The 1,153,433-nt window shown below is 42.2% G+C and overlaps 2 protein-coding genes and 1 pseudogene across 5 annotated transcripts; 2 read left to right on the top strand and 1 right to left on the bottom strand.

Moving 5' to 3' along the window:
- The first annotated feature begins 212,870 nt into the window (after nucleotides 1-212,870).
- On the top strand, nucleotides 212,871-729,947 carry LOC126354816 (sodium-dependent neutral amino acid transporter B(0)AT3). Its single transcript, XM_050004755.1, has 13 exons — nucleotides 212,871-213,022; nucleotides 563,834-564,049; nucleotides 591,382-591,565; nucleotides 595,138-595,361; nucleotides 606,899-606,982; nucleotides 612,580-612,741; nucleotides 625,624-625,734; nucleotides 626,062-626,263; nucleotides 630,573-630,733; nucleotides 630,991-631,192; nucleotides 644,978-645,137; nucleotides 689,682-689,945; nucleotides 720,486-729,947. Exons 2-13 carry the CDS (start codon nucleotides 563,873-563,875, stop codon nucleotides 720,673-720,675), a joined length of 2,121 nt encoding a protein of 706 aa, XP_049860712.1. The 5' UTR covers nucleotides 212,871-213,022; nucleotides 563,834-563,872; the 3' UTR covers nucleotides 720,676-729,947.
- An 83,677-nt stretch (nucleotides 729,948-813,624) lies between these two features.
- Nucleotides 813,625-834,500, bottom strand: LOC126355128 (uncharacterized). Of its 4 annotated transcripts, XM_050005310.1 has the most exons (4): nucleotides 833,088-834,495; nucleotides 830,795-830,948; nucleotides 828,934-829,552; nucleotides 813,625-816,383 (listed from the first exon to the last, which is right to left on the bottom strand). In XM_050005310.1, the coding sequence occupies exons 3-4, from the start codon at nucleotides 829,306-829,308 to the stop codon at nucleotides 815,991-815,993; spliced, it is 768 nt and encodes a 255-aa protein (XP_049861267.1). In that variant the 5' UTR covers nucleotides 829,309-829,552; nucleotides 830,795-830,948; nucleotides 833,088-834,495; the 3' UTR covers nucleotides 813,625-815,990. The 4 variants fall into 4 exon arrangements, with proteins under 4 accessions (XP_049861267.1, XP_049861268.1, XP_049861265.1 ...); XM_050005311.1 differs by having other exon boundaries at nucleotides 813,625-816,399; nucleotides 830,795-834,500; XM_050005308.1 differs by having other exon boundaries at nucleotides 830,795-834,495.
- A 160,328-nt stretch (nucleotides 834,501-994,828) lies between these two features.
- LOC126356591 (5S ribosomal RNA) lies at nucleotides 994,829-994,946 on the top strand (annotated as a pseudogene).
- Nucleotides 994,947-1,153,433: the final 158,487 nt, after the last annotated feature.

Below are 1,153,433 nucleotides of genomic sequence, written 5' to 3'. Positions count from 1 at the left end.
GTCCCTCCTGTTCCCTTTTGTGTTTTCTTCTGGAACCCCTTGACTTTTCTTCTGCAACCCCCTGAATTCATGTCAGTTTCCTATGTCTTTGTTGGCATTACGAACTCCTGTAGGTCTTTCTTAACTTCTAACAACCATGAAATTTGCATTCTTAGATTTTTGTTTTTGGAGGTTTTTTTGTCACCATCTAGTTATCCATTCTATTTAAGTGGCTGTAAATAATATAATTCTCCACTTTGTCATTGTATCTATTACATTCTCAGTTTCTTCATCTTTCTCCTTGTTGCTTATCAATTTCCACATCCCATTTTCATAGTTTGACACAAAATTTCTCGAGTTCTTTCTTTCCTCCCCATATTATTTAACAGTGGGGCTGTGTTCCTGCCAGGGATATTTGAAATATAAAAAAAATCAGTTATAATAACTTCATTGTAATGCTTCAATTCTGTATTAACAGATACCTATTTTTTATTGAACATGTTCTTTGTTAAGCGAAACGACATTTCCTTTTCTCTAGCTCTGATGTTCCATTCTGTGCCCAGAGCATTTGGCTGGATTATTTATCCAAAGAATTTAAAATCAGATTTTTTAAAAATTTTTGCAAATTTTAATTCCATATATGTTGGTACATCTTTACATTGGTCAAGTTTACGGTTTTTTTCAAAAGAAATTTGTAATCCATTTCCTTCTGTTACCACTTGGAGAATGTTTATCTGTTTCGTTGTATCTTGTAAGTTTTCTCCTAAGATTGCTAAATCATCAGCAAAAGATAAGCAGTCAATTTCAGGGCTATCTATCTTTCTTCGAGTTTTGACTTTCTTTTCCTCCTCTTCCACTGTTCTTTTTCTCCATTCTTGTATTATTTTCTCCAAAACGCAGTTCAATGACAATGGAGTCACACTATCCCTCAGCCTCACACTTGTTTTATTTTGGAAGATTTTGATATTTCATGTAAAAATTTGAATTTGAAATTGTATTAGTTAAAGATTCTTTATGATGGCCATTTTTTGTCAGTTCCAGACTCTTCTAGGAAACTGAATAGTGTATTTCTATCGACGGAGTTATAGGCTTTTTAAGACCAACAAAGGATACAAAGATTTTTGGGCTCGAAGTTTATCTGAATAAGAGCTTGCAAGAGGTCTACTGTTTTAGGAGAATGGACTACCAATGGAACTAGTATCTCTAAATCCAAATTTAGTTAAACTGTGCCTTGATATAAATAAAGTCATGACTCACAATCAATTTCATAAACAATCTGACTTTGAATAAGAATAAGAAATTACCTCAGTAGCTCTTACTTTAAAAAATTGCGTAGCTAGTAAAAGGCACCCAGAATTTGTATAACTGAACATCAAACAATGTGAAAAATCACTCGTAAGATCATATAAAAATTACAAGTCTGTAATAGTGATGATTATGCATTAGAGATCTTGGCCCCTGTTTGTAATCACTGTACTTAGGTATGGAAATGGCTAATTGCTGATAATCCTCGAAGTTATTCTAATAATGACCGGATCAGAAGAATTGAAGCTACAAGAGCTATTACGAAATACTGAACACATCAACGCAAGAAACACTTGGAACTTATTTCGTGGAACATGAAAATGTGCCATAAAAAATTTGCCACAGCGTTGCCACATCCAGTAATCTACGAGAAAACTTACCTGAAAATTTTCACTATTGATGTGGAAAACTATCATGTTGGTGCATAAGTCCGTAGCGTCATAAGTGTAATAAACACAATAGATACACATAATAGACACTTTAGTCGTCAATAATATATTCTCGTTCGCCATTTACAATAGTCTGCCAACGATGGAGTATCTTTCCGATTCTGCGACTGTAGGAATCACTTGGTTTGGGGGCAAAGAACTCGTCCTTGAAGGCTGCTAGTTAGAGAGCGGAAAAAGTGAAAACCTGAGGGCGCGAGATCAGGCGAATAAGGTGGGTGCGGAATGACTTCCCAACCGAACTTCTGTGTAGTGTTTTTTGTCAGTCTTGTAGAACGTGGGCGGGCGTTATCGAGGAGTAACATAACTTCATGCAGTCTTCCTTGTCGTTGTTTCTAGGATTGTGTCTGCAAGACGTCTCAGTTGTTGACAGTAAATGCCAGCAGTGGTGGTTACACCTCAGGGAAGCAATTCATAGTACACCACACTGTCGTTGATGCACCAGATGCGTAACATTATCTTTTGTGGATGTGTGCAGGTCTGTGCACGGTGAGTTGCTGCTTTGTTTGGACTCAACCATTCCTATTCCTTTCCTTCCTTTCCCTTATGTTAGCATAAAACCACTATTTCTAGTTCCCAGGAGCGATGCAGGATAGGAATGGTCGGTGTTGTTCACGAGGCAATTGATGACGAGCAACTAGAGTTGCAAATATCTCAACCCTTTGATTTTTGTTCTTTTGGCTTAGAGCGTGCGGTTCACCCGACTTTTAAACCTTCGCCATTGCATGCAAATGTCGCACGCTAGTGGAATGATCACAGTTTATCACATCTGACAGTTCTCGAGCACACTGACATGGATCAATGGATCATAGTCGATTCTTGTGTTTAAACGATCTTCATCAAACTCCGAGGGTCTTCCTGAATATGGAGAATCACGTCAAAATTATCCCACTTAAAACTGGAAAGCAGTTTCTTGCTGCAACCTGCAGTGGCATTATCTTCATACACTGCGCAACTGTTTCCAGCTCACTCCGCTGCTGTGACTCCTCTATTGAACTCAAACTGAAGAATGTGTCGGAAATGTTCCGATTTCTCCACTTAGCACTCTATTTTCTAGCGCCCACGGCTCCACTATCTCCAAATGACAAAACGACAATATGTAAACTCAAATACCAACAGTGAACTACAAATAAAAATGAAAATCGATAAATAAACTCACAGGAACCGGAATACCAACATGAAAAGAAAAACGCTACGATCTTAGCACCAACATAATATGTGAAATACGGATTACTTCATCATATGCACCAATTGCCATCATTACTAGGCAAAAGGGGCTACCTTCCAACATGTGTGCATCAAATGGCGTCAGACAAAAGCCACACCGAAAATACAGGTAAATATGACATAGGAGAGTAGAAATGAGTAACAACAAATGCAATTAAATGATGTATATTGGCTTCAAACTAAGTAAGCAAAGAATACGAGTATACTGGCTTTTATAATATATGGGAACATGTGTCGAGAATTTCAGTAATGACGCAGACTCAAGCTTATGTGCACGAATTCGAGTAAGACGTAGAATGATCTAAATTATTGGAGAGAATTACGAAACTGAAAGCATGGTGCTTCATATTGAATGACGAGAGCATGATCCGTAACTACGAGGGTGAATCGAATGAAAACCTTACATTTGTAATAACAAATCGAAATTTCCCGCCGTTATCCTGTAAGTTGGTAAGGGTGCTACAAACAGCGTGCAGAATGGCCTGTAGTTGGCAGCATATTGCAGATGCACACATACCGTCGCAGTATCAGTATAAAGATGGCCGCCCCACTTGCGACTTCCACCAGGGAAGAACAGCGTTCTGTTATTCGGTTTTTGTGTAGTGAAGGTGTGAAATCTATTGAAATTAATCGACGAATGAAGTTTCAGTACGGTTATGCATGTTTGCCACAGCAGCAAGTCTACGAATTGAGTAGGAAGTTCGCAAATGGTGTGACTTCAGTGGAAGATGCTCCTCGTCCAGGTCAAGCACGAGTTGTGACTCTACAGAACATTGCAGCAGTTGAAGCCATAGTGAAGGAAAACCGCCTAGTGACACTGAAGGACATTGCAGCATGTTTACAGATTAGTCATGGGTCAGCACACTACATTGTGCATGATGTGCTCCAGTTCCACAAAGTGTCTGCAAGATGGGTGCCACGGCAGCTGACTCCAGAAATGAGAGAACAATGTGTTGATGCTTGTGAAGAACTTCTTCGGCGCTTTGAACGAGGAGGTGATGGCTTCCTTGCAAGAATCGTTACTGGGGACGAAACCTGGGTTCACTTCCACCAACCGGAAATGAAGAGAGCGAGCAAGGAATGGCGCTATTCCTCATCACCAAAACCAAAGAAGTTTCGAACAGAACCATCAGCAGGGAAGGTTATGCTAACTCTCTTTTAGGACGAAAAAGGCGTCCTTTTGAAGCATTACATGCCTAGAGGGACCACTGTCACCAGTGCAGCATACAAAGATCTCCTAAAAAATCATCTGCGGCCTGCAATCAAATCAAAGCGACGTGGATTGCTGTCAGCTGGTGTCCTTTTGGAACATGACAATGCAAGGCCCCACACCGCCCGTACAACAGTTGCAACAATGACAGAACTGCATTTTGAGTGTCTTCCTCATCCATCATACTCACCAGACCTTTCCCCAAGTATTTTCCATATATTTGGACCACTTAAAGACGCAATGGGAGGAAAGAAGTTCCGTTCTGCTGAAGAGGTACGCCACACAGTGCATGAGTGGTTGCGCGGACTACCAAAAGAATTTTTGTCTAAAGGATTTTATGCACCTTGTAAGCGCTGGAGAACTTGCATTGAGCGTGGGTGAGCTTATGTTGAAAAGTGATACAGCTTTGTACCACTTCTGCACAATAAATAATATTTAAAAAAAAGTAAGGTTTTCATTTGACTCACCCTCGTAGCTTCAACGTCACTAGAGACAAAAAACTCTCTGAGCTATAGGAATACTTTACACTTAAATAACTGCGTGCCTTCACAAATCATCATAAGTTTATCTCGAGAAAATAATGAAAAATAACTGTATGATACGAATACTACTCGAATCAATTGATTGCAACATCTTGCCTATTAGCAGTAATTACGAATAAATTGAATGTTCCCACCAAATATGCTGATTTCTGCTACCGCCTCAGACCCGTGAGTGCTTATCATTGCACACACGGAACCAAGTGTATTTCAAACTTACACACGGGCATGATCCAAGTAACTGCTAGCTATCTGATTGACAGGCAGTATGCGGAAACCATCAGAGGTAACGGGCTTCCACCACAGTGTCTCAGAGACACACCAATCAAAGAACCTACATTGCATATCGATGCTAGTTACAGAATGTCTTTGCGAAATATTAGCAATGTCAAGTCCACGAGTTATTGACAGTAAAACTGTTGGGGAACTGAAAGTGCCGTTTATATTCGATAACTGCTCGACACACAATCTTCCTCTCCTAAACCCTTCCTGGTATTCTCGTAATACTTTTTCTACTTGGTTTTAAAATCTATTTCGCAATGCTTTTGCCAGTGTATTATACACCACTGGGAAGAGAGATATCCCTTAGGAACTGTGTAATAGATGAATAAGCACTACTTTGAAACCTTCTTTTATTTGTTCAGTCTCCCAGATGTTTTCGATTCCTCTTTTCAGCTGCTGTCAGTTCCATCATCATCATATTTCGACCAAAATTTAAGTTATGCCACAAAGACTAACCAACGTGCAGCCTTTTCAGTGATTTCCACAGAGGGCAGTGTGACACAAGAAAACTGAGCCCTGTATCCAAGAACTGTGTTATCATCGAATTCAGCACCTACGACATACCTAAGAACACCATTCACATTATTTGTAAAAAAAAAATTTCTAACATGTCTAGTATTTTTATTACAGTTTGTTGTCCAATTTATCTTTATAATGATTAAGTTTCTTTCAATTTTGAACATCTCCAGATTAACTGTTGTTCAAAGCAACCTATAATTTACAGGGTGAAATCGTTTCAGGCAAATACCGGGATAGCTCCTTTGAAAGGTCACGACCGATTTCCTTCCCCATCCTTCCTTAATCCGAGCTTGTGCTCCGTCTCTCATGACCTCGTTTTCGACGGGACGTTAAACACTAATCCCCTCCTCCTCCTCCTGCAGATGAGGCAGGATTCCCAAGAAATGGCACAGTAACCACAAGATGCACGTGTGGCCAAATGCTTATCCTCCAGCAATCGTGGAGATGAGGCGCCAGCATCGTTTCAGAACCAGCGTATGGGTAGGAATTGACAGTGACAGACTCAAAGGGCCATAAACTTTACAAAACAGGTTAACAAGTGCTGTGTATCACCGATAACTGAGTGATGAGTAACCTGCGCTATTATACACTGCAGCGCCAAAAAAACTGGTATAGGCACGCGTATTAAAATACAGAGATATCTAAATAGGTTGAAAGCGGCACTGCGGTCGGCAACGCCTATATGAGACAAGTGTCTGACGCAGTTGTTAGATCGGTTACTGCTCCTACAGTGGCAGGTTATCAAGGTTTAAGCGAATTTGAAAGTGGTGTTATAGTCGGCGCAGGGGCGATGGGGCATAGCATCTTCGAGGTTTGCGACGAAGCGGCGACTTTCCCGTACGACCATTTCACGAGTGTAACGTGAATATCAGGAATCCGGTAAAACATCAAATCTCCGACATCGCTGCGGCTGGAAAAAGATCCTGCAAGAACGGGACCAATGACGACTGAAGAGAATCTTTCAACGCGACAGAAGTGCAACTCCTTCCGCAAATTGCTGCAGATTTCAATGCTGTGCCATCACCAAGTGTCAGAGTGCAAACAATTCAACGAAACATCATCGAGATGGGCTTTAGTAGCCGAAGGGCCACTCGTGGACGCTTGATGGCTGCACGACACAAAGCTTTGCGCCTCGCCTGGGCACGTCAACACCGACATCAGGCTGTTGATGACCGACCAGGCAACATGTTATTAGTCGAGTCCCGTTTCCATTTGCATCGAGCGGATGGACGTGTACGGGTATGGAGACAACATCATGAATCCATGGACTCCGCATGTCAGCAGGGGCTGTTCAAGCTGGTTAAGTCTCTGTAATGGTGTGGGGCGTTTGCAGTTGGAGTGATATGGGTCCCTGATACGTCTAGACACGTCTCTGACGTGTGATACGTACGTAAGCATTCTGTCTGATCACCTGCAGCCATTCACGTCCATTGTGCATTCCGACGGACTTGGGCAATTCCAGAAGGACAATGCGACATCCCAAATGTCCAGAATTGCTACAGAGTGGCTCTTGGAACACTCTTCTGAGTTCCGCTGGCCACCAGACTCCCCAGACGTGAACATTATCTAGCGTGCCTGGGACGGCTTGCAACGAGCTGTTCAGAAGAGATCTCCACCCCGTCGTTCTCTTACGGATTTAAGGACAGACCTCCAAGGTTCATGGTGTCAATTCCCTCCAGCACTACTTCAGACATTAATGGAGTCCATGCCACGTCGTGTTGCGGCACTTCTGCGTGCTCACGGTGGCCCTGCACAATATTGGGCAGGTGTACAAGTATCCTTGACTCTTGAGTGTAGAACGTGACACTTGCAGAAACACAACAACTGTGGTTTATGCATAACAGGTGGCTACTCTACTTGTACGAGTCGTGGTAAAGTACCTCATTGCAACGTTTCATGAGTTATTGATTGGTCGAGGACGCCCTGTAGTATGCCCTTCGCATTCATGGGAACTGAAACCATTGGATTTCTGACTACAGGGATATATAGAGGTATCGCTGTATGCTCAACACACCGGCAATACGCAGACATTACAAGAATGCTTGACCAAAGTATGGGGCAAAATCCAGATAGAGATAGAGATATTTGGAAGTGTGTACGATTCGCTGCGAAGAAGGGCTGAAGCCGTTTGAGGAAGCGTGGTAACTACACGCAGCACTGCTTTCAAGATAACAAAAATGTTCAAATGTGCTGATTTTTTAAGGGACCAAACTACTTAGGCCATCAGTCCATAGACTTACACACTACTTAAACTAACTTATGCTAAGAATAAAGCCCATGCGCGAGGCAGGACTCGAACCTACCGCGGGAGGGGTCGCACAATCCGTGACATGACGCCCTAAACCGCGCGGTCACTCCATACGGCTCAAGATAAGAGGCAGTTGGGAATTAGAGGAGAGGTTACGTCACATTTTGACAGGACTTCTAGTTTTCACCAATATTATCTTCTGTAGGAAATTGTGACAACATTTTTTAAACATCCTGTATATGTTACTTATGGAGATTCTGTACAGTACATGTAACACACGGGTTGCTCTGCAACTAATCTGAAAATGTTCGAAACTGAAGGAAACCGGCAGTGTCATCGATCGACTCGTGCAAGTGAACATATTACTCTGCGCAGCAAATTAAAGGATAGATTTTTCGAAATCCTAGAATTATTTCCCATTGCGAAGTATAAATTTAAAATTTGGCTCAAATATGCCTACAATGTTCCTCTGCAATACTGCAAATATCTGTCGCCTTGCGAAATTATCCTAGGGCGCGGCGACGCTTCAAACAGCAAGGTGTCGACACATGCGAAAAAAAAGGCCACTGCTCAGACGTTAATGTGACGTGTAAGATGCATTAATGACGTCACATTGGCACCACATTTCTGCCCAACGCCACCGTTGACGTGTCGCACGATGGGAAGATGGTCGCACCTAGCCTACGCACATTTTACCCCTTCTTTTGATGCCTCCACGATGGAGGGTAGAACGGCGACGCTCATCGTTGAAAGCACGCAGTTTTCTTATGGGTTGCCGAGGCAAACATTTCGGACAACACTACCGTGGAGCATCGACACAAAAAGGCCCGAGGAGGTGGCATAAAAGATGACAATGAAACTGCCTGTCACCTTGAGCCGTTGATTCCTACACATTTTGCCGTCGGACATGACAGCTCGCAGTGCGATGAGCAAAAGGACGACGTTCTTGACAATCTTTGACACCGCTGACAGGTCACGGACGCTGAGGACATCATGGACTGGCAACCCACCGAACGTGAGCTTACTCGTTTGGATGCAGTGTGACAGCATTTTTTACGCTGGTGTACAGTGTGGAACCACAAGGGACTGTTCAAAACATTCTACAAAATTTGAACGCGATATGATGTAGCAATGGGTGTTTATACTTTTTCAGCCTTCTTCATTTGTGACCTGTGACGCGATTACGGAGGGGTGCGACATCGACACATGCGTGAATGAAACGGCAAAAGGTCCTTATACGACCCCCAATTCGACAGTAGTGCCACCTAACCACATTTGGTGAGCACTTAAAAAATGTACCTGCACAGAAAAACCCATCACTTAGTGTTGGATACCTACTGGTAGGAACACAGATCGAAGAGGTGTCAAGTGGTTGCTAATCTGCAGATGCCTATGACGGTTGTTCAAAAATGGTTAAAATGGCTCTGAGCACTATGGGACTTAACATCTTAGGTCATCAGTCCCCTAGAACTTAGAACTACTTAAACCTAACTAACCTAAGGACATCACACACATCCATGCCCGAGGCAGGATTCGAACCTGCGACCGTAGCAGTCCCGCGGTTCCGGACTGCAGCGCCTAGAACCGCAAGACCACCGCGGCCGGCTATGACGGTTGTCTCGGGTTTGTTCTGTAAAGGTACATTTCTAAAGTGCTCAACAAACGTGGGCGGGTGGCCCTGAGGGTGTTGTCGAACTGTAGGGCTCTTAGAGGGACCCTTTGCCGTTTTGTTCACTCGTGTGTTGTTAATGACGCACCGCTCTGTGATCACGCCACAGGAGAGCGCGAAATAGGAAACCCGAAAAAGCATAAGTACCATTTGCTGCTTCAGACTTCGTTCAAATTTCGTCGAATTATTTTGAACAGTTCCTTGTGGTTCCACACTATACTCCAGAGCAAAAACTGCGGTCACACCCTACTCCAAAGGAGCGCGATCACGTTTAATGTTGCTGCCCCACCATGTCCTCAGAGAAGTGCTGAAGCATCCGCAGTTCTTAGCAGTGTGAGAGGTCGTCAATAGCTCATCCTATTGGTCCTCGCAATGTGAACTGTCGTTTTCGACAGCAAAATGTGTAGGAATCAACGCCCCAGGCAAGCCACTCATTGACGATCTTTATGCCATCTCCTGAAGCCTTTTTTGTTGATTCTGAACGGCGATATGTCTGCAATGTTTGCCTCGGCAACCCATAAGAAAACCGCGTGATTTCAACGATGGGCGTCGCGGTTTCAACCTCCATCGCGGATGCGTCAAAGGAAGGGGTGAAATATGGGTAAAAAGGGACTAGGTTTCAAAAAAGTGATCCTTTAATCACGCAAGCAGTGTAGTTTACTCATACATGCACACATATGTACTGAGTATCGTTCCCACTCACCACCCCTCCCACCGCCCGCCCCTTGTGATCCCCCCTCGTTTCCATATTCAAGACACAATGAACAGTGTCATTAAAGAGAAACCAAGTAGCTTGTTGTTAAGACCATGACTCAACTGTGGCTGTCACATGTCATTTCTTCACTCCTGGATGAATCTCTGGTAATACCAAGGAGGAGATGCATACGTCTGTAAACAATACGTGAACTGCTAACTGAAGAAAGGGAAATTATCAGCAGAGACAAAAAAACTGTTTTTCTACAAAAATGTTGAATCATAATTACTCTGTTTTTTTTTCTCTAAGAACGTTTCATTGCACTATGCTTCAGATCATGTGATTTTTATCCAACTTTGTGTTATTAGATTATGTAAGTTTTAACTAAATGTGTTTTAACGGTAGCACAGTTTTTTTTGCGCAACTGGACATGTTCCCTTTTTGCAGTAAACAATGTGGAACGTAAATTAAAAGCCTTATATTTTGAGGATACGAACTTATCTCACATATTTGTCTCAAGTTGAATACATTTTAAACCCTATTACATCAAAATAAGGTCATGGACTTTCATCTGTCTTTGTTGTCAGGTAAGCCACAAATTCATTAAACAATTGCATCTTTTCCTCCGGAATGCAAATTGAACGTTTTAAAAATTATTATCCATTTTTAAGATGTTTACAGGTTCCTTGTTGCTGTACACCTTGTCCTTAATACAGGTCCACAAAAAGGAGTCGCACATGTTCAGATCCGGAGAATATGGTGGCCAACTGAGGTCCAAGCCAGAGGCCTCTGGGTATCCCAGAACCAGCATGTGGATCCCAAAGTGCTCCTTCAGGACATCAAACACTGCCCTGCTTTGATGGGGTCGAGCTCTGCCTTGCATGTACCGTATCTTGTAGAAATAAGAGACACTTTGGATGATGGGATGAAAACATCTACCAAAACCTTCAGGTACTGTTCGGTAGTCACCATGTCGTCAAGGAATATCGCACAAATTATTCCGTGGCTGGATATTGCACTCCACACAGTTACCCATTGAGGGTGAACTCGATCGTGAAATGCGGATTCTCAGTTCCCCAAATGCGCCCATTTTGCTTACTGACTAACCCATCCAAATGAAAGGGGGCTACGTCACTAAACCAAATCATGTATGCGCATACTACTTCTCATCGTGTGATGTGTGAACGTCCTAACGCAAGCGATTCATTTCATAACGTACAATAATTGTCAGCCTGTATCTGACACTGAGAAAGAACTGACACGCCTGACTGGGCACTACCAGCCTCAGGAAACGAGACCCCAGATCACAAACAACACCTGATGTCCTGCGCCTCAGAGTCTGGCTTGAAGAACTCTTATTCAAAGTCAGCTTCTACCCCTATAGCTGCAAGCACTGGCCCATACCTCAGTCTTATATCTGGGGTCCGACTAGTAGACTACGGCTGTGCCTGCTTGTACCCAGGGCACTTCCTCCACACTCACACAGCTGTAATCCAAGACTCTGCCGAGCCCAGAGACACACATCTCCGAAATTAAAACTCGACGGAGGTGTGCGTTGCCTTTGTACGTGAACAAAGGGCAGGCCTGCTGTTCCCCTTTAACAGCCGCGTCGCCTTTGATGCTACTCCAGCCCGCGGTGGAGTCGCTACAAACCACTCGTGAGTGCCGTAATGGCCAGGTAACAACCCTGCTGCCCGCTGCCACGTGCCACGTAATGGGCGTAGCCGCGCACTCGAGGAAAAGTGCGACCCACTCGACGCTTTGTGCCAGTTCCCTCGTACTGAGCCTCTAACTCAATTGCGGTCAAACTTTTTTACCGCAGAGCCAATATTGACACTGGGGTGGTGGGGCACCTCGGGCCACGTATGTACCGATCTTATTATTAGTTACTTAAATTAGTATGTTTTAAGACCCCCGCCCTCCTCCCCCTCCCGCCCCCAATAGACTAGCTATAGTAAGAGTGCTCCCATGTGTTGATCGTTGAAAGTCGACTCCACTGGAACACTTTCTGTCGACTGTTCTCCATTTTAGATTGCTGCCACCCTCAGCGGCGCCGAAGTTATAAAAATGTAAGGGTCTAATTGTCTGATGAAGTGTACAGGTTGCGGCGCTTAAACCCAGACAAATTAAACTTCTTTTAAAAGCAATTTATTAAAACAAAATACAAATGGAAATGAAAATTCATTTGTATGTAAGTAGTGGTATCTTTCAAGAGTAACATTGCTCGATAAAAACGATGGCTTGAGGGCCGTCAACATCGTGGTCATCAATGGCCGTACAAGTTCCAGTCCTTCCATTTTCAGTCTCGCTACTACCCGAATGATGATGAGATGATCAGTACAACACAAACACCCAGTCCCCGGCTGGAGAAAATCCTCGAGTTGGCCGTGAATCGAACCCTGGATCCCGTGAGCAAGAGGCAGCAACGCTAGCCTCTAGACTACGAACTGCGAACAACATTGCTCGATGTAACCCCCGTCAGCCTCCGTGACCGCCTCCAGTCTTGTCCTGAAGCGATCGCATGCATTCTTTAAAACAGCGCTGTCTACTTTCGCGAATGCTGCTTCGATAGCGATGCGTAGAGATGCGACGTTATGGTGCCTCGTGTTATTGGTAACAATTTCGACTACGCTTCAAACATAGTAATCCACAGGGTTCGAATCCGGGCTATTCGGGGGTCAGAACTGCTTTGACCAGAACACGTCAACGTTATCCGAGATGTGTGTGTATATTGCCAATTTTGGGTTCAATTATGAACTGTATTTCTTAAATCTTCATCGCTGTCGTTCTTGTAGAATTTCGATATTGTTATGGATTTTTCATCACAATTTCTGGGCTCTGCATGCCAGAATATCATTCCGCCGTCTTGCCTGCTCTCTTATCCGACACGAACAGCGTCATTTACATGTTTTCTTTGCCACTGAAAGTATCAAAAGAGTAGTTGCATCCCGACGCTCTTCCATCGCAACCTCTTCCTTCACGTACGGAACTAAGACTGAATAATCTCGCGGAGAGTGCTCTCTCTGCTGTCACAGACATTCTCACTCTGCTGTGTGTAAACGCTTCCGACCTCAGCTCTCGCAAGACTCCCAGACATTTACGGGAATTACTCGCTAAGAACTACCAGACAATAAGTATCAGCGAAAATATTCGGCCCTAGTTTTAGAGCTGGGTTACACATGAGTGTTTTTTCGTCTGAGACATCTTAGTACTCTCAAATAGTACTCACAGAATTGCCTACTTTAGGAGCGAATTTTGCTGATACTTTTATTTAATTTGTCCATGAGTACAGGAAAATATATTATCAAGATGTGATAGTATACAAACTGTGAAATACGGCACGAATCTGGGATGCAGTGCGATCGCTCAGCACTTCCATGTATTCTCAACTCTCCCAACAATGCCGGTACAGTTTCTCTTGTCTGAGAGTTACGACGAGCACCTTAGAGAGGTGGAGCTTTCTGTCCAAACATAGGTCTAAACTTTCAAATACTATTTGAGATCCACCCAACTCTGGAACACTGCCGGCGTAATGAGTCTTGGTACTGTTTATATGACGCATGTTACTCGCCAAAGCTCTCGGGAATGAAAAACTCTCACATGCTTAAACGGCTCTTATGAGGTCCTTTGCACATCCGACGCATTTTTCGCTCTCTGACATTCAGTAGTGGCGCCAGTTTCCTCAGAGATAGCCCCGCGTCCTCCGAAATCTGCGACTGAACCTTTTCGATGACTACCGCAGTTAGTGACACGCGTTTCCTCGAATGAGGTTTCCTCTTTGGGTTAGCAGAACCTTCCTTTAAACTTTTCCGAAGGATTATACTTGGCCAAAATATCTTAAATACTTGGTCACTCCGTGCGACTGCTATGGTCACAGGTTCGAATCCTGCCTCGGACATGGATGTGTGTGATGTCCTTAGGTTAGTTAGGTTTAAGTAGTTCTAAGTTCTAGGGGACTGATGGCCACAGCAGTTGAGTCCCATAGTGCCCAGAGCCATTTGAACGATTTTGAACTTGGTCACAGGTACACGAAGAATCGAACTATTTCAGTGGGCGCGAAGATTCTCGATAATCGCGGGTCTTCGGTTGTACTCCGCATTCGTCCGTAACATCTCGGCCATTTTGAGGTTCTGACTGTGGCTTTCAAGAACGCCAATCGCGACCTCCGGCGGAGCTATGATATAAGGAGGGGGGGGGGGGGGAATTCAAATTGAAATGTGTCCGGATTTAAGCGTCGCACTCTTTAGTTGGGAGAACACATGATAAACTGATTAATAACAATAACTATACTCACATTTAAATGCATTAGGTAATATGAGACAAGATGACAAGTATTTTCTTCTACTCATCGTGTTGTGCTACAACAGTCTTGATTTAATTCGATAATCCTCGCTACAAATATTTACTGCACTGAAAGATGACCACCACCATACTGCGCTTTCACGAATCAACGCTACTTCCGTTTGAAATTTATACCATAGCACATGATAGGCACGAGGAAATAACTCACATGGGTTGTCAGCAATGAAAGGTAAACACGAATACATTCTCGTTATCATGACACCTCACTCCTGCACTCAGCTTCGCCCCTGAGGTGACCGGCCGCTTTTAAGCGTGCCTACAATAATTACTCCAGCACATTTTCGCTCTGCGCTCTGACACAGGAAGTGCAATAGTGACCACACAGTAGTTTGTAGCGAGGGGTGGTGTGGCAAGACGTGGGTGTATAAAGCATTTTTAGTATTTTGGGAGACAAATGACGAACTGTAAAAAGCCATAAAAACTTCCAATTCCAAGCCTTTTTAACCCTTGCCTTCTCAGGTCATTTTTTTGTCACACTCTATTGCAGCTGCGGTGACAGGGTGCTGTATTTAAATAGCCATAAGTATTCCTTTAAGCAGTTTCAGCGAAGCAGTGAATTTTTTGTGTGAGAGGTTATATTAGCACCACGCAAAAAATATATTTAAACAAATTTTAAGGTTTATTTTTAAGGAAACAAGCATTTAAACAGAAATCTGCGCAAAATTAACACAATCTTACATTATAATGTTAATGCCATATAAAGTCAAATACCCTGCATTCTAAACTTTACTTTTTGTTATAGTTTTATTACATGTAATAATGCAAACCGAAATACCCTATAAAACAGTTAGGTTTTAGGTTTCCTTTTCGGAGGTTTCCTTTACATTTACTGTAAATGTTTGTAGAGAGTTCAAGGTAGATTGCCTTCATACAACAATGGAAAACATAAGGAGTTCTTCTCTTCTGTTTTGGGCTACAGGTGGCGCATGTTTCGCGCTTTCGCAATATTTCTGCAATGAATTCTACTCCTGATTCAGTTACACGCAGAACATGGTAAATGGTTGCACGAAGTTGATGGCGTGTGTGAAAGTTGTTGACTCGCTTTACATCTGTGGTGCCACCAACAAGTTCGCAAGCTTCTTCAAAAACGTAAAGCGGCTCACCTGAGTATTCTCTTTGCAGTAATTGTGAAGGACAAACCCACGTATGTTCAACATGCGGAAGAGTAATACTATCTTGCATTGTTGGAAGAGCCTTCGAAGACCAGTGATACCTGTTTCGACCAAATATATTTCTAGCAGGACCTTTCGCCAAAGATTCAGTCTCTACATTTCTGTCTCCATCACTTGTTTCATTCAATGAATTCACAGATGGCAAAATAAATACGCCTTCACTTTTGCACTGTTCCTATTCTGAATCATTTTCGCTTTCATTTTTTTGGCACTGTCTGATCCTGCATTACTTACTAAACTGTCCTCAAACCTGTTTAAAACACTATTCTCAAAGTCAGGGACCGCGGCATGAATGGTATACGAAGACCGGGCCTGTGAATCCGAGACGCAAAGTTCTAGGTGCGGTCTCAGACACCTCTAGTATGACCGAAACAGTGATAGTGTAGGTCCGCGTCACACTCAAGTGGCTACAGACAAAGGAGACCACGGTAGATTAGGGAAGGAACGACTAGACAATGCTGTAATCTTCTACCCCACCATTACGCATTAGCAACAGAGCAACGGCAAACGATGATGATGGAGAGGGTTGTATGGGCGCACGACGGCAAGGTCTCCAGCTCCCGCTCTGTAACAGATTGAGACGGGTGTCAAGAAAAGACTCAGAACAGGAAGATAAAACAGAAAGTAAAACACACGTAAGAAGGATGGAAAAATATGGGCCTACCCACACAGAAACGTGCGACGAAGCATGCCGTCAGCAGTAAAACATGGACAACACAAGAAGAAAGTGGTAGAGGGAGCTAAAATAATATAGCAGATGGAAGTGGGCGTCTGACCGCAAGGAAAAAAGGGAGGGGCCAACCACTTTGCAATACACTAAAACCTCCAGCCTAAAAGTTTAGGCCAGAGTCCAGACACATCACAAAACTTTAAAACCCTAGACACATACGTCTCATCATTAGCTAAAACACAGGGCAGATCCCCATCAACTTGTGCTTCTGCCCTTACATCACGGTATAAAATGCAGTCTGTTAAAATGTGGCGGACAGTAGCGGTCTGTGAGACTGCGCCTAAGACTCTAAGGATTAAAACGTACGTTATATCGACTTTTAAATCGCTTACCTGACAGAAAAACACCTGCCTACACAATATTTTTTTCTTTCCCTAAGAGCTAGTGGAGGGGCCGCGGCCGCCTCCTGCCCCCGGTTATGGGCACCGCTTGAGTCATGTGAAGCTAACAGTTGCAAAAGGTGAATATTTATTCTCAAGCGTTCTCGTATATACATACGTTATCCTTCTACAGATGTTATTAAACATTAATACCGGTTACAAATGGAAATCTATACTCGAAACCGGTAAAGAATAAATACAGGGTGTTTAAAAAATGACCGGTATATTTGAAACGGCAATAAAAACTAAACGAGCAGCGATAGAAATACACCGTTTGTTGCAATATGCTTGGGACAACAGTACATTTTCAGGCGGACAAACTCTCGAAATTACAGTAGTTACAATTTTCAACAACAGATGGCGTTGCATGTGATGTGAAAGAGATAGAAGACAACGCAGTCTGTGGGTGCGCCATTCTGTACGTCGTCTTTCTGCTGTAAGCGTGTGCTGTTCACAACGTGCAAGTGTGCTGTGGACGACATGGTTTATTCCTTAGAACAGAGGATTTTTCTGGTGTTGGAATTCCACCGCCTAGAACACAGTGTTGTTGCAACAAGACGAAGTTTTCAACGAAAAGCGATACAATAAAGGATCTGTTCGAAAAATTTCAACGGACTGGAAATGTGACGGAAAGGTAGGGCGACCACGTACGGCAACCACAGAGGGCAACGCGCAGCTACTGCAGCAGGTGATCCAACAGCGGCCTCGGGTTTCCGTTTGCCGTGTTGCAGCTGCGGTCCAAATGACGCCAACGTCCACGTATCGTCTCATGAGCCAGAGTTCACACCTCTATTCATACAAAATTCAAACGCGGCAACCCCTCTGCGCCGCTACCATTGCTGCACGAGAGACATTCGCTAACGATATAGTGCACAGGATTGATGACGGCGATATGTATGTGGGCAGCATTTGGTCTACTGACGAAGCTTATTTTTACCTGGACGGCTTCGTCAATAAACAGAACTGGCGCATATGGGGAACCGAAAAGCCCCATGTTGCAGTCCCATCATCCCTGCATGCTTAAAAAGTACTGGTCTGGACTGCCATTTCTTCCAAGGGAATCATTGGCCCATTTTTCAGATCCGAAACGATTACTGCATCACGCTATCTTCGTGAATTTGTGGCGATACAAACTGCCTTAGACGACACTGCGAACACCTCGTGGTTTATGCAAGATGGTGCCCGGCCACATCGCACGGCCGACGTCTTTAATTTCCTGAATGAATATTTCGACGATCGTGTGATTGCTTTGGGCTATCCGAAACATACAGGAGGCGGCGTGGATTGGCCTCCCTATTCGCCAGACATGAACCCCTGTGACTTCTTTCTGTGGGGACACTTGAAAGACCAGGTGTACCGCCAGAATCCAGAAACAATTGAACAGCTGAAGCAGTACATCTCATCTGCATGTGAAGCCATTCCGCCAGACACGTTGTCAAAGGTTTCGGGTAATTTCATTCAGAGACTACGACATATTATTGCTACGCATGGTGGATATGTGGAAAATATCGTACTATAGAGTTTCCCAGACCGCAGCGCCATCTGTTGTTGACAATTGTAACTACTGTAATTTCGAAAGTTTGTCTGCCTGAAAATGTACTGTTGTCCCAAGCACATTGCAACAAACGGTGTATTTCTATCGCTGCTCGTTTAGTTTGTATTACCGTTTCAAATATACCGGTCATTTTTGAAACACCCTGTATTTAACCATTGGCAACACTTGGCTGTAGCTTACATCTTCGTCGAATAAAATTATTGTGCAGTAACAGATAATGACCAAAGTTCTTAATGATATTAAAGTGCTCCAGTGTCAGCAAGAATTTTAAATTCCAGCACATCGGTTTGCCAGCAACTTCATTTCGAAAGTGTACAGACGGGAGTCGAGTGTTGGCGCGCGCCAATTTGTAACTATTAAATTTTTTGCTTACCTAGCGTTGTCAGCAGGAATGTGCCGTCAGCTCTCAATACAGACACAGCAACCAATACCCTATGAATCAAATGTGGTATAGTAGAAACTTTTGTGTTACCACAAGTATGGTTTCATTGTACATTGACGCGCCAAAGAAAACAGAGATATGTAACCATGCAGAATACAGTCCTACGATGAGCAACGCCTACATAAGACAAGTGTCTGGCGCATTTGTTAGATCTGTTACTGTTGCTACAATGGCAGGTTATCAAAATTTAACTGAGTTTGAACGTGGTGTTATAGCTGGCTCACAAGCGATGGGACACAGCATCTCCGAAGTAGCGATGAAATGGGGATTTCCCCGTACGATCATTTGACGAGTGTATCGTGGATATCAGGAATCCGGGAAAATATCAAATCACCGACATCACTGCGGCTGGAAAAAGATCATGCAAGAACGGGACCAACAACGACTGAAGAGAACCGATCACCGTGCCAGGAGTGTAATGCTCCTGCAAAAATACTGCAGATTACAATGCTGGGACGTCAACAAGTGTCAGCGTGCGAACCACTCAACGAAACGTCATCTATATGGGCTTTCTGAACCGAAGGCACCCTGTCTGATCACCTGCATCTATTCGTGTCCATTGTGCATTCCGACGGACTAGGGCAATTCCAACAAGACAGTGCGACACCCCATACGTCTCGAATTGCTACAGAGAGGCTCCAGGAACAGTCATCTGAGTTTAAACATTTCCGCTGGCCACCAAATTCCCCAGACATGAACACTGTTTAGCACATCCGGGGTGTCTTGTAATGTGCTGTTCAGAAGAGATCTCCACCCCCTCGTACTCTACGGATTTATGGACAGCCCTGCAAGATTCATGGAGTCAGTTCCCTCCAGCACTACTTCAGACATTAATCGAGTCCATGCCACGCCGTGTTGCGGCACTTCTGCGTGCTCGCGCAGGTGTACAAGTTTCTTTGGCTTTTCAGCGTGTAACGATACACAGTGTATAACGATACATTTTCTTCAACGAATTACTCCGAAATTTGTTTATGACTAGATGGCAGAGCGCTACATAGAGTGGTACAAAGGTTGACGTGTGCAGATGATCTGAAGATGGCAGTTAAAATTGCCAACACTAATACATATACATATATGTTTATTTCGTTATGGACATATAAAGTGTCTCTAGTAAAAAGATAGCATTTTTTAATTAGATTTTTAGTGATACATTCACGGGAGTCGAATGTTACGGTGTGTGGAGTAACCTTTGTGGAAACATGGGCAAGCGACGAGATTCGCCACTGACAGAATGCCCTTCACAATTTTAGCGAGTGTAGAAAATAACAAACTGCTGCTTATCGGTTTTCAATAAACTACAAGCAAGAATAGAGTCCTCACTTCTAATTGAGACCAGTTCACTTTATTCCTGTGACAATGAATTTCATATGTCATGCGGGATTTTCATGTCGACTTACAGATGCGTATGAAGGGTGGAGGAAAGGAGGGGACCAATTAGTAATTTTATTATTTTGATTCCCTATCATAAACGAGTCTGGCATCTGTGTATTTTGTCCATGAAGTTGATTTCAAAATACTTTTATGCAGCCGGCCGCGGTGGTCTAGCGGTTCTAGGTGTTCAGTCCGGAACCGCGCGACTGCCCCGGTCGCAGGTTCGAATCCTGCCTCGGGCATGAATGTGTGTGATGTCCTTAGGTTAGTTAGGTTTAAGTAGTTCTAAGTTCTAGGGGACTGATGACCACAGATGTTAAGTCCCATAGTACTCAGAGCCAGTTGTACCAGTTGAACTTATATGCAAGATCAGACAGTTATGTCATTAATGAACAATATTACGTTACTTAAATTGCCACAAAGTTTATTGTAACGCCATTAATCGAAGACTTTCAAAATGACAAAAAAAGGCGATGAGCCCATTTCCGATACCCTTCATTTGTGAAAAGACGGTGTAAAAAACAATACGTTTGTTCATGAACCTGGATTTTTATTCCTGCTAATTGCAAAGCAAACGTAAGTACAAAATTAAAAATGTTAACTAATGTAACTTATGGTGTACTTTTATGGATATTTCGTCTATGTTTACGTCGTTTGAACTGCATGCAATACTCACTGCGTTGTCTACATGATTGTACAACCGAATGCATTTTTTTATGTTTCAAGCAGTTCGTGTGTGGAAACGAAATTTCACAAAGGTAAGCTGAAGGAAAGACTGTTAAAATAAATTGAGCACAGTCTCCTAAAATTTTATAATTGCTAGGAATGTATCTCCAAAATTCAATATACTCCTGCTTTTCACGATGTTCTGTAAATTGATCTTCACGCTGTTTGTTGTATTGAAGTTCCATTATTTCACTTGTCAAATGAGTTTTATGGAATCCATATTAGCAAAATAATATTTTGAGATCATCATGTTGAAAATGACAAGGCTTCGTTAGTACAGTGAAATAGCCTCCAATATTTCTAACGTCTCCAAATCAGTTTTATTTTTATTTCTTCCAAAAGTTCTTACAAATGGGAGGACGTGCATTGGGAAATATCTTCCGTGATAATTACGCTAGATCGGAGCATAGAACAGTTGGAAAATTAGAGAAATCTTTTTCCTTCCAGTCCATTAATATTTTATTAGTCACTTGTAGAATTACCTCGTTGGTTCTCGAAATTCAAAATAAAGTTTGTCGAATTTTTGTGTTATACCGGACTTAAAAGCCGTACTTCCACCATTCATCATTACCAAATTCAGTATAATATCTAGCGCCTGGCTTTACTAAGAAAATAATTTTAAATTGACAATTCATACCAGCAATTTTACTTTGCTTAGCCATTTGATATGTAGGAGAACATCACATTAATGAGGTTCCTGTTCCTCCAGCAGTGCTTTAAATTTTTGGTGATTAGGTTCACGTGCAACAAATACTTTATACTGCTTATGATGGTTTTCATAACTTCCCTCAATTTGTTATTTGAAATTTGACGTGCCAACTTTTTTTAATGCGGTAACCACTGAATTGAGACTAGACTAAATTTGATAAATTCTGTTTCCTTTTAATCAGTGCTATCAAACCATTGTTACACATGTCATTTACGGACAGCCTTCTGCACACGTCGATTTTAAATTGCTTGCAATTAAGCCATTTTTTCGACAAAGTGTTCAATAGCATTCACAAAAGAAAGCTCAATCTTTTGTGTGACCAACCATGGATATAACTGATAAGATGCCTTCTTCTAGAATCCTCTCAGTGCAGTAACACACAATTAATGAAAACTAAGCTCTCTAAGTTATATCGTTACTGGAATAACATGCAAGACTAAATTATTTGGCATATTTTTACTTTGTTAGTTACTCTGTCAAACATATATTTTGAAATGTCTTGTATGTGACTGCAACAGGTACATTCTGAAAATGTAAGCTTATTAATTTCAGCCAATATTTGTTTACAGTATGAGAAGCAGTTATTACTTCGTATGATGCTTTCGTGACAGTCTTATTTTGTCCAACTGCCGTTTACACGATATTGTTGATTTAGATGAGCAAATTTTTCCCTTTCTTTTATTTGAATCTTAAAGGAAAGCTACTGTAAATAATTATCCTTACTTGCGTAGTGGCAAAAAAAAAAAAAAAAATCTCTTCTTCTCCCGGCACATAAGACAAATAGCAGTACCTTCTTTGTGTCCACTTATAAAATAGAATTCTTCTTCCCACTTTTCTTGGAAATCTCTAATCACTTACCTTCCCTTTAGCAACGGTTTCTGACGGTACACCACACATTATATATTTTAATTAAGATAATCATAGGCCGGCCGGGGTGGCAGAGCGGTTCTAGGCACTACAGTCTGGAAACGCGCGATCGCTACGGTCGCAGGTTCGAATCCTGCCTAGGGCATGGATGTGTGTGATGTCCTTAGGTTAGTTAGGTTTAAGTAGTTCTAAGTTATAGGGGACTGATGACCTCAGAAGTTAAGTCCCTTAGTGCTCAGAGCCATTTGAACCAAAGATAATCATAACAAGAACGAATACAAATACGTTTACGACACAAGGAACGACCATGACCTGCGCTTAATGCGCAACTAGCACTGACATGACAAAAGTGAGATGGGGCAGGCGCACTCAAAGTTCGCGCCCACTCTAGTCGTTTCCCTTGTGCACGTCTCCCCACTATCGAGACAGCGTAGGGTTGGGATGCACATGAGAGGTTTTACTCTCGGACAGTTTGATTCAGATAGTAATTGCAGAACTTTTAAGACATGTATGCATGTGAGAGTTTTTCATTCTCTGAGAGCTTTGGCGAGTAACATGCGTCATATAAACAGTGCTAAGACTCATCCCGCCGGCAGTGAGTTGGGAATATCTCAAATAGTCTTTGAAAGTTTAGACCTATGTTTAGACAGAAAGATCCATCTCTCCAGGTGCTCGCCGTAACTCTGAGACAAGAAAAATTGTACCGGCATTGTTGGGGGAGTTGAGAGTACTCGGAAGTTCTGAGCGATCGCACTGCGTCCCAGATTCGTGCCGTATTTCACAGTTTGTATACTATCACATCTTGATAATGTATTTTCCTGTACTCATGCACAAATTAAATAAAAGTATCAGCAAAGATTCGCCACTAAAGTAGACAATTCTGCGAGTACTATTTGAGATTACTAAGATGTCTGAGACGAAAAAACTCTCGTGTGTATCCCAGCTCTTACACTAGGGCCGAATATTTTTGCTGATACTTCCTGTCTGATAGTTCTTTGCGAGCACTTTCTGTATATGTCTGGGAGTCTTGCGAGAGCTGTGGTCAGAAGCGTTGATGCACGGCAGAGTGTGAATGTCTGTGACAGCAGAGAGAGCACTCTCCGCGAGATTATTCAGTCTTAGTTCCGTACGTGAAGGAAGAGGTTACGATGGAAGAGCTTCGGGCTGCAGCTGCCATTTTGATACTTTTAGTGGCAAAGAAAACATGTAAATGACCGAGTTCGTGTTGGATAAGAGAACATGTGATATTATATTGTGATATGCAGAGCCCATAAACTGTGATGAAAAGTCCATAACAATATCGAAATTCTACGAGAACAACAGCGATGAAGACAGAAGAAATACTGTTCATAATTGGACCCAAAGTTGGCAATATACACAGATCAAAAAAAGTTTTGCATCACCTCGGTTCTGAGAGTTCCGGAACCTGTACAGAAAATTAGAATGGAGATCAACATAAGCATCATTTCCGCCGTTTTTATTGCTCATGAAAACCACACATTGCATATTGTACCATAATACAGCGAGGCCTTCAGAGGTGGTGGTCCAGATTTCTGTACACACCGGTACCTCTAATACCAAGCTGCACGTCCTTTTGCATTGATGCATGCCTGTAGTCGTCGTGGCAAACTATCCACAGCCGTTACGGCGCCTTCCATGACCACCAGCGGACGTAGGTCGGCCTCACATAATGCCATCCCACAACAGCAGGGAACCTCCACCTTGCTGCACTCGCTTTACAGTGTGTCTAAGACGTTCAGCTTGACCGGGTTGCCTCCAAACACGTCTCCGACGAATGTCTGGTTGAAGGCATATGTGACACTCATTGGTGAAGAGAACATGATGCCAATCCTGAGCGGTACATTCTGCATGTTGTTGGGCCCATCTGTACCGCGCTGCATGGTGTCGTGGTTGCATGGACGTCGGGAGTGAAGTTGCGCATCAGTTTGAGTCGTAACACGACGTCCTCTGGTTGCACGAAAAGCATTTTTCAACATGGTGGCGTTGCTGTCAGGGTTCCTCCGAGCCATAATCCTTACGTAGCGGTCATCCACTGCAGTAGCAGCTCTTGGGCTGCCTGAGCGAGGCATGTAATCAACAGTTCCTGTCTCTCGTATCTCCTCCATGTCCGAACAACATCGCTTTGGTTCCCTCCGTGACGCCTGGACACTTTCCTTGCTGAGAGCCCTTCCTGCCACAAAGTAACAAATAGTTCAAGTGGCTCTGAGCACTATGGGGCTTAACATCTGAGGTCATCAGTCCTCTAGAACTTAGAATTACTTAAACCTAACCAACTTAAGGACATCACACACATACATCCCCGAGGCAGGATTCGAACGTGCGACCGTAGCGCACAAAGTGACAAAGCGGACACGATCGAACCGTGGTTTTGACCGTCTAGGCATGGTTGAACTACAGGCCACACGAGCCATGTACCTCCTTCCTGGTGTAATGACTTGTACTGATCGTCTGTCGGACCACCTCCGTCTAATAGGCGCTGCTCACGCATGTTTTTTTCATCTTTAGGTGGGTTTAGTGACATATCTGAATAGTCAAAGGGACTGGATCTGTGATATAATATCCACAGTCAACATCTGTCTTTAAGAGTTCTGGGAACTGGGGTGATGCAAAATTTTTTTGATGTGTGTAGATACTATTATGCGTAAATCCATTACTGCAGACTACTCGTGACACTAATATTTCTAGCATCAGATGCATGTGTTCTCTTTAATATTTTGTGAAGTATCAGTTACGATGAAAAACATAACATCATTTCACCTTGATATCCGTAGTCGTTGAAAAGCAGTACACGGCGGATATCTAATAAATGAAGCGCTGGTTACAGTACTGGTTGTTAAATCAAATTTTCATATTAATGTGGAATCGATTCCCTTCTGTGACCATTTTGTTTTAGTTTGTTAATTACATATAATACACCTCTGATGTTTTTATATGGTACTTGTTACGTAGCATTGTTTAAGTCTAGACCTTTCAAACGAGGCTAACGGCTTGTGCTGTTCGTTTATGAGGTAAATGGGGGCAAGTTTCCTCTCTCAGAAACATGCCTTGGTTCCATGTTAAGGCTGAAGACACGCAGTTTCGTGGGCACTGTTTTTAATGTGTACATGGCTACGACAAAATATATTATCAAGGTGTGGTAGTGTTTAATCTCTGAAATGCGGCGCTATTCTGAGACACAATATGGCTGATCGCCACTCTCCAAGTACTCTCAACTTTCGCTACAATGCCGATACAGTTTTCCTTGTCTGAGAGCTACAGAGAGCAGCTCTCGAGAGATGGAGCTTCTCGACTGCACGTGAGATCTACACTCGCCGAGTTCATCTATCTGAGATCTTGCCCGACTTCCGGACACTGCCAGCGAGCTGACTCTAGGAGCTGTTGGAACGATACGTTTTACCCACAAAAGCTCTCGGAGAGTGAAAAACTCTCGCATGTATAGGCTTAAGAATATCGCTAGCAGCTCGTAGGACTTTTGGCAGCTTGCAACTGCGAAGTGCCAGTGGCTGCAGGCCAAAACAGTGGCCGTCTACAGAGTTATGACAACACTAAGGCGCAGCCACAGAAACGTTATCAGTATCACGTTACCTTATTGGCAGAGGTGAGCATGCCTAGCTCAAAGCAGCTGTCAAGGATCGTCTTAAGCTGATTCGACTTGAGGTGAGTCTGTCATGTTAAGGTGTTTTATGGTGGGGATTAGAAATCGGGTTCTGTCAGTGCGAGGACTCTTATAACATCAAGAGCTCTCCTGTCATACGAAAAATAGGGAAAGATGCCTTGCAAGTTATTTAGTTCTTCATAAAGTTAATTCCAAGCTTCTGAGTAACAATTAGCTTATATAACGGATGAAGCTAGGATCTGACTTCAAGATTCCAATTATATATTTCAGGTGAACAGTTAATGAAAGAAACGTATGGCTCATAAATAAAAGTACATAACAATTCACATACATTTTAGCGTTGTTTTAGATACATTTAAAAAGTGCAAGAGTTGATTTCGTAACGAGTGAATGAATGTGAAGTAGAATAAAAGCAGAAAAAAAGAAAAAGTAAAAAAAGAAGAAAGGGCGATTTTAAATGTCGCAGTGCGGTAACGATCGGTAATGGACGGGGAGCGGAAAATAATGGCGCGCCATTATTTCACAAAGCGGTACGGCTCAAGCAGTTATAAGTGGAAATCACAAAAAGGCGGAGAGCCCACTCCTTTCTTGTACCTTTAATATGTGAATGGCTACGTAAATAAAATTACACGTTTGATCTTAAATTTACTTTGTAAAAAAAATTCGTTAATGTGTCTAATGATGTACTAATTTTATCTGTTGCGTTCGTATTTCACATATTCGATTGCACACAAACCTCATTGGATCTTCTAAACGCCGAAACTTTGACTATGATGCCAGACAATCTTCTTACAGGGCGATTAAAATTACTTCACAACCAACGAAAGGAACACGCTACTTTGACAGCTGTCGTGGCGCACCGACATATGCTGGGGGAGAAGGGGGGGGGGGCATGTCGGGCTGATAGCAACTGTGGACAGTTCGTACGGTAGACTGCAAACTATAATGGGCCCGTCATATACCAGGCAACCCGGATGAGTAAGCAAAATGAGAAAATTTTAAATAAAATCTCCACATAATCAGCTTTTTTCTATTACATTAAGAACAGTCACAAATTCTGCTTCTGTAATTATTCGTGATTTTAGTTACCGACAATATTACTCGACAGCAGAAATGAGCAAAATTGTCCTGCATCTCCAAAGTACTGACTGTTACATGTCGGCAACATTTCTTGTTGACTGTTGTCTGTTTCAGATTGCTGCCAACCAAGGCGATCTAACAGTTGTGACGCTATAGTTACTTGGTGAAGTGTTTTTTGTTTGACGATGTGTGGCAATGACTTTCAGTCTTAATAAATACTATTTGTGCATATATTTAAATGCGCTACTGAATGTCAGGCAACATTACAAAACTTTGATAAATGATTTACACGCAACTTTTATTTTACTCACTGCATTATATTACGACGTCCTTAATTTAATATTCCTTGCTACAAATAGGTGTCACATTTGAAGATGACCATCTCTGTTACGTGCGTTAAACAATCCATGTCACTTCCCTGCCAAAATTTATTCCGTAGCTGCTGATGAGTACAATTCAAGCACTCCGAGAATTGTCAGTACTAGAAGACAGACAACAAAACATTCCCTCTCTCAGATCGTCTAACCCAGCAATGACCGCACCACTTACCTCTCTGCTACGAAGTCAACGGCTCATCTAATTTAGCTCACGGTCGAATTCACCAACGTCAGTTAAAATTAAGCACATCTTAAAATATTAATGGATCTGTAAATATTTTTATTTGTTACTGACAAGGAGACACACGGCAATGGATTCTTGTTGTTTCCTTATTTATGGTATGTGAAATTCAGAACTGAAATGACATAAATACTTACGAGTTGCAACTCTCAAAAATTGAACACAAAATTGATTTTAAGTTTTCCGAGCATCTTTAATTTCCCAGAGCAAGAACGCCCTTATGTCAGGCTGTGTGGTAGAACTCTCGCCCACCACTTTCAAGGTCTGGGTTTGATTCCCCGCCTTGGTAAAGTTTTCATCAGGGTGCATGATCCATGTGCATTCCTGTGAAGTGTGAAATACATAAGAATGAAAAAAAATAACTTATAACCCTTTTTTAATACAAACAATCTTTATTAAAAATCTTTTATGAAAGATAATTACCCAAGAATTCATATTTGCAATGAAACCTGGATTTGAGTGTCCAATATGTAATTACAAAGAAGACGACATGCATTTTTCATAAAAATGGTATCTAAATATGTGCTAGCATATATTTGATGAATTTTATATTTAATTGACGTAGGTATTTGAACTGAACAAAAAAAGGGAAGAATAATGTCACCTTTACAGCGATTACCAGTCTCGACCGCTGCAGATTTTTTTTCCATCTTTATTTGTTTTACGCTTCACGGAAATTCTATTAGGACATGCACATCTGTCTAAAAATTCATATGGGCCTGGACTCGAACCAGCACCCCTACGCGGTAGGTGAGCAATCTGTGACAATGCCTGACGAGAAAGACAACCTTCTATTGGCGTATGAACGACAGTTAGAAACTTCAGAGTCATTTATATCGAAAATTTTTGGCAGATGCATCGAACTGCTTTGAGTTATTAATGTTTGAGTTCTGAACTTTTCATACCATGAATAGAAACGAAAAAAAAAAAACGAACTATGTTTGTAGAGTAACGTCCTGGTCGTAGCTGCTCTCCGTGCCCACAACGTGATTTTGTAAAGATCTCAATGGCAACACCTCATCATAGCTCTAAAGACTGCTATCGTTTTCGCATACAGCCGTTTGTGCTTCAGAATCGAAAGCTGTCAAAAGCACTACCAGGTGTCAGGGATTTCCTTAAGTTGGCTCGACTTGAAGAGTGTCTAGTGTCTCAGTAGTAAAGAATATATGTATTAAAAGTTCATAAATGATTCGATATATTTTCACGCATCTCAGTGTTCATGTTGTCATATCTCTTGAACTACGTATCGCACAATGATGTATTTGTGTAGGCACGATCAGTAGCTTTTTTGGATATTGTCTGCAAAATGTGTTGCGAAGAGAGTAAGTAGCAAAGAAGTAATAAATTTGAACATAATGCAGAATGCGGCAGTTTTTCACGCATCTCATTGTTTAAGTCATCGTATATCCTGAAATACAGTAGGTAGGTTCTTGTTATCCCGGCAACAATTGTTGCCCTATGCTAGGGGATAAGTGTAGCAAGTTTGCTTGAAATCGCCCCCCACCCCACACACACACACATACACACTTCTATAATATTTACTGTTTTTACTATTCGAACGGTATCTGAAGCAAGTGATCGTTCGACAAGAAAGTCTACTTTGCTGGTTTTCATTCCGTTATGTCATACGATATTTTATTTTGGGGTAACTCTTCTCAGCTTCAAAAGATATCTTTGGCTCAGAAACGGGCAGTTCGGGCAATATGTGGTGTAACATCTGATTATTTCCAAGAACTAGCAGCTTTCACTCAGTTAATACTGGGCAGAAATCCAATCTGCGTTAGGCTTGCACTTTCTTAGCTCTTATAACTCTTACGCGGAAATGTGTGCGGTATACTGCTGCATCCATTTTCAATAAACTGTTACAAGAATACAAAAATCTTAGCAGTAATCCACGCCCTTTCAAATCCAAACTGAAGAGTTTCTTCATGGGTCACTCCTATTCTGTCGAGGAGGTCCTTGAAAAATTAAGCTGATTGCTAAACTAAATTGTTGACTGCGGTTATTTAAACTTATGGCCTGACTTTTTTTTGGGTTCTGTTGTGACTGATAATCCATAACTTTCATTTATGTAAGTTTACACGGTTGATGACTGAACAACAAAAGAAAGGTAACAATAACGATGCCAATAAAAGTCTTCTAATTGATGCAAACAAAAGTTAACTTCTAATTTTATACAAAGGTTCGTGGTAACACACACACACGCACACACACACACACACACACACACACACACACACACACACACACACACACACACAAGTAAAATTCCAATTCGGACACGAAGACGTAATCTTCAGCGGTTGAAGCCCACAAGATCGGCATCCAGAGCGAATTCTAGTCCCTAAATAACTGTCTGCAGCCAATCAGGTTTTGGCGTAGTGATACTTCCTGCAAGCCATGGCTCGAGCTCCCCCTGCAGGAAATGGTGCTCGGAATGTCTGTTTCCCTTATCTTGTATGTAAATAGCCGGTGTTTACCATGGTGCTTTTGGTACGCCTTGGACATAGACAACCCTGTCCTCTGTGGTGTAATATGGGTTGCCGGATCTCAGGGGGCTACCTCGGTTCTGACATACAGGTTCATAAACATTATATTTTATCTGTTATTACTTTTATGTTGTAATTTCATGTACCGACACGGTCCATGACCTTCGAGATTTGCTCCTCAATCTGGTCCTACAGAACTAGTGTAAACGAAATAAAATAAAATATGCATAGTATGTCCTCAGAGTCGTTCGTGGTGGTACGCTTCAACAAAATCTTCTCGGTGTACAGGATGACGATGGCGGGGACGGCTATCGAAAGCTCGAGTGTTTTGTTCGAAATCACGCGGCTAATAAAGCGAAAAGATTTTATTGAAATATTTGTGTATTATAAAAGTCTGAAAGCCACGCGCACTCGTAAACGGGAAAAGACAGCTTAACGGTTAGTTGAGATCTTCAGATTTCCTTTTTTGGTGCTGGACGCCTATTATTATAAAAACGACTGAGAACCGTGGCCACACGAATACTTGATCTGGTTAGCAAACAGCCCGCGGGCTGCAGTTTGATGACCACTGATATCGCCCACAGCGGTAGTACAGAATCACTTGTTACTTTCTGATGGGAGATGGGACGCACCCGGCAAGCTACCGAGCTGGGACTTTTGTTAATAACCAACACCAGGGTCATACCGAGGATGTAGGCCAAGAGCGCAGGTTCAAATGACTGAGCACTATGCGACTTAACTGCTGAGGTCATCAGTCCCATAGAACTTAGAACTACTTAAACCTAACTAAACTAAGGACGGCACACACATCCATGACCGAGGCAGGATTCGAACCTGCGACCGTAGCGGTCACGCGGTTCCAGACTGTAGCGCCTAGAACTGCTCGGCCACCCCGGCCGCAAGAGCGCACGCTTAGAGGAGTGCGGTAACAGTCCGAGAAAAAAGACGGAGACTAATGGTTTAAGAATTAAACCGGAAGCGTTACGTGAGTTCTCATGCCCCACAAGAAGAAGCCATTCTCTCGACCCGCGAATGTTGGCACTCTGTAATTTCGTCCAAGTAGCGTCATAAAGAAATTACTACCGTCAAGCGGACGTCTATTGCTAACGTGGTTTATGTGGTGGGAGTGCACTTAGTTCACACAGCTGCCTCCTATAGAGCTCTATCATGTTCAGCTACGGAGTTCTTGATGCTATTTCGCTAGGTATCTCAAACGTGGACGAGCAGGTGATGAAGCAAATACGCTATTTACTGGAGGCTTCCAATTTTTTCGATTTCTATTGACTGGGGATTGAAGTGAGACACGATGGTGGAGTAAGCTAGCAAAAAATGTGGAGGGAATATGTAGTTTGCTTATTTCTCCAGCGAACAGTTTTGCTCCTGCCAAATTTCGGTTGGTACAATCAGATGTGTGATTACAAAGGCATTAAAGAATATGCCTTTTGTGGCTGATCAATAATATTAAGGAAGGTGTTAGTCATAATGCCTATACGCAGCTATATTCTGTTCCTATAAACTGAACCCTCATGTGAACAAACGTATGCCGTGCCACTGGTCACTGACTTCTTTGCTCAAGCATATAGAGTCTTGAGACCACTGGAAGCAGGCTTTAATAACAAGGGGTGCACAAAAATGTGAGACTACTAAAAATACATTACGTTACTATGCCTAATAGGGTGTAAGAAAACCGTTGGTATTCAAAAAAACCTTTCAGTCGTCTCGAAAAGGGTATATATAGGTCCTGTATTGTATTCGAGAGAGCCTTATACTAGGCTTCCTGCTAAAAATTTGGCAAGTTCAGGCAATGATTGTAGAGATGGATAGTGATTACACACGCTGATCTCCAAAACAGACCACAAAAGCTTAGTAATATTGAGGTAGGTGACTGTAGTGGCCCGGCGAGATGCGAAAATTCATCCTCGTGCTTACAAAACCAGTCTTGCACGATGTGAACTTTGTAACCAGGGACCATGTCGTCTCGTAACACAGCATCACCATTGGGGAGCAACAACGTTACCGAGGGATGGGCCTGATCAACCGAAATAGTCGCTTAATCCTTGACGGTAACGCTACCTTACAGAGATTTAGCTGCCCAAATCATCATCGAACACCTGCCATGTTTCACTCTTGGGACATAAACTCGGTCAGAAATGATCCCCTTCCATTGTTTTATAGTCCAGGTTTTAAGGCTTCGCCATCACGTTTCCCTGTTACATGCGTTTACATCACTGATGAGCGATTTTGGAATTCCAGTTCACTCTGAAATCCCCTGCTTATGGAGCTCGCTTAGAGTTGTTTTGATACTGACACTGTTTCCGAGCAGGCCGAAGTGGCCGAGCGGTTCTAGGCGCTACAGTCTGGAACCGCGCGACCACTACGGTCGCAGGTTCGAATCCTGTCTTGGGCAAGGATGTGTGTGATGTCCTTAGGTTAGTTAGGTTTAAGTAGTTCTAAGTTCCACGGGACTGATGACCATAGCAATTAAGTCCCATAGTGGTCAGAGCCATTTGAACCATTTGAACTGTTTCCGAGTGCGACACTCAGTTCTTTAGTGACTTTTTCAGCGGTTGTCTTGTTTTTCGTCAAAGTCCTCTTCACTCCGTGTTGTGACTTACTTAGTGGACAATGTTTCTCTGCTTTCCCTGTATACGGTTGTAAGGTGGCTATAATTTCGTACCTTACAAGCACTCATCTACATACTTTGTCCTGATTTACAACCGGAATTAGGTATCATTTGACAGGTTGTACATCGTATATTTGAATATTTAAAGAAGACTGACATTGTCACGTACACCTTGTAGATAGTCGTTAACGCTTATTGCATGAAAGGTGATGGATTGTTTTTATTATCAAAACGGCGTAATGAATCGTTGCCTGTACTAGCAGAGGCTGGAACGCCAGCGGAAATGAAACGGCAGGCGTAACTCAAGCCCTGTGTTGAAAAGCCCGCACTAATGTTTTGGTCCTGCTAAAAACAGGAAGCAGCCCAAGACGCACGGTCGGAGCATCTAAACGCTGACGCAGAACAGAGTGGCGGCTAGCCGGTATTGTAGCTAGGCCGGAAGGATAACTGGAAAGTTTGAAAATCTTGGACACAGCAGAGAGGAACAAGGAATTGTTACCTCAGAAATCACGCAGGCTGGCTTATTTTGGAGAATTTTTACTCTGAGAAGCGTGCCATTGTATGAATTCTTAATTAACGGGGATAGGTATTTCCTCGCAAAATTTCCGCGCTGGATGACAAAAGACTACAATATAGTTGGTCGGCGTTCAGCGTTCTGAAGAATCCGTAGAGAGACAGAGAATATTCCGTGGTTTTGAGAATATGATTCGCCTACTGCAGCTACGAGGGAGAAGGGCCTGCGGTGGAGAGAAGGTCTTCCGTTTTGAGCGCCCGTGTTTGACGGTCGCTTAGTATCAGCTTTTGTTGGTACAGACGGACTGGTTAGAACGGTTAGGCACTGTACTGTTGCGAACTTATTCGATTCTGGACTTCACCTCTGGGTAGGGAGTCGTCTTTCGGTACCCAGCGTTCAGTGATTGAGAGCACTTCCCTCTGTCTATACTCACGTAGAGACGTTGTCTGAATTCCGTCCTTGTGGCTGGGAGGTAGCGTTTCTCGTCTGTAGAAAACAGAGAAGAGAAGACAGTATCAGATCATACTAGTCAGAGGACCGCCTCCTGCCAAAACGGTCATTCCACCTCGTTTCGTTTTGTGCTCAGAAGTGTTAATTCTCTCACCGAGGATTTGATAGTAAAAGTACTAACTGCTGGATAGCGATCACTGCTCAGCCTTCCTAGCTTGAAATGATATTAATGTGTAGATTTCTGACGTGTGTTTTCCCGGCGGAGGTTCGAGTCCTTCCTCGGGGATGGCTGTGTGTGTTTGTCCTTAGGATAACTTAGGTTAAGTAGTGTGTAAGCGTAGGGACTGATGACCTTAGCAGTAAAGTCACATAAAATTTCACACACATCTGAACATTTTTTTCTGACGTGTGTTTAATTTTAGTGTTATTTTTTTTTAAAGACCGCTGCTGTGCGGAATGCGTATATTTCTGACTAAGTATTTTAAGGTGCGTTACCTTAATGCTAAAGGTCCTGAAGAAATTTTACTAGTGTAAGGTGCAATATTTGTGGTTTACTTATTCTAAATTTGAAGACAACTGTGTAAGTTGAAATGACTTGTTTAATGTCGCAATATTAGCACAATAATACACGCTTTTACACAGTTTTCAATGTGATAACAAAAAACGGTCGTCAACATCAAAAAGTTAATAATCCTAGTCGGTCGCGGTGGCCGAGCGCTTCTAGGCGCTTCAGTCCGGAACCGCGCGACTGCTACGGTCGCAGGTTCGAATCCTGCCTCGGGAATGGATGTGTGTGACGTCCTTAGGTTAGTTAGGTTTAAGTAATTCTTAGTCCTAGGGGACTGATGACCACAGATGATAAGTCCCATAGTGCTCAGAGCCATCTGAACCATTTTTAATAATCCGAAACACAACAATATTAAATATTAACTCTCGGAAGGTTAAATTTTCCTAAACACGAGACTATTAAAGTTCCTTTACAAAATTGTTCCTACACTTACGTTATGATGTTTGTCAGTACTACGAAAATCGTCCGATTCCGCTTCAAAGTTCGGTACTATTTTTAGGATGACAATCAAGTCTACAGTGTATGGTTAGTTATGTGACAAATTGAGGAAAAGATTACCCGAGGTCGCTCGAGTTTACAATGGACGCAAGCTGGTATTTACCTTGAGCTGCGATGGTTCAAATGGCTCTGAGCACTATGGGACTTAACTTCTGAGGTCATCAGTCCCCTAGAACTTAGAACGACTTAAGCCCAACAAACCTGAGGACATTATACATATCTATGCCCAAGGCAGGATTCGAACCTGCGACCGTAGCGGTCTCGCGGTTCCAGACTGTAGCGCCTAGAACCGCTCGGCCACACAGTCCGGCTGAACTGCGATGAGCTGTAGTCTACTAGGCCCCTCTGTTCCGCTGAAATTCCCATAAAGCTGATTACACCTTTACTGAATTTTCCAGCAGGAACTTTTCCTATGTTATGCGAGAGAACGTGTACTCATCCCTAGTCTTAGAATGTGGTGATATACACTCACATGGTTGGGGCAGAGTGCATATTGTAATGCTCTTTCAGTTCTCGCAAAAACAATTAATTGACTGGTTCTTTTCTCCACAGTTGGAGCTAAACGATGCTACAGCTAATTTCTTGCTAGATATCAGCCGCTGTGAACACAGTGTTCACACACAAGTTACTCCTCTGCGTCGTACAGAGCGTTATGCGTTCCGTTCTGCACTTGGCGTCAGTTCAGAGAAGAGTTCCCGAAAATATCCGTCTTGTCTTACTCATAGCCGAATTGTCTCCCCACCTGGGTTCTTTTATTCTTCACGTGACGGCTTTTTTCGACCAATAGGAGTGTTCCTCTTATTTTGTGGCTACTCACTCTACCAATTGCAAGGTCCCTACCATTAAATTGCTTCGAAACTTTGTCTCTTTTCTCCTTCCTAGCGCGTTTCCGCCAATCAGAAGTTTTGTGCCCGTTCCAGATGCCTAAATGCTGACATTGACTCTCTCACGTGTGTATCACTCGCTGGACACGTGATCGAAAATGCGTCACTGGTATTACCGTCGACTGAGTGCCATCCCTGTTATGCATTACGTACTGATAGGCAAAATTGCTCGTAACCAACGAATTAAGTTAAGTGTCATATTCACCTTCCCGTTGTTATGTATAAAGCTCTAAGGTGCGAATCTGACCTTCATTTATTCTACCACCTTACACTAGTAGTTCATTTGTTTGGTAATAAGCTTCGTAAACACGTTTGTATCCTTACGGTGCATTGCGTGTGGCAACACAAGTGGTATTTAATCGTGTTGGAGCCCCAAATTGTTGCCACCAGCTGTATGTCATGTTTGCAATCTTTAGCCGATTATGCACGAAGTATTTATTGGGAACTTGTAATGTGTTTTAGTGAACCATTACAATATGTTGCCTTGTTGGTTAACCAGATGTTATGGCATAATTCATGATTATAAGTTCATTTAAGAATTAATGCTCGTCCTCTCTAGGGTATTTCCCAGCGTGTGTAAGTTTACCAAGAGTGCTGAGCTTCCCCTTCGTTTAACTTAATAATCATTTGTATGATCTTGTTATTTCGGCGCATGTTGTGCCAATTTTTTAGGGGAGGGGAATTCACCAGTGTTTAACATCTGCCTTTTACCTAGAAGGTTTGCTTTAAGTTTGAAAAAGTTTGCTGTACCTTTCCGATGTTTTAAGATTATTATTACAGTGCTTTGTACTTGGTGTGTGAGAGAGAGTAGTGATTTATCACAGTAGCTCCCTTGTCTTAGAATTTCTTAGCCCTCTTCGTTTAGTCAGTGAAATAATTCCCGCACTGAAGGAGTGCATCTTCACACCAGTGACTGAGTAGCCTGCAAACAGTAGTCTGCAGCTGTGGTCTAATGTATGGGTGAATGAACATGTGCATTTACAGATTATGTTCTTTTACGATGTTTGTATACGTGTGATCGCACTGTGTAACAACGACACGAATGTACACTCCTGGAAATTGAAATAAGAACACCGTGAATTCATTGTCCCAGGAAGGGGAAACTTTATTGACACATTCCTGGGGTCAGATACATCACATGATCACACTGACAGAACCACAGGTACATAGACACAGGCAACAGAGCATGCACAATGTCGGCACTAGTACAGTGTATATCCACCTTTCGCAGCAATGCAGGCTGCTATTCTCCCATGGAGACGATCGTAGAGATGCTGGATGTAGTCCTGTGGAACGGCTTGCCATGCCATTTCCACCTAGCGCCTCAGTTGGACCAGCGTTCGTGCTGGACGTGCAGACCGCGTGAGACGACGCTTCATCCAGTCCCAAACATGCTCAATGGGGGACAGATCCGGAGATCTTGCTGGCCAGGGAGTTGACTTACACCTTCTAGAGCACGTTGGGTGGCACGGGATACATGCGGACGTGCATTGTCCTGTTGGAACAGAAAGTTCCCTTGCCGGTCTAGGAATGGTAGAACGATGGGTTCGATGACGGTTTGGATGTACCGTGCACTATTCAGTGTCCCCTCGACGATCACCAGAGGTGTACGGCCAGTGTAGGAGATCGCTCCCCACACCATGATGCCGGGTGTTGGCCCTGTGTGCCTCGGTCGTATGCAGTCCTGATTGTGGCGCTCACCTGCACGGCGCCAAACACGCATACGACCATCATTGGCACCAAGGCAGATGCGACTCTCATCGCTGAAGACGACACGTCTCCATTCGTCCCTCCATTCACGCCTGTCGCGACACCACTGGAGGCGGGCTGCACGATGTTGGGGCGTGAGCGGAAGACGGCCTAACGGTGTGCGGGACCGTAGCCCAGCTTCATGGAGACGGTTGCGAATGGTCCTCGCCGATACCCCAGGAGCAACAGTGTCCCTAATTTGCTGGGAAGTGGCGGTGCGGTCCCCTACGGCACTGCGTAGGATCCTACGGTCTTGGCGTGCATCCGTGCATCGTTGCGGTCCGGTCCCAGGTCGACGGGCACGTGCACCTTCCGCCGACCACTGGCGACAACATCGATGTACTGTGGAGACCTCACGCCGCACGTGTTGAGCAATTCGGCGGTACGTCCACCCGGCCTCCCACATGCCCACTATACGCCCTCTCTCAAAGTCCGTCAACTGCACATACGGTTCACGTCCACGCTGTCGCGGCATGCTACCAGTGTTAAAGACTGCGATGGAGCTCCGTATGCCATGTCAAACTGGCTGACACTGACGGCGGCGGTACACAAATGCTGCGCAGCTAGCGCCATTCGACGGCCAACACCGCGGTTCCTGGTGTGTCCGCTGTGCCGTGCGTGTGATCATTGCTTGTACAGCCCTCTCGCAGTGTCCGGAGCAAGTATGGTGGGTCTGACACACCGGTGTCAATGTGTTCTTTTTTCCATTTCCAGGAGTGTATTTAACAGACACAAATGTGTCAGCTTACATTACGTTGATATGACTTAAAGCCACAATATCAGTTGATAATGGCCTAAGGCCGAAATTGCAAGAGTGTAATAAAAATTTATAACAGTCACAGGCGTGAAGATGATGCCCTTCATAAACATTTTTGTGACTGAATCCCAGCTGCAACAAGTGAATACCCGCACTATTGGGGGTGGTTGTACCAGTGGGCTCCTTGTGTGGCTCTGTAATACATTCAGGTGTGCATAAGCTTAACCCTTTGTCCTGACCTGAAATTTAAAGAAAGTTGCCAGGGTGCCGATGTTCACAGTTTAGTCACTTAAAAGAGAGGGAAAGCCTGTGTACTTGGGGTGCCCGAATTTTCTGGATACGTCGGGGTATCCTATCAACCATCGGGTGTCTTGTTCATAAGTAGACTTTGTCGTATGTGTGAATGCTTTCCCTAGAGTTAATATGCCCCTTTACTAGTCATTTTCTCAAATCCAAGCGCTGATGTTAAAGAATTTGTTTAGAGACATATTGATCTCTGAGCACTTTGTTCTAAAGCCAGCATTAATGCTTTCTAGTACCTTTCCTTAAAGCAAACAATGAAGTTTGATAATCTGCTCAGACAAGTATTAACCTCTTTAAATATAATATTTTAAATCAATAATTAAAGCTGGCATTTGTGTGTGTCTTTAATATTTGATACCAAACAGGGCTACTGTCCTTTATAATTGTGTCAAAGGAAATATCAATGTTTTCTATAAACTTCCCTGAATACAATAAATGCGGTTTAAAATTGGTTGGGTCACGAATGACGTTCAGTACTCTGTTCTCCCAGTTGTGTATCAATATGGTTGTCAGAGCATGGTTGTCATTGCAGATGGGGTCTATTAACGAACTGAACACCATTTGCGACTTTAAGGTTGATAGTGATATTCTGCTAGGATAGTTATTATAGTGTTTTGTGTTTTGGTATTTTGTCAGAATCTATCTTTAGAGCGTATTTTCAGGAGTACGGGCTCATACTGTGTGGGCTCGAGCAGTACTGGGAGGGGGCTGTTTATCGGCAGGGGACTGGGTATTGTGTGTCCATCATCATTTGCATCGTCACTGACGTGCAAGTTGCCCAAGTGGCGCCAACTAAAAAGACTTGCAATACGGCGGCCAATAAATGCCATACGATCATTTCATCCGTGGGGTGTCCGAAGAAGGGGATGTCGCGGACCTCTCCGACTTAGAGAAAAAAATATAGGCCTCCCGGAAGATAGTAGCCCACCCCGCGCGCAGGTCTATCGTGTGCAACTTCAGATTGCTTATTAGTTTAACCGTATGGAGGAATTGAGTTTGAAAGAGTCTGATTCGAGAGTGAAGTGCAGTGTAAGTGAATTGCGGGCTTAGTTGATGCAGTTACAGCTTAGGTTAGTTGCATTAGAGTGGCTCGATAATCCAGGAGTGAGTGGGAAGGAAATCCATCTTGACTGTCCGCCTGCTAAGCTGGGTGGTAACGTGATCGCCTCCCATGCAAGCGGGACCGGGTTCGATTCCCGGCTGGGTTGGAGATTTTATCCGCTCAGGGACTGGTTGTTGTGTTGTCTTCATCATCATTTACCCTCATCACCGGCGTGCAAGTCACCCAATGTGGCGTCGAATGCAATAAGACTTGCACTTGTCGGCCAATGTTCCCCGAAATAAGGGCCTCCCAGCCAACGATGCCATCCGCTCATTTCACTCTGGACTTAGAAAACGTCAGCACATCTGCTAAGGAAAATGTGTCGTTCTATTTTGCTAAATTTCCTAACTCTCTTTTGACTGTGTTTCAGGGAGTAGAGTTACTTGCTGCTAGCACCTAGTGAAATTTTTGTGCTGTACTGTACACGTGAAAAGGCAGGTCAGAATATTTGAGGTACCTCAGGGAGTTATTTCGCGACTTTTATATCCACTGTGTTGCGGATACTTAGCCGAGATGGTTAGCGTCATTATGGAGAGCAGGGATGTTTTCAGGAGTCGCATGCAGGTTAGAGACAGCGGGTATAGAGGCGACTTAATGAATCAGTACTTCTTTCGTGCGCAATACGTACAAGAGTCCTTAACTGAGCAGCGAAGTATGTAAGACAGCAATTGCGTTGGACATGAATTTGCCTGAATCTGAGGTGTTTTCGAAACATGTTACATGGGATAAAGCCGGAGGAACGTTTTCGCGTTTTGTTCTCCAAGAAGACCCACAGCTAAAGCGATTTAGATCAGTTGGTCAGCTGTGTAGAAGGGGTCAAAAAGGCTTATCAAAGGCGAGAGCGCGAGGGGGCGACCGCCGGGCAGGTCCAACGAGACTGAGCGTCCAGTCAGAAACAGTGATACTGTTGTGTACATAGTTCCACGTAGTCAGCGCGTACACAACTTTCCCACTAGAGCGTGCCCCGCTAAGCACAACAGCGTAGGCACAGCGCTAGTCCATCTCCGCACTACAAGATGGCACTGCCTTAGAGACGGACCAAATTCTGCTTCCACCGATCCATGTATTAATATGTAACGCTGCCAATGAGATTGCTGCTAGTGTAGAACCTTTTCTCCACGCGGATCACACTCGCGCAGTGATACCTGAACGTGCAAGGTATTATAATGAGTGTACAGACCTCTGATTAGCAGATCTCCGGCAGTATTCCGCAAGGTTACCGCCCTTCGATTGTGCAGTTTCCGCACTAATCGAAACGCTAGGGTTTCAGGTGCCAGCCAGCCAGCCACCCAGCCAGCCACCCAGCCGAGCAGCAGCGGTTCAGCCGTGCAGTAACAGTCCAGCCGTGCAGCAGCAGCAGTGGTCCCGGCCAGCAACAGTGGTCCAGCCAGCAGCAGCCAGCCAGCCCTCCCACAGCGGTGGTCCAGCCAGTCAGCCGGCCAGCGAGCCCTCCAGCAACAGCAGCGGCAGCAGCAGCAGCAGCAGCAGCAGCAGCGGCGGCCCCGGTCCCGGCCCTGTCTGCGGCAGCAGCAGCAGCAGCAGAAGCAGCTGCGGCGGCATTGCTGCCAGCCGTCGTCAGCGTCAACGCCAGCGCCAGCGCCAGCAGCTAGGGACTCTGGTCCTCATCAGTCTTCATCTACCTCCATCTTCGTCTTCATCTGTCTTCGTCTTCTTCTGTCTCCGTCTTCGTCTCCATCTGTTCCCTGTTTTTTCGTCGTCATGTCAGCCCCTACCAACCACTACGACCACTGCCACCACAGCCATAGTTTGCACTTCCCCCTCTGCCGCCACCACCACCATTACATGGTGTGCCCAGTCTCACACCCCTCTTTCCATCCCTCCTCTTCTTACTCTCCCTTCGCCCTCGCTCTTTGTTGCCCCCTCTCCAGCTTCTTCCTCCTGCTCCTCTCCCTCTGATCCTTTCTCCCAACCCCCCAGCCTGTCACTGCAGCTCCAGCTAGGGGGGAGGCCCATCGGGCCACTGTCCATGCCCCACTCTCCCCATCGCCTTCGCCATCACCGCCGCCGCCGTCGCCGTCGCCTTCACCGTCACCGTCACCATCTCAGGCACTGACTGCTGCATCCACGCCGGGACCTGCCCCTTCCCGCCACCTCCCTATAGCTCCCGTCCCTCATATCACCACCCACCCTTCTGCTGCCGTTAAACGCCCTAGTGGCACCACCACCTCCTCCGCTCCCAAATAGGCCCCGCCCCATCCTCCTTCCCCCCACAGGATGCCATGGATGTCTCCCCGCCTGGCCCTGCTCCCGCTGCCTCCTCCTCCACCTCCCCCCCTATTTATACAAATACCTCCTCTCCCATCCTGATCCTTCCTTTCTTGAGGCCCGGAATCTCTCCCTCCTCCTCTGCCAACACTTCTCTGGTGCTCTCATCTCTCTCCTCACTCCCAGACGGGATTCCGTTCTCATTTCCTCCCCCAGCGCTACCCTCCATACTGACATCCTCTCCCGCTTCCCCGTCACCCGTTTTGGCCCCCATGCTTCCCTCACCTCTGCTCCTTCTCCATCTCCCACCCACCAACCCCAAACCCCGCATCGCCCGCCGACCCTCACTGCCGTGATCACTTGGCTCAGTCCGTCGATCATGGAGGAAGAGGTGTTGGCAGAGCTCAAGGCCTATCCCACGCTGGAGGTGTGGGAGGTCTGCCGCATTTTCAACTCGGCTGGCCCCACTCGCCTTATGCGGGTTTTCTCCGAGGACGCCCCCTCCATTGACCATCTCCTGAAGGAGGATGCACTCCTCTTCCACCAGCGCTACAAGGTCGACCCCTACCGTTTCCCTCCTCAATCCCTGCGCTGGCAGAGGTGTCTGTGCTATAATGCACACCCGACAGCCGAGTGCCTTGAGGCTCCCACCTGCCCGCATTGTAGACAAGCACACTTCCTCCAGCAGTGCCCTAACCTCCAATCCCCTCCCTCCTGCAATACCTGCAATCTCCCCCATCCTACTTACTCCCAAAAGTGTATAGCCCGACCCCCTCTGACCACTCCTGAACTCACCATACCTGTCCGTCCTCTGGACGCCCCCACCCCTCCTGGCAATTCCCTTCATCCCCACCCACCGCTGAGGACATCATAAGGTTCCCCACCATTGTCCTACAAAACGTCCACCCTTTCCAGCGCCCTCACACCCTCCAACAGGTCTCCCTCGCCGCCAGTTCCATTTTCCACTTGAAAATGTATGCCACCTACTCCAACAACCAGGCCCATTTCACCTTCTCCCTGTCATGGCGCGACAGCACCGTATTCTTTTCAACAACATCTGCTCCCTTCCTGCCAACAAGAACCTCTTCCTGCACACCCTTGCCACTCACCACGTGGATGCCTTCCTTCTCAATGAAACTTTCCTCCAACCCCACCACACCGTCCACACGTCGCTCTACCTCCTTCACTGCTCCGATAATCCCCTCCCAATTGCGCGTGGCGGAGTTGCCATTGGTCACCACCACCGGATCCCAGTTCGGCTCCAACCTCTCCTTCCCGACCCCATCGAACACCTGATCCTTGGTCTCTTCTTCCCTGGCCTTACCGTCGCTTGCGCCACCATCTATGTCCGCCCTAACGTCCCTATTCCCTTCGACTTCCTCTCCCACGTTGACCGTACCTTCTCCTCCTACGTGATCGTCGCCGACCTCAACATCCATAGTCGTTCCGCCGCCCACTTATGGCGGTGGCATCGGTTCCTCTCCTCCCTTCAAGGTGACCTCATTCCAATCCCCCAGCACACCCATCCCAAATCTAACTCCACTCCCGATGCTATCCTTTCCTCCCCTAACCTCCTTGGCTGCATAACGGTGGATGTCCTGGAGCCTATTGGCAGCGACCATCTCCCTGTCCTCCTCACTGTTTCAGACGGTCGTCGCCTCCGCCCCGACCCTCATAATGACCCTTCCCCAAAGTATGTCCATGATTATTCCCGTGCCAACTGGAATGCCTACCGGAATAACCTTTCTACCCAGGTCGATAGCCACCCCTTCACCTACCACCACCCTGCTGATATAACCCATGCCGCCTCCTTTCTCCAGCAGGCCTTGTCTGAGGCCGTAGAGGCCCACGTCCCTACTGTCGCCATCCACCTCCACCGTTGTACGTTACCCCCACTGGCTAGCCTCCTCCTCTGTGAATCCCGCCGTCTCTACCGTGCCTTGCTCCACACGCGTGACCCGGACACACTCCGACGTCACCGGCAACTGCAGCGACACATTCAAAATTTGCTCGCGGCTAAGAAACGCCAGGACTGGCGACAGACATGCACCAGTTTCAATGCTACCCTGCCTATAAATTCGTCCAAGTTTTGGTCAACCTTCCGTCGCTTTACCGGAACTAAACCCTCCCCCTACTATCCTCTTCTCCATGATGATCACCCGTTCCCTGACACCCTTAGTAAGGCCAATCACTTTGCCTCTTACCTCTCTGATGCCTTTTCCATCCCTGTTGATCCCCAGTTCGATTACTCTCTCTTCCCGGATGTCCGCGATCGAACTGACACCTCTGTCCCTCCACTTGCACCTGGTTTCCAATACTTGGACAACATTGCACACACGGAACTCAATGCCCCTATCACTACACAGGATCTCATTGCTACACTCCGCACGAAACGCAACACTGCTCCTGGTCACCATCGTGTCACCTACTGTCACCTTCGTGAAGCTCCTGTCTCTTTCCTCTCCACCCTGGCCAGGCTCTACAATGTAGTCCTGTCCACCGGTTACTACCCCGACCTGTGGAAAACCTCCCGTATCCTTAAACCTGGTAAACCGCCGTTCACCGTCTCCTCCTATCGTCCCATCAGCCTTACCTCGGTCTTCAGCAAGGTCCTGGTATCTATCCCCACCCGCCACATCCCCAAGCATCTCCGCCAGCACTGCCTCCTTCCCGTTACCCAGTGTGGCTTTCGGCCATCCTTCTCTTCTGACGACCTTCTCCTTCACCTCACTGATCTCCTTTCCGAACAGCTTAATTCCCGTCGCTCCGCAATCTTCCTCTCCCTGGACCTTGAACGTGCTTATGACCGTGTATGGCATTCCGGTCTCCTCTTCAAGCTCCAAACCTTCGCCCTTCCCATTAATTAAGTCTGTCTGATCGGCTCCTTTCTCTCCCAACGTCCTTCCTACGTCACCGTCCATAACACGGATTCCTACACCTTTTTTCCCTCTGCCGGTGTGCCCCAAGGCTCTGTCCTCTCTCCCCTTCTGTACCTTTTATATCCGGTGGACATGCCGCCGCCGTCACCCCCCGTCCACCTTCTCCAGTTTGCCGATGACACAGCCTTCCTTGCCCTTGACCCCACCCTGCAGCGTTCCCAACACCGTCTCCAATCCCATCTTGACCAGTTCACCGCTTGGTGCAACCAGTGGTTGCTCAAGATCAATCCGTCCAAAACCCAGGCGATCATTGTAGGCAAAACCACCCCCTCCTTCTGCCTCCTTGATTTCTATCTTACCGTCTATGGCCGTCCTATCGCCCTCACCCCCACCCTTGTACCTTGGCGTCACCCTCGACCGTCGACTCTCCTGGACCCCCATCTCCAAGCCAAGGCACGCTCCCGACTCCCTCTCCTCAAGCTCCTTTCCAGCCGCACGATACTCCACACTTATAAATTCCTCATCCGCCCTATCCTTTGTTACGCCCATCTGGCCTGGATCTCCGCCCCCCCTATCTTTTATAACTCCCTTCAAATCCTTGAATGCCATGCTCTCCGCCTCGTGTATTGCATCCATCTCCCCTCCCCCACGTGGATCCTGTGCAATCTCATACCATTCCCCCACCTCCTCCTTTTCCTTGAGAGGATATGGATCCTGTACACCTCCCGCAAATTCGATCCTCGCCCATCCTCTCCCACCCCCGCCCACTGCAGCACCTGTATTCCCACGTCCCACCCGGTCTCCATCTCTCCACCCTCCTTACCCTCTCCCAAGGTGGCTTCTGCCAGCTCCCCCTCCCTGATGATGCCCTCCTCCCATCCATATACCCCTCCTACCAACTTTGATCCTTCCTCCCTCTTCCTCTGTCTGTTCCTTTGGGCACCCTCCCTCCCTCCTCCCTTTCTGCCCACCCCGTGCTTCCCCTCTCCTGTCCCTCTCCCCCTCCTCCCATCACCTCAGCCATTGGCATCTTTGTTCTCCCCTCCCCACCCTCTCCCCCCTCACCTTTCTTCCCCTCTTGGCTGGTCCCCGGATGCGCACACGCTACGTGGACTTTCGCAAGCCGGAGATCATCGCCATCTGTGTCTCGTGTGTGTGACGTCGTTTTGTGTTTTTAGTGTCCGCTGTCACGCTTCTACGTTCACTTGTGCCGTCGGATTAATCAGTGTTCTGTGTGCCGTGTCAACGTGTTTTCAGTGTCGTTATCGTCGAGTGTGAACGGCTCCGTGATTTTTTGTGTATCTGTGACCACTATTTTTTAGCCCGTCACTATGTTCATTCTGTTTCTCCAACCTGTATTCTGTCATTGTCAACACTATGGCTGAAGAGCGGCGTAGCATGCCGCTGACAGCCTACCTGATTCTATAGGTATTAAAATAACAATAAAGGAAGAAAAAACCTCTGATTAGTCAGTCTGCATTTGTCTGCACCAGTCTGTACCAGTCTGTATTAGTCTGTACCTAATAAGATTACCATATTCCTGTAGATAGACGTGAAGATAAATGTATAGACACTTTGTCAAGTATCAGAGATATGTGAGAATAAGATTAACGTACCAAGACCAAAGGAAGTTCAGATTGTCAATTTTGGTCACCATCAATCTGCTACTCTAAGTGTGCAAGTGGCATTTCTATCGTCTGACCTAATGGCAGAAGATAAACACGCCACAATAAGACCACGAGACATATTGCTGACACTCGCCTACTTCGTTAGAGCAACAAGGCAAATAATCTGATGGTGTGTGTACTGAAGGTCTTACATTACGCACACCACAGGTACCACAGAGGGAAGTTGTTATTGCTGAGGGATGCCGGGCCATTTCACTCGCCAATGCCGGTCTTCTCGGAAGAAGAGGTTCAGACAGTTGACACCAGAGGAGGAAGGCAGGGTGCATAGTGTCCTCCTTACCGTAGGCGTGCAATAGGGTTAGCGAATAAGATACCCGTATTTTTAATTCAAGCTCAGTTCGACTCAATATCCAACAAGGGTAGAGCCATTGTTGGAACTACAGGTGTCGGCTCTATATACTGATGCTTAATGTATACTCAAAGATCGCATACAAATTTTATCATGTGCGCTTCATGCCATAATGTACGTAAATAAGAAAAATTTCGATATTTGCTATTTTTCCTGGTGCTGCAATTTTAACGGTCAGCAGTTAACTAGTCGAAGTTGCTAGTATCCACAAAGTTCTGTTAACTGCAAACACTTTTTCTAATTGGTCTCTACGACTGTACGGAATGAAAAAAACTAAGAGAGCACCTCAAATTTATCCAGAAGTTGTAAATGTATCGGGATATGGTTGCTTGCAAGTTATACCGATCAATATGTTGATTAATATGACGTAAGTAATTTCCTGTATTTATAGCTGCGGTATTGTTCTTCACACACTCAGTTCGCAGTTCATAGTTTCGTTTATAAAATAGCGATCGCGCATACTTGACATCACTAGGACACCTCTCAGCATGGAACCAAGCCGCCGCTGCAGCAGTTTCGCAATGTTCGCTATAAGCGTAAACCATGTCTGTCTTTTTACACTGTCGTATGCATTGTGAAAGTCTGAAAAGCTTCAAGAGCAAACTGTCTGATCGCTACAACAGGGCAGCACAGCGCAGCGCAGACTGATGAGCTTTAAGCCCAAAGGTAAACAAACGAACTGTACAGTTACGTGTTTGCTCACATTTGATGCAGCAGAACAGGCGTCTGTGGCAACTCTTATCCCGATGGTGGAACGGTGGTTTGCAGCGCTGTTATCGTACAACTATTTAACCAAGTTTCACACAGGTTATTTCATTGAAGCCCTCTTTGAAGGCGCTTTCCAAAGCCGCAAGAAACAGTATCTAGTTCCATGAAAATAAGTGTATGTTATAATTCGCAAGCTATAAATGTTAAAAGTTACTTGTGTAAGTCAGAATATTAGCCCCATGGACAGCTACCCAGCTTAGACAAAACTGCGCTTCTATGTATTCACTCGTTCGGGGTACATTTTGGATGGCCAAGGCAAAAGAATTAACCGCCGGCCACGGTGGTCTCGCGGTTCTAGGCGCTCAGTCCGGAACCGCGGGACTGCTAGGGTCGTAGGTTCGAATCCTGCCTCGGGCATGAATGTGTGTGATGTCCTTAGGTTAGTTAGGTTTAAGCAGTTCTAAGTTCTAGCGGACTGATGACCACAGATGTTAAGTCCCATAGTGCTCAGAGCCATTTGAAAAAAAAAATTAACCATATGCCACCACGAAATATCTGAGAGTCCCGCAAATAATTTCACACTCACTGTTGGTTCTTATTTAATGCTTGAAATATTGAATTTAGCCGCTAGAAGTCCAACCATTACTTCAATAGACGTATAATTACAGTTCTGCTAATCTGGCTCGGGTAAACCGTCCGTAGAAACTGGCTTATCATAAACCCCCTATTTTAGCAACGCATCCAGTACATTCATGTTGGTGCCTAAATTTGCATCTGACTGTATGTTAACCACTTCCTACCATAATCAAAGTTCCACCTCTTCAGGTCTGTAATAATGCAATGAGTAACGTACCGCAATCAGGGAGTAATTACCAGTCTCCACTCCTCGGAACATGAATTAAACAAAAGGAAAGGCTACAAAAATAAAAACAAGCTGTACAGAAGTTAAGTATCACTGTCCTCAGTATACAAAGTAAAACCATGAATTAGTTGAATAAAATAACTTCTGCATACCTTTTGAAACACGTTTACACTGATTGCGCCTCGTGATGTCTAACTACCTTTCGATAAGACACATAAAGTTAAGTTAGCCTTACGTGGCACAGTAACAGGTTTAAAAGCAGTCTGTAAAGGACACATGATAAAATCTCATGCTTTACAAATTAAGTCTTCGTCTCTTATCTCTGAAACAGATTCCTCACACTCAATGCTGATTTCGCTGCCGCCAGTTAAACCAGAATAACTCGAAAAGTAAGCTTCACACGAGAAAATTTTTAGGATCCAAAGTTGATTATTTTCGAGGGGGGACATCTGCTGGTGCTGGCGGTGGGGCTGGAGGCAACTTTAAAATTTCAAATGGGAACTCCCATTTGGACTCAACGGAAAAAGACTTGCGAGATCACAATACTCGAGACTTTTACAGGACGTTACCAGCGATGATTAGAGGTTACTCCCCTCAGAACTTATTTTTCCGAAAACCAGACGGCAATCTCGCGCTAACTAACAGAGATAATTGTACAGAACTGACTCGATATTCAATTGCCAGGAACCCACATCAACACGGCCCAAAGAGACTCCCGCACTAGTAAACCCAGAATTTCCACCACCTACCAAAGAAGAAATCCTTGGACGCCAGACTCAAGAATAAAGGGGCATCTGGAGAAGATGGTATATATGCAGAACTATTGAACAACATAGGCCCAAATACACTTGAAGAGCCGGCCGCGGTGGTCTCGCGGTTCTAGGCACGCAGTCCGGAACCGTGGGACTGCTACGGTCGCAGGTTCGAATCCTGCTTCGGGCATGGATGTGTGTGATGTTCTTAGGTTAGTTAGGTTTAAGTAGTTCTAAGTTCTAGGGGACTAATGACCACAGCATTTGAGTCTCATAGTGCTCAGAGCCATTTGAACCATTTTTGAACATTTGAAGAGCTCACACAAATCATCATAGACATCTGGAAGACGGAAAAGGTACCGGAAGAATGGAAATGTGCGCTCATCCATCCGTTACACAAGAAAAGTGACAGAACAGATTTAACCACAAAGGGATTTCTCTCCTTGAAGTCACCTACAAAATTCTACCCGCGTGCCTCTGTCGAAGAACACAAGAACAGCTTGAAAACAAAATTGGTAACTGACTATCAAGCCGGTTTCTGACCGGGGCGTTCTTGTGTTGTACAAATTTTCAATTTGAAGATGATATTGAAGTATAGAGCAACCAGAAGCCATCCGTTCATTCGTATGTTCGTCGACTTCAAAATGGCATATGATTCGGTCGACCGACGTCCCTCTTTATCATTTTAGAACAACAAGGACTTGATCGAAAGACATTAATCCTCATCAAGGAAACACAAGTCAAAAGTGAAATTCATGGGCGAATTGTCAGAGCCCTTTGAGATAAAGACCGGTATGCGACAAGGTGATGGACTGTCGCCACTGCTCTTCAACCTTGTTTTGGATAAAGTCATCGGAAAAAGGAAATAGAATTGAAAACCCGGGACCACTAGAAACCCATTCAACTCGGACGAAAAAATGATATCAAGGTCAGTTGTTTAGCTTTCGCAGACGACCTGGCGATACTGCGATACCTGCGAAAATACATCGATCAAACAGACTGAAGTCCTTAAGGATTGCGCCGAGAGAACTTGACTAGAAATTTCATTCGAGAAGACAAGTTCATTTCCACCGAACTGGACATTCAGGAAGTGAACACAAAATACGGGCAGATCAAACGAGTTCCACACTTCAAATATTTCGTTGAGATCATAGAACCAACAGGGTTGGAAATCGAAGCAGAGAAAGTTCGGCTACAAAAGCTCAAACGAGCATATGGGAGAACGCGTGAAATGTATGTCCATTCATAAAAAAGATTAAATATTATAATACAGTGATTAAAACTGAAGTGCTGTACGCGAGCGAAACCTTGGTACTTAATAGAAAAGGCGATCTGGAGAACGTCTTGAAGGAGGAAAGAAAGATAATGAGGAAAATGCTGGGACCAGATAAAATAGAAGAGGGGTACAGATTCAAATCATGCAAAGCAAGAGAAGAACTGTCCAACCTTGCTTCAGATATCAGGAAACGAAGGCTGAAATTCTATGGACACATTCATAGACTCCCATCTTCAATGCTAACCCACAAGATTTTGACATACACTGCAAAACTGAAGAACATTCCAAGTCAAATATGATTTGGAAAAGTTACAGATAGGAACATCGGACATACTAGACAGGAATCTTTACCGTCTGAAGATAAATAGATGGGTAGTAAAGGGAGAGAATGAAGTCCCTAAAGGATCAGGGATCAAGTGGTCAGAAGAAAAGAAGAAAGCACATAGCGAAAGAATGAAAGCTATATGGGCTATTAGGAAGGCGAATCATACATGTAATGTGTGATCCAAGAGGGTCGATACGCACATAATAATAATATGCACAGGAAACAAATCAAGGCAACGCTGTAGTTTAAATACAACTGTCGTTACATGACTCTTGAAAAAGAAAAATTATTAATCAGACATAGTTTATGGTTCGGGAGCATAGTTTATCCTGGACTGGATAGTTTATGTGGCTCAATGTATCTTACTGGGCCTTGTCCACTCGTCGGTTATAGAGTGCCTGAGGGCTGTAGCGTTCTCGGAATGCTATACAACAATTCAAGCAAATAACATAAGTCCTTTTATTTCTATAAAGCAGAATTGATAATACTTAACTTTGGAGTTACATCGGCGTCGCAAGTGACATGCAAACAATAATAGTCTTCGCTATAGACAAAGTCCAAGTAAACACTTGAACGGATCACTACAACCTGTTCTGCGATTGCTGGTCTAGTACCGTCCACCGAAGTCCATATACTGAGCCGATCTGAGCAGTCGAGGCTGGCAGAAGCGGCGCTCATATTCACTTCTTGCAGATGTCGCTCGTGGAGCGGCGCTGTACTTGTCAGCAAGCTGATGGCTGACGTTTCCTCACCGCCTTCTCTGGTCTTAGGTTCGTTTCGTTCTGGAGCTTGTGGTTACACCAGAACATATCTGGCTGCTTATTAGAAATATTGCAACGAGATTGCGAAAATTCTAGGCAGCGAAAGGCAAATGAGTGTTCTGTCAGTGGGCTCTAGCTAAGTGCTTTGATATCCGAAAACCACTTCCAATGGTTCTGCACTCATTTCCTATTTGTCGCCAAACCTTTATATCTGCTCTCCCTAATGGCATTCAGCTATAAACAAATTTCCAAACATTAGCCCTGTAACAGGTGTTTCCGCTATAAAGGTGCGCAACGGATATCACAGCGATGCGAAACATGTATGCGGAAAGTGGCATTAAAGACAAAGTGACCTTTGTGTAGCATGGCTTTCTGTTCGAACACCAGCCGGCCGGGGTAGCCGAGCGGTTCTAGGCGTTACAGTCTGGAACCGCGCGACCGCTACGGTCACAGGTTCGAATCCTGCTTCGGGAATGGATGTGTGTGATGTCCTTAGGTTAGTTAGGTTTAATTAGTTCTAATTTCTAGGGGACTGATGATCTCAGACGTTAAGTCCCATAGTGCTCAGAGCCACTTGAACCATTTTTGTTCGAATACTTGAAAGGGTATTAGTAACAAGAGGGTATAAAACAGCAAGAGTGGGATCTGATTTGATATGGCATCGTAATTTAGAAGAATTTTGCTGAACTTCGTCATCAGATTTATTAGCTCAGTTATGTTCACTGTTAAATGGAACACAACATATAACAGGACAACACTGCAAAGCGTCTTATCGCCTGCAAAGGTCAGTGATATTTATGGTCTAATACTTGACAAAGCAGGTGCTTTAACTCTTGGTAATCCATATGTATTATAAAAATGTGTCTGTGTTTGTGTCTGTGTGGGTGGATGTGTGTTCCACATCTTCTAAACCACTGGAACGATTTCAATCAAACTTCGTATACAAACCACCGACCTATCGTAGTTCGGGAGATATGACGTCATGAACAATGAATCCGTGAAAAACTGCCATATTATGCATGACGTTTAAATTTATTGAGGCTTTGCTACTACCTAATTCGCAAAGTATTTCGCCGACAGAATCCACATATGCTGCTGAATGTTTCTACTGAAATACAGCATTGTACAAACATAGGTCAAGAGATGTGGTGTCATAAACTCTAAGGTAACTGAAAAAAATGCACACCTACTTCTAAGACACTCCTACGGTCCACGGAACATAAAGAAAGCAGGCAGTGTTTGTTGACAGCTTTCAAATTTGAAGCTCAGACGGCCTTCGCGAGAACTATAGTCGTTTATGGAGAGGAAGAAGCGTTGCTTTAGAAACATTTACAAAATCGTGTTGTAGCAGCTAGGTGCTGGTTGTAGACAAGCGAAGCAGCTGAGCCCAGCGTGCAGAAAATGCCTGGGATCATGTTTCTTAGTTTGGGTACTGCACTTACACGTTTGTACATTATGTGTATTTCTTTGTACGGCTGTTTCATAATTACAAAAGTGTTTTCAGAAATACATGGAAATGAAATTTTTTCAAGGCTTTACTACAAACAGTTTTTTTTTGTTTTCGTTTTAATAGAAAACTAGCAAAACGAATACGAGGGCAACACTGGATTTGTCTCTAGATATCAGTTAATGTGGCCCACAAATACAAGAAACAAGAAATAAGATGCCGCTGGATGCCTGCGAGTTTGCAACAACACGCCAATGCTTTTAAATCGGATTCTAAATAAATGAAGGCAAATTATATAGACATATAAGAATTCGTCCGAAGTGAAATGCCACCTATTATTAGAAACACATGTATCTCTCTCCACGGAGATTTGGCATGTAAAAGGGGAGTTGCGATACCAAAATTCACCATAGAGGATCCTTTACTTTATGGCAGAAGGAGGCAGGTAATGTTTAGCTACTCAGCTTCGGTCTGTTGCATTGGTGATTACACGTGGTCCTCATAAAAAATATATTTTGCGAACATTCCTAAGTATCGACAAAAAATTCCGCGTCAACGCGTTTTTAAGTGGTAATGGCTCTTATGCAACTGAAATTTACTGGGAAGATAGATGGCTTGGATCTCATTCAACATCTTAAATTTTTTAACATTGCACATTTAGAACAAATTATACTAGGTATGAAAAAAAAATTGTTCAAATGGCTCCGAGCACTACGGGGCTTAACATCTGAGGTCATTAGTCCCCTAGAACTTAAAGCTAACCAACCTAAGGACATCACACACATCCATTCCCGAGGCAGGATTCTAACCTGCGACCGTAGCGGTCGCGCCTAGAACCGCTCGGCCACACCGGCCGGCCACTAGATATGGGGAAATAACATTCTGAACGAATACAGCAAGAATTACTATTATCACTCCCACAGGATTTAAACTTTCAGACCTAACGGGAAGACATACGCAACGTATGACTACCAAACTCAAAAGCAGCTACTTTTTCCTGTCATGTGATGTTCACTGGAAATTAACAATGGAAAATTCCCTATGTGAACCAGTAAAACTCACAATAAATTTTAGGGATAAGTCTAGGAAACATAGCCATGCACACTTGAAAAGAAAACAAACTTCATTATTGTTCAGAGTGAACGTCCTGATTTCCGAGTCCAGGCGCTACATGGATTATTCACAAAACGCAAGTCAAGTCTTTATACCCACTAAGTTTGTTTTCATGTCGGCTAGCCAAGCTACAAATTTATTGAACCATTTTCCATATCCTGTCCTAGGAGTTCTCACTTGAAGATGGCTATCGTCCGAAATCAGCTGACTGTGGTGTAAGTAAATGATTCTATTACACCTAAAAGTGAGGCCAGGCGTGAACACGCTGGTGCACTTGGGAGGCAAAGGTGGTGGGAGTGGAAATATAGGGTGGGGCGAATAAAAGTGGCCCGGAGAACAGAGTTCCAGGGTACAAAGAAACACAGCAGAGGGAAGGAAATACAGTTACTGACTTAACTATAGCAGATTTGATAGTGACCACCTCTCAATTTTTGGCACCTTTGGTCCCTGGTCAACAAATTGCTGAAGGTGGGTCGAAGCTGGACTGCTGAAATTGCTGCAGTCTCATTCGAAATGTTCTGCTGCAGTTCTTGAAGACTGCGAGGTCTGTTGCGAATATACTTTAGACTTGCCGGCTCCCCACAGAAAGTAATCGCACACTAACAGATCAGGTGACCTGGGTGGCCAGCTTAGGGTTGCGAGCAGACTGACCTCTGTTAAAGACTCTTTCAGGCGTGAAGACTGTGGAATGTGCTCCAAGGTTCGGCTGGCTGTATGGGCATTTGCTCAATCCTGTTGGAAGTAACTATAGGTCTTTCCCTTCTCCGTTAATGCTGCAACAAATTCACGTCCAATCGTATGCATTCGTCCGGGGCACATTTATTTACCCCACCCTGTACCTAGCAAAATGTGGCCAACATAATGGTCTTCTCTTCTTGGCGTGCCCTATGGATGCAGACAAACGTCTCTGCTTTCTTCCATCGCCACCTGAAGTTGGTAGAATCATACAATGCAAGTAACAGTTACCCACGAAAGAATTCATACTAATCACAATCACACACTCACTCATCCTTAATGAGATTTTCACTCTGCAGCGCAGTCTGGGCTGATATGAAACTTCCTGCCAGATTAAAACTGTGTGCCGGGCCGAGACTCGAACTAGGGACCTTTGCCTTTCACGGGAAACTGCTCTACCAGCTGAGCTACCCAAGCACGTCTCCTGAACCGTCCTCACAGCTTCAATTCAGCCAGTACCTCGTCTCCTACCTTCACAGAAGCTTTTCACTCTGCTGCGGAATGTGAGGTTTGGAAGGTAGGAGACGAGGTAGTGGCAGAATTGAAGCTGTGAGGACGAGTCGTGAGTCGTGCTTGGGTAGCTCAGTTGGCACTTGCCCTCGAAAGGCAAAGGTCCGGAGTTCGAGTCTCGGTTAGGCACACAGTTTTAATCTGTCAGGAAGTTTCATATCAGCGCACACTCCGCTGCAGAGTGAAAATCTCATTCAGGAAACATCCCCTAGGCTATGGCTAAGCCATGTCTCCGCAATATCCTTTCCTCCAGGAGTGCTAGTTCTGCAATGTTCGTAGAAGAGCTTCTGTGGAGTTTGAAAGGTAAGAGACGAGATACTGGCGGAATTAAAGCTTTGAGAACAGCTCGTGAGTCATTCTTGGGTAGCTCAGATGGTAGAGCACTTGCCCGCGGAAGGCAAAGGTCCCGAGTTCGTGTCTCAGTTCGGCATACAGTTTTAATCTGTCAGGAAGTTTCACTCATCCTTGCTTTCAACACGCAGGAGGGGCACAGGCACCGAAAATATAATAATTTTTGTCAGGCCAAAAAAGGTCCTCTCTTCCAGACGCATGTCTCGTTCACAAAGAGGTGACTTGTGGCGTCAGCTGCTGATAATTGTCATGGTGAGAGCCTTTCTGTTATCAGAAAATTCTAATAGATCTGTTTCAATATTATTATGCATAATATTTTTTTAGGTAGTTTCACATAACTTATTAAATTATTTCTTAATTCCACCCCATTTCTTATTGTTTCCTCTCTTTTCTTCAACACCGTAAAGTAACGGTCGCAACTAATGGGCCCGAGTCGAGGAAACTCATTAGTGATAGAAACTAATCCTGAAGCTCTGTGAGTATGACACTAAGTAGGTGAGAAAAAGCGACAAAACATTCTGGCGGTTTGGGTTCCCATTTACTTACATTCGACTGTATGTATAAGCCACTGAAATTCGTCTTTTCATTTGAAACGTGTCATACACAGTGCTGAGAAATGAAAAACTACGTTGATAAAAAAGTCACGTTTTCGTTTAAAATCAGTCAAAGACACTATTTCTTTTCAGCAAAACGTTATCAGGAAGAAACGGCTAGAAAACATTAATTACGGGGAATGAAGCCAACTTCATTTTTTTGTTTTATATTTAAGGAACTGTTTTTAAAGTCTAATTGAAAGTTAATAATGCAGTATCCGTAGTAGCAACTATACAAGCTGTAACACGAATATAAATTAATTTGTACTTCGGCTCGTAGAACACATGGACGAAAGCTTTTTGACAGTCACCAACTACGGAGCAATAAATACAAAGAATAACGTACAAAGGATACACTCATGAATTGGGTCTCGGTTTGAGCTGAAACTGAGCACGGTTCCGTCCCCTGCCGCAAACCCTCCTGTTATCCCCTCGCCCCCTCTTTCCTCACCCCAACCGAGCACAACGGTCACGTGCGGCGCTAGTTGAATGTGAGTTAGTTAGGTTTCTCCCAGAAGTCCACGAGAAACGTGCTGAATTACTGCTTCCGAACGTTAGTATTCAATAGCGTCTACGGTGAAAGCAACTCACTTCGACAGCAAGGAACAGTATCTGCTGGAACTGAATAAATAACTAGACCGATTTACTACCCTTGCGCCCGAACAGTTCTACTGCAGGATAACTTGTCATTTTACACTTAAAAAAATAAGTTGGATGTCGCTCTCAAAATGCGAAAGTACTACAAATGCGTTGAGTGTTCAGCTTTTACTGACATACCACCGTTCTAATAACACGTGTGATCAATTGGCATCGCTCATTCGAAGGTGGAGCCACATGTAAATGAAAAGAAGTGGCAGAATGCATTTCGAAAGAAGCGTTTTACCTTCTTTTTATTTTGGCATCTCACAGTCTCTATTGCATAATACGGAAAGTAGCAATCCCAAGAGAAATAATGTTTTGTCAAAATTATCCATTGGTAACAAAGACAACCCTCATTATTTTCGATTTCATGGAAATGATTGTGCTCCGTGACCGTGATGTAATGTGGGACAGATAGGTCAGCATCGGTCGCAATGTCTTGGGGTCGGTTGGGGCGTTGGGGAAAATATATTTATTAAGTATATTTATTACGTTTTCCTGTTTTTGTCATAATATTTTTCTCGGATTAAAAAAAAGGAGTAAGATGGGATGTGCTGTTTCGTCCCTAATGTTCAATCTAGACATCAAAGAAGCAATAACTGAAATAAAGGAAAGATTCAAGAGTTGGATTCAAATTCAGCGTTAAAGGATAAAATTATAAGATATTGCTATCCTCAGCGAAACTGAAAAATAATTATCGGACGTGTTGAATGGAATGAACCATCTAACGAGTATAGAATATGGACTGAGAATAAACCGAAGAAGGACGAAAATAATCAGGAGTAGCAGAAATGAGACTAGCGACAAACTTAACATCGATAATGATGACGAAGTTAAGAATTTTTTCTGACATGGAAGCAAAATAACATGACGGTCGAAGCAAGGATGACATAAAAAGCAGACTAGCACTAGCAAAAATGGCATTCCTGTCCAAGTGAAGTTTACTGATATAAAACATAGGCCTTTATTTGCGGATGTAATTTCTGACAATCTACGTTAGAAGCACGGCACTGTATGATAGTGAAACATGGACAGTGGGAAATCGGTAAAGAATAGATTCGCAGCCCTTACAGGTGCAGGCTCCGTAATGCTGTGGGCCGTGTGCAGTTGGAGTGATATGCGACCCCTGATATATCTAGATACTACTCTGGCAGGTGACACGTACGTAAGCATCCTGTCTGGTCACCTGCATCCATTTATGCCCATTGCGCATTCCGACTGACATAGGAAATTCCAGCAGGACAACGCGACACCCCACAGAATTGCTCCAGAGTTGCTCCAGGAACACTATTCTGAGTTTAAACACTTCCGCGGGCCACCAAACTCCTCAGACATGGACATTATTGAGTATATACCGTATGTATTGCAACGTGATCTTCAGAAGAGATCTCCACCCCCTCGTACTCTTACGGATTTATGGACAGCCCTGCAAGATTCACGGTGTCAGTTCCCTCCAGAACTACTTCAGACCTTAGTCGAGTCCATGCCACGTCATGTTGCGGCAGTTCTGCATGCTCGCGGGGACCCTACACGATATTAGGCAGGTGTAACAGTTTCTTTGGCCCTTGTGTGTAGACGGATGTTGAAAATTAGATGGACAGATAACGAAAGAAATGAGAAGGTTCTGCGAGAATTAGCGAGAAAAGGAAGATATGGAAAACACTGTCTAGGCGGGACAGGATGTTAGGACACCTGTTAAGACGTCAGAGAATAACTTCCATGGCACTAGAGGGGGCTGTAGAAGAAGACAGAGATTGAAATACATCCAACAACTAACTGAAGACGTAGGCTGCAACTGGTACTCCGAAACGAAGATGTTGACACAGGTGAGGAATTCGTAGAGGGCCGTATGAAACCAGTTAGAAGATTGATGAGGAGAGAGAGAGAGAGAGAGAGAGAGAGAGAGAGAGAGAGAGAGAGAGAGAGAGAGGAATTGTCGTACAGTATTATCCACCCACGCGATATGGGTCTGTAAAGTACTCAGCTCAATACTGTCCACCCATGCGACTGTAAAGTAGAGAGGTATATACCTTGAAAATAGTCCTAAACGAATTACTTGTAATCTGCTTTTCACTTTCTCACATATACCGCCCTCAAAAGCTGGAATAGAGCTCTGACTTCATACGTCTGGAAATGAGGAAGTAGCTACTGAAATCATTTAATCAATGTTCCTAGACAGAATCCCTATGTTCAGACTTTTTTGTATCATACACTCACAACATTAGCATTTGACATAAATTGTTTCTTTTCAGAGCGTATGGCGTAGTTCAGAATGAAAATCCTATTCGTAGTTCTATTAATTACACATTCTGTCTCTATTAAACATCGGGCGCACTAGCTAGAGATACTTTAGCTCGCCTGAAATTTAAAAGTTTAATGCTTCATTCTTGACGGGGATTCTGAAGGCGAGCGGCACACAAGAAATCGCTAAACCGGACTGGAGGGGGCAAATAAATGTCTAACACTCACACGAAAGTTTAATTTTATGCAGTGTGAATCCAGTGCAACTTTAGTCCCCTAACGAGAGCCATTCACGGCAAGTACTCACCATTGCAGTTACTGCCGTAAGAAAAATACATCTAAACGAAATTGGAATAACAGAATTGTGAAGGTGGTTCGATGAAACCTCTGCCAGGCACTTAAATGTGATTTGCAGAGTACCCATGTAGATGTAGACGTAGATCACGAGGCTCCAGCAGAGTAACACTCACATCCCGATCAGCTGCAGAACTCTGGCGTTTCTTGCCAGTCGCAGCACCTAACTATGTACTTCACATCCACATCTCAGTGACATATGCACTCTAGTCCACAATTCACACTTGAGTGCGTGGCAGAGGTTTCATCTATTTCTCTACCGTGCACCCTCGAACAGCGCGTCGGAAAAACGAACGCTTAAATCTTTCCCCGTGAATTTGATTTCTCTTATTTTATTCCATATCCTCCCTAAGTTTAAACACTGTAGCCTCAAATTTGATCAGATGTAATATTTCTGCAAAAAATCTAAAACAAGCCAAATGCTTTACGTAACTCTGCAGAAACTTCTACACGATGTTCTTATACCACACGCACATACTATTAAAATTACAAACTTTTTTCTTCAAGTTTCAATGAATCTAAAACTATTGTAAAACATCTATTTTTGTGAAAACTATCCATCTGATAAGATTGATATTCAAGATTAATTGCATTTCAGTAGTTCTAGACCATTATAGTAACAAATTGTATGATTTTAAATTATCAGATTTTCAATATTGTGTTTCCAATAGTATGGAAGCACACACAGATCATCAGTTCGAACGCTTGGCTGAGCAGTGGGTAGGGGAAGTCCCATTATCTCTGAAGCTCGGTGCTATCTCGCAGTTAGGATTGCCAGGTCATGTCCAAAATTAGGAGTTCGGACTCGACGTTGTATTTATCGGGACATTTTACACAAAAATCCAAAATACCTATTTTGAAAGGGATGAATTAGTTGGGTATTTTCAGTCGTTTATTAACAATCAGTTACAGTGAGTTTGTTGCGAAGTCAGTGTTAAACTCTATAATATGACAATTATGATAGCCACTAAGTGTTCTGTCTTCGTAATTGCTGTATTCTTCGTAAATTATCTTATGTCAAAATAAACTAAAAGCTTTTTGGTAAACAAAATGGACAATCATTATCTAGTCGGCTCGGATGGAAAACGAGAAGACATTCAATAACTTCAGTCATTTCAATTAGACTTATAAAGAAATAACAGTAATCTGTAGTTAAGTATTAACATTTCTCATTTGAACCCTGTGTAAGTAGGCTGCTTAGGCTTTTTTATTGGTAACGCCACCTCTGTATGAAAATCACTGGCTGTGCTGTGTGCAGTCTGTGGCTAGTTTGCATTGTTGTCTGCCATTGTAGTGTTGGGCAGTTGGCTGTTAACAGCGCATAGGGTTGTGCAGTTGGAGGTGAGCCGCCAGCAGTGGTGGATGTGGGGACAGAAATGGCGGAGTTTTGAAATTTGTAAGACTGGATGTCATGAACTACTATATATATTATGATTTTTTATGACTATTAAGGTAAATACATTGTTTGTTCTCTATTAAAATCTTTCATTTGCTAACTATGCCTATCAGTAGTTAGTGCCTTCAGTAGTTTGAATCTTTTAGTTAGCTGGCAGTAGTAGCACTCGCTGTATTGCAGTAGTTCGAGTAACCAAGATTTTTGTGAGGTAAGTGATTTGTGAAAGGTATAGGTTAATGTTAGTCAGGGCCATTCTTTTGTAGGGATTATTGAAAGTCAGACTGCGTTGCGCTAAAAATATTGTGTGTCAGTTTAAGCACAGTCATGTATAATTGTTCAGTTTATCTTTATCGGAAACCATTTAATGGCACTCTTCACGGTATAATTTGAAATTACACAGCAAGATCATCTTTGTGACTGTGTCGGTTTGCAGTTGCTTTGTCCATTGAGCGTTTATACGCTTCGTTATACACTTTGTGCGTCACAAGACGGTTAGGAGCGACAAGTGAGCGTGTCGGGGCGGGGTGAGATGGCATCAACTGTTCGACAAACTCGGTTCAGTAGCGTTGTTGCGACATTCCTCCCCAAATAGCAAAACTCATCTACTACTTTAAGTGTATTTCTGCCAGGCCTTCTCTTTTTACTTATTTTATCCTCAGATGCCTTCAACATTTCATCTCTCAAAGCTAACCATTCATCTTCTAATGTACTCCTTCCCTCTGTTCTTGTCAATTGTTACCTAATGCTCCCTCTGAGACATTCAACAACCTCCTGTTCTTTCAGCTTCTCCAGATCCCCTCTCCTTAATTTGTTACCGCTTTGTAATTCCTTCAGATTTAATCTACAGTTCATAACCAATAAATTGTGGCCAGAGTCCACGTCTGCCCCTGTAAATATCTCACAATTAAATATCTGGTTCCGATATCTCAGTCTAACGATTATATTATCAGTCTGAATCCTTTCAGTGTCTCCAGGTCTCTTCCACTTATAGCACCTTCTTTCACGATTCTTGAACTAAGTGTTAACACTGATTAAATTATGCACTCTAAACAATTCTACCAGGTGGCCTACTCTTTCATTCCTGTCCCCCGTTCATATTCGTCTACTGTTTTTCCTTTCCTTTCTTTTCCTACTATTGAATTCCACCCCTCCATCACATTTAACTTTTCGTTTCTCTTAGCAACGTGAATGATTTTTTAAAATCTCATCATATATTTCTTTAATCTCTTCATCGTCTGCGGAGCTACTTGGCGTATCAACTTGTACTGCTGTGGTAGTTGTGGGCTTCGAGTGTATCTTGTCTACGATAATGGGTTCAATATGCCATTCGTAGTAACTTACCCACATTCCTATTTACTTGTTCACGATTAAACTCACTCCTACATTACCCCTTTTTGACTCTGTATTTATGACCCGTGGTCTAGGGGTCAGTCGGCCTTTGGCTGTGGAGCGGTGCGGTACGTCCCGGCCGCTCCGTGTCGCGTTTCCGGGTGTGTTGTTGTTTACCGCGCCGGCGCGCTAGTGTTACGTATTGCCGTCACGTTCCTGACACACGATGGCTCTTTCGTATCGGAAAGCCACGATCAAGCTGCAGTTCGACACTACGTACTCTAGACCCAAGGCCCACGAAGTAGAGCGTTTTTTACGCGATGTGGTACATGTTGATCCTAACGAGCTGATCGGTATCCACTTATCTATTGTCTCCAGCGTCGTATATCTTAAGTTCACTGACGACGAAGCATGTGACAAACTTCTCAGACGCTCGACGGCAGGTTATCGGTTCTGCCACTCAGACGGAAACGTGGGTGTGGTGACGCTTGAACGTGCTGGATTGGGAATCCAAAATGTGCGCGTGTTTGAGCTCCCTTTTGAAGTTCCAGCGGATTTGGTCACCCTTGCTCTTCGACCCTATGGAACAATTCTCGGCCACACGGCCGAAAAATGGAAGACCTTCGACACCTACCCTGTCCTTAACGGGGTGCGACAAGTCCGTATTGACCTGCATCGCCATATTCCTTCGTATCTCACGATCGCTGGTTGCAGGGCAATAATTATTTACGACGGTCAGCCGAGAACCTGCTCCGGTTGTGGCCAGACGGGACACATGCGTACCGAATGCCTGCAACGCCGTCTCACGCAGACACCCTCGACCGACCAGATTCGTCCGTCGACACCGACCTCTCTGCCGATTACGTATGTTGCGGCGGCGAGACGGGAGACGCCAGCTGTATATGACGACCCCACTGTATTGGTGAAAGCTTTGGAGGATCCTGCAGTAGCTTCCACGGAGCCCCAAGCGTCTTTCAGTGCTGATGCTACTGATGTCCTTTCGTCGGACTCCGGCGCACCGTCACAACGGCTCGCCGACGGTGCGATGGAAGTTGAAGCACAGGATGCAGCGTCCTCCCCTTGCCCTACGTCGGAAACAGAGGCGCGGCAGCGTAAGCAGAAATCACCCAAGCGTCATAAGAAGCGGCGCAAGACAACCGACGACGTAGAACAGCCCGAGGCGACACCGCTGGATGACGAGGTGCCTCAACCGCTCCACCGCGCCGACACAGGCGACCCTACCGTCTCACACGGTTCGACGTCTTCTCCCACTACCGCTGGGTCTGGACCACATGGGGATGCGGGAGATCACCGCAGCTCCGACACCGGGGATGCACCCTTGCCTCCGTCTGCCTCTCGAGATCCAGTGGTGTCAACGTCCCTGGGCGACTGGGCGCAGGAGATGGAGTTGCAGGATGCGTTTCAGAACCAAGACGATGCACCGATGCCGATGGCAGCGTCTACGCGGCCGGCGACAGACGCCTAGGACGGCATGAGCACCTCTCGTCGCTGCCTAGCACTTCGCAAGACCGGCCCTCCTGTCATACCATGGTCACCTCCCGAGACTTGATGGACCAGGCATACCGCCTCGCCACGATCAACGTCAATGGCATTACATCTGATGTCAAGACCCGTATGCTGAAGGATACGTTACGCGCTGCGGATCTGGACGTTGTTTTCCTTCAAGAAGTCCGATCAGGACTCTGTCTCGATGCCTACGGATATGACGCCTACACTATGCCTACAGATGTGGGCGGCGGAGGTACGGCGATTCTACTGCGGGAAGGGATAATGGCCACTGATGTCTCCTATTTAACGTCGGCCCGGGGGGTCGCACTCACGATTGGTACAGTACGTCTGGTGAACTTATATGCTCCTTCAGGCACCGGCAAAAGGAGAGAACGGCGCACCTTTTTTGCCGAAGATGTAGCCCCGCTCTTCCAGGGCAATACCGACCACTTCGTAGTAGGCGGCGATTTTAATTGTGTGCTCCGCCCATCCGACCAGGAGCCACACTATACCACCTGCCCGGCACTCCAGGCACTTGTACAGGACTTGGCCTTGTTGGACACCTGGATCATCCAACACGGCGACCGTCGAGCACACACCTACTTTACTAGTCACTCCGCGAGCCGTTTGGATCGAGTCTACGTCACCCGCGGCCTACGATCGGCCGTTGTCGACGCTGAGATGTGGCCGGCAGCGTTCACGGATCACCTCGCATATGTGTGTACTCTCACCCTCCCCCGTCAGCGCGTCCGCCGAAGTAGGGGTCCGTGGCGCCTCAATGTGGCCCTTCTTGATGAGATAAATTGCAGACGCGCAGTCGAGTCCACATGGAGCACTTGCCACCGGCGTTTACCCGCCTACCGTTCTGTACTTCAATGGTGGTTACGGTGTGCAAAACCCGCACTGTGCCGAACATTAGTCAGCTATGGACGCGACCGAGCGCGCTGGTATACTGCGACTACTGATTTTTACTATACTGCGCTCCGCGAACTGGCTGTACAACCGCCGTCGCCAGAGCGACAATCAGCAGTACAACGCGTCAAGGCACAACTGCTTCGTATCAACGCCGTACGTCTTGCGGGTGTGCGGGTGCGAGCGAGGACGACTGATGATGTTCGTGGTGAACGACCTTCCCTCCACCATATCATTCAAGAACGCCGAAGACGCAAGAGGCAGCTCATTACCGAGGTTGAGACGGAGGACGGGCGACGCGTTGACGCACAAATGGATATCGTCCGAGCGTTCACACAGTCATATAAACTTCTTTACGAGAGGGAGTCCCACATGAATGTAGGGGTCAGGGAAGTCCTATCTGACCTACCAGTCTCTCGGAACCTACAAGATGATGCTACGCTCTTGTCGGCGGTGACTTTGGAAGAACTGCGAGAGGCTCTGTTGCGTGGCTCTCCCAACAAAACGCCTGGCCCTGACGGCCTCCCTCTTGAATTTTACAAGCGGTTCTTTGATCTCATGGGCCCAATGTGGGTCAGGATGTACAGTGAACTCCTGGACGCCGATTTTCAGGTACCATCTGACTTTACTGAGGGTCTCTTGATCCCTGTGCCCAAACCCGGCGGAGGCCGTCGCCCTCTTGATTTTCGCCCGTTGACAATGCTAAACACTGACTATAAGCTGTTGACACGCATGCTCCGTGAGAGGCTCAAACCTACGGTAATGGCGGCCATTCACACTGATCAAACCTGCCTCGGGGGCGACACTAATGTGTTTACGACTTTAAGCACCTATAGAGACGTGGTGGCGCTCATGCAAACTTGCCGCCTCCAAGGCGCTCTTGTTGCGCTGGACTTCGACCATGCTTTCGACCGCGTTAACCATGGTTTCCTGCGTTCTGTTATGGAACACATCGGTGTCCCGCGTCTGACGACGTCTGTTGTGCTTCGATTGATCCATGGGGCTGTCACGAGGATTATGATCAACGGCTGTCGGTCCGCCCCCGTCCGTGTCAACAGGTCCGTCCGGCAGGGTTGTCCTCTTTCTGCCATGCTCTTCGCCGTTGCCCTCGAACCAGCTCTTCACGGACTACGGCGACGCTTAGAAGGACTTACCCTCCGTTCCGTAACCTTTCGATGTGGTGCATACGCCGACGATGTAATGTTCTTAGCACGGTCTGGTGACGAAATACACACGGCGTTTTCCTGGCTCCACCAGTATGGGGCGGTGGCAGGCAGTGTGCTCAACCTTCGGAAATCACGCTACATGGAGGTAGGACGAGGAATGCCTGCAGGTCTGGCCGTACCTCTGACAAAGGTCCCGATGCTCAAGTGTTTAGGGATATCACTCCATCGACAAATACAACGCACGGCGGCCTTTACGTATCGTATGGTCTTACGACGACTCCGTTTAGAGGCTCGTCTCAATAAATTCAGATCATTGAACATTTTGCAACGCGCCCAATACGTTAATGTGTACATGGCTTCTCACCTTAACCATTACGCCCATGTACTGCCGATAACGGACACGATGGCTTCCAGGATACAGGCAGTGTTTGGACACGTGGTGAACGATGGTGCTGTTTTCAAGATCCGTTTTGTTACGCTTACTTTACCCTTCGACAAAGGCGGTGTTGGACTCACTCACGTCAAGCACAGAGCGCTGGCACTGTATCTCCGTTCCATGAGGCGACTCTGGCTTTCACCAACAGCCAGTCTCCCAGGCCTACTGATTGAAGAAGTGGCCCCACGTACGCTGTACCCACCGCTACCAGTTGGACATTTATCGCCCTCGCTGTCACACATTAGAACGTTTTTCGTAGAGCATAGCTATGTGTTGCGGGTTATATCGGAGGCACGGAATCCGACAGCGAAGACTTATTATAGTGCTCTCCAGCACTGGACTCCGGATAACGACATTGTACGGCGCCACCCTACGGTCGACTGGCCACGAGTATGGCGAGCCATCCACGCGCCGTTCCTGTCTACTTTCGTGCGGTCGACGTGGTATGTGGTCGTTAACGAGAAACTTCCAACCCGACAACGGCTGCATGCCATTCACCTAATTGACGACCCTGTGTGCCCCCGTTGCACGACGTTAGACACGGATGAACATAGACTGAACTGTGGCCCCGCGCGTGAGTGCTGGAAACTGATCCGCCAGATCCTGGCTTTCCTGCTCCGCCGCCCCTACGTTTCGATTTTACCCCAAGAACTCTTTCATCGCGACGCTGTCTATTTCCCTATGACCCGGATGAATGCGGTTAATTGGGTACGAGGAATGGCGATACACTACATATACCGCGATGGAGACAAAGACGTCCTAGATTTATGGTACTATATGATCGACGAGTTTCTGGTCTTAACGAACAGACAGGATTACCGGAACCTTTTTGCGAACTATTTGGGTTCGTCATTCATGGACCCACCACCCAGCTGGGGTGTGTCGGGTGTGAGAAGACATTAACTTGTAGATGTGATCTTTCCACGATTCCCCTATGGTAACAGAAACAGTCTCTGACTGTGTGCAGCGGCCCCGGGCGCTCCAACGATTGGTGGCTGGTGATGTCCAATGCAATGACGACCGCCCGTTCCTGGCCGCCCGCCTAGCAATGTGACCGCGGCGAGCAAGATGGCCCTTTTTAGTTCACTTTATTGGCAACTTTTGCGCATGGCTGCCTTGTTTTTTTTTATGCATTCTCAAAAAAAAAATGTAGTTAGTACTTTGTGAAATAAGCATTGTAGGCTGTGATTATATTTTTGTTGAGCTTAATAATTAGTGTGTGTAGAAACACCATTTTCTTTAAGTATTCATTGACATATTTCTGTACATGTTATTTGCATAAGTGCCTTAGTACAACTTCAGTTTTGTGGCTTTGTCATCGCATTTCCATGAAAGTAACCAAAAAGATGGGAGGTATTTTATGCACAGACTGATTTTTTCTTTTCTTTTTCTGTAATAATTTTATTTTCCATTTGAAGTGTAAAATTTGAGCTTAATTGTTATGTTCTGCACCACAAAGGTGAAGCTTTGTAAGACTTTTCCCAATAAGCTGTTTTCTTGTGTACTATTTTGTAATTGAATCTCATTTGTATTAAAAAATAAATTTTGTACTATGAAAAAAAAAAAAAGTTGGTAGAGCAGTTGCCCACGAAAGGCAAAAAAAAAAAAAAAAAGGGTAGCAACTTTGATTCATAATCAAAACGTCTTCGGTCCCGGGTTCGATCCCCGCCACTGCCTAACTTTTGATAAATAATCAGCACTGGCGGCCGAAGACTTCCGGCATAAGAAGTCAGCCTCATTCTGCCAACGGTCTTGTAAAAGAGGGAGGAGGAGCGGATAGAGGTTCAGGGCACTCTCTTGTCCTAGGGGTGGGAAATTGCCCCTAAAGGCGGAAGAATCAGCAATGATCAACGACATGAGGATGCAGAAGGCAATGGAAACCACTGCATTAAAGACACTTAACGTGTATCCACAGGACATGTGGCCTGTAGTAGAAGAAGTGTCATGATGATCTCTCCATTGGCAAAAGATTCCGGAATAGTCCCCCATTCAGATCTCCGGAAGGGGACTGCCAAGGGGGAGGTTACCATGAGAAAAAGATTGAATAATCAACGAAAGGATAATGTTCTACGAGTCGGGGCGTGGAATGTCAGAAGCTTGATCGTGGTAGGGAAACTAGAAAATCTGAAAAGGGAAATGCAAAGGGTCAATCTAGATATAGTAGGGGTCAGTGAAGTGAAGTGGAAGGAAGACAAGGATTTCTGGTCAGATGAGTATCGGGTAATATCAACAGCAAAAGAAAATGGTATAACAGGTGTAGGATTCGTTATGAATAGGGAGGTAGGGCAGAGGGTGTGTTACTGTGAACAGTTCAGTGACCGGGTTATTCTAATCAGAATCGACAGCGGACCAACACCGACAACGATAGTTCAGTTATACATGGCGACGTCGCAAGCTGAAGATGAACAGATAGAGAAAGTGTATGAGAATATTGAAAGGGTAATGCAGTGTGTAAAGGGGGACGAAAATCTAATAGTCATGGGCGACTGGAATGCAGTTGTAGGGGAAGGAGTAGAAGAAAAGGTTACAGGAGAATATGGGCTTGGGACAAGAAATGAAAGAGGAGAAAGACTAATTGAGTTCTGTAACAAGTTTCAGCTAGTAATAGCGAATACCCTTTTCAAGAATCACAAGAGGAGGAGGTATACTTGGAAAATGCCGGGAGATACGGGAAGATTTCAATTAGATTACATCATGGTCAGACAGAGATTCCGAAATCAGATACTGGATTGTAAGGCGTACCCAGGAGCAGATATAGACTCAGATCACAATATAGTAGTGATGAAGAGTAGGCTGAAGTTCAAGACATTAGTCAGGAAGAATCAATACGCTAAGAAGTGGGATACGGAAGTTCTAAGGAATGACGAGATACGTTTGAAGTTCTCTAACGCTATAGATACAGCAATAAGGTTCAAATGGCTCTGAGCACTATGGGACTCAACTGCTGTGGTCATTAGTCCCCTAGAACTTAGAACTACTTAAACCTAACTAACCTAAGGACATCACACACATCCATGCCCGAGGCAGGATTCGAACCTGCGACCGTAGCAGTCGCACGGTTCCGGACTGCGCGCCTAGAACCGCGAGACCACCGCGGCCGGCCAGCAATAAGGAATAACGCAGTAGGCAACACAGTTGAAGAGGAATGGACGTCTCTAAAAAGGGCCATCACAGAAGTTGGGAAGGAAAACATAGGTATAAAGAAGGTAGGTGCGAAGAAACCATGGGTAACAGAAGAAATACTTCAGTTGATTGATGAACGGAGGAAGTACAAACATGTTCCGGGAAAATAGGGAATACAGAAATACAAGTCGCTGAGGAATGAAATAAATAGGAAGTGCATGGAAGCTAAGACGAAATGGCTGTAGGAAAAATGTGAAGACATCGAAAAAGATATGATTGTCGGAAGGGCAGACTCAGCATACAGGAAAGTCAAAACAACCTTTGGTGACATTAAAAGCAACGGTGGTAACATTAAGAGTGCAACGGGAATTCCACTGTTAAATGCAGAGGAGAGAGCAGATAGGTGGAAAGAATACACTGAAAGCCTGTATGAGGGTGAAGATTTGTCTGATGTGATAGAAGAAGAAACAGGAGTCGATTTAGAAGATATAGGGGATCCAGTATTAGAATCGGAATTTAAAAGAGCTTTGGAGGACTTACGGTCAAATAAGGCAGAAGGGATAAATAACATTCCATCAGAATTTCTAAAATCATTAGAGGAAGTGGCAAAAAAACGACTATTCACGTTGGTGTGTAGAATATATGAGTCTGGCGACATACCATCTGACTTTCGGAAAAGCATCATCCACACAATTCCGAAGACGGCAAGAGCTGACAAGTGCGAGAATTATCGCACAATCAGCTTAACAACTCATGCATCGAAGCTGCTTACAAGAATAATATACAGAAGAATGGAAAAGAAAATTGAGAATGCGCTAGGTGACGATCAGTTTGGCTATAGGAAAAGTAAAGGCACGAGAGAGGCAATTCTGACGTTACGGCTAATAATAGAAGCAAGGCTAAAGAAAAATCAAGACACGTTCATAGGATTTGTCGACAATATAAAATAGTGCAAGCTGTTCAAGATTCTAAAAAAAGTGGGGGTAAGCTATAGGGAGAGACGGATCATATACAATATGTACAACAACCAAGAGGGAATATTAAGAGTGGACGATCAAGAACGAAGTGCTCGTATTAAGAAGGGAGTAAGACAAGGCTGTAGCCTTTCGCCCCTACTCTTCAATCTGTACACCGAGGACGCAATGATGGAAATAAAAGAAAGGTGCAGGAGTGGAATTAAAATACAGGGTGAAAGGATATCAATGATACGATTCGCTGATGACATTGCTGTCCTGAGTGAAAGCGAAGAAGAATTAAATGATCTGCTGAACGGAATGAACGGTCTAATGAGTACACAGTATAGTTTGAGAGTAAATCGGAGAAAGACGAAGGTAATTAGAAGTAGTAGAAATGAGAACAGCGAGAAACTTAACATCAGGATTGATGGTCACGAAGTCAATGAAGTTAAGGAATTCTGCTACCTAGGCAGTAAAATAACCAATGACGGACGGAGCAAGAAGGACATCAAAAGCAGACTCGCTATAGCAAAAAAGGCATTTCTGCCCAAAAGAAGTCTACTAATGTCAAATACCGGCCTTAATTTGAGGAAGAAATTTCTGAGGATGTACGTCTGTAGTACAACGTTGTATGGTAGTGAAACATGGACTGTGGGAAAACCGGAACAGAAGAGAATCGAAGCATTTGAGATGTGGTGCTATAGACGAATGTTGAAAATTAGGTGGACTGATAAGGTAAGGAATGAGGAGGTTCTACGCAGGATCGGATATTTGATGTGTTCCGTAAGATTACAATCTCATATTTTCACAATCCTAAATAAGGTACCAGTTTAGTTGTGAATCAAGTTTAATATGCCGAAATTTCAATGATCAATGTTAAAATAAATTTCCAAATATAAACTGATTTATTTCTTTTTATTTAAATTCTCTTATATATATATATATATATATATATATATATATATATATATATATATATATATATATATATATATATATATATATATAATCACCAGTTGTCGTATGATTATTAAAATATTATAATTAATGTTAGTGTGGTTGAGAATTTGGTAAGCTAGACTGGATACCTGGTGAAACAGTTGCGCAGTAATGCAAGGTTGACTAACCACAGACAGCTCACAGCTTTTAACCCGCTTTTATTGTCTATCAGCACCGCTTTCACATCAAATTAATGCATCAACGTTACACATGGCGACCCTGTTCTGCGATTCCGCTAGACTCTGGAATCTCTGAAACGTTAGACTGCGAGCGTTGTATAAACTTAAATTTTTTTACTTGCAGCCCTCAAACAACTTCTGCGTTTTTTCTGAGCATACTTTCAATAGAGTCACGGCGTTATGGTTGGGTACCCTCCGTGTGACTATAGTGATTTTTGGGGGATACATTTATTGTGATTAGTGTGTTGCGTACCGGGTATAAATTGAACTAATGCTGACACGTAACCAAGCTAAAAGTAGGCGGTCCAACAACTTAAGCAACATGGGCCAAGGGGATAATCTGATTTCGAATATTAACGCGTCGGACGGTTCCGTAATGCAATGGGGAATACTTCAGAGGAAATGCAAAACAGGACGAACCGGCTCACATCAGAGCCAGAAATTAATTTGCCTCCAACTAACCAAATTGATTTGGCAGAACTCATGAAAGCCTTATTGCAACAAAATAAAGAAAACGCAGAGAAATCTGAAAAATCGATCCGAGAGCTAGGCGATCAAATGACCCAAAAATCTGAAAAATCGTTCCGAGAACAAAAAGAATCACCTGAAAAATCGATTCGAGAGCTAGGCGAACAAATGACTCAAAAACCTGAAAAATCGATCCGGAAGCTAGGCGAACAAATGACGCAGAAATCAGAAAAATCCTTCCGAGAACAAAAAGAATCGTCTGAAAAATCGATCCGCGAGCTAGGCGAACAAATAGACGAAAAACTAATCCAGCAGACAAATAAAGTCGACAGGTCGATGCAGAGAGTGTCCGATGATATCTCACAAAGAATAAACAATGTGGCAAGTAAAATAAAAAGTGATATTATGAACGAATTATGTCGTACATTTGAACAAATCGATGACCGTCTGCGAGCCTTAGAACAGGGCAAGCAGAGTCGCGATGCGGAATCGAAAGAGAGTGAAGAACAGCTAGCGCTGAGAGAACAATGCCAAAGAGAACACCAGCAGGTACTCTCGAGGGTCCAGGAGGCGGAAACGCATTGTCCCGCGTCCGTTGGCAACATAGTAGCGGACAACAGTCAAGCGATTCACGCACTCGAACAGCAAGTAGGACAACAGACAAATACATGATAAGATTGCGGCATTAGCGGACATCGTAGGCACGATGAAGGTGACGGAGAGCGATAACAATACTACACCGGTAGCGGTCGTAGAGACCGAAGAGGTGCGTTCGCTTCTTAGATTTCAGAAGGGACAGTTCGAAGTGAACAGGTGGCACAAAGGTGTAACAGGCGAATTACAAGAACGCATGGCGCATCTGGAAAGCCGCATGGGGTGCGATTCCGAACTCGCCAATAGCACTAAAAATAGCCGTACGCACAGTACAGAGAGGGACTCCGGCCACGAGGGAGATTTTGACGACAGGGAAGAATGTATGTTGAGGAGGAGACATGAGAAAAATAGGTACATTGAAGGGCCTCGCCGGGAGGAAATGCGGGGATTTGATTTCAAACATTTCCTTACGGTGAGAAAGTTTGAGATATTTCGAAATTCGCAAAAAGGAATAAATCCACGAGCATGGCTCGATCAATTTGAGTTCTGTCTTCCCCCCGACTGGGCAAGTTCACATAACATAGAATGTATGTGTGGCTATTTGGAAGTCGAACCGGCAATTCGCATGAGGGCGGCAGCGCGTCACTGCAACTCCACTCGGGAGTTTCGAAAAGCCTTTCTCTCCCCCTTTGGTCGGAAGCGGCACAAGATAGGGTCAAGCATGGCATAATTATGCTGCCAAATTTGAACCAGTCTGGTTTCGGCAGCCCAGCACGCCTATTCGACCACATGCTGCAGGCTAATCAATATCTATACGATCCATACGGACCTGCGGAACTAATTAGGATATGCATCACCAAATTGCCGATGCACTTGCGCCACGTCATTCTTGCGGGACGATGCAAAGAGGACGTGGAAACGTTTAAGACACTTCTCCAAGAGTTGAAATATAATACAGCAGAATGCCCACCCAATCAGGCACAAAGTTATTAAGGGGCGCAGCAGCGCGATCGCAGTCTTGGCCGTAGTAATAATCAACGGCGTGACTGGTCGTCGCGATGGGAACGGAACTATAATCGGGACCGGCCTTATAGAAACTGGGATAAGAGTCGCGAACACAGGTGGAACAACGGAAATGATCGAGGACGTGGACAGGATCGTGAACGCAACAGTTACAGCAACCAGAATCGATATTACGGTGAACACGGTGGGAATAGGACTGTAGGCGGAGCACCCCATGATGTTGAAATTCGGCAGGCTAACCCTAGACATAATCCAGCAGACGGAAATAAACAAGATGTTAGAACAAGGAATAACTGAGCGGGCAGTAAGCTCGTACAACTCACCCTTGCTTGTCGTACCAAAACGCGACAACTCGGTTCGTTTGGTACTAGACTCGAGACAGATAAATACAATTATTATGTCGGAAACGGACAGGCCTGAGAGCCTTGAGGAACTCTTACAACGTTTCCACGGGGTAAAGGTACTATCATCTGTCGACTTCCGTTCGAGTTTTTGGCAAATCGTGCTACACCCATCTTGCAGATTATATACAGCGTTCCTGTGTTATGGAAATTGTTTCCAATTCCGGCGGCTTCCGTTTGGACTAAACGTCTTATCAGCTGCTTTTATAAGGGGATTAAATAGCATTTTGCCTGATGATTTGAAACAGCGAGTGACAATTTACGTGGAAAAGTAGTGGGAGGATCATAATGACGTTCTGAACAGACTACTGGATGTTTTTGAGAAGGCAGGTGTAACAGTCAACTTAGATAAGTCACAGTTCGGACGATAGAACATAAAATTCTTAGGCCATATTGTCTCAGCAAATGGAATAAAACCTGACCCGGAGAAAATTGCGGCGATAGCGGAGTGTGCAGTGCCGACAAATAAAAAAAGTTGCGAGCATTCTTAGGCCTGTGTAATTTTTATAAGCGATTTATAAATTTTAGTGTACTTGGTACACCCCGTCTATGTGGACTAACAGGGAAGAACGCTTTGTGAGTCTGGGATCAAGAGGCACAGGATGAATTTTATAAACTGAAAAAGGCTTTGGTAGAGGCTCCCATCCTCGTGCAGCCCGACCTGACACAAGAATTCTGTTTAATGACGGACAGTTCCTTGTCAGGATTAGGTGTGGTACTGTTTCAAACGGGAGGAAATGATGATATTACAACTTGGAAAACAATCTCGTTTGGGAGCAGGGTGCTCTCCCGATGTGAAAAAAATTATTCAGTGACAGAACACGAAGCACTCGCGGTAGTTTGGGCATTCTCAAAATTTAGGTTTTTCTTATTTGGGAGGACCACCAGGGTATACACTGACCATCGTGCACTCCAGTTTCTTTTGAGCACAAAAATCACGCATGGGAAACTAGGACGCTGGGCACTATACCTACAGGAATATAATTTCACTGTATAATACATTCCGGGACAGAAAAATGTAATTGCTGACGCTTTATCGCGCGTTCCTGTAGGTTTGGTTCACACAGAAGAAGGGGAACTCGGTGAAAATAATTTTAGCATCCTATACTTACAGAATGTTGCGTTCCAGAACTTTGTTACCACCTCTTTAGGGAGTATAGCGAACGAACAGGTCGAGGACGCAGTATTGAAAGATATAAAGAAGAAGTGGGAGGACAAGGAGAATGTAGGAATACGCCAGTACTACTTAGTGCGCAGTAGAATACTATTCAAGAAACGAGCCCCAGACGACTCCAGATGGGTGTTGGTGATTCCGGAGGAACTCGTAAACAAAATTATGTTGGTACATACATTTGAGTTATGGTCACTTCGGAGTACAGAAATGTTGTGAAAAACTAAGGGAGACATGCTATTTTAATAACATGCTACGGCGTATTCGTTGTGTACTTAAGAGTGTGCGGAACTTGTCAGCGAACAAAGGCGGCCACAGTGACGTATGCTGCACCATTGCACCCGATAATACCAAGCAAACTTTGTGACCTCGCGGCCGTGGATCTATTTGGGCCACTAATACGATCTAAAGCAAGTTTTGCATATGTTTTCGTAGCGGTGGAGCTAACCTCCAAGTTTGTGTGTCTGACTCCGTTGAGGCGAGCCACAGGAAGGGCAGTGGCAACTGCATTTTCAAAGCAGTTTCTGCATGAAGTTGGACGTGTGAAATGGGTTATCTCGGATAATGGACCACAATTTAGATCGCAATACGGCCCGTATCGGATAAGGAAGAATCCCCATGAAAACGCCATAGAAGTTGAAACTCTTCAATCGAAGAAATCAAAAGGGCTACACCATCTGTCAAACGTAAAACCACACATTGAGTAGAAAGGACAGTGACGAGTAGAGAGGACGGTGAGGAGAAAGAATTGATTAGTTTACATTTGTGACATCTGTATTTGAATAATATGTTGGTATAAATAACGATTAAGATGTTTCTGTGTGATTGATTGAAGTGATGTTCGTGTTTTTTTTTCTTTCCTTGTGCAATTAGGATTCAGGTTGGTCCAAATGTGAAGATAAAAGATTTCTTTGTGAACGAGTGAAATGCGGTTTATGGTTATTTAGTGTAAATTGAAAAGAGTCGCTCCTGAGAGAAGCAAGATCTGTGTCGAATTTTTCTGCTTTCAGTGCTACTATCTATCTATCTATTACTATTCTTTATCTGTCGGTATAAATGAGGATCTCCTACTATAGTATGCGTGCTGTATGAATGTTTTAAGATACGAGAACTCTGAGAAAGGAATGAGTAAGTTTGGAATCTTGAAAACGGGATGCAATAATACGATTGTTTAACCAATGGCTTCCCAATATGCGCTAATATGTTAATATTGATGATATATCGTTTCTGTTCTTTATAGCTAAGTAGGTAAAGTGCTGTCTATGGATTTGGTAAGTAGAATGATTCCCTTCAAGGTGAAAGAAGAATTGTGGTTTGTGTAATTTACGTGGTCCTGAAATATTATTCTGGTAGTCAAACGACGAGCAGTTTTCCAGCAAATGGAGAATGGAACAGAAATATGGATCCTTTTTGTAGTCTTGATTGACGTTGAGCCAGAGCCTAAAAAATTATTCTGCGTTAATACTTGTCCTAGAAAAGTGACGTTTATGTGTTTTGTTGATGCTGTGAGCATTACAGCTTACTGTTTTCGCTGGTGCAGGATGCACTGCAGCCTATATGAGTTGAAATGAAGAAATTTCCCTCTTGAAGGTAGAGGAAGATTAAATAATTTTGATTATCGGGAAAGCTTGGTTTAATGTAATAAGCAGGAAGCAAAACATTTGTCATTTAAACTACAGAAGGATTCGGATCTTTTGCGTCTGTTGTAAGTTCGATATGTTAAGATGAAACTGTTTTACAGAATAGAGGAGACCACAATTTTGCCATTAATGAGAAATGAATCCAGAATAACCACCACAGACGAAATAACTGATTTTGAAGCGAAAGGTAACTTAAAGAATGAACGAAATGGGAGCAAAATGGGTAAGAAAATGTAGTATAACCTGTATAATGAAAATATCTTTACCCCTTTTAAGAGTCATCTGTGTGATTAATTCTTGTGATAACGTAATTTTAGGTGAAATTGTCTTACTGTTTTATTTATGAACGTATGAGTATGATAAATGTATAATTGCGAGTCTCTTATCAGGTGTGTCAACTGGTATAAATGTTTTGGCGTGCAAATAACCATTGTTCTTTTTACTATGTATGTTTAAGGAAAGTTTTATCATGTGACAAGACATATGCCGCGAGTGTCAGGAAGAGGACGAATTATAACAATGTTGTAGTGGTATAAAAACTGTGTTGAAGTAGCATTGAAGTAGCTTGTTGGATTAACTAGTAGTGGATTGAAGTAAAATTTGGAGTAATGCATGTTTATGAGCAGTTAGTTTGTAGAATAGACAACAGGTGTGCATGTGTGTGCGTAAATATCAGGTGAACCCTATGCTGTCCTGACCTATAATTGCACAAGGCATAATTTTATTCATTGTTAGTAAATTAATAACTAGCATTTGATTTATTAAAACGCAAGTGAACCACATTAGTGATGTGGATTTAGATATTATATTGTCAGTTAATTTAATTTTCATTTTTATACTGTCAAGTCATTTCTCTTTTATTTTTTATATTGTCAAGTCATTTAACTTTTATTTTTATATTGTCGATCATCTTTTTTATTTAAAAAAATTGTCTCACTTTTGATCTAAAAAACATTGTGAAAAACAATACTAAGTGGTATTATGTATGACATTTTGTAATCACATTACTATGATGACCTTCCCCCATGAACCATGGACCTTGCCTTTGGTGGGGACGCTTGCGTGCCTCAGCGATACAGATGGCCATACCGTAGGTGCAACCACATCGGAGGGGTATCTGTTGAGAGGCCAGACAAACATGTGGTTCCTGAAGAGGGTCAGCAGCCTTTTCAGTAATTGCAGGGGCAACAGTCTGGATGATTGACTGATCTGGCCTTGCAACATTAACCAAAACGTCCTTGCTGTGCTGGTACTGCGAACGGCTGAAAGCAAGGGGAAACTACAGCCGTAATTTTTCCCGAGGACATGCAGCTTTACTGTATGATTAAATGATGATGGCGTCCTCTTGGGTAAAATATTCCGGAGGTAAAATAGTCCCCCATTCGGATCTCCGGGCGGGGACTACTCAGGAGGACGTCGTTATCAGGAGAAAGAAAACTGACATTCTACGGATCGGAGCGTGGAATGTCAGATCCCTTAATCGGGCAGGTAGGTTAGAAAATTTTAAAAGGGAAATGGATAGGTTAAAGTTAGATATAGTGGGAATTAGTGAAGTTCGGTGGCAGGAGCAACAAGACTTTTGGTCAGGTGAATACAGGGTTATAATACAAAATCAAATAGGGGTAATGCAGAAGTAGGTTTAATAATGAATAAAAAATGGGGGTGCGGGTAAGCTACTACAAACTGGATAGTGAACGCATTATTGTGGCCAAGATAGGCACGAAGCCCATGCCTACTACAGTAGTACAAGTTTATATGCCAACTAGCTCTGGAGATGATGAAGAAATTGATGAAATGTATGATGAGATAAAAGAAATTATTCAGGTAGTGAAGGGAGACGAAAATTTAATAGTGATTGGTGACTGGAATTCGAGAGTAGGAAAAGGGAGAGAAGGAAATGTAGTAGGTGAATATGGATTGGAGCTAAGAAATGAAAGAGGAAGCCGTCTGGTAGAATTTTGCACAGAGCATAACTTAATCATAGCTAACACTTGGTTCAAGAATCATAAAAGAAGGTTGTATACAAGGAAGAATCCTGGAGATACTAAAAGGTATCAGATAGATTATATAATGGTAAGACAGAGATTTAGGAATCAGGTTTTAAATTGTAGGACATGTCCAGGGGCAGATGTGGACTCTGACCACAATCTATTGGTTATGAACTGTAGATTAGAACTGAACAAAGGTGGCAATTTAAGGAGATGGGATCTGGATAAACTGACTAAACCAGAGGTTGTACAGAGTTTCAGGGAGAGCATAAGGCAACATCTGACAAGAATGGGGGGAAGAAATACAGTAGAAGAAGAATGGGTAGCTCTGAGGGATGAAGTAGAGAAGGCAGCAGATAATCAAGTAGGTAGAAAGACGAGGGCTAGTAGAAATCCTTGGGTAACAGAAGAAATATTGAATTTAATTGATGAAAGGAGAAAACATAAAAATGCAGTAAATTAAGTAGGCAAAAAGGAATACAAAAGTCTCAAAAATGAGATCGACAGGAAGTGAAAAATGGCTAAGCAGGGATGGCTAGAGGGCAAATGTAAGGATGTAGAGGCTTACCTCACTAGGGGTAAGATAGATACTGCCTACAGGAAAATTAAAGAGACCTTTGGAGAAAAGAGAACCACTTGTATGAATATCAAGAGCTCAGATGGAAACCCAGTCGTAACCAATGATGGCAAAGCAGAAAGGTGGAAGGAGTATATAGAGGGTCTATACAAGGGCGATGTACTTGAGGAGAATATTATGGAAATGGAAGAGGATGTGGATGAAAATGAAATGGGAAATACGATACTGCGTGAAGAGTTTGACAGAGCACTGAAAGACCTGAGTCGAAACAAGGCCCCCAGAGTATACAACATTCCATTGGAACTACTGACGACCTTGGGAGAGCCAGTCCTGACAAAACTCTACCATCTGGTGAACAAGATGTATGAGACAGGCGAAATACCCTCAGACTTCAAGAAGAATATAATAATTTCAATCACAAATAAAGCAGGTGTTGACAGATGTGAAAATTACCGAACTATCAGTTTAATAAGTCACGGCTGCAAAATACTAACGATGATTCTTTACAGACGAATGGAAAAACTAGTAGAACCCGACCTCAGGGAAGATCAGTTTGGATTCCATAGAAATATTGGAACACGTGAGGCAATACTGACCTTACGACTTATCTTAGAAGAAAGATTAAGAAAAGGGAAACCTACGTTTATAGCATTTGTAGACTTAGAGAAAGCTTTTGACAATGTTGACTGGAATACTCTCTTTCAAATTCTGAAGGTGGCAGGGGTAAAGTACAGGGAGCGAAAGGCTATTTACAATTTGCACAGAAACCAGATGGCAGTCATAAGAGTCGAGGGGCATGAAAGGGAAGCAGTGGTTGGGAAAGGAGTGAGACAGGGTTTTAGCCTCTCCCCGATGTTATTCAATCTGTATATTGAGCAAGGAGTAAAGGAAACAAAAGAGAAGTTCGGAGTAGGTATTAAAATTCATGGAGCAGGAGTAAAAACTTTGAGGTTCGCCGATGACATTGTATTTCTGTCAGAGACAGCAAAGGAGCTGGAAGAGCAGTTGAACGGAATGGACAGTGTCTTGAAAGGAGGATATAAGACGAATATCAACAAAAGCAAAACGAGGATAATGGAATGTAGTCAAATTAAATCGGGTGATGCTGAGGGAATTACATTAGGAAATGAGACACTTAAAGTAGTAAAGGAGTTTTGCTATTTAGGAAGTAAAATAACTGATGATGGTCGAAGTAGAGAGGATATAAAATGTAGACTGGCAATGGCAAGGAAAGCGTTTCTGAAGAAGAGAAATTTATTAACATCGAGTATAGATTTATGTATCAGGAAGTCGTTTCTGAAAGTATTTGTATGGAGTGTAGCCATGAATTGAAGTGAAAAATGGATGATAAATAGTTTGGACAAGAAGAGAATAGAAGCTTTCGAAATGTGGCGTTACAGAAGAATGCTGAAGATAAGGTGGATAGATCACGTAACTAATGAGGAGGTATTGAATAGAATTGGGGTGAAGAGAAGTTTGTGGCACAACTTGACTAGAAGACGGGATCGGTTGGTAGGACATGTTTTGAGGCATCAAGGGATCACAAATTTAGCATTGGAGGGCAGCGTGGAGGGTAAAAATCGTGAGGGAGACCAAGAGATTAATACACTAAGCAGATTCAGAAGGATGTAGGTTGCAGTAGGTAGTGGGAGATGAAGAAGCTTGCACAGGATAGAGTAGCAGGGAGAGCTGCATCAAACCAGTCTCAGGACTGAAGCCCACAACAACAACAACAACAACTATGATGAACAATTTCTGTGAATGCAGTTGAGAACCAGAAAGCGAACTGGCTAAACTCCTACGAGACAGCGGGAGCAGCGAGGAGGAGAACTAATTGTAAACCGGTGGGTTTTCCAGCAGGACACACTGTCAACCGGGCCCTTTCGGGAGCGCGGTCGGCAACAAAAGAAGGGTACGCGGCAAACACTTTCCCTTGCACCCGGAGCTAATGGCCGGCCGCACGACTGCGACCCTTCGTGGAGGCAATGACCTGAGACGGCCGAGCGGTCCACCGCGGAAATCCATCTGCTGGCAACGCACCACACGCACGCGACCGTGACGAGACGGCCGTGGTGAAACGACAGAAGACAGGGGATAAAGGGGCGTGGAGCCTTTTGACAGGTACAGTCCAGCGAAACTTGCAGACGTGGACGACGCCTATCGACATTTCCTGACGGATGCCCACTCTCAAGCGACAGTAAATCATGGTTCGATGTTCTCTGGTCGCTAAGGGTGGCACAAAGAAGAGCCATTAAGTGTCATCCTCGCCCAGGAATATCAAACCGGCGAGCCAATTGAGGATAACTCAAGAATGTAACAACACAAGGGGCGTGAAGCCTTTTGACACATATTGTCCAGAGAAACTGGTAGACTTCAACGACGCCTATCAACATTTCCTGGCAGATGCCCACTGTCAAACGACAGTAAATCATAGTTCGATGTTCTCTGGTAGCTAAGGGTGGCACAAAGAAGAGCCATTAACTGTCATCCTTGCCCAGGAATATCAACCTAGCGTGTCAAACGAGGATACCGCATGAATTTGACTACACAAACATGGAACCAAATCGAGATCTACGTGACACGGGCCACCAAGAGAAACTTCATGAGAGGGCAGAGACGGCGGGATTGCAGGCAACAGATGGACAAAAATCCCTGCTGACAGCTGCCGCGACGACCCCCCCCCCCCCCCCCTCCCTCTTATATTGTGCCAAGGAACAGTGGAACTACTGAGTGTGTCAGTGAACAGTGATTATACGGTTCTTAGTCCAATGCATGTACGTGTGTTCTGTCAGAGAAACTTTGACTCGTGTGTTTTGCAGGGGTTTCGATTTATTGGTGTTTATTAGACTAACTCTTGTATTTTGCAGGTGTTCTATTTATTGTTTTTTTTAGACTTTGACTCTTGTATTTTTCAGGTGTTTTATTTATTGGTGATATTTTTTAAACGTTGACTATTGTACTTTCAGAGCTGTTTTATTGATCAATGTTTTTTTCGTGTGCTGTATTAGATTTGTGATATTTTGTTTCGTAAAGTTATTCCTGTGGCATTGTTTCGTTTATCAGTCAGATAGCTATTCATTCTCATTGGACTGTGATCGATTAGCCTTTGCATGGGGCATATTTATAGTTGTAGTTTCAGTTTAATGACAAGGTGATCATTGTTTGCTAAGTAACTGAAATATAGTAGACTGATTAAATTAGTGCCACAAAGTTATTTTTATTCTACAAATTATTAGTTTTATAAGATATAGAATTTTTTGCGATAACCACTTTGTAAAATATGTTTTTTCTCTTTTTTTTTTGTTTGCTGATTGTGCATTGTAATGTTCTACTTTATAATACTGATGTTATTTTCATGTTTTTTTTAATTGCTGTGGCAACTTTGCTATTTTCATACATTTTACTTGTTAATAAACAGTAATATTAATTACACAGGAACCATTGTTTCTACTTGCTGACCGAATTAGGTCTACACTATCTTTTAAATAGGCGTCACAAATTGTTTTTTTTCTTTGAAATTGGTAGATTCTAAAGATGTGTTGAAATTATTGTGTTTTAGCAAGTAGCTGGTGACCTTTTGCCTTTTCTTTACATTTTTGGTTTAAGTTGGGTGTGAGAAGCCTGCTTGGGAATGTCCTAGCATGGCCAGTCCTAGCATGCACAGTCTTTTCTCGGGGCGTTGGGGTTATGAAAGGTCTCTGTTGGATTCCTTTCATGTTCATTTCTTAAATCTGTTGCCATTTACGGCATAAATTCCTCTTCTAAATTTACTGTGGCGTTTCTGACTATTTGGGAGGAGACTGAGTAGTGGAACGTGTTACTTTTACACATAAACAACAACGATCTGTCACACTACTACACTTTAAAACACAGTTTATATGTAATTCATGTCACACAGTCTCATAAGGAACCTACATCCGCTTTCTTTTATATACTGTATATGATAAGATACTGTCATCCCCCTTCCTTTCTGTGTGAGAGGTTGAATGAGCAAATGTATTTCTAGTTGCATGCTTGAGGTCAGAAGACAAGCCTGTCTGCTAGAGAACAGTAGAACCAACGTCGGAACAGGTAGCTAAGCTTTCTAGAAGCAAAGAGGTTCCTATTCTTAGTATGGTCCTGTCTGTCCCTTGTCATGTTGGTATAGGGAGCTGCCTCTCTGGTCACTTCCGTTTTGTATACGGAAGCACGCTCGGTAGGAGCCCGGTAGGCCAGTCTGTCTGTGGCGAGCTGAAGTGGTAAGATCTCTGGCTAAGCCCGTGTCTGCTAAGTCCGTAGAACAATGGATTTCTTAAGTTCAGCCTAACTGAAAACTTAATCACCTTTATTTCAGTTTTAGCTCTAAAATATCTAATGTTATCTTAAATTGCAACGCAGTGTGATTCGAGTGTGAAGCTCAGAATATATTCCAGTAGCTGCTTTGTCACAACTTTTTGAGTAAAGTGGAACCACGTGTTGATCAGTAACTCTAACTAAGATCATCAATCTTAAATGCGAATGTGCGTGAGATTATAACGTCTTGTCTTGAAAATATTTTTCAATATAACAACTTTTCTTTATGTTCAACTCACGTGGGGTGTACTTTGTGAGACCAGTACCACGTGCTTATACAGTTGTTTGACCCATCAGGTTAATAGTAAGACGATAGTAACCAGTTCAAGTTTTTTCTTTTGTAAATTGCTTTTCGAACTAATTTATTTTAATTATCAGAACTATTGTGGAGTTACACTCTTTGTGTAAGCCAAGCTGAACACGTGAAGCGTGTGGTGTAATCATCAAAGTAGCCCTCAGCTATTCTTTTCGGGAAGATTTCACAGAGAGTTAGTATGAATTTAATATACCAATGTGTGGTAATTACATGACGGACAGGATTGTGCTACGAACGTAACTTCTTTGGGTGAAAAATGAATCGGTTGGTTGTGGTTAATTTCCTCTTGCATATGTTTCAACGTTCTTCGTGTGTTATCTTATGAATGCAGTATTGTATACAGTCTCCCAATCTTGGCTCGATATTTGATGTGTTCCATAAGATTACAATCTCACATTTTCACAATCCTAAATAAGGCACCAGTTTAGTTATGAATCAAGTTTAATATGCTGAAATTTCAATGATCAATGTTAAAATAAATTTCCGAATGCAAACTGATTCATTCTTTTTATTTAAATTCTCTCATATATATCACCGGTTGTCGCATGACTATTAAAAGATATTATAATTAATGTTAGTATGATTAAGAATTTGGTAAGCTAGACTGGATACCTGGTGAAACAGTTGCGCAGTAATGCAAGGTTAACTAACCCCAGACAGCTCACAGCTCTCGCTTTTATTGTCTATCAGCACCACTTTCATATCAAATTAATGCATCAACATTACATTGCTTGGCGAGAAAAGGACAGCAGGACGTAAGAGAGAGCCCAAGCTAGAGGACTCATGGTGAGGTGTAATGGAGGCGTCATTGACTGGGTCGAGACTTGATCGGGTCGACTTCGACTTCGGCTGAAATGTTGCGCTAAAAAGAACGACTTCATAGTTGTCCAGAGAAAGGTGCTGCAGTTTTAGCAACACGCCCTCGTCTTCCCAATAAATCCTGCATGACAGCAGCTTTCACCGCGGCACCCTACAATTGAATTCCAGTGATCATTCATAGGAGCACCGTCGATATAGGTCATTCTTATTCTGCACTTGTGGAATAATGAAACATCGCCTAAGTTCAACGTACATGTCTTGAATGTGTGAACTTTCAATCACTGTATTCTGTCAGGAAATAGTGTGTTTTAAAACTGAGTTTCCTACCGTTTACAGGATAAATTTCTCTTGCAGTGTAGTAATACTGCTATCCATATAATCGCTAATGAAAATTTTCATTTGTCAACTGTTGAAACGTCCCCTTAGAAAAATTATACACGACTGTGCTTAAGCTGACACACAATATTTTTAGCGCAACGCAATCTGACTTTCAATAATCCCTACAAAAGAATGGCCCTGACTAACATTAACCTATACCTTTCACAAATCACTTACCTCACAAAAAATCTTCGTTACTCGAACTACTGCAATACAGCGAGCACCACTACTGCCAGCTAAATAAAAGATTCAAACTACGGAAGGCACTAACTACTGATAGGTATAGTTAGCAAATGAAAGATTTTAATAGAGAACAAACAGTGTATTTACCTTAATAGTCAAAATATATATGATAGTTCATGACATCCAGTGTTACAAATTACAAAACTCCGCCATCTCTCTCCCCACGTCAACCACTGCTGGCGGCTCACCTCCAACTGCGCAACGCTACGCGCTGTAAGCATCCAGCTGCCTCTGCTCAACACTACAATGGCAGACAACAATGCAAACTAAACACACACTGCGCACAGCACAGCCAGTGATTTTTCATACCGAGCGCTAAGCGGCGTTACCAATAAGAAAACCTAAACAGCCTACTTACATAGCCCCCATGCACCCACAAAAAATTTTTACAAATTGTTTTGGGCAGTGGCCAATAATGATTTGATGAAATTTTTCATAATTACTATAACAAAGATATGAAATGCACACACTTATTGATACAATGTTGGTCAAAAGCTAAAATTTTCTCACAGTCCATATAGACAGTCTTGATCATTCATCACAGTACAATAGTAGTGTTTTTCTCAAAGACTGAGCAATAAAAGAAAAAAACTTAATTTGATGAACAGGTGTCCATTACAATTTTATAACATAAGAATACAATAACAAAGGTACAAAATACATCATTAAAGAACATAACAATACAGATAACATTAGCAGTAGTACAGGCTTTACAAAAGAATCGAAATAGCAAATACATCAGTGGTACAAAATTACGACATAAGTACATACATAAAAGATCAGAATAACTTTTGAAACATCAGCTTCACACATGATCATTAAAACAAAACGCAATAAATAATGTCTGAACATATTTACAAAGAAAATAACATAGTATTTGAAAAATTCTACAACATAAATCTTATTAGCTAAACACATAAAGACAGGAATAAGACAAATACATAAACACGTAGAGGGATAATACGAAAGGAAGGGACAGGGTTTGTTTTACTGCAGTATTTTGCATAGAGATCTCCCTTAGTTCATCATTATTCCCAAAAAAGTCCTATCTAAACCTGCTTTCTGTATTCTGTTCACATCCTCTTTCAAAAATAGTTTTTCTCCACTGTACACTACTTGTTTGGCCAAACCATTTCCTTATAGCTTCTCAATGCTTTTCTTCCAATTCATCATAGTTAGTTTCTTATATAGTCTACCCCCTCTTAAGCTAACTTAAAGCTACTGAGCTCAGATGCTAAACTAAGGGACGAGGCAATGCAGCAGCACAAAACAATTAATACAAACAGCAATAACAAAAAAAAAAAAAGTAGAAATTGGCAAAGCAAGCAGCACTAAATGTAATAACTTATATCTAAACATGACGAAGCTGAAGCAGAAAAAATATTACAGTAAAAATGTGTAATACCTATGTCACACCTTAACACTAGAGTGATACATCACTAGAACATACGCTAGCAGATAAGTTACCAAATCGTAAAAAAAATTATTTTTGTAAGTCCTGTGAAGGGAAATGTCTATTTGTGCTCTCTTTTCTAAGGAAGTACATCATAAAATGATTCTTTACTGGGTCTGTAGACAGAAAGTAGTTATATTAGTACATGTATTAAATTTTAATTTAAACAATGCTGAGTTGCAACAAGAAACTAGATATTAAACAAAATAGGCAAAGAAAGGCGTGAAACGTCATTCGCCAGCCATAAGGCATTTCATAATGCAGTAAACAATCTTCCAGCTAGCAAGACAATAGACATGAAACATTTCTCATCATTTCATTTCAGTAAATATCATAAATTAAGAACTCTACAGTGTAATCATGTTTTCAAGTTTGAGCGTGTCGTATTTACGATGCTTTCTACAAAGGACTGTCAATAGCGAGGATAATGGTCTTTTTTTTTTCTTCCTGTGCCTCTGAAAGGCACACACTAATGACTTTTTTCCAGGTGGTTGTCGCGCAGCTGGGTGCCCACGATGCATTGTGCAGGTGGTCACTTAACTGTCTTACCGAAATATTTACGACACCATTTTCCGCTACAGTGGCAGTCTCATATAAAAAAAAATTCACAGGTCAAGAATTTGCGTTACAAATCTGTAGAAACAAAATCCTTTAAATATAAGAGTGTCCCAAAAATTTTCGTCGGCATTGTAATACATGCTCGCATGTACATACATTTCATTACTCTTAAAGTACGATTCTTGGTTTCCAACAACCTTTTTCACAAACCAGAGTCTCTAACCACTACTCATTATTCCTTATCTTATTCGTCGACACTTCTTCAATATTTCATCATTACAGACGCATAGCATAATCAAATAACTCATATAGCATCAGCTTATTGATCATAAACATACCGCAACAGCGTAATACACATCGTCATCATAACATCATAAAACCTCAGCCAAATCTCAAAATCGTTGTAGCTTCTTCCAATAATTTCAAAACCTAAAAAAATTCTCTGCTCATGTCAAAAGTTTCATCTACCTCAAATGTACTTTAAAAATTATCATCCCATACCACAAATACATCATTCAAAGCTCTCATAGTATCACAATGGTTCCGAAAAATACGAGTATATGAACAGTTCACAAAGTACAGATAAAATACCATTTCGTAAGTGTGAAGTTATCCAACGGTGTAATTACGAAAACATCTGTCACTGATGTAGTAAAGTAAATGTTTGTCTCTCTCAGTTAAATGATCAGATAGCTGTGTAATTTATGTGTTAGATAAATATGGTACCGATGTGTAAAGTTGTATAAACAAATACCATATTAGCTAGGGCTCCTTGTGCTTGCCAAACACATGGTACACAAAGTAAGCGTGTACCCCCCTGAGGAATAATGTAATTATATCCTCAGGTGTTACAGATTACAGCAATGGAACGAAATGTATCACGGAAAACTTTCTTTGTAATTCAAATATGTTGAAAAATAAATAGTTTAATGCGTGTCCTGTAGCGCTAAATGTGCGTCTTGCTGTAAGACAATCTCTGTGGAAGTGTCGTAGTTATTGTCCTCCGAAAGCTAAGTTCTGCAGAAGTCAATGTACTTACCTCATGATAAACGAAACTGAAATGCTTTGCGTATAGATATCTTAGTTATTACACTTATTGCCGTGATGAAGTAAGTACTGTACTGTACGTATTGTTGTGCTACAGAAAAGGCTGTCTCATTGTAGCTATACCACAAAGTTACTACTAAAACATGTTTTCCTTTCCAGAAGAATTCAGAAAAACGGTGCAGATATAAAACAGATACACCGCAAAAGCACAATGTAAATTGTGTCACACATTAGTAGCGTCGTGATATAATCGTGTAGCTATCAAAGAAACCAAATGCTAAGTCATCTTTAATCTCACAGAAAGTACTTCAAATAAAGAATGTCTTTTCAACTAAACCAAAATGTTGCATTAAAATCTCATTAACAGTATATGTTCTAAGTATGTAAGCCTTATAGTCGTTATGTAATCGTGCAACTAACAAGCAACAATGTACACACGCAATAACACAGTGATGTCTGTTCACTATAACAATGCACTCGTAAATATTGTCTAAATATGTTCCGTAGGTTCTAGACTGGATAGTAAACTTCAAACATTGTTGCATGTTAACAGTTTCTCAGTATGACAAAGCATACTAGAAATATGAAGTGAAATGTTTTATGGCAAAGACAAAGTTAAAAAGCAGATTATCTTTCAATAAACGGTTTTATATGTGAAATGTGGTGCAAGCCGTTACTCTTCCTAGTACGCAGAGTTCCAGTTTCAACGCAATTATCATGTGGTTACGTCGGTAAGGAATACTGGAGTTTTTCTCAAGGTTAGCGCCTATGTTATTTTTCTCTGAGCCAACCGGCGCACGTGGCTGCCTGCAGTGCGAGTCATTGTCTGCTATTTCTTTGTTGGCGTGCGTCGTTATTGGGATTAGGAGACCTAACTTCTACAAATTCACTTTGCCGAGAGGGCCCAGCTCTGTTTGAATCCCGCCAGTTCTGGTGAAATTCAGGTCTGTCGTTTTGTCGGTAGTTTACATAGTTTCTTGTTTGTCGGTCATGTGGTGGAGAATTTCTCCCTGAATCGTAACTGCGCGCTGGACCGTTGCGTCTGACTTTATTCTGTCTCCCTTGATAATAATAGTTCTGGTTCCCATATTGTCTGTTTCTCTGATTGTCTCTGTGATAGTCATTACTACGGAAATGCGATCTTTCTCTGTAACTATTACTCTGCTAGTGGTTGTCATATGGATGGTGTCTGTTTTGGTCACGATTTGTATTGTGAGAATAGCCTTGTCGTGTCCAGTTATTATTTCTTTCATCGCGGAATTGCGACGGATGTGACCTGTAATTGTTGTGTTCCTGTTTTCGCATTCCGCGATTGTCAGTGTCAATTTCTAATTCTTTTAACAGTCCCTGAAAAGCTTCAATGTCGTCTTTGCATCGTCCTGCCAAAATAATATGTCGTAAATGTTCAGGCAATTTCATTAAGCAAATGTAGATGAGTTCTGAAGGGCTGTATGGGTTTGAAAGACACTGATTCTTATGTAACATGTCTTCAAAATATTTCACAAGACTGGAAAATTCAGATTGTTCGAAATGTTTCATCATAATGATGCTATGTTTTACTCGGTCTTGTGTAGCTTGAGACCAATATGCTGAGAGGAAGGTATGGTAAAATTCTCCTACAGTGTGGCAATCGTGAATGACCGATCGCATTCTTACAGCTGGTTCATTCTCTAAGTAGCCACAAACAAATTCTAATCTGTGCTCTAGTGACCAGTTGGGAGGAAAACAATGAGAGAATTGATGGAGCCACGCTTGTGGATGAATGTCGTTGCCAGAATTCTTAAATGTTTTGAATTTACGTGTAGTAATGAACAGCTTATAGTCAAAATCATCGTGTCGGCGGGTCGCATATCGGTCATTGTTACGTCGTTTCGGCGGTTCCATCTCAAAATTCGGTGTACTTTGCCAATTTCTTTCATAATCTCCAAAGTGCCCTGTGTTGTTATTTTGTGGCAGTTCCGTATTTTTATGTCCCTCTTCCCGTATTGGAGTGCGAGTGTCCTCTGAAATACGTAATTCTTGTATTACCTGTGTCAGCTGATCTTGTACTTCCCGCATTTCTCTTTGGTGTTGCGTATTAATTTGATTCTGATTTTGTTTGAATTTCCTAATTTGTTCGAACTCTTGTGTGTCATTAAAGACTACCGGTTTTGTGTCATTCAGATTATCATCTACCTTCGTGGATAAATTATTTAGCTGATACGAAAGTTCAACTACTTTTTCTGATAATGAATTAATGTCCTCCATGTGTCTTTCTGAACCAATTTTCAGAGTATCTACTGTGTCCTTTAAGTTTTCTTGAGTTTTTGCAAGTTGCGTAACCGAATTGGTAGATGCAACTGAGTCAATTTTAGCTTGCAAGGTCTCATGATTTTCATGAACAATAGTTTGCACTTCTTTTATGGCTGCTTCGTGATTCTGTAATGCATTTTCATGCCGCGAAAAAATAGGTTGGAAATGCTCACAAATTTGTGTTTTTACGTCATTACAGACTTTTTGACGTTTCGATTCGATTTTATGTAATTCAGTAGTTAAATCTTCACGTGTTTGTTCAAGTGTATGTTCCACTGAGTCTAACTTTTGAAGCTTTTGTTCCATTGCGTCTAACTTTTGAAGCTTTTGCTGTGTTTGTCTCTGATTTTGTTCAATTGTGTCTAACTTTTGAAGCTTTTGCTGTGTTTGTCTCTGATTTTGTTCCATTGTGTCTAACTTTTGAAGCTTTTGTCCCATTTGTTGCATTAATTGTAATAACAATGCACTGGTGTCTGAAACATGTTCCTTAGTGCTATTCGGCAATGCATTTGAACCGGCAATATTCGTAGTTTGAAAAACAGAAAATGTGTCTTGACTTATTTGAGAAAGCGGTGAGGACGCAAAACCTGAATCTACAGTATTTGCAAGAATGTATCCTGTCATTTCGGAATCCTGAGGCGAGCTGTTGCCGACTGATCGATCGATAATTGTTCCCTGTTCACTACTTATTTCACTGTCTACACCATTGTTTGCAGCCCGCTCCATTTCCCTATGTACAATTACCAAATTACTACTTTGAACATTAGTTAATTCATTACTCGGTGGCGCTAACACTGCTTTCGTCTTCACTGTCATTTCTCAGTTTACTTTGGAGCCTAGTATTACGTTTTTCACACGCCATTATTGTCACAATATTTCACACGACAACACAGAAAAAAACAATTTGAAGAGCAAAAATAAGAGAATACATTAGCATAGAAAATAATATCTAGTTAATTGCAAGCGCAGCTGCGAAACACTTGGTGCAACTCTACATGCATGCCACAACTGTTTTACTGCACAACAATGAAAGACTACAACTACAAAGGAGATTCTCTCTACAATTACGCGCTAGCATTAAACAAAACCTACACTAATTACACAAACTACAAGAAAAAAATCAGAAGATTCCTGTGAGGTATCCTCGTCTAAGGGTCGACATATGAAACGTCCCCTTAGAACAATTTATACAAGACTGTGCTTAAACTGACAGACAATATTTTTAGCGCAACGCAATCTGACTTCCAAAATTCCCTACGAAAGAATGGCCCTGATTAACATTAACCTATACGTTTCACAAATCACTTACCTCACAAAAATCTTCGTTACTCAAGCTACTGCAATACAGGGAGCGCCACTACTGCCAGCTAAATAAAAGATTCAAACTACTGAAGGCACTAACTACTGATAGGTATAGTTAGCAAATGAAAGATTTTAATAGAGAACAAACAGTGTATTTACCTTAATAGTCAAAATATATATGATAGTTCATGACATCCAGTGTTACAAATTACAAAACTCCGCCATCTCTCTCCCCACGTCAACCACTGCTGGCGGCTCACCTCCAACTGCGCAACGCTACGCGCTGTAAGCATCCAGCTGCCTCTGCTCAACACTACAATGGCAGACAACAATGCAAACTAAACACACACTGCGCACAGCACAGCCAGTGATTTTTCATACCGAGCGCTAAGCGGCGTTACCAATAAGAAAACCTAAACAGCCTACTTACAGTCTCCTTTTCATGAGTTGAGATCATCTATGTTTTAATAAATAAATTAGCGTGTTTAAATAAAGGGTTCTTTTTGTGGGACACTTTCCAGTGACTTTAAGGTATTATGTAAATACCCCGCTTTAGGATCTATGCATAGGGCCTGAAAAAATTGTGTTATTCATTAGAAGCTGTGGACATTAAATTCATAGGATGGATCTTAAAGGCGTGCCCTGCCAACAGTTAGTTTTTTGGCTTAGGCTTTCCAAGAAGAGGAGATTTCGCAACTTTTTCTAATTCGTTATCTGGTACTGTTATCACCGGATAAAAAGTGATCTAGGTAACTAAAAAAAACTGATATGTTCAAATTATTTGTCACAGGTGTTTGTTTGGTCCTAGAATTGAACATAATATTATACTTTGTCTTGTTAGATTTACAAAGAGTCCTGTTTTTGTCGCCTTTTAGGAAATGCTCGTCTCACAACTATTCATTAATTGTAAGAAGGTAAAAGAATGCACTGGTTGCTCTGATACAAAAATACACGAAGAGCAAAATTTCACTGTCCAAAGCAGCAAAATGTCTGACCGTGTCCTGTGCAGATGGATCTGGGAGGAAAAACTCCACGTTTGGCATCTTCACGTGACGGTTGGTCTTGACAGTGTATCATTATCTTGCCAGGAGCCTTCCATAGCATGATCCTCTCATGGTTTCCCCCTTATGAACATGATCTGTCAGGACGACAGCATGATTGTCCTAATAACAGCACAGAATCATCTTGTCCTGTGATGATTGGTTGGGTCTTGGGCGGGGCAGAATCCACTTCTTCTCACTGCTTGTTTTGCTCCTTTGTCTCGGAGTCATAATGATGTACTCAGCACTCGAACATGGCGTTTAGGCGGCTAAAGAAGTCATCTGGATTGGCCTGGCGTACATGCACTGTTCCGCTACTGAATCGATTCGATGAGTGTTTGGAATGGATGTGAGTTCTGGTGCCACTACTCCCAGAAACCTACCAAGAACTTGTAGGGCCAATGCCACGCAGAAATGCTACTGTATCGTGTTGCAAAGGTGGACCATCACCCTATTAAGTACGTCGTCATAACGTTTTGGCTCATGAGCGTATTTGCGGGTTGTTTACAGCTAGTGCTGTTACATGCTGGCCACAGTTGTAGGTCTTCTCAATCCTCCTCTTAGAGATTCCTGGAGTCCGTAGCTTCCTTCATTTCTTCATCTTCTATGCAACTGACATGTTTTCTTTTTATCCCCGGAATCGACATTCAACCTTCTTTGGTCTTCAGTTACAATCCATTCGTTCTACATGGCCATACTATATTAACTTCTTCCTCACAATAGCTTTCACTATTTTCCTTTTCACTTGCGTAATTTACGTCATTTCTTCATTTCTGATGTGGTCTAATTTTCGCCTCCAGGAATCCATATCCATGGATAGCAGTTTCCTCTCTTTCTTAGTTTCCGAACGTCTGAGCAGTATGTGCATGTACCTTGTACTATTGTTTTGTAAATAATATTTTTAGTTTTGTTTATGATGTAATCACTGAAATTGATTGAGCTTAACTGCCTAAAAACAAATTTCAGTTGTCCAATCTTATTTGTAAAGTATTCTACACACTTCCCATTCTTAGGTATATTTACACCAAGGTCATTGGTCGCCAAGCTTCTGTGTCACCGTACCGTGTTTAAATCCTACTGTGGCTACCAAAAGAAACTAGGATAGAAATAAGGACTTCTAAAAAGTCTTGAATTTGTTTATAGCCTATAAAGTTACATTTCTGGAAAATAAAAAATGAATTTATTAAATTTTATTTTTGAAACTATCGGAAAAGTATTCTGCACCTTCTAAAGCGCACGTTTGCTATATTAACAAGTAAGTAATTTTTTGAAACTCGGAAAGACGCCTCAATTGCTGCTTTATTATTGTCTAATGTTTTAAAAAAATTGGTTGTTGGGCATTAAGTTTTGATTTTAGCTGCTCTCTCTTTCGTATGATTAGTTGGAACAGAATCCAGTGAAAAATCCGTTCCTGTCCCTGAGTGGACAATTCTGAAGTGACTTTCGACGTTACCTGACTTCTCAATTGATACACTTGTATAGCACGGTAAGCACACTCATTTGTTCTGCACCTGCGTAAAGAAGTAATCAGTTCCCCTATCTGAATGAAAGTGAAATTATTTTTACTTTTAGGTTGAACACGCCATTATTAGAATGAAAACTAGCTTAGTATCAAATCGTAAATGAAACTATCTATGTTAAAAAAGTCTGATACACGTACAAAACACGTAACAGCACAATGTCACGCGTATACAACCGTCTATGAGGCTGACGATGTAGTTATCCTTGAGTGACAACGGCAGCTGCGCAGAAGAAACAAGCAGCTGCTGCTGTCATGAGCGTGGTCTGATCTCACACGAGGAACTCCCCATCACACCCTCCCGCCCTCCCGTTTTAGATTTAGTGGTAAAATGGCCCAGTGCATAGCCCGCCAAAAACTAAACACAGAACAATCATGAAAAAAAAGGAAGGATATGAACTATGAAAAAAGAAGCGAAATAGAGCGAGTGAACGAGCCAAGCTCATTACACGCAACATGGAGCGAACTACAAGAATCATGGCGTCGTGGATGTGCGGTTACGGTATCGGACTGCTCAGCGGGAGATTCGTGAAACAAATATCTGTCTTTCCTTTTTCCCCCCCAAAACTATGAAATTTCCGTCCGGTCCTTGACGCTTCTGTTCTCCTGTAGTATTGGCAAATGTGATACTATAGTTGGTTACAGAATATATTACCATCGCAAAAAAAGTCATGACTAGTGAAAAGAAGCATGACGCCGCGTAGATCTCTCACAGTAATGAAAACAACCAATAAATGTGTATGAAATACGATACAACAAAGAATTAAAGAGTCGAAACATCCAAAACGGAACGCAAAAGCCATAACATGTGGTACTTGTTATAAAGTCACTCAGCTATCTTCACTTACTGTTATTTGTATTTTGCCTATACTGATCCTTTTATACTGAGATGTTTCCCACACCACCTTGTGCTGTGGCTTTGTCTGTATGAGTGATTGTGTGTGTGTGTTCTGTTGCAGCGAATACATACACCGTTGGTGGAACACAGGGCGATGGGTGAAACTGCTTTCACGCTATATGCTTCCGTTGTTATGGCGATGTGCTCCAGCTTCTGCAGATGCTGTATTGAAGCTGAAAGTGTTCCATAGCAATCAGATTTGCCTTCAGTTCTTAGAAACATTGGTGGCAAAAAAAAAGATCCTTGAAATCACTTTTTCCGATGAAAGCATCAGAGTATTTAATTAGTACTGAACGCTCCCGTCGGAATTGTTCTCGAGCTGGTATTCATTAATAGATCACACTTGAGTATACGTCGTTTGTGGAAATAACACGTTGTTGTTGTTGTGGTCTTCAGTCCTGAAAGTGGTTTGATACAGCTCTCCATGCTACTCTATCCTGTGCAAGCTTCTTCATCTCCCAGTACCTACTGCAGCCTACATCCTTAGTGCATTCATCTCTTGGTCTCCCTCTACGATTGTTACCCTCCATGCTGCCTTCCAGTACTAAATTGGTGATCCCTTCATGCCTCAGAACATGTCCTGCCAACCGATCCCTTCTTCGTCAAGTTGTGCCACAAACTCCTCTTCTCCCCAATTCTATTCAATACCTCCTCATTAGTTATGTGATCTACCCATAGATCACACTTGAGTATACGTACTTTTTTGAAATGAACGATGTTTTATTGACCTTAGTGTCAACGAAATACTTCTCACATATGAATTAGCGATTCTCTATTATATATTCAAATGCACATACATGCTTCTTTATCTGGCAATGGCATCGATTGTTGATACACAATTCTGAGCAAACGCTTCTCTCTTAACAGGATCAAATGCTTGCTATCTAAAAAATCGTATAAACTCAGTACGCCTCAGAGCAATGAAGAGTATCTTTGTCTCAAGCTTGCTATCTAAGAGAATTGTCTAAACTCACTACGCCTCAGAGCAATAAAGAGTATCTTTGTCTCTCTCTCTGTGTCACATTCATGCATAACATTGCTATCTAAGAAAATCATCTAAACGCACTACGCCTCAGAGCAATAAAGAGTATCTCTCTCTCTCTCTCTCTCTCTCTCTCTCTCTCTCTCTCTCTCTCTGTCACATTCATGCATATTCATGCATAACAAGCTTATTACATGATAAATCAGACAGATCATACTGTGTACATTAAATAGGAGGTATGTACGTACGTCTGGAGTTCGCTTCCTTACACCTCGCTGCGGACAGTTCATAATTTTGTAAAAAAATGGGGTACGAAGGATATTAGAGCACGCATGTCTCCCTTCACAGTCCAACACCGGAACTACTTAACCATGACGCTGTGACTTTTAGATGTGGCACATCTTGAACTTGGACCGTTTACTGTTTCCCTTTTGCTTCATTTTCCGCAATTCTTTAGACTTGCTTCCTGTTTTCATTTTTGATCTGTGTTCAGTTTTTGACGGGCTACCCACTGGACCACCTTGCCACCAAATCCGAGGGGGAGGGGGGGGGGCGGTGATGGTGGGTGTCCCTTGTAGTGAATTAATACAGGTTTGCCAACCTGAACGTTACAGCGATCTACTGAAAACGTCTGCCAATAGGTTGTGATCGCCCCAACGGCGTCAAAAACTGAACACAGATCAAGAATGAAAACAGGAAGCAAATCTGCAGAATTGCGGAAAATGAAGCAAAAGCGAAACAGTAAACGGTCCAAGTTCAAGGTGTGCCACATCTAATAGTCACAGCGTCATGGTTAAGTGGTCCCGGTGTTGGACTGTGAAGGGGGAGATGCGTGCTCTAATCTCCTTCGTACCCCCCCTTTTTTTTTTTTTTACAAAATTATGAACTGCCCGTAACAACATTAAATGCTAAGTTTCCCATTTTCTAATTCACGCTGCTCTTCAGTACCCATTATCATACAATTAATTTTTTGTACTGATTTTTAAACCCTACTCGTCATAGTCTTCAATTAGCTTCCTCAACATCTCGCTGGAGACTGCTCTAGTTCAGCTGACGTTCTCATCACGCTCCCTGTGTTATAAACACATAAAAATAATATTTTTTTCGGCATGGCGTCTTCCTCGGTATCCGTTGTTCACATAATCATTTGCATTGCTTTCATAAGCCTCTATCCTGACCAGGTGACTTCATTCGTTCACTAAATTGGCTCTTACATGCGAGTAGGCGGTCGGCGCCAATGTGTGGCTGTGGCGTCTCTCGTAGCAACCAGAGGTGGCTGCCGGCCGGAGTGGCCGAGCGGTTCTAGGCGCTTCAGTCTGGAACAGCGAGACCGCTACGGTCGCAGGTTCGAATCCTCCCTCTCGCATGGATGTGTGTGATGTCCTTAGGTTTGTTAGGTTTAAGTAGTTCTAAGTTCTAGGGGACTGATGACCTCAGCTGTTAAAGTCCCATAGTGCTCAGTGGCATTTGAACCAGAGGTGGCTGGCCCAAATTTATGAGTAGTCTCAGGGAGAGAATGTGTTAACATCTGCACTTTAGTGATGAATCTTCTTTAAAACGTTAACGTTAGAACCTTCTGATAAATGAAGTGCAGCAGTCGGATCGCTTTACTCCTAAAATTTTTGTGCCTGCGGACACCATGCGACAAATGAGTTGCAGTCTTCCACCAACGTGTGTTTGCCATGTCATCAATGTTAACGACCAAAGTGACTTCTTTGACGCGGTCTCAAAGTAAATTTGTATTTATGTACCCGCATCAGTTCCGTCAAAGTAACATCACAATCAATATTTTATTAAGAATTTCTTCAATACTGAGAGAAATTTCATCTTAATAAAAAATGAGCGAAAATAGTATAAGCTGGTCAAGCTGTCAAGACTTGTAATTCTGTGTCCAGGGCTGGTATTAAATAACGGGACAGGAAATTTGGAAAAATAATTAGCTTACATTTCATTATACAGGATACACAGGGTAGGAAGTTAGCAGGTATAGGCCAGCCCAGGAGGTCAAACAAACTAAAAAATTGTGTAACAGGACGTGAGGCGGTTCATGTTAAGTTCTGCTGGTGGCCGGTTATGGTTACTCCAGGTCTGAATGCTTATTTTTTTCTCGCTCAATTGTGTCCGCCGCTGGTAGCTGAGTGGTCAGCGCGGCATGCCATACCTAACTGCCCGGGTTCGATATCCGGCTGGGTCCGAGATTTTCTCCGCTCAGGGACTGGGTGTTGTGTTATCATCATCATTTCATCTCAATCGACACCCAAGTCACCGAACTGGCGTCAACTAGAAAGACTTGCACCAGGCGAACGGTCTACCCGACGGGAGGCCCTAGCCACACGATATTTTCATTTCCATCACTCAATTTATGTCAGTTTTGCTCGGAGTCTATTAAAAATGAAACAAGATGCCAGGAAGTTTCATATCAGCGCACACATAGCTGCAAAGTGAAAATTTCATTCTGGGAACATCTCCCAGGTTGTGGCTAAGCCATGTCTCCGCAATATCCTTTTTTCCAGGAGTGCTAGTTCTGCAAGGTTCGCAGAAGAGCTTCTGTGAAGTCTGGAAAGTAGGAGACGAGATGCTGCAGAGTTGAAACTGTATGGAGGGGTCGTGAGTCGTGGTTGGGTAGCTCAGTGGTAGAACACTTGGCCACGGAAGGCACAGGACTCGAGTACGAGCCTCGGCCCGGCAAAGAGTTTTAATGTCCCAGGAAGTATCAAGCTGGATAGTTCACATCTTTCTGTACAATGTTTAAGGAAGTGTTATAGAAGAGCGTATGTCGAATGTCTACTGAATGGGTGCTGCAGTTTCTCCTGGATGAATCAGTATTGTCAACAACAGATCTGTACGATGGGTTCGGAAACAGATACAGCAGACCAGTCTGTCCGCCATTTTATGGACCAAGAATATTCTTGATGAGTGTCCAGAGTACCCCCAAACTATAATATCGCACGAGATAATAGAGTGAAAGGAAGTAAATTATACACTGAAGCGCCAAAGGAACTGGTAAATGCATGCGTATTCAAATACAGAGACATGTAAACAGGCAGAATACGGCGCTATGGGTGGCAACTTGCGATGGATACTGTGTGGTATCGATAGAAATCTAGGGCTATTACTTCAACAAATACTTTCTGCAACATTTTCACCTTCCCACTCACAGACACCCACACTTCCTACCTCATATCAAAACAAGGCTCCCAAGAGAATAAAAATATCTTTATATTCATCTTCATTTCCTATTAAACTTCAACAGTTATACCTCCTTCATTTAGTTCCTTCATTTACAATTAACCATTTACTTTCACCTCCTTCTACATCTACTAGATACTCCACAAGCCAGCGTGCGGTGCGTGGTGGAGGGTACTCTGTACCATTACTATTAATTATTTCCTTTTATATTCCACTTGCAAAATAGAGCGAGGAAAAAACGTTTATATGCCTCTGTATGAGCCCTAAGTTCTCGTATCTTCGTGGTCCATACGCGCAATGTATGTTGGCGGCAGTAGAATCGTTCGACAGTTATCTTCAAATGCCGATTTTCTAAATCTTCTCAATAGTGTTTCTTGAAAAGCCTTTTATATATCCAGATACATATATTTAATTCTTTAAGCCTCTCGCCTCCTCCACATCTCTCGTAAATATGAAATCTGTCCCTGTTTTGCCATAGATCTTCCCCCCATTACGTACACATTCGCTCTTAAATGATTTTAAAATGACAATATCTCTTACCTTAACTGTCTACCTGGACTTTTCTCCCCTTACAGTGAGCAGTGATATTTACATGTTAAATTATTACACCTTCCTTTCACAGATTAATCTCATACACTATTTCCTCATTAAAGATCCTCTATCTTTACTATCTAGTCTTTCGAAAATAGCTTTGCGCTCTACTGTACGCCAATATTCAGTTATCCAAAATGAACTAATAATTTACTGGTAGGGCGTAATTCCTTTTGCTATAAAACACAGATGCATGATTGTTTTTCCTGTTTAAAATATCCACATGACACTTACTGCTAAATCGTGTACTTTTTCAATGAATAAGAATATCATCATATTTATCCTCATTCGAAAAGTATTTACACCTAAAATTATCTCGCAGTCATCTCCCACAATTCTCTCTTTGTGTCTATCTTTGTCCTAGTGATGGTATCAGCCTTGGAGGGCACCTTCTGCTTTGTTCCTTTATACTGTAAATTCATTTTTTGTTCAGTAGTTCATAATTCAGCCCCTTGCTAAAATATCCAGACTAAAGCCAATAAAATGTTTACTTCCATGTTTGGTATTACAAGTATCGACGGACTAAATGGATATTATAAATGCTGAAATATATGGATATGTTGTGGTAACTTTATACTGTTTCTTCCATTTACTCCTGAGTCCTCCAGTGGTGTTCCAAAATTCTTCTTTAATTAGGCTAGAACTACTATAGGGTCAGATATAACGTTAACTTCTATATTACTCACTATCCTCTTGATTACAAGTCATAACCCTATCCCTCCTCCTGAAGCATCTGTCAATACTTCGAGTGTAATAATGCAGTGAGCATATTTCAAATAACACGACATTCATCTGTCCACACTCCTTCTCCTTAACTTGCATTTCATCTCTTTCCTGTTTCTACCTTTTATTCACCCACTTTATTTTAGCCAATCATACTTCCTTCACTTGTATTCACGTTTCATTATTATTCACTATTCGTTGTCCCTTATCTTGCACACTCCTTGCACCTCACTGACTACCTTATCCCACCACTCAAAGTACATCCTCAAATCATGGTTACCCTATAAACCTATGGTTTTGTCCCAATGCTGGTTCACATTCTAATTGAAACTTCTTACTTTCTCCCTAGTACGTTACCTACGTTGGCTCACATATAAGTTGAAACTGCTCACGTCTTTCTTCGTACTGTACACTTGTCCCCTGAGCGACAAATAATGTACTGACTTGGCATTGTTTCAACCAATTCATTACCAAAAAAATACGTACACCTAGGACTGACACCACATATACAGGATGCACAAACTCGAAACTCCATACAATTTACGGTAAATCTCACTCCAGCCACGTCCTCCATCCTTTTGCTTAGATTTCCCACTATTCCTAATAAATGTATTCATTTAACTGAGAACTACGTTACTTCTCTCCTGTCGTTTACTCCATTCTGTCCAGTTTTATCAATTGAACATAAATCAGATCCTGAATCAAACAATAAATTTACACTTTTGTTCATTCACTTACCCTTCGACAATAGACTAGAGCTGAATATATTCTCTCTCACTTTCTTCCAACATAGTGTTCCTCTACTATAATTCCTCTTGACATCGTATGAATGCTGATGGTACACTGTTTATTTTCTCTCAGAGGGTCCTCACGATTTTCTTGATTTAGCTACAAAAATTCGATCCTGACTCACTGACCCTCATACTTTTGTTGTCCCTTCATATCTGCACACTACTCTTGATTTTTGCCAAGACATCTCCTCTCCCGTTAATCCTATTTTGACCATCTGGTCTGTCATACCAATCACCTCTAAGTTTATAGTTAAAAATAGAGACGGATTTTGGTTTATCTGATAACAATCCACTTCAGGTATACGGTAGATTCTGGTTTATCTGATAATAATTCACTTCAGGTATGCCACTAACTCTACCATCTGTCCATCTCTTTACATTATAGTTACTGGCATTTCATTAACTCTCATACCTTTCCTCAGAATAATTTAAGTAGTCAAGCTGAACATTCTCCCAAGTTCTGCCTATTAGCTTTTCTTCCGCTGCCCTTGGTAAACAGCTAACACGTATTTTAATCAAATGTGATTCATCAGTTCTGTCATTTAGATATTTGGCTTGATCTATGTGGATTATCAACCCAATGATCCATTATAAACCCCAGGTCCTAATAGGTTTAGCCTTAAATGTTTTTGGGTCCCTGAAGACCATAATTTTGCTTTGAACTCTCTCTGAAATTGTTCATATCATTGAAATCTCTACAACTTAATAATCCTCGTTGCAATTTACTAAGTGGCTTATTGAAAAACGTATTTTCGTTCTACAATGCCATGTAGTAGGTAAAGTACCATTAAAAGCACTGGATGAGTTTTACCTTGACAAAGGTAGAAAAATTCTGCGTTATATCTTTGCCAAATTCAAAACAAAACTACTTCCACCAATCACAACCTTCCTTTGAATTCATACTTTTTGCATTTCGACTACCTACACACACTCAGACTGACAATGATGTCAGTTCCAGGCTGTTTGAGCTCTTTCTTTAGTCTACTGCACACTCCAGACTGTGTATGGTGGTGTATTATGTTAATGTTAACTGTTCTAGCTCCCAGTTTCTTCACGTCACAAGAGTATTTATCACGTGTGACATTGATATTGCCCACAGAAAAGTCACATCGTCACATTTGCTAATTACCCAAGTTTGCAGTTTTGCAATATCTTTATCTAATTTCTGATGTAAGGACTGATTACCTTTTGATACCTTGACTTTCATTCTTAAATTTTTTCCTTCCTTTAGTAAATTCTTTATCTCATCTCAGTCCTCATGTTCCTTTATAATCAGGTCCGCTACCGAAGCATTTAATGTTACCTATTTTACCTGTTTTCACTAATTGTTGATAAAAATTGCTGTACATTTTTTTCTAAATTCTTCAAACTTTTTTGAACATGTTCGAAAAATTTTCACCTCCATTTGTCTTTCCTTTTGCCTCTCCTGTTTTTGTTCTTCTGCCTGCTTGGCGAAAAAGCCTTGAATAACTTCTGGATTGTTCAGTTATATATGTGCAAATCAACACTCAATGGCCGGCCGAAGTGGCCGAGCGGTTCTAGGCGCTACAGTCTGGCACCGCGCGACTTCTACGGTCGCAGGTTCGAATCCTGCCTCGGACATGGATGTGTGTGATGTCCTTAGGTTAGTTAGGTTTGCATAGTTCTAAGTTCTAGGGGACGGATGACCTCAGAAGTTAAGTCCCATAGTGTTCAGAGCCATTTGAACCATTTGAACACTGGATGCTTCTCACTAAACACTAAACATAGATTACAATAATTACTGAATTTTTTTCTGCTACTGCGTCTAAACATGTTGAGCACATCAGTTTCCACTGCCTTGCCTCTACACATACACTACAAGTCAAGTCAATAATGCTTTGTCTTTGCCCTTTCTTGCGTTCAAGTCCCCTCTAGTTACCAGGGCCCAATCTCATTTCCTTGTGACATCAATCTGTCCTTTCGGCTTCTATCCTTTGTCTACCCCAACTCAGAAAAAGGTGTGGACTATCGCTCGTCTCAGCTGAAAATCGGTCTTGGAAGTAATAGACATAAATTAAATAATCAGTTATTATCGTAACACTGTTACAGCAATCAAACTGAAATTACCTTTAGTTACACACTACACAGGCACCAGATCTTAATACACAGATTCGCCAGACTATTTATAGGGGAAAAAAACCTACAGATATGCTGTCATGGTCGCCAATTGGCTCTTGCGTGATAAATAATTAAATATTTTTCTTTTTATTAATTAGTGGGCTACCAACGTTGAGAGGAGGTCAGCGCCTGTACCACCTGAAGCTGCTGTTACTCAGCCTGCCTCCCGCAGCTATGGGTCCTGCACAGAGCCAACACTGCAACTGGTTGTTGAGATTCAGTAAAGGCACACTAATAACTCGATCCATCATCTGCAGCCCACCTTTACATACTGGGCTTGGTTGCTGAGATACTGTTTCTACCTCTAATGCCTTGAGCAGAAATATGCTGTCAAGAAATGAAAAAGAGATTTCAGTTTGCTTCACAAGTTGTTGCAACTGAAAGTAAACATTTACTTTCGATGTACGTGGCTACTGTGCTGCCCTCTGTTGGTTAATGTTATATCTATTGTAGTGGCAACTTCTGCCGCTGAATGTATCAGAATGACCAAATGTTGCGGTAAGAGGTAGGAGGCACTGTATTAAGACTCATCCAAGATTTCCAAGCAATTTATTGTTTCCAACTACAGTGCCATATTCTCCGTGATCTGCGTCACCAGGTCCTGCAATGCTGAGGACATAACTTTGCTGTCTGCGAAACAGCTTGGCGCGGAATGGCTGCCTCAGCGACCTGTGCACGCACTGTGTGTTGGCCTTGTACACCAGCGGAGTTGCGTCGTCTACAAATTGCCGGGAGTTGGCTCAGCGGTCTGCATCCCTGCCAATGAGCGCTGCTAGGTGTGAGCTCCAGGTGGCCAGACCAGCTGCGTGCTTCTCGCCGGTGTGGCTGAGATCACGGCGACAACAAGCGCCCACGATCTGGCATCCGAACACGTGGCGCTCGTCTCGGGATGCCTCCAGTGTTTGTTGGAAGACAGGACGCCTGCCCGCAGTAGCGAGCTGTGGAGTGGTCCGCCGTTGGCTGGCTATGGACCTCGCGTCAGCCTCAGAGGGTCGCACCAGCGACCCGCTATGGACTGGAATGCTGGCGCCCCATCTGTTGCTGCGTCTAGCTGGTGGTGTGACATGCCCCGCTGTTCAGAGGAGCTGCCACATATGAATGAACCTCGTTAGAAACCCACACCTATTTATTGTGGCTGTGTGCCTCTGTTTTGCCATATGCGCCACTTTGCGTTACGTACTGATAACATGCTAGGTTGGCCAGTGGGCCCCTTCTGCCTGTAAAACTGCTACGTATACTCTTTCAGCAATTTGATGACCCTGTGGCCTCTATTCTACTTCGCAACTGTTGGTATGCGTATCTCACTGCAATCCGGCCCACACTTGGCTGTAACTTGTGCTCAGAATATTGCACAAAACTAAATTTCCCTACCCTAAACGCTGGTGCCGCTACATTATTTTCTACACTGTGTTTGGATGTTGCGTCATGGAGCGCGCCTTCTTTTTCTAGTCGTAATATTGTGTCAACCAGGCTTCGTGACGACATATTAAAAACATATTAGAATGTATTTTTGGTCTTGTACATACATTCGTCTCTCATTCATAGATAAAAGTGAAAAGGTATAGTATGACCTTACAAAGCCATATATTCTTACTATTCCTGTCCCATCCTACAACATATATATTACGTTCCACATCTTTAACAGTAACACTTGTGTTATTTGCAAAGAGAAACCTTTCTTAGTCATCTGTCGCATTTAGTGGCAGATTATTTATGTACACTGAGAAAAGCAACGGACCCAGAACAGTGCCCTGTGACTTCCCCCACTTTATAAGTACCCAGTCGTGTTCAAATCTCTTCCCTGGTTTGTTGAAACTGGAGGAGCACCTTTGGGTTCTACTTTCGAGATATGAAGCGAATCATTGTTGAGATGTCTCCCTAATAGTATAACGATCCAATTAAAGCAAAAGTGCTGCTCGGCCCATACAAACAAATGCTTCTATTAAGTCAAAGAAGAGATCTAATATTCTCAGCCTGTGGTTAGTCCTGATGGTTCTTTAAGCATAACAGAATAAATTACATTTTCTGTGAATACTCTTTTCCTGAAGCCGAACTGTAAATCTAGCAGCAATTTTTGCTTACTGAAATGGGCCACTTCTTTCCTATACTTTTCCTCAAAAGCTTTTTAAAAGACTGGTAGCAAAGGAATTGGCCTGTAATTATTTCTTTCACCCTTTTCATAAAGTGCTCTCACTAACGAGTACTTCAGTCTGTCAGGAAAACAGCCATAACTAAAAAGCACATAGCGCAGGTGACTGTGTTCGGAACTAGTAGGCCTATATAGTGCACTATACTTCATACTCCTACTTGAAGTGTCAAGATGTCCTTAGAATGTTTATTTTTAAATGACGTAGTAACTGAGTCAATATCAGGGAATAGTGAACGTTTTCAAAGAAGGGAAAAACATGGTTGACTGATGGGCTGGTGTCACGAAAATACCTCATACAAAATTGCATGAACTAGTGTTAGTTGATGAGCTTAGAAATATGCGTCAGAATTCTTCGCATCGCTCCATAGGTAGCGCGAAGACAAGACTAGATTAATATTACAGCACGCTCTGAGACGTTTAAGCGGTTACTGTCCTCACGTTCCATACGCGAATGAAACAGAACAGTTCTTTGTAGTAGTGAGATGAAAAAGTATTCTCTGCCAGCCATTTTACAGTAGTGTGCACTGTATCAATGTAGAGGGAGTGACATAGTTAAACGCTACAAAGCGATTAAATTTTATAAAGATTACTTGCATAAACAGGTACATCTGTAACCATATTAGTGTGTCTCGCTATTTCTCCTAAACGTTACTAGATCTGAATGTCGTTGCATTATCTACTATGGGCGACAAATGACGCGTGAAACCTGTGATGCACCTCTTCCTTCTGCCAAAACACATGAAAATATACCAGAGCTCGAAACTAGCTGTGCGGAAGAACAATAAATAAGACTTGCAGCCGAGGCGGACCGTTTGACAGGCAATTTCCGTATCGAACTAAACTCGGCTTCGCCACCTGAAAATGCATAAACACTTTCTTCCACAAAATATCAATATTTTGGAATTTAAACCCCGGGTTTACCTTTTATGTAGCTAACTGTGCCTGAGAATTCGTGCCTTACAATCTGGACTTTGCTGATTCGATGAAGTTAGGCGTCGACGACGAAGCCTATCCACTCCGAGGTAGCGCTGGCTCTATGGCCGGCCAAATGGCTTGCGGACTTTAATTGTGTCGCGCTGTTAACACATCTGAACAGCCCATAGAATGTTTCTGCTTCACGGAGTCTCAGACTATGCGAATGCTGATACGCTAGCCAAACTTGATTAACACCTCGGGGTCACACACGTGGGAGGTAGGTAGATTCGAATGACCCTCGCAAAAGAAGCAACGTTAACGTTGACAGTCGATAGCGTATCTTGTTTCATGTGTCTTCCGAAGACGTTAACAGGACAAGTCAGTCTAGGAAAGTTTTTCTTTGTTGCAGAGTGTTCAAGCAAAACTGTTTTATTGTAATTGTAATATCTTGTGCAACGTTTGGGTTCACGGGAAGATACATAAAGTATACTGATATTCGTTCCGCTGATAAGGTTGTTTAAAACTACCAAAATTTTTCTAATACATGTTTGAAGAGCGAGTCGTTGAATTATAGACTGAAGCTAAGAAATGATGCTGTTGCTACATATACCTGATAATATTGTTTGTTTAAGAATATTTACTTGCATATAAAAGTTAAGGATTTATAGATATAAGTTCTTATGTATCGTTGTTATAAAGATAATACGGAAAATTATCGAAATATTAATTTTGTGTTTATTTCTGTCCAAGATACAAACTTCTTAACTTTTTTTTCTATAAGATCAATACTCGTTACAGTTTCCCCACTGATTCAATACGAATAAATGTTTCAATTCTTCATTGGAAAGGTTATTTTCATATACAAGACATAAGTAAACATTTTTATCTGTATTTGTTCATACTAAATAAATTATTAAAAAGGATGTAAGACAGGAGCGTAGTCTTTCGCTCCTACAGTTCAATATATACATCGAAGATTAAAAAAAATTAAAGACTGGGATTGAACTTCGAAGTGAAAGAATATCAATAATAAGATTCACTACATTGCTATCCTCAGTGAAAATGAAGAAGAATTGCAGAATCAGTCGAACTGAATGAACAATCTAATGAATACAGATTATGGGTTGAGAGTAACTCGAAGAAAGGCGAAAGTAATGCGAAGTAGCAGAAATGAGAACAGCGAGGAACTTAACATCAGAATCTATCACGAAATAGACGAATTAAGGAATTCTGCTACCTAGGCAGCAAAAAAAAAAACCCGTGATGGGTTGAGCAAGGAGACTAGCACTGGAAAAAAGGACTTTATTGGCCAAGAGAAGTCTGATAGTGTCAAACGTAGGTTTTAACATGAGGAAGAAATTTCTGAGAACGTAAGTTCGGAGTTCAGCATTGTATGGCAGTGAGACATAGGCTGTGGGAAAACCAGAAGAGTATCGAAGCCTTTGAGATGTGGTGCTACAGAAGAATGTTGAAAATTTGGTGGCCTAATAAGGTAAGAAATGAGGAGGTTCTCCACGGAATTAGCGTGGAAATGGATACATGGAAAACACTGACGAAAAGAAGTGACAGGGTGATAGGACATCTATTAAGAGATCAAAGAATAACTTCCATAGTGGTAGAGGGATCTGTAGGGGGTAAAAAAGGACACAGGAAGAACGAGATTGGAATACATGTAGCAAATAATTTAGGACATGTTGTGCAAGAGCTACTCTGAGATGAAGAGTTTGACACAGGACAGGAATTAGTGGCGAACCACACGAAATTAGTCAGAAAAAAAGTAGCTGATGCATGAACAAGAACAGAAAGACGCTCAGTAACCAAAAGCAATTGAATTTTGTTACTACAGAGAAAGTACAAAATAACGGGAACAACAGAGACAGAGTACAAGTACAGATAACGTAAAGATCGTCCTGATATGCTGAAAGACTGGCACTATACAGGTATGATTCGGGAAGTTACAAGTTAGCACTCAGTCAGTCACAATCGAGAATTACTGCCGTATGCATGGTCGGTATAGGCTGCACTGGTGACGTCCTGGATCCGATGTAACGTGCTGCACTCGGTGCAAGAGATTCGCAGCACTTCTGAAGTGTACATCTGTCGAGACCGGATTAGCATTACGGGTGAGCTGCTGGGAGGCGTCATACGAAGGCCCCCCGGTGGAGGAATACCGGGAAGCAGACACGTGGCTAGCGGATGCGAGCTAATGACGGCTATATTCGGCAAATGTGGTGCCCTAATACTGCAGCTACTGCCACAGGCAAGATGAGCTGTGTCAACTTGCAGGCGTCTTTAGAGGGCTGCAATCCGCAGTACTAAGTTGTGAGGCGTTTGGCTGGTACTTAAGGCTCCAGCCGTTCATATGGTTCAAATGGCTCTGAACACTATGGCACTTAACTTCTGAGGTCATCAGTCCCCTAGAACTTAGAACTACTTAAACCTAACTAACCTAAGGACATCACACACATCCATGCCCGAGGCAGGATTCGAACGTGCGACCGTAGCGGTCGCGCGATACCAGACTGTAGCGCCTAGAACCGCTCGGTCATCCCGGCCGGCGCTCCAGCCGTAGGCCACACGAAACCTTTTTATTTGGGAGGAAAATTAAAGCCCGATACTTTGCCACCATTTTTTAATTTTCCTCCGCTGTTGGCACCTAAGTGGAGAAAGGAAAACTGCCATTTCATACAGGTTGATTCAAAAAAGAAAGAACAATTTCAATTATTTATTACAGACGAATTCTAAAAGATAGAAACGCACAGCGCATGTCACTAAGTAGAGGAAGGCTCAGAGTTTTATGTACCCACAGGCGCTATACAATACACTCGTCGTGAGCACAATGTATTGCTACAGAAACACCGAAACGTTTGTCCATTTCATAGCACACACGAATCAACAGGTCCCTGTTTATTGAATCAACAGCTTCAACAACGCGATTTCTGAGCTCTTGAAGAGTTGGTGCGATAGGTGGGACAGAGTCTCTATCTTATGTACCTCCACAGAAAAAAGCCGCAACGTGTGAGGTCAGGTGACCTGGGAGGCCAAAAGTAATTAAGAAGATCTTGTTGGCCACCTCTTCCAATCCAACGTTGTGAGATGGTGTTAAGATATTCCGTACCTCAAGGTGAAAGTAAGGGCGGAACCATCATGCATAAAAATGAGATCATTGGAATATTCGTGAAGTTGAAGAAACAACCAGTTTTGCAGCATGTCCAGGTCAGACATTCCTGTGACAGTTTTCGCCGATAAAACGAAAGGTCCATAAAATTTTGAGAACATAAATGGCTCAAAACACATTCCGACAGGATTCTGTGACCTCCAAATCCGTACATAAGGCAGTTTACTGTACCTCATAGACGAAACGTTAATTCGTCCGAAAAGGTGATTCGTCCGGTAAAAGTGTCCTTTGCTAATCCTGGAGGACTGAAATGAACAGCTACTTGTATGGCTACATATGCAGGCGTCGTTTCAGAACATGCAACATGGTTATCTGTGGAAGTTGTAGTTCCTGACCTGCCCGTCTTGTGGATTTCCGAGGGCTCCGTGTGAACCAATCTCGGATACGCTAGGCATTTTCATGAGACGTGCATGGTCGACCAGCGCCCATTCCTTTGCATATGCAACTAACTTCCAAGAATTTTGTATGCCACTCGTAAATATGCTTGTACAGAGTCGGCTTCTTGCTGAATCGATGGCGGGATGCATGTTACACTTGAAGAAAGGACTGATTTCGTGCAAATTCCAACACATATAATGGTTTGTCTTGTAGTGTGCTGACGTTGTTACTACAAAGAAACAACAGCAGAGCTGTGTCAAACTTTGAATCTTCCTCTATCTAGTGACACGCATAATGCTCTTCTATAATAGTTTGTCTATAATGAACAACTGAAATATGTTCTTTCTATCAGAATAGCCCGGAATAACTAGGCAAGAAGTGTTATCTGCATTGAATAGTACAAAGAAAGACGCGTTTTCTTCGCACTTTAAACAACATGACACTTAAAAAAAACTTATATTGAAGTTTCAGTCGATAAAACGAGTATTTCATACCATCTGACACTACAGTCAGATTTAATGTGATTAAAAATTCAAGAGAAGTGTCATGGCTGGTGTTACTGAATAGTAGCTGCTGAGAGAAAGACGTGAGTAGCAGAATGTGGAGGATAAACAGAAAGCCAAGATTCACGTTGGGCTTTAGATCTAAATTTCGACGAATAACGAACACTCTGACGTTATGTAATGTAACTATTCCGAATACCTGCAATAGTTTCCTTAATACGAAGGTTTTATGCCATATTCTGGGTCTTGTCTTTGCACTGTAAATGCAGTGGATTTAATAGGAGCCATAAAATGTAAACATCTGTTTTCTGTAAAAATTAGACATGTTGGTCAAAAGCGGGTTTTATTTCCTATAACAGCATAAAAACATTTTGCATGTATTTCTGAAGAGTTATCTGAAAACAGAATGCTTCCTATCAGTTTGATATGTTGATGTATCGTATGCCTGCCTAGTTGGAACTATGCGAGTCCTAATCTTTTTTGTATTATTGTCATGACCGCTACGCGAGATATAAGATGTTAGCAGAGTAATGTTAGTTGAGTCTTCTTCTTATACAGATTTTCTAAATGTACCCAACAGGGTTTCGTGAGAACTATGTCGTCTCGATCACAAGAATTCCCCGAGAATTTCTGTTACACTTTCACGTGGACTATACCAATATATTACGATCCTAGCAGAGCTTCACTGTATCCCATCGATGTCTGTTTTGTCATTCCTATTTTGAATACACTCCAGATGCTGGAACAATAGAATTGGTCTCAACAGCGTCTTATATGCGATTTCCATTACAGTACACTTCTGACATACACTGAGGTGACAAAAGTGATGGGACCAGTCCAAATATCGTGTCGGAGCTCCTTCTGCCTGGCACAGTACAGCAACTCGACGTGGCATGGACTCGACAAATCACTGGAAGTCCTCTGCAGGAATATTGAGCCACTCTGCCTTTATAAAGGTCCATAATCAAGAAAGAGTTGCCGGCGCAGTATTTTGTGCACGACTGACCTCTTGATTATACCCCATAAATGGTCGATGGGATTCACATAGGGCGATCTGGGTGGCCAAATCACTCGCTTGAATGGTTCAGAAAGTTCTTCAAACGAATAGCGAAAAATTGTGGCCTGGTGGTATAGCGCATTGTCATGTATAAAAATTACATCGTTGTTTGGGAACATGCAGTCCATGAACGGCTCAACGTAGCCGAACGTAAAGTTTCCCAATCAATGATCGGTTCAGTAGGACAAAAAGACCCAGTACATGCCATGTATTTACAGCCCACATCAGTATGGAGCCGCCACCAGTTTGCGCAATGCTTTGTCAACTACTTGGTTCCATGGCTTCGTGGGATCTGCGCCAGACTCAAACTTACCATCAGTTCTTGTCAAATGAAATCGAGACTTAGGCCACGGTTTTCCAGACGTCTAGGGCCAACTAATATTGTCGGATCCCAGCAGAGGCGCTGCAGGCGATGTTGTGCTGTTAGCACAGGCACTCGGGTCGGTCGTCTGCTGCCATAGGTCATTAACGTCACATTTCGTCGCACTGCCCTAACGGGTACGTTCATCGTACTTCCTACATTGATTTCTGCGGTTATTTCACGCAGTGTTGCTTCTCTGTTAGCACTGACAACTCTTCGCAAGCGTCGCTGCTCTCGGTCGTTAAGGCAATCGGCCCCTGCGTTGCCCATGGTGAAAGGCAATGCCTGATATTTGAAATTTAGTGTTTTCAGCACACTCTGGACACTGTGGATTTCGCAATAATAAATTCCCTACCAATTTCCTAAATGGAATTTCCCCATGCGTCTAGGTGCAACTACAATTCCGCGTTGAAAGTCTGTTAATTCCCGTCGTGGAACTTTTTCATATGAATCACCTGAGTACAAATGGCAGCTCACTCTTTCTGTGGTGTCACCGCCAGACACCACACTTGCTAGGTGGTAGCCTTTAAATCGGCCGCGGTCCAGTAGTATACGTCGGACCCGCGTGTCGCCACTATCAGTGATCGCAGACCGAGCGCCGCCACACGGCAGGTCTAGAGAGACTTCCTAGCATTCGCCCCAGTTGTACAGCCGACTTTGCTAGCGATGGTTCACTGACTTCTATGCTCGCATTTGCCGAGACGATAGTTAGCATAGCCTTCAGCTACGTTATTTGCTACGACCTAGCAAGGCGCCATTTTCAGTTACGATTGATATTGTGCATCATGTAATATCAAGAGCGACGTTCGTCATTAATGGATTAAAGTTAAGTATTCCACCAGCTACGTCCGAGCACGATACATCGTTGTTGAGGTAGAATTCCGACTTCAGCAGACGAAAATTCACGCACAACATATAAATACTGTCCTATCTCTAGTATCACGACCAGATTAAAATGATTTTCAAAGGTGTAATACATGTGGATATGGATAAAAAAAACTTGTAGATGCTGATAGTAGACTTGCAGATGCAGTTTAAAATTTGCTTTGTCCTTATTTTCATTTCGTGTTTCAATTCAGCTTCGAGTTTGCTCTGTCCTGCCAGTATTTCACTTTTCAATTGCACTTGGACCGCTTATATTTTAGTTTTCAGTCACTTTTGGCTGGTTTCTATTATATACAACTTCTCTAATTTATTTTGTTCGGATTTCATTTCTACTTATATTTTATTCAGCTTCTCCAGTTTACTTTGATTTGTTTTATTGATACTAAGAAATTGACTAAGCAATAGATTAGTACACTCCTGGAAATGGAAAAAAGAACACATTGACACCGGTGTGTCAGACCCACCATACTTGCTCCGGACACAGCGAGAGGGCTGTACAAGCAATGGTCACACGCACGGCACAACGGACACACCAGGAACCGCGGTGTTGGCCGTCGAATGGCGCTAGCTGCGCAGCAATTGTGCAACGCCGCCGTAAGTGTCTGCCGTGGCATACGGAGCTCCATCGCAGTCTTTAACACTGGTAGCATGCCGCGACAGCGTGGACGTGAACCGTATGTGCAGTTGACGGACTTTGAGCGAGGGCGTATAGTGGGCATGCGGGAGGCCGGGTGGACGTACCGCCGAATTGCTCAACACGTGGGGCGTGAGGTCTCCACAGTACATCGATGTTGTCGCCAGTGGTCGGCGGAAGGTGCACGTGCCCGTCGACCTGGGACCGGACCGCAGCGACCCACGGATGCACGCCAAGACATAGGATCCTACGCACTGCCTAGGGGACCGCACCGCCACTTCCCAGCAAATTAGGGACACTGTTGCTCCCGGGGTATCGGCGAGGACCATTCGCAACCGTCTCCATGAAGCTGGGCTACGGTTCTGCACACCGTTAGGCCGTCTTCCGCTCACGTCCCAACATCGTGCAGCCCGCCTCCAGTGGTGTCGCGACAGACGTGAATGGAGGGACGAATGGAGACGTGTCGTCTTCAGCGATGAGAGTCGCTTCTGCCTTGGTGCCAATGATGGTCGTATGCGTGTTTGGCTCCGTGCAGGTGAGCGCCACAATCAGGACTGCATACGACCGAGGCACACAGGGCCAACACCCAGCACCATGGTGTGGGGAGCGATCTCCTACACTGGCCGTACACCTCTGGTGATCGTCGAGGGGACACTGAATAGTGCACGGTACATCCAAACCGTCATCGAACCCATCGTTCTACCATTCCTAGACCGGCAAGGGAACTTGCTGTTCCAACAGGACAATGCACGTGCGCATGTATCCCGTGCTACCCAACGTGCTCTAGAAGGTGTAAGTCAACTACCCTGGCCAGCAAGATCTCCGGATCTGTCCCCCATTGAGCATGTTTGGGACTGGATGAAGCGTCGTCTCACGCGGTCTGCACGTCCAGCACGAACGCTGGTCCAACTGAGGCGCCAGGTGGAAATGGCATGGCAAGCCGTTCCACAGGACTACATCCAGCATCTCTACGATCGTATCCATGGGAGAATAGCAGCCTCCATTGCTGCGAAAGGTGGATAGACACTGTACTAGTGCCGACATTGTGCATACTCTGTTGCCTGTGTCTATGTGCCTGTGGTTCTGTCAGTGTGATCATGTGATGTATCTGACCCCAGGAATGTGTCAATAAAGTTTCCCCTTCCTGGGACAATGAATTCACGGTGTTCTTATTTCAATTTCCAGGAGTGTATTTATTTCTCCTGATGGACCTGAGGCAACAGTAGTGCTTTCAGCTGCTAATCGTACTTCCGATTCGGATGTTTCGTCTTCCCTATCTTCTTACTGTATAGTACTGCTTCTGACGACCTGCTCAATCGTTTCATCAACTGAAGCCATCCTCATGCCTTTTAATTTTGCTTGTACCCTGATATGAGAGAGCATTCGCCCAGTCGGTGCTCCTAACCTGAGAATTGCATAACTGATATGAAATGGGTACTGTTAGCTGTGGTAATAACATTATACACTGGGCAGTCATCCAATAATACTGGAAAATGGGTTGTCTTAATGCTTTATTATCAATAATAACACGCCTACTACATGCGTAAATGACATTGTACTTTATATTGCTTTCTGACAGCCTAGTGTCCGTGATGCACTGAAGCATGTTTGAATGATTACATGCTGTGACTGCCAATGACAAACATTTGAAGAGCTACCAGTTTTCCTTCCAAAATAATTCATTACTAGACTAATGTTTCTATTGAACACGTATCTGCTAGCCTCACTTGTATCAATCGTGCCCTGTTCTCGTTAATACATGTACTTCCAGTCTATGAGCCTTGACACTTGGCCATGGAATGTCACTTGCCTGGACATGTGGATAACTGATCTGAACTGCAACGTCGATACATTATGATACAGCAAAAGAATGTCACTTCATTAAACGTTTTACAGCCAGTTTGGAATGGTTTCACTGTCAGCTTTGATAGCGTGACAAAAATATTTGACTGCAAGAGAGTCGGCACCTAAATGTAATTTAGTATTTGTTGATTCTGTTCTGAGTAATTGCCTTTATTCTGAGATACTGCTGCTGTAGTAATTGGCAGTTGTGGGAACTGTAGGGCCTCAGATGTTCTCGGTGAAGCGGGGAGCTGCAAAGATAGCGATGCCTCAGCTCATATTTAAGCGAAAAATGAAAAATTTTAAAGAAGTAATCGATGGCCCTGTCACTATGTCCGACACCTGTATATTCTTTAAGAAGCACTTTAGCAAGGATTTTTAAAAGGGTTTCGCTGATTAAATTTACAGACACAACTTTTGGTACGTCAATGGACACCCACACATTTCACTAACACAGCGTCGATTTATTTTAAACTTTCACTTTCCAAATAACGTGTGCTTTGGCCCTCACAGTATCTGGTTTGACAGCAGGTACAGTACAAATCCTCTAAAAGGGAAAGATGGATAAACAGTCACTTGTCGTAACACAGTCCATATTACTCTCGTAGTTCGGTCTCACTAGATCTCTCAGGATAATGTGTTTATCTGTTTTCTGCACAGACTAAATTAGCGGTGCGTATATTCAGATGTTTTATAATGAGGTCTTGATTGTTCTAGCCTTCTGTGTTAGTCTTCTAATCAATTTTGTAGTCTTGAGTCTTGTTCTTGCTGTCTTCTTCCTAGCTGTTTTCTGTTCTTGCTTCTCCTCTACTTCGTTGATAATCCTAAAATCGTGCCTCTTTTCTAAATATAGCATCTTACCGCAATAGCACTGCTACGACAATTTTCTGGCTATTTCTGCGTGCCGTTCGTCTCTGCACGCTCAAATTGCTTCAACCATCTCATTATTATAATTCTCTTTTCTACATTACTCCTTCTGACTATTTCAAAAAAGTCAGTTGCCTCCTTTCTGCAAAATTAACGCTCTTTTCCACTAATTGAAAGACATGTCCCTCACACCTGTCTTTACAGATCAATATCCCGGCCACCACTAACTCGCTTTAATTTATTGTATTCTACCTCTACATCTACATGATTAGTCTGCAGTTCACAATTAAGTGCCTGACAGAGGGTTCATCGAAACACCTTCATGCTATTTCCCTGCCGTTCCACTCTCGAATGGAGCGCGGGAAAAACGAGGTCTTCACTTTTTCCATGCGAGCTCTGATTTGTCTTATTATCTCTGATGATCATTTCTCCCTATGTAGACAGGCGCCAACAAATATTTTTGCAGTCAGAGGAGAAAGTTGATGACTGACTTTTATTGATTGCCATCCCAATTCGCGCATCATACCTGTGGCACTACCTCCCGTATTTCGCAATAGTACAAAACTAGTTGCTCTGCGTTGGACACAAAATTTTACATAGATTCAGTATTTCCTACTGGACCAAAGCCCTTTATTTTACATATAAAATAAATACAGTCGAAGTCATATTGAACTTAACAACATGTAGGCACAGTACACTGAATTCACTATCACCTAAATAAACAAAAAAAACTGTGATGTACATGTTATATGCAATTATCATTACATATGAAGTTAATCATTGAAATAGAAGGTGTTAATTAGTAGCGGAGAAAACGTCCCTTATAATTTCTCTTATCTTTGCAGAGTTTTAACTTTATGTCTTCGATGGCATTGTATATTTCAATAACTAGTTGTTCCGGCAGCTTATACCTTTGGTAGCTGGAGAGGTACTTATTGTTTGTAATGTGCGAGAGTGGAGAATGTATGGCGTTTGTTAATATTACGAGATGCTGATTTGGTCTATACTCTCACGACTTTTCAGATTTCATCTGTGCCAGCTACTGCTACTCTATCTCCAAGTTATAGGACATTGTTACGTATCCTGTACATCGTATAATTTTCTTTGGGATCTCATTGGGATTTTTCTCCTTCCCGTAAAATATCAATATTTATGGAAATAAAAGCAACCATTTAGAAATTCAATATAGACCACATTTTGTAGATAAACGAGCGTAACAGATTTTCCTTTGATTTCTGACACAATCAAATTTTATGGTACAATCATAACCGGTTTCCCCCTGCATTCTAAATCTTCAAATACTAATAGTGACGGGCGGCATTTGAGTTCGGCAAAGCATGTATTGAACGCTCTGTTCACCAACTATCACCCATGATTAATACTAACCAGCCTCAGCTCATACGTATTGTGTGTGTTGTGTGTGTACCGGGTGAACAAATGGTCAGTATAAATTAGAAAATTGAATACGTCACGGAATAATGTAGATAGAGAGGTACAAATTGACACACATGCTTGAAATGACATGGGTTTTTATTAGAACCGAAAACATACAAAAGTTCAAAAAATGTCTGGCAGATTGCCCTTCATCTGATCAGAATAGCAATAATTAGCACAACAAAGTAAGACAAAGCAAAGATGATGTTCTTTACAGGGAATACTCAATATGTCCACCATCATTCCTCAACAACAGCTGTAGTCGAGGAATAATGTTGTGAACAGCACTGTAAAGCATGTCCAGGGTTATGGTGAGGCACTGGCGTCGGATGTTGTCTTTCAGCATCCCTAGAGATGTCGGTCGATCACGATACACTTGCGACTTCAGGTAACCCCAAAGCCAATAATCTCACGGACTGAGGTCTGGGGACCGGGAAGGCCAAGCATGACGAAAGTGGAGGCTGAGCACACGATCATCACCAAACGACGCGCGTAAGAGATCTTTCACGCGTCTAGCAATATGGAGTGGAGCGCCATCCTGCATAAACATCGTACGTTCCAGCAGGTGTTTATCAGCCTGGATGGGGATGATGCGATTTCGTTACATATCGGCAAACCTCTCACCCGTCACGGTAGAAGTTACAAAACCAGAATCACACATTTCCTCGAAGAAAAAAAGGCCCGATAACGTTAGATGTGGTAAATCCAACCCATACCTTTACTTGCTCCTCGTGCAATGGAGTTTCCACGACAGTTCTAGGTTTTCGGTAGCTCAAATTCTGCAGTTGTGAGCGTTGACAGACCCTCGAAGCGTGAAATGAGCTTCGTCGGTCCACAATACGTTACTCAACCAATAGTCATCTTCCGGCATCTTTTGAAACGCCGGCACCGCAAATCCCCTCCGTTTCACTAATTCGCCAGGTAACAGTTCATGATGCCGATGGACTTTGTACTGAAGGCATCGGAGGGTACGCCTCAGTGCCAACCAAACTGTAGTGTATGGAATGCCGGTGCGACGTGCGACTGCACGAGCGCTGACTTCGCCGTGCATAGATGAACCCGCCACAGTCTGCATTTCTTCATGAACTGTCTCATCAGCATTACGCCTTGTGCTCGGTCGGCCACTACGGGGTCTATCGTCTAAACAACCCGTGGCTTCGAGCTTGGAAATCATTCTCGCCACAGCTGCATTTTTCAGCGGACCTTTACCCGTTCGAATCCCCTTCCTATGGTGATAGGATCGTAACGCTGAACTAGCACATACCCCATTCTGATAATACAGCTTCACTAAAAGCGCCTTTTCAGGTAACGTCAACATGCTGCGACTGCTGGCGCATCTGATTCTCTCTCTCATTGCAGTTCCTTTTATGCACGATTGTCATGCTCAATCACTGTTTTTGCTGTCCAGCGCCATCTGTCGGACATTTTGTGAATTGTTTTTTGCTTCTAATAAAGCCCCATATCATTCCAAGCATGTGTGTCAGTTTTTACCTCTCTATCTACATTATTCCGTAGTTTATTAAGTTTTCAAATTTATACTCCTTTTTGATCACCCGGTATATCTATGTTCTGCATCTCCACCTTATATCTGGACCTATTTCAACATAAATTGGTACACATATTCCTTGCTGTCAGGCAATAATCGCTATCGGGGTAAGAATCATCTCCCCATCATAGTTAAGGAGATATGGAGTCATAAACATTGAGATGCGTGAAAAACTGCCACGCTGTGCATGACGTTTAAATTTATTACTTCTTTGCTACTGACTCTAATAGCAATACTTTTTGCGGACAGTATCCACATAAACGGTTGAAAGTACCTACAGAATTATATTATTAGGAGACAGAAACGTCAGGAGACATGACGCCATAAACACTGTGATGTATGAAAAAGTATCACATTAAGCATAAAATTTCAATATATTTATTCATTACTACTACTCCACCCCTACACTGGAGTCAAATTAAGGAAATCCCTGACACCTGGCAGAGCTTTTGACGAACAGAGCAAACGGCTGTAGGCGATAACGGCAGTCGTCTATAGAGCTTTAAAGAGGTGTTTCCATAAGGGCGTTCACGCGTTGTAGACACACGAAGCAGCTGTACTTATACATTTGTATGTTATACATATATCTTTGTACGACTGTTTCATAATTTCAAAGGTGTTTTCAGAACTCCATGGAAATGAAATTTTTTCGATATTACACTAAAAACATTGTTCATTTTTTGTTTCCTTTTCTAATAGGAAATTGGCAAAATGAATAGACGTTTTTGGTGCGTTTGTCTGCTAGTTGTATCATGAAATGATACAATCATTGCCGATTTCGGCCTACATTGGAAATACTCAGATACTAATACTCAATGGCGGCATTTGTGTTCGACAACACATGTATTGAGCATTCTGTTCACCAACTATCGCCCATGACTCATGGTATCTGAAGACTATCGAAGTAGGCCGAAACCAGTCGTAGCTGTTTTATAAAATCTCTTTGTGTCAGAAATCAAACGAAGTTCACAGTACGTCAGTTATGGATTTCCTTCGATATGATTGGCACATATCCATGGGAAAAGGGGGGAACTGATTTAAAATAAAAGGAGAGTCAACAATACTAACACGAGCACAGTGAAAGAAATTTTTAAATAGGGCAACACTTCAGAACAACTAGCTATCCACCAAACTCCCTTGAAAGGAACATATGAATTGCTTAAATACTGCAGTATGCTTCAAGATGGAATACAATGACGACTCAAGCTTTCCTTTACATGGAGACGCGGTTAAAAAATGGCTCTAAGCACTATGGGACTTAACCTCTGAGGTCATCAGTTCCCTAGGCTTAGAACTACTTAAACCTAAGTAACCTAAGTACATCACACACTCCATGCCCGAGATAGGATTCGAACCTGCGACCGTAGCAGCAGCGCGGTTCCGGACTGAAGTTCCTAGAACCGCTCGGCCTCAGCGGCAGCAAGACGCGGTTACCTGACGTTGGTATTCAGTCGGTCTCAACTGAGTGCCTTTGAGTGAGAGCGAAGAACAGTTCGTCGGCAACTTACTAGACACGCTGTTCAAAATCTGTAGTTGAGAGGATCTTCCATCAGTTGAAACTGTCTGCCAACGTAAACGGGCGTATTTAGAACGAACTGCCATTACCATTATCTTTCGTAGAGATAGGCTTCTCGCTAGGCTGGCAGAACACGGCAACTTAGTGCTCAAGACTGCAGAAATGACTAGTGTACTTTGGCCCTAGCGCCAGTCTGGAGGGTATTTGATGTTCTTCCGCCCAATGGCTCATTCTGGCGCGTTTCGTTTCTTGCACAAAGACCTGCAAGCTGACAACCTCTTACTTCGTCGTTAAATAATTTTAATCCATTACTGACCTGCCGTGCGTCTGGTCCCGGAGGAGGTTCGAGTCCTCCCTCGGTCATGGGTGTGTGTGTGTTTGTCCTTAGGATAATATGGTTTAAGTAGTGTGTCAGCTTAGGGACTGATGACCTTAGCAGGTAAGTCCCATAGGATGTCACACATATTTGAACAATTACTGACTTGATTTCAGTATCGACGGCATCTTCATCGATCCTCGCTGTTCACGGAATGCGAGAGACGGCACATGCGAACTTCCGACCAGCGAGCTTATTCATCCACAGTTTACAGTCTCTGATGGGGGGGGGGGGGGGGGGGGCACCATAACACGATCAGAGATCGCGGATCTGACTTGACCTCACGGCCTATATTTCTGATTGACCGGCACGTCTGTTGAAGCAGCCGCAATACAGAAATTCGCAACAGATTCGGTGCTCTATAGAAGCGCTGCCAGGTGACAGGGATTTCCTTAACTTACCAATATTAATACGAAAACAGCAGCGAGACCATACATTGATGCAACTAAAACATTACTGATGCAGAGAATCTCTAAAAATACCAGCATTCGTTATTACTTGACAAAGCGAAATGGTAATCTCGCCACAGTGGCAGAGCCGTCACGTTTAGCGGCCAAGAAACAGGGAGGGGGAAGTAATGCTGGCGTGCACTCCAGATTCTTACAAGTGGAGCGGTATCACACGCCGCACCTCATCACTACGTCTGCAAGCGACACACTTTGAAGAAGACGAAAATCTAATTTCTAAATCTGAATGCGATTTTCGCTGTGTTAACTTGTCTGATCGTTACTGAATGAGGACGTGCTTGCGATATGTCTCCCCAACAAATCCCACACGTGCTCCATGGGATTAAAGTCGGGGGGAACGGACAGGCCAGTCCATTCGCCGAATATTCTCTCGTTCCAAGAACTCCTTCATCTGTGTTGTTCTAAGCCGTCACACATTGTCATCCGTAAGAATGAAATCAGGATCGAATGCGGCCCCGAAAATACGCACATGGGAAAGGAGTAGAGTGTCACAGTAACATTGACCGGTGAGTGTACCCAGTTCAAAGATTTGCGGATGTACTCTCATACGGCGAGATGTGGGGGCACGTAATACAAGTGGGAACGATGTCGAACATGATCGTTTTGGTTGGCCTCCTGACATGGCGTGGGGAGGCATAATGCTTCATGGGGTACTGCCATCCAAATCTTTGAATACTGCACACTCACGGTTGAACCTTATGGTGTTGTAGTGCATATGTGCCGCCGTCTCACGTGTTTAAGCCAAGTATTATACATATTTATGCGATCGGGAACGCTCAGTAGCAGCCAGGCTACATGTACATTTAACAATTAAGGGTGAGCAAGGAGCATTATAGATGAAATCATAGGAGGCAATGTTGTGCAACCTTAGTTCAAATGGTTCAAATGGCTCTGAGCACTATGGGACTCAACTGCTGCGGTCATCAGTCCCCTAGAACTTAGAACTACTTAAACCTAACTAACCTAAGGACATCACACACATCCATGCCCGAGGCAGGATTCGAACCTGCGACCGTAGCAGTTGCACGGTTCCGGACTGCGCGCCTAGAGCCGCGAGACCACCGCGGCCGGCTGCAACCTTAGTAAGGACAAGGTTTCCTCAGTGGCTGAGGCAGAAAGGGGGGCTCTCTTGTCCTTCGGGAAGACAGGGCGAGTTAGTCGCGAGAAGCCACTCAAAACGCACGGTCGAGTAACCGGAGCAGCTCTAAAAGAACGGTCGCGAGAACATACAGTCATATGTCAGTTGTTAAACAAGATATAAAGTGAAGTTATTAGTTATCAGAACGCCAAGTGTCGTGGGCAGTGTCTATCATTGTGAAAAGTCAGAAAACGGTGTTAATGTGTGTAAAGCGTCGAATATAACGGCGTAGTCCAGAGCGGCCATATTGCAAATTCTGATTCTGTGACGTGTGTGACAAAGCAGTTTCTGTATTAAAACAAATATAGTACAAACGTTGTTGACAATTAACAACTGGCATGCCTAAACACTCCACTTCAGCAGGATCACGACCTACTCGGAACCTGGCGACTGAGCTCTACTACTGTGCGACGAGGGACTTACCCAAGCAGCAATACACCAGCTTACTGATGCCGCCCAGAGAAGCACTTCCTTCTCGCTACAATGCTACTGATGGTGTTGTAGTGTGATGCTGTATTCCTTCCCCATGTGAGTATTTCCAAGGGACATTCGGCCCCAATTTCATTTTTATGGATGACAGCGCGCTGTGGCATCGAACTGAGAGGTGGAAGAGCTCTTGGAACGAGTGTATATTCTGCGAATGGGTTGTCCTTCCCGTCTCCCCAATTTCAGTCCCATCGAGCACTTGTAGTGTATGTTGGAGGGACATACTGCAGCACTCCACGTGCACCAACGGCCAACCTGTATTTGGCAACCGCCATGGTGGAGGAATGAAGTGCCCTACCGCAATAGCTCCTTACCAACCTCCAGCCCGAGATGAGAGCACGTTGCTGAGCATGCACTGCCGTGTTTGGTGATCACACTCCGTATTAAGAACTAGATGCTGACCGTTGCAAAGTCCAGATGATCCTCATGAAGCTCGGGGATTGCAATGTAATTATCTTCTTTGAATAAAAGTGTGATTTCTGTTCGCCTCATTGCTTATTTCTTTCGGTTACCTTCTGTGCTACATTGTGGCGCCTCTTACCATGTATGGTCCAAGTTTCATCGAGCTGTGTTACCTGGCAGTGACACATCAGGCGAAAGCTACTTTCCTGTTTAAATTTTGCACGCCAGTATACTTTTATCACCTCGTCACATCCCCGCAATGCACCTTTTGGCTCATAAATTGTAAGTAGGCTGTTTAGGTTTTTATGTTGGTAACGCCACTTAGTGCTCTGTATGAAAATCACTGACTGTGCTGTGTGCAGTCTGTGGCTCGTTGCCATTGTTGGACTATTCACTGTTGTAGTGTTGGACAGTTGGATGTGAAAAGCGTGTAGCGTTGTGCAGTTGGAGGTGAACCGCCAGCAGTGGTGGATGTGGGGAGAGAGATGACAGAATTTTGAGAGCGGACGATCTGGACGTGTGTACGTCAGAAAAAGGAAATCTGTAAGACTGCATGTCGTGAATAATGACTTTTGGACACCATTACGCAATCTGACTTTCAATAATCCCTACGACAGAATGGCCCTGACTAACAATAACCTATACCTATCATGAATCACTTACCTCACAAAAATCTTCGTTACTCGAACTACTGCAATACAGCGAGCTCCAATACTACCAGCTAAATAAAAGATTCTAACTACTGAAGGCACAAACTACTGATAGGCATAGTTAGCAAATGAAAGATTTCGATAGAGAATAAACAATGTATTTACCTTAACAGTGTTCAAAAGTCGTAATATATATATATATATATATATATATATATATATATATATATATATATATATATATATATATATATATATATATATATATCAGACCATGATATGCAATATTACAAATTTTCTTTTTCTGATGGACACGCGTCCAGATCGTCCTCTCTCAAAATTCTGCCTTCTCTCTCTCCCCACATCCACCACTGCTGGTGGCTCACCTCCAACTGTCCAACGCTATGCGCTGTTCACATCCAACTCCCAACAGTAGAATAGCGAATATTCCTACAATGACAACCAGCCACAGATTGCACACAGCACAGTCAGTGATTTTCATACAGAGCGTTAAGTGCCGTTAGCAACATAAAAACCTAAACATCCTACTTATATATCCCCCATGCTCCCACAAAATTTTACAAACTGTTTTGGGCAATGGCCAATACTTATTTGTTAAAATTTTTATATTAACGATAATAAATATATCAACTGCACACACTTATTGATACGCTGTTGTAGCGTAGCGTTGTGCAGTTGGAGGTGAGCCGCCAGCAGTGGTGGATGTGGGGAGAGAGATGGCAGAGTTTTGAGAACGGACAATCTGGACGTCTGTCCGTCAGAAAAAGGGAATTTGTGGGACTGGATGTCATGAAGTGATATATATATTATGACTTCTGAACACTATTAAGGTAAATACATTGTATGTTTTCCATCAGAATGTTTCATTTGCTAACTATGCCTATCAGTAGTTAGTGGCTTCAGCAGTTAGAACCTTTTATTTAGCTGGCAGTATTGGCGCAAGCTGTATTGCAGTAGTTCTAGTAACGAAGATTTTTGTGAGGTAAGTGATTCATGAAAGGTGCAGGTTATTGTTAGTCAGGGCCATTCTTTTGTAGGGATTATTGAAAGTCAGACTGCGTTGCGCTAGAAATATTGTGTGTCAGTTTAGTGTTGATCAGAACAGGTAAAGAGAGAAATGTCTGAGTACGTTCAGTTTTGCTCAGCTGTTTCAAAATCAAATAACGTAGGTTAACCAGCACAGTCATTCTTAATTTTTCTAAGGGTATGTGTCAAAGTGAAGATCTCACATTTATTCTCATTTCTCTATGTTGCATTGTTATCCTAATTATCATACTGAAGTGTTGGTACATTAAAAGGCGGACGTCAGCTGCAATATGTCAACGCGTGTCTTGGGGGAAAAAAGGGCTATAAGCTTATGCTTGACGATAATAATGTTCTTGAAGATCAGATGTGTTTCGCATGTTATGGGATAATTGGATGAGAACGGGAAACATGATTAAAGGGCGAGAGCGGTCGATGCTTCTCATGGGAGGGATTATCTCTGCAGCAGGCGCAGCGGAGTTGATAACCCGAGCACGTTACTCCAGGGTGTAGCGAGTTTACATAAACACTCTCGCTGTATTTCAAAACAATCGGTTACCAAGCTATGAACGTTTTGTGGGTGTGGAACGGTGTCGGCTACTGAGTAACGCGAAATGGGTCTTTGTGGTGGCACAGAAGTGACAGAATTCTTGTTTGGTTAGTTTCTTCTGCGATGATAAGTAGATGATTAAGAATGTATAGTGCGACATTTAATTACAAAAGGAGAAGCTTTGTTTAAAGACAAATAATAGCAGCAAGGAAATGTCGTTGTATTCTACGCGGAGGTACTAGAAAGTCAACTGACCCATTTGAAAACAAATAAGATACCAGTTTTCGGTGGAATTAAAATTCATTTTACGAGAAGTAGCATGTTGCATTGGTTCATAACTGCAATCTGCACGAAAATTCTGTGAGACGAAGCAGCTGTTTGGATGCATTTGTCTCGTGACTAAAAATGTTGACGTGATGCATTGTATTTAATGAATAATTTTGCATGATTGACATAACACTGCCCTTGAAAATGACAGAACGTCGAAACGGGTAGGGTTTTTGGAAATAATAAAAGTGTGTCAATACATAAGAATAGATATTATATTGGCTCCTAACTTTAACAGCATTTATCAATATCTAAGGGACACGTGCGAAATGTTCACACTTTTCTAGTTTTAAATAATGATAGCATTTGAAATAAGTGTAATCGTTGGGATAAGGGTAGTTGTGGGAATGAGGGGATAACATCTTTAAAAATGAACCGAGCGACGTGAAATAATAATCATGAATTTATTATACACCCTTGTTTATACATTTCCATATGGCCAAAAATGTATTTTGCGTTCGGAATGTTAATCTCGGTTTATACGATGAGCAGAGATCAGGGACAGTCAGTAAGGGCACATAACCTACAACAACTTGACAAACATTTTCAATTACAGCAAGCACGTTAGACCATAGTAGCAATTGGTAAATGCAATTCAAGACGACAATGAAGAATATATTTCTCGTTTCGGAAAGTGTATTCGTTTAGAAAAGTCAGCTTGTACGAAGGACAGAGAGAATGGACTACTGCAATGGTCACGATTATTATCTATGACAATTCTGTATGAAAATTATCCTGTTAATGAGTTCTTTATAAAGAATAAAACAGTATTTGTAATGAGATAATATGAAAAGGGGGTCTCTTATTCGTGATTAGAAAGTTAGCTTCGTAAAATACAGGAACTAAGCTGGGTATCCACGATGCCTCCTTGCCTATGATAGTTATGTCTCTTTTATGTTACAATTTTCCGCAGATAGTTTTAGTGCAAAATCGGTATGTAATGTCAGAAGCTAGTAAAAAAATATTTCTTAACGATTCCTCATTCATCCATGTGCGATTAATATGTGTTGAGAAAACGGAATGTTGGCTTGAGATATAATATAGGAGGATCACTCCAAAATAAATGCACGCTATTTTTGTAAAAATACAGTTTTCACTCTGCATGTGTGGAAGTTTTACAGTGTGTAGATACATACTTCCCGCTTGTTTTCAAACTTAGTTCAACCTGTTCCCGTGCGTGTCGCCGTCACAGCATATCTTCAAGATGGCTGCTACACTTGACGTTCGTCAGAAGCATCGTGCCTTCACAGAATTCCTGTGCTGTGAAAACGAGACAGTGGCAAACATCCACAAGAGGTTGAAAAAGGTGTATGGAGATGCTGCTGTCTATCGCAGTACAGTTAGTCGGTGGGCAAGCAGGTTACGTCATGAAAGCGGGCACGGCAGTATTGAGGATTGTCCTCACAGCGGCAGGCCACGTACTGCAGACACTCCAGACAATGTGCAGAGTTTTAACGAATTGGTGACTGCTGACAGACACATCACGAATTGTCACTCTACGTTGGGATAGCGGAAGGAAGTGTTCGCAGAATACTGAAAGTGTTCGCGTTAAAAAAGGTTTGTGCCAGATGGGTTCCCAGGATGTTGACAGTGGCTCACAAAGAAACGAGAAAAACGGTATGCAGCGAACTTTTGGAACAGTGCGACAATGGTGGAGATGAATTTCTCGGAAGAATTGTGACAGATGATGAAACATGGCTCCATCATTTTTTACCAGAGACGAAGAGGCAATCAATGGAGTGGCATCATGCAAATTCACCCAGGAAACAAAAAATTCAAAATCGCACCTTCTGCTGGAAAAATCATGACCTGGCTCTATGTGACTATCATCTCTTTGGGAAACTGAAAGACTCTTTTCGTGGAACAAGGTTTGAAGATGATGACTCCCATGTGCACGGTGCCAAACATTGGCTCCAAGAGGTTGGTCCAGAATTTTCCCGTGCGGGTATACAGGCGCTGGTTCAAAGATGGCGTAAGGCAGTTGAGAGGGATGGAAATTATGTGGAGAAATGAAAATATTGTTCCTAAGGGATGTATCTACACACTGTAAAACTTTTAAACATGTAGAATAAAAGATGGGTTTAAAAATATAGTGTGCATTTGTTTTGGAGTGACCCTCGTACTATGATCTCTCTCACAGTAAACAGCTCGAACAGGAAAGGTGCAAGTTGCTTCGGTACGGTGGATAAGAAACGAATAAAGAAAGGACGTGTGAAATAATAGACCTTAACGTCAGATTGCTGCAGGATCATTTAGCGTATCGGGGGTTGGGGGTATGGTCTCCCGTATAGCATCATATGGAAGCTTGCGTCAGTTGCAACAGCATGCCGTCGTACGAGAGAGCGAGACAGAGAGAGAACGATGGAGCGTGTGATGGAGCACTACGCCCTTCATTTGCTAACTGATTGTTGTTGCTTATTCGCGGAGCTCCAAAGCTGCAGTGCCTTTCTCATTGTCCACCGGCTGACTGACTGGCGGCTTGCCATGTCAGTGCACACGCTCACACTACTTCCTTCGTAAAAGAACTTTCTGAGAGACAACAAACGTTGAAGTGAGACTTTTCCGGAATCTTTAATTCGAGTGGCTGCAAGAATGGCTCAGCGTTTGAAAGTACAAGAAGAAAGTATAAAAACTATATATAAAGGCAGGTTACGTGCTTACCTATGGAAACGTTAAATTAGCCAAGCTATTAATGAGGAGTGGAATAATATTACACAAACTGTAAGAGGCGTTAGATGAAAAATAGTACCAGAACAAAGGAGATCAAGGTACAGAATGAAGAAATTGCAGACGCAATAAGAGACAAGAAATTAGCTTATCTACAAGTGTTACAACAAGAAACGTATGAACCAAGAGAGATATGTAATGAAAAACGAAATGAAATGAAATGAAAATTATTGTAGAGAAAGCTCTACCAAGAGCCTTGGGAGTAATTTATAAGCACTGTTGAAGATGATATACTTGGGAGACAAAATGATAACCTATAAAGTGCCTAAGCATCTAGATATTGAATAAAGAGAAGAAGCAAATGTAAATGTAATCTAAGAAAAATGGGTACAGGTTATATACATTTGTGCTGTAATAGCTCTGAGGGAAAAAAAGGAAATGGTGAAACTATTTATGGAAAAGTAGATCCCATTATCATATAAGAATTACCAATAGATTAAAAGAATCAAAGAATAGCAAGTCTAAGTGAGAAAACAATAAATTCAGAATTATGCAGGTATGGGAGCCAAACGATAAATCAGTTAGTTCTGATTCTAATTGGAAAGGCGTTTGTGTAAATTTTGGTAGGCATATTTCTCGTTTTGGATATCTAGAATCACGCTCAAAAGTTTGAACTGCCTAGACATGTGCACACAGCCCGAGCAGAGAAGCTGTACTGTACAGAGATGAGATAGGGGTGATCTTAGCTCTGCGAAGATGTGCACGACACTTATCTCCAGTATTAAGTGGACATGCTGAGTGCGCAAGCAATGTTTTTATTGCACATCCGTTTTACAAATTAATTAATTATATTATTTTATACAAATTAATTAAAATAGTCATTTTATATTAATATAATAAAATGTAATGTAATAGAGTTAATTTACTCAATTTGTACACAAGTATGTGGAATAAAAACATGCCCTGTGTGCTCAACTTACCCACTTACAACTCTATATAAATATTAAAGACAGTTCTGAGGGCACTAAAAGTTATAGGGTCTAATTAAAACCCACATTGCAGTAAAAAAATTGTAGTTGAAAACAAACGGCATTTCGAGCCTATTAGAATTAATTTTCCAAAGAAAAAACTAAACTAAGGACATCCCCCACAAGATTACCATGAAAAAATCAGAGAATTTAAAGCAAAAACCTAGATCTTGAAATTCATTATAATTATTTTTAAGTTTCTTCATTCCTTTGCATCTCAGTTTAATATTTCCTCCCTCAAAAAATTGAAAATGCCAACCACTAATTAATTTCAAATATGTGGCAGGCAAAATAATTTAAAATTCCTTTTTCAATTCCAAACATATTTTACTCCCATATATAATATTCAAATACTCACAACTGGTGATGTAATATAAAAAAAATTCTTATAGGTCACTAATCTTTATAAACAAATTAGCATAATTAATGTTGTTGAGCTTCAGTACGGCTTCCATTTATATTGAATGAACATTTATTAATAAAATTTAAAATGAATATATTACTGCATCATAATTTTGTATTATTATTCTTTTGACATACTGAAAACAGAATTCTTTTTTTAACTGTTTTCTTTATTAGATTTTTAGTAGTTACATCTCTAGTTAATTGTATCTTTTCTTTCACTTCATTTTCAATTAATCTTACCATAAATTCACTATTCTGCTTTTGAATGTTCTTATAGTTTAGAGCGAATCCCTTTATATTCATGTGTGTATTTGTCCACCATTATCAAAATATACTATACTGTCTGTATCAAAACATGTAACAACTTTTCCTAGTATATCTAAGCTATCATATAATCTGAGCCTTGCATCGGATGTAGTGAATACCGATGCAAAAATATTTTTAGTTTCGTTATTTTCCACATAATAATCTGTGAAATTTACTTCAAAAAATGGATCATATGGCTCTGAGCACTATGGGACTCAACATCTGAGGTCATCAGTCCTCTAGAACTTAGAACTACTTGGACCTAACTAAACTAAGGACATCACACACATCCATGCCCAAGCATGGGTCGAAGCTGCGACTGTAGCGGTCGCACGTTTCCAGACTGAAGTGCCTAGAACCGCTCAGCCACAATGGCCGGCAACTGTACTTGATCTGAACCATATTCTATTTAATAAAGTTTATATCTGTGTTATCTAATCGATCATCCAGTAGTATCTCATAAAATTGTTGTAAATCTGTAACATATTCCATTTTTCTCGATTTTGTAGTTGTCCATAATTTCCCTGTGAAGACATAGCTTAGCAATAGATCGTTTTCTTAGATTTTTTATCTTCCTAGGATCTAAATCATTACCTACTCTTTATTTTACATTTTTTATGCATCTTATTAGTTTCCAACACATGGGGGAGGGAGTTGCTTCTTATTTTATTTTCATAAAACCTCTACATAATTTTGAAACAACAGGTTGTTTTTATTTCTAATATTCCACATTTTGTAGATACATAAAATTTTATATCCTTTTCTATAGCTTTATTTACTTCAACAGAAATCCAAGTTACAATAAAATTTATTTTGACATCATTGTGATTACATTTATTTATTCTTTCTTCTGTACAATTTACAAATAAAGGAAACAACAGTTTTTCTTTTGTATCAATCTTGAGTCATAGAGGTAAAACATGATGACTCAAACCTCTAGGTACCACTACATTACATCTCATAAGCCCATTGCATTTTTTAGAATAATGTCTTCCCTTTTATATTTTTGCTGGATAACCTAGACAGTAATAATAATAATAATAATAATAATAATAATAATAATAATAATAATAATAATAATAATAATAACAATAATAAACCCCATGGAGGCCCAGGAAAAGAATAGGCCTCCGGTATGTTCTGCCAGTCGTAAAAGGCGACGAAAAGAACAAACCACTAATAGGGCTAACCTCCCTTTTAGTGTGATTAGTTGGTTCACGACAGACCTAATGAAGCCTCGGACACGCACTGTCATGGTGGGGAATGACGCTTGAACCCTATGCCCATCCACAATGGTAACGACACTGCAAGCCACATGGCAAATGATTTAAATCCAAATAGAGGTGTTTTGCAGGATATTCTTCCTGCAACCACTGTAGAAGGAAAACAAAGACAGAGGATGAGATGTTCAGATGAAGTAAACTGACACCTCATGTTCTTTTATTACCAGGCAACAAACTTAGGAACGAACACAACTGGATACAGATCACAAGTATACACAACATTTATTGCCATATACCCAGAATTAAAATTTTTAACAGAACAACGACTAGCTGATCACATTCGTGTAATAATCAAAAATAACAGGATACCACAGTCAGAATTAGAAAACATCAAACAACAAGTACAACAAATACTGGAACAAACTAAAGTGCAATAAGAAGAAGACAAAAATACAGTAATGGACTCAAACATCCCAGAGCAAACAAACAAAAAACAACACACATCAATTAAACAACCAGAGGAAAACGAAATCTTAAGACAGCCACCAGAACAAGCACAAATAGAACATGAAGTAACACACATGTTAGATATGGAAGAAAAATTTTAGTTGAGATATATAGAATACAAAGACACAAATACAGACATTAGACCATTCTTGCATAGACCACCAAATAACCCACAAGTCGAAACAACAATAACAACTATCAGCACAATCATACACAACAAAATCAATGAAAATACAACTATGATAGATTTACACCTACTAGTTTATGTAGGAGCACTCACTACATTAAATATACACATGAGGCAGAGATCAGAACCAACCAACACACAGAAGAAACCCACAAAACCAGTATGGCAACGCAGGCTACAGATCAGAATAGAAAAACTGAGAAGAGACATCGGAGAACTAACACAATTTATAAGAAATGAAATTTCAAACAAAAAACGAAAAGTGTTAGGTAAAATCTCACAACAAGAAGCGATAGAGCAATTAGATGAAAATAAGCAGAAATTGCAAGCATTGGCCAAACGACTTAGAAGATACAGAAAAAATGAAAATAGAAGGAAACAAAACCAAACATTCAACACAAACCAAAAGAAATTTTACCAGACAATAGATAACACACACATTAAAATAGACAGTCCACCGAATATAACAGACATGGAACACTTCTGAAGCAACATATGGTCAAGCCGGGTACAACATGACAGACATGCACGGTGGATACAAGCAGAAAAAGACTCATACAAGATGATAGCACAAATGCCTGAAGTGATAATTTTGCAACATGAAGTCACTCGAGCAATTAATTCTACGCACAATTGGAAAGCCTCTGGAAAAGATAAAATAGCAAATTTCTGGCTAAAGAAGTTCACCTCAACACATTCACACCTAACTAAATTATTTAACAGTTACATTGCAGACCCATACACATTCCCTGATACACTTACACATGGAATAACTTGTCTGAAACTTAAAAATCAAGCAGACACAGCAAACCCAGCAAAATATCGCCCCATAACATGCCTACCAACAATATACAAAATATTAACTTCAGTCATTTCACAGAAATTAATGACACATACAACACAGAACAAAATTATAAATGAACAAAAAGGCAGCTGCAAAGGAGCACGAGGATGTACGGAGCAACTGATAATATATGCAGAGGTGACATATCAAGCTAAAACTAAACAAAGGTCGCTGCACTACGCATACATTGATTACCAAAAAGCTTTTGATACTGTACCCCACTCCTGGTTACTACAGATATTGGAAATATACAAAATATATCCTAAATTGATACAGTTCCTAAACATAGTAATGAAAAATAGGAAAACCACACTTAATAACCAAACAAATTCAAATAATATCACATCACAGCCAATACAGATTAAGCGTGGAATATACCAAGGAGACTCATTAAGTCCTTTCTGGTTCTGCCTTGCACTGAACCCACTATCCAACATGCTAAATAATACAAATTATGGATGTATTAATGGAACATACCCACACAAAATCACACATTTGCTATACATGGATGATCTAAAACTACTGGCAGAAACAAATCAACAACTCAAGCAATTACTAAAGATAAGAGAAGCATTCAGCAATGATATAAACATAGCTTTTGGAACAGACAAATGTAAGAAAAATAGCATAGTCAAGAGAAAACACACTAAACGAGAAGATTACATATTGAATAATGCATTGAAGCATTGAAGCGATGGAAAAAACAGATGCCTATAAATATCGAGGGTACAGACAAAAAATAGGAATAGATAATACATATATTAAAGAAGAACTAAAAGAAAAATATAGACAAAGACTAACAAAAATACTTAAAACAGAATTGACAGCAAGCAACAAGACAAAAGCTATAAATACTTATGGTATACCAATATTGACCTACTCGTTTATAGAACGAGCAGAAACCAGTAAAATACACAAAGCAGTCACTCACATAAATACATCGGCTACACCATTGCAAATTCATAATCACTTCTACAACCCATTAGATCACGTAACATCAACAGATACGAAGAAAGTAAATTGGAAAAAGAAAACACTAAATGGCAAGCACCCATATCATCTAACACAGCCACACATTGATCAAGATGCATCCAACACTTGGCTAAGAAAAGGCAATATATACAGTGAGATGGAAGGATTCATGACCGCAATACAGGATCAAACAATAAACGCCAGATATTACAGCATGCATATTATTAAAGATCCCAATACCACAACAGATAAATGCAGACTTTGCAAACAACAAATAGAAACAGTAGATCACATCACAAGCGGATGTATGATACTAGCAAATACAGAATACCCCAGAAGACATGACAATGTAGCAAAAATAATACATCAACAAATTGCCATACAACATAAACTAATAAAACAACACATTCCCACATATAAGTATGCACCACAAAATATACTGGAGAATGATGAATACAAATTACACTGGAACAGAAACATTATAACAGATAAAACAACACCACATAACAAACCTGACATCATACTCAGTAATAAAAAGAAGAAATTAACACAACTAATCGAAATACCCACACCCAATACAACAAATATACAGAAGAAAACAGGAGCAAAAATTGAAAAATACATTCAACTGGCTGAGGACGTCAAGGACATGTGGCATCAGGATAAAGTTGACATTATACCAATTATACTTTCAACTAAAGGAGTCATACCACGCAATATCCACCAGTACATCAACACAATACAGCTACATCCAAACTTGTATATACAACTACAGAAATCTGTAATTATTGATACATGTTCTATTACCCAAAAGTTCCTAAATGCAATATAACATATACCTTACAGTTAAAAGGAAGTCACACTTGATCAAGGTCCGCATCACTTTCCATTTTTAACCAGACATAACATCCGAGAAAAGGATAATAATAATAATAATAATATTGTGTAGTGGACAGGGACTACACTCATCAGTATATCTTATTTTTGTGTTAACACGATATGCTTTATTGTATTTGTGTGACTGCCATAAAAAGCATCTATTGGATTCAAGTAACTGTTTTAATTTCTTAAGTTTTTCATATACAGTATCATTAATCCAATTACATTCCCACATCTCCAGTAAATGACACCCTGAATTTCATCTTTCTGTACTTCTTGTTTATATCTTTTCTAATATGTCATTCACTAATGCTCGATTTTTATTGTCAATCGTTTGTTTTAAAATATTTTCTTTAAACAATGCCAAAAACAGCCATGGTATTGATAAACATTTTTTTAGAGCCATCTACTTTTTTTCCAGCTACATTTACTTCACCACCATTAAGAGCATATTGAATATTATTATTATTTATTTAACAAAACTGAAGATTCTGTACTATAATTTTCGGTTCGTTCTTTATCCAATATAGCAATTCTTCTAATAGGTAAATAATTAGATCCATGTATAGCTACACAAACTTCAGCCATTGTTAAATAACAAAATTAATCTATATTAACTATTTCTAGGAACTATTTTCTTACACAAGCTGCGACATCGGCGCGAAAAAACAGTGACCTGTATATATAATAAAATTCCTTTAATTGACGTCTATGGTCACAAACGTTTTGTTAACTGATTACCGGTTTCAGTCTTTAATAACCATCATCAGATCTGCAGCAAAAATGGGAAAAACATAAATACACTCGCAAACTGTATACAGCTAAGACCATAATGAAAAGTAGTACTGACACAATTTACATTTGTGCACTTTAAATCTGAACAGGCTTACCTGTTTCATAATGTACTGCAGCATAGTGGCATCACCAAATGTTAATTGTGGAATCAGCACCGGCATCGTCAAATACATATAAATAACATTACATGCATGAGTCATGTTGTCAGCTGTACTACTGTTTAAAACAAGCTGCCATACAGTAGCCACAAGATGTTTGTGTTGTAAGTTAACCAGATATCGCTAATGTCGGCATGCACTAGTTTTCAATAGCTAACTGAAACAACGAAAATAAAGGGGGATGCAATAGTTGAAGTCTGTAATAAGCTTATAACATATAAAAGGCATTACAGTAATAAAAAGCAATAAAAAGATGAACATGACGAAAGTAATATTGTTAAAAAGTAGCCACAAACGAAAGAAAACATAGCGCTGCACATCATCAGCGCCCTCTGTTAGTGCTAACGCCAGAATTCCTGCACAGGCAGGAAGTGGTGAGAGATACGTGACTGGCAGAGGGGCCCTCATACCCTGCAGTACTCCGCTGCAATAAAAGAATGATAAAATCCCGTAACAGTGGAAGATCCACATTATCCGATAAATATAGTCTATGAAATGAATAGAGAAGGAACAAGAACATACTAGTCATGCATAAAACGTATGAAAATGAAGTAAATATTTGATGCACTCAATACTAGGTGAACTTATCAACACACTACATACAACAAAGGCGTGCAGTGATTAGAGTAAAACATTGTCAGATAAAGCAAAGTAGGCATTGGGCACAAAGTCATTTTGCCAGTAAAGCAGTTTAGTCGTTTTACTATTTTTTGCTTTATAAATTTCAAGCTCCTGTAACAAATCACTTACAGAAAATTTAAATAATTATAATCTTATTAAATTGAGGAAAAATTAGAAGAATTTAATCTATTTTCAGAGCCTTTTGTGATAATATTATAGTTTTTGAAATATCATGTTTTATAGACTGGAATGGAGTAACAGTAAATAATGAATTGTGCTAGTTTTAAGTTTATTAAGATCTAGATTTTCTAAATTTAATTAGGCTGGACATGGAGTTAAAGCACAATCTCCTTATTTATTAGATTCTAATGTACAAACAATTAATGGTATTAAACAAATTATTAATGAATCTATAAGAACTGTTTAGCAAAAATGTAAAAATTCTTTTGATATTCCATAAGAAATAGAATTAGCCAATGTTAAATTAGATACACTTTTAACAGAATTACCAGAAATTTTAAAACAACTAAAAAAGAACACTATTATATATTCCATTTAGATGTAACATGAGATCCTGCAGATATTTTTAATAAAGAAGAAATGTGAGTTGTTAACAAATCATTATGATTTTCGAATACAAGGAGAATTCTAATTCTAGAGTAAAATTTTATGATAAATTTGTCATTTAAGATGTCCAGGCTTTAATGAACAACGTGGAACCATATAATACATGGCATGAAAACAGAATGAAGCAAAATCTTTACAACAATAGGATTGTAGAAACAAGTAAATATTTGTTTTCTCAGAGAGGGGCTGAGGTTGACACACGAGTTAAATAAATTTCAGATAAATACTGAAAAGACAGAGCTTGAATTGCTGCAAAATTAATACGGTAGTTCCTAGTGCCACAGTTGCAAATTTGCAATGCAAGTTGTACAAGTATTTGGAACAGATACATAATTTGGGAACAGAAACAAAGAAGATACCAGAGCAAAAGACGAACAGAAACACTGAAAGGACAGATCGATGAAGAAAACTGAGCAATTCAGCAGACCTACAACCATTCATTTACAGGAGCAAAATAGGAAACTGAATTATGCTCCAACCAGTCATAGTTGAAACAGCTGCTTGTCCATATCAGTCCGTTGCAAGTAGTTCCCAAAAGGAGGATGATTTTCTTGTTTCTCACTCGAAATTACTAAATGACATCATAGTTACAGCAGCAGACAGCCACAAACATTAGTTGAGTTGCTGCAACAATTTCGTGTAGTCACTGTATTTATCAATTTTGATTTAAAATCAGGATTGCGAAAGATCGAATTACACCTGAACTGTCGCAATTATACAGCTTTTTATGCTTTGGAATTTGTTATCAATTTCGCAAACTGCCTTTCAGTCTTAACATTCATCTGCAAGTTTGTACTCCGTTCTCGCGCGTCATTTAAAGGACAGAACCATTACTTATGCCTCCGACATAATTGTTGCTAAGGAAACTGGGTACCAACATAAGAGTGCCTTGGACATATTATCAGAAACATTTTCGAATCATGGAATTAAGATCAGTTTAAGTAAATGGGAGTTTGGAAAATCGTTTATTAAAATTTCATGCCATAAAATTTCAGCTTTTGGTATTACATCTGATCCAGACAAACTTTAGGTCATTTGTGACATGGCAGTTCTGTTACTAAATGCCAAGTCAGAAGTTTTTAGGCCTCAGCTATTTTTTTCACCGTTTCATTCGCTACAAAGCTCTGGACACCACTGTCAGTTCCAAGACAGCCCTTGGTGTTCGTGTGTTTCAGGAAATAAAAGAAAATGGTTATTGTCGGTAAGAGCAATGTATTTGCCAGCCGTGACCTTTCTGCTTCAGTATGAAATCATTTCAAAAGCAGAACTTGAGGCATTAGCTTTCGTTTGGGTTATTACAAAATTTCTATGCTTTTTAATTGGTAAACACACAAAAGTAATAGAAACAACCTTTCGTTACAATTTCTTATGACCGTCAAACTTTCTCATGAGCACTTTAACAAATGGGCAGTACATTTACAGGAATTCCATTTCAGTGTTACACACATTCCTGGAAAAGTGAACGTTGTTGCTTACGTCTTTTGACGATCGCTTGGTGGCTGACAATTTGGTTCATCCACAGAATTTTGTCAGTCCAATTTCAGTCTTTTGTAGATACAAGAAGTTGCTTTCGAAAATTGTTTCCTCTGGTTTAAAGAACAAAGAACCTATATGGAAGAATATGATGCAGCTATGGAGAGACACAAACAAATCGATAGTTAGAAATTATGATTTGGTTAGGAATAACATTCTCTTCAGATGTTTGAAACCAGACAGCGATACATAGCTTTTTTGGATTCCACATGATTTTGTCAACAAGTTAGTTAAGTACATTCACCTTAGTTATTACACTCTACAGAGCGATAAAATGCTGTTAGATACTTCATCAGACCTTTTACTTTCTCAAAATGGAAAGACGCATCCGATTTACCCTGTCTAAAAGCATCCACACGTCACATTTTACTCAACTGTTTCCAACATTTCAGTTTAATTACATTATTGAGAGGCTGTAGACCTGAATGGTGTAGAACAAACATCATAATTTGTCTCTTCATTATACAACTGCGAGAACTGTTTCTGCTGCATTTACCAAGGATTTTTTTTGGAGAAGTTGGATTTGACAACAAGATTATCTCTGACAATGGACCTCAATTTTGTTCATCTCTTTGGATATGTACATGGAAAAATAGGAAAATTATACTAATTTTCATTTCCCACTACATCTTCCAACCTGTCTGAAAGAATCATTAAAGAAATAGGAAAAATATGCACACTGTCACAAAAAGCAGAGAGAATGGGATAGATATATCCAGGGGCAAATCTTGGGGGAGCCCATACAGGGGTGTTGCCCTGGGAAATTTTTTAAATTTTAGATGTAAAATAGTGAGTTTTAAAGTTTTTTAATTGTTTTAAAGTCATATGATCAACATTTGAACCCCGAAAACTGGACTCTCGATAACTCGACTCTCCAGGAAACTCGACAGGCCTGACATTTTTTGGCTTTGAAAAAAGAAACAAAACAAAAAAAACACGAAGTATTTTAGTAAAGAGTTAATTTAATTTACAGTAATAATCAAGCTTGTAGACTATGACAGAGCAGTGAATATATAGCTCTGAAAAGACAGAAATTATTTTTAAATAAATCCTAAACTATCATTAAAAGAATAAAACATAAAATATTGCTGTCATACAGTAATAGCACTTTGATTAATAAGTGAAATAGCTAAATTAAGCTTGCTTTGAATAATGCTCATGGTTCATTAAATAAAAAAAATATCAAACTTAATGCTTTAATGCAGTTAATAAAGTTAATACACTATGCCTAATACTTTCAGTCAAAAAGCATGCAAATTGCGGGTTTTAATTGGGTTTTACACCATAAAATATTTAAGTATTTCAGAATAACTAATACACTACTACAGCAAAATGGTAATACAGTACTCTTTAGTACTAATAATTCGAAACTGAAAATTTAACATTATGCATGTATTTACTTCTCTATTTTATAAAGATTTTTAATATTGCTCTGAATGCCATTATTAGGGCTAGAGTGTCTTTAGAAGGGTGCAAATGCCGATTGTCTGACTGGATTACTGAATATGAAATCGTTGATGACTGGTCGGTTATCCAATTCATCCAAAACATCTCGGTGGGCGTGAAGCACAGCCAAGTTGTTGAATCGCTTCTGTCCCATTGTTGATCAGAGATATGACTTCACTTCAAACGGCTAAGGATGCTAAATGACCATTCTGCTGTTGCTGTTGCGATTGGAACTACTTGGAAAAGCTTAATGCACTTCACTACTTCACATAACATTTCTCCAACTGCAGGCTCTTTTGTAATGTACTTCCTTACATCACACATGTTTTTTATTAGCGATATGGGCTAACAATCAAGTGTAAGTGTAGTCTCTCAATGTCTAGGTCATTTTTGAAAAATGCACTTGATTTTTCCAAATTTGTTTCATTTCTGTTTACTAAAAGCAAGCAATCTTGTTCAACTGCAATGACCTGTGTGAGTCTGGCTGAAGCAAAACCACTCAGTAATGAAAGATTGCACCTTTTCACAAACTTCAATGTAAATAGCTTTGTAGTATTCCTTGAGGTTCTGAAAGTGTACATTGAGCTGGCTTCGTTGTTTTCATACTTCTTTGATATACTTTGAATCTTTCGAAGTGAAGGATCATTAACTTGTGAAGATTTTTCTTTTAAACACAGTTCCCAAAAGTGTTTAAAACTATCCTGCCTTCCATTCAATATAAAAATCAAGCCCTTATACATTTTTTCCCGATCAGCAACACATAGATGAAGGAATTGAATTTTTTCATTGACTTACTATAATGGGTTCATTGCATGGCAATAAAGACATAAAAATAGATACGTCTACAATTGTAACATTGATTCACGGTAGCCTGCACCTTTTTCACCTGCCTCTGTTTGGTCCTCCTCACAAAATGTTTCAAAAAACTGTAGACGTTCTTCAAAGTTTTTCAATATTCTCAAGATACTAGAAGCTCACATAGTCCATCAAGTTGGGCAAAGGGGTCGTAGACCAGCTTGGTCGTTGGCACTCTCACAGAGTATGCTTCTGGAAAGTTCGATCCTTTTGTTCGATTCCCTTATGGTGTTTATTAAGTCCTTGGATAAAGCCGTAATATCCCTCATAGGCCTAAGATGGCGTTGACTGTATACAACCACAATGTTTAAACTGTGAGCAGTGTAGTTCACATAACGTGCTTTTGGTTGTATATCCAAAACTAACCTTTCTTAGTCCTTTGAACTTACCTCTCATGTTCGAGGCACCATCATAGCACTGTCCTCTTAAGTTATCCACTGACAAATCAAGACGAGCAAAAACGCCTTTTAAAATACCAAACAGAGTTTTTGATTCAGTTCTGGGGGTCTCATACAAGCCAATAAAGTCTCCGTTGGAATCACTGACAGCACAAATACAAAATAAAATTTGTTTATGAATCAAAGAATCACTTGTTTCGTCAACCATAATAGAAAACTGTTCTATCTTCTAGATTCAAGCCAATATCTTTCTCAACACAGACTTCTCTGCAGAAGTAAATGAATCTGTCTTTCTTTCCTATCTTTTTTCTGTTGAAGAACATTGTAATAGTTTTTTAGGGTCTGCCTCTTTGCAGGTTTCTCTTACCGGATAGTCCAGGTTTCAGCTGTGGACGGTTTGTGCCTGAAGACGAAGAAGCAAATGACGACACAATAATTGTTGGAGGTTGAGTTGCAGTATCATCAATTTCCAAGCGTACCTTTTTGGTAACAAATTTATCCATTGCAAACTTAATTCACAATACACTAAGAGAGTAAAGTAAACGAATAAACTATAGTCATATAAAATAGTCCACTAGACATTAAAGTCGGCGTCCTAAACACGTTTGCAGCATGAACTGAATGAAACTACCCACACTGAATGACTGCAATACGAGGGTGCGCTTTATATAGCAGTGGCGTCGTAGTGTCTCGCAGCATCAAGGCGACATGAGGCTGAGGGTTCCAGGCACTTCTGCTCCAGTCCTTTTGATGTCACTACGGCTGCAGCCCTGACCCACCAGCGCCAGACTTTACCCATAGCTTCGGCACTGGGACCAATTCTAAGTGTGCCTGCAGCACAGTAACACTATCATGATTCACATTATTTGTTTTCAGTTAAACTGCTTACTACCGTAATAATTATTTGTTTTAATTCATTCATGAATGTATTTTAAAAGGTAACTATCGCCAAACAAGGAAAATACAAAATACCAACATAATTTTGTAATTTTGCAAATCATAATGTAACTAATAATTTTTTATGTAATTGGGGGGCTCCACCCCCCAAACGAATTTTTGAGGGGGCTTGGGCTCCCTCAGGCCCCATGGAGTTGGCGCCTGTAGATATACTCAAATCTTTCAGGACGCCATAAATTCTTTAACTAATGACTCCACTTTACTCTCCCCACATTTGTACTGAAAAATAAACAACTGCCAGACGAAATCAGAGAAACTGCATCCTTTGAAAATCACAATGCTTAAGATATCATGAAGTCACAGTAGCTCTTAGACACATAAAACAGCCAGCAGAGAAGACAAAAAGGCTAAAGAACTGGAGATATAACAATAAGGAATTCAAAGTAGGTCATTAGTTCACTCTCACCAGTTATCATACAAATTGAAGAACAAGTTCCAAAAATTCTTCTTAATAGATAATGGACCATTCCATATTTGCCGAATAGCTTACCCGAATGTGACTGAAGTCGAAACGTTATGCACGAAAAAAACTTGTGGTATACATCACGTTTCCAACATAAAAAATTTCGTGGAGTAGTTATTTTGGCATTTTTTTTTGTTAGTCAGTACACATTTTTTAGCATAGTCACATTGAAATTCACATAATTTTGTCTTTAATGAGTGGACTGTTATCAATATGTAGAGCGATTTCATCATATGTATGCATAGATCGTAATTTTTTCTCCTCATATAAGGTAGAAGAGGCTGACTGTTTCTTTGCATTTCTTTCACTTTTTGTATTTTTTGTTAATATAATGTACTTTACTGTTACAGATATGAATTACAATGTCAATAATAATGAGACTTTCTAGCAGTATGTGTCAAACAAAGATTCTGGCAAAACTACGTTGCAAAAAGAAACATAAACTTTTAGTCAAGTAGAAATGCGTAATGGCAGAAAACCATTATTGCTGGATGGTACCGTCCGTTACTGTGTGAAGTAATGGAATTTTTTTTACAGGTTGAAAAACTGAATTATGCAATAGTTGGATGGTATTTGGCAAATGTTGTGCAGCAAGCAGCTGTGGAACAGGTAGAGAATTTTTGGTTGGATTTAACATCTTTTGTTACTAATCAGAAGAGGTTTCCTATTTTCAGAATGGAGCACTGAACGTTATAGTATGGAGTAAGAACTATGAGCACAACATCATGTAAGCTTTTTTGAGTAATGCATAGTACATCAAGTAAGTATTTATGAGTTCGATTACTGGATGAAATGACGAAGTTCATGATTTTGTGTATTTGTGAGTTATGTATTTGAGGAGATATGTTATAAGATTCTAATAGAAATATAATGAGGTTGGGGGCTGTTAGGTATTATGTGATTTGCTGTAGAGGACACTCTGAATTTGGTTCAGTGAATTTGTCTAAGGTAGAATGTTTCTTGTGAATGGAGACGAAATGTGTTGGGAAACTTGCTACTTCACTTGATACACAGTGGTGAGCATTTTTCTGTGGTATACTGATATTTATGAGAGATGATACTCCTCTTCTTGTGTTTGGTTTGACAGATTTTTTTTGTGCATGTCCTAGCAACTTTTCCCTCTTTTGTAATAGGCTGATTACATTTTTAACTCTTTCAACTCAGTTTAACAGATTTAAATATGTTTACTAACCATCTAGCAAAAATATTCTTCATGTTATTTGTGTATAGCCATAAAGCATTTTTTGTTACCAGTTTGTACGTCTTGCGGTTGGGGTAGGCTGAACTTTTTTTTAGATAATGATTAGTTAGAATGTACACAGAATAAGCATCTGTCGTCACATTTTCACTTTCATTAACTTTTGTGGCACACTGATGCTTGATGCTTTAATGTAATTAATTTCTTTTGACAAGCCCAACATTAATTTTGTACACAAACCTTTATTCCCTTTCTTCATTCACTTGCTCTCTGAATAGTTGCTCATGCTCGAAATTTTTGTAGTACATAATATTATGTTTTTGTGATTTCTGTGTACTGTTAGGAAGACAAAATTTAGGAAGCTTTTATTTTGTAATTGTATTTTGACAGATATTTATACGATAATGCTATGATTTTTATTGTGAATTTGTGTGTTGTATGCATAGAATGTTTTACGGATCTTTCCTCACCTAGAATACTGTCTAACATTGATGTAAAAAGTTTTACTTATATGTTTATGTGTTGCATAGCGTTTATGGTTTATGATTTAGCTACATATTGTGACTGGTACTGAATGCCACAAACAAACTCATTTTCTTATGGAAAATAACTTCAAGTATTTGTTTGATTAACCATAAGGTAACACAAATATATTTCAGTTTTTATTCTAGTTCATTTATTTACTAATTTGTAACAATGTTTGTCAATTATGTGTTATGCTGAGTTAGAACATTCAAGCAAATATTTAAGCATAATCTTCTGCACTGTGTGGCACTTATGTAGCAAATGGACTTTTTTTTATCAAAAATGATATGTTAGGTCACTTCAACTAGATGTTTGCAATTATTTCAGACATTCGTTGGGCTGTTGTTTCCATCTTACTATGGAACTTTCCAGTACTGTTGTGAGAGACATTGTATGTGAGTTGTCAGTGGAATATTTATGGACCAATACTGCATCTTCTGAGCCTGCTTTTAACTCCTCACAGAAAAACTAGTGCAATGATGCAAGCCATACAATGTTTATGCACAGAGACTGCAACGAGTTTTCTTTAGTGGTGCACTGGGCACACTCAAGCTAAAGACGATTTTCTCTGAATACATATAATTCAACAAAGACAGTTTAGTTTTTGCAATGGTTAGAAATGTGAGACTTAAATGAAGTTTTGCCTCCATCTTTGTGACGCAACAAATTTCTGAACAGTGGACGCACATATTACGTGCAGAGTAGAACAGACAACCAATTACCAGGAATGATACTATCAGATTTATTTTCTTACTGATGCTTTGAGTACGCTCATGTTTATGGGACTGTTTACATGCTTGTGCACAATGATTTAAACAAATTTGTTAGGGTTTATTAGTGCTCCTGTTCACGACAACTGAAAACAATTTGTAAATACTGTGAATTGTGTTACCTTTTTATGATATTACGGTCATCATTTCTTTAATTCTACTTCCTTTTTTCGTGTTTTAACTTCATTAGTACATTTTGTTGTCTACTGTTTGTTAATTACAAAATCTCATCCACAGATTGGCCAGAGAGCCCAAAGATAATAAAAGAAGTGTGTCTAAATTTTCATAGTGTTTTTTCTTGTTCTGGACGTCTGGAAACGCACTGTAAGATCTGAAATAGACATGCATGTGCAGCCTAGACAATGAAGCTGCGCAGCACAGAAGTGAGTTAGAGTTGATCTTTGCTCTGCCAAGATACGCGCCAGATTTATCTGCTGGTCGCTAGGAGAGGAGAGGTGACAGACAGTTGAGCTATATTGTTAGATGTGAACAGTCGAGTTTTCGTGTAGCTGCAGTAAGCAGCAAGCAGTGGAGAGTTTTGGGATTTATGTTACGGATTAATGGAAAATTTATTGTGGAGCGAAAAAGAACTGAATATTACACTGATACGATAATGCTCTTTGTGAAGAATGGATTACAGATAATGATTAAGTTTCTTTTATTTGCAGGAGCGGTTTGATAATGCAGCATTCTTTGTTCGTCAGACATCAGGCTTGTTTTTTCAATTTTATCGATCATTGTGAGAGAAATGGATTTAAGAATAAGAGACTTTGGAATTTTGTGTAAGGAAATAGTACAAATTTGAAGTTTAATTTTTGTAATTCTTGGATTAAAGTTACGTGATTTCAGGGAAAGCTTAACTACTATTGAAGATTCATTAAATGTTATTGAGTAAAATTAAGTGAGTTCATTTAACCCAGACTTACTGTCCCCATCACACGATTCAATTAATTTTCAATTTATATAAAACTATTATCAGAAATTATGAACCAAAAACGAGTAGTTAGATTAGTTAGATTTTGGTCACGCTGTAGCTATGAGAACAGTTTGTACGGCATTACCCAGTGCAACCTAGGTAAACCAAATAGTGTGAAAACAGATTATTTCTTCAATTAACTTTCACTGGGTCCAACTTTAGTTCCAAAGATCAGTTTTTCATCGAAGTCCATTGACAGATTTTGTGATAGCGGAAAGTTTCTTCTAATAGGAAGCTCATAGGAAGCTCAAAGTTTAGGATCAAACAGACAATTTATCATTAAAACATAATCGACATTACATATCCACTACCACTAAAAATTTTTAAATAGCAAATTTCTGGTTAATGGATGTTGTAATGTTTACCACATTCCAAGATCCATGTCATATGTCCAAATTATGCCTACATTCCAAAAAAAGTTCTAGAAAGAGGTGTGAAAACTGTGTTCTGAGAGGCACCAGAGACGCGTTATTACTGGAAGAACAAACTTGCCTAAAAGACGGACCTATCATGTACAGATGTCACTGTCACAATAAAGCCAATAGAAACAAGGAAATAAAACTTTCAAACTCATGCAGCTTTTACTGATTTCGAAAAAATATGAGACCTGAGACCGAGTAAAAATGTACATCTACATACATTCTTCACAAGTCACTTTACGGTACATGGAGGAGGGTACCCTTACCATTACTAGACATTCCATTTCCTGCTTAATTAGCAGACAGAGGGAGGAAGAAACGACTGTCTAAATGCCTGTGTATGAGCCCTAATTTTTCGTATCTCGTCTTCCTCGGCATTACGCGAAATGTATGTTGGCGGCAGTAAAATCATTCTGCAGTCAGTTTCAAATGCCGGTACTCTGAATTTTCTATAAAATTTTTATCAAAAAGGCCGTCACCTTCCCTCCGGCTATTCTCATTGGAGTTAACGAAGCGTCTCTGTTAATATTTGCGTATTGTTCGAACCTGCGGGTAACAGATCTAGCAACTCACCTCTGAATTGCTTCGATTTATTCCTTTAATCCGACCTAGTGAGGATCCCAACACTCAAGCAGTATTCAAGAACAGATCGCACTAGCATCCGATATGCAGTCTCCTTTACTGATGAACCAAAATTTCTCCCAATAGACTTCAGTGGGCCATTCGCCTACCCTACGCTCACTTGTTCGTTCTGTTTCATATCGCTTTGTGGCGTTATACGTAGATATTTAAACGACGTGACTGTGTCAAGCAGGACACTACTAATGCTGTAATCAAACATTACGGGTTCTTTTTACTTACTCGTCCTCTTTAACTTACATTTTTCTCTATTTAGAACCAGCTGGCATTCATCACGCCAACTAGAAAGTTTGTCTTAGTCATCTTGTATCGTACCACAGCACTCATCTACGACAGTTTCCCGTACACCACGGCATCATCACCACACTACCGCAGACTGTTGCTTACCCTGACCGCCAGATCATTTAGGTATATATAAAATAATAGCGTCCTGTCATACTTCCATAGGGCATTCATGACAGTACCTTGTCTCCAATGAATGCTTGCTGTCGAGGACAACATACTGGGTTCTATTGCTTAAGAAGTATTCGAGCCACTCACATTTCTGGGAAACTATTTTGAGTGCTCGTACCTTCGTCAACAGTCTGCAGTGGGGTACCGTGTCAAAAGCTTTCCGAAAACCTGGTAATTTGGAATCTGCCTGTTGCTCTTTAACCATAGTTCGCAGTATATCATGTCATATCAGTCTTAAGAGAGTTTGTTGTATTCGACCTGAGAATATTTTCAAGGCTTCTGCAGCAAACCGAAGTTAGGGATACTGGTCTGTAATTTTCCGGGTCCGTTATTTTACCCTTCTTATATCTAGGAGTCACCTGCGCCTTTTTCCAGTAGCTTGGGACTTTGTGCTGGGTGCGGGATGCGCGAGAAATACAAGCTAAGTAAGATGCCAATGACGTAGAACGCTCTTTGTAAAAAGGTACTTATAAAGACGCAACAGTCAGCATACTTGTCGGAAATGGAAAGTGTAGTAAAACCAAGGTGCAAGCCAGAGTTGTAACTTGTCCGCCGGGAAAACTTCAAAAAATCACCTGTCTTCTGTTTTGTTTACAGTTATGTAGACGATACAATTAAAGAATGGGTTTATCAAATTGACGGAGCATTTGCTTTGCACCAGATTTTTCGCTTAGGATGACTGTATTTGCTAATGATTATTGTTAAGTAAGACTGAATAAGTATTGTAAAGAGCAGTATACATGTCACACAAGTTACGTGAGACTTATAATTATAAAATATGCATAACTGAAACAAAAACAATATCCTACAAACATAAATGGAACCAAAATTGCGGGCGCGCGGAGTGGCCGCATGGTTTAGGGCACCATGTCACGGACTGCGCTGCCCCTTCCACCGAAAGTTCGAGTCCTCCCTCGGGCATGTGTGTGTGTTGTTCTTAGAATAAGTAAGTAGTGTGCAAGTCTAGGGACCGATGACCTCAGCAATTTGGTCCCTTAGGAATTCACACACATCTGGACAACCAAAATTGTAATCAAATAATAAGTCTCGTGTTATAACTGCTTAGGAAAATATGTCTGTTGTGAAAAGGATATGAGATACATATTATCCATATTCCAGCAAATATGTGGTACAATAAAGAGAAGCCCGGAAACGAAAACCGGAAATAACGCTAGTGAAGTTCGACGTATTAATGGAGTGCTTTTTCGCATTGATTTGAAACATGGAAGTTTACAAACGTTGATAAAGACAACGTACAAGCTGTTGAAATGAGATTCTTAAAAACAGTAAAAGAATGACCGTTTTAGACAAAACTGAAGATAAATAATTATGGGAAGAACTAGGAATAAATTCTTTGGACGTAAAAGTTGCAAACTATAGGAATTATTGAATACAGCGTGTTGAGAGAATGCCAAAGGAGAAGTTTCCAAGAAGAGTGTTGTACTACGGGCCTAAGGGGATTAGATATCCAGCAAGACCAACGGAGCGATGGTAAGATATGTGTTGAAGCCGGAACAGGTAACAGTGCCTAATCGATGGAGTGAGGAGAAGACGGCGCCTTTCACTTAGATGCTTCAACTCATAAAGTATTAAAATTTGCTACCTAGAAAATTGTATATCTTGCTTTGGTCTTCTTGGAAACATGGACTCAAAATTTTAACAAAATCTGAGATGGTTGAGTGGGCCACCCTAGACCACTTGATAGTTAAGAGAGGAGGCTCAGTTTGAACATATGGGTCATACTGAACTGAGTGGGAAGGAATTGCTTCGCTGCAGGGAGCAGGTAACAATGTCGGGCCTGCAAGACGATCCTTTATGTCACTGTGGAATTTTCAGTGTATGGAGTGCGACGTGTACTGACTAGGCAGAGATGTAGCAGACGTACGCAATTTCCCAGGTACAGTGTTGGGCGAAATTAAGAATATACTTACAGTAAGGAGCTTCCTTATTTTTATTTTGTACATGATTTATTTTATCTGATGTGAGGTACACGTAGAATTATTGTGACGCTGAACGAGAAAGTAACATATAACATGCCTGGTAGGATGAAACAAGAGCAGCTATCCGAACATCGAGTCAAGCATGCATCATTTCGTTGCTCCCGTGAAAAGTATATCCTAACACAGCAGTAATTGGCAGAGCTCATCTTTAAAGTTTCAAGCACAGGCACTTCCGACTTGTTCATTTCAACCGACGTCTTTGTTAACACCGAGGAGCGACTTAAACCTAAAATATCTCAAAAACAAGGCTACGGCATTAGTTTCAGGTGACCGATTTGGAGAAATTGGAAGAAACTACTCATAGCCGCGAGGAGGAAGTGATGATAGTCGTTAGTTTTGAGAAGACACGAAGCTTTGATCAGATCAAAAGTCTTACAACGAGAATCGTTTATGTTCTCACCTATAGCACGTCACGAAAATTCCTTAAAGTGATTCGTTATGTGACCATTAATTCATTAGTTTTTCATTTCTAGAGCACAATTATATCACAGAACTAGGAAGACTTTTGTACTTTTGTAATCAAGGATCTAGCTGTCATTAAAGTGCGTAAATTTTTCTGAGTATTTCTCTTTGAAACACCTATATATTCTTGCTGTTGTTGCACAATACTAGTAATGCATAAATGTGTCATGAACTGCGCCTTCTCAGCCACTCTGCCACAAAACAACTACACAGGCACAAATTGATAAAACTATCACCATTTACGGCCACTGGACATGAAGAGTCACGCAGGCCTTTCTGTCCCTGTGCAAGCATACTGCGCTGCTACATGCTGGTCCGTCGAACGTCAGCCAGTTTTGGTCCTCATACATTCTGAGTACGTGTTCAGAGCATTTATATTTTTTATGATCAGTAGCGGTATATCCGAACAAATAACGCGAACGTTGTTCAAGAGGCGCATTCTTTGTTTACGACATTTGATTTTCCAAATTAAAAGTTGTTGAAGCTTTGGATAATATATCTCCTACTAATTAATTTATATGAACTGCATCTCATAGCGTTATTTTGGGAGCCAATATAATATACTGGGTAGTTATAATTAAAGTGCAGTTGCTCTCAGATGTCCTTTGTCGGCTGTAGTTATAATATGACAGCCAAGCTTGGTGGATATTCTAATGCGTTAATAAGGAACTGATTTACTCTGGAAAAAATATGAGTTTCAATTTTGGAAACCAGATGCAAATCTGGGCTATGAACGCAAGAATTTCTTATAGAAATGCATCCTTATGTAATGGCTTAGGAACGCGACGAGGGCAGAAAAGATGAAACAAGTGAGAAAGGCATAATGCTGATTTTATTGCATATCGTCGCTTGCAGTTTGTTCAGTATAAGCACTGGAGACATCGACGAGATGCTGTACAGCACCAGATTTGCACCTGGTGGCCAAAATTGTAACTAATTTTTTAGAGAGTAAATCGGTTCCGCATTAACTCATTAGCTTATCTATCATGTTTCACTGCCATACGATGATTACAGCCTTCACTCGATCTCGGTTAGTAGCTGCACTTTAATTATAACCAACTGGCATGAGCAAAGCAAATAGCAAGTGATATAAAACGGTCGGTTTTATGATCACATTAGAGTTTTGAAATGATACTACAGAGCTGTCGTCGTTTGTTACACTATATTTTTAACAGTTCGTTTCTAGATCTCCAGGAATCTGGAACATTCAATGTAATATGCACATTGGGCGTAGAATCTGACTGTTAGAATACTTAAAAATTGTGCCATATTAACACCCTCCAAACAATTACTTGTTCAACTGAGTTCAATTTCTATGCTTGACTCTATGTTCTAAACAGTGGCGTTTTAGTAAAATAAAATGAAGATCGGTTAATAACCAAATCTTGTCTCAAACCATACAACACAGGGACACGCAACAATTCCGTTTCATAAGAATAAAATAGACCCTCACACAAAACCAAGAAATCATCTTCGATATTGGACGCTAAACAAGTGCTCTAATTACAGGAGAGTAATTAAGACGATGACGGTGTTCAAGGGTACAGTTTTCAAATACCTCACGGTAAACTGTATCTACAACGTAATTGAATCAAATACAATGAATTGTTGTTGAATCTTAGAGGAAAAGACTATAGTATCATGATGTATTTCAAATGCTATGTAACATTTTTTGCTCCTATTTTTCTAAGCCCCAGACATTGCACAGTGCTGTGTTGTTATGAAATCAGACTGTATAGTTTTTCTGCATGTAGCTTACAATATTTACTTTTTTTAAATAATCATAATTCACATAAGTTGTATGTATGTTGCTAGTTATATTTATTTCACGAACCGTATTTAGAACTTTATATACATTCCCGAACTAGTTATTCCACTGTAAAAAAGTTTACAATGATGCCCACGTTTTCTTATTCCTGCGGTTACTTTTGACTCTTCATTTTAGCTACTCACTAGGGACTGTTTCTCCATTTACTCCAGATATTGTTTCTTGCTCTTGGTACACATTGCCCCGTGTTCGCGTGGCCTTATTTCCTCATATAACGTCATTGACGTTTTTACACAAGACCCATGATGTGTTCTAAAACTTACGGTACCATAAAATTTGTATGAATGCCACTCGTTACAATTCTTTCACGATTCGTACTTGCGACCCATATATACACTTAAAAATGTTCTGCATCACCTCGGTTCCAAGAGTTCCGCAACCTGTACAGAAAATTGGAACAGAAATCAACATAAACATCATTTCCGCATTCTTATTGTTCATGAAACCAGACATTTGCATGTTGTACCACCATACAGCGCGACCTTCAGAGGGGTGGTCCAGATTGCTGTACACCGGTACCTCTAACACCCAGTAGCACGCCCTCTTGCATTGACACATGCCTGTATTCGTCGTGGTATACCATCCACAAGTTCATCAAGGCTTTGTTGGTCCAGATTGTCCTACTCCTCAACAGCGATTCGGCGTAGATTCCTCAGAGTGGTTGGTGGGTCATTCGTCCACAAACAGCCCTTTTCAATCTATCCCAAGCGTGTTCGGCGGGGTTGTTAACGGGAGAACATGATGGCCGCTTCAGTCGAGCGATATCGTTATCCAGAAGGAAGTCATTCACAAGATGTAGTGAAGTTGCGCATCATGCAGCCTATTGCGCACAGTTTGAGTCTTAACACGACGTCCTGTGACTGCACGAAAAGCATTACTGAACATGGTGGCGTTGCTGTCAGGGTTCCTCCGAGCCATAATCTGTAGTTAGCGGTCATCCACTGCAGTAGTAGCCCTTGGGCGGCTTGGGCGAGGCATGTCATCGAAAGTTCCTATCTCTCTGTATCTCCTCCATGTCCGAACAACATCGCTTTAGTTCAGTCAAAGACGACTGGACACTACCCTTGTTGAGAGCCCTTCGCGGCACAAAGTAACAATGCGGACTCGATTGAACCGCGGTATTGACCGTCTTGGAATGGTTGAACTACAGACAACACGAGCCGTGTACCTCCTACCTGGTGGAATGACTGGAACTGATCGGCTGTCGAACCCTCTACGTCTAATAGGCGATGCTCATGCATGGTTGTTTACATCTTTGGGCGAGTTTAGTGACATCTCTGAACGGCCAAAGGGACAGTGTCTGTGATACAATATCCACAGTCAACGTCTATCTTCAGGAGTTCTGGGAACCGGGATGATGCATAACTTTTTTTGATGTGTGTACATATCAGTACTACATGTTGCACTATGATACAAGTGTGCCCCCTGCTTCCTTTCCTCTATAAACACTTTCCTACACTTAACATTAGTCAGTGATTGAGAATTGTCTCTCCGCTTACGTCAGTTAGTTTCCGGCTCCCTTAATGTGCAAGTTCCCTGCTGGCTGCTACTGACCTCACTACAGCTGTTTGGAGATTGGTTCCCAAATATCCCATCCATAGCGCCGCTTTCCATTGCTGTTTATTTATTTTGTTTATCATTAGGTTTCTATGTATTACGTATTATGCTGCTTATGAGCACTTACATTTTCTTTTATGTTTCATGACTACTATAGTTGTGTAAGGTTTTGTTTTATTACTTTTCTCTCACTTTTACTCTCACCATGGGACCAAGCTCACGAAATGCAAGTTATTAGTTGTTTAGCTCGAGTTCTGGCATGATGTCTGCACTCTGTTTGGCTTCGTTATTCCATTTTCGTACACACAGTATGAAACACATGTAAGCATTTACGAGCTCTTTTAGTATTAATGAAATTGTTATTGCATTGTGTATTTTTCTTGTATTTTTTTATGGCGACACCAATATGCTGAATGCATCTGTTGACACTCGCAAATAATGCGACAGTATGTACCACTTTTTGTCTTCAAATTTTTAAACTTTTCGTCCTTTAGTTTTAATATTCTTATCTAACTTCCACTTATTTATGGTATTTTTTCTGTACAGCCTTGTGAAGAAGGGCACTAAATGTCTGAAACAGGTTAAGGAAACAAAATTTCTTTTGTGTAGCTGGTTGCTGGTTATTCCAAAAAATACTAAATTTGCTGAAAAAGGATAAAATACTAAATGTTTAACGTTATTATTTAGGCGTTACTGAAAGATGTCTCAATGATTTTTATTACACGGTTTATTCGTTATTCTGTGTACTTGAGTGTTTATTTAATGGCATCCATACGATATTTTATTGTATGTGGACGAATTAATGAAATGGAGTTACATTTACTTTTTGTGGTATTTCGTGACCGTCGTATTATATTTAGAAAAGAAACTAAATACAAGGATGGTTGGCCAGCGCGCTATGACAGTGTAAGTTCGAAACAGCCTTTAGGTAGAGATCATTGAGAGGGACAACGTGTATTATTAACAGTTGTATTGACGGCTGGCATGGAGCACTGACGTCAAAGACATGTTCGACCATAGAATACAAATAATTTCTGTTTGTAGATGAAGAACTTCTCTTACTAGGAAATTCACAATAGTCAGAACTAGACGGCCTAGTCAATCACTACGTAACTGCGTAATTTGGAGTAAAATATTTCTCAGCAGTATACGATTTCGGAATGTACTGCATGCAAATGGCTTAACATTGTCACTGAATAGTGTTTAGATACTTATTTCTGCTTGATTTTCTAATTTACGACCCTTACGCCGCAGGCAGGAAAAGCAGTTAAATGTGAACCAGATCTTATCGAAAATTATCTAAACTGCAGAGTTGAAATGGGATCGGGAATGCAACTTTAAATGAGACTACAACCGTTTGTAAAATGTTTTATTTAGCATTTTTATTCTTTCCGCGGCTAGCAGATTAGTTTTCAGTATGCGACATTTAACTTTTTAACAGTTCAGAACTTATCTTTTGTAACTAATTTTACCATTTGCGTGCACTTCTGTTTAATGGCGGAATCGAACTACTTCTTCGAAAAATTGGACACATCATTTGCCTCTAAAGAAGGGAATACAGAATATAGTAAGCAGAGATGCAATCCTACATTTCATCCTTGTGGGTGAATTTAAGTTAACTCTGATCCGTATTACTTATTAAATAAATACTTCAGCATTTTATGAAAAATTTACTTCATAATTTCTACTCACGATGGAAGCCGCAAAGCATACGGGATGTTTACACTTTACAGTGGACTTGCAATGGTGGAAAATACATCATTTTCAGAGAAAAAAATTTCATAGTCCGTTGCTCGTTATTTAATTAGTGTGTGGGTAGCGCGACACAACGTTATACTACATTAATTGCTGTGTGAACTATTAACAACTTACTTGATCCACGCCTACATAATATTTTGTACGTTGACGTGTGGTGATCCACCTCCTCGAATATTACGTGCGGAAGCGAGTACTTGGAATTCTACATGTTGTGAGATGCCTGAAACGAGATAAATCCACTTTGCTTGATTAACTGTTGCTCTTCAAGCACGCACAAGATTGTGTAATGAAAGTGACTTTGGAGTAAGTTGCTTCATATTTAAACAGCTACCTTTGGAATAAATTAACATTGCCATGGTAGAAACAGTCATGAATTTTCTAGAATGGTCCTCTCATTAACAATCATATTATAGAATTAGTTGTTTTGAGTAAATACCACTCAAATAATTTTCTGTTTAAGTACATTCATATCCATGCATGTACTGATTTGTTCCGCAGTTTTTGAAGTTATGTTTTGATGTGTCAAGATTAATGTTATGTTGCATGAAAGTGCATGCGCTTGAGTTATAATCTGATTGTATATGATGTTTCTTGTGTGGGTTATTATCTGTGTATCATTCCGGCACTGTACGTTTTTTCTTAGTTTCTTAAGTGGCCTTTAGTTCTGTATCCATATGTCCGTCTACCTATAGTTTCTAATCCTTAATACTTAAGATCAGATTTATTAATTTATTTTAGTACCTCGGATACATCTTTTGATTAATTGTACCAATATTACGAGTTATAACTATGCGACGTTTTGAGTTGAAAGTGATTATAGTCTACATCTACAATTACATGAATACTCCTCAAGCCAGAATACCGTGCATGGCGGGGGGTAACTTCTATCACTGCTAATCATTCACTTTCCAGTTTTACTCGCAAATGGAGCGAGGGAAAAACGATTCCCTACACACTAGCCTTCATTTCTTTTATCTTGCCTTCGTTGTCCACATGCGACGTGCACGCTGGTGGCAGTGGAATAGTACTGCATCCAGCCACAAACGCAGGTTCTCTAAATTTTCTCTACAGTGTTTCGCGAAAAGAATGTCACGTTCCCACCAGAATTTCCAATTTGAGTCCACGAAGCTTCTCCGTAGTAATCGCATGTTCATGGAACCTACCGGTAACAAATCCAGCGGGACGCCTCTGAGTTGCTTTGACGTCTTACTTTAATCCCACCTGGCGGGGATGGGTTGTACCAGTGTTCTATATGCGGACTCCTTTGTAGTCAAGCTACACTTCCCTAGAATTCTCCCAATACACCGAAGTCGAACATTCGCATTCTCTACCACCGACCTTACGTACTTGTTAAATTTCATATCGCTTTGCAGCGTTGCGCCTAGGTATTTAATAGACGTGACCGTGTCAAGCAGAACACCACTAACAGTGCATTCGAACACTACAAGGTTGATTATTCTACCCATCGGAATAACCAACATTCTTCTACATTTAGAACTAGCTGTCGTTCGCCACACCACGAAGATATTGTAAGTCATCCCCTGTCCTCCTACAGTGCCTCTATAACACATTCCTCGCCCACAGAGAGAGAGAGAGAGAGACAGAGATAGATAGATAGATAGATAGAGAGAGAGAGATGGAGAGACAGACATGAACAGTGAATCTCGACAGAATAACAATTTTTCTTACGGGCAATTGTGAGTTTAACAAAATCAGAAATGCTGGGATTAACTGAACGTAAGTTGGTTGGTTGATTCGGGGGAGCTGACCAAACAGCGAGGTCATCGGTCCCAGAGGATTAGGGAAGGATGTGGAAGGAAGTCAGTCGTGCCCTTCCATAGGAACCATCCCGGCATTTACCTGAATGAACGTGTTCTCGTCTACATTAGCTTACAGTTTTGAACATATTTAGTAAGCCGCCACTCAATACACCAAAAACAAAATATTTTTAAGCCATCCTGTGCCCTTCTACAGACACTCAGCGACCACATTTTCCGGTACACTATAACGTCATCAGCAAACAGTCGCAGATTGATACTCACCACATCCGTCAGACAGTTTGTGTTTGTTTGAACACTTCCCTGGGGCGCTCCTGCTAAATACTCGCCGTCCAGGACAACGTACAGGGCCCTATTTCCTAAGGTCTTTGAGCCAATCACATATCTGGGAACCTATTCCGTATGTTCGGAACAGTCTGCAGCGGCACAAACACTTTCCGGAAATCAAGGAATGTGGGATCTGCTTGTTGCCCCTCATCCATTGTTTGAAGCATATCATGAGAGAAATGGGCAAGCTGAATTTTGTACAAGAGATGCTTTCTGAATACGTCTTGATTTATGGACAGAAGCTTTTCCATCTCAAGAAAATTTGTTGTATTCAACATGGAGCATTTTCAAGAATTCAACAACAAATCATGTTAGGGATATTGGTCTGTAATTTTAAGGGTCTGTTCTTTTACACTTTTTATGTAGAGGATTTAGCTGCGTTTTCTTCCAGTCGCTTCGGACTTTGTACTCGATTAGAGACTCACGATAAATGCAAGCTAAGTAAGGGGCCAGTGCCAATGGGTACTGTCTGTAAAACCAAGTTATGGTTCCATCCGAACCTGGTAATTTATTTGTTTCCACTTCTTCGTCGCTTCTTAATACTACGGATGCCTGTTTCTAGGTCATTCAAATGGGAGTCTGTACGAAGGTCCAAAAATGGTATCTAAGATCCTTCTGCGTGAATAATTTTTTAAACGCGAAATTTAAAATTTTACATATCATTTGTTTACATTAGATTGGTGGATCAGAAACTGGACAGAACCCTTCGACCCACTTACTGGTTTTACGTAGTATCAGTATTTTATCTGGTCCTCGACAAGATATTTCGCTATGGCATTATGGTGGAAGTAGTTGTACCCTTCGAGCATCGATCTTTTTCTATATGCACGAATTTCTATAAATTTTTGCCAGTCGACATTTCCACGTTCTTTTTTGAACCGAAAGTGCAACAATTTCTGCTTCTTCACGAATTCCTGAGTTCTGCCATGAAACAATAGTGGGTCTTTCGTCCTTAATCCACTTACTCAGTACATATTTCTCCAGAGGAAAATTTACCATCACTTAAAACTTTGCAGGTAATTGCTCTACGTCTGTCATATCCAAAGTAAATAATCCAATCCACTGTCTAAGTAGGACGCGAACAACTGCTCATCTGCTCTTTTCAGTGTACAAGCTTTCCTAGCCTTCTTGAGCGGTTTATTAACTTTGGTAACCATCGCTGCTGCGATGACGTCATGCTCACTAATCCTGTCCCAACATTGACACTGTCGATAAGGTCAAGCCTGTTTGTAGCGACAAGGTCTCCTGTCCATTCAGTGTATCAGCAATTAATTGGCACAAATCCGTCACCAACATTTGCATTCGAGATACGGTCTATTCCTGGACTGTTTTAATGAGCTGGCGTACTCTATTATTCCGCCTAAGCGGGCGCGCGCGCGCACACACACACACACACACACACACACACACACACACACACACATTTACGCGTGTGCGCATACTGAGGAGAGGGATTGGAAAAAAATGGCATTTGTTCACAAAGCACGTTTTCACTGCTGTGGTGTTCTTAGTAATTCCGTAGACTTCATCCAGGTGCCAAATCGTGGAGAAAGTCTTTCAAAAGCGAGACTTTCTCCACGATTTGGCACCTGGATGAAGTCTACGGAATTACTAAGAACACCACAGCAGTGAAAACGTGCTTTGTGAACAATTGTCATTTTTTTCCAATCCCACTCCTCAGTATGCGCACACGCGTAAATGTGTGTGTGTGTGTGTGTGTGTGTGTGTATGTGTGTAAATTAAAAAGTTATTGACAACAGTTATACTAGCTAAAAATTTAATGCTGTATGTTCCTGTGCTTCTATTATCACAAATAAAACTTTGTGTAACTTGAAACAAAAACATTCTTCCCACTATTTTGTCCAAAATTGGCATTTTTGAGACCGCAGCTATGTAGAAAACACAAGCTGATTTTTGTAAAGAAGAAAGCAGCAACCAGTTACTGTTAACAACGTTATTTACTTACACAAATAGCATTGTTACCACTTTCGATTAGAAAGGTTCATCTTCAGACACATGTGCACGTTTATATTACTGGTGTAAACAGCCAGCAAGTATTGTTAACAACAATAATTAAAAATGGGGAACTATGATGGAAATGGACAAAAGTACCTTTAAGTGGATTTTAAGAAGGCAGTGAATCAGTAAACACTATTCTATATTTGCAAATGCATTTGGTATCAAACACGAGGTGGCTCCTGGTTAAGGAAACGTATAGGAATCCAAGTCTGATTTGCGATTCTAAGGATTCGTATATCTGGGACAATGAATACAGTGACATGTAAGTGACGCGACGAATAATAAGAGTAAAGTAATTGAATTTGCTTACAAGTTCACGTAAAACATTTACGGCAAAAATCAGTATCGTTCACAGTTTTACTGAGTTACTACATCACAGTTATGTCATAAACAGAATATGCACACAAATGTCTAACCCCCTTTAGGAAAACTGAAACAGAGGATATTAGAGAGGAAAATGTGAAAGAAAATGTGGGCCCCACAAACGAAGGTAATATTTGAGAAAGAGGAAAAGTTAAGAGCTACAGACATGGGCTAATGAACTAACAAATGAAATTTAGCGGGATTATTTAAATAATGAGCAACAAAGTACTGTCCAGGAGTATTAGGGAATATAGCCAGTAGTCCGAAACCATCATTGCATAAACAGGATATGTTACAAATGAACTAGGACCAACGACAGAAGCCATCATCGACAAAGGGATGTACCGAAGAGTAATAGACGTTCATACAAAGTTTAAATAACTCGATTGACAGCACAGGACACTAAGAGATTTGCAAAAGAATACTAAAATTCAAAACAAAATATGTTGGATGCAGAAAAGCTAGGAAACTGCCAACGCTCCCAAATCAAATGTTGAATGCAAAACTTTCAACACTGTGCGATGTAATAAGATTCCTGTCTCTTTCGTAAATTTTAGTTTTTGGGACGTCACATTTCTACAAATTTACCACTTCAGCTGTTACAAAAAATACCAATTTTAAGTCTTGCCGGTTCTGGTTAACTGTCTGCTGACTTCTATGGATATTTGACCTATCCTCGCTGGGAACGGGGTCAAAACATAACATTCCACGGCTACTTAAGTCACTTCAGGTGGATATCAGGTTGGTGAATCTGTCTATAAATATCTAGGCTTTGGTAAGTTAAAGTTAATGATGCTGACACGTTCACGTTAATGACTTGGTGGCCACACTGCCAAATAAAAAGTACGACAATCATCTTATAAACGAGATTGGCAACAGCCGCGAAGAGAAAATTACCCATCACCATTAATATGAAATACACAAAATATTGCTTGAGGAAGATTTAAGTGCCACCCCCTTTCGGAAAGAGCCGAAATTAAAATAAACTGCAACGTTCTTCTCTTTAGTCCATACAACATAATGTTACAGATATTTTAAATGTCTCTTTAGCGTTAAGATAATATCAATGTTAGACAAGGAAATGTCAAAAAGACGACTTAGTTTTCTTATTTCAGATTTCTTTTTTTTTTTTTTTTGGGGGGGGGGGGGGCGGTATCAGTTTTCTGAATGCTTTGACGCGGCCCGCCACGAATTCCTCTCCTGTGCCAACCTCTTCACATCAGAGTAGCACTTGCAGCCTATGTCCTCAATTATTTGCTGGATGTATCCCAATCTCTGTCTTCCTCACAATTTTTTCCCTCTAGGGCTCCCTCTACGATCGTGAAATTCATTCCCTGATGCCTTAACACATGTCCTATCATCCTGTCCCTTATCCTTGTCAGTGTTTTCCACATATTCCTTTCTTATACGATTCTGCGGAGAACCTCCTCATCTCTTACCTTATCAGTCTACCAAATTTTCAACATTCATCTGTAGCACCACATCTCACATGCTTCGATTCCGGTTTCCCCACAGTCCATATTTCTCTACCATACAATGCTGTAATCCAAACGTACATTGTCAGAAATTTCTTCTTCAGATTAAGGTCTACGTTTGATACTAGTAGATTTCTCTTGGCCAGGAATACCCTTTTTCCAGTGCTAGTCTGCTTTTGATGTCCTCCTTGCTCCTTCTGTCATTGGTTATTTTGCTGCGTAGGTAGCAGAATTCCTTAACTTCATCTACTTCGTAGCCATCAATCCTGACGTTATGTTTCTCGCTGTTCTCATTTCTGCTACTTCTCATTACTTCCATCTTTCTTCGATTTACTCTCAATCTATATTCTGTATTCATCAGACTGTTCATTCCATTCCATTCATCATATAATTCTTCTTCACTTTCACTCTGAATAGCAGTGTCATAAGCGAATCGTATCATTGACAGTCTTTCATTTTGAATTTTAATTCCACTCCTGAACCTTTGTTTTATTTCCATCATTGCTTCTTTGATGTAAAAATTGACAGTCCTTTATGACTCGAACACTTGGTTCTTGGTCGTCCACTCTTATTATTCCCCCTTAGCTGTTGTACATATTGTACATTAGCCGTCTCTCCCTATAGTTTGTGCCTATTTCCCTCAGCATGTCGAACTTCTTGCACCATTTTACATTGTCTAACGCTTTTTCCGGGTCGACAAATCCTATGAACGTTTCTAGATTTTTTTTCTTTAGTCTCGCTTCCATTATCTACCGCAACGTCAGAATTGCCTCTGTGGTGCCCTTACCTTTCCTGAACACTAACTGATCGTCATCTAACACATCCTCAATTTTCTTTTCTGTTCTTCTGTATGTTATTCTTGTCAGCAGCTTGATGCATGAGTCGTGATTGTGAGATCATTCTAGCACTTGTCAGCTCTCGCAGTCTTCGGAATTGTCAAATGGTATGTCACCAGATTCAAACATTCCACACACCAACGAGAACAGTCATTGTGTTGACACTTTTCCCAATGATTTTAGAAATTCTCATCGAATTTTGTCTACCCTTTCTCATTCTAGTACCGGATCCCGTATCTCCTCTTAAGCAGCTCATTTTTCTTCTTCTAGCACATTAGACAAATCTTCCCCCTCATAGGCTTCCAAGGTACTCTTTTCACGTATCCGTTCTCTCTTCGGCATTTAACAGTGGAATTTCCACTGCACTCTTCATGTTACCACCCTTGATTTTAATTTCACCGAAGTTTGGACTGACTTTCCTATATGCTGAGTCAGTCCTTCGACAGTCATTTCCTTTTCGATTTCTTCACATTTTTCGAGTATCCATTTCGTCTTAGCTTCCCTGCACTTCCTGTTTATTTCATTCCTCGGCGAACTGTATTTATGTACTTCTGACTTTCCCTGAACATTTTTGTACTTCATTCTTTCATTGATCAACTGAAATATTTCTTCTGTTACCCGTGGTATCTCCGCAGTTACGTTCTTCGTGCCTATGTTTTTCTTTTCAGGTTCTGTGGTTGCCCGCGTTAGAGATGTCCATTCCTCTTCAACTGTACTGTCTACTGAGCTATTCCTTATTACAGCAGCTACAGCCTTAGCGAACTTTAAGCGTAAATTTTCATTGCTTAGGACTTCTGTATCTCACTTCTTTGCCTATTGATTCTTACTGACTAATTTCTTAAACTTCTGTCTACTCTTCATCACTACGACGTTGTGAGCTGAATCTGATGGGTGCGCCATGCAATCCAGTATCTGATTTCGGAATCTCTGTCTGACCATGATGTAATGTAACGGAAATCTTCCCGTATCTCCCTGTCTTTTGCAAATATACTTCCTCCTCTCGTCATTCTTGAACATTCTCTATCACTAGCTGAAATTTATTACAGAACTCAGTTAGTCTTTCTCTTCTATTGTTCCAAATACCAAACCATACTCTCTCGTAACCCTTTCTTCTATTCCTCCCCCTACAGCCGCATTCAGTCCCCCATAACTATTAGATTTTCATCTCATTTTACGTACAGAATTACCCGGTCAATATCCTCATATACTTTCTGTATCTCCATATCTTCGGCTTACGACGTCGGCATGTATAGCTGAATCATCGCTGTCGATTCTGATGAGAAGAACCATATCACTGAAGTGTTCACTGTAACCATTTTCTGCTGTTGTTGATATTACCCTATACTCATCTGACCAGAAATACTTGTCTTCACTGACTCCTACTATATCTAGATTAACCCTTTTAATTTCCCTTTTTAGATTTTCTACCTTCCCTACCACGTTCAAGTCTCTTACACTCCATACCCCATTTCGTAGAACGTTATCCTTCCATTGGTTTTTCAGTCGATTTTCCCAGATGTATGTGAAATCTTACGGGACTTAACTGCTAAGGTCATCAGTCCCTAAGCTTACACATTACTAACCTAAATTATCCTAATGACAAACACACACACCCATGCATGAGGGAGAATTAGAACCTCCCCCGGGACCAGCCTCTCAGTCGTTTTCCCATGGTCATCTCCCATTTGGCAGTCCCTTCCGGAGATCCGAATGAGGTAATACTCCAATTAAGAGATCATCATGACACTTTTTCAATTAGAGGCCACATGACCTGTGGATACACATTACGTCTCTTTAATGCAGCGGTTTCCATTGTCTTCCGCATCCTCACGCCGTTGATCATTGCTGATTCTTTAGAGGCACTTTCCCACCCCAAGGAAAGGAGTGCCCTTAACCTCTTCCTACTCTTCGGCATAACTTCTTACGGCAGCACTATTACCTAGTAACTCATCACTGAAGGAGAAGATGTGTGATGAACAGAAGCGTGTAATAGCGATAGTATGTTTTCTATACACCAGAACCTCTTGTGAACATAAGATGGTTATAATGACAGCAGCCTTAGCAGTCTCACAGGACATTTGTTCCTTTTTCAAGGTTTTTGCAATCAATGAGTCCCAGCATGAATCTACCCTGACATTCACAAATACATTTCCTGAAAGAAAAAGTGAAGCACCCAGAAAACATGATCAGATAACTTTTTTTTTTGTTGATGTGTGGTGAAGGAGAAGAGCTACCATTGTGTGGCTGGATATCCGGGATTGAAAGGTAAATGGGATTTGTCCTTTGTATTTACCCGTAAGAAGGACTGTGGTCTCTGAGTTCATGACCGTTTTAGTTATGGTGGAGTCTACACGTTTTTGTTGGTTATTGATAAGCTTCGATGACGGCCCCTGGGACCAAACCCTGGTGCCAACGTTGAGGAGCAACAGATCCGACATAATACAGATGGCGGGAGGTCAGCCAAACGTGTTCGATTGTGTCCAGCAGCTTACGTGTTGTCTTCCTGATGGTGTCCTGGATAGGGTCAATGTCTTGATGTAGGTCCCTTGTCCAGGCACACTGAGGCGATCTGAGAATGAGCGAAATGGATTTTGCAACGTCTGTGGTTGTTTAATGTTTGTGTTGCTTGTGATGCCCCAGGAGGTGGAGCCACATAACATGGAGGGTAGTACCGTTGCCCGATATAGCTTAAGTTTTGTGCTAGCAGACATATGAGAACTGGCAAGGAGAGGTTATAGGTAGCAAATCAGGCGCAACTTTTTAGCCCTTTTTAGTGGTGATATGTTCCGTGAAGAGTAACTGGTCGGATATAAAAACCGTCGGTGGGTATGTAGTTGGTTAGAGTTGAAATTGTCTGTGGTACGTTGAGCGGTCATCTGAGTGCTTTAGTACTGTCACCAGGCATGGTAGGAGAGCGCTATGAAGGACGTGCAGATACAACATACTCATGTGAGACAGCATTATCTGTTCCTGAGAAAGTTCGATAGGATTTCGTTTTCGTCCTCATTTTGGCCGGCTGCTCGAATTGTGCCATATCCAGATTTGTGGGCATTTGGATGTGACAGTGGTTCGACGTAGGACTGCATGGGAACTGATGGCATGTATATCGTTGTCAAGGTTCCGCTCATCTTGGTCTGTCCACCATAAGGGAGGACTGATGTGTTTTGCACCAAGCACAGCATAACCCGTCCATATCCGCGCCTGCCCATCCGAGAACAAATAATGGACTCTTTGCAACATTTTGTGTCGGAGATCAGCAGCAGCCACGCGAGGGAATTCGATCCATACCGTCCAGAGGTCGGCACATGAACTGTGCATCCTAACGTTGAGCGTTGAGCGTGCCGAATTTCTGACGTCGCAGCGTGGAATAGCACGTTCGGGTGTCTTCCCGAACATGCAGGGGAATATCTATCAGGTCAGATATTCTGAGTGTGCGTATGAGCGTTGACCAATGAGATGGCACAACGCCAACTACATCATATGCACGCCATCTCCTTTCAGCACAGAGTTGTGAGGCGCCATATTGGCATTCATTGCGAGCCTACATGTATATATGTCGTTTATGAGCATCAGCAAATTGAGAATCACTCGAAAACCGTTGTTAACTGTGTGATTTGTTGCAAAAAATAATGAGAAACATCTTATTCATGGTAAAAGTACTACTGTAACTTGCGTGTTATGAGAGTAAGCCATTTGAAGGCATTGACACACTGAGGATCCACCAAAAACGCGATTTTCTTGGTACAATTTGTTACAATTAAATTTCAATTAGTAACATAGCTACGACTAAAGCTTTTAGCAAGCGGCAATATATTAGGTTGGCTGTGCGCACTTTGTTGTCAGTTTAGCGAGCCAGCGCGGTAACTCAGCGTGTTCGGTCAAAGGGTTAGCTACTCTTTGTAATTAAAAAAATGAACGAACAGATCAAAGAAGAACCAGAACGGCTGCTATCGGACGTCTGCCCCGAACAAATTCAGCGAACAATATAGAGCAAAAATGAGATCAATAAAAGAAAAGAAGCTTAGTGAGCAGCGTTACTGAGTTGTATCTGAACGCATGATATGTCGATGGTTCCCATCTCGCCATGTCTAAATTTGTTTTTCCTCACATTTGCGTAATCGGTTCTGACGCATTATTATTAGGCTTATAAAAGTTCCATTAGAAAAGTGCGATACAGATTTTCAATACTTCTCCACATAAGGTAAACATTATTTCATCATTCCCACGTTTTAGTAAAGCCCCAAGGTCAATCTACTTGATCATTGTTCCTAGATAGTGGCAGAATCTTTGCAACGCGTGAATTACGAAGCGTAAAAGAAAAAGGAGTAAAATATCTTTTATCCAGTAGCGCAAGCTGTCTTGTTGATTAAACCAATCGAACAATCTCACCCCTCGTAAAAAGGTGAACTTATGTTTACGTAATATCAAATATTGTGGTATACAGTTATATTAAACTATTAAGAAAGTATCAGAACCTAATAAAAACAATGGTAGGAAAAAAATTCGAAATTTCCAGAACGAGAACCGCTACCATACATTTAATCTTTATACAGACCAGTGACGCTGTTCACTATGCTTAACCAACGACACAGGCCTGACACCCAATCAAAATATATTACCATTTGCTGAAAACTTTAATCGTAGATATGTTCCTGACAGAAATTTAATTATAGCAAATTGTACCAAGAACAGTGGGTTTTGGGTGATCTCCAAAGTGTCGCTACCTTCAAATACCATACTCTCGTAATACACAAGTTAGAATAATTCTTTTGGCACGAATATGATGTTTCTCATTATTTTATCGGAACTAATCACACAGGTTACAACAGGTGATCCAGTAATTCTCAATTTGCTGGTGCTCAGAACGGCATATATACGTAAAGGTTTGAAATGAATGCCAATATGGCGACTCACAATTCTGTGCTGAAGGGAGATGGCGCGCATGTGACGTAGACGGCGTTGTGCCATCTCATTGGTCAACACTCAGATGCACGCTCAGAATATCTGACCTGCTAGATATTGCTCTGCACGTTCGTACAGACTTCCGAAAGTGCTATTCCACGCTCTGACGTCAGAACCTCAGCACGCTCAACGCTCAACGTTCTGATGCAGGGTCCGTGTGCCGACGGCTTTAGGGTTTTATTAAGTGTGGGAATGGTGAAATGATGCTTATCTTATGGGGAGAACTATTGCAAATGTGTATCGCACTGTTTGTAAAAGAACTAGAATTAAGTTGCCGTTAAGTCGTTGGTACACGGACCGTGTTGCCAAACGTCAACGTTGAGCGTGCCGAGTTCAGCGTGCTGCTGAACGCTCAGGAGTGATGCGACTTGTGTATACGGTACGTGGGCCCCAACGTGGTATACGCAATCACAACGCACTCCAGCGGCAGTTGTGGGATGTTTCTAGTTCGTAAATCACACTGTTTACTCAAGAGGCGCTCGTAGAATTCCCTCGTTAGGTCTGTTAAACGCATATTTCCTCCAGTGTTCATATCCTAGTCACTTTGTTCTATGCGTAGCATACATAAATAAAAACTTTCAGTATCGATGTACATGTTTTATGAGAAAAAGAGAAGTACCATGTCCAGTGAAAAAGAACACAGGCTTATGAAAGTTCCATTAAAAAACAGTGCTACACAAATTTGCAATAGTTCTCCACATAAGATAAACATTATTTCATCTTTCCCACATTTTAGTAAAACCCTAAGGTCATTCTTACTTGATCCCTGTTCCTTACCAGTAGCAGAATCTTTACAACATGTGAAGTACGAAACTCAAAAGAAAAAGGAAAAAATATCTTTATATAAGTAGTGTAAGCCGTCCTGTCGATTAAGCCAATAGAACAAATTCACTCCTCAAAGGAGGTGAACTTATATTTACATAATATCAAATATTTTAGTATATACTTACATTAAACTAATAATAAAGCATCAGAACCTATTATATACGCGAATGTTAGGAAAAAAATCGTCTGGACTTTGCGAGACGCGAACCATCAACGCTACTCACTACGCTAAAGTGAAAACAATTCTGTTAAGGTCAATTCTAAGATCCTGCCACTTCCTAAATGCTTTAATCGTAGCTATGTTACTAAATGAAATTTAATTATAACAAATTGTACCGAGAACAATGTGTTTTGGTCGATCCTTAGTGTGTCGCTACCTTCAAATGACATACTCTCATAATACGTAAGTTACAATAATTCTTTTGCCATGATGTATGATTATTTTATTGCAAACGAATCATGCAGTTAGCAACGGGTTTTCGAGTGATTCTCAATTTGCTGGTGCTCGGAAACGACATATATACGTCTAGGCTTGAACTGAATGCCAATATGGCGCCTCACAGTTCAATGCTGAAGGGAGATGGCGTGCATGTGACGTAGGTGGCGTTGTGCCATCTGATTGGTCAACGCTCAGACGCACGCTCAGAATATCTGAAATGCTATGTATTGCTCTGCACGTTCGGAAAAACTCCCGAACGTGCTATCCACGCTATGACGTCAGAAACTAGGCACGCTCAACGCTCAGCGTTCGGATACACGGTCCCCGGGTTTAGCACTGCAACACAAACGGGCCGGGAAGCGTGGACTGATGATAAACGGCGTTGCATTGTATTCAGCGATTAATAGGGGTTCTGCAATACCCTGGACGACCGTCATCGGCGACCTGTCGTAAGGTCTCATTATTCCAATGCTTTGGAGAGGTACAGCAGTGTTATTTTTGTTGTGATTGTATGGAGAGCCATCGAATGTGGTCCTAGCAGAAGGCTGGTACTCACTGAGGAAATTCCGACAGCGTCATTTTACGATACGGACATTCCGCGTCCTTGTGTGTTCTCGTGTAACAGTACAGTGGTGCCGTTTTTCAACAGGACAGTACACGTCTACACGTAGCACGTGTATCTATGAACTGTCTGTGTCCAGGACATCGAAGACAATTTACACCAGTTGTGAGTCAGTTTGCCTCAGGAGAAAATGCAAAGACTTTGGCACACGCCCCAACTGAATCAGTGCCTGCATCGAGCCCAGAGAGAGTACACCATCATACTGATGAGCGGGCTCATGCTGTCAACTTCTTTATAAATTTGATTTGATTTTTAATCGTTGTCCTAAAATCACATACGCTCTCAACTCGTGACGTTTCATTTCGTTTCCTCCTCCCTTTATGGGTGTGTAATGGTGGAATGAGAAATGACACAATATCATTCGCTTAGCCTAGGTACGGTCAATGGAAAAGACTTTGACTCCATACTCAGTGAGTAAATCATTTAGTGGACGATAAAATTAACTTCAAACAGAAAAGCTAAAATCACAGTTGTTTGACAACTTGCTCTACTCTACAGAAGAATTTAACACTATAATGTGTGTGTGTGTGTGTGTGTGTGTGTGTGTGTGTGTGTGTGTGTGTGTGTGTGTATGTGTGTGTGATCTTGAAAGAATGAGAGACAGATTGAAAGTAATTAAGAATGAATTGATATGTGTAGAAAAGTAGTAGCTTAAGCCAGTCACGTAAATGGTCAACACAGTGTAATATTTTTTACTGAAAAAGTGTACTGCAATAGTCAAATTGTTTCATGCTTCTTCATAGCGAAGGTCACAAGTCTGGCTCGTGGAACATGCAAATAACTGAACTATATACTGACTGATATGATAACTCCTAGCACATGTCCGTCCTCCTTTTGTCCGGCGTGGCATGGATAGAGCAAGTCCCTTGAAGAAACACTGCACCTCGCTGCTCCTATAGCCGTCCATAATTGCCAAAGTGTTTCCGGTGCAGGATTTCGTGCACGAACGGACCTCTTGCTTATGTCCCCTGAATCATGTCGGGTGATCTAGGTGACCAAACGACCAACGTGAAGTCCATGTATGGCTGCAAATGGTCTCCGTGTAGCCCAACATTACCGAGAACCCGGTTCGTTCCACGTAAACCCAGCCGACACCGTTATGGAGCCCCCACCAACTTGCGCAGTGCCTTATCGACAACCCGAGCCCATGGCTTCGTGGGGTCTGCGCCACACTCGAACCCTACCATCAGCTCTTACCGACTGAAATCGGGCCTCATCTGATCAGACTAAGATTTTCCTGTGGTTTAGGATTCAACCGATTGACCACGACCCCAGGAAAGGCGATGTCGAGCTATTAGCAAAGGCAATCGCGCCGGTCATGTTGTCTGCCATAGCCCATAATGCCGAATTTCGCGGCACTGCCCTAACGGATACGTTCGTCATACGTCCCACCTGGATTTATGCGGTTATTTCACCCAGTGTTGGTTGCCTATTAGCACTGACAACTCTACACAAACACTGTTGCTCCCGGCCAATTAGTGAAGGCTGTTGACCAGTGCACTGGTCGTGATGAGAGGTAATGCCTGAAATTTGGTATTCCCGGCACACTCTTGACATTGTAGATATGGAGAAACTGAAACGGAATGTCCTATGCATCTAGCTCGAACTACCATCCGCGTTCAATGTCTGTTAACTCCCGTCGTGCGGTTATAACAACGTAGGACTCCTTTTCACACGAATCACCTGAGTACAAATGACAGCTCCACCAGTGTAAAGAACTTTTATACCTAGTGTATGCTTTACTGTCGCCATCTGTACATGTGTATATCACTATCCTCTGACTTTTGTCACCTCAATGTACACTCCTGGAAATGGAAAAAAGAACACATTGACACCGGTGTGTCACAACCACCATACTTGCTCCAGACACTGCGAGAGGGCTGTACAAGCAATGATCACATGCACGGCACAGCGGACACACCATGAACCGCGGTGTTGGCCGTCGAATGGCGCTAGCTGCGCAGCATTTGTGCACCGCCGCTGTCAGTGTCAGCCAATTTGCCGTGGCATACGGAGCTCCATCGCAGTCTTTAACACTGGTAGCATGCCGCGACAGCGTGGACGTGAACCGTATGTGCAGTTGACGGACTTTGAGCGAGGGCGTATAGTGGGCATGCGGGAGGCCGGGTGGACGTACCGCCGAATTGCTCAACACGTGGGGCGTGAGGTCTCCACAGTACATCGATGTTGTCGCCAGTGGTCGACGGAAGGTGCACGTGCCCGTCGACCTGGGACCGGACCGCAGCAACGCACGGATGCAAGCCAAGACCGTAGGATCCTACACAGTGCCGTAGGGGACCGCACCGCCACTTCCCAGCAAATTAGGGACACTGTTGCTCCTGGGGTATCGGCGAGGACCATTCGCAACCGTCTCGATGAAGCTGGGCTACGGTCCCGCACACCGTTAGGCCGTCTTCCGCTCACGCCCCAACATCGTGCAGCCCGCCTCCAGTGGTGTCACGACAGGCGTGAATGGAGGGACGAATGGAGACGTGTCGTCTTCAGCGATGAGAGTCGCTTCTGCCTTGGTGCCAATGATGGTCGTATGCGTGTTTGGCGCCGTGCAGGTGAGCGCCGCAATCAAGACTGCATACGACCGAGGCCCACAGGCCCAACACCCGGCATCATGGTGTGGGGAGCGATCTCCTACACTGGCCGTACACCTCTGGTGATCGTCGAGGGGACGCTGAATAGTGCACGGTACATCCAAACCGTCATCGAACCCATCGTTCTACCATTCCTAGACCGGCAAGGGAACTTGCTGTTCCAACAGGACAATGCACGTCCGCATGTATCCCGTGCCACCCAACGTGCTCTAGAAGGTGTAAATCAACTACCCTGGCCAGCAGGATCTCCGGATCTGTCCCCCATTGAGTATGTTTGGGACTGGATGAAGCGTCGTCTCACGCGGTCTGCATGTCCAGCACGAACGCTGGTCCAACTGAGGCGCCAGGTGGAAATGGCATGGCAAGCCGTTCCACAGGACTACATCCAGCATCTCTACGATCGTCTCCATGGGAGAATAGCAGCCTGCATTGCTGCGAAAGGTGGATATACAATGTACTAGTGCCGACATTGTGCATGCTCTGTTGCCTGTGTCTATGTGCCTGTGGTTCTGTCAGTGTGATCATGCGATGTATCTGACCCCAGGAATGCGTCAATAAAGTTTCCCCTTTCTGGGACAATGAATTCACGGTGTTCTTATTTCAATTTCCAGGAGTGTACATCGCTATATGGTTATGAAGTTTTTGGCAACGTAGTCCTTACGTAAAAAGTTCTCGGTGTACTTGCAGCATCAAATTCGAATAAAATAGGGCTAAGGCTGATTAGATGGCAGGGAGTAAGAGTGACACACTCAGTCTCGGTCCGTGATGATGATGGAAGCAATCATAGAAATCTTGGAATTTTATCCGAATTTGACGTGGCAAGAAAACCGAGAAATGTCTACGTACATACTGCTGTAAATGCATTTTGCAATTATCGTTATAATCCTTGTCTGCCTATCCAGAATCTTTTTCTATGGTTTCCCAGAATCGTTTCAGGCAACTGCTGGGAAGGTTACTACATCGACGGGACTTTAAGCCCTAACATTTCCTTTCTAGCCTTCTTTTTTCGTTTGTCGACAGCCAAATTACTAATTACGTTATTCGTCTGAGATGAGAAAATGAAAATTAGTGTCAATGAGTGCAAATTCATTGGAGCTTACGTTCTGGCTGGTTCATTTATGATTTCGTACGGGGTGTTCAAAAAGGCTCTCCGCAGTGCCGTATGATTGTTAGCCGCGCCTGCCGTATGATTGTTCGCTTGCCTGCGTTACTGCCCTTCAAGTGGACTCTCCCAACATTCCACTGTTCCGTTTATCTCAGCCAGAGTCCGTAGTATCGTTGGTGTGTGTCGTTACGTTTTGACGTGAACGTTTAAGTTTTAGTTCCTTTGTTCGTTTGTTTCGTTTTTGTCACTGTTAAAATGCTAACCATTGAAGAACGTGTGTTTTTAGTCGAACAAGTATTCAAAGCTGGCGATAAATACACAGTTTCAATTTGTTAAATATTTAATTAAGTTTTTTCGGAGACAACACTCCCACATCACGATACTGTGCGATATTTAATTAACAAATTTCGAAGTACGGGTTCAGTAACAGATGCACCGGGTAATGGTTTTTCTAGCGTTTTGTCTGAGGATAAACTACTCGATATTTTCGATAAAACGTACATGAGTCCGAACAAGTCAGTAAGAAAACTCACCCAGAAGATCGATGTTAGTGTCGGAACGGCCCACACAGCTGTAAGGAAAAAATTAGAACTTTTCCCATGCAAAGTGACAGTCGTGCAAGAACTGAAAAATACTGGTTATGGCAAGAGACTGCATTATTGTCAATGGTTCAAAAATTTCGTTCAACAAAAATGGAAGCGACATTCTTAATGAAACGTTTTTCACTGATGAGGCGTGGTTTCATTTATGCGGGTTCATGAACTCGCAAAATTCTCGTATGTGGAGTACTGCAAATCCACTGCGTATTCGTGAGGAACCACTTCATTCTGTGAAAAACAACAAACGCACAACGATACTCCAGTGATATTCTGTACCCATTCATAGGAGAACTTTATTTTCAACAAGATGGTGTAACCGCGAATACAGCTCGCATTTCAAAGTCACTGCTTGCACATGTTTTTAGTGGTCGCATGATTTCACAGGAACGTTGGCCTCCACGATCGCCTGACCCAACACCACCTGACTTTTTCTTCTGGGGTGCAGCGAAAGCAACTGTCTATAAAAACCGTCCACAACCCATCGATGAAATGAAAACTGCAATATCCCTTTCACTACTTCTGTTACAGAAGAAATGTTACAGCTTGTTTTTGGAAAAATGATTAGACGAATTGAATTGTGTATTTAACAACAGGGGGGACACTTTCAACATTTAATGTGAAAATTTGTAAGTAAAAATGACTATTCAATAAATTAATAACTTGTATTTCACTGAGTTTCATTTCGGTTTATTCACTACGGCATACGGCACGCGCGGTAAACAATCATACGGAACTGCTGAGAGACTTTTTGAACACCCGCATGTTTTCTGTGCCGGAGAGCGACCTGCTTCCCCAGGAAAGGGGCAAGCAGTGAGCGTGGAATCCAGCAGACTCGTGGAGGAATCGGAGTTTGGGCACTCAGGACCACTTTAGCGGCTTTGTGGGCTTCCGCCTCCAAGCTCTCGCCTAAGACAGCTTTTCGGTACGTGAACGGAAAGTTTGGAGAACAGAACAGGCCACGTGTCTGGAATGAGTTGAAGCAACGAAGTGGCCAAACATTCGGAAGCCCCATTACTGCATTGCTTCGTGTAATCTAAGTAACGCCTGCTAATTGTGACTTATAATAAAAGCCAGACTTTTTCTATAGAAATTTCTGTATCTGTGCAAAACACTATAGTTTGTCAGTAACAGTTCGCTACTCGCAGAATGCAAAGTAAACTGCTCCGTAAGTTCCTTATTCTTTACAAAACTGACAATACTCGCTAGAATTGTATACCGTGTCTTATTATCTCGCCAACGACTGCAACCTGAATGGATTCATTTAGCAAAGCGATTCAAGCCAGCGATTGTATTGTTTCTTTCTGCAACAGTTTGGCTTCTGATTTGAGGGTTTATATCTTTGCTATCGTCTTAGCTTAAGTTGTCCCTTCTGTCCTACAAGAAGACAAGATATACAGTGTGACTTTTTTGCTGAACAACGACAATCTTCAGGAAAAGGTCTGAGAGAGAATAAGGGAAATAAAAGGCCATTCGGACACGTGGCCACAAACGCGTTCCAAGCAGGTATACCCACTTAATGAAGGAAAAAGACCTTACAGAGTGTAGGTTTCAGTGATTAAAAGTTATGTAAGTTCGACGAATTAATATATCAATGTTTTTATATTTTATTTTACAATGTTGTTGAGGAAGTTTTCCTAGCAGTATTTTGATAAACCTGTATCGTTTTCTTTATTTGTACTACAACGCCCCTCTCTTTTCCGTTACAGATCGACAATTTTCGAATAAAACGTGTCTGACACTCCACTCCTTATCACATTCGTCAGACATCAGCAAACACACCCTGTGTATGCGTTAGCGTCACTAGAATGAATAAATGGGGTAGGAGTGGATCCTTCTACTACGACAGGAACATTCGTGTTTAGCTGTACAAGATTATTTACTGTATTATTGTCAATAAGCACACTGTGTCATATGACAGTTTCAGGACAACTGCCAAGATAACGTATTACACTCTGATTAGCAGAAATAACACTGAACACAACACTATCAGGTTTAGCTAGAAGATTCTCTACAAGTTTTTTCTTACATCTATGTGGTGAAGCACTGAGTTGGCCAATATTACGTCAAATCATCCGATTCCGGGTTCTAAGTTCGGTACTATTTAGGATGAAAATCAAGTCTATGGAGTATGGTTACTCTTTTGTGACAAGATATGCGAAAAATTACTCAAGGCTGCTCGTGTTCACAGTGAATACAAGCTGGTGATCCAATATTTTTACGCCTGTGGCAGCTGCATTTATTTTTAGCTGTGACTTGTCGGCTATATGGCTGCCCTCGCCCTCTGAAAATCCTATAAAAAGCTACTCACAATCACAATGGATTTTACCAGCTGAACCTGTCCTATGTATCTCGTTGGACGAGAGAACATGCACTCATCCCTAGCCTGGAAAATATGGTGATATACACGCGCATAGATGGAGCAGCGCGTATACTTCACCGCCCTCTCAGTTCTCGCAAGAACAATTAACTACGTGGCTTTTTCGTCTCTCCGCTATCAGAGCTCAACCACTCTTGAGATAATTTCTAGCCTAATGTCAGCCGTACTGTATGCAGTGTTCACACAAAATTCTTCTTTTTGCGTCGTGCAGAGTGTGATGCGCCTTGGTTCAGAGGAGAGTCCCCGACGTTTTCGGTATTTTGTCTTTTGTAACAAACTGTCCCCCAGCTGCGTCCTTTCGTGCTTCACGTCACAGCTTTTTTTGACCAATGGAATCGTTCCTTTCACCTCGTGGAAACCACCCCGCCAATCGCAAAGGGCGTACCTTCAAATTGCTCTGTAATCTCGACACTTCTACTCCTTACGAGTTTATTTCAGCCAATCGGACATTTTGTGCCCGTTCCTGGTGCCTAAAAGCTACACACGTACATTATGAGAGCACCATGGACCTTTCAGACGATCGGAAATTGCGCCTCTAGCCTATTTGTATCAATCTGGAAATTCCTCTAAACAATTTTCTGAGGAATTTCTCCGCTGCAGGCAGCGCTTGCCCGTCACCTGCTCCTTTTGATGTACCACCTGGTGCATTCGCCGTCTCCCTCCCCATGGGTCACACTCTGCTAAAAGCCTTTCGCTGTACACGGGCCGTGGCCGGCAACTCTAGTCTGTCCCAAACTAAAGAGTCTCTTCCAGCAGATAATTTCACCTTTTGCTCGTAGACATACAGGATTTGGGTTCAGTGTGTTAACACCATCGAATCGAGTGTAATACCTTTCTGTATTACATACAGTACATTTTGATAGGCAAATCTCCTTACTATCGCCAAAGTATGTCATTTGGCATATCCATCCACTCGTTATGACGCATAGAATCTCATGTAACGTGGGAAATGAACATGCATTCAAGCTGCCACCTTACGCGTGGATTAAACGTAGAAAATTTCAGTTGCGCTATAAACACCATTTATTATTAATTAACAAGCAGGAGGATAGCTATGTAGAACACAAATGTTCTGTAGGTTACGTAGCCTTTTATGTATCCTCATTAAGTTTCCAGACAGTTCACCTTTTCTGTTTTTAAGGGAATCTAATAAGACACTGATCTACATCTACTCTACATTACATCCATACTCCGCAAGCCTCCTGACGGTGTGTGGCGGAGGGTACCCTGAGTCCCTCTATCGGTTCTCCCTTCTATTCCAGTCTCGTATTGTTCGTGGAAAGAAGGATTGTCGGTATGCTTCTGTGTGGGCTCTAATCCTCATGGTCTCTTCGCGAGATATATGTAGGAGGGAGCAATATACTGGTTGAGTCTTCGGTGAAGGTATGTTCTCGAAACTTTAACAAAAGCCCGTACCGAGCTACTGAGCGTCTCTCCTGCAGAGTCTTCCGCTGTAGTTTGTCTATCATCTCCGTAATGCTTTCGCGATTACTAAGTGATCCTGTAACGAAGCGCGCTGCTCTCCGTTGGATCTTCTCTATCTCTTCTATCAACCCTATCTGGTACGGATCCTACACTGCTGAGCAGTATTCGAGCAGTGGGCGAACAAGCGTACTGTAACCTAGTTCCTTTGTTTTCGGATTGCATTTCCTTAGGATTCTTCCAATGACTCTCAGTCTGGCATCTGCTTTATCGACGATCAACTTTATATGATCATTTCATTTTAAATCACTCCTAATGCGTACTCCCAGATAATTTATGGAATTACTGCTTCCAGTTGCTGGCCTGCTATTTTGTAGCTAAATGATAAGGGATCTATCTTTCTATGTATTCGCAGCACATTACACTTGTCTACATTGAGATTCAATTGCCAGTTCCTGCACCATGTGTCAATTCGCTGCAGATCCTCCTGCATTTCAGTACAATTTTCCATTGTTACAACCTCTCGATACACCACAGCATCATCTGTAAAAAGCCTCAGTGAACTTCCGATGTCATCCACCAGGTCATTTATATATATTGTGAATAGCAACGGTCCTATGACACTCCCCTGCGGCACACCTGAAATCACTCTTACTTCGGAAGACTTCCCTCCATTGAGAATAACATGCTGCGTTCTGTTATCTAGGAACTCCTCAATCCAATCACACAATTGGTCTGATAGTCCATATGCTATTACTTTATTCATTAAACTACTGTGGGGAACTGTATCGAACGCCTTGCGGAAGTCAAGAAACACGGCATCCACCTGTGAACGCGTGTCTATGGCCCTCTGAGTCTCGTGGACGAATAGCGCGAGATGGGTTTCACACGACCGTCTGTTTCGAAACCCATGCTGATTCCTATAGAGTAGATTTCTAGTCTCCAGAAAAGTCATTATACTCGAACATAATACGTGTTCCAAAATTGCACAACTGATCGACGTTAGAGATATAGGTCTATAGTTCTGCACATCTGTTCGACGTCCCTTCTTGAAAACGGGGATGACCTGTGCCCTTTTCCAATTCTTTGGAGCGCTTCGCTCTTCTAGAGACCTACGGTACACCGCATATGTTAAGAAAGTGATCGTCATGTGGTAACACTCATTAGGTATGCAACACATATAATGAACAGGTAATGCAGGTACGACCTTAATTAATCAAAGTTGCTACGAGAACTACTGTAGTCTACACTTACTTGTAATAGTCTTTGGCGGCAGTTGGTAGTTTTACAGCTTTGCACATTGCCCTTCGCACCATCAGAGGCACCTCTTCCAACAGGAGATGCATGGTCACCCACAAGAAACGCAGGTATGGCTCGCCTGCATGGCGTTGTGCAACGATGCCAGGTACCATGAGACAGTTGTAAATGACCCCACTCACACACAGTTAAAGCTGAACGAGTGATAATGGTACACGACCACCGTACGACTAAAACATTACCACAGAAGAAACACTCCCACTTGCCTGGGGTGTTCTCATGCATTCTACCTTGAAGTAGGTGTACCTCCATCGGGTCTTATTTCTGGCGATATGTCCTTACGAGCTTTTCAGATCCTTGTCGTTTCAGAGAGCGTTTCTTTCAGTTTGACCCCATTTAGCAGAATCATCCTGAATACGTTGGAGTCTACCACAGAGTCGAATATGTATCTATGTTTATTACTGAGCATTGAGACGTGCAGATCATCGTTTCTGTCACCGACTTACACTGCCTCAAAAAGTCACTTTGCTACAGTGAGGTGTAAGTTTTGTCCATATGTACTTTGAAGATTGTGAATGTCATTGTAGCGCAAGTACAGACATATATCGTTTCAAAAACACCATGAGTTTAGTTCGCCAAATTACACTGCCTCAAAAAGTCACTTGGCTATAGTGCAGTGTAAGGTCCGTCCATAAGTATTTTGCATCGCAAGTACAAACACATATCGTTCAAAAACACTGTGGGTTTAGTTTGCATGTTTAATAGGCATGTTAACAGTTTCTGCAATGTGTTCGGCTTAAGGCTTTCAATAGATAAATACAACGACATTTTGCTTCTTAGCGAAAAGTGCCACATTACATATGCAACTTTCTTTTTTTTGATGTAGGAAAAAACCTATTCTACAGTGGCACTTATAAATTACTTCCTTGTTTGCAAAAGTGAAAGTTTCCCGAAAAAACATCGAATTTCCATTCATGACATATAAAAACACTTTAAACGTTGAAAGTTTATGCCTCCTATTTAGGATTACAAGGTAGTCACTCTAAATGTAAACAGAATCACTTCAGAGAAGGAGGTATGTGGTTTTCGTGGTACAGATATCGCGAAATTACAAGAGGCGGGTGATAAATTTCGGCCTGACATCACAGGGTACGAAGTGCTTAAAAACGCCGTCTAGACAGTTTCCCTGGTACTGAAGTCATAACCAAAGAGGGGTCGTTCGTATCGGACGTAGAACGATCGGAAAATGGCAGAAGAATGTCGTGTCTTACTAACGGCATTACAACGACCGTCATTGTACATCTACGCCCCATCTGAGAACCAAAACAGAGAAAAACTAGGTCTTTGCAAGTGACAAGCTGTACCTCCTATGGTGACTGGCAGGAGAGCCAACATTTTTTCACTGTAGGAGGCCGAAATGCACGCGTTTTGCTCACGCAGGCTGGCGTGAGGTCTGGAACATGACAAGGGAATTAAAATTGAGAAAAACGGACGTAGCTGGTGGAATACTTAACTTTAATCTATTAATGACGAACGTCGCTCTTGACGGTACATGATTTACAATATCAATAGAAACTGATCATGGCGCCTTGCTAGGTCGTAGCAAATGACGTAGCTGAAGGCTATGCTAACTATCATCTCGGCAAATGAGAGCGTAGAAGTCAGTGAACCATAGCTAGCAAAGTCGGCTGTACAACTGGGGCGAGTGCTAGGAAGTCTCTCTAGACCTGCCGTGTGGCGGCGCTCGGTCTGCAATCACTGATAGTGGCGACACGCGGGTCCAACGTATACTAACGGACCGCGGCCGATTTAAAGGCTACCACCCAGCAAGTGTGGTGTCTGGCGGCGACACCACACCTCCTACGCAAAATCGAGAGAAAACTATCGTCGGTGGCGATTTTAATTGCGCCATAATGTGAAAAGAACAAGACGCACATTTTAAAAAATACGCAGTAGTGAAGAAACTATACGCGAGTTGGTACTGCAGGACACTTTGGAAATTACAAAGCGATACGCGAACGAACGGAGCCACAGAGATGCATTTTTCAAACACGTAGGGGTAGCCCGGCGGATGTGATAGCCCCGCTTAAGAAAGGACACCATGCGAAGAACCTACAGGCACTGGGATGGAGCGTAGACACAAAGCGTCAAGAATTTGCTAAGGAAGGCGCGTGAAACTAAAGCATTGCAGAAGATGCCTCGGCTGGGGCAAACAGCGACGATTGGGACACATTGCCTGGGCCTCGTCGTAAAGCCGCGAGTCTCTGGTGAGAGCTGCCGAAGCGCCGTAACCACACAGCCTCTGCCGCGGTCATCACCACACGACAAGCGACTGTGAAGAATGGAGACCTTATCCTTAATAGCTGAGTAGTGTCCACGCCCAGTCAAATCGGCCGTGAGATTTGCAATCTTTGAGTAAAAGGTAGTGAAATAAGTGCAATCATTTCATGTTTTAACAAGTTTGTTTGTGCGGCCATCCTCCTCAGCAAGCATATAAATACTGCTAGAAGCAGGAAAATGCAGTTTATTTACAAAACAAGTATTTCATGTTTTAATCATGTAGCCGACAGTGGTGGCCGAGCGGTTCTAGGCGCTTCAGTCCGGAACCGCGCGACTGCCGTGGTCGCAGGTTCGAATCCTGCCTCGGGCATGGATGTGCGTGATGTCCTTAGGTTTGTTAGATTTAAGTAGTTCTGAGTTCTAGGGGACTGATGACCTCAAATGTTAAGTCCCATAGTGCTCAGAGACATTTGAACCATTTTTTTAAATCATATAAACAATCTGTTCCATTCACTTGTCCATCTCTTAATTTCATAACCTTTTGCTGCTTGAATTTCCTTGATTATTAATGTCACTTAATGATTGCTATCCAACGTGGAGCACTGCAATTAGTAATCTGCATGTCATTTTATGCAAGAGATCAAAAGAATTGTCGTTCATTACATTTTGGCGAATAGCGCGTGGCAATATAGTTAGTAATCTGTGTATAATTTTCTGCAAGAGATCAAAGAACACTCAATTCACTACAATATGCAAATGAACATCGTTCGATACTTGTGTACATTTGGGGGACTAACTGGTAGCACACTTCTACACCACCAAATTTGTTTATCTCATTAATATACAGCCATACAGTCACATTAATTATCCCTACGATATTAACACGTTATTAAGCTGCATTTGTATTTTCAGCACATAATTCATCTCGTTTTGGTATGATAATTCTAATTGGATGTTTTGTGATACATGCCTACCAAAAGTAGCTTTTCCTCCTTTCATGTACAGGGTGACTATAATAAAAGTTAAACTTTCAAACCGTTGTAGAAATAATACCACTGGTCAGAATGACGTCAATCGCAACGGAATATTATCGGAGATGGGGAAAACGTATGGCAGAAGAAAAATAAATAGTTACAAAATGTAGCAATAGATGGCGCTGTGAGCACCATAATTTAATAGTATTGGACTACAAATGACAAATGAATCATATTTGCCTAGAGGGTACATTTGACGTTAAACAAACTGTACTACGCAGTGTGCATGGGTGTACAGGTGTGATACTGTTTGTCAGTTACGTAAGCCCATCCAACACAGCAGGGTCATATCACATCGGACGGGAAAAACCTGGTTTTAATTGCCCTGAGGCCAAAAACCGAATAAAAAGCATCACACGTAGGTTTTTAATTGTCCTGAGGCCAATCACGCATAAAAGGCATACATCAAAATCAAATTGGATTATTGATTTCCGTGTGACTGGTGGAAAACATGTTCAATATTCTGTCCACCATTTTCTGAAACAAGTTGAAATCTCGAAACAGCATGTTCCACAAGTGATCAAAGTGTTTCCGGGATCACGTTCAGAATTTGTTGCGCAATGCGTGCCTTCAATGCAGCTAAGTTTGCGATCGGAACACTGAACACAGTATCCTTCAGATAGCCTTACAGCGAGAAGTCACACGGATTTAGATCAGGTGATCAGGACGGCCAGGGCTGATAATTACAACGTTTCCGAAGTGGCGCTTCAACAGCTGCTTAAGTGGATTTGCAATGTCCAGATGTGCCCCGTCTTGGATAAAAATGATCCCATTCACACATCCACGCTGTTGGAGAGCTGGAATGACGTGGTTGCACAAAAGACACTCACAGCGCTTACCAGTGACGATACATAACAGGACCGGAAGCACCTATCTCTTCGAAAAAATATGGCCCTATGAGAAATGACGCTGTAAACCTGCACCACACTGGTTGATTAGCGTATGGATTTTCCATTGCCCATATTCGACAATTCTGGGTATTGACATATCCTGTCAGATGGAAATGGGCTTCGTCTGTCCACAAAATCTTCCACAGCCAATCATTGTCCACTTCTGTGGTGTCACTGCCAGACACCACACTTGCTAGGTGGTAGCCTTTAAATCGGCCGCGGTCCGTTAGTATACGTCGGACCCGCGTGTCGCCACTATCAATGACTGCAGACCGAGTGCCGCCACACGGCAGGTCTAGAGAGACTTCCTAGCACTCGCCCCAGTTGTACAGCCGACTTTGCTAGCTATGGTTCACTGACTTCTACGCTCTCATTTGCCGAGACGATAGTTAGCATAGCCCTCAGCTACGAGCTACGACCTAGAAAGGCGCCATGATCAGTTTCTATTGATATTGTAAATCATGTACCGTCAAGAGCGACGTTCGTCATTAATAGATTAAAGTTAAGTATTCCACCAGCTACGTCCGTTTTTCTCAATTTTAATTCCCTTGTTATGTTCCAGACCTCACGCCAGCCTGCGTGAGCAAAACGCGTGCATTTCGGCCTCCTACAGTGAAACAGTGTTGGCTCTCCTGCCAGTCACCATAGGAGGTACACCTTGTCACTTGCAAAGACCTAGTTTTTCTCTATTTTGGTTCTCATATGGGGCGTAGATGTACAATGACGGTCGTTGTAATGCCGTTAGTAAGACACGACATTCTTCTGCCATTTTCCGATCGTTCTACGTCCGATACGAACGACCCCTCTTTGGCTATGACTTCAGTACCAGGGAAACTGTCTAGACTGCGTTTTTAAGCACTTCGTACCCCGTGATGTCAGGCCGAAATTTATCACCCGCCTCTTGTAATTTCGCGATATCTGTACCACGAAAACCACATACCTCCTTCTCTGAAGTGATTCTGTTTACATTTAGAGTGACTACCTTGTAATCCTGAATAGGAGGCATAAACTTTCAACGTTTAAAGTGTTTTTATATGTCATGAAAATTCGATGTTTTTTCGGGAAACTTTCACTTTTGCAAACAAGGAAGTAATTTATCAGTGCCACTGTAGAATAAGTTTCTACGCTCTCATTCGCCGAGACGATAGTTAGCATAGCCTTCAACTACGTTATTTGCAACGACCTAACAAGGCGCCAGTATCCGTACTATTGACATTGTGACTCATGTACCATAAAGAGCAACGTTCGTCATTAATGGATTAAAGTTAAGTATTCCACCAACTACGTCCGTTTTTCTCAATTCTAATTCCCTTGTCATGTTCCAGACCTCACGCCAGCCTGCGTGAGCTAAAACGCGTGCATTTCGGCATCCTTTAGCAACACGGTTGGCTCTACTGTCAACCACAACAACTTCCATGCGACCAAGAAATTCTAAAGCAAAGGTCTGTTTTGCTGGCAGGCCAACAGGGAGCAGCTCGTGCACATGGGTAATTTTGAATGGACAGCAAAGAAGGGTGTTTCGTAGGAATTTACGCACCGTGTTCATGGGTATGTCCAGTCTTCGGGCAATTCTCCGTGCACTACACGTTTGCGCACCACCACAAGTCTCCTTTTGCATTGCTGTCACCACTGCTTCCACTGACGTCGAATCAATTCCTTTGCTCCCTCTACCAGGTCTCACACCAAAAGAACCAGCCCTTGCGAATTTTCGAATCATTTTATCCAGACCCAGGGCAGTCATCAGACCAACGCCTTTTTTCAGTGTCCGGAACTTCTGCAGAGCGACATGTGCACAGTTATCATTCTTGTAAAACAGCTTTGCAAGCAGAACCCGATCACGCATTTAGACAGTCATGGCGAACGTCGCGGACGCTAAACGAGGAAAGGCCGTTTACTAGGCTTGTTTATACCAACTTCAGTGGATCGTGCGCATGACAGGTGTTTTCATTTACGTATTCTGACACGTGCAGCGCCATCTATTGATCAATTTTCACACTGTTTTTTCCTTCTGCCTTTCCCCCCCCCCCCCCCCCCCCCCGCCCCCTCCCCCTTTCCCCAATAATATTCCACTGCAATTTGTCGTCGTTCTGGCCAGTGATGCTATTTCTACAGCGTTTTCAAAATTTAACTTTAATTATGATCACGCTTTATATGGATTTGCATCTGTAACGGCGACAGGTATTCGCCACTGTTGTCATGTAATTGAGTCGGGCGTACTGACACCATCAAATGCCAGGATGGACGTTTATTCTCTATGAAGGCCCACACGGGACTGTGAGTTGCACTCAATAGGCACTACGGCGAGTGCTAAATCAGAAGAGCTCAATTAACACAGCATTATTTATATTGCAAGACGTCCATACAGAGGTTGGAGTAAATGTCTCGGAGGCGTGTGTGGTCTCCGAGCAAGCGATTGCTACCTCAGCGTAACCCACAGTGGCATGCTCTGCTCACGTCATTTACATTTATCTTTGTGGTATCGTCCAGAGATCGCGATGCCACACTAAAGCCGGCAACGCGAAGCGTTGTTACAGACATTATCGAGGACTCGCTGCAGTCCGCAACAGCCGATGGGAGGCACTTGGGATCACTACGCCTTCCTCTCAGCATATCAGCACCCTCACACTGAGGTCAATATAGGGTCAAGCATGAAAGACCTCAGACTAGTTTTTGACCTCATCTGAAGGAGTAAGTGTCATAGTGTAGTGCCAACTAGTTGTTAAATTTTCATATGAACTTGTGCTGTTGTAAACGTGGAACACTGTACCTAAAGAGAACACTTTGTTAGTTAGTGCATCAAGTGATGCATTCCTAGTCACTGATAGTTATAATTTATCCAGTACTTCTAAGGCAAACAAGTGTGTCAAAGTTAAGTATATCTTTCATTCATTAATATGGTAAACTGGATTAATATTCCATGCATCCTAGTTTAATGAACATCCTCCCAGAGCTATCGAACAACTCGAAGTTATGGCCAGACGAAACTAGTTTCGCCTGGTCACAAGAATCTTTAGCGATGGTTCACAACCTAGGTAATTAAACGACCGTTTTATTGCATTATATTTTTAAAAAAATACGCTACAGACATTTGTATCCTAGTACAGACTTATGATTTTAGAACAACAGTCAAAACAACCTTCCATGAAATTGAAAACAGGAATGGTAAAATTAACAGTGCAAGAAAAGAAAAGAATTGAACCATTTGAAATGTGACGCTACAGAATAATGTTGAATATTTGGTAGACTGATAAGGTAGGGAATGAGGAGGTTCTTCGCAGGCTCGGGGAGGAGAGCAGTAAGTGGAAAAAAAACATAAGATTGAAAAATTAGAAGAATTTATCAAAAGGTTATTTGATGTGGAGGGAAAGTGCCCTTCCAAATTCGAGGACCTCAGAAGTTCATTTCAGACACTCACCTCTGCGTGGAGCACAGATTTTTGATTCTAGTGACTGAGTGCTGACTGTAGGGAAGCGTCTCTGAATGGTACGTGGAGTCACTGTCTTCAGTCTGTCTCCTACGCTATTAGATTCTAATTAGTACTCAATCCTTGTTTAATGTAAGATCCTTGTATCGTTCTACGTGTGTGCCCGGTCAGTTTCATTTATACAGGGTGGTCCATTCATCGTGACCGGGTCAAATATCTCACGAAATAAGCATCAAACGGAAAAACAACAAAGAACGAAACTTATCTAGCTTGAAGGGGGAAACGAGATGGCGCTATGGTTGGCCCGCTGCCATTGGTCAAATGAATATCAACTGCGGTTTTTTAAAATAGGAATACCCACTTTTAGTACATATTTGTGTAGTACGTAAAGAATCATGAATGTTTTAATTGGACCACTTTTTTCGCTTTGTGATAGATGGCTCTGTAATAGTCACAAACATATAAGTACGTGGTATCATGTAACATTCCGCCAGTGCGGACGGTATTGGCTTCGTGATACATTACCCGCGTAAAAATGGACCATTTACCAATTGGGGAAAAGGTCGATATCGTGTTGATGTATGGCTATTGTGATCAAAATGCCCAACGGGCGTGTGCTATGTATGCTGCTCGGTATCTTGGACGACATCATTCACACGTCCGGGCAGTTCGCAGGATAGTTACGTCATTTAAGGGAACAGGAAGTGTTCAGCCACATGTGAAACGTCAACCACGACCTGCAACCAATGATGATGCGCACGTAGGTGTTTTAGCTGCTGTCGCGGCTAATCCGCACATCAGTAGAAGACAAACTGCGCGAGAATCGGGAATCTCAAAAATGTCGGTGTTGAGAATGCTACATCAACATCGACAGCACCCGTACCATATTTCTATGCACCAGGAATTGCATGGCGACGACTTTGAACGTCGTGTACAGTTCTGCCACTGGGCACAAGAGAAATTACGGGACGGTGACAGAGTTTTTGCACGCGTTATATTTAGCGACGAATTATGTATTGAACTAACTTCGAATATTTTGACTTTCCATATACTTCCACAAAAAAATGGTTCAAATGGCTCTGAGCACTATGGGACTTAACATCTGAGGTCATCAGTCCCCTAGACATAGAACTACTTAAAGCTAACCAACCTAAGAACATCACACACATCACATCCATGCCCGAGGCAGGATTCGAACCTGCGACCGTAGGAGCTGCGTGGTTTCGGACTGAAGGGCCTAGAACCGCTCGGCCACAGCGGCCTGCGGACTGCAGGACACTTCGGAAATTACAAAGCGTTACGTGAACGAGTGCAGATAATAATAGAGGAGAGGGGCGCCGAGAGCTTACATTTCCATCGGTAATGCTGTGGTGATGCAGCTATGCCAAATGACAACTAATCGACTGTATGAACACTTATGAAAGGAATCTGTTGCAGAAAGCAACTTCTGTATTTTATTTTCGATGACTTCGTGGATCTTACTCCGAAACTTAAAGTTCTTTCCCATTTGCAAACAGTCAGACCGAATGATTCTGACGCTTGAAATTCCACAAACTGATCCCCACGTACTGCTTGAAATCGTTGAGAGAGCGTATTCGCGGAAATCGGAAAGGTTACACTTGGATCAAGTGTACAGAGAGCTGCGAGGGCGCACGACAGCGTATTTCTATGCACCAGGAATTGCATGGCGACGACTTTGAACTTCGTGTACAGTTCTGCCACTGGGAACAAGAGAAATTACGGGATGATGACAGATTTTTTGCACGCGTTCTATTTAGCGACGAAGCGTCATTCACCAACAGCGGTAACATAAACTGGCATAATATGCACTATTGGGTAACGGAAAATCCACGATCGTTGCGACAAATTTAACATCAGCGACCTTGGGGGGTTAATGTATGGTGCGGCATTATGAGAGGAAGGATAATTGGCCCCCATTTTATCGACGGCAATCTAAATGGTGCAATGTATGCTGATTTTCTACGTAATGTTCTACCGATGTTACTATAAGATGTTCCACTGCAGGACAGGATGGCGATGTACTTCCCACATGATGGATAGCCGGCACATAGCTCGCGCGCGGTTGAAGCGGTATTGAATAGCATATTTCATGACAGGTGGATTGGTCGTCGAAGGACCATACCGTGGCCCGCACGCTCATCGGATCTGACGTCCCCGTTTTTTTTTCTGTGGGGAAAGTTGAAGGACATTTGCCATCGCGATCCACCGAAAACGCCTGACAACATGAATCAGCGCATTGTCAGTGCATGTGCGAACATTACGGAAGGCGAACTACTCGCTGTTGAGAGGAATGTCGTTACACGTACTGCCAAATGCATTGAGGTTGACGGACATAATTTTGAGCATTTATTGCATTAATGTGGTATTTACAGGTAATCACGCTGTAACAGCATGCGTTATCAGAAATGATAAATTTACAAAGGTACATGTATCACATTGGAACAACCGGAATAAAATGTTCAAACGTACCTACGTTCTGTATTTTAATTTAAAAAACCTACCTGTTACCAATTGTTCGTCTAAAATTGTGATCCATATGTTTGTGGCTATTACAGCGCCATCTATCACAAAGCGAAAAAAGTGGTCCAACTAAAGCATTGATGTTTCCTTATGTACTACACGAACATGTAATAAAAAAATGGGGATTCCTATTTTAGAAAAACGCAGTTGATATCCATTTGAGCTATGTCAGCGGGCCAACCATAGCGCCATCTGGTTTCCCCCTTCAAGCTAGAAAAGATTCGTTCTTTGTAGTTTTTTCGTTTGATGCTTATTTCGTGAGATATTTGGCCCGGTCACGATCAATGGTCCAGCCTGTATACGATCGAGTTATGTAATGGTACTACTTCTATACTATAGATATTATAGTTTTAATATGCCTATTGAGAGCACACCCCGACACTGTTATAGATAATAATAGTCTACAGATGTTATTACTTGGTGACCCCCAATTTGGGAGCTGTTAGCCGTCAATATATCAGTATTGTGTTCCCGTCTTTGTTCCACTGCGTCGCCATTAATTAAAAACTGTCATTGTCATAATCTTTGTTTCCCTTCTATTGTGTGCGGATTCTTCCCATCGATCAGGTTTATCTCTAGTAATTGCCTGTTTAGATCGCTTGCATAGTCTCGTTTCTTTGTATTCAGCGTATAGTGTACGTGATGTAATAACGGCGGCTCTGATCTGGTCTTGCCATTTGTCTGGGACCCTAATGGATTCGTAGATGTCGTCTTGAGTGAAATTAGTTTATTGGGTTAGCAAGTATAGTGTTCATTATAGAATTATATGTTCAGAGGTTCCGGTTCCCCACAGGAGCACTCTGTTCGCTGACTGAGGTGCATTCGATAAGAGTGCATTGGGCAGGAGTCGTGTCCTCTTAAGTGCAACATGTCTCGACTGGAGTCTGCATGGCGCACTTTCAACCACTCCCGGATGTCGGGGGAAAAGGAACAAACTTCACGGCTTTTGACAGAGATCACCCACCCCCTCACGTTGCCATGCATTCAGTCGCCGCTGATATGACAGATGACTGTCCCTTAAATCTTCCCTGTGATTTATATGCTGGATGATTCCAATCTCTGTCTTCCTCTACAATTTTTACCCTCTACAGCTCCCTCTAACATCATGGAAGTTATTACCTGAAGTCTTAACAGATGTCCTACATCCTGTCCCTCACTTGTCAGTGTTTTCCACTTACTGCTCTCCTCCCCGAGTCTGCGAAGAACATCCTCATTCCCTACCTTAACAGTCCACCAAATTATCAACATTATTCTGTAGCACCACATTTCAAATGGTCCAATTCTTTTCTTGCACTGTTAACGTTAGCATTCCTGTTTTCAATTTCATGGAAGGCTGTTTTGACTGTTGTATATGCTATTCCTACAATAACTTTTTTTCCCGTTTCTTCGCACTTTCCCTGCAGCCATTTCTCCTTCGTTTCCCTGCACTTGTATTTCTGTATTCCTAAATTTTGTTGAACATTTTTTTACTTGCTTCTCTCATCGAGCAACAGAAGTATTTCCTCTGTTACCCATGGTTTCTTCGCAGTTACCTTCTTTGTATCTATGTTTTCCTTCCGAATTTCTGTGAATGCTTCTTTTAGAGATGTTCATTCTTCTTCAACTGAACTGCCTACTGAGCTACTCCTTATAGCAGTTCCTATAGCTTCAGAGAACTTGTGATCTGAGTCTATATCTGCCCCCGGCTATGCCTTACAATCCAGTGTCTGATTACGGAATCTCTGCCTGATCATAATGTAATCCTGTCTGATGATGATGTAATACAACCGAGATCTTTCCGTATCTACCAACCTTTTCCAAGCATACCTTCTCCTCTTGTTATTCTTGAACAGAGTATTTGCTATTAATAACTGAAATTTATTACTGGACTCAGATTTTCTCACCTTTCATTCTTGTCAGCGAGCCCATATTCCCCCGTAACCTATTCTTCTGCTCCTTCCCCTATAGTCGCATTCCAGTGCCTCATGACGATTAGATTTCCATCTCCCTTTACGTACTGAAATACCCATTCAATATACTACATCAATCTATATCTACAACTATCTAAATCTACTACTCTGCTATTCACAATACAGTGCATGGCAGACGGTTCAATGAACCACCTTCAGGCTGTCTCTCTACCGTTTCACTCTCTAACGGTACGCTGTGCAAATGAGCACTTAAAATTTTTCGTGCGAGCCCTGATTTCTCTTAGTTACTTCTGTTTTACTCGAAGACTTTCCGTCTATTACTACGAACTGTGACCTTTCTGGCAGGAAATCTCTAATCCAGTCGCACAGCTGAGGCGATATTCCAAAGGCACGCAGTTCGGTTAGAAGACGCTTATGAGGAACGATGTCGCAAGCCTTCTGGAAATCTATAAATACGGAATCAATTTGACATCCCCTGTTGATAGCACTCATTACTTCATGGCTACAAAGAGTTATTTGTGTTTCGCAAGAGCCGGCCGCGGTGGCCGTGCGGTTCTGGCGCTGCAGTCCGGAAACGCGGGACTGCTACGGTCGCAGGTTCGAATCCTGCCTCGGGGATGGATGTGTGTAATGTCATTAGGTTAGTTAGGTTTAAGTAGTCCTAAGCTCTAGGGGACTTATGACCTAAGATTTGAGTCCCATAGTGCTCAGAGCCATTTGAACCATTTTTTTGTTTTGTTTCGCAAGAATGATTTTTTCTGGATCCGTGCTATCTGCCAATAAATAGTTTTCTTCGAGGTACTTCATAATGTTCGAATAGAGTATATGTTCCAAAACCCTACTGCAAATTGACGTTAGTGATATGGGCGTGTAATTCAGCGGATTATTCCTATTTCCCTTTTTGGGTATTGGTGTAGCTGAAGCAATTTTCCAGTCTTTAGGTACAGATGTTTCTATGAGCGAGCGGTTGTATATAATTGCTAAATATGGAGCTCTTGTATCAGCATACTCTGAGAGAAACCTGCCTGGTTTACAATCTAGACCAAAGGCCCTTAGCGTTACTAAGCGATTTAAGCTGCTTTGTTACACTGAGGATATTTACTTCTACGTTTTTCAACTTGGCCATTGTTCTTGATTGGAATTCACGAATATTTACTTCGTCTTCTTTGGTGAAGGAGTTTCGGAAAAAACCGTGTTTAATAACTCTGCTTTAGTGGTACTGTCATCAGTGACTTCACCGCTATTATCGCGCAGTGAAGGTATTGATTGCGTCTTGCCACTGGTGTGCTTTATATATGACCAGAATCACTTTGGGTTTTCTGCCAGATTTCGAGACAGAATTTCGTTGTGGAAATTATTAAAGGCATTTCGCGTTGAAGTATACGCTATACATCGAACTTCTGCAAAACTTCTCCAGTCTTGCTGATTTTGGGCTATTTTAAATTTGGCATGCTTTTTCCGCTGCTTCTGCAACAGCAATCTGAACCGTTTTGTTTACCATGGCGGATCAGGACCATCACTTATTTAATCATGTTGTATATATCTCTCAATTGTTGTCGATACTATCTCTCTGAAATCATTCCACAACTTTTCTACGCTTACATGATCAGTATAGAAGGAGTGACGACTGTCTCTTAAAAAGGGGTAAAGATCATTTTTATTAGCTTTTTTTAAATAGATATACTTTGTGTTTCTTTTTGATGGTTGTAAGTGTTACGGTGTTCAGCCTAGCACCAACTGACTTGTGCTCACTGATCCCTGTATTCGTCACAGTGATCACTATTTATCGCGGATTATTCGTTGCTAAGAGGTCAAGTATGCTTTCACAACCATTTACGCTTCGAGGGGGCTCATCAACTAATTATTCAAAATAATTTTCTGAGAAAGCATTCAGTACAATTTCGGATGACGTTTTATGCCTGCTGAGCTGTGCGCGGCTCGTGTTTATGCCATTGTTTGTCATTTCCTTTTACGGTACTTCCGCCTCGTTTTCTTATTCCATTTACTGGCATCGCTAACTTCTGCCTTACTTGTCCGTGAGTGGCAGCAGCAGCGCCTATCGATAACTGCACTGTCGTACCATCTCTGGAGCGACTGATAATATTTCTGGGTCGTCGTGTGTCTGGAAGACAGGTGGAGACGGACCAGCAGTGCAGTCGGGACGCAGAGCAGTGAAGTCGGGGGATGGAGCGCCGGTGAGGCGCCGACAGCCAGTGCTCGCCAACCGCTAACGACACACTTGAACTGTCCAACGGAAGGAGACTGGAGCGGGAACGACCGTTGGTTGGTCGTTCGGTCGGTCGTCTCATCGGCCGACGTGTATTTGGTCCTTTGACCGGTTCTGGGCCTAGGCAGTCGGTCGGTTGGACGCAGAGCAGCAAGGTCCCCCTCGCGCGGAGTCAGGCCGGGGCTGTTGGCGGCGTGCACGCGTGAATGGAGTTGTGAGGCGCTTTTTGCGAGGTTTACGAAGTTCGTCGCCCACCGATCTTGGACTCTAAAGTTGAGTGCTCACTTAACCTACTATCAAGCCTCAACTGCTATCACTTCTCTTCGTTTGATCCTGGTTGTTGCTGACTGCGAGCAACAACGTGTGAGCATTGAAGTTGGCTACAATTGCAGCCGTTTTCTTTGATGTGGTTTAACTTAATTTAATTCACTCCTTCATTAATAAAGTGCACCAGCAGTATCTTCTGCCTTGTGGCCGTTAACGTTCCGGTTACCTGCCCTGACCGTTGACAAAGTTTTTGGCAGTGAATTTTCCTTGTCATGCTGTTGCCATCTAGCACAGCGTGTAGCTCGACAGCTGACGTGTGTTGGTAATTTTGGGCGTTTATTCTGACTTGTCTGGATTGGGCACCTGTATCCAGAACGTTGTGCTATTGACTTCTTGTTGTCGTTTTGCTCGTCGGATGGAGCAGAACTGATTTGGTTGGTTGGTTTGTCGGCTGGCCTTCGGTCGGTTTGCCTTCCGATTAAGAGCTTGTCAGTCTGGCTGCGCCTCACCTAAACGTGCGTTAGTGTTACTTCCCAGGCCGACCCTTGGAACCTTCTGAATGCCGCTCCTTGTATTTTACATGGTAATTTCCTTTTAGTCATAATTACTCTGTGTGGCCTTCATCCGAGTTTTAGCTTATTGAAATTGTAAGCTTTTTTCTCTTTAGGCCTTAAGCCGTGAAATTGTTTTCTCCATTGTGTGTGGCTTTCAGCAGATTTCCTTTCCCGTCCTTACACAATAATATAACAAATACAAAGAATCTGATGAAAAGCCACAAAATGTGGGAACAAATCAAGGGGACACCTACAAAACCAATTTATCTGCTTCTATGACTATGGGACCCATCATGAGAACTTGTGCATAACAGATTGGATCAGCGAGATGTATTGCAAACAGCCCATCATTCCATAAGAAGCAAAATGCATCCGAAAGGGAGCACAATATGCTTTCACTTTTGCTTACTTTCAGACCGAATGATGTCAGACCTCGATATCAATGAGACGTTAAACTCAGTCTTCGTTCCGTCCTCAGAAATCCATGTCTTCTTTCCATGTCACTACACTGCCCTTCCTTATTTTTATTTTAAGCCTTAGGATTTCTCTTCTCAGATTTTCTAGCGTCCCTACAACATTCAGACTTATGATATTCCACACCTCGACTCCTAGAAAGTTATTCCTTCTCTGGTTATTCAGTTTTTTTCTCATGGCTACTCCAGCTTGGCAGTCCCCTCTCGGGGATCTGAATGAGGGACTATTCCGGAACCTTTTGTCAGTGAAGAGACCTTCATGACTTTTTTTCAAATACGGGATATATGTCCTTCGGATTAACATTACCTGCCCTTAATACAGTGGTTTCCATTGCCTTCAGCATCCTCATGAAGTTGATCATTGCAGATTCTTCCGCTTAAGGGGCATTTTCCCAAGTCATTCTCCGTGTGGATAGATCTGATCAGAGAACTGCACATAAATTGACGAAAATCTTTCTCTTTACATGTTTTGCCGTAACTACGTGATCAGAGTATAATTGTGACACTTTTGTCACAGTCTACCGCCTGTTGACTAACGTGATTGCAGCAGGTTTTGGATCCTCGCCCACCCTGTGATCACTGTTGCGTTATTCACGAGACAAATCAGACGTCCGTTCCTTGTGTGCGGTTTTTGCAAGCATCCCTCGTCCGCACACTTCTCGCCCTCGACCTTTTCCAGTTTCGCCTTCACGACGGTACTCCACACTGCGTTTAACTGGAACAGCTTCACAGGTGCTCGGTCGGGTCGAAGTCTACGCGGTCGTGCGCCCTCGCAGCTCTCTGTACACTTGATCCAAGAGTAACCTTTCCGATTTCCGCGAATACGCTCTCTCAACGATTTCAAGCAGTACGCGGGGATCAGTTTGTGGAATTTCAAGCGTCAGAATCATTCGGTCTGACTGTTTGCAAATGGGAAAGAACTTTGTGTTTCGGAATACGATCCACGAAGTCATCGAAAATAAAATACAGAAGTTGCTTTCTGCAACAGATTCCTTTCATGAGTGTTCATACAGTCGATTAGTTGACATTTGGCATAGCTGCATCACCACAGCATTACCGATGGAAATGTAAGCTCTCGGCGCCACTCTCCTCTATTATTATCTGCACACGTTCACGTAACGCTTTGTAATTTCCGAAGTGTCCTGCAGTCCGCAGGCCGCTGTGGCCGAGCGGTTCTAGGTCCTTCAGTCCGAAACTACGCGGCTCCTACGGTCGCAGGTTCGAATCCTCCCTCGGGCATGGATGTGTGTGATGTTCTTAGGTTGGTTAGGTTTAAGTAGTTCTATGTCTAGGGAACTGATGACCTCAGATATTAAGTCCCATAGTGCTCAGAGCCATTTCAACCATTTTTTGTGGAAGTATATGGGAAGGCCGGCCGTGGTGGTCTCGCGGTTCTAGGCGCGCAGTCCGGAACCGTGCGACTGCTACGGTCGCAGGTTCGAATCCTGCCTCGGGCATGGATGTGTGTGATGTCCTTAGGTTAGTTAGGTTTAAGTAGTTCTAAGTTCTAGGGGACTAATGACCACAGCAGTTGAGTCCCATAGTGCTCAGAGCCATTTGAACCATTTTGAAGTATATGGGAAGTCAAAATATTCGAAGTTAGTTCAATACATAATTCGTCGCTAAATAGAACGCGTGCAAAAAATCTGTCACCGTCCCGTAATTTCTCTTGTGCCCAGTGGCAGAACTGTACACGACGTTCAAAGTCGTCGCCATGCAATTCCTGGTGCATAGAAATATGGTACGGGTGCAGTCGATGTTGATGTAGCATTCTCAACACCGACGTGTTTGAGATTCCCGATTCTCGCGCAGTTTGTCTTCTACTGATGTGCGGATTAGCCGCGACAGCAGCTAAAATAGCGCATCATCATTTGTTGCAGGTCGTGGTTGACGTTTCACATGTGGCTGAACACTTCCTGTTTCCTTAAATAACGTAACTATCCTGCGAACTGCCCGGACGCGTGACTGATGTCATCCAGGATACCGAGCATCATACATAGCACACGCCCGTTGGGCATTTTGATCACAATAGCCATATAGCAACACGATATCGACATTTTCCGCAATTCGTAAACGGTCCATTTTAACACGGGTAATGCATCACGAAGTAAATACCATCCGCACTGGCGGAATGTTACGTGATACCACGTACTTATACGTTTGTCACTATTACAGAGCCATCTATTGCAAAGCGAAAAAAGTGGTCCAACCAAAACATTGATATTTCCTTACGTACTACACGATATATATAAAATTGGGGGTTCCTATTTTTTAAAATAAAGCAGTTGATATCTGTTTGACCTATGGCTGCGCCTTCTAGCGGGTCAACCATAGTGCCATCTGGTTTCCCCCTTCAAGCTAGACGAGTTTTGTTCTTTGTAGTTTTTTCGTTTGATGCTTATTTCGTGAAATATTTAGCCTGGTCGCTATCAAAGCAGCACAATATATATATGTCTGCGTGTCACTGTCAAGTAAAATACGAGGGTTGGAACTTAAATAGTAGCAACTGTTTATTCACAACCGATAAAAAAGTTACATGTTTGCACCTGTTACTGTCCTTCATAGTAGTCATCAGCGTTGTGTAGAACCCGTTGCCAACTATGTAGAACGCGTAGTATACCGTTAGCACAGCCTTTTCTGTTGATGGTGCGAATGGAGCGGTCTACTGCCAGTCCAATCTCTGTAACAGTTCTGAGGCCAATGCCACGGAGTGGTTCCTTCATCTTTGGAATCAAAGTCACAAGGACTTAAGTCACCAGCGACCAGCTTTGCGAAAGAAGCGGCGACACTTTCTGCGCAACCCACCCATCATTTTGCACGACAACGCGCGGGCGCATAAAGCGCAAGCTGTGGTTGCTCTGTTTCGGTCGATGGGACTGAGAAGTACTGTACCGTGCACCATACTCCCCGGATTTAAGTCCTTTCGACTTTGATTTGATACCGAAGGTGAAGGAACCACTTCGGGGCATTCGCTTCAGAACTGTGCCAGTGATTCGACAGGCAGTAGACCGCTCCATTCGCAACATCAGCCTTTGCTAACGGTCTACTATACAGGGTGTTACAAAAAGGTACGGCCATACTTTCAGGAAACACTCCTCACACACAAAGAAAGAAAATATGTTATGTGGACATGTGTCCGGAAACGCTTACTTTTCATGTTAGAGCTCATTTTATTACTTCTCTTCAAATCACATTAATCATGGAATGGAAACACACAGCAACAGAACGTATCAGCGTGACTTCAAACACTTTGTTACAGGAAATGTTCAAAATGTCCTCCGTTAGCGAGGATACATGCATCCACCCTCCGTCGCATGGAATCCCTGATGCGCTGATGCAGCCATGGAGAATGGCGTCTTGTATCACAGCCGTCCACAATACGAGCACGAAGAGTCTCTACATTTGGTACCGGGGTTGCGTAGACAAGATCTTTCAAATGCCCCCATAAATGAAACTCAAGCGGTTGAGGTCAGGAGAGCGTGGAGGCCATGGAATTAGTCCGCCTCTACCAATCCATCGGTCACCGAATCTGTTGTTGAGAAGCGTACGAACACTTCGAATGAAATGTGCAGGAGCTCCATAGCGCATGGACCACATGTTGTGTCGTACTTGTAAAGGCACATGTTCTAGTAGTACAAGTAGAGTATGAAATCATGATAACGTGCTCCATTGAGCGTCGGTGGAAGAACTAAAATGAGCTCTAACATGAAAATTAAGCGTTTCCGAACACATGTCCACTTATATTTTATCTTTATTTGTGTGTGAGGAATGTTTCCTGAAAGTTTGGCGGTACCTTTTTGTAACACCCTGTATATACTATATATATCAAACGACATGTTTCCGTTCTTCGAGAGCCAAAGTCTGGTGTTGTAGATGCTCATCTCTGGGCCTTGTGACCTGCGGTGCAGTGACTGTTGTATCCCACAGCGATGACGTAACTGTGGAAAAAAGAATGCCGATCGGTTGCTTTGTCCAGTGATAAAGTGCTCCGTCAACAGCAGTGGCAGACGCTGGAAGAGAGGTTGCGTTGTTAAAATTCCAGGAGCGTCTAATAAATTATTACGCTGCTTTCGATTAACATCACAACACACTAAGGCGATATGTAACAAATTTCAAATATTTGCTATTATTCTGTCGATACTGCTGGTTCCAGTGGTCGGGAAATGGTTCAAATGGCTCTGAGCACTGTGGAACTTAACTTCTGAGGTCATCAGTTCCCTAGAACTTAGACCTACTTAACCTAACTAACCTAAGGATATTACATACATCAATGCTCGAGGCAGGATTCGAACCTGCGAGCGTTGCGGTCGCGCAGTTCCAGACTGTATGGCCTAGAACCGCTCAGCTACTCCGGCCGGCAGTGGTCGGGAACACGCGACTGTTACGACTGTTCCGCGTATATGAAATTATGGGTTCTGAGAGGCCATACTCAATCTCATGCAAGATCTCAATGAGCCTGTCGGACAACTTCCCGGGAGGAAGATACGGCGTTCGCTAGCTCAAGCAGGGTCGTACAGAAAGGTCACGGGTCATGAAAAGCAGAGCGAGACAGGCATCCGTACGAACAGTGGGACACTGCCTGGAACGCCATGGACTCCCATCATGGCGGCTGACGTTACGGCTTCCCTTGACACGAAATCAGAGATAGGCGCTTTGCTGTGGCGCAGTCAACGACAGCAGTGGACGCCGGAGTGGGGCCACGTCTATTGTTCGGATAAGACAAGGTACTGCTTACAACATCACAATAGAGTTACCGATGTGGAAGATCTGAGGAGAGCCAATGTTGCCAAAGTGAGTACATCTGAGTCATTTAGCACCTGGCAAAATAGTAGGGGTGCGCTGCGTACACAATACGAGCACCTCTAGTTCCTGTATGTGATAATTTGGACAGCACGTAACCTTTCTGATGCCTTAATGCCGCTGGATGTCAACTGATTTTGGTGTCTCCGCGACGTTGCCTTTCTGCAGGATGATGTGAGAAGGTAGAGAGCAAGGGCATGGGAGTGATAAGGTGTTGAGCACAAAGGAAATAATACTTTTAACACATTTATTTACCACATAGATAAAATTTAACTCCAACAAAAATGAGAAATGCTTCTTCTCCACAGAGAACAAGTTTAAGATAAACAAGTACAAACCGTTAAGCAGACGAAGACAACCACAGAAAAAAAAAAAAATAAATAAAAAAAAATTTCTATCATAGTACAGAGAATTTCTGTTTTTATAATCATATCCAAACAAACTCCTTGAACTCTATAAACATTAGGAAATCGCCCGAGGCACACTTGTATGTAACGATAGTTTTAGCAACTTAGAAATCAATATTACAAACACCAAGATGTGCACACACTTTAAGCATTAAAAAACTTTCAAAATATCAGAATATGCAACCTATGTATAGGCTTTAAAATAGGGAAGTGAGTATTGACAAATAGAAAAGCATAAGCAATTATTCACAAGAGCAAGGGAAGAGAAATCGAAAGGAAATGAAGGGGCTGAAACGCATGGATTAACCAACGCATGGTAACTGACTTAGCTCCACCCACGCCCCGGCAGGTTTCTCGATTCAGTAGAGATTCTAAAATCTATACGCAGAAAATACAGTAAATTTACATAACACACAAATGGCAAATAACAAGGGGTCTCCGTACATGACAGACAGCTGAGTCCGTTTGACCCGCAGCTACTTTGGTTTAACAGAGTAGAATTTGTATAAGTGAATAAATTACAACGCACGCATGGGCATTTTAGTCTGTTAGCTTGGTTAGCTTAACTTTTCGTATTACATTAAGTTGTATGATGCACGTTACTTTTGATACTACAATATTAAAGATAATTAAACCCAGAGAGTACGCGCATCAGTTGTACAAGTAAAGGCAAATCATTCTAGACCAGTTGCTCACAAACAAAACAAAATAAAATGGAAGCCTTCTTCCAGTCTAATAAATGTTTAACTCGGACATGTTCTTATAACCGGGGTGTTGATCCACGTTAGGGCTTCTGTCGAAACTATGGCCAGGAGAATAAGTCATATCAGCTTACGCCACACCGCTAAGCAAAATTCAGATGCAAAAGTACATGGGTTTTCACGAACCATAGCGAACACTTTACTGGACACAAAAAATGGTACTCACCGTTATTCCTGCGTCAGGCCTAGAAGAATGAAGGGCGGTGTATATGGCCATATTCAGCAACCAAAGAGGCGGAAAATAGGACTGGCTGGACTCCGACCGCACAGGCAGAGGGAAGCAGTGAGTCTCCAGTTGGGGTAGGCACGCTACTAAAACATCCAACATCCAAATACGGTGAGTGGACCTCCACGGCTAGCAAAATCAAGCCGCGAGCCTCACAGACTCCTTCCCAGACAGCCAATCCCCAGCAGACTGCCCTCCTTGGTGAGATGCGCCTGCGTAAGGCACCGCAAGAGCACCACCTACCGATAGACTAGAAAAACCACAGCTAGGTAACGAAACCCAAAGACGTTCCACAACAGAGTGTGCGCGTGGCTCGGCAGGACTCCGCGTAGCCATCGCTGTCCTGACCTGCCTCTATTGAAAGGGTGTTCAACTTTCGATCTAGCAACTACACTCCTGGAAATTGAAATAAGAACACCGTGAATTCATTGTCCCAGGAAGGGGAAACTTTATTGACACATTCCTGGGGTCAGATACATCACATGATCTCACTTACAGAACCACAGGCACATAGACACAGGCAACAGAGCATGCACAATGTCGGCACTAGTACAGTGTATATCCACCTTTCGCAGCAATGCAGGCTGCTATTCTCCCATGGAGACGATCGTAGAGATGCTGGATGTAGTCCTGTGGAACGGCTTGCCATGCCATTTCCACCTGGCGCCTCAGTTGGACCAGCGTTCGTGCTGGACGTGCAGACCGCGTGAGACGACGCTTCATCCAGTCCCAAACATGCTCAATGGGGGACAGATCCGGAGATCTTGCTGGCCAGGGTAGTTGACTTACACCTTCTAGAGCACGTTGGGTGGCACGGGATACATGCGGACGCGCATTGTCCTGTTGGAACAGCAAGTTCCCTTGCCGGTATAGGAATGGTAGAACGATGGGTTCGATGACGGTTTGGATGTACCGTGCACTATTCAGTGTCCCCTCGACGATCACCAGAGGTGTACGGCCAGTGTAGGAGATCGCTCCCCACACCATGATGCCGGGTGTTGGCCCTGTGTGCCACGGTCGTATGCAGTCCTGATTGTGGCGTTCACCTGCACGGCGCCAAACACGCATACTACCATCATTGGCACCAAGGCAGAAGCGACTCTCATCGCTGAAGACGACACGTCTCCATTCGTCCCTCCATTCACGCCTGTCGCGACACCACTGGAGGCGGGCTGCACGATGTTGGGGCGTGAGCGGAAGACGGCCTAACGGTGTGCGGGACCGTAGCCCAGCTTCATGGAGACGGTTGCAAATGGTCCTCGCCGATACCCCAGGAGCAACAGTGTCCCTAATTTGCTGGGAAGTGGCGGTGCGGTCCCCTACGACACTGCGTTGGATCCTACGGTCTTGGCGTGCATCCGTGCGTCGCTGCGGTCCGGTCCCAGGTCGACGGGCATGTGCACCTTCCGCCGACCACTGGCGACAACATCGATGTACTGTGGAGACCTCACGCCCCACGTGTTGAGCAATTCGGCGGTACGTCCACCCGGCCTCCCGCATGCCCACTATACGCCCTCGTTCAAAGTCCGTCAACTGCACATACGGTTCACGTCCACGCTGTCGCGGCATGCTACCAGTGTTAAAGACTGCGATGGAGCTCCGTATGCCACGGCAAACTGGCTGACACTGACGGCGGCGGTGCACAAATTCTGCGCAGCTAGCGCCATTCGACGGCCAACACCGCGGTTCCTGGTGTGTCCGCTGTGCCGTGCGTGTGATCAATGCTTGTACAGCTCTCTCGCAGTGTCCGGAGCAAGTATGGTGGGTCTGACACACCGGTGTCAATGTGTTCTTTTTTCCATTTCCAGGAGTGTATGTTCTCCAGATCCCTCACCAACTGGAAACAACTGACTATTGTTCACCGAGACTGGGTGCAAGCACTTGCCAGCCACTATAATATATAAGTTCAGCGACAGAATTGAAGTAGCATAGAAAGATGTACCCATAACTGTAATCCAAGACCAACCCAAATCGATAACCTCACAAGTTAGAGCCGTTATTGTGTAATAAATTTGGCCTCCAATGTACCTACAATTCACCTACTCATTTAATCACGTATTCTGGTTACTGTGCTTTATATATTCACAACAAGTAAAATTTACTTATTTGCTATTCCTTTTTGATGTTGCGGTTTTAATTAACAGCTGCGTACTTCCTCCAACATACACTTTGTGAGATATCAAAGATAGGGAAATAATAGAAATTATAGCACATACAGAAGCTTATCTGGATTCATTCTTACATTGCACCATTTGCAAATGGGATAGAAAAGAAAGCGATTTGTGAGTGTGGCACGGGAAGTATTCTCCACCACATTACGTAAAATGTCTGTACCAATATCGAAGTATATGGGAAGTCAAAATATTCGAAGTTAGTTCAATACATAATGCCACAATTTTTTTTACAGTCGGCAATATACACTGAAGCGCCAAAGAAACTGGAATAGGCACGCGTATTTAGAGATACCTGTATGTAAACGGTCAGTATACGGCGCGGCGGTTGACAACGCCTATATAAGACAAGTGTCTGGCGCATTGTTAGATCGGTTACTGTTGCTAGGATGGCAAGTTAGCAAGATTTAAGTGAGTTTTAAAGTGATGTTATAGTCGGCGCACAGGCGATGGGACACAGCATCTCCGAGGTGGCGGTAAAGTGGGGATTTTCCTACACGAAAATTTCACGGGTGCACCATTTAGGAATGCGGTAAAACATTTCCCACATCGCTGCGGCCGGAAAAAGATCCTACAAGAAAGGAACCAACGACGACTGAAGAGAATCGTTGAACATGACAGAAGTGCAACCCTTCCTCAAATTGCTGCACATTTCAGTGCTGGGCCATCAACAAGTCTCAGCGTGAGAACCATTCAACGAAACATCATCGATATTGGCCTTCGGAGCCGAAGGACCACTCGTGTACTCTTGGTGAATGCACAACACAAAGCTCAACGCCTCGCCTGGTGTGTATAGATACGACTCTGATAGGTGACAACAGGTAAATATCCTGTCTGATCACCTGTGTTCATTCACGTCCATTGTGCATTCTGACGAACTTGGGCAACTCCAGCAGGACAATGCGACACCCACACGTCCAAAATTACTACAGAGTGGCTCGCTACACCCTTCTGAGTTTAAACGCTTTCACTGGCCACCAAGTTTGGTTCCCTAGACATGAACACTATGAGAATATCTGGGATGCCTTGCAAGGTGCTGTTCAGAAGAGATCTCGAGCCCGTCGTACTCTTGAGGATTTATGCACAGCCCTGTAGGAATCATGATGTCAATTACCTCCAGCACTACTTCAGCCGCGAGTCCATGGCGCGTCATGCTGCAGCTCTTCTGTGTGCTCGCGGGGGCCCCACACTATATTAGGCGGACGTAGAAGTTTCTTTGGCTCTTAAGTGTATATAGGACAACTTTCCTTTAGGTGCTTCAAATTTGATGTTCCTTCTGCACGTGTGCGAAGTTTTGAACAATGTCGACAAGTTACAGAGTCGTACTGAGCCATCAAAATCGCGTTTACGTGAGAATCTCGTTACAAGTAACGTACCATCATTGAATTATTGGGTGCGGAAAAATAAACTACTGTGAACATCCGTAAACTTATGTGTGCAGTGTATCGTAATGATTCAGTTTATAGCTATGTTGGGCGATGGGTAAAGAGAAGTAAACCACCAGGAAGTGCAGAACTTGAGCTGTATGTTGGACCACGTTCGGTACGTCCGGTGTCAGCCACTGCTTCTGACTTGCTGAACCACGCGGATGCAATTCTTCGGATACAACGGCACATAGCTTGACAACTGGCTCGGCTCTTACAGTTTTCCGTGAGCACTGGAAGTGTGTGTGCAGTGATTGACACTCTTGGTTATTCAGAGGTGAGCTGAAGATGGGTTCAACGAGTGCTGGCAACAGAACGCAAGATTCAAGGGTAAGGCATTTCATGTGAACTGCAGGTGCAGTTGGAGCCTACGAAGAGACTACCCTGTCACGGATCGTTACAAGTGGCGTAATCTGAGTGAATCACTTTCAACGGGAAACAAAAAGGCAGTCATTGGAGTGGCACCACCTGCCGTCGCAAAAGAGAAATTCAAGGCAGACACCTCACTGGTAACGTCATGATGACAGTACTTCGTGAGAGCGATGGTGTCATTCGTGTGGATGTGTTGCCAAAAAGGTCAACCAATAAGTCACAGGCGTGTGTGAAAACCGGACAAACTGAAAACCGTGTCCGACATGTTGGATCTAACAAAAATACAGAAGAAATTTTAATCAAAACCGACAAAACACGCCCACAAACCAGTCTCAGAACCATGGAACACATCACCAAATTATGTTGGACACCATTATTTAACTCATCCTCGACATGGTCCACATCTGGCTTCCTCGGTCTTCCATCTCCTTGGACAATTTGTGGATTCTCTACGTGGGACATACTTTTAAAGCGATTAAATCATAATTCACGAAGTGGAAATATGCGTACGAGTACAGGACAAGATTTTTCACCAACAGTGAAAACATACTCTTACACAGATTTGGCATAAGGCCACAAAAGGAGATCGAGACTATGTGGAAAAACAGTACATATAAGTCTTAACAATATATGTGTTTTGAAAAAAAAATGTAGAGTATTATGTATTGAGTGACCTGCTACCAATGTGCTACGTCTGCCTTTTCCTAACGATTCTTATAAATTTTCGGTTTTTTTTTCTTCTTCCTGTGGTTACTGACAATGCCGAACTCTTATTAAAATGGACAGATCATTGCAGAATCCATTTCTCTTCTTGTTTATTATAACACAGTTTTGTTCGGTGATCAACTTTGTAAAATATAGATGCATCAATGTGTTAACACAGGTCAGTAAGTTGCATCAGTTCGAAGAAGTTTCCAAAATTTCACATGTGGCATTAATCAACAATATAGCTTCACACGTTGGAAGCTCACTATCAGATTACTAGGTAATAATTATATATGTTGACTGTTCGATCACGCCTGACTTAGTAATTTTACGTTTCGGATACCGAACACTGATTAACTGAATAAAACGAATGACATAGTGTCTGAATGATTAAACACTAACGTATTCAATTTTAGATATTAACACAAAAGAAAACAAAATTAAAATGGCCAATGATATAGTAGGCAGTGTAGTAAGTTTGTTAAGTAATTGCTGAATAATTAGCAAATAACAAGATAAATTACTGATTTATGACAGTACACGGTAATCTCCAAAGTTGGCTAGGAATTTTTGAAAGGTACAATTTTCTGATTGGAATTATTAACAAGTTAACACATTATTTAAATAAAGGTATACTTTTTGTAAACAGAAGAAATGGGGGTACTGCAGTATGGCACTGAACTTTAGAAACAATATTATTTTGAGATTGATATGTTCTGCACCACTTTTGAAGTATTATGTTTTCAGGAAATGCAAAAGTTTTTAAAGCAGAAGGAAAACAAAGGCATTCAAATAACGTGTATTTCAATCTAGAAACAAGTAATTTTCAGCGTAATTGAATTCTGAGGATCGCGTTGCTTACCTGCAGAGTAAATCATAAATACACTCCTGGAAATTGAAATAAGAACACCGTGAATTCATTGTCCCAGGAAGGGGAAACTTTATTGACACATTCCTGGGGTCAGATACATGACATGATCACACTGACAGAACCACAGGCACATAGACACAGGCAACAGAGCATGCACAATGTCGGCACTAGTACAGTGTATATCCACCTTTCGCAGCAATGCAGGCTGCTATTCTCCCGTGGAGACGATCGTAGAGGTGCTGGATGTAGTCCTGTGGAACGGCTTGCCATGCCATTTCCACCTGGCGCCTCAGTTGGACCAGCGTTCGTGCTGGACGTGCAGACCGCGTGAGACGACGCTTCATCCAGTCCCAAACATGCTCAATGGGGGACAGATCCGGAGATCTTGCTGGCCAGGGTAGTTGACTTACACCTTCTAGAGCACGTTGGGTGGCACGGGATACATGCGGACGTGCATTATCCTGTTGGAACAGCAAGTTCCCTTGCCGGTCTAGGAATGGTAGAACGATGGGTTCGATGACTGTTTGGATGTACCGTGCACTATTCAGTGTCCTCTCGACGATCACCAGAGGTGTACGGCCAGTGTAGGAGATGGCTCCCCACACCATGATGCCGGGTGTTGGCCCTGTGTGCCTCGGTCGTATGCAGTCCTGATTGTGGCGCTCACCTGCACGGCGCCAAACACGCATACGACCATCATTGGCACCAAGGCAGAAGCGACTCTCATCGGTGAAGACGACACGTCTCCATTCGTCCCTCCATTCATGCCTGTCGCGACACCACTGGGGGCGGGCTGCACGATGTTGGGGCGTGAGTGGAAGACGGCCTAACGGTGTGCGGGACCGTAGCCCAGCTTCATGGAGACGGTTGCTAATGGTCCTCGCCGATACCCCAGGAGCAACAGTGTCCCTAATTTGCTGGGAAGTGGCGGTGCGGTCCCCTACGGCACTGCGTAGGATCCTACGGTCTTGGCGTGCATCCGTGCGTCGCTGCGGTCCGGTCCCAGGTCGACGGGCACGTGCACCTTCCGCCGACCACTGGTGACAACATCGATGTACTGTGGAGACCTCACGCCCCACGTTTTGAGCAATTCGGCGGTACGTCCACCCGGCCTCCCGCATGCCCACTATACGCCCTCGCTCAAAGTCCGTCAACTGCACATACGGTTCACGTCCACGCTGTCGCGGCATGCTACCAGTGTTAAAGACTGCGATGGAGCTCCGTATGCCACGGCAAACTGGCTGACACTGACGGCGGCGGTGCACAAATGCTGCGCAGCTAGCGCCATTCGACGGCCAACACCGCGGTCCCTGGTGTGTCCACTGTGCCGTGCGTGTGATCATTGCTTGTACAGCTCTCTCGCAGTGTCCGGAGCAAGTATGGTGGGTCTGACACACCGGTGTCAATGTGTTCTTTTTTCCATTTCCAGGAGTGTATATGTTTAATTAAAATATTTCCATGAGAACTGAATTTACAATAGATATATGCAGACTGAAGTGATGAATGAAAATTTGTGCCAAGCTCAGGATTCGAACCTGGGTTTTGTGTTCACCAGGCAGATGCACTAACAACTTCGAGGGCTAGAACTTAAATAGTGGCAATTATGTATTCTCACCGATACAAAAGAGTTACATGTTTGCACCTGTTATAGTCCTTCAGGGTAGCCACCAGCGTTACGTAGAACCTGTTGCCAGCAATGTGGTAGACGTAGTATACCGTTAGCCGAGCCTGTTCTGTTGATGGTGCGAATGGGGTGGTCTACTGCCTGTCGAATCTCTGGAACAGTTCTGAAGGGAATGCCACGAAATGGTTCCTTCACCTTCGCAATCAAATAAAAGTCACAAGGTCTTAAGTCCGGTGAGTATGGTGGATGGTACAGTACTTCCCAGTCCCATCGACCACACAGAGCAGCCACAGTTGAGCTCTATGCGCCCGCGCATTGTCGTGCAAAAGGATGGGTGGGTTGCGCAGAAAGTGTCGCCGCTTCTTTCGCAAAGCTGGTCGCAGGTGATTCTCCAAAAACAACAGTAATAAAAGTGGTTTAAGTGGCTCTGAGCAGTATGGGACTTAACTTCTGAGGTTATCAGTCCCCTAGAACTTAGAACTACTTAAACATAACTAACCTAAGGACATCACAAACATCCATGCCCGAGGAAGGATTCGAGCCTGCGACCGTTAGCAGTCACGCGGTTCCAGACTGCAGTGCCTAGAACCGCTCGGCCACTCCGACCGGCCGAACAGTAATACTGTGCACTGACAGTCTGCCGTGGAGGAACGTAATTCATTAGGATAACACCATCAAAGTCCTACAAGAGAATCACCATAATTGTAGACCGCTCCTACCGCATCATCAACAGTACAAGCTCTGCTAACGGTATACTGCGTCTTCCACGTTACTGGCAACGAGTTCTACACAACGCTGGTGGCTACTCTGAAGGATAGTAAAGGTGCAAACATGTAACTCTTTTGTATCGGTTGTGAAATAAATAGTAGCCACGATTTAACTTCCAACCCTCTAATTATCCTCCCTGGAGCTTTAGTGCGCGCAGTTGTGCACCTGCATCTACATCTACATCTACATGGTTACTCTGCAATTCACTCTTAAGTGCCTGGCAGAGGGTTCATCGAACCATTTTCATACTACTACTTTTCCATTCCACTCTCGAATGGCGCGTGGGAAAAAGGAACACCTAAATCTTTCCGTTCGAGCTCTGATTTCTCTTATTTTATTATGTTGATCATTTCTCCCTACATAGGTGGGTGACAACAACATATTTTCGCATTCGGAAGAGAAAGATGGTGACTGAAATTTCGTAAATAGATCTCGCCGCAAAGAAAACCGCCTTTGTTTCAGTGACTGCCACCCAAACTCGCGTATCCTATCAGTGAAACTCTCACCCCTATTGCGCGATAACACGAAACGAGCTGCCTTTCTTTGCACTTTTTCGATCTCCTCCGTTAATCCTACCTGGTAAGGATTCCACAACGCGCAGCAATATTCTAGCAGAAGACGAACAAGTGTAATGTAGGCTATCTCTTAAGTGGGTTTGTCGCATTTTCTAAGTATTCTGCCAACAAAGCGCAGTCTTTGTTTCGCACTCCCCACAATATTATCTATGTGGTCTTTCCAGTTTAAGTTGTTCGTAATTGCAATTCCTAGGTATTTAGTCGAATTGACAGCCCTTATATTTGTGCGATTTATCGTATACCAAAAATTTATCGGATTTCTTTTAGTACCCATGTGGATAGCTTCGCACTTTTCTTTGTTTAGTGCCAATTGCCATTTTTTCAAACAATCAAGGGGGGCTTCTTAAAAAATGGCTCTGAGCACTATGGGACTCAACTGCTGTGGTCATCAGTCCCCTAGTACTTAGAACTACTTAAACCTAACTAACCTAAGGACGTCACACACATCCATGCCCGAGGCAGGATTCGAACCTTCGACCGTAGCAGTCGCACGGTTCCGGATTGCGCGCCTAGAACCTCGAGACCACCGCGGCCGGCGGGGCTTCTTAGATTATCAGCTAGATCATTTATGTAAACCAGGGACAGCACACGGCCTATGACACTACCTTGTGGATCCCCAGGTATCGCTTCTGTTCTGCTCGATTATTTACCGTCTATCACTAAGAACTGTAACGTCTCTTAAAGGAAATCACGAATCCAGTCACACAACTGAGACGATACTCCATATGCAAGCAATTTGATTAATAGACGCTTCTGAGGAACGGTATCAAAAGCCTTCTGGAAATCTAGGAATATGGAATCGATATGGGATCCCTTGTCGACAGCACTGTGCCAGGGTGGCGTAGTTGTTAGCGAAGCTGCCTACTAAACTGGAGATCCGGCTTCGAATCCTGGCCTTCATGCAAATTGTCACTTCATTCTGCATGTATACATCACAGATGTTTGAGACTTAATAAAGCCTCTGGAACCATATATTTTCAATTAACTAAATATAGAACTACCATCAGCAATCAGTAAATTGTACAGTGAATAAAGAAGTTTTGTGGAATATTGCCTGAATAGCAGATCAGTTCTTTCATGTAACTATCATAGAGAGAAAGACTAAACAATATTAGTATCACAAGTGGTACAAGAACCATTAGGGTAAGCCCACTTTGTTTTGATATAGATCCTCGTATGTCAGAGGCGATCTTCCATGTGGCGGGTACGCTGGTATGTTAAATTATGCCCTTGTGTAAGATAATCTTACGGTTAGGCAGAAATACAAGCTGCGGCGCTTAAATCCGGACAGCTTTCAATATGAATTTCTCGCCATATCGTAGTTCCACCGGAGATAGCGTCTGGCGTTCTTGAAAGCCATAGGCACCTAGTAAACAGTCAGAACCTCAAAATGGCCGAGATCTTACGGGTAGGTGTGAAGCACAACGGAAGAGCCACGCTTATTGAACGTCTTCGCACTGGGCGTTCGTCCACTGAAATATTTAGATTCTCCGGGAACCCGAGATCAACTGTTTACGATATTGTGGCCAAGTGTAATGTTTCACAGATGACTCAGGTCCTAAGTGTTGTATCGAGTGAGAGTGATATCCTGCCTTCACATTTCTTTGAAAAGGGAAACACTCACAAAAGAAGTTTCTCTGCAATTTTGAGGAATGTCGTGAAACCACGGATGGTAACTGTGGTCCGAGGGAGACAATAAGTCTTTCACCAGGACGGCGCACGGGCTCATACGAGCCATGTAATTCAAAACTGGCTCTCGGATAAAGTTGACGTGTTCCGATCAAAGAAGTTCTGGCTCCAGAATAGCTCGGATTTGAAACGCTACGTTTGCAGCTTAGTCGAAAGAGTTACCACTAACAAGGGGACCCTCCATACTGTAAATCATGGATTTTCATCCGCTTCAAATATGTTGTAGAAGCACTTACTTTGAGTAGCTGGCTATCCGGTTTTTTAGCGGCGGGCCTTGGTTTTTGAGAAAATCGATTTTGAAGTTCATTGCGAGCTTTGTATATCCGTAACATTACATGTATTCCGAGCAACACAGCGTAGCGCAGCGCTTAACTTTCGCGGCTGCCGTGTTCGGATCTTGCTTTTGTAATTTTTTTATTTTCAAAATCGACCGAATTTTTCAATTTCATTTCAAAGAATATCAACAAACAGTGTAAGATGAGCGAAATTTACCTGTCGGTAAAAATAAACATCGCGGGGCTGGCAATAAGGAGTGCCCTTTGGTGGGACTACATTTGGAGTGCAGGTGCTCGCTTTTCTTTCATCAGTGAATAGGTGATCGTATAAAGTTGAATCGGTTTGCCCTCCCAACGAGCCGATAATGTACAAAAATGTTTTCTGTCCCAAGTACGGAAGAATTACAGAACGCAAAAATTCTTCGTACACCAGTTTCGTGAACTTCCCGGATTTCGTGCAGGACACGACTATATTTCTGTATTTCCCAGTTAATTCGTATACTCATTTTTTAACGTTAGGACCAAATTTTCCGCATGGTTCTTGCATACATAAGAAAAAGCATATGGGAGCAGGATTCGAATACGGTACCACCACCGCGGTACCCGTGAACCGTTACCTCTGCTCTACGCTGACTTGCTCCGAATATATGTAGTGTTACGTGTATACAAAGGGCACAATGAACTTCAACATCGATTTTCTCAAAAACCAAGACCCGTCGTTAAAAAACCGGAGAGCCAGGTTCTCAGGGTAAGTGCCTCTACAACATATTTGCAAGTGCATCAAAATCCGTGATTTACAGTATGGAGAGTCCCCGTAATGCAGAGGCACCGTAATGCCGCGTCTACGCACCGCTATGGAAGCAGCATTCACGAATATGGACAGCGCTTTTTTAAAGAGTGCGCGCAGGACAAGACTGGAGGCGACCACTGCGGCTGAAGGGTTATTGCATCGGGGAATGTTACTGTTGAAAGATACCACTACTTATATGTAAAAGGATTTTCATTTTAATTTGTATTTTGTATTAATAATTTTTTTTTAAATCATTTGTCCAGATTTAAGCGCCGCACCCTGTAAACTCCAACAACTTTAAGTACGTTTCCTGTTCCAGGAATTTTTTCAAGCAAATGTCTTTCCTTTTTCTTCGCATCGACGAAGACGGTCTCCTCTTGCAGGTACACGCACGAAAGCGCCGGGGCTCGGCAGACGTTTCACTGTCGCGCGTGGGCGTTAGGGAAACGAATTAAGCGCGGCGAGAGAGCGCGAAATGGCAGCGGGGATGGTCCGCAGCCGACGAACCGCCACCCGGAAGGCCGGCGCCCGCGCCCACGCACCTGTCTGGCGTGGGCCGCCCGCCGCCCACGCCGCCCACGCCGCCCTCTGCCGCCCAGCCGCGTCCCGCGGGAAGCTCGGCGGCGCCTGCGTGCGGGGCGGCGCGTATTGATTCCTGAGGGAGCGCGCGGCCGCTGCCTGGAGCGGCCAGTGCTGGAGGACAGTGCCGGTGGCCGTGGAGGAGCCGAGTAGCCAGCAGCGACCAGGAGCTGCGACGGCGCCTGCGGCCGCGGCTGCCTCGCTCTGCCCGACACAACAGGTAGGCCGCCACCGACAGCCTTCCACAGCTTTTCTGTAGGTTCACAGCATGTCCCGTTCCGTCTTCACTGAAGCCATCTGTCCTACATATCTCTTTCATATTCTAACTTATTTCAATATACACAGTAGTTCCTTATTATATTCCTCAGATGACAGATTTCGATCTTCTAAGAGATCATCTTCAGACCTTACATCCTTTCATGGCCGTAGGAACCGTTGGTGTGGAGCCGGCCCATGTGTGCAGGCGTGGAGAACACAGCGTGGAGAACACTGTTCCACCCCAACGGTTCCCACAGTCCTCAAGGAATGTAAGAACTGGAGATGATCTCTTAAATATGGAAACCGGTCACCTTAAAATAAAAAATAAACAAATGGAGTCACCACTGTGTGTATTGGAATAATCTGCAATACTATAAAGATCGCTTATTTTCCTACAACAGTGTTCCAAAAAATTGTTTCCTATTGGTGTATAACAGAGTATTTGTTTAAGTAATCTGCCTTTGCCTTCTGTTACGATTTTATGCACCGTTCTACATTTGCATCTACGTTTGTGCTCTGCAAGCCTCCTTACAGTGTCTGTAATTTGTGTTCCACTATCATTACCCATTTTCATTTTGCAGTCGCCAATGCTTCGAAGGAAGAAGTATCGTTGGTGAGCCTTCGTATGAGCTTCAGTCTTAATAACTATACGTTAAAGTCGTTCCTGGAGTGTAACAGGTATAAGTGCAGATATTGCTATTGGTGACTGAGGACGCTGCCCTGAAAAACATCAGTATGTGCGCCATTTACAGACTAATAATTACATTTATTACAAGTGATAAATTTTTAGGTTGGGTAGTACCTTCATGTGATAAGAGCAAGCCATTATCGCTATTTTCCCCTGGGCAGCAGGTCAGGTGCTAAAGTGTGAGCGTGTGGACTGAGGACGCTGCCCTGAACAACATTAAAACAGTATTTGCGCCATTTACAGACTAATAATTACAGCTATTAGAAGTCACATGTTTTTAGGTTGGGTAGTACATGTGATAAGCAAGCCATTAACGCTATTTTCCTCTGGGCAGCGGGTCAGGTGGTAAAGTGTGGACGTATGGATGCAAAATGGCTAGTCTGTAACGACAGGCGTAATCCCTTTTGTGATGCAGTTACGACCGTGCAGAAAACATCAGGTAGTAAAGTTTGTGACGTGTTTCTGGGAAGACTGTTCGAAATAGGGGAAAAACCGATACGCTGATGTGTGTACATATTTAGGTCCCACATATAAAAATATTTGCACTTGCACTCTTTACACCGTGTATTTGGGCGCAAGCAATATATTGGTTTACTCTTCTAGGAGCGTTGGCTCTCGGAAATTTACAGTAAGCCAGACTATGAGCACAACGCCTCTCTTGCATCGTCTGCCACTGAAGTTGGCTCACCACCTATGTCACACTCTCGCGCTTACTAAATGAAACTCTGACGAAACACAGTGCACTTCTTTTTATCTTCTCAGTTTCTATCTGGTACGGATGCCACATTGATGAGCAATATTCATGCACTGGTCGAACGAGTGCTAAGTTAGCTACCACCTCCGGGGGAAGGGGGGGGGGGAAGGGGGAATGGGGGGGGGGCAGAGGAAGGACTACATGTCCTGACGATACATCCAATGGACCTCAGCATGGCACTGCCTTACCTGCAGTTCGTTTTATGTGCTCTTCCACTTTAAATCGCTCCATACACATACTTCTATATATTTCATAGACGTGACTGCTTCCAGTGGCTGTTCTGCAACGGTGTATTCACACAACAGTGTGTTTCTCTGCCTATTTACCCATATTACGGCGCATTTGTTTATGGTATATGGAATATGGATATGTGATATGAAGATGGCAGTTAAGCTGCCGAAACTAGTCATCACTTTGTAAAAGATTTTTTATTAAATGCGATTGAGGAAACATGTAGAACTTTTTATGAAAGTTTTAAAAACTTTTATAGAAGGTTTTTAAACTTTGTGTAATTTTATCTTTTGTCAGTCCGTGCAGGTAGAGTCGATAACCTGCTGGTCTTCCAGCATTTCGCTACAGTTTTCCAGCGTTGCAACTTCTCTGTGTGCAACAGCTCTATCCGCAAAAAGCCTCATGGGACTTGCGACGAAATCCACCAGGTAATTTATTTAGATTATGAAAAGCAATGTCGTAACAGACGCTTGGGATATTCCCTAAGTTACTTTTACGTCTGGAGATTTCTCTCTGTTGAGAAGGATGTGCCGTGTTCTGTTTGCTAGAAACACTTCACTCTACAATCACTTGTATTCAATACGCTCCTACTTTGTTCATTGGGCGGCAGTGCGAATCTGTATCGAACGCCTACCGGAAGTCAAGAAATACTGTGTCAATCCTGGCGCCAGCATCTACGACTTTCTGGGTCTCTTGGACACACTGAGCGAACCCAGTTTCACACGATCGTTCCTTACGGAACCCATATTGATTCATACAGAGGAGATTTTCAGTCACTAAATATGTCATTATACGAGCTCATAGAATGTATTTCGAAAGTTTTCAAGAGACCTATGTCAGTGATATAGGCCTACAGTTTTTGCAACTTTTCGACGACACTTCTTGGAAACGGAATTACCTGTGGTTCTTTTTTTTAGTCACTAGGAACGGTACCTGTATTTTCTCATTTATTCAATATATATTAAGTTTATATATTAAGTTCCGCTCTTTTAGTATTGTTATGTGTTTGATGAAGGAGGAGGAGGATACTGGTGTTTAACGTCCCGTCGACAACGAGGTCATTGGAGCACTAGCTCGGATTAGGGAAGGATGGGAAAGGAAGTCGGCCGTGCCCTTTCAAAGGAACCATCCCGGCATTTGCCTGGTGTGATCTAGGGAAATCACGGAAAACCTAAATCAGGATGGCCAGACGCGGGATTGAACCGTCGTACTCCCGAATGCGAATCCAGTGTGCTAACCACTGCGCCACCTCGCTCGGTTTTGTGTTTGATCATTGAAGTTATATCCCCCAGCCTCCCTAAGAAATTTTATTTCAGCCGACTGTATTCTACTTCGACTTTTTTTGTTTTCGGCTTTCATATGTTAAAATAAGAGTAGCCATTACTTTGTAAAGCTATGTTTATTTCTTTGTCTTGTCGCCCGGTGTTCTTTCTGCTGTGCCACAAATAATTTAAAACTTATTCGATTTGCTAAGCACGTCTTTCCCATATTCATACCTGAAAATGCGACATTTGTTCTATTGATTGTCCATCCATTTCTATTTTGGTGGCGTACAGGAAATTTCCCTTTCAAGGTCATTACTTCAGTTGTTTTTACTGAAATTTTTAGAACTTAATTCTTACATTTTTTGTTTAGGCAATATATTGAAAACTGTATTTTTCTCTGTCTCCTGAATAATTATTTCATCACTGGCAAAAAGTAATATATTATTTATAGAAGTGTGCGTCCTGGTATTAATCTGACAATCAGTTTAACTTCCCTTTTCCATATCGTCTTAGTATGCATTGCATGTGTCCACTGCTGTAGCTGCGTAGTCAGTGCGGCTGACTGCCACGTCGAGGACACGGGTTCGACTCCCGACACTGCCAGGAATTTTTCTTTCGTAGAAGGACTGCATATGGCTGCAGTCAGTCTCGTAAATCCAACTGAAGAGTTACTTGACCAATTAGTAGCGGTTCCAGGTCAAGGGAGAGCGGTGTGCTAGTCCTCCGAACCGCCCCTCCATACCACATTCAATGACGCCATTGACAAAGGATGACACGGCGGTCAGTCAATATCGATTGGCCCGCCCAGGTCTGTGGACTGAGTTTACATTTACTGACTGTAGTATGGTAAAAGCTGCACCCTTGTCTCACTGCTATACTGTTCTTTATGTCTCCTGTTTTCTGTTTCCCTGTATTGTTACAATTTCTGTGTGCTAAACGTTTAGGATACATTCGTTTTCCCACGGTATTCCAAAGGTTATTTATGTTCACTATATCTAAATGCTTTTAATGATTTACAAATGTGATATGTGTGTCCACATTGCAAACTCGCCTGTTTTCGAATAACTAGCATCCAATAGTACCATTGTCGTCACAAGATCGGTCCTTTCTAAAGCCATTGTGTTCCTCCATTAGGAGGGGGCTAGCTATATTTCTCGGTCTGTCGTTAACAACTCTTGCGAACAGATTGTAAGAACCATTTAGAAGACTTATTGTCTATATCTATTACAGACATTTCTCCTCTTTTTTCGTAGAGTAGTATCACCTCCACTGTTTCCCACGATTCGGATTCGGTACCACCGTGTTCTTCAGAATTCATTTAAGTGCTTTAAGACTGCATGATTACTTTGAAAGTATCAGAGAATCCCTAGAATCATTTTCAGATTACTTATCTACCATTCCACTTTTGAATAACATTTGGGAAAAATGAATACCTAAATCTTTGTCTGGTGTTTCACGATGGTCATTTCTCCCTAAATAGGTGGGAGCTATTAAATATTTACGAATTAGGAAGAGGAAGTTGATGACAGTAATTTCGTGAACATACAATTAAAGCTTACACTGTAAGTAGGCTGTTTAGGTTTTCTTATTGGTAACGCTTAGCGCTCGGTATGAAAAATCACTGGCTGTGCTGTGCGCAGTCTGTGTTTAGTTTGCATTGTTGTCTGCCATTGTAGTGTTGGGCAGTGGCAGCTGGATGCTAACAGCGCGTAGCGTTGCGCAGTTGGAGGTGAGCCGCCAGCAGTGGTGGACGTGGGGAGAGAGATGGCGGAGTTTTGAAATTTGTAAGAATTGGTGTCATGAACTGATATATATATTATGACTATAAAGGTAAATACATTGTTTGTTCCCTATTAAAATCTTTCATTTGCTAACTGTGCCTATCAGTAGTTAGTGACTTCCGTAATTTGAATCTTTTAGTTAGCTGGCAGTAGTGGCGCTTGCTGTATGGCAGTAGTTCGAGTAACGAAGATTTTTGTGAGGTAAGTGATTTGTGAAACATATAGGTTAATGTTAGTCAGGGCCATTCTCTTGTAGGGATTATTGAAAGTCAGATTGCGTTGCGCTAAAAACTATTGTGTCTCAGTTTAAGCACAGTCGTGTATAATTGTTAAAAGAGGACGTTTCACATAGACCAGTCTTGTATAATTTTTCTAAGGGGACGTTTCATAACACGACCGGTTATATAGCACTTTCTGGCGAATTTTCCTGGATGTACGTTCGTGGTCCATGAAACTGTCTCCTCCCTGACGTTTCGTTCAGATCTACTTTTGACATTAGAAGCGATTGTGGTTCCGCTGACTCTTGCCCAGACTATACAGCTTCACCATCAACCAATTTCGTGAAAATTTCTCAAAAACGAGAAATATCACTGCTTTTATGTTTGCCACCCCTAACTCGCTTATCATGTCCATGACATTCTCTCCATTATTTATTCGTAATATAAAACAAGCAGCTCTTCTTTGAATTTTTGCGATGTCCTCTTTTAATTTTATTTGGTAAGGATACTGAGCAGTAATACTTCAGCTGAGATCGGAGCATCACAAAGCAGGCACTCACTTCGTTAGATTTGTTGTAAAAAAAAAAAACCATAGTCTATGGTTCACCTCCCCCTCAACGCTTTATACATGATGGTTAAAATGTACGTCGCCCGTAATTGTAATCCCCTATGTATTCGGTTGAATTAACAACTTTTAAATGATTTATCGTGTAACCGAAATTTAATGGACATTTTTTAATACTCATATGGATGATCTCACACTTTTTACTGTAGAGAGTCAGTTCCACTTTCGAAACCATGCAGATATCTCGTCTAAATCATTTTGCAATTCGTTTTAGTTTATGATGACTTTACTAGATGGTAAACGACAGCATCAGCTTGAAGCAGTGTAAGATGGTTACTTAATTCGTACCGATAACAATGAAGGCTTTAATGCCCGATGTTTGCTTCTGTTTAAACTTTTAAGAGTTTTGCATTTAAGCTGCAGGTGAGGTCGTAATGCGGAAATGTCTGCAAGATTTTAAAATTTGGCTCAACCGCATAAAATTCGTGATAAGATCACAAATCACGCGACGAATTTCGAGAGTAGATTTCCATACTCAGGTAAAAGCACAAGAATTTTAGAAAAATTTAATGTTCAACATCGTAAAAAACAGTGACAGTCGGACTAAGCAGTCTCTTCTAACTTCACATTCAGCCCTCTGTTTCAAGATTCAAATATATAAACTTTTTAATGTGTTAACTTCCTAAGGAAGTATTCTTGTATATTTTACCTGAAGCTGTGACCTTTTTCTCGGAACTTATCGTGGAAATATAATCGCATCACGAAGTTTTTGTGGTTGAGCAAAATTATAATATTTTACTTTTGCTGAAACTTCAGGTCTTAGAGACTGTAGTCGAGGCATCAAACTGTTCACCAGCGTTTCGTCTTCATCTGCGGGGACATCTTCAAAAAGATGTCAACTGCACTGTTCCCGGAGTTCCATCTCTGAAAGCGTTCCCCGCAAACTGGAACGATATACAACTGAAAAGTTTCATTCAATGAACGCGACTTCTCACCGCGGGAACTTTAACACGAGTCTGTCGTCCTACTGCTTAATGGTTTTTTGTCTAAAGATGACGGGTGGGAAATAAGTCGAGAAGCTAGTAACCCGACCCAACTTCATATATGATCACTCATCTTCATGTGTCATCGATGTCTTATCTACAACTTTCCAACTGTTGCTCATTTCTTCTCATTACTCTCCGTTTCCGGCACTGCATCCGTCCCAGCAATAATGTTCCGTCTTTAAAACCGCCAGGCACGTCTAGCTATTGATTTCCGAACGCACTACGATTCCGAGGATTGGGGCTGTATCATAAACGCTAGTGATCTCGTACCATATAGGAATTCCCTCGGTGACATATTGGCTTCTTTAGCTGTGACTTACATATTATTATAGGTTATCTGTAATGGCCATCATGTACATCACCATATTCATCGCAGAATAATTTCAATTGTTATTTAACACTCTATGTTTTTTGAAATGATGCTTGAAGAAACGCATATACACATCAATTAAATTTTGTAATTCACAGTGATATTAGCTGTGAACGTGTAGGCTGTTATTGCCGTCTCTGAGATGTAGAGGTGTATGTACGTACCTCTTTTAACATTAAACACGGAGCGCCTTAGATGAAAATTAGAAATACAACAATACTGATGTGCCCCGTATAGAAAATGAAAATGATAATAAGAAATCATTATTTTTCACGAGATGTTTTGTATCACTTTTACCAGACAGTTGCGGCGAAACCTGTTTTACTTCTTTATTCACTTCATTATGCGTCTTTAGAACGGCTACCGGCACCATTAGAATCGCCACATTGCTGGCTTTGTGTTTGAGAGGGGTGTCTCAGCGTCCACATATAAAGGGCCGTGTTTTTTTCCCGGTATCTCAAGTTTTTTTCACAGCAATATTTCGAGAGTATGTAAACAAAAAAAAAAGCAGGTGCTCCATCATTCATATTGTTCATCTACTGATTACCGTATAAATGTGTGCATAGCTCAGGTCTCAGATCTAAATAAGACAATAGTATACAATCTCCAACAATAGCGTACCCACTAACTGAGTAGGCTTTATCGCAGGGTTTAAGTTCATGGTTACTTGTCATATGAAGAGCTTATTTCAATACTGGTACAAGTCCATTTTTGTTCATTCTGAGATACAGAGTCCTAAAGTTAAATGAGCGCTGAAACATCTGCAGTTGAGATACCAGAAATATTCAAGTATATGTACTTGAAGTAAAGTTAAATGAGCGCTGAAAAATCTGCAGTTGTGATACCAGAAATATTCAAGTATATGTACTTGAAGTATATATACTTGAATATTTCTGGTATCTCATCTTCAGATTTTTCAGCGCTCATTTAACTTTACTTCAAGCATATATACTTGAATATTTCTGGTATCTCAACTGCAGATTTTTCAGCGCTCATTTAACTTTACTTCAAGTATATATACTTGAATATTTCTGGTATCTCAACTGCAGATTTTTCAGCGCTCATTTAACTTTAGGACTCTGTATCTCAGAATGAACAAAAATGGACTTGTGCCACTATTGAAATAAGCCCTTCATAAGAGTGTTACCGTAGCATTATTGTTTAAAGGAAGAAACGTGAATCCTATGGTGTATTAGCATGTATTTAGTAAAGGAAGTGTTTTGAAATATGGTCAACAGAACGTAATCAGGGGGAAAAGTTAAAGAAAGGAAATAAATTTATATTCAACACGGTTATTCGATACATACTAAAAATTGCGTGAAAAGTCAGGGCGTGTGACTTAATGGGTATACCATTGCACACGATAACGAGCCAAGTATAACTTTACATCGAAGTTTATTATATCATGGATCGCTATTTTAAATTTGAACCAAAAGAAATGAAATTTTCTTGATTTCAATTAAGTATGTAAAAGTTTGCGTATAACAAACTCTCGGAGATGAATGACAGTCTAGCTGTGGGACTTTAAAAATCGAAGAAAACTATTTTTATTCAAGTAAATAAGAGACCTGAGATCGAGTGTTGTTTGTGTCTAAGCAGGCAATATCTATGACCCTACTGTGAACCGACTAAGTTTTAAATTTTATTCAACATTAGGTAATCCTACAATGAGCATTATTCGAGAGTGTTGAGACTAGAGACTAGGAATCAGAGAGTTTTCTTGATTTCTGGTGCACAATGCGAGGAACAGAGAAGTTTTGCCTCTTGTCTTATATTTTATCTGTTTATTAAGAATACAAATTTATATTCTGCCAGTTACCCAGTCGCAAGAAAGAGTGTTTGGTAGTTTATCGTAGATGCCAAGGTCCTGGGAAGAACGGCTGACATTCAGTGTCCGTCTAGATCGATGTCATTAGTGGAGAAAGGAATCGGGTAGCAGAGATGTGGCGAAACAACAGATGATCAAAATCAATGTGGTAGGGTAGAAGTTCCAACGCTGGAACTCAGCAACGCACTCAGAAAAGTGCTGACGAGACTTAATCCTGCGCTGAATGGGTGGACGCTGAAAGGTAAGTCTGCATTCATTTCCGTGTTGTGGCATAATTTTGTTATCAAATGTGGAAGTCGATCACGACACTTAATATCAATTTCTTGGCCCCCACCCGAAATTTATTTGAGGTGAATTCCACTTTACTTCTTAAACACAAGGCATATTTATAATAACAACACCTACTTGATTTCTGATTCCACAGGTACTACGCAGCTCCCTGAAATTGTATTTTTGAATTCTTGTAAGAAATCCATATGCGAATGTTGAAACCAGTTTAATTATTTTGGTGCAATCAGCTAAGCATCTGTATCAACTAAAGACAATAACAGGATAATAAGCTTCATGGGGAACTTACTCATTTGGCTAATTTCAAAACCATATAACTTTTTAAGAATGGAAGCAGTTGTGCAATATGAAAATCAAACTGAAAGACTGTTTTGAAAAGCAGCATTTATTCTGCACCTGCTGGAGGGCAAAAATTCGTGTTTTATGCATGGAAATGTAGCTTAAATGCTACCTGAATTAATATTACTTAAATATAAATTCCTTTACCATGAGATACATTACACATCAGTTCGCCGGGGTTTCAAATTTCATGAAAATTTCTTTTGTTTTATTCCGCCAAAACGGCAGACACGGCTGTGGAAATAAGTGGACTGGAGTACCGTTGCTACCACATTAATATAGATTCAAATAAACTCAGTACGCAGAGAAATAACTCCTCTAATTAATATTAATATAAATAGTACTAGCTTTTAAAAAAGCCTAATTCTGTTATTAAATACGTGTTTATTCTTAGTTATTGTGACCCTGCGTCCCTTAAACTGGTAGAGAGATGGATACTTTTTAAATAAATTTTAGAGGGAGCCTTAGCGTCACTTCAACGTGAACTGTTGTGGTCGGTCGTGTAGACCTACAATACTTTTCATTTCTGTGAATTCCATCCAAATGTGTTGACAACGGCGCATGTTCCATGCCAGCTGCTACTGTGAACTTCTTTTGTAAGTTGTTCACGAAATTAATATTGCGCTCTGAAGAAACATTTTGATTTATGAGTGTTTACATGACACGTAATATAAAAACACTGATAGCACAGGTGAACTCTGGGGCCAGAAACCTGGAATTGACTGAAACCATTAAAATTAATCATGTAACTCATGAAATCTCAATTTGGATTTGTGCTAATGTTGAATCGGTACTCAGACTTCATTTTTATCGACCCCAAGTATACGAGACACTGTAGTATGTGCAGCTGTGAGAAAACTTAGAATGAAAATCTGGAGGCCGTAGAAGTGAGTCTCCTTTGGCACTTAGATGGTACCTCTCTACTCCTTTTTGCTACGATACTTGGAGTCAACTTGCTCGCTACTATGTCTCTGTGACACTTTCAAGTTCAAACACCTACTTCTTGCCTGAACTTTACGGATGTTTTGATTTAGTTTACTAGTAACTAAGACTGGTCATTTCTTTATTCATTCAGTCAAACGTGCTCCGTAAGTTCCATAGTGGAGGGCAGACTTCAGGGAAAAACAACGATTCAAACTGCACATTAAAAGGCAGAGGCAGGCAACTTCTGTGAAGTATGCTAACAAATTACAGCTAGTGGTATTCCACTCAAACTAAGAAGAAAAGCAGATATTTTGGGAACAAAGGCCACTGGTCTTCCATTTACAATATTCAGTTGTTATTTTTACCTATCATTTCGTATTGAGCATTTTAATTAACCTTAGTGATTTCAAGACCTTTTCGGCTACCTACAGACTTGAAGAACCAAAAAGTCTTTAATGAGGACATAAGTGTTGAACGAAATTTACATGACTGAGTCAAAATATTCTGTTAAACTATAGATGTAGCGGCTTACAATGTACTACAATTAGCCAAGGATCTCCAGTTTCCTGTCTGACGTCTTCCGGAACCGTTTATAGCCTATTACACTAGAAAATAATACTCCATTTTGAAGCATAGGTAGGGACGCATAGTCTCTATTGAAATTAGTTTTGCTTCTACTATTTTGATTGTGAATTTCATCGTTCATCCTTAATTCGCTCTGATTAAGAGTAAATCAACTGGCACATGAGTGTAAGAATCGCAAAGCAAGCGGAATAGAGCTTTCTCGTTACAGTAACGTATCCATGTGTTTGTCATCTATCAGGATGGCCGGCGTCTTCAAACATATACAAGAGGCAGAATTAGTTCCCTTTGCAGACGGCACTAGTGTTGTAATCGGTTCAAGCATTCATAGAGAAACAGAAGAAATGGAAAATAATGTTCTTTGAATTATTATTACTGATTTTCTGCGGATTGCCTCAACCAGAAGGAAAAATGACATTCATGATTGCAAGTTAAGATTGCCTTTAGCAAAAAGGGTGCACATTGCTGCAACAAAACTTTTTGATAGTTTACCTAGTAATATGAATGTCTGATAGATAAAAAGTAAAATTTGTGAACAAACTGAAAAAACCTCATTTTATACTGTAGAAGAATTTCTATTATAATTTGTACACGGTGGTTGGCAGAACTTACTAATTCACATGTGTACTCGTATATCTAAACAAAATAAGCGAAAACTTTATTAATTTTCTGCATGTGTCGCCATATTTACAAGTAAATTTGCGATGTGAATGTAAAATGACTCGTTCCACATCATTATAATTTATCGTGCAAAATGATACATGTAACATGAAAATAACTAAGGATCATGGAGCTTCATTCAGCCTGTGTTCCCGTTGATTTCTGCTCCTGGTATCTGCATTTTTTTTTTTTTTTTTTTTTTTTTTTTGCTTTGAGTCGCATAATATGATTGTGAGATTATTGGTTAAGCTGTTTCTACGAACAAGTTGTAGGGCAGTTGGTAATTCTCCTGGCTTTATGTGTTATGGCTACGTTTAGGACCTTTATCAGTTTACTTATATTATCAGCAATTTATGAGGAGTCCACTAAAAATTATATTCTGAACGTTGGGAAGAAAGATTGATCCAGAGGCACTAGTTCCTGAAACACTTTGCTTCCATGTCATTATGTTGAAACAACGTAGCACCCAGTTTTATTCCCTAAAACTTCTTCCTCATTTAGGTAGCGACCATCTTTGTATACTGAGGCATGGATGTTTTTTTTGGACATTGTCGAAGATAATCATAACCACACAACTACCGTTCTACACATGCGATAATTAAGAAACTATACAGGCATTCTGGAGAAGGTCACCATCCTGAACTGGATTTTTGGTGCATTTTCTAAACTATTTCAGATGAAAGACGGTATGATTTCTTTGTCCTGTTTCTACATTTAATCTCTAATAACTTCTATTTTCACTCCTTAAATTCTAGTATTATTTCGTTCTAGTCTCAGCATTTAAAGTTAATAACAACTGTGATAAGATAAACGGCGCAGTTTCTACTTCAACATCTAAGCTAAAGATCGTACGTTCTTGGTATATGAAATATAGAATGTCACGTAGCAAACAAAAATCTGAAAGTCGGCTCGTAGTGACTGTTCAGTCGGTTATAGCTGTGAATGTACTTGTGTAATATGTCTGTAGTCTATAGTTTCATTGGCAGGACATCTGGAGTCGACGAGTCTTCCTAAGAAAAGCTTCACTAAGTTACAATTTACAAGTTTACAAGTTACAAGCGTTTCGATCATTCCTCTTCTATAGTTTTGTTTTCATTTACTTTCATACAACTGCTACCAATACAGAAAACTCTGACTATAATCAGAAGTTAACAATCTGACGAGATATTGAGAGATGCATTATCGAAATGTAAATCCACTTTGGATTCGCATCTTCGCTCGAGGAAAGCTGAAGACTCTCCTAATATCTGATTTTTATATGATAAATAGAATTAAAGATTCCTCTTTCATAAGAAAGAACTATTAAAAAGTCTGATTGACTTCTTTGCTGGCCGAATGAACTTCAAATTTTTACTTATTCGTTTGTTTATGGGAACTGTTGTTCTCTTTATGTGTGCTACTGCACTGTGATTACTGTCATGTTTCACAGAGAATATATTGAGAAGGAAAATCCTGCCATACCAGGTTTTTTCATATCACCTTATTCACCCATTTCGTATAATCTCAGGTTACATATACTATGTAGATAAGAACAATTCCATCTTCTGCAACTTACTGGTTATTTTGTTTTTAAGCAGACTTGTTTCGCCGACGTACTAGGCATCATCAGTGGTCTATAACATAAGGGAAATTATGAAACTGTACGTATTCTGATTCCTGATGACCCATTTAAATTACCTAACTCTTTGCAGTTAATAGCTACACCAGTCATTTACTTTCACTCTTAATTCTTTCCATCTGTTCATTGGTTCTTCTGTACTGACTACATGCAGTACTGGCTTTCAACTAAACTGTGTCACATTCATACATTTCACTGCACATAACCTTTCCTTTGCACACTGTAAATGTTCCCTCAGTTTTGCAGCAAGCAAACAAGCAAGTTCATGTGCAGAGTGCAACAGGAAACGGTTATGCAGAGTGAAATTTACAAATGAGATAGGCTGTGAAACTTCATGGCATGGTGTGCCGGACCGAGACTCGAACTCGGGACCTTTGCCTTTCGCGGGCAGGTGCTCTACCAAATGAGCTACCCAAGCACGGCTCAGGCCCCGTCCTCACAGCTTTACTTCCGCCAGTACCTCGTCTCCTACCTTCCAAACTTTACAGAAGCTCTCCTGCGAACCTGCAGAAGTAGCACTCCTGAGTCTCGGTCCGGCCCACAGTTTTAATCTGCCAGGAAGTTTCATATCAGCCCACACTCCGCTGCAGGGTGAAAATCTCATTCTGGAAACATCCCCCAGGCTGTGGCTAATCCATGTCCCTGCAATATCCTTTCTTCAGGAGTGCTAGTTCTGCAAGGTTCGCAGGAGAGCTTCTGTAAAGTTTGGAAGGTAGGAGACGAGGTACTGGCAGAAGTAAAGCTGTGAGGACGGTGTGTGAGTCGTGCTTGGGTAGCTCATTTGGTAGAGCACCTGTCCGCGAAAGACAAAGGTCCCGAGTTCGAGTCTCGGTCCGGCACACAGTTTTAATATGCCAGGAAGTTTCATATCAGCGCACACTCCGCTGCAGAGTGAAAATCTCATTTTTTTTGTTGCATTTAGTGCCTACAGAAGAACCAATGGACATGTGAAATGAATAGCAAAATGAAAGTGAGTGATTTATCACTAGCACGTAGTTGTAAATAGATGGGTAAGACAGAGTGTTTCACAATTCCAATAACAGGCTTGCAACAGTTGTAGAGGAAAGTAAATAGACAACGTTTTGTAAGGAATCCATGATAGGGATTGTTCTTCTTGTATACCAAAAAGTTTGAATATCGGATCACTTTTATATCTCCCGTTTCACAGTACGGACACAGCGGCGACAATGATCTTTCACTTGTGTACTCTACAGGAGCCCATGGCGTGGATAATGTTTTGAATTCTCGCACAATCTCCAGAGATTATCTTTACCCGTAGCTGCAAAGGGGCAGAGGGGATAGCGTCGACCTGACGTCATCGTCCGCTCGTTGGTTTGGCCTAGGCAAAGTCTGCTTGACCAGTAGGTCACAGCGCCCTTCACCGCCCATTCGACTGAAATTAATGGCTTCGAAAAGTTGTCCAGGTCCTCCACATCTGGAAGATTACATAGTGGGAGAAAATACCGATGACACCTTAGCTGAACACCTTTGACCTTCGGTACTTCGGAAGAGTGATTCTCTGCAAGGTTGCTTGCGCTTCTAAGTGACGAAGGACGTCCACTTCGTAGAAGAGTATGTGGCGAGTCCGTGGAGCACCCCAGTCAACTGTCCCAGTTGCGAACCTACCACTTTTTAGCAGCCCTTGTTGTAGTCGCACGACGTAATTACAGTATGGATAGACGATAGTGCACTCTCCTCAATTAGTGAGCGTACCGTGAAGTGACAGTGATCCGATCATCAAACTTATTTAATATCCAAACAGTATATTCCGGGCATGGACTGCTTTTCAAAAGTCGTCTACTAAGTACATTTTACAACCCCTAGAACCTGTAATAGGAATTGTGAAAAAGTTTTATCTCCTAATGAATAGTTTGTTATATGTAACAGATCACTGACAATGTCTAGTATGAATAGGTGAAGCATGTTTTTGCTAAAACTCAAAAGAAACATTCACTTGTAAAAGATGGAATTGTTATCTGCTTTATAAGCGTAATTGAAGTAGCAACCGACGAAGACTGGCTGAAAATATTAACAACGTTGTGATTTTAGGATCCTTCACGTATCGTTTACTGGTTCCATTGGCGAAGACAAAACACACATATTTGTAGAAAACTCGTAAAACGTATTCATTTTTGTGGCGACTGGAAGCATTATCCACTATAATCCTGATTGCAACATTGCACAGATTAACATTTCTGAAATAAAGGAAAATCCACTTCCTCTTATAATGGCGGACATGCCTCTCGTTTAATAACAGCATAAAACGCTCATAAAACAAGTGATTCTGCGAATGGTCTCAGACTCAATTTTTACAAGACTCATTCAGTTCTGTACTTCTAGGGGTACTAACCAGTGATAAGTGTAACATATGGCGAGGAAATAACAGAGCGAAAACTTCAAAAATTTTAGGTACCCGTACTGATGAGAACTTGAATTGGAAAAACCATATTGTGGGACTCATAAAACAACTTAGTTCAGTCACAGCCTTCCAATCATTGCAGATCTTGGGGAGGGACAAATTAGTAAATTGACATATTTTTCTTCATATTTTCATTCAATAATGCCATGTGGAACAATGTTCTAGGACAACCCATGTTTGAGAAAGAAAGGCTCCATTGCTCAAAAACGTGCTGTAAGAATAATATGTGGCGCTCGGTCAAGATCGTCTTGTGGATATCTGTTTAAGAAGTTGGGCGTTCTGATTAGTGATTCACAGTACATTTCTTCCCTCATTAAGTTTGTTGCAAATGATCCAATACAGTTCAAAAACAACAATAATCTACATAACTGCAATATAAGACGGAAAAATGGCATTCATTACTTCACATGAAGACATGAAGGTTGTTTTTAGCGCAAAAAGGGGATCAGAATGCTACAACAAAAAATTTTGATCACTTACTCAGTAATAAAATAAATATCTGATAGACAGCAAAGTTAAACTTGAAAACAAACTGACAATGTTTCTCGTTAAAACTCCTCTTACTTAGTAAAAGAATTCCTGTTACTATAATGTGTAAAACGTGGTGGGTAGGACTTACTAACTCACAACATATGTGTTCCTCACCTCTTTTTGAAAAAAAAAAAACAAAATAGAAAGTTTCAGTAATTAACCAAATGATTTGATTTGTGATGTGTATGTGAAATGACTCGTTCCACATCATTACGATCTATCGTGCAAAATGATCCATGGAACATGAAATAACTAATTACGTTAAAAAAGAAAGTCAGCTGCCATTGTTGACTGGGGCGTGTGATATCTCTTTTATTTTCGCTTTTCATCGTGAGTAGAAGTTGTATCGAAAGGTTTTAATGAAATATTAATTAATAAAATTATAAACAGCCGACCAGTTGCAATGGATAAAGAATTCTTTACCTAGGTTTCGACATATATAAATTTGTCTTCTTCAGAAGGTGTCAATTTTACATTAGTAAGGACTAATGTACCATCGCTGTTTTTACAAATGTCGGCATAGATCCATTTGTCACAATTGAAATGTAGCCCTAGAATTAGGGTTTGTCACGTAAATATAAATCAATACATGGATCTTGCAGAGCTTTGCGTTGAAACTTGTACTTTTGTTAAAATAAAGATAGCCACGGTAAGTGAAGTACTTTTAACGGACTGGCGCAGAAGGATGCTTGCTACTTAGAATTTAGGTCACTGACCTAATATTGGCGTAAAAATGGGGAAGACATTTCTGGAAACGTACGTCCGGAGCTCTGTTAAACGAAAATAAATGTGCACCATGGGGAAAGCAATGAAGAAAACGCTAAAAGCATTTGAAATGCGACACTACAGAAGGAAGTTAAAAGCTCAGTGGACACAAAGGTCGATATGAATAGGTGCTAGAAAGAACTGGTGAAGAAAGAAGTCCTTGAAATAGCACTAGCGAAAGAATGAGCTCGTTAATGGGGCATTTGCAACGATATTCAGTGCTGTAGCGAAGGAAGAGAGGCGAAAGTGGCGGGTCAGACATTGGTTAGAATATGCAAAGTAAATTGTCGACGAGCTTGTGTTTCTGTGTGTATCGTCACACGTATTTAATATTGTCATAACCTATTCTTCAGCTCTTTTCCGCTTCACTTTTTTAATTCCAGACTTTTATAATATTAGAAAGGCAGATACGAGAAACCGAGTTTTGGTACACTGCATGTTGAATTTACTGTAACTTGCTGAAACAAGGTAAATAACATTCTAAGTAGCCGAGACCGAATTTTTCATTTAATTCGTCTTTTATTAAACTTGTTGAGATCGTCTCAGAGAATAATCAAAAATCTGTTATGATAGAACACAATGACGTCTGCCTTAGTTTAAGTAAGGAGTCAAACAGACAATGATATCTTTCATGTCCTCCTCTTTGTCTTGAATGATGCAGGCGCTCGACTGAGTTGATCAACAATCGTAAAAATAAAAGGAAAGCGAACAAAACAAACGCTACGCGAATCGCGTAACCAAACACGTTATTACTGGACTTTTCGTTTTAAGCTTACTGCAGTGAAAGAGTATTTTACAACAGGCGAGTTTCGCTTTTATTTACAAAGCTTCTTCTGTGATCATTGGTATTTTTGCCTCTTGTTTACATATTCTACAAACCATTCCTTATCCCTTCATTGTGCGCAGAGGCTTAAGTCGAACGACCAATAATAACTATGTTACAACGTCTACTGCGGAAGATGGTCATGCAAACACACATACAAAATGGATCAATTTAGGTCGCTGTAGGATTAAGGCTTACTTCAAAATCGTATTAGCCGAAGTTCCTAAACATGTTTCTGGTGCTTGTATCAGACTTCACCACGTTTTTACATGATTTTCTTGTTGATGCTCAAGTTGTCAGCCAAACCATTCAGATTCCCTCTACGTACTGCAGCAAATCGACAAAAACATTCAAGACAATGCACATTAGTCCGCCCCCGGTAGCTGAGTGAGAGAAAAAAAAAAAAAGTGGGCAGCGCGAGAGAATGCTAATCCTAAGGGCCCGGGTTCGATTCCTAGCTAGGTCGGAGATTTTCTCCGCTCAGGGACTGGCTGTTGTGTTGTCCTAATCATCATCATTTCATCCCCATCGACACTCGTCCATTAGTAATTATGAACAGTTGTATTAGTTTTCAGTCATCTTACAGATCAGTAAACCACAAAAGTTAGTCAGTAGTTTAATCTTGTGATAACCTGTCTATTAATTAGACGGCATAGATTTCCTTATCTCGTATTAAGCAGCGTCGGTACAAACGTCGACTGTATAAAAGCCGGTCTCGTAGAATGTAGGGTTTAGATTTTCAGACATTTCCACAAAGAACTGAGTCGTGTCTTGGAAGCTGGAACTGAGCTTTAAGCTTGCTTCTGTATCTGCCATCCTGAAGAGTGCCGATAAATCGTTTTCATTCGAAACCTTTAACAATTTCTTCTTGAGTAATTTTGTACTGACAGCTCTGTCAAATGTTTGTCACAATTAAGAATAATAATCATAAAGGTAACTGATGTACGTTACATTTCAATCTGCCTGCCGTTAACCTCTCGAAGCCAGAGGAGATTCATTCGTCAGACACCGACCCATGGAAGTACACTATGTGATCAAAAGTATCCTGACACCACCAAAAACATACGTTTTCCATATTAGGTGCATTGTGCAGCCACCTGCTGCCAGGCTCTCCATATCAGCGACCACAGTAGTCATTAGACATCATGAGAGAGCAGAACGGGGAGATCCGCGGAAGTCACGGACCTCGAAGTGGTCAGGTGATTGGGTGCCACTTGTGACATACGTCTGTATGCGAGATTCCCACACTCCTAAATATCCCTAGGTTCACTGGTTCCGAGGTGATAGTGAAGTGGGAACGTGAAAGGACACGTTTAGTACAAAACGTACAGGCCGACGTCGTCTGTTGACTGACAAAGACCACCGACAGTCGAAGAGGGTCGTAATGTGTAATTGGCAGACATCTATCCAGACCATCACAAAGGAATTCCAAACTGCATCAAGATCCACTGCAAGTACTATGACAGTTAGGTGCGAGGTGAGGAAAGTTGGATTTCATGGTCGAGCGGCTGCTCATAAGCCACACTTGACGCCAGTAAATACCAAACAACGCCTCGCTTGGTGTAAGGAGCGTAAACAATGGACGATTGAACTGTGGAAAAACGTTGTGTGGAGTGACGAATCACGGTACACAATGTGGCGATCCGACGGCTGGGTTCAAATGGCTCTGTGCACTATGGGACTTAACATCTATGGTCATCAGTCCCCTAGAACTTAGAACTACTTAAACCTAACTAGCCTAAGGACATAACACAACACCCAGACATCACGAGGCAGAGAAAAATCCCTGACCCCGCCGGAAATCGAACACGGGAACCCGGGCGTGGAAAGTGAGAACGCTACCGCACGACCACAAGATGCGGGCGACGGCAGGGTGTGGGTGTGGTGTGGTCATGTTTTTCATGGAGGGGGCTTGCACCCCTTGTTGTTTTGGGTGGCACTATCACAGCACAGACCTACATTGATGTAAGAACCTTCTTGCTTCCCACCGTTGAACAATTCGGGGATGGCATTTGCATCTTTCAAACGGTCGAGCAGCTGTTCATAATGCACGGCCTGTGGCGAAGTGTTTACACGACAATAACATCCCTGTAATGGGCTGACTTGCACAGACCCCTGACCTGTATCCTATAGAACACCTTTGGGTTGTTTTGGAACGCCGACTTAGTGCCCACCGATCGACATCGATACCTCTCCTCAGTGCAGTACTCCGTGAAGAATGGGCTGCCATTCCCCAAGAAACCTTCCAGCACTTGATGGAACGTATGCCTGCGGGAGTGGAAGATGTCATTAAGGATCAGGGTGGGACAACAACGTACTGAATTCCATCATAACCGATGGAGTAAGTCATTTTCAGCCAGTTGTCCGGATGCTTTTGATCCGTAGTGTATGTACAGAGTAAGCTAGAAAAAAACATAAATCTTAAGACAGGAAGGTGAATACTAGTCATATTCTACTTACGTTTTTAAGGCTGTTCATCGGTTTGGACTCTCTAATTTCTGTAGATGTCAAAATAAATTTGGAAGATACTTCAAGTTCACTAATACCAGTCTGCGTTGATGTTGTTTTGGTTCTGTTATCAACGTTGCTGTCTTTGTGAAAATTCTCGCAACATAAAAATCATCACTTTCTGATCACATTTTACACTGTGTAAATGTTGGAGTGTTGAGGCGACGGACCAAGATGTCTGCTGAGGTCAAAAGAGTGTTAGCAGCTACACCACGTTTGCCTGAGTACAAGGTTACAATCCAAAACAACTCTCTCTTCCTAGTATCGGCTGACTTAGAAAATATCTATTCTTGTGGCAACTGTCTTATCGCAGTTTCAGTATGCTAGCCAACAGAATGACAAAAATTAATACGGAACAACATATTTTCAAAGAGTCGAGTTTTCTGACTGTAAACATCCAGGCCGAAGAAAGTGAAAAATTGCGGTAGCAAACTAATGATAAAGATGTGCCCTAGCTAAGACAAAAGGCGAAGAAAAAGATATTTTATTTGTATAGGATATCGTAAATCTACTATCTGGTGGCAAACCACGAGAAAATTAATGTAATACACACTCTGTGATCTTCCAGGGTTAGGTCGACTAAAACACACACACACACACTATAAAGTAACAGTAACTGATTTAAAACTGCTTGTTATGAAACAATAAATGTAAACTAAGTGGAAGTGGACGTCGTCTTTTAGTGTTTTTAGGCTTACTTGTAGTAGCCTACGCCACCTCTGGCGGTACATGACCTTTAAAATGGAACTACAAAAGTAGATAAAATGGCATTAAGACTGAGTTCCACCCTTGAAGAGAGCCAGATGTCATTTAAGCAAGATGTCTTCTATGTTTATCTCAGACGGCTTGTAATGAACCAATATCACAAAAACGGCGTTACTTATTGCTTTAAATGTGGACGTTAATTTACGAAATACGTAATATTAACTTACAGGCTGGGAGCTGAGTATTGTTGGCTTCATTTTATCAAGAAACTTCACGTTCCACGAAATTATTTGTCTTAAATTTCAATTGTATTTTCTTTAGATGTTCAATGTTACATATTTCAACACAGTGGCAGCGATAACTAAAGTTAGATACGGCTTGTCAGAGAAGAACCAACTGTATTCTGTAAAAGAGTATTTCCTGGAATAAAAATGATGCTATATGTTGCAACTACAGTTGCCACAATCAACTTCTCCTCTGGGAACCGCTCGTGTCACTTCTTTCTCCAACCAGAACTGTATTCATTTTCTCCTGCTGAAAAAAAGTCATTTAGGAGACGGTAGCAGACCAATACTTAGTTCATATGTGAGCTCAGTAACAGCCCTTCTGCTTGGAGTGGTTCCATTTAAAACAACTATGACGTCAATCATGGTTTACAAAGCATTTTCACTTACATTAGCATTGACTGAGAACCAGATGCAAGTATTAATAAATAGGATACGATCTAAATGGTGTCCCTTGCAGAATGCTACCTATCTTTGCTTGGAATCATTGTTTATAATATTTCTTCGACTGAACTGTTTTTGAAACAATAAGAGAATGTAGGTGATATTTAAACTTACACCTCACTTCTTTCCCCAAAAATAGAAATTGTAGAAATAATTTTCCGATACAATTAATTCACTTGTATTTTTATATAAAGATTGTTTTAGATATTTAAATCAGCCTGTGATAAATATTCATGACGTAAAATAATGTGGTTATAAAATTAATTCAGTATTAATCACAGTAAAACACAGCCTGTTACTTTATTCTATTACCTGAGCCGAAGTAGTTTGTCCCTATCTCATTTAATGCAATCTTAATGATGCAGTGAAACCATTGTAAACCATCACATTTCAGGTGTGATAGATCAGTTTAATGAAACGCCATCTGTGACTATGAATTTTGTGTCTTCTGGTTTCCAGTAGATGTTAATATTTTTCGGCGCCTACACAAAACTGCGAATGAATAGGACGACTAAACGTATTTAGTGTGTGTGTTAGGAAACAGGTCAAAGAATGAAATTTAACTGAAATACTTCGCAAATTTAATTGTGAGTCAGAAATATTCCACTCTGCATAAATCAGTTATCGACCTTATCGTTCATGGCTGTGTTACAAGTGGAGCTCAGCAGATAACTGGATTTGTGTCTGAACCTTTTAGCTGCGTTGGTAGCGTTGTTTCGCATTCGTGCCTCCATTAACGTTGTTCGAATGACGACTGAATTATCAGTCGCATGGAAACGCCAGTCAGTGAGAGTGAATCACTGCATTAACATTTTAGGGAAATATGCGCTGTTACCAGCTTACCGGAGAGATTAAAACTGTGTGTTGTACCAGGATTCGAATCAGGATTGTATAATACTGAAGCAAATTCACTAGTATTTTTAGGGTTCTGTACCTCAAGAGAAGAAAAGGAACCCTTACAGGACGACTTTGTCGTCGTGTGTCTGGCTGTCTGTCCGAGTTTTGAGAAGCCTTTCTCTCAGGAACTGGTATCAAGAGCAAATTGATGTCACATGTTAAAGTATACGATCCCTCTGTGATGCAAAAATCTGCAGCTTCTAAGCGAATCCAGTCAAAAGATACGCCCATGTGTACCACATATTTTGATAATCGCAAACTCACACGTGAAAACATATAGAGCAATCCCCATTATTCTAGAATCATGAAATTTGGCAAGAATTAAAGTATCACTGTGAATTGTGAATCTGCAATTATATCACACGAAAAAATTGTCATTTGTCATCTGACTGTCCGTCCGTTTGTTAAGCCCTCTTCTTCTTCGGGAACGGTTAAGCGTATCAAGTTTAAATTTATGTCACATACTAAGATATATATTATTAGTAACTTGGCGGTGTAATAAATTTAAGCTTCTGAGGCAGTGCAACCAAAAGTTACGGTCATTTATATCACATATTTTGATACTCGGAAACGGAGTCGTCAAAAACCACAGCGTACTTGCCTATAATCTAGAATCATGAAATTTGGCAAGAAGAAAGGTTCCACGGTATAAGCAAAGGAAAAAGAAAACAGAAAATTGTTAATTTGTAATTATATCACACAAAAAAGTGTTCCTTTTGTCATTTCTCTCCCGACTTTAAACTTGAAATTAAAACAATCTCGAAAGTTTTGGTATCCCTGAGACCGATATCTTGCCGTCATCAATGTTGATAAGAGGCATAAATCGTCGATGTTCTCGATGTCCGCAATAGATGAGCTGCCTATCCTTCTCGCACCTGGCCAACTTTTTTATATATGGATTCACAACCGCTGTAAATTTAGTACAGAAGGCCATTTTACTGCGTAGGCTGTTATAGTATTTTTAAATAAACACTTTATTTAATTGTTTAACAATTAATTACGCCGAAACGGGCATTTTAAAGCTATCCATGTAACAACCAAATTGTAATTCCTGTTGTCGTTGTTTTGGTCTTCAATCCAAAGACAGATTTTTCTGCAGCTCTATATGCTAGTTTATCCTGTGCAAGCCTCATCGTAGCTACCACGACCTACATCCATCTGAAACAGCTTACTACATTCAAGCCTTCGTCTCCCTCTAGAATTTTTACCCTCTGCACTTCCTTCTATTACCGAATTGACGATTTTTTGTTATTTCAGGATGTGTCCTGTTAAATGATTCTTTATTTCACTCAAGTTAAGCAACAAGTTTCTTTATCCCCAAGCTTTGTTCAAAACATCCTTATTTGTTATTTGATCTACACATCTAATCTTCAGTATGTTATATTACACACACGCTTGTGGGTAACATTGTATGTGCGATGGCGCCCTTTAATGAGAGTTTTGCACAGCCGTGGTAGGTAAAATCACAAATATGACAGATGTGGAGTCAGAAATGGAGAGAGTACGAGTCTGATGTTGAGGATTGCATACATTAGAAATGAAGGCGCCGCTTTTGCAGTACGTCAGCGCTATAACGGCTTCCTTCCTACCCACTGTAGTTCTGCTAGTATGTCGTGTCAGAGAATGGTGGGGCTGCAGTCACTTCCAACTCGTCGACTCACTTCTCTTACTGAAGCCTGCAAAAGTGTAAAGTTAATCGTGACTTAGTACTGAAGTTGAATATAAGATCTGGCTGTTGTAAAGTAGCACTGATAGGATGAAATAACCGATTCTCGTGATCAGGTGGTCTCTAACGTAGCGGTGTATTGTGGGACTGTGGAAGGTAAGACGAAAATTAGGTGATGCAGTATGTACAATTGCAAATGTGGCCCATTAGATGAAGAGGGATGTCTGGAAAAAGGTCGATGCTGTCGTCCACATTTGAGACGAGAAACCAAAAATTTAGTTCAGTGTAAACGAGGTAGTCGTGTCCTCGCCGACTTCATTTCCACCATGAGAAAACATATGCGTTCTGCTAAATGAAAACTGGGCACAGAGCAACGACATTGCTGTGTCCTTGCGACCATATGATTTCGGTCTTGACAACTTTCGTGTTTGGTCTAACAGCGAATCGTGAAGCTTATCATTCAATTCTGAAACTTTTTGGAAGACTGCTAAAATTTTATTTTATTGATTGATCACCATTTAGATTGGTTCAAATGGCTCTGAGCACTATGGGACTTAACATCTGAGGTCATCAGTCCCCTAGAACTTACACACATCCATGGCAGGATTCGAACCTGCGACCGTAGCGGACGCGCGGTTCCAGACTGAAGCACCTAGAACCGCTCTGCCACACTGGCCGGCTCACCATTTAGAGAAAACATTTCATCCCCATGTGTGTAATTTTTTTTTAAATATTTCATCCATGTTCAGAGAATATCTTGGTTGACATTCACAAAGTTTCGGCACTTTACGCAGTCGGTGACGGCAGCACAGGAACAAAGGACGTGGAGATGAAAGATAATGTGTATGTGTATGTGTTTGATTTGTGACGATAAGCACCAGTACCCTTTAGCGGTAGCTCTGACGAAAAAGAAACAGAACTGAAGATTTTGAAAAGTGGATACAAACTTTCAAAGTGCTATGAAAAGTGTAAAAAAAGAGCTGCATATATATACATACATGTACAGTCATTTGCATATATTCAGACACACTTAAACAGCAACGTTCCCTGTTAAGCGATTACTCATTGTGTTGATACATAATATCATCATGGCCAGTGGCTGTGTATACAGAGTGTACAAAAAGGTACGGCCAAACTTTCAGGAAACATTCCTCACACATAACGAAAGAAAATATATTATGTGAAGATGTGTCCGGAAACACTTACTTTTCATGTTAGAGCTCATTTTATCACTTCTCTTCACATCACATTAATCATGGAATAGAAACACACAGCAACGGAACGTACTAGCGTGACTTCAAAGACTTTGTTACAGGAAATGTTCAAAATGTGCCCCGTTAGCGAGGATACATGCATCCACTCTCCGTCGCATGGAATCCCTGATGCCCTGGAGAATGGCGTATTGTATCACAGCCGACCACAATACGAGCACGAAGAGTCTCTGCATTTGGTACCGGGGTTGCGTCGACAAGAGTTTTCAAATGCCCCATAAATGAAAGTCAAGAGGGTTGAGGTCAGGAGAGCGTGGAGGCCATGGAATTGGTCCCCCTCTGCCAATCCATCGGTCACCGAATCTGTTGTTGAGAAGCGTACAAACACTTCGACTGAAATGTGCAGGAGCTCCATCGCGTATGAACCACATGTTGTGTCGTACTTGTAAAGGCACATGTTCTAGCAGCACAGGTAGAGTATCCCGTATGAAATCATGATAACGTGCTCCATTGAGCGTAGGTGGAAGAACCTGGGGCCCAATTAAGACATCACCAACAATGCCTGCTCAAACGTTCACAGAAAATCTGTGTTGATGACGTGATTGCACAACTGCGTGCGGATTCTCGTCAGCCCACACAAGTTGATTGTGAAAACTTACAATTAGATCACGTTAGAATGAAGCCTCATCCGTAAAGAGAAAATTTGCACTGAAATGAGGATTGACACATTGTTGGATGAACCATTCGAGAAGTGTATCCGTGGAGGCCAATCAGCTGCTGATAGTGCCTGCACACGCTGTACATGGTACGGAAACAACTGGTTCTCCCGTAGCACTCTCCATAGAGTGACGTGGTCAACGTTACCTTGTACAGCAGCAACTTCTCTGACGCTGACATTAGGGTTATCGTCAACTGCACGAAGAATTGCCTCGTCCATTGCAGGTGTCCTCGTCGTTGTAGGTCTTCCCCAGTCGCGAGTCATAGGCTGGAATGTTCAGTGCTCCCTAAGACGCCAATCAATCGCTTCGAAGGTCTTCCTGTCGGGACACCTTCGTTCTGGAAATCTGTCTCGATACAAACGTACCGCTCCACAGCTATTGCCCCGTACTAATCCATACATCAAATGGGCATCTGCCAACTCCGCATTTGTAAACATTGCACTGAATGCAAAACCACGTTCGTGATGAACAGTAACCTGTTGATGCTACGTACTGATGTGCTTGATGCTAGTACTGTAGAGCAATGAGTCGCATGTCAACACAAGCACCGAAGTCAACATTACCTTCCTTAAATTGGGCCAACTGGTGGTGAATCGAGGAAGTACAGTACATACTGACGAAACTAAAATGAGCTCTCACATGGAAATTAAGCGTTTCCGGACACATGTCCACGTAACATCTTTTCTTTATTTGCGTGTGAGGAATGTTTCCTGAAAGTTTGGCCGTACCTTTTTGTAACACCCTGTATAGCGGCAGCGTGGTGAGTCATCTAGCATACTTGCGAACTCGTGAACTCGCTCTCCTTTCTTCGCTGGTACAGTTCATTTGTGCTCGACAACAGACTCAGGTGACGAGGTTCCGTTTAAATCGGCAACGGCGGTGGCTCACGAGGCTAGGTTCTGAGCATACGGAGACGGCGAGTTCGGATGACCCGCTGGCGAGTTCAAAGCGAGTGTACGGAGCCCATTTCTGAACTCCAGTGTGAAGTCCACGTGTAAAATGGAAAAAAGCGCAACCACTCTGCATGTTCGGATAATATACCAGCACATAAAACACAATGAAAATGGTGATCTAAAAGTGAAATCCGTGTCTAATCCGAACTTAATGTTGCCACTAAAGCACGGCTGTTCAGTGAAATGTGCGTGACTCAGAGGTAGGCCGTTCGAATCCTGTTTGTGGAAAACATGATCACCATCCCTATTCGGCCGTTATGAGGAAGATCGATGATGGCGCAAAGTTCCTGATCAGGAGACTTTGTGCCATTGTTCTGGTATAAATTCTGCACCCGTCTGCAGTGTCTTTTGGAGTGATAGCATGTGGCTCTGTCGATGGTTATCCTCCCGTCAGAGAGGATCGTTAAGCTAAGCGGTTCCCTTGGTGCAGTGCGAGAAGTGTAGGCTATGTGCCAGTACTAGGAGTCTGGCTCTCACCATCATACAACACAAACATGGCGCCGCACCATATATTATACCAGTAAAGTTGCACCTCATTTATAAGAGATCTTAGAACGTACAGAGGAGCCGAATTTGGCTCAGATCATTTCCTAGTGGTAGGAAAGTTGAAAAACAATATGATTTGGAAGCAACAATCAAAAGCCACACCAAAACCTAATTTAGACATCGAACGACTGAAGGAAATGTCTGTTAAAGAAAACCTGCTCGACTGAAATAAATAACCGATTTACAGCATTGCAAGAAGCTGAGGAGGTAAATAGTCTCGAGAAGGCTTGGGAAAGAATAAAGACTGTAGTAACAGATGCAGCAGAAAAAACACTGGCCAGGAAAAATAAAACAAAGAAACAGAAATCGTTCAACGAAAAGTGTCAGAGAGCAGTGGAAAAGAGGAAAGAAGCCAGGATTCTGTGGCTGCAAAATAACGAGAGTGAGGACAGGAGAGAGACCTTCAAGGTCCTTAGAAGAGAAACAGGAAGAGATCTACGAACAGAGAAACGGAAGTATATAACTGGAGACCTAGAATCTATAGAAGTGAAAGCAGGAGTGGAAACTTAAAGAAGTTGTTTCAGTATACAAAGAAAAGTAAGAGAGGTTATCACAGTGAAAACCTATTTATAAAAGATAAATATCAAAATATGTTAACACAGCTGGAAGATATCCTCGAAAGATGGAAAGAGTATTTCTCAGAAATATTAAATTCCACTGATCCGCACATAACCTTCAATTACGCAATGTCTGAGAATGACAGCATTAATAATGACGAATGTAGAATCACAGAACAAGAAGTGATCCACACCATTCAAAAGCAACAAGGCAGCAGGAGAGGACCAGATATCAGCAGAGATGTTAAAAGAAGGCGGAAGCAAACTACACAGACATATTTATAACCTTATCACGATGACATGAAAACTGAAACACTGCCTGAAGTTTTTAAAACTGCAATAATTTGTCCCACGCACAAGAAAGGAAACAGAGCGGAATGTGGAGATTTCAGAGTAATCAGTTTGCTGAACATAACATACAAAATCCTGTCAATGATCATTCTGGAAAAACTTAAACCTTACGGAGAAAACATTATTCAAGTTTACCAGGCTGGATTTCGAACAAACCGTTCTACAACTGATAATTTGCTTACTATACGACAGATCTTTAAGAAATACTGTGAATTCAACAAAAACATCCACTGGCTCTACACTGACGTCCAGCGAGCTTATGACAGCATCCACAAAAGTAGCGTCTACACCACGTTACGAGAATTTAGTATACCCAGTAAAATTATTAGGATGATACAACTATGCATGGGTGGCTCCTAGGCAGCAGTGAAGTTCAGAGGATCCATATCCCCCAACATACAATAAGGGAACGCTCTTTCATGTGTCCGCTTCAACTTTGCATTAGAGAAAATGGTTCGAAAGAGAAATTTACATCTATACAATGGTCTCCAGTTCGAACACAGTGAACTGAAACTCCTGCCTTATGCAGATGATATAGTGTTGCTGAGTGAAACTGAAGAAGAACTGAAAGATATGTACAGATCTCTAAGGCACAGTGCCAGCAAAATGGGGCTTTTGATTAACCAGGAGAAAACAGAATATATGGAAACAGGTCGAGTCATAAACCAAAATCCTTACTTTGAAATTGACCAACAGTCCAATTTCAGAATAGTTCTTCAGTTTAAGTATCTTGGATGACGTTTCAACAGTAAAAATGTCATAACAATGGATATAAACGAAAGAATAGCCTCAGGGTCAAGATTTCTGTACTCACTAAGCTACTCACTCAAAAGTAAAGCTTTGTCAATCTCCACAAAGATGAAGGTATACAACACTATCATCTGCTCCATAGTACGGTACGATTCAGAAAGCTGGACGCTTACAAAGAATGAAAGAGAAAAACTGAATGTTTTCGAAAGAAAGTAATGAGAAAAATCTGGGGACCTGTGTTGGTTTCTCTGCCTCGTAATGACTGGATGATGTCCTTAGGTTAGTTAGGTTTGAGTAGTTCTAAGTTCTAGGGGACTGATTACCATAGATGTTAAGTCCCATAGTGCTCAGAGCAATTTGAACCATTTTGAAGTGTTAGAGAATGGCGTATGGAGAATTGCTTATGAAGCAAAGCACTATCATCCACAAATTTAAAAGTAGGAGACTGCAATGGGCTGGACATGTGGCTAGAATGGAAAACATCAGAATCACCGAAGAAAGCATTTGGAGGAACTCTCCAGGCAACAAGACCATTGGGCCGACCTGATACAAGGTGGATAGATGACATAGAGAGCCGGCCGCGGTGGTCCCGCGGTTCTAGGCGCTCAGTCCGGAACTGTGCAACTGCTACGGTCGCAGGTTCGAATCCTGCCTCGGGCATGGATGTGTGTGCTGTCCTTAGGTTAGTTAGGTTTAAGTAGTTCTAAGTTCTAGGGGATTGATGACTGCAGCTGTTAGGTCCCATAGTGCTCAGAGCCATTTGAACCATTTTCTTGACGTAGAGAAGGACATCGCAGCACTAGGAATTTCCTTGGCAGTAATGTGACCTTACAGGTGCCCATGGAATACCACGATGTCGTTGCCGAAATCATAACGGAACTCTGTCACTTTTGGGACTTAAACTCGGCCAGAAGTTGGAAACAGTGTGAAATGAGACCCATCGGACCAAACTACTTTCTTCCATTCCCCGGTAGTCCAGGGGTTATGGCTTCGCGCCACGTTTTCAAGGGTATTTGCATCACTGATGAGTGGTTTTACAGTAAAAGCTCGCTCTGTAATTCGCTGCTTGTGTGCTTCCTTCGTGTAGTTTTGGTGCGAACACGGTTCGCGAGTGCGGCATTCATTTCTGCTGTGGTTTTGCTGCTGTCGTCCTGTTATTTGTCGTCACAATCCTCTTCAATGAACGTCCGTCACTCAACACACACTTTCGTCAGCACTTTCCCTGTACGCGGTATAAACCTTGGATACGGTGCCTCTTTAAACACCAAGCACTTCGACTCTCTTGGTTACGGGAGCATCCACTATACAAGTACCAGCAATTCGACCAGCTTCGAATCCGCTTATCTTCGACATTATGCATTCACATTTAAACAGGACACTGGTCTGCCCACTACTGAAACATTAAACTTTAAAAAAAATTTGTTTTAAGGTGTTATGGGAGCAAACTGCTGAGGTCATCGGTCCCTAAGCTTACGCACTACTTAATCTAACTTAAACTACACTCCTGGAAATTGAAATAAGAACACCGTGAATTCATTGTCCCAGGAAGGGGAAACTTTATTGACACATTCCTGGGGTCAGATACATCACATGATCACCCTGACAGAACCACAGGCACATAGACACAGGCAACAGAGCATGCACAATGTCGGCACTAGTACAGTGTATATCCACCTTTCGCAGCAATGCAGGCTGCTATTCTCCCATGGAGACGATCGTAGAGATGCTGGATGTAGTCCTGTGGAACGGCTTGCCATGCCATTTCCACCTGGCCCCTCAGTTGGACCAGCGTTCGTGCTGGACGTGCAGACCGCATGAGACGACGCTTCATCCAGTCCCAAACATGCTCAATGGGGGACAGATCCGGAGATCTTGCTGGCCAGGGTAGTTGACTTACACCTTCTAGAGCACGTTGGGTGGCACGGGATACATGCGGACGTGCATTGTCCTGTTGGAACAGCAAGTTCCCTTGCCCGTCTAGGAATGGTAGAACGATGGGTCCGATGACGGTTTGGATGTACCGTGCACTATTCAGTGTCCCCTCGACGATCACCAGAGGTGTACGGCCAGTGTAGGAGATCGCTCCCCACACCATGATGCCGGGTGTTGGCCCTGTGTGCCTCGGTCGTATGCAGTCCTGATTGTGGCGCTCACCTGCACGGCGCCAAACACGCATACGACCATCATTGGCACCAAGGCAGAAGCGACTCTCATCGCTGAAGACGACACGTCTCCATTCGTCCCTCCATTCACGCCTGTCGCGACACCACTGGAGGCGGGCTGCACGATGTTGGGGCGTGAGCGGAAGACGGCCTAACGATGTGCGGGACCGTATGCCAGCTTCATGGAGACGGTTGCGAATGGTCCTCGCCGATACCACATGAGCAACAGTGTCCCTAATTTGCTGGGAAGTGGCGGTGCGGTCTCCTACGGCACTGCGTAGGATCCTACGGTCTTGGCGTGCATCCGTGCGTCGCTGCGGTCCGGTCCCAGGTCGACGGGCACGTGCACCTTCCGCCGACCACTGGCGACAACATCGATGTACTGTGGAGACCTCACGCCCCACGTGTTGAGCAATTCGGCGGTACGTCCACCCGGCCTCCCGCATGCCCACTATACGCCCTCGCTCAATGTCCGTGAACTACACATACGGTTCACGTCCACGCTGTCGCGGCATGCTACCAGTGTTGAAGACTGCGATGGAGCTCCGTATGCCACGGCAAACTGGCTGACACTGACGGCGGCGGTGCACAAATGCTGCGCAGCTAGCGCCATTCGACGGCCAACACCGCAGTTCCTGGTGTGTCCGCTGTGCCGTGCGTGTGATCATTGCTTGTACAGCCCTCTCGCAGTGTCCGGAGCAAGTATGGTGGGTCTGACACTCCGGTGTCAATGTGTTCTTTTTCCGTTTCCAGGAGTGTAGATTTAGGGGAAACCGAAGGAAGATGAAAATAATGAGGAGTAGTAGAAAGGAGATTGGAGATCAACATCGCCGATCGCGGTGGTCTAGCGGTTCTAGGCGCTCAGTCCGGAACGGCGCGACTGCGACGGTCGCAGGTTCGAATCCTGCCTCGGGCATGGATGTGTGTGGTGTCCTTAGGTTAGTTAGGTTTAAGTAGTTCTAAGTTCTAGGGGACTGATGACCACAGATGTTAAGTCCCATAGCGCTCAGGGCCATTTGAACCATTTTTGAGATCAACATCAAAAACAGGGACCACGTAGTGAATGGATTCTGCTGCCTTGAAAGCAAAATAACTCATGACGGACGAAGCAAGGAGGACATAAAAAAGCAAACTATCACAGGCAAGGAGGGCATTCTTGGCCAGAAGATGTCTACTACTATCAAACTGTGGCGTTAATTTGAGACAGAAATGTCTGAGATCATAGGTCTGGCAGCAGAGCACTGTATCGAAGTGTATCATGGGCTGTGGAAAAATCGAAGAGTAAGGGAATCGAGTGTTGGAGGTGTGATGCTATAGAAGGATGTCGATAGTTAGATGGACTGAAAAGAGGAGAGGGATATGTGTAGAACGTGGACAAGGAGAAGGTACAGAAGGAGAGAGTACAGAATAATGGGACATGATATGTGATTAGGCATTGTGGCATAACGTACACGATAATTGAGGGACCTGTGGAGAGTAAAATCTTCATGGGGAGACGGAGACTGGAATATATCCAACAAATAACTGTGGAAATCAGTTGCAAGTGCTACTCTGAGATGACGATCTTATCACAGGAGAGGAATTCATGGTCAGCTACAAAAAATAAAATAAAAGTATGTCATAAAAGTCAATAAATTCTTTCCGAGTTCCTCACTCACATTGTACTATGTGGTCAGCCTCAGGATACAGATTTTCATAATTGTCTCGAGTTATTAAGAGCGCTCCATTCTCGTTAACTATCAGACAAAGTGACTCAATGGTAAGACACTGGATTCCTATTTGGAGTATGGCGGTTCAAGTCCCTGTCCGGTCCTCCAGATTCAGGTTTCCAAAGAATTGAAAGGCTAATGCCAAAATCTTTCCCTATTTTCCCTCAATCCAAACTAATGATCTCGCTGTCGACGAGACATTATACCCTATTCTTCCCTCCAATTTTTTAAAAACTTTTTCCCTTTTTAAGGACTCTTCACCCTTCTTGCTTTTCTTCGTTTTAATTTAACCGTTTTTGAGCTCTTTTGTCCTCCAAAGCCCGTCTCTAATCTTCCAGCTAATGCTTCACGTCGTTCAAACAATGTTCTTGCGTATTTATACGTCGTCCAATGAATAGTTTACTGAGCTGAGAATATGATTTGACAGTAAAAAAAGAAACACGAAAGCATTGAGGAGTAGTAAGGAAGAGATAAACAACGATTTAACATCGAAATTGGAAACCGTGTTGTAGACAAACCCACAGAGTTCTCCTACCTTGGATGAAAAAAAGCCAGATGTAAAAAGCAGAATAGTACTGGAAAAGAAAGCTTTCCTGTCCAAAAGAGGTATACTAGTATCAAAAATTTGCCGTAATTTGAGAAAGAAATTTTCGAGAATGTACGTCTGGAGAACAGCAATTTGCGGTTCAGGGATTGGCAGTTGACTCGCAACACAAAATAATTTAACGTACTGCACATAACTAGAGGGAAACACTTATTTATGTAAGTCTGTAGCCTTACGTCGCCGTTCTCACTAAAGTTAAAATCTTGTGGCGTGTTAGGCCGCGTCATATTTCCTCTAAAATAATCACGTTTTGACCCCCCTCTGCCGGGACCTTCTTCAGGATCTTACGGTGTCCACTACTGCTAGAACACTGCCACAGACCAGTGTCGCTTTCTGTTATAAAGGGGAGTTTTCACGCGTTTGTACTGGAGAAGTGGGAGTATAGGTTAAAATTCTTGTGGGCCATCGTCATAGGCTAATACTACCAAGCTGATGCAGGAGGAGGGGCGTTATTGGCTAAACCCTTGTAGATACTATTGATGGCCCATCGTTATTAGATAGTAAGGCACTATTCTACACTTACGCTGGAGAAGGGTTATTGGTTGCAATTCCTCCTACTGCTATTGGTTGGACGTCACCATTGGTTAAATGTGAAACGGACAGAACAAGAGAGGGGAAATATTTATCCAAAATATTATTGTCCGTCGAGGTGACTTTCAGCGCGTTATTTATGTTGCTCGCACACGGCGGGCACATATTCACTTCCTTGGAAATTTCAACCGCTTCTCGGACCTTTCTTCAATAAATGTTTGTTCTCTTAGCCTGCAAATGTAAGTTATTAGAATCGATGTCAGAGCCACGGTACTCATGATGTTCCGCTACTGCCGATTTTACACTTTGTTTTAGCCGAGTGTGCCGTTCGTGTTCCATAATGCGTTCCTCAACAGTTCTTCCCGTTTCGCCAATATACACTTTGCCACAGCCACATATTATTTGATAGACGCCTGTATTGTGGAGGCAATCAGGTGCATCCGTTTTTCCTCGGAAGATATCTTTTATTTTGTTTTTACTAAAGAAAGATGTCTAGATACCATTTTTCTTTAGAGTTCTGCCAATGCAATCAGAAGCGAACGATAACCTAACAGAGTGAGAAGGTGGTTCCTCGTCATTCTTATTAGCGTGATTAATATTCTGCCTAAAAGCCCTGTCGATTGAACAACTATCACAGCCATTTGCCTTCAATGTCCTCTTTAAAAACTTCAACTCCGGTTCCAAGTTGTCGTCATCGCTGATATGGAAGGCATGTGTAGACAAAGCGTTGAGCACTGCTTGCTTTTGGGCCGGGTGGTGGCGCGATGTGGCATCTAAATACATGTTTGTGTTAGTCGACTTTCTATACATTATGTGACCTAGAGTGTTATCAGATCTTCTGTATTCCAACACATCTAGGAACGGGAGACCGACCTCACCCTCAACTTCCAAGGTGAATTTGATTTATATTTTGGGTAAACATTCCCCCTCTCTTGCTCTGTCCGTTTCGTATCTAGCCATTGATGACGGCCAACCAATAGCAGTAGGAGGAATTTCAACCAATAACCCTTCTCCAGCGTAAGTCTAGAATAGTGCATCTAACAGCGATGTGCCACCAATACTATCAACAAGAGTTTAGCCAATAACGCCCCTTCTGCATCAGCGCGGGAGTACTTGCCTATGACGATGACCCACAAATGGTAGCCACAAGAATTTTAGCCAACGCTCCCACTTCTCCAGCACAAATGCGAGGAAACTCCCCTTTATAAGAGAACGCGACTTTGGTCACTGACAGTGTTCTAGTAATAGTGGACACCGGGAGATCCTGAAGATGTGAAGGGGTTAAGATGTGGTTGGTGCATAATACGGCGACCCTCAACTGTGGTGGTGGGTCATGATTGACTGGAACCATGACAACGAGTATCCTTGCCCACCATGCTGCCTAACAATAGGCCACTATCACATCCAAATACACCAAAAATCTGGGTACTGCAAGATTCAACCAGCCAGTCAAAATAGAGACCCACAATAAGGCTACTTTCAGACCATTTCAGGTGCTATAATGCTTTTTCATACAAGTACGCAACATTCCCATGTCTTTGACAGTTAAAACTCATCTGCTCCTCTTCACGGTGGCTACGTACCCTGTAACAACACTAAACACAAACAACACAAATGTTCTCTGGTGGTCCTTCTACCTGTCGGAGAGAATTGTAACTCTAACCGTTTACATGATTGCTGATGGTGTATACTTGTACCTTGACATCCCACCATCTTTTTGAGCTCCACTTCTTTTGTCAAGCAGTGTATATACGACAGGTGTTGGATGTCTAATGTAACACATTTTTTAGACATTTAGGTTGAAAAATGTAGAATTTGTGACACATCGTGGAATATTTCTGCTTCAGTCCCCATAGTTTCATGAAGATCCGATAGGTGGCGGCCCTCAAAATGGTGTCCGTGATGGAGGTGTTCTCCAAAGCGAGAGCTGTCATTTCCTTCTGGCGGAAATCCAGAGCATAGCATAGGCGCTTGTAGAATGTCTACAGAGACTTGGCAGTGAACAACCGCGAAGTGAAACGTTGGGTGAGGCGTCGGTGATCATCGCAACAAGGTCGTACAAATGTGTCCGATACCGGCCGGCACCACGCAGTTGTGACTCCTGAAGTGTTGATGCGCGTGGACACTCTCATTCGAGGTAACTGACGGATGAAAATCAAACACCTCGTTGCACAAATGGATATCTGTGTGATGCTGACGCACTCGTCCATCAGTTTGAGTACTCAAAGGTGTGGACCCGCTGGATTCCTCACCATTTAACAGAAGACTATTAAGAGCAGCGAAGCTGATCGTACGGTTTTCTGTCGAACGTCGTCACAGGCGATGAAACATGGGTTGAGCACTTCGAACTGGAAACAAAACGGCAACCCATACAATGGCGCTGCATCCTCAGCTGGTGAAGTCATGGCGACGGTCTTTTGTGACTCTGAATGGGCTATTCTGTTTGATGTCCTCCCTCACAGGGCAACGATCAATTTTGAAGTTTATTGTGCTACTCTCCGTATACAGAAGAAACTACTTCAAGGTTTTCGTCGCCACAAAAAAGGACTATTCTTCATGGTAATGCAAGGTTCCACAAACATCTGCGCATCCAAGATGGGCTCACAAAACTGTTCTTCCTCATCCACCTACAGCCAGGATCTGGTACCCTCCCAGCTGGCTGGTGTGGCCGAGCGGTTCTAGGCGCTTCAGTCTGGAACCGCGCTACCGTTACGGTTGCAGGTTCGAATCCTGCCCTCGGGCATGGATGTGTGTGATGTCCTTAGGTTAGTTAGGTTTAAGTAGTTCTAGGGGACTGATGACCTCAGATGTTAAGTCCCATAGTGCTCAAAGCCATTTGGTACCCTCCGACTTCCTTCTGTTTGGCCCAATGAAGGATGCAAAATGCAGGAAGCAGCAATTGGATGATGGGGAGGTTATTGGGGCAGCAAGGGTTTGGCTCCGACGTCGACCAGTAGAGTGGTACCATGTGGACATGCAAGTCCTTCCCGTGAGGGTGCGAAAGGCTGTCTCACTGAACGTAGATTAAGTTGAAAAAACAGGAGTTTTAACCAAAAGAGAGGGGAACAATACGGAGTACAGGAATCAGCAAAAAAAGGAAGTGTTGCGCGCTTCGTATCTTTCATTGCTTCTGTGTGTCACGTGAAACCATTACGGATGCTTTCTATGTTTGGTATGAGGCGTCAAAAACGAGTTTAACTTGTTACGGACGTCGGGGTCACGAGGGAACCGCGCCCAGGTGTGCGTGCGTGTGCGTGTGTGGATGTCACTGCTAATAACAGGCTGTGTCGCTATATGGACGAGCCAGGTCTACCCGAGGACGGGAGATAATGCCACGGCCGTGTTGTGTCGTGCGGCCTTGCGGCGGATATTACAGAGAGCAGCGCACGCCAGGCATCGATCTGCCCGCTCCACCCGAAATGCCTCCCTCCCCCCCCCCCTCCCCCCCCCCCTGCCGAGTGACGGGCTTTTCGCGCGTGCCGCCGTCAGCTGAACTCTCGCCATTCACATGCTGGCTGCTGTTACACTGTTACAGGGAAACCCAGTTACACACACGCCCCTGTTGAAGCGGACGAGCTAATGGCTCTAGAGTTTAATGTAACATTGTTTGTTAGATGAGCGACAAATACTGACGCTTTGCAATCGGCGTGCTTTGGTGTCACAATAATGGTGTTCGTGCATGCCTAATGCATCCTGTCTCCGAAAGCTCTGAATTTGCTAGCTCGGTGGCTGCGCAAACTGGATAACCTTTCGAGAACATCGACTGCGGCATTGTGGCAAATCTGACCACGTTTCATCAATTTTCACCACTCCGGTCAAGATAGCGAAACAAATTATGGCATTTGCTGCTTGGGTGATCGGGTCGCCTAACATCTTCAAATTACGCTTCCAAAGACAGTCATACCCTTTCAGGTGGTGATTTGGGACACCAGAAATGTTTTCAGTTTCTTATAGTGTGCTAGAAATTTCGTAACTAAAATCTTTTTCAACGCATCTAGGCCAGTCGACATGTTTGGACCAATACTTACGCCTGAAACAAAATGCCCGGTACATAATGCGCAGTCGTATTTAATTATGGAAAGTTACATGTGAGAGAAATCCCTCGACTGTTCCGCAGCTTTGTCATACCAACAAGCATGGCAGCACTCGTCGGTGCGCTCTCTTTACACGTGTTACCCACTGACAGACTGCAAAAGGTTTAGCGGTATGTGCAATACATTATGAATGATCAGATATAAAACACACTTTGTTGAATGTAATCTATGGTAAGACTGCAACAAGAGAGAAGGTAAAAAAAAAGCTCTCCGTCTTCAGGCCACGAGTGGCCTACCGGGATCATCCGACCGCCGTGTCATCCTCAGTGGAGGATGCGGATAGGAGGGGCATGGGGACAGCACACCGCTCTCCCAGTCATTATGATGGTATTCTTGACCGAAGCCGCTACTATTCGGTCGACACGTGTGAACACTCTCATTCGAGGTAACTGACGGATGACGATCAAACACCTCGTTGCACAAATGGATATCTCTGTGATGCTGACGCACTCGTCCATCAGTTGGAGTACTCAAAGGTGTGTACCCGCTGGGTTCCTCACCATTTAACAGAAGACTATTAAGAGCAGCGAAGCTGATCGTACGGTTTTCTGTCGAACGTTGTCACAGGCGTTGAAACATGGGTTGATCACTTCGAACTGGAAACAAAACGGCAACCCATACAATGGCGCCGCATCTTCAGGTGGTGAAGTCAGGGCGACGGTCTTCTGGGACGCTGAATGGGCTATTCTGTTTGATGTCCTCCCTCATAGTGCAACGATCAATTTTGAAGTTTATTGTGCTACTCTCCGGATACAGAAGAAACGACTTAAAGGTTTTCGTCGCCACAAAAAAGGACTATTCTTCCTGGTAATGCAAGGTTCCACAAACATCTGTGCATCCAAGATGGCTCACAAAACTTAATTCGAGTGTTCTTCCTCAATTGGCATCACGAGACTTAGTGCACCCCGAAAAATGGCAACAGCACATGGCGGCCTCGATGGTCACCCATCCAAGCGCCGACCACGCCCGACAGCCCTTAACTTCGGTGATCTCACGGGAACCGGTGTATCCACTGCGGCGAGGCCGTTGCTAACAAGAGAGGAGGTAGTAGAAAAAATCAGTTTAATACCAGAACCTTTCTCAAAAAAGTGTCTGTTACAGATCATTGTCCGGCCGTTGTGGTTGAACGGTTGTAGTCGCTTAGGTCTGGAACCATGAGACCGCTACGGTCGCAGGTTCGAATCCTGCCTCGGGCATGGATGTGTGTCATGCCCTTAGGTTAGTTAGGTTTAAGTAGTTCTAAGTTCTAGGGGACTGATGACCTCAGATGTTAAGTCCCATTGTGCTCAGAGCCATTTGATCCATTTTTTTGAACGGATCATCCTCGTACATTCTCTGCTGGAAAAATAATTAACCCCCACTGAGTATTTTCCAATTGATTCAAATTTTATTGTAGAAACAGTTATGAAGTACTTAGAAATTCTATTTGGTGTGATGAATAGCAACGTACTGGAAGTGCAGAAAAATGTAAGTTAATGTATACGAGTAGAAAAAACAATCCTCCAGTGTTCGAATCGGTATCTGTGGTGCGCTGCTTGACGCAGTCAAGTCGGTTGAATATAGAAAGTTACATGTGAGAGAAATCCCTCCACTGTTCCAAAGCTTTGTCATTCCAACAAGCATGGCAGCACTAGACGTAACGTTGCAAAGTGATATGAAATGGAAAGAGCAAGTAAGGTCGGTAATAGGGAAGGACAACTGTCCACTTAGATTAGTGGGAGAGAGTATGCAGTTGCTAGCTCGGAGGCTGCGCAAACTGGATGAACAAATGCAATACTTTTTGATAATATTCCGAGAAGACCGACTACAGCACTGCAATAGACAGCTCAGCTTATCTATAAAGGAGACCGCGTATGGAACACTAGTGTGATTCATTCTTTGAGTAATGTTCGAGTGTTTCGGATACCCGCTACGTTAGATTAAAGGAAGACATCGAAGCAGTTCAATGGTGTGCTGTTAGATTTGTTTCCGGTAGGTTCGATCAAGTTGCAAGTATTACGAAGATACTTCGAGAATTCGAAATCTTGAGAGGGAAGACGATGTTCTTTTCACGAAACACTATTGAGAAAATGTGGAGAACAGACATTTGTAGCTGACAGTAGAACGGTTTTATTGCAACCAACATACTCTTGCGTGAGGGCTTCGAAGACAAGATATAGAAAATTATCACTGGGATAGAAGCATGCAGTTGTTCTCTCTCCATTTGCGAGTGAAACAGAAGGTACCCATACATTGTACCCTCCGCCATGCACCGGATGATGACTTGTTGACCATATGAGTAGATGGAGATGTACATGTACACTGAAGAGCCAAAGAAACTGGTACATCTGAGAGCACACAGAACTGCCGCAACCCGACGTGGTATGAACTCATGTCTGAAGCAGTGCTGCAGGGTATTGAAACCATGAATCCTGCAGGGCTGTCCATAAATCCGTAGTAGTATGAAGGGGTAGATATCTCTTCTGAACAGCACGTTGGAAGGCATCCCAGATATGCTCAATAATGTTCATGTCTGGGGAGTTTGGTGGCCAGCGGAAGTGTTTTAACTCTGAAGAGTGTTCTTGGAGCCACTCTGTAGCAACCCTGGACGTGTGCGGTGTCGCATTGTCTTGCCGGAATTGCCAAGTCCTTCGGAATACACAATGGACATGAAAGGATGCAGGGATCAGACAGGATGCTGATGTACGTGTCATCAGTCGTATCCTGATGTATCAGGGATCCAGTTGCACACGCCCCACGCTATTACACAGCCTCCACCAACCTGAACAGTCCCCTGCTGACATGCAACGTTCATGGATTCATGAGGTTGTATCCATACCGCTACACGTCCATCCGCTCGATACAGTTTCAAATGAGACTCGTTTGAATGGGCAACATGTTTCAAGTCATCAACAGTCCAATGTCAGGTTGACGGGCACAGGCGAGCCGTAAAGCTTTGTGTTGTGCAAGTATGAAGTCGGCTCCGAAAGCCCATATGGACGCAGTTTCGTTGAATGGTATGCACGCTGACACTTGTTGATGGCCCAGCACTGAAATCTGCAACAATTTGCGGAAGGGCTCCACTTCTCTCACCTTGAAAGATTTTCTTCAGTCGTCGTTGGTGCCGTTCTTGCAGGATCTTTTCGCGGCCACAGTGATGTCGGAGATTTGGTGTTTTACCGGATTCCTGATTTTCATGGTACATTCGTGAAATGGTCGTACGGGAAGATCTCCACTCCATCGCTACCTTGGAGATGCTGTGCCCATCACTCGTGCGCTGACTGTAACACCACGTTCAAACTCACTTTGAATCTTCATAACGTAGCAGCAGTAATCGATCTAACAACTGCGCCAGACACTTGTTGTGTTATATAGGTGTTGCCGATCGCAGCGCCGTATTCTGCCTGCTTACATTTCTCTGTATTTGAATACGCATGCTTATACCAGTTTCTTTGCAGCTTCAGTGAGTATTTACAGATGAATAAGTCAAGCCGTTTGAGGCACCCATGCTGAAATAGCCATATTAGTACCCAGTGTAGCCCCATAGTGCAATGCAGACGCTGGACCTGGGTTGCAGTCGACCACAAAGGTGACGAATTCTTCGCCAATCTTGATCTGTTTGCAAAGGTCTGTGAGAGTTATAGGTAGACACGTAACACCAGTCACTTGTCGCCCCGTCATGTCCCACACGTGCATAATTAAATCCGGGGATTTTGTTGGCAGGGGAGGCTTCTGCACGTTTTGCAGTTTCACGGGGAGTTTTTGGGTGAGCAGTAAACCGTTGGAACAGTGCAGCACCATCCGATTTCAGTAGTGGTAGAAGAACTGGTTGAACAATAATCTGCACAGATCAAGTACTAGTCAGAGTTCCCTCCACAAATACCAAAGGTGAACGGGAGTTGTAGCGTATTACACTACAGGCAATAAGATCTGCGGTCGGACCACTGGGTCACAAACGGTTGAACTGTTCAGACAGTGAGCACCACGTCCATGTCTTATGCGCACATGACTATCAGAATTTGCTTTGGCTCAAAAAATGGCTCTGAGCACTATGTGACTTAACTTCTGAGGCCATCAGTCGCCTAGAACTTAGAACTAATTAAACCTAACTAACCTAAGGACATCACACACATCGATGCCCGAGGAAGGATGCGAACCTGCGACCGTAGCGGTCGCTCGGTTCCAGACTATAGCGCCTAGAACCGCACGGTTACTCCGGCCGGCAGAATTGGCTTCCTTTCTTGAAAACGACGGTACGCCATTCCTCTGATGCCACCAGAGGAACTGACGATGTTGATATTGTGGCGTGAGTGGAAGTTGCGCCAGAGGCGTACATGTCCGTAATCCGACTGTTAATAACGGTTCGCCACAGTTCACACTTGTGGGTCGCAATGACTCTTATTGGTGCAAGCTTGACGATCTGCCGCTACCGCCCTTACAATATGATGGTCTTGACGGGAGTGAGTGCTGCATGGACATCCAGAACCTTGTCCACGAGAGTAAGAATGCTAACGTGCCCATTACTGCCAGAATCGCTGCAAAACTGACGTGATACGTGCAACTTGTTTGCCAGTTCTCCGAAACAACCGTCTAGCAAACTCGAAAGATCACACTTTGTCCCCTCCTCATACTCGTTAAGCTGGTTGCAGGAAGCACGAGTGGCATAGTGCCACTTGCTCTATACGTTTGCATCTAACTGACGCTTATGGTCACGGGCCATACATTTTGAAGGATAGACACAGATGGCGTTTTGATAGCTACGCCGCCAACACATCTGCTAGAAGATGACGTTGAATCCAATATGAGTAGGCCTACATTACCTCTAACATCCCCCAAGTGGCATATTGTGTCATCGGATGAAAACAGACATCGTCCATCAAGATGTTCTAATTTCTTTTCGAGCTGATCAAAATGTAGTTTGGTCGTGGACGAGGAAGAAATTTTCCTCAAGTGCCGGAACGAGCGAAGACATGAATGTCATTCTCCAGTCGATCTTGCACATGCTCCCAGGAATCAAACAACGGTCCTGTGTATGGTACGGGGCTCATTTTGCTCAATAAACACAGCCACTCGCAGTCTTTTTTTGCAACTGCAACACTGGGTCCTATGAGAAGCGCGGTAGAAAGTAGGCAGACCGGTTCCGAACGTTTTTAATCATCTGTCTTGGTTTGCTTTAACGAGGAATACAAGGAGGGCCACAATGCCCTTGGAGCGCTAATGGTCTTTACTGAACCAGAAAAAAATATTCCAATCCCGAAGAAACGAGTCTCATTTTTTCGTTTTTGAGTGAGAAGAATTTTAATTAAAAAGAGTAGAAGAAGAAACTAAAGCTCTTTAAGGGACAGAAAAAATTTAAACAGTGCTGAACTGCCCTGTTAACCCTTGGAAATTTATTTGTCATTTATCATTTCTTTCACCTTTTGGCAAATTTAGTTCGGGTGAAAAGCGCGGTGCTGCACCGTGGTTTGGAGTCTAGCTAAAACTATACTCCGCCCTATAACTAGCTGGTAAATCATTTAAAAGATCAGAGAAAGAAGCGACGATGTACCTCCAATACTACCATGCCTAGTGAAGCATTGCGGTGTTCAAAACAAGAGTCGGGTTGATGACAGCCTTACCCTCTTATCGGATCCTATGCGGAGTGGTACCACACAAGCAGCTATTGGTCGAGAATGAATATTTACGTCTTTTTACAGACATGAACAATGAGAAAGACGAAAGGATTAAGGAAACTGGGAACGCGATTCGCATCAAAACTAGCGACCATGGATCAGACGAGATCAAGCAATTCTACACTACCGGCCATTAAAAATGCTACACCAAGAAGAAATGCAGATGATAAATGGGTATTCATTGGACAAATATATTATACTAGAACTGACATGTGATTACATTTTCACGCAATTTGGGTGCATAGATCCTTAGAAATCAGTATCAAGAACAACCACCTCTGGCCTTAATAACGGCCTCGATACGTCTGGGCATTGAGTCAAAGAGAGCTTGGATGACGAATACAGGTACAACTGCCCATGCAGCTTCAACACGATACCACAGTTCATCAAGAGTATTGTGGCAAGACAGTTGCTCTACCACCACTGACCAGACTTTTCCAGTTGGTGAGAGATCTGGAGAATGTGCTGACCAGAGCAACAGTTGAACATTTTCTGTATCCAGAAAGGCCCGTACAGGACCTGCAACATGCGGTCGTGCATTATCCTGCTGAAATGTAGGGTTTCGCAGGGGCCGAATGAAGGGTAGAGCACGGGTCGTAACACATCAGAAATGAAACGTCCACTGTTCACAGTGCGTTCAGTGCGAACAAGAGCTGGCCGAGACGTGTAACCAATGGCACCCCCTACCATTGCCGGGTGATACGCCGGTATGACGATGTCGAATACACGCTTCCAATGTGCGTTCACCACGATGTCACCAAACACGGATGTGACCATCATGATGCTCTTAACAGAACCTTGATTCATCCGAAAAAATGAAGTTTTGCTATTCGTGCACCCAGGTTCGTCGTTGAGTACACCATCGCAGGCACTCCAGTCTGTGAATCAGCGACAAGGGTAACCGCAGCGCCGATCGCCGTGGCAGAGCAGTTCTAGCCGCTTCAGTCTGGAACCGCGCGACCGCTACTGTCGCATGTTCGTATCCTGCCTCGGACATGCTTGTGTGTGACATGTGTTGGTTTCTCTGCCTCGTGATGACTAGGTGTTGTGTGCTGCCCTTAGGTTAGTTAGGTTTAAGTAGTTCTAAGTTCTAGGGGACTGATGACCTCAGATGTTAAGTCCCATGGTGCTCAGAGCCATTTGGTAACCACAGCCATGGTCTCCGAGCTGATAGTCCATTCTGCTGCAAACCTCGTCGAACTATTCGTGCAGATGGTTGTTGTCTTGCAAACGACACCATCTGTTGACTCAGGCATCGAGACGTGGCTGCACAATCCGTTACAGCCATGCGGATAAGATTCCTGTCATCTCGACTGCTAGTGATACGAGACCGTTGTGATCCAGCACGGCGTTCCGTGTTACCCTCCTGAACTCACCGATTCCATATTCTGCTAACAGTCATTGGATCTTGACCAACGCGAGCAGCAATGTCACGATACGATAAACCGCAAAAGGCTACAATACGACCTTCATCAAAGTCGGAAACGTGATGGTACGCATTTCTCCTCCGAGGCATCACAACTACGATTCACCAGGAAACGCTGGTCAGCTGCTGTTTCTGTATGAGAAATCGGTTGGAAACTTTCCTCACGTGAGCACGTTGTAGATGTCGCCACCGGCGCCAGCCTTGTATGAATGCTCTGAAAAGCTAATAATTTGCATATCACTGCATCTTCTTCCTGTCGGTTAAATTTCGCGTCATCTTCGTGGTGTAGCAATTGTAATGGCCAGTAGTGTACTTCTTTAGAAGTAAAATATAGTCGTCGCAAACGAAGCATTGAGGCTGTAAGAAGCAAGCTGGCGCAGGCAACGGGAGTCTTCTTATATCGGCCTAATGTCACACGAACGATGTCATTACCAAGTCACTGCGAAATCATGTGAATATGTTTCGTAGTAAATCGTTAACTGAAAAGTCCAGGAGGGACTGTACACGGATATCCCTAGTTTGTGTAAGTTTGTTAGCATTCAAAATAAGGTTTAATATGAGGAATAAATTTCTGAGGATGCACGACTGGAGCGCCGCATTGTATTGTAGTGAATCGTAAAGCGTGAGAAAATACGAAAAGAAGAGAACCGAAGAGATAGAGACGTGGTCTTACAGGAGGATGCTGAAAATTAGGTGGGATATCAAGATAATAAATTAGGATACATTGAATGTCTCTGCAACTGCGTGTATGGACAACCAGCAGATGCAGAATGGAAGACGACAAAGAAAATTTGTGCCGGACCGGGAACAGAACCTGAGATCCCGCTTTACCATTTGGGTATCCGTGCACAGCTCACAGCCTGATGCAAACTTCCATATGTCGTCAACAATGTGTCTACAACCTATACTCGTACATCCATTATGTACCCTCCCGTACAGTTGAGACATTTTACTTGAAAGTCGCTTGCGTGCTCGGGTGCATGTACGTTCCAAGGAACTTTGCATCGTAATTCGGAAAAACACAGGGATTGCATAATCGTAATAAAAGAGGAGGTTCTCCTCGGAAATGGTGCGAAGAGGAAAGTGTATAAAACACCTTTCTTTTGAGTCACCGGTCTTCTGACCGGTTTGATGCGGCTCGCCACGAACTCTTCTCCTGAGCCATCCTCTTCATCTCAGAGTAGCACTTGCAACCTACGTCCTCAGTTATCTTCTGAATTTATTCCAATCAATGTCTTCCTCTACAGTTTTTCCTCTCTGCAGCTCCCTCTAACACAATGGAAGTTATTCCCTGATCTCTTAACAGATGTCCTATCATCCTGTCCCTTGTCCTTGTCAGTGTTTTGCACATATTCCTTTTCACTACTATTCTGCACAGAATCTCCTCATTCCTTACTTTATCAGTCCACCCAATTTTCAACGTTAGTCTGTAGCACCACATCTCAAACGCTTTGAGTCTCCTCTGTTCCGGTTTTCCCACAGTCCATGTTTCACTACCATACAGTGCTGTGCTCCAAACGTATATTCTCAGAAATTTCTTCCTCAAATTAAAGTCTATGTTCGATACTAGTACACTTCTCTTGGCCAGGAGAGCCCTTTTTGCCAGTGCTAGTCTGCTTTTGATGTCCGCTTTGCTCCTATGGTGCCTAGGAAGCAGAATTACTTAACATCATCTACTTCGTGTCCACCAATCCTGATATTAAGTTTCTCGCTGTTCTCACATCTGCTATTTCTCATTACTTTCGTCTTTCTTCGATATACTGTCAATCCGTATTCTGTACTGTTGTGTACATAGTTCCACATAGTCAGTGCGTACACAACTTTCCCAATAGAGCGCGCCCCACTAAGCACAACAGCGCAGGCGCAGCGCTCGTCCGTCTCCGCACTACGAGATGGCGCTGCCATAGAGACGGACCAAATTCTGCTTCCGCCGATCATCGTATTAATATGTAACGCTGCTAATGTAGAACCCTTTCTCCTCGCGGATCACACTCACACAGTAATGCATGAACACACGAGGTATTATAATGAGTGTACAGACCTCTGATTACTCAGTCCCCAATATCCTTGCTTCCAGGAGTGCTAGTTCTGCAAGGTTCGCAGGAGAGCTTCTGTGAAGGTAGGAGACGTGGTACTGGCGGAATTGAAGCTGCGAGGACGGGACGTGAGTCGTGCTTTGGTAGCTCATTTGGTAGAGCACTTGCCAGCGAAAGGGAAAGGTCCAGAGCTCAAGTCTCGGTCCGGCACACAGTTTTAATCTGCCAGGAAGTTTCCTTCAGCTGTCAGGGTTTCGCTGCCCGCGCGACGGGTTTGTTCTGAGACGGCGGCATAGCGGAACAGCGGAAGCGGCCCTTTGTGACGCGGGAGAAAGCTGGAGAGGCCTCCGACGCGGAGCTTAGCGCCCTCCAGGGTCCGGCTCATTAAAACCTAACGACGCCCTCTGCTGCAGACGGCGGCCCGAGCAACAAGTACCTAACGCTGCAGCGCTGGGCTGCCCTGAGAGGCTGCTGGCTACAGACGACTGCCTGCCGGCTGCTGGTTGTTTGCAGGCCGCCATAGTCGCGTGCGGGTGCGCTGCCTGCGCCCACTCCTCGTATCGACTGCGCCGAAAATGGGTCACTGGGGGCCCAGGCCAACTTGCTCTCCAGGCGCCACGGCGCTGTCAGATTAGCCTCTCCCCGACCTGTCCACCTCTCGGTAAGCACTCTACATGGCACCGCTCGGCTCATGGAGGAGGGTGCATTTCCCAAAAACATTTCGCCTTCAAGGTGATTTTACGAACTAGCGTTCTTTGATTTTATTCTTAGTTCTTATAAGAGCTTGAAAGATTAGCTTGCGGGTGTCTACAGGGTGTTACAAAAAGGTACGGACAAACTTTCAGGAAACATTCCTCACATGCAAATAAAGAAAAGATGTTACGTGGACATGTGTCCGGAAACGCTTAATTTCCATGTGAGAGCTCATTTTAGTTTCGTCAGTATATACTGTACTTCCTCGATTCACCACCAATTGGCCCAATTTAAGGAAGGTAATGTTGACTTCGGTGCTTGTGTTGACATGCGACTCATTGATCTACAGTACTAGCATCAAGCACATAAGTACGTAGCATCAAAAGGTTAGTGTTCATCACGAACGTGGTTTTTCAGTCAGTGCAATGTTTACAAATGCGGAGTTGGCAGATGCCCATTTGATGTATGGATTAGCACGGGGCAATAGCCGTGGAGCGGTACGTTTGCATCGAGACTGATTTCCAGAACGAATGTGTGCCGACAGGAAGACGTTCGAAGTAATTGATCGGCGTCTTAGGGAGCACGGAACATTCCAGCCTATGACTCGCGACTGGGGAAGACCTACAACGACGAGGACATCTGCAATGGACAAGGCAATTCTTCGTGCAGTTGACGATAACCCTAATGTCAGCGTCAGAGAAGTAGCTGCTGTACAAGGTAACGTTGACCACGTCACTGTATGCAGAGTGCTACGGGAGAACCAGTTGTTTCCGTAGCGTGTACAGCGTGTGCAGGCACTGTCAGCAGTTGATTGGCCTCCACGGGTACCCTTCTGCGAATGGTTCATCCAACAATGTGTCAATCCTCATTTCAGTGCAAATGTTCTCTTTACGGATGAGGCTCCATTCCAATGTGATCTAATTGTAAATTTTCACAATCAGCATGTGTGAGCTGACGACAATCCGCACGCAATTGTGCAATCACGTCATCAACACAGATTGGGCCCCATGTTCTTCCAACTACGCTCAATGGAGCACGTCATCAAGATTTCATACGGGATACTCTACCTGTGCTGCTAGAACATGTGCGTTTACAAGTACGACACAACATATGGTTCATGCACGATGGAGCTCCTGCACATTTCAGTCGAAGTGTTCGTACGCTTCTCAACAACAGATTCGGTGACCGATGGATTGGTAGAGGCTGACCAATTCCATGGCCTCCACACTCTCCTGACCTCAACCCTCTTGACTTTCATTTATGGGGGCATTTGAAAGCTCTTGTCTACGCAACCCCGGTACCAAATGTAGAGACTCTTCGTGTTCGTATTGTGGACAGCTGCGATACAATACGCCATTCCCCAGGGCTGCATCAGCGCATCAGGGATTCCATGCGACAAAGAGTGGATGCATGTATCCTCCATAACGGAGGACATTTTGCACATTTTCTGTAACAAAGTGAAGTCACGCTGGTACGTTCTTTTGCTGTGTGTTTCCATTCCATGATTAATGTCATCTGAAGAGAAGTAATAAAATGAGCTCTAACATGGAAAGTAAGCGTTTCCAGACACATGTCCACTTAACATATTTTCTTTCTTTTTGTGTGAGGAATGTTTCCTGAAAGTTTGGCCATACCTTTTTGTAACACCCTGTATACTGACGTGAAAAAAGTCGCGATACCAAGTAGTAGTTGGGCAATATAAACGAAAGATGGTAGGCATATTGCTACATATGAAAGATTACGTATACTCAGATTTAGCCCCACTCCATTAAGAGTGTCCTTAGTAATGCCAATATGAGGATGCAAATCGGGTTTGCTTTAAATACACGTCGTAACGATCGTGAGCTTTATTTGCCTATGAGACTGTACGTGGTGAATTGATGTTAGTCAAGAATACCTTTAAGCCGATAAAGGCGCCATTGTGAATACCTCACTGATTTTCAATGAGGTTGTGCAATAGGGCTACAAGAAGTTGGATGTTCCTTCTCTGATATTGCCGAAAGACGTGGCAAGAATGTAGGAGGGTCACCCCAAAAGAAATGCACACTATTTTCTTTTAAATCCAATTTTTATTTTACATGTTTGAAAGTTTTATAGTGTGTAGATGCATCATTTAGGAAAAATATTTTCATCTCTCCACATAATTTCCACCACTCACAACTGCCTTACGCCATCTTGGAACCAGCGCCTGTATACAAGCACGATAAAATTCTTGCCCAACCTGTTGGAGCCACTGTTTGGCAGCGTGCACAAGGGAGTCATCATCTTCAAACTTTGAGAGTCTTTCAGTTTCCCAAAGAGATGGTAGTCACATGGAGCCAGGTCAGGATTGTAAGGCGGGTGTTTCAGTGTTGTCCATCTGAGTTTTGTGATCGCGTCCATGGTTTTTTGACTGACAGGTGGCCGTGCATTGTCGTGCATCCTGCTTATGCCGATGTGCTCGAACACAATTCAGTCGAGCTTGAAGTTTCTTCAGTGTCGTCGCATATGCATCAGAATTTATGGTGGTTCCACTTGGCATGATGTCCACAAGCCGGCCGCGGTGGTCTAGCGGTTCAGGCGCTCAGTCCGGAACCGAGCGACCGCTACGCTCGCAGGTTCGAATCCTGCCTCGGGCATGGATGTGTGTGATGTCCTTAGGTTACTTAGGTTTAAGTAGTTCTAAGTTCCAGGGGACTGATGACCACAGATGTTAAGTCCCATAGTGCTCAGAGCCATTTGAACCATTTTTTAATGTCCACAAGCAAGAGTCCTTCGGAACAGTAAACACCGTAGCCATAACTTTTCCAGCAAAAGGTGTGGTTTTGAATTTTTTTTGCGTGATACCACTCCATTGATTGCCTGTTCGTCTCTGGTGAAAAATGAGGGAGCCATGTTTCATCACCTGTCACAATTCTTAAAAGAAATTCATCTCCACCATTCTCGTACTGTTCCAAAAGTTCGCTGCAGCCAGTTTTTCTTGTTTCTTTGTGAGCCACTGTCAACATCCGAGTAACCCACCTGGCACAAACCTTTTCTAACGCCAACACTTTCAGTATTCTGCAGACACTTCCTTCCTCTTTGCCAATGTAGCGTGACAATTGGTTCACTGTTATGCGTCTGTCTGCAGTCACCAATTCGTTAACTCTCTGCACATTGTCTGGAGTGTGTGCAGTACGGGGCCTGCCGCTGCGAGGACAATCCTCAATATTGGTTTGCCCGCTTTCATCACGTAATCTGCTTGCCCACTGACTAACTGCACTGCGATCGACAGCAGCATCTCCATACACCTTTTTCAGCCTCTTGTGGATGTTTACCACTGACTCGTTTTCACAGCACAGGAACTACATGTCAGAACGTTGCTTCTGACGAACGTCAAGCGTAGCAGCCACCTTGAAGGCATGCTGTGATAGCGCCACTCACGGGAACAGGCTGAACTAAGTTTGAAAACCAGCGGGAAGTATGTATCTACACACTGTAAAACTTTCACGCATGCAGAATGAAAGTTGTATTTTTACAAAAATAGTGTGCATTTCTTTTGGAGTGACCCTCGTAGCCACTGTACGCGATTACTGTCAGCCGTGGTCCGGTTAACGTAAAGTCACAAGATGACAGGGCTCCAGACACATGGCACTACCGAGAGGGAAGGCCATCGTGTTCGGCGTATGGCTATGGCGCATCGTACTCCATCTACAGCAGCAATACGAAGAGCAGTTAGCACTCCAGTGACACAACGAACTGTTGCAAATCGGTTACTTCAAGGACAGCACCCAGCCAGGTGCCCTGTAACGTGCGTTCCACTGATCCCAAGCCACCGCCATTTGCGGCTACAGCGGAGTCAAGCGAGAGCTTACTGGAGGGCAAGGTGGAGATCTGTTATGTTTTCTGACGAAAGCCGGTTCTGCCACGGTGCCAGTTGGTTCGAATGGCTCTGAGCACCATGGGACTTAACACCTCAGGTCATCAGTCCCCTAGAACTTAGAACTACTTAAACGTAATTCACCTAAGGACATCACACACATCCATGCCCGAGGCAGGATTCGACCTGCGACCGTAGCGGTCGCTCGGTTCCGCACGGTACCAGTGATGGCTGTGTGTTGGTTAGAAGAAGGCCAGTTGAGGACATGCAACTAGGCTATCTGCGTGCTAGACGCACTGGACCCCTACCTGGAGTTTTGATCCGGGTTGCGATTTCGTATGAGAGTATTAGCACTCTCATAGTTAACCCGTGCACATAAACTCCAAACTTCTACGATAGTCTGGTGATTCGACCTGTTGTGCTGCCATTCATGAACAGTATTCCTGGGGGTGTTTTCCAGCAGGATAATGCTCTCCGTCATACCGCTGTTATAGCCCAACATGCTTTACAGAGTGAAGGGCCTAGAACCGCTCGGCCACACCGGCCGGCAGTTACTAATCACTTGGAAAAGTGTGCACTCATTAGAAGTTAAAATCTGGAACTGAAATTGAAAATTTCTTATTGTGAAATGAAATTACATGTACATATATCAATATTATTGACCAGTTATTGTATGAGTTATTTACTATCCTGTAATTTTAGCCGTCGTGTTTTTCATTGTTAATTAAGATTCTTCATACTTATGGTGACTGTGGACAGAACACAGTCTAAGGAAAATGGAGGAAATACTGTTTCCGAGAGTACAGATGATGTTCAAAATTAACATAATAACGTTAGCATTCGTAACGGTGTAACCTTAGTGCAGGGAACGTATTATTTTAAATTCGTGATGGTGTACAACAGCAGCCAGTCACAAATGTGTTTTATGTCACTTTATTCAATAATTACCGTTACCGGTTTTGAATTGATACAATCATCATCAGACGGCTTTCATGTTTTCGTCAAAATACCGCCTGATGACGAATTACGCCGATTCAAATCGCTAACGACGCTTTTGAATAAAGTAAAATGAAACACATTTGTGGCCGGTTGCTGTTGTACGTCATTAACAAATGATATGAGGTAAAAGTCACGGTCCCCACTCACGCCTTTTTTTTTTGGTGATAAAATTGCAAAAAAATGTTATTTATAATACAGTAAATAGAACAATTATAACGTCACTCGAAATCCGTTGAAATAAATTTTTCATTCAAGTAAAAGTAAAAAAAAACTGACTTTTGCTAGGATTGTTACAATTGATGATTACGAGGTCAGAAGAATCACTCCCAGCTACGGACGATTCAATACATTTAAAAAAAATGTTTTGTAATAAACAGCGCTCAGAAAACTTGAAAGTAGATTTTGTGAATTGCGTCACACTGCTCTGCGAAACTCATGTCCGGGCTCTACAAAGTATGAAGAACATCGAAGAGAGCCATTTCGTAACGTCTTCTTGTCATCTCCACAACAACGCTTCAGCAAAAGTACGATAATGTGAGGAGCTGTTGTGGCCTTCATTCCGAAGACTGGTTTGATGCAGCTCCCCACGCTACTCTGTCCTGTACGAGACCATCCACCGGCGTATAACAACTGCCGCCATAAGTCATTTGAACCCACTTACTGCACGCAAGCCTTCGTCTGTCTCTACAATTTTTGCTCCCCCCCCCCCCCCCCCAACCCCATCTCCCTCCATTACCAAACTGACGAATCCTTAATCACTTCTTTTAGCCAAGTTTCTTTCCTCCCCAGTTCGATTTAGTACCTTCTCGCTAGTGACCGATCTCCCCACCTACTCTTCAACATTCGAAAGTTTCCATTCTCTTCTTCAGTACATGGCCCACTCGAGACGAATAGCTTCAGATTTTCGCGCTATTGCCAATCTACTAGTCTCATTTTCTAATCTAATTCGCTCAGCATCGTCTGAAGTATTTCAGCTACATTCCGTTATCCATAGTTCACTGTGGTTGATGTTCATCTTATAACCTCTTTCAAGAAGCTAACAATTCTTCCGTTTATCTCATTTGCTAAGCCGTTCGCCATAGCAGATAGAACTGCAATGTCAGTAGCAATCTTGATAATTTTTGTTTGTCATCCCTAAACATTACTTCGCTTTCCAAATTTCTGCTATGTTTCCTTCTCAGCTCGATCAGGGTATAGGTTGAAAAGTATTGAGGTTAGGCTACTATTGTGTCTCACTCTCTTCTCCACTACTGCTTCCCTTTCATGTCCTTATCACGGCAGTCCAGTTTCTGTACAAGTTGTACATATGATTTCACTCCCTGTGAAACAACCTGAAAGAAATTAGTATTCACACTAGCCAGGATCAAGACAGATATAAGAACCTCAGCATAGAAATACAACAGAATTGTAGGAAAGATAGGCCACGCACCATTAACGGTATCTGTGACGAGAGAACAAATGGTTCAAATGGCTCTGAGCACTATGGGACTTAACATCTGTGGTTACCAGTCCCCTAGAATTTAGAACTACTTAAACCTAACTAACCTAAGGACATCACACACATCCATGCCCGAGACAGGATTCGAAACTGCGACCGTAGCGGTCACGCGGTTCCAGACTGTAGCGCCTAGAACCCGGCTGACGAGTGAACAGGATCATAAACAAGCATGTGACCTCTTCAACTCAACGGCATTTAATCCTCGTACGTGTGTGACAGATGTTGAGAATGGCAACCCTATCGGAGACAAGTAACACGCTATTGCGAGGTGGGAACAGTATTGTGAAAAGCTGTATTCTGTATGGATAGTCAAGCAGTTGCGCAGCTTACATCGGTACCTACAATCTTACGCGATTCAACACCTGAAAGACTAAAAAGCCTCTGATCTAGACCGTACATCTGGAGAAATGACCAAAGAAATCGGGTAAGAAAGAGCTGATGTCCTGCACTCATTATGTGCAAGAACATGGGAAACAGGGGAGTAGCCAAAAGACTAGTCCCTTTTCATCCCCTTGAACAAGAATGTGTCAATCAGGAAAATAAATATAGAAGGAAAGATCGAAAGCAAGAGACGTAGGGGAAAAGCAGCGAGCAGGTCAAATGAAGAAGATCTGAGGTCTGCCTCTTCAGCAGGCTCAGAGAGAAGCTGGATGGAAACGACTGGTTCAAGGGGTCATTACGCTCACCAAAGAGCGCACCGACTTGTGATGAGGATTTTATACCAGCAACAGTCAGAATTTCAAAGAGTTTATTACAGTTAAGCCGGTCAAAATATTTCTTTCAAACTACAAATAAACGTAGGTTTCCTTTTCTTCGACCCATCTTCTAACGTACTGCAAGTCACAGGGTCAGTATTGCCTTGCATGTTCCTACATTCCTTAAGAGCCCAACTGATCTTCCTCGATGTATCAAACAACATTAGTGAATAGAATGAGAATTTCTTGATAGAGCGGGCGCAGTAAGCTACCCTGGATGGAGAGCTATTGACAGTAACCTCAGGAGTAACCCACGGAAGTTTTGGGTCCCTTGGGAATCATGTTCATGACAGAGCAGACAACGTTAGTAGTAAGTTTAGACTTTTTGCAGCTGATGCAGTTATCTCCACTGGAGGGTAAGCTTCTAGGACGAAACGTTCATTATGCGTCGGAATGAGCTTTTTCGTAAACTTCCTTGGAAGACTGAGACCAAGAGTCAGAAACTTGACATCCGTGTACAGTGCACTTACGCACTATGCTATCCAGGCACGAATTACGACCAGTCCTCACATATGCAGTCCCCTAAACCAGGGTTAAGGCCGCTACACAGCAACACCGCTTCGTTCCAGGAGTCCTAATCACTCTAGCCGTGATGGAGAGCTTCTTTGAAGGCTGGAAAATAGGAAGGAAGCACTGGCAGGAATGAAACTGTGCGGGAGGAGCGGCAGTCTTGTTAGGATAGCACACGCCCTAAGAGCAATGCCAGTGAAAGTCGAGGTTACAAGTTCGAGTCCCAGAACGCCAGGCTGCCAGGGCCGGCATAGTGGTATAACGGTACAGCGGGACAGAATCTCGTTCGGACGACGAAAATTTTCAGTTTGCTTCTAATCTGCTGTGAAGTGTCGCCATGAACGACTCGCAGTTCGCCATCCCCAGCTGTATAAATGATGTAGATTAAGGACAGGCAAGTCGCTTACATGCAATGAGACACACGAGGTTACTATTAGTCTGCAGGAAGTTTAAGGATGGAAGAGATTTTCACTCTGTAGCGGAGTGGGCGCTGATATGAAACTTTGTGGCAGATTAAAACTGTATACCAGACTGAGACTCGAACTCGGGACCTTTGCCTTTCGCGGTCAAGGGCTCTACCATCTGAGCTACCCAAGCACGACTCACGCCCCGTCCTCACAGCTTTACTTCTGCACGTACCTCGTCTCCTACTTTCCAAACTTCACAGAATCCCTCCTCTTCCAGGAGTGATAGTTCTGCAAGGTTCACAGTTCGACGAAACTTGGGCCACACATATACTGAGGTGATAAAAGTCAAGCGATATCGATATGCACGTACACAGATCGTGGTGGTATAGCGTACACTATTTATAAATGGGCAGAATACTGGGAAACGCAATTTAAACTCGGCTGATTCGTACGATAATTTGCCCGACGTGGTTATGGATGCACGACAAGAAGTAACGAATTTGAACCCGGAATCGTTAAGAAATTCAGTAGTCCGAGATCCACAGTGTCAAGAGTGTTCCGAGAATATCGAATTTCAGGCATTACCTCCTATCACGTACAACGCAGTTGCCAATGACCTTCACTTAACGATCGAGAGCAGTGGCGTTTGCGTATAATGCTGAGAGACAAGCAACACTGTGTGAAATAACCGCAGAAATAAATGTGGAACGTACGACGAACGTATTCATTAGCACAGCGTGGTGAAATTTTTCGTTCATGAGCTATGACACCAGACGACCGACGCAAGTGCCTTTGCACGACATCGCCTGCTGCGCCTCCCCTGGGCTCCTGGCCATATCACTTCGACCCAACACGATTGGAAAACGATGGCCTGGTCAGATGAGTCTCGATTTCAGTCACCCACGAGGTTATGGACCCAAGTTGTCAACAAGGCTCTGTGCAAGCCGGCTCCATAATGTTGAGGGCTGTGTTTACATGGAACTGACTGCGTCCTCTTGTCCAAATGAACTTGTAATTGACTGTAAATGGTTGTGTTCGACTGCTTCGAGACGATTTGCAGCGGTTCATGGCCTTCATGTCCCCCAACGGCTACGGAATTTCAATGCATGACAATGCGCCATGTCACAGGATCACAGTGATCCGCAACTGGTTTGAAGAACATTCTCGACAGTTGGAGCGAATGATTTGGCCACCCGGATCGCCCAACATGGGACGTAATCTAGTGGTCAGACCGTGCACAAAATCCTCTACCGTCATCACTGTCGCAATTATAGAGGCAGCATGGCTCAGTATTTCTGCAGTGGGCTTCCAACGACCTGTGGACTCCATGCCACGTCGAGATGCTCCACTTCGCTGGGCAAAAGAAGGTCCGACACGATATTAGGGCGTATCCTATGACTTTTGTCACTTTGTTGTATAAATTGCTCTTACATTATAGTAAAGAACGCAACTGCAGGAAATACGCAATGAGACGGATCAAAATGACGATTTATGATGGTCTGGGCGTTACATAGGGCGGGACATGGTTCTCAATGGAGTGTGTGATTGCTATTTGCGAGCAGTGTGAAACTTCTGAGCTATAGTCGTTTCGCTTCGTCCTTCTTGCATTTCTCTGAAGACTCTTCCCCGTGTGAAGTCATCCTGTCTCTAGGCCTTGTTGTATTGAACATCACCACAGTGGACCGTAACCCCTCGCCAGGTGACACAATGTATTCTTCCCTTCTTTCTAGTGCTTCGTCTTGTGGGGGCCGGACCCATTTGGCGCTTTATTCGCGCTGAACTTACACTATGTGAGGCCCAGTATTCTGTTCAAATGGTTCAAATGGCTCTGAGCACTATGGGAGTTAACATCTGTGGTCATCAGTCCCCTATAACTTAGAACTACTGAAACCTAACTAACCTAAGAACATCACACACATCCATGCCCGAGGCAGGATTCGAACCTGCGACCGGAGCGGTCACGCGGTTCCAGACTGAAGTGCCTAGACCGCACGGCCACACCGGCCGGCCAGTTTTCTGTGCACAACTGGAAGACCTCTGGCAACATGCTCCCGACTTTCTTTCATTTTCACCGAGTTCTTAATATGTTACGTTAATTTATGTATACCGTCCTCTGTTTTACAGAGCGGTATATAGAGTATAAAGAAAACAGGCCCGTCCCAATATTGAACCTTGTGGAACACGAGTAGTAATTTGTCTCTACTCATAAGAAAATGCAATGCCAACTATTCGTGGTGTACTGTCGTATAAGTGCGAATAGAGGGTGGTGTTTGAGCAGAAAACAGCGAAATTGATTTCTTTTGTTCAAAACGGTTCAAATGGATCTGAGCACTATGGGACTTAACATCTGAGGTCATCAGTCCCCTAGAACTTAGAACTGCTCAAACCTAACTAAGGACATCACACACATCCATGCCCGAGGCAGGATTCGAATCTGCGACCGTAGCGGTCGTGCGGTGCCGAACTGAAGGCCTAGAACCGCTCGGACACACAAACCGACGTTTCTCTTATCATGGTCAGATGTTCCAGGGAGTCAGAGGTGATTCTTCTCGTTTATTATGCAAGCGGTAAAACAACTGCTAATGAACCCACAGAGTCCTTCGCTGCGACATGTCAGATAAAAATCTTCTTTGTTATCAAGCCACGTTAAGCCCGTGAGGAATGGTGTTTAGTACCAGAAGCTGACCGGCCTTTCTACACACGCAAAGTTTTATGTGGAATGTTCCAGACTCTGTTGATTCGTCTATATAAGCAGAACACCTTGCCAACTCCGACATGGCTTTATTCTTGATGACGACGGCGGGGCAACTGCACAAACCTGAAGACTTTAGTTCTGTGTTGGGCGGCTTGAAAGCGGAGAAGATTTACTCCAATCTTCTGAACAAACTGAGTGAACACATACTTGAGAAAAAGTGTGGATTGCAAAATTAATCAAAAATTCTATTTCATCAAGTCAATTCACCAGTCAGACATTTTGCAGTAAGAAAAATTACTTTTAGAAGGTTTATTGCTTATCAGTATCATATAAAATTTGAGAATGGGTTTTTTTCATTGTGATTGTGAGTAAATGCTGTTTCCCCCTATGGTCTGAAAAAAGCAAGGTGACGGCCAAAATCGTTAACAATCGTTGCATTTTTTGCGACTCTACCAAACAATAAACAATTTTAATATGAATTTTATGAGACGTCCCCAGCACGACTGATACGTTGTTCTTTACAGCACGAAAAATGTTGGATCATTGGGATATCAGCCCAGTTTAGCGGCGTCGTCCGACTGTTGCCTGTAATGACAGCAGTGTCTAGAAAACTTTTTAATACGAACGCAGAGGCTGTAGCAGCAGTAGGTGGCCATCTGTCATTTCCTATGCCAATCTCCTCCTCTCAGAGTAGCAATTGCACTCATCACCTTCAATTATTTGCTGGCTGCATTCTAATCTCTGTCTTCCCAAGTGGTTTTTATTTTCTGCAGCTCCCTTCCAGTACCACGGGAAGCTGTTCCAGGGTGCCTATCGTTCTGTTCCTTCTTCTTGACAGTCGTTTCCTCGTTATGCTCGCCGATTCTGCTGAGAACCTCCCCTTTTCCTATCGGTTTCCCTTTAATTCAACATTCTTCTACGTTACCACATCTTAAACGCTTCGATTATTTTCTTTTCCGCTGTTTCTACAATCCACAATTTACTTAGATGCAATGTTGTGCTCCCAGACTTACATTCTCAGTCATTTTTGCCTCAAATTAACGTCAATGTTTGACACTAGTAGACTTGTTTTGGCCAGGAATACCCTCTTTAAGCACGCTAATTTTCTATTTATGTCCTCCTTGCTTTTCCCGCCTTGTGGTATTTCGCTTGCAAGATAGCAAAACTCATCACTCTACTTCGTGGTTATCATCTACATCTACATCCGTACTCCGCAAGCCACCTGACGGTGTGTGGCGGAGGGTACCCTGAGTACCTCTATCGGTTCTCCCTTCTATTCCAGTCTCGTATTGTACGTGGAAAGAAGGATTGTCGGTATGCTTCTGTGTGGGCTCTAATCTCTCTGATTTTATCCTCATGGTCTCTTCGCGAGATATACGTAGGAGGGAGCAATATACTGCTTGACTCTTCGGTGAAGGTATGTTCTCGAAACTTCAACAAAAGCCCGTACCGAGCTACTGAGCGTCTCTCCTGCAGAGTCTTCCACTGGAGTTTATCTATCATCTCCGTAACGCTTTCGCAATTACTAAATGATCCTGTAACGAAGCGCGCTGCTCTCCGTTGGATCTTCTCTATCTCTTCTATCAACCCTACCTGGTGCGGATCCCACACTGCTGAGCAGTATTCAAGCATTGGGCGAACAAGCGTACTGTAACCTACTTCCTTTGTTGTCGGATTGCATTTCCTTAGGATTCTGATTCTATGTTTACCGCTAATCTCTCTTCTGCTACTCCTCATTACTTTCATATTTTTACGATTTACGTTCAGTCGATATTATGTAATCATTAAACTATTCATTCCATTCAGTAAGCCCTGTAATTCTCCTTTAGTCCCATTGAGGATACCAGATTCATCACCAAATCGTATCATTCATATCCTTCAACTCTGAATTTTAATCCCGTTCCTGATCAAAGCTACTAGCTGGAGAAACGTTGAGCATTGACCTAAAAGAGAACTACATTAAACTAAAGGGCGGTTTAGCTAAAGTAAAACATTCGTTGTGCATCAGACCTACGACTTTTCCTCTTGCCCTTGGATGCGATCCATGATCCGTCACTACTGTTAGACCTATGACAAGAGGTCTGCGTGTGGTATGCTACTCTTCACATCGAGGTTAACCCAGATTAGATATTGCTACTCGGAGGTACCACCCAGTGGCAGAAATCCTATGTGACGCCCCGTGGGTTTGCATGAGGCTCGCTCGAGTAACGGTCGCCAGGAATGCCCGGCATTTCGAAAGCCACAGAGCTGTGGTATCGGACCCGGTAGCCATGTGAGGTTGCCCATACAGCTGACCACACTGAGGGCAGACCGCCATATTGGGCGCCGAGTATGCAGGCATAGCACCAGCCACTCCACGTATGCGTTTAATGATGTGAGCCAGTGGTGAGACATTGTTTCTCGTTAGGAAGGACGAAGGTTCAAATCGCCGTCGAGCAATCCAGATGTAATTTTTCCGTAGTTTCTCTAAGTTGCTTGAGGTAAATTTTGGCATGGTTCCTATAAAAAGTTCTCTGCTGATTTCCTTTCGCAATAATTCTCAAACCCCAGCATTCTCTCCCTCTCTAAGGAACCCTACGTTACGTCGAGATTTGTCACTTGGCAGTGACACATCACGTGAAAGTTACTTTCGTCCTTAAGTCTTGCACGCCAGTATACTTACGGCACGCTTTGCCTATTGTAAGATGCGATTTCTTACCTTTTGCACAATTAAATCTATCCGTCTCACAGGATGATGTTCTGCTCTCCTGGTGTTGCTTGTGAGTTTGCTACGGCATTGTCTAAACGAGAAACTGAAAACACTACCATTGTTGATGTTTTATCTGGATAACATGAAACGTGGATCGTGAGGAAGAAATATTTCAGTAGTTCATAGCTAGTACCGGCATTAATAAAAAAACAATTTGATAAAACAGCGAATGATGCTGTGTACATACAAATGGAGAATTTGGCCGGTATCATTTCGGAAGCATCGGTGCAATGAAGAGTTGAGATAATTTAAAACATACTGGCCACGCGGGATTAGCCGAGCGGTCTCCGGCGCTGCAGTCTTGGACTATGCGGCTGGTCCCGACGGAGGTTCGAGTCCTCCATCGGGCATGGGTGTGTGTGTTTGTCATTAGGATGATTTAGATACGGTAGTGTGTAAGCTTAGGGACTGATGGCCTTAGCAGTTAAGTCCCATAAGATTTCACACACATTTCATATTTTCAAAACACACTGACGACCAAAAAAGTGAAGAACCCTGAGGGGGGAGGAGGAAACGAAATGAAACTTTACACGGTGAACGAATATGTAGTTATGAGGGCAATCCCAAAAGTAAGGTCTCCGATTTTTTTATAAGTACAGAACTGTGTTTGTGTGACAGTTGGTCATACTGTTATGAAGAGTGCTTCACGCGCTATGTGTAAACATGCGCACGCCGCGCTGAGGCGCTCAGTCTTGGCTTGGCAGCCGTTAAGAATGGAGCTCCCGTTGGATGTTACCGCCAAGTGCGCAATGCGCGCAGTTGTTCGGTTTCTGAACGCAAAGGGCACTGCGCCGATTGAAATCCATCGCCAATTAACGGAAGTGTATGGTGAGTCGTGCATGGATGTCAAAAATGTTTGTAAGTGGTGTAGAGAGTTTGCAGCTGGTCGGATCGAAATTCGCGACGAACGGTGTTGAAGGTTGAGCCACTGAGACCACAATCAACGCTGACAGGTACTGTGATATTCTGAAAAATCTCAAACGGGCAATGTTGAGCAAGGGCGTACACATTCTCCATGACAACGCTCGCCCACACATCGCTCAGCAAACCGTTGCTCTCCTGCAACAGTTTCAGTGGAACATAATCACCCACCTACCCTATAGGCCTGATTTGGCGCCCACTGACTACCACCTGAACATTTGGCCGGAAAGCGATTCAGCTCCGACGACGAGGTGAAAGGAGAGGTTCATGACTTTCTGAACAGCGTGGCAGCGAGCTAGTATGAGATAGGCATAGAAAAACTGCCAAAGCGTCTACAAAAATGCATCGACAGAAACGTTGATTATGTCCGATAGCCATATAGCATTTAAAAGGAATTTAAAAGAATTTCTTAATGGCAACTCCTTCTACTCATTAGATGAAATTTTGGATATAGTAAGTGGGTAATTTCCCCTATCCCCACAAAAAAATAAAAATATTGTCATGTAATATTTTGCGTAATGTAATCTCTCGCATAGACACCTTTTATTAACCTGACACGTTCCACATCATTACGAAGTGTCGTATTCATGATCTATGGAACAAGTACTAACCTAATCTAATCTAATGTAATGTCGAAAAATAGCTAAATGTTCAAGCTGTAAACTGATGTAAACCATTGTAGAAATAAACAGGTCTATGTACTTATAAAAAATGGGAGACCTTTCTTTTGGGATTACCCTCATATTTTGCCGGCCGAGAGGTTCTAGGCGCTACAGTCTGGAAACGCGCGATCGGTACGGTCGCAGGTTCGAATCCTGCCTCTGTCATGGATGTGTGTGATGTCCTTAGGTTAGTTAGGTTTGAGTAGTTCTAAGTTCTAGGGGACTGATGACCACAGCAGTTAAGTCCCATAGTGCTCAGAGCCATTTGAACCCTCGTATTTTAGTGATTACAATATCGAGTCAACTTTACACAGAACTTTGCAGTATGAGTCCACTTTGTTGTACGACGCTGCATGTCTTCCGGCCTGGATGCATGTTCTTAATAGTTTTGGAAGGGAGCTGTTATGAGGGGTTGAGGTTCTGAACAGGTAATAAATGACATCATTATTGCTAGTGTAAAATGTAAGAACTGAAATATATTTACAGTCAAAGTGTACACTTGTCTTTTGTCATATAATTTCTTTGCTGCTAGTGTGGGTCAGAATTCAGGTACATTCATATACGTTGATAAAACTGGTCTAACGCATGTGATGACATAGGCTGTCGCTGGTAAAACAACTCGAAGCACTGTTCATTAGACACTCTTACTCGTAGCAATGTTCAGACAAAATTCATAAACATACGCAAGGACTGGTTGTCTGTGACTCTGACTGTCTGCGCTGAACACGGTACTCTCCTCGGTGCTTGCTTCGTGTAGAACTGACCTCGTGTCCTTGTGTCGGTCTATTTCAAGAGAGGCTGCCAACGGTGGCGCAGAAGACTTCTGTGGATGTGTCTTGCTACTTCAGTCTCACTGGTGTGGACCGCGATGCTCTGACAGCAAGGAGCTACTACACTGATCAGCAGAACATTATGACTACCTACCTAATAACCGGAATGTACACGTTTGGCAACGACAACAGCAGTGAAGCATCGCAGTATGACAGCAATGAGGCCTTGGTAGGTCGATGGTCACACAGGTCACCTAATTGTCTTAAATTCCGGGGAGAGGGGCTATGAGCTTTGACGCCACGTTCAATAACATCCCAGATGTGTTCCATTGGGTGCAGATCTGGCACGTTGGCGGGGGGGGGGGGGGGGGGGGGGGGGAAGGGGGGGGAAGGGGGGGGGCAGCACATCAATTGGAAGTCACCACTGTGTTTCTCGGACCACTCCATCACACTCCTGGCCTTATGAACAAGGCGCGTTATCTTGCTGGAAAATGCCATTGCTGTCGGAAAACATGATCGTCATGGAGGGGAGTACGTAGTCTTCCACCAGTGTACGATAGTCCTTGGCCGTCGTGGTGTCTTGCACGACCTCTACTGGACCCATGGATGTCCATGAGAACGTTCCCTAGTGCATAATGTATCGAATACCCGACAAGTCACGCAGTTTCCAAAATTATCTTGCTGAGCCTCCGGGTCATCACAATCTGCCCTCGGTCAGACTCACATACATCGCGCACCTTCCCCATTCGACATACGTACAGCACACTCACTGACACTACATGCATCGTGCGTGTTTCTGACTAGCAGTCACTCCTCGCTGCTGTCACCGGTACGGATTTATATCGATAGAGGGTCAACGGTCGTAATGTCCTGGCTGATCAGTGCATGTTATATCCATAGGGCCCAGGTTCGATTATCGGCTGAGTCGGAGATTTTCTCCGCTCAGGGACTGGGTGTTGTGTTGTCCTAATCATCATCATTTCATCCCCATCGACGCGCAGGTCGCCGAAGTGGCGTCAAATCGAAAGGCTTGCACCAGGCGAATAGTCTACCCGACGGGAGGCCCTCGTCACATGACATTTCATTTTTTCAGTGCATGTGATGTCGATGGCAGAAGTGCTACACGACAGCTGTTGCATCCTCTCCTAAGCCACTGACCCCTCGACTGTTGCAGCAGATCCTCCCTGTATGCTTTATCCTGAATACTTTAACTGGCACAGACGTCAGAGTTGGTCCCACGCATTTTCTTTCGGGGGCAGAAGTAGAGATCTTGCTGGTCACGGGAATAGAGACACGAGACATGTGTTCAGTGGCATTGTTGTGTTGAAAAATAACACCATAATACTGTCGCATGAAATGTAACACATGAGGTCGTGGGATGTCTTTGACGTATCGTTGTACTGTCAGAGTTCAATCACAATCACTGGCAGCCATGATCTGAGTTCATACCCTTCACTTAGCCGCAATAATTGACGACGACGACGACGACGTCGATGGTCATACGGGACAGTGCAGAACGATGATTCATCGCTGAACATAATGTAACACCATTCATCAGTTTGGCGGTCACAGCTCCACTACAAATTCAGCCATTTGTGTCGTGGTGTTAACGGCAGGCTACGCTTGGGACGGTAATTCGCTAGTCTGGGTGCTGCTATCCTCTTATGTGGTGCGAGATGATACAGAATTTTACAGGGAGTACATTATTTGTTTTCCGATGACAGTCGCAATCGTGTGGGGGTTACGATGTGCTTGGTGTACAATAATGCTATCTTCCATTACGGTGGTCAGACGTTGTCCACTGAACCCTTTGCAATGAGTATGTCTTCTGACACGTTTCCATGCAGTTCAACACTGAGATACTGTCACATATGAATGTCCCATAAATCTTTATATAGCTCGATACGACCATTTGACCAAATGGAGACCCAAAACGATCCCCTTTCAGTGTCGAGTGCTGATAACACTTTCTCGCATGAGTACGTGGCAACTCCGTGTACTTTACAATGATCACTCAATAACACTAAAAACGAACGATACTTCTCTCTGGTGGCCATTTTACTTGTCACAGAGAAATGCATCTCTTAGTGTTTGCATACCACCGATGGTGTGTTCGTGTACCAAGTTACGTGTTTCGTGAGTGCTTCACTTTTTTTGTCGGGCAGTGTATTTACGTCGCTGTCCGCTTCCGGTAGCTGAATGGTCAGCGAGACAGATTGTCAATCCTCTAGGACGGGGTTCGATTCCCGGCTGGGTCGGGGGATTTTCTCCGCCGAGGGACTGGGTGTTGTGCTGTCCTCATCTTCATCCTATCGTCCTCATCGACTGCAGGTCGATGAAGTGGCGTCAAATTGAAAGACCGGCACCCGGCGAACGGTCTGCCCGACGGGGGTGCCCTAGCCATACGATTAAATAAATAAATTTACGTCGCTCGAACCACTTCATATCAGTCACAGCCACAATGTTGGGGTAATGCACGCATTAAAATATATCTGGAACTGCGGACACTGTTCTGGAGCACGGCAGCCACATTCCCGTCACATGCATTCTTCTCAGCCCTAGCCACACGACATTTCATTTCAGCTACGGACAGTAGAGCTGTTGAGATACGGACGGGAAACCCCCATTAACAAGCGCGTCCGCTGCTGGTGGTGACGCGGCAGTTGTCACCCTGCCCGAGCGCTCGTTACGTCACTATCACCCATCCCCAACCCTCTTCCAGCGTCTGCGGTCGACGTTAATCACCCTCCACACGTCCCCGGCGGCGGTTCTCCTTTGGTCCACGGGCGCAAGAACTGGCCGCGCTAGTCACGTTCACGTCTCGTGTGTCTGTGACGTGAGAACTACCGCTCTAACGTTTCATTCCAATTCTTGCATTTCTTCTGCTTTCGGTGAATACGTATATGGTAATAACGCTTAACATGATCTCTCATATTTGAGATTTGAGCTCAGTTCCCATGCTTGCAGAAAATAATAATGAATTAAGGGTGGTCTGTCGTTTTGCAAGTACTTAAATTATTAACGAGTTTGTTTGCGTCGCCGTCCTCCGCAGCAAGCACAGAAATATTTGTTTTGTAAATAAAAACCGTCTTTCCTTTGCTGCACTACATTTTATTTCACTCAGACATTTTCGCCTTTTTCACTTTAAGGCATCATCAGTAGGGTATAGAATGATATAGTTTTGTTTTGATATGTGTTATTTGTAGAATATAAAACAGTTCATGTCTCATTTTTATGTATACAAGTGATAACTTATAGTTCCTTGGGTGTTTGGTTGGCACCTACGTTGCTATTCGTCTGGTCACATGCTGCACATGATCAGATGGGAGAAAGCCCAGATCCCACTAATGATGTCTTAAAGTGAAAGAGGCGAAACGTTTCTGAGAGAAATAACATACAATCCAGCAAGAAAGGGCGGTTTTTAATAACAAAACAAAAACTTAAATGGTTGATTGCGCTTTAACACCCAGACATGTTTCACCACAGTTGCGGTATGCTCAGTGGGATTTTCCCTTTATTTTTCTGAAATACATGCGTACAGACTGTATAGGTTGTGTACAGATTGTATGTATTTCAGAAAAATAAAATAAAAGCCCCAATGAGAAGGCCACAACTATGACGAAATATATTTGGGCATTAAGCTTAAATAATAATTTATGTACTTGCAGAAAGGCGGACTCATCCTTAATTCATTATTGCTTAACATAATGTCTGCATCCACATCCTTAATCTCTAAAGAGTATGGCAGAGGGTACTTTTTATTGCGCTCTTCCCGTTATATTTGTGTACGGAGCGCGGCAATTTTTTTTAAATGCTTCTGTATGAGAAGTAATTAGTCCGTTCTCCTCGCGGTCACTTTGGGAGTAATACATAGTATGTATGAGCTGTAGTACACTACTGTTTGCGAATGCTTCATCACCAAGAACAAGACATACGATTAACATTAAATTTATTCCACAGATTGGGGATATCACAACGCACAAATGATTAGAATTAAGGAACTGTGTATGTGCTGTGACCGTGAGAGTTCAGTATGGTATGTATCCGCCACACGCTGCGATCAGAGCATCTAGACCAGGCGCAGCTTCTAGTTGATGACACTGAGGTCGAGCCTCCAAACAACAAATATAGAAATACACTTTTCAATAGTAGATTACCGAATTTAAATTTTCGGGACGCATTTTAATATTTACCATACGAATTTACATAATGACAGTTGAAAGTATCTAATGAAAAAATATTTAGTGATAGAAAATTTTGGAAAGTATCTAATAAAATGAAAATTATTTAACTTGGAAATTTCTAACGAAAGGAGCTTTGAACATTGCCAATATTAAATGCAACTAACCTTGCCCCAGAAATGCACGCTTACAATGACTATACATTACGTGCCGGGAATGTTTTCATGTCTAACATTTCACTGCACACAAGGGAATCCCTTTTAAAATGAGATCTGTAAGTAGACCCTGATAATGGCTTGCCTGAACCACATGCCAATGGCAATAGTGTTGCAACATAATAAGCTGAAAGAGAACATCGCTGTGTTGCATGCTTTACAGTTTACCAAGAAAGACAACACACTATCCACTCACGGTTCTATTCATTTGCTAACTATGCTCTTAGTGCTCGCTGCATTCTTAATGTGTTGAAAACGTGATATTTAAGAAAAGGAAGAGTCTGATTATAAATGAAAAATAAAATGAAATCAGAACATATCTAATTTTCTCAACATTGAAAACCTAACATTTAAATTCTTTTAATGAAATTACTCGTTCTTTTTAATCCTATCACATACACCAGACACTTGCAAGTATAAAAGAGCTGTCAGTTTTACTTTTAAATTTTTATTCAAAATCTCTTTTTAACTGGCATGAGTGACAGGAACTTGCCAACACCCAGGACATATGACTGAACAGTTATATCCTTCACCTAACGTTCTAAACCAGTGAAAAATAAAATTTAACAAACTACAACAATCGCTAAATGTGCACAAAGCAGCGCTACAAATACCTTTTGGCTGCTGAGTCGTTTCTGCCTCAAAATCAAATTACAATAATCTTTACTCCAATGATACTCAATTCTCAGCTATTCTCAACTCTCCAAAATTTCTCATTTTCAAAAGGGAACTATTTTCTGTGAACCAGAGCTCATCAGTTAAGCCGACCGATCACCGTTACCTCTCTCCCAAGACTACGACTCGCTCTCCCCTCTACTGCTGCTATGCAAGACCGCGCGCTACTTTACTCAACAATGCTCTTCTTAATACTCAAAGAGACTGTATCCATTTAAATGTCGAAGCCTTACTAATGTATCTATGGAAATTTTAAAGTCTTTACAATCGATCTGTTATACATACGGGTGATGAAACTTGTGCTACGGAAAGTTATGTCTCAGTAAATAGATGCATTAGAGCAAATCCACACATTATAAATACAGTCGACACACTGTTTTTATAAGTAGAATTTCTTCATTATATAAGTGGCAATTAACGTGTTTCTCCAAGATTCTTCTGTAACACAAGCAAAATTGACCAATAAAATTTTCCTATGTCATGTCAAGAAGGTGGATTTCTCCTTAGACGAACCTTTCACAGTTTTTTGAGCTTCTGATATCGACTGATCTTTTTCGAACAGTTGGTAGATAAAGCTGCGCGGTGAAATACTGGTTAAGCTCTATAAAAGAAGTTTACAGGCTAGGCGTCTACAGAGTACAGTTCTTATAGACTTGATTAAGGCTTAGCTGTTTCAGCCCAGTCGTCCTACATCATGTCTACGTCATGTATAATTCACAAGCAGGTTTTATTGAAGCCCATATCTGGTATGTTTTATACAAGGTTTTATATTATAACTTACATCCTATGAATAAAAGCTGTTTCAAAGCACTAGCACACACAGGATCTCTTGAAAACTCTTCGTTATTTGTGCAATTTAATGTTAGAAAATGACGGGATAAGTCCCATTGGTGGTTAATGGCTTTTCGTATTTCGTTGTTCCGGTATTATATCTTTCGTATTATGAAAGCATGCCATTTGAAGGTAATGACGCGTTGAAGATGTGTAAAAAATGTGTTATAATTAATTATCACTTAATGGCATATAGGCAAGATTCCGGTAATGTAGTGGCTTTAGTGGTTGACCGCAGAGTTATAGAATTGAAATTCATGGTTTGGTGTCCTGCAATATTTAATTTTTTTATTCACGTTCTAGTTTCCTGAAGGATACTTTCACTTTCTTATTAATGTAATAGAAGTATATTCTGCAATATTAGATGTTATGTACGGTACACGTTTGAGTTCTCTTTTTCAGGAGAGAGTTTATTCCATTGTGTGAACATGCTACAGAAAAAGGGCTGGCGGTACATTGTTTTCTGCGTCATTGCCTGATCCGATCACAATTCGGAATTTATTTATTCATCTAAAACTCACAGCACAAGATCCGCGTTGTCACGGAAACAACACTCTTTCATACTACGAGCTCGCAAACGCCGTGGACTGATGACGCACAAAACGTTCAACGTCTCACATTTGGAACTGAAAACACAAAAATCATTAAACATGCAGTGGAGCTAAAATATGTATCATTAAATATCTTTCCAAAGCTCGTTTTTTGGTAAGATTTGTTGTGATAAAGTCTCGGAAAATCTGCTAAATATGCTACCTGTAGATCTTATACTGAAGTTATATTTTTGGTGTTATTTGGTAGCTGTTTATGAAACATAAAGACGATACAGTACGTAAACTTTTTGCCACAGTATGATATTTCCGCCCACCCCTATGTTGTCAGACTGATGTGTTGCATAGCCCAAGGTCTAGGTAAGTTCAAATAGAAAAGTATCGAAGCCTTCCACAATACTGAAATTAGCAGCCCCACCTAGTGTAACATTATTAGATTACATTAGATTTACTTTCATTCCAATTGATCCGTACTGAGGAAGTCTTCCAGGATGTAGAACATGTCAGAAAAACAACTAAATGACAAATATTTACAACTCAAACAAATAAGCTAATATACCATTCCACTGGTCCCAAGTGACATGGTCGTCATTTTTTAACGAACTTTATATGAAAGAAATATTTTACAAATACTAATGCACTGAATTTAAAATAAAAAAGTAATAAACCTGTAATACAACTACTAAATACTTATTTACAATGAACACATTACTGCACTGAACTGGTGCAGAAGTTAGATTGTACTTACTCACACACAGACACAGGCACACACACACAAACACACACACAGACACACACAAACACACACACACACACACACACACACACACGCACGCACGCACACACACTTACTGACCATGAACACATTGCAAAACTGAAATTGTGCAGAAGTTATATATATACTACTGAGAAATTCATCAATGGAGTACAAGGAGTTGGCCACGAATAAATCCTTTAGGCTTCTCTTAAACTGAATTTCATTGGTTGTTAAGCTTTTTATGACTGCTGGCAAGTTATTGAAACTGTGTGATCCTGAATAATGCACACCTTTTTGTACAAGACTAAGTCACTTTAAATCCTTGTGAACATTATTCTTATTTCTAGTATTATGTCTTGGAATTGAATAGGGCCTCGATATCCTGTTGTAGAACACAGTTACTGTCATTCAGTTTGTAGTTACGGTCACGAAGCTGTTCGATCGTGTGTATCGGAGAGCACCGAATTAGGGATACAAAGGGAAAGGTGATGGATCTTAGGTACAGAAGAGACTGGAGCAGCACATTACGTCTTCATGCTAACACCTTTTTATTGGTCGATGTACATTACCATGACGGGTGAGGTACGCGTACACATGTGGTTTCCGTTTTAAATTACGTAATTCGGTGCTCTCCGATACACACGATCGAACAGTGGAGGAGTGGTACTCAAGCGTCAACTTTAGGTTACAATATCTCCGTACGTAATTAACATTTTACAATGCAACAAACGACACTGATTCGGTATTTGTTTATATGTTCAGATGTGCTAACAAAACTAACGGGGTTCTATTTAAAAAAAAAGTAGGTTTGTGTTAAACAGCATACTTCCGTGCATTTTTCTATGGTCTGTGTTAACCAGTTACACTAGTCCCTCTCCTCACGTTCGGTCTGTGGAATCGATTCGTCAGTATTTGATGTAGTTTACGAAATATATCCAGCGGTAATGTTAGGTGACTCACCCTATACACACACACACACACACACACACACACACACACACACACATATATATATATATATATATATATATATATATATATATATATATATATATATTAAAACAGTATGTGGCATCATACTGTCCGAGGGCTGAGTATCGTGCAAAAATTAGAAGTCAGTCGGTCAAGTACTTTTTTAAGATTTTCGGTACCAACGTTAAGCGGTGACCTGTCTGTATAAGAGGGTTGCCCAGATAGTAATGTACCACATTTCTTTTCTTCAGCAGTTCTTTATTGATTATAATATGAATTATACACACGAAAGAATGATGTTTTATCTGCACACCCAAATTTTTTCCACCTAATCTCCATTCCGTCCTATGGCCTTCCTCCAGCACGAAACAAGGGCGTGTATGCCCTGTCGGTACGAGTCCTTGTCTTCGTGGCGGAGCCAGAGCTTCACTCTGTGGATCACCTCCTCATCGTCCTCAAAATGTCTTCCACGAATGGGCACCCTTTAATGGCCCAAACAAGTGGAAGTCCGAGGGGGCTAGTCCTCAGCTCGTGGTCTCGCGGTCGTGTTCTCGCTTCCAGAGCACGGGGTCCCGGGTTCGATTTCCGATGGGATCAGGGATTTTCACCTGCCTCGAGATGACTGGGTGTTTGTGTTGCCCTCATCATTTCATCATCATCCACGAAAGTGGCGAGACTGGACTGAGAAAAGGTTGGGAATTTGTACGGGCGCTGATAACCGCACAGTTGAGCGCCATACAAACCAAACATCATCATCATCATCATCGAGGGGGGGCTAGGTCAGGGCTATCAGGTGTGACAGCCGTGGATAGTATCCCAGACCGTTGCAAATCGATTAGCTCCGCCGAACCGCCTTTTGATGATCTCATTCTCCGTGCCTAGCGACTAACCGTACTTCTGTTTACAGCAGATGCTCCATAGACTTTGCTAAAGCGTGAATATTTCCCACAGTTTCTTTCTCTGCAGTGAGCAGTTCAATGACGGCACGTTGCCTATAATGTACACCTACAGACATCATTTTGGAACAGTCCTTCAGCTGCGCTATCTGTCGGAAGCAACGGAAACTTGGTGCGCTTACTCAAAAGACTTCAGATAATACATCGAAACGTTTCGCATTCCTAGCGTTGTTTCTGGCTGAGAAAAAAAAAAGTGGTGCTTTATTTCTGGGCAATCCTCGCGCTAGTACAGGTAAAGACGGTCATTAGAGTTCCATAACGAAATATGAATGTAAACAAAATTTAGATTTCCGGCTACGGATGATATAAACACTGGGTATGACTGACAAGTTAGACCTGTAACCCAAAACATCTACTGTCTTGCAACAATGCGCCACCCTTTTTGCATAATGGTCTTAGCGTGTGGCGGCACGTTTGACTGACTTCCTGAAATCCCTGCCTGCTTCCTCATTACTTGCCCCTTCTTCGCTCCACATATCTTTTCTGCCACTGTCAGTCTGTCTCCTCTTCCTTTCCTTGTCCTAGCCTGGTAAGATGGCAACAACGTCTCAGTTTTTTAACACATGTTCGTTCCTGGCATTACATTACTACACTACTGGCCATTAAAATTGATACACCAAAAAGAAATGCAGATGATAAACGGGTATTCATTGGACAAATATATTATACTAAAACTGACGTGTGTTTACATTTTCACGAAATATGGGTACACATATCCTGAGAAATCAGTACCCAGAACAACCACCTCTGGCCGTAATAACGGCCTTCATACGCCTGAGCATTGAGTCAAACAGTTTGGATGGCGTGAACAGGTACAGCTGCCCATGCAGCTTCAACACGTCACCACAATTCATCAAGAGTAGTGACTGGCGTAACGAGCCAGTTGCTCGGCCATCATTGACCAGCCGTTTTCAGTTGGTGAGAAATCTGGAGAATGTGCTGGCCAGGGCAGCAGTCGAACATTTTCTGTGAAAGGCCCGTACAGGACCTGAAACATGCGGTCGTGTATTATCCTGCTGAAATGTAGGTTTCCGCAGGGATCGAATGAAGGGTAGAGCCACGGGTCGTAACACATCTAAAATGTAACGTCCACTGTTCAAAGTGCTGTCAACGCGAACAAGAGGTGATCGAGACATGTAAGCAATGGCACCCCATACCATCACGCCGGGTGATACGCCAGTATGGCGACGACAAACACACGCTTCCAATGTGCGTTCACCGCGATGTCGCCTAACACGGATGTGACCATCATGATGCTGTAAACAGAACCTGGATTCGTCAGAAAAAATGACATTTTGGCATTCGTGCACCCAGGTTCGTCGTTGAGTACACCATCGCACGCCCTCCTGTCTGTGATGTAGCGTAAAGGGTAACCACAGCCATGGTGTCCGAGCTCGTAGTCCATGCTGCTGCAAACGTCGTCGAACTGTTCGTGCAGATGGTTGATGACTCAGGGATCGAGACGTGGCTTCACGATCCGCTACAGCCATGTGGATAAGATGCCTGTCATCTCGATTGCTAGTGATACGAGGCCGTTGGGATCTAGTACAGCGTTCCGTATTACCCTCCTGAACCCACCGATTCCATATTTTGCTAATAGTCATTGGATCTCGACCAACGCGAGCAGCAGTGTCGCGATACGATACACCGCAATCGCGATAGGCTACAATCCGACCTTTCTCAAAGTCGGAAACGTGATGGTAAGCATTTCTCCTCCTTACACGAGGCATCACAACAACGTTTCACCAGGCATAGCCGGTCAACTGCTGCTTGTGTATGGGAAATCGGTTGGAACCTTCCCTCATGTCAGCACATTGTAGGTGTCACCGCCGGCGCCAACCTTGTGTGAATGGTCTGAAAAGCTAATCATTTGCATATCACAGCATTTTGTTCCTGTCAGTGAAATTTCCCGTCTGTAGCACGTCATCTTCGTGGTGTAGCATTTTTAATGGCCAGTAGTGTAATTTTCCCCATGCCTTAATCAGGTCTGTACTCCTTGACCAGCAATTTTGGTTAATCTTTATGTATCTTAACAGTCATAGAAATATGCAACTCTTTCTCCCCTGTCACCACATGAAATCACTGGATCCAAGATGAAAGATAAATATAATCCCAGCACCATGTATATTCTCCAGACGCGCTTCACATCATCTTAAATTTTCTCGTTGTCGTCCTAAAACGCCCAACATATTTGGTGGAGAAGCTAAAGAACGGACTAGAAATGACTTGTGATTTTCGTCCGACCGACTTTTATTAAACAAAATCGTAGCGTAATTTGCAGTATGAAGGTAATTTAGGGAAGGGTGCATTGCATTAGTTAAAGGATATTACCTGTATTGTGACTGAAATAACGCGAGCCCTTATTCAGAACTGTAATATGTGGTCTCAAACAGAACTGTGGGTCTGGCAGTTGTACGTGCGGCTGGATTTCCCATTTGCGAGGGCGACATTTTAAAAGGGTCATAAGAGGTATTTTGTGCCCGTTTGTGGACCTCTGTACTTTGCGTGAGTCAGGCGTACTCCGTTTTTAATTACGAGAAGATTTTAAAAGCCTCTGCAATGGGCTTTTAGCTGTGAAGTACTCCGAACGCCGGAAACCCGGTGTAGCCCACAACGCAGGGAAAAAGGCGCCTCTTAGTAAGGTGGGTGTAGTCCATGGAGCAGGAATAAAGCAGAGTGGAAATCTAAAACAGTAACACCAATGAGGTGTTGCTAATCATTCCAAAGAGATAAGAAAACAACTGAAATGGGTTAATTAAGAGCGCTGAAAATGAAATATAGATTTAAAAGCGCTTAAAGAAAACGCCTTCTGTAATGATGATCTTCATCTACGAAGGTCGAAACGATGAAGAGATAAGATACAGTTTGAAGATTTGAAAGGGACCGATAACGTTACACGTAATGTTTCTACAGATCGATATTTACTTTCTATACTATTTATGAACTGTTCAACCGTTTTTCATGTTCAGCATGGGCTGTCAGTATTACTTTACTAGGAAGCTTCGGCCTCTGGTCATTTCAATGTTGTTACGTTACCTACAGTTTCTCAGTGTAAAGTGCGTTGAAATATGCTGACAGAAAAATGTAGCAACACCAAAAATAAACGTAGAGAAATGAAATTTTGGTAATACATTTGCCTATTTAACGTATATAAGTGATTAATACTGCAAGATCACAGGTTAATGAAATCGCGGTATAAACAAATTGCAAATGTGAAGTACTGGGACATTAAGAACAGAATGTTGAACATATGCATGCAAACATGCATTCCTTGCATAGTGCAGGCGCCTGGGGCCCTATTCTGCATCGTTCGTACCGATCGGTGCAGTAGGTTGACCTCGGTAGTGACGTCATTTTCGGTTCTTTATCCGAAGTTATTATTCTGTTAGCTTCTGAGACCTGTTACCGATCGGTCCTCCTACTGAGTTTTCGACAACTGTACCGTGAGGTTTTGGAGGCTGGTATGGCGGTCTCGTTCGCTTCAGTGTGATTTATTTACACCTTTAGTGGGTTTAAAATGAGATGCGACTTTTGACAGTTAAGTACAGACCGATTGGAGGAACGCGTAGTTGCCAGTGTGTGCTGGAAGAGCCAGCAGGCGACAGTAACGCCAGGCCTCCACAGCTTGTAACCTGTCAGCCGTGCAGGCTGGCCGATTTGCTGTCTTTCTCTTACGATTTTAGAGAAACTATACGGTAATAAACTCTGAGTCTAGCACGCTTTATAGCTTCATTCGTCAGCTTCATGATGAATTACCTATTACTTTGTTAATGGTCATAGGTATTGTGATATTTCGGTATTAGCTAAATGATTGCGAGAAATGCTTAAAGTTTGTAGTGAAAAATAGGGATCGCTACGAATTTGCATTTGTTGTGTGTTAGGTCATAAGTTTCTGCATATAAAATTTAGGTAACATATGGAATTATTTGTTAATCCTCGAAGGATATGGCTATCTTTTTCCAATATCCAGAAAACGGAATGTTTGTAAACGTACACGCCAGTGAAAGAAACAGAATGACATCTACATGTACATGTACATCTACATGGGTACTCTACAAATCACATTTAAGTGCCCGGCAGAGGGTTCATCGAATCACCTTCGTAACTCGTACAGCGCACAGGAAGAACAAACACCTATATCTTTCCGAACGAGTTCTGATTTCCCTTATTTTATCGTGGTGATCGTTTCTCCCTATGTAGGTCGGTGTCATCAAAATATTTTCGCATTCGGAAGACAAAGTTTGTGATTGGAATTTCGTCAGAAGATTCTGCCACAACGAAAAACGACTTTGTTTTAATGATGGCCAGCCCAAATCCTGCATCATTTCAGTGAGACACTCTTCCATATTTCGCTGTAGTACAAAACGTGATGCCCTTCTTGGAAGTTTTTCTATGTACTCCGTCAATCCTATCTGATAAGGATCGAACACCACGCGGCAATATTCTAAAAGAGGACGGACAAGCCTAGTGTAGGCAGTCTCCTTATACTCGTAAATCCCTCGTATCTCATAAACGGTCTGAGATATCTAAACAAGATTTTGGCAAAGAGCAGAGTATTTTGCCATTTGATTAATATGCGAAACTTCCATATCTATCGCGGTATTCAAGCAATTATAAAATTACAGAAGTTTTTAAATGAATCAACGTAATTTTGAGGGACCGTCCGTAGCCTGTGAAACGAAAAGTGCTGTGGGTTTTGCAACAATGTGAATGAAGAAACTGCAAATTAATTGTTACACTGAGAATGGGTTTCTTCGTAATTAATGATATGTCTCGCCCTCAGTTGCTAGTTTAATAATACGCTGTTTTAGCATTCTGTCACTGCTTCAACTACAGTAGAGCGTTATTTAGATGTATATAAGTAAACTCTGCTGTGTGTAGGCAAAAGAAGCAGTTGTTAACACAGCAAGAAGAGAAGGACGTATTACTCGACACTGTCCATCATGAATCCATGTCTCCTTAAACACATCCTCGGTATGGCTGATAACTTGAGACCAGTCCTATTGTGTAACATTTGCAAAGACTTCTTTTGTCAGCATTTGAACCTCACTTAAAGGAAATTTCTTGTTGTATTTTGATTCATTACTTTTCACCTAGGCCTGCATATTCTCAGTCGGATTTAAATAAGAATCATACGGAGGAAACCCTATTAAACTATGCCCTTTAGCGTTAGCCATTTCGTCGACTTGATAGCGTGGAGTTTTTGGCTTGTATAGTACTACAAGTTCCATTAACTTCGCCTTACACAGGCTAGCCTCAGCTTAATTCTATCCAACATTTCTTTGCACCCAGAAGAAAACTAGCCGCTTTCCTCTGCTGCATTGTTGAAGCTTTATCCATCACAATCGACTGGTATTGCCAATTGTTCATTGCTTTGTCGAATTAGGAGGAATATTTTTCAATACAACATTAATATCACAGCCAATGACCGTGCTTGGACCACCACTTTTATTGCGAATCTCGTGTTGAGTCGTGCTGCACTGTTATTATTAATGCAGTGCCAACGCGAAACACTCGTTGACAACACTTCAAAGCCAGAAAAAAACACTTTGTATTGTATGTTAACCAGGGCAGGCTCCGTCCTCGCCGCAGCCGCAGTGGTCCACAACCCCACGACGTCTACTTCAGTCCACTTCATCCCTCCGCTGCCCCACACCGAACCCAGGGTTATTGTGCGGTTCGGCCCCTGGTGGACCCCCCCAGGGAACGTGTCACACCAGACGAGTGTAACCCTTATGTTTGCGTGGTAGAGTAATGATGGTGTAATCGTACTTGGAGAACTTGTTTGCGCAGCAATCGCCGACATAGTATAACTGAGGCGGAATAAGGGGAACCAGCCCGTATTCGCCGAGGCAGATGGAAGACCGCCTAAAAACCATCCACAGACTGACCGGTTCACCGGACCTCGACACAAATCCGCCGGGCGGATTCGTGCCGGGGACGATTCGCTCCTTCGCGCCCGAAAGGACGGGCAAATATCACTTTACTACGACAGCTAATGAGCATAGGTGCCTCTGAAGTGCGACACCACGTGGGAGTGTTTATCCACGGCGTGGCAACAGGGGAGCTTTACCAAGCGAACTGGTGGCGGCGTGGTAGGGAAAGCCGGCTCGCCATTCGTGTTACCTGGGCAACGGCGTCATGTCCCCACCGCTGAACCAAACGTCAAAAGTCGTAACTAACTTCAAACGCACTATAGAATTTGTTATTTTAAACATATTGAGCGGTTTTAGCTTCAGACTTAGTGACTGTATTACTGAAATCACCAGGGCGCGTCCGGCTGGAAAGTGAGTTCATAATAGACTATTTTCCTTTGTTACTGTGGATGATTATAACATTAAAAAAACACTTTCACTCAAAATTCTCACAAAATACCTGTAATTTGTACGTAATTAAGAGTTTAAAAATCATTAAATTTCAGAATCTCGGTCTGCTTACGTATGTCACATGAGTGTTACCTGAAATTACTATAGACTTCGCGTATTTTTTTCCGCAAATGGATTACTTATTAGTTATCGAAATGCGTTTAAAACTTTTAGGTAACAATGCAAAGGAATTTTGTGAACCCTGATAGAGGAAACCTTCCAATACTTCATGCATTTACGGCTTACATCCCACGTCATTTGGCAACGAAATCAACCTGCGTCTCTCTCGACTGGAGTTATAGAGAACAAAGAGTCACTCACAAGCGAGTTGTAGTAGCGCAGTGGCTAAGGAGGCAATGAACTGCGATGGCCAGGTTGTTGGTTCGTATACTGCAGCATACCACATTATTTTTTTTTCGTCTTCGTTGATGTAAAGCATTCTGAGACTTCGTTAATCGTCAAAGTTCAGCATTTTTCTGATATACTTGTTGTTATTTACAAGTAAGAGCACGCTTTCTCAGTAACGAATATCTTCGATTTCGTGACTTCTATATGTTTAAGAAATGAAAGAGGAAATTGCTGTGAGCAAAACAACCAGCAGTGACATTTACACTTTTTCTTGTCACAAATAATTCACCATTTTTTTCTGAATACGTAGCTGTTTCCGAGTGTGTGGTCAGAAAGGAATCTAAAAAGACAACTTAAATTACTGAGATTGATACTAGTAGCAATCGTCTTTATACTTTAGCTTGTCACAAGTATTTATTTGCGAGTTTATCCTTAACAACGGTAGACAAGGATGAAAGCTGCTCACCACAATATTTTTAGACTATACCATCATATATGAAACATTTTGATTCATCAGATGCATGTTATAGACTACAACAAACTTCTACAGCTGCATTCGCCACACGCTCTCGAAAAGCCGTTTTTAAAAATCTTGTTTTTATGAACCAAATCGTTTATCTATCATATAGGGAAGTAGGCTACTTCATCATTTGGATCTTTAGGAGCGAGTTACAACCACATTCTAAGCAAGTTCTTATTCTTCGACACTCTCTTAAAAAAGAATTTCGGGTTCGTGGAGATGTGTTCCGTCTATGCAACTAACTGAAGGCAGTTTGTTTCTTGCCATATGCGTTTCGCTTCTTTTATTTGTGAAGCATCGTCACGAATAAAAGAAGCGAAACGCGTGTGGCAACAAACAAACTGCATTCAGTTAGTTGCATGCACTGAACGTACCTCCATGAACTTTGAAGCAGCGAAGGAACGACGGAAAACAGAAAAAAATTACGAATTTTTCGAGTGTTTCTATACATCTATTTGTAGAATGTAGTACTACACTCCAGTCCCAACTTATATATTGAAACCTAAAATCCAAAACAAGACGTCGATGTTAATGAGAATAAAATGACATAATGTGATGTTTATGACAGTTTACATAACATAGACAATATTCTATCGTTATCATACATACATGGAAGCACTTGGTCAGCGAAATTTGAGCAGTATTACATACTCCAACCAACTTTTCGGTACTGTGAAGAATAGCGTGCCTGTGACAGCTGTTAGCCACTTTGGACTCGTGCTGCTGTGCAGCTGCAGTGCGCATGAACAGATCTGGGGGAGATTGCTTTTGATTTGTTGGCGCGAGAACTGACAACAGCGTTTCGGTTCGCTAACGACCGGTCGGTATCGCTTCCGAAACGCTTACAGAATGATTTTTGGGCTCTCCTTCGACAACAAGACCATTCGGTGGGCTCGTGTACCGGACCGATCTGCCGAATTGCAGAAAGATACAGTATAGGGCCCCAGATGTCAGAGTGTTCAAAAATGGTTCAAATGGCTCTGAGCACTATGGGACTTAACAGCTATGGTCATCAGTCCCCTAGAACGTAGAACTACTTAAACCTAACTAACCTAAGGACAGCACACAACACCCAGTCATCACGAGGGAGAGAAAATCCCTGACCCCGCCGGGAATCGAGCACGGGAACCCGGGCGTGGGAAGCTAGAACGCTACCGCACGACCACGAGCTGTGGACTGTCAGTGTGTGGTACTGGAGTTGTCATCTGATGATGTCATATATGTGCTCGATTGGAGACGGATCTGGTGATCAAGCTGGCCAAGGCAACATGTCAACACTCTGTAGAGTGTGATGTGTTACAACAGTGGTACGAGGATGAGCGTTATCCTGTTGGAAAACACACCTTGGAATGCTGTTCATGAAAGGCAGCAAAGCAGGTCGAATCACCAGACTGACGTACAAATCTACAGTCAAGGTGCTTGGAACACCCAAGAGAATGCTCCGGCTGGTATACGAAATTGCGCCACAGACCATAACACCGTGTGTAGGTACAGTGTGTTCAGCAAGCAGAAAGGTTGGTTGCACGCCCTCAGCTGGCCTTCTCCTAACCAAAACACGGCGATTATTGTCACTGAGGCAGAACCAGTTTCGATAAGAAAACAGAACAGAACTCCACCCTGGCCTCCAATGAGCTCTAGCTTGATACCACTGAAATCGCAAATGGCGGTGGTTTGGTGTTGAATTAACCGATTTATAACAGTTCATTGTATCCATGTCGTGCCAAAAACTGCTCAGATTATTGGCCCAGATACAATACAATGGGCCAGAGCCGTACACTGAACACAATGATATCCTGTCTCAGTAGTGGCACGTGGCTGTCTAGAGTCCAGTTTTCTTGCAACTGTACCTTCTCGTGACCACCGCTGCCACCAGTCACGAACAATGGCTACATTCATGCCAAGCGTTTCTGCAATATCGCAGAAGGAACGTCCAGCTTATCGTAGCTCTGTTACACGAGCTGTTCAAACTCAGTAAGGTGTTGTCGCCTTAAAGGCAATCTTGAGTATGGATTACGAGCTTTGTAGATTTATACAATTTTGTTCAGAATCCTGGAAGTTCTCTTATTCTTAGTTTTCATATGTTCTTATTGTGTATGTTTTATCTGTTTCCACATTTTTGACAACTTAAAGGTCATCGTTAACATGTACGGCCGGTTTAATGCCTGAAACGGTCGCTCGGTTACATCATTTTACAAGGCAGCCTGAGCATCCACTCATGGTGACAGGGGCCGACTCCTTATTCAAAACTAGTTGCCTTGAGGGAAGTTGTCACAAATTCTCCTAACAAGGGAACCTCCCCATCACACCCCCCCCCCCCCTCAGATTTAGTTATAATTGGCACAATGGATAGGCCTTGAAAAACTGAATACAGATCAATCGAGAAAACAGGAAGAAGTTATGTGGAACTATGAAAAAATAAGCAAAATATACAAACTGAGTAGTCCGTGCGCAAGATAGGTAACATCAAGGATAATACGACTCAGGAGAACCGTGGTCCCGTGGTTAGCATGAAAAGCTGCGGAACGAGAGGTCCTAGGTTCAAGTCTTTCCTCGCGCGAAAAGTTTCCTTTTTTTATTTTCCCAAAGTTATGATCTGTCCGTTCGTTCATTGACGCCTCTGTTCACTGTAATATGTTTAGTGTCTGTGTTTCGCGACCGCACCGCAAAACCGTGCGATTAGTAGACGAAAGGACGTGCCTCTCCAATGGGAACCGAAAACATTTGATCGCAAGGTCGTAAGTCAACCGATTCCTCCACACGAAAACACGTCTGATATATTCTATACGACACTGGTGACGGCATGTGCGTCACATGACAGGAATATGTTGTCGACCCACCTAACTTGTACACTTGGCGAATGGGAAAAAAGATTCTTCTATCTTGCCCGATTTAGGTTTTCTTGTGGATGTGATAATCACTCCCAAAAAAGTGATGAAAACGTAAGAGTTTGTTACAAACTGCAACAAATGAATGCAACAGTTTCACAGTCGCACAGTTTTCCCTGTGCTCTGTCAAAACATATGTTTTTAACGTTTTCAAATTTTTCCGTTTAGGTGTAGGGTCCCCATACTACGGCACAGTTACCTCGCATCGGACGGACTGGCGGACAGATAATAATTGTCTGAAAATAAAAAAAATTAACTTTTCACTCAAGGGAAAACATGAACCAAGAACCTGTCGTTCCGCCGCTGCTCACGCTAACCACGAGACATCGGCGCTCTTGAGCTCACTCTTTACTTGTTGTTGCCTATCTTCCGCATGGACAACTCAGTTTGTATATTTTGCTTGTTTTTCTTATAGTTCCACACAACTACTTCCTGTTTTCTCAATTGATCTGTGTTCAGTTTTTCAAGGCCTATCCACTGTGCCAACTTATAACTAAATCTGAGAGGGGTGCGATGGGGAGGTTCCCTTGTAAGTGCCCGTGTGGCACGTGACTAATTCTTGTACTTTTGTTCTTGAGCCTCACGCCAATAAACTGGAGTAGATTTTATTGTTTTGGTGGAATATCGGCTCGTCTCTCTCTGTTTCTCAGAAGCCTTTTCAAGTAGGTGACGTGGGTTCCGTGTTGAAACGTTGCCTAAGGAGCTAAATACAAAGAATACAGGAAAAATATTCGCTGTTGCCAAAATAGACAACCATCATTAGTTTAGTGGAATTACTATTACGAAAATATGTGCCAGTTTTACCTGTTATCGCGAACAGTCACCTTACCGCTAGTCTAATCCAGCACGCTTCAGAACCAGAATCAAACTTCCACATGACGTCAACCATGTCTCTACAACATGTACTCGTGCATCCATTATATACACTACTGGCCATTAAAATTGCTACACCAAGAAGAACTGCAGATGATAAACGGGTATTCATTGGACGAATATAATATACCAAGACTGACATGTGATTACATTTTCAGGCAATTTGGCTGCATAGATCCTGAGAAATCAGTACCCAGAACAACCACCTCTGGCAGTAATAACGGCCTTGATACGCCTGGGCATTGAGTCAACCAGTGCTTGGATGGCGTGTACAGGTACAGCTGCCCGTGGAGCTTCAACACAATACCAAAGTTCATCAAAAGTAGTGACTGGCGTACTGCGACGAGCCAGTTGCTCGGCCACCATTGACCAGACGTTTTCAATTGGTGCGAGATCTTGAGAATGTGCTGGCAAGGGCATCAGTCGAACATTTTCTGTATCCACAAAGGCCCGTAAAGGACCTGCAACATTCGATAGTGAATTATCCTGCTGAAATGTAGAGTAACGCAAGGATCGAATGTCAGAGTACGGTGCAGCGAGTAACTTGCAGATATTTTCAGACGTGCTAGTGGTGACTGTGTTGAAAATGGCTCACTGACGTTATGAGGGGTAGAATGCTAGGGCGACTGGAGGCTGGTCAAACACAGCAGGTCGTAGCACGGGCCTTCCGTGTGCCACAAAGTGTGATCTCAAGATTATGGCAACGATTCCAGCAGACAGGAAACGTGTCCAGGTGCTACAGTACGGGGCGTCCACAGTGTATAACACCACAAGAAGAACGATTTCTCACCATCAGTGCCCGTAAACGGCCACGGAGTGCTGCAGGTAGCCTTACTTGGGACCTTAACGCAGCCACTGGAACAGTTGTCTCCAGACACACAGTCTACAGACGACTGGACAGACATGATTTATTCGCCTGGAGACCTGTAAGGTTTATTCCACTGACCCCTGGTCACAGAAGAGCCCGTAAAGCCTGGTGTCAAGAGCAGAGTAGATGGTCATTGGAACAGTGGTCCCAGGTTGTGTTCACGGACGAGTCCAGGTATAGTCAGAACATTGATTCTCACCGGATTTTCATCTGGCGTGAACCAGGAGCCAGATACCAACCCCTTAATGTCCTTGAAAGGGACCTGTATGGAGGTCGTGGTTTGATGGTGTGTGGTGGGATTATGACTGGTGCACGTACACCCCGGCATGTCTTTGACAGAGTAACTGTAACAGGTCAGGTGTATCGGGACGTCATTTTGCACCAGTATGTCCGCCTTTTTAGGGGTGCAGTGGGTCCCACCTTCCTCCTGATGGACGATAACGCACGGCCCCACCGAGCTGCCATCGTGTAGGAGTACCTTGAAACAGAAGATATAAGGCGAATGGAGTAGCCTGCCTATTCTCCATATTCTGCAGACCTAAACCCCATCGAACACGTCAGGGATGTTTTGGGTTGACGTATCACTGCACGTCTTCAAACCTCTACGGCACTTCAGGAGTTCTGATAGGCACTGGTGCAGGAATGGGAGGCTGTACCCCAGCAGCTGCTCAACCATCTGATCCAGAGTATGCCAACCCGTTGTGCGGCCTGTGTACGTGCCACGTTGTATGGCGCCATATTCTGCAGTTATCCTTAATTTATGAGCATGAGTGCAATTTCAGCGTCGCCCCTTGATTTTTTCGGGCGACAGCTGAAGAACGAAGAAGTGTATCATAGTAATGTGCCGTCGACGACGAATTCATTAGAGACAGAGCACTGTTTTGAAATGGAGAAAGATGAAGAGTAAATCGTCAGTGTCGTTTTAAAAACTACCTCCGACATTTGCGTAAAGCTCTTTAGAGAAATCAAAGAAAACGTAAATCTGGATGACCGGACGGGAATTTGAACAGCTGTCCAGCTGAATGCGATTGGACTGTGCTGACCTGCGTGCCACCTCGCTAGGTGGTTCCGTTTGCGTCGTATTTGCACAGCATTGACAGTTAGCTACCGGCCGCGAAACGAATTTACTCGATCGCCACCCTCACCGGGCTCTTCCGCAGCTGACGGTTTATTTCGGTAACTGCCGCTTCGTGATGAAATTCGTAATCCTCTTTGCGCGCTGGTCGCCAGCCGATACGCGCAGCTGTGGGTTGCCAGAGGACGTGCTTTTGCGAGGGAAACTACGGCGTACGCGTCTGTCCGACTGGACGGCGGCCATGACAGAAAACAGCTTTGAAGAGACGGTAGGTCCCTCTTTATTCAGACTGGTACCCGGTAGGCAAGGTGGGGAGGAAATCCAGCCTGCCTGTCGGCATAGCGCTAAAGGTGTCTATGCTGTCAATGCGATACGGATGGGAAAAACCGACCGATTTAAACTCATACTGCCATTTCAATGTCTGAACGGTTAAAACAGTTACCAGTATTTTAGTTCTGATTCAAAATGGTTCAAATGGCTCTGAGAGCTATGGGATTAACAGCTATGGTCATCAGTCCCCTAGAACGTAGAAACTACTTAAGCCTAACTAACCTAAGGACATCACACAACACCCAGTCATCACGAGGCAGAGAAAATCCCTGACCTCGCTGAGAATCGAACCCGGGAACCCGGGCGCACGAAGCGAGAACGCTACCGCAAGACCACGAGCTGCGAACTTTAGTTCTGAATAACCAATATTTTTCGGAATTTTTTTGTCTCTGTTGTAACTGGTTGCTTTCATTTTTTACTAATAACCGGGTGAATAACCGGCATATCAATTTGTCATAGCAGCCTCTCTAATTTTTTTATTTTTATTTATTTACTAATTTTTTACAAATGAGTAATTTTTATCCGGCAAAATTTCCATTGCTTTTAAATGCTGAGTTGCTACAGAAAATGGAAAACCAATCAGTGCTATTTTAATATTAATGTCAGGAGTTAGAAACTAACGACAAACATGACATAAGAAGCGGTACAGCATTGTTGAAATAATACTATACGGTACCGCATGTACGTGCAAAAACTGCCCCCACTTCGTCTATACAGTAGTTTCATGGTGTCGTAAAATCTGTAGCATAAAACGCCAGACCATGTTAAGAACTAAATGGAAATGTTAGATTGCTTTTTATAACTGATTGTTTACTAATGGGAAAGTTGTTATTAGTCCTTTTGAAGAAGACGGTTTAAATCGTTGAAACTATGGTTAAGGTGTGGGCTGTGTTCAAATGGACTGGATCATCTGCTCCAACTGAAAGGATTATGGACTGAAAATGGTTATGTTCCCTAACATACAGACCATTTCCAGACATTCATTGACTTCATATTCTCAAACAATGGAATTTTATGAGAATGTGCCATGTCACCAGGCCACAAGTGTTCGCTACTCTGGGCAAAAGTAGTACCGATACGATATTGGGAGGTATCCCGCGACTTTTGTCACCTCAGTCTAGGATACGATTGCTGTCCATTAAAACTGCAATACCAGGAAGGATAGCAAATAAGGAATCGTTAAACTTGTACGTAATTTTGGGATAAATAGGCTAACAAATTTATTTCACGGAGCTGCCACTTCTGGCAGCAATATCGGCTCCAACCTGCTTGGGAATAGTGTCCAGCTGACCTTGGATGACAGATATATAGATGTGCCATACTACTTCAACTCCATGAGAGAACTCATACGATGTAGTGGCGGATGACTAGTGGTGTGACAGTCTCTCGGCATCCTTTGTCACATATATGCAATAAATGATCTGAAGGAAGGTGAGAATAGCGCGATATTGTGTTAACGTGCTGAAAGGTGCCTCACGGAGACCTCGAAGATACGGCACAACCACCATCCTGTCAGTCGTGGGATCCTGAAACACGGAAGCAAAAAAATCATGGAATGGTAAACTGCTGTCTTTATATGCCGCTATACCATCACAGGCGACTTCCAGCGGGTGCAGGGTCACGTTTCACCTTATTATATAAGACACAACGCAACCCCCTCCCCCCCCCCCCCCCCTCCCGCCATCAATCATGGACCTTGCCGTTGGTTGGGAGGCTTGAGTGACTCAGCAATACAGATGACCGTACAGTAGGTGAAACCACAATGGATGGGTATATGATACAAACGTGTAATTCCTGAAGAGGGGCAGAAGCCTTTTCAGTATTTGCAGGGGCAACAGTCTGGACGATTGACTGATCTAGCCTTGTAACATCAACCAAGACGGCCTTGCTGTGCTGGTACTGCGAATGAAAGGGGAAATTGCAGCCTTAATTTTTCCTAAGCGTATACAGCTTTACTGTCTGGTTAAACGATGATGGTGTTCTATTAGGTAAAGTATTCGGATCTCTGGGCGAGGACTACTCAGGAGACGTCGTTATCAGAAGAAACAAAACTGGCATTCTACGGATCGGAGCGTGGAATGTCAGATCCCTTTATCGGCCAGGTTGGTTAGAAAATTTAAAAACGGAAATGGATAGGTTCATTTTAGATACTCGTATAGTGGGAATTAGTGAAGTTCAGTGGCAGGAAGAATAAGACTTCTGGTCAGGTGAATACAGGGGTATAAATACAAAATCAAATAACAGTAATGCAGGAATAGGTTTAATAATGACTAAAAAGTAGGTGCGACAGGGGAGGGGGGGGGGGGGCTCTCACCATTGCTGTTCAATTGTGCGCTTGAGAAAGTAGTCAGAGAATGGAACACAAATATTAAGAGTCGTAGAGGACTGGGTTGCAGAAAGAATAAATTGCACAAGAAGAAATAAATTGCATTGCTTTTTCAGATGATATGATCCTGTTTGCTGAAGCAATGGAAGAAGCACGGGAGCAAATCCTTGAACTAAAGAAACAAGCTAATAAAATAGAACACCTCCTTTGAAAAAACTAAGATACTGACAAACATCAAGCACTCATGTAAATACCTCAAAGTTCAAGAACAAAAGACTGAAATAGTAAAAGAATTCAAATATCTCGGAGAATGGATTAGTTAAAACGCTGGGGAGCGCAATGTAAGGGAATCCAGAAAAAATAACCTTGTATGGGCCTTCCAACTAACAAAAAATACATACAACAAAAAATCCCTTTCATGGGGGTCCAAAATTACACATTAAAAGACAGCGATTAAGCCAGAAGCACTGTATGCAACAGAAACACTAAATATTAGTTTCAAAGACCAAATGGAGAAACTTGAGATAAAGGAAAGAAAAATTTTAAGAAAAATCACGGGACCAAAATTTCAAGACTATAAAATTATATACATCAAAAATGAAACTCTCTACAAGGAAATTGAAAAATTTCAGATATAATGCGAAAAGGAGGATAAATTTTTGTGGTCATCTTCTCAGAATTAATTCCAACAGATTAACCAAACAAATCTTTTTTCGTAACCGCAAAACGAAACCCAACTGGTTTAAAGAAACAGAGAAAGACTTAGTAGAATTAAAAATTTCAGAAAATTCACTTACAGATCGAACAGCTAAATTAATTACTGAAGATGAAAACATAAGGTTCCAAGACAAATCTACACAAAAGTCCAAACCCTTCATCTCGGAAGAAGAGAGGAAAAGAAGATCAGAAAAAGTGAAGAAATACTGGGCCCTAAGAAAAGAACAACGCACAAAGAGATGACTGATCCCGCGTACCCCAAAGAGGGTGAAACGAAACAAGAAGAAGAAGATATTACAAAGAGCATTGTAGCCAAGATAGACACGAGGCACACGCCTACCACAGTATTACAAGTTTATATGACAACTAGCAAATCATGAAGAAATTGAAAAATGTATGTTGCGTTAAAAGAAATTATTCAGATAGTTAAGGAAGATGAAAATTTAATAGTCATCGGGGACTAGAACTGGATAGTAGGGAAAGAAAGAGAAGGAAAATTAGTAGGTGAATACGGACTGGGAGTAAGGAATGAAAGAGGTAGCCACCTGGTAGAATTTTGCACAGAGAATAACTGAATCATAACACTTGGTTTAAGAATCATTAAAGAAGGTTGTGAACGTCGAAGAGGCCTGGAGATTCTGGAAGATTTCAGATAGATTATATAATGGTAAGACAGGGATTTAGGAACCAGGTTTTAAATTGTAAGACATTTCGAATGGGCAGATGTGGACTCTCACCACAATTTGTTGGTTATGAACTGTAGATTAAAACAAGAAACTGCGAAATGGTAGGAATTTAAGGAGAGATCTAGATAAACTAAAAGAACCAGAGACTGTAGAGAGTTACAGAAAGAGTATTAGGGTTCGATTGACAAGAACAGGAGAAGGAAATACAGTAGAAGAAGAATGGATAGCTCTGAGGGGTGAAATAGTGAAGGCAGCATAGGATGAAATAGGTAAAGTGACGAGGGCTAGTAGAAGTCCTTGGGTAACAGAAGAGACTGAATTTATTTTATGAAAGGAGAAAATACAAAAATACAGTGAAAGAAGCAGGGGAAAAGGACTACAAACTTCTCAAAAATGAGATCGACTGTAAGTGTGTAATGGCTATTCAGGGATGGCTAGATAAAAATGTAAGGATGTAGAGGCATAATCACTAGGGGTAAAATAGATACTGGCTACAGGAAAATTAAAGAGACCTTTGGAGAAAAGAGTACCACCTGTATGAATATCAAGAGGTCTGATGGAAAACCATTCTTAAGCAAAGAAGGAAAACAGAAAGGTGGAAGGAGTATATAGAGGGTCTATACAAGGGCGATGTACTTGACGGCAATATTATGGAAATGGAAGAGGACGTAGATGAAGATGAAATCGGAGATACGACACTGCGTGAAGAGTTTGACAGAGCGCTGAAAGACCTAAGTCGAAATAATGTCCCAGGAATAGGTAACATTCAATTAGAATTATTGATAACCTTGGGAGAGCCGTGACAAAACTCTACCATTTGGTGAGCAAGATGTGTGAGACAGATTAAATACCCTAAGACTTCAAGAAGAATATAGTAATTCCAATCCCAAAGAAGGCAGGTGTTGAATGGTGTGGAAATAACCGAACTAACTGTTTAATAAGTCATGGTTGGAAAATACCAACACGAATTCCTTACAAACGAATGGAAAAACTGGTAGAAGCCGACATTGCAGAATATCAGTTTGGATTCCGTAGAAATGTTGGAACATATGAGACAATACTGACCCTACGACGTATCTAGAATATAGGTCAAGGAAAGGCAAACCTACGTTTCTTGCATTTGTAGACTCAGAAGAAGCTTTTGACAACGTTGACTGGAAGTCTCTCTTTCAAATTCTGAAGCTGGTAGGTGTAAAATACAGGGTGCGGAAGGCTAGTTACAATTTTTACAGAAACCAGATGAGAATCATAAGAGTCCAAGGGCCTGAAAGGGGAGCAGTGGTTGGGAAGCGAGTGAGTCGGGATTGTAGCCTATCCCAAATATTATTCAATCTGTAAATTAATCAAGCAGTGAAGGAAACAAAAGAAAAATTAGTAGGAATTAAAATTCAGGGAGAAGAAATAAAAACTTTCGTGTTTGCCGATGGCATCGTAATTCTGTCAGAGACAGCAAAGGACCTGGAAGAGCAGCTGAACGGAATGGACAGTGGTTTGAAAGGAGGATATAAGATGAACATCAACAAAAGCAAAACGAAGATAATGGAATGTAGTCTAATTAAATCAGATGACACTTAATGAATTAGATTAGAAAATGAGACACTGAAAGTAGTAAATGAATTTCGCTATTTGGAGAGCAAAATAACTGATGATGGTCGAAGTAGAGAGGATATAAAATGTAGACTGGCAACGGTAAGGAAAGCGTTTCTGAAGAAAAACTTGCTAACATCGAGTATAGAGTTAAGTGTCAGGAAGTCTTTTATGTAAGTATTTGTATGGAGTGTAGCCTTGTACGTAAGTGAAACATGAATGCTGCAGATTAGATGGGCAGACCACATAAGTAACGAGATGATACTGAATAGAAATGAGAAGAAGAGGAATTTGTGGCACAACTTGACTAGGAGGAGGCATCGGTTGATAGGACACGTTCTGAGGGATCAAGGGATCACCAACTTAGTATTGGAGAGAAGCGTGGAGGGTAAAAATCACAGAGGAAGCCAAGAGATGAATATACTAAGCAGAATGAGAAGAATGTAGGTTGCAGTAGTTATTCGGAGATGAAGAGGCTTGCACAAGTTAGAGTAGAATGGAAAGCTGCCTAAAACCAGTCTAAACTAAAGAGCACAACAACAACAACGCCACCTGATTAAAAATAATTAAGAAGATAATCATTGTAATAAAAAGTGAACAGAATAACCTGGAATAAGGTGAATGGCGAAAACTCACTTTTTATTAGGGAATTTCCTTCTAGTGTTTTAAAGGGAACCAGCGTGGATCCTGTTATTTGGTTAAAAGAAATGCTCGGTCAGCATCTGAATCACTTCAACCTCCTCGTAATGGCAATCCATCGGTCCCCGAGGGGGAACCGAGAGAGGTATGCTGGAGGGAGCTTAAGTTTCTGGGAGGGTCATCCGAGCTAGGCGGATCTCTTGAGGAGGAGTCAGACGAAGAGCAGTCCGTAACATAGTGGGCAGGGTCGGCTCCTACGCACAGGGAAGCCAACTCTCCTAGACGAGACAACTTCGATACGAAACAGGGAAGGACATCCAACAAAATCTGGGGAGATGAATCCATAGCTACATGCCGGTATCCTGTAATGGGAGAATCTAGAGAAAAGCAAGCCAGATGAATAAATTCAAGACAGCCTTAGGGAACAACATGAACAAACGACTTGGAATAGACTGAGTATTCAAATTGGCTCTTGAAATGTCCGCAAACTAAAATATAAAGAAGTAGAACTAGAAAAATGAACTAATCTCGCAAAATACGTATTAACATGAACATCATAATGGAAATCAAAAATAAATCTTGGAGTTCCACAACAATAAGCAGGTATGCCGTGATTAACAGTGGACACTATCAGCAGGGAATAGCCTGTGATGGAGTTGGTGTTCTGTGGAAGAAGACTTTAATAAACAAAGTACACTTTCAAACCTTTATCAATGAACGGATAATTTTGTCCAGAATAAAGATTCCAGAACCTTATCTATCGGTAATCGAAGTTTGTGCCTCAAAAAAGGAACTCAATGATGACTCTGAAGACTTCCATGATATCTTACAAAGAAACCTACATAAGATAAACAGAAATGATTGTCTATTAATAGCTGGAAATTTAAATGCAATGGTGAGTAATGCCCTCGTAGGAAATGTTATTGGTTTTGATTGGGAAATGTAATAAATAACAATGGATATAGACTTAAGGCTTTCTCATTAAATAATGGGCTAAGAATAACACAGACGTTCTTCAGACATAAAGAGATCCACAAATATACCTAGTCAGCTAGAGGCTCTCACATTGCAAATAACAAGACATGGTCTTTAGTGCAAGACACAAGGACCTTCAGAGGTCGACATGCCTCTTCAGATGATTTCTTGCAAGTGCCAAAAATAAAACTAATTTAAAGATGAAAGATATCTTCCAAACAGAGTCAAAAGGAAAGTCAGAAAAACTAAAGAACTGTAGTTGGAAAAACAGATTACAGATATTGAACATGATGTAAGAGGAAGACAAGACAAAGCTTACCAAATAATTAAACATTTACAAAAAAAGGTAAACCAGAAAATGGGTGCAATATCTGAATCTAATTCGTTGAAATACTATAAAACACTCGTGACGAATGTGCAAGACAGGCTGTTTTGTCTGAACCATATAGGAACGTAGACCTTATTACGCTGGAGGAACTACACACTGCAGTAACGTATAGCAAGAACTGGAAGACTCCAGAGTGAGACAAAATCAATATAGAATGATAAAATTTGCACCAAATAATGCAAAAATAAGAATACTCAGTTTTCTGAACATGTGATTGGTTATATACCTGAAGGATGGATATAGCAAAGATATTCCCAATTTATAAGAAAGAAACAACCATGAACGTCAGAACTACGGAGGTATTCATCTTTCTGAATTCATACTATAAATTGTATGCTAGAATTTTAACAAAACGGCAATCGCCAATCGCTGAAATTGTATTATATGATGCCCAGCATGGATTTCGAAAAGTTGGATCACGCTCAGACTGATATTCACCATGAGACAATTAATCGAAAGACATCGAGAATTCAGTATACCAACTTTCGTTGCCTTCAGTGACTAAAAAACGGTGTTTGATAAAATAAATGGAAACAAGCTGTGGGAAATTTTAAGAAATAGAGGGATTCCCTTTCACCTAGCAAGAGTTATACATCGTTTATACATACAAAACAAAACTCAAATAAAAATGACAGGCATCAGATAAAACATAGCCAAAACAAACCGAGAAGTTAAACAGGGGTGTTCACCTTCACCGACTCTTTTTAATATACACTACAGGCCATTAAAATTGCTACACCAAGAAGAAATGCAGATGGTAAACTGGTATTCATTGGACAAATTTATTATACTAGAACTGACATTTCCGAGCAATTTGGGTGCATAGACCCTGAGAAATCAGTACCCAGAACAACCACCTCTGGCCGTAATAACGGCCTTGATACGCCAGGGCATTGAGTCAAGCAGAGCTTCGATGGCGTGTAGAGTTACAGCTGCCCATACAGCCTCAACACGATTCCACAGTTCATCAAGAGTAATGACTGGTGTATTGTGACGTGCCAGTTGCTCGACCACCATTGACCAGGCGTTTTCAGTTGGTGAGAGACCTGGAGAATGTGCTGGAAAGGGCATCAGTCGAACATTTTCTGTATCCAGAAAGGTCCGTACAGGACCTGCAACAGGCGGTTCTGGATTATTCTGCTGAAATGTAGAGTTTCGCAGGGATCGAATGAAGGGTAGAGCCACGGGTCGTAACACATCTGAAATGTGACGTCCACTCTTCAAAGTACACTCAATGCGGTGGCACGAGAGGTGGCACCCCATACCATCACGCCGGGTGATACTCCAGTATGGCGATAACGAATACACGCTTCCAATGTGTGTTCACCGCGATGTCGCCAAACAAAGATGCGACCATCATAACGCTGTTAACAGAACCTGGATTCGTCCGAAAAAAATGACGTTTTGCCATTCGTGCACCCAGGTTCGTCGTTGAGTTCACCATTGCAGGCGCTCCTGTCTGTGATGCAGCGTCAAGGGTAACCGCAGCCATGGTCTCCGAGCTGATGGTCCATGCTGCTGTTCGTGAAGAAGGTTGTTGTTGGCAGACGTCCCTCTGTTGATTCAGGGATAGAGACATGGTTGCACGATCCGTTACAGCCATGCGGATATGATGCCTGCCATCTCGACTGCTAGTGATACGACGCCGTTGGGATCTAGTACGGCGTTCCGTATTACACTCCTGAACCCACCGATTCCATATTCTGCTAACAGTAATTGAATCTCGACCAATGCGAGTAACAGTGTCTCGATACGATAAACCGCAAGCGCGATAGGCTACAATCCGGAAACGTGATGGTACGCAATTTTCCTCCTTAAACGAGGCATCACAACAACGTTTCACCAGGCAACGCCGGTCAACCGCTGTTTGTGTATGAGAAATCGGTTGGAAACTTTCCTAATGTCAGCACGTTGTAGGTGTTGCTACCGGCGCCAACCTTGTGTGAATGCTCTGAAAAGCTAATCATTTGCATATCACAACATCTTCTTGCTGTCGGTTAAATTTCTCGTCTGTAGCACGTCATCTTCATGGTGTAGCAATTTTAAGACCCAGTAGTGTATATATCGACGATGTAACCTGAACTTAGTTACAGAAGATAAAATATTTTAAAATTAACGATGCGGATGTCATTATTCCTTTTGCCGACAACCAAGTAATTGCTAGCCAGAATGAAAATTACAAAGAGCTCTCTTTAATTTAAGTAAAATGGCCAGAAAATCCAATCCGAACATCTCTCTGGAAAAGACAAAATCAGTGGCATTTTTAGGACACCAGACCATGCGAGTTAAGATTGAAATTGACAAGCAGATCATAGAGCAAGTTAATATATCTAAATAGAGGGCAATCAGTGGTATACAAAATATGCTAGACCCGTTTAACTATTTCTGTAGTACTTAACGCAGAACTTTGGGAATGTCCATAGAGATTAGTAAAGTTCTATTAGGTTACAGCTATACCAGCACTGCTCTACAAATACGAAAACTGGACTATTAAGAAGAGAGATGAAAACAGAATATAAACATGTGCAATGAATTTCCTTATATACGTGGCTGGATATACTTTGATGAATGAAAAAGAAATGAGGACATCAGAGCTGAACTGAATGTGCAAAATATAACCGACATAATTACACAATATCACATGAGATCAAGAATCACTGACGCCATAAAACAATATGAACCAAGTGGTAAAAGTTCTTTAGGAAGACCAAGGCAGAGATGGCTTGAGCAGTTTTGAAGAAGATAGGGGGCAAAAAGGGCCAATACTTGATGTAGATGATGATGATGATGATGATGATGAGAAACAACTCGATAATAGTAATATATTAATAGCTGCGATAAGTCCAACTATTATGATTTATTACTCTCCACCCTATTTCGCCTGTGCTCCTGCTACTTTTTCAGAGGTGCCCCATCAATGACTGAGAAAGATTTTTCCCATTCTCCACTTCATTAGTGCGCTGTGTGTATTTGACACGTGCCTTAAGATTGTGATGACAGGCCGACTTCATTAACTGGCAGGCAACGCCCTCACTGATGGAACTGCAGGACTCATCTGCCCCCGTTGTCATTCACTCTGGCCACCAGTACGCTCTGTCGTCTTCCACAATTTGCTCTTATCGAAGACATTCAAACTAACTTGCTTCAACCAACAGCTCTTATGCAGAAAAATGCAGTTACTGACTAAATTAGCTGAAATAATGGATTCAGCAGAACAACGTAAGCTAGACAAATTTTAAAATCACAAGCTTTGTTTGTGACGTTAGATGCGAATATTCAGTGATTTTTACTAAGTAAAAACAGATTTTCAAATCAAAATACCATAGTACGGTTAATTTGTGTAGATAGTATGCTATGTTACAGAAACTGCATTGCGACACCCACCAAGAAAATTATCTTACCGCACAAATTTCAGTGCTGTCTTCGTTGACTGTGATTTTATGGCTGTAGAATAGTGATTGGCTTTCATTTACTGTATCAGCCGTATAGAATTTACGGCTTATGGGTATCTGCAAAAGTTTTTTCTGTTCGACATACTCCACTTTGACCTTAAGTTTATGGCTAATCTTATTTTTGCTATTCTTCAGTACATTCCTCTTTCTTCAGTTTACTCTCAATCCATAATCTGTGTTCTTCCATGGTGAAAATGGCAAAAATGAAAAACTGGAGTATGGTTGGCGAGTGAAGATCTGCTTGATTTGGCCACCGTGAAAGCTACACAAGCAGTGTATTAGATGCTGCCAGAACTACTGAGTTGTGATCTAACCCCAACGGCGGCCTATAGGTGTACTGGCCTCTGAGTGACTGGTGGCAGCCTTGAGGTTGACAATAAATGGCGAGGTCTGTGGGAGGGCGTGTGATGAGTTACGACCGCACAGTGGGCGGCTCTGGCATCGACGCGACGCAGAAGCTAGGACGCTGTGCTGCGGGTGGCGGGCTGTCAGGCGAACAGTGACGCTGGGCTGTCTACCCACCAGGCGCTCAATATGCTTAATACAAAATGCGGCCTCGTAGCACGGCAACCCTTGGCGGGAAGGAATCTCTCTCTCCCACCCACGCATACACACACACACACACACACACACACACACACACACACACACACACACATACACGCGCGCGCGTATCTCGCCCGTGTACTTCCAGTGTTACAATAAATTTACGAAGAGCAGTTACATACTTTTACCAACAGGAAAAAAGGTGTGAGCACTAAAATTGGTGGTGGACTTGCTGTACGTATTCACCCTAAAATTCGATAAATTTTTTTCAACGATGAATGGCTTGGCGGAAACCTTGGTTATAGAAGTCTCCGATTTGGCTGCACAAGAAACGTCAAAACTCGAAAATTACCTCGCTGTCACTCTGAAAATACCTGTCACGTAATTGTTTCACATATGAGGACAGAAGTAGAAGTCACTGGGTGACATGTCAGAATACGGGGGTTGAGGCAAAATTTGACAGCTCAAAGCAGCAGAATGATCTGGTGTATTGCCATGGAGCAATATCATCATCTTGCACAACTTTTCGCGATCCCTCCTCTGGACAGCAGCCTGTAACCTCATCAGGAGATCTCGGTACTATGCTCATAACGAGCAAAATATGTTAGCTCCACTCCATGGCAGTCCCACAAGACACTCAGCATTACGCTGACTGACGATTGGGTCTTCAACTTTTTCAACTACTTGCTTTGTTCCTTTATCTCAGTGTCATATTGCGACGTACTCGAGTTCGAACGGCCTCGAGGTCTTGCGATGTGTTGTATATCATATCGAGCCTGTTCGAAGGCTCCTGACATCTGAATCGTGCTGTGCGAGTGTAAAGTTCATGACCCTGTTTAAAATTTTACAATTTGGTGAAACTCAGAAGGAAATAACACTAAATCTTACCACTGAAAAACTCCTGTTGTATTAGAATAAATTTGCAGTAACAGTCCTCTCACAGTACGGTTGTGTATGCATATATAAAAATTTCTGGTGATTGTTAAGCAAAGCTAACAGGCAAAGGTGAAAATATAGTCCCCAAAAATTTTTTTGACAGAATCCAGTGCATATATAAAAATTTCTGGTGATTGTTAAACAAAGGTAACAGGCAAAGGTGAAAATATAGTCCTCTAAAAATTTATTTGACTGAATCCAGTGCAATACTTTATTTGTTTATCAGAGACTAATGATGTTGCATAAAAATCATTTCAAACTCTGTATAAATACTATTATAACATCACTTAAAATCGATATAAATCAGTTTTGAGAAAAATATGACAACATTCAGATGACACAAGGAAGAAAATTAATCAATAATTAAATGCTTAACAAACGAAGTGCATCGTAATAAACTGATTGTAATTGCTATCATGAGAATAAATTACAACGATAAGATCAGTCTTAATACCATCAGGCGTCACTAGGTTGCAAGACGTGTGAAAGCTCGAAAATTGGATAGTCATGGTTGTAATCTATTGTTTACTTGTTAGCTGCCGTTGTTATACGTTACTTGCGCCCTATTTTAGCCCCTGTTTCACAGTTTTTTGGCTATTACAATCTTTAGTGCAATCTGTTGTGAACATGGTATCAGCAACAGTCACTAGGTCGTGAGATAATTGAAAGATCAAACAGAACCCGAGATTTATCGAGCTGTGACGTAAACTCTTCGAACAGTTCGAGTTGTGTTCAAACAGTACCCTAGTAGATACGCCGAGCACTCGTCCACTGTATGAGAAAACTAATGTGAATTTTGTGTTACGTTTTTAATAACAACTTATTTTTGTGAATGTACATTGTGATACACGTTTGAACAGGTCTTGAGGAGAGGAAGTGGATTATTAAATAAACAAACATGTTGTTCTATTAAAAAAAAACGAATTGATCATATCTTCTTAACAAACTTAAGAGAAAGGCAATCATCGTGGTTAATGTCTCACTGATAGCTAAACAACATTTTCTTGATACATTTTTTATTTTTCTTCTGGCCAAAAAGTCATTTGCGGTGGTCAAGATCAATGGGACACCACGTATAACCCCAAAATTTCGTTAATTACGATTATGACTTAACTATAGTTCACGCAGATACGTGTTTTGTACATGCTGATACCGCTATGGACGTCCTCACAGAACAACTGAAGCCCCAATGATGAAATTTACATTTTCCCGGTAAACTGGTATTGAAAAGACAGTAAAAATATTTTATGTTTTCCAACTGAAATATAACCTGGTCGGGTTATATATAAAGCTGGGGTTTCAAAGACTGGAGAAAATTAGGTTGCTATCCTTCCACCGTCTCGATAGCGACGAAACTCACGGAGTGGGTTGGAAATTATATTAGTTTTTTATATCGAGGATCGTCAAATTACGAAATCAAGAGCCACAGGCATAAATTTAACTTTAGGTTCACTGTTCCTTCTCAGCGTCAGAAATATTAACATTACGTGAATTGCGTGATATATCTAGTGTTAAATTATTACTAAAGTAGCACAACGTACTTGAACACCAACTGATATTTAATTTCTTTTTTGCGACATCAAAATGTGCAAGGCAAATAAGACTTGTTCTCCCATTCTCAGTGTCCAACCTCAAAATGCTCGTTACACTCATCGGCAATACTCAGCCGTCAGCTGTTTACGTTGTTCATCACAGCGGCACTATGGTATCTGCTCGTTATAACAAACAGTTCTACATTTAATTTCCAACTGCCTCATTTCACTCGAGGAGATTACAACAGTTTGATATAACGTTTTGTTCACTGAGCAGTTAGATTATAATTCTTGAAAGACTTTGCACGGTTTTAATTGATAACGTTGTAATCCTCTTCAGCATTAAATCCAACGACCTTACAGTAGCACTCTCGTTTCTCTAAAAATGACCGCGCATTTTATTTCTTAGATGTTTTTGGAATGCCATCTGGTTTCCGTCATTTCCAATTAAAGTGAAAACTGTAGTCTCGTCTCGCCGAAGACAACGTTTAAAATACCCGACCAGCTACCCAGATTAAGGTTTTCCGCGGTTTCCCAGAATCACGTAAGGCGAATATCGAGAGGATCCCTTCGAAAAGAACCCGGTCTGTTTACCTCCCTTATCCTACTTCAATCTAATCTGGCTACCCGTCTCCAACAACTTCGTCATCAACGGTACGTTAAACCTTCATCTTCTCTTTTCTTTAGCAGTCCAATCGATTTGTTCAGTCATCATGCTTCCCATTTCTTTATTCTGAACTTTATAGCATGCATTCTGTATAACTGATGTGCGCTATGTCTACATTTTCTCCCTATCCTCCAGCATCTTAGAAGCCATAGTGACAGTATGCTAAACTGACAAAACTTAAAAGAAACAAGCGAAAACTGAAGGATACGTGGTCACATTATACACGCTATGAAAGTTTCCAGTGTCTCCTATATGTACTTATTGGTGAACGATATTATACACTGAGCTCAGTTGATAGATCACTCAACAAAACTGGAGTTCTGACATATATTTTTATGCAAATGAAGTTGGTTTTTGAATTTAGCGCCCTTGAAATTACTCATCTGCTTGTTTCTCAGCCAGAAGAGCGATCAAAAATAAGTAACGAACAAGGTCATAAAACTTCTAACATTGCGCTGATGACAAACTCTGTTCAGTTCTAGTGCCGTGTTTTCTAGCACCTCAAAGCCCTAAGTCAAGCAAATGAAATCAAAAATGACCTGAATAATGCCTTTAGGACGCGTGTTGGGGACGGTACACACAGGAACGATACTTGTAACTCTCAATCTACCTTCAGCTGATATCCATCCTGGGAACTGTTTAGAGTAAAAAAGCTAACTATTCCTCTCCGTTGGAAATTTCCACTCGCTACGAATACCACACACGATTTGAATGTAATCTGGCTAAAACTTCTAATTTTTACTCAGTGTCTAACTTTGAATGTGCTACGTGTGATTCATACCATATAAAACAAGCTTTTCTCTAAATTACAGAAAAGAAATTTCTCTTATTTTGGTGGTAGCTGAAACAGCAGTCGAGTTTCATTGCGTCTTCTCTTATTTATTTATTATTTCGATTCTTATATGAAATTGCCGGGATTTACGAATGTAAGTAAATAGAAAACGACATTAATGTTACAAATGATACCAATGGTTTTCTCGAAACGTGTCATTCAAACGTTTTAATAATTCTTATTTTATAATGAAGTCATCTGTTTCCCAATAATACGTAAATCATTTTCTGACACAGTAGTCCCCCACGAAACCTATTATCACATTACTGTTGTTTTTGCATCTATTTTCAGGATATAAGTAAGCTTCGTTGACAGAAATTTCCATCATGACATATGAAATACGTCATTTTCAAGGGATGGAATAGTGTGTGTTTGGGTTTCCTTACGCTACATACACTATACGACAACTCAATGAATACTAAGTGTCGGTTGTGAAACTCAGAGGAAATAATGTCATTAACTTTAGAAGAAAAAGCTCTTCCACACCAATAAGAAAAGCTGAAGCTTTAAACACTCACATCTTCGGTGAGCGCAAAAATTATCCATCCAATATGATAGACGTTATCTCTATTCTGTATTTCAGTTGCAGTACAATATAAAAGACTACAACGGGAAATCCAAGGATGCTGAGTGACAGTTCTGAAACTGTGTCTTTTTATCTATGAACTGCATACTTGACCTGAAAAAAACTGATTTCTTCAGATCTCAAAAACTGGTAATACGTTAACTGGAATAGAGCTTCCAGAACGATTAAATAAATTAATGTGATTTGCTTTGGAGCTGAGTGACAGTTCTGAAACTGTGTCTTTTTAACTATGAACTGCATACCTGACTTCGAAAAACTGATTTCTTCAGATCTCAAAAACTGGTAATACGGCAACTGGAATAAAGCTTCAAGGACGATTAAATAAATTAAAGTAATATAATTTGGTTTGGAGCTGAGTAACAGTTACGAAACTGTGTCTTTTTATCTATGAACTGCATACCTGACCTGGAAAACACTTATTTCTTCAGATCTCAAAAACTGGTAATACGTTAACTGGAATAGAGCTTCAAGGACGATTAAATAAATTAAAGTAATGTGAATTGCTTTGGAGCTATTGTATACGGATCATAGTAGAACATGTAAATTGCCGTTGATAACTGGTGTAAGATCACAGGTGGATGAATGTTTGTGATATGAGATAATATTATCAGACCTGACTTGCTTTAGAAGGTTTGTCATGACAAGAATGACTAGAAAATTGATTCTTCTTTATTTCAGTTATGCTTCACTCAAGCAAACACCATTAAATTGAGTATCCGTCGATAAATATTAGTTAAAACATCACGTAAGTGTAATTTGTTAATTTTTTTCTGTGTGATATTGTTCGATGAATTGTTTTCATCTCAGCATTGCAGCTGCACTTCAGTGAAAGTAAAACAGCAAGAACATTATGGTCGTATCATCCAGAAGACCCACTGTTCACTTTCAGTTATTTAAAAGGAACCTCAGTCAGGAAATCTGGCACATCCACAATCTTTTTCTACTTTCACTCAAGTGCTGCTGCAATGCTGAAATGTAAACAGTCATAAAACAGTATCACAGAGAAAAGAATTTCGCATTTCTCGTGCTTAAGGTTTAACTAATATGTTATTTATCGATGTATACTCAGTGTCATGGTGTTACTTGAATGAAACGTAAGTGAAACAAAGCAGAATCAATCCCTGATGAATCTTTCAATGTCCAGATGACAAGCGAGCACTGAAATGATACAGAAGAACTATCGCCGTTTTCTTCCATTGCGAATGCTTCCACTGACTACAGACCACCAACATATCAGTCTACAATAGGCACATTAACGCCGTCCCTGGAATGCTGAGTGGAAAAATGCAATTTTTTCCCATGAATCCCGCTCCAGCTTGTCCTACAGAGATGGCCGCATGCGTGTTAGACGCTACCGTGGTGAACGCAAGCGTTTAGACCGCATTGTTGAGCAGCATAGCGGACAGACACCAAGTGTGGTGGTTTGGAATCCAATGGCTATTCATATGATTTCGCTTCCCATGAATCGAGGGCAATCTCAACTACATCCGGTACACTGGGAAGTTTCAGAACCCGAGGCACTGCCCCTTGCAGCCATCTTTGCAAGCCATATTTCTGTAGGACAATGCCCACCTATATGTGGCGAGGAACGAGCACGTCTTCTTCGAAGAACGACGGGAACCACTGCTTCCCTGGTCTGTAGGTTCCTCAAACACGGCGCCCATCGACTATGTCTGGGATATAGCCGGTCGGGAAATTATTCCACCTGTAACCATTATGTGGCTGTATATTCCTCAGCATTGTATCCAGTCCTTCTTTGATTCCATAACACGGCGTCTAGAGGCTCAGATTGCGGGACGTGGCGGCTTCATTCCGCACTGAGGTCTAACGACCAAAATGACAGTACAGTTCTGTAATTCTAATTATTTGTGTTTTCTCTTATGCCTAATATGTGTAATAAATTTCATTGTAATCACATGCCTCCTTGATGGTGGAACAATTTTCACAAAAAGTCGTGTAGTTATAAAACACCATACTTGCTTCAGTGTGTTAACTGATACAAAAGTGGAAAGCATTGCCTTCATGACCTGACCACTTTCAAATTTTCTGATATCTCTCGTCTTGGCAACTATACACTTGTCACTTACGCCAATGGTCCGTGCGAGATACAGAGCTACAATGGACGACAGCTGCCCAGCGCACACGCAATACAGAGAGATCGCGTGCTGAAGAAATATCCTTGGACACGCAACGGGTCAAATGCCTACCGTATCCAGGACGCAAGGTCGTACACTCACTGATAAAAAGAAATTAATCGCCTAGAAGGAATGGTCCAATGTAGACGCCATTTCGCACACTTATAAAACCTAAGGAAAAAAAGATGCATAACGGAAGTGTCTTGAATGGAGGATATAAGATGAACATCAACAAAAGCAAAACTAGGATAATGGAATGTAGTCGAATTAAATCGGGAGATGCCGAGGGAATTAGATTAGGAAATGAGACACTTAAAGTAGTAAAGGAGTTTTACTATTTGGGGAGCAAAATAACTGATGATCGGCGAAGTAAGGATATAAAATGTAGACTGGCAATGGCAAGGAAACCGTTTCTGAAGAAGAGAAATTTGTTAACATCGAGTATAGATGTAAGTGTGAGTAAGTCGTTTCTGAAAGTATTTGTATGGAGTGCAGCCATGTATAGAAGTGAAATATGAACGATAAGTAAGCTTTCGAAATATGGTGCTACAGAAGAATGCTGAAGATTAGATGGGTAGATCACATAACTAATGAGGAGATACTGAATAGGACGAGTTTGTGGCACAACTTGACTAAAAGAAGGGATCGGTTGGTAGGACATGTTATGGGGCATGAAGAGATCACAAATTTAGTATTGGAGGGCAGCGAGGAGGGTACAAATCGTAGAGGGAGATCAAGAGATGTATACACTAAGCAGATTCAGAAGGATGTATGTTGTAGTAGGTACTGGGAGATGAAGAAGCTTGCACAGGATAGAGAAGCATGGAGAGCTGCATGAAACCAGTCTTAGGACTGAAGACCACAACAACAACAACGAAGGAACTTCCGAATATGATGGAAATCGGTAGATGTGATGTACATATACAAACAAATAATTAAAATTTCAGAAAAATTGGATGTTTTGTTCACGAGAAAGATCTTTACAAGTTGAGCACGTCAATAACGCGTTGGTTCAAGTCTGGCACTTATGCAAGCAGTTAATCTGGTTAGCATTGATTGCTGGATGTCCTACTGAGGGATAACGTGCCAAATAGTGTCCAATTGGCGTGAGACACCGTTAAAGTCCCGAGTTGAGTGAATGGCCCTGCCAGTAAAGCTCCAAATGTTCTCAGTTTGGGAGAGTTCCGGAACACTGCTGAACAGGAGTAGACTCTGGTAAGCATGAAGACAAGGAGTAAAAACTCTCACCGCTTGCGGGACGGCACTGTCTTGCTGGAATGTAAGTCCCAGATGGCTTGCTATGAAGGCGACGAAACGGGACGTAGAATTAGTGATTGAAATTCTTCTGGGTATTATGCCGCGTCATTGCTAAAAACTAACAACAATAATAAACTAAAACCGACGTTTCGGCCTAATTGCAACGGCCTTCCTCAGGGCATGACTGTTTTTGCATAGGGATAGGTGCTCCTGTTTGTTACAGACTATCGATGTCGGACGTCACTGTTGTAAAACTTTTAATTGGTCCTCTAATATGATTGGCTAGTCATGACGTATGGGAAGATGGAAGGAAAGAGGCTATTCGTGGATGTCCTTGTCGTCATCGATTGGTAGCTGTCTGTCAGTCAGCGTTCGGCTTCTGGTCGGCAAGTTTTCCTCCTGGTATGCGCGGAAGTTGGCTGACAGTTTCTGTACAGCTGTTTGTGCAGATACGTCCGTGTTCCGTGTAGCTTCTGCCCCGCAACCGCTTGCGGCCCGTCGGACTGGGACGCCGGGAGTTTGCAGCCATCTTCTCTGCTGATGTTGTCAGGCTGCTTAATAATTTCGATCGCCTCCCATATTTTGCGTTCTCGCAACCGCGATTCTTTCTCCAGTACTCGGGCTTACTGGAACCTGATAGGTTGTCCAGAGTCACGGTGGTGTTCCGCTATCGCCGATTTATTATGTTGTTGTAATCGTACATAGCGTTCGTGTTCTACTACTCGTAAGCTGACAGGTCTTCCTGCTTCTCCTATGTAGGTTGCTGCCCACTCACACCATAGTTCGCAAACACCTGCAGTGTTAATATTGTTGACTACATCCTTGGTGGAACCTATCATTTCGTTGATCCTGTGACTGATTCGGCGGAGGACGTTCCCTAGCCGTTCACTGACGCCTTTTACATATGGTAAGTGTACCAGTGGAAGCTTCTCTTCTTTGCCTTCTCGTGTTCTGCTCCCTTTGGTTTTAGCTACCTTTCTTATGACGTGGTTGTCATAGCTGTTGGCACGAAACGTGTGTTGTAGCTCCTTTAATTCCACTTTGATGTTATTTTCATCGCTTATCCGTTAGGCTCGGGCAGTTAACGTATGCAAAACAGAATACTTTTGAGCTGGGTGGTGGTGGCTCTCCGCGTGCAGGTACCGATTAGTGCGCATTGGTTTCCGGTACGCTTTGTGTCCCAGTTTAGCTTCGGCAGCTCAGTATACTTCCACATCCAGTGAAACAAAACTTGCAGATTAAAAACATGGCTCTGAGTACTATGTGACTTAACGTCTGAGGTCCTCAGTCGCCTAGAACTTAGAACAAATTAAACCTAACTAACCTAAGGACATCACACACATCCATGCCCGTGGCAGGATTCGAACCTGCGACCGTAGCAGTCTCGCGGTTCCGGACTGAGCGCCTAGAACCGCTAGACCACCGCGGCCGGCGCAGATTAAAATCGCCCATCGAACTGAAACCCGAATCAGCAGCCTTGGCTTTCGAGAACTGTCCTTTTACTTAGCGTAATATCTGGCGACGCTTCACGATCAGTTAAAATAAAACGAATCTTACCTTACGATTTTCTGTGTGGCCCTGAGACGAGAGTGAGACTGAAATTTCACGTCATCATTCCCTCTGTACAGGAGTAATTTTATTGCACGCCTGTCTAACTGAAAATAGTTGTGTTCATCAAAATGGCGATGATCATTAGACAGGCTCCTTATTTTGAAGATGGACGCCAAAAACGGAGGGATAATTTGCTAGAAAGTAGTACGAGCCACATAATGGCCGCCTTATACGTCTGAAGAGTTTCCTAAGAATTCTCTTTTAAGACGGACGGAGCTTTTTATGGCCGCTTAGGGTGGCAACAGAAAATAATTCCACGCTAACAGGTGCTGTTTTCTCGCTGGGCTTGAGTTTTTAAGAAAAACCCACAACGTCGTTGTACTGGGGCAGTTAATAAGTAGCAACCGCATAGCCAATATCAATCACAGAGGGCCTCATTGAAAGCGCCATGTTGTTTAACGTCTAACTCTAAGGCCTCACACAATTATAGGAGTAGCACGTTCTCTATTTGCGAGACATAAATAATCGTGATTCTGGCATCCGGAAAACAATCGACAGGTGTCGCCTGCAAGACACGGCAAGACGCTACGGCCTACAGGCTACATAACACATTGCTAGTATTTCACTTTATTGCTCGTCCCGACCTTATAGTTACTTCCCTGATATAATTTTGTTGCCTCTATTTTTAATTGATGCCCATTCACACGTGAAACCTGATACTGAATATTAGTACACTCTGTCTTCTCGCCCTCAGTGCATAACATTCGTTTCCTTGTTCGTAAGACCTAAACGCAAAATAAATATTTACCTGAAGAGTCAAATATGGACTCCCTCTATTGTTACGAGTATGGTGGAGACCATACTGTACGCTTACATCCCCATGATAACTTTTGATTACTCGATATTCAGTTTGGTTGTTTGATTCACTCCCGTAAGTAGGATCGAGTCACATGCATCCAGCACCACACGATAAGGCGTCAACTGCACGCGGTTCCACTTGTTAGGTAGGCGAATTGTACCACCACACTGTGCGTCTCTTCGAACTATGAGGGTGGGTTATGAGTCGTGACTCGATAGCTCAACCGGTAATATTGCCCACAATAGTCAAAGTTCCGATTCAGAGAAAAGTTTAAACGTTCTTTGGTACCTCCACTTTATATACGAAGGGCGTTCAATATGTACTGCAACAATTTTTTTGTAAAAGCAAGTTGGTCTTATTCAGGATTCCAATACTCCATATTATTCCCCACTCTCTTGGATACAAAACGCCGTTTTCAACGCTCAATACAACGGATTCATCCGTCTTAATGGGAAGGATTTTGTGCACGAATGGTGTGACTATACTCGTCGTGCTGTATCAATAACCTCCCAACCACTCATACACTGCTCTCCGCGGAGTGAATCGTTCATTGGGACAAACAGATGGAAATCGGAAGGTGCGAGATCCGGGCTGTAGGGTGAAAAGAAAGAACAGTCCAATTAAGTTGTTAAGTTGTGTGAGCTCTTCTCGGGTGCGCAGACCTGTGTGAGGCCTTGCGTTCTTATGAACCAGGATAAGTTGGTTTGCATTTTCGTGGCGACGAACACGCTGAAGACGTTCTTATGTTTCCTGGTTCTAGCACAATACACTTGAGAGATGATCGTTGTACCATTAGGGGTACCATCAAACAGAATAACGCCTTCAGAATCCCAGAAGGCGGTCACCGTGCAGTTTTGAACTTTTTCTTCGTAGTATGGGTAGTGTTGTGCCATTACATGGACTGCCGTTTTGTTTCCAATTCGAAGTGATAAACCAGTATTTCATGGCCTGTGACGATGTCCAACAAAAAAATTGTCGCTATCAGCCTCGTAACGTGCAAGCACTTCCGGGCGGATATACCTTCGTTACTCGTTATGGTCTTCTGTTAGGAGGCGAACAACTCACCGGGCACACAGCTCTGATACCACAACCGGAGGACGAGTGCGTCAGCTCTACCAACAGAAACGTCCGGTTGTGCAGCGAGGTGTTTGATTGTGATCCGTAGATCACATCGAAAGAGAGTATCCGCTCGTTCCAACGTTGCAGGAGTCACAGATGCGTGTGGCCGGCCGTCACGCGGGAGGTCCGACAGTTTTGCGCACTCTTGTTGCGATGATGACAGTCCACGCCCAACGACTCGCCGTACGTTTGTTCACTACCAGGTCTCTATAGAAATTCCATAAACGCCTGTGCATACCTGCTATGCTCCGGTTTTCCACTAACAGAAGCTCAAAGTCAGCTCTCTGGTTAGACCGCATCTCCATTACAGAAGTCTATGTATAGCACCGCCACCTATCGGAACGTCATGACACTATAGGTACGGAAGTGGGAGTATTACACGATGTCCCGGAGCAAATTGCGCATCCTTTTTTTTTTTTTGCAACCGAAATTAGTTGAGAAAAAAAATGTGTTACGTTCCTTACTGAATGCACGCTGCACTAGACGATTTTCGTGTTTCACAGCTCAATGGAAGAACGTTGCCTACGGTTCTGCCTCGCACGCTCCTCAACTCCCGCTGCCACCTTCGTGAGTTTGAGGTGCTATTATTGCAGTGTCTGACAGGTACAGCAACGTTGCAGCTTTTTCAATCTCCTTGGATTACTGGGAGCCTCCATTGGACCCGGATGACTTCCAGGTAACACGGCGGACCTGAGACGCGATGGCTAGTCTGTGAGAAGATCAGGGACGAAGAAAAGGAGGGTTGAGGGTAGAAGGAAGACGGGGAGGATGGAGGGGGGAGGAAGAGGTGCGAGAAGGAGGTGAGGTGACCGAGAAACGACATCGGCTGGCGGGTCCAGTAGGCGGGGCTTATCCCTGGAGGCGCAGCCAGACAGAAATGGATTGTCTGCGAGGCCCTGCGAGATTACTCTCTTCTCGCGACAGATGTGGGGCAGTCTCCAGTGGTTCGGCTTATGGAGTCGTCCCATGGTCCAAAACTGGGAGAATGTCTACTGTATGAAACTGTAATTGTAGCTCTAACTGTGAAACTTTAATACATGCAACCGTTAACGTGTGAAACTTTGAAACTCATGCCTCGTCTTCTATTGCGAAAATTATACACTGTTCGATCAAAATTATCCGGGCACACCAATAGAGCCGCCAATACAAAAGGCGGAGTGGAGTGCCAGGTAACCAGATCTGGGCAATATTAAAAGTAAACAGCGTGTCATCATGTACGCAACGGAAGTTATACTCATTAACGAACAGTTTTCTGAAAATGGACTAGTAACCAGTCGCCATCAACGCACTGGCCATCAACGCATATGGGCAGTGATATGGTAACCCCAGAGTCACATCGGTATGTGCACGCCGCACTGGAATGCCAAGCATGCCAGCGTCGAACCCCAGACATTTTAGCTGCTGCGCCGCGGATTAGCACATCGTTCTACGCACTCCTGTATACCTGCAAAACTACGTAATTCTTACAACACTGCGACGTGACAGCCGTGTACGACTCAGTAGGTTTTACTTTGACGGAGTGACAGTGATGAACAGAATCGACACTGCTACCGAACGCCAGATTCGTCTATTGAAAAGAAGAATCGTAACAACGTTGGGGTTACAACGTCTTATGCATGAGGCTTGTAGTAACGTCTGTGATAAATGAATATGTCGTTCGTAAATACACTCCTGGAAATTGAAATAAGAACACCGTGAATTCATTGTCCCAGGAAGGGGAACTTTATTGATACATTCCTGGGGTCAGATACATCACATGATCACACTGACAGAACCACAGGCATATAGACACAGGCAACAGAGCATGCACAATGTCGGCGCTAGTACAGTGTATATCCACCTTTCGCAGCAATGCAGGCTGCTGTTCTCCCATGGAGTCGATCGTAGAGATGCTGGATGTAGTACTGTGGAACGGCTTGCCATGCCATTTCCACCTGGCGCCTCAGTTGGACCAGCGTTCGTGCTGGACGTGCAGACCGCGTGAGACGACGCTTCATCCAGTCCCAAACATGCTCAATGGGGGACAGATCCGGAGATCTTGCTGGCCAGGGTAGTTGACTTACACCATCTAGAGCATGTTGAATGGCACGGGATACATGCGGACGTGCATTGTCCTGTTGGAACAGCAAGTTCCCTTGCCGGTCTAGGAATGGTAGAATGATGGGTTCGATGACGGTTTGGATGTACCGTGCACTATTCAGTGTCCCCTCGACGATCACCAGAGGTGTACGGCCAGTGTAGGAGATCGCTCCCCACACCATGATGCCGGGTGTTGGCCCTGTGTGCCTCGGTCGTATGCACTCCTGATTGTGGCGCTCACCTGTGCGCCAAACACGCATACGACCATCGTTGGCACCAAGGCAGAAGCGACTCTCATCGCTGAAGACGACACGTCTCCATTCGTCCCTCCATTCAAGCCTGTCGCGACACCACTGCAGGCGGGCTGCACGATGTTGGGGCGTGAGCGGAAGACGGCCTAACGGTGTGCGGGACCGTAGCCCAGCTTCATGGAGACGGTTGCGAATGGTCCTCGCCGATACCCCAGGAGCAACAGTGTCCCTAATTTGCTGGGAAGTGGCGTTGCGGTCCCCTACGGCACTGCGTAGGATCCTACGGTCTTGGCGTGCATCCGTGCGTCCCTGCGGTCCGGTCCCAGGTCGACGGGCACGTGCACCTTCCGCCGACCACTGGCGACAACATCCATGTACTGTGGAGACCTCACGCCCCACGTGTTGAGCAATTCGGCGGTATGTCCACCCGGCCTCCTGCATGCCCACTATACGCCCTCGCTCAAAGTCCGTCAACTGCACATACGGTTCACGTCCACGCTGTCGCGGCATGCTACCAGTGTTAAAGACTGCGATGGAGCTCCGTATGCCACGGCAAACTGGCTGACACTGACGGCGGCCGTGCACAAATGCTGCGCAGCTAGCGCCATTAGACGGCCAACACCGCGGTTCCTGGTGTGTACGCTGTGCCGTGCGTGTGATCATTGCTTGTACAGCCCTCTCGCAGTGTCCGGAGCAAGTATGGTGGGTCTGACACACCGGTGTCAATGTGTTCTTTTTTCCATTTCCAGGAGTGTATATGTGAACGTTCAGTTAATGACTTAGGTTTCTTACACATGAAGAGTGACCGAAGAATCTGACAAATTTCTGCAAATGTTTGATAAAGTAAAGGAGAGAACGAGATAGAGAGACTTCGCAGTGATGACGCTGGCGCATCTACGATGTCAAAATGGGAGAAAACTGTCGCTAGCTCTTTACTACCGACGAAGACAAGTGATACAATTCTTTTGAAATTTCATCATTTTTTGTCAATTGGAGATCGACTGAAGGCACTCCAACCACATGTAATCGAGTGCCTGAAAAGCAAAGCTCTTTCTACATCGCAACAAAAATTTTCATGTAGCAAAGGTTAGTTATGATGTAACATAACAAACACAATCGGCTACAGCATGACTTTGCTCTAAATTATCAGTCTCTTTTCATGCTAATCGTTTTACTTATATTCACTTTATCAGCACTCATCGTGTAGTTCAAGTTTTCGCCATTGGTTACTATTTTAGAAATCGTGCCTAGCAAACCTTTATCAGGTCAGAACCACCTATTACTCGCAATGACAGTATGGCTTCTAAGGAGCACACCTTGCATCACCTTATCCGACCAATCGTGACAACAGAGCAGTGTTCAACCTATTGAAACCTTTTAAGAAACCCGTTTATAGTAACCGAGACAACTCTGTCTAAGCTGAAGGACCCCCATAAATAGTTTCACCTAAAAAAAACGATGCTACTATAATACCAAGAACCTAAAAATATCTATAAAAACATCGTCAAGTCGCAAAATTTAAGAAATGAGTACACGATCATTTGGAATACCTTTGTGAATAAAATAGTCTAGAACGCTTAACAAATTTCTTTATTGCGTCTTTTTAGCTACTCTCATCATCACGTATCAAAAAATTAGAACTCACGAAACTGGTTTCATAGTCAATATTAGAAATCTTTACCTACTTGGGGCATCAACCTGCAAACTACGCTGACGTGCAAAACTTGAGGACGAAAGTAACTTTTAGAATCATGTGTCACTGCCAAGTAATATAACTCGATCCGAGTTGGACTATTCATTAAAAGAACTTTCTTGCTTCCGTGGGGGATACGCATTTTCTAAGAATTTAATAAAAGAAAACATTGTCCGTTGTAGGCTGAGTTGTGCTTTATTAAAATAGTGTTATTAGCTAATTTCGACCGTGAGAGGCTGCACGTAACGATGGTTATGTATGTAACATAAAAGAATGTGATGAGCTCAATATGTAATACATGACATAGCAAATGTCCTTGATAATGGCTCACGGCAAAAATAGCCACTAGCACGATTTTAATAAAGCAAAATACTGCTACAACGAACAATGTTTACCTTTATTATAGAAAGAAATGTTACAGTACGGTATAGTACAGAAGGTAATAGAAAGAAATACGTAATGAGACGACCAAGAATGACACTTTTACGCAAAGACAGTAATTAAACTGAAGTCGAAAATTTCGTCCGTAAGACATGTAATTAGGAGTGCTGTGACTATTGGTAAATACAAATAAAACAGTTTTTGCTTCAGTCACTTGTTTAGTTTGCCACTAAACGTTTCGATGGTTCACACCATCTGTACTCTTCACCAATACCAGACATGTAAATAAAGAATACTCCTCTTGAAGATGACGGCGTGGACCATCGAAACGCGTAGTGGCAAAATAAACAAGTGATTGACGCAGAGACTTTCCTTTTGAAAGCCATTATCTTTGTCTTATTTGCAGACATAATTAAAATGTCGAATATTGTGTTTCCGCTCAATTTATATACTTCTCCCAGTTAGTTATCTTCTATTTCCCGTATAATTATCTGGTTATCGGCATATAATAAAATATTTAATGGTATGCGGGTTCTATTTTAATTGCTAACTGTATTTAATCTTTCAGCTTCATAATTAGGTCGTCAATATATATGTGTGTGATTAGTTACTCCCTTGCCAACGCACTGGTACATTAAAACTTTATCCGAAAATTAAGAAACTAAACTTATAACTATTTTCTTATTTACGTAAAAGACTCAAATGGTTCAAATGTCTCTAAGCACTATGGGACTTTACATCTGTGGTCATCAGCCCCCTAGAACTTAGAACTACTTAAACCTAACTAATCTAAGGACATCACACACATCCATGCCCGGGGCAGGATTAGAACCTGCGACCGTAGCAATCGCGTGGTTCCGGACTAAGCGCCTAGAACCGCTAGACCACCGCAGCCGGCCGTAAAAGAGTCTTTATCACATTAACAACATGTTTACGAAAATCTTTTGTTTCTAATATTTTCCATAAAACGATTCTTAAGTTTTACAGCCAAATTCCAGATGTTTTTCAATAATTTGTCTTATAATAATTATGGAGTGTCTATCAAAGAAGGATTTTACAACTTTGAAAATTCGTACAAACTGATTCATACGACTTTCAGAATCAGTCTTGGTGTCAACTTGAAGGACAATAGATCAAGTTTTGATTGTTTGATAGGACATCCGGGATTTCCTAAATGTCCGTCTTACACGTACGTGAATGGGACGAGGTGCGAGACCTGCGTGACCCCACGTACACTAGACCTGACAACTCTTGAGTTTTCTTTTGGGAAATGATCAAGAGTAAGCTGTTCGTTCCACCCTTACCAGTGCCTGTATCAGAGCTCTACATCTACATCTACAGCCATACTCCGCAAGCTACCTGACGGTGTGTGGCGGAGGGTACCTTGAGTACCTCCATCGGTTCTCCCTTCTATTCCAGTCCCGTATTGTTCGTGGGAAGAAGGATTGTCGGTATACCTCTGTGTGGGCTCTAATCTATCTGATTTTATCCTCATGGTCTCTTCGCGAGATATACATAGGAGGGAGCAATATACTGCTTGACTCCTCGGTGAAGGTATGTTCTCGAAACTTCAACAAAAACCCGTACCGAGCTACTGAGCGTCTCTCCTGCAGAGTCTTCCACTGGAGTTTATCTATCATCTCCGTAACGCTTTCGCGATTATTAAATGATCCTGTAACGATCTTCTCTATCTCTTCTAGCAACCCTATTTGGTAAGGGTCCCACACTACTGAGCAGTATTCAAGCAGTGGGCGAACACGCGTACTGTAACCTACTTCCTTTGTTTTCGGATTGCATTTCCTTAGGATTCTTCCAATGAATCTCAGTCTGGCATCTGCTTTACCGACGATCAACTTTATATGATAATTCCATTTTAAATCACCCCTAATGCCTACTCCCAGATAATTTATGGAATTAATTGCTTCCAGTTGCTGACCTGCTATATTGTAGCTAAATGATAAGGGATCTTTCTTTCTATGTATTCGCAGCACATTACACTTGTCTACATTGAGATTCAATTGCCATTCCCTGCACCATGCGTCAATTCGCTGCAGATCCTCCTGCATTTCAGTACAATTTTCCATTGTTACAACCTTTCGATGTATCACAGCATAATTCGCAAAAAGCCTCAGTGAACTTCCGATGTCATCCACCAGGTCATTTATGTATATTGTGAATAGCAACGGTCCTACGACACTCCCCTGCGGCACACCTGAAATCGCTCTTACTTCGGATGACTTCTCTCCATTGAGAATGACATGCTGCGTTCTGTTATCTAGGAACTCTTCAATCCAATCACACAATTGGTCTGATAGTCCATATGCTCTTACTTTGTTCATTAAACTACTGTGGGGAACTGTATCGAACGCCTTGCGGAAGTCAAGAAACACGGCATCTACCTGGGAACCCGTGTCTATGGCTCTCTGAGTCTCATGGACGAATATCGCGAGCTGGGTTTCACACGATCGTCTTTTTCGAAACCCATGCTGATTCCTACAGAGTAGATTCCTAGTCTCCAGAAAAGTCATTATACTCGAACATAATACGTGTTCCAAAAATCTACAACTGATCGACGTTAGAGATATAGGTCTATAGTTCTGCACATCTGTTCGACGTCCTTTTTTGAAAACGGGGATGACCTCTGCTCTTTTCCAATCCTTTGGAACGCTACGCTCTTCTAGTGACCTACGGTACACCACTGTAAGAAGGAGGGCAAGTTCCTTCGCGTACTCTGTGTAAAATCGAACTGGTATCTCATCAGGTCCAGCGGCCTTTCCTCTTCTGAGTGATTTTAATTGTTTTTCTACCCCTCTGTCGTCTATTTAGATAGCTACCATTTTGTCATCTGTGCGACAATTTAGAGAAGGACTACAGTGCAGTCTTCCTCTGTGAAACAACTTTGGAAAGACGTTTAATATTTCGGCCTTTAGTCTGTCATCCTCTGTTTCAGTACCATTTTGGTCACAGAGTGTCTGGACATTTTGTTTTGATCCACCTACCGCTTTGACATAAGACCAAAATTTCTTAGGATTTTATGTCAAGTCGGTACATAGAACTTTAATTTCGAATTCATTGAACGCCTCTCGCATAGCCCTCCTCACACTAAATTTCGCTTAGCGTAATTTTTGTTTGTCTGCAAGGCTTTGGCTATGTTTATGTTTGCTGTGAAGTTCCCTTTGCTTCCGCTGCAGTTTTCTAACTCGGTTGTTGTACCACGGTGGCTCTTTTCCATCTCTTACGATCTTGCTTGGCAAATACTCATCTAACGCATATTGTACGATGGTTTTGAACTTTGTACACTGATCCTGAACACTATCTGTATTTGAGACAAAACTTTTGTGTTGATCCGTCAGGTACGCTGAAATCTGCTTTTTGTGACTTTTGCTAAACAGAAAAATCTTCCTACCTTTTTTAATATTTCTATTTACGGCTGACATCATCGATGCAGTAACCGCTTTATGATCGCTGATTCCCTGTTCTGCGCTGTTTCAAATAGTTCGGGTCTGTTTGTCACCAGAAGGTCTAATATGTTATCGCCACGAGTCCGTTCTCTGTTTAACAGCTCAAGGTAGTTTTCAGATAAAGCACTTAAAAAAATTTCACTGGATTCTTTGTCCCTGTCACCCATTATGAACGTTTGAGTCTCCCAGTCTATATACAGCAAATTAAAAGCTCCACGTGGTGGGGAAATCTACTCGAAATATTTTCCAAATTATCTTTCAAGTGCTCAGCCACAACAGCTGCTGAGCGAGGGGGCCTATAGCGACATCCAATTACCATGTCTGAGCCTGCTTTAACCGTGACCTTCACCCAAATTATTTCACATTTCGGAAAGCCGTCACTTTCCTTCGATACTATTGCTCAGACCTAGAACCTACCTCGCACCCGAAAAAGTCACGCCAGCCAGTCTACAGCGAATTTGGTAGGAAACTGACTTCAGATGGGACGTATGGCACATAACCAACTGAAGTCACTTTTGACTTGTTTGCTTTGACGCATTTTGCGATAAAACAACACCAAAAGCATTTCTTTGTGTGAAATGGACTAATCAAAATGAGTTTTCCCAAGTTCAAAGTCCTTTACGATACACCCCGTATCATAATTTCCTTCCTGTCGTCTGCTTGATCATCTAAAATTATTGCCCCAGTAATAGTTTGCAGTCTTTGAATAAGTATTTTCCCGTAAATTTTATATCCTGCAGTCCTCTATAATTTCTCGTGCCTTAGTTATTGCCTTTCTTAAATAGAGAAATAGCCTTAGCTTAGTCCCATTCTTCGAGTTTATAATATTTCTTCCACCACTTACTTAAAATATGTAGAAAGCAAAATTCTCAAACAACTCTTCTGTATCTGATTGATTCGGCATTAATTTCATTTAACCCAAGAGCTTTTTTTGTTACATTTAAGGCTGCTTTTAATTCTTTTATGTCTATTTATTATAAGTTTTTATGTAATGTATTGTCTTCACTATCTTCATTATACCATAAACTACTGTAATATTGTAACCACTTATCATAAACGGAAAATTTACTCAAATAATTCGAAGTAAACGTTTTATCAATTAAAGAAACGTATTTGAAGTAATACAACTGCATACTACTTCAATCATCGATAGAAAGTAGGAAGTGAATAGACAATTAATGGTATAAGTCCACACATAGCTGTAACAGTAGTCAGTGTTCCTTCGTTAGTCAGTTAAAATATATTTTTCCACCTCCCACCCTCATGAGCATGTCTGGGAAAGCGCAAAAACATTGTTTGTGTTACTGGCGTTATGAGAGTTGTTCACAAAACGATTCATTGACATGACGGCAAAAATATTCACAGTAGGAACAAATAGTCTGGTTCTCTTTACCACCATTCAGAGGCAATGTCGTGAAAAGGCTTCATTATCCGTATTGAAACATAGATCTTTTAATTCCCTGGTGAGGATTCAGGATGTGTACTTAGCCATGTTGCGTGGATGCTATACAAGAAATTTATGATGCTGCCTCGCCGCTGCTCGCAATATGGGCAGTACGTCTTTATAACAGGTGTCTCACACATAAAACATTTTACGAGCGCCGTTAGATGAACGGTGGAGACACGGGGTTCTGGCTCGGCGCGCCAGTTGAGGCCGACACCGTTCTGGGAGTTTTCCAGCGGCATGACGGGCAAACTTTTCGAGTCACGTGGGCAGATATCCTGCAGAAGAAGAGCAGGGCCCAACCTCCCGTAGCATTATCCTTATTTACGTCTCACATAGTTCTCACAAAGCAAATCAGTCATGACAAACTACCTGTTGGCTTGATAGTCTCTTCCGGTTTGCTGCCGGATCCCAAAATCAACTTGACTCGATATTTCGGCGACCCAACTGTTCGCCATCTTCAGGAAAAAGCTGCTTCTGCTGATGAGTCCCACTGAGAACTAGAGTTCCCAGCCGGCCGAAGTGGCAGAGCGGCTCTAGGTGCTACAGTCTGGAATCGCGCGACCCCTACGATCGCCGGTCCGAGTCCTGCCTCGGGCATGAACGTGTGTGATGTCCTTAGGTTATTTAGGTACAAGCAGTTCTAAGTTCTAGGGGACTGATGAGCTCATAAGTTAAGTCCTATAGTGCTCAGAGCCATTTTTTGGAGTTCTCAGCGGGACTCATCAGCAGAAGCAGCATTTTCCTGAAGATGGCGAAGAGTAGGATCGCCGAAATATCGAGTCAAGTTGATTTTGGGATTCGGCAGCAAACCCGAAGAGACTTTCAAGACTTATTACGCCGGGAAAGCCTATGTAATCATACCTGGTGGCTTTTGTCTCGGGTTCTTCGGCCGACGATTGATGATTTTTCTGACGCTTCACCAGCACGAGTGGCTGGCATTGCCAAAGCTTCACCCTCCATTGGACTGTAGTCGAGCTCGCGGCCGCACATTGTACGTACCTGGTGCGCTAACGTCCAATGGTTTTTCCGTAGGGCGGTATTACACTACCAAATTTCTTTGTCAAAGATTTGATCAAAGATGTGATCAAACATTCCGTCAAATATATTTGACAAAGATCTTTGACATAGCGCTAGAAGGGGTTATTACACTGTCATCATATTTTTCGTCAAAGTTCAAGATGGCTGACAGAAACAACTTATTAACCGCAGCAGTTGCATGTACCACAATTGTACTGTGTGCATATGCGGAAGAGAAGCGGGGGAAAAAAAAGGAAACATAGGATGGTGAAGCCGTGGGTTTTACCACGACACGATAAAAGCATTGAACAAAACTTGTTACGTGAGCTTACAGTGAAGGACATCAATTCGTACATCAATTACTTAAGAATGGATTAGCAGACATTTCTGTATGTGGTCATTGCAGTGTATCCTCATATCACAAAGCACAATATTCACTTAAGAACTGCTACATCTGCAGAAGACAGGCTCCTTGCTACAGGAGAGGGTTAGGTTAAGTTATGTTAGGTCAGGTCTCCAATCATCGTAATCTATTTTTGTATTCAGCGTGCATCGCGTTGTAAAGCGCCTTATCCGCTTCATATATCTCTATTAATTTTGTAGTTGTCGGCACACACCATTTGTATTTACCAGCAATGTTTATAAAAACACTACAGACGATTGAATGCAGCGATGCTAGCGCTCCATGTGGTAACATGTCACATTGCAGTGAACAGAAGACAAGCGACTCCTTTGATCAAATCTACTGCGAGGCCCTAGATTTGATCAAATATTGGACGAAATTTGACAAAGTTCCCTATTACACAATCAAATATCTTTGACAAAGATATTAGACAAAGAAATTTGATAGTGTAATACTGACCGTAGGCATTTTCAGTGCGGTTCTCCCCTTGTTAGATGCAACAGTCGTTCGCTACAGCACGGAAATCCAGGGACCGTTCCACCCTGAGGCTTTCTTCTTTCTTGTTGAAGCTGTTCTCATGTTTGAGTATTCCTATTCTCTGAGCAAACGGATGTGATAGCTCTACTCAAGAGCAAGAACTTTGGTGTTGGCGAATTTCACTATGTGGTCGGTCTCACATAGCTCGTGCTCCGCCACGGCTGATTTCTCTACCAGCCCCAACCTGGAGTGCCCTTTATGTTCGGTGATCCTGGTGTTGATTTACCGTCCAGCCATTCCAACACAGACTTTTCCGCATGTACATGGTGTGCTGTATATTCCCGCCATTCCAAGTGGGTCCCTTTTCTCCTTTGCCGATCTGAAACACTCTTTCATGTTAATTATTTTACTTTTATATAGAGCCACAGTCATGTTATATTTTCTAAAAGGTATAACCGCCATTTCACTGTGCAATAGGTTTTATTTCACACTCTAGATTTCGGCCTTTTGGTGTAAGAAACAACGAGAGCAGGAAACCACCGAAAAAGTTCGAAGACAATGAATTGCAAGCCTTATTGGATGAAGATGATACTCAAACTCAACAGCAGCTCGCGGAGCAATTGAATGTGACGCAGAAAGCCGTTTCTTTTCGGTTGCAAGCTATGAGAAAGGTGCAGAAAGTAGGGAAATGGGTTCCGCATGAAGTGAATCAAAGACAGCAAGCAAACAGAAAGACAACTTGTGAAATGCTGCTCGTCAGATACAAAAGGAAGTCGTTTCTTCGTCGAATAGTAACAGGTGACGGAAAATGGATATATTTTGAGAATCATAAGCGTCGTAAATCATGGGTGAATCCAAGCAAGCCATCGACATCCTCTACAAGACCAAATCGCTTTGGAAAGAAGACAATGCTCTGTGTTTGGATCAAAAGGGTGTTGTCTATTACGAGCTGCCAATACCTGGTGAAACCGTTAACACTGATCCATACAACAGCAAATGATTTATTTAAATCGAGAATTACGTGAAAAACGACCGGAATATGGAAAAAGGCAACGCAAAGTCATATTGCTCCATGATAGCGCTCCATCACTCACAGAAAAACGGGTCAGGGAAACGAGTGAGGCATACAGTTGGGAAGTACCAGAGCATGCGGCTTATTCTCCAGACTTGGCTCCGTCCGATTATCATCTGTTTGCATCATTGGGACACTCTCTCGCTGAACAACGCTTCAATTCGTACGAAAATGGGTCGCTCACTAATTCGCTTCAAAAGGAGAACTTTTTTTTGGCGTGGCATTCATAGCCTGCTGGAGAGGTGGGAGAAATGTATAAACAGCAATGGAGACTGTTTTGAATAAAATATTGTTTATTAGTTTCAAACAACAGACGTGTAATTATTCCAACCAAATTCCGGTATCATATCAACTTTGTTGAAATAAATGAGAGAACATTTGTGTAAAATGCTAATTTACTGGCAATTAGCGTGACTCAGTTGATATGGTTGTGGAAAAACAGATCACAAAGTCACAGGTTTTAAACTTTGGTACACTGTGTCTAAGCAATCACTGATATAAACATACGATCGTCTCACTTATGTTCATGTCAGTAGCTTATTAGAGCAAAGTCTAAAACCTGTGACTTGGGGGTCTATTTTTCCACAACCATATCAACTGAGTCATGCTAATTGCCAGTAAATTAGCATTTCACACACGTGTTCTCGAATTCATTTCGACAAAATTATTTTGACGATGTATTGGGTTCTACTCAAGTCTAATGATTTATAGTACTTGGTGATGTCCTAAGGCCGAAATCTACATTGTGAAATAACACCTCTTGTACAGTTATATGTTAGAAGCTCTTGGATCTTTTTTGTCGGTTTACAATTAGTCTTTACGCCGTATTTGCGCAATACATTGCCAATTACGTCCGTCGCTCTGTGAATGTATGACCCAAAGGGCGTACCCGACATATCTTGTTCCGATGTGTCACTTCGCTGAGTGCTGGATTGGGTGACCTTATGAAACTGGTGCAGTACCCATTGCTCCTCAGAATGCTTTCCAGGTGTTGGATCTCGCGTCTGAGTTGCTGAAACTAAACGAAGAAACGACAATAGGCCATGGAGGCCCAACGGCACCGACCGGCCGCCGTGTCATCCTCAGCCCACAGGGGTCACTGGGTGGGCTTATGCAGGCCATGGTCAGCACACCGCTCTTCCCGGAGCCGCCACCTCGTCTGAGTTGCTGCAGCTCACATATTCGTCCTGGTCGCGTTACAAGCGTATTAATCATGCTTCTTTTCTGGCTCGGGTGGTGACTGGAGAGTTTGTGATCCGTGTGGGTCGGTTTTCGGAACACACTGTGTCCCATGTTTTCATCATTCCTCGTGACCAGCACATGTAGGAAAGCTGGCTGTTGGTTCTTTTCTACCTCTGTGGATAATATTGTGTTGGCATGGAGGCTGTTCAAGTGTCTTAGGAAGTCAGAGACATGTTCCTCACTATGGTTCCACACAATGAAGGCATCGTTGACATACCTCACCTTAGGTATACAAGGTGCCAAGTCTGGTGACTATGGTTCGAAATGTTCCACAAAGAAGTTAACCATTACTGTTCTTGAGGATGATTGGGTCTTCAGTCCGGACACTACTTTGATCCAGCTCTCCGAGCTAGTCTAACCTTTGCAAGCCTCTTGATCTCTGCATAACTACTGCTGCCTACACCCATTTGAGCGTGCTAATAGTAATCAATCATTTGTGTCCCTCTACAGTTTTTACTTCCCATAGTTACGTCCAATCACTATTTCTTGATGCCTCAGGATGTATCCTGTCCACTTGCACATTCTTTTAGTGTCTCACAGTTTTTTTATCCCCAATTGCAATCAGTACTTTCTCATCAGTTTCTTGATGCAATAACTTACCAACAGCCGTATAAATTTGTAGAAGTTTACTTTATTTTATGAACTTCTATGTGCTGCTATCAGTTTCAGCATTACATTGATGCATCTTCAGACCCCACTCGTCATGGCATCAATGTAATGCCGAAACTGGGAGCAGCACATAGAAGTTCATAAAATAAAATAAACTTCTACAAATTTATACGGATGTTGGTTAATTGTTGCATAAAGAAGTTCATGCCAGCCGTCGTCCCACGATCCATAATGGGTCAACGAAGATTTCTCATCAGTGTACGATCTATCTATGTAATCACTTTTCTATAACACCATATGACTTCTTGTGTTGTCTGAATTCTTTATTGTTGACATTTCATCTGTGTATAAGGCTACATGGCACTGAAATACTTTCAGAAACGACTTTCTAAAAAATTTATATTCGATGCTAACAAATTTCTCTTTTTTTTCATAAAGGGTTTTCTTGCTGCTGCCAGTCAATATTTTACACTGACGGAAAAAAGTTGCAAAACCAAAAAAATAAGTAATGTACTGCAACGAAATTTTGGGACTACGTTTGTCTAGGTAACATATTTAAATACTAAAATTGTAAGATCACAGGCTAATGTAAGCGCGAGATAAGCCATTGCATATGTGAAATGCTGGTACGTTAATAACCAATGTAGCAGCCAGAATGTTGAACGCAAACATGCAAGTGTGCATGCATTGTGGTGTACAGGTGACAAATGTAAGTTTGTGTCATAGAGTTCCATGTCTGTTGTTCTTGGTCGGTCAATACAGAGACGGTTAATGCTATTTGTGGATGACGCTGAAGTTGTCATCTGATGATTTCCCATATGTGATCGATTACGTTGGTGGGTATTGTACTGTGGGGCAACACAGCTTGGAATGCTGTTAATGAATGGCAGCACAGCAGGGTGAATCACCACGTACAAATCTGAAGTCATATGACCACGAGAGTGCTGCTGTTGTTATACGAGATCGCACCACACCCCATAACTCCAGATGTAGGTCAAGTGTGTCTAACACGTAGACAGGTTGGTTGCAAGCCATCAACTGAACTCCGAACATAGAATATTTTCAGGGCGCCACAACTCGCCCATTACTTCACAAACCGTAGGTGAAATTTCAAAGTTTTGTATATAACTTTTCTTTCTAGGTGTCTTGCAAGTGGCTGTACTTTTACTGATCGACATTACAATTATAGAATGGGAGTTTTAACGGCAAGTAAAACAAAATAAGGTGTATGTAGAACAATCTTGTGCATAATGAGAGGGGATTGTATTCCACCACCAACGCTAGAGGTATAGAACTCGATAGCTTCTGGATTTGAAAATACAGGTAATTTCCCACACAGCGTCGGACCAATTGAGGAGAAATGTACCAGTCTTACCTGTCTGTTTAATGCAGGGTCAATGTATTTTAACTATAATACTTTAGCAGCAATGACAGTAGCAGATTCCAAATATTGCTTTGTATATGTTGATTAGGAAGTCGTGGTAAGGACTGCGGCTCATTAACATTTAAGCAATCCAGTTTATGGCCATCAATAGAAAACAGAGAGGATGAATTACCGGAAGAAAAACCTCTGCCAGTGACGGAACGTCTAATTATGATTTACTTCTTCCTCCGGTATGTACCTCTTGCATCCTTTGGAGGAACAAATCTGACAGTGGAGAAAAGAATTTTCTTTATTTGTTCTTCATAATTACGGCCTATTGTTTAAAAAGCTAAAATACGCCATACAAATGCCATTTCCTTGGATAGTTATAATTTATGTATTAATTATTTATTTCTGATAATTAATTTTTTTTAAAAGGTAGGGATTACAAAAGAAACAACTAAACTGCAACTACTTCTATAAAACTACATTAAAACCCTTAACCAATTACCCAGCTAGTAATCTACTACAAATATCAGAATTTGTTCTCTGCTTGTTCATTTATTTCGGTACATTTAACTTGTACATGGAACACCAGTCAACAGCCATAGTCTTCTGGATTCCTTGGGCGTCGGGCAGCACATCAGCAGCCTTTCCATCGCAGCGAGTAATTCCACCCATCACTGTTACTTCTTACAGTCCACACTTCCATCATCACTTGCATCATCGCAGAATAGATCCATGGGACAGTATTTCAATCGGTGGTCACCAACTGCAGTCATCTTCTCTCCATCTGTAGATTATGATGTCTAGTCTGAACTGATGCATGATGACTTATGGTTGAATGCCTCGTGAAGTCTTCTTTGGCCTTCCTGGATACTGCGGTTGCAGTATCGTCCAAGATGCGCCAGGTCGACTTGCTCCTTATTGCTACTTTGGTATCCCACATCCTTAATACCTGCGTCTTCATAGAGCGCGCAGTCTCACCAATGTGTGGTGTGCCCATACCGCTGCAGGTGCAGCTGTCATTCATCTGTCTTCTGATTCTGTATAGTTACGTGGCATAAGGGCCATGGCCAGTCAGGTAACGAATCAGTCCACTTGATGGGTTAAGAAGTCTCATTTTTAATCTCTCCCTGATGTTAGGGAGAAATCATATGTTCTCCTGCCAGTGCCTGAAGTATCCCATTTATTTTGCCGCAGTTGTAATATGCGATCTTTTATTGCCTTTCTCGAACTGGCCTTAGTTCCAAGCACCCTTCTTACTTTCATTTTATTGCCTTTTTTTAACCAGTAAAAGGGTCCCCTTTTTCCTAATACTGCAGCTAATATAGATTTGTGGTATATTCTAATTCTCTTCAAGGGGAGCCGAAATTGCCTATTTGCAATGGTTATAATTTTATTCATTGCGGTGGTACCTTTCCTTCCTGCTTCCTCTATATGATATGCAAAGTTATGACGTTCGTCCAAAAATACCCCTAGATATCTCATTATTGCGCTTTTCTTAATAGTTGCATCATTTAATTTTATTTAAAGGTTTCTTATTAGGTTCCATTTCAGCAGGAGATACGCCGTTTTGTGAGGTGCTAGTGGTAATTTAATACTTGACACCAGCCCTCAAGTTCGTGGAGGGCTGCATTACGTTTGTCTTCTGTAATTCTTCTGGAGTCACCACTTACAACGAACAGCAAGTCATCTGCAGATGCCACCAGACCGCTTATTTTACCGCTGTCGCGTAACTTCTGTAGTATGGGCTCTACTGCTGCATCCCAAAACTCTGGGCCACACATTGATCCCAGCGGACAGCCTTTTGTTACTTTTCTTTCTTGAGTATATTAAAGAAGCATGTCGCCCGTGGCAATAATCTCTCAGGCAATTATACACTCCAAATCCCTAAGGCGACCAAAGAAAAACGATCACCATAGGTTATCAAAAGCGCTAGTAAAACCAATCATCATCGCTAGAGCGTAAGTAGGATGACTATCTTCGGTAGCGAGATGGCCTTGTTAATTGCATCTTCAGTTGACTTGTCTCTTCTAAACCCGTACTTGTGAGGGTCCATCCTGCCTGTGATCTTGTAATCTTTTGCATATATAATTATCAGCTGCGCAGAGCAAGATGATAAGTCGAGTGAGACTTTGGTATTCTCGATAATAAGTGACGCATATTTCACCGGACGCTTAATGTACACCCAGACTATCCTGTCACTACTGTAAATGCTTGCATTGTATTACATAATTTTGTTCTTGAAAGAGACAGATATAGCGATGTAAATACGGTGTCTATCATAGGTTTGGAAGAGTTACCACAAGACCAAACTATAAGAGGAGGACCAACCACAAAAGTATTAGAAATGTTTTTTGTAAATATTTCGTTTCTGACGTCGGAAGTGTGACAAGGCAAATGGTAAAAATATAAACTAAAAATAGTAATTGCCGCAGTGGATACACCGGTTCCCGTGAGATCACCGAGGTTAAGCGCAGTCGGGCGTGGTCGGCACTTGGATGGGTGCACATCCAGCCGCCATGCGCTGTTGCCATTTTTCGGGGTGCACTCAGCCCCGTGATGCCAATTGAGGAGCTACTCGACCGAATAGTAGCGGTTCCGGTCAACGAAAACCATCATAACGACTGGGGGAGCGGTGTGCTGACCACACGTCCCTCCTATCCGCATCCTCAGGATGACACGGCGGTCTGGTGGTCCCGCTGGGCCACTTGTGGCATGCAGACGGAGTGCTTTTAAACTAAAATAAGAATAAAAAGTGTTTTTGTACAGTAATTCTTTCTTTCAAAAATACAGATACAGTACCTATGTACGAATGATGGTACCAGACAAAATTTACTTAACAAATACATATTTGTCCTTGGCATCAGGCGCAGCGTTTCTATCTTTGTAGACGTTAAATTTATCCCACAGCACAGGTCGTGTTTCCAAAAGGATAATCAAAACTTCAGCATCAATATTTTCCATAATTTGAAGAGCTACAGCAGATGATACACAACGAAAATGCAACTGCAACATCTCGGTGGCAACTGATCACTGACCGTACGATCTACAAACGTCCAATGTTAAAACGTACACTGAGATAAAAGTGATATGCACACATACAGACGGCGTTAATACTGTGTACAGAATGCTTAAAAGAGTAGTGCATTGGCGGAGCTGTCATTTGTACTAGAGGTGTTTCATGTGAAGAGGAGTCCTGCATGATTACTGCCGCAAGAAGGGAATTAACAGACTTTGACCGCGGAATGGTAGCTGGAGCTACACGCATGGGACATTCCATTTCGGAGGTCGGTAGGGAATTCAGCATAACGTGTGTGGGGCGGGGACCAATAACTAGATGATCGTTACTGCGTTATGTCGTCGTGAAAAGGCACTTAAATTGTCTGTGGGTGCTTTACGCCTACCTTCGCCGTTTACAAGAGCCTGAAAACTATTTTTGCCATCAGTCAGCAAACGTTGGAGAACAAAGTGAGCATAATTTTCAGTCTGTAAGTCCACATTTCATTTTGTGCTCACTGAAAGAAAATGTTCCTACTTGCTATTTACTCAGTGGGATCAGGAACTATGACTATAAATAAAAGTTTTAAGTTTTATCTGATTGATATATTCAGTAAAAGTCCACTCTCACAAACATAATAATTTCCCTGATAACAATAATAATGTTCCTGTCGGAAAAAGTAGTATTAGCAGCTTAGAGGCGACATCTACATAACTTCCAGGTAAAATGGTCTACCACCGCTACTTCTGAACGTCGAAGTCAATTGTCTTGCCTCTTGCCATGCGGTTTTCTCAACATTACGGGTGGCACACAAATATTTACTTCTGTGAACTCGTGAACTCTAAACGATTGACGATGGTGTACAGTCTTCGTCAGTTCACTTCCTATTTTTACTGAAAACGCTTTTGGTAGCTGCCTGGCTCTGACGTCATCAGAGACACTGAGAGACAGCGCTTGCAGGCTTTTAACTGATGCAGGCACATTAATTTCGGTGTTATATATATATATATATATATATATATATATATATATATATATATATATATATATATATATATTAGTAGTGCTTTGGCGGAGCTGTCATTTGTACTAGAGGTGTTTCATGTGAAGAGGAGTCCTGCATGATTACGGCCGCAAGAAGGGAATTAACAGGCTTTGACCGCGGAATGGTATCAGCTGATCGCCAAACGGAACATCTGCTATCAACCGCCAGAGGCACAGGTAGAAGCATCATCTAAATGGCCACTATTTCCGACACGTATTAATTAGTAGCTCTGTCGTTTAACAATTTAAAATCTTCTTAATTTTTATATACATTTAGAGTTAAGTTTGCTTTAGTTACTGAAAAAGTTTCAGCTCTACTGCTTACAAACTTTGCTGGCTATAATTTTTGGAACGGAACCGATAGTAGAACATGACCTCCGAACTGCCTCTTTAGGATTCCTTGTAATTATTATTATCCACAATACAGTCTTGGTACAGCTTTATTATAGCATGAATGTAATCGAGTGCTATAATTAGAATTTTCATTTTACAAATACGAATGATACTTAATCTAACATAAATAAGGAAATTTTCGTTCCAAATTTGGATGTTAGTAAATAATTTGGAAACTAATGGAGATAGCTTATTTGTCTCACAGGTGTAAAGTTTTTTTACATCTAACTGAGTTTTCATCTTTCTGAGTCTAACATTTAGCGCCTTCAATTTTTCGTAAAAACGCCGATTTTGACCAAAATATTGCTCTGGTGCAGTTCAGACTTGTAACTTTAATTATGACATACATCTGCATATTCTGAACAATTTTTAGCTTTGTAGTCTTATTATTCAGCGCCACTTATTGTTTTCTTAATATTGTATATTTTGCCTAACATATTCATTTGATCATGCAGAGACCTACAATGTTAGCATTACTGTTCTGAAGCGTACACTGACGGAGTTTGGAAAAGTTATTTTAATTTTTAGTTTCACAGGCGCTTTATAATTACGTAGCGCTGGTGGCAGTGACGTGGAGTACGGCAGACTCGCTCGTCTCTGTACCTCAGCACTTGTTTCGCCACACGAGGTCTATAGTGTCAAGGGTGTGCCGCGAATACTACATCTCAGGCATTACCACTCACAATGGACGATGCAGTGGTCGCTTATCGACAGAAAGTAGAGGCGTTTGCGTAGAATGTTCGGTGCTAACAGACAAGGAACACTACGTGAAACACCCACAGAAATCAATGTGGCATATACGACGAACTTGTGGCTGCACCGGTTCCCGTGAGATCACCGAAGTTAAGAGCTGTCGGGCGTGGTCGACACTTGGATGGGTGACCATCCAGGCCGCCATGCACTGTTGCAATTTTTCGGGGTGCACTCAGCTTCGTGATGCCAATTGAGGAGCTACTCGACCGCACAGTAGCGGCTTCAGTCAAGAATACCATCATAACGGCTGGGAGAGCGATGTGCTGACCCCACGCCCCTCCTCTCCGCAACCTCCTCGAAGGATGACACGGCAATCGGATGGTACCGGTAGGCAACTCGTGGCCTGAAGACGGAGTACTTTTTTTATGTTTCTTTTTTTTTTTCATCAGTCTACTGACTGGTTTGATGCGGCCCGCCACGAATTCCTTTCCTGTGCTACTAACCTCTTCATCTCAGAGTAGCACTTGCAACCTACGTCCTCAATTATTTGCTTGACGTACTCCAATCTCTGTCTTCCTCTACAGTTTTTGCCCTCTACTGCTCCCTCTAGTACCATGGAAGTCATTCCGTCTTAGCAGATGTCCTATCATCCTGTCCCTTCCCCATATCAGTGGTTTCCACATATTCCTTTCCTCTCAGATTCTGCGTAGAACCTCCTCATTCCTTACCTTATCAGTCCACCTAATTTTCAACATTCGTCTATAGCACCACATCTCAAATTCTTCGATTCTCTTCTGTTCCGGTTTTCCCACAGTCCATGTTTCACTACCATACAATGGTAGGTAGGTAGACGTACATCCTGAGAAATTTCTTTCTCAAATTAAGGCCGGTATTTGATATTAGTAGACTTCTCTTGGCCAGAAATGCCTTTTTCGCCATAGCGAGTCTGCTTTTGATGTCCTCCTTGCTCCGTCCGTCATTGGTTATTTTACTGCCTAGGTAGCAGAATTCCTTAGCTTCATTGACTTCGTGACCATTAATCCTGATGTTAATTTTCTTGCTGTTCTCATTTCTACTACTTCCCATTACCTTCGCCTTTCTCCGATTTACTCTCAATCGTATCATTGATATCCTTTCACCTTGTATTTTAATTCCACTCCTGAACCTTTCTTTTATTTCCATCATTGCTTCCTCGATGTAGAGATTGAAGAGTAGGGGCGAAAGGCTACAGCCTTGTCTTACACCTTTCTTCATACGAGCACTTCGTTCTTGATCGTCCACTCTCATTATTCCCTCTTGGTTGTTGTACATATTGTATATGACCCGTCTCTCCCTATAGCTTACCCCTACTTTTTTCAGAATCTCGAACAGCTTGCACCATTTTATATTGTCGAACGTTTTTTCCAGGTCGACAAATCCTATGGACGTGTCTTGATTTTTCTTTTGCTTTGCTTCCATTATTAGCCGTAACGTCAGAATTGCCTCTCTCGTGCCTTTACTTTTTCTAAAGCCAAACTGATCGTCACCTAGCGCATTCTCAATTTTCTTTTCCCTTCTTCTGTATATTATTCTTGTAAGCAGCTTCGATGCATGAGCTGTTGAGCTGATTTTGCGACAATTCTCGCACTTGTCAGTTCTTGCAGTCTTCGGAATAGTGTGGATGATGCTTTTCCGAAAGTCAGATAGTATTTCGCCAGACACATATATTCTACACACCAAGGTGAATAGTAGTTTTGTTGCCACTTCCTCTAATGATTTTAGAAATTCAGATGGAATGCTATCTCTCCCTTCTGCCTTATTTGACCGTAAGTCCTCCAAAGCTCTTTTAAATTCCGATTGCAATACTGGGTCTCCTATCTCTTCTAAATACACTCCTGGAAATTGAAATAAGAACACCGTGAATTCATTGTCCCAGGAAGGGGAAACTTTATTGACACATTCCTGGGGTCAGATACATCACATGATCACACTGACAGAACCACAGGCACATAGACACAGGCAACAGAGCATGCACAATGTCGGCACTAGTACAGTGTATATCCACCTTTCGCAGCAATGCAGGCTGCTGTTCTCCCATGGAGACGATCGTAGAGATGCTGGATGTAGTCCTGTGGAACGGCTTGCCATGCCATTTCCACCTGGCGCCTCAGTTGGACCAGCGTTCGTGCTGGACGTGCAGACCGCGTGAGACGACGCTTCATCCAGTCCCAAACATGCTCAATGGGGGACAGATCCGGAGATCTTGCTGGCCAGGGTAGTTGACTTACACCTTCTAGAGCACGTTGGGTGGCACGGGATACATGCGGACGTGCATTGTCCTGTTGGAACAGCAAGTTCCCTTGCCGCTCTAGGAATGGTAGAACGATGGGTTCGATGACGGTTTGGATGTACCGTGCACTATTCAGTGTCCCCTCGACGGTCACCAGACGTGTACGGCCAGTGTAGGAGATCGCCCCCCACACCATGATGCCGGGTGTTGGCCCTGTGTGCCTCGGTCGTATGCAGTCCTGATTGTGGCGCTCACCTGCACGGCGCCAAACACGCATACGACCATCATTGGCACCAAGGCAGAAGCGACTCTCATCGCTGAAGACGACACGTCTCCATTCGTCCCTCCATTCACGCCTGTCACGACACCACTGGAGGCGGGCTGCACGATGTTGGGGCGTGAGCGGAAGACGGCCTAACGGTGTGCGGGACCGTAGCCCAGCTTCATGGAGACGGTTGCGAATGGTCCTCGCCGATACCCCAGGAGCAACAGTGTCCCTAATTTGCTGGGAAGTGGCGGAGCGGTCCCCTACGGCACTGCGTATGATCCTACGGTCTTGGCGTGCATCCTTGCGTCGCTGCGGTCCGGTCCCAGGTCGACGGGCACGTGCACCTTCCGCCGACCACTGGCGACAACATCGATGTACTGTGGAGACCTCACGCCCCACGTGTTGAGCAATTCGGCGGTACGTCCACCCGGCCTCCCGCATGCCCACTATACGCCCTCGCTCAAAGTCCGTCAACTGCACATACGGTTCACGTCCACGCTGTCGCGGCATGCTACCAGTGTTAAAGATTGCGATGGAGCTCCGTATGCCACGGCAAACTGGCTGACACTGACGGCGGCGGTGAACAAATGCTCCGCAGCTAGCGCCATTCGACGGCCAACACCGCGGTTCCTGGTGTGTCCGCTGTGCCGTGCGTGTGATCATTGCTTGTATAGCCCTCTCGCAGTGTCCGGAGCAAGTATGGTGGGTCTGACACACCGGTGTCAATGTGTTCTTTTTTCCATTTCCAGGAGTGTAGACTTCTGTTTCTTCTTCTATCAAATCAGACAAATCTTCACGCTCATACAGGCTTTCAATGTATTCTTTCCACCTATCTGCTCTCTCCTCTGTATTTAACTTTTAATGCTACCACCGTTGCTTTTAATGTCACCAAAGGTTGTTTTGACTTTCCTGTATGCTGAGTCTGTCCTTCCGACAATCATATCTTTTTCGATGTCTTCACATTTTTCCTGCAGCCATTTCATCTTAGCTTCCCTGCACTTCCTATTTATTTCATTCCTCAGTCACTTGTATTTCTGTATTCCTGATTTTCCCGGAACATGTTTGTACTTCCTCCTTTCATCAATCAACTGAAGTATTTCTTCTGTTACCCATGGTTTCTTCGCAGCTACCCTCTTTGTACCTATGTTTTCATTCCCAACTTCTGTGATGGCCCTTTTTAGAGATGTCCATTCCTCTTCAACTGTGCTGCCTACTGTGCTATTCCTTATTGCTGTATCTATAGCGTTAGAGAACTTCAAACATATCTCGTCATTCCTTAGAACTTCCGTATCCCACTTCTTTGCGTATTGATTCTGCCTGACTAATGTCTTGAACGTCAGCCTACTCTTCATCACTACTATATTGTGATCTGAGTCTATATCTGCTCCTGGGTGCGCCTTACAATCCAGTACCTGATTTCGGAATCTCTGTCTGAACATGATGTAATCTAAATGAAATCTTCCCGTATCTCCAGGCCTTTTCCAAGTATACCTCCTCCTCTTGTGATTCTTGAACAGGGTATTCGCTATTACTAGCTGAAACTTGTTACAGAACTCAATTAGTCTTTCTCCTCTTTCATTCCTTGTCCCACGCCCATATTCTCCTGTAACCTTTTCTTCTACTCCTTCCCCTACAACTGCATTCCAGTCGCCCATGGCTATTAGATTTTCGTTCCCCTTTACACACTGCATTACCCTTTCAATATCCTCACACACTTTCTCTATCTGCTCATCTTCAGCTTGCGACGTCGGCATGTATACCTGAACTATCGTTGTCGGTGTTGGTCTGCTGTCGATTCTGATTAGAACAACCCAGTCACTGAACTGTTCACAGTAACAGACCCTCTGCCCTACCTTCCTATTCACAACGAATCCTACACCTGTTATACCATTTTCTGCTGCTGTTGATATTACCCGATACTCATCTGACCAGAAATTCTTGTCTTCCTTCCATTTCACTTCACTGACCCCTACTATATCTAGGTTGAGCCTTTGCATTTCCCTTTTCAGATTTTCTAGTCTTCCTACCACGTTCAAGCTTCTGACATTCCACGCCCCGACTCGTAGAACGTTATCCTTTCGTTGATTATTCAATCTTTTTCTCATGGTAACCTCCCCCTTGGCAGTCCCCTCCCGGAGATCCGAATGGGGGACTATTCCGGAATCTTTTGCCAATGGAGAGATCATCATGACACTTCTTCAACTACAGGCCACATGTCTTGTGGATACACGTTACGTGTCTTTAATTCAGTGGTTTCCATTGCCTTCTGTATCCTCATGTCGTTGATCATTGCTGATTTTTCCGCCTTTAGGGGCAATTTCCCACCCTGAACCTCTATCCTCTCCTCCGCCCCCTTTGACAAGGCCGTTGGCAGAATGAGGCTGACTTCTTATGCCGGAAGTATTCGGCCCCCAATGCTGATTATTTATCAAAATTTAGGCAGTGGCGGGGATCGAACCCGGGACCGAAGACGTTTTGATTATGAATGAAAGACGCTACCCGTAGACCACGGGTCATATAAGAGCAATAACAAAACAAAATCTTAATGTGAGAAGCAGTCGCCGTCCCAGTGACTTAAAAATCAGTAAAACAACAAATTCTTAAAAGAACTGCACCGCTCACAGCGACAAACAATTCAATTTGTGCTAAATGTCCTTGGTCAAGCCCACTGCATGTAACACAACTATGCCCGCTCTGCTTCATAGCACATATTGCCGCACAGCCCACATGTCATAAATAACAAGCGACTCAGTGCATGGTTCACACACAACGCCGTGCACCACCTCAGTCGCAATGCTAGTAGGACGCAACCCCCATTGGCCCCATTTGATACGCCGCAGGTTTCTCCTCCACTTCCTGCATGGCTGCTGTGATAGCCTGAGATAGTGCTGGTTCCAGCTGCTGCATCTGACTGACTACCGCACTCCGTGTCAGCACCCATCTCTGTCACGGCGTCGCTCACATCCATCACGTGCTCGCGCCATCAGCATTCTCACGGCTCGGAAGCGACACTCGACTTGAAAGAATCTCTGGTGACGAGGAAACTGACCGCGCCGTTCACTACGGCGAACGCTACGGTCGCAGGTTCGAATCCTGCCTCGGGCATGGATGTGTGTGCTGTCCTTAGGTTTCACTAGTTCTAAGTCCTAGGGGATTGATGACACTCAGATGTTAAGTCCCATACTGCTCAGAGCCATTTGAACCTTTATTCTAGAAGCGCTGTAAACAGTATCCCCACTCGACAGTGGACGAATGTAAACAAGTTACGGCTCGTGCTACACCGTTTGGCAGTCCGATGGAAGAGTTTGAGTTTGGCAGATGCTTGGAGAACGTTACCTGTCATAGTGTGTAGTGACAATGTCTAAGTACAGAGGAAGTGATATTGCCGTATTGGGGTGTTTTTGGTGTTTAAGATATGGGCTTCTTACTTCCCTAAAGAAAATGCTAAATTCGGAAGAGTACGAGCATATTTCACAGCATTTTGTACTACTTATAGTTCAGTTCAGAGATGAAGATTGATTGTACCATCATGACAATGCACCCTGTCATAAAGCAGCATCTTTAAGGCAATGGTTTATGAACAGTAACATTACTTAGACGGACAGACCTGCCCAGTGTCCGAACTTCAGTCCAATGGGACACCTTTCGGACGTGCTAGAAAGCTCACTTCGTTCCCGACCCCAGCGTCCAACACCACTGTCATCTCTGGTTTCGGCTTTTGAGGAAGAAGAGTGTCATTCCTCGACAGACATTTAGGTAGTCATTGAAAGAGTTCCCAGCAGAGTTCAACGCGAATGGTGGACACACCACACGTCAGTATCCTATAATTACTGTCAGGACACTTTTAATCATATACAGGTAGTGAATTTACGAATATTATTATTTGACTGTTCACAACAAAACTTCATAAAAAGGTCTGTTCCTAAAGGCAGGAAAGTAGCACAGGTCACGCCAATATTCAAGAGGGGAAATAGGGGTGACCCATTCAATTTGAGACCCATATCACTGACCTCAATTTGCAGTAGGATTTTGGAGCATATATTGCACTCTAACACGGATTCAGAAAATATAGTTCTTGTGAAACACAGCCAGCTCTTGATTCCCATGAAATAATGAGGGCTGTCGACAAGGGATCTCAGATAGATTCCATATTCGTAGATTTCCAGAAGGCTTTTGATACCGTTCCTCACAAGTGACTATTAATGAAATTGCGTGCATGTGGAGTATCGTCTCAGTTGTGTGATTGGATTCGTGATTTCCTCTCAGAGAGGTCACAGTTCGTAGTGATAAGTGGTAAATCATCGAGTAGAATAGAAGTGATATCTGGCGTTCCACAAGATAGTTTCATAGGCCCTCTGCTATTCCTGATTTACATAAATGATGTAGGCGATAATGTGAGCAGCCCCCTAAGATAGTTTGCAGATGACGCTGTAATTTACCGTCTATTAAAATCACCAGACGATCAATTCCAATTAGAAAATGATCTATATAGAATTTCTATATGGTGCGATAAGTGGTAATTGGCACTAAACAAACATGGGTACTAAAGGAAATCCGATACATTTTGGGTATACGATAAATCGCACAAATCTAAGGGCTGTCAATTCGACTAAATAGCTAGGAATTACAATCACGAGGAAGTTCAATTGGAAAGACCACATAGATAATATTGTGGGGAATGCGAAACAAAGACACATTACACTGGTCCGTCCTCTGCTAGAATATTGCTGCGTGGTGTGGGATCCTTACCAGGTAGAATCGACGGAGGACATTGAAAACGTGCAAAGAAGGGCAGCTCGTTTCGTGTTATCGAGCAATAGGGGTGAGAGTGTCACCGATATGATACGCGAGTTATGGTGGCAGTCACTAAAGCAAAGGCGGTTTTCTTTGCGGCGAGATCTATTTGGGAAATTTCAATCGCCAACTTTCTCTTCCGAATGCGAAAATATTTTATTGACACCTACCTACTTAGGGATAAATGATCATCATAATAAAATAAGAGAAATCAGAGCTCGAACGGAAAGACTTAGGTGTTCCTTTTTCCCACGCGCCGTTCGAGAGTGGAATCTACATCTACATCTACATGACTACTCTGCAATTCACATTTAAGTGCTTGGCAGAGGGTTCATCGAACCACAATCATACTATCTCTGTACTATTCCACTCCCGAACAGCGAGCGGGAAAAACGAACACCGAAACCTTTCTGTTCGAGCTCTGATTTCTCTTATTTTATTTTGATGATCATTCCTACCTATGTAGGTTGGGCTCAACAAAATATTTTCGCATTCGGAAGAGAAAGTTGGTGACTGAAATTTCGTAAAAAGGTCTCGCCGCGACGAAAAACGTCTATGCTGTAATGACTTCCATCCCAACTCGTGTATCATATCTGCCACACTCTCTCCCCTATAATGATGAGAGGTAGTAATGATAGAGAGGTAGTATGAAAATGGTTCGATGAACCCTCAGCCAGGCACTTAAGTGTGAATTGTAGGGTAACCATGTAGACGTAGATAATCATGTACTGATGGACAGGGACTGTTGGGAATTAGGGAATGTGTTAGAATGGTTGAGCAGTTGCTCATAAGACACACATTTTTTGTGGTCAAGTGGTGAGCGACGCCTGAGGTGGCGTAATAGCGGTGCCACTGTACTGTGACCGACTGGAAGTGGGTGCTCTCGAGTGATGAGTCTCGCTTCACTCTGTGGCGTGTGGATAAAGGGTTTGGGTTTGGCGAATGCTTGGACAACAGTAAAGTTTAGGAGATATGGTGTTAGTGTACTGGACTCGTTTTCATGTTTAGGATATGGTGACCACATTGTTCCTAGGAAAATTCTGAATGTGGAAGGATACCAACACATTTCGTAGCGTTGGATACTGCATACTGCAGACGAAGAGTTGGGATACGACGATCGTTTGTATCACCTGACAGAGCAGCCTGCGTTAAGACAGCATCTGCGAGGCAATGGTCGGAGGACAATAACATTCCCGAAATGGATTGGCCTGCACAGAGTCCCAACATCAACCCTATGGAACATCTCTGAGACCAGTTAGAATTTCGAATTCTCTTCAGATCCCAGCGCCCACACACTATTTCTCTGGTTTCGGCTTTGAGAAACAATGGGCTGCTATTTCTCCGGTTCAAAAAATGGTTCAAAGGGCTCCAAGCACTATGGGACGAACGTCTGAAGCCCATCAGTCCCCTAGACTTAGAACTACTTACAGCTAATTAACACAAGGGCATCACACACATCCATGCCCGAGGCAGGATTCGAACCTGCTACCGCAGCAGCAGTGAGGTTGCGGACTGAAGCGGCCGGCTATTTATCCAGCTTCGGCTTTGAGGAACAATGGGCTGCTATTCAACCAATGATTTTACTGACGAAGAATCCGATACAGAAGCCAATATGCAGATTGTCAACAAATGACCGCGAAAGCCTTAACAATTTTGTATTACGCCTCTAAGGGAGAGGAGATTTGCAGATTGTACCGACGCCTTGATCAACGGCGGAAGAAGAAAGTGCGATTGATGACATCTCTCGCTTTCCTGTCACGGTGCCGAGATGAAGGTGCTACGCCGAAGTTCTTGAAATGTAAGCGCCTGTTCAGCACCGCCCAAGCAAATCGTATCTACGACAGAATGGAACGAGCTTTTATTCTTGAGCGAATTCATACAACGCGGAGAGACTTGGAAGAACGGATCAGGAACTTGGACATTTTCTGTCAACTAAGTAGCAAAATGCATCGAGACGACTGGGACAAGATCGACAGCATCACTCACAGGAGCATGCAGGACGAACTCGAGCGCTGTACCGAGCGGGAGACGAAAAAGTTTGGAAGATGCCGGAAGCAGACCATCAAGGCGATTCCCGACATGTTACACACAGTAGTCAACCTCACTGAACGTCAATGGACAAGAGGAAGTGTCTGTTCTTAAAAAAGGAGGGAGTTTCGCTATCATCCCGAGAACTATACGTATGGAGGACATCATTGCCAACACCGAAGTGGCCATTCGGACCCTTCCATGTGAAAGGGCAGAGGAAATACGCACTGAAACAGCCAGGATACTGCGCCGAGCAAAACCACCAGCTTGCAACCTGAAGAAAGAAGAGGTACAAGCCATTAAGAAGCTCAACGCCGCCAAGAGTATACTGTTACTGCCTGCCGATAAGGGGAATGCGGCCGTCGTAATGAAGATCGAAGATTATGAGCAAAAGATCCGAGACATATTAGATCCGAAGACGCACCGAAAGCTAAGCGCAGATCCGACGCAGCGTATCATACGGAATACAAATCGATTAATCAAGGCGTCTTCTCTGTCGGCGGATATACAGAGAAACCTGCGCAACGCAGAAGCCTTACCACCTCAGTAGTATGGATTACCCAAGATCCATGAGAACAACGTTCCACTAAGACCGATTGTTAGCGCTCCTGGCTCACCGTTGTATAAACTGGCAAAACACTTGGCTTCTCTGCTCCAGCCACACGTAGGTAAGACCGACAGATACACAAAGGACTCAGAACATTTCATTGAAAAGCTGAAGAAACTGAAACTTGCACCAAACGACATCCTGGTCAGCTTCGATGTTATTTATCTGTTTACGAAAGTGCCACTCAGCGACGTTCTGGAGCACATCGGTTCCATTTTCTCGCAAGACATCACAAAGCTCTTCTATGCCTGTCTCACCACGAGCTATTTCAAGTGGAATGGCGATTTCTACGAACAGCTGGAATGCGTCGCCGTGGGTAGTCCTCTTAGCCCAGTGGTGGCCAACTTCTTCATGGAACAATTCGAAGCACAGGCACTGGACTCGGCGACTTGCAAACCTAAGGTGTGGTACAGGTACGTCGATGATTCTTTCGTTGTGTGGAGCCATGGTGAAGAACAGCTAGGTGACTTTCTAAGACATTTGAACAGCCTCCATGCCAACATAAAATTTACCATGGAAGTAGAAAATGACAAAAACTGTCATTTCTAGATGTGCTGGTCACAAGGGATGGCGAAAACCTGGGACATAGCGTATTTGGAGAACCGACACACACGGACCGATACCTGCACAAACTATCAAACCACCACCCGAGCCAGAAAGAGCCATGGTTAATACGCTCTTAACGCTAGCAGGACGAATATGTGAGCCGCAGCACCTTAGACGGGAAATGGAACAGCTGGAAAGTGTTCTGAGGAGCAATGGGTACTCCACAAGTTATATTAGACGTGTAACAGATCCAAACACTGGCCCAAGTAAGGAATCAGAGAAAGAAATATCGGGTACGGCCTTCCTGCCATACATTCCCAGAGTAACGGGCAGAATCGGCCGTATATTGCGCAAACACGATTTTCAAGGAAGATCAAAAAGTGTTTTAGATCGGCAAAGGAGAAAAGAGACCCACTTGCAATGTCGATAATATACCGTATACTATGCACATGAGGAAAAGTTTATGCCGGAATGACTGGACGATCAATCAACACCAGGATCAAAGAACATAAGCGACATTGCAGGTTGGGGCAGGTGGAGAAATCGGCCGTGGCAGAGCACGCACAGAGTGAGACCTACGGCGTAATAAAATTCGCCGACACGGAAGTTCTAGCTGTAGAGAAACACTATCACACGCGCTTGTTTAGAGAAGCTGTAGAAATACAAAAACACGCGAACAGTTTCAACAAGAAAGAGGAAAGCCTTACGGTAAACGGATCCTGGCTTCCCGTACTGCAGCGAACGATGGTCGCAGGTCGCAAGAGGAGAACCGCACCGGAAATGACCTAGGTGAAGCCCTCGGACGTCGGCGCGCCAGGTGCATATAATCTGATGCCGCGAGCTCGGCTCCAGTTCACCACGGGCAATGGAGGGTGAAGCTTTGACAATGGCAGCCACCCGTGCTAGCGAAACGTCAGTAAATCATTAGATGAACGACGGCCGAAGAACCCGATCCAGAAGCCAATAGGTACCAAAATACACGGCTTTCCTTCAGTCATTTATGAAATCCAGTGCATCTGAAACACTATGCACTTTTGTGCTATTGAGCTTGAACAGAACTATAATTTTCTGTTCTTGTCTGCCAGCGTCTAATTTGTCCTCTGCAGTGTAGTCTGGAACACCAGCAATGGCGGTACTATAAGGATACACTGCCTCTGCCATGCCTAGCTCCTTCCTCAATTCTATAGATCTTATTCATCCGTGTCGAATGTTGGTTGTATCGACAATGCCGCCCAAAGACATTTACCTACAGTAGGAAACAAAATCTTCATTAAGCGGGAGCCACGAAAGCTACGCGAGCTAGGTGTGATCGATAGCCTCATTGGGTCTCTCGAGCTCAAAACAGCACAGCTACAAAAAGTTCCCCGCGGGTGGTAATGCCGATGAGAAAGCGTAGAACGAAGGGCCGCGTTGCTCGGCCAAGGCGGCCTAGGGAATGGCGGCTTTGTTCCAGAGGGGCCGTGTTTTCTTAGCCCTGGGCGTGTAGCCTCGCCTGCTGCTGTTCGATAGCCGCCGGGATAACGCCCCGGCGCCCGTCAAAGGGGCGGTAAGCGTCCGATATTACTCCAGGGCCCTCCCATTGTGGCCGCCGCCGATCGTCCTAATGGATTCCGCGGCCATCCTGCCCCCGGCCTTACCGCCACACTGTCGCCGCCTCCGGCTTCTGCCATACAATTGGACGCGACAACGTCAGATGTGTGCTCTAGCTGAAAACCACTGCCATCCCCGTGGACTGACTGGAAGTCGGGCACTGCCTCTATTTGCGAATTTCCTACTTATTATTCAGGACCTGTAATGATCAATAGTTCCTCAAGTTTTTCTTAAAGAGAGTCTGAAGAAGTTTTGAAAACACCCGTAGCATTTGCCGCTTTATCTGTACCCTACGAAACTGTCTGAAGATAGGGAGTTCTTCTGACGTTCATAGTTCCCTGCAGGACTCTAACTTGACTATTATATACTACACAGTCTGGACAAACATAACAGACTATCAAAAGAGAGAATAATGCCTTCCACAGTGCTTGGTCATCTGGAAAATAGTCTATGAGGTTCTGGAAGGTACCGACGGAGATGTGCAGCCACGTCGACTGCATCGAACGAAAGGGGGAACCTGCGTGGCTGCTTTAATCAAATGAACCTATACGGTTCCAGAGACGTTTTTAAGTCCCAAATATCTATGACGTATACAGGGTGGTCCATTGATAGTGACCGGGCCAAATATCTCACAAAATAAGCATCAAACGAAAAAACTACAAAGAACGAAACTCGTCTAGCTTGAAGGGGGAAACCAGATAGCGCTATGGTTGGCCCGCTAGATGGCGCTGCCATAGGTCAAACGGATATCAACTGCGTTTTTAAAAAAAATAGGAACCCCCATTTTTTATTACAAATTCGTGTAGTACGTAGAGAAATATGAATGTTTTAATTGGACCACTTTATTCGCTATGTGATAGATGGCGCTGTAATAGTCACAAACGTATAAGTACGTGATATCACGTAACATTCCACCAGTGCGGACGGTATTTGCTCCGTGATACATCACCCGTGTTAAAATGGACCGTTTACCATTTACGTAAAAGGACGATATCGTGTTGGTGTATGCCTGGTGTAATCAAAATGCCCAACGGGCGTGTGCTATGTATTCTGCTCGGTATCCTGGACATCATTCAAGTGTCCGGACCGTTCGCCGTATAGTTACGTTATTTAAGGAAACAGGAAGTGTTTAGCCACATGTGGAACGTCAACCACGACCTGTAACAACTGATGATGCCCAAGTAGGTTTTTAGCTGCTGTCGCGGCTAATCCGCACATCAGTAGCAGACAAATTGCGCGAGAATCTGGAATCTCATAAACGTCGGTGTTGAGAATGCTACATCAACATCGACTGCATCCGTACCATATTTCTATGCACCAGGAATTGCATGGCGACGACTTTGAACGTCGTATACAGTCATGCCACTGGGCACGAGAGAAATTACGGGACAATGACAGATTTTTTGCACGAGTTCTGTTTAGCGACGAAGCGTCATTCACCTACAGCGGTAACTTCAACCGGCATAATATGCACTGTTGGGCAACGGAAAATCCACGATGGCTGCGACAAGTGGAACATCAGCTATCTTGACGGGTTAATGTATGGTGCGGCATTATGGGAGGACGGATAATTCGCCCCCATTTTATCGATGGCAAACTAAACGGTGCAATGTATGCAGATTTCCTACGTAATGTTCTATCGATGTTACTACAGACGTTTCACTGCATGACAGAATGGCGATGTACTTCCAACATGATGGATGTCCTACACATAGCTCGCGTGCGGTTGAAGCGGTATTGAATAGCATATTTCATGACAGGTGGATTGGTCGTCGAAGCACCATACCAAGGCCCGCACGATCACCGGATCTGACGTCCCAAGATTTCTTTCTGTGGGGAAAGTTGAAGGATATTTGCTATCGTGATCCACCGACAACGCCTGACAACATGCGTCAGCGCATTGTCAATGCATGTGCTAACATTACGGAAGGCGAACTACTTTCTGTTGAAAGGGAATGTCGTTACATGTATTTCCAAATGCATTGAGGTTGACGGACATCATTTTGAACATTTATTGCATTAATGTGGTATTTACAGGTAATAACGCTGTAACAGCATGCGTTCTCAGAAATGACAAGTTCACAAGGGTACATGTATCACTGGAACAATGGAAATAAAATGTTCAAACGTACCTACGTTCTGTATTTTAATTTGAAAAATCTACCTGTTACCAACTGTTTGTCTAAAATTGCGAGCCATATGTTTGTGACTACTACAGCGCCATCTGTCACAAAGCGAAAAAAGTTGTCCAACTAAAACATTCATATTTCTTTACGTACTACACTAATATGTAATAAAAATGGGGGTTCCTATTTTTAAAAAACCCAGTTGATATCTGTTTGACCTATGACAGCGCCATCTAGCGGGTCAACCATAGCGCCATCTGGTTTCCCCCTTAAAGCTAGACAAGTTTCATTCTTTGTAGTTTTTTCGTTTGACGCTTATTTCGTGAGATATTTGGTCTAGTCACGATCAATGGAGCACCCTTTATACACAGACTGAAGCGACTAATGAAAATTTGTACCAAGGCCAGGATTCGAACACAGGATTCCCGCTCACAAGCTTGATGTACTAAAAAGTACGCCACTCTGGCAAAGTGGCTTTGCACAACTGCAGGGGCTACCCTAACACGCGTCTCTCATCGATTCTGTCCATGCTTCAGCCTACTTGGTATTCCCCCTTAACTCGAACAGTCTTTATACATCGGATCATCAAGATGTTTATGACAATCTGAGGAAGGTTTCTACGCGAAATCCGTCAAATAAAGTCATCTGCTTATCAGCTGTTTGCTTCTCATTTAGTGACCTACACAGCAACTGTGCAGTCAGTGGATTTGTACTGTGGTAGAGCCTTCCCAAGCGACTACATGTCAGAATTGCAAGTTACATGTAGAAGTTGGGTAACATTAATCTCTGTATGTCGGAAATGGATAAAGAGTTCAAAATTTCAAAGGTTAATTGAGATCGGGATCTTAGGAACATACCCTATAAATTGCAACCCGTTTTCTGTGCGTAGCCGTCTTGAAATCCGCGGCTCGGTTTCGGTTCCCGGAACACATATTTCTGAGGTTTTTCTCGATAACGGATAAAGATTTTTGAAAATAGGAGGTTAGCACTTCTAGATAAGTGTCTAGAGAACATAACGTTAGAATTTTAGTAATTTTCTGCGGTTAGTTATATAGATATCGGCTGCTGACGGTGAATAAATGATGGAAAATGCGTTCTTGGGGTTTTCTCAGGCATTGGACATGAAATAAGCCCCTTAAGGCGTATCATAGACTGTATCTGAACCAACTGATTTGCCCCATTTGCTTAGGTTGGAGGAAGAGTATGATATTCAAATTTTCATCCTATACTGATGGATGGTTGTGTATATAAATGAGCCTAGTCGAAGGGCCACTCAAAACTCGTGGCCCTAACTTTGTATCACCAACAGAGCGTAACGAATGAGCACCGAAAAAATGCTGTTTTTATGCATCGTTTTATGGTAGCGCATGCTCACGCATTCATACCGATATTCGATGTTATGTAAATATGTGTTCTTCCTCAGGAATGAGTTTGTTTTATTAGCTTTATCTACAAGGGATCTTGTACTGCTTGCAGCAAGACATGTTGCACTTTCTTGTTTGAAGTCTCGTACTTCATGTTCTAAGGATTTTACTATTGAATAGAATCAATGTTGTTGTTGTTGTGGTCTTCAGTCCTGAGACTGGTTTGATGCAGCTCTCCATGCTACTCTATCCTGTGCAAGCTTTTTCATCTCCCAGTACCTACTGCAACCTACATCCTTCTGAATCTGCTTAGCGTATTCATCTCTTGGTCTCCCCCTACGATTTTTACTTTCCACGCTGCCCTCCAATACTAAATTGGTGATCCCTTGATGCATCAGAACATGTCCTACCAACAGTAGGAATAAGCTTACGGCTTTACTTGAAAGTGAGAATGATGAAATAATTTTTATCTTATGTGGAAGACTATTGTATATTCGTAATGCAGTTTTTGTGATGGAGCTTTCATAAGCTGATGTCCTTACTGACTAGACATGGATCTTTCCTTTTTGTCTTATATCATACCCATGTATGGTACAGACAGAACATGACTAACGCATGGACAAGGTAGGATATGTGTGTTTTAATAGAGCTAACGTAGGAATTTAATGCACGTCCTTTTCGTAAACAAACTGTGTGATTTGTGAGCCAGTAAAGCTGACAATTACCGCTGGAGAGCGTTGCAGTCGCAAGTCACCAAGGTACATAGGCAAATCACGTTAACCATCACGTCCATTGCGACGCAGGCGTTGAATCTCTTGCAGTCTGTTTTTGCGTCCGCGACCATGTCGACGTCAGCTGCCTCGTCCCGTGTGAAGAATTAAACCTGTAGCAGCTAGTTTACGCTCATCCATTTTGACAACTCGTGTGTACCCTGCAGTTTGCGCGCGTCACCTGCAGCCGGGAATTGCCAATAGAGCGAGCTGCGGTCGTGTATACCACGCTGTGCACAGGCACTATGTGTACAAGCCGGTTCGTTTCTGAGCGTTCAGGAACAAAGGGATAACAAGTCAGCACATTGAATGCCACGGCCCATGTGAAGGCTGAATGAAACGTTTTTTTGAGTCTCCTGTCGTATTCGTTTTTCAGTAACAGCTCTATTGACAGAAAATACCCCAAAACGGTAAAAAGTGAACCACATTCGTGGATACGCAAAAGACTGACATTTCAGCGCTACCGCACAAGGTAGACAAGTGTAACGGCATCTACATTCTGTACATAAGCAATGCTTGTGCAGAAGGCTTCACATACAGAAATCGCTTTTCAAAATGGCTCTGAGCACTTTGGGACTTAACATATATGGTCATCAGTCCCCTAGAACTTAGAACTACTTAAACCTAACTAACCTAAGGACATCACACAACACCCAGTCATCACTAAATCGCTTTTAAATGATGTGTGTGAGAAGATTATGTTGTTCCTCGTGTTATACAGAGAACCATCTACCAGCGATTATCGGAACTCGCCAGCCACAGGCTCATGGTGCAGGACAATACACGCTACCTGAACAGCAGCGCGGGTGGCTCTGTGATGCGGACGCACTTTCGAGGTACCATCGTTATATTTATGAATCGACTTGTCGCGATTAGAGAGTAACCAGGAGCTTAAACTGTCTGCTCTTCGAAAACCGGCAGCGTTTAGTGTAATTTGCAGGCTACTGCTACAGCATGGTGCCTAAAATGAAGCTCCATGGGGCCCAGAGATGGAGGCGCACGTCGAGTTCTCCAAGGAGCTACAGAGGCTGAAACCAGCTGCTCTCCTGGATGCTATTTAAAACGCCTGCTCCCAAAGAAAACTGCTATCAAACATTATCAGTATTCTCTCATTGATTTGAATTTTTTTAAACTCTGCTCAAAAATCATTCTGTAATCCGGGATCATTTCATTTTTTGAGCATTACGAATAGTTAGTCCAATGGGTAAATAGTGAGGCTTAAGAACTCGGTTTTTCGTGATAATTTCCTCCGTTTGCACAGGCTACAAGCAGAGAAAGGCATGTTATGCAGACACAGGCACCAGACCAGTTGCTTTCTGTGACTTCTGAAATTTTCCCGGCGTATTTGTTCTTCTAATAATTTACGGGTATGCAGCCGGATCCCGTCGACATTCTGCCACGATATTTCGGCCCAGAGACGTCCGGCCATCATCAGGTGAGTACACAACTACTGAAGAGCCCAGGTGCAGTCGCGGTATTTATACCGATTCTCGCGCACGTGTTGACATGCGCGGCATAGCCGAGTTGTACGTGCAGCCCTCGGTGGTGAAAGTAGTCATTGAGTATCGAATGACACTGTCTATTCCGCTGTGAATGTATAATTTTAATAACAGGATTCCAAGTTTTATCCAGTTGAAAGCCGTTGTCACGATTTATAAGATTATCGGCAAGACGTATTTCCACTGATTCCTTGATTACGGAATCCCAAAATCCGGAAACCGGAGCTAAAATTTTTGTTCCATTGTATTCCATTGAATGTCCCAATGAAATACAGTGCTCTGCTACTGCCGATTTTGACGGTTGCCGCAGACGGGTGTATCTTTCATGTTCTGTACATCGTTCATGGACAGTTCTTGTCGTCTGGCCAATATATACAGAGCCACATTCACAGGGAATTTTGTAGACGCCTGCTTTCTTCAGTTGTAAATCGTCTTTAACGTATCCAACCAGGGCCAGGTTCTTTGCTGGTGGTCGGAAGATAACCTTGATTTTATTCTTCTTCAGTAACCGGCCTATTTTCTATTTCTATTGTGTACTGTGAACGAACTGTTCTTAATTTTTTAATTTAATACTGTTACTATAATTTCCTTCGTCTTTTATTATTTTATAGAAATGGTAGAGAATACTTTGATCCTTTAAAGGAAATGAGGCATTGTACTTCATTGCTACGCCACTTTGTAAAAATATTTTCAGGCTAGGGTTGGTGCCATTCTGCAATACAACGGATGTCCGACAAAGACAGCGAGAAGCCACCGCGTAGACCAGGTTGGGGCACGTCTTGCACACTGCACGCACACGCTCATTTTAAGCCACGACACACGGCAACAGGGAAGTTATTGTCTCAGCAATACTGTCCGGTATTGATTCTTATGCCATTGTTGTTAAAATACCACTGATCGCTTTTCTCATTTTCCGCAATAACGCAATATTTCACACCAGTACAAACTTTGTACATAAAATTGCTGCTTTTTAGCACTGCCGCTATGGCTGATATTTCGGTTCGTCGCTCTTTTATTAGTAAGAAATAAAAAAGCACCTGTTGTGCTGTCACCGCCAGACACCACACTTGCTATGTGGTAGCCTTTAAATCGGCCGCGGTCCGTAGTATACGTCGGACCCGCGTGTCGCCACTCGCCCCAGTTGTACAGCCGACTTTGCTAGCGATGGTTCACTGACAAAATACGCTCTCATTTGCCGAGACGATAGTTTAGCATAGCCTTCAACTACGTCATTTCCTACGACCTAGCAAGGCGCCATATTCAGTTACTATTGATATTGTGAATCATGTACCGTGAAGAGCGACGTTCACCATTAATAGATTAAAATTAAGTATTCCACCAGCTACGTCCGTTTTTCTAAATTCTAATTTCCTCGTCCTGTTCCAGACCTCACGCCAGCCTGCGTGAGCTAAAACGCGTGCCTTTCGGCCTCGTCTAGTAACACGGTGTTGGCTCTCCTGCCAACCACGACACCTGTCGTAGCAGAGATCAAAGAATTACCGAAAAACACAGGTTATTCAGATCTAAATACTGGTATCGGCTTTAGCGGGTCATATTTCCCATCCCTACCTCAAATGTCATAAAACATGTTCCAGACTTCTACAACATACTTAACGCAGCGACATGGTCCTGAAGTTTTGTATGTCTGCTCGAAGACGCTTCTTGAAAACATTATGGGCAGATGATCATCATACGTGTAGTAACAGGCGACCTTGTCGGAATCTGAAGCGACTGCTACGTTCTCCGATCACAGAAACGGCCGGCCTTCATTTTTTTCCCCCACTGGCATTTGACAGTTGTAAGCGATTCCACTTTCTGGCTAACCTACGTAGCGTGCCGGTTGAAGATTGACCCCCATGTGAGAGGTCGGTATATCAGTGCAGTGGCCTCGCTACGGCACGCAAGCCCCACCCTGTTGCTCCAGCCAATCTGCCTGTTACTCCTCTCCCTGGTGCGTCGTGCACTGCTCTGTTCCTCAGCCACGCCACATGCGGAATGACACTCGGTCACGCTACGGCCGCACGTGATCTAGACCCTGCGGTACTCTGGCGAGACGCTAAAACACAGCCACACCCTCTTCGTTTGATTCTAACTTCTATGTCTTCCTTTGTTTGTGGAGGCCAGAAACCATGATAATTTTGAACATTTGCAGTTTTTCGGCGCAACACTGTCCAAGATGCTGCCCCAGGTGTGTGTAAAATGCATGTGCGCAACGGAAAATATTGAACGCTAAAATGATGATTTGGCCCTGTCTGACTACCCGCCGAAGCAGATCTTAGGATCTCTTAATGCTCTTTAACATATAAATTACAACCTCAACATAAATGAATGATTAAGGCAACTAATACTACTAAATGATAAACGTTGTTTCTCATAATACATTTATTGAAGATTAGAAAACAACCCTTTATTATTAAAACTGTCTATATTTCCTGACTAAAAATTTCTGATCAATTGCCCAACTCTGTCCCTTTTTGTAGCCACGCTATCTAACATAAATAACGCGGAATGACTGACATCATCTACGTACCAAACACTAGAAGACACTACTTTCAAAGATGACCTACGGTGGTGTGGAACCTCAGTGGAGATAAACTAGCGTGATCACAGCTGTTAGCGTTATAGCCCTAATAAGCGGAGCAATTATCAGTATCACCATATGTACTCCATCCGGTGTGTCGGAGTGATGGTTTTCGTATGCGTCTGTGACGATGAAAGGACTCCACCCACAGAATAAAACTCTTTCAAACACTAGGATGGTAGAACGCGGTTCTTTGACTAAAATACTCTAATACTGTCTTCTCCTCTCTGTGTTCTACAGACTAGAAACGCGAACTCCCAGCCACAAGGACGGAGTTCTAATAACGTCTCAACGTAAGTACAGGCAGAAGAAGTGTTCTCAATCACTGAACGCTGCGTACTCGACGACGACTTCCAACCCGGAGGCGAAGTCCAGGATCGTATAAGTGCCCAACAGTACAGTGACTAACCGTTCTAACTATAAACTCTCCTGAGAGCAAGGACAGCAAGTCCGTTTGTACCAACAAAGCTGATACTGAGTTACTGTCACGCACGGGCGCTCAGAATGGAAGACCTCTTCCTCTCCACCGCTGGCTTCCCAGCAAGATTCGGCTCCCTTCCCTCATAACTGCAAAAGGCGAATCATCTTCACGAAACCACAGAATATTCTCTCTCTCTCTCTCCAGATTCTTCTGAACGCCGACCAACCGTATTTTAGTCTTTTGTCGTCCAGCGCGGAAGGTTTGCGAGGAAATACCTATACTCATACAATGGTACGCTTCCGAGTAAAAATCTTTGTAAATAACCCGGCCTGTGTGATTTCCGACGCTTCCTCGTTCCTCTTGGCACTTCCTGTGTCAACAGGACCAACACACCTGTGCGGGCTTTTTCGACCCAGGGCTTGAGTTCTGTCTGCCGTTTCATCTCCACTGGCGTTCCAAACTCTACTAGTATAGGCAATCATTCATTATGCCGTGTTGATAATAAAGATACTTCTTCGTCTTTCATGCAAAGGTGTTAACAATTATTTACAAGGCTTATTTACAAGGCGAATTCTTTATATGATGTACAACCTATCAAATGATACCTAATTGTGGTTGTAGATCACGGCAATGTATGTAGACGAATGCTTCTAAGGTGCGAAATTATAGCCATCTTACAACTGAGCTGTAAGATACTGATACGAGTACACTGATTCTTTATCACATAGGTAGACGATGCAATTGAGGTAATATTATGGAAAGGATAGGCAAAATAAGACCGACCCACAAAATATTTGTAATTAAACTGACGAGGGACAGACCTTCATTTATGAACATTACAGAAGCTGCTGAAAATTGGCACCGCTGATGGCGATGCAGCTCTACCTGAGTGATAGCAGCAATAGCGCATCAATGTTCTACTGTAGCTCTTCCAATGTTTGAGGTTTATCGTTTTGCATGCGATAGCATGCGTACGTAATGTATTCAAAAACGCCGCTCATTAAAACATCGTTTTCCGGTGCTCATACCTCGGGGTATATTGGAGATAAAAATTTAGGATCTAATATTTTGGATAGCCCTTGGGCTGGGGGCCATTTGCATACTCAACGGAAGGATCGTGTTGGTGTCACTATCCTACAGTACAGGGCCAAGGTATGAACATTACACACTTCCTCCTGCTTAGGAAAATGTGACAAATCGGTTGGTTATTCTTGTATTTGATGTAGTCTACGGTGACCTTGATGGGACTTACGGAAGCACCATTAGTTCATGGGCAATCTCTCGGGAAACTCCTCAGAAACGGTTTTTACCATATTTTCGCCGTCATTGGCGGACCAAACCCCAGACGAGGATTACAAGACGGCTATGCACAGCAACCTCTGAAATTTTTAATTTTTATTACTAAGTTCAAAAAATGGTTCAAATGGCTCTGAGCACTATGGGACTTGACGTCTGAGGTCAGCAGTCCCCTAGAACGTAGAACTACTGAAACTTAACTAACCTAAGGACATCACACACATCCATGACCGAGGCAGGATTCGAACCTGCGACCGTAGCAGTCGCGCGGTTCCAGACTGAAGCGCCTAGAAGCGTTCGGCCACACTGGCCGGCTATTCCGAAATTCCCGATCTCGGAGAGAGAGCCGATTCCAAGATACAGACGTTCATAGTTACCCTACTTCTACACGAAAAATCCGGTATGACGCGAAATCTAAATAATGAATAACTGCAGCAAATTGCTCAAATTTTAACGGTGTGTTCTTTAGGCATTTCTGTAGAAGAGCCAAATTCCCATTTTCCAAAATTTTTCATATTATCGAGAAACGCCCAACAACACGGTTGTTGGGTCCCAAAACTGAGCCTCGGTTTCCAAGACGGCTATCCGCGGCAAATGGGTGTAATTTTTAAGATAGATTCTTAATACGTCTCGTATAATCTCGAATATTTAATTGATATCCCTATCCCTGAAAGGGATACAGAAGTTCAAAGTTGCCTACATGTCTACGTAAAATACCGACGTAAAATCCTGTGTGAAGCGGAATCGTAGTTTATAATGTGACGTAGCACTGAGAAATCGGCTGTAAAATGTATACATTATTATCTGGGAACTGTACGTTGTAGGACTGAAGCATGCAGAATTTTTGTGCAAGTAAAATGTGGTCTGAGGTATAACATTGGTTTTCTGTTATTTCAGTTTAACATATGTAAACTATATCATTTTACTGACCGATATGTTTATTTTCATATGTGATACATGTCCTACTACAGCAGGGAAAAGAAGGGAGTCAACGAAAACATTCTCCTATCAGAGCACAAAAAATGCGAATATGTATTTAAAAGACCGACTGGAAAGTGGGGTACCAGCTGCCTCAATCTATCTCCCTCAGCGCCTTTCAAAATTTTCAAAAAAATTTTGGCATGCGAATATATTCTGGCTTGTTGATGATGAGAGAAAAGACAGTGCAGTGGCAATGACACTGAATGTAATAAATACTGGAAAATAGTAGACAGTTGTTATAGGAAGAGCGAAGGAGACCAGCAGTGCGAGAGAAAATGAGGGACAAAGTGGCAGTGGAACATAGCTGACAGTGACAGGATAATGCAAGGAAAAGAGTGAAGGACGTACTGCCAGGCGGGCGGGGGAGCAACACAGAGAAAGAGGAAGTGGGTGAGAGCCAGAGAAAATGAGACCGAGTATATGACAATGGCGACGAGAAAAAGAGACAGTTACAGTGAGAACAGACAGCAGCAGCAGAAAGGAAGGAATGAGGTATCAGCAGTAAGAGGAAGACAGTGACGATGACAGGAGACTGTAGGAATAGGACAGAACAAAGAGAACTGTGGCTGTGATACAGGAGACAGTGTGAAACAGACACAAAGAGTTGAGTTGAGTTGAATGAGTGAGATGGGCAACTGGGAGTGGATGGGTATGAGAGACTTAGAGCGATGGATCAGTGGGTGCGAGTGTGTTACAGTTAGAGGAGCTTGTGAGAGTTTGAGATGAATATCATGTAAAAAAAAAAAAAAAAAAAAAAAAATTAAAAACCGCAAATATGTTTGCATCAAAATTTTTGAGAAAATTTTTAAATATGGTTAGGGGAAGTGGCAACAAAACGACTATTCACGTTGGTGTGTAGAATATATGAGTCTGGCGACATACCATCTGACTTTCGGAAAAGCATCATCCACAGAATTCCGAAGACGGAAACAGCTGACAAGTGCGATAATTATCGCACAATCAGCTTAACAGCTCATGCATCGAAGCTGCTTACAAGAATAATATACAGAAGAATGGAAAAGAAAATTGAGAATGTGCTAGGTGACGATCAGTTTGGCTTTAGGAAAAGTAAAGGCACGAGAGAGGCAATTCTGACGTTACGGCTAATAATGGAAGCAAGGCTGAAGAAAAATCAAGACACGTTCATAGGATTTGTCGATTTGGAAAAAGCGTTCGAAAATATAAAATGGTGCAAGCTGTTCGAGATTCTGAAAAAAGTAGGGATAAGCTATAGGGAGAGATGGGTCATATACAATATGTACAACAACCAAGAGGGAATAATAAGAGTGGACGACCAAGAACGAAGTGCTCGTATTAAGAAGGGTGTAAGACAAGGCTGTAGCCTTTCGCCCCTACTCTTCAATCTGTACATCGAGGAGGCAATGATGGAAATAAAAGAAAGGTTCAGGAGTGGAATTAAAATACAAGGTGAAAGGATATCAATGATACGATTCGCTGATGACATTGCTATCCTGAGTGAAAGTGAAGAAGAATTAAATGATCTGCTGAACGGAATAAACAGTCTAATGAGTACACAGTATGGTTTGAGAGTAAATCGGAGAAAGACGAAGGTAATGAGAAGTAGTAGAAGTGAGAACAGCGAGAAACTTAACATCAGGATTGATGGTCACGAAGTTAATGAAGTTAAGGAATTCCGCTACCTAGGCAGTAAAATAACCAATGACGGACGGAATAAGGAGGACATCAAAAGCAGACTCGCTATGGCAAAAAAGGCATTTCTGGCCAAGAGAAGTCTACCAATATCAAATACCGGCCTTAATTTGAGGAAGAAATTTCTGAGGATGTACGTCTGGAGTACAGCATTCTATGGTAGTGAAACGTGGACTGTGGGAAAACCGGAACAGAAGAGAATCGAAGCATTTGAGATGTGGTGCTATAGATGAATGTTGAAAATTAGGTGGACTGATAAGGTAAGGAATGAGGAGGTTCTACGCAGAATCGGAGAGGAAAGGAATATGTGGAAAACACTGATAAGGAGAAGGGACAGGATGATAGTACATCTGCTAAGACATGAGGGAACGACTTCCGTGGTACTAGAGGGAGCTGTAGAGGGCAAAAACTGTAGAGGAAGACAGAGATTGGAATACGTCAAGCAAATAATTGAGGAGGTAGGTTGCAAGTGCTACTCTGAGATGAAGAGGTTAGCACAGGGGAGGAATTCGTGGCGGGCCGCATCAAACCAGTCAGTAGACTGATGAACCCCCCCCCCCCCCCACCCCCCAAAAAAAAAGTAATGTAGACTGAGGCAACTGGTACCCCGCTTTTCATCGACAGTCTTTTAAATAAACAGGAACATAATAGCCACATGGAGCATTTCTAAACTGGTTTGTTAAACCTGACCGTTAAGTTTGCCCCAACTGGTCAAAACAGAGAGAGATCAGGCCATCGACTTGGCCAGGAGATTCCATTTCCTCTGTTGACTTTTCTCCCTTCAACGAACACTTCACAGACTCGTGACAATGTAGTCAGGGTGGTATGTTCTGTTGCTCCGTCTTTCAGAAAATATCCTTATAGTCGTTCAACTTATGTGGTTGATCTACATAAGGATTGAACAGTTTCTGGAAATACTACTTAGCATTAATAGTTTGGTGAAAGAATCGTGTTGCGATGTGGACACCGTTCATTGCCCACCAGTCACCGATCTTGATATTATGCTTGCCTCTTCAGCGTTCGGATGGGGATTTTCTGATGCATAATGGTACATGTTTTTTGAGTTCATGTACACTGACAGGCTGAACAAGGCCTCATCTGAAGAACTGACAAAACTGTGGATCCAAAACTCCTGATCCCATTTCACTCAGAAACCACCGCCAGAATTCAACACGCGAAAGTTCGTCTGGACAACAGTGTACCTGTAAGGATACAGATGCAGGTCCTTTTTGGTAATGTTTCGACACGCAGATTTCTTAATTTCCACTTGCACCGCCAAACAGCTTTGAACATCCCGCAGACTTTGTACCACTCTTTCTTTCACTGGAGCAAAGATTTCTGGTGTTCGATCTCTTTTCGGACAGCCATAGTGTTTATTTACAACAGAGCCCGTTTCGCGGCATACTGGCATCAAGTTTTGCATTGCAGACATTGCTGGGGGGTGTTACCAAAGCACTTCCAATCTTAACCTCTTGCGTACCACAGTTCCACACACGTTTTCCGGGAATACTGCTTCGCATAACACGCGACAACGAGCAAGCGCTATTTTATCATGAGTGACATTTTGTATTGCGTTCGACAGATCACTAAACACGTGTGCTCTTCTAACTCTGTCTAACATAATGAAACAGCGAACTACTCTTAACATAGCATGCAGTTGATGTGCATGGGCAGGCATGTGAAGGCATCCGACTGGTGCACCGAAATCACCTGTGAAGAGCAGTTGTCCTGTTCATTTTTCGAGACATCAGTCTTTTGACTGGTTTGATGCCACCCGCCACGAATTCCTCTACTGTATCAAACTTTTCATTTCTGATTAGCACTTGCGACCTGCGTCCTCTGTTACTTTCTGGATATCCCAACATCTGTCTCTGCAGTTTATACGCTCCACTGCTCCCTCAATTTCCATGGAAGTTTTCCCTGATGTCCAAACATCCTGCCTCTTATTCTTGTCAGTGTTTTTCGATACATTCCTCTCTTCGCCGATTCTGCGGAGTATCTCCTCATTCTTTACCTTATCAATCCGCCTAATTTTCAACACTATTCTGTGCCCCCACATCTCAAATGCTTCTGCTCTCTTCTGCACCGTTTTTCCAGCAGCCCATGTCTCACTGCGACACAGTGCTGCGCCCCAAACGTACATTCTCAGAAATTTCTTTCTCAAAACTAAGACCTATGCTTGGTACTACTAGAATTCTCCTGGCCAGGAATCCTCTTTTTGCCAGAGCTGCTCAGCTTTGTATGTCCTCCTGCTCCGTCGATCATGGATTATTTTTGCTGCATATGTAGTAGGAACCCTTCATTTACTTCGTACTCACCTATTATGATGTTAAGTTTCTCGCTGTTTTTATTCCTGCTACTTCCTATTCTATACTCATTAGACTTCTCAATTAGCTCAACATATCCTACAAATCTTTGTCACTTTAGCAGAGGATAGTACTGTCATCAGCTAGTCTTAACATTGATATCCTTTCACTTTCGAATTTTTATCCTATTCTTGAACATTTATTTCCGTCATTCTTCGAATTACAGATTTAACAGTACAGGCGAAAGACTGCATCCCTGTTTTACACCCTATTTAATCCGTGCACTTCGTTCTTGGCCTTTGACTCTTATTGTTCCCTGTTGGTTCTTGTACATATTGTATATTACCCGCCTTTGTCTATATCTTACTCCTATTTTTCTCAGAATTTCGAATATATTGCACCATTTTAGACTGTCAAACGCTTTTTCCGGTCAAGAAATTCTACAAACGTGTCTTGACTTTTCTTTAGTCTTGCTTTCATTATGAACAGCGACGTTATAAATGCCTCTCTGGTGCCTTTACCTTTCCTGAAGCCAACTGATCGTTATCTAAGACACTCTCAATTTTCTTTTCCATCCTTATGTAAATTATTCTTGTCAGCAACTTCGATGCATGAGCTGTTAAGCAGATTGTGCGATAATTCTTGCACTTGTCGGCTCTTGCAATCTTGGGCATTGTTAGGGTGATCTTCTTTTCGAAACTCTGGTGTATATCGCCAGTCTCATACATTCTACACACTGACGTGAATAATTTTTTGTTCGACTTCTCTCAATGATTTTAGAAACTCTTATGGGATGTTGTCTATCCCCTCTGTCTTATTTGATATTAAAAAGTTCTGTTACATTTTAATTCTAAAACTAGATGCGCTATCACTTCCCCATCGACCCCTGTTTCTTCTTCTATCATGTCATCAGTTAAGTCCTCTCTCAAAGAGACCCTGAGTGCACTCTTTCCACCTACCCACTCTCTCCTCTGCATTTAAGTCAGCAAGACTCAACGGAGGAGCGCCTCATAGGATATCCAGCGCAGTCTTTGACTAAACGTCAGAAACAGAAGAGTTTCTTGGACCATGACCTGACATCCCGAAAAGCTAATGTTACCACCCTTGCCTTTTGACTTTTCCATATGCTGAATCAGTTATTCCGACAAGCATTTCTTTTTCGATTTGTTCACATTTCTCGTGTAGCCATTTCGTAGTAGCTTCCTTGCACTTCATGTTTATTTCATCCCTTGTGTATTCCAGAATTTCCCTGAAAAGTTTTGCGCTTCCTTCCTTCGTCGACCAACTCAAGTATTTCTTCTGTTACCCATGATTCCTTCGCAGTTGCCTTCATTGTACCTGTGTTACTCTCTCCAATTTCTGTGATTGCACTTTTTAGAGATGTCCATTCCTCTTCAATTGAACTGCCTTCTGAGCTATTCATTACCGCAGTACCTATAGCCTCAGACAATTTCAAGCGTATTTCTTCATTCCTTAATTGAACAGTATGCCACTTCTTTCCGCATTGATTCCTCCTGAGTAATCTTATAAGCTGTAACTTACTCTTCATCATTACCAAATTGTGATCTGAGTCTATGCCTGTCCATGGGTGGACCTTACAATCCAATACCTTATTTCTGAATCTGTGCATGACCTACCGTAATCTAATTGAAATCTTGCTGTATCTGTCGGCTCTCCCGAAGTAAAACCTTCCTCTTGTGATTCTTCAATAGAGTATTCGCTGTTAATAGCTGAAATTTATTGCATAACTCATTTAATCGTTCTCTCTATCATTCCCACTACTGAGCCAATATTCTCCCGTAACCTCTTCCTCAACAACCACCTTCCACTCAGCCACGACTATTAGATTTTATGTCCCTTTACGAAATGAATTATCGGTTCAATGTTCTTATATCTTTTCTGTGTCTCTCCACCTTCTGCTTGCGACGTCGGCATATATATCTCAACTTTTGTTGCCGGTGCTGGTTTGCTGAAGATTCTGATGAGAAGAAACCTATCACTGAACTGTTCACAGTAAATCACTCTTTGTCCTACCTTATTATTCATAACGAGACCTACTCGCTTTATCCCATCTCCTGCTGCTGCTGATGTAACCATATACCCATCTAACCAGAAATCCTTGTCTTCTTTCCATTTCACTTCACTAACGGCAACTGTATTTATAGGATTTCCTTAGTCATTTCTCTGTTCATTAACAGAGGTCAATTCCGAGACGGTTTCATTTTACCCGTATTGTATACACAGGGTGATTTTATAAGTTGTTCTCCTAAAATATTTCTAGAACCCTATAAGATAACGTAATTCCGTTTTCAGCCACATTAGTTGCGAGAAAGTTGTCATTAAACGAAACATAGGCTCTTTCCATACCCACATTAATTATAGAGACACCGATGTCAACTTCGTTGTTTTAAATAGAACTGTAGTAATTTCTGCCACTAGTGTCGTAACTCTAAAAGAGACTAATCCAGCGGTGCTTCTCTCTACAAAATAAGGTGTCTGGCTGTCGCGCCGGCTGCAATGATGCCCTTCGCATTCTGGGACACGACCGTGTCGATATCTGACAGTGAGCAGAGGTGCTTTTTGCGCCGCTTACAGTCCATTAATGCAGCGGCGGTCGTTGACTCCAGACGCCTCGTGCTCTTCGCAACGCTTCGGCCTTGGTATCGATTGCGCGCCATTCTCGATATTCCGGTCGTTACAGCTCCAGCGCGTAGAGTAGCTTGTGACCGCAATGCGTGGCGCAATTTATGGCGCTATTTATTACAAAGAACAGTGAATGTACATTTCCCTTTACGGGTCCGAAGGAAGAATTGAAAGAAATATGATGGTTAGATGAAAATTTCTCGGTCTTTGTAATATATCACACCACCCCTCTTTCCGTTTAGTTTCGTCGTTTTATGTAGCGATGTAATCTTTTTCCTTGTCAGGTATACCTTACTATCGACCAAGCTCCTAGCTGAGCAAGTTTCTCTGCACTGCCGTTTCGTTTTCAGTTGTTGAAGTAAACGAAAAGTGGGTGACACAGACCAAACTTGTCTCCCACTGGCGGATGTTGAACTGAGCGGAGGTAACTGAGAGACAAATTCACTCACATTTTGTTAATAGTTTAATTAAGTATAAGATGAGACTCAAAACATGTTGGTGTGCACTACTTTAATGAAGTAACTTGTCAACTATTTTACAATAACGTTATTAAAAGGACAATAGAAGAGTGCACATCCATCGAAGCAACCAAAGATTTCTTCCGCTAGTCCCACACAAGAACAGGCAGTTGAAGCTTTTCTAATGTACCTTCACTTATTTTTCGGCGTAGTCACCTTTTAGGTTGAAGGGGACCGAACAGCGACATCATTGGTCCCATCGGATTACGGAAGGAAGTCGGCTATGCCCATTCAAAGGAACCATCCCGGCATTTTCCCGAAGCGATTTAGGCAAATCACGGAAAAGTTTACTAAATCAGGATGGCCGGACGCGGGATTGAACCGTCGTACTCCCGAATGCGAGTCCAGTGCGCTAACCACTACGCCACCTCATTCGTCCTTTTAGGTCAACGTTTTTTCAGTGCTACAATGTGTCACGGCAATTATTTCTCTGTCTCTCAATTCCCGATAGTGATATCACTAGACATTACACTTCCGAGGGAGGTACGTGACCTCATACGGTCAGAACTACACGAAAACCTTTTTGGAATATAAATCGCTTATCTCAGAAAAAGTGGTACCAGTCATTAACACGCAAAACTGCTCATGTTGCCTTGAGATTAAGTCAAGTTCTAAGAGATGATGATGAGGTCCCACACTCCGAGGAGCGTAGGGAACGATGCGGGAGGCCCGCATCGCTCTACTAGGCAAGGTCCTAGCGGAGGTGGTTTGCCATTGCCTTCCTCCGCCTGTAATGGCGATGACTGATGATGAGAAAGACGACACAATAACACCCAATCATCTCGAGGCAGGAAAAATCCCTGACACCGCCGGGAATCGAACCCGGGACCCCGTGGGCGGGAAGCGAGAACGCTACCGCAAGACCACGAGCTGCGGACGTTCTAAGAAAGGGATACTGATAATGTAAACAAACGTAATACTGAAATAATTGTATATTAAGTTCGAGATGTTACTATCGAACCTAAGGAAAAACTGTCAACTTGTTCATGGTGCCTTTTTAGGCGGTACAAACTATACATGTGAAGAATCCTTGATTTTGTAAGATTACAGTGTGAAAACCGCAAGTAAAATCATGCGACTGCCATCATCAGAACTCTCTCTGTGCTATGCAATCATCTTTCTTCACCGGAATTACCATACGCCTGGCAAAAGGTAGGATGACGTTGACATACCAATATCATCATTTCAGAAACTAAGTAGACTGAGGTTTGATATTGGACTGCTTGAATGCAGAAGTGATGTTGAATGTGAAAAAGTGACTTTAGTTAGATGTGCACACTGCTCTGTTTCACTTTGCTTTGAACACTTCATTGAAATCTCACATCTGCATTTCGAAGACTGAACGGCTATGCTGGACTATCAGGTCCGTAGAAAAAGTTTGTTATTGAGATGGTGTAATTATTTTAAGCGGATGCAGTATAACAATAAATCAAGACACTGAAATGTATCTTGCTTCTTCACATTGCCGGAATCCTGTCTTAGAGTAGTAAATGGCTCTTGTGGTGAGACGCGCAGTTTTGCATGTTAGTGGCTCATTCCACTATTTTTGGGACGAGCGATTTCTATTCTGAGCACATTTTCTAGCTGTTCTGAGGATTCGTGGTCACGCATCTCTCTTGTGAGTGACCAAAACTCGTTGGAACGCATTGGATGTGGCGGCGGCCGTCGGCCACTGAAGCCTAAGCGGTTACTGTGTCTCCTTACATTTCTGGTGAAAATGGATTCCCAAAGACCCACGGTCAAATCGGCAGTGACCTGATTCACAAGCGCCCGTCGATCTCCCCGCATGACTCTGGGCAGGAGAATTGACGTTCGCTCTTCAGACACTGTGGATGTCCTACGCAGTGACTTAAACGAGTGAAAATAATGTCTTTTGCGACACTGAAGACCCAACGTAGATATAACTGGCCTCGGAAAATCTGATTCTTGTGTAATTTTCGATATGATGCCTTGTATCTTCGATTACAGTATGTTCGACTACGTACGCTATGTGCCGGCCTGTAATGCACTGCTTAGAGAAAGTAGCCACAATGGTGTCATACGACGCACCTTGCTGCAACATTCGGTCGTCATGCGCGCCACATTTTTAAATGACAAACCGCTTACCGTGATTTTTAGCCACTCACGCGTCAGTTTACTTCTGTGGAGGAAGCAATGGGACGTTGTTTACAAGGACATATCGGCTACACCTAGCGACATAACAAACATGATTAGATCTCCTGTAAAGGGCATTTCTCGGCAAATGCTACGTAATTCACAGAGATCAATGCACACTGCAGATAACAGGAATTACATGGAACTCCCAAAGTGTCCGTGCCGCTTGTAATTAGGTATACAGCGCTCAGAGAATGTAATTAGGATCTTTCAAGAATTTCTAGAAACCTGCAAGAAACAGCATGGCGATGTGAATCACCTCTGCTATCAGTTCCGTAGTGAACAGAGGCAATAGTCTGTGTAATACTTAGTGCTTATTTGTGTTAAATATCTGTTCCGTTACTGTTGAAATCACTGTGGAGTGTAAATTTCTGACCACATTTACATTATACAGGATTTTTACCTAACAGCGTGCAAACATTTAACAGGACGTAGATGATGCCCGCTGAACAATTTGAGGTGGGGAACTTGGGGTCGGAGAAGCTTTCTTAAGAGATAATAGGAATAAAATCGTGACTGTGTACTTTTTATGTACATTATTTATAGTTAATTGCAAATACCATTATTGCCACAATGATTGTACCATTTGTACTGTATCTTACAAAATGTGCTGAAGCTGCCAACCATCAACCTCAACGCAAGCGCGACACGGTGAACAAGGTCCTGACGCACCCTGACAAATATGCCTGGTGTGTTTCGAATCACATCACAGACAGCTACGATTCTGGCAACCAATTCCATCTCATACAAAGGTGAATTAAGATATCCCCGTAGGGAATCTTCAAGGGGATTCAGGTCAGGTAACCTGGCAGGCCATGGAATAGGAGCTCCCGTTCCAATCCACCTACAACAATCAGTGTCATCCCTCACCATTGGTCAGAGGTTAGAAGCAGCCGGACTATGGAATTGTCAAACGAGTATGTTGACCTTAACGCCACAACGTAAGTGGCTGAGTTTGGAGAGGTGCCGTGACCGGGGTGCATGGACTACTCATAAACGGTATCGCAATGCGTTCAGCGATGAATCGTGGTTCTGCTTCACCCCATCCGCGCAGGATTAGCCGAGCGGTCTGGGGCGCTGCAGTCATGGACTGTGCGGCTGGCCCCGGCGGAGTTTCGAGTCCTCCCTCGGGCATGGGTGTATGTTTTTGTCCTTAGGATAATTTAGGTTAAGTAGTGTGTAAGCTTAGGGACTGATGTCCTTAGCAGTTAAGCCCCATAAGATTTCACACACATTTGAACATTTTTTGCACCACTCCATATGACCATCATCGACGACTAAGTTGGCAACACGGGGGAAGGTCCCATACATCCAATGTTTTGGAAAAGAAAAGCGGTGTTATTCCTGGTGCCGTGATCTGGGGTGTCGTCGGGTATGACTTAAGGTGACGACTGTTAGTGACTGAGGAAACTCTCACGGCACACGGGCGCATCACGGATATCCTGCGGTCTCGTGTGTTACCTCTCATGCGACAGTGTCATGGGGCCAGGACAACGGTGCTATAAGCATGAGCAGTATCTCCAGGAACTGTCTGCTTGATGAGGTACTCTGGTCGGCAACAAGATACTCAGATCTGTCCCCAATAGAACGTGTGTCGAACCATCTCGAACGTCAACTCTGATCCAGTGCCAGTCTAGGTTACCAAGATACAGTTCCCGCAGTTGTGGGTAGCTTGCCTCAGCAGGGGAACTGTTTTATGAAAACCTTCCCAACTGAATTAGGGAATGCATCCAGGCCAGATAGGGAGCAATATACTGATATATGGGGTCATACCATCATATATAAATTTGACTATAATACGTAAATCACTGAAATAATGTTACATATCTTCTCAGACAATGAAGTTGATTTCGTTTTCTCTTCCCCTTCTGGGTGCTTCACTTTTTTGCCAGGCAGTGTATTTAACACATGACATTGCAAGAGACCATGCATTCAACAAATCTATGATGGTATTATAAAAAGTTTTTAACAAGAGGACAGTACTGCGCCAGCATCATCGAAAGCTGGAGCCACTAAAGGGCCGAATGATTAAGCTTCTCCCAAATAGACAGAATTTCAATATATGACCGTCAAAAACAGCGCTGTTAATGGGTAAAATATTTGTTGATAAATCAAGTGGATCTAAACCTCACTCCCAGATTTCACTACATTAAGCTCACTACACGCTGTTGTGTAGCATTTCCTGGTATAACCAGTGATATCACTGCATCAACCACAGAAAAATCCATGCACTAATCTTAGGGAGGACAGCCCGGGCTTTTCTTCACCGAGACAGCTTTTCTTCCCCGAGACCCTACCTCGCAATCCAAAACCGTCCGGTCACCCTCTAAAGCTGGATCAGCTCCTCACCTGAAATCCCGACCTACTAATCATCGAGAAAAAAGCCCAATGAACTGAAACAATCAACAAGTCGAATGTGTGATCTAAATCCCCCAACTATTCCGCATACCTATAAAATCTTCATCCGCTCCACTTTTAACCACGCCACTGTTGGATGGACCTTGTCCATCCAAAATTTTACGATTTCCTCCAAATCCTTAAGTGTCTCGGTCTCTACCACGCCTTCCCTTAAACACTTGAGACCATGAAGTCTGCCCAATCTCCGAGAACTCTGACCTGCTGCCGTGGCTCTGTCAACATGTTTCACTTTCCCTCCACCCCCATGCATTCCGTATCCTTTCCCAACCGACTTACAGTCAATTCCTCTCCCGTACCTCCAACTATAGCTTTATAGTACCTATCCAATCCCAAATGATGGCTCCCAATCGCTCATTCCTCGTCAAACTGGCATCTCACTCCGATCCTGACGCCTGTATTCCAGTATCAGTTCCTTATCCAAGACATACCTCATCCTCTTCCCTCCAAAATACTTCCCAGTAGCTCCCACAATCCAATGCTCACTCACTGTACTGGAGGTGTACATCACCCTCACGATTTTGTAAATCTGAGATTTTAAGGATCAGAGGGTGAAGAGCAGCGACATGAACACCACCAGTCCACCCTCCTCCATTCAACAGGAGGCGGTGGGTGTCACGCGGTGGGGAAGAGGGGGAGGAAGAGGGGAAGGGCTGAGTACTACTAACGGAAATAATACCTGAAGCTTGGATGCCAATAGTATAGACAGAGGCTCTATAACTCGACTTTTACGTAAGAGCATGATAGCAACCTATTAAACATCACATACTTCTATGCTTTCGATTATTATGTTGAAACCTACCCAAAGAGGAATTTAAAGTTTACTTTTAATTTAAAAAGTTCAGGTACAGAGGAGGAAAAATAAAACTTGTCCAGAAAATAAAGTAAAGCGTCTTAAGGTAGGTAACCGAGCTCACATCATACTCCCCGAGATAGATAAAGTAACATTATATGTTAACTACTCGATTGCAATGAGTTAGTAAGTGTGCCAGAGATCTATCAGTCGTGCTCAGAGAGTTGGACGTCACATGACGTGAGAGCGTGACCGCAGCACCAAATAGGTCCGGTGCCGGAAAGCGAGGCAACTGAAGTAACGAGGAGAGACAGTGCGCATCAAACAGCAAATAGCTAAAGTGCACTCTGGTGGTGTTCTTCACTACATCATGACCCGGAGGTAACCTTTGGATGACTTCACACGGGCAAAAATCACCGGGTAACTGGAAGAAGGTCTAAATGTGACGAGTGGAGCCCAGGAGTTTGCTACTGCTCACAGCATTGTTTCACGCGCAATAGCGAGGGACTCATTCCAGAGGCGCTGCTGACCGAAGGAGAGGAGGTCGTCGACCACAGTCAACTACAGAATCAGATGACCGCTACATTAGGCAAAAGGCAAGAATAGACTCAATCTCTGTTGGTCTATCATGGACAGGGGACATCGGCTGATTAAGTAATTGTCAATGTCAATGAAATTCACCAACAGCCGTGTATCGTAAGATATTATTTTTATTTTATTTTGAAGGTGATCAGTTTCAGAATTTCACTATGCCATCTTCAGGCCCCATATGCATTTCTCCAAATAAACGAAAATGTCATATAGAGCCTCAAATCTCTTGACGTGGTGAATTCAATCGTTACACTAGTGCTAGTCACCGCATCCAGAGATTTATGGCTCTATGTGACATTTTCGTTTATTTGTAGAGATGCATCTTGAGCCTGAAGGTGGCATCGTGAAATGGTGAAAGTGGAAGGGTTCAAAATAATATAAAATAACATCTTAAGATACATGGCTGTTGGTGCATTTCATTGACATTGACAGAATCGAGTCATGTCAAACAGTGGATGCAAGTGCAACCACATTCAACTGGACTGCAAAGGAAGCACGCTATCTCAAGCCCCACAGTGACATGGCGACTGTGTGTGTGGGGGTGAAGGGGGGTGGGGTGGGAGGAGAGAAGGTCTCTCTGCCTGGCGAGCAGTACATTATCGGTGGCAATGTTTGCGATTTTGGAACGAGTGTAAAGATTGAACCAATGACTAGTGGAGTTGCATACTCATCTGTGATGTGAGTTGACTGAGTAGTGATTCTAGATGTGCTGTCATATTTCGTGAGCTGTGAACATTTAATGTACCCAGAAAGACTGTCGAACATAATAGGCCAGGTGATACGGCGTGGGGAGGGCATCATGTTACATCGGCGTCCTGACCTCCAAATCTTTGAACACGGCACACTCACCGATGTTGTTGTGACACTAAACTGCCCCTATCCTTTTCCAATTTTTATCTACAAAGGGACTTGATGACGGGGTAGAGTGTCACGGGAACCGGTCAAATTTGAAAATAGATTTAAACACAAGGCAGGAAGCGTTACCATTAATTCTCAGTCTTCCAGAGAGCATTCAAGCTGACTTCGTTTTTACGCACAACAATGCGTGAGCGCATCGAGGAGCGAAGCTAGTGGAGCTCTTGGAACGAGAAGATATTGGACTGGCCTGCCCATTCTCCTGACTTAAGTCCGATCGAGCACTTGTGGGACGCGTTGAGGGGAGTATTGCAGCAAGTCCAGAAGCATGAACGACCGTCCAGCAGTTGTCAACGGCACTAGTGGAGGAACGGAACGACCTGCCACCAGAACTGCTTATCAACGTTGTGGTCAGCACAGGAGCACGTTGCAAAACATGTATTGCCGTCTGTGGTGATCGCAAGCCCTATTGAAACTCGTGTCCTGCCTTTGTAATGTCCGGGGGACCACCATAAATCACAATGATTTCAGTATAATTATTGTCTATGACTCAAAGTGTCATATCTGTTCGTAGCATTGCGTATTTCTTTCAGTTATCTTCTTTCCTATACTTAGCAGTTCTTTGTATGTACGATTCAAGTTTCCTCGAGTTATAATGCGAAAAATTACTTTCGTCTTTAAGTTTTGCAAAACAGTCTGTTTTCCATAGTAGTTTTATTTTGAACACCCTGTGTAAGCAGGTTCAAAGACTTTGCTTTGAAATTGTTTCTTGTTGGTCGATGCAGCTACAATTGTACCCAAACAATAAGATAAATCAGAATGGCAGCAACTGGATTTATGGTCCTTTTTTTTCGCATGCGAGACATTGTATTGACCATCGCGCCTCTTTCCTGGCTGCCCGTCACACGATGTGGTTAACGTTGTCATATAGTTGGACTGGTAGATTTACAGTTCAAAGTGACGAACGCTACGAGCCATTGCTGCTAAACAAACTGAACGGCGTTTGCTTTCCACTGAAACAACGCCGTCTGTGATCTATGCTTCCGACTCGGATTCTGTAGTGGCGAATTGGGAACAATGCTATTCAAACAGAGCGAATACAGAGAGGGGCTCACAAATCGCTCAAAATCGAGCCCATCAGCGCAATCCATAATACAAAAGGTAATCACTTGCTCTTTATTGGTGTTGTACGTGACAAAGCAATACCAGAACTCTGTGGATGTAATTGCGCATACCGATTACATGAAGATGATGAAATACGCTATTTTGTGTCAGAGGCTGTTGAAAAACGGCACTCGCAGCTGCATGACTGTTTAATAAACACATATCTGCTGACGAATAAAGGCTCCTGCTATGATTCCTACAATCATATGGAGAGGATAAATCGCAAGGAATTTGTTTAGAGATGTATGAACACAGTAGCTTAGTTTTGGTCATGGACGCTAACTATTGTCTATTTTGCATTATTGACGAATTTCAGCCGTTATGACCTGAGACCACAAGCGAGATAGTTCGCGGAAGACGTGATTGTGTTGAAACCAACATCTCGATCCGCTGATTAGGGGGGCTTCCAATAATTGTAACCGTTTTCCTAAGTACTGTTTAATACATGTTGATGATAGTAATTCCAGTACAGGAATATTTATTACAATCGTGAAATATTACACAAAGTTTTCATGCACCGATAGGTACATGTGAGGGAAGTAATATTCCTTTCAGTTGGCAAAACTGTTTTATAAAGCGTAAAAAAACATTGCGAGCACATTTTACAGTCTGAGACAGTGAATTTACAGACTGAAGGATCAGGTTTTACCTTTACCAACGAGCTACAAATGATCTTCTGTTTGACAACGTTTATTTGTGGCTAAATTTTAGGAACTGAATGGTTAGAGTCATTACATATCTATCTCGCAAAAATACGTTATTCGCCAGATGAAAAGTCGATGAATGATGAAGATTTTTGTACGACAGGATGTTAAAGTCTAATTCACTACAAGCCTTTACTCTTTAATCAACCTTTTCAATATACACTACTGGCCATAGCTACACCACGAAGATGACGTGATACAGACGCAAAATTTAACTGACAGGAAGAAGATGCTGTTATATGCAACTGATTAGCTTTTCAGAGCATTCACAAAAGATTGGCGCCCGTGGCGACACCTACAACGTGCTGACGTGAGGAAAGTTTTCAACCGATTTCTCATACACAAACAACAGTTGACCAGCGTTGCCTGCTGAAACGATGTTGTGATGCCTCATGTAAGGAGGAGAAATGCGTACCTTCACGTTTCCGACTTTGATAAAGTTCGGATTGTAGCCTATCGCGACTGCGGTTTATCGTATCGCAACATTGGTGCTCGCGTTGGTCGAGATCCAATGGCTGTTAGCAGAATATGGAATCCGTGGGTCCAGGAGGGTAATACGGAACGCCGTGCTGGGTCCCAAGGGCCTCGTATCGCTAGCAGTCGAGATGACTGGCATCTTATCCGCATGGCTGTAACGGATCGTGCAGCCACGTCTCGATCCGTAAGTCAACAGAGGGGGACGTTTGCAAGACAACAACCATCTACACGAACAGTTCGACGACGTTTTCAGCAGCAAGGACTATCAGCTCGGAGACCATGGCTGCGGTTACCCTTGACGCTGTATCACAGACAAGAGCGGCTGCGATGGTGTACTCAACGACGAACCAAAGTGCATGAGTGTCAAAACGTCGTTTTTTCGGATAAATGCAGATTCTGTTTGCAGCATCATGAGTTGCATCCGTGTTTGGTGACATCGTGGTGAACGCACATTGGAAGCGTGTATTCATCAACGCCATACTAGTGTATCACCCGGTGTGATGTTATGGTGTGCTATTGGTTACACGTCTCGATCACCTCTTGTTCGCATTGACGGCACTTTGAACAGTGGACGTTACATTTCAGATGTTTTACGACCCGTTGCGCTACTCTTCATTCGATCCCTGCGAAACCCTACATTTCAGCAGGATAACGCACTACCGCATGTTGCAGGTCCTGTACGGGCCTTTGTGGATACAGAAAATGTTCGACTGGTGCCCTGGCCAGCACATGGTTTTTTTCAACGAAGTGTCAACCCTAACTTTAGTGCAACAGTGCTGTTCCCAAGCTCAGATCGTTAATTTTCACAATCGGCATGTATGGGCAGCCGTCAGTTCGGACGCAACTGTTGGAGAAAGTCATCAACTAAGATTTTTTGTCAAAGTTTGGGCCGTCATTGTTGGTAACTGGTAGAGCCTCACTTTTCTTCCACCCAGGCTCAAAGGACAACGTTATCGTAGAGAATGATCTAGCTGATCTGTGATCTGTCAGCAGATATGTCTTTAGCTGCGCAACGCAACACGTACTCCATGCGCGATGGAGCACCTCCTCATTTTAGTGTTCATGTCCGTCGGCTTCTAAGTAATAGATATGGTGACAGATGGGTAGGTAGAGATGGACCAAGTGCCTGGCCTGCACGCTCTCCGGACCTAAACCCACTGGACTTTTATTTGTGGGGGCATTTGAAAACTCTTGTGTATGGAATCCGAGTACAGGATCTCCGTGCCCGATTATGGCAGGCTGCGAAACCATACGCAACACTCCAGGGATACATCAGAGCATCCGTGATTCACTACGACGTCGTGAATACTGACTACGGAGGGAATACTGAACAGCTGTGAGACACAGATGCATGTTGTATATTGGCGCGTTCTGTTCGTGTTTCCCACGATTAATGAGTTGGAGAAAATGATTTACAACACGGAAACCAAGTGTTTCCAGACTCATGTTCAAATATCATAATTTCTTCGCCTACGGGTGAAGAATTTATCCTGCAATTTGTACCGTACAATTATATTACACCCCGTATATTCCCCGTGAGGACTTCAAAATCTGCGTCGGACGCAGTGCAATTTCACTATGTAAAAAACAAAGAACAACTAAATGTGTATTACCTAAAAGTAAGAGAGATGTTTTAAAATTGGATATTTTTGTAATTATGGAACGTTTCGCAAGCTAACGAGAGGTTCCAATAAGAGATGTTCGCCTCTTGACGTGTAAGACAATTAATACTCTGTAATGTTCGTTGATCTGCCTTAATCAGAAGGCTATGATCGTCTCAGGTAATACACGCTTGAAGCCTTTTTTGGCTAATCAACATCACGACAACGCCGCGAGAATACAGGGATGCTATGCAGTTCCTCTTACGTGATCTACTTGCAGTAAGTTGAAGCAGATCCTGGAGCAGATTACCCGCTGCACGTCTAATTAAGTAAGCAACGTTAAGGATCTTGCTGGAAGTTTGTAATTAAAATGGTCTTAGCTCATGATAAAGCGTGTCTAGTTGTTTGAGGCCTCAGTGAGGACGACAACCAAGCAATCCGTATTTGCTGTTAGTTATCAGCATCCATGTCCAAAGACAATCTGAAATTTATTTTATTTTTGTGCAGGTGTTGGATGGCAAGGATTGCTACCACCGTGACATACGGAACAAACGATAACTGAATTAGAGATTCAATTGCATAAATGTGTAACACTCACAACACGTAGTCGCAAAACAAAGGAACCAAGCGAAAACTTTAAAGAAAGTTGAGTAAATATTTGCGTGACATATATATTTATGGCTACAGTTGATAAATTATACCCAAATATTTAAGAAAATGAATGTGCAATTTATCGAAATGACTGTTGCTCAATCCGCGCAGCAAAACATACACTACTTCAAAGTTCGTATCTGATTGCTATTCACATCCACCATCGTTACCTGCAATTGTTTCGCATGAAACTGACAGAAGGTTCCCTTGAAAACCATTAAGGACCTGTATTTACGCATTGCGTGAGGACTGGAAGCTGTTTTGATTTCCAAAGAATTTCCTATACCATAGTGGGATGGTATTATGTTTTTGCTGTTTCCATATTTCTGTACAAGCGCTGTAGACCCCACACACAAAGTGAACCAGAACTCGGCCGACAAACTTTCTGAGGTAGCAGTATGAACCAAAATAAGAAAAAAAAAGTCCAGAAAACATTGACTCTAATGTGTGAACCTTATGAGGAATATGCCTTTTTTTCAGTAGAAGAGATGTGTTTCACACTGGTGGAGATGAACAAGTTTTCATAGCTCTTAAGATATACATTTTAGAGCCAACGTTTAGTGGACTTTTTTAAATTTTGGTCAATGTGGAAAGGAAACAGTTTTCGGTACAATGGTAGTACCTCACAGCACGAATCTCCAAAAAGTCGTCAGACTATTTTGTCTGGTGTTTCAGCATATATATTTTATAGTTTCGTTTTTGAAATGCGTAGCTAGAGTCAGCCCAAACAAATAGTGCTCATCACGCCTTTTATTCGACGGAGAGGGTCGTCGGAAAGCGCCGGTTTGTTTCAAACAAAATGATTTTTAAAGTCGAATTTTACGTGTCCATTCGATGGGGTGCTCCAAATTAGTCTACTCCGAAATTCGTTTGATCGATACTCATTAACAGGGACAGTAAAACATGAAGAACAAACAGCAGTCCAGTAGTGACTGACCACCCTGACCCGAGCTGACGGCTGCTGCCACTTGGCAGCGCTGCTCAGTCCCTGCTGGAGTACTAGTTATTTTTCTCTATATACTCTCCCTGTTAATACACACCGATTAAACGAATATCGCACTAGACTAATCTGTGACCGCTCTATCAAACGCTCAGGTAGGATTCCGCTTTAAAAATCATTTTGTTTGCAACAAAGCGACGCTTTCCGTCGACCCTCTCCGTCGAATAAAAGGCGTGATTAGCCGCATTTCTATGGGCTGACTCCACTCGTAATACTAAAAGAAAGCTTAACTCTTTCTTTCTACGGATTTAAAGGATAATTTATATAGTTTCTAGATAGTTAGAACAACAAGTTATAATAATTGAATAGAACATTTTTAGGGTTCCGTAGCTCAATCGGTAAGGATGGAACCTTTAAAGAATCACTCTGTTATCCGTTTGTCTGTCTCTCTGTGTGTCTGTCTGCCCTACTCACGAACTGACAGGCGTATCGAGTAGAAATTTATGTCACAGTCTAAGATCTATATTCCCTAGGCCATGTACAAAATTAAAGCTTCTACATTAATGTAATGAAAAGATACGACCATTATGTCACATATTTTGATACACGCAAAGTGACTTATGAAAACCTATATGGTTCTTCCCGCTGCCCTAGAATCACTATCTGTGACAAGAAACAATGTTTCACAGAAGAAATAAGGGCAAAAATCGCGAAATTGTTAATTTGCAATTTTATCAAACGAAAAAAATATCTTTTTGTCATTTGTTATCCGACTGTCTTTTCTTAGGAAGGAGTGAATGTATCAAGATGAAGTCACATACTAAGACCTCCGCCCTTTGGCGATGTAAAAAATTTAAGTTTCTACGTCAATGAGATCAAAAGATAGAGCTATTTATGTCACATCTTTTGATATCTTGCCAGTATCAATAACAATGACAGGGGAAAATCCTCGTAATTCTCGATTCCCATGATGGATGCACTACCTATACACGTAATAAAGCCCTACACAAAGTTATCTGCTCTTTTTTTATCATGTAGCTGATGTATTGAAAGCCAGCTGTGTGCAAGTCATTTTACATTAGATTTCTATAAATTTTAGATAGGTAGCTAAATACATTATAAGTGTTAATGGCGGATGCTGTACATAACTGTACATAACTGGCTATGTTGCGGAACGTTCATGTAAGATAGGTGTTCAAATGAGTGCAAAGTTTCCTGAGTGCACAACTATGTTTGTTTGCATGAGGTCTTCAGTTTGGTTCTTATTTTCCTTTAAATAACAAAACTGAATTATTCCTCCTTTTACCCCCATATATTATTTTTTATGTTTTCATACATCCGTCTCGAGTGCAACTATTTCACACAGAAGTCATTTAAACTAAAATGATTGAGTATCAGAATAGCATATCTCTGCCATTGTCCGATGTCTATTGCCATGCCTACCTAGCAAGGGCTCCAAACTCTGGAACAACACTCTACTACTGGTCAACCAGCGTCTTGCACTCTATTTTCTTTACAACTGCACAGCAATTTCCATGAACCCTTCCAAAATCATTGTCTGACATTAGTAAACATTTGAAGAGAGCTGCCATTGGTTACACCAAGTGGAAAATTTGTCCAAGTTTTTCTGCAGACTGTTACGATAGTCCAACGACGATGCTTTCCTTTACATGGAAGGGTATTATAGTGCTGCTGATCCTGTCTGATAAAGTGTTCATGTACATTCAAAAGATAGAGATTCATTTTACTTCCATTTCTGTGGGACCTTCGCCATCCCGTATCACGTTCTGGGTCCTTTTAGAGCAGCACTCCTCCAACAAGTCTCGGTCCCCGTAGATATTCCGTGCATGACGTATCCTATCTGTCTACCATCTATCCTATCAGCCTCTGCTTACGGAAATCTAGGAAGATGGGATCTACCTCTTGATTTGCAACCACACTGAAGAAAAAAACCTTCGAAGTAATAATAGGTGCCTGTTGAAATAGAGATCAACATAAACATCATTTCCGCCCTTTTTATTGCTCGTGAAAACCACATATTGCATGTTGTACCATTATACAGCAAGACCTTCAGAGGTGGTAGTCCAGATTGCTGTAAACACCGGCACCTCTAATGCCCCGTAGCACATACTCTTGTATTGATGCATCGTATCCACAAGTTCATCTAGGCCCTGGTGGTCGAGATTGTCCCACTCCTCAACGGCGATTCGGCGTAGATCACTCAGAGTGGTTGGTGGGTCACGTCGTCCGTAAACAGCCCTTTTCAGTCTATCCCAGGCATGTTTGATACGGTTAATGTCTGGAGAACATGCTAGCCACTCTAGTCGAGCGATGTCGTTATCCTGAGGGAAGTCATTCACAAGATATACACAATGGGGGCGCGAATTGTCGTCTATGAAGACGAATGCCTCGCCAGTATGCTGCCGATATGGTTGCACTATCGGTCGGAGCATGGCAATAACATATTGTACAGCCGTTACGGCGCCTTCCATGACCACCAGCGGCGTACGTCGGCTCCATACAATGCCTTCCGAAAACAGCAGGGAACCACCACCTTGTTGTACTCGCTGGACAGTGTGTCTAAGGCGTTCAGCCTTTCTCCGATGATTGTCTAATTGAAGGCATATGCGACACTCATCGGTGAAGAGAATGTGATGACAGTCCTAAGCGGTCGATTCGGCACGTTGTTGAGCACACCTGTACCGCGCTGTATAGTGTCATGGTTGAAAAGATGGATGTCGCGTTGGACGTTGGGAGTGAAGTTGCGCACCCTGCAGCCTACTGCGCACTGTTTGAGTCTTAACACGACGTCCTGCGGCTGCACGAATAGCATTATACAACATGGAGCCATAATCCCTAGGTAGTGGTCATCCACTGCAGTAGTACCCATTGGGCGGCCAGAGCGAGGTATTTCATCGACAGTTCCTGGCTGTCTGTATCTCATCCATGTCTGAACAACATCGCTTTGGTACACTCCGAGACGCCTGGACAGTTCCCTTCTTGGGAGCCCTTCCTTATACAAAGTAACAATGCAGATCGAACCGTAATATTGACCATCTAGAAGTGGTTGAACTACAGACAACACGAGCCGTGTACCTCCTCCCTGGTCGGCTGTCGGACCCCCTCTCATGCATGGTTGTTTATATCTTTGGGCGGGCTTAGTGACATCTCTGAATAGTCAACGAGACTGTCTGTTATACAATATCCACAGTCAACGTCTGTCTTCAGGATTTATGGGAACTGAGGTGATGCAAAACTTTTTTGATGTGTGTTGTATGAGTATTGAGGTGGGGAGCGGGGGTTCAACTCCACAATGACAAATGATACGTTCGCCGTTACGGCGAGACACTCCGTTTGGGCATAAAATGGCACTTGGACCATTTGTGGAAAGCCATTCACTCAGGTGCACCGTACATCATTTCTCGTGGTTTCTCACGACTCATTGTGGTACACGGCCAGTCACGTTAATGTAATCACCGCCCATGTTCGACGTCAATTCGCAATAATCACTCACAGACGACCTACGTCGCATAGCAGGGCTAGAAGTAGAGGATGTATACAGCCTGTCGGGAGGACGCTATAAACAGTTCAGTCGTTGTCATAATGTGGAATTTATCTGACATTTAAAAGGGCATGTTCATTGGCTTTCAGGCCAAGAGCGGGAATATTTCCGAAACGACAAAGTTTGTAAACTGTTATTGTGTCGCTTTGATTGAAGTAAATCGGGCATGGTGTAATGGTGCCATCCAAAACCAGTGTCGAGGTAGCTGTAGCGCATCACAGGCCATAGATAACATGGGTGTATAGGTGTATACAGGCGAACAGACGCGTAGCTGTTGAGCAACTGACCGCCCACATGAACCAAGGGGCTACCAACACTGTCTTCTCAACGACCGATCAGCGAGCATTGCTGCACGTGGTCCTACGCAAGAAGTGGCTAATTCATGCACCTTTGCTGACAGCTGTTCATCAGCGACGAAGGCTAGAATTTGGACGTCAGTGCGGCAACTGATCGTCCATTGAGTAGCGACAGGTGACTTATTCAAATGACTCACGTTTCATGCTTCGTCAGACAGTTTGCCATTGGCGTGTACGATTGTCGGAAGGGTTCAGAACGGAGGAGGGAGTGTTATGGTCTGCGGAATGATTTCGTGGCATTCTAGAGTGATCTCGTCATTCACAACGATTCAAATCATGTATGCATCTATCCTTGGCGACCATGTTAATCTCTACATGCAGTTTCTTTTAACTCAGCAAGATGGTATCCACCAGCACGACAGTACAGCATTAACACAGCTTGCAGTCTACGTGCGTGGTTCCAAGAGCACCAGGATCAGTTTACTGTATTCTCCTGGCCACCAACTACCCGAATTTAAACCCAATCGAGAACCTGTGGTACCACACCGATAGGGCTGTTCGCGCCATGGATCCTCAATTGAGAAACCTAGCTCAGCAGGGCAGGGGACAAGTCATCAAAAGTACCTTACAAAGCCTCGAAAGAATAGTTCAAAACTTTCTGAGCACTACGGGACTTAACTCCTCAGGTCATCAGTCTCCTATAACGTAGAACTACTTGAACCTAACTAACCTAAGGACATCACACACATCCATGCCTGAGGCAGGATTAGAACCTGCGACCGTAGCAGCCAGGAATTCCAGACTGAAGGGCCTAGAACCGTTCGGCAACCAAGGCCGGCTAGAGTAGTTTACTACGAACTTACTAACCGAAGCAAAACAGGCGAAAGTAGATCCCTGACAGCTGTAGTGGACTTCGCGTAGCCGGCAGGAGTGGCCGTGCGGTTCTAGGCGCTTCAGTCCGGAACCGCGGGACTGCTACGGTCGCAAGTTCGAATCCTGCCTCGGGCATGGATGTGTGTGATGTCCTTAGGTTAGTTAGGTTCAAGTAGTTCTAAGTTCTAGGGGACTGATGACTCAAGATGTTAAGTCCCGTAGTGCTCAGAGCCATTTTTTTGGACTTTGCGCTGCTGCATCGGGCGTCTACCTCGGACATTCAAGTAATGCGTCTTCGTATACTCTTCTTCGGCAACACTTCAGTGTTGTCGTACCTCTATAGACTACTGTTGTTTGCAGCCGTTTGCACTTCGCACTTGAAAGCTGACAACAGTGCTGTCACTTGCCAGGGATGTTCTTCCGTCGACTCACTACAGATAGGCCTGACCTTCGCTACTCCAGAGCCACACATTCATCAAGAAAAATATCCACCCATGTTTTTTGTGTACGCATCGTGACATTTTTGGTGAACGAGGATATCCTTTACGAAATCAACATGGATTCCGAAAACGGAAACGATACGAAACTCACGTCGCTCTGTTCGTCCAAAACGGTGTGTATGTATGTTATGTTTGTCGTTGACATATTATAGATGTGGAAATACTGGAAGATATACCCTTTCATGATTCAGAGAAATATTCTTGAACGTGGCACAAGGAATGCAGATAGTTTGGATACTTTTGAGGTTCGCTTCTTCATTTTAATGGACTGTAAAGTACTGGGATGTGATTCTTGGAGAGGGGTGGGGAGGTGGGGAATGGGGGACTGAGGGGAAACGTGAGGAATGTCATGTAACATACAGGAGAACATGACTGGAGCCATCTTCGATTGTGATGTCAGAGGGATGTGGCGTTCACCCTGCATTGCCCGACCCTCCATCGGACTATACACGTAGATATAGGAGAATCGCAAAGTAACATTCTAGCTAACCTTCTTTGAAAATTATGTGCATGTATCTTTGTCACAAACCCGTGAGATCCAGTCTCGATGTTTCTAAGGTCTTCAGTTAATAACTGCGTGTTGCTCCTTCTGAGAAAATTTGAGTATAGATTTGTTTGCCAAACAAATTTTTGCAAATTAACCGCACAAAAAATGTTTTTCGTTACTTGTGTATCTGATGAAAAGTGTGAGCTTAGATTCGAGGGGAGCAGGAAGCGATAGAATAAAACTAAAATAATTATTTTATAGTGGAATAAAAACAAAAGAATAACCAAAGTGGAACAGTCTGTGTGAAAATACACATATTTGTGCATCTGCAAAATCATAATTCTCTACCGAGTAACACCGAATAACACCGAGCGAGGTGGCGCAGTGGTTAGCACACTGGACTCACATTCGAAAGACGACGGTCAAACCCGCTTGCGGCCATCCGGATTCAGATTTTCCGTGATTTCCCTAAACCGCTCTAGGAAAATTCCGGGATGACTACTTTACAAGGACACGGCCGAGTTCCTTCCCCAACCTTGACACAATCCGAGTTTGTGCTCCGTCTCTAATGACGTCGATGTCGACGGGAAGTTAAACCAAATCATCCTTCTTTTCTTCAAAACTGAATAACGTATTGTTACACTCAATGTTGTTGCACTACAAGTGCAGTAACATTCTTGGGTCCTCCTTGGAATGCTGTCCACAGAGTGGTAGAGTTGTTGATGTCCAAACCTGTCCCACTTTTCGGTAGAGCCCTCCTGACATCACTCAGTGTGTGAGATTGGCCCTAGCACAGCAAGTTTCAACTGGTCATAAGTAATGTCAGCCTGGTTCGCATCAGTAGGCCATTCCATGCAGATAATTCGTGCCTCCTGTAGGAAGGTGACAAAAACCCAGCACCATTGATACAGGTTCCATTTCATGTACTGCATTGTCCACGTGCACCATGGAATTGGAAGTATTGTGTATTTGCTGACAACTGATGTCCAGGGGCAAGAATGATCTTGTGGAGACGGTTGCATACTCTTTGTCAATACAGATCTTCCAGTTGGCTCAAGAAAGGTAGCGCACAGCTCTGATCAGTTCTCCTTTACGAGCCGTAATTATTAGGCATCGATCATCAGCTGCTGTGATACACCGTGGGCGACCATTACAATGCAGGTTGATTTTCTGTGTCTGGTGATAGCAGTTTAATATTCGAATGATTTCTAGAAACACATTTAATAATCTTCCTGCGACATGGTTTAGATACGACATTATAGTAAAGCCCCTTCGTTTCTTGTTTGAACTAGAATCAGGTCAATAAAAATGCATGTAAGCGTCTAACCATACTACTTTATCCAAACAATCCCTACTTAGTCCTGAATATCTGAGAAATATTTCAGAATTTGGCTTCTTACAGCTCAAACCACTTTGCCAGAAATGTGCTCCGTCTTATCAAGTCATAATGTCCCCAAAAGTGCAATGGTTTGATAGTGACGTAACAATTCTTTTCGAGAACGATGTCGCAGCACAATGTTTGTTGTGCTGTTCAAGGTGGGGGAGGCGGAGATTGAGGAACTACGTTAATAGTTATAAAAAGTCAAGGGGGTTCGTAATTTGAGATGATTCGTTTCTGCTAAACTAATGTGGATGCCTAGCAGTCTCCCTGATCCATATGAAAAGGTGAAAATAGAAGATCAGTATCACGTATGCCTGTCCATTTTCTCTTTAACCTATTGTTTTGTGAAACCGACAGTTGAGATTAAATATGACATTATGCTTTTCCTTTTGTTTACAAAAAAATGGCTCTGAGCACTATGGTACTCAACTGCTGAGGTCATAAGTCCCCTAGAACTTAGAACTACTTAAACCTAACTAACCTAAGGACAACACACACATCCATGCCCGAGGCAGGATTCGAACCTGCGACCGTAGCCGTCGCGCGGTTCCAGACTGTAGCGCCAGAACCGCTCGGCCACAGGCGGCCGGCTTTTGTTTACAAGAAGACTACAATAACTACTGTAATACTCGATTTCAGAGATTTCCTCAACGATTTTTCTGCTCGTCTACTGAGCCGACCGCCCCTTCTCCAGTACGCCTTCTGTATATGAAATTCCATAGCAAGCCAGAGGCATTCTTTGCGTTTCTTTTGGAAGACAGTGGCGGCTTTAGGAATTCTGCGGAAAGGAATGCTCCCTCCTTCAGGCCGTTGTAAAACTGAACGGGAACGCCATTTCCTCGGACACTGTCCCTCGCATTTTGTGGCCGACAGAAGATTTTACAACAATGGTAATAGTATGTACGTAAAATAAGTGGCAATACCTTGTCCGAAATACTGTTTATAACCTCAGTTTGTGGCAGAATGTGGTTGTTTTTACATTGCAATAGAAACTGAACTCTTCGTAGGAAATTGTGATTTAAACAAAGTTCAGCTGTTGAGGATTGACAGCAAAAGGCGTTGCTCTGTTGGGTATTCCTGAACGAATTAAAGCAATTAATCGGAATGGATGTACTAGTGTGAGCCCCAGCCTGAATTAGATAAAGATTTAATGTTAGAACGCTCGAACCACACGGCGAGTAAAGAGTGGGCATCCACTGTGAACATGTAGCTGTACTAATGCCTTCTTCCATCCTAAATGGTGAGTTAATCATTTCACAAAAGGAATGAACATGCTACTAACAAAAATTTATAGTAAGAATAATACACTGTTCTGCAAAACTTAAGGATGCGCTAGATAACGTAACATAGCATAGTACTATTCGTTTGTCACGAATGAAAGTGCGGGAACATGTTGCCAGGGTCCCTGGTCGTACACTGAAAGCTGTATGTCACACGGCGTGAGATCAATGTGACTATATCTCCTAATGCGGCTGGCCTCGCAATACGAGGCAATTGAATGAATGGGAAAAAACAGTGTGTCACCCGGCGAGTAGTTACCGTGCAATTTTGAGGTGTTCATTACATGATCCGGAGTCAACATCTGGACGACGCCACACGGAGAAGAATCATCAGGAAGAAGGACGAAGAGCAGCTGAGGAGTTTGCAAACGCTGTTTCATGTGCCTGAAAGCACTCCGTCATCAGGCCACAAGTGGCCCATTGGGACCATCCGGCAGCCGCGTCATCCTCCGGTGTGGATGCGGATAGGAGGGGCGTGTGGTCAGCATATCGCTCTCTCGCTCGTTACTATGGTTTTCTTTGACCATAACGGCTACTGTTCGATCGACTAGCTCCTCAATTGGCATGACGAGCCTGAGTGCACTCCGAAAATTTGCAACAGAGCATGGCAGCCTGGATGGTCACCCATCCAAGTGCGGGCCACGTCCGACAGCGTTTAACTTGGTGACCTGACGTGAACTGGTGTATTTCATGTGCATGGGAAGCGTTTCAAACCACCGGCACTGCTGCACCGAGAGCAGATGGCCGACCGCAGTCAAAAAATGGTTCAAATGGCTCTGAGCACTATGCAACGTCTGAGGTCATCAGTCGCCTACAACTAATTAAACCTAACTAACTTAAGGACATCACACACATCCATTCCTGAAGCAGGATTCGAACCTGCGACCGTAGCGGTCGCTCGGTTTCAGACTGTAGCGCCTAGAACCGCACGGCTACTACAGCTGCAGGTAACTACTACATTGTGCATCAGGCAGGAAAGGACCCCCGTCATACAGCCGGTACAATTGCAACCACATTTAATAGGACTGCAAGGAACACAACCTTACACTCCACAGTGACACGGCGAATGCATGGACGATGGCCTGTTTCACCTGCGACCAGTACACAGTGTACTGCCGACACCCACACATCGGCAGCGCCGTTTGCAACGGTGCGAAGAGCATAGGACCTGGAACAACGAGGAATGGGGTCGTGAGCTCTTCTCGGATGAGAGCAGATACAGGCTGAGCAGTGTGATTCTGGACTATGGCGAGACGTGGAAACATGTATGCACCCAGGAACATTCTCGGACACAATCAGTTTGGTGGTCCAGGTGTTAGAAGTGGTTAGGCATAATGATGCATGGTCGTACGAACCTCTTCCCCATGTCTGTTTTTTTCAGGGCAGCATTCGTCTCGTCCTCCAGTTTTACGGATGATAATGAGCGATCTCATCGAAGTCTGAAGGTGTAAAAGCTCGTGGAATAAGAGGATATTCGGCGAATGGACTGGACTGCTCGTTCCTCCGACTTAAATGCCATCTAGGAGATGTGGGATGCGTTGAGACGTGTCGCAGCACATCCACATACAGAAACGACCATCCGGCAGCTATGAACCGCGTTAGTGGAGCAGTGGAATACCACACCACAAGAACTCTGTACCAACCGCGTGACCAAGGCAGCAAGGTGCAGAGCATGGACTGCGCCCGTAGTGATCACATCCCCTGTTATAAACCACGTCCCGCATTCTGTTACGTCCAGGGGACAACCATAAATCGTGGTGACCTCAGTGTCATTATTATCTGTGAGTGAAAGTCCCGTTTCTGTTCGTCTCATTATTTGATTCAGTCACCTTCTATATTGTAGCGTAGCAGTCTTTTCGATATATAGACTAAGTTTCATCCAGCTATTTTACTTGTCAGTGACACATCGTGCGAAACTTACTTCCGTTATTACGTTTTGCACACCACTGTATTTGACCACACTTACTCTTGTTGAAGGAGTCAGATCTGTTGCAGCCAACTTAATCACTTCGTTATGGTCTTTCCCTTTTATTTTGTAAATTTATTCTTCTGTCCTTTCTGGAAATAATTATTCTTGCACCTCCAGACTAATATAACCACCCGTTATTTATAACAACTCTCCTATTGAACGTAAGAATTTTGAGCACGAAAGCTTTTAACTTGAAATGCACAATCTTAAGTTTTTCAAACGTAGCAGTCTATTTAAAATATATGTTACATAGAAGTGCATGAATACTGGTTCCGGCTGTGTCCTCAACACAGTTTTTCTGTATTGTTCCCGTGCGTTCCTTTTAAACAAGCCCATAATGTCAACAGCAAATCTCATAAGCGAGCATACACACACAGTAGTACATGAATTCACAGTTCATGAAACAGATGCCTTCGTACAAAATCTTCGTGACTTAACAAGACGTATTGCTTGTATTGTCAATATTTTGACTAAAACTTCCCTGACTCACTGGTCGTGTTATGCACGATCTTCTAATCTAAAAACAAAGAACAACATTCAGCTTCCTGCAACAAGATGTCAATATGACATGACTGACGGAAGCTTACCCATTTCATTATATTTTATAAGAAAGAAGTCACTTCAGTATCTCGACAAATAAAAAACCACACTATTTTTTTAGCACGGTGCCTACTGCTCAACTCTTACATGAGAGGTTCCCAGCGATGGAATACACTTTTTGAAACCATCTATATGTTTATGTAGTTTAACATCTCAGGTATCACACACTGCGGCCATTCACAGTGGTGGGCTCTCATTAGCGAGTAACTGACGAAAAAAAAATCTGAATTTTGTGTGGCACTCAGTAACGTTAAAAAAGTTTCACCCGGTAGCCTGGTTGCGTGGTGTTGGCAGGAGAGTAGCTTCACATGCAGGATGTTGTTGGTTCGAATATCGACAAGTGCAATACTTTCTTAATTTTTAAATTTTTATTAAAATGACTTTGATCATCAGTTTTATTCAATTAATTAATTTAAACCTAATTTTTTATTTCCATTCCTTTGTCAAATAGGCTTAATTATAATATCAACTTCTTTATTTTGCCCTCATTTTTCTTCCTATCATTCTTTTGCCACTTGAAACACATTGTTCATGTGTTTATGTTTATGTATTATGTATTAATTTCGGTTTAACTTCTTTTGATTTATGAACCTGTTTTGTTGTCCACGTTATTGCGTTCATTACATCCATTTCTAATTTTGTTTGAATTTGTTTTACTTTTTAGCCCTTCTTTCATTTAAATCTTCATCTGCGATATTTTGTCCGCAGTACAATATGTATTTAGGTTGTTTAAAATGTTTCTATGACGATTAAAATGCAGAAAATTACACAACTGGAAACGAAACACGTTTTTCACAGAAACGCGAGTCAAAATAAATAGATTATTGCTCTTTTCTTTTTTAACTGCTAGAATGGAATTTTCAAATATTTGAATATTATTATAGATGAATATAATTAAATTCATCTTCACAAAATTTCCCGTTGGAAAAAGAATGATATAAAGAACAAAATGAAACAAATGAAGAAAGATCATACGGTGTTTAAAATGTGACAAAGGAATAGAAATTAAAAATTGCATTTAAACCAATTAATTGAGTAAAAATAATGATCACATTCATTTCGATGAAAATTAGAAACAAAAGAATTACTGCTTCTTAAGTGAGTTGAACCCACAAACTGTTGAATGTGAAGGTAGTATCCTAGCCATTTACTCACTACCGCCCTACATATCACTCTTTTTTCTGATCCACACATGAACGTGAAAGATGTCTATAAACTAAATAAGTAAACAAAATCTGAATCTTCTTTTCGCGTAGAACTCATGCCTTATGCTTTATACCGAATTTTCTGCCTAGCATTGCTACAGGAAAGTGAGAAAGCTGGTTAACAATGTTAGGTAAATGCACGGCAAGATCAGGCAGCATAACATCAAATGTACTTACACGAAAAATTCGTAAACGCTGTTAAAGAAATATATTGCGGCTGTTACACTTCACAGACCGACAAGAAGATGAAGTAAAAATTATGTAAGAATTTCTCTTTTTAAAGTCAGAAAGATACGGCCGAAACAAAATTCTGTGGTAAACTTTTGTTCATATGTGAGTTCACAGCCCACAATACTTTTGTGAAAGATAACGTTGTCTGTAGTAGGATATACAATTACGTCTTTCATTCGTTGTGCGACTGGCCAATTTCGATTCTAAGACACTATCAAGCACATAAAAAATACATGTAGACGAGTGCTACAGTATAAATATATTCAGTATGGAATATCATCAGACATAACTACAATTGAGGTAGTCTTTCTTACTTATACAAAAGCATTAGGCAGTATAGCATGTGTTCGAAAAATCCATCCCATATCTTCATCCGTACTTCGACTAATACATCTGCAGTGCAATCTGGGAAACACTGTATTAGTAGCAAACAACTACGCAATCTCATGTATGAAGTGGGAGACTTCTACATACAGACTGAAGCTGAAATCAGCTGTTCTAATTTCTAGCACATAATACAGTCAAAGATAAGATAGATGACTATTGAAATGTACATCTTTGTATATTACATGTTTCGCTGGCGTGCCACTAAGTGTAAGTTAATTTTACGTGTAAAACCAGACTTTATGAAACGTATGTTACAACATCAAAATAGATTAATGAAACATTTGTTACAAATTCATGGTGGTATAAAAACTGTAAACTGGAAATTTGTGGTAAGGTCTTATGGAACAAACTGCTGAGGTTGTCGGTCCCTAAGCTTACACACTCCTTAATCTAACTGAAACCAACTTACGCTAAGGACAACACACACACCCATGCCCAAGGGAGGACTCGAACCTCCTACAGAGAAGGTGGTATATGTGAAATACACATATAAAACAGCATTTAAACATACTGAAAGTAGAAACCTAGTGCATGCATTTTAAATGGAAAACATAAGGAACGGTTATAAGAATGTCATAGCATGGCAATGAAATAATGCGCATAATCTTAATTTTGGCAAAAAGAAAAGAAAAAAAAAGTCATTGGGATCGAGAGGGTTTGATACAGTCACATTCTTTATCTGAAATCAATTTATGTACCCATGGTACAGAAATACATCAGCCCAATAAAAAATCGTTAATGTATACAATTCCTGCCTTACACTTATATGTATTCCTGTCATTGGAAATGTGAATGTAAGCATTATTGTAGTTATGTTTAATGATATCCAACGGTGTATACATCTTTAATGTAGCACTCGTCCACATTCATGTATTTTTTGTAGGTCCTTGAAAATGACTTGGATTCGAATTTGCCCAGTCTTTTTATGAACAAAAGACGTAAGTGAAGAGCCTACTACAAACAATGTTTTCTTTCGCAAAGTCCTGTGAATAGCCCAGCACGATGTAATTTACTTAAGATGCGACATAAAGTCCCGCAAGAGACTTACGACTATAACGTAAAATTTAGGGGCTTCAGTCGGCGCTGAATAATCGCTATAAATGAACGGACATCGTAGACGGAAACGCACGTCCTTCTAGTGAAAGTATCGAGCACGGTATCAGTTAACCTGCCTCACTGCCAATTCATAATTTAATAAAATTTACATACCTCTCGATATTTAGATTGTATGCAGATTGAAAGGACAGTAGTAAACCTATGACGAAGTGCAGTTTATTGAAACAGTCAACGACATCTATGATTGGAAAAAGGGTTTCATTAGGGACTGTAAGTAAAATATTTTATGGCAGGGCAGTACCTTAACACTCCGGAATGTAGATAATAACTAACAAGAGCACGGTAATGTTCAAATACAGGATTACCAGTGTTGCTATCGAAAACTGAGACGTATTTAGAAAGTCTCAAATAATTCAAAAACATGTCATGGATATTGCATAATCTGAGGAAATCATAGGGAAGTATTTGTCTGTTTCCCACAGTAATTATTTTAGTTGATATTGTTCTTTGAGGTTAAATTTTTAATGTTTTTAAAACTGTGATCAAGCATCATGTTAGCGTTCCAAATATCAGTTTCTCGCTGTTTGTCTTGCTAAACCAGATAATAACTGCTCCCCGGGCAACATGCGAGTGCAGTAGATGACAAAAGAATGCCGATAGAAACATTAAGAAACAAACCTCTCCGTTAAATTTCTGATGCAGCCGCAAAATTCGGCTTCTTTTTCTAATGTTTCGACTGTATATCATTCAGTCATCTTCAGAGTGAGCCGAGAGAATCAGTTCACACACACACACACACACATATATATATATATATATATATATACACTCCTGGAAATGGAAAAAAGAACACATTGACACCGGTGTGTCAGACCCACCATACCTGCTCCGGACACTGCGAGAGGGCTGTACAAGCAATGATCACACGCACGGCACAGCGGACACACCACGAACCGTGATGTTGGCCGTCGAATGGCGCTAGCTGCGCAGCATTTGTGCACCGCCGCCGTCAGTGTCAGCCAGTTTGCCGTGCCATACGGAGCTCCATCGCAGTCTTTAACACTGGTAGCATGCTGCGACAGCGTGGACGTGAACCGTATGTGCAGTTGACGGACTTTGAGCGAGGGCGTATAGTGGGCATGCGGGAGGCCGGGTGGACGTACCGCCGAATTGCTCAACACGTGGGGCGTGAGGTCTCCACAGTACATCGATGTTGTCGCCAGTGGTCGGCAGAAGGTGCACGAGCCCGTCGACCTGGGACCGGACCGCAGCAGTGCCGTAGGGGACCGCACCGCCACTTCCCAGCAAATTAGGGACACTGTTGCTCCTGAGGTATCGGCGAGTACCATTAGCAACCGTCTGAAGCTGGGCTACGGTCCCGCACACCGTTAGGCCGTCTTCCGCTCACGCCCCAACATCGTGCAGCCCGCCTCCAGTGGTGTCGCGACAGGCGTGAATGGAGGGACGAATGGAGACGTGTCGTCTTCAGCGATGAGAGTCGCTTCTGCCTTGGTGCCAATGATGGTCGTATGCGTGTTTGGCGCCGTGCAGGTGAGCGCCACAATCAGGACTGCATACGACCGAGGCACACAGGGCCAACACCCGGCCTCATGGTGTGGGGAGCGATCTCCTACACTGGCCGTACACCTCTGGTGATCGTCGAGGGGACACTGAATAGTGCACGGTACATCCAAACCGTCATCGAACCCATCGTTCTACCATTCCTAGACCGGTAAGGGAACTTGCTGTTCCAACAGGACAATGCACGTCCGCATGTATCCCGTGCCACCCAACGTGCTCTAGAAGGTGTAAGTCAACTACCCTGGCCAGCAAGATCTCCGGATCTGTCCCCCATTGAGCATGTTTGGGACTGGATGAAGCGTCGTCTCACGCGGTCTGCACGTCCATCACGAAAGCTGGTCCAACTGACGCGCCAGGTGGAAATGGCATAGCAAGCCGTTCCACAGGACTACATCCAGCATCTCTACGATCGTCTCCATGGGAGAATAGCAGCCTGCATTGCCGCGAAAGGTGGATGTACACTGTACTAGTGCCGACATTGTGCATGCTCTGTTGCCTCTGTCTATGTGCCTGTGGTTCTGTCAGTGTGATCATGTGATGTATCTGACCCCAGGAATGTGTCAATAAAGTTTCCCCTTCCTGGTACAATGAATTCACTTGAAATAAGAACACCGTGAATTCATTGTTCCAGGAAGGGGAAACTTTATTGACACATTCCTGGGGTCAGATACATCACATGATCACACTGACAGAACCACAGGCTCATAGACACAGGCAACAGAGCATGCACAATGTCGGCACTAGTACAGTGTATATCCACCTTTCGCAGCAATGCAGGCTGCTATTCTCCCATGGAGACGATCGTAGAGATGCTGGATGTAGTCCTGTGGAATGGCTTGCCTGACATTTCCACCTGGCGCCTCAGTTGGACCAGCGTTCGTGCTGGACGTGCAGACCGCGTGAGACGACGCTTCATCCAGTCCCAAACATGCTCAATGGGGGACAGATCCGGAGATCCTGCTGCCCAGGGTAGTTGACTTACACCTTCTAGAGCACGTTGGGTGGCACGGGATACATGCGGACGTGCATTGTCCTGTTGGAACAGCAAGTTCCCTTGCCGGTCTAGGAATGGTAGAACGATGAGTTCGATGACGGTTTGGATGTACCGTGCACTATTCAGTGTCCCCTCGACGATCACCAGAGGTGTACGGCCAGTGTAGGAGATCGCTCCCCATACCATGAGGGCGGTTGTTGGCCCTGTGTGCCTCGGTCGTATGCAGTCCTGATTGTGGCGCTCACCTGCACGGCGCCAAACACGCATACGACCATCATTGGCACCAAGGCAGAAGCGACTCTCATCGCTGAAGACGACACGTCTCCATTCGTCCCTCCATTCACGCCTGTCGCGACACCACTGGAGGCGGGCTGCAAGATGTTGGGGCGTGAGCGGAAGACGGCCTAACGGTGTGCGGGACCGTAGCCCAGCTTCATGGAGACGGTTGCGAATGTTCCTCGCCGATTCCCCAGGAGCAACAGTGTCCCTAATTTGCTGGGAAGTGGCGTTGCGGTCTCCTACGGCATGCGTAGGATCCTACGGTCTTGGCGTGCATCCGTGCGTCGCTGCGGTCCGGTCCCAGGTCGACGGGCACGTGCACCTTCCGCCGACCACTGGCGACAACATCGATGTACTGTGGAGACCTCACGCCCCACGTGTTGAGCAATTCGGCGGTACGTCCACCCGACCTCCCGCATGCCCACTATACGCCCTCGCTCAAAGTCCGTCAACTGCACATACGGTTCACGTCCACGCTGTCGCGGCATGCTACCAGTGTTAAAGACTGCGATGGAGCTCCGTATGCCACGGCAAACTGGCTGACACTGACGGCGGCGGTGCTCAAATGCTGCGCAGCTAGCGCCATTCGACGGCCAACACCGCGGTTCCTGGTGTGTCCGCTGTGCCGTGCGTGTGATCATTGCTTGTACAGCCCTCTCGCAGTGTCCGGAGCAAGTATGGTGGGTCTGACACACCGGTGTCAATGTGTTCTTTTTCCATTTCCAGGAGTGTAAATATATGACATGAAAATCAATGTCTCACTTGCCTTTCATGAGACGTAGAAACACAAAATATTTTATTGCAGAGGAGCGCTCGCAACTTTCACCTCAAAACTCGCTGACAAAACCAAAAGAACTCAGTGGTCACTTTACCCACCCTGTTCACTATATACGTGTACATCCTGCAGTGGCAACCAGCAGGTACTGCGTCTTACAACCTTATCAAACCACAGCTGAAATGTGTGGAAATGTATAAGGCCGGATTAACTAGTTTGAGAAGTGTGACGATGAGGTAATAAAATGTCCACTGCGTCCACAAAAGCTGGACTTCAATAAACTCTAAGTCAAAAACAGAAAAAAAAGGACGCACCTTGAAGGAATTATCCGAATAGGATGCGTTAGTGCACCTCTGGTCCCTATGCAAGCACTTATTCAGCTTGACATTAATTGATAATGCCTTTCGGCATCACTCCGAGGGGCATCGTGCCAAATTCTGTCCAATTGGAGCGTTAGATCGTCAAATTCCCGAACTGGTTGGAGGACAGTGCCTGTAATGCTCCAACCGTTCTCAGTTGGGAAGAGACACAGGGACCTTGCTGGCAAAGATAGGGTTCCGAAAGCACGAAGATAAGGAATAGAAACTCTCGGAATGTGCGGTCGGGCATTATCTTACTGAAATGTTGGCCCAGGATGGCTTGCCATGAACAGCAACAACACGGGACGTGGAATATCGACGACATACCGCCTCGCTGTAAGGGAACCGCGCATGTCAACCAAACGGGTTCTGGTATGAAAAAGAATGACATCCCAGACAAGTCATGTTGATTCCACCACTGTCCAGAGCGTTTCAAGACACGTATTCGGCCTGGATTCTCATTGACCGGAGTACAATTGTCTTCAGTGATGAGTCCCGCTTCGAATTGAGTCCGGATGACTAGCGGAAACGTATCTGGAGATGTCCCGTACAGTGGTGGGATACTAAATTTACTGTCGTCCACCAGACTACTCGACAGCCAGCAGTGATGGTCTGGGGTGCCATTTCTTTTCATAGGAGGACCCTTTTCGTTGTCACCCGCGGCTCCCTTACAGCATTATATTTTACGCCCCATTTCGTCGGCCTACATAGCAACGCATCGTGGGCTTACATTCCAGCAAGATAATGCCCATGCGCACACAGCAAGAGTTTCTACAGCTCGTTTGCCAAACTTATTCTTGACTAGCAAGTTCGCCAGGTCTCTCCCTAATTGAGAACGTTAGGAATATTATGGGAAGGCCCCTCCAAGCAACTCGGGATTTTGATGACCTAACACGCCAGTTGGACAGTATTTGACACGATATCCCTCAGGGGGAAATCCAACAAGTCCGTCAATCGGTTGCAAGCTTGCATGCGGGCCAAAGGTGGATAAGGGCGTTACTAACTTGCTCAATTTGTGAAGCTTTATTCCACAGGAAAATCATCCATTTTTTTTAAAAATTATAATTATTTTTCGTCTGTACATGTGCATCACCTCTACTGATTAACGTTCCATTCCTTTTCTTCTCAGAGCTGGTATAGCCAGTATTTAGGAAAGGGGAGGGGTGTTCGAACTCCCTTCTATACAGTTTTCGTTCTCTCAGACAGTTTCAACAGTTTTTTGTTACCGGCGATATTTGAAATATACGTAAGTCGTGTAAGGACTTGGAACTTCTCCAAGAGCAGCGCCCGCCTAGAGAAGAACACCGGCTGCACAGCCAGTAGCAGGCGCGATATACGGCCTGCTTCCTGCGCCCCGGGGTCCCAGCAAGTTATGACTGCCGTCCCCAGCAGGTAGAGGCGCCTTAGGAAGCCCACGCCCGCCTCAGTAAATCCTACGGTCAACATCATTCGGAGGCTAGCTTTCCTGCTGAGGCGGCGGCACCGACTCCAACTGCCCGAATTCTTCTGAGGATCCAACTCATCATTTTCGCAGTCCAGGCATTTCAAGGTTTGAAACACTGCAGCTAAAATTGCAATATTATGAAAGTGGAACGCAGCAGACGTCGAACTGAAACGAAGTACAATTCGTGGATACGCAAATGATTAGTATTTCAGTGCAGCCTTATAAAGTAGATAAGAATAGACTGCATTTGCTATTTCGATCTCTTCTTAGGACGCCGAACATATCTGTTCCCTTAATGTATATATTTGTATATTAACGTAGTGAGACGCCCTGGTAAACCTGTAGTAGAGGGCAGGTAGTTTAAGTTGTGTAAAGGAGCCAAAATAAGCGGCTGTCAGTTACACTCCAACATACAACCGTTTATTTGATCAAACATTACAAGAGACAAGAATTTAAAAAAAAACACACAGCTTTAGTTTTGCAACTTAATTAGCAGCTGAATGCGCATTACAATCTCATGCCTTAAGGGCAAGAACACTAATTCAAAAACGGCTAAAAGCCAATAACTTAAAGCTCAACCAAAATTAGAAATTTAAAAGGGAAAGCCTTACCTTAAGACAGTTCCTTGATTAGGCTGAAGGCCCAAAGAATCTGACACTTTAAGAGCAAACAAGTTAAATTCAAAATCGGCTGAGGGCCCAACACTTAAGGCTCAACAACATTAATTTTTTTAAAAAAAATACCAAAGGCTTTACGTAAAACAGTTCTTAAATTAGACTGAAGGCCCAAACCATCTGACGCCTTAAGGGCAAAAGAACCTTAATCTAAAAATCGGCTAGAAGCCATACAAGTACAAACTACAAGAACAAATAGGTAAAGTCAGTACACCCAAGGGCGCTCTGAAGTTCCGAGGGTCGGCCTGGAATTCAAACACTGGCGCTCTCTTAGGTGAGACGGGCACTCGACCCAACCATTCACAATCCGACGACAACCCAACCGGCAGACAGTCAACTGACACACCGACAAGATAACCTCCGCTTCACCCGACCAGCACACAGCAGGGAGTTCAATGGAACCACGTAGAGGTTATTGGCGCCAAATATTGAGCTTTCAAACTACAAACCGTGCTGGACAGCGACAACACGACGAGGAAAATACACTGCCTGAATTTACGTCAACGGCCAGGGCAGGTAACCGGAACTTTAACGGCCACAAGGCAGAATATTCCGCTGGTGGACTTCAATTCAAATAACCGAGTACAGTTAAACTCCACCGGAGGGTGGCTAATTTCGCCAACTTGAAAACACACGTTGTTGCTCGCAGGAATATTCCAACAGCCGACAACGAACTCCAAACGATACAATGTGAATACTAGTGACTTTCTGGTAGATTAACTCAAAACTGAACTTTTCATGTGCAGGATCGGTAAGCCATGAACCTCGTAGAAATGGGAACAGCACCACACACTCCGACACCGCATATAGGCTGCCAGCGGGCCCGGCCAAACCACGTGCCACGGAGATTTCCTCGCTGCTCCACGCCAACCGACCAACTGCCCGCACACAGCCCAGCCGTAAACCATAAGTGCGAGGCCAAAGATAGTCCAAGGTGCTAATATCGATACACACCGCTGCTGCCACCTCCGGAAAGAGATGATGACAGCATAATCGCGATAACCATGGGAGACTAAACACAGAATAGCAACCACTGTTTAATCCAACGCATAGCATGAGCCAGCCACGGCTCACGTAGTTATAGCAGACATGCTTGGAATGTGTTCATGCCATTCCTTTCTGTACTCGTCTATTTTCTGAAGTATGCTTTTGACACCCAGTTGCTTTCTAATTTCACTATTCTTTTATCGATCTATGACTAAAAGTAAATTCGAGAGTGTCACAGAGGCGTGTTACAGTATCGTTACTTTTCACAATACGCGTAAATGACCTAGTAGACAAAGTCGAAAGTTCCATGGAGCTCTTCGTGGATGATACTGTCGTATACAGAGAAGTCGCGATCCTAGAAAGTTGTAGTAAATTTCAGGAACACCTGCACATGATCGGCACTTGGTACAGGGAGTGGCAATTTACCATCAACGTTAACAACTGTAAAGTACTACGAAACCATAGACAGAAAGACCTTTATTGTATGATTACCAAACCGCAGCGTTGAAAGCACGCAGACGCGACACCGGATTCATTGGAAGAATCCTCAAGAAATATAGTACAGCATGAAAGGAAGTAGCTTACAAAATACTCGTTCGATCCCTATTTGAATGTTACTCGTCAGTCTGGAATCCATACCAGACTGGATTCATAGAGCAAACAGTGAAGATCCAAAGACGAACAGCACGAACGTTACAGCTTCATTTAGTATGCACGAAAGCGTCACTGAGATTCTCAGCCAATCCTGGTGGCAGACATTGCAAGAGAGGCGTTCAGCATCACGTAATGATCTACTATTAAGGTTCCGAATGCGTACATTCCTAGAAGAGTCAATCAACACATTGCTTCTTCCTACGTACACTCGCGAAAACACCTTGAAGATAAAATTAGAGGGATTCGAGCCTATAAGGAGGGTTACCAGGAACAGTCCTTCCCACAAATCGTATGCTACTGGAACCGAAAAGCGTACTTAATTGTTCCTTTGATGCTGTACTATGTTTCTTGAGATTTCTTCCAATGAAGTCTGGTATATATTCTGAGGTTTACCATTCGTTTCTAAAATTTCCCATAATTTAACTCTGTTACCTTTATTAAACGCATTCTCACTGTGCATATAGACTATGTATGTCTTTCTCTATACTTTTCGCCTACTGGAAAAAGACTGTGAAAGCAAAATCTTCCCATCCGCAATTCATCCTATTCTTCTGTAAGAAACATGTCTGAAATTATCTTTAGTCTGTTTGTTACTAGTTTCACATTATCTTTTACCCAGAGTTCAAAAGGCTAATGCCTCGGTAACTGTTACACCTCGTGCTTTTCCCTTTTTTAATACCGAGATAACTAATCTTCTGGTATGTTACTGTATTTCCAACAAGTATTTGCAAAATTTAGCTTTAAGAGGTTCATTCCAAATCACATTAGAATAATTCCACACTGATATTATATTCTCTTGGAGATTTTGGATGCCTTTAAAACAGTCCTTCCTTCTTCTAGTGATAGAAGATCTATCTGCTTGTCACTAATTGCAGTTTTCACATTTCCCGCGTCACCTGTCCCGAAGTTAAGTGCTGTCGGGCGTGGCCGTCACTTGGATGGGTGACCGTCCAGGCCGTCAGGGTCCGCAGCTCGTGGTCGTGCGGTAGCGTTCTCGCTTCCCGCGCCCCGGTTCCCAGGTTCGATTCCCAGCGGGGTCAGGGATTTTCTCTGCTTCGTGATGACTGGATGTTGTGTGATGTCCTTAGGTTAGTTAGGTTTAAGTAGTTCTAAGTTCTAGGGGACTCATTACCATAGATGTCAAGTCCCATAGTACTCAGAGCCATATAACCCAAGCCGTCATGCGCTGTTGCCATTTTTCTGGGTGCACTCAGCTCTGTGGTGCCAATTGAGGAGCTACTCTATCAAATAATAGCGGCTCCGGTCAAAGAGAACCATCGTAACGACCTGGAGAGCGGTGTGCTGACCACACGCCCCTCCTATCCGCATCCTTATCTGAGGATGACACGGCGGTCGGATGGTCCCGATGAGCCACTTGTGGACGGAGTAGTTGTGCGTCACCTATCTGTAAACTTTGGAAACAATTTGGCGATTCATTTTCTGAAATGGAGTTAATGCGAATCATCTTTCTTTATCTTTATTAAATAGTTTCAGCATCTTGTTTGTCGCACTATACATCATGCGGCATTTGGCTCAGAAAATTTTCTCGTCTTTGTTGTTTTCTCTTCCTGGTCTCCTTCCGACAACTGCAGTGTGTTGCTTACACTCGATATAGTCTGCTATTTTCCTTGATTGCAGATATTTCAGATACGCTTGTTTCTTACATTTCGCGATATCTGCTAGTTCTCTGTTCCAAACTGGGAGGCTCTTTTGGTATTATATTCATCGCTTTCGCAGAATTTTCATCAGCAGCTACTTGTAAAATTTTTACTATTTCTATCTACCATTCATTACTGTCCTATTTTTGTCCTGTTTTTCTTACACGTCTTTTAATATCTTATAAGAACGTTCTCTGTATAAACATCTAGTGCTTGGATCTTCCAATAAGTGTATTCTATAAACTTCTTCTTATGCTTGCTTTTTGTTAGTCCTTTTATTGTTATACGGTAGGATTCTTAGTTCTAATATTACCAAAAAGTAACCAGCACTAACGGCATATCCCTTTGCAGATTGCGGCGCATTGTGTTAATGGAGTGGCTTTCCGATTTGAAGTAACGTTCCAATAAAACAATACCAATCGCCGTTATTTAGGTTGTATTTTAATTTTTAGGCTACCAGTTTCGACGACACACTACATCTTCAAGCCTGCTTCAGTCGAGTTCAAGCAGACCGGTTAAAGGTGCTGCTGTGTCTTGTAACACGAAGGTTACTCGATTGAAGCAGGCTTGAAGATGACGTAGTGTGTCGTCGAAACTGGTAGCCTAAAAACAAAATCTAAATAACGGCGATTGGTATTGTATTATTGAATATTTTGAAAAGCTGTAGTCCCACACTCCAGAAAGAAGATGGAGTTACATTCATTGAAGTAACTTCGTCTATTATAGACCTAGTACTCCTAGCACTTCATTTGGTTTGATGAATGTCTTTAACTATTTTTTATATTTAAGTGGTTGGATGTAGAAAAATCTCTTAACTGATTTTCGTTACCGTTTTTAGTAAGTTATCCAGCCCTGTGGTCCCATTCTTCCTTGAATGGTATCCGCACATGCATTGAAATCCCCAGTAATTTTTATTCTGCTTTAGTTTTTTAAAGTGACTGTCGTGTGCCAGCGTCTAGGCGTTGTACGCATTTCCTCACTTTGCCCTTCTCTAGGGGAATGTACATAAATTATATTCACCAGCCTTCTCGGCATATTTAAACTTTCATGCAATAGTCTTACTTATGAATGTATACGACTGCATCCATTTTCTGTGGGCACCTTTGATCAATACTGCAACTCTATGTTTTGCCTTTTCAGATCTTACTCCACCATACATCGTAATAAAACTAATAATTTTTTTGAGCTAGATGGTTCTTTTTTGTTTATGAGACTACAGAAATATTAATTTTTGCAATATCTAATGCTGATTTAAACATTCCATATAGCTGCTTTCAAAATTTACCCTATTCTTTTATTCTTAACCTTTTACCTCGCTCTGTTCAACAAAAGATCACTCCATTCGCTACACGATTTTTATGAGTGATGTTATAGCTCATGCGTTACAGGATACCTAGAGAAGATAGGTTGTTGGGCTGACACCTTTAGGTGTTCAAGCACACCTGTTTTTCTCTTTGGCATTTCTCCCATATAGGTTTGCCTTGATTATTGGTGTTGTTCTTTCGGACATAATCTTTCCTTATGTACAGAATATATATATATATATATATATATATATATATATATATATATATATATATATATATATATATATATCCCCCTGTTCACGATACTGATAGCTCATCACAACACGCTTGATGTTCACAAGAGTTTTAGAGAGAGAGAGTGCATCCGTACTGAAATGATCGTAATGGCCGTCAAGTCACATATATTTGTATATGTATGATGTCTGTACTCTGATAGCTGTTGTAGTTAAGGCGACCAAGTGAGAAATACAGTTATCTCCTGTCCCCATTGAAATCATTTCAATGTACAATTGTGGCTTATGCCAGAATTTCTTTCATTTCGTCTTGTTTGTGAGAAGATTGTGTTATGCCTTATGCAAGAAGCAGAAACGTGTATAGGCACGTGTTAAAATTCTACAATGGTAGTAAGCTGGTCTGTTATTCTGCGATATTGCTCCTCGTGTCGGTATTGCATGACCGCCATGCGAATATACAATCGTTGTGTTCAGGACGGCCATATTCAACGTTATATCGGATCCCCGCGGCCCCACTCGCCTAGCGCTGAAGAGGATAGACCTACTGAACGATCAGCCATATACGGTCGTACAGCCACAATACGTACCTTAAGTTAACAAATGGACAATTATCCACCCGATCAGTGTGAAGCCGGGAGTGTAATCACGGTGAAAGTTGTAGCGGCTTTCCTTAACATCACACCAGGGAGAGGGAGATGATTCCTAATAGTAATGAGTCCAATGATAGCAAGGGACAAGATTTGGTTCCACACCGATTTTTCAGACGAGTGCCACATCTGTGTACACCATCACGATGGGTGTATCCGTCTGTGGTGGCTTTGAGGAGGACTAAATTTTTCAGACTGCTTTCATCATCATTATCGTGTGTGCCCAGCACCTTTTAAGACAGTATGCAGTGACATTTCAAACGCAACACTATGAGATCTGATTCCCATACTTGATGGTTTGACCAGTAGCTTTCGCATTTATTACGTATTAAGTGACGGATCTTGGAGATATTTGTGAGATTATCTTTCAACAAGACCGCATGTTAACTTTCCACTGCTCGACTTGCCATTACTAGCTCGTTCTCCAGATCTGTTAACCATTGAAAACTTAAGGGTTGTGGGACCCTGAGAGACCCATCGCAAAGTATGACTGATGAACCCTGGCAAAGACCTGAAGCAGCTTGGAATTATGTGACCAAGCTCAGTTTAACTTGAGGCCCAGATGGGTTACAGCCGTTGTTTCTGCCAGAGGTAGCAGCACTGAGTAGCAGATTTCGCTGTATATTAAGGCAGTGTCTGTTCCTGAAAGAACAGTTACCATTGATGACCGTGCAGATTATCTAGAATGAAATGATAATTAAATCGACACCCTAGCCTCAAACAGGGGTTCATATACATCATTGGGAACATGTTGAAAATGTGTGCCCTAACTGGGACTCGATGTATATCAACACCTGTGTGCCGCTAGGTTGTCGATTTTATTATCATTTCATTCTAGACAAGCTACACGGTCATCAATGCTATCTGTTATTTCAGGAACAGATACTACCTTCATATTTAGTTCAAATAAGGCTATCCGGACACTGACCTTCTTGTGCGAACGCACACGCTATGCCCCAACTCGTACGGGACTTGGTAGATCAACCTGCCACGAGAAACGAGTTTGATGGGCAACCACCTATTCGGCACACTACGAGTGTAGTGGTGTGGACATGCAGGGTAAGTGGGTCTGACGGGGAGCGTGCAAGGGGTAAGTCCCTGCAGGCGCACTATCCTCTGTGCCCTCGGTGGCTTAGCTGAATAGAGAGTGCCATGTAAGCAGGAGATCCTGGGTTCGAGTCCCGGTCGGGGCACACATTTTCAACATGTCTCCAATTATGTATACCAACGCCTGTTTGCAGCTAGGGTGTCGATTTAATTATCATTTCTTCACAGATTTCGCATCTTGTGTACTCTCCAAATCATATAAAAATGCAATAATGTGTACTCTAAGACAAGAGGAAACGACGCACCAAGCAGGAATTATCTAAATGGGACGTAAGTCGGCCATGTGACGCACATGCACAGACAAACAAGTGAATACAGTTCCAGAAAATTTGGATGACGATTTGTTCAAGAGAAATAACTTCACAAATTGAACAGGTCAATAAGGCGTTGGTCCACCTGTGGCGGCGCGGTTCTTTCCGTCCCTCTACGACGGACCTGCACCTACCTGTGCACATTTTCTCAGCAGATCATCAGTAGGGAAGCCGAGTGAGTCCTACTGTACTTCGACGTGAACCAGGCTGCAATTTAAGTCACTAATCTACGTTTAGGGAGAAAGTTTTCACACAAATAAAAGGTTGGAGATTTTGTCCTCAATTAATATATTCTGAAACTTAGGTGAACAAGTATCACTGCCAAGCCCGTGCTAGTCCTAACATAGTCACTCACAATCCCTTTCACTCACGTTAGCAAGTTTATGGTGTTGCATTTCCCGAAAACATAATAATTACAAAAATGATTGTTTTTGATTGAGAATACTCGCCAAATATTAAGTCTGTACCAAATGCAGTCACAGTTTTTAGCCACCGACCTGCTCAATACGCCACGCGGAATATATGGCATAATTATTCCGATGGGCGTGTAGAAATTTCCGAAATTTCTACACGCCCATCGGAATAATTATGCCGTCACTTTACTACAATTTTGATGTATGAAACACTGCTACATCCGGCAACTTATCATTTCCATCGGAACTACTACTACACACGTCCCATCTGTTTCATGGCTAGGCTTCCACTCTTCTCTAGAATACTATAAGTCTTTGCTACCAGCAGAGAAAGTAGTGCGAAGAATTACCATTGGTCAGGTTACTCAACAGCCAATAGCAAAACAACACTCTCCCGCGTCAAACCGCGCTTTTCATCAATAACCAATCGCAAAATAGTAAACCTAACGACTGCACTTTTAACCGACGTAATTATGTAATATGCTGAAGTTTTGCTTATGCATAAAGTTATTTACTATTGTTATTTATACCTGAATTAACTTTCCCTTTACCATAAACTTACTTTACAAATCTATTTTACAAAAATCCCCTTTGTCCATAACCATACTTCTTCGAAATGTTCCCCCACTAAACCCTACTACATAACTCGTTAAACAATTACTTTCATATTAACCTTAAAACCACACTCACGCATCATTCATACTGCTAAAACACATTTATAACATTTTACGTACACAAGACATAATAACACTTTATGAAAATACCAGAACACATTATAAAAAACAATCTATTACTTTAGTGCACTCTAGTGGGCAGAATCGAAACTAAAATCACAGTCCCACTATCGAATACTGTCATCTATCGGCTGATACATAAACTACGTGCGCGTCCAGTCTCGCGTCACCATCTGTCACTATCCAGCTCTGAGACAAATCTCCCACTTAACCGCCTCCAAGCCAGAGCCAGAATCGTTGTACGGCGCTTCGCCTCACACCTCTGGACCTTATGCAAACGGTTATTGACAGAGTTGTTGAACGTCCTCCTGAGGAATATCGTGCCAAACGCTTCCAGCTGGCGAGCTAAATCGTCAAACACTCCAGCTGGCTGGAGAACTCTGCCTACAATGCTGCAAACGTCCTCATTGAGGGAGAAATCCGGCGACCTTTCTGGCGAGGATGGGGTTTGGCAACCACGAATACAAGCAGCAGAAACTCTGGCCGTGTGCGAATCGGCGTTATCTTGCAGAAATGTAAGCGCAGGATGGCATTCGATGAAAGGCAACAAAACGGGACACAGGATATCATCGTAGTGTAAGGCTGACCCGGATGATAACCAAATGGGTCCTGTTATGAAAAAAAGTGGCACCCCACACCATCTCTTCTGGTTGTCGGGCCATATGGCCATCGACATTCAGACTGGTATCCTACCACTGTCCTTGGCGTACTAGGAACCTCTTCGTCATAGAACCTCATTGACTGGAGTGGAATTGTCTTCAGTGATGATTCCCGTTTCGAACTGAGCCCCGATGAGCAGCGAAAACGTAGCTGATAACGTATTAGCACTATGAATTATTCCATTTGGACTTCGAACTAACTCCGTGAACCGCTCATCTTCATACATCTATGGAAAGAAATTGGTTTTCAATACCTGTGCTCCAGCATATTTCGCTGTAATTGGAATTGCGGCTTCGGGCGATAATCCATATTACCGGTGATACAATAGACAGTAATCGATGACTGCGCTGTGGTTTGCCGCAGGGTGGGTACGATTTTTTAAAATTTGCGCCTGAAATCTAATGACAATTGGTTTTCAAACAAAGCTTCGTTTTATCTCGCTGTCAATAAGTAAATGAATGAAAAATGCGAAACGCGTGTGAGCGAACCCGCTGCGGACACAAGCTGATTTTAAAATCTAAATGCAGATTTGCGACAGATGGTGTAATTACACAAATATACGTATATTGGAGCACCGAATGATTGCAAACGTCGGGAAAATGAATATGTACATTCTGAGCGCGTGTGTGTATTCGCGCTTGCTATGGTATGAATGCGCGTTCATGTCTTCAAGTTCATTAATTTATGGACACAGGGCGAGAGAAAAGAGGCGTACTTTGTTCGTAAACAGGCCGACAAAAATAATTTTCCCTGTTACCCTGGTACACTTCGAAGTACAATTATGAAACGACCACATATTTAGTCTCGTTATTCTTTCAAAATACTTGCTTTCGTCGACACATTGTCACCCATTTGTGGCTTCCAACGACGGTTTGGGATATTGTTGAGTAAACCTGCTTAAAGACTGCATTTGGTTGTTGTCTGAGCGTTTATTTTCTATACGCACCATACAACACAAATACCTTAATGTAAGTTACAATAGTAATTAGAGACTCCTAAACCCACTCAAAAGATTTACGAGTACAAACATATCCCATTTGTAAACAAAGATATATTCTCGAAAACGAATTAATGACTTTCTTTCACTTTCAGAGCGGCAGCAGTTGTCGTGTCTTACACACCTTTAATTGTACTTTGGACTGTCTGGTGAGGATGGAAATCTGTCTCGCATAGATGAGACTATCAAAAACGTTCATCAAACGATCTTTATATTTTATCGACTTTTAAAGTGCTAACGCCTTCTGTGAGTTACACAGTTCTGTATTATATTACACTGAAGAGCCAAAGAAACTGGTACACCTGCCTAATATTGTGTAGGTTCCCGCGAGCAAGCAAAGTGCTGCAGCACGACGTGGCATGAAAGCGAATAATGTCTTAAGTAGTGCTGGAGGGAACTGACACCATTAATCCTGCAGGGCTGTCCATAAATCCGTAAGACTTCGAGGGGGTAGAGATCTCTTCTGAACAACACGTTGCAAGGCATGCCAGATATGCTCAATAATGTTCGTGTCTGGGGAGTTTGGTGGCCAGCGGAAGTGTTTAAACTCAGAAGTGTGTTGCCACTCTGTAGCAATTCTGGACGCGTGGGGTGTAGCAGTGTGTTGCTGGAATAGCCCAAGTCTGTCAGAGTTCACAATTGACATGAATGACTGCAGGTGATCAGAAAGGATGCTTACGTACTTGTCACCCGTCAGAATCGTATCTAGAAGTGTGGGGTCCCATATCATACCAGCTGCACACGCCGCACACCACTTCAGAGCCTTCACCAGCTTGCTGACATGCTAGCATGGGTCCACGGATACATGAGGTTAACTCCTCATCCGTATGCGTCCACCCGCGCGATTCTCTTTGAAACTAGACTCGTCCGACCAGGCAACATGTTTCCGGTCATCAACAGTCCCACATTGGTGTTGATGGGCCAGGCGAGGCGTAAAGCTTTATGTCGCGCACTTATCAAGGTTACACGAATGGGCCTTCGGCTTCGAAAGCCCAAATTGATGATGTTTCGTTGAATGGTTCGCACGCTGACACTTGGTGATGGCCCAGCATTGAAATCTACAGCAGTTTGCGGATCGGTTGCACTTCTGTCTTGAACGATTCTCTTCAGTCATTGTTGGTTCCGTGCTTGCAGGATCTTTTTCCGGCCTCAGCAACAACGGATATTTAATGTTTTACCGGATTATTGTTATTCGAGGTACACTTGTGAAATGGTCGTATAGGAAAATCCCCACTTCATCGCTACCTCGGAGATGCCGTGTCCCATCGCTCGTGCGTTCTCAGTTAAATCTTGATAACCTGCCATCGTAACAGCACCAAGCGATCTAACAACTGTCTTATATAATCGTTGTCGACTGCAACGCCGTATTCTGCCTGTTTACATATCTATATACTTGAATACGCGTGCCTATATCAGTTTCTTTGGCGCTTCATTGTGTTTCTCTGTGATTAGCATGAAGATTTTAAACTGACGTTGTTTTGTTATTTTCAGGTATGCAGAAACCGTTAGACAGACTCCTTCTGATATTATCACAAAGAAGCCTCGAGCGGTAAGTACGTAACAAAATTATGAAAAATAAAAATAATAAAATCAATTTGATGGAGAAATTTCTTTACCAGTTATTTAATGTACATTTCCAAATCCTCCAATCTGTTTATTAGAAGTTTACAGATACGACATCCCAAGTGAGTTACTCGTATTTGCATCATTCAGGTACAGCTTACGATTAGTATAGGATAAGGAGACAAATTGGTGTAGTTATTACACTTCATTAGTATGGCATGGGATCAGAGATACCTTAAAGTTGTAGCGCGGGAAGCCTGATAAAAAAAGTATTATAGAACGGTTGAAACAGGAAAACAGTTGGCAGTGCAGGGCCCCGAAGAAACGTTGGCAGGAGCAACAGTGCACGAACGGGTTAAACAATTCAATGAAGGTAGGAAGAAATGACCTACGAATCACGTGAACTTGATCGTGCAAGAGCTGTCTCATAACAACGAGCAAATTCCTCTTCGAGCCTTGAAGGTCCAAGCGATGTCGACCGGCCATCGCGTCATCCTCTGCCTTGCGGGTCTATGAGAATGCGCTATGGAGGGGTCGCGGCCAGCACACCGCTCTCCCGGTCGTTGAGCCGACTTTCCAGAACTTGCAGCCGCTGATTCTCATTCCAGGAGCTCCTCAATTGGAATCAAGAGGCTGGATGCAACCCGTATTAGTCTCCCCCCCCCCCCCCCCCCCAGGGACAAATCCTTGGCAGTACCGGGAATCGAAACCGGATCCTCCAAGTGGCAGGGACGTGTTCTGACCACTCAGAGAGACAGACAGTCACCCTTTCCAGGAATTCAGCCTTGCAAATCATTAGCTAATGGAATCTGACACGTCAGTGGAGGTGGGCACTTGTGTCACTGGTGCAGTCATCCAAAAGCATCTGCTGTTGACCAAACTGCGTGGTTGGCTTCGATCGTCTGTGAACAGCCTTTGAATCGTCATAGAGTCCAACACGATGCTTTACTGTCAGAGCTCTTGGTTGATGACCCACGATCGTACTACTTTACCCAATAGACCAATCGAGATCCAATGGGATGACGCCACTAAGGTTCCCTGACTTTTAAATGTTAAAAGCAAGTTCATGGCAATAAACTAGATGTGCACAAGGTTTGTTTGAAGCAGGTGATCACAGTTAGCAGTGAGTAGCACTACACAATGTTTATAGGGAGCATACGCAACCCTACTCGGAAGAAATGACGGACTGTGTGCCCATGTGATTGTTTTGAACAATAGCTCCCGACAAAATATTACTGGGATAGGGGTGGGGGGAGGGTGAGTAGCATTCCGCCCTTGTTCCGTGCAGTTTACTGTTGTTTAGATATCTGACAGAAACTATTAGCTATTTTATGTCCTACTAGAAAAAGTCGGAGTAGATATTAAAATCCATGGAGAAGAAATAAAAACTTTGACGTTCGCCGATGACATTGTAATTCTGTCAGAGACAGCAAAGGACTTGGAAGAGCAGTTGAATGGAATGGACAGTGTCTTGAAAGGAGGATATAAGATGAACATCAACAAAAGCAAAACGAGGATAATGGAATGTAGTCGAATTAAGTCGGGTGATGCTGAGGGAATTAGATTAGGAAATGAGACACTTAAAGTAGTAAAGGAGTTTTGCTATTTGGGGAGCTAAATAACTGATGATGGTCGAAGTAGAGAGGATATAAAATGTAGACTGGCAATGGCAAGGAAAGTGTTTCTGAAGAAGAGAAATTTGTTAACATCGAGTATAGATTTAAGTGTCAGGCAGTCTTTTCTGAAAGCATTTGTATGGAGTGTAGCCATGTATGGAAGTGAAACATGGACGATAAACAGTTTGGACAAGAAGAGAATAGAAGAAATGTGGTGCTACAGAAGAATGCTGAAGACTAGATGGGTAGATCACATAACCAATGAGGATGTATTGAATACAATTGAGGAGGAGTTTGTGCACAACTTGACAAGAAGGGACCGGTTGGTAGGTCATGTTCTGAGGCATCAAGGGATCACCAATTTAGTATTGGAGGGCAGCGTGGAGGGTAAAAATCGTAGAGGGAGACCAAGAGATGGATACACTAAGCAGATTCAGAAGGATGTAGGTTGCAGTAGGTACTGGGAGATAAAGAAGCTTGCACAGGATAGAGTAGCATGGAGAGCTGCATGAAACCAGTCTCAGGACTGAAGACCACAACAACAAAAACAACAGCTGACAAATCCAGCTTTGGCTAGGTATTCATTCTGCCAATTTTCTATTAGAACCGAAACGTTACTATTTGTAGAAAAAATCTACAAAAATGAATTCTAAATTCAACACATTAATCTGTCAAAATGGTAACTAATTAATATTAATTAATAAGACTCGGTGTTTCTGTACGCCAGACGCAGCCGCTAAAATGTCTCTCTGGCAACGACTCGTCGTAGCTCTAAAGACACTATCGTTTTCATCGACAGCCTTTCCCGCTTCGCAGCTGAAAGCCTTCAAAAGCGCTGGCAAGTGTCAGGGATTTCCTTAAGTTGACTCGACTGTAGGAGTGTCTTACTAGTAAAGAATCAATGTAAAATGATTCATATATGATGTATCATTTTTCACGCATCTCAGTGTTTATGGCATCACATCGCTTGATCTATGTGTCGTACAATGATATATTTGTATAGGTACATTCAGCGATATATGTGTGTACTGCTTTCGAAATTTATCGGCAATAGAGCTAGTATCACAGGAGTAATGAATTTGAACATCATGCATAGTGCGGTACTTTTTCACGCATCTCATTGCTTACGGCATGATATCTCCTGAACTGTGTCACGCACGTGGTTATTAAACTCAGAGTGATTGTTGTCTAACGGTACATGATATAGGAACCAAGTTTGGTTGAAGTCGGTCAAGCGGTTTAGAAGGAGATGTGGGACTTACACACCTACATACATACATGTTTATAATACATATATTTCTAACGCTTGGAACAAGGGAAAAATGAGTGTCTTTATTAAGCTTATACATTAAGGATATACTATAACTCGTGATTGTTAATTGAGTGTAAATACATAAAACTGCAACCAGTCACTTTTTCGAAAAGTTATTTATTATTCTATCAAACGGTTTTCGAACCTAGAATAATGCTAGAAATAGATATGTAACTTCCGGAAAACCATCTGAAAATAAACCTCAAAAGGTTGGAAAACCGGCCAATGGAGTAATAAATAACTATGCAAAGCAAGTGACTGAGCGTCTTTTTACTTTGGTGCTCGGCCTAATCTGTCGTATTTCATTTCTCGAGTTTCTATGAAAGATCGTAACAGAGCAGCGCTAAATTCCGTCGAATGCTGTTGTCAGACATTTTTGATACAGTAACTCAACCATTGGAGCAGTACTGTGGGATCGGTCACGCTAGCGTCTTGTCCGCGGTTCTTTACAGATGCAATGAACATTCCCAAAATCCTCATAACAAAACTAAGTCGTCCATTTGCCTTTCGTCCCAGTCGACACATTTCATACCTCTTCGCATTATTTCCACCAAATATTTGAACGATGTTAGCGTCTCCAGGGGATTAATCTCTTTTCTGGAACTGGATGCTTAGGTTTATTGTTCTTCGCTACGAACATTACTTTGCACGTATACCGATTTAAAGAAATCTACAATTGAGTATCTCAAGTTTAAATACTGTTAAAGTTGTTCTGAATTTCCTTAGAATTATGTAGTGATGTTACTTTCCGGTAGGCGGCAGCCTCGGAAGCGAAGTCTTGAGCGTGCTGCTGACCTTTCACTGATAAAGTCATTTGTATATATCTACATCTACATCTACATTTATACTCCGCAAGCCACCCAACGGTGTGTGGCGGAGGGCACTTTACGTGCCACTGTCATTACCTCCCTTTTCTGTTCCAGTCGCGTATGGTTCGCGGGAAGAACCACTGTCTGAAAGCCTCCGTGCGCGTTCGAATCTCTCTAATTTTACATTCGTGATCTCCTCGGGAGGTGTAAGTAGGGGGAAGCAATATATTCGATACCTCATCCAGAAACGCACCCTCTCGAAACCTGGCGAGCAAGCTACACCGCGATGCAGAGCGCCTCTGTTACAGAGTCTGCCACTTGAGTTTGCTAAGCATCTCCGTAACGCTATCACGGTTACCAAATAACCCTGTGACGAAACGTGCCGCTCTTCTTTGGATCTTCTCTATCTCCTCCGTCAACCCGATCTGGTACAGATGCCACACTGGTCAGCAATATTCAAGTATAGGTAGAACGAGTGTTTTGTAAGCCACCTCCTTTGTTGATGGACTACATTTTCTAAGGACTCTCCCAATGAATCTCATACTGGTATCCGCCTTACCAACAATTAATTTTATATGATCATTCCACTTCAAATCGTTTCGCACGCATACTCCCAGATATTTTACAGAAGTAACTGCTACCAGTGTTTGTTCCGCTATCATATAATCATAAAATAAAGGATTCTTCTTTCTATGTATTCGCAATACATTACATTTGTCTATGTTAAGGGTCAGTTGCCACTCCCTGCACCAAGTGCCTATCCGCTGTAGATCTTCCTGCATTTCGTTACAATTTTCTAATGCTGCAACTTCTCTGTATACTACAGCATCATCCGCGAAAGGCCGCATGGAACTTCCGACACTATCTACTAGGTCATTTATATATATTGTGAAAAGCAATGGTCCCATAACACTCCCATGTGGCACGCCAGAGGTTACTTTAACGTCTGTAGACGTCTCTCCATTGACAACAACATGCTGTGTTCTGTTTGCTAAAAACTCTTCAATCCAGCCACACAGCTGGTCTGATATTCCGTAGGCTCTTACTTTGTTTATCAGGCGACAGTGCGGAACTGTATCGAACGCCTTCCGGAAGTCAAGGAAAATAGCATCTACCTGGGAGCCTGTATCTAATATTTTCTGGGTCTCATAAACAAATAAAGCGAGTTGGGTCTCACACGATCGCTGTTTCCCGAATCCATGTTGATTCCTACAGAGTAGATTCTGGGTTTCCAGAAACGACATGATACGCGAGCAAAAAACATATTCTAAAATTCTGCAACAGATCGACGTCAGAGATATAGGTCTATAGTTTTGCGCATCTGCTCGACGACCCTTCTTGAAGACTGGGACTACCTGTGCTCTTTTCCAAACATTTGGAACCTTCCGTTCCTCTAGAGACTTGCGGTGCAGTGCTGTTACAAGGGGGCCAAGTTCTTTCGCGTACTCTGTGTAGAATCGAATTGGTATCCCGTCAGGTCCAGTGGACTTTCCTCTGTTGAGTGATTCCAGTTGCTTTTCTATTCCTTGGACACTTATATCGACGTCAGCCATTTTTTCGTTTGTGCGAGGGTTTAGAGAAGGAACTTCAGTGCGGTCTTCCTTTGTGAAACAGCTTTGGAAAAAGGTGTTTAGTATTTCAGCTTTACGCGTGTCATCCTCTGTTTCAATGCCATCATCATCCCGGAGTGTTTGGATATGCTGTTTCGAGCCACTTACTGATTTAACGTAAGACCAGAACTTCCTAGGATTTTCTGTCAAGTCGGTACATTTTACTTTCGAATTCACTGAACCCTTCATGCATAGCCCTCCTTACGCTAACTTTGACATCGTTTAGCTTCTGTTTGTCTGAGAGGTTTTGGCTGCGTTTAAACTTGGAGTGAAGCTCTCTTTGCTTTCGCAGTAGTTTCCTAACTTTGTTGTTGAACCACGGTGGGTTTTTCCCGTCCCTCGCAGTTTTACTCGGCACGTACCTTCCTAAATGCATTTTATAATTGCTTTAAACTTTTTCCGTAAACAACATTGTCAGTGTCGGAACAGAAATTTTCGTTTTGATCTGTTAGGTAGTCTGAAATCTGCCTTCTATTACTCTTGCTAAACAGATAAACCTTCCTCCCTTCTTTTATATTCCTATTAACTTCAGGGATGCTGCAACGGCCTTATGATCACTGATTCCTTGTTCTGCACTTACAGAGGCGAAAAGTTCGGGTCTGTTTGTTATCAGTAGGTCCAAGATGTTATCTCAACGAGTCGGTTCTCTATTTAAATGCTCGAGGTAATTTTGGGATAGTGCACTCAGTATAATGTCACTCGATGCTCTGTTCCTACCACCCGTCCTAAACATCTGAGTGTCTCAGTCTATATCTGGTAAATTGAAATCTCCACCTAAGACTATAACATGCTGAGAAAATTTATGTGAAGTGTATTCAAAATTTTCTCTCAGTTGTTCTGCCACTAGTGCTGCCGAGTCGGGAGGTCGGTAAAAGGAGCCAATTATTAACCTTGCTCGGTTGTTGAGTGTAACCTCCACCCATAATAATTCACAGGAACCATCCACTTCTACTTCACTACAGGATAATATACTACTAACAGCGACAAACACGCCACCACCGGTTGCATGCAATCTATCCTTTCTAAACACCGTCTGTGCCTTTGTAAAAATTTCGGCAGAATTTATCTCTGGCTTCAGCCAGCTTTCTGTACCTATAACGATTTCAGCTTCGGTGCTTTCTATCAGCGCTTGAAGTTCCGGTACTTTACCAATGCAGCTTCGACAGTTTACAATTACAATACCGATGCTGCTTGGTCCCCGCATGTCCTGACTTTGCCCCACACCCTTTGAGGCTGTTGCTCTTTCTGTACTTACCGAGGCCATCTAACCTTAAAAAAAAAAAAAAAAAAACGCCCAGTCCACGCCACACAACCCCTCCTACCCGTGTAGCCGCTTGCTGCGTGTAGTGGACTCCCGACCTATCCAGCGGAACCCGAAACCCCACCACCCTATGGCGAAAGTCGAGGAATCTGCAGCCCACACGGTCGCAGAACCGTCTCAGCCTCTGATTCAGACCTTCCACTCGGCTCTATACCAAAGGTCCGCAGTCAGTCCTGTCGACGATGCTGCAGATGGTGAGCTCTGCTTTCATCCCGCTAGCGAGACTGGCAGTCTTCACCAAATCAGATAGCTGCCGGAAGCCAGAGAGGATTTCCTCCGATCCATAGCGACACACATCACTGGTGCCGACATGAGCGACCACCTGCAGATGGGCGCACCCTGTACCCTTCATGGCATCCGGAAGGACCCCTTCCACATCTGGAATGACTCCCCCCGGTAAGCACACGGAGTGCACATTGGTTTTCTTCCCCTCTCTTGCTGCCATATCCCTAAGGGGCCCCATTACGTGCCTGCCGTTGGAGCTCACAACTACCAGTAAACACACCCTCTGCGACCTCCCGGATGCTGCAGACTGAGGGGCAACCTCTGGAACAGGACAAGCAGCCATGTCCGGCCGAATATCAGTATCAGCCCGAGACAGAGCCTGAAACCGGTTCGTCAGACAAACTGGAGAGGCGTTCCATTCAGCCCTCCGGAATGTCTTTCGCCCCCTGCCACACCTCGAGACGACCTCCCACTCTACCACAGGTGAGGGGTCAGCCTCAATGTGGGCAGTATCCCGGGCAGCCAGAGTCGTAGTCCGATCGGGGGATGCGTGGGACGAGCTGGCCGTCCCCGACAAACCTCCATCCGGACCCCCACAGTGACGCCCATTGGCAACAGCCTCAAGCTGTGGGACCGGAGCCAACACTGCCTGAAGCTGGGAGCGAAGGGATGCCAACTCAGCCTGCATCCGAACACAGCAGTTGCAGTCCCTATCGATGCTAAAAGCTGTTGTGCAAAGATCGTCTGTACTAATCTACAAAGAGCACAAGCAATTCGACATAAAATTTAAAAGGTTATTAAAATACAAGATTGCCTAGTAAATGCAGTAATGCTCCTACTTGCGCACTGCTGACACACTGCTTGGCGGCGGAAGGAGACTACGCGATTTTACACTATTCAGGTACTAAAACGCGATGCTACAACTCTCAAATACTATAATACGACCGAAATTTATGAATTAAATAATGCAAATACCAAAAACACGCAAAACACGCAAAGAAGTTAAGAATTAAACTATGTAACAAATAAGTGAGCTAAGAGTATACAACTTGCTGCTGCAGCTGCTTATCCAACGGCGGCAGGGAGCACACCGATAATGTTAGTGATCTCACAGTGCTTCCCATGGTATAGCTGTTCTTTTTTTGGCTTGTAATGAACACTCGTCGTCCGGTGTATTGCACTGTATTCTCAGATTTGCCCAACGAATTTGTCACTTGCCTTACTGCAGACTGTTGACGGAGATCTAAGCATAAGCTTCAGGGTTCCAGATATTTGAGTGGCTCGAGAGATTTATTAAGTAATAGAACCTCGATGGCGAGTGTTCATCAGAGACAAGAGTATAGTCAGGAGTGCCAGATAAGTTTGATAGGAAGGCTTTTATTCTCTACTAGCTGTACCCTGCCACGCTCTGCTGTGGCTTAGTCTCCTTAAATGAAAAGAAAGAAAAGAGAAAGTACACATGTATGGGAACTGTATATAGATAGTAATCTCTTTCTCTCCCCTGTCTCTGTCCATCTTCCCCTCCACCTTTCTGTGTCCATCTCCTCCTTCTCGTCTCTGTCCATTTCCTTCCACCTCTCTCTCTGACGTACATCCTTGTTTACTGTTATTGCAAATTCAGATTATGTAGTAGTATTATAATCAGAAACCAGCAAGACATAAATACAACTTTCCTGTTTGCTAACCACGTTCCACTATTATATATATTAAACAGTACGTAGTCTGTATGTGTCCAAACTTTTATTACAATAACGTATAAAAATTTGAAGTAAATATTAGAATGAAGGCTTTCACGGCAGGTGTTGTCATAACTTAACATTTCCGACACAACAAAAAGACGTGTCAACACCTGTCTGGGTGAACATAAAAGGAACTGCCGCCTCGGACATATTGATAAATCGGCTGTAGCGGAACATGTGTTTCAGGAAGGTGACCTTGCAATAAAGTTTAGTGAGACGAGCGTCATAGCAAAGACGTCGCATTATTATGCGCGAATGTGCAGAGAGGCCATTGAGATTGCCAAACACTGCAACAAATTTAATAGAAAAGATGAAGGCATTAAGCTGGATACGATATGGATGTCAACATTGCAGCAACAGCGTACAATCGATTGGTTTCAATTGAGAATGTTGGCAATATCAGAGATCATAGCACAGCCGACGTCCCGTGATTGACAGCGGCGCCCTCTGGATGTCTTACATATACGTCGCTCAATCGTGCTCTCGCTGCAGTTTGCCGATTGCCCTCGGAGGATGCATTCCGCAGTCGAAGGTGAAACGTCAGGGGAGTCTTATGTATGGACCACGGCATCTCAGCCCGGAAATGTTGAGTTATGAAGTAAATCTGAAATGTACATTTTGATATTTTCGGTAACTATATGAGGTGCGACAATAAAGTTATGAGACTCATTTCCTTTGCAAGATGTGGCAACCCTGCAGGCTTGCGTAGGCACAATATTTTTGACCTTGGTCTATAAGCTGCTTCTAGTCCACGGGGCACGTCAGTGCAACTGCCCAATCGTGAGTTGTGCTGTGATAAGTTAACATGTGTTTGTGTCTCTCGTCACGGAAAAATGTGGCAAGCCGATCTGTTGGAGCGAACGGAAATCAATCCAGAATTGTTGTGCCGTGTTATCACTGGTGATGAAAGCTGATTTTTTCAGTGCGACCCAGAGACAAAACGCCAAAGTTAGCAATGGTGCTCAAAGGGATCACCCAGACCAAGAAAAGCTCGCATGTCAGAGTCGAAAGTGAAGTGAATGCTTGTATGCTTCTTTGATTCCCAGGGAATTGTTCATAAAGAGTGGGTGCCTCCTGTGCAAACAGCTAAGCAATATTACTACAAAGAAATTTTAGAAAGAATTCGTAAAAGAGTTCTTTGTGTCTGTGCCAACATTGCTGATAATTGGATTCTGCATCACGATAATGCGCCATCCCATACTGTTCTGTTCGGGAAGACGACGGTTCAATCCCGTCTCCGGCCATCCTGATTTAGGTTTTCCGTGATTTCCCTAAATCGTTTCAGGCAAATGCCGGGATGGTTCCTTTGAAAGGGGACGGCCGATTTCCTTCCCAATCCTTCTCTACACCGAGCTTGCGCTCCGTCTCTAATGACCTCGTCGTCGTCGGGACGTTAAACACTAACCACCACCACCATCACATATTGTTCTGGCAGTACAGCAAACCTCAAAACAAATTTCCGTACTACCTCAGTCACCTTATTCACCAGATATCGCTCCGTGCGACTTTTTTCTATTTTCAAGAGCTGTGACGAGGGTCTTGGAGGATATTAAAGAAGATTAGTTCCAGAAATATTACCATCAATGGCAGAAGCTCTGGAAAAAGTGTATGCAATCAGAAGGAAACTATTATGAAGAAGACAACACTAAACTTGACTAAAGCGGTAAGCAACATTTTTTTTCACATCGGTCTCATTACTTTATTGTCGCACCTTATATATATATATATATATATATATATATATATATATATATATATATATATATATATATATATATATATATATAAGATGTCATCTCTGAGTTACTATAGGAATGTACACGATGACTTAGACAAAACTTCTAATTGGGCTGATGAATATGACCGGCACTACGCTCTAAATGTAGAAAAAATGTAAGTTAATGCTGAGGAGTACGGAAAACAATCCTGTAACGTTCGAATGCAGCAGCAGTGGGGTACAGCTTGAAACAGTCGCTTCGATTAAATATCTAGGCGTAATGACGTAAGGCGATACGAAATGGCATGGGCACGTCAGGTTGGTATGAGGGAAACCGAATGCTGGAGCTTCGTTCCATTGGGAGAATTCTGGAAAAGTGAAGCTCTTGCATTAAGGCGACGTCTTGCAGGAGGGCGCTAATGCGCACTCAAACAGTACCCATTCTTGAGTACTGTTCGAGTGTTTGTAATCGCCACCAGGTCAGACTGAACGAAGACATCGAAGCAGAGCAGAGGAGTTCCGCAAGATATTTTTTACTGGTAGACTGGATCAACAAGCGAGTATTATGGTGAACTCAAATGGGACGACCCTCTTTTCGCAAGGCACTTCCGCGGATTAGAGAACCGGCATTTCAGGCCGACTGCAGAAGGATTCTACGGCCACCAATGTATCTTTCGTGTAAGAGCAGTGAAGATAAGATGAGAGAATTGAGGACTCGTGCAGTGGCTTTTTGACAGTCGTTTTCCTCTTGCTCTGTTTGCTAGTGGAACAGAAAAGGAAATGACTAGTAGTATTACAAAGCACCCTCCACCACGTCCCGTACGCTAATTTGCGAAGGATGTATGTAGATGTAGATGTACTCTTTCAAGCAAACGTCCTCCTTCGAGCCAAACATATATTTGTGAAAATACTCGTCACCTTCGTTATTACTCAGTAATGTGATGTGGTGTCGAACACTTTTGGAAGATCTAGGGAGACGGAAACTACCCTATCACCTGCATCTATAGTTTGCAAGATTTGGTGTGCGTAACCTGAAAATTTACACAACTGGTTTTCCCCTCAATCCGTGCTGATTCACTGTGAGAAGTTTCTTCTGCTCCAGGCGTGAAAATGAAATGATGGCGTGGCACTATTGGCCGGTAGACCGCGTCAGCGATCGATCAGCCGCTTGGTCAAGTCTTTCTATTTCACGCCGTTTCGGAGAGTCGCGTGAGATGAAGTGATTAGGACAAAACAAAAATCCAGTCCCCGAGCGAAGAAAATCTCAGACAAATAACATTAACACCGAATCCCACAGAACATACGTCACCTAGTAACGCGCTAATCTTAAAAAGAATGCTTTTACCTTTGTGATAAAGCCCCTACAAAAAATAAAAGAAAGAAAGCTAATTCTTGGTTTCCGTCGCCGTTCCTGACCCCTCGTACTGGAACGGAGTTATTTAACAACTGCGAATACACGAGCACTCTGTATCACATAAAAAAACCGGTGCAGTATTGTTATAATTAGAACTGGATTACAGTTTCAAACACTTTAGCGCAGCTGAGATAGGGTCAGAGGAGAATAAATTGTATTTGTGCTCCGATCACTAAAAGTCCAACAGCGTCTCGTGCGGAGAAACGTTAGGTTCGGATTGGAACAACGCCACATCTTAACTCCACGTCTTCGACAAATTTTCAACACTTCTTTGTAGATGACATAATTTGTAAAAATAGAAATAAAAATATTTTTATCCAAGAAGATCCTAGAACACGCTTCAAATGTCTCCATTATCACATAATTCATTTTTGTTCAGCTCACATTCTGAGTAAATCGTCAAAATAGATTTATGGTTTTCAGCGCATATAAAGAAATTATAGTCGCCTCGTTTGATCATGTCAATGATTTCATATTATAGCAATTGTTTCTAAGTCACAAAATAATTTCTGCTTTACCTCTAACGAAAATATTTTAAATGAAAGGTCGAAAATTCAATGAAAATAGTGTGGTAAAGATATCTGAGCGAACAAAGAAAGATATTGGAGAATAGAGTGTCCATTTTCTTTAACAAACGTCCTTAGATCACTGACCAAAAAAATAGGCTATCTATCTTCTTGTATCTCGCCTGGACGGCGGCGCGAGGGTCTGCTCCTGTAAACTGAAGGGTAGGCCGAATGTAGGAAGTGCGTAGGATCAGGAAAAGTGAAATGCTTCGGTATGCAATTAAAAGTGGTTTTACTTAACTTTGGCTGAGATGAGCACGTTGGTGCGAAGCTGTACATCAAGTTACAAGTAGTGGCTCCTCACTATGAAATAGACACAATGTTGTTTGGTCGTCTGCTCGGCATCAAATGGACTGAATCTGGAGCGGCGCTCGTAGAGCTTAACAGCGCCGGCTAGAGGGCGCTATCGACTGTGTCGGTGTCGCAGTGCCAACCTACGAACTTGCACCTACGCCGTGGCATCGTAGCTATCGATACCACATGGCCAAATTGATTTTCTCATACAACATCTACCAATAAACTAAACTGCCAATTAATACAAATTTTTAAAGAATAAGCTACAATTTCGCATGGTTAGCGCGGAAACCAAAGTGTTCATTCATTTTAAAAAAGGAAGTAACGAAACTATTTCCATAATTATTGATGACAATCAAGAACTAATGAAGGGCATTGTGAGGTTATGTAGATTTTCTTGGTGGAGGGTTAGGTATTGTCTTTCTCAATATAAGATCCTTTATTCCCTTCACACTAACATTTCATTTCCACATTGTCAGTTTGTTACAATACTGTTTTACTAAGGCCCTGTTGCAAGTCAACTGCTAACTCTGAAATATGATAAAAATAAATCATTGTGTAAAAGGATCGCTACTAGGCTTTAATACCTAAAAAGGAAAGACATAAGTTCTACTGCTCTTCATGTCTATGTCAGAGCAAACTCAACTTTCCTAATGATGCATTAACAATTGGCTGAAATTACAATTTATGATGACACCTTCGTATCATGAGACGCAGAAGGGATTTATTGACGTTTAAGGTAAATAAAGATATTACCAAATACAGACGAAAACGAAAATCTTAGAAATAATAGCACATAAAAGTACGAGGGCTATTCCAAAAGTAAGGTGTGATCACTTGCAAAATGGAAACCACAGTGAAAATTAAAAATGTTTTATTTGCAACAGGTTGCTAGATCTTCCAGCTACAGTACTGTCCATTAAAATTGCTACACCAAGAAGAAATGCACATGATAACGGGCATCCATTGGACAAATATATTATACTAGAACTGACATGTGATTACATTTTCAAGCAATTTGTGTGCATACATCCTGAGAAATCAGTACCCAGAACAACCACCTCTGGCCGTAATAACGGCCTTGATACGCCTGGGCATTGAGTCAAACAGAGCTTTGATGGCTTGTACAGGTACAGCTGCCCATGCAGCTTCAACCCGATACAACAGTTCATCAAGAGTAGTGATTGGGTATTGTGAGCAGCCAGTTGCTCGGCCACCATTGACCAGCCGTTTTCAATTGGTGAGAGATCTGGATAATATGCTGGCCAGGGCAGCAGTCGTACATTTTCTGTATCTAGAAACGCCCGCATATGACCTGCAACATGCGGTCGCGCATTATCTTGCTGAAATGTAGGGTTTCGCGGGGATCGAATGAAGGGTAGAGCCACGGATCGTAACACATCTGAAATGTAATATCCACTGTTCACAGTGCCGTCAGTGCGAACAAGAGGTGACCGAGACTTGTAACCAATGGCACCCCACACCATCACGCCGGGTGATGCGCCAGTATGGCGATGAGAATACACGCTTCCAATGTGCGTTCACCGCGATGTCGCCAAACACGGATGCGACCATCATGATGCTGTAAACAGAACCTGGATTCATCCGAAAAAATGTCGTTTTTCCATTCGTGAATCCAGGTTCTTCGTTGAGTACACTATCGCAGGCGCTCCTGTCTGTGATGCAGCGTCAAGGGTAACCGCAGCCATGGTCGCCGAGCTGATAGTCCATGCTGCTGCAAACGTCGTTGAACAATTCCTTTCCGCTTACTTATTCACGAAAGGTATAAAATCACCTCAATCTCGAGCTCAATTCGAGAATATTTAGTTATTTTGACTTACCCTACTTTTTCACAGGTGATCGCAGGTGCACATTTGATCTTGTTCCTTCTAAATTTATACGATGGTGAATTTTCCGAAAGGCATCCGTTCACAGAATGGTTGCTCGAAGGTAATGAAATTCCTGCAGTAGGAGAAGAAGCAATTAATCTTGAAAGAGTTTCCTTATTGATATAGGACGCAGCGTTAACGACTGAAGTTAATTTTCGCTTCAGGCATTTCACTCCTGTGCGAAATCTTAAAACTAATTTTTTTCAAGTGCTGTTTTAACAACATCTTTCGGAATCTGTAGTTTTATGAAACATCTAAAAATATAAATTTAGGGAAGGTTGAAGGGAATTCTAGTTAAATATAATATTTTGTTAACCACAAACTTGTAGATTAGGGCAAATCTTGGTCGTAGCTTCTAGGTGAAAGACTGCGTTATTCTGACTGTAGAACTTCGTTAGTGTTTGGCTCTACAACGACAAATCATAAAACGTAAATTAATTGAATTTAAATTCTTAATTAGAGTCACTTGTCTGCAGTATATTAAAGGACTAAATTGTGTATCTGTGCTGACCTACTTTCTTTCGCCTCAGATTTTCCACAGCGCTAACATCGTAGAGTGATGCCTCAAATCGGGACGTCTTTATTTGCAGATGCTCTACATTTTGCAAAAATTGACACCTTACACTGAAATTATCCATTCGCCCTCGATGAAATTCATTTCACCGTACCATTTCACAAAATAAAGCTTCGTAAATTTTCTCCTAGATTTATTAAAACGATCCAGAGTTTTTATATGTAATACTGCATTCGATTACAATGACACATTTCCTGTGCATTATATCAATAACCTTAAATTCATCCACACCATTTTAGAGAAGAAATCTACAAAACAGTAAATTTTGTTTATTTTCCAGCGTTGTTTCTCTCATATGTAAAACAGCATCATTAAACAGCAATCTACAGGTTTTGTTTCTTTTCTTGTCTAAGTTGTATGCACAGGCTGTAGACATTAGCAGCACTCCCTTGGTCCTTGAAGCACAGAAACACACCTGCACTTGTTCTTTGTACCTGAATAACTCTTGGCACTCAGAGCTTCATGGATTATATAAACGATTAGGGATGCCACCTTTCGAGAAAAAACGCGTGGAGTGGCCGCGAGGTTTGAGGCGCCATGTCACGGATTGCGCGACCCCTGCCGCAGGAGGTTTGAATCCTCCCTTGTTCATGGGTGTGTGTGTGTGTGTGTTGTCCTTAGCGTAAGTTAGTTTAAGTAGTATGTAAATCTAGCGACCGATGACCTCAGCAGTTTCGTCCCTTAGAAACCCTTGTCTGGACAACTTATAGATTACATGGAATGAAGAAAATACTGTTAATCTAATCACATAATGTTACAAGGTTGGCAGTAATACATGTTTATGAAAAAGGATACATTCACGTAAGCGTAGATCGGATTAAACACAGTGTCCGTTCCGAAGATTCGTGGTGACGAAACGTTGTTAGCAATAAGTATTTGAAAAAGAAGGATATGTTCATGTCGATGTAGATTACATAAGATGTATTGTCCGTTTGATAGACTCATAGCGTCAAGATTCTAGAGAATGTGGATTCTACAGGATGTGAATATTGTCAGTAATACATATTTATCAAAAAAATGATTCACTTATGTAGATGTAGATTAGATACACAGTCCGTTATACAGACTCATAATAAAAGAACCCTAGAGGATGTGGAAGAATTCAGTGATACAGATTTATGAAAAACGTATATGCCGAAGTAGATGTGGATTAGAGTAGATAAACTGTCTGTTTGGTAGACTCACAATTATGAGATTCTAGAGAATGCGGAGGTCGTCAGTAACACTTATTTAAGAAAAAAGTTTACTCTCATATACATGTAGATTAGATTAGATACAGTGTCTTATCGATCGACTTTCTCCTTAGAACAGGGATGGTGAACCAGTGGCACGCGTACTGTTAATGGCAGGCGAGCGAATAATTTGAGCACGGAATTAAATGAGGAATTTAGCTAGGCCTAATTAGTCGGAACAAATCATTTTTTCGTTTGCATTTGAAGTCACAGTACCAAAGTTCATCGTGAATGGTCTATGGGTGCCAAGGCGTCATGAGAGTTTTAGACGACAAGTCTTCGCTCATGCTCATCCACCGTGAGTCACGGCGCAGTCGTAGTCAAATGCATTGGTAATATTACGCCGTCATCCACTGTTAGATCGTATAGGTTGGCAAGTGTTCCAACAGCGACGACATCCGATCTGTATCGACAGCTACTGTACTAACAAACTGTCGCGGTGGAACTCTGTTCACCTGCTTGTTTATGTTCCAACAGCGACGACTTCCGGCATCTACCGACAAGTACCGTCCTCCGAAATTGTCGCGACGGAACTGTGTTCACCTGTTTGTTGCGCGCTGACGTCGTGTCTTGGACGTACATATAATTAGTACCATTTTTAAAGTTATCAGTATTATTCAACATGGATAGTTTGGCAAACAAACAAAAAGGGCAAAATAGACGTAATAGAGAATATCAAATTTGGTGGACTGAGAAATATGAAAAATAAAGGCAATAAAGCGGTGTGCGTTTTATGTTCCAGGGCAATGATATATAGAATATCGTCTGTGAAACCAAACAATGAAACAAATCACAAATCTCTTTGTCAAAAAAGAGAAGCAGAGCAAAAGAAATTCATTGCATGTGTTGTTAAAGACAGGGATACAGTCGACATCTATGAGTATGTTAGCAAGAATTGTCATACCAGTGGTGCAAGTTTCTCGGCTGTAAATGTCATTGGCAGGCATGGTAAACCTTTTGGCGACGAACAATTTTTGAAGAAAGCCTGGTTAATATGAACGCCATAACTTTTTGAAGATTTTCGAAATAAAGGTAATATAACTAAGTGCATCAAAGATACTCCATTAGCCGGCCGGAGTGGCCGTGCTGTTCTAGGCGCTACAGTGTGGAACCGAGCGACCGCTACGGTCGCAGGTTCGAATCCTGCATCGGGCATGGATGTGTGTGATGTCCTTAGATTAGTTAGATTTAATTAGTTCTAAGTTCTAGGCGACTGATGACCTGAGAAGTTAAGTCGCATAGTGCTCAGAGCCATTTGAACCATTTGATACTCCATTATCTAGAAACACAATAAAAGACAGATTCGTAAAACTGAAGGAAAATGTAAAAGAACGATAGTTAATATCAAGTCCTCTCCTTATATTTGTCTCTCTCTTGATGAAAGTACAGATGTAGCTAAATATGGCAGTTAAGCTGCGGTTGATCGCTATTTTCTTGTAAATGACATCGAAGAAGAACTGACAGTGATAACAGTATTAACAGAGACTACTAAGGGCACAGATATTTGTACAGCTGTTAAAAAGTTGTTTACTGAAAAAGAAATTGATTAAACCAAGATTGTTTCGATAACGACTGATGGTGCTCCCAGTATGGTGAGCAAAGTAATGGTTCTATTAGTTTACTCGAAGTACACATTGGACATTCTATTCTTGAATTCCACTAAATCATATATCACAAGTCTTGTGTGCAAAGAGTTGTTCAGCTTCCCTTTACAACACCATAGCCGCAGTCATAAAAATAGTGAACCTTATATCGTTGCAAGCTTCTAATAAAACAAAGGTGGAAGCGTTGTTAGATGAAGTCAGCTCGGTGCAATGGCTTACTAGTGTGTAACAATATTCGCTGGTTGAGTCGCAGCAACGTACTTCAAAGATTCGTGAATTGTTGGAAGAAAGTTGGCTCTTTTTACAAAATGAGGGGAAAGCTGTGCAATATTAACTGTTAATGGGTGTTATGTGGCTTACAAGTGGTTCAAATGGCTCTGAGCACTATAGGACCTAACATCTGAGGTCATCAGTCGCCTAGAACTTAGAACTACGTAAACCTAACTAACCTAAGGACACACATCCATGGCCGGGGCAGGATTCGAACCTGTGACCGTAGCGGTCGCGCGGTTCCAGACTGAAACCGGCAGGCATGTGGCTTACAAAATTGATCTATTTTACGGACATTTTCCAGCATTTCAGTGATTTCAACGTCAAGCTTCAAAGCACAAAGAAAACAATGTTATAGAAGAGCTTATGTACTCGCAATTTTGAAGTTAAAACTGCAACCGTACAATAACGATATTGCTTCCAAACCTACAAGTATTTCTTGTACAATAACGATATTGCTTCCAAACCTACAAGTATTTCTTAAATGTGAAACAAATTACCAGCCATTTCAATTTACACGAAAAGCCAGACCAAGAAAAAGTCACTGACGAATTTTCTTCGGTAATACATTCTTCAACTGAAGATTTTTCATCGAGATTTTCTCGGTTGGTAGAGTTGTCGGAAACACTAAAATGTGTGATCTACCCGTATGTGAGTTCACTGGAGAAAGAACTTGTCAATGATTGAAAATTGAAGAAACTGAAATTCTGTTGATTGATTTCCAGTCTAGTTCAATATCGACTCAAAACTATATCGAAACAAAAAAAAAAGTTTGGAAGTAAATGCGTTATTAAGACTATCAGGTAATACAAGGGAAAACACCGACATTAATATTATGAAACTTGGAATTCAATTCCAGAAGTATGTAGCAGTCTAAAGAAGATGGTGTTTGCTGCCTTTGAGAATACCTATGCATGTGAGTCATTATTTTCTGACAGAAATAACATTAAAGAAACCGTTTGTCAGATGACTCGAGTGCGGCTTGCGTTCTGTTAAGTGTTTACTTAATATAAATTACTGCAACATCAGTAATCACATTAATTTTTTTCATTTAGGTAAAAGGTCTATTTCAGCCGCACATAAAGAGTATTAATTAGGAAATATTTATTTTTTTCATTAATCAGTACATCCACATTTTCTGTATAGTATCAAAATTTAAAATATACATGAGGAAATGTCTATAAAATGTCTCACATGCACAAAAAACTGCAAAGAAAGAGTAATATGTGGTATCAAAATCCTACAATTAGTTACATGGCATGCCTTGGCTATATTAAACATTTCTTTGGAAAAAAAGGCACTTAGATATGCAAAAGTCCGCTTTCTCTGTCCTGGAAACTATGGAGTTTGTCATTAACACTTATATACGAAAAAAATTACTCACATGTAAATGTAGATTATACCAGATACATTGTCCGATCCGTAGACTCATTTTCAAGAAACCTTGGACGATGTGGAGCTTGACAGCAGTATGTTTTTACGAATGAAGGATATGCTCACACAGATGCAGATTAAGTTAGTTGCACTGTGTATTCGGTATACTCATAGAGTGGAGAGCCTAGTGGATTTGGAGTTTAACAGTAACATTTATCTGAAGTAAGGACTCCTTGTTGATCTCTCGTAGTCGACCAGAAGACATACTCAGCGTAGAAAAGTTTCGGGAAGAAGTCGTCTTTGGTGGCATTCGACTTAGTCGATTTAAGGAAAGTATTGGAAGCCTGCATCTGGCTTATCTGATGGGTATTTGAACCCCGCTACTTCAAATTGCGGGTACGGGTTTAGTATTGCATTCCATATGTCCGTTTTTATGATATCTAGAAAGACGAAGACGGATCGTTTCAGTAAATGTGTCGCACCTAGTTTCAATTCTACGCTGAGAATACTGTCTGGTTAAAAGCAGACGGGCATAATCTTGTATACTGCATATTTTATTTGTCCCATTTAGCTCACCCAGATGGTACAAGCCTGTTGCGCAGAACTATAATCTAGAAGTCAGAAATGTCTAAAGCTCTCTCGCCCCTCTCTCTCTGGTTTCATTCAGCATAATGTGTTTCGCACGCAGCGGGCATTTTTGCCATCAATGGAAATTTAATTCAGGGAATGAATGGAAGCCAATTACTTTTTGATTCGATTCCGCTGAGCGCTCCGGCAAAAGCCTCCGGTTGTAGCTGTTCTTTGCTTAATTGCGCTGGCGGTTTGTGGCGCACAAAAATACGCAAATTATCGAAATCGCTCGTTCTCTTTGCGCTGACGTTTCGGTCAACCATCTCCTGGTAGTAACCTTTCTGCCTAATTTCAATCGCAATATACAAAATTTGTAAACAAACGGAAAGTTGTTGGTACTGGAGCGAGATTAAGTTCAATTATTTTCTAAGTACGTAATAGGTTTGACTACTATAAGTTAGTTATGTAATAGTTGGAACTAGTAAAACACGTGATATGAGTACTTAGCTGAAACTAGTAGCATCAGACTATAAGTATGTTGCACAAAGCACTTACATACGGATCATATCAGGGACTGGTAAATCACACATATAGGATAATCGTTTTGCTAAGGAAAGTGTCCTTTCCAATCCGTTGTGTACGATTATGTGCAGATGGTGCCACATACCTCGTGAATATGTGAAAAAAGTCATTTATCAGGGCCACCAAAAGCTGCTTATGAAATAATCTCTTAAAAAATGGCTCTGAGCACTGTGGGACTCAACATCTGAGGTCATCAGTCCCGTAGAACTTAGAACTACTTTAACCTAACTAACCTAAGGACATCACACACATCCGTGCCCGAGGCAGGATTCGAACCTGTGACCGTAGCGGTCGCGCGGTTCCAGACTGAAGCGCCTAGAACCGCTCGGTCACACCGGCCGGCGACATAAACCCTTACTAAGAACTACTTTCTGTGAACCAGTCATCAAATGTTATAAAATTATTTACGTCAGTATGACAATAGAACAGGAACCATCCTGCGTAGCGGGAACCGCTGTCATCAATAAAAGGGTTAATAGAGTCAACAAAAAATACTCGTACATACGTCTACAATGGTTTGAGAATGTGGAGCACTGTGGCTGTGATAAATTAAAGTTTTCAGAAATGGCTGCAACCAGTGACCACGCAGGTGCGCGCGCGACACACACACACACACACACACACACACACACACACACGCTCACACACGTGCCTTCCCACTTCAGTAGCCCATTTACTTAAGCTATCAACATACTAGACTCTGATGTATGATTCCTAATGAATATGTAATAGGTCATGAAAATTTAGTATCTAGAAATATAGAACAAATTCATTCCGTACCCTAGTAATATGCTTGCGTGTAAAATTGCTTAATTACTATAACTGGCGAACATAAACAATGTATTCTAAAATTATTTGTGCGTTCGGAAATATACTGTGGAATGAAATAAGTATAGGCACTGCCATCAACTCGATCTTACGGTTTTCCAATGTAAATAACTCCAGATACCACGACAGATTCAGTGCTTACCTATTTCGATCTTGTACTGTCTAGCCACAGCTAAAGATAGATCTCCACAGATGCAACATCTAATGATGAATCGCCAGATAACTTGAAATGAGTAATGGGATAATAAAAAAAATTGGCCATCAAAGAAAGACCATTAGTTGTAGTGATTTATGAAATCTCTTTGATTATTATGTATAGTCATGAATTTTACTGATGATTATGTAAAGCACTTTACTGTCAGTAAAAGTTGAAGGCCATGTCCGGTGGTAAATAGTCTTTTGTTGGACAGGGAAAAGATTACTAGTTTCGTAGCGTAGGTGGGTGTGGGCATAATTATAGAGTACAGATGTGTAGTATCAATGGTGATAGAGTTGATGGGTGGGAAGGAAGGAAGAGTAGTTGGAGATGTCGGCAAGGCCATAATATGAAGGGGGGAAAATAGATAGTGAATGATGGAGACAGTAAAGAAAGTGGAGCCCTGATGAGGTGAGTTAAGTAGGGTGGAAGTTTGGTTGGTGGGATGGGTAATTGTCGGGATGGAATTCGTGCTCTGGAAGAGAGAAGCGGTTTAAATTTCTTTGGGAAAGACTGTACAAGTGTAGGATTATTCGGATGCGTCGGTATAAGCACGTTGACGTACTAGTAATGGAAATCAGAGGGCAGAGAATAGTATTGCTGTTGTCGAGCTTGTAGATGGTGTAACTTGTTCGAAGGTGTTCATCGTGAGTGAGAAGATGTGGGAACTTGACGACATGGTAAAAGATCCATGCAGGGCAAATAAATGGATGCGGAAATCAAGTTCATGACTGTCGAGGATTTGGAGGGACTTACAGAACATAGGTGGAAAGGATATCCATGCAACGTTTACGTGGAAAGTATGGGTTGGGTCAAGGTTTTCTAGGTGTGGAGCATGCTGGTGGGGATAATCCCCAAGTACAGCCAGTTGTAAGTAGGCCGTTTAGGTTTTTATATTGGTAACGCCATGTAGCACTTTGTATGAAAATCACTGGCTGTGTTGTGTGCAGTCTGTGGCTAGTTTGCATTGTTGTCTGCCATTGTAGTGTTGGGCAGCGGATGTTAACAGCGCGTAGCGCTGCGCAGTTGGAGGTGAACCGCCAGCAGTGATGGATGTGGGGAGTGAGATGGCGGAGTTTTGAGAGCGGATGATCTGATTTGTAAGACTGGATGTCATGAACTGATATATATATATATATATATATATATATATATATATATATATATATATATATATAATGACTTTTGAACACTTTTAAGGTAAATACATTGTTTGTTCTTTATTAAAATCTTTCATTTGCTACTTATGCCTATCGGTTAGTTAGTTACTTCAGAAGTTAGAATCTTTTATTTAGCTGGCAGTAGTGGCGCTCGCTGTATTTCAGTAGCTTGAATAACGAAGATTCTTGTGAGGTAAGTGATTTGTGAAAGGTATAGGTTAATGTTAGTCAGGGGCATTCTTTTGTAGGGATTATTGAAAGTCAGATTCCGTTGCGCTAAAAATATTGTGTGTCAGTTTTAGCACAGTCATGTATAATTTTTCTAAGAGGACGTTTCAGAGTGAGTAGTTTCAGTATCCTGCAGACTTTCTCTTCGATAGTCAGGTGAGGTATCCATTTTAGTTGCCAGTCGAGATTTAGTCCAAGAGATTTTAGTTAGTTAACTGGATAGGATGCTTGAAAATAGTGAGGTAGAAGTCATGGAGGCGGAAGCTGCGAGAGGTTCTTCCTTTAATTAATGCCTGGGTTTTGGAGGTATTGTTTACACTAGAAGGCAAACTGACTGAGGTGGACTTTCAGGGGTCTTAGGGGCTTCTGGAATTTAGGAGCTAGGAAAGCGGTATCATCAGCATATTGAAGGAGGTGTACTGGTGGAGATGGTGGGGACATATTGGCAGTGTAGAGGAGATGAGAGAGGACAGAGCCTTTGCACAAACCTGCAGCAGGATGAAATGTTTGGGTATCAGTACCATTAATAGTGACAAAGTATGGGCGATTAAATAGTAAGAATGCAATACGTTGGACACAGTCAATTAAAAGTGCTTAATTCCGGAATCTGAAAAGGAGACCGAACAGCCATACGCTGTCATAGGCTTTCTCCAGGTCGAGGGATACAGAAATGAGGATTTTTGGTTGTTGGGCTGGTGGGGTAGGAGATGAGGTACAAGAGTTGGTCGTGAGCGTAGAAGTTGGGATGGAAGCCACACTGGTCTACATTGCAGCAGATGAGAAGAGTACTCCATCTACCATCTTCGAAGGATGCCATGGGTCTGATGGTGGTCATGTGATATGACCCAAACCGGTCACCTACGTTCTTGTAGCATACGTGGCGTGATCAAGACTGAATTTTAAAAACATTTTTTTTTTAAATTTTCGATCACTGTTCCAAAAATGCTTATTAAAATGATTAGCAAACAGGTGGTTTTGGTTCAGGTGTTCATGGGTGCATCGGGAGAGGATCGATTCAAAGACCTTGGCAAAACCCTATGGTGAGGCTGATGCAAAGTTACGGGCAACTAAGAAAAACGATTATATATATATGTCCAGAAGTAAAATATCTGTCATTTATGGTTATGATGAAATTTTATATGAGTTTTTGAAAGAAAGCGAGCATAACATTCCAAGTAAAGATTTTTGTAATACTGTTCATATAGGCTTTGACGTTCTTTCATTCCGTCTGTGTACACCTACTTTACGATCCGCGGTCTTTAAGGGCAGCATTCCTTGCACCTAATGACGAGCGTACACAACACGAAGCTTTAAAATTCTGTGGCGACAAAATTAATTGTTCCGCTATTGTTGTGATTTTGAAAGAATTGTGACATTTCAAACCAACTCACGAGCAACATTCTAAATAAAATTTAGACAGTTATAGGTTTTTCATGCTGATGCCCAATGGACGAAGGTGCCATCATAGACATTCTGATCTAGGAAAAGGTAGATACACACCTCCCTTGTACAAATACTACAGCCTCAATATAAAAATGGTCCCTGGAGGTACAGCGAAGTAGACGGTTTGTGCATTTTGAGGAAAAGAAGGATTTTGGAGATTTTTCACAGTTCAAGATAGTAACCTGTGGAGAGGATCGTGTTATAAAAGTTTGTAAGAGTGACGAAAGGAGGCGGTCGAAAGTGTAGTAGTGACCAGGCTAACTGTTCCGTTTTACTTTCTTCATGTAAGGTTCTGTGATTGGTGTATTTAATTATGTTTGGAAACTTTAATTTAGTAGCGGAAGCTTGGAACGAGAACTGAGTCAGTGGTATTCGTGTGCTTATGGATAGTAATGAAAATGAGGGTAGGCCCTAGTCAGGAATTGTGAAGATGTCGGAAAAATAGGGCGCAAAGCGGTAATGTAGGCGATGGTTGTTGTGGAGAGACGAGCAGTGAGGGAAACGATTACTGCTATAATCGATGGAATGAATTCCAAATCTGTGAGGCGTTAATAGGGAGTACAGCATTGCGTCTAGTGCAAGTCGGACACCAGTCCCGGCATTTCTTTATTTAATAAGTTCCTGTTGTGTCTTTGTACGAGTATTTGGCAGTGGTGTGAGAATATATCCAACGACGAGCCTGCAGAAAGCAGTGGTATACAAGCGACGGGATTCTTGGAGGAACAGAGCTTGTGGGGGCGATGATGACATGTGGTCTACGTATGAATATAGACGCATATAGCGTCTGACTTCATCTGCTGCAGGCAGGAAGTGTCATGAGGAGCTCATCACGTTAGTGGAAGGTTATTGGGTGACTTCCAGACAAGGATTTATGGATTACTAGTTTGCATTCCACTTGGTTTGGGAATAGTCATCGATCCCTTTATGGACGGATACTGGGATAACGACCAATTTGGCTTTAGAAAAGGCAAAGACGCCAGAGAGGCTGTTCTGACGTTGCTGTCGATAATGGAAGTAAAGCTAAAGGAAAATAAAGACACATTCATAGGATTTTTCAACCTGTAAAAAACGTTCGACGATATAAAATGGTGCAGTGTGTTTGAAATTCTGAGACGAATATGAGTAAGCCATAGGGAAAGAATGATAATATAGAACATGTAAAAGAACCAAGATGGAACAGTAAGGCTGGAAGACGATGACCAAAATGCACAGATTAAAAAGGGTGTAAGACAGGGGTGTAGTCTTTCGCTCTTACTGTTCAATCTATACATCAAAGAAGCAATGACGGAAATAAAAGTTCCAGAATGGAATTAAAATTCAAGGTGAAAGGACATCACTGATGAGATTCGATGATAAAACTGCTTTCCTCAATGGAATTGAAGAGGAATTAGAGGTTCTGCTGAAAGGAATGAACAGTCTAATGAGTATAGCATATGTATTGAGACTAATCGAAGAAAGAGAAATGTAATGAGAAGTAGCAAAAATGAGAACAGCGAGAAACTTAACATCAGAACTGGTGATCACGAAGTAGATGAAGTTAAGGAATTCTGCTATCTGAACAGTAAAATAATCCATGACGGACGGAACAAGGAAAACAGAAAAAGCAGACTAGCACTCGCAAAAAGAGCAATCGTGGCGAAGAGAAGTCTGCTAGTATCAAACATACGTCTCAGTTTAAGGAAGAAGGTTCTGAGAACGTACATTTGGAGCGCAACACTGTATGGCAGTGATACATTGACTGTGGGATAATCGAACAGACGAGAGTAGAAGCATTTGAAATGTGGTGCCCCAGAATAATGTTGTAAATTAGGTGGGCTGATAAGACAAGGAATGAGAAGGTTCTCCGCAGAATTAGTGAGGAACGGAATTTATGAAACACTGACAGCAAGATGGGACAGGATGATAGGACAGGAAGAAAATGCCATCGGGTTACTGGAAGGTTAGTGAGCGGGTTCCATCCTAGGAATCGATGGATTTCTAGTATTCATTCCAGTTGGTGTGAGAATTCTCTTGAATACCTTTTTAGCTAGATATTTGGATAGGGTGCGTGGGAACGGTAACGCCATTATCTGTTCGCTGTCGGAGTGGAGAGGGCACGCAACACGAGTAGCACACGTAACACGAGTAGCCGAGTCCTTGTGGCAGACATCAGCCGTCTCATTTTCAACGTGGTAAGTCGGCCAATGTCTGCATTTCAGGCTGTAGTGTCGGTGCCAGTTGAGATGCCTACAGGCTGCAGCGAATTCTCATGACGCGGAGGGAGTTCCCAGTGGCGCCAGCTTGTACTAACGTGCTTTCACATTCGCCTCGCAAGGTTTTCAGCCTGCCCGAGCTTGCCCTGAGGTACGGATTTTTGTCTTTTGGTCGCCCCGCCAGCGAATGTCGCTGCGGTTGCGAAATAAAGGAGCACAAAGCAGGCGCCAGGGGACCGGAGGGTGAAAAGAAATGCGAGCCCGTCCTTCTCGACGCTGCTTTTCAATTCGTAACAAATAACGTTGATTAAAAATGCGCAATGTTCCGCGGTCGTTATCCAAAACCCTCGAACCCATCACGTAAATTGGCTACATTGCAAGAGGACAATGCTAGAGCTTGCTAAATATTTCGATAGATTTTACTTTCTGGTACTGTGCTTTCCACTGCTTGACACCCATGAAAATTACGCTACAGTCAATTCTTGAGGACATCATAACCGATATTACACCTCTACCGAGATAAATCCATGCTGTTGATTTTGCGTGTCTTATATCAGGTAACGAGACGCTGAAATATAGATCAGAGATCGGTTTTGTTATGTATGTGGTAGCCAAGTGGAGATTACGTAGAATGTAGACTGGCAACAGCAAAAGATTAACTCTGCTAAAGAGAAATTTTGACATCGAATATAAATATAAATTCAGTTGAAATTTCGAGCTTGGAGGCTTTGGTCGACATCTGTAATAGACACATCAAAAACGTTTTGCATCACCTCGGTTCCGAGAGTTCCGTAACCTACACAGAAAATTGGAATAGAGATCAAAATAAACACAAAAAAATGGCTCCGAGCACTATGGGACTTAACTGCTAAGGTCGTCAGTTCCCTAGAACTTAGAACTACTTAAACCTAACTAACCTAAGGACATCATACACATCCATGCCCAAGGCAGGATTCGAACCTGCGACCGTAGGGGTCACGCGGTTCCAGACTGTAGCGCCTTTAACCGCTTGGCCTCCCCGGCCGGCAAAATAAACATCATTTCCGGACTTTTGATTGCTCATGAAAACCACCCATTGCATGTCATACCATCATAAAGCGAGACATTCAGAGGTGGTGGTCCAGATTGATGTAGACACCAGCACCCCTAATACCAAGATGCACGTCCTCTTGCACTGATGCACATCTCTATTCGTCTTTGCATACTATCCACAAGTTCATCAGGGCACTGTTGGTCCAAATGATTGATGTGTCACCTCGTCCATAAACAGCCCTTTTAAATCTATCCCAGGCATGTTAGATAGGACTCTTGTCTGCAGAACATGCTGGTCACTCTCGTCGAGCGATGTCATTATCCTGAAGGAAATTCACAAGATGTGTACAATGGGCGTCGAGTTGTCGCCTATGAAGATGAATGCGCCTTCCATGACCACCAGCACCGTACGTCGGCCCCACATAATGCCACCCCAAAACAGGAGGGAAACTCCAACTTGCTGCACTCGGTGGACAGTGTGTCTAAGGCGTTCAGCCTGACCGGGTTGCCTCCAAACACGTTTCCGACGATTGTCTGATTGAAGGCATATGCGACACTCATCGGTGAAGAGAATGTGGCGCCAATCCTGAGCGGTCCATTCGGCATGTTGCTGGGCCCATCTGTACCGCACTGCACGGTGTCGAGGTTACAAAGATGGACCTTGCCATGGACATCAGGAGTGACATTGCGCATCATGCAGCGTATTCCGTACAGTTTGAGTCGTAACACGACGTCCTGTGGCTCCACGAAAAGCATTATTCAACATGGTGGCGTTGCTGTCAGGGTTCCTGCGAGTCATAATACTTGGGCAGCGGTCATCCACTGCAGTAGTAGCCCTTGGACGACCGTAGAGAGGCATGATCGACAGTTCCTGTCTCTCTGTATCTCCTCCATGTCTGAACAACATCTCTTTGGTTCACTCTGAGACGCCTGGACACATCCCTTGTTGAGAGCCCTTCCTGGCAGAAAGTAACAACGAGGACGCGATCGAACTGTGGTGCAGTATTGACAGCCTAGACATGCTTGAACCACAGACAACACGAGCCGTGTGTATCTCCTTCCTTGTGGAATGACTGGAACTCATCGGCTTTCGGACCCCCTCCTTCTAACAAGCGCTGCTCATGCATGGTGTTTTACATCTTTGGGCGGGTTTAGTGACATCTCTGAACAGCGAAAGGGACTGTCTCTGTGATACAATATCCACAGTCTCCGTCTATCTTTAGGAGTACTGGGAACCGGGGTGATTCAAAACGTTTTCTGATATGTGTCTATTTCGAAACTCGAACCTATATCAGTTGCAGGTTGCCTATCTAACGGCTTCCGGGGACAACAAAATTTTGACTGTCAATATTTCGCGGAAGTATTGACCATTATTATCATCATCATCATCATCATCATCATCATTTAAGACTGATTATGTCTTTCAGCGTTCATCTGGAGCATAGCCTCCTTATAAAATTCCTCCACGATCCCCTATTCAGTGCTAACATTGGTGCCTCTTCTGATGTTAAACCTATTACTTCAAAATCTTTCTAAACCGAATCCAGGTACCTTCTCCTTGGTCTGCCCCGACTCCTCCTACCCTCTACTGCTGAACCCACGAGTCTCTTGGGTAACTTTGTTTCTCCCATGCGTGTAACATGACCCCGCCATCTAAGCCTGTTCGTCCTGACTGCTACATCTATAGAGTTCATTCCCAGTTTTTCTTTGATTTCCTCATTGTGGACACCCTCCTGTCATTGTTCCCATCTACTAGTACCTGCAATCATCCTAGCTACTTTCATATCCGTAACCTCAACCTTGTTGATAAGGTAAACTGAATCCACCCAGCTTTTGCTCCCATACAACAAAGTTGGTCGAAAGATTGAACGGTGCACAGATAACTTAGTCTTGGTACTGACTTCCTTCTTCCAGAAGAGAGTAGATCGTAGCTGAGCGCTCACTGCATTAGCTTTGCCACACCTCGCTTCCAGTTCTTTCACTATGTTGCCATCCTGTGAGAATATGCATCCTAAGTACTTGGAATCGTCCACCTGTCCTAACTTTGTTCCTCCTATTTGGCACTGAATTCGTTTATATTTCTTTCCCACTGACATTACTTTCGTTTTGGAGATGCTAATCTTCATACCATAGTCCTTACATTTCTAATCTAGCTCTGAAATGTTGCTTTGCAAACTTTCAATCAAATCTGCCATCACAACTAAGTCATCCGCATATGCAAGACTGCTTATTTTATGTTCACATATCTTAATCTCACCCAGCCTGTCTATTGTTTTCAACATATGATCCATAAATAATATGAACAACAGTGGAGACAGGTTGCAGCCTTGTCTTACCCCTGAAACTACTCTGAACCATGAACTCAATTTACCATCAACTCTAACTGCTGCCTGACTATCCATGTAAAGACCTTTAATTGCTTGCAAAAGTTTGCCTCCTATTCCATAATTTCGTAGAACAGACAATAACTTCCTCCTAGGAACCCGGTCATATGCCTTTTCTAGATCTATAAAGCATAGATACAATTCCCTGTTCCACTCGTAACACTTCTCTATTATTTGCCGTAACCTAAAGATCTGGTCCTGACAACCTCTAAGAGGCCTAAACCCACACTGATTTTCATCCAATTGGTCCTCAACTAATACTCGCACTTTCCTTTCAACAATACCTGAGAAGATTTTACCCACAACGCTGATTAAAGAGATACCTCTGTAGTTGTTACAATCTTTTCTGTTTCCATGTTTAAAGATTGGTGTGATTACTGCTTTTGTCCAGTCTGATGGAACCTGTCCCGACTCCCAGGCCATTTCACTTATCCTGTGTAGCCATTTAAGACCTGACATTCCACTGTATTTGATGAGTTCTGACTTAATTTCATCCACCCCAGCTGCTTTATTGCACTGCAATCTATTGACCATTTTCTCCACTTCCTCAAATGTGATCCTATTTCCATCATCATTCCTATCCCATTCTACCTCGAAATCTGAGACATTACTGATCGTATTTTCACCTACATTGAGCAACTCTTCAAAATATACCCTCCGTCTGCCCAAGGCAGCCACAGGATTCACCAGCAGTTTTCCTGACCTGTCCAAAATACTTGTCGTTTCCTTCTTACCTCCCTTTCGAAGACTGCTAATTACACTCCTGAATGGTTTTCCAGCAGCTTGACCCATAGTCTCCAACCTGTTTGCAAAGTCTTCCCAAGATTTCTTCTTGGATGCTGCAATTATCTGTTTGGCTTTGTTTCTTTCTTCAGCATAACTTTCTCTGTCTACCTGAGTTCTAGTATGTAGCCATTTTTGATACGCCTCCTTTTTCCTTTTACAGGCTGCCTTGACTGTGTCATTCCACCAAGCTGTTTGCTTCATCCTACTTTTACACACTACTGTTCCAAGACATTCTTTAGCCACTTCTAGTACTGTGTCCCTGTACCTTGTCGATTCATTTTCCAATGACTGTAATTGACTACATTCAACTAACTGGTACCTTTCGGAGATCACTGTTATGTACTTGTGCCTGATTTCATTATCCTGAAGTTTCTCCACTCTTATCCTCCTGCACATGGACCTGACCTTCTGCACTTTCGGCCTCACAATCCAAATTTCACTGCAGATTAAATAATGATCAGTGTCATCAAAGAATCCCATGAATACCCGTGTGTCCCTCACAGCCTTCCTGAATTCCTGATCTCGTATTATATAGTCAATGACAGATCTGGTTCCCCTGCCTTCCCAAGTATACCGGTGAATGTTCTTATGTTTAAAAAAAGGAGTTTGTGATTACTAAGCCCATACTGGCACAGAAATCCAAGAGTTCTTTCCCGTTCCTGTTGGCCTCCATCTCTTCTCGAAATTTACCCATAACTTTTTCATACCCTTCTGTTCGATTTCCAATCCTGGCGTTAAAATCACCCACGAGCAGAACACTGTCCTTGTCCTTCACTCTAACACCTACATCACTGAGTACCTCATAAAAACTATCCATCTTATCTTGATCTGTCCCTTCACAATGCGAATATACTGACACAATCCTAATTTTCTTGCTAGACACTGTCAAATCTATCCACATCAGTCGTTCGTTTACATACCTTATTGTACCTACGCTGGGTTCCATTTCTTTCCTGATATACATCCCTACACCTCATTGTGCTATTCCTGCTTTGACTCCTGACAGGTAGACCTTGTATTCTTCCACTTCCTCTTCTTTCTCCCCCCTTACCCGCATGTCACTTACAGGTAAAACGTCGAGCCCCATCTTACTTGCAGCCTCTGCCAGCTCTACCTTCTTCCCAGAGTAGCCCCCATTGATATTAATAGCTCCCCATCTCATTACCATTTGTTTGCCAAGTCGTATCTTATGAGTCCCCGGTTTGTCAGTTAGAGGTGGAACTCAGTCATCTCCAAAGGTCCGAGGCATTTTGCTCTGATTGTTGCCAGCATCATATTTAAAGTATCGGGGTAGCAGGTTGCTAGCCTTACTTGCCCCGAGTCCCATTGAGTTTTACCCCTAACGGTTGAGGGACTAACCGGTGGATTTGGTAGTCTTTGCCGTATGAGCACAAAGGTGACCACGACTCAGAATATGTCCCAGATGCCCAGCCTTATTCCAAAGTAACTGGTACCCCGACTGTCGGGACCACTTACTTGGCCACTCATACGTTGCCCGTGGTTCATGAACTAGGACATGACTACAGGAACCCACACCATGAACCACGGAAGTATTGACCGAATTTAAAAATTTTAAATTCCGTCGTAATCTACTCGTTAAGAGATACACTCCTGGAAATGGAAAAAAGAACACATTGACACCGGTGTGTCAGACCCACCATACTTGCTCCGGACACTGCGAGAGGGCTGTACAAGCAATGATCACACGCATGGCACAGCGGACACACCAGGAACCGCGGTGTTGGCCGTCGAATGGCGCTAGCTGCGCAGCATTTGTGCACCGCCGCCGTCAGTGTTAGCTAGTTTGCCGTGGCATACGGAGCTCCATCGCAGTCTTTAACACTGGTAGCATGCCGCGACAGCGTGGACGTGAACCGTATATGCAGTTGACGGACTTTGAGCGAGGGCGTATAGTGGGCATGCGGGAGGCCTGGTGGACGTACCGCCGAATTGCTCAACACGTGGGGCGTGAGGTCTCCACAGTACATCGATGTTGTCGCCAGTGGTCGGCGGAAGGTGCACGTGCCCGTCGACCTGGGACCGGACCGCAACGACGCACGGATGCACGCCAAGACCGTAGGATCCTACGCAGTGCCGTAGTGTTTCATAGTGGAAGCACTTAGCTACTTACAACAAATTTTAAACACAATTTCAAACCTTTTCCAAACGATTTCTCGTTTAGATGTATGACCTCCAATATTTAACACATTAACTCATTTGTAAAGTAATCACTTGTTTTATACATGGGAATTCGATTCTTTGAAGAATCGGGCGTATAGTGGCATAAAACCATTTTATGACGTTTCGACTGTGACTGCGGGAGACGTGTTCGGAGGTAAAATGACAGCTACATCATGGGCTCGAAGGGTCCCTAATTTTAGAGCTGCATATGGAGCACTATCATTCGTCACTTATTCGCGTATTTACGTGATAATCTGGCGCCATTGTTCTCGATAAAAAGTAATCGTCTGTCTTTGTGTTGACGCAAAGTCGATGTTCATATTTCATTTAACGTATCATCTTCGTCTTTTTTCTTAATATTACTATGATGTTCGTGAATCTCTATACCCACACGGATGATAATACATTGTCTTGGTAAGACGCTCGTGTCACAGAATTTTATTTCGTGGTTATTATCTCGGAAAACATCTGATGTAGCCAGCTTGGCGTAAGTCCCAGATGTCAGTCCCTTTCCTGTTGAGCTAAGCGGTTATTAACACTTATTTCTGTGGTTCGAAGTATTACTTGTCCACAAGAACAAGGAATTTGTACACCTCAGGCGTCGCTAGTGCATGCCATACACCTTTTACCGTTCTTAAACATTCATTTATGTTTTTGTTAGTCTAAAGATAGTTACAACTCCATGTTTGACCAATAATTTCCCAATACACCCGTAATTTTCTTAATAAACGGAAGAAAAACTTTTCCTGTTGGCGGCGGTAGCAGTTCTATCTTCCCCTCTTATTGGACGTAGTGGTAGATTCTCCTCCCTTTTTTTTCTTTTTTTCTTGAAAATGGAACATAGGTGATTCAGTTCATCTTGTAAATAAAGTGGCTCGCAAATTTTATGGGTTCTAACCGCCTAGGTTTTAATGACACCTCTTTTCTGTCTTAGGAGATGGTTGGTTTAAGATCAATTCGCGTAGCATTCCTGAAGATTTTATAGCACGACGCCCCCCCCCCCCCCATCCACTAGTTTGATCACAGATACATTCAGAAAATAAAGTTTCTCGTTGCTCTATCTCTCCATCGCAAACTGAATTTTTGGATGGATACTACTGAGGTGCACCAAACAGACATCCTACTCCTCTTCACAGTGTGCAATACTGCAGAGGCGTCATTCCCATAGCGGTACTACTTAGTTGACCTTTTAATGGCTGTCTGCAGCCCCTGTTGTTCAAACAAACTCAATAAATAAATTGACAAATGAAACGTCCCCTTTGAACAATTATACAGGACTGTGCTTAAACTGACACACAATATTTTTAGCGCTACGCAATCTGACTTTCAATCATCCCTACAAAAGAAAGTCCCTGACTAACATTAACCTATACCTTTCACAAATCACTTACCTCACAAAAATCTTCCTTACTCAAGCTACTGCAATACAGCGAGCGCCACTACTGCCAGCTAACTAAAAGATTCGAACTACTGAAGGCACTAACTACTGATACGCATAGTTAGCAAATGAAAGATTTTGATAGACAACAAACAATGTATTTACCTCAATAGTGTTCAAAAGTCATAATGTATATAGCAATTCATGACATCCAGTCTTACAAATTTCTAAAATCCGCCATCTCTCTCCCCCACATCTACCACTGCTGGCGGCTCACCTCCAACTGCGCAACGCTACGCGCCGCTAACAGCCAACTGCCCAACACTACAATGGCAGACAACAATGCAAACTAGCCACAGACTGCACACAGCACAGCCAGTGATCTTCATACAGAGCTCTACGTGGCGCTACCAACATAAAAACCTAAACAGCCTACTTACACAAAAGCTAGACTAAGAGGGATGCCCATGACCACCCCGTCAATTTACTCATAAAATTCATTGCTGTACTGGAAATAGGCTACTATATCAGTCGTAAAAATACCTGATATATATGAAACAGCTTCGTTCATAGGAATCATCGTAAGTAACGACAAAATATAGAAAGTGATGGTTCAAATGGCTCTGAGCACTATGGGACTCAACTGCTGTGGTCATTAGTCCCCTAGAACTTAGAACTACTTAAACCTAACTAACCTAAGGACATCACACACATCCATGCTCGAGGCAGGATTCGAACCTGCGACCGTAGCAGTCACACGGTTCTAGAAAGTGATAACAATATCACTTGGACCCACGTGCATGTCTTCTAGTTTGTGAACAAAATTCATTGACTTTTTAATATATCTGTCAGTCCTATTAATGTAAGGTTGTTGGATTGAGGCTAGACATGTGGCCACCTCGTGAGTGAGAGACCGTATAACACTCACGATAGGCCTGAAGGGAACCACTAGCTGGTATGGCATATAGCGAATAAGCTTCTGTCCCGCAGAGTTATTTCTTATCATTCAAGGGGAACGAGATTCATGTTATCAGTTGACTAGTAATTTTTAAACTTTTGCTGTAAGATTTTTCCCAGGCTTTTTACAAGTACTCGGATGAGCGAGTCTGTGGTGACATAGCGCATGTCCACTGGACAGTTTGCTGCTCGACGGTGGGCCAGGAGAGAGGCTCACTAGTGCACAGGCTCTGTACCAGCGCGTCCTGGAGATGGACAAAGCCTGCTTGCTGTCGCCCTGGAGGTGACTCCAGCCAGATCGCGATGCATTATCAGGTCTAGGAAGAGCCCGTAGACCGGCAGCTAGTGTAAACAGTGGCTGGTAGTTGTAGAGGCTGTGTGAGCCACATTGGCCTATCTGCTGGCAAGGAGTATATCGGTAACAATTGGTGACTATCTACTGCTACGTCTGGGCCGCTAGTATTCATAGCCAATTTTCCAAGCATTATTATGACCAGGCCCGAGTTCTTGCAGCGACAGGTCAAGGTACCCACGCTACCGTGGTGGTCCGAGGACGTGCACCCTGTTGCCTTAGTACTATTCTCACCAGGAAGTGGAATTCCACCTGCAGATAGCCAGGCTGTGAAGTCTGCTTGTAGATGTATTGGCGCAGCAGCTCGCTTTCTCGTTTCGTTACTAGGATATTTCGGCAGTGGAAAAGCCAATTTTCCGTCATATCCTTCGTTTCAGCAGTGATACTCGAATATGTACAGGAGAACTTTAGCGACGTTTGAAAGTTATTGGAGAAATGCTGGCGGAAGTACAGGTGTAAGGAGGGAGGGGGTAATAGTGTTGATCACGAAAGGCAGGCTTATGAGTTCCAGTATCGATCTGGCACACAGTTTTAGTCTGCCAGGATGTTTCGAGGAGGAAAAGACTACAGTTTTTCAAGAAGTAGCCATTTACCAGGCAAAGGTAAGACAGAGAGACCGCAGCTGACCCGTGTTTCAGCTCACGAAGACTGCATCTGTCGCACCCGTGGAGGGCTCGGCTCGGCGTGCATCCTGCAGAATACAAAAGGCAGGCAACAGTGGCGCTGCAGTTAAGAAAGCGAGGAAGACAAACGGCACAAGTTGGGCGGGCGGACAGGGCGGCTCCGGGGCGTCATTAGCTGTGGGCTGTGGGCTGTGGGCGGCAGCCGCGCGCCGTGTTATCAGCGCAGGGCAGCGCGGCGAGCAGATATTGTGGGCCACGGCGCCGAGAATTGGACCAACTTGTGCAGCGCTGCCACGCCAGGGCGATGTGGTGAGGCCGTGTCCCGGCGTGGGCGGCAGCAAGAGAAGCGCGGGGTGGAGAAAGAGGCGCGGGAGGTGAGCTGCAGCCTGCGCTCTGGTAATTACCCCCCAGTGAATCACAGCGGGCGACGTCCGCAGGCGGACATTTCATTCTTTCTCTATAATTAAAATACTTCAAATAGTGCGGATTACATACACGAAGGCTGCCGTTCTACAGTAGAGAATCGGGTGCGATTGGACAGGATGCCCATTCTTGCGATTTGCGAAAAGTAATGCAAGGCCGATTCTTCTCTGTCTGAAATACGCTTTAAAAAAATTGCAAATTGCATCTACACTACTTGGCATTATATTTGCAATAACACGATGGTGGCATGCGAGGTTGGCATGAAATAGTATACATTCTTATATATTTATTTTTAAAAGTTGTTTTATTGCTGTTACTACTGACTCCACTGTCACTAAATCTACATGACTACTCCGCAATTCACATTTAAGTGCCCGGCAGAGGGTTCGTCGAACCACAATCATACTATCTCTCTACCATTCCACTCGCTAACAGCGCGCGGGAAAAACGAACACCTAACCCTTTCTGTTCGAGCTCTGATTTCTCGTATTTTATTTTGATGATCATTCCTACCTATGTAGATTGGGCTCAACAAAATATTTTCGCATTAGGAAGAGAAAGTTGGTGACTGAAATTTCGTAAAAAGATCTCGCCGCGATGAAAAACGTCTTTGCTGTAATGATTTCCATCCCAATTCGCGTATCATATCTGGCACACTCTCTCCCCTATTACGTGATAATACAAAACGAGCTGACATTGTTTGCACCCTTTCGATGTCCTCCGTCAATCCCACCTGGTAAGGATCCCACACCGCGCAGCAATATTCTAACAGAGGACGAACGAGTGTAGTGTAAGCTGTCTCTTTAGTGGACTTGTTGCATCTTCTAAGTGTCCTGCCAATGAAACGTAACCTTTGGCTCGCCTTCCCCACAATATTATCTATGTGGTCTCTCCAACTGAAGTTGTTCGTAGTTTTAACACCCAGGTACTTAGTTGAATTGACAGCCTTGAAAATTGTACTATTTATCGAGTAATCGAATTCCAACGGATTTCTTTTGGAAATCTAAAGTGGGTCGTTATGATCTACTTACGGTGGCGGCTCGTGAGTATACATTCTGGGTGTGCACACATTTTTGGATTCGGATTAAATTGAGAGCATGAACTTAATACCATCTGTCATACAATAGTTATGATTATCAACAAGCTTCTACGGCGACAGCCCACTGCCATTAATAATAATAAGTATTATAATAATAACTCCAATAATAGTAATAATTAATAATAATAATAATAATAATAATAATAGTAATATGTGTAACTTATCTGACAAAACAAAGAACAGTTTTTTTGTCGAATTTTGTTGTTTTGTTCATAATTAAGTACAGTTTAGGGCAGTAATGAAACAATTTTAAGCATTCCCAACTCTCCATTTCGCATTTTTGTGTAAGTGAGAGTTTTCGTGCTTTTCCATTTTATCGGACGAATGTACAAAATCCCAACAGATGTATTAGTTTACGAATTTACTTCCGGGCTGAAGATCAGCTTTCTTACGCTGCACCCACTCAACAATGTGTGCTAACTGTACACCTCCTTCTTAAACATTTCCTTATAGTCACGTTTATTGATTTCGTCTGGGGTCATCAGTGGCATAGACTTAGAAACTACTTAAACGTAACTAACCTAAGGACATCACACACATCCATGCTCGAGGCAGGATTCGAACCTGCGACCGTAGCAGGTCCGCGGTTCCGGACTGAAGCGCCTAGAACCGATCGACCAGCGAGGACGGCTCCGAGCACATTAAAGCTGCGTGCCGCACTGAGACTCGAACTCGGGACCTTTGTCTTTCGCGGGTAACTGCTCTACCAACTGAGCTACCCAAGCGTGACTCACCACCTATTCTCAGAGCTTTACTTTTCTGTTAGCATTTTAAACAGTTTCAACATAGCTCATATGTACACTGCACACGAAAGCCGATTGCTGCACAGTAAACAACTAACTCCAAACACAAAGTGACGTTTGGAGAGACGATTAAATTCAAGTAGTAATGTCGACCAACATGGTCACTTGACTGGAAAACAAATGGGGCGCTGAGACCCGTAAGGGTCTAAAGTACACCGCCGTCGATTCCACATTTAAGTGAATTTCAGAGAAACCAGTAATACATCTTTTCGTGAATTTTCATATACTCAGTGTGGGTCTGCAGTACAGATAAATCTGACTCACCTAAAGATCAACACATCTGAGAAACGTGAATAAATACTACAGTCTCACAATGTACAGTGATGTGCTTTAGGCCTTTATGAGTCTCGACGCCTCAAATGGACTACTTTATGATAAAATTCATAACTTAACTCATTACTTAACTTTATTACTTAACTCATTCAGAAACCCACAAAGTAGGTCTACTGTCAGTACGACTTTAACATATTCTGACGTCCGATCTAATTTTGCTACAGTATGTAGTGAGTGAATTAGCAAATCTGAGGAGTGCGCTTATCTAGCAGGATTTATGCCGAGCGAACGGGGATAAAAGTCTGTCGTAGTGTGCTGGCACCTGGTGGTCCTGATGCAAACTTGTAGTTGCAAGGGCTAGCTGTGCTCATTTTTTAACAAATCCGTATGTATTTGGCCCGTAAGGCAATTACGTCAAGCGAGTTGCGAGTTGGAGATAAGAGGAACAGTAGCGCGGTACATTTTTAAGTGTCGCGTCTTTCAGATTGCAGCAGATGTATTACGTTTAACAGCATTCAAAGAAAAATAACCAATAAATCCGCAAGAAGTCGAAAGTCTACATAGTGCATATTTCTTTCATTACGACCCATACGACCACGTTTTTCTGCTTATTTCGTACGGTCACTAGAGTGTTCTGTTCACGTCCAGCCACTTTCCTCCTTGACTATAGAGTTGGCGCATTGCTGCACCCCTCCTCTGTCCTGCCACCGTCGGAGGTTGGCACGGAACTTGGAAGTTCCACCGCCACACCTTCAAAGTGCTATGCTCGGCTGTTATTCACCCGTTGCTTTGAGTCTGCGCTTACTTGTCCACCGATACAGTTGGGCCGGATCTGAACCGGTCACGCTGTGTATTAGTAACCGGCCACAGTAATAAAAAAAAAATTCATTACGACATGAACACACAGTATTAACCCTCTACAGCTAAAGTCGGCAAAAACACCAACTCCGTCTCCGTTATGTTACAATTATAACTAGCAGTCCCACAATTTCTAAAGATCATTGACAATGCAGTTGTCGACATTTATCTTTATGCCCATACTAAACTACTGTCAAATGCTAAATTGTAGAAATGACATCAAGTGACACCGTAAACTGCTGTTTAATTTATTCTTCGATGTTCGACTGGTTTCCATCTAAGACCATTATCCAGCACAGATTTTGTTAAAACAATTATATTTTTGACACTGTGTTATTTGACGTATATGTAATTCCTGCTGTTAACGAAAATCTGAGCTGGATTGCACATACATTAAAGAGTAAATTAAAAATCAGCCTGCAGTGCTACATAACGTTATTTCCTTCGTCTAATGATTAAGCTTGGCAGCATTCTAACCTTTGCATAACCTTATCGTTTCCCACATACAAAGTTTCTTCAACATGCTGTCGAGTGTGGCTTCCACAGTTCTGGTTGCAGTGTTGGAGTGTGCAGTGAAGTGGTTTCCGTTGGAGGCCCACCACAGAGCGCTAGCAGAACAGTATTATTGTTCACAAAATAAAATTGATGTTGTATCGATGTCCCAGGAATTAGCACTGGTGACTGCGTCAGCAGCAGGCACCCAGTGACGTTAAAAGGCTGTCGGTCTCGCGAAAATAGCATGCAGTGACGTCCGTGCTGTCTAAGGCGGATAACAGCTTCGGAAGAGGATGACAAGGGCGCGCGTCATAACGCTGTGAACTGCACACAGGAAAGGCAGACACTGGCTACAGAGATTGGTCTGAGGGTAGGGAGATGGGCAGCAAAGATTGCGTGCCCCTTCAAAGACAGAAGCTGCACGTCCCCTCATAGGGATCACAGGGTGGAAGGCAGCAGCTACTGTAGTAGCGTCCCCAAGTCGCCTGCTGATCAAAGGCGTCTATGTCCATTCCATTAGAGTGGTCATGGACGACGGCACTGCGGTTAACAGTGTCCAACTCCACAAGGTGGAACTTTCTACTCCATAGGTGCTTGTAGACAGATTGGTAGATGGTAGACCAACGTAAGTTCCTCCTCCAGGCTGGTCGCATGCAAACTGACATATTTCCACTGGAAATGAGCAACATTTATATGAGACTGACCCACGTTCGTAGTGCTACTGTGAGGCAACAGTGACGTTACGTGACTTGTTTTTCCCATCTGGTCAGCTTTCCAGAACGCTCAGTGATGTCCCAGCTTTACACTTCAGGTGTATTTTGCAGCGTCCGTGTACTGAATTATGACTCTTGTGTCTGACACGCTTTCTTACTTAATGGTGTGTGGTCACCGTAATCATGGCAGTGCGTTGGCTTCTCAGACTGCCGAGCTCATACGATATGTAGCGATTTACTAAGAAGTGCGGCCATGACATCTGCAGTATCACTGGTCTCTCACGTTGAAACCCCACTCAGCTGTTATGGCTTGACCCACTTTCCTCTTTTTCGTGCATTGCCCGGGAAGATATTAAAATTTTTATTTGTTGCATTATATAACATGATACAATTTAAACAATTGTATAGTGGGAATGACACATTACATTGGTAGTCAGCCTAATGATCACTATACCACACCAGTTCATCGTCATCATTATCATCATCTCATCATCATCTCTATGTCAACTTACAATGTTGGATGAGCTTTCCTCCTACAGTTTCAGTGTTTAACTTCTCAAGATGGTCCTGCTTCTGCTGTTCTTGTACGCATATGCCCCAAACCGATTTCATCTCGTCCCATTTGATTATCAGATATATTGTCCTGTACTTCGGTACTGATATTCCTGCGCTCCCTATTGTAAAATTGATACTGCAGTGCTCTTGATATGCTGTTAACGACAGAGTTAAGTTACTTCCACCCATTGGTATCTACATCTACATGACTACTCTGCAATTCACATTTAAGTGCTTGGCAGAGGGTTCATCGAACCACAATCATACTATCTCTCTACTATTCCACTCCCGAACAGTGAGCGAGAAAAACGAACACCTAAACCTTTCTGTTCGAGCTCTGATTTCTCTTATTTTATTTTGATGATCATTCCTACCTATGTAGGTTGGGCTCAACAAAATATTTTCGCATTCGGAAGAGAAAGTTGGTGACTGAAATTTCGTAAAAAGATCTCGCCGCGACGAAAAACGCCTATGCTGTAATGACTTCCATCCCAACTGGTGTATCATATCTGCCACACTCTCTCCCCTATAACGTGATAATACAAAACGAGCTGCCCTTTTTTGCACCCTTTCGATGTCCTCTGTCAATCCCACCTGGTAAGGATCCCACACCGCGCAGCAATATTCTAAGAGAGGACGAACGAGTGTAGTGTAAGCTGTCTCTTTAGTGGACTTGTTGCATCTTCTAAGTGTCCTGCCAATGGAACGCAACCTTTGGCTCGCCTTCCCGACAATATTATCTATGTGGTCCTTCCAACTGAAGTTGTTTGTAATTTTAACACCCAGGTACTTAGTTGAATTGACAGCCTTGAGAATTGTACTATTTATCGAGTAATCGAATTCCAACGGATTTCTTTTGGAACTCATGTGGATCATCTCACACTTTTCGTTATTTACCGTCAACTGCCACCTGACACACCATACAGCAATCTTTTCTAAATCGCTTTGCAACTGATACTGGTCTTCGGATGACCAGTTCTGTCCAAGTTCAAATCATCCAGTGCGTTCTGACTTTTTATTCAGCGCAAATGACACTGAAGCAGCACGTGTTCAGACGTCCCTGTTTCTCCGCAGTCGCAGAGAGCTATTTCCTATTTCTCTCTTCCGTCTGGATGGGCATGGTAAAGACCATGAGGTGCGCCATTCCCTTGGTTCAACCATCCAGGCGATGTTGACATCTGCATATGCAAAAGATTTGCTTTTCAGAACACCGGATTTCTTATTCAGAAAACTTATTTAAATGTTGTTTGCTTAAATGATGCAAACTGAGACTGCAATTATTTTGTTTAATCATTGTATGATACTACTATTTCGATCTTAAACCATTATGAAGTATGTTTACAAAAAATTTACCAGTGGCAGATTGTGCCTCATAACTTTCTGCGCCTGTGTGCATTTACATGGTGACCACTGGATTGTACTTATGAGTGGGGTTATCGTTGTCGTCATAAAATTAGAGTCAGTAGCACCGTTGGTACGGACACACGTCGTAGATTTTAAACATGGCTGTGAGCCAGCAACCGTACAGTAATATAATTTGTATAATGTAGGCAACAAGTGGCTGCAGGATTTAACATGACCTGGTTTTGGCGCCTTCCTGAAAAGATAAGAGAACCATCAACACAGAGGAAAACCGAGAATAGGTGGTTATTATACTGAACAAATTTATGAAGCCACTATGCTCACATGTAGTGACTGATGAACAGATTTAAGAAAAATATATTCTCACCATATAGAATAACTTCTTAAAATTATATTTAAAACCATATAAAAATTTAAGGTATTAGAGCTGACATAACACTGGTACTCGTCAGTAAAAAAACTATAACTACGTGACGTAGTTATAACTGTATGTAGCTAAGGGGTGTAACAGGAAACAGGCAGTGGAGGTGGCATCAGACTAAAAGGCTCACAGGCCGAAGTTGCCACAATGTGGACACGAAACAAGTCGCACCAACTACTAACAATCGAAGAAATCAGCTTCTTACATTAACAAAAATATTTTAAATAGCGTATAATTTTCACCCTGCATGTCAACAGCCAGTATTATGCAAAATAAAACTTTTATACAAAACAATGCAATAGCGAATATTCTGTGTAGAGACATTGCCCAGTCTGCTTTGATACACCAAGAACTCGAGCCGCTTCGTTCAACGGAGACGCTGCGACTACCACAGCTCCTTTATGCAACTGCATCACGGCCCCAGGTCGCTGCATCTTACTCCGCTAATTCCATGCAAATGACTATCGCGTACACTCTACTTCATTGCAGTGACATACGTCAGTGAAGAGCTCTGAATAATTTCGCTCAGTTACTGTGCATCTAATGAATAAAGAAACAGAGCATTTTAAAATAATTTTCTTAGTAATGCTCACAGTTCTGATCTACCGAGGTGACACTCGATACCGGTAGATTCGTGACAAACGACATCCATTGTAAAAGATACGGAACGATCCCTCAGTTACTCTATTCTTTGCTCGCGGTTTCTGTTGCCGCTACTCATTACTGGAACTACGTCTCTTATTCAGTAACAATTATTACCTGCCCGAAAAGCCGTGCATGTTAAAGCGCCTCTTCTGGGACGTGTAGCTACGCCGCCATCTTCATCAAAGGCTCGAAGTTTAGCAAAGAGACCGTAGAAAGTGGTGCAGGCGATGTGCACTATGACTGGTCATGCCTTTCCACCCGAGACTTCCCTAGTTAAAGTAAACCTTCTTGGGAATACCTTAACGAATTGCCGAATAGGGTCTTCTCCAACCTATTTTCTGTGAATCTCTTATTGACTTGGACTTTCGGAACAGTTCTTGTAGCGCACTGCACTCCATGGAAGAGGCAAGCAGGCAACCTGTGACTATAAGAGGAAGTGAGGGGAGGTAATTTACACTACTGGCCTTTAAAATTGCCACACCAAGAGGACATGCAGATGCTAAACGGGTAATCATTGGACAAATATACTAGAACTGACATGTGATTACATTTTCACGCAATTTGGGTGCATAGAGCCTGAGAAATCAGTACCCAGAACAACCACCTCTGGCCGTAATAACGGTCTTGATGCGCCTGGGCATTGAGTCAGAGCTTGGATGCCGTGTACAGGTACAGCGGCCCATGCAGCTTCAACACGATACCACAGTTCATCAAGAGTAGTGACTGGCGTATTGCGACGAGCCAGTTGCTCGGCCACCATTGCCTAGGCGTTTTCAGTTGGTGAGAGATCTGGAGAATGTGCTGGCCAGGGCAGCAGTCGAACATTTTCTGTATCCACAAAGGCCCGTACAGGACCTGAAACATGAGGTCGTGCATTATACTGCTGAAATGTAGTGTTTCTCAGGGTAGACCCACGGGTAATAACACTTCTGAGATGTAACGTCCACTGTTCAAAGTACTGTCAATGCGAACAAGAGCTGACCGAGGCGTGTAACCAATGGCACCCCATACCATCACGCCGGGTGATACGCCAGTATCGCTTCCAATGTGCGTTCACCGCGATGTCGCCAAACACGGATGCGATCATCATTATGCTGTAAACAGAACCTGGATTCATCCGAAAAAATGACGTTTTGCCATCCCTGCACCCAGGTTCGTCGTTGAGTGCACAATCGCAGGCGCTCCTGTCTCTGATGCAGCGTCAAGGGTAACCGCATCCATGCTCTCCGAACTGATAGTCCATGCTGCTGCAAACGTCACACTGTTCATGGAGATGGTTGTTGTCTTGTAAACGTCCCCATTTGTTGACTCGGGAATCGAGACGTGGCAGCACGATCCGTTACAGCCATGCGGATAAGATGCCTGTCATCTCGACTTCTAGTGATACGAGGCCGTTGGGATCCAGCACGGTGTTCCGTATCACCATCCTGAAGCCACCGATTCCATATTCTGCTAACAGTCATTGGATCTCGACCAAAGGGAGCGGCAATGTCTCGATACGATAAACCGCAATCGCGAAAGGCTGCAATCCGACCTTTATCAAAGTCACAAACGTGATGGTACGCATTTCTCCTCCTTACACGAGGCATCACAACTTCGTTTCGCCAGGCAATGCCGGTCAACTGCTATTCGTGTATAAGAAATCGGGTGGAAACTTTCCTCATGTCAGCACGTTGTAGGTGTCGCCACCGGCGGTAACCTTGTGTGAATGCAATATGGGGTGGAGTGCCATCCTGCATAAACATCGTACGCTCCAGCAGGTGTTTATCAGCCAGGCTAGGGATGATGCGATTCTGTAACATATCGGCGTACCTCTCACCCGTCACGGTAGCAGTTACAAAACCAGAATCACGCGTTTCCTCCAAGAAAAAAGGCCCGATAACGGTAGATGTGACAAATCCAACCCATACCGTGACTTTCTCGCCGTGCAATGGAGTTTCCACGACAGTTCTAGTATTTTCGGTAGATCAAATTCTGCAGTTGTGGGCGTTGACAGACCCTCGCAGCGTGAAATGACCTTCGTCGGTCCACAACGCGTTACTCAACCAATCATCACCTTCCACCATCTTTTGGAACGCCCACACCGCAAATACCCTCCACTTCACTAAATCACCAGGTAACAGTTCATGATGCCGATGGATTTTGCACGGATAGCATCGGAGGGTACGCCTAAGTGCTAACTAAAGTGTATGGAATGCCGGTGCGGCGCGCGACTGCACGAGCGCTGACTTCCCCGTAAATGGACGAACCCGCTACAGTCTCCATTTCTTCCTGAACTGTCTCAGCAGCATTACGCCTTGTGCTCGGTCGGCCACTACGGAATCTATCGTCTAAACAACCCGTGGCTTCGAACTTCGAAATCATTCTCGCCACAGCTGCATTTGTCATCGGACCTATACCCGTTCGAATCCCCTTCCTACGGCGATAGGATCGTAACGCTGAACTACCACATTCCCCATTCTGATAATACAGCTTCACTAAAAGCGCCTTTTCAGGTAACGTCAACATGCTGCGACTGCTGGCGCATCTGATCCTCTCTCTCATTACAGCTCCTCTTATACACGATTGTCATGCGCAGTCACTGACTTTTTGCTGCCGAGTGCCATCTGTCGGACATTTTGAAAACTTGGTTTTTTTGGGTCTAATAAGACGCTATGTCATTCCAAGCATGTGTGTCAATTTTTACCTCTCTATCTACATTATTCCGTGATATATTAAGTTTTCAAATTTATACTGACTTTTTGATCACTCGGTACACCACTGGCCATTAAAATTGCTACTGGGGAACGAGCATGGGGGCCTCCTTCCTGAAGGCGGCAGTATACATAACAGACATAGATGCGGTCGTGGGAGGAGGTCCAGCTTCGCCCGCCACTACATGAATTATTCTTCTTTGGACGCACTTTGAATGTACGGGGCCCTCCTTGCAACCTAAGCAGGCCTTGGGGAGCACGTAGTAAAAAATTTTCGCCCTACAGCCACCAAGAAGAAAGTAATAAGGGACATGTCTTGTAAGCTTGATCCGAACTTGCCTCACACCATTAAGAATGGGATACGTCGTAACAGTGGTCCACCTTTCGGCGAAATGGTTGAGTACGTCTCCATATGGTTGTAAAGCATTGACCACAACGTCTTCCGGAACCTCGAAGGGAAGTTCAAATACCCTAAAAGCGCGGAGGCGAATCCCGCATGGTTGATTTCCATCAGAACATTTGTCTTTTAGCCCATTCTTCTGGTCAGGTAAAATTTTAGTGCATACTGTGTCGTCCGCAGCTCGTGGTCGTGCGGTAGCGTTCTCGCTTCCCGCGCCCGGGTTCCCGGGTTCGATTCCTGGCGGGGTCAGGAATTTTCTCTGCCTCGTGATGACAGGGTGTTGTGTGCTGTCCTTAGGATAGTTAGGTTTAACTAGTTCTAAGTTATAGGGGACTGATGACCATAGATGTTAAGTCCCATAGTGCTCAGAGCCATTTTTAAGCATAATGTGTCGTTGATTAATTTAAGGTAAACCACACTACTCATGGAAGAGAGGTGGATGGCTGTCAGGTCCTGTGGATCTAATCTGATCTTTTCCGTAAGAAGCATTCTATTTCGAAAGCTATGAGTAAGACGAACCCAGTAGCGAAGCTGATCTTGCTGGTTGACTTTCCATATGAGTGAGCCTTGTAGCGTAGTTACTCGCGAGAAACACAAGAGGTAAACAACTTCGCATGGAACGTTCCGCGGCGTTGACGTAAACAGGCGTTCGAGCCGCTCCGTCACTGGAGGTGAACTTCGCTTTATCGACGAAGCTACCAGTGCATGACTCCGGACCCCCTCCTCACAACTTTACTTCCGCCAGTACCTCATCTCCTGCCTTAAAACTTCACAGAAGCTCTCTAGCGAAACTTGCAATAGTAGCACTCCTGGAAGAAGGGATATTGCAGAGATATGGCTTAGCCACAGCCTTGGGGATCTTTCCAGAATCAAATTTTCACTGTGCAGCGGGCCGTGCGCTGATATGAAACTTCTTGGCAGATTAGAATGTTTGCAACTCAAAGTGACAGTTTAACCACGTTCGTATTATTGAAATGTTATTTTTGTAGTAGCCGTGAGTTATGATTTTACCTGTACTGTACGTATGCTATATTTTAGTTTTAATTTTGTGACTGAGGCTGTTTATTGTATTTATGTCTTACCCTTTATATTATTTCTTTAATTGTTAGCATCTTCTAGGCGCGCAGTCCGGAACTGTGCGACTGCTACGGTCGCAGGTTCGAATCCTGCCTCGGGCATGGATGTGTGTGATGTCCTTAGGTTAGTTAGGTTTAAGTAGTTCTAAGTTCTAGGGGACTAGTGACCACAGCAGTTGAGTCCCATAGTGCTCAGAGCCATTTGAACCATTTTTTTAGTATCTTCTTATCTTAAATTCTCTTACTGAGTTGGATCCTACTCACTCCTTGTAACATTTGTCAAAGTGTAATTATTTGTAACTGTGGGGGTGATTGGATATTAAGGGTAAATTTGTTTGTTTGTTTGTTTGTGTGTGTGTGTGTGTGTGTGTGTGTGTGTGTGTAAGCGCGAGCGCGCTTGTGCATGTGGACGTATACATTGAAAGTCTTTCCTATTTTCCTTTGTTATTGTTGATAAAAAAAAGTGTTTTTTTTTTCCTTTCTAACGATACTGTGTTCGTGTGTGCCTCTCAATTTTAAGACTGTTTTTCATGGTTATATGCAGTCGCTTATTCGCATGAGAATAGACTGTTTAGATGGTGCATATAACGACGTGTTCCTGAAGCGATTTTTGCTGTCTTTTGGTCACGGGTCCATAAGAGTTCCATTACCCGTTTCTTTTAGAATATTATTGGTTCGTATCTTATGTCCCAGTTTGTTTTCATAGTAGCTGCTTCTGCATGGTTGTTCTGATGTTTCCGACATCTTCTACGTTTATTATTTACTAATTCCCTTGCCGGTCTATGTTTATCTCCATGTTTTGTTTTTCTTTTTATGATAGGATGCGTTCTTCACTGATACAAAATGTTATATACACAATTTGTTTCTTGTGCTGTTGACAGTAAGTTTTATTCCATTTTTCAACAGCTGTTTCTTTCTTTGTTTAGTTCTGCTCAAAGACACTTATTCAGTGTGCGTGAAACATGTAGTTATATCCACGCAATTCTCGTCCAGACTGTGATTCTACTATTGTCTTCTTTACTTTTGATCTGATGATCTGTTGTTCATGTTTGCTCTGTATATATTTCACTACTGTGTTCTAGGTATTCTGTATTTTCTTCTCATGATCATGAAAACTACCTCACTTTTGTGCTGTGCTAATTGTAGATTTGTGCCAGACAACATTTCATCCAGAAATTGTCTTTTCGATAACACAACTCTAATTTCGTTTTATAATTAGCATATTTTGGTGTGTGCCTTTTTCTTGATTTGTCTTCTGTGCCTCTTGAACCTTTTTTGTAGACTTTTATATTTAAATTTGGAATTAAGCTGCTGTTGAATTACATGTGGTGTTTCGTCTTGGGTGCGTCAAAAATTGTTCAACTGGCTCTGAGCACTATGGAACTTAACATCGGAGGTCATCAGTGCCCTAGAAGTTAAAACTACGTAAACCTAACTAACCTAATGACATCACACACATCCATGCCCGAGGCAGGATTCGAACCTGCGATCGTAGCAGTCGCGCGGTTCCGGACTGAAGCGCCTAGAACCGCTCGGCCACCGCAGCCGGCTGGGTACGTCAGGTGCATATGGTGACACAAAAGCTGGCACATGGCTAACGTAATAAGCTTTTAGTAGTTCTCAAATATAATATACACATGCTAAAATACTGCAATATAAATTAAATTCTCCCAAAATAAAACTTTAAAAAAATTATAGAACTTTTTGTTTTAAATGCATCATAATTTCTAATTTGTACTTTCATACCGGGAACAAATGAATTTCTCCCACTACGTTTTGGAAAAAGCAGCGAAGATGACTCCTAGCAGTTATTCGTATAAAATAATGAAGTTAAGAGTTTCGGCTCGGTTTCTGTGCGCCTCTCTCCAGGCAAATCGCTCTCCGCGCCGGAAACAGCCAAGACTTAAGTTAAACAACTTAATAAATTTCGACTAAGAAGTTCGGCAGAGAATATCGGCATCCTCCTACCGCAAGAAGCTTCCTCATTGGTTTCTTCAAGTCGTTAATTACTTTTATTCAAACAGAAGTCCAAAAATTCCATTATACGATCAAAGTCGTATTTAATTAAGATTACACGCTTTGGTGAAACCAAAATCTGAAAATTAATTACACAGTTCAGTTTACGACCTGATACAATTGTTTGCACAGGTAGCAATTCTCACAGGCTTCTTATGATACATGTCAGGGACCGACTTCATCAACAGACGTATGCACCTGCATACTATGCAAACCACTGTGAACTGTATGTCAAGTGGTTCGTCCCAGCGTACTACACATTAAGTTTCCTTGGTTCCGGTGGCGGAACACAGAGTGGGAGGGCTGTTTGAATGCCTTTGTCTAATTGGTCGAATTCTGTTTCCTGCAGGAGTAATTTTGTTCGAAAGTTAATCCTACGATACACACAGTTACTGGCGTCTTCTCAGTATATCACGAAAAACAATAAATCACTTGAATAAAATTAATTTAGCGTATTCTGAAAACACATTGACGTTCACTATGCCTCGTAACATCAGACTGCCTAATGTTTCTGCATGATAGGTACTCAATGTTAATTTCAAATGTTACCGAATAATCAGGTTTACTGTACCATGACTGGCATTAGCAAAATTCATTTCAGTTCTTCTTTTTAATCGGCAACAGCTTCTGCGTGTTGCTCTGCCACTATTACGTCGCCACCACCGCTCACATATTGTCCGTCCAGATACTCCGTCCCTGGCTTCAAATACCGCGTACCGACTTGTAAAGGCACATGCAACTGATTTTTGAGAACAGTTAATAACGTCAAAAGGTCAGAGCCGGACTGTTCAAATACCAAACGATTGTTCGAGTCCCGGCCACAGCATAATTCTTCTGCTTCGATCATTATCGTAGATTCGCGCTTCATTTGTGATCTTTCGTTAATTTTTATCTTAAAAAAGAACGATATTAATCCATCTTCATCAATATCGGAGTCCTATTATATTAATTTCTGAATTTTTTCATTGTAAGACTTTTTTTAAACTTCCACGGTCGAGAGTCACTCAACAATGACGACAGACAACCAAAACGCAGATATTATCTGTTTTTTTTTTTAAATGGCGATAGGGATGAATATTGCTAACATTTTTTATCTTTTCAGATCACAATAAACTTCTAACAAAAGTTTATAAGAGAACAAGATAATCCCATCGGCGTTGGAATGTGCCTTCCCGACGCGGCAAAAAACACACACGAAACATTTAAAGCATGGGTCTACGCATTTTTCAATTTCGTATAGCTGGAGGATTGTTCCTTTACAGAACTTTCTCTACCGAGAGGGCGCATTTCATAGAGGACCCAAAACTGTCCCAAAACACCCTTAGTATCAATCCAGCTGGGACCTCTAAAAGAAGATAAGATTTAATGGAATACGCACAGAGGCATTTAAGCAATTCCTCTTCCCAAGCTCCATACGAAACTGGAATGAGAAGAAGCCCCAATAAGTCGTACAATGGGAAGTAGTCTCTGCCACAGACTTTACACTTGACATAGATTTCAAGACTTCTTTTAAATTTTTTACTGCTTCTCGGCCGCTTATCTGTGAAAATAATGCTCTGATAGATGTGTTAAGGTTAGTCTTATTGTCAGAGATAATTGGGCGACATAATCTCACGGTAGTTTGTTCACGAACTCTATCTAGACCATGGAGCGTTCTCATTGTCTGAAACTAGCAGCGCCGGAGCGCAGACAATTTTCAACGGATGAGGTTACCTCTCTCGGGTACTGCATGTAAAGGAACTCCTTTGTGTGTTCTCAGCCTTGTTGGTGCACTTTATCCTGACCCAGTTACCACATTTGGAACGCTTCTGGGAATGACCGATGGTGCAAAAACTCAAGACACGAGTTATCCTGTCTTCTGGTACAGCCCAGGCAATGAAAGGTCCCTATGGGGTGTCTCAGAGGCTTTCCGACCGTGGTATCTGCGTCTCGTGACTTCAACTTAGTGTTTGCGACCAAAAATATTGTAGCCGTTTGTTTTCCGACCGTCGAAGAAAGCCACAACAGGGGGGAACGCTCTGTCGTCCGTTTCGTAATAGGAACTTCCCTTCCCATTTTAGCCAGCCATAGGACGGCTTTGCACGTATTACATAGGAACGTTTAAATGTTTTTATTTATTTTTATTTTTGCCTTATTTCATTTTTTTCATTTCTACCTTTTTCCTTTCTAAATTAATGAAAAAAACGATTAAACTTTTAGTTTATTTTATGAATTTTATTTCCTCAGTCAATTTTTGGTAAGAAACTCACAGCTTTTAGACATTCAGGGTGTTTAGTGCCCAAACTGACAGGGACGGTGGAAGCAAAAACAAATATATTTCGCAAAGCAACCATGTGATGGAAACGCATATTGTTGGAGAGCTGAGTATGAAGGAGGTTGTGCGTTCAATTGAGAATAAAACTGTGTTAAATGTTTTCATTGCTTTATTGCTCTGATCGCTGATACGTTACAATAAATGTTCCAAATGAGTACCATTAACCTCACCGCAGGAAAGTGGATAGTGTGTTCTTTATTTCTGTGGCTGCTGCAGGAATTCTTGCAACCAATTCCGCGTCCGAGTCAACAGGGGTAGAATACGCCTCCTCTTTCATGTAGCCCCAGAGAAAGATGTCTAATGGCCAATGTTCGGATCCTCCCTGGCGCGACTGCCAAAAGCAATGGTTGTACTGATCTGATTTGTTCTGAACTGTGTGCTGAGGCATCTTTACGCTGAAAGCACATCCTCCTTCTGTCTTCTGCCTTCAGCTGCATTGCAGGTACAGTGCAGGTCTACTACTTTCCCTATGTGTAGCGCTCCGCGTTGAACTACAACTACTGTTTATTGACTCTGTCTTAAGACAACAACAGACCACGTATATCAAACTAACGTTTCTGTAGCAACGTTAGATACAACGACTTTTATCTACTCCACTTGTTTGTTACCTATGCGTGGTTAGTGCTCACGCAATATGGTTGCCTTATGAAATATATTTATACTTGTCTCCTGCATCACCCCTGCTAATTTGAGCATATTTTTAAACAGCCTGTATATTCTTATAATGTTAAAATATCTTTAACTCTTTTGTCAGGATGTATATACTTTTCCCTTGTGTTTTTTTTATTTTTTATAACAAAACCTATGTATTTTTCTCTTCGTTTTTAGAGACAAAGGCTGACTGAATATAATGTCAAATATAGCATTTACTGCTTCCTCCTTCAGCGTATTAATCATAAAGTATACGTTTAGATGTTCTCTTCTTTATCGAGCGACTTATTTTCCTATGCGAATCATCGATAGCATTCGTGGACATGTGCCGCTGGCTAGAACATTTCACATTTTAATTGGTTTACTAGGATTTTCCATCCATTGATCTAACACACAATTTGAGAATTTCATAACCTGTTTTCCACTGGGTACGTTCTGCATTATTACCATTATTACCATACACGCTTTATGAACACTGTTTGCTGGGAGATGTGCCACTGCAGCAGACATGTGGCAAAACAATCTGACTTTTTCTCTATCCCTGTAGTCCTCTGTTAACCCCAGTTCTTGTGAGTTCTTCCACAGACATTGCTTGAAGTGAAAATGACAACCGGAAATGGATGTTTCGGGGAATACTGTTTCCATATATTTAACTGTAGGCATTTCGAAGTTTAGCACGGCAATTTCTGGTGACCCTCCAGGTACCCTATTTCCCAATAGAGAAAATATTCTGCCATATGTATTTTTACTTTCGTCCCGGGGCAGAGCAAGTAAAATAGGAAACAGTTTCGTTTCTTCTTTTATGCTTCCCAGGCAACATGTAAGGTGTACAGTCATTTGAACTGCTTCGTACAACTCTCGAATGTCCCGTGCGTAAGAACAGTTACATTTTCACACACGATTTTCTCCGCTTCTTCATAACCGAACACCAGGACCCCCTTTTTTTTTCAGGAACAGGCTCATCGTCAGTTTAAAAAAAACTGTTACCTTCAGTTAATTTCAAAATGTTTTTGCTCAGTTGAATCTCGGAACTTCTGTCATGGTTCTAGGTCATCCCAATAAGTCTTTACACAATGCAGTCTTAAAGTTCTCGTAATTTGACATATTTGCGACGAAATCTAAACCTTTATCTTCCAGATCTTGAAACTTCTCTTTAAAAAGTGATAAACAGGCACTGTCTTTTCTTCTTGTACTCTTTTACTGCAGTTACGTATTCGTTTCTTAATATGAACAGCTGTTTCGCCTGTTGGCAAGGATGTCCGTTGAGAATACAAGCCTTTCCTTTCGTTGTAATTATTTACATTACTCACAACGTAGCTTAAGTCTACAAAGCCATACGGAAACTAGGGCTATAGGCGACGGTGAAAACTCATCCACTGCTGGTGGCGTAACTCAGCATTTGGGTAGGCCCTGGTCGGAAAATCCACAGTGCAAAACTGTTTGGTTGTAAGTCCAGTGGTACCTGAAGCACATAAAGGCCGGAAAACACACGGTCTGAAAGCTCACGTAGACCTTGAAGGAAGGATGGAAAATTATGGTTTACTGTCCCATCAACATGGAGGTCATTAGAACCAACCTTTATGGCCAAAGTAAAACTGGCCCGGAAGTTGTTTGCACCACGCTGTGATGCAGTACTTTGTACTGCGAGGTACAGTAGATGGAAAATGTACGCTGAACTGTTTTCACAAGAGTTTGAAGGATAGAAGTGCGTTGGTAAAGACTACAGTGCAAAGCCTGGGGGTAAAAATGTTGTGAAACTGGGGCTTTATTGGATAAATACTATATTCTAGTGCCCACGTGCATGTACGTCCGAAGAACATGGATCATACTTCTGAATAACACAGGTCCTGCAATACTACGTCTATTCACCGACACTGGGCAAGCGACTTTCTATTAAAATGTCTCCCCTGTGCGGGAATATACATAACGGATGTACCAGTGCACGTTGTAGACACATGATTGACGGCTTATGGAAGTTTGGGTTTGGACATGAAAAGTGCTCGGGTAGCCTAACAGTAAGCCGGAAATCCGCGTTCTAGTCCCGGTACAGCACAAATCTTTCGTCATACAGCTGACGGTTGTCCGTATTCGCAACTGCGGGTACATTTCATGTAATGAATAAAGACCGTTACTATTACAAACGACTCTGAACGCAGGGAAACGAAGCTCAAGTGAAAAATAGTCTGCAAGTAAGTGTGACAAAATTACAGTTCAGGTTAGCTTTACAAGCAGAAATTTAAACTTCATTGTATCAAACTATTACCAAAATTATGAAATATCACTGTTTATAATGCAGTGATGTCTTCATTTATGCCATCTACCCGCCTAGCAGTGTCCTAGAGCACGTTTCAGAAGGTTATATGCTGAGATACGGTATTGTATTGGACGGATAAGAAATTGGTGGTACAGATTGACTAAAAGAAGGGATCGATCTACATGACCCATCCGGAGGCATTAGAAATCGATCATTTGGTAACGGTGAGATGCGGGAGACCTGCCTGTCGGACGCAGTTTCAAATGGCTGTAGGTTGCAGTAGTTATGGAGAGATGAAGGGTCTTGCACAAGGAAGGACTAACGTGCAGCGTTACATAAAGTTAGTTCAAAATGGTTGAAATGGCTCTGAGCACTATGGGACTTAACTTCTGAGGTCATCAGTCCCCTGTTACTTAGAACTACTTAAACCTAACTAACCTAAGGACTCACATATATCCACGCCCGAGGCAGGATTCGAACCTGCGACCGTAGCGGTCGCACGGTTCCAGACTGAAGCACCTAGAACCGCTCGGCCACAGCGGCCGGCCATAAAGTTAAGTCTTCTGACTGAAGAGCATTACGATAACGACAACAATCTCGAATCATATGTGGTGCATTGGTATTAGAGTTTTCCTTACAGTCCGATTATATGATCTTGAGGAAGTATGCATTACGGAGTATGAAGTTCTTGTTATATTGTTTGAACTGCCGGCATTTGTACTTTCCTCGTAATATTACCAGAGGAAAATGCTCCTGTTGCAGAACAGAAAATGCTATTATGTTCCTGTTTATTTTAAAATACTCTGACTGAAAAGTGGAGTACCAGCTGCTTCGTTCTACCTTCCTCAGCACCATTAAAATTTTCCCCCAAAACTTTGGCATGAGACCATATTCCCACTCTTTTCAACACGTAACTCACCTCAAACTCCCACAAGCTCCAAAAACTGTAATTCACTCACACACAATAGTCGATCGGTGTAAGTCGCTCATGTAAATCCACTCCCAGTTTTCCCTTTATCATTTTTCTCATTCACTCATTCGGCCCAACTCGTTGTCATTATCTCTTTGTGTCTCTCTGTCATTGTCTCCTGTGTCACAGCGACAGTCTCCTTCGTTCTGTCCAACTAATACTATTGCCTCCTCTCCCTGTCTCTGTCTCTATCTTGCTCTCGCTACTATCTCGTTAATTCCTTCCTTTCTACTGTTGTAGTCTTTTCTCATTGTCACTATCTCTCTCTCTAGTGAAATCAGTCATCATCAGAATCTGAAGAAATTACATGTGGTGTCTCACAAGGATCCATCTTAGGGCTATTGCTTTTTCTTGTGTACATTAATGATCTCTCATCAGTTACACTGCCAGAAGCAGAGTTCGTTTTGTTTGCAGATGACACAAGTATTACAATAAATAGTATGTCGAGTGTAGTTCTAGAAAGATCTGCTAATGATATTTTCATGGATTTGGTTTAAACCCAACTCACTGGCATTAAACTTAGAAAAGACTCACTATATGCAATTCAGAACCTGTAAGAGGTTTCCACCCAGCATATGTGTGAAATATGTAGAAGAGCAGGTAGAAGAGGTTGACAGTCTTAAATTCCTGGTATTACAACTTGATAATAAATTCAGTTGGGAGGAGCACACCACAGAACTGGAGAAATGCCTTAACAAATCTGCAATTCAAGTGTTAGCAGACATAGGCGACATAAAAATGAAAAAAACTTACATACTTTGCCTACTTTCATTCCATAATGTCATATTTACTCCTTAATGAAATTTGTCCTAAATAATATATCACTTAATCAAAATATCCACGGGTGTACTGCCGGGCTACAGTGTCCAACGTGCCCGTGGACCCGTGGATATTTTGATTATCAAATAAGCCAGGAGAAACTCAAGAATCACAATAGATCTCTTTTTCCTACAAACGGCTCGGTTCATACATACAATACCAGGAACAAAAATTATCTGCACAAGGACTTAAAATCACTTACTTTAGTTCAAAAAGGGGCTCACTACTCAGGAACACTCATCTTCAATAATTTGCCAGTAAACATAAAAAATCTTCTTCCAAATAAAGATCAGTTTAAAAGGAGCCTGAAAGACTTACTAGTGGCCAACTCCTTCTACTCCATTGACGAATTTTTTAATAGAAACAAATGATGTATTTTATACATTCATACTATTAGTATTGTTATTTCAGCTTAAAAAAAAAACCGACATGTTCCACGTCCACGAGGGCCTCTTCATCACGGATCTATGGAACGAAAAACTACTCTATCTAATATAATCTTCCACGTTGTCATTTTCTTACACGCTGTCTCTCATTTTCACTACTTCTCATTCATTTCCACTTCCTCTTTCGCTTTACTCCTCCTCCCCCCCCCCCTCCCTCTCCCCTGGCACTGTCTTCTTCACGCTTTTCCTAGGACTGTTTTGTCACTATCAATTATGTTCCACTGCCACTGTGGCCCTTTCTTCTTCTTATACTGCCATTGTCTCCTTCGCGTTCTCGCTTCCCACGTCCGGGCTCCCGGGTTCGATTCTCGGCGGGGTCAGGAATTTTCTCTGCCTCGTGATGACTAGGTGTTGTGTGATGTGCTTAGGTCAGTTAGGTTTAAGTAGTTCTAAGTTCTAGAGGACTGATGACCATAGATGTTTAGTCCCATAGTGCTCAGAGCTATTTTTTTTTGTCTCCTTCGTCTTCCTATAACACCATCACTGTCTATTATCTTCCATTATTTATTACCTTTCCGTCTCTTTGCCACTGCCACTGTCTTCTTCTCTCCTAGCATAAAAAAGCGCAAATATGCTCTCATGTCAAAATTTTTGGTAACATTTTTAAATGTTCTCAGCAAAGCAGGAAGATTTGCGACGGTAGTGACACTAAGACGATCCTTCTGTTGTTTGTGCAAATGATACCTAGTTCAAGGGCTGTCCAAAACAGTTGACGTTATCTTTTTATCACCAATAGAACCCGAGGTATGAGTACCGGAAAATGCCGTTTCTACGCGAGGTGTCTTGGAACGTATGACGCACGCATGCTGTAGCATGCACACCCATACTTTCTGGGAATTTGAGCTGCTTAGCGTAATCGAGAACTTCGAGCTTTGCGGTACAATATGTGTTCTGCGCGCACAATAGCTCATTAACCAGCGGCGGACGGCGCAGTCGATCTGTCGGTAGGTCAATCAGCCGGCTAAGCTACTGTAGTGGTATCTCTCGCCTGGCTGACCAAACAGCAGTTTCGAAGCTAATCAGCCCTCTGTAGCCCATTTACCCCTGCAGAGAAATTCTGTAAATGATTCTGCAACAAGATGTAAATAAATATCATTCTTGTTCGTCATTTAATTTCAGTATATGTGCTGGTACACCGACACAAAGTAAGTGGGAAAGTAGATACTTTTTTTAGAAAATACTAGTTTCTTGTAATTCCAAATGTCAAACAGCGTACGTCACGAGCATACGTGGTGGGGTGATTAGTAGGAATAGGAGGGGTGGCTGTAGGAATGACGTCTATCTGCTTTCAGATACGTGTTGATTTCAGGAAAGCCTTGTAGCATTTCTGGCGATTGCAGCCATTACGCTATCCCTATATACTACAGTCGAGTTGGGCGAGGATATCACAGCTGACGTGGCCTCACTTGCTGTCTGTGACGTCAGCAATGTAGTGTTGCCGCCGGCACACACAAACGCATCTGCCGTTGAACTATTTTGACTAAACTATATATCGGTGGCGAGTAGACTGCCTGAAAAAAAAAAAAGAAAAATGGAAACGATTGTGGGTGAAAACGTGGACAGTGAGAAGAAAAGCTCGAAGTGATCACCAGAACATGCTTAGTGAGCTACAATGTTAGGATAAAGAACAACGAAAGTTATTTGAGAACTGACGAACAAACATTTCAGTTTGCTCTCGTGGAACTGTCCCTTCATATTTGCAGACGCGACATTCATTGAAGAAATTCCATTTCTTAACTTCATTCATCGTAACCGATGTTTCTGGAATGCCTGCAACTGTGTCATTCACGCTTTCAATAATGAAACATTGCACTAGACACTTATTTTTTCATGATTAATATGACGCATTTCAAGAACTTGTTCTTATTATCGTAAGGAAATATTTACATACGTATTTTACGTGGTGCTTTTGTGTGTGGTGTTCTTCCTGTCTTGCTCTGCTGTGGGTTTTCATAAGGTTTACTCCAATCGTCTGGTTTACCTATGTAAGTATTCTTGTTTGATCATGGGAATGAATTCTCGCAAGGTATTGTGCAAATCGTGAAAGAATACATAACTGGCGCAGTGTTTATTATTTAAACGATGAGTGTTATTTCTGATAAATGTCTTCTCGTGGTTGAGTTAAGATTTTTTAGCAAACAGGCGAAAACTATTCCAGCTTGTAACGCAGTACTTGAATCTCACAGTGCATCATTTTACGTATTATTCCAGGAACATGTGAATGAATACATAAATCACCTAAGGAGGAATTTATGCCGGCCAGAGTGGCCGACCGGTTCTAGGCGCTACAATCTGGAACCGCGCGACCGCTACGGTAGCAGGTTCGAATCCTGCCTCGGGCATGGATGTGTGTGATGTCCTTAGGTTAGTTAGGTTTAAGTAGTTCTAAGTTCTAGGGGACTGATGGCCTCAGGAGTTAAGTCCCACAGTGCTCAGAGACATTTGAACCATTTTTTGAGGAATTTATGAAGGTTAAGTAGGCTATTTAGAGTACAAATAAATACATTTATTTCACTTACGTGCACTCTGAATACACTTAGCTTTTCACAACTCCATCTCCTTCCACAACATTTATTTTTATATGTAAGCTTAACATCATTCACAGTGAAGCCACTTCGATGCAGCTATTTCTTTGTAAGGTTCCAGCGCCTTATTACGATTTTTGTAGTGACGTGCTTACTGTTACGCTGAATTTCGTACTGTTCATACTTTTCAATTATCAATGTGGTAGTAGCCACGCACCAAATGCAGTCCGTCATTTTATAGATTAAATGCATGGAAGTAAACGAAGCGACATATTCACAATGGGCGTCGCGCTAATTTTTGTCAAAGATCGTTGCTAAAAGCTTCCCTACTACACTGCGAAGATCTGACAAAAGGGCTTGGACTAGCATTTATCGGTAGCCACGAACGCTACATTGGTGACGTCACACAGATGTGAGCATAGGCCTGTATTTATCATAGGCAACGGACAGCAGGCATATGACGTCACAGGCTGTGGCGACAGATGCTGCTACCATGATGCGGCACTCGTGAGAAATTGCACCAAGAAAAACTACTTGCACTCTGGCTGGCTGCTGCAGTGAACGCCAGAGAGTATTAACCTCTCATCTGAGCGACAACACGTTTACTTTCATTTATTAATGGTAACTAATATAATGTCCAGATATATCCAAACCTAAAAACAGCTTACTACTGCAGTATTATGAAGTCGTTGTACCATCACTTTACAGTTTATTTAGGATAAACCGTTGATACACTAAGGGCAAACAGACCGTTCATCATCGTCGGAGTAACGCATGACTGTCCAGCTAGGTGGTTCTCGCCAACCAGTTTGTACAAAGTACTACAGCATGACATTAGGATGCGTGCTATGCATCTCTGTTATCTGCATGCAAGGTACATCATATTAAGAGTTTAGGAAGGTCTAATATTTGTTGCGACAAGTTAACAACATGTATTCTTTAATTAGAAAGTGATAAAAGACTGAAGTTTTAATAATCAGTCTGATGGAAGCTTTATTGTGTGAACTTGATACGCGAACACAAAACTAGACAACATTGTAGAAGTCAGTTTGCTATTTTCTGTGACGGAATATGTTTATAATCAAAATACCTAACGTCCCTATAAACTATCGACTTTACTATTTCGATCAAATAACGGCCTCATCCCGTTTCATTGTAATTCCATAAAAGCGTCTCATCAAAAACAACAGATATAAGTGCTACTTTTCCTTACTGGGACAACGAGATCTCATGAAGACGCCAAGTTTGTGCAGCTTAAGTGTCTTGTTCTGACGTAGCAAGATACAACTAGGCCCCTTGCACGTTCTGCTATTCCAACACAACTGCACACAGTAACGTGCTGTGTTTGGTAATGCGGCCAAGAGAAGCGCACAGCTTCTATAACCATTATCTACTTATTAGCCTCTCATTTAATTTCTAGTGAAAAAAGGTATGCCATGACTTCACCGTAGCCTACATATCAAACTGCAAGAATCGGTACCAAGTGAGGAATCTACAAATATGTCACAACCCCCGTCTATCGCTCAGTAGGGTCGGCAGACGCAGGTTTAGACAGATAACAGGCACATAGAACAATCATTCTTCCCGAGCTCCACACGTCAGTGGAATGGGCGAGAAATACGTGTTGCAGTGAGAAGCGCGCTATGCCATCCCCTATTTCAGAGTACACACGTAGTAGCAATTCGCAGGTTAAAGGAGTCAGCGACTGTTTCACGCTCACACAAAGACATTCCCACCAGCAGCTTCAACGGCACCCGCCTGGTACGTGGGATGTGTAGACTCGTCAGAGCCGCATTGTGCATTGCAATACCACCTTCTTCACGCTGCAAATCCTCAATCATGTCGTTCCTACTTTATACTGAGTTCAGAACAGACCACTGCCTATGGTTTTATATGACTACTAGCTTTATGCCCTCGACTCAGCCTTATGTTCACACACACATAAAAGTGTCCTTTGCGCACTCTAAACGGTACCTAAGCTTAGTTGGTGGTCGGAAAACTCATTTGACGCGGTGTTTCCGCAGAATACGATATATCCTGTTGGGAAGCTTTCTACCTACATAAAGCAAAGAGGCTGTTGGTCTAGGTGTTACCTTTTTAGCAGCACGTGGTTTAACACTTACAGCACGGTGCCCGTATGCCATACGGGCGCGGTCGCCCTGACGTTGGCGACGGCGCCCGTATACCGTACGTGCGAGCCTTTATTTGGCTCCGTAAGCGCGTTTAGCGGGTCTCCGAAGCAGTTTCGTCTTCTAATGTGGAGGTAGTTCATTCTTCTTCCGCAAGAGGCAAGCACTTACCGGCTATCTCATTCTGGGAGCGGCTGTGAGCACTGCAAAGGCGAAGTTACCTGCAGTTCATTCACAGGTGTTTACGATCGTGAAAATATAGCGCAGCGAGTTGACGGAGGCAGAGATCTTAGATATTCTTTATGGAATTGCAGGATCTGAAATTGACGATTCTGACAAAGAGGATTCGTACTCTCCAGACGAAAGTACAAGTGATGATTCAGGTATGTAAATGTCTTAATTGTTCATGAAGTGAAGAATTCATTACCGCATTTTGTATTGTGAGTAATGTTCATTACTTCACTTGCATTTAGTGCCTTTTAGTACCAATCTTAGCATTATTTTTTTTCTATGACGACAATGGTACAGACCATCAGTAGCCGGTGTAGCATCGCGTTTTTCAGATGTCACTGAGGAGCTTCGATATTTTAGTTATTTCTTTGATGACGACCATATTCAGCCCATCAAAAGTGAAACGAATATGTACGCTGGTAAAGTTATTACGACAATGAAACGGAAAGGTAGCCTGAAAATAAACTCTGTTTGGCATAAGTGAACTGCAGTAAAATTGCAAGAGATTTACTGGTCTCTCAGTATTATTTTGCATATGTGCGTCGTCAAATTGTCGAAAATCACTGATTATTGGTCAACAGACCCGTTTCCGCAGACAGGATTTGCGAATAAATTGTTGAGTCGCTATCGATTTTGCGCTACATTGTCGATGTTATACTTGAATGACAATGCTACTTTCATTAGTAGAGGCGAAGAAAAGTACGACCCACTTCAAAAAGTGAGGCTTTTGTTGGATTTTTTTGCGAATAAAAGCAAAATTAGTTTTCGTCCAGGCATGAATCTGACAATAGATGAGGCAATATGTCCCTTTCATGGTAGAACAAGCTTCAGAGTATACATGGAAAACAAACCCAATGAATATGGAATAAAATTGTATGATCTCTGCGATTCATCAACTGGTTATATGCTAAACTGTAATGTATATACAGGTTCTGCTGACAGTGTTGACAATAGTATCTAGGGCTTTGTAAAAAGGTTGTGTTCACAGTACTTTGGCAAAGGACATTGCATTTATATGGATAGGTACTACACCAGTCCATCTCTTTTGGACATGTTGTGGGAAAATAAAGCTCTTGGAGTGGGAACTGTAATGAAAAACAGCAAAGTTTTGCGACTAATATTCAAGGAAACATCATCTCTTGGCAGTGAAGTGGGAGTCAAAACGAGATGTTTTTTGTCTTTCCACAAAGCATAAGTCTACCAGCACTAGTATTCAAGTGAGGGCCAAAGGTGGAATAGCAGAAATTGTAAAGCCAGGCGTTATTATTGATTACAATAAGAATAAATCTGGGGTTGACAGAGCAGCTCAGTTCTCCAGCCATTATCTGTTTGCCCGAAAAACTTTGAAATGGTGGATGAAGCTGTTTTTCCACTTGTTTATGGTGTCAACTGTCAACAGTTGCCGGCCGCGGTGGTCTCGCGGTTCTAGGCGCGCAGTCCGGAACCGTGGGACTGCTACGGTCGCAGGTTCGAATCCTGCCTCGGGCATGGATGTGTGTGATGTCCTTAGGTTAGTTAGGTTTAAGTAGTTCTAAGTTCTAGGGGGACTAATGATCACAGCAGTTGAGTCCCATAGTGCTCAGAGCCATTTGAACCATTTTTTTGTCAACAGTGCTGCTATCCTGCGCGGCTACAGTGTTGGAAAGCTTGAGATGAAATAAGGCAGTAGGATTAGATAACATTTCACCGAAAGTTCTAAAATCATTGGTGGAAGTGGCAACCAAACGACTACTCAAGTCGGTGTACAGATTGTATGAGGCTGGCAACTAGCTATCAGACTTTCGGAAAAATATAACACAACTACGAAGATAGTAAGAGCAGATAAGAGCGAGAACTATCGCACAGTCAACTTAACAGATCACGCATCCAAATTGCTGACAGGAATAACATACAGACGAATGGAGAATCTAATCGAAGGTCTGTTGATTACCATCAATTTGGGATTTCGAAATTTTCATATGGCCCGTCGACATGGAACAAGCGTACAAGAACCAACAGGGAGCAATAAGAATGAACGAGCAAGAACGAAGTGCCCGGATTAAAAACGGTGTAAGGCTGGGATGCAATCTTCCACCTTTATTGTTCAATCTATGTATCGAACAGGTAATGAAGAAAATAAAAAAATAAAAAGATTCTAGAGAAGGATAGAATTTGTTTCTAGACGCTCTCTTTCTTCAGTAGTCTGACAGCGACATCGTCACCCTCTGGTGTCTGGCAGCAAAGTACGCGCCATGATCGGAGACCGCCTTGAGGTTTGGTGTCGCAAGCAATGCTATGCAAATTCATGTGCCCTCCCCCGTCGCGTTCTCTTCGCGCCACATGACAAAGAGCTGTGCAATAAAGGTGGCTACGTAACACTCTTGCCTTCATGATTAAGTTGCGCCCTGAAAGGCTACCATTATATGAACGTCGCTGGACCTTTGCTGTGGACTTTGCTTGGACATCAGTTTCCGGCTGATACTGGCTCCCTGTGAAAGACAACTCTTAATGTTTGCACTTTTATGTGCACCTTCATCGGGTGACGAATGGACTGGTCTGGAACAAGTCGCTCGATATTTATTTAACCTGGCAATGTTACGTGTAACCAGGCATACTGCATTACATAAAAGGTGATCCGTAATGATGTTACAAACTTTCGGGGACCAGTCATCCTTAAAACTTCAATCGTTGTTTGTGGACATGAAGTGTATGAACGGCTACAAATCGTCTCCAGGTAGACGAACATACCCATTTCTAGTGAATAAACGGTTCAGTTGGATCAGACGACCCAGTCAACTCAATGTAAACACAGCCACCATTATGGAGCCACCAAAAGTTCGCACTGTGCCTTGTTGACAACTTGGAGCCATGGCTGCATGGGGTCTGTGTCACACTCGAGCTCTGCCATTAGCTTATGCTAACTGTCGACTAGGGTCCAGCCTATATGGTCACGAAGCCCAAGACAGGCGTTGCAGTCGATGTGCTGTTAGGAAATTCACTCGTGTCGGTTGCCTGTTGTCATAGACCATTAACGACCAATGCCGCCTTATTGTCCTAATGAATACGTTCGTCGTACATCTCACATTAATTTCTGCATTTATTTCAAGCAGTGCTGCTTGTCTGTTAGCACTGACCTTTACGTAAACGCCGCAGCTCTCGCTTGTGAAGTGAAGCCCGTAGACCACTGCGTTGTCCGTGGTGAGAGGTAATGCCAGGAATGTTGTATTCTCGGCACACAGTTGACATTGTGGATCTCAGAATATTGAATTCCCTGTTAGCACTGACCTTTACGTAAACGCCGCAGCTCTCGCTCGTGAAGTGAAGCCCGTAGACCACTGCGTTGTCCGTGGTGAGAGGTAATGCCAGAAATGTTGTATTCTCGGCACACAGTTGACATTGTGGATCTCAGAATATTGAATTCCCTAGCGATTTCTGAAATGGAATGTCCAATTTGTCTAGTTCCAATTACCATACCACGTTCAAAGCCTGTTAATTCCCGTCGTGAGGTCATAATCACGTGGGAAGCTCTTCCACTGGATCGGCTGAGTACAAATGACAGCACTTCCGATGCGCTGCCCTGTTATACATTGAGTACGCGATACTACTTTCGTGTATGAAATACTATTGGCATCTTCATATGTGCATATCGATATCCCACGATTTTTGTCACTTCAGTGTACATTGAGACAGTGGAGGGTCGGTAGAACGAGTGATTGCATAAGTTTACATTTCACGTCTTCTGAAAATATGGTCTGTAACTTCTGAGCGTGCAGAGGCTTCCAGCACATGGCGACAACGTTTCCTGCCCAGTTGCTATACTCATCCGAAGTTCTTCACTGTTGTCAGTAGCATCTAACGGGCCTTACATTTTCATTTGTTGACTCACTGTCTTTGCATTTTTTTCTCGGCAGTAAAAGATTTGGTCTTCCAGATCAGTAACATACAACATGATTAATAACGGCCCAACTACACTCCGCTGGAGCACGGCTAAAGTTACTTCCATATTTGTCGACGATTCTCCATCCGAGATAAATACTGCATCCGTCATACAAGGAAATCCTCAATCCACTCACAAATTTCGTTTGATTTTCCATATTTTCTTGCACTAATCTGTGTTGATGTACTACTGAGACAAACGTTTTTCAGAAGGCAAGAAGTATTCCCTTGGTCGATAGCTTTCAGGATTGCATGTATGAAAAGTACAAGCTAGAATTTGTATAACATATGTTTTCTGAATGGGTGGCGGCTGTTCGAGATATAAAGTTCGAAAGCAAAATATGATCTAACAGCTTTTTGAGGGGTCATCAGTCTTCTGAATGTTCTGACGCTGCCCACCAAGAATTCCACTTCTGTTTCAACCTTTTCATCTCAGATTAAGATTAGTACCCAAGTCCTCAACAATTTGTTGTACATATTTTGCAATCTTTGTCGACCCCTACAGATTTTTATTCACTACAGCTCCCTCTAGTACGTTGGAGCTAATTACTTAATGCTTTAACACGCGTTCTATGATTCTCTCTTTTTCTTGTCAGTGTTTTCCACGTGTTTATCTCTTAACCGATTCTGTGTAGAAACTCCTGGTTTCTAATCCTACCAGTCAGGTATAACTTCTCTTCTTTTCCGGTTTTTCCACAGTCCGTGATTCATTTCCGTACAGTGCTGTGCTTCAAACGGACATTCTCAGAAATTTGTTCCACAATTTAATGTCTATGTTTGAGATAAGTAGACTTCTTTTTGACCAGGAATACTCTCCTTGCCTATGCTACTCGCGATTTTATATCCTGCAGTATGTTCGTTGTTAACAGAATTCCTTTATTGGCCTATTTCGGCGTCTCCAATATTGATGTTGAGTTTGACGCCAATCATTTCTACTAGTCCTCATTACTTTCGACTTTCCTCGGTTTACTCTCTACCAGTATACTGTGCTCATTAAACTGTTCGTTCCAGTCACCAGCGCCTGTACTTCTACCTCATTTTCACAGAGGATAGCAATATCCTCCGCGAATCTTATCATCAACGTCCTTTCAACCTGAATTCGAATCCCCTGCATAATCTTTTATTTCCTTCTCTACTTCTTCGGCGTACATATTTAAAAGCAGGGGTGAAAGAGAACATCCCTTTCTTTCACCCTTTCTAATCCGAACACTTCGTCCTTGGTCTTCCATTTCTACTTTGCCCTATTCATTCTTGTACATACTTTATGATACCCGTCTTACACTATTAATTTCTCCTTTTATCCCAAGAACTTTTTAACATTTTGTATCATTTTACCCTGTCGACCACTTTTCTGTGTAAGTGTCTTGATTTTTTTATCCTCGCTCCACCGATACGATAGAGAACCATATTGTTCGATGGTGTGCATCCGTTTGTTGACCTACAGCAATTCACAGGCAACACGTGTCTTCAACACGACAATGTACCGCGCTGTCCATTTCGAATATATCATAATGATTAGAGGAAATTTTCCCGAAAACGTCATTGATTGAATGGCTCCCGCGGTCACCCGACCTCGCTCCACTTGAGTACATCGGCGTCCCATGGAGCGAGATATATGCGCTATGTATCTAACGCTTATTAGTCTCCATGAGATTTGAGAGCAGATTGAACAGTCATACAGGGGGTGGATAAAAATGTGGAAACACCAAAAACACAACACATTATCTTGCCTAATGCGGCGTCCGAAAACAATTGGCAAAATAAACACCTTCCAGTCTTCCTGAAATGCGTAAATATAGAGGGGTCCAAAAAAAGTATCCACTGTTGAAAAGTCCATAACTCCCAACTTAGTTGTCGGAGTTGTCCCATTTTTGGTGAAAGTGTAGCTTAAAGTCCAGCTTAAAAATATCACTCTAGGTGTTCGAAATGGTCACTATTAACATCCACACACAAACGATGACGCCGAACTTCAGAACGAACTACTGACTGCAACGTGTTTAGTTGGATATTTCCACATGAATGTACGATGTATTCTCGAAGTTTATGCAATGTGTGTGGCCTTTGTCCCCACAGGTAAAAGTCCAGAGGAGTTAGGTCTGGGGAACGTGGTGGATACTCGACAGCATCTCTACGGCCCATCCATCTTCCTAGTAGATTTTCGTCGAGATACGTCCTAACACGATTTTGGTAGTGGGCTGGGGCTCCATCTTGTTGAAAGTAAACTCTTCCGTCTCAATACAAGTCTCGGATGGTAGGTAAAATGGATGTCTGAAGCTTCTGAAAGTACGCATCACCGGTAACTGTGCCATCAAAGAAGAATGGCCCAATCAAGCCCCGGTAAGACAACCCACAGCACACATTTACTCCTGGCAAATTTACGGCTTTGTCTACATGGAAGTTCGGATTTTCGGCGGCCCAGTAGATGCAATTGTGGAGTTTCAACTGTGCCTCATCAGACCACATAATCATCTCTGCAAACTCTTCGTCGTTGCACACCATGTTAGTAAACCCTCGCAGTACTCTATTCTACGATCTGGGTCGTCCTCGTTCATTACGTGTAGTAATCGTGGGATGTAGAACTTCCACTTCTCTGTCTTCGAAATTAGTTAGCTGGACTTGTTACTGTTACAGGTCGTCCAGATCGTTGTTTGTGTACATCTTTCACACAGCCTTCGGCTTCAAATTTGTCTCGAATGCGACGAATCGTTAAACGTGTCGGTGGAAGTTGGGAAAAATGGGAAACAAGAGTCGGCGGACCAAATGGGCCTTGGCATAACCATTGGCAGTAATGGGCCCTTGTAGAGAAACCATGGGACCCATGTCGCATCACGATATAGTTGCCCAAATCATCACCTAATCCCCACCATCTTGGGACATAAACTCGGAAAGAAGTTGGAAACAGTGAAGAAGAGTCAGCCAACCACATGACTTTCTTCCATTGCTCCATATTCCGGGTTTTATGGGTTCGGCAGCGCGTTTTCCTGTGACGAGCATTTGGATCACTGATCAGTAGCTTCGGAATTCCAGCTTGTTTTGCTGCTGGCAGTGACATTCAGTTCTACATTTGCCGTCCTATATTTCCTCACAGTCCTTCCCTTCACGATCACTGAATACACAGTTTCGTCATCTTTGTGACTTAGTGGATAATGTTTTCCTGCTTTCAATGTATGCGGCATAAATCTTCGATATCGCGGATCTTGAAACACCAGTCACTTCTGCTACCTTTATTACGGAAGCACCGACCATACGAGCACCAATTTTCCCACTTTCTAAGTCACTTAGCTCCGACATAAAGCACCGACAACTACACAGAACACTGTTCTGGCCGAGAACGACACTTGCAACGTATTGAGGACATTGAACAGATGCCGTTCGTGCTTAAATACAACAGCGCACCCTACAGGCTTGGCTAGCATATCATTTATTTCTTTAAAGTCAGTACTGCCATTAGACTGTTGTTTATTTACAGTGCTACATTTAGACTTACACGATCATGATTTCCGCTTAAAAGTGCCATTATCAAGTGTTATCTGAAAGCAGGTTAGATAATAACAATGAAATACATAACAAGTGATATAATCGTTTAACAATGCATATTTGTAATGCTTACTTACTAGTGTTATAAATTGCCTAAGATGGCATACTGTCGTATTAAAATATACTGCTGGACACATTGTTTAAGAGTCGATATTTCTGGCAGAGCCAGCTGCTTCGTTTCATTGCTGAGTACACCATCTTGACTGAATGACAGTTGGTTAAGTGTCAAATTGTCTTGGTCAATAAATTCCTGTTACAAGCAGGTGACCTTTTTTAGTCTTTGGACTCAATGTCCGGTAGGATAGGAAAGGTTTGGTAGTTGTTACGTATTTGCAGGACCTGTTTATCTTAGTATACAATGCAGTTGCCTGCTCATAAACATAAACAGCAACAATCCTCTCGATAATATTCGCTACATCCATAAATATAAAATTCCAGCTAGTCACTGACGTTGTTTTAAGTACATTTTAGTAGGTAAATACACAGCTTTGTACGTGAAATTAACACATGTCCAACTCTAAGTTGTGTAATTTTGCCTCAATTCAGAATTAATACAATACAGCGCAATTACTTATTCTACTCACTCATTAATTAACCAGTGAGGTTTGAAGCGATATTTATGATGTATGTATCATCAGGCACGTAAATACTGTTATATGTGTTGGAACATTACTTAGGAATAAGTGGAAATAACGCAGGTACGTGAAGCATGTCATGTACATGAAAGCAATTAAGCAAATAAAAGATTCAAAAGATTTCATGTTAAACAGCATATTAAAATTTAACACAATATAAAGAGTAGGGATATCCTAGTATTTGTTAATGGTTGAAGAGATACAAAAGCAAACATGAGGGCACCGTGGTATTGATGCATATGCCTGTAATGTTGGTGCTATAAATCTTATTTACATGTTATAGTAGTGACATCATTTTTATATGACTAAAAATGACAGTAACGTTAACAACTTGACCAACTACCAAAGAAAATAAATTGCTCCAAACCTTTCCTATCCTACCGGACACTGAGTCCAGAGACTAAAAAAGGTCAGTGCTTGCAACAGGAATTTCTTTGACCAAGACAATTTGACACTTATCCAACTGTCATTCAGTCAAGATGGTGTACTCAGTAGTGAGACGAAGCAGTTGACTCTGCCAGAAATATCGACTCTCAGACACTGTGTCTAATAGTATATTTTAATACGACAGTATGCCATCTTAGGAAATTTATAACACTTGTAAGTAAGCATTACAAATATGGACTGATATACGGTTTTATCAGTTGTTATGTATTTCATTGTTGTTGTCTAACCTGCTTTCAGAAAACACTTGATAATGGCACTCTGAAGCCGTAATCATGTTCGTGTAAGTGTAAATGTAACACTGGAAATAAACAACAGTCTAATGGCGGTACGGACTTTAAAGAACTATATTATGATTGTCGCCCCGCAATATAAAAAAAATTATTAAATTTCTATTTATGTTCAGACACGCATTTCTCACGGTATCTCCATGTCTTTGTCCTGCCCCTGTAGCTCCCCAGCACGGTTGGTGTTTCGAGCAGCCTCTGCCGCCGATTACGAGATGAAATAATGTTTCACAAGTTGCAATTCAATTGCTCGCGAGGACAAAAGGTGATTCATGGCGAAGAGTTATCGCGAACGAGTGTTACAGGGAGAATAAAGAAAAACGTCGGCTTGGCCACCCCAGTGTTGTTTCATCGCCGCTAGATGCTCACTCAGAGTCGTGCGGGCTGCAGACGAACTCCCATAACGCGGCCTAGTTCTTTCCTGTTCCTTTTTTGTTCTGACTCGCCATACCTAAATTGCCCCTAACAATTGCGAAACTTTATGGAACCGCACACAGAATTCAATTTAAGAGGAATTTTGGGAGGCTCGGCAGCGGGATCACGTATTGGCGAGGTTCCAGATCTGGGGGCCACCCGCCGAGCGGCAGAAAACATCGTTCTGCGCCCTCACGGAGGAAGCAGCCCGCCTTCCCAGCGACAGTTACAGAACGAGCGAAAAACCAATAACGAGGCGCCTGTAGCCGTGCTAGCTCCGTCTCCTGGCTGGGTACATCTGCTTGCCGACTATACTTCTTAAATCAATAGCGAACTGCATTTTCGTATTTAATGGCGGAAAGGAGATGGATTATGCATGGGTATACTACTACCCGTTTACTACACTACTGGCCATTAAAATCGCTACAACAAGAAGAAATGCAGATGATAATCAGGTATTCAATGGACAAATATTACTAGAACTGACATGTAATTACATTTTCACGCAATTTGGGTGCATACATCCTGAGAAATCAGTATCCAGAACAACCACCTCTGGCAGTAATAACGGCCTTGATACGCCTGGGTATTGAGTCAGAGCTTAGATGGCGTGTACAGGTAGAGCTGCCCATGCAGCTTCAGCACGATACCACAGTTCATCAAGATTAGTGACTGGCGTATTGTGACGAGCCAGTTGCTCGACCACCATTGACCAGAGATTTTCAATTGGTGAGAGATGTGGAGAATGTGCTGGCCAGGGCAGCAGTCGAACATTTTCTGTATCCAGAATGGTCCGTACAGGTCCTGTAACATGCGGTCGTGCATTTTCCTGCTGAAATGTAGGGTTTCGCAGGGATCGAATGAAGGGTATAGACACGGGTCGTAACACATCTGAAATGTAACGTCCGCTGTTCAAAGTGCACTCAATGCGAGCAAGAGGTAACCGAGACGTGTAACCAATGGCACTCCATACCATCATGTCAGGTGATACGCCAGTATGGCGATGAGAAATACACGCTTCCAATGTGCGTTCACCGCGATGTGGCCAAACACGGATGCGACCATCATGATGCTGTAAGCAAATCCTGGATTCATCCGAAAAAATGACGTTTTGCCATTCGTGCACCCAGGTTCGTCGTTGAGTACACCATCGCAGGCGCTCCTGTCTGTGATGCAGCGTCAAGGGTAACCGCAGACATGGTCTCCGGGCACTGTTCGTGCAGATGGTTTTTGTGTTGAAAACGTCCCTATCTGTTGACTCAGGGATCGAGACGTGGCTGCACGATCCATTACAGCCATGCAGATAAGATGTTCGTCATCTCGACTGCTAGTGATACCAGGCCGTTGGGATCCAGCACGGCGTTCCGTATTACCCTCCTGAACAGTCATTGGACCTCGACCAACGCGAGCAGTAATGTCGCGACACGATAAACCGCAATCGCGATAGGCTACAATCCGATCTTTATCAAAGACGGAAACGTGATGGTACGCATTTGTCCTGCTTACACGAGGCATCACAACAACGTTTCACCAGGCAACGCCGGTAAAGTTCTGTTTGTGTATGAGAAATCGGTTTGATACTTTCCTCATGTCAGCACTTTGTAGGTGTCGTCACCGGCGCCAACCTTGTGCGAATACTCTGAAAAGCTAATCGTTTGCATATCACAGCATCTTCTTCCTGTCGGTTAAATTTCGCGTCTTTAGCACGTCATCTTCGTGATGTAACAAATTTAATGACCAGTAATGTAGAAAGTAGCTTATAAAGCCGTCGTCAGCTAACAACGGCCACAAAAGACACTACAACGCTTGAAAAAAAAAAGCCGAAGATATTTGCCAATACACAGAATCTTTGGTCATGAACGTGGCGAGAAAAAAGTCTGATCGAGTGCACATCAAACATATTATGTATCAAATATGTAGCAAGAGTTGGTTGTTTCTACTTACTATAGAACGGTGCAACTCTGTAATTACAATTAGATTTCTACCAGTGGCTTCGCCCACGTACGCATTTGTCACATATTTCTCACACATACTTTTATTTCATACATATTTAATACATTTCATACATACACGGTAATTCAAAAGTCATGCTCCATTCGATAAATTCCGTATTGGTGATTCAGTAGTCTTGGCCCATGAGAAAAAGTCTTGCCGGCCTCTGTGGCCTAGCCGTTCTAGGAGCTTCAGTCCGGAACCGCGTTGGGACTACGGTCGCAGGTTCGAATCCTGCCTCGGGCATGGATGTGTGTGATGTCCTTAGGTTAGTTAGGTTTACGTAGTTCTACGTCTAGGGGACTGATGACCTCAGATGTTAAGTCCCGTGGTGCTTAGAGCCATTTGAACCATTTTTGAAAAAGTCTCATTCAGGAATATGACAGGTACGACTATTCGAAAAATTCAAGTAAACGTGGGTTTTAAAATACATACATTAAGAGCTACGTGCACTTCTACGATGAAATGAAACGAGTATCTTCCATTACAAGCTTTTTACTTTCCGTATTTGGGGAGGAGGTGGTATGAAACAAAACAAGAAAAAAATGTCTGATGAACATGGGCTTTAAAGTGCGTAGTTCAAGAGCTTACAGTGAAAGAGGTTTGTTTCACAGTATCAAAGATAAAGAAGCACTCATAGTTCTTAACCCTCTCAGACCACCTGGCGGCAATTGTGTACATTAAATTTTACTATCTTTTTGTTGCAATATATATTCACACTGTATACCTCATGTACACAATTGTAAATGTCCCATATTTTTGCTATGTGCAAGTGTCGCCGACTGTTACGCTTAGTATAAAAATATCAACAAGTCAATATAGCAGAGCGCAGCAGCTTGTGACCGCCAGAATATAAGGAAGTGGTTTGTTGATTACACTGCAGAGCTAAAGAAACTGGTATAGGCATGCGTATTCAAATACTATGTAAACTGGCAGAATATGGCGTTGCGGTCGGTAACGCCTATATAAGACGACAAGTGTCTGGCGCAGTTGTTAGAGCTGTTACTGTTGCGACAATAGCAGGTTATCAAGATTTAAGTGAGTTTGAACGTGGTGTTATAGTCGGCGATGGCTGGATACGTATCTCTGCTTGCTCGTCACCAATTGGCTCGTGAACGACACCGACCATTCCTATCCTGTGTCGTTGCTGGTGACAAGAAATGACACGAGGAAAGTAAAGGAATGGTTGAGCCCAACAAAGTAACAACTCTCCTTACAGAATTATACGAGCAAATACAAAAGATCTGGTGGAACAGCGACGGTCTAGTGTACTAAACGAATTGCTTCTGCGAGATGTAAGCATCAATGCAGACATTTATTGTCAACAACTGAGGCGTCTTGCAGACGCAATCCAAGAACAACGACCAGGAAGCTGCGTGAAGTGACGTTGCTCTACAATAAAGCCAGCTCGCATTCTGATAGACATGAAAAACACTATATATGAGTCGAGTTGGGAAGTCATTACGCGCCCATCTTATTCAGCTGATCTTGTAACTTCATATTTTCACCTTTACTGCTTTCTATCGAACAGCCTTAAAGAAACTTACTCTCTGAATAAAATGCGCTATGAACTTCGCTCGAGTACTTATTTGCCCCAAAATCACGTGATTTCTATAGTTGCGGAATTGCAAAGTTACGCTATCGTTGGCAGACTTTTGTTCTGTGGTAATAAAAATGCCCATTTGCGTTTAGGTTTACTGTCAATAAAGAATTATATTATTGCTGGGTGTGGCATTGTTGTAGTCAGTCTGTTCTGAAACCTCTGTTAGAGTGGATGTACATACTTCATCGAGAGAATGTATTTTTGATGACTCAAGTTTCTGTTGCGTGTATCTGTTTATTGAACTTATGGGTAAACGCTATGAACTTATGCATGAACCCAATACATATAAAAATAACAGAAATACGAGATGAGCACTTTGTAAGTTATATTTGCTAGTGATATGATGCCTTTTATCACAATATTTTATTTTATTATTTAAGTCAGTTTTGTTTCGGACTTAAATCTCTACTTTAAGGGCTACATTGCTTCTTTCAGCGTTACATCTGATTTAGCTTGTCGCCTTAATACTTCTACGGACTCTTAATCTTTGGTGAACTTCACAGGTTTCGATATTTTGAGGTGTAGGTGCAAATGAGGTGGTTTTGCATCGTTGCACAAGATAAAAATTTTATAATTAAGTGGAAGTCATAAACTAAAGCTGGTCCAATGCACAAAAAGAGTCAGAATAGTTCCCGAAAATGGACTTTTACCTCAGGGGTGACATACCACTTTGGGAAAAGTGATTTATTTTCCTCCGTCTCTCAAAAGATAGTCGTGACTATAGATAAACGTTTTTGTTATTGTAATGAATTAGTATTTGTTTTGGGCGTCATATTGTGGGGGAAATTTTCTTTTGTGCACGTCATGAGAAGGAAAGTGGACACAGCGTATCTGTAATGCAGGAGCGATGGGTACCTGTATTCCTGCGCATGGAGAGACCTGCTCATCGGAAAAAGATATCTCCAACCTCGGAGATTCGCTGTGGGCCATAGAATCTCGCCGTGCAAGACAATGGTCATGACGTCACTTGTCGCGGCAGACTGACACTGTTAAACGACAAAGACACATACATATTGTGAGCTTTGTTAAAGCTTTTCCAAAATAAAATTGTAATAATGGAGGTAAAATACATGCACGATAACCAGACAAGAACGTGGATCTATTTTGTAGTGACTGATCTTTGAGATTTGCAGCTGCCATGGACTTGGAGAAAGGAGAAAGGAGTCTGCTGCCTCAAGATAGAGCAACACTGTCCATTGGTTCAAATGGCTCTGAGTACTATGGGACTATGGGACTTTACATCTGAGGTCATCAGTCCCCTAGAACTTAGAACTACTTAAACTAACTAACCTAAGGACGTCACACACATCCATGCCCGAGCCAGTATTCGAACCTGCGACCACAGCGGTCGCCTAGAAAGGCTCGGCCGCAGCGGCCGACTCACTGTCCATTCAAACATTTAATAGAGATAAGTAACGCTGATCACAAAAAATTGTAGCCTAAATAGTCTGCCTCCATACGACGCCTGAAGAACGGAAGGCGTGTCACATTCCATACCTCTGAAACGTAACGGAGCTGAATAAGAAAACAAGAATCGTAACTGAAGACGACGTATTCTGAAACATGCAGTGTAAAGTATTAGATAACCTGTCACCGCTTGTTAATCTACATGTATGTCTATATTCCACAAGCCGCCTTATGGTCAGTGGCAGAGAGTTCTTGTGTACCACTATCACAAGTCGCCCAAGCCCCTTCTTCCTCCACACCTCTTATCACTTTATGTCGTGGAGCTCTGCGCAAGTTTTTTCGTAAGCACCTGTGTGAATTTAGTTTTGTCTGTTTTTATCTTCACGGAAGTTTTGGTTTGCCGGTGACTCTTGCATGGACAGCCAAAGCAGTTAAGGCGACCGCTCGCATAGAATGGGAAATCAGGATTCGAGTCCTGTCCGGCACAAATTTTCATTGTTGTCATTCCATTATACAGCTGATGGTTGTCCATATCGCAGTTGTGAATAAATTTCATTTTTCGTATCTTCAACAGGTAGCTGTAAAAATTATCAAAAAATCAGTGGCAGGAATTAGCTGTGAGTTCCAAAGTGCTACTAGCTCAATGATCGTCTGCAAGGAGTTAAAAAGAAATGGTAGACATGGTCGAACGCTCCTCATAAGCTACGCATTTCTGTTGTCAGTGCTAAGCAACGCTGGACAGCGTACGAGTGTAAACGAGTAATTTGGAGTGATGAATCCGGTGGAAAAGTTGGGTTCAGCGAATGCCTAGAGAAACGCTAATTACCACCATTGCCAGAGCCAACAGTGAAGTCCGAAAATGGTGGTACGGCTACGGTATGGTAACGTTTCTCGTGCTTAGGGTATGATTCTATTCCTATTCTTAAGAAAATATTAAATGCAGAGGGGTATGAACACGTTTTACAGCACCGTGTCCTGTGTACAGTACAGGAACAGATCGGAGACTGGAACCTGGTTGGTATGTACACAGAGAGCGCACAGGATAAGGTTAAGACTGTGGATGGAGCCTTAAACAGTTACTGTGAGTTCCACAATCAAACACACAACTTTATTTTTCTAAGAATCACTTATTTACACATTCCTTTAAAAGATCACAATTAGACAATATGGCTGAAGGCCCAGTTAAAGAAAACTTGAGATGCTTTCTGGGCTGAAGCCCTAAACCACATCAATGCAAGAACGGCGAAGGCCTGGCTTAGAAATCAAAACAATTAAAAATAGAAGGTAAAAATAAAAAAAAAACATGCAATTGAAAAAAAATAGTGGCTGAAGGCCTACACTACATGTCTGAAGGACAACTACAATTAAAACACGTTAATAAAATAATTTTTCTAACCAAGAAATTACTTTTTAACTTACAACAGAACGGCCGAAAGCCTAATTAAAGAAATATTAACTTATTGAGGAATATTAACTTATTGCACACATGAAGGTCACAAACAAATTTGAAAGAACGGCTGAAAGCCTGAACAACAAGCCAGACAAACAATTTAAAACAAATCCCTTCCTTCCAATAAAAAATTTTCTTTTAAAGAATACAAGTGGCTGAAGGCTTTATTAAAAGCGGTTCACGTAAATCCTCGGCTGGGGGCCACACGTAACACATCGAACAAGTAACAGCTTAGGGCCTGGATAACAAACAATTTCAGATAGAAAAAATTTTAAGGAAAAAATATTTTTTTAAAATAAAATCAATGTTCAAAATTTTGAAATGGCAGAAGGCCTTGATGTAAAATGTAAAAGGAACTGAATTAATACATGGCTGAAGGTCTCGCTCAATACTTCAAACTAAAATGAAAATCACAATCTAAAACAAACACAACAAGTGGTGCTCAGAAGTGTCCCAATGTTCAGCCTGACAAGGTAGCTCAAACGTAAGGTGAGGTGAGGCAAGCAGCCAAGTGCTGAAGTTAAATAATCTGATGGCAACCCAAACCAGGGACAGCCCAAGAATCGACCAACAATTTAACCAATTCCCTTCCGTCTGACCAATGGCACATCGATGGAAAATATCAGCTGAGCACAGCCAAGGGAACAATGACCACTCTAAGCAAAATATAAACCAAACAAAGGATGTCGAACTACACGCCGTGCTGGACAGCATCAACACCACGAGGAAAGACACACTGCAGGAAAACCACCCTAACGACTAGGGCAGGTAACTGGGGCGTTAACGGCCACAGTGCAGAAAATACCGCTTGTTCACTTAACTGGCAAGTAACAGTCAATTGAATAATTAATCTCAATATAGGAAGACGACTGCAAGATTTCGCCAACTCCAACAAATCATACATTGTTCCTAGTCAGAACAGCCCAGGGAGCAACAAGCCTCAAATAAACGAAGAGATGTCACAGTAGTTGTGGTTTCACAACAGGTTAACTCATCACTCAACTTCAGCGTCCAGGGTCAATGGACAACGAACTTTGTCGCTCTCGCAGCTAGCACCTCACGATCCAACAGTGCGTGCACATCGCCATCAGACCCGCCCTGGCCTCGCGCTGAGGAGACTTCCTCGCTGCTCTGTCCCAAACGACAAACCAACATATACACACCACCACCACCACCACCACCCAGAAATACTAGCGGTCACACCAAAGATATTACGACAGTACTAGTATCGATAAGAGCTGCTGCTGTGAGTCAACGAGGCAAGCCAGCAACTCCGTTACGCCAGTAAGTAAGGAAGAAACAAGACGCCAATCGATGTGACAAAATGCCAAAGAACAAACGCCATGAATGCGAGCCACACAAGGCTCAGAGACCGTAATTGATAGTATCAGCATGCCAATGCACGCTGTAATAAAGCAGGATCTGTGGGCAAATTATTTTTGTACAATAGAATTCCTGTAATGGACTGGCCGGCACAGAGTCCCTAACTGAACCCAGTGTAACACCTTCGGGATGTGTTTGAGTCGTCGTAGACAAGGGAAAGCAACCTTTCAAACAGCCGTATGTTTACAGAAGCTGTTACCTTTTTTACACGACCAGTTTCGGTATCTCATTCATGGCATCTTCAGGCCTCTATTCTCATTACGTGGAGTGCATAGTGGCCTGAAGATGCCATTAATGTGATGCCGAAATTGGTCGTGTAAATAAAATAGCTTCTGAAGACACGCAGGTGTTTGGTGATTTTTTTGGGATAAGTTAGAGCGTCGACTTCGCTGCAGACCCCACTATCGAATATCACGATCATGTCTGATTTCAGCTCCTGAGGAAGAATGGTCTACCGTTCCTCCACAGACATAGGAACACCTCACTGAAAATGTAACCAGTATACTTCAACCCATTATAAAGGCGAAGGATGGGCACACCGCGTATTAATGTCCACGGGTACTCACAGCAAAAGCTTGTTTACCAAAAAAAGAAACACTGTTAGGAACGACAGTGGCTGCAGTCCTAGTAGAGATGGTGTAGGTTCTAGCCCGACGCCGAAGCTACTGGCTCCCTCGTGCCTCGCAGGAAATGGACTCAACATTAAAGCCATCCCTTTTTGTTACTAGCAGCGCCTTTCTGTCTGCTCATTACAGCGGATTTTCCCGGGAACGGCAGCCTGACAAGCTGCCACTTTACTGGGAGCTGACGCCGGCTGTCGACAGTCCCGTGACGGTCTTCTTCTCTTCTTCACTCCACTAAATTCTTAGCGACGGAACTCCAATGTCGCCGACAGTTCCGGCATAGTTGAAAACATTAATTTCACCGTTCCCAAAGTTGTACGAGATTAATGAGGTTTGCGAGCTCGACTTACGATATTGTTCTATTTCTGTCCACATTAAACTATCCATTAAGGATACGACGAGGAATAGCGGTATAGGTTTCTATCATACGTGCTCCCGAAGTTATGAATCATTCTACCTTTTTGACATAATTGTTGGCCCGCGAGTAAAACCGACCTGGTCATAGGGCTACTGTTTTAACAGATATGTAAATCAAATATAATAATTGATATGTTACTAATAGTCAGTCACAATGATACACCAAAATTATCATTGTTGCTGATGAGAGAGCAATGTTGCCCCCGAATTATTTTTGCTGTTCTCGATGCCAGTTGAGATATTACACGTCATGCTTCGCTGACGCAAGCTGATAGAGGGCCCGGAATTTTATCTTGTAACATGGCGGTGTGTAACGGAACTTCGTCGCTCTGTCTGAAACTGCTTGTTGTAATGGAGCTCCTATATCTGCAACAAACATACATCTTGGGTTCGCTGTCATCGATCATCACCACACAATCCCGATGTGGCCCCACACGATTTTCATTTCTTTCCAAAATCTAAATAACACCTTCGAGGACTTTACTTTGGAAGTGATGAAGCTGTGGAAGCAGATGTGATGTTTTGGCTCCGTCAACAGAATCAAACATTCTACAGTGACGGTATCAACAAACTGGTCTCTCGTTGGGAGAAATGCGTCCGTCGCCAGGTGGACTGTGTTGAGAAATAAATATGTAGACATCGAGAATAAAAATGTAGAATGTTAATAAAGTTTGTTTTATTTAAAAAGAATTCGGAGGCATTTCATTTCAGCACGTCCGCGTACGAAGGAGACTGCCTACGGACCAACTGTCTGTATTGAAATTTCCTAGCAGATTAAAACTGTGTGCTAGACCGTCACTCGAACTCGGGACCTTTGCCTTTCACGGGCAAGGGCTCTGCCGACTGATCCACCGAAGCACGACTTACGACCCGTACCCACAGCTTTAATTCTGCCTGCTATGAGTACGGGTCGTGAGTTGTGATTGGATAGTTCAGTAGGTAGAGCACTTTCCCGTGAAAGGCAAAGGTCCGGAGTTCGAGTCGCGGTCTAGCACGTAGTTTTAATCTGCCAGGAAGTTTCATATCAGCACACACTAGGCTGCAGAGTGAAAATTTCATTCTGATAATTGGCCGTACTACCTTTAATATTGCTCACTCGTGTAGGACGCACACAGTCAGACGTGTGCAAATTTACAACAGCAGACGGCGGAGGGGACACTGATGTTACATTTTACTCAAGTTCTCTTCTGAAAGGCTGAAATGCTGTTGGACTGTATTTTCCTTTCTGAATTGGCTGAATAGATTCTGATCTTCGTTCACCAGTGAACGCAGATTTAATTTGGTGCACTTTATTACGTTTTTCCTTCAATATCTATTCCCACGACTGTTTTAATTAGGTATGAAAATGATTGCGATCTAGAATTTTCAGAGCTCTATGTATTAAAGTGCTCCTGAGAAACTTCTTCTGGGCAAGATAATGCAAATTCAGTTCATTTAAATAAGCATCAATGTATGTCAGATACGAAATGACCCAGTCGCCCGTCCATCCTTCGTTCATTTAATACGTCCAAAACTGGGGACTTTCTCTGCTTTTCCAAGCGTTGATCACGACGACGGGGACATATAAGTAAACCTCTTATAGCGTGAAATGTACTAGATGCTTGGATATGAAAGTGATTAGAGTAGGGGGGAGTAAATCCGACCTAGTAATTTCTTGTGGCTATAAAACGCTTATTCGTGGTCGGACCTTAACATTATATACGTTTAATTACAAGTAATATAAAGAAGTGACAGTTTGAAAAATATTTTTGTTGTACCATCAATATTTTTTGAGATATCCGTATTTTAAGAAACATTCATTTTTGCCATTTGCAAAAATGGTGGGGTAAATTCGACCCCCTATTTGTTTGGCTGATTTTGCACAGAAATATTTCTAAATCAACGTTTTTTGGGAAATAATTATAAACAATTATGTTTTTTACATAAATGAACAAAATGTAGTCGGAAAAATGACAATGTTTAGAGTACTAAATGTACTGAAAGCAAAATGAATGTAAATTTTACTTGAAAAAAGATGGTTTCATTGCACGGAAGTGCAACAGCAATGTCGATCTCGGAATGTTAAAATCATGAGCGACAGCTCGTAAAGACATTCCCATTAGCATTGCAGCAGCTCCTCAGCGAATATCGTTTTGATTGCGTTTTGTCGCTTTTCGTTTGTTATTTCGTACCATTTTCCTAAAAGTAAACAAAAATTCATTTTATTTACATAAATAAATAATTCCATTCACATAAACGATAAAAAATATGCGGTCGGATTTACCCCAACATTTAGCGGTCAGATTTACCCCACCATTTAGTGGTCAGATTTACCCCACCATGTCATGTTTCATTTAACACACAGAGAAACAATTTACACGAAGTTTCCAATAAAAAGGACACGTACACTGAATAGGTCATTAAATGCACTACAAAAATCACGTACCGTTTGTTCTGCGATCATTTTATTTAATAAGGTAAATCTAGTGATGCAATTTGCACAAAAATTAAATTGAAGCAATCGAAAACACACTTGTCTTTTGGGTATCTAAATGTGAAATGCGGCGAAACTGTCAAGGTGGCATTTTCGTTATTTCGAGTGCTCTATATGGTAACACTAATGCGAAATCGCTTCGCTTTGCCGTTTCCCACAAATAGAGGGTGATCGTGTTTACCCACCCTGTCGGATTTACCCCACCTTACCCTATTATTTAACAACCACTCGAAGTAGGTATGAGTAACGTAGCTACCTTCCGTACACAAGCAAACATTACGCAGTGAGTTTCTCATTCAGAATTCTAGTTTGAATATCGGTTACTTTTTTAGAGGATCGTGTTATCCCTTGCGTAAGAAAGAGAAACGTCTATTAACAGGATTTAATAGCAGCGGTATCATGGCCTGCAAGAGTGCGGTTTATCGTTCACTTGGATCGGGAGCCCACGATTGTCAAACAGATAAGTATTCTGTCAGGAGATCGATACCCAGTGCACAGAACGATGTCAACGGCTCCACGCGACTGGTGTTCCCTCGGGCGCGCAGGGGTGTACAGCCACGACACGTGCTTTGGATCGGGAAATGTTATCGTTTGCAGCAAGACAAGTATCCACTAAGACAGTGTGACAGTGCGATAGCGTTTTTAACACGACGGATTGTCAGCATTGCAACCATTATTGCGGCTTCCTTACGTCTTCCCTTGACGATGTAGCGGAGAGAGACATTCCGATTGTCGCGTGCCCAGCGACATTATTGAACACAGGAGAGTCACCGCGTCGACTCTCAGGAAGTCCTGATAACAACCCACAGTGCGATGTTCCGAGGACAACGAAAAGTTCCAGATTGAATTCGCCATCACGAGATGGGAGCAGAACCTGGTGAGATGGTATCGAGGGTCATTGTGAGCCCAACATTATCACCTTTGAATTAATTTTCCGGTAATTTAGACATTAGTCTTCACATACCTGATATATTAAGTCATGTGGCTATGCACTGTCTTGTATACTCCTACTGCGACGGAACGGCGAAAAATGTATTGGACTGCAAAGTCAATACGATGGTTCTCGTTGTCTTCACTACGAATGATAAATTCAGCTTCCCGTTTCCATGTGCATTAGTAATTGAAATAATGAAATACAACTGCTCCCGATGCTATTAACCAGTAAGACAGTTGATCACTGGCTTTTTTTTTAGTCCTCAGTCTTCTGACTGGTTTAACAAGGCCCGACAAATTCCTTTCCTGTTGCAACGTCTTCATCACAGAGTAGCACTCCCATCTACGTTCTCAGTTACCTACTGGATGTTACCAACTCTGTCTTGCTCTACAGTTTTAGCCTCCACAGTTCCCTCTGATACCAAGGAAGTTATTCCCTGGTGTCTTAACAGATCTCCTATCATCCTCTCCCTTCGTCTTGTTACTGTTTCCCACACATTCCTTTCCTCTCCGATTCTGGGCAGAACAACCTCATTCCTTCCTTATCAGGACATGTAATTTTCGACATTCGTCTGTAGCACCACATCTCAAATGCATCGATCTTTTTCCGTTCTGGAATTCCCACAATCCATGTTTCACTACCATATAATGCTGTGCTGCAAACGTACATTCTAATTAATTTCTTCATCACATTAAGGGCTATGTGTGATAACAAGTAGACTTCTCTTGGCCAGGAATGCCCTTTTTGACAGTGCTAGTGTGCTTTTGATGTCCTCCTTGCTCCGTCCGTCACTCGTTATTTTTCTCAATAGATAGGAGAATTCCTAAACTTCATCTACTTCGTGACCAGGAATACTGATGTTACGTTTCTTACCGTCCTCTTTCGTGCTTTTTCTCATTACTTTCGTTTTTCTTCGATTTACTCACAATCAATATTCTGTACTCATTAGACTGTTCATTCCATTGAACATATCCTGCAATTCTTCTTCACTATCGCTGAGGATAGCTTTGTCATCAGCGAATCTTATCGTTGATATCGTTTCACCTTGAATTTTAATTCCGCTCTTGAATCTTTCTTTTATTTTCATCACTGCTCCTTCGATGTATGATTTGAACAATAGGAGCGAAAGACTACATCCCTGTCTTACACCCTTTCTAATCCGAGCACTACGTTCTTGATTTTCCACTCTTGTTATTCCCTCTTGGCTTTTGTACATGTATATTACACGTTTCTCCTTACACCTCATCCATTTTTTCCTCAGAATTTCCAACATCTATCAACATTTGCCGTTGTCGAACCCTCTTTTCAGGTCGACAAATCCTATGAACGTGTCTCGATTTTTCTTCAGTCATGCTTCAGTTATCGACCGCAACATCAGGAACTGACTCTCTGGTGCCTTTACCTTTCCTAAACCCAAACTGATCGTCATATGGCACATCATCAAATTTCGTTTTGATTCTTCTGTATATTATTTTTGTCAGCAACTGGGACGTATGAACTGTTAAGTTGATTGTGCGATAATTCTCGTACTTGTCAGTTCTTGCGGTCTTCGGAACTGTGTGGATGATATTTTCTCTAAAGTCATATCGTATATCACCAGACTCATACATTCCACACACCAAAGTGAAAAGTTATAGAAATTCTGATGAAATGTTGTCAATCCCTTCTGTAATTTTGATTTTAAATCTTCCAGAGCTGTTTTAAATTCTGATTCCAATACTGGATCCCATAGCCCTTCTACACACAACAAGTTTTGCATCACCTCGGTTCCGAGAGTTCCGGAAGATTGGAATAGATATCAACATAAAAATCATTTCAGCCCTTTTTATTGCTCATGAAAACCACACATTGCATGTTGTACCACCTTACAGCGAGACCTTCAGCGGTGGTGGTCTAGACTGCGGTACACACCGGTACGTCTAATACCCAGTAGCACGTTCTCTTGCATTGATGCATGCCTGTATTCGTCGTAGCATGCTACCCAAAAGTTTATCAAGGTACCGTTGGTCCAGATTGTCCAACTCCTCAACAGCGATTCGGCGTAGATCCCTCAGAGAGGTTGGTGGGTCACGTCGTCCATAAACATCCCTTTTCAATCTATCCCAGGCATGTTCAATAGCATCCATGCCTAGAGAACATGCTGACATCGAGCGATGTCGTTATCCTGAAGGAAGTCATTCATAAGATGTGCACGATGGGGACGCGAATTGCCGTCCATGAAGACGAATGCCTCTCCAATATGCTGCCGATGTGGTTGCACTATCGGTCGGAGGATGGCATTCACGTATCGTACAGCCGTTACGGCGCCTTCCTTGACTACCAGTGGCGTACGTCGGCCCCACATTATGCCACCCCAGAACAGCAGGGAACCCCCACTTTGCTGCACTCGCTAAACAGTGAAGCTAAGGCGTTCAGCCTGACCGGGTTGCCTCCAAACACGTCTCCGACGATTGTCTCGTTGAAGGCATGTAGGACACTCGTCGATGAAGAGAACATGGTGCCACTCCTGAGAGGTTCATTCGGCATGTCGTTGGGCCCATCTGTACCGCGCTGGATGGTGTCGTGGTTGCAAAGATGGACGTCGCCATGGACGTCGGGAATGGAGTTGCGCATCATGCAGCGTATTGCGCACAGTTTGAGTAGTAACACGACGTCCTGTGGCTGCACGGAAAGCATTATTCAACTTGGTGGCGTTGCTGTCGGGGTTCTTCCGAGCCATAATCCGTGGTTAGCGGTCATCCACTGCAGTAGTAGCCCTTGGGTGGCCTGATCGAGGCATGTCATCTACAGTTCCTGTCTCTCTGTACCTTCTCAATGTCCGAACAAAATCGCTTTGGTGCTTTCCGAGACACCTGGACATTTCCCTTGTTGAGGGCCCTTCCTGGCACAAAGTAACAATGCGGAAGCGACTAATCTGCGGTATCGACCGTCTTGCCATGGTTGAACTAGAGACAACACGAGCCGTGTACTTCCTTTTCGGTGGAATGACTGGAACTGATCGGCTGTCGGACGTCCTCCGTCTAATAGTCGGTGCTCATGCATGGTTGTTTACATCTTTGGGCGGGTTTAGTGACATCTCAGAACGTCACCCGGCAGAAAATACACACCTGACTATGCACTGAGTTTTCTAGTTCAGCTACTGGACTACGAGTAAAACTTTTGTCTTGCTAAAGCTTGTGCAGCTGGAATCAGCGCCTAGCCTGACCTAAATGTTGCTTCAACCAGCTAGCACAGAACGCATCCCGACCATCAGAGGTCCCGTTCCAACCAGGTGGTGCCGAACTCTCCCCCATCATGAGTCCGTCGACCTTTCATAGCCTCGATCCTCCCCATCCCCGAAATTCGCATATGCGTCACTTAATAAGGTTCGCCGTTTCACCAGGTCCATTACAGCTTTTGACACAGAGTACTTAATGTTTTGACTGCGCCACTAGCTGCACGCTGAAATAATAGTCTAAAATGATATATTAAGTTGTACGTGTAATAATTCGCTAAATAATTGAAGTTCAATAATTGCAAACTTCGTTGCAGTGCTCGAAGTGTTATTTCACTCCATTCCGTTAAATATTATCGCAATTAGTAATTTGGTTCCATTTCCTTAACGTACTTTTACTCCTCGTTGCACTATTAAGAAATATCTTTATAGTTCAATACTTATGGGCGAAAGTAGGCCAAATTATAAGCAAACATACAAGAAATATTAATAATTTTAAGAAATAAAGATTGTAAATTGTGTGTACGACCTTCGCCAATGCATAATGAGCTGCTGTATGTGTACTTTTTCTGTGGTAAATTTAATATTAAATTTCAATTAATTCCAATTTAAAATGTGAACCCATTGCTGAATTAATTATGCTATAAATCGCGTGTATGTACCAAACGAATCGCCTCCCCAGGAGATATAATTTGATTGCCTGATCTTTATTTACATTAATTAGTTAAGAAATTATCATACTTTCGCTGATAGATGGTTACAGGAAAACTTCTCGATGCTGTATCTTTTTACTTACAATGATTACAAGTAATATCTGCACACTGTCAGAATCGTGGTGTTCTCCTCTTAGATATGATGCATCGTCCTTCGTTGTGTGGTTAACCGTTCGCAATGCATGAGCGCAAACGCGAACAATGGTAAGCTGTCACTGTGTGTTCAACGGCTGAGCTCACGTCACGTCAGTACTCGTATTACTTCAGACTTTGGCAGAAACACATGGCCCATCCACGGACAGCGGTCAGCGTGGAAACGGGGCCGACACAAGTTAGCAGCAACAGAGACACACAGCCGACCGAAGTGGCCGAGCGGTTCTAGACGCTACAGTCTGGAACCGCGCGACCGCTACGGGAGCAGGTTCGAATCCTGCCTCGGGCATGGATGTGTGTGATGTCCTTAGGTTAGTTAGGTTTAAGTAGTTCTAAGTTCTAGGGGACTGATGACCTCAGAAGTTAAGTCCCATAGTGCTCAGAGCCATTTGAACCAGACACACACACACACACACACACACACACACACACACACAAGTCCAACCCCCAAGCTAGCCTTTAAGTCACTGTGAGTGCGCTATTTTCCATTCAAACGTCGCTCCCAACCCAACCCTCTCTTCCACGTATACGAGTAAACAAAGTCCATAGTGTCACACAGTGATTTTATCCTTCAATAACGTAAGATAAGACTGCATGTTGTCTGTGGTGTCCTGCCCCACCTTGATACAGGTGGTTGTTCAGCTGTTGCCCTGAGCAGCATATTCTCTAGATCTCTCACTGAAAATATTTAGTTTGGTGTTCTGAGAGACTGGTACGATCCACAATGATAGAAGAATAGCATGGAGATGAAACGACATGGAATTTCGAACCTGTGCCTCTCAACCAAGTTCAGTTCGACTCAGTTTCTACCACTGTTGCCGCCAGAAGTGACAAATCTGTGCACCAAATTGCGTACCCAGTGTATCCCCAAATCACCTATAAATTTAATCGTGTATTCTTCCAACCATACTGTATCTGCACAACAGGCAAGTTTCGTTATTTACCATCCTTTCTGGTCTAATGGCGAGCAATGTACGAGGGTTGTTCGGAAAGTAAGGAACGAACTGTCGCGAAATGGAAACCACAGTGAAAATCGATGTTTCCTTTACACATTTAGCTACACCCCCCCAGGTAGTTCTCTACATAGTCGCCGCACGGACTTACACATTTGTCGGAGCGTTATACCAAATTTCCAACACCATCGTCATAATTCTCTACACTCATCTATGGCGCTTAGTCTGCGCCCAAGTGTTTTCTTCGTATCCAGCATTTCATACGAACAAAGATGATACTCAGGATGAGCCAATTAGGGCTGTGTTGTGGGTGATCGAACACTTCCCGTCGAAAAGGCTGCAGGAGCGTCTTCACTGCCCCTGCAGTATGGGGCTGAGCATTGCCATGAAGAAGGAAGTGGGTGGCAGTTGCGTTAGGTGGGCTGCATTCATTAAGGCGAAGTCTCTCAGCGGGCCCTCCTACTTGGCGGGAGACATTGCTGTTCTAGGCACCTTTTTTCGCTCACAGTGCGCTCACAACTGAAAAGGGCGTCTTGATGCGATTGTCTGGGAAAAGCCTCTTCGGATTTTCACAGTGGTTTCCATTTCGTGACCAAATATCCCTCGTATTTCCACCATAAATCAGATGTCCGGGTGCATAGAATACATATGGTCCAAGTAGTGGTTTAGGGCATCACTTCAGTGGTGTAACATTAAAATAAAAAAGGTCCATGAAAATAGTTTGGACAGAGTTGGGGGTGCTGTGCGGAGAGGGAATTGAAGCCCGTTTTTCGAAAATCTTTTGTGAATAAATGAGAATGGCGTTAAGCTGTCAATACTGCAATGCACAAAGCGATTATACAATCGTTGATTCGTTTCAACAATCTGTTAGTTTCAGAGCTGATCGCTTGAACACATTTTAAATTTAATCGGCCATGGTTTCAATAATATAGATTTTGCTACGTGGTTTGATTAATTGTACATACGTTACGCACATTTTTTTGTACGCTGAGGCCGGTAGTAGGCCTATGCAATTTCAGTGCCCTGTGTAGGCGTATCACACGAGATAAATGTGCAGCATTTGAAATTTCTAGCTTATGTAACTGACAACGATTCGTATCCGAACAGGCTTAAAAGCCAAACGTGATCGATACTGTTTACTGTGACTGCATTTCATTAACGCCTCTGATCTATTTCGGGTTTGTATCCCGTGCAATCTTTTCTCCTTTCGGGGGTACATATCGTATAATGTCAACAGAAACTAGGCACTTCATTTCCTCGTTGCTCTATGCGCGAGCAGTAGCATATCCTACACTGGACTAATAGGTTTACAGTCAGCGGGCTGGGATTCAGTTTCAACAGAAGGAAGAGCTCCAAAAGACAAACAATGCAACTGGCCGTCTGAGTAAACACATCGGCTGCCGCGTCAGTAATTTGCACAGTACGAGCGAGAACTGCTACACGAAGCAGCGTGACTGCAAAGATGGCGGCGGTTGAGCAGAGTAACATACTGACGATGACATTTCTGTGCCAAGTGTACAGCCCAATTTAAAGCTGAACAATTATGGCGTCCTCTGCAACCCATGATCATTACATGTAAGTTTAAGGTGCAGAGAAACTGCAAGAATTGAACTAAATAAACTGTTCAAAAAAGTATTTGCGAACGTACAGGGAGCAGGAAACCAACCTGGTAATACATTCAGAGCACTATAGACAATGTTGGATAGAGAAAAATTTTCTGAACAATCGTATGAAGCAAATGTACCCTACGGCCAATTACACTACTGGCCATTAAAATTGCTACAACAAGAAGAAATGCAGATGATAAACGGGTATTCATTGGACAAATATATTGTCCTAGAACTGACATGTGATTACATTTTCACGCATTTCGGGTGCATAGATCCTGAGAAATTAGAATGCAGAACAACCACCTCTGGCCGTAATAACGACCTTGATACGCCTGTGCTTTGAGTCAAACAGATCTTGGATGGCGTGTACAGGTACAGCTGCCCATGCAGCTTCAACACGATATCACAGTTCATCAAGAGTAGTGACCGGCGTATTGTGACGACCCAGTTGCTCGGCCACCATTGACCAGACGTTTTCAGTTGGTGAGAGATGTGGAGAATGTGCTGGCCAGGGCAGCAGTCGAACATTTTCTGTATCCAGAAAGGACCGTACAGGACCTGCAACATGCGATCGTGCATTATCCTGCTGAAATGTAGGGTTTCGCAGGGATCGAATGAAGGGTAGATCCACGGAGAGACACGGGTCGTAACACACCTGAAATGTAACGTCCATTGTTCAAAGTGCCGTCAATGCGACCCATCATTTTTACGGCGTACTAGCACGTCTAGAAATGGTAAAGTGCCATCTTTTTCAATCTCCATCGTGAATTTGATGTTGTCATGTAATGAGTTTAAATGATGAAGGAATTTCTCCAGTTCCTGTCTGCCATGAGGCCATACAACAAAAGTATCATCTAAGTACCGCCAGAACACCGTAGGCTTTAATACAGCAGACTCAAGTGCTTTCTCCTCAAAGTCCTCCATAAAGAGATTAGCTACCACAGGGGACAAAGGGATCCCCAGGGCGACGCCGTCTGTTTGTTCAAATAATTCGTCATTGGATAAAAAGTTCGTTGAGGAGAGTATATATTCAAACAAGGCCATCATTAGGGTCATTAGGGCATTCTGTGTACAGGAAACCGACTCACAGGGATCTGTATCTCCAGGCGTCAAGCTGCCATCACCCAGCACAAACAGCTGGTGTTCTCAGTACCTTAATACATCGAGCGCATGTAATATCGGATGATGAAAACCGCCACGCAGAATTAAAACACTTAGAGAAGGTTTTTAAAGATATGGCTACACTTCACGCCAAATAAGAAAAGCCATGCGCAACTGTCATAACAAGAAGCAGAGCACTGAAGACGCTGATGACGACTTCAAATCAACTGCGTTTCTTCCATACGCCAGGAATGTGTCGTCGAAAATAGGCCGATTACTGAAGAAGAATAAAATCAAGGTTATCTTCCGTCCACCAGCAAAGGACCGGGCCCTGGTTGGATCCGTTAAAGACGATTTACAACTGAAGAAAGCAGGGGTCTACAAAATTCCCTGTGAATGTGGCTCTGCATATATTAGCCAGACGACAAGAACTGTCCATGAACGATGTACAGAACATGATAGATACACCCGTCTGCGGCAACGGTCAAAATCGGCACTAGCAGAGCACTGTATTTCATTGGGACATTTAATGGAATACAATGGAACAAAAATTTTAGCTCTGGTTTCCGGATTTTGGGATTCCGTAATCAAGGAATCAGTGGAAATACGCCTTGCCGATAATCTTATAAATCGTGACAACGGCTTTCAGCTGGATAAAAATTGAAATCCTGTTATTAAAATTATACAGTCACAGCGGAATCGACAGCGTCATTCGATACTCAATGACTAGATGATCTTTTATTTTCACCACCGAGGGCAGCACGTACAACTCGGCTATGCCGTGCATGTCAACACCTGACGCACGAGCTGTAGGATGCCAGTACATTTCGCATGTGCGAGATTCTGCATGAATACCGCGACTGCACCTGGGCTCTTCAGTAGTTGTGTACTCACCTGATGATGGCCGGACGTCTCTGGGCCGAAATATCGTGGCAGAATGTCGACGGGACCCGGCTGCATACCCCGAAATTATTAGAAGAATGTTGTGTATATTTCACTATGACTTTATGGCTGCCGCGGTGCGATCGCAAATGAGGGTTCTTTTTTCTCGAGACTGAGACAAATAAAGATCTGTTAGCTAAATTTCGTACACAGCAACATATTATGTGATATGCATCAAACGCAAAATAAAAGTGACCCCTAATTTTCATTCCTAACTTTTTCGAGTACAGCGCCGTGTCTTACTTCAACGTAAATATCACAACAACTATGACCATTAACGAAATGATGGGCACATAATATATAAAGTAATGCAAAAATTAATTTTTGTTTACCGGATAGTCTCTGTAAAATCGTTTGAGAAGGACTGTATCACGTGCGCCTCGATTCTGTGATCGCCGACGAGCCGAAAAGTGGTAAGACTGTGTCGGCCTCCACTTCCGAAGAAACAAATAAAGTCGCCCAGCGCTTTGAACGAAAACTGGTCACTGGGCATCAGCCACCACATCCTGTGGCGACTCCACTCTGAATCGTCACGTCTTCTACAGATCACCGCCTATCTTGCTTCACAGAGCGCGTCACCCTTCACCCTCCACATTCTGTGACGAGCCATAGACTTCCGCCATCCTGCCGTCTACTCATGGTTTCGTCGTCTTTCAACCACTTGCTACGGATGCTCCCACTGGCTATGGATGCTCACGAGAGCTAGAAGCGTACATCCTACCAATTTGGCCGTTTCGGAAATGCTCGTTCCCACGTAACAAGTTAAAGACGCATATGTCAGAGGATTTCCCCACTTGCAGATCAGTAGCGTCAGCTAGAATGATTGCTCCTTCGTCACTGCTTCCCTTATAAAGGTTGTTTCCGAAATTAACTTAAAAAATGAGAGGGGCTCGTAGAATGCGTCATATCAAGCAACTTTCACATAGCAACCCACGTCCGCATCCCTTAGCATTTGACTCCTGGCGTCATTTAATAGCGTCTCACACCACTGGGTAAATAGGCATACAATCCGCCATTCGAGACAAAATGGGAGCAGGTGTTCTGAGTGGAAAGACACCATGGAGTTTCTTCTGGCCTTCGCTGCAACACGAAACCGCCGCGTTTGGTAGTGAAAGTGCCTGTTTCACAAGATGTCGCACACGGAGCAGCACCTAAACGTAATACAGAGTCTGATTCGCTCTGTATCACCGTATCAACGAAAGGGGAAGCTCATTTGTTTAAAATTTCAAATAATACCACCTTCACCCGTGTACGTTTGCAGTTTTTTATTTATGCGACCAGTTTCGACGTTTCAGTACGCCAGTTTCAGATCCCGTGACCATTGTGGCCTGAAGATGCCATAGGAAATGCTGAAACTGCTCGCACAGATAAATAAAAATTGAAAATATAGATGGCTGAAGGTGTTTTTGATTTGGCAATCTATCATTTTATATTGAACAGCCCAAGTCCCTTAACCATCCAGTATGAAGATGAACTTAAAGCGACTCTTGTAATAGCGACTCTATGTAATAGTGGACGGGAAACGGAGCTCGTTTCTTCGGAGGAAAGAGCAGAAATGCACAGTTCTTATGTGCCGGCTGATGGAAATTTTGTTGCTGTTCAATAGTTGTACAGTGGTTTCTGGATCGTCGAGTGCCAGGCCTATGCACGTTCACCGCCATCAACAGGTCCCTGAGAGAGACAGATGCACTTGAGGGGAGTCGTCCACTGAGAAGGTATTGTAATGGTGCACTTGCGTCTAAGACCTACAAAAAAATCGGATTAATACATTTCGTGATAGTGTGCAAAGGCTGCACGGACGCAGTCGTCAACGCACAGTGCGTATGTCAGAGTTTAAAGAGCAAGCTTGCGGAGTTTTGCTCGAGTAATGGGTTTAAATAATCCCATTATCTGTAGTGTGTGGAATGAAGATGTATGCAGTTATGAAGATAGTAACTGTTCTCGAAAGAACACCATTGATGACCGTGCAGCTTCTCTAGAATAAATGATAATTAATTGAAACCCTCAGCTGCCGACAGGTGTTGCTGACATACCTTGATGGGGACAGCTGAAAATGTGTGCCCCGACCGGGAGTCGAACCCGGGATTTCCTGCTTACATGGCACACGCTCTATCCATCTGAGCCATCGAGTACATAGGTGAATAGCGCGACTGCGGGGACATGTCCCTTGCACGCTTCCCGTAAGACTCACGTTCCCAACTGTTCACAATCTACATACGTAATGTTCCTAACAGATACTTTGCCCATCCACTCATTACTCGCGCACACTAAGGTGACGATTCCCGTAAGATTTGCATTCCTTCCGCTCAACCTCTTAACCAATAAGATTCTCTGTAATTTCTGAAAATGGTTTTTGGTGATGTGTGCCATTCAGCCAGAATTCCAACTGTTTTTACTTTTTGCGGATGAGGTATGCTTTTAAAAGGGAAGGTGTACTCAGCAGCCACTATCATCACGTAGGGGAATGGGAAAATCTGCACGCCGCCTTTGTTTGTGGACAGCAGGGGCGCTTCGCCGTCAACGTTTGGGCTGCTTTGATAGGCGATAATCTGATTGGTCCACACTTGCTCCCTAAGTGATTGAACGTAAAGAGACACTTACTGTTCTCAAGAGAAACACGTCCAGAGTTATTGGAAGATGCCCCACTCAGCATGTGACAGTGCATGGGTTACCAACACAACATTGTGATACATCTGCGCATTTCTTTCATACGGTGCGAAATCATTTGGATGAGACATTTGGTGAGGATTTGATAGGGCGCCGTGGCATGATTTGCACTTTCCCTCAATTTGACGCCCCATGGCTCTGAGCACTATGGGATTTACCATCTTAGGTCATCAGTCCCCTAGAACGTAGAACTACTTAAACCTAACTAACCTAAGGACATCGCACAACACCCAGCCATCACGAGGCAGAGAAAATCCCTGACCCCGCCGGAAATCGAACCCGGGAACCCAGGCGTGAGAAGCGAGACCGCTACCGCACGACCACGAGATGCGTGCGACGCCCCATGATTTATTCATGTGAGACACCTGAATTTGGTTGTTTACCAAATACCTATAGAGACAGATGAAAAGGTGATAGCGTGACTTATGGGAGACTCTGATATAATCCTCACTTTGCCAGGTATATTTTAAAGGGTGCGACAATTACTCAGGCGTCATTGTACGGGATGCATCCTAGCAGGAAGGCGTAATTTCGATCAGTTTTTGTAACTGTTTGCAAGTAAAGGTTAAGAAATGTCAACTTTTTCTTAGTTGATATAGGGGAGGGGACCAAATAGCGAGGTCATTGGTCCCATCGATTTACGGAAGGATGGGATAGGAGATCAGCCATGCCCTGTGAAAGGAATCATTCCGAAATTTGCTTGAAGCGATTTAGGGAAATCCCGGAAATCATAATGACGATGGCAACACCCTGAATGCGAGTCCAGTGTTTACCAGTGCGCCACCTCACTCGGTCCTCTCTTTTGCCTTGATGTGAAGAAGAAATTGAAAATGTTGTCGCTACAATGTCGACTGGGATGGTGGATTGTACGCCTACCTTCACGTCAGTGCATGACACTGGCCTTCTCATTTTTGCATTCATTTTAGAAACACCCTGTATACTTTCTTTAATCTGTCACATGCTCATAATGCCACCAAGTGGCATTAGTCTCGTGGCGGCAGTGATCATAATGTTTTGGCTCACCAGTGTATATCTCACCTAATGACCATGTCGGTAAAATTAGAGAAACTTGGATTTTTTAGAAGCTTGCCTCGGAAGGAACAGAATGGGTGTGAAATTATTCTAATACAGTAGCACCCTCCACGTTACAGTTGCTTGTGGAGTATTGTTGAATATAAATTACTCATAAAGCTTGGTTATAAATACTAAGTTATGACGAGGTAAGAAAGATGGAAAATGCCATGTGTACTAGTTTCATGCATCTCGAGAGGACGTCTGAATTACAGCTGTCCGTTTACGCCAGCGTGGATACCGTAGTTTCTAACACCTCGAAACTCTCGTACCGACACGCGCCGTCAGTGTCAATGGTGGCACCTGACTGACCATTAAAGCGCCCCTCTCTACGTGGGGTTTACAGCGAGGGGGAAATCTGGGCCAGACGGTGCAGCATCGACATCGCAGTCCGTCACACACGACTCGATGAAGATCATTTTGTTATTCTCCCATATATTCGTGTAAGGGCAATTAGCCAACGGCTGTTTCCTCTCAGGTACCAGAGATTGTGATAAAGTTATAACCTCTAAAAAATCGGGCTGGTATCACGAATCTCGGTATTACTCGTTCTCTTTAAATTCATCTTTCAGTGCGACACAGTTTTCCTAACGTCGGATGACTTGGCGGGGACCTTGATGGTATAATGTATTTTTGTAGTTCAGGAAACGTTCCACTTCGAAAATTACCTCGTCATTCTGGAAAAGCCTTTTACACAATATTGGTTCCTTCACCCAATGAAAGTGGAAATAGTCACTCGGCATCATGACGTCGGGGAGGTTGAGGGGCGGGCGGCAGGGGGGGGGGGGGGGGTTGCGCTTCGGAAAACAAAGAGAAAAATGAGACAGCCTGAGGAAACAGTTTGTGTGATTGTGACCAGGAGCACTGTGCAGCGACAGCTTCCTGCGAGGCTTCACCTTCACAGTTTCTACATCTACATCTACATCTACACCCATAATCCGCAAACCACCTGACGGTGTGTGGCGGAGGATACTTTGAGTACCTCTATCACTTCTCCCTTCTATTCCAGTCTCGTATTGTTCGTTGGAAAGTAAGATTGTCGGTATGCCTCTGTGTGGGCTCTAATCTATCTGATTTTATCCTCATGGTCTCTTCGCGAGATATACGTAGGAGGGAGCAATATACTGCTTGACTCCTCTGTTAAGGTATGTTCTCGAAACTTCAACAAAAGCCCGTACCGAGCAACTGAGCGTCTCTCCTGCAGAGTCTTCCACTGGAGTTTATCATCTCCGTAACGCTTTCGCGATTACTAAATGATCCTGTAACGAAGCGCGCTATTCGCCGTTGGATCTTCTCTATCCTTTCTATCAACCCTATCTGGTACGGATCCCACACTGGTGAGCAATACTCAAGTAGTGTGCGAACAAGTGTACTGTAACTTACTTCCTTTGTTTTCGGATTGCATTTGCTTTGGATTCTTCCAATGAATCTCTGTCTGGCATCTGCTTTACCGACGATCAACTTTATACGATCATTCCATTTTAAATCACTCCTAATGCTTACTCTCAGATAATTAATGGAATTAACTGCTTCCAGTTGCTGACCTGCTACACTGTAGTTAAATGATAAGGGATCTTTCGTTCTATGTATTCGCAGCACATTACACTTGTCTACATTGAGATTCAATTGCCATTCCCTGCACCATGCGTCAATTCGTTGCAGACCCTCCTGCATTTTCCATTGTTACAACCTCTCGATATACCACAGCATCATTCGCAAAAAGCGTCAGTGAGCTTCCGATATTAACCACAAGGTCATTTATGTATATTGTGAACAGCAACGTTACAGCTTGTTACATTCAGTGCGAGCTCAGTGATTCTTATTGCGTCTCATCCATATTGCAGTCTTGGAACACTACGTTTCAACGCCATGTCAAGTGCAAAATTTTACATTTCTGTATATTTAAAGCGAGGAGCAAAACTTTACACCACTTATAAATATTACTAAGACGCCACTAAATTTTATGGCACATTTTTTTTCGGTCAGTGTAACTGCATCATCTACAAAAAGTCTATAGTTAATGTCGTGTCACTAACACGAACATGAACAACAAGGCTCACAATATACTTCCTTGGCGAAAACCTAAATTTACTTCTACTACTGTTAATCAGTCTCCATCCATAATAAATTCCTGTGTCCTTCATACCAAGAAATCCTCAATCCAGTCACAAATTTCGCTTCATACCCCATAAGACCGTAATTTTGATAATAAGCATACTGAGTGAAATACTTTACGGAAGTAAAATCTACCTGATTACCCTGATCCATGGTTTTCAGAATATGTGAGAAAGTGCTAGCTGCGCTTGGCATAATGACGTTTTTTGAATCCATAGTGGTTGTCTTCCAACAACCGAGCAAAATTTTTGTTTAAAGTAAAGGCTACCTCAGCCTCAAATTCCGTATGTAATGTGATACGGAAATGATTTTTATTCGGTTTCAGCCATTATAGCTTTAGAACTTCCCCTGTTGCTCATGAATCTAGAGTCCTCGGAACGTGTGACTATTCAATGAAAAGCAAAATTCGAACATGAACGAGACTTATCGATAATTAAATTTATAATTAGAATAGTCGTGAATTCAGTATGCTACTGTGTCATAAAAGCACTACTGCGATGAGAAAAACTGAATCGCGAAATTATTTACACAGGATTCCCGAAATAAGAAAATTATATTTGAGGGTAACTATGGGGCATAATACCTTTAAAAAATTACTATTCAGTTTTGAATGCCTTTTACGAAAAAAAGTGTCTAGTAGTTGTAAAATACGTTCTGGATTGTTCTGAGAACCTATTAATGCAGTCTCCTGAACTGATTTATTAATATTGTGGAACGGTGATGTAAACGCAGTATCTGAACTTCTCTGTTGCGGGTGGTGTAACGGATAAAAAGTTTAACGTTGCCAGAATTTTTAAGGAATCATTTGAACACTGACTTATTCGTTCAACTGTCGAATTTGGTTATAACTGAACTAATCGGGAAACAAGAAGTAGCAACATAAAAGTGCAGACGTTTAGTGTTCAAATGATTTTCTTCAGTTTTCTGTGAATTCTTTTGTATTCTTGTGACGCAGTCAGTAAGGTTATTTTATTGAGCTGTTTCATAATGTCGTACGCCTACATTACATGTACCGGGTGATTATAATTATAGTGCAGCTACTCCCAGAAATTCTGTGTGAGTTATAATTATCGTAGGACAGCGAAACTTGACAGATGTTAATGTGACACCGATTTACTTTGGAAAAAAAACATTAATTCAAATTTTAGCCACTAAGTGCAAATCTGGCGCTGTGAATGCAAGAAGGTGTATAGAAATGTTTCCATATGTAATGAATTATGTAATGGATTAGTAGCGTGACATGAGCAGAAGAGTTCAAAGTAGTGGATTTTGTTATTAAGCGCCTCTTACACAATTTGTTCCATATGAGCAACGGAAACGTCGGTTAGATGCTGCGTCCCCTAAAACGACGTGGTCAACAATTGCTCACATCAGTTCCGATGGAATCCGAGCGAAGTGTTCCAGTATATTGGCCTTCAGAAGAGGCAGAGGCCGAACGTGTCCTTGGTCAACGCTTCCTTTGCATATCCTCAGCGCCAAAAGTAACATTGACGCAGATCAGATGATTTGCAGGCCATGTATATGGAAAACATCAGTTGATAACATGGTCGTCGAAGGTTGCTTTAAGCAGATCATTCACTGGGCGAGCGACATGAGATGTTGCCCCATCTTGTATGAAAACAGTGTTTCCACACAGTTGTGCTCTTCTAATGCAGGAATCAGATGTTGTACACGGTCATATACGGCGGGTACAGTGGCTCTTTGTACACAACACACGCTTTATCAGAACCCCAAATTCAAGTGTCCTTTGTGTTCACTGCACACTGTGGTGCAAAATGTGCCTCGTCAATCCACAGAGTATTGCCCAACCACACGTCATCAACTTCGATCAGCACCAGAAACCAAAGAGCAAACTTAGTACATTGTTGCGGAATATGGAGTTTCAGTTTCTGCACCGTCTGGATCCTGAACGGGAACCAGTGTAAAACAGACTGCAAAAGATTCCGTAGTGTTGACTGTGGGAAGGACAATTCTCGTGACACCACTATCCAGGGCACGAGCTGTGGGATAGGACGCCTTCCTCTTCCAGGCGCCTCACCAAGTTCACTCGTGTTTTCGAATTTCATTATAATCTTCATTCATTCATTTAGTGCCATCGTACCTCTCCGCAGACCTTTCAGTAGGCGACACTCTTTCAATGCAGAAATATACGAAGGTTGCCCAAAAATTTGCCTTCTTTTTCTTCAACAATTATTTATTGAACTTAATGAGAATTACACAGACGAAAGAATGGTGTTTTATCTACGCACCCTATTTTTCCATGTTATCTCCATCCCGTTCTATGGCCTTCCTCCAGCACAGAACAATGGCGTGTATGTCCAGTCGTTACAAATCCTTGTCCTGGTGGCGGAGACAGTGCTTCACTGTGTGAGTCACATCCTCATCATCCTCAAAATGCTATCCACGAATGGCATCCTTGAATGGTCCAAACAAGTGGAAGTCCGAGGTGGCTAGGTCAGTTGTGTCATGTGTGACAGCCGTGGCTGGTCTCCCCGACCGCTGCAAATCATGGAGCTCCGCCGAACCGCCTTCTGATGACCTCACCGTCCTTACCCAGCGCCGACCGTTGTGGCCGAGCGGTTCTAGGAGCTTCAGTCTGGAACCACGCTGCTGTTACGGTCGCAGGTTCCAATCCTGCCTCGGGCACTGATGTGTATGATGTCCTTAGATTAGTTAGGTTTAAGTAGTTCTAAGTCTAGGGGACTGATGACCTCAGATGTTAAGTCCCATAGTGCTTAGAGCCATTTGAACCTTACCCAGCGACTAACTGCACTTCCGTCGACAGCAGATGCTCCATAGACTTTGCACAAGCGTTTGTGAATATTCCGAACAGTTTCTTTCTCTGCAATGAGAAATTCAATGACGGCACATTGCATCACCTACAGACGCCATTTTGAAACTATACTGCAGTTTCGCTATCTGTCGGAAGTGAGGAAAACTTGGCGCGCTCACTCAGGAGAGTTCAGATAACACATACGTAACGTTCCCCATTCATAGAATTGTTTTCGGCTGAGAAAATAATGCAGTGCATTACTTTCGGGCCAACCCTCGCAACTGTTGCTGTACACATAAAACAGTTTTACTCTTCTTCGATATCCACACTGTTCAGTCACGCTACGGCTTGTCAAATAACAGTGTGGATGTCATATCGACATACGAACGAAGTACAGTGCCAAGGTTGCACCTGGTGGCCACAATAGGAACATTTTTTTCAGCTTAAATCGGATCCACACTAACACATTAGCATATACGATGGCTGTTCAAAAAGTAAACCGAGCGAGGTGGCGCAGTGGTTAGCACACTGGACTCGCATTCGGGAGGACGACGGTTCAATCCCGTCTCCGGCCATCCTGATTTAGGTTTTCCGTGATTTCCCTAAATCGCTTCAGGCAAATGCCGGGATGGTTCCTTTGAAAGGGCACGGCCGATTTCGTTCCCCATCATTCCCTCACCCGAGCTTGCTCTCCGTCTCTAATGACCCCGTTGTCGACGGGACGTTAAACACTAAGATCCTCCTCCTTCAAAAAGTAAGGTGACTTTTCAAATTGCGCGGGTACGTACATTCGATTACCAATCTTTTTTTTTGTCATGGTGGTACACATTCCCCGAAAATATGTTCACAGATTCAAGTGCACAGCATACGTCATTTGGGTTTGATAGATAGAAAGGTTAGACGGGTTCTAGTGTGCTCGGCGATATTCCATTATTATGAAGAATGGAGGAAAGAATTTGCATCAAATTTTGTGTGAAAAATGGAATCACATGCTTCAAAACACATGAAATATTGACAGTGGCATACGGTGAGTCTGCTCTAAGTAAAAAAAAATGTTTACAAGTGGTACAAGCTCTTCCAAGATGGCCGAGAAGATGTAATGACGAACTTCGCTCTGGACACCCCAGCACATCAACAACAGATGATAACGTCGAAACTGTGAAGAAAAATGTTTTGGAAAATCGCAGAATTACCGTAAGAGAAGCTGCTGAGGATGTCATATCGGTCGGCTCGTGTCATACAATTTTTCGGATGTTTTGGGGATGAGACGAGTGTCAGCGAAGTTTGTTCCAAAACTTCTCCAATTTTATCAGAAGAACCGTCCCGTAAGCATCGCTCAGGAATTGTTGAATGCCGCCAGTGATGAGCTTGATTTGCTCAAAACGGTCATAACTGGTGACGGAACATGAGCTTACGGTTATGACGTCGAATCCAAAGCCCAAGTGGCCGAGCCGTTGTAGGCGGTACAGTCTGGAACCACGCGACCGCTGAGGTCGCAGGTTCTAATCCTGCCTCGGGCATGGATGTGTGTGATGTCCTTAGGTTAGTTAGGTTCAAGTAGTTCTAGGTTCTAGGGGACTGATGACCATAGAAGTTAAGTTCCATAGTGCTCAGAGCCATTTGAACCAAAGCCCAATAGTCCCAATGGAAGCATCACGGAGAGCCAAGACTGTGAAAAGCACGCCAGGTTCGATCAAAGTTTTGCTCACTGTTTTTTTTTTTCAATTACCGTGGCATTGTTCATCGTAAATTTTTGCCTCGAGGTACTACAGTCAATAAGGAGTATTACCTTGACATTATGCGCCGTTTGCGAGAAGCAATACTCAAAAATGTCCGGAATTGTGGAAAAACAATTCATGGTTTTTGCACCATGACAACTGACCTGCTCATTTATCGTTGCTTGTGAGATTTTTTTGGTTAAAAACAACACGACAAGCACGCCTCAGCCACCATATTCACCGGATTTGGCTCCCCTGCGACTTGTCCTGTTCCCAAAAGTGAATAGACCTATGAAAGGACCAAGATTTTCAACGAATGAGGAAATAAAAACTGCGTCGCTGGAAGAACTCAAGGCTGTACCAAAAAGTGCTTATAAGAAGTGTTTCGCTGATTTTAAGAAGTGTTGGCACAAGTATATCGTATCTGAGGAGTATTACTTTGAAGGGAACAATATCAATATTGACGAATAAATAAATATTTTTTCATAAAAATATAGAGTCACCTTACATTTTGAACACACCTCGTATACCAAGTTACGCTGCCATACAGTAATTACAGCCCACAATGGAACTCCGTGAGTAATTGCATTTTAATTATAACCACCCGTACCTCGAATGCCTCGTTGCGATATTTCTATTCACATATGAAACATTGAAAATATTCAAGCTCCGAACTTCCTCTTACAAATTCCCGTGACGTCTAGAAGCTGTCGTGTACAAGCTGATGAATCAAACCATTATGAGCATCTGCTTAACAGCATGTTGGTTCACCTTTGAAATGCAATACAGCTTCGGTTGGTGGCATCGATTCTACAAGTGCGTGGTAGGTTTCCGGAGTAATGTGGCCCCAGAATTCTACGCACGGGTCATGCAATTTTAGTAAATTACGGGCGGGTGGTTTGTGTGCTTGCAGTTGGCGTCTAATAGTGTCCCAGTTGTGTTACATAGGGTTCATATCAAGCGTTGGTGGTCGATATATTAACGCGAGGTCGCTATCATTCTCCTCAAAACAGTGTCGCACTGCCATGACTCAGTGAGTCGGGTCGTTAATGCTACTGGAAGAGGCCGTCTCATTCGTAGCGTACACTGATGAGCCGAAGATTTATGACCACCAGCTTAATAGCTTGTTTGTCCGTCTTTGGGACGAAATACAGCACTTATGCTACAAATCAATGATCCGACAGTTTTCTGGTAGGTTTGTGGAGGTATGTGGCATTAGAGGTCTACCCACAGGTCACGTAATTCGCTGATTTGCGTACCCGGTGACGGTATCTTATAACGGCCCAAATGGATAAGATTTCAAGACATCATGTGATTTTAGGCTAGGCAGTAGTGCGACTCACTAGTCGACGTGCAGGCGGGGGAATCAGGACGCGCTCTGTGTAAAGACACTTCAGCTATCAAGATATTAGCAGTAAATTTTCAGAGTGTTCGGAATAAAGTTCCTGAATTTACTGCCCTCCAAGAAGCGTGTGGCGCGCAAATTATTCTCGGGACTGAGACCTGGCTGAACCCTGAGATAGGAAGTTCTGAAACATTTAGTGAGGGTTGGATCGTGTATCGGAAAGGCACATTAGACACCGTAGGAGGTGGTGTTTTCATTGCAGTTGGCAAAAATATTGTGTCTACTGAGGTCGAAGTAGAGTGTGATTGTGAAGTTATCTGGACGCGTTTAACAGGGCTAGGAGAAATAAAGTTAATTGTTTGGTCGTGACAGTTCTAGAATCATTCAAAGGAAGTCTACACTCTGTATCGCAGAAGTACCCGGATCATGCTATATTAGTCGGAGGCGACTTCAACCAACCTAGTATAGATTGGGATGTATATGGATTCATTACAAGTGATACAGACAAGCCGTCGTGTGAATTACTTTTGAACACATTATCCGAAAACTGTCTTGAGCAGTCAAATCGGCACCCAACGCTTAATGGAAATATTTTAGACCTGGTAAGCCACGAACAGACCAGACCTTATCGACGGTGTCAGTGATGAGACAGGGATTAGTGATCAAGATGTTGTCATTACGATTATGGTTACGAAAGTTAAAAAGTCGGTCAAGAAGGCTAGGAGAGTATTCTTACTAGAAAAAGCAGATAAGCAGTTGTCAGCATCCCACTTAGTAAATGAATCGACTTCATTTACTTCCGGTACGATGGACGTGGAAGAATTATAGGCAAATTTTGAACACTGTGTAAATCACGCACTGGACACGTATGTGCCGAAAAACCGAAAAAGTGATTTAACAGCGCAATTCGCAGAATGCTCAGGAAGCAGACAGTTGCACGCGCGGTACAAGAAAGATCGGAAGAATGAGGACAGGCAAAAGTTAGTAGAGATTCGCGCTGCTGTGTAAAGAGCGATGCGCGAAGCATACAACCACTACCACCGTCATACCTTAGCAAAAGATCTTACTGAAAACCCAAGGAAATTCTGGTCTTACGTCAAATCGGTAAGCGGGTCGAACGCTTCCATCGTCACTCACTAATCGGTCTGGCCTGGCAACGGAAGACAGCAAAACGAAAGCTGAAATTTTAATTTTAGCATTTGAGAAATCTTTCATGCAGGAGGATTCCAATTCGGTTTTACAGAGAGTACTCTACTGCATTGGCTCCTTACTTAGCTTGTATTTATCGCGGATCTCTTGCCCAACGTAAAGTCCCGAGCGACTGGAAAAAAGCGCCTGTATATAAGAAGGGTAGAAGGACGGATCCTCAAAATTACAGACCAATAGCCTTAGCATCGGTTTTTTGCACGATTCTCGAACATATTCTCAGTTAGAATATGATGAAGACAGAGAAGTTGCTGTCCATGCATCAGCACGGCTTTAGAAAGCATCGCTCCTGCGAAACGCAACTCACCATTTTTTTCACATGATATCTTGCGAACCATGGATGAAGGGTATTAGACGGATGCTATATTCCTTGACTTCCGGAATGCGTTTGACTCGGTGTCCCACTGCAAACTCCTAACTAAGGTACGAGCATATGGGATTGGTTCCCAAATATGTGAGTGGCTCGAAGACTTCTTAAGTAATAGAACCCAGTACGTTGTCCTCGATGGTGAGTGTTTATCGGAGGGTACCATCTGGAGTGCCCCAGGGAAGTGTGGTAGGTCCGCTGTTGTTTTCTATCTACATAAATGATCTTCTGGACGGATTGGATAGCAATGTGCGGCTGTTTGCTGATGATGCTGTGGTGTACGGGAAGGTGTCGTCGTTGAGTGACTGTAGGAGGATACAAGATGACTTGGACACGATTTGTGATTGGCGTAAAGAATGGCAGCTAACTCTAAATATAGATAAATGTAAATTAATACAGATGAATAGGAAAAAGAATCCTGTAATGTTTGAATACTCCATTAGTAGTGTAGCGCTTGACACAGTCACGTCGATTAAATATTTGGGGATAACACTGCAAAGCGATACGAAGTGGGACAAGCATGTAATGGCAGTTGTGGGGAAGGCGGATAGTCGTCTTCGGTTCACTGGTAGAATTTTGGAAAGATGTGGTTATAGAACACTAATACGACCTATTCTCGAATACTGCTCAAGCGATTGGGATCCCTGTCAGGTCGGATTGAGATAGGACATAGAGGCAATTCAGAGGCGGGATGCTAAATTTGTTACTGGTAGGTTTGATCATCACGCGAGTTTTACGGAAATGCTTCAGGAGGAAAGGAGGCGTTCTTTTCGTGAATCGCTACTAAGGAAATATAGCATTTGAGGCTGACTGCAGTACAATTTTACTGCCGCCAACGTATATTTCGCGGAAAGACCACAAAGATAAGATAATAGAGATTAGGGCTCGTACAGAGGCATATAGGCAGTAATTTTTCCCTCGTTCTGTTTGGGAGTGGAACAGGGAGAGAAGATGCTAGTTGTGGTACGAGATACCCTCCTCCACGCACCGTATGGTGGATTGCGATGTATGTATGTAGATGTAGATAGATGTAGAGTTGGCTATAATTCTCCTCAAATCAATATAGAACGATTCTGGCTCCGTGACACGTACAATTATACCGCTGGAGATGACTTCGCCGACGGGGAAGACATCAAGTATGAAGCAGGTGGCTCGCAGCTCTCAGCGTGTCTTCGAGTGCTACAACAGGTCCCATGCAACAGCAGAACAGTGTCTCTCATATCATAATCATGGACAGACAAGAAGGGACTATCATTTGCTTCTTAGATTTCAGCAAAGCATTTGATACTGTCGACTCTGACATCTTACTAGCCAAACTTTGCGGTCTAAATTTCTCACCAAGTGCAGTGCAATGGTTTCGCTCATACTTGACGTCTCGTCAGCAACGTGTCCTGTCTGGGAATATAAAATCACAATGGCGGAAGGTAGTGTCAGGCGTTCCACAAGGCTCAGTATGTCAGCGATGTGTCATCGGTTCTGACCTATTGCAAATACCATATGTATGCTGATGACCTTCAGTTGTATCTAAGTCCGAAACCAAGCAATCTCAAGAAAGCTATTGAAAATTTCAATACTGACCTCGATGCACTGTCAAAATGGGCACAGTACATAGGTCTAAAACTAAACCCATTTAAAACCCAAGCGGTACTTGTTGGTCACTCTAAGCTCATTAGCCCAAAACATGGGAATCCGTACCACCTCTTATCCTAAATGGAACAAATATTAACTTCTCTCCCTCAGCAAAGAGTTTGGGAGTAATAATAGATGAAAATCTAAATTGGACAGAGCACGTAACTGCAGTGTGCAAAAAAGCATCAGCATTCCTTCATGTCCTACAAAAATATAAAAAACTCTTCCCTTTCGATCTGAAAAAGAAATTAGTACAAACGCTTATACTCCCAATCATTGACTACAGCGATATTATCCTACAAGGCCTCTCCCAGGAAAATTCTCGACGTCTAGAACTGATCATGAATGCCTGCGTCCGATATATTTGTGACGTTCGACTTTTTGATCACATTTCAGCAGCATATGCAAAATTGTCCTGGCTGCGTGCAGACAAACGCAGAGATTTCCATACACTCTGTCTCATCTACTGCCTTATAAATGTAAACTGTCCCTCATATCTCTCCTCGTGCCTAACGCTCATGTCGGAACAACATGACAGAAACAGACGTTCCCATTATAATAAAATCCTCTCCGTTCCACTGCATCGCTCAGTCACCGTCTCCAAGTCCTTTACAGTAGCGGGAACCCGACTCTGGAATAACCTCCCTCGTTATGTTAGAGAACTTAAAAGCATGTCCAGCTTCAAAAAACAGTTAATGACTTATCTACTTAAGCAACAGTAATGCCTTCCTCTGTACATGAATGCACTTCACCTCATTACTTCCCTCTTTCCCCCTCCTTAAATCTCCATTCCCCAAAACACGCTAAACTAGTAAACATCTACTTTACACACATCTGCACAAACCTTCATTACTATTGCCAATCCTTCTCATGTTTTTCATTATTATTTGATTTTTTTTACTGTTATTATTATTGCTTATTATTGCTTTTATCATAATCTGTATGTATAGCACCTGCTGTAAAAATACTGCCAGCATTTAATTTATTAGGTCTTAGTCGTGTTTATCATTACATTTTTTCACTGTTATTATTATTGCTTTTATCATAATCTGTATGTATAGCACCTGTTGTAAAAATACTGCCGAATTTACTTTATTAGGTCTTAGTCACTACTCTTTATTCATATTGTCACTAGAGTAAGCTAATATTCTCATTTAAACTATGGTCATGATGTAACTCTGATGTGTGAAATGCTGCATGTGTGGAACACTGGTCCGATGTAAGAGAGGGCCTGATGGCCCTAATCTGATCAGGCTAAATAAATAAAAAAAATAAATAATAAATAATACCGCTCCCTTCAGCTTGCGTTCCTGGAGCACTGCACGTTTCGAGCCGTCGTTCACCTTTATGACGGCGTTGGTGGAGACAGCCATCAACATAGGGTAGCAAAAATGTGATTAACCCGAAAAACCGACACGTTGCCAATGACCGAAGGTTGAATCCCGATGATCCCGTGCCCACTGCTATCTTAATTGGTAATGTCTTTGGATCAACATATGAACACCTAGGGGTGGTCTGCTGAGGAGCGCCATGTTCAACAATATGCGATGAACAGTGTGCTCCGAAACACTTGTGAGTGTACCAGTATTGTGCTCTTTCGGCAGAAATTCGGTAGATCACCATCTATCGTATTTCAGAAAGCAGATAAGCCTCCGAACCCACGTTCTGTGAAGATTTGTGGAAGTCCAACTATTTAGCGCCTAGTGGTGGTTTCACTTTCCTACCTCTTCCCGTAGATGCTCACAACACTAGCACATGAACATTCGACCATTTTCGCCGGTTTCGAGATATTCGTTCACAGTCTCTGCGTAATAAAAATCTGCCCTTTTTGAAAGTCGCTCATCTCAATGGATTTTCTCGTTTGCACACCATATCTTCGCTAGGGCGATCCTCCGTACGTGCCTGCATCGCATACATACTTTCCTACTTTTGTTACCGCGTCACGTGCCCGTAACGCCACAAGGCGGCGTCCAACGTTGAGGTGGACAGTGGTCACAACGTTTTGGGTTATCAATATACATATAGCATAATACTGCCCCCCACCTCTTCACCGATTGTTCAATCTACCTATGTACTAACCAGCACTCTTCTGTATCACCACATTTCGAAGACTTCGATACTCACCTTGCCTGTACTGATTATTGTCCACGTTTCACTTCTACATAAAGCTACATTGCAGGCAAAGTCTTAGAAGACTTCCTAGCAGTTAACTTTATAATCAGTGTTAACATTTTTTTTCATGAAAGATTTCAAGCCAGTCTCCATTTTAAATTCTCTTTATTTCTGCACTCATCAGTTATTTTCCCTCCAAACAGCAAAAATCAGCTACTACTTTTAGTGTCTCATTTCGTAGTCTGATTCCATCAGAATCGCCTGATATTTAGATAGACTACACTCCATTATTCTTGTTTTGCTGTTGTTGATGTTCACCTTATAGACTCTTTTCAAGACACTCTCCCTTCGATTCGGCTAATCTTCCAATTCCTTTAGTGTCTCCGGTACAGTTGTAGTGCCACTGATAAACCTTAAAGCTCTTATTTCTTCTCCCAGAACTTTGATCCCTTGGGTTTCTTTTAATTTCTTGCTTTGGTTACAGAAGAAAAACTTGTGCATAAGCTTCAGCCCTGTTTTACCTCTTCAACTATTGCATTATTTTTAGGTCATTCTAGGTTGAAGTCTGAACACTGTACAAGCTTTTCTTTCCTTGCATTTTATACCTGACAACTAAAGATTTTCAAGGACTGTTTTCAAGTCAACATTATCAAAAACTTTTTCTAAGTTTAAGAAAGCTCTCTTCTGTGATAACTCGTAGTCTCAGCATCGCCTGTCATGTTCCTACGTATTTCTTAAACAAATAATGATTCGGATCTATACCCAAAGACGAACTGTAGATGCAAACGTAAAAGCAAAGTGCTCCATTCTTTCGTGCCTACTTAAAAATGAATCGACAGTAACATACTGTGATTATTGTATTTCTTAGAAAAGTAAGAAAATAAACAGAGTGCTCAGATAACTGCGATACCTATAGTATTCACATGTCACATCAATCTCTTGGAGTGCCTAGTCGCACTGGTGGTTCGTGTAACGTTCCAGTACCACAGCGTATGGGGTTCGACGTTTTAATCTCACTATTTAGTTAATTGCGGCCTGAATAACTAGCAAACAAACAGGAAACTATTAACGAAATTTAAATGAGTGAGAGAGAGAGAGAGAGAGAGAGAGAGAGAGAGAGAGAGACAAACAGCCAGAGAGAGAGAGAGAGAGAGAGAGAGAGAGAGTGAGAGAGAGAGAGAGAGAGAGAGACAGAGACAGAAAGAGAGTGTGCATAACGAATATCGTTTTATAAATAGCCCACAGGTTAGTAACACTGACGATTTGCTAGTGCAACGACACTGAAAATTACATGATTAGTAGTTGAAACAGCGCATTTCAGCAGCAAAGAGCATAAAATGGGGCTTGTAAGTTTCTAGGGGGCTGGACTGCTGAAGAGCAAAAGTCATATATTAAGATTGGCCTTCCACCTAACAAAAACCCATTGAAAACCACAGAGCATGAAATGAAGTTTGCAGCGTGTTACCAGGGGACCGTAAGCAATTTCCCGTTGGTTAAATCGTTTTCGCGGTTGTCGTGAGAGCTTAAATGGAGATTCAGTACCAGGAAGACAGCTAACATCAAAAGCTTAACTTGGGACAGACGCCGTTCAAGCAGATCGTTGTGCGAACGCGAGGTGTACTTTACCGCCAGTATACTGCAGTATACTGACTTGTGAGGGAGGATTAAAATAACACAACAATTTGAGTCCCTCATAGCGTGACTTCTGAAAAAGAAACGAATAGACGCGTAGCTTTCCTGAAACAAAGACTCGACTTTGGCAATGAACCATTATTTCAGCTGTAGGTGCTAACAGATACCTTGATACTGATATGAAATCCAACAAAACTGGAATCGAACTTCAGACAACTTTTGATCTTCGATCACCAAGGAATCATCATGACAGAATTCATTCACCAAGTGTCACCGCGAATTTGCTATCTGGACTTCAAAGAATCACTGCGCAGAAATATGTATAAAACACGGACTACTTAGCTCGAGACTGTTCCATTCATTCTCCACGAAAACCTTCGCCCACTCATGGGTGATGTCGTAAGCTGAAATATACACTGAAACAATTGCCTAGTGTTACCTTATGCTCACTACAGTTTGAGTCCACTAGCCTTTGTCTCATTCCCAAAGCTGGAACAGTCTCTGCATGGATGTCGTTTACCTCCTCTGTAACAGTGTTCTGTCGCCCTTACCCCAGTCGTTGGACAAATAAACAGGGAAAGTTTCTTGGATAGAATGTTAAAGCATCCCGCATATTATTAAGACTGTAATGAAGTGTTATTTTATGAACAAAAGGTAGGTCAGACTACGCATGTCAGCGGATGCTGGTTATGTTAACTCACTTCTAGTTCTTTTATATGTGAATATGGCGTATTTCAGCAGCTGTTCTCTAGTATTTTGTGCCTGAAGATGGCCCATTTCAACCAGAGCCATAGCCGTAAAAAGTGTGATCTGGATTATGCTTTATTTGTCTCTTCTTCCGTTAATACCATGCCATCTTGCTGCATACTGAAGTGTTGTTAAAGCCAGTGTGAATTATATAAAAATGTATTCGAAGTCAGACGTTCAAGCACTTATCACTTAAACAGCCGAAGTAAATGCTTCGTCATCGCAGCAGAGGAGCGCTATGTGATGAAGCACAATTTCGCTCGACAATAATGCACTCCATTTTGAACGGCGCAGCGTAGTCGGTGAAGATTCTGACACGGGGCTGCTGTTTTCACTATCTCTCCTCTAGGTGCAAAGCCGATGAGTGGGAAGCCCTTTCGATACCAAAACAATGTAGCCATGCTCTTTTTGGTGATCAGAATATGATTGTCTTTCTTGGTTTTGTAGGGGATGATGAAAGAAACCATTCCGTTAACTGGCGCTTTGTTTCTGGAATTTTATGGGAACTCATGTCTCATCAGCAGCAGTAATGTGGCTCAGAAACCTCCAGACGTCCTTGCCCGCGAAAGGCAAAGGTCCCGAGTTCGAGTCTCGGTCCGGGACACAGTTTTAATCTGCCAGGAAGTTTCATATCAGCGCACACTCCGCTGTCGAGTGAAAATCTCATTCTGGGAACATCGGTTATGTTTGAAAATTTCGACAGGCAAAACAGAAAAATATACATTGAGAACTACGATAGTAGTTAACAGAAAAACAATGGAAGAGTTACAATACTTTAATTATCTTGGATGTAAAATACCCCGTGACTACAAAGAAGATATGTAGATTAAGTTGAATAGATTTTAAAGTGTGTTAAGGATAAAAATAGAACATTATAACATAAAACATGAAAAGAAACAGCTGAAATTTATTAAAACAATAGCATTGCCATCCCTGCTATATAGAATTGTGAGTATTGAACAACACACAAATAACAAATGAAAACGAGATTTCTTAGACCGGGAAAGAGATGTAAAAAATAGAAAAAATAAGAAATGAAAATATTCGAAAGAAGTTGAAAATTTGGAGTGGGGAAGAGAAACAGTACGAAAAGGAAAAGAAATGAAATCAACGTCTCCTAAGAATGGATGCAGAGAGACTACCACCTCAAATAAAAGGGAAAGGCGATCATGGCAGATGGAGATAAAGTTGAAAGTTGGGAACCGCAACTGGTTACAATTAGCTTAATACGGAAAATGCAAAAGGGGAAGAAGAAATTTCGATGTGGCGGTTTTGTGTGTGTGTGTGTGTGTGTGTAATCAGACACCGTATTACACTGCGAACCACACACTAAAGGGAATCTCACATTTTTAAACAAACGTACAAATAAACAGTAAGCAACTGCTCTTATCCGCATAAGCGACCGCTCTTATCCGCTATTAACGTCATACTGGCGCCTACAATTAGGAAGGTCTTCGACACTTCGACACGGTGGTGGTGATGGGGGGGGGGGGGGGGGGGGGGACGATGGGGAAGCAGGAATGACCATCGTAGAAATGAAGTGATATGTTGCCGGACATTGATTTCCAAGTAAAGCATTCGTTGTTCAGATAACTTAATGCAGCTCGCTGACGTCATCAACAACCACCGATATTTCGACAAGAGCACGCCTTGCCATTTTCAACGCAAAACTACATCTTGTAAGCGTTGTGCAAAGAAATTTAAAATCTCAGTTTGTAGAAAAATTCCACTCACTCTCACTCACACACACACACACACACACACACACACACACACACACACACACACACTGCAAACACTGGCGCCATCGTAAAACCAAAGATGACCAACGTAAGAAGTTATCGATAGTGAAATTTATAATCAGTGGGTAAGGTAGCATTAATTCTGTCCTTCATGGTAGTGAGAATTTGAACAACTTTTTGGAACACGGGATTCAATCCACCCGAATATTTATTTCACGGTGGATGTGGAAAAGAATGGCTGTCTTCTCTTCCTTGATGTGTTGGTCAGGAGGAAGGTTGATGATACGTCGGGACATGCCGTTTAGATTAAGGCCACTCACACTGACTTGTATATGCAGTCTGATGGTTGTCACCGTCTGGTTCAACATGAGGGGGTACTACTGACCAACTGATCACCAGGTGAATGACGATAATACCAAGGTGGCACCAAAGTCTACAGCCTTTTTTAGCTTGCGCGGGGAGCATTTCGAATAAGGATTAGTCGTATTTTGCGGCAATATGACGTGAAATGTTTTTTTTTTTCGACCAACGGGTCTTTTCTGGTTCCGTAATGCATGATCTCGGTTCGAGTAAGGCAGTTGTGACATGTCATATATTGGTCAAACTATCAGAATTTTGAAGGATCGGTGTACTGAGCATAAGCGTCACACACGCTTACAACAGCCGAGCAAATCCACCAGAACAATGTCTTGGCACTGGTCATCCTATGGAATACATCATGGAGATTCTGGCATACACTTCCAGTCATTGAGATAATGTCAAAAAGGAAGTTGTAATTAAATTAGCAAGTGGTTTTTGTTTAAAATCTGCATGGAATCCTGCTGTCTCCGTTGTCAAAAAACAGATGGACAGAGTTCATCTTGCCTCACTCATTGATTATTAATTTCGCTATCGATAACTTTCTGACGTCGGTCATTATTGGTTGTGTCGTGGCGCTAGCGTTTATAGTGTGTGTATGTTATCTTTCCCAAATCTCTCTGCAAACAGAGCTTTTAAATTCCTTTGCACACCGCTTACCTGCTGCAGTTTTGCTTGGAAAATGGCAGAGTGTGTTGCAGTTGTCCACGACGTCACCCGGCTGCATTGCCGTTAAGTTATTTTAACATTGCATACTCCGGGAGAAAGAGAGGTCTCACAATTCATCCGTTGCACAGCACCCTGTATACATCGTAGGCGTGTGTAAGGCGAATTCAAAACCACTCTGTGTAAATGGACATACGGAAGCGCATAACCTCCTGCCTCGTTATCCACTAGCAGTAAACGCCGCATAAAAGACCACTGTGTCTCAGGCAAGCGGAAGGGCCCTGCACGACCCAGTTATCGAGCTTGAGCAGAGTCAAATGGCCGACCGTCGTAAACTCGCCTTTGCGTACCATGAAACTGCGATTCACACGTGTATAACGCTAGTACAGACCTGTTTATACGACAGGGTGGGCCGTTGACAAGCTGACGAGCCGTAAACGCAACATATGATGACGATACGCGATGTCGGAGTGTCATGGCAGAGACCTCAAACACAAGGTAGCGGGTGATCGTATCACCCACCCCAATCAAAAGCATACATGTTTAACTTTGTCTTCAAATGTTCATTTCCAAATGAAAACCAAGGAACGTTGCCCCAGTTCACGTGCAACTGAACAGGTGAGTGAAAGAGACATTTGTGTCGTGGCGTTGAGAAACAGCTAACATCGTTAAAACTGAAGAATGTTCCAGGGTCCAATGCAACCTCAATCAGATTCTAAATTGAATTTGCTTCTAAGTTGGCCCCTCTTTCAATTGTTATCTGTCATTGGTCCCTCGAACAGAAAACCGTGTCTAATAATTGGAACAAAGCACAGGTCACACACGTGTACAAGAAGCGTGCCAAAAGTGCCCCTCAAAACTACCGCCCAAAATTGTCGACATCCATTTGTTGTAGAAACTTATAAAATATTCTGAGCTCAAACGTAATGAGGTATCTTGAACATAGTGACCTCTATGGATGTAGAAAATGTAGAGCGTGTGAAACCCAACTCGAACATGTATCACACAGTACACAGAAAGCCATGGACCAAATCATAAAGTTGCAGTTCTCCTCGATTTCCAAAAATCACTTCACTCAGCGCCATAAAAGTAGGATCATACTGGGTATCGAGCGAAATTTGTGACTGGATTGAGGATTTCTCGGTATGGAGGACGCATCATGTCATCCTGGATGGAGAATCATCGACAGATGTAGAAGTAACGTCAGGTATGCTACAGGGACCCTTGCTGTTCACTCTGTATACTAATAACCCTTGCACACAATATTAGCTGTAACCTCACATTCTTCGCAGATGATGCAGTTATCTGAAGTACAGTCTGAAAGGAGGTGCACAAATATTCAGTCGGACCTTCACAAGATTTCGGAGTAATACAATGACTTTCAGCTTGCTTTAAATAATCAGAAATGTAAAGTTGTGCTCTTTACAACACCAAAAAACGTAGTATCCATGACTATCCAAGATGCTACTTCAGGCGGGTGTAAAAATTAAATGTGCACAACAGAAAATAATAAACGCAAAAATGAAGATTTGGCCCTGTCTGACTACCCCCTGAAGCAGATCTTAGGATCTCTTAATTTAATAAATTACAATCTAAACATAAATGAATGATGAAGGCAACCATTCCTACTAAATGATAAACATTGTTCCTGCTTATATTTTTATGACAGATTTAACAAAAACCTGCATATTACAAAGTTTACATTTCCTAAGTAAAAATAGCAATCAATTGCTCAACTCTGCCCCTTATTATATACTGCGCGGTCTAATATCGATAACGCGAAATGACTGACATCATCTACGTGCCAAACACTAGAAGACATCACTAGAAGACACTACTTTCAAAGATGATCTACGGTGGTGTGGAACCTCAGTGGAAATAAACTGACGTGATCACAGCTGTTTGGTTTTTATAGCCATAATAAGCCGAAGCAATTTGCGATATCACCATATGTACTGCGTCCGGTGCGTCGAAGTAATGGTTCTCGTACTCGTCTGCGACTATGGCAGAACTCCAGCCACAAATAAACTCTTTCAAAGAGTAGGACGGTTGAAGGTGGTCCTCTGACTACTAGAATACTGTCTTCTCGTCTCTGTGTTCTACAGACGAGAAACGCGAACTCCCAGCCACAAGGATGGAGTTCAGATAACGTCTCAACGTAAGTATAGGCAGAAGTGCTCTCAATCACTGAACGCTCCGTACTCAACGACGTCTTACAATCCAGAGGTGAAGTCCAGAATCATATAAGTTCCCAACAAAACTATAAAATCTCGTGAGAGCAAAGACAGCAAGTCCGTCTGTACCAACAAGAAGCTGATCTGAGTGACCGTCACACACGGGAGCTCAAACCGAAAGACCACGTCTCTGCAGCGCTGGCTTCCCAACAAGGTTTGGCTCCCCATCAAGGTAATTCCGAAAAGGAATCATATTCCCGAAACCACGGAATATTCTCCCTCTCTACAGATTCTTCCGAACGTCAAGAAACCATATTTTAGTCTTTTGTCGTTCAGCGCGGAAAGTTTGCGAGGAAAAACCTAGACTCGTACAATGGTAAGCTTCTGAGTAAAAATCCTTGGAAATAACCCAGCCTACGTAGTTTCCGAGGTGCCGCTTCTTCGTACCTCTCACCTGCGTCCAAGTTTTTCACCGCTTCCGAAATATTATCCTTCCGGTTCGGCTGCAAACCAGCTGGTCGCGACTCTATTGTGCTCCAGCGCTTAGGTGCTACGACGTCCGTCTTGCTATTTCCTGTGTTTAAGCAGGACCAACACACCTGTGTCGGCCTTCCACCCAGCCTTTCATATCTACTAGTATAGGCAATCATTCATTATGCCGTTTTTATAAGAAAGACATTCCGTCACCTTTCATGCAATAACCGTTAACATTTATTTACAAGACTTACGTGACAATGTCAGTTTCCTTTATATATTCATACATACAATGTACAGCCTATCACATGATACCTAATTGTGTTTGTAAATTACGCCAAAGTATGTAAGGTGCGAAATTATAGCCACCTTATAACTATAGTATCAATGAGTTACAGTTGAAATAAGTCAACTCGTACAAAGTCAGGTGTAACAATTTGAAGGGATATTATCACTTAGTTTCTGCTGCAGATAAATCAGGTGGCAGAGTGCGTTCATACTAGGGAAATGCAATCAGTCTAAAAAGGCATTGCATACAAAGCGCTCGTGCAACCAATCCTAGAATTTTGCTCCAGTGTGTGGGACCCATACGAAAAATCATTAAAAGGGAATATTGAACGAATACGAAGGAGGGATGAACAAATGGTCACGGCTTTATTCGATTCATGAGGGAGTGTCAAAGAGATGCTGAAAGAATGGGCAGACGCTTGAAGATAGATGGAAGCTATCCCGTGAAACCAAAAACATTTATAGAACCACGTCAAGCGATGAGTCTAGGAATATACTACAACCGACTGTGTGAAGCTCTCATAGCGATCACGAAGACAAGCTTAGACTGGTTACAGCTTGCGCGGTCATTCTTCCCGCGATCTATACGTGAATGGAACGGGAAAAGCTCCAATAATTGGTACAGTGGGACGTACCCTCCGCCACGCGCTTCACAGTGGCCTGCAGAATACAGATGTGGATGTAGAAATGTTGGTGTAGCGCAGGAACTTTGCTACAGATTGTGGGACTCTCACATAGCTTACCCGTAGTTTCGTGACCTCGCTGATTAATTATTTCAGGAATCGATGACACACTCGCGCGCGCGCACACACACACACAAAACTCTTGTGCATCCATTTACTTACAAAAAATTTTAATTTTCATCTGGTGCACTAGCTAATCATTGCCCCAGAATTAAATTAAAATAGTTCTGATCATCCCAATTCATATTAGGGTTTTTGGGGGGTTACCCTTGGTCAACGCCGCCACTGGAAATCCCCTGCCAGACAATCCACATCGTGATTGCATCTGCCTCATCCCCAACATATTTTGATGCTATTGCTGTAGTCTTCAGTGCAAGGAATTGTTTGGTGCATCTCTCCACGTTACTATATCTTGTGAAAGCCTCTTTATCCCCACGTAATTATTGTAGCCTATACCATTTTGAACCTACTTACTATACACAATCCTTGGTCTCTCTCTATAATTTTTGGCCCTCACGCTTCCTTCCATAACCAAACCGAGGATTCCTCGATGCCAGGTGTGTGTCACATCAGCCGACCCTTTCTTTTAGTGAAATTGTGTTACAAATATCTTTTTCCCCCAATTCGACTCACTACGTTCTAATCAGTTATTCGATGACACATTTAAACTTTAGTATTCTTCGGTAGGACTAAATTTCAAAATCTTCTATTTTCTTATTGTCTCAACTGCTTATCCTCTAAGTTTCGCTTCGTAGAAGGCTACACTCCGCAAAATTACTTTCAGGTTCAAATGGTTCAAAATGGTTCAAATGGCTCTAAGCACTATGGGATTTAGCATCTAAGGTCATCAGTCCCCTAGACTTAGAACTAATTAAACCTAACTAACCTAAGGACATCACACATATCCATACCCGAGACAGCATTCGATCCTGCGACCGTATCAGTAGCGCGGCTCCGGACTGAAGCGCCTAGAACCGCTCGGCCACAGTGGCAGGCTTACCATCAGGAAAGACTTCGAGACACTTACGTTTATATTCGATACTAACAAATTTCTCTTTTTCAGGTACGCCGTTTCTGCTATTACCAGTCCGTATTTTATATTCTACACCCATCATCAGTGATTTTGCTGCCCAAATAGCAAAACCTGTCCATTATTTCTAGTGACAATTTTCAAACCCTAATTCTATCAATATCCCCTAATTTAATTCGACCACATTCTATTACCCTCGTTTTATCTTTGTTGGTATTCATGCTATAACCTCTTTTCAGGACGCCATTCATTATATTCAGCTGCTCTTCCAAATCCTCTGCTTTCTCTGAAACAAAGTGATGACTGGGTGTTGTGTGATGTCCTTAGGTTAGTTAAGTTTAAGTAGTTCTAAGTTCTAGGGGACTGATGACCTAAGATGTTAAGTCCCATAGTGCTCAGAGCCATTTTTTTTTTATATAAAGTCACCGGCGAACCTCAAAGTTCTGATTCTCCTCCGCGAATTTTAAGACTCTTTCTAAATATCCTCATGGTTTCCTTTATTGTTCGCTCAGTATGCAGAATGAATTATATCGAGGCTACAGTTGTCTGGTTGGTTGATTTTGGGATGGGGACCAAACAGCAACTTCATGGTCCCATAGGGTTAGCGAAGGATGGGGAATGAAGTCGACTGTACCCTTTCAAAAGGACCATCCCGGCATTTGCCTGAAGCGATTTAGGGAAATCACGGAAAACCTAAATCAGAATGACCGAACGCCAGTTTGAACTGCTGTCTTCCCGAATGCGAGTCCACCGTGCTAACCACTGCGCCACAAGGAGAAGGGACAAACCCATCTCAGTCCTCAACTACTAATTCCCTTTCATTTCCTTCGACTCTTAAAATTGCGTTATAGTTTGTGTACAACTTATAGACAACAATGTCAAAAGCTTTTCCTCACCTCACAAGTCGAGTAAATATATCCAGTGTACATTCTCAATTAAAGCGCGCGCAGGACTGTAGAAATAACGTACTTGTAGGTCAACTGAAAAATGTTTGTGCTGTAGATTCTGGTAAGTGTGGTTGGGCCCTTAGGATGGAAGGAATGGAATCGATTCAGTTCGGCCCAACAATACAATACTTAAAAATTTTTTAACAAAACCAAGCCGCGCGGGACTAGCCGAGCGGTCTCAGGCGCCGCAGTCATGGCCTGTGCGGCTGATCCCGGTGGAGTTTCGAGTCCTCCCTCGGGCATGGGTGTGTGTGTTTGTCCTTAGGATAATTTAGGTTAAGTAGCGTGTAAGCTTAGGGACTGATGACCTTAGCAGTTAAGTCCAATAAGATTTCGCACACATTTGAACACATTTTTTAACAAAACCAACAAATAGCAGCATACAGATACAGCTTTCACTTTATCACAGCAACAAGTAGCTACGATCGTAGGATTCGTAGCCGAAATGCTCCCAAAATAACACCTCAACAACAACAACAAATTATTAATAAAAGACTCACAAACAAATGGCATTCAAATGAGTTTATCGTTATAACTGAAACAAAAGCAGCACAAGAAAAGAAACCGCTGCAAGGGCCTTCGGAAATAAAAAAATTGAATGTTTATCACAAATACTATAATAGTTAAGAACAACAGATCCTTTATAACAGCAAGCCGCGCGGTCTAGGGCGCCTTGCCACGGTTCGCGCGACTCCCCACGTTGGAGATTCGAGGCGTCCCTCGTGCATGTGTGTGTGTGTGTGTGTGTGTGTGTGTGTGTGTGTGTGTGTGTGTGTGTGTGTGTTGTCCTTAGCGTAACTTAGTTCAAATGGTTCAAATGGCTCTAAGCACTATGGGACTTAACACCTGAGGTCAACAGTTCCATAGACTTAGAACTACCTAAACCTAACTAACCTAAGGACATCACACACATCCATGGCCGAGGCAGGATTCGAACCTGCGACCGTAGCAGCAACGCATAAGTTAGTTTAAGTTAGATTAAGTAGTGTGTAAGCTTAGGGATCGATGACCTCAGCAGTTTGGTCCCTTAGGAACATACCACCAATTTAAAGGTTCATGGGTTTTCTGCCATTACAATACAGAGCCATAAACATATACTTTGGTACACGAACTTTAGTCGAAATCCGCACATAGAAGTCACAGAAACTAACTTGCAAAAGTTTAGTTCTAGAAATTCATAGTGCATTTTGTATCCCGCCTGGATAGACGGGGCGTGCATCTGTTCATGGGAACTGCTTCTGTAATATAGCCCGAGAGTGAGGGAAGCGAGTAGGAGCAGGAGAGGTGAAGCACTTCGGTACTGTATATAACTTAACCACTTTCAATAGAGTCGAAAACACAAGTAAATATCAAATGCATTCATAACTTTGGCTCGGATGAGCATGTAGGCGTGAAGCCGTAGTCCATGTCTAATCCTGTGAAGTTTGGATGACTATTCTGTATAAACTCAAAACTAACAAATACTTGTTGCTGTCCAAATTTTAACTGAACGTAACTAATACAAAGTCTCAATAGCAAGCTATCTCACGCGGTAGTAGAAGCGATATTTCCAGACCGTCTGCTCTTGATGAAATGGGGGAAATCAAGACGGCACTCCCTGAGCTCCACAGCGTCAGAGGGCGCTGTGGTCGACGTAGTTAGTCTTCTCTCGTAGTGCTAATTTGCGAGAGCGTGCACCTACGTTGTTGCACCGTGAATACCGACACCACAGTGCACACGGCCAGAATAACCCCACTTTAATCATAAACACGGGCTAGAAACGTCTAGCTCACCTACTGTCCAAACGATAATATATAATCGGTACGAGATCTGTCTCCTATATACCAAACATAATACACGTCGGGCAGACACCTCAGCATCTTCACTATTAACACAGGATAGAAACGCACCGTTTAAGAGTCGTAATTCGAAAATGCCAGTTTTAGCAAACACGAGATCACAGTACCTGTTATGTATATCATGCTGCTTGGCACAGCTAGCTGCATACACATAATGCATTAGCTTAATACCGTCTGTCTCACATGCAAAGAGAAACAAACACACTGCGACCGATGTCCACAAACAACATGTTCTGGCGCCTCACTTATGCTTAGCTCAGGACGGCCATAATACTGTACTGCCATGTGTGCGGCGACTCATTTCAAGGCCGCTCTCGTTTTTAAGCCAAGCTTCTACAGGCGGCCGACAGATACCTTCCACACTCGTGACCAGCGTTGACAATTCGTGGGGAAATCCCCTGACTGCTGGTGGCTTGGTTGATTCGCGGGAGAGTACCAAACATGTCTTCGGTGCCATTGGATTACAGATCTATCGCTCCTTACAAGCGACTTCTAATCAAGCTGCAGGCCTATGGGGTATAGTCTCAGTGATGGATTCGTGATTTCCTGTCAGGAAGGTCGCAGTTCATTTTCCCGCGCGCCGTTTGGGAGTGGAATGGTATAGAGATATTATGATTGTAGTTCGATGAACCCTCTGCCAAGCACTTAAATGTGAATTGCAGAGTAGTCATGTAGATGTAGATGTAGATGCAGATGGGGAAGAAGTCAGCCATGCCCTTTCAAATGAACCATCACAGCATTTGTCTGAAGCGAATGCTCTGAAATGCTAATCATTTGGATATCACAGCATCTTCTTCCTGTCGGTTAAATGTCGCCTCTGTAGCACGTCATCTTCGTGGTGCAGTAATTTTAATGACCAGTAGTGTTGATGTAATGAAGCACATAATGTTTTCAACAGACAATGTACGTGTAGCTCTTGGACGTATGCCCACTGATTAAGTTAATCGTGGAGAAGAAAGGGTTATGGTTGAACGATTGCAGCACAGTACGTAATGGGGAGGCCATTAATGGAACCACCCTACGAGAGACACCTGGAACTGGAACCTGGACCTGAGCCAGGGTCTGAGGCCCGCTCGTGTGGGGGCGGGCGGCCGAAGGGCCAATGGGAGCCCGGCTGGCCGCGGTCACTGCCGGTCCTCGCTCGCCACGCCACCGCCGCCGCTCTCGTTGCTGACGTCAGAGCCAGCATCTATCGACCCGCACCGCTGCGTGGGCGGCTGACGTCATCGGAGGTCCTGTTTGCGCGGCGCGCCATTTCCATGACTACAGTAGCCACCCTAAACAACCACGCACCGCCGCTGCGCCTGCCTCCTCTCATAGCGGTGCAGCCGCGGCCTCACACTGTGCCTCCCCCCCTTCCCCCTCCCCCTCCTCCTCCCCTCTCGCCCCTTCCCCACTCCCTGGTGCGAGCGCAGGGTGGGCTGCGAGCGGCCATCCATTCTCAACAGCGCCGGACGCGAGATCCCGACTGCTGCTGACACGCAGTGAATACTGTTTATCGCGCCATTCGGTCGAAGAGTGGGGAACAGAAAAGAGGGGAACGTACAGGGACTTTGCTAGTCCAGTTAAAGCCAGATTTTCTTTTTTTTCCCGCTGACGGCAGTGCAAAGTGTCACACCGTCCAGCATTTATCGAACTTTGTACAGATGTTCAACTACATCTACACGACTGCTCTGCAACTTACACTTAAGTATTTGGCCAAGAGTTCACAGTACTGCTTTCAATCTATTTCTCAACCGTTCCACTTTCGAAAAGCTCGTTGGAAAATATGTACACCTGTATCTTTCCGCAAGTGCTCTGAGTCAACCATACATTTCGATAGTTACCCTTAGGAGCCAGGGTTCAAGGCTAGGACAAATGCACTTCGAGGAGATGCCGGGGGAATACTGACAGACCCCAGTGCTATTTTAAGTAAATGGAGAGCGTATTTTGAGCATCTATTAAATGTACACCAGGAACCAGGAAATCAGCAGGTGTACGAAATACATACAGCAGAATCCCAGATACCTGAGCCAACGTTAAAGGAAGTAAGAGATGCAACCAACAAATTGAAGAACCATAAAGCACCAGGATCAAATTGCATAACTGCAGAATTAGTTAAAAGTGGGGGACAGAAATTGGTGTAAGTAGTTCACAAAGTGATAACTTAAGTATGGAACTCAGAGATGATACCTGAAGAGTGGCAGGAGTCGATTCTGATCCCAATTTTTAAGAAGGGTGACAAAATGGATTGTAGTAATTATAGGATATCGCTATTACCAGTATGTTCCAAAATTTTCTAGAATATTCTGCTAAGCAGGCTTACACCAAATGTGGATGAAATTGTGGTGGATTACCAAACTGGCTTTCGGAGGAACAGACCAACTATATACCAAATATTCACCCTGTGTCAAATTTTGGAAAAGAAATGGGAATACAATAAACCAGTTCATAATCTTTTCATAGATTTTACAAAAGCATATGATTCAGTATTGCAATCAAAATTGTACAGAATTCTTTTGGAACTTGGAGTACCAAAAAAGGATGTAAGACTTATAGAAGCAAGTTGGAAAAACACAAAAGATAGAGTACGCGTGGGGAAATTGGAGCCAAAAGAATTTCTAATAAAGAACGGACTTACACAGGGAGATGCCCTGTCTCCGCTACTTTTTAATTTAGTCCTAGAATATATTGTACGAATGGCAGCAGATAATTCAGAGGGTGTGGAGTTAAATGGAAATATTAAGATATTAGGGTATGCAGATGATCCAAACATCATTAGCGATAGGAAAGAATCTGTAACAGCAAATGCGAATGCGTTAATCAAGGCTAGTGAAGATGTAGGTCTAAGGGTAAGTAAAGAAAAAACTAGATACCTGATTACCACTAGAATGCATGCCAACAGCAGTAGATCAGGAAATGTTAACAGTGTTAGACATACCGTTTGAAAAAGTAAACACATTTAAGTATTTAGGCGTCTACATCACTTTGACAAATGAGATTGAATCCGAACTGAAGAAGAGACTGCGGGCGGGAAATACGTGCTACTTTTCACTGAATAGATTACTTTCATCACGGATATTGTCTAGGAATTTAAATATTAGACTATACTAAACTATTAATCTACCAGTTATGCTGTATGGGTGTGAGACTCGGTCTTTCACTGTGCAAAATGAAAAGCCGTTTTGAGTATTTGAAAACAAATTTTTGAGGAAAATTTTCGGAGCAAAAAGGGATGACATTAGCGGAGAGTGGCGAAAACTTCATAACGAAGAGGTTCACTAACTCTATTCAAGCCCTGACATAATCAGTATTATTAAATCACGTAGGCTGCGATGGGTGGGTCACGTAGCTCGAATGGATGAGGGCAGGGCAGCGTGCAGAGTACTGGAAGGGCAATTAGAGGGAAAAAAACGTCCTGTGGGGAGATCGAGGTGTAGATAGGAGGACAATGTGAAGGCTGATTTGAGGAGCCTAGGTATTGAAGGTGAATGGAAGGAAATAGCCCAAGACAGGGACAGATGGCGAAAATACGTTGCTGCGGCAGTGGACTCACGAGTCCGGTATGACCAGTGAGTGTGTGTGACCCTTAGGAGCCCTCACGCGAATAAAGGGCAACACCGCCTCTAACGTTGATAATGACCCCAATTCGGCGATGAAGAGGGTCTACGAGGTTCTAGGCTATCTTCGGTTGAAGCCACTTATTGATGATTACATCCTGTACAGCTGCCAGATTATGGGTATGTGGATTGCTACGTTACTTCTATGGTTATAAAAAGAATTCCAAAACATTTTCTACGGCATAAAGATCAGGTGTTTTAGCGGACCCATCGAGTTGCGTTATCGTACCTGAGTGTTCGTCGTACTATAGATGGAGGAGGAAAGGTAACAGTCTGCCATTTTTAGAAGTTGTGCGATGGAAGAGTGATGGCCACTTGGACATTCGGTATCTGTAAAGCCCGCTCACACAGATCTTTATTTACAGGCAACTAGTTCCCACTCTGCGTCGCTAAAAATGTACGATCTGAATACTTTTATTCGGCAAGCCCGTACCATCTCGGATGCCGATAACCCACAAGAACAATTGGAATACCTCCAAACAAAGCCCATGGTAAATGGCAGCAGATACAAACAGCGTACAGACACACACTGAGGTGATAAAAGTCATGGGATAGCGATATCCACAGATGACGGTATTATCATTTACAAAAGATATAAAAGGGCAGCGCATGGACGGAACTGTCATTCGCACTCAGTTGGTTCAGGTGGAAAGGTGTCCGATGGGATTATGACCACAGGATTGGACTTAACAGATTTTGAGAGCGGAAAGGTAGTTGAAGCTCGACGCATGGGCATTTCATTTTGGAAATCATTAACGAATTCAACATTCCGAGATCCACAGCGTTAACAGTGTGCCGAGAATATTAAATTTCAGGCATTACTTCACACCACGGACAACGCAGTGGCCGATGGACTTCACTTAACGACAGAGAGCATCGGCATCCGCAGAAATCAATGTGAGACGTATGACGATCGTATGCGTTAGGACAGTGAGGCGAAATTTGGTGTTATGGGCTGTGGAAAAGACGACAGACGCAAGTGTCTTTGATAAAAGCATGACGTCGCCTACAGCGCCACTCTTGGGCACCTGGCCACATCGGTTGGAGCCTAGGCGAACGGCCTTGTCAGATGAGTCCCGATTTCTGTTGGTAAAAGTTGATGGTGGAGTTCGTTCGAGGGTGGCGCTTACTCCACGAAGCCATAGATCAGAGTTGTCAAAAGGCACTGTGCTAGCTGGTAGTGGCTCCATAATAATGTCGGCTGTGTTTGCATGGTCCAACTAAACTGTCTATTGACTGGAAGTAGTTATGTTCGGACACTAGGAGACCATTTATAGCCATTCGTGGACTTCATGTTGCCAGACAACGATAGGATTTTTGTGGATGACAGTGCTCCATGTCACTGGGCCACAGCTGTACGCGGTTGGTTTGAAGAACGTTCTGGACATTTCGGGCGATTGATTTGGTCACACTGATCGCCTGTCATGAACCCCATCGTACATTTATGGGACATAATCGGGATGTCGGTTTGTGCTGGAAATCCTGCACCGGCAAGACTTTCGTACCGGCAACACTTTCGCAATTACACTCCTGGAAATGGAAAAAAGAACAAATTGACACCGGTGTGTCAGACCCACCATACTTGCTCCGGACACTGCGAGAGGGCTGTACAAGCAATGATCACACGCACGGCACAGCGGACACACCAGGAACCGCGGTGTTGGCCGTCGAATGGCGCTAGCTGCGCAGCATTTGTGCACCGCCGCCGTCAGTGTCAGCCAGTTTGCCGTGGCATACGGAGCTCCATCGCAGTCTTTAACACTGGTAGCATGCCGCGACAGCGTGGACGTGAACCGTATGTGCAGTTGACGGACTTTGAGCGAGGGCGTATAGTGGGCATGCGGTAGGCCGGGTGGACGTACCGCAGAATTGCTCAACACGTGGGGCGTGAGGTCTCCACAGTACATCGATGTTGTCGCCAGTGGTCGGCGGAAGGTGCACGTGCCCGTCGACCTGGGACCGGACCGCAGCGACGCACGGATGCACGCCAAGACCGTAGGATCCTACGCAGTGCCGTAGGGGACCGCAACGCCACTTCCCAGCAAATTAGGGACACTGTTGCTCCTGGGATATCGGCGAGGACCATTCGCAACCGTCTCCATGAAGCTGGGCTACGGTCCCGCACACCGTTAGGCCGTCTTCCGCTCACGCCCCAACATCGTGCAGCCCGCCTCCAGTGGTGTCGTGACAGGCGTGAATGGAGGGACGATTGGAGACGTGTCGTCTTCAGCGATGAGAGTCGCTTCTGCCTTGGTGCCAATGATGGTCGTATGCGTGTTTGGCGCCGTGCAGGTGAGCGCCACAATCAGGACTGCATACGACCGAGGCACACAGGGCCAACACCCGGCATCATGGTGTGGGGAGCGATCTCCTACACTGGCCGTACACCTCTGGTGATCGTCGAGGGGACACTGAATAGTGCACGGTACATCCAAACCGTCATCGAACCCATCGTTCTACCATTCCTAGACCGGCAAGGGAACTTGCTGTTCCAACAGGACAATGCACGTCCGCATGTATCCCGTGCCACCCAACGTGCTCTAGAAGGTGTAAGTCAACTACCCTGGCCAGCAAGATCTCCGGATCTATCCCCCATTGAGCATGTTTGGGACTGGATGAAGCGTCGTCTCACGCGGTCTGCACGTCCAGCACGAACGCTGGTCCAACTGAGGCGCCAGGTGGAAATGGCATGGCAAGCCGTTCCACAGGACTACATCCAGCATCTCTACGATCGTCTCCATGGGAGAATAGCAGCCTGCATTGCTGCGAAAGGTGGATATACACTGTACTAGTGCCGACATTGTGCATGCTCTGTTGCCTGTGTCTATGTGCCTGTGGTTCTGTCAGTGTGATCATGTGATTTATCTGACCCCAGGAATGTGTCAATAAAGTTTCCCCTTCCTGGGACAATGAATTCACGGTGTTCTTATTTCAATTTCCAGGAGTGTATGAGCGGCTGGAGAGGCAGCATAAATCAGTATTTCTACAGGGGACTTCCAACGACTTGTTGAGTCCGTGCCACGTCGAACGCCTGCACTTTGCCGGGCAAAAGGAAAACCGACACGATATTAGGAGGGATTCCGTGGTTTTTGTCACGTACGTGTGTATACGGCACAGCAACGAACAGAATAATGATGAGGCCTTCAAAACAACAGCCTACCTGCCGCGAAATAGAAATTTTTCCACGAAAGTAGTCTGTGTATTTCGAATGCATAACGTTAAGGTAATCTTTGTTCCTCCATCCAAAATCTCGGCGCTTCTGGGAACGATCAAAAACAGAGTTGCGCAAGCCAGGCGTTTCTGATATTCCGTGCAGGTACGCAAATCATACACTGCCGTAAAAAAATGACAAGGCTGTTTTGTTGACAAGTGGCGTGACAGGTGGTTAATCATTGTTGGACCAAATAAAACACACATGGCACGGTGAAGGGTACCAAACAGTCGCATCAATACGTAGTGTGCCGTCCTCTGGCGGCAACGCAGGCGTGTATTCTCGCAAGCAAACGATCCTAAAGGTATCGAATGGTAACCTGTAATACATTGTCCCACACATCTTGCACCTTTTGTTGCAATTCGGCACTGGTACTTGCAGATTTGGAGAAAGAGTAAATTCCCGCTTCACCTTGTCCCATACGTGAGCAATTGGCGAGAGATCCGGTGATTATGCTTGTCAGGGCAATTGTTTTACGGCATCAAGAGCACATTACGTCGCACCAAGCATATCTGGAAGTGCGCTGTCCTGCTGAAAATGCACATCGCCTTCCTGTCGAAGAAAAAGCAGAAGAAAGTGGATAGCAGTCTGTGCAATGTAGTGCGCAATGATTACCTTACCCTCCACATTCACCAAACGTCACCACTAGCGCCCCAACTGCCCAGTTTGTTCTCCATACCAACCGCGAACATCTGTGGCCTGGTGACATAGCGCATATAATCCATAAAAATTGCGTCGTTGTTGGGGACTTGATGTCCACTAATGGCGAGCTGTAACTGGTGGCCCCCACACTTTGAGGATTCTGAGTGGGGCCTGTGGGTCGTGAGAGAATGCACTCCGGATTGGTCGCTGATCAGTTCTACGTCATACATGTGTACGTCCATCACTCACTTTTAGTCAGAACCTACTCTCATCATTGAAGAGAACAGAGTGCCAGTCCACTCTCCGGTTAACTCTTTTACAGTTGGTAAAACATCAGGTGCAACATATTTCTTCCCTGAAAGATGTTGTGTCGGCCATTGCTGCTCTCATCAAGTGTCGATCTTGATGTGCATGTGTATTACGCAGCGCCAGAATCTGGTCTACGGGTGCGGGAATATTCCACAGATCACTGTTGAAAGCTGCGACACACTACTGGTACATTGTGCCAATGATGTACAGCAGCCGGCCGCTGTGGCCGAGCGGTTCTAGGTACTTCAGTCCGGAACCGCGAGACTGCTATGCTCGCAAGTTCGACTCCTGCCTAGGGCAGAGATGTGTCTGATGTCCTTTGGTTAGTTAGGTTTTAGTACTAAGTCTAGGGGACTGATGACCTCAGACGATAGTGCTTAGAGCCATTTGAACCATTTTTTAATGTGCAACAACTCGTCGATACGCCCATTCAGCCCCTTTCCACAGGCCAACAGTGCGACCCTGATCAAATGGTTGAAGTTATTGGAGTATGTACTCGTCGGTGGGGCATGATTGTTTTCTAAAATGAATGTTGCACACACTGTTCACCCCTAAACTCAGCGCAATAACTGTCTTCAGGGCCAAAACAGAGAGCACACACACAGACCTCCATAGCGCCATCTGATCACCGATGGCGGTGACAAATAACTCACTAACACTACAACCTCTCAATATGCACATAGCCCTGGTGCCACTGAACACATTCCTTGAGGGTGCTCCATTCTTCTTGTTCAGGAGTGCATTGTGGACTACCAACGGTATAATCGCATCCTCCAGGTCAGTATCGCAAAATCATGTATTTCTACTGGACCCTCGCTGAAATACAATGGAACAGAAATCGTGGGCCATGCTTCAAATTTCTAGAATTTCGTTATCACTTAACTAGAAAAAATATGAGACTCTGAGGCTCTTATCAAACGGTACGGCGATTTTCAGGTCGACTCTGCATGGAATCTTGTCATGAAAGAAGTTCGTACTCTACGTAGACGGCGCCGTTCTGCGATTTTGCCACGTAAAGACGATGGATCTAACATCTGCGTGCGAGTGTTCACCGCGAAGGGCGCTCACAGCAGCGCACAGACTTGCAGGAGACCTGAGCTCAAGTAATGCGTTTTCAGCGATGACTGGACACACCCTGTATGCGCCAGTTGGGCTTTAAATAGTGAACTACAGTGTAGTGTCGCCGAGATATCGTAGCATCAACTTACTGACACCTGGCAATTCGCCCTAAATGTTATGACATAACGTTAACCTGATTTGGCACATATACAAAACAGGTTCAAATGGCTCTGAGCACTTAACTTCTGAGGTCATCAGTCCCCTAGAACTTAGAACTACTTAAACCTCACTAACCTAAGGACATCACACACATCCTTGCCCGAGGCAGGATTCGAACCTGCGACCGGAGCGGTCGCGTGGTTCCAGACTGTAGCGCCTAGAACCGCTCGGCCACTTCGCCCGGCTACAAAACAGGGCACAGGGTGCGTTTATTGGACACGGTGTTCCACGTTCGATGCAAGCTCTGTCTCCGCTAGAACGGGTACCCTTGCGCGGGCTCCGATCACTGTATGACCCTAGGCCGGTTTCTGGGACGGTGTTGGCTGGTTGTGAATCGGTTAACATCGTCTACTCTTTCTCAGACACTGCGTAATCAAATATACGTTTCTTTTTCTGTTACTTGTGACTGAGCGTACCTTCCGTCACTGTCGTTTACACGAATGGTCTTACGTTGCACTATGGAATAAGAGAGTCGTATGTGCAAAGTCGGCTTGCTGTCTTAAGAAAATTTCCTGGTGTACGCGTTAAGGCATGATTCGATTACACATAGATTACTAAAAACAATCAAGAGACTTCATCTACGTTAGACAACCAAATATCCAGTAAACCGATAATTTTAACTGAGAATAGACAAGACTGGTAAAGAGTTGCCTTAGAAAGGAGTACCAGGAAATCGTTTCGCTATTTAGCACTCCAGACTGGTGTGTGAGCAGCGTCCATAGAGCTACGCACAAGCTCGAACTGAAACCATGCAAAGTAACGGGAACACATTTACACCCACTATTGTTCGACTTTTTGTATTCACGGCACACGACAACCTTCATGAAATTGATGAATTAAAAACGTGGGGTGTGTGCCCATTTCCTCTGATAGTTTGGCTGATACACTATGTGATTAAATGTAGCCGGACAGCCCCCCATAACATACGTTTTTCATATTAGATGCATTGTGCTATCGCCTACCGCAAGATACTCCATATCAGCGACCTCAGTAGTCATTAGACATCGGGAGAGAACAGAATTGGGCGCTTCGCGAAACTCACGGACTTCGAACTTGGTCAGGTGACTGGATGTCACTTGTGTAACACGTCTATACGCAAGCTTTCCACACTCCTAAACATCCCTAGGACCACCGTTTCCGTTGTGATAGTGTAGTGGAAACGTGAAGGGACTCGTACAACACGAAAGAGTACAGGCCGACCTCGTCTGTTGACTGCCAGAGGCCGCCGACATTTGAAGAGGGTCGTAATGTGTAATAGGCAGACGTCTACCCAGACTATCAGACAGGAATTCCAAACTGCATCAGGTTCCACTGCAAGTACTGTAACAGGCGGGAGGTGGAAAAACTTGGATTTCATGGTCGAGCGGCAGCTCATAAGCCACACATCACGGCGGTAAACGACAAACGACTCTGCCAGCGTGTGTAGTGCCAACAGTAAAATTCGGAGGCGGTGGTGCTGTGGTGTGGTCGTGTTTTTCATGGAGAAGTCTTGCACCCCTTCTTCTTTTGCGTGGCATTATCACAGCACGGGCCTACTTTGATGTTCCCACTGTTGAAGAGAAGTTCGGAAACGGCGATTGCATCTTTCAATACGATCGAGTACCTGTTCGTAATGCATGGCCTGTGGCAGAGTGGTTACACGACAATAACATCCCTGTAATCGACTGCCTGCACAGAGTCCTGAGTTGAAGCCTATAGAACACCTTTATGATGTTTTGGAATGCCGACTTCGGAACATGCCTCACCGATCGACATCGATATCTCTGTTCACTTCAGCACTCCGTGAAAAAGGCTGCCATTCCCCAAGAAACCTTCCAGCAACCGATTGACCGTATGCCTGCGAGAGTGGAAGCTGTCATCAAGGCTAAGAGACAGCCAACACTATATTGAATTCCAGCGTTACCGAAGGAGGGCGCCACGAACTTATAGAGTCATTTTCAGCCAAATTTCCGGATATTTTTGATCACATAGTGTATTTGGAATTTTGTTTTTACAATATGTATCTGGAGTCAGCACAGTCAAATACTACTCACCAGTGTCGACGGAGAGTGTTGATTTTTTTTCCCGTTACAGAAAAAGATTTTAAAACCATAATTTTATGTGTCCACTCTGTAGGGTGTTCCAAATGAGTCTGCTGCGAAATTCGTGTTATCGATACGCATCAACAGTGACATTAAAATACAAAGAATAACCAGTACTCCAACAGCGACCGAGCACCGTCCTGGCCTACACTGACTGCTACCGCTCTGCAGCAGTGCTGCTCAGTCGCTCCTGGACTACCCTGGACTGCTGGGTATTCCTCGCGTTTTGCTGTCCCTGTTAACACATATCGTTAAACCAGCTATCGCATTAGACAACTCTAGGAGCGGTCTGTCGAAAGGGCACGTAAAATTCCGCTTTAAAAATCAATTGATTTGTAACAGGTCGTCGCATGAGAGACCTAACGGCCAGTATATGTTTGAAATGAGAATTATATAATAATACCTTCAGCTGCTGACGTGCTTTGATATATATCAACGGGGACAGGTGAAAATGTGTGCCCCGACGGGAATTCGAATCCAGGATCTCCTGCTTACATGGCAGACGCTCTATCCATCTGAGCCTCCGAGGACACAGAGGACGGTGCGACTGCAGGGACTATCTCGCTCACGCCTCCCGCGAGACCCATATTCTCACCTTGTATGTCCACACACTACATTCGTAGTGTCCCTACCCAACACATTTATTACTCGTAGAAGACATTCTTACCAAGTCCCGTAAGAGTTCGGGTAATATGTGTGCATCCCCACAGAAGAGGAAGGTCATGACCGGTATTGCCAGAACTATATACTTATATGGATATGTTGTCTGTTCTTTCGGACATGTCCCTAAGACTACACACCATATCCTGAAGAACAGACACCAGACCTGGAGACGTAGAGACAGAGAGGCTCGAACGTTGGATACCCACATAAGTATATAGTTCTGGCAATACCGGCCATGACCTTCTTCATCTGTGCGGATGCACACATATTACCCGAACTCTTACGGGACTTGGTAAGAATGTCTTCTACGAGTAATAAATGTGTTGGGTAGGGACACTACGAATGTAGTGTGTGGACATACAAGGTGAGAACGTGGGTCTTGCGGGAGGCGTGCGGGAGATAATCCCTGCAGCCGCACTATCCTCTGTGTCCTCGGTGGCTCAGACGGATGGAGCGTCTGCCATGTAAGCAGGAGATCTTGGATTCGAGTACCGGTCGGGGCACACATTTTCACCTGTCTTCGTCGATATATATCAACGCCCGTCAGCAGCTGAAGGTATTAATATATAATTCTAATTTCGTTCTAGACGGCTGCATGTCATCAATGGTGTCTGTTCTTTCGGACATATCCGATACGTATATAGTATTTGTTTGGGCTTACTCCAACTACACATTCCAAAAGCTTAATTGCAAATATTCGCCGAAATATCAGAGAAAGTGAACCTGAGCAATCTTAGGAGGGACACTGCATGTATACATAGCGATTCAGCTGCTCCTACCAGTGGAGTTTTACGCAACCTGTAATGGCTTCAAAAACCACATGTGAGCTTTTCATATTTACTTGTTCGCTGTGCACGAACTTTTAGTCCTACAGTAAAAAAAAATTGTAGAATTTAATGACATTAAATATTTTACTGGAACACGTTTTTGCTGGAGGTCACAGTTTTCGACGTATTAAGGAAAAACACGTTTATGGTTACTTTTGTACATTTTCTTGAATAATTAGGTAACTACGTCCTATAGCAAAAATGTATCCCAGTACAAAATTTTGTTACATTAAATTTCCCATCAAAAGGTCCTGTTCATAATTTCTGTAGGACTACTTGCACGTAGCGAGCGAGAGAGTGTGAAAATCTTGCGCGTGGTATTTGGTGTTGTAATTAGCATAAAGCCCTTAGTTAGGACTGACTCGCCTCGTATATACATGAACTTCGTTCACCAAGCTTTTCGGATTGTTATCTTGAGAGGTGACTAACATTTCTGGCTAGCCATAACTCAGCCGTTTAAGTAGAGATGGATTGAAGCAATATGAAAATAAAATGTATAATCGGACAGTTGCGCTTAGAAACATAATGACAGGTAGGACAGTGGCTGTAGGGACAATATTAACTTCCTGTGCGTTTTCTTTTTCGTTGCAATTTCATACATGCCGTATCTGAAGCTGCAGAGGAGGATGCCGTGCCATCCGTAGCAGGCGAGCGCTAGGGAGCGATGGACCGCCACAAGGTTCGTTCCCTTTCATAAGCTGGAGAGTGAACTCAAGCCAGTGAGAAAACAGGAGAATGGGCTTTGTGCGGGAAGATATACAGTGGCTAGACCGGCGCCATGCCACAGACTGCACCGTCCTAGGACAATACGCCACCACGCAGTTGCGGTGCTGAAAATGCAGCCCCCTAATTTTCTCGCTGCTAAAACCTGCGGACCGGCTAGCGCGCCTTCAGGGATTTCAGAGACACGCCATTCAGGGCGTGTAAAGGCGTAGGCTCTGGACACATAAAACGTCTTTAGAAAGCGCACCAAAAAACACGACCAACTGCGACATTATTACGTGGCTGGTAGCTCGTCAAGCCAACGCTGAGACAGTAGAGCGCTTTTTTCCTTTTTATTTTCCCACGGAAGCGAAATCGTGCCGGTGGGAAAAGCGCGCTTTGTCACTGGTAGGTGCCCTGTGATGTTAGCCTTGAGCCCCCTTCTTTGGACAAGGAAGAGCGGAAACGAGTTGATTGGGAGATGACCTTTTATGGAACCAATGGAGAGAAAATGTAAGCCATGACAAAATTATGCCATAGGCCAATTTTGGCGACAGATTGAATGGCTAGGAAGATATTAGGCGTGCAAACAACGGTCACCAGGCACGAAGGAGAGATCTGCAGATGGCCTATGTTGATGAAACTGGTACATAGTACTGTAATATAGGACGTGATACACACACAACATGATGGAGGAATAGAGTCCGAAAATTGATACTGAAATTCTCTTTTTTGTGATGAAGCTTGGATGCTTCTACAGTGGTTATGTGAACTCACAGAACAGTCGATATTGGAGTTCAAAAAATGAAGTATGCTACATGCTTGAATGTGCAAATTATTAGCATTTCGGCACAATAAACCTCACACATTCTTAAGACTTTGAGATAGTTTTTCTTTTTTTTCAACGAGTTGTTGACAGTGCTCTTTCACGTCATTTTGAGCTTCAGCTGTAAACAAATATAGGCTTAATGTAGTCACATTGCGTCTCCGTTTCTCAATTCAGAGAAGCCGTACCGGGCAGACATGTGGCAACTGCCAAGGAATCCAGTCGATGCGCATCCCGAACGGTGGGTATGTGCAGCGTCGTTTGTGGAACGCACTGCATATCGTGTGTCTGATACCAAACTGATCAGAAATTAGCAGTTATTTTGTTGTGAGAATTGTGCAGGGTGAGCCACGTAAGACGTAACACCCGTTTTATTTCATGAATGGTTCCAGATATCGGATCGAGATTTTCTGCAAATGGTAGTACGCTAAGGGGTACCAACTTTTGTTACGTGATACAGAGTGTTAACTCTTGTGTCGCTGGTACTGAAGCAAGTATGATTTTTGAATAGAATGATATACTTTTTAACAGCTATGATATAAAGCTTGTTAATGTAGAGGTTCAAACTCTTCGCAAAAGAATTCCAGAAAGATTCTAAAATTGAAAATCATATCGGCCGGAATCGGCTATTACGTTTGAAACACACAAATAGACTGAGTCGTTCTATCAAGCCTGAATAAATGGCGGGAACTGTGTCGTTTATAGGCAGGTTTTTTCTACTTCAAGATTCCTTGCATGCAAACATGTACGCTAATGAGGAGAAGTTAGACATGCTACTTTCATACGGCGAATGTCAGAGAAACATTGTCGTAGAACAGTGCTGTGCCGGATGTCCATTCTGATCTTCGCTGGCCATCGTAAAAGGAAGATTATTACATCTCTAGATCACCACTCAGAACAGGCAGACATGCCAAGGAAGAAGACTGCAACTGACAGAGCATTTAAAGAAGCTGTACTGACTATGATGCTTATCGATCTGCTTCGTGGTACGAGACATATTGCCAAAGAATGTGGCATCAGCTAGACGAATGTCATTCTAATCCTCAATCGACATAAATACAACCCTTATTATCTGTCACTAGATCAGGCAATCGGTGGATGTGATTTCGTGTGTTATATGGAACTTTGTCGGTTTGTTCTGCAACGCCTGGGTGACGACATCACTTTTTCCTCACATGTGCATTTTACCGACGAAGCAACGTATACGAACCACAGTGATGTAAATTTACGTAACATGCACTACTGGCCAGCTGAAACTCCACACTGGCTTCGTCAGGTGCAACACGAACGACCGTGGAGCATAAATGCATGGTGCAACGGCATAGGAAATTCCATTTCGGGACCTTACTTCACGCCAGGGGTGTTAAATGGAAATACTTTGCACCCTCTCTTATAAACATTCTACCGGTTCTGAAAAGAATGGAAAGTTTCCTCCACGTTGGGCAAGAGGGAATGCTGCATTACAATTACCAGCTACAGGGTGTTTCAAAAATGACCGGTATACTTGAAACGGCAATAAAAACTAAACGAGCAGCGATAGAAATACACCGTTTGTTGCAATATGCTTGGGACAACAGTACATTTTCAGGCGGAGAAACTTTCGAAATTACAGTAGTTACAATTTTCAACAACAGATGGCGCTGCAAGTGATGTGAAAGATATAGAAGACAACGCAGTCTGTGGGTGCGCCATTCTGTACGTCGTCTTTCTGCTGTAAGCGTGTGCTGTTCACAACGTGCAAGTGTGCTGTGGACAACATGGTTTATTCCTTAGAACAGAGGATTTTTCTGGTGTTGGAATTCCACCGCCTGGAACACAGTGTTGTTGCAACAAGACGAAGTTTTCAACGGAGGTTTAATGTAACCAAAGGACCGAAAAGCGATACAATAAAGGATCTGTTTGAAAAATTTCAACGGACTGGGAACGTGACAGATGAACGTGCTGGAAAGGTAGGGCGACCGCGTACGGCAACCACACAGGGCAACGCGCAGCTAGTACAGCAGGTGATCCAACAGCGGAACAGCGGCCTCGGGTTTCTGTTCGCCGTGTAGCAGCTGCGGTCCAAATGACGCCAACGTCCACGTATCGTCTCATGAGCCAGAGTTTACACCTCTATCCATACAAAATTCAAACGCGGCAACCCCTCAGCGCCGCTACCATTGCTGCACGAGAGACATTCGCTAACGATATAGTGCACAGGATTGATGACGGCGATATGTATGTGGGCAGCATTTGGTTTACTGACGAAGCTTATTTTTACCTGGACGGCTTCGTCAATAAACAGAACTGGCGCATATGGGGAACCGAAAAGCCCCATGTTGCAGTCCCATCGTCCCTGCATCCTCAAAAAGTACTGGTCTGGGCCATCATTTCTTCCAAAGGAATCATTGGCACATTTTTCAGATCCGAAACGATTACTGCATCACGCTATCTGGACATTCTTCGTGAATTTGTGGCGGTACAAACTGCCTTAGACGACACTGCGAACACCTCGTGGTTTATGCAAGATGGTGCCCGGCCACATCGCACGGCCGACGTGTTTAATTTCCTGAATGAATATTTCGATGATCGTGTGATTGCTTTGGGCTATCCGAAACATACAGGACGCGGCGTGGATTGGCCTCCCTATTCGCCAGACATGAACCCCTGTGACTTCTTTCTGTGGGGACACTTGAAAGACTAGGTGTACCGCCAGAATCCAGAAACAATTGAACAGCTGAAGCAGTACATCTCATCTGCATGTGAAGCCATTCCGCCAGACACGTTGTCAAAGGTTTCGGGTAATTTCATTCAGAGACTACGCCATATTATTGCTACGCATGGTGGATATGTGGAAAATATCGTACTATAGAGTTTCCCAGACCGCACCGCCATCTGTTGTTGACAATTGTAACTACTGTAATTTCAAAAGTTTGTCTGCCTGAAAATGTACTGTTGTCCCAATTGTCCCAAGCATATTGCAACAAACGGTGTATTTCTATCGCTGCTCGTTTAGTTTGTATTGCCGTTTCAAATATACCAGTCATTTTTGAAACACCCTGTAAGTCCCCTAATTTGACTCCTCTTGAGTTCTTTTATATAGGGAGCACAGAAAGATGCAGTCTATCATGAATCACCAAACTGCACCAGACGATATGTGCCGTCGAATCGCCATAACGTTCAATGGCATATCATCAACGTCCTTTCATATGTTCATCTGTATCTCGAACAGCGATTTAAAATGTCTTTTGCATTCGATGGTACACAATTTGCGTACATGCTTAAATAAAGTGTAATACTACGTCTTGTTAAGTATTTACTTTGTGCGTCACTTGTCGCCAGTTATTTATGTCTGACTGCAGGTATTTTTCCTCCGCGAAGCGTTCAGGCGCCTCCAGGCGAAGACAGTTTACAGTTTTTTTTCGCTTTTTTTTAAATCTAAGAAAGTTAATGCTGTAGTTTCTTTTTAGTGAATAGAGCTGCTGATCTTTAATAAGTATGAACAATCGACGATTCTATTTTTGCTTTGAGAAGTATGCAGAGACGGGGAGGGTTTAAATGGAAAATTACCCTACGAAACCGTAGTTGTTCGACAAATATTTGGACACGTACACACATTTGAAATAGTTTTCCTCAGTCCCACCTAAGGCCCCAGAAACTAGCATATGACATAATTCCATATACAAAAATCATAGCTGACGACCCTGCATCTATGTCATACAGGAAATGAAGCTTTGTCTAACAAGAGGATCGGGGCTAGTCGTCATAACCGATTTAGACAAATTTACGAGGATGGAAATTTGGAAATTTGTGGTAAGGTCTTATGGGACCAAGCTGCTTTTGTCATCGGTCCCTAAGCTTACCCACTACTTAATCTAACTTAAACTAAAGACAACACACACGCCCATGCCCGAGGGAGTACTCAAACCTTCGTCGGGAGGGGGGGGGGGGGGGGGGGGGGGGTGGCGCGGTTACCCCGCGAGTTTACGAGGATGTCACATGACCAGAACTGAAAGTGGTTGAAGTGGGAGCTCCAGATAGTATGAGCCATTTATGATGGTATAGTGCCAGGCAGCGGTTGGCACAGAGGGAAGAGTACAGAACGATAGTCCTAAGGTTGGAGCCGGTCGCGGTTGCCGTGCGGTTCTGGCGCTGCAGTCCGAAACCGCGGGGCTGCTACGGTCGCAGGTTCGAATCCTGCCTCGGGCACGGGAGTGTGTGATGTCCTTAGGTTAGTTAGGTTTAAGTAGTTCTAAGTTCTAGAGGACTTATGACCTAAGATGCTGAGTCCCATGGTGCTCAGAGCCATTTGAACCTAAGGTTGGGGGGTCGACTGCGTTGGCAGACACTTCTCTTTATTTCCACTTTTTACGTTACTTACGCTGCAAATAAACTGAAAAAATGATCAGTACAAAGGATTGATACATTCATAAAAAGCTTGAAAAAAAAAGCAAAGAAATATTGGGATTGCAAATAAATTTCCAAAATAGGATTGTACTTACACGTCCACGAGGACGCTGCAAATAATTCTTGAGGAATGGATTGTAATTAAAGAGTTTAGGACTTCGTATTCCGTTAACCTCGGCAGCTGCGCGCCAGTACGATCTTACCGGAGCAGATAAATCTGACCATCGGGAGAGAAGACGAAATCACATCCCGAGGAGACTGCATCAAAATACATTCCCCTGTACATCGCCAGCTATTCTCGCCAATATTTAACGAAACGTGGCTTCCTGCCAAACTTGTGAAGAAAGAGAACTTTTTATGAACTAAACCAAGTTTGTTTTTCTATAGAAACTTAAAACAACCATGTAATTGTAATACTGTGGCATTTATAACATGTGCAAAGTGCCGAAACCACTACTACTTCCTCTGCTTTTGCCACGAATATCACGCAGCACGTGTAAATCACTAACTGCAAAGTAAAAGTATGTAATTGTGTATACAGGGTCTTTCCGTAAGAGCGTGCAAAAATGTAAGAAGGCATAGAGAATGCCTCACTGAACAATTTGAGATAGGGAACCTGGAGACGGAGAAACAAGTTTAAAGAGATATGGAGGTAAACTTGTCTACCTCTTTGTCTAGCATTACTGTTTTCCAGCTTATTTACAACTAACATGCGTACAAGTTTACACGTACGGTGCTCTTTATTTACAAGCACAATCTTTATGTCGTGCAAGGAAACAAGGAGGAAAAGGCTGATTAGTAGGAAGTCATGATACAGGATTTGTTTACTTTACTTGTCCCATACAGAACGTGCTGTGAATCAACAACAGACCTATTCATAATTCAGTGCTATTCAGACACGTACAGTACAGTACGATGGAGCTGTAGCGCTACTATTTAGCAGAACTCACTGACATGCGCCTTGTCTATGTGGAGGTACGTTGCAATGCTCTCGCTGCTGAAAGGCATCAGCCGTCACGAGGAATGTTTATTTCGCTCGACCTACGAATGCGGGAGAGTGGTTCAACGGAAGGAAGAAAAGAGGGACCTGGCAGCATGAGGACCACGCCAAATTTTGAAGTGGAGGTACTGGAACATGTTGCAGCGGACCCCGCTACAAGTACTCGTCGTATTACACGTGAAATGGGTTCTGCACATACTAAACATACTAACGTGTGGCGTGTACTCCACGAACAACAGTTACACCCATATCACCCAAAACGGTCCCATGCAGTGCTTGTGGCTGACTTTGCACCAAGGGCCGTTTGTCCGTGGGGGCTCAAACAATGGATTGGCAGACCAGATTTTCTGCAAACCTTGCTGTTTGTTGACGAAGCCTCATTTGATCGTGATGATATCTCTATCACCAGGAAAAGCCATGTGTGTGATGAAGGAAACCCTCACGCTGTAGTAGAGTTACACCATCTAGTACGTTTTGCTGTGAAAATCTGAGCCGGCACTGTTTGGAACCGCGCGACCGCTACGGTCGCAGGTTCGAATCCTGCTTCGAGCATGGATGTGTGTGATGTCCTTAGGTTAGTTAGGTTTAAGTAGTTCTAAGTTCTGGGGGACTGATGACCTTAGAAGTTAAGTCCCACAGTACTCAGAGCCATTTGAGCCGGCACTGTAGGCGACAATCTTGTTGGGCAGTATCTTCTACCTGGCCGTCCAAATGGCCACCTGTAGTTGAAGTTCGTGCAAAGAGTTCCACCTGAGATGTTGGAGAACGTACTCTTGGCTGTTCGTGAGAGGATATGGATACAAGATGACGGAGCACCGCCTCACTTCAGTGTGGATGTCCGCAACCATCTCAATGCTGTATTTCCTATTCCACGGCTTGCAAGTTCACCTGGCTTGAGAACCCCCTTGACTATTTCCCATAGGGATATGTAAAGTCATTTGTGGATGAGACCATAGTGGATAGGAGATGGAATTAGTTGCCAGAATTGTAGCTGCCGGTGATGTAATTCGAAACACACCAGGGAGATATGTCAGGGGGCGTCAGAACCTTGTTCGCCGATGTTATGCATGCACTGAGGTTGATGGCCGTCAGTTTCAGCACGTTTTGTAAGATACAGTACATGGTAGGTTCATTCGTCTTTATAGTTACTGTAGCTAATGTAATTAAAAAAGTACACAGTAAGGTTCCTATTAACTCCTTAAGCTGGTTTCTGCTACCACAAGTTTCCTACCTTAAATTGTTCAGTGGAGCATCCTTTATGTTCTGGTAAATTTTTGCTCGCTCTTACGGAAACACCCTGTATGAAGTTTTCCTTTACGCCTTACAGTCCCTTCCTGTAATTTGTTTGCGATCCCGTATTTATCTTTGCATTTTTCAAGCCTTTTATAAAACCATCAACAAGTAGAATATTCTTCGTATTGCAGTGCGGATAACGTAAAGATTGAAAATAAAAAAGTTTCTGGAAATTTGGAAATTTGTGGAAAAAGCCTATGAGGCCAAACTGCTGAGGTCATCGGTCCCTAAGCTTACACACTACTTAATCTAACTTAAACTAACTTACGCTAAGGACAACACACACACTCATGCCCGAGGGAGGACTCGAACCTAAACGTTTCTGGACAACGAGTATATTCTATGACCCTCGAACTATCGTTCAGTGCCCGTATCGCCGTCCCAACCACTACCACATGTGCCTCATGCATCGCCCGACCTGCATCAAAAATGCTATATAAAAAAAAAAAAAAAAAAAAAAAAAAAACGTTTGGCCATCTGCAGCTCCCACTTTCGTCACTTTCATTTCTGGTCCTGGGCATACCATAAATTTGGACGATGTCGGTGATGATGACTAGGCTCTGTCCCTTTATTAGTAGCGTAGGCCTGTCCTACTGCATCTAAAGACGGAGTCTTAGATGAGAGTTCTGCCTGGCAGTTTTTGCATCGCAGAAGCCAATTCTGGCCGCATTGCTTTCCAGGTTTAGCATATTTCTCGGAATATTTTGTGAAAGGCTTCAACGCTCATCGTAACATGCGCTATATCACAGTAATTCTCTTTCCAGAAGCTACGGAAAGTAGTTCTGGAAAGCGTACAGTTCCATTAAAAAGAAACATTGTTTTCAGAACATTATCCTTACAGAACACTATGTATCCTTCAGAGTGCTATCATTTGCGGAAAACCAGGCTTACATATCTGGAAGCGTTCACGAAATAAGATAAATAAAAACTGCGTTATGTCTAACGTAATCTCACCCTGTATATTCCGCACGACCAAAATCTGACTGAAGTATTACAAATGTCTTTCACAAGCCGGAAAAGTAAGGGCGTCGAGGATAATTGCTACCTTTGATTTTTCACCATCTCGTTTGTGGACACAATGACGTCTGTCTTACCGGCACAACCAGAAGCGAATCTCATTGTTAACCGCCACCGAATTCCACTCAGTGTGTAACTAGGCTGTTTAGGTTTTTACGTTGGTAACGCCATGTAGCGCTCTGTATGAAAATCACTGGCTGTGCTGTGTGCAGTCTGTGGCTGGATGGCATTGTTGGAATATTCTCTATTGTAGTGTTGGGCAGTTGGAGGTGAGCCGCCAGCAGTGGTGGATGTGATGAGTGAGATGGCGGAGTTTTGAGAGCGGATGATCTGGACGTGTGTCCATCAGAGAGAGTAAATTTGTAAGACTGGATGTAATGAACTGATATATATGACTTTTGAACACTGTTAAGGTAAATACATTGTTTTTCTCTATCAAAATCTTTCATTTGCTAACTATACCTATCAGTAGTTAGTGCCTTCAGTAGTTAGAATCTTTTATTTAGCTCGCAGTATTGGTGCTCGCTGTATTGCAGTAGTTCGAGTAACGAAGATTTTTGTGAGGTAAGTGAGTCATGAAAGGTATAGGTTATATTTAGTCAGGGCCATTTTTTTGTAGGGATTATTGAAAGTCAGATTGAGTGGCGCTAAAAATATTGTGTGTCAGATTAGTGATGATCAGAATAAGTAAAGAGAGAAATGTCTGAGTACATTCAGTTTTGCTCAGCTGTTTAAAAATCAAATAACGTTGTGGTTTACCAGCACAGTAATTCATTAATTTTTCTAAAGGGACGTTTCAAGTGCTCCACTTGACTCTGCCTCTAAACAGTGCAAGTCTCTATGGTATAATGCCCGTGGTAAACGACGCAAGGCAACATCAGGTCTCAACTCATCTTCCAGTAATCTGTTCCTGACCGTTCGCGGTAACACTTCGCCTGTAACATCTGCCCGGTTTTCGGTTGCTGTCGTCCATTTGTTCGTCAGAACCATTCAGACAATCCCACGATCCTTTCGTGGTGTAGTCGTTCTGGAAGGACCCCTGCTTACTCTTCTTGCCACACTGTTGCCCAGAGCATATTTCGCCGGCATTCGTTCTTCAGTCGTTCCACTACAGCCAGGTGTCTTTGTGATCCGTCGGTGTGATGATCCTATGTCCTTCATGCTAATGATTCGACGCTTCTCAGATCTCGAAAGACGATGACAAACTAGACGTACGCGTCGTACGGCCATGCCACTTTTCGATCTCTATCTGGACAATTCCAGTAACATTAGACACATCCAATAGCCATAATATACTCACAACAGTCTTTATCTGCACGAATGCGCTGTTCCTAGAAAGATAATAGGGAAAATAACCTCGTATGAAGGTGAATGCTTATTAACATTTCCCACATGTACGGAAATACTATAGTATCAGTCTGGTAGCGTTGCGACAAGATGATGATGCTGCAACACATTTTACTTCTGTCTACAGACCTATATCATTGACGTCGGCTTACAGTAGGGTTTTGGAGCATATATTGTATTCAAACATTATGAATCATCTCGAAGGGAACGATCTATTGATACGTAATCAGCATGGTTTCAGAAAACATCGTTCTTGTGCAATGCAGCTAGCTCTTTATTCGCACGAAGTTATGCCCGCTATCGACAGGGGATCTCAAGCTGATTCCGTATTTCTAGATTTCCGGAAAGCTTTTGACACCGTTCCTCACAAGCGACTTCTAATCAAGCTGCGGGCCTATGGGGAATCGTCTCAGTAATAGACGGCAAATCATTGAGTAAAACTGAAGTGATATCAGGTGTTCCCCAGGGAAGCGTCCTGGGACCTCAGCTGTTCCTGATCTATATAAATGACCTGGGTGACAATCTGAGCAGTTCTCTTAGGTTGTTCGCAGATGATGCTGTAATTTACTGTCTAGTAAGGTCATCCGAAAAACAGTATCAGTTGCAAAGCGATTTACAAAAGATTGCTGTATGGTGTGGCAGGTGGCAGTTGACGCTAAATAACGAAAAGTGTGAGGTGATCCACATAATCTCCAAAAGAAATCCGTTGGAATTCGATTACTCGATAAATAGTACAATTTCCAAGGCTGTCAATTCAACTAAGTACCTGGGTGTTAAAATTACAAACAACTTCAGTTGGAAAGACCACATAGATAATATTGTGGGGAATGCGAGCCAAAGGTTGCGTTTCATTGGCAGGACACTTAGAAGGTGCAACAAGTCCACTAAAGAGACAGCTTACACTACACTCGTTCGTCCTCTGTTAGAACATTGCTGCGCGGTGTGGGATCCTTACCAGGTGGGATTGACGGAGGACATCGAAAGGGTGCAAAACAGGGCAGCTCGTTTTGTATTGTCACGTAATAGGGGAGAGAGTGTGGCAGATATGATACGCGAGTTGGGATGGTGGTCATTAAAGCAAAGACGTTTTTCGTCGCGACGAGATCTATTTACGAAATTTCAGTCACCAACTTTCTCTTCCGAATGCGAAAATATTTAGTTGAGCCCAACCTACATAGGTAGGAATGATAATCAAAATAAAATAAGATAAATCAGAGCTCGAACAGAAAGGTTTAGGTGTTCGATTTCCCCGCGCGCTGTTTGGGAGTGGAATGGTAGAGAGATATTATGATTGTGGTTCGATGAACCCTCTGCCAAGCACTTAAATGTGAATTGCACAGTTATCATATAGATGTAGATGTCACTGTATATCACGACAGTTACAAGTGTCATACGCAATTTGTTCTTTTCAGTATCCTAAGATTGGTCCCTGTAATATGTGATAAACATCATACAAGATACCGCCTACACATGTGTTTTCTCGTTCCACACATTCGTTTTGAACTCTAAGCCCTAGAGGTGCTTCCCTGTGCTTGTTTCAGATGTTGCTGACCATGTGATCAGCAACACCAAGAGTCGCCATGGCCAACACAGCACATCTCGTCAGGAGGCAGAGTTCCCAGAACTTGAATCCCCAGCGATCGCTCGACCGCCTCGAGATGAAAGAGATGCGCGGACGCCTTGTCGTCGAGAATGGTGGCTCCAACAGCTATGGAGCTACCAACATCGCCTTCGACGACTCCAGCCCCAACACGAAGGTACGCAACTCCACATGTGAGAAAAAACACCTTACTAACCCCAAAAGCTGTTGTAAGAGGGTGAGTCAAATGAAAACCTTAAATATTTTTTTAAAATATTATTTATTGTGCAGAAGTGGTACAAAGCTGTATCACTTTTCAACATGATATCCCTCACGCTCAATGCAAGTCCTCCAGCCCTTACAAAGTGATTAAATTTCTTTAGAAAAAAATTCTTTTGGTAGACCGCTCAACCACTCATGCACCGCGTGGCGTACCTCTTCATCATAACGGAACTTCTTTCCTTCCATTGCGTCTTTGAGTGGTCCAAACAAACGGAAATCACTTGGGACAAGGTCTGGTGAGTACGGTGGATGAGGAAGACACTCAAAATGCACCTCTGTGATTGTTACAACTGTTGTAAGGGCAGTGTGGGGCCTTTCATTGTCATGTTGTAAGAGGACACCTGCAGACAGTAATCCACGTCGCTTTGATTTGACTGCAGGCCGCAGATGACTTTTTAGGAGATGTGTGTATGAGGCACTGGTGACAGTGGTCCATCTAGGCATGTAATGCTCCAGAATGACGCCTTTTTCGTCCGAAAGGAGAGTCAGCATAACCTTCCCTGCTGATGGTTCTGTTCGAAACTTCTTTGGTGTTGTTGATGAAGAATGACGACATTCGTTGCTCGCTCTCTTCGTTTCCGGTTGGTGGAAGTGAACACAGGTTTCGTCCCCAGTAACGATTCTTGCAAGGAAGCCATCACCTTCTTGTTCAAAGCGCCGAAGAAGTTCTTCACAAGCATCAACAAGTTGTTCTCTCATTTCAGGAGTCAGCTGCCGTGGCACCCATCTTGCAGACACTTTGTGAAACTGGAGCACATCATGCACAATGTGGTGTGCTGACCCATGTCTAATCTGTAAAAAATGTTCAAATGTGTGTGGGATCTTATGAGACTTAACTGCTAAGGTCATCAGTTCCTAAGCTTACACACTACTTAACCTAAATTATCCTAAGTACAAACACACACACCCATGCCCGAGGGAGGACTCGAACCTCCGCCGGGACCAGCCCCACAGTCCATGACTGCAGCGCCTCAGACCGCTCGGCTAATCCCGCACGGCACTAATCTGTAAACATGCTGCAATGTCATTCAGTGTCACTCGGCGGTTTTCCTTCACTATGGCTTCAAGTGCTGCAATGTTCTGTGGAGTCACAACTCGTTGTGCCTGACCAGGCTAGGAGCATCTTCCACTGAAGTCACACCATTTGCGAACTTCCTACTCCATGCGTAGACTTGCTACTGTGACAAACATGCATCACCGTACTGAACCTTCATTCGTCGATGAATTTCAATAGTTTTCACACCTTCACTACGCAAAAACAGAATAACAGAACGCTGTTCTTCCCTGGTGCAAGTCGCAAGTGCGTCTGCCATCTTTATACTGATACTGCGACGGTATGTGTGCATCTGGACTATGCTGCCATCTACAGGCCATTCTGCACGCTGTTTGTAGCACTCTTATCAACTTACAGGATAACGGCTCGAAATTTTTATTTGTTATCACAAATTTAAGGTTTTCATTTGACTAACCTCGAAACCAAGTAACTTTTTTCTTTCTTTTTTTTTTTTTTTAATTTGTTGGCTTTCGGGATGCGCCTATACAGCCGTCTTAATAGTGTAGCATCAGTTATGACAATACGAATGTAAGGACAACACAACACCCGGTTCCCGAGCAGAGAAAATCTCCTACTCGGTCGGAAATCGAACACGGGTCCCTTCGGTTAGCAACCCGCTGCATTGGCCACGCATCTACCGATGCAAACCACCATGAAACTTGGCGACAGCATTAATCCTTATGTATATGTTGTTGTTGTTGATTTTGTTGTTATCTTCAGTCCGAAGACTGTTTTGATGCTGCTCTCTACGCCAGTCCATCATTTGCAAGCCTCATTATCTCCAGGTAACTACTATAACTTACATGTGTTTGAATATGCTCACTGTATTCATTCTTCGGTCTCTCTCTACAGCTTTCAACCCCAACACTTTCTTCTATTATTAAACTGACGATTCATTGATGCCTCAGTATGTGTACCGTGAACAAATCCCTTCTTTTAGTCAAGTTGTGCCATAAATTTCTTTTTCTTCCATTTCTGTTGAGTACCTATTCATTAGTTAATCTAACACTTCAATTTGTGTTACATGTTAAAAAGTTCCTCTTTTTCAGAAATGATTCTCTCTCTCCAGCTAGTCTGCATTTTGTATCCCCTACTTTGGCCACCATCAGTTATTTTGGTGGCACAATAGCGAAACTCATCTACTATTTTTAGTGTTTCATTTCTTAATCTAATTTTCTCAGAATCGCCTAATTTTATTCATTCCATTACTTGTTTAACTTCTATTGCATCATATAATCTGTTTTCAAGACACTATCCACTCCGTTCAGCTGCAAGTCCTTATCCGCCTTTGAAAGAATGTCGTTGGCTGACATCGAAAATTTTAACACTCCTTGAAATGTAATTCTTTTGCAAATTTCTTCTTGTACTTCCTTTCCTGCTGGCTAAACGAAAAGCTTGAATATCATCAGAGATAATGCTACAGACCTGTCTCATTCTCTTCAGAACTATTGCTTCCCTTTCATGTCCTTCACTCTTATAACTGCAGTCTGATTTCTGTATAAGTTGTAGATAAACTTAAGCTCCCTGTATTTTTTCTTTGCTGCTTTCAGAATATCGAAGATTGTATTCCAACCAACACTGTTAAAAGCTTTCTCCAAATCTACAAAAACTATAAAAATCTTCCTGTAACCTACCTTCTAAGATAACTCGTAGAGTCAGTATTGCCTCGTAACTTCCTTCATTCCTCCAGAATTTAAACTGATCTTCCATGAGGTCGGCTCCTAGAAGTTTTTCTGTTCCTCCATAAAAAAAAAAATCCTGGCACTCTTTTACATCCATGACTTCGATAACATTCACACTTGCCTGCACATGCCTAGTTCGGAATGTTCTTGAAATCTGACGGTACTTCGACTGTCTCATACGTCTTGCAGACCAGGTGGAATAGTTTTGTCAAGGCTGACTGGCCCAAGAGTCTTATAAGTTCTGTAGGGATTTCGTCTACCCAATGAGCTTTGTTTCCACTTAGGTCTTTCTTTGCTACGTCAGATTCTTCTCATAGTATCATACCTCCCATCATATCTTTATGTACTCCTTTCACATATTTCTTCCATCTTTCAACTTCCCCTTCTTTACTCGATACTGGCTTACGGTCTCTTGATACTCATGTAGCTGTTTATCTACAAACATCTCTTAAATTTAGTGTGCGTCGTATCTATCTTTCACCAAGTTATTCACACTTCTACAGCCTTTCATCTGTCCTCTAGCCATTCCTGCTTATATGTTACGTATCGCAGTTTGCATCTGTAAGAAAAGTGTTATTTAGGCAAAATAAGACTTTTCGACTTTCACTAGAATCGCAAAAGATGGTATACTGTATGACCTATATTACTTGTACGGCTGTGTAAGAGAGGCCTATAAACAAAATAGACAAAGTAGCATTTTAATATCTCCTACTAGACCTTTGCTTTTTATCTACTTGATCCTCTGCAGCCTTTACAATTTAATCTCTCAAAACTGCCCTTCGACTTCTACTGCATTTCACCCCCTGTTTCAGTCAAGTGTTGCCTAACGTTCCCTCGGAAACTCTCAAAAACCTCCTATTCTTTCAATGTAGCTAGGTCCCATTCCTTCATTTTCTACCTTTTTTCGATCACTCGTACTTCAGTTTCAGTCTGCAGTTGATAACCAAAAAATCGTCAGAGTACATGTGTGCACCGGAAATGTCTTACGGTTTAAAATCTGGTTTAGAATTATTTGTCCGCTTTTTCAACATATTCATCCTTAATATTTGCTGTAAATTGTGGGGTGCACCTTCAATATGTGCGGGACGTTTCAGGAGAAATAGTAATTATTTTAAAATATGATAGTATTTCTTATGAGGTGTGTTCAGATTTTATTGTTTACGGTGATACAACTGGTTACAGAGTCAAATTTTCATTTCGCCTTTTGGTACTCCAGGTCCTAAGGGTTTATTGCTTTATTTACTGAGTGTGATTTTTGTATGCAAGTTCAAGCAGTTGTTAAATTTATATAATTGATTCGCCGGCCTCTGTGATCGAGCGGTTGTAGTTGCTTCAGTCCGGAACCGCGCTGCTGCTACGGTCGCAGGTTCGAATCCTGCATGGGTGTGTGTGATGTTCTTCGGTTAGTTAGGTTTGAGTACTAAGTCTAGGGGACTGATGACCTCAGACGTTAAATCCCATGGTGCTTAGAGCCAATAACTTATTCTTTTTACCTGTGCTTGTGATTTGTTGGCCAATTCTGCATGCTTGAATACAGCAACGTTTTTACAAATGCTGAGTATATCGATTAGGTATTTGTGAATGGGTTTTAGAATGGAAGGGCTAATGCTCCTTGTACAAAATACGGTAGATGATTTCCTAAGATCCCTGTACTAACATTTAGGAATGTTTGCTTGTGTCTTCACTAAACTGTGTGAGACTGACGCCCTTCTCAGCAGTCATATTTCACCTTACCGCACGAATGAAAAAGAGTGTGGATGCTGTAGAAGACGTTACACAGCCGGTAGAACTTAGTCATCAACAAGCACACGTATAAGTTTTACAGGTATCGGCGTTCAACACACATCAGTATGGTAGACATAACCTTTGCGCAGTCTCTATCATCATTTACAGCGGATTCAACACCGAAAACGAGACGAAAAGAGACGATTGGATCTTGTCGTCAGATAATTGTAAATCGCCGAGCAATCCGGTTAATACTGTTTACTGATGAAGTCACTTTCATTTTTGACGGTATCAACAGCACTGGTACCAGTAACACTCTAACTTACGTTGGTGGCCCGACGATATCCACATGCCTTTGTCGAGACACATATTCAAAGCCGCTTCTTTGGGCTTGTTTGCTGTGGTGTGATAGTTGATTTCTAATACTGAGTAAGTGCATCGGGCCTCGTTATCAGCACCTTCTTGAAAACGAGTTTCTTGTGTTACTGGAAGAGCTTTTCGGATTAGTCTCTGCTACCAACACACAAGATAAATGCTATTCCTCCCGAACCATACTGCATTTAAAGAACGATGCCGTGAAAGAACTACAAGCAACTGTAAAGTGTCTTTCCTCACAGAGATTCGATATCCTCAAGTCACTGATGGGCGTTACATTAAATTAACGAAAGATTCTTTGGCACAAATTACACTACTGGCCATTAAAATTGCTACACCACGAAGATGACGTGCTACAGATGTGAAATTTAACAGACAGGAAGAAGATGCTGTGATATGCAAATGAAAAGCTTTTCAAAGCATTCACACAAGGTTGGCGCCGGTGGCAACACCCAGAACGTGCTGACGTGAGGAACGTTTCCAACCGATTTCTCATACACAAACAGCAGCTGACCGGGGTCGGCTGGTGAAACGTTGTTATGATGTCTCGTGTAAGGAGGAGAAATGCGTACCATCACGTTTCCGACTTTGATAAAGGTCGGATTGTAGCCTATCGCGATTGCGGTTCATCGTATCGCGACATTGCTGCTCGCGTTTGTCGAGATCCAATAACTTTTAACAGAATATGGAATCGTTGGGTTCAGGAGGGTAATACAGAACGCCGTGCTGGATCCCAACGGCCTCGTATCACTAGCAGTCGAGATGACGGGCATCTTATCCGCATGGCTGTAAAGGATAGTGCAGCTTCATCTCGAACCCTGAGTCAACAGATGGGGACGTTTGCAAGACAACAACCATCTGCACGAACAGTATGACTACGTTTGCAGTAGCATGGACTATCAGCTAGGAGACCGTGGCTGCGGTTACCCTTGACGTTGCATCACAGACAGGAGCGCCTGAAACGAACCTGGATGAACGAATGGCAAAACGTCATTATTTCGGATGAATCCAGGTTATGTTTACAGCATCATGATGGTCGCATCCGTGTTTGGCGACATCGCCATATTGGCGTTTCACCCGCCCTGATGGAATGGGGTGCCATTGGTTACACGTCTCGGTCCCTCTTGTTCTCATTGACGGCACTTTGCATAATGGACGTTACATTTCGAATATGTTACGATCCGTGGATCTACCCTTCGTTCGATCCCTGCGAAAACCTACATTTCAACAGGATAATGCACTACCGCATGTTGCAGGTCCAGTGCGGACCTTCCTGGATACAGAAAATGTTCGACTGCTGCCCTGGCCAGCGCATTCTCCAGATATCGCACCAATTGAAAAGGTCTGGTCAATGGTGGCCGAGCAACTGGCTCGTCACAATACACCAGTCACTACTCTTGATGAACTGTGGTATCCTGTTGAAGCTACATGGGCAACTGTACTTGTACACGCCATCCAAGGTCTTCTTGACTGAATGCCCAGGCGTATCAAGGCCTTTATTACTGCCAGAGGTGGTTGTTCTGGGTACTGATTTCTCAGGATCTATTAACCTAAATTTCGTGAAAATGTAATCACACGTCGGTTCTAGTATAATATATTTGTCCAATGAATACCCGTTTATCATTTGCATTTCTTCTTGGTGTAGCAATTTTAATGGCTGGTCGTTCAAAATGGTTGAAATGGCTCTGAGCACTATGGGCCTCAACAGCTGAGGTCATCAGTCCCCTAGAACTTAGAACTACTTAAACCTAACGAACCTAAGGGCATCACACACATTCATGCCCGAGGCAAGATTCGAACCTGCGACCGTAGTGGTCGCGCGGTTCCAGATTGAAGCGCCTAGAACCGCTCGGCCACACAGGCCGGCGATGTCTAGTAGTGTACATTTCAATTGCAGCATCTTTCACATACACGTTCTACGAAGGAATTATCTGAAAGGGAAAGAAATCGACAAGTGTGATTTGCATGTACAGGCAAACAAATGATTACAATTTCAGAGAAGTTGGATTATTTATTCAAGAGAAAAAGTTTATGGCGGAGAGGTTGGTATCCCACAGCTGGTCGCAACGACTCTAGGCAGATCTTTGCAGCTCATCCGACTTCAGTTTGAAACGGGACTCGTCACTGAAGACAAATCTGCTCCAGTCAATGAAATTATAGGCCGAAGGCATGTGTGGAGACCATCCGCACAGTGGTGCGATAACAACCTGATCTATTGCCCACCATACGGCCCGTCGACCAGAAGTGACGGTCTGCAGTGCTATTTCTCTTCATAGCAGTACACCTTTGGTTGTCATTCGCGACGCCCTTACACTACAGTGGCATATCGGCGACATTATACGCCTCGTTTTGTTGCCCTTCACAGCAAGCCACCCTTGACTTACGTCTTAGCAAGATAACAGCCACCCACACACGGCGAGGGATTCTGATACTTGTCGTCGCGCTTGCCAAACCCTACCTGTCAGTAAGGTCGCCGGATCTCCCCCCCCCCCCCCCCCCCCCACTTGAGAGCGTTTGGAGAATAATGGGTAGGGCCTTCCAACCACCTCGAGATTATAACGATCTAGGGCTCTAATTAGATAGAATTTGGCGCTACATCGCTCAGGAGAACATCCAACAATTCAATAAATGCCAAGCCGAATAAATGATTGCATAGAGGCCAGAGGTGGATCAAAGCGTTATTGACTTGTTCAACTTATGAAATTCTTTCTTTTGAATAAATCAACCATTTTTTTCTCAAATTGTGACCATTTGTTTGCTCATGCGCATCATCTCTACCGAATTCCGTCCCCTTCGTATAAATCCTTCGTTGTGGGTCGTTTTCTTTTGTCTTGGAGCGAACAGGCATCTACATGTGACAGATAGTGCAAGACGCCAAGAAAGCTTCTTGCAGCCTGATGGAATGGTAATCACTGACAAGAAGGTCAGTTGACCGAAACCTATTACCCCTGAATATACACACCGGCCATTAAAAATGCTATGCCAAGAAGAAATACAGATGATAAAAGGGTATTCATTAGACAGATATATTATGCTACAACTAACATGTGATTACATTTTCACGCAATTTGGGTGAATAGATCCTGAGAAATCAGTACCCAGAACAACCAACTCTGGTCGTAATAACGGCCTTGATACGCCCTGGCATTGAGTCAAACAGAGCTTGATTGCTGTGTACAGGTGCAGCTGCCCATGCAGCTTTAACACGATACCACAGTTCATCAAGAGTAGTGACTGGCGTATTGTGACGAGCCAGTTGCTCGGCTACCATTGACCAGACGTTTTCATTTGGCGCGAGATCTGGAGAATGTGCTGGCCAGGAAAGCAGTCGAACATTATCTGTATCCAGAAAGGCCCGTGCAGGACCTGCAACATGCGGTCGTGCATTATCCTGCTGAAATGTAGGATTTCACAGGGATCGAATGAAGGATAGACCCACGGGTCGTAACACATCTGAAATGTATCGTCCACTGTGAAAAGTGCCGTCAATGCGAACAAGAGGTGACTGAGCCGTGTAACCAATGGCACCCCATACCATCACGCCGGGTATACGCCAGTATGGCGATGACGAATACACGCTTCCAATGTGCGTTCACCGCGATGTCGAAATTCTCAGACGCGACCATCGTGATGCTGTAAACAGAACCTGGATTCATCCGAGAAACTGACGTTTTGCCATTCGTGCACCCAGGTTCGTCGTTGAGTGCACCATCGCAGGCGCTCCTGTCTGTGATGCAGCGTCAAGGGTAACCGCAACCATGGTCTCCGAGCTGATAGTCGATGCTGCTGGAAACGTCGTCGAACTGTTCTTGCAGATGGTTGTTGTCTTGCAAACGTCACAATCTGTGGTTCGAGACGTGGTTGCACGATCCGTTACAGCCATGCGGATAAGATGCCTGTCACCGCGACTGCTAGTGATACGAGGCCGTTGGGATCCAGCACATTCCATATTTTGCTAACAGTTATTGGATCTCGACCAACGCGAGCAGCAATGTCACGATACAATAAACCGCGATAGGCTACAATACGACCTTCATCAAAGTCGGAAACGTGATGGTACGCATTTCTCCTCCTTGCACGAGGCATCACAACAACGTTTCAGCAGGCAACGCCGGTCAACTGCTCTTTGTGTATGAGAAATCGGTTGGAAACTTTCCTCATGTCAGCACGTTGTAGGTGTCGCCACCGGCGCCAACCTTGTATAAATGCTCTGAAAAGCTAATCATTTGCATATCACAGCATCTTCTTCCTGTCGGTTAAATTTCGCATCTGTAGCACGTCATCTTCGTGGTGTAGCAATTGTAATGGCCAGTAGTGTAGAAACAATGCATCAGCTTTCCGTGGTTCCTTAATGTCATACTTTAAACATTCATCCTGTATTGTGACACATTTTTCCCAACGAGTGATGACACTGGTGATGAGCTTGGCTGTAGAATTATGCCTTTCGGCTGTTAATGAAAACCACTTCTCTGTCATTCTTTTTTTTATAGTGCCATTCACACAGCACTTTCTTCATACGGGGAAAAGAGAAGACTATGCCACGTAAGAAGACTAGAAGACTTGGCACAGCGTGTGTCAATTTATCCTGTTACAGAATGAGCTGTGGCGTTGCCGAATACTAAAAACGCCCTCTCGGACAGCTTACCGCCAAGCTCCGTCTGGACAATCTCCCAAATCCTAGTCAGGTGACTTCTGTAGTACACTCCTGCGACAGTTTCCCTGGCGTTTATGATTTGTAAGCACCACCCACGGCACTCTCAGTATAATACTCAGCATCACTTTGTCTAATGATGGTCGGGTCTACGCCTTTTTCGGCGGCGGCAAATCCACATGTTTCCATTGCTTGTTTGATACTTTGTCTTGGAGTCATAGTGACACACACACCATTCACCCGCAGTGACTAGTCGGCTAAAAAAGTCATCTGAATTGCCTTGGCATAGATCCTGCCTCGATACTACCGGATTTTTAAATGGGGGAGAGTACTCGCAGAACCCAGCGGCCATCGGTGTTCAGAACATCGTGCAAGATGAAACTTCCTGGCAGATTAAAACTGTGTGCCGGACCGAGACTCGAACTCGGAACCTTTGCCCTTTCGCGGGAAAGTGCTCTACCATCGTGCAAGATGGAAACTGATCCATGACTGATTTCGACGTTTTCCACAACTCGATTGTCATACGCCAGTGTTTGAGCACCAGTATCTCCACACCTCATATCATGTCCAGGTCTTCACAGAGAAATGGTCTGATACTTCATTCTGCCCCGTTCACAGTCGTCTGTTCACAGTCGAAGCATCTGCGCCAGCTGACATCCGTGTCGTTTAATAGTGCACTGTTGCCGCGCACTTCCACCATCTCAGGATGGGTTGTTGCAGTGTTGTTCCCCTCCAAAGACTTAACAGCACGATACTGCACTTCAGTATTTGGCTGTGCCATTTTGTTTCGCCTTCTCTATGGCCTGCTACAGTAGTGAGTCTACGGAATTTCAATATGTTCCAGAACTACAGACATGTACCTACAAACAAATAATGAGCTAAATTAATTTTTTCTCAGTGGTAAATAAGGGCTTATGACTACCCCACCTATTAACAATTTTATTTATGGATGAAAAGCGCAAAAATATGGGCATTATACAGTACTAAGTTACTTAACTAAGTAACCGTTTTTGTGCTTTCCTACAAGGCCATCATCAGTGCTGCAGCTGAATATCGTCATCAAAGATGTCACAGTAATGGTGCCCAAATTAGAAAAATATATTACAGCTAGGAAGTGAGGCACCAAAAAGAAAAAAATTCGTATTTGACAGTGCAATTGTAGCAAATGGCTTTGAGCACTATGTGACTTAACATCTGAGGTCGTCAGTCCCCTAGAAATTAGAGATACTTAAACCTAACTAACCTAAGGACAGCACACACATCCATGTCCAAGGCAGGATTCGAACCTGCGACCATAGCAGCAGAGCGGTTCCGAACTGAAGCGCCTACAACCACTCGGCCACAACGGCCGGTGTAATTGCAACATAATTAAAGTATTTAAACTAAGCAGTATATAAAGGTGAAGGGAACCTACAAGAAAACATTACGACTAAACAATGGGAAAACATTCTCTCTCTCTCTCTCTCTCTCTCTCTCTCTTTCTCTTCCCCCTCCCCCCCCCCCCCCCCCACCCGCGTCCCTCTTTCTGTCTGTGTGTGTGTGTGTGTGTTTGAAGAATAAGAAGAGAAGAACAATAAAAACAAAGATAAATCACACTACACCTGAATTTAAATTTGTAGCAGTTTAAGTATGTCCTCTTACACAAATGGCAGATGAATATAAAGAATTACAATCAACAGAAGAGATGCACATGTGCTACAACAACAGAATAGCCTATATAGCAACTGAAATTAAAAACACAAAAAAAAACAAAAATAAATAAAATGAAAACAAGACTATTGTAAAATAATCTGAAAAGGTATTTTACATGGGAAATAATGATGAAAATAAAGCATTGATATCTGTTACATGATTAAAAATTCAAAAGCTAAATTTTCAGTAAGTATGAAGAATTACACTGTACTTTAGGTAAGACTTATACATGATGGTACACTATAATATACAACAACTTGCAATACATTTACAATAGCATAAAGTATGGAAATACAAAATAAAATGAACGGGTAGAATGGAGAAAGTAGTATGGGAAGAAATATATATATATATATATATATATATATATATATATATATATATATATATATATATATATATATATATGGCTTAAGAGAATTTCCTTAAGGTGAAATATTGCGTTCAATGAATATTGAAAGAGAAGCGTGTGCCAGATGTTCATTGATCTCCAACAGATACCGTTTTCGCCCCTGTTGAAGGGCACAGCACATTTCATTCATATGTATGAAGTTATCCTACCAAGCTGCGATGTGTGGATCAATATTAACATGAGAATATTCATTATTCTCGAATACTTTAAATGTTAAAACCGCATCACATTCACATTCTCAACATGACAGGAGAGACGGGTTGTTGACTTTAAAAGTCCACATATAACCCAGCAGTGAACTATACCAACCATCATGGTTTGACAGTGTACTGTAGTCACTTTGTTGAGATCAGACGAACATGTTATCTGCGTCCATTTAATAGCGCAGAAGTAACTCTGGATAAATGTTGGACAACCATAAAACTATCAAATAGCCGAAATCCATAAACACGTTAGCATAGCTAAGGAAGTTTAAGCCTATTTTCCAGTATTCATGACTTCGGTTGCCTCATCTATGAAGAGAGAGAGAGAGAGAGACTAACGTTACTTTGGCAATGTTTCGTCTAAACAGTTGTGGTACGTACTATCTGACGATTCATGTACGCAAATTCTGCTGAAATATCTTCGTCACTGAGACAAAAACAGAAGACGGAATTGTGAAAAATATGGAAGTGCGTTTTTTAAATGTTTGGATGCTTACTTGGCCAATAATATATATTCTTAGAGCTGTTTTCACTTATGGTACATGTAGTCTGTACAGTGAATGTAAACGTCATTCAGTCACATGCATATTTATGCTTTGAAGCTCGTTCGAGGCACATTTAACTGCACTGACAAGGACATAGGCTATATACCTAGCTTTCTATCTCGATAGACGTAAGCGTGTGCGGAAGCTCCGAGGAAGTAAACGCTGACAGATCACATTTTCCAATGTCATACTGGTCATAATCAGGAGTGAACTTATGGGGTGGATGGGATATACGCCGGCCGCTGTTCTAGGCGCTTCAGTCCGGAACCACGCGGCTGCTACGGTCGCAGGTTCGAATCCTGCCTCGGGCATGGATGTATGTGATGTCCTTAGGTCACTTAGGTTTAAGTAGTTCTAAGTCTACGGGACTGATGACCTCAGATGTTAAGTCCTATAGTGCTTAGAGCCATTTGAACCATTTCCATGGGATATACAACAACTCTTCCTCACATAGTTGGTAATTTGGACTGCAGCCGTTACATCTATCACATGTTAATGTCATCGAACACGGACTACTTCGATGTCTGGGTGATATTATATTTGAATTCTAGTAGTTGGACAAAAATACGGAAACACCAAAATCACAACACATTACAATGCCTAATACGACTTTCGAAAACCGTTGGCATTCAAAACTGCTTCCAGTAGCACCGAATTGGTAAATATAGGTCCTGTATGGTCTAAGAGAACGCTACATCACTGCTCTTGCAAAACTGTGGCAAATTCAGGCAACGATGATGAAACTGGATAGAGATCCCGCACCCTTCTGTCCAACGTAGACCACAAAGGCCTAACGTTATCGATGTCTGGTGGCCAGGGAAGATTCGACAGTTTATCCTCGTGCTCACAAAACCAATCGTCGACCACGCGAGCTGTGTGAACAGGCGCCCCTGTCGTCTTAGAACACTGCATCACCATTGGAACCAAATATTATAGCATAGGATGGATACGAACAACCAAAATAGCCACGCAACCCTTGGCAGTAATGCAACATTGCAGGGTAACCATGGGGGTCATAGAATACCTCGATAAGGCTTCCCATATCTTCAACGATCCCTGGCCGTGTTTCACTCTTGAGACCTAAATTTGGCCAAAAGTTGGAAACAGTGTGAAACCAGACACATTCCACCGAATGATGTTCTTCTATTGCTCCATAGTCGAGGTTTGCCTTCAGCACCACATTTGCTTCACCGATGACTGCTTTTGGAATTCCAGGTTGCCCTGCGATGCCCAGCTGATGGAGCTCCTTTCGTGTACTTTTTGTACTGACAGGGTTTGCGAGTGCGACGTCCTGTTCTGCAGTGACTTTTGCAGCTGTCGTTCTCTTATCTGTCGTCACAGTCGTCTGTACTAATCGTCCATCACGATCATTTAACATGCAGGTCCCTCCGCGTTTTGACTTAGCGGACGATTTTTCCCGCTTTCCCTGTACGCGGCATAAATCTTCGATATGGTGTCCCGTGAAACACCAAACACTGCAGTACCTTCGTTGCGGGAGCATCCACCATACGATTACCAACGATTTCTTCACGTTCGAATTCACTTAGTTCCAACATAATGCAGTCACAACTACAAAGACCACTGCTCTGACGAGACTGACGCATGGAACGTGTTGAGAACATTGCACAGGTGCCGTCCGTGGTCAGATACTACGGCGAAACTTACAAGGTTGGCTAACGTCTCCATTTCTCGCGGTGTTTCCATATTTTTGACCAACACCTGTAGATGTCAGAAGACCACGTGTTGCCAGTCCTGTGCTACCTCGATACAAGGGCGCTCAGACGATAGTTTGTAGGAAGAGAGACAGGGAGGGGGGAGTCAAGATCTGAGGTTTTGGAGTATTTTTAATATTGTGGAAACCTTTAAGTATCCTAGGTAGTATCAACTCTAAACCTGTTACAAACCTAGGTCATAGCGGCTTTTATGTCATTTTCTTGACAGAAAAACACGTGTCTACATAATATCTTTTCCTTTCCCTGAGAGCTATGCCGGCCAGGGTGGCCGAGCGGTTCTAGGCGCTTCAGTCTGGAACCGCGCGACCGCTACGGTCGCAGGTTCGAATCCTGCCTCGGACATGGATGTGTGTGAAGTCCTTAGGTTCGTTAGGTTTAAGTAGTTCTAAGTTGTAGGGGACTTATGACCTCAGATGTTCAGTCCCATAGTGCTCAGAGCCATTTGAACCATTTTTTGAGAGCTATGGCGGGACGGGGGGGGGGTGGGCTTATGGGGGTGGAGGGGTCCCCTCGCAGCCGTGTATGTACGCCCTTTCATCGATACAGAAGATTATCGACTATTGTCCCGGTCAGAAAGTTCTCAATATCTCTCACCTATTGAGGACATCTGGTTTCGGAATGCCGAGAGACTCCGCTGATGAACTCTGGCATAGCGTTGAAGCAGCATCGAATAACGAGTAGACAACTTCACTTGCTGCTGAGATGCAGAATTTTAATTAAAACTCTGAATCTTCTGTATTGCAGAAAGAATAGCTTGATACCGTCCAGGCTCAGTTTCACTCGATTCCTAGCCGGGTTAGAGTCATTGTTTATGCCGGGGCTGGCCACTTGGTGTAGCACTCTATACACCCCAAAATCACCCAACACGTCATTCATGTCTTCTTCCCATTAAAATTATGAGCCAAAATGTTTTTACCACAGCCCATCGAGAGACTGAATGACACCTGATGGCGTTAGGAACATGTACGCGGGAAGGAAAGGGTACAAGGGAACACAGACGAATAGTGTCTCAGTGTAGCGGCGATACGGGCCACAAATGGAGAAACCTACTATGATATAGAACAGATTGTTGTGGCCCGGCGTCTGGGAACAAGAATCTCGACAACAGCGAAGCAGGTGGGCTGTTCACGCTCTATTGTCGTGAGTGTCTGTGGTAAGTGATTTGAGGATGGTGAAATCATGCATTACACTGGTCGGTAGTGGGAGGGATAAATGGGTAGATAAAGTGGAGAACGACTATTTAACATACAGTGAGTAGCTGTCTTCACTCTTCGGAAATGAACGGTGCACTGCAACTTAACATGTACCTAAATACATACTCTCCTTCTGATCACCCACTTAAATACTACACAATGAACACTTTGCTCATCTGGAAGATGTATCACATTATAATTTGGCCAAGGTATAAGCTACAGTTCTATGAGGCATTAGGGAATTAAATTCCTTCTAAGCGCACATTTAAGATACTAATCACACTCTTCCAACTTGGAAATAAAAGTTAAATAGTCATAGCAATGAACAAACTTAACACAGTGTTTCATAAAATACCTGATATGTGAGCCACCATATAAACTTACAGTCCTCAAGAAATCATAACATTCAATTTCTTAACAAAAACAAAATTCTCGCTTGAAATAAATGATTATATGAGGCATATTAACACTTCCTGCTCCTTTTTATGATCCAGATTTTAAGTAACTTGAGCACAAAAAACACGCAGGTCAACTCTTGCCCAGTACACCATTCCTTTCATATATGCAAGGCACCTTAACCCGCAATACCCACGGTGACAACAATTTCCATCTCACCGCCGCCCCCTATGTATGACTAATTGTTTTCGTAGTGGATGTAACCAATCAGAGTGGCGTTGTTCTAGGCCACTGGTACAAAAATACGCCACGAGTCTGGAAACAAACCCCGAAGCCACCCTAACAAATCCAAGAGTTGTAAAGAGGAAAAACCAGGAACACAGTCTACAATTAAGAAGACATATAGGTATGGAACAGCCAGAATGTACCACTTACGTTCCATAGAGTGGATCTATCCACAACACATTCCCTCATGGAAATTGGACCAGTCTCAAATAGATGCACCAAGGTTTCCGTTGAGACAGTTTCGTACATCCACAACATAGTGCACTACGGCACATTCCAGGGCAGATGAAAACAAACAACGTGCTGCAGACACTGCCGCAATCAGTGACACCACCGACTGCCCAACAGTAGATTTGCCCTCGGAGCCACCACTCGCAAGCCACTTGCAGTGGTCATTCTACTACTCAGCTAGGGAAACTTCCCATTTGGAGACGCACCAGACACCCCTGCCGACTGCTTTGGTCTTCATTCCCGGGTTGACAATCTAGAGTGCGATACAGCTCGGAAACAAAAACCTCCAATGCTCGTGACAGTGAAAATATGTCACAAAGTGGTACTCACTCCCCTCACAAGCCTTGGATTATCGCCGTAGTACACGGCAGCACACTAGATGCCAGAAGACATACCATCAATTACTGATACTACCACCTACCAGCTTTTCCTGAGAAAGGTGAACTCTAAAGGTACATTTTCGCTCAGCATTTAAGAACAGTAATGTTACTGGGGTTAAGAAACATACAATTTCCATCTGCCACTAAAACGAGGTAGAGGCGTTTCAGTACTTTTATCAAAAATTCTTCACCGAATTTTATCCCCTGCCATGTAAGGATTTGGCTTTTGTCTTCTGCTGTATCACTGCATCTCACGAATATGTGCTTGTTTAGTGTTAGTTTCTGCTTTTCTCCTTAAGCAACCAATTGCTTAGGACAGACTTTCACTGGCATCAGGTCATCAATTGACAGATTAAGTCACAATTCTTCACTTAAACTCTGCAGGTGTGGCCTGGTGACTCATGTCTGGCCGTGTTAAAAGGCCAACATCAACTACAGAAGTGAGCGATATTCCGACATCTGATCTTCACTGTGATACGCCATTAACACTGAGCGTAGATTCCTATTTACCCTTTCTGCATAGGAAAGGTTATGACAATAAGGGATTGTTGTACTACAGTTGATACCCATATCCAGACAAAAAGTTTGAACATATAAGAGGCAAAGCACCTTGTATTGTCAGTGAACATCGTAGTTACAAGTATGGTTTGCAACACTTGAGTTATAGTCTTAAAGGTAGCCGCCCTTCTGAATAAAACTAAGCGAAGTGCGAAAATGTGTCAACACAAACTAATATATAACAATTACCATTTTTGGATCTTGGAAATGGTCCTAAAAATCAATATTCATTTTATCAGATGTATTTCCTATGTGTTTAGATAATAGAAACTTCATTTCTGAAATCTGCACCGGTTTACTGTTAGCACAGGTTTTACAAACCGCAGTTAGGTTCTCAATATCTGCTTCTATGTTTCGCCATATAATATTTTTCCATAATGTGTTAAATATATCTAAACGTCCAACCCTCTCCCACTGGTGATTCATGAAAGTAGGTGAAAATATATGAAACCGGTTCCTGAGGGACCAAAATTTAGGTTTTTTTTTAAAAATATATTGAGCTCTACAGCATAAAACGTCATGATTCCTAGAATACTTTTCACTTCCTCACCCTTCTCTGACCTTTCTTTAATGGCACAAATATTTGGGTCGTTATCTTGGGATTCTCTAATATCATTAAATAACTTGGGCGAATCAGTGAGTATCAAACTAATAGGTTGTAGAAGCTGTTCTTCCATTAGCTTTTCTTGCTCAAACATTCTACTAAGAGTATGATGTCAGTCCCTCAAATGTTACAGACTTCCAAATTTAACGCCAATATCCAAACCACCCGTCTGACAATGGGTATTATTTTGTAAGATTTGCCCAATGCCCGACTCAGAGCTTGCTTATAGGTTTCTGAATGGAAATGTGCATGTTCACAATATTATTTAAATTTTTACCGACCAAATACCTTCGCCAAAGCTTCAGCTTCATAAACCAAATAATTAATTTAAAATAATTGAGGGCTCTTTCAGCGCTAGTTATAGTGTGTCTATATTCATCACTTTCTTGCGGTAATAATGCTCAAATTGCCAACATTGACGCATCAGTTTCAACTACAAACTTTTTATGAAAATCTGGTAATGCTAGTACTGAAGCCACAGTTAACGCTTGCTTCAACCCTGTAAAGGGCATTCTGGAATTCGCTCCACTCAAACTCCCGACTTTTTTTTTTTTTTTTTACATAAATCATTCAATGATGGCGGTTTGTGCTCGAATACAGAAAAAAATTCAAAAAAAGTTTGCTGTTCCTGTAAAGTGGCATATTACAAAGTTATAACTATTTTTGGGAGCCATGAAGTCCAGGATGACTTTTGTCGGTTCCAGATTTATTTTAATACTTTTCGGCGAGACCACAGGCCCCAGACCAGCATCATCGGACACGCTAACTTCATTTTACCTAAGTTCACCATACGACTTACTTTGTCGAGACAGGTAAAACGTTCTCTCAAGCCGTCTGAAGATGAACCTGTCGGTGCGAAACGGGTAACGGCGCTGTTTAAATGAATAAATAGCACTGAAAAAAGTGGCTAGTTGTTGTAATCTTCTGTGTAAGAGTCGACCTATACTTAAGCACTGAACGTGTTTTTGTGTAGTCTTACTACAGATGACTAAATCGTCTAACAATTGCAGACACATGAAAATGTAATATCAAAAAGTAGTTGGTCCATTAATTGAGAGAGTGTAACTGATTCAGTTGACAGAGCGAATGGATTAAACTTATAAATATTCCAGCAGTCGAAAGTCTTGAAAGAACATAGATTTCTCTGCTAACGGTATTTGGTCACGTGCTTGGCTAACATTCAGGGCAGCAAAAGCTTTTTCTCCCTTAGACTATCCAAAACTGTAATATAAATATGGCAAGGAGATTGATTGTGGAAAGATTTTTTGTTTGACTCTCTGCAGTCGACCACAGATCTATCCTTGCCATTTGACTTGCGCACTAAAAATATAGGTGCTGCAGAAGGACGAATTATCCCCTTTGTCAACATGCAGTCTATCAGCTCTTTCAATATTTCGCGGTGGAGAAAACGTATTCTGAGTTTCTTTCCTCCAGAATAGCTTCTCTAACCTCAGCTCAGTAGGTAGTCCCTCGCTCAAAACTTAACAAGTCGGGAAACTCGTGGCAAATGCCTTTTTCTCTTTAACCGCGCCATCCAGACGATCAAAGGATTCATTTGGTGTTGCTGTGGACTATCTACTAGGGCAGGGCTACTTGCATTCACTTCCTATAGACTTGGCACGTCATTCAATGTGCTGGCAAAAGAAGATCTTAGTGCCTGATCTATTACTGAAATGAATGTTATTACGCGTCCAGTCCAAGACAAACCCCATCTTAGCAACAAAATTGGAGCCCTGTATGCAGGGTAGGACAAGACCTGATATAATTCTTCCCTTTCCAAGTATATGAGCCCAACTTTACCAGAACCTGTCCTATGAAAAGCCATGAGTGGTGGAAAGCCAAAATGTACCATTTACACTAATTATGTGTTTGGGTAGAGCACTTCTATCCAATACATGTTCAAAAAGTGGCTGTGAACACGATAGGACTTAACAGCTGAGGTCATCAGTCGCCTAGAACTTAGAACTACTTAAACCTAACAAACCTAAGGACATCACACACATTCATGCCCGAGGCAGGATGCGAACCAGCGACCGTAGCGGTCGCGCGGTTCCAGACAGAAGCGGCTAAAACCGCTCGTTCCCTCATGGAAAATGGATTACTCTTAAATAGATGCATCAAGGTTTTTGTTGACAAACTTCGTTTTGTACCCCCAGAGCACAGTGCACTGTGCCTAATACCAAGGCAGATGAAAACAATCAGCATGCTGCATGTACCACTGCAATCAGTAACACCATACGCCACTCCTCTTCCCATATGGTAGAACTGCATTCGGAGCCATCACTCACTAGTCAGTTGCGACAGTCAGTTTGCTACTCTGCAGGCAATCTTCCCACTCGGAGAATCACACCAGATTCCTCTGGCGGGCGCTCCGGCCTTTTTCATCAACTTTGCCAGCTAGAGAGCGCCATGGCAAGGAACCAAAATTCACAAACGATTCGTGTCAACAAAACTATGTCACGAAGCAGCACACACGAGTGGGCGACAAGGTGCTGAGCGTCGACGCCTCACCACAAAACGTGGAGGTCGGAGACTTACCTGCTCTGTAAAGCAGGATAGGCGGCGATCTGTGGCAGATTTGACGAAGGCGTATGATGCTGGTCCGGGCACAAGTGCTAAGGAACACACCGTTAAGCCCACATTGTCGAATACGGGGCTCTGTAGTACATGACCACAGTGTGTTCCCATATTAACGCAACGGGATAATCAATTACGATTGCAGTGGATACAGGATGAGTGTAACTGAAGGGTGCGTCAATAGAAACATTTCACCTGATCGAATGAATCACGGTTATTGATACGTCAGGTCGACGGTCGTGTCTGTATACGTTCGTTACCCAGACGGAGCATGATTCCGGAATCAAGGCGACGCCTTGGCCACCAAATTCGCCTTATCTGATCCAAATGAATACATATGAGGCGCTATCGGGCGCCGGCTCTTCATCCACAAACCATTGACCCGTAATTTATGGGAATTGCATTACTTTAGTGACCAGAATCGGACGCGACCAGGAAACACTGGCCAAACCGCTAAGGGCTCCAACGGTGAGAGGCCGGGAATAACAGAAAGACTGTGGTGTCAACGTTAAAGCACAAGCACTCCGGCTTCATGACACAAGTAGCCCATCGGGACCATCCGACCGCCGTGTCATCCTCAGTGAGGATGCGGATAGGAGGGGCGTGTGGTCAGCACACCGCTCTCCCGGTCGTTATGGTGGTTTTCTTTGACCGGCGCCGCTCCTATTCGGTCGAGTAGCTCCTCAATTGGCATCACGTGGCTTGGTGCACCCCGAAGGTGTCAACGTTAGACACCACGCTAAATGTTGCGATAACTGATAGCGGTCCAGCAATTGCAACCTCTCTGTACTCACTGGCGCTTGCAGCACCGCCGTATGGCACGGACAGGAACTTGCAGATGCGCACCGGTCGAGTCAGCGACAGATCGTGAGCGAAGTCAGATTAGAATAGCCTTCAGCTCGCTAGGTTCGCAGCCTCTAGTTCGTGAATGTATTACGCACGTAATACCATAATTGTGTTATTTTGCTTGTTGTATAACCAGTTAATGTTTGTTAATGGGTCATTTGTACTCAAGAAAAATATCTGTTATTAGTTATGTTCCTGGAATGCAGCAGCAGGATGAAGTTAAGTAAAAGTTATTTACTAAAGTATTCCAGTACTGATTATTATAGAATGTTCCAGATTCCTACAACCACGCCACTCGTGCTAGCTTCTATCATTCCACTGCAAATCCCAGGGGTACTGATCGAAAAGCATCCTGCATTTGTGTGAGGTCATGACATGCTGCCATCGACTTTCACATCAAAGACAACAACAGAGAAGGACAAACAAAAAAGACAGCTCGTCAGAATGACAAGGCTACAGCGTGAACCAACTCGAGAACTTAGACGTAGCAATATCAAGAACTAAGCAGCGCTGGATAAAATGAACAATACGAAAGCCTAGGCGAAGATGACTGAGGTGTGGGCCCTCGTGCTGCTTGCTTAATAGCGAGGCTGTAGACACCGATAGGCTGGCATGGGGGACGAGGCCCACGCCTAGCGCTGAGGCCGCGACAGCAGCGCTCGCAAATACACTGGTGTCCAAAATTAACGCAACAAACCGAAATTTTGTAAGGTTGCGTTTATTTTGCCACAAAACAGCATAACCAGGTGATAGTAAAGAAGAAACAATTTAAAGAATACAGAGCGTAAACAACTGCACCATGGGTAAAGGTAGACAAAAATATTCTTCTTTTCTTGCAATGTAACGGATTTACGCACACATTCCGATAGCTAATTAATGCACTCAGTATGAAGTGTGACCACATCTGGCAACAAAACAGGTCTGAAAAACGACGGGGCATGCTGTGAATAATGTCATCAATCTCATGTTGACGTAATAACGCCCATTCTTCCTGCAGCGCTGCTCGCAAGTCTTGGAGAGTGATTGGTGGATGGTGACGTGATGCAGACATGCTCTATGGAATTCAAATCGGGAGGGTGAGAAGGCAACGCCAATCGTGCAGTATCTTCCGTTTCCAATGAAACATCAACCACGCGTGCTCTATGAGGTCGAGCATTACCGTCCAGCAGTACGAAGTCTGGACTCACAGCACCTCGCGGAAACCGCATATGAGGTCCCAACATCTCGTCGCGATACCTGACAGCAGTTAAACCTTGCCAATTTAATCGCACAATTGCATGAAGAGGTGTTTCGAGTGGTCAACATAATCCCTGCCCACACCTTTAGGGATCATCCTCGATATCAGTTTCTTTCCACAATGGTTGGGTCCCAAAATCGTGTTTCACATTACCTCCAGATGCGAATCCGTCGAGAATCTCTGTCCACACCAAATCGGGATTCATCTGTGAGAAGAACATTCGCCACTGTTCGACTGTTCAGGTGGCATGTTGACAGCTCCACTCTAGACGTTCCCTTTATAAGCTCCCTGCATCTTGGAGGTTATATGGGTTAATTAATGATTATTATGCTACAATCCTCTTGTTGTAGTTGACCACGTATATCGAGACTTCGTTCATTGTTAAATGCAATGGTGTGGTACTAACTGATGGAGACGCATTGAGAACTGGTAAAATTTAATTTATTTCCTTTATCACACTGCACAAACATAAACACACTATTATTCAAATTGTGTGCCACTACTATTAAACATAGAGATAAATCCTTCGCTACGCAACCGCCTTTGGCTCACACAGCCTACACCTTCCAAGGCCTCTCAACAACTGCCTCTGCTTGCGACTCTCTGTGCCACTGGGCACTGTCGCCCTCCAAAGAACAACCACTTACAGATACTACACACCAGTACCCTCACACCTTCTGTAAAGACACGTCACAGGTACACAAACAACACGTATTCGACAGTAAATGCCACTCTGCCTAAGCCTTCTGTACACCGTTTGCCTCGCTACAACACGTCCTGTGGGTGCTGTGAAGTAAGAAGCCAGTTGCCGTGCAGTACTAAGACGGTACCGTCGTGCCCTTACAGCCAAATAACGGTTCTCTCTTTCTGATGTTACACGTGGTGAACCACGCCCTCGTCTTTGGGATACAGTTTCGAGCTCAATAAACTGTTGCCACGTCCGAAAAACAACAGAACGACTCACATTAATCCATCGAGCCACATTCTTCTGCTTCCATTCTTCCCATGGTCCTCCGCCGCAGAGAGCCTGGCAAGCGTCTTCTCTGTGCCATACTACACCGTCGGTGACTGTGTACACTGCGACTGTGGATATGGGACTACCCAGCAAACACTATCGCGGTTGAAAGTTACCCTGACGTCATCGTCGGCGTGATTGTACGTTGACCAGAATGCCGTCTTCCGTGCAGGACACGATCGGACGGACATCTGTTGATAGTTCGTATGATTATATCGTGAATTAGATACAGTACAGGGAAATAGTGGATTGTTGCTTTAATTCCGGACACCGGAGCGCTGCCTAGCGGCTGTCATCTAGGTCCATGAGTTCCGGAGAACTTTTTGACTCGTCGGGCCGGGATAGCAGAAGCTGGTACCACATATCTCCGGAAACCTCTTCGAGGACTTGCCGAATCAATGCCGTACAGACTCGTTGCTCTACTGCATTCCAAATGTGGACCAACATGCTTTTAAAGGGGGACGTTGATGAAAAACACACACTATTTAAAAAAGGCACCAAATCCACAGTTTTGGAGATATGGCAATGAAATTTTGTACCATGCTTTACAAGAAAAATGATGTCATCAGTCCCCTAGAACTTAGAACTACTCAAACCTAACAACCTAAGGACATCACACACATCCATGCCCGAGGCAGGATTCGAACCTGTGACCGTAGCAGTCGCGCGATTCTGGACTGAAGCGCCTACAACCGCTCGACCACCATGGCCGGCGAGGTTTTTGGGTCAAATAGGAGAATTTTCATAATTTTTTTTAAATATAATTCCACAAGTACAATTTTAAATTCATGCAAAATTCCAAATACTTTGCCCCATATCTCAATTGCAGTCAGAATTTCAAAATTTTCTCTTTCGACAACGTTTATTAGGTTGCAGAAATCTGTGTACAAAACTTCATAATTCATTCCTAGAATGTGAGGAAATGGGACATAAACTTTAAAAAACAATCTTTTCTGGAAACGCAATTTAAAGTTTAACCTAACTTTTTTCCCTTATGGCACTTCTTCAGAAGGCACCACATTTGTACACTGGGTGGTCTTTCCCTTCAAGGCTTCTCTTCTGGTTTCTTGTTACCTGTCTCTTTCCTTTACCAGGGCTTCAACTGACTTTTCAGCTGCAGAGGCGCACTGAAAATCTATTTTTCTCAGGATGTCTTGAGTAACATTTCCTATCTTGAAGCCCACTCTTTCTAATACCTTCATCCTCCCGACGTTCCCATTATTAAATGCAATAACTGCAACATAAGTTGCAATCCTGACCGCTGTAGCAGATGCAAATGTGTTTTTAGGGCATCGTTTCCATATGAGTGAATTTAGAGACTTATTTGGATTTTGGGTTTTGCCATGAACACACTTTTTGGAAAAGTACTGTATCGGCCAGAAACCTGTAAGTCAGCTTGACAAGATCCTGGATACAATCTGGAAGCCTCTCCTTGTGAATGTAGGGGTTGTTATGCCTCTAAGCTTGGAGTGACAGGGAAGCCGCGTTACACTTTTAGTTAATTTTCAGGCACTTCAGGTGCAATTTCAACATTGAAACTTTGGGAAATTATTATCCATGAGTTGTACTAACAAATAAAAAATAAATCGAAAATTGACATTTTTGGTCAATTTCCTCAACATCCCCTCTTAAGCAACTGATGATAATGTTTTAGCTCAACAGAATAGAAACATACGTAAAATTTTATTTGACATCCTTCATGGTGTTGTAATGGTTAGCAGTGTAATGCGATCAAATATAGCTTTGTGTTTGCCGTAAAAGCAAAACTTCTTCATCTTGAGCATGAAAATGTATGGTACACATTTTTCGACAAAGATAGTTATTTACGCCACTGGTCATTAAAATTGCTACACCACGAAGATGACGTGCTACAGACGCGAAATTTAACCGACAGGAAGAAGATGCTGTGATATGCAAATGATTAGCTTTTCAGAGCATTCACACAAGGTTGGCGCCGGTGGTGACACCTACAACGTGCTGACACGAGGAAAGTTTCCAACCGATTTCTCATACACAAACAGCAATTGATCGGCATTGCCTGGTGAAACGTTGTTGTGATGCCTCGTGTAAGGAGGAGAAATGAGTACCATCATATTTCCGACTTTGATAAAGGTCGGATTGTAGCCTATCGCGTTTGCGGTTTATCATATAGAGACATTGCTGCTCGCGTTGGTCGAGATCCAAAGACTGTTACCAGAATATAGAATCGGTGGGTTCAGGAGGGTAATACGGAACGCCGTTCTGGATCCCAGTGGCCTCGTATCGCTAGCAGTCGAGATGAGAGGCATCTTATCCGCATGGCTGTAACGGATCGTGCAGCCACTGAAACATCCCCTTAGAAAAATTATACACGACTGTGCTTAAACTGACACACAATAATTTATAGCGCAACGCAATCTGACTTTCAATAATCACTACAAAAGAATGGATCTGACTAACATTAACCTATACCTTTCACAAATCACTTACCTCACCAAAAATCTTCGTTAGTCGAACTACTGCAATACAGCGAGCGCCACTACTAAGTAAAAGATTCAAACTACGGAAGTCACTAACTACTGATAGGCACAGTTAGCAAATGAAAGATTTTAATAGAGAACAACAATGTATTTACCTTAATAGTCATAATATATATATCAGTTCATGTCATCCAGTCTTACAAATTTCAAAACTCCGCCATCTCTCTCCCCACGTCCACCACTGCTGGCGGCTCACCTCCAACTGCGCAACGCTACGCGCTGTTAGCATCCAGCTGCCGCTGCCCAACACTACAATGGCAGACAACAATGCAAACCAGCCACAGACTGCACACGGCACAGCCAGTGATTTTCATACAGAGCGCTACGTGGCGGCGGCGTTACTAATAAAAAAACCTAAACAGCCTACTTACACCACGTCTCGATCCCTGTGTCAACAGATGGGGACGTTTGCAAGACAACAACCATCTGGACGAACAGTTCGACGACGTTTACAACAGCATGGACTATCAGCTCGGAGACCATGGCTGCAGTTACCATTGACACTGCATCACAGACAGGAGCGCCTGCGATGGTGTACTCAACGACAAACCTGAGTGCACGAATGGCAAAACGTCATTTTTTCGGATGAACCCAGGTTCTGTTTACAGCATCATGATGGTCGCATCCGTGTTTGGCGACATCGCGGTGAACGCAACATTGGAAGCGTGCATTCGTCATCGCCATACTGGCGTATCACCTGGCGTGATGGTATGTGGTGCCATCGGTTACACGCCTCGTTCGCTTCTTGTTCACATTGACGGCACTTTTCACAGTGGACTTTACATTTCAGATGTATTACGACCCGTGGCTCTACCCTTCATTCGATCCCTGCGAAACCCTACATTTCAGCAGGATAATGCACGACCGCATGTTGCAGGTCCAGTGCGGGCCTTTCTGGATACAGAAAATGTTCGACTGCTGACCTGGCGAGCACATTCTCCAGATCTCTCACCAATTGAAAACGTCTGGTCAATGGTGGCCGAGCAACTGGCTCGTCACAATACGCCAGTCACTACTCTTCATGAACTGTGGTATCGTGTTGAAGCTGCATGGGCAACTGTACCTGTACACGCCATCCAAGCTCAGTTTGACTCAATGCTTAGTCGTATCAAGGCCGTTATTACGGCCAGAAGTGGTTGTTCTGGGTACTGATTTCTCAGGATCTCTGAACCCAAATTGCGTGAAAATGTAATCACATATCAAATCTAGTAAAATATATTTGTCCAATGAATACCCGTTTATCATCTGCATTTCTTCTTGGTGTGGCAATTTTAATGGCCATTAGTGCATCATACTGTGTGACTTGTTTTTGCAGGTTAGCCGGGACGGCCTGAAGATGGGCTCGGGCGAAGGGAAGCAGGTGTTTCGGCCCGAGGCGGGCGAGGACGAGCGCGAGTCGTGGGACAGCAAGCTGACCTTCCTGCTGGCCACCGTCGGCTACGCCGTCGGGCTCGGCAACGTCTGGAGGTTCCCCTACCTCGCACAGAAGAACGGCGGCGGTGAGCCCACATCCCAGACGCACTGGCTCTTGTGGCGTAGCAGTGGTTGCTTATTTATTTATTTTATTTATTCGAGCTGGTCTTGACCAATCTTCACGCCCTCTCTTACAACGAACAAGGACACGACACGTAGTTGTGGAACACTGGACACACAGAGACACAAGATATTCAGTATCATTTTTTTCCAATGTGGAAAGAAATTTTTAATCTAATTATTAAGGCCGTATACAATGACACTTTGCCTGCAATATACACTGTCTGACAAAAAGAAGTGAAGCGCCCGGGAAACATGCTGGGATGTCAGGGTAATTTCATACAATACACAACTTCGGTGGCAATATGAATGATTAGAGTGGCAGTTCTTTGTGACAGGTAGGAAGCTCACCAGAGTGCATTAGTGTTGTTCGTGTATAGCAGCCACGAGGGATTAGCCGAGCGGCCTCAGGCGCTGCAGTCATGGACTGTGCGGCTGGTCCCGGCGGAGGTTCGAGTCCTCCCTCGGGCATGGCTGTGTGTGTTTGCCCTTAGCTTAATTTAGGTTAAGTAGTGTGTAAGCTTAGGGACTGATGGCCTTAACAGTTAAGTCTCATAAGATTTCACAGACGTTTGAACATTTTTTTCTTTTTTTTCGTGTATAGCATTGCTACTAGGCCTGGTAGCGCGTGCAGGGTGTTTCAGACAGTGTATCCTTTTGTAACGTACGGAATAATAGGTGACATAAATATTTACTGAGATAGGTTAAAATTTCTTTAATAATAGACTATGACATAGGATTCCATTGTAAATGCAAAAAAAAATGGTTCAAATGGCTCTGAGCACTATGGGACTTAACATTTGTGGTCATCAGTCCTCTAGAACTTAGAACTACTTAAACCTAACTAACCTAAGGACATCACACACATCCATGCCCGAGGCAGGATTCGAACCTCCGACCGTAGCAGTCCCGCGGTTCCGGACTGCAGCGCCTAGAACCGCACGGCCACCGCGGCCGGCTTCGTAAGTGCAAATGCAGTACCATGTTAGTGAAGTAGTTGTGCAAACTCTGCTATGTTTGGTAAAATCAGAAAGAATTATCATGGTAACAAGATAATTGTGTTTCTTAGAACTCGACATCCCTCTGAAGGAAAAAAAGTGTAACAAGTCAGCCGAAAATAAGTTACCACTTTTGTTACGATGTTGTGGGAATCCTGTGACCCAGTGTATTTTTACTAATGGGTAGCTAAATCTGAAACTTATCAAAGGATTTTCTTTTTGCATTTCAACGATCTGTGAAACATGAGAAAAAGTCACGCCAGAGTGAAGATATCAACGTTTTTCCTTCAAATATGTTATAGTTCAAATTCAAATGGCTCTGAGCACTATGGGACTTAACAGCTGAGGTCATCAGTCCCCTAGAACTTAGAACTACTTAAACCTAACTAACCTAAGGACATTACACACATCCATGCTCGAGGCAGGATTCGAACCTGCGACCGTAGCGGTCGCGCGGCTGCAGGCTGAGGCACCTAGAACCACTGGGCCACACCGGCCGGCTATCTTTTAGTTCGTCAAAGATAATTTATTTCTTCTGTACAGATAGTCAACTAGAGGTTCACAGCTTTAAATATTTGAAAATTTTATATTCTCTCAATGAGAATTGCTATTCTGGAACCAAAATGCAGCACAGTTCTGTGTTAAAAAAATCCGAAGGAATACGAGATTATGAAAACATGCTGCTCATAATTTAGTTATATGTTAGCAACTATTCATTTCAAGGACGCACACACACTCACACACACACACACACACACACACACACACACACACACACACACACACACACACACACACACGTTGTCAGTATTAAAAAGGCGAAAATAAATAAATTCTTCATTTATGTTCTCGTAACTCCACACGTATTCTCCTTTCATTAGCTATAACTTAGCTATAAATGATAATTAAAAGATAAAGTTATCCCATCAAAAAAGCAGTAGTTATCTATGTGTACAAAAGTTCCACATATTAACCAAATCTCAAAATATCTCCTGTCTGCGTGCTATCGTTTGCCAAATACTCGTTTAGATATCTGGAACTGTTTATGATATATCAATAAACCCCCACCTTCGATTCTTTAAGCAATCGAACTCTCATGCATAAAACATGAAATTATATACATGATGATGATGAGGTCCCATACTCCGAGGAGCGTAGGGGACGATGCGAGAGATCCGCACGGCCGACTAGGCAAGGTCCTAGCGGAGGTGGTTTGCCATTGCCTTCCTCCGACCGTAATGAAAAATGGTTCAAATGGCTCTGAGCACTATGCGACTTAACTTCTGAGGTCATCAGTCGCCTAGAACTTATAACTAATTAAACCTAACTAACCTAAGGACATCACACACATCCATGCCCGAGGCAGGATTCGAACTTGCGACCGTAGCAGTCGCGCAGTTCCGGACTGAAGCGCCTATAACCGCACGGCCACTCCGGTCGGCTGACCGTAATGGGGATTAATGGTAATAACAAAGACGACACAACAACACCCAGTCATCTCGAGGCAGGGAAAATCCCTGACCCCGTGCGCTGGAAGTGAGAACGCTACGGCAATACCACGAGCTGCGGACGAAATTATATACATACAAAGATATAATTTTGCAGGTACATTCACAGTATATGCGGACACTGTGAATAAAATGTGTTGCAAATAGAGTTAGTAGTATAGCGGACGAAGACGGCTTTCTTGCAAGGTATGTGATAATAGACGAAACGTGAGTTGACCACTTTAATCCCGAGACAAAACAACAGTCACAACAATGGTAACATCTTTCATCCCATACCCCAAAAAAATTCTGGGTGCAAAAATCAGCTGGAACGGTGATGGCATCGGTCTTTTGGAAGGCAGAAGGGATAATTACGGTGAATTATTTGTAAAAGGGCATAAGTATTAATGCATCATACTACTGCACCCTCCTGCACCCGTTGAGAGAAGATAGAAAGAACAGAAGGCGCGGAAAATTGGCGTGCAGAGTGCTCTCGCAACACTGGAAAAACTGCGTGACAGCGAGTTCGAATTTTTACGTTATCTGCCATATTCTCCAGATTTAGCTCCATCGGACGTTTTTCTTTTCCCAAACCTAAAAAAAGACCTCAAACGACGACGATTTGACAAAGATGATTGACGCTGTGAAAGCTTTTTTACTCCAGTTCGAAACTGCTATTGACTCATTTAACCCCCAAAAACTTTACACCGCTGTTGTGGGGTCCCTGACATCATATTGTGCAACATGTGCTGTATGGTTGAATTATCCCTGCCAGTGCACGGACAGCAATTTCAGCAACGTCTCTAAAACACCACACAAGACATATTCGTACTTTCTTACCTGTCAGTGTCTTCACAACGACTTCAACCTGCGACATTTTAGTCACATTATAAAGTGTATGCATGAATCAAGGAACACTGCAGGCTAAACGAATTTTCGTGATACCTTTTGTATTTCTCTCTGTTTTCTGTTACAGTTCATTAATCAAGTTTCTACATCAGATAACTTAGTGCACTTTTGAAGTAACTGTGCAACTTTTTCAATCTGTTACAGGTGCATTTCTGATACCATACTTCGTAATGCTGGCAATAGAGGGCATCCCCATTTTTTACCTGGAGCTAGCCATTGGACAGAGACTGAGGAAAGGAGCCATTGGCGTCTGGAACCAAGTGTCTCCATACCTGGGAGGCATTGGTATCAGCAGTGCGGTAGTTTCCTTCAATGTTGCACTCTACTACAACACTATCATCGCTTGGTGCCTCTTTTATTTCGTCCAGGTAATTGATAACTAATTAATACCTCTTTATGAGTTAGCCCCCCCACATGAACCATGGACCTTGTCGTTGGTGGGGAGGCTTGCGTGCCTCAGCGATACAGATGGCCGTACCGTAGGTGCAACCACAACGGAGGGGTATCTGTTGAGAGGCCAGACAAACGTGTGGTTCCTGAAGAGGGGCAGCAGCCTTTTCAGTAGTTGCAGGGGCAACAGTCTGGATGATTGACTGATCTGGCCTTGCAACATTAACCAAAACGGCCTTGCTGTGCTGGTACTGCGAACGGCTGAAAGCAAGGGGAAACTACAGCCGTAATTTTTCCCGAGGACATGCAGCTTTACTGTATGATTAAATGATGATGGCATCCTCTTGGGTAAAATATTCCGGAGGTAAAATAGTCCCCCATTCGGATCTCCGGGCGGGGACTACTCAGGAGGATGTCGTTATCAGGAGGAAGAAAACTGGCGTTCTACGGATCGGAGCGTGGAATGTCAGATCCCTTAATCGGGCAGGTAGGTTAGAAAATTTAAAAAGGGAAATGGATAGGTTAAAGTTAGATATAGTGGGAATTAGTGAATTTCGGTGGCAGGAGGAACAAGACTTCTGGTCAGGTGACTACAGGATTATAAACACAAAATCAAATAGGGGTAATGCAGGAGTAGGTTTAATAATGAATAGGAAAATAGGAATGCGAGTAAGCTACTACAAACAGCATAGTGAACGCATTATTGTGGCCAAGATAGATACGAAGCCCACACCTACTACAGTAGTACAAGTTTATATGCCAACTAGCTCTGCAGATGATGAAGAAATTGAAGAAATGTACGATGAAATAAAAGAAATTATTCAGATAGTGAAGGGAGACGATAATTTAATAGTAATGGGTGACTGGAATTCGAGTGTAGGAAAGGGGAGAGAAGGAAACATAGTAGGTGAATATGGATTGGGGCTAAGAAATGAAAGAGGAAGCCGCCTAGCAGAATTTTGCACAGAGCACAACTTAATCATAGCTAACACTTGGTTTAAGAATCATGAAAGAAGGATGTATACGTGGAAGAACCCTGGAGATACTAAAAGGTATCAAATAGATTATATAATGGTAAGACAGAGATTTAGGAACCAGGTTTTAAGTTGTAAGACATTTCCAGGGGCAGATGTGGACTCGGACCACAATCTATTGGCTATGACCTGTAGATTAAAACTGAAGAAACTGCAAAAATGTGGGAAATTAAGGAGATGGGACCTGGATAAACTGAAAGAACCAGAGGTTGTACAGAGTTTCAGGGAGAGCATAAGGGAACAATTGACAGGAATAGGGGAAAGAAATACAGTAGAAGAAGAATGGGTAGCTCTGAGGGATGAAGTAGTGAAGGCAGCAGAGGATAAAGTAGGTAAAAAGATGAGGGCTGCTAGAAATCCTTGGGTAACAGAAGAAATATTGAATTTAATTGATGAAAGGAGAAAATATAAAAATGCAGTAAATGAAGCAGGCAAAAAGGAATACAAACGTCTCAAAAATGAGATCGACAGGAAGTATAAAATGGCTAAACAGGGATGGCTAGAGGACAAATGTAAGGATGTAGAAGCTTATCTCACTAGGGGTAAGATAGATACTGCCTACAGGAAAATTAAAGAGACCTTTGGAGAGAAGAGAACCACGTGTATGAATATCAAGAGCTCAGATGGCAACCCAGTTCTAAGCAAAGAAGGGAAGGCAGAAAGGTGGAAGGAGTATATAGGAGGTTTATACAAGGGTGATGTACTTGAGGACAATATTATGGAAATGGAAGAGGATGTAGATGAAGACGAAATGGGAGATACGATACTGCGTGAAGAGTTTGACAGAGCACTGAAAGACCTGAGTCGAAACAAGGCCCCCGGAGTAGACAACATTCCATTAGAACTACTGACGGCCTTGGGAGAGCCAGTCATGACAAAACTCTACCAGCTGGTGAGCAAGATGTATGAGACAGGCGAAATACCCTCAGACTTCAAGAAGAATATAATAATTCCAATCCCAAAGAAGGCAGGTGCTGACAGATGTGAAAATTACCAAACTATCAGTTTAATAAGTCACAGCTGCAAAATACTAACGCGAATTCTTTACAGACGAATGGAAAAACTGGTAGATGCGGACCTCGGGGAGGATCAGTTTGGATTCCGTCGAAATGTTGGAACACGTCAGGCAATACTGACCTTACGACTTATCTTAGAAGAAAGATTAAGAAAAGGCAAACCTACGTTTCTAGCATTTGTAGACTTAGAGAAAGCTTTTGACAATGTTGACTGGAATACTCTTTTTCAAATTCTAAAGGTGGCAGGGATAAAATACAGGGAGCGAAAGGCTATTTACAATTTGTACAGAAACCAGATGGCAGTCATACGAGTCGAGGGGCATGAAAGGGAAGCAGTGGTTGGGAAAGGAGTGAGACAGGGTTGTAGCCTCTCCCCGATGTTATTCAATCTGTATATTGAGCAAGCAGTAAAGGAAACAAAAGAAAAATTTGGAGTAGGTATTAAAATTCATGGAGACGAAGTAAAAACTTTGAGGTTCGCCGATGACATTGTAATTCTGTCAGAGACGGCAAAGGACTTGGAAGAGCAGTTGAACGGAATGGACAGTGTCTTGAAAGGAGGATATAAGATGAACATCAACAAAAGCAAAACGAGGATAATAGAATGTAGTCAAATTAAATCGGGTGATGCTGAGGGAATTAGATTAGGAAATGATACACTTAAAGTAGTAAAGGAGTTTTGCTATTTAGGAAGTAAAATAACTGATGATGGTCGAAGTAGAGAGGATATAAAATGTAGACTGGCAATGGGAAGGAAAGCGTTTCTGAAGAAGAGAAATTTGTTAACATCGATTATAGATTTATGTATCAGGAAGTCATTTCTGAAAGTATTTGTTTGGAGTGTAGCCATGTATGGAAGTGAAACATGGACGATAACAAGTTTGGACAAGAAGAGAATAGAAGCTTTCGAAATGTGGTGCTACAGAAGAATGCTGAAGATTAGATGGGTATATCACGTAACTAATGAGGAGGTATTGAATAGGATTGGGGAGAAGAGAAGTTTGTGGCACAACTTGACTAGAAGAAGGGATCGGTTGGTAGGACATGTTTTGAGGCATCAAGGGATCACAAATTTAGCATTGGAGGGCAGCGTGGAGGGTAAAAATCGTAGAGGGAGACCGAGAGATGAGTACACTAAGCAGATTCAGAAGGATGTAGGTTGCAGTAGGTACTGCGAGATGAAGCAGCTTGCACAGGATAGAGTAGCATGGAGAGCTGCATCAAACCAGTCTCAGGACTGAAGACAACAACATATGAGTTAACTGCTACAGTTTGGTTACCATCATTGGTGTTTCTCCAGAATAATAACTTGTACAGGTGCAGTATACCTTCAGCGCACTGTAGTATAAAGCCTGCGTTTATTTTTTTGAAGTAAGTTTTCAATTCAGAAAACAGTCGTCTACTTAGTTGCACTGGCCCCCACATTGGCTAAAAGCGTCAAGTATATACCTTTAAACAGCCCCAGAGAAATCAAATGGCTGTAAGCACTAAGTCCCCTAGACTTAGAACTACTTAAACCTAACTAACCTAAGGACATCACATACATCCATGCCCGAGGCAGGGTTTGAACCTGCGACCATAGCAGCAGCATAGTTCCGGACTGAAGCGCCTAGAACCGCTCGGCCACAACGCCCCCCCCCCCCCCCTTTGTGTGATATAGCATTGGCAACATGGGTCCCAATGTCAACTGCAATTGAATGATCACCTCGAGCAACAACGCACACGGGGAAACTAAAAGGATTACGGTAGAACAGGCGTTTGGCTGAAATCGTCCGATTACATACGGCGTGAAAGTAAACAATAGCTACGATACTGGTCAACCTAGACATCCACATTCATTGGTTTTGCCAACTCACAGCCAAATTATCACCTCTCAACTTAACCTAGAAACGTACAATACTATACGTCTGTCTGTCACCACAACCAAATCGAACAGTTCCAGCCGAACACTAGTCGTACGGGACTCATTTTAGGTTTCCTGTGTCATGAAGTTCTGTTATGTAAATTGAGCTGCTATGTTTAGCACACGGTGGTAGTTAGAAAAACAGGGTTTATTATTTACTAAAATTATTAGGAGCGCTCTTTTGGGGAACTGTAAGTTATATTACAGAATACAATACATTTTGTATTGACGCAAAATGTGTTGTGTAACGTACATATTTCACTGTAAGTCTGCAGGCTTTCGTGGCCGTTGTTACTAAAGTTAAAATCTTCTGGGTTGTTAGGCCACGTCTTATTTCCTCTGGCGTTTCGACCCCTCTGCTGGTATCTTCTTCAGGATGTTTCGGTGTCTACTATTGCTAGAACTCGAATCGTCGACACTATCAGTAGTAGACACCGATGCATCATGAAGAAGGTCTTAACAAAGAATTCGAAACGTCGATTATTTTAGAAGGAAATATGTTGCGGTCTAAGAACCCAGAAGATTTTAACTTTATTTTTAATCAGTCTTCTGACTGGTTTGATGTGGCCCGCCACGGATTCCTCTCCTGTGCTAACCTCTTCATCTCAGAGTAGCACTTGCAACCTATGTCCTCAATTACAACCTCTGTCTTCCTCTACAGTTTTTGACCTCTACAGCTCCCTCTAGTACCACAGAAGTCATTCCCTCATGTCTTAACAGATGTCCTATCATCCAGTCGCTTCTCCTTATCAGTGTTTTCCACCTATTCTTTTCCTCTCTGGTTCTGTGCAAAACCTCCTCATTCCTTACCTTATCTGTCCACTTGACAATTATAGATTTTCCAAAGATTGTTTTCGTGACAACATTGTCAACTTTACCAGTCCACCTAATTTTTAAACTTCGTCTGTAGCACCACATCTCAAATGCTCCAACTCTCTTCTGTTCAAGTTTTCCCACAGTCCATGTTTTACTATCATAGAATGCTGTACTCCAGACGTACATTCTCAGAAATTTGCCTTTTCCCCCATAGCTAGTCTGCTTTTGATATCCCCCTTGCTCCATCTATCATTGGTTATTTTACTGCCTAGGTAGCAGAATTCCTTAACTTCATCTACTTCGTGATCATCCATCCTGATGTTAAGTTTCTTGCTGTTCTCATTTCTAATACTTCTCATTACCTTCGTCTTTCTTCAATTTACTTTCAGTCCATACTGTATACTCATTATACTGTTCATTCTGTTCAGCAGATCATGTAATTCTTCTTCACTTTCACTCAGGATAGCAACAACATCTGCAAATTGTATCATTGATACCCTTTTACCTTGAATTTTAATCCCACTTCTGAACCTTTCTTTTATTTCCATCATTGCTTCCTCTATGTTCAGATTGAACAGTAGGGACGAACTGCTACATCCTTGTCTTACACCCTTTTTAATACGAGCACTTTGTTCTTGGTCATCCACTCTTATTATTCCCTCTTTGCTCCTGTACATATTGTATATGACTCATCTCTCCCTACAGTTTACATATGCTTTTTTCAGAATTTCGAACATCCTGCACCATTTTACATTGTTGAACGTTTGTTCCAGGTCAACAAATCCTGTGGACGTGTCTGATTTTTCTTTAGTCTTGCTTCCATTATTAACAGCAACATCAGCATTGCCTCTCTTGTGCCTTTACTTTTCCTAAAGCCAAACTGATCATCATCTAGCACATCCTCAATTTTCTTTTCCATTCTTCTGTATATTATTCTTGTAAGCAACTTGGATGCATGAGCTGTTAAGCTGATTGTGTGATAATTCTTGTACTTGTCAGCTCTTGCTGTCTTTGGAATTGTGTGGATGATGCTTTCCCGAGAGTCAGATAGTATGTTGCCAGACTCATACATTCTACACACCAATGTGAATAGTCATTTTGTTGCTGCTGCCTCCAATGATCCCTTCTGCCTTATTTGACATTAAGTCCTCCAAAGCTCTTTTAAATTCTTATTCTAATACTGGATGCCCTATCCCTTCTAAATCAACTCCTGTTTTTTCTTCTACCATATCAGACAGATCTTCCCCCTCATAGAGACTTTCAATGTATTCTTTCCACTTATCCACTTTCTCCTCTGCATTTAAGAGTGGAATTCCCGTTGCACTCTTAATGTTGCCATCCTTGCTTTTAATGTCATTGAAGATTGTTTTGAATTTTCTATAGGCTGAGTCTGTCCTTTGGACAATCATTTCTTTTTTGATGTCTTCACATTTTTCCTGGAGCCATTTCATCTTAGCTTTCCTATTTATTTCATTCCTCAGCAGCTTGTATTTCTATATTCCTGAGTTTTCTGGAACATTTTTGTACTTCCTCCTTTCCTCAAGCAACTGAAGTATTTCTTCTGTTCCCATGGTTTCTTGGCAGTTACCTTCTTTTTACCTATTCTTTCCTTCCCAACTTCTGTGATGACCCTTTTTGGAGATGTCCATTTTTCTCCAACTGTCCTGCCTACTGAGCTATTCCTTATTCCTGTATCTATAACCTTAGAGAACTTCAACCATATCTCATCATTCCTTAGTACTTCCATGTCCCATTTCTTTGTGTATTGATTCTTTCTGACTAATGTCTTGAACTTCAGCCTACTCTTCATCACTACTATATTGTGTTCTGAGTCTATATCTGCTCCTGGGTGTCTTACAATCCAATATCTGATTTCGGAATCTCTGTCTGACCATGATGTAATCTAACTGAAATCTTCCTGTATCACCTGGCCTTTTCCAAGTATACCTCCTCCTCTTGTGATTGCTATTACTAGCTGAAACATGTTACGGAACTCAATTAGTCTTTCTCCTCTTTTATTCCCTGTCCTGAGCCCACATTCTCCAGTATCCTTTTCTTCTACTCCTTCCCCTACAACTGCATTCCAGTCCCCCATGACTATTAGCTTTCACCCCCTTTACATACTGTATTATCCTCATACACTTTCTCTATTTCTTCTCTCTATGTCTTCATCTTCGGCTTGTAACATCGGCATGCCTACCTGAACTATCGTTGTCATTGTTGGTTTTGCTGTTGATTCTGATCAGAATGACCCTGTCACTGAACTGTTCACAGAAACACACTCTCTGTCCTACCTTCTTATTCATTATGAAACCTACTACTGTTACACCATTTTCTGCTGCTGTTGATATTACCCTATGCTCATCTGACCAGAAATCCTTGTCTTCTTTCCACTTCACTGACCCCTACTATATCTAGATTGAGCATTTGCATTTCCCTTTTCAGATTTTCTAGTTTCCAGTTTTTTTAGAGTGAATAAATTGTTATCTCTTGCACATGTAGGACTTTCAGGATGCGCAGTTTTGTATTCTGATGACAGAGCCTACAATGTATCACAGCTATACTTACAACCTGTAGTACATATGATGAATAAATGTGGTATTTACAAAAAAGGAAGGCAGTATTTACAATGTTGGGATTTTTCTTTTGTTTCAGCCAGAACTTAGTTGAGAACTTTTTAAATATTTTGAACTTCTTTGCATTGTCTGATTCCCACTAGGATAATTTTCAATCAGGAGAGGGTACTATGGTGTCAGAATGGCAGCAGTTTCTGCAATGGTACATTGGTCATTGTTTTATGACTGTGTGGCCCACTATATCTATGAAATTCTTTCTCTTAAAAATCTGTTTTCTGGTTATTTAATTGTGGTATGAAGACAAAAACAAGCAGGAAATTACCATGCATTTCTATGGAAAACACCTAAATGATCAGCAACTTTTAAAATGTCGTAGGAGTAATTTGACTGTTACTCAGCATGACATTCAGGGCCATATGGCCAATGCAAAAAGAAGGCATTACACTATAAAGCCTATGATATTCATAATATGCCATTATGAATGTAGATAAACTAAAATTATGTAGATGTAAGAATTGAGGCAGTGTGGCAAGATAGAAAGAATAGTATTAGGTTACAAAGAACTGCAGTAGAATATAGAAACAGAATTACATGGAAGGGAATGGAATGAAATAAATTTAAAAGAAATGGCAAGTGGTGGAAGACATAATCAGGATATCTTGGTATGTAGTAATTACTCACAAAGCAAGCAGGCCCCTATTGAAATATGGGAATGGAGAAAGTATTCAGAACAACTGACTTAATCCTGAACAACATATACCTCCAAAAAAGTCAATACCAGTTATGAACTGGGTACCCATACAGAAAGCATTTACTTTTCAGCTCACATGACATTGTTCTGTATATCTGAAAGTAACTAGTGTGAACCCAGGAATGTGCATGGAATTTAAAACATGGCACTGAAATTAAAATGATGTTGTTCTGTGTTGTATATTTATTGATACTTTTAATCATTTGTTGTACAATATTATGTTGGAGCAAACTATTCTTGCACTGTTCCTGCTACATTTATTTAGTGACACCCTATTTCAGATATTAATTTCTGGCTGTTACCACCATCTTCTTGTAGTACTACAAAATAAACAGTGAAGTACTGAGATGTGGTTGTTTGCTCAAATTTACAGCAAAATTAAAAGAATTTGTGTCAATATACAGACATTTAACACCTGATACTCTCAGGTTTCTAACATGAATGAAATAGGGAAAATATGTGGAGGAAACAGGTTCAATTCCTGGTACTGCCAGGAATCTTTCATTAGTGGGGTGATTGGAATGGTAACATTGATGCCAACTGTGGATTTAAGCGAATGGGAAGCAGAGCTCCATGGTCACAGATGCTGATAACAACTGATAGAGCAGAGTGCTGACCACATGCCCATCCACATTGCAACTGAATGATACCAGTGGCAGAGGATGACACAGCAAGCTGTCAGCATTGAATGATACATGGGAAAAAATAAAAGAATTCGCACCTTCTGCTTATGTCAGTGACTTACTTAGGCCGTATATGGTATCAGTTAACTTTCCTTTTTGTGTGGTGGTCCTTTTGAGATAAACAGAAGTAAAATAAAATCTTCATTTCTTACTAGCCCTTCATAAGTGACTACCTACAAGATGTATGTCACTAAAATGATTAGTTAGTTACTTATATGCTCCATGGATTTTATTTGAATGATTCTTTTATCAGAATGATGTGGAACAAGTCAGTTTGCAGAATGTGTATGCATGTTTAGTGTTAACATTAATGAACATATTATTTTTTGTCCCATTCATCCAACTGCGCTTTTTAAAACATGTTTTTTTCCCTTATAAGCTACCAGTTTTTGAATAGAAGTTCACTGTGTAATAGAAGGAGTTGCCCAGGAGAAACAATTTTAGTTTAGCTTTAAAATTTGCTTTTCTACCTGTTGGACATTTTATGCTATTGGCAAAGTGATCAAAGATTTTTGCTGCTGCATATTGAGCTCCATTCACAGCCACTCACAGCTTTAATATGGGTAATAAAGGTCATTTTTTTCCCTATCTACTGTTGTAGGTATGGACCTCTTATATTGTAATGGATTATTTGTGCAAATTTTATTAGTGAATATATGTGTTGTGACAGTGTGGTAGAAGTGCCTAGCTTCTTGAAGAGGTACCTACATGATGTTCATGAGTGAACATCACATTTTATTCTTACTGCTCAGTTTTGTCCAATCAGTATTTTCTTTCTATGTGATGAGATAGTCCAGAATATTATTGCATAAGACAGTATTGAGTGGCAATGTGCAGAATATGTAAGGAGGTTGGTTCATTTGTTTCAAAGATTCGCTATTATACGAAAAGAAAAAGTAGCTGAACTTAATTGTTTGAGATGCATAACTACGCTTCTTACAGTTTAATGTGTCTTCAGTATGTACAGCCAAACATTTGGAACATTCTACCCTGTTTACTGTCTCCTACTGATGTGCCACTTCAGTTGTACATAAGACAGTATTAGCTATACAGAAATGAATGTAGTATGGCTTTATTTACTTAATTATTATTTTTTCTTTCTAAGTTTAGAGACGGTGAATTTTCTGAGAAACCCTTAATAATTATCTGGAAAACATAATTTACAATCTCTCCTGTAGTTTTTTCTCTAATGGGATTTATTATAACACTAGTATCATGTGCAAAAAGAACCAATTCTGCTTGTTGCATGTTACGTGAAGTAGTTAACCCAAATTGAACCTTGATGGACTCCACTTTCCAATATTGTTTGAATTATATGAATAAATTGTGGCTGTTCTTTCCAGAATGTCTGAAAGAATGGACACTATGCATTCATATAACATTCACCTCGATGAGGAATGACTCCACAACCTTCAGTGTGCATGCACATTTACTTTCAACCTCCTGCAGGAGTGAAAATTTAGTGTGCATGGACGGTATGGATGGTCACTCCAAGTAGGTGGAACTAGGTGGGAGTGTGTGTGTCCAATGGAGAGAGTCTGTGCATTTACAATAAACATTGTGTGTGGGTGGCATAGTGATTAATGCAACTGCCTAATAAGCAGGAGATCCCGGGTTCAGGTCCTGGTCTGGCACACATTTTTACCCACCGCTGCTGATTCAGCACAAAGCCCTAATGCAACTGATATCATTAGTTCCGTCTCATTACTTTCCTTACTCTCCCATCCACCTGCAGTTTACACGAAAGTGTTTGAATTATTCAGCGTAACATTTTGTTTGTTAAGTATAATTCAAACCAGCTGTGTGTAAAGCAATAAATTCCATAAAACTTGAGTTTTCCTAAAAGAGTAACATGAATTCACAATCAGATGCCTTGGAATGATCACAAAAAATACCAACTGGTAATATTTTATTATTTAATGCTTGTACTATTTGATGAATGAATGTATAAATACTATTCTCAGTTGAGCACCTCTTCTGAGACCCACAATGTTATACTAAGTAAGTTATTAAGTGTGAGACTACTCTTGAGTACATAATTTTTTTTAAATATTGTGGAAAAAGATGTTTCAGTCTTTTTTGTCATCTTTCTTATGAAGAGTCTTAACAGCTGCATATTTAAACCTGTCTGGAAAAAATTCTGTGCCACTGATGCATTACATACATCACTCAGATCACAGCTTATTAAGCTGTAACTTGTCAGAACTCTGTTTGAAACTTCATCAACAAGACATGAGTTTTTTTAATATAATTCTATTAATTTCACTGAAGGATGTAGGTGATACTTCTTCTTGCTTAGTTTTGTGGAATGATATTCTTAATATACTTATTGCTTCTTCAACTGAACCATAGAATACTATTTTTACTGCCTCATTTAGAAAGCAATTGTTAAAAGTACTTCTAACTTATGAATTATCAGTCCATACATTATCATTTAGTTTAATTGTTATGGTATCTTGTACACTGATGGACTGTCCTGTCTCCCATCTGATAATCTCCCATATAGTTTTAATCTTATTGTCAGCATTATTAATTTCTCTCATGACATGCATACTGTTTGATATTTGTTTGAACCAGTTCTACAATAAAAGTACATGAATTCAGTTAAGATACAGAATTTGTGTGCCCTAAATTTTGTACAATGGTACACAGTGTAAACTGTATTAGGTTGCTTTAGCACAAATTAGCATTCTTACAGATAGACTTACATTTGCATATGGTTTCTTTCAATTTCAGAGTTTCCAATCAGAGCTGCCATGGGCAACGTGTCCTAATAGATACCATGAGAATGGTTCTTATACTGTGGAACCTGAGTGTGTTGTAAGTACTTGCCAAAGGCTTTAAACAGCATCGTACCTAATTCCAGTGACCTGCTGAAAAAAATAAAAAGTTCATTGTTGTAATATTATTGCTAATGTGTAAGAAGTAGTAGTTCAGTGCTAGTAAGAGAACTAATTATAACGGTAGTATAAGGATTGCTATTAAAGTTTCGTGTTGTCTGTATCATGGCCTGTTTTTCATACTTTCAAGAAAGACACACAGTTTTTGCAAGTTTTGTAAAAAATTTCTGGAGTCATGTTGAATCTCCTATCAGGTAATAACTTTTTCATTTGAGAAAAATGGGCTTTCAACATCTACACAGGTATCTGGAGCAAATCTAAAGCAATGAACGTTTCTAGAGTTCATTTCTATTGCAATGGAATTGACACTTTGTAGAATTTTTGAAATGTTTTGAAGTTTGTGAGGACCATAAATTTTTGAAAACACTATTTTACATCTTTCTATAACTAATGAGCCCCATTTTCCTGGCATACTCTCCAACTTTTGCAATGCACCATATGCAATTTTCATTGATTTTGTCAAAGGTTACTCTGGTTCTTCAAGCTGGCAGATCACTTGTGGCAGAAAACCAAACACAACCACAATACAAGTTTACTCATTTCCCACTTCCAAAGATTTGAGAAGATTTTTGTGCTGCTGCATTTCAAGATGTTTTGTCCTCCAGAGTGATGACCATTTTAGTTATATGAGGTGCATTCAAGTTCTAAGGCCTCCGATATTTTTGTTTTTCCTGGACTGGAAAGAGATAGAAACATGTGCATTGTTTTAAAATTTGGCCGCATTCATTGTCAATACATCCCAGAGATGGCAGCACCGTACGGCAGACGGAATTTTACCGCCAGCGGCGAGAATGAGAACTGTTTTAAATACTTAAAATGGCGATGTTTTCCTTACTTGAACAGCATGCAATCACTCGTTTTCTGAATTTGCGCGGTGTAAAACCAATTGAAATTCATCGACAGTTGAAGGAGAAATGTGGTGATGGAGTTATGGATGTGTCGAAAGAGCGTTTTTGGATGCAACAGTTTAATGAAGGCAGAACATTGTGTGACAACAAACCAAAACAACTTCGGGCTCGCACAAGCCGGTCTGACGACATGATCAAGAAAGTGGAGAGAATTGTTTTGGGGGATCGCTGAATGACTGTTGAACAGATCGCCTCCAGAGTTGGCATTTCTGTGGGTTCTGTGCACACAATCCTGCATGACGACCTGAAAATGTGAAAAGTGTCATCCAGGTGGGTGCTACAAATGCTGACAGACGACCACATGGCTGCCTGTGTGGCATGTTGCCAAGCAATGTTGATGTGCAATGACAGCATGAATGGACTTTCTTTTTGTTGGCTGTGACAATGGATGAGACGTGGATGGCACTTTTCAATCCAGAAACAAAGCGCCAGTCTGATGAATGGAAGCACACAGATTCTCCTCCACCAACAAAATTTTGGGTCACCACCAGTGCTGAAAAAATAATGGTGTCCATGTTCTGGGACAGCGAGGGCGTAATCCTTACCCATTGCGTTCCAAAGTGCACTACGTGCATCGTACAAAAATGTTTTGAAGAACAAATTCCTTCCTGCACTGCAACAAAAATTTCCGAGAAGGGCTGTTTCACCAAGACAACGCACCCGCACATCAAGCTAATGTTACGCAACAGTTTTTTAGTGATAACAACTTTGAAGTGATTCCTTATGCTCCCTACTCACCTGACCTGGCTCCTAGTGACTTTTGGATTTTTCCAACAATGAAAGACATTCTCCGTGGCTACACACTCACCAGCCGTGCTGCTATCGCCTCAGCGATTTTCCAGTGTTCAAAACAGACTCCTAAAGAAGCCTTCGCCACTGCCATGGAATCATGGCGTCAGCGTTGTGAAAAATGTGTGCGTCTGCAGGGCGATTACGTCGAGAAGTAACGCCAGTTTCATCGATTTTGGGTGAGTAGCTAATTAGAAAAAAAATTGGAGGCCTTAGAACTTGAATGCACCTTGTACATGGGAAATTTGAAGTGTAGTAAACTGTTGCTGAAATCCATGTTCCCCCACTCATTATGGTAGGCTCAAGGACCGAAATGTATCTCGTGCAATATCCTTAAATGTCAAAATCCTTCATGGGGCTTTCACAAACATCTTCTAATCACTATCATTTCCCATATGATCACTGCAGTTAAGCACTGTCAGGCATGGCCATTACGTGGATGAGTGACCATCTCGGTATGCCTTGTGCTGTTGACAAATTTCCCTTTGCCTTTATGGCAGAGGGGACAGGAGGGGTGGTAAAATCCCTGATCACCAGTCTCTGTGCCAGTGCCCTGGATTCAATTCAAAACCTCTCCACAGTGTCCCATGAAGTGAGGGCAAGCAACACTGTTGACGGTGATTTGTCCGTCGGATGGCGACATTTTGCTCAGTGGCTGCCTTGATGCTTTTCAAGAGCAGGCCATATGCTGGCACTGGGTTTCACCCCTCCTTTCTCTCATCATTTCCAGCACAAACATGACATTATACTACACACACACCACTACAGTCGCCTACACTTAACAGATACACTTACCCAGACACCTCTCATAATTTGTGAAGGAAAGGGGCCTGTGAGTATGAAGGATTGGAAAGCAGGCACAATTAGGCAGCTGAGTCTGCCCTTCAGGGTCTCCCAGTCATCCATGTCATATGACTTTACTTTGCTTTACTTCTTAATACCAGCAATCCGTTTTTTGGCATCCAGAAACAAGATATGTATTCCTTCTGATACTCTGTAAAAACCATGTGCTTTGTGATTCATGAGAAGCATGCTTGGAAATACCACAAGCTTGGGAATATCACTTTCAAACTTGTCCCACACAAACTGCAAAGGTTGAGGACTACAGGTACACATCAGGTCAAGTAGAATAATACAGGCCATTCTCCCCAGGAAGGTCATTGTCCTTAGTATTTCAGTAGCAATCATCTGTTGTGAAGGATTGGAGAAAAAGTTTAACTTGTTAGAGGTACCACTGGAGTTATCATTAACAGCACTGGCATTCTACTGCTGGAGCATGAAATTTTAGATCCCTTAACCAGGGAAGAAAAAGAAAATGGGTACATTGAAGTTAGATGTAGTGGGAGGTAGTGAAGCACAGTGGAAAGAACAGGACTTCTGGTCAGGTGAGTACAGGGTCACAGAGACTGGAACTTCAGCACAATGGCATTTACTAACTGCTCATATTTAGTATTTAAGTGTTTAAATAGTGTGACTACTTGTATCAACTATACATTGATGGTGACTAATGCAGCTATTCTCTTTAGACCTGCATCTGTCCTCTTCAGTGAATACACAATGAATTTTTCCAACTTATTCATATTGTTCTTTAATAGTTGCTAATTAGTTATTATAGAGTCCGCTCTGTGATTCAGCTGATTCACTGATGCTCTAATTTGGCTATATTACTATCAACTTCATTGCATGAAAGGTTATATTCTGTTCTACTGATATTTAATTTGCTTAATTTTTCTGTGCACTGTTGGACAAACTTGTTTCCTACTCAGACCATTCTATACAATTTCTCATCAAGGGTTCTTCAGGTTCACTTTTATTGCAATTTTACCTGTGACTATCATGCTTTGACTTTTCTTGTTGTGTAAAAATACAGCCTCAACTGCTTTGCATGTTCTTTCATCTGCTTATTCATAGGCATATTAATTTTCATGTTGAGTAAGTCTATTGCAGTCACTTTTTATGGTCCTCAGAACTGTGCATCTAGCTTTTTAGAGTGACTCATCCTTACAGTCTCACCCTACAAAAAGACCTTATCTCCTGTCCTAAATATTCTTGGACTCTCCATCTTGTTGTAGTGAGCCTAACTGATCTTTTGCCTCCTCTATCATTTCTCTTGCTACTCCACATACTACTTGTATTCTAGTTAGCAACTGACATACATAGTCATTATAATTATATCCAACAGTATTTTCATCTTTCTGTAGGACTTCTGGAATATTTACATCTCTCCCAAACATTTATTCAAGCAGCTATGAACATTTCCTTTAAAAAATCAATCCCTGGTTGTTCAACAGCACTGATAGAATTCTGTGCCTTAACACAATTTCTTCTACAAATTCCTGCACCACTGTCCTGTTGTACTGTCTCTACCATGAATTTGGAATTTGCTCAGGTCATTTTGGAATATCAAGATGTGTCAGTAGGCAGCTATATCTAACAGACCCACAATGTCCATGTTACATCAGTCAAATCTTGTCACCACTATATCTACAATTACTAGAAGCATATCTGACGTGCTCTGCATGGACTTATTCTTTGGCATTTGTCCCATTTCCTAATGTATTCTTCTACATCTCTTTTCGTGCCCTTCCACTGCTTATCCTTCTCCATTCAGTGTAAGGTTTTCTGCATCCCTTCATATTTCGGTTGGGCCATCCATGAGAGAGCACCCTGCATTCCTACTGCAGGTAAAGGCAAGTGGACCATTCATCTGTGACTTATATTTATAAGCTACAAATAGGAGCAACTTATTTTCAGTTATCTGTGTAGGTGGTAGTTATGTTTTTTTTAAATTTTTTCTGTGTTTGTGTACTTACTAGACACAGTCTTTACTTTTAATATCTGTATAGTGTAAAGCACCCTTGCTTGTATCGATCCTCACATCATACAGGCTTTTATTTATTTATTTTGTTTAGACCAGGTCACTATTGGTTAGACCATAAGTGAGAAAGCAGCCTGTGTTCCCACTGCAGATAAAGCAAGTACATCATTTATTTGTGAATTTTCAGTTAACTTTGTGGACACTAGTTCAGTTTTTTTTTAATTTCTTTCATGGCTGTGTGCTTACTAATCAAAGTCTTCCATTCTCATAACTGTGCAGTGTAAAGTTTTGCTGTCTTTGGTATGGGTAGGGATTGTGATTGCTGTGTACAGATGTGGGCTAAGTTGGTGACCCATCATGCACAGCTCCAGGCAGTGTTGGCTTTAGTCACACAACTTGGGGCTGTCGCCAATGGGTGTCACTGTGGAGGGCCAGATGTTGGCATCTGTGGGCATCCAGAATGTTCCACGTGTTCCCCAATTGATCCGCTACTGTGACCACCCTGGGTACTGCCTACACTGAATTTGACCCCTCACCCATGGTTGAGTGGGAGGTCACTCCAAGGCATGGCAGGAGGATACTACAATTTTTCATTTTGTGAAGTGCACAATTTTACATGTCTGAACATTTAAACCAAGTTTCCAATCTTTGTACCACTGCAAATATTGTCAAGATCTTATTCAATATTGATGCAGCATTCTTCAGATAGTACTTCATGATATATTGCTGCATAACCTGTGAAAAGCCTGAGGTTGCTTAAAATTGCATGCCAAGTCATTATTAAACAACATGTACAGCAAGAACCCCAACATACTTCCCTGTGTCATTCTCTATCCAAGGTAATATGCTGCATGCTCTCAAATGTGAAATGCTTGATCCAGTCACAAGTTTTGCTTGATACCTCATTTCGTAGTACTTTTGATAATATGCATAGGTGTGTGTGCGTGTGTGTGGGTTTACTCTCTATTAATTTGTAATGTAATGTTGTTTTTTATGTTACAGACTAGTACACCAACACAGTACTTCTGGTACAGAACAACACTTATGGTATCTCAGGATATAAACAGCCCTGAAGTTTTCAACTGGAAAATAGCCTTAGCCCTTGTTGTTGCCTGGTTACTTGTTTATATGTGCATGATCAAGGGAATAGCTTCTTCTGGGAAGGTATATAATTGCATTTATCTTGTAGATTGATACTGTCTTTGAAAGAAATCATATTGTTATAATAGAGACTGTAACTGAGTCCTAATTTAGAAACAGAATGGACTGCAATTTCTAAAGCTATGTGTAGTCTGTCATATATCAATGAATGTGTGTGTTTTCATTTCTAAAATTTCACATACAACGTCTACTTTGCTATCAATGATTATCATAGCTAAATGTTTTCTCCATTCATCTTCTTCTGTCATTTCCACAACACTTAGAAAACTATGTAAACGAGCATTTTTCAAGTATTGCAGAGAAGTTACAGCAAAAATTCCCCAAAACAAATATAACACCTGCAAAAATTGTTGCACTAGATACAATGATGTTACTTCCAACCACAGAGAATGAAGTCAATAAAACTGTTCGAAAGCTAAAAAATAAAAAGTCAGAAGGCTTAGATGATGTACCAATGTGTGTACTGAAACAATGCATAGGGATTATACAAGGCCCATTAACAAATATAATAAATGAATCCTTCACATCAGGGACATTTCCAGAGCAGCTAAAACAGGCAAGAGTTGTACCTTTGCTTAAGAAAGGTAATGCAGAAGACATAGAAAATTACCGGCCCATTTCCCTGCTGTCAGCATTCTCAAAAATAATAGAAGCAATTATGAAAGACAGATTAATGAATTATCTGAATAAATACAATCTTTTAAGCAAATCACAGTTTGGTTTTCGAAGTGGCAAAAATACGGAGTCAGCCATAGTAGAATTCACAAAAGTTGTACTTAATGCTCTTGATAAAGATGAGTGTGTCACAGGCATATTTTTGGATCTTTCTAAGGCTTTTGATACAGTCGACCACAAGATTCTATTAAATAAATTAGAAGCATTAGGAATAAGAGGGGTAGCTAATGACTGGTTTCAATCATACCTAACAGATAGGGTACAAAGAGTAGAGATAACACATACTTCAAATAGATCTAAACATTTAGTAAAATACTTATCAGAACCAAAACATATTAATATAGGGGTTCCACAAGGTAGCATATTAGGACCAATACTATTCCTGATATACATCAATGACTTTCCCAGTAGTGTTACTCATGGTGAGAAAATTCTCTTCGCTGATGACAGCAATATTATAGTCACTGAGAGAACAAGAGAACTCCTTACCGAGAAAGCAAATGAAACTCTCAAGGAAGTTTACGATTGGTCAATAAGCAACAAATTGACATTAAACATAAAGAAAACTAATGCCATGAACTTCAGTTTGAAGAGGAAAAATGACAATGTTAAATTAAATGTAGATGGCACCTCTATAGACTGTGTAACAAATGCAAAATTTCTAGGAATGAATATTGACTCTCAGCTGAAGTGGTGCGAACACACAAAGGTACTTGCAAACAGAATGTCATCAGCATGTTATGCCCTTAGAATTCTATCATCTGTGTGTAACATGCAGTGTCTTTTAGTTACATATTATTCATATGTACACTCAATTCTTAGCTATGGCATTCTTTTTTGGGGAACAAATCCACAAAATATGAACACAATTTTCAAACTCCAGAAAAGAGCCATAAGAATAATAACCAGAAATAGTAGTCGAGCTCATTGTAAAGATCTGTTCAAAACACTGGGAATTTTAACTGCTCCATGTGAACACATTTACCAGTCAGTTGTACACATCAAAAGTAACATTGGCAATTACTGCACAAACAGCTCTGTCCATGACCATGCAACAAGAGATAGACTCAACTTACATTTACCAAGAAAAAATAAACATAAAACTCAAAACAGCATTTTCTACCAAGGAATAAAACTGTACAATAAATTACCAAAAGAAATTAAAGAAATTTCAAAAATACACTTATTTAAGAAGGCAGCTAAAAAGTACCTGTTATGCAATACATTTTATACATTGAAGGATTACTTAGATAAAGCAGAGTAGGGGTTTGATAAAAAAATGTTATACAAACAAATAATAATAATAATGATGATTATAAAACATCCAATATTCCACATAACACCTTCACTTTATTATTTTTCTTCTTTTTTCCTTTCTAGAGACACTCTCCCCTCAAGCTATGCCTAGCACAGTACTAACACCTCTTCCTCTTTCTGAGCTCAACATCTCACTAATTATGAAGGGATGCTGACTCAGTTTTTCAGGATAGCAAATGGGAACTTGCAGTACAGAAAATGGCCCAAGGATCACCTGTGTGTGTGTGTGTGTGTGTGTGTGTGTGTGTGTGTGTGTGTATGTAGTGAGTGAAGTGTTATGAAACAATGTGTGTATAGTGTGTGCAGTGACTGATAGTGAAATATGAGTGAATAGTGTGGCATTACATTATTTAATGAGTTATTTGTAAATAAATTATTGTATACCAGGAGTAAAATCTAATGATTGTCTCTAACTAGAAGTCTGTAAATATATGTGTATACGAATTAGCTTATTGTAAATTGATCTAAGCTTGTAAATACTTTGACATGTCCTATATCCTTGTAAAAAGAGATCTACGGATGAATAAAACTACTACTACTACTACTACTACTACTACTACTACCAACTACTTTCTGGACTTAGAGTTACTAAGATTTTAAGAACAGTCATTAAACTAGCTCACTTCATACAGTATTTTTATTGGTCCATAAGCTCATACATTATACAGAAAACACTTTATGATACAAAACAAATCAGAACAGAAGACCCAAGTGAGGATGCTCCAGATAAAATGACTGAGACTACAAATGTGTGATAGTATACTTTATTGCTTGGTTGCAATACATAAAACATTTGTGCATTCTACAGCAGCTCAGAACAAACTGACTCCAAAGATAGTCTTGTTGCACTGCTGCACCACTGACCACAGAGTTTTTCCTATGTTAGTTGATGTGATTATTGCTGAGTTGGTATAGAGCCCACCCCTTCCCTTTTCTTTATAGTGCAGATCACTGGGGTGGAGGGGGGGGGGGGGGGAATAGACAACACTGCTGCTGAGTTCCTCTTCATGCAGCCAAACATTACCAGCTGTGCCATGACTGAATGCCTACGAAGGACATTTCTCTGTGCATCAAATGGATGGAGCTAGACATGTTTGCTACTTGTCAGCTGAGATTGTATTGCATGAGATGAGAGGGAAGTCATCATGGTCACTCATAATTGGATCACTGATCAGCACTGAAGAGGGATGGAGCCTTGACTGGTGGAGGTGCAAAATAGTGGTTACAGCTGTATCCTGTTCTGTTTGCAACTGTTAAGGCTGTGATTGTTTCTTAGCAGCTGTGAGGATTCCATCCGCACATGACCAAAAAGAGGAAGTGTCTGTGTTGGCATCCTGCAGAAGCCTGTAATGGCAGAAGTATATTTCTGGATGTGCCCCTTCATTGTTTTGCCATTTCCCATGGTGTCCTTTTTCTATGAGAAGGTCATCAAAGAGTCCAACCAAGATACATTTATGTTGAAATTGTTGTTTGTCTATTCACACTACTACTATGTTATCAAATGGTTGGTGTGAGTACTGTCTTATATGTAGTCAGTACTATTTACTACCATGTCAGAGTTATCCTGTGGGATACATGCAGGCTTGAGTCTATTAATGGTAACATTTGTTGTTTCCCCTTGGGCAGGATGCCAAATGTGTTATTGTCCCACCTAATCACTCTATGTTGGCATGAGTATGATGATTGCAATGCCAATGGACAATTACATTGCTCAGCAAATTACATAGTTGCAGTCCTTTACAGCTTGATGATGAATTAAGATTTTGTGTGAACTGTGTGCTTGGGGGGAAGGGCTGGGGAGGTATCTTGAGACAAGCAATGTGCCACTTCACCTTATGGATGAGCAGAAGAAGTTCTTTCTCCATTTTTAGTGGGATGGTCCTGTGATGTCCACCAGTAGAGGTAGTGGTTCCCCATGATAGATTTCTGCTAGGGATAGTCAGAGGTCTTCTTTATAAGCCTTAAAACACCCATGGCAATTCTTTTGTCCACTCCCCTCCATGATACACGAGAACTCTTTTTAGTGAGTGGTGCCATTACTCTGCTAGTCCGTTATTTAGAGGGTGGTAAGCTGTGTTTTGGAAACATTGAACACTACACAAGTGACAGCATTCAGTAAAAAGTGGTGATTCAGATTGTCTACTTTGATCAGTCATAACTGAGACAGGGCAGCCAAAATGAGAAATTCATAAGCTGGCAAATGCTTTTGCTGTGATCTCTGCAGTAATGCCAGATACTTGTATAGCCTGACCCTTGCATTACCCCAGTGATTGCTAAAAGGATATAATGGAAACCACCTGAGTCATTGTGGGGTCCCAATGATATATAGGTGGATATGTTGGAAGTGGCCCTTATGGATTGTGGTTGCACATACCATCCTATTTTAGATTGTTGGCAAGCAGCAAATGCTTGCGTCCAAGTTTTTCAGTCTTTTTAACATTTGGCCACACAAAGTGATCTGTCACAAGTTTTGTTGTCAGATGAATCCCTGGTTGGTAGAGCCCATGTAATTTATCAAAGATGGGTCTCCACATGCTGATAGGCATTAGTGGTCAAAGACATTTCTGTGAAACACCACACACTACTTGTTTAGATGAGCTGGGAACAGTGCATCATTCTTGACAATCTTGTAAGATTTTGCACAATTGCCTGTCCTTTTGTTGGGCATCTGTTGGTCTGTTATATCTACTGAAAGTGCATTGATCCTGGAAAGAGTGTATGCAATGGAATTGTCTGTACCGTGAAAGTGTCAAACGTCTGTTGTGATTTGTGCAATATAATCTAATGGCAAAAATGCAGACGGGCAACCACCTTTTGTGAGATTGCAAATGGAATCTGCCAGACACTAAAGACTGGTGTACAGGGTCAAAGGCTTGCCCTGCACATTGTCTTTAAAGAGCTATACCGTTTTGTGCACCACCAACAGTTCCATGTCATAAACTGATCATTTATGCTGAGAGCCAGTCAACTCACTGGAAAAGAAGCATAGTGATTGTTGTATTCCTGCTATTGACTGTTGGTGATCTAGTCCAGTCAAGCAGTTGGTCACATCTGAATTGATGGACAGTTTTGCAGTGAGTAGTGAGTGTGCTTGAGAAATGCAGTCTTTAATTTGTTCAGATGCCTGGTACATCTTCAGAGTCCATTGATTGTCTCTTTTGCCAACTGTGTGTTCACCTGCTAACACATTTATCAGTACTGCTTGAATGGCAGCTGTGTAAGGTAGGTCTTTGCGATAAACATGTATCCTGCCAAAGAATTGGCAAAATTCTTGAACGTTCTGTGGCCACAGTAGCTGACTAATGATCTCAGTCCTATGTACTGTAGGCCTTATTCCTTCATGGCTGATTGAATGATTAAGAAATATAACTACTGACTGTCACAGATCACATTTGCTATTGACTAAGATGTGAAGCCAGGTTTGTGTACAAGTTTAAGATTCTCATTGTGTTCATGTTGAGAAGCAGAGATGATTAAAATATCACCTTGTCTATGAAACTTTTCTACGCCTCTGTGCTGCATTTTTTAGTCCATATGGCATATTAAGTAAAGGAATTAAAAAAATCCAAAAGGGGGAATAATAGCCATCTTTGGAGTGTCCTTTTGGTTCATTGGAATCTACAGAAAAGCCTTTGTAGAGTCCAACACATTGAACACAGAGGTGCCTGAAAAATTATGAGGAAAATCCTGAAAATACAGATTGGCTAACTGTCCAGGATGATGTGGCTGTTGAGAAGCAGATAGTCACCACACAGTTTACATGTGCCATTTGTATTAGTTACAACACAAATGGGTGAGGCCCAAGGACTGTCAGGCTGTCTGAAGATACTGGCTTGTAAAAACTACTCTGTAGGCAGTTTGAGTGTGTGAAGTTTACTCAGAGCTATTCTATACATCTTATTTTTGACTGGAGGGCCCAACATGGTGTTGATTTTAACATTTATTAACTGTTCCACTGCATATAGCACAGTGTCCAAACTGCATACATGAATCTATTGGAGGTGGGGGTCACTCATATGATGTGCGTGGGTACCTGAAGACACTGGACTGACCTGTGTTGGTGCTGCTGTACACGGGGCAGACTGCTAGAATGGTGTATGTCTGATTGTTGCCAGTTGCACCATGCTCGCTGACCTGTTTGTGATGCTAATGTCTGAAAGATGAGCTACTCCAAGCGTGCATGCATAGACATGTGAATTTTATCACATATAGATTGATTCTCTTAATTTAGGGAAACTGTTTCTTGTTTGATGTTGAGGCAGCACTGAGTGAATTTCAACACTGATGCCAGACAGTCTTGAAGTATTTGTTGATCCTGTTTGCAAGTGTTGGCAGAAGGAAGGGTTTACAAGCTGGAGTTCATGGATGGTAGCAGCATGAATAGCAGTGGATCACCAGTTATCCCAGTTACAGCACCTCCACTGCTGTGATGTAGAAGAGTTCTATGTGCCAAATCAGTGCATGGATAAAAATGTCTTAGAAAGTCAGCACTTGATACTGGTTCCTTGATGGGCAATGTAAAATTGCAGTGGGAATAAGTGTTCTAAATCCAGGTCCAAAATTCAAGAGATGGTGCTGTATATAGCAGTACATGAATAATTGACTACACAGATTTGGGAGGCAGGTAGTGTTTTTTTCTAACGGTGGTAGCTTACATGGCATGATGTTCAGTTCAGACACAGTGTTGACATGAACATATTGAAGATAGTTATCCTTTTATTGCTCCATCTCAGCTGCACATTTCTAATTAGGTTGTATATTTTAATACTGTACTCTGATATATTGTTCTGAGTAGACAAGTCTGGTTGCTGATGCAACTACTTAAGTCTGAAGATGATTCTGGGTGTTGAAACATATAATGTAATTAAAAATGTGCAGCTGAGATGGAACATTAAATGAGAATTATGTTAAATATCAGTACAGCTGCTGTTTCTTACATGATGATTTTGTCAGCTGTAGTGAAGAAAATATTGTTTGCAAGTATGAACCAGGATGTAGAGTCTATCACCCATGTGTGAGTATGGTGTGCAACTTGAGTGACTCAAGTGTTGAGTAGGGAGCAACAATTGGTGCAACAATACAAAACATTCTTCCTATATGAGTGATCACAAACTGTGTGATTTATAGCCAAAATGTGCCTTAAACAAACAAACTGGCTGGAGGTGACTGACCCAGTGAATGTGAGTGACATTGTCCTCAGCAGCATCCATGCACATTCAGTTCCAAATGGCTCTCTGCTGTCACATGTCACAGTGTCATCTCTGACCAAGGGAGAGCTTAGTATTGTTGCCTGATAAAGAAATACATTGTCATTGTTGTCACATGGCAAGAAGACTGTCTGCCAAAATAAATCCCACTGTCATTTGACATCATTGCTAATTCCAATAGAGGAGGTAACTTTACAATCCTCAATGTCCACAGCATATGGTCTGGCACAAGTGTGACATTGCTTAGTGTCTGAAGGCATCTCCAAAATTGAGAAGCCACCTTTCTTTCTTTTGCTACTGCATTAGTCCTGCATCGTGCACAGGGTTGGCAGGGTTAAGTACAGATTTGGCATGGTTAATTTTAAGGGGTGACTGGATGCCCTTCCTGTTGCCACCACATACCCCAGGGGACAGAATTAGCGTAACCCAGCTGTCTGTGTCTACTATAAATCATGAAATAGTGTGAATGTGTGTCAAACATCTGTGAGTCATGTAACTGAGGCAGAATGTGGGGACCAGCCCAGTATTCATCTAGTGGCATGTGGAAAGCCACCCAAAAGCCACATCCAGGCTGACCAGAACACCAGCCCTCATCATTAATCCACTGGGTGGATTTGATCCAAGGCCAAATTGCATACCCAAGTCCAGGAAATAGCACGTTAGTGCTCTTGGCTACCCTCGTAGGTAAAGTTGAGAAGACACCATGGTGCCTAAATGTTCACCATAAATAATGTGACACAGCTGTTGTGCTGTTGTCCTGATGAGCCATTGCAGGAGCATTGCTTTTGCCATGTCATATTTGTTGGTAGACAGGGCTGACAACATGACATCACTAATAATGTTGATGTGCTCACCTAGATGGCTCAGTAATGTAGTATACTTGGAGCTATCATCAGAACTACCATGTTTCTAAAGTACACACTTGGTGAGAGTGAATGTCACAACCTGTTGTTTCAGACATAGACTGATTGGGTTGTGAGTTGAAGCAAAAAGAACTGTCCCAGAAATTTTAGTATGAATGTGACACCACAGCTGGTGATGGACATCTCTCATGGACTGGACACAACATCAAAGAAAATCCTGATGAAGCGTCCATTCAGCAGAATTGTACACTGTGTGGTAGGTGTGACATAATCAAGCAATGTTCTACTGTGTGTCTGTGACAAAGCGTTGAACAGAATCTTACTGCTATGAGAATCAGTTGCACTTGTCATATAAGATGAGATGAAGAATGCAGGATAATTTATAGTAGGTGCTGACATTTGTTGTGCAAACACCAATGTAGGGAGGACCAAGGTGATGATGCTCCAGATAAAATGACAGACACTACTCTTGTGAGTAATACATAACATGCATGTGGACACTACAGAAGCTCAGAATGAACTGAGGCTTGTGGCACTGCTGCATTACTGACGAGAGAGTTTTTCCTATGATAGCTGATGTAATTGCTGGTGACTCATCACAAGATGATTTGATGATAGATGTGTGAAGTACTGTGATGAATACATTTAAAAAGTGTATTGTTTCATATAATGAGTATTAATCTGAGAGAAAATACTAAGGTGCCCAGAAAATATGTAACTGACAGATATTTAAAGAGGAAAATAACTGAGGAATACTTGAGCCCCGGAGACAGCATCATCACATTACTCAAGATTTACAACTATAAAATTTGTGTATTAGTCGTCCATTTACTCACACTTGCATACACAATGTAAGTGGATGAAATGATACAGGCTTATACCTCATGTTGTTCAAATGTGCTGCTACTTATTATTGTATAATATTATTACCATATATTTAACGACTGTGCTTTACAGTTTCATATAGTCATAGAGTGGGGAACCAAACTTTATTAATCTTTCATTTTCTATTGTGGTGCTGCCAATCTCAGTCCTTTTCTTGAGTGCTGAAGTTTTTCTTGCTAAAATGTTGTAGTTTGGTACTATTATTGTCAATACAACATTACCATGAGAGTACATCAGTAATGAAAACTCTTAAAATTTTAGTTTTATTGGTAAATTCAGCATGGTTAAGGCTCAGAGACATGGTGGAAACTAATTGAGATTTATCCAAGTTAGATCAACTGTCTTTCTTACATTAATGAGCAGTCTGTTTGACTTAAGCCATGAGTTTAGTTGGGCTATGTGTTTTAAGCTATAGAGCTGAACAGCTTAACTCACTGCTTCCATTCTTAATGCAGTCTTTTGCCATACTTCTTAATATATCTGCAGCATGTTATAGTTAATTTTTTAATTCCATATTTGAGAAACAGGTGTGCTGTATGTTGCACTTTGTTCTACAGTTTAGCTTGGTTTTTAAGACTTTTGTTAAAACAGAATTGTTTTCCTGTACAGACAGTCATAAAGTATTAATTATTATCTCAAAAAAATCAAGTTGCAACCATGAAACTTAGTTGTGGTGTTAGTCCTCCTCCACACATTCCCAATGATGGATAACTTGGCAGAGACTTTGGTGACAGACATCTGGATTTTGGGTGTTTTGGAAATATTCTACCTCAAAAATTACATTTTTGTTATTCTGGAAATGCCTGCTGCACAATAGTTCCTTCATCCAAGAAAAAAGAAAGTAGTCACTTAGTGCCATGTCAGAAAACTATTTGGATGGTGGCTGAGGCAAAATTTAATAGCTCAAAGAAGAAAAGTGTGTGTCTCTGTCCTATACAGAATGAGTTGGAGCATTCCATACTGAATTTGTGGCTGAGTTAGCTCGTCTTATAACTATAGCCACCCCTAGATCTCCCAAACAAAATACCGTACCTGACAGTTGGAAGGGAGCACTGGTCACACCCATTTACATAAAGGGTGTCAGAAGTGATCCACAAAACCACCTTCCAATAGCCTTGACATCCATTTGTTGTAGCATCTTAGAACACACTCTGAACTCAAATGTAATGAGGTATCTTGAACAAAATGACCTCCTCCATTCCAACCAGCATGTATTTTGAGAATGTGAATCACATTAAATCCAACTCGCACTTTTGTCACATGATATACTGACAGCTTTGGATCAATGCAGTCAGATAGATGCAGTATTTCTTGATTTCTGAAAAGTGTTTGACTCAGTACCCCATTATACTTATTATCAAAAGTACAGTTGTATGGGGTAATAAGTGAAATTTGTGACTAGACTGAATATTTTTTCATTGGGAGGATGCAGCATGTTATCTTGGATGGAGAGTCATCGACTAATGTAGAAGTAACTTCGGGTGTGCCCCTAGGAAGTGCGTTGAGACCCTTGCTTTTTATTTTATATATTAAAGACCTTTTGGAAAATATTAATAGTAACATCAGACTTTTGCAGATGATGCAGTTACCTATTATGAAGTATTGTCTGAAAGAAATTGCATAAATATTCAGTGAGATCTTGATAACATTCCAAAGTGGTACAAAGATAGTCAATTTGCTTTAAATGTTCAGAAACGTAAAATTTTTCACTTCACAAATAAAAGTTAGTATCCTGTGACTTTAATATCAAAGAGCCACAGTTGCAGTCAGTCAACTTAAACAAATACGTGAGTGTAGCACTTTGTAGGGATATGAAGTGGAATGATCACATAGACTCAGTCACAGGTAACGCAGGCAGTAGGCTTTGTTTTATTGGTAGAATACTGGGGAAATGCAATCAGTCTATAAAGGAAATTATTTACAAATCACTCCTGCAACCTATCCTAGAATATTGCTCAAATGCTTAGGACCATAGGACTAACAGGAGATATTGAACACATACAGAAAACAACAGCACAAATGGCCACAAGTTTTTTTTATCTGTATGAGAGCATCACAGGAATGCTGAATATATTGAACTGGCACACTCTTGAAGATAGACATAAACCATCCCAAGAGAGCCTCCTTACAAAGTTTGAACAACTGGCTTAAAATGATGACTCTAGGAATACACTACAATCCCATACATATCACTTGTGAGGACAAGAATAGATTCATTACAGCACACATAGAGGTGTTAAACAATCATTCTTCCCACATTCCATATATGAATGGAATGGGAAAAAACCACTAATAACTGGTAAAAAGGGACATACCATATACCGTATGTTTCACAGTGGTTTGCAAATTATAGATGTGGATGTAGATTGTGGTGGACCAAAATCACTCCCATTGACAGCTTCCCATAACCTCATCAGGAGACTTTGGTATTATGCTCCAGTGATGTTTTGCCCCTTATGAGCATTACCTCTTAGCACCATAGTATGGTGGTCCCAGAAAACACACAGCAGCACCTTTCCCTACGATGGCTTGGTTTTCACCGTTTTGGATGTGGTGATTCCATTTGTTTCCACTGCTTGATTTGCTCCTTTGTCTCAGGGACATTAATGATACAACCATTACTCAACCATGTCAGTTAAGCACCTAAAGGAATCATCTGGACTGGCATGAAACAGCTGCTACATTTTTGTTTCTACTCAGTTTGGCAGGCTTTTGGAATGAATGTGAGAAGCAGTGAAACCCAGTGGCCAGTGACATTTGTCACATTCAAAATGCATTCTTCAAGCATCTATAGTCTCCACTTTTTTGGTAATTCGAAGTTCTTCACAGAAAATGGTCCATCATATTGTTATTTGTCATTCAAACTTCTTTGGATAAATTGGAAATGTCTGTGTCACCTAACCACTGTGTCACATGTTGATCATTATTGCCACACATTTCCATTAATACCAGTACAGATTTTTGTAGAGTTGTTACCCTCCAAATACCATAAGTGAATTACTGCCTGTTGCTCCACTTGAGGTAACTGCCAATAAACAACACAGTGTTCAATCTATTTGAATATCATACTTACCAACAGTTAAACTATTTAAGAAAATGTAGAGCTGTTTTGTAGAAGTTTACCAAGCTTATCTCTCATCCTAGAAAGAGTAGTATAAATATTGATACCAGATGATGCAGATTTAATCATTCTCATTTCTGCAGAATATAGAATTCACAATAGGGATTTAGAAGTGTAAATTTGAAGTAACAGATATCTAGAATAAGCCAAGTATCATTAAAGAAAGTAACTACCTCCTCCATAGAAAATCTTATTTTTAAATAATCAGTCTTCAATCGCAATTGATTAATGGAAGGATGGACCCCCCCCCCCCCCCCCCCCACCACACACATGCACACACACACACACACACACACACACACACACACACACACACACACACACACACACACACATAAACTACCCCCATTAGGCAACTGGGGTAAGTTTGCTTGCAGTTTAATGTGGAGTCCAAACCATCTATCATTCCTGATGACTCTTCACATCATTGTGGGATGAAGGCTAGATTATAAGCAAACTGAAAATTTTTGTGGTCCAGCCGGGATCACAGGACGTTCTGGGCATGCACCTTTCCACTGGACCACCAAGCTCAATGGGGGTTGAATGTATTCTTTAGATATAGACTTCATAAATATCATTTAGGAGCAATTAAAAAAGACAGTACCTGTGTAGAATGACACCGACTAAAATGTACCTATCATAATCATTTTATTATGTCATCATGCTTTCCTTCTGTGAACACCTACAAAAAAAAGTTAGGATACACAAGTTTTTAAAATTACCTTTAGACAGGTTTACTAACATTGTATCAACATATACCTTATATGTTTTTTCTTTTGGTAAACTTATACATAATTGTTCTGCAAATCTTTTTCAGGTTGTATATGTGACAGCCACTTTCCCTTACATTGTTCTTATTATATTCTTCTTCCGTGGAGTGACATTGAAGGGAATGTCAGATGGCTTAAGGCATCTGTTTACACCAAAGGTAATTCCAAGAATAATACTTTAGGATAATTTGAGAAGTAAGTTACAGACATTCTCATATGTGTAGCAGTACTTCACACAGGATAGTTGCTTATACAGTATATAAGAACGTTGAGACACTGCATGTAGCTTACCTTTTGAATGTGTTTTAAATTTTAAATTGTGTAACATTTTGTTCAACAATAAATGTATCATTTTATCAACTAGATTAGCTAAAATAAAGTATCATTCTTTTATTTATAATGCATATGGATCATTAGTTGTGTATTTGTTCATGTAATTAACAAAAAGGATCACCATTGTATAGTGTTTCTTACTTATTTTTCAGTGGTGGACACTTACTGATCCTGTGGTGTGGTTGGAAGCAGGAACACAGATTTTCTTTTCACTTGGTTTAGCTTTTGGAGGTCTCATAGCTTTCTCATCTTATAATCCAGTAAATAACAACTGCTACCGTGATGCCATCATGGTTTCACTTACCAACTGCTTCACCTCAATGTTTGCTGGAATTGTGGTCTTCTCTGTTATAGGTAAAATCCAAGATTATATAAAATTCTTATAACATTTAATACTGGTAGTTTGAGTAAGTGACTTAAATATTTGCATAAATAACTACTATTTTGAAGATGACTTTTTAATTGTGACAGCATTTATCTGGCATCAGTGAATCTCTTCTCTTTGATTTATCTTTGTGACATTTTTCTCAAAGTGTCACAACTCATCTGTTGTTAGCTTTTCATTCTTTATTTCTTCATGTTGCCATTCATTTCTTAACTTCTTTCCCATTCTTTCCAGCATTGTGATTTCCTTGCCATAGGCATGTTTCTCCCAAATTTTTGTCTCTCTTTCTGAACAAATAAATTACTCATTTAAAAACATTGCATTGTTTTCACCTGTTGCCTACAAATCTGCTGCCACTTATTAAGTAGAAGTTTTTTCTGTCTTCAGTTGGCAACAGCTTCATTAAACAAACATTTTGACCCTTAACGTTTGCACACCATTTTATAGCTAATAAGCAGGAAAAGCTCATGTGTATATTTAAGAAATCAGAATGCCCATGCTCTATCTTGTAAATAAAATTCTTAATGATGGGACTTGCCATGAATGCCTTAAAAATATGGTTGCCTTTTAAATATCCATACCAGGTAAATGTAGACTGATATCAGTTGTCCCTGAAATAACTCAAATCATAGGAGCTGCGTACATATACAGATTTACATGCATTTTGAGAATAACAAGTTACATAATGAAAGTTAGTTTGGATTTAGGCCAAACCTACCAAGCATGAAAGTTACTGAAAGCCTGTGAAGTAGGATTCATAGTGGTCATGAAAGGAAATGGACCACCTGTGGTACATAAACAGACTAAAGCTTTTTGCTCTGTATCACATGAGAATATTACAAAAAAGTTAGAATACTATGGTATTGTAGATAAACTACTAAATTTAGTGAGATCTTACCTAAGCAGCAGGCTACAATCCATGTATGGTAACAAGAAGAGTTGAAAACTAATTAAAACAGGGAAACCCTATATGGCTCTGTTCTTGCCTATTTTAATGACTTCTTAAACTAAATTGCCTGCAAAAATGTCCCATACATTGACGATATGATTATGATTTCATCCAGTGAGAATATCTAGGTAGTGCTAGACAAAAATAATAAACTATTTTTTAAAAAAAGCAGTCAGTGGTGTAAAGCTAACCAGTTATGTCAAATAAAACAAAAGCAGAGGGCAAAAATCAAACAATGGAAAATTCAGAATGCAAATGCAAAAAGCAGAGGATATTTATTTTAATCTAAAGGCAAGAAAAGAAGATAACAAAAGTATCAAACTGTTGGGCTTTATAATGGACCAAAGACACAAATGGGATACATGATTTGCTGCTATGTAAGGTAAGATATTCTATCAACAAAATTTAATGGTTCTTTGTTATTATGAATTCTTTCAGTTCTAGCTACAGTATGGAGTTCTATACAAACTGGGTATTCAGATCAAAGAAAAAAGTACTTAGATGTATTCAAGGATTGCAAGGATTGGGTCCTAAAGAATCTTGTAAGAAACATTTTTGGCAACTCAACAAAATGATTCTCCCAATTCTTTATATGTAGCCTATAATTGCTCTGTATATCTCAGAGAAAATGTACAGAAGTTTATTCTGAGAATGAATATACATTTGCACAGTATCAGGGTCAACTGCGTGCTAGTTCTACCATCTTCAAGATGATCACTGATACATAATAGTAGAATATCTTCAAAGTAACTTGGAGGCCATGTATAATGACTCATTCACATAAAATGTAGATATTTCATTTATGATGTGAAAATGGAAGAAAGTGTGTGTATTTCTGCAGATATATATAATAAGAGATATGTAATAGACATATAAAATATGTCTAAAAACAAAGATGATGTAACTTACCAAACGAAAGTGTTGGTATGTTGATAGAGACACTAACACAAACACACACACACACACAAAATTCAAGCTTTTCAACATAAGGTTGCTTCATCAGGAAAGAGGGAAGGAGATGGAAAGAAGAAAGGATGTTGGTTTCAAGGGAGAGGGTACACAAGCAGATATATATATATATATATATATATATATATATATATATATATATATATATATATATATATATATATATATATATAATGATGATGTAAATAAAATAGAAAGAAACTTCCACATGGGAAAAATATATTAAAAACAAAGATTCCAAGACTTACCAAGCGGGAAAGCGCCGGCAGACAGGCACATGAACAAAACACACAAACACACACACAGAATTACTAGCTTTCGCAACCGATGGTTGCTTCTTCAGGAAGGAGAGGGAAAGACGAAAGGATGTGGGTTTTAAGGGAGAGGGTAAGGAGTCATTCCAATCCCGGGAGCGGAAAGACTTCCCTTAGGGGAAAAAAAGGACAGGTGTACACTCGCACACACACACACACACACACACACATATCCATCCGCTCATACACAGACACAAGCAGACATATTTAAAGGCAAAGAGTAAGGGCAGAGATGTCAGTCGAGGCGGAAGTACAGAGGCAAAGAAGTTGTTGAAAGGCAGGTGAGGTATGAGCGGCGGCAACCTGAAATTAGCGGAGGTTGAGGCCTGGCGGATATCGAGAAGAGAGGATATACTGAAGGGCGAGTTCCCATCTCCGGAGTTCGGATAGGTTGGTGTTGGTGGGAAGTATCCAGATAACTCGGACGGTGTAACACTGTGCCAAGATGTGCTGGCCGTGCATCAAGGCATGTTTAGCCACAGGGTGATCCTCATATATATATCTGCTCCCGGGACTGGAATGACTCCTTAGCCTCTCCCTTAAAACCAACATCCTTTCTTCTTTCCCTCTCCATCCCTCTTTCCTGAAGGGTTGCAAAAGCTTGAATTTTGTGTGTGTGTTTGTGTTTGTTAGTGTCTCTAACAAAATACCAATGCTTTCGTTTGGTAAGTTACATCATCTTTGTTTTTAGATATATTTTTCCCACATGGAATGTTTCACTCTATTATATTCTAATCATATAAAATTGTGTAAATATTTAATGTGATGCACTTGAACATAAATTATGTAATTATCAGTTTGTAAATTCCTTCGAAACTGTACATACTGATATTTAACTAAAAAGTATATTAACATGTATAACTTTATTTGGTGAAACCAGTTTCAAGGTAAATGTTCTGAAAGGCTAATGGAAAGAGATTGAAGAAACATCTAATACCTTTTACAAGAGGGTTTATATCTCTATTCTGAAATAGTTTTATTTTGTGGTACAATGTGTTCATAAAATCCCCCATTTTATATTGTGGGAATATTTTTCAAAGAGTTGCCATTAATACCACACCATTTCAGTTACCTTAAACAGTACAATTAAAATCTTTCATATGATTATAGAAAGTGCATACATGTACATTTTCTTGTTTATCTCCTCTGGAAGAAACTCTGTGCAGAAGTCAAAACAAAGAGACCATTCAACAAATTATTGTCTATAAATATTTCATATGCTACAGTAAAGGTCCACTCACACAAGCAAGAACAATATTTGATTACCTCCACATTGTAGTACACATACTATCATAAGGTGTTTGGTTTTCCAACAAAGAAATGGAAGTATTTATGATGGAATAAATCAAAGAGTAATGGGAGAAAGTATGGAGATGGGGGTAAAAGTTGTAGCAGGGGACCAGAACTCAAATATAGTAAACAGGGTGACATTGATGTAGCCTGCAGTAATTATACAGAGATGTATAAAATAACACAGGCTAGACTCATGTGGAGAGCTGCATCAAACCATTCTTCAGACTCAAAGATCACATCAATAACAAATCAGAAAATGACAAAGGCCAATAACACCAAAGAGACTGATATGCTACTAAATAATGGGTCCAAAATAACCCACCATTATAACATAGAATGATAAAGGAAGTGTGTATTTCTGTGTTTCTTTTGGCTGATTACACTACTGATATTTGTTTTATTTTTTGTAATTTTCTATTTTTCTTAAAGTGCAATTATTTAGTGAACTATAACTATCTAATATCGAATTGTGGAATCTGTCGGCTTTTTTTTTCCAAAAAAGTCATAAGCATTTACATGTCACCATTATGTTTTAATGTTTACCAAATTTTCATAGTTAGTGTCTACTAATATTTGTTTTCAGTATTCTGGAAGAAAAATTATTGTTTGGAAGCATATTTGATACTTTGACTGAAAATTTAGTTGCATATTTATCTAATGCCAAAATACAATCATTATTGTACTTTAGTAACATGTAGAGAAATGAAAATTCAACAAACAGAGCACTTAAAAAAGACATGTATTATATTCCAGGTTTTAAAGCAACAATGATTCATGAACGTTGCTTAGAAGAACGAAATAACATACTAGCTTCAATATATGGCAGCAGCACTGCTTCTACAAATTTCACTAATGAGACACACAGCATTTCTCCTCCTCTTCCAGAATGTGATTTAGAAAAGGAATTAGACAATGTAAGATTTAGCATTTGATCAATACATTAAACAATTTTTAATTAAGGTGCAGAAATTTTTTGAATTTTTAGAAGTGAATTTAGAAACTTTACACTGTAATAGATTGTAAGGAATAAATGAGTATATAGATAAATTAATATTTCACAAATAAAATTTAAATAGTGAACAAGAAATAATTTACTTTGTTTTCCAAGTTGCTCAGATGTATTGGTTATATGCTCATATAAATTACACTGTAAGAATAACTTTTGTTACAGTCTGCTTCAGGTACTGGTTTAGCATTCATCATATTTACAGAAGCCATAAATCAATTTCCTGGAGCACAATTCTGGTCTGTGCTTTTCTTTCTAATGCTTTTTACGCTTGGGATAGACTCTCAGTTTGGTACGCTAGAAGGTGTTGTTACTTCTATAGTAGACATGAAGTTATTTCCTAACCTCCGCAAGGAAATTCTAACAGGTGAGTTCCAAAGTGACTTGTGTTTAAACATGATTGTATGTAGTTCTTCATAAAGTGTCCTTTGTGTTTTGTTCTTAATTAGGGCTATATCATTTTTTAAACACTGTACATAGAACACAGAAAGAATGTATAAGAAACACACTGAATGATTTTTCTTCCTTAAGCACTGTTAAAATTTATACCTCTTATCAAAATTAAGCATGATGGAAACATGCACAATAAAACTAAACAAGCATTCAAATTTCTCTTTGTATCTTGCAAGATTTTTCACAGTTCGACATTTTACTTCTTTCGCATACACCCAGTGTTGTACTAGAATAAAATGTACTCACTTTAACAGTTTTCCCTTCACCCAAAAAGTACAGTGTGTTAACTGTAAGTTGGCCAATGCTAGAGGGGAGGATGCAGGGAATGGAGGAATTAAGCCCAGCCCCCAGATAGGCTGTCACAGGCTGAGGAGCTGTCTGTGTGTTTGAGTGTATGGGTGGAGGAAAAGGAGGGGGGGGGGGGGGGGATAGACGTCCTTGCCTCTCCTAGTGTAGGCATTTTAATCTGTGGTTCATCCTTCTGCGAAAGATATAAATAATAACTATAATAATTACGTGCATCTATCACCAAGAAAGAAAATAACATGGAACAGAATGAAGTATCACAGTAGGCAATAATGACTAGCTCACATAGTACTGTTGACTAGGTAATGTTGGATGCAGTTTAAAACAATGACTACCAGCCATAGCCTTCTGACTTTTAGCAATTCGGAACTAGTGAGCTGATCAGCCAACTTAAAGTTACACACTGTAATGAATCATTCAGTGGTAAAAGCTTACCATGGAAATTATGAACAATAGTGAAATATGACCATTTACAACCTAATATTATGTCAAATAATTTAGACTGTAAGGGAAGTGTAAGGAATAAATGAAACTTTACAAAAAATATTGCACCTTGTTGAAGAACTTGTGACTGATGAAAACATATAGTGGTGCATTGAAAAAGTCAACAATTTGTTTGTCATTCATAATAAGCTATTCTATTCCAAGAACAGGCAAGCACTACTTTTGTTATATGTTATCTAGCATGTAGAACAGGATATTATCATTAATGACATTTATTCATCAACATACCCTCTGGAAGTATTTTATGACAACTAATTCTCCTTGCTAATGGGTACCTGTAATATTTCCACATCTCTATAGGCTAAAGCTAAATCTTAAATCTTATTCAACAAGAAAGCTGCTACTCACTGTATAATGAAACTTCTTGTGGCACTGAGAATATTTATGACTTGCCATGTGGCTTTAGTTAGATACTCTGAGGTGTGTACATCCAACAGTGAAGATGAGTTGCCAGTTTTCCATTCGTTCCTTAATGTGCTGCTAATTCATTCCAGTCTTATCACTGTTTATGAGGACCACAATTCCAGATGTGTTCATTGTGCTTTTTAGTTTTATCACTGTCTGCATCTGACACATTGTATTGCATCCAAACACATAAGATGAGAATTATTCTCCAGTGCAATTTAATATCTAACATAAATGTTACCAAACCTTCTTCCAGAAAAGGAAATGTTTTTTTTAATCAATGTACAGGAGTTTTCTTGTTTTGGTTCTTCTTCTTCCTCTTCATCTTTCAAGTTTCTTCCATGAAAGAATCACATAAATCAATCCACTGAGTCATCTTTATATGTTCTATATTTGATACTTACTTTGTTTTAAACATTGTTTTTATGCTTTTACTTTATTTTTCATCCTTTGCTCTGTCCACGTTTTATGCCCCTCCTAGACACCCTTGGAATTCATACCCAGTATCACACCTGCAGCTCTGCTCATTAACTATATTAATTGTCTTTGAACGCATTCCAAACTCACCTTGGATGAGCCAAAACATTATCACCAACACCTTAGTAGCATGTTGGTCCATGTTTAGAATGCAATACAGCAGTGATTCTACAAGACATAGATTTGACTAGTCCATGATAGGCTTCAGGATGTATTTGTCTCAGATATCTCCATGTTATGTAATTCCCATAAACTACAAGTTGATGGTTTTTGGTCTTTGAGCTTACACATATAGCATCCTAGGTACATTCCATTGGGTTCATACCAGCGAATTTGGTGGCCAATACATCAACATAAGCACACTATCATGTGCCTCAAACCCTCAAATCACTGTAGGATGATTCTAGCCGTGTGTCACAGACAGTTATCCTGTTGGAAGATGTTATCACCTTTGGGAAGACATCAAGCATGAAGGGACCCAGGTTGTCTACAATAATGTTCATGCAGCCCACGATTGTCATGCCTTTGATTCCTACCCAGGTACCACAGAAGTGAAGATGAGTGTCCTTCATAGAACAATACAGCTGCCAACAGCCTGTGTCTATGACACAGTGTATGCTTCGCTTAGCTAGACATGGCCATTGACCTGATGCAACAAGAAAAATGGTTTGTCTGACAAGATGGCACATTTGCATTGATCTACAGTCCAATGTAGATGACTCTATTCCAACTGTAATCAGAAATGATGAAGTTGCATCAGTGTAGGAACCTGTAGGGGTTATGTGCTGCAGCGTCCATATTTAATTATGCAAACTGAGCAGTGTGCTAAAACATTTGTGGCTGTACTAACACTGTCCTTAATTTTCAGTTCCAGGAGAAAGACATCATACATATTCTCTCTGTAAGTCATCTTGTCTTTTGTGGTGTATAGGATTCATAGATGTTTTGGAAAATTAGTAAGTGATCAGGTGTCTGGACTGCTCTGCAGCTTCATGTAACCCCCTTGAGAGCAAATTTGTTCTGCGCCTTGAGATTCCTCTTTTTAATCTTTTTTGGGTTCTCCAAGGGTGTAAGGTAGATTGTAACCACAGCTAAACTTTTCTCCTTGGCATGAAATCATCTTGCTTAAGAGCAGCTGTGCCACAAGCAAACACATCTAACTTCTGGCCTGACATCTAATGGCAAAGTTTACTGTGAAAATCTCTTCCTGAATTTGCTGTAGGTGTATAATTGTACATCAAGTGTCATGGGTTTACAGTCTGCTTCATTTTTTTCTGTTCCTCCCACCACCCCCTGTCTACTGTGTGGGGCTGCAATGCCAATCAAGGGGTAGATCTTTGGGACCGAGGTTGGTCTATCGGACCCCATAACTAACCAGACTGACTCATATAAGGCTATATCAGCATGCCTGGTGTGGACTGATACTCGAAAACTGATGCTGATTATCCTCCCATAGAGATATAGAGTCCCAGCATAGCAGACTGGAAAACATATGGGTTTGCTTCCCATGAAGAACTTGTCAGCTTTCTCACGATGTTATTTCCCTGCATATTTTTTTCTTTCAAACCCACGCAGAGTGGTCTAAAACTTAGGTTTTTATTTAGAGTAATTCCCAGGTATTTTGGCATCATTTGTATAAATGTTGTAGAGAATTGGTGAGAACACATTGCCTTCAGGTAATTTGTTCTTCTGGTTTCCCTGGTGGCCCTTCTTACCTTGCAGTTTTGCACAGAATCTTCTCTCTCTGGAGCATACCTCTGATTACATTTGTTCATTCCCCAGCTTGAGAACTGCTATGATATGTGATTTTCTCCACAGTTTAGGCATATGGGTGAGTTCAACACATTAATTAATTAATTTAATTAACCACTTAATAGTGTCTAGTTCAAAATTCTGCAGCTGCTCTGTTCTTATGTCATCTGGATCTGCAGATCTTAGTATTCATTTGCTTTATGACACTTACCAATTCTGTTGTAAAAAGCAAGCTGAACAAGTTATTTTCCTCAATGTATCATGTTAATTTCTTAGTTTGTAATTTCTTTTGTGATTTACTGTTATTAAGTCGTTGATGAGCTATTTCATTTGGTGTTACAAAGGTGAGTTCCTCTGGTGGTTTTTTAGGACAATTGCTTAGATTTTTAATTAAGTTCCATCCTCTTGTAATGCTCTGAGCCATGTCTAGATCAGCTAAAGGATGTAACCATTCTTTCCTTCTGCCTTCTGTGAGACATCTCATCAGCTCTTCACCTGCTTGAATGTTGTCTTCATCTAGTGGGTCTCTTTTGTGTTTATCTTGACAGATCTGAAGTAAGCTGACTGAGTTTTGGTTGAGGTCAGACATGTGTTGCTTTCTGCATCCACAAAGTATGTGTTTCCCAGAGATTTTCTTTACTATAGATATGAAATCCTCATATTAATTTGGAGACACTTTAAGTTTTGCAACTTCATCGTCCAGTTCATTTGAGAAACCTCCTTAGCATACTGTTTTAAGGTTGAATCAACTACTTCTGTGCTGATAATCCCAACGTTTGCACACATTTTGAGATTATGCTTTATTTTTGGTATTGACTGGTTGTACCATATGCTTTTCTGCTTGTTAAATGATGAAAACATTATCTGGATTATAGCCCTTGGGCCATCTTCCACTTTGAATGGATGGCCTCAGATGAGGATATTCAGTCAACATTGAAGGAAAAACCAGCATTGTACTCTGTCACCGCATTTGCCAGATTGCTGCCTATGCTTATTTACAGAGGAGGCGAGCCTCTGACTTCCACATTCTGTGATGAAGTGTGGACTTCCAATACCATGTTGCCTACCGTTGGTTTCACTGCCATTCAATCAAGTTTCCATAGATCCTCATGACAGTTACATGAACAGCTATCCAGTTTTTTCATGACCAAGATGCTCATTCCCAGGTGTTTTTTCGCAATAAAAAATCATTCAATCTTGTGGTGTGCAGTGGTCATAATGGTTTGGATCACCAGTGTAAGGCTGTTTAGTTGTATGCTTATTTGAAATCTGTGAATATTACCAGATAGCCAGGACATAAAGGAGGTCATTAGTTGTAACGTCATCTATCTTTTTTTATGTAATTTAGTTTCTTACGATAAAATAGAACACGTAAAGTTAAAAATGAGTAGAGGGTTTTTATTAAAGTGAAAAGCATAACAGAACAACTAAACAAAAATGCCTGTTTCACCTTTTGACGATACAGCACTTAACACAAGTCACACAGAGAATCATTAAAATTGCAATCTTAACACCCCTCCTCAATTTAATAATTTTACATTTAACGCTAACAAAAATTAAAATAAACCCAACCAGCTCCTCAAAGCAATGAATCTAAGAGCTGGTAAGCCTTTGGTAAAAATATCTGCAATCTGGTTCTCTGATAGTACATGCTCAACCGTGATAATCCTCCAGTGGTGAAGTTGATGTACAAAATTATATTTAAGATTGATGTGTCTCAACTGTCAATGGTCCCATGTTTTTAGTAACTGTATACACTACTGATTATCCTCAAATATACGAATTGGTAGCTGGAGTGGAATTTGAATACATCCAGCAAATATTTCACCCAGAGTAACTCAGCTGTGGCTGTTGCCTCTGTAGAAGACAAAGCAATGCTAATCTTCATCTATGTTGCCCAACAGACAGTGTTTCCAAAATATTTTAATAGATTACCAGAGGTAGATCTTGCGTCTTCTTTTCTATTCCAGTTTGCATCAGCATAGGCTAGAAGACCTTCTTGATACCCCTTTCGATAATTTATTCTCATGTTGACGGTCCCTTTGATATATCTCAAAACTCTTTTTAAGCTTTTCCAGAGTTGTTCCAATGGATTGTTTTGGTATCTGCTCAAAAAGTTGATCACAGCACACAAATCAGGTCTTGTTGCTGTCATTGCATACATCAAACATCCAATCAACTCTCTGCAGGGCTTATTGATCATTTTTCCTTCCTTGAATTCCAGTTTAACTTCCATAGACATCTTGACCGGATTACAATCTTGCACGTTGAATCATTGTAGCAAATTCTTCAAGTATGATGTTTGGCACAGATACATTTCACTGTTGTTCATAGAAATCTTAATTCCCAAGCATGATTCAAATACAACCTTAATCTCCTTTGAAGTACTCTCCATTAGCATTAATACACTTGTCCAAACATTCATTCCAGTGTTCAAAGCACCTTTTAAATTCGTCCTCTTTGATACCTGGTAGCACTTTCATGACATTGCGTTTTACATCTTCCACATCCGCAAAACGCTTCCCTCTCAAGTCTCTTTTCATCCTTGGGAATAGGAAGAAATCCAAGGGTGTTAAATCCAGCAAATAGGGTGCGTGGGTCAAGGTAGTCATCTTTGTTGAGGCCAAAAACTGGCGAACACTGAGAGTTGTGTGCAAGGGAGCATTGTCTTGATGTGGGAACCACACGCCAGAATCCCACGAAGCCGTATGTTTTCGCGACAAACTTCTGCGAAGCTGTTTCATAACTTCCAAATAGAATTGTTGGTTTACTGTCTGGTTTTCAGGTAAAAATTCTGAGTGTGTGATCCCTTTGATGTCAAGAAAACAGATCAACATCGTTTACACATTTGATTTCACTTGTCGAGCTTTTTTTGGTCGAGGTGAACCAGGTGACTTCCATTGTGATGACTGTTGTTTACTATCTGGATCATACCCATAGCACCATGACTCATCACCTGTAATGATTTTGTTGAAAAAATGTGGATCATCTTTGAATGCATCCTTCATTTTGAGACAGGCTTGAACACAACGATCCCTTCGATCTCCAGCAAGAAGCTTCGGCACGAATTTTGCTGCCACTCTTTGCATCCCCAAATCGATGGTCAAAATGTGCTGAATTGAGCTCCATGACAACCCAGACAAGTTCTCAAGTTGGTCAATTGTCCTGCATCAATCTTCACTGATGAGATCATGGATTTTGTCAATGTAGTATTTACTTTGAGCAGTTGAAGGTCGACCGGAACGGGGCTGATCTTCAACCACCATTTCTCCCTTTTTAAACAAAGAAAACCATTCATACACTTGCGTTTTACTAAGAGCATGGTCCTTGTAGGCTGTCTGAATCATTGCAACAGTTTATGCTGTGTTCTTGCCGAGCAAGAAACAATACTTCACTGCTGCACGTTGTTCGTAAGAACTAGCCATTTCCTCATGTCACATCTGCACTGTATGCACACTCAAAGAACTGCCAAAGAAACCACACTTCTCACTGTTGGTTGACGCTGCATGGCAGAATGACTCAGCAGAGCTCCTACTACAAACCTCTGGCGGCACGACCTGCTACTACAAGTATACAATGTGCAGCATTATGATTCCGGTTACTTTTGGGTCCCCCCTCGTATATTTCCTCCTTGAGTAATCCATGAAGAAAATCATTGGTGATGTCAAATTGTTCCAGAACCAGTCCTATTTGGATTGCAATAACTAGCATTATTCTAACAGTTGCAAGTCAAGCCACTGGTGAATAACTTTCATCGTAGTCATATCCACTTTTCTGTGAAAATCCTTTTGCCATAAGTCTAGCCTTGTGTCTTATGATATTTCCATCCTTGTTCTTTTTTAATGTGAACACCCACTTACTGCCAATAGTCTCCCTTCCAGGTGGTAATTTAACAAAGATCCAAGTCTTCTTTTCTTTTATAGAGTCAGTTTCATCCTGTAGATACCAGCATTCCTTATCTTCACGATTTGCAATTTTCTTATAACTTTTCAGTACATCAAACACAAATGAATCAGCATTGAATGCAAGAACAGCATAGTCATTCAGATATTTAGGAGGGTTCCTCTTCCTGGTAGAACATCAAACAGTTTTCTTTTCTGATAAATTTTCAGCTTCCTCTTTGTCACTGGTCAGTTCTGGTATGGGAATTCTCTTATTACCCCCATTTTGCATCTTCTTCAATGATGTCTTCTTCATTATCATCATTTTCAGATGATTCCTGTACAGATTCTGGGATCCAATCCACAGCTGGTTTACTTTCAAAGTCAAATCTTCCTCCATAGAAAACAATGTTCCTTCCTTTCACTATTTTTCCTTCCTATGGACACCAAAGCCTGTAGCCATTAGGACAGTAACCAGTGAAATAGCAGTTTAAGGACTTGCCTTCAGATTTCCCTGTTCTCAATTCCTGTGGTACCAGTAGATAAGCAATACATCCAAACACTCTCAGCTTACTCAAATTAGGCTTCTTGTTATACCACGAAGCTGCAGGCACTTTTCTTTCCAGAGCCACAGTAGGACTTCTATTAATCAGGTACAAGGCAGTACGAACAGCTTCTGACCAGAACATTTTATCTATTTTACACTGAAGTACCATACAATGAGCTTTTTCAATAATAGTTCTGTTCATTCACTCTGAAACACCATTTTGCTGAGGAGTATATATGATTGTAAGCTCAAACTGTATTCCTAGTTCTTCAAAAAACTGTTTCAATTCATTTGACATGTATTCATGGTCACTGTGACAGCACAATCTGCTAATCTTCAAGTTGAAGTGAGCTGTAGCCATGGGGTCAAACATCTTCAGATAGTGAGTTACCTCTGATTTCGATTCCAGTTCACAGGCCAATGTGAAACGTGTAAAGTCATTGACAAACGTGAGCACATACTTCTTTCCATCGAATGATTCTGGCACAATTGGCCCACACAGATCACTGTGGATCAACTGAAGAGGTCTAGTGGTATGTTTCCTATTGTGATTGTATGGCAGCTGTGATTGTTTTCCTTTGACACAATTGCAACATTGTTCTGTGGAGATTGTTGAACTGCCCAGTTTCATACCATCAACTTGTGATTGGAGGTGCTTAATGTTATCATAACTCAAATGGCCTAATCTGCTATGCCACAGAGTTGCTGATTCCTGAGTTCTTGTGTCCAGGCTTCCTGCATTGGTCACAAGTAACGTTGAAAGAAGTTCCTTGTTGACTTCTTGTTTTACTGGTGTTTGATGAACCCTTTATTAGATACTGTTGAGTCTGAAAAACTGTAGGAAATGGTGTTTCATCATTTTTGTTTTTCCCAATGAGTCCCTTCCACTTCGATTCTTCACCCAGTAGCCTATTTTTCACAAAGCTCAGCATCAAGTCTTTCATTGAGAATATTTTGATTGCAGTGACCACTTCATTGTATTTCGCAGGCATCGTTAAAAGCAAATGACACACTATGTCTGTTTCTTCAATAGTAGCTCCAGTCGAATGTAAATCACAAATCAGTTTATCAAAGTGGTTAACTAGCAAATCATTTGTTCCTTTAGATTTTATAGTTAACAATTGCTTTCTCAACAGACGTTGACCAGCAGTTCCTTTTCTATCAAATGTATGACACAGAGAGGTCCATAAATCAAAAGAAGTTACTTTATCTTTCATGTATTCCAAGTGACTGTCAGCAATGCGTTGAACAAGATGAGACTTACATTTACGATCTTGTTTAGCCATTTCAGCCAATCATGTTTCCTTTGTGGTGCACAGTGTGTTCTCCTCTCCATCAACAAATTCCAACTTTGTAAGATAATTCACTTGCACAAATGGTAATAGTTCCAGTTCCTCAAGGAGAATTTACAATATGAATTTCGAGTTGTTGAAATTTGTTCCCTAAAATAAAGGAATACAATATTTTTCCACTTCAGTTGCCATCTCGGCTTAACTTTACATGAGAGTACACTTGAGGTCAGGTATTTATCACAGATTCCATTTATTTAAAACTAACCTTGGCCTTTAACTTGATGTAATTTAGTTTCTTACAATATAAAAGACACATAAAGTTCTTTCTGTCCTGGATTACATCACGGTCATGTGGCACAACCATTCCCATGGAATTGAACATGATTATCATGTACCTTTTATGTTCTAATATTCTAATATTGTGTTCAAATTTAAAATTGTTCTTGACAAACTCTTCCTTTTGAAATCCTTATATACTCCCCCTCCCCCCCCCCCCCCCCTCTCTCTCTCTTTTCCTTTCTCTATCGCACACTGTGCTTATGTCTCAATAAGGTCAATGTTAATTATCTTAACTTGTTAGCTCTAAAATAGAAATATTATCAGTCTATCAGTGTACAGCACCATTGCCTTAATCAAATGCTTCATAAAAATTTGGGTAAACAACTCATATTTGAAAATGCTATGTTTTTCTTAAATAATTCTGAATCAGTGCCAGGATGTATTCTTTAGCAAGGTCATCACTAGTACAGCTTCTAGTGTCTATTTTTCTCACTTCTTTTGTTGCTCACTTAGATCATTTAGTGTACAGAAAAGCATATCCTCGTATGGAACAAGTCATGATGCATTTCTAAATTCTCTTTCAAAAAAACATAGAGTTTCCTGATGTGGTTTATGGAAATCACAGGATATGTCTGCCAGGATTCCTGGACCAATGTTATCATGTGTCTCCTCCTGAATTTGAGTCCATTTTTTCCTAATTAACCAAAATTAGATGATGCTAGGGGCTCCAGTTGTATTCTCAGTCCAAAATAGATTTGTAATCTGCCACAGGGTACTGCAGTAGTACTGTCTGTTATGTTTTATATTTAACCATGGTGGACAGCTATTTATACAAGTTAACCCAAATAAAAATTGGCCTCTCAGTTAGTTTTCAGCTTTCTGCATTTTTTCTCAGAGCCTGAAATGATGGTCTGTATTTACTCATGGCTGCTTTTCTAATAGTTTAAACTGCAATAGTGTGCAGTGCCTGCATATGTTGTCTTAGCTCTATAGTCACTTTCAATTATTATTGGCCCTCAATAACATCTTCGTTCACTTCTAAATATCTTTAATTTTCTTTTTTAATTATGCCTTTATTCCAGATTTAAGGGAAGATGTGATACAAAAGGTATCCCTTAACACATTCCTAAAATTGTTGTTTGTACAATCTGCTTTATTATGTAATTACTCATGTTTGTCCACTAACATTCTTTTAATTTTATTCAAAGAATAACAGATGTGTATTTTCATCCACAATTAAATTATAAATGATCAAAGTTTGTGGTGTGTGATCCAAAGCCTTATCTCACAACAGCTTAAACATTTTTATTCTAATGTTCAAGTACATCTGTGTATTGTCTGCCAACATTTCTTTTTCTTTATTTTATTAGCTTAGTAAATGGAAATATGGGATTAACCTATCTCTTGAATTTTTGACGAAGGACAATCATGAAAGTAAGTGGCATATGCTACATTTATTCTTTGGATATGTGATGCTAGAATTTGATTTTTCCACATGACCACACAGCTAGAGGTAATCAATTTGTTTGGTTCTATGGGCTGCTTTCCAACCAATAAAAAAGATAGCACTCTTTTTTTCTTCTCACTCCACTGCCCTCTTGTCAACAGGCCATTGGCAAGTAGTGGGGTACTCCTTATCCAGAGAGTCACTTGATCACAAGAGCCTCAACCATGAAAAAAGGCTTCATCACAAGAAAGTGAGGTAGGCATTAGGTTGGGAGAGACTCATTAGGGCACAAACCGAGTGTGGCAGGTCAAGAACATAGAGAAGCATTTACTGATAATTTCTGACTGTTTAATACATGTGTGTGCAATAAATAGATAGGTGTTTAGTTAATTCTTTTTTCTGAACAAATTTATTAGCATCTTTTAGATTTCCATATCAAGTTACAGCACTACAGTCTGCTTTTAGAGAAAGGACTTAACTCATTGTTATATGTATGTAATTAACAATGCACTGCAGCTTTAAAAAAGTCACCAGCCACTTGAGTGTAGTGTTATGAATTGCACAAATTTGCACATATGTTGTATAGAAAGTTTTATGTTTAGTGACATTACATTACAAAATTGTTACACATTTAAAAAAAAATTACTGCTGACTGTGAAAACACTTGCACAGTATTATTTGTGCTAATTACTTTATTTAACTTAACAGACTTTAGCCACAATACCACACCTCACCACTGCAAATAATCTGAATATGCAAAGTGCAGGAAATGTTTCATATGCATGTCAGTGCTCAGAAAATATAAAACTTTTAAGTGTCAGGTATCTTCACCACATAGTTTTCATTTATGGTATTTCTAAATCATCATTACTCATCTGGAATTGCATGGTAGGAGTTTTGATATCGTTAATGGAGACTGTGTGTGTTGTATCTCAATTAATTGATGTGTAATTTTTTTGTTAACATTCTCTATTTTTGTGGTTAATAGATCAGTAAGTACATGTTATACCAGATTAATCAAACAGACAATGGCAACTGATGCTACATAGCCAGTGTTTGTTATTAATAAAAAGAAATGATAATGTTTCTTCACTACCGGTATTTAAGAAGTTTGCTGTATTCAAGTTTTACATTTTTCCCCTAAATCATCATTAATCAGTGATGGTAACATTTGTAAGAAATGAGCACAGTAGAGTCACCATTGTTTATTGTCAAACATAACTGGAATCCGCCATTACTACTTGTTTTTGAACATGTTTTATATTTAGTTATCGTGGCCCACAAATAAAACAAAAGAAAACTATAATGTAAGCATAAAATATTCCTAAAAATAGAACAACAGTATAGAAAGGATAGATTACTACTCACTACAAAGAGGAGGTATTGAGTTGCAGACAGGCACAATGAAAAAGAATGCTAGAATTACTCAGCTTTTGGGCTACAACATTCTTCAGAAGTAGAAAACACACACATCTGTACAAGTACATCTGTCACACAGATGTCCCCTATTATCTCACAGCAGTAAGTCCCAACTGTAGCTGTGTCTGAGGTGTGTGACAGTCTAGCTGGAGTAGACAGTGTGGGTCTGGAAGAGGTGTGGGGAAGGGAGAAGGAGGGTAGGGTTGGGGAAAGTTGCTAGTGCTGCCTGTCGGAACATGCAGGGACATCGAGTGTACGGTGTCCTGTTGGAGGGTGGGGGGTGGGGGTGTGGGGGGGGGGGGGGGGAGGGGGGGGAGATGCAAAGAAGGGGAAGGAACGATGTATGTATATTGATGGGATGAAGGGCATGTGTAGCCCTGGACTGGTAGTAATGAGATGCAAGGCATGTGTAGTACTGAGGTGGGAGCAAATGTCTTCTACCCCATAAATGCGCCTATACACTCCTTTCTCTTTTTCTACTTCTGTCCCTCTCCCTCCCCCCCTCCCCCAATACCCCCCCCCCCCCTGCCCAGCCCCACTGCACAGCATCCCTGTGCTGTGCCCAGCAGCCCTATCCTGTACTCACCACTTCCATGCACACTATACAAAGCAGCACTTACACCTTCCCTCAAGAGTACCCTGCTATCCCCCCACCTCTCTGTCACCTTCCTGTGCCTGTTCCATACTTGCACTGTCCACTCAGCTAGACTGCTGTTCATCTCAGACACTACTATTGCTGAAGAATGTAGTCAAAAGCTGAATGTTTCTAGCATTCTTTCTTATTGTGCCCATCTGTCAATCAGAACCTTCTCTGTGGCACAAGTATCAAACTATCATTACAATATTGTTGTTATTCCATCCTAGACTTCCCATTGTTAAAAGTTCAAATGAATTGATTTAAATTGATTTTATTTTTCTAGTGGCTGTGTGAATTTGTTTAATAAATATCTGAAAATAGGATGTGTTGTATGTCCTTTTTTTCTACATCTTAACAGAAAAATAGCATTATCATTGATTATTGAGTACAAAGTATCATAATATCTTGCAAGTCAGCGGCCAGTAAATGTAGAAGGCAATAAGCTGTTGTCAATTATGACTTTTGATTTTGAATTCATATTTTAAGAACTGTGTGTTTGTTTCTGAAGAAAAGGTGATTGTACATTAGTTTGTTGTTCATTAAGAAGAATACTTTACATAAAGTTCCTGAGCTGTGCAAAGACTGAAATCACACGTAACTCTTTCATGTTTTCAAAGACAGATTTCACAGGGTCTCACATGCAAGTCTAGTTGTTATGGTACATAATATGTTGTTTGTAGTAATTTGTAGTTAGCATGACATAAAAAGTGTGTCAACAACATCTATGTTATCAAAATCTATTTTATTTTTCAGGGGGCCTGTGTCTTATATGTTGTGGCATATCTATGGCTTTTGCCCATGGTGCTGGCAGTTATGTATTCATCTTGTTTGATAACTTCAGTGGAAACTTTCCCTTGCTCATTATTGCCTTCTTTGAATGTGTGGGTGTTTCTTATGTATATGGACTAAAAAGGTAAGAGTACTATCTTCAAGTAAGAACTAAGGTAACTAAAGCAATTTCAGTCATTTACAGTACTGAGATATACATGAAACCTATTAAGAGAAGAGAATTTAATAGTGTATTGTATAATTTAACACTCCTATATCCATTGTAGCACTTCACTGTTCAAAACAGCCATCCTAAAACTGTTCTGCAATGTGTATTTTAATCACTATGCTTATGATGTATTACTTGCACCACACAGGTACTAGCAGATATACATTGCAGTGATACAATGGTAACTCTTTCCATTTTCAGCACACGTTCTTCACCATCTTAATTAAAATAATAAAAAATAAAACTAATTCTTATTAATAGTGATCTACAGCTTTTAAAAAACAGAAATCACACTTCATAGATTATTGTGAAAGTTTATTTCATGGTTAATTCATCTGACACACTCATAATACAGTTTGAAAGTTCCCCAAATATAAATTCACAGCTTCTAACAGACTCTGCTGCAGTGCCAGCTCATAGGTATACATTATGGGCGTTTAAAAAGTTTTAAATACAGTTAAATATCAGGATGCATAATTAATAGCATCTGCTGTATAACAGTTATGATTATCAACATATTTATACAACTTAAGCTGCTGTCAATAATAATAATAATGATAATAATAATAATAATCTGCAAAACTTGTCTGAAAAGAGGAAGAATTGTTTTTGTGGAATTTTGTTGTTTAGCACATATTTAAATACAGTTTATGGCAAGACTGAAATATAATGTTCAAGCTTTTGCTACTTTCCATTTTGCATTTTTATCTAAGTGGGACTTTTCATGTTTCTTTTATTTTTTGGCCAAATGTAGAAGATCCCTAATTCATGTATCAGTTAATGAATTAACTTTGATGCTGGGAGGCCCTACTTTCCTTGCGGCTGATTTTTCTCAGTAATTTTCTTGTCTGTTAGCACTTAATAGATGTTCAACAGAGTTCATATTGACACTGCACGTTATTAAATTCAAGTACTACTATCTACCAACAAGGTCACTTGACTAGAATACAAATGAGGCACTGAGAGCCATAAGGATCATAAATACACTGTCTTTGCCCCCCCCCCCCCCCCCCCCCCACCCCATATTTAAGTGAAAATTAGAGAAACCAGTAACCGCCTTTCGTGAATGTTCAGATTTACGTACAGCGTGAGCCTACAGTACAGATAAACCTGCCCAACCATAAGATCAACAGCTATCAGAAGCGTGAACAAATTCTACAGTCTCACAATCAATGATGATGCTGTTTACATTTCCCAGCACCTCAAATGGATTACTGTATGATAAAATCCAAAACTTAATGCTGTATCTCATTCAGAATCCCACAAAATAGGTTTTTCTATCAGTATAACTATAACATATACTGATGACTGATCTAATTTTACTATATAGTGAGTGAATTGGTATATCCGTGTAGTGTGCTTCTGCCTAGTTGGATTTATGCCAAGTGAATATGGATAAAAGTCTGCTGCAGTGTGCTACCACCTAGTGGCATTGACATAAACTTGTAGTCAAATGGTAAGGGCTAGCAGTGCATGCCATGAAATGTGCACATTTTTCGTCACATCTGTATGTATTTGGCCCATAAGGAAATTATGTCACAAAAAATTGTGCAAGCGCAGAAGCTCCTTAAAACATGCACAAGTGAAGGTTTGCTCACAAACCTGATGCCAAATTTCACTGAGTCTAGCGCACCAATGTTGCACAGCACAGTAGATATAGTGCCACGTATTTCAGATTACCACATCTACATTATGTTTAACAGCACTCAAAGAAAAATAATCAATAAATCTGCAAGGTGTCAAAAGTTAGGGTATTTATGTGCTCTTGTGCTCTTACACACTAGCCACCACTGCTTTGCTGCGTATCAGTATATAGAGTTTTAACATTAAAGTATGTAAATTACTTAATTCTTTAGCAGTCACCATGTAGACCATATGCTGCATCAAGAATCAGACTCCACTGCATTCTGTCTATTGCTGCTTCCTCCCAGTAGACTAAATTCAGAGCTTTGGCATCTTTCTTTATGTTGCTTTCTCATCTGTTTCTTGGCCTGCCCAGGGGTCTTTTTGTTGTAATGGGCACAATCAAAGCTTGCTTGGGAAGCCAGGTCTCTGACATATGAATTGCAAGACCTGCCCACTGAAAGCCTCTGCTATTTTGTTATTGTAAAATGTTGGCCTCCTCCATGACCTTGTAAATTTCATTATTTTTTCACTCTTTCTACGTATCTTTGTCTCAAATCAGGTCCCAAATTCTTTTCATCGCCTTTCTTTTAAATTTGAGAGTGCTTTTGCATGCCCCTTTTAGTTAGTGTCCAGCTTTCTGGATGATAGAGGATAATGGGGGATATAAGGGCATTGTATATCTTCATTTTTGCAGAATTTAATCTGGCTTTAACACATCCCTCAAGGTATATACCATGTGATCAAAAAGTCAGTATAAATTTGAAAACTTAATAAAACACGGAATAATGTAGATAGAGAAGTAAAAATTGACACACATGCTTGGAATGGCATGGGGTTTTATTAAACAAAACAAAAAGTTCACAAAATGTCCAACAGATGGTGCCGGACAGTAGAACGTCAGTGACTGTGCATGACAATTGTGCATAAAAGGAACTGTAATGAGAGAGAGAATCAGATGTGCCAGCAGTCGCAGCATGTTAATGTTACCTGAAAAAGCGCTTTTAGTGCATCTGTATTATCAGAATGGGGAATGTGCTAGTTCAGCATTATGATCCTATTGCCACAGGAAGAGGATTCAAATGGGTAACAGTCTGTTGACAAATGCAGCTGTGGTGAGAATGATTTCGAAGTTTGAAGACACGGTTGTTTAGATGATAGACCCCATAGGGGTCGACCAAGCACAAGGCATAATGCTGCTGAGGCAGTTCAGGAAGAAATGGAGACTGTAGCGGGTTTGTTTATGCATGGGGAAGTCGCGCTCGTGCAGTCACATATCGTACCAGCACTCCATACACTACTGTTTGGTCGTCACTTAGGCATACCCTCCGGTGCTATCCGTACAAAATCCATCAGCATCATGAACTGTTACCTGGTGATTTAGTGAAGTGGAGGGCATTTGCAATGTGGGCATTTCAAAAGATGGCGGAAGATGACAATTGGTTGAGTAACGTGTTGTGGACCAACGAAGCTCATTTTACGCTCCGAGGGTCTGTCAATGCCCACAACTGCAGAATTTGGGCTACCGAAAACCCTAGAACTGTTGTGGAAACTCCATTGCATCACAAGAAAGTCACAGTATGGGTTGGTTTTACCACATCTACCATTATCAGGCCTTTTTTCTTTGAGGAAATGTGTGATTCTGGTTTTGTAACTGCTATCGTGATGGGTGGGAGGTATGGCGATATGTTACAGAATTGTATCATCCCCAGCCTGGCAGATAAACACCTGCTGGAACATACAATGTTTATGCAGGATGGCGCTCCATCACATATTGCTAGATGCATGAAAGATCTCTTGCGCACGTCGTTTGGTGATGATCGTGTTCTCAGCCGTCACTTTCATCATGCTTGGCCTCCCAGGTCCCCAGACCTCAGTCTGTGCAATTATTGGCTTTGGGATTACCTGAAGTCACAAGTATATCATGATCAACCGACATCTCTAGGGATGCTGAAAGACAACACCCGATGCCAATGCCTCACCATAACTCTGGACATGCTTTACAGTGCTGTTCACAACATTATTCCTCGACTACAGCTATTGTTGAGGAATGATGGTAGACATATTGAGCATTTCCTGTAAAGAACATCATCTTTGCTTTGTCTTACTTTTGCTATTCTGATAAGATGAAGTGCCATCTGTCGGATATTTTTTTGAACTTTTGTATTTTTTAGGTTCTAATAAAACTCCACATCATTCCGTGCATGTGTGTCAATTTGTATATCTCTATCTACATTATTCCGTGATTTATTTTGTTTTCAAATTTATACTGACTTTTTGATCACCTGGTAGATAGATGGGGCAAGCAGAAATTCTGTAACATTATTACAAATTTTCTTAGTGATAAAGGAGCCAATGTAATGCAGTACTGAGTCTCACTATATAATAATGACAATTTTTTATTCACTGAACAAGAATAAAAATGTGATACATTTTTGCAAAGAACCTAATGGTGTTGCAATAGGACAGGCTAAACACAGTTGTCGGTCGTGTGTTTGTTGCTGTTAGAAGTAGTTCATCTTGTCACAAAATTGAAGTAGATAGTTCCTGTGAGTTAGTATGGGCAGAGGTCATTGATGCAACCAAAATAAAATCAGAATTGAATCCTTTTACTGACCTCCCAATTCAGATGATACAATTGCTGAAAGTTTTAAAGAAAACTTGAGTTTAATAGCAAACATGTACGTGACTCATACAATTATAGTTGGTGGTGACTTTAATTTACCCTCAATATGTTAGGTAAAATACATCTTTAAATCTGGAGGTATGCATAGAACACATCTGAATGTGTGTTAAATGCATTCTCCAGAAATTATTTCGATCAGTTAGATTATGAGCCCATGCAAATAGTAAACAGTTGTGAAAGCACACTTGACCTCCTAGCAACAAATAATCCTGATTTAATAACAAGCATCAAAATGGATACAGGGATTAGTAAAACAGGGTTTTGTAGTGAGATTGAATATTGTGACCTCCAAATCCTCCAAAAATAAACGAAAAATATACCTATTCAGAAAAGCAGATAAAAATTCACTTGATGCCTTCCTGAGAGACAATTCCCACTCATTCCAAATTAACAATGTGAGTGCAGACCAGATGTGGCTTGAATTCAAAGAAATACTATCAGAGAGATTTATACCAAATAAATTAACAAATGATGGAGCTGATCGTCCTTGGTTCATTAAATGGGCCAGAACACAGTTGCAAAAAAAAAAAAAAAAAATAAATAAATAAATAAATAAATAAATAAATAAGTAAATAAATAAATCCAAAATTTAAATAAATGCAAGATCTCCGAAATTGGAATTCTGTTACAGAAGCTCAAAATTTAGTGCAGATTTCAATTTTAGATGCTTATCATAGTTTCCACAACGAAACTTTGTCTTGAAACATGGCAGAAAATTTAGAGATTCTGGTCGTATGTGAAGTATGCTAGCGGGAAGACACAATCAGTGCCTTCTCTGCATGATGGCAATGGAGATACTATTGAAGGTAGTGTTGCTAAAGCAGAGTTACTAAACATAGCCTTCCAAAATGCCTTCACAAAAGAAAGTGGAGTAAATATCCCAGAATTTGAATCATGAACAGCTGCCAACATGAGTAATGTAGAAGTAGATATCATTGGAGTAGTGAAGTAACTTAAATTGCTTAATAAAAGTAAGTCTTCAGGTCCAGACTGTATACCAATTAGTTTCCTTTCAGAGTATGCTGATGCAGTAGCTCCATACATAACAATCACATACAACTGTTTGCTTGACGAAAGATCCATACTCAAAGACTGGAAAGTCGCACAGGTCATACCAATATTCAAGAAAGGTAGTAAGAGTAACCCACTACACTACAGGCCCATATCATTAACACTGATATGTAGCAGGATATTGGAACATGTATTGTGTTTGAACATTATGAATTACCTCGAATAAAATTATCTATTGACACATAGTTAAAAAGGATTTAGAAAAACATCATTCTTGTGAAACACAACTAACTCTTTATTTTCATGAAGTGTTGAGTGCTATTGACGTAGGATTTCAAACTGACTCCAAATTTCCGGATTTCCAGAAGGCTTTTGACACTGTAAAACAGAAAAATTTTGTAGTAAAATTGTGTACCTGTGGAATATCATCTCAATTATGTGATTGGATCTGTGATTTCTTGTTAGAGAGGTCACAGCTCGTAGTAATTGATGGGAAAACATCAAGTAAAATAGAAGTAATTTCTGGCATTTCCCTAGGTAGTGTTATAGGCCCTTTGCTGTTCCTTATTTATATAAACAATTTGGGAGACTAGCTGAGCAGTCGTCTTATGTTGTTTGCAGATAATGCTGTCATTTATCAACTAGTAAAGTCATCAGAAGACCAAAACAAATTGCAAAAGAACTTAGAAAAGATATATGTATGGCACCAAAATTGGCAATTGACCCTAAATAATGAAAAGTGTAAGGTCATCCACATGAGTGCTAAAAGGAATCCATTTAACTTCTGTTACATGATAAATCAATCAAATCTAAAGTCAGTAATTTCAGCTAAATACCTATGAATTACAATTAGGAACAAGTTAAATATGAAGAAACACATAGAAAATGTTTTGGCTGCATTTTATTGGCAGGATACTTGGGAAATGTAGCAAATCTACTAAGCAGACTGCCTATGCTAATTTGTCTGTCCTCTTTTATAATACTGCTGCATGGTGTGGGATGCCTACGAAATAGGACTGATGGAGTAAATTGAGAAAGTTCAAAGAAGGGCGGCACATTTTGTATTGTCACGAATTAGGGGAGAGAGTGTCACTGAAATGATACAGAATTTCGGATGGGCATCATTAAAAAAAAAGGCATTTTTTACTGTGGAGGAATCTTCTCATGAAATTCCAATCACCAACTTTCTCCTCCAAATGTGTAAATATTTTGTTAATGCCAACCTTCATAGGGAGAAATGTATAGATGTTTGTTCTTTCTGAATGCTATACAAGATGGAATAACAGAGAATTGTGAAGGTGGTCTGATGAACCCTCTGCCAGGCACTTAAATGTGATATGCAGAGTATAAATATTGATGTAGATGTAGATAATGCAACCACATGTTTTAAGGAGGTGTCCTCTGTACCACTGAGTTCATTGTGAAAGTCTTGGATAACAACACAGTATAAGTAACTAGGAAGTGTGCCAAATACAAATGTAAAAGTATGAAACTGTTTATGAATATCGGAGAAACCAACAAAACAAAACAATATATCTTTTATTGATTAAGAGAAGACTCCTACTTCAATTAATAAATATTTAACACTTTCATTGCCTATTATCTCTAAGATCTTCAATGTCAACAACAGAAAGTAACTGCCTTAATTTATAAAAGTTGCTTCTAGGAAGTGACTTAGTAAAAATATCTACTTACTGATCTGCAGAGCTGGCATTTACACAGCTGAATTTTTTTTTCATGCAATTTGACGTGTCACATCTATGTATTTTGTTCATTTAAGATTCTCAAGATTCTTGATCGTCTGGATGGCACTTAAACAATCCTTATGCAGGTTGGTAGTTATTTCCTTTACCCTCATAATTTTCTGCAAAATTGGCTGGTTCCTCATGATTTCTATCTCACCTTGACGGGAAGCTAGATATTCTGCTTCTGTTGTTGACAAGGCTACCACCTTCTGCCTGTGAGAGTTCTAAGCTATGGTGGCTCCACCATGTTTAACAACAAAACTGTGGGTTGGTTTTCAAGTAAGAAGATCTTCTGCATGATCTGAGTCACTAAAAACAAACAAATGGAGATCCCTATTTTTGGGTAATAGTGGCCATAAGAGATTGTTTCCTTCAGGTACTGCAAAATTCTCTCCACAGCTTTCCAGTGGGTCTTTTCTGGTTTTTCAAGTTTCTGACTAGCATTGTGCGCTGCAGAAGTGATGTCAGGTCTGGCTGCTATTGACAAAGGAAGCTTCCAATATCATGATGGTGTGGAGATAATGCCTTGGCACTTCTTATAGTTACATCAGATTTCTGCTCCAAATCATTCAGCAACAGACTGATAACTTCTCTAGGCTCTGATTCAACCAGACCATCACAGCTAGGATGGTAAATTGCTAGTATGGTCAAGAATCCACCCTTAACATTTACAAAAATGCAGGGATGTGCATCTGTTACCATTAGGTCAAATTTGTGTAGCAGACTGACAAATCATTCATTCCATACTCCTGACACTCATCTGAGTCAATGAGCTGTCAAAAAATGATGTTGATATTGATCTAATGACACTGTACGTCACCTGAGGGATAGTAGACATACTGATAATGGTTTCAACATCATCCACCCACAGATATTGTAGAGGCATAGTTACCAGTGTGCCATCTGTGTCTGCCCTGTAAACGGGAATGCTCACAGCCAGAAGGCTCAGTGTGGTCCAAACTAATGAAGCAAGCAGACACCCATGCCATGGAGATGCAATTGTGCTTCCTACATTCAGCTTAGTGAGTTTCAAAGGGGTGAAATTATGACCTTCAGAGTGGTGGGATCAGCTTTTCAGAGGAATTATGCACAATTTAACATTTGTGTTGATTGTGCAACAATGCTGATGTCAGTGGTCACATGAACATTCGATGTAGACCTGTTGAGCACTGTCTCATAGAAAGCTTTCATCCAAGATACACTGGCACCACCCCAGACCTTTTGGTCTGGGGTGGGATAAGCTACAACTATCATTCACCTTTGCTGTTTCTGGAGGACACTAACTAGCACTCAGTATGTGCAGAGTGTTGTTAGAACCATTCTTTTGCCAGTCTTGCAACAGGAAAAAGATGTGTTGCTCCAACAGGATACTCTCACCTACTCAGCATCTGTGAAACTCGGTGTGGTCTGCATGACAGGCAGCAACTTCCCTAGTCAGCAAAATCTCCAGACTAGTCTCCAACCGAGTGTGTGCGGCATATGATGGAATGAGAAGTTCCTTGTGTGACTTGTCAATCAACAACTCCTCCAGAACTATGTGAAGAGGTCAAGGAGGCATGGCATACTGTATTCCAGGACAGTATTTGCCATTTGTACAACTGGCTGGATGCCAAAGTAAGCACCTGCAATGCTAACCATTGAGGCTATACCGTGTGCTAATATGAGTGTTTCAGCATGGGTTGATACTTGGTACCTCAGAACTGCTTGTGCTGTTAAACTGTAAATGAAATCATTTCATGTACTCCAATGCATTGCTGCAACAATAAATCTTGAGTAAATTGGGAACCTCTGAAAGAGATTACTAATTTTTTCCTGCAGTGTATCTTTGTATTGATTGCACTGTATAAAAATGCAATTTTAACATAAAACTGCCTTGTCTCCTTGGCTCCATGGCTTTGGATGCTCCAATTTTTATGGGAGTGAAATGTTACCATTAGACTAAAGGTTTCACAATTTGAGCTTTAAAATTATCTACAGTTCCATATGTTTTCCCATTGACTGTGAATATCCACCTATTGGCAAGTATTTATTGGTTTTCTGAGGGCTCACTCATCATCCAAGTTACGTTAAATGCATGCATGTCTTCTTGCATGGGCTGCTTCTATGTTCATGCATGTCCTCTTGCATGGCCAGCTTCTAAGTGCATGATACTCTTCTTCCTATTTGATTCATGAATTCAGTGCAATCTTCATTGACATTCTGTTTAGTTTAGCTGATTTCAGACTCTGATCCTTCATATGGTGATTTAATTTACTTTTCCCAGTCTGGTTGAGGCTTTTTTCTTGAATAGGCTGTTCATCTTTCAAGTACCCTGAGTCTGTCTACATAGCAGTCCAATCCAGTCGATAACTTTGAGGTAATTTTCCATCAACACTGATTGCACCGGCTGTCATGTTTATGGTTTGAGCCCATAGTCATATTGACAGTCCACCTTCATGAAGCTTAGCCCTTGAATTCTTCACCAAAGTTCTATTCTAATGGTCAGCTGTACCATTCTGTTGAGATGGTTGGTGATTTCTAGTCCATTGTCATTTCTGACCAGTTTAATTCCATGCTCAGTCTGCTTATCACTGGTTTTTGTGAAACATTCGAAGTGTTTGGCCACTTGAGACTTACACTATGAGCATTACACAGCTTTTCAATGGAAATAGTCAACTTTTAACAGAAGAAAGTACCACAAACCACCAATAGAATCAACTTGCATAGGGGCACAACATGGTGGATCAGATACTCTTTCTTTGTTGACTTTGAGTCAATTTTTGCTAAAGAGCAACTTTTGAATTTTGCCCACAATACATTTCTCATATAAGCTTTTGTCTTCTCCCTTTATTTATCTACGTTTCAAGATCTTTTTCACCTGGAACAAGTTTTGGTGTGCAAGCCTTTTGTGTCAGATTTTTAAGATTTACCTTAGTAGAAATATTTACCTCAAAAAGCAACATTTTTACTCAATTAAATCATAAACTTCATCCTATAAAACATTGCTTTGTGATCTTCTGCTGCAACAACATTTCTCCCTTTGAAGATACTGCATTCAGATTCAAATTTTATTCCCTTGTCTAAAGCAGCTTCAAGTGAGAATAAATTGAACTGAATACCTGATACATGTAAAACATTTAACAGATGTTTCTCACACCATCTTCCTTCATCTGAAGCTAAAATAGTTTTTAGCTGTTCCTTGTGGTGGAATGAAGTTACTACTAAAAATAAAGCTTGCAGCTTCACCTCAAATTGACCATAATTTGTGAACCATTTAAATTGATTATGCACGTGGTCAGTAACACCAGAATCTAAAAGCCACACATTCTCATCTACACGCTTCAGCTGCTATTGATGAAAAAATTTTGCTTATCAGGGTATCCCCTCTCAATTTATACTTATTATGACCTTGACCCTCTGATGTAGTGTTTCTGCTTTTTTTTTGCTTAATGATGAGGCTAATTACATTTCAAACAGATGTTTCTACAGTCTTTTGCCCAATAATCAGGTTTTGTTACTGTTGCAGAGCTAGATAATTACCTTCATTGCAAAATAAAAACCAAACTGTAACTCATACAACTCCATTAAAAAGCACATTCAACATCAGAATAAAACATATATAAAAACAAAGAGAAAACATAAGTCAGTGACTGCACCAGAGATAGTAATTAAAAATAGTTATCACTTCCATGTAGCATTAAGCAGCACATAACACTGCACTTCACCACTCCCTCCTTAGTGTCAATGATATTTTCTATTGAATCAGGTAACAATGGGTCATGCACAGGCTGCTGATGGCACATTAGAGGTTGCCTCCGATGTCTGTTGCAACTAATCTGTCACAGGCGGTGGAGCAACTGAAGCATTTGTCAAGTCCTTGGTGAGTGCAATGAGTCCATACTAAAGTAGGGTGTGCACAAAATAGGTGATAGTGGTTGGCATACCCATCACATCAACTTTGAATGTCTCGTCTTCCCTACTGATGACATGGTAAGGTCCATCGTAGGGTGGCTGCAGTGGCTTGCATCTGAGTCATGCCATGCAAAGACAAGATAGCACTCCCATAGCTCATCAAAAACAATAGGGCAATGGGTCTGCTTATCTCTTGGAGCAATGGGACATAGTTACCAGTTTTGTGTATGCAGCTTTTCTATGAAATTTGATGGACCAGTGCAGTCATCTGGCATGTTGGCAAATAACTTTCCAGGCAGTCATATTGGCTGGCCATAAACAAGTTCTGCCACTGTGGCTTTTAGGTCTTCTTTCAGCAATGCATGGAGACTCAGGAGGATGAGGGCAGCATCTCTGTCAAATGCTGAGAGTTGTGACGTCAAAGTAACATTTTCAGTTGGCAGTGCATGCATTCAGCTAAACCATTCATTGCTGGGTGGTAAGCTGTAATTCTAATATTCTTTGTATCCAGTAGGATGGCAAATGCTTTGAACAAATATGACTCAAATTGTCCTTGCTGGTTTATTGTAATCTGTGGAGGCACACCGAAATGGAAGATCCATCCCTGAAAGGATGCAGTTGTTGAACAGTTTGGGTGGTTATGTCAGTGTTACGGACACCTCAGACCAGCATGTAAAACAATCAATGGCTGTAAGGCAGTAGGTGTATCCTTCTCAAGGTGAGAGAGCCCTATGAGATTTTGCCGAACATGTTCAAATTGATGATGTGGAGGAAGAAACACTCCAATAGGTGACTAATGTGCTGCATAACTTTATTTCACTGACAGGCCACACACTGTCACACATATTGCTTACAATATTTATCCATGTGTGGCAAGGCAAAAGCTCACTTCACGATGGTGGTAGTGGCTCATACTCCAGTACAACAGACTATGTAAAGAGGTGATTGTTTGTTGCCAAAAGTCAATAGTAAAAAATGGTCATGGTTTGTTAGAGGCAATGTCACAATACAGCAATTCAGTTGATTGTGGCAGCGTAATACGACAGAGTTGTAGGGCTTATTGTTACACTAACAAATCTCATAACTCGCTATCTGATTGCTGCACTGTGGCAAGAGCTTCACAATCAACTACATCAGTGATTGCTTCAATCAGAGAGGGAGCATCAGCTGGCACATTCAGTTTTCCATCAGAGTGAGCAGTAGTGATAGTGAACTGTCTGAATAGTTGAGATGTCACAGCTGATGAGGTGATGCTTTCTCAGGATGCTGGTGGAAAGCATGTGTTAGTGGTTTGTCATCTATGATGAGAGTGAACTGCTGTCCCTCCAACATGTGACAAAATTTCTTGATATCAGCATAGGTTGCATACAGTTCACAATCATAGGTGGACCAATTCATCTCTGATGGCGATAAGTTTATACCAAAAAAGGCTAAGAGCTGCCAGTGCTCATCTATTTGCTGTTGCAGTGCAGCATCTGTTGCAGTGACAGACTTATCAGCCATTAGGGTGAGAGGTACTCATGGAACTGGGTGCGCTAACAGTGTAGCTTATGTGATGGTAGAGTTCAGCTCAGTAAATGCCAACTTAGCCTCACTATTCCACTAGAGTTTGTCCTTTGGCTTTGGTGAACTGTGCAAGAATTTATTCAGTGGTGTATCAAGGAGGGCATGATTGTGAACAAACCAATGGGAAAAGCTGGTTACACCAAGAAATCATTGTAATTCTTTAACTGTCGTAGGCTGTGGAAAATTAAGTATAGCTTCTACTTTCATTTTCGTGCCTGTATGCCTTGCTCATTGATAGTATAGGTTAGGAACTGTACTTCAACTGCTCTCAAGACATACTTGGGTGGGTTGATGACTTGGTCATGTGACTGTGGATTGAGTGAAGATCTGTTGTATTTATGAGAGGTATTCTGCCTCTGAGTTTGATGTGACCATGATGACATCAATATATAACAAAAGTCTAAAAACAAAGTTGATGTGACTTACCAAACAAAAGCGCTGGCAGGTTGATAGATACTCAAACAAACACAAACATACACACAAAATTCAAGCTTTTGCAACCAATGGTTGCTTCTTCAGGAAAGAGGGAAGGAGAGGGAAAGACGAAAGGATGTGGGTTTCAAAGGAGAGGGTAAGGAGTCATTCCAATCCCGGGAGCGGAAAGACTTACCTAAGCGGGGAAAAAGGACAGATATACACTCGCACACACACACACATATCCACCAGCACATACACAGACACAAGCAGACATTTGTAAAGGCAAAGAGTTTGGGCAGAGATGTCAGTCGAGGCGGAAGTACACAGGCAAAGATGTTGTTGAAATACAGGTGAGGTATGAGTGGCGGCAACTTGAAATTAGTGGAGGTTGAGGCCTGGCAGATAACAAGAAGAGAGGATATACTGAAGGGCAAGTTCCCATCTCCAGAGTTCTGACAGGTTGGTGTTAGTGGGAAGTATCCAGATAACCCAGACGGTGTAACACTGGAGAAAAGGATAGATATATACTCGCGCGCGCACACACACACACACACACACACACACACACACACTCACACACACACACACACACACACATATCCATCCATACATACACAGACACAAGCGGACTTCCCATGTGGAAGTTTTTTTCTATTTTATATATATATAAATAAAAATAGAAAGAAACTTACACATGGGAAAAATATATTAAAAACAAAGATTCCAAGACTTACCTAGCGGGAAAGCACCGGTAGACAGGCACAATAAACTAACACAGAAACACACACACAAAATTTCTAGCTTTTGCAGCCAACGGTTGCTTCTTCAGGAAAGAGGGAAGGAGAGGGAAAGACGAAAGGATGTAGGTTTTAAGGGAGAGGGCAAGGAGTCATTCCAATCCCGGGAGCAGAAAGACTTACCTTAGGGGGAAAAAACGATAGGTATATACTCGTGCACACACACACACACACACACACACACACACACACACACACACATATCCATCCATACATATACAGACACAAGCAGACATATTTAAAGGCAAAGAGTTTGGGCAGAGATGTCACTCGAGGTGGAAGTGCAGAGGCAAAGATGATGTTGAATGACAGGTGAGGTATGAGTGGTGGCAACTTGAAATTAGCGCAGATTGAGGCCTGGTGGATAACGAGAAGAGAGCATATACTGAAGGGCAAGTTCCCATCTCCAGAGTTCTGACAGGTTGGTGTCGTCTTTCCCTCTCCTTCCCTCTTTCCTGAAGAAGCAACCATTGGTTGCGAAAGCTTGAATTTTGTGTGTATGTTTGTGTTTGTTTGTGTATCTATTGACCTGCCAGCGCTTTTGTTTGGTAAGTCACATCAACTTTGATTTAGAAATATTTTTCGCACGTGGAATCTTTCCCTCTATTATATAACAAAAGTCTGTTATGTGTGACTTCATTCATGAACCACTGAAATGTTTGGGCAACATTCCAAAGGCATTTGTGTAAATTCTAATAGTCCAAACAGTGTGCATCTAGCATTCTGTTTACATTGCCCAGTACCACAGGTATCTGGTAGAATGCACCAACTAAGTCAAATGTAGAAAAGATGTTCTTACCATGGACACTGATCATAAGATCTTTGATATGTGACACTGGGTATTGATCTATAATGGTTCTGGCATTGAGTTGTCTATAACCATCATTTGGATGCCATACGTTATTCTCTCCTTGGGACCATGTGTAGCAGAAATGACAAATTACTTCTTAAGGGGTAGCAGATTCCTTGTGCAAGCACTGATGAGAATTCCTACTTAATTATCTTCATTTTCTGGTATGTCAAATGACACAGTTGAGAAGGAAGTGATGATTCAGATGTAGTCAAAATGTAGTGCACTGTCGTGTGCTGCAAATGCGGCAATGTGGGAGCCTGACATGAGATCTCTGGGAGTTGTTTGAGGAGCTCTTTGACCACAGAATCACTGGAAATAATCTTTACTGCTGTGTCTTCCACATAATGTACTCCACCTTGGCTTGCTAGGCTGGCAGTAGTTTCAAGAAGATGTTGGTGATGGAAGTCAGGCAGCAGTTCATAAGATCATAAAAAGTCCACACCAAGTATGGGGTGTGTCATGTCTGCAACGACAAAGTTCCATTCAAATTTGTGCTGCAGGCCTAAGTTCAACACAAATGTGACACAACCATAGGGTAAAATTGTAGAACCATCTGTGGCAAAAAGATGGCAATCATCACAGTTGTGATGTGGCAGATGGGCAGATTAATAAACGTACACGTCAGCAACCGTTCAATCAAAAACTGTAACATTGTGAAATGTTCCATTACAAACAGTTAATTGCTGCCTTCTTGAGAACCAATGGCTGTAATCACTGATGTCCTGCTGAGTTTCCCTGTTCAAGCAGTGTGTGGGCTACACTTTCATGCCTCGGAACCATACCATCAGAGGTGCCAACAAAGATAAGCTGTGGGCAAACAGGTGCGATGCATGTACACGGATACATTTCCAGTATGTGATCTGCTGTTTGCATTAGTGCATCTACACTCATGCTCGTAAATCAAGGATAACTGCAGAATGTGGTGCCACACAACGTGGCACTACACAAAACTGGGGCTAATAGCAAAGGCACATAGGGAACACACATGACACAGATCTGTAAGTCCATGGTACTGATGATAAGTTGAGAAAACTGTCGCAAAAACATGTGCTACAAAATGCCACTGTTTCTTGCACATGTACCCCGACATCAATATGGGATACGATCACCGTGCAATGTACACAAGCCGCACAATGGGTTGGCATACTCTGGATCAGGTGGTCGAGTAGCTGCTGTGGTATAGCCTCCCATTCTTGCACCAGTGCCTGTCGGAGCTCCTGAAGTGTCGTACGGGTTTGAAGATGTGCAGCAGTATGTTGACTGAGAGCATCCCAGATGTAGTCAATGGGGTTTAGGTCTGGAGAACAGGCAGACCACTCCATTCACCTGATATCTTCTGTTTCAAGATACTCCTCCATGATGGCAGCTTGGTGGGGCTGTGCATTATCATCCATCAGGAGGAAGGTGGGACCTACTGGACCCCTGAAAAGGCAGACATACTGGTGCAAAATGATGTCCTGATACACCTGACCTGTTACAGTTCCTCTGTCAAAGAAATGCAGGGGTGTATGTGCACCAATCATAATCCTACCCCACACCATAAAACCATGACCTCCATACAAGTCCCTTTCAAGGACATTAAGGGATCAGTATCTGGTTCCTGGTTCATGGCAGGTGCAAACCCAGTTAAAATCACTGTTCAGGCTATACCTGGACCCATCCATGAACATAACCTGAGACCACTGTTCCAATGACAATGTACTGTGTTCTTGACACCAGGGGCTTTATGGGCTCTTCTGTGACCAGGGGTCAGTGAAATGCACCTTGCAGGTCTCCAGGTGAATAAATCATGTCTGTTCAGTCGAATGTAGACTGTGTGTCTGGAGACAACTGTTGGAGTGACTGTGGTAAGTTCCCAAGCAAGGCTACCTGCAGTACTCTGTGGCCCTCTGTGGGCACTGGTAATGAGATATCAGTCTTCTTTTGGTGTTGTACACTGTGGACATCCCATACTGTAGCACCTGTACATGTTTCCTGTCTGCTAGAATTGTTGCCATAATCTTGAGATCACACTTTGTGGTACATGGAGGGCCCGTGCCACGACCTGCTGTGTTTGACCAGCCTCCAATCGCCCTAGTATTCTACCCTTCATGACATCATCAATATGTGTTCTTTGAGCCATTTTAACACACAGTCACCATTAGAATGTCTAAAAATATCTGCACACTTACTTACTGCACTGTACTCTGACATGAACCAACACACCTCGGCGTATGTGGACTGCTGTCAGCACCACTGTGCAATGACTACAGGTCAAATGCACTGCATGATCATACCCCAAGGTGATTTAAACCTGCAAACCGCCCACCAGAGCATTGTTTCACCATGTATCAGCATTATCCTTAATTTATGAGCATGTGTGTAGATTGCTGGCACTCACTGTCAGTATCTTCTGTGCATGAGGTGGCAGGCATGTTAACCACATATTCCACAGAATGTCCTCATTGGCTGCATTGTCCGCTAATGTATGCAATTGCCTAGCTCTACAGTGTGGAGTAGTTTCTCCAATCTCTGTGCCTCAGACTGCAAGAACCAGGTAATCAGGACATTGTTGATGATTAAGCAGTGATCAGTCGTGAAGCCAGAATATTGTGCACTTCTGTGGCTATGTCTTCATTGAGAGCAGCAACTATATAACTGTACTTCATGTTGTCTGCAGTTACATGTGCTAGCACAAACTGACTTTCTAGTTGCGCAAACCATGGCATGGCATTCTGTTGCCCAAATGATAGAGGGTTTACCACCATACAATTAATTACTCCACCAGCAGACACACCTACAGTTGGCAGCAGGCCAGACATCATGGAGTTAAATTGAACTGGGAAGAGGAAAATGCATGATGCAGTTGACACAGATGTTAGCATGATGAGGCACAATACAAAGTTTTACTGACCATTGAATTTCATGTCAGTGACCATCAGAGATCATGGTAAGGTCATCAATTGTTACAGAGCTAGATAACTAGTTTTATTGCAACATAAAACTAAACTGTAATTCATTGACAAGCTAAAAAGCACATTCAGTAACAGAATAAACATATATATTAAAACAAAGAGAAAATGTCAGTTACTGCACCAAAGATAATCATTAAAAATAGTTATCACTTGTGCACAGTGTTACACAGCACACAACACTGTAACTCATTACATTTTAAGCATTTACCAGGTCTTCTCCAATTTTTGTCTTCGAGATGAGAGTTATTCTTAAGGTGAGTGTTTCTTGGTTGTCTGCGTTCCAGAAATGCCTCTCCATTCTGTCTTCTTGGAGATACAGGCATTTTCATTCCATCAACAACCTCAAGGTCAAATTTCGCAGCGATTGTTGATCGGAATGTGCTGACTCCCACACACTCAGAAAATGGCTATAGCTTGTTGGTAATGTCATAAACAGTTTTGTGGTAACCACTGAGTTAGAAATATTTTCACCTTGATTCCTCAAATGATGCACCAGGTCTTCTAACTGTGAAATATTTGTAGTCATGTCACAAGAAATTTCTTTTATAAATTGTAACATTGCTGCTGGAATAAATGTGAGCTCACATTGTTTTTCTGTTCTTCAGCTGAAATTTTCCACATGGCAACTGAAGACTCACAGTTAATAATGTGTAGCAGTGACTTTTCTGAACTGCAGCGTCCATCTTTTTCTACACTGTAAAAGCTTTTTCACATGCCTTCGCTGCCATATTTTTCATGCAGTCATTACGCATTGGTTTAATTGTTTAGCCTGTAACAGTACCCCAAGTCCCACAGCTCTTAAGATTCATGTGACTGAAATTTCCAGGTTGGACAGTTCTCAAGACCTTTGAGATTTTTGATTCTTGAAATATTGCTTTTAATCATTTTAAGGTTATGTTTTCACTTGCACAAGGCAGAAATAACCTCAAAATTCTTTCTTGCATACATTTTCAATAGTACCCAGTAGTCCTTTTTCTTTATGTCACATAAAACTAGTCACTAAGCTATTACTGGGCCCATAACTTGATAAAAGTGTCATTGTAAGACAGCACTGATTTCAGTTGTGGGATAATGGCAATGTTTTATTCACTAAATAGGTACAAAAGTAATACACATGATGCACATACACATTTCAAGAAAAAATCAGTCTCTGTACCACTAAGTTCTCTGTCCTAAGTTCCAGATAGCAGCACAGTATGAGCAACTTGAAAGTGTGCCAAATACAAATGTGAAAGCAAAACACTGTTTAATTATGTCAGAGAAAAAATTTAAAATAAACATTTTTATTGATTATCATAACAAGCACAATTACTGCAGACACATTACAGTAATTTTACATAGTTCTTCATATTACAAATTACTCAGTCTTTTCTATATTCATTAAAACTACAGCTGTTTACAGATATTGCATTTTTATCATAAGCTGATATCTAGTTCTGGATTTCTTACATACATTTTTCCACTGGTATAGGATTCCTATACTTTTACAAACTTCATAATAATGTTACTTTCAATGATTTCATTATTTCCTATCAAATCTGTTATATCTGAACTTACTAAATAATTATAATTATATGAGGGGTTCAAAAATGATGGTGAATCCTTTGTCATTTGTGAGAAATGTCCAGCTTAGTTATCCAGTGAACCCTCACAGTTGCAATCTGCCAGTACACCTCTCCTTCAGTGTGTTCCTTCTCTTGTTTCATTATAATGATCTAATGGAATTATCTTTGTGCTTCTACAAACTAAATACAAAAGTTGAGATTCAGATGATGGGTCATGTGTGGTTAAACATCTGCTTGACAACTTCTACTACATACAAAATCCAGGATGGAACAATGGTCAATATTTCAAAAGGATAATTGATATATTACAGATGAAATGTTGACTTGCAGACAGGCACAACAAAAAGGCTGCTATACATTTAAGCTTTCAGCCAAAAGGCCTTGTTATAAAGTAGAAAACACTCACATATTCATGCAAGCACAACTCCAATACATGACCACTGTGTACAGCAACAGTATCTGATGGGAGAAGTAATACATATACACACTCAGGTTTTCAAATCTCATCTGGTGCAGTCCCCAACAATCAGTCTTTCCTTCTCAACCTGTCTGGTAAATCTGTTGGGGTTCTGGGCAACTTGTCCATATTCCAAACTCTATCCCTTTTCCTAAAACTCACCAGTCCTTTTCCTTCACCTGTCTTTCTTCTCCTTCCCCTTCAACTCTTCTGCCAGAAGGAGGAGCCACTGGATCTGAAAGCTAGCAAACTGCAGTGCCTTTTATATGTGTGTTCTCCTACCATTGCTTTTTTATCTATCCAGTTGCTTATATTTTCAACAATTGATTATTTTTGTTGTGATATTTCACTGCCCACCAGACCTACACAATATCTGGCCATCCCTACTCCACCTCTACTCCCAACCCCTTGCCTCATGTTTCAAATTTCTAAAATAGGCCTAGCTGCAAGACATATCCATACATCCTCCCAACACCACCTACTGCAGTTCGAGGACAGGCGTCTCCTGTAACATCCTGTCTGTGTAAGTAGTCACGTGATCTACAAACCTTCCTAGCAACTCTATCTTTTCTCCTTGCAATATACGCTATGTTCCTGTAAACCCCCTGGCCTCAATCTTCACTAGTGCGCGTCTTTCACCTACTTACTCTATTCTCTGTTTCTACACTGGCATTACACAACTTTTTATTCCATCAACACAACCCCTAGTCTGGAAGCTGTTTGCTGGAGGGTGTGGTGACAGTATGTTACCATAGGTTGAGGCTATGTTAATCACAAAAATGGAGGATTTGTTATGAGCATAACTCTCATATCCACAGTTCAGAAAAGTTGGTAATTGAGGGGAGGATCCAGATGGCTCAGGCAGTGAAGCAGCCATTCAAAACAAAACATGTTATTTTCAGATACATGTTGTGCAACAGGGGGGTCTACATTGCTACTGGCCACAGTTTGGTCATTGCTGTCCATCCTGGTGGACATCTGGTTGATAGTCATACAAGCCTAAGAAGCTGTGCAATTATTGCAGCAGAGCAGGTAAATGACATGGCTGATTTCACAGGTGGTCTGGTGCCTGATGGGGTGGGATAAACCTGTGACAGGACTGAAATAGAAAGTGCTGGTTGGGTGGATTGAGCAGGTATTGCACCTGGGTGTTCCACATGGATATGATACTTGTGACAAGTGGTTGGTTTTGAGAGTGGCATAAGGATGGACTATAATGTGGTGGAGGTTGGGTGGATGACAGAACACTGCTTTAGGACGGATGAGAAAGATCTTGGATAGAATATATGTCATTTCAGGGCATGGTGATACGTGATCAAAGTTTTATAGGGCTTTTCTTATCTATCATTATGCCCTGAAATGAGAGACTTCTTATCAAAGATCCTTCCCACCCTTCTTAAAGTGGTGTTCCATTACTCACCCAACCTCCACAACTTTGTAGTCCAACCCTATGTCACTTACAAACCCATCATTTTGTCACGAGTATGTCCCCCCTGGAATACCCAGATGCTCAGATGCAAGACCTGCCCTGTTCACCCACCAAGCACTTCCAATTCCAGTCCTGTCACAGGTTTATCCTATCCCATCAGGGGCTGGACCACCTGTGAAAGCAGCCAAGTCATTTGTCATCTCTGCTGCAATCATTGCACGGCTTTTTATATTGGTATGACGACTAAGCAGGTGTCCACCAGGATGAAAGGCCACTGCCAAAATGTAGCTAAGAGCAGAGCAGAGCATTCTGTGGCACAACATGCAGCTGAACATTACATGCTTGATTTCAATGGCTGCTTGACTACATGGACCATCTGGACATTTCCCCCCCACCCCCCACGCCCACCCAAAAAAAAAAAAAAAAAAAAAAAAAAAAACCTGCATTTCTGAACTGCACAGGTGAGAGTTATCCTTACAACACATTCTCTACTCCTGTAACTATCGCAACCTCAGCCTGTGGTAACATACTACCTTCATATCCTCCACCCAACTGTTTATACCTCCTCTATCCTATCACCTCCTCCCCATTCTTGTCTCCCACACTCTTTGTTTGGCAGCCTCTGCCATTGCACCCACCCATCTTTCCCTACCCCTGTCCTTTTTCACTTTGTCTTTCCCATCTCTCTGCCTGACAACCTCCAGACACTGCACCTGTTGTTGTTCTAGTCCCTGCACAGTCTGCCAGACAGAACTCATATCTCCTCCCACCCTTACACTGCTGTCCTTTCCCCTACCCTGCCCCTCCAGATTGCTGCATTCTGGCCCAAGGTGCTAGTGTTGGCGGTCATGTGTGCATGAGGTGTTCTTGGTTGTGTGAATGAATGATGTACATTTCTCTTTTTTTTTATGAGCACTGTGGCCAAAGGATTATATATAAGTCTCTTAATTGTGCATATCTGCAACTTAATGTGTCATCTTTACAGTAAGGTGTGCTCTATCTTTTCCTACACTGTTGATATTTGTACCTGGAGTTTCCATTGTTTCATATTTTAGTTCCCTATTCTTCACACACAGTCAGCATTACCACAACTTACTATCATGCAAAAACTTTCAAAAATGGCTAAATATAATAGCAATCCTTTGTCCTTTCTAGCTATTAACTCAAAATGAAGTCTACATGAATATCCTTCTTCTCATTGTGACAGATTGAATACACCTGAATGGAAGCAGTTTGCAGAGAAACCTATACTTTGGTTAATGCCAAATAGGTAATTAATATAAAAAGGACATTATACAGTCCACTGGTGGGTGAAGGTTATCTTTAGATATTCAATAGTTCTGCTACCATTCAATCTACATCAGTTGGTGCAATAATTTCGTAATTTAATCTGGAATATTAAAAGTTGTTCTTCATCACCTTCATAGCAATTCAGTATAGAATGGACTGTTATTCACAGAATGATATGAGGTCCACATATTCAAATTACCAGAACATAAGTATGTGATATACTGTTAGTAGTTAAACAATTACTAACAAAGAGATAGAGGGGCTGGCCAGTACTTACCTCAGCTCAGTACAGCCGATAGAAACACAAAAAACAACCGAAAATTTAAGCTCCTAGCTTTCGGAATAAATGTTCCTTCATCAGGGAGGAGAGAGGGGAAAGAAAGGGAAGAAGGGAAAGTGGATTTAGTTACTCACAACCCAGGTTATGAAGCAACAGGGAAAGGAAAACAGGGAAGGTAGCAAGGATGGAGGCATGGTTGTCAGAGGGAAGCCAAATATATTCTACTGCAGGTACTGTGCCAGCTTCAAACCAAAGAGGATGCATACAGAAGTAAAGAGGTGTATAGTATAAAGATGTAGGATGGAAAGATGCATGAATGGCTAAAGAAGAAAGGGAAAGAGCAGAAGACTGAAAAGTAAATGGGAGTGAGGTTGTTTAACGTAGGTTTAGTCCAGGGGGATGGCGGGATGAAAGGATGTGCTGGAGTGCAAGTTCCCATCTCCACAGTTCAGAGGGACTGGTGTTGGGTGGGAGAATCCAAATGGCACATACAGTGTAGCAGGTTCCTAGGTCCCTAGAATTATGCTGGAGGGCATGCTCCGCTACTGGGTATTGGACATCTCCTAGGCGGACAGTTCGTCTGTGTCCGTTCATGCGCTCAGCCAGTTTAGTTGTTGTCATATCGATGTAAAAGGCTGTGCAGTGCAGGCATGTCAGCTGATAAATGACATGTGTAGTCTCACACGTGGCCCTGCCTTGAATTGTGTATGTTTTCCTAGTAGCGGGGCTGGAGTAGGTGGTTGTGGGGGGATGCATGGGGCAGGTTTTGCAGCGGGGTCGGTTACAGGGGTAGGAACCGCTGGGTAGAGAAGGTAGTCTGGGAATATTGCAGGGTTTAACAAGGATGTTACGGAGGTTAGGGGGACGACGAAAGGCAACTCTGGGTGGTGTGGGGAGAATTTTGTCAAGGGATGATCTCATTCCAGGGGTTGACTTGAGAAAGTCGTATCCCTGGCGGAGTAATTTATTGATGTATTCGAGGCCAGGATAATATTGGGTGACAAGGGGGATGCTTCTGTGTGGTCTGAGGGTAGGAATATTGTTGTTGGACGGGGAGGAATGTATTGCTCGGGAGATCTGTTTGTGGACAAGGTCTGCAGGATAGTTGCGGGAGAGGAAAGCACTGGTCAAGGTTATTGGTGTAATTGTTGAGGGATTCGTCACTGGAGCAGATACATTTGCCACGAATACCTAGGCCGTAGGGAAGGGAGCGTTTGATGTGGAATGGATAGCAGCTATCAAAGTGAAGGTACTGTTGTTTGTTGGTGGGTTTGATATGGACAGAGGTGTGGATGTGAGCTTCAACAAGATGAAGGTCAACATCCAGGAAGGTGGCTTTGGTTTTGGAGAAGGACCAGGTGAAATTCAGATTCGAAAAGGAGTTGAGGTTAACTGTTAGTAGTTAATGTTAACTGTTAGTAGTTAATGTGTTGGAGTAGCATTCCAAGTTTTTTTCTGCCTTGTCAATTTAAGAAATTTGCAGCTTAGCATGACATGTGCTTAAGTTTGCTTACCACACTAAGTCACTAGGGCTATATTTCTCAGTGTTGATTTTCTTTGCTCCAATGCTCATCACAATATACTAGCACTAGTGAACCTCGAATTGGAGGACTGATAACATTTCCCCATTCAGGGTAAATGTCTCAAGGATAACTGAAGTAAAACCTTGAATGAAGTTACCAGCCTTCAATTACATTGGTTATTCAGGTGGAAATGTTATCCTTAATGTTTAGGTAACGGATACTCCTGAAAAATGCATAGAATACATTAAGTATGTCTGAAATTCAATCAAAATTTGAAAGTAATTACAAATTCAGTTGTTTTACATAACATACTGTGGGTCTTTTATTGTAATGTGCAAGCAGTAATCCAGGAAACATAAATATTGATGTAATGGCTTGCATTTGCAATACTGATTTCATTTTGTAATTTTTGTGGAGGAGGTTGTTATTGTGAACACAGTTTCAAAGAACAGGATGTTGGCATCATCATCCCTCAATTAGTGATCTCAAGGTGAAGGTGACATCCCCTTCATGGAAGTCAGAAGGGAAGGTACTGAAGGACCTTGGGTAATGGACATTGTAGCCCTTCTTGGTCATCAGTGCAGATTTTGTGATTGAGAGTGCTGTGAGGACCCTAAGGAAAGTTGAAGGAAGAACTTGCAGAGCACCATCCAGGAATTAATGGTTATTTAATCAATCTTATTACAAACATCAAATTTAACATGACAGTTTTCCATGAATCTCCACCTCAATTGAAAGGAGGTCAGAATGTAGTCATAATCCTTCTGAGCTCTGCACCACAACCTGTTAAGAAACTCTCAAGTGCAGTCACACAATGCCTTTGCTGAGCACTGCTGAGAGCCTTCAGTATCAGTGTAAATCAAGCAATGCACCCACTCGGCTACTGCATCAACAATACAATTTAAGATATAGCATTTGTCAAGCAACTATCCACTGACAACAGTAGCTGAGATTTACAATGTTCTTGCACACTGAACTGTTTAATGTTCCATGACAGATAAACAAGAGTGGTCATGAATTCAAGTCACCTCCTTCACCAAAGAGTCACTTGTGACACATGCATACAAAATAACTCAGGGATCATGCAGTGCTGTAGTCTTTAAACATTCTTGACACCAGTTCACAGAACTTTTAGCATCTGCACCAGTATTTTACTCTGTGATAACGACAGTGCAGATAGTTACCGTAATATGAGATGCCACTGCTAACAAATTATACCACCCTCTACAAATTACAATCTGGTTGAGACTACCTCCAATCACACGCTAGTTCAGTTCGTGTGTGTGAACATCAGTCACAGTGATCTCTAATCAAGAACCAAGTAAACTGCACATCTTACAAAATTCAGAAATCTCTGCTCCTGGGGGACACCACTACTGTACACACATGCGGATCTCAGGAGACAACGATATATGTCCTCAACAAGGATATACCTTGCATAGTGACAATATATCACACCCAACCCCACAAAACAGCTCATACTTGTACCAAGCTCAGTAAGGATGATAACAAGATAAACACAATTCACCATCAAAAATGTCTGATCAAAACTCACAAACAATGATGACAGATCCAGCTAGATGGACACCACATGAGTGGTCATTCAAATCGTACTAGGTGAGTACATTTTCAAATAGACTGCATATAATATGGTTAAATATGAGAAAGGTCCAGCATAGTATTGGAAAATATATTAGCAAATGCAACAATTAACATACTCAGTGCCTTAAAATGTACACATAAATCGAATAATCATAGCTGTTTATTCCATATAATATTCAAATGAACATTCAAAAGATATCACCTTGTTAGAAAATGCACTCATTTTATGGAATTACATAACACTTAATAAGCAACTTACTTTCTATAAGATTTAATAGAGCACTGTTTATTTCTATGTGACAGTTCACTCTTCAGTATTACACCTGTAAATAAACCACATATCTGACCTAATAAATGAATGTCATATTCCCAACACCACTGTCACTAGTCATGTCTGTTTTCTCACATTTTTGAGTGGGTGCCAACTGCCACAAGACTGTGAATAGAGGTACCCCTACTTTTCACAAATTTTTTAATAAAAATTGTCCAAAAAACATTAACTGCTGATCCAGTATCCAGAAATATGAAGACTGGCAGTTTCCACTATTGCAGTTATGGCAGACAGTGGCATTGTTGTGTAATTGGTATTGCATGGGTGTATATCTGAGCAAAGCTCTTGCCAGAAATCTGTTTCTAGCCCCTATCCCAGCCCAGACATTTTAGGGCCAGATGCAGTTGGTGTTAGATTTATGTTTGCAGTTCAATTGAACAATTACCATCGTTGTCTACATCTGTAGTGATTGTTGGCTGGTTTCTCCAGTCATTGTTGCATTTGGGTTGTTGTTGGTGATTCCACCAATGAGTCCACCAATTGTTGTTATTCTGCTGTTGTGGTTGGTTATTTTGCCACTGCTTGTTAATGAGGTGGCATGTAATCAGGATTAAACCTTCACTCATGATGTTTCATTTCAGTCTGTTGTTATTACTGTAACTATTGCCATAGCCATTTTCATTCTGTTGATTCTGGGTATAATTTTGTACCCCAAAGTTGTCATTAGATTGATTATAACAACTACGTTGCTTGTGCTGGGTCTCCTGACTTGATATGTGGGCTGTTCTATCTTTCATTTACATCTTTCTATATCAAGTCAGTGGAATCTGAGACCAATATGGATACTTCAGGTTGGTCTCAGAGACATGAATCAATTTTTTGCTGGTTTCTATTGGCAACATGGCCTTCAGGTTACTTATAATGTCATGGTAGGACATGGAATCATCTCAATACCAGGTTTAATTAATATGCTTTCCAAAACCTCTTTGTAGGCTCCAATATGGAAAATAGGAAGGTTCCAGATTGATAACTTCTTTACCTAATTGCTCCTGCATGCAACGTGATGTCCTTTCAAAGTCAGAATGCATGTGGCAATATTTGAATACTTCAGTGGCCTACAAAGCTCTGTCACCATGTATGTAACCATTAATGAACCCCATCTTTTGTGCATCGGTCTGTGGTTGTGGGAGTACCCCACAAAATTCCCATATGAACATTACAGAGTGAATTCTTTTATTTTCCAGTTAGTACACTTGGAATTGACAAATCTTAAGCAGCTGTTCCTCCATAAGTAGAAACTACCCTTAGTGCACCAAATGCATGAGGTGAATATTTGCAGTTGAATCAGAGTGACCATTATGTGTACAATCAGATATCAGAACAACACAGGCATTCATTATGATACATGTGTCTCTGACTCATAGTCATGCATTGCACCCCAAACTTCTCAGTTATTTTCTTACTGATGTCCTCTGTTCATTAATGACATTGCACCATTCAAGAAAGTCACTACCAGTCTGTTCCTTCACATTATGCAACTGCAGTTTCGTAATTTTGTCAGAGTAAATCTTCTCTATTGAAATAAGGTTAGCAGTGGCTTGCACCTTTTTATCAATATCTTTAACTAGTTGAGCATCATCAGTAGCAGTGCATGATGCATAGTCAACATCAACATGAGTCTTCTCTTACTGAATGGAAAGATTTGCTACTCATTCAGAAAGCTGACTAACTGTCTCTGACTGTACTCTTGCACCTGTTTGATCTTGCCTATTCTCTTCATTTATTTAGACCTAGCATCAGGCAAACTCACCTGCACCATTTGAAATTTGGAAATTACCTTGGCTAAAGTTGTGAGTGGCTCCACAACCGTCATGTCAAATCTTGTGTGGTACAAAGATTGGCTGACCTGTCTAGTTGGCATATTCAGTGGATTCTCCTTAGTGGGATAGTTTAATGCTGCAGATGGTGGGTATGTCTACCGGCTCGTGCTTGGTAAGCTCATTCTTCACCTGCTTTATTACTTCAAACAGTTTACCACCCATCTCCAATCTGTGATATATTTCCATTATTGTGACCTTATTCAGCTGAGGTGGACTGACTGGACCAAACTCTTCCATCAGTGGTTGAACATTACTATTACTTGCTCATTCCATTATTGTTTGATTAAAAGTCCTTACCACACCGAAAATGCAAGATAATTGTAGAATGCTAACTGTCAATTGAAATAATAAACAAGCATACTAAATAAATATATACTGATTAATATTTGTAGTGAAATCCCACTATAATTAATAACTGTAAAAAATTATTCTCACCTCACTTGATTGATTGCTACATGCTACACATACAGAAAAATTCACTATTTCTAATCTACTTAATTACGAAAATGACACATGTACATGAAAGATATAATAACACTTTACTTTTAATGCAATACAAAGTCCTTTAAAGAACGTGAAAGATATAATAACACTTTACTTTCAATGCAATACACAGTCCTTTAAAGAACGTGCCACATTACAAATGAATACTCTCCTTACATACAACAGATTAGTTATTTACAATTATTTAAGAGAGCATCCAACTGGCTTGTGAATAGTTTAATCTTAGAAAGGTTTGTTCTGTTAATTGCTTTTCATTAATCAAACTGTAAGTAATTATTATGAACAAAGAACAGGATGTAACTTCTGTTAAAAGTTGGAAATATTCACAACAAATTCTCAATACTGCAGGCGCTGTTTGCAAGGCCAAGAATCTGCAAACAATTGCGTCTCAAATGAACTCTCCAAAATAAAGGACAATCACTTAATTAAAAGGAAAATTGATAAGTAGATTGTAACATTCTCACCAGACTCATATTTTTTCCCTATTTTTCATACACAGACAAGGTTAGAACATCTTGTCATTGTGCAAAAACATTCTAAAGATTGGTGAATGTAATAGCCATCCTGTGTCTGTTCTAACCATGAACTCACAATAATGTCTTCAGGCAATGGCCCATCGAACCAAGTTTAAGACCCAGAAACATGTCCCAAAATCATATTGTGGTTATGTTTTATATAGAACATGAACATAGTGATATTAGAAATGAGTAGTATTTTCATGAATTGAAAACCCTTGAACATTGCATCACACAAAGTGAAACTTTTCCATCAAGTAACAAATTGAAGAACCACTGAGATGATAGGTAATTTAAGTATAATGAAACATCCTTTTCACAAAGTAATTAATTTACAAAAACGTTTACTTGTTTGATAGTGCAAAGAACTTAGAACTACTTGGGTGAGAAGTAGCAAGAAATTTTGAATTCCTCCTAGGTGTTTTCTCCCTTGAATATTTAACTCTGGAACATGTAGTACAATTGTTTCTTAAGGTTAAAAGAATAGTTGACAATGCACTGGAGAGATATTTAACTAGTATGATCGATCATTATGAGAGGTACCCTCCATGATATATGATCATATGAGGAAACTTCTAAAGAAACAGAATATAACAGTAAAACAAAACATTGATAGGAAGGTACTGAATCTAACGTATTTCACTGTCAAGAATGTATGATGAGATAAAAGAAATTATTCAGGTAGTGAAGGGAGACGAAAATTTAATAGTCATGGGTGACTGGAATTCATCAGTAGGAAAAGGGAGAGCAGGAAAAATAGTAGGTGAATATGGATTGGGGCTAAGAAATGAAAGAGGAAGCTGCCTGGGAGAATTTTGCATAGAGCATAACTTAATCATAGCTAATACTTGGTTTAAGAATCATAAAAGAAGAACCCTGGAGATACTAAAAGGTATCAGGTAGATTATATAATGGTAAGACCGAGATTTCGGAACCAGTATTTAAGTTGTAAGACATTTCCATTGGCAGATGTGGACTCTGACAACAATATATTGGTTATGAACTGTAGATTAAAACTGAAGAAACTGCAAAAAGGTGGGAATTTAAGGACATGGGAACTGGATAAACTGAAAGAACCAGAGGTTGTACAGAGTTTCAGGGAGACCATAAAGGAACAATTGACAGGAATGGGGGAAAGAAATACTGTAGACGAAGAATGGGTAGCTTTGAGGGATGAAATAGTGAAGGCAGCAGAGGATCAAATAGGTAAAATGACGAGGGCTAGTAGAAACCCTTGGGTAACAGAAGAAATATTGAATTTAATTGATGAAAGGAGAAAATATAAAAATGCAGTAAATGAAGCAGGCAAAAAGGAATACAAACATCTCAAAAATGATATTGACAGGAAGAGCAAAATGGCTAAGCAGGGATGGCTAGAGGACAAATGTAAGGATGTAGAGGATTACCTCACTAGGGGTAAAATAGATACTGCCTACAGGAAAATTAAAGAGACCTTTGGAGAAAAGAGAACCACTTGTATGAATATCAAGAGCTCAGATGGAAACCCAGTTCTAAGCAAAGAAGGGAAAGCAGAAAGGTGAAAGGACTATATAGAGGGCCTATACAACGGCGATGTACTTGAGGACAATATTATCGAAATGGAGGAGGATGTAGATGAAGATGAAATGGGAGATATGATATTGCTTGAAGAGTTTGACAGAGCACTTAAAGATTTAAGTTGAAACTAGGCCCCGGGAGTAGACAAGATTCGATTAGAACTACTGACAACCTTGGGAGAGCCAGTCCTGACAAAACTCTACCATCTGGTGAGCAAGATGTATGAGACAGGCGAAATACCCTCAGACTTCAAGAAGAATATAATAATTCCATACCCAAAGAAAGCAGGTGTTGACAGATGTGAAAATTACCAAACTATCAGTTTAATAAGTCACAGCTGCAAAATACTAATGCAAATTCTTTACAGACAAATGGAAAAACTGATAGAAGCCGACCTCGGGGAACATCAGTTTTGATTCCGTAGAAATGTTGGAACACGTGAGGCAATACTGACCCTACGACTTATCTTAGAAGAAAGATTAAGAAAAGGCAAACCTACATTTCTAGCATTTGTAAAACTAGAGAAAGCTTTTGACAATGTTGATTGGAATACTCTCTTTCAAATTCTGAAGGTGGCAGGGGTAAAATACAGAGAGCGAAAGACTATTTACAATTTGTACAGAACCCAGATGGCAGTTATAAGAGTCGAGGGACATGAAAGGGAAGTAGTGCTTGGGAAGGGAGTGAGACAGGGTTGTAGCCTCTCCCTGATGTTATTTAATCTGTATATTGAGCAAGCAATAAAGGAAAATAAGAAAAGTTCAGAGTAGGTTGACATTGTAATTCTGCCAGAGACAGCAAAAGACTTGGAACAACAGTTGAATGGAATGGACAGTGCCATGAAAGGAGGGTATAAGATGAACATCAACAAAAGCAAAACGAGGATAATGGAATGTAGTCGAATTAAGTTGGGTGATGCTGAGGGAATTAGATTAGGAAATGAGACACTTTAAGTAGTAAATGAGTTTTGCTATTAGGGGAGCAAAATAACTGATGATGGTCGAAATAGAGAGGATGTAAAATGTAGACTGGCAATGGCAAGGAAAGCGTTTCTTAGGAAGAGAAATTTGTTAACATCAAGTATTGATATAAGTGTCAGGAAGTCATTTCTGAAAGTATTTGTATGGAGTGTAGCCATGTATGGAAGTGAAACATGGATGATAAATTGCTTCGACAAGAAGAGAATAGAAGCTTTTGAAATGTGGTGCTATAGAAGAATGCTGAAGATTAGATGGGTTGATCACATAACTAATGAGGTGGTATTGAGTAGAATTGGGGAGAAGAAGACCTTGTGGCACAACTTGACTAGAAGAAGGGATCGGTTGGTAGGACATGTTCTGAGACATTTAGGGATCACCAATTTAGTATTGTTGGGCAGCGTGGAGGGTAAAAATTGAAGAGGGAGACCAAGAGATGAATACACTAAACAGATTCAGAAGGATGTAGGTTGCAGTAGGTACTGGGAGATGAAGAAGCTTGCACAGAATAGAGTAGCATGGAGAGCTGCATCAAACCGGTCTCAGGACTGAAGACCACAACAACAACAATGTATTGTGTGGAGTCTTTCATGACTGCGGTAACAAAATCTCATTGAAAATTTTTTAGAAAACCCAAAGAAATTAGGACATATGTAAAGACCATCAGTGGTGCAAAAGGTAGTGTCCAGCACTAATGGATGATGCAGGAACTGAAACTGAAGGTAGCAGTGCAAATGTGTAAATGCCAAACCCTGTTTTTGATACCCATACTCTTTTTGCAAAGGAAAATCCAGGAGTATTGTCCCAATTTTATTCTTGTGCCACTACAAAAATGACTGATGTAGATATTAGCATCAGTGGCACTGAGAGGTAGCTGTAATCACTAAGACAACAAAACTTGATGATTACAGAGAGTTAGTCATATGTAAAGCAAATGGTAAATTTTAGTTCCTTGGCGATTCAGAATATGCCATCAATTTTCTTTTTTCCTCGATTTGATTCAATAGGATGAGGGACAAGAGTTCCTAAAAAGAGGGACATTTCAGGATTTTGAGGGACACAATAATGACATGAAATTAAATCCACAGTTAAGTTCTTTTCTTTCACTTATTTGTAAAAAAAAATGGTTTCCACAAATACAACTTAATATTAGTTAACATAAAAATCAGTACTTAAATTACTGTAGGATTATAAATTAATAAACATATTTGACCTGCTTTATTTTTGGGAACATACATATTATATTATTTCTTACAAATTGAATACATGTTGTTTATGTTTAAAAGAATATTTCTTGTTGTTTCTTGCACATGCAAAAATTTCCTTTTCATTAAAAACTGTATTGAGAAAGTCTTTACACTCTACATTATAATTTATTTCCACTTGAATCTCTGCTTTGAGCGTGCCCATACGAAGTCTTTTTCTAATCCTGAAGTTGTGGTGAACTCTTTCAACAAATTCTTTATGGGCATAGCTTAAAAACTGGTGTAAATCATCCTAACACAAACTACCAACCAGCAAACCAAAAATATCACACATGTGCAGAGTCAATTTTCATTACCAAAGTCACTGGAAAGGATGTTGCAAAAGCCCTCAGAGAGTTAAAAAAATTCATATTCAGCTGGAATTGATGGCATCCCAGCAGCTGTCATAAAGAATTGTGCACACACAATTGCGGAACCATTAACACACCTCTGTAACTTTTCTTTCCAGGCAGGTACTTTCCCTGAAGCTCCGAAACTTTCTAAAGCACTTCCTGTCTTCAGAAAAGGTGGTAATAAAGATATGAATAACTACAGGCCTATCTCAATCTCATCTTGCTTTTCTAAAGTTTTTGAAAAAATAATGTACAAAAAAAGCTGATAGACATCATTGAAAAAAATAAGATTTACTAAGTTTAGCTCAACATGGGTTCAGAAGCAACAAATCTACTTAAACTGCTGTATAAGAGTGCATAAATATGCTGTTAGATCTCTTAGATAAAAAACAACCCATAAAATGCATATTTCTAGATCTGTCAAAGGTTTTTGACACTGTTGACCACAAAATATTGGTGGAAAAAATAGAACACTATGGTATCAGAGGAATTGCAAACAATTGGATTGCTTCATTCCTAACCAATCAGATGCAGAGGGACAGCATGAAATACACTAATAGACAAACGAACTCAATAACCAAAATACTATCAAGTAATAAAACTGTAAAGCAAGGTGTACCACTGGGCTCAGTATTAGGACCTCTACTTTCCCTCCTGTACATTAATGACTTGAACCAGAATGTGGAGGCACACAAAACAATAATATTTGCTAATGACACAATTGTACTGCTCAAATGGGAGAATACAGAGGCTGTGCAAAAATCTGTGAACTTGCCACTGAACAACTCAGCAACTGGGCTAAAATCAACAGATTAACTATCAACACCAGAAAGACAACTTCCATGAACTCTCACACAACACAAAATGCAAATTCCTCTCAGCCACTTGTCACCGTAAATAACCAGCCAATAGATACTGACACTGTTTTCAAATTCCTGGGTCTGTGGGTTCAAGATAACCCGAAATGGAATACACATACAGGAAACATAAATGCCAGAATTAGTACTGGTTGTGATGTATTGAGTGTACTGAAATCATGTGCTACCCTGAAAACATTAACCATCACATACAAGCCCATCTAAAATATGGTGTGATATTCTGGGGAAATTCTCCAGCTGCCCTTAGCACATTCAAAATCCAGAAGAGAGCAGTGAGGATTATTACTGGGAGCAAACCCAGAGACTTCTGCAAACCCATCTTCAGAAATTTGGAAATCCCTTCACTGCCTTGCCTCCACATTCTCAAGATTCTAAAATTTTTCAGAAACCACTTAGTCCAACTGACTCCAGAGTCGTAAAAAATAATGTAATACATAAACACAACACCAGGAAAAACTCAAATCTGCATGTTTTATGTACAAACGCTCAACTGTGTAAAAAGGGGGCTTTAAACATGTGCCTCCAACTGTTCAACAATCTTCCCACTAGTGTTAAGTCCAACAAAGGCAACATAAAATTTAGCAAAGCCATGAAGTCACATTTGTTGTGTCACTGTTTTTACTCTGTAAATGAATACCTAGAACAGTAATCTTGATATTTATGTTAAACTGAAAACATTAAGCAATGGTGTGAGGTAAACTTAACGAATCTTTGCAATATTATACATTAGGATACTATATGTTAATGTGTGTTAACAATGTTAACTCCATTAGTTGTATACTTTTTCCTGTCAGAAGATTAAGACAAGTCATAGTTTTGAGCCCAAAAAATCTATCTGATATTTATTGTTCTAACTGATTTCTAATGGATTCCAATATAGAAAACACTTCAGCAACCAACAGATTATCTCTATCTAAGGACTCCTTAGTAACATGAAACAGTTTTAGACAATTATGAAAAAAACAACAAATAACAATGTGTTCTAAATACATCCTGGAAAAACTTTTGTATGGCTACTGGACAGTTCTTCCCCTGTGTTACAAAATAATATCTTATGACTGAAAAGTATTGGAGTGGCGTATCAACAGCTGGATAAATGTCTTGCAGTTTCCATACATTCAGTATCACAAAATTCAAAATACTGCTTCAAGCCCACTACTGTTTTTGAGTGGCAAGAGAAATAGTTATAAATTGTTGTAATAAAAAATTCTAAATCAAAAAGTTGAAGTTGATCAATTGCAAACATAGATACACTATGAATTTTATAAGCTGAGCAACATTTTGGGATTAAAAAAATTATTTTTATTTCATAACAGGGTAAATATATGCTGAATATTTATTCCAAAAGTTGACATGTGCACTGCCAGCAGAATATGAAGAAGTTGTAATGAGACTTAAATTGTGCAATGTTAATCTGCCTCTAATTGGATCAGAAATAGTGTTCGCAGACTCGTGATTGTTACTATAATAATTCTGTACTACGTTTCTTTAAACTGAAATACCTAGTGATAACTGAAAACATTTTAGTGTGTCCACAATTAGAGGCACCACTTGCTATTGACTAAAACATTTCTGTCAACAAAGTCTCTAATATGTGGAGTTATTGATAATGGTGCAAGCACATTGGTAACTATTGATTTTGCTTTTTTTCTTCCCAGAGAAATGTTCCTAGCAATTTCTGAATCTGGAAATATCATAGGCTCCAATTTTGAGTCACAATTGTAACAATGCTAAGGTGCATTGTGTGGAACATTGTGATGCACCTTGGTCAATTCAGAAGCTGTAACTTTATCCTGATCCCGGCTGTTTTCAGAATTTGACCCAAAAATGAAGTTATTGTCTTGTTCTTGATTGAGAGGTTCACATTCTTTTCATGTTCTTGCTCATTCACATGTTTAGTAATGTCATTAATACCTCCATGACCAACACTAAATGTCTTATTACATGTTATACATATGGGTTTGAACCAACTACTTGCACATGATGCCAAGAATGGTGCATTCATTTCCCACTTTGAGTTGTATACTCATAAATACTTTTTAGTTCTGGAGATACTTTATGATTTAGTCCTCTTCTTTTTGCCATGATCTTCTCGTGAATCATATTTACCTCCTGAAACTTCCATTTTCACTTACAACTACAGATTACAACAGATTAAATTAATATGTGTAACATTGCCTACAAATACAACAGCTGAACCAAGAATCAAAAAGCTAAGATGAGTAACATCAGATAAGCAAATCATCTGAAATCTGAATACATGTGCAAAAAAAAAAAAAAAAAAAAAAAATGAAAATGTGTCTAAAAAACATTGTGTGAGACCAATCTGAGGCTTTTATAATGTATCAAAATGTAGGATTATCTCACAAAATTCAGGATGGTTGGTCAGCCTACTCATTTCCTAAGCTAATTCTATCAGCATTGCTTAATTTATTAGAGTACACTCCACTATGGTTGTTTTAATTTTGTTGATTTTCATTAAATAACCTCTTTCCAAGACACTATCCATTCTGTTCAAATGCTCTCGTAAGTCCTTTGCTGTCTGTGACGGGATTACAGTATCATTGTAAAACTTCAAAGTTTTTATTTCTTTTCCCAAAAATTTAATTCATTTCTCAGATTTCTCCTTGTTTTCCTTTACTACTTGCTCAATATACTTACTGAATAACATTACGGGTAGGCTACAACCATGTCTTATTCACTTCTTAACTGCTGTTTCCCTTTCACGTCCTCTGACTTGTGTAACTGCAGTCTGAATTCTGTTCAAGTTGTAGATATTCTTTTGCCTATTGAGTTGTATACTCATAAATACTTTTTAGTTCTGGAGATACTTTATGATTTAGTCCTCTTCTTTTTGCCATGATCTTCTCGTGAATCATATTTACCTCCTGAAACTTCCATTTTCACTTACAACTACTTTTAGAGTTGAAAAGAGTGTAGTCAAGTCAATGTTGTCAATACCTTTCTTTAAATCTACAATTTCTATAAATGTAAATTTGCCTTTCTTCAACCTATGTTCTTCTGTGAATAAGAAGATCATTAGTGCCTCGTGTCTTGCTGTATTTCTCCAGAAGCCAAACTTATCTTCACTGAGGTCAGCCTGTACCAATTTTTCTTTCTTTTGTAAATAATTCTTCGAAGTATTTTAAAACCATGACTTATTAACTGATACGTCAATAATCTTTACAACTGTCAGCACCCCCATTTGTGAAACTGGAATTATTACATCCTTATTGAAATGTGAGGGTGTTATGCCTGTCTCGTATAATTTGCTTATTGAGTCGAATGTTTTTATCATGGTGGCTTTCCTAAATATCTCAATAATTCTGAGGGAATGTTGTTCACAGCAGGGATGTTGCTTCTACTTAGATGTTTCAGTGCTCTATCAAATTCTTCTTGCAGTATCTTACCTCCCATCTCATCTTTGTTTACTTCCTCTTCTTCTTCTATAATATTTTCTTGAAGATAATTTCACTTGTATAGCCTTTCTTTGTTTTCCTTTCATCTCTTAGCCATCCCTTCTTTGCTTAGCATGGGGTTTACATCTGAGCTCTTAATATTCATGCATCTGCTTCTCTTTTCTCCAAGGGTCTCTTTAATTTCAGTAGTCATGCTTGCTTCTTCAGTCTTCTTCTCTACCCACTTCTTTTACCAATTCTGCCCTTTCTGTCAATCTCATTTTTTAGATATCTGAATTTCCTTTTGTGTGCTTCATTTACTGCATGTTTATATTTCTTCCTTTTATTAGGTAAATTTAATATTGTATGTGTTATCCAAGGATTACTCTCCCTTCGATTCTTCTTAATTGCTGTAATCTTTCTGTTTTTTTTTTATGTAGAAACTGCATTAATCCTACCAATCATAATAATTTTAAAAATGTCAGACATTATAATCGGTGAGCCTTGTCTTTTTGCTTAGTTGACCCTTTGCTGTGTTTCAGTCTTCTCCCCAGTTTCATTCAATTATTTTTTAGTGGTCCTTTTGGAATTATCAATAGGCTCTGGTTTTATCAATTTATCCAGGCCCTATCTACTTAATTTCCTATGTTTCTGTAGTTTCTTTAGTTTTAATAAATAGTTCATTACCAAAAAAATTGTGATCAGCTTCCAAATATGCTCCTAGATATGTTTTGCAGTTTAGAGTCTCTTCTCAAAATCTCTGCCTCGCCATTATGTAGTCAGTCTGAAATATTCAAGGGTCTCTCTGTCTCTTCCACAAGTACAACATTATTTCATGCATTTTAAACCAAAATAGGCTAATGAGAGATACTGATCATACACAATGGAAGGCGACAGAAATGGTCACAGATTTGTTTGAGCTATTGAAGAGTGCCATGGAGATCCTGGAAAAACTGAACTGGCAGATTCTTCATGCTAGACACAAACTATCATGTAAAAGCCTACTTACAAAGTTTCTAGAACCAGATTTAAGTGAGAATCTGGGAAGCTTCTACAACCTCCTATGTTTCAATCCCTTAGGAACACAAAGACAAGACTAATTACAGTGCAAATAAAGGCCTACAAGCAATCATTTCCTCTGTTTCATATGTAAATGGAATAGGAAGGAGCCTTAGTAAGTGTAATAGTGGGAAGCCTCCTGTGCCATACACTTTTCAGTTGGTTGCAAGGTAGGGAGATATCATAGATGTAGATGTTATATTTTACACACTCCAATAAAAAGGTAGGATTTCATCTTAATAGTACAGTAATTGCAATATGGAGAGCATATTAACACAACATTGTTGACTTCAACTGTTGATTCACAAATAGTGTCATATAGAGACACCTAAATGCAGTTCCCATGATCTGCATAGATAAGGGATACTCTTCAGTTAAGCAGGTGGCACTGCCTCATCCTCTACTAGACCCTGTCCAACCTAAGTAACATTAAATGTCTAACAGTACTCCACCAAAATATTCAGTGTGTTAAAAACAAAGTGCAACAGTTGGAAGTCGAATTACAAATCTTAGACAGCACTTTTCTCTGTATTACAGAGCACTGGTGTAAAGAAAGTTAAATCTTATATATTAATTTACCCTCATATGTCCAAGCATGTTCTTATTGCAGAAAAACAATGAAAGGTGGAGGATCATGTATTTATGTTAAGAATGGCATTGAATTTAAAGTCAGAAATGATATTATCATGCTAAGTGTAGACAAAGACTTTGAAGTATCAGAAATAGAGATAGTTGCTATAAATATGCCCAAAAAACTAACTATATTATGTGTATATCATTCTCCCAGTGGTAATTTAGAGGTATTCTTTTCAAAACTTATACAAAGCATTGACTCTGAAACATAATATCCTTTTGAGTGTGGACTTTAACATAAATACAACTAAAATAGATGACACCAGTAACACATTTATGAATATCCTACATAGTTTTGGTATATCATCACTAGTCAACTGTGCAACAAGAATAACCACACATTCATCATCGACCAATGACCATGTAGCTACAGATGTAGGCAGAGAAAACTGTGATGTACTTGTCAAAACCTGGGACTGTCTGACCATCTATGTCAGATTATAAAAGTAAAAGCTTGTATTAAAAAATAATCAAAACTGCATGTATATAAAAGAGTTTACTCTCCATCAGCTTTGCAAGAGTTTTCCTTGAAGTAAGCACATGAAAGTTGGGAAGGAGTGTACATAGAAACTAAAGTGAATAGCAAGTTCTCCAATTTTATGTCTGAGTTTAAATTAAAATTTGAAGAAACACTCCCTAAAGCATTAATTCCCATTGGAACACCCACCCACAACAAATGGATTACTAAAGGAATTAGAAAAAGTGTTCAAACTTGTAAATACCTAAACTCCATTAAAAAGGACAATAGTGATCCAGTTTTTTTGCACTACTACAGAAACTACAAAAGGATCTACAGGAAGGTACGCAACACTGCAAAAAAATCAGCCAATGATAGGTTCATAAATTTACCCAATAATAAAATTAAAGCTACATGGGCTGTAGTGAAACAAGAAACAGGGACTGTGAAGCAGAGAGGTACAAACACACAAATCAGGAACAAGGAAAACTTAGAAAGTAACTCGAAAGAAATAGCAAATTATGTGAATACCTACTTTAGCAGTATTACAACAAACTTACAGAAAATTTTTCCAAAAGGTGCTAATCAACAGAAGCATATAGCAAACCCAATTGTATTGCTTCCAATTACTGAGGAGGAAGTATACAATGTTGTAATGCAATTAAATAACAAAAACTCGGCAGGTTTAGAAGAAATCCCAGTGTGTGTGCTGAAAAAATGCATAAACGGTATCGAAGCTCCCCTAACAGAAATCATAAATGAATTATTCTAAACTGGTTGCTTCCCTGACTATCTGAAGCATGTCAAAATTTTACCAGTTCACAAGAAAGGTGACGTAGAAAACATTGAGAACTACAGACCAATAGCCCTATTGTCATGCTTTTCCAAAGTGATAGAAACAATAATGAAAAACAGGCTTTTGAGCTACCTAAGTAAATACTACATCTACATCTACATCCATACTCTGCAAGCCACCTGATGGTATGTGGTGGAGGGTACCTTGCGTACCTCTATCGGTTCTCCCTTCTATTCCAGTCTCGTATTGTTCGTGGAAAGAAGGATTGTCAATATGCTTCTGTGTGGACTCTAATCTCTCTGATTTTATCCTCATGGTCTCTTTGCGAGATATACGTAGGAGGGAGCAATATACTGCTTGACTCTTCAGTGAAGGTAAGTTCTCAAAACTTCAACAAAAGCCCATACCGAGCTACTGAGCGTCTCTCCTGCATAGTCTTCCACTGGAGTTTATCTATCATCGCCATAAAGCTTTCGCAATTACTAAATGATCCTGTAACAAAGCACACTGCGCTCCATTGGATCTTCTCTATCTCTTCTATCAACCCTCTTTAATACGGATCCCACACTGAAGAGCATTATTCAAGCAGTGGGCGACCAGCGTAGTGTAACCTTCCATTTATTTAGGATTCTTCCAATGAATCTCAGTCTGGCATCTGCTTTACCAATGATTAACTTTATATGATCGTTCCATTTTAAATCACTCCTAATGTGTACTCCCAGATAATTTATGGAATTAACTGCTTCCAGTTACTGACCTGCTATTTTGTAGCTAAATGATAAGAGATCTATCTTTCTATGTATTCACAGCACATTACACTTCAATTGCCATTCCCTGCATCATGTGTCAATTCGCTGCAGATCCTCCTGCATTTCAGTACAACCTTTCGATATACCACAGCATAATCCGTAAAAAGCCTCAGTGAACATCCAATGTCATCCACAAGGTCATTTATGTATATTGTGAATAGCAACGGTCCTACGACACTCCCCTGTGGCACACCTGAAATCACTCTTACTTCAGAAGATTTCTCTCCATTGAGAATGACATGCTGCATTCTGTTATCTAGAAACTCTTTAATCCAATCCAATCACGTAATTGGTCTGATAGTCCATATGCTTTTACTTTCTTCCTTAAACGACTGTGGAGAACTGTATCAAATGCCTTGTGGAAGTCAAGAAACATGGCATCTACTTGGGAACCTGTGTCTATTGCCCTCTGAGTCTCGTGGACAAATAGCGTGAGGTGGGTTTCACATGACCGTCTTTTTCGAAACCCATGCTGATTCCTACAGAGTAGATTTCTAGTCTCCAGAAATGTCATTATACTCGAACATGATACATGTTCCAAAAGTCTACAACTGCTCGATGTTAGAGGTATAGGTCTATAGTTCTGCGCATCTGTTCGATGTCCCTTCTTGAAAATGAGGATGACCTGTGTTCTTTTCCAATCCTTTGGAACGCTAAGCTCTTCTAGAGACCTACGGTACACCGCTGCAAGAAGCAGGGCAAGTTCCTTCACGTACTCTGTGTAAAATCGAACTGTTATCCCATCAGGTCCAGCGGCCTTTTTTTCTTTTGATCGATTTTAATTGTTTCTCTATCCCTCTGTCGTCTATTTCGATATCTACCATTTTGTCATTCAACCTCCTCTGCAAAGAGCAGCATGGTTTCAGGCCTGGTAGAGGTACAGAATCTGCAGTAGCACAATTTACAAAAACAGTTTTAATAGCACTAGATGCGAACAGATATGTAACTGGCCTTTTCCTAGCCCTGTCTAAGTCATTTGATACAGTTGACCACCAGAAGCTGTCGAATAAATTAGAGGCACTGGGAGTAAGGGGAGTGGTTCTCAAACGGTTTCGTTCATATATAGAAAACAGAGTACAGTCAGTAGAGATCATACAAGTCTCCAGTGGATCAAAGTACATTGACAAACATATATCTGAGCCACAATATATCAATATTGGGGTCCCTCAAGGAAGTGTGCTAGGCCCTGTACTATTTCTGGTGTATATAAATGATTTACCGCAACATATCAGCCATGGAGAGAAGATATTGTTTGTGGATGATAGCAACATAGTAATCACCAGTAAGATACCAGCACAAATGTTGGGAAATTGTACTGAAGTGCTGAGGGATGTTCACAAATGGTCTCAACATAAAGAAAACAAATACAATATGTTTTAGAATGAACAGAAAACAGAGTCCCTTAAATTTAAAACTAGATAACATCTCCATAGATGATATACCTACAATAAAATTCTTAGGGTTGCACATTGACAGCCAAATGAAGTCGAATGAACATGATATGAAACTCTCGGAAAAGATATCCACAACATGTTATGCACTTAGAGTCCTTGTATCTGCATGCAGTAGAGAATTTTTGAGAACTGTATACTTTAGTTATGTTCATTCAGTAATCAGTTATGGTATTATATTCAGGGGAAACAGTGCTCAGAATTTACAAACAGTATTCAAAATGCAAATGAGAGCAGTAAGAATTATAACAAATCAATCAATCAATCAAGCGGGCCCACCGCAGAGAACTTTTCAAAATGTTAGAAATTCTAACTGTTCCTTGTGAATTTATATTCCAAACCATAGTGTACATCAAGAAAAATATAAAAAATTATAGCACAAATAGCAGTTTTCATAACTATAGTACAACAACACGTCACTGTCTTCATCTAGACAGGAAGAATAAACATAAGACTCAAAATAGCTTCTTGTATGAAGGTGTAAAACTGTATAATAAACTACCACAGAAAATAAAAGAAGCAGAAAACATGTACCGCTTTAGGAAAAATCTTAAATTGTTTGTGCAGGAACACTGTTTTTACACTATAAGTGAATTCCTTACTACAAAATGATAGTAAATAGCTTTTGTTTCACAATATTTTGATAAGGAGCAAAAATGATTGTAAATAACTTATATGTCACAATGTTTAACTACATGTAAATAAAATAGAAAGAAACTTCCACATGGGAAAAATATATTAAAAACAAAGATTCCAAGACTTACCAAGCGGGAAAGCGCCGGCAGACAGGCACATGAACAAAACACACAAACACACACACAGAATTACTAGCTTTCGCAACCGATGGTTGCTTCTTCAGGAAGGAGAGGGAAAGACGAAAGGATGAAAGGATGTGGGTTTTCGTCTTTCCCTCTCCTTCCTGAAGAAGCAACCATCGGTTGCGAAAGCTAGTAATTCTGTGTGTGTGTTTGTGTGTTTTGTTCATGTGCCTGTCTGCCGGCGCTTTCCCGCTTGGTAGGTCTTGGAATCTTTGTTTTTAATATGTTTAACTACATGTAACAACAAACTGTATAAATATATGAATGTACGCAACTGAAAAGATCCATACCTTTTAAAATGTCCACGAATGCCTAAATAAATAAATCTCCACGTTTGTTCCCAACTTCCACCCTCCGCTTTGCACCACATCATTTTCAGTAGTTCTCAATGTCTTTAGTTATATTTAAATTTATAGTCTATTGAGCTACATCCACATTATTTTCTTGTTGGATTCTTATATTCTGCCTCCCATGTACCCCTTCCCACATCCCCTCAATATGCTAAAAGAAACTAACCTACCTCCACCTAGGTGAGCTGTCTCTGCCACTGAATTCCTATCTTTTACCCTGCAGTTTCTTATTATCCTTAGCTGTTTCTCCTCCTGACACACTTTGATTCTTTCGCATTTGACTCACTCTCTCCGTATCAGAAACCACTCACGCTAGTTGAATTACAATACCAAGAGAACACAGTGCTCTGTCTCTCTCTCTCTCTCTCTCTCTCTCTCTCTCTCTCTCTCTCTGTGTGTGTGTGTGTGTGTGTGTGTGTGTGTGTGTTCGTGTGTGCGCGCATGCGTGTGAAGGTGGAGAGGGCACATGTCACATCTTCATGTGTGATTTGTGTTGCAAATTTGAAAGCTCATATGCAATGTTAAGATCCTCATTACATGTATATTCACAGTGCAGCATATCACCCTACAGTGTGTGGTTATCATCAGTCATTTGAGAGTGTAAATTCCACAAGGAATTTTCAAAAACGATATTAATCCATCATTTTCAGACTGTTGTATTCATTTTCATTTTATCATGTTTCTTAATAAGATTATGGAGAAAGATATCCTAGATAAAGCCGACTCCATAAATATGAGATGCAGAAATGTATTATTGAACCAATTACACAAAATACTTATCTGTATTTGATGATCAAATAAGTTTCAAATTTGACTTTCAGGTTTGCTGATGACATAGAAATGATGACAGGCAAGAGGCCAGGTCTGTACTGGCTTATCTGCTGGAAATACCTGTCACCACTAGCTATGCTGTCAATACTTGTAGCCAGCTTTGTGGAAATAGCAGTAGATGGCAGTGGCTACCCAGCATGGGTTGCCAGCAAAGGAATAACGGAGCGCCATGAGTGGCCTGTGTGGGCACTTGTGCTTATTGCATTCCTGATACTCATCTCTGTTCTGTGGATTCCAGCTGTAGCCATATGCAGGTAAACTATTTTAAGTAGCAGTGTAAAGTAATTTACAGTAAAACATGAGATACTGTTGTAGGAAATTCTAAAAAAAATTGAACAGAGTAAGAAGATTGTTGCGCATATGCGCATTTGTAATAAGCTTTCCATTGGTGGGGAGGCTTCTGTGCCTCAATGATACAGATAGCCATACTGTTGGTGCAACCACAGCAGAGGGGTACCTGTTGAGAGGCCAGACAAATGTGTGATTTCTGAAGAGGGGCAGCAGCCTTTTCAGTAGTTGCAGGGGCAACAACCTGGATGATTGACTGATCTGGCCTTGTAATATTAAGCAAAACAGCTTTGTCGTGCTGGTACTGTGAACGACTGAAAGCAAGGGAAAACTACAGTCGTAATTTTTCCTGAGGACATGCAGCTTCATGGTTAAATGATTATAGCGTCCTCTTGGGTAAAATATTCCATAGGTAAAATAGTCCTCCATTTGGATTTCCTTTTCCTAGTGTACATAAATGATATAGAGCAACCTTTCAACTCCCAATTGGTAACCTATGCAGACGATACCTCACTGTTATTTCTTGGTAAACAAAATGATGAGTTAATGTTGGTAGCAACTGAGGGACTACGTCAAATAACTACTTATTTCCAAGGTCAAGGTTGGAAAATTAATATCAGTAAATCTCAGTTATTGCCATTTAAACTTACAAACTCACACCAAATCTCTATCAGTAACATAGGTGAAATTGAAGTAGTGGACACAGAAGGCTGCAGATTTGTAGGTATTCACCTAGATGAAAATCTAAGATGGGTAAACCATATCAAATTTTATGCAATAAAATCAGCAGTTCATTAATCTAATCAGCCAGTTATCAAAAGTAGTTCCACATCAGACATTAAAAACAATTTATTATGGAACCATTTTTGCACAGATTAATTACAGGATAGAGATATGGGGTTGTGCTGCCAACATACATATAAACAGCATATTAACCCTACAGGAAAGAGCAATCAGAATTATCCATGGATTAGGGTATAGAGATTCATGCAGGGAAATCTTTCTACATCATAAATATCTCACAGTCTACTCACTGTATCTTTACAAATTAATTATATTTTTTGTGACACATCAAAACAAAGCAACAACGTGCTCTGATATTCATGCCTATAATACAAGAAATAAAGACTGCTACTACAGACAAAGAACAAAATTAAAAACAACAGACCATAGTCCATGCATTAGTGGTCAAATATGGTACAACAGATTACCGAGCTCTATAGGGTGCCACAAAGGAAACTCATTCAAAGTGAGAAACTGAAATATTTTTTGATTGACAAGTGTTTATATTGAGATTCCAAGACTTACCAAGTGGGAAAGCACCAGTAGACAGGCACAATAAAATAAAACACAAACACACACACACAAAATTTCAAGTTTCGCAACCGGCGGCTGCTTCGTCAGGAAAGAGGGAAGGAAAAGGAAAGATGAAAGGATTTGGGTTTCAAGGGAGAGGGTAAGGAGTCATTCCAATCCCGGGGGTGGAAAAACTTACCTTACGGGGAAAAAAGAATAGTTATATACTCGCGCGCATGCACACACACACACACACACACACACACACACACACACACATATCTATCCATATATATATATAAATAAAATAGAAAGAAACTTCCCCATGGGAAAAATATATTAAAAACAAACATTCCAAGACTTACCAAGAGGGAAAGCGCCGGCAGACAGGCACATGAACAAAACACACTAACACACACACAGAATTACGAGCTTTCGCAACTGGCAGTTGCTTCGTCAGGAAAGAGGGAAGGAGAGGGAAAAATGAAAGGATGTGGGTTTTAAGGGAGAGGGTAAGGAGTCATTCCAATCCCGGGAGCGGAAAGACTTCCCTTAGGGGAAAAAAAGGACAGGTGTACACTCGCACACACACACATATCCATCCGCACATACACAGACACAAGCAGACATATTTAAAGGCAAAGAGTAAGGGCAGAGATGTCAGTCGAGGCGGAAGTACAGAGGCAAAGAAGTTGTTGAAAGACAGGTGAGGTATGAGCGGCGGCAACTTGAAATTAGCGGAGGTTGAGGCCTGGCGGATATCGAGAAGAGAGGATATACTGAAGGGCGAGTTCCCATCTCCGGAGTTCGGATAGGTTGGTGTTGGTGGGAAGTATCCAGATAACTCGGACGGTGTAACACTGTGCCAAGATGTGCTGGCCGTGCATCAAGGCATGTTTAGCCACAGGGTGATCCTCATTACCAACAAACACTGTCTGCCTGTGTCCATTCATGAGAATGGACAGTTTGTTGCTGGTCATTCCCACATAGAAAGCATCACAGTGCAGGCAGGTCAGTTGGTAAATCACGTGGGTGCTTTCACATGTGGCTCTCCCTTTGATCGTGTACACCTTCCGGGTTACAGGACTGGAGTAGGTGGTGGTGGGAGGGTGCATAGGACAGGTTTTACACCGGGGGCGGTTGCAAGGGTAGGAGCAAGAGGGTAGGGGAGGTGGTTTGGGGATTTCATAGGGATGAACCAAGAGGTTACGAAGGTTAGGTGGACGGCGGAAAGACACTCTTGGTGGAGTGGGGAGGATTTCATGAAGGATGGATCTCATTTTGGGGCAGGATTTTAGGAAGTCGTATCCCTGCTGGAGAGCCACATTCAAGGTCTGATCCAGTCCCGGGAAGTATTATGTCACAAGTGGGGCACTTTTGGGGTTCTTCTGTGAGAGGTTCTGGGTTTGAGGGGATGAGGAAGTGGCTCTGGTTATCTGCTTCTGTACCAGGTTGGGAGGGTAGTTGCGGGATGCGAAAGCTGTTTTCAGGTTGTTGGTGTAATGGTCGAGGGATTCAGGACTGGAGCAGATTCGTTTGCCACGAAGGCCTAGGCTGTAGGGAAGGGACCGTTTGATATGGAATGGGTGGCAGCTGTCATAATGGAGGTACTGTTGCTTGTTGGTGGGTTTGATGTGGACGGATGTGTGCAGCTGGCCATTGGACAGATGGAGGTCAACGTCTAGGAAAGTGGCATGGGATTTGGAGTAGGACCAGGTGAATCTGATGGAACCAAAGGAGTTGAGGTTGGAGGGGAAATTCTGGAGTTGTTCTTCACTGTGAGTCCAGATCATGAAGATGTCATCAATAAATCTGTACCAAACTTTGGGTTGGCAGGCTTGGGTAACCAGGAAGGCTTCCTCTAAGCGACCCATAAATAGGTTGGCATACGAGGGGGCCATCCTGGTACCCATGGCTGTTCCCTTTAATTGTTGGTATGTCTGGCCTTCAAAAGTGAAGAAGTTGTGGGTCAGGATGAAGCTGGCTAAGGTGACGAGGAAAGAGGTTTTAGGTAGGGTGGCAGGTGATCGGCGTGAAAGGAAGTGCTCCATTGCAGCGAGGCCCTGGACGTGCGGGATATTTATGTATAGGGAAGTGGCATCAATGGTTACAAGGATGGTTTCCGGGGGTAACAGCTGGTTACCAAGCCCCCACAGAACGTATCTCTGCCTACGTAGATCAACACCTTCTACATCTACATCTACATCTACATCCATACTCCGCAAGCCACCTGACGGTGTGTGGCGGAGGGTACCCTGAGTACCTCTATCGGTTCTCCCTTCTATTCCAGTCTCGTATTGTACGTGGAAAGAAGGACTGTCGGTATGCTTCTGTGTGGGCTCTAATCTCTCTGATTTTATCCTCATGGTCTCTTCGCGAGATATACGTAGGAGGGAGCAATATACTGCATTACATGCAGTCTCCCATCCTTCATCAAAGACACCAACCACTTTCTCGAACGCCTGGAATCCGTACCCAGTCTGTTACCCCCGGAAACCATCCTAAGGGAAGTCTTTCCGCTCCCGGGATTGGAATGACTCCTTACCCTCTCCCTTAAAACCCACATCCTTTCGTTTTTCCCTCTCCTTCCTTCTTTCCTGACGAAGCAACTGCCAGTTGCGAAAGCTCGTAATTCTGTGTGTGTGTTTGTGTGTTTTGTTCATGTGCCGGCGCTTTCCCGCTTGGTAAGTCTTGGAATCTTTGTTTTTAATATATTTTTCCCATGTGGAAGTTTCTTTCTTTTATTTATATATATATATATATATATATATATATATATATATATATATATATATATATATATATATATTTTTTCAGAGACCTACTGCTACATAACATTTATGAAACACCCGTAAATACAACTGTTTCATAATACCTCTGCTGCCAGATAACCTTCCACCATTCTCATGCAACAGTATTGACATTTGACAGTACTGTTGCTTTGTTGATGGCAGTTGGTCTTTTCACTTGAATACCACCTTCAACTAGTTTTTGCACTGTATTGCTCTTTAGGTCTATGTTGTGATCCCACACATGTTGCCAAGAATTCTCTTGTTATTATGACATACAGAGTTGCTTGAATGAGGGTTATTACCTCAAGCTCTAAACATCCTTAATACAGTGGCTGCTACATGTATTCACCTCAATACATCAAAGTCAAGATGACATATTGGATCCAATAACACTCCAAACCATAATCCGACATGACATTGTCCACTACGAATCACAATAATGCAGCCTACCAGATTGTAATCAGCATATTAGTAACCAAACATATTTGGCCTTTGTTGAAGCAGGAATCACTCAAAAAGACTCAATTTTGGTGTGTGAATAGAGATGTTCACATGTCCATTGACACCAGAGGCTCTCATGGTTTCTGGGCATTTAAAGCCATACAACAGAATTCACATGAATTATTAATTCTCCCTTGTTATGTGTAAGACCTATAAGCAGCATTGTAAGAATAAGAGAATGAAGGTGGAAGCCAGCAATAATATCCTTTGGAAGATCACTAGCAGTATGTGGGGCTCTCAACTTCAAATCCTGAGAACAAAAGTGCTAGTGATATGTTGCAGTGTTGCAGAGTATGTATGCCCAGTCTAGTAAAATTCCATATACAAACACAGTGGCAAGGTGCTAAATGAAATGTATAGGCTTATTACAGGATGTTTGAAACTTGTGCCACTTGTAATACTCTACCAGATCACTGGCATAGTGTCACCAGATTTTCATCATCAAGTAGTTAAGTAGTTGCCAATGTGGAGGGAACAAATCAGGCTCGACAGGAAAGCCATCCACTATATGGATACATTCCAGCAGCCCCAAGTTTCCTCAGTATCACTTATGTCTTGCAAATGACAGCAACTGTGGACCTCTTAATTTGAGAATAACTCTATCTGTTCTCTCCCTCTGAAACTCTCACACATGGGAATGAACACTATTGGGTCATGTGGAGATCACTCAGCAATCTTTGTTCTGGAATATCAACATCTAGAAGTAACCTCCCAAAATAGCACTTTGGCTGTGCAGAACCACAGACCATGGAGCACCTACTGGGTTGTCAACTATGTCCTGCATTTGGGCAGAAGAAGTCCTTCTGGTTACAGAATCATATGCAGTTGCAACATTCTGGTCAAGAGGAGTGAAGCTTGATAATTTTTTCTTTCATTTCTTTGTAATGGCAATTACAGTGTATTGTATTTATAACTTGAATATAATAATGCACCCGTTTCACAAGTCCATCCTATGGCAGGTGGCATAAAACTGACAATGCAGAAAGATCCACACTTGTAGTAGTTCAATATCATGCTAGAATTGTGGATGAAGTTGGACAGTCAGTTATAACAACTAAGTCAAGACAGTAGTTTTCCTGAGAGTGGGGTCATTGTACAATCTCTTCACTGCTGGATTTGTCTTCCATCTATGCAATGGTTCCACACACTTCCGACCCACCTCCCCTCCCTTAATCATTTGACTAGTTTCACTGTTTCGATACAGGTCACCACAGTTTCCTCTCCAGTGACAACCCCCTTATCTCATAGCACCACTTGCACTCAACATCGTCCTTTATTTATGTTATATATTCCAATCTCCATCTTCCCCTAAAAAAATTGCCCACTGTGGCTCCATGGAAAATATTCTCCGATGACTATGAGATGTGATCAAAAAATAAAGGGAATTTTTGCTTTCTTAAAGAGTCTTTATTTATTCATCAACATCAGCTTCATCTCCTTCAAAGTAATCCCCCTCAGATATAATACACTTGTGGCAGCACTTTATCCAATCTTGGAAGCACTTCTGGAACTCACTTTTTGTTATGCTATTTAGCTCCTTCAAACAATCTGTTGATGCCATTTCATGGTTCTCTTAAGCTTCAGGAATAGAAGGAAGTTGCATGGAACTATGTCAGATGAATATGGTGGTTGAAGTAACATGATGAAATTCAATGAATGGCTTTGTTACAATTCTGGTAATGTCTGTGGATTGCACCACGCAGATGTCACAAAACTTGCAGGCAGTATGACTTATTGATAGTATTATCATAAGGTAAGAACTCATGATGTGCTATCCCATCATAACTGATGAAAACAGTGAGAAGTACCTTGACATGTAATCAAAGTTGTTGCATTTTTTTAGTCTTAGTTCTTCAGACAGTTTCCATTGGGACAACTGGGCCTAGATTGCAACATCATACCCATATACATGTTTTTTCACAATTTATGAGTCTTTTGAAGTTCTAGATTGTTGTCAGCTTCATTCAGCAATTCCTGAGTGATATCTACACAATGATATTTTTGCTCAAAATTCAACAATTTCAGAACATATTTTGCTGCTGCACATTTCATACCTAAAACATACCAAAAAAATTGCTTGAAATGAACTAAGGGATATGCTGACAACAGCAATCTCTCTGATGGTGATTTGGCAATTTTAGAGAACCATTTTCTTTACCTCTTCCACATTGTCATCACTAACTGATGTATTAGCGGGTGCAGGGCAGTCATTATATTCACTGCCTTCTCAAGCCTCTTTGAAACATTTGCTCATAGTAGATTTGCCAAAAGCCACGGTCAGTGTCTTGAATGTATTTCTGCCCTTTATTCCACTTCTTCAAGCAAATTTAATGCAAATTCATTGATCCATCTTTTTCAAAAGTAAAAGTTTGGCAAGCACTTGCAAAATGCTTGTCTTTGACAGTCAACTATAAACTAAATATTCAAAACAGCTGAAAATATAGACATACATCAGAAATCAGGAACATGTGAGCACATAAGATTAAAAAACAATTGAAAATAAAGTGTAAGAGAAATTAAAAAAATTGTAGTTACTTTTTGATCGCACCTTGTATCATCTTGTTCCTTTTTCTGATCAGTATTTTGCACACAGAGGTGTCTCAACTATTGTTTAGTGTGGTGGCAGGAAGCAAATCCATTCATTGTTTGAGCAAACAAACCTATTGTCAGTTGTTTGGGGGATGAAAAAAATCTATTCACTGATTTCATTGAATTCATTATTCAGCAAAATTGTTAAGCAAATATGTTTACTGATAGTGTGGGAAGGGGATAGGTGGTACTATGTGGTTCTTCAAAGAGAAACAATTCATTAACACTAAATGTCATAAATATGGGCTCAGTTTTATAGGTCCTGCTTCTTGGAAATAATTTCATTCATTTAATATTGAGAAAGACATATCACAGGTGAGAGGACATTAATTCTAAATTTCTCTGAGACCACCTACAAACTGTAGTTCAGATTTTCTTTAGACTGGAATAACAGCTGGCCATTCATAAACCTCTTACTGCTATTACTATTCCTGTTATTACTATTCCTGTTATTATTATTGTTTTTATTATTGCTAATTCTACTGTTTTAGAAACACTGCATCACACCTTAACGGAAAAAGAAATCATAATTTCATTGTAAAAGAAGAAGGCAGTTACTGTGTTTCATTTTATACTCTAAAGTCTTACATACGATATCCAAATTTGACTTTCTGTTCCACAGTCTGAGAAATGAATTATTTCATGTCATCCATAAAATTAATTTTCCCAGCTGTGACCTTGTTCATAATGAACTTGTTCTTGATAGACATGAAGGAGACAGTGGATGTGTCTTGACTGTGTCATAGTTGATCTTAAGCAAAATTAAAATAACTGCAAGATGCTGAATGACTTCTCAGATGATGGTGATGATACTGGGACTTTCATAATCAGAATGATTAAGCAAATAACTTCCTGAAACTGTTGTTTAAGCCTACTACATTCAGCAAAAAGTTGTCTACCATTATAAGACACATTACGTGGTTGTACACCAGTTGTACTGTATTGCAGCAGTTTAAGCTGTGCATGAAGCCTTTAGAGGTGTGTACTCCAAGCAACCCTAAAGGCCATAGGGTTTATTTTGGAGGATGTAACAAGTGTCTCTACATTATAGGATAGTCACTTTAGATCTTCTTGTATGAATCTTCGTTCAGTCTCATCCAGAAACAGATCAAAAACTTTTTCTAGGCCATAAGTTATTGGGATCTTTCTGATTTGGGTTCTTATAATAATATCTAATAGCATATAAAATGGTTCCTCATACCTAAGATACATAAGAGATCATTTCATAATATCCACAGAATGTTTCATTCTGTCTGCATTAAAATTTGGATTCTGTAGGTATCCAACCACACCTTCACACAGTTCAAACATTTCAGTTACAACTGTCATATAAAACAAATTTTCTCAAACTTTTCAAGCCACTTTGTGTAGTCCCATACAAATGAATGTCTTTAGTCTCTGATTGAGCACTGTGCATTCAATACTTCGTTCAGTGTGTTTTGAATCCAGTCATAATTTTCCTTGAAATGTTTCAAAGCATCATTGCATGGAAAATGGAGTATGGGTGATATGTCACTCTCCTCCTTTCAAATCCATCTACATGCTAATATGTGCCCTTTAAAATCAGTGAGGCATACTGGTGTATGCTTTCACATTTCTGTTTTGGTGATTGCTATTCAGTGAATGAATTAATTGAGCCCTTACCTTTTGATCACACAAGAAAAATCAATTGTGGGCCTAAATGGACACCATTTCCCTGGAGTATTCATTACACATTTCTGGTAATTTTTTACATGGTCTCCAAGTTTCTTTTCTTTGAGGCAAATGCTCCTGGGAGCTGAAATTTTGCAATATTAACATAAATAACCTCACCTACACTAAACCTGAGGCTGCGAATAATATTTTGCATGTCATCATAAATATGAGGTACATTCAAATGGTAACCAAAGACCTACCACAACAGGATTGGTTCCATTCAAAAGTAATCACCACAAATGTTATGTCATTTATTGCATTGGGACATGAGACAGTGAATTCATGTTTCAAAGAACACAGTCAGCAATTGACTGATCCACAACCACATCCACTCTTGCACTTCCCTGTCTGACTGCAACCAATATCCATGCAAGTCTTTCTTCACGTCGCTAAGAGATGTAAATAACACATGGTGAACACTGGGTGTACAGAGGATGTTGCAGTGTTTCCCAACCAAATCGCTGAACCATAGCCTTCATCTGACTGACAGATATTACTATACTACAGGGCATTTTGACTTCATGGCACACTGAAAGCAAATTGCTGAAGCATAGCCTTCATCTGATTGGCAGTTTGGGAGCAGGTGTTATCATGCTACAGGGTGTTCTGACTTTATGGCACATTTCAGTTTCTGCAAAAGGTCTCCATAGCATTGCACATTGATTGTGCTTCTATGCTCAAGGAATTTAAATGAACAGAGGGCCTGTACAGTCAAATGAGGTCATTATGACCTTGATGTCAATATTTCAAGCCCAGAGGCAAACAGAAAATCCAACATCCCACATCTCCCCTACTAAAGAAATCCAAAGCTGTTTACACAAGTTTTGGTAAGGTCATGATGACTACCTTCTTTGACCACAGGGGCACTTTTCATCGACTTCCTTAAGCGGGGAACCGCAAACAATGTACAGTGCTATGAAGACACTTTCTGAAATTCTGATGCATCATAAAGTCAAAACATCCAGGAGTGCTGTCAGACAGAATTGTCCTGTAGCATGATAACATCTGCCTCCACACTCCCGATAAGACTCAAACTAATTTCAGCAGTTTGGTAGGGAAACACTGTAAGGTCCTCCATACAGCCTGGATCATTCACTGTGTGATCTTCAGATATTTTGCAACCTGAAGAAAGACACAAGGGTACATAGGTTTCAGTCAGATGAGAAAGTGTAAGAGCTGGTGCGGCGTGGATCTGCTAGCAGGTAACCATGTTCTACAAAAAAGGAATTGATCATCTCATAGTGGGATCTGAATACATGTGTTGTTTAGTTTTAAATGAAACAATTCTACAGTCCCATTGCGATGGGTGTCCGGTTTCCATTTGACTGCCCCATATATACAGGGTGCAGTACATAAAATTGACCCATAAAGTCAACACATGAACATAAAATAGAATGTAACATATTGAAAATGATTACTCACCTTTGCAGTAGTGCCCTGTACTCACTTCAGCACACCTGTGAGTACACTTGAGGAGATTCGTTTATATCCTTGTCAGTTCTTGTTTTTTGATGCTATAGATGACATCCTGGACCTTTGTCTTGAGTTCTTCAATTGTGTGTTGATTCGTTTCGTATACTCTTCCCTTTAACAGCCCTCACAAGTAAAAATCACAAGTGGACAAATCTGGTGACCAAGGAGGCCACAAGTCTTTGGTGATTGTCCTCTCTGGTGTAAACATCTCATGCACACAAGGCAATGGTGTAGCTGAATTGCGGCATGTTGCATCATCCTGCTGAAAGTAACATAACCGATGTTCCTCTTCTGTTAAGTTTGAATAAAACACCTCCAGGATTCCTGAATACACGTCACTGTTCACTGTCATCTCAAAGAATATGGGCCCCATAATGTGTATGGCATAAATGATAGACAAAACACCAATCTTCTTGTCATGCAAGGGTACCTGGTGGATTGCGTGTGGATTTTCTATTGACCAATACTGGTTGTTTTGGGAATTTATGTACCCAGACAGATGGAACCATGCTTCATGACTCATGATGAGCTTTAGTGGCTCCAAGACACCACTGGCAACATTTCTCAACAGCCATGAACAGAAATGCTCTGTCTTCTGCAGGTCGGGCTCCTTCATTTCTTGCACAACACTTATCTGGTATGGTTTTAACTTCAGTCCTCTTAAAACACATCTGCAACTTCTCTCACTCACATGAACCTGTTGACTCAAACTCCTGGTTGACTTTGAGGACTTCTTGTCATTATGTGTTCAGCCTGACTCTTTAATTCATGTGTGCAGTCAGGTGTTGGTGTATTCCTGGGAGCATTTTGAACTGATTCTGTATGCCATCATTTTTCAATCAACTCCTGTATTGTGCTCTTTGCTGGCACATAACATCTCCAAAATGTCTCCTGAAACAAATTCTTCTCACAAAAGCTCCAGTGCAAATGAATGCTTCAACAATGGCGGCATGCTTGGGTAACAAATATGGAATTATCACACACTCACACTCACCTGGCTTCACACATTGAGGCCTTTCTCTCAACTGGTTCTGGCAAGTTTCATTGCCACAGTGTCGGTACATCAGAGGAAATGGTTAGTTTGTGCATGACTGTTTGGACAGTGCTTCTGGTTTTCCATCATTACTGATGTGCATGCATGCACTGGAATATTATCATTGCATACGATGGGCCGGTTCTACGTGTCATGTCCTGTATGATGTGAACTTCGGATCTCATCACATACTCTGTTAGGCTTTCAAAATTATTTTTGTGCCTCACTGATGCTGTATCAGTGGTTGTATAGTGCATCCTACTTGTCAATATGATTAAGGATAAGTTATTGGAGGTATCTTGCACGGAAGATTAGTACTAAAGGACAGTACATACCTTATTTATCCCTGTGATGTGGCCTTCTGCCCAGGGGAAGGTGTGATGTGTAATGTGTACTGTATTCTGCAGTATTTTTATGAAGCATGTAAAATTTTACATTATGAAATCCCTAGTAAGTGGAACAATTATTAACTGATTGCGATGTGATTACCTGTCAAGAGTTAGCATGCCTAAGCACATCCTAAGTGGCAATGAATCCCAGTTTACTAGAGTTAAGTGTAAGAATTTCTTACAAGATTAGAGTATCGTACAAATTCTAGCTCTAATTTTGTGATATCATCCCAAAGCCAAACCTTCAGAAAGTGATTTTAGGGAGCTAAATCAGAAATATAGATTATGAGAACTGATTCAGCATATTCCATCAGTAACTAACAAAAGAGAGTAAATTGAACAAGCATTTCAATGTTTCCTCAAATGTTTGTATGATTTTAAACATAATTTAGAAATAGTGAATAATAAAAACAACAAAATTTCAGAAATAGTTCCAGATGAGATTAATTACCCAATTTATTGTATGAAGAAAGGAAAAGCACCTAGAGTTGACATGTCAGTAGAAATTGTTTAACATTGAAGGAAAGTAATACTACAAAGAACTTGTAAAATTATTACTGATTAAGGCTACTCAATGGTAAGACACTGGTCTTGTGTTTGTCAGGACAGCATTTCAAAACCCATACAATAATCCAGATTTAAATTTCATAACAAAAAAGGAAGTCTCTTGATGGAACAACATGTAAAATAATGGAATGGCAACCACGCACCTATAGTGGACTGATGTGTGGCATATAGAAACATACAGCATAAAAAATATTCACATTAGCTTTTGAGTTCTTGTCCTTTTTCTAGAGAAAGCTCTTACTCACATAACTGTAGAGACATACAAATGTACCCTCAGCTGCAGGAGCATGTGTGTGGTTGTCTGTTTGTTGTGTGTGGGAATGTCTGTACTTTTGCTAGAAAAGAGCAAAAGATTGAAAGTGAGTATGAATACTGTTTTCTGTTCATGTTTCTATGTACTACACTTATGTCCACTACAGGTGAATGGTCAGATTTAAGTTTTCCATGATTTGTCTGAATCACTTAAGGCAAATGCCAGGATGATTGCTCTGAAAGGGCAAAACGCTTCTCCATTCCTACTATCCATAACATGAGCTTGTGCTCTGTCTCTAACGACTTTGTTGGTGGCACTACATTAACCGCAAATCTTCTTTCTTTCCTCTTCCAGCAGAATGCATGTAAAAGAAGACAATGGTGCAGCAATCATATAATTGTGCAAGGCATACAAGGTCTGTTAGAAAAGTATCAGACCTCTTTCCTTTTTTCTTGTGAGCATCTGATGGATTTAAATCTACTGCACTTGAAGAAGCCAACCTTGAATCTTCATGTACTCATACATGCATGAATTTTTTCCCCACCTGTTGACAGCACCAGTTGCTGGCAAGCAGTAGTTGAGTGAGGAAGTGTGTAGTGCTTGTGTCAGTTTTTCATATCAAGGGAAACAACGGAACTACTGGAGCAGTACTACTTCATCAACTTTTGGCCAGAAAATGGGCAACAACCAGGTGGAAACTATTCAGAAGATGATGCCATGGGCATCATACAGATTAAGGAGAGGTACAACTGCTTTGAAGATGGCTGCCCATCAGTGGAGAGTGAGCCGCACTCTGGTGCGCAATCAGCATGCCGAAATGACCAGGTCATTGCCAAAGTGACTGTTGTGGTGATACGAGGCCACTGTGTGACTATCAGAGAAATTTTGAAAGAGGTGGGCATCAGCACTTTTTTGGCAGATTTCATTTTGACCAAAAATTTGTGCATGAAGAGAGTGTCAGTGATGGTGGAGCAAAAGCAACTTCGTGTTGAATTCTGACAGGACGTACTGGTCTCCACAAACACCATAGTCACTGTTATGAGTCCTGGGTGTATGGGTGTGACCTGGAAACCAAATCCCAGTCATCGCAGTGGAAGCGCTCCTTGTTACCAAGACCAAAGAAAGATCGCCAAGTGCTGAGCAACATCAAAATGATGCTTACTGTTTTCTTTGACTCCCACGATGTGGTACACCATAAGTACACACCACAGGGGTCAAACAATCACCAAAGAGTACTACAGAGCTGTCTCCCATCACCTATGTAATGATGTACAGCACAAGAGGCAGACTTACAGTCAACAGGAAATTGACAACTTCATCACGACAATGCTTCAGCACATTCCTTGCACTTTATTCAGACTTTTTTGGTGAAAAACCAGATTCCTGTGCTTCAACAGGCTCTCCTGATGTGGCCCCTGGTGACTTTTGCCTGTTGCCATTAAAAGGAATGCAATGTCAGATGAGAGAGGACATTATGGCAGCAGGCAGCAATGACAACTAAGCTTAGATCCAAAAGAGGTCTTTTTGGCATGCTTGCAACAATGGCAGCACTGTAGGAATGAGAGTGTGGAGTCCCTATGGAAATACTTTGAGGGTGATTAGGTGTACAACACTTCCCACTTCTTTTACATGACTTGATTTACATGGTATCACAGTCAATCTTCTTCTCTGGATAGCTGGCTATGACAATATCTAAAAATTTCTTCTCCAAAGAATGATGATAGTTAAAGAAGTATATAAGACTCTCTCTTTTCTTGTGAAATAAGTTGGTACTCAAAGAATAATTTTAGTCCATTCTAGGTATATTTCAACTTCCACAAAGAAGAAAATTATCATTTCTCACATAAATATTCGACTTTTTTTAAGTCACCCATGTCGTCTCACATTAGACACAATTAAGATACATTTGCAACAGAGTTGGTTTAACAACCACAGAAATCATAACGATGTTTTGCCTCTAGCAAGTCTGTGTTAAGAGTTACTTAAAAGTCTTCCGTAACTCAAGTCAACTGTTTTTTTTTTGTTTTTTTTTGTCACTAATAATGGCCAAAATTACAAAACAGCTCAGAATAACCCAGAAGTTCCTTGGTTCTTCCACGTGCTTTCACTATGACTTTCATGAATTGACTGACAAGTACTTGTCGGTGTCGTTTGACCACCGTGTCTACAGTCTTCTCACAATAAACTTCAGACCTGCACACACAGACAGGTGATGTGCAGTAGATAGGGTGCCTTTTTCCCACTCAAATCTAAAATATCATGTGTTTGAAATGGTGTAAGGCCAAATGGTTCTAGAATTTATGCAGAAATTCTCGAATCACTACAGTATGTAGCATAGGAACAGCATTGAGCCTAAAATGGAGACTTGAAACACACCTTCTGGTACTGTACTCCATTTAGAATACTAATTCACTTCATTTCCTGTGACATTTACTCTTTGTTTTCTATTCTGCAGGTAGTATGTAAGTAGTTTCAGAGCATTGCCCTTAATCATATATTTGTCTAATTTGTACATAACCAAGGCATGGCGTAGTCAGTCACAGGTTTATGTAAGATCACAAAAGATACCTAAAAACTATTCATCTGATCTAAGCCTTTGCTTATCTTTTCAATAAAGTTATTCACTACTGCAGAGTGTGTTTGTGTGCTAAAATTCTCATTGGCTACATATAGTAATATCATTTGTTATAATATAATTTTGAATTAGGATTGCAGTTACTTTCTCCAGCACTGATGATGAGATTGGAAGAATAGAAACGGTTTGATATTTTCCTTGTCTTCTCTCAATCCTTACTGAAATAGATGTGTGACTTCAGCATTCTTCAACATATCAGGAAAATATCAGTGTTCAAAAGATTTGAGTTAGTGAAGGTGCTTATTTTGTGATACAGAGCTTTAATCACTTTAGTTGGTATTTTTTTACTAATAATATAACATTTTCTACAACCTTTATCAAATCTGTGTGATACTGAGCTTCTTGCTGAAGTCCAAAAGGATTTATTTTACTCTTATACTCTACTACATTAACATTGTCCTTGCTCCATTTACAAGGTATTGATTTAAACATTCTGATATTTGAACTGTGTTTGCAGTAAGGTTGTCATTTAATCCTAGCTATCTGTTGCAACTAATTCTAATAGCTAATTGGTTTAACAATGGACCTCACTGCCTTTGTTTTACTTTTATGTTATATAATAAACTTATTTTTGTTCACAGCTTTTTTAAAATATAACTCAATAATCTCTAACATAGTGAATAAAATGCCTATATTTGTTATATTTTAGTTCATTTGGAGGCTTCCTTTTGATAGCATTTAAATTTGTATGCCTTGAATTATTCATTCACGTTTACTGGTAATTTTGCTACATATAGTTCTTGTTCATTGAATAATTCAAGAGAGCTGTTTAAAAATTCCTCGGATTTACAAATACTTGAAATACAGCTGCCTAATTCCATTCAGCTTATTTTAACTAATTATGAAATAAAGTTCAATTTCTTTCAATTGAATTAATTTATGATTGTTCAACAAACAATGCAAAGTGCTCACAGATGGTCAAATCTGAAGATAATTTATAACCATCATCGAACACAACATTTATAGAAATATGGGAAATTCATGTCATGTCAACTTCAGTTTATCCTGTAATAAGTATTTGTCAATATTTGAAAGCTGCTTTCCTAAATAATTATTCATAAATTCCCTTAAAAAGCAAGTAACCCATGGATAATTAAGGGAATTAACAGGTCATGTAAGAAGAGAGAAATTTATATAAAGAGCAGAATATGCAAAGATTCAACATTGCTTGCATATTACAAATACATATATTTTAAGGAAAGCCATTAAAAGATCATGAAATATGTATGTTGTGAGAGAAACTAATAATGTGGGTAATATTGCAAGTATTTTGAACAATCACTTTCTGTGTGTTACAGAATGGTTCAGCTGAAGAAGTAGGAGAATATTTTGAAAAATGTCATTTCATAAATCTTTTAGCAACTAGTAGCAGTGCCAACATCCTTCACTGAAATTAATGGATCTATAAAAATTCTAAAAAGTAAAGCTTATATGGTGTTGATGGAATTTCAGACAGAATCCTGAAAAGTTTTTCTAAGTAAAAGAGAAATGAGCTTAGAGATATATGAAACACACTACTGGCACATAGAATTTTAACAGCCAGATTAAAATCTGCAATTGTTAGAACTCTTCATAAGGAAGATGACAAGAAAGACTTAATTAATTATCATCCAGTTTTCTTACTGTTATCTTTTTCCAAAGTACTGGATAAAGTAATTTACTCAAGAGTAGTTTCTCATTTAAGTAGAAGCAAGTTATTTAGAATATCACAGTTTGGATTCCAGAAGGGCTGCTCAACTGAGAATACTATTTACACTTTCACTCATGAAATATTAGAAGTCTTAAATATTAAAACATCACCCACTGGAATTTACTGGAATTTTTTTATTTTATTGGCATTTGGCTTTATGTGATCTACCCAAGGTGTTTGATTGTGTGGATCATATTGCACTCTCAGAGAAATTCTAATTTTATGGAATCAGTGGTGTTGCACATATCTGGTTTGAATCATAATTTACGAAACATTGTGCTGAATAATTCAAACAATGCTGTAAGGGTAGAAAATTTTAGTGACTTTGAAGAAATCACAAAGGGAGTCCTGAATCCAATCCTATTCCTTACATATGTTTATGACCTTCCACTTACCATTCAATAAATAGGATTTGTACTTTTTCAGATGAGTTTATAATAAATCCCATTAGAGAGAAACCACAGATGAGATTGTTAATAATGTTTTTCAAAAGATTAGTAAGTAGATCCCAGAAAATGGATGCTCCCAAAATTTTTAAAACATGCGCTATATTCAGTTCTGCAAAAAAACAGAGTCATATCAATAATTGATGTAGCACATGAACAGTAGTCAGTAGGGTAGAATGCACCAAAGTTTTGGGTGTGCATATTGATGAAAACTGGATCTGAAAGAAGCATATTAGTGAGCTGCTTAAACAATTAATTTTAGCTCCTTTTGCTCTTTGAACAGGATCCAAAATTCTTGTAAACAGATGAATCAGATTCATGATATATTTTGTATATTTCCACTCAATAATGTCTCACATGATAATTTCCTGGGGTAACTCACCATGTAGGAAGAAATTATTGATTGCAAACTACAAGAATAATATGTGCTGCTCACCTGTGGTTATCAAGCAGTTAGGCATTTTAACTACACCATCACAATACATACACTCGCTAATGAAATTTGTCATAAGTAATCCATCACAATTCAAGAAGAACAGTGATGTCCTACCTGCAACATTAGAGGAAGAAATGACTCTTATTACTCATTATCAAAGTTGTCAATGGTTCAGAAAAGAATTCAATTTGCAGCAACAAAACTATTTGATCATTTTTCAAATAAGATAAAATGTCTGACAGGTAGAAAAACAAATTTGAAATCTAACCTAAAATCATTTCTCCTGGGCAACTCCATGGATAAATTTCTATTGAAAAAATGATAGCCTGAGAGGTAAAACCTGATTTCTAAGTGTAGCTGCTTGAGTAAGACTAAGAAATAATGTAGTTTTTAATATTAACACTTATCATGTATACAGATACTGTACACTGATTCATGCCACATCACTTTAAAAAAAGAATAATAGTACCTACTGTGCCTACTGAAAATACAGGTCGCTGACAAAGCATTATTCTAGAGACCTGAGTGAAATTAACTTTGAAGCTCAAATTCTGTCATTGATTTGGACATATCATTGCTTTCAGTTATGATATTATTAGTGAAGTCAGCAGCTAATACAATCTCTTTCCTTTTCCTCTATTCAGATTTTTTAACAGGCTCTAAAATTTGACCAGAAAAGCTTCAATTACCACTCTATAAATAGAAACTACTGTGACGTTTAGGTCCCTTAACTCACCAAAGCAACTCTCAAATACACTGTCCTCATTCAAATAATTAAATCCATTTCTTATTTCATATATTATGTGGAAATGAAGAAGTGTGGATGTTTCTAGATGATTCATTTTGTCAACAAAACTGTTGAACAATTCATTGACTTCACTAGGAATTTTTAAATTACCCTATGTAAGCCAACATTTATTCAGAAAAATAACTTTAATGTTTTTACATCCAGAAAAAATAATTTGTAAATTGTCAACCTTATGATTTTTGTTTGATAAGTCAGCACACAGACCATTAATATTCCACTTTTTGTTATTTATTGTTTCAAGCATACTTTCTCACAGGTTGCATTACTGTTTTTGTTTTTAAACACTGTTTATCATCCGCACCTTTCCTTATAAGTTTCCCCTATTACTTAGAATTTGTCTAGCTGATTCATCCTATTGATGCTATAAACAGACCTTAGAGACTGCAGTGCTTTTAGTGATAACATTAGGTCCATGTGTCAGAAATTTTCTTTTGTTGCATAAAAATGGAATATGTTCCTATTTGTTTTGTTGTTCAGATGTTCAGTCTGAAGACTTGTTTGATTCAGCTCTCCATGCTAGTCTTTCCTGTACGAATCTCTGAATATCTACTGCAGTTAGTATACAGGGTGTTTCAAAAAGAATATACTTACTTCAAATGCATATGTTTATTAAACTGGCAAACATACAACTACGAAACTTGGGACACATATTTACAAATCTCTCAAGTTTAGATTAAAGGTGTTCAATATGTCCTCCACCAATAATGTGAACAATACCACATTGATAGCCAAATTCCTGGATTTGTGATTTCCTGTCAGAGAGGTCACAGTTTGTAGTAATTGATGGAAAGTCAATGAGTAAAACAGAAGTGATTTCTGGTGTTCCCCAAGGTAGTGTTATAGGCCCTTTGTCACCTAACATTCCCACTGGATATATTTCGTAAACCACATCAAATACTCACGAATCGATTCCACAGACCGAACGTGAGGAGAGGGGCTGGTGTAATTGGTTAATACAAACCATACAAAAATGTTTTTTTACACAAACCTAGGTTTTTCTAAATGGAACCCCGTTAGTTTTGTTAGCACATCTGAACATATAATCATATATGTAATCAGTGCCATTTGTTTCATTGTAAAATGTTAATTGCTACCGGAGATATTGTAACCTAAAGTTGACGCTTGAGTACCGCTCCTCCACTGTTCGATCATGTGTATCGGAGAGCATCGAATTATGTAGGGATCCAAAGGGAACGTTGATGGACCTTAGGTACAGAAGAGACTGGAACAGAACATTACATCCACATGCCAACACCTTTTTATTGGTCTTTTTCACTGACGCACATGTACGTTACCATGAGGGGTGAGGTACACATACACACGTGGTCTCCGTTTTCAATTACGGAGTGGAATAGAGTGTGTCCCGACATGTCAGGCCAATAGATGTTCAATGCGGTGGCCATCATTTGCTGCACACAATTGCAATCTCTGGCATAATGAATGTCGTACACGCCGCACTACATCTGGTGTAATGTCGCCGCAGGCTGCCACAATACATTGTTGCATATCCTCTGGGGTTGTAGGCACATCATGGTACACATTCTCCTTTAACATACCCCACAGAAAGAAGTCCAGAGGTGTAAGATCAGGAGAACGAGCTGGCCAATTTATGCATCCTCCATGTCTTATGAAACGCCCGTCAAACATCCTGACAAGGGACAGCCTAGTGTTAATTGCGGAATGTGCAGGTGCACCATTATGCTGATACCACATACATCGGCGTTTTTCCAGTGGGACATTTTCAAGCAACATTGGCAGATCATTCTGTCGAAATGCGATGTATGTTGCAGCTGTTTGGGCCCCTGCAACGAAGTGAGGACCAATGAGGTGGTCGCCAATGATTCCACACCATACATTTACAGTCCTTGGTCACTGTCGCTCTATCTGTCTGAGCCAGCGAGGATTGTCCACAGACCAGTAATGCATGTTCCGTAGATTCACTGCCCCGTGGTTTGTGAAACCCGCTTCATCGATAAACAGGTAGAACTGCAACGCATTCTCTGTTAATGCCCATTGACAGAATTGCACTCAATGATTAAAGTCATCACCATGTAATTGCTGATGTAGCAACACATGAAACGGGTGAAAGTGGTGACGATGCAGTATGCACATTACACTATTTTGACTCAGTCCACCGGCCCTCGCAATGTCCCATGTACTCATGTGTGGGTTCATGGCAACAGCAGAAAACACACCAAGTGCACCCGCTTTTCCTGTGACGGGCCTGTTATGGACCTATTTGCGTGCTACGACCATGCCTGTTGCATACAGTTGGTGGTAGATGTTTTGCAATGTGCGGCACCTTGGATGCTCTCTGTCCAAGTACCATTCTGCATACACGCTGCAGGCTTCAGCTGCATTTCGTCGACACTCGCCATAGATGAGTATCATCTCTGCCTTTTCAGAGTTCGAATACACCATGGTCACAGTTCCTACAACACTACACTATCGCAGACATCTGGTAACACGGTGTACTACAGTTGGTTGTATGTGTGGAGATGAATGCAGAACAACAGCATTAAGTGCCACATGCGGGCACTGTGACAGCTAGACCAAACCACAACAGTGCACTACAGCCGCACTTGTAAACACGGTCGTCATTGTAAACATGTCCCTGCAGATGCTGCTCGCCGACCGTGGCCCATGTTTGTTACAACAAGCAAGTGAACGTCGGAGGTTTCAACTGTCAACTTTAGGTTACAATATCTCCAGATGTAATTAACATTTTGCAATGCAACAAACGGCACTGATTACGTATTTGTTTATATGTTCAGATGTGCTAACAGAACTAACGTGGTTCCTCTTAAAAAAACTTAGGTTTGTGGTAAAAAACATACTTCCGTGCTTTTTGGTATGGTTTGTATTAAACAATTTAAACAATTACAGTAGCCCCTCTTGTCACGTTCCGTTAGGTGACTCACCCCATTTATATACAGTGTAGGCAGTTTCCCACGTGGAATGTTTCCCAGAGAGAGAGAGAGAGAGAGAGAGAGAGAGAGAGAGAGAGAGAGGGGGGGGGGGGGGGGAACATTCCACGTGGGAAAAATATATCTAAAAACAAAGATGATGTGACTTACCAAACAAAAGTGCTGGCAGGTCGATAGACACACAAACAAACACAAACATATACACAAAATTCAAGCTTTCGCAACAAACTGTTGCTTCATCAGGAAAGAGGGAAGGAGAGGGAAAGATGAAAGGATGTGGGTTTTGGGAGAGGGTAAGGAGTCATTCCAATCCCGGGAGTGGAAAGACTTACCTTAGTGGGAAAAACGGACAGCTATATATAAAAACAAAGATGATGTGACTTACCAAACGAAAGCGCTGGCAGGTTGATAGACACACAAACAAACACAAACATATACACAAAATTCAAGCTTTCGCAACCAACGGTTGCTTCTTCAGGAAAGAGGGAGGAGGAGGAGGAGATTAGTGTTTAACGTCCCGTCGACAACGAGGTCATTAGAGATGGAGCGCAAGCTCGGGTGACAGAAGGATGGGGAAGGAAATCGGCCATGCCCTTTCAAAGGAACCATCCCGGCATTTGCCTGAAGCGATTTAGGGAAATCACGGAAAACCTAAATCAGGATGGCCGGAGACGGGATTGAACCGTCATCCTCACGAATGCGAGTCCAGTGTGCTAACCACTGCGCCACTTCGCTCGGTAGGAAAGAGGGAAGGAGAGGGAAAGGCGAAAGGTAGTGGGTCTTAAGGGAGAGGGTAAGGAGTCATTCCAATCCCGGGGGTGGAAAGACTTATCTTAGCAGGAAATAAGGACAGGTATACACTCACGCACACACATGTATCCATCCGCACATACACAAGCAGATATTTGTAAGGGCAAAGAGTTTGGGCAGAGATGTCAGTCGAGGCGGAAGTACAGAGGCAAAGATGTTGTTGAAAGACAGATGAGGTATGAGCAGTGGCAACTTGAAATTAGCGGAGGTTAAGGCCTGGCAGATAACAAGAAGAGAGGATATACTGAAGGGCAAGTTCTCATCTCTGGAGTTCTGACAGGTTGGTGTTAGTGGGAAGTATCCAGATAACCCGAACAGTGTAACACTGTGCCAAGATGTGCTGGCCGTGCACCAAGGCATGCTTAGCCACAGGGTGATCCTCATTACCAACAAACACTGTCTGCCTGTGTCCACATAGAAAGCTTCATAATGTAGGCAGTTTCCCACGTGGAATGTTTCCCAGTATATATATATATATATATATATATATATATATATATATATATATATATATATATATATATATATATATATATATATATGATGATGTAAATAAAATAGAAAGGAACTTCCACATGGGAAAAATATGTTAAAAACAAAGATTCCAAGACTTACCAAGTGGGAAAACGCCGGCAGACAGGCACAAGAACAAAACACACAAACACACACACAGAATTACTAGCTTTCGCAACCGATGGTTGCTTCTTCAGGAAGGAGAGGGAAAGACGAAAGGATGTGGGTTTTAAGGGAGAGGTAAGGAGTCATTCCAATCCCGGGAGCGGAAAGACTTCCCTTAGGGGGAAGAAAAGGACAGGTGTACACTCGCGCACACACACACAAGCACACATATCCATCCACACATGGATGGATATGTGTGCGTGTGTGTGTGTGTGTGTGTGTGCGCGAGTGTACACCTGTCCTTTTTTTCCCCCTAAGGGAAGTCTTTCCGTATATGTAGATGTTCCTCCCACACTCAGGTAAGCATGTCTGTCATCACTTGCATTATGACAGTACAGATCCATTTCTTCAACTCTTCTAGGTTCTGTGGCAGTGTTGGAGCATAAATGTTCTCCATAATCATAATATTACTCCCCCCCCCAAGGAAGAAGTCACAGGGCATCAAATCCAGTGACCATGGGAGTCAGATGAGAAGGGCTATGTCACTTCCTGTTTGACAACCAAATCAATTGCTCAGTACAGTTTCATTCAGATATTGATGTCCTTGGTGACTGTAGTGGGTCGGTGGGGGGGGGGGGGGGGGGGGGGGGGGGGCATCCCCCGTCTTGCTGAAAAATGAAGTTATCATCATTTAGCATCAGAAACAACCAATTCTGTAACATAAAAACATACTGGTGACTATTAACCATGTTTCCATCAAAGAAGAATGGGCCATAAACAAATGAGTGGGATATATCACAAAACACATTGACTTTGGGTGAATCTCATACATGTCCACTGTGTGCATGTAGGTTCTGATGGCCCCAAGTGTGAACACTATATTTGTTTACTTTCTCATTAAGGTGGAAAGGCACTTCATCACTGAATTCCATTGTGTGAATGTGTTATCATTGTCAATAGCATTCTGAAGCGCATCAGAAAATGATACACACATGCGTTTTTCGTCGTGCCATAAAGCCTATAACAGCTGTAACTCATATGGCTTTATAACCAACTGATGTCTCAAAACTCACCAAGTTATCATTATGAGCAGTAACTCCTATCTGGCACAATGAGTTGATTTTGACAGACTACATTGAAAAGCAGACTGGATGTGTGCAATATTTTCTTTGGAATCACAAGGGCAGCAAGGACTCTTTCCTTTACATGCATATCCTGTGTCTGCAAGCTGTCAATACAATCTGTGAACATTCCATCCATTTGAGGGATCAGTATGGTACCTCAACTTGAAATGTATTTTAGCTTTAATCATGGAATTACACTTCACAAACTGAAGAACAAAAAATGTTTTTGCTGTGGAGCAACCATTTTGCAACGTGTGATGGTAACCAACAAACAGAAAATACTCAACTTCTAGCAGCAATGTATGTAAACTAGACAATATATTCATTCTTCCAATAACAGGCCGTGGTGCAGTGGTTGACAGTTTTGACAATATAGTGCTTTGTAAAATGTTTATTCTTTTTGAAACATCTTGTATGTTATCAAAAATCTCTTTATTGTAATCAATCTTTGATATCCTTCTGTAACATTAAACCATATTCTCCTGCCCCCCCCCCCCCATCCACCCCCACCTCCACCCCCACAATACACACACCCAAATGTGCACCCTTCCCTCCATTACCAGATCAACTAGTCTTCAATGTCTCAGGACTTGTCCTCTGAATTTGTCCCTTTCTTTAATAAAGCTGTCTGATAAAGCCCTTTTCTCCTCACATTCATGCTGTGTCTGCTTGTTAGTTACTCATTATATCAATATAATCTTGAGTGAGCTCATTTTGTAACACCACATTTAAAATGCTTAAATTGTCCTTTTGTCCTTACCATTTATCATCCATATTTCACTTACATATAAGGCTCCATTCCAGACAGATGCTTTTAGAAAATACTTCCTAACATTTAAATGTATATTCAGTGATTACAGATTTCTCTGTTTCAGTAATTTTTTCTTACTACTGCCCTCTTTTACTATGCATCCTCTTTACTTTGCCAATCTTCCAGTACTTTTCTACCAAAATAGCAAAACTCATCTGCTACTCTTACTGTCTCATTATCCAATCTAATTCCCCCTGTATTTAATTTGATGACACTTCAGTGCTCTTGTTTTAGTTTTTCTCTTGCCTCATAAATCAAGCACCTACACCAATGTTACACATTTTCAGTTAAAACAAGGTGGAAATGAAGACCAGCAAAACATAAAAGTAAAACAAATTTTCTACTCACAGTCACTAACCATTATAGAACTGAAGTAGGGCTGCTGCAAAAGATTTGTTGTAGTTTTCTTTTTCTTGTTACACTGCTCTAGTGTCTCCACTTTATATAATTGATACTTTTTTGGGAAAATATGTTGTTTTAATATTTTATTACCGTAGCAATTAATGAAGTCATTTAGTTTCAATTTCTTCTCTGGGACAGAAAGAAAATTACAGATCATGTGATTGGTATCAAAACATACTGTAAGAACCATTAACAGTATCGCTTTGGGCTCAAAAACCTTCAGTTACTTCATTATAAAGGCTACAGTAAAATCAACTTATGATCCATGCCTTGCAACAATCATGAATTTTATATGTGAATGTAGATTTTAACAGTGTCCTGTTGGGTGCATGGTCCACCATTCGACTCTCAATGCATTCAGTTTTGCCCAGATGCATGAAGTATCATTTGTTGGGTGAATTCCTGGCATACAGCTGCTAGTGCAAGGTTCTATGCCAAACTTAGCCGATAGTTGTTGTCCCTGTTGTCAAGACTGTCTTGGAGCCTCATCTCAATTGAATATTTGCAGATGTTCTCCCCAAAGCTGCTAACTTGGCACATTATTTTTGTTATCTCAAACTGGAATTTATGTCCTCTCACTGAGACTGTGTTCTGCCACTGCGGATTTATTTTTATGTCCTAGATGTAAGCATCTAATGTGTTTATTTGTGTACAGCTAAATGCAAAGGCAGCACAGTAACAAAAGACAACACAGAAATTTTGAGAGGCAGGTGGGAGGTCAGATGAAGACCCAGGGTGTCAATGACACCTGCATGACTATCAACTTGATGGTGAAAGAACTAAATGCCCTTACAAATTTGGCCCACTGAAAAGAGCTAAACTTCCTGTTCCCAACACAATACCAAAACAGTGCATTATTATTGATAAAAGTGCACTCCATAGCACGTCAGCTGAAAAAGTGGAGGAAATTAGCCTTGAAACATACTAGATCATCAATAATCCCAACTTCTGAACAGAACAGAGAGCATAATGATTCCTAAGACAATGTGAAAAGAAGTCCTACCTACTGACAAAGAAAATGCAACAGTTCTTTTCTGTGTTGAAGACTGCCACAAGAAAATAAGTGCCCTACTACAAGATATGGCCTAAAGGAAGCTGCAGAAGGACCCAACATTGAAGATAACACAAAAACAATAGCTTGTTTCATGAATCAGTTCTGTCAAAAGAAGATATAAAGTAGTACTATCAAAAACTGTAGCACCTCCACACTGCAATATCGGACATTATCCAGTTGGTTGCACTTTCTAATACGTCACTGCCAGTTATGTCACAACATTTCCTACAGCCATCACTGTCACACAAGGGTGCTACCATGAGTGATTACATCATTGCCAATGAGACACAAGCATCCCCTCTCTGGAGCTCGAATGTTGGGTGTACTAAAGTTCAAATTCATGCACTGAGCCCTTTTTGTGTGTTTGCCAGTTAAATAACATTTTCAGACATTCATAGTGGCTAGGGCTTCTGAATAGCCACTCTGTCTAAGAGCAACAGATTTATAAATCTTTTGTATCTGTATATATTTCAACATTCAAAACTACTGTTAGCAACTGATGCTGCAAAAAATTCCTGTATTATTTGTAATATTTGGTATTAGATGTAGAATAAATTAATATCTAAATTCTCTGTTCAACAGCATGCAAGGAAGACATAACATAATTATGTACACTGCCTAAAATTCACAAAGAAGGTGTACTACTGAGTCCTTTAGTGATCATTATTAATGGACTCACATATGGAGTGGTCAGGTGTTTAGCCTCACTTATGAAATTTGTAGTGGGCAGTGCAGTCATCATGTGATGAATTCTGCCAAATTTATGGCCTTGCTGAGGGGGATGTGACTGGGGAAGGATGATCTACTGGTGAGCTTTGACATAACATCACACAAGTACCATTTCAACATGCCTTGGTACTCTTATCAGATCATTTTTAGCCCCAACAGTGAAGCTGTTTAAACATGTACAGCACCAAAACTTTCAAATGTGACAGGTAGTTCTGTGAACAAGTTGATAGAGTGGTCATGGGCTCACCACTTGCTTCTGGGATTGGCAACTGCTGTATGGAGCACTTTGAGGAGATGGCAGTGAAAACTGCAGGGCTCAGTCCTAAACATTTCTTCTGTTGTGTGAATGATACCTTCGTTGTGTTGGAATATGCCAGAGAGTCACTGAATGAGTTCTGGATAACCTGAGAAACATCTATCAAAATGTATAATTCATGATGCAGATAGGACAGAATGGATGTCTTCCGTTTTTGGACATTCTAATAATAAGAAAAGCAGACAGTACACTAGACCATGAAGTCTACAGAAAGAAAACCCACAGATCTGGCCATTCTTGCAACAGACTGTCATCATCCAGCACAGCAGTAAACTGTTCTAATGACTAGTACACAGGGCATGTGCCATTTGTGATAAAGAAAGCCTCCAGCTGAGCTGCAACATTTAGAGATATTTTTCACCAAAATGGGCACAGTGAAGCACAGATTAGACCTGCATCAAAGAAAGCAAATAATACAATCATCTGCAAAGAAGATGTAGAGAGAGAGAGAGAGAGGACTAGAAACCCGCCTTTATTCCCTACATTGGGGCTCCTTCAGCAAAATTTATGAGAATCTATGGAAAAAAGAACATCTAGACCATATTTCAACCACTTTGAAAAATGAAAGATATGCTTGACTTGGTAAAGAACAAACTAAAACTGTGAATACACAGTATATATAGCATCCCTTGCAACTGTGGCAGACAGTACGTGGGCAAACACAGTTTTGTATCTTGCAACATTGCATGGAACTCATTAGATTTGTACTTCTGGGACATAAAGGTGTATCATCAGTGGCAGAACATAGTTTCAGTTTTGCTCATATGTTTAAATTTGGGAAAATATAAATGTTTTGTTTTTATTACTCATTCATGGAGTTAATATCACAAGTTCCTTGATACCCTACAAAATCTGACATGGTGTTTGTGAAAAGTTTCTTGTTCTTCCTCCTGCAGCAGGATGAAATTATTGAGGGTGTACAGATATCTCATAAACCCAAACAGGGAGTGTTTGAGTAGTTTTCTGGACTCTTGAACTCAGACAAAATGATGGTTAACAATTTATTCAAGACTTTTTCTGATACATGATGCTGCCATAGCTGCTAGGGAGCACGCTAGTTTTTCCTAGGTTTTAGAAAGGGTATTAACATTTCTTTCATCTGTGAGGCTGGATAGTGACTATGAGTAAAAATTCTGTGAAAAGCAGCAAGGAGTATTTCTTCTGATCACAAGCTGAGGTGTTGCGTAAATCTTTGTTTGCTCCAATGGGGCACCATATACCAATGACAATAGTGTGATAACACTTCCTGTTTTTCTAAGTGGATGGTTTTATAATTTGTGTGGCTCAGTGTAGAATTCAGCCCTTTGCTAGAACAATACATCCACTTTTCAGCTAGCTAAGTGGGAGATTCTGAACTGGCATGTGACATGTCCACAGTAAGATTTTCTGCATTATAGAAAATTAATTCTTCTGAATCTCCTGCTCCTTGCAATACCTTATGTCACGATAAATCTCATCCTCTTTCAGTTTTACAAAAAATGCATTTGTTATGAAATTATATTAGAACAAACCAAGTCATCCCCTCTCAAATGTATGTTTTCATAAAGCTGCTCTTGAGTATTTACTACTTTAGGTATTTTTGCAATGAACAAACAAGCCTACTTTATCATTGACTATTGCCTCACTTGTTCCATATCACTCAATACCTGCACTTACAAGTCATCAAATCATGTTGGTTGCTGCTGATCATAGCAAGGATGAGATGTGAATTTTTATTCTATTACTTACTATCATAATTATTTTATTTGTTGCCAACATTAATAGCTGTCAGTATGTGTTACCAGTTTGAGTTTCATGAACAGAAACGTAAGTGTCTGACTTTGAGTCAAGGAAGTGTGATCTTAATTTAATGAAATGAGTGATTTAATACTATAATTTAGGATACTAACTGGGGAATGAGAAAGCAGAGAAACACAGAAATAAGAAGTAGAATTTTATGGCTCAGTGCTTTAAAACTAGGGTAGTTGCTTTTCAAAGTGTCAGCACAGGTGTGTGGACACACTTGTACATGCACACACAAACACAAACCTGACCAAGCTGCATCATTATCCATTGTAAATACATATTGCTTTAAGTGTTACACAGAGCCTAGGACTGGCCAAAAATTTTAGTAACAGTGAAATTCTATATCAATGGAAATAATCAATTTTCGAAAATGTAATGTAACTGGATAGATAAAATACTACTCACCAAGTAGTGACAGGAGATCACACATATGAAAGGTATAATACATGCAAGCATTTGGATCCATTTGCTCCTCCTTCTGGCAAAAGGGTTGAAGGAAGACGGTTTAAGGAAAAGGTCTGTTTAGGTTTAGGAAAAGGAGTAGAAAAAATGATAATTAATTGAAACCCTCAGCTGCCAACAGGTGTTGCTGATATACTCATTACTCACACACACTATGGTGTCGATTCCTGTAAGAGTTAGGGAACTTGTATGTATTCACACAGATGAAGGTCAATGGCCAGGTAGCCATTTTACTATATATAGCTAAATGGTTACCCGGCCATTGACTTTCATCGGTGCAAATGTGCACAGGTTGCCCTAACTCTTACAGGAATCACTATGGTTAGCGTGCGTGAATAATGAGTGGATAGGAAAATATCTATTATGAGCATTACATATGTAGATTGTGCAAAGTTGGGAGTGTGGGTCTCACAGGAAGCGTGCAAGGGATAAGTCCCTGTAGTCGTGCTATTCATCTGTGTCTTCGGTGGCTCAGATGGATAGAGCATCTGCCATGTAAGCATGAGATCCTGGGTTTGAGTCCTGGTCAGGGCACACATTTTCAGCTGTCCCCATCGAGGTATATCAACAACACCTGTTGGCAGCTAAGGGTTTCAATTAACTATCATTTATTCTGGAGAAGCTGCATGGTCATGAACAGTATCTGTTCTTTTGAGAACAGTTACTGTCTTCATAAAATGGAGTAGAGTTTGGAAAAAGTCATCCAGAACCCTGGGTCAGGGGATACTTACTGGTCAGGATGAGAAGAATCCAATATATATTATAGTTGAAAGTATTCATAGTTTTGTTATTATTTATTGATTTTGTAGGTCTGGTATCAATAAAAGTAAGTGAAATATCTAGCTCAGCATTTTCGTATTTACAGGGCCTTTGGCATCCTTATCATTGAAGACAATGATAAGGCATGGTTTCCATCAGAAGATCTGAGAGAATATCATGGCATTGTGCCACATGAAGTAACAGCTGCTGAGAAAGTCCTCTTCTGCATTCGGGATGATGGTACAGAAGGGCTCTGCTGTCCAACAAGAGTAACAGATGAAGAAGATGACACATAGTGGCCTTTGAAAGAAGCCAACCATTATAGAATAGACACAAATGCAATAATTATCTGTGAAAGTCTGAACCATCATTACAGGAAGTTATGCTGGTGACACATTTTTATGTTTGAGAAGTCTTTGTAAGATTTGTTTGAATTACACTGTATGTGAGGAGCCGTCCATAAGTTACAAGAAAATGGTGTATATTTTGCTGAAATACCCCAGTAATCTTTCTCAGATCTTAGGTATTGCTCCAAGTGTTTTATTAACAAATTAAAAGGCATTTATAAACACCAATTACTAAAATGTAATGCATATTTGTGCAAGTTGTGGTTTTTTTCCATGAGTCACTTTAATTCCGGGTTTCCTTTGTTATAAATTTCATGTCCCTTCAGGATTCACAAAAGGAAAATATTTTTCTTATATTTTATTTGGTGAGCAGCATAACAACTGTAAAAAAATATGAAGTAGTCTCCCTCATCTATATATTTCCTCTCCCTATCCTCCCATAATTGTATACAGTTCTAGAAGTTTGGTCAGGTTTTCAAATAATATAAGAACAAAATCAGGGCAGTAGTCTTTAATTTTGAAATTTTCCCATACTTGGAACTATGACATAATAGCAGATAATTTCATTTTATGTACCATCTGATTTCTAATCATATATTCCCATATCCTACATAGATATCTTTAAAAATTTGTATTAAATAGATCATTCATAGTAACGCACAATAACTGTAGTTCCTGTACTTTTTATTACAGTATTCTGTTATATACATATGTGTGAAGGGACAGAATGCTTACACAGAAATACTGTAAACCTAAGAAACTGACTTTTCCCTTCCCATGAGAGACAGAGGGAATGAATTTTAAAAGTAATGTCCTTAAAATACTTGATGGTTTTATGGAATTTAATCTATCAAGGAAAATTGATGTAGTACTTAACATACTCAGTTTAACAGTAGTTGTCTCTTGAAAATCAAAGAATTTGCCATTGATTTTAATTTCTGCAACTTAATACAACACATCTCTTCCCATGTGAACACATATTTCCATCACAGAAGTCTGTTACACTTGTAATTACCTAACACACTCACAACATCACAAAACATAATATCTCCCGCATAATATGTGCCTAAGAGAAATTGCTTTTGTTTGGAAGAGGTCTAAGATTGCTTCACTCACTCAAGCTTCATATTATGAAGTGCAAAAAAACTTACAGAAATTTATAACCATTAAGAAACAATAATATTTTTTAAAATGTTTTTGATGCTCAAGAGGTATGTTTCATTTCTTGTGTTCAATCATTTACACTAAGCAATAAAGACAAAACCACAAATATTTTATTTGACAATTAATAGACTCAAAATTTTATGACAGTAAAAGTGAAATAAAATTTAAGATCTTACTTCACACAAAAATTCAAAATAACAAGCACACTTTGCTGGCCTAATTCTTAATAATCATTTTCCTTATATCAAAAATACTTATGATATGGAAATATTGAGGTTCACACAATGATTTTTACCCAAAGTTTAAATTTGTTTCACCATCCCTAATCAGGAGGAATAAGAATGTGAAAATAATCACATTAAATTAAATAAAATTCAATTACTTTAGAATATTGAAGAACAATGGTATTTTTGTACTGAATGTTTAAAAAATGCTTGTAATAAGTGCTTCACCAATAATGGCTGTAGGCATACAATTATGTATATCTCTTATAATCCACACAATATCCTGTTACATTCTCTAATTACCTATTTTATTTCTTATCATAGAACTGGAACACTTATTTTTCAACAAAAAATTCTGTTGTTTTGTTAATGCCACACAGTCAATTATTGATTAATCCATTTGACTGCACATGTACAATGTACTAATTTTATTGTTTTGCTTTCAATTATGGATTACTGTTCTTTTGATTATTTCAGTTTATTTTTCTAAAGTAGTATTGAGAAAATATATGATGCTTTTTATTAAATTTTGAAGACTTCCTGTTACAAGTTCTGGTATAAGATGCGTTGCCTTACACACCAGATCACATTCCCAAACAACTCAAGCACCCTAAGGACTTGCAACGAATATTTAATAGTTCAGACATCTCATGTATTCAAACATTTTCTAGAGCATATCGTTTTTATAGCATATCACTAGTTTTAAATAGTACTAAGCAATCAGGATCCTGTATTTCTATAAACAAATTACTTTTGTTATTTTTTTGATGCAAAATATCAGAAAAATGCCTGACAATATCTTAAAATTTTTTAAAAATACATATTCAATCCAATGGGAAGTGTTCCTTATATACTACTATTTTATAAATAATGTTACAGATTTTTGTAACTTCTCATTGTGTTATCTTAATTAACTGCAGCTTGTACTGAGATTAATATCAAACAAAATTTGAATTAGGCATTGCTTGTCTCAGAATAAACTGTTGGTACAGATGACTTGACATTGAAAACCACAAAAATCTTTTTTTTTTTTTTTTTCTATTTCTAACATATCAGTCGAGTGTCCAGTTTAAGAATTTCTGTACATTTACTTTTTTGTCATCTATATTATTGTCTCATTTATGATACTGTGTAACAGACTTCAGGACTATGTATGTTTTTAATTTCCGGGTGTGGCATAAAATACTAAAATAATTGTAATTTCTTTTTAAAATGATATGCTCCTCGTGTAATTTATTGACAGCTCCTGAGAGTAAATGTTAATTTTAAATAAGTAGTTATCAACAATGCAGGTAACTGCAATGATAGTTTTAGCTCTTATGAGACTTGAAATGGTTAACATCCTAGAATTAAGCCATAATCAAATGTGAATATTAATGTTAAAGGAGGAAGATTCTACCTTCTGAGAAATTATGAATATTTTGTTTTCCTCGACTGCAGGGCAAGCCATAGTTAGCACTTTTGTAATTAGTAGGACAGATTGTAAGAAAAGTTAGTACTATTTAAGTTGTAGAAAAGTTATACTGTTGCTATAAAAGTGTGAACAATGGAGGAAAGGACCTGCTTATTATATAGATTATTTGCAGGTCTTTGAAAAGAACAGCAAGGGAAAAATATCACACATGTAGAGTACTACAAACTTCATCGACTCTCTTATGGTTAGCAAGATAAGAGATGAGGGTCAAGAATAGACTGAAGACTAATTGTAAATTAAATTATTTAGCTATTCAAAAAAGTTTATTCAGTTTTGTATAAACTTGTATGGGTTGAAAAGAATGTTTAGCAGTTGAAATATCAGTAACTAAATATTTTTAAAAAGTGATATAGGAAATGTATGTGAATATAAGGAATGCAGTTAGTGAATTAATGATTGTGATCTTTTAACTTATGAAAATACACTAGCTGTGACACAAAACTTATATGCCTGCATGCTTTCTTAAACAGAAATAAATGAAAAACTTGACACAGGTGATACATGCCATTATTTCAGTTCAATATTTTTACATTAAACATGCTAATAGGCAACTGCAAGACTGGTCATCTTTGCTAAGAAAGTTACTCCTAGACTTTACACTAATATCAGGAAATAACAATCTGTAAGAAAGCATTTTGTTAAAAAACATCAGTTCCCTCCTGCTTTTACAATCAATTCAGTTTTGTACACCTCAATATAGGATTCCAGTTCATAGCCAAAACTGATACTTGGGACTGTGAAGATAAAAGAACATGTGCCAGAATGATATTATAAAACAGTGACCAGTCTTGTTAACCTAACCGGTACTAAACTATGTGAATAAATAATGAACAAAACCCCAAACTCTGTGATAATGTCACACATTGTTTCGACTTTATTCAGACTTCCTATCTGAACAAATATTACCCAAAAAGTAAGTAATTTGCAAGCCTATAATTTTATCCTTGTTTTCAGATATCATATAGATTTATTTGTTTGTGACAGAGCTGGAGAGGCATAGGGATATGAATACATGCGGCCTATGCCTCCACATACATATCTCAAGTTCATTTGTTTTCATGCTCATGTCACAAATGTCACACAAGTATTTTTATTTTAGCCTATAATTTTATCCTTGTTTTCAGATATCATATAGATTTATTTGTTTGTGACAGAGATGGAGTGGCATAGGGATATGAATACATGCGGCCTATGCCTCCACATACATATCTCAAGTTCATTTGTTTTCATGCTCATGTCACAAATGTCACACGAGTATTTTTATTTTATTTTATTTTTTTGTTAATTGATTATTTTATAAGTTAAACGTATTTTATTTTGTAATGATTCAGACTGATAGTAAGGCTATATGCATTATTTCAATTCTTAAAGATTAAAGTTAAATCACAATTCCTCTTAAACTTTTGGACACTTACAACAAATTTAAGAAAAATTTTCATCTCAATTCTATGTGGTCAGCATCAGTGCTATATTATAAAATGAAGTCTTTATTTCTGAAGATACAGAGTTTGGGAGTATTATCAACTTAATGTGAAATAAACTTTTAAAATTTAATATTTCAGAATCATATTTCAACATTAAATATTTTCATATAATTAAGTATTATATTTAAATTTTTTTCCTTCAGTCCAGAAGGTAATTTTTATAATTATGAAGAACCGTTGTATTGAAAGGATTCTAATACTGCCAATGTGATAACTAATGTACATTTTATTATATTCTGGTGGATGACAATAATTTCATGTATGAGTAATGTAGCATAAAATTTCTTGTGCTGGAAGCAGGGCTGTATGATTTAACACAGCCTCAGACTGTGGAACTGCAAATTATGATAACCACAAAGGATATTTTTCCCTAGACCAACTGTATGACTGACATAGCTGGCAGATGAATTAAATTATGTTTTGCATGAAAAGAAAAGAATGTAACTTATTTGAGACTGTTTAGATAATTTACACATACTGTGAGCAAGTTTGACAATACATGAATTTTAAGCCAGCAACAAGACATAATTCCCACTTTGCTATCATATTTTTTTGCATACTGGTTTACACTAAAATGAAATTTCAATATAATTTTTCAGGATAAATGGTTAGAGACTCAAAGAATATATGGAATTTAGTCACAGGTGACAGAAATAAATGAATAAAGTGGTTTTCTAAGAATGTTATGTGGCTTTTATGTACTGTTTGAAAGTACACCGTGACAATAATTTTAACATGTGTCTTCTGTGGAAGTAAAATTATAGTTCTTATCATCTATATACTTGTAAGACTCTTGTTGCCACATGTTACTTTATTGGAGAATTAATACAATATTTTATATTACATTTTTATTTTTAGCAACTCAGAGTTAACATAAATATGGAAAAAATGACAATAAGGTTTAACAAATGTAATCAAACATCGAGTACTATTATCTTGTAGTTTTCATACTTTCATTCTTTTTGTTAATTATGCAACCAAGTTGTGAATATTCAAAGCTCCAACATAACTTTGTAACAAAAAGTGAAAATTGTTTGTTTAGTTTGGAATAACTCTGAAATTTCTATATTTTGATTAAAATTACATTGACTACAAAATAGTTAGAACCAGTATTACTTATTTAATATGATATAAACATATCTTCTGTTAACAAATGGGAAACCTAGATACCATCTGATAATGTAGACCATTTCAAGGAAGAAAAGTATTTGGAAAGGTCATTCTTGAATGGCATGCCTAAAGATTAGCACTACACATGGCTGACAATAATTCCTCATTATCTGTGAAACAACAAAATAAACTTCAGCACAAACCATTCCAATGGACAAAGACTACTGAATAACACAGAATGTACCTGAAATCACTTTTCAAGTCAGATGATGGAATCACACAGTGATGTGAGAAATGCAGTCACATAAACTTGTTGTAGCACATTTTTATGGCCTTTAAATATTATAGAAATAGAGTACAGAATGTACAAAAAAACTATTACATAGTTTTTGTTCATAATTCCCTTAGGCAAAAATTCTAGGTATCATAATGCATTGTAGTGTTGGTATGGAAATCATACGTATCTCATAGATTGAAAATGCTGAGGAAAATTTTAATTTCAAACAATTTTATCAAACTTGGAACGTTCTGAGTACATATGCTAGAACTGTAATGGTGTAGAACTGTGATAGTTCTTTGACTGTAAACTGTTGCGTAAGGTGAAATGTACACATTGAAAATGTCTGTGAATACATCATAATCAGCACAACTTTAAATTGTAATTGCGATCTGATTTGAGAAGTGTGCTAAATATTTCCATTGGGATTGAGGAACAGCTGAAGTATGTGTAGCATTAATCATATCTGTAGCATCTACCATGATGTGTATTACTGTTTACTTGGAATGTTTAAAATTTGGAAAAGTGATTCTGAAATTATCAAGTTCCTGATGTGTTATTTCATTTTATTAGAACAAGTCAGCATTTCTGCTTTCATTTTAATCTGTATTCATACTTAAATGTTGCATGGAAATTGTTCATTCATGCTAAAGAGGAATAGCTTTGAAACCATGTTAACTTTGGATGCTTATAGAGCTACAAATATAATGTGGGATTATTTTTCAATAAAATCTCATACTAAAAAAATAATTAAAAGATGCTATAATGTTTATATGTACCAATTTACAGTTTAAATACATTTCTGTTCAATATTTTTTTTTTAATAATGGGTACCAGTTGCTTATTAATTTCAACAAAATGTTAAGTACTGACAGAATTGGTACATCATATCTGGGCACTGCATGTGGCAAATCTCAAAGTTAGGAACAGTAACATTTATTCCAGTGTCTCACTATAATACTTCTGACAAATGAGTGAATCACAGCAATGCAGCGAGATTCAATGTGTAGTATGAAAACCAAATAAAATTTGTTGATAAATACAGAAAATAGTTACAAAAATTAACTACCAACACCATGGTCATACTCTGTCCTGTGGGGCTGATACCATTGATCAATATGCAGATCCATAATCAATTCCTGTCAGAATTACTGCTGAAAACTGATGCATCTAACATGTGGCCTCACTAATAGAACTCTATTTGCAACATGGCAACTGTGTGGAGACAGAAAGGAAGCATTAAATGTTGATACCAGGGGTTCTTTCATCCAGAAAAAATGCCAAAGGAAGGATGTATCCAATGTCTTAGAGTGTTCTATTATGTTGTGCATGGGTATCTCAACCACTTGCTGCATAGTAAAGAACAGCAGACAGTTAGTGTACAAGATGGTGGCAGCACTAGCACAATTTAAATCATTAAAAAGTTATGTGCTTAAGGCAGCAACAAATGTATATGATAGAAAAAGTGTAAAGGATAGATCAAAGCAATTGTAAAATGTTTGTTGTCCACATAAAAGGCAGCTATGTATGTAACATCCAGTTTGAACACTGAAATCAGCGACAGATAAAATGTAATTTCAGCACATCACATTAACTAACTATTGTGATTCATCACTGTTAAATCATCAGGCTCTTAAGAATGAAACTTGATAAGTAAAATGTAGTAGGCACCAGTTGATTATATTTATTTATTATTTCTTTAAAAAGAAATCATATCTGTTCACTGCCATCAACACTGAAATATTGTCTTTAGAAACACACTACCTGCAAAAATACAAATGAAAAAGTAATATCTTTTCAGAAAAAACAGTACTTTCAATAAATCTCAAGATTAATAAAAATAAAAATAAACTACATGGTTAAATCATTTAGTTCTTTACTTTCTGAAGTGATCAGTTTCTTTTAGAACCTAAATTAACTTGTTTTGTAGAACTTAACACATAAAAATAATCTCTACTTCTAAAAAATAGAATCCTTGCAACAGAGTGACTCAAGATATGTTCCTGAGCTGAGCTGGCTGTAGGATGTAAAAATATGTGGACTATCTCAGGATATATGATAGTAAAGTCTATGTTTAGCTGTATTGTCTGTCCAACTCAATAACTTTCCTTCCAAACCATAATCCTCAATGTAATGTGAATAACATAGTTGCACAAAATATGGACTTCACACACACACACACACACACACACACACACACACACACACACACAGCATGCAAACAAACCAGTGTAAGTCCATGGTAGGACAAAATAATTTGTAATAAATCCATGCCTCAGGAATGAAGATGTGAATGCAATTAAAGAATAGAAAAATTTGACAAACTTTAAAAGAGGAACGGGTACAAGAAAGCTGCAGTAGATTTAGTGGAGAACAGACAGAGTAAATAACATTGTTTCTTCCTTGTTGTTCCCACATTGTAATTTGATGCCTGTCCCTCCAGTGCCATCTCTGTTGGGCTGAAATTCTTAGCTACACATATTTCTCCATTGTAGTTTCAAATGCTTTTCAACTTTGTTATGTTGATGATGTTTTTAATTTATTTCTACATTTGTGAAGATCACATCTCCAACTTCAACATATCATCACTAATGTTCACAGTTTATTTTATTTCGATTTGCAGTGGGGTTAAAATTGTATACAAGCATCAGCAAATAAATATAACTACAGTACGGCATGTTTCAGTTTTAAAATGTTGTGTATTTCTGTTCCCATAGTTAATGAAGTAACCATCACCTTCTCGTAGCTGCAGTTAGAAGTACTGTTGGGTAGCATGGATAAAAACTGCCATTCAGCTATGAGTGATGATCATGGGATAATCAGATCACACACATTTATTTCCATTATATGATACTACACTCTCAGACCTTTCATCAGTACATGTGTACAATGACTGCAATGCCACAATACCACATAATTTTTAGCACTGAACTTTATAAAGAAACATTTGCTTAACTTGTCCAAGAAACTTAGAAACCATATACCTTAGTTCTTGATAGTTCTTATTACGTCTGAATGTGTGCTGCTGGTAACCAGTCATTTTATGAAGAGCAGATTCTTTTAAAATAAACAGAAAAATGAAAGCAGGATATGTTGGCTTACAAAATATGGACCTACCTTCAAAACTATTTCATGTATAAATAACTCTTTAAGAAGAGAAAACTTTACAATGTATGTAAACAAAATGAGCACCAACATTTATGTCACTAGTGTTCAAGGAAAACTGTGATCCTGCAATTCAATTCTGTCCCAAAAGTTATGGCACAGGTCAACACCTACATATTTTAAAGTAAAATTTGTATATGTACATATCCTGCAATACAATGTTTCTTGTTGTTTCTACTGTGATGTTCATATATCCAGCTACATGTTATATGTGGAAAGATGAATGCATTCTGTGAGAAACTGTTACAGCTATACTTGTAAATACTATATATATATATATGTGTTGTTGTTAAATCAGTGTCTGAAATAAATTGTTAAATGATTGATCACGTTTTCTTTATATGACTAATAAATTCATGTGCCGAGTGAGTTTGTGGTAGATCAGTTACCAGATTTACCAGAAAAACTGAGTGCTTTATCTAAATCTCTGTCATCATTTGGATGTTCAGTGTCCTTCAATATTTCAGATGAGGCAGGATGACTTACTTTTCATTCACATGTGCGTATTCTCAATACTTATTAATGGACATTAGATTTTAAAACCATCAGAACACTTCAAGCAAAGAAATAAATAATTTAAATGTATTAGGAAAGTTCTAATGGAATATAAACAATTTAGGCATAAGGGAGACCACTTACCAACAACATTAGCATTGAGTCATCGACAGGCAAACAAAAAATAGAAAGAAAACTTGCTAGGGTTAAAAATCCCTCCCCCCTCCCCCCAACATCTGGAAGACTATTCCAGGCGTCACCTCTATAAGTTGTCCAACCAGTTATGCTACTTCTGCCAAGGAGCACCACTCTCCACCAGCACCTTTCCTACACAAAGTGAACACCCTTGTCACTGCCTCGTAGCATCAAGACCCTGCCTAGCTGACCTCTTCCAAGAAATCCAGAATCCAGACAAACCCAAACAAAACTGTTAACCTTTCCACCAAAAACCTCAACCTTATAGAACTCTCATTCCTACCCAAAGTCTCACATGGTTAAAATTGGCTGTGTGGCTGATCCATGCAGTGAAAACACTTCTTTGCTACCGATCCGTCTGACCAAAGCAAACCTAACCCCAAAATTGATTCTTGCATCTCTCACTTCATACTACCATCCAACTGTGATCCACACCCACCCACCCACCCAGTTAACTACCCCTGATTACCTTCCAGGAATTCCTTACCTCCAACTAGGCCTCACCATCCTTCCCCAGATGTCTTCCTAGTGACACTAACCTTTCAGCCAAAGAAAGATTGCCATTCATAACCTCAAAACAGATCCTGACCTAATCATCCTCCCTGCAGATAAAGGTTCCACCCCTATCTAGAAGAACTGCAGTCACTACCTGACAGAAAGCTTCTTCCAACTGTCATATTCCTCCACCTACAAGCCCTGCCATATTGATCCCATACAAGAAGTCCAGCATAATCTCCAGTCCCTACTGACATCCTTAGGCCCACCCCAGAACCTTCTGCTGAGTCCATCTCCCTCCTCAACACAACAACACAGTGCATACTCACTTTCTACATGCTCCACAAAATCTACAAATTCAAAAATCCTGGATGCTCCATTGCTGCCAGTTATTGTGCTCCTGTTGGCTAACACCTCCGGCTAATTGTCTGAAACCTAGCCTCTCACATCAAAGATCAAACCACTTCTTTTACTGACTCTCTACCATGTGCACCCCATTACCTCCAGAAGCCCTACGTGTCACTGTTCATGCCACCTCCCTATACAGATTACATGAGTACTTGTTCCACAGATCATGAATACGACACTGTAATGATGAGGAATGTGTCAGGTTAATAAAAGGTGTCTATACAAGATATTACATTACACAATATATTCCATGACACTTAATTTTTTTTTTTTGGGGGGGGGGGGGGGGGAGGTTACCCACTTACTATATCCAAAAAAATTCAGCAAAGAGTAGAAGGAGTTGCCATTAAGAAATTTTTTAATTTCCTTTTAAATGCTGTGTGGCTATCTATCAGACATTTGATGCTATTAGGTAAGTGACCAAAGACTTTTGTGGCAGCATAATTTACCCCCTTCTGAACCAAAGTTAGATTTAACCTTGAGTAATGAAGATCATCTATCATCTTTTCTCCTAGTGTTGTATCCATGTACACTGCTATTACTTTTGAATTCATTCAGATTGTTAATAACAAATTTCATAAGTGAATATATATATATATATATATATATATATATATATATATATATATATATATATATATATATATATATATATATATATATATATATATATATATATATATATCATGAGGCTACAGTGAAGATCCCTAGCCCTCTAAATAAGTGTCTGCAGGATGATCTTGGATGAGCTCCAGCAATTATTCTGATTACATGCTTTTGTGCAATGAACAATCTTTTACTCACTGATGAGGTACCCCAGAATATGATGCCATACAAAAGCAGAGAATGCAAATAGGCATGGTAAGCTAATTTACTGAGCTGTATATCACCAAAATTTGCAATGACCCTAATAAATCAAACGTTTCAGCAGATCTTCCATGTGTTTTTTTCCAGTTCAACCTCTCATACACCTAGAAACTTTGAATATTCTACCATAGCTACCGATTTCTGATGAAAGTCTATATTTAGTAATTGTGTCATTCCACTTACTGTATGGAACTGTCTATACTGTGTTTTGTCAGAGTTTAATGAGAGCACATTTGCAGAGAACCACTTAATGATTTTCTGAATAACATCGTTTCCAATTTCACCAGTTAATTCTTGTCTGTTCGTTGTGATAGCTATACTTGTATCATCAGTAAAAAGTACCAGCTTTGCATCTTTGTAAATATAGAATGGCAAGTCATTGGTATATATTAAGAACAGCAGAGGACCCAAGACCGAACCTTGCAGCACCCCATTCTTTCTTGATTTTAGCCCACTTTGAGAAATTACCAGTTTTTGTTTCATATTATGTGAAATGCTTATTTCAACCTTCTGCACTCTTCCAGTTAGGTATTTAAACCATTTGAGTGCTGCCCCATTCATACCACAGTATTTTAGCTTATCTAGTAGTATTCCATGATTTACACAATCAAAAGCCTTTCAGATATCACAAAAAATCCCAATGGGTAACTTCTGGTTACTCAGAGCATTTAATATTTCATTAGTGAGAGTATAGATAGCATTTTCCATTGAAAAACCTTTCTAGAAACCAAACTGACATTTTGTTAAAACTTTATTTTTACAAAGGTGTGAAGCTACTTTACAATACAATACTTTTTCAAGAATCTGGATAAGGCAGTCAGAAGAGCGATTGGGCAGTAGTTGTTGGCATCAGATGTATCCCCTTTTTTATGCAGTGGTTTAACAATAGCATACTTCAGTCTGGCTGGGAAAATACCCTGCTTCTGAGAGCTATTACATATGTGGCTAAGAATACCACTCACCTCTTGGGAACAAGCTTTTATTATCCTGCTGGAAATGCCATCACTTCCATGTGAGCTTTTATTCTTGAGAGAGTTTATTATCTTCCTAATTTCAGAAGAAGAGATGGGTGGAATTTCAATTGTATCAAATTGTGTGGGTAAGGCCTCTTCCATTAACTGCCTTGCTTCTTCTACTGAACATTTAGATCCTATTTTCTCTACAACATTTAAAAAATGATTATTCAAAATGTTTTTGACTTCAGGCTTGTTGTTTGTCAAGTTTCCATTTGCTGTGATGGTAATGCTGTGATCCTGTACTCTTGGTTGCCCTGTCTCCCTTGCAATAATATTCCAAATTGTTTTGATTTTGTTATTAGAGGTATTAATCTCAGACATGATGCACATGCTTCTAGACTTTTTAATAATCTTTCTTAATGTAGCACAGTAGTTTTTATAATATTTGACTGCTTATGGGTCATTATTCTTTCTTTTTGTTAGATACAGTTCCCTTTTGTGGTTACAAGATATTTTTATTCCTTTAGTTAGTCAACTACTTTCTTGGGGAAACAGTTTTCAAATTCTCTTACAAGTGTCTCATGAAATAAGTTATATTTTAAATTAGCATCGGGTTCCTTCTACACCTCATCCCAGTCTAACTGCTGAAGATTTTCCCTGAAATTTCTAATTGTTGTGTCATTAATTGAACACAGAAATTTAGAGTGTAGTTTTGAATTACTGAATGAAGCTATGTCATATACTGTAACTAACTGAACACCATGACCAAAAAGGCCATTCTCCACGGGACAAGAATTTTTAAACTTATCTTGGTCTATAAAAGTGTTATCTATCAATGTGCTGCTGTCCTTTACTACCTGAGTAGGAAAATAAATGACAAATGTCAAATTGAAAGAATGGAGCAAGACTTCTAGGTCATTCTTCCTATTACATTCTTTCAGTGAATCAACATTGAAGTCCCCACAAATAATAATTTGCGTCAACAACCCCTATGACTATGGTCTTACCACTATTGAAACCTACATCTCCCAACATCCTTCTGGCTCCAGACCCAATACCTCATTCTTGATGCACCTTACCACTACGTCATGACACACAACTTCTTCTCCTTTGAGGGGAAGATATACACTCCTGGAAATGGAAAAAAGAACACATTGACACCGGTGTGTCAGACCCACCATACTTGCTCCGGACACTGCGAGAGGGCTGTACAAGCAATGATCACACGCACGGCACAGTGGACACACCAGGAACCGCGGTGTTGGCCATTGAATGGCGCTAGCTGCGCAGCATTTGTGCACCGCCGCCGTCAGTGTCAGCCAGTTTGCCATGGCATACGGAGCTCCATCGCAGTCTTTAACACTGGTAGCATGCCGCAACAGTGTGGATGTGAACCGTATGTGCAGTTGATGGATTTTGAGCGAGGGCGTATAGTGGGCATGCGAGGGGCCGCGTGGAAGTACCGCCGAATTGCTCAACACGTGGGGCGTGAGGTCTCCACAGTACATCGATGTTGTCGCCAGTGGTCAGCGGAAGGTGCACGTGCCCGTTGACCAGGGACCGGACCGCAGCGACGCACGGATGCACGCCAAGACCGTAAGATCCTACACAGTGCCGTAGGGGACCGCACCGCCACTTCCCAGCAAATTAGGGACACTGTTGCTCCTGGGGTATCGGCGAGGACCATTCGCAACCGTCTCCATGAATCTGGGCTACGGTCCCGCACACCGTTAGGCCATCTTCCGCGCACGCCCCAACATCGTGCAGCCCGCCTCCAGTGGTGTAGCGACAGGCGTGAATGGAGGGACGAATGGAGACGTGTCGTCTTCACCGATGAGAGTTGCTTCTGCCTTGGTGCCAATGATGGTCATATGCGTGTTTGGCGCCGTGCAGGTGAGCGCCACAATCAGGACTGCATACGACCGAGGCACACAGGGCCAACACCCGGCATCATGGTGTGGGGAGCGATCTCCTACACCGGCCGTACACCTCTGGTGATCGTCGAGGGGACACTGGATAGTGCACAGTACATCCAAACTGTCATCGAACCCATCGTTCTACCATTCCTAGACCGGCAAGGGAACTTGCTGTTCCAACAGGACAATGCACGTCCGCATGTATCCTGTGCCACCCAACGTGCTCTAGAAGGTGTAAGTCAACTACCCTGGCCAGCAAGATCTCCGGATCTGTACCCCATTGAGCATGTTTGGGACTGGATGAAGCGTCGTCTCACGCGGTCTGCACGTCCAGCACGAACGCTGGTCCAACTGCGGCGCCAGGTGGAAATGGCATGGCAAGCCATTCCACAGGACTACATCCAGCATCTCTACGATCGTCTCCATGGGAGAATAGCAGCCTGCATTGCTGCGAAAGGTGGATATACACTGTACAAGTGCCGACATTGTGCATGCTCTGTTGCCTGTGTCTATGTGCCTGTGGTTCTGTCAGTGTGATCATGTGATGTATCTGACCCCAGGAATGTGTCAATAAAGTTTCCCCTTCCTGGGACAATGAATTCACGGTGTTCTTATTTCAATTTCCAGGAGTGTATAAACAAATCCACATCACTGTCATGAAACCATGATGGCAGCATTCTCTGTCTGCCTTTTCATGGGCCTTCTAGAGGAAAACCTCGTAGCCTCAAAAAACTGTGAACCTCTTGTCTGATTCAGGTTCATTGTTGACATCTTCATGGTCTGGACTCAGGGGCAAGCCACCCTGTCTTTGTTCCTCCACAACCTTAACACTTTCTCTCCCATTTGCTTCACTTGGTTCTCCTCAACCAAATGTGACATTGACCTCCAGCTATCTGATAGCTCAATCCAAACATCTGTCCATATTAAACCCACTAACCACCAACAGTGAATTTCATTCTGACAACTGTCATCCTTCACATGCCAAAAGATTGTTGCCAAAGTGCCTGGTTGTCTGTGAACTGTGTATCTGCAGTAACAAGAACTCATTTGCCCAGTACACTGAAGATCTCATGAGGGCCTTCACACATAGGTATGGCCCTCCTGCACCTAGTTTACAAACAGATTTTCCATGTCATATCCTCACACATCCCTAATTATCCCAACCACCCAAGAATCAGTTACAAAGGTGTGCCTCCTTCATCACCCTGGACTGGAACAGCTCAACTATATTTTTCACTAGGGCTTTGATTATTATCTATTTTCATGCCCGCAAATAAGGGACACTGTACCCAAGGTCCTTCCCAGCCCTCCTAAAGTGGTAGCCTGTCACCCACATAACATGCTGCTGTCACTGTCAACCCCTAGCCACAGGAATAATATCCTACTATTCCAGTCCTGCCACAGGCTTATTCTATCCTATCAGAGGCAAGGCCTTCTCTGAAAGCAGCACTGTCATAGACCAGCTCCACTGCCATGAGTGCACATCTTTTTATGTCCATATGACAACCACCAGAATGAATGGTCATTGCCAAATTGTGGTCAAGAACAAATCTGACCACTCAGTGGCACAACAAGCAGCTGAGCACTACAAGCTCAATATCAATTATTGTTTCTCAACCTAGGCACCTGTACCCTTCCTTCCAAGACCAGCTTTTCTGCGCTAAGCAGATGGGAGTTATCCTTGCAACACTGCCCTTAATCCCTGTTAACTCACTGTCCCCACACCCTCAACTCAATAGTTTCCTCTTCCCCTGTCCTGTGACCCCCCCCCTCCCCCCCCAAATGCACGTCTCCTCATCACCTTCACTGTGTACTGCACCCACCATTTCAGTTACCCATGTATGCATAGGCTGTGCACCTGCCACCCCTTCCCCCTGCTTTTCTAAACAGTGAACATGCTGCTTTCCTTTCAGCCACTAGCTACTATCTACTCCTGTTCCCTCTTCTGCCTCCTGTCTCTCTCCCTCTACAGCCCACAACACACGGTACCCATCCCACCCTAGTCCATTTGCTGGAATACAGTCCTGACACAACATAGGGGCACAGGAGTGTGTGTTTTATATTCAGTGCTTCTACTGTTTGGCGAGTGTTCTCCTTTACTCCTAAAGTGACAAATGACTTAAGATACTTTTATCCAATATCCAAATAAAAGCTTCAAGCTGAGAAACAATGGTCAAAAATAAATCTCTAATCATTAAAGAATGATTGTAGGGCAAAGCTCTTGTGTACAGAGTTGCATGTTAAATTTTCATTTTCTTCCAGGATGCAGTTTTTGTTTACTTTTGCAATACAGACTATGACAGCCTATATCAGAGCTACACTCTGAAAATCTCTGCACTGTGATGGCAGTCTTAGAACCCCATGGATGTGATTTATTCATGTAGCACATGTTACATGCCAGTTGCTGTCAAGTGGCCACACAACTGAACTGCTCAGTTTTTAAGCACAAATTAACTGTTAACAATTTTAATTGAAAATAATAAAACTGTTTGTATGATTGTGCAGTATTTTATTGCTCTAGAAATAATAGATCATTGACATAAAGTCATATGCTTTCTTAATTGTAAACCTACTTTATTAAAACACATTCTATATATTACAAATTGGCATAGGATTTCTACTTACTTTTTCTGCTTCATTATGATTATGATGTGCATTATTATAAACTAGCACAGAAATACTGTCATAATGCTATCAGGGTGTTACAACTGTTGGTCTGAGTTACAGTCAGTGGAAATCCAGTTCACTGACATATTTTTTCAATTTTGTTTTACATTCATTTCACTTATTTGAAGTTCAGTCACAGTGTTCCATTAAACATTCTTTGTCTAGCAAGTTTCAGCATGTTCCTGTATGGTTTCCGTACATGTTTTTATATTTAACCCACACATATATTGCAGTATGCACTTTCTGTCCCACTGAATGCTATCAGGGTGTTACAACTGTTGGTCTGAGTTACAGTCAGTGGAAATCCAGTTCACTGACATATTTTTTCAATTTTGTTTTACATTCATTTCACTTATTTGAAGTTCAGTCACAGTGTTCCATTAAACATTCTTTGTCTAGCAAGTTTCAGCATGTTCCTGTATGGTTTCCGTACATGTTTTTATATTTAACCCACACATATATTGCAGTATGCACTTTCTGTCCCACTGAATGTCACACTGTTAGGTTTCCAATGCCCTCCTCTAGTTCCCAAACAGCAACTCATGACATGCTAATGTGTGACTTGGCCTTTGGTGTATACCATGAAATTTTTTTTTCTGTCCACAGGTCTATACTTGGTAAGTTTTAATACAATGCAGTCTACTTCTAAACATGGGCTATATTAATTTATAACCAATTTTGAGATGGTCTGTACAAGACAGTGCTTGCAACAGCAGAGAGCTGTGTGGGCTGATGGAAGGAAATCTGGAGGTGTGGTTAACTTACTCTTCCCACATAGTGAAAATAAGAGTGATAAAACACTGATCACTTTGTCAGTTTCAGTATATACTTGGCTTAGAGTACTCCAGAAATATTTCACTTTTATCACTTTCCAAGAATCATTGAATTTGTGGTGGGGTGTCTTGCATGCCTCAACAATATGAACAGCTGTATTCACAACTACATCTACATGATTACTCTTTTATACACAATAAAGTGCCTGGCGGAAGGTTCAATGAACCACCTTCAAGCTGTCTCTCAACTGTTTCACTCTCAAATGACACAAGGGAAAAACAAGCACTTAAATTTTTCTGTGTGAACCCTGATTTCTCTTATTTTATCATGATGATCATTTCTGCCTACGTAGGTGGATGCCAACAGAATGTTTACGCAATCGGAGGAGAAAACTGCTGACTGAAATTTCATGAGAAGGTCCTGTCACAATGAAAAATGTGTTTGGACAAGGATGGTATAAGCAGTCTCTTCAACAGACCTGTTGCACCTTCTAAGTATTCTGCCAATGAATAGCACTTTTGGTTTCCTGTAATTGTAATCCCTTAAGTATTTAGTTGAATTTACAACCTTAAGATTTGTGTGACTTATCTCGTAATCGAAATTTAGCAGATTTCTTTTAGCACTTGGTTAGAAGATGCCTGTGAGGAACATTGTTGAAAGCCTTCTGGAAATCTAAAAATATGGAATCAATTTGACGTCCCCTGTTGATAGCAGTCATTATTTCATGAGTATACAGAGCTGATTATGTTTCATAAGAATGATATTTTCTGTATCCGTGCTAACTATGTCTCAATAAATCATTTTCTTCAAGGTAATTCATAATGTTGGAACACAGTATATGTTCCAAAACCCTGCTGCAAATTTACTTTAGTGATATGGCCCTGTAATTCAGTAGATTACTCCTACTTTCCTTTTTGGGTATTGGTGTAACTTGAGCAATTTTCCAGTCCTTAGGTACAGATCTTTCTGTGAGTGAGTGGTTGTATATAATTGCTAAATATGGAGCTATTGTATCAGCATACTCTGAAAGAAATCTGACTGGTATACAATCTGGACTACAGGCCTTGCTTTTATTAAGTGATTCAAGTGTGTGTGTGTGTGTGTGTGTGTGTGTGTGTGTGTGTGTGTGTGTGTGTGAAAAAGGTTTTAAGAGCATGTTATCAGCTTTTTTAAATAGATATACTTTGTACTTTGTGTTTTACTTTTCATTTTTGTAGGTGTTAGGGCATTCAGCCTAGGAGCAACTGCCGTGTGGTCACTAATCCCTGAATGTGTCATGATACTACCTATTTGTCCAGGTTTATTTGTTGCTAAGAGTTCAAGTATGCTTTCACAATCATTTACTTTTTGAGTGGACTCATGAACTAATTGTTCAAAATAATTTTCAGAGAAAGCATTCAGTACAATTTCAGATGACATTTTATGCCTACCCCTTGCTTTAAACATATAATTTTTCCACAATATCAAGTGTAGATTGAAGTCACCATTGACTGTAATTGTATGAGTGGGGTACCTATTTGAAATGAGACTCAAGTTTTCTTCGAACTGTTCAGCAATTATATCTTCTGAGTTGAAGGGTTGATAACATGATCCAATTAATAGTTTAGTCCAACTGCCAAGTATAATCTCTACCCATACTATTTTGCAGGAGCTATCTACTTCAATTTCAATACAAGGTAAACTACTTCTGACACCAATAAATACTCCACCACCAAATGCATTTAATCTATCATTTTGAACACTGTTAGATCGTCTGAAAAAATTTCAGCTGAACTTATTTCTGGCTTTAGCCACCTTTCCATACCTGTAACTATTTGAGCCTCAGTGCTTTCTATTAGGAACTGGATCTCTGGTTCTTTCCCAGCACAGCTACGACAATTTACAACTACAATATTGATCTTTACCACAACTACCTTATTGCGTTTTACCTGCCCCATTTCAGATGATGCCCTTTCTATGATTTCCTGAGACCCTCTAACCTAAAAAAAACTACTTAGTCACTTCCACACAGTCCCCACTACTGACGTAGCTGCTTCTTGTGCGTAGTGAACTTCTGACCTATTTAGAAGAACCCAGAAACCCACCACCTGATTCCACAAGTCAAGGAATCTGCAGCCTACATGGTCACAGAACTGCCTGAACCTCTGATTCAGACCCTCCACTTGGCTCTTCACCAAAGGACCACAGTCGGTTCTATCGATGATGCTGCAGATGGTGAGCTCCTCCTTAAACTCGCAAGCAAGACTGGCAATCTTTACCATTTGCACTAGCCACTTGAAACCAGAGATAAACTCCTCTCATCCAAAGTGACTCATGTAATTGGTACCAACATGAGGCACCATCTGCAGTTGGCTGCATCCTGTACTCTTCAAGGCATCTGGAAGCACCCTTTAGATCCAGAATGGCTCTCCTCAGTATGCACACAGAGTGCACACTTACTTTCTTCCCTTCCTTGGCGGCCATTCTTCTAAGGGGTCCTATTGTGTGCCTAACATTGGAGCTCTCAACTACCAGAAAACCCAACCTCTGAATGCCCAGACCTTGTAGCCTTAGGAGCGTCCTCTGGAAGACACTGAACAACTGCACCTGGCTTAGAGATTTCATCAGGCACAGATCATTCCCAAAACCTGTTCATCAAACAAACTGTGGAGGCCCTACGATTGACTCCTCAGAATGTCTTTCACTGCCTGCCAAACTTTGAAATGACCTCCCACTTGACCACGGGTGAGGGGTCAACCTCAATGCAGGCAGTACCCTGGACAGCCACAGCAGTGGATCAAATAGGGGTAATGCAGGAGTGGGTCTAATAATGAATAAGAAAGTAGAAATGTGGGTAAGTTAGTAGCCAAGATAGACATAACTACAACACCCACCACAGCAGCACAAGTTTGTATGCTAACTGGCTACACAATGATGAAGAAAATGAAAAAAAGTATGATGAGATAAAAAAATTATTCATACTGTTAAGACAAAGGAAAATGTGATGGGGTACTGGAATTTGATAGTAGAATAAGGAATAGAACGAAAAACAGTAGATGAACATGGACTGGGGGGAAGGAATGAAAAAGCAAGGCACATGTTAGAATTTTGCACAGCGCATAATTTAATCTTTGCTAATACTTTGTTTAATAAGCATGAAAGAGGGTTTTATACATGGAAGAGACTTGGTGACACCAGAAGTTTTCACATTGATTATATAATTATAAGATAGAGATTTTGGAACCAGATTTTAAACTACTTTCCAAGGGCATATGTGGATACATACCGTAATTTTCTGGTTATGAACTGTAAACGGAAACTGAAGAAATTACAAACAGGCAGGAAATTAAGGAATTGGGACCTGATTAAGTTGAGAGAACGAGAATTGTTGAGAGTTTCACAGCAAGTACTAGGCAGTGATTGAATGAAACAAGGGAAAGGAATACAAAAGAAGACAAGTGGGAAGTGCTGAGAGATGAAGTAAGGGAGACAGCAGAGCATCACATACGTAAAGCTACAAAGGTCCACAGAAAACCTAGGGCATCACAGGATACACTGAATTCATTTGATAAGAAGAGAAAATATAAAAGTGCAGTAAATGAAGGAGATGAAAGGAAATACAAACATTTAAAAAATGAGATTTTCAGGAAATTCAAAATAGCTAATCAGGAACATCTAGAAGACAAATATAAGGATTTAGAAGCAAATGTAACCAGGGGTTAGATAGAAACTAACTAAGAAAATAAAAGAGACATTTGGAGAAGAGAAAAGCAGCTGTATAAATATCAAGCTCTCAGATGGAAAACCAGGCCCAAACAAGGAAGGGATAGCTGAAAGGTGGAAGGAGTATATAGAAGCAAATATTCTTGAAGGCAATATGAAAGGAAAATATTCTTGAAGTCAATATTATAGAAAGATAAGAGGACATAGATGAAGACTAGATAGGAGATATGATATTGTGAGAAGAATTTCATAGAGCACTAAAAGATCTAGTCAAAACAAGGCCCCTGGATTAGACCAGATTCCCTCAATACTATTTATGTCCTTGGGAGAGCAACCAGAATAAAACAATTCCACCTGATATGGAAGAAGTATAATACAGGTGAAATACCCAAGATTTCAAGAATGTAATAATTACAATTCCAAAGATACAAGATGATGATGTGTGAATACTACTGAACTATCATTTTAAAAAGTCATGGTTGCAAAATGCTAATACAAATTGTTTATGGAAGAATGGATAAACTGGTAGAAACCAACATTGGGAAAATCAGTTTGGTTCTGGAAAAATGCTGGAACATGTGAGACAATACAGTCACAAAAATTTAATTTAGAAGATAGGTTAAGAAAGGCAAACCTACATTTATAACATTTGTAGACAAATAGAAAGCTTCTTGTGTTGTAGAGTGGAATACATTCTTTGAAGTTATGAAGGAAGCAGGGTTAAAATCAGGGAGTAAAAGGCTATTTACAACTTGTACAGACACTAGATGGTAGTTACAAAAGTCAAGTGACACAAAAGAGAAGTAGTGGGAGAGATGTGACTGAGACATAGTTGTAGCATATCCCTGATGTTATTCAGTTTGTTCATTGAGCAAGTAGTAAATGAATGCAAAGAAAAATTTGGAGAAGGAAGAAGAAAGAATAACTTTGTGGTTTGCCAATGGTATTGTAATTCTGTCAGAGACAGAAAAGGACATGGAAGAGTGACTGAAAAAATGGGCAGAATTTTGAAAGGAGAATATAAGATAAACACCAGTGAAATAAAAACAAAGAAAATGGAATGTGGCTGAATTAAGTCATGCAAGGATGAGAGAATTAGATTAGTAACTGAGATGTAATAGTAGATGAATGTTGCTACTTTTTCAGTGAAATAACAGATGATGGCCAATGTGGAAATGATATAAAATGTAGAGTGGCAACAGCAAGAAAAGCAATTCCGAAGAACAGAAGTTTGTTAACATCAAATTTCGATTTAATTGTTAGAAAGTCTTTTCTGAAGACATTTGTCTGGAATATAGCCTTGCATGGAAGTGAAAAGTGGACCATAAACAGTTCAGACAAGAGAATAGAAGCTTTAGAAATTTACCATTACAGAAGAGTGCTGAAAATTAAATCGGTAGATCATGAAGAGGTACTGAATAGAATTGGGCACGAAAAAAATTTGTGGCATAACCTGGATTAGTTGACAGGACACTTTCAGAGACATCAAGGAATCACCAGTTTGGTACTGGAGGGAAATGTGGCATGTAAAACTTATATAGAGAGGTGAACAGATGAATACAGTAAGCAGGTTTAAAAGGATGTTGGCTGCATTTGCTACTGGAGATAAAGAAGCCTGCAAAGGATAGAGTAGCATCGAGAGCTGCATTAAGCCAGTCTTTGGACTCAAGACCAACACAACAACAACAACATGGTAGAGAGATCTGTTACTCACAAAATGCAAGGACATGTGGCAGCAGTCCAGCAATAAGAAGTAACAGCAAAAACTGTGGTTCTCTTCAGCATTTACAAGAATTCACTGTGGGTCACAAATACAGTGCTGAACATTTGCAATGTCATCATTAAAACTGTAAATTGTCTTGCCAGATACAGGATGCACAGCTACCTCCCACTTTTTTGGAGAGATAACTTTTACACTCAAATCCCCCCCCCCCCATTTCCCCCCTAAAAAAACACACATACCAAGATTTATACAAAACAACTATCCAGTTACGTTATGAAGGGAAATGTGGGTAAGAGAGTGGTGGGGGATTGGGGGGGGGGGGGAGGGGGCAGCAGATAGGGGGGATGCTTAAACACTGTAAAGGGTTGACTACAGTAAGCAGGTTCAAACTGCATTAGTTATGCAAAGGCATGGGAGAGCTGCATCAGTCTTGGGATTGAAGTGTGGTATAAGTGCAGATATTTTTATATGTAGTACCTTAATTTATACACACATCAGTGCGTCCACTACTATTCCTTTGTGCCAAACAGTCTACCTATAGTCATTTCACATAATTTACTACCTGATGTTTTCTTCAGGGTCGTAACTACACCACTAAGTGGACTATGCTTGTCAGTATAGGCTAATCCTTTCTCACCCTTTTGTGCACACGCATTCACACTTCAACACTTGACCTGCTGCTCAAGGAAAAATAAGTATTAATAGCTTGTTCTTGCCGCCAACCTAAAAAATACTACTTGTAATTACTGGTCTGCAAATGAAGTAAATATAGATTTACTGCTCAGTACACTGTTCTCACTCAATAACAACAATATCTGCACTTATACCTGTCAACCCTGTATATTGTTTATTTTCCAACATCAGCAAGTGCCGCAAAATACTTACATTATACTGTCCATTGTAAACTTAATATGTACCTCATAGAACTCTTGCCAACAACGCCCTGATTCAAAAATAATTGTCCCCTGATTTTATTGTATGATTATATGAAAAATTAGGTATATTCTTGAGAATTTTTGGGTATTTACAATCATACATTTTGAAACCTTTTGGAATTTATGAGTATTGTGAATAACCTATTTCTTAGTAAATCGTCATTTGTGATTTAGTTAATGAGCACATATTATAAATGATGCATCACAACACATTTAGTTTTTCTCATCATTTATTGTAAGAAATGCTATTCTGAGTTTTTTAGCCACTGTAACCTCATAACAGGTTCAGGGAATTAGTAAGTTTTATCCCAGTTTTTTTTTCTGTTGCCTCAATAGAGATCTTTGCATTTAGTGCTTTAGTTCTCATACAGAATTAGTAATACTTTTAGCTTAACAGGTTCAGAAATTATAAGAGAATCAATAATTTTATTTTAAAGTTATTTGTTTACTGGTCTGTAAAACATTACACCAGACACAATCCAGCACCACTATGAATGCTGTTCTTGAACATGGGATGAGTTAGTTCATGTTTGTATATAGCTGTAAATTACCATAAATACTGTCAAATGACTGGAAACTGTTGAGAACATGTGTCCTGGGAGAGCTTCTGAGAGCCTAGTACTGGGATACCAAAGTTACCTTGAAGTCTATTCTATGCTGTGCATTCTGTCTCTTCTGCAGGAAGTTGAAGATATACCACTAATCACCCACTTGACTATTTATTTACTTATTTATTTATTCATGTTCCGTAGATCGGGTCTACAAAAGAATTGTATGGATATGGAATGAGTCACAATATAAATTAACACTTGTATATGCTAACAAATGTCAATTGCAATTGGTGTATAAGAAACAAATTACGTGTGAGTGGTGTGTCAGTAGAAGGGCCTGGTGCCCTGTGAAGGGAAGACAGAGACAGTGAGAATGAAGGGTGCTGAATGAGTCTCACTAAGCAACATTTTCCAGGTGTCTCTTCAACTGAAATCAACTTCACATTGTAAGAAATCAGGTGGATTCCCTCCAGCTTTTATGTTTTCTTCCTTCCAACATTTTTTTTTTGTTCCAAATTTTGTGATATCTTTGATATTGTCATTTATATGGCTTCTGCACAGTGCCTAAAAATTTTGAATATTAAGTCAGGGGTTATTCAATTTAGCTTCATTATCTGTTACCTTCATTCAGTTACTTAGAATTCAGAAGTGTGAACATTTTACCCAAAAAACATGCTAAGTACAAAATGTCACCAAATTCAGATTTAGTTGTCATTGTTCACATTTAATCATATACCCAGTTCCTAAATTCTTGGTAAATTAGATGAAGAAGCTATATAATTAAATAGTTTGTTCCCACAATCAATGATGAAAATATGTCAGCAGCTCCTGCACTCATTTAATTAACATCCTTGGTTAAAACATTGTCACAGAAATACAATCCCTTATTTAAGCAAACTAACTAGCATTAATCAACAGAAATTATTACTGTATCTGAAAGTCCATATGAAAATGACACTCCTTCCATCACTCGATTACTCAAAATTTTAAATCTTTAGTTGTAATTTACAAAAATCTGGTAAACAACAATAGATGACCGCAATTTTAATTGTTGTTAACTTATAATAGAGGCATGTCTACATCCAACTAATCAAAACTTAATGAATTTAGTGCATCTTTGTTGTCTGAAAATCTTCTTTGTAATTCAGCAATTAGTATGTGCAAGAATTTGAAATAGATTTAAATGAGTGAGCATCCTGGTCTTCCATATTTTGTGTCATGGAAGAACATCAACTAGTCATCCATCCAATTTTATTTTTTGACTTGCCTCTTCTTGGTCTGTGTCCTGTTTTCAGAATCGCTGCTTGTCATATACTTAGCTTCTTCCAAAATTTGATGATACATTTCACTGATCACAGTTCCATCATTACATATTGGATGCATTTTATGATTGTTACGGCGTCTTTCAGCCCTGTACTTCAAGCTTATAAAGCTGCCTCTGCAGTCTGAAGCATGGATAAGAGTTTTTCAGTCGCACCCTAAGACAATTGTAATTCCAAACTGAGTATAACTTTTTATTGCCAACACTCTTGGCAACATCATAAATCTGTCATTTTTAGTTTCATCTAAAGTCTTGAAAATCAATGAATAATTATCATTTACAACTTTGTAACCTCCAAGCATCCTGACCAATACTGTTTGAGGTGCTGCCCAGTCCTTTTTCCACATGATGCATTGCTCAAAAAAATAAAAGAACAAAAGTCATTTCCAAGATTGTCCTGATGACTATTAAATGCAAGCAACGGTTATAGCAATGGATGTAAGGAATTTTTCAGGCCAATTTATTTTCTGTTCTGGTCACAAATCCTACAACTTCCCTCCTCACATCACTCATCTGGCTTACCATATGAGAGAATTCAGTGTTACTTTCCATAAGGATACCTAATGTTAATTCCATAAAAGTGGCTCCATCAAGCTTTACAGTAGTTGTATTCTAACAGAATACTGAAGTATTGTTCTATGTATGTTAGCCCAGTACTTAGCCATACATGCAACTTTTCCTGTAGTAGTGGTCGGTTTCCTGATCGATTAAAGTACTCGGTAGTGAAGCAACTTTATAAAAAGGGAAACAGGGATAATATTGACAATTATAGACCTATTTCTATGCCATCAGTGTTTACTAAAGTAGCAGTTTTCTTTGATTTAACGAAGGGTTTTGACTGTGTTGAGCACAAAATATTACTGCAGAAGTTGGACCATTATGGAGTAAGGGGAGTAGCTTACAGTTGGTTCGCCTCTTACTTTAAGAACAGTAAGCAGAAGGTAGTTCTCCGCAATATTGAGAGTGGTAGTGATGTTCAGTCCCAATGGGGCACTGTTAAGTGGGGCCTTCCCCAAGGGTCGGTGCTGGGGCCACTGCTGTTTCTTATTTATATAAATGATATGCATTCTAGTATTACAGGTGATTCAGAAATATTTCTGTTTGCTGATGACACCAGCTTGGTAGTGAAGGATCTTGTGTGTAATATTGAAACAGTATCAAATAATTTAGTCCATGAAATAAGTTCGTGAATTGTGGAAAATAATTTGATGTTAAATCACAGTAAGACTCAGTTTTTACAGTTTCTATTTCACAATTCAACAAGAACCGATATTTTGATCAGACAGAATGTGCATATTATAAGCGAGATGGAACAGTTCAAGTTCCTAGGCGTTCGGATAGATAGTAAGCTGTTGTGGAAAGCCCATGTTCAGGATCTGGTTCAGAAACTAAATGCTGCTTTATTTACCATTAGAACAGTATCTGAAATAAGTGACACTTCAACACGAAAAGTAGTCTACTTCGCATATTTTCATACGCTTATGTCATATGGTATTATTTTTTGGGGGAATTCTTCTGATTCAAAAAGTGTATTTTTGGCTCAAAAACGGGCTGTTCGAGTTATATGTGGTGTAAGTTCGAGAACCTTTTGTGGTCCCCTGTTCAATAGTCTGGGAATTCTGACATTGCCCTCATAGTATATATTTTCTTTAATGTCGTTTGTTGTTTGCAATATTATCCCACTCCCAAGCGTTAGCAGCTTTCACTCAGTTAATACTAGGCAGAAATCCAATCTGCATGTGGAATGAACTTCCGTGACTCTTGTGCAGAAATGAATGCAGTATTCTGCTGCATCCATTTTCAATAAGCTACCACAAGAACTCAAAAACCTTAGCAGTAGCCCAACCTCTTTTAAGTCTATACTGAAGAGTTTCCTCATGGCTCACTCCTTCTAGTCTGTCGAGGAGCTCCTGGAAGACCTACAAAATTAAGCAAATTCCTGGGTTACATTGTTGATTTTCTTTATTTAAACTTACTTGTCACCTGAATATGTTTTCTTATATTTCATTTTATCTGCTTCTAATATCGTGTTATAATTTCATGTATTGACTTGTTCCATGACCATGAAGACTTCTCCTTAATTTGGTCCCACGAAACAATAAATAAATAAATAAAATAAGCAAATCATTTGATTCTGTAAATCACACAGTACTGCTGGAAAAACTATGGTGTTATGGCATTAGGGATCTGGAACTCTCCGTCATTCAATCACATATCAGTAACAGAAAGCAAACTGTAAGCTATAACGGTCAAAAGTCACAGTTACTGAATGTCACTAGAGATGTTCCCCAAGGATCAGTGCTTAGGCCATTACTGTTTATAATATTTATAAATGACCTGCCCAGCAACATGCCATGCAAATCTGTGCTTTATGTAGATGATACAACTTCCATCAATTCAGGGGAGGACATAAATAAACTGAAGGAGCAAAGTAAAGATTTTCTCAGATTATTCAATATGTGTTTCGAAGCCAATGAGTTAGCTATTAACTGTGAAAAAATGGTAAATATATCCTTCAGCTTATCCAATGCTGATATTGAGTACACTTCTACCAAACTTCTTGGCATATACTTAGATACGAAATTAACCTGGCGGAGTCACATAGACAACATATCTCGAAACCTTTCACGAGTTATCTATCTACTGAAAAAATGATGCACCTGTGTTTCTGAAAGCCTGCTGATTGATTCCTATTACGCATTCTTTCATTGCCATATTAGCTATGGTATTCTTCTATGGGGTAATTCTCCATAGTCTAGGAAATTTTTATTTGGTAGAAGAAACCCATCAGGAGCATCTCTAGGATTACCAAAAATAAAATATCATGTAGGTCATACTTCAAAGAATTACAGATAATGACAGTTCCTACTCTTTTTATATACAGCGGCCCTTTTTACAGAAAAGAAAACTTTAATAGTAACAACCTTAGGCAATCCATTCATAATCATAACACTTGTCAAACATTTAAGATAGACATACCAACAACTCAACTCAAGAAAACACAAAACAGTTATGAATACATGGGAATAAGGCATTTCAACACATTACCTGTGCAGGCACATTGTGTCTCTCTTAATATATTTAAAAGTAAGAATAAAAAATGGCTGAAAGACAAAGCTTTTTGAAAACTCTTCAGAAATAGACCTGACTTACGAAACAACTTGCAACTCCGTTTGTACCTCTTCCTATGATTTTTTTTCTCTGTAGTTCCACATTTAACTGCTAAACATGTGGAGAAATCCTTATGTATGAAATGTAGTCTATTATTATGCACGTTCTATAAAATGCACACTTTAGTTATATGGGATATCTTTATGTATAAAATGTATTCCTTTATTATGTATGTTCTTTTAAAATGTGTACCTTAGCTTTGTGTGATACTTCACAATAGTTATATTTCTTAATATGTAAATTGTACATTACTCAAGATGACATTGATTGCATGTAAATGCTTAAAGATGGATAAATAAATAAACAAATATAAAAGCTATTTTTGGCAATGTGGTGGTAGTGAACCCAAGGCTCCAAGCTGGTATGACTCCTTCCTTTTCCAAGTCACATCCTCTCTTACTTTTGTGTCCAAACTAACCCTCCTTCCACTATCCTCCAATAGTTGGTAAGTCAATGATTATGATGTTCAAATGAATAGAGGTACTGGTAGTCAGAAAATGTGACAGTGCAACATATGTATGACTTTTGAGGGGAGTTGGTGTGATGTTTACTTATTATGTCTGTGGAATTATAATGTGACTCTGTTACATTACGTTTTGGATATAATACTCTCATTGTGCTGATAATGTTATACTCTCATTGTGCTGACAATTTCGTAGAAGGTTGACACATGTATGAATTTTGATGAGAATTGATATGAAGTTCACTTTTAGTGTCTGTGTAGTTAGTGGGAAAATTTGTCATTTTACAACTGAGATGTGATTACAATTAGGTTCGACTGTTTGTAGTATTATATATGTGTTCTCATTTGGTTTGTCCTGTTACTATACCTATTATATGAAAGTCATTGGATAGACATTGACTTACTATCAAGTATGAATATACTCTATGTCATGATCTTGTCCTTAACATGTATTAGATCTACTGTGTAATTGGCAAAGGAACATTTCTCAGAAAGAAATTTATTATGATTGTATTACTTGAATGGTTCCATCTGTGTAGAATGAAGAAAATGGAATTTTATGTTGGAGATAGTTATTGGGACAGAAGTGTTTCTGATTCCCAGGATTTGATATTCACACAGTTTTATTTATTTCTATGGTTTCAATGACCATTATGATCAACAATTGATAGTCTTATTTAATTATTCTTTTGCCATCTTAGTACTATAAGATAGGGATGATGTTTGCTGCATGTCTGGTATCTGTATATGTTGTGCTATCTCCTTAGTATAGATATGAAGTGTTCTTTGAAACAATGTCTACACAAATCTGAAAAAACAGCTCAGCTATCAACTTCATGTGATACAAAATGTTTGAGTTAGGTACTGTTCAATACTGCTGTATGTTGCAGCAAATTGATTAGGCTTCTAAGCATTGTGACTTTAGATCTCTATAGACAAGTGTTAGCTTACAATCTGATTTCTGATGAAAAACTGGTTAAATTTCTCCATTATCTCATTGAAAATACTCTGATGACCACTAACAATTCTGATGTAATCAGTAGCAAAGGAAAAACTAATGACTTAAGATTTGCATTCATCGTATAGTTATTGTTCTTGCAGACATTTACTTTCAATTGAAGTCTAGTTGATTCATTACTATGTAACTGACGAGAAAATATGTACATACAGATCAAACCTTTAGGATGGCTGAACTAACCATTTTGCTCCTAATTTTTTTACCCATTCACATGTAACTAGTGGTAATTCACCCTTTACCTTAACCTATGTTTGGAATTTACCTTTATCTGTGCCCAATTTCATTTACTGTCTGATCTGATGTTGCTACATCATTTGTAATGTGGTGACAGTCAACGAGAAGTCTGTCAACTGGTTATTGAGCAGTATATATTCTGGAAGTACCATGCGGGTACATAACTTACCAATATAAATCTGATTCTATGGTGGCATGGGGCCATTGTTGCTCTCAGTCTCTACAAGAAGATGCAAAAGAAATTTGGGATGACGACTTTCAAGCTAAGAGATTAAGGTGCCTTTCACAGTTATTGTGGGCAAATTCCTCTATCCATCCTTGTGGTTTCCTGTCCTGAAACGTTCATGTCAATTCAGTTGCTCCAAAGACTGAGTTGGACTTGTAAAGAAGTAAGGACGTTTGGTCCTACAAGTGGTACAGTCATTATGTCTAGGTACATTTCAACAGTTGAAAACTAACATAATTTTTCCATGAAAATAGGTGTATGAAAGGTTAACAATTACTGTTTCTTGTAAATTGATTAACAACTATCTTTACATGATACGATGTACACTATAATAATCTGTTTAATCTAGTCTATCTAGACTTAATACAAAGATATAGTGTTACATGCAATATAATTCCTTATAATCTCCCATTGTCAATGTATTCTAAAATTTAAGAGTTTTTATTCATATGTGCTGTTGCTTGGAATATCTTCTACCTTTACTTAACACAATGAAATACTGTCAAATGCAAAATTATTCTCAGTAATCACTTGTTATCAATGCTCTTTTCCTCTCAAAAGAAATATATTTACTTTAATTAGATTTACAACTTCTGGGAACAAAGTCAGAACTAGCAATGTATTGTCATATATTACACCATGATCTGCTGTCACATGCAATCTAATTCTTTGTAATCATTCGTTGTCCAAGTGGTAAACTGCTTTCTTGTGGTGTACAATATACCCCAGAGATTATTAACAACGATATCTTGACTATAATTAATCTCATCACTCTGCTAACAACTGCTTATTTATATTTAACGGAGATTGAAAAAATGTATATGTCTTTTACCTTTGGTTTATATATGATTTCGTAACGTTATAAACACACGAAATATTTCCTTGAATTTGGAATAGATTTCATATATGCTTTGTCTATTGGAAGGAGAACATGACACTTAGCTAAGATTTTAGGAACCTAAAAATTTGTATCTCAGACTTACCTTCTGTTCAATTTTGAAAATCTGACATAATTCTTTTGTCATTTTCATACTTGACTTTGTGGTGTTTAGCCAACATATTGATGCACGAGAAAGTACTTCTCATAATGTGAACATAGTAACATTTGGATGATCTGCCCAATGAGGCAGGTGACTTTGTTTATGGATATGCTGTTTCTATGCATTTGGCTACCTTATTTCTATATTTTCATGTTTAAGTACTAATTTATGTTTGAGTAGCAACAGATAGCAGAGGAGCACAGTAATTCTATACCTTGCTTTAGTATTTTCATGTTTATGTCTCAGATATGTCACAGATTTCAATATTTCATGTTTATGCAATTGATTATGTTTGATCAAACCCAGATATTACAGGGACTGCTTGTAACTCAGTTGGTAGTATCCAGCATTTGTTACTTTAGTAACCAATACAGCATTATAAATGTCATTTACTCTATCCTGCAGAATTGTTCACCCTTCATTGATCAGTCAACTGGGAGTGTTGGGATAAATTTTTTGGGACTGGGAAAGTTAAGCTGTGGCAAGTCTATTCTGCAGGGAATGGCGAACACTCTTCTCCCTCTGGCACCACAGTGAAGTGCTGGAACAGTGGGCGTCCTGGGTAGGGGGGTAGGAGGGTTTCCTGTCTTTGGGGTCTGTCATCTTTCCTTCTTCAACTCCAATCCTCTGAATCTTCTATTTCATTTCTTAATTCTCATCAGAGTACCAAGCTATCCTTCCCACTATCCACATGCATATGTCTCTTTTGCTGAGACTCTTCTAATTTACTATGTCAGCTTTATTAAGTGACTAAAGCCTATTTGATAGGAGGATCCAGGGAACAATCTAGCATTTCTGTGTTGTTGAAAGTGTGCTCTTCATACTATATTATTTATTTATGTCTGACTTTGTTGTATGTTGTCACCCAAATGGTAAACATGTACGTATCTATTTATTTTGCTATATACCAGCACTCTAAGTTGTGAACACTTACTTATATGCAAGTACACTCTGTTAATATATTTTCGTGAGGAATAGCTTGCTTATACTATTCTCTGCCACATAATTATGTTTCATGAGCTATGCTGTTCTACTCTTCCATTTCATTTCTTACTTCTCATAAGAGTACCAAGCTATCCTTCACTCTGTCCATATGCATATGCCTCTATTGCTGAAATCCTTCTAGCTTACCACGTCAACACTTGTTGTTGTTGACAAAAGCATATTTTACAGGAGGATCCAGGAAACAAGCTAGTATTTCTGCACTACTCAAGATACTGAATTTACTTAAATATGTTTTATAATGCTCAAACCAACTTACCAATGTATAAAACCTATTCATATTATTTATGATGTACCAGTCATTTATGATTCATTTCTTGCATATTCACACCTAAGTGGTGAACACTTACCAAATTATAATGCCTAACCATGTTTTCTCATGATGTACCAATCAGTTATGATTCATTTATTGTGTATTCACACCAAAGTGGTGAACACCTTCCTGAGTATAATGACCAATCACATAATTGTTGGTGACATTCAATTTCTTATAAAACACAACCAATATGATGTATTAGTCCCATCAGAGTAATATATAACCAGACACTTACACACCATTCCGTTATATACTAGCACTTACTGTGAAGGGAAAAGGAACAACTGAATTGTGCACATATTCTTGAAAAAAGAATACATTAATTAATGTTTGAATGATTGTAATTGTGGGAAGGAGTCATTGGAAGTGTCTGGACAATTGAAAATAGTAAGACTGGTCATTGGTCAGGCATTTCATCTTATAAAGCAGTCTGCATACTGCTTACTTCAAGATTATCCATAAAGCAGTCTGCATACTATAAACATCAAGACTATTTACATTTATGTAAAGTACAGAGATTAGTGCATTTACACTTAGGAATTTTGGACTAGTTTTGAAACTCTATGTTACATATTAGCTCATACAGTGAACAAATAACTTGTTCTTTCCTTTTGCTATTGGGTAATAATTTTGTATTATGCTTCATATTAATTTACATATTTAATCAAATACTGGATTTATTTCATACCATAAGTGAAAACCTTGTTCCTCCATGTGTCACAAAAGGTTTTGTTCAGCTTTGAGTTTCACAAATGCTTTTGGGGGTGTTGAAACGTAACAGCCCAGTTAGACTCACTTAAAACATACATTCTCCAGATGAATCCGGAATCACACATGCATACAAAAATATGTAACATGGCTAGAAAAAATTATAAATGCAAAAATATCTGCTTGATTTCATTTACTTCAAAGAGTAGAAGCTCTGTAAATGAAGTGAACAACTTCCATTAAGGGAGCCTCAAGTAATTAATGAGATATGTAAATGCATTATTGTACTTTGTATTCGAGAAATTATACTCAAATAATGTCACAACTATGACCCAACATTCTGGAGTAAACATATGTTTACATATGTATTTTCAGTTATCATATGTTAATTTTAATTTTTAGTTAATCAAAAAATGATCCTAAACCATGCCAAGGAGTGTTCAGGATTGTCTGGAATATTTACATACGTATATATAGGGGTAGACATATTGGCACAGGGGGTCAGTATTTTGTGTGTATTTGGACAGAAAGCATGTAGTTGGTTGGGCATGATTCATTTCATTATTGTAAGTAAGTTACAACTTATTTCAGATTTGTCAAGATGCTTTTATTTACTTTGAGATCGTTATAAATATTTAGTTGAAACATTATACTGGATTATATATTCATTTAACTTTATAGTTAAATCCTACAGTCGGTGTTTCCCAGGACTTCTGCTGTGACAGTTCACCAGCAATGATGAGTACTTTAACTTAAATCAAAATTAATTCATAGTAATATTTTAACTAATATCACTTATAGTACTAATTGAAACAATTAGAAATGTTTTCTGACCAGGTACATTAGCAATACAACTAGCACCAAATATAATTGCCAGGCACTTATTACTAACCTTATTAGGAAACACAGTGCCATCTACAGCAATAAATTTAATTTCACTATTAATTATTGGACAAATACGTCTGTTAATTCTAGATCCAGGCTTATGTGTTCTCAATTATAAGAACTTTATATTCTAGAGAAATACACTAAATTTATGTTAAAAACTCACTCAAATCACCCATTCCACTTAGTAGATTATAGACCTTGACCATTAACAGGAGCAATTGGGGTAATAGTTGTAGTATCAGGTTTAGCAAAAGATTCCTTATATTCAATATTAACCTATTCATAATTGGATTTAGAATTACTTTACTAATAATAATTCAATGATGACAAAATGTAGTTTGAGAAGGAACATTTCAAGTATCACATACAGGATTTGAATCTATTGGAAATGAGGAATAATTTTATACACTGCATCATAAGTTTTATTCTCCATATCATTCTTCTGCGCTTTTTTCAGCAGATGACATGCACCAATAATTTAATTAGGAATTCTGTAACCCCCAATAGGAATTCAACCTTTTAATTCCATACAAATTCCATAATTTAACGCAGCTATTCTTTTAGTTTCTGTAGTAACTGTAACATGAGCCCACCAGTCTTATAGAATATAACCATAATGAAGCACTACAAGGATTATTCTTTATAGTATTATTAGGACTATATTTCACAATACTTCAAGTATATGAATATTGAGAAGCACCTTTCATTATTGTAGATGCAGCATATGGATCAACATTTTTTTCTTGCAACCGGGTTCCATGGACTTAATGTAATTATTGAAACAATCTTCTTAACTACATGCTTACTTTGACATTCAATAAATCAGTTCTCACCAAGACATCACTGTGGATTTGAAGGAGCAGCATGATATTGACACATCGTACATGTAGTATGACTATTCCTATATATCTCAATTTACTGATGAGGTAGATAATTGTTTTCTAGTATAGACAGCACATTTGATTTCCAGTCAGATAGATTAATATATATCAAGAACAATTTTTATTAGATTTATCATTCCAGTAATTGTTATAATCCTCACAAGAACACTATCCAAATAATTAGTCATTGACCAAGAAAAAAAAATCACCATTTTAATGTGGATTTGACCCAAAAACATCGCCACAAATACTATTCTCCCTACAATTCTTTCTAATCGCCTTAATTATTAAAATCTTTGATGTATAAATTGCATTAATTCTACCAATTGTAATTATTTTATAATCATCAGACATTATAATCTGGACAACATCAATAATATTCTTTATTCTAGTTCTATTAGGAGGACTACATCATGAATGAAGTCAAGGAGCTTTACAATGAGTTTAATAAAGGGTCTGTACTTAACTACAATATTTGGGTTGCATTCAAACAGTATTGATATAATCAATAAACCTTAAATCGAAAAAGAAGCGAAATATAGCAGTCAGTTTCGATCTGAAACATGGTACATAATGTGCCCTTATTCTTTATTAATTGAAGACGAAAAGTGGAGTATTACTGTTAATAATATGATTTAACTATAAAGCTCCAGTAAAAGAAATGTAAAGCCGATATGAAAGCTGCTAACTTTTTATATTAGCGGTTAAACTCCATAAACATTTGTAACATTTATCTACATTAAAATAAAAATTGCGTTTTCATAGTAAAAATTATATAAATTATATTTATAAATACCTAACAATAAAAATATTTCCTTAACATCTTCAGTGTCTCAGTCTAATTATAAGTTATTTAGGTATAAGAAAAATAATATTACTAAAATAATTATTCAAAAATAAAAATTAAAAGATAAATCTTAAAATTTGATTTGTACCAGTCTTGAATATAATGAATAAAATAAATAAATAATCTATACAAACCTTGACTGCCTAATAATTCACCCCAGCCATAATCAAAAGACTTTGATGAATAATAACACAACTCTAAAGGTATATATCTAACAAACTTAGTTGTAAGGAAAGGTATGAATCATGCACAACCAGTAAATCTAACAAAAGACAGTATATTCAAGGGAAATAAAGTAAGAGAAAAATCAAACTTAGAAAAAAGATACCACAAATAAGCACCTAAATCAACAACAGTAATTGTAAAAAATTTCAAATAATAAGGTAAAACAATCACATGAGAAAAATTAATCAAGACAATATGCTACCACCAGAAGCAGCAACAAATAATAAACTAATTATACCAAATGAAGTATAAGAACTCTTACTATCAAAAGAAAACCTTGAATAAAAATTATTATCCCCATATATTGTACAATAAAGTACACAAAAAGAATAAGAAGCAGTTAAACCTGTAGAAAAAAAAAACAAAGAAAAAGTTAAACAAATAATTCATCTGAGAAAAAACTTTTCAGGAATTAAATCCTTTGAATAAAGCCCAGCCAAGAAAGGTATATCACATAAAGAAAATTAGAAACTTTAAAACAAACAGAAGTTAAAGGTAAAAATTAACAATAGAACACATAAAACGAATATCCTGAGATCATTTAAATTATGACTTATTGAAGCTGCACTCATAAATAATAATGCCTTAAATGAAGCATGAGAGAATGAGTGAAAGAAAAAAGCTTTGGATATCCTATAGCCAAAATTCTCATTTTAAACCAAGTTGTCATTAGGTAGAAAGAGCAGTAATATTCCTTAAATCAAACAAAAATTAGCCCCAAACCCAGCCATAAATATAGTTCTACAACCAATTAAAAGAAAAACCAACCACAGTTATAAGTCTCTAATATTCGTCCAAAACGAATAAATAAATAAACCCCAGTAGTAACAAGAGTAGAAGAATGAAACAAGCAGAAACAGAAGTAGGTGCAGCTATAGCAGCATGAAGTCAAGAAACGAATTTGAGCTCTCTCACGTATAGCAGCTCAAACAATTAATATTGTAAAGAGTTTTATTTCAAAATAACTAGAAATAAAGTCATAATAATAAATATAATTCCAACTCCAAAATTTAATATTCAAGCAACAGAAATTAAAATAGCAACATCTTCAATCCAAATAGATAAAGCAGATAATATACCAACTCTAATAGAATTTACAATTTGATAATAAATAAGTAAACAATAAGAAACCAGCCCCAAACCATTTCACCCTAGTAAAATTCTAATCAAGTTAGGACAAATAATTAAAACACCTACTGAAAGAATAAATATTAAAACAATAATAATAAACCATTCATATTTTTCTAACCAGTTATATAATCCTCTCTATAATAAATTACCAAAGAAGAACTATATGTAACAAAAGACATAAAAATAAGAGGTATTCAATTTAAGATTAAAGTCATAACAAACATACAACCACTTAAATTAAGAAGATCTCACTCAACATAAACACTATATTCAATTATTAAACAATAAATACCCAAAATAAAAATTACAGTTCCAGAAAAAAAGAAAAAAAAACTTAAAGAACAAATAGAAAATAAATACATGGCCTAAGATGAAAAGCTTTTATCATTGATCTCGCAAAACAATATTTTTAACTAAAATGCCTAAGCAGTTTAAGCAAAGAAATGTTCACCCTTTAAACAAAGAATATTTAAAGGCAATCAGTGTAAAACAAAATGATGATACTCCAGAAAAAACCAAGAGAACAAGTTTAAACCCCAGAATAATAATTACCATGCTGAAAATAAGAATATATATATATATAGAGCATAAACTGTTCTAAAAAAAGATTTTAAAAAAAGACCAAAAATTTAAGAGTCGATCAAGACATAATTCTATTTAACAATCTCAATTCACCTACCAAATTTTATGTTGCATCATTAATGTGATAGTGTGGCAGTTACAGAAAGTGGGTTGTGGTGCACTGGAAACTAGCTACTGGACCTAACGAAGAGGTTAGACGCCGTGACTGTAGCCACGTTAGAATCTTATAGAGAAGTCGTCATGGCGACAATTAGTACTAAGCCGTGAAGCAATTTCTGTTTTGAATTGTTAATGCAAGGGTGCAATGGTTACAGCAAATGGATTGTGGTGCATCGAAACGAACTTGAACACCCAGGATTGGCTACATGCCGTGACTGTAAACATGTTAGTCTCTCATATAGAAGTCGGCATGGAGCCTGTAGTGTTCAATGGCGTTGCAGTTTCTGTGTAGCATCGTTAATGTGCCAGTGCAGTGGTTACAGGAAGGTGGTTGTGGTGCAATGGGAACTAGCTACTGGACCTAAACGGGAGATTACAGGCCATGACTGTAGCCACATTAGAGTCTCATAGAGAAGTCTTCATGGAGTCTTTAGTACTAAATAACTAGCAATTTCTATTTTGCACTGTTAATATGAGTGTGCAAGGGTGAAAGAAAATGGGTTGTGGTCCATCGGAAACAAGCTACTGCACCTCCAGAATTGGCCACATGACGTGACCGTAGCCACGTTAGTCTCTCATAGAGAAATCGACAAGGAGCGTATGACATTAAATAGGGACGCAATATCTGTTTTTGCGTCGTTAATGTGATAGTGCGCAGGTTACAGAAAGCGGGTTGTGGTGCACTGGAAACAAGGTACTGAACCTAAATGAGAGGTTATGCGCCACGACCATAACCACTTTAGAGTTTTATAGAGAAGTCGGCATGGAGCTCTTAGTACTATATCGCAATTCAATTTATGTTTTTCGCAGTAAATGTGAGGGTGCAAGAGTTTACAGTAAATGGGTTGCTGTGTATCGGAAACGAGCTACTGAACCCTCAGGATTAGCTGCATGCCATGACCACAGTCACCTTAATCTCTCATTGAGAAGTCAGCATGGAGCCTGTACTATCAAATGGCGACACAGTTTCTGTGTTGTGTCATTAAGGTGATAGTCAGTGGCTACAGAAAAAGGTTTGTGGTGCACTGAAAACTAGCTACTGGACCTAAACGAGAGGTTACACACCACGACCGTAGCCACATTAGAGTCTCATACATTAGTTGGCATGGAGCATTAGTAATAGCCGGCCTTGTGGCAGAGCGGTTCTAGGCGCTACAGTCTGGAACCGCGCGACCACTACTCTCGCAGGTTCGAATCCTGCCTCGGGCATGGATGTGTGTGATGTCCTTAGGTTAGTTAGGTTTAAGTAGTTCTAAGTTCTAGGGTACTGATGACCTCAGATGTTAAGTCACATAGTGCCCAGAGCCATTTGAACCATTTAGTACTAAATCGCGAAGAAATTTCTGTTTTGCATAGTTAATGTGAGTGTGGGAGGGTTACAGTAAATGGGTTGTGGTATATCGGAAACAAGCTACTGAACCTCCAGAATTGGCTACATGCCGTGACCGTTGCCACGTTAGTCTCTCATAGAGAAGTCGGCATTGAGCCTATAGTATTAAATAGTGACGCAATTTCTGAGATGCATAGTTAATGTGATAGTGCGGTGGTTACAGAAAGTGGCTTATGGTGCACTGGAAACAAGCTACTGGACCTAACCAACTGGTTACAAGCCGTGACCGTAGCTACGTTAGAGTCTCATAGAGAAGTCATCATGGAACCTTTAGTACTAATTCGCGAAGAAATTAATGTTTTCCATAGTTAAAGTGAGTGTGAGAGGCTTAAAATAAACGGGTAGTGGTGCATCAGAAACAAGTTACTGAACCTCCATAATTGGATAGATGCCATGACTGTAGCCAGGTTAAACTCTCATAGAGAAGTCGGCATGGAGCCTGTAGTTTAAAATGGCGACTCAGTTTTGGTGTTGTATCGTTAATGTGATAGTGCGGTGGTTAACGAAAATGGTTTATGGTGCACTACAAATCAGCTACTGTGCCAAAACGAGAGGTTACATTCCGTGACTGCAGTCACATTAGAGTCTTATAGACAAGTCATCATGGAGCCTTTAGTACTAAATAACGAGGAATTTCTGTTTTGCACAGTTAACGTGAGGGTGCGAGGGTTACAGTAAATGGGTTGTGGTCCATCGGAAAGAAGCTACTGAACGTCCAGAATTGGCTAGATGCTGTGGCTGTAGCCACGTTAATCTCTCATAGAGAAGTTGCCATGGAACCTGTAGTATTAAATAGCGACACAATGTTTGTGTTGCATAGTTAATGTGATAGTGCCGTGGTTAAAGAAAATAGTTTGTGGTGCACTGAAAACAAGCTACTGGACTTAAACGAGAGGTTACACTCCGTCACTTTTGCTACGTTAGACTCTCATGGAGAAGTCATCATGGAGCATTTGGTACTAAATCGAGAAGGAATTGCCGTTTTGCATAATTAATATGAGGGTGCGAGGGTTTCAGTAAATGGTTTGTGGTGCATCGGAATCAATCTACTGGACCTCGAGGAGAGGTTACATGCCATAACTGTAGTCCACGTTTACCTCTCTTTAGAAACGGTATCGAGCATGTAGTACCAAATCGCGACGCCATTACTGTGTTGCAACATTAATGTGAAGTTGGGAATATTACAGTAACTAGGTTTATGGTGTATCGCAAACAAGATGCTGGAACACCAGCACAGGTTACATACTGTGACTATAGTCACAATAGTCTCTCACAGATTGGCCGGCGTGGATCTGATAGTATTCAGTAGTATAAAAAATAAGACACTGGATCCTCAGCAGAATCAACATGCCATGACCGTAGCCACGTTTGACTCTCATGCAGAAGTCGGCATGGAGCATGTAGTATTAAATGGCGACACAATTTCTGTGTTGCGTAGTTAATGTGATGGCGCGACGGCTACAGAAAGTGGGTTGTGGTGCACCGGAAACGAGCTACTGAGCCAAAACGAGTGGTTGCACGTCGTGACCATAGCGACCTTAGAGTGTCATAGGGAAGTTAGCTTGCAGCCTTTAGTACTAAATCGCGAAGCAACTTCTGTTTTCAATAGTTAATGTGAGGGTGCGATGGTTACAGTAAATAGTTTGTGGTTCTTCGGAAACAAGCTACTGAACCCCCAGGATTGGCTACATGCCATGACCGTAGCCACGTTAACCTCTCATACAGAAGTTATCATGGAGCCTTTACTTCTAAATAACGAGAATTTCTGGTTTGCACAGTTCATATGAGGGTGCGAGTGTTACAGTAAATGGATTGTGGTGCCTGTAGTATTAAATGGCGACGCCATTTCTGCATAGTTAATGTAATAGTGCGGTGGTTTCAGAAAGTGGATTGTGGTGCACTGGAAAGACGCTACTGGACTTAACAACAATGTACATGCCGTGATTGTAGCCACGTTAGAGAAGTTGGCATGGCGCATTTAGTACTTAATCGCGAAGCAATTTCTGTTTTGCATGGTTAATGTGAGGATTTGAGAGTTACACTTAATTGGTTGTGGTTCCTTGGAAAGAAGCTGTTAGAGGGCCAGGAGAGGTTATGGGCCGTGACTTCAGGCACTTTAGTCTCTCATAGAGAATTCGGCATGGAGCGTCTAGTATTAATCATGACGCAATTTCTGTGTAGCATCGACAATATCAGGTCACGAAGTTTAGAGTAAATGGGTTGTGGAGCATCGCAAACAAGTTACTCAACCGCCGGGAGAGGTTACATGCCATAACCGTATCAACGTTTGTCTGTCATAGAGAAGTCAGCATGTCGCATGTAGTATTAAATCATGACGCAATTTCTGTGTTGCATCGTTAATGAGGGGTTGGAAGGTTTTTAGTAAAAGTGTTGTGGTGTATCAGTAACAAGGTACTGGTCATACAGGAGAGGTTCCATGCCGTATCCTAGGCTCACTATTCCCTCAGAAAGAGGTCGAAGTGCTGTCTGTGGTATAAAATACTCAATTTCTGTGTTTCATTGTCAACGAGATGTTGTGAGGGCTAGAGTAAGTGGGTTGTGGAGCATCGTAATCAATCTACTCGACCTTTACGAGAGGTTACATTCCACAAGCGTAGTCCAAGTTTACCTCTCATTGAGAAACGGCATCGACCATGTAGTACTAAATCGCGACGCATTTTCTGTGTTGCGTCGTTAATGAGACAGTGGGAATTTTACAGTAAATAGGGTTGGGGTGCATCAGAAACAAGCTACTGAAAGTCCTGAATTGGCTACATGCCATGACTGTAGCCACGTTAGTCTCTCATAAAGCAGTCAGCATGGAATCTGTAGTATTAAATAGCGACGCAATTTCTGTGTTGCAACGTTAATTTGATATAGTGCAGCGGTTACAGAAGGTCTGTTGTGGGGCACTGGAAACTAGCTACTGGACCTAACCAAGAGCTTCATAGATTCATAGAGAAGTCATCATGGAGCATTTAGTTCTAAGTATCGAGCAATTTCTGATTTGCAAAGTTAATGTGAGGGAGCGAGGGATTCAGTAAATGGATTGTGGAGCATCGGAATCAATCTACTGGACCGCTAGGAGAGGTTACATGCCATAACTGTAGTCCACGTTTACTGCTCATTGAGAAACGGCATCGAGCATGTAGTACCGAATCGCGACGTAATTTCTGTGTTGCGTCGTTAATGGGATAGTGCGGCGGTTACAGAAAGTGGGTTGTGGTGCACTGGAAACAAGCTACTGGACCTAAACCAGAATTGACACAACGTGACCATAGCCACTTTGTAGTCTCAAAGAGAAGTTGGCATGGAGCCTTTAGTACTAAATCACGAAGCAATTTCTGTTTTGCATAGTTGATGTGAGGTAGCATGCTTACAGTAAATGGATTGTGTTGCCTGTAGTATTAAATAGCGTCGCCAATTCTGTGTTTCATGGTTCATGTGACAGTGCGGTGGTTTCAGAAAGTGGATTGTGGTGCACTTGAAACAAGCTACTGGACTTAAAGACAGTTTACACGCTGTGACTGTAGCATCGTCAGAGAAGTCGGCATGGCGCTTTTATTACTAAATCGCGAAGCTATTTCTGTTTTGCATAGTTAATGTGAGGGTGCGAGTGTTACACTGAATTGGTTGTGGTTCATTGGAAACAAGCTACTGAACCGCCAAGGGAGGTTATACTCCGTGACTGTAGCCAAGTTTGTCTCTCATCGAGAAGTCGGCATGGAGCCTGTAGTATTAAAACGCGACGGAATATCTGTGTTGCTTCATCTCTAATCTGATGGTGGGAGGTTGGAAGTAAATGGACTGTGGCGCATCGGAAACAAGCTACTGGACCCCTTGTGGAGGATAATTGCCGTAACTGTAGCCACGTTAGTCCCTCGTAGAGAATTCGGCTTGGAGGGTCTAGTATTAAATCACGGTGCAGTCTCTGTGCAGCATCTACAATGTCAGAGTACGAAAGTTAGATGAAATGGGTTGTGGAGCATCGCAAAGAAGCTAATGAACCGCCAGGAGTGGTTACATGCCACAACCGTACCAACGTTTGTCTCTCATAGAGTAGTCAGCATGTAGCATGTAGTATTAAATCAAAGCGCAATTCCTGTGTTGCATCGTTAATGTCACTGTGCGAGGTATACAGTGAGTGGGATTTGGTATACTGGAAACAAGCGACTGGATCCCAAGGAGTGGTTAAGTGCTGTGACACTAGCCAATTTAGCCTCTCGGAGAGAGGTCGGCATGGAACTTAACAGTAATCAACGAGACGCTATTTCTGTGTTGCATCGTTAATGTGAGGGTGGGAAGTTTACAGTAAATGGGTTATGGTGCATCGGAAACAAGCTACTGTACCCCTAGGAGATGTTACATCCAATGACTGTAGCCATGTTAGTCTCTTATAGACAACTCGACATTGAGCCTGTAGTATTAAATCACAACGCAATTTCTGTGTTGCATCAATAATGAGAGGGATGGAGGTTTACAGGTAATGGGCTATGGTGCATCGGGAAGAAGCTACTGCACCCCCAGAAGAGGTTACATGCGGTGACTGTAGCCTCGCTAGTCTCTCGGAGAGAGATCGGTATTGAACCAGTAGTATTAAATCGCGACTAAATTTCTGTGTTGCATCGTTAATGTGAATGGGAAGTTTACACCAGATGAGTCGTGGTACATCGGAAACAAGCTACTGGTCCCCCATGAGAGGTTATATGCCGTGATGGCAGCCACGTTAGTCTCACGGAGTGTGGTAGGCATGGAGCCTACAGTACTAAATCACGACGCATTTTCTGTGTTCCATCGTCAATGTGAGGCTGCGAGGGTTAGACTAAAATGGGTTGTGGTGCATAGAAAACAAGCTACTGGTCCCCCCAAGACGGGGTCCATGCAGTGAGAGTAGTCATGGAAGTTTCTCACAGATGAGTAGGCATGGAGAATGTAGTGTTGAATAGCGACGCAATTTCAGTGTTGCATCGTCAATGTTATTGTGTGATGTTTACAGTAAGTGGGATGTGCTGAATCGGAAACAAGTTGCTGGACTCCAGAAGAGGTTATATGAAGTGACCGTAGCTACGTATCTCTCACAAAAAAGTCGACACGGAGCCTGATGTATTAAATCTCCTCTCAATTCCTGTGTTGCATAGTTAATGTGAAGTCGGAAGGCTTGCAATAAGTGAGTTGTGGTGTATCAGAAACCAGCAATTGGATCTCAAGGACCGGTTAAGTGTCGTGACCATAGCTACTTTGGCATCTCAGAGGGAGATCGATATGGAGTATTCATTCGTGACGCAATTTCTGTGTTGTATCGTCAATGTGAAGTTGCGAGAATTACAGTAAATGGGTTGTGGAGCATCGGAAACAAGCTACTGGATTCCCAAGAGAGGTTACTTGCCATGACCGTAGTCACTTTAGTCTCTCGGAGAGAGGTAGTCTTGGAGCCTATAGTATTCAATTGTGACGCCATTTCTGTGTTGCATCGTTCATGTGAGTTGGAAGTTTACATCAAATGGGTTGTGGGGCATCGAAAACAATGTATTGGACCCGTGGAAGACGTTACAGAAAGTGACCATAGCCATGTCAATCACTCGGAGATAGAGAGGCATGGAGCCCATAGTACTCAATCGTGACGTAATTTCTGTGTTGCCTAGTGAATACGAGGCTGCGTGGGTTACAGAAAATGGGTTGTGGTGTATCGGAAACAAGCCAGTGGAACGCCAGAAGAAGTTACAACCTCTGACTGTATCCACGTTAGTCTCGCATAGAGAAGTCGGCATGGAGCCTATAGGAATCGGTCGCGACACAATGTCTGTGTTGCATAGTCAATGTGAATGTGTGACGTTTATAATAAATGTGTTGTGGTGTATCGAGAATAATCTACTGTACCGGCAGGGAAGTTACATGCCGTGACCGCAACCACGTTACTCCATCATAGAGAAGATGGCATGGTACCTGTAGTATTAAATGGCGACGCAATTTCTGTGCTGCATTGACAATGTGTCTTTCCGGTTTTCTATAAATGGGTTGTGATGTATGGGAAAAAAGCCACTCCAACCTCAGGAGATGTTACATCAAGTGACCGTTGCCAAGTTAGTTTCTCGGAGAGAGGTCGGCATGGAGCCTATAGGATTCATTCGAACTCAATTTCTGTGTTGCATCGTCAATGTGAGGGTGCGAGGGTTCCAGTAAATGGGTTGTGGTGCAACAGAAACTACCTACTGCACACGCCGTGACTGTAGCCACGTTAGTCTCCCATTGAGAAATCGTCATAGAGCCTGTATTATAAAATGGCGACGCATTTACTGTGTTGAATCGTTAATGTGAGGGAGGAAGGTTTGCAGCAAATGGGGCCGGCCGCGGTGGTCTCGCGGTTCTAGGCGCGCAGTCCGGAACCCTGCGACTGCTACGGTCGCAGGTTCGAATCCTGCCTCGGACATGGATGTGTGTGATGTCCTTAGGTTAGTTAGGTTTAAGTAGTTCTAAGTTATAGGGGACTAATGACCACAGCAGTTGAGTCCCATAGTGCTCAGAGCCATTTGAACCAGCAAATGGGTCGTGATGCATCGCCAACTACGTACTGGACCCACAGGAGAGATTACATGCCGTGACAGTCACCACGTTAATCTCATAGAAAACTGCGCATTGAGCCTGTGGTAATAAGTTGCGACTCAGATTCTGTGTTGCATCTTTAACGTGAGTGGGAGGTTTACACAAAATGGGTTGTTGGACATCGGAAACAAGCTACTGGACACCCGGGAGAGGTTACATGCCGTGACCGTAGTCACGTTCGTCTCTCGAAGAGAGGTAGGCATGGAGCCTATAGTACACAGTCGTGCAGCATTTTCTGTGTTGCATACTTAATTTGAGGCTGCGTGGGGTACATAAAATGGGTTGTGGTGCGTCGCAAACAAGCGACTGGACCCCCACAAGAAGTTATATCCTTTGACTGTAGAAACGTTAGTGTCTCTGAGAGAAGTCCGCATGCAGCCAATTGGATTAAGTCGCGAGGCAATTTCTGTGTACCATCGTCAATGTGAATCTACAAGGGTTACAGTAAATGGGTTGTGGTGCATCGGAAACAAGCTACTTGATCTTTAACGGAACCTATTAAAGGCTTTACTTTACCGAAGTATGCGGTACCCTCCCAATTCAACCAGTTTAACGAGTATTTATTATTATTGTTGTTGTTTTCTTCAGTCCTGAGACTGGTTTGATGCAGCTCTCCATGCTACTCTATCCTGTGCAAGCTGTTTCATCTCCCAGTACCTACTGCAACCTACATCCTTCTGAATCTGCTTAGTGTACTCATCTCTCGGTCTCCCTCTACGATTTTTACCCTCCACGCTGCCCTCCAATGCTAAATTTGTGATCCCTTGATGCCTCAAAACATGTCCTACCAACCGATCCCTTCTTCTAGTCAAGTTGTGCCACAAACTTCTCTTCTCCCCAATCCTATTCAATACCTCCTCATTAGTTACGTGATCTATCCACCTTATCTTCAGTATTCTTCTGTAGCACCACATTTCAAAAGCTTCTATTCTCTTCTTGTCCAAACTATTTATCGTCCATGTTTCACTTCCATACATGGCTACACTCCAAACAAATACTTTCAGAAACGACTTCCTGATACATAAATCTATATTCGATGTTAACAAATTTCTCTTCTTCAGAAACGCTTTCCTTGCCATTGCCAGTCTACATTTTATATCCTCTCTACTTCGACCATCATCAGTTATTTTACTTCCTAAATAGCAAAACTCCTTTACTACTTTAAGTGTCTCATTTCCTAATCTAATTCCCTCAGCATCACCCGATTTAATTTTACTACATTCCATTATCCTCGTTTTGCTTTTGTTAATGTTCATCTTATATCCTCCTTTCAAGACACTGTCCATTCCGTTCAACTGCTCTTCCAAGTCCTTTGCCGTCTCTGACAGAATTACAATGTCATCGGCGAACCTCAAAGTTTTTATTTCTTCTCCCTGGATTTTAATACCTACTCTGAACTTTCCTTAGGTTTCCTTTACTGATTGCTCAATATACAGATTGAATAACATCGGGGAGAGGCTACAACCCTGTCTCACTCCTTTCCCAACCACTGCTTCCCTTTCATGCCCCTCGACTCTTATGACTGCCATCTGGTTTCTGTACAAATTGTAAATAGCCTTTCGCTCTCTGTATTTTACCCCTGCCACCTTCTGAACTTGAAAGAGATTCCAGTCAACATTGTCAAAAGCTTTCTCCAAGTCTACAAATGCTAGAAACGTAGGTTTGCCTTTTCTTAAACTATTTTCTAAGATAAGTCGTAGGGTCAGTATTGCCTCACATGTTCCAACATTTCTACGGAATCCAAACTGATCTTCCCCGAGGTCGGCTTCTGTCAGTTTTTCCATTCGCCTGTAAAGAATTCTTGTTAGTATTTTACAGCTGTGACTTATTAAACTGATAGTTCAGAAATTTTCACGCCTGTCAACACCTGCTTTCTTTGGGATTGGAATTATTATATTCTTCTTGAAGTATGAGGGTATTAAGCGCCTGTCTCATACATCTTGCTCACCAGATGGTAGAGTTTTGTCAGGACTGGCTCTCCCAAGGTTGTCAGTAGTTCTAATGGAATGTTGTCTACTCCCAGGGCCTTGTTTCGATTCAGGTCTTTCAGTGCTCTGTCAAACTCTTCACGCAGTATCATATCTCCCATTTCATCTTCATCTTCATCTACATCCTCTTCCATTTCCATAATATTGTCCTGAAGTACATCGCCCTTGTATAGGCCCTCTATATACTCCTTCCACCTTTCTGCCTTCCCTTCTTTGCTTAGAACTGGGTTGCCATCTGAGCTCTTGATATTCATACACGTGGTTCTCTTCTCTCCAAAGGTCTCTTTAATTTTCCTGTAGACAGTATCTATCTTACCCCTAGTGAGATAAGCTTCTACATCCTTACATTTGTTCTCTAGCCATCCCTGTTTAGCCATTTTGCACTTCCTGTCGATCTCATTTTTGAGACGTTTGTATTCCTTTTTGCTTGCTTCATTTACTGCATTTTTATATTTTCTCCTTTCATCAATTAAATTCAATATTTCTTCTGTTACCCAAGGATTTCTAGCAGCCCTCGTCTTTGTACCTACTTTATCCTCTGCTGCCTTCACTACTTCATCCCTCAGAGCTACACATTCTTCTTCTACTGTATTTCTTTCCCCTATTCCTGTCAATTGTTCCCTTATGCTCTCCCTGAAACTCTGTACAACCTCTGGTTCTTTCAGTTTATCCAGGTCCCATCTCCTTAATTTCCCACATTTTTGCAGTTTCTTCAGTTTTAATCTACAGCTCATAACCAATAGATTGTGGTCAGAGTCCACATCTGCCCCTGGAAATGTCTTACAACTTAAAACCTGGTTCCTAAATCTCTGTCTTACCATTATATAATCTGTCTGATACCTTTTAGTATCTTCAGGGTTCTTCCACGTATACAACCTTCTTTCATGATTCTTAAACCAAGTGTTAGCTATGATTAAGTTGTGCTCTGTGCAAAATTCTACTAGGCGGCTTCCTCTTTCATTTCTTAGCCCCAATCCATATTCACCTACTATGTTTCCTTCTCTCCCTTTTCCTACACTTGAATTCCAGTCACCCATTACTATTAAATTTTCGTCTCCCTTCACTATCTGAATAATTTCTTTTGTTTAATCGTACATTTCTTCATCATCTGCAGAGCTAGTTGGCATATAAATTTGTACTACTGTAGTAGGTGTGGGCTTCGTATCTATCTTGGCCACAATAATGCGTTCACTATGCTGTCTGTAGTAGCTTACCCGCATTCCTATTTTCCTATTCATTATTAAACCTACTCCTGCATTACCCTGTAGTCACCTGACCAGAAGTCTTGTTCCTCCTGCCACCGAACTTCACTAATTCCCACTATATCTAACTTTGACCTATCCATTTCCCTTTTTAAATTTTCTAACCTACTGCCCGATTAAGGGATCTGACATTCCACGCTCCGATGTTGAACGCCAGTTTTCTTTCTCCTGATAACGACATCCTCCTGAGTAGTCCCCACCCGGAGATCCGAATGGGGGACTATTTTACCTCCGGAATATTTTACCCAAGAGGATGCCATCATCATTTAATCATACAGTAAAGCTGCATGTCCTCGGGAAAAATTACGGCTGTAGTTTCCCCTTGCTTTCAGCCGTTCGCAGTACCAGCACAGCAAGGCCGTTTTGGTTAATGTTGCAAGGCCAGATCAGTCAATCATCCAGACTGTTGCTCCTGCAACTACTGAAAAGGCTGCTGCCCCTCTTCAGGAACCACACGTTTGTCTGGCCTCTCAACAGATACCCCTCCGTTGTGGTTGCACCTACGGTACGGCCATCTGTATTGCTGAGGCACGCAAGCCTCCCCACCAACGGCAAGGTCCATGGTTCATGGGGGGATATTTATTATTATAGAAACGTTATTGTGTATGTTAACAATGACTGCATAACATGTCTCCATAAACAGTCAACCCATTAAATTATACTGAATAACTGACCCACACAAAAGTTAATATCACTTGATCGCTGATACAGAAAATGTCATCATGTAAAAACACTAAGTTCATCTTAAATAATTAATATGAAGTACGAAAAATAGTGGCCACGTATTTTGAATCTCCTGAAATACAAGTCACCCAGTGAAACCTGTTTGTTCACTAGGACCGTTTTCACTCAGTATTCACGTAAACACTCCCATTTTAGACGGAAACCAATGTGATTCTTAATAATTCATGTTATTTGCTTATTTATGCAAATTAGAGAAGTCAATTGACAAACTTCTAAAAAACGGCCTTTTTGTAACAAAGAATTATTCTGTCAAGTAAACAAATCTGTCTGTCATTTTAATAACCTGTTAAATTATGTCACTCGATATAAATTAATAACTTTTCTGCACAAATTACGATAACAGATGTACGTGTGACTTATAAACTATATCTCTTTTTAGTAGTTATTTTACAAGATTATAAATACAAGCAGCAAGAATAGTTGAGAGCGGAGTCTGAATGTCACTTTGGTAAAGTGTATGTGTGTTATTGTTCCAGGTGGATAAACATTGCAAAGAACATGTAAAAGAAGTGCTATTTGTGTTGTGTCATTGTCTTTGGTGGACAGTGGAATTAAGATGGCCACCAGAGTAATAAATATTTGAAGTTTAAATATTTGTTGGTTTCGCTCATTATTTATCATCAAAAGTATATCAAAAACATGGGACCTCATCTTTTTACCCCTAGACAACCAGATTTAGAGCCAGCATTAGCATCGAGTCACAGCAGCGATCCAGCAAGCAGCAGCGATTACCAGAAGGCATTTTAATGGCGCCAACCTAACATCAAGTGCTAACAAGCTCCGTAAATGGGAGTGAAATAGTGCGATTATAGCAATATCTATGACTAGGCGACCATTATAATCTCGAGGACCATTTAAGTGAGATGACGGTAGCCTCGTTAGCCTCTGGAAGGTAGGTCGGAATGGAGCTCGTGGTATTCAATCGTGACGCAATTTCTCCATTGCATTGTCATTGTGAGGCTGCGATGGATAGAGTAAAAAGGTTGTGGTGCATCGGAAACCAGTTACTGGACCACCAGGAAAGGTTATATGCATTACCCTTAGCCATGTTAGTCTCTCGGACAGAGGTGGGCATGGAGCCTATAGTTTTCATTCATGTGTTGCATCGTCCATGTGACGATACGAGGGTTAGAGAAAATGGTATGTGGACCATCATAAACAAGCTATTGGACCGCCAGGAGAAGTTACATGCCATGACCGTAGCAACATTGGTATGTCCTAGAGAGGTCAGAATGAAGCCTATAGTATTCAATCGAGACACAGTTTCATCGTTGCATCATAAATGTGAGGCTATGAGGGTTATAGTAAATGAATTGTGGTGCGTAAAAAGTAAGCTACTGGTCCCCCAGCACAGGGTCGATGCAGTGAGAGTAGTCACGAAAATCTCTCATAGATGAGTCCATGTGGAGCTTGTAGTGTTGAATAGCGACGCAATTTCTGTGTTGCATCGTCAATGTGATTGTGCGTGTTTTACAGTAGATGGGTTGTGGCGCATCGGAAACAAGCTACTGGACCCCCAGGTGAAGCAACATGCCATGAAAGTAGCCACGTTGGTCTGCCGGAGAGAGGTCAGCATGGAGCTTACAGTATTCAGTCATGACCCAATTTCTGTGTTGCATTATCAATGTGAAGTTGCGAGGGATAGAGTAAATGAGTTGTTAAGCATCGGAAACAAGCTACTGGACCGCCAGGAGAAGTTTCTAGCCATGACCGTAGCCACGTTAGTCTCTTGGAGAGAGGCTGGCATGCAGAATGTAGCATCAACCCGCGACGCCATTTCTGCATTGCAATGTTAATGTGAGGCTGCGAGGGATAGAGTGTATGGGTTGTGGTGCATCAGAAACAAACTACTGCACCTCAAGGAGAAATTACATGCCATGACTGTAACCACGTTGCTGTCTCATAGATAAATCGGCATGGAGCCTGTATTATTAAATCGCGACGCAATTACTGTGTTGGATCGTTAATGTGAGGGTGGGAGATTTACAGTGAATGGGTTGTGGTGCTTTGCAAACTAGCTAGTGGACCCACAGGAGACGTTACATGCCGTGACCATAGCCACGATAGTCTCTCGGAGAGAAATCGCTGTAGTACCAGTAGTATTCAATCGCAACGCAATTTCTTTGTTGCATGGTCAATGTGAGGGTACGAGGGTTAACGTAAATGTGGATTCTGACCGTAGCCACGTTAGTTGCTCATAGAGAAGTCGGCATAGAGCCTGCCCACTGTCGAATCGCGAAATAATTTCTGTGTTGCATCACCAATATGAGGTTGCGGGGGTTATAGCAAATTGGGTGTAGTGCGTCGGAAACAAGCTACTGGACCGCGAGAGAGGTTACATACTGTGACGGTAGCCACGTTTTTCTCTCGGAGAGAGGATAGTATGGAGCCTATAGTATTTAATCGTGACGTAATTTCTGTGTTGCATTATCAGTGTGAGGGTGTGAGGGTTACAATAAATAGGTTGTGGAGCATCGGAAAATTGCAAATGGACCCCCACCAGAGGTTACATCCGGTGACTGTTGCCACGTTAGTCTCCCGGAGAGAAGTAGGCATGGAGACTGTAGTATTCAATCGCGACGCAATTTCTGAGTTGAATCGTCAATGTGAGGGTTTACAGTATATGGGTTGCGTTGCATCAGAAATAAGCAACTGGTCCCTTAGGAGACCGTAGCCACACAAGTCTCTGGGAGAGAAGTCGGCATTGAGACTATCATATTCAATCGCGCCGTAATTTCTGTGTCGCATCGATAGTGACAGGTTGCAAAGGTTCCAGAAAATGATTTGTGGTTCATCGAAAACAAGCTGCTAGACTCCCAGGAGATGTTCCATGCAGTGACCGTAGCCACAATAGATTCTCATAGAGATTTCGTGCTGCATCGTCTATGCAGGGTTAGCCGTATTGCAGTAAACAAGTTATAGAATATTGTAAACAAGATGCTTGAACTGGGATGGGTTCCATGCGGTGACCGTTGAAACGTTAGTTTTTCGGAGAGATGTTGGCATGTACCCTGTAGTACTTTATCAAGACACAATTTCTGTGTCGCATCATTTATGTGATGTTTCGAGGGTTACAGTAAACCAGTTCTGTTGCATCGGAAACAACCTACTGGCCCCAAGCAGAGGATCCATACGGTGACCATCGCCACATTAGTTTCGCGGTGTGAAGTCGGCATGGAGCGTGTGGTATTAAATCGCGACACAGTTTCTGTTCCGCATCGTCAATGTGTACGAGCAAGTGTTACAGTAAATGGGTTGTAGCGCTTCGGAAGCATTATAATGGACTGCCAGGAGAGGTTCCATGCAATGACCGTAGGCACGTTAGTCTCTCACAGAGAAGTCGGCAAGGAGCCTGGTGTGTTCAATTGCGTCACAATTACTTTGTCGCTTCAGTAACGTGAGAGTGCGACGATAACAGTAAATGGGATATGGTGCATCAGAAACAAGTTACTGGACTTCAAGGAGAGGTTCCATTTGGTGCTGTACCCACGTTAGTTTCCCATAGGGATTTCGGCATGGAGCCTGTCGTATAGAATGGCCACACAATTTCTGTGTTGCATCGTCAGTGTGAGGGTGCGAGGGTTACTGTAAACAGGTAATGATGCATAGGAAGCAAGCTAATGGACTCCCAGGAGAGCTTCGATGACCGTCCCCACGTTATTCTCTGATAGAGAAGTCGGCATACAGCCTGTAGTGTTGAATCGCGATGCAATTTCTGGGTTGCATCGTCAATATGAGGGTGCAAGATTTACAGTAAATGGGTTGCGGTGTATGAGAAACAAGCTGCTAGAGACTAAGGAGACGTTAGATGTGGAGTGCGGAGACCGTAGCAACGTTAGTCTCTCATACTGAAGTCGGCGTGGAACCTGCAGTGTTGGATCGAGACGCAATTTCTGTGTTGCATTCCCTATGTGAGGGTGTGTGGGTTACAGTAAACGGGTTGTGGTGTATCACAAACAAGCTACTAGACTACCAGGAGAGGTTCCATGCGGTGACCATAGCCACAATAGGTTCTCATAGAGAAGTCTGCACGGAGCCTGCAGTATTCAATCACAAGGCAATTTCAGTTTTGCATCGTCAATGTGAGGGTGCGAGGATTACAGTAAATGAGTTGTGGTGCATCGGAATCTAGCTGCTATACTCTCAGGAGACGTTTCATGCTATGACTGTAGCCACGCTTGTTTCTCATAGAGAAGTCGGCATGGAGCCTTACTGTTGAATCGTGACGCTATTCCTATGTTGCATTGACTATGTGGTCGTGTTAGGGTCACAGTAAATGTGTTGTGGTAAATCGGTAACCAGTTGCAAGACACCCAGGAGAGCTTCCATGCGGTTACCATAGCTACATTAGTTTATCATAGAGAAGTGAGCATTGAGCATACAGTGTTGATCACTTACACACTACTTAATCTTACTTACGCTAAGGACAACACTCACACACCCATGCCCGAGGGAGGACTCGAACCTCCGGCGGGGAGAGCCGCGCGGTTCTGAATATTGTTTATGGAGCACAGCTATATCCATAATATTATAAACCGTAAAGGCACAACTAAGAAAATGTTCATACACTTCAACGACAGGTGCATATCGAACGCAACATGTGCACGAAAACGAAAGTTGAAATTGATATACACAACCACTTGAAACCGTCCCGTCTCCTCTATATCTCTTTGGTTACGTAACCTTCCCTTCTACAATAACCTATGAAACTTTCCCTTAGGATTTCTATCTCTTGCTTAATAATAACAAAAGAAATCTTCGTTTTGAAATTAATTCTCTTTCTCAGTCTTCGCATACAAATTTAAATGCTGCTTATTAAAAGTGATTTTCTGATTATTTCTACGAAACAGAATGTGTCGTCGTCGTGGCCCTCAGTTGTTACCTGCAATAACCCAAAACAGTTCCTTACCTTTTTTACTGTTATTGGATCGCCATCTGACTGTTACATCGAACTGCGTCATGAATATACTTAATCTGTTTTACTATTTTTATTAGCTGCTGGTGGACTGTCATAATAAGTGGCTGCATTTATTACAAAAGCTGACGTTATTCTTTAATAGGAAAGCTGACGTTATTCTTCAATTAACTTGACTGAAGTTGCGTAATTCATAGTTAACTTTTTCTTAATAAGAATAAAATTTTGCAAAGTTTTACGTTGAGGGTTTTTGGGATGGATTACAATCAGTAAGGCAATATTGCTGGCAAAGATAAATTATATTCTGAAAGAAATGATTTTACAAACGTTCAAATGGGACTTACTTTTTACAATAATCTTACAACTAGAGTTTCGCAAACATACATTCAGTAGTCTTGAGTTTCTCAAAAAAATAATTCAATAATGTTAGTTTCTCTTATGATAATAGTTAGCTGATGTCTCTGCACACCCGTTTATAATCTCTTGTAAAACGTAGCTGGTGGCTGGCAGGCACACCGTTCCTCTCAACCTCTCGCTTCAGACCTGCTACCGACTGGCTTTACATCTCGCTTACTACTGACTTTTCCTACGAACGCTGAAGTGCGGTCTCTCCAGCCAACAATGCTTTCTGGTGCAAACAATCCTTGCTATCATTACAAAATGTATCAATGCGCGGTCTTTACCTCTCTTTTCTTAAAATGTATCCATACGCGGTCTCTCCCGCCCTTTTTAAAATTATATCAATGTGCAGTCTCTCCCGCCAACAATACTTTGGTGCAGACATTCCCTGCTATCACAATTATTTCCAAAATGACAAATATAAATTATTCTTACTTAATTCTATAAATAAAATATAAACATCTTTCATAAATTGTGGTTTGACAATAGACAATAGAAATATACACGTCTTACACACTGAACAGTTGAAATGCTTACTCGAGGTGTTACAGAGCGGTGTACAGATGTTGCTGTTGTCGTGGTCTTCAGTCCGAAGTCTGGTTTGATGTAGCCCTCCAAACTGGTCTGTTCTATGCTATCTATCCTCTTCATCTCTACTTCGTAACTACTGCAACCCACATCCATTGGAACGTGCTTACTGCATTCGAGCCATGGTCTCTGTCTACATTTTTAGACCCTCCCCTCCCACCATCTTCCTTACAGTGCCGCAGGATATGTCCCATCAAAGTATCCTTCCTTTTAGTCAGGTTTCGCAATAATTCCTTTTTTTGCCATTTAGATACGGTATCTCTTCGTTAGTTACTTGACCTACCCTTTCAAACCTGGTACTATCCTGTAAGCACCACGTTCCGAAAATTTCTGTTCCGTTTTGTCTGGACTGCTATCATCCATGTATCAGTTGCTTACACCTTCCACTACCTTCTCAACTATTTCTTTCCTTTCATATCCTTCGACTCTTATAACTGCAGTCTGGTTTCTGTAGAAGTTGTACATAGCCTTTTGCTCCATATATTTTATCTCTGTTATCTTCAGAATTTCAGAGAGTGTATTCCAGTGAACATTGTGCTATTGGTGCATAGATAGATAACAATAAATAACAACTCTTCCAGTCAGGATTTAGTATCTCACCCAAATGTCTATAATGCAGTTTTGAAGCCACAGTAGAGCACAGACTGTTACATGGCGAATCACTGATGATGGGCAAACGTACGAAACAAAACTGGCCGTTATTATGAGGACATCGTCACAAAGAAGATATAGTCGTTATGTAGAAGAGAGTGTGCTCAAAAACAAAAAAGAAGGCATACTACCAGATAATGGCTAAGCTGACCAACTGCGAAGTGGTAGCATGGAGAGGGAAATAAGCCATGAAAAATAACTATACGCCTGTTTACTGTAACATTCACACCCCCGTATAGACGATGGAACACAGAAATTGCGTCGCGGTTCAACACTCTAGGCTCAATGCTGACTTCTCTATGATAAACTAATGTAGCTATGGTAACCGCATGGAAGCTCTCCTGGGTGTCTTGCAACTGGTTACCGATTCACCACAATACATTTACCGATGGCCTCAGCAGTTCGGTCCCGTAAGGCCTTACCACAAAATTTCAGAAGTGTGTGGGGATATCGATTGGTGCTTTTTCGCTCTGCGGTGCTGTTTCTGATGGAATTAAATATATGGCTAACTGCCGCACATTTCACGTGCCACAACAAAATTTTCCGCAAACGGGGCAGTCAATATCCACTACAGTCCGATTCAGGAACGATGGCGGTTTGCGCAGGTTGACAGAGGACGGGGATTGCATTGTTACCGGTTCCAAGGGGCGTTTGCTGCCCGGCACGCGTATACACGTGCTTTGCGCTTGATGAAAGCTTTTATTCCACAAATTATGTCTCTCGCTTGCTTGTATAGAATTTATTGCTAGCCACCACAATCAGCCACGACAACCCGCAACAAATGGAATAAAAATTCATTAAATGACTCGCAACGGTCGTGTATAACACTGGCAATGCATACAGCTTTCACAGCAGAGCGCTCACAAGACTACTGAACGCTCATTGGCTATCGGAGAACATGTGACGTAGGTGCACAGAACAAGCCGAAACTCGACCACCACTGTTCGTTAACTCCAACTACGATTTTTAACCTACGTTTGATAAAAAACAACAGTATAAATTTGAAAACTGAATAAATCACGGAATAATGTAGATAGAGACGTACAAATTGACACACATGCTTGGAATGACATGGGGTTTTATTAGAACCAAAAAAATACAAAAGTTCAAAAAATGTCCGACAGATGGCGCTTCATCTGATCAGAATAGCAATAATTAGCATAACAAAGTAAGACAAAGCAAAGGTGATGTTCTTTACAGGAAATGCTCAATATGTCCACCATCATTCCTCAACAATACCTGTAGTCGAAGAATACTGTTGTGAACAGCACTGCAAAGTATGTCCGGAGTTATGGTGAGGCATTGGCGTCAGATGTTGTCTTTCAGCATCCCAAGAGATGTCGGTCGATCACGATACACTTGCGACTTAAGATAACCCTAAATCCAATAATCGCACGGACTGAGGTCTGGGGACTTGGGAAGCCAAGAATGACGAAAGTGGCGGCTGAGCACACGATCATCACCAAACGACGCGCGCAAGAGATCTTTCACGCGTCTAGCAATATCGGGTGGTTCTAATAAAACCCCATGTCATTCCAACAATGTGTGTCAACTTTTACCTCTCTATCTACATTATTTCGTGGTTTATTAAGTTTTCAAATTTATACTGACTTTTTGGTCACCCGGTGTATCTTGGGATTTAATTTCTAGGTTTTTATATGGGATTTCTAACTTCCTCGATACATTCTAAGTGAAAAAAAAACGACGCACCACAAAGAAATTATCCGAATGGAACGGAGATCGGTGATGTGATGTACATGTACAGAAAAGCAAATCATTATAATTTCAGAAAAAATGGATAATTTATTGAAGAGAAACAGCTTCAAAACTTGAAGAAATCAATAACGTGTTGTTCCACCTGTAGCCCTTACACAAGCAGTCATTCTGCTGGGAACCGATTGACATGTACATCAAATCTAGCTACTTCAATCCCATTCGGATAATTTCTTCGTACTGCGTCGTTCTTATTTGAGTTGGTGTGGAAGTGAAATGAAGCAAGTACCGTAATTTTTGGAGGCATTCTAATCTTTGAAAGGTACTTAGACCTATTTGTGAATATTTTTGTACTCTTTCTCTCACTGCTCTTACACCTGCTTTGCAATATTTAAGGTGGAGACATTTTTAAGGTGTTTGTGAGTACAATACCTTATGCTTTTATTTTATCAGTCAGCTCTAACCATTCGGTAGTGTTATGTCGTGATCAAGACTCTCATGCATAGGTCTCGACTTTCGAGGGTTTATTTCTTCGTTGGATGAATTTGTTGAGTAAGTACTGAGCAGCTATCGAATTTTACTTATATAATTGTCTTTGACGATTATGATATTCAAGAAGTCAGCAGACGCTAGTTTTCCTCCGCGAAACCTGATTCCTTTGACTTCTTTAATTATTGTTAAAAATTATGATTAGATAACACAAGCGTAGGGGATTACTGACACTGGTCAGGGCTGTCTGACGGATCTGTTTATCGAGTTTGTTCAAAAATGGTTCAAATGGCTATGAACATTATAGAACTTCTGAGGTCATCATTCCCTATAACTTGATCTACTTAACCCTAACTAACATAAGGACATCACATACATCCATGCCCAAGGCAGGATTTGAACCTGCGACCGTAGCGATCGCGCGGTTCCAGACTGTAGCACTTAGAACCGCTCGGCCACTTTTTTTATTTTTTTAAATTTTGATTCTTTTACCCCTACACCCCTTTTATTTAATTGTTTTTCCTAACAAAAGAAATAAAACAAAATCATAGCCATCCCTACGGGGCACCGCCACTTGTGTCCCTGCCAAACAAAAATGATCTCTTACCTCTTCAGGCGTTGCCTTCCTAACTGTATGTAAGCACCCCCATCGAAAATGTGAAGAAACTACACTATACGGAACTAACGTGCTTGCATCAACCTACAAAAACAAGATGAAAGGAATGGGGGATGGGTATTTCTAATAGGGTGCGGAAGGTATATTTTAAATTATTTTTTATTTTTTTCTATTTTTCTATTTTTAAATTTAATTTTTTTATTTTTTTATTGCTATAGACATCAATGTGCAAACAGTCATAGTTAATCAAGCCTGGAAAACTAAAACAGAATGAAGACACCATCGAAGACAGTAAACATAATAACATGAAAATAAAGCCACCACTTCGTAGTTAGGGTTCCCAGTGACTGCGCCCACTGATAAGGTTTGTTCAATATATGATCGTTTGCAGTTCGTTCTGACCTCATCTACCACTGCCTGGAACATTCCAGCTACACTGCGGGCTCTGAAAGGCACTCCAGAGGTAGTTTGCGAAGCATTGTCGATATCTGGTATGACCGGAAATAGCATGATATCTTTCTAGCAAATAGAGCCAGAAGCCAAGTAAGTTCTTGTGTCCGTCACGATATATGTAATGGACCGCATGTCCACGTATCCAGGTGACAGAGTTGGTTCGAGTCGTAGGGTAAAATGTCTCATCCGGAAACAATAACGTGCGTGCAGATATATGTTCCGGTATAACTCGCAAGAGATAAGCCAGCATCTGCCGCACAAGGTGCCAAACCGATTCCGCCTCTCCACAGCTGAGGCTGTGCTCGTCAGAATCTACTGTATTGCAACCCGCAAAACTGGGAGATTCTGCCATGTGGATATTGTAGAGACATTCTTGCGTCACCAGCTTCCCATTGACGACTACGTACCATTGGGAAACAACGTCGGAATCAAGCATGGTATCGTGAACAGTCTTTCACGCCACGCGCCATCGTACGTCAGGTTATTTCAGTTCGACCATATTCGGCCATTCGCGGTGTCGTAAGCGCTACACTGCAATAGCTTTGTTCAAAATAGAAACGTCCTATATAAAAGAGGAGCGCTGGAATGTCCTGTAATGGCACTGGCGTTCTGAGTGAAGCAGGTCGTAGCGCCGTCAGAAGCAGACTCGTGAGGCTCGTAGGACAACGGCGCAGCAGACGTAAGTCTGAGCTAACATAGAGGGCAATGGCCCTATCACGGACGTTGACTAGGCCGAGACCACCTTTTTCCTTGGGAGGGTAAGAGATTCGTATCTGATCTTCAGTAACATACTAGCGGTGACGAAGTATCCCAGCGCTGCCATAATGCTACGAGCCAAGGGTTTCGGTATAGGTAGCGTTTGGGCGACATGCGGTATGCGGGACGCAAGGTATACATTGGCATAATACGTCCGCTGTAGGATGTTGAGGGATCGCAAGCGCTGATTTGCAATTCCGGCCCTAATTTGGTTACGAAGGCGACGATAATTGAGCGTCGTCGCGCGTCGCATGTCGTTCATGAAATCTAAGCCCAAGGAGCGTACAGTATCACTGAAGCGTAAGGGGGCAATGTGTTCCTGCGGTAGCCCAATCCCGATGCTCAAGGCGACGGACTTGTCAACTTTGATTTGGCTACCAGAAGCTGTAACGTAGGTTGCAATCCAGTCCAATGCCGCGGCAATGTCGTCAGCTCCACGTATGACGATCATCAAATCATCCGCCGAACTGTATCCCAGTGAGCATGTTTCGGAGACCACACAACAAAGGTTCTAAGGCCAATGCAAATAACAATGTTGATAATGGACATCCCTGTCATACTGATCGGCGCATCGGCATGAGTGCCGTCAGTCTTCCATTAACAAGAACTCGAGAAGTAGCTCCATGTAGAAGGCGTGTCAACACTGTGATAAAGGGGTCGGGGTATTCCATGCTCCGTAGAACGGCCGTGAGGAAAGTGTGGCCCACACGGTCAAAAGCCTGGCTAAAGTCGATAGACGCCAGGGCTGACGGCAAATGTCTCACCCGTGCAAGGGAGATGAGATCGATCTCTGTAACGACATAACGCAGTTCTGATGTTGTTGGGTCCCCCGAAGGAAGTCTCATCGCCGGACAGGACGTGCAATAGTGTGCCGCGAATACGTTCTGATAGCAGCCTCGAAAAGATCTTGAAGTCGCTGTTGAATAACGTTAAGGGGCGATAATCGCGGACATTATTCCGTCCCTTCGGCTTGTGGATGGGGACAATCAGACCTTCCAAGAACGGTGCAGGCAATGTTACACCCGGGGACATCAATTCCTGACAAATTTCAATCAAACACGGCACCAACAGTTGTTTAAAGGCTCGATATAACTCTAATGGTAATCCATCGATTCCAGGTGATTTATGGGGAGCACCTTTACCAATGGCGTCGAGCACTTCCTCTTCTGTCACTTCTCCCAGTAAAGTCGGCACCATGTCTGGTGGAACTGTACCGTGGACATGTGCTGTAACGTTGTCTACCGTCGCCATACCAGGGAGCACTGCTGAATAAAGTTGAGTGTAATGCCCATAGAAGGCTTCTGCTATATCTGCTTGTTCTACCACGTGTCGACCGTCGTCCGTTATCATGTCGGTTGCCAGTGCCCTACGGCGCCTCCTGCGTTCTAGGAGCACGTGGTGCATAGATGGCCTTTCTCATTGTATCACGTCTGGAGCACGCGACCGTATAACAGCGCCCTGTAAATGACGGCGTGCTAAGGAGACGAGCTGCGTTTTCGCGCGATTGACTATGATCTGCCTGTCTGGTGAGGGCTCCATAGCAAGACATTCCCGTAGGACGGTGTAATAAAAGTTTTCCGTGTTCCTCCTCCATGCCGCTGCTTTCCGGCCGTAAGCCATGAAGGTGCGCCTAAGAGCAGGCTTCGCACATTCAATCCACCAACTGAGGGTCGATCGATAACGACCACGACGCTGTAAGGACGCGTTCCACGACTCTTCGATAGGACCCTTACATGCCGGCTCGTCCACATGGGAGACGTTCAGTTTCCAGGGGGGGCCTACTGCGCCACACACGTGCAGATTGGAGGGCAATGGTGCAAATATAGGCTGTGTGGTCGATGAATGCAGTTAGCCAGAGCTCTGCTCCTCTCGTCGCCGTCGAAAGGGTGCTTGTGATATAAATCCTGTCTAACCGACTTGATGAATGACGTGTATAATGGGTGTATCCAGGAGCTGGTCCGTGGATGTGTCGCCACGTGTCGATCAGGTGGAGATCACGCACTAGAATTTCCAATGCCGCACACGGGACGTGATGGGGCTGCTGATCAGACGGAGATAATGTGCAGTTAAAATCTCCGCCGATCACCATATCGTCTATACGGCCCATAAATAGAGGCGTAACACCTTCCGAAAAGAAGCGGGCCCTATTGTCCGTCAAGGGGCATATACATTGATGAGTCGTACACCGTTGACAGTTACTGCCGTGGCTCTTGCACTTGGTAAGTACAGTACGTCCGTAGACGCCAAGCTGTCCCGTAACAGGACAGCCACACCACTATCGGTAGAAGAGGCGTGGGAGATGTGGGCGGCACATACTTCCTGCAAGAGGGCCACGTCGATGTCCGCCGCATCGAGCATGCGTTGTAGCATTGTCAGTTTGTGTGGTGCCCTTATCGCGATGATATAGATTGTGGCAAGGCGAAAGGTGTGCTGCCTAGCCCTTTCCCACAGGGTAGACGCCATGGCAATCGAAGATAACTGCAAGAGATGCCGGACCCACCAAACCCGTTACAAATTATGAGTCGTTCACGCTAGGAGTGGCATCCCCAATGCCACCCCCTCCCCTGTCACCCGTGCCCTCTCCAGGAATTTCCTCAACATCGTCCGACCACAGTGGGTGCAATACGCTGCTGTGTAGCTGATCGGCACCTAAATCTCTCTCACGCACGTCGTCTTTGGTAGAGGTAGACGGAGCGCCATCCATCGACGCGATCTGCTGCAACTGTGGTGCAAGAAGGAACTGGGCACTCGTAGTATGGGGAAGTGAACCGTCTTCACCACTTAGATCCTCAGCAGGCGCTGCATCCATGCCGTCTGATGAGATGTCACCTTCTTGACCGGCCGTGTGTAGGACGCAATCGTCAGAAGGGGTCTGTCGACGTCGCTTCCGTCGTCGAGGCGAACGTAGCTTTCGAACGTGGACATCCGTATCCGAATGCGGGAGGCAATCCAGCGTCGTATCACCTTCCGCTAGGAAAGCCGCGGTTGGGACAATTTTCGCGTCCAAGTCCATCTCGTTCTGAATGTTACGTTGCGTCTGGATTCCGTGGGACTGTTGCTGCTGTTGTTGCTGCGGAGGAGGCGACATATGGGTTGGCATCTGGGGTCCTTCCACTTCCTCCCTTGGTCCTTCTGACGTCGATGGATATGCCCGATCGCTCGTGTCGTCCTCAACTATGGTGCGCATCGTGGTCTGAGCGTACGTGAGGGGCAGGATTGTCGTCCCCGTCGGGGAAACGGAGTCTCCCACTGGTCTTTGCGTAATTCTACGTTGTAAGCAGCTCGATCGAACATGGCCTTCCTGCCCACATCCGAAACAGGTACGCCGTTGACCGTCGTACATTATGATTGCACGGCAGCCACCGATGTTCAAATAGGACGGCATATATTTCTTGAGCTCAAGTTTAATTTGGCGCACACCATTGTAGACCTTATACGTCAAGAAAGTTTGCCACTTTTCTGCAACGTGACTGATGACATTGCCATATGGTCGGAAGGCGTCCTTGACAACTTCCTCTGGGACCTCGAAGGGGAGCTCAAACACCCTTACAGTCCTTAGGCCCATGCCTGCATGATCCACCGTCATTGCACCGATATGCCCGTCAGACTGTTTGAATCTGAGTGAGTTCGAGTAGTTAGACACCACAGTCGCGCAGACCTCTGCACTGGTCATTTTAACATAAACCACGCTCGCCGTTATAGAAAAATGTATTCCGAAGGCAGTCGCCGGATCTAAACGTAGATCATCGCATATGAACTGTTCTCTTTCATAGGCTCGAGGACGCCCGTGATCCGGTTAGAAAGTAATTTTGATCGTATCATGGCGCCATGTGTGTGCCATAGTCGCACTGAACTTGGAACAAATACAACTCGCGCCGCGAGAAGGTAAACACAAGCAAGCGCTCACGGTAGCGCACGGCGGGGCGCAGCGGAGGTCCTCGCCTCGCCGCAGCCGAAAGCAGACTGCCACTTCGACCGGTATCGACTTTGTTCCACTCAGCTATCAGCTAATCACGATTCGTGAGGTAAGAATCACTGCTCGCATGAAGTAGCAGAAATCCTAACGTATTCAAGTTTTTGCCATTCCTATGCGCAAGTGATGTCGGTCGACGTGGTGAAATAAGTTCTATGAATAATAGTAGAGGCGTTATTTGTGCTGTGTTGGAGACTCGAGTCACCATATACACTACTGGGCATTAAAATTGCTACACCAAGAAGAAATGCAGATGATAAACGGGTATGCATTGCACAAATATATTACTCCACGTTTCACGCAATTTGGGTGCATCGATCCTGAGAAATCAGTACCAGAACAACCACCTCTGGCCGTAATAACGGCCTTGATACCCCTGGGCATTGAGTCAAACAGAGCTTGGATGGCGTGTACAGAGACAGCTGCCCAGGCTTCAACACGATACCACAGTTCTTCAAATGTAGTGACTGGCGTATTGTGACGAGCCAGTTGCTCGGCCACCATTGACCAGACGTTTTCAGTTGGGGAGAATGTGCTGGCCAGGGCAGTAGTCAACATTTTCTGTATCCAGAAAGACTCGTGCAGGACCTGCAACATGCGGTCGTCCAATATCCTGCTGAAATGTAGAGTTTCGCATCGATGGAACGAAGGGTAGAGCCACAGGTCGTAACACATCTGAAATGTAACGTCCACTGTTCAAAGTGCCGAGACGTGTAACCGATGGCACTACATACCATCACACCGGGTGGTACGCCAGAATAACGATGACGAATACGCGCTTCCAATGTGCCTTCACCGCGATGTTGCCTAACACAGATGCTGACTGCTTAAACAGAACCTGGATTCATCCGAAAAAATTGCGTTTAGCCATTCATGCCCGCAGGTTCCTCGTTAAGTACAACATCGCAGGCGCTCCTGTCTGTGGTGCACCGTCAATGGTAACCGCAGCCATGGACTCCGAGCTGACAGTCCATGCTGCTGCAAACATCGTCTAAATGTTCGTGCAGATGGTTGTTCTCTTGCAAACGTCCCCATCTGTTCACTCAGGGATCGAGACGTGGCTGCACGATCCGTTACAGCCATGCAGATAAGATTCCTGTCATTTCGACTGATAGTGATACGAGGCCGTTGGGATCCAGCACGGCGTTCCGTGTTACCCTCCTGAACCCACCGATTCCATATTCTGCTAACAGTAATTGGATCTCGACCAACGCGTGCAGCAATGTCGCCATACGATTAAACCGCAATCGCCATAGGTTACAATCCGACCTTTATCAAAGTCGGAAACATGATGTTACGCATTTTTCCTCCTTACACGAGGCATCACAACCACGTTTCATCAGGCAACGCCGGTCAACTGCTGTTTGTGTATGAGAAATCGGTTGGAAACTTTCCTCATGTCAGCACTTTGTAGGTGTCGCCACCGGCGCCAACCTTGTCTGAATGCTCTGAAAAGCTAATCATTTGCATATCACAGCATCTTCTTCCTGTCGCTTAAACTTCGCGTCTGTAGCACGTCATCTTCGTGGTGTAGCATTTTTAATGGTCAGTAGTGTAAAATGCATGACTCAGTTACAGTATTGTGACCGCCGCCTGTGTTCGACATCAGTGTGCAGTAATCACTCACAGACAGCAGGTGGCAGCATTAGCAGTGGAGGTTATATAAAATGTGCTGGAGTTGTCATTGTCATAATGTGGAAACATAGTAATTTATCCAACATCCAAAAGGTACTGATCATAGGCTTTTGGGCCAAGGGTGGAATCATCTGTGAAGTGATTAAGTTTGTAAACAGTTCACGTGGCGCCGTGGTTAAAGCATACCGTGGATGTCAAAACGGTGCTATCGAAATCTGTTACCAAGGCAACTGTGGTGAATCATTTGCCATAGTAGATAAGGATGAATGACGGGTGTAAAGATGTACAGGGCGAATAAACGTGCCAGTATTGAGCACCTGACCGCCCATATAAATAAAGGAGCTACCAACAGCGTCTCCTCAAAGAGCTTTCAGCGAACGATGCTGCATATTGCCCTCCGTAACAGGTGAATGATTCGTGCACCCGTGCTGACTGCTGTTCATCACCACCGAAGATTAGAATTTGCTGTCCAGTACCGCAACTGGACATCCACTGAATTGCGACAGCTGGCCTTTTCAGATGAATCACGTTCCGTGCACCATCGGACAGATGGCCATTGGCGTGTACAGCATCATACGTCTGAAAGCAAATACCTTGCAACAATGGTCGGAAGGATCCGGGCTGGAGGCCATTCCCTGTGTGATCTCGTCATTCTTGAAGGCACAATGGATCAATACAAGTATGCAATTATCCCTGGGTACCGTGTTCATCCCTATACGCAGTTAATTTTCCTTGACACAACGCCATATACCAGCAGGACAACGTAACATGTCACACGGGTCGCAGTGTACATGCGTGGCTTGGTGAGCACCAGGATGAGTTACTTCTCTGGCCACCAAACTCCCCGGATTTAAACCCAATCGAGAATCTGTGGGACCACCTCAATCGCGCTGTTCTTCCTGTGGATCTTCGGCCTGGAGTCATCATGACTCCACATCCGTGTTGGTACCTTCCAGAACCTCACTGCTCTCTTTCTGCACGTCTATTAGTGATCTACACCGCAAAAGGTGGTTGTTCAGGCTTTTGACAGATGGTCATAGTAATGTAATTGGACAGTGCATTTGTTATTTTATATAGCATTGATCATTGGTTTCCAAAGATGTCTGGCGGTTGCCTATAAATTATAATTTTGTGGCAATATGTCTACGTCTTCTGGTAACTATGCAGGTAGGTATCTAAATCCAATAAAGCTAGTTCATTCAGATTTATTTTCAGCCGTTTATTGATATATGGCTTGCACGAAAACGGCAAGTTGGTGGTTGGGTGATAAGTCGGTGGACTAGTATTTTGGTCGACGACGGTTTAATGTCAGTCCGACCATCAAGATTTAGGTATTTTGTAGTTTCCCTAAATCGCTTGTGGCAAACACCGGCGTGGGTCTCTGAGAAGGACACGGGTAATTTCCTTGACCTTCCTTTTGCTCGTCTGATTTGCCTCTAAGGACCTCGTGATCGACAAGACATTAAACGCTAGTGTTCCTTCTTTCTTCTCCACCGACTCAGTCCCAGAAAGGAGTCATGTTCTGCCTGTGTGCAGGCAGGGAAAAAAAAGGACTGGCCCAGAAAATACACTCCCCGACGAAAAGTCTTGAGTTAAGAGGGTATGTGATGCTATTTCTGTGACTACAAACTGGAATGTACCATTATTAGCCCACTTATCAGTACCACGTTGCACCCTCTTTGGCGTGGAAGTATGCACTGATGCGATTGGGAATGACGCCATAAAGCCGTTGTGTCTTCCCCTGGAGCAAGCTGCCCCACAACTTTCGCCAATGGTCTTGATATCCTGGCTACTCGCATTGGTATGTAATTGACGTCTGAGCTGGTCCCCCACAGATCTGAGGAGCTTGCTAGTCGGGGAGTACCTCTGCACCACTCAGTTTCGAGAGGCACGTTTCGTGTGTGCACCTGCATTACCTTGTTAAAATGGTACGATGCTACCGTGTCATGAGAGATAACACACGAGGACACAGGGCAGGTTACAGTGGGACTATTCCGCTCATTTGAACTATATGCTCTATACAATAGCATATAAACCTTTTTAAAAATCTGTCAATGTGATGCAACAGTTGCATGTTAATAGTGAATTTATTCCAGTATGTGAAATGTCAAAATTCCTTTACACGAAAAAAGTACTAACACACATCACAAGAAGGCAGGTACCATTGTGTATAAAAATTGAGGGGCTATTCCACCCAGTCAGAGTATTCCAGTGTCTAAAGCATATGCATTTATCACAAAAAAACATTTGTTGTCCTTTTGTACCCACATACACTTCATGAAACCATGAGGCACATGGCTGGCACTTTATCCAAGAGGAGCTGCGTACAACATCTGTTACTGCTTGTTTGGTATCTTCCTCGAACCATGAAGCAGTTGGCTTTCACCTCATGGATGTGTGGACCATCTGAAAAGAAACCAAGAAAACCTATTCTCTAAAATTTCGCAGTAAAACATCAATTAAGCTAATAATTTAACCAAGCAGAAATGACCCCTCTTGTACGAGGCGAAGTAGCCCCAAGTGCAGGCATTTGGGAAAAAGTGGCAAACGAGACCTTTGTGGAAAAATCCAGCAGTATTTTTTAATACATACATTACATAATCTATGTTCTTATACAAGCAACAGTAAGAATTTAAAATTTCATTTTATTGTGCATGGTACACCTTAATTTGTTAGGCTGTATTCTTTAACTGTGGCAATAATCCATCACAATTCGTTTATCTCTAGAGTGTGTTCTTCTGTCTTGTCAATAATGTAACAGAAAACTCCCTTACTGCTACCACATGTGGCGACACAGAGATACTGAAACATCCTTAAGGCAAAACGACATTGACTATGTGAGGAACTAGCACACTGTTGCAACATTTCTGATTTCAGGCGGATTAGCCCTGTGAGAGGAATAGCCGCACTGTACCTTGCCATTGTGCCATCTGAGTTCCCTGTCACTACCAGTCAGGACTTGATATCATACCCAATGGCTCCCAACTCCATGATGCCGGAAGTAACACCACTGTGCCTCTCCAAAACATTGCAAGAATGAGGGCCATTACCAGGTTACCATCATAAACGGTTACGAAGGTCATCCGGGGTACTGTAGAGCCGCATTTCATTTCTGAACACAATGGGACGCCATTCATCAACAGCCCATGCTACCTTGATATGGCAGCACTCAAACGAAGTCGTTTGTGGTGTGCTGTTAATGGCAGTAGGCATACGACGTAAATTCCCTAGTCTGCTGCTGCTAGTCCCCGAAAATAATACATAATATTACAAGAAGCCCGTTAATTGTTCTCGGATACCCATATGCCCATATGAAGGGGAAAGGTGTGGATGGTGAACAATATGACGATCCTCCCATCTGCTGGTCAGACGTGGTCGACTGGGACCTTGAGGATGAGTATACATGCATGCAGTCCAACATAACTGTCACATCCAAATGACCAACAAATGTGGGTACTGGAAGGTTCGAGCAGCCTCCATAATGAGGCACCCTCCAAACTCTTTCAGGTTCTGATAAGGTCGTCTCACTCAGGTAAGCGGCACCTCTATATCATTTACAGTGATCACTCAATATTTGAAGCAGTTCACGTCCCTAATATATTGTACCAGGCCTGGTAACACCACTAAACACGAACGACACTAATGCGTTCTAGTGGACGTTTACCACGTGTCACAGAGAATTGCAAACCCAATCGTTTAGATACCCACCAATGGTGTGTGTATGTACAAAGGTACATAGACAACCGAACGTCTCCTCTTAATGCCACAAGTTTTTTGTAACACGGTATAGCTAAGGCAAGTTGTTAACGCCTGTCAAGAGGAGAAACAGCCTTTATATGAAACACTGACAAAGTATTCTACATTACAGTAGTTCTCGGATACTAGTCCGTTTCCGTCTATGTAATGACATACAGCAGTTTAGCAATCCTCTGTTCCCCACTGCTTACTTGATGATGAAACTGACTAAATGCTTATTTGTTTTCACAATTGCGTCTTTTCATTTTTTTAAAAATAAGAATAGCTAGTCTGCGTAGGTGATAATGGCAACAAGAGACTCTGCCTAATTTATAGATCACCAGTTCGAACTACAATGCGAGAAAAAAACATCATTTACAGAATATCATAAGAAATAGAACGAAGTATGTATGCACATGGCTCCTAGTTATTTAATTGTTTTCCAGTGTCTGAGATTAAAACCTAAGGCATCCCATACCAAGTTATAGAGCGAAGGCATAATACATACGCCGATATTTCATTAAGCAGGATAGTTTTATCTGCGCCTCCTTTCATGCAGTTAATTTTCCTTTAACGAGGGTTGTTATCGACTTTACCTCTTGTAATACAGTTGAAATTAAATCAAAGGAGGCTCAGATGCTGATAGGCTTCTTTAATGGGATTATAAGCCTATGTACTATGCCTTCACGCTATAAGATTAAGAAATGCAGTTATGGACTACATTTGCAATAAATAAAATACACCTTCTGTATGTCCCACTCCCTCAGTCTGAAAAACACTGTAGAAATATTCACTCAGATCTTAGTAAGATTTCTTAACGATGCAAAGATTGGCAACTTGCTTTAAAGACACATGCATGTAAAATTATACACTTCACAAAATGAAAAACAAAACATACACTCCTGGAAATTGAAATAAGAACACCGTGAATTCATTGTCCCAGGAAGGGGAAACTTTATTGACACATTCCTGGGGTCAGATACATCACATGATCACACTGACAGAACCACAGGCACATAGACACAGGCAACAGAGCATGCACAATGTCGGCACTTGTACAGTGTACATCCACCTTTCGCAGCAATGCAGGCTGCTACTCTCCCATGGAGACGATCGTAGAGATGCTGGATGTAGTCCTGTGGAACGGCTTGCTATGCCATTTCCACCTGGCGCCTCAGATGGACCAGCGTTAGTGCTGGACGTGCAGACCGCGTGAGACGACGCTTCATCCAGTCCCAAACATGCTCAATGGGGGACAGATCTGGAGATCTTGCTGGCCAGGGTAGTTGACTTACACCTTCTAGAGCACCTTGGGTGGCACGGGATACATGCGGACGTGCATTGTCCTGTTGGAACAGCAAGTTCCCTTGCCGGTCTAGGAATGGTAGAACGATGGGTTCGATGACGGTTTGGATGTACCGTGCACTATTCAGTGTCCCCTCGACAATCACCAGAGGTGTACTGCCAGTGTAGGAGACCGCTCCCCACACCATAATGCCGGGTGTTGGCCCTGTGTGCCTCGGTCGTATGCAGTCCTGATTGTGGCGCTCACCTGCACGGCGCCAAACACGCATATGACCATCATTGGCACCAAGGCAGAAGCAACTCTCATCGGTGAAGACGACACGTCTCCATTCGTCCCTCCATTCGCGCCTGTCGCGACACCACTGGAGGCGGGCAGCACGATGTTGGAGCGTGAGCGGAAGACGGCCTAACGGTGTGCGGGACCGTAGCCCAGCTTCATGGAGACGGTTACGAATGGTCCTCGCCGATACCCCAGGAGCAACAGTGTCCCTAATTTGCTGGGAAGTGGCGGTGCGGTCCCCTACAGCACTTCGTAGGATCCTACGGTCTTGGCGTGCATCCGTGTGTCGCTGCGGTCGGGTCCCAGGTCGACGGGCACGTGCACCTTCCGCCGACCACTGGCGACAACATCGATGTACTGTGGAGGCCACACGCCCCACGTGTTGAGTAATTCGACGGTACGTCCACCCGGCCTCCCGCATGCCCACTATACACCCTCGCTCAAAGTCCGTCAACTGCACATACGGCACATACGGCATGCTACCAGTGTTAAAGACTGCGATGGAGCACCGTATGCCACGGCAAACTGGTTGACACTGACGGCGGCGGTGCACAAATGCTGCGCAGCTAGCGCCATTCGACGGCCAACACCGCGGTTCCTGGTGTGTCCGTTGTGCCGTGCGTGTGGTCATTGCTTGTACAGCCCTCTCGCAGTGTCCGGAGCAAGTATGGTGGGTCTGACACACCGGTGTCAATGTGTTCTTTTTTCCATTTCCAGGAGTGTAGTATCAGTCTGTGGCTACAATATCAATGACTCACAATTATAGCCATTCATCTCATATAAATACGTCGGTATAACAATTTGCAGAGATATCAAAGAAAATGATCACAAAGGCTCCATAATAGGTAATAAAGGTACTACACCAACTGGTGGCTGTTATCATTGAAACAAAAGGTTGTCGCACATACTGGTTTCTTTCATCTTCAGTTTAATCTGACTGTTAAAATCCCACAAAATAATCGGTTTCTGAAGCAACAGATTTTCGGATTTTGTTAATAATATTTTTTTTAAAACGAACTTAGACAAAAACTGAAAAACTCTAAGACTTGCTGACACTTTTGCATTATACATTTCAAGATATGTAGAATCAAAATATCAAATAAAATAGGCAAATAATAGAAAACGTGGTCCATCTATGGTTCAGTGCTTTTCTCAAAACGTAATGATGCGTTGAATACGACAAGGAATAGCCCCATTGTAATTTGTTGAATCTGTTCAGACATCATGTTACAATTGAAGCTTATACCACTATTTGGGCATTACGAATAGTCAGTGTAAAGCGTGAAAAATGAAGTTGGAGCACCCCGTTTTTCATGTGAATTTGCCCAATTCCAAGGGCTACAAGCAAATAAGGACATATTATTTATGCTGCGACAGCAGATCAGTTAATTTCTATGTTTATTCTAAACTTTGAATGGATTGTAAAGTTTTTAATTTGTCGCAGTTGCCTTAATCTACTTTCTCCTTCTTTAATTCACAGAACTTTCTACCAGTGAGAAATATTTTTGGACTACAAATGACAACCCTGGTATGCACCTTTTATCATGGTCAATTCAATGGGAATGATTGTGTCCCACCACCGTGATGTAATCCAGGAGATAATGATGGTCAGCCACAGTCATAATATCATCTATCTTTTTTATTGCACTGTAAACGTAGATTTCAAATAATTCAAGGAAATAGCAAACAAATGATAAACTTTTGCATAAAATTTGTAGCGTTATTTTTCTTTAATTATTTCAAACTAAAAACCCATTTTATTTATAACATACATATAATTACTTTTTAACAAGAATACAAACATAACTGATTTTTTATGTCAAATATGGAGATGACTTTTCAAAAAATTCAAATGAAAAATTTAGACAGTATGCAAAATAGGACATTTGCCAGGAAAAATAGAACATTTGCCAGGAACAATTACATGTGAATAGTTAAAATTTAAATTAAGAATAAATCCAGAGGCCAATACTTACTGTCCAACTAGTTCATAAATACTCGTTCTGTAACGTGTTGATATGAACTCCTTTCATCAGGAATAATATCATTCAAAGACGATTCCAGTCTTTCAGAAGCCACAGTACTTTCTACCAGTGAGAAATATTTTTGGACTACAAATGGCAACCCTGGCATACAACTTTTATCATGATCAATTCCATGGGAATGATTGTGTCTCATCACTGTGATGTAATCCAAGAGAGAATGATGGTCAGCCTCAGTCATAATATCATCTATCTTTTTTATTGCACTGTAAATCTAGATTTCAAATAACAGCACAGCTATTGTCCTGCTAAAAGTATATATAATACAAGGATCAGTCTTAGAAACAGCTCATTGACCAAACTCTATGTCACTGTTGTGAACAATATTATAATTCCACAACTACATACCATTATAAGTAGTCATGTAGACTGAACGTAATTATAATGGCACACGTTCCAATCTAACTCTGTCATGTTCAAGCATTAGTCGGACTGAGAGCCCTGTTTACAAACTTTACAGCTAACCTCAGTTTATGTCATAGTGGATAACGAGCACCCGCTATTTATTGCCCATATATAATAGAAAAGGTTAAGCTAAACCGTTTTCATTAATAAAAAGGACAGAGAATTCAATTACTAATTATAACAAAATATAATTTCGTCTGGAAACAAACAAAATCAAAAATCATTATGACAAGCATTACATTACATCATCATGCCAATGCCATCTATTTTTATTTCCCATACGTAAAAGAGGGTAATAATAACTTTTTTTACACATACATATGTACAGTGAATTCAAATAACAATTAAAATAAAGTAAAGTTTTGTCTGTAAATATATCCAATCAAAATTATTCTGACAAGTGTTACTTCAAACTGAATAACTTATTATGAAGTTCATTGGAATATTAAATTTCGTTTTCATAATATATTAGATCAAAATCAACAAATTGAAGTAAAATTATGACTTACCGCACTTCATTTAATTGCATAGTCTAAATGTAATCATAATCGCCACTGTACATTCATGGAGACACTATGGGATGAAAGTTTGAGGCAGGTGTCGTAGCTGCACAGAGAATGTGGCACTCAGTAAAATCGTCATAAGACGGTTATAAATATTTCACTACATTTGTCGATGGACTACGTGATGAAATTTTGGAGCAGGCGTCGTAGCTGCATAGCGAATGTGGCATACAGTAAAATGTTTATAAACATTTTACTGTATGACATATTTCTGTTGCAGCTACGACACCTGTTTCAAAATTTCATCACATAAGGTCTCCATAAATGTACAGGGACTATTATGGTTATTTTTGGGCTGTGCAATCAAATTAAGATTGGTAAATTATAATTTTACACCAACTTGTTAATTCTGATCCAATGTTTCACTAAAACTAAGTTTAATATTCCGTCATACTTCCTGATACATTTTCAGTTTAAGGTAACACTTGTAATAATTTGGAATTTATACGTCTCCAGACAAAATGGTATATCATTATGACTGTTATTTGAATTCACTGTATTTTTATGTATGTACAAAAAAATTCATGAGAACCCACTCTTTTACATATTGGCAATAAAAGTGGAGGGCGTTGGTTGTCCAGTAGGACGTGATGTAACACTTTTCATAATGATTTTTTTGAATTTGTCTCTCCAGACCCAAAGCGGGTTTGTTATAATTAGTATTTGTATTCCCTGTATTTTTATGTTTAAATTTCTTCTAGCTTAACCTTTTCCTTTACATGCGGGCAATAAACAGTATGACATAAAACGAGGCTGGCTATATGTGTTAGTAAACAGCAGCCTAAGTTGCACTAATGCTTGTACGTTACTGAGTTGGATTGGAATGTGCTTCGCTTAATTACATTCAGTCTACATGACTACATATAACGGCATGTAATTGTGGAATTGTAACTGTGCACAAATGCGACATGGCGTTTGATCTATCTGCTGTTTCCGTGTCTGATTCGTGTATTATTTTTTTGTATTTATAGCACTGATGATAGCTGCACTGCCGGTTGAAATCGAGATCTGCAATGCAATAAAAATACTTGGCTCACGAACGATGCTGACCTTCTTTCTTTCTGTCCTTGATACAACTTTTACTTTACTCTCAAAACACGCAATGATCTCTGTTTCTGGGCAGTAAAGGCCAACAGGTACATTACTGTCTCAGCAATGCTGCACCGATTCTAATGTGATGTCTATCTGTGTTTCACTCGTTTCTGTCAGCGTTGTTATTAAAACAGGATTGATTGTTTTTCTCGTTTTATACAATAACCCAATCTTTCACAGCAATGGAAATTTTACGAGTCACTGCTCTTCGTTTTAATTTTATCCTTTGTAAATAATTAACAAGTTACTTAGAAGTATTTAATACTGCAATGAAATCTTCCCTAATCCATAACCACAACAGAGTAGCCTTAGTAAGACATGTGCTCTGTTACCACAAAGAAGTCTGGACAACAAAAGCGAAAGAGGCGAAAACCTTAACAGCCTGTGAAATGAAACTCTTGAGACGAACACCTGGGATCACAAAAGTAATGAAGATTTAAACTGAAAATGGAACCCATTACACGTCGTGTACAGAACTATCAAACCAACTGGAGCAAACATCTACAACGAATGGGTTCAAACAGAACCGCAAAAGCCATTCCACATTACAACCATAAGACAGCTAGGTCGAGCAATGAAAAGATTGCAGGAAAATTTCTCGACAAGACCGCAACAGGCTAGGAGGCCATCTCATACTGATATGTGAAGAATAGTTTTAACAATTTTCCACACATACTTAATCCTGGGTACAGGCATTGCGATGTATATAGAATGTCTTTAAAGCAGTCTGTTTCACATAAATCTCGTGGTTTTACACATTTTGATACATATTACAAATTCTGATCACGTTTACATACCAACATACTACATTTTGCTTTACATCAATAGAGATAATTTTGGTTTTATACATAATGTAAGAATTTACATTATTTTACAGACATTACACATTTTTGAACCAAATTTTGCATTAGCGCAATGATGTCACCTGAAATTGGAAAGATTAGACACACCTGGATACATCTGCAAACAAGCACAAGCGAACATGTACTAATGGACAAACGCTAAAGCAACACACTAGAATCAAACCTACAGAATTCTCGCGTTACGAGTGTGTGTAGAGAGTGTATATGGCCTTGGCTTCACATAAACATGTGTTATGCAGTATGAAGTGCATCTAATCCGTTCCTAGGTCATAGTGTTTAGTTGTCGTGTGGTTTTGCGTGTACGTCAAACAGCCGTGAATAGTTCTTGACCTACGCTACAGTTAGTCAATTATGTTGTCCCAAAAATATTTTCATCAGACTTGCGTAAATGTCGTCATAACATTTGTGTTCAAATTTAGGCTGATGTTTATCTACGTTCGGCGAAGTCGAAATGTCTTCTTTCTTATTTTGCTGCTAGCTGGATCAGCTGAAATTAAATTTCTTATGGTACCTAATTTCCTTGCAGCAGTATTGAGAGATACGTATGTTTTATAAATATACAGTTTACTTACTCATTACTAAGAAATATACGTTTACTGCTTAGAATGATACACAGTTTATTTACTCATTACTGATAGGTATACGTTTATTGCTTAGAATGAAATACTCTTAAGTCTCGATGAACGTAAATCCTAATGATTCCATTTGTTTTTGTGTTCTGCAACAGTTATGTACCAGATGCGGTATGTTGACAATTACATATGGACCATCGTACAGCAGACGCTACTTCACGTTGCACCGTTTTAGTGCAGAATATTTGTAGTGGGTACACAATAACACTTGCATGCCTGCCCTGAATTGCTGCTTTCGCTTAATAGTACTAGAGTAGTATCTGTTTTTTGCATTAGCACGCTGAGTCAGCTTGGTTAGTACTTCTCTTATCTTTCCACCGTGCGATAGCTGCTCAAATGAAATCTTTGGCAACTGATAGCTCCACTCATTTGATTCTTTGCGATCAAACATAAGCTCGTTAGGTGTATATGTTGTGTCATTATATGTTCAGGATGTTGTGAACTTCTTCGAATCGTGACAAATAACTTACCCAATTAGAATGCTGTGTAGCTGTATATGTCCTCATGAACCTGTTCAGTTCTCTGAAAATTCGTTCAGTAGGATTAGATTGTGGGCTAAACTTCGAGATAAAGATGCCCTTAATGCTATTGTCGTTTAAGAATTTACGGCGTTCGTATCCTGTGCAGTACGTGGCGTTGTCAGATAAAATTGCCTCGGATTTTCCCACGTGAGGAATGTAGTCACGTGAGAGTCTGATGATTGTGTTAGCAGTTGCAGATTTTATGGCGTACAGCTTAACATGTTTAGAAACTATGTCATAAAATGCTGAAACATACTTCACCCTCCCACTACTTGCTGGATGTGGACCACTTATCTTCGTATTTAGTCTCCAGAGGTTTGCTGGGTAGTATGGAATGTTTTAAGTACTCGTAAATTGTGAATTTTTCGTCTCATATTGGTGAAATAACAATACGTGCTAAGTTTTGCAAGGCACTTTTTCGTTCCATAATGTACCCAATATAATTGTGTGTGCCAGATTGTGTTCCGAGTCCTTGCGAATACAGACACATAAGTTAGAGCTATCAAGATGACGACGATAGAATAACACGTCGTTATATATTAGATAACGGCTAGATAGTGGATGGTCAAGTTGATCTATGACTTAAGTTCTTAACCTGTTCCAGTGCGGATCGGAATTTTCTAAATTTGCCAAATTTCTACACAAATCTATTTAATATTGGTAATATTGTTTATCTTACGTTAGGGGTATTCTGCAGTCGCTCACATTATCAGGACCAGTGTTACAATCACCCATACCTTGTGGAAGACGGAACAAAGCATCAGCAATGATGTTGTCTTTACCTTTAATGCACACAATCTCAAATGAGTAATTCTGCAGAGAATAATAAAGTCCAGCGTGATAATCTAGGATGAACTTACTTACATGTTAACAAAAAAGTCAGAGCTTGGTGATCTGTATAAATTTTCGTGTGTTTACCAGACAAATAATGGTTAAACCTTTTGAAAGCCCAGACAATCGAAAGAGTTTCAAGTTGAGTGGTTGATTAAGTACGTTCACATTCACTTAAAGTACAGCTCGCAAATCCAATGATTTTTACCCGTTCTTCTTCTCCGTTTTTAACTACTTGAAATAGGCAACTGCCCAAGCCACTGCATGACGCGTCATACGTCATACAAAAATCTAAACTAAAGTGTGGATGGTCTAAAATTTTTGCATTCACCAATGCGTGCTTAATGTTATCAAAACCTTGCTGGCACTGTTCAGACCAGTTCCATACCTGATTCTTCTTAAGTAAATCTAGGAGATGCTGTCTGTTCAATAGTTGTTGTGACAGGAAACGTCTAAAGAAAGAACAGAGTCCTAGAAAAGACTACAGTTGTTTTTTAGTGCGAGGCCTAGTAAAAATACTAATAGCGGCCAACTGACCTGAATCAGGGTGTATATCTTGCGCATTAATTATGTTTCCAAGATACCCAGTCTCACTACAAGCAAATTTTGACTTCTTTGCATTAGCTGTTACAACAGCTTGTGCAAATTTATCCAGAATCTTTTCAAGGGGGTCAAGATGTTCATTCTAAGTCTTAGTGGCTATCAAAAGTTCGACATAATGTGTAACAATCTCAACTAATTTGTCACCAAGCACAGTATCCAAAGCAGTAATAAATACGCCTGAACTAACGCTCCATGCGAAAGGAGGAATTGATATGTTCGCCCCCCTAATATGAAAGCAGTATATTTTCTGGAATCAGGAGTGATTGCGACTTGCCAAAAAGAATTTGTCAAGTCGACCGTGGAAAAGTACTTAGCATCTAAAAATTTCTGTAATTTCTTTAAAAGATGATCCATCTATACCGAGCCGTCTCCTCTGCCTTTGAGTTTTCTGTTAAATTCGAAAAGAAAAATATGTCGCTAGTGTTCGTTATATATTCTGCAGACCAATAGCATAAACTTTCCAGAATGTTTATAAGGTTGGAGACGAGATACTGGCAGAAGTAAATCTGTGAAGACCGAGCGTGAGTCGTTCGTCAGTAGCTCAGATGGTAGAGCACTTGCCCGTGAATGGCAAAGGTCCCAAGTTCGAGTCTCGGTCGGGCACACAGTTTTAATCTGCCAGGAAGTTTCAGCACAAACTTTAATAGGCCATATGTCCATCTTGATTTAGATATTTACGGTTTCCTCAAATCACTTAAGTCCTCGTAATGTTCGTTCAGTAAGAACGCGAACGAGTTCTTATCCGATTTGATGATTTGTATCTAGCGCCGTTGACTGCATGTTGTTCGGGCATAAAATTGGGAAGCCACAAAACAACCGAACATCTACCGCCCTCACGTGTCGTGTAATCAGTGAAGAGCAGTAATTTTACTGGATAATAGGCTACTTCAAGTACAGTATTTAGAGACTTCAGCTGTACAGCCGTCTGATGTGGCTGAGGGGTTCTAAGCGCGTCAGTCTGGAACCGCGCGACCGCTACGATCGCAGAATCGAATCCTGCCTCGGGTATGGATGTGTGTGATGTCCTTAGGTTAGTTAGGTTTAAGTAGTTCTAAGTTCTAGAGGACTGATGACCTCAGATGTTAAGTCCCAAAGTGCTCAGGACCATTTGAAAATTTTTTTTTTCATCTGTACATGTACAAATTTACTTCTTCACCGGGTTCACTCACTACATTCTTTACATTGTTCCTGGAGCCATTTCGCTTTAGTCTACTTGCACTACCGAGCGAGGTGGCGCAGTGGGTAGCACACTGGACTCGCATTCAGGAGGACGACGGTTCAATCCCGTCTCCGGCCATCCTGATTTAGGTTTTCCGCGATATCCCTAAGTCGTTTCAGGCAAATTCCGGGATGGTTCCTTTGAAAGGGCACGGCTGATTTCCTTCCCCATTCTTCCCTAACCCGAGCTTGCGCTCCGTCTGTAATGACCTTGTTGTCGACGGGACGTTAAACACCACTAACCTTACCTAGCCTCTACTTGCACTTCACATTGATTTTATTAACGAATCTTATTTGTGTTCTTTTCTTTCCCAGGCTAATGCTATCTTTTCGCCTTTCGTAGATTAATTATGTTAGCCACGATTTCTTTGAATTTACTTTCTGATACCTATATTTGCCTGTCCAACTATTGTGATTACACTGTTTAGAGATGTCCATTCCTCCTCAACAGAACTGCTTACTGTCGTAATCAGTGTAGCAGTATCTACCGTCTCAAAGAACTTCGAATCAATATCAACGTTCTGCAGTATTTCAGCATCCCATTTTCTTGTAGGTTGATTCTTTCTGACGATCCTCTTCAACTTCAGCCTAGTTCTCACCATTCTTAAATAGCGATTTCAGTTTACAATTTTCCTGCGTGTACTTAAAATACAATACCTAGTTTCGGAATCTCTGTCACACCACGATGTAATCCAGATGTTATCTTCACGTGACACCTGGCCCTTTGACTTGAGTCTTGTCCAGTTCAAGTTTGTGGCGTGTCATTAATCCTCTCATTCTGCACTGGGGGATGAACTCCATATTTCCTTTTCTGAAACTGATCGCTCTCTTTCATTCTAAAAAGAGCGAGAAAGAGAAATGTTTACAAATGAAAAGCTTTTGTGATTAGTGAGAGACTCTATGTGTTTCGTAAATGGTACATAAGGCACAACCTCAAAAACAGTTTGACACAATCTGCAGATCGGAGAGTAAGAATTATCATTATCGTATATTATAATAGTTCTTAACTTCATAACATTGACTGAATTTTCCATCGGTACTTTCCATTCGATTGTGAATCGCCTCATATATGTTCCATTATGTGAATTTGCCTTTGAAACAGAACTACAGACCATTAAACGTACCACTCAGCGGCGGCTGTTGTGTAAGAGCACATGAACACCTTAACTTCCAGCACCTTACGGATTTATTGCTTATTTTTCTTTGAATGCTGTTCAACGTAATGTATATGCGGTAATCTGAAATTCACGGCACTAAATGTACTGTACTATACTACATTGCTACTTCTCTAGACTCCGTGAAACTTGGCATCGGGATCGCGAGCACACCTTGAGATGTGCACGTTTTACGGGGCTTTGCGCATGTGCATCTAGCGTGATCTAATAGTCTTGTGGGCCAAATACATACGGAACTGATCGATAAAGTGCACTGTAAAGGGCGTGAACAGCTAGCCCTTGCCATCACCTACATGTATTTTACGTCAGTACCACCAGATGGTAGTAGGTCCACTGCAGCAGATTTTTTTCGCCACGCTAGACGGTAATGCACTCCTCAGATTGCCAAATCACTCACTATATAGCAAAATCAGTATATACTCCTGACCATTAAAATTGCTAGACTAAGAAGAAATGCAGATGATAAACAGGTATTCATAGGACAAATACAGGGTGTTTCAAAAATGACCGGTATATTTGAAACGGCAATAAAAACTAAACGAGCAGCGATAGAAATACACCGTTTGTTGCAATATGCTTGGGACAACAGCACATTTTCAGGCGGACAAGCTTTCGAAATTACAGTAGCTACAACTTTCAACAACAGATGGCGCTGCAAGTGATGTGAAAGATATAGAAGACAACGCAGTCTGTGGGTGCGCCATTCTGTACGTCGTCTTTCTGCTGTAAGCGTGTGCTGTTCACAACGTGCAAGTGTGCTGTGGACAACATGGTTTATTCCTTAGAACCGAGGATTTTTCTGGTGTTGGAATTCCACCGCCTAGAACACAGTGTTGTTGCAACAAGACGAAGTTTTCAACGGAGGTTTAATGTAACCAAAGGACCGAAAAGCGATACAATAAAGGATCTGTTTGAAAAATTTCAACAGACTGGGAATGTGATGGATGAACGTGCTGGAAAGGTAGGGCGACCGCGTACGGCAACCACAGAGGGCAACGCGCAGCTAGTGCAGCAGGTGATCCAACAGCGGCCTTGGGTTTCCGTTCACCGTGTTGCAGCTGCGGTCCAAATGACGCCAACGTCCACGTATCGTCTCATGTGCCAGAGTTTACACCTCTATCCATACAAAATTCAAACGCGGCAAACCCTCAGCACCGCTACCATTGCTGCATGAGAGACATTCGATAACGATATAGTTCACAGGATTGATGACGGCGATATGCATGTGGGCAGCATTTGGTTTACTGCCGAAGCTTATTTTTACCTGGACGGCTTCGTCAATAAACAGAACTGGCGCATATGGGGAACCGAAAAGCCCCATGTTGCAGTCCCTTCGTACCTGCATCCTTAAAAAGTACTGGTCTGGGCTGCCATTTCTTCCAAAGGAATCATTGGCCCATTTTTCAGATCCGAAACGATTACTGCATCACGCTATCTGGACATTCTTCGTGAATTTGTGGCGGTACAAACTGCCTTAGACGACACTGCGAACACCTCGTGGTTTATGCACGGCCGACGTCTTTAATTTCCTGAATGAATATTTCGATGATCGTGTGATAGCTTTGGGCTATCCGAAACATACAGGAGGCGGCGTGGATTGGCCTCCCTATTCGACAGACATGAACCCCTGTGACTTTTTTCTGTGGGGGCACTTGAAAGACCAGGTGTACCGCCAGAATCCAGAAACAATTGAACAGCTGAAGCAGTACATCTCATCTGCATGTGAAGCCATTCCACTAGACACGTTGTCGAAGGTTTCGGGTAATTTCATTCAGAGACTACGCCATATTATTGCTACGCGTGGTGGATATGTGGAAAATATCGTACTATAGAGTTTCCCAGACCGCAGCGCCATCTGTTGTTGACAATTGTAACTACTGTAATTTCGAAAGTTTATCTGCCTGAAAATGTACTGTTGTCCCAAGCATATTGCAACAAACGGTGTATTTCTATCGCTGCTCGTTTAGTTTGTATTGCCGTTTCAAATATACCGGTCATTTTTGAAACACCCTGTATATTATACTAGAAATGACATGTGATTACATATTCACGCAATCTGGGTGCTTAGATCCTGAGAAATCAGTACCCAGAACGACCACCTCTGGCCGTAATAACGGCCTTGATACGCCTGGGCATTGAGTCAAACAGGTCTTGGATGGCGTGTACAGGCACAGCTGCCCATGCAGCTTCAACACCATAGCACAGTTCATCAAGAGTAGTGACTGGCGTATTGTGACGAGCCAGTTCCTCGGCCACCATTGACCAGACGTTTTCAGTTGGTGAGAGATCTGGAGAATGTGCTAGCCAGGGCAGCAGTCGAACATTTTCTGTATCCAAAAAGGCCCGTACGGAACCTGCAACATGCGGTCGTGCATTATCATGCTGAAATGTAGGGTTTCTCAGGGGTCGAATGAAAGGTAGAGCCACGGGTAGTAAAACATCTCAAATGTAACGTCACTGTTCAAAGTGCCACAATGCGAACAAGAGGATTCCGAGGCGTGTAACCAATGGCACCCCATACCATCACGCCGGGTGATACGCCAGCATGGCGATGACGAATACACGCTTCCACTGTGCGTTCACCGTGATGTCGCCAAACACGGATGCGACCACCATGATGCTGTAGACAGAAATTGGATTCATTCGAAAAAATGACGTTTTGCCACTCGTGCACCCAGGTTCGTCGTTGAGTTCACCATCGCAGGCGCTCCTGTCTGTGATGCAGTTTCAAGGGTAATCACAGCCATGGTCTCCGAGCTGACAGTTCATGCCGCTGCCGACATCGTCGAACTGTTCGTGCAGATGGTTGTTGTCTTGCAAATGTCCCCATCTGTTGACTCAGGGATCGAGACGTGGCTGTACGATCCGTTACGGCCATAGGGATAAGATGCCTGTCATCTCGATTGCTAGTGATACGAGGCCGTTGGGATCCAGCACGGCGTTCCGTATTACCCTCCTGAACCCACCGATTCCATATTCTGCTAACAGTCATTGGAACTCGACCAACGCGAGCAGCAATGTCGCGATACGATAAATCGCAATCGACGTAGACTACAATCCGACCTTTATCAAAGTCGGAAACGTGATGGTACGCATTTCTCCTCCTTACACGGCGCATTACAACAACGTTTCACCAGGCAACGCTGATCAACTGCTGTTTGTGTATGAGAAATCGGTTGGAAACTCTCCTCATGTCAGCACGTTGTAGTTGTCGCCACCGCCGCCAACCTTGTGTGAATGCTCTGAAACGCTCTTCATTTGCATATCACAGCATCATCTTCCTGTCGCTTAAATTTCGCGTCTGTAGCATGTCATCTTTCCGTGGTGTAGCAATTTTAATGGACAGTAGTGTATAAGATCCCGACTATTGAAAGTTTTTCCCAAGTAAAACATACGTCGCTACTTCTGAGTGCTGAATATGAGAAAATTGAGTCGAGATTTGTATTTCCATTGCGAATAAGGGAAGAATTTGCGGCATCATAGCAACTTCTACTTCGTTTCATATGACTTTATACTCAGTACATGTTATAATTATATTGATAGAAAAAACCTTTTTTTGTTGGTTATCTGAAAGATATGTGGTGTATTAACTTTTGGATTTTATCGTACTGTAATCCATCTTAGGCGCTGAGAACCATAAAGCACATCATCGTCGATTCTATTCACGCTTCTGACATCAGTTGATCTTAAGGTTGGTCAGATTTATCTGTGCTGTAGGCTGTATATGAACATTCACGAAAATCTGTCTGACTGGTTTCTCTGATAGTCACTAAAATGTTGAATCGTTGACAGCGTGCTTTCGGCCCTTATGGTTCTGAGCGCCTCATTTGTATTCTGGTCAAATGACCATGTTGGTAGGTATTTCTACTTGAATTTAATCATTTTCACATACGACCGTTATTGTTTGGAGCTGATTGTCTCTGTGAAGGATTCGGCATTTGTGTGAGTGTCAGCATGAACTCTGTTGTATCTGTTTTGAGTGCTAACAGAAAAGAAAATTACCAGAAAAAGTTAGTCGCAAAGGAGCTATAGCCTACTAGACCAGATCCGGTGACTGAGAAAGTGCCGAAATTAAATAACTGTGACTACAAGCGAACATTTAACAAACATGTATACAATAAGCGTCAAGTTGTTACTTAGTTACAACGTAAGAATTCTTATTTTCAGCCTGGAAGTTAATTCTTTGCATAATGCATATGTTAGGGAACTTGAACATTTGTCCGAAAAAATAAAAAAGGACGAAAATTCCCACTTACACAAAAATGCAAAACGGAGAGTAGTGGAAGATTAAACCATTATTTCGTTCTTGACCTACACTGTGCTTATTTGTGTACAAGACAGCAGTTCCACAAAAAACAATTCTTTGTTTGTTCAAAGAAGTTATGCATATCATTATTGTTACTGTTATTGTTATTATAACGAAAAGACAAAACGCGTTGAGTTACACCAACTCTATATGGTGCCAATAGGAACTGATTAATGTTTACAAAAACTGGTACATCATCTAACATTTTGGCAAAATTTCAGACAACCAGCTAAAAAATTTAATCTCGCAACTATACACCTGCATTTTATAGTACCAACAGCACACCAGACATTTATTCGATATTAAAGACAAATTGCAACCCGTTGCTCAAAGTAGTGTGTATAAAATCACTTATAAAAACTATCGAAAATTGTATACTGGTCAGTCAGGCAGATCTGTGGCAATTACTTTATCTGAACAGGAGACAAGCTGGAGACTAACAAAGATAGATTCAGCCTTTGCAGATCATTTTTGGCATGAAATCATTCGTATGATGTAGAACGTGGAATTTTATATTCTGATGACCCTGCTGGAAACACAGGAAATCACCAGAAATCAACAAATATGTAGTACAGAATGCCTCTTAATATTACATGAACAAACTCCGTTACGTTTTTCCTCTCTGTTAAATTAAGCTTCGGTAAATACTAGATTAAAATTGTAAATTCAACTGTGTTTAATCAATTGTTAAAAGTGTATCTACAGAAAGGACTTTGTATCATTTTTTATCGATTTATCTATTTCTGCATGACATAAAAAAGAAATATAGTGCTTTCACATGTAAATATTCTATATGCCATGATTTTTGCATGCAACTTTATTTCCTTTTTTTCTCTAAGTGTCCTGTTTCTCTCCAAACGAATTCTAGATTGCCATGGGGCATTACATCAGTATAGAAAAAACATCGTTTACCAGGCAAACTTTTTACGAATTATCTTAAAAACAGGGAGTGTTTTAAATGTTACAAAAGTTATTATTAGTTAGTTAACTGAACGTGGTCGCGCATTGCTTAACGCTGGACTCGCATGAGGATGGACAAGAACTAAATGTCCCTCGATATATAGATTTTGTGGTGCGACCTTTTTATGTCTTAGAGTGTATTTCTAGAAGCTTGGATCCAGTAGAATAAAATGAAACGATGTAACAGATTTACGGACAAGGAGACAACTGATAAGCACATTTGGTTCAAGTAAGAAACTCGGATGTGCAGTACGGGTCGCAGATTCGATCCAGTCCCACACCCAGTCTGACAACAGTTAAAGTTCATTTCTTTTGTGTGTCCTGCAATGAATCGACGCGACGAGGCAACTGTAAAGTCTTATTTCAGGTTTCGTTAACATTTTACTAATTATCACCTTCATCTTGCAGCGGATCAGCAGTTTTCAAGGACAACATAGCGTCGGATCCAGAGACACACTTCACGGCAGCGACGAGACAGCTTAGGCAAATGAATACATGAAATTTCCTGGCAGATTAAAACTGTGTGCCGGACCGAGACTCGAACTTGGGATTTATTCTGGAAATGAATACATCTTTATTTATATCAAGTAACAACGGAATCTTTATTCTAATAACAGATAAAGTGAGACGAATTGCACAGACAGTGATAGTATTCTCTTCAGAACAAAGTAACAACGTTAATACGAATATGAGTTGCATTAGTATATATGATTTTCCGTCTCACTGAGAACACAATCAGATGGCGTAATCGGATTTGTATTTATCTCAGGGGGTGTACATGGAGTAATATCTTCTTCCTTCCTTTTTGCCACACCTTGACGTTGAGAGAATTATTTATTTAAAACGTTTTGAGAAAACTACAGATGTAATTAAAGACTATAGTAATTTACTCAGGTAAAACAAAATTAAAGTTATATCTTGCAGTGAAATTTATCAGAAGACTTTCGTTTGGTTGACGCCTAGTTTAAGTTGAGACTACATACAGAGATGTCATTAATTTTCACTGTATTCAGGTACTAATCAGCGTTACAATTAATCTAATTCCAGTTAGGACTCAGCTCGTCATATGCTACTATTGCACACAAAACATGACGCTTCGTTATTACGACTGATCTGAACTTTTAGTCCGCTGGTCTGCTGACACACATCAGCAAATCTATCTTGTTCATTTATTTTCTGTAAATTATTCCTGGAAACCGTATTTTGAGAAACCCTCCCACTTATCTAGCTCCTTCCACACCTTACCATTAACTGGCAGCAATTAGCAGAGCAGCAGCAGTTATACAGGGTGTTACAAAAACGTACGGCCAAACTTTCAGGAAACATTCCTCACACACAAATAAAGAAATGATGTTATGTGTACATGAGTCCGTAAACGCTTAATTTCCATGTTAGAGCTCATTTTAGTTTCGTCAGTATGTACTGAACTTCCTCGATTCATCGCCAGTTGGCACAATTGAATGAAGGAAGGTAATGTTGACTTCGGTGCTTGTGCTGACATGCGAATCATTGCTCTACAGCACTAGCATCAAGGACATCAGTACGTAGCATCAACAGGTTAGTGTTCATCACGAACGTGGTTTTGCAGTCAATGCAATGTTTACAAATGCGGAGTTGGCAGATGCCCATTTGATGTATGCACGGGGCAATAGCCGTGGCGCCGTACGTTTGTATCGAGACAGATTTCCAGAACGAAGGTGTCCCGACAGAAAAACGTTCGAAGCAATTGATCGGCGTCTTAGGGAGCACGGAACATTCCAAGCTATGACTCGCGACTGGGGAAGACATAGAACGACGAGGACACCAGCAATGGACGAGGCAATTCTTAGTGCAGTTGACGATAACCCTAATGTCAGCATCAGAGACGTTGCTGCTGTACAAGGGGACGTTGACCACGTCACTGTATGGAGAGTGCTACGGGAGATCCAGTTGTTTCCGTACCAAGTACAGCGTGTGCAGGCACTATCAGCAGGTGATTGGCCTCCACGGATACACTTCTGCGAAAGGTTCATCCAACAATGTGTCAATCCTCATTTCAGTGCAAATGTTCTCTTTATGGATGAGGCTTCATTCCAAAGTGATCAAATTGTAAATTTTCACAATCTAGATGTGTGGGCTGACGAGAATCCGCACGCAATTGTGCAATCACGTCATCAACACATATTCCGTGAACGTTTGGGCAGGCATTGTTGGTGATGTTTTCATTGGGCCCCATGTTCTTCCACCTACGCTCAATGGAGCACGTTATCATGATTTCATACGGGATACTCTACCTGTGCTGCTAGAACATGTGCCTTTACAAGTACGACACAACATGTGGTTCATGTACGATGGAGCTCCTTCACATTTCAGTCGCAGTGTTCGTACGCTACCCAACAACAGATTGGGTGACCGATGGATTGGTAGAGGCGGACCAATTCCATATCCTCCACGCTGTCCTGACCTCAACCCTCTTGACTTTCATTTATGGGGGCATTTGAAAGCTCTTGTCTACGCAACCCCGATACCAAATGTAGAGACTCTTCGTGCTCGTATTGCGGACGGCTGTGATACAATACGCCATTCTCCAGGGCTGCATCAGCGCATCAGGGATTCCATGCGACGGAGGGTGGATGCATGTATTCTCGCTAACGGAGGACACTCTGAACATTTCCTGTAACAAAGTGATTGAAGTCACGCTGGTACGTTCTGTTGCTGTGTGTTTCCATTCCATGATTAATGTGATTTGTAGAGAAGTAATAAAATGAGCTCTAACATGGAAAGTAAGCGTTTCCGGACACATGTCCACATTACACATTTTTTTTTCTTTGTGTGCGAGGAATGTTTCCTGAAAGTTTGACCGTACCTTTTTGTAACACCCTGTAATATTTTGTGTATTTTATTTGTTATATATTTATTGTATTCTTTGCTCTGTAAGTGTAAGTGCGAGTATATCTGTGCGCCGCTTTGGTCATATAAGTAAGACCTAAAGAGATCACTGGCTGCCAAATATTTGAATAAATACATCGGCTCAGGTTGGAAGTTTTCCTTGTTAAGCAGAAATTAACAGAAGAAGTACATTCAGTCAGCTAGACGTTGTGATGGCCACATCGTATATCGAATCATTAAAGTATCTACCATAGCACAGTACACTCCTGCAATCAAAGTTTAAATACACAGCATGAGTAGAGAATATTCAGGTCACCCATGTTATTTGCCGTCGCAGCACCTGTAAGCGTTCAGTGGGAACAAGACCGTCGAAAAACTGTTGATAACATAGCGGTTTTTCTCAGCGTTTTGAAGATTCTAATCATTTTCTAAAATTTTGCTATGATTCCTGTATTAGTATGATTTAAAATTGAAGTAACCAATGAATAAAACAAATTTGTCTCATTTTTTAAAATTTCTTTATCTTTCAAAATAAACAACGTGTTTCATTAAAGTACCAGAATTCTCAAAGTGTTTGTCAGAGAAAAAGTTTGGGAACCTGAATTAGAGTGATAAGTGGTGTTGACATGTCTGTATATCCAAAGATGTTTGCATATGCCGGTATAGTGAATGAATTAAATTTGCATTTGTAATGCTTGTTGAAATATTTATTTGTCTTTTAATTACTAGTCACTTGCGATTTAGGTGACATCAAAACGCCAATCCGTTATGACTTTACACCATCCATAAGAATTTTATCTCGTTCTGTTTAATTTCAATTCCATATTTCTGGCTATATAGCAGATTAAAAATGTAATTTCTTTGTGTGATCTTCAGTTTGAGTGAAGTTACTTGGAAAATCTGTATGTCTAGAGTTTCTCATTGCATGTTCCAAACGTAACTTTGCTAGGAAACCACTAAAACTTTCATCATTATTCTTGCAAAGCAGAACCATTCCTCACATGACTATATTTTATACAAGTTTAAGCCTTTAAGTTGGAAAATGTACCAGACTGTCATCGTGTAAGCTGCTGAAATTAACTGTACTTGTACTAAGGAGCCTAGATAATAACCACTTACTTTCGTCCGTCAAATACAACCATATTCCGAAAATGTGTCTGAAAGAATTTTTGTTGTAGTTGTAGAGTGACATTTCGCTTTCAAATCACTTATTCGTGCAACACGATAGTGATATCTTGGAATGCTGTCAAATTTCACTATTTGGGATGAAACAAACTTGTGTGCTGGTTTAGCTTTAGGGTAAATAGCTAGTCCTTTGGGAACTGGAAACATGTTCGAGAAATGAAAAGTTTTATGTTCTTACATACTACGACGAGCCGTGCTCATATTACCTTACCTTGAATATTAAAAGCGCTATTATCGTTTCATGTGTCAGAGATGGAACTCTTCTCATGCTGCTACATTTATAAATAAAAAAGAAAAAACAATCGCTGAGTCAGTCAAACTATTTTATTTCACCTATACAACATAAGTCATCTTACCTGCATACGTACCTGAAATTCGTTAACTTCATAATATTTACAGATGCGTTCGTAGCGGACTGTATTTCTCCTATTACAATTTTCGGTGAATTTCCGTTACTTATTGCTATTTTAATTTTTCACTACCAAATTATCATGGAATGTGCTACCGCATAAACGAGACATTTACTGGAAGTGTTGAACTGTTGCTCTGGTCCTGTAGATGTTCTTTCTTTGCATCCCGTCTCCACTGCGCAGTATGTGACAATTCCGTACTTGCAATGTGTGGTAGACAAACGACGAGCTGAAACTTCCTGCAGATGAAAACTGTGTGCCGGACTGAGGCTCAAATTCGGGACCTTTGACTTTCAGGCTGAGCAACCCAAGCACGACTCACGGGCACTCCTCGCAGTTTCGCATGAGAGTTTGTGTGAAGTATGCAAGGTGGTACTGGTGGAAGTACACATATGAGGAGGAGCCGTGAGTCGTGCTTGGGTAGCGCTGTCGGTAGTGCCCGCGAAAGCCACAGTTCTCGAGTTTGACTCTCAGTCCGTCACACAGTTTTAATCTGGCAAGAAGTTGCATATAAGCGCACACTCCATTGCAAGTTGAAAGTGTCATTTGAAATTACGAGTTCTTGTACCCCCTACTCATTGCTCGGTAATATCCCCGAAAGAGGTGTATGCCATACTCGTTTCTTAAGTTTTTGTTTCCGAATTTTTCGAGAACTTGGAGCGTAGTGGTTAAAAAGTAATATACTCCGACAACAGTGTAAACAAGTGCTTCAATAAAAAAAAGTCTAGTAACTCTACGCGTAAATGGAAGATTGTATGAAACTATGTACACTTTTGCGTAAGGCAATTTTGCACTTCCACTTTCGTTGACTAGTCAGTACTGATTAACTTTTGTCCTTTTTTCCTCCATTCATCTTACAAGTGAGTTTCAAGAGCTTATAATGCAGTTAGCAGCACCAGCTGTAACATCTTATATCCATGCAAAATGTCACTCCTTAATTATGCAGTAACCATTCTGCTGTTTAATCACATATTTCCAGATCTAAACTTCTACGTTACAAAAATTAAGAGAATCCTGAAAAATTTAAGCAATTGCTGCTCTGAAAATCTGAGGAAGAAAAATGTGATCCAAAATCAGAGTAAAATGAACAGGTAAGTCTAGGACTGGAACAGGGCACATTGCAGATGAGCACATAATGCTGTCAGATATGAGGAGATAGAGAAGGATGTTCTGTAGTGAAGTAGGTTGAAAACTGACACATAGTTTTTTAGTAGGGCGTTATAATATATTCAACACAGGAAACTGAGCTGAAATACGTTGTTAGGTACAATACAAACCGCCTGACTAGACAACAGTTAAAGTATACAATATGTCAAAATCAGCACTGTCTGAGTTTTTGATGTTCTATACAGCTTCATAGTATAAAATGTAATATCACAAGGTATCTCAGGAAAGAAGGAAACATTGTAAATACATGTTAAGTTTAGTGAACAGTACTGCCATTTTTCGAATACAGCATTCTGTACACTCCAAAAATTCAATCGTTCTCTTAGACAATCAAAATGTGACTCACAATACCCACATGAGCTTGCCCTGTCATTTGCATTGCGTGAGTAGGACGTAACTGATGGCAGGCTTCACATTTAGGGGAAAAAAACTTAAAAGTTATTCAGGATGGTTCTGGGAGAAATGGTCATAATTCAACACCTGAAACTGTCGACCATTCAGAATGAAAAGATCATAGAAACATGTACCCCGTTCTCATTACGTTACGCGTAGAGTGCTTCAAACTGTTATTTTTCCTATAATTTTTCTGACACCAAATAGGCTAAATATATATAAAATGTGAAAAATAACAATTTCGCGTGGCTCAGTGGCCTTGTACAAATCTCTCGATTGTATGTGACTTCGACGACTACCGTGTACCTAGCCTGCCGCTGTAATCATACTCGAACTACAGTTTAACGTGGAATGAGAGCCACGTTTCGGTCGTGGCAAATGCTCACCTCACTGAGAGGTGAAGGCCAGGTTAAACTTGGACTGAAATGTGGAATTCGACACCGAGATCTTTCATTTTACTGACAAACGTTTTAGCAGTACTCCAAGAGACGCCAGAAGTCTTTTGGACAAACGAAAGGCCAACACTATGAATGAATGCAAACAGCAATAGGCTAAAACAAGTTCGTCAAATATAGGTTTTTTTCAGCTCTGATGATGCAGATAAATATCTATGAAGAGAAATACAGTTTATTTGAACTTTATTGGCACTTGGAAAGAAAAGAAGAGTCCGAGGGTAAAATAAAATGGCGGTGCCTTGTATATATTGTTGGACATTGCTGTATGTTTCATTTTCGTGATAAAACAGATGTTGAAATGCTTTGGAAATGTTTGGAGAGAGGGCATTTTTCCCATTCCTTCATTTCTCATACGTTCATAGGCTTTCACGCCCATGAAACTTGCTGACATTAAAACTGTGTGCCGGACCGAGACTCGAATTCTGCACCCTTGCCTTTCGGGGGCAACAGCTCTACCATCTGAGCTACCGAAGCACGATTCACGCCCTGTCCTCACAGCTTTACTTCCACCAGTACCTCGTCTCCTACTTTCCAAACTTCACAGAAGCTCTCCTGCGAACGTTGCAGAACAAGGACACGAGGCACTGGCGGAATTAAAGCTGTGAGGACGGAGCGTGAGTCGTGCTCGGATAGCTCAGTCGGTAGAGCACTTGCCTGCGAAGGCAAAGGTCCCGAGTTCGGACCTTTGTATGTCACACAGTTTTAATCTGCCAGGAAGTTTCATATCAGCGCACGCTCCACTGCAGAGCGAAAATCTCATTCTGTTTCACGACGATGTTTGTCTGAATAAAGTTATTTTCGATATTATGCTGTGTCATTATATAACACTAAAGTAACTAAACCAGTTCCCTTTTGAATGAGACCTCAGTGAGTCGTCGAGAAGAGGACCCCTGCAGTGCTAGTACCTAAATCCTGATACTATATTCAGACACTGTATAATACAGATGGATTATCATATACTCGCTCACACCTGTCAGTAATGGGCTAAGTGACGTTGCGTCTGACGCGAACACAGCGCCATTCGAAAGTGACTTTCCCCTCCGTTCCGTTCGACGTCCAGCGTGAATCGACCTGTAAGGTAAGTCAGTTTCGTGCGGGTAGCGCCCTCTGGTATGCCGGGTGTTATATCGTAGACGATACTGCAAGAGTGTGGTGAACAGACGGCTCAGACTGATATTGGACGATCACCTCTGCTGACCTCTTCGCTGCTGTGGACGACTGCAGTGAAGTGAGCGCCGGTCGCGGCGACTCGTTCGGTGTCCCGCCCTGCGGGGCAGAGACCCGGGCGGCTACGCGGCGCGCCGCTGCTCCAGGTGGCAGGCGTCCTCGGCGGGCGCGGCGCCGCTGACGTCATCGGGCGGCGGCCACTCGCCGCTGTGCGCCAGGAAGGCGCGCACCAGCGCCACGTCGCGGGGGCAGCGGCGCGGCGGCCGCAGCGGCGACCCGGCGTCGCAGCCGCGGCACGCGCCGTCCTCGCGGCTCGACGTGGCGCACCACGACGCCTCGCGGCTCAGCTGCAGCGCCGCCCGGTGCCCGCCGATCACCAGCGTCTCCGGCAGCTGCAGCGGCGGCTCCCAGCCGGGGCCGGCGCCGTCGTGCGGCACCAGCCGCAGGGAGCGCACGCCCGTCGCCACGCGGTACGCGCAGCCGGGCGCAGACACCTCGCGCCGCACGTGGCGCACCTGTCAGGGCAACCCACTGCTCTTAGCCATTAAAATTGCTACACCAAGAATAAATGCACATGATAAACGGGTATTCATTGGGCAAATATTGGGTGAGTCCAATAACGTTACAGCTGGATATACACTCCTGGAAATGGGAAAAAGAACACATTGACACCGGTGTGTCAGACCCACCATACTTGCTCCGGACACTGCGAGAAGGCTGTACAAGCAATGATCACACGCACGGCACAGCGGACACACCAGGAACCGCGGTGTTGGCCGTCGAATGGCGCTAGCTGCGCAGCATTTGTGCACCGCCGCCGTCAGTGTCAACCAGTTTGCCGTGGCATACGGTGCTCCATCGCAGTCTTTAACACTGGTAGCATGCCGCGACAGCGTGGACGTGAACCGTATGTGCAGTTGACGGACTTTGAGCGAGGGCGTATAGAGGGCATGCGGGAGGCCGGGTGGACGTACCGCCGAATTGCTCAACACGTGGGGCGTGAGGTCTCCACAGTACATCGATTTTGTCGCCAGTGGTCGGCGGAAGGTGCACGTGCCCGTCGACCTGGGACCGGACCGCAGCGACGCACGGATACACGCCAAGACCGTAGGATCCTATGCAGTGCCGTAGGGGACCGCACCGCCACTTCCCAGCAAATTAGGGACACTGTTGCTCCTGGGGTATCGGCGAGGACCATTCCCAACCGTCTCCATGAATCTGGGCTACGGTCCCGCACACCGTTAGGCCGTCTTCCGCTCACGCCCCAACATCGTGCAGCTCGCCTCCAGTGGTGTCGCGACAGGCGTGAATGGAGGGACGAATGGAGACGTGTCGTCTTCAGCGATGAGAGTCGCTTCTGCCTTCGTGCCAATGATGGTGGTATGCGTGTTTGGCGCCGTGCAGGTGAGCGCCACAATCAGGACTGCATACGACCGAGGCACACAGGGCCAACACCCGGCACCATGGTGTGGGGAGCGATCTCCTACACTGGCCGTACACCTCTGGTGATCGTCGAGGGGACACTGAATAGTGCACGGTACATCGAAACCGTCATCGAACCCATCGTTCTACCGTTCCTAGACCGGCAAGGGAACTTGCTGTTCCAACAGGACAATGCACGTCCCCGTGAATCCTGTGCCACCCAACGTGCTCTAGAAGGTGTAAGTCAACTACCCTGGCCAGCAAGATCTCCGGATCTGTCCCCCATTGAGCATGTTTGGGACTGGATGAAACGTCGTCTCACGCGGTCTACGCGTCCAGCACGAACGCTGGTCCAACTGAGGCGCCAGGTGGAAATGGCATGGCAAGCCGTTCTACAGGACTACATCCAGCATCTCTACTATCGTCTCCATGGGAGAATAGCAGCCTGCATTGCTGCGAAAGGTGGATATACACTGTACTAGTGCCGACATTGTGCATCCTCTGTTGCCAGCGTATATGTGCCTGTGGTTCTGTCAGTGTGACCATGTGATGTACCTGACCCCAGGAATGTGTCAATAAAGTTTCCCCTTCCTGGGACAATGAATTCACGTTCTTATTTCAATTTCCAGGAGTGTATTTCGTACACCACATCAAATACTGACGAACCGATTCCACAGACCGAACGTGAGGAGAGGGGCTAGTGTAATTGTATAATACAAACCGTACCAAAATGCACGGAAGTATGTTTTTTAACACAAACCTACGTTTTTTTTTAAATGTAACCCCATTAGTTTTGTTAGCACATCCGAATATATAAACAAATACGTAATCAGTGCCGTTTGTTGCATGGTAAAATATTAATTACATCCGGAGATATTGTAACCTAAAGTTGACGCTTGAGTACCACTCCTCCGCTGTTCGATCGTGTGCATCGGACAGCACTGCAAAATACATCGCCTTTCTACAGAATGATCTGCCAACGTTGCTCGAAAATGTCCCACTGGAAACGGGTCGACGTATGTGGTATCAGCATGATGGTGCACCTGCGCATTCCGCAATTAACACTAGGCTGTCCCTTGTCAGGATGTTCGACGGGCGTTTCATAGGATGTGGAGGACGCATAAATTGGCCAGCCCGTTCTCCTGATCTTACGCCTCTGGACTTCTTTCTATGGGGTACGTTAAAGGAGAATGTGTACCGTGATGTGCCTACAACCCCAGTGGATATGAAACAACGTATTGTGGCAGCCTGCGGCGACATTACACCGGATGTACTGCGGCGTGTGCGACATTCATTACGCCAGAGATTGCAATTGTGTGCAGCAAATGATGGCCACCACATTGAACATCTATTGGCCTGACATGTCGGTACACACTCTATTACACTCCGTAATTGAAAACGGAAACCACGTGTGTACGTGTACCTCACCCCTCATGGTAATGTACATGTGCGTCAGTGAAAAAGACCAGTAAAAAGCTGTTACCATGTGGACGTAATGTGCTGTTCCAGTCTCTTCTGTACCTAAGATCCATCACCGTTCCATTTGGATTCGTACGTAATTCGGTGCTCTCCGATACACACGATCGAACAGCGGAGGAGTGGTACTCAAGTGTCAACTTTAGGTTACAATATCTACGGATGTAATTAATAATTTACAATGCAACAAACGGTACTGATTACATATTTGTTCATATGTTCAGATGTGCTAACAAAACTAACGGGGTTCCATTTTTAAAAACCGTAGGTTTGTGTTAAAAAACATACTTCAGTGCATTTTTTATGGTTTTTTTTATGGTTGCCCCTCTACTCACGTTCGGTCTGTGGAGTCGATTCGTCAGTATTTGATGTGGTTTACGAAATATTTCCTGTGGTAACGTTAGGTGAATCACCCTGTTTATTTATACTAGAACTGAAATGTGATTACATTTTCGCTCAATTTCGGTGCACAGATCCTGAGAAATCAGTACCCAGAACAACCACCTCTGACCTTGATGCGCCTGGGCATTGAGTCAAACAGAGCTTGGATGGCGCGTACAGAGACAGCTGCCCATGCAGCTTCAACACGATACCACATTTCATCAAGAGTAGTGACTGGCGTATTGTGACGAGACAGTTCCTCTGCCACCATTGACCGGACGTTTTCAATTGGTGAGAGATCTGGAGAATGTGCTGGCTAGGGCAGCAGTCGAACATTTTCTGTATCCAGAAAGGCCCGTACAGGACCTGCAACATACGGCCCTACATTATCCTGCTGAAATGTAGGGTTTCGCAGGAATCGAATGAAGGGTAGAGCCACGGGTCGTAACACATCTGAAATGTAACGTCCACTGTTCAAAATGCCGTCAATACGAGCAAGAGGTGACCGAGACGTGTAACCAATGGCTTCCCCCACCTTCACGCCGGGTGTACCGCCAGTATGGCGACGACGAATACACGCTTCCAATGTGCGTTCTCCGCGATATCGCCAAACACGGATGCGACCATCATGATGCTGTAAACAGAACCTGGATTCATCCGAAAAAATTACATTTTCCCATTCTTGCACCCAGGTTCGTCGTTGAGTACACCATCGCAGGCACTCCTGCCTGTGATGGAGCGTCAAGGGTAACCGCAGCCACGGTCTCTGAGCTGATAGTCCATGCTGCTGCAAACGTCGTCGAACTGTTGGTGCAGATGGTTGTTGTATTGCAAACGTCCCCATCTGTTGACTCAAGGATCGAGACGTGGCTGCACGACCCGTTACACCCATGCGGATAAGATGCATGTCATCTCGACTGCTAGTGATAAGAGGCCGTTGGGATCCAGCACGGCGTTCCGTGTCACCCTCCTGAACCCACCGATTCCATATTCTGCTAAGTCATTGGATCTCGACCAACGCGAGCAGCAGTCGCGATACGATAAACCGCAATCGGGATAAGCTACAATCCGACCTTTATCAAAGTCGGAAACGTGATGATACGCATTTCTCCTCCTTACACGAGGCATCACAACAACGTTCCACCAGGCAACACCGGTCAGCTGCTGATTGTGTATGACAAATTGGTTGGATACTTTCCTCATGTCAGCGCGTTGTAGGTCTCGCCACCGGTGTCGACCTTGTGTGAATCCTCTGAAAAGCTAATCATTTGCATATCACAGCATCTTCTTCCTTTCGGTTAAATTTCGCGTCTCTAGAACGTCGTCTTCGTGGTGTAGCAATTTTAATGGTCAGTAGTGTAACAGACGGCTACTCCACTGGATTTTTTTCGTTCGAATGAAACAGCAGGACAAAACTAGTCGTTACACAACGTCAGCTACACAGGGTGTTTAATAAAGTGTCACATATTCGTACACGAATGGGTAGGAAATTCGAGACAAGATGATACAGCGAAGATTCACAGTGGCGGTGCAGTATGGTTTAGTAACATTCCTGCGTGCCACAGGGGAGTGTTACAGTACCATTGCTTTTCACAATACATATAAATGACCTAGTAGATAGTTTCAGAAGTTCCATACAGCTTTTCGCCGATGATGCTGTAGTATACAGATAAGTTGCAGCATTAGAAAATTGCAGCGAAATGTAGAATGATCTGCAGCGGATAGGCACTTGGTGCAGGGAGTGGCAACTAACCCTTAACATAGACAAATGTAACGTATTGCGAGTACGTAGAAAGAAGAATCCTTTATTGTATATGATAACGGAACAAACACTGGTAGCAGTTATTTCTGTAAAGTATCTGGGAGTGTGCGTACGGAACGATTTGAAGTGGAATGATCATATAAAATTAATTGTTGGTAAGGCGGGTGCCAGGTTGAGATTCATTGGGAGAGTACTTAGAAAATGTAGTCCATCAACAAAGGAGGTGGCTTACAAAACACTCGTTCGACCTATACTTGAGTGTTGCTCATCAGTGTGGGATCCGTACCAGGTCGGGTTGACAGAGGAGATAGAGAAGATCTAAAGAAGAGCGGCGCGTTTCGTCACAGGGTTATTTGGTAAGCATGATAGCGTTACGGAGATGTTTAGCAAACTCAAGTGGCAGACTCTGCAAGAGAGGCGCTCTGCATCGCGGTGTAGCTTGCCGTCCAGGTTTCGAGAGGATGCGTTTCTGGATGAGGTGTCGAATATATTGCTTCCCCCCACTTACACCTCCCGAGGAGATCACGAATGTAAAATTAGAGAAATTCGAGCGCGCACGGAGGCTTTCCGGCAGTCGTTCTTCCCGCGAACCATACTTGACTGCAACAGGAAAAGGGGGGGAGGGGGGTAATGACAGCGGCATGCAAAGTGCCGTCCGCCACACACCGTTGGGTGGCTTGCGGAGTATAAATGTAGATGTAGATGTAGATGTAGAAGTAACAGATCAACAGCCGATCTAAATTTCAGTACCCACATGCTGATGTCCGACTAAATTGCCGAGTATGTCAACACGGTAGCTAATTGCTAATGTCATGTGACATCTACCCAGTACTGGTGTTTACACAGAATAACGTAACCGGTAGAGGAGCAGTCGGCAGAGCATGTGTGGGTAAAGTGGTAGGAAGTGGAGCCCCTCCACGGCCACGGTTGCATGATGACCATTCGATAGGGTCTGCTGTCATATCTGTGCTGGTCGGTATTTAAAACGGGTTCTGAGGAAATTGAACAAAAATAACGATTTATTTTCGCCTGGCTTGTTACAGTCAGAGAAGCGTCATAGGTGCCGAATTTTGAGTAAATTTTACATTTCTCTTGCTGCCATGTTAAAATTTGCTTCTTTTGCCAAAACTTAGTGGAGTTTACATAGTCTAACTTGGCTAACATGTTACGCAGACGCAACTGCGAAAGAATTATGAAACAATGGTTTATTAATTTTATTAAGTGAAGAGACCAGGAAAAGTAACGCCAATAGCTTATGAAAAAGCATATTCTGAGTAAAAAAAAAGAAACGTTTGATGTCTTCACTTACGTTGCACCAAAATACACAGCATTTCTCCTTTCATCAATTACAGACAACTCTCATAATGATGTTTCTCATGATAACAATGTGCCCAAATACTCTTCTTCTCTTTGCGTACTATCATTTGCAAAAAATGTCGTTTCTGTGTCTCAGAAATACGAGGAATATTTCATTCTAGCTTTGTAGCTGGCGCGTATGGTCGAAAATGAGTGCTCTACATAAGATCAACTTTCTCAAGTCTGGTGACAGAGAGAAACCTCCACCCAACTCTACGGAAAAATTCAATATGTTAGCTGAATCTCACATAGCCACGAATTATGTAATATGCACCAAACGCAAAATCATAGTGACCCCTATTTATTATTGCTAACTTTTCTGAATTTCGCGTAGTGTATTACTTAAAAGCAACTATCGCAATAACTATGACAATTAAAGAAATGATGGGCATGTCATCATGAAGCTGATACATAAAGCTATAAGTAAGCCAAGAATAAAATATTGTTATCGAATAGCTTCTTTAAAATAGTTTGAGAAAGATTTAAGGGGGTGCGCAAGGAATCTTTTGTCGTCGACCGACCGAAAGAGGGCAATTAATGCTGGGACCCCCTTCTGAACTAATCAATTAACCCGCCTCACCCAGTGATTTGGACAAAAATGGTGACAGCGCATTGGCCATCGTAACCTCTGTGGAGTCTACCAGGGATTTTTCTTACTGGGTGAACTGCACCAGGGTGCTCCCGGTTTACGAAATTCCTTTCCGATTGTAAAATTTCATAAATTTAGTACAGCTGCAATATCGTCACCTATGTCTATTTTTCAGACATTATTAAAATAACGATAGGCATTGTTACATGCGTTTACCGCCCATCGCAACGCATCCTTGAAATCTGTTTGTCACTGAACCACACACTCTTTCAAATACACGTGGTTCCATTCGGATTGGTCCACATGCATTGATCGCAACCTCCTGTAACAACTGCGCACTGTCAACTGGGTAAGCATATATCAATGCTTTTAAATATCTCCGTACGCAGAAATACAACAGCTCAAGTCCAATGAACGAGCCAAGCTATCAGACATCCTCTACTAAACTATCGTCCATGGGAAGCCACGGTGAGGTACTATCATACGATCTGCAGATAGCAGGGTGCTGTCCCATAACGCATACATACAGTTGTTGTCATTGTGCAACGGTAACGTTCTCCAATAGCGTTGGTAATTTATTGCAGCAGTAAGATGGCGTGCACCACTGATACTACGCAGAACTCGTCACAAGTGAAGTGGCCCATATCTCAGTAGGAATTGGTTTTCGGAGATGTTAGGTTAGGTTAATATATATATGTATATATGTATATATACAGGTGTATATATATATATAAACACTATGTATGACTGTTTTTCGCTCACTCTGGTACGTTTGACCCTGATCAGGAAACAACCAGTCGAAAATTATGAGCGAAAATCGTTGTCACACTTCTGACAGTGGAATACATGTACCGGTATTGTTGTTGGTAAGATAGGAGGTTAGGCAACTTTCAGAGGTGATGCTGTCACCAGAACAGAAAAGAATGTGTAGTAAACATATGATATGAAATGTATACCTTAAGAGCTTGTTCATCTGTGATACTGTGAAGCACATCTGTTCTACTGCAAAGTCTTTGGTTTTCATAGTATTTTGACGGAGGTAGTGAAGACCAAAACAATGAAAAGAAAGTCCAGTAAATATGGGCTGCTGTAAAACGCATATCATAACAGCTACAGGCACTTGCTCAGTACATCTACATCATACTTCACAAGCCACCTAATGGTGTGTGGCGGAGGGTACTTTAGCTCTATCTGATCCCTCCAACCCTGTTCCACTCGCGAATAGTGCGTGGGAAGAATGATTGTCGGTAAGCCTCTGTATTGGGTCTAATTTCCCGAATTTTCTTCTCGTGGTAAATACACGAGATGTATGTGAGGGGAAGTAATATGCTGCCCGACTCCTCCTGTAAAGTGCTGTCCCGAAATTTCAATAGCAAATCTCTCTGTGATCCACAACGCCTCTCTGATAACGTCTACCAGTGGAGTTTACTCAGTATCTCCGCAACGGTTTCTACCCAGCTAAACGATCCCGTGACGAAACATGCCGATCTTTGTTGGATCTTCTCTATCTCCTCTACCAGTCCTACCTAACAGGGATCCCAGATAGATGAACAATACTCAAGAATCAGGCGAACAAGGGCCTAATAAGCCACTTCTTTCGTGGATAAGTTACACATCCTTAAGATGAATCTGAGTCTGGTGTCTAGCTTTCCCACTATCTGTTTTATGCGGTCATTCCACTTAAGGTCGCTCTGGATACTTAGGTGTAGATATTTTGCGGCAGACGCTGTCTCCAGGTGTTTGTCATCAATAGTGTAGCTGTACAGTAGTGGATTTCTTCTCCTATGTATGCGCAATATGTTACATGATGGGTTTCCACAGAAGCGAAAGTGAACAAGTGCTCATAGCTGTTCAGGTATACATTTTAGAGTCCGTGTTTGCTAGATATTTTTTCTTATTTGGTCCGTACTACCATCTCTTAAAAATTGCCTATCGTGCAGTTTTAACAACGACAATACTGGTGCGTTTATTCCAGTTTAAGAGGTATCACTCTCCGGACTAGGGTCCATTATCTCAGACTGATATATTTACCGTTTTCCATAGTCTCTGAAAATTTGTAACATCGTCAACGAAGCAAGCTGTGTATGAGCTACAGCTAGCGGTGCCTACTTTTTCTGGTGGAAATAGCTTATCCTCCACCTGGAAGAGCTAATGCATATTTTTACAAATGAAGCAGTTTAAAAATTTATATATTTATGAACTTGAAACGTCCCCTTACAAAATTTCTACAAGACTGGTCTATGTGAAACGTCCTCTTTGAACAATTATACACGAATGTGCTTAAACTGACACACAATATTTTTAGCGCAACGCAATCTGACTTCCAAAAATCCCTACGAAAGAATGGCCCTGACTAACATTAACCTATACGTTTCACAAATCACTTACCTCACAAAAATCTTCGTCACTCGACTACTGCAATACAGCGAGCGCCACTACTGCCAGCTAAATAAAAGATTCAAACTACGGAAGTCACTAACTACTGATAGGCACAGTTAGCAAATGAAAGATTTTAATAGAGAACAAACAATGTATTTACCTTAATAGTCATAATATATATATCAGTGCATGACACCAATTCTTACAAATTTCAAAACTCCGCCATCTCTCTCCCCACGTCCACCACTGCTGGCGGCTCACCTCCAACTGCGCAACGCTACGCGCTGTTAGCATCCAGCTGCCGCTGCTCAACACTACAATGGCAGACAACAATGCAAACTAAACACAGAATGAGCACAGCACAGCCAGTGATTTTTCATACCGAGCGCTAAGCGGCGTTAAAAATTAAAAAAAAACCTAAACATCCTACTTACAAACTGAAGCACGAATTTTTCGTAGTTGTGGGATAAAGTAACGATTTTCGATTGATTTATGAAGTATAATTACTGCTGCTACATTGTAATTTATAGTTAGATAATTGCACAATTACTTTCTTAATTTAAATTTATTTAAGCTCTCTCCTCATCTCCCGCCACCTTCCCCCGATTTTGCGTTCAACATTGATAATCTGTTTCGATAAATGTTGGGGCCAGAGATTGTGGTCACGTGTGGGTGTGTTGTGTTTGCATGAGTGTGTGTGTGTGTGTGTGTGTGTGTGTGTGTGTGCGTATCTGTTGTCTTGCTTCGACAAAGATGTTGCCGTCCGAATGCTCAGTTTGTGACAGTCTTTTTGTTGTGCCTCTCTGCGACTCAACATCTCCGCTATATCAAGAGAAAGCTTGTAAATGCCACTTTTTTTAAAAATTGTTTGGTGACTTTAAAAGCACGTACTGCCATTTTTCGGAAGGATTTATTCGTCAAAAATATCTTATCATTTGTTAATATTCCTTGGACGATTGGTTCAACCTGCTCTGAGCACTATGGGACTTAACATCTGAGGTCATCAGTCCCCTAGAACTTAGAACTACTTAAACCTAACTAACCTAAGGACATCACACACATCCATGCCCGAGGCAGGATTGGAACCTGCCACCGTAGCAGTTGCGCAGTTCCGGACTGAGCCGCTCGTCCACTCCGGACGGTTGACCACCCAACATTCGTCTTCTGGAAACCTCTAGAAAATCGCGTTCAGGCTTGCCGTCAGAACCAAGAGGAAGAGTACAGACTGATTTCGTTTGAAAATAAAGAACGAATAATTCGGTCAACATGCAAAGCTACAACGGACTTTATCGATTGTTCTTTCGTTTGTTTGGTGACTTTTTTAAGCACATACTGCCATTTTTCGGAAGTATTTTTTCGTTAAAAATAATTTGTTAGCATTTGTTAATATTCCTTGGACGGTTGACCAACCCAATTTTCGCCTTGTGGAAACCACTAGAACATCGCATTCAGACTTGCCGTCAGGACCAAGAGGAAGAGTACAGACTGATTTCGTTTTGAATATAGGCTTATCTCACTAGGGGTACGATAGATACTGCCTACAGGAAAATTAGAGAGACTTTTGGAGAAAAGAGAGCCACTTGTATGAATATCAAGAGCTCAGATGGAAACCCAGTTCTAAGCAAAGAAGGGAAAGCAGAAAGGTGGAAGGAGTATATAGAGGGTCTATACAAGGGCGATGTACTTGAGGACAATATTATGGAAATGGAAGAGGATATAGATGAAGATGGAATGGGAGATACGATACTGCGTGAAGAGTTTGACAGAGCACTGAAAGACCTGAATCGAAACAAGGCCCCGGGAGTAGAAACATTCCATTGGAACTATTGACGGCCTTGGGAGAGCCGGTCCTGACAGTACCATCTGGTGAGCAAGATATATGAGACAGTCGAAATACCCTCAGACTTCAAGAAGAACATAATAATTCCAATCCCAAAGAAAGCAGGCGTTGACAGATGTGAAAATTAAGGAACTATCAGTTTAATAAGTCACAGCTGCAAAATACTAACGCGAATTCTTTACAGACGAATGGAAAAACTAGTAGAAGCCGACCTCGGGGAAGATCAGTTTGGATTCCGTAGAAATGTTGGAACACATGAGGCAATACTGTCCCTATGACTTACCTTAGAAGCTAGATTAAGGAAGGGCAAACCTACGTTTCTAGCATTTGTAGACTTAGAGAAAGCTTTTGACAATGTTGACTGGAATACTCTCTTTCAAATTCTAAAGGTGGCAGGGGTAAAATACAGGGAGCGAAAGGCTATTTACAATTTGTACAGAAACCAGATGGCAGTTATAAGAGTCGAGGGACATGAAAGGGAAGCAGTGGTTGGGAAGGGAGTAAGACAGGGTTGTAGCCTCTCCCCGGTGTTATTCAATCTGTATATTGAGCAAGCAGTAAAGGAAACAAAAGAAAAATTCGGAGTAGGTATTAAAATCCAGGGAGAAGAAATAAAAACTTTGAGGTCCGCCGATGACATTGTAATTCTGTCAGAGACAGCAAAGGACTTGGAAGAGCAGTTGAACGGAATGGACAGTGTCTTGAAAGGAGGATATAAGATGAACATCAACAAAAGCAAAACGAGGATAATGGAATGTAGTCAAATTAAGGCGGGTGATGCTGAGGGAATACAAAAAGTAGACTGGCAATGACAAGGAAAGCGTTTATGAAGAAGAGAAATTTGTTCAACATCGAATATAGATTTAAGTGTCAGGAAGTCGTTTCTGAAAGTATTTGTATGGAGTGTAGCCATGTATGGAAGTGAAACATGGAAGATAAATAGTTTGGACAAGAAGAGAATAGAAGCTTTCGAAATGTGGTGCTACAGAAGAATGTTGAAGATTAGTTGGGTAGATGACGTAACTAATGAGGAGGTATTGAATAGGATTGGGGAGAGGAGAAGTTTGTGGCACAACTTGACCAGAAGAAGGGATCGGTTGGTAGGACATATTCTGAGGCATCAAGGGATCACCAATTCAGTATTGGAGGGCAGCGTGACGGATAAAAATCGTAGAGGGAGACCAAGAGACGAATACACTAAACAGATTCAGAAGGATGTAGGCTGCAGTAGGTACTGGGAGATGAAGGAGCTTGCACAGGTTAGAGTAGCATGGAGAGCTGCATCAAACCAGTCTCAGGACTGAAGACCACAACAACATATAGATAAAGCACTCCATCTTCAGGCCACGTGAGGCCTACCGGGACCATCCGACTGCCATGTCATCCTCAGAGGAGGATGCACATAGGAAGGGCGTAGGGTCAGCACACCGCTCTCTTGACCGTTATGATGGTATTCTTGACCAAAACCGCTACTATTCGGTCGAGTAGGTCCTCAATTGGCATCACGAGTCTGAGTGCACCCCGAAAATTGGCAACAGCGCATGGCGGCCCAGATTGTCACCCATCCAAGTACCGACCACGATCGACAGCGCTTAACTTCGGTGATCTCACGGGAACCGCTGTATCCGCTGCAGCGAGGTCGTTGCCCCGAGTAAAAATATAGAACGAATAATTCGGTCAACATGCAAAGCTACAACGCACTATATCGACTGTTCATTCGTTTGCTCTCACGCACTTGTTTCACTCGAAAGGAGCGAATGGTTAGTAATCTGACAGACACGTAAAACTATATCTGAACGAGTCGATTGCTTACCGACAACTGGATTGTTACGAATCGGTTGCTGCCGTCAGTGGACGCACCTTGCCGTAGGGCGCCAGCGCGCGCCTGAACTCGGCGTCCGGCACCTCTAGCGGCACGTCGAAGACGCGCACCTCGACGCCGCCGTCGTCGTCGGCCACGGAGACGCGCACCGGCGTGAGCTTCCCCGACTGCAGCTGCAGCGCGGCGGCGCCGCCGCCGCCGCCGCAGAGGCGCTCCGCCAGCTGCAGGAAGGCGGCGTCCGAGCGCAGCTTGAGGAAGGCGACGGCGTGCTGGGTGTGCAGCTGCAGCGCCTTCAGCTCCTTGTCGGGCACGCGCAGCTGCGTGCGCACCCAGCGGTGAACCTCGCGCTCCGTCGGCCGGTCGGCGCCGCCCGCGAACTCGCAGCGCAGCGTGTTACGTCGGTAGTACGCCATGCCGCCACTGGCGCGCGCGCGGCGCTCCGCCCGCCTCTATATAGACGGCAGAGGGGCCCGCCCGGTCGCGGAGCCGCGCCGTCCAATTGCGAGCCGCGACGTCACGGCCGGTCGTACGGAAACAGACCTTCTGGAACAGTCTGCGCCGTCGGCGGCTCGGCCTCGACCTTGCGCGCTACTCGACACGTTTCCTCCGCGCCGGGCTGGAAGTTCGGTCGTATTTGCACGCTGTAGGCGGGCCTGTCTTGAAGCCCCCGCAAACGAACAAACTCGTTTGACAAAATCTCTCTTATCTAGCCACGCATATGGCGTAAACATTAAAACAACGTTTCTCAGTTTAACCTTACTTTCAAGCAGACGATTGCAACGTGGAGTTTACGTGCAAATCGGTGACAAGTGAAATAATAACAAGTATAGAGGACTTGCAAGGTACAACTAATTTATTACTGATCAACAATTTATGCCTTTATTCGGCAAATGGTGAAAATAAAAACAATTATTTTTCAGTGCTTATATTATTTATTATGCTTAAAGAAATACAATTCAGTCAGCTTTAGAAATTTTTGACAAAAATTATGAAAATTATGAAATGTTGCTTACAAGCAACATTGCCAGCAGTTGACCACATTTACACATATTATAGAAAAAAAGTGTTTGCCAATAACCTCAAGCAAAAGGTTTCCTGTACGTGAATAATTTAATTTATAAATACATTTATGCATTCCTGCTGTGTAATAGAACTGTTTCATTTTCCCTTCTAGTTCTTTTTGCAATGGAATTTATGGAAACCGTTCCTCTTTGGAACGAAACGCAATACTAGATTGCATTTTGAACACGACTGTAGAAAATCCAGATGGACAAAACGACAACGGCCTTTGGGGCTGCATACAGGCCAATGCTCCATATCATCAAATCGGACATCTTGTGTAACAGTCGGAGCTGTTGGCTTCCTCCTCTTCTTTTGTGGTGGTGTTATGTCTATTGAGGGCCTTCCTACTTTCCCTTTCCCTGAAAACATTAAACCATTGGCAATATCAGCCCTGAATGACTTCAGTGAGGTCTTCTTGTCCAGAGATTAATACCAGCCAGGCATTTACAACAGTCAGATATAGCACAAATCCAAACAATCTCATGTACCAACACCTAGTTTTCATTGGTACTCTGTAGAGCTCTGTCAGCATGCCAGCAAGATCAACTCCTCCCATGCGCTTGTTGTACTGACGTACAATACTGGGACAGGGCACATCAATTCTTCTTTTTTCATTGCTGTCCCATCATTTTACTGTTGAGAGTGGTTGGACACCACAAAATGAGCTTGCAAGTGTCACGATTTTATTGTTTTGAATATCTGCCGTAAGCATATGAAATATAGTAATGGCACAAGTTCCAACTATGGGCTATGTTGCTCACAGGCAACATAAAAGTTTTATACTATTTACGTAATTCAAAACAATATTAGATTGAAATATTTCTGCTGTAAACTCACCTCTGGATATTTCGTGAAGAAAATCTGCTAAGGTTACTGGCACTTTATTGAAATCCACTCTTTCAGAACCAAAATAAGACACCCCTGTTGCTCACGTGAGGAGATCTCTGTAACACCACTGCACAAACTGACATCTCGTGTGGAAAACCTGGAACTATTACAACAACTGGCATTCGCAGTGTGTAAAGGAACGTTGCCTGGAGGCATCTATGCCAGTAACAATCACTAGGAAGTGCTTGTTGTCCCATAAGGCCAACGTAAATTTGATGTTGCTTGAGAGCAACACTGCCAAATAAAGGGTTAACCCACGGGTCTCCAAACTTTTAGTCCGCGGGCCACACTGACACCTCCACGAAGTCAGATCTACCTAGTCGGATTAAAGCACCCTAGCACTCCATGATCACCGTAATGTAAGGCTAAAGGAAAGAGGAAATCGCAAAAATCTAAGATTGTGGCAATAGCTAGCACTGACACGAACTACGATTTTTATTTAATTACATAATTTTGATTGTAGGACGTACCTGACCGAAATTCTGGCGTATTTTATTCTGGCGAATTTCACCGACAAAAAAGTATGGCACTGCACATTCTTCACGAAAGCGTCCTGAGAAAGTTAACGAAATCTCAAAATCACTGTTAGCAACACAATTGCTGCAAGACGTAACAGAGGTAGAGTATGTCAACGCATAGTTATTTCAAGCGGCGCAACAATAAGTTTAGTTACGTAGTCTTGTAGCTAGTAGCCGAGCCAGAGCATATATATTTGATAGTTCTGTTGTGTGGTTGTGTCTATGTTGCGAGTGGCTCACTAGTTTTTTAGTGTTTTATGCGCTGTACTAGTAGCCGAGACGAAGTGTTGGACAAATCAAAGTTTGAATTCGAAGAGACAAGGAAAATCTGAAAATCGAAATACGTACAGGACGATTTGTGTATGTTTTCACTGTCTTTTTCAGTGGAAGTACAGTGTAATTGTATTTAATTTAGTAATTAAAGTACCTTAAAAATAAATTCATTGCATTTTGTTTAGGCAGACTGCTCCCTAGTTTCATTAGTATTAAATAGCACAATTTTATTTTCAGGTTACAATCTTTGGTGGAGTTCCGTACAAATATGGAAAAGAAACGAAAGGTTGATAGTGAATGTAGAATTTTTAAAGAGGAGTGGGGATGTCAATATTTCGTGGTGGAGTCAAGCAACAAACCAATGTGTATTATTTGCAATGAAGCCATATCAGTCTTCAAAGAATACGACATAAAACGTCATTATGAGACAGCACTCTCAGAATTACTCCAAGTTTACAGGACGCAAACGATTAGAAATGTATGAGTCTCTGAAACGTCAGCTAAAAACCCAGCAGTCGCTGTTTAAGAAAGTAAATGCTGAACAACATGCAGCAACTCGTGCTAGTGTTCGTGTGGCTCGTTTAGTAGCGAAACAGTGTAAGCCGACGGTGAATTAATTATGAACTGCATTGTTGCAACAGCAGAAGAAATGTGTCCAGAAAAAGTTAATTTATTTAAAAACGTAAGTTTGTCGGCAAACACTGTGGCTCGAAGAACAGATGTCATTACACATCGGGGATGTCCGGCCAGCTAACGCTGGCCGATTTGCCGGACCTCGCGGGCTGGTTTCGGCCTGCGGGCCGTAGTTTGGAAACCCTTGGTTTAACCCAAAGGGCACAGTATTTACCAAAAAATTTTGTACGAGTGTGTCTTATTCACAAGTCATAAAAATACATTACACAATACCTTTCTAATTGAATTAGGTGCAAACAAGAACTCCCATACTAGCTGTAAGCGCTTCAATAATAAAAGGCAAAACCAGTTTCATTTACCAAATGGCACTTGAATAATAAAGGTGAAATAAGTTTCCTTTGAACAGGATACACAAGTCAGAAAAATACATTACACAAAACCTTTCTGATTGAATTACTTGCAAACAAGAACTTCTCATAACTTCTATACTAACTGTAACCACTTCAATAATAAAAGGTAAAATCAGTTTCATTTAACAAATGGCACTTGAATAATAAAGGTGAAATAAGTTTCTTTTAAATAGGTCACTTGCGCAAACGCAATAGGATAATTCACATAATTTCCTATTTCCGCTACCCATCAAGTATTTTAACATGTACGTAAGTCCAACTCCCGCTGCAAGTAAGGTTTAATTCAGAAGACTAGTCTCCTACCTTTATGGTTTTGAAGGTAAATATATAAGCAGTATGGCAAACGGTACAGACGCCTTGGCGTCCCAATGCACAGGAAACTTAACTTAATGCAAGATCCCCACTCACTGCAACCCGAAGAACTCAGTGGCCGCCGTATCGGTTGCCATTTTCCCCGCGGCCAGAAGAACCTCCGTTCCCTCTGGTACTGGTCGGCCAAGGCGTCGTACTCCGGACATCGATTTAGACCGGAACTAGGTGCCTGCTGCAGTGCTGCAACAGAAAAGCACAAACACACAGCCACAGCCAAAAGAAACAATGCTAACAGCCCCGTAATATAGTAAGACAAAATTCTGCAAAGATAGATCACATTAAGACAATGGCAAATTAAAAATGGTTAAAAGAATTAACTGTAGAGTTCAAATTTCAAAATATGTAAAACTGCCCCAGCACAAACAGACTAGTTTTAAAAGGGCAACGATAATACAAAGCATAATATTATTACACCAGTACGTCACAGTTCCAATACAGTATTGACACTCATAAGAAAAGGCAGAAGCTAGTGATAACACGGGTAGGTCCGATTGCAAAACTAGAAAGCTTGAATGTCTACTTCTTCAATAGACAGCTGCGTGGTACATAGTTCAACTCCACTAGCCAAAATGAATAACACATAGCTCAGCGTCCTCGGTAGACGTCTATGGCCCGGTCACGCCTCAGGAACCTGCAATAACAGGCCTGCTTCCGCACTCTGAACCACATACACCGGTCAAATCCAGCTAACTCTACGCAAACAGAAGTTTCACTCTCTGATCAGCAGCGACACGTACCGGCCGTTCCGAAGCCAAAACCCAGTCTGCCCGCCAGCTCACCAGCACCACCACCGGCCAACGAGGCAAAGATTAGCAACGCCAGAGGGAAACAATTGATACGGGTGAATCGAACGGAGAAAGCAACTGGCACCGGCGCCTCCCCACGTATCAGATATTCGTCTTCGTGTGCATTTTGAGCGTAACGAGTACTGTCACATATGCAGGCAAAGTATTCGTGGCATTGACTTTCGCACTGTGTTTAAAGAAGTAGCAGAAGAAACATGAGTATGGTATAGGGCATGAGAGATTTACCCTTGAAAATATGCTAAAGGAAATATTACCTTCAGCACCCGATGATTACATCTACTTTCTTCGAATGAACAGTGAACCTTTTTGAAACTTATTAATTCCAACCTAAAGGCCAACTTTGCTCTTGTCTAGCCACGGACGTATCAAACAAGCCCGCACACGTACCGGTAAAGCTTGTCAATTTAATCTTACCTTAGAAGCACACACTTTTCGTGTATGCCGTATTTAGCCACCAATAGGAATGGCTAGAAATGCAAATAAAGCTTTTCTAACGTTTTCTCTGGCACTGTGTTTAAAGAAGAAGAAAACAAGGGGTGATCCAGGAAATGGTTTAAATACACTAACGGAAATGTTTCGCGCAGGACCTTGTAATACCACTTCCTCGGCCGAAAAATGAAAAAAGAAAAAATGGCAACCAATAGCCCAAAAATTTACCTAAAACAAGTTCCAAATTCCATGAAAAGTTAACAAGTAACCAAAGTTCCATTTAACACTATTATTTGGATAATAGCCACTAATTGAAACAAAAACCTTAGATGTAGTAATTTATCAACTTACAAAAAAAAGATACAATCTCAGTAAAGCCAAACTCAAAATCATAGTAAATCGCAATATCATTATAATTGAAATTAGTAAAGTAGAACCAACGATCTCAAAGAATACTTCGTGTGAGTACTCTTTGAAAATCGTGAGTAATGGCTAAGGAAAATTTGATCAATTGGAACTACGTTACGAGAGTTAGCCGAAGCTGGTCAGACTTCTTTGAATACTAGTATATGTAGGCGCGGTTAGTTGGTTTTTCGAGGATTGATAATTGCGATCTACTACGACGCAGTGAAACGAAACATTTACTTCATCTAAAACATCGTTTAGAATTCAGATAGAGGACTACCTTCTATTAGACTGAAATGAACTTTTTAATTAGATAACTCGAACTCAACTCTAGTTGGGCATTGAACAGTGATAGACAATTAACTATGGAACTTGGCAATAGTTTCAAAGCAGACAATTTATAAATTCCCCCCCCCCCCCCCCCCCCCACCAACACCACCTGGGAAAGCTTCTTCCTCACGGCGTTGTTAGGAAGTGATTGTTATTGTGAAATAAACCACCCTTTCGTGCCAATTTACACATTTGTGATTCCAAATTACAAAATTGTTTAGAGACATAACTCTGATCTTTTGCGTGCTGCGATAATATTTGCCTGAAGCGCTCGGCGCATATATAGAAACTCTTTGACGTTAGGAAGAAATCGGAGTGTTGAAATTACAACCAAACTATGGGGAAGTTGGTGTCGGCAGAACTGAATTGAATTTATCATTAGTATTTTAATAGCAACTGTTAAACCATCGAATATAAACGAGTTAATTACGACGAGTAGCGTATTATTGGTCACAATTGCTAAAGTAAATATCACGCACACGTCGAGAGTTCAGTTCAGGACTGTTTTATTTATTTATTTTTATTTTTTTTAATTTTTTTAATTTTTTTAACGTCGTCTTTACCTAATAACAGTATCATCACTCTACCGACTATCACCGAGATTTAGCCAGGGCCGATCAATACTAATCTATCAACTACCAACTCGAAAAACCGGTGACGTTACAACCTGATGATTACATCAATTTTCAGCGAATGTGCAGTGAAACGTTTAGTAACTTGTTTACCCTTACTCCACCCACACATTGGAGAAGAAGGCAAAAGTAAGAGAAAATTTATTCTCTTCTACTTGGTCCTCTAATGGTAGGTCATTAAAACACCGCTACGTCTGAACATGTAGCCCACATCGTCCATGAAAGAACCGGAGAACTCCGATTTCTTTTATTTCATTCCACTCCGCTTGTATACTGAATTTGTTCATAACGTGTGTAATTTATGTCTGGGAAAAATGTGGTACCTCTACCATTTTGGTAACTGTCAGTAATATTTTGTTTTTATACTCGATCGTTGTTTTCATTTTAGTGGGAACTCACGAACCAGTGAGATAAATAGTTCAAAAATGGTTCAAATGGCTCTGAGCACTATGGGACTTAACATCTATGGTCATCAGTCAAGATAAATAGTAATAGAACAATTTTTCACTAAGCATATGTGACGGAACGTCAACACAGACAACGTCCGTTACCTTGTCAAACTTTCTGTCGATCAAAATTTCTCTCAAACACTTCAAAAACGATCTATGCTTGACAAAACACGTCAAACTGCACCGTACACAGTCAAATATTTGGCAAGCTTAGTCACATTTAACCAAATGTTTCATAGCTTACGCGAGGGCCTAAGACCCTTTTACATTACCGACTTTCTTGCCTCATTTTTAAACAAAATCATTCCACTTTTAGATGTTAAAACATTACTTATTGCGACTGCAATTTCAACATGTGGTCATTTTCAAGTATTGTGGGATAAAGCTGTGACATGTTGTGTAAGAGCGTTGCATAAGTACTGTGAATTTATCCACAGTTTCATGTACCATATACGTTATAGGGTTGGTGAAATAATGTGTTTACATTATTATTTCACGGGTTCTATGGAACAACAGATAAATACACACTACCTCATGCAACTGTTAAAATTTCATTGTGTACGTCATTATTTCACGAGCTCTATAACGGAGATAGAACAGCAAATAAATTGACAACTCATGCAACTGCTCTTACACAGCGTGTCACTGCTTTGTATTATCAAGCGGGTTAGGACATCCCATAATGCTTGAAAATGAACACAGATCAAAACTACAGCCACAATAAATAATGTTTTAACAGCAAAAAGCGGAATGATTTCATTTAAAAATTTCACGAAGGCTGTGGACCCAGTTATCATCAAATTACCTCAGTCAAGCGACACTGCAATTCATGCTCGTTCCATGAAAACCCATGTCATGCAATGCCGTCTGCAGACGGCATGTATCGTTCTAGGCGCATGGTCCACAAAGCAGCATGTACAGTGAAGTGACGGAAGTCATGAGGTACCTCCAGATATAGTATCGCAAATCCTTTTGCTGTTGTTGTATGTAGTGCAGCGACTCGACGTCGCATGGACTTACCAAGTCGTTGAAAGTCCGCTACAGAAATATTGAGCAATGCTGCCACTATAGCCGTCCATAATTTGGAAATTTTTGCCGTTGCAGGGCTTTGTACGCTTTGCAATCTCGATTATGTGCCATAAACATTCGCTGGTATTCATATCGACCGATCTGGATGGCCAAATCATTCGCTCGAATAGTCCAAAATGTTCTTTAAATCAATCGCGAATAACTGTCGTCCGGCGAAATGGCACATTGTCATCCACAAGAATTCCATTATTGTTTGGGAATATGAAGTCCATGAATGACTACAGATGGCCTCCAAGCAGTGTAAGTAGGCTGTTAAGGTTTTTATGTTGGTAACGCCACGTAGCGCTGTGTATGAAAATTACTGACTGTGCTGTGTGCAGTCTGTGGCTGATTTGCATTGCTGGAATATTTGCTATTGTAGTTTTGGGCAGTTGGATGTGAACAGTGCGTAGCGTTGCGCAGTTCGAGGTGAGCCGCCAGCAGTTGTGGATGTGAGGAGAGAGATGGCAGAATTTTGAGAGCGGACTACCTAACGTGTGTCCAGCAGTAAGGGTAAATTTGTAATACTGGATATCATGAACTGATATATATTGGCGCTCGCTGTATTGCAGTAGTTCGAGTAACGAAGATTTTTGTGAGGTAAGTGATTCATGAAAGGTATAGGTTATTGTTAGTCAGTGCCTTTCTTTTGTAGGGATTATTGAAAGTCAGATTGCGTTGCGCTAAAAATATTGTGTGTCAGTTCAGTTTTTACAAGAATAAGTAATGAGAGAAATGTCTGAGTCGTTCAGTTGTGCTCAGCTGTTTGAAATTCATTAATTTTTCTAAGGGGACGTTTTCAGTAGCCGAACGTAACCATTTCCAGTCAATGATCGGTTTAGTTGGACCAGAGGACCCAGTCCATTTCATATAAACACAGCCCATGCCACATGGAGCCACCACAAGCTTCCACAGTGCCCTCTTGACGACTTGGGTCCAACACTTCTTGCGGTCTGCGCCACACTCCAACCCAGCTATCAGCTCTTACCAACCGAAATCGGGACCCACGTGACTGGGCCACGGTTTTCCATTCGCTTAGAGTACAGCCGATATGATCGCCGAGTGGTTTCTAGGCGCATCAGTCCGAAACCGCGCTGCTGCTACGGTCGCAGGTTCAAATCCTGCCTCGGGCATGGATGTGTGTGATGTCTTTAGGTTAGTTAGGTTTAAGTAGTTCTAAGTTCTGGGGGACTAATGACCTCAGATGTTAAGTCCCATAGTGCTCAGAGCCATTTAAGCCAACCGATATGATCACGAGCGTAGGAGAGGCTATAGCTTATTAACGGCAAATTTCGCAGCACTGCCCTAAGGGATACACTCGTCGTACACTCCACATTAATATCTGCAGTATTTCACACAGTGTTGCTTGTCTGTTAGCAGCAACAACTGTACGCAAACGCCGCTGCTGTCGGTCGTTAAGTGAAGGCCGTCGGTCACCGGGTTGTCCCTGATGAGCACACTCGTGACACCGTGAAATGGAATGTCCCCTGCGTCTGTTTCCAACTACCATTCCCCGTTCGAAGTCTGTTAATTCCTGTCGTGCGACCACAATCACGTCGGAAACCTATTCCCACGAATCAGCTCAGCACAAATAACAACTCCGTCAATGCAGTGACCTTTTGTACACTATTGGCCATTAAAATTGGTACACCAAGAAGAAATCCAAATGATAAACGGGTATTCATTGGACAAATATATTATACTAGAACTGACAGGTGATTACATTTTCACGCTTTTGGCTGCATAGATCGTGAGAAATCAGTACCCAGAACAACCACCTCTGACAGTAATAACGGCCTTGATACGCCTGGGCATTGAGTCAAGCACAGACTGGATGGCATGTACAGGTACAGCTGCCCATGCACCTTCAACACGATACCACAGTTCATCAAGAGTTGTGACTGACGTATTTGACGAGCCAGTTGCTCGGCCACCATTGACCAGACGTTTTCAGTTGGGGAGAAATCTGGTTTATGTGCTGGCCAGGGCAGTAGTCAACATTTTCTGTATCCAGAAAGGCCCGTGCAGGACCTGCAACATGCGGTCGTCCATTGTCCTGCTGAAATGTAGAGTTTCGCAGGGATCGAATGAAGGGTAGAGCCACAGGTCGTAACACATCTCAAATGTAACGTGCACTCTTCAAAGTGCCGTCAATGCGAACAAGAGGTGACCGAGATGTGTAACCAATGGCACCCCATACAATCACGCCGGCTGATACGCCAGTAGGGCGATGACGAATACACGCTTCCAATGTGCGTTCACGGCGATGTCGCCAAACACGGATGCGACCATCATGATGCTGTAAACAGAACCTGGATTCATCTGAAAAAATTACGTTTAGCCATTCGTGCACCCACGTTCCTCATTAAGTACAACATCGCAGGTTCTCCTGTCTGTGATGCAGCGTCAAGGGCAACTGCAGCCATGGTCTCCGAGCTGGTAGTCCATGCTGCTGCAAACGTCGTCTAACTGTTCGTGCAGATGGTTGTTGTCTTGCAAATGTCCCCATCTGTTGACTCAGGAATCGAGACGTGGCTGTACGACCCGTTACAGCCATGCGGATAAGATGCCTGTCATCTCGACTGCATGGATACGAAGCAGTTGGGATCCAACACGGCGTTCCGTATTACCCTCCTGAACCCACCGATTCCATATTCTGCTAACAGTCATTGGAACTCGACCAACGCGAGCAGCAATGTCGTGATACGATAAACAGCAATCGCGATAGACTACAATCCGTCCTTTATCAAAGTCGGAAACGTGATGGTACGCATTTCTCCTCCTTACACGAGGCATCACGACATCGTGTCACCAGGCAACGCCGGCCAACTGCTGTTTGTGTATGAGGAATCGGTTGGAAACTTTCCTCATGTCAGCATGTTGTAGGTGTCGCCACCGGCGCCAACTATGTGTGAATGCTCTGAAAAACTAATCATTTGCATATCACGGCATCTTCTTCCTGTCGGTTAAATTTCGCTTCTGTAGCACGTCGTCTTCGTGGTATAACAATTTTAATGGCCAGTAGTGTACCTTGTGTACGCGATACTAGGCAGTTTGTTTACCGAGTGAGGTAGCGCAGTGGTTAGCACACTGGACTCAGATTCGAATGGACGACGGTACAAACCCACATCTGGCCTCTCTGATTTATGTTTTCCGCAAGTCGTATCAGGCAAGTGCCTGCATGGTTCCCTTGAAACGGCACTGCCGACTTCCTTCCGTAATCCGATGGGATTGATGACCCTGCTGTTCTCTCCCCTCTAATCAACCAGTCACCCATCTTTACATGTGCATATCACTATTCTTTGACTTTTGTCACCTCAGAGTACACATACTTTAGGTAAAAAAAGGACCGCACCTGAAGTAAAAGAGGAACAGTTCTCAGCAAACGTAACTTGTACAAAAGAGACAGACAGGACTGTCCATTAGGATAAGAACGCTTGGTTAATCAACCTGTGTCAGAATAACAAAGTGATTGACTTTTGAGCTCAGAAGCAGAGGAATCGCAGTATGCGCAAGCGCAGTGTGGCTTCAGTAGGATCATAATAGTCTTATGACTTCGCTACGTGATTTCACAGTGGTCTCCATACATTCCGTAAAAGAGACATACTGCACTGACAATAAACGCACACAAAAACAAATCACAACAATTATGTTACACATTAGTTATTGCGAGCTAATCTTATTATAAAGTAAAACTTCGTTAACACGAATCCGAAAGGACCGAAAAATTAGGAGTTCGTGTTAAAACAAATTACGTGTTGAGTGAAAAACACAGATTTTAATAAGTATACATGTGCAGCAGTACACTAATGTGTAAAACACTACATTATCAATCACGTTATTGTAGACTTATAGCACTATAAAGTGACTGTAAAATTACAAGTACTCACAAATTATGTACGTTACTTTCTTGGAAAAAATTCGGTCATGGTTCGTTGACTTTCATGGGAACGATAATATCTTGTAATTTCACAACCAATTGTAATGATAGCGTCCGTAAACCCAGCAGTAACGTCGGATGTTGAAGCGAACCGTTCTAAACAGTCCAAGGCTGTAAACATCTCCTGAAGGGTAGGTGGAATGGTATCTGTATTCTCCTCCTCTTCACTTTCTTCTGATGGCCCTTCTTACACCTGTTTCGCAGCTTCTGGCACATCCGATTCCACAGAAGCACATACGGCAACATCATCGTCTACACCAATGAATTCTTCAAAACTAATCTCAGGGTTCGCAGCGTCCTGCAGAACTGCCCATTTATCAGATGAAGTGGCGTATTCTAACTTGTGGGCATCTTCAGTGTTGCCGTGTCTCCAAGCTCTGTTAAGCACTTCCTTGTATGATGAGGCGATACTGCGTTTCAGGCTGCTGCGATGGCTTTTATTGCGTTAAGCAGATTCCAGTTTGGGGTTGCACTATTGTTTGCAGCTGCACGAACTGCAGCTCTTACAAGTCGCTTATGATAAGCTCTCTTTATGAGAAAGATTATGTCTTGGTCCAAAGGCTGAAGGCGGCTTGTGGCGTTGAGTGGAAGAAACTTAACCTATATGATGGATACGTTCAGATCATGAACGTGATGGGCAGTACATCTGTACAATATAAGAAGAACATTTCTATTTTGAGCAACCATTCGACTGTTGAAACGAAGAAGCCACTTGCGAAATGATGTGCCATCGATCCAAGCTTTCTTGTGGTGAGAGTAGATGCAAGGTAAAGTGTCCGTATTTATGTTTTTAAAACAACGTTGTTTCTCGGATTTACCGATAACCCAGGGACGAAACTTGTCACTGCCGTCAGCATTACAACACAGTAAAACAAACACACGTTGTTTGCTTCGTGCTCCACCGTGACACTTATCATCTTATATCCCCAGGCTGTGGAATGGAAAATGATTGTAGAAAAATCCAGTTTCATCCATGTTAAACACATCACACGAGGCATACTTTTCCCCCACTCGGTTGAATTCATACAACCAGCTGTTCGCACTTTCTTCATCAACTTTATTTGCTTCACCACAAATTTGTGCAGGTGAAATTGAATGTCTCTTTTATAACCGATACAACCAATCAGCAGAACAACGGAAGTCTTCGATGCCCGTATCTTTAGCAATATCATTTGCTTGTGACTGAATCATAGGACCAGTTAAAGGTATGTAAGATTCACGCATATGACTGAACCAATCTAGCGGTAACGTCTCGATGTCTTCATACTTGGTACGAAGTCGTTTAGATTTGTTTCCAGAACCTGATGCCGCAGCATTAATAATTTTTCTCGATTCTTAGTAATCCTAGATAAAGTAGGTTTAGGTATTCCAAACTGCTTTGCAATTGCTATTTTCTTGGTACCACGGTCCACTTCATCTAGAAGCTTAAGCTTTAACTGTACATTTAGAGCTGTCTGTTTCCTCTTTGTCATTTTCTCGTGCTACGGTACCGGTTGTAACTGTAGTTTTTATTTAATATTCCAACTCGATACGGCTACGACTAACAGAACACCTAACAAATCTGGCACTGAGTACGTTCCTAAATACTGCTGCACACGTTATTGAATGTCTTACAACGTACAGCATATGCTGATTGTTTAGTTGATAATCGCGGCTACCGACCTACAATACGTTAAAAAAGAGTCAACAGTAAGTATAATTAAGTTTACAGGTACATTTCCTACATTAATTTCGGAAAAAATTACGCTATAGAATACTCTAAGGTCGGAAGTTTGTGTTACAGTTAAATTTAATTTCGCTGGGAACTAAAACAGAGTTCGTAATTCGCCTTAACCGAAATTCGTGTTAACCGATGAAACATACCATTAAAACTAATGTATTCCTAGTGGGACCAATATTTTTTTCGTCTTAAGCGAGTTCGCGCTAACGAGGTTATACTGTAGTAGCTTGCGGGGACTTTACGGTGGAACGAGGTACCGCTGATCTCAATTGCTCCACTGAGCTCAGCCTCATACTGCGTCACTACAGCTGCTTGTTTCTTCTGCGCAACTGCCGCTATCAGTCAACAATACTGCATTCGTTAACTTCATAGCTAATTATATTTGTTTGCATACGCGTAAGGGTGTGCACGTTATGTTTTTCATATAGATATCTGACATTTGCTAACGTGAATTGTTTTATTTACGCACTGACACCAGGGTAGGTTTCTTCTATTGACGACGCATTCAAGCAAAAAGCAAAAAGAAAAAAAAATATCACTTTGATACCGAGTATTTCTTTACCCAGGTAAAGTTCAAATGTGTCTTTACTGCGCTATGCAAGTCTGTCAGTTGGGAAGACAGATAACGTCGAACGGTACACAAAACCTTTCACTCGGAATTGAAAAGGATAATGTGAGCAGTAAAAGATGTTATCGTACTTGAAAATATTTCTGCAAAGAAACTGGTGAGGTTAGCAACTTTTGGAGCCTCTGAGATTATAGGCGGAAAGAAGGGATTCCTAGTTTGTGTCGTAAGTACAGCAGCTTAACGAAATTTGTGTTGTACTATTGAGTAATGCACCAACGGTACTGGGCAGAAAATTTTTAAGTATGAAAGATGTAATGAAAACACTCATAAAAGTAGTGATCAAAGTTAGAGCACATGCAATATAGAGACATTTGTGGAGAGTACTGACAGATGAACTAGGTTGAAAAGAATTGCTTCCTGTTTCAGTAGAATTTTCCGCGAACTATAAGATCCGGTTTGTCTGGGTGATTTTGCTTTTCTCGCAGACATGACCAAAAAGTTGAATATCCTTAACTTGCAGCTTCACGGTAAGGCTAGGTCATTGGAGGAAGAGTTGCAGTTTATGCCTCATTCTGGAAAAAGCTGGAAGTTTGGAAAAAATCCTCATCCGAGGTAGCTAGAAACATTTCGTTTGTTTGAAACAACCCTTGATGGTTAAGGCTTTACAACGCCTCCTCACAACAGCGGAAATGGGTCGATTTTTTTTTCACATATGAGAAGTCACCTCCATCAATGCTTCCAAGATTTTAAAAGTATTTCAATTTTTGCGCATTTTGTCAACTACCCCTTTACAGCGATTGATTCTGAACATTTCTCTACTGGTGTCATGGAACATTTGGTTTTTGGAGAAGTCATTGCTGCAATGGAGTTGGAACTCTTTGAAGTCACTTTCTTCTAGCTCGGGAAATGTTTAGCCTCTTGTTCCTGGAAAAATACTGTATTTTGCTCGAAGTTATACCTAAAAGTTTAGGCAATGTTCAGCTAGCCATATCTGTATGAGGTTTCTTTCTCCAGTATGAAATTTGTAAAAAATAAGTACAGAAACAGATTGACTTGGACAATTGTATTCGAATGGCAGCCACTGCCCACTCTCCCAACGTTAACATGTAACTACTATGGATAGTCGCTCAGATCGCTACAGTTTTTTGTCTCGTGATATTCTACACACCTCTGCACTTTCCTATTGGATGGTAAGCAACACATGCCAGAAATCTGGCATTGTCGTTACAATTCGTTTCTTATTTTTGGGCCTTGAGAAGTCTCACAGACGTACCATAGTGTCCACATGTATGTTACTGTCGAACGCTACCGTTTACCAGTGATGAGGAAAGCTAGACCTTATATGCAACGTTTTCTACGCGAGACGGATGTGGCTGTTCAAGAACTCCTCAGTGAATTCTCAGATGAAGACTTTGATGGCAGTCATAATGACCGAGATTTGGAGTATTTAGTGATCACTATACTAATTCGAAGAAAGAAACTGAAAGTGATGAGATGTGACAGGCGATGACGATGGATAAGCGTACTTCTTCCATAAGAAGAGAAAGAGAAAACAGAAGCTGCTAACGTAAGAACATGGCAACTCAACATTGTCTTGCAGAAGTCTGGACCGCAACGGATTCTGAAGTCTCGGGGAAAACTAGCTGTTGAGAATTCTAGGAGAGTGTGCGTGAAATGCATGCAGGCTGAGAGCGATTAAAATTTGATCCAAAGCCTCAAAAGAAAACATAACGTAATTACTTTCTTATTGATTTTTAAAATAAAAATTTAGCAAAATTTCTCCCTCTATAGAACTGTGGAGTGGAATAATAGCTCAAGGCTACAATGATGGGCAGTAACCCGAAAGCTGATTCCAAAAACGATTTGTCAGAACTGAAATGTGTTTTTCCATACAGTTATGTTGCGAATCTGTAATACCATGACTCTGATGATAATAATCTCTGAGTGAGCAGAGAGGTAACTAGGTGCTGTTATTTTAGAAATACATATGAGAAAAATAAACTTCAAATTTTGCTGTGTTTTAGTTTCCAAAGCGTTTTAAATTCTGCATCGTTTAAAAAATACAAATTACCTTGAAATCCGTTTCAAAGAAATGTAACAAACAACAGGAAGTCACGAAAATATATATTCACAAAAACTTCGCTTTTATACATAACAAAAAATCGCATAGCAATTGTGTTCCTGACACCATCCGTAGTAGCTAAGGGTTAAAAAGTTGTTGCCGAGAAAAAAAGTGTCGTCCTTCTCAGTGAAATTAATAAGCCTGATAAAAATATATTCTTATACTGCTGGCCACTAAAATTGCTACACCAAGAAGAAATGCAGATGATAAACGGGCATTCAATGGACAAACATATTATACTATAACTGACATGTGATTACATTTTCACGCAATTTGGGTGCATAGATCCTGAGAAAACAGTACCTTGGACAACCACCTCTGGCCGTAATAACACCTGGGCATTGAGTCAGAGCTTGGATGGGTTGTACAGGTGCAGCTGCCGATGCAGCTTCAAAACGATACCACAGTTCACCAAGAGTACTGACTGGCGTATTGTGACGAGCCAGTTGCTCGGCCACCATTGACCAGACGTTTTCAATTGGTGAGAGATCTGAAGAATGTGCTGGCCAGGGCAGTAGTCAACATTTTCTGTATCCAGAAAGGCCCGTGCAGGACCTGCAACATGCGGTCGTGCATTATCCTGCTGAAATGTAGGGTTTTGCAGGGATCGAAGGAAGGGTAGAGCCACGGGTCGTAACACATCTGAAATGCAACGTCCACTGTTCAAAGTGCCGTCAGTACGAACAATAAGTGACCGAGACGTGTAACCAGTGGCACCCCATACCATCACGCCGGTTAATACGCCAGTATGGCGATGACGAATACACGCTTCCAATGTGCGTTCACCGCGATGTCGCCAAATACGGATGCGACCATCATGATGCTGTAAACAGAACCTCGATTCATCCGAAAAAATGACGTTTTGCCATTCGAGTACCCAGGTTCGTCGTCGAGTACACAATCGCAGGCGCTCCTGTCTGTGATGCAGCGTCAAGGGTAACCGCAGCCATGGTCTCCGAGGTGATGGTCCATGCTGCTGCAAACGTCGCCGAACAGTTCGTGCAGACGGTTGTCTTGCAAACGTCCCCATCTGTTGACTCAGTGGTCGAGATGTGGCTGCACGATCCGTTACAGCCAAGCGGATAAGATGTGTGTCATCTCGACTGCTAGTGATACCAGGCTGTTGGGATCCAGAACGGCCACCCTCCTGAACCCACCGATTCCGTATTCTACTAACAGTCATTGGATCTCGACCAACGAGAGCAGCAATGTCGCGATACGATAAACCGCAATCGGGATAGGCTACAATCCGACCTTTATCAAAGTCGGAAACGTGATGGTACGTATTTCTCCTCTTTACACGAGGCATCACAACAACGATTCACCAGGCAACGCCGGTGAACTGCTGTTTGTGCATGAGAAATCGGTTGGAAAGTTTCGTCATGTCAGCACGTTGTAGGTGTCGCCACCGGCGCCAATCTTGTGTGGATGCTCTGAAAAGCCAATAATTTGCATATCGCAGCATCTTCTTCCTGTCGGTTAAATTTCGAGTCTGTAGCACGTCATCTTCGTGGTGTAGCAATTTTAATGGCCAGTAGTGGATATTTGCTATGTGTTACAAGGTTGGATTCAGTTTCTTTGTTATGTACAATTCAGTTTCTTTTCCTCACATACAGTTTAATTAAAACTCACTTCACATTTATTAGGAATGCAAGCTGACCTAGTTTCTTTTGGTAGGTGACATCAGTATTTCGTAACGGAGCGATAGCTCAGAAGTTTAGCGACCACTGGTACAGAACGCTGTCCTCACGCGGAGTTGATTGGCAACCGGCAGCTGAGATAGCAGAACGACATGGCAACTGTGCACCGGACGGATGTGACCAAACTCGTGTTCTGACTGGCTGTTGTCATGGCAGCTGCTACGGCAGCTGTCTTGTAAACAGCCAGCTTTCAGTAACTTTGTTGTTTTGATGCAGGCATGGGAGCAAGTAGGTCTACTGCAGCACGTCTGGCCTTTTATTCCTGCACCCGGTCTCACCTATCAGAATGGACGTTCTCGTTTACAGGTGACCGACCAAATTGTGCGTTTTTTTCTGTTAAGATGGAAGTCAGTTTCCTCATAGCTACACTTTTTACTTTATTTTGATGTTTATTTCACTTGTGAAACGAAAACTGTTTCGACACAGAGATGAAGGATCTGTGACACGAATTATCAAACTTTGGGGCAGATTCATTGTAGGCACCTTCCTCGATGTAAAGACAATTATAGTACTTACTGTATTCTACTCATTAAGCATCCCTAACAGGTACACCAAGGTAAGACAATGTTACCTTGAACTCGATTGTACGTGCTTGAGGTAGACATCAAAATAAAATAAAAATGTAACGGTAAATAAACTGACATTAACTGGAATAAGTAAATAACAACTTTGAGTCGTATGTATATTCGGTATGCAGCTGACTCCACAAAAAAGAAAAAAATGCGTGTAATGCGACAGCTTCCTGATGCACAGTTTGACACCTGAAAGGTGAAAGTCACGTTAGTGAGACCTTTCTTTTTACCAAGAAAATCGTAATATACGAAGGCGTACTGAAAAGTAATGCCTCCGAATTTTTCATTCTGCTCTCAATATCGATTGAAGGATTACATATCATGCACATTACTCGGTCGACTTTGCAAATTGCAACCTTTTGTTGCAAGAGGGCTCCGAATTGCAGGGTGTAGTACTACGTTCAGAGCGGCATCGGCAACGGCCGTCAGACATTGTTGCCAGAGGTCGCACGATAACATAGGCTCCAAATGCATGTTAATGAGTTAAATCACTCTCGGGAAGCACGTAGCAAATACGAACGTTCTTTCCTTAGCTGCCACAACAACTGAAAAAAAACCTACGAGTGTATGAGAATGAAGGGAGAAACATTCTATTACGTACTAGAGATGATTTGTGGCGATATTGAGAAGCAATCCAACTTCAGTAAATGCATTTGAGCGGAAGGGAGTATAGTCGTAACAACACGGTAACATTTTTTACTCATACTACGTAATACCAGGTTCAAAGAAATGAAGTTGCTTATATCTGAGAGCATCTCACATTAAACCTGCTAAAATGCTATTATGACCAGGATACAGTCGTTCAACTGAATTTGTTCGCCAATCATCTGCAGCCTTAAATTTACGCAATCACTTAATTGTAAACGAATGATTTTACTTTGCCTATATTTTCAGATGGAAACCCGGTTCTAAGCAAAGAAGGGAAAGCAGAAATGTGGAAGCAGTATATGGAGGGTCTATACAGGGGCGATGTTCTTGAGGACAATATTATGGAAATGGATGAGGAGGTAGATGGCGATGAAATGGGAGATACGATACTGCGTGAAGAGTTTGACAGAGCACTGAAAGACCTGAGTCGAAACAAGGCCCCCAGAGTGGACAACATTGCATTGGAACTACTGACGGCCTTGGGAGAGCCAGTCCTGACAAAACTCTACCATCTGGTGAGCAAGATGTATGAAACAGGCGAAATACCCTCAGACTTCAAGAAGAATATAATGATTCCAATCCCAAAGAAAGCAGGTGATGACAGATGTGAAAATTAAGGAACTATCAGTTTAATAACTTTCAGCTGCAAAATACTAACGCGAATTCCTTACAGACGAATGGAGAAACTGGAAGAAGCCGACCTCGGAGAAGATCAGTTTGGATTCCGTAGAAATGTTGGAACACGTGAGGCAATACTGTCCCTACGACTTACCTTAGAAGTTAGATTAAGGAAGGGCAAACCTACGTTTCTAGCATTTGTAGACTTAGAGAAAACTTTTGACAATGTTGACTGGAATACTCTCTTTCAAATTCTGAAGGTAGCAGGGGTAAAATACAGGGAGCGAAAGGCTATTTACAATTGGTACAGAAATCAGATGGCAGTTATAAGAGTCGAGGGGCATGAAAGGGAAGTAGTGGTTGGGAAGGTAGTGAGACAGGGTTGTAGCCTCTCCCCGATGCTATTCAATCTGTGTATTGAGCAATCAGTAAAGGAAACAGAAGAAAAGTTCGGAGTAGGTATTAAAATCCATGGAGCAGAAATAAAAACTTTGAGGTTCGCCGATGACATTGTAGTTCTGCCAGAGACAGCAAAGGACTTGGAAGAGCAGTTGAACGGAATGTACATTGTCTTGAAAGGAGGTTATAGCATGAACATCAACAAAAGCAAAACGAGGATAATGGAATGTAGTCGAATTAAGTCGGCTGATGCTGAGGGAATTAGATTAGAAAATAAGACACTTAAAGTAGTAAAAGAGTTTTGCTATTTGGGGAGCAAAATAACTGATGATGGTCGAAGTAGAGAGGATATAAAATGTAGACTGGCAATGGCAAGGAAAGCGTTTCTGAAGAAGAAAAAATTGTTAACATCGAGTATAGATTTAAGTGCCAGGAAGTCGTTTCTGAAAGTATTTGTATGCAGTGTAGCCATGTATGGAAGTGAAACGTGGACGATAAATAGTTTAGACAAGAAGAGAATAGAAGCTTTCGAAATGTGGTGCTACAGAAGATGCTGAAGATTAGATGGGTAGATCACATAACTAATGAGGAGGTATTGAATAGAATTGGGGAGAAGAGGAGCTCGTGGCACAACTTGACTAGAAGAAGGGATCGGTTGGCAGGAGATGTTCTGAGGCATCAAGGGATCACCAATTTAGTACTGGAGGGCAGCGTGGTGGGTAAAATCGTAGAGGGAGACGAAGAGATGAATATACTAAGCATATTCAGAAGGATGTAGGCTGCAGTAGGTACTGGGAGATGAAGCAGCTTGCACAGGATAGAGTAGCATGGAGAGCTGCATCATACCAGTCTCAGGACTGAAGACCACAACAACAACGACAATATATTTAACAGTTAATACAGAAATAACATTGCAGATTTGAAATTACAAAGAAATGAATAGCATTTTTTTTAAATATCTAATTATAGTTACCATTTACAAACTATTTCTCAATGTAGAATTTAGATATTCTTCATTGGGCCACTCCAAGAAATGTGTGACGTCGTGTGACCCAGAATTTCATACTTGATACAACGCAAGTACAGTTCCTGAACTCTGGCGGTCCTCAGCAGCAGAAATATTGATGTAGCTCAAGTGTTCCGAATCTGACGGACTTAGTGAGGAGGTGGTAGCGTGCGATAAACCATGAAATGAGTCAAGATATTGTTGACACGTAGTCAGATTTACAACTGAGACCTGTCGCACTTTAGCTACGGTGATTAATTTCAGGTGCTGTGGTATGACACGTACTCATGAGAAAGAAACAGTCTTCATCACACTCCTCCTAATTCTGATTCTTGGAACTCATACCTTCTAAATATACTACCTTAGCTTTCTCCAATTCTGTTAGATCGTAAACTGGATCTGTTTTCTCTCGACACCTTTCTTTGCCGATTTTGATAGTTTTTTGGAAGTAATACTTTCGCCTCGAGAGGGATCCTTCATCATCAGCCTGTTCTGGAAATAAATCCTGAAATTGCATTTCTTCATCATATGATAAAACTTGTAAGTCTATAGCGTCGACCATTCAGTCTGATGTCTGGATTCCTGGGGTTTTGGAACGTTGCCTATGATATGCCTTGAAGTATATACGTATCTTGTAAAAAGTGCATTTGTTGGAAGTACGTCCATTTAGAATCAATGTCCAATGACGCTGAACCCGTTAGCAGATTATTCTTCAGATCCATTGTGGATCGTGGGACGACGGCTGGCATGAACTTCTTGATGGAATAATTTACCAACAGCCGTGTGTATTGTAGAAATTTATATTATTTTATGAACTTCTATGTGCTACCAGTTTCGGTATTACATTGATGCCATCTTCAGGCCCCTGTACAATGAGTAGAAGGAATGTACTATTATAAAAAATGTAGACGTTAACAATTGACAAGTATCGTGTTAGCTATGTAAGTGGCTCAAAGAGATAACCTATATTGCACATCATTAAAACTATATGTAACATTAGGGCACATATACTTCTGCCTATGCCATGCTGTTGTTAGTAGTTTTCCCTCTTTTAGTCAAATAACACATGATATATGAACATATGTGCACACTATTATTCATAAAACCGTAACACAAAGTTGTAATGGGCCATCCAACACATCAGATGTAATGCATACATTCGTATGTCCAGTGGAACAGTGGAAGAATTTTTTAATAAAAATTAACTAATATAAATAACAATAAAGTAAATTAAAATACAGGAAAATGTGACAAGCATGTCAGAACACATAGTTACTTACGTGTGGTCTAGGACGTATTATGTGTGGTACGAAAAACAGCTGCCGCAATATTAACGATAAAAAGCATAAAAGAATTTGGCTTTAAGCTTTTTATAATAGTACATTCCTTATACTCGTTGTACAAGGGCCTGAAATGGCATCAATGTAACGCCGAAATTGGTAGCACATAGAAGTTCATAAAATAAAGTAAATTCCTACAATAGATACGGCTGTTGATAAATTATTGCATCAAAATACTCTTCAGAAGTTCCCGTCGATAGGCCTTTCTTAAATTCTGCCTTTTTGTTTTCATGTTGCAAGCTAACAACACAGACACGATAAATCAATTTCTATCGAACCGCTCGCACGTATTTGTGCACTGGTAACACAATAAAAAGAGACAGCTAAAGTGCTGATGGGTTACGAAAGCATAGTTGCTTTACTGCGTTTGTGAGCAGATGTTCGCAGAGCGTCAGTGAAATTGGTAGCCAATGGGAGCACGGTACAAATGAGTATGCCACACGTTGCCAACATAAAACTGGGTGAAATTAAAAACAAAACATATTACTACTCCGACTATGGAAGATTTTCGCAAAATTGCGAATGAATGTGAGCGTTTGTGGAACTTTTGACGGTAAACACATTCGCGTAAAAAGTTATCCGAAATCTGCATATTGCGACCTGGTCCCATCCGATCTTCACCTGTTTGAAAAACTTAAGGAACTCCTCTGAGGACTTCACTATGATAGTAATGGAGCGGTGCAAACAGAGGTGTCAGCAATGTTCAATATTGTAAAGTGGCGGTATCAATAAACTGTTCTCTTGTTGGGAGAAATGTGTTCGTCGCCAGTTGACTATGTTCAGAAATAAACACGTAGACATGAAGAATAAAGATGCAAAATGCTAATAACAATATTATGGAAAGGGAAGTCGCCACTCACCATATAGCGGAGACGCTGAGTCGCAGATAGGCACCACAAAAAGACTGAGGCCTTCGTTGAAGAACACACACACACACACACACACACACACACACACACACACACAACTAAGACACATATGACTGCAGTCTCAGGTAACTGCATCCACAATGCGAGCAGCAGCAACAGAGGTATTTCTTGTGAGACGATACTGGTTGACTGTCGTGCTGTCTTTGCATTGTGTCACGAAACAAATCAAGCAACAGGAGAGGATGAAGAACAGACAAAAACACACATCCATTATTACAATAGGCTCCAGCTCGGCGACGAAAAGTTAACTTCCAAGCTAGCAGACGTCAGTCGGTGTGCAGGCGCAACCTGCAAAATATCCAAGATTTTAGAACTCCACACACGGCGTAGTCAGTTGATCATTCGCGTCGCTGACCAGTTCTTGACGTGGTGGTAGCTGCTTTACACTCAATCACGTGATGCCCTCCCACAACGTGTAGTTTATTTTTACCATGAACGTCGCTCTTAAGCTCTGACTTCGGGAAATAAAAGACACGCGCATTGCTTTCCAATCAAAATTCGGTCAACGTTAGACGTTAGTCTTCCTTCTGAAAACTCCAGAAAGTAAATACGACAGCTACTCATAGTAAAGCAAGTCCATTAAGACCATTTTCATTAGATACAATTTAATAAAACAATCTGAAAGTAAAATATCTAATAACGATATACGGGAAAATCGAGATAGTTTTTCAGTTCAAATATTTACGGTAATCATTCAAGAAACTGACTGGTTAAAAAATTCTTTGTTATAAAGTGGAAACAAGTTTCAAGCTTCCAAAAGACATCTCTTATTACACCGTACTGGCACACTGCAACACAGTGATCAAACCAGAGAGTCCATAGGGCTGAAACACTCATTTTAAACGAAGGAAAGGCACTTAAGAAATTCAAAAGAGAGGACGAAAAGTAATAAGGAAAAATGTAGGTTCAAACTACACTGAAGAAGGTATGAAGAGACTAAGAACAAATCAAAAGTTTTAAAAGTGTACTAACATATATTCAGATACAAAAAAAAGCAGGCTAAAATTTTATGCTCGTGTAAAAGAATGGAACCAACCAGACTAATTATACCAAAATTCTTTGAGCATATTAACATAATGGAAGTAACCAAATTAACAAGACATTGCGGAATTCTACGGAACTCGCAGTAAAGCTGAAACGAAACAAAATGGATTGGTGCTGTTCAAAATTCCTGAAGGGAGGAGAGATAACAAGGCTTCATGTACTAGAACGCAAAACATTTAGGCACAAAATCTACGACTGGACAATCGGTTTGGCAGGAAAATCCAAAAAGACCGGAACTACTTGGTCTCACGAACGGAAAAGAGTCCATTCCGAGAATATCAAAGTAATATGGGCACAAATGAGAGCTAAAACAAAACACTGAAGAAATGCCCCTTTGCGACAAGGCGGGTTCTACGTCTAATAATGTTAATATAACAATTCTCTCTTTGCTACTTGGATGTTAAAAAAAAAGAAAATGTAACAAAATTCTTACCGCCAATGTCTGCAGTCGCAATCGGTTGGCACAATACCCACCTACTGATAAATCTTAAGTTCCCTCGATACAAATACTTTTTGGCTGTGATTGTACTTTATCAAAGGAATACGATTTTCAGATAATGGATAAATCTTTGTCAAAGCAAACTAAACTCACCTTCAGGTGCTCCACATTTTTACACTTCTCCTTTACTAAAGATACAGTAAAAGTGTATAGATTACAACTCCGGTGGTTCTCGTGAAAATTAACACCAAGAACACGAAAGAATGAAAAACGAACTTCACTACATAACAACCACAGAGTTTACGACACACGCCGAGTCTTAGATGTTGCTTCACAAAGCGTAAAAGCTAACAATTATATCAGATGCTTGATTTGATTAGCCGGCCGCGGTGGTCTCGCGGTTCTAGGCGCTCAGTCCGGAACCGAGCGATTGCTACGGTCGCAGGTTCGAATCCTGCCTCGGGCATGGATGTGTGTGATGTCCTTAGGTTAGTTAGGTTTAAGTAGGTCTAAGTTCTAGGGGACTGATGACCACAGATGTTAAGTCCCATAGTGCTCAGAGCCATTTGACCCATTTTTTTGATTTCATTAAATTGTGAACATTTGCATCCCGGCACTTTACAATACCCAGTGCAGAGGACTTCTATGAACAGCAACTTCTATCAACAGCAATTAATGTCTTCACGATCGACGTGCTTGCATGAAGCCTCGTAAGAAAATTCCTCGTTGGACATTGCACCATTGAATCTGACATTATGCAGTTTTAATCTCATTTATGTAATAATCCTACCGACGAGTTACAGAAAACATTTTCATTTGTTGTTTAGTCTGTTGGCGATGGTTGGTGGCTACACCGTTATTAATTTCTTTTCTTGACCAAAGAAAATTTAAATTTGTGTGCATTACCGTCAGCTGCTCTGAGCCTTTGGCTTTGTCAGCGAATGACGAGGAAACAAACCAAACAGTTATCTGTGTTAGTTCCTGAAGGAGCCTTCCCTAGAAATGTGCTCTCATGAATCAAAGCAGCAAAAGCGGGGGAACCCAACCATGCTATTTCAAACACTCAGATCATTCACCATTTATCAATGAATCCTTGATTGAAACATCGTTTCTAGGTGCCATCAAAACCGCCAACTTAGTGCCTACTTTCAATGCACAAAAAACTTAATACCTACACCTTCCATACTCTTGAGCACGACTAAAAGAAAACAATACGCCTATTTTGACTCTGTTCCGATCGCACATTGTCATAATTATCGCCATCTTTTCATCTTCACACAGAGCGATTTTACATTGTGAATGTCGTATCGAGCCAACTGTTGCCTACCTGCACATTTCTCTCCTCAAAGACGAGAAAAAAATAATTTATTAGAGCTATTTTTCTAAAACTTAGGCATAATTTATCATTTCAGTTACCTCTTAAATTCAAAGGACATCGAGAAGATGGTAATTCACGAAGCAGTACACTTGTAAGCACTAAGAGTCTATCAAACAATAGCGTAGTGTTCGTACTATAGTTGCGATAGTGTGAGTAAACTATTTGTAGTTCTGACTTCCCGTAAAGATTCACACTCTGATCATGCTTGCTGATGTCTCTGCAATATATGTAAGAAGATGCCATATTACATTCACAAACCTCCCATGTCCTTTTCTACAGTCAACCGCACACAATTTCACTGCCATGGCAAACGCGTTAAGTCACATGCAGTTGTCATAACAACTTATATCTTCTTGTCCCATAACAATGCATATACACTAACCCATGACGTAACAGAAGAACTGAAATATCCCTAGGTCATACACAGAACAAGAAAAGAAAAAGGACAGCGGATCAGTAATAGGAAGGAAATCCAAGTCGAGTTCGAGAATCCCATACTCGATAAGTATGTACCTGCTGTCGAGAGATTCTCTAGCAATTCGAATTATTCCTCTGTATATAAGGCTTCAGGTCTTTCGTGTTTCTAATATCAAGTTCTGTCTCCGGTCTGGGATATGTCAAGCAATAGGCATTGCCAAATGGATTACCTGCTGCCTTGAATGGACCTTGATAAATCACCCAGAATTTCTTCATTTCAGCTTTTATTCCCTTGGAGTTCTCTTTCATCCTTATGAAAACCATGTCCGCTTCTTCTCCCACCAGCTTTCCCTTTCTACCTGTCCGTAGCCAAACTCATCTTTTCTTTCAAGACCAGTTCTCTAATCACTTCATTCTCTACTTCCACCAAATAACATTACCTCGTTTTTCGTCTAACATATGTCCACATTTTTCTTGGAGACGGGAATATAACTAGGCTAAACTTCTTGTAACGGAATGTTCTACACAAACTGTTCGAAGCCTACATTATTCTTTCACTGTTGTTACCTTGCAGCAGGTACACAGAAATCTGAACACGTTTTGCAATCGTTTGACTCCGTAGTGCTTCAACGTTTCTAAAAAGCGGAAAACGCGAGAAAGGGCTCACCGATTCGATTCACGGTACGTTTCTAGAATAGGGTAGATGTCCCTTTCAAGATCCTAGAATGTCTCACATGAATGGTGCATGGGAAAAGAGAAAACGTTCCCTAAAGGTTTTTCGGCAGTGACGGTTATAGAAACACCGTAGCGCAGTGGTTACGCGCAACAACTTTCAGTCCATACGCTCGGTTTCCGTTCCTCGCAATGTAGTTGTCCATTGTTCTAATGTTCTCGTCGCCACTTGTTCATAGCAGCCTCGTACATTTGAAATCTTCCCGTGTCTCGGGAGTTGTAGCGCCATCCTGTTCTATTTCTTTCCTCCAAATTCGAATAAAACTTTCTTCTTTGTTTCAAGATTGAGAATCATGATTTTAATGATGGAAACTTGCATTCTGGTTGCGCATCAGTAAAAACGATTACTTTCTTCTTATGAGCCAATGACACCAAAGTACAAGAGCAATGTTCGTTAGGGTCGTAAACATCGTCATACACGTGTCTACGTGAAGAAAAAATCTGGCGCAGATAAAATAAGGCAGCATATATTATAAGTGTGTGAGAGCAAAGAGAGAGAGGAAGACTGACAGAGAGAGAGAATGAGAGAAGCCACACACCTCTTCATTAAGGTTTTCTTTATCAGGTTCGGTGTACACTGTCAAATGTTCATCATTTATTATGAAATTTGCATTCATAATTCTGAAAACCTACTTCGCAGTTGCGTGACACATACACTATGTGATCAAAAGTATCCGGACGCCCCAAAAACATACGTTTTTCATATTAGGCGCACTGTGCTGCCACATACTGCCAGGTACTCCACATCAGTGACGTCAGAAGTCATTAGACATCGTGAGAGAACAGAATGGGGCGCTCCGCGGAACTCACGGACTTCGAACGTGGTCAGGTGATTGGGTGCCACTTGCGTCATACGTCTGTACGCGAAATTTCCACACTCCTAAACATTCCTAGGTCCGCTATTTCCGATGTGATATTGAAGTGGAAACCTGAAGGGACACGTAGAGCACAAAAGCGTACAGGCCAACCTCGTCTGTTAACTGACAGAGACCAACGACAGTAGAAGAGGGTGGTAATGTGTAATAGGCAGACATCTATGCACACCATCACACAGGAATTCTAAACTGCATCACTGTCCACTGCAAGTACTATGACAGTTAGGCGTGGAGTGAGAAAACTTGGACTTAATGGTCGAGCGGCAGCTCATAAGTCACATATCACGCCGGTAAATGCCAAACGAAACCTCGGTTCGTGTCGACTGAACAGTGGAAAAACGTTGTGTGGAGTGACGAATCACGGTACACAATGTGGCGATCCGATGGCAGGGTATGGGTACGGCGAACGACCGGTAAACTTCATCTGCCAGTGTGTGTAGTACCAACAGTAAAATTCGGAGGCAGTGGTGTTATGGTGTGACCGTGTTTTTCAAGGAGGGGGCTTGCACTCCATGTTGTTTTGCATGGCACTATCACAGCACAGGCCTACATTGATGTTTTGAGCACCTTCTTGCTTCCAACTGTTGAAGAGCAATTCGGGGATGGCGATTGCGTCTTTCAACTCGATCGAGCACCTATTCATAATGCATGGCCAGTGGCGGAGTGGTTACACGACAATAACATCCCTGTAATGGACTGGCCTGCACAGAGTCCTGACCTGAATCCTGTAGAACACCTTTGGGATGTTTTGGAACGCCGACTTCGTGCCAGGCCTCATCGACTGACATCGATACCTCTCCTCAGTGCAGCACTCCGTGAAGAATCAACTGCCATTGTGTGTGAAATCTTATGGGACTTAACTGCTTAGATCATCATTCCCTTAGTTTACACACTACTTAACCTAATTATCCTTAGGAGAAACACACACACCCACGTCCGAGGGAGGTCTCGAACCTCCGCCGGGACCAGCCGCACAGTCCATGACTGCAGCACCTGAGACCGCTCGGCTAATCCTAGGCTGCCATTCCGCGAGCAACTTTCCAGCACCTGATTGAACGTATGCCTGCGAGAGTGTAAGCCGTCATCGAGGCTAAAGGTTGGCCAACACCATACTGAATTCCAGCATTACCGATGGAGGGCGCCACGAACTTGTAAGTCATATTCAGCCACGTGTCCGGATACTTTTGATCACATAGTGTACCTACCGTTGCAGGACTACCGGTCTGAAATAATACCTTTTATTTAAAAATTGAGAAAGGGTAATGAAGAGCACTGGTGACAGTTTTTCTTTAAATCTTCATCAAAAGTTATGTTTCGACGTTCTCGCCAATCACATTACTGCTAGAAAATTCGTGTAGGATTTCCATTCTCCAGTAAACTAAGTGTTCATTGAAAACCACCACAGACACGTGGGGACACGCTGTTCGCAACTGTAGGGACCATTACAAAATTGTTAACAAAATAACGAATGACGGACGGAGCAAGGACGACGTAAAAAGCAGACTAGCATTGGCGTAGGCGGAATTCCTGGCTGAAAGAAATCAGCTGGTGTCAAACATCGGCCTTAATTGGTAGAAGAAATTTCTGAGAATATACGTTTGGATAGCATTGTATGGCAGCGAATCGAGGACTTTGGAACAACCAGGAAGGAAGAGAATCGAAGCATTTGAGGTGTGGTGTTATACTCTCTCTCTCTCTCTCTCTCTCTCTCTCTCTCTCTCTTCCCCTCTCTCTCCGTTCGAACAGACCTTGGAATGCCCAACGGTACCGACCGGCCGCCGTGTCATCCTCAGACCATAGGCGTAGAGTTGTTTAAAATTAGATGGACTGTTGAGGAAAGAAACGAGAAGTTTCCCCACAGAATCGGCGAAGATAGGAATATATGAAAACACTGACAAGAAGAAGGAACGATAGAACCTGTGTTTAGACGTCAGTGAATAATTTTCTTGTTACTAGAGGGAGCAGCAGAGGGTAAGGACTGCAAAGGTAGACAGAGATTGGAGTACATGCAGCAAATAATTGAGAATATAGGTTGTTATTGCTATTCTGAGACCAAGAGGTTGGCGCAGGAGAGGAATTCGTGCCGGCCATTGTGACCGAGCGGTTCTAGGCGCTTCAGTCTGGAAGCGCGCGGCCGCTACGGTCGCAGGTTCGAATCCTGCCTCGGGCATGGATGTGTGTGATGTCCTTAAGTTAGTTAGGTTTAAGTGGTTCTAAGCTCTAGGGGACTGATGATCTCAGATGTTAATTCCCGGCGGAGGTTTGAGTCCTCCCTCGGGCATGGGTGTGAGTGTTTGTCCTTAGGATAATTTAGGTTAAGTAGTGTGTAAGCTGAGGGACTGATGACCTTAGCAGTTGAATCCCATAAAATTTCACACACATTTGAACATTTTGTTAAGTCCCATAGTAGAGCTATTTGAGCCATTTTTGAGGAATTCGTGAAGGGCCGCATCAATTTAGAAGATTAAAGGCTCTGAAAGTCCTAATCCATTCGATTTTGATTCATGGTCTTTTGCGTAGAAAGCGGTTCTTGATTAGAACCTTTCTTAGTCTAGCCAGAATTTTGTGTGTTTTTTACTGCAGAATTACCTGTGTGTGGTATTCTCCAGTCTGTTTTCTCAAGATATTTCTTTATACCTAGTGTAAATATCGTAGTCCCTCTTTCTACTTTTGTTGCATGCTTGCCATTGAACAACAAATAGTGGGAAAGATTGGGATTAGGGCATACTCAAACTGAGGTCAGATTTATTTGTCTCGACTTCAGTTTCATCAGATACACATTTAAATTACCAAACTTTAACGCCTTTTTGGTAGAAGATTGGTTTCAAATTATCCATAAGTGGTTAAGTAGTGGTAATTCTGTATTATGAAATGGAATGTTAGTTGCGCTGAGACTGACGTACAGTTCATATGGACTACTATCAAGTTACATTGTTTGCACTGACAAAGACTCTGAAATGTTGCTTAACGAGTGGCTGGCAGACGTGTTTATTTTGTTATGTTATCTGAACTATCCTGAAGAAATGGCAACTGGATAGCTGTGGAATATTGAGGAAATCGAATATCATTTTACACTGTAAATTTGTTTAAGCTGTGTTTAGTCTGCTACTGCTACTTCGCTTCGCTTCTAGTTTGGTTCTCCTCTGCTGTCTCATTTGCGAATGTTGTAACAAAACTAATTTTAATATATTTGCGTGCTTCGATTTCAGTTAGGTATATTTTGTTGAGTTTGTACAATAGTGAAGCAATGGCATTTTATTCCACTAATACTTGCTAAATATGAACCAGCTTTCGGTTTATTAGGCCATCACAACTGGCTACTTCATAGCAATCACAAAAGGCACTATGCGCAAGAAAGTAAACCTTGAGCTATAGATATTACCGATGTACAGAATATTTGGTCATAACGCGGATACGAGAAGTTGAACTGAACGGGTAAGGTATGGACTCAGGAGGTACTCTGGAGATTTGGTGAGGAAAGGAATATATGAGAAACACTGACAAAAAGAAGGGACAGGATAGTAAGACATCTATCTGTTAAGACATTATGGAATCACATCAGTGGTACTAGACGGAGCTGTAGAGAGTAAAAACTGTAGAGGAAATCAGAGACTGGAATTACTGGGGCTGTAGGTTGCAAGTGCTACTCTGAGATGAAGAGGTTGGCACAGGAGAGGAATTCGTGACGGGAAAAAACATGCTCATTACTCATGTTATGTACGATATTTGCTATAACAGCGAGTGGCTTAGTGTGGTACAACAGTACGGAAGTCCGCAGGTCGTGGTCTAGTGGCTAGCGTTGCTGCCTCTGGATCATGGGGTCCCGGGTTCGATTCCAGGCCGGGTTGGGGATTTTTCGCTGCCCTGGGACTGGGTGCTTGTGTTATCCTCATTATCATCATCAGTGACAGTGGCGAGATTGTAGTGTGTAAAAATTAGACTGTGTCAAAATTGGGACTTTGTACAGGCGCTGATGACTGTGCAGTTGAGCGCCCCACAAACCAAATATCATCATCAACAGTATGGGAAGGTTGAGAGTGGATACAATTGCAATATAAATAGCACTGAGCAAGAGACACACACTTCAATACAGTTATAAGATGATCTCTAATGGCTAACATTACATGCACACTGGAACAGTTATTGATTTTGGTTTTAGATTAGGAGCACGTGGCTTCTATACTATGTATGATGACAATAACCAAATGATACCATAACTATACAAATGTGTTCAATTACAGTTTATAGAATGACTAACGCTAAAACAATACAGAACGGAAACACAGTGTGAAAGTGTACAGGTTGTGTAGACGTAGCACGAGGGGTGTTCAAAAAGTAATGCAACACTTTTCTTTTTGATGCAGGTTGATTCTATTCCGGATTCCAATACACCATATTATTCCCAACTCTTTTGGCTACAAAATACTATTTTTAACATAACCTCCGTTCAGTGCGACAGCCTTACTCCGTCTTACTGCCAGGCTCTGTGCGCCAGTGTGGTACCACTGCTGCTGGTCGAGGTCGGATCCAAAGTCGTGTTGCATCGATAACCTACCCATCACCAGCGTACTGCTCCCCACGCAGTGCGCCGAACAGATGGAAGTCAGAAGATGCGAGATCCGGACTGCAGGGAGGACGGGGAACAACAGTCCAGTGAAGTTTTGTAAGTTCCTCTCGGTTGCGCAGACCAACAGAGACGTCCGGTTGAGTAGCGAGTGGTTTGATTGTGATCCGTCGATCAGCTCGAGTGAAAGATTAACAAATGTTCCGACACTGTATGAGTCACACCTGTGTGCGGCTGGCCGGCACATGGGAGATAGGCTACGTTTTCGCGTATTTTGTTGCGATAACGACAGACGCCTACCCCGACGACGTACTGTGCTTTCATTCACTGCCAGATCTTCGTAGACATTCTGCAAGCGCCTGTGAGTATCTGCGATGATCTGGGTTTTCTCCAAAAGACACTGAGTGACAGCTCCCTACTTGGAGCGCACCTCTGTTACTGACGCCGTTTTATGGGCAACGTACAGCGCCGCCAGCTATCGGAACTTCATGAAACTATAGGGACTGAATGGGAATATTCCACAATGTCCGACAGCAAATTCCGCATTTTTTCAACTGAAACTGTCCCAGAAAAAAATGTGTTGCATTAGTTATTGAACGCCCTAGATATTAAGGGAAATGTAGACGCTATAAAACAGAAAAGCGAGCAAGCGACATATTACGTCAGCAAGAATATTTGGATTCCGAAGCACAGATTAAGAGTCACAAATAGCAATATACTTGCGTGGAAGGTATAAATACAAAATTCGAGAAAATTAAATCTGAGCTTCCCAATAGGAAGGAGATTGCTGAAAACTGGAGAAGTGGTTCATAAAAAAAAAAGTTTTACTGGTACAAAACATAGTTTGTTTGATCTTCGACCTTCTACACGCTGTTCATTATAAATTAAAGTAAGTGGTGTCTATGTTGGATTAAAAGTAACTAAGAAGCCACATGTGGCATTATGAGAGATATGCTGACAGTAATGATTTTTCTTATAATAAACATAGTAGCTCATCTGTATTATACCAAAAGGCTAAAATCACCTGCTCCCAGTTGCAGGTTGTCTATCCAACGCGGTCCATTGACAACAAACATTTGATTTTCTGTATTTCGAATAACTATCGAAAGAATTTAATATTTTAAATTGTTGCTATAACCTACTAATTAAGAGATTCGATGCTGCGTTAAAGGTTTAACACAATAAGACAGGTCTTACAGTTAGAAGTCATGTGCGTGTCTTGAGATAGCGTAACTCACGGCACGAAAAATTCCCCAGACTATATTCATCCAGTATTTGAGAATGAAAGCAATTAGCGACTTTCAACAAACCTTACACATCATGTCCAACCTTTTCGAAACTTTTTTCTCGCTGACACTCCTCACAAGACACTGAAGGAAGAAAGTTTGTCGCTTGCTACACTGTTGCTGTTCGTGCAGTAAAACTCCAGCATGACGCATGACGTTTTAATTTATTTATTCTTTACTCCTAACTACGCAACACATTTTTCAGACAATAATCACATATATCACTCCATGTCCTGCAAAATTATATCACTGTACGATACACAGTTCAGGAGTTATGACGTCACAAACACAGAGATGCCTGGGTCCACACCTTAGGGCCAATATTAGTTGCTAGTCGCTTATCTGGTGAGCGTTCCTTGCTCAGCATAGGTGCCGGTTTAACATTCGAATGTCATTCCTGGTAAACCTCTAGAAGTAAATGCCGTGTGACTAGGGCCTACCGTCTCGTACACCGTTCACCTTTTTTTTTTTTTTTTTTTACTCATTTTGTTCGATTTTGTTCATTGCATCTGCTCGGGGCGGACGTCGTAAGACATCCGTTTAAGTTCGTTGTTGATCGATTAACTCAGTTTTTTTTTATTACAGAGGTACCTAACCCTCTGACCGAACACGCTGAGCTACCGTGCCGGCATTCAACGGGTGCAAGTCTTTTGGTTTGGTTTGACGCCACATCAGCGACTTGCGCGTCGATAGGGATGAAATAATAATAATTAGGACAACACAACACCCAGTCCCTAAGCAGAGGGAATCGAACCCGGGCCCTTAGGATTGTCAGCCTGTCGGGATGACCACTTTTTTTTCCTTACTTTGTTCGATATTGTGCGGTGTATTTGGTCTGGGCGGACGTCACAAGACATCCGTTCAAGTTGATCGTTGATTCTTTGACTCAGTTTTTTTATTACAGAGAGCACGCGGCCCTCTGACCGAACACGCTGAGCTACGGTGCCGCTTTTGTTCGTTGCATCTGCTCGGGGCGGACGGCGTAAGACATCCGTTTAAGTTCGTTGTTGATCGATTAGCTCAGTTTTTTTTTTTTTTTTTTTTATTCCAGAGGGCTGCTAACTCTCTGACCGAACACGCTGAGCCACCGTGCCGGCTGACCACTCAGCTACGGGGGCGGAAACATCTCGAAGTGATGTTCTGATTACTTGACTTGTTGGATTGGCCTCAGTTGATGTGGAGATGTTTCTCCTCAAGCTACTGAGAGAGTTTAGTGTTAAGGGATTGGCCTCTAGTGGTGCAGAGCTGAGTTGTCCTCAGTCTGCTGCGGAGAAAATTATCCTCGCAGCAGGTCCGGCCAACGAGTTGTTAGCCAGCAGTGTTGCTGGTGGCCGAGTAGCAGTACAAACCGATTGTGGGGATAGAGCCGACTTCTTGCAGAGGGCACTCTGCCGGATTCTGTTCCGCAGCAACGGGATTCTCGCTTCTTCGTGCAAAAGATGAGTTGAATACAGACTCGGAAGGCGCACAGGTAGTTTCAGAGCGCCGTTCTGCACCCTCTGCAGCACCGCGATGTGTGTCAACAGCCTTTCTCTACCCACGACAGCGCACTCTAGCACTGTTCTCGCCAGTGTTAGGTAGAGTGTAGTGCCGTGGTGGAGAGGCGGCGACGACTGGGGAGTATGCAAAGGATACAGGGCGCGGGGACGCCCCACTGCTCTGCTTCTGACGATAAGTATGTGCTGGGATCATGAAACCGTTTGGCCGAGGACCACCACGAGGTATTTCGCAGTCTTTGACACGGGATGGGGACTCCCATTATGCTGACAGTCGCCAGATGTGGTGGCAGCTTAGCTCTTGGCGGTTCAGAATTTAAGTCGCAATATCGTCGCCCAGGCTCCCAGTGCATCGCACCCCTGCTGTAGGCGGTGCCTCATTGTCTGCACGTTTATGTTGCGGATAAACAGTGCTGTATCGCCAGCATAAAGCGCCAATTCGATACTCGACATCCGCGGTGCGTCGGCAGTGTACACAGAGTACAGCAAGGGACCGAGCACCGACCCCTGCGGCACCCCTTGAGAGTATCGGCCACTCTGTGGACGACCCGTCGTCTGCCCTCACGTGGATGGTCCCACGCGATGTCGGTATGCTGAGTTCAGAGAGTCTGCACTCGAGGCTGTCATGCCACATAGGGTCAGATGCCCTGTTCCCAATGCCCTCCCCCCAACTCTACCAGTTGCAGCAGATAGTGGAGGTGGAGTGGGCACTTCGAAATACAAATTGTTTGTTTGGTACTCTCTCGAGTAACGTACTGCTTCAACCTCTTCGCTTACAGCCTCTCAAACGCATTAGAGAGGGATGGCAGTAAGCAAATGAGACTGTAGATGGCTGCCTGACCAGGGTCCTTGTCGGTTTTGGGGATAGCCACCCCTTCAGCATGTTCCCATGCAGTGGGATAAACTCCCAAACGAATAATCGGACTGAAAATATCGGTTGATGGCGGATCAGCGCCCAGTGGAAGGTTCTTCAGCCTGTGGTTGTTGATCCAATCACTGCTACCTACCTTCCTGACGTTCAGAGACTGGAGGTGCGCAGCTACTTCCTTCTCTGCGATTTACTGAATGTCATCTTCATCTGCCCAGAAAGGTGGGCAGCTGCTCCTCGACCTGGCGAATGTATTTCTCGTCCACAGTGCTGTTGTAACCGCAGAAAAGCCAAGTCTAAATGCAGTTGTTCTCAGACGATACACCAGAAATCATACGGGGAGATAGAGTTAACAGGGGACGCCAGGCGTGTCAGAGGGGTCACAAAAGATAACGACGCAGCCAGATAGCCGAGGCGGCGGTCCAAGCGGCCAGGCAGCTGCGCGTGATAAGCAAGGAAGCAGACTCAGCTATTAAGATAAAAAGGGCGCTCTGGGCAGGTCCCTTAATAAGCAATAACTTACAGTATCAACACTCTTGGCTAGAGGGAGCGGAGAGAGAAAGAAAGAGGGCCCTAGGTGGGGACCGCACTACGTCATGAGGAGCCAATGAAGGGCTCAGGACGCAGTGCGTGACCATATAGGGAGAGGCCCCTCTACCCCTCCACCCAGCTTCTGAAGAAAAGTACTGAAGTTAATACTAAAACAATCCCTAATAAGGAAAAGTTGCACTCGACGCTACGTCATGCCAAGCGCTGGCGGGGTCGAAGGGGAAGAGCTAACAAAACTCGGAGGCACGCCGCTCCGGGGATCTCTCTCTCTCGGGTTTAGGCAGCGACGGTAGTCAGCGTGAGTAGCAGCCGACTTGGGCTGAGGGCGGGCTGCAGGCAGACAGTTGGAGATAGTCGCCGATGAGCGTTTAGGCAGCGACCGCGGGACTCTGACGTAGGGTGCTAGTGTGGGCAGCAAAGTGCTGGAAAGTTCTATCAGGCAGCCAGAACGGTGGAAGTCAGTCACCGTCTCTGTAATGGGCTTGGCTATTCTGTAGGTACAATCACTACGCAGTTAGGGTGATCTGTATTCTTTATGAATAAATTAGAACTTTTATAACGTCCATACGAGTTTACTTCTACCAACATCCTAGCCTTGTACCTTCACACCAGGGAATTTAACATCTTAGCCAGATCAAAAGTCTCCCTCTCAATTAGGTCAACCGGCTAATTCCCGTTTACGAACCGTGTCGCTCAATCCCTCGCAAAACCCACGCTTGGGACGCGACATAAATAAAAGTTTTGGTGTCAGATGTGGGGTACCACAAAGACATATTGGCAAAACGGAGATAGGAGCCAGTAGATTTTGCTACAGCGACTGTGGCAATCAGCAGGAAATGTGGCGACTCGCAACTTTCAGCATTAGTAGCCCCACTACGACAGAGTCCAGAGAAGTAGTCCTCGCGGGTGCAGGGCAACGCAGGATAGCGGCAGCACGACGCGGAGTGACGAGGCACAGAGGTGCCTAAGCAGCCAGCGTTCGAGACCGGGGGTCCGGGCCGAGCAGCGGCAGCAGCCGTAGCAGCGGCAGCCGAGGCGAGCGACGGGGTCGGCACAGCCCAGCAGAGCGGCGGCCGACGCATCGCGGCAGCGCGGAACATCGCGGGCATAGAGAGCAAAGAGACAGCGCGGAGCAGCGCGGCACAACGCGGGACAACGCGGATCAGCGGAACAGACGGCGCACCACAAGAGAAGCGGTACATATAAAATTATATTAAGAATTTTGTATCTTGTATTGTAAAGTGCTAACATAGTTAAGTTGGTAAGATGGCCCAAACTAACGAAGTTCCGTCATCCTCCAGTAGCGGTAAGATATCAGTGAAAGAAGCCTTGTGTATAGTTCCAAAAGTGTTCGAAGGAAATAAGAGAGATCTTAGGGAGTTTATTGAAAATGTAGACGCTGCATTTGAACTTGTGAAACCGGAGGAACACGAAACGTTACTGAAGTTTGTTAAAGCCAAAATAACCGGAGAGGCCAGATCGAGGCTGCAAGTAAGGGAACGCACGGGGACATGGCAGGAAGTAAAACATGTTCTAGAGGAAAATTATGCGAGTAAGCGTACCATTGACTACTACGCGTGCAAGATATTTCAATCGAGACAGGGACAAGGAGAGCCAATTGCGACATGGGCAAGCCGAATAGATGAAATGCAAAGGGATTTCAGGGAAGCAGTAAGCAGAGTTACGGCTAGGGAGAACTTAAAGGGCGCAATAGAACTGGTTGATTCACTAGGAAGAGCATGCTTTATACAAGGGTTAAGCAATGATAGAATACAGACGATAGTAAGAAGTAGAGGCGATGAAATCACGCTAGCAGCGGCCGTGGAACTAGCATTGCAAGAAGAAAGTGCAATACTGTCAATGAAAGAGCGGGGACTAGCCCCAAGAGTAACTTTCAACCGGGGAAAGGAAACGGTGAAGAATACCAGAGATATTAGAGATTTGAAATGTTTCAATTGTGGATTGAGAGGGCACATGACAAGCAAGTGTAGAAAGAATAGGCCAGAGGGAAGAGTACGGATAATGACGGGCAAAGAGTTTACGAATTTTTGTTACGGGTGCGACAAGCCAGGACATACAGACGCGGAAGGCCGGGTAAGATTAAGAAAAATTCAGCCGATAGAAACGAGAGACTTTAGAGGAAATCATAGGGAAGCTGATGGAGGGTTACGAGAGTGGAGGTGCCCACAATGTAATCTACCAGGGAACTGTGGAGTTCCGTTTACGAGGGTAAAAGACGTTGCTTGTTTCAAGTGTAAGCGGCCGGGACATTACGCGAAAGATTGTCACGCAGGGCCCTGGCACGCTTGGAGAAAAGGCAGGGTGCCAGTATCGAGCAAAACCGGTAAAGTGGTGCAGGGAAACTAAGAGGCGGCAAGGCCGCACAGTCGGGCCTTGTTGCGATAGGTAAACCCTCAGTTAGGGTAATCGACTGTGCAACAGAAAATGACGTTTTGGTTTTATACTGCATAGAATTAAAAAGATATTTGAAGTTGCTAATAGACACTGGAGCACAGTTGTGTCTGCTCAAGAGAACGAGTATTCCGATAAATAGTACACTTGCAATTAATGAAGCGGAAAGGCTTCGGCTAAAAGGTGTAACCAGTGAGGCCGTCAGCACAATAGGTACGGTACAGGTACACTTAAGTGTGGACGGTTCTGAGCAAGCAGGGCAAAAATTTCACGTGTACGGGAGAGGATTAGATATTCCGTACGACGGACTGATAGGCAGAAATTTCTTGACAGAGCATAGAGTTAAGTTAGACTATGCAGGTAAAATAGTGAGACTAAAAGGGAGAGATATACCCTTAGTAGTAGAAGAAGAGCCAAAGGGACATGAGAACGAACAAGATTCAGAAGTAGGCGGGGAAATAGGGCCCCGAGAGGAAAAAATAATGTTATTAAAGGTGGAAGGAAATGTAAAAAGGGGAATCGAAAAGGAAATGATTATTCCTAGGCAGGAGATTGCACAAGGGGTACATGTACCTGAAGCGTTAGTAAAAGTGCGAAATGGGAAATGCATAGTAAGTGCATTAAACTTGTCAGAAGACAGAGTGCAGTTAGGAAACGTCAGGTTAATGACGGAAGAATTAGAAAAAGTAGGGAAAATACGCGAAGTAAAATGTTGTACTAATGTCATAGGAAAGACAGAAAGTCGTACTAGTGTGTTGCGAAGGCAATTAAGAATGGATCATTTGAACGCTGAAGAGAAAAGCGCTCTAGCAGAGGTTTGCGCGGAATACGGAGATGTATTTCATCTACCAGGGGACAATCTGTCCTATACTTCCGCAGTGAAGCACAGAATACCGATTGCACCGTAACACGCGGGAAAGGTAGTAAACGCTAGACCGTACAGGATCCCGGAAGCGCAAAAGGAAGTGCTAAGGGAGCAAATACAGCAGATGCTAAGAGATGACATAATTGTCGAGAGTAAGAGCGCTTGGAACGCACCGTTACTGTTAGTTCCAAAGAAGCTAGACGCTAGTGGCAAACAGAAATGGAGAATCGTAGTGGACTACAGACGATTAAATGATATCACTGTAGGCGATGCATTTCCACTACCGAATATCTCCGAGATACTGGATCAGTTAGGGCAAGCTAAGTACTTCTCGACGCTTGACCTCGCAAGCGGGTACCATCAAATATTGACGGACGAGAAGGACAGAGAGAAAACGGCATTTAGCTCAAACTATCAGCATTACGAATACAAACGAATGCCGATGGGACTGAAGGGAGCCCCAGGATGTTTTCAGAGACTGATGAATACAATCTTGGCAGGTTTACAAGGAGTGAAATGCTTTGTATATCTAGACGACATAGTATGCTATGGGAAAAACCTGCAGGAGCATAACGAAAAGCTCCGGGAAATATTTGACAGGTTGCGAGAGCACAATTTGAAGCTGCAACCAGACAAGTGTGAATTCCTGAGGAAGGAAGTAATCTTCCTAGGTCATTGCATCACTGACAAAGGAATATCACCAGATATGGCGAAGGTGGAGAAGGTGAAGTTCTTCCCACAGCCAAAGACAACTAAGGAACTAAAAGGGTTTCTCGGATTGATAGGTTACTACCGCCGTTTCATTGCTAACTTCAGCAAGATTGCGAAACCTCTCCATGAGCTCTTAAAAAAGGGAGTGGAGTACCGATGGAGCGAACGTCAGAACAATGCGTTCGAAGAACTAAAAGAGAAATTAATAAACCCTCCGTTACTTCAGTACCCTGACTTTACGAAACCGTTCATCATTACAACGAATGCGAGTAACGCAGCCTTGGGTGCAGTGTTATCGCAAGGTAAGAAGATTGGCGAAAACTTGCCCATCGCATATGCATCCAGAGCATTGAACAAAGCCGAACTAAATTATAGCACAACGGAAAAAGAGTTGTTGGCTATAGTTTACGCAGTAAAACAGTTCAGACCATATGTATATGGCAGAAAGTTCACTGTAGTGACAGACCATAAGCTACTAACGTGGATATTTAGTGTCAAAGATCCGAGTTCGAGACTCCTGAAGTGGAGACTGAAACTCGAGGAGTATGATTATGAAGTAATATACAAGCCAGGAAAGTTAAATAGTAATGCAGATGCGCTGAATAGAATAAGGCATGAAGGGAAGGAAGAGATAGATGCGAAGCAGAAGGTGGAGACAGAGATCTCGGCAGCAAAAGCAAATGGGGAAGAAAGTTCCGTAAACGTGCGGCAAGCACAAGTGACGAGTGAAATAGAACAGGAAACGGATAGTGGTGAGGAAATTAGTCCCGAAGAAAAAGAAAATATACTAAAGGAAATGCATGACAATCCCTTGGGAGGTCACCAAGGAATGCACAGGACACTCGAAAGAATTAAAGCATACAAGCAGTGGCGCGGAATGAAGCGTGACATTGAAAATTACATTAGGAAATGCCCATCGTGTCAAAAGAATAAAAACACGCAAATGAAAACTAGGATGCCCTTAGAAATTACAGACACAGCAGAAACAGTATTCGGAAAGTGTGCGATGGATATAGTGGGTCCACTAGATGTATCTAATACAGGAAAAAGGTACATGTTAACATTCCAAGACGATCTGAGTAAATTTACCTTAGCAATCCCAATTGACAAACAAGATGCCGAAACAGTAGCTGAGGCATTTGTGGAAAACGTAGTATTAAGGTATGGAATTCCATCAGTATTATTAACAGATCAAGGGTCTAACTTTCTGAGTGATGTATTTAAAAGTGTATGTAAATTGTTGAAGGTAAAGCGTATAAATACTACAGCGTACCACCCTGAATCAAATGGTGCACTAGAAAGAAGTCATAGAACTATTGTAGAGTATCTCAGACACTTTGTAACAGGAGATCAAAGTTCTTGGGACAAATGGGTACCGTATGCAATTTTTGTGTTCAACACTACACCACACAGCAGCACAGGATACACACCATTTGAATTACTATACGGAAGAAAGGTTAACATACCAGGAGTACTGCAGCAAGAAACACAGCAGGTAAGTTACAATTATGAAATGTATGTAAATAAACTAAGAGCGAGAATGCAGGAAGCCCACAGAGTGGCCAGAGACTCGATTATAAGAAGTAAGAAAATCAGTAAGGAACAGTATGACATGAAACAAAATCCAAAAAACTTCAAGGTAGGAGATAAAGTATTACTGCACGATGAGTCGGTGAGACGGGGTAGATCTCGGAAATTAGATTCACAATGGAGAGGTCCATTTGAAGTAGTAAAAGTGGAAGGTCCTAACGTAGTAATAAAAGTTAAAAGAAATAAGGAAACAAAAGTACATGCCAACAGGCTGAAACAATTCTTTTAAATTTCAGGTATGGCACTCAAGTGGCAGGTCGTGAAATTCGTCATAGTGATAACAGCATACTACATCACTGCATCAGAGCATGCAACAAATGAGTACCAAGTGACGCCATTTCCGAGTTCATCAGGACTATATTACGATAATAGAGGACAGGTAGAAATATACAGTACCACATGGAGAATAGTCACATACGTAAATCTAGATATAATAACAGAAAGGTTTCAGAATGCAGAGAGGTATGGTAGGGCAGCGGTACAAAGGTGCCGAGAAACACTAACACAATTAAATGTAGGATTAATAGAATGCAGGGTACTAGACCAACAAGTAACCCATCATGTGGAAAAAATCACAGGATTGCAACTTTTAGTACAGCAGCTAACGAAACACGAGACCAGAAGGAAGAGAGGAGTATTCAACTTTGTCGGGCAGATAAGTAAAATACTGTTCGGGACGTTGGACGAAGCAGATGCAGCATACTATAAGGAAAGAATAGACGCTATGGAGAAAAACTCAGAAGGGTTGTTGAGGCTAACAAAGGAACAGGTGGCAGTGGTAAGAGCCACATTGGCGGGAGTAAACAGGACGGTATATACACTAGAGTCAAATGAGCACGTTCTGAAGACAGGTATGCAAAGACTAGAACGATTCATGAAGGAATACGTGAAGGAAACCGATATAGGGTTTAAACGTGTAGCGTCCTTCGCCACAGTAACAGAGCAAGTATTACAACTATCGGCAGTGCTTGGTCAGATCGAAGAGGAATACGAACAAATGATAAATGCCATTGTAAATGCTCAGAAGGGAATACTACAGCCTCATATAATTAATCCAGTCCAAATTGTAAAATACCTAAGTTTAATACGGGAAGAACTAAAAGATGTAAAGTTTCCTGTTCCTCTTACGGAGTCCTCAGATTATCTATTGTTAAGAATAATTGATTTAGATGTTTTCATCTCGGGTAGCATACTAGGATATGTAATTAATATTCCATTAATAAATAATAACAATTTCAATTTGTATAGAGTACTCCCACTACCAAAAGAAATTCCAAACATGAAAGGTAAATATGTGTACATACAGCCAGAGAAAGAATTCTTACTAATAGATGAATCCAAAAGGCAGTACGCGAAACTTTCTGCGGAGGAACTAAAATGCAAGGAGCTAAGTAAAAATAGGAGACTGTGCAAACAAGCATTCGCCTTGCTGTCAACATTCGACCACGAAGAGTGCGAAGCCAAATTGTTGCAACCGGTAAGAGAAATTCAGGAAGATTGTGTGCGAAAAATAGTCGCACTGAATCAGAGCCTTTGGATTCATCCAAACAGTAACGAATGGCTATATGTAGCACCGAAGGAAGAAGGCTTAACAGTATTGTGTGGAAGGGAACCACCAAAGGACCTAGTAATAAAAGGGGTAGGAAAAATTAGTTTTTACAGTAAATGTGAGGGGTATGGCACTAGAGTGTTCATACAAACAGATAGAGTGATTCAGAGTAATGTGACGAAGAAAGACATAGTTCCGCAAATCAATCTAGAATTCGATTGTTGCGTGGTAAACAAGGAAAAAAGGAATGTCTCAACGTTAGCATTAGATTTGCCATTGGACCAGGTAATAACACAGTTAGACGACTTGAAAGTCGCAGGAAAAAGACTGGATGATGTCCAGAAGATGGTAGAGAGACAAGAGGAGGAAATGAAGTACTCCAGGTACTTCACACATTACTCCATAACTACGTATGTAGCCATATCAATAGTTATTCTAATCATAATAACATGCTGTTGTAAAAACTGTAAATGTTGTAAAGACTGTTTTAAAAGTATATGGAAATATTTTGAAGACAGTGATTGTTGTGGAAAAGTATGTATAAGAAATACCATAGTGAACCAATACCCAGAGACTAGTTCAGCTAGAAGACACAGTAATAAAGAAACTGAAGAGATAGTAATTTATGAAAGATGTGGAAAAGACCAAGGTGATACGGTCGCTTTCAGAAACAGACGTTAAATAACTGTATTTGAAATGTGTAATTGAAATGTAACTGTATTTGAAATATGTAATTGAACTGTAACTGTATTTGAAATGTGTAATTGAAATGTAACTGTATTTGAAATGTAATTCTAATTGAAATGTGAATGTATGTATCAATGAAATTGTCTTTTGATTTTAATGCAAATGCTTTTGACATAACTGAATGTTAGGCATGTATAATGTAATTGTATTATTGTGTGTTTAATGAATTTGACTTTACTAAATGAAAATGAAAAATATAACATATCAGATGCTAATGTAATAAACAAATCTGTAAAGCATGTAATGGAAAAAAAAATAAAAGAGTCACAATTGACGCTACTCTGAGGAGTAACGCCAATTTCCCTGGCGGGGGAGGTGTTGTAACCGCAGAAAAGCCAAGTCTAAATGCAGTTGTTCTCAGACGATACACCAGAAATCATACGGGGAGATAGAGTTAACAGGGGACGCCAGGCGTGTCAGAGGGGTCACAAAAGATAACGACGCAGCCAGATAGCCGAGGCGGCGGTCCAAGCGGCCAGGCAGCTGCGCGTGATAAGCAAGGAAGCAGACTCAGCTATTAAGATAAAAAGGGCGCTCTGGGCAGGTCCCTTAATAAGCAATAACTTACAGTATCAACACTCTTGGCTAGAGGGAGCGGAGAGAGAAAGAAAGAGGGCCCTAGGTGGGGACCGCACTACGTCATGAGGAGCCAATGAAGGGCTCAGGACGCAGTGCGTGACCATATAGGGAGAGGCCCCTCTACCCCTCCACCCAGCTTCTGAAGAAAAGTACTGAAGTTAATACTAAAACAATCCCTAATAAGGAAAAGTTGCACTCGACGCTACGTCATGCCAAGCGCTGGCGGGGTCGAAGGGGAAGAGCTAACAAAACTCGGAGGCACGCCGCTCCGGGGATCTCTCTCTCTCGGGTTTAGGCAGCGACGGTAGTCAGCGTGAGTAGCAGCCGACTTGGGCTGAGGGCGGGCTGCAGGCAGACAGTTGGAGATAGTCGCCGATGAGCGTTTAGGCAGCGACCGCGGGACTCTGACGTAGGGTGCTAGTGTGGGCAGCAAAGTGCTGGAAAGTTCTATCAGGCAGCCAGAACGGTGGAAGTCAGTCACCGTCTCTGTAATGGGCTTGGCTATTCTGTAGGTACAATCACTACGCAGTTAGGGTGATCTGTATTCTTTATGAATAAATTAGAACTTTTATAACGTCCATACGAGTTTACTTCTACCAACATCCTAGCCTTGTACCTTCACACCAGGGAATTTAACATCTTAGCCAGATCAAAAGTCTCCCTCTCAATTAGGTCAACCGGCTAATTCCCGTTTACGAACCGTGTCGCTCAATCCCTCGCAAAACCCACGCTTGGGACGCGACAGTGCCACAGTAGGCCAACACGCTTGACGTAGCATCTGATTCCCAGATAAAGTTCTGACCGCCCTGCATCGGCGGAATGCGCTGCCAACGGCACAGGAAGCTCATGACAACACTCCAGGCGCTACCGACGTGAGGGTTGAGCGTGGATGCTATACTGATAACACATAACGTTATGACCGTGGGAGGAAATACATCTCTAATGGTGCTTGGTTTGTGGGGTGCTCAACTGCGCAGTTATCAGCGCCTGTACAAAGTCCCAGTTTTTAGCCAGTCCATTTTTTTTTTCACAGTCCTTTCTAGCCACCGTCACGAATGATGAGGATGAAATGATGAGGGCAACACAAACACCCAGACCCAGGCAGAGAAAATCCCAAATACATCACAGATTCTGCGTATCAGGGATTCGACAATTTGTTGTTAGATTTGTGGAGATATGTGACATTAGATGTCTATTCATTGTCATGTAAATAATGCGCAGTTGATATTCATGTATGGTGATGGCATCCAATAGCGACCCAGATGAGTTCTATAGGATTTACATCAGGCAAATTTGGTCACCGAGATGTCAATGTGAGATCAGTATAACGCTCTTCAAACCACTCTAGCATAGTTCTCGCTCCAAGACACGGACAGTTAGATTGCTAGAAGATGACAACGTCATAGCGGAAGACATCAAGCTTGAAGGGATGCAGGTAGATCGCAATGGTCAACATGTCTTCGATAACTACCATAGGTCCCATGCAAGAGCAGGAGAATGTCTCTCACAACATAATACTGCTTCCACCAGCGTGCGTCTGAGGTACGCTGTATGTTTCGACATGCCTTTCATCTCAATGATAGAATTTTCAGAGATGACCATAGACCTAAATTTGATTCACCTTAAGGGGCGACACGTTTGCATTCATTGACGATCGAATCTCGGGCCCACTGCAGTCGTAACTGACGATGTCATTGGGTCAACAGGTGAACACGCAGGGGTGGTTTGTTGTGGAACTCTATGTTCAACAATGCTCGCCGGCCGGAGTGGCCGAGCTGTTCTAGGCGCTTCAGTCTGGAATCGCGCGACCGCTACGGTCGCAGGTTCGAATCCTGCCCCGGGCATGGATGTGTGTGATGTCCTTAGGTTAGTTAGGTTTACGTAGTTCTAAGTTCTAGGGGACTGATGACTTCATATGTTAAGTCCCATAGTGTTCAGAGCCATTTGAACCAATTTCATAGTTTGCTCCAAAACACTTGTGCGTGCACCAGCATTGTGCTGTTTGGGCAGAGATGCCACAGATCACCCTCTATCCTACTTTACACACATTCTGTGAAGAGTCGTTGATGTCCGACAGTTTAGCACATGGTAGTATTGTCACTGCCCTTCTGCCTCTTTCTATTGATACGACAATTGCATGTGAGTAATCTACCAGCTTCGCCGATTTCGAGATGCTCGTTCATAGGCACTGCATAATAATAACCTGCCCATTGCTTCGGTCATCGCCCGTCCGTGTCTGCCCCACATACATACTTCCCTGAACCCATCACATGCCCCTCATGTGGTTAACGCGGCGTTTCATGTCAGGTTGGTGGGTGAGCCGCTACTCACGCAACAGGCTGTCGGCGCCAAGATGCGGGGTGGGAGTTAGCATGAGAAGTCTCGCAGTCGCTATAACCGCTTTGCAGAGGCTGTGTCTGTTGCTCGAAGTTTTCTGCAATGAAGAGTTGCAAGTGCTGCGTGGACCTCCACCTGATCAGGATCGTTATTGAATAACTCAAGCACATCCATGCGGAGGTGTTCGCTATTCATGGTTGGGCTGAAGGCAGCATTGCACAGATAATTTCCTTGTAGAATATGATGACAGTAGTAGGGCGATAACGGCATATGGACACTTTCGATATCAAATTTATATGCAAGTTAATTAAAGTGATCAATTAATTACTCCCTACTGCCACCCCTGCCCTCACACCCGTATAAAGACATGTGTTTTGTTTTTCAGCTGTCATGTAGGTCCCTACCTCTCCCCCTTCCCTCCCTACCCCTCCCCTTCCCCCACATACCCTGTAGGTGGGAATTTCGAATTTTTGCAAGAATTTCAAATTTTAGTGGAAAATTAAAAAAATAGTGGGAATTTCAAAAATGGCAGGAATTACGTTGCCTCAAGACTGTGCTGACGTCCCACCCCAACCTCTTCCTCTATAAATTGGCGAGAAATTCAAAATCGCGGTGCCCTTTACAGGACTAGAACGCCAGTCCTTTTGGGCAGAAAGCCCAAGTGCACACCCCTCCACAAGAAAACTGTCCAGATGCAGGAGAGAAAGATTAGGTTAGTGTACTTTATTTATTTTGGATGGGAAACTGAAGTAAAGATGGGTCCTAATTATGTAATTAATCATAAAGATTGAACACAATTACATATCAATATGCACGCACTGCACGAGTGCTCAAACTCGCAATACAGCTCAAAAGTTGATGATATCGTACAACTGATGTTATCCTGCTGTGGAAATACAATACCACTCGCAACTAGTCGCAGATGCACTACAACTCTACATAGGATGATCCCTTCACGTACAAGTCGGTGGGAAAAAACTGGAGTGGAAGGTACTATCTCAATTTTTGGCGGAAACTGTGTTCAATTGACAAAATTATGGTGTTGGACAGAAAGAAGCTTAATAAGTGTATTATCTGTAAGCATATAGTTGAGAACTGTGCCTAACACTGTTTGACGTCAGAGTTCGCTATAGATGCAGCCCAGGTAATCGAAATTCAGGAATTCCAATACACTCTACCACAACTGTTCTAATTACACATCGAAATTGTCATGAAAAAAAAAACCAACACTTGTAAACAATGGATCATAATGCAACACATATACTGGGGATTGGAAAAATCACTGTAATACCACAACAACTGACTGCAAGGTATTGCGCCAGGAGAGAGTGGCACCCGGCAGTTTGCATGTTTGTTCTTGTCGATGTGTTGTCAGAAACTAAACATCTAAGAGACAGTCTTACCTCTCCCCTACCATCACCCATCCGTCCCCCTCTCCACTGTAGGTAGGGTTACAGACCTGTTCTATCTTATCACTGATGGACCACATCTATGTTGGGGCAGTGATATACTGTCTCAGGTCTGTGGAACTCAGTCACAGATGGATGCTTCCCCCATGCAGATAAACATATTTCTCGGAAAGACTGGACCCACCCTGGGACAAGAACGAAATTCCCGAGAGCTATCCAGAACGCTTCTTCAATGTCCGCTACCAGGGAAGCAGGCAGCTGCTATCCCCTATGCCGATCACTGCCCTCACCGTAGCTGAGTGCACAGTCTCCAGCAGGTGAGGCTGACTATAGCTGGAGGTCAAGGTTGTAAGTCAACATTAACGATGCTGACATATGCAATAGCCCGTTCCTCCGGCGGGACACGGAATAAAGAGAGATAAATGATGGTTATCCCAACTGCGACTTGTTTGTCTAAACTGAAGCTGTGGCAGCATGTCCCCAACATCACCAGCACCAACCTCTGCAAGCACAAGCTGTTCTGTGAGGGAAAGTACTTCATTGTAACAATTGTATTTAACGTCAGTGCACCTCTTATAAGCGAGCATCTATTAAAAAACAAATACAATCGCGACAATAATAAATAATTTAAAATCTGAAGAAAATGAACGTATATGTTAAACGGTTCCCTTCAGTTTGATGGACGAAATTAATGGTTTGAGAGAGTTCAAATGGTTCAAATGGCTCGGAGCACTTGACTTCTGAGGTCATCAGTCCCCTAGAACTTAGAACTACTTAAACCAAACTAATCTAAGGACATCACACACATCCATGCCTGAGGCAGGATTCGAACCTGCGACCGTAGCGGTCGCGCGGTTCCAGACTGAAGCGCCTAGAACCGCTCGGCCACTCCGGCTGGCGTTTGATTACAAATATATCAGACACGTGAAATAACATTACAGAACACAGCCTTTCACACCATTTACTCACATTTCGGAAAAAGCACATACAGTTCACGTTCGGAAACAATAAGCTACTGTATAATTGAAAAGGATGTTTTCTTTCGTACAATGTCATGCTGTATCGCACTGACGTCTACTAAACGGAAGAAAACAAATGCCATGTTATAGAACCTATTAACTTCACCTAGTAGAGAACCCTATAAGATTCCACCAATACATGAAAAGCCAATACCATATGTGTGCTGACATCTGACATCTTTTGCTCCAGATCTGTGCGTAAAGTTTCTATCATCAAGCAGACAATCGTTCGCAATAGCAGCAGATTATAGCATTCTAGTTACGCCACACTATCATGTCTAAGTTCCCCAACAAGATATAGTTCAAGTTATGGCTACTTTATAGTTAGAGGTTATGAGGTATGAAATAATACAGGACTTGCAGTAATTCACATTTTTAAACACACAATCGTTACAATAGTAATAAAACAGTCATAATTACATGAGAGTAGGTATTGGTTTAAGATCGAAAGAGTACTTGAGAGCATTCCGTGTGTTCAAATTACAAATTGTCATGAATGAAGGCATTACATTCTATTTCAGATGTATGAAATACCAATGCAGAACAGCGTCTAAACAGCCATTTATTATGAGGGTCATTCAATAAATAACGCCGCACATTTTTTAAAAAAGCTATTAATACACATAGACAAATGTCCTTGTTGGTGCTTCACATTTGCTGTTTGTTCTGTGCACTGGTGAAGTTTCGACCTGTTCTGGCAGATGGCAGAACTGTAGTACAGATGGCATCTAAATACTACTCACATTACAAGCTGAGACTGTGGTGAACATCCATAAACGTTTGTGCGCAGTGTATGGCGATGCTGCAGTTGGTATGAGTACAGTTGGACTATGGATAAAGAAAGTCACAGCCTCAGGAAATGCAGAAATGATCAGCCATGCTCTGCACCTACTGTCGCAGCCACTACTCCAGACATGCTGATGCCATTCTTCGTGACGATCGCTGCATCACAACTAGAAATTGGTTCTACAGTTCTCAGTCAGCATTTGAAGTGCGTCTGCAATGATCGAGACTCTCGGATATTCAAAGAGGTGCTCACGATGGGTTCCACCCTACAGTCCCGAGCTGGCACCCTCGGACTTCCCTCTCTTTGGGCCGCTTAAAGATTCCCTATGGGGAACACACTTTGAAGATGACAAGAGTGTCAGTCATGCAGTGAAAAAATGGCTACGCCTACAGGACAAGAGGTTTTAGAAGCAGGGAATACATGCTCTTCAAAATTGTTCGCATACAGCCATAGAATATGATGGAGACTACATAGAAAAATAGGACATAAATAAGAAATGTTGATGTATATTGTCACCAAATTCAAACTCTTAACAATAAATATGTTCTGAGAAACAAAATGGGGGGTATTACTTATTTAACAACCCTCGTACGCTCGAGAGCACTCCTCATTGTCATTTTGTAGCATCCAAAGTAGGTAAGCAAAAACTATCGGTACCCAAACTTTATCCAGCCATTCCACTTTCTTTAATAGAACCTCCTGTAAAATTTTGCTGTGTCTGTCTCTTCCGATATACTGAAAAACAAATACTGTGTACATATTAACATCGAGCATATTACATATACACGTATTGCTCCGCTGGAGCATGTAGCGAGTACCGAAGTCGTTTGCATAGACCTGTGTAATTTATTGTTGCCTGTTCTGAAACATGACGCTATATCACAGGCTAACAACCACAAGAGAGAGTTCCTGTCCATTCTTTCATAAGTAATTTAATACATCATTTTTCAACTGTAATGCATCCAAGCAGTGTATGACTACAACCCGGCAGAACGCCATACATTTCACTTTTCTACCATGACTTCAAAGACTGTGTCAAGTGCTGAAGCAACATTAGTACGTTTCGATCCGTTGGCTCTCACATGAAGCTGGACAACACATGGTGTAAACTATGCTGCTTCCGTAACACTCAGGATGGTAGAAATAAAACACAGAGCCAATGTTTCTTGTAGGCAAAAAAGTGGAAGACATCGCAACATATGGAAATGGAAGGGTTTGAGGCATTGTGGAGCATTTCCAAACAGCTGCCTGAAGTGATGGCCTATACATTTAGTCTCATTTTACACAGTGATGGTGTTGCAGATGTCTCGGTTTTCTGTTTGGAAGAGACTATGAGCACAGTTTCCTCATTTAGCACTCACATACATGAGTACTGTTCCTGTTTGACTATCCCTGGAAGGTGCTGATCACATGTGGAATAGTAGAAACAGAAAGAGGTACAGTTATTTTACTTTGAAAAAAAAAAAAAAAGATGTGGAGGGCATTGCAACATACGGAAACAGTTCAAGTGTGCAGAATTGAGGAACATCTCTGAGCAACTCTCTGAAGGAGATGACCTCTACATTTAATACCATGTTCAACAGTGACAAGTAGCTGATGTCCAGTGTTCTGCCACGGTCTCTCCATCTACAACAAGAGGTGTCAGTCAATCTTTATGTGTTAATCACCAGTGTACCAGTGGACAAATGGTTCAAATGGCTGTGAGTACTATGGGACTTAACATCTTTGGTCATCAGTCCCCTAGAACTTAGAACTACTTAAACCTAACTAACCTAAGGACATCACACAACACCCAGCCATCACGAGGCAGAGAAAATCCCTGACCCCGCCGGGAATCGAACCCGGTAATCCGGGCGTGGGAAGCGAGAACGCTACCGCACGACCACGAGATGCGGGCACCAGTGGACAGCTGGGATGGAAAAGACAGTGTTGATATGGGACTATGAACTGTAATAAGCACTGCAGTCGATAGCATGTTCAATTTTATCAATTTTACCAGTGGTTCTGTAAGTTCAACACCAGACAATAAGACAGCAGAATGCTTCCAAATTTCTGAATCATAGCTAAACCACCACTCCACTACTTTGGGAGTACCATATATATACAAGATTGTGAATGCAGATAGATGACTGTGCAATATGTCCACTGAGTCATATACACTGAATTATACCAGACAATGTTTTATACCGATGCGACTAGGTCATCTACATATTTATAGTGCATAAGAGGTGCTAAATTTCTCAACATGAATGCATCTGGAGAGATACTGTGCATTTGGATGGGTGCTATGAGTAAGACTGTTGTGAAACAGTCTTTACCTTACAGTAGTTACAGACACAGCTCACTCTGTTCCTTCATGAGACATGGAATTTAGCGGGTATAGAACTTTCCTATTTATGGTCAGTTGCAGATTAAATCAGCGACCATGTTGCATAGAGGGTTGGTCGAGGATAATGTGGGAAGATCTGTTCCTTCATGAGACATGGAATTTAGCGGGTATAGAACTTTCCTATTTATGGTCAGTTGCAGATTAAATCAGCGACCATGTTACATAGAGGGTTGGTCGAGGATAATGTGGGAAGATCTTTCAGTTCCAACTTTATTCTGTGAATGTGATAATACTCTGTGATCCTCATCCACACAGTGAAAGACGACCAGTCCTAACCGTAAATTCTGCACTATGATTGATGTTCTATAAATATGTAGGTAATCTAACTGGACCAGTACAGGACACTGTCTGGTATACTTTGATTCATATGACTGAATGGACATACTGCGTAGTCACTTATCTATATTCGCAGTCTAGTATATGGTACTCGCAAAGTAGTGGTGTGGTGGTTTAGCGATGATACAGAAATTGGGAAGTATGCTGCTGTTTTGTTGTCTGGTGTTGAAATTACAGAACAACTGGTTAAATTTGCTAAAATTGTTCATTCTATCAGCTGTCATGCTTATTACAGTACCTTGCCCCATGTCGATGGTGTCTTTTCCATTCTATCCGTCCTCTTTTACAGTGTTGGTTACCATATAGTGACTGACTGACACCACTTGAAATGGAGAGAGCCTTGGTGGAATATTGAACGTCAGCTACTTGTCACTGTGGAACATGAGATTAAATGTAGAGGTAATCTCCTTCAGGTAGCTGATGACAGAGCTTCCTCAATACTGCAGATTCGACCTGTTTCCATATGTTGTAATGACCTCAACATTTTCTTCACCAACGAAATAACAATACCTCTTTTTCTTTCTACTATCCGACTCATATTGTGAACAGCACCTTCCGGGGATTGTCAAGATGGTAGCAGTGATCAAGTACATGACTGTAAAATGAGGGAACATTGGTAAGTCTGCTACCCCATCACTGCGGAAGATGAGATTAAATGTATAGGTCATCACTTCGGACAGCTGTTTGGAAACGGTCCACAACGCCAAAAACTTCATGTTCCCATATGTTGCGGTGTCTTCATTTTTGTCGATAAGAGACATTGGCTCTGTGTTTTATTTCTACCATCCTGTGTGTTATGGAAGCAGCATAGTTCCCAGCTTTCTGTGAGAACCAATGCATCGAAACATGTTAATGTTGGTTCAGCACTCGACACCGTCTTTGAAGTCTTGGTAGAAAAACAAGAAGTGTGGCGGTGTACAAAGCTTTTTGGATGTGTTATAACTGTAAAAGAATGTATCACACCGCTTATGAAAGAACAACACCGGATCCCTCTCTTGTGGTTGATAGTCTGTGGCATTAGGTCATCCTCTAGTACAGGCGACAGAACTCAACACACATCTGTGCAAGCGACTTTGACCACTGGCAACCTGCGCCAATGGAGCAATACCGGTATATGTAATATTCTCGTTGTTAACATGCAGACGATATTTGTTTTTTGATATATCAGAAGAGAGAGACACTATAAAATCTTATAGGATGTTCTATTACGAGAAATGGTGTGACTGATTAAAGTTTCGATGCAGATAGCTCACTTTTTTTATCTACTGTGGATATTACCAGATAACGATTAGGATCACTCTCAAACATAATAAATAACTGTATATATGCCGATCTGTATTGGTATTTCATACCTCTGAAATGAATGTAATGTCCTTATGCATGACAATTTGTAATTTGAACATACAGAAAGCTCAGAAACTACACCTATTACGTTCAAAAAACTGATAGAAATCGACTGTATCTATTCTCATACATTCATGACTGTTTTTATTATTATCGTAACGATAGTTTGTTTAATAATATGTATTACCGCAAGTCCTGTGTTATTTCGTACTTCATAACCTCTAATTATAGGGTAGCCACCACTTGTATATTAGCTTGTTGTAGAACCTAGAAATAATCGTGTTTTTACCGACATGTGAGTAGATCGTATGAAACAGGCTGTTCTTTGATGACCATATTGCTTACGAAACTACAACACAAGAATCTGCTGCTATTGCGAATGATGGATGGTCTGCTTGGTGACAGAAACTTTACACACAGGTCGCTAGAGACGAGAAACGCAGCAAAAAAATCAAATGTGTGCACATATATGGTATTTGATTTTGATATATCGGTGGAATCTTATAGGGCTCTTTACTGGGTGATGGTAGGAGGTTCTAGTACAAGGCATTCTCTTACGATTTGTGTTCTTCGTTTCGTAAACGCCAGTGCAAATAGCGTAACGTTGAGAAAACGGGACCTGCCGTAGTGTTCGAAACAAACAATGCGCCCTTGAATTATAGCTTGATATTGCTGAATGCAAAATGTTTGTTTTTTCTCCAAAGTGACAGCAAATGCCGTGAGAGACTGTACTCTGTAATGTGACATCCCGTGTCTGATATGTTTGAAATACATATGTGCATTACAGTTTATTTACAGATACTGATCTGAATGCCAGGGACGCTCTCAAACCATGTAATTTTGTCCATCAAACTGAAAGAAATCGCTTGATATAGATGTTTGTTTTCTTTGGAGATTAAATTCTCAGTTTTTCTTTACTCTGATGACAGTTTTGAAATAACTAGGATATTCTACAGTGATGCGTAGTTTTCGCAGCTACCTGTAAATAGCTAAAGTTTTTTCGACGTTATCCAGGGAGATAAGTTAATAACTCTGGCACATGTATTGGCTATAAAGCACCAACCTCTGCAGATTGTGCATCTCTATTCGGCTGCAGTGCTGTAGCTTTTTTTCACATCGTTCGATGTCGCAAAATAACGGGATGCAGGAGCAAAGAGAAATGCGAGCTGTGTCCTGTAGCCGTACATAAAAAACTATATCCTTTCTGCTCATAAAACTGCACATATTACCGCGGAAACAGAACATTTATTAATTTCTCAACTATGTTTTTTGTTTGGTAGATGCTCGTTTGTAAGAAGTGCGTTGACATTAAATTCAAATGTTACAGTCAAGTGTTTTCCTTTGCAGAATGGCGGTTGATTGTGGGGGCAGGTGCTGGCGATGTGGGGAATGAGCTACCGCAGCTGAAATTTAGACGAACAAGTCGCAGTCGGCGTAGCTGTCATTTATCTCGCGTTTTTCCGTGGCCCGCCGGCGTTGCGGCCTGTTGAGTATGTCGACATCATTAGCACTGACCGACCGCCTGGATTTCCCGCTGCGCTTGGCCACACCTGCTGCAGCGCAGTGGTTAGCACACTGGACTCGCATTCCGGAGGACGAGGTTCAATCCCGCGTCCGGCCATCCTGATTTAGGTTTTCCGTGATTTCCCTAAATTGCTCCAGGTAAATGCCTTTGAAAGGGCATGGCCGACTTTTTTCCCCGTCCTTTCCTAATTAGATGAGACCGATGACCTCCCAGTTTGGTCTCTTCCTACAGACAACCCAAACCCTGCTGCAGACTGTGCCTTCAGCTACAGTGGGGGCTGCAGTCAGCATAGGTGGTTCTGCAGACTGGAACGGTATGCCACTATCACCAGACAGATCTGTTTGTGGGCCATCAGTGACAACCTAGAACAGGAATGTATGCCTACCTACAGTGCGGAAGGGAGGGATGAGTGGTCGTAGCGGTGAGGTAGGACGCTCTAAGTTGGTAGGTTCACGACCGCACGTCGAGGAGAACACAGGTGCAACTGTCGCCCCTCTCTCCTGGTGCAATATTTTGGGGTCGGTTGTTGTGGTAGTTGTGTTATTACAAGAATTTTTCTCAATGCTCAGTATATAAGAGCGTTGAAACTTTAATAGGGGGGGGGGGGGGATTGTTGGGATGTTTAAGGGGGACTAAACAGCTAAGGTCATCAGTCCCGGAACTTTAATAGTGGCAACTATTTATTTAAAGATTTTTCAAAATATATACGTGTTTCAAAGTTTTACTGACCTTCAAAGTAGTAAACAGCATTGTGTATAGCCCGTTGCCTGCGATGTGGAAGTCGTAGGTTACTCTTAGCAGCGCCAGTTGTGTAGACAGTTCGAGCGGCGCGGTCTACTGCCTGGCGAATTTGTAGCAGTTCTGAAGCGAATGCTGTGAAGTGTTTCCTTCAGTTTAGAAATCGAGTTGAACTTAAGCGAGGGCTTAAGTCAGGGGAGTGCAGTAGGTGGTATAGCAGTTAGCAGTCCATCAGTCAAACAAATCATTGACAGCTTGCTGAGCATTGTCCTGCAAAATGATGGTCAGATCCTGCAGAAAGTGTCATCACTTCTGTCTCTTTGCTGTTCATTTTTGGAACACAACCGACGACCAGCTTAGAGACAGATGACACTTTTTGCTGGACCTGACCATCATTTTGCAAATGGTTCAAATGGCTCTGAGCACTATGCGACTTAACATCTGTGGTCATCAGTCGCCTAGAACTTAGAACTAATTAAACCTAACTAACCTAAGGACATCACACACATCCATGCCCGAGGCAGGATTCGAACCTGCGACCGTAGCAGTCGCGCGGTTCCGGACTGAGCGCCTAGAACCGCGAGACCACCGCGGCCGGCCGTCATTTTGCAGGACAATGCCCAAGCACGTACAGTGCATGCTGTTACTGATTTGTTTGACTGATGGGGCTGCAAAGTGCTATATCACCCACTTCACTCTCTTTAGTCAAGCCCTCTTAAGTTCAACTCGATTTCGAAACTGAAGGAAACACTTCACGCCATTCGCTTCAGAAGTGCTACAAATTCGTCGGGTAATAGACCGCGCCGCTAGAACTGTCAACACAACTAGCACTGCTAAGAGAATCCTACGACTTCCACATCGCTGGCAACAATGATGGTGACTACTTTGAAGGTCATTAAAACTTTGAAACACGTATCTATTTTGTACGAACTGTAAATAATAGTTGCCACTATTTAAGTTCCAATCCTCGTATATTGAATTATGACCTGTTGAGTATGAATGCTGTTTTTTTCACAACAATTTAGATGTGTAAATAGAACAATGAAGCATTTTTCGTCAGATGTGGTAGCGTTTATGGGAATTCCTTAATTTCGATCGCCTTGGTTGCAGGGTGATTGTTTAGTAGTGCAGCGAGAGGCGTCCGTAGCGAACTCCGCGACGATAGGCACAGTTCTCAGCTGTATGCTTACAGGTAATACACATATTAAACTCATCTCTGCAGAAACACCATCATCTCATCAGCTGAACACAATTCCCACCAAAAATTAAGATACTGCCTTCCAGTACAGCCTTTCTCCCAACAGCTTTTACGTGTAGGGATCATCCTATGTGGAGTCTGAGTACGGCTGCCACTAGTTTTGACTCGTATGTGAAATTTTTCCCCAACAGGGTAACACCAGTTTTATGACATCGTCAGTTTTTGAGGTGTATTGCGATTTTAGGTGCTTCTTGTGTAGTGCTATGCATATACATAGATGTGTAATTAGGCTCAATCTTTATCATTAATGACGTAATTGGGACCGATCTTCACTTCAGTTCCCATCCAAAATAAATGACACTAGACTAACCTTCAACTCCCGTATCTGGACAGTTTCCTTATGTTGGGGTGTGCTCTTAGTCTTCACGTCCAGTATGGCTCAAGCCCCAGAGAGAGCACCGCTATTTTGAATTTACCGCCAATTTCTGGTCGAAGGGGTGGGGGCGGGATGCCAGCATAGCTTTGGAGCAGCGAAATGCCATTTTTGAAATTCCCACCTTTTTTGAAATTTTCCGTAAAAATTCGAATTTCCGGTCAAAATTGGACATTCCTGCTGATAGGATAAATGGTACAGGTGGGTAGTGTTGTGGAGGGAAGGGGTGGAGACCTACATGCCGGCTGGGGAAAGCCATGACGTCATCCATGGGTGGGGGTGTGGGTGATGGTGGGGTAGGATAATTAATTGATCAATTGAATGAATTTGCGTGTCAATTTGGTATCAAAAGCGTTCTTATGCCGCTATCATCCTATTACTGACTACAGGACGTTTCACATAGGAACAGTGTTATTGCTCACAGTTTTCGTCCATTGTGGAAATAGACGAAATTTTATTGGAACAAATATTGGTCCCAATGTTAGTGCAGTTTCGTGGCTTGTCAATTGTTCGCAAAACTACAAAGGGCGTTGCGGCGATTATCGATCGACCATACATTTGCACCAACGTTGTTTTAGTTGTCGCCTCGAAACCCGTATTTTGTTTGTTTGTCGATTGCAACTGCACGCTGGGTTTTCGAAATCACTCTGTATCAGGAACAGAGGAGCTACATAAAGTTTTTGCTAACTTTATCAGCAAAAAATTCTTTTGTGGAATCCTGCTATGAGGAATCACAGCAATGCATAGCAATAATTGAATCTGAATCGCACTATAGCCGAATTAAAGAAAAAGGAGTCTTTAATGTTAGCTTTTCACCAAATGCTATAAAACTGTCATGACGACTGATGCATCAAATCGCCCAATAATTGACGCCCGTCATACTCGCAGCTATAATCTATATCTATACTTCTGTATTACTATATCAGGACAAATCGTTGTTTAATGTTTTCACCAAAACTCTCGAAAAGTACTTGATCGATTTACTTCAGATTTTTACACAATAGAACTTGATCGATTTGCATCAAATTTTTTATACGATACTGTATTAGACGTTCAGACAGACATGGCACATATTTTTTTGAAACAATAATGTATAGATTTTCTGTTAAAACCGACTGTGATTAACAAAAAGCTGTACTGTACTCTGCTAAGAAAATGTGCAGTTTTGTTTTCCTTCTTGCAGTATGCTTTAACTGCGATAGCAGGGCGTTTAAACCATTAGACCAGTTGTTTACCCCTTATATATGCTTTTTCATGGTATATATTTTTAAACATAAGTTGTGTACACAGTGGTGTAATGTTTTGTTTTCTTTCTTGCAGTCGGTTTTCACAGCAAACAGGAAAGTCGTACTTATGGGTTATCAGCTTATGATTAGAATATTACTAAGGAGTCTGAACTTGTTGCAATAACAATAAACAAGGCCCAAGATCGGAGCGGGTAGGGGGTAAGTAAAGATGGACGGAGGATGTGCGAGGAAATGTACAGAGAGGGGGGAGTAGGTGATGGACAGAGAAGGGGGATGGGTGCAGGGGATGAACAAAGAGAGTGGGACAAAGAGATGGAGAGAGATATGGAGAGAGGGCACAGGGATATTACGATGTATATATAATTCCCATACATACTTAGACACTGTGATGCATTGCTGGATTCGCTAGGTATAACTAATACTCCAAGACAAGTTGATGCAATTTTAATTATGGTAACTGATAACTTATACCTAATTTAAATTGTAATGATTTCGAAATGCGTGAAGTGTTAGAGACCACCAAGTTTTACATTTTACCCTTTTATTGTTTTGCAGTGACAAAACAAGGTTATTCACACTCAAAACAGGAAATGCACCAGTCGCGATCTAGACTTCAAACGAGTTAACATTGGCCCTATGCGAATTCGACCGAATTTTGGCAGGAACTGGTGGGTGCTGTCCCACAAGTATTAGTCATTGTTTGCGCCAACGTTGGCACCAATGTTTGGGTGAAGGATAATACGTACGTTTTATACGCGGAAGTTGGTTTCGTCAAGGAAGCCGGGGGTGGGGGATAATGGCAGTATTGAAGAGATCCAGACTAATAGTCTATATAATTATTGGCCCAGGATCAACAATATCAGAAGACTAATGTAGTTTTACACTGTGTACAACCCCTTAGAATCTGTTGTTTACTGTAAGCTTTCGAAGCAAGTAAAGTGCTTGTTACCATTTGCTGCTACTGCCCTGAATGCATGTTTTCGGCTATGCTAACTTCATGAAAGCCTAGCTTCAGCACAAAGCTATACTGAGCAACTTCCGTTCAGACCAAACCGATATCGCAACACGCAGAACGTATAGCAAGTGAGGCCTAGTCGCCGTTCGATTGAGGGCTCTTATTTGACGCACACCGACATAATACACTAAAAAATTTTTTTCCATATAAAACGACTAGAACTGTGCTCATGTTGGCTTCCGCAGGATGATCCGAAAATACTTTTTTTCTGTTGTAACGCGTAACGTTGAACTGTACATCCAAGGTGAGAGCCGTATCTCTTGTTAGTGGTTCCAGAAGTGGTTGCTGAAGAGTTGGCACTTTGCCTGTTCGCTGACCGTCAACTCTCGTCCTTGGATTCCCCAATATGGTTTCCGCGCCCCACGCTGCACGTGGCAGGCCGTGTAACTAAAAAGGCGGATGTGTGAAACCTGTTTGTGCAGACCGGTTCACAGGCTGTGGGACCCGCAGCGTGAAACCACTCGGATCGCTACTCCTAGCGTCTTGTATGTAATGTTTTGCTTTCCTTCTGCTGCTACGGGCTCAAGCGAAAAGCTACACGCCCGTTTCTTCCTTTCTGCGACACGCTCAAGTTACACCCTGCGGGTGGGCTAGAAATAGCTTAGCTGCGACAAATAACAAGTTACTGAGAAGTCACACTTCTCATAATTTCAAGTTATCAGTGTCTGGTTGTGACTTCAATTACTAACCTGATGGCGTGTTCTCTGTTTTACGGCGTTCACACTACCGTTGAAGTCACAAGCTGGTCGACAGTATTTCGAGTGTTCTGAGGAACAGTGTAACAACAAAAAGTATCATTATAGCATACAGCATCGTTTGCCATGTGTTAAGCGACGTTCAGACTTCTGTCCAACAACTTTGTTTCTCATACTGTCGATATACAACCTATACAATCTGTTAATGAAAGCAGTTAATAGGGAAGCTCTTAACAGTTGCAATAAAAAATATCGTTTTAGTTCATTCAGAAACGTAGAACCTAACATTGTTTTAGAAGAAAGCAGTGGCAACTTCTCCTTTTCTGCTGTCAGTGATATTTTCAGTTTTTCTATCTCGAATGACCGAAAATATCGTTCAGACTCCTGTAAAAATAACAAGAAAGCATTAAGAATCCCTATCGTGAACACGAACATATGCCGTAAAGTTCGTCAGTTTATGTTATGATCCTTAACACCGTACTAGTAATAATTTCACACTTTTCTGTTAAGCAAATGTGAACAGCAGAAATACCTCTCAAACACACCATTCCCGTTGCTATTTGAAGGGCTGCAAATAGTAGTTTGTGCAGATTTTGTTTGATTGTAGGGAACAGAAAATTTTCTTTAGCTTTTTACTCTTTTTTTTTTAGTTATTTGCTTTCGCGTGTCCATTCAGCCATCTCAAGACTTGAAATGTTGTACTGCAGTTTGGTTAGACAATTCAGAGTATACATTAGTGTAAGTCGTTCCCTGGTACAAAGTCACACAGGCTTAACAAAGCACAGATTCGGACACTACGCAAATTTTACTCATCCACAGTACACCGAAAAGAGTAAACAAGACGAAAATGTAAGATGAGATACACAGTATAGAGGTCATATGTTATAAAAAATCGTACTGGTAACACAATAACAAAAGATAAATCGCCTTTGGTAAACGTTTGTGACGTTTCCAATTCAACCCGTATAAATAACTACAAATATCGCCTGAGATCGAAATTCGACCAATTGAATCAGAGGACTGATTTCTGATCAAAAATATCATCTACCGTAAAGTAATACACTCCAAGTAAAACAGTGTAATTTTAGCCTCAGAACTGACCGATAGCAAATGCTGCATTGTAGCTACGCGTATTCTTGGAACAATTCTTTGGTTTGTCTTTAATTGTTTCATCATCTGAAGTCTTCGATACAATGCGTTGAAAAATAAATTGTATGTTAACGGCGGAAAATTAACTTATGAAAAAACAATGTGAATGACGTTGTATCGCGTAAAGCAACGTCAAGTGCGAAATGATCTACATTACAAAATCTTATCTGTAAATTAATTAGATTGCAATTGTAACTCTCAAAATTATTTGGACTTACGTTCAGTGCATATTTAAATATGCCTTTCAAAACAACAATACGGGTCCACATTATTCCTATTACTTTGTCTACGCAAAAGTTGTGTCTCTCTAGCGTAAAAAGGATATAGTGTCCATGTAACAAGAGAAGTCGTAGGTATTCAGAATTAAGAAACTGAAAATTAGGAACACTTCGGATATTGTGGCGGCAAACGAACGCCAAGTTTGTTCTGTTTATTCTAGGAAGACAGTAAGGGAAAAAAAAGATGCTAATAAAAAACGTTTGTTGGCCCCGACGACTTCGTTATCACATTTCATTTTCCACTGCTGAAAACATCAACGAATTAACAGCTGCGGCATTGTAGCTGCCCGTTATGTGTGTGTTAGTGCAAATGAACCATCTGCAATATTAAAACATGATCGTTCCTAGCATGCGATTTCGCGAAAGGTGGTTGTATTCGTGTGTCATTTGAACCACGGCACCTGACTGGTACGCGCGGTAGATGTTGGTAGCAACGTGAGAGATAGAGGAAAGCTTTTCTCTTTTCTCATGTGTGTCTGTCCACTTTCTTTTACCTCTCTTAATGGCTATGTACACATATGATTTTTTGTGCACATCTCTGGCGTTTACCTTTCGAATTATATAAATGTCATTGGATTGCTCGTATAATTAATTTTAAAAATCTTTACTTCCATTTTCGAAGTTCACGTATTAGTATTACGCTCATTCAGTAAAAGATGAATTCTGTTTCTTTCACTCTTACCTGTTACCGTTATCCTTCTAGTCATAGCCTAAAACAAAGCTTCAGAATTTAAAAAATTAAAAACTACATGTTTACTACTAATTTTATGGTAACGGTGGCGAATAATCACAACGTAACTCTTACAGATTGTTTGTTGTGGTCTGCAGTTCTGAGACTGGTTTGATGCAGCTCTCCACGCTACTCTATCCTGTGCAAGCTTCTTCATCTCCCAGTACCTACTGCAACCTACATCCTTCTGAATCTGCTTAGTGTATTCATCCCTTGGTCTCCCTCTACGATTTTTACCCTCCACGCTGCCCTCCAGTACTAAATTGGTGATCCCTTTATGCCTCAGAGCATATCCTGCCATACGATCCCTTCTTCTAGTCAAGTTGTGCCACGAGCTCCTCTTCTCCCCAATCCTATTCAATACCTCCTCATTAGTTATGTGATCTACCCATCTAATCTTCAGCATTCTTCTGTAGCACCACATTTCGAAAGCTTCTATTCTCTTCTTGTCCAAACTATTTATTGTCCATGTTTCACTTCCATACATGGCTACACTCCATACAAATACTTTCAGTAATGACTTCCTGACACATAAATCTATACTCGATGTTAACAAATTTCTCTTCTTCAGAAACGCTTTCCTTGCCATTGCCAGTCTACATTTTATATCCTCTCTACTTCGGCCATCATCAGTTATTTTGCTCCCCAAATAGCAAAACTCCTTTACTACTTTAAGTGTCTCATTTCCTAATCTAATTCCCTCAGCATCACCCGACTTAATTCGACTGCGTTCCATTATACTCGTTTTGCTTATGTTGATGTTCATCTTATATCCTCCTTTCAAAACACTGCTCATTCCATTCAACTTCTCTTCCAAGTTCTTTGCTGTCTCTGACAGAATTACAATGTCATCGGCGGACCTCAAAGTTTTTATTTCTTCTCCATGGATTTTAATACCTACTCCGAATTTTTCTTTTGTTTCCTTCACTGCTTGCTCAATATACAGATTGAATAACATCGGGGAAAGGCTACAACCCTGTCTCACTCCCTTCCCAACTACTGCTTCCCTTTCATGTCGCTCGACTCTTATAACTGCCATCTGGTTTCTGTACAAATTGTAAATAGCCTTTCGCTCCCTGTATTTTACCCCTGCCACCTTCATAATTTGAAAGAGAGTATTCCAGTCAACATTGTCAAAAGCTTTCTCTAAGTCTACAAATGCTAGAGACGTAGGTTTGCCCTTCCTTAATCTAGCTTCTAAGATAAGTCATAGGGTCAGTATTGCCTCACGTGTTCCAACCTTTCTACGGAATCCAAACTGATCTTCACCGAGTTCGGCTTCTACTAGTTTTTCCATTCGTCTGTGAAAAATTCGCGTTAGTATTTTGCAGCTGTGACTTATTAAACTGATAGTTCGGTAATTTTCACATCTGCCAACGCCTGCTTTCTTTGGGATTGGAATAATTATATTCTTCTTGAAGTCTGAGGGTATTTCGCCTGTCTCATACATCTTGCTCACCAGATGGTAGAGTTTTGTCAGGACTGGCTCTCCCAAGGCCGTCAGTACAGATAAGTAAGCGAAATATGGACGTCAATATTATTCACGTAAACAAAGTTGACACTCGGCACGGTGGCTGATGGGAGCGACTGTAAATGGGAAATGCCTTTAATGGTCGCTCCCATCAGCCACGGCGCCGGAGTGTCAATTCGTTACTACGATATTTTGATTTCCATCGCTGACATCATCATTGACCTAGCAGTTGTCACATTGTAGCTGCCCTGTATGTGTGTGTTACTGCGAATGAACCAAATAAGCATGAACGTCATTAGAATGTGATTCCACGTTGTTACTTCCATGTGTTATTTCTACCATAGCACCTGATCGATACGATGGGCAGAAGTTGGCAGCACTTCAGTTGACGATGTTCACATAATGGAGATTTAAATGCATGGTAAAGATAATACAACGATACTTACGAATATAGAAACATTTACTTCCTTTTATAACTCTTGGAACAGCTACATACACACATAATTTTGCCTTTATGCATGCCTGTGGCTAAGTGCTTTCCGAACTATACAAGTGCCATTGGCTTCATTGTATAAATTAATAGGGCCCAGATTTTGATTACCTAAAAGACAGTGAAATATGCAAGCATTTATTACCTAAAACGTACAAAATTATGACTTAAAAAGAAAATGTGACTTAATATAAGTTTATTTAAAGCATTCTTGTTTGTTTATTTAATTTTTTTATTCACCATAAAGTAATAAAACATTCACTTTTCAAAATTTTGTAAGTACAATTCTTTCTTTCTGTAGGGTTTGTGGCAAATTTGCACCTATTTTTTGAATGTTTGAATGTTTTATTTTCTATTCACAAAGTACAGTGAAAAGATCATCTATCGAAACAGTAAAACAATGTTTTTATTTCTACATAGTATTTAAAGCGTTTCACATGATTTAATACTGTATGTTAATCTTCAGTATCTGCAAAGTTGCACTGGATCACAAGGTGCTTTTTCAGGTTTTCCATTGTCAAAGATCTACGGTTGCTGCTGAGGCTAGTTTTGAACCTGGAAAAGCTCCTCTACACTTCACAAGACGTCACTGGAGCGTATTTGAAGGCACCTAGGTCACTGGAGTTCAGCTTTGTTTCAGTATCTTCAAACGTTGCTGCAATACTTGAAAGACTGTCACTAATTTTGCACAGTGTAGAATATCCAGGATTCCGTTGGAGAACACTTTCCAATTTGGATTTCACTTTGTCATCCATATGACCACGAGCTCGAAACAATGCTCAGGGCGTCACATAGCTGAGTGCCAACAGCTTCCAGTCGTTTGGTGGCTTTTGATATCAATGAAAAATTGGCGTTGATGTATGCCAAGTTTCCCGACAATGTATCTGTAAAAACTTCTTTCACAATTTTGTTAGCACTTGATTCATCGCTATCAAGCTCACAGAAGACTGTCTTTATTTGGGTGTAGTTCGTGCAGTAATACTCAGTAGCATTAAGTTAAGAACACCATCGTGTAAGAACAGGTTTAGGTGGGAGGGGGGTTGAAGGTGCTTGTTCCTTGAATTTCTGCACCCGTAGCGGAGCGTTCACATAGATTTTCTTGTCACAGGAAATTAATTTGTCCACGCCAGGGTAATTTGATCGCACCTCTTCGGTAACTCTGTGCAACGGATGTGCAAGGCAAGCGGCGTACACCATGCTGGGGTAGAGAATCTGAAGCCCTTTGGCTGCTTTAGCCATATATGAAGCACCATCTGTTACAAGCAGCAAAACGTTGTCTCTTTTCACACCATCCGGCCACAGTAGCTTCAGAGAGTTGTCAAACAAAATACCAATCGTCGAATTGTTTACTCTATAGAGAGCTTCACACATTAGTCGGAACATATCTCCAGGGCCATCAACTTTTAGGACACCAACAACAACATTTGCAATATATCGCCCACTAATATCTGTAGTTTCGTCTATCGACAGCCAGATCTTTTGCTCAGCAATTGTAATTCGTATTTTGTTGAGCACATCATTGTAGCATACGGATAAATAGTTCTTTCTCAGCGTAGATTCATCTGGAACTGGATGTGTTGTGTACTTCTACAAGAACTGTCTGAATTCTTCAGCTTTTCCATTGGGATTTTGCAGGACACCATTATCTCACTCTAATCCTTGCAGAATGATTGCACGGTGGTTGACGATTGACCTGTCTGTTCAAATAACAGCGTTTGCCTGCTGTTATTTTCAGCACTTCGTTTCACACAACTACTGTGTTTAGCGGTATTGCAGTGTTGTTGCACATTAAAGCGCTTTTCTGCACTAACTTTAACTTTACACAGTTTACAAAATAATATTTTCCCATCAGTACTAAAGAACTTCTCTCCAAATTCTCGAACATATCCTCGCAACTTCACGCTGTTGGAGCACTTTGCTTTAGGCATGTTGAACAAGGCAAAGGCTGTATTCAAACTGGTTACTGGGAACACCTGTGCAACTGCTATGATTATTACAGCAGAAGCGGCCTCTGTTGGCTCTGAGAGCGTATTGTCCACCCCATACAACAATGTTTTATGTTCGCGAAACGACTGTTGTGGTACACCGATTTTCTGCTACAGTCCTGAGAAATAAAGCTGTGTACTAATTTATCTGTTTATCTTTCATAATAGCACGTTAAATATTGTTCCGTGAGCAACATGTTAATTTTCTTATTCGTGTGTCCCGTAAGATACAAGAAAAACGGCGTATCCGTTTTTGGCAAAAGTTGACGGAAATATTGCATAATAAAAGTTAGCCGCAATATGACCTATTACTAAAATTTGTTGAAATATGACTTTATACGCACAATCAAAATACATTTTTCGACAGTAAAATGCCTAGATTTCTGTATAAATTGTTCTAAAATTCGCCCTATAGTTCAGAAAAAAATATGACTTGTCATTAAAATCCGAACTATCCAGACACTTGGCTGAAAATGACTTTCAAGTTCGTGGCGCCCTCCATCGGTTATGCTGCAATTCACTATGGTGTTGGCCCGCCCTTAACCTTGATAACAGCTTCCATTCTCGCAGGTATAAGTTCAATCAGGTGCTGGAAGGTTTCTTGGGAAATGGCAGCCCATTCTTCACGAAGTGCTGTACTGAGGAGAGGGATAAATGTGGGGCGGTGAAGCTTGGCACGAAGTCGGCGCTCCAAAACATCCTGAAGGTGTTCTATAAGATTCAAGTCAGGGCTCTGTGCAGGCCATTCCATTACAGGGATGCTATTGTCGTGCAACCACTCCGCCACAGACCGTGCATTATGAATAGGTGCTCGATCGAGTTGAAAGATGCAACCGCCATCCCTGAATTGCTCTCCAACAGTGGGAAGCAAGAAGGTGCTTAAAACATCAATGTAGGCCTTTGCTGTGATAGTGCCACGCAAAACAACAAGGGCTGCAAGCCCCCTCCGTGAAAAACATGACCACACCATAATACCACATCCTCCCAATTTTACTGTTGGCACTACAAACGCTGGCATATGACGTTCACTGCAAACGCTGGCATATGACGTTCACTGGGCATTCGCCATACCCACACCCTGCCATCGGATCGCCACATTGTGCACCGTGATTCATCACTCCACACAACGTTTTTCCACTGTTCAATCGTCCAATGTTTACGCTCCTTACAACAAGAGAGGCGTCGTTTGGCATTTACTGCCGTGATATGCGGCTTATAAGCAGCCGTTCGGCCATGAATCCAAGTTTTCTCTGCAGTGGATCCTCATGCAGTCTGGAATTCCTGCGTGATGGTCTGGATAGATGCGTGCCTATTCCACATTATAACCCTCTTCAACTGTCGGCAGTCTCCGTCAGTCAACAGACGAAGTCGGCCTGTACACTTTTGTGCTATACGTGTCCCTTCTCGTTATCACTTCACTATCATATCAGAATCAGTGGACCTAGGGATGTTTAGGAGTGTGGAAATCTCGCATACAGACGTATGACACAAGTGACATTCTATCACCTGACCACATACGAAGTCCGTGAGTTCTGCGGAGCGCCCCTTTCTGCTGTCTTACTACGTCTAATGACTACTGAGGTCGCTGATATGGAGCACCTGGCAGCAAGTGCCAGCACAATGCACCTAATATGAAAACGTATGTTTTGGGGGGTGTTCGGATACTTTTGATCACATAGTGTAGGTGGGAAACAGGGACTCGCATTGTTAGCCAATCAACAGATTCTAATAACACTTAGAAAGCGTGTGTTTTGTGCAAACATACATTTTTATATGGAACAAAGCCTATTGACATTAACAAACTGAATGTAGGGTAAATTAGAATGTTACTGGTGTTTGATGCAGGATACTAGTGCAAGTCGGTTAATAGACATCGTATTTTGAAAAGTTCCCGCACTGACATTTGTACAACAGATTTGGTAGCACACACTAAAGAACAACACAAGTGGACACACTAGTTATCTGCTTTCTGACCGGTAACGAGACAATTGACCATCAGAGGTTGAGTACTACTCGAGGGTTTGGGATCCATACAGGTCGGACTGAAGTAAGACATTGAACAATTCATCGAAATGTTCGTGCAGATGGGTGTTGTCTTCCAAACGTCCCCATTTGTTGGCTTAGGGATAGAGACGTGGCTGCACGATCCGTTACATCCATGCGGATAAGATGCCTGTCATCTCGATTACTAATCATACGAGGCCGTTGGGATCCAGCACGGCGTTCCTTATTACCCTCGAGAACCCACCAATTCCATATTCTACTAACAGCCATTGGATGTCGACAACGCGAGCAGCAATGTCGCGATACGGTAAACCGCAATCGCGATAGGCCACAATCCGACCTTTATCAAAGTCGGAAACGTGATGGTACGCATTTCTCCTCCTTACACGAGGCATCTCAACAACGTTCACCAGACAACGCCGCTCAACTGTTGTTTGTATATGAAAAATCGGATGGAAACTTTCCTTATGTCAGCACGTTGTTGGTGTCGCCAGCGGCGCCAACCTTGTGTGAATGGTCTGCAAAGCTAATCATTTGCATATCACAGCATCTTCTTCCTGTCGGTTAAATTTCGCGTCTGTAGCTCGTCATCTCCGTGGTGTAGCAATTTTAGTGGCCAGTAGTGTAGGTGCATATACTGAAAATTATAAATTTTAATGTATTGTCGAAGAGCGTAGCGACATATCGATTACGAAGATGTACATGTGAAAGAACGCTGCTATCGCTGAGGCAGAGTGTGTGTCTCAAAGAGCACAAGTTAGGTCACGCGGTAGTGCGTTGTTGTTACTCAGGAGTAGCAGGGTCAGCGCCCCAGAGGCTGACAGTGTCTGTTCCGATGCTCCGGAGTGGGCAGTCGTTTAGTATTAAATATTGAGTGTAATAATTTCAGTGTTGTGTATTAACGACTTATGGAAGAAATAAGATTTGAAGTAAAATTAATTAAGAAAATGCTACAAATATTATTATGAAATTTTCATGCAATATCTTACTACATATTGTTACATCGATCTACAATAAGGTAATTAATATTCGTATATTTATGCGCTTCAGCTGTAGAGCGAATTTGAATGTGACCAGCTTTGTATGCAATCCCAAGTGTTTTATTGTATTTTTAGTAGCCAGGCGCAGTGGCCGAGCGGTTCTAGGCGCTTCAGTCTGGAACCGCGCGACCGTTACAATCGCAGGTTCGAATCCTGCCTCGGGCATGCATGTGTGTCATGTCCTTAGGTTAGTTAGGTTTAAGTAGTTCTAAGTTCTAGGGGACTGATGACCTCAGTTGTTAAGTCCCATAGTGATCAGATCCATTTGAACCATTTTTATATTTTTAGTAAAGATCATTTGTTTGCGTAAGTGTAATTCTTATCACATGGCTTAACAGTTGCGAGTCACTTCCACAATATTATAAGTTTTTCAAGTAAGATTTTACGGTCATTCTCCTCGATCTTGTTCCGCCTCCCATTTCCAAGTTTTTATTTAAACAAATTCTAAACGTGTCCGAGTCGATCATCTTGCATTTTGGCTTTTGCAACTGTAGTTAGTTCAGTAGAGCAGAACAACGCGTTATCCAAGGCGGCACCAAAACGAGGTAAGAAATTTATTTCACACCGTTTTATTTTACACAGTTTATGGATTTTCAGGGACCACTTTTGTACTTAATCAGATTTACAGGGCCATAGTAAGATGGAGTAGGTCTGAATGTACGTACCTCTAATTTTTCATTATCGCTCGCAGTTTTAAATTGTTTGGGTTTACTGGTATTCCTTTCTTGCTAGTAAACAGGCCGTTTATAACCGGGTCATCCAAATATACGGACACATGTATTCAGATACGCAGTCAGCTCACCACTTGATATAACTCTTCCTTGTTAGACATAAGTATCACACCTTACTTACGACATAAACATTACACACTTTCTTCATTTTGTCTCATGGGTCGTCTTGTCCTTCTTCCTCCATGCGGTCCCGTCGACGTTCTGCATCTACATCCATACTCCGCATGCCACCTGACGGTGTGTGGCGGAGAGTACTTTGAGTACCTCTATCGGTTCTCCCTTCTATTCCAGTCTCGTATTGTTCGTGGAAAGAAAGATTGTTGGTATGCCTCTGCGTGGACTCTAATCTCTGTGATTTTATCCTCGTGGTCTCTTCGCGAGATATACGTGGGAGGGAGCAATATACTGCTTGACTCCTCAGTGAAGGTATGTTCTCGAAACTAGAACCAATGCCCGTACCGAGCTACTGAGCGTCTCTCTTGCAAAGTCTTCCACTGGAGTTTATCTATCATCTTCGTAACACTTCCGCGATTACTAAATGATCCTTTAACGAAGCGTGCTGCTCTCCGTTGGATCTTCTCTATCTCTTCTATCAACCCTATCTGGTACGGATCCCACACAGGTGAGCAGTATTCAAGCAGGCTGCAGTTATAGGTGCATCTGTGCGTCTGTATCGTTGGGCATGGTGACTGAGTCGCTAATCACTTTCCCGACGGGTGCATGAACTGCATCTATATCCACTACGACGTTGGTGGTTGGTTTTGTGAATTTTGTGGAGCAGGGGGGCTGCAATCGTCACCTACATGGCGGTGAACACAAGGTAGCAAAAGTTTTAACGATTTGGCAGAGCCAACCGGAGCATATCAAACATCGGTACGAAATATCACTGTTTACACTAGGCGAGTACTACCCGAGTAGGGAGTGCTTGCATCGTCGTAGCATTGCCTCTTCCGCGCCTTGGAGCGAACTGAAAGTCATCAGCTGCACAGCAGTTCCATGTTTTCTTTCTTTTCCCCTGCAAATAATCACATCTTTGATGTCTTGTATCACAGACGGCATTGTCACGATGAACAATGACCTGACTTTTCGATTGTTCTCATGATTTTACCCATAACTTGACAGTCAAACTGCTGTATGCCATTCAGCATTAATTATTCTTCGATCCTAAAGCAATCATCTTCACCCGCTTAGTGTAACCAGTGAAACATGCGATCAATTCCTGAGAAGCATTTCACAAAGGAACCACTTTTTATCGAACCAGTTCAATTCTGCCTATTTTCCAGCTTGAATGAATCTAGCCATGTTTCGTCTCCTGTTACGACGTTAATAAACAGAATTTGTATTTAACTGTGCGCATTTCAAACATTTGATATGAGTAGGCGAGCTGAGTGTCTTCGAACCCAAGCTGCACTGTTGCTAGATTTCCGCTGGTATCATCAACAATGTCACCATGCAACATTGTCAGATTTCTCCCCCTGACCGTCTGAGATCGCACTCTAATCGCCATGCGTGTTAGACTGCGGGAACTTTTTTAAAGAAATAGAGTAATTTCGAAATAATCCAGTTGTGCTAAGTGTAAATTGATGAGAAATACAAAAATACGAGACTGACTATTGTCATACTAGCGGAAAATTCAATATTGTGGACCTGGATACACTAGTACAACCTGCATGGTTGACAGATCAGTTCCCCACTGGGTTTCCCCAGCCCCTATGACATCAAAATTCAAAATGGTGATGCCAGACATATAATCACAGCCTGTGTAGTTGCCATGTTTCCTCGGTTTTCCCGAGCGGTTCTAGGCGCTTCAGTCCGGTACCGCGCTGCTGCTACAGTTGCAGGTTCGAATTCTGCCTTGGGCATGGATGTGGGTGATGTCCCTAGGTTAGTTACGTTTAAGTACTACTGAGTTCTAGGGGACTGATGACCTCAAATGTTAAGTCCCATAGTGCTCAGAACCATTTGAACTTTTTTTTTCCCCAGCCCTACGATGTCAGAATCAAAGATGGTGAACCTGGTGGAAATTGGCACAGCCTACGTGGTTATCAGATCATGTGTGGTAAATATAGAATCCTCTCCTGAGTTAAAAATGGCAGGAAATTTAAAAACTCATAAGTTTTTCCGACTGCTATTACTTCACAGATCACTTGTGCTAAGAGTTCAACTGAATCGTGATTAAAATTGTGGTAATTCATTTCTCCCAAGTTTGCATATTTAATCATTTGTCACCAGAAGTTTAGATCCTAAGGGCCCACTTTTCCTAAGTTTAAGAGAAGTGGAATATTAAAAATTTCCGCCTTTACCAAGATTTAGAATGTGGGTAATTAAAAAAATTCACTTGTTTCACATTTAAAATGGCGAAAGATTAAAATATTCACTTACATAAGTTTAAGTTGGTGGGAAACCGACTGTTGCAAATTACATGGTTGACCTTGGGTGCTTCTCAAACCTGAAAGTTATACATGTGTATGCCATATACGCTCGTTGGAAAACACACCTTGCCTTCAAATAGAAATCTCAGTTCCGATCACAAAAACTGTTACAGTTACAGGAACAAGCTCTGCATGCTCGTTGTTCACCGTGAAATTGCACTCTGTCAACAAATACTGCATTTGCTCCCTATGACAACCACCAAATTTTTGTCAGAACAAAGTCTACCTAAAGTGAAACTCAATGTTATTTAATGGAAAATACTATCATCTATCAAAGAACTATATTTGGTTGTGTTGGTGACTCCCGTAAAAGTTATAAAACGATGCAGCCCACGCTACGTTGTTATTAGGTTAACACCAACAACATCGATGATGTGATGTCACAATGTGACCTCATCCCAGCCCCCCATCCTCTTTCGCCACAGTCCAACTGCATTAAGAATAAAATGGTGGCCCCTACTCAAAATGGTTCAAATGGCTCTGAGCACTATGGGACATCTGAGGTCATCAGTCCCCTAGAACTACTTAAACGTAACTAACCTTAGGACATCACACACATCCATGCCCGAGGCAGGATTCGAACCTGCGACTGTAGCAGTCGCGCGGTTCCAGGGCCCCCTACTGACACGAGTCTTTGTTCTGAGCTTCGGTCTCACTGTAAGGAACATGTGAAGGTCTCCCGTAGCGATGTCGTATTTCGGAATAACAACCAATTTTGGCCAACCTTCACGAAATCTTCGGCTGAAATAAGCACGATCACGACTACATACTACAAAACAATTACAAAACATCTATTCTGAAGATGATTAAGTCTTAAAAGTTGAAGGTAGCTATATAAAGCATTCTTGTTGAGTTACACTTTTTACATAAATCTCAAAGACGCATCCAGCGGAAACCATCACAGGACATTTCCATGTATTCACCAAACTTTTCCCTTGAACGCATACTCTAAACAAATTATTTGGTCAGTTTCGACCTGTCATTGTTTTAACAATAACAAATGACAACTCTTTAAACAACGCAATTGTCACATCTAATAGCACTGGCATTCAGTGTTAGTTTGTGGAAACGTAAATGCATCGCATGCGCACACTTCGTTCCCACATCGCTGTGTCACACTCCTTAGTGTGTTCCACGTTCGGTAAAGATAACGACTACAGCTTACACTGTAGCCCCGGTAAACAACGCGTCTCTAGTGTTTTATAAGTCAATCTAGAGCATGAAACACAATTTTCTGCAAGCGATGGCTCCTCACAGCGTTTCTTCATCGGAAATAGACAGATCGCAGACGTTTACAACTCAACGATCTCTTGACATGGTTCAAATGGCTCTGGGCACTATGGGACTTAACTTCTGTGGTCATCAGTCCCCTAGAACTTAGAACTACTTAAACCTAACTAACCTAAGGACATCACACACATCCATGCCCGAGGCAGGATTCGAACCTGCGACCGTAGAATCTCTTGACATGACAGACATATTGACAGTCTACTTTTAACACACGCGTTAGACACTAAATGTTTATAAAATAAGCAACAACGCGTTCTCGTAACCACAGGGATAAAGCCATCAGTATTTATATTATTTATTCTCTTTCAAGTTAATACCGTTTTCCTCTTCTACAGAGAAGTTGTCAACAAGATAAATTCAGTGATATCACTAGGGTGGATCTTAAAATAAATGCCGAGTATAGATGCGTATGAAATTTGGGTTCTTCTGTTGTTCTTCCAACACTGTTCCGTGATGCGTCATCCGGAAACCTGCAGCAAAATACTATATAGTCCTTTTCCTAATGTTTCAAGGCAGCGAATCTTTTGCAGTTAATAAAGCAAATATATGAGGGGAGCAGCCTTCAGCCAACGAGTATCTCCCGCCATTCTGAGTGTTGCAATAGACGGCTCCATCTGTATGTCCTGGAGGGACACTCAAATATCGTCACTCAAATAACCAAGATGATTCCATAAAGTATTCATTCATGGATTATAAATACGACTGATCAGCACCTAAATTAATTTCTCTAGTCCATACTTATTAGCACCAGGAGAGAGCAGAATCTGGTCGGATATTTCCTGACAAGAAGAAAGTGCCGTCAGTGAGACATAACGTGAATAGTTAATTAATTTCCACCTAACTCCAACTGTCTTCATGCAGAATAGGAAACCGAAACTCCCAGCAACTAGGCCCAAGAGCCTTTATTTTTGAATGAAGCAATAAATACTTCCATAGTTCGAAATTACACTGATATTGGCAACATAACGACTGCAGCACACAAAAGTTGATTAAAAATTAACTGTTAACAAAAATAAGATGATGGGTTGCCGCCACGGTATAGTCATACTACAGAATGTGTTATTGCTAAATAATTCTTGATTCCAACTAAACCAATTTTGGAAGAAATATATTCTTCCGCTTTCTGTTATGTTGTCCATGATTTACTTCATGAGTTTTATTAGTTACAAAACCTCAAGTTACACACATATAAACCCTTTTTTAAGAGTTTCGTTCAGTCTACTGCTTATCTTAAAGTGATTTATCGATTAGTGGATGACCTTGCTATTGGACTGATTATTGGGTGTATGATGGTTCTTTATATATTTTTAGTTTATATTGTTACTATTGAATCTGTGTGACCATCTACTCGCACTACCTTAGAGAATTATACTCGACTTTGCGTCCTGGCTGCTAATATACTACCAGGCCCATAAGAAATGGTGTCTATACTGTGACCCTTATTTTCTTAACTTGGTAAACAAATTAATTATTTTAGAAGTGTTCGTGACGCAAACTGGTGCGAGTTTCTCTAAGATAACACGTGATGTTGTGGTTGAACTCAAAACCGTCACTCCAGCAGCTGGTAGCCTATCTAAATTCAAATTGCAGATTATTTCTATCTATCATTAAATTTAGAAGATCGAACTGAAAAGCCTTGCCAGGTTTAATTGAACTCAATAAGATATGTCCTATCCATTTCATTTATCAGGTAACAGGGGGAATATTTCTTAAGTGAAATGCTGAGTCACATTTAATACGTTTATTTTGTACTCTGATGAAAATATTTTATAACACCAGACATTAGATTTTCTCCTCAGTTACAAAACTCATGTTTGAATGAGCGTTAAACCTCTCATGGATAGAACAATGACAAAAGGAAAACACTACAAGAATAATTTCATAACACAAAAAAATACAGAAGTGGGCCACACCGTGTTTAGTGGGATAATCGTCATTCATTCCTTAAAACTCACGTTTCATCATGCTTGAATTACACAATACCACAGTTTAGGGGTTGGACCACAATGCTTCTACCACATTTGCAAGACACTGTACCGATCAAATTAGTGTACTGTCGCTATCAACAGGCAAAATGATTCGAGGTGTTGGGGTTATCAAAGCACATGAGACTCTTAACTCAATGTCTTTTGGTGGGCATGAGCATTCTTCGGTATATTAATTTTGTTACTTTAATTTAACACAATTTGTTAGCTCACAGCTGGCGTAATGCTGCATGAAAAACACTACTAGAAATTTAAGGTAAGCCACTGCTGAACGTAGAAAACCTCAAACAAAGAAAAGATTCTGGGCAAAATGTTACTAAAATTTTTTGTAGTTTTTACAATGATTTATACGCCGCTGTCTGTTTCAACTGAAAGCACCATGCAATGAACACAGTTAACTTCAGTTTTAACATGGCAAGGAGGTGGGGTGGAGGGGGGGGGGTTATCTATCGTTCTATGCCTGCAACTGGCCATGTGGTCTAACATCAACTACAGTAAAAATGCTAAAAAATACACACACTTTTCAATAAAAAATTTATTTTAAGACATGCAAAACCACTTTAAAACGTATCAGCAAGAAATGGTGCAAGCAGGAACGCAATTATCATGCAGTTGCACGGTACTGGTTATGCACTGGATTCACTTTACAACACAGCGAAAGTAAGAAATAATCAGAATATATTCTGGTTTAATCACCGAATGCTGTTAGGTGAACTGATTAATTTGCTTTGAATGTTGAAAATTTCGCTGTAAAAACTATTATTAGGCTGTAAAGCATGCGCTACGCTGAGGACGCAAAGACGTGGTCGATCATATGATATCAAAGAAAGTACCTCAAATTCATAAATAATTTAGGTGAAAGAACAGTAGCACACTAATAACTGTTAAATATATCACTGAAAACAACTGTAAGCATACTGAAAGCTCGAGAACTGACCACTTTATCGGACTGTGTACTATTGGCGCCATAATGAAGTGGGAACTAAACTCACAAAGAAAGTATAAAAAATAATTAAATTTCGCGACAGAAATTTCTCGATCTAACACCTGATACGCAGTCTGCACTCACTGAGTTAAAAGCGAAGCTTATAGCTCGGAAAATGGCTACGTGAACTGATGATTCCTGTTGCATGCCCACTACCACAAAGCAAAATTTTACAAACACATTTCCGAGAAAACTATTGCAAATAAATTAAAGCCGTAACCTGTACCGATGAAGATATGTTGAACGCGTGCTATGAGCATACCCTGTCTTGAGTTTTTAGCCACATTACCACATTTCTATCTCACCAAAGCTGCCAGCTGCTGTGCTCCCGCGTCCGGCCCGTCTCGTGTCTGGACCCGCAGTGCTCTCCATGCCAAAATCCGCCCAACGTTGCTATTCAGACGCGGTGGTGGGGAGACTCACCTCACCCCCGCACCAGCTTCGTAACCTACCCTCGTGCCTGTTTTCTTCTTTGCTTGCTGCTCTGGCCTACCTGCCGTTATTCTTGTAATGTTGGCAATGACTGCTGTTCCCTTATAATGTTCCCTTTTGTCCATGCTCCCACTACATTTGACTTCCATTCATCCCCATGCACACTCATACAGGATGGAATGAGGAGGGTACATATAAACGGCGGGTGACCTCTTTGTGAAATGATAAAAAGAAATAAACAAATACGTCCAATATTCCCTTCACCCAGGGAAGTGTTGAAGCTGCTAGCAATCAAATAAAAACTTATATCCAGAAATAGAAAACATAATTACTTCCTACTGTAACCTGAGGCCTAACGAAAGTAACGCCTCAACCTTGTGCGTTTATGTGACTAGCTACTGAAATTTTGTGCCATAGTCGTTATGTTTGAAATAACAGTGACAGCGACGCTTGAGATGACTGTGGGAACACAGGATGATCCCGTGAGAATGTTACAAACTTTCAGGTATGATGAAGAAGCGTAAATATATCAATTTGAGATGCAGGGCCCTGATCCGGAAACGAACGAGTCGAAAGTTACGCTAATGTAACGAAGACCATGGGACAGCGCTATGCGCATACACAGATGGCGGTAGTGTCTCATATACAAGATTTTAAAAGGGCAGTGCATTGGCGGAGCTGTCATTTGTACTTATGTGACTCACCTCAGAAGGTGATTATGGCCGCCCGACGGGAATTAGCAGACTTTAAAGATGGAGCTAGACGCATGGGACATTCTGTTTCGGAAATCGTTAGGTAATACAAAATTCCAAAGTCCACAGTGTCAAGAGTGCGATGAGAACAACAAATTTCAGGAATAACCTCGCACCACGGACAATGCACTTAACGAGCGAGAGCAACGGTGTTTGGGTAGAATTGCCAGTGCTAACAGACAAGCTAACACTGCGTGAAATATCCGCAGAAAGCGGTGTGGGAAGTACGAGGAACATATCCGCTAGGACAGTGCGGCGAAATTTGCCGTTAATAGTCTATGCCAGCAGAGGACCAAAGCGAGCGCCTTTGGTAGTAGCACGACGTCTTGTGTAGCGAAATTCCTGGGGCTCATGATCATATCGTTTGAGCCCTAGACGACTGGCAAACCTGAGCTGATTTTAGGGTTCGAGAATGGCACAGACTCTACGAAGCTATAGAGCCGTCAGGGCACTGTACAAGCTGGTGGTGGCTTCATAATGGTGTGGGCTATCTTTAGGTGGAATATGCTGGGTGCTATTGTCCAACTGAACCAATCATTGACTGTAAACGATTATGTTAGGCTACCCGGAGACCATCTGCAGCCATTCATTGCTTTCATGCTCCCAAACAACGATGAGCCATGCCACTGGGCTACAACTGTTAGCAGTTGGTTTGAAGAACATTCTGGACAGTTCGAGCAAATGGTGTGGCCACCCAGCTCGTCCGATATGAATCCCATAGAATATCGAGAAGTCAGTTTGTGCACAAAATATTACACCGGCAACACCTTCGTAATTATGGAAATCGTTAATTAGGAAATCGTTAGGGAATTCAATACTCGGAGAGAACACCATATTTCAGGCATTACGTCTCACCAAGGTCAACGCAGTACTCGACGGACTAAGTGTATTAACGAAGGAGAACAGCTGCGTTTACATAGAGTTGGCAGTGCTAACAGACAAGCAACGCTGCTTGAAATAACCGCAGTAATCAATGTGTGACTTACGACGAACATATCGATTAGGCGATATGTGCCGTTAATGGGCTGTGGCAATACATGGCCGTCGCGATTCTTTGCCTAACAGCATAACATTGCCTGCAGCGCCTCTCCTGGGCTCGTGACCACATCGTTTGGACGAAAGACGTCTGGGAAACATTGGCCTGGTCACATGAGTCCCGATTTCAGTTGGTAAGAGCAGATGATAGGTTTAGATAGTACTGCAGAGCCATGGAACGAAGTATTGTTGAGAAGCTGCTGGTGGTTCAGTAACGGTGTGGGCTGTGGTTACATGGAATGGACTGGGGCCTCTGTCGACGGAACCTATCGTTGACTGGAAATGGTTGTGTTCGGCTACTTGGTGATCATTTGCAGCCTTTCATGGCTTTCATATTCCCAGACTTGTCACCGGGTCGCAGTTGTTCTGGACAGTTCGGGCGAATGATTTGGTCATCTACATCGCCCACCATGAATCCCACTGAACGTTTATGGGACATAGTCGAGCAGTCACTTCGTGCACAAAATCCTGAACCGGCAATACTTTCGTAATTATGGACGGCTATCGAAGCAGTATGGGTCAGTATTTTGCAGGGGACTTCCAATGACTTAGTGAGTCCATGTCACGTCGAGTTGCTGCGCAACGCCGGAAGAGAGGAGGTCCGACACAAAGTTAAGAGGTACGTCATAACTTTTGTCATCTTTGTGTATAAGCGAAATTTCTTATACCTCTGACAGTTCACCTCTTCCAATGCAAGCTCTTTGCCTTCCATATTTTGGGAGAAGGCAGCATGAACCAAAACAAGAAGAAAACTTCCAGTAAACACGGTCTCTAAACTACATAGCTAAAGAGCAATAAGCACTTGTTCATCTTCGCTATTGTTAAACACATCTCTACTAGAATGAGATTTTCACTCTGCAGCGGAGTGTGCCCTGATATGAAACCTCCTGGCAGAGTAAAACTGTGTGCCGGACCGAGACTCGAACTCGGAACCTTTGCCTTTCGCAGGAAAATGTTCTACCAACTGAGCTACCCAAGCACGATTCACGCGCCGTCCTCATAGCTATACTTCTGCCAGTACCTCATCTACTACCTTCCAAACTTTACAGAAGCTCTCCTGCGAACCTTGCAGAACTAGCACTCCTGAAATGATGTTGCGGAGACATGGTTTTGCACACAGCCTGGGGATGTTTCCAGAACAATATTTTCACTCTGCAGAGGAGTGTGAGCTATTATGAAACTTCCTGGTAGATTAAAACTGTATGTCGCTGCAGAGTGAAAATCTCATTTTGGAAACATCTCCGAGGCTGTCGCTAAGCCATGACTCCGCAATATCCCTTCTTTCAGGAGTGCTAGTTCTGCAAGGTTCGCAGGAGAGCTTCTGTAAGGTTTGGGAGGTAGGGGACGAAGTACTGGCAGAAGTAAAGCTGTGAGGACGGGGCGTAAGTCGAGCTTGTGTTGCTCAGTTGGTAGAGCACTTGCCCACAAAAGGCAAAGATCCCGAGTTCGAGTCTCGGTCTGGCACACAGTTTTAATCTGCCAGGAAGTTTCATATCTTCTACTCAACAAGTGCTAATTGCTCCCAAGCTATGCATTTTAGTGGCCTTGTTCACTAGTCAATTTTTTCTTGTTTCCTCTCATACTATCCCCTCCCAAAATATGAAAAGCAAAGAGCTTGCACTGGAAGAAGTCCACTCTCAGGGCGATAAGAACGATTTTCGCTTATAGCCTTCGCCTCGGTCGTTTCTGGGTCAGGTTTCCTTACCTCAAATTGGTGCATTTACCCTCTTTCATCATCCGTGCAAGTTTGTAACATTATCACGGAATCATGCGATACAATCCTCCTCGAGTCATAACATTAAATTTATATTAAATTCCGCACAATGAAATTTCAGGACCTATGGAGCTATCTTTTATAATCCATCTAACAAGGAGTGGACAAAAATATTGAAAACTAAAACCTCAACACATTACGACGGCCAGTACGGCGTTGGCATTCAAAAAAATTTGCTGCCGTCTCCAAACAGATAAATGCAGATCCTGTATGGTTGTGAATGTATGGGTTTTATTCTGTCTAGTTGCGCAGTGGATTGATCCAACAAGTACCCTTTGGCTCTTGCAAGAAACAATTTCCACCTCACGCTACTACAGAAGTCAGACAGACGCTTGTAATGAACAAACAAGAACTGCTTGAAAAGCATTCAGCGACAATTATCTTCTGGAGTCGTCCGATGCCCTCATCTCGTGGTCGTGCGGTAGCGTTCTCACTTCCCATGCCCGGGTTCCCGGGTTCGATTCCCGGCGGGGTCACGGATTTTCTCTGCCTCGTGATGGCTGGGTGTTGTGTGATGTCCTTAGGTTAGTTAGGTTTAAGTAGTTTTAAGTTCTAGGGGACTGATGACCATAGATGTTAAGCCCCATAGTGCTCAGAGCCATTAGTCGTCCAATGTAAGGAAAAGACACAAAAATATTCTATATTCTTACGTAACTAGTGGGATACTTGGGTACAGGAGTATTGCTAGTTAGTGAAAGAAAAACATTAAACGAATGAAAAATATTATTTATTGCAAGAAAAATTCTGAGAAATCATGTGAAACTTTTTCTTAAAAACTTATTAATTTCCAGGTTCTTTTCGGAGCAGTAGATTGCCTCTTATGGATGGGAATGCTATTATTTTACAAGGTATTGAAAGATTCGTTTCACTCTTTTCTTTAAGAATGTTATTTACTCGGCAGAATGGCTGAGAGCCGCGCCTACACAACTTGAGTAACTTTTCTAGGTACAGTCAAGGGTGTCGCATGAGAAATGTAGTGGAGTGTACTGTTAGGGAGATCAGATGGGGCTCGCATACGCTCTAGCACAGAGTACCGTGAGCTGCGACGACTGCTGCCTGCGTCGCTCGCTGCTGACAAATACCACAACTATCTCTTTCTATCTGGATTGACATTCAACAATAAAACTCTCCCTACTCCTTGATGAAGTCAAGGACTCCCATCCGCCCCTAGTCTAACTACTGGCGTGGTACACCGGTCAAATAACCAGTCCACCGCGATGCCACTCAGTACTCGTTTAACCAGTACTCTGTCTGTGTTGACACCGCGCAATAAGTATGGCGGCCAGCACAGTGAACAAAGTTTGGTCGGGAGCGACTCAATAAAGAGTGTCACTACGATTCGCTAACGACAGAGGTGCTCTCCCAGTGAAGTACTGAGGAGAGACTTTGTTCCTCGCTCTTTGCTTACACGTATGAGCGCTCTCGCTCTCGTTACGTGTTCCTGCTCCAAGAGCGACAACGGAACGGCCCCTTTTTTCTAGAAAAGTTGCAAGGGTATATCATTCGCTGTCTGCCCTCACTCCTCTGGCTGTTTGGGTCAGAAATATTCCGCCAGTCAGCGTTGCTCTTTTAAATGGGAGAATGACGTTTCGTTTGAGTCGACCAATGCGGAAATCTGTAGCAAACTCCGTTAGGCATATTCTGTCCTCCTGTGAGAACTCCGTAACTACGCAGTCGGCCCGTGAAAAAATGCGTCTTCTGGGCGCGGAATTTGCTTTAAGTCGAACACGGGCGTCGTTATCCCTTCACTCCGGCAAAAGCTGTCTTCTCTCTGGGCGGTCGCTTCGGCAGAAGTAGGTATGTTGTTGACCCAGCCCTCTGAAGGGACCGTCTTCCCAGCAGGCTAGTTTTCTCTTTAGAACGAAAATTCCTGGGGCCGTCATGTTGTGTAAGCCTGCTTCGACTTTTTCAACCTTGGTGTGCACTTGCAATTTACTTATTAGATTTGCATATTGCTAACATGAATTCATACAAAACTGACTCTACCTTATCGAGTTTGGGTTCGAATGAATCGTCCTTATGTGCAGAAAACGATTGTGAGGACGTAATATGTAACGAATGAAGGTCAGGAGAACACGCCACCTTACATGGTTTTCAAGAGACTGTCATACCATTCTTCCTGCAAAATAGAAGCAAGTTCAGGTAACGATGATGGAGACGGATAGCGATCATGCATCCTCCTTTCCAAAGTAGATAACAAAGGCTCAATATTATTGAGATATGGAGACCGTGGTGGGCAGGAGAGAAGTGACAATGGATTCTCGTGCTCACAAAACCAGTCCTGGAAGATGCAAGCTGTGTGAACATCAGCGTTGTCATCTTAGACAGCATCACCACTGGGAAACAAATATTGTACCATCGAATGAACCTGATAAGACATAAGGCCACGGAAACCTTGGCAGCAATGCGACCTTACAGAATAACCATTGGGTTTGTTGGATACTACGATATGGATGTCCAAATCATCACCGAACCCTCGACAGGCTCCACTCTTGGCTCATAAACTAAGCCAGAAATTGGAAACAGTGTGATAAAAGACCCATCCGACCAAATAATTTTCTTTGATTGCTCCGCAATCCACGTTTAATGGCCTAGGTACTACATTTTACTGTTACGAGTATTTGCATCACTGATGAGTCAGTTTGGAAATCCAGGGAACTCTGCAATTCCCAGCTTACGGAGTTTACCCTCGTCTTGTGTTGGTACTAACACAGTTCGGGATTGCGACATTCAGCTCTGCAGTGACTTTTGCACCTGCTGTCCTCTCTATTTTTCGTCACAACAGTCTTCAATGACCGTCTGTCATGATCACTCGAAACACACTTTCGTCCGCTTTGTGTCTTATCGAATGATGGTTTTCCGCTTTTCTTGTATGGAGTATAAATGTACGATGATCACAACTACACACAACATTGTTCTGGCCACGATGACACTTACAACAGACTGAGGACATTTTCACAGGTGCCGTTCGGTGTCAAATACACCAGCGCAACCTGCAGGCTGGGCAGCATCTGTAGTTTTGTCCAAGCGTGCGTTTCTTGTGGCGTTTCCATTTTTCGTCGAATCGCTGTACGTTCTTGCCCTCAACAGCATCCCTGTACATGATTTCTTGCGTTCTGTGGCAACGTAAAATATTGGGTGGTGCCTAAGTTCATGGTATTTTTGTTTTGCATATTGGTATTCCGGTTGCTGTTGGTTTATTTATCGACTGTCATTTTTTATTTGACTGTTGTTATTTCATTTTAAATATTGTTATTTTGTCAAAGTGAATAGAGCGGTGGACGTCAGAAAAGGGAACGCGAAGATAGGAAATAAGAACATTTCCGACATATTCTTCTGTTTGAGATCAGTAAAGATCTGACAGCTGCGGGGGCAGCGAGGAACATTTGCGCCGTATATGGGGATGATGACACTGGACAGAGCACGGGAAGAAAATACACTACTGGCCATTAGAGTTCCTACACAACGAAGATGACATGCTACAGACGCGAAATTTAACCGACAGGAAGAGCATTCACACAAGGTTGGCGCCGGTGGCGACACCTACAACGTGCTGACATGAGGAAAGTTTCCAACCGATTTTTCATACACAAACAACAGTTGACCGGCGTTGCCTGATGAAACGTTGTTGTGATGCCTCGTGTAAGGAGGAGAAATGCGTACCATCACGTTTCCGACTTTGATCAAGGTCGGATTGTATCCTATCGCGATTGCGGTTTATCATAAAGCGACATTGCTGCTCCCGTTCTTCGAGATCCAATGACTGTTAGCAGAATACGGAATCGGTGAGTTCAGGAGGGTAATACGGAACGCCGTGTTGGATCCCAACGGCCTCGTATCAGTAGCAGTCGAGATTACAGGCATCTTATCCGCTTGGTTGTAACGGATCGTGCAGCCACGTATCGAGCCCTGAGTCAACAATGGTGACGTTTGCAAGACAACAACCATCTGCACGAACAGTTCTACGACGTTTGCAGCAGCATGGACTATCAGCTCGGAGACCATGGCTGCGGTTACCCTTGACGCTGAATCGCAGACAGGGGCGCCTGCGATTGTGTACTCGACGACGAACCTGGGTACACGAATGGCAAAACGTCATTTTTTCTCTGAATCCGGGTTCTGTTTACAGCATCATGATGGTCGCATCCGTGTTTGGCGAAATCGCGGTGAACGCACTTTGGAAGCGTGTATTCGTCATCGCCATACTGGCGTATCACCTGGCGTGATGGTGTGAGGTGCCATTGGTTACACGTCAGGGTCACCTCTTGTTCGCATTGACGACACTTTGAACAGTGGACGTTACATTTCAGATATGTTACGACCCGTGGCTCTACCCTTCATTCGATCCCTGCGAAACCCTACATTTCTGCAGGATAATGCACGACCGCATGTTGCAGGTCCTGCACGGGCCTTTCTGGATACAGAAAATGTTCGACTGCTGGCCTGGCCAGCCCATTTTCCAGATCTCTCACCAACTGAAAACGTCTAGTCAATGGTGGGCGAGCAACTGGCTCGTCGCAATACGCCAGTCACTATTCTTGATGCACTGTGGTATCGTGTTGAAGCTGCATGGGCAACTGTACCTGAACACGATATCCAAGTTCTGTTTGACTCATTGCCCGGGTGTATGAAGGCCGTTATTACGGCCAAAGCTGGTTGTTCTGGGTACTGATTTCTCAGGATCTCTGGGTGTATGAAGGCCGTTATTACGGCCAGAGCTGGTTGTTCTGGGTACTGATTTCTCAGGATCTATGCAGCCAAATTGCCAAAATGCCCAGTAGTGTAGTTTCCTCGATTTAAGGAGGATCGGTTGACATTAGTGACTCCCCACGTTCAGGACGACCTCCGGCGTTTGACGAAGATATTGTAAAAGCATTAATCCACAATGATCCACGTCAGTGTACGCGAGAAGTGGCAAAAACTGTGATCATTATAGCATCGTGCGACATTTGCATGCACCCAGGAAGGTTCAAAAATCGGGTTATTTGTACCACATGCTGCAAACCAACATCATAAAAATCAGCAGGCGGCCATATGTGCATTTCTGCTTGCTCGTCATCAGCTGGCTCGTGAACAACACCGACGAGAAATGGTATGTTTATGCTAACATAAAGAAAAGAGAGGAATGGTTAAGACCAAACAAAGCAGCAACTCCCGATACAAAGACTTCCACAAAAGATAATGTTATGCATCTGATGCAACAGCGACGATGTGGTGTGCTTCCCCAATGTGTAACCACACTGCTGATATTTATTGTCAACAACTGAGACGTCTCGCAGACACAGTCCAAGAATAACGACTACCAAGACTGCGTGAAGTGATGCTAAATTCACGACAACGCCCACTCGCATTCTGCTAGACTGGCAGAAAACACTACACAGGTTGGTTGGTTCGTTTTGGGGAGGGGGTCCCATCCGATTAGGGAGCGATGTGGAAGGAAGCCGGCCGTACCCTTTCAAGGGAACCATCCCCGGCACTTGCCTGAAGCGATTTACGGAAATAACAAAAAACCAATGGCTGTGCGGTTCTAGGCGCTTCAGTCTGGAACCGCGTGTCCGCTACGGTCGCAGGTTCGAATCCTGCCTCGGGCATGGGTGTGTGTGACGTCCTTAGGTTAGTTAGGTTAAAGTAGTTCTAAGTTCTAGGGGGCTGATGACCACAGATGTTAAGTCCCATAGTGCTCAGAGCCATTTTGAACAGAAAACCTAAACCAGGATTGCCGGAATTCGGTTTGAATCGTCGACCTCCCTAATGCGATGCCAAAACACTTTACAGGAGTCTGGTTGGGAAATCTTTCCGCAGTCCGCACTCACCTTATTCACCTGATCTTGTGCCCTTAGATTTTCACCTTTTCCGCTCTCCATTGCACAACCTTCAAGGAGCTTCCTTTCCGGATGAAAATGGGCTCCGAACATGGCTCGACGAGTTCTACGTCTCAAAACCACGTGATTTGTACAGTCGCGGAATTGAAAACTTACCCAGCTTCGGCAGATTGTTGTTAAGTAGTCAAGGAGAATACGTTACTGATGGCTGAGGTCTCTGTTATGTGTATCTGTTGTGTTTCTTAAACTTGCGGAGAAACGGTACGAACGTATGCGCCATCCAAATAGTTCCCGAAATTACGCGCGATTCTGTACCTCTTTTACCTCACAGACGCAAGAAATCTTAAACTAGCACATATGAAGACACTGTAAAAGCGTCCACCTTTAAATGAGTAACAAAATGATAGATCCGTAAGTTCCGAAATGTCCTAGAGAACAAAATGTTCGTATAAAAGCATTAATCCACAATGATCCACGTCAGTGTACTTGAGAAGTGGCAAAACTGTGATCATTCTAGCATCTTGCTGGACTTAACATCTATGGTCATCAGTCCCCTAGAACTTAGAACTACTTAAATCTAACTAACCTAAGGACATCACACAACACCCAGTCATCACGAGGCAGAAAAAATCCCTCACCCCGCCGGGAATCGAACCCGGGGACCCGGGCGCGGGAAGCGAGAACGCTACCGCATGACCACGAGCTGCGGACTAGTGAACAAATTAAAATAAATTAATTATTTTATCTGCAACCGGACATACATATTCGTTTAGGTCTTTCGTATTAAATGAAATATGTACTTGTGTTAATGCGAAAGAATCATGGGTTTTTACGTATTAACTACGATGTCATATATTCCGCTTCGGAGGCGATAATCCTTCGCATAACTGCATAAGTGTTACAGACAATGAATGTAAAACAACATGTAGACCTAGCAACATTTAACGCTTTCAAGCAGCTTCTTGAACTCAGCTGAGAATGGCAGCATAACAGTAACATGTATTTGTGACGGATTATTTTGTGAATACGAGGTTACTGAAATACAGAGAAGGTGCTGCAGCATTAAAAATATCTTGCTGAGAAGGTAATACAACTCAGCCACTAAACTAACTCTGAACCTTTAGTCACTAACTCTCACATAATGATGTTGGCAAGCGGTCTGCAAACAGTGGTATGCAATAAAATTGTCGGAACCAGAATTTCACATGACTACAATACCAATTAAGTAAATTTTCTTTTTTATTATTTTTAATAAGTGAATATTTGAGATATTCCAAACTCCGAGTCACAGATTTGTTGAATATGTGCGAGAAGTGAACATCATTTTACCTCCTCCGCGAGAAAGCGGATGTTAAACTGTTTCCCTACTTAAGGCAGAACACATTTTGCTACAAATTGTGATGTAATACTGTACATTTGTCTTGACAACGCTACAGATTACCTCAGCCGCTCATACTGTCTTGCATTTCACTGTGACGATAATTCTGAATGATACGTATTTTGGAAGAGACGCCATTCTGCTAGTGGCGAACAGTGATATTCTATTCTTATTTCATCTATACACAATCATAGCAATATGCGTTCAGTCGTGACAATTTACTGTCAAACACTGATCATTGTCAGAAACCATATGCTACCTAGCACTTACGATTTCTGAAGAGGCGGCCACAATTAATAGCATGTTATTGTGTTTGTAAATAGTTAATAGAGCCGAATAGCGCATATGACAGGCCTCGCACGGTAACTCTCTGGCTGAGGCACGTGTAGCATTCTGCTACCAGAACAAGTACACCGCTGGAAAGACTCCAAGACCAGGTCAGCTTCGCAGCAGGTTTCCGTAAAATGTCGAATGCGAAACCGGTTAAGAATTACGCCATTACGGCTCGCGCAGTCGAACACACTGCCCTGTCTCAGCTGGAGGTAGCTTCACAAAACGAACTTTTGACGGCGTCTTCATTCGCTTCATCTGTGAGACTATTACGTTTTTCTACCTTGGCCCTCTTCGTAACACCGAGCCGAAAAGAAAAGTTCATCGCGGTTGTACCTTGTTTCAGAATTTATACATTATAATTTTTTATCGCAGACACAGCATGTAACGTGCCTTTGTCCGTCTGCTGAACCTTCATGAATAAATCGTTCTGCTCGTGGGTTTGGTGCGGCGCCTCAGAGATGTAAGATTCCATACCAGTCACTGTGCAAAAAAAATCAAGCAACAAAAAGGCAAGTGAATTTTAGGTGTACTTATTCACAGTTCTTCCACTACTTTATAATCATGAATAAAATCTATATGGTATAAAATCGTCATAACTTCTGAACGGTTTGCATTGGGACATTTCAACTGCACAGTTGGCTGTGGGACGTGATGAGAACTGGTATGCACGTGTATGGTTCAGTTTAGCGACGAATCCCACTTTCATCTGAATGGGATCGCCAGTGAGCAAAATTGCCGCATTTGGGGGACTGAGAATCCCGCACTTCGCGATCGAGACGTCTCTTCACGCTTGACGGATGACTGTGTCCTGTGCAATGTCCTGTCACGGAATAATCTGTGCGATACTCCCTGACAGCACAGTGGCTACCAAAGGGTACGTGAAGGTTTTGGAAGATGATTTCATCCCCATTACCCAAAGTGACCCTGATTTCGACGAGGTGTAATTCATACATGACAGAGCTCGACCCCCGTCGAAGCAGGAGAGTGTTTGATGTCCTGCAGGAGCACTTTGAGGACTGCATTCTGGCTCTGGGATACCCAGAGGCTACTGGCATGGGCCTCCATTGGCCGCCATATTCTCCGGATCTGAACACATGCGACTCCTTTTTGTGGGGCTACATTAAAGACAAGGTGTACGGCAATAACCCCAAAACCATTACTGAGCTGAAAACAGTCATTCAGGAGGTCATCGACAGCATCGATGTTCCGACACATCAGCAGGTCTTGGAGAATTTCGCTATTCGTCTGGGGCCACTTCATCGCCAATAATGGCAGGCATATCGAACCTGTCATAACCTATATCCGAATATCTGTAGTGACGTTTATATGCTGAATGAAGTGTGCGCATGCCGTAGTTTGTTACTAGTTTACGTTTTTTTTTTCATATAGTCCAATAACTCTCTCCGTGCATCTAGAAGAACGCGTTTACCAGTGACACGTCTCTATCTGATAGGAAGGGCAGTATACCGGAACTGCTATGAGCTACTTTTGATCACATCGTTTTACGGATGCAGCATCTCGCTGGCGTCTCTGGTGACCGTACTGAGCAAACTGTGTGAGCGGCAGTTAATAATAAAATCAACATTATGCTTTGCTCACTTGTTGGACCTTCTTTGCCCTCGTCCCGTTCGTAATCCATTAAACACTGGACTATTTCTATATATATGTATTACATTCAGCGCCAGTTTTTCACCTGGTGGCCAAAACAAATAATAATTCTTTTTCATCGGGTCTACTCCGTATTAACGCATTAAAATATCTACCAAGGAGACGGCACGACTTTGGGGTTGGGGATTTGTTCGAAAATTTGTGTGGTGAGAGAGGACCCCTAACACCTCACATGGTTAAAATATTAGGACGCACTACCAGGAAAATCCCGGGAAAAATCGATCTAAAGTTCCTTAAGTGCCTTATGGGTATATAATGTTGGTCTAATGCCGAGCCGCCGTTCGGCCTAGATTGTTAGGACTCAGACTCTTACGCCAGAGGTCTCGGGTTCGATTCCTCCTCTCGCACTTTTTTTAAAAATTCTGTTTCATTTTCTTTTGTTATTCCACCAATTATTCAGAAAATTTCACAAAGAAACATTACTTTTATTAAATTAGTTACATTACTGAATAAAAATTATTTTCTTTTTGTCCAGCAACACAATTCATGGCGGCGGGTTTTCCATTTGTCATTGTAAACTATATGAGGAGGAACATTGGGTTTTTAATCAGAATAACAAAGTCAATTGCGAAACATTCAATTTTTATACATATAATACACTCTTGGAAATGGAAAAAAGAACACATTGACACCGGTGTGTCAGACCCACCATACTTGCTCCGGACACTGCGAGAGGGCTGTACAAACAATGATCACACGCACGGCACAGCGGACACACCAGGAACCGCGGTGTTGGCCGTCGAATGGCGCTAGCTGCGCAGCATTTGTGCACCGCAGCCGTCAGTGTCAGCCAGTTTGCCGTGGCATACGGAGCTCCAGCGCAGTCTTTAACACTGGTAGCATGCCGCGACAGCGTGGACGTGAACCGTATGTGCAGTTGACGGACTTTGAGCGAGGGCGTATAGTGGGCATGCGGGAGGCCGGGTGGACGTACCGCCGAATTGCTCAACACGTGGGGCGTGAGGTCTCCACAGTACATCGATGTTGTTGCCAGTGGTCGGCTGAAGGTGCACGTGCCCGTCGACCTGGGACTGGACCGCAGCGACGCACGGATGCACGCCAAGACCGTAGGATCCTACGCAGTGCCGTAGGGGACCGCACCGCCACTTCCCAGCAAATTAGGGACACTGTTGCTCCTGGGGTATCGGCGAGGACCATTCGCAACCGTCTCAATGAAGCTGGGCTACGGTCCCGCACACCGTTAGGCCGTCTTCCGCTCACGCCCCAACATCGTGCAGCCCGCCTCCAGTGGTGTCGCGACAGGCGTGAATGGAGGGACGAATGGAGACGTGTCGTCTTCAGTGATGAGAGTCGCTTCTGCCTTGGTGCCAATGATGGTCGTATGCGTGTTTGGCGCCGTGCAGGTGAGCGCCACAATCAGGACTGCATACGACCGAGGCACACAGGGCCAACACCCGGCATCATGGTGTGGGGAGCGATCTCCTACACTGGCCGTACACCTCTGGTGATCGTCGAGGGGACACTGAATAGTGCACGGTACATCCAAACCGTCATCGAACCCATCGTTCTACCATTCCTAGACCGGCAAGGGAACTTGCTGTTCCAACAGGACAATGTACGTCCGCATGTATCCCGTGCCACCCAACGTGCTCTAGAAGGTGTAAGTCAACTACCCTGGCCAGCAAAATCTCCGGATCTGTCCCCCATTGAGCATGTTTGGGACTGGATGAAGCGTCGTCTCACGCGGTCTGTACGTCCAGCACGAACGCTGGTCCAACTGAGGCGCCAGGTGGAAATGGCATGGCAAGCCGTTCCACAGGACTACATCCAGCATCTCTACGATCGTCTTCATGGGAGAATAGCAGCCTGCATTGCTGCGAAAGGTGGATATACACTGTACTAGTGCCGACATTGTGCATGCTCTGTTGCCTGTGTCTATGTGCCTGTAGTTCTGTCAGTGTGGTCATGTGATGTATCTGACCCCAGGAATGTGTCAATAAAGTTTCTCCTTCCTGGGACAATGAATTCACGGTGTTCTTATTTCAATTTCCAGGAGTGTAATTATAAACAACAACATATCATCGCGAGAGATTTCTTCCGAAGGTGTCAGTGCAATTAAATTATTTTCCGTCAACAGCTTTTCATAATACACCACTGGCGCAGTGGTGTATTATGAAAATCGTAATTTTGATAGATCACTATGAATGTATTCTTCAGGAACTTCTTCTCCTATTCCAGACGAGCCAGCAACTTCTGCAGTCGACATGTTTAACCACGGATCGGAATAACACGTTGAAATTTGAAACAGACACGTCTGTCACGACGAAATAGAAAAACAAACTGCCATTTAGTTCTCACGGCTGGCGCACAGTCCTATGCGCAGATGACCGTTATAATCCCAAGGGGACCCTTAGAAAGCCCGAACCGCGCGACCGCTACGGTCGCAGGTTCGAATCCTGCCTCAGGCATGGATGTGTGTGCTGTCCTTAGGTTAGTTAGACTTAAGTAGTTCTAAGTTCTAGGTGACTAATGATCTCAGATGTTAAGTCGCATAGTGCTCAGAGCCTTACAAAGCCCCTTTAAACCTTGAAACCCCATAAAACCAAATAGAACAACGAGCACGTATATTTCTCAGTGAATGAAAAACTTTACGTTCTTGAGCTAAAATAATGTTTTAAAAATAATGTAGGTTTGAGAAACTTTTTGAATAATTGGTGGAATAACAAAATAAAATGAAACAGAAGGAGAAAAGTGCACGAGGAGGAATCGAACCCGAGACATCTGGCGTAAGAGTCCGAGTCCTAACTATCTACGCCGGACGGTGGCACGGCAATAGACTAACATTATTTACGCATAAGGTACCTAAGGAACTTTAGATCGATTTTTCTTGGGATTTTCCGGGTAGTGCGTTCTAATACTTTAACCAAGTGAGGTGTTAGGGGTCCTCTTTCTCCACACAAATATTCGGACAAATCCCCGACCCCACGATCGTGCCGTCTCCTTGTAAGTTACGCTGCCATAGGATAAATACAGCCCACACAGCACCTATGTGACTAGCTGCAGTTTAATTATAACTATCCAGTAACTCTTTCACACGCTGTGGAACAGCCTCAGTTGACACTTGTCAAGAGTATAGGCCAGAGCTGAATCTGTGATGGAGAACGTCGACCCCGCTACAGTGTGAAAGAACTGTCTAAACGCAAAAAAACTCGAAGATTGATTATTAAACCAAAAAACATTAACCCAATGACTACTAAAGATGCAGACCTCAAGGAAATACACCGATAATTGAAAACATTATGACCACTGCCCACTTCGACATCGAATGCCGTCTCGTGGAGGTGCAGGCAGGTAGCGTGGTAAGGAAAGTATGTAAGCGCAGCAGAGTCGAATGGGGAACCATTCTAGAGGTGACACGGATTGCATACGAGAATAATCCACTGACATAAGAGAGTGTGACAAAGAGCATACTGTTATGGAATGGGAACGAACATGTCGGCAGCGGCAAAGTTGGTCGGCTGTTCATGTGGTATTGTCGTCAGCATTTATGGCAGTGGTTCCCAACCTTTCTTAGCCCATTACCGCTGAATTCAATCTAATATTACCTAATATCCCGGCCCTGCCCCCCCCCCCCTTCCCTCCCTGCCATCTGTTGCCCCTCCCCCCTCCACATTTTCACCAAGACGAAGGAATTCGTGGTGTACCGCAAGTGCTAGCCACAACACATCCTCAGAAACGAAAGATAACTCTCCTCAGTGAGGGTACACACTTGCTACAAAACATACTTTCCCATGCATCATTCCTCTCCATAGCAGCACTTTCTTGACCTGCGCACTGCAACCCCATTAAAATCAAACAAGTTCAGACGTGTACACTATACTTACTACTTGTAAACCACTTCATTGCTGCTCTCCTTATTTCTGAACTGTCAGAAATAGGATAACTGCAGCCTGTTAATACTTTGTCTCTGACCACTGATAGTAATAATAAACAATAATAATAATGCTGTGTACAGCATTATAGTAGCCCTTATGTAGTTACTGCTGTGTCATGCTGGCAATTAATTCGTTTATCTGTTTCGAAGCGAGTAATGAGGCAATTTCTGGACTTCTGCAGGTACTATCTACAACTTGGAGAAAACATTTGTCTTCAGATATGCAGCATTTGTTACGTATGTATGGTCAAAGTGCCAGTACTGTCAGTGTCGTCCTAACCGCCGTCTGCTTCACGTCTGCTGCGCAGCGAGCTACCTTAATATAAGTATTAGCTGTATTTTGCTTACTTGACACTACTTCTTCCGTGTGTTTTTGCTTTTAGGAAGCTTTAATTGTCGAGTGCTATTAATTGTGGTCCATAGATTTCGTGTTTGTTTTGAATACAGTCAGAGAGAGTCCCTTTAGTCAGCCATAGTGCCAGTAGTGCTAGTGTTTGTTTTCAATACAGTCCAGAGACAGGTACTGCTATTTTCATTGTTTTCTACAAGAAGTGGCTAGCAATCACAGTTTAGTCAATAATCAGCCGCCTTTAGTGAATTAGCAGTCTAGTTAAAAGTTGATTAAGTCTCTTCAGTAAATTGATTCCTTAGGATGGATAGGATGTGTGACTGCTGTGTACGGACGCAGGAGGAGCTGGCCACTCTTCGCGAACAGCTGAGCGTGTTGATGGCCGCGGTCAGCCGTCTTCAGGCTGCTGCCTCGGAGTGTAGCGGCAGTGGGGAGTCTGGTGCGTCGCATGGTACACCCCAGGTGTTACATGCTTCACCCACTGTCCCTGCTGTCGAGACATCTTCGCGGGCACCGGGCGCGGTTGGGCCACCCTCTCCCCAAGGGGAGTGGCGGGTTCAGCGGCGTTCGCGGCGCACGAGGTGGAGGGTAAATCTGGAGGCTGTCCGTGTGGCATCGCCCGCTCTGCCTGTGAGTGGACATGTGGCTGCTCCTTCAGCAAGGTCCGAGCAGGCACACGGGGGGAGGGGTTTATTAGTTATTGGGAGCTCCAACGTTAGGCGGGTGATGGAGCCCCTTAGGGAAATAGCGGAAAGGTCGGGGAAGAAGGCCAGTGTTCACTCTGTCTGCTTGCCGGGGGGTCTCATCCAAGATGTGGGGAGGCCCTACCGGCGGCGATAGAGAGCACTGGGTGCACCCGACTGCAAATTGTTGCTCATGTCGGCACCAATGATTCCTGCCGTCTGGGTTCAGAGGTAATCCTCAGTTCGTACAGGCAGTTGGCGGAGTTGGTGAAGGCGGAAAGCCTCGCTCGAGGGGTGGAATCAGAGCTAACTATTTGTAGTATCGTTCCCAGAACCGATCGCGGTCCTCTGGTTTGGAGCCGAGTGGAAGGCTTAAACCACAGGCTCAGACGATTCTGCGGAGAGCTGGGGTGCAAATTTCTCGACCTCCGCTATCGGGTGGAGAAATGTAGGGTCCCCCTGAATAGGTCAGGCGTGCACTACACGCCGGAAGCGGCTACAAGGGTAGCGGAGTACGTGTGGAGTGCACATGGAGGTTTTTTAGGTTAGAGAATTCCCTCCCTAGGCCCGAAAAGACGCCTCCTGAGACGCGGCAAGGTAGGAGTAGGCAAAATGCAACAGGGAATAACAATATTAATGTGTTCATAGTAAACTGCAGGAGCGTCTATAGAAAGGTCCCACAACTGTTCTCATTAATAAACGGTCACAACGCCCATATAATACTAGGGACAGAAAGTTAGCTGAAACCAGACGTAAACAGTAATGAAATCTTAAACTCAGATTGGAATGTATACCGCAGAGACAGGCTGGACAGTGAAGAGGGAGGCGTGTTTATAGCGATAAGAAGTGCAATAGTATCGAAGGAAATTAACGGAGATCCGAAATGTGAAATGATCTGGGTGAAGGTCACGATTAAAGAAGGCTCAGACATACTAATTGGATGTCTCTATAGGCCCACGGGCTCAGCAGCTGTTGTGGCTGAGCACCTGAAGGATAATTCGGAAAATATTTCGAGTAGACTTCCCCACCATGTTACAGTTCTGGGTGGAGATTTTAATTTGCCGGATATAGACTGGGAGGCTCATACGTTCATAACGGGTGGCAGGGACAAAGAATCCGTGAAATATTTTAAGTGCATTATCTGAAAACTACCTTGAGCAGTTAAACTGAGAACCGACTCGTGGCGATAACATATTAGACCTTCTAGTGACAAACAGACCCGAACTATTTGAAACAGTTAATGCAGAACAGGGAATCAGCGATCATAAAGCGGTTACTGCATCGATGATTTCAGCCTTCAATAGAAATATTAAAAAAGGTAGGAAGATTTTTCTGTTTAGCAAAAGTGACAAAAAGCAGATTACAGAGTACCTGACGGCTCAATACAAAAGCTTTGTCTCAAGTACAGATAGTGTTGAGGATCAGTGGACAAAGTTCAAAACCATCGTACAATATACGTTATATACGTTAGATATCGTATCGTAAGACACGGAAAAGAGCCACCGTGGTACAACAACCGAGTTAGAAAACTGCTGCGGAAGCAAAGGGAACTTCACAGCAGTAATAAACATAGCCAAAGCCTTGCAGACAAACAAAAATTACGCAAAGCGAAATGTAGTGTGAGGAGGGCTATGCGAAAGGCGTTCAATCAATTCGAAAGTAAAGTTCTATGTACTGACTTGGCAGAAAATCCTAAGAAATTTTGGTCTTATGTCAAAGCGGTAGGTGGATCAAAACAAAATGTCCAGACACTCTGTGACCAAAGTGGTACTGAAACAGAGGATGAGAGACTAAAGGCCGAAATACTAAATGTCTTCTTCCAAAGCTGTTTCACAGAGGAAGATTGCACTGTAGTTCCTTCTCTAGATTGTCGCACAGATGACAAAATGGTAGATATCGAAACAGACGACAGAGGGATAGAGAAACAATTAAAATCGCTCAAAAGAGGAAAGGCCACTGGACCTGATGGGATGCCAGTTTACACAGAGTACGCGAAGGAACTTCTCCTCCTTCTTGCAGCGGTGTACCGTAGGTCTCTAGAAGAGCGTAGCGTTCCAAAGGATTGGAAAAGGGCACAGGTCATCCCCGTTTTCAAGAAGGGACGTCGAACAGATGTGCAGAACTATAGACCTATATCTCTAACGTCGATCATTTGTAGAATTTTGGAACACGTATTATGTTCGAGCATCATGACTTTTCTGGAGACTAGAAATCTACTCTGTAGGAATCAGCATGGGTTTCGAAAAAGACGGTCGTGTGAAACCCAGCTCGCGTTATTCGTCCACGAGACTCAGAGGGCCATGGACACGGGTTCACAGGTAGATGCCGTGTTTCTTGACTTCCGCACGGCATTCGATACAGTTCCCCACAGTCGTTTAATGAACAAAGTAAGAGCATATGGACTATCAGACCAATTGTGTGACTGGATTGAGGAGTTCCTAGATAACAGAAAGCAGCATGTCATTCTCAATGGAGAGAAGTCTTCCGAAGTAAGAATGATTTCAGGTGTGCCGCAGGTGAGTGTCATAGGACCGTTGCTATTTACAATATACATAAACGACCTGGTGAATTACATTGGAAGTTCACTGAGGCTTTTTGCAGATGATGCTGTGGTGTATCGAGAGGTTGTAACAATGGAAAATTGTACTGAAATGCAGGAGGATCTGCAGCGCATTGACGCATGGTGCAGGGAATGGCAATTGAATCTCAATGTAGAGAAGTGTAATGTGTTGCGAATACATAGAGAGATAGATCCCTTATCATTTAGCTACAAAATAGCAGGTCAGCAACTGGAAGCAGTTAATTCCATAAATTATCTGGGAGTACGCATTAGGAGTGATTTAAAATGGAATGATCATGTAAAGTTGACCGTCGGTAAAGATGATACCAGACTGAGATTCATTGGAAGAATCCTAAGGAAGTGCAATCCGAAAACAAAGGAAGTAGGTTACAGTACGGTTGTTCGCCCACTGCTTGAATACTGCTCAGCTGTGTGGGATCCGTACCAGATAGGGTTGATAGAAGAGCTAGAGAAGATCCAACGGAGAGCAGCGCGCTTCGTTACAGGATAATTTAGTAATCGAGAAAGCGTTACTGAAATGATAGATAAACTCCAGTGGAAGACTCTGCAGGAGAGACGCTAAGTAGCTCGGTACGGGCTTTTGTTAAAGTTTCCAGAACATACCTTCACCGAAGAGTCAAGCAGTATATTGCTCCCTCCTGCGTATATCTCGCGAAGAGACCATGAGGATAAAATCAGAGAGATTAGAGCCCACACAGAAGCATACCGACAATCCTTCTTTCCACGAACAATACGAGACTGGAATAGAAGGGAGAACCGATGGCCGGCCGGAGTGGCCGTGCGGTTCTAGGCGCTGCAGCCTGGAGCTGAGCGACCGCTACGGTCGCAGGTTAGAATCCTACCTCGGGCATGGATGTGCGTGATGTGCTTAGGTTAGCTAGGTGTAATTAGTTCTAAGTTCTAGACGACTGATGACCTAAGCAGTTAAGTCGGATAGTGCTCAGAGCCATTTGAACCAAGTGCTCAGAGCCATTTTTTTGGAGAACCGATAGAGGTACTCAGTGTACCCCCCGCCACACACGGTCAGGTGGCTTGCGGAGTATGGATGTAGATGTAGATATGTGTCTCACTTTTATCATCAGCGATGTTTGGAACAAATCACAACATATGTGTGCAGTGGGCGGACTGTTGTGAGGATCCTATAATCTTCACAGCATTAATGCTGCCAGCTGAGAAAAAATAATTATTGATAACCTATGTAATCAATATTAGAGTCTGACAAAATCGTGACAATAGTTATGATCTTTTGAAAAGTCGTTTCGTGACTGAAACGGTATCGAATCGTTTAGTTTTTACCCCTCAGAAAGTTTCATTCTATCCCTTAGGGGGTAGATACCCCCCCCCCCCCCCCAAGTCCGGAACCACTGATATATGGAAAGTGGTTTGAAGAACGCTGAAAGTACGAGTAGGTGACAATGTTTTGAACGTTCACCCCTCATCACTGAACGTGGAGGCTGCAGACTTTTCAAGGAAAGCTGAGTAGACTGCGATCTGTGACAGATGTGACGATATATTGCATGGCTGGTGTAGGGACAGGTATTTCGGTACACACCGTTCAGCACACATTGTTCAACATGGGACTCTACCGCAGAAGACCTCTAAGCATTTCCGTGTTCACTGAACGACATCATCAGTTATGATTACAGCGGGCACTGGGTCATAGGTATTGACCGTGGAGCAATGGAAACGTGTCCCTGGTCGGATGAATAACGTTTCTTACTGGCCAGATCGATAGTGGTGTTCATATACGCTGTCATCGAAGCGCACGGCTGCTCCAAACATGCACCACATCTCGAAGTAAGGCCGGTGGGGCTGTTTCGTAAGAATTGCCTGTCTGGCTCGCACTTTATTTCTTCATATATGTAACGAGTTTAGCCAGAGAGCCGTCAGTACACTGCATCACGTCAAATAGCACAAGTGCGTATTTCACATTCGTTTTTGATTTGACGAAAAAGGGCGTTATCTACACGAAGAAATGACACGTGATCCAGGCAGACCATTCTGTATAAGTGCATCTTGGTCGCAGACTGCTATAAATATTATCAACATCCACGTTGTCTTCCAAGAGCTCTGTAGTAGTAAACGAAGGCACTACGACAGCTGTGTACAATGTGAACATTATTGCAGGCCGCCTTCGTTTCTATACGCTGGAAGTCTTTCACAATCGGGATGGCGTCTTCCAGCAGGTTAACTGCCCATGTCACAAGAGCGTGATAGTGAACTCACATTGATGTCTTGTCCACCCGATTCGCCTAATATGAATCCGATGGAACGTATCTGGTGTAAGAGGCCCATGACTAAGGAATTTATTACTAGCGCACTCGAGCAGATGTAATTTCGATGGATTGCTCACTCGCTTCCTGCGATATGTAAGCTATAAGAGAATCTCAGACCAGAGAGCAGTGTTGGCTGCAGTAGGAACTGTGTGGCAATAGGAGTAAGTTGTAGCGAGCTGTCGTGTGTATGGAGTTGGCTGGGCCGGTCGTGAGGAGCGATGGCGGTGCCTGAGCGATGTAGTATAAGGTAAAAGCAGCCTCGCGCATATGTACTATTGTTATATCAAGTCCCATGTAAATGTTTTTAAAAAAAAATCTCTTAATAATAAACTTTCTTATAAAAATTAACTTTTGACAATCATTTATCTCAGTTTAAAGATTTTATTAATTTCTCCAATCCACGGTCATCCCGATTATTGTAAAGAAAAACAGGTGTTTCTTTTTATACATGACAAATCTATCGGCCAGCATTGCACTGAGCTGTACCAGAAAAATTTCTTATAGGAGCAGATATATACGCGTTATCCGGCGACCTTATTGAGGTAAGAATTTTCAGTTTATTCAGAATGATCGTTCAGGACCATGACGCAGCACTGCTGACGTCCAAATTTACCAGTTTAGATTCACAGTCAGTTGATTATTGAAAGGTTTATTTTTATTAGGAGTTAGTCACATTGTATTATTGGTAAGTTACGGAACGGAATTTATCTATTCATAGGATACACTAAATGTCAATGCTATATACTTATTTTATACACTGGGATGGTATCAGGTAAAACCTCTGCGCCCAGAAACAAGTGTACCAAGATTCATGGGAACAGCGTGGCATGTCTGTCTGTATATATGTGTTTTGTCACATACCTCGAGGAACTCACCAAAGGCCTGTCTAATCCAAGCCATGCAGAATCGCTGCTGTGTTCTAAAGAGGGACCAAGAGGCTAGTAAGCAGGTGCTTGGGTTGGGTTGTTTTGGGGAAGGAGACCAGGCAGCAAGGTCATCGGACTAGGGAAGGATTGGGAAGGAAGACGGCCGTGCCCTTTGAAAGGAACCATCCCAGCATTTGCCAATAGCGATTTAGGGAAATCACGGAAAACCTAAATCAGGATGGCCAGACGTGGGGTTGAACCGTCGTCCTCCTGAATGCGAGTTCAGTGTGCTAACCACTGCGCCACCGCAGTAAGCAGGTGGTAATATATTTTAGCTCATCAGTGTGTTATAACATCTGTATATAACAACGAAACAACCAACTTCAGTAATCAGACACGACTGTCTCCAAACGTATACAAAGACTGAAGCACTATTTATTTAAATATGGGATACAGACTGAGATTAGTTTTGACACTACTGTCACATATATATTGTTTCATTCTCTGCCACAACTTCATGGTTATTTTGTAAGCACTGAATCCGTGTGCTTGGGAGTTAAAGCTTTTTTTTACTGGAATGGTGCGCTATATGAGTTCGTATATGAGTTCTGCTGTCGACCGAAGGCAGTCAGTGAATCTCATTGGATGATGCACGCTTTCTCTGGAAGATCGGCAATGTTCAGGGAAGTGCAGACTACTGCCTGCTTCATCCTACTATTGACAGAGATGGTGTCCTGGTCTAGCTGTGGGCAAAGGGGTCTCCGTGCCACCACAACCGACCCAAGAGAAAAACTGAGTTTTTCATTTTTGCCTTTTCTCCATGAACGTCAAAGGACACAGTGCAGTGGAACATCCCTACCAGCGTGAGATCAACAGTTGCTTTTGTTCCGAAATTTTAGTTATCGACTCGATCTGAGTAATTCCGCAACTGCACTTGGCGCAAAGGACCCGATTGATCAACGCAACAATACTCCAGGCTGGCATCAACTTTGTGTTTGTTAAAGAGTGCGACGTTTCTGCTGCATTCCCCTCTTTTTATAGGAAAAATTAGATACTCTCGCTCTTCACATTGGCTACAGGATTGAGTCATCCCTTCATGTAGAGTTTTTTGAAAGCACAGAGTGGAGGGTTATGAACTTGGTTTTGGGCACTCGTCTCTGGGCCATCGTTGAGAGGCAGTCCTCTCTGCGTGGAGTCTGGTATTGACTGGTGCTCGCTAGTTGAGTTGGAGAAATGTGTCACAAATTGCGGTCGTGTGATTTACATTTTGAGCAGCTCATCACTTGCCTTCTTTGCCATGCAACTTGTGTTTCTTAATTTGGTTGTAAATTGTGGCATCTTGTACTGTTGTTCACTCTTATCTCGTGAGCTGTGCAAATGACCAGAATGAGAACATCTTATTGCACTCCCCTCGAACAGTCGTCCACACATTTGGTACTTCCCGCAGTGTTAGGTTATTATGTAATTTGATCTGAGTTTCAGAGAACTTCCTCTCTGTTAATATCAGTGAGAATTATTTCAATCAGTTAAGCGAATAAATAACTGTTACTCTCAGTCCTGACTTAGATTTCAGTATCTTTTACGATCTTACGCCATTTCCATGGTTAGTTGACCCACAAATAACAAATATAAACTGTTGAACACCGAAGTAGTTGTTCCCACTAAGATTCAATTTTCAAAGAAAACTGAACAGTTATTGCCCTTATGTGGCCCTGACGATTCATCCATTTCTGGTCGAGCTACATAAAGCATTATTTTTGATTGTATAACTAACAGTAAGTGTTCAGGCCGCTAACGTTTCAAATATGAGCGTCAGGTTCATTGAACGACTACCTAACAATGATTTTGAAGATTATGTGCCGCTGGCCGGATGTTGTATTTGTTATGCTGTTTCAAGAATAAAAAAGGCAATAATAATATTAACATTACTGAACCAATAATTCTGGGAACAAAAACAAGTAGAATTAAACGCAAGCTGCCTGGCTTTTGCATGCGACTTTGCAATACATTCAGAAAATTTGATAGAAGTAGCTACTCAAATCTTTTGGAAAGACAGCTGAAAAACAAAATCCAGGAGAAGTATAAAAATACAAAAAGGTAGAAACTGAACGAATTCGTAAATTTAAATGTCTCGGAGCAACTATACGGTGGAATTGAGGAGAAAAATTTTGCGCAGATTTAAGAGTTAATAAAATGGAAGGAGCAGACGATTTTACAAAAAAGGTCTAGAACAAAAAATGCAGGTCTAGATAAACAAAACCGAAACACTGTACCACAGTGGTAAGACCTAAATGTTATTGCGAATATGAATGCTTAACGGTGAACTATAAGCTTAACAGAATAATAGAAGGGCTTGGAAGATTGTTAGAAACACATTACGTGCAATACAAACTACAGATGGTTGAAAAATGATAAATAATGAGGTGTACAGAAATATGGAGAAAATATCAGAAGTAATGGTGAAGGTTAATTTTTTTGTTACACCTGTATTGAAATAATTATTCCTGTATTTCTGGGAAAAGAAATTGACAATAGCATGTATTACGGAAGTAAGAAAAGAACTATAAGTAACTACGTCAAAGTATAAGAAATAACAGAAATAATCATTTTTAAGAATAAAATACCTCTTCCTGCTTCAGCTTTGGAGTACTTCGATTCCAGCTTATACTGGCGGACATCAGAAACCATCCGAGGGCAGGCTCAACCACAGTGTGCTGCGAACACTTTCAGTTGCTAACTGGCAGTCAAATAATTCATTTTAGTACCCATAGTTGACTCCGTACACTATCCTGGAGACTACCTTCTGACCCAGCAGTTGCAAATCACGGAGTAATTGGACTGTTTATTTTCTGCTAGAATACAATCAGTTATAGTGATAATAGATATAGATCGCCAAGAGATAGCAAAGTCAGTGCATTAAAGTTTAGGGCATTATGTGCCACACGTCAAAGTTTACCAAAGTTAAGTACCACTTGTGACATACCGCTAATAAATATTTTGTATTTGTTATTATGTTGCCACATTTTTGTTATTGTGCCACCCTATCTAACACGTATTTATTTGCAAGAGTACTTACCAACCGCCTTTAGGGAACCTTAGCAGGAAAACAGTTTTCTGCTGACGTGTCTGTTTGCGCTGAACTAATAGTAGCATTCAGTTATTACATTCATATCAGAAGGGTTACAAGGCAAAAGAAATAAGAAATGGGGAACTACACAGACAGAAAAAAGGAAAAGATAACATGAGGAGAAGATGGAGTATTGACAAAATAGGAAACAATAGGAAAGAAAGAAGTTGTTAAGTGATCCTAGTTGGTCAGATCGAAGATAAAATAAAACAAAAAAACAACAAACAATGAATTAATGCTGGTTAGCCGGCCGGGGTGGCGGAGCAGTGGTAGGCGCTACAGTCTGGAACCGCGCGACCGCTACGGTCGCAGATTCGAATCCTGCCTCGGGCATGGATGTGTGTGATGTCCTAGGTTAGTTAGGTTTAAGTAGTTCTAAGTTCCAGGTGACTGATGACCTCAGAAGTTAAGTCCCATAGTCCTCAGAGCCATTTGAACCAATGCTGGTTAATTTTCTGCAGATATTTTTCTAAATCTGAGTTAGGTACACTCCAACGAAAAATTGCTATGTGAAAACGAAATAAAGAAAGACAAGAGCAAGTAAAATAAAGAAACAGAACAAAACAAAATACAGTCTGACTGACACTGAGTGTCTGTTACTTCTCACTGCCAGTCCATTGATCCGTCACTTGTGTACTTCGTTCAATAAATTCTCAATGGCGACAACTAGGCGTTATTGTTACTTTTACTATAGCATATGGCACTGTTTTGTGCCAAAATGACATCCATCACCGACTGATGTGGGCTTATTTAGGGTACGTACGTAATCTTACAACCTTCTGTGATATGGCTATTCAGTCAGGATTATGTCCTCCATACTCCAGCTGTTATTAGTAACCATTTTCCTTATAGCGTAAATTTAGAACGTTTGCTCACCATGGCATAGCAACATCTAAGCATGTAGTTTATTGTTAACTAACGGCCTGGCCCAGCTTCGCACGGGTAGCATTATCCATGACTAGGAGACTTGACCGACGTAGCGTATTTTGTTTCGAGCGGCTCAAATCAAATTCAGAGAACAATGTAACTGAATCTCATCACCTTTTACTGATAGAAAAAAATCGCGACGCTAAGAAGGAGTTGTGCGACATAAACGAAAGTTGGTAGGCGTGTTTCTAAATGTGACAGATGATGTCTATTCAGTTTTCGCGCCAATGGCATAGAAATGGTGCTAGCTGTGCCAACTTTAAGATATCACACACCCTAACTGCAAATATGTACTTCAGTCTCGTGATTCAAGCTCTTGTGCTGCCATTCATGAACAACGTTCCAGGTGGTATCTTTCAACAGGATCACAGTCGCCCACGTACTGCTGTTGTACCCAAAATATTCTACAGATGTCTACATGTTGACTTGGCCTTCTCGATCACCAGATCTGTCCTTAGTCGGACACATAAGGGGTATTACACAACGACAACTCCTGCGTCATACAAAACAGCGTTAAGCGACCCTGTATTTACCAACCAAGTACAACAGGCATGGAACTCCTCCATCCCACAAACTGACATCCGGCCGTGTACAACACAGTGCATCCCCGACTGCATGCTTACATTCAACATTCTGCTGTTACACCGGTTATTAATGTACAAGCAATTCACATTTGCAAGGTCTTACCTCGCACTTACAATAACCTGTAATCTCGCATGTTAATCTCTTGAATATGTCACCTAGACAAACGTGTTTCTGAAGTTTCATTACTCTGCGTTAATCATTTTTTGATGTTGCAACATTTTACCGTCAGTGAAACTTACGCGATGTAAGCAGTTCACGACAGGAAAGTTGTCTGGAGGCATGCATGTTATGTGTTCCTCATTGATCTGGCGTTTGCCGTGACATACACTATGTGATTAAATGTATCCGGACATCTCCCCAAAACATACGTTCTTCATATTAGGTGAATTGTGCTGCCACCTACTGCATATCAGTGGCCTCACTAGTCATTAGACATCGTGAGAGAGCAGAATGGGGCGTTCCGCGGAACTCAAGGACTTCGAATGAAGTCAGGTGATTGGGTGTCACTTGTGTCATACGTCTGCACGCGAGATTTCCACACTCCTAAACATTCCGAGGTTCACTGTTTCCGATGTGACAGCGACGTGGAAACGTGAAGAGACACGTACAGCTCAAAGGCCTCACCGAGCGACATCGATAATTCTACTCAGTGCAACATGAATTCCAGCATTACCGATGGAGGGCGCCATGAACTTGTACGCCATTTTCAGCCAGGTGTCCGGATATTTTTGATCGCATAGTGTATCATGGTAATGATGTAATAGTTTCACAACCACTGTAAATACTGCATGCTAATCATGGGTGTATGTTTGTGGGAGTGGTTCAATACGTATCTGATGCTGCCTGATGTGGTACAATAAAAAATGAAATAAATAAAAAACACGCATGATCTACATGTTTAGCCGGTACTACAGCACTCATCTTTAGAAGGTTAATACACACTGTGATACAGCATTTGACGTGGAAGTCTGTCATCTCTCATCCACTGGACATGCCTAACCCATCTTAGTTGGTGTCCAATAATGAGAGCTTCTATACTACTCATTTTCGCTTTCTCAAGAACGGTGGTATTTGATATAAAGCCATCACATTTCATGTTCATGATGCATGTTAACTTCTGTTGGTGGAAGTGTTCTAGTTTCTTCAGATCGCGGCGGTATAATGCCCAGGTTTCGCACAGGTAAAAGGTCATACACTTCTCTATATACTCGCTAACTACTAGTCCGCCCAACCAGAGAATCTCTTGCAGAGGGCGCAGAGATATTAACACAGTCTATAGCGCCGGCCGGTGTGGCCGAGCGGATCTAGGCGCTACAGTCTGGAACTGCGCAGCCGCTACGGTCGCAGGTTCGAATCCTGCCTCGGGCATGGATGTGTGTGATGTCCTTAGGTTAGTTAGGTTTAAGCAGTTCTAAGTTCTAGGGGACTGAAGACCTCAGAAGTTAAGTCCCATAGTGCTCAGAGCCTTTTGAACCATTTGAACAGTCTATAGCGCTGCCAACATACAAACAGATTATTTACACAGTACAGCGTGGAATCCAAGCCGCGTTTCATTTCGGGCGAATCTTCAACTCATGGACATGGGGATGCTAGGTTAAAAGGCAAGGTGAAAAAAATGAGGTAGCCGGGATTCAGTTGTACAACCTTTCGGTTTCTAGGACTAGATCGGCACCCCAAATGCGAATTTGGTTACGCGCTCTACTACCTAAAAGCACTGCTACTCTCTCGCGATATGGCGGTTGTTCGCTAGGTGGCAGTGGCATCGTTTTCACATTTTAACTTTAATTCATCATAGTTCAGACAATCTGAACGAAATATTTAAAAATAATATACAAAAACCGTCATCGTGGATCAGTGTATATATTAGTGAATCTGGATCAAATTATCTATACCAGTTGCTGAAATTAGTCTTCCCATAAAGGAGGACGCGAGGAGACGATTTCGATCTATATACATAGACATAACAGCACCGATCACTATTTTGGAGTGCTCGTGAGGAGTTCTTCGTTTATTCCCTTGTGAAAGTGGCCTATAAAAGCTTAGAAAAACTCGAGAGTATGCTGGAGGAATATGTTTCTGTTTTCGTCCTTACACTGCTTGGACAGCTAATATGTTAGGGGACAGATCACGTGAGGTGGAATTTGAGTACTAGTGACACACTGCTACAGTGCGTCGCGCACTAGAAGTAAATCTGAAGATTCGGAACGCTTTCATTGTCCACTGCGTCCATTTGCTCGGCTAACATACAGCTTTCGGAGTCTGATAGTAAACTTGACCGTCACTTGGAATACGCAATCTAGTTAAGTCACATATGTTTTCAAAGAAATTACATCAATCTAACTAATTGTAATGACAAAGCTGGCCAGTTTCGGTTGCTAGGAAGTAATCATCAGGGCCCTAAAAAAAACTCAAAAACCAAAAATGTGGAGAAACTATTACGAAAGATAAAACTGAAAAGTGCATAGATATGAAAGATAAGACCCTAATTAGATTAGATTAGATTAATACTTGTTCCATATATCATGAATACGACACTTTGTAATGATGTGGAACGTGTCAGGTTAATAAAAGATGTCTGTACAAGATATTACATTACACAAAATATTGCATGACACTAATGTTTAAGTCAGTTTTTCCCCCCTCCCATAATTTATATCTAAAAATTCAGCCAATGAGTAGAAGGAGTTGTCATCTAATGAGGCTTTTGGGATGTAAGATTTTACGGACGTGGTGAGTGCATCCCAGTCACACAACAAAAAATGCCTCTGCCGCTTCTGCATCATGCTTAAAGGAATGGGACTCACTCTATTAATAATGGGAGCAGAACCATGCTCGGCTTACACATGTGGGCAGAAACACGTGGCTTACGCATATGAGCGGAATCAGAAATATGCCGAGTAGAAATCTGAAATCAATAAACATCGTTATCTGTGTCTTTGATACAAATTAAGTAAACAAGGACATCCCTACGCGTATGGTCAACTTCGTCATTATATCTAGTATGATCAAGACAGTTTTTATACAAATCACTTGTGCTAGTGAATCTGTTCTTACACCTACAACCTGTAAGAACCACAAGACACTGTTCGCACGCAGGTACGTGCTAAAGAGATGATGTGTGTTTTTGCTGAAATCTGCAGCACGCTGCAGTAACATCTAACTTCTTGGAATCGCTGGAGGGTCACAAACTCGTCTGGAAAATGCTTAGAATGAAGTGCAGAACTGCATCTGTCCATACTGCTTCATTCGCGGTTCTGGTAGTTAACGACTTCAACCTAGAGGAATACTGTAGCACTCAGCTTGTTCCGAAAGCATATGTCTCATTCGTGTAGGAAGTATAGGATTCGCACTTACAATAATTTCATTCTGATTTATTTTATAAGATATTTAATGACTCGCCTTGATGTAAGAACGTATACCTCAAGGTATTATCTTCACTTACCATTAGAACTGCAGTATCGGAAGTTTCGCGCCTGACGAATAGGATGGAGGTTTCTGTTTCAACTTATAACTGATACAGCTAAAAAAAAAACAAAGGAATCTTTCTCATAATTTAAAAATCAGAAACCCAAAATATTTACATTACTTATTTTCATCATATACAAAATGTCTGTCTCGGCAGGTAAGAGTACCCAAATTCGTTTATAGTACGGAAAGCATCGTAATTTTCCCACGGAATCCAGAAACACACATTATGCACTACAGAACCGAATCACAAAGCTCATATTTAAAAATAGCCTTTACTAATTCAGGGATTAGGCCCACACGTCTTATTTCGAGTCTTCTCTAGAAATAATGAGTAAAACTTACAACAGCAGTATCACACTCCATGATAGAGACTCACACGCAACGAACCAAAAATGTGGCAACTCCAAAACTGTAAAAATTACTGTGTAGTATCCAATCCATGAATGAGTAAGAATCAACTGTGTAAAGATGCGTTAAATGGAATATTCTCAGAAAAATATAATCCTAGAGGAAACATCGACGCATGGAATATCCGGAGAAAGAACTATACATCGCAAAAATACAGCAACCTAAAAAAATATTCATTATCTAGAGAAAATAAGTATTTAATATTTATAATTGACCCAGAAGACATATATCAAACATATAGAGTAACAGTAAATGCTATTATTTAAAACCGACCACCAGTTATCTACTAGAAGATTGTGTACAAAGGATACAAATTTAAATAGGAGGAAGAAACGAATAAACGAAAACCTGGTATAACAAAAATAAAGATATTTAAAGAAGCCGTCGGTGACGAGATCGTCAGAGACGGAGGTATAGCTAGATTTCCTTATAACAGAGACCGAATTTGCTGGTAGTCGTATTGAAGCCATCTCAAGCGATTCAGAGAAAGCCCCGAAAAACCAATTGAGCATGGCCAGATGTGGATTTGAAACATTGTCTTCACGAACACGAGTCCATTGCCTTACATGCGGAGGACAGGAGATGCATGGCAAACGTTCTGACGTATAACGACCAAGCCTTTCATCCTTACGAGGATGTAAAACAAATTTTGAAAATTCTAAGACACTGTGAATAAAGACACGATTCTTTCCAACTAATTTATACTAACAAATTTCTAGCTGAGCTCAGCATAATTTACTATTCCAAACGGGACAGCCAAAGTGACGCAATGGCTAAAAGTTAGTCAGGTTAAATAATCTATTTACTGAGACGTACAATAATGTCCATAAAGATGATCTAAGTTTAAGTTCTCACGTGATATTCAGAAACGTTTGTGCAATGAATCATATACAGGGTGTTTCAAAAAATCACCGGTATATTTGAAACGGCAATACAAACTAAACGAGCAGCGATAGAAATACACCGTTTGTTGCAATATGCTTGGGACAACAGTACATTTTCAGGCAGACAAACTTTCGAAATTACAGTAGTTACAATTGTCAACAACAGATGGCGCTGCGGTCTGGGAAACTCTTATAATACGATATTTTCCACATATCCACCATGCGTAGCAATAATATGGCGTAGTCTCTGAATGAAATCACCCGAAACCTTTGACGTGTCTGGCGGAATGGCTTCACATGCAGATGAGATGTACTGCTTCAGCTGTTCAATTGTTTCTGGATTCTGGCGGTACACCTGGTCTTTCAAGTGTCCCCACAGCAAGAAGGCACAGGGGTTCATGTCTGGCGAATAGGGAGGCCAATCCACGCCGCCTCCTGTATGTTTCGAATAGCCCAAAGCAATCACACGATCATCGAAATATTCATTCAGGAAATTAAAGATGTCGGCCGTGCGATGTGGCCGGGCACCATCTTGCATAAACCACGAGGTGTTCGCAGTGTCGTCTAAGGCAGTTTGTACCGCCACAAATTCACGAAGAATGTCCAGATAGCGTGATGCAGTAATCGTTTCGGATCTGAAAAATGGCCCAATGATTCCTTTGGAAGAAATGGCGGCCCAGACCAGTACGTTTTGAGGATGCAGGGACGATGGGACTGCAACATGGGGCTTTTCGGTTCCCCATATGCGCCAGTTCTGTTTATTGACGAAGCCGTCCAGGTAAAAATAAGCTTCGTCAGTAAACCAAATGCTGCCCACATGCATATCGCCGTCATCAATCCTGTGCACTATATCGTTAGCGAATGTCTCTCGTGCAGCAATGGTAGCGGCGCTGAGGGGTTGCCGCGTTTGAATTTTGTATGGATAGAGGTGTAAACTCTGGCGCATGAGACGATACGTGGACGTTGGCGTCATTTGGACCGCAGCTGCAACACGGTGAACGGAAACCCGAGGCCGCTGTTGGATCACCTGCTGCACCAGCTGCGCGTTCCCTTTGTGGTTGCCGTACGCGGTCGCCCTACCTTTCCAGCACGTTCATCCGTCACGTTCCCAGTCCGTTGAAATTTTTCAAACAGACCCTTTATTGTATCGCTTTTCGGTCCTTTGGTTACATTAAAACTCCGTTGAAAACTTCGTCTTGTTGCAACAACACTGTGTTCTAGGCGGTGGAATTCCAACACCAGAAAAATCCTCTGTTCTAAGGAATAAACCATGTTGTCCACAGCACACTTGCACGTTGTGAACAGCACACGCTTACAGCAGAAAGACGACGCACAGAATGGCGCACCCACAGACTGCGTTGTCTTCTATATCTTTCACATCACTTGCAGCGCCATCTGTTGTTGAAAATTGTAACTACTGTAATTTCGAAAGTTTGTCCGCCTGAAAATGTACTGTTGTACCAAGCATATTGCTACAAACGGTGTATTTCTATCGCTGCTCGTTTAGTTTTTATTGCCTTTTCAAACATACCGGTCATTTTTGAAACACCCTGTATTTTCCTATATAAGACCTTTTTGGTCTCAAATTATCGGTAGCCAGCACAAAAATAAAAAAAAAATAGTTGAGAATGCACATTCACTTTCCAGATGTCTGAAGGGTTCACTATTGAAAAATTTTTGAGACTGAAAAATTGTAACAATTTGTGTACATCTCCGGGCACTGGTGACAGCAATATGCCAAAGCCACACATCTGCGGACTGCACGACATAACACAAACACATCCTCTGGTACCCTTTTCAATTCTAAGATTGTAAGTTGAACATCGAACTTCAAATTCTCAACCTGCACCTCAAATACTGTTTTCCAATCTATTTTGTTTTTTAATTTTCGGCATATCATTCCACAACCCATTTGACGGCTTTACTTTTAAATATTTTGATTATTTTCAAGTTTTGTTCAGAAAGCGTAAACCTTGTAACACCAAATTTTGATATGATGCGATACGAGCTTACAACACTCGTCTCTCATTAGAGAGCCATTGACTAAGTCCGGCATCACTTATAACGTCGGAAATCAGCTCCAGTAATCGGACCGCTAACATCAGCAAAAATGAACTTTCACTATGGGCAGAAAGACTCGCAGAAAGGTAGTGAAATTTAGCGTTCGCCATACGCGTTGATGCGGGTATTGTTCGCTCCAGTCAATGTATGGCGTGTGGCTGAAGTTGATTCAGAGCACAGATACCATACGAAAAAAGTAATTTTCGAGCCAAAGTCGACTAGAAGTTTCTAACCAGTGTTCCTGTCCTTCATAAACAGCCCGTTTGGGAACGTTTTAGCACTGCGAGCGTCGCGTTGATGCAATGTAGATAGAGCGCTGCTTGTGGTCGGGCGTGTTTCGTTTGGATGACTAGTGTGAACGCCCACTAACTTTGGGTATTCACACAGCACAGTACATTATTTTGCATTAGCGCCAAAATTTTGTAAAACCAACACTAAGTGGTAGAGTCAGTAAAATTTTTCTGGGTCTGAGGCGGCATCGTCATCTACAATTGCGGCCTCAATCCCAGAAGAATTTTGCCGGCCACGGTGGCCGAGCGGTTCTCGGCGCTTCAGTCCGGAACGGCGTGACTGCTACGGTCGCAGGTTCAGATCCTGCCTCGGGCATGGATGTGTGTGATGTAGTTCTAAGTTCTAGACGACTGATGACCTCAGATGTTGATTCCCATAGGGCTCAGAGCTATTTTTTGAACCAGAAGAATTTTATTGACGGTGACAACGTTCGCGGAAGCCTCCGTTTACACGTGGAAGAGTCACTTGTGTTACTGGTGAAATCTGGCTTTTTGTGTACTGGAGATTAGTTGGAGGACGCGAACTGAAGTTGAATTTCATTACAGGTTGTTGTGTACATGTAATTACGCAGGGCGATTAGAGCTATTATAGCTTTGTAGTCATGCACGATTCAGGGCCGCTAGTCGTTACACTGCAGTTTCACATTACCAATGCTTGGCGGGAACGAAGCATGATGCAGGTCTAGAATGGTGTGACAGCTTATTTGCTCAGCTGTAACCGAAGTAGAAGCCACTGGCGTAGAGACTGGTGTACGTTCCTACTTGACTGATGTCGAAAACGGCTCCGAGGTAGGATGCAATAGTGGTGGATCTGACTCTGTTGTCACTGGTCTATCCATGTTCTACTCAGTGGTGACCAAGGTACGAGATAATGCGAGGAATTTCTGTGTTATCTCAACTACAAAAAAAGGTTCAAATGGCTCTGAGCATTGTGGGGCTTAACATCTGAGGTTATCTGTTCCCTAGAACTTAGAACTACTTAAACATAACCTACCTAAGGACATCACACACATCCATGCCCGAGGCAGGATTCGAACCTGCGACCGTAGCGGTCGCGCGGTCTCAGACTTAAGCACCTAGAACCTCTCGGACACACTGGCTGTCTCAACTACACATGAACAAGTCTGTCACAGAGCACAGTAAATAATTCATTAAGCATCAAAACACTTACAAGGAGCACAGATGGATATACGCTCAACACACAGTGAAGAAGACATAAATACATCGCCAAGAAGTTCGTACACAGTCATTTCACTGGAGTTTCTCGATTAGTCGATATTGTGGTCACCACCGATCCTACACACTCTACAAATACCTTTTACATTATCAGAGATCACATTGAGTATACAGGGTGTTACAAAAAGGTACGGTCAAACTTTCAGGAAACATTCCTCATACACAAATAAAGAAAATATGTTATATGGACATGTGTCCGGAAACGCTTAATTTCCATGTTATAGCTCATTTTAGTTTGTTCTTCCACCTACGCTCAATGGAGCACGTTATCATGATTTCATACGGGATACTCTAACTGTGCTGCTAGAACATGTGCCTTTACAAGTACGACACAACATGTGGTTCATGCACGATGGAGCTCCTGCACATTTCAGTCGAAGTGTTCGTACGCTTCTCAACAACAGATTGGGTGACCGATGGATTGGTAGAGGCAGACCAATTCCATGGCCTCCACGCTCTCCTGGCCTCAACCCTCTTGACTTTCATTTATGGGGGCATTTGAAAGCTCTTGTCTACGCAACCCCGGTACCGAATGTAGAAACTCTTCGTGCTCGTCTTGTGGACGGCTTTGATACAACACGCCATTCTCCAGGGCTGTATCAGCGCATCAGGGATTCCATGCGACGGAGGGTGGATGCATATATCCTCGCTAACGGAGGACATTTTGAACATTTCCTATAACAAAGTGTTTGAAGTCACGCTGGTACGTTCAGTTGCTGTGTGTTTCCATTCCATGATTAATGTGATTTGAAGAGAAGTAATAAAATGAGCTCTAACATGGAAAGTAAGCGTTTCTGGACACATGCCCACATAACATATTTTCTGTCTTTGTGTGTGAGGAATGTTTCCTGAAAGTTTGGTCGTACCTTTTTGTAACACCCTGTATATGTTCTTTACATATTTTTGTATTATATTCTTCGTAAATGAACGAAATCGGCACATTTAAAGATACAGACACTTAACGATCATAAAATGAATACAAAGACACACACACAGTAAGAAAAACACTGTCGCATGCGCAGACCAGAGATATCAGAAACACACATTTGACAGTTGGTAATAACACTCAACAGTTGGCAACATCATCCGAAACATAAGACGAAGAAAATCAATGTTCATTTCTTAGTGTTGTGCTAATGAAAATTTGAATGACAGAAAGCAAAAGAGTAGCTCTAAATCCTAAAAAAAAAAAAACAAGAATACATGTACAGTAATATCCACAAACTTAGTCAGTAGAAATTGAAACTACCATGTGGAAACTATTGCTTTATATACAGTGTCGAACATATAAGATAAATCAGTATAAATGAAATATATAGATATATAGTATTCCGAATATAAAGCCGAAACGCGTACGGCAGCAAAAATTTTGTCATGTTCACTTTTAATCAGATGGACGTACCGTGAAACTTATAAACATAATACTACACGCAGTTGTTGACGGCAGGGAAACAAAAGTTAAAGGTTATTCGTGCACCAGTAGCGTGTTAGGTGGCCGTTATTGTTTGCAGTACATATAAATGATCTGGTGGGTAATGTCTTTAAATCAGTGAAGCTATTCTCAGGCAATTCTGCTGTCTACAGGACGGTTGCAACACCAGAATATCTAAGCGGAATGCAGGAATCTTACGCAGTGACTGGCGTTTGACTCTGAACGTAAATACATGTAAAGTGTTGAGTACGAGTACCCACAGAGCTCCATTACCATGCAATTATGCTACTGCAATTTAATTACAAGAAACAGCACCAGCAATAAAACACATAACAGTAACCGAGGAATGTACCAATTGTAAGAAAAGTGGATGGCAGACTAAGATTGATTGGAAGAAATGTAATTGGCTCACAAAACACTCGTTCGACAGAGTCTAGATTTCTCAACGCCACGGGGCTCTTTTATCACGGTGAATTAATAGAAACGATCCAGCGAAGATCGGCGTCTTTCTTCACGGAATCGTTACAGTCGGTGCGAGTGGGTTACGGGAACACTCAAAACAAAGTCCAGTGGCAGAGCGGTGTTGAAATTCCAATAGAGTGCGTTACATCAGGCAAGATATTAATTTCTCCCACGTCCCGAATTGATTATTACGCGAAAATCAAAGAAATTAGAGCTCTCACTGACGCTTTGCGAATGGAACGTGCAAGACGGGGAATGGCAGTAGCCAAGTGCCCTCCACCATATACCATATGATGGTTTGCGAAGTATAGATACAGACCTCAAAGGCCTGGCCTGCGTGTCGCCCACTGACACATCCTCAGGAGCGGCGAGTTCGCTCCGTGAAGCATTTACGGATCCGCCGCTTGTCCGGCACCAGTGCCTCACGGAAAGTGATCCGACGGCCAAAACTGGACATGATAGATTTACAGCTGCAAAGAACATATAATCATCCCAAATGGGGAAAAAAAAACTCCGTACAACACATGGTAGGGGTCGTTTGAGCACAACCCATTTCCCTGAATTGTGAAAAAATACGCCTGCCAGTACTGCGATCTGTGACGACGACTTCCTTTTCAGGTCACGTAGTAAACGTACTAATGATTTTATTTGGGTGGGCGCGTCAGGTGCTCAAGGTCTCTTTTTATTTGATCAGTGTTCCAGTCTCACTTCTGGTGACTTACTCTAAAAAACTAATGTAGTGGAAACATTTCTGTTTTCCTGCATGTACCGGGCGTGTCTCCAAATAGTCGTCAAGCGCATTTTCTGTGTTGTTTCGGCAGATATTTGCAGTATCGTGTTTGCACTCTGTAGCTGTAGTCAGCCCAAACAATTACTGCTAGTCACGTCTATCATGCGACCCAATTGTCAGCAGAAATCATTGGCTTGTTTAAATTAAAAGAGTTGCCATGTTTAAAAGTAACTGCTACAGAGTGTAAGGTGTCAGGCAAATCCAACACCTTCCATGAAAACCCTGACATGATAAGCAAATCCAGTAGTATGTCACATAGCTCCGAATAAATCGTGACATTAAATTAACCATAGTAATACGAGTAATGAGTGAGCAAATGGAATACCACAGACTAACACAAGAATGTCTAAATGCATGTCATACCTTCCCACCGTGAGACAGACGCAGTTCCGAGGGGAGAAACGAGAACAGAACCCGAGAGCAGAACCATGTTAAGCTAGAAGGCCCTACAATAAGGGACAGACTGGACACCCACGTCGTCAGCTAACCACTAGGGCTACACCACCTTCAAAACTATGAAAAACATAGGCAAAGTACAGGACAAGGATCCCGAAATACTAGGAATCAAACACAAGTGGAGAAGTAAGGATTTTCCAGACATTCGACAGCACTATCTTGTAAAAAACTATGTTTCATTTTTAGACGAAATGTTGCAACGAATGAATGGTTAATTTATATCCCAGATGAACTAATTAGTAAGTACATACACATTTAAGTAATGGCCACTTTGGACCAAAGAAATGCTTTTTGAAAATAAAACAAACTAGCCATTTTCCTAATATGCAAAGATGAGTTAGAACAGTATTAGTCAAATGCAAAACCTGTATGAGGGCTAAACACGTCACTTTCCAAACCAAACCACCTATGTTTCCAATAATGCCTAAAAGATTAAAACAAATAGCTGCAACAGATTTGATGGGACCACTCCCACGCACTAAAAAGGATATATTTTCATATTTGTCGTTTTGGAACGTACTTATAAATATATTATCTTGACACCATTAAAATGGGCAACAGGTCAGTAAAGCATTTAGACAAGATTTTCTCAGACAAGTAGGTCGAGTGGAACGAATAATTTCTGATAATGGCCCACAATACAAATGAGTGCAATGGCAGAACACGTTAAAACAACACAAAATAAAATACATCTACATATCTAAGTACAAACCTAGCGTAAATCCAGCAGAACGATCTATGAAGGACATAGGCACTTTATGCCGATTATATGCAGGCAAAAGACACAACACTTGGGATATATACCTTAAAGATTTTCAAGATGTAATAAATGAAATGCCACATAGCACTACACTACTACCTCCAGTTACTGTACTTAAAAATATTGAACCCCCAAACATAATCAGAGAAAATGTTAGATTTCCTTTTGTACCACGTGGACAGCACAAACAAGTCATAGCAACGACACTCTCCAGCATCAGAAAGGCAGCCATTAAAAGGAAAGAAAGAGGAGATAGAACAGCAGTTAAAAGAACATTCTCAGTAGACCAGAAAGTATTTGTAAAAACACACCATTTCTCCAGCAAACAGAAACACAAAATACATAAGTTTTATGCTGCATACAAAGGACCTGTCATAATTAGCCAAATTGCTCATGATAATGCTGTGGAACTAATGAACTCAAAAACAGGCAAAACCTTAGCACTTCACCATGTGAGCCATATCAAAAAGTTTGAAGATTAATTTTATTACTGGTAAATAATCAGCACAATATTTCAAGATTATGTTGCAGATAAGACCGTCAGGAGAAAGAAGAATGGAGAGAGAGGAAGGTGGGAAAAAGAAAGTAGTTTCAAAAATAACAACAATGGTACCATAGATTAAGGTGAAGGGATAAAGCGTAGATAGTTTAATAGCATGAAATAGTAAAATGCTATACACCATGACACTACACAAAAATAAAAAACGAATTTGAGGATTCTTGAGTAGACGTTAAGACTCCAAATATCTTAGAATTGTAACATGGAAAGGGCGCTGAAATTTGTAAAGCTTTTTAAGAAGGCAAAAACAATGTATGTAATAGACATATGTTAGATGATTTTAAGTAAAACTTTTTGTAAGAACCATTGTAAAAACTCCAGCAAGGAAGAGATGCAACGACCCACAAGTTGCAACGCGAGAAGTATCAAGAAAGAAAAGGACGCAATTAGCAAGACACGATTCCTACAAGGTAGAAGCGAGACCAACCAAAGGCCCTTGTATAGAAAGTGGGCAATAAATTTGCCCGCTAGGAGGAACCCTGCTGGGGTAGAACACGGAGCCGCACAGTGACAGAGCCCTGCAGAGACGCGACGGGATGCCGAACGACAGGACGCCAAACGTCAGAAGGGACTGGTGCATGGACAGACAAGCAGACACCCAACTTTCATTGCTCGTAAACCCCGGGGCGGTCCCGACTCAGCGGAGCGAGCAAAAAACAGCCCGATGAGAAGACCGTTTGGGCAAGCCACCACTGGCAAAAAATATGCGTAAAAGTCACACTACTGCTATTAAACAGCACGCTGATGCACGAAACTGAAGAAAACTTCCACAGGGTGAAAATGACACGCGTAAACAACTTATGAAACTGTTACTAGGAGATGAACTTCAAAGCGACTAGTTATCAATAAATATTTCCATATCCTGCCCAGCGAAGAACCAAGAAGCAAGTAAGAAACAGAGAAAAAGCAGGAAGAACAGAAGTTGAAGATTCGCAAGATTGAGACCAAGAAAGACGATGGGTGAAGAATAGACGACATACCTTCCCAAATCCCTATCCTATTGTAAACTAGTCGTCTGCTAAGTATTACAACGAAAAACGACCGCTTCCAGCGACACATAACAATAACTTTCACGCATACAAAGCCAGTAAACCACGAGATTCTGCACTCACAGCCCCATTCCATTATGGGACCTCCACAACAGCAACACACTTGCAAAGCCAACAAGGAACGACGAACGAAGCTGTACATCAAATACTTGCCCATATCCATCTTGCTCAAGTCCATCACCTTCCTGCAAAAACATTCACCAACCACATGCTTAAACATACATAGGATTGTGTGAATGTGTGAAATCAAATTATGTGATTTAGGAATTGTGAAAAAGAAATGTGTGAAAAACTAAGCAAGTTAAGCACACCAGACAGCTAATAAACTAAAAAATAAGTCATTGACTATGGACTTAAGTAAAAAATAGACTGTCGATAAAAACAAGTCATTAGTTCTGAAATGGACAGTATATAAAGAACACAAAGTAAGGCAACATAAACGCTAAAACTATATACCACTTTTTTTCTCCTCATAAAAATAAAAGAATAACTATATTTTACTTATTTTCTCCTTATAAAAACAAAGAATAAAAAATTATCTTGTTGGATGTTTTCCCCTTTTTTTAACATTTATACCATTGGTTAGGATAATATCTCAATACTTGTGTATGTATATTTCTTTGTCAAAGCAATTCTTGGAAATAATTCTTATTTGTTAGTGTAGTTACTTGCACATGATATTTAGAAAATGTGTTAGGAATAGATTTTACTTAATTACTACATTTATAAAAACAACAGTTCCCAAGAAAATCGATGTAAAGACTTCTCACTTTCGATAACAAATTTCTTCAGAAACAAACTTCACACTTAAATAAGGAAAGAAAATAATTAAAAATTAATAATAGCATAAAAATATTCTTCTCTTGTCATTTTTAATTATAATGTTGAAGAATATAAAAATATAAATTAGTAATACAAACTAGCATAGAACAGAATAACGTGGCTGAACAGTACGCAACAAAATTTAGATAAATTAGAAAATTGTTGACTGACATAGACAACGATTCAATCATTGCCTAAATTCAGTGCAAAAATTAATTTCTAAGGGTGGTAATATGTAAGGTGTCAGGCAAATCCAACACCTTCCATGAAAACCCTGACATGATAAGCAAATCCAGTAGTATGTCACATAGCTCCGAATAAATCGTGACATTAAATTAACCATAGTAATACGAGTAACGAGTGAGCAAATGGAATACCACAGACTAACACAAGAATGCCTAAATGCATGTCATACCTTCCCACTGTGAGACAGACGCAGTTCCAAGGGGAGAAACGAGAACAGAAGCAGAGAGCAGAACCATGTTAAGCTAGAAGGTCCTACGATAAGCGACGGACTGGACACCCACGTCGCCAGCTAACCACTAGGGCCACACCACCCGCAAGTTTTAGCATGAGACTTTTTCGTGTCTCTGTTACGTCAAGGACCACCCCCCAGCCCATGTTAAAAGCTAGAGCACTCAAAAAAAAAAAAAAAAAAAAAACAGTATAGATCTTACGATAACACAAAAAGACCACACCACCCACAAGTTTTAGCGTGAGACTTTTTCGCGTCTCTGTTAAGTTAGGACCACCCCCCAGCCCATGTTAAAAGATAGAGCCCTCAAGAACAACAGTATAGATCTTACGATAACGCTAAAAGGACCACACCAACCTCAAGTTTTAGCGTGAGACTTTTTCGCGTCCCTTATACGTTGCAAACTTTAAAAACATTGCCCCACCACGAAAAGTATAACTTTTCTTTTGGATAGACAGAATTTTTGTAGGGGGAGCTTAAGGTTAACATTGAGACCGTGATTGGTCAGATGAAAACACAGCCAGATAGTTGTTTTTTTTTTAAACCACCTTCGGTAAATGGTAGTTAGGAGAAGTTAGGAGGAGAGTTACTTCGGAGACGGCGAGGTGAGCGGAGCTGTGCTGCGCGCTGCCCCCTGACGAACACCAACAAGGTAATGAACGCGCGCGATGCCGCATAACAGCGCATAAAGCTTCACTCAGAACTGCAGAAGTCTCATCTGTTACACCCCTTTTTTGCATAATGCTAGTGTCGATCGTAAATTAAAGCTCATGGTGTTCACATTTGCCACTTGAAGTAAAAACCTGTAACGCGATGATTTCTCTGTTAAATAATTGAGAAGCCACATCTGCCATTGTAATTTACGACAAGTGAGATAAATAATTAAAGATAATTAAGGGTCACTGTAGACCATTTTGATAGTTTTCTCTTTTGTGAAACTTAATTTAAACCTAGATTATAGATGTGATGTGGCATAGGTCATCCTTCGATCCATTGTAGAACTTCGAAACCCATTCAGGGAATATTCGTTCACATTTTTGTTGAACGCAGTTGGTTTTTACCATCCTGTATTAAAACACTTCCTTTCATCAATAGTGCAATTTATAAACAATGTTTTGTGAGTAGAATAAAATTTCCAATGGTAAACTTAACTGCTTTTTCGATGTCATTTTACCAGCTAACCAAAAATAGGAAAGCCTTGAACCCCTTCCACTAAATTTAGTTAGTATTAAGATTCTTTTACAGGGAGTGCAGTGGAGCTGACGCTGAAATCATTAAGTATTTGGTTATATCATCGCTAGTCTCACTGAACTCTTCTGAATTCTACATGTCATGTGTGGTCTGGCGTCTCCTTACCAGCAACAGGTCCCAGGTTCAAACTAGTCAATTCCCTAAAAAACACACTCAGAGCGTCGTTGCGCGAAAGTGGTAGGGAGACACGATATAGAACAAACAGACACCACCATGAATGTTAGAAGAGGATGTTTATGGTGTGCTACACTTACGATTTGGGAGGTCCTGCGTACACGAGGTTTGTCCAAAAAATTCCGGAACTTTGTCCACAAAATTTTTCTTTTCTTACCTGTTACTTATCGTGCATGGTCTGCTTCCAAATACTCTCCTCCAGAATTGATACACATCTCCCAACGCCATTTCCACTTCCGGAAGCAGTTTTGGTACGCCTCTTGTTGTATCACGCGAAGTGCCGTCTGCGAATTTTCTTTTATCTCACCTATCGTTGCAAATTTTCTCCTCCCAGCGGGGTTTCCAACTTTGGAGATAAAAAAAAGTTCGCAGAGGCCAGGTCTGGAGAATACAGAGGAAGAGGCAGCACAGTGATTTCATTTCTTGTGCAATAGTCAGCCGGCCGGTGTGGCCTAGCGGTTCTAGGCGCTAGTCTTGAACTGCGCGACCGCTACTGATGCAGGTTCGAGTCTTGCCGCGGGCGTGGATGTGTGTGATGTCCTTAGGTTAGTTAGGTTTAAGTAGTTCTAGGTTCTAGAGGACTGATGACCTCAGAAGTTAAGTCCGATAGTGCTTAGAGCCATTTGAACCATTTTTTGCAATAGTCATGCACCAACACGGACGAATGTGAGGGTGCGCTATCGTGATGCAAGAGCCATGAATTGTCTCGACACATTTCAGGCTGTTTCATCTCAAATATTCTCGCAACACGTCCCAATAGTAACATCGATTAACAGATTGTCCCTGTGACATCCATTCATAATGGAGTAATTCTTCAAAGTCTAAGAAAATTATCAACATGGCTTTGACATTTGACGTGATATGACGAACTTTTTTTGGTCTTGGAGAACCCTTTCCGACCCATTGTGGAAACTGAAGCTTGGTCTCGACATTATAACCATAGACCCACGTCTCAACACCAGTTATGACTCTCTTGAGGAACATCTCTTTCTCATTTGCTCGATCAAATGGTTCCAAGCACTGCGGGACGTAACATCTGAGGTCATCTTAAACCTAATTGACCTGACGACATCACACACATCCACGCCCGAGGCAGGATTCGAACCTGCGACCGTAGTAACAGCGCGGTTCCGGACTGAAGCGCCTACAACCGCACGGCTACAACAACCGGCGCGAATGTCTTTCTGGCCTTGGCTCTTGAACTGTGGGACGAAGGTGGCGGCAGTACTTTGCATTCCACGATGTTGTGTCAGAATTTTATGACATGATGCAACTGCGCTAGGTGTTGGCAACTGCGCTACATTTACATGCAATTTTACATAATGGAACGAGAAGTGATGTCATGATCGCATGAATAGAAGTGTCATAAAAATCGATGAAATTACGAAAAATGGTGGAAAACACGTATAATTATATATCAACTGCATTTTTTTTAAAACAGGAACCCCCATTTTTATTACATATTCGTGTAGTACGTAAAGAAATATGAAAGTTTTAGTTGGACCACTTTTATCGCTTTGTGATACATGGCGCTGTAATAGTCACAAACGTATAAGTACGTGGTATCACGTAACATTCCGCCAGTGCGGATGCTATTTGCTTCGTGTTACATTACCCGTGTTAAAAAAAAATGGTTCAAATGGCTCTGAGTACTATGGGACGTAACATCTATGGTCGTCAGTCCCCTAGAACTTGCTGCTCGGTATCCTCGGTATCCTGGACGACATCATCCACGTGTCCGGACCGTTCACCGGATAGTTACGTTATTTAAGGAAACAGGAAGTGTTCAGCCCCATGTGAAACTTCAACCACGACCTGCCACAAATGATGATGCCTAAGTAGGTGTTTTAGTTGTGTAGCGGCTAATCTGCACATCAGTAGCAGACAAATTGCGCGAGAATCGGGAATCTCAAAAACGTCGGTCTTGAGAATGCTACATCATCATCGATTGCACCCGTACCATATTCCTATGCACCAGGAATTGCGTGGCGAAGACTTTGAACTACGCGTACAGTTCTGCCACTGGGCACAAGAGAAATTAGAGGACAAAGACAGATTTTTTTGCACGCGTTCTATTTAGCGACGAAGCGTCATTCACCAACAGCGGTAATGTAAACCGGCATAATATACACTGTTGAGCAACGGTATATCCACGATGGCTGCGAGAAGTGGAACGTCAGCGACCTTGGCGGGTTGATGTACGTTGTGGGATGACGGGAGGAAGGATAATTGGTCCCCATTTCATCGATGGCAATCTAAATGGCGCAATGTATGCTGATTTCCTACGTAATGTTCTACCGACGTTACTACAAGATTTTCACTGCATGACAGAATGGCGATGTACTTGCAACATGATGGACGTCCGGCACATAGCTCGCGTGCGGTTCAAGCAGTACTGAATGACAGGTGAATTGGTCGTCGAAGCACCATACCATGGCCCGCACGTTCACCGGGTCTGACGTCACTGGATTTCTTTATGCGGGGAAAGGTGAAGGATACTTGCCATAGTGATCCACCGACAACGCCTGACAACATGCGTCAGCGCATCGTCAATGCGTGTGAGAACATTACGGAAGACGAACTACTCGCTGTTGAGAGGACTGTCGTTGCACGTATTGCCAAATGCATTGAGGTTGACGGACATCATTTTGAGCTGTAACAGCATGCGTTCTCAGAAATGATAAATTCACAAAGGTACATGTATCAAAAAAAATCGGCCCAACCATAGCGCCATCTGGTTTCTCCTTCAAGGTAGACAAGTTTCGTTCTTTGTAGTTATTTCGTTATACGCTTATTTCGCGAGATATTTGGCCGGGCACAATCAATGGACCCCTGTATACATGGTGTTACAAAAAGGTACGGCCAAACTTTCAGGAAACATTCCTCACACACCAAGAAAGAAAATATGTTTTGTGGACATGTGTCCGCAAACGCTTACTTTCCATGTTAGAGCTCATTTTATTACTTCTCTTCAAATCACATTAATCATGGAATGGAAACACACAGCAACTGAACGTACCAGCTTGACTTCAGTCACTTTGTTACAGGAAATGTTCAAAATATTCTCCGTTAGCGAGGATACATGCATCCACCCTCCGTCGCATGGAATCCCTGATGCGCTGATGCAGCCCTGGAGAATGGCGTATTGTATCACAGCCGTCCGCAATACGAGCACGAAGAGTCTCTACATTTGGTACCGGGGTTGCGTAGACAAGAGCTTTCAAATGCCCCCATAAATGAAAGTCAAGAGAGTTGAGGTCAGGAGAGCTTAAAGGCCATGGAATTGGTCCGCCTCTACCAATCCATCGGTCACCGAATCAGTTGTTGAGAAGCGTACGAACACTTCGACTGCAATATGCAGGAGCTCCATCGTGCATGAACCACATGTTGTGTCGTACTTATAAAGGCACATGTTCTAGCAAAACAGGTAGAGTATCCCGTATGAAATCATGATAACGTGCTACATTGAGCGTAGGTGGAAGTACATGGGGCCCAATCAAGACATCACCAACAATGCCTGCCCAAACATTCACAGAAAATCAGTGTTGATGACGTGATTGCATAATTGCGTGCGGATTCTCGTCAGCCCACACATGTTGACTGTGCACTGAAATGAGGATTGACACATTGTTGGATGAACCATTCGCAGAAGTGTACCCGTGGAGGCCAATCAGCTGCTGATAGTGCCTGCACACGCTGTACATGGTACGGAAACAACTGGTTCTCCAGTAGCACTCTCCATACAGTGACGTGGTCAACGTTAACTTGTACAGTAGCAACTTCTTTGACGCTATTACGGTTATCGTCAACTGCACGAAGAATTGCCTCCTCCATTGCAGACGTCCTCGCCGTTCTAGGTTTTCCCCAGTCGCGAGTCATGGGCTGGAATGTTCCGTGCTCCCTAAGACGCCGATCAATTGCTTCGAACGTCTTCCTGTCGGGACACCTACGTTCTGGAAATCTGTCTCGATACAAACGTACCGTGGCACGGCTATTGCCCCGTGCTAATCCATACATCAAATGGGCATCTGCCAACTCCGCATTTGTAAACATTGCACTGACTGCAAAACCACGTTCGTGATGAACACTAACCTGTTGATGCTACGTACTGATGTGCTTGATGCTAGTACTGTAGAGCAATGAGTCGCATGTGAACACAAGCACCGAAGTCAACATTACCTTCCTTCAATTGGGCCAACTGGAGGTGATTCGAGGAAGTACAGTACAACCTGACGAAACTAAAATGAGCTCTAACATGGAAATTAGGCGTTTTCGGACACATGTCCTCATAACATCTTTTCCTTATTTGTGTGTGAGGAATGTTTCCTGAAAGTTTGGCAGTACATTTTTGCAACACCCTATATATTACTGGCCATTAAAATTGCTATACGTGGATAGAAAAGAAGACTTCGAGGGTAAAATAAAATGGCGGTAGCTGTTGCCTTGTAAATATTGTTGGACACTGTTGTATGTTTTATTTTCGTGATAAAACAGATTTCTCAGCCGTATGGAACATACGTTCAGAGGCTTTCACGACCATGTCTGTCTGAAGAAAATAATTTTGGATATGAGGGTACATCATTATAAAACACTAAAGTAACAAAACCAGTTCTCTTGAGAATGAGACCTCAGTGAGTCGCCGAGAAGAGGACCCCTGCAGTGCTAGTGCCTAAATCCTGATACTACACTACGTGCTACAGACGCGAAATTTAACCGACAGGAAGGATATGCTGTGATATGCAAATGATTAGCTATTCAGAGCATTCACACAACGTTGGCGCCGGTGGGGAAACCTACAACGTGCTGACGTGAGGAAAGTTTCCAACCGATTTCTCATGCACAAACACCAGTTGACCGGCGTTGCGTGGTGAAACGTTGTTGTGATGCCTCGTGTAAGGAGAAGAAAGGCATATCATCACGTTTCCGACTTTGATAAATGTCGGATTGTAGCCTATCGCTACGGTCGCAGGTTCGAATCCTGCCTCGGGCATGGATGTGTGTGATGTCCTTAGGTTAGTTAGGTTTAAGTAGTTCTAACTTAATGGCCTCAGAAGCTGAGTCCCATAGTGCTCAGAGCCATTTGAAGCTTTTTTTTTTTTTGCAATTGTATGTTCTGTGTGCTACATAGAGCGCTATCTACCTGCGATCGTTAACAGCAAACCTCTCCAAACCACAGTCATCAGAGGACTTCCAATTTATGTGTGATGTAACATGTCCATTGATGGGAAACATGTTTTGGTACCCTCCTCTAGATGAACGAAAATATATAAAGATGTATGCGACGTAGCTCATTTTTCTGCCACATCTTGGAGGTAAATCGAGCTTTCAGTTTCATATAGGTACGAAACGACTATTGCTATACTTTTCATGTTCGTCATACCCTAAATGCATGCAAGTGGATCATTGGGGAGAGGGCAAGTCATGCACATCAGTAAGTCTTTATAGTGTTTATGTTACGAAGAATCGATGTTTTCATTGGTGTGCAAGGTAGTAGCTTTATAACTTTGCAGTTTGTTGCCATAGTTTATCGTAGAGAAACTTGCACGGAGAATGTATGTCATGCACTGGGGATATATTTCTTACGTTGGAGTATTAACAGCATGGCATTCTGCACGACTAATAGATCAGAAGCTGCACTGCTCTAGCGTTGTAGAGTGGTTTAAGTATAGAACCATGCAACCTTAGGAATGCATGTGTTTATGTTTCTCTTACCAATACCTTTTTGGTACTGACCTCAGATATTAGAACATTACTTCTGAGTTGATAGTGCAGTAGATTTGCATAAAATGCTTCAAACTACGTCCATCTGGAGGTCCATCATGAATAAACCACACGTCTCTTCTTCATAACCATCTGTTATATGATGACAACACTTTCATATCCACACTACACACTGATAAGGGATGCTAACCTCCTCGAGATGCGCACATTTGGAGAGATCTTGTGCACTTCGGTAAGTACAGTGAGTAAGATAGTTGCAGGACAGCAGGACACGACGAGACGTGGAATGTAGTGGTCTACTTCTATTCAGCTTCAAATTGAATTAGCTGTAAATTACGCACTACGATAGAAATGCTAGAAAATATGTAGATCGCTGTCTGGTATACTTTGGTGCAAATGTTCAGAATTAACAATGAGTGGAAGTCCTGTATTCGTCATCTACATTCGCAATCCAGTATATGGTACTCGCAAAGTAGTGGAGGGGCGCTTTAGCGAGACACAGAAATTGGGAAGCACGCCGTAGTGTCTTTGGTCAGTGTTGAAGAATGCGTCGACTTGTCTGATCTCGCCCGTTGCAGGAAGAGCTGGCGAAATGACCAGTGTGCTGGGTGATCGCGACGGAGGCAGACGAGTGTGTGATGCGTGAGAGAAGATTCAAAATGACAGATGTTTGCCATGGACATATTGATAACATCCGAATTCCTACCACTCCAATCACTCCCAGATGCCCTCCACGGCGGGGGGAGGGGAGGGGGGTGAACTCTGGCATACACCACACACGCGGTCCACGACTGCAGCTGTGGCCACGGCTGCAGTTTTGCAGTTTCCTCCGCGATCCCTGACGTTACTGCTAAGGGCTGGGTTGTGGTTTAAGTGTGTCGTGTTTAGAGCTTCCCAATACATCGCAATGGGCTGTGTCTTGCAGTGGTATTTGCCATTGTCTCTATACTGTCATGATGTAGAACCTTCCTCCTCCTCCTTCTTCCGAATGTTGCAGAGAGAACCAGTTTAGGAATTCTGTAGTGCTTCAAAAACCCAATCGCAAAATCAGATTACCAATTGATGGCGACCTCTGACGTATAACCATAACAGCTTATTGCTACGGACTGGATCGTGGTTTAAGTGTGTCATGTATAGTGCTGCTCAATATATTGCAGTGGACTCTGACTTGCAGTATAGCCTTACTCCTTCCTTCAGAATGTAGCGGAGAGAACCAGTTTAATAAGTCTACAGCACTTTTAAAAATCCCGTCACGATGTCAAAATCCATATTGGCCGATTTACTGTTTCCGATAGTTGTATTGCATGCACACATGCATTTGGTATGGGTGGGCACTGGTCTCTCTTTCCCAGCTGGTGAGGACAGGGCTGCTCTGCATTCGGCGGTTGACGAGGTTCGTGGTCACAAGTTTGTGTGATCGTCAGGATTTTTTTTCACCAGATATGTTTGGCGGAAACGTTGCAGTGGAGGAGGGTGTTTGTGTTCTGAAATGTCTGTGCGCACAAGACCTGGGATACATTTAGCGCTTTGATCTATTTGTGACGGAAATTGCATTACTTGATTTGCATAATGTTTGTGTGTGATGCTCAAACGTTGAAAATATGTTTTATTATGAAGAAGGATCATCGTAAGGTGGAAGTGATTGTGTTAAGTGATCTATTTGACTCCTTTAAATTGTTAAAGAGTTAATTTGACAGGGCATTGGAAATGTATTTGTTGATATCGAAATTGCTCCAGCTTGACCACTGTCTCTGGCATTAGCCAATTGGAATGCAGTATTCTGAGGAGAGATGAAAACATTCGTCTTCGTGTTAAGAGACGTTGGTTCACACAGACAACCATGGAGTGGCCTTTTGAGAGAGACAAAGACAGGGAACGAGTTTAGAATTTGTTGATCAACAGAATGCCGCCACTTGATGCTTTATTTGGAGGCTGTGAGAGCAAAGGAGGCAGATATTCAGTCTGTGGTCAGTGTTATTTAGTAACGTGATTGTATTTAGGACAGTAGGCTGTTTTGACCTTCATGGCAGTGCAATGATGACAGACACATATGCGGGAGACCCCCAGCAATATCTACTATACCGCAATTCAAATGGCTCTGAGCACTTAACATCTGTGGTCATCTGTCCCCTAGAACTTAGAACTACTTAAACATAACTAACCTAAGGACATCACACAACACCCAGTCATCACGAGGCAGAGAAAATCCCTGACCCCGCCGGGAATCGAACCCGGGAACCCGGGCGCTGGGTGCGAGAACTATACCGCACTTCATTCCATTTCCTGGTGATTGCAGTTATAATGTCATGGGGAACAAGGGTGGGATGGGGTGCGGTCTACCCAAGTAGGGGAACGTTGTCTCCTGCAAAGTGATTACAATAACAATATGTATTAATATATTATTAACTTCGACTTGAATTTCATGTCGTGAGATCCTTCCTCTCCAGCACGGAGTCTTGGGCGAGGGGTAGAGGGGTGGGACGTCCTCTCATGGTGGTATTGTGCACTAGCTCAGTCGGGCCCTGCATGTCAAGGTGAGTGCACACATCAAAATTTTCCAATAAGATGACACCTTCAATCTGCAGCAGTATGATTACATAATTAGAACATGTAGTTGCTGGATGTGAGCTTTTTCCACCAAATAAAAATGAGATCCAGCCCCTGCGAATTGAATTTTATAAACATACACTATATCCTATGCTGTTGTTGTTGTGGCCTTCAGCCCAGAGACTGGTTTGATGCAGCTCTCCATGCTACTCTATCCTGTGCAAGCTTCTTCGTCTCCCAGTACCTACTACAATCTATATCCTTCTGAATCTGTTTAGTGTATTCATTTCTTGGTCTCCCTCTACGACTTTTACCCTCTGCACTGCCCTCCAGTACTAAATTTGTGTTCCCTCGATGCCTCAGAATATGTCCTACCAAGCGATCCCTTCTTCTAGTCAAGTCATGCCACAAATTTCTCTTCTCCCCAGTTCTATTCAGTACTTCCTCATTAGTTATGTGAGCTACCCATCTAATTGAATTTCGTGTGAGATCCTTTCTCTCCAGCACAGGTAGGAGAGGGTGGGATGGAAGGGAATGGTCGGGGGTTCACAAGAGGGGGAGGGGTTAATTAACTGATCAATTTAATTAAGTAGTCAATCAAATTGATAGAGTGAGAGGCGGCTATTCGAATAACTCAGGCCTGAAAGTGTACCTGTATCAGCGAGGGGAAGGAGGGAGGGTTGGTGGTTTCCTACGGGGTTGGGAGGAGGGGGCTATGGGGAAGGGTGGGGTATCTCAGAAGGATAAATTATCAAATGGCTCTGAGCACTATGGGACTTAACTTCTGAAGTCATCAGTCCCCTGGAACATCACACACATCCATGCCCGAGAAAGGATTCGAACCTGCGACCGTAGCGGTCACGCGGTTCCAAACTGAAGCGCTTAGAACTGCACGGCCACACCTTTGCCTTTCGTGGGCAAGTGCTCTACCATCTGAGCTACCGAAGCACGACTCACGCCCGGTACTCACAGCTTTACTTCTGCCAGTATCAGTCTCCTACCTTCCAGCAGCTGTGGCTTATTAAACTGATAGTTCGGTAATTTTCACATCTGTCAGCACCTGCTTTCTTTGGGATTGGAATCATTATATTCTTCTTGAAGTCTGAGGGTATTTCGCCTGTTTCATACGTCTTGCTCACCAGATGGTAGAGTTTTGTCAAGACTGGCTCTCCCAAGGCTGTCAGTAGTTCCAATGGAATGTTGTCCACTCTGGGGGCCTTGTCTTTCAGTGCTCTGTCAAACTCTTCACGCAGTATCGTATCTCCCATTTCATCTTCATCTACATCCTCTTCCCTTTCAATAATATTGTCCTCAAGTACATCGCCCTTATATAGACCCTCTATATACTCCTTTCACCTTTCTGCTTTCCCTTCTTTGGTTAGAACAGGGTTTCCATCTGAGCTCTTAATATTCATACAAGTGGTCCTCTTTTCTCCAAAGGTCTCTTTAATTTTCCTGTAGGCTGTATCTATCTTACCCCTAGTGAGATAAGCCTCTACATCCTTACATTTGTCCTCTAGCCATTCCTGCTTAGCCATTTTGCACTTCCTGTCGATGTCATTTTTGAGACTTTTGTATTCCTTTTTGTCTTCTTCATTTACTGTATTTTTGTATTTTCTCCTTTCATCAATTAAATTCAATATCTCTTCTGTTACCCAAGGATACAAGTCTGTAATTCAGCGGATTACTTCTGCTTCTTTTATTAGAGTTCCAGACCTCAATCGATAAAAACGGGACTCCTAGAGGTGTCGTTTCTTGCCCGTATGCCTGTCTGTCCGACTGTTAAGAATCCTTTTCCTCAGGAAGGGGTGGCTGTATAAAGTAGAATTTTATCTCAGATACTAAGGTGTGCAGTCAGCTTGCGTTGTGAAAACTAAGTCATGCAGGGACCCCTGCCGGTCGAACCCCCCTCAGATTTAGTGGTAAGATGCCCCAGTGGACAGCCCGTCAAAAACTAAACACAGATCAAGCATGAAAACAGGAAAAAGGTGTACTGAACTGTGAAAAAAAGCAAAACAGAAACAGTAAAGTTCCAAGAAAAGGAAGTGCAATAAAGTGCAACCAAAACAGCAACGGTGTCGTAGTTGAGTGGTTACCGCCGGCACGGTAGCTCAGCGTGTTCGGTCAACGAGTAAGCTCCACTCTGTAATAAAAAGAACTGAGTTCATGGATGCACGATGAACTCCTACAGGAATCATGGAACGAACGCCCCGAACAAATACAACGAACACTAACGAACAAAATGAGGTTTATGGTGTTGGCCTGCCCAGCGGGCGAGCCGTGTTCACAGCTAGCTCGTGCTACTAATGTTTCTACTTATTTTTTCACAATATTATGAACTGTCCTTCCGGTCATTGAAATATTTGTTCTCTTTGTGCCATCTTGGCAGTTGTCATACTGTACATTGGTTTTAGAATATGAGTCATGTGCTATGAATACGTTACCGTAGGAAGTAAATGTGATAAAAAGCGAGAGCAGATGAGATACCACATAGACGTCTCACAGAAATGAAAACAAAAAAAAGGCTGTGAACTATGTCATAACAAGGGAACACAACATCAGAAACGTTAGAAACAATTCTTTTGATAAAGCACAGAGAAACTGTGTGATTGTGAAATTGTTGCTTACATTTGTTGCAGCTTATTTTCTTAGAAGTGATCACATTCACATTCATGCGAACAACTACACTCCTGGAAATGAAAAAAAGAACACATTGACACCGGTGTGTCAGACCCACCATACTTGCACCGGACACTTCGAGAGGGCTCTACAAGCAATGATCACACGCATGGCACAGCGGACACACCAGGAACCACGGTGTTGGCCGTCAAATGGCGCTAACTGCGCAGCATTTGTGCACCGCCACCGTCAGTGTCAGCCAGTTTGCCGTGACATACGGAGCTCCATCGCAGTCTTCAACACTGGTAGCATGCCGCGACAGCGTGGACGTGAACCGTATGTGCAGTTGACGGACTTTGAGCGAGGGCGTATAGTGGGCATGCAGGAGGCCGGGTGGACGTACCGCCGAATTGCTCAACACGTGGGGCGTGAGGTCTCCACAGTACATCAATGTTGTCGCCAGTGGTCGGCGGAAGGTGCACGTGCCCGTCGACCTGGGACCGGACCGCAGCGAAGCACGGATGCACGCCAAGACTGTAGGATCTTACGCAGTGCGGTAGGGGACCGCACCGCCACTTCCCAGCAAATTAGGGACACTGTTGCTCCTGGGGTATCGGCGATGACCATTCGCAACCGTCTCCATGAAGCTGGGCTATGGTCCCACACACCGTTAGGCCGTCTTCTGCTCACGCTCCAACATCGTGCAGGGTGTCGCGACAGGCGTGAATGGAGGGACGAATGGAGACGTGTCGTCTTCAGCGATGAGAGTCGCTTCTGCCTTGGTGCCAATGATGGTCGTATGCGTGTTTGGCGCCGTGCAGGTGAGCGCCACAATCAGGACTGCATACGACCGAGGCACACAGGGCCAACACCCGGCATCATGTTGTGGGGAGCGATGTCCTGCACTGGCCGTACACCTCTGGTGATCGTCGAGGGGACACTGAATAGTGCACGGTACATACAAACCGTCATCGAACCCATCGTTCTACCATTCCTAGACCGGCAAGGGAACTTGCTGTTCCAACAGGACAATGCACGTCCGCATGTATCCCGTGCCACCCAACGTGCTCTAGAAGGTGTAAGTCAACTACCCTGGCCAGCAAGATCTCCGGATCTGTCCCGCATTGAGCATGTTTGGGACTGGATGAAGCGTCGTCTCACGCGGTCTGACCGTCCAGCACGAACGCTGGTCCAACTGAGGCGCCAGGTGGAAATGGCATGGCAAGCCGTTCCACAGGACTACATACAGCATCTCTACGATCGTCTCCATGGGAGAACAGCAGCCTGCATTGCTGCGAAAGGTGGATATACACTGTACTAGTGCCGACATTGTGCATGCTCTGTTGTCTGTGTCTATGTGCCTGTGGTTCTGTCAGTCTGATCATGTGATGTATCTGCCCCCAGGAATGTGTCAATAAAGTTTCCCCTTCCTGGGACAATGAATTCACGGTGTTCTTATTTCAATTTCCAGGAGTGTATATCGCACAAAGAGATATTCCTATCATATGACACACGTACTGTCACTAATGCCGTGTTATGACACGGCGGACGTGTTTTCCGTTGGAGAATTTGGTTGACTTGTCGCCTTGTCATCAAACGTTTGCGGTTCCCATTCGAAAGCCACTTCCTTTTGGCTGCTAATAGAGCAGTTGCGCAGGATCAACTGTCGTTATAGGTCTCTTCCTTGCACCTCGCTGTTGCAAATGACTACACAAACACGAATTTGAATTAAACGAATAGCGAAAAAAAAAAAAAAGAAGTTGGTATGAGCAAAATTGGAACGTGGCCTGCTCGCTTTGTGGTTCAACACCGTAACCACTTACCCACGACACCATTTTGCTTACCGGAACCTCTATATGGTACTTCTTGTTCTTACACCGTTCGCTGTTACTATTTTGCCTTTTTTCACACTGCAGTACACCGTCTTCCTGTTGCCGTGCCTGATTTGTGTTCAGTTTCTGACGGGCTGTCCGCTGGTCCCTCTTACCACGAGATCTGATGGGGATGGGATGGGAAGTAGAGATGAGTAGTTTGCGAACGAACGGGTCCAAAGGAACGGTTCACAGAGATGAACGACAGGACCGAGGAACGAATTCCAAGGAACGATCGGTTCATAGTTCACTTTGGTTGCGGCGGTCACTTTGGCAGTTCTCGTTCCAGCCTCGGTCGCGTGCTCGCCTCAGTCTCGACCTCCCTCGGCCGCGCTCCTGTCGCAGTTCCACTACCGACTGCTCCTATAATTAATTCAGTGTCCAGTTGTTCGTTTCGTTCACTGCGCTCACCCATTTTACATGTGTTCCAAACTGTTCTTGTACTTGCGTCTGGCTATTCAACGTCCATGACCGGTAATCAAAAAGTATTTTATAGTTACGTAAATTACATAAAAATTACGTTGTATGTAATAGGTACGTATTTTCAGGTAACAAAAGGGCATATCAACTCACTTCATTATATCTATGAACAGCAGAAGACATACTTATAGCAAGGCAAGTGTTTTTGTTATTCGTATGTTTTTTGGTTTAATCGACTTGATTTAGCAACTAACTTTCAATAATTTGCTTAATTTTTAGTGTAAGAAAATTCATATAAAACTATTTTTGTGTATCTTTCATATACAAAACATTTAGGATGGCTCTAATTATTTTTAAGTTCGGTTGTTTCCAATTTGCATTACCTGCTAGTTTGGTTTCTTTGAAAAAAGAAAAGTGGGTTTTGGGTCATTTTGGCTCGGTAGGAAAAGCGGTGCCTCTTCATCTGAAAAGACATAGATTGCCATAAAATCGTATTTACTTATTATCTCAGAAACATTTGTTCAGAAGGAGCTTCCAAGCAAAAAACTTTATTACTGCGAACTTAATTATTATTATTGCTGCATTAACTTTAATAATGCAACATAAAAACCTAAGTTTTACTAAGTATGTGACCAAAGTATGATGAGAAAACCACATTTTATTTTATGCTTCCATAAAGTCTACATCGCCTACGAACTCAGAGACAACGTGAAGTATATACAGGGTTAAACGATTATTGTTTACAACGTAGCATAGCTAGGTAGTGGCAGTCGAAACGAAGAATTTTATACAAGACACTTGTGGTCTATAAAGTTGGGAAACAACCACCAACAGGTTTACAAGTCTACATGTGCTACAGCCCATGCACGTCGAGTGAGATTTTCATGTTCTCTTCTCCAGCTCTCTACACATCGTTATCGATTGTTTCGCCATTGTTGCCTGCATTAGCTTGTTATTTATTCACTGCCTAATTATTACATGTTTGTCTGTTTGTTGTATCTGCTCGTTACGGGCAACACATCATCCGTTATTTCTCGAGCAGTCTGTACTCGGGGCCGGTTTTCCGTGCGCCACGCTATGTTATTTCCCTGTGATCAGCCACACAACGCTGGAGTTGGCTAAACGAAAGGCTTCGCAGAATCACAGAAATTACTTCTAAAAGTGTGTAAGAATTCTGTAATGAATAAAAACTTCATACTACAGGGGGGAGGCAAATGCCCCCTCTTGGTGCCCTCCATCCTTCGGTCACCTACACTACTAGTTTTCAGTTTTTCATAAGAACAAATGAAGGGTGAACGACTAAAAATGAACGGTTCCCAAAAAAGAACGATCAGCAGCGAACTAGTTCCCAAGGATGAACGAGTTTGCCCATCTCTAATGGATGTAAGTTGGCCGGCCGCGGTTGTCTCACGGTTCTAGGCACGCAGTCCGGAACCGCCCGACTGCTACGGTCGCAGGTTCGAATCCTGCTTCGGGCATGGATGTGTGTAATAGCCTTAGGTTAGTTAGGTTTAAGTAGTTCTAAGTTCTAGGGGACTCATGACCACAGCTGTTAAGCCCCATAGTGCTCAGAGCCATTTGAACCTTTTTTTTTAGTTGTTGGTTGTTTTTGGGGAAGGAGACCAGACAGCAAGGTCATCGGTCTCATCAGATTAGGGAAGGACGGGGAAGGGAGTCAGCCGTGCCCTTTGAAAGGAACCATCCCGGCATTTTTCTGGAGCGATTTAGGGAAATCACGGAAAACCTAAATCAGGATGGCCGTACGTGGGATTGAACCGTCGTCCTTCCGAATGCGGGTCCAGTGTCTAACCACTGCGCCACCTCGCTCGATCCTTTGTAAGTGAATCGAATCAAAAGATGCAGCCATGTATGTCGCATTTTTATATACTCGCAAACACACTTGTCAAAGTCTATAGGGTACTTCCCTTTGACCTGGAATCGTGAAATTTGGTGAGCGCCTGTGTTTCACAGTACCAGTAAAGGAAAAAGAATCAGACATTGTTAATTCGTAATTATATCACATAAAAATGTTTTTCCCATTAGAACTTGCTTTAGATTCATAATCCTTCAGATACATTAGTAGACAAATATTGCTGCATGCAAACATAAAATGTAAGCTGTTGTCATGTTTTAGTAAGTAAATAAAACATGTACCATTAAATCTTCTCTGACTACATTTATGAACTGAAGTCCCCTGCTCGCTTCTTTTTGAATCTCCAGTCTAATCTCGTAACTGCTCTAGAGAATTTGATACAGACTTGGAATTCTTGGGGCTGATGCCTTGCCAATTTCGATATCGATAAGAGGCAAAAATCGTCGATATTGTCGATTCTGGGGATTGATAAGCTATCTATACATATAATGAAGTTTTGAAACGTCCCCTTAGAAAAATTTTACACGAATGTGCTTAAACTGACACACAGTATTTTTTATAGCGCAACGCAATCTGACTTTCAATAATCGCTACAAAAGAATGGCCCTGACTAACATCAACCTGTACGTTTCACAAATCACTTACAAAAATCTTGGTTACTCGAACTACTGCAATACACCAAAGGTGCAGACCCACTGCAGTCCTTGTAGAAATGATGGTATTGGTGAGTCATCAAAGGTGTAGACCCACTGTAGTCCTTGTAGAGATGGCTAGCAGCCAACTGTTGTGACTGTGCAGGTGCACAATCACCATAGAAGAGTCTTGCGGATAATATAGCAAGTCCATAACCACCACTTGTTTTTGAAATATCCTTAGAACCAGCAATGCTGTTATCCAGTCCCTTACTGAATTATTAACACACGTGCAAACACTATCAGTCCCTACTTCCCACATATTGTCCATATACTATGACCAACAGAAACGTGTGCAGTGAAATGTATTTTACAAGTTACTTAATTTGATGAACTGGTGTCAATTACAATTTTATAACATAAGAATACAATAACAAAGGTACAAAATACATCTTTAAAGAACATAACAATACAGATAACGTTTGCAGTAATACAGACTTTACAAAAGAATCGAAATAGCAAATACATCAGTGTTACAAAAATTATGATATAAGTACATACATAAAAGATCAGAATAACTTTTTAAACATCACCTTCACACATGAGCATTAAAACAAAACACAATAAATAATGTCTGAACATATTTACAAAGAAAATAACACAGTATTTCAAAAATTCTACAACATAAATCTTATTGGCTAAACACATAAAGACAGGAAAAAGACAAATACACAAGGGTACATAAACACAGAGAGGGATAACACGAAAGGAAAGGACAGGGTTTGTTTTACTGCAGTATTTTGCATAGAGATCTCCCTTAGTTCATCATTATTCCTAAAAAGTCCTATCTAAACCTGCTTTCTGTATTCTGTTCACATCCTCTTTCAAAAATAGTTTTTCTCCACTGTACACTACTTTTTTGGCCAAACCATTTTATTATAGCTTCTCAATGCATTTCTTCCAATTCATCATAGTTAGTTTCTTATATAGTCCACCCTCTCTTAAGCTAACTTAAACCTACTGAGCTCAGATGCTAAACTAAGGGACGAGGCAATGCAGCAGCACAAAACAATTAATACAAACAGCAATGACAAAAAAGTGCAAGTAAGCAAAGCAAGCAGTAATATAAGACAATAAAAAATGGAAGTTGTCAAAGCAAGCAACAATATTACAACTAATATAAGGCAATGCAAAGCAAACAAGAAAAATAAATCCGTAGTAAAACTGGCTTAACAGAGTAATACAAAGTCAAATTCAGTAACATTATGCCTGGCAAACAGCAGCAGCAAATGAAATAACTTATATCTAAACATGACAAAGCGGAAGCAGAAAAAATATTACAGTAAAAATGTTTAATACCTATGTCACATCTTAACACTAGAGTGAGGCATCACAAGAACATACGCTAGCAGATAAGTTACCAAATGTTAAAAAAATTATTTTCCCAATTCCTGTGAAGGGAAATGTCTATTTGTGCTCTCTTTTCTAAGAAAGTACATCATAAAATGATTCTTTACTGGGTCTGTAGACAGAAAATAGTGATATTAGTACATCTATTAAATTTTATTTTAACCAATGCTGAAGTGCAGATAGAAACTGGATATTAAACAAAATGAGCAATCTCTCAGCTAGAAAGACAATAGATGTAAGATGTTTCTCATCATTTCATTTCAGTAAATATCATAAATTAAGAACTTCACAGTGTAATCATATGTTTCCAAGTTTGGGCGTGCCGTATTTCCGATGCTTTCTACAAAGGAATGTCAATAGCGAGGATAATGGCCTCTTTTTTTTCTCTCCACCTGTGCCTCTAACAGGCACACACGAATGGCTTATTTACAGGTGGCTGTCGCCGAGCTGGGTGCCCACGACGCATTACGTACAGGTGGTCACTTAACTTCCTTACCGAAATATTACGACACCAGTTTCCGCTACAGTGGCAGTCTCATTTAAAAAATTTCACAGGTCAAGAATTTGCGTTACACATCTGTAGAAACAAAATCCTATTGATATAACAATGTCCAAAAATTTTCGTCGGCATTGTATTACATTCACGCATTTACATACATTTCATAACTCTTAAAGTACGATTCTTGGTTTCCAACCACCTTTTTCACAAACCAGAGTCCCTAAACACTACTCATTATTCCTTACCTTATTCGTCGACACTTCTTTAATATTTCATCACAACAGATACGTAGCGTAATCAAATAACTCATATAGTATCAGCTTATTGATAATAAACATACCGCAACAGCGTAATACCCATCGTCATCATAACATCATAAAACCTCAGCCAAATCTCAAAATCGTCGTAACTTCTTCCAATAATTTCAAAACTTAAAAAAAATTCTCTGCTCATGTCAAAAGTATCATCTGCCTCAAATGTACTTTTCAATTCATCATCCCATACCAAATACCTCATTCAAAGCTCTCACAGTATCACAATGGTTCCGAAAAAATATGATTATTTCACAAAGTACAGACCAAATACCATTTCGTAAGTGTGAAGTTACCCAACCATGTAATTAGGTAAACATCTGTCACTGATGTAGTAAAATAAATATTTGTCTCTCTCAGTTAAATGATCAGATAGCTGTGTAATTCTGTGTTAGAGAAATATGGTACCAATGTGTAAAGTTGTATAAGCAAATAGCATATTAGCTAGGGCTCCTTGTGCTTGCCATACGCATGGTACATAAAGTAAGCGTGTACCCCCCTGAGGATTAATGTAATTATATCCTCAGGTGTTACAGATTACAGCAATGGAATGAAATGTATCACGGAAAACCTTTGTGAAATTGTACTTCAAATATCTTAAAAAATAAATGTTTTAAGTACAAAATTAATCACTCAAATACGTGTACTGTAGCGCTAAACTGTGCGTCTTGTTGTAAGATAATCTCTGTGGATCTGTCGTAGTTATCGTCCTCCGAAAGCTAAGTTCTGCAGAAGTCAATGTACTTACCTCATGATAAACTAAAGTGAAATGCTTTGCGTATAGATATCGTAGTTACTATGCTTATTGCTGTGATGAAGTAATTACTGTACTGTAACGTATTGTTGTGCTACAGAAAAGGCTGTCTCATTTTAGCTATACCACAAAGTTAGTACTAAAACATGTTTTCCTTTCCAGAAGAATTCAGAAAAACGGTGCAGATATAAAACAGATACACCGCAAAAGCACAATGTAAATTGTGTCACATATTAGTAGCGTCGTGATATAATCGTGTAGCTATCAAAGAAACCAAATGCTAAGTCATCTTTAATCTCACAGAAAGTACTTCAAATAAAGAATGTCTTTTCAACTAAACCAAAATGTTGCATTAAAATCTCATTAACAGTATATGTTCTAAGTATGTAAGCCTTATAGTCGTTATGTAATCGTGCAACTAACAAGCAAGAATGTACACAAAATGGTTCAAATGGCTCTGAGCACTATGGGACTCAACCGCTGTGGTCATTAGTCCCCTAGAACTTAGAACTACTTAAACCTAACTAACCTAAGGACATCACACACATCCATGCCCGAGGCAGGATTCGAACCTGCGACCGTAGCAGTCGCACGGTTCCGGACTGCGCGCCTAGAACCGCGAGACCACCGCGGCCGGCGAATGTACACACACAATAACACTGTGTCGTATGTTCACTATAACAATGCATTCGTAATTTCTGTTTAAATAAGTTCTCTTGGTTCTTGACTTGACATTTAACTTCAAAAAGTTGTTGCATGTTAATAGTTTCTCAGTGTAACAAATTGTACTAGTAGATTGAAGTGAAAAATTTTATGGCAAAGACTGTTAAAAAGCAGATTATCTTTCAATAAACGGTTTTACATGTGAAATGTGGTGCAATCTTTTACTCTTCCTAGTACGCAGAGTTTCAGTTTCAACGCATTTATTATGTGGTTACGTTGGTAAGGAACACTGGAATTTTGCTCAAGGTTAGCTTATGTTATTTTTCTCTGAGCCAGCCGGCGCATGTGGCTGCCTGCGGTGCGAGGCATTGTCTGTCTCTTTGTTGGCGCGTGTCGTTATTAGGATTAGGAGACCTAACTTCTACAAATTCACCTTGACGAGAAGGCCCTACCCTGTTTGAATCCCGCCAGTTCTGATGAAATTCCGGTCTGTCGTTATGATTATATCGTCTGTCGTCATGTCTGTGGTTCCAGTATTTTCTTTCTTGTCGGTTAAGTGGTGGAGAATTTCTCCCTGAATTATCACTGCGTGGTGGACCTTTGCGTCTGAAATTATCCCGAGATAATAATAGTTCTGGTTGCCATATTATCTGTTTCTCTGATTGTCTCTGTGATAGTCACTACTGGGGAGAGGTGATCTTTCCGTGTAATTATTACTACCCTGCCAACGCCAACGGTTGTCATACGGGTGGTGTCTGTTTTGGTCACACTTTGTATTGTGAGAATAGCCTTGTCGTGCCCAGTTATTATTTCTTTCATCGCTGAATTGCGACGGGTGTGACCTGTAATTGCTGTGTTCCTGTTTTCGCTTTCCGCGATTGTCAGTGCCAATTTCTAATTCTTGTAGGAACCCCTGAAAAGCTTCAGTGTCGTCTTTGCAACATCCTGCCAAAATAATATGCCGTAAATGTTCCGGTAATTTGATTAAGCAAATGCGGATGGGTTCTGAAGGGCTGTATGGGTTTGACAGGTACTGATTCTAGTGCAACATGTCTTCAAAATATTTCACAAGACTGGAAAATTAAGATTGTTCGAAATGTTTCATCATTGTGATGCCATGTTTTACTCGGTCTTGTGTAGCTTGAGACCAATATGCTGAGAGAAACGCATGATAAAATTCTCCTTCACTGTGGCAATCGTGAATGACCGATCGCATTCTTACAGCTGCTTCATCCTCCAAGTTGCCACACATAAAATCTAATCTGTGTTCTAATGACCAGTTGGTAGGAAAACAATGACAGAATTGATGAAGCCACGCTTGTGGATGAATGTCGTTGCCAGAATTCTTAAATGTTTTGAATTTACGTATAGTAATGAACAGCTTATAGCCAAAATCATCATGTCGGCGAGTCGCATGTCGGTCATTGTTACGTCGTTTCGGCGGTTCCATCTCAAAATTCGGTGTACCTTGCCAATTTCTTTCATGATTTCCGAGGTTTCCTGTGATATTATTTTGTGGTTGCTCTGTATTTCTATGTCCCTCTTCCCGTACTGGAGCGCGAGTGTCCTCTGAAATATGTAATTCTTGTATTACTTGAGCCAACTGATCTTGCACTTCCCGCATTTCTCTTTTGTACTGTGTGTTGATTTGATTTTGATTCTGTTTGAATTTTCTAATTTGTTCATACTCTTCAGTGTCAGTGAAGGCTACAGCTTTTGTGTCATTCAGATCATCATCTACCTTTGTAGATAAGTTAGTGAACTGATCTGAAAGTTCGGCTACTTTATCAGATAGTGAAATTATTTTCTCTGTGTGTTTTTCTGAACCAAGTTTCAGAGTGTCCATGTGTGTTGAAATCGTATCTACTGTGTCCTTTAAGTTTTCCTGAGTTTTTGCAAGTTGCGTAACCGAATCGGTAGATGCAACTGAGTCAATTTTAGCTTGCAAGGTCTCATGATTTTCATGAACAACAGTTTGCAGTTCTTTTATCGCTGCTTCGTGATTCTGTAATGCATTTTCATGCCGCGAAAAGATAGGTTGGAAATGCTCACAAATTTGTGTTTTTGCGTCATTACAGACTTTTTTACATTTCGATTCAATGTTCTGTAACTCATTAGTTAAATCTTCACGTGTTTGTTCAAGCGTGGTGTCTAACTTTTGAAGCTTTTGTTCCATTGTGTCTAACTTTTGAAGCTTTTGCTGTGTTTGTCTCTGATTTTGATCCATTGTGTCTAACTTTTGAAGATTTTGTTCCATTGTGTCTAACTTTTGAAGCTTTTGCTGTGTTTGTCTCTGATTTTGCTCCATTGTGTCTAACTTTTGAAGCTTTTGTCCCATTTGTTGCATTAATTGTAATAAAAATGCACTGGTGTCTGAAACATGTTCCTTAGTGATATTCGGCAATGCATTTTAACCGCCAATATTCGCAGTTTGAAAAACAGAAAATGTGTCTTGACTTATTTGAGAAAACGGTAAGGACGCAAAATCTGAATCTACAGTATTTGCAAGATTGTGTCCTGTAATTTCGGAATCCTGAGGCGAGCTGTTGCCGACCGATCAATCGATAATGCTTCCCTGTTCACTAACTGTTTCACTGTCTACACCATTATTTGCAACCCGCTCCATTTCCCTATGCACAATTACCAAATTTCTACTTTGAACATTAGTTAATTCATTGTATGGTAGCGCTAACACACTGCTTTCGTCTTCAATGTCATTTTTCAGATTACTTTGGAGCCTAGTATTACGTTTTTCACACGCCATTATTGTCACAATATTTCACACGATAACACAGAAAATAACAATTTGAAGAGCAAAAATAAGAAAACACATTAACATTTCACTGAAAATAATATCTCGTTAATTGCAAGCCCAACTGCGAAATACTTGGTGCAACTCTGCATGCATGCCACAACTGTTTTACTGTACAGCAATGAAAGACTGCAACTACAGAGGAAATTCTCTCTACAATTACGCGCTAGCAATAAACAAAGGCTACACTAACTACACAAACTACAAGAAAAAAATCAGAAGATTCCAGGTTCGAATCCAAGCAGGGTCGCCATATAAAACGTCCCCTTAGAAAAATTTTACACGAATGTGCTTAAACTGACACACAGTATTTTTTATAGCGCAACGCAATCTGACTTTCAATAATCCCTACAAAAGAATGGCCCCGACTAACATTAACCTGTACATTTCACAAATCACTTACCTCACAAAAATCTTGGTTACTCGAACTACTGCAATACATTGAGCGCCACTACTGCCAGCTAAATAAAAGATTCAAACTACGGAAGGTACTAACTACCGATAGGTATAGTTAGCAAATGAAAGATTTTAATAGAGAACAGACAATATATTTACCTTAATAGTCATAATATTTATAGCAGTTCATGACATCCAGTCTTACAAATTTCAAAACTCCGCCATCTCTCTCCCCACATCCACCACCTCTGGCGGCTCACCTCCAACTGCGCAACGCTACGAGCTGTTAGCATCCAGCTGCCGCTGCCCAACACTACAATGGCAGACAACAATGCAAACCAGCCACAGACTGCACACGGCACGGCCAGTGATTTTCACACAGAGTGCTACGTGGCGGCGGCGTTACCAATAAAAAAAACCTAAACAGCTTACTTACATTTTGTACGGAAACCTCAGTACGAGAGTCCTACTCGCATTTGCCAAATTTATGTATTGTGTGACCTGTGAAACTTCCCGGATTTTAGGTACGGATCCATCGTCGGGAGAGCGGCTACATATGGTTGCTAAGATGGAGCTATTTCATCAGCATACTCCAAAACGAACCTGCGTAGTATACAATCTGGGCTATAGACTTCACTTTACTTGTGACTTCGGCACACCGAGGGTATTTGTTTTCAAATTACGTATGTTGACAGCTGTTGTTTATTCGAATTTTGGAACATTTATTGCATTTCGAAAAGCGTTGTTGTTGGTAATGTTACCATTCCTGTCATACAGTGAAGGTACTGATGGTGTCTTGTCGCTTATATACTTTATATACGACGAGAACCTCTTTGGGCTTTCTGGCACGCCGGCCGTGGTGGCCGTGCGGTTCTAGGCGCTGCAGTGCCGAACCGCGGTACTGCTACGATCGCAGGTTCGAATCCTGCCTCGGGGATGGATGTGTGTGGTGTCCTTAGGTTAGTTAGGTTTAAGTAGTTCTAAGTTCTAGGGGACTGATGACCTAAGATGTTAAGTTCCATAGTGCTCAGGGCCATATGAAACGTCTTTCTGCCACATTTCGGGACAGATCTTTGTTGTAAAAACTATTAAAAGCATTCCGCGCTGAAGTCGACAATAAGCTTCGATCAACTGTAAACCACCACCTAATTTTGAAGATATTGCGTTCTTTTAAATCTTAAGCTTAAGGAGATAACAGGAATAAAATGACATTACTGTGTATTTTTATCTTACAAAACGTGATAAAACTGACGGTCATCCAACACCATGCAATCATGACATCGGCGAATACGATTCTGACGCACCCTGACAAATATCCCTGGTGTGTTTTGAATCACATCACAGGCAGCTACAATTCTGGCAACTAATTGCATCTACGTATCCACTGGGGTCTCATGCGCAAGTGAGTTTAGATATCCCCATGGGAAATAATCAAGAGGATTCAGGTCAGGTGACCTCGCAGGCCATGGGATAGGACCCCTTCCAATCCAGCGACCAGGAAATACAGCATCGAGATGTTTGTACTGTATTGTACTGTACGTCTCTAAGTAGCACTGAGTAACGAATGGGAATATCACAGATTCATGGCACGTTCTGTCATGGGACAGTGTAAATACGATACAATAGACCTCAAAATGGTTCAAGTAGCTCTAAGCTCTATGGGACTTAAGATCTGAGGTCATCAATCCCCCAGACTTAGAACTACTTAAACATAACTAACCTAAGGACAGCCCACCCGGCTGGCCGTGCGGTCTAACGCACGTCTTTCCGGGCGGAAAGGATTGCCTGGTCCCCGGCACGAAACCGCCTGGCGGATTTGAGTCGAGGTCCGGTGAACTGGCCAGTCTGTGGATGGGTTTTAGGCGGTTTTCCAGCTGCCTCGGCGAATACTGTCTGGTTCCCCTTATTCCGCCTCAGTTAGACTATGTCGGCGATTGCTGCGCGAACAAGTTCTCCGCGTATGCGTACACCACCATTACTCTACCACGCAAACATAGGAGTTACACTCGTCTGGTGTGAGACGTTCCCTGGGGGGTCCACCGGGGGCCGAACAGCACAAAAACCCTGGGTTCGGTGTGGGGCGGCGTCGGGGTGAAGTAGACTGCGGTAGTCGTCGTGGGGTTGTGGACCACTGCGGCTGCGGCGGGGACGGAACCTCTTCGTCGTTTCTAGGTCCCCGGTTAACATACAATACAATACAAACTAATGACGTCATACACATCCATGCCCGAGGCAGGATTCGAAACTAGACCATAGCAGCAGCGCGGCTCCAGTCTGAAGCGCCTAGAACCGCTGGGCCACTGCGACCAGCTTACAATAGTGCCACCTTGTGACTTGCTCACGTAAATAAACAACACAGTACGTGTAAACCTGTAAGCATGTTAGTTGTAAATAAGCTGTAAACCAGTAATGCTAGACAAAGCGGTAGACAAGTTTACTTCCATATCTCCATTAGCTGGCTTCTCTGACCCCAGGGTCCTTACCTCAAATTGTTCAGTGGGACATTCTCTATGTCCTGCTACGTTTTTGCACGCTGTTACGGACAATTCAGGTGAATGCCTGATTACCGGAAATAAAGAAGCAATATGGAACCACTGATTTTGGAACAACGATTATTTCTCGTAAAAAAATCTTATGAGAATAACCGTAGCAATGTCACCGTTCGACGGGCATGTTTATCACAGTTCGGAAAGAAAAGGACACTTGTGAAATGGCTATCGAGCGATAAGCTATAGCACTCTAAATTCGCAGTGATTTTGAAGGCATCAGACGCTCGACGTTCTGGTCCTCACCTCACACTGATTCTCATTGTTGAAAGCTTTTTGGCCAGATCTGAATCTACCGGGAGTGTTTCGGATGCAAGAAGCAAGGCGTCGGGACGGGAATCCGCATTCATTACTGATGACAACAGGGAGTGTGTCCGCCAACCACATTCTCTCGACAGTCGTCCCAACGTTTAAGCATATCCAAAACATCATTACAAAGCCTCACGAAAACAGTGGGGTGGCGTCCTTACAAGATCCAAATGTGCCAGGCGCTTCAAATGGCTCTGAGCACTATGGGACTTAACTTCTGGGGTCATCAGCCTCCTAGAACTTAGAACTACTTAAACCTAACTAACCTAAGGACATCACACACATCCATGCCCGAGGCAGGATTCAAACCTGCGACCGTAATGGTCGCACGGTTCCAGACTGTAGTGCCTAGAACCGCTCGGCCACTCGGGCCGGCCATTGTGCAGCAGAGAGATTTCGGAAACCACGTGATGGAGGAACTTGAACATGGTGCCTTCAGTGAACACAAGATCTGGTTCAGTGACGAGGCCCATTTTCAGTCGAATGGTTACCTGAACAAACAAAACAGGCTGATTCGGGTGTTCAAAATCCTCATCTCAGTGTTGTCTTGCCACTGCATCCACAAAGGGTCACAGTGCGGTGCTGTGTGCCACATCGTCGAAATTGATCGTTGGTCCGATGTTCATTGACGGTATGGTCACAGGAATGAGTATCGAGAGTCCCTGGAGCTGTACTTTGGCCCAGCTGTGGGCCGTCTCAATGTGACTCGCAGGGTAATTATGCATGCAGTATGGAGCTCGTCCCTGTGTAACAGCTGACGTCTTCACGTGGATGGAAGCGACGTTCGGTAGACGTTTGATTGCATCTGAGAAATTCACCGGGCTTGGGACTGAGTAGCCCCATAGAGTCCTGACCTCAATCCGAATTTCTTACGAGTAAATCAAAGACAGAACCTATAGGAATCCTCCTATGTCACTGGAGGACCCGATATCGCCCAACAGAAGTGAGACAGATACACTAAATCCGTCACACTCCAGCGCGTCATGACAGAGTTTCGGAACTGGCTGTATACCAGTGTGGTCGGGGACAGTAGACATTCTACATCTGCATCTACATCCATACTCCACAAGCCACCTGATGGTGTGTAGCGGAGGGTACTTTAAGTACCTCTATCGGTTCTCCCTTCTATTCCAGTCTCGTATTGTTCGTGGAAAGAAAGATAGTCGGTATGCCTCTGTGTGGCCTCTAATCTCTCTCATTTTATCCTCATGGTCTCTTCGCGAGATATACATAGGAGGGAGCGATATACTGCTTGACTCCTCGGTGAAAGTATGTTCTCGAAACTTCAACAAAAGCCCGCACCGAGTTACCGAGCGTCTCTCTTGCAGTCTTCCACTAGAGTTTATCTATCATCTCCGTAACGCTTTCGCGATTACTAAATGATCCTGTAACGAATCGCGCTGCTCTTCGTTGGATCTTCTCTATCTCTTCTATCAACCCCATCTGGTACGGATCCCACACTGGTGAGCAGCATTCAAGCAGTGGGCGAACAAGTGTACTGTAACCTACTTCCTTTGTTTTCGAATTGCACTTCCTTAGGATTCTTCCAATGAATCTCAGTCTGGCATCTGCTTTACCGGCTATTAACTTTGTATGATCATTCCATTTTAAATCACTCCTAATGAGTACTCGCAGATAATTTATGTGATTAACTGCTTCCAGTTGTTGACCTGCTATATTGTAGCTAAATGATAAGGGATCTTTTTTTTTATCTATTCGCAGCACATTACACCTGTCTGCATTGAGAGTCAGTTGCCATTCCCTGCACCATGCGTCAATTCGTTGCACATCCTCCTGCATTTCAGTACAATTTTCCATTGTTACTACCTCTCGATGTACCACAGCATCATCCGCAAAATGCCTCAGTGAACTTCCGATGTTATCCACAAGGTCATTTATGTATATTGCGAATAGCAACGGTCCTACGACACTTCCCTGTGGCACACCTGAAATCACATTCCGAGTATCTTGTATAGTAAATATCATTCTTATCTATTCGATAGAACAGGATTCATGTTCTTGCATATTGTCTTTTTCCTCATTGATCGCTTACTTTCTGTCATGTGTTTTGAACAATCCTGTATCAACACGCTGAGAATGAAACTCTTAATTGCCGTCAATTCCGTATAGAAGAGACTAAAATTCTATACGAGTTACGTGCGGTTGGCTAATATGGAAGAGTCAGCCATTTTGCAGCACAGCAAAAACCTCCGACTTAGAAGCTTTGACAGTAGTTCGGAATATGCACAAAATGTTTAAAATATCGCTACATTTGTTTGTAACAGCTAAAATACGGGATGATACACGGGTATGGAATGGTGGCAAAGAAGTGAGACTATGTTACCAACATATCGGCCATTTTGGAAGTCGCCATCTTGGATGCAACTTGTAATTTTCAAATGAAACATGGTCACGTGACGTATCAAACAGATAGAAAGATACACGAGAAAACAATGGTATCTTTTATTTGAGAAAAGGCTCATTATTGCGACCATGTTTCTTGCGTACAGGTGACGTGAAATCTGGTGACGTAACGATATCAGGAGAGAAGAGCATCCCCGTTTTCGCAGCCAGCACCACCCAGACAGACCAACCGTTAGCACAGCGCGATTGTGAAACTTCTCGCGAGATTCCGTGAATCTGGGTCTCTTGCAGACACACCGAAAGCTGGACGGCCGTAAACGGCTGCGGATGAAGCAACATCAGACGCCGTTCTGGCGTCGTCGAGCAAGCAGAATGCCCTACTCGCTGCATCTCGGAAAATGGGGTCACGCGAAAATAAATAATGGAAATTTAGGCCACATATAAATTATACGTTTACAAAATGCAAATACTACATCTCATTGAGCACGATCCAGATCATCGTGTTCGGTTTGCGGAATGGATGACATACTAGCTGAACGATAAACATCGTTCCCCTATGGTGTACAGTTTGCGAATGAAGCTAATTTCTGTGAGAAAGTAAATAATAAATAAACAGATTTACATATTCTGGCCAGAATAAGATTTTCACTCTGCAGTGGAATGTGAGCTGATATGAAAGTTCCTGGCAGATTAAAGCTGTGTGCCGAACCGAGACTCGAATTCGGGACATCGTGCTTGGGTAGCTCAGTTGGTAGAGCACTTGCCCGTGATAGGCAAATGCCCCGAGTTTTAATCTGCCAGGAAGTTTCATATTCTGGTCAAATGTCAGTCCTCACTGGATGGATCCATCGAAGTTAGTTTGGAGCGTCGGAAGTGATAGTTATTGTTCAAATACGAGTAGCTTACGGGAATGCAGCCGGGTGACATGGTGGACAACCCCCGATGTTTCGACAGGTTACCACCATGTCATTTTCGAGACAAAGATGCAAGAAGTAAGCGCTCTACGAGGGAATTTAAAACCTCTGCCATTTTATCTGGTGATAAGGGCAATGATGCCGTTGTTCTGGACCAGCATGATTAGGCTACTTTCAAAAGATGCAGTGTTTACTGTCTGATTCAGCGTATCACAGGATCGGTGCTGACCCCCAAGAGAGTTTTGAGAAAAAGACTAACAGGCTCCTGAAGAAAACGTCCTTGTCGCATGAGACTACTAAGAGTCTTAATTCTTTCTGTGCTGTTTCTTTTAGTTTATATCGTCTTTCTAAGTTCCACGAGGAAGTGGTTCCTCTTCGTTCGACTGTAACGTTTTTGCTCTGGTGTATCGTGTCGCAAAATACCTAGCGATTCTGTTGTACACTTTAGTAGGTCGATGTAAGCACCACATTAAGAACTCAGCAGATTTCTTGCGTCGATTACAGAGAACGAATTTGAATGTCTCTGATACTCTAGTAAGTTTTCATGTGGTCTCTCTCTCTCTTCACTCGTGTTACTCTGATTCATCACGGTTAATTGACGCTAGGTTTGGCGTTGAATTAACAAACCTGTTTCGACATGTGATGACTTCCACTTAACTTTTTATTCAGACAGATGGAGTTGCGACGGGTAGCCCATTGTAACATACTATAACGAATTTATTTATTTCAAGTTTCTGCTACCAGTCACTTTTTATTTTATGCTTAATCTAACATAATGCAACGCGTTTCGAACATGTTCTGTTCATCTACAGGCGTTTATACATACATACACAGAGAAATGTTAGTTAAAAATAAACGTCTGAAGTTGAGCAGAACATGTTCGAAACACGTTGCATTATGTTAGATTAAGCATAAAATAAAGAGTGACTGGTAGTAGAAACTTGAAATAAATAATTATCCCACACAGTCATGGTTCACAAACGTAGCCATTATGGCTGAAAATAATATAGCGGATTTGTTTATGAAAGATTCTGAGGAACGTGCATTGGAGTCGGCGGCTTTGAAACCTGGGTGTTTCTTTTCCAGTTACTGTATGCAGACGATAATTTTGTTGTTTGGCCTCATGGCAGTGAGAATGTGAACGATATTTTAGAATACCTGAATTCAATCCACCCGAATATTTGTTTCACTGTGGAGTTGGAAAAGGAAGTGCTGTCTTCCCTTCCTTGATTTGTTAGTCAGATGGAAGGTTGATGGGACTTTGGGACACGCCGTTTACAGTAAAACTACTCGCATTGACTTTTATCTGCAGGATTATAGTTTTTACCATCCGGCTCAACATGAAAAGGTTCTTCCTATCTTGGTTCAAAGGGCCATGTCATATCGTACTCTGAGAGTTTCTCAAGTGAGTTAGCACAGCTCGAGGTCGGCACTCGTCAGAATTGTAGTGGATGGGTGGCAGGAGGTTCCGTATTAAAACTCGGCCGAGCTTTTCAAATGATTTATTCATTTCCACTACAGTGCTTCATTGACCTCGGTCCGCGTCACAAGACCCACAATGCTGAGGCCACTGCCCCAGCGACCTGTGCAACGCAACGCTGTGTCGTGCCGGCCTTGTTCGCCAGCTGTAGAGTTTGATTACGTCAGGATGGCTGCGCCAGTAGCCGACTCAGTGAGCACCGTCCCCGTTGACACCGCACTGCTCCACTGGGAGCCGTATGCTGGCCCCGCTGCTGCTTCTTCCTCAGCTGGTGTAGCTGGGAACACAGCGGCAACGACTGCCCGCAATCTGGCGTCGGAACTGTGGCCCCTCACCACGAAAATCTCCGGTGTGTGTCGGGAGCCGAGACGACTGTGTGCGGTAGTGAGCCAAAGAGTGGCCCACCCTGGCTGGCTGCGGACCCCGTGTCGGCCTCAGAGGGTCGAACCAACGACTGGCGACTGGGGCACTGTCGCCCCATCTGCTGCTGCGTATAGCCCAGCGGTGTGTCGTGACACGCTCCGCCATCCTGGACAGTTGCCACACTTGAATGAAAACAACACCTATTTATACTCGGCTGCGCGCCTTTGTTATGCTAACGCATCGCTCCGAGTCACGTACACCCCACACCCCGGTTGCGCCAGTGGGCCCCTTCTTCCAGTAACTTGCAACATGCAAACCGCTGCGTTTAAGCTTTTCGGCGGTTCGATGGCCCCTGTGGTCTCCATTCCACTTCGCAACCACCGGTCAGCGTAACTTACTGCAATGTGGCCCACACCTGGCTGTAGCTTGTGCTCAGAATGTCGCACAAAACTAACTTTTCCGATTCTGAACGGTGGTGCCGCTACAGAATGCTTTTAGTGAAAGACAGGGCAGACGTGCTTTGCGCCATCTACTATCCGTGCACCGGGTGACTGACGATAATAACGAGGTGGCACCACAGTCTACAGCCTTCTCCCATTATGCAGAAGGCATTTCGGACAGGTTCCCTAAACCATTAACTTGTTTCGCATAAGGTGGATTTCCTTAGAGCTGAGAGATACTGTAGTAGTCAGACATCAGAATTGTGGAGGAATGGTATTCCGAGCATAAGCTTCATACAGGCTTACAACAAAGGAACAAATCCGCCACTGTAGAACATTGTTTTGGCAGCGGTCATCCTATGGAGTATAACAACGCGGAGTTTCCGGCATGTACTTCCAGCTATTGGGATAATCTTATTAAGGAAGCAGTTGAAATTAATTAGGAAGTAACCTTGTAAATAGAGATGGAGGTTTTTGTTTAAATTTGGAATGGAATCCAGCTCTCTCCTTCGCCAAAACAAAAGAGGGACAGAGTTAATGCTACCGTATCCGTTGGTTATTAATTTCACTATCCTTAACTTCTGACGTCGGTCATCTCTGGTTTGTGATGGCGCTAGTGCTTATAGCGTGTGTATATGTGAGCGTGTGTATATGTGTGCGTGTGTGTGTGTGTGTGTGTGTGTGTGTGTGTGTGTGTGAGAGAGAGAGAGAGAGAGAGAGAGAGAGAGAGAGAGAGAGAGAGAGAGTGCGTGTGCTTGAACAGCGCTTACTTTTTGCAGTTTTTCCTGGAAAATGACAGGGTGTGCTCCTAACGAAATATCGGCTGTGTCGACGATGTCACCCTTCAGCATATCCGTAAGTTATTTGAACAGCGTCTACGCCTGGAGAAAGTAAGGTCTTACAGTGGTGGTTCCGTATGCAATATGAGGTTCTCGTATTGTTGGGCCCTTCTTCATTCATGGTGCACCGAAATCAGACCATTATCTGGAGTTGTTAGACGAAGATGTCCTGCTTTCGCTGCAGGACATTCCTAGCTTTCTGTCTGCACGACTCTGGCCTTACGGACTGGCTGTCCGGGCGTACCTGGATATTCAGTTCCAGTAGCGATGGATGGTTCATAGTGTGGACAGATTACCATGTTCCCGGAATTTAGATTCATTATATTTCAGTAAGTAGGTACATGTGCAGGCAGTTGCGTATGTACTGAAGACCAGAAGTCTTGTAAACACCAGGGAGCGGACTGTCTATACTTGTGCTCACATTGCGGTACGTGTGTTGGTTTAAGTCCATGGGGAGTGGATGAAGCGGATGCCAACAACCTTACCACAAGTCAAGTTCATGCTATAACCTGTATGTATTCCCGACAACATTTGCCTCGTTCTGTACAAAATGCGTCAGACTTCGAGAATGAGTAAATCTGTACTCAAGTGAAAGGCAGTGAAGTATTTCTCGTGTAATTCTCTGTCCATCTCATATGTCACATGACCCTTTTCAGTTGAAAATTAGGAGTTGCATCAAAGAGGGCGTCATCTAAAATCGACGCCATCTAGATATCATACCTTCTCAGATTTCCCCAACCCCTCCCTACCATCTCATACTACTGTACTATCTGTTTTTGTTCCAGAAGTGTGGTCGCACACCGATGAATCAGCCTGTAGAGGGCAACCAGACGTTCCTCAGCTTTCATAACAATATTAAAAGTAGTCCATTAAAAGCTTTTGTACTGTGGTACTTCACAAGCAAAATAGGCTTCTGGCGTTTTACTGCCAGATTATGTAGCCATGTATGAAAAAGGAAAACAATAAAGAAGCAGTGCTCTAGTACACCACACTTGCAGATTCGGCTTAACTAAGCACAGCTTATTGTCTATCATAGGCAGCCACTCTTCCTCTCATAGTTGTACTAAAGAGGAAGGCGACATACAGTAAACCTGACAGTAACATACTGTGTCAGCCCACCCGGCTAGCCACGCAGTCTAACGCGCTGCTTCCCGAGCAGGAAGGTGTGCCGGTCCCCAGCAGAAATCCTCCTGGCGGATTAGTGTCAGGGTCCACTGTGCCAGCCAGCCTGTGGATGGTTTTTAAGGCGGTTTTCCATCTGCCTCGGCGAATGCGGGCTGGTTCCCCATATGCCGCCTCAGTTACACTATGTCAGTGAGTGCTGCGCAAACACTGTCTCCACGTACTTGTGCACCGTAATTACTCTATCACGCAAACACTTGTCTGGCATGAGACGTTCCTGGGAGGGGAGGAGGGTGGGGGAGGGGGGGAGGGGTCTACTGGGCACCGAACACCGAACCGCACAATAATCGTGGGTTCGGTGTGGGGCGGCAGTGGGGTGGGTGGACTTCTGTGGCCTGTTGTGGGGTTGTGAACCACTGAGGGCTACGGCGTGACGAAGCCTCTCCATCGTTTCTAGGTCTCCAGATCAATACACAATACACGTACATACAACATACTGTGGCACACTGTCATGTTCATAATGATTATGGCTGCATATCTCCATCAAGACTTTGACTTTGATCTAAGGCATATTGTCATCTCTGAAGCTAGACTTAGCGGTTATGATCGATTTGCAAATTTCCTAGCAACAGGTAGAAAGAGACATGTTTCTCTGCTGTTGCAGCTGTGGAACTGTGGTCCTGAATCTTTTTGGCGATTTTTTTCTGCAGTGTACAATATGTGTAGGGCAAGAAGTCGAAGAGAGTAGATCAGAGATCTTCTTCTTTTCTGATACCTCATATGCTTTTACCTGCATAAGCTAATACAGTTCTTTTCTTACTGCTGTCGTCTAAAGTACGAAGCCAAGCTTTTCTAGAAAATTATTTATTGTGTAAAAATCGAGCTTATCGATTAACAGTCAGAAATTTCATTTGAAAATACTTGTGTAATAAAAGAAGGCGTAGCCTTCATATTTTTTAGAGAGCAGCTAGGAGAAGCCTGGCTGCTCGCTTTTGTCTTTCTTGTTCCAGCTGTCAGAATTTAAGCATCGTGAGCTGTAGTTACTAAGGATTTCTAATATAAGGAACTTATTTTGACTTACCAATGTATTGTATCATTATTAATACGCCAGATCAAATGTTTATCTTATTATTTATTGTTCTACAACTTTAATTTCCCAGTTTTTCTCGCAGGGAAGACGCAGTACTTCTATGGGGCACCGATCTGCCATTGGCGTGATTTTACTACTGATTTACAATGTTAATTTCTGCTTATCGTATAACGGAGCCTGTAGATAAGAAGTCTGAAAGTTTTTAATCAATCATACAGCATAGAGCGGTTATCAATATGCAACTTACATTTTCTAAAATTCCATCGGTCCACATTCTCTTTTGTACTGCTACCGAAACCAATCTGGGACACTTACAAACTTCATTCTGATAAAGTTTTATTTGTAATATTTGAATGAGAGGATGTGGAAGCCAATCACGGGCTCTCTTAAATTACTCTGTCCTGCGCAAGCCTCTTCATCCCCAAAAAACTATTTAACTCGAAATAAATAATGTAGCAGGAAATTTCAATCCAAAATACATTTCAACCTGCTTAACACATTCAGCCATTGGTCTCTCTCTACAATTTTATCCCCTCAATCTCCTCTGCTTCTTCTGCCGTTAGCCTGCATTTTACAGCCTCTGTAATTCGGCCATCGTCAAATATTTGGGTAGCTACTACTGTTAGTGTCTCATTTCTTATCCTAATCCCCTCACACCACCTTATTTAATTCGTCGATATACCATTAATCCCATTTTACTTTTATTTATCATCGTCTTACAAACTCTTCTCAAGGTACGATTCATTCCATTCAACTGATGTTCGACGTTCCTTTCTGTGTCTGGCAGAAATAGTCTTGTCAGCAAAGCTTAAAGATTATTGTGCTTGAATCATTAGTTTATGGTACAAAAAGAAGTAATGTCACTTACTTACAGGCTACAAAGTAAATACTACATGTGAACTGCAGTTTCTGTGAGGTATCCTTTTTGGAACTATGTGCACTTATCGATATTCCATTTATGTAACGACACTTGTTAAGATGTGCTACTTTTCACATAACCTGGTATGTTACCGTTACATACCAATACAAGCTCTCAAGTGAACGGCAAGACGATGTGTTACGAATTACTGGAACAAGTTACAAATATTACTACATGAAGCATTATTATTTTTTAACTACAATTTTCTTTACAAGTCGGAAAGGAGAACCGTTGTTTTCCGTTAAAAAGCGCTTCTCCGTTCGATTATAATGTAACTCATACATAGCAGAACATCGTTTATTCAACTTAACTGTAAGAATCACTATTTATATCTACAATAATCAGTCCCTTATTTCTTCATTTTTCTTTCTATCTTAGTAGGGGTCGGTGAAGAAGATAATATTTGGCTACAATCAGATTAATTTCAATAGGAGATAGCAATTCAATGAGCGAGTCTCTGAAGACATTAGCAACTTGCTTACTTCTTATACCTCCTGAAGCAGGTAAACACAGTTGTTTAACTGTTACAAATTTTGTTAAAAGCCTTTATTTGGCCAAGGTTGCAATATGAAGAATACTGATTACTAGTTTCAACCGGTTAAACGGTTATCTTCAGATCAGAATACGAACATTGGGAGTCTAAATTGAAGGAATAAGTAATACAGTTTGTCATTATGCTGTCAACATCCTTAACACTATAAGGAAAGAATGTCTTACCGCATATTTGTATTCTGATCTGAAGATGGCCGTTTGTCCGATTGAAACTAGTAATCAACTTTCTTTTATATTGCGATCTTGACGAAGAAAAGATTTTTAACAAAATTTGAAACATCAGGTTTACATTTCGCCACCTTCACTGTGTCTAAGTCATATTAGTATAACAGTTCTTTTAGTTCTGTGAATTTCATTAGATTATAACACATCGTATCAGTCAATAATGATTTTGCACCCTGTGAATCAAATTGTGAAATCATATGTTGACAATGTTAACAAAGTGAAATTATGTTTCCTTTTTTGTAGTGGATTAATTTATCCACAAAACAGCCAACAGTTGCCATGGTGGTAACATCGGTTCCCGCGACCACCGATGCCGTTGTGGGCAAATCGAGTGCCGTTGGATTTAAAGACACACAAGTCACCGAAATGGTGTCCACCTGAAAGACTTACACCACGCCGTTGTGCCACACATTTACATCTACATCATACTCCGCAAGCCACCTAATGGCGTGTGCCGAAGGGTACTTTCGGTACCACTATCTGGTACCTCCAATCCAGTTCCACACGCGAATAGTGCGTGGGAAGAATTACTGTCGGTAAGCTTCTGTGTTAGGTCCAATTTCTCGATTTTTCTCTTCGTGGTCGATACGCGAGATGTATGTGGATGAAGTACAAGGGGCTTTAAAAAGAAACGAGCCAGAGGCATAATTACAAAAACCAGTACCTGTGTCTTAGAAGTATTGACCCTGGCTGTTGAGACACTTGTCCCGCTGTGACACAAGGCGGTAAATGGCTGTTTCATAAAATTCCCGGGGCTGCGAAATTAACGAGTTCCGCATGTACAGCTGGACGTCGGCGTCCGAGTTCAATCGTTTGCCCCTCAGAGCCTTTTTAAGGGGACCAAAAACGGCAAAGAACAGGGAGAGACGTCCGGACTGTACGGAGGGTGGCCGAGAACCTGCGATTTGAATTTTTGCGGGAGTGCCACGAATGTGTTGGCCGTATGAGGCTTCGCATTGTCGTGGAGCAGAGTGATCCCACGGGTGAGGTTGCCTTGTCGTTTTGATTTGATCTCTTGGTGAAGGGTGGTCAAGGCTTGCGAGTAACGATTGGGCATTCACTGTTGTCCCGTGCCGCAGGAAGTGAATCAGAAGGAGCTATCTTGGTCAAGGAAGCATAACAATTCCTGCACTCATGTGACATTAGTCAGGCAGCAAGTATCCTTCTTAGGTCACCTAGTATCAGGCGAGAGTATTCACATTGACCAGGAAAGGACTAGAGCCTTGAGAGTACTTCCGCCGCCCACTGATAAGCGAGGGATGGCGAATTATTTTAGGCGTTTTGTTCCTAACTTTGCTCAGTTGGCGGCTCCTTTAAATGAACTGCGCCGAAAAGGGGTGCGTTTTGAGTGGGGACCTGCTCAAAGAGGCCACGATTGAGCACATTAAGGCGGCTATAGCCAATCCTCTGGTTCTCGGGGTGCCTGACTTTAATAAGAAATTTATTGTCCAAACCGACGCATCTAATGCGTGAATTTCGGCAGTCCTCTTCCAGGAAATCGAGGGTCAAAGGCAGCCATTAGCAAATGCGTCTCATCGGTTAACCAGCTGCAATCATTGACTGTGCGGTTGGTCCCGGCGGAGGTTCAAGTCTTCCCTCGGCCATGAATGTGTGTGCTTGTCTTTAGGATAATTTAGGTTAAGTAGTGGGTAAGCATGGGGACTGATGACCTTAGCATTTGTCCCATAAGATTTCACACACATTTGAACATTTTGGTTAACCAGCGCCGAGCTTAAATATTCTGTGAGGCATTGGCCGTCTTGTTCTCACTGGATGAGTACGTTAGAGAAATGGTTTCTCGGTGTCAGTTGTGTCGTGTGGCCAAACCAAATAACGCTCTTTAACACAGGTTCCTTAGTTCTGAGCGTGAATCTTGCCCCATGGACAAACTCTATCTTATATGGGGCCCTTACTTCGCACCAAAGAAGGCCGTCGTCAAACAAAACTGGAATCGTGCGAGGCGCAATATTCTCACGGCCCACAACAGACAAGTTGGTCGTTATAACCGTAATCGGCGAGCCTTCAGGGGTAAGCTGGGAGATCAGGTGTATATCCATAATTTTCCCGGTTAGGAGGTGCGTGTTGGCAACCTTGATAAGATTACTCCCTGTTTTCTGGCTCCGTGTACGATTATGCGGATTTTAGGCCCAGTTAATCTTCTGGTTAAGGGCAACCGTACTGGTAAGCAATACCGGCCAACCTTAATCAAATTAAGTTTGGTTAGGTCGCTAGTTGGGTGTCCTAACACACCCCCAAGGATGTCTCCTTGAGAGGGGGAGGTTGAGGCGTGCTGCGGCTCATGTTGGCGCTGTTTGTAGGTTTCCCCCCTCTGTTGGAGACCCTATCGTTTAGTTGCCATGGTTGCGGTTGTTTCTCTTCTTCTCATGTTGACTGGCGCCATTCCTATTGTAAGTGTTGCCTGTCCACTAGTGGCAGCAGTGGTGGTTATCGATATGCTCTATCTTTGGTGTGACGTCATTGTTTTTCCGGGTGTGAGTGTGGAGAGTCGGTTGGGGACTGAGGAGCAGCCAGGTCCGCATAATGTGAGAACACGCCGAGACTGCTGGCGGCAGGCATGGACTGCCAGCTCAAAGGGCTGTGGTTACAACGGTGCACGACCTCGCTGTAAACCGGATCCTGCAAGCTTTAAGATGTGTGCACTTGAATTCAAGTAGAGAAACCTCGACCATTGTCATATCTCGCGGTTTTCCGGTGACTTGGGTCGTGTTTCTATTTGTAGTGTCGCCGGGGTGAAAAGTAACGAGTGGAGTGCTTGGGGAAGGCGGCTCTGATTAGCTTTCCTCGACTTTTTATTATTATTTACTGCTTTCAGCTTGTTACAATTTGCTAAGTTCAACCAGAGGTATTTTTCCCGCCTGGTGGTCGCTAACGCCCCAGTTACCCGCCCTGGAGGTTGGTGTATGTAACGGCAGTGTACGTTTCCTCGGCTTGCCGCTGCTGTCCGGTAAGATTTGTAGTTTTGAAAGCTTTCTTGATTGTAGGCCGCTTGGTGATTTTTCCTACTCTGGTGGTAGTGATCCCTTTCTCCTTCCAAGCACTCTAAACACAGTATTCTGGGGACGTAGTGCAGAGCGCTGGTTACAGCTTTGGCGTGTTGTTCCATCGTTGTATTTGGTTTGTCGGACTTTAGGTAGCTTCAGCAAGTTTCATTAGTCATTCGTTGGACTGCCACTAGTCTGAATTCCCATCTTGTGAAGTGAATGCAACTCTTGGCTGCTATCTCATGCCCGCATCTCGTGGTCGTGCAGTAGCGTTCTCGCGTCCCACGCCCGGATTCCCGGGTTCGATTCCCGGCGGGGTCAGGGATTTTCTCAGCCTTGTGATGGTTGGGTGTTGTGTGATGTCCTTAGGTTAGTTAGGTTTAAGTAGTTCTAAGTTCTAGGGGACTGATGACCATAGATGTTAGGTCCCATAAGTGCTCAGAGCCATTTGAACCATTTGCCTATCTCATCGCTCGCGAAAGTGTTTGTTTGTTCTTAGAGGTCGATTCCTGGAGTACCATCTATGACTAGTCCTTGTGTTTTATTATTGTATTATTAACCTTTGCTATTGTATTTGCTGTTTTGCGGCAGGTTTCTAAAGTTTTTATATAATTGGCGTTCCTGGCATGTAAGGCGCTCAGCCGTAATTGTGGTAATTGCCTAAAAATTCTAATTTGGTATTGGTATTTTTAGCAGTAAGCCTTAAAACCTTATTTACTGCCACGTCTGGCGTCTGATGCCTTTTGTTGTGTTTATGGCTACTTACCTATAATATTTTAATATTTGTAAGTTGTAAATTGCACCGAGTTCTTAAATCTTAATTTATTGCCATTCTTGGCATATTAGGCCTTCATCCGTGATCACAGTGGCTTGTTTTGAAACATTATTTGCTGTATCTGTATTTTATGGTGATTTGCTAAATTGTTACTCACTGAAAACACTTTTATTTTACACAATTGTTCATTCCTTCATTAATAACGTGTGTTTTTTTATTTATTGTCGAATCTGGAATTGCTAGTAAATGTGTATAACTATAAAAGGCAACCAATAGTAACCGACTACAGCACCATCCACAATCGTAACAGAATAATTCCTTCCCCTGACTACCAGATCTCAGATGGTAGCAGAGCGTGGTTATGATTGTAATATCGCCATTTCAGTTACTGTTGGTTTGGTTTGTTAAACTCTCTTAGTGTTGTGCGATTTCTGCCTTTGGTATTGTGTTCTGTTTTAGGTGATCAACTCTGTAATGGCGATCAGGCAGTGCCCCGGGATCTGCCTATTGAGGAAGGATCACCTCAATTCTGAACTGGCGATAAGACGCCAGCCTATTGAGGGTAGTGTTCCAGACCTAACATTCCGCTTGCGTGCTACCGTTCTTCAGCTGGTTGACATCACGCTAGATGTTGTGGGTGAGACAAAGGCAGCCACTGAGTTTTTGTTTAAAGCTTTTAAGAGTCTTGAGGACAACATCGGCTCCTTAGAGGGCACTCAACCTAGTGGCAGTCAGACAGAGTGCGGGCACAGTTGATAATTTAACAAACCGGATATCTGATTTAAGAGCATTAAAGTTAGAGGATCGTCATAAGGAATCAACCTCTGGATAGGGAACCTTGGTTAATAAATTGTAGTTTAAGGTTACATGTTTAGAGCTTGGTGGAAGACGATGGGGGAGCAGGATTTGTTATCTTCCGGGCGGTGCTCTAGCGAGCCCGGGAATAATGCGCTTATGTCCTCTGAGGGGTTCGCCGGGGCGCTTGCTAAATTGTCTAATGTCCTGTCCTGACATAGGAGGGAGAGGGAAAAAAGGGGCTACTGGTCAGTCTGCGCTCCCGAGCGGTACAGAGCAGAAGGCAGAAGGACAATTCACAGTGAAGGCATTTGTTTTCTTGTATCTGAGCCAACAATGGTACAGGCATTTACTAGAAATGCAGATGGTGAGACTCAGTAGGGAACTCGTTGTGGAGACTCTTGGATAAACAGGGTTTTGAAATAGTTGTTTATTCCAGACAGGACTAACTAATACCTTGGAGGCTAGTTCTAGGGTTAGAAAAAGCTTGAATAACACTTTTACAACCGAAGCCAGTGCAGAAGTCCGAGGGGTAGATGGTAACCACAGTAGCAAACATTACCAGAATCTTAAGGCAACAACTTAGTTGCAAAACAAAACATTCTGACTGTGACACTGTTCACTGAGACACTCCAAGTGAGGGAGCAGACTTACGTGGAGCTGGACCGAGGCTGGAGTCGACGGACGCGGATTCGGCGTCCAGATCGTCTGACTGAGAACTCCGCCAAAACGCGGAATCTCGGGGTTTTAAAGAGTCGCATGGGGCCACTGTTTTTCCCACTTAAAGCCACCCAGCCAGTCCAGCAAGTCTCCTGCAGGCGCCTGCCAATCGCGGTTTAGTTAGGTCCCCTCTACCCTAATGCAGTTGCACTAAGTCCGTATTTGGTATAAACATTGTTCAGCTGAAAGCTAAATCTAACTGCTTTGCCAAATAAGGCTTGCAACATTATTGTTATACGTCATTTAGCTCCGCCGCCCGGGCTCCACGGAGTAGGGACTGATAGGTCAACAGGTTTATAACCCTTGTGAGGCTATTGACGTTGCTGTTCTCAGGGCTTTATACGCTACTTCGCGCCTATTGGTTACAAAGTTCTATGGTGGCAACCTACCACAGCGTCTAGACGACGTATCAAGTTACATGTTAATTCCTTGAAGAGTAACTAACGTCCTGGGACCGCGTCTGGGGGAAACTGCATTTTCGCAAGGCTCTCCCCTTACGGTTTGCTTCTTGTAACAATATCTCTCCTAGTTTCGTCTGCCTTCGGCATCGTCTCTGCTCTCGCACCTTGGAATGCTTGTTCTCCTTTCTCACAGCTTTATTATAATACTACAGCAGCAAGGAATAATCAGTATATTACACTAATCCCCTGGTGCATCTGTTTCGAGACATCACAAAATTAGCTACAGATCAACTCGAGCAAATTGAAAGGTTGTTATGGTTGTTGGTTTGCTTTGAGCAACACGCTGATGCATTTGGTGTTTCACATCAAATAATTTGGTCTCTATTGTATCCTTTAACTAGAGGCTAATTGAGGGCTCGGGTATCAAGGGCTATGGCAGAAGGGTTTCCATTCCATCAGTTGAGGGAGCTTGTGATCAGCGAAAGATTGACCACAGGAGTTCTTAAATTGCCAGCGGCCTTGCTGCAGTGGTAACACCTGTTCCCGTCAGATCACAGAAGTTAAGCGCTGTCAGGCTGGGTTCGCAGTTGGATGGGTGTCCACACGGTCTGCCGAGCGCTGTTGGCAAGCGGGGTGCACTCAGCCCTTGTGAGGCAAACTGAGGAGCTACTTGGTTGAGAAGTAGCGGCTCCGGCCTCGGAAACGGACATACGGCCGGGAGAGCTGTGTGTTGACCACATGTGCCTCCATATCCGCATCCAGTGACGCCTGTGGGCTGAGGATGACACGGCGGCCTCCATAGCCTGTGCGGGAGGAGTTTAGTTTTAGCTTAGTTCGTAAACTGCTCGAGTGTCGCTATATTTGGCAGACGCAGCAAGATAGGGAGGAGTTGCATCAATATGTGGAAAGGTCTGTTATTCTGCTATGTGTTTGTGTACTCTTGTGTATTTGTGTTCTTCCTGTCTCTGTGTGCTTTTTCATAGAATTTTTTTTCTCTTCTAATAATAAACTACTTCACTATCATGAGGAATACTGTTATCCTCTAATATAATTAGCATTAATAATGTGTTCTTTACTTTGTAAAGATGTTTAGACATTATTTATTCTGTTCTGTTTTCTTTTAATCCTCATGTGTGAAGGTAATGTATCGAAAGATATTCTCATTTTTTTTTCTTATGTCATAATTCCTGTAACACTGATGCATATGTTTATTTCTATTCTTTTGTAAAGATTGTATTAGTACAAATGTTATCTGTTCTATTATGTTCTTTAATGATGTTTCCTGTACCTTTATAATTGTATTTTTATGCTGTAAATTTGTAATTGTATAGACACCAGTTCTTCAAATTAAGTATATAGTAGGGTCTTATTTCACTACACACATTTCTGTTGGTCATAGAATATGCATAATATGGGAGAAGTTAAGAAAAAAAGAGGCTGTTAGTGCTCGTACGTGTGTTGATAATTCAGCAAGGGACTGGTTAACAGCATTGCTGGTTCTAAGGACATATCAATTTTTTTTTTTTTTGAGTGCACAAATGGTGGTTCATGGACTTGCTATATTATCTGCAAGACTCTTCTATGGTGATTGTGCACGCGCACAGTCTCAACAGATGACTGCTAGCCATCTCTACAAGGACTACCGTGGACCTGCGCCTACGTTGGCCCGCCAATACCATTATCTCTACAAGGACTGCAGTGGGTCTGTACCTTTGGTGGCCCACCAATACCATCATCTCTACAAGGACTACAGTGGGTCTGCTCTGTGATGACCTACCTACCAAATTTCTTCAAAACTTCGACTGACTCTGCTGTGGGTTTGCTCTATGTGGCCCATTACCTGTCCGCATGTCAAGAGACAGCACTGTCTTTCTGTTGGTAAGACAACACTACTTCTTCAAGATTTGCATGGAAATCCACTACATCTATGTGCATTTTTTTTACTGCTCAGACTTTCTGCATAAAACTGCAATTACTATTGTGATGAAGATCAGGACTGTCCTTATGGACTCTGAGAACAGTTTTTGCTTTTGACCAACAGTGTAAGAATAAGTGTGTGCATTTGATATATTTATTACCGTTAATATAAAAACTTTTAGCAAGTAAGTATTGGCCATTGCCCAAAACAATATGAAAATTTTTTTGGGGGAGTATGGGGGCTACGTAAGTAGGCTGTTTAGGTTTTTACGTTGGTAACGCCACGTAGTGCTCTGTATGAACATCGCTGACTGCGCTGTGTGCAGTCTGTGGCTGGTTGGTCTCAATGTTGGGATATTCGATAGTGAAGCGTTGGGCAATTGGATGTGAACAGGGCGTAGCGTTGGGCCGTTGTAGATGAGCTGCCAGCAGTGGTGGACGTGGGGAGAGAGATTCCAGAGTTGTTACTATGAGCGGACGATCTGGACGTGTGTCCGTCAGAAAAAGGAAATTTGTAAAACTGGATGTCACGAACTGATATATATATTATGACTCTTGAACACTATTAAGGTAAATACATTGTATGTTCTCTATCAAAATCTTTCATTTGCTATATGCCTATCAGTAGTTAGTGCCTTCAGTAGTTAGAATCTTTTATTTAGCTGGCAGTACAGGCGCTCGTTGAATTGCAGTAGTTCAAGTAACGAAGATTTTTGTGAGGTAAGTGATTTGTGAAAGGTATAGGTTAATGTTAGTCAGGGCTAGTCTTTGGTAGGGATTATTCAAAGTTAGATTGCGTTGCGCTAAAATATTGTGTGTCAGTTTAGTGATGATCAGAATAAGTAAAGATAACACTGTCTGAGTACGTCGAGTTTTGCTCAGCAGTTTGAAAATCAAATTACGTAAGAGTTTTTCCAGAACTGTCAGTTATTACAAAAAAGGGGAACTTTCCGTTCATACACTGCATTTTGAAGCTTTTCCTGTTGTTGTTGTTGTTGTGGTCTTCACTCCAGAGACTGGTTTGATGCAGCTCTCCATGCTACTCTATCCTGTGCAAGCCTCTTCGTCTCCGAATAACTACTGCAACCTACAGCCTTCTGAATCTGATTAATGTATTCATCTCTTGCTCTCCCTCTATGATTTTTACCCTCCACGCTGCCCTCCAATACTAAACTGGTGACCCCTTGCTGCCTCAGAACGTGTCCTATCAACCGATCCCTTCTTGCACCACAAACTCCTCTTCTCCCCAATTCTATTCATTACCTCCTCATTAGTTACGTGATCTACCCATCTAATCTTCAGCATTCTCCTGCAGCACCACATTTAGCAAGCTTCTATTCTCTTCTTGCGTAAGCAATTTATCATCCATGTTTCACTTACATACGTGGCTACGCTCCATACAAATATTTTCAGACAAGACTTGCTGACACTTATATCTATACTCGATGATAACACATTTCTCTTCTTCAGAAACGCTTTTCTTGCCATTGCCAGACTACATTTTATTCCCTGTCTACTTTGACCATTTGCTGTCTCTGACAGAATTACCATGTCGTCGGTAGGCCTAAAAGTTTTTTTTTCCCTGCCCATGGATTTTAATTCCTACTCCAAATTTTTCTTTTGCTTCCTTTACTGCTTGCTCAATATACAGATTGAATAACATCGGGGATGTGTTACAACCCTGTCTCACTCCTTTCTCAACCACTGCTTCCCTTTCGTGCCCCTCGACTCTTACAACTGCCATCTGGTTTCTATACAAATTGTATATAGCCTTCAGAATTTGAAAGAGAGTATTCCAGTTAACATTGTCAAAAGCTTTCTCTAAGTCTACAAATTCTAGAAACGTAATTTTGTCTTTCCCTAATCTACCTTTTAAGATACGTTGTAAGGCCAGTATTGCCTCACGTGTTCCAACATTTCTACGGAGTCCAAACTGATTCTTTCCTGTATAAATTTAAAATTTTCGTAGTTTCTTTCATACTAGCAGAGTGAGCTATTATGCAAACCATCGCTCTTAAACTAACACTAAACGCCATTCTGTTGGGTTATGTACAATACAAAATGTCACAATAAGAAAAGAAATGTCATTAGGAAACGCTAAGGATTGTTCTTCAGAAAAAATATTCTCTAAATTGAGATTAATTATTACGGTAGGCCGAAATCAAGCAATCCATACTGGTTTTTGGATAACTCTCAATCTAGTTCGAGATCGTTTCAATCTAGTTCAGGATCGTTTTTGTTTTTTTACCTGCTTGTTTCCATCAGGAGACTTTGGTGTGTACACCACTGTAGGTTTTGATACTTTAATCTCTGTTAAGCAGAAATAGAAGTCACAAGTGAGATTGTTGGTTCCCTCCAAATCACATGGGCAGCAAGTGGCGTGTGCCATTCTGTCACGCGGTAAGAAGCCTGGAACAGTATAAACTACAGATACGAGAGGCACTGACAGTTGTTAGATTTCCTTCTTTACACCCAAATTAAAGTTCATAATATTTCTTTGCTTATGGAGTGAACCTTAATTTCTGGACGATGGCGTCACTTCATCACATATTTTAACTATAGTTGTTAGGCAAGATAGCATACGAGGCGGCTTATTTCATTCCATTACATTTACAGTGCTATAGGGCCTTTTTTGACAGTGGATAAACAGACGAAAAAGCGTTCATTTAAAAAATTGAAAACTGAAATTTAAGTAAACTGTGAGTGATGACAAAATTCCGGATACATATTTGAAAATACTATAAAAAATGTGATAAGCGCAGCTATTGGTAGCAGTGAGATCAAAATCATGTTTGCTCAACGTTAGTAATGTGTACTTTACAATACGTCTGTTTTCCAAATCGAACTGTTGTAGCTGTTGTAGCTATCATTGATTTACTATGTGCAGCAGTGAGACATCCGAATTAAGGGGGAAACGGAAGGCAATTTTTATAAGAACTATATGTGTTACAACAGTGGAATTTTTATAATTTATACGTTTGCATTTACAAGTATAATGAACGAAAGACCTCTTATGGATTTGAAGAAACTTTTTTTTCTTCCTTCACTAATAAATTTTCACTTCCTAAAAATTAATTACTATAAAATAATTTCTGTTGGGTTGGTAGTTCTCAATTTACTTGTAATAACTTATTACCATCCTGAGTACTAATTTACCAAGTTTCACATTTACAATACAATTGATTTAGAAAATAGTGGCACTTGAAAATCAAAAAACGTAACTTTGAGAAAAATCAATTTAAAGTTTAGTATTGTAATTTTAGCATAGTTATTGAGGAAAGTTACTTACCACTACTATTTTTCTCTGCACCATACTGAGCATCATCTTGGTCCCTTTCCTATTCTGTATAGCTTCCTTTGTGCATTTTAAATTAGCAATTCTTGCTTTGCAGATTCTCTCTTTTATCTATCTACACTAAGGATTTTGCAGCATTTACACAAAAAATTAATGCCCAATACTTCCAAAATATTCAGTTCTCTTATTACACCGTGACTGAAGCATGAAATAGCATCACAAACACCAAATTTGAGGGCTGTAATCTGAACAAATACAGTTTTTGGTAATAGGGACCAAATGAAAGAATTCACACATTCATTTAAATTTTGCGTCTTCCCGTGATATTTCTTCAACAATGTACCTGTACAAAGATCTCTAAATATACGTTTAATTTCTTTCATTATTTTTGCAGATAAAAAATGTTCATGGTCGTATGGTCCTGTTCATGTACCAAGTGGCAGGATCATTTGGGCAAAGACAGTGCTGAGGATTTTCATTTGTGGAAAAGTTGTTGAAAAATAAGTAGCCCATAATGCTTTTTCGTGGTTTCTAAATTCCCAATATTTCTTCTTACCGCCAGCCGGCCGCGGTGGCCGTGCGGTTCTAGGCACTGCAGTCCGGAACCGCGGGACTGCTACGGTCGCAGGTTCGAATCCTGCCTCGGGCATGGATGTGTGTGATGTCCTTAGGTTAGTTAGGTTTAAGTACTTCTAAGTTCTAGGGACTGATGACCTAAGATGTTAAGTCCCATAGTGCTCAGAGCCATTCTTCTTACCGCCAAGCCACAATAATTATGTAATCTACACTGAAGCGCCAAAGAAACAGGTATATGCATGCGTATTCAAATACAGAGATATGTGAACAGGTAGAATACGGCGCTACGGTCGGCAACGCCTATATTAGACAACGTGTCTGGCCAGTTGTTAGATCGGTTACTGCTAGTACAATGGCAGGTTATGAAGATTTAAGTGAGTTTGAACATGTTGTTATAGTCGGTGCACAAGAGATGGGTCACAGCATCCCCAAGTTAGCGATGAAGTGGGGGCTCTCCCGTACGACCGTTTCACGTGGGTAGCGTGAATATTAGGCATTCCGTAAAACATCAAGTCTCTGACATAGCTGCTGCCGGAAAAAGGTCCTGAACGGGACCAACGCAAATTGCTGCAGAATTCAATACTGGGCCGTCAACAAGTGTCAGCGTGCGAACCATTCAAAGAAAAACCACCGATATGGCTTTTCGGAGCCGAAGACCATCTCGTGTACCATTGACGACTGCATGGCACAAAGGTTTATGCCTCGCCTGGGACCGTCAACATTGTACTTTTGATGACTGGAAACGTTGTCTGGTCGGACGAGTCTCGTTTCAAACTGTATCTAGCGGCTGGACATTACGAGTAGGGAGACAACCTCATGAATCCATGGACCCTACATGTCATCAGGGGACTGTTCAAGCTGGTGGAGGCTCTGTGTGGAGCGTGTGCAGTTGGAGTGATGTGGGACCCCTGATACATCTAGATATGAGTCTTGACAGGTGACACGTACATAAGTATCCTGACTGATCACCTGCATCCATTCATTTCCATTGTGCATTCGGACGGACTTGGGAAATTCCAGCAGATTAATGCGACACACCACACGTCTAGAATTTCTACAGAGTAGTTTCAGGAACACTTTTCTAAAACACTTCCGCTGGCCACCAAACTCCCCAGACATGAACATTATTGAGCATATATGAGATGCCTTGCAACGTTCTGTTCAACAGAGATCTCCTCTCCCTCGTACTCTTACAGATTTTAGACAACCCTGCAGGATCCATGGTGTCAGTTCCCTCCAGTATTACTTCAGACATTAGTCGAATCTATGCCACGTCGTGTTTTGGCACTTCTGTGTGCCTACACGATATTAGGCAGATGTACCTGTTCCTTTGGCTCCTCAATGTATCTATTTCAACATTTGTTAAATTGAAGTTAATGAGAGACGACAGTGATCCACCATGGTACACAAAACACGTCAGAACACTGTTGAAGAAGCATCGAAAAAAGCATGTCACATTCAGAAGAACGCAAAATTCCCAAGACTGGCTAAGTTTCACGGAAGCTCGAAATTTAGTGCGGACGTCAGTGCGAGAGGCTTTTAATAGTTTACACAATAAAATACTTTCTCAAAATATGGTAGAAAACCCAAAGAGATTCTGGTCGTATGTAAAGAACACCAGTGGCAAAAAACAGTCAATACCGTCACTGCGCAACAGCGATGGAAATGTTATCGATGATGGTGCCACTAAAGCCGAGTTACTAAATACAGATTTCCGTAATTCCTTCACGAAGTAAATATTCCAGAATTCGAAATCAGAACAGTTGTTAGCATGAGCGACATAAAAGTAGATAGGTGTTGCGAAACAAATCACTTAAGAAAGGCAAGTCTTCCTGTCCAGATGGTATAGCAATCAGGTTCCTCTCAGAGTATGCAGACACAATAGCGCTTTTCTCAGCAATCATATACAACCGCTCACTTGACAAAAGGACTATTCCTAAAGACTGGAAAGCAGCACAAGTCACGCCAATATTCAAGAAAGGAAACAGGAGTAACCCACTGAATTACAAACCCATATCACTGACCTCAATTTGCAGTACGATTTTGGAGCATATACTATACTCGATCTTATGAATCACCTTGAAGAAAATGACTTATTGATACGTATCAACACGGATTCAGAAAATATCGCGTTTTTGCAATACAGCTAGCTCGTTATCCCCATGAAGTAATGAGTGCCATCGACATGGGATCTCAGATCGATTCCATATCTGGCGTTCCGCAAGGTAGTGTCATAGGCCCACTGCTGTTCCTGATTTATATAAATGATCTAGGTGGTAATCTGAGCAGCCCCCATAGATTGTTTGCAGATGACGTTGTAATTTACCGTCTAGTAAAATCATCAGACGATCAATTCCAATTACAAAATGATTTAGAGAGAATTTCTGTCTGGTGTGAAAAGTGGCAAATAGTACTAAACAAAGAAAAGTGAGAGGGCTTCCACATGGGTACTAAAAGAAATCCGATAAATTTTGGGTATACGATAAATCGCACAAATCTAGGGGCTGACAATTCGACTAAATACCTAGGAATTACAATTACGAGCAACTTAAATTGTAAAGACCACGTAGATAATTTTGTGGGGAAGGCGAACCAGACTGCACTTTGTTGGCAGAACACATAAGACGCGATAAACCCACTAAAGAGACATCCTACATTACACCTGTCCGTGCTCTGCTGGAGTATTGCTGAACTGTATGGGATCCTTACCAGGTAGGATTGACGGAGGACATCGAAAAAGTGCAAAGAAGGGCAGCTCGTTTCGTGTTATCGCGCAATTGTTGTGAGAGTGTCACTGAAATGATACGCCAGTTGGGGTGGCAGTCACTGAAACAAAGACGGTTTTCTTTGCGGCGAGATCTATTTACGAAATTTCAATCACCAACTTTATATTCCGAACGCGTAAATATTTTGTTGACACTACCTACGTAGGGAGAAATAAGCTCGAACGGAAAGATTTAGGTGTTCCTTTTTCCCACTTGCCATTCGAGAGTGGAATGGTAGAGAAGTAGTATGAAAACGGTTTGACGAACCCTCTGCCAGGCACTTTAGTGTGAATTGCAGAGTAACCATTTAGATGTAGATGTAGACGGCGTCAGGCAACTTTTGGCATCTATCTTCTTACAAGCTTCAAGTTCTGTTTTTGACTGTTCGTTTGATAATCTTCTCAACCCAGACCCTACTCTCTTCTGGACATGCTAAATGCATTCTAATTTAGAGATAGAATAAGGAAATAATGTAAAAGGAATAAAAGTAGCCTATGCATTATGTCTGTATGGTGCAAAAGAGAAGGGGTGGCATTTAAATGCCAAATCGTACAGAGCATCAGGAAAACCATCATAACTCACGAAAAAATGGCAGTATTTACATGACACAAAAACAGTTTTACGCAGGAAACAGCGGGCTTTAAACACGAAAAACACTAAAAATCGAATTTTTGAACCTGTTTTTCTTCCGTCTTCTTTTAAATAGTCATTAAAATTTATCGTATACCAACAGAAAACAGTTCCACTCTGTGTGTAGTAACAGAAGGCAGTCCCACTCTGTGTGTAGTAACGGCTACCACTAGCGCCGCCGGAGAGAGTGCTACTCCCAACGTGCTGAGAAGCAAGTGGAAACCTGTCCGGCCGGCGCTGGCGCTAAACGACCTATCTGCTGGCCTGCCGGTTTGCCCCTCCCGCCGCCGGGACACTGACCTACAGCGTGTTCTCGATGGCTACACGAGATAACGGCCACCCCTGCAGCCGCGGACTCGGCCACGCAGGGGACGAGGGAGCGTTGCCGGAACACCGTGCGCAGACAACCCGACAGCACGCGCCACCTGCTTCTGACAAGAGCACCACACGGTGTTCAGATTTACATATTTACGTTACGTGAAGTTCAGAAGCCAAGTATCACACCCCAAAAGCCGTTCGACGCAAATCTCGAAGATTACCGAGAACCTCGACTTTCAAGTTCTTCGAGCGTCATTAGTGTCCTGAAGTTCCTTAGTCGGCAGGTATTTCGATCGTTTGGAAGAATTATCGCCAGCAATGTGAGCGTTGTGGATTCGATTTCTGGCTGATGCAACGTTTATTTTAACAAGTGTATATGTTCGACAAGCATTTCTACGAAGTGTAAAATGCATGAGAACGGTATCGCTTGAGACTGGTAATTGCCTGGATCAGCTGGTTCGAGTCTCGTTGCTGTGATCATTTTTTTTCGTTTTTTACTGTTCAGTTCGAATACCTACGTCATTTATACACTCCTGGAAATGGAAAAAAGAACACATTGACACCGGTGTGTCAGACCCACCATAGTTGCTCCGGACACTGCGAGAGGGCTACGGTCCCGCACACCGTTAGGCCGTCTTCCGCTCACGCCCCAACATCGTGCAGCCCGCCTCCAGTGGTGTCACGACAGGCGTGAATGGAGGGACGAATGGAGACGTGTCGTCTTCATCGATGAGAGTCGCTTCTGCCTTGGTGCCAATGATGGTCGTATGCGTGTTTGGCGCCGTGCAGGTGAGCGCCACAATCAGGACTGCATACGACCGAGGCACACAGGGCCAACACCCGGCAGCATGGTGTGGGGAGCGATCTCCTACACTGGCCGTACACCTCTGGTGATCGTCGAGGGGACACTGAATAGTGCACGGTACATCCAAACCGTCATCGAACCCATCGTTTTACCATTCCTAGACCGGTAAGGGAACTTGCTGTTCCAACAGGACAATGCACATCCGCATGTATCCCGTGCCACCCAACGTGCTCTAGAAGGTGTAAGTCAACTACCCTGGCCAGCAAGATCTCCGGATCTGTCCCGCATTGAGCATGTTTGGGACTGGATGAAGCGTCGTCTCACGCGGTCTGCACGTCCAGCACGAACGCTGGTCCAACTGAGGCGCCAGGTGGAAATGGCATGGCAAGCCGTTCCACAGGACTACATCCAGCATCTCTACGATCGTCTCCATGGGAGAATAGCAGCCTGCATTGCTGCGAAAGGTGGATATACACTGTACTAGTGCCGACATTGTGCGTGCTCTGTTGCCTGTGTCTATGTGCCTGTGGTTCCGTCACTGTGATCATGTGATGTATCTGACCCCAGGAATGTGTCAATAAAGTTTCCCCTTCCTGGGACAATGAATTCACGGTGTTCTTATTTCAATTTCCAGGAGTGTATATAAAATTCATCAAATACCAAATGGTTATAATTAATACCAGATGGTCCGTGTTATTATATATCATCGCCCGTTGGCAGCTGACGGTATTATTATAATTCTAATTTCGTTGTAGACGGCTGCAGCTCATCAGTGGTGTCTGTTGTTCCGGACATGTCATAAAGAACAGACACCATATCCATATAAGTATATAGTTCTGACAATAGCGGCCATGACCTTCCTCTTCTGTGCGGATGCACACATATTCCCCGAACTCTTACTCTTCCACGAGTAATGAGTGTTTTGGGGTGGGACACTACGAATGTAGTGTGTGGGCATACAGTGTGAGAATGTAGGTCTCACGGGAGGCGTGCGCGAGATGGTCCCTGCAGTCGCGCTGTCCTCTGTGCCCTTGATGGGTCAGATGGCTAGAGCGTTTGCCATGTAAGCAGGAGTTCCCAGGTTCGAGCACTGGTCGGAACACACATCTTCACCTGTCCCCGTTGGTATATATCAAAGCCCGTCGGCAGCTGACGGTATTAATATAATTCTAATTTCGGTTATAATTAAAGTGCAACATCTCACGGAGGTCCAGAGTGGGCTGTAATTAGCGTATCGCAGGAAACTTGGTAGATAGGCGAAAAAAAATAGTTCCACTGGTAGCCATCAGGGGGAAATTTGGCGCTATACACGGTTTGTAGGTCGCTGTGACATCCAAGCTGTCATTTGGCAGGTCATAAATGTGAGCGAATAATATGGCTACCGAGAAGAGAGACAGTGCGCTGTTCGAGGGACTGTTTTATGTGAATGGCATTTAGTGACTATTGCGTTTCGAAAGGTCTGAGGAGAGGCCCGATGTCACGAAATGATTTAAACAAGATGATAATAAAATTCGAAAACACGGGCGAGCTTGGTGTAGGAACTGGTAGAGGTAGGCGTCCTATCCCTTTGGAAGTCAATGACGTGGTTACTGTTGCTGTAGCTGACCACACTCTACGTGCTGTGTGTAGTGCTAATTGCTTGTCCAGCTCACGGTCGAATGTACGAAAAGTTTTGCGGTCTATACTACACTGGTACCCTACAAGACCCAGGTTCTGCAGCAACTGAAACCTCATCCGCAGCAACGTTCTGATTTTGAGCATAGGTTTCTGGCACGGATTGAAGTTAATGACATGTGCCGGGGCAATATTCTCTGGAGTGACGAGACACATATTACACTACATGATGCTGTGACTACACAGAACTGCCGAATTTGGGGTCCTGATAAAGCACGCGTTGTGCACGAAGATCCATTGCCTTCACCGTGTGTGTGGCGTGGATTCTGAAACAACGTCATTCTCGGTCCGTTCTTCTTTGAAGAGAATACACCCAAAGGGCGTGTGTTGTGTACCGTGACGTCTGCACTTTATCGAATCGAGACCCCCCTGTACAGCATGTGAATCCCGCTATGAAAGAGCGCAACTGTGTAGAAACCGCTGTTTTCATGCAATATGTAACAACACTTCATGTCGCTCATCCTGTAAAAGATCGACGAATGATCCACGAACGTGGACTGTCCAGAGGTTTTCGAGCTGCATAGCTTGCAAGATCACCTGATCTCAATTTGTATGAGTTTTTGCTCTGGGAGTATCTAAAACAACGCGTTTACGAAGGACACGATCGGTCTCTACTTGATGTGAAGGCCAATATACAAGAAGACATTGCTCAGATTCCACTGGAACTGCTGCGAGCAACTGTAGATCACGTCGTTTTACGGATGCAGAATCTCATCGACGTCTCCGGTGCTCATATTGAACACCTTGTGTAAGCGGCGGTTGATAATAAAATAGTATGCCTTTCTAACAATCTATTATATACGCAAACATTTCTATACGTCTTTATTGCTCTCACAATGATAGATTTGCAGCTGGTGGACAAAATTGGCAATACTTTTTTTTTCAGGTTAAACCGCTTCCGTATTAGCAAACGACATATCTAACAAGTTTCGCTGCCTACTATAATTACCGCCCACACTGGACTTACATGAGCCGATGCACTTAATTATAATCACCTGGTGTATGCTAATTAACGCAAAACTTTTATCAAAAATGCACGTCCTCTTTATTCTAATTACCTAACGCACAAAAACATCCAGTTTTCATTACAAATATAAATTCTTAATTACCTATATTTCGTGGAAGATTGTTAATAGAGATTGTTTGATCCAAAAAAAAATACAAATTCGTTTTTTTCCTCTTTATGTGTTTTAAGCTTCACGGAAATACTCGTACGAATTGGACCTTTGTCTAAAAATGTATCCCAGCTAAGGAGTGTATGTAGGGTACCCAATGGCAGGCGAGCATTCTACACACAGAGACACTGCCCCTCCAAACAGACGACCTTGTTGTTGTGGTCTTCAGTCCTGAGACTGGATTGATGCAGCTCTTCATGCTACTGTATCCTGTGCAAGCTTCTTCATCTCCCAGTACCTATTGGAACCTACATCCTTCTGAATCTGTTTACTGTATTCATCTCTTGGTCTCCCTCTACGATTTTTACCATCCACGCTGCCCTCCAATACTAAATTGGTGATCCCTTGATGCCTTAGAACATGTCCTACCAACCGATCCCTTCTTCTAGTCAAGTTGTGCTACAAACTCCTCTTCTCCCCAATTCTATTCAATACCTCCTCATTAGTTATGTGATCTACCCATCTAATCTTCAGCATTCTTCTGTAGCATCACATTTCGAAAGCTTCTATTCTCTTCTTGTCCAAACTATTTATCGTCCATGTTTCACTTCCATACACGGCTACACTCCATACAAATACTTTCAGAAACAAGTTCCTGACACTTAAATCTATACTCGATGTTAACAAATTTCTCTTCTTCAGAAACGCTTTCCTTGCCATTGCCAGTCTACATCTTATATCCTCTCTACTTCGACCATCATCAGTTATTTTGTTCCCCAAATAGCAAAACTCATTTACTACTTTAAGCGTCTCATTTCCTAATCTAATTCCCACAGCATCACCCGATTTAAATTGACTACGTTCCATTATCCTCGTTTAGCTTTTGTTGATGTTCATCTTATATCCTCCTTTCAAGACACTGCCCATTCCAAGTCGACCTTATAGTAGGGTATTAAAGACACTCGGAAAACTTCAAAGTCAATTTTCTCGAGAATTTTTTAGAGTCGCGTGGACCTGCTTTGGATGATTGATGTTTGAGTTCCGAACTTCACGTACCATAAGTATAAAGAAACACGAAACTCTTACTGCCGTGTCGTCTCCTTGTGAGTCAAACGTTTAGTTATTGTACTCTGCAAATTGATACGATTCACTGTCATTTTAAAGTTACAGGGCATTCCATGTCCGCTGCTGGGTCGCCATCTTCTAACTGCACGGAATTGCTGTTAGATGACACCGAATAACGTCATGTTCCTACAGCGTATACAACAGTGCTGTTTGTACTCGCTTTAGACAGGCCACGTCATTAGAAGACTTCCTAAAATCTGGAGCAAACAGTCGTAGTGTATATATACGTGCACTGTGGATAGTAATGTTGGAACGTGTTACCTCTCTACCTTAGCAAGGAATTCGTAGATTTTTTAACGTGTTCAGAATACATCGCCTGCGTTTGTAAACAATGGCAAAGAATATTTCACACAAAAAGGATTAAAATGTGTTATAACGGAAAAAATCAGGATAGTGCTAAAATGAAAAAGTCGTTACGACGTTTACAATCCAAAGAATTGTTTCCTGCTACTCTATCCTGTGAAATGCTCTTTATCTCAGCATACCTACTGTAGCCTACATCTATAATTTTTAGTCCCTACCAAATTATCAATTCCAAGATGCCTCACGACGCTTTCTTTTCGTGAACGTCTTCCATAGACCTTTTCTCCGTGGCTCGATTTAGTACCATTTCCCTGCTTATCCTATCTATGAATCTAACCTTCAGTATTTTTCTGTAACACCAGTTTTCCAAAACCTGCTAATGTCCTCTTGTTTGTATTGTTTATCATCCACGTTTCATCCCCATGTAAGGCCACACCGCTGACAACTTTCATAATAGGACTTAAATTTATATAACACTGCCCGACAAAAGAAGTGAGGCATCGAAACGACAGTGTCGGACATCAGTGTAACTTCGTATGCACACAAACCCTCGGTGGCTGTCTAAATGATAAGGAATGACAGGAAGAGCGACCGTCAGACTGCGTTGGTATTGTTCGTGTTAGAATTCTTAGCACATCTGGCAGAGAATAGGGCTATTCAAAAAGAAATGAAAACAGATTTCCTTTGTTTATTACAGATAAACTATGAAAGAAAGAAATACATTGTGCAAGTCACGGGGATAAAGGGAGGTTCACAGTTTTATGTTCGCACAGGCACTATACCATACACTCAACATCGAAACGGTAGTCATTTCATTATACACACACTTCAATAGCTTCAACAGTGAGATTACTTAGCTCTTGAAGAGTAGCTGCCACAGGTGGAACAAGGATTCTGTCTTTTATGTACCCCCACAGAAAAAAAATCGCAAGGGCTGAGGTCTGGTGTCCTGCGAGGCCCAAATAAACAAGATTTTGTTGTCCACCTCTTTCAATCCAGTGTTTCGGGATGGTGTTTCTAAGATAACGCGGCACCTCACGGTGAGAGAGAGGCAGGCCGCCGTCATTCATAAAAATTAAATCAGTTTACTTTACCCAACAGATGAAACGTCGATTCGTTCGAAAAGAATTCGGTAAAAGTGTATTCTGCCATATCCTGGAGAAATGAAACGGAAAATTCGTACCTCCTGTTAGGATCGCCGAGACGGAATTGCTGCAGTAAGTGCAACTTGTAACGCTTCTTATGCAGGCTTCGTTTCAGAATACGGCGCACTGTTGTTTGAGAACACACCTCGGATACGCTCCATATTATCATCAGAAGTGTGTGGCTGTCCAGTGCTCTTCTCTTTGCATACGCAACCAGTTTGCAATAGCTTTGTATAGCAGGAACAAATCTGCTTGTACAGAGGCGGCTTCTTGCTGCTTCGACGGCGCAGTGCACGTTGCACTTGAACAATGGATTGACTTCGCGCAAATTACAACAGAAATAACTGATTTCTCTTTGTGGTGTAGTCGCCATCTTGCTACAAACAAAAAATAACGTGCTTGTTTCAGAACGTTGAACCTCCTCTATGCAGTGACGTTCTCATTGTGTTTTTATCTTTTATAGTTTGTCCATCATAAACAATCGAATTCTGTTCTTTTTTTTTTAACCACCCGGTATACAAGGGGCGTCAACAGCGTTAGCTGTTGAGTGATCGGTGTAACGAACAGGAAGAAGCAACTTCTCCTGTAACACAGCATTACCAGCATCTGACCGAGTTTTAAAGTAGCCTCATATGGCTGGCTGTTCGAATTGTGCAATACCCAGATTTGTAGGTCATTTGGAATGCGTAGGAACTTAAGGACAGACGTACTCGCCAACACGGTTGCAGTCGACCACATCTCATCACAACAACGGCCATCGCTGTATTGTTCACCAAACATATCGTAACCGTTTCACACTGGGACTGTCGATATTTTTAAAAATGTCGGGAATCCGATGAATCGATAATTTAAAAACATACCACCATCTGCCCTCGACACATCGAAAAAAAGTAGATATATAGACGGAAAAAATATCGACGTATTGGCTTATAAAAGTATCGGCTGCATATGGTACATATACTGCCAGTTTTAGAGCTGTGTATATAAGTACTGACTTATTACTTGATATGCTGTACATCAAGAAGCTAGCAGCCTGCTTATCACTCTTAGAACAAGATTTGAAAGGAAAACGATGCACATTCACGCTTGACGATAACCACTTTGCTAACAGTGGTAACTGAAGGTAAGTGGCACAATAAAAGGTGTCCGATGGGTCCGCCGTTCGGTTTCGTCACTTATCGGATTTGTCCGGAACGCTACGAGCCGATGACATCGGAAGTTCACTGAGGCTTTTTGCAGATGATGCTGTGGTGTATCGAGAGGTTGCAACAATGGAAAATTGTACTGAAATGCAGGAGGATCTGCAGCGAATTGACGCATGGTGCGCGGAATGGCAATTGAATCTCAATGTAGACAAGTGTAATGTGATGCGAATACATAGAAAGATAGGTCCCTTATCATTTAGCTACAAAATAGCAGGTCAGCAACTGGAAGCAATTAATTCCATAAATTATCTGGGAGTACGCATTAGGAGTGATTTAAAATGGAATGATCATATAAAGTTGATCGTCGGTAAAGCAGATGCCAGACTGAGATTCATTGGAAGAATCCTAAGGAAATGCAATCCGACAACAAAGGAAGTAGGTTACAGTACGCTTGTTCACCCAATGCTTGAATACTGCTCAGCAGTGTGGGATCCGCACCAGGTAGGGTTGATAGAAGAGATAGAGAATATCCAACGGAGAGCAGCGCGCTTCGTTACAGGATCATTTAGTAATTTCGAAAGCGTTGCAGAGATGATAGATAAACTCCAGTGGAAGACTCTGCAGGAGAGACGCTCAGTAGCTCGGTACGGGCTTTTGTTAAAGTTTCGAGAACATACCTTCACCGAAGAGTCAAGCAGTATATTGCTCCCTCCAACGTATATCTCGCGAAGAGACCATGAGGATAAAATCAGAGTGATTAGAGCCCACGCAGAAGCATACCGGCAATCCTTCTTTCCACGTACAATACGAGACTGGAATAGAAGGGAGAACCGATAGAGGTACTCAGGGTACCCTCCGCCACACACCGTCAGGTGGCTTGCGGAGTATGGATGTAGATGTAGATGTAGATTTCCCTGTTTTTTTTTCGTGATGACTGGGTTTCTGTGATGTCCTTAGGTTAGTTAGGTTTAAGTAGTTCTATATGTTCTAGGGGACTGATGACCATAGATGTTAAGTTCCATAGTGCTCAGAACCATTTAAAACCTATAGTGTACTTCCTTCTGACGTAGAGTCATGTAACTAGGGAAGAAGAGTAGTTTCACAGTGTAAGGGAAGAACAAAAAATCAGAAAATTGTTAATTCATACACCACTGACCATTAAAATTGCTACACCACGAATTTGGCGTGCTACAGACGCGAAATTTAACCGACAGGAAGAAGATGCTGTGATATTCAAATGATTAGCTTTTCAGAACATTCCTACAAGTTTGGCTTCGGTGGCGACACCTACAACGTGCTGACATGAGGAAAGTTTCCAACCGATTTCTCATACACAAACAGCAGTTGACCGGCGTTGCCTGGTGAAACGTTGTTGTGAGTCCTCGTGTAAGGAGGAGAAATGCGTACCATCACGTTTCCGACTTTGATAAAGGACGGATTGTACCCTATGGCGATTGCGGTTTATCGTATCGCGACATTGCTGCTCCCGTTGGTCGATACCAAATGACTGTTAGCAGAATATGGAATCGGTGGGTTCAGGAGGGTAATACGGAACGCCATGCTGGATCGCAACGGCCTCGTATCAATAGCAGTCGAGATGACAGGCATGCATGGTTGTAACGGGTCGTGTAGCCACGTCTAGATCCCTGAGTCAACAGATGGGGACGTTTGCAAGACAACAGCCATCTGCACGAACAGTTCGACGACGTTTGCAGCAGCATGGACTATCAGCTCGGAGACCATGGCTGCGGTTACCCTTGACGCTGCATCACAGACAGCGCCTGCGATGGTGTACTCAACGACGAACCTGGGAGCACGAATGGCAGAACGTCGTTTTTACGGCTGAATCCAGGTTCTGTTTACAGCATCATGATGGTCGCATCCATGTTTGGCGACATCGCGGTGAACGCACATTGGAAGCGTGTATTCTTCTTCGCCATACTGGCGTATCACCCGGCGTGGTGGTATGGGGTGCCATTGGTTAGACGTCCCGGTCACTTCTTGTTTGCATTGTTACACTTTGAACAGTGGACGTTACATTTCAGATGTGTTACGACCCGTGGCTCCACCTTTCATTCGATCCCTGCGAAACCCTACATTTCAGCAGAATAATGCATGACCGCATGTTGCAGGTGCTGTACGGGCCTTTCGGATACAGAGAATGTTCGACTGCTGCCCTGGCCAGTACAGTCTCCATATCTCTCAGCAACTGATGTAAGGGTGTATGCCCCCAAATTGCGTGAAAATGTAATCACATGTCAGTTGTAGTATAATATATTTGTCCAATGAATACCCGTTAACCATCTGCATTTCTTCTTGGTCTAGCGATTTTAATGGCCAGTAGTGTAATTATGTGAGACAAAAAAATATTTCATTTGTCGTTTGTTATCCGACCTGAAGCTTGAAATTAAACCATTCTCGAAAGTCTTGGGAATCCGTGGGACATATCACATCAGTATCAATGTCGTCAACTGACAAATATCGTCGAGATCCTTGATTCGCGAAATGAATGAGCTGTCTGTACAGGGTGTTTCAGAAGTGTTGGTCAATAATTCACTCGTGGAAACTACAGACCAAAAGTAGTTAAAAAGCTCCAGAAACCTGGGTCCGCAAATTTCGAGGTATCGCATTAATTCGAGCTGGGAACCAACTGTAAAGACCCCTGGATACCACGATATTTACGTTGGTATCTCAAGTTTTGGAATCGAGTATCAGTTTGTTTCCCGCATGCGCAATTACTTCCCTTTCCTCCTCTGTGCACTGTGCCGTACCGGCCTCAGGATCAGTTACGAACGTGGACAGAGTTTACACCGATAAAGAGTACCCCGACATGCTCTTCTTATACGGCAAAGCGAATGGCAGCGCCCTTGAGACTGCACGATTGTACGAAGACGTTTTTCGTCTCCGCAGGCAGCCCAAGCGGCGTATATTTAGCCGGTTACATCAGAGCCTTAGAGAAACCGGGAGTTCCGCACACCATGTACGAGAAATTCGATCCAGATCGATAACACCCGATGTTGTACACGAACATCCGAGTACTTCAACATGGAGGATTGCTGCCCAAGAACGTGTCCTGAGTCATAGCAGTGTATGGCGGATTTTACATCTGTAAGTAGTCTATAGATATCATCCGCTGCGAGTGCAAGGTCTCAACAATGTGGACTTTACTCCTAGAGAGAATTTCTACAAATGGCTGCTACAACAATGTAACCTGAAAGTCCTATATGTAAGCAGTATTCTCTTCACGGGTGAGGCTGGATTTACCCGAGACGGTATTTTTATCTACCATAACTGTCACTTTTGGACCGATGTCAATCGTAATGAAGTAAACGTATCACGATACCAGCAGCGTTACTCGTTGGACGTCTGGGAAGGACTGCTGGAAACCGCATAACTGGACGACACTTTCTACTACAGGGACTAAACGGACAGCAGTATACGTGGTTTCTGCGGACTGTACATCATGACGTCCAGTTAACCAGTGCCTGAACGTATGGTTCACGCATGGCGGTGCCCATGCACATTTTCATTTACGAGTGCGAAGACTTTTAATGGCCCTTCTCCACGACAAGAACATCCGCCGGCGCCAGTCTGGCAGATTCGCCGGGTCTGTAGTGACACATTGTTTCTTGTGAAGGCTTCTCCACGGGACGACACGGCAAAACGACCGGTCCGGCTGCCGGTTGCCCACTGCAAAGCAGGCAGCCGGGCGGCGCGCCGGGTTCTCAGTTGGACATGTTGGAACATGTCTGCCTGTCCACGAGCCGGGAGAGTTTAGTCGCGCCTGGAGCCGTCATACGTGCTACCTGTTGGGTTTCAAGATGAATGCTGAACTGAATATTGATTGTGAAGTTTTGATTGCTTTGGTGGAGGAACGACCAGTCCTGTGGGATAAGACAACCGAATAATATAAGGATAGACGACTGACTTTGGAAGCGTGCAAGGATGTGTGTACACAACTTAAAGAAGATTTAAAAACTCTCGGAGATAAGGAAAGAAATGATACAGGTATGCAGTTTAACTTCATCTCAAATTTATTTTGTTTCATTTTCGTTACACACCACATTCCTTCTCTCTATACTATTGTTTGTTTCACATAAAATATGAATACATTAGGCGAACTTATCTTGCCACGGAATTTTCCCATTTTCAGAAACAAAGTATTTAGCTAACTGATTTCTAATAGTGTTCGCTGACGCGCCAGCTCGCACTGCTTGTGTACGTGGCAGTTATCGCAGGTCAGAGTCCACATCTATAGCCGTATCCGCACACAGAGTATTAAGACACTCTTCTTGATGGATGAAATTTTGTAGAACAGTACAAGCCTTCACTATTTCAGTCGCAAAATCTGTGGAGACATTTAAAGGTCGGTGAAAAGTCCTCCATTTATTGGCCATTATGCCAAAAGCACACTTTACAATTTGTCTTACTTTGCTTTAGCAATATTTAAAAATACGCTTAATGGTATCAAGATCTCGCCCACCATAGGGACGCAGTAAATTATTATGCAATGCAAACACTTCATCTGGAACGAAAACATAAGGCAATTCCCCTGGAATATTTTGGATTACCCTAGGAGGAAGTAGGTTCAGTGTGTATGTCTGCAACGTTTTCCATAAAGACGTTTCTTTCAAAACACTTGAGTCACAATCTTTACCATAAGCACCGACATCCACATAAATAAAATTATAATTTGCATCCACTACCGCCATCACGACTAACAAATAATAGCCTTCATAATTGAAAAACGTTGATCCACTTCCTTGTGGTTTGATAACTCTGATACGTTTACCATCAATGGCCCCTACGCAGTTTGGAAATTTTGCAGTATTTTCAAACTGACGCGCTATATTCAGCCAGTCATTTTCCTCCAGAATGGGCGTATATGTGTTATGCAATAACAACCAAACCTTACGAACAATTCTAGTAATTGTTTTTATTCCCAGTCTGAAACTGTAATGGAGATCGATAAAAGTATTTCCTGTTGTAAGCTACCTGAAACGAGAAAAACATATGGGTTTGATTCTACTCCGGCTTTCTCCTCTTTCCAGGAAAGATGGTATTAAAAAAATGGGCAAACATAAAAGATAACTGGATGAAATACCACAGGAAATTAAAAGAAGGAAATAAGCGCGGTTCTAGAGGATGCAAGAAGCGGAAATACGTATTTTATGAGCAGCTACCGTTTCTAAAAAAAATTGCAGACTGACGAGAAAGTTCATCAGATGTGCAGGATAATAGTGACGACTTAAACCCCGCTGACAATCAGTCTGAAAAACATAGTCACCAAGTTAAAAGAAAAGCCGCAGAAAAACAAAATAGCTACAAATGATTTGGACAGAAAAATGATGACTATCATTGACGCCTCTATTGAGCAGGGCCACAGTAGAAGTATGTCTTTTTTTAGTGGGATTGCCTCAACTGTAGATAAATTTAACGATGATGATATCGGAGACTTCCAGTACGAAGTCATGAAACTTAAATAGAACTAGGTCGAAACTACAATACAGAAACATGCATCAGCAATATGCCTAAGATTCCTGGAACTATGCCTCACAAGAATACCAAACTTTTGGTGGTACATCATCGTACCAGATACCAAGGTCAAATCAAGATACCAACTATTCAGCGTACACCTCTGCAGAACACTATCAAGTATCAACTTGTACAAGGCCACCTAATGAAGACATGTCTTTGGAAACGTATGCGAGTCCTGCATCCACCGTATCCAACATTTCCGAGACGTTTGATTTTTGAAACTGATTCTAAATCGAACATTGTTTCTTTCAAGGGAAATAAGAAAATCCTGTTCACTGTTATACTTCTTTGTTTATCAAAAGCGTTTTTAAATTGTGGTGTCAATTTTTGATACAGCAGATTAATAGTTTCTAATAAGTAAATTTCAATTGTGTACTTACCTCAGTGTCACTGCAAGCATTCCAGTAGGAGATATGCAGCTTCGCATATTGGTGCCTTCGTGTTGGAAACGAGTTTGTAAAATTGACAGTAATTTGTCAAACGTTGTTTTTGACATCCTGTAAAAAATAAAGTGCTTTGTGTCGTCCTGTCGTAGTTTTTCATGTAGCATACTGAAGGCGCTAAATTTAAATCGATCTTGCAGCACAGCATCCACCCAATACTTCCTTCGACGACGCTGTTTCTTTTTGTAAAAATATAGTAATATATAGTACAGTAATATAGTGCAACGAGAGTGCAAAGGTCGCTGTTATCCACCCTACTGCTCCGTTGCACACAACTCGACTGCAGTATTTCCGCCTCTGTCTCCGTGGACAAGAGTGTTCGGTTTTCTACCGGCCGGCAGAAACGCCGGTCCGGCGAAAATTCTTGTCGTGGACAAGGGACCTAACTCGGATAGGTAGAGGAGGACCTATGCCACGGCCTCCAAGGTCTCCAGATTTAAATACCATGGATTTCTATGTGTGTGTTAATGTCAGAAGCCTGGTCTACGCTAGTGACGTCAACTCTCTTGAGGAATTACACTTGCAGATTGAAGCCGGCTTGCAGTATTTACGCAATTCCCCAGGACTGCCTGACGGGATCGCAGTTTCAAGGACGAGTTCAATTATGCATTCAGACGCATGGACGACATTTCGAACAGCTATTTTAATGTTTAGAGATGCCGGGTGTTCTTAGACACACGACAAAGGTTGATTTGTGGGCCCACGTTTATTGAAACTTTATATCTACTATTGGCTCGTACTTTCTATGTGTGAATTATTGACCATCACTTCTGAAATCCCCTGTATATATAATTTAGTTTATGCGGAGCCCTACTCGCGCCTGGTCAATTTTTCAACAGGAGAGCGCTCGACCGCACATGGCGCGTGTCTCTAAGAGCTGCCTGGGTGATGCTGAGGTATTCCTGTGGACATAAAGATTCTCAAATCTGTCCCCGACAGAACGTGTGTGGGAACAGCTCGAATATCAAATCTGTCCCACAGCCACTATCCAGGCTATCGAGGACCAGTTACAACATTCGTGGATTAGCTTGCCTCAGCGCAGAATACACCGTCTTTACGATACTCTTCCAAACCGAATCACTGTATACATCCAGCAACGGCAGACTGATAATTAAGTTCAAACTGCCAAGGTGTTTCCAATGGCTCTGAGCACTATGGGACTCAACATCTGAGGCCATCAGTCACGTAGAACGTAGAACTACCTAAACCTAACTAACCTAAGGACATCACACACATCCATGCCCGAGGCAGGATTCGAACCTGCGACCGTAGCGATCGCGTGGTTCCAGGGACCGGCACACCTTACCGCTAGCCGGCCCTTGTGACCGAGCGGTTCTAGGCGCTTCAGCCCGGAACCGTGCTGCTGCTACAGTCGCAGGTTCGAATCCTGCATTGGGCATGGATGTGTGTGATGTCCTAAGGTTAGTTAGATTTTAGTAGTTCTAAGTCTAGGTGACTGATGACCTCAGACGTTAAGTACCATAGTGCTCAGAACCATTTGAACCATTTTAGCCTTTCCGCTCGATAAGTAGGGCGTTAGACCGCGCAATTAGCCGGGCAGGCAATGGGCATTGCCAGTTACTTTGCTACCCAAACAGCAGAATTTTTTTAGTCCCTTTAGGGTTTCATTTCTCTATTATTCAGTCAGTATCACCAGGTTTAATTTGACTACGGTCCATTGACACTTGTTATATTTTATTTATATTCACCTTATATATACGCAGTTGACGTTATAACGGCAATCAAGGTAGCGAAATTAAGAAGATGTGAACAGTTAAGTACTAGAATTATAAGCAAAAAGATTTTGCGAAGTAAACAAGAAAAATTATTTTAGAAAAAATAACGTTAGTGAAGTTAAAAAAGTACCACAACAGAATCCGAAAATAACTAAGAAGATAGATAATATGAACTTTCTTTTATCAGATAAAAATAAAAGCAACCTGTGTGTGCACACTTAGTCTTTGGGCGCAAATTAAATTGTAAAAAAGAAGTTTTTCGAAATACATTGAAGACCCAATGAAACTGGTGCACCTGCCTAATATCGTGTAGGGTACCTGAGAGCACGCAGAAGTGCCGCAACACGACGTGGCATGGGTTCGACTCATGTCTGAAGCAGTGCTGGAGGAAACTGACTCCATGAATCCTGCCGGCTGTCCACAAAACCGTAAGAGAGGGAGGGAAAGCAGATCTCTTCTAAACAGCACGTTGCAAGGCATCCCAGATATGCGCAATAATTTTCACGTCTGGGGCGTTTGGTGGACAGCGGAAGTGTTTAAACTCAGAATAGTGTCCCTGGAGTCATTCTGAACGTGTGAGATGTTGTATTGTCCCTCTGGAATTGCCCAAGTCCGTCGGAATGCACAAGGGACAGAATGGATGCAGGTGATAAGACAGGATGCTTACGTACGTGTCACCTGTCAGAGCCATTTCTAGACGTATCAGGGATCCCACATGACTCTAACTGCACTCGCCCCACACCATTACAGAGCCTCCACCAGCTTGAACATTCCCCTGCTGACATTCGGAGTCCATGGATTCATGAGGTTGTCTCCTTACCGATACTATCCACCTGCTCGATACAATTTGAAGCGAGACTCGTCTGACCAACAACATGTTTCTAGTCATCAACAGTACAATGTCCGTGTTGTCGAGCCCAGGCGAGGAGTAAAGCTTTGTGTCGTGAAGTCATCAAGGATATCGATGATGTTCTACTGAATGGTTCCCACGCTGAGACTTGTTGATAGCGCAGCACTGAAATCTGCAACGATTTGCGCAAGGTTTGCACTTCTGTCACGTTGAACGATTCTCTTGAGCCCTCGTTGGTCCCCTTCTTGCAGAGTCTTCCTCTGGCCGCAACGCTGTCGGAGATTTGATGTTTTACCGGATTCCTGATATTGACAGTACCCACGTGCAATGGTCGTACGTGAAAATCCCCACTTCATTGCTACCTCGGGGATGCTGTGTCCCATCGCTCGTGAGCCGACTACAACACCATGCTCAAACTTACTTAAATCTTGATAACCTGCCATTGTAGCAGCAGTAACCGATCTAACAACTGCGCCAGACGTCTTTTGTAGGCATTGCCGACCACTGCTCCGTATTCTGCTTGTTTATAAATCTCTGTTTTTAAATACGCATGCCTATACCATTTTCTCTGGCGCTTCAATGTATATTCGCTGAATTCTGAATTGTTTCAGCATCGTGTATAACCTTGCTACCCATCGGCATCTGTTCTTTCGGACACGTCCATCTTCATATAGTTAAGGCTAACCGGCCATTGACCTTCTTCTGTGCTGGATGCACACGTCTTGCCCGAATTCTTATGGGACTCGGTAAGATTGCCGCGAGTAATGAGTGTAATGGGCAGGGGCAGTACGAACGTAGTGTATGGACATAAGTTGGGAATGTGGGTCTCACGGGGAGCGTGCAAGGGATAAATCTCTGTAGTCGCACTATCCTCTGTGCCCTCGGTGGCTCCGATGGATAGAGCGTCTGCCATGTAAGCAGGAGATCCTGGTTTCGAGTCCCGGTCGGGGCACACATTTTCAACTGTTCCCGTTGATGTCGGCGGCGTAGTTTCTTGATTTAATTATCATTTCATTGTAAATATACTGCCGGTTTTAGAGCTGTATATTTAGGAATTGATTTATTATTAGATATTCTGTACAGCAACAAACTAGCCGTCTGCTTACCGCCCATAGAGCAAGAATTGGAAGGAAAACGATGCACGTTCACGCTGGGCGATAACCACTTTGCTAACAATGGTAACCGCATGTAAGTGGCACATTAAAGGGTGTCCGATGGGTCCGCCGTTCGGTTTCGTCACTTATCGGATTTGTCCGGAACGCTTCGTGTCGATTTCCCTGGTTTCTTTTTTTTTTTTTCATTCCTGCAAACACTAGGAGATAGCAGTTTTGACAGAATTGCGTAGTGAAGTTAAACGTTGCAGTGTGTGTTGGTAGCGCGGAGTGCTGATTACGTCAGAATTTCCACTCACACGTCTCCACCCACCGCAGAGACCTGTCTTGTCATTTAGATTTTTCTTCATCATATTCAGCAACTGTTCTTGAAGAATGCCGATGAGAAGAAATAGGACACTAATTGCTTTAAAAATTGTTTTTTTTACGCAAGTGATGTGCATTTCTTCACATCGGAAATCCTGTTATTTAAACCACAACGCGATCCTCCAATGAAATCGGACTACTTTTGGGCCACTTGTGCTTACCTCACACAGTCAAAGAGAAAGATTGAACGTGACGTAAGCTCAAATAGCGTTAAGAGCCCTTCACACAGTAGAAGTAAAATTACGTCCTACAACAATTTCAAAAGAACGACTTTAAATATGTACCACAAATTGTGGAAAAAATATAGAATAAAATACAAATATCAGCACTTGATATTGCCATTTTGATGTCGATATATGGGTCAAAATAATATCGTAGATATATATCACGTTTTGGAAAAATTTCAATATATCGATATTTTATGAAAAGCCCTAAGCCAAACCCACTCCATGAAATTATTTTAACATCGAGGCATTTCTGCCAATCAGTCAGTGGCAGGCTGCAGGTCACTTCCTGCTCCTGCTAATGTCGCTGCTGTAAGGTGCTGCCTGCCGGCAGGACAAGAACTTTCTCTGGAGAGAGTGTTGGAAATATCGACCATCACAGAGAAATTGCTCTTCCTGTAAGGCAGCCAGGTAGGCTTCAGCCACAACCCATATAGGAGGATTAGGGGAAAAAAATCCAGTCATCTAGAGACAGAATAACTCATAACCCATAACTCATAATTAGAGTCCAGACGTTCTGTAATATCAGATTAAGAAATACGTATATAAATTGAAAGGTCTCTGTTGGATTCCTTTCATGTTAATTTCTTAAATCTGTTGCCATTTACGGCACAAATTACTCTTCTAAATTCACTGTGGTGTTTCTGACTATCTGGGAGGAGACTGAGCAGTGTTACTTTTCCACATAAACAAGAACGATCTGTCACACTACTACACTTTAAAACACAGTTTATATGCAATTCATGTCACACAGTCTCATACGGAAACTACATCCGCTTTCTTTTATGTACTGTATATGATAAGATACTGTCATCCCCCTTCCCTTCTGTCTGAGAGGATGAATGAGCAAATGTATTTCTAGTTGCATGCTTGAGGGTAGCAGACAAGCCTGTCTGCTAGAGAACAGTAGGACCAACGTCGGAACAGGTAGCTATGCTTTCTAAAAGCAAAGAGGTTTCTATCCTTAGTATGGTTCTGTCCGTCCCTTGTCATGTTGGTATAGGTAGCTGCCCCTCTGGTCACTTCCGTTTTGTATCGGGAAGCACGCTCGGTAGGAGCGCATGTCAGTCGGTCCGCGGCGAGCGTCTGAAGTGGTAAGATCTCCGGCTAAGCGCGTGTCTGCTAAGTCCGCAGGACAATGGATTTCTTAAGTTCAGCTTAACTGAAAATTTGATCAACTTTATTTCAGGTTTAGCTCTAAAATATCTAATGTTATCTTAAATTGCAATGGAGGTTATTTCCAGTGTGAACTTCAGAATATTTTCCAGTAGTTGCTTTGTCACTACTTTGTGAGTAAAGTGGAACCACGTTTTGATCAATAACTCTAACTAAGATCATCAATCTTAAATGCGAATGTGCGTGAGATTATAACGTCTCGCCTTAACAATATTTTTCAATATAGCAACTTTTCTTTATGTTCAACCCACGTGGGGTGTAGTTCGTGAGACCAGTATCACGTGCTTATACAATTGTTTGACCCATCAGGTTGATAGTAAGACGATAGTAACCAGTTCGAGGTTTTTCTTTTGTAAATTGCTTTTCGATCTAATTTATTTTAATTATCAAAATTATTGTGGAGTTACACTCTTTGTGTAAACCAAGTTAACCACGTGAAGCATTTGGTGTAATCATCAAAGTAGCTCTCAGCTTTTCTTTTCGGGAAGATTTCACAGAGAGTTAGTATGGATTTAGTATACCAGTGTGTGGTAATTACATGACGGACAAGATTGCGCTACGAACGTTACTTCTTTGGGTGAAAATTGGTTGGTTGTGGTTAATTTCCTCTCACATATGTTTCAATGTTCTTCGTGTGTTATTTTATGAATGTAGTGTTGTATGCAGTCTCCCAATCTTGGCTCCCTATTTAATGTGTTCCGTAAGATTACAAACTCACATTTTCACAATTCTAAATAAGGCACCAGCTTAGTTATGACTCAAGTTTAATATGCTAAAATTTCAATGATCAATGTTAAAATAAATTTCCAAATATAAACTGATTTATTTATTTTTATTTAAATTCGCTTTTTTATATATGTATCACCGGTTTACGTATGACTATTAAAAGATTATAATTAATGTTAGTCTGGTTGGAAATTTGGTAAGCTAGACTGGATACCTGGTGAAACAGTTGCTCAGTAATGCAACGTTAACTTCCTCAGATAGCTCACAGCTTTTAACCCTCTTTTATTGTCTATCAGCACCGCTTTCACATAACAAATTAAAGCGACAACATTACAAAATACGAGGGCTGATCAACAAAAACTGACACAGATTTTTTTCTACAGTTTCCGTCATAATTCCTATCTGTATATTGAATATTTGAAAAGACCGAGTTTTTATGAATAACGTGCTTAGGAGGCAGCCACCTCGTATCGGTAGTTTGGTAGTAACACTCTATTTTGTAGAGGTTTTTGCATTCCGGATCCCAAATAATCGATGATGATATTTGGTTTGTGGGGCGCTCAACTGCGCGGCCGTCAGCGCCCGTACAAATTCCCAATCTGTACACAGTCCAATTTAGCCACTTACATGAATGATGGTGGAATGATGAGAGCAACACAAACACCTAGTCCCCGGGCAGAGAAAATCCCAAACCCGGCCGGGAATCGAAACCGCGACCCCATCATCCAGATGCTAGCCACTAAACCACGAGCTGCGAACCCAAACATTCGAGGTGACGCAAGAGGACCAGTAAGGTGCAATAAAATTCTGTGTTCGTTGAAAGCGCACAGCCACGCAGCAAGCCCACGGTGAAGATGCACTACCTCGTGCAACAGTATTTTGGTGGTTCAAGTTCTTCAACGAAGGCCGACGACTTGTCTGTGTTAAGTAAGGTGCACTCGGTTTTTCGGCTTCTGCTAAGACTGAAGCCAGCAGCAAGATGGCTTCTGTGGTTGTCTGTGAGGACAGGCGATTGACATTACCTAACCCCAGCGAAGTGTTGAAAATGTCATATGGCAGTGTCTTTACCATTATACATGATCCTCATGTCACCTAATAAAAATGGTTCAAATGGCTCTGAGCACTATGAGACTTAACTTCTAAGGTCATCAGTCCCCTAGAACTTTGAAGTACTTACTCCTAACTAACCTAAGGACATCACACACATTCATGCCCGAGGTAGGATTCGAACCTGCGACCGTAGCGGTCGCGCGGTTCCAGACTGTAGCGCCTTTAACCGCTCGGCCCCCCTGGCCGGCCATCAATATATATCGGTGATATTTTTTTCACAGGTATATCGATATCAAAATGCAATATGAGTGCCGATAATTTTATTTTATATTATATCTTTTCACAATTTTCGGTAAATATTTGAAGTGGTCTGTTGCAATTGCAGTAGAACATAATTTCATTTTTGCTGTATGAAGGAGTCTTTCTACATTTTCAGCTTTCATGACGTCTTTCTCTTTGAGTGTGTGAAGCAAGTATAGATGGTACAAAGAAGAAGTCCGATTACATGGGGGTGGCAATGTGAATGGAATAACAAGCTATCCGATGCGAAGAATTACACACCAGCTGCGTTAAAAAACAATTTTGTACTGCATCTTACAAAATGTGCTGAAACTGACGGCATCAGTCTCAATGCAAGCGTGACGTCGGCGAACAAGCTTCCGTCGCACCATGACAAATATCCCTGGTGTGTTTCGAATCACGTCAAAGGTATCTGCAACTCTGGCAACTAATTACATCTCCGTTTCCACTGGAGTCTCATGCATAAGTTGTGTCCTGCCTACTCAATGAATAAGGGGTGCCTAGGAAACCTGCTTTCTCGGATCGCTAGACAAAAATTCAAGCAAGTTGTATTAATGAATTTTATTTACAGAAAATAAATGACCATACTTCGAGAAATGTACATTGATGTGTCGCAAGAAAATGGCGACAGACCAGTAAGAAAATCTCTTCAGTTGGGAGGTGGCATGCCTTTATGACGCACACAGTGACTTTCCCCCTCATATTAATATCTCACTCTGAGTAATTAGATTTGGGAAATATAGCCGAGTACAGTCATTACAAGGCTAGTATTGAGAACTCAGAAGGTATGAATATTTTCCTCTTTAATTGTATGCGGTGAAAAGTTGCTATTCCTTCACATGCAGACTTCCCAAGCAGTGTTCTTCGTCACCCGAGTGGTTCGGTGACAGGCGGGTCCTGCTGACCTTGAAAGGATTATGCCGAAGGGTGTGCGGGAGTCGAGTGGATGCTGTCCAGACGCCGACATGGTCATAAGAGGAGGGGGGGGGGGGGGGCGACACGCTCACAGGGGCCTGGGTTTAGAGATTCCGTTACTTCGCACAAACTTAGTGAAACCCTTTCTGATGGGCGACCAGCGAGGCGTGCGAATGACTTGTGTTCCCAGGCAGTCTTGGCGGGCAAATTCTCGCGTTTTCTGCAAAATCATAACTGCGATTGGCTTGCCCAGGGGATAGCTCCATGACGTAACAAAATCGGCGCAGAAATTGGTGCCAAGTACCTCCATTGGTGGAATAGTAGTGCTTCGGCAATAGAGTGGAATTTTCAGCCGGTTTTCGAGTTGCTAATTGGCACGTTTAACCACGGCCACTGTCGTGGGGGCGGGAATGTTCTGTATTTGGCTTGTACAGGTGCTCTTGAGAGTCGAGTCTCACCTTTCGGTCAGAGTAGGTTACAGGACTGAGATCTCGCTGCTCTGGGCAGCCTTCCTTCCGTTGGCTGTCTAATATACTTTCATTTAATTGTAACTGTTTGACGAAGTTGCTGCAGTTTTTGCTTCAACGTAACATTTCGAGTACAGTTGGCAATTCAGCGTTCTGCGTACAAGCGGCCTAGGTGGTCTGTCTTGAGCAGTTTTGGCTAAAGTTGACTATATCGGAGTTACTGTGTGACTTCGCTTGTTAGAATCAGTCGCTGTACCGTCAGTGATTGTGTGGCGACCCTTCTTTGTCTCCCTCAGAGGCGCATTTGTGTTGCTAGGAAGTCTTTAGTCTGGAACAACCAGACCAGGATAATTTGTTTTGGGCTATAGTCCCGACAATATCATCACCACGACGGGACGTCGAAGCAACCAGCCATCGTCTCCAATACGCCAGATCGTGTAATTGCAGTAAAGAAGACAGCTTGGTAATGTAAGTCCGTAGCACCGGTAGATTAGGGAATTTTGCTATGTGATCATCAGAGCTCAGCAGAGCGCGCCTGTTCCCGTCTTTTCTAACGTGGTTCTGCCTTGTGTGTTCATTATCTGAGTTCTCACTACTGTAGCAGCAATTAATGTTGGGCTGGCTGGGGGGTTTCTCTTAAGATTTGAGTTGCAAGGAATTGGCTCCAGATATCACTTGGTCATAAATGTCACAAGCTAGTTTATGGGCAACTTCACCTTCACAGCATTTATTTGAGTATCGAATTTGTCATATTGTAAATGTTTTATGTGTTTTTTTATTATTTTGAGTTTAGTCATAATAAAATAGTTAAAATGGCTCTGAGCACTATGGGACTTAACATCTGAGGTCATTAGTCCCGTAGAACTTAGAACTACTTAAACTTAACTAACCTAAGGGCACCACACACATCCATGCCCGAGGCAGGATTCGAACCTGCAACCGTAGCGGTAGCGCGGTTCCACACTGTAGCGCCTAGAACCGCTAGGCCACCGCGGCCGGCTTACTCATAATAAATCAAATTGTTATTTAGGACAGAACTTCCATTCTGTAGATCTACATCTACATCTACATCCATACTCCGCAAGCCACCTGATGGTGTGTGGCGGAGGGTACCCTGAGTACCTCTATCGGTTCTCCCTTCTATTCCAGTCTCGTATTGTACGTGGAAAGAAGGATTGTCGGTATGCTTCTGTGTGGGCTCTAATCTCTCTGATTTTATCCTCATGGTCTCTTCGCGAGATATACGTAGGAGGGAGCAATATACTGCTTGACTCTTCGGTGAAGGTATGTTCTCGAAACTTTAACAAAAGCCCGTACAGAGCTACTGAGCGTCTCTCCTGCAGAGTCTTCCACTGGAGTTTATCTATCATCTCCGTAACGCTTTCGCAATTACTAAATGATCCTGTAACGAAGCGCGCTGCTCTCCGTTGGATCTTCTCTATCTCTACTATCAACCCTACCTGGTGCGGATCCCACACTGCTGAGCAGTATTCAAGCATTGGGCGAACAAGCGTACTGTAACCTACTTCCTTTGTTGTCGGATTGCATTTCCTTAAGATTCTTCCAATGAATCTCAGTCTGGCATCTGCTTTACCGACGATCAACTTTATATGATCATTCCGTTTTAAATCACTCCTAATGAGTACTCCCAGATAATTTATGGAATTAACTACTTCCAGTTGCTGACCTGCTATTTTGTAGCTAAATGATAAGGGACCTATCTTTCTATGTATTCGCATCACATTACACTTGTCTACATTGAGATTCAATTGCCATTCCGTGCACCATGCGTCAATTCGCTGCAGATCCTCCCCTGCGGCACACTTGAAATCACTCTTACTTCGGAAGACTTCTCTCCATTGAGAATGACATGCTGTGTTCTGTTATCTAGGAACTCCTCAATCCAATCACACAATTGATCTGATAGTCCGTATGCTCTTACTTTGTTCATTAAACGACTGTGGGGAACTGTGTCAAACGCCTTGCGGAAGTCAAGAAACACGGCATCTACCTGTGAACCCGTGTCTAAGGCCCTCTGAGTCTCGTGGACGAATAGCGAGAGCTGGGTTTCACACGACCGTCTTTTTCGAAACCCATGCTGATTCCTACAGAGTAGATTTCTAGTCTCCAGAAAAGACATTATACTCGAACATAATACGTGTTCCAAAATTCTACAACTGATCGACGTTAGAGATATAGGTCTATAGTTCTGCACATCTGTTTGACGTCCCTTCTTGAAAACGGGGATGACCTGTGCCCTTTTCCAATCCTTTGGAACGCTTCGCTCTTCTAGAGACCTACGGTACACCGCTGCAAGAAGGGGGGCAAGTTCCTTCGCGTACTCTGTGTAAAATCGGTAGAGCAGCCCTTTTATTTCTCACTACCTTAATGAAACTTTCCTTTACCAAATTAATTTCTATCAAATTAAATTATTGCACGTTCCTAACTCTTTTCTACTCCACTTGAAGGATCGACTACAGCGTGTCTTCTTAATCCATGTGCAACAGCAAAACTCGGAGTTAGAAAGGGGGGAGGGAGGGGGGGCTTAGAGCAGCCGGTCACTGTGGCCGAGCGGTTCTAGGCGCTTCAGTCCGGAACCACGCGGCTGCTACGGTCGTAGGTTCGAATCCTGCCTCGGGCATGGATGTGTGTGGTGTCCTTAGGTTAGTTAGGTTTACGTAGTTCTAAGTTTAGGGGACTGATGACCTCAGATGTTTAGTCCCATAGTGCTTAGAGCCATTTGAGCTTAGAGCACCATTTCCATATGAAGATTGCAGAAGAATTTAGAGCTAAGTACACTGCTATCTCCGGCACCTTTCACAGTACACACAACTACTGATACAAGTGAAGGTATGCAGTCCCTAATTAGCAACTATAGAGTTGGTAGAACGGCTGGTCTTCAACTGAGCAGCGGCCAGGCGGAGCGGTGCTTTGTATTCTGTTGGCCTAGACGCCGTTCGTGTCTCGTTGTCGTCCTAAAGAGGGGTCGGTCAGCGTAGTATTGGCTGACGTCGTCTCACAGCCCTCTCTGCTTTGGCGTTCCTCACCGGCATGCAGGTGACTACGCTGCACCATAAATGATTTTAGATATCCCCATAGGAAATAGTCAAGTGGTACAAGTCAAGTGACGTCACAGGCCATGCAATACGCCCTCCCCTTCCAATCCAGCGACCAGAAAACACAGCACTGAGACGCTTGCAGACATCCTCACTGAAGTGAGGAGGTGCACAATCATGTTGTATCCACACCCTCTGACGAAACGCCAAGGGTACGTCCTCCAACAAATCAGGTAGAACTCTTAACATGAACCTCAAGTAAAGACGGCCAGGTCGAGGCTATGCCCCAATGAGGTACCCGCCTACAATGCCAGCCAAGATTTCACAGCAAAACGTACTTCATGGTGTGACTCTACTACAGCTGGAGGATTTCGCTCATCCCACACATGGCTATTCCTGCTGTTCGAAATACCATCAGGATCAAATGAAGCCTCGCCAGTAAATAGCACAATTTGGAGGAAATCTGGTGGATCAATCCATTGCTGGAGCAACCACTGATACAGTGCGACCCTTGGTGCAAAGTCAGTCATAAGCATTGCATTGACTCTTTGTGGGTGTAATTATTATTCGTGGAGTACTCGCCACACGCTAGTAAGTGTAGCGCCTATTTCACGTGCAATACGACGAGTACTTGTAGTGGGGTCTGCTGCAACACATTGCAGCACCTCCTCTTCAAAATCGGCTGTGCGATTGGTCCTCATGTTGCCAGATCCTTCCTTTTCTTTTCCAATGAACGAGTCTCCCGCATTCGCCGATTGAGGGAAATAAACATTGATGACGCCTGTTACGAAATCGTTCCATGTGCAGCCTTTGATCAGCGGGAGTAATACAGCGTAGTTTCCCATACACAAGATGTATGTCACCGAGTTCTGCGAAACTGTCCCGGTACTGCTCCATCGTATTGTACTGTACGTCTCCGAATAACACTGAGTAACGAATGGGTCTGTCGTTGATTCACAGACCGTTCTGTCACGGGACAATGTCAATACGATACAACGGAGCCACCTTATGGAAAAGTAAACAAAACCTGCGTCATGACTTTCTAGTAATGAGGCTCGTCCATCTTGTTTCCTTGCAGGAACTAAAGGATGTACACTGTAACAACGCAGCCACTTTCGCCAAGTTGCAGCGAGCGGCCGTGGAGGAGGAAGAGGCCGGACTCCCTGGGGCGAGCTTCGGGTGCAGTCATTCTGCAAGCACACGGCGTGGAGCCGGGCCGACGTCTGTGACTCGCTCAAGGACGGACACGATGCAAAGGGTCTGTCTGACAACGAGAAGCGTGCCGTGTCGAGAACTGATGGACATCTGCAGTCATTAGGACGGAACGCCAAGAGTGTACGCGCTGAAGGCGTTAGAAAGCAGGGATTGCCGACAACTCCAGCACCTCACCACGGGCACAGGCAGCAGCGAACAAAAAGCTCGGAGGATTGGTGCAGGGAGGCGTGTGAAAGAAGCCAGCATTCTTAAGAAAATGTTTTTCTCAACAGTGAGGACATTACTTGTCGGACGCTGGCAGAGTTTGAGACGGAGCCCAAAAATGAGTCTGTCCAGGGCTCACGCAGAAATAGAGAGCGGTTATAAGGAAGTGTTGTGTAAAACTTCCTGGCCGATTAAAACTGTGTGCTGGACTGAGACTGGAACTCGGGCCCTCTGCCTTTCGCGGGCAAGTGTTCTAAATGAGCTACCCAAGCACGACTCACGCCCCGTCCTCACAGCTTTACTTCTGCCAGTACCTCGTCTCCTACCTTCCAAACTTTACAGAAGCTCTCCTCTAGAATTCTAGAAGCATCCCCCAGGTTGTGGCTAAGCCATGTCTCCGTAATATCCTTTCTTTCAGGAGTGCTAGTTCTGCAAGGTTCGTAGGAGAGCTTCTGTAAAGTTTGGATGGTAGGAGCCGAGGTACTGGCAGAAGTAAAGCTGTGAGGACGGGGCGTGAGTCGTGCTTGGGTAGCTCAGTCGGTAGAGCACTTGCCCGCGAAAGGCAAACGGCCCGAGTTCGAGTCTCGGTCGGGCACACAGTTTTAATCTGCCAGGAAGTTTCATATCAGCGCACACTCCGCTGTAGAGTGAAAATTTCATTCAAGTGTTGTGTAGCTGCTCTCCCAGCAGCCTCGGAATGCAGGAAAACACCTTAAGAATGTGAAATCGTGAGAAAGATGCCAATTCACGAGGCACACGCCAGCCCACGCCAGATAGAAAATTTCCACCCTGCACGGGGAGGCGTGGCAATGAAACGGCGATCTGCATTGGTCTACATTGAAAATTTCGAACGCCAATGACAACGCCGAAAGGAACAGTGATTCGAAGAGGATTTGAGCCGAGAGATGGATGAGAAGCGAAAGGAGACACCGCGGAAGCGAGAGGACATGGGCACTCCGCCACCCATCGCCATCATCAGCCTTCCGACGCCGTGAGAGCACAGCTTCGGCCACGCAACCGACAACGGGCAGACAACGCGGAGATCGTACCTGGTCCCCGCCGCAAGGCCGCGATTGCTAAGGACGGTAGGCAACCCGTGCAGCACAGCTCCGACGCGACACGCCCCACCGACGCAGCGACTGCCGCTGACAGCAGTATACGACGAACGGTAACAAGAATAATGAGACGATTCTGCCTCCTCCTTCCCCTTAACTACTGAGTCATGTCCACGCCGAGTCAAATCGGCCCTGAGATTTATAATTTGGTTTTGTTTTGTATAAACAGCACGAAAATAAATACAGTTCTTTCATGCTCCGAACATATAAGCAATCTTTTATATTCATACAGGGATCCCTTAATTTTGTACCCTTTGTGTTTGATTTTATTTAATTTCTCGAATTCACTACAGTTTTCGCGCCCAACATGGGGCGACCGGTATCTGATGTCACACAATTATTTCTCTGAAGTTCACACTACAACATGCAAATAAACAGCACAGTACGTGTAAACTCGTACACATTTTAGTTATGAATAATCTGGGAATCAATAATGCTAGACAAAGCGGTAGACAAGTTTCCTCCATATCTCCTTGAGCTGGCTTCTCCGACCCCCGGTACTGTACCTCATATTGTTCGGTGAAACATGTGTTCTGTTTCATTGTTACTCGTAGGGAAACGCCCTGTATCAAAGGAACAGAATATGTTATTACATGAAATCCAAACTCTGCACGTAATCCATAACTCATAACCTGCAACTCATGAAACATAACCAATTACGTGTAACCCATAACCTGGAATCAATAACCTCTAACACATAACTGACAACGCATAACCGATGACACCTCCTTTTGCCTGCAGCCGGATACTACCGCAGTTGAGTACAATAGTGCATAGGGCTAGCACACGCGGGCAGCTAACAAGTTCTCACTGCGGTACGTGATTGAGGCTGCAGCTGAGAGGCAACGAGTGGCTTTCGCTACAGGTAGAACAATGCCATTAGATGCTGCGCGGAACAGGTAGTCCGCATTGCAGCGTGCGGCAGTCAGACGAATCCAGGCCAAGATCGTGCAAATCGCTGCTGAGATGAATATGAGCCTGGGATGCATTAGTGTTATGCAGGGTAGATAGAGAAACAAGCTGTAACCTTAACTTGAATTTCAAGGGGGAAAAAATGTTCAAATGTGTGTGAAATCTTATGGGACTTAACTGCTAAGGTCATCAGACCCTAAGCTTACACTCTAGTTAACCTAAATTATCCTAATGACAAACACACACACCCATGCCCGAGGGAGGAATCGAACCTCCGTCGGGACCAGCCGCACAGTCCATGACAGCAGCGCCCAAGACCGCTCGGCTAATCCTGCGCGGTGAATTTCAAGGAAGTTCACTTTTTTATGTTCTGGTACACATTCTTTAAAAGCTGTTAAAAATGTAGAGGTGAAATTTCTGTATACTCTCAGAAAACATACGTAACTAAAAAATAGACTATTCTTACGCCTTAAACTTCAAAATGACTTTTTTTAACAAGAAACTATCAATTAATTGTGGAAATGTTTGATAGTCGCTATTAAAAAAACTTTTAAACCGTAATTTACGACAGCAACAGCAAAAATCAATCTTCCACTTTGTTTTGTTTCGAGTTATATGTACCTATGCTGTACATAGATTATTAACATGACACATTTCACGTGCAACACAAAATATAGCTCAGAGAAAAGTGTGATACAAAAAGACGTGCTTCATACAAAAAATTGTTCCCAAAATATCTGTTAAAAGATTGTAATCACTACATTGGCTTAAAGCTCTTATTCTTTGAGCTACTCTGTCTAGAAAACTGGCCAGTTTTTCAAGATTTCCGCTCGTGTTCATGAACAAGTCCCCGTAAAGTATGCATTTGAGAGCTCATGTTTACGGGACAATTTTTTCTTGTTTTCGTCGCTACTACCTCCTCCAAAAATATGGAACGCAGAGAGCTTCCAGGAGAATAGATCTGCTTCACAATATCCAAGAAGAAGAGCTCGTTAACTCTTAATTTGCGTATTTTAGACTCCATGTTTACTAGACTTTTTTGTTTCAGAAGGACGTTCCAGTCATATTCCTCAATATTGACACTTTCTCCGGAGGACTCTGTGTAAGCGGAGCAGACACGAATGGGGGATTATTGCAGTCACGGCACGGCCCGCAATTGCACTCACATAATTGACTTTGACGAAGGGCAGATTGTTACGCCGTGACGCCCGCAAACGAGCGACTCGGAAGCGGGCAAACTGGTCGGCTACTGGCGTCCTACCGTCGTGAGCATCTGAAGGACGGAGAAACCTTGAGACCGCGGAAGTGCGTTTGACGATCACGTGTCGTCGCAAAATGTGCGGGTCGGAGGCTCGCACGATGTGGAGCGGCCTGTGGCAGATGCGACAACAGAGCGCGGCGCTGGTGCAGCCGCAGCTGTTTCGGAGCTCACCGTTCAGGGCACAGTGTGTAACATGGTGCTCCACGGCAGGAGATCTTACGTGTTCTCAAGTCGACGCAACGGTATTTTTAATTCCGATAGCAGTGGACACAGTGTCATCGAAAGTGGGCCGTGGTTTATTGGAAACGTGTCGCACATCAGACGTATCACGTTCCTCTGCAAGTCGGCGCTTGATTTAATCATAAATATATGTGATGCTAAATGTTATTATTTTATAAACGAAAGTTTTAACTTCTCAATAATCTTCAAATCGTGAATTCATTTTTATGCATACATCAGTAAAGTTTTGCATCACCCCGGTTCCCAGAACTCCTGAAGATAGACGTTGACTGTGGCTATTGTACGAGGCGTGTTTTTTAGTATGTACCGTTTTGAAATTAGAAAAAGACGTGTTAAGATATCTCAATAATTTTATTTTTACATGAAAGCCTGCCCCTTAATCTACTTTCCTACACAATTTCCGTCAATATTGAGGCACTTGTCATAACGTTGTACCAGTTTTTGAATACCCTCCTCATAGAAGTCTGCCGCCTGACTTGTTAACCACTGAATCACCACTGTTTTGACTTCGACATCGTCTTGAAGACGCTGATCGCCCACGTATTTCTTCAAGTGCAGGAACAGATGGTAGTCACTGGGCACAAGATCGGGGCTGTACGGAGAATGATCTAGAGTTTCCCCATCGAAAAGATGTGATGATATCTTTGGTCTTATTCGCCACATGCGGACGGGCATTGTCTTGGAGAAAAACGATGCCCTTGCTTAACTTGCCACGTCTTTTGTTCTAAATTGAACGGCGCAGATTGTGTAATCTCTTACAGTAAGCTGCTGCATTGATTGTCTCCTTACGAGGCAGAAATTCCACAAGCAATACTGCTTTTCTGTCCCAAAAAACTGTGCACATGGTTTTCCGGGAAGAAATTGTTTGCTTAAACTTCAATTTTCTGGGTGAAACTGAATGCCGCCATTCCATGGACTGTTGCTTTGATTCTGGTGTGACGTAGGCCACCCACGTTTCATCGCCCGTAACAATTTGGCTTAAGAAATCGTCACCGTTGTTGTGGTACCGCTCAAGGAAAAGCAATGCGCTGTCTATACGTTTGGTTTTGTGCACATCCGTCAACATTTTCGGTACCCAACGTGCCTAAAATTTATCGGTAATTCAAGTGCTCGGTCATAATGCCATACAAAACACTACGAGAAACATTAGGAAAGTCCTCTCGCAAGAAGGAAATCGTAAAGCGTCTGTTTTCTCTCACCTTATTGTCCGCTTCCTGCACCAAACCACTTTCATTAACGACCAACGGACGCCCACTCCGTTTTCATCATGCACATTTGTGCAGACATCTTTAAATGCTCTCACCCACTTTCTTACCATTCGATCAGTCATAATGTTTTCTCCGTAAATTGCACAGATCTCATGATGAATATCGATCGCATTTAAGCCTTTTTATAACAGCCCGTACTTCACAGTCGGCGGCACTCGCGATTATCGGAGGCATCTTAAACACTCAGTACACAACGTAAACAAGGAAGAATCAAACGGTAATGGCGTCAGTGCGTAGACAACAGATGTAGGTACCCAGTGCGCATGTGCAGAACGTCGACTGCAGCGCTGCAGCCGCGGTGTGGCAAAACGGTACTTACTTAAAAAACACGCCTCGTATCACAGAGACTGTTCAGAGATGTCACTAAACCTGCCCAAAAATGTAAACAACCATTCATGAGCAGCGCCTATTAGATGGAGGGGGTCCTACAGCCGATCAGTTCCAGTCATTCCACCAGGAAAGAGGTACACAGCTCGTGTTGTCTGTAGTTCAATCATCCCTGGACGCTCAATACTGCTGTTTGATGGCGTCCGCATCTCGCAGTGTACCAAAGCGATGTTGTTCGGACATGGAGGAGATACAGAGAGATCGGAACTGTCGATGACATGCATCGCTAAGGCCGCCCAAGGGCTACTACTGCATTGGATGACCACTACCTACGGATTATGGCTCGGGGAAACCTTAACAACGCCACCATGTTGAATAATGCTTTTTGTGCAGCCACAGGACGTTGTGTTACGACTGAAACTGTGCGCAATAGGCTGCATGATGCGCAACTTCACTCCCGACGTCCATGGCGAGGTCCATCTTTGCAACCACGACACCATACAGCGCGGTACAGATCGGCTCAACATAATGCCGAATGGACCGCTCAGGACTGGCATCACATTCTCTTCACCGATGAGTGTCACATATGCCTTCAACCAGACAATTGTCGAAGACGTGTTTGGAGGCAACCCAGTAAGGCTGAACGCCTTAGACACACTGTACATCCAGTGCAGCAAGATGAAGGTTCGCTACTGTTTTGGGACAGCATTATGTGGAGCCGTCGTACGCCGCTGGTGGTCATGGAAGCCACCGTAACGGCTGTACGATACGTGAATGCCATCCTCCAGCAGATATAGCAACCATACTGGCAGCATATTAGCGAGACATTCGTCTTCATGGACAACAGTTCCCGACCCCATCGTGCACATATTGTGAATGACTTCCTCCAGGGTAACCACATAACTCGACTAGAGCGGCCAGCATGTTCTCCAGACATGAACCCCATCGAACATGCCTGGGATGTATTGAAAATAGCTGTTTATGGACGACGTGACCCACCAACCACTCTAAGGGATCCACGCCGAATTGCCGTTGAGGAGCGGGACAATCTGGACCAACAGCGCCTTGATGAATTTGTGGATAGTATGCCACGACAAATACAGGCATGCACCAATGCAAGAAGACGTGCTGCTGGGTATTAGAGGTATCAGTGTGTACAGCAATTTGGACCACCATCTGTGTAGGTCTCTCCGTATGGTGGTACAACATGGAATGTGTGGTTTTCATGAGCAATAAAAGGGGAGGAAATGATGTTTATGTTGTTCGCTGTTCCAATTTTGCTGTACAGGTTTCGGAACTCTCGGAACCCAGGTGATACAAAACTTTCTTTTATGTCTGTATATGAAAGTGAATTTATTCATGGAACATTTGTTGTCTATCCTTCAGTTACTTTCAGAAGTCAAATTAACAATCAGATTAATTCAATTAGTAAGATAGAACCTTAAATTGTTGATGTACCCATGTACCACCAGAATAAAATAAAAATAGTGAATGGCTGAGGAAGTATGAATCAGAACAGTTGCGTATTTAAATTTACAAAACAATTCCAACACGTGTGAGACTGGTTCTGATCTATCTTCCTACCACAGTTGCGCAAGGTTGCTCTGTGAGTGTTTTCGGAATTTGTTGTTGAACCTACGGCCTGTAACGTAGGAAGATACCATCTCACGCATGCAGAGTTCAGAAGGATGCAGCAGTATTGGCAGCTATGTAATCAGACAATAATGTCAGTGTCGGTTCCACTACACTCCCGGTAAAGGAATCGTTATCGCTAATAGAAATTAGTGTACTGTTCATGCGTAACTATATGTTAGCAACATAAAAATGTTAGATTTTCGTTATTAAGGTTTATTTTTACTCTAAGTATGACTTCATGACATATTATAATACGTACAGGGTGGTAAAATATTGATATGGGGTGTTCCCAACTGTGAAGCGAAATTCATAACTATTCTAAGGTTTTTTAATAGCAAGATGATTGATGACCATGTCTGGGGGTCGATAAAATACAAATAAATTAAATACAATTGGGGCCAGAGACATTAGTTTTAAAAATTCAGAATTAAAATAACTAATTAATGTACGGGGGTCGGTATAGAGCACTCACAAAGAAGTACACATTTAAAACAATTCAATACCTTTAGGTTATAAAGCACTCTACAGTGGCTGATCAATGCTTTTCGTTAAATCGGATATCTCAAGCTTCTCCTTTAATGAAGCCGGACAATCGTCAATCATCAATGGTTGAATGATCAAAAAAAAAAAAAATAGGAGTGACAGAAACGACGGCAGTTCTGAGTTTAAATTGAATATCACTTGCTGGCATGGCGAGATCGCGCATGTTTACCTTTCGTTGGCTATGGCAGTGGCGGCTTTTAGCGCAGGTTGTGAACCTGAGAATCTATTCTAAATTTCTCTCGACTGCAAAACCCCAGTCTGATACATTTACTACGTCTTCGGTGAAGCCGAGAGTCCTAGTTGTTCCCTAGCTAAGTTAATTGGCATGGTACACACGGTTTGGCTGGAATAGCACGTACGTGCGGTAGCGTTCTCGCTTCCCACGCCCGGGTTCCCGGGTTCGATTCCCGGCGGCGTTAGGGATTTTCTCCGCCTCGTGATGACTGGATGTAGTGTGATGTCCTTAGGTTAGTAAGGTTTAAGTAGTTCTAAGTTCTAGGGGACTGATGACCATAGATGTTAAGTCCCATAGTGCTCAGAGCCATTTGGACCATCCTTTTTTTTTTATATATATAGCACGTACGTCGTTGTCCTCAAATCGCTCGCAAGCGTTAAGTGTCAGTGCTCCGTACTACGGGAGTTTGCAGTTTAACTCGTTACAACTTAAGACGAGCCTGTCAATAAGTGTTCGCATAATGACTCTCGCAATCGTCTCAGTACGGCGCGAGACGCCCTGCTCAAACACTCGACGAATTGCTGCAAGAGAAAGAGCGAAATTTAGTCTTCAATTTGCCTATATCAAAGCTGGGTTTTTTTCTGACCAGCCAGAGCGTTCCTACTCCACCCAATAGAGTTTCTATAGCCTATCACAGGCATAGTTTCTCTCATAGGGCGGAGTTTAACCTATACTACATAATACTGAGATAAGCAGCTTTTTCTGTCAGGAGTGTTTTAACACCGGAGGCTACAGTGATCCACCGATGTTTTGAGTTGGTTTTCTCTCGGCGATCATTTACCATCTCCGGCCGTGTTCCTGTAGAAAGGGTTTCGAAAGGGTCGTCGTTAAAAACACGGACGAGGGCGGCTTTGACCGGCGGCGGTCTACGCAGTTGCTCCGGCGTCTCATTGTGTCCGCTAGTTATGCCACTGTGAAGCTTTTGGCCTTCATGGGACGGGCGTTGCCATCGTAAAATTCTTCTTCCCTAAGAACTGCGTCTCGTAGCTCAGATCTGGGAAATTACTTGCGTGAAGTTACCAGGGTGAGTGTAAGTGGTTTATATTCACGAAATGCTGGCTTGTTTATTCGATATGCACATCAATAAAAATTCGAACAATTTCATATAACTATGTCGTGTCACTGGAATTGTTTCAGGAATTCAATGTAAGGTGTGTTATTTGTGTGACACCTTACACAACGACAAGTTTTATTAATTGTTCTATAACTACAACAAGCTGATAAATCTTGCACAAAAAATGACGAACACAATCCAGAAAAGCGATGGTGTTTGATTGCCAAAGTGTACATTGGGGTGAAAACTATACAAATTAATGAATTAATCCCTTTTACAACGCAATCTGACTTTGCATGAGTCCACTGTGTGGCCCAACTCATTTCACATGGAATTAACTACAACCAAGTACATCGCAAACTATTCTTCATCTGGGAACAGGGAGCTGTGAATATCATTTTAACAGCACTACGCTGGCACCGAGCGAGGTGGCGCAGTGGTAGCACACTGAACTCGCATTCGGGAGGACGACGGTTCAATCCCGCGTCCGGCCATCCTGAATTAGGTTTTCCATGATTTCCCTAAATCGCTCCAGGCCAATGCTGGGATGGTTCCTTTGAAAGGGCACGGCCGACTTCCTTCCCCATCCTTCCCTAATACGATGAGACCGATGACCTCGCTGTTTGGTCTCTTCCCCCAAACAACCCAACCCAACTACGCTGGTGTAACAGTACTTCACCTTTTCCCCTAAGCGGAAGGAGGACAGAGCATCGGCCAGACGTCTTTCTCCATGTAAGATTCACTGAGTGCTGCTTCCCAAAAATATCACACAGCGTAGTCGCTGCACTCAGAATTTATGGCCCCCAATCCATCTCTCTTTCCCAGTTATCCGTCGCCACCACTGTGGCGCCTCGGGAACAGATCCTCTACAGGTTACATATGTAGTTACGCTACTGGGCATTACAGTTGCTACACGAAGAAGAAATGCAAGATGATAAACGCGAATTCATTGGACAAATATATTATACTAGAATTGACATGTGATTACATTTTCACGCAATTTGGGTGCATAGATCCTGAGAAATCGGTACTGAGAACAACCACCTCTGGCCGTAATAACGGCCTTGATATGCCTGGGCATTGAGTCAAACAGAGTTTGGATGGCATGTACAGGTACAGCTGCCCATTTAGCTCCAACACAGTACCACAGTTCATCAAGAGTAGTGACTGGCGTATTGTGACGAGCCAGTTGCGTGGCCACCGTTGACCAGACGTTTTCAGTTGCTGACAGATATGGAGAATGTGCTGGCCAGGGCAGCAGTCGAACATTTTCTGTATCCGAAAGGCCCGTACAGGGCCTGCAACATGCGGTTGTGCATTATCCTGCTGAAATGTAGGGTTTCGCAGGGATCGAATGAAGGGTAGAGCCACGGGCCGTAATACCTCTGAAATGAAACGTCCACTGTTCGAAGTGCCGTCAATGCGAACAAGAGGTGACCGAGACGTGTAACCAATGGCACCCCATACCATCACGCCGGGTGATACGCCAGTATGGCGATGACGAATACACGCTTCCAACGTGCGTTCACCGCGGTATCGCCAAACACGGATGTGACCATCATGAAGCTGTAAACAGAACCAGCATTCATCCGAAAAAAATAGTTCAAATGGCTCTGAGCACTATGGGACTTAACATCTATGGTCATCAGTCCCCTAGAACTTAGAACTACTTAAACCTAACTAACCTAAGGACAACACACAACACCCAGCCATCACGAGGCAGAGAAAATCCCTGACCCCGCCGGGAATCGAACCCGGGAACCCGGGCGCGGGAAGCGAGGACGCTACCGCACGACCACGAGATGCGGGCGATTCATTCGAAAAAATAACGTTTTGCCATTCGAGCACCCAGGTTCGTCGTTAAGTACACGATCGAAGGCACTCCTGTCTGTGATGCAGCGTCAAGGGTAACCGCAGCCACGGTCTCCGAGCTGATAGTCCATGCTGCTGCAAACGTTGTCGAACTGTTCGTGCAGATGGCTGTTGTCTTGCAAACGTCCCCATCTGTTTACTCACGGATCGAGACGTGGCGGCACGATTCGTTACAGCCATGCGGATAAGATTCCTGTCATCTCGACTGCTAGTGATACGAGGTCGTTGGGATCCAGCACGGCGTTCCGTATTACCCTCCTGAACCCACCGATTAGATATGCTGCTAACAGTCATTGGATCTCGACAACGCGAGCAGCAATGTCGTGATACGATAAATCGCAATCGCGATAGGCTACAATCCGACCTTTATCAAAGTCGGAAACGTGATGGTGTGCATTTCTCCTCCTTCCACGAGGCACCACAACAACGTTTCAGCAGGCAACGCCGGTCAACTGTTGTTTGTGTATGAGAAATCGGTTGGAAACGTTCCTCATGTCAGCACGGCGCCAACCTTGTGTCAATGCTCTGAAAAGCTGATCATTTGTATATCACAGCATCTTCTTTCTGTTGGTTAAATTTCGCGTCTGTTGCACGTCATCTTCGTGGTGTAGCAATTTTAATGGCCAGTAGTGTATAAGAATTTTTTGCCCACAGTTACCTCATGAAAAAAAGTCATAAACCACACATACCAAATGTAGTATTGGAGAACACTGAGATAATGACCTAAAATATGAACGTTAATCTGCCTGACAATGTTGTTAAAGTGAGAGAGTAGCGTGCCATCTCTCACCTTTTTACACCAGGTCAATGATTGTGCGCAGATAAGCATCGCGGGAAATGACTGGTCGAAATCTACACTGTGCCGCAGTATGCACGTCTGTTGAAAATTTGCGGAGGGGGGGGGGGGGGGGGGGGGGAGGGCAGGATTACGCTATGGGTGACCTCTGACAGTTTTGAACTACGCGAACGTTGCTGCATTTTTTTCACTACCCGTATCACAAGGCCAGACTCATGCCACAGTGGGTTAAGGTATGCGTTAGTGAATCCGCGTTGATGTCTTGGCCAGCAAATTCATCTGATCTGGCCAGCATGTAATCGGACGCTAGCTCCACACTCATGAACTACCAGCCAGTAATTTACGGGAAATGTGCAACCTGTGGCTAGACATCTCACTCCACATGCTCCCGAAAAGCTGCCAAGGCCTTAATGGTATTATTTTCTTGTGAACCCGCTGTCATTTAAACTTTTTGAAAGGCGTAACAGCCATTCAGCTGTACAGCATGTTTTAATCCACAATCCTCATTTCGGCCTTATACCATTTTCAATGTTACAGGTATTAGAAAATCATTGGACTTAAACAGAACCGTGATGACTGGGTGTTGTGTGATGTCCTTAGGTTAGTTAAGTTTAAGTAGTTCTAAGTTCTAGAGGACTGATGACCATAGATGTTAAGTCCCATAGTGCTCAGAGCCATTTGGACCATTTTTTTTAAACAGAACACAAGTCATCGTCGAAACACGTGTCTTCTGTTATACAAGGCCGCACAAACACGTAAAACCGCACGCGTGCAAAGCGAGGTGCAGCGAGTGCCTGCACAGTGCATCGGTTCAACTCGGCATACTTCGCCTCAACTGGGCTTGCTAGGTGAGCCCGACGCTGTGCGCTGCCGGACGGCTTAGTCAACATTGGAATACGTAAGCACAAGACAATTACCGGAATAATGGAACCATGTGCTCCAAAAAAAAGGGAAAATTGCCGAAAGTCAATTTAAACCGGAATGGGAACTCTCCTAGTTTTTTGTGCATTGTGACGATAAAGCCAAATGTCTAATAAGCGGTACACTAATTACGTGAGTGAGAAAATCGTCTATTGAAAGCCACTACAGCAAATTGCATTCAGAAAAGTATACTGATATAACAGAGGACGCCAGAGAGGAAGAATTACGGATGTTGCCAACTCTTGCAGAAGAGAATTCTGTATCTGCAAACGAGGTTTGTTGCAAGTACTTTAGCATGTATATTTTGGTTAAAGGTCATGCGAAACGAAATAACATTTGTTTAGGTTCCTTAGTTTTCGTTTTCGCATAAATTATTTCTAATATAGCTTTTTTTCTCTACTTTAGGGTGAAGAAGGTGAGGGGTGTTGCGAAAGGACTCTCAGAGCTATTTACAAAGTTGCTCTACGTTTAGCAAGAACTGGGAGGCCATTTATGGACGGGCAATTAATAAGAAACATTATGTTGGAGGTAGTAGAGACAATGAATCCCACATTAGCTCCCGCGTACAGCAGAATAGCACTTTCCAGAATGACAATACATCGGAGACTCAACGACGTTGCTGAGAATTTGCATGAACAACTGGCAGCCAAAATTGAAAACTTCCTAGCTTACTCCATCGCACTTGATGAGTCCACGGATATTAACGACACGGCTCAGTTAGCAATATTTTTGCGTGGCGTGGACAACGACCTACATGTAACGGAAGAGCTCCTGGATATGATTTCGTTGAAGGACACTGTTACAGGGGCGGATATTTTAGCAGCTGTTGAAATGGCAGCTGAAGGAACAGGACTCCCTTGGGAAAAGCTGTTTTCCGTAACCACAGACGGAGCACCAGCAATGTGCGGTAAAGCAAAAGGGTTTGTTGGCCTACTGCGGAAAAAACTTAACATGCCGAATTTACTTTCCGTTCGTGGTTTTGCACATCAAGAGGTTCTTTGTGCGAAATTTATCGGTCTTTAAGATGTGATGAAGGTAGTGGCACGTATCGTGAACTACATTCGTTCTCATGGACTCACTCATCGTCAATTCAAAGAATTTTTGATTTCCTTTGAAGAGGAGTATCCAGATATTCCCTACCACGCTGAGGTGCGTTAGCTGAGCAAAGAGAAAGTGATTCCCCGAATTTTTCGACTACACCACACTGTGGCTCAGTTTTTGGAGAGCAAAGGACGTCCGGAGCCACTTTTTCATGGCCCTGAATGGGTAGCTGATTTAGGATTTTTAGCAGACGTTATGGCTCTCCTAAATGTTTTAAGTCTGAAACTCCAAAAAGAAAACAATCTCATCAACGATATGATCCGCAAAATAAACGCTTTCCATTATAAACTGAAGCTCCTCAAAAACAAACTTTCAGAGAAAAATACCCATCACTTTCCTGAACTAGGTACGCGAGATATAAATTGTACCTTTATTAAAACAGCCTGATTCTTATAACCGCTCTAATCAAAACGATACTATGTTTTTGTTTGACAGCATCTGTGCAGGAAGGAGCGCGCTTTGAAAAATACGTCGAGGTGCTACAATCCCTTGAAAATGCGTTTAACGATCGATTCCCAGGTAATGTGCAGGTACATGACATACAGCTAAATAAAGGAGATTGCGTTACATATGCAAGTGTAAAATTACATTAAAACCAATAGCACACATTACATGCTTATTAAAATCTATCGCATTTTAGTACTTCGAAACAACAGCTTACATTACTTTCATTTATTAACATTGGCTTTGTTAGTGTTTCAGGAAATTACCTACCTGCAGCCAATTCTCGATGGTTTTGTGAAATCTTTTTCGATGGATATTGAAAGTGCGCCTTCAGATTTACATTTCGATCTAATTGATTTGCAAAGCGATATTCACCGAAAGGATGTCTTTTACAGTACAAATTCTACCAAAATTTGCCGAAGGAAGAATTTCCCAAATTACACAGAGAAGCAGCGAAGATTATTTCTATGTTTGGTTCCACTAGCGTATGTGAAAGGTTTTTTTAGGTTTTGTCTTGCACAAAAACTAGATTGCGTGCGAGTATTTCTAATTTTAATTTAAAAAATTCTCTCAGAATTTCGGTCAGCCAATCTCTTGTTCCAGATCTTAGTAGCATAATTGCAAATAAAATAAAGAGCACATAGGAAGATACATTTGTGTTGAAACCAAATTTAAAATTGTTACCATTACAGTTGTTATATAAATCTCTTTAGTACCGGTACATCGGAGAGCTGCATCAAACCAGTCTCAGGACTGAAGACCACAACGACAACAACATAGGTCTATTGTGCAAAATTACGACGTAAACAATGTTACGTATACTTCTTTCTTGTGAAAAATTGAACTGGTAATTTTAAGTGCCTATTGAACTACCGTTAGACAGAACAATTTACTAGTGGACAGACTGTGAAGCTCCTTTCTGTGCAGCACCGTGTTTGAAAATATTTCACACAGAAAAGACATGTAGCTAAGTGAAAATAAATTTTTTCATTCTTTTCTTTAATACTTTCTACTCGATCCCAGCCCACTTAAGGTTTGATTCAGAAATTAAAATGAACAAAGAAGTGGTTGAATGAATGAGCGTTACACATGGCGCAAATCGCCAGTGGGAATTACCCACCGCAGCAAAGGAGAGCGCACGAAAAGTACAGAGTTCAGTGGTCAAGCAGCTGGTAGCGACGTTGTGCTCTCGTCAGTGTGTGTCTGTTGTTGTATACTTAATATTTTAGATTAATCATTTGTTTCGTGCCCACTACACGCCGTAAAGTGGCTTGCGGAGTATAGGCGTAGATTTAGATCTTTACCACAGAAAATACTATGCGTTGTACGTGGTCGAAAGGTCAGACTAATACACGCATGATTGTTGATTCTCTGCAAGGCCTCAGTGTTTTGGGAAATAACAACGAATTAGTTGACATGTACCTATCGTATATATAGTCGCCGATTTTTTTCTGTTTTCTACAGATAGTGATCATTTAATTTTTGGTAGAAGATATGAGCTTGAAAACACAGAAAACAGGAAAGTGGGCAGATTTCTTTAAACAACTTTGTATTAGGCATAGTAAATTAAAGCTTTATAATTATTACAATACATCCCCAGCTCGTGGTCTCGCGGTAGCGTCTCCCGGGTTCGATTCTCGGCTGGGTCAGGGACTTTCACCTGCCTCGAGGTGACTGGGTGTTGTTGTGACGTCTTCATTATCATCATTCATTCCCATTACGGTCGGAGGAAGGCAACGGCGAACCACCTCCACTAGGACCTTGCCTGGTACGGCGGTGCGGGTCTGCCGCATCGTTCCACTACGCTCTGTCAAGGAGTATGGGACTTCATCATCATCATCATCACCGGTACACCAAACTAAGCTCTCCACCTAGTGTACATTAGTATTTGGCAATGACGAAGACAACAGGGTAAAAGCTTTCAAACAGGTCGAGACGGGCGGCGCGAGCGACACAAGCTAAGGAAGTGAGAGGCAGCGCTGTTGCGCAAAGCCGAGGAGTGGTGGGTCTGCACCGTCGTCAACATAGCGCAGCCGTCCTCTGCACTCTGCACTGTGCGATGCACCGGTGCATGCACCTTGTGCGGCCCTGGGTTATACAAATCAATTTTGTCAAAAGTAAATGGGACGACAGTTGTGTAATAGGCTGTGTCCTCAGATCCCTTGGCACCAGCATGACTGGATAAGATCTTCTCATTCAAATAGCATCAATTCCAATAAAATTTTAATTTAAAGTAAATAAGCCTCTTACACAAATGTTCTCGCATTTACTTTTGAGAAAATCTTTTAATACATTTCGTACATTACCACTAGGTCTGCCTCTTCATCTCCCGCTCTGCCTATCTCCTGCCTCTTGGTGCTCCTCCTGCCCCCTTTTTTCCTCTTCCCCCCCCCCCCCCCCAGTCACCCCACCAAACCTTCCTCCCCTCTTTTTCCCTCCTCTCCAGCCTCCAGTCCGTCGGCAGGTCCCTTCTAGTGGTTTTTTATTCTTCGTGAGTGCTCCGTCGTTTCCAGAGGGTTTTCCTTTTTCTTTTAAGTGTCTTGCTCTATGTTACTTTTATCCTGTGGCCGACTTTTAACTTGTGTTTGCCTCCAGTGGTTTTTAAGTGCGATTTGATTTGTCAGCTGTGATCTTTTAACTTTATGTCGACTTTTTAACTGTCCTCCAGTGCATGTTCCAATGTTAGTGTATATTTTAACTCTCATCATCTCCATTTACTGTGTTTTTTTATGTCCCCTGTTTGTCGCCCCTTCTGTCCTTTTGTAAAGCCAATTGGCTGTAGAGTGGTAGACTGTGCTACTGCCAGCCCTCCCCTGTCCGTTTCTACAATAAAGAAAAAAAACCATTAGCTCTAATTAAAAAACGAAACGATATTTTATAAAATAACTGCTGGGGTTATGCCAACACGTAAAAAACCAAAGATGTCACGAATGATTCTAAGGATTTAGCATTTGAAGATGGCTTTCCACACAGTTGCGTTAGGGCCAGGTTGGAGTGTCAGCGCGCGCGATTTGTGGCAAGTGTTTCTGTACTTTCGTTTGGAGTGTGGTCGGCGCCCAGATACCAAAACACATACACACATTTTAGTATCCGACAGTTATATTCTGACTAGCTAAGATACCTGCATTACCTGTGTATTCCAGTATTCTGTTAGTTTATTTCCTCCTCTCTCCCTGACCAATTCTTCCTTCCCCCTCCCCCTCTATCCAACTCTTGCCCCCTCTCTCTGTCCATTCCCTCCTCCCCCTCTATCCATCTACCTCCACCCCCTCTCGCCATCCACCTCCTCCTCCCCCTCTACCCATCCCCTCTCTCTTTATCCACCACTCCTCCCTCGCCTCTCTATCCATCTTGTCGTTCTCTACCACCTCCAACCCTCCCTCTCTCTGTCCTTCCCTATCAGCTTCTCACTCTGTCCATCTCCTGCTGCCCCATTTCTATGTCTGCTCCTCCCCCTCTATCCATATCCACCTCCCCGTCTCCCACTTCATCTCCTTCCCTTTCATTCCTGTGTCCATCTACTCCTCTTGTATCTCTCTGTCCATCTCCTCCTCTTCCCTTTCACTGTCCATTTCAGCCTTCCCCTCTGTCCATTCATTTCCTCCTCCTGTATTTCGCTCCCTGTCTCTTCCTCCTCCTGTCTCTCTCCATCCCCTCTTTCCTTTCTCTGTCCATCCCCTTCTCTCTTCTCTCTCTGTCCACTTCCCCCTTCCTTATCTCTACCCACCTTCTCCTACTCCTATCTGTGACTCTCTCTTCCTTTCCCCTCACTGAGTGTCCAACTGCCTGCCCTCCCCTCTCTCTCCACATTATCATACTCAGCCCAATGGCAGTTTGGTAGTTTTACCCCTACAGTATTTCTTTCCAGATTGTAACTAATATATGTACCAGATTTGACTGAAATCGGTCCATGGGCTTAGGATGAGCTTTTACTCGCGACTTTGGTCGTATACACACGTCATATACATTTCACACATGTTTAACACATTCCGTGCGTATTTGTAGATATATTTCACCTGTATGTCTAGCGAATTTATCCTGTAGTTTCAGTTTCAGCCAGCTAAATTATTTTTATAACATTGCATCTTCTGAACTATGTGCTGTACAGTGATATAATTTTGTAGGACATTCAGTGGTATGTGTGACTATTGTCGGCGAAATGTGTTGTGATTAGAGCTAGTGAAACGTCCTACATGATGCGGCAGTTTATCAAGCATCTCAGTTTTTATGACATCATATATCCTGAAACACGTGTCGTACAATGATACATTTTTATAGGTTCATTCAGCGGCAAACGTAGATACTGTCTAGTAGAAGTGTTGAGAATACAGTTAAAATCAACAAAGTAATAAATTTAACAGTCTTACATGATGAGGCAGTTTTTCACACATTCAGTGTTTCTGACTTCGTATCTCCTGAACTAAACAATGATGCAATTTTTATAGCACATTCAGTGGTATAAGTGAATATTGTCTGCACATTGTTAGTAGTAAAGAAGTAATACATTAAAATGACACACTTCATGTAGAAATGGTGTAGGCTGTTTAGGTTTTTTTATTTGTAACTCCACCTCTGTATGAAAATCACTGGCTGTGGTGTGTTCAGTCTGTGGCTGGTTGGCATTGTTGTAATACTCGCCATTGTAGTGTTGGGCAGCTGGATGTTAACAGCGCATAGCGTTGCGCAGTTGGAGGTGAGCCACCAGCGGTGGTGGACGTGGGGAGAGAGAGATGGCGGAGTTTTGAAATTTGTAAGAATTGGTGTCATGAACTGCTATATATATTATGACTGTTAAGGTAAATACATTGTTTGTTCTCTATTAAAATCTTTCATTTGCTAACTATCCCTATCAGTAGTTAGTGCCTTCAGTAGTTTGAATCTTTTAGTTAACTGGCAGTAGTGGCGCTCGCTGTATTGCAGTAGTTAGAGTAACGAAGATTCTTGTGAGGTAAGTGATTTGTGAAACATATAGATTAATGTTAGTCAGGGCCATTCTCTTGTAGGGATTACTGAAAGTCAGATTGCGTTGCGCCAAAAATATTGTGTGTCAGTTTAAGCACAATCGTGTATAAATTTTCTAAGGGTACGTTTCATATGTCGACCCTTAGCCGAGGATACCTCACTGAAATCTTCTGATTTTTTTTCTTGTAGTTTGTGTAATAAGTGTAGACTTTGTTTATTAATAGCGCGTAACTGTAGAGAGGATCTCCTTTGTAGTTGTAGTCTTTCATTGTTGTACAGTAAAACAGTTGTGGCATGCATGTAGATTTGCACCAAGTATTTCGCAGCTGTGCTTGCAATTAACTAGATATTATCTTCAGTGCTATGTTAATGTGTTCTCTTATTTTTGCTCTTCAAATTGTGTTTTTCTGTGTTGTCGTGTGAAATATTGTGACAATAATGGCGTGTGAGAAACGTAATACTAGGCTCCAAAGTAAACTTGAGAAATGACAGTGAAGACGAAAGCAGTATGTTAGCGCCACCATGTAATGAATTAACTAATGTTCAAAGTAGTAATTTGGTAATAGTGCATAGGGAAATGGAGCGGGCAGCAAATAATGGTGTAGACAGTGAAACAATTAGTGAACAGGGAAGCATTATCGATCGATCGGTCGGCAACAGCTCGCATCAGGAATCCGAAACGACAGGACACAATCTAGGAAATACTGTACATTCAGGTTTTACGTCCTCACCGTTTTCTCAAATAAGTCATGACACATTTTCTGCTTGTCAAAATGTGAATGTTGCCGGTGCAAATGCACAGCCGAAAAGCATGTAGGAACAGATTCCAGACACTAATACATTATTATTGCAATTAATGCAGAAAATGAAACAAAATCAGAGACAAACACAGCAACAGTTAGACACAATGGAACAAAATCTTCAAAAGTTAGACACAACGCTTGAACAAAATCAGAAACAAATGGGACAAAATCTTCAAAAGTTAGACACAATGGAACAAAAGCTTCAAAAGTTAGACACCACACTTGAACAAACACGTGAAGACTTAACTAATGAGTTACATAAGATAGAATCGAAATGTCAAAAAGTCTGTAATGGCGTAAAAACACAAATTTGTGAGCATTTCCAACCTATCTTTTCGCGGCATGAAAATGCATTACAAAATCACGAAGCAGCCATAAAAGAACTGTAAACTATTGTTCATGAAAATCATGAGACCTTGCAAGCTAAAATTGACTCAGTTGCATCTACCGATTCGGTTACGCAATTTGCAAAAACTCAAGCGAACTTCCTCTACTGTGTCCTTTGACACAGTAGATACTCTGAAAATTGGTTCAGAAAGTCACACAGATGAAATAATTTCACTGTCGGATAAAGTAGCCGAACTTTCAGATCAGTTCACTAACTTATCTACAAAGGTAGATGATGATCTGAATGACACAAAAGCTGTAGCCTTCACTGACACTGAAGAGTATGAACAAATTAGAAAATTCAAACAGAATCAAAATCAAATCAACACACAGTACAAAAGAGAAATGCGGGAAGTAAAAGATCAGTTGGCTCAAGTAATACAAGAATTACATATTTCAGAGGACACTCGCGCCCCAGTACAGGAAGAGGGACATAGCAATACAGAACAACCACAAAATAATAACACAGGGCATTTCGAAAATCATGAAAGAAATTGGCAAGGTACACTGAATTTTGAGATGGAACCGCCGAAACGATGTAACAATGACAGACATGCGACTCGCCGACATGATGATTTTGACTATAAGCTGTTCATTACTACACGTAAATTCAAAACATTTAAGAATTCTGGCAACGACATTCATCCACAAGCGTGGCTTCATCAATTCTCTCATTGTTTTCCTCCCAACTGGTCATTAGAAGACAGATTAGAATTTATGTGTGGCTACTTGGAGGATGAACCAGCTGTAAGAATGCGATCGGTCATTCACGATTGCCACAGTGAAGGAGAAATTTATCATGCCTTCCTCTCAGCATATTGGTCTCAAGCTACACAAGACCGAGTAAAACATAGCATCATAATGATGAAACATTTCGAACAATCTGAATTTTCCAGTCTTGTCAAATATTTTGAAGACATGTTTCACAAGAATCAGTACATGTCAAACCCATACAGCTCCTAAGAACTCATCCGCATTTGCTTAATCAAATTACCGGAACATTTACGGCATATTATTTTGGCAGGACGTTGCAAAGACGACATTGAAGCTTTTCAGGGACTCTTACAAGAATTAGAAATTGACACAGACAGTCGCGGGATGCGAAAACAGGAAAAGAAATCACTACAGGTCACATCCGTCGCAATTCCGCGATGAAAGAAACAATAACTGGACACGACAAGGCCATTATCACAACACAAATCGTGACCAAAACAGACACCACCCATATGACAACCACTGGCAGAGTAATAGTTACAGAGAAAGATCGCACAGAGACAATCAGAGAAACAGACGATACGGGAACCAAAATAATTATTACCAAGGGAGACGGAATAGCTTCAGACGCAACGGTCCAGCGCGCAGTTACGATTCAGGGAGAAATTCTCCACCACGTGACCGGCAAGAAATTAATTACAGAAATTACCGACATGACGACACACGATATGATCGTAACGACAGACCTGAATTGCATCAGAATTGGCGGGATTTAAACAGGGCACGGCCCTCTCGACAAGGTGAATTTGTAGACGTTAGGTCCAACAAAGAGATAGCAGACAATGACTCGCACCGCAGGCAGCCACGCGTGCCGGCTGGCTCAGAGAAAAATAACATAAGTTAACCTTGAGCAAAATTCCAGTGTTCCGTACCGACGTAACCACATGATAATTGCTTTTCAGTTGACAGTCTGCGTACTAGGAATAGTAAAGGTTTACACCACATTTTACATGAAAAACCGTTTATTAAGAGATAATCTGCTTTTTAAGTTTGTCTTTGCCATAAAACATTTCACTTCACATTTCTAGTATGCTTTGTCACACAGAAACTGTTAACATGCAACAATGTCTTGAAGTTAACTATCCAGTCTAGAACCTAGGGAACATTTTTAAACAGAAATTACGAATGCATTGTTATAGTGAACAGACGACACAGTGTTGTTATTTGTACTTTCTTGCTTGTTAGTTGCACGATTACGTAACGACTATAAGGCTTACATACTTAGAACATATACTGTTAATGAGGTTTTAATCCAACATTTTGGTTTAGTTGAAAAGACATTCTGGATTTAAAGTACTTTCTGTGAGGTACCAGATGACTCAGTGGTTAGTTTATGTGACAACTATACGATTTTATCACGACGCTACTAATGAGCGACAATTTACAATGTTGCTTTTGCGGTGTTTCTGTTTTATATCTGCACAGTTTTTCTGAAATCTTCTGGAAAGTTAAACATGTTTTAGTAGTAACTTTGTGGTATAGCTACAATGAGACAGGCTTTTCTGTAGCACAACAATACGTTACAGTACAGTACTTACTTCATCACGGCAATAAGCGTAGTAACTACGTTATCTATACGCAAAGCATTTCATTTTTGTTTGTCATGAGGTAAGTACATTGACTTCTGCAGAACTTAGCTTTCGGAGGACGATAAATACGACACTTCCACAGAGATTATCTTACAACAAGACGCACAGTTAAGCGCTACAGTACACGTATTTGAGTGATTAATTTTGTTCTTAAAACATTTATTTTTAAAGATATTTGAAGTACAATGATACAAAGGTTTTCCGTGATACATTTCATTCCATTGCTGTAATCTGTAACACCTGAGGATATAATTATATTCATCCTCAGGGGGGTACACGCTTACTTTCTGTACCATGTGTATGGCAAGCACAAGGAGCCCTAGCTAATATGGAATTTGCTTATGCAACTTTAAACATCGGTACCGTATTTCTCTAACACATTAATTACACAACTATCTGATCATTTAACTGGGAGAGACAAACATTTATTTTACTACATCAGTGACAGATGTTTACGTAATTATACAGTTGGATAACTTCACACTTACGAAATTGTATTTTGTCTGTCTTTGTGAACTGTTCATATTTTTTCAGAACCATTGTGATACTATGAGAGCTTTGAATGGTGTATTTGGTATGGGATCACGATTTTTAAAGTACGTTTGAGGTAGATGACACTTTTGACATGAGCAGAGAATTTTTTTAGGTTTGGAAATTATTGGAGGAAGCTACAGCGATTTTGAGAATTTGACTGAGGTGTTATGATATTATTACGATGACTATGTGCATTATGCTGTTGCGGTATGTTTATGATCAATAAGCTAATGCTATATGAGTTATTTGATTATGCTACGTATCTGTTATGATGAAATATTGAAGAAGTGTCGACGAATAAGGTAAGGAATAATGAGTAGTGGTTAGGGACTCTAGTTTGTGAAAAAGGTTGTTGGAAACCAAGGATCGTACTTTAAGAGCTATGAAATGTATGTAAATGCTTGAATGTATTACAATGCCGACGAAAACTTTTTGGACACTGTTATATCAATAGAATTTTGTTTCTACAGATGTGTAACGCAAATTCTCAACCTGTGAAAATATTTTTATATGAGACTGCCACTGTAGTGGAAACTGGTGTCGTAAATATTTCGGTAAGAAAGTTAAGTGGCCACCTGCACGTAATGCGTCGTGGGCACCCAGCTGGGCGACAGCCACCTGGAAACAAGCATATTAGTGTGTGCCTTTCAGAGGCACAGGTGGAGAAAAAAATAAAGAGGCCATTATCCTCGCTATTGACATCCTTTGTAGAAAGCATCGCAAAAACGACACGCTCATTACTTGGAAACATATTTTCTTACATATGCGTACCTGACACTGACAAGCGTCTTTCTACGAGAGTTGAGAGCATTTGTACTAACTTATGAAATTTCACATGACTATTGAATGATATTTTTATGCTTTGCCTTTCATAGTTGCTTGTTTCATTTGATATCTGTTTTCCAGCTACGTTACAGCATTGGTTTTATAAAATAAAATTAAATGCATTTGCTAATGTGAAAAATTTCTGTCAACAGATCTGTTAAATAATAATTTTATGATCCACATTCTTCAAAAAAAAAAAAAAAAAGGAGCACTTGGAAAGGAAAGTACAATGAGTAGGGACTAGTAACAGTAACTGCATACATAATTTTCTTTTCAAGTACTTGGTAATTTATTTCATAGAATAAGTTGTGGTGCACCACTTTAATTATATAGACATTAAGATGTGAATAGACATTTCCCTTGTCTGCATTGTTGTTTTTAGTGTAATATTTTTTCTGCTTGAGCTTTGTCAAGTTTAGATATAAGTTATTGTATTTGCTGCTGCTGTTTGCCAGGCATAGTGCTACTAAAATTCACTTTGTATTACTCTGTTAAGCTAGTTTTACTACTGATTTATTTTTCTTGTTGCTGTTCATTGCTTCATATTAGTTGTAATGTTGCATTTGTTTTCGAAGTCCTATATTGCTGCTTTTTTCCAATTTGCATTTTTGTGGCATTGGTGTTTGTGTTGTTTTGTGGTGCTGCATTCCGTCGTCCCTTAGTTTAGCATCTGAGCTCAGTAGATTTAAGTTAGCTTAAGAGGGGGTAGACTATATAAGAAACTAACTATGATGAATTGGAAGAAAAGCATTGAGAAGCTATAAGAAACTGGTTTGGCCAAAAAAAGTAGTGTACAGTGGAGAAAAACTATTTTTGAAAGAGGATGTGAACAGAATACAGAAAGCGTGCTTGGATAGGATTTTTTTGGCTGAAACAAATGTTGAGATACGACGAAAGATCTACAGAATGAAGTTTTGGGTTGGACTGCAGTACCAAATGTCACACTGAAAACAAACCCTGTCCCGTATTTTGTGTTATTACGCTATGTGAATCTGTGTTTGTCCTGTCTTTATGTGTTTAGCTAATAAGATTTACGTTGTAGAAGTTTTCTAATAATAAGTTATTTACTTTGTAAAGATGTTAAGACATTATTTATCTGTTCTGTTTTGTTGCTCATATGTGAAGTTGATGTTTTAAAAGTTATTCTGATCTTTATGTAAGTACTTATGTCATAATTCTTGAAACACTGATGTATATGTATATTTCTATTCTTTTGTAAAGCCCGTACTACTACAAATTTATCTGTATTGTTACGTTCTTTAATAATGTATTTTGTACATTTGTTATTGTATTGTTATGTTATAAAATTGTAATTGACACCAGTTCATCAAATTAAGTAACTTGTAAATTACTTTTCACTGCACACGTTTCTGTTGGTCATAGTATATTGACAATATGTGAGAAGAAGGGACTGATAGTGTTTGCACGTGTTTTAATAATTCAGCGAGGGACTGGATACTGGATAACAGCATTGCTGGTTCTAAGGACATTTCAAAAAAAAATTTTGTGTGTGCACAAGTGGTGGTTCATGGACTTGCTATATTGTTCGCAAGACTCTTCAGTTGTGATTGTGCACCTGCACAGTCGCAACAGTTGGCTGCTAGCCATCTCTACAAGGACTACAGTGGATCTACACCTTTGATGACTCACCAATACCATTATTTCTACAAGGACTGCAGTGGGTCTGCACCTCTGGTGGCCCACCAGTACCGTAATCTCTACCAGGACTACAATGGGTCTACTCTGTGTTGACCTACCTACCAATATTCTTCAAAACTTCGACTGACTCTGCTGTGGGTTTGCTCTGTTGTGGCCCATTACCTGTCGGCATGTCAAGAGTCAGCAATGTCTTTCCGTTGGAACGACAACACTACTTCTTCAAGACTGCATGGAAATCCACTACTTCCGTGTGCATTTTCTTTTACTGCTCAGACATTGAGCAAAAACACTGCTATTTTACTGTGATGAACAATCCGGACTGTCTTTATGGACTGTGAGAAAATTTTAGCTTTTGACCAGCATTGTATCAATAAGTGTGTGCATTTGATTTCTTTGTTATTGTAATTATAATTATGAAATTTTTTTTCAAATCTGTATTGGCCAGTGCCCAAAACAATTTGTAAAATTTTTTGTGGGGAGTGTGGGGGCTATGTAATAGGCTGTTTAGGTCTTTTTTATTTGTAACTCCACCTCTGTATGAAAATCACTGGCTGTGCTGTGTGCAGTCTGTGGCTGGTTGGCATTGTTGTAATACTCGCCATTGTAGTGTTGGCCAGCTGGATGTTAACAGTGCATAGCGTTGCACAGTTGGAGGTGAGCCACCAGCGGTGGTGGACGTGGGGAGAGAGATGGCGGAGTTTTGAAATTTGTAAGAATATATATATATTATATATATATATTATGACTATTAAGGTAAATACATTGTTTGTTCTCTATTAAAATCTTTCATTTGCTAACTGTGCCTATCAGTAGTTAGTGACTTCCATAGTTTGAATCTTTTATTTAGCTAGCAGTAGTGGCACTCGCTGTATTGCAGTAGCTTGAGTAACGAAGATTCTTGTGAGGTAAGTGATTTGTGAAACATATAGATTAATGTTAGTCAGGGCCATTCTCATGTAGGGATTACTGAAAGTCAGATTGCGTTGCGCAAAAAAATATTATGTGTCAGTTTAAGCACAATCGTGTATAATTTTTCTAAGGGGACGTTTCAATTGTACTGCCAGAAGAACAAAACTATAGTAAACAACTTTTATCATTTTGTGGGATCGGTAGCGAGAAAAAGTTTCAGAAAAGTTTGAAATATTATGTGTAAAGTTTTTGCAAATTTCTAAACACTCACATTCTCAAATATTGGATAACTGAAGTATGGATTTCTAGCGTCGTGGGTTACACTGTTTCTCTCCCCCACACCCACCCTTTTGGATAGATTGGTGGTTCTTAACCCCACAGTGACTGTTTCCAGAATGTAGATGGTATGCGTGCCAAGTTTGGTTGAAATCGGTCCAGTGGTTAATAAGGAGATGTGGAACATACATACACTGAAGCGCCAAAGAAACTGCTACGAGCATGCGTATTCAAATACACGAATATGTAAACACGCAGAATACGGCGCTGCGATCGGCAACGCCTATATAAGACAACAAGTGCTTCGCGCAGTTGTTAGATCAGCACCGCTGCTAAAATAGCAGGTTATCAAGATTTAAATGAGTTTGAACGTAGTGTTATAGTCGGCACACGAGCGATGGGACACAGCACCTCCCAGGTAACGATGAAGTGGGGATTTTCCCAGTGCGACTATTTCAGGAGTGTACCGTGAATATCACGAATCCGGTAAAACATCAGATATCCGACACTGCTGCGGTCAGAAAAAGATCCTGCAACAACGACACCAACTACGACTGAAGAGAATCGTTCAACGTGACAGAAGTGCAACCCTTCCGCAAGCTGCTGCAGATTTCAATGCTGGGCCATCAAGTAGTGTCAGCGTGTGAACCATTCAAATAAGCATCATCAGTAAGAGCTTTCGAAGACGAAGGCCCACTCGTGTACCCTTGATGACTGCACAACACAAAGTTTTACGCCTCGCCTGGGCCCATCAACATAGACATTGGACTGATGATGACTCGAAATATGTCGCCTCGTCGGACGAGTCTCGTTTCACATTGTATCGAGCGGATGGACGTGTACGGGTATGGAGACAAGCCCATGAATCCATGGACCCTGCATGTCAGCAGGGAAATGTTCAAGCTAGTGGAGGCTCTGTAATTGCGTGGGACGTGTGCAATTCGAGCGATATGAACCTCCTGATACGTCTAGATACAACTCTGGCAGGTGACGTACGTAAGCGTCCTGTGTGATCACCTGCATGCATTCATGTCCATTGTGGATTCCGACAGACTTTGGCAATTCCAGCAGGACAATGCGACGCCCTGCAACTCCAGAACTGCTATATAGTGGCCTCCGCATCACTTTTCTGAGTTTAAACAGTTCCGCTGGCTGCTATCCCCAGCCATGAACATTATGGACCATATCTTCCCAGATGCAACGTGCTGTTCAGAAGAGATCTCCACCCATTCGTACTCCTACGGATTTATGGAGAGCCCTACAGGAGTCAAGGCGTCAGTTCCCTCCAACACTACTTCAGACATTAGTAGAGTCCATGCTATTACATGTTGCGTGCTCGCGGGGGCACTACACGATACGAGGCTTGTCCAGAAAGTAAGTTCCGATCAGTCGCAAAATGGAAACTACATTGAAAATCGGAAACGTTTTATTTTGGACAGTTGGCTCCACCTTCCAGCTACTTCTCTAGATATCACCCCTCCAGCTATGACATCTGTCGCATCGTTATACAAACTTTTCAATACCCTCATCATACCTGTAGAAGGCAGCCGCCTGTACTTCCCGCCAAGTCTCTACGCTCATCTATAGCTCGTTGTCTGTGCAAAAATGTTGTCTTAGTAGTTAATGTGAGCAGAGATGAAACACAGAGGGAGTCAATTACCGGTTGTAGTGCTGTTGATCAATCGCTTACTATCGAAAACGGTGCAGGAGCGTTTTCATTGCCCCTGCAGATTGCGACCGAGAATTGTCACGAAGTAGGAACCGTGTGTGGGTTGCGTAACATCATACTTGAGGAGAGACACTATTTTATACGCATCTTTATGTGCTCACCATGAGCTCAGAACAGAAAAGAGAGAAGTGATACAACCGACAGGGATACTAGAGACACTGTCGACCACATATGTGCCAACCTTCATAAGATTTTCACAGTGGTTACCATTTCTTGACCGATCGGAACTTACTTTCCGAATATCCCTCGTATGATGCAGGTGTACCAGTTTCTTTGGCTCTTCAGGGGCTATATACATACATACATTTTTTATCATTTCGGTGGATTTCTTGATAGCCTGAGTACCAATTTGGAGGACAAGTCTGAGACACTAAGGTTAAATATGTCGGTCAGAGATCGCTGCTTCGGAGGGCATTGTAACAGCCGCAGGCATGTCACGTGGGCTCGTCCACCGACGCGAGAGTGCCTCTAGATACAGCAACCACGGACTTCTTTGGCAGTTCTCGCTATTCTATAAAGACTTCGATACGCGTCATTGACAGTAGAGTCACTGAGCTTGCCTTCGCTACTGCCTGGGCGTTCGCTCGGTGAAATCCGCTTTCACCGACCACAGGTACCGTCCTTTTGTTACAGCACTCTCTGCGTCACAACCAGTGCGAGTGATCAGAAACTGTGCTCTACCTACGCTGAGTAGAATAGAAAACCTACTTTGAGACGATTGCGGCAGAACCCACAACTAGTTCGCCTATGCAAATACTTTTACTACATGCAGTGGGCACTACTTCTGTGAAGAACAGCAAGAAAGACAGATCCTGAAGCTCTGAGACCAACGCCGACACTGGATGCTATCAGTATACGCAAGTAATCTGTGAAACAGCAGCTCCTTGTGCGACTGGTTTGATTGTGGCAGTAAAGACTTCACTTTCAGTGACTGAGAGATTTGTGGCAAATCTTTCGTTAACCAGTACCTATTCTCGGTTTTCCCAATTTAACGATCTTCAGACTTCCTCTAGGACCACTGAGAATAGTGCTGATGATCAGGACTTACTCCTCTTTCACTTCCTAAAGTCCTGCTGCTCTACTGAGGCCCAATGGATCTTTCACTTGAAAATATTTGCCAAAATAAGAAAACAAGATAAGCGGAGGAAAGTACCGCACTTCTGATTTAAATAGAATAAGACTTTCTAGATCTGCATCTACATCTATACTCCACAAGCCACAGTACGGTGTATGACGGGGGGTATTTTGCGTACCACTACCTCTTACCCCCACTCCTGTTCCAGTCGAGAATGGTTAGCTGGGAAAAATATTCTTAATAAGCCTCCGTGCCAACTCAAATCTCTCTCCTTTTACCTTCATAGTCTTTTCTCGAGATACACGTAGCATGAATCAATTTATTGGCTGACCCTTCTAGGAATGTATGCACCCGGAATTTCAACAGTAAACCACATTGTGATGCAAAACCATATGTTCCGTAGCGTATGCCGCAGCCTTTGCACGCATTCTACATCTACATCCACACTCCTCAATTCAACTGACGCTGTGTGGCGGAGGGTACTTTGAGTACCTCTATCGGTTCTCCCTTCTATTCCAGTCTCTTCTTGTTCGTGGAAAGAAAGATTGCCGGTATGCCTCTGTGTGGGCTCTAATCTCTCTGATTTTATCCTCATGGTCTCTTCGTGAGATATACATAGGAGGGAGTAATATACTGCTTGACTCCTCGGTGAAAGTATGTTCTCGAAACTTCAACAAAAGCCCATACCCAGATACTGAACGTCTCTCCTGCAGAGTCTTCCACTGGAGTTTATCTATCATCTCCGTAACTCTTTCGCGATTACTAAATGATCCTGTAACGAAGCGCGCTGCTCTCCGTTGGATGTTCCCTATCTCTTCTATCAACCTTATCTGGTACTGATCCCACACCGGTGAGCAGTATTCAAGCAGTGGGCGAACAAGTGTACTGTAACCCACTTCCTTTGTTTTCGAACTGCATTTCATTAGGATTCTTCTAATGAATCTCAGTCTGGCGTCCGCTTTACCGACGGTTAATATTATATGGTCATTCCATTTCAAATCACTCCTAATGCCTACTCCCAGATAATTTATGAAATTAACTGCTTCCAGTTTCTGACCTGCTATATTGTAGCTAAATGATAAAGGATCTTCCTTTCTGTATATTCGCAGCACATTACAGTTGTCTACATTGAGATACAATTGTCATTCCCTGCACCATGCGTCAATTCGTTTCAGATCCTCCTGCATTTCAGTACAATTTTCCATTGTTACTACCTCTCGATATATAACAGCACCATCCGCAAAAAGCCTCAGTGAACTTCCGATGTTATCCACAAGGTCATTTATGTATATTGTGAATACCAACGGTCCTACGACACTCCCCTGCGGCACACCTGAAATCACTCTTACTTCGGAAGAATTCTCTCCATTGAGAATGACATGCTGCGTTCTGTTATCTAGGAACTCTTCAATCCAATCACACAGTTGGTCCGATAATTCATATGCTCCTACTTTGTTCATTAAACGACTGTGGGGAAGAGGAAATACAGATATACGAACCCATAACCTCGAACATGGGTGTCAGAAACCATACCACTAAGCTACGAAGTCACATGCATGTCACCACCGCCCATATTCGACGTCAACGGGCGATAACTACTCACAGAGGCAGGTGGCAGTGATAGCAGAGCAGGTAAGTAAATACTGTCGGCGGGGAAGGTGAAAATAGTGCAGTCGTTGTCGTAATACGGAAACGGAGCGATTTATCTGACGTCCAGAAGAGCATCACCATTGGCTTTTGGGCCAAGGGTGGAAGCATTTTCTGAAACGGCTAAGACTGTGAATTGCTGCCGTGGTTGAAATGCACAGTGCATGGCAAAATGGTGTTGTCCAAAACCGGCGCCGAGGTAACTGTAGTGAACTACGAGCGATAAAGGATAATGATAAGGGCGCTTTGGAGCTGTGTATGGATGAATAGACGTGCAACTGTTGAGCAACTAATTGCCCAAATGAACCAAAGGGTGCCAACAATGTCTCTTCAACGACTTTCCAGCGAACGTTGCTGCATACAGAGCTTCGAAGCTGGCGCATGCTTCAGGCCCACATAGTAAATGCCGTTCGTGGGCGACGAAGGCTGGAATTTGGGTGCCAATACCGCAACTGGACGTCCACAGGTGACCTTTTCATACTATTCACGTTTTATGCTCCTACGTCGCGAAACGTCTGAAAGTAAACACCTTGCAACAATCACCAGAAAATTCCAGCCCCGAGGAGGCAGCACTGTTGACTGGGGAGAGTTTTCACGGATTTTCCTGGCTGAGTTCGTCATTCTGGAAAGCACAATGGATCAACGTAAGTATTCATCTGTCCTTGGGGACATATTCACCCACATACGCAATTTGATATATCTCGGCACGATGGAACCTACCAGCAGGACGGTGTATAACATTATCTGTTTATGGTTCATTTAAATGTTTATAATTTTTTTGCTTTAAAATTTTCGCATATTGGTTCTATATTTTCTGTATGTGTAAAGTAACGTGTGCTATACTGGAGACTGAAGTTCTTTGCATTGTATGTGAGTAATGTATGTAAAATACTATGTAAATCGTTTATTACGATAAACTATGTTCTGATGACATTTTGTATTTACAAATATTTGTGTATATAAATTGTTCATGTTGATATAAATTTGACAATTTAAGAAATGGTCACACTCAGGAACAACGTAAGAAATAGGTGTTATGTGAAAGCCAGTGTGCTTTTGTTTAAAACGAAAGTCGCTCTGGGCGATTTGGCCACCTAGAGCAAGCGTGGGAAGTAAATCACACAGGGCAGCAGTGATTGAGGCAACACCCTCGTGGAGCAGGAGGAGCTCTGTCTGCAAATTTGCACAAAAACTGCCCTGGATGAAGACTGTAAACGGCCTACCGCATAGTTGCTAGTTGTTGGGCTACTGTATGTAAGACTGAACGTCGCCTAGCAGAAAAATTGAACCCATACAGCAACATCCCCCTCCATGAACCATAGACCTTGCCGTCGGTGGGGAGGCTTGCGTGCCTCAGCGATACATACAGCCGTACCTTAGGTACAACCACAACGGAGGGGTATCTGTTGAGAGGTCAGACAAACGTGTGGTTCCTGAAGAGGGGCAGCAGCTTTTTCAGTAGTTGCAGGGGCAACAGCCTGGATGGTTGACTGATCTGGCCTTGTAACACTAACCAAAACGGCCTTTGTGTGCTGGAACTGCGAACGGCTGAAAGCAAGGGGAAACTACAGCCTAATTTTTCCCGAGGGCATGCAGCTTTACTGCATGGTTAAATGACGATGGCGTCCTCTTGGGTAAAATATTCCTGAGGTAAAATACTCCCCCATTCGGATCTCCGGGCGGGGATTACTCAGGAGGACATCGTTACCAGGAGAAAGAAAACTGGCGTTCTATGGATCGTAGCGTGGAATGTCAGATCCTTTAATCGGGGAGGTAGGTTAGAAAATTTAAAAAGGGAAATGGATAGGTTAAAGTTAGATATAGTGGGAATTAGTGAAGTTCGGAAGCAGTAGGAATACAGGGCAGGAGGCAGGTGAACACAGGGTTATCAATAGGGGTAACGCAGGAGTAGGATTAATAATGAATTAAAAAATAGGAGCGCGCAGAGGCTACTATGAACAACAAAGTGAACGCATTATTGTAGCAAAGATAGACATGAAGGCCACCCCTACACAGTGGTACAAATTTACTTGCCAACTAGCTCCGCAGACGGAGAAGAGATTGAAGAAATGTATAAAGGGGTACAAGAAATTATTCAGGTAATGAAGGGAGACGAAAATTTAACAGTCATGGGGGACTGGAATTCGAAAACAGGAAAACGAAGAGAAGGAAAAGTAGTAGGTGAATATGGAATGGAGATAAGGAATGAAAGAGAAAGCCGCCTGGCAGAATTCTGCACAGAGATAACTTAATTGTAGCTAACACTTGCTTCAAGAATCATGAAGGAAGCTTGTATACGTGGAAGAGGCCTGGAGACCCTGGAAGGTTTCAAATAGATTGTATAATCGTAAAACAGGTATTTAGGAACCAGGTTTTAAATTGTAAGACATTTCCAGGGGCAGATGTGAATTCTATTGGTTATTAACTGTAAATTAAAACTGAAGAAACTGCAAAAAGGTGGGAATTTAAGGAGAGGGGACCTGGATAAACTGAAAGAACCAGAGGTTATAGAGAGTTTCAGAGAGAGCATTAGGGAACGATTGATAAGAACGAGATAGGTAAAAAGACGAGGGCTAGTAGAAATCCTTGGGTGACAGAAGAAATATCGAATTTAATTGATGAAAGGAGAAAATATAAAAATTCAGTAAATGAAGCAGGCAAAAATTAATACAAACGTGTCAAAAATAAGATCGACAGGAAATGCAAAATAGCTAAGCAGGGATGGCTAGAGGACAAATGTAAGGATGTAGAGGCATATATCACTAGCAGTAAGATAAATACTGCCTACAGGAAAATTAAAGAGACCTCTGGAGAAAAGAGAACCACCTGTGTGATTACCAAGAGCTCAGATGGAAAAACAAGTTCTAATCAAAGAAGGGAAAGCAGAAATGTGGAAGGAATATATAGAGGGTCTATACAAGGGCGATGTGCTTGAGGGCAACAGTATGGAAATGGGAGAGGACATAGGTGAAGATAAAGTGGGAGATATGATACTTCGTGGGGAATTTGACAGAGCATTGAAAAACCTAAGTCGAAACAAGGCTCTGGGAGTAGACAACATTCCGTTACAACTACTGATAGCCTTGGGAGAGACAACCATGACAAAACTCTTCCATGTGTTCAGCAAGATGTATGAAACAGGCGAAATACCCTCAGACTTCAAGAAGAATATAATAGTTCCAATCCCAAAGAAAGCAGGTGTTGACAGGTATGAAAATTATCGAACTATCAGTTTAATAAGTCACGGCTGCAAAATACTGATACGAGTTCTTTACAGACGAATGGAAAAACTGGTAGAAGCCGACGTAGAGGAAGGTCAGTTTGGATTCCGTCGAAATGTAGGAACACGTGAGGCAATAATGACCCTGCCATTTATCTTAGAAGATAGATTAAGAAAAGGCAAACCCACGTTTCTAGCAAAGCTATTGAGAATGTTGACTGGAATACTCTCTTTCAAATTCTGAAGCTGGCAGGAGTCAAATACAGGGAGTGAAAGGCTATTTTCAACAGAAACCTGATGCAATTATAAGAGTCGAGGGGCATGAAAGGGAAGCATTGGTTGGGGAAGGAGTGAGACGGGGTTAAACCCTATCCCAGATGTTATTCAATCTATAGATTGAGCAACCAGTAAAGGAAACAAAAGGAAAATTTGGAGAAGGAATTAAAATCCATGGAGAAAAATAAAAACTTTGAGGTTTGCCGATGACATTGTAATTCTGTCAGAGACAGTAAAGGACCTGGGAGAGCAGTTGAACGGAATGGACAGTGTCTTGAAAGGAAACTATTAGATGAATATCAACAAAAGCAAAACGAGGACAAGCGAAATGTAGTCTAATTAAATCGGGTGATGGTGAGGGAATTAGATTAGGAAATGAGACACTTAAAGTAGTAAATGAGTTTTGCTATTTGGGGAGCAAAATAACTGATGATTGTCGAAGTAGAAAGGATATAAAATTTAGACTGGCAGTGGCAAGAAAAGCGTTTTTGAAGAAGAGAAGTTTGTTAACATTGAGTAGAGATTTAAGTGTCAGGTAGTCGTTTCTGAAAGTATTTGTATGGAGTGTAGCCATGTATGTAAGTGAAACATGGATGATAAATTGCTTACGCAAGAAGAGAATAGAAGCTTGCTAAATGTGGTGCTGCAGGAGAATGCTGAAGATTAGATGGGTAGATCACGTAACTAATGAGGAGGTAGTGAATAGAATTGGGGAGAAGAGGAGTTTGTGGTGCAAGAAGGGATCGGTTGATAGGACACGTTCTGAGGCAGCAAGGGGTCACCAGTTTAGTATTGGAGGGCAGTGTGGAGGGTTAAAGTCGTAGAGGGAGACCAAGAGATGAATACACTAAGCAGATTCAGAAGGATGTAGGTTGCAGTAGGTACTGGCGGAAGAAGAAGCTTGCGCAGGATAGAGTAGTATGGAGAGCTGCATCAAATCAGTCTCTGGACTGAAGACCACAGCAGCAACAACAACAAGATACTTCCAGGCCGTATTGTGCGTAGTGTAGCCGTCATAATTATTGGCCACACCCACACCCAAGCCTACAGCCACCAGAAAAGATATTTTTGTATTTTACTTTTGTACAGCGTCAACCATTAATTTAAATTGTGTTTTAAGAATCATTTGTAAACTTTAAAGAAACTTGTTTACGCAGTCTTTTTTGTAAATAATAAAAAAATTTCTTAACTATTGCAAAGTGTAATAGTAAAAGTTTGCTTACGTAAAATTCAATCACAGTGTAGCCTAGTTACTAGAATGTGTTAAATGACTATTCAGAGTTAGTTTGACGAATAATAGCTTTTGAAAGTAAATACCAGTAATAAAGAGTTTTTCTTGCAGTAAAATATTCAGTATAAAAAAAGTGTGTGCTTTAGTATCTAACTATTTTAGTATTTAAGTTTGTTTATTACGGAAAGTGCTTTTCTAAAGGTCTCCACTGGCCAATTTTTTTAGCTTTCCTGAAGTTATCTACTGGGCTTTTTCTCTTTCAAAAAACGTACTGTATAAGAGTTTAGTCCAATATTGTTTACGTGGAGTAATATCTATTTGAAGAATCGACTTAAACAGTAGCAAGAAAGTAGACAGAATTCACACTTCTGCTTTTCCAGTACTTCAGTGTTTCATTGCCTGGGTGGGCTGGCGACCATCAGTACATGTTTTAAACCACTAAATGAACTTGGAACTGAGTTGTCCTAGCTCCAGTATAATATTATTCATACTGCGTTTCTATCTAACCGCTAGGTAAGATCTTAGGAAAGGGAGTGAATAGTCTGATTTACTTATCCATTAGACACAACACACAGTCGAATCCCGTAAAATGTGTAACTCTATTGGTTAGATTTTCCTATGAACAGGACTGTTCTCCTACAGTGTACTTTATTTGGAAACTAAACTAAATTTTAGGTAGAGGGCTATACGTGGCAACATAGAGCCAGGGTTTCTGTTATTTAGGTGAAAATATACTGAATTAGAATGGTAGTGGAAGGGTTATAAGTGCTACGTTTCGTACAGCTCGCAGTGTACGAGCGTCGTTCGAAGAGCACCGGGGTGAGTTTACCGTACACCCCAGGCCACCAAACTGCTCGGATTAAAAGCCAATCGAGAATCTGTGGCACCACCTCGATCTCAACTTTCGCACCCCGGATCCTCACTCCAAGAAACTTAGCGCCCCTGGCCTCGGCTTTGGAGTCGTCATGGCTCTCAGTACCTCCTGTGACGTCACTGACTCCCTTGCTGCACTCCTCGCAACAGTCTGCTCTGCAAAAGGTGGCAATTCGGCTTTTGGCAGGTGGCTACACTAATGTAACAGGACTGCACTTACTGCAATCTGCTTAGAGTTCTGTCCTTACCGCAAGTTAGGCATAAAATCCAGGGTTTGATCTAAATGGTTCGGTTATTTAAGCGTCACATTCTCGCCCTTTGTCTTCTTACCCTAGGGAAGTACTGGGGTCACTACAAAAGATATGCTCACTATTTTTTTTAAATCCATCTTTTATTCTACATGTTTGAAAGTTTTAGATGTGTAGATACATCCTTTAAGAACAATATTTTCAACTCTCCACATAATTCCCATCACTCTCAACTGCCTTACGCCGTCTTGAAACCAGCACCTGTATACCCGAGCGGTAAAATTCTGGACCAACCTGTTGGAGCCACTGTTTGGCAGCGTGCACAAGGAAGTCATCATCTTCAAACCTTCTTCCACGAAGAGAGTCTTTCCAGTTTCCCACAGAGATGATAGTCACGTGGAGCCAGGTCAGGACTGTAAGGCGGGTGTTTCAGTGTTGTCCATCCAAGTTTTGTGATCGCTTCCATGGTTTTTTTGATTGACATGTGGCCGTGCATTGTCGTGCAACAGCAAAACATCCTGCTTTTGCCGGTGTGGTCGAACACGACTCAGTCGGGCTTGAAGTTTCTTCATTGTCATCACATATGTATCAGAATTTATGGTGGTTCCACTTGGCATGATGTCCACAAGCAAGAGTCCTTCGGAATCGATAAACACCATACCCATCACTTTTCCAGCTGAAGGTGTGGTTTTAAATTTTTTTTCTTGGGTGAATTTGCATGATGCCACTCCATTGACTGCCTCTTCATCTGTGGTGAAAAGTGATGGAGCCATGTTTCTTCCAAGAAATTCATCTGCACCATTCTCATAGTGTTCTAAAAGTTCGCTGCATACCGTTTTTCTTGTTTCTTGTGAGTCATTGTCAACATCCTGGGAACCCACCCGGCACAAACCTTTTTTAACACCAACACTTTCTGTATTCTGCAAACACTTTCCTCTCCTATCCTAACGTAGCATCACAATTCGTACACTGTGTTGCATCTGTCAGCAGTCACCAATTCGTTAACTCTCTGCACGTTGTTTGGAGTGTGTGCAGTGCGAGGCCTGGCCCTGCAAGGACAATCCCTGATATTGCCGTGCCCACTTTCATCACGCAACCTGTTGGCGTACCGACTAACTGTACTGCAATTTACAGCAGCATCTGCATACACCTTTTTCAACCTCATGTGGATGTTTCCCACTGTCTTGTTTTCACAGCACAGGAATACTACGACAGCACGTTGCTTCTGACTAACGTCAAGTGTAGCAGCCATCTTGAAGACATGCTGTGACGGCGCCACTCACGGGAACAGGTTGAACTAAGTTTGAAAACAAGCAGGAAGGAAGTATCTACACACAAAACTTTCACACATGCAGAGTGAAAACTGTTTTTTTCAAAAATAGTGTACATTTCTTTTGGAGTGACCCTCGTAATAGGCCAGAGGAATTTGAAGAAATACGAGTAGGGTTTCGAGCTAGAATCAGGAGATTTCTCTCAATGAGAGAAAAACGTACAATGTATTTGCAGTTACTTACTTACAAGTGACTCATTAATCGTTGGTGTTACAAGTAACGGAATGCAAAATTATCTAGCTGTAGCACTAGACATTGCTCTGTCACTTGCCATGCGAATAGCTGCACCTACTTTGCTGTCTCGATTATTCTTTTATATTTTTATTAAAACAGGTCTCGTGATCGTAGCTTCAAACACAGAGACCTCAATAGACAGACACACATAATTACAATTTGCAACTGGCTACATACCTATATCTAAATAAATCACCAATTTCAATTACAGTTACAGTTCGTAATCTATATGGAATATATTGAAATGAGCCACAGATATCTTTATTTTCCACGATTCGATTCAGTGCCACATTTCAGAAGCTTCAGTCTTCTTATATTCCGAAATGCTTGTCGTTCATATTTCACTTCGTACAAATCAGACAAAGACTTCCTAACACTTAAGTTTATATAATATGTTAGAAAATTCCTCTTTTTCGGAAATGTGTTTTTTACTATTGCTCCTCTGTACTTTATGTTGACTCTTCTTCTACCATCATCAGCTGTTTTGCTGCTAAAATAGCAATACTCATCGCTTACTCTTAGAGCCTCCTGTGCTAATGTAATTCCTCCAGCGTCGGCTGATTTTATACAACTCATTCCATTACCCTTGTTTTACTTTTTTTCATGTTCATCTTATAATTTTGGTAGTGATGAATGAAATTAATGAAGACAGTATCAAATGGTTCAAACGGCTCTGAGCACTATGGGACTTAATAGCTGAGATCACCAGTCCCCTAGAACTTAGAACTACTTAAACCTTACTAACCTAAGAACATCACACACATCCATACCCGAGGCAGGATTCGAACCTGCGACCGTAGCGGTCGCGCGGTTCCAGACTGAAGCGCCTAGAACCGCTCGGCCACTCCGGCCAGCATGACGGTATCCACTCTGTTCAGCTGATATACCGATATCTGTCCCATTCGGATAGTTCCTTCGTTTTTTTAGACTGTAATGTAGAAAGGCAAGAGGAACTAAATGAAAATGAGATGGGATATATGAAGCTGTGGGAAGAATTTGACAGAACACTGAAACGCTAGAGGGTAAATTAGACGCCTGGGGAAGTCAACATTCCTTCAGAATTGTTGAGAGCCTTGGTAGGCCCAGCCACGGCGAAACTGTTCCACCCAGTGTTCAAGATGCGTGAAGCAGGCGAAATACCGTCACACCTCAAGACGAATGCAATATTTGCAATTCCGAAGAAGGCACTCGTGGACCAGTGAGTACTACTTAACGATCAGTTCAGTAAGTAACTTTTGCAAGGACAATAATTATGTTGGTTACAGCGGTAGAATTATATACAAATAACAATTTTGGTTGGAATTCATAGACAGAAATGAAACGCTGGATGCAGAGCGAGAGGAAGAGAAAAAGGAAGTGAGAGGGAGAGAGAGGGTGAACGAGTCACTGGATGAGAACAAACTTTCCAAAGCAAGGGTTCTTAGGGTTATGTCTGTTACATGTAATAACTGCCTAAAGGTTGGGGTAATACATTGGGTAATGCTTTAAAAATATGCCGATAGATGCACAGTTTGTGCCATTAGTTGATATACATATAACTGCAAACTGACAGGAGGTACAAGCCGTTGGTGTGATGATGTATTCGTAAACGAAGTCAGTCCCTTGTACATTTTGAGATGTCATGGTAACATTACTAAAATTTTATGCTAAATATTACGCTGTGTGTGTGTGTGTGTGTGTGTGTGTGTGTGTGTGTGTGTGTGCATTGCAAATTTAATAACGCAGGCTTTGCTGAAAACAGGGATGATACTATTGTAAATATTGTCATTTAATATGGATTCACGTTGTTTTGTTTCGTGTTCGTATATTTGGAGTGTTCCGAGGATGTCTAGTTTCTTGCCTGTAGGTCGGATGTGTAGGATTTTGAGACCACCTGAAATATTTATTCCAACGTATGTATTCAACACCACAAAACAAAGGTCTCCAAAATCCTTTAAAAATTTATTCTGTAATAATGTTGTCACGATGTTCTTTGCACTTTGTGATAATGTTTCTCTTCTGCTATATGGTCCTTGCACCTAATAGTTTCCCGACGCCATATTTGCTTACAAAATATGACAGTATACATGGCATGTGTTACGGCAATGAAAGGAACCAGCCACCACTGGAGCTACTGTAGTTTACTTATTTTATTGTTACCGTTAGATACACGTTTAGTTTTTTGTCGAAAGAAACCCAAAATCATGTTCTGAAATAGTGTTTTGTTTCTCCCACTAGACAGTGCCACAAGTTCCCCCAAAAATCGTAACACCAAACACACACACACACACACACACACACACACACACACACACGTCACACTAACAAATGTAAATCCACCTGATAATGGAGGTTTAAATCTCTGAAACGCTTGGTGGACGTAAATAAACAGTGACTGGTAACAGTAAAGTTGTTGTTTCATTTAAAGAAGAAATAATAATTTTTAGGTTTTGCTGATGACTGACACATCTTTGCTGGTCATAGGAGTTCAGGTCAGAGCGACACTCATCACTGAAGGCCATTCTACTCCAGTCAAATTATATTCGAAGCGGAAGATGTGTCAGGGGACGCTCCAGACAGCGGTGTGATACCAATCTTAACTGTTGTAGTAATGATCTGGGGTGCCATTTCTTTTCACAGCTGCACACCTTTGATTGCCATCCGCCGTACCCTTACGGTACAGTTGTAAGTCTACGATATTCTACACCACGTTTTGTTGGTCATGGGGGTTCAGTTCAGAGCGACACTCATCACTGAAGGCCATTCTACTCCAGCCAAATTATATTCAAGGCGGAAGAGGTGTATGGAGAAGCTCGTTTTGTTGTCGTTCATGTCAAACAATCCTGGGCTTACATTTCAGCAAGATAACGCGCTCCACACGGCCACAGTTTACATTGCTTATCGTCAAGCTACCAAACCCTGCCTTGACCAGGAAGGCCGCCAGATCTCTCTCCAATTGAAATAATTTGGAGCAGTAAGAGCTGAGCACAACAACCAGCTCGGAATTTTGGAGTCTGACGCACCAGTCCGACAGATCCTGACACTAAATGTCTGAAGAGAACATCCAACAACTCACTCAATCGATGTCAAGCCGAATAATAGCTGGCATACTTGCCAGAGAAGGACCAATGCATTACTGGCTTTCTCAATTTGTACAGCTCTTTCTCTTGAATAAACTATCCAGTGTTTCTGTAGACATTTCTATGTCTGTACGTGTGTGTCACGTCCATCGATTTCTGTCCCATTCGTATAATTCCTTCGTGGTTCCTTTTTTTTCTTAATTTTCCTTGTTTAGCCGTACTGCACAGTGCTTTCAGCTTCTCCTTCTTCGCTTAGAACACGGGTGTCATCTGAGCTCTTGATATTCATACAGCCACTTCTGTTTTCTCCAAAGGTCTCTTTAATTTTCCTGCATAAAAAATTCATTCCAGTTACACGTATCCTTGTTGGTGGTACAAGTTTCATAGTCGTGAGTGCTACTTCATAATACAGTGGATGTGGTGTAGGCAACGTTGCTTGTCGACATCCGGTACAAAGCGCTCTGTCATAAATCTTTGACAGTATCGTTTCCGTAAGAAGATAATTTCAGCCTGCCAACTTTTTTATAGGCAAGACATTGATCACCTTGCCACACGAGGCACAAGTCCTCTATTTGCTCTGGGTTACCTTGATCGTTCTCTTCGGCTGCTATTTCTGATGTTACAGCTTAGCAAGGTCACACGACATTTGTCTCGATTATCTGTGGTAGCTACTGAGTGTGCAATGTCCTGAGGCCATCGAATTACAGCTTACGCAATTTGATAGTGGATTATAGCCAGTTAGCATTAGAGTCTCGTCTCGCCTTCCCTGAGGCTGTGCCCTGGCCTTCCCCGTTCGGAATATATTCGAAGTATGCTGGCGCTGTTACCAAGTACACTACGAATAGCACCTGTGAAGATCTTTTGAAGTGTCGCTTCTTGAGGTTCGACTAGAGTTAAATAGCACTTTTAACTTTTGTTGTCCTGTTACTTGCGTGTAATATTATGTTTATAATTTTCAAAATAGGTCTGTCTAACTACAACTGAATAAAACGAATTGTTTTCGAGTCATACAAGTTCTGAGTTTATTTTTTGACCTGACGTATATACACTGAAGAGCCAGAGAAACTGGTACACCTATATAATATCGTGTAGGGCCCCTGCGAGCATGCAGAAGTGCTGCAACACGACGAGGTATGCCCTGGACTAATGTCTGAAGTACTTGATGCAATAATATACAACAGCCGTATGTATTGTAGAAATTTATTTTATTTTATGAACTTCTATGTGCTACCAGTTTCGGCACTACATTGATGCCATCTTCAGGCCCCACTCGTCATAGTCGTAAAATCGCTGTACAGGGAAGGAGCCATATAACTGGATCCCTGAATCAATCGTCCCGAAACAGCTCTTGGTGGCCAGGCGACCCAGACAGTCTGTGTCGCCTGAGCACCAAAGAAGTCGACAAGATGCTTCATTCTTAAAACATGATCAGCTGTTGCTCCCAGCAGTTCCAGTGGAATGCGAGCAACGTATTCCTGTAGACTGGCTTTCAGATCGGGTAGAGACCGAATGTTTCCCTGATAAACATGTTCTTTTACATACCCCAGAACCAAAGGTCATATGGATACATAATCGGGTGATCTTCCAAGCCATGCATCTGGAAAACCTCTGGAGATAACACTTTCGAGGTAGACTGTATAAACAAATCTTTCACTGAGTGAGCGACATCGACATGAGGTTCTTCCAAACCCTGAATCACGCGCTGTGCAAGGAGTTCCTGATAGCCTGGAGACGTCACGGTACACCTGACTGGCCCTCTGGATGTATTCTCTTCGAAGAGAAGCGGACCGAGAGTAAATGGGATTGTGAATCCACATCACACAGTCACATACGGCGAGTGCAGTGGTGCTTCGTGCTCAACACGCCGTTTAACAGTACACCAAATTCGACAGTTCTGCTTATTCACTACAGCCTGTAGTGTAAAACATGCTTCATCACTCCATAGATATTGTCCCGCCACGTGTCATAAACTTCAATCCGTGCTGAAACCGAAGGGTAAATTCAGAAAGTAGCTGCGGATCAGGGCGTTTCAGTTGCTACACCGTTGGATCACGTACGGGTGACAGTTTAACATAGATCGCAGAACTTTCGGTACTGTTGACCATGGGATGGACAATTCTCGTGACACTGCAGAAACAGTACCAATGAACTTCCACCGAGATAGGACTCCTTATTGTAACAGGTGTCACACCAAACTCACCCATCTTTTCGAATTTCATTACCATCTTCTTTAAATCATTTAATGACATTGGGCCTCACCTCAGGCCGTTCGGTCGGCGATGATCTCTTAATGCACGACTGTAATGGCTGCCGTTCACGTAAAGCAGCATCAGTCACAGTGCACGATCTCTATTCTCGATGCCACACTGTTCTTTCACGTTTTGGTTTGTCAAATGACAATGTGGATGTCATACCGTCATACAGACACTGTACAGGCCAGATATGTACCTAGTGTACAAAATTGAAACTAATTGTTTTCCAGCGTAAATCGGTTCTGCATTGACGCTATGTATTAACGTACACTACTGGCCAATAAAAATGCTACACCAAGAACAAATGCAGATGATAAACGGCTATTCTTTGGACAAATATATTATACTAGAACTGACATATGATTACATTTTCACTCAATTTGGGTGCGCAGATCCTGAGAAATCAGTATCCAGAACAACCACCTACGGCCGTAATAACGGCCTTGATACGCCTGAGCATTGAGTCAAACAGAGCTTGGATGGCGTGTACAGGTACAGCTAACCATGCAGCTTCAACATCATACCACAGTTCATCAAGAGTAGTGACTTGCGTATTGTGACGAGCCAGTTGATCGGCCACCATTGACCAGACGTTTTCAGTCGGTGAGAGATCTGAAGAATGTGCTGGCCAGGGCAGGAGACGAGCATTTTCTATTTCCAGAAAGGGTGGTACAGGACCTGCAACATGCGGTCATGCATTATCCTGCTGAAACGTAGGGTTTCGCAGGGATCGAATGAAAGGTGGAGCCACGGGTCGTAACACATCTGAAATGTAGCATCCACTGTTCAAAGTGCCGTCAATGCGAACAAGAGGTGACCGACACGTGTAACCCATGGCACCCCATACCATCACGCTGGGTGATAAGCCAGTATGGCGATGATGAATACACGCTTCCAATGTGCGTTCACCGCGATGTCGCCAAATACGAATGCGACCATCATGATGCTGTAAACAGAACCAGGATTCATCCGAAAAAATGACGTTTTGCCATTCGAGCACCCAGGTTCGTCGTTAAGTACACCATCGAAAGCGCTCTTGTCTGTGATGCAGCGTCAAGGGTAACCGCATCCATGGTCTCGGAGCTGACAGTCCATTCTGCTGCAAACGTCGTCTAACTGTTCGTGTAGATGGTTGTTGTCTTGCAAAAGTCCCCACCTTTTTACTCAGGGATCGAGACGTGGCTGCACGATCCGTTACAGCGATGCGGATAAGAAGCCTGTCATCTCGACTGCTAGTGACACGAGGCCGTTGGGATCCAGCACGACGTTCTGTATTAACCTCCTGAAGCGATCTATTCCATATTCTGCTAACAGTCATTGGATGTCGACCAACGCTAGCAGCAATGTCGCGATACGATAAACCGCTATCGTAATAGGCTACAATCCGACCTTTATCAAAGTCGGAAACGTGATGGTACGCATTTCTTCTCCTTACACGAGGCATTATAACAACATTTCACCAGGCAACGCCGTTCTACTGCTGTTTGTGTATGAGAAATCGGTTGGAAACTTTTCTCATGTCAGCACATTGTAGGTGTCGCCATCGGCGCCAATCTTTTGTGAATGCTCTGAAAAGCTAATGATTTGCATGTCACAGCATCTTCTTCCTGTCGGTTGGCCAGTAGTGTACGTAGGATTTACAATTACGAACAACGTAAATTGGAAGGAACACATAGAAAATGTTGTGCGAAAGGCTAACCAAAGACTGCCTTTTATTGGCAGGATACTTAGAAAATGTAACAGATCTACTAAGGAGACTGTCTACACTACGCTTGTCCGTCCTTTTTTAGAATACTGCTGCGCGGTGTGGGATCCTTACCAGATAGGACTGACAGAGTACATCGAAAAAGTTCAAAGAAGAACAGCACGCTTTGTATTAAAGCGAAATGTGGGAGAGAGTGTCAATGAAATGATACAGGATTTGGGCTGGACATCATTAAAAGAAAGGCGATTTTGTTGCGATGGAATCTTCTCACGAAATTCCAATCACCAACTTTCTCCTCAGAATGCGAAAATATTATCTATGTAGGGAGATAAAATAAGGGAAATCAGAGCTCCTACGGAAAGCTATAGGTGTTCGCTCTTTTCGCGCGCTATACGAGATTGGGGTATTAGAGAATTGTGAACGTGGTTCGATGAACCCTTTGCCAACGACTTAGATGCATTTGCAGAGTATCCATGTACATGTATATGTAGATATTGGACTTTAGGAAAGCTCAAATAATTGGCATCAGGGACATGGGAGCGTCATACCGACAGTTGGCACATACAGTTGACTGTTCTGCAATGACTGCAGACAAGGTGACGAGAGGGGCTTGGGACAATCCTATGCCAATAATAGTAGGCGCGGGTCCTTCCTGACGAACTGACTGATAGCGACACCTAAAATCTGGGCAGAGACTACAGGGAGAGTGTCACCACGAACCCTGGGTGCCTGCAGAAAATTATCCAAGAAGGGGACAATACTCTAAAATGGTCATTTTAATGTAACTAATTCCGGGGCTTTAATGATGTCTTGTGTGATATAGCTGAGAGGGCATAACTGGATTCGTGACAACTCGCAGCATTATTGCAAGCTTGCAGATGCGAAGTGCTAACGGCTGCAGACGGAAATAGTATCTGTCTACCGAGGCCCTGAAACACTGAGACGTTGCCATAGCGACGTTTACAAGTTCGCGTTACGTAATTGGTTCAGGTAGGAGCTCGAAGCTGCCGCGCCCAGCATATTACAATTGTTTTTAAATATAATGTGCCCACAGACTTAAAACAGGTTTTTTTCGACCGCGTGTTCTTCCTGTACAAGCACATGGCTGTGAAACTTGGATTTTAAACGAGTTTTTCGAAAGAAAACTACGAACAGCTCAAAGAACTATGGAAAGGCCACTCCTAGGTCTTACAAAAAACATCGGGAAAAAAGTGATGTCATATAAGCAATAATAGGATTTCAGGAAGTTGCGGAAAAGAGCAAAGGCTTTAAAATGGAAGTGGGCTGAAAAATTCGCGCGAAGAAAAGACGGAAGATGGACAAAGGCAGTGCAGAGTGGAGTCTCAGAGGAAGACGGTGACCACAGGAAAGAGCACAAGACCGTTGGGACAAAGAAATGATGAAAGTCGCAGGCATCAGCAGACAGAAGACAGCAGGAGACAGAGAGGCTTGTGAACTCTGTTTGGTATTGTACTTGTTAGCTAAGATTTAAAGAAGTTACACCTTGTAACACACTTGGAGACTGTAATTCAAGCAGAACTACTCACGAAGCTCCAGTGTGGGCTGTAGTTATCGTATACCAGCGAAACTTAGTAGATACACTACTGGCCATTAAAACTGTTACACCACGAAGATGACGTGCTACAGACGCGAAATTTAACCGACAGGAAGAAGATGCAATGATATGCAAATGATTAGCTCTTCAGAGCATTCTCACAAGGTAGCCACCGGTGGCGACACCTACAACGTGCTGACACGAGGAAACTTTTCAACCGGTTTCTCATACACAAACAGCAGTTGACCGGCGCTGCCTGGTGAAACGTTGTTGTGATGCCTCGTGTAAGGAGGAGAAATGCGTACCATCACGAATCCGTCTTTGAAAGAGGTCGTATTGTAGCCTATCGCGATTGCGGTTTATCGTATCGCGATATTGGTGCTCGCCTTGGTCGAGATCCAATGACTGTTAGCAGAATATGGAATAAGTGGGTTCAGGAGGGTAATATGGAACGCCATGCTGGATCCCAACGGCCTCGTATCACTAGCAGTCGAGATGACAGGCATCTTATCCGCATGGTTGTAACAGATCGTGCAGCCACGTCTCGATCCATGAGTCAACAGATGGGGACGTTTGCAAGACAACAACCATCTGCATGAACAGTTCGACGACATTTGCAGCAGCATGGACTATCAGCTCGGAGACCATGGTTGCGGTTACCGTTGACGCTGCATCACAGACAGGACCACCTGCGATTGTGTACCCAACGACGAACCTGGGTGCACGAATGAATCCAGATTCTGTTTACAGCATCATGAGGGTCGCATCCGTGTTTGGGGACATAGCGGTGAACTTTGAACAGTGGACGTTACATTGCAGATTTGTTACGACCTGTGGCTCTACCCTTCTTTCGATCCACGCGAAACCCTATATTTCAGCAGGATAATACACGACCGCATGTTGCAGGTCCTGTACGGGCCCTTCTGGATACAGAAAATGTTCGAATGCTGCCATGGCCAGCACATTCTCCAGATCTCTCACCAACTGAAAACGTCCTGATTACTCAGGATCTATGCACCACAATTGCGTGAAAATGTAATCACATGTCAGTTATAGAATACTATATTTGTCCAATGAATGCCCGTTTATCATCTGCATTTCTTCTTGGTGTAGCAATTTTAATGGCCAGTAGTGTATTTAGTTGAATTTATGGCCTTGACTGATTTATCGAGTAACAGAAGTTCAACGGATTCCTTTTAGCACTCATGTGGATGACCTCACACTTTTCTTTATTTAGGGTCAACTGCCAATTTTCGCACCAATCAGATATAGATGACGATAAGCTGAATATGCATATCTTCTCATGTTAACAAAATCTTCTGTCGGTTCGTGGTAGCACATCACAATAAATTAAAAACAGCAGTTTGCATTTGTTCTACAATATTACTTTTTTTGTTAACCGGTTTCCGGCTTACAAGGGCGTCTTCAGACATTTACTGACTATTGTCACCAAATAAGTTACAATGTTTGCAAAGAACATTGGAAGAGAAGTAACACGTCTAGTCTGAAGTAGAAACATGCAGTAAGTAACATCTTTGACAGTGTGGTGGTAATGCAATGAAAAAGTAAAAATTGAACAGTACATAAATGATACTGGAGTAGACATGGAAACCTTTAACACAAAATAGGAATAGCATGCCTACAGAACAGTTTCTAATAATAAACAAATTAATAAAATAAAATAAAATTAGTACTAGGCAATTCTACATCAGGAGGTATGAAACATGGAGAGTGATACACAAACCAATTAAAGGAAGAGATAATTATCAATGTAACTAAAGAATACATAAGGAACTTAAGCAATATCAATAAGATAAACAGAAATAAATAAATGCAGGAAAATGGAGGCGTTTGAGGGACCCTACAGTAAATGTAATCTTTGAGAGTGTGGTGGTACTTCATTTTAACATTAACAGTATAATCAAACAGTGGCTGTGTCACAGCCTGCATTAAATAAATGAACAAAGTAAAATATAAACAATATTTTATGAGACAAATAAAAGGGGGGCGGGGTTAAACATGGACTGTAATATAAGTACCAGTTAAAAGAAAGCCTTAACTATTGAAACTACAGTCTATATGGAATACAAAGACAACTTCAACAAAACAAAAAACTTAATGAATACAGAAAAATGGGAATATGTAGGAAGAGACAGTGTGGGAAGTAATGAATAACAGAGATGATTATATGAAGTTAAGGAGAGGGGAACTGTTGAACTGTACCTGGTCATTTAGGATTAGATCTGGACTGTGAGCAAGATGTTTGTTAATTTCCAGGGCTTCCAGTAGGCTGAGTTTAAGGCCTTTGTTTGCTAGGTGAAGTACACGAGACACTGGCTGGTAGTTGTGACCCTCACTCAGTACATGCTCAGCAAATGCAGAGAGTGAATTCTGCAACCTCCAGCTGTGTTCATGTTCAGGTCTCTGCCTGACTGACCGATGTAAAATTTGTCACAATCAGAACAGGTGTTTTTGTATATCCCACTGTTGGCTAATAATTGGATCTTATGTTTGTTATTAAAAACACACTGGGCTGTTGTGTTCTTGACATAGTAGGAAAGCCTATACTTGCGAGATTTCAGTGCTTTGGCTATAATCTGTGATACCTCATCTCGAAATGGTAGTGTAAACCATTTCTTGCAAACAGTGGATGGGAAAGCAGGTGGGGCATAGAGGAGGGGTATAATTTTCCGTTTTTGTTTCCTGTGCAAGATCTGGTCAATAAGCACTGGATTGTAGCGCTGGTTGTGGCAATAAATTTTATTGTATTCAACTCTGCTTTAAATTCATCTCTGGACATGGGGATAGATATGACACGGTGTACCATTGAGTGGAAAGCTGCTTGTTTGTGAGCTATGGGGTGTTGTGAGCAAGAAGGTATTAGTGTGTCTGTAGTTGTCGTTTTTCTGTAAATTTTGAAACAATGTGTGTGTGTACTGATGTTAGTGGTGAGATGTAAGAAGTTTATGGATTTGTTGCTAACCTCCATTGTGAACTGAATATTTTTATGTTGCCTGTTTAAGTTTTTCAAAAATGTGTTGAGTTGTCCTGTAGTAACAGTCCACATACACAGGACATCGTCTACACATCTACACCAGTATTTGATATTTGCACTCAAAGGTTCTGTTTTTAGAAAATTTTGTTCAAAATGGTTCATGAATATTTCAGCCAACAGTGGACTAAGAGGGGAACCCACAGCTAAGCCATCTAATTGTTTGTAAAGAGTCCCTGGAACTGGAAATAGTTCTGTGCCAGGCATGTCTGCGTGGCCAGTCTCAAGTCTACATCTACATCTACATGACTACTCCGCAATTCACATTTAAGTGCTCGGCAGAGGGTTCATCGAACCACAATCATACCATCTCCCTACCATTTCACTCCCGAAGACCGCGCGGGAAAAACGAACACCTAAACCTTTCTGTTCGAGCTCTGATTTCTCTTATTTTATTTTGATGATCATTCCTACCTATATAGGTTGGGCTAAACAAAGTATTATCGCATTTGGAAGAGAAAGTTGGTAATTGAAATTTCGTAAATAGATCTCGCCGCGACGAAGGACGTCTTTGCTTTTATGACTTCCATCCCAATTCGCGTATCATATCATCCACACTCTCTCCCCTATTACGTGATAATACAAAACGAGCTGCCCTTTTTTGCACCCTTTCGATGTCCTCTGTCAATCCCACCTGGTAAGGATCCCACACCGCGCAGCAATATTCGAACAGAGGACGAAGGAGTGTAGTGTAAGCTGTCTCTTTAGTTGACTTGTTGCATCTTCTAAGTGTCCTGCCAATGAAACGCAACCTTTGGTTCGCCTTACCCACAATATTGTCTATGTGGTCTTTCCAACTGAAGTTGTTCGTAATTTTTACACCCAGGTACTTAGTTGAATTGACAGCCTTGAGAATTGTACTATTTATCGAGTAATCGAATTCCAACATCTACATCTACATCTACATCCATTCTCCGCAAGCCACCTGACGGTGTGTGGCGGAGGGTACCCTGAGTACCTCTATCGGTTCTCCCTTCTATTCCAGTCTCGTAATGTACGTGGAAAGAAGGATTGTCGGTATGCTTCTGTTTGGGCTCTAATCTCTCTGATTTTTTTCTCATGGTCTCTTCGCGAGATATACGTAGGAGGGAGCAATATACTGCTTGACTCTTCGGTGAGGTATGTTCTCGAAACTTTAACAAAAGCCCGTACCGGGCTACTGAGCGTCTCTCCTGCAGAGTCTTCCACTGGAGTTTATCCATCATCTCCGTAACGCTTTCGCGATTACTAAATGATCCTGTAACGAAGCGCGCTGCTCTCCGTTGGATCTTCTCTATCTCTTCTATCAACCCTATCTGGTGCGGATCCCACACTGCTGAGCAGTATTCAAGCAGTGGGCGAACAAGCGTACCGTAACAAGTTGTAGTAAAACATAATTTTACTTTCACTGTGTGAAGGCGTCTTACTCCTTTTTCAGCTTTCATCACGTCCAGTCTTTCTTTTTGACTGTGCGAAGCAAGAATAGGTGGCACAAAGGAGAAGTCCGATTGCAATGGGGATGGAGGTGTGAATGGAATAAGAAGATGCGAAGAAACAGCACACCAGTTGCGTTAAGAATCAATTTTTAGAGCAACTAGTTTGCTAGTTCTTCAAAAACAGCTGCTGAAAATGATGAACAAAAATCTTAATGAGAAGATTGTTCTTTGCGATGGGCGAATATGTGTGAGAGGAAATGTTGACGTAATCGTCGCTCGGCGCTGGTAACTGAAACTTTAATGTTTAACTTGACCACACGGTTTTGACACTACAACTGCTAGGTGGCTGGCGTTTGCAAAAATGAAAAAAGAGGGAAGTCGACATGAAGTGCTCCAGACAAATCCGATATGGGCTCACATTCATATAGAGCGATACGTCAATATTTTCTCTGTCGATATACCGGTATGTCGATTCTTTTCCCAATGTCGACTGATGATAATGGTCCTTTTTAAATATCTATATATAGGGTTCTCGATATTTTAAAAAATATCAACAGTCCTAATTCCATCCCTTTGGCCTGGATCCATACACTGATTCGGTTGAAAAGGACGTCATAAGCCCTTTATATTCTCTCCTGAGTCAAGCTGACACACAACTGTTGTAACTAATCCTCTATAACCTGGATGCTGGTACTGACCCAAAGCTGATGACCAAGCTGGCCCTACACGTGTTCCATCGAGTACAATTCAGAGGTTCTCTCTGGCCACGGGAGTGCCTCAGCGTCAGTGAGAATGTTAATAAAGACACATGCTACGTGTGGACGAGCATTGTCCTATTGAAAAATGGCACCACGATACTGTCGCAGTATTGCCAACATATGAGAATACAGGATCCCCACGACGTGTCGTTGTGCTGCCAGTCCTTCGATCGCAACAAGCTATGCCCTGAAGTCATGCGGCCTTTACACAATGATACCGCAATCCCTCTCCAAAACATTGGAAGAATTAGACCTCTGCGCAGGTAGCCGCCATATTCGCTGACGATGTCCATCCGGAACAGCACAGAACACCGACACTGAACACAGTGTGACGCCATTTGTGAGGAGTCCATGCTTCCCAGTCACAATAACATTAGAAACGCAGCCGTTTTGTTGTAGTGTTGACGGCAGCCCGCATATGGGACTGTAATTCCTTAGTCCGGCCGCTGCTGACCTCCTACCAATGGTGTAAAATTACAGAAAATTGCAGAGTCCATTACTTGGCAGGCGAAGATCTGAATAGGAAACGATGTCCTTGATGTCCAATATGGCGATTCCACCTTGTCTGCCGGAACCTGGACGACGTGTAACGCCATGCAGTCAAACGTCGCACCAACGTCACACGTGAATGCCCCACAAACCTGAAAATTACACGATTCAGCCAAATCACTACCAGGTGCCGAGAACGCTGTTTCACATGCCCACGCAGCATCTTCGCGTCCTTCGGAGCGATCACATCTGACACTGTTCACGCCCCTTATACAGGATAATTCAACTGCCTCTACCGACGTCGTTCTATGCAACCCGACATTTTCATATTTTATCGCTCACTACGCGCCGACTGTTAGTCCTACATAGAAAATGAACAGGACCTTTTATAGGTAATTTAATGTACTTATATTTTGTACTTTCGCTAGAGGCCTTAGTTTCCGAGTTATTCAAAACGTTCATAAGTGACCTTTAAACGCACATTACACCCAGACTTATCCCCAACCAGTCAGATTATCTAGTATGTTTTTCATGACACTCCCCCCCCCCCCTACCACTTTGCAAAAGTTTGTGGCTGCAGGAACTACGAGGGGAAGTCAAATGAAAACCTTAAATTTTTTTTTTTTTAATATTATTTATTGTGCAAAAGTGGCACAAAGCTGTATCAATTTTCAACATAATCTCCACCACGCTCAATGCAAGTCCTCCAGCGAATACAAAGTGCATAAACTCCTTTAGAAAAAAATTATTTCGGTAGTCCGCGCAACCACTCATGCATCATGTGGCGTACCTCTTCATCAGATCGGAACTTCTTTCCTCCCATTGCGTCTTTGAGTGGTCCAAACATTTGGAAATCACTTGGGGCAAGGTGTGGTGAGTATGGTGGATGAGGAAGACACTCAAAATGCAGGTCTGTGATTGTCGCAACTGTTGTACGGGCAGTGTGGGGCCTTGCATTGTCATGTTGCAAACGGACACCTGCTGACAGCAATCCACGTCGCTTTGATTTGATTACAGGCCACAGATGACTTTTTAGGAGATCTGTGTATGATACACTGACAGTGGTCCTTCTAGGCATGTAAAGCTCCAAAATGACCCCTTTTTCGTCCCAAAAGAGAGTCAGCGTAACCTTCTCTGCTGATTGTTCTGTTCGAAACTTCTCTGGTTTTGGGGATGAGGAAGGGCGCCATTCCTTGGTCGCTCTCTTCGTTTCCGGTTGGTGGAATTGAACCCAGGTTTCGTCCCTAGTAACGATTCTTCCAAGGAGGCCATCACCTTCTCGTTCAAAGCACCGCAGTAGTTCTTCACAAGCATCAACACGTCGTTCTGTCATTTCAGGAGTCAGCTGCCGTGGCACCCATCTTGCAGTGACTTTGTGAAACTGGAGCACATCATGAACAATGTGGTGAGCTGACCCATGACTAATCTGTAAACATGCTGCAATGTCATTCAGTGTCACTCGACGGTTTACATTCACTATGGCTTCAACTGCGGCAATGTTCTGTGGAGTCACAACTCGTTATGCCTGACCTGGACGAGGAGCATCTTCCACTGAAGTCACACCATTTGCGAACTTCCTACTTCATTCGTAGACTTGCTGCTGTGACAAACATGCATCACCGTACTGAATCTTCATTCGTCGATGAATTTCAATAGGTTTCACACCTTCACTATGCAAAAACCGAATAACAGAACGCTGCTCTTCCCTGGTGCAAGTCGAAAGTGGGGCGGAAATCTTTATACTGATACTGTGACGGTATGTGTGCATCTGCACTATGCTGGCACCTACAGGCCATTCTGCACGGAGTTTGTAGCACGCTTATCAACTTACAGGATAACGGCGCGAAAATCCGATTTGTTATTACAAATTGAAGGTTTTCATTTGACTCACCCTCGTATTTCCCAAGTTCGATGTTTTTTGGTTTTCATTGATTGGCCGTATTATGCCTCTGGATTAGAGGAGCACTGACAAATTTTTAAATGACGTTTGTGTAAACTTTACCGAACAATTTTCTGAATTTTAGCCGCATAAAATAAGCGATTACATCGTTGTAATCGTCGATCTTGTGACTACAAAACTACTGTATTGTGAGGGTTATATCTACATCTACATCATTAGTCTGCAACTCACATTTAAGTGTCTGGTAGAGGATTCATCGAACCACATTCAAGTTGTTTCTCTACCGTTCCACTCTCGAACAGTTCTTTCTGTGCGAGCTCTGATGTCTCTTATTTTATTATGATGATCAGTCCTCCCAATGTATGTGGACGCCAACGAAATATTTTCACGCACTGAGAGTCGCGGGGGAAGGTTCATACCACCCCATTTTCCATTGTTGCCAAACTTATTCAAGATGGCGGTGATGACGTCATCCAAGATGGCATCATGTAGACTTGGCAACAGCACAAGATGTCATCCAAGATAGCGGTTTTTGGCGGGAAAATAGGACAATTGTGCTACCTCCACTAACCTAACTTCCAGAAAAAATTGCGGAAATTTTGAATTTTGTCGGGAAAATACACCAATTGGGCTATGTCCACTAACCTAAGCCTCCAGAAAAAATAGGTGCAAAATTCAAATTACAACAGGAAAGCACATGCAAAACTGTACTTGTCTTTCTTATCATACATTATTATTCATTATCATTTATTATCATTCATTATCATTTATTATCTTTTATTATTACTATTATTTATTACTATAGGCTTACCTCCACTAGAAAATTGCGCCAAATTAAAATTCCAACACAATAATGTCTCGAAAACTGTACTTCTATTTCTTCAAGATGTCCGATTTTCTCAGCGAGAAAGCCATTCCCCTTACATCCGTGACAAAAATGTATAGCAAGTTCAAATCTCAACACCATAATCGATCACACGTACGAACTTTCTCCGTCACTTATCTTTTTTCACTGGTAGCCTATCAGAATCACGTCAAATAATAAACTGCACTTATAGTAAACTAAGTCAAGTCCTTTGATTTTGTAGGGGGGGAAGGGACTGAAGACTTTATTTCAAGCATTATGGTCATCACTTGTTCTCCAACACAATCAGGACACATCTTTGATATCGCAGTGCAGTCGCCACGACGTCCGTGCTCCAACTGAATTAGTTCAAATCCTCGCCACCCCCTGGCCCCGCCGGCCGGCGCGCGGAGCCACTGCCGACGCCTGTCAAGTGAGGCGGCCGCTTGTGCTGGACTGCCGGTACGCTGGGGGCGAGCCCAGCGATCGCTCCCACGTTGTAAACATATTATCACTGGACAAAGTGGAACTTGCCGTGTCTGACATCACAGCGGTCCCTTGTCCAATCACCACGTGTATTCGTCGCCGCCGCACGTTTCCCAACATAATTGTTTGCCTCAGAGCTGAACCACACAACGGTCGGCCGTTCCCTGCCACACTTTTGGCGCCAAAGTTGTTTTCCTGAGCACGTTCAAACCTGTCGATACCAACCGCTAACCGTCCACCACTTGTCCTTGTGTGAGTAAGAACGCAGTGCTACACTTTTGGTGGCAAAGTTTGCTCGACTGTGTAATCCCACACGTTTCGAGTAAATGGACTCACCCTGCACTAGGCCCATGGATGGAGGAACCAATTTACTTTATTTAAGAATGGTGTATATGTATCACACCGACTCGTAAATAATGCAAAACATTTACGTCCAAATAGACAAACAACAACTAATTTTCAGAAATAATTTCAGTCCATAGGCATGGCGGATTCCACTATCGAGCAAACTTTGCCGCCAGAAGTGTAGCACTGCGTTCTTGCTCACACAAGGACACGTGGTGGATGGTGAGTGGTCGGTATCGACAGGTTTGAACGTGCTCAGGAAAACAACTTTGGCGTCAAAAGTGTGGCAGGGAATGGCCGACCATTGTATGATTCAGCTCCGAGGCAAACAATTTTAGGGGGAAATGTGCAGAGGTGACGAATACACGTGGTGAGCGGACAAGGGACTGCTGTGATGTCAGACTCGGCAAGTTCCAGCATGTCCATCGAAAACATGTTTACAACGTGGGAGCGATCGCTGGGCTCGCCCCCAGCGTACCGGCAGTCCAGCACAAGCGACCGCCTCACGTAACAGGCGTCGGCAGTGGCTCCGCGCGCTGGGCGGCGGGGCAAGGGGGTGGCGAGGATTTGAACTAATTCAGTTGGAGCGCGGACGTCGTGGCGACTGCACTGCGATATCAAAGATGTGTGCTGATTGTGTTGGAGAACAAGTGATGACCGTACTGCTTGAAATAAAGTCTTCAGTCCCTCCGCCCCCAGCAAAATCAAAGGACTTGACTTACGTTACTATAAGTGCAGTTTATTATTTGACGTGATTCTGATAGGTTACCAGTGAGAAAAGATAAGTGACGGAGAAAGTTCGTACGTGTGATCGATTATGGTGTTGGTATTTGAACTTGCTATAGATTTTTGTTATGGATGTAAGGGAAATGACTTTCTCGCCGAGAAAATCGGACATCTTGAATAAATAATAAATAGAAGTACAGTTTTTGAGACATTATTGTGTTGGAATTTTAATTTGGCGCAATTTTCTAGTGGATGTAGGCCTATAATAAATAATAATAATAATAATAATAATAATAATAATAATAATAATAAAAGATAATAAACAATAATAATTGATAATAAATGATAATGATTAATAATAAATGATAAGAAAGCCAAGTACAGTTTTGCATGTGCTTTCCTGTTGGAATTTGAATTTCGAGTCTATTTTTTCTGGAGGCTTCGGTTAGTGGACATAGCCCAACTGGTGTATTTTCCCGTCAAACTTCAAAATTTCCGCCGTTTTTTCTGGAAGTTAGGTTAGTGGAGGTAGCACAATTGACCTATTTTCCCGCCAAAATCCGCCATCTTTGATGAAGTCATGCACTGTTGCCAAGTCTACATGATGCCATCTTGGATGACGTAATCACCGCCATCTTGAATAAATTTGGCAACAATGGAAAGCGAGGTGGTACGAACCTTGCCCCACTACTACTGAGGAGAAAGATGGTGACTGAAATTTCATGAGTAGATCTTCCCTCAACGAAAAACGCCTTTGTTTTAATGAGTGCCACACCAATACATGTATCGTAACCGGACCGCTGTCTCCCCTGTTTCACTATAGTACGAAACTAGTTGCCCTTTTTAGAACTTTCTCAATGTTCTTCGTCGACCCTATCTTATGTGGATCCCACACTGCACAGCAACACTCCAGAAGAGGGCGTACAAGGGTAGTGTAGGCAGTCTATTTAGTAGACCTGTTGCATTTTCTCAGTATTCCCTCAATAAATTGTAGTCATTAGTTTACTTTACGCACAACATTATCTATGTAATCGTTCCAACATAAGTTATTGGTATCTGTAATCTCGAAGTATTTAGCTTTATCTACAGTCTTTAGATTTGTGTGATGTATCATGTAACCGAAATTCAGCGGATTTCTTTTGGTACTAATGTGAATGACTTGACATCTTTCATTATTTAGAGTCAATTGTCACTTTTCACACCATACAGATAGATCATCTAAATTGATTTGCAAAATGGTTCAAATGGGTCTGAGCACTATGGGACTTGGCATCTATGGTCATCAGTCCCCTAGAACTTAGAACTACTTAAACCTAACTAACCTAAGGACATCACACAACACCCACCTATCACGAGGCAGAGAAAATCCCTGACCCCGCCGGGAATCGAACCCGGGAACCCGGGCGTGAGAAGCGAGAACGCTACCGCACGACCACGAGATGCGGGCAAAAATCGATTTGTAATTCGTTTTGATCATCTGATGACTCTATAAGACTATAAGACGTTAAATGACAGTGTCAACTGCAAACAATCTAAGAATGCTATTCAGATTGTCTCCTAAATCGTTTACATAGATCAGGAACAGCAAAAGACCTATAAAACTTTCTTGGAGAATGCCGCCCGCATCTCGTGGTCGTGCGGTAGCGTTCTCGCTTCCCACGCCCGGGTTTCCGGGTTCGATCCCCGGCGGGGTCGGGGATTTTCTCTGCCTCGTGATGGCTGGGTGTTGTGTGATGTCCTTAGGTTAGTTAGGTTTAAGTAGTTCTAAGTTCTAGGGGACTGATGAACTAAGATGTTAAGTCCCATAGTGCTGAGAGCTATTTGAACCATTTGTTTGGAGAATGCCAGAAAATACTTTCTGCCAATTACTACGAACCGTGATCTATATGACACGAATCCAGTCACTGAATTGAGACGATGCTCCATGGGCATGCAATTTAGTTACAAGTCGAAACACGTATATCGGGTAGTCGGAACCTTTTGTTCAGTGGTAGGAGGGACTGGCACGAACAACATACTAGGAATCCTGTCTGATGAGAGAAGAATGTCGGAGAGTAGAAGCGTTTGAAGTTCACTTTTGTACATCTTTCCTGAATAACTCGATACCATGGTCTCCAGCGAAAACGTATCCCGGTACAGCTACCTTAAAATTCCGCCGGCCGCTGTGGCCGAGCCGTTCTAGGCGCTTCAGTCCGGAACCACGCTGCTGCTACGGTCGCAGGTTCGAATCCTGCCTCGGACATGGATGCGTGTGATGTCCTTAGGTTAGTTAGGTTTAAGTAGTTCTAAGATCTAGGGGACGGATGAGCTCAGATGTTAAGTCCCATTGTGCTCAGAGCCATTTGACCCATTTAATTTCCTACGAAAAGGCCCTGTTAATTTTTTTCTGTAGGCCTGAAAATTCACGTGTACCTGTCACGGAGAACTGCAGCTCTTATCATTTACTTACGCGTCGATGGAGAGTACGTGTACAAAGTTTACAAGTTCGAAGCTACGTTGGCATCAGACTATGTCTCCTTTGGCAGGAGGTGAACGATGCAAAGTAGTGTCGTGTTTGTGTGTCACTATGAAGTGTAGTGCAGCATTCAGTAAAAGCTACACGACCTGCCATAATAACGTGTAACCCTGCGGCCTTCGATGTACTTCTTCTACGTACCTGCACTTCTTTATTCTTTTGTTTTTTGTACACAGATTTCACATCTGCACCTTGTTTATTAACACGTTCCCGTTTTACATCTCTCGTGTTAGGTTTAACATTCTTAAACATGTTGAATTTTCTTTCGATCTTCTTTTTCCCAATTTCTTAACTTGTCTCTGTCACTTATTTTGATAATGTGTGCTCAAAACTGCGCTTACTGGCATTCCCAAGCAGCCTATACATCGAGCTTCCTATCTGATTCTTGTTATTCTTATACTTTCTTCTGTCATCGGTAAGTTTGAATACGTCCTGAGTTATCCATCATTTTCTTACCTCAGTATTCGCTGTACTTATAGTGTCCTACCCTGCTTAGTTTTCTTCGTTTTTAGATTATTTACATATTAAATATAGGATTGTGTATCATATTCTGGGATAGACATAGATCATAATGTAGTGGCGATGAATAGTGAGTGGAATGAAATTCAAGAGCCTCAACAACAGACGTAATAGCAACAAGTTGGGACAGAACGAGACGAAGGGTAATTTCTGTCTCGCTATGTAACTATTTTTGTGGCAACTGTCTCAAATTCAGTTACGGTAAACAGTAGAAGACATCGATTTAAAAGATTACTGGAGGATGGCAGGCGTCCCAGTTCTTCTTGCATACGAATATTTCCAACTTCAAAAGCGCTCTGTTATCTCATACATATTTTATCCCAGTTTGTCGGCGAATTTCATCTATTTGCATTCGATATATAGACCAGTATTCACGCTTCGGTTCTTTCCGGTGGTTTCAGAAGTCTTACAACGGCCACTCTGATACAGTAAACAGAGTGCTGTGCCACCGGAAGAATTGAGGCAGGTTTCTCTGAACACCGTGCAGCTGTCAACAGTTAAATACGAACATAGTAGACGGTCTCCCGGGTCCGTATTTGGTGCTCTGTATTATTTTTAACTCCCTAAGGAATGCATGTTAACACACATGAAGTTTCCAGTTTTCATCATGTGTATTTATTTCACAATAACTAGTCCCCAGACAAGTTTCAACTGAGTTCTCCATGTTACTTGGTGAACTAACATAAGCGCTCCAAATACATTTTAATCGCAGCACAAATGTTCACAGGTCGCGTAAACGCAAAAGAACCCAGCTGTTCGTATACGTATTAACGCCAGATACAGGTTTTGTTTATGAGATTATTATGTTAACCGCGTACAACGAGTAATTTTAATATTTTTGTGTCACACCGAAAAAAACTAACCAAACAACAGATTTACACTTCATTTTCATTCTTGTTAACACATGATTCGTTCTGTGTACGATTCGAAGCATCAAGATTATCGAGGCTGGCAACACAAGCAGTAATTTTATGTAAGAAAATTTCCAATTTTATGTTAACAATTGCTTACAACAGCCCGTTGTGTTCCCAGACAAACATGATTTTTTTCGCACCTGTCGTAGACCTCAAATTAGTCATCAAGAGCAACCAAATGTTGGTTTAACGTGACCTCCTACGTACTTTGTACTGGCAACTCAGCCAGCGCGACAATATTGATAGATACACTGAAGAGCAAAAAAAACTGCTACACCTACCAAATATCGCGTAGGGCCCCCACGAGCACGCAAAGGCGCCGCAACACGGCGTAATATGGACTCGACTAATGTCTGAAGTAGTGCTGGAGGAAACTTACATCATGAATCCTGCAGGGCTGTCCATAAGTCCGTAACAGTACGAAGGAATATCTCTTCTGAACAGCACGCTGCAAGGCATCCCAGATATGCTCAATAATGTTCATGTCTGGGGACTTTTTTTGGCTAGTGGAAGAGTGTTTCTGGAGCCACTATGGACGTGTGGGGTGCCGCATTGTTCTGCTGGAATTGCCAAAGTCCCTCGGAGTGCACAACAGACATGAATGGATGCAGGTGATCAGACAGGATGCTTACGTACGTGTCACCTGTCAGAGTCGTATCTAGACGTACCAGGGGATCCCATATTACTGCAACTGCACAGGCCCCACACCATTACACACCCTCCACCAGCTTGAACAGTACTCTGTTGACATGCAGGGTCCATGGGTTCATGAGGTTGACACGTCCATCCGCTCGATACGATTTGAAACGAGACTTACCCGAACAGGCAACATGTTTCCAGTCATGAACAGTCCAATGTCGGTGCTGACAGAGCCAGGCGAGGCGTAAAGCTTTGTGTCGTGCAGTCATCAAGGGTACACGAGTGGGTCTTGAAATTTGCAGCAATTTACAGGATAGTTGCACCTCTGTCACGTTGAACTACTCTCTTCAGTCGTCATTGGTCCCGTTCTTGCAGCGATGTCAGAGATTTTTTTGTTTTACCGGACTGCTGAGGTTTAATGTACAGTTTTCGTGAAATGGTCATACCGGAAAATCCCCATTTCATCGCTACTTCGGAGATGCTGTTTCCCGTATGCCTACTACAACACCACGTTCAAACTCACTTAAATCTTGATATCCTGTCATTGCAGCAGCAGTAACCGATCTAACAACTGCGCCAAACACTTGTTGTCTGATGTAGGCGATGCCGACAGCAGCGCCGTATTCTGTCCGTTTATATATCTCCGTATTTGAGTACGCATGCCTATGCCAGTTTCTTTGACGCTTCAGTGTAATAGTACAATGCAGTAAAATAAGTAGGTTAGAGATTGTTACCAACGTCACAGAATATTTCATAGGGCACTATTTCACTATGAAAGGTGGATCTAAAAATTGACCGGAAGTATGCAGAGAAGTATGTATGCTTCTTTGTTCGGTAAAAACGAGGTTGCTGAAGGTGGCAAACGGCGGTTCAGTATTAGAAGATCCGAAAATGGGCGTATCGTAGAATTACGCCGATACATGCCACTACTTAAGAGATCCGCAATCGGAATGGGAAATGTAGGTGCTCTTCTTAGCAATTTAGGAGTCCACCACACAAAGTATGCGCCTACCTGGATAACAGAGTACGTGTGGCGTGCTCATGGAGGCTTTTAAGCTAGAGCCCTTCAATAATTGTGAAAAGATCAACCACTTCGTTCTCGAAATAGAACTTTCGTCCTAGCAGATCAAAAAAGGAAACATTAATGTTGTGTTAGTACATTGCAGGAACATCTAAGTCAAGGTACCAGAATTAATGTCAAACGACTTACGGGAATACTCCCAAGCGATATCTTCGACAACCACCAATATTTCGACAGGCGAACACACCTTTTCAAGGCATAAATGAAGTTAGAGAGCAGGGCTCTTAACAAATGTATGGTGTATCATAATTAATGGTGTAAACGCTTACAGTCAAAAGTACACGATATTAGAACCAAAAAAGTCTCAACAAATATAGGTCTGCAAGCGAACCGATAACTGCGACTTGGTGCACTGTGTGCATGTGTATCAAATAAAAATGACATGGCCGGCTGTTTAACGAAGGTACGAGCACACGGTATAGGTTCCCAGGAGTGGGTCGAGGATTTCTTAATTAATAGTACCCACTGTCTCCTCCTCAACGGCAAATGTTCATCATAGACAGGGAGGTATGATACGACCAGTAGTGTTTTCTGTATACATAAATGATATGGCGGACTGGGTGTGCAGCAATCTACGGTTGTTTGCTGATGATATCGTCGTGTACCAAGGTGTCGAAGATGACCGACTGCAGGACGATGCAACATGACTTAGACAAAATTTGTAGTTGGTGAAAGAAAGAAAGCTCTAAATGTAGAAAAATGTAACTCAGTACGGATGCGTATGAAAAAGAAACCCGTAATTTTTGGATACAGCTTTAGTAGTGTCCATATGAACACAATCGCGCAGTTTAAATATCTGAACGTAACGTTGCAAAGCGATATGAAATGAACAGAGCATGTGAGGAATGTGGCAGGGAAGGCGAATGGTCGACTTCGGTTTATTGGAAGAATTTTAGGAAAGTGTGATTAACCCGTAAAGAGGGCGTATGTACGACGCTAGTGCTACCTGACTTTGGTACTACTCAATTTTTTGGGATCTCTACCATATCGGGTTAAAGCAAGACGTCGAAACAAGTCAGAGGCGGGCTGCTACATTTGTAACCGGCAGGTTCGAACAACAGGCAAATGTTACAGAGGTGCTTTGGGAAGTCAAATGCGAATCCATGGGGGGAATGCTACGTTCTTTTCGAGGACGCCATTGAGAAAATTTAGGGAACTGATATTTGAAGTTGACTGTAGAATGCGTACTACCGACAACATACACATCATGTAAGGATCACGTAGAGGGGGGCAGGAGATAAGGGGAGAGGGGTGAGGAGAAGATGGACAGAGAGCGCGGGTGGAGGTAATGGAGTGAGAGAAGGGATAGAGAGAGCGCAGGAGGAGATGGAGAGTGGTGCGGAGCAGATGGATAGAGAGAGGGGGGAAGAAGGAAGAGATGGCCAAAGAAAGTGGGCGGCGAGATGGACAGAGACAGGGTAAAGAAAAAGATTAGGGCGTATACCCAATTCCCAAACATATTAGGAACGTGTGCTTTCTCTTTTTCTTCTGTTCCATTTAAGCAGACTGAGTCACAGAAAAGTGTGGCCGGGTACAGGCTAATTATGTGTAAGTTTGTTGGAGATCGCAGAGTGCTCATTCTCAAACACTGGATAAACATAGTCTGGGTAACTGGTGCACTGTGAGTTAGGCTTGCTCAAGAGATATACACAATTTCTGACTGTAACAAGTCTTACTGTATTAAAGCTTTAATGTACGATTATATCTCTTAATGACAGTATTTTTAAATTTTAATTCTGGCAATAGTTACATGAAACACAGAAAATAAAATTTTCCTTGTTCCTTGGGATCCGTTAGATAGGAACCTACAAAAGGACCTGTGCATCATGAAACATGAACCAATTTCACCTTTAGTAATATACTAGCCGGCAAACCCAGCAATGCCCTGGCATTCATTTCGCCAATATATATAGGGTGGGTTACTAACTATTGCCACCAAGAATAACTCCGAAAGTATGATAGGAGCTGAAAAGTTTGCGGGACAAAAGTTGCATGGGGCAACGGGGGCCATAGTGATAGTTTGTTCAAGAAGCCACCAGCATTATCATACTACTCAAAATTCAAACTTGTATAAAATGCAAATAGCATTTCATGAAAGTGTCTAGACACCTTACACACCCTGAGTGAAGCATTCTCAGTCTAAAGCGATGCAGGAATTTCCTTAAACTAATGAAATTTTGGAAAATAGAATGAATTTATCTCGGTAACGCATGCCTTTGTCTTGTCGTTGAAGTTTTAAATGATCTGTTGCACTCTGGTGGTCAAGGCATGAAATAAAACAGATGCCAAACGGAAGCTGGGTGCTCGCACCATCGCTGCAGTCTGGAGTGACGAAGAAACGTGATGTAGCTGAAACACGAAAAATTTATAACCGAACCCGCACGAGTGTGCGGGCCAGGGCGGAAAAGGTTATTTTCTGATAGCGGCTATCGGGACGAATCCACTGATTTATAACAGTAAGGTCTTTGAAGGTCAACGAAGGTCACAAAGGTGGCATGAACGTCCATTTACACAAGGTGTTCGAAGTGATGACCATTGGCTATCAATGCAGTGCTGCATTCTTCTTATCATGGATTGAGTGGTATTCCTTATCACTTTGTCACTAATCGAAGCACATGCTCTGACAATCCTCTCTCGCATATCTTCAGGTGTAGTTGGAACGTCCTCATACCCCACAAGAAAAAATTCAGAGGCATCAAGTCTGGCGAACGAGTTGACCACGATACATCTCCTCCGCGTCCAATCCAGTGATCTGGCAATTGTCTCTGCAACTCATTTTTGAAATCAGCGAAAGATGTGCCCAAGGCCCATCGTGTTGATACCACATTATTTTCTTTGTTCCTAAAGGTATTTCTTCGAATAACTAATTCTGTCCTCCAGAATCCCGCACCATACATTCACCGACAACGGTTTTTGGTGTGCAACTTGCCGCAGCCAACACGAATTGTCAGTTGACTAATAATGCATGTTATGCAAATTAACATTCCCATGGTTCGTGAGTGAAGCCTCGTCAGTAAATAAAATCATATTAATAAATGTGCCATGCCTCTGAATCTTAAGTTGACCCATCGGCAGAATTCAATGCGATGCATACAATACGTACCAGTTAATTCTTGGTGGAGACTGATATGGTAAGGATGATATTTATGGCGATGCAGAACACGAACAACACTGCACCGGCTCAAGCCAGATTCCCTTGCGATTTGACGCGAACCAACACAAGGATCTCGAACCACAGTGGCAATAGTACCAATTTCCGTTTCCTCGTTAGTAACTTTCCTTTGCCGTATATGTTGCCGACGCGGTAAAGATAAAGTTGTTCTCAATTTATCATACACATATTTAAATGTACGACGTGTGGGGTGAGTACATCGAGGATCTCTCAGCGTATGTCTCTAGCTCTCACTGAATTCCGTTGGCATCCTTCGTAAATGAGAAGCATATCAAATTGTTTTTCGAAGCAATACATCATTGACATTCGCTTGATTCGATGGTACTAGTCTTGCCGTTCCTGTTAGGGTTGTATTGCGAACCGTAGAATGGTGTTTACGTGTCATGGCACGTTAGATGGATACTCCGTATTCGGCGAATATTTACTATTTTCACGATATATGAGAGAGAATTGTCAGAGCATGTGCTTTGATAAGTGCCGAAGTGATAAGGAATACCACTCAATCCATGATAAGAAGATTACAGCACTGCACTGCATTGATACCAGTGGTAATCACTTCGAAGACCTTCTATAAATGGACGTTCATGCCACCTTTTTGACCTTCGTTGACCTGCAAAAATCTTACTGTTACACATCATTAGATAGGTATAGCATCCCATTTTAAAAAACAAAGTTGACCTTCATATCTCTAAAGCGACTATACCTAGCAACAAAAAACCAACTTCATATTGTGGACGCCGTTGTCCCATGCAACTTTTGTCCCGCAAACTTTTTCAGCTACTATCATACTTACGGAGTTATTCTAAGTGGCAATAGTTACTGACTCGCCATATATATATATATATATATATATATATATATATATATATATATATATATATATATATATAATTTTCATGTGCTCACGAAAACAACTTTGAATTGTACAGAGATACTGGACAGCTTCTGCACGCTGGAATCAGCCGCTCGGCGCGCCTACAACGCATTTTTCTAAACGTCTCTAAGGCAATGCCTCTTCACAGCTCTATAGACGGGATATCGTTTCCACCTACAGCTATTTGCGCTTTGCAACTGAAAGCTGTCAAAAGCACTGCCAGGTGTCACGAATTTCCACGATCTGGCAATTTTTCACGCATCTCATTGTTTATGACATCATATCTCCTGAATTATAATAGGTACGGGCTTCTAATCCCCAATCCTATTGTTCCATGATGGGAAAGGATATGTGTACCAAGTTAGGTTAAAATCGTTACAGTGGGTTAGGAGGAGATATGGAACATAAACACATACATACATACATATTTATAGTACTGGTTTGGTGCATAAGTTCATAGTGTTCTCCATATGTTTCATAAGACAACAGGTACGCATAACAGAGATTTTAGCCATAAGTAATGGAGTTCTTTCTTTCTTTCTTTCTCAGGCCTTTGTCCCGCTTCAATGCGGGGTCGGCTTCGTTATGACGGATTTCGCAGTGTTAGTGGCAGAGGGTGGCCGGATGCCCTTCCTGCCGCCACCCCGAACCCCCAGGACAGAAGTAGAGTGAAGTGTAAGAACGTTTTCAAATGTCTGTGAGTCGTAAAACTGAGGCGGAACTTGGGGACCAGCCCAGTATTCACCTAGAGGGATGTGGAAAACCGACTAAAAACCACATTCAGGCTGGCCGGCGTACCAGCCCTCGTCGTTAATCCGGCGGGCGGATTCGATCTGGGGCCTGCGCGCCTACCCGAGTCCAGGAAGCAGCGCATTAGCGCTCACGGCTGCCCTGGCGGGTTCCATTAATAACGGAGCATCCTTCACTATTCACAACAGTGTATTAATTCACGACTGTAGAAATCACGCGGTTTTGAGGCAAAGCCATGTTCAGAGGACATTTTCATCTGTAAAGGAAGTTCCTTAAAGGTTGGTCGAAGGAGAGTGGTAAAGGTGAAAGTCTGAGGTTGCAAGATCAGATGAACAATGTGGGTTCGGAATGACTTCCCCATCCAGCCAGTCTAGCAGAATGCATGTGGGCATTTCCATGGAGAAGCATCACTTCACTCTGTCTTATTGGCTGTTCTTCTTGGACTGTGTCTGCAAAACGTCTCAGTTGTTGGCAACAAAGGTCAGCAGTGATGACTGCAACTTTAGGAAACAATTAGTAAAACACCATGCCGTCGCTGTTCCACCAGATGCATAACATTATCTTTGGTGGATGCGTTCAGGTCTATGTATGGGGAGTTGCTGCTTTGTTTGGGCTCGACCATTCCCTTCTTTCCCGCATGTTAGCATGAAGACACCATTTCCAGTCACCAGTAACAATGCAGGAAAGGAATGGTCGGTGTCTTTTACGAGCGAAATGATGACGAGAAAGCAGAGATACACATAAGGCCACCCACTGTTTCCAGTGATTCTGGTTTAGAGCATGCACTACCCATACACCCGAGTTTCGATCATTCCCCACTGCATGCAAAAGTCGCACGATAGTCACAGTTCAACATATTTGGCAGTTCTCGAGTGCACTGACGTGTTTCATTGTAGATTAATGCTTGTGAACGATATTCACCAAACCCCATCCCATTTTTATTTTGGTGTAGGCCTATCAATGAGTTACTTCGCGATCTATTTATGATGTCCCAAAACCGAATTATCATTGTCAATAGTTTATAATTTAAAATGGCAAGAGAAAATCTTTCACAGAGTGAAATTTACAGAATTTTATATGATGGTGAGAGTGAAGTAGATAGTTCTGACAAGGGTCCAGACTTCGAAATAAATAGTGACGATGACAGCAACAGTGAAATATGTGGCTGTGAAGAGGAAGATTTTCAGTTCTCTGGCAGCACCGAGGAACCTACTGCTGTTGATTCGAGTACAACTCTTGTAACTGACTTACGTACGTCACCAACGAGCGTATATAAAGGAAGGTACGGAGCAATACAATGGAGAAAAACTTGTTTCCCACAAAGCGTTAAAACAAAACGTCACAACATACACTACTGGCCATTAAAATTGCTACACCACGAAGATAACGCGCTACAGGCGCGAAATTTAACCGACAGGAAGAAAATGCTGTGATATGCAAATGATTAGCTCATCAGGGCATTCACACAAGGTTGGCGCCGGTGGCGACACCTACAACGTGCTGACATCAAGAAAGTTTCCAAGCGATTTCTCATACACAAACAGCAGTTGACCGACGTTGCCTGGTGAAACGTTATTGTGATGCCTTGTGTAAAGAGGAGAAATGCGTACCATCACGTTTCCGACTTTGATAAAGGTCAGATTGTAGCTTATCGCGATTGCGGTTTACCGTATCGCGACATTGCTGCTCGCATTGGTCGAGATGCAATGATTGTTAGCAGAATATGGAATCGGTGGATTCAGGACGGTAATACGGAACGCCGTGCTGGATACCAACGGCCTCGTAGCGCTAGCAGTCCAGATGACAGGTATCTTATCCGCATGGCTGTAACGTATCGTGCAGCCACGTCTCGATCCCTTAGTCAACAGAAGTGAACGTTTGCAAGACAAGAACCATCTGCACGAACAGTTCGACGACGTTTGCAGCAGCATGGACTCTCAGCTCGGAGACCACGGCTGCGGTTACCTTTGACGCTGCATCACAGACAGGAGCACCTGTGATGGTGTACTCAACGACGAACCTGGGTGCACGAATGGCAAAACGTCATTTTTTCGGATGGATCCAGGTTTTGTTTACAGCATCATGATGGTCACATCCGTGTTTGGCGATATCCCGGTGAACGCACATTGGAAGCGGGTATTCGTCATCGCCATGCTGGCGTATCACCCGGCGTGATGATATGGGGAGCCATTGGTTACACGTCTCGGTCTCCTCTTGTTCGCATTGACGGCACTTTGAACAGTGGACGTTACATTTCAGATGTGTTACGACCTTGGCTCTACCCTTCCTTCGATCCCTGCAAAACCCTACATTTCAGCAGGATAATGCACGACCGCATGTTGCAGGTCCTGTACTTGCCTTTCTGGATACAGAAACATGTTCGACTGCTGCCCTGTCCAGAACATTCTTCAGATCTCTCACCAATTGCAAACGTCTGGTCAATGGTGGCCGAGCAACTGGTTCGTCATACACACCACTCACTACTGTTGATGAACTGTGGTACCGTGTTGAAGCTGCGTGGGCAGCTGTACCTGTACACGCCATCCAAGCTCTGTTTGACTCAATGCGTATCAAGGCCGTTATTACGGCCAGAGGTGGTTGTTCTGGGTACTGATTTCTCAGGATCTTTACATCCAGATTGCGTGCAAATGTAATCAAATGTCAGTTCTAGTATAATATATTTGTCCAAAGAATACCTGTTTATCATCGGCATTTCTCCTTATTGTAGCAGTTTTAATGGCCAGTAGTGTAGTTACCATTCATTTGCCTATAAGTATTCGAGCTGCGATTGATATACATTCGCCGTTAGAACCATGTCAGTTATTTTCTAGCACTCCAATGACTGATATAATGGTCCAATCTACCAATATCTGTATTGATTTAGTTCGAAACAAATATACAAGTGACACAAATATGGCTCGGACTAAGAGTTTTGATGAATTGAAGGTATACTTTGGCCTAATTTACTTATCTCCGACATTGCAGATTGGTAAAGTGAATATTGAAGACATTTTGAATCCAGATGGGACAGAAATAGGAATCTATCGAGCAAGTATGTCATTTAAAAGTTCAAATTTTTGGTTTCGTCGAATTAGATTTGACAACATCCAAACGAGGGAAGAAAGAAAAGCACAAGATAATCTTGCTGCCGTAAGATAGATTCTTCATACGTTTGTCTCCAACTGCAATGCATATTTTTCTCCGTCATTAAAAATTATTTTGGACGAAATTCGAAATGCTCGTTCCAAATAAAGGCAGGTGCAGGCTCATGATGTATCTTCCAAATAAGCCTGCCGAATATGGAGTCAAGGCTTTCCTCCTGGCTTCTTCTAAACCGTACTATGTAAAACATTTGGGAGTCTACGCAGGTGCACAACCACAATGACCGTCCAAAGTAAGTAACAAGGCAAACGATGTTGTTTTGGGTCTTGTAGACGCGGTAAAAGGGTGTGGAAGAAATCTGACAATAGACAAATGGTTCAAATGGCTCTGAGCACTATGGGACTTAACATCTGAGGTCATCAGTCCCCTAGCACTTAGAACTACTTAAACCTAACTAACCTAAGGACATAACAAACATCCAAGCCCGAGGCAGGATTCAAACCTGCGACCGTAGCAGTCCCGCGGTTCCGGTCTGAAGTGCCTAGAAACGCACGGCCACAGAGGCCAGCTGACTATAGACAATTGATTTACTTCTTAACCAATCGTCAAAAAAGTACTACAAAAAAAAATCTTAGTACGTTAAGAAAATAAGGCTGAAATTCCAATTAAGTTTTTACCCAAAAAAATCTGAAAAAGAGTACTCTAGTAACTTTGTGATTTCAGGAAGTCGTTATAATAGTTTCATATGCACCAAAATGAAACAAATCAGTACTGATTATTTCGTCAATAGATCATTATTATGAAACGGACGGAGACATCGGTGAAAAAAAATTAAAATATAAGTACAACAACGCACTACAACAAAACAAAAGGCGGCGTAGATTTTGTTGTTGCTGTGTGTGGTGAGAGACGTTGGCCGCTCAGTCTATTATTTATGTTGTTGAACATCGCAGCTCTCAATGGCTACATTGCATTCAAAGCAAACAAAAACGTTTCAGTTAGGATACCTCAGAACCCTAAGAAAGTCTCTCATAACACCATACTTGACAATGAGTGCAGACCAGCCATACCTCTCTTGCGAAATTGGCAGGCTTGCCTCTAAACACTCTGGCACCCAATAACAAAGAATAGTTGAAGATCCACAATCAGGGAAAAGGGGGAGATACTGAAAATGCAAGGACAGCAAACACTAAATACTTTTGCAAAGTTTGCAAGGTGTGGTAATGCATGGGACATGCTGAAACGATTTGCGGCGATTGGGTTGAAAAATAATGATTTCAGAGGACGATTTTTCACAAACTATGCATTATATTCACAATTTCTGTTTATATATTGAAAATTCAACATTTTTGCTTCTTAGTTCTACTACTTATTCAAATTAGTATTTCAATCTAATTTACGTGCATTTCCAGTTCATTAACATTTCGTACTACAGAGAAATATGTTTTCCAGGTTATTTTTACAACTAATGCATAATTCAAAAAGTAAAAATAATGCCAGTGTAGCATTTAGTACTACCTGAACAAAATAAAAATTAGCCATTTGACGTAAATATACTACTTGTCACTTGTTAGAAGTGTTTCATTTATTGAGTCCCACAGCCAAGTTCGGTCGTTCTTGCAATTTTCTCCCGACCGTTCTAGCGTTAATAGTTAAATTGCAGGTTCTCAAACACATTGGCCACTGCCTCAGTAGGATCAATCCAGAAAGAGTAGCCTTGAAACCCGTATGAGTGCGGGTTAGCACGCAGATATAACGGGATAAGCCGGTCTGTGAGTTTTGGAAAGCAGGTCGAATGCACTGAGCCCGCAGCAAGGGCCGCTTTCTGGTGGTTCTGGTGCACCGCAGCTGTCGGGCGTCGACCCACGGTCTCTGAGTAGGCGTTCAGACAGTCGTTTTTCTCTCGCGCAATCCGCGAGTGGAACAGAGGGGGGGAAATATGACTTAGGTGCAAATTGTGTCCTCCGCCACACACCGCTTGCTGGCTGGCGGAGTATATATGTAGATGTGGATGTAGATTGATGAATGAATAGAGCCGTAAACATACCAAATTTGCGTTGTGCCCTCCAATTGGAGTTGCGAGTACCATGCCTTGATAATATCGCGAAAAAAGCAAGAAAAGTGTTCTTGTGTGTTGGAATACGGGAGGTTTTTATTTGTTACAACAGTGCAGCATGCATTCGGAAGGGACTATGGAAAAGAACTGCCATGTAAACAGAGCAATGTGTATTAGTATCTGCAACTTCTGGACAGCAGTTGACCCTGTAAAGTTTAAACAGAGAAATGCCGGTCGACCAAGTAAGCCAGATGCAACCGCGGAGAAGGTGAGGGAAAGTTTCGTACGTAGTCCAAAAAAATCAAAGGTCCACACAAGGCACGAACTTGTGATACAGCAGTAAACCGTGTGAACGATTTTGTGACGATGGTTATATTTTTAACAGTACCGTGCGCAGCTCGTGCAACAATTAAAAACGGCGGCTATGACCACGCCTTCAATTTTACATCACGATGCAGAACGCACTTGAGGATGAATATTCCGCTTCCAGGCTGACGTTCAGCGATGAAGCAACTTTCGATATATGTGGGAAAGTTAATCGGCACAACGTGAGTGTGGAGCACTGAAAATCCTAATGAAGTTGTGGCGCATGAACGATATTCGCCGAAGGTTAGTGTTGTCTGTGTAGTATCAGAGACGAAGCTGTATGACCTATTTTTCTTGAGTGAGAAGACCGTGATGGGTATTTTGTACCTTGATATATTGCAGTTGTGGTTGTTGCTACAACTGACTACCGAATCCGAGAATTTCATCTTCCAGTGAGACGAGGAATCCCCATGCTGGAGTATCGGTTTCGGCCCAACCTAAACGACGTACTTATACATTGCTGAATAGATGAAGAGGTGAAGATGATGTGGCTCTGTCTCCATGGCCCCCAGGTAGCTGACTTAACGCCTTGTGACTTTTTCCTTTGGGAGTACATTAAAGAACGGTTTTATGCACCCCAGCTGTCAAGAATTCTGGAACAGCTCAGAGAACACAGCAATGCTGCTATGATGACCTCTGACATGATGTTGCTACGTAAGATGTGGAACGAACTTATCCATCACTTGGACGTGTGCCGTGGGACCAGAGGGGCACTCATAGATCATCTGTAGGGTGCAAAAGAGAACTTGATGAGTTTACAGTTGTATTCATGCGTCAGTCATATTTGCATATGTAAAACTTTGGAATGAATCATTTATAGCAGCCCTGAATGTAAACAGAGCGGAGACAAATGGGGAATCAATCTAGCGACGATACGAGACGAAAATAGGGAAGGGCTGTTGTGACCCGGAGCCTAGAAACGAACAACTCGTAAATGCCATAGTTAGTCAGGTGTTTGCGAGCTGATGGCCGTGGTGGCCGAGCGGTTCTAGGCGCTTCCGTCTGGAACCGCGCGACTGCAACGGTCGCAGGTTCGAATCCCGCCTCGGGTATGTATGTGCGTGATGTTCTTAGGTTAGTTAAGTTTAAGTAGTTCTAAGTTGTAGGGGACTGATGACCTGAGATGTTAAGTCCTATAATGCTCAGAGCCATTTGAACCATTTGTTTGCGAGCTACTGTCAATAGCACCTATGGAAAGTGGTTGACGGATGCTCAAACCTCAGGTAGACGATGTGGCAGCAGACGAACAGGCCTCATCACAGAACGTGGAATCATCACAGAACGGGGAAATCAGAGGTTTGTCCGCTCTGCAAAGCACTAAAGGTGGCGATTTGTGGCATATTTGACTTTGTATGCTGTACTTGCAGCGCAAGTTGCTGACAGTAGATTTGAACGTAGAAATATATGCAGGGTGTTTCCGAAGAAATGGTCAATAATTCGCGCATGAAAGGTACAGACCAAAATTAGCTAAAAAGCTCCAGTAAATATGGGTCCGCAAATCAGATGCTGCCGAGGAATCACATTAATTCGAGTTGGGAACCAACTATCAACGCCGCTGGATACCGTGTTATTTATGTTGGTATCTCAAGGTTTAGGATCGACCATCTGTTTGTTTACGCATGCGCAACTACTTCCCTTTTCTCCTCCGTGCACTCTGCTGTACCGGCCTCATAACCAGTTACGAACGTGAAGACACCGTGGACAGAGGCTCCACCAATGAAGAAACGCTGACATGTACTTCACGTATCGCAAAGGGAATTGCAGTGTCCTTGAGGCTGCATGATTGTAAGAAGAAGCTTTTCCTCTCCGCAGGCAGCCAGACAGGCGTACATTTAGCCGGTTACACCAGCGCCTTAGAGAAACTGGAAGTTTTGTACACCGTGCACGAGAAGGTCGACCCAGATCCATAACACGCGATGTCGAGGAAATGGTGTTCCGCAATGTAAACGAACGTAAGAGTACTTCAGCAAGGAGGATTGATACCCAAGGGCGTGTCTTGAGTCATAGCAGTGTGTGGGGGATTTTACATCGGCAAGTACTCTATCCATACCATCTCTAGCGAGTGCAACCCCTCAGCAATGCAGACAACCTGAACCATCAATTTGGGCGGTTCACAAACAACAACTCAAGTACACATGTTATTCCAAAACGTTATCGTGGAAGTACTGGCCAGGAGTTGCTCGTGAAATAAAACATACTGCCAAAGATCCTTTTTATTTTAAAAGACTTTCTCAATAATAAATTTTTCAAATCCCGCATTTTTTTTAAATTCCAATAGATGACAAACTTTCTTTATGAAAAGGAAATTGCAAGGTATGATGTTAACAACTTCCCAAGAATAAGATTTTAAACTTGACATATGTATATAACAGAGAACAATTAAAAAAACTCTTTCAAATAGCCAGCAAATTTTCTCTAAGTAAAGGATATTGCAAGGTATGACGTTAACAACTTCCCAATAATAAGATTTTAAACTTATATATTCCTAAAAAAAAATTAAGTAGCTAGTTTGTACTAAAGTTAAAACAGTTGTCTCTTGCCAATTAAATAACTTATATTACACCTGTCAGTTGTTACAAGATAAATGTAAATAAGCCAGCACACAAACACTCACATTAAAGGTAGATCACAAAAAAATTCCTTAGCTCGGTGAGGGAGTGACACGTCTAAAGGGGCCCAGATCATAATAGTCGGAATAGTTATTGGTGGTCTACAGGGCCATAGCAGATCAGCCCCAAAAACTTGCGTTACAAGCCACCATCTCCCCGAGTTACCCAAAACCAGAAGGTGTAGCAAGGGCGTTGCGTGTACAGACTCTGAACCACAGAGACCCTAAATCACCCAATCGAGGTGTGAATGAAACGACCCGTCCGGGAAACAATTACCACATTCCCGCGAACAGGCAAACGAAAACTGTGGTAGGAATACCCCAACAAAACTACTGTTGAAGAAACTTATACACTTCACTAGAACTTGAAAAACCCGTATATATACTCAACTTCTCACACTCCACCACAGCACTGGGAACACGTTGCACTTCCTTATGCTCGTCAGAGCCAACCGCTACCAGTGTTTTCAACGGCCGATAAGAAGACATACGGTCCCACGCGCTGATCTCCTGCACTACGGTTTCTAAGTTTCATTAGCCACGTACATGCGGGTAAGGCAGACTTAGCCCTTGACAGCCAAGAGGTCGGCCAAAGCACGTGGCGAGCAGTTGACGATCCCCAACAACAGGGCCCCGCTCGCGCCACCACCTCTCTCGGTCACAGCCCAGTACGTACTCCTCGATCGTCAAGCGACCGTACACTTGCTCCACCTCCCGCCAGAGGGCGGTAGCGATCCAAACAGCGCGCCAAACCGAAAGCGCAATCGCAAACACTAGACGCGAAGCGAAATCACTCCGCCTGGCGTGCTTTTCGAAAAGCCGGACACAACTACGGCTCACTACCCTTTTAGAGAGACTTTCTGCCAATGGGTCCAACTACAGTGTACCGTAAATCCCCTGTTTGTAAGCAGTATTCTGTTTAAGGATGAGGCTGGATGTACCCATGAGGGTGTTTTTAACTACCATTGTCACATCTGGGCCGATGTCAGTCCAAATGCAACATATGCATCACGATTTCAGCAGCGTTATTCGTTGAACGTCTGGACAGGACTGCTTGGAGACCTCGTAACTGGACCACACTTACTACCACAGAGACTAACCGGGCAGCATAAAGTGCGGTTTATGTGGATGATGATTTCCCATTGAACCAGCGCCTAAACATGTGCGTCATGTGCGTCGGTTACGAGTGCGGCAGCTTCTAACTTAGACGTACAGTTAAACATTGGATAGGTAGAGGAGGGCCAGTGCCATGGCTTCTGAGGTCTCCAGACTTAAATCCCATGGATTTCTGTGTGTGGGGTCATGTCAAAAGCCTGGTATACGCTACCGAGGTCAACACTCTTGAAGAATTACGCATGCAGACTGAAGCAGCCTTCCAGCATTTACAGAATTCCCCAAGATTGCGTGAGGGGATTCGCAACACATTTCAGATACGAGTTCAATTTTACATTCAGACGCATGGACAACATTTCTAACACCTTCTTTAACGTTTAGAGATGCCGTAATGCCATATGTTCCTGGACACTGATGAACTGTAATAGAAAATGTGTTATATCTCTTCAGTGGTTGATTTGTGGACCCATATTTGTTGGAGTTTTTTAGCTACTTTTGGCCTATACTTCCCATGTGTGAATTATTGACCATCACTTCTTAAAGCCCACGTAGAGTTACGAAGGTTTACAATTCAGTCTCTCTTCAATACACTGATTGTTCCATAGATAACGAGCCTTGGCCGTTATGGAAGTCTGCTAATGTTATGAAATGGTAAACACATACGAGGGTCACTCCAAAAGAAATGCACAGTGTGTAGATACATCCTTCTCGCTTGTTTTCAAACTTAGTTCAACCTGTTCCCGTGAGTGGCGCCATCACAGCATGTCTTCAAGATGGCTGCTACACTTGATGTTCGTCAGAAGCAGCGTGCTGTCATAGAATTCATGTGCTGTAAAAACGAGACAGTGGGAAACATCCACATGAGGTTGAAAAAGGTGTATGCAGATGCTCCTGTCGATCGCAGTACAGTTAGTCGGTGGGCAAGCAGGTTACGTGATGAAAGCGGACACGGCAATATTGAGGTATGTCCTCGCAGCGGCAGGCCTCGTACTGCACACACTCCAGGCAATGTGCAGTGAGTTAACGAATTGGTGACTGCTGACAGACGCGTCACAGTGAACGAATTGTCGCGCTACGTTTGGATAGAGAAGGAAGTGTTTGCAGAATACTGAAAGTGTTGGCGTTAAAAAAGGTTTGTGCCAGTTGGGTTCCCAGGATGTTGACAGTGGCTCACAAAGAAACAAGGAAAACAGTATGCAGCGAACTTTTGGAACAGTACGAGAATGGTGCAGATGAATTTCTTGGAAGAATTGTGACAGGTGATGAAACATGGCTCCATCACTTTTCACCAGAGACGAAGAGGCAATCAATGGAGTGGCATCATGCAAATTCACCCAAGAAAAAAAATTCATAACCACACCTTCTGCAGGAAAAGTTATGGCTTTGGTATTTTTCGATTCCGAAGGACTCTTGCATGTGGACATCATGCCAAGTGGGACCACCATAAATTCTGATGTTTATGTGACGACTCTGAAGAAACTTCAAGCTCGACTGAGTTGTGTTCGACCACATCGGCAAAAGCAGGATGTTTTGCTGTTGCACGACAATGCACGGCCACATGTGAGTCAAAAAACCATGGAAGCGATCACAAAACTCGGATGGACAACACTGAAACACCCGCCTTACAGTCCTGATCTGGCTCCATGTGACTATCATCTCTTTGGGAAACTGAAAGACTCTCTTCGTGGAGCAAGGTTTGAAGATGACGACTCACGTGTGGACGCTGTCAAACAGTGGCTCCAACAGGCAGGTCCAGAATTTTACTGTGCAGGTATACAAGTGCTGGTTCCGAGATGGCGTAAGGCAGTTGAAAGGGATGGAATTTATGTGGAGAAATGAAAATATTGTTCATAAAGGATGTATCTACACACTGTAAGATTTTCAAACATGTAGAATAAAAGATGGATTTAAAAAAAATAGTCTGCATTTCTTTTGGAGTGACCCTCGTAAAATGCAGTTCTGTGCGTCGATGTTTGACATTAAGCAAACCTACCGCTGGAACTCCGGAGAGGTAGCAACGTAAGCGTTCGTGGCAGCTGTTCCATACCGCGGTAGTGGCTGTAGGGAATTCGGCGGCGTGACCGGCGGCGGGCGTATTTTAAAGTGTGGCCGACCGGATAGCGGCCGAGACCGCACTCCTTTTCGCCCATCTTGGAAGATACGGGTGTAGGCCTGTGCCGTTTATAGTGATGGGGCTGGCTGCTTGGCGGGGGGCAGTCCAGACCAACTCGCGTCCTGACACTGCGTCTTGCGATCGCCTGGGAAGTTGCCGCGGAAAACCAGGTGCTGTACGCATCTGAGGGGACAAGTTGGGGGTGCTGCAGGAGGTGTAGGCGACTAGCCGACGGTGATGGCGTCTATGTCCACGGGAGAGATGACCTGCGACATTGATGGCAAAGACGTCGCAGGTGGGCTGGCGTCGACTTCTATCAGTGAGCCGGCCGCAGGTTGGGGCACCCGTTCGGTAAGCTGTGTAGGAGGCTGCGTCGCGGAGGCTGGACGTTGTGCAGTGAAGGAATCTGAAACGGTTTGATTTACGGCAGGATCACTGAATTCACCGAGCCGTATCTGATTTTGGTGGCGGTGGTGCTTGACTGCGCTGCTGCGAATAGTAGACTGCGCTCTGCCAGCTGACCCTTTTGTACAGTCGACATTGAAACTTTGTGGTGAAGTCTAAAGTTGGGGCAGAGCGGTAAGAACGAAGCAAATGCAGCAATGTGCGATCGTGTCTCCCACGCAAACGTTGTGCCGGCGATATGTCAGGAGCAGCCGATGTACGATACGAACTCAAAACCATCAGTAAAGCAATTTCACGCGAATGTGAAACTCGAAGTTTCGACTGTTGTGTCTTGAGTGTTCAAATGAAACGTTTGGCCTCTCCGTCAGACTGTACCGATAATGGTGCTGTTCGGAAATGCTGCATTCCACGTTGAATGCAAAATTGTGCAAATTCCTTTGAAGTACACTACTAACCATTAAAATTGCTACACCAAGCAGAAATGCAGATGATAAACGAGTATTCATTAGACATATTATACCAGAACTGACATGTGATTACATTTTCACGCAATTTGGGTGCATAGATTCTGAGAAATCTGTACCAGAACAACCACCTCTGGCCGTAATAACGGCATTGACTCAAACAGAGCTTGGATGGCGTGCACAGGTATAGCTGCCCACAAAGCATCGACACGATACCACAGTTCATCAAGAGTAGTGACTGGCGTATTGTGACGAGCCAGTTGCTCGGCCACCATTGACCAGACGTTTTCAGTTGGTGAGAGTTCTGGAGAATGTGCTGGCCAGGGCAGCAGTCGAACATTTTCTGTATCCAGAGAGGCCCATATAGGACCTGCAACATGAGGTCGTGCATTATCCTGCTGAAATGTAGGGTTTCGCAGGGATCGAATGAAGGGCAGAGCCACGGGTCGTAACACATTTGAAATGTTACGTCCACTGTTCAAAGTGCCGTCAATGCAAAGAAGAGGTGACCGAGACGTCTAACCAATGGCACTCCATACCATCGCGCCGGGTGATACGCCAGTATGGCGTTGACGAATACACGCTTCCACTGTGCGTTCACCGCGATGTCACCAAACACTGATGCGGCCATCATGATGCTAAAAACAGAACCTGGATTCATCCGAAAACATGACGTTTTGTCATTCGTGCACCCAGGTACGTTGTTGAGTACAAAAATGGCTCAAATGGCTCTGAGCACGATGGGACTTAACATCTATGGTCATCAGTCCTCTAGAACTTAGAACTACTTAAACCTAACTAACCTAAGGGCATCACACACATCCATGCCCGAGGCAGGATTCGAACCTGCGACCGTAGCGGTCGCGCGGTTCCAGACTGACGCGCCTAGAACCGGCCACACCTGCCGGGGCGTTGAGTACACAATCGCAGGCACTCATGTCTGTGATCCAGCGTCAAGGGTAACGCAGCCATGGTCTCCGAGCTGATAGTCCATGCAGCTGCAAACATCGTCGAACTGTTCGTGCAGATGGTTGTCGTCTTGCAAACGTCCCCATCTGTTGACTCTGGGATCGAGACGTGGCTGCACGATCCGTTACAGCGACGCGGATAAGATGCCTGTCATCTCGACTGCTAGCGATACGAGGCCGTTGGGATCCAGCACGGCGTTCCGAGTTACCCTCCTGAACCCACCGATTCCATATTCTGCTAACAATCATTGTATCTCGACCAACGCGAGCAGCAATATCGCCACACGATAAACCGCAATCGCTATAGGCTACAATCCGACCTTCCATCGGAAAAGTAATGGTACGCATTTTCCTCGTTCAACGAGGCATCACAACAACGTTTCACCAGGCAACGCCGGTCAACTGCTGTTTGTGTACGAGAAATCGGTTGGAAACTTTCTTCATGTCAGCACGTTGTAGGTGTCGCCACCGGCGCCAACCTTGTGTAAATGCTCTGAAAAGCTAATCATTTGAGTATCACAGCATCTTCTTCTTGTCGATTAAATTTCGCGTCCTTAGCACGTCATCTTCGTGGTGTAGCAATTTTAATGGCCAGTAGTGTAAAAGTAGGCCCAGTGTCAGAAACAATTTTTTGTGGCAAGCCTAAGAGAGAAAATACAGAAGCGAGTGCCTTAATAGCGCTGGTGGCGTTTGCCCGAAAGGATTGTGATAACAACATGATATGTGCTGTTGGCATCGACGATAATCAACCAACGTGTTTTTTTTTAATTTTTATTCATTTATTATTATTATACATGATAACCCACTACCTAACTACATTAGTGGGTCCTTTAGTGATACAGGTATTGCAGCTGTTTTACGTTGACTACACTACACTACAGGTGATTTTACTATAATTAATACTATTACTTGACCGCTATGGGGTTCTAAAACTACTTACTCTAAAGACTTAAAGCTACCCGCAGCGTTACAAGTGTGCCAGTGCTACTATAAACCTAGTATATGTTGGCCGGGCCCACCGAGCTAACCCCAGTGGGCATGCCCCTGGCACTGGGCTGGCCCTCAAGTTGTTTTCGCTGCAGTCTATTCTAGAATGTTATCCTATCTTCTTCTTCTATTCTAATATTTACATAGGTCATAATCGGTGTGTGGTTCAATCCGGTATATTTGTACCCCCCTCCCTCCTAGTCCAGGGCATGGCACATTCCAGCCGTGAGGCGACTGGCCATGTCCTTACCCGGCGGTACAGGAGAGGTGCACTAAGTCGTAATCGGTATTATTTTATTACTTTTTAGTGATTGTCCCTTAGAAAGTTCTTAAGGACTTTCTTTGATACTTCGTTTGTTAGTTCGTTCAATATATTGAACGTGTTTTCAAGCCTTATTAGGTGGTACGTATCATTGTTCAGTAATTGCTGTCTGAGATCATGGGCTACATCATCGAAGAGGTGGCACTCGTACACCACATGTTCTGGGGTGCCTTGCATAGCACCACAGTCACACGCAGGTGTAGCCTGCTTCCAAAACCGACATAGATATGTTGGGTATGGTCCATGTCCAGTACGAAAGTGCACCATGCCTCTCGTTGGCGTGAAGAATGTGAATTTTGTTCGTTCTTCCACATCCGGAAGCAGCTCATAAGTTCTGCGTCCCGTGTCCTCCCTGCTCCACTGTTCTTGCCACAGTTCCATCCCTCTCTTTTTGATGGCATTCTTATCCCCCACGTAGACCCCAAGTATTTCCCTGATTTTATCCTGGTTTTCCTTTTTCATCCAGTACCAGGCGGCCTGCTCACGAATTTTGATGTCCAATGGACATATCCCCATTAGCACAAGAAGCGCTCCTCCTGGTGTAGTCCTGTAGGCCCCTGCTGAACGTAGAAGCATGTTCCGCTGCACTCTTCTTACAGCCATGGCAGGCATGACCCTCGTGAGTCTGTGTGCCCAGACCCCTGATCCGTATCCTACTATCGAGGTCAGGATGCTATTGTGGTATAATTTGATTAAGTTTGGTGGGAGGTGAAATCGTTTATGACCAATTCCAATAAGGTTATTCAGTAATACCAGGGATTTTTGGGATACGGTATTAATATGTGATGCAAAGTTCCACCTCTCATCGATGATGATACCCAGATAACGGGCCTTGCGGCGCCGAAGAACTGGTGTGCCATTGATTCTCACAGTTGGATTCCTGACCAATTGGCCTTTAAGAAGTAGGTATGTGGACTTACTAGGCGCAATCGTCATTTTAGTTTTGTGGCACCATGATGTAAGTACGTTTATGGCACTTTCTACCTTGGGCTCTAATTCCTCGCGGCTTCGGCCGCCGACCAGCAGGAGGAGGTCGTCTGCGTATGCTATGACCTCTAGCACATCGTCACTGTTCTTCAGGTCTTCCAGTAATGGCTCCATGTTGATGTCCCAAAAGAGAGGTCCTAGGACAGAGCCTTGAGGACATCCTTTGGTCACAGTCTAGCTGACTATGCCGCTAGGGGCCGATAGCCAGACCTCCCTGTCTACACAATAGCTCCTCAGACAGCCGTATAGTAGCCCTGGGCAGTTCTTCTCCCGCAGGCAGGAAAAGAGCGAGGGCCACCACAGGTTGTCGAAGGCGCCACTGATGTCCACCATGATGCCGACGACATACTTGTGCGGGGTGGAGTCACAGACCTCGGCGGCCAGGGCGATTGCGTCAGACGCGGAACGCCCAGACCGGAAGCCGAATTGTCTGTCACTCATCCCGCACAGCATTCGGTGTGCTGTCAGTCTGTTAGCCAGTAGCCTCTCAAAAAGTTTTTCCCACTGAGTTTAACAGGCAGATGGGTCTATATGACTTGATTTCGGTGGGATCTTTCTCTGTACCCTTTTTGATAATGATTATGTTTGCCTTTTTCCATATTGCTGGGAATTTCCCGAGCCTCAGGCAATCGTTGCACAACTTAGTGAGAGGAGCTACGAGCTGGGGGGCAAGGAATTGCACCACTTCCGCAGTAATGCCGTCTGGGCCAGGAGCTTTCCCCCTTTTGAGGGCCTTGATTTGGGCAGCGACCTCTTCTTTCTTCTTCAGAGAAGGGGTAGGTTCTGATGTTGTTGCCGTAGTCCCTTAGGTCTTCTCTCCTTGTTCTTTTCTGCTCGTCTGTATCATTTTCCTCTTCATCGTCAGGTAACAGGACCCGAAGGAGGGCCTCAGCGGTTTCCTGCCACGTGCCCGTCATCCGGTCCCCGTCCCTGACGGTGGATAGCACCATAGGTGATCTTATTTTTTCCCGTACTAGTTTGTACGGGACGCCCCAAGGGTCTGTAGCCAATTGGCTTTTTACGTAATTTTCCCAGCTTCTGATCCTTACTGCCCCAAGCTCCTGCTGAAATTGCTCCTTGCTTTCTCTGTAGATCCGCAACCATCTTTGTTTTTCTCCCCAGACGACACTCCGCTGGTAGTACCTCCTCGCCCTCCTCACAGCCTGCCGCATCTGTCCTAATTCGACCGACCATGGTGTGGGGGTGGCCGCAACGGCTCTCCTCCTGGTTGGTACAGCAGCACGCACCGCCCTGGTGATTGCTTGTACCAATTCTTCGGCGTACTTCTCCACGTTTTCATCACCCTCCAGCAATGCTGGAATGCTGCACTCTTCCGCAAGACGGTCCTAGTTAGTCTTTTAAGCTGCAGCTCCCACCCCAAGTCCCAGTGGCACTCGTTTTCTCCAATTGTAAACGTTATTAAGTTATGATCGCTGGTGGTTGCACTGTCCCATACTTTCCAGTTAGCGACTTTAGTTGCAAGGTTTGGTGTCACTAATGTGACATCAATATTATTGCCCTCTCGCCCCCCGCCGGAACCAACGTGTTTGCCGAAAGGTGTCAGTAAAGTCTATGTGCAGGCGTTGCCATAGGTCATAGAGTATCAGAATGTGGCCAGCAGAAAAATAATTGACGCGAAGCTCCCTGATCGTCCGTATATGTACGACAGTGTGAAATTTTGGGGGACACTCACGCCGCGCTCTCTCTGCCCCTGCTACGCAGCTAGGCGTGTAAATTGTGATTCTTACCACGTCTTCTGCCGCGTGTTGTGCTGGTGAAACTCGTGGACGAGACCGCCAGCTTAACTTGACGTCCGCCTTTTCTACCTCAGCGCCTCCTTTTTCCAGCACCAACCACGCCAGTGAGTGACTTTGTTCAGAACTTAGGCATTTCGTGACTATTTGGTTTGTTTCCTGGTACTTACGTATTCGGTAATCAGACGTGTTCTGCGACCATCTGCAGCCGCGCGGTCTTGCGCGCCTTGCCGCAGTTCGCGGGGCTCACCCCCCCCCCCCCCCCCCCCCCGGAGGTTCGAGTCCTCCCTCGGTGATGGATGTGTGTGTGTGTTGTCCTTAGCGTAATTTAGTTTAAGTTATATTAAGCAGTGTGTAAGTCTACGGACCGATGACTTCAGGAGTTTGGTCCCAGATGGACTTACCACTACTGCTGCTGACCTCTTGTGTTCTTTGGCCGGCCTTGGTGGCCGAGCGATTCTAGGCGCTTCTGTCCGGACCCGCGCGTCTGCTACGGTCACAGGTTCGAATTCTGCCTCGGGCATGGATGTGTGTGATGTCCTTAGGTTAGTTAGGTTTAAGTAGTTCTAAGTTCTAGGGAACTGATAACCATAGTGCTCAGAGCCATTTGAACCATTTGTGTTCTTTGTGCAGTTCCTACTATGCCTGCTCTACCAGTGGGAAATCAACTTATAAGTTAGGTAAGGAAACATTCCTACAAGACAAACTGTTGTCATGGACCAAATATCTTCTTACTAAGAGATGAGGAATACATTTCTCAGAGGGCAGCCAAACTTTGCAACTGTTTTTAGCTCCGTGGCTTGTGCGATCCACCTTAAATCAGTAGGAAAAGAATCGAGTGATTGCGAATCAGAAGAGTCAATATGTAAACTAGAAACTTTCGATGGATCGAAGCTGCATCTCTGTCCACAGGTAAACGTAAGAATGTCACAACGTTTGCTTGTTGCGCCATAGGGCGACCAACGTTGAAGCTTTTACGCAGTGCGGTTGGGTTGAAACAGTTGAGTCAATGACTTATGGTCTGTGACCAGGAAAACTTTCTGACGTAGAAATGATGATCAAAGTTTGTAACACTATACGTTCCAATGTCACGACTTCCTTCTCCAGCTGACTACAAATACTCTGAGCACTGTTAGAAGTTTTGGAAGTAAATGTGACGAGATGTTCCGTTTTGCCAATTTTTTGGGATGAAACCGCCCCAATTCTATGGGACGTTGCTTCTACAGCAAGCACATGTGGTTGCAGCGAAACGTAGTGCGTCTTTGAAAAGCTTGGTCACAATCTATTGTCCAATAGAACGGAACATTAATACGTGTAAGGCGATTCAGAGGCGCGGAATTTGCACCACATTAGGAATGAACTTCATGTGATAAGTCAGTTTTCCGAGAACAGCTTGCAATTCACGTAAATTCTTATGAGGCGCCAATTCCTGAATTGCTTGCATATGTTTTGTGGAAGGACTGGAGCCATTTGTGTCGATGATATGTTCTACGTATTAGTTATTGTGTTGGAAAAAAGAACAATCCTGCAAATTACATCTGAGGTCCGCCTCAGTGAGAACTTAAAACGACACTCCAAATTTTTACGGTGTTGTTCCAGCGTTTGTCTGGAGACGATTATGTCGTCAAGATAATTAAAACAAGAAGGCACGTAGGCGCCTTGGGCGTTACTTGTTCGTTAAATTTTTGAAACAATGCAGGCGCGAAAGCACTTCCGAAAGATAGGCATTGACATTCAAACAAGCCGACATGAGTATTCAAAACAAAAATTTTCTTTGTCTCGTCATCCAATAGTAATTGAAGACAGGCGTCTGCAAGATGAATTCTTGAGAAGCACTGTCTTCCCGGTAGGCGATCCAAAATTTCCTTAACGCAAGGGAGCGGCTAGGAATCAATGACTATCTGTGAAAGTACTGTGCGTTTCAAATCCGCACAAAGACGAATCATCCCACTTGATTTGCGAATGGCGACTAAGAGTCATACCCACTGACTTCCTAAATGGGTTTTAAGACACCAACAGATTAGCTCTGAGCACTATGGGACTTACCATCTATGGTCATCAGTCCCCTAGAACTTAGAACTACTTAAACCTAACTAACCTAAGGACATCATACAACACCCAGTCATCACGAGGCAGAAAAAATCGCTGACCCCGCCGGGAATCGAACCCGGGAGCCCCGGCGCGGGAAGCGAGAACGCTACCGCACACACCTACAGATTCCAGCCTCCGAATTTCTGTAACGACGTGGTCATGTAACGCATGCGGCATAGGGCGCGCGCGGTGAGATTTCGGTTGTGCCTTAGCTTTTAGAGTAATGTGGAGGTGAAAGACTTTTGCACATCTCAGGGCACCGTTCGACAAATGTTGATGCTTGACACAAAGTTGTTGCACTGCGACATGGGAAAGTTTTTTGTCACTGGTATGCACATTGTTCTGTATCTCCAATCCGAAAGAATCAGATGCATACCTGTACATGCTCTGGTATCTACTTGAAAAGGCACATACTGGTCACAGATTTGCAACGTAATCCACAGTCTGTTCTCTGAATACAACTGTCCATTCCGAGTCGTGAAAAACTGTTGTCTGTTTGCACAGGCGCACTATAGCGCTTTCTTGAATTTCGAGATAGTGAGAGCCATTTTCAACGCACCGACGCAAAACGTATCATAAACCTGCCTACGTTTCTTCGCTGCCTCTGTTAACCTTCCTTCTGCAATTGTGAAAAGTAAACTATTCCTCCACGCCACAACACAACGGCCTTGTACTGTCAGTAGGTGAGAATAACACACGTGACAGGAATGCGGAAGCTGGCCAGGTGTGCCTTGTGAGGGGAAGAGTTCACGTCATTCGAAAAACATTGTGAGGAATATAGGTCTGCCTTTGCCAACCATGCATTTCAACAAATTAAATATATCAAATAACAAACTCTTTCGGGATACTCATGCTTCCGGAATAATACCGACCGCTTCTTCATTTGTGTAGTCTGTTGTATAATTAGTTTATTAATGCTGACAGTGTGTACGCAACCACTGAAACGCTTTCCTCGTCACGGCGAGCCCATTAAAACATTGTCATTCTTGGGGTTTCTCGCTTGCTTGCTTGCACATGCATGTATTATAATGTCCACATCGATGTGGTATAATGTGCTTGTTACATTCATATGCAAATAATCACAGTGAAACATATACTTAGATCTTGGACGCTTTTTACCAGGAACACAATGGTGTTACACCTATGGAAATGATCCCCTTTCGAATTTTTGTAAGAGATACGCAGCACGTAGATAACGTTGTTAAACTTTCCTGTCTTGCTCCTTAATCAAATTATTTTATGAGATTCCTTGTTCACTACCCGAACGATGAATCGACAGTCCCTTCTGAAAACATTGTGAAAGTAGATGATATAATCCATCGTCAATGGCTCACCAGTTACTGAACGGTGCATTGTTCCCGAAAAAAGAAAAAAGAAAACAAAAAACTATACAGATATAAATAACTGAAAAAATATGAGGTACTAACGACAAAGGATGGACTACTTAAATGGCGAAAAGTGGAACACTATTAGTGACAATAAAACATAGTAAGACTGTATTTTTCAGATGCAATACTTCCGCTGCCCATATGCGCCATGCCGAAGTGAGCATACGGCAGCACTGTTTTCCCGCTCCCCGCCTCACCCTTCTCGCAGTGCTAACGTGGCATGCGGCATGAAGAACTGTGCCACAACCACAACGCCGCGCGACTTGGCGCAGGTGCGCGGTGCGTCCCCATCGCGTCGCGTCGCAATTTGTGCAGTCCCATTTGAACCTGTGAAGTTACAAAAACATGATTCACATCTGCCATCATCTGCCTTCTTTGGAATAGGAATTATTACACTCTTCTTGAAGGCAAAATCCTTTCCTAAATACTTAGAGGGAAGGACAATAAAAGTGACTTATCATAGTACATTGTGTTTTAAATTGATATTTGTATTGATTCCAGTGAAATCTGCCATAAAATTTTCGGATCTGATAACAACAAGAGACGTTTTTTTCCAGTGAAAACTCTTTTGTTTGCCTATGACAAGGAGAATTTGTGCTCTGTCGATGTGTATTCAAACACACAAAAAAATCAACGCATCAGTCGTCTAATCACACCCCTACAACGTCCCATTTCCTTAACATATCGACACAAAAATGTTGTACACAATCCACTGACTGGTCCACGATATCTGAGAAAATTCTGTCTACAAACTCTTTAGTGATGACAGCGGGATCAGCAATAATTGTCACTATTCACAGTAATGGTTAACATTTCTCAAATCAACATGATAAGTCATTCCAGCTTGTGACGACGATGCAGCTTTTGTGGCATTCAGAGGCGTTGTTTTTCCTTCTGTTCAGCTTTTCAAATGACAATTAGTCTAGCTAGACCTCGTCACACACTCCGCCGGCAGAAAAAGGAAGGGCGATGTTGCGTAACGAACCAAAGCATCTTCCATTAATTAGCAACAGTTTTAGGCAGCTCCCTCTTCACGTTCCGTACATCCATGGCCACATTGTGATATGATCAATACGTAGAACGCAAGTATCTATAGTTTTTTCCTACATCACTTGAGGAGGACGTGGACATGGAACTGAGATGGCACGCCCCGCACTGAACTCAAGAGTAATCTTACATTTCGTCCAGCTCTGTCAAACTTGCAAATTACACACTTTACAAACGTGTAACTTGCATCGACGTCCTCTGGAAGAACTACACTATTATTTTAATTTGCGGCAACAAATTATTAAGACGACATATGGACAGTGATTTGTTCCTATTTATTGCGTTGAGGAAACATGCGAAATGGCCGAACCAGTATCGGGAGAAACTGGTTAACATTTCTCAAATCAACATGATAAGTCATTCCAGCTTGTGACGACGATGCAGCTTTTGTGGCATTCAGAGGCGTTGTTTTTCCTTCTGTTCAGCTTTTCAAATGACAATTAGTCTAGCTAGACCTCGTCACACACTCCGCCGGCAGAAAAAGGAAGGGCGATGTTGCGTAACGAACCAAAGCATCTTCCATTAATTAGCAACAGTTTTAGGCAGCTCCCTCTTCACGTTCCGTACATCCATGGCCACATTGTGATATGATCAATACGTAGAACGCAAGTATCTATAGTTTTTTCCTACATCACTTGAGGAGGACGTGGACATGGAACTGAGATGGCACGCCCCGCACTGAACTCAAGAGTAATCTTACATTTCGTCCAGCTCTGTCAAACTTGCAAATTACACACTTTACAAACGTGTAACTTGCATCGACGTCCTCTGGAAGAACTACACTATTATTTTAATTTGCGGCAACAAATTATTAAGACGACATATGGACAGTGATTTGTTCCTATTTATTGCGTTGAGGAAACATGCGAAATGGCCGAACCAGTATCGGGAGAAAAACCAAAAGCGATACAAACAATATTATGTCGGTATTTCAGCTTTTATACTGTAAACAGCAATATTTATTTAGTGTGATACAGTCTGAATTCCTGAGACAAGCTTTATTTGGAGACGGTTGCCGATGAGGCCTTCCTATTGAAACGTCAAAACTTGCGAAAATACAACTTTGTTACGTAGGAAATTACCATTCTAAATTGCCCACTTCAGACATGCAGCTGAATCTACCTATACTTAATTTCTGTGATGATAATAGATAACTCTAGTGATACATGTTACTGTCTTTATTCGATGAAACGAAGAAACAGTGCACGATTGCCCCGAGGAAGTCTTGATTTTTTGAGGTTGACCAATAAGCTGCAGACTTTTGTATTTTCCTTTCTGCGCGACGGCTACGGCCGCAGGTTCAAATCCTGCATCTGGCATGGATGTGTGTGATGTCCTTATGTTAGTTAGGTTTAAGTAGTTCTAAGTTCTAGGGGACTGATGATCTCAGAAGTTAAGTCCCATAGTGCTCAGAGCCATTTGAACCATTTTTCCTTTCTGCGAAAATAATGATAAACGTGACAACGAACCGCATCCTCAGCAGATGTATCTATATTGGTAATCCGCTTATCCATGGGTTTCAAGCTTTCATATTTTTCCAGCTTCCTTTTATTTCTCGAACATTTCCTTACCGATCATCACAATAGTGTTTTTGTTTATGTTCTGATACGTAGTATTTATATCGATTACATTGTTAACGGAGAGCAGTGGGTCACCATTAAGTTTTCAGTCTCAAACTACGCACGTAACGCGCAAACCATTTCTCTCGACCGACCTAGTAGCGAGCGCCAGGATTTCGCCCGGAACAAGTCCCACGATTCCTCTCTAGTACAACAATCCCCTTACCAAGCAGACAATGTGGGATTTCTCCACTTAAATCTACCAGGGAACGTTGTACTGAAACTGTTAACAACAGATAAAATAATAACTCCTGCAACAATACAAACAACAAACAAAATCATAGGATGTGAACTCCAACGCAGAGCAAGTGGGAAGTGTTGCGATGGTGAGGTGAGGGTTTGGTAACGTCGGGAGTTCGCTGCGGCTAGAGCCATCGTGGGATTGGCGGACTGCGATCCGTGTCTCCCGCGTTGTGTTACCCAACCCTCCCCCCCCCCCCCCTCCAACCACCCACACCCCATCCCATCGTAACTACTACTTCTGCCTAGCTGTTACACCTACACGTACATCTACGTGGATACTCTGCAAATCACATTTAAGTCCCTGGCAAGGGTTCATTCTTCACAATTATCTATTATTCCAATCTCATATAGTGCGCGGAAATAACGAACACCTGCATCTTTCCGTATCAGGTGTGATTTCCCTTCCTTTATCATAGTGATCGTTTCCCCCCTATGTCAACAAATATTTTCGCATTCGGAGGAGAAAGTTAGTGACTGGAATTTTGTGAGAAGATTCCACCACAACGAAAAATGCCTTTGTTTTAATTTTGTCCACCCCAAATACTGTATCATTTCAGTGACACTCTCTCCCATATTTCGCTATAACACAAAACGGGCTGCCCTTATTTGAACTTTTTCGATGTACTCCGTCAATCCGTGGAGCAGTATTCTAAAAGAGGACGGACTTGTGTTGCATTCAGTCTCATTAGTAGATCTCTTACATTTTCTAGGTGTCCTGCCAATAAAACACAGTCTTTGGTTAGCCTTTCCCACAGCATTTTGTGTGTGTTCCATCCAACTTAAGTTGTTCGTAATTGTAACTATTTAGTTGAATTTACTGCCTTTAGATTTGACTGATTTATCGTGTAACCGAAGTTTAACGGTTTCCATTCGGCACTCATGTGGATGACCTCACACTTTTCGTTATTTAGGGTCAACTGCCAATTTTCGCACCATACAGATATCTTTTCTAAATTGTTATGCAGTTTGTTTTGATCTTCTGATGACTTTATTAGTCACTAATCGACAGTGTCATCTGCAAAAAACCTAAGACGGCTGCTCAGATTGTCTCCCAAATCGTTTATACAGATAAGGAACAGAAAAGTACCTATAACACTACCTCTGAGAACGCCAGAAATCACTTCTGTTTTAACCGATGACTTTCCATCAATTACTACGAACTGTGACCTTTCTGACAGGAAATTACGAATCCAGTCACATAACTGAGACGATATTCCATAAGCGCGCAATTTAACTACCAGCCGCTTGTGTGGTACAGTGGGAAAAGCCTTCCGGAAATCCAGAAATACGAAATCAATCTGAAATCCCTTGCCAACTGCAACCAACACTTCATGCGAGTAAGGGGCTAGTTGTGTTTCACAAGAATGATGTTTTCTAAATCCATGTTGATTATGTATCGATAGGCCGTTTTCTTTGAGGTAATTCATAATGTTAGAACACAATACATGATCTCAAATCCCGCTGCATATCGACGTTAATGATACGGGCCTGTAATTTAGTGGATTACTCCTGCTACCTTTCTTGAATTATTGGTGAGATCTGTGCAACTTTCCAGTCTTTGTGTACGGATCTTCCGTCGAGCGAACGGTTGTATATGATTGTTAAGTATGGAGCTATTGCGTCAGCATACTCTGAAAGGAACCTAATTGGTATACCGTCTGGACCAGAAGACTTGCTTCCATTGACTAGCTAATTGGTATCCTGCCACCGTATATGGTGTCACGAGGTAATTTCGGTGATGAGCCAAAACATTATGACCACCTACTTAACAGCTGTTGCTCCAGCTTTTTTATGCACCAATTTTCCAGGCGCTCGAAATTCCCGCATTACCTCATAAAGTTTGGCCGGTTTATTGTGTCATATGCAGATTTCAAGTTAATGAAAAGGTGGCGCACAACAACAATGAATTTATTAGTCTTTTCTACTATTTGTCGGAGAGTAAATACCTGGTTCATAGTTGACTTCCCTGGTCTGAACCGGCATTGATGCCTTCCAATAATATCTTCTGCTGTAGGTGAATGCCTACTAAACAGGATATTTTATAGTACTTTATTTATAATAGTTAAAACTGTTACGCCTCTGTAGTTGGTGCATCCAAATAGATCTTCTTCCTTGTGCACCAGACACACTATCCCTACATTCCATTCTTCTGGTAACTCTTCCTTTTCCCAGATGGGGCACACAATCTTTTAGATCCTACGTTTTAGCTCAACTCCTCCAGCTTTCAATAGTTCCGAAGTTATATTGTCAGTCCCTGGTGCTTTATTGTTCTTCAATCGGGCAGTCGCTTTGTTCACTTCTCCTTGGGAAGGTGGAGGTACTATGGCATCATCTTCTGGAGTGACTGGGATATCTCCAATAGGGGACTTTGAAGCATCCAACAGTTCACTAAAATACTCTACCCAGCGCTCCAAGAACTCTTTATCATCGGTTAGTAGTGTCCCATTTTTTCTTATACACAGGTTGATGTAATCTGTGCAACTTTCCAATCTTTGTGTACTGGTCTTGCGTCGAGCGAACGGTTGAAAATGATTGTTAAGTATGGAGCTATCGCATCAGCATACTCTGAAAGGAACCTAACTGGTATACAGTCTGGACCATAAGACTTGTTTTTATTAAGTGATTTAAGCGGCTTTGAGTGGGTAATTTGTATCCAGCCACCGTATATCGTGTCACGAGGTAATTTCGATGATTAGCCAAAACATTATGACCACATACTTAACAGCTGTTGGTCCAGCTTTGGATCGCAATACAGAAACAATTCTGTGTGGCACAGATTCGATAAATCCTTTGATGATTTCTGGGAGTGAAGAGTCCCGATGGCCGAGGTTCGGCCTTAGAGATAATGAGCAAGTTGTTCTGCAATGAGCTAGTCATTCCTTGTGTGTAAAGCTTGGTATATTCGTAAAGATAAAATTGCGGCGCTTAACTCCGTTACTCAAGTGAACTCCGAAAAATAATTCTGTAATAGAGTTTGAGCCATGTTATGTGTTAATGTAGCCTTCGGAGTTGCACTAAAATCCAGATAAAACTTCATGCTTTTTCTGATTGTCGAACGAAGTACAAACGAAAACGGCTAACCATTTGGACTAGTAATACAGCATTTTTGCGTTGGTGGGACAGATTAGTGGGATCCTGCTTTACACAGTCTGTTACAAACCGCTGGAGGCCACTGAGTCGGTGTTAATATCGGCTGCAAAGCAGTTTCTGGTTGGACCAGGAGCTAGGAAGGGACAACAGTTCGGTGTGGCAGGTTGCTGGATAGTTTTCACGGAAGCGAACATTTCGTTCTAACGGTCGTCAACATTACTTAAACCCTTGTGGTAGACATTACAACTATAATTCTAGTTTAAATTTAAGACAAATATACGCTATCAGCGATGCCCTTCCTGAGAAGTTCCTTTATCACACGTTATTGATATATCCTGCCGGACGTCGTGAATGGATCCAGAAACAACACTGCTAACGGTACAGAAAGAAAAATAATCCTTTTAGTTCCAGTGTACAGGCGGTCGTATTTTTATTAATAGCCGACTGAATCCCAGTTCGCGTTAAAATAGGATTCCAAACAATAGTATTCTAGGCACTACAGTCTGGAACCGCGCGACTGCTACGGTCGTAGGTTCGAATCCTGACTCGGGAATTGATGTGTGTGATGACCATAGGTTAGTTAGGTTTACGTAGTTCTAAGTTCTAGGGGACCGATGACCTCAAATGTTAAGTCCCATAGTGCTCAGAGCCATTTGAACCATTTTTAGGGATATTGAAGTATACAGGGTGTTACAAAAAGGTACGCCCAAACTTTCAGGAAACATTCCTCACACACAAAGAAAGAAAATATGTTATGTGGACATGTGTCCGGAAACGCTTACTTTCCATGTTAGAGCTCATTTTATTACTTCTCTTCAAATCACATTAATCATGGAATGGAAACACACAGCAACAGCACGTACCAGCGTGACTTCAAACACATTCTTACAGGAAATGTTCAAAATGTCCTCAGTTAGCGAGGATAGATGCATCCACCCTCCGTCGCATGGAATCCCTGATGCGCTGATGCAGCCCTGGAGAATGGCATATTGTATCACAGCCGTCCACAATACGAGCACGAAGAATCTCTACATTTGGTACCGGGGTTGAATAGACAAGAGCTTTCAAATGCCCCCGTAAATGAAAGTCAAGAGGGTTGAGGTCAGGAGAGCGTGGAGACCATGGAATTGATCAGCCTCTACCAATCCATCGGTCACTGAATCTGTTGTTGAGAAGCGTACAAACACTTCGACTGAAATGTGCAGGAGCTCTATCACGCATGAACCACATGTTGTGTCGTACTTGTAAAGGCGCATGTTCTAGCAGCACAGGTAGAGTATCCCTTATGAAATCACGACGGTGAATCGAGGAAGTACAGTTCACACTTGTAAGGTGTCAGGCAAATCCAACACCTTCCATGAAAACCCTGACATGATAAGCAAATCCAGTAGTATGTCACATAGCTCTGAATAAATTGTGACATTACATTAACCAAAGTAACACGAGTAATGAGTGAGCAAATGGAATACCACAGACTAACACAAGAATGCCTAAATGCATGTCATACCTTCCCACTGTGAGACATACGCAGTTCCGAGGCGAGACATGAGAACAGAAGCCGAGAGCAGAACCATGTTAAGCTAGAAGGCCCTACGATAAGGGACGGACTGGACACCCACGTCGCCAGCTAACCACTAGGACAACGCCAGCTGCAAGTCTTAGCGTGAGACTTTTTCGCGTCTCTGATACGTCAAGGACCACCCCCCAGCCCATGTTAAAAGCTAGAGCCCTCCAGAAGAACAGTATAGATCTTACGATAACACAAAAAGGGCCACACCAGCCGCAAGTTTTAGTGTGAGACTTTTTCGCGTACCTGTTACGTTGCAAACTTTAAAAACATTGCCCCACCACGAAAAGTATATCGTTTCTCACTGGATAGACAGAATTTTTGTAGGCAGAGCTTAAGGTTAACATTGAGACCCTGATTGGTCAGATGAAAACACAGCCAGATAGTTTTTTTTAAACCAACTTCGGTAAATGGTGGTAAGGAGAAGCTAGGAGAGTTGCTTCCGAGATGGCGAGGTGAGCGGAGCTGTGCTGCCCGCCGCCGCCCTGACGCTGCCTAAACACCGACAAGGTAATGAACGTACACGGTGACGCATTTTTGAGCGCATAAGGCTTCACTCAGAACTGCAGAAGTCTCATCTGTTACACCCCCTTTTTGCGTAATACTAGCGTCGATCGTCAATTAAAGCTCATGGTGTTCACATTTGCCACTTGAAGTAAAAATCTGAAATGCAATGATTTTTCTTTTACATAGTTATTGAGAAGCCACACCAGCCACTGTAATTTACGACATGTTAGATAAGTAATTAAAGATAATTGAGGGTCACTGTAGACCATTTTGATAGTTTGCTCTTTTGTGAAATTTAATTTAAACCTAGATTATAGATGTGGGTGCAAAAACATTCGCCAACCTCATGCTTAAACATTGATAGGATTGTGTGATTGTGTGAAATCAAATTATGTGATGTAGGAATTGTGCAAAAGAAACGTGTGAAAAACTAAATAAGTTAAGCACACCATACAGCTAATAAACTACAAAATAACAGTCATTGACTATGGACTTAAGTAAAAAGTGGACTATCGATAAAAATAAGTCATTAGTTCTGAAATGGACAGTATATAAAGAACAAAAGTAAGGCATAATAAACACTAAAACAATATGCCACTTATTTTCTCCTCACAAAAATAAAAGCATAACTATATTTTACTTATTTTCTCCTTATAAAAACAAAGAATAAAAAATTATCTTGTTGGATGTTTTCCCTATTTTTAACATTTGTACCATTTGTTAGGATAATATCTCAATACTTGTGTATGTATATTCTTGGAAATAATTCTGATTTGTTAGTGTAACAATGTTGAAATGAGTGGCTAGAAACAAAAACATTTTACTTGCACATTATATTTAGAAAATGTGTTAGGAATAGATTTTACTTAATTACTACATTTATAAAAACAATATTTCTAAGAAAATCGATGTGAAAGACTCCTCACTTTCGATAACAAACTTCTTAGAAAAACAAACTTCACACTTACATAAAGAAAGAAAATAATTAAAAATTAATAATAGTATAAAAATATTCTTCTCTTTCCATTTTTAATTATAATGTGGAAGAATATAAAAATATAAATTAGTAATACAAACCAGCATAGAACAGAATAATGTGGCTGAATAGTAGGCAACAAAATTTAGACACCGGAATAATTTTTGACTGACTTAGACAACGATTCAATCATTGCCTAACTTTAGAGCAAAAATTAAGTTCGAAGTAAAAATCTTATCACGAGAAGAGAAGAAGGAAGAAACAACTCCACAGGGACCAGGTGAAAACGAAGACAATAAAATAACAATATCATGTTGGGACGAAATTAATTGGGAGAATACTGACGAGGAAGATGAATTACCAGAGGCATGCACAACGAATGTAGGAGGAAAGGACGAAGTAATGAGTATTGCAGAGCTATTTGAGATGGAAACCATGGAAAGTGAATTCAATTAGGATAATGCGCAGTCGACAGAAGTTGAAAATAAGTTACAAGTGGGCACACGACCCAACGTATATAATGAAGGAGGTTATGAAGCGATAATTAGTGCATTTAGATGCGATTATGTGGAACTAGCAACGAAGAACGAGAAGATAGACGAGGATGAGGAAAAAGTAGAGGATGTAGAAGAAAGCGTAAATGAAGGAAGAAATAGAGAGAGATAGAAGTAGCAGTCGAAGCTTATCCTACAGAAAGTTCGAATTCACAAGGGAAATTCCTAAAAAGACTCATGTATGATTCAGTGAAGGATTCGTTGATGCAAGAAGAAGAAGAAGAAGAAGAAGAAGAAGAACAGAGCCAACCCTTTCAAATTCAACCAATTGTGAAGACCATGGTAAAGCATATCGCAGTCAATATTGTAATTGATAGCGGAAGTGAACTGACTGCGATCTCAGAAACTTTATTCATGCAGTGTAATGCCAATCAGGAACTGCCAGTTCTGAAAACTCGTTAGATTAAAGTAAGAGGTCCTATTAGAAATAATGCTGCGGAAGTTACGAGGCAAAGAAGGTTAACTATTTCGTGCCAAGGTCAAAAGATCGAAGCCAGCTTCGTGATTATACCTAAACTAACTGTAGATTTGATTATAGGTGCAGATTTTTTAAATGAGAGACGAGCGATAATAGATATGGGGAAAGGTAGCGTAACATTCAGGAATGTCACATTTCTCTTTGAGCAAAAGCTAAAATTAGAAGAAATACCAGTTATAAACAAACAGTTAAGAATGACGCGATATAAAGAGGATGAAGAATTAGAATGGTATGCACAAAAGAAGGAATCGACTCAACTCATGTTAGAAGTCCATAAAGCAATCGACGAAAAATTGCAAGAAGTTCAAGGTATTTCGGAACACAGTAAAAGAGAATTAGAGGGAATTTTACGAGATAAAGCAGAGGTATTTTTACCTAAGACTGGCAGTATTAAAAACTTTCAGTACAAGTTTGAAGTAAAACAGCACAAACCATTTAGAGTGCCACCCTATACAATCCCATTAAGCTACAGGAATAAAGTATTCCAGGAGATATCTAAAATGTTAGATAACGATATTATTGAACCAGCTACCTCAACATACAACTGCCCGCTCCATATTGTACAAAACCGAGATGGGAGCATCAGGTTAGTGCTCGATTCCAAACAGATCAGCACAATAACAATCACTGAGACAGAGCGCCCAGAAAAATTAGAGGAATTGATACAAAACTTCCACGGTGCTAAGATATTTTCATCAATTGATTTACGGAGTTGTTTCTGGCAAATAGAATTGGCCCCAGAATGTAGAAAATTTACAGCATTTATCGTATTCGGTAGATGTTACCAGTTTAAACGATTGCCATTTGGTTTAAACATATCATCAGCAGCGTTTATTAGGGGATTTAATACTATACGCAGTCCTGAAATTTTACAAAAAATTACTTGTTATGTTGATGATATGATTATAGCAGAACCCTCTTCGGAACATCACAACGACACATTAAATCAGTTTTTACAGATCATGAAAGAGCATGGGGTCACAGTAAATATAACAAAATCCAAATTTGGAAGGCGTGAGGTCAAATTTCTAGGACACATAATTTCCGAGAAAGGTGTATTGCCCGACCCAGAAAAACTAACGGCTATAAAATAATTCTGTACTCCATATAACAAGAAAACTATCAGAGGATTTCTAGGTCTCACATGATTCTATAAAAAATTTATTTGGATCGACTCTCTCGCAACACCACGCCTATGTGCATTGACTGGAAAAAACACGCCACGGGTATGGGATCAACAAGCCAATGAAGAATTTTTAAAAATGAAAAACGCATTAACAACTTTACCGATTTTAGCACATCCTGATCTAACACAAAATTTTTGTATGACCACCCATAGCGCGAAAACAGGTTTTGGAGTTGTTTTATTCCAAGAATGCGAACAGGCAGGGCTAAGCTCATATAGAACAATTGCATTTGCCAGTCGGGTACTCACAAAAAGCGAGAAAAACTATTCACTCACGGAGCTGGAAGCACTGGCCATTGTATGGGGCTTCCAACGTTTTCGATACTTCCTATTCGGAAGAAAAACAAAAGTATACACTGACCACAAAGCATTAGAATTTCTGTTATCCGCCAAACTAACTCATGGGAGGTTAGCCAGATGGATGTTAATACTACAAGAATTTGACTTCACTATTACACACATACCAGGACCAGCGAATGTATTAGCAGATGCTTTATCACGATGTCCACAGGATGCATCCAATAACATAGGTTTGGAAGCAGCAGAAGACCAGTTTACAATGTACTATTTGAAACAAGTACCTTTCGAAAACTACATTACGACAGCATTGAAAAACATAGGCAAAGAACAGGATAAGGATCCCGAAATACTAGGAATCAAACACATGTGGAGAAGTAAGGATTTTCCAGACATTCGACAGCACTATCTCGTAAAAAACAATGTTTTCTTTAGACGAAATGTTGCAACGAATGAATGGTTAATTTATACCCAAGATGAAGTAATTAATAAGTACATATGGTATACACATTTAAGTAATGGCCACTTTGGACCAAAGAAATGCTTTTTAAAAATAAAACAAACAAGCCATTTTCCTAATATGGAAAGACGAATTAGAACAGTATTAGTCAAATGCAAAAAATGTATGAGGGCTAAACACGTCACATTCCAAACCAAACCACCTATGTTTCCTATAATCCCTAAAAGATTAAAACAAATAGCTGCAACAGATTTGATGGGACCCCTCCCACGCACAAAAAATGGATATATTTTCATATTTGTCGTTTTGGAACTTACTTCTAAATATGTTACCTTGACACCATTAAAACAGGCAACAGGTCTTACTGTAAGTAAAGCATTTAGACAAGATTTTCTTAGACAAGTAGGTCGAGTGGAACGAATAATTTCTGATAATGGCCTACAATACAAATCAGTGCAATGGCGGAACACGTTAAAACAACACTGAATAAAACCCATCTACATATCTCAGTACAAACCTAGCGTAAATCCAGCAGAACGATCTATGAAGGACATAGACACTTTATGCCGATTATATGCAGGCAAAAGACACAACGCTTGGGATATATACCTTAAAGATTTTCAAGAAGTAATAAATGAAATGCCACATAACACTACACTACTACCTCCAGTTACTGTACTTAAAAATATTGAACCCCCAAACATAACCAGAGAAAATGTTAGATTTCCTATTGTACCACGTAGACAGCACAAACAAGTCATAGCAACAGCACTCTCGAACATCAGAAAGGGAGCCATTAAAAGAAAAGAAAGGGGAGATAGAACAGCAATTAAAAGAACATTCTCAGTAGGCCAGAAAGTATTTATAAAAACACACCATCTCTCCAGCAAACAGAATCACAAAATACATAAGTTTTACACTGCATACAAAGGACCTGTCATAATTAGCCAAATTGCTCATGATAATGCTGTGGAACTAATGAACCCAAAAACACGCAAAACCTTAGGACTTCACCATGTGAGCCATATCAAAAAGTTTGAAGATTAATTTTATTACTGGTAAATAATCAGCACAATATTTCAAGATTATGTTGCAGATAAGATCGTCAGGAGAAAGAAGAATGACGAGAGAGGAAGGTGGGAAAAAGAAAGTAGTTTCAGTAGATAGTCTAACAGCATGAAATACTAAAATGCTATACACCACGACACTACACAAAAATTAAAAAAACAATTTGAGGATTCTTGAGTAGATGTTAAGTCTCCAAATATCTTAGAAATGTAACATGGAAATGGCGCCGAAATTTTTAAAGCTTTTTAAGAAGGCATAAAACAAGTAGGTACTAGACATATGTTAGATGATTATAAGTAAAACTTTTTGTAAGAACCATTGCAAAAACTCCAGCAAGGAAGAGATGCAACGACCCTCAAGTTGCAACGCGAGAAGTATCAAGAAAGAAAAGGACGTAATTAGCAAGACACGATTCCTACAAGGCAGAAGCGTCAAGAGAAGCGAAAGGACAGCGAGACCAACAGACGGCCGTTGTAGAGTGGGCAGTAAATCAGCCCGCTAGGCGGAACCCTGCAGAGACACGACTGGACACCGAACGCAAGAGGATCTCCGAACGCCCCCACTCGGCGGAGCGAGCAAAAAACGGCCTGACGAGAAGATGACTTAGGCGAGCCATCACTGGCAAACAAAAATGTGTAAAAGGCACAGTAGCGCTATCAAACAGCACACTGATGCACGAAACTGAAGAAAATGTCCACAAAGTAGAAATGGCATGCCCAAACCACTTATCAAACTGTTACTAGGAATATCTCAATACTTGTGTATGTATATTTCTTTGTCAAAGCAATTCTACGAAATAATTATTATTTGTTAGTGTAACAATGTTGAAATGAGTGGCTAGAAACAAAAACATTTTACTTGCACATGATATTAAGAAAATGTGTTAGGAATAGATTTTACTTAATTACTACATTTATATAAACAATTTTTCTAAGAAAATCGATGTGAAAGACTCCTCACTTTCGATAACAAACTTCTTAAAAAACAAACTTCACACTTAAATAAAGAAAGAAAATTAAAAAATTAATAATAGCATAAAAATATTCTTCTCTTGTCATTTTTAATTATAATGTGGAAGAATATAAAAATATAAATTAGTAATACAAACGAGCATAGAACAGAATAACGTGGCTGAACAGTAGGCAACAAAATTTAGACACCGGAATAATTTTTGACTGACTTAGTGAACGATTCAATCCTTGCCTAAATTCAGTGCAAAAATTAAGTTCGAAGGGTGGTGATATGTAAGCTGTCAGGCAAATCCAACACCTTCGATGAAAACCCTGACATGATAAGCAAATCCAGTAGTATGTCACATTACTCCAAATAAATTGTGACATTAAATTAACCAAAGTAACACGAGTAACGAGTGAGCAAATGGAATACCACAGACTAACACAAGAATGCCTAAATGCATGTCATACCTTCCCATTGTGAGACATACGCAGTTCTGAGGGGAGAAAAAAGAAGAGAAGCCGAGAGCAGAACCATGTTAAGCTAGAAGGCTCTATGATAAGAGACGGACTGGACACCCACGTCGCCGGCTAACCACTAGGACAACGCCAGCTGCAAGTCTTAGCGTGAGACTTTTTCGCGTCTCTGATACGTCAAGGACCACCCCCCAGCCCATGTTAAAAGCTAGAGCCCTCCAGAAGAACAGTATAGATCTTACGATAACACAAAAAGGGCCACACCAGCAGAGCTTAAGGTTAACATTGAGACCCTGATTGGTCAGATAAAAACACAGCCAGATAGTTTTTTTTTTTTAAACCAACTTCGGTAAATGGTAGTAAGGAGAAGCTAGGAGAGTTGCTTCCGAGATGGCGAGGTGAGCGGAGCTGTGCTGCCCGCCGCCGCCCTGACGCTGCCTAAACACCGACAAGGTAATGAACGCACGCGATGCCGCATTTTTGAGCGCATAAGGCTTCACTCAGAACTGCAGAAGTCTCATCTGTTACACCCTCTTTTTGCGTAATACTAGTGTCGATCGTCAATTAAAGCTCATGGTGTTCACATTTGCCACTTGAAGTAAAAATCTGAAATGCAATGATTTTTCTTTTATATAGTTATTGAGAAGCCACATCAGCCACTGTAATTTACGACATGTTAGATAAGTAATTAAAGATAATTGAGGGTCACTGTAGACCATTTTGATAGTTTGCTCTATTGTGAAACTTAATTTAAACCTAGATTATAGATGTGATATGGCATAGGTCATCCTTCGATCCATGGAATATTCGTTCACATTTTTGTTGAACGCAGTTGGTTTTTACCATCCTGTATTAAAACACTTCCTTTTATCAATAGTGCAATTTATAAACAATGTTTTGTGAGTTGAATAAAATTTCCAATGGTAAACGTAACTGCCTTATTGACGTTATTTTACCAGTTAACTAAAAATAGGAAAGCCTTGAACCCCTTCCACTAAATTTAGTTAGTATTAAGATTCTTTTACAGGGAGTGCAGCAACAGGTCCCAGGTTCAAACTAGTCATTTCCCTAAAAAACACGCTCAGAGCGTCGTTGTGCAAAAGTGGTAGGGAGACACGATTAGAACAAACAGACACCACCCAGAATGTTAGATACTGACGAAACTAAAATGTTCTCTAACATGGAAACTAAGCGTTTCTGGACACATGCCCACATAACATCTTTTTCTTTATTTGTGTGTGAGGACTGGTTCCTGAAAGGTTGGCCGTACCTTTTTGTAACACCCTGTATGACATACATGACCGACAAATTTTACCTCAAATAAATAAGTTTGTGCGTAAGTTCGTGGCGTTTCCGATAATGTGTTGTGGGGTATTTTGCTTCAGATGTATTTACAAGGTTCAGCACACTTAATGTGACTGCCGCTCATGTTCGACGTCCGCGTGCAATAACCACATACCGACAGCAGGTGGCAGCAGTGGCAGTGAGGGGATATAAAGGGAGTCAGGGAATGCGGAAAACAGAGCAATCGTTGTTGTAACGCGGAAACAGAGCGATTTATCTGACATCCAAAAGGGCATGAGAAAAGGACATGAGCCGCGCTGGGTAGCCACGGCGTAGTTTAGGGCGTCTTGTCACGGTCTGCACTGCTCTCCCCGTCGGAGGTTCGAGTCCTCTCTCGGGCATGGGTGTTGTGTATTATCCTTAGCTTCAGTTACTTTAAGTTAGATTAAGCAGTGTGTAAGCTTAGCGACCGAAGACCTAAGCAGTTTGGTCCCATATGATCTTAAGGGCATAATCATTTGCTTTCAGGCCAAGGGCGAAATCATTTACGGAACGGCTAAGTCTGTAAACTGTTCGCGTGTTGCTGTGGTTGAAGTTTACAGTGAATGGTAAAATGGCACTATGCAAAAGTCCGCGGCTCGTGGTCTTGCGGTAGCGTTCTCACTTCCCGCACGCGGGGTCCCGGGTTCGATTCCCGGCGGAGTCAGTGATTTTCCATGCCTCAAGATGACTGAGTGTTATTTGTCTTTCATCATCATTTCATCCTCATAGTCGCTGAACCGCCCCAGAAGGGGTCTCCCGGCCACCAATGCCATACGCTCATCTTCACTATCCCAAAGTGGCGGTGAGGCAACTATGGTGTACTACAGGCCATAGATGACTGGAGTGAACGATTGCTGTGGAGATGTATACAAGCGAATATACAGGAGATGTATTCAGCCGCCTCGTTCATGCGTGCATGCTGACTGCTGTTCATCGATAACGAAGCCTGGACTTTGCACGTGAATACCGGAACTGGACGTCCGTTGACCGGCGACAGGTGGCCTCTCCATGTAACAGATGGCCGTTGCGTGTACAGCGTGAAATGTCTGGATGCAATGAGCGTGCAACAATCGTCGAAAGCGTCCAGCCCGGAGGGGTAGCGTTAAGGATCTGGCCAATTTTCTCGTGGCACTTTCTGGGTGATCTCGTCATTCTGGAAGGCACAGTGGATCCATACAAGTATGTATCTTTCCTTGGGGACCATGTCCACCCCTACATCGTGTTTTTTTTTTTTTCATCGGCAAGACGGCAAGTGCCAGCACAAAAATGCAACACGTCACACAGCTCGCAGTGTAAGTGCTCAGTTCGAAGACCCCTGGAACGGTTTACTGCACTCTGATGCCCACCAAACTACCTGGATTTAGACTCACTCGAGAATTTGTGGGACCACCTCGATTGGCTGTTCGTGCCATGAATCCTCAGCCGAGGAAACTAGTGCAGTTTGCAATGGTACTGAAGTCGGCATGGCTTCCCATCCCTGTTGGTAACTTCCAGAACCTCACTGACTCTTTCTGCACTTCAAGCAGCGATCCGCGCTGCAAAAGGAAGCTATTCTGGGTTTTGACCGTTACTCACATTAACGTGACTGGACACTGCATAAATTTCTTTCTTTTATTTCAGTTTTTTTGTTTATTCTTGCAGTGACTTATTGAACGTTATATACACTACTGAGCATTAAAATTGTTACACCACGAACATGCTACAGACGTGAAATTTAACCGACAGGAAGAAGATATTATGATATGCAAATGATTAGCTTTTCAGAGCATTCACACAAGGCTGGCGCTGGTGGCGACACATACAATGTGCTGACATGAGGAAAGTTTCAAAACAATCTCTCATACAGAAACAGCAGTTGCCTGGCGTTGCCTGGTGAAACATTGTTGTGATGCCTCGTGCAAGGAGGGGAAATGCGTACTGTAACGCCGGAAATGCATATCCCTCTATTTCCATCTATTGTACTATAGATTTTTCCTTAGTTTGTTACCTGAAGATATGACATTTCTGTGTCTTTATATATTGTAATTGTTTTACTATTTGTATATATATACATTTAAGCATTCATGTTGGTGTATAATTGGTTTGTTTTGTAAATACTATTTGTATTTTTACGCTGGGTCTTGCCTAGGGAAAACTATGCTATCGAACGAATACATCAATAGGCCGTGTGGAGAATCAAAGTGTTTAGGATCTTTGGTAGTGCTAACTCTGCCGCGTGGAGCACGGGCAGAGCAGAAAGAGTCTGGCTGGAGTAGGGCGGTGGAGCAGGTGTGTTGTGTGACACTCCCGCAAGATGCCACGCTTTCGGGGTTTGGCAGCATGTAATTGCGTTCGACTTGCTATGATAGTTTCTGACACGGTGTCGTGGACGGGAAGCATTAGCTGGCGCACATCAAGAGCCCATTTCGCCTGGTGACCATGTCGAGAAGAAGGTGCGCCAACATCCAGCTTCTTCGACAGTGACGGCTGACATTGGGTGACTGTCGCCACCTCCTCGACCGACTACTTCAAACCTTCAATCAACCAACAAGGAAGGCTGGAAGCACATAAAGTTTTAGAACTGTATGGCAGACCTCAGCTTTTCAAACTATTTCATTAGCAGATTACAGCATCTTAGCATGAACCTTTGTTGTTCATTGTCCCAATTCCCTTACCAAGCAGGGTCCCTTCCTTTTCCAGAATGAACCCGAGTGTCGTTGAAATACAAAAGCCAGCATTAAAGTAATATCATTCTATTTCACTGCTTTAATTTCAAAGTTCAGTTAAAGTATTCATAGCTGGCTACAATATTTAGATTACACAAGCACAAATTAGCAGTGCGAGTTTTGTTACCATATTTTAGCTTACCTGTGAGTGCAGATTAGCTTGGGACGTACTAAATTTTACTATTCTTAATTGTTCAGAATCATTTAATTCACGTTCAAAGTTCAATCTCTTATTTCTAAATTGCGTAGATTCAAGTACCTTTTGAAATGATTGTTGAGGTAGACCAAGACTAACCTTATTTTATTGAATTTCGTAGTGCTTCAGAAACAAAGTTCACTATTAATTTCAGTCACTAAATTAACTTTCAATTTTCCGGTTTTATTAATTCTTTTGCTAAATTAAGTCAGAGTGTAGCGAAATTTATTACTTCTGCCAAACATTCAGTTTTCACACAATACGTGTCAACCATCAGTTACCACACTTTTAGTGCTAAATATATGTGTATTAATCTTTCATTTTCAGTTATTATAGTGATTGTCAATGGGACTGGCGATCATAATTTTCCCCAAATCTCAAATATCTAATTAACGCCAGTTAATTGTTAACGGAACGACCGCACATTTACTTTCTTTATTAACTTTACCCCTTTTCAAAATTAACTTCGGTGACGATTGCTTTTCCCAAATTTCTATTAGGTGCAAGCGGTTTGGTTTTAAGATCGATAAGTGAGGGGGAAGTTACAGTACCATCACGTTTCCGACTTTGATAAAGGTCGGATTGTAGGATATCGCGATTGCGGTTCATCATATCGCGACATTGTTAATCGCGTTGGTCGAGATCCAATGACTGTTAGCAGAATATGGAATCGGTGGGTTCAGGAGGGTAATACGGAATGCCGTGCTGGATCCCAACAGCCTCGTATCACTAGCAGTCGAGATGACAGGCATCTTATCCGCATGGCTGTAACGGATCGTATAGCCACGTCTCGATCCTTGAGTCAACAGATGGGGACCTTTACAAGACAACAACCATCTTCATGAACTGTTCGATGAAGTTTGCAGCAGCACAGACTATCAACTCGGAGACCATGGCTGTGGTTACCCTTGACGCTGCAACACAGACTGGAGCGCCTGTGATCGTGTACTCAAAAACAAACCTGGATGCACGAATGGCAAAACTTCATTTTTTCGGATGTATCCAGGTTCTGTTTATAGCATCATGATGGTCGCATCCGTGTTTGGCGACATCGTGGTGAACACACATTGGAAGCGTGTATTCGTCATCGCCATACTGACGTATCACCCGGCGTCATGGTATGGGATGCCATTGGTTACACGTCTCGGTCACCTCTTGTTTGCATTGACGGCACTTTGAACAGTGGACGTTACATTTCAGATGTGTTACGACCCGTGACTCTACCCTTCATTCGAACCCTGCGAAACCCTACATTTCAGCAGGATAATGCACGACCGCATGCTGCTGGTCCTGTACGGGCCTCTCTGGATACAGAAAATGTTCGACTGCTGCCCTGGACAGCAAATTCTCCAGATCTCTCACCAATTGAAAACGTCTGATCAATGGTAGCCGAGCAACTGGCTCGTCACAACACGCCAGTCACTACTCTTGATGAACTGTGGTATCGTGTTGAAGCTGCATGAGCAGCTGTACCAAGCTCTGTTTGACTCAATGCCCAGGCGTATCAAGGCAGTTATTACGGCCAGAGGTTGTTATTCTGGGTACTGATTTCTCAGGATCTATCTACCCAAACTGCGTGAAAATGTAATCACATGTCAGTTCTAGTATAATATATTTGTCCAACGAATACCCGTTTATCATCTGCATTTCTTCTTGGTGTAGCAATGTTAATGGCCAGTACTGTATTTAAAGATTGGTAAGAGTTAGAAGAACGAGCGTAAAATAAAAAAGGCTAATATTTGCGGCGTTTTGCTCGCTTTTTATTCTGATAGGGCAGACAGCACGCATGTGGGGGCGGGGTGAAGTGTTACGCTGCAGATTGCCCGCGACATTTGTGCCTGACCAAGTAACTCCATTTCGACGCGAATTACTCGCGACATTCAAAGGGGAAAATTCAAATGTCAGGGTGAAAACGAAGGTATGAAGATTCCGGGTAATATCCTGTGGACTATGAGGTCATCCCAGCATTAGCATAAATTAGCTGGCGAAAATCACCTTAAATGTAAGTCAATATGACCAGACAGTGATTTGTGCCACTGTACTCCTAAAAAAGGGTGTAGGGGTATTTGGTGCTACAGTTAAACTCAAGGGGGTGGCCGTATATACATTTTTGCTTCAACTTTATCAATTGTCTCGTCAACCATAGCTACCCAATATCTTGATTAATGACGATATGTGGTGCCGTTATGCTAGTTGCATTCAGCGAAGTTATTTGGTGAGACCTACCAAAAAATATTAAAATAAACATCTCAAGCAATGAGCTGAGTGAGCTTACAATGATAATGTCACGCATTTCGTGGCATAAAGAACGTGTTGTCTACAACGAACTGCGGTGAGAGGTCTATCCCACGCAGATGGCCTTTGTTGTCAGAAACTAAGACAATCACAATATGGGGAAAGAAACAAAGAAGACAGATTCTGTTGTTGCTAATGCATTCTGCTGGTTTCACAAAAGGAGCTTCTCATTTTGTACCCTCTGAGACGCCCTGCTAAATCCGCAGGACAGCACAGGTAGTTTAAATTGTGAAAAGGGGTCAAAATAAGGGGCTGTCACTTACATTCGAACATACAACTTTATTATTTGATCAAACATTACAAGAGCCCAAAAAAAACTTTTTATAACGCAGAGATTTAATCTTTGGGACTTAATTACCGGCTGAAAGCCACTTTAATTTAAAAATGGCTGAAGGCCAATAACTTAAAACGCAAGCAAAATCAGAAATTTAAAAGCCAAGCTTCAGCTTACAACAGTTCTTTATTTGGGCTGAAGGCCCAAATCTGAGATTTTCAAGCAAACAATCTGAATTCAAAATCGGCTGAAATACCAACACTTAAGGCTAAACAACATTAAATTTAAAAAAAAAGCAAAGGCCTTACGTAAAACAGTTCTTAATTAGGCAACACCCAACCAAAACAGAAATTTAAAAGGCAATGCCTTATCTTAAAACAGTTGTTTAGTTAGGCTGAAGGCCCAAAGAATCAGACACTTCAAGAGCAAACAAGTTAAACTCAAATCGGCTGAAGGCCTAACACTTAAAACTCCATAACATTAATTTTTTAAATACCAAAAGCCTTACGTGAAGCTGGTCTTTAATTTAGGCTGAAGGCCTTAAGAGCAAAACAACTCAAACTCAAAATCGGCTGAAGACCCAACACTTAAAATTCAACAACATTAAAACCATTAAAATGCCAAACGCCTTACGCGAAACAGTTCTTTAAATTAGGCTGAAAGCCTAAAAAATCTTACACATTAAGGGAAAAACATCCATAATTTTTTAAAAAAAGCCGGCTCAAAGTATACAAGTACAAACAACAAGAACAAAAAAAAGGCAGTCCGAGGGGCGGCCTGGAATTCAAACACTAACGCTTGCTTAGATGAGGCAGGCAGTCCAGCCAACCATTCACGATCTGTTGACAACCCAACCGCCAACAGTCAATGGACCAAGCGACAGGATGTTCCAGCAGCCCACAACGAAACTCCAATGACAGAACGTGAACAGTTGGGGCTGGCTGGTATATTAAGTAAAGACTTAACCTTTGTGTCCGAGATCGGTGAGCCACGGGCCTTGTAGCAATGGGAAAAGCCGCTCACACTCCAACCGCGCATGGTCCCCGCCAGTGGTGCTGGCCAGACACGCGCCACGGAGACTTCCTCGCTGCTCCACGCCAACTGATCAACAACCCAGGCCCGGAACCGGTGAAAGGACCAAATATATGTCATCGGATGAGACGACCAACCAAAGGACCAACCATCGGTCGTCCCGCTCCAGTCTCCCTGCGATCGGACAGTTGATGTGTGTCGCCATTGGTCGGCGATCACTGGCTGTCAGCGCCTCAGCGGCGCTCCGTCCCCGACTTAAATGCTGCTGCGTCCCAAATGCACTGCTTGTCCATTCCAACTGACTAGTCAGACACACGACGACCCAGAAATACCATCGATCGCTCCACAGATGGTACGACAGAGCACTTATCAATACACGCTGCTGCTGCCGCTCACAGGCAAATAAGGCAGGAAGGTAGTGAAGCCAGTAAATGGAATAAGAAAACGAGGCGGCAGTACAGTAATAGAAGATGACAAACAATAAATGGCATGAATATGAGCCATGGATGGCTCACCTTCAGATATTTACGCTATCCATTTACTACAGCCTCGACATGGCAATCAAGGCTCCGCATACGGTGTACACTTTCTAACGTCTATATATACAAATGTCGTTAGTTGATATTTTACTGTTACAAATTGCATCAAAAAAATGCGAGTTGGATAGGTCATCATCGTGCTCTAGAATTGAAGTAGGATATTTTCATACAGAATGGTGCAAATGAAAGTGGCCCAGACGAGTCGATATGATTGGACCTAAATATATTCACGTAATCACACCCCGTTTATACACACCACTTGAGCAACACTGGTTCAGGGTGTATAGAGGACTGTGTCAGTGCGTGCGGAGAAATCTAGAGGGAACGGGGTACTCACAGTGCAGCAGCGGGTGTTCGTTGTCAAAGGTTATCTGACAATAAAGCTGTGGCATCAGTTGTTTGCTAAGAAGTTTAATAGCATTAAAGTGGCAGTAAAGTGTGTCATGCAACACTTCGTCCGAAAATGGCGTCCGGCTGGATTTGTTTTGAACAAATAAAAATAAAAAATTCCGGAACGTGCGCACACACCAGAAAACGTGACTCCAGTTCACCCGAGAATGCTTCAGGATTCTACCAAGTCAACCCGATGCCTGTCACAAGACACCAGCATATCACGTCGATCATGTGGTCGAATACTCCTCCTGGATCTGCACATGTATCCCTAACGAGTGTCTGTTGTTCACGCATTAAAACCAGCAGATGTTCCTTAGTGCTTCCAGTTCCGTGAGTGATGCTACACTGAGATAACAATGAACGGCTTGGACAAGGATCTTTACTTTATGTCTGATGAAGCCTAGTTTCACCTGAGTGGTTATGTCAGCACACAGAATCACAGGTTCAGGGCAGTGGAGAATCCGCGTAACGTCACGGAACACAATTGCATGATGAGAAGATAGGGGTTTGGTGTGCAATGTCTGCACGCCGCATTATTGGTACCATCTTCTTTCATCAGACGCTGACTTTAGCGCGTTACATTGCCAACATTTTTAAACAATTTGTGGCAGCGCTACTGGAAGAGGAAAACACCTACAGTCACTTCCAACAGGATGGAGCAACTGCCCATACAGCCGGCCGAACCTTGGAGCACATTTACACAATCTTCACGCCAGACAGAGTTGTAAGCAGAGGTCAGTCTGGTCATGGCCGTAGCTGGGATCCAGATCACCTTATCTGTCAGTCTTCGATTACTTTGTGTGGGAAGGTGTATCACAACAACCGTCATAGTCTTCAAGAACTGCAACACATTTCGAATGGGACTGCAGCAATTACAGCAGTCAAGCTTCGATCCGCCTTCAGCAACTTGCTCACCAAGGCCCAGAAGTGCCAAGAGATGAATGGTGGTCACTGTCAACATCTGCTATAGTCTTGAAGCCTTCTGCGGTGTATGCAAACCTGCACACTACATATTTCGGCTACCACACTTACCTATATGTTCCATGGGACAGGTACGGCCCCTACTTCAACTGGGAGGCTTTAAATAAAAGTCGAGGTACTGTGTACAGTCAAGCTTCCTCCAGTTGCCGCTACGTGGCGTGCGAGTCGCTGTACGCAGCGCTGCGATCGCCGGAACCTACTGACGTGCCCTCGTGACGCCGAGGATGAGTCCTTCCGCTGACGTCGCTTGGGTCTGTGCTTCTGCTCTGGAGGCAGTCACGTTGCGGGCTCGGACGGGTCAAGAACCGCTTCAAGAATCCGCGTGGGACCCCGCTTGCCGTAACCGCTGCCGTTTCCGCTATCCGCCGAGTTGTCGTGCAGCCTTCGCCGTGTGCCACATCCGCCGCTGCGCTTCCACCAGCCGCTCCCGGTGGGACCTTCTTCTTCTTTCTTGGCTCTACAGCTCATGATGAGCCTTGGACTATTCAACAATTTCCTTCCATCTATCTCTGTCCTTTGCCAATACTCTCCAGTTTCTATAGCCCATATTCCTAAGATCTTCGATTACTCCATCTTCCCATCTGGCTCTTGGTCGACGACGTCTCTCTGCCTTCCTGGCTTTCCTTGTAATATTCTTTTTGGTACTTCTGTATCATTCATGCGAGCCACATGTCCCGCCCATCTCAGTCTGGATGATTTCACTATCCTTGTGATGGGTTGGTCTTTGTATATAATACAACTCATGGTTGTATCTCCTCCTCCATCTTCCTCTTTCACAGATTGGGCCGATAATTCATCTAAGTACCTTTCTTTCAAATGCATCCAGTGTTTCAATATCTTTAGTTGTTAATGCCCAGGCTTCATTGGCATATGTAAGCAATGGTCGTGTAAGTGATTTATACATAGTTAATTTCGTGGTGCGAGTCAGGAGCCTTTAGGATAGAAGTCTTGTTAGGGCTAAATAGGCTCTGTTGGCCAGTATTAACCTCTGCTTAATTTCATAGGAGGTATTATTTAGATGTGTAATTGTCGAGCCTAGATACTTGAAATTTTCAACTATCCCAAATGCATAATTGCCCATTGTTATTGCATTTGGCATATTTTCTCTATATGCTTTTCCAGCTGGCATATATTTTGATTTTTGTTCATTAATAACTAACCCCATGTTCCTACTGGCCTGTTCAAGAGCTGTAAATGTCTCTTCCATTGTTTTTTGGGTTCTTGCTATTATATCTATGTCATCCATGTAGGCCAGTATCTGCACCAATTTATAGAAGATCGTTCCTCTGTTCAGAAGGTTCGCGTTTCTCATCACCTTCTCCAGGGTGGCATTAAAGAGAAGGCATCATTCCTCCTATTCTTACACTACCTTGTGTTTCGCTCATTGTCATTCTCAACAGCCTTACCAGCTTTCTAGAGATTCCCAGTTCATCTAGAGCTTGATATAACTGCTCTCTATTTATGCTATCATAAGCTGCTTTGAAATCTATAAAGAGGTGATGCGTGCCAACTCCAAATTCGTTCGTTTTTTCCAGGATTTCTCTTAAGGTGGGACCACTTCGCCGTAATTACCTGTGGCTGCCTACGAGCTTCTCGCCTCGTAGAATCTCGTAGCACTCTCTTAACTGCTCGTCGGAGCATTGTCCAGAACGGAAAATGCTCCCTTATTAAGCAATGGAGATATCACTCTCGGAAGCGTACTTTCTTTAATTCCTGAAATAAACAATTGTCACTTGGAACCCCCAGACACCACTCAGCAAAGAATAAAACACCCTTGCCTACCGATATGTAGTTTCCTGTCTCTCACACACATTAGAAAAATGGACGTAATATTCATGTACATATGTATCTATGTTCCATATCTCCTTCTAAGCTACCTGACCGATTCCAACCAAACTTGGTAAAGATATCTCTTACTGTCCGGATAGTATCGCTGTGGGGGTAATGGCCATATGCCTGTCAAAGGGGTGGAGGTGGGCATGAAAGAACAGCCCACGACGAGCGAATATCCACAATTTAGTCGCCCAGCATTAGAGAATGAGAGCACTTTGTGACTTGCAACAAACTTTACATACAGTCTCAAACGTTTACGAAACTTTCTCGCTGACAATCCCCACAAAACGATGAAAGGAAAACAGTTTTTCGCTTACTACAATTTCGCCATTCATTCAGTAAAACTGCCGCATCAAGAGTAACGTTTTAATTTATTACTGCTCTGCTACTAACTGTATTCACGAGACTTTTCATACAGTACTTACATATCCCACTGAATGTACCAACAAAATTGCATCATTGTACTACGCTTTGTTTTGTACATATGACGTCATAAACACTGATTTGCATGGAAAACTGTCGCGCCGTGCAAGACATTTATATTTATTACGTCTTTATTGTTAACTCTGTTTGCAGTGCGTTTCGCAGACAGTATCCTCATATGCCACTGAATCTATGTCAGTGTACTACTCATAGTTCAGAAAATATCACGTCAGAAACACTGAGATACGTGAAAAACTGCTGTATCATGTATGACGTTTTACTTTATTACTTCCTTACTACTAACTGTATTCGCAACACATTTTGCAGACAGTATCCACATATTCTGCTGAATGTACCTACAAAAATGTGTCATAGTACGAAACGTACTTCAAGAGACATAATGTCATGAACACTGAGATGAGTGCAAAACTGCTCCATCACACATAACGTTTTAATTTATTATTTCTTTACTATTAGCTATATTCACAGCCAGGAGACACATATACCGATGTACCTGCAAAATTATATCATCGTTCAAAACATACTTCACGAGATACCACGTTGTAACCATTGAGCCACATGAAAACGAAACTAGAGATACAGGTGAAATATGTGTACAAATCCGTGTTAAATATGTCAAATATAACCATGTGAAATATACTTGACATGTGCATACACTGGCAAAACCACAGGTAAAAAGTTCGTCCCAAACCCTGGAACGATATCAGTTAAATTTGATACAGATATTAGTTACTATCTGGATAGAAGTACTGTGCAGGTAAAATCCAGCAGCCACGTACTGGAGTGAGCGTGATAATGTGGAGAGAGGAAGCGAACAGATAGCGAGGGGGAACGAGCTGATGGATGCAGATAGGGGGCAGGAGGACATGGGCAAAGAGAGGGGTGGGAGAAATAGAGGGGAGAGGAGGAAATGGATAGAGGAAGGAAATAGGAGGAGATGGATAGAGACACAAGAAGGAAGATATGGGCAGAGAAAGGGGGAAGGAGGGGATGAAATGAGATAGGTGGAGAAGATGGACAGAAAAAGGGAAGAGGAGGAGATAGGCTAAGAGAAGGGAAAGTAGGAGATGGACAGAGAAAGTGAAGAGGATGAGATGAACAGGGAGAGTGGAGAGGGTGAGATGGGCAGAAATCAGGAGGAGTGGGCAGTGAGGGGGGAATGGAGAGAGAAAGATAGAGGGACAAACGTGATAGACAGTGGGGATGGGGCAGAGGAGGTGGACACTGAGAGGGGGTGGAGGAGATAGATAGAGAGGGGGTGAAGGAGGAGATGGGTAGGAAGAGAGGAAGGACGAGCTGGACTAATAGAAAATTGGAATAAATACATACCTTGGTAATGTCAGGTACTGAGCTAATTTCATTATAAAAAATCGTATCTAAAGCGCTTCGTTTTCGAGAGATCCTCATTTTGCTGATGCTTTGAAACAGCTTAGATTCATACCGCTTACTCTATGATAAATAAAACCCATCAAATATGTAGTTTAATTGAAGACAACATGGTGGGTCTTAAGTTCTGCTTTAGACGTGCCACGATGTTGCATCTCATTGGGCACGCTCCTCTGCACGAGGCTAAAATCTCACGTAGCATATTCTTCATTTTACGCTTCTCAGTGAAGGGAACATGGAATTCCACACTGGGACGTCACCAGCTCCACGTCCAGTGCGTTTTCACATCCCATGAGAGGGCGGCTTTCGACTTGGAGTGCGCCGAAGACACGGTCTTCTCTCTCGTGACGTGCAGTAGAGCGGAACTGGCCAGCAGTGTGATCCACCTCTAGTGGTTGTCGTTACAGGTGCTGCTCCTTCAATCGCAGGTACGTTGAAATCACATATGTTGACGTTCTTGAAAGTTCTCGTGTGGCCGTCATGTGGAGCAGCGAAGAGCTACATACTATTCTGTATTCTGCTAAGTAGCAGAAGCGTTTAGATCAGAGGTTCCTAAACTGGTGGGCGCCCCCCTCCCCCCCCCAGGCGGAGCGTAATGATGTTGCAAGGGGGCGCGGGTGGAGTTACTGGTATAAACCCATTATTTCTTTTTAATATCGATATTTTAATAAAAATGAATGTGCAGGTATTGATGATAGATTATGGTGCTAAATGCAATCGTTTGGCATCCCACTTCCCGCAATCCTATCTCAATAACCTATCCTAGAACATACAGCTTTTGAAGATCACGTTTAGAATGTCACACACACAAACTCTCAAAATTACGAAGGCGATATGCGTTAATTCTAATATATCAGATTTGTAAACAACTTCTCACAATTGGCAAACAGGAAAGTCAGGTATTAACTATTCCGTACATTTGTCCACATGAACTGAACGTAATCATGTAATAACTTTTAGCCGTAGTAGGCTATGTTCACCAGAGTAATAATCACTTATACTGCGTAACTGCAAAAATGCCGTTTTATTACCCTGTCAACCCGCGGATCCCCATGTGATGCGAATACAGTGACTTTAACAGACTGTATACGCTTCAAATGAACAAGCGGGTTCGTAATTTGGACGCCAGTGTTATGCCCTTTGTCACCAGAAAAATGTGCACGACGTGAATGCGAAACTAGTACAAGTGTTCGTTCAGAGCAGAGTACTTCACGCCGTTCTGGAAACATTGTCGTGAGTGCTAACAATGAAACATAACCCAAATAGGTAGACAATGAAGTCCATTAGTGAGGCTTTTTTTTTCGAACTGTCAGTTCTACAGCTCTTTCATTCGAATTACTTATCTGACAAAACAGTTATTTTTCTTCTGCCTTTTTGAAATACGGCGTAATTTCGTTTGAAATTAGTGTACGTCCTTTGCTGCGACAATGGCTTCTTTTGGTACGAGTACAGAGATAACTGCTTGGCACTGTGCACAGTGTCCAGCGATGTGTGAGGTGTATCCATGACCTTACTTAATTACTGTGAAATATGACAACCAATTCATTGATGTTATCTCAAAACTTATAACGTTTCGTTAATAAGTAACGAACGGTAGGGGAACGAAAACGATTTTCGCATAAAACCCCAGGCTGCACTGCTCAGAACAGCACCGCAGAACAGGTAGCCAATTTTTAGGGTGCCTGTGGGCTGTTTCCGCCCTAATCCGGGAAAAGCCCGTTTCTCCCAGCAAGAGCCCTGCTCGGCCACCAGGTCGCACTACCTGCGCTGCGGCTGGGCTTCCCCGTTCTTCGCCCCACTCCTCACAGGCAGTCATCTGAGGTGCCGACAGATGACAGTAGCTTTCCTTTATTTCAGTTGGTTGCTAGCAGTTGTTGACACATCTGATGTATTGGATTCTGCTGAAATCGCGTTGAATCTTTCACAGTTGTGCCGCAGTAAAATCAGCGTTAGTGCGAAATTATACTGTTAACTTCTTGTTTCCTTTTTACTTCACCATGAGTGTCGTAAAAAAACGTAAATATAATGACCTTCTCGTCTGGAACGCCATTTGGGGGCAAAGCATGGTGCATTGAAAGAGAAGCCGAAGGAATTTTTTGCTTCAAAATGTGATAATTTGAAACGGATGAAGTTGGACACTGCTGGATCCTTCGCTCAGACACCAGAAAAGGTACTGGAAGCCTCGTATGCGTTATCGCTACTTATTTCGGGGACCAAGAAAGAAAAAAGAGAGACAGTAGTCAAATCCCGTTTGTTAAAAACTGCTGATATTGTTCATTGAGTCAGAAAGTAAATAAAAACTTTCAGAAATAGCGCTTTCTGACAATACTGTGAAACGTCGGATTGATGATATGGCCGAAGACATACAAAATCAATTAGTTACGGCCGTCATACAATCGCAGTTTTTCGCAATACAGTTAGACGAGAGTACCGACGTTGCGAATTGCCAACTGCTAGCTTTCGTTCGCTATATAGAACATGAAGCAATTAAAGAAGAGTTGCTGTTTTCTACAGAGTTAAAGACAACTTCAAAAGCAATTCATATAATGGCACCCGTCTCTGAATTCTTTTGTAAAAATGAGTTATCATGGCAGAAACTGATACGCGTATTCACAGACGGCGCCCCATCAATGCTTGGATGTCGCTCAGGATTCGTGCAGATGGTCAGAGAAAAAAATCCCTAGTGTTACTGCTATCCACTGTGTAATACACCGTCAAGGATTGGCAGCTAAGACACTTCCAAAGGAACTCAATGATGTCTTGAAATTGTGCATCAAAATCGTGAATCATATTAAAAAGAGTGCGTTAAATTATAGGTTATTTACGTCTCTTTGTGAAGACTTGGGAGCAGAGTACAAAACACTTTTATTTCATACAGAAGTACGCTGACTCTCAAAAGGAAATATGCTAGGAAGATTATTTGAACTTCGAGACGAAGTGATGCAGTTTTTGTAAAATAATAAACAAACTGAGTTGTATGTGGAATTTAGAAAGCCCGGTGTTCATGTTGCGTTGCCATATCTGTCAGATATTTTCGAATCTTTAAACACATTGAATTTGAAATTACAAGGTGGAGAGTCAAACATAATTTTTCATCGGGATGCCATCAACTGATAAGTTGCAACTACGGAAACGTAAAATGTTAGCCTGCAATTACTCCTGCTTTCCCAGATTGTTTGGAATCCTGGAAGAAGCCCGATTTCACAACGATTTTAAGGATACTGGTACTAAGAGTAAAATATAGAACCATTTGCAGCACCTAATTGATGAATTCGAACGATACTTCCCTAACAGTTGTGATTATAGGTTAGCGACGGATCCCTTTCACGTTGACGTGGATGTGTTGTCAGACAGACTACAAGAGGCAGTCTTAGAAATTAAAAATGACTCTGCACCGAAGTATGACTTTGAGAAGATAGATAAGCCTTTATTTTGGGTGAAATATCTCACGGTGTATCCCAGCACAGCAGAACAAGCACTGAAACTGTATTTACCATTTTCAAGCACTTATTTTATGCGAAAGAGTATTTTCAGCGGTAGTGGCGATAAAAAAATAAGCTTAGAAGCAAACTCAGTATTGCCAGTGATTTACGTTGCGCAGTTTCTACTATTCAGCCAAGAATTGAAAATCTTGTAAAAGATATGTAAGCTCATCCTTCACATTGATTTATTTGTTTATTTCTTGCCATACGTGTGTGGAAATAATATTTTTGTAATAAATACGTCACATTATAAGAGAACTTGTTATTTTTCTCCTAACTATGCTTACATGTAGGTAATACTGTAAAATTATAAAAAAACTATTTAGAAGAAACAATATAAAATAAACTTAGAGAATCTGATTTAAATATGCGTGTGATCCTTATGGATTCTGATGTTACGTGTGGTATGTTATTTCAACTAATAATAGTATTTCTTCTGGATGAAGACACAGCGAAATTTATCCTAAATATGGCAAGCAAAGAGTAGTCCTAAAATCGTATACTGGTGAAGAAATGTTGTGCAGCAAGGGAATGTAATCAAGGTAAGGAAGTTGTTTTATTCATATTTTTTAAAGTTCTGTGTAGTCTGCAAAATTATTTCGTAAAACTTATTTTTTTTATTTTTTGTCTGCTTCTGAGAACTGGGCGTTTGTCGTTGACATAAATGCCAACTTATGCGCAATGACAATGGGGAGCGCTATAGGCGTACAAATCAGTGATGTTCGTTAACACCGTGACTGAGTGACTCTTTTTGATAATGAGTGAAAGTAATAAGCTACACTCAACTTATAATAATGGCCCGCATCCACTAATACGCAAAGGTCGCAAATATTTTTCCTTCTTTACCAAGGACTTTCTTTACTTTAGGAGTGGCTTATAATCACTAGACTAGACAGTTGACGTAATAACTGCGACTCGATACATTAACAGCCCGCCATGTTACATGACGTCACCATCACAAATTTTTCAATAGTTTCTTGATAATTAATAAAAATCTCTAGATTTTTTTAGGGGAGGGGGGGGGGGGGCACGAAAGTTTTCTTTTCGGCAGAAGGGGGGCGTGACAAACAAAAGTTTGGGAACCTCTCATTTAGAGTATTTTGCTCAGCTGTCCGATCGTATGGTTACTCACTTGCAAACTGACAAAGCAACGGCTAGAGTTGTTTCATTCTACCAACTGTAGATGGAGCTTGTTTCTTGCTGTGCGCGATGCAAGCTGGTGTCTGCGTGGTTTCGCAGTGGGCTTAGAGTGTGAAATGGTGTGGTGGCCCTCAACTACGCACCCTCTGACTCAGTGTTCAAATATTAAAAGTTTTGGCTGGTTTCGTTGTCTAGGGGCTGGGATACGTATTTGCTGCATTACAAGCCAAATAATGCTGAGTCTACAGTGTACAATATGATTATACACATGAATCGAATGGCTGGCAGGTGTGGCCGTGCGGTTCTAGGTGCTTCAGTCTGGAACCGCGTGACCGCTACGGTCGCAGGTTCGAATCCTGCCACGAGCGTGGATGTGTGTGATGTCCTTAGGTTAGTTAGGTTTAAGTAGTTCTAAGTTCTAGGGGACTGGTAACCACAGATGTTAAGTCCCATAGTGCTCAGAGCCATTTGAACCATTTGAATCGAATGGTCACAGGTTCCTATGACTCGGCAATTGCGAATGTAACGTAGAAATTTATAAATGAGAGATTGCAATTCAATAAAATGTGCAGGTATTTTCTTAACGACTTTAAATGACGAGTACGACGGCGTCGATGGTTCAACAATTAAACAAAATACAAGTTGAATAACAGGGAAACAACAGATCCTTCTCTGTAGAAACCTCGAAAACCGCACAAGTTCACAATTCGGCACTACGAAATGTTTCTATCTCCCGCGACCACGCTTATGCTCCACGTCGCGCCTTCACTTCCAGCACTCTCCGTGCCCTGTGCCGTACTCCACCTCGCGCCGCACTCTTCACAACTCCTCTCCCGCTTCCATCCAGTCCCCCCATTTACGAGTGCTGTGATTGGCTAGAGCGCTCGCGCCATGTCTTCAAGCCAACACACCCACACAAACATAATGAAACACATTCGAAATACTGAATTTATATTTAAATAACTTGAAATTCAATAAATATTCCTACGACACAAGCATAAACACGCTCTAACACACATTATTAAATACATAAACAAATTAAATATACATATATTAAAGGAGTAGCAACAAGAGGCAGGCCAGTAGTTTCTAATACATAGTAAATATTTAACCAATTTCTTCATGAATAGTATGTATCGGATAAAAACAAAGACATAAACGAATAAATATCTTTATAAGCATGCTGCTACCGTTTTTTTCGTGTCACTGTAGAGTGCTTATGGCCTGACGCGATCGATAGTAGCCGGCCACTTTGAACTCCAATAAAAATGGTTCAAATGGCTCTGAACACTATGGGATTTAACATATGTGGTCATCAGTCCCCGAGAGCTTAGAACAACTTAAACCTAACTAACCTAAGGACATCACACACATCCATGCCCGAGGCAGGATTCGGACCTGCGACCGTAGCGGTCACGCGGTTCCAGACTGAAGCGCCTAGAATCGCACGACCACACCGGTCGGCTGAACTCCAATAACTCATGTACTACGCAAGTTACATGCCTGTAATTTATACCAATTTAGGTTTACACTAATAGCTTTCTAAAGACAAGTCGATCGACAAAATCTGATGAAGCGTATAGATTTTGAAAATTCGTTGCTGAATGTTACTTGTATAATTTATCGTCAGATACTTAACTTCAAACTAATAAAGATATTGAAAATCTGATTACAGAATCAGAATCGTCGTGCAAATAATGGTAATGTACATGGTCCTTTTTGAGGTATCATGATTCCTCTGGCTACTGTTAATTTCTATGTGAACTGTGAAATGTCTGCCATTAAGGTCTCACAAAGTCCGCCATCTTTGGCACTCCCGGCATAGAAGTCTCCTTCATCGACACAAAGCACCGTCCTCGACACAGCGTCAACGTGGAACTCCCAGCCACGCCATCGGCCCGGACCATGCCATGCGCTGGGGGGGGGGGGGGGGGGGCTGGGGCTCCGCCAACGTTCGGCACCACGTGTTTGCTGCCGGGCCCCGGCTGGCCGAGCGGGCCCGTGCGGCCACGGCAACTCCGAACTTACAAGGGAACCTCCCCATCGCATCCTCCTCAGATTTAGCTATAAACTGGCACAGTGGATAGGTCTTGAAAAACTGAACACAGATCAATCGAGAAAACAGGGAGAAATTGTGTGGAACTATGAAAATATACTAACTGAGTAGTCCATTCGCAACATATGCAATAACAAGGGGCACCTGAGGTAAGAAATACCGTGGTCCTGTGGTTAGCGTGAGCAGCTGCGGAATGAGAGATCCTTGCTTCAAGTCTTCCCTGGCTCGAAAATTTTAAT

Source organism: Schistocerca gregaria, chromosome 3, assembly GCF_023897955.1.
Source record: "Schistocerca gregaria isolate iqSchGreg1 chromosome 3, iqSchGreg1.2, whole genome shotgun sequence".
Taxonomy (NCBI): domain Eukaryota; kingdom Metazoa; phylum Arthropoda; class Insecta; order Orthoptera; family Acrididae; genus Schistocerca; species Schistocerca gregaria.
This window is presented reverse-complemented; position numbering and strand designations above follow the sequence as displayed.

Bases quoted from the DNA above. Each gene is read 5' to 3' on its own strand.
- LOC126354816 (XM_050004755.1), top strand. From the start codon at position 563,873: ATGGCCAACACAGCACATCTCGTCAGGAGGCAGAGTTCCCAGAACTTG. The intron at 606,983-612,579 runs GTAAGTACTTGC...TTTATGTTACAG, and splicing joins CTGTGGAACCTGAGTGTGTT to ACTAGTACACCAACACAGTA. The intron at 612,742-625,623 runs GTATATAATTGC...AATCTTTTTCAG, and splicing joins GAATAGCTTCTTCTGGGAAG to GTTGTATATGTGACAGCCAC.
- LOC126355128 (XM_050005308.1), bottom strand. From the start codon at position 829,308: ATGGCGTACTACCGACGTAACACGCTGCGCTGCGAGTTCGCGGGCGGC. The intron at 816,384-828,933 runs GTGCGTCCACTG...TTGCCCTGACAG, and splicing joins CGCTGGCGCCCTACGGCAAG to GTGCGCCACGTGCGGCGCGA.